Here is a 1,137,369-nt window from a genome sequence, read left to right as displayed (position 1 = left end):
TCCCTGGAGTCCCCAGGCAGGGCTGGCAGAGCGGTGGTCAGGGACTGGCGCCCACAGGAAGCAGGCAAGGGGGCAGGGTGGAGGGTCTTTACAGGGAAAAGCAGGCAGCCTGGAACCCTCCAGGAGCAGCGCCCTGGATAGGGAAGCTCAGCTAAGCTTGGGGCCCCCGAGGAAGGGACAAAGCAAGGAGGGTGGAGAGGGTTTGAGGGCTCTGAGCCCACTCTCTGCTGGGAATTCTCATTTATGGGGACCTGGGAGGAAGGCTGATGGACACCATGGAGGGCTGAAGCCCTCAGCCCCTTGGCATGCTGGGCAAGGCACTCTTCCTCTGGGCTTCAGTTTCACCATTTATGAACAAGAGTACCAGGACAGGAGTAGCCCAGACCGCCTTGGAAACAGGTGGACCCTGCCCCAGCCCAAGCGACATCTGGGGGTGTGCTTGAATGGCAGTCAGGTGTATAGAGATGGACACTAGGAAGCTGAGGAGTGTGGAAGGTATGATAGGGACACAACCTACGGCCTTGTGCCCTCCTGGAAATCTCAAAACCTCCTAGCTGCCCATCCCTGATGAAAGCAGCCTCTTCTCCAGAGGAGGCATCCTAGCTCTCTGGGGAGGATAACTCGCAATCTACCAATAGACTATGCTCAGGGGCAGAAAAGTCTGCAGGCTGGGAGTCAACAGGAGCCCCCAGGGCTTCCCTGGTGGCAGAGTGGTTGAGAGTCTGCCTGCCAATGCAGGGGACACAGGTTTGAGCCCTGGTCCAGGAAGATCCCATGTGCCACGGAGTGATTAAGCCCGTGCACCACAACTACTGAGCCTGCGCTCTAGAGCCCGTGAGCCACAACTACTGAGCCCACGTGCCACAACTACTGAAACCCATGCGCCTAGAGCCTGTGCTCCACAACAAGAGAAGCCACCACAGCGAGAAGCCCGCGCACTGCAAGGAAGAGTAGGCCCTGCTCGCCGCAACTCGAGAAAGCCCACGCGCAACAATGAAGACCCAACACAGCCACAAAATAATTAATTAATAAAAAAAAAAAATAGGAGCCCCCAAGCCCAGCTCCTTGGGAAGGGTTGACCTGGTTCCTTGCATCTTCCCCTTCTGACTAGCTCACCAGCTGTCTGGGCCACCTGCTGTCCCCTCACTGGGCCTTTTCCTCTGACTGACACCTCCCCAAGGACTGTTCCGGGGTCCACATCTGCCCTCACTCTGCCTCTGCTGAGCTCAGCTCGGGCCCTCTTGGCTCTTGTGTCAGTCAAAACGGAATTCCTGTGCCACTTCTCCTACCCCCTACCCCTGGGCCTGGCCCCTGCCCCTGTCCCATGCATACCTCTAGTAGACTCTGACACTGAGTCCCACTCAAGACAGCCCCATGATCTGGCCTCTAGGACACACCTTGACAGGTTATGCCTCCAGGCTCTTGCCCAAGTTGTTCCTTCAACCATCAAGCTGGGAGGTCTCTGATTGGTTATTTAAGACCCAGTGACAGTGTCGCCTCCTCTGTGCAGCCTTCCCTGAGTCACCCTCCTAGCCCTCTGAGTACACACACTTGCTAGAGTACCCCCTGGCTGACCTAGGAGCTGATCTGGGGCCTCATCACCTTGCCAACTCCAATAGCTCCTGGCTCATAAATGTTGGGAGGAACTGTGGGTTGGACATTGGGGTCAGGCCCAGAGTGGGGCTGGCCGGTATAAGGAGGGAAGCAGGTGTGTGGCCTGGGAGTCCCAGGTGGCCTGCTTTGCTAGCACCACATTCCCATGACAACTTGCATGCTGGCCTCTCCCAGGGAGGACAGTAAGGTTGTCTTTATTGGTAGAGGCTCCAGTGGGGGCAATCCTGTGTGCTGCCCTACAGGTCCTGGATGCCTGAGGAGCTGAGGCAGTGGCTGGATATGGGGGTCAAGGCTGCCCCATCCTGAGTGGACCCTTCTGATAGGTGAGAAGAGTGCCTACTTTCTCCTGGGGCCCCAGCCTGTGGCAGAGCAATTCAGGTAAGCCCTCATGCCCCTGGGTTTCTCTGTCATCCACTGGGGAGAAACAATGAGTCATAACAAAGATGACATGGGCAGAGTGTGTCCTATATACCAGATGCTGCTCCCAGCAATCTGCTCTTAGTGGCTTATTTCATCCTCCCAGCACCCTGAGATGAGGGACTTGCTCTCATTTTACAGATGAGGAAACTGGTCTCCAGAGAATAAGCAAATGAATGCACATGGGCCATGGGTGGGTAAGACCCTCAGGACGCTAGGCTTGGAGTCAGGGGGTCCTTGATGGGGCCAGTGGGGACCTGCCCACACATGTGTGCACTCATACGGCAGCCCCAGCCTTGCTGGCCCTGATGGTTGGGTAGGTAGAGTGAGGCACAGTGAGATCAAAGAGCTCAGTGGCCCTGCCTGCATCTGCCCATGTTCCCATGTCTACAGGAGCTCTAGTGGCTGGTTAGAGAGCAAGGCCGGAGCTGCAGGGCTTCTGTCACTGCCCAGGCTGCACACTGGTCTCCACACTTCTGTGGGACTCATGCTTCTCTAGTCCATCTGCCAGCCCTCATGGGGCCTCTCCAAGGTGTAGGGTCCAGGGTGGGCCTGGGCCCTGCAGGGACTTGATCCCCCAGACTCTGTGCCATTAAGGTCTTCTGAGGTGACCCCTTTCCCTCAGCCCCAGGCCTATAAGCTTAGCCTACCACTCCTTAGAGACAATTTTGTTAAAATTTCAGGCCACACTGGGGTGTCGAATCAGCATGGGGGGTGGGATTGAGGGCTTACTCACCCAGTAAGCAGGGGCTCAGTGGCAGTCTGGTCCATTTTGCCCATCCTCCCAGAACCAGCTCTGCACCCTTTGCTCAGAGGAGACTCCACCAGGCCCTCTGAAGTTCACGGTCCAGAATGAGTGTGAGATGTGCGGAGATGTCAGCCTCTGTGGCCTAACGATTGGCACAGGGCTGGGCACACATGATGTCTGCAGAATGAATGAATAAATGACATTTGACCAAGACACAGGTAGAGAGGTTCTTTCCTAGAAGCTCAGAGGACAGAGACTAGCTGGGCAATCAGGGGAGGCTTCTGGGGAGAGACAACGTTGGAATCAGGCCAGAAGGACCAGGAGAACCTCCCTGGGGAGATGGGAAAGACATTCCTCGTGGGAGAACAGCCTGGGCAAGGGCTTGAGAGCAACGTGGTACTAGGTGTGATGGAGCAGTGGCCCTCCAGGAACCTTGGAGTGACCCGAGGAGTTACCTGGCTAGGGCTTAGGGACCTGGCTTGCAGGCACTGAGGTTTGCCTGGGAGACCCCTCCCCGTAGAGTCCCCTCTGACTGACTGAGCAGCGCAGGCAAACTGGGCTCTGCTGCTTCTGACTCAGACTTTCCATGGGACCCTCTCAGGGCCCTCATTCTCCCCATTTGCCAAGTGGCACATTTATCTGAGATCTGGCCTGGTAGGGGGCAAGGGGTCACTGGCATGGGACGCTGTGGAGATCTCGTCTGGCGGACCCGTGGGAAGAGCAGATGGGTAGGAGTGAGTTTTCCAGAGCCCAGGACTCACAGGGCGTGCAGTCTTATCTGATGAGGAAGGGGGGGTAGGGGTTGTGCCTTTGATCAACAAGTGACACAGGGAGCGGGAACTGACCCTGCCTGAACAGCTGGAAGCCCCAAGGTATCCTCCACAACCAGCCCCATTGTGAGGAAACACCCGGTCCAGGGCAGCAGATGAGGAGGGGCATTGCTTGGGGGAATTCAACACAGAATTAACCCCAAACTCTGGCTTGGGTCGGCGGGGGGGCTCTCATGCTTTGTGTCACCACACCAAACTCAGCCCTTACCTCCTCCTCCAGGAAGCCTTCCCCAACTGAAGGCCCCAGGATGATGGAGGCCTGGACTGGACCACCTTGTGTCCCCAAGACCACAGAGCCTGAGACATGAGCAAGCCAACACCCAGGACTGGGTCCCCCCTCTGCGTGACTAAACCTGCAGCAAGGGACACCATGTTAACCAGAGGCTGGGCCCCAGCAGCCCTGCCTGGCCCCTTCCTGGGGAATGGGGCCCCATAGCCTAGCCTGGGCCCAGCCAGACCCTGGCTGGGAAATGTGGGCTTCCTGAGGCTCGGTGTTGACTCAGGGCTTTGAGTTGCTGCCCAAGATGCCATATTTGGGCCACCCCAAGGATAAGATTCCTCTCAGGCTGGGGTACAGATATTCTTGGCTGGGAGGATAGTTGGGGCTACTCAGCTGGTGGGGAAGCTGCAGTGAGTCCAGAGTGGTGGGCGCCCTGGGCAGGGGCTAGGTGCACAGAGAGAAGAGTGAGGAGAAGGCGGCCTCGCGGTGGAGGGTGGTGTGGGAGGGCTGCAGTGAGGAGTGGGGTGGAAAGACGTTGGGGCAACATGACAGGAAAAGGGGTACTCCATGAGAGGACAAGGGGCGGGGGCATGCTGCAGGCTGCAGTTTCCCCTCAGGGATTGTGAGGAGACCAGAAACTGGGGAGGGGGGATGGCAACAGCCTCCTTTTGAGGAGGTAGTGCCCCTCTGTGCCCCTGACCAGTGTCCTGGGGAATCAGGACCTGTCCAGGGCTGGGCTGGCCAAGGGGTGCAGCTTGGGGTCCCAGAGACCGTTCCTTGTGAGCTGAGTGGATGTGACTGATAGAGGTGGCACACAGTAGGTACTCAGGCATGCTGTGGACACATGAATGCATCCCTCTGGGTGGCAAGAACAAGGCCCCTCCAAGTTAGTCTGGAGGAGCAGGAGACAGGCAGGGCAGAGGGTGGAGTGTGGATTTCTGATCTCTCCCTGCCCCCTCCCTTCCTCCAAATCCCCCTCCCACCTTATCCCTCCATCTCAGCTGGTCCCTGCTCCTTCCGGCAGCAAACATGAGCTTTGCAGAAACTTGTCCTCGGATTAAAGCTTAAACCACTGTTTCAGGGGAGCGGGGGCAGGGAGGCTGGCCAGCCAGACCACATGTGGAGGGTGTATGAGGCCAGGAAGGAAGTCTCTTTCCCCATTCCCAAATCCTGGGTCAGATCTGATACATAGGCTCAAGGGAAAGGTGAGGGGACCCTGGCTGAGTTGAGAATACCCAGCAGCACCCCTAGTAAGCTAGCCAGGTCCCTGTCCCCTCTCTCTTGGAGGCTCATAGCTTCCTTTCTGGCCCCCTAGGAGCCAGAGGAATCCTTTAAAATCTTAAATCAGACTATACTGGCCTCATTACCCTCAGGCCAGTCCTAGTCCTTCCTCAATCAGAGGCTACACGCCAATATTCAAGGCAGCCCTAGTCTGGAATCCCCAGAAAAGGTTGCCCAGGCTCCTGCTCCTCGAGGTCTCAGTATTCCCTTCTATGAATTGGGTACACAGTAGTGTTCTGGCCAAGGTGAGCCAGAGGCTGTCATCCTCCCTAAGACTCCACAGATAGCACAAGTGGAGCCCCCAGTTCCTGGATGCAGGTCCAGAAACCAGGTAAGGCCAAGGTGTCCACTCTACCCAATTATGTTTGGAAATCAAACCCTCACAGGACAGGATGGCACCCTATCCCAGGGTAGGGAGTGTGAGCTCAGCATCATTGCCCTGCCAACCACATACATGGAGCAAAGAGGCTCATCATTCTGGATGGAGTGCTTAGGACACCAGGTTGGCCAGGGCAGGCCCAGCTCCCCACTGCCTGGCATTAGCCCTGCTACCCGACACTCCCCTAAGGCACGAGCCTATGAGCTGTAAAGGAGAGATTCTCTGCAAGGAGCATTCCTCCTTGGCCAGTCCCAGTGCTGCTGTGCCACAGATGCCTTACAGCCCGGAATAGGCAATGGTGCTGGCCAAGATCCTCCATTTCCTGGCTCACGGGGGATGGAGACAGAGATGGGATGCTCTGGCCTTAGATCTCTGGTCTGAGGGTATGGACAGTGACCTCATATTGTAGTCCTTCCTCAGGGAAGACCTGAAGCCAGGCTTAGGGAAGAGGGCCAGGATGGCAGGGTACCCACGGTCTGCCCACCTGCCCCTCCCCCTTCCGGGGGGCTGCCTTCATCTGGGCCCCACTTCCCTGCTGGGAATGAGGGACCAGGGGAGGCCATGCTGCGGCTGTCACGGAAGAGACATTCCCCAGTCATTTGGAACTAAGTAAGTCCAGATCCCAGCTTGCAGGCCTGGCTGCAGGACCCTCCTTGGGCCCCCCTCTCCCAGGACTGTGGCCACACAGACACATGGAAGGGGTGTGTGCAGCAGATGTGGGCCTGGGAGGCAGCCAGAAACCCCACAGGATCAGAGCCCGGCGCAGTCAGCTTTGTTGGGGGGCTGCCTGGGTCTCCCCTAGCTCTGAGACACACCTCTGCCTAAGGGACTATGCCTGCCCCTGGGGGGCTCACAGCTGGAGCTTCCCTGCCTTTCAAGTCAAGGCAGAGTCTACCTTGAGTCTCTGGGGCTGTAGCTTGAGACACTGTCTACTCAGGCCAGCTCTTCCATAGAGGAGGAAACAGCACATGGGTACCCATCCCTGCCCTGTCCTCAGCTCCAGGGAGTGTGAGCAGAGACCCAAAGACCAGGGTAGAAAGCAGCTCCTGGTCCCTGATCAGAGTACAGAGAGGCCCTGGGTTGAGCCCCTCTCTCATTCAGTGAGACTGGTGTATACCAGTCTCCATTCTGGGTGCTGGGGAAGCAGCAAACAGACAAAACAGTTCCTGCCCTCTTGATGCTGATAGTCTAGCAGGGGTAGGGAAATGGACAATAACTAACAAGCATAAAAAGAAGCAAAAGGGCTTCCCTGGTGGCGCAGTGGTTGAGAGTCCGCCTGCTGATGCAGGGGACACAGGTTCGGGCCTCGGTCCACGAGGATCCCACATGCCGCGGAGCGGCTGGGCCCGTGAGCCATGGCCGCTGAGACTGCACGTCCGGAGCCACCTGTGCTCCGCAACAGGAGAGGCCGCAACAGTGAGAGGCCCACGTACCACCAAAAAAAAAAAAAAAAAAAGAAGCAAAAAATGTCGTATAGAAAGAGACGAGGGGAAGGGAAAGTCAAGAGTGCTGGGGTAGTGGTTGTAGATATTACTGAGAAGGTACTATCTGAGCAAAAACCAGAAGGAGGTGAAGGAGAAGTCATAGAGGTGCCTATGGGAAGGGCATCCAGGCAAAGGGAACAGTCATTTCACGGGCCCTGAGGCTGAAGTGCCTCATGTGGGAGGAAGAGGGAGGAGGCTGTGGCCAGGAACAGGAGGACATGAGTCAGAGATGGGAGCAGGCTGGGGAGACAGCCACTGCAGGGACTTGGCTTTGACTCTCAACGAAGTCGGAGCCACTGAGAACTTTGGACAAGAAAGAGACATGGGGCTTCCCTGGTGGGGCAGTGGTTAAGAATCCACCTGCCAATGCAGGGGACATGGGTTCGATCCCTGGTCCGGGAAGATCCCACACACCGCGGAGTAACTAAGCCCGTGCACCGCAACTACTGAGCCTGCACTCTAGAGCCCACGAGCCACAACTACTGAGCCTGGGCGCTGCAACTACTGAAGCCCGCGCGCCTAGAGCCCGCGCGCCTAGAGCCCGTGCTCCGCAGCAAGAGAAGCCACTGCACTGAGAAGTCCGTGCACCGCAACGAACAGTAGCCCCTGCTCGCTGCAACTAGAGAAAGCCCGTGCGCAGCAATGAAGACCCAATGCAGCCAAAAATAAATGATAATAAATAAAAATAAATATTTTTTAAAATCTTATATAAGAAAGAGACATGCCCTGGCTTCCATCTTAACAGGGTCCCTCTGGATCCTGGCTGGCTAGCAGGAGGCAAGAGCAGAAGCTGGGAGCCCAGTCAGGAGTCTCCCATACTTGTCAGGTGAGAGATGAGGTTGGCTGTGGAGGTGGAAGCTGCAGAGGCAGTGGCTGCAGAGCTGGTGGCCAGGGAGAAGGTAGGAAGTTGTTACCTGATATTTTGCATATTTTGAAGGTGAAGTTGAAAGTATTTACTGATGGCTTAGATGTAGATGTGTGAGAGAGTCCAGGCTTATTCAAAGACTTTTTGGCCCGAGCAGCTGGAAGGATGGGGCTGTCCCAACTGAGCTGAGCAAAGCCAAAGAGTGGCTGGTGGTTCCTCCCAGGTGGGCTCCAGATCCAAGGTCTTTTCAGCCAAGCTCCACATCCCCCACCCCTAGCCAGTGGCTGGGGCTGCCCAACCATAAATGACCCAGGGCCCAGGCACCCAGAAAAAAGATCTGTACCATGGGGGCAGAGGAAATGCAAAATCCCCATCCCAATTCTTAGTAAGGAGGCCTCTCTGGAGCAGATAAGGTTTGAGCTCTAGGCCCAAGACCTGGGCTCCCCAGCAGGGGCAGGACAGGCCCAAGTGAGTGAGGGCTGGCTGTCTGGCCTCTGTCTAAACAGGATATGCTCAGGCTGGCTGACGGTCATGGGTCACTTGGCAGCCAGCCAAGCTTGGGCCCACCCGACCCCCACCTCCCTCAACATATACAAACACACACACACACACACACACACAGTAATACAAATATGGGATGAGGGAGTAAGTGGCAACTCAGAGCCCGTGGCTCCCTCTCTTATTCAGTCTGAATGCACACGAGAAGCAGTTGCTGATGGGTCTACGTGGGACCCAGCCAGGAGAACGCAGAGAGGCCTGGGTCTGTTAATGTCTGGATGGGGATGCAGGACCCGCAGGGGCCCAAGGACGCTCCTGACCCAGCCATTAGGATTGGCTTTCTGGGAGGTAATATCTTCCTAGAAGCCTGCAGAATCTAGAAGGAAATAGGAAAGGCATTCCAGGCACAGGGGAACAGCATGTGCAAAGACCCAGAGACAAAGAGAGGGCAGAGCTCCTCAAAGAGGCTTGGGATGCCTGCAGGGCTCTGGTGTGGAAAGGGAGGATGAAGCAGCCTCAAGAAGGGACACCGGCCCTTTGTGCAGAAAGGGACAGTGTTTGGGGTTGGAGGAGGTGGCCGAGGGCTCTGGGCTAGAGGAAACACAGGGTTTACACTGGCACTGAAGTCGGGAAGAGCATTCCCGGTAGAGGGGACAACAGCAGAAAAGGCCTAGAGGCAGCTTTGGGGAGCAGCCAGGGAGGCGGGTCATTCCAGCTTTTGATGGGCTCAGAGCCAGCTCCTGGGGCAGGCTGGGCAGGGGAAGGTTGAGCTGAACCCCATCCTGCACCCTGGCCGTGGGTGACTCCTCACGGCCCGCCCCTTCCTGGTATGGCCAAGCACCTCCGTGCGCCCCCTCCCGGGCCCCCTTTCCGACACCCCCTCTGTGGGATCCAGTTCCGGATGGGTGGGGGCTGGGCCAGAAAGCAGGCAGCGCCTGGGGCAGAGGAGATGAGAAAACCAGAAAGCGAGGAAATCTGAGCCAGCAGCGCTGGGGCTGGGCGGGCCGAGGCTTGCTTAGCCTGCTAGGCCCGGGAAACAGGTTCCCCAGAGACCCGGCCAGAGGAGAGAGTGCTGGTTTAGTCGTCACCTTCATCAAGGGGGCATGGCCAGTCCCTGAGCCCAGGCCTTCCTTATTCAGCCTTCCAGATGCAGAGGCCAGGAGGGCAAGTTTTCTCTCAAGGTTACCCAGTACAGCGGCTGCCCTGTCCCCACAGGGGACGCCAGATAGAGACAAATAGTGTAGACAGACAGAGGATCGACAGGCAGCAGGAGGCCCAGGGCTGCACTTCAGTCCCCAGCAGCACAGGCTGGAAGAGCCAGAAGGAAGTGAAACAGGCATGAGCACTGCCAGAAACAAAGTCTGGGCCAGGTGGAAGGGCTGGAGGTGTTTGGGGGAGAAGACCTTCAAAGCTCTCCTGCCCACTGCAGCACCATCACCCAGGGCGGGGGCTGGGACAAAGGGGGCCAATTCCTTCCCAGGTGTAACCCCCATTGTTGGGCTTTGTGGCACCTCAGAAGCTCTGGGAAGCTGAGCCATGAGCCCAAGGCTACACAGCCAGGATATCACCCCAAGGGCCCATCCCCATGTGGGAAGAGAGAGGGGGCTGCTCCAGAGGCTGGGTCAGTGGGGGAACCTGACCTGGCGTAACCATCTCTGAACTCCCTACCACCTTGTGTATCCAGGCTGGTACTAGGGTGGGCCATGGGGGAGCTGGAAAAGAAGAATGCGTGGGGTCCAAGTGTCTGTAGAGGAGGGAGGGATGGAGGCCAGGCAGGTGTTAGCCTGGCCTGGTCTCCGTTCAGGCAACCCCACAGGGCATCCTGGGTGGTTCTCAGGTGGAGCTAGCACAGCAGAGTGGCTTTTAGAGGGAAAGACTGAAGGACTCTGGGTGGCAGGGAGAGTGTCGGGCGGGGGCAGCCAGTCCAGAGGAGCTAGGTAGTAGGCATGGAGTTGGCTCCTGTGCTCTTGGCTCACGCGCCCTCTTGGATCTGGTATTGCAGGAATTTGCCCTCTTATTCATTCAGTAAAGATTTATTGAACTCCCTAAGTGCCGCGTGTGGCTCTAGCACTCATTGCCAGCCCCCCAGCACCGTTCTGAGTTGCAGGCCCTTGGCTTCATGTGGGCCCTGTGGCCTGGCCCTTCCCTCCTGGAGCCTTCCCATAGCTCCTGAAAATGCCACCTTTCCCACACCACAGCCTGGTGCTTATAGGCCTCACCCCACTTCTCCCAGTCTCCTCTTCCTCATCTGTACAATGGGGACAGCAGGACTTGCTTCTCAATGGGATTGTGAAGTGCTGGGGAGGGGGCAAAAGACCATAAACCCTGCTGGCATGCAGGGCCTCCCAACCCCGCATCAGGGGCTGGTTTCAAGGGGTCTTTGGACTCCTGCAATTGAAGGCAAAATCACAGGAAGCTCCACAGTATTCCTCCCAATGATACATATTATATATAAAATGACAAATAGTGTTACAAAATGCTCATCCCAGCATGACACACACAGGGCAAGGGTGCAGTGTGGATTCACTGTGGCAATAATAAAATTATTTTGATTTTTATTGATTACTCAGCCTTCTCACACTGATTAGAAGAGAAGTGGCATCACTCCACTGTGTGCAGCCAAGCCCAGCTCTAGCTCTCCTCCCTTTCCTTGTCCCCTTCCTCCCACCCCCCTGCCACCAAAGAACTCTGTGTGCTGGGCCTAATCTGTGTGTCTGAGAGGTGCTCCATGGACAAATCAATTGAGTTTCTTTCCTTCCTAACCCAGAACCCTGGAGTTGTCTTTGGCAAGTCCTCACAGTTCTGCTTTAGTGAGCAGGATAATGATCATGCTGGTGGTGGTGAGAGAGGAGGCCAGGCTCTGAGGAAGCCAGGGAGGTTGTGGGGTGGTATTGGAATTGATGGCTTTGGAAACCACAGTAATGGTGTCATATGCTGCACTGGTAATGGTGGTGCAGTGGTGGTGACCTCAGGGGTGACCCTGGTACAGAGGAGTGGGGATGAGGAGGAATGACTGACAGAGTGATTTTATTTTTATTTTTTTATTTTTTCAATTTTTTGGCAGCGTTGGGTCTTCGTTGTTGCGCGTGGGCTTTCTCTAGGGGTAGCAAGCTGGGGCTACTCTTCATTGTGGTGCACGGGCTTCTCATTGTGGTGGCTTCTCTTGTTGTGGAGCACAGGCTCCAGGTGTGTGGGCTACAGTAGTTGCAGCACACGAGCTCAGTAGTTGTGGCTCACGGGCTCTAGAGCGCAGGCTCAGTGGTTGTGGCGCACGAGCTTATTTGCTCCGCGGCATATGGGATCTTCCCAGACCAAGGATCGAACCCGTGTCTCCTGCATTGGCAGGCGGATTCTTAGCCACTGCACCACCAGGGAAGTCCCGACACAGTGTTTTTTGTTTTTTGCGGTACGCGGGCCTCTCACTGCTGTGGCCTCTCCCGTTGCAGAGCACAGGCTCTGGACGCGCAGGCCCAGCGGCCATGGCTCACAGGCCCAGCTGCTCTGCGGCATGTGGGATCCTCCCGGACCGGGGCACGAACCCATGTCCCCCGCATCGGCAGGCAGACTCCCAACCACTGCGCCACCAGGGAAACCCGATACAGTGTTTTTAAATGAGACATGACAGTGAGAGACATGCAGGCACTGTCACTGCAGCCACCATTACTGCAGGCTGCAACCAAAAAAAAAAAAAAAAAAGAGCAAAGGGACTTCCCTGGTGGTCCAGTGGCTAAGACTCTGCACTCCGAATGCAGGGGGCACGGGTTCAATCCCTGGTCCGTGAACTAAGATCCCGCATGCCACGTGGTGCGGCCAAAAAACAAAAAAAACCCTGCAGGCTGGTGTTTCCTTAGATCCAGTGGCCAGCCTCTGCTTGGAACATGTGCGCCAGCACTCCAAGTCCAAGTCCGGGTCAGGAGACCCTCAGCAGGATCCCTAACATCCCACCCCAACCTACATTTGCAGTCAACCAGCCAATAGGTCAGAGTGAGAGATGTCTTGTTAGCCAGGAAGAGAAGAGGGAGAAGGAAGAGAGAGGAGAGGGGGAACAAGGGAGGAAGAGAGAAAGGAGGAGTGTAGAGGAAGAGGAGGAAAGGAGGAGAAAGGAGAGAAGGAGGAAGCAGACAAGGAAAAATAGGGGGAGAGGAAAGAGGGGGAAGAGAAGGGGAGGGCAGAGGAGGAGAGAGGAAAGAATAGAAAGGAGAGAGGAGGAAGGGGAGGGAATAGGAGAAGAGGGAGGAGAAGGAGGACAAAGAGGTCCTATGCCCACTGGGACCTTGGCAAAGTGCATGGGGCCAGGCTGAGGCTGTGGTCCTGGCTGGTGAGGCTACGGCCTTGGGAGTAGGGTTAGGTTGGCTGGAGGGTCCCTTCCTCGGATCAGTTGCAGGGCCCTCAGTTCATCAGGAGGCCATTTGAAAGCCAATGTCCCTTTTAGGAACCCCTATCCGGCTCCTCTGGGGTATGGAACTGTAAGGGGGTGGGTCCGTGGGGCTACTGGCTTTAAATAGGACCGGCTGCTGAGGGCGTCTCAGGGAGCTCTACAGCGGTTGAACGGAGCTGTAAGGCTGACCTGGCTTGGGCTGGAGGCGGCGGGCAGGTCCCGCCATGCCAGCCGTCCCAGGGGCTGCACTGCCACCTGCTGAGCGGCCCGGGCAGTCCCGGGCCCTGAGCTGCGGGTCTCACGCTGGGCCAGGCATGGCGGGCAGCGAGTGGGAAGGAGGGACACGGCAGGGGGTGCGCAGGTGAGCGCAGGCTCGTTGCTCCCGGGCGCGTCTGCCCTTCCCGCCAGGGAGTTGAGTGCTCGGGTAAACACCAGGCGCGGTGTGCGCGGTGTATCCACGGATAGACAAAGCCAGGGTGGGGCGGGGGCGCCGCCTGCGAAGCCAGGGCGGGGGCGCGGGGTGCCGATTAGCCTCCCTGGGCGCAGGCTGCCCCACCGCCTGGGAGCATCGAGCCCAGCCCGCGGACAGGTGGAGAGGGGGCGGGACGGCGGCCGGGCGGGTCCCGCCCTGGGGGTGGGGCCGGGCGGGGCGGACGGGGCGGGGCCGCGCTATGCAAATGTCGCCCACGGGCGGCCAATTGCCGGCTCTCCCCGCGCGGCTCCGAGCGCCCCGTCCCGCCGGCGGCCGCGAGACCAGAGCAAGCGAGCGAGCGAGGGTACGGCCGCGGTCCGGTGACCCCCGAGCGCAGCCCAGCGCGGCCGGCCGACCCCAGTCCAGAGACCAGGCAAGCACAGCGCCACCGAGCCAAGCCGAGCGTAGCTCCCCGAAGCCCAGCGCGCGCCGTCGCCCGCGCCCCGCTCCGGGGAATGCGCCCTCGGCGCGCCGGCCAGGGGGCGCCCGCAGCCCACCCGGGGGGAGGCGGCCCCGAGCGCCCCTGAGCCTTCCCATGGCCCGGGATGGGGCCCGGGGCCTCGACTGCTGACGCGCCCGAAGCCCGCAGAACCCGTTAAGCCGGGGCCGCGGCCCCGACCCGGGCTCAGGCACAGCGGCGAGAGGGCGCGGGCAGGGCCATGGCCCCGGGGGGCCGCTAGCGCGGACCGGCTCAACCGGGAGCCCCTCTGCTGCCGCCGCCGCCGCTGCTCGGGAGCCCAGGCCCCTCCGCCGTGGAAGAGGTGAGTGCGGCGGGAACCGGGAGGGAGCGGTCAGGCAGCCGGGCCACCCCGTGATCCCTCTGGGACCCGCGGCACTGCAACTCTGCGCAAGTGTCCGGGGCTTGGGGCTCAGAGAGCCAGGGGGCTTTCCGCGGACGCAGGGGTGACCAGACGAGTGGGTGCCTATACCTGGCCGGGCTGCCCCGACCCTCAGCATCGAAGCGATGTGGAGATGTGTGGAGGATGTGGCCTGCGGGGTCACCAGTGTGCAAAGCAACTTTTTCTGTGAAAGGTTCTGGGTGCGTGGGTGGGTGTTCCCATACACCTCCACCGCCTTGTTCCTGGAGCGGGAGGCCTCATGCCCTTTCTCCTGGCTGAGCTCTCCCACTAACGCCTCAGGCAGCGTTCTTCCCCAGTAGGTACGCCTGCCCTGCCTCAGTGTCCGGATCTGGGGATCGTCTGCTGGAAGGGAAGCGCTATACTGGCAGCCCCCACGTGGAGGGTCTCCAAGATCAACAGGGCAGGACTGCCAGCCCCAAGGCTTTTCTCCCAGCTCTGTGCCAGCCCCCTGACCCTCTGCTGCTAGTTTGGGTTTGTTTTCCAGCAGGGAGTCTTGCTTGGATTAGGGGCCCTGCTGTATGTGGGGAGTAAGTGAGCTGGGAGAGCCTGCAGTCAAGCCCCCGATCTGGGCAGGCTGGGGCCCCAGTGGTTAAGTGGGCAGGGGACACTAGGAGCTAGGTGGACTTGCTTAGAGCAGGTGGGACCAGAACGTGTCAAGGTGGCCCAGGAATGAGGCAGGACTGGCAGGAGGGGTCAGCTGGAGCTAGGTCTGGAGGCCTGGCTGGATAAATAACTTCTAATTCTTGAGATAACTGTGTTGTGAACACCAGCCCATGAACACCTGGGGGAGGCGGGAGGGGGGGAATGAAGGCACCGATGTGTCTGCTCTGGAGGTTGGGGGTTCCTGTCCTGAATTCATACAGATTGTCTCCCAGAAGCCCCTGTCCTAGTTGGAGAGATAGGGAAACTGCACCCAGAGGTTGGTAGGCTCATTCCAGTCCAGGGGGTTGGATGGAGCTGGAGCCTTTTCCCAGGCTGCATAGGGAGTGTGCCTGGACCCTTGGGGTAAGGTGTCCTGGAAGGTGAGGACACTGGGCACGCCTACCCCTGTTGCTGCCCCTCAGTTCTGAAGGAGCCAGGCCCAGAAGTGCAGGGGGTTGGGGAGAGGAGGCCAGGAACCCAGCCTCAGACCCCTGCCGCTCCAGGAATACCTTGAAGGGGAAGATGGAGCGAAGCCAGGTGACCTTGACTGGGAAACCCTGGCCATGAAAGGGGGGGTTTCAATCCTAGCTATGCTGGTGTGTCTCCGCTTCCTGGTCCATAGGGTGTTGGGGGAGGGGGAAGCCAAGGAGTCAGGAAGGAGCTCTGGCCTGCTGGGGGGAGTATGAGAGCAGCTAGGTGGGGGGTGGGGTGCTGTTAATAATTTCTTCACCATGTTCCCCCGCAGCCCCTGCTCCTGCCTCCCTTCCATCCAGGCTGTTCTCAGTTCGAAGGAGCCAACCTTCCTTCCCTGAGGCAGGCTGTCCCCCACAACCCCCCCAAGCCTGAGAAGTCTGGATCAGTCTGGACAATTCGACCTCCTAGCCCCCTGCCCCACCCCCAGGTGCCTCCAGACCCCCTCGTCTGGCCGCCCCTTCCCTGCACCCCTTGCCAGCCCCAGCTCCTCGGTTCTTTGTTCGAACGTCTCTCCTCCGTCCCTCCCTCTCTCCTCCCTCTCTCCTCCTCCCTCCCGCCTGCCTCCCTCCCTTGCTCCCTCCCGCCAGCCTTCTTTCCTTCCTTCCTTCCTTCTCTGCTCGCCTCCTGGTGGGCTCCCAGGTGGCGGTGGCTGTTCCTTCTCTGTCCACCCACCTGGGCTGGGCCAGACTGGGGGCTTCTCCGGGGCTGGGGCTGGGTGGAATGCATCTAGGGGCTGGCAGAGGGGAAGCAACTGTGGAAATGCCCTCCCCTTTCCTCTCTCTGTCCTTCTCTTCCTCTTTTTCCTTCCCTCTCCTTCTCTCCTCCACCCCCCAGGCTGCCAAGGAGGGGGCCTAGACTTGGGCCTGAGGCCCCAACAGATTTGAACATCCCCTATTCACCCTTTTAAAGGGCCAAAGCATTGTGGGAGGTCCCTGTAGGGGCCCAGTGGAGCAAAGCCCTCCTCATTTCTGGACACCTTGGGGGACTCCACCACTGTCCTTGGTGACCCTGACCTTGTCACCATGAAAATGGCTGTAGGAGAAATGAGGTCACAGGGAGGACAGGAGGCAAGTCACCCTGAGCCCCCTGATACAGAGGAACAAAGCTCTCTAAGGGACCCAGCCTGCATCTTGTCCTTCCCAAGCCAGGACAGTGTCTCCCAGCTTCCTTGAGCCCCACCCCACTAGCAGGTCAAGTTCTTGAACAAACATATGCTTGTAAGGACGAGTGTGGGCATGTAAGTGTGGACGTGTGTATATCCACAACTATTAGTGGGGGCCTCCCAGGTGAACCCCAGGGTGCTGGTAGCTGCACAGCCCTTTCTTCCGCCTGCCCGCCTCATCAGGGCCTGCCATTCAGTCAGCACCAGCTTTGTGCCCCAGCAGACTGGCGGAAGGACTGGTTCTAATTCTCCCCTCCTTCCTTCAGCCATCCTCCCTAGGAGGGAGCACCTGTGATGGGGGATTTGGAAGGAACATGAGAGGTGTGTCAGGCACTCAGGAGAGGGTGTTCCCACAGAGGGCACCACATGGGGAATGGGTCAGTCAGCCTGAAGCTGCACTTCCTGTCTGAGGAACCACCAGTGGTTTGCTTGGCAGGAGAGGCAAGGTCTCGGGGGAGGTGGGCTAGGGAGGGCATCAGGGTCTGTCGAGTGGGGTTGGACAGTCAGATGTGGAGCCTGGGCCTTGCCTCAGTATGTGTTAGCCAGTGCAGGGGATTAACAGGCCACGTTACCTCTTACACCTCAGGGTCCTAGAAGTGGGCCTGGGGTCCTGTCTCCCATGGGAGAAGGAAGTAGGCCAGACAGATCTGGGGGATGGGGCTCACATTGTCATTCCTGGTGCCCCCACCCCCAGTGCATCTGGTTGGGGGGGCGCGGTTGGGAAGTTGGCACTGGTTTTCGCCTGGAGGGAGCAATATGTTCAGACAACTGGTGCTGGGCTGCGTTTACCCAACAGCCAGTCTGCCTGGGGAGACAATATTTGAAAAACATTGTATGGAAACTTGGGCCTGCTGGGGGTATGGGAGTTCTGCAGGGGACACTGAGGCTGGCTCAGACCCTGCCCCAGGCCTGCTGGCTGTCCTCGCTCCCCTTCTTTGCCCTCTGTAGGCAGAGCTGGAAATTTTCATGGCAGGAAGTCCTTCTGTATGTCTGACCTGGATCCCTCCTGCTGTGATTTCAGTAAAAGTAGACCCTACTGTTCTTTGACTCTCCTTTTCTGGCTGCTGTCTCTCTCTCACTCTAGGCCATCTATGTGTGTCTCACTCATCCTCCACTCCCTCATGCTCCCAACCCCAATAATCAGGTTCAGATTTTCCTATACTAGAAGGAGAGATTTGACTGGAGCCAGCAGGACTGGACCCATCTCTTCCCTCATTCCTTGAAGTGGGAGAGGGAAGGAACAGCCCGTTGGGTTGGGGGTGGATGCAAGGGAACTAGAGAGGGCTGTAAGATCACCTGCTTGAGCTGAGCACTGTGAATGGAAGTCAGGAAGCTGTGATGCGGGGAGGGTTTGAGTCTCCCATGGCGCCTATTAGTCCTGGTGACCCTAGGCTGCACTCAGTGGCTGGTCTTTAGACCCATTGTTTGGGACAAGAAAGAATATGAGGTTTTCACACTGAGCCATTCATGGGCCCAGTCTGAGGGTGTGAGCAAGGAGACACCCATCGCCCTATTTATTCAGATAGGGAAACTGAGGCACCTTGGGCAGAATTACACAGGGAAATGTTGGTAGGGCAGGATACCCCACTCTGCCTCACACATTGCAATCTTGCTCCCCCTCCCAGGTGTCTAGCCGGCTGCCTGATTTCTGGGCCCTAGCCCCCTCCCACAATGCCTGTCGCTGGCCTCCTCCTCTGGGCTTCCCTACTGACTGGGGCCTGGCCAGCCACCCCAACCCAGGACTACCTCCCGGCCACGCCCCGGGTCCGGCTTTCATTTAAAGGTAAGAGGCTGCCTTGCTGTTCCCCAGCATCCTCCTCTGTCCAGAGCACTTGGCCCTGTTGCACAGGAGAGAGAAGAGAGGTCAGAGCAAAAAAGGACAAATTGTGCAGCCACATGGGTCACACTGGGTGTGTTGGGGCTGACAAAGGAGGTGGTGACTTGCTGGGAAAAGCTGGAGACTGGACTACTTAGATATTTGGAGAAGGGTCCTGAGTCTGGGCTGCTGCTTTTTTTGTTTTTTTTTTTGGCTGCATGGCATGAGGGATCTCAGTTCCCCGACCAGGGATTGAACCTGCAGTGGAAGCATGGAGTCTCAACCACTATACCGCCAGGGAAGTCCCCAGACCGCTTCTAGAGCCAGAATGTGTGGCCTCTGGGTTTGAGTCTGCAGAGCATCTCCCTCTGTGTGATAACTGGGGTGACAGAGGTGTCTTGCCTTTCAAACTTGTGTTTGCAGAAGCCCTTCTCTGGGTTTCCCTGGTGGCGCAGTGGTTAAGAGTCTGCCTGCCGATGCAGGGGACACGGGTTCATGCCCCGGTTCGGGAAGATCCCACATACCGCGGAGCGGCTGGGCCCGTGAGCCATGGCCTCTGAGCCTGCGCGTCCGGAGCCTGTGCTCCGCAACGGTAGAGGCCACAACAGTGAGAGGCCTGCATACCACAAAAAAAAACAAAACAAAACAAACAGAAGCCCTTCCCTGCCACTGGTCCTGCCCTGCCTGGTGAGACAATCAGGGCAGACACTGAGGCCTCCGAAAGCTAGAGGAGCAGGACCTGCTCTGCTGGGCTGTGGGTGCTTGAGGAACCTTCCTATGGGTCTCCACGTGAGAGGGGTTCCCAGGAATTGGGGAGGGGGCTCTTGGCTGTGACTAGAGACTAGACCACCCGGTGAGTTCAGGGAGAGCACGTGCTGTTCTGACAGGCCTGACATCCCCAGTGAGCACTTTGCTTGAAGTCACTGGCTCCATCACCTTTGCAGCTAACCCACTAGGCAGGTGAACACGCGTGCCACACACACTCTCCAGGCATACCGATGGCTCACTCACTAGCCACTTCCTCGAAGGTGTGCATGATCCAAGAGTCTGCCCTCAGCCTGGGATAAGGGACAGCAGCCATGCTTGGGGGACCTGGGGTCACCGCTGAGTTCTCAGCCTTGGCCCTCCTCTGGCCCAGGGTCACTTGGTCCAGCTGCCTGCCCTGGGTGGGGCCGACTCAGCCCTGGCTGACCAGATTTCCGGATGCACTTATAAGGGTGAAAGGCTGGGCCAACCTTTCCTTCCTCAGGCTTGGCTGAGGCCCAGCCCCCACCTCACCATGTTCCCATGTCCCCCAGCAGAGCCCCTCTCCTGGCCCCATATTACCTGTGCAACTTGATGGGGGAGTGGGGAGTGAATTTCTGAGGATGTGCCTGGAAGGAGTCCTGCACAGGGCCTGAGAAATGGGCAGAAGAGTTGATTGGTTTGGGTTGTAAAAGACAACTCCTCTCCTAGGCCTAAGAAGGTGAGATACTTATTCTGCTGATATCTCTACCCTTTCCTGGTGGAAGTCCTCGGAGCTGATTAATAAATATTGAAGGGGCCTGGTCCCCCTCTCACCCCATTCCAAGCCCATGGTGCCAGCAGGGAGAATAGAGCATCCCCTCCCCCCACAGGGGCAGGGCAGGTGACTTGGTTTCCGCACCCCTGGGATCCTGGAACCAAGACGTCCACTCTGGGTATTACTTTTGTCATCACCCTGGAGACCCATGAGAGGAAGCAGGAGAAACAAGATATTGGGAGGGTCTCTGTACACTCCTTTTAAACCTTCTTGGACCTGCAGGGGCAAAGGGGCAAAGGCTTTTGTTCCTTTTTTCCAGAGAGGGAAACCGAGTATCAGGCAAGGGCAGGGCCACGGTCAGGCAGGAGGCAGAGGAGAGGCCAGAAATAGTGCTGGTGCTCTGGCCTTGCCGACGCCTGAAGCCCACATCGGTCAGGTCAATTCCCCCTCAGTTAGCTCTGAAGCTGACACCCACAGTGACTAAAAGCCCAACTCACTGGCAGCCAGCCTGTGGCGCTGACTGTTGTGGCAGCCTGGGGTGGGGCTGTTGGCTGCCTGGGGCCACCCCATCCCCAGGCCTCTGTGCTTTTGCACGGGCAGGTTTCCCTGTCCTGAATGACCTTTCTGTTTCCTACTTGATCTCCTGTCCTACTTTTATGCTTAGATGTCACTTAGTTTAGCAGATTCTTGAGTACCTGCCATGTGCCAGGCCCTGTGCTGAGCACTGGGGACTGTGCAGTGAACAAGATGGGGTGCTCACAGACAAAGTGGCTGAAAAGACAATGGACACCCAGCTGGCCGGTGCCTCCTGGGAGCTCAGCACTTACTGTGCACCAGGCCCTGTGCACCCCTATCCCCCCTCATGCTGGATGGTCTCAGGCAGCTCATGCCTACGATGCGGCCCTCAGTGAGGAGTAGGCCCTCACTGATCATTTGTGGAGTGAGAATGGAGACCAACACCTACAGAACCTGGACCCTGGCCTGGCTGTGACCAGGGCTGGGGGGAGCTTCTCCTCCTGTATATACAAGAGGGGCACAGAGAGGGCTGCTCTTGGGAACACTGGTGGTCACTGTGGCTTCATGCCTCAGTTTCTCCATCTGTGCCTTGGATGGATATAGCGGCTGCCATACCAGGCCTCAGGGCCTCCCTTACCCTAGGCACATCCCCTCCCTTGCCTGGGTCCTGCTGCAGTTGGGAGGTGCTAGTTCCGGCCTAGACGGGTCAGACCCTCTAAGCCGGAGGTTCTGGTATGAGGGGCCGCACTGCCCAGGGCAGATAAAGGAACAAAGTCAGGAACTGGGCCAGGCTTGGGCTTGCTGCCTGCCCATCCGCCTGGGCACCCCAGCCAGGCCTAAAGCTGAGAGAGGGTTTAAGGGAGAAGGGACCTAGGGTTCAGTCAGAGTGGGGAGACTCCTATGGCCCATCTGCTGAGCTTCCATCAGCAGCACAGCCAAGGTCATGCAGAAATGAGGGGTAAGTGAGGAGGATTTTCAGGAGCAGGAGAGCTATTTTTTGAGAGCTCGTGGATGCTTACAACTAGAGAGCCTGGGCAGCAGGGCCCTCTTTTCACCACCTATCCTTGCCTGGGCCTGGAGTCCCCTTAACCCCAGAGTCACTGGCCAAGCCTGGGAGAAAAAAACCTCTCCCTTCCCCCACCCTGAGATGGTCCAAGCCCTGGGGTACCACCTCCCACTGCAGAGGGAGGTGTGAGGGCCCTGCCAGCTCCTTTGTTTAGCTTGGGGAATGTTTACTTTTTCCCAGGAAGCCACCCCCACAATACACTGCTGCTGCCTGGGCTGGCTTTAGCCAGGACTTGAGGCTAAGAGGTGTTTGGAGGGGGAAAGCGGTCTTGTGATGACATGAGGTGGCTGGGCTACTGGGGAAACTGAGGCCGGAGTAAGGAGATGGAATGGAAGGTCACCTTGCCAGGGGAGGTCAGGAAAGATGAAAATAATAGAAATAACAGTAGGTACCCATGATGATAACCAAGTGGTAGTCCCTCCAAGGCCTGGGGAGGGGGACTGCCTGGGTATCCTGTGAGGAATCAGACCCAGAGGTTTTCCCGGGTCACTCAGGAGCAGGACTAAGATGGAGCCTGGCTCTGCCTGATGTCTGAACCTGTCCCAGGACTGGGGGTGGAGGGCAGGTTGGGGATGCAGGCGCAGCCCTCTTCCATGGGCTTGGGCTCGGGCTTGGTCTCGAGCTCTAGGACCCTGCAGTGCCGGCTTTAGCCTGCCCAGCCTCACTTCCCAAGGAAAGGGCTGGGTTTGCACTGGTCAGTCTTCTTGTGCTCTCTACCACTGGAGAAACAGCACTTGGGTTTGCTTATTTCCTATGAATCCAGTTGTCCATCACCCCAGCCCCTCCACTGATCAGAGTCCTCTAGGAAGCTCTCTCCCTTCAGAGAAGGAAAACCAGGGTCCAGGAGTGAAAAGGGCTTCTATGACCAGAGCAGCCCTGGGGTTCAACCTTCTCAAGAGTCTGGGTGTATCTGGCTTGCTCTTTGGGAAGGACGTTTTGCAGGTGGAGGGTGAACGGGTTGGTGCTGGTCAGTGCCCACCAGCCCTCCTCAGCCCAGCTCCTGAGCCTCTGGGGCTATTGGGCCCATAACAGTGCCACCACTTACATCATTTGCGTGTGGCATTCGAGAACCAAAGTCGCCAGGTCTCCTTATTAGGAAATGAGGAGATTGGAGGTTAGGAAGGGTCACAGTCTATTTACTTCACCCAAGGGGGAGTGAGTATGGGGTGAATACGGATTGAATTGGAAGGGCCTTTAGCAAGCCTCGACTTAGCTGGCCTGACTGCATGGTGTGAGGAGTGGGGCTTGCCCACCAGGGGGGCTCCCTGGCCAGCCAAACAGGCTTGGAGCTTCAGATTGCGAGGGACAGGTGAGAAGGCCCAGGAGCTTGGAGGCCAGGGGTGGCACCAGGGAGCTGGGTAGGTGGCTTTGACAGCTACAGGGGGACTTGGAGCTAGCAAACTGGGGAGGTGTGGGTATTCCAGGATGAGCCTGATGAGGGAGGAAGGAAGACCCAAAGCATGAACTTGAGCCGAGATCCCTGCGTTTCGGATCTCAGTTTTCCTGGAAATGGGAGCCGCCTCACTCCTGAGAGGGAACTTGGAAATGGCCGCTTTGGGAGTTGGGAGGTCCTGGGTGCTGGTTGGCTGCCCCTCAGCTGGCCAGGGATCAGCCCTCGGAGAGAGCGGGGCAGGTCCTTGTGCTTGTGGAGAGCCTGCCTGAGGCCCAGCCTGGGTCAGCCAGGCCAGGGCCGGAGGCTCTCAGCTGTGGTCCTTCCAGGTCCAGCCAAGCTTCAGATGGGACCGCCACTGGCTGGGCCTTCTTAGCACAGGCCTTGTCTCTGGTTCCCTGGCACGATGCCCACCCCTCCCTCCCTGGCTTCAGCTTCCCTTGGCACGGAGTGAGGAGCTGGTGCATGCTCAAGGAGTAAATCATGTTCCTTGGCAGCCCCCACTGCTTCGTAATCGTAAAGAATTTAAAGAGAAACCACCAAGATAAAAATCTCATCCTGGCCCATAAAGGCATCTTTCACCCTGTGGCTTGGGAGGTGGCGGCCTCAGAGTGGGCTCCTGGCTGTCTGCACCTGTGTGTGTGCACCTCCAACCCTGTGACCTCTCCAGAGGTGGTGGGGAGCCCAGAGGGTGTCTTCAGAGCCGTGGGTACTTGGCTTCTGACTCCAGGGAGACCTCCCGCTCCTCCCCCAGGGCAGGCGGCGGGACACTTAATTTGGTAGAATGAAGAGGTGGTGCTGTGGTGGTTGAGAGAGCTGGCCCTGAAGGCAGGCAAACCTCTATCCTACCTTGTCAGCTGTGTGATCTTAAGACAAGTAGCTTAGGCTCTCCCACCCCCGGTTTCTCCATGTAAGGTAGGGATGGCAGTGGCCCCATGGAAACGGCATCCTGAGGTCTCAAACTGCCTAGCTTGCATCCTGGCCATGGGTAGACCTTGCGTAGTGAAGTCCGTCTGTGTCCCTGCTGCCTCATCTGTAAAATGGGGGCAAAAATGGTGCTGACTTCATTGTGTTTTGTGCATTAACTTTTTTTTTTTTTTAAATGCTTGGCTTTTTTGTTTGTTTGTTTTGTTTTATTTATTTATTTTTGGCTGTGTTGGGTCTTCATTTCTGTGCGAGGGCTTTCTCTAGTTGTGGCAAGTGGGGGGCCACTCTTCATTGCGGTGCGTGGGCTTCTCACTGTCGTGGCCTCTCTTGTTGCGGAGCACAGGCTCCAGACGTGCAGGTTCAGTAGTTGTGGCTCACGGTCCCAGCCGCTCCGTGGCATGTGGGATCTTCCCAGACCAGGGCTCGAACCCGTGTCCCCTGCATTAGCAGGCAGATTCTCAACCCCTGTGCCACCAGGGAAGCCCTGTGCGTTAACTTTTTGTGAATACAGTTATGGCTCTGGCAAAGGAAGTCTTAGAAACTAAGAGCTACTCTGAGGGTGGCAGACACCCTCAGAGGGCTGTTCCTGGGGGTGCCCCAGGAGTCCGTACTGCCTCACCTCTCCCTCTAGATTTCTAACCTTTGGTAAAGCAGATGGTGTTTGGAAAGGACTGCAAGAGGGACCCTGAGCCCTGTGGATGGAGTGGGGTCAGGAGGAGGAGGATGCCTACCATGGGTGTCTGGACAGGATTTGTGGAGGAGGCTACATCACAAACGGGAAGGGAGATTTTGGGAGCGGGAAGAGCAGGAGCAGAGGTGGGGTGTGTGCGGTGCAGCAGTTGGGGAAGGATGAGACGCTAGATGGAGTCTTGCTCTTGGTGCTAGGATATAGAGTTTGCACTTTCTCCTTGTGGTTTTTGAGCTCTTTTTTTCATGGCAGAGGTACCAAATACATACTGGGAAAAAGATAATGCATTTGGGGAAGGGATGCCATGGAGGGGGCTCTCCCAGAGATGAGTGTCCCAGTCTGGTTGGGGCCCACGATCTGCTGCAGTGACACAGCCCGCAACCCCCCCGACCCCACACCCTGCACTGTTCTAGTTCCTACAGCTTGTGCTAGGGGTGACCAGGCCTGGGTTGCTCACTTGGGCATCTACATGACTGGCCCGAGAGTATGTTTTCTTGGCCTGACCTGGCGCTGTCCTGGGAATCTGAGCCCTGCCTCAAGGGAGCCCTTAGAGCTCTGGAGAAGCAGAGAAGATTCCTGCTGCATTTTTCTTAGAAATAGCAAGAGGGCCTTTGCCAGAGGCCTGGATGCCAGAAGGCTCCGATCTGAATCCAAAGCCCAGCTCACGTGGGTGCCTGAGCTTGGCAGGCCTGCAGGCCCCTGCCCCCCAGGCTGCTGAGCAGCCCCTGGGAGAGGGTGGAGGCCTCCTGGGGTTGCTTACTGATCCTGACCTGGCAAAGAATGGGGTCTGGGCGGTGGCTGCTGGCCTAGGTTCCAGGAGGCCAGCCTGTGGCGGAGGGAGGCTCAGCTAGGCTGACCTGTGGCATTCTCACAGGGGCTGCTGGCAAGTATTGCCTATCTGCTATATCTCTGCAGGGCAGAGACAGCCCCAAAGCAACAGGCCCCTCCAGGGACCAGGAGGCCTTTGGGGCGTGAGGCCTCAGCTCCACCCCCCTGCCCCCAGTCTTCGTCCTTCCTTCCTTCCCCTGATCCCCCCTTGTCTGCATCTCCTCCCATCACTACCATGATCGCTCCGTGGCTTCCTACCCGGACATGCTCTTTCCTCTAAGGTCTCTGCACCCAGCCAAGAGCCTTGTTTCTTCCCATTTAGGGCCCAGTGCTGATGCCCTCATTTCCTTCCAGGGGCAGAGTCCACTGTGTGGACCTGCTGGTCCACCAGCCTGGGTGACTCCTGTCAGTCCTACACTACAAGTGGAGAGCAACAGCTAGAATGTGGGGGCCTCCTGGGCTCCTGCAGCACCTGAGGTGGAATGGGTGGCGCTCTAGGCTGCTCTGCTCAAGGCTGCTCACGCTGTCGTTTTGCTTAGCACTCTCCAGTCCTAGCACCAGGCCTGTGTGGAGTACTTGCTGCCTTTCTGGACTGGCGACCAGCTAAGTCATGCCTGGAGTCCTGACACAGCCTCACCACATCCCTCAAGGCTGACACTGAGCACACATCTGTCTGTGCGGTGCCTCAGTTTCCCCATCTGAATATTGCGGGGGGGCGCTAAGACTGTCTGGGACATCCTGGGAATCTCTGGGTGGGTGATGTGAAGGGGCTGCAGGGATCCCAGGAGTCTGAGGAGGGCAGAGATGGGGGCTGGGCCCAGGGCAGGGGGAGGGTCTTGACACCCACCAGCCTGTTGGTCCCATCCTGGCCTGTCCGTCTGGTTGATTTATCAGAGTAAATGAGCCATGGAGAGTTTGTTGTCTTTTGCAGTCACAGGGAGGAGGAGGTGGTGGAGGAAGGAGTGAGGGGTTTCCGGGCCAGGTCTGGAATGTGGGAGGAGGGGTGGGCTCCCCGAGGCCTGTGGAACTGGAGGCTCTGATACACTCTGCCCACCTGAGAAATGGATTGGTGCCACCCTCCCCTCAGGACGAGCCCCTCTTCCCACCCCCTTCCGACTTCTTGGGGCGCATTCCAGTGTGAACTGCTTGCCTAGCCCAGGCCCCCTCCTCCCACCCCAGGCTCAGGGACCGCCTTGACCCTTCAAGCCAGCCTCCTTGACCACACTGTGTCTTTTCCAAGCTGGGCAAGAGCTCTGAACTTTGCCTGGACTGCGGATGCCCAAAGGTGTCCTCCTAGGCAGCCGTGCATGCCATTTGGGTCCAGGTAGGACGTCCTGGCCCCCTGAGCCACCAGCCCAGACCTAGAACAATCAGGCACCATGTGGTCCTGGGGTTGGGCAGGGATCAATGGAAGCACCGAGGCTGGAGGGCTCCCTACCTGCTGGGACACAATGGTCTAAAGTCACTGGACATCCTTAGTGGGGAGAGATGTAGAACCTTTGCTGTCTACCAGGTTTGTGTGCCAGGGAGTGACTCTGCTGCCCCTTCCCACCTGGCTTTTTCCCGGGTCAGGATGAGCTGTGCCCCCAGCCTGTCTTCTCCTGGGCGGAGCAGGTGGGCGCTGGGGCGGAACGGGCGTGGGAACAGCACGCCTGGGCCTGCCGGTCCCAGGCCCCAGGCCCCAACCCCCAACCTCCAACCCCCAACCCCCAGCCCTTAGCCCCCAAAATGGGAGGGAAGCCTGCAGCAGAGCTTAGCCCAGCTGGGCTGCTCCAGCTCGGCTCCAGCTTGGTGTTTACTGAACAGCTGCGATGTTTACAGTAGCCCTATAGAAGGGGCCCCTTGTTCCAGAGGATTTCCCATCTTGTGGGTCCCACTGGGGGCTCTTCTGACCTCACCACCTCCCCGCACCCCTGGGATAGGCATGTCAGGGTGGCAGGGACTACAATCATCTCTACCCTCTCCAGCGCTGGGCCAGTGTCTTGGCACCTGCCCCTCCACCATTCACTCTGGCCTTGGGTCCCTCTCCCCTGGAGGAGCTGACATTCCCAGGAAGTGGCAGCTTTAAGTGATGAAATACGGTAACCGGGTCCCCAGTTCAGACTTTTAAATTAAATTCAATCAGAGCCGTTATTGAATATAAACACGTGGAGTCATTTACATGTTAATTATGTTGAATGGACTATGAGGCCATAATTAGTTGCTAATTGGGTGAGAGCGGCTGTAATTGGTTTTGTTGGCACTGACCTGGCTCACCTGCCTAGGGGGAAGAGGGGCGAGTATGGATGCCTCCTAGGGAGGCTTCTGGGTCTCTGATCTGGACAGCTTGATCCAGAGATGGGATTGAAGAGGACAGATTTTGAGGGGCTTGGGGCCAGAGGAACCTGGAGCCTACCCCCCAGCGAAGAGGCAGCTTAAGCCCCAGGCAAAACCCTGGGTCTGGCTTCTAGGGCTTCCCATCTAGAACATCCCTAGGAATGGGGTGGGAGGTGGGACTGGGAGAGCCAGCCTCTGAATCAAAGGTGACAGCCTCTTCTGCCCAGCCCCATGTGGGACCTGGACCTGAACAAATGGTAAATGCCTAGGAGAGGGTCCATGGGAGCACAAGGCAGATGCCACCCTGGTATGTCAAGGCAGATGCTGGGGCCCTGGATTGGCCTGGCCAGGGTTGGAGTCTTGGCATTGAGGTATGAGTAAGGTGGACGTGCTGAGCAGGGAGAAAGGTGCATGCAAAGGCTTTAGGGAGGCCCTGCCCCCAGCTCGCCTGGCTGGGGCTCCAGGGTTACAAGGCTGTGGCCAGGGGCTGAGGCCTTCCGGCTGGCCGCTCATTAAAAGAGGATTAGGCCGAGAGCCAGTGGGTCAGCCCAGCCCCTGGGCCTTCCCTCTGGGGCCCCTCACAGCTTGAGGGAGTGGTAAAGGGGCCGGGGGCCAACCCTCCCTAGAGCCCATGGGAGTGTCCAGGAGGGACCCTGCCATTCCTGCTGCTGCCACTGCTACCATCTCCTTATCCACCTCAGTTTCCCTCCTCAGAAGGGCAGGGGGATAAAGTACTGACCAGAGACCCCGGCCAGCACCCCCACCCCTCACCCCCAGCCTCATTTCTCTTCATCTTAGGGATTAAGGCTGGACCAGCCCACATGAAGTCAGAGGTCAGGGCTGAGCTGCCGGGACCTGTCTATCACCTCCCAGTACCCAAGCACAGCCCAGGGAGGTGACCCTGTCCGTCAGGGCCTGCTGCTTTGTAAGGCTGTAACCAAGGGGGCGGGGTACCCATCTCTGATCCAAGACCCCCCTTTTGCAGCAGCCCCTGCCTCACTGGCAAGCAGACCTGGTGTCCTAGAGACAGGCAGCAGGGGTCGGGGGCCGCCCACTCGGGGTCTGCGGGTGAGGGCTGCAGACACGCCTCCTCAGTGCTGTCCTCGCCCACCACCTCCTTTAAAGTAAGGCATCATCAGCTGCTTCCCAGAGAGGAGGAAACAGAGACCCCCAGGATTAAGCCTCCTTTACACTGAGAAAATTCCTGCCTCTGGACCTTTGCCAGGCCGTTCTGGGCCAGGACCCCTAGTGTCTAATGGCCATGGGAGAGTGCTAGAGGCTGGAAACGACTGCGGAAATGAGGTGTCTGATGCCAGAAAAGGCTCTTCCTTCCCCATGACGGGAAAAGCCTTCCCGGATGTCACCCCACCCAACCTGTGCCCAGCCTGGATGAGGGCATGGGGGTGGGGAGCTCTTCCCTGGAGCATCACTCAGGCACACCACCCTCCCTCCCCAAGGTCGGAGCTTATACAAACTTGAATCCCTGACACCCACAGAGCCTTTGGTTGTGCCCCAGCCCCTCCTTCTGTATTGTCCTGGGGGTGGGGGAGGGGCAACACTCCTGCTATCAGAGCTGGGCCTGGGGCAAGTGGAGCAGAGGTGGGGACTGGCCTGAGGACAGGAGCAACCTCAGTCCGTGTCAGCTCCCCCACATCCATGCCCCCTCAGGCCCCCAGGTCCCCTTGGCCCAAGTCCCTGCTCCTCAGTGGGGCTGAGGGCCAGTAAGCTCTAGCCCTGCTGACACTGCAGGTGTCAGAGCAGGATGCCCAGGGCTACTCAACCACCATCTGCCCTGACCCGGGCTTCTTGGAGGAGTGAAGGCCCCCTGTTCCTCTACCCTGCGGCAGAGTGAGGAGGTGGGACAGCACACCAGTTTCACTCCTCACCCTGTGACCTAAGGTGAGCACCACTCTCCCCTGGGCCTCAGTCTTCGTGTCTGGAGCTGCAGGGCTGTCATGGGGACCCTTATTTGAATTCTTTACTACAATCTGGCATGAGGGAAATGAGTGCTCCGAGACCGCAACTGGGGTCATGAAGCCCATGCCAGAGCCAGAGATTCCTCCCCCTTGCTCCCACCCATTTCCTACCCCACACAGCCTTATGGGGGCTCCCCACACCCACCTTAGTTTCCACAGAGACCAAAACATCACATCCTGTGACAACAGAGCCATTGACGCCATATCCCGTGGCCACTGGGAGGGGTCCCGAGGGTCCTGAGTCATGTGCCCTGTCAATGGAGGACGAGTCACCTTCCGGCCCTGGCCCTCCAACAGGCAGTCCCCACCACCAGGACTGGCTCTGCCGGCACCTGACCCTCCTTTAGCCCAAAAGGCCATGGACCTGGGTGGGAATATCACGCTCCATGCACACTGACATGTCACTTCCCTGCTCTGTGCCTCTCATCTGTGATTTGGATGTTAATGAGCACAGGGCTTTGCACATAATAGGTACTAGATGGCTAAGTAAGAGGCTCCCTCCATTCCCAGCTCTACCAAAGGGCTCAGGCACGGAGAGTTGAGAGGGAGGATGTCAGATCAAGGCTGGTCTCCTGCTCCTCACATAGGTCTCAGTTGCCTCATCTGCTGAATGGTGTCTCCTCTGTCTGTACTTGGGTCGTGGCACTGTAGAGGGGGAGGGTCTGGATTATAGGGACCCAAGGTTAGACGGGGATGGGAAGGTAGGCATTATGGCTGGTTGCATCCCTGGGGCTAGATATTTGGAGCTCCCTGCACCTTAGGTGTCTGTGTCTGAAGGTGCCCACTTCAGCCTCGCCTCCCTTCCCCCCATTGCCCCCCAAATGCCCCCTAGCCCAGCAGGACGGGTAAGGGCACAGTCAAGGCCATGCCCCCAGCCAGGGTATAAATAACCCCTGGCGGGCTGTCCCAGCCTGGGGGGGCTCTGCTGGCAGCCCCACTTCCTCTCTGGACACTTCCTGGCCCTGGGTTGGTGACGGGGGGGAGTGTTTACTTTCCTGTTGTCACTATGGCCGGGTGGCCAGGCGGGGGACTCCGAGTGGCCCAACAACAGGTGCAGGACAGGTGCTCAGGCTGCCCTGCCTAGGACTTCAGAGGCACCGCTGATGAGGCTGTAGCCAGGCAGGGATCGGCCCTTTGATCCCTTGGCGTCCCTGCGTCCCAGTGGTGGGCCAAGGTCATCACCTGTATTCTCCTGCTGCCATAGTCAGGGCTGGGCAGGGCAAGGCCTTTGCCCTGCCCAGCCCTCAGATGTGGGCTCTGGGTCTGCTGTGGGAGTCCCCTGGCTCCCAGCCCACCTCACACACCCATCTCAGCACATCCTGAAGCTCCCATTCAGAGCTGCTCTCAGGCACAGCCCCTCCAGCTCCATTCCCGGGTCTCCAGCACACAGCAGGGGTCAAGGTCAGCCAGGCCAGTCAGAGACAGTGGCCTTGACTAAATGGGATGGGGCCACCTGCTGGTTCTACCTTCAGGCAGCATCTATGGCTCTCAGTGACCTCAGATCCCAGGGCTCAGATTCTCCCTCTCCAGACCTCCCCCTTGATAGCCCCACCTGTGAAATGGGTTACCAGATGTGGGGCAGGGAGATGCGATGTGTAAGTTCCCCGTGGTGGATGCGTCATCTGATGTAGGACACATATGTGCGTGTGTGTATACCTGGGCCATGTGCATGCATACATACTTCTCTGTGTGCTGCCATCTCAAGCCTCCTGTGCTGGTGAACATTCATCACCCTCACTGCAATCTCTTCTCTCCTGCGGAGCTAAAACTAGCTGGGGGTGGGTGGAGGAGGGACTTGCCAAGGGGACCCCTCGGAACTCCCTCTCCCAGAGGAAGCTTCCCAAGTTTCCTGGAGTCCTCTGTCATTGGCCTATCATTAGCCAAGTTTCCTCCTGTCTTTCATCCCCAGAAAGGAGGACTTTCCCTCAGCAACCTGAGGGTGAGAGGGCCAGGGCTGCCAGACTCACAGAAGGGAAACTGAGGACTCAGCTGGACCCTGTCGCCAGCCCTGGGGATGCTGCAGCACTAGGGGGAGGGCCTCTTTCCTGGGAAAGACTTCCTGGATGGTTCAGAGTGGCCTGAGGATTCCATCATCAGCAACCCTGTGGGGTCTGGGGGAAGCCCAAGGGTCTGTTGGGCAGTTTGGCTCCAGCAGGGCTTTCCGGTGTCCTGGCTAACCTGCTTCAGGCAAGGTGGGGACCTTGCTGTGTGCCAGCTTTGCTCTCTGTCTTGTTGGCAGCTGGGGTGAGGACAGGGCTCCCTGGCTCTGTGCCAGCATTTGTGAGCTGTCCTGGTTGCACCTGCACCCCACCCCCCTGTTCATTAACCCTTTTAGGCCCCTGTGGGAAGCTGGCCCCACCCTGAGCATGGGAACATTAACTCCCCACCTGAGCAGAGAGTCTTTGATGCCATCACACACCCTGGCCCACGCCCACTGCCCTTTCATTGGGACCCAGAGACTGGCTGGGCTGCCGATGAATCAGGGCCCCGGCTTTGGGTGTGGCCCCTTCCCTGGCCTGCCCAACTGTCCCACGTTCTCCTCCCAGAATGTCAGGGACTAGAGAGGGAACCCAGCAGGCCCTGGAGGGGAAGCTGGGGGTTTAAGATGACCGTGTGGTGGGGCTACCCCCTCTGTCAAAGCGGGTATGGGTGGATGGTCTCCAAGAGCCCTCACTGCTGCTCTGCCCTCTGCCCACAGAGCTTAAGGCCACAGGCACGGCCCACTTCTTCAACTTCCTGCTCAACACAACTGATTACCGAATCCTGCTTAAGGACGAGGACCACGACCGCATGTATGTGGGCAGCAAGGACTACGTGCTGTCTCTGGACCTGCATGACATCAACCGCGAGCCCCTCATTGTAAGGGCCAGCCCAGATGTGGTGGGGAGATGAGGGACGCGCGCCCCAGGGCTGGGGGCCCTTCCAGCGGGCCCTCTGACCTCCATCTCTGGCAGATCCACTGGGCAGCCTCCCCACAGCGCATTGAGGAGTGTGTGCTCTCAGGCAAGGATGGCAACGTGAGTGCGGTGGGGTCACAGGTGGGGTGGGGGAAGGTGACGGCGGGGGACAGGGGACTCCAGGAAGGCACTGGGGCCAGGCAGGCATCTGGGCACTTCCTTGGCTTTCCCTCTGGCCCCAGGGTGAGTGCGGGAACTTCGTCAGGCTCATCCAGCCCTGGAACCGAACACACCTGTATGTGTGCGGGACCGGCGCCTACAACCCCATGTGCACCTATGTAAACCGCGGCCGCCGCGCCCAGGTAAGCCTCGCCCACCCTGGCCCTGTGCTGCCCCCACTGATAGCTACCTTCCAGGGTTCTGATGGGAGGATGGGCTTGAGCCCCAGCCCTGCCACTTCCCGGCCCTGTGACCTTGGGTGAGTGACTTCTTCCACCTCTCAGAGCCTCAGTTTCCTCTCCTGAAAATGGGGCTAATAGCTGCCTTTCTCACAGGTCGGTGTGAGGAGGAGGCAGTGAGCTAACGCTCTCAGAGGTCTTAGCACTGTGCCTGGCATGCAGTGAGCGCTTCCTCCATATGTGGACTGTGCCCCTGCAGCCAAGCCAGAGGGCCTGGCGGGGGCCTCAGCATCAGGAGGCTGGACGCCTGGGTCAGCTTCTGCCATACGGCCTGGGGGAGAGCTGCCCCTTCCTCAGCTCTGCCCCACCCTGCCTGCTTTTGCCCTCCTCCATTTCCATGTGGGCATGCATGTGAGCTGGTGTGACCTTGTAGGGAGTGTGTGAGAACGATTGGACCTAAGGGGCACAGGTGTGTGCAGGTGTGCCCCAGCTGTGTGTATGTGTTCACACAGGGGTGCATATATGTGCTCTGGGGGCTCAGGTGCTCCCATGTGTTCCTGGCATGTGTGGTGTGAGAAGCTGGCAGCCCGAGCCCGCTCCCCCAGCCCCTGCCACCCCTGGCTCTAACCCGTATTCCTCGTCTTCTCAGGCCACACCCTGGACCCAGATGCAGGTGGTCAGAGGCCGAGGCAGCAGAGCCACCGATGGTGCCCTCCACCCGACGCCCACAGCCCCACGCCAGGTGGGCCTCATCCCTTCAGGCTCTTGCCAGGCAGCACTGCCTCTGAACCGAACTCATCCTGGGCCTGGCCTTCCAGCCAGGAGCCTGCACCCCAGGCCAGCCTCCCCCGGGTCTTCCGTCCACCTCTGTGCCCCCCTCCCACTCCTTCCCCTGCAGTGCTCTCAGCCTCTGAAGGCATTCCCAGTTGGACTCATGTCAGCCTCAGTGTGACAAGAAATCATGAAGCCATCAGGTGGGAAAGACAGGAGCCCTGGGGACAGCCATGCCTCCGCCCTCAGAACACGTGTGTAGACATGCGTGGGCACGCGTTGGGCACTCTCCTACCCACACCTTACTTAGCACCCAGCGTGGGAAAATGGCACATGTGTGCAGCCTGACACATAGCTCTTAGGTGTCCATGCCCCATGCCTCACTTGGGGCACGGGTTAACCCCTGGGGTGGGAGGGGCAGAGCTGTGTGTCTACTAGACTTGACCCAGGACAGGGCTGAGGGACTGGGCCAGGGCTGGGGGGCGCTGGGGCTGGGCAGGGGCGGGCAGGGGGGCAGGGGCTGCCGGTGAGTGATAGAGCAAGTGGTCACTTGAGCTCGCGTGTCTGTGGCAGGGAGTGCTGAGAAGTGGGGCCGCTCAGACTCTGCATGTGTGTGCCCAGGGTGTGAACAGTGGGTTCCGTGTGTTGGCAGTGATGCGTGCCGAGCTGTGTGTGCAGCCCCATGTGTGCAGGAAGTCATGTGTGCAGAGTGTAACTGGAAGCAGGCCTGTGTACACCTTCCCATCACCATCCCTGCCACCTGTTGCCACCTCCTTCCTGTCTCTGTGCCTCTCTCCTCTTCCTCCCTTAACCTCCTCATGAGCTCGTCCTGCCCAGTGCCTTCACCAGCCTTCCTCCTAGCATCTTCAGGGATGGGCTGGGAGGCATGGGGTGGGGGGGCTTTGTGAATTCCATGTGGTCTGGGCTGGACCCCTCAGCTCTTGGCTCCCTGCGGAGACATGTGGAGCTGGGGGCTCTGCTGAGGGGCAGGGAAAAGGCCCTGGCCTATTAGTCTATCCTGAGGACCACAGGTAGGGCACAAAACCCGGCGACACGATAACCTCAGAGCCCTCTGGCCTGGTGGGACCTGATGGCAAAGGACAGGATCCCAGGCCTTTGGCCAGTAACCCTGCCCTTCATGGCCCAAGACAGGCAACCACAGCTCAAAGAGTTGTACCTCTGTGGCCCAAGGGGGCCCTGGCCAGAATCTTCCTGAACGAGTTGGCATGGAGAGGCTTCAGCCCCTGTAAGCCCACTTGATGCCCCTCTCATGGTCCCCGAAGCAGAGTCCTCCAAGACATGATTCCCAGGTCTTATCTGAGATCTAGACCAGGAAGCACCTCCCTGGGAACCCTCAGCACCGCCCTGCTCTGGGAGACCTGGCAAGATAGAGTTAAAACCCAATGAGATCTGGGGAGTGAAGCAGGGTGGCTTCAGGGTTTCCCTGGGGGCTTGCTCTCACCCTGGGAGCCTGATGACCCTTGCCTTTCGTGTGCGGGATGGCTTGGATGATGCCGGGCCCCTCTCTGCCTTGCAGGATTACATCTTCTACCTGGAGCCTGAGAAACTCGAGTCAGGAAAGGGCAAGTGTCCCTATGACCCCAAGCTGGACACAGCCTCAGCCCTCATCAGTGAGTGCTCCCACCCCACCCTGGTTCTAAAGCCTAAAGGTGTGACCTCTGCCTCTGGAGCAGGGAGCATGGCACCAACACTTTACCCCAGGGAAGAGACCATGAAATTGCTGTGTCTGAAACCTGCCCCCCCATCACCCCCGCAATGTGGTCCCTCTTGGCAAGGGGAAGGGTACAGACCAGACCCCAGTGTGCGCAGAGGGGCAGAGACTAGGTGGTATGAGCCTCCATCCATCCCCTCGAATGGGGGTGCGGTGGGCGCAGGGGGCAGATTCTACCCTGAAATCCACAGTGTGGTCCATGCAAAGGCCAGAACCCTCCTGGCCACAGGCTTCCTGGAAGAGAAGACAAGCGGAGTCTGTACTGAGGGTGGTATGAGGCGGTGGTCCCACAGCGTGTTCTCGGATTGTCTGGCAGGCTGGGAGAGGCCCACAAGGCAGCACCAATGGAGAGTCCTGGCCCAGAGACCAGCTTGGGGAGTTTGTTTCTGGTCTGGCCGTGTTTCTGGTCTGGCCAAGTGTCTGGGAGAGTTGGGAGAATGTTCTCTGGGGAGGAGTCCTGCCTGGGGCCTCAGAAGCAGCTGCTGCCCCTACCCCCAGGTTGGGTGAGGCCACTGCTGACCCAGGTCCCTGCAGTCTGCCTGCTTTCTGACTGCCCAACTGAGTCTGCCTCTCAGCAGCTGCTGGGCAGTGTGCCACCTCCAAGCCTGGGAAAGGCAGAGGGTGGGCATTATCCTCTCCCTCTTGGTGAGTAAGAAGGTCCTAGCCGGATGGCAGGGTCCAGACCAGGGAGTCCGTTGGGGGAAGACAGGGCCTGCCCTGGGCGAGTCTAGAGGGAAGACTTGGAGTGGTGTTCTGGAGCCAGTGTGTTTGTCAAATTTTCTGTTCAAATTTTCAGGTATTCTGGGAGCCAGCTACTAAACACAGCTATTGTTAGAAAGTAAATTATATACACTTACAGTTAAATAAATTACTTTAAAAACGAAGGTAAAAATATTCAAAACTCACTACTTGCTAATTATTTCACTATATTTGATTATTATCTGTGTTCTCGAGATTATTTACATTTCTCGTATCTACGGGGTGGAAACACTAGACAATGGTTTTGGCAGGTCTTCCCAACTCTGCTTTCAGTGAGTGACCTCAGGTTAGCAGCTTGAGATCAGCCATGGTGGGAGTATTTACACCACAGAAATTGGCTCTGGCTGCTAATCAGAGCCAACTGCTGCTAATCCCAGTCCTCCCAGAGCCAGTTGTTAAAACATTCACCGACGCCCCACTGATACAATCGCCCTGGAGAACCTGAGGGGGAGATGGGACCCTGCCCTGGAGGTCATGTGTGCTGTGCACCGGCCTTAGCCAAGGGCGTCCCCATGACTGACCCACTGGCCCACCCACAGACGAGGAGCTCTATGCAGGTGTGTACATCGACTTCATGGGCACCGACGCGGCCATCTTCCGCACGCTTGGAAAGCAGACGGCCATGCGCACGGATCAGTACAACTCCCGGTGGCTCAATGGTGAGCAGAGCCCACAACACCTCCAGTGGGCAGCATGTCTGGGGTGCGGCACAGAGATCATAAAGAAACACTCGTGGGAGAATTTTTGGCCCTTGACTGGCTGGAGCAGGGGTAGTTTCTTATCCCGGGAAGACTCGGGGGTCTTCTTGTACCTGGCCCGGGAAAGAGGCTTTGTCCAAGGAGGGTGCGGTTCACTGACGCCTGCACACCTGCAGACCCTTCGTTCATCCACGCTGAGCTCATCCCTGACAGCGCCGAGCGCAACGACGACAAGCTCTACTTCTTCTTCCGTGAGCGGTCTGCGGAGGCACCACAGAGCCCCGCGGTGTATGCCCGCATCGGGCGGATCTGCCTGGTATGAGGCCCCTTGCTGCCCCCTCCCCAGGCCCAGTCCTGGTTCCATCAGCCCTGCTCTGGCAGGGTCTTTGAGGTGAGTGAGCTGATCTGACCCAGCCCCTGCCCCCTGCCCCCCAGAACGATGACGGCGGCCACTGCTGCCTGGTCAACAAGTGGAGCACATTCCTGAAGGCAAGGCTGGTCTGCTCTGTGCCAGGCGAGGATGGCATCGAGACCCACTTTGACGAGCTCCGTGAGCACCCGGCAGGCGGGCGGGGGCCTATGGCTACTGCAGGGGATGGCGGCCGGATGGGTGGTCAGGGGAAGCCTGGTGCCCCCCACCCAGGAGTGGGCAGGGCCTTGGGGCTCGTGGCCAAGGTACCCTCCCAGCTCCCTCTCCTTCTGTCCCCAGAGGATGTGTTTGTCCAGCAGACCCAGGATGTGAGGAACCCAGTCATTTACGCTGTCTTTACCTCCTCGGGGTGAGACTGGGGCTGGGGCCGGCAGTGGCAGGGTGTGGCTGAGTAGGGGGCTGTGATTTGTGGAGGACCCCATCCTGGTGGGGAGCTGTGGGTGAGGGCAGGCTGGGGAGGACCCTGGGCCAAGGGTCTGCCCCACCCGCAGCAGCAGCCTGCCTTGCCCGCAGCTCTGTGTTCCGAGGCTCTGCCGTGTGTGTCTACTCCATGGCTGACATTCGCATGGTCTTCAATGGGCCCTTTGCCCACAAGGAGGGCCCCAACTACCAATGGATGCCCTTCTCAGGGAAGATGCCCTACCCACGGCCCGGCACGGTGAGGACCCCACTCACTCCACCTTTCCCTTTCCTCTCTTTCCACGAGAACTGTGCTGGGTCAGGCCCTTTGCAGACATGGGCCGCACCATCGTGGCACTCACAGCCAAGTTGACGGGGGCGGGGGTGGAGGTGGACCATACACACATATAAACTCACCATTCATCCTCAATAAAGCTGAAGTTAAAACAAAACACACCGTAAGGAAGACTCCACCGTTTACACACAGTGTCGGGCTGTGAAAGAATCCAGCTAGGATCCTGAAACAAAGATGGTGGCTGGGTGTGGCAGGCTGCTCCCTCTGGGAGGCTGTTTGGAAGCTGAAAGTTGTAGGGAAGTCTTCAAGGCAGGCTGGAGGTGGGGGTGAGCAGGAGCCCCTGCAGTAGTGGGAGGCGATTCACCTGATCTTGGTGTGACATGGACCACTGCGGGAGTCTAAGCAGGAGAGCTTCGTGATCTGATCACATGCCTAGGGTGTGCCTGCGGTCCTGCTGAGCAGGGGTGGAGCTGGGGAAGTGGTGCACTGGAAGAACAGTCAGAGGAAGGAGACGAGCGGGTGGGGATGAGGACCTAGAAAGGCCATTGTCAGCTCTGCCAAACGCTGCCACAAAGTCATGGCACATGAAGCTGGGGAGATGGCCATGGGATTTGACCACGTGAGACCTTGGGACCTCAGCTGGTGCAGGACCTGCAGAGAGGTTGGGTATTGGGCAAAAGCCCAGATGGGTGTTCTGAGAAGCGGAGCAGGTGGAGCTGGTGGGGACAGACAGAGCGGAGACCTCTTCTGAAGCTAATGGGTCCAGGGTGCCCTGGGCAGCCTGGGCCTGACACTCATCACCTGCCTGCAGTGCCCTGGTGGAACCTTCACGCCATCCATGAAGTCCACCAAGGACTATCCTGATGAAGTGATCAACTTCATGCGCACCCACCCACTCATGTACCAGGCCGTTTACCCTCTGCAGCGGCGGCCCCTGGTGGTCCGCACAGGCTCTCCTTACCGTCTCACCACTGTTGCCGTGGACCAGGTGGATGCAGCCGACGGGCGCTATGAGGTGCTTTTCCTGGGCACAGGTACCCACTGCTGCTCCCGGCCCCTCCCACACTGGGCCCACTGGGTGGAGGGTACTGATCCATAGGGCTGGGCCCTGCCCTGCTAGGGAGTTACTACAGGGTTGTCAATGTCAGCTCTGCCACCTTCATCCTTTGGAGGCTTCTCTCTATTACCAGGATAACTGAGAATGGGGATGGCGAAACCCCATTTTCATCCCTATCCCTGGTGGCCGGGAGAGCAGGGACACTGGGTGCCTGGGGACCCATGTTTGGGCGGAAAGAGGGAGGACAGAGCCAGACACCTCCAGGATACCTGGGTCCAAATACTGACACACATGCTCTCATGTGCACATGCAAACTGCACCCACCGCTGTTCCAGTAGCCCTCAACATAAGGGAACACTTCCTGCAGCCTGTTCGCAGCTTCCCAAAATGAGGGTCTGGGGTCAGAGGAGCAGACTCTAGCTGTGACTCCCCCTTATCCAGGGCCAGTCTCCTTAGACCTCTTCCCCTCATCTGGGGGCAACTCTTCAACCTTGGCACAGAGCTCTCCCACTCCACTGCCCTTGGGGGGTTTGGGCCCTGGTGGGGGAAGGGGCTGAGGCTGGTGCCCCTTTCCCAGCGTCCTCAGCCCCACTGAGGCCCTGCCCGGCCCGTTCCAGACCGCGGGACAGTGCAGAAGGTCATTGTGCTGCCTAAGGATGACCAGGAGATGGAGGAGCTCATGCTAGAGGAGGTGGAGGTCTTCAAGGTGGGTGTGACACCACCCAGTCCTGTCCTCCTCACCATGGCTCTCCTCAGTACCACCTCCTGACCTCAGACCTCCAGGTCAGGACAGGAAGGGGGTCCCCAGGGTCATAAGCTAATCCCTCTCTTCTCCTAGGACCCAGCATCTGTTAAGACCATGACCATCTCTTCCAAGAGGGTGAGTTCTGGCAAGGTGGGCTGAGGGTAGGGATGGAGGCTGCTTCACTTTGGGGTCAAGCCCTTGGCAAAGAGATGGGGACACTGAGGCACAGAACAAGAAGGGGAGGAGCCTGGCCCAACTGGCTCCTAAGGAAGGTTGGCTATGGGGAGGGAACTGACAAGCTCCTACCCCTGCCCACAGCAACAACTGTACGTGGCCTCAGCCGTGGGCGTCACACACCTGAGCCTGCACCGCTGCCAGGCATATGGAGCCGCCTGTGCCGACTGCTGCCTTGCCCGGGACCCCTACTGTGCCTGGGATGGCCAAGCCTGTTCCCGCTACACAGCGTCCTCTAAGAGGTGTGAACCCCGAGACCCTTGGAATTTTGGCCACCAGACCCAGGGCTCTGTCCTGGAGGTCTAGAGGTGGATGTGATATTACCCTGGGGGACTTTATGGGTGAGACATCCTACCCTGGAGTTTTGGGGCTATAGAGACTTGGGGGGCAAGTTTTCTTGGGAATACTCCTTCAGGAGCTATCTTCCTCCAGGCGGAGCCGCCGGCAGGACGTCCGGCACGGGAACCCCATCAGGCAGTGCCGTGGGTTCAATTCCAATGGTGAGTGCTCTATGTCTCACCACTGGGTGCTCCTCGGTGTGGAGCTGTGCAGCCTGCAGAGCTGCTCATGGGGCCCCCACTGGAAGGATTCTCACATGGTCCGTGGGGGTGAGGGGGTGAGGGGTTTTGGAGAAGGGATGTCCTCAGCCACCCCCTCAAGGAGTGGATGCCTGATGGCACAGCCCTGCCTGTATGGGTGGGTATCTCTGTATATGCCCCTCGCCAGCCTGCAGTCTGCCAAGAGGTAGTGCTGCTTTCACGTGGCACCCTCTTGTTCTACAGCCAATAAGAATGCCGTGGAGTCTGTGCAGTATGGCGTGGCAGGGAGCGCAGCCTTCCTTGAGTGCCAGCCCCGCTCGCCCCAGGCTACCGTTAAGTGGCTGTTCCAGCGAGATCCGAGTGACCGGCGCCGAGAGGTGATTTCCTGTGCCCCACAGTCCTCACCATGGTTGGGAGAGTCCCTTGTACAGTCGAAATTCTACGTGGGTGAAATGTGGTATAGGAGCCAAACTGGGGCAGCTCTCATTCTAAGAAAGTCCTTCCAAGCTCCCTTCCCTATGTGGAGATCATTTGGGTGAATCCAGTTTTATGGAAACTCTGTGGGGTGTCCATATTACGTGGAAACTACTTGTAGGCGTGCCTTTTTTTTTTTTTTTTTTGCGGTACGCGGGCCTCTCACTGTTGTGGCCTCTCCAGTTGTGGAGCACAGGCTCTGGACGTGCAGGCTCAGCGGCCATGGCTCACGGGCCCAGCCGCTCCGCAGCATGTGGGATCTTCCCGGACCGGGGCACGAACCCATGTCCCCTGCATCAGCAGGCGGACTCTCAACCACTGCGCCACCAGGGAAGCCCCCAGGCATGCCTTTTTATATGAGAATTCCATATGTGTACTTTATTGGCAGTATACCTCATTCTATGGAAATGTCACGTGGATGAGTTCCAGCATATGGAAATTCTGTGGGGTAGCCTTCCTATTGTGGAAATACCTTCTAGGCAATCCCTTCTACATGGAAATTCTCTGAGGGTGCCCCAACATCTGTTTATTCTCATTAAATAGAAATTGTGTGTGTGCTCCAGAATTCTCTCATTGTACAGAATCCCCTTATGGTCATTCCTCCTGAAATGGAAGTGTTTATTATTCAGATGTTATATGGAAACTTGTTTTTCTTGGTATATGGAAATTCCACACGGGTGCCCCTGCATGGGGTGGCCCCAGAGGTGGTCTGATCGGGGAGCTGGCCGGGGCAACAGGGTGGTCCTGCAGCCCCTGAGCCCCAGCCCCTGCCCCCACAGATGCGTGCAGACGACCGCTTCCTGCGCACAGAACAGGGCTTGCTGCTTCGCGCCCTGCAGCTTGGTGATCGCGGCCTCTACTCCTGTACAGCCACCGAGAACAACTTCAAGCATGTCATCACACGAGTGCAGCTGCATGTACTGGGCCAGGACGCCGTCCATGCTGCCCTCTTCCCACCCCCAGCTGTGAGCGTCCCACCGCCCCCAGGCGCCGGGCCCCCCACACCCCCTTACCAGGAGCTGGCGCAGCTCCTGGCCCAGCCAGAAGTGGGCCTCATCCACCAGTACTGCCAGGGTTACTGGCGCCATGTGCCCCCCAGTCCCAGGGAGGCCCCAGGGGCACCCAGGCCTCCTGAACCCCAGGACCAGAAAAAACCCCGGAACCGCCGCCACCACCCGCCGGACACATGAGGCCTGCTGTCCGAGCCCTGCGATGGGCCGGCCTAGTCCTCGTCCCTTTTAATATAAAAGATAAATATATATATATATAAAATATCTATATTCTATATACACCCTGCCCCTGCAAAGACAGTATTTATTGGTGGGTTGTAAATAGCCTGCCTCAGCGGCAGCATCATCCAAAACTTAGACCCATGCTGGTCAGAGACGGCAGAAAACGGAGCCCACCTAACCAGGCCCGGCCAGTTGGCCGAGCCAGGCCAGGACCACACAGTCCCCAGGCTCAGCTGGGAGTCTACCTGCTCGACAGCCACCGCCAGGATCTACAGGACACAGGGAAGGAGCAAGCTCTACCTGGATGGGGCACGGACTGTACACCTTCGCCCATGTTTGCTGGTGGCATACATGTGGATGCGAGGACTGCTTGGAGACCGGGGGTGGGAGTGAGGGCTCAGATGCGCTCAGAGAAGGGAAGAAGGGGCTGGCACAGGATGCCGGCCCCTGCCTGGGACAGGGGCACTCAGTCAAGGCCAGCCCTTTCCTGGGTATTTATTCTCTATTTATTGGGGACAGGAGAAGAGGAGCCCTGCCTGGGTGGGGCAGCCCCTCCAGCCCCTCCTTCCCTCCCTGCCTGGCCACTCTACCTCCTCTTTGCTTTCTGCATGCCGCTGTGATGCAGGGGCTGGGAGAAAAGCAGAGGGGCCAGGCTCAGGCAGCGCTGAGGGGAGAGGGGGTCATGGTGGAGGCCTGGGGCCTGCAGGGGCTCCCCAGGGCTCCCTTCTGCCCACCACTTCAGATGATGGGTGTAAATAGCTCTGGGGGGCAGTTGGGTAGGTGGATGGGGGCTCCTGGCAGCCCTCGGCTGTCCAGGCCACACCTGCCCTTGGGTTCCATCTTGCTAATAAACACTGGCTCTGGGACTGGACTTTGGCTTTCTCCTTGGCAAAGGAGGGAGGACGGGGGTTCAGCCCACACCCAGATTCTGTCCCTCCTGCCCCACGCCCCCACCAATGTGGCTTGACCACCAGTTCCCGCACGGTCTCTTTTGCAAGCCCAGCGTCCATTCATTTACTCAGTTGTTTGATCATTCGTTCACGTTGCTTTCTCACCTGGCTTTGTGTCTTGCCAGGAACTCAGGACTCAGAATTGGCAAGACAAATCCACAGCCCTTACAGTTCAGCTGCCCCTGCCCTGGGAATCAACAAAATTCCCATTCTTCTGCATCCTTCCAGCCAGATCTCAGCAGAGGGTCCAGCGCAAGCAAATGTCCAGAGGCGGGGAAGACCAGGATATGTGGGGAGCTGCTGGAGAGGAGGAAGTGAGGCTGGGGGCCCCAGGCCAAATTTAACGAGTCAAGCTCTGGCAGGGGAAGCCAATACCTATGGAAGCACACGGATCCAGCAGGGCTTAGGGCCATACCTGGCAGGCAAGGGGAGCCAGGTGGCGACGGGGAGGCAGTGGAATGGTCCCACTTTAAGTAGACCCAATATGTAGAAAGGTTCTTGTTGGTTTAGCAAACCTGGGCTCCTGCACCACCCCAACCCCCTGGGCAGTATGTAGGGGCTGCAGAGACTCCCAGGGCCCACTTACAGCATGGTGGTGGGGTAGAGGACGAATGGGGCCTAAAGGTTGAAAGTGGCACGAATGAATGATCTGTTGCTCCTGGACAGATCTCCCCTCACCCAACAGGGTAGATGTTGAAGCCACCAGCTTACAGAGCCAGTATCCACTTCCCACACGTTTAGGGACAGCCTTTGTGTGTGTGTGTGTGTGTGTGCGTGTGTGTGTGTGTGTGAATTTTTTTATTGAAGTATAGTTGATTTACAATGTGTTCATTTCTGCTGAAGAGCAAAGTAATTCAGTTATACAAATACATACATTCTTTTTTTTAATATTCGTTTCCATTATGGTTTATCACAGAATATTGACTATATTTCCCTGTGCTATACAGTAGGACCTTGTTGTTTATCCATTCTGTATATAATAGTTTGCATCTGCTAACCCCAACCTCTCACTCCATCCCTTTCCCGCTCCACTCCCTCTTGGCAACCACAAGTCTGTTCTGTGTCTGTGAGTCTGTTTCTGTTTCATGAAAGTTCATTTGTGTTGTATTTTAGATTCCACATATAAGTGGAATATGTCTCTTTCTGACTTAGTATTATAATCTCTAGTTCCATCCATGTTGCTGCAAATGGCATCATTTTGTTCCTTTTTATGGCTGAGTAGTATTCCAGTGTATATATGTACCCCATCTTTATCCATTCATCTGTTGATGGACATTTAGGTTATTTCCATGTCTTGGCTATTGTGAATAGTGCTGCTATGAACATAGGGGCGCATGTATCTTTTTGAATTATAGTTTTGTCCGGTTATACGCCCAGGAATGGGATTGCTGGATCATATGGCAACTCTATTTTCAGTTTCTTGAGGAACCTCCATACTGTTTTCCATAGTGGCTGCACCAACTTACATTCCCCCCAACAGTGTAGGAGGGTTCCCTTTTCTCCACACCCTCTCCAGCATTTGTTATTTGAGGACTTCTTAGTGATGGCCATTCGACCAATGTGAGGTGGTACCTCATTGCAGTTTTGATTTTCATTTCTCTAATAATTAGCAACGTTAAGCATCTTTTCATGTGCCTGTTGGCCATCGGTATGTCTTATCTGAAGAAATGTCTATTTAGTTCCTCTGCCCATTTTTCAACTGGATTACTGTTTTTTTTGTTGTTGTTGTTGAACTGCATGAGCTGTTTGTATATTTTGGAAGTTAAGCCCTTGCTGGTCTCATCGTTTGCAAATATCTTCTCCCATTCTGTAGGTTGTCTTTTTGTTTTGTTTATGGTTTCCTTTGTTGTGCAAAAGCTTTTATTTTTTAATTTTAATTTTATTTATTTTTTTATACAGCACGTTCTTATTAGTTATCTATTTTATACATATTAGTGTATACATATCAATCCCAATCTCCCAATTCATCCCACCACCCGCCGCCACTTTCCCCCTTGGTGTCCATACATTTGTTCTCTACATCTTGTCTCTATTTCTGCCCCGCATACCAGTTCACCTGTACCATTTTTCTAGGTTCCACATATATGCGTTAATATACGATATTTTTCTCTTTCTGACTTACTTCACTCTGTATGACAGTCTCTAGATCCATCCATGTCTCTACAAATGACCCAATTTCGTTCATTTTTATGGCTGAGTAATATTCCATTGTATGTATGTACCACATCTTCTTTATCCATTTGTCTGTCGATGGGCATTTAGGTTGCTTCCATGACCTGGCTATTGTAAACAGTGCTGCAATGAACATTGGGGTGCATGTGTCTTTCCGAATTATGGTTTTCTCTGGGTATATGCCCAGTAGTCGGATTGCTGGATCATATGGTAGTTTTATTTTTAGTTTTTTAAGTAACCTCCATACTGTTGTCCATAGTGGCTGTATCAATTTACATCCCCACCAACAGTGCAAGACGGTTCCCTTTTCTCCACACCCTCTCCAGCATTTGTTGTTTGTAGATTTTCTGATGATACCCATTCTGACTGGTGTGAGGTGATACCTCATTGTAGTTTTGATTTGCATTTCCCTAATAATTAGTGATGTTGAGCAGCTTTTCATGTGCTTCTTGCCCATCTGTATGTCTTCTTTGGAGAAATGTCTATTTAGGTCTTCTGCCCATATTTTGATTGGGTTGTTTGTTTTTTTAATATTGAGCTGCGTGAGCTGTTTATATATTTTGAAGATTAATCCTTTGTCCGTGATTCATTTGCAAATATTTTCTCCCATTCTGAGGGTTGTCTTTTCATCTTGTTTGTAGTTTCCTTTGCTGTGCAAGAGCTTTTAGGTTTCATTAGGTCCCATTTGTTTATTTTTGTTTGTATTTCCATTACTGTAGGAGGTGGATCAAAAAAAGATCTTGCTGTGATTTATGTCAAAGAGTGTTCTTCCTATGTTTTCCTCTAAGAGTTTTATAGTGTCTGGTCTTACATTTAGGTTTCTAATCCATTTTGAGTTTATTTTTGTGTAGGGTGTTAGGGAGTGTTCTAATTTCATTCTTTTACATGTAGCTGTCCAGTTTTCCCAGCACCGCTTATTGAAGGGACTGTCTTTTCTCCATTGTATATCCTTGCCTCCTTTGTCATAGATTAGTTGACCATAGGTGCGTGGGTTTATTTCTGGGCTTTCTATCCTGTTCCATTAATCTATACTTCTGTTTTTGTGCCAGTACCATATTGTCTTGATTACTGTAGCTTTGTAGTATAGTCTGAAGTCAGGGAGTCTGATTCCTCCAGCTCCGTTTTTTTCCCTCAAGACTGCTTTGGCTATTCGGGGTCTTTTGTGTCTCCATATAAATTTTAAGATTTTTTTGTTCTAGTTCTGTAAAGAATGCCACTGGTAATTTGATAGGGATTGCATTGAATCTGTAGATTGCTTTGGGTAGTATAGTCATTTTCACAATATTGATTCTTCCAATCCAAGAACATGGTATATCTCCCCATCTGTTTGTGTCATCTTTGATTTCTTTCATCAGTGTCTTATAGTTTTCTGAGTACAGGTCTTTTACCTCCTTAGGTAGGTTTATTCCTAGGTATTTTATTCTTTTTGTTGCAATGGTGAATAGGATTGTTGCCTTAATTTCTTTCAGATTTTTCATCATTAGTGTATAGGAATGCAAGAGTATAGTGTATAGGAATGCATTAATTTTGTATCCTGCAACTTTACCAAATTCATTGATTAGCTCTAGTAGTTTTCTGGTGACATCTTTAGGATTCTCTATGTATAGTATCATGTCACCTGCAAACAGTGACAGTTTTACTTCTTCTTTTCCAATTTGTATTCCTCTTGTTTCTTTTTCTTCTCTGATTGCCATGGCTAGGACTTCCAAAGCTATGTTGAATAATAGTGGTGAGAGTTGATATCCTTGTCTTGTTCCTGATCTTAGAGGAAATGCTTTCAGTTTTTCACCATTGAGAATGATGTTTGCTGTGGGTTTGTCGTATATGGCCTTTATTATGTTGAGGTAGGTTCCCTCTATGCCCACTTTCTGGAGAGTTTTTTATCATAAATGGGTGTTGAATTTTGTCAAAAGCTTTTTCTGCATCTATTGAGATGATCATATGGTTTTTCTCCTTCAGTTTGTTAATATGGTGTATCACATTGATTGATTTGTGTATATTGAAGAATCCTTGCATCCCTGGGATAAATCCCACTTGATCATGGTGTATGATCCTTTTAATGTGTGGCTGGATTCTGTTTGCTAGTATTTTGTTGAGGAGTTTTGCATCTATATTCATCAGTGATATTGGTCTGTAATTTTGTTTTTTTGTAGTATCTTTGTCTGGTAGTACCTTTGTCTGGTTTTGGTATCAGGGTGATGGTGGCCTCATAGAATGAGTTTGGGAGTGTTCCTTCCTCTGAAATTTTTTGGAAGAGTTTGAGAAGGATGGGTGTTAGCTCTTATCTAAATGAGCTGTGAAGGATTCACCTGTGAAGCCATCTGGTCCTGGACTTTTGTTTGCTGGAAGATTTTTAATCACAGTTTCAATTTCATTACTTGTGACTGGTCTGTTCATATTTTCTACTTCTTCCTGGTTCAGTCTTGGAAGGTTATACCTTTCTAAGAATTCGTCCATTTCTTCCAGGTTGTTCATTTTATTGGCATAGAGTTGCTTGTAGTAGTCTCTTAGGATGCTTTGTATTTCTGCGGTGTCTGTTGTAACTTCTCCTTTTTCATTCCTAATTTTATTGATTTGAGTCCTCTCCCTCTTTTTCTTGATGAGTCTGGCTAAAGGTTTATCAATTTTGTTTATCTTCTCAAAGAACCAGCTTTTAGTTTTATTGATCTTTGCTATCGTTTTCTTTGTTTCTTTTTTAAAAAAATTTATTTATTTACTTTTGGCTACTTTGGGTCTTTGTTGCTGTGCGTGGGCTTTCTCTAGCTGCGGTGAGCGGTGTCCACTCTTTTTTTGTTGTGGTGTGTGGACTTCTCATTGCGGTGGCCTCTCTTTGTTGCAGAATACGGGCTCCAGGCACGTGGGCTTCAGCAGTTGTGGCATGCGGGCTCAGCATTTGTGGCTCAGGAGCTCCAGAGCACAGGCTCAGCAGCTGTGGCGCACGGGCCCAGTTGCTCCGCAGCATGTGAGATCATCCCAGTCCAGGGCTCGAACCCATGTCCCCTGCGTTGGCAGGCAGATTCTTAACCACTGCGCCACCAGAGAAGTCCCTCTTTGTTTCTATGTCATTTATTTCTGCTCTGACCTTTATGATTTCTTTCCTTCTACTAACTTTGGGTTTTGTTTGTTCTTCTTTCTCTAGTTCCTTTAGGTGTAAGGTTAGATTGTTTATTTGAGATTTTTCTTGTTTCTTGAGGTAGGCTTGTACTGCTATAAACTTCCCCTTAGAACTGCTTTTTCTGCATCCCATAGGTTTTGGATCGTCATGTTTTCATTGTCATTTGTCTTAGGTATCTTTTGATTTCCTCTTTGATTTCTTCAGTGATCTCTTGGTTATTTAGTAACCTATTGTTTAGCCTCCATGTGTTTGTGTTTTTTATGTTTTTTTTTTTCCCTGTAGTTGATTTCTAATCTCATAGCATTGTGGCTGGAAAAGATGCTTGATATGATTTCAGTTTTCTTAAATTTACTGAGGCTTGATTTGTGGGCCAAGATGTGGTCTATCCTGGAGAATGTTCTGTGTGCACTTGAGAAGAAAGTAATCTGCTGTTTTGGGATGGAATGTCCTATGAATATCAATTAAATCTATCTGCTCTATTGTGTCATTTAAAGCTTGTGGTTCCTTATTAATTTTCTGTCTGGATGACCTGTCCATTGGTGTAAGTGAGGTGTTAAAGTCTCCAACTATTATTGTGTTACTGTCGATTTCCTCTTTTATAGCTGTTAGCAGTTGCCTTATGTATTGAGGTGCTCCTATGTTGGGTGCATGTATATTTATAATTATTATATCTTCTTGGATTGATCCCTTGATCGTTATGTAGTGTCCTTCCTTGTCTCTTGTAACATTCTTTATTTTAAAGTCTCTTTTATCTGATATGCGTATTGCTACTCCAGCTTTCTTTTGATTTCCATTTGCATGGAATATCTTTTTCCATCCCCTCACTTTCAGTCTGTGTGTGTCCCTAGGTGTGAAGTGGGTCTCTTGTAGACAGCATATATATGGGTCTTGTTTTTGTGTCCATTCAGTGAGCCTATATCTCTTGGTTGGAGCATTTAATCCATTCACGTTTAAGGTAATTATTGATATGTATGTTCCTATTACCATTTTCTTACTTGTTATGGGTTTGTTTTTGTACGTCCTTTTCTTCTCTTGCGTTTCCCACTTAGAGAAGTTCCTTTAGCATTTATTGTAGAGCTGGTTTGGTGGTGCTGAATTCTCTTAGCTTTTGCTTGTCTGTAAATCTTTTTTTTTTTTTTTTGTCTATAAATCTTTTGATTTCTCTGTCGAATCTGAATGAGATCCTTGCCAAGTAGAGTAATCTTGGTTGTAGGTTCTTCCCTTTCATCACTTTAAATATATCGTGCCACTCCCTCCTGGCTTGTAGAGTTTCTGCTGAGAAATCAGCTGTTAACCTTATGGGAGTTCCCTTGTATGTTATTTGTTGTTTTTCCCTTGCTGCTTTCAATAATTTTTCTTTGTCTTTAATTTTTATCAATTTGATTACTATGTGTTTCGCCGTGTTTCTCCTTGGGTTTATCCTGCCTGGGACTCTCTGCACTTCTTGGACTTGGGTGGCTCTTTCCTTTCCCATGTTAGGGAAGTTTTCGATTATAATCTCTTCAAATATTTTCTTGGGTCCTTTCTCTCTCTCTTCTCCTTCTGGGACCCCTGTAATGCGAATGCTATTGCATTTAATGTTGTCCCAGAGGTCTCTTAGGCTGTCTTCGTTTCTTTTCATTCTTTTTTCTTTATTCTGTTCCGCAGCAGTGAATTCCACCATTCTGTCTTCCAGGTCACTTATCCATTCTTCTGCCTCAGTTATTCTGCTATTGATTCCTTCTAGTATATTTTTCATTTCAGTTATTGTATTGTTCATCTCTGTTTGTTTGTTCTTTAATTCTTCTAGGTGTTTGTTCTTTAATTCTTCTAGGTCTTTGTTAAACATTTCTTGCATCTTCTCGATCTTTGCCTCCATTCTTTTTTCGAGGTCCTGGATCATCTTCACTATCATTATTCTGAATTCTTTTTCTGGAAGGTTGCCTATCTCCACTTCATTTAGTTGTTTTTCTGGGCTTTTATCTTGTTCCTTCATCTGGTACAAAGTCCTCTGCCTTTTCATTTTGTCTATCTTTCTGTGAATGTAGTTTTCCTTCCACAGGCTACAGAATTGTAGTTCTTCTTCTGCTGTGCAAAAGCTTTTAAGTTTGATTAGGTCACCTTTGTTCATTTTTCCTTGTATTTCTATTCCTTTGGGAGACTGACCTGAGAAAATATTGGTACAATTTATGTCAGAATGTTTTGCCTATGTTCTATTCTAGGAGTTTTATGGTGTTATGTTTAAGTCTTTAAGCCATTTTGAGTTTATTTTTGTGTATAGTGTAAGGGTGTGTTCTAACTTCATTGATTTACATGCACCTGTCCAGCTTTCCCAACACTAGGGACAGTCTTCAATGCTCAGTATCTGGGGCCCTGGCACCCCAGGTCCGCAAGAGTTGAGTCCTAAGACAGCCAGGTTTCCGGGTAGTTCAGCCAGGAGGCGGCCTTGAGAGCCCAGGATTTGGGTCTTCTGATGGGACGTGGTAAATCTCCAGAGGCTGGAGCTCAACATTACATGCTCGGTTGAACCACTTCCACTCAGCAGCACGTCCTGTCCCATCTAAACCCCCACAGAGACCTCTGACCCCTAAACTGAGGCAGGTGTGCCCTGGAGATACCCCTAGGCAGGTCCCAGATTACTGACAGGGGACAGAAGAAGAGTGAGGCTCATCTGCTCCTCCCCTGGGAACACCAGACCTGCTTCAGGGCTCAGTTTTCCCATCTGATAACAGGCCTGCAAAACATTCCCTGGAAGAGCCTGGCCACCTCCGCAGGTCAGAGTGTTGCACCATGGGTACATGTAGACACAGGTATGTGCAAGTGTGCACACATACAGGCAGACACATGCATAAATGTACATGTACACAGGCAAGTGCACACACATGCACATATACATGCACTTATACATTCATACGCACACACACACACATTAACCCAGTTTAGCATAATAAAGTACACATACAAACACATCTGCACATGAAGAGAAATGCACAAAAGCACATCCATGCACATGCACACACGGTACACAAACAGGCAAACATAGACACACACATGCATTCACAAAGGCATAAAAATGCATACATAAACACACAAGTATACATAGACAAATGTGTCATGTCGTTGCCTTGCTTGGTGCCAGTAAAGTATACAAGCACACACCCAGTACACGTAGCAGACCTGCACACCCACCCAAGTCCATTGGAATCATGGAGGCATGTAGAGGCCTTGACCAGGTCAGATGCAGACCTTGGTACAGGGCAAATGCAATGTCCACCTTTCCCTCTTGACTCCCTGCTGAGCATGGAGCCCTGGTTCAGAGTCACGAGCCCTTCTCAACTACGTCCTGCTGTGCGACCCTCTGAGCCTCCACGTCCTCATCAGTAAAATGATGTGGGTACCCATCCGCCAGGGCTGGTGTGAGCTAGGTAAGGAGCAATGCTAAGCCCTGTGCTGGGCAGGGGTCAGGTGCTCCTTGCATGCTTCTCCCTCTACTCTCTGCTGCCAGGCCTACCCCCCAATGCCCCCACCCTGGAACTTGAGGCCCTCTCCTCCCCTTTCTGAGCCTGGATCCTGTGGAACATGTCTCCCTGCTCTGGAGCAGGGCTGGACTACCTCCAGGGTCTCTCCCAGAGGGTTTGGGGAGCAGCGTACAGGGGGTGCAGAGTCAGCAGTTGAGGGATTGGGGCCATGCCAGCCTGATTAGGGCGGCTGGGGGCTGAGCTGGATTCACCTGTCCTTGTCTCTGATTGGCTCTTGGGTACCAACAACCCCCCAAATCCCACTAAGCAGCCCCAACAGGGCCTTCACAGGTCTGTGGACAGCCAGTTGATTGCCAGTTCTGAGGTCAGAAGGGTGTCTGGGGAGGCCAGAGGCTGGCCTGAGCCTGGCTCTGGGGATCCCCTGCATCCAGAAGAGCCAACTGACCACCCTGTTCCTTCACCTCCTGCCGGCACCATGGGGGCTGGGGCCAGTGCTGAGGAGAAGCACTCAAGGGAGCTGGAAAAGAAGCTGAAAGAAGATGCCGAGAAGGATGCTCGAACCGTGAAACTGCTGCTTCTGGGTAAGGGGGTGGGCTGCGGCGAGGCCACTGCTACTAGTCAGAGGCCCAGGGGCAGGCAGGTGGCCCTTCTGTGAAGTAGGTGTGACTTGGGAAACAGAATGAGCCTGCAACCTGGCAGGAAACAGAGTGGGAGCCCTGGCCAAGCCTTGACAAGTGATGCCTTGGCTCCCTAAGGCTGGGTATCCCACAGAACCCCTCTTCAGAGGGCCCAGCCTCAGGCAACCTCCCCTCCCAAGAAGGGTGTACCAATCTCACTTTTGTAGAGATGTGTGTACGAGGCCTAGTTTTGCCCTGGCTGTGCTCCCTCAAACACCAGCCTTTGGCTTGATGGGCCTGCTGGGCAGGGCTCGGAAACCAGGGGCCTCCTTGGGAGCCCCACAACAAGGCTGCTCCCTTGGGAGGGAGAAGGTCACAGTCCTCCTGAGAGTGGGCAGCCTCTAGGACCACCCAGATCCACAGACAATGACCCTCAGTTTCCAGAGCTTTATTGTTGACAGACCTGCAGAACAGTTAAAGGGGGTAGGGGGTACTAAGGCCCAGCCGGGAATAGGTAAAGCCATGTCCTTGGTCCCATGGGTAGTGAAGGGAGATGGGGCTGATCTAGTACCCCAAGGCCACTTCCTCCCCGCAAGGGAAGAAGGAGCTGCTTTGAGAGGGCAGTGCAGACTCTACCCAGGCTCTCCAGGGTCCAGCCAGACAGCTAGATGTGGGCAGAAGGACCAAGCCAGAGTACCCCAGGCAAGAGAGTGAGGCTAAGCCAGAAATCCCATTAACTGTGCCCAACACCCGCATGAGAACAGGCTCAGAGGGGCTGTTAGCTCTGTCCTCTCCCCCAGCAAAAGGTGCTAATTCCCTCTGAGCCTCTTGGAGACACTTCCTCCCACCACAGGTTAAAAGCAGGGGTTGACCTGGCTCAAATAATCCCATGCATGCAGTACCAGAATCTTCCACAAGGCGGAGCTCCAGGTTTCTTTATTTTTGTCCTCAGAATAATAAAACTGAAAATACCAGGGTCTTGAAGGCTCCTCAGCACAGTCGAGGTTGTCGATTCCCCTCGTCAGCCCCCTTCTGTCACTCCTGACGTTTATGTTTTGCCGCCAGGGCATCATGACCTGACTTTGGGGGTTGGGGGCAAAACAGGTGTGATAGAGGCGGCAGTGCGGTCAGCGCGTCTCTGAGGTAGGGTTTCCATTCCAGGTGCCGGTGAGTCCGGGAAGAGTACCATTGTCAAGCAGATGAAGTGAGTGCCCCTGCCCTACCCGAGGCCCCTGGGGGTGGGCACACGCACGAGGTCTGTCCTTCCCCACCTACCCAAGAGGTGCTGACCCGGCTCCCCACGGCTGCAGGATCATCCACCAGGATGGGTACTCGCTGGAAGAGTGCCTCGAGTTCATTGCCATCATATATGGCAACACGCTACAGTCCATCTTGGCCATCGTGCGCGCCATGACCACGCTCAATATCCAGTATGGAGACTCTGCGCGCCAGGTATGCCAAGAGACTAGCTGAACAGGGCTTCTGGAGACTCGAGGTGCGAGGCTGGGCCCAAGTCCATGGTCACCACCAACCACTCCCCTGCCCCCCACCCCAGGACGATGCCCGGAAGCTGATGCACATGGCGGACACCATCGAGGAGGGCACGATGCCTAAGGAGATGTCAGACATCATCCAGCGGCTGTGGAAGGACTCGGGTATCCAGGCCTGTTTCGATCGCGCCTCGGAATACCAGCTCAACGACTCTGCTGGCTAGTGAGAGCACAGGCGGGGCGCGGGGCGGGCGGGGCCCTGCCACGCCCCTCCACCCAACCCTACCCACACCCCGGATCTCCCGCAGCTACCTCTCGGACCTGGAGCGCCTGGTAACCCCGGGCTACGTGCCCACTGAACAGGACGTGCTGCGCTCGCGTGTCAAGACCACTGGTATCATTGAGACGCAGTTCTCCTTCAAGGACCTCAACTTCCGGTACGACCCCGCGCCCTAGCTCTCGCTCTCCGGGGGCCTGCCCGCAAGTTCACTGCCTGAGGCCTTGTCTGATCCCAGAGGCCCCATCCCTACGAGAGACCCTGCCCCTTCTTGGACAACCCGCCCGCAGAAATGCCCGGCCCCTCCAGATGCCACTCCCATCTGGGTGCCTCCCAGCCAGCATTAGGAAACCAGGGGATGCCTGTGGGCACGTCCAGGGGACTCGATGCGCCGGCTCAGGTTCCCACGGCCCCGCAGGATGTTCGATGTGGGCGGGCAGCGCTCAGAACGCAAGAAGTGGATCCACTGCTTCGAGGGTGTGACCTGCATCATCTTCATCGCGGCTCTCAGCGCCTACGACATGGTGCTTGTGGAGGACGACGAAGTGGTGAGTGCTCCAGCAGGGCCTGAGCGTTTGAGCGGGGAGGAGGAGAGCGGAAAGCAGAGACAGCGCTGCGGGCGCGGGGAGCATCTGAGAGAGGACATTCGACCCAGAGCGGTCTGAAGGAGGAGATGAGGCAGCCTGCTGCCCTGCTTAGGGGGGCGAACGGGGAGACGGTCTTGGAGCTGTCTGGGCAGGGAGGCCCCGGAGCCCAGAGAGCAGGGGTCTGCCCGCCGGCTGCAGCCGGGTGGGGGCGGCGGCCGCAGTCCCCGGTGCCCGACAGCTTCTGCCCTCCTCAGAACCGCATGCACGAGAGCCTGCACCTATTCAACAGTATCTGCAACCACCGCTACTTCGCCACCACGTCCATCGTGCTCTTCCTCAACAAGAAGGACGTCTTCTCGGAGAAGATAAAAAAGGCGCACCTCAGCATCTGCTTTCCGGACTACAATGGTGAGAACCTCGGCCCGCCGCCAGGCGGCGTCGCAAACCCACGATCTCGGCCTGCACTCCTCCCGCCGCAGGGAGGATTTGCTACCGGGAGTGAGAGCTCCCCCTTCCTCGCCAGGGCCCAACACATATGAGGACGCGGGCAATTACATCAAGGTGCAATTCCTCGAGCTCAACATGAGACGCGACGTGAAGGAGATCTATTCCCACATGACGTGCGCCACCGACACACAGAACGTCAAGTTTGTCTTCGACGCTGTCACCGACATTATCATCAAGGAGAACCTCAAAGACTGCGGCCTCTTCTGAGGTGGCTCCTCGCGCGCAGGCCGGGATGCTCCCCTGTCGTGCCTCTTGGTCTCAATACCCCAAGCCCCTTCCCCTGCTCCCCATCCCACCTCTCGACTGCAGGCCCCTCCCCAGCTCTCCAGATCCACTCCACTGCCTGCCCTCTGGCCGCCAACTTCCAGACCCTATTGCTTCCAGGCCCCACCCTGACTCCTCAGGCTCCACCCCATGGCCACAGGCCCCTCCCCTGGCTCACAAGCCCCACCCACTCAAGCTCTTTTGACCCCGCCCCAACCCCCCAGGTGTCACTGCTTCCAAGCCCACCTCCACCTGTCTCTCAGTCTAAACCCAATTATTTGGGCGCTTAGGGATGTTGACTCTGTTCCTTTTTCTCTTCACAGGTGCCTGGACTCATGCATTCCTGAGACCCTGTAGCCCTTGCCGCCTTGTAGCCCCAATCCGCATGACCCCTACCAGCCCCCCAGGACTCCTGGGCCCCAGCCTGTGGCCTCACCAGCCACAGATTCAAAACCCTAAGCCCTGCTAACCTTGAGGGACTTACCCTCCCCCATGGCTCCCAGGATTCCCTGGTCTCCCAGAGTCCGGTGCCCCCAGCCACCCCAGCACTGCCCTTCACGGCCTGGCTGCACTGGCCTCCAGGACCCACCACAGCCAGCCCCAGCTAGGAGCAAGCAGTACTTGGGGCAGCTACAGCTCACGGTGACTCAGCAGTACCCCACTGACCAATCTCCTGCTGCTCTCCTGCCCCAGGAGGCCCGTGATTCACCTGGTGGGTCTGGGTTCAGCAAACAGCCCTCCCTCCCAGAGTTTCATGAAGGGCAGGGGGGCAGGAAGGGAACCCTCCTCCAAGCAGGCCTGCTGCTTACCATCAGCCCATTCTAGCCTTACCACCTCCATGTGACAAGTCTGACACCCATCTGCCCAGTGGCCAGTGACTGCCCCACCCGGCAGCTTTAGGGGTCCAAAGTCCAAGCCAGCTCTGGCCTGTGAAACTCATACATAGACGAATTAGTGAGTGGGGGCAAGCCTGGGAGCTCCTGGTGCCAGGAAGAGACTCAAGCTGGACCCTTCCCCACATATCCTAACCCCTTCCCCCACAGGCTCTGCCCCCTCCATGCTTGGACACTGTATTCATGTCCTACTTACTTACACACCCACAGTACTCCAGGCCAGTCTGTTGAGGGAGGGTGCTGTTGACACCAGCTGTGGCCAATGGCTGAACTGTCCTAAGGGGTGGCTGGGAGCAGAGTCCGGCTCCCATCGATCAGCCCCAGGCAGGGGATTTGGGACAGGAAGGAGGCCCAGATTGTGCCCAGAGGGGTCTGCCTCAGGTAGGGTCATAAGCAAACCCAGGTGACCCTCTTGTCCCTGCCAGCAGCTTCTCTCATCCTTCCCATTCAGGGCCCATTCCCTGGTGGGAAAAACTGAGATCCATGCCTGAACCATCAGTGACAAAGGCATCCATGTCCCCACACCCCTGCTCCCTACTTCCTCATCAAGCACCAAGTCCTCGCTGATGCCCGTGGGCTGGGGCCTGTGCTGTAGTCGAGGGCAAGGAGCATCCGTCTAACAAGGCCAGGGCATAATTTGCACTCCCTTCAGCTAGATACACAGACTCAGCAATAAATCTTTGCATCAGGCCCCAGCTGTCCTTTCTTGGGGGGAGGGGGAGAGTGTTAATGATCATGAGTCATGCAAATTTATTAAGTGCCCAGTGCTGGGCTGGACGTGAGTGGGAAGGTGGTCCCTTCCAGGGAGAAGCACCTGACCTAACATGGCAGGGGGCACTCTTGGGGGCATGGGATCAATTTGTGGTCTTGAGAGGGGTTGAGAGGGGGAAAGGAGCTGTGGGAAATGTTCACAAGGACGATGTTGGATCAAGAGGGGGTTGTGAGGTGGAAGCTCATTCTGGCAGGGACTGTAGTGTGTATAAGGCCCAGGAACATGGGCTGGTGGACCACAGGAGTTCAGTGGAACAGGAGCAGGGAAGGGGAGACGGGGTGGGGAGACTGGGCAGGTGCCAAATGCCAGCCTAAGGGCCTGTGCTTCCTCCAGAAGATGATGGGTCCAGGAAGCCCTTGAAGCTAGAATATAATTGCAGGGCTGGGATTAGGGTGAGGCAAATGAGGCACTCACCTCAGGTATTAAGATTTAAGGTGATGCCAAAAAAATCAGTAATCAAGATAAATATTAATGCAATACTTTCAAAAATCAAAATTACTGCCAAAAAATCCATAATGAACAGAATATCAAAATTTTAAATAAAGACAAGATCCAAGAGAGCCCTGCAGAGCCATATTGGACCCTGAAGCAAAAGGAAAAATGTCCACTCCTGTATATGTTTTTATGTATTTTTAAAGGTTAATTTTTTTTTACAGAACATTAAAGTAGTTGAAAAAACATCGAACAAATTGTAAGTAGGTATATTAAAACTCACAATATTATTTTAAGATTAAATATTTTATTTATACCTAAAACAGAATTTATACTTTTATTTTCTTGGCTTTAATGGAAATAAAATCATCAATGATATTTTCCAAATCTGTTTCTGGAAAAAATAATCATTAAAATTTTTCATAAAAACATGTTTATAGGGGCACATATTTTTCCTGGGGGCTGGGCATGGGGGAGGAGAGGAGTGGGGCTGGGAGGGTCCATGAGGAAGAGACTTATGTCATTACCCCGTGGAGCCAGGATCTGCAAGGAGTGGGACTCACTGACAAGGGTCTGGATCTGTGCAGTGACCAAGTGCATGTGATGCCCCCACCAAGCTGGGACTGCACAGGAGTGTTGAGGGGACTGAGTTTTCTGGACCTGTGGCCACTTGGGGGAGAGGTCCAGGAGTCAGACAGATATTTGGGGCTGGGCAGAAGGCAGCATGTGGGCAGCATCCTCAATGTTCAGGTGGAAGTGGCACTGTGAGCCTGTGCGGGGCTAGAAGGGGAGAGTGAGGGTGCCCAGGCCTGAGCATGGGGTGGAGGGGAGGGACGCTGGATGGGTTAGAGAGCCCAGGACACATGGGCAGCCACAATGGTGTTGCTTAGAGTCCTGAGGGGAGGATGAGGCTCAGGCCAGTGGTTCAGGATCTCACTGGGTGGTTTTGGGCCTGGCTGAGCTGGGCTGCTCATCCCTGCTAAGGACCCTCTGCCCAAACAATTTACTGGAGTGAGGTGGGGCAGGGGAGAGTGATGGCGGGATTTGTGGGGAGGGGCAAGGCGGAAGACAGAAGGCTTTGAGAAGCTAGCAGTGGCAGGCTTGAGACAGAGGAAGCTGCGGGAGAGGTGGGTTAATGGGGTCTTCCTCGTGGCCACCTTGTCTTGGAAGGAAGGTAATGAGCTCCCCAGCCTTCCTAGGCAAGGGACAGAGAGGAGGCCAAACACCATGCAGGGCCTGGACCCCACGCTCCAGGTTCTGACCCTAGGGACTGGGATTCTGAACCAATATTCTTGGATCCCATGGACTGAGGACACTGCCTGGCCTCAAGCTGCCCTGTTCATGGCCAGCAAGTATGGGGGCTGGGGGTCAAGTCTCCTGGCCTGAAGCCTCCTCAGCCCCGCTTACCCCACCTGTGTAATTGCACCCTTACGAGCAGGATCAATGGGTGCCTAATGCCTGATTCACAGTCCAAGGCCAAGGATCAGAGGGAGCTGGCCCAGAGTCGGCACAGTGTCCACACCGTGGTCTTGTAGGCAGGGGGCATTTACTGTGGGCACCTCCAGCCTCCACCATCCCTGCCTGACCTCAACCTCAAGGTGCCCCTGGGGGCCTTCCCAGCCTTCGACTCTGGTTCTGGCGGGACTAACCTGGCCCAGCCACGGAACAGAGATTAGACAGGCCTGGCGAACCGTTAATGCTGCTGACGTCAGGGCCCGGTCGGGTGGCTACTGGGTGGGGGCTTGGGCCCTCCCCACGGGCAGTAGCACGGCCCACGTGACCTGGGCACATTAAGCCGCTTCAGTGGCCAGAGAAGCTGGGTGCCAGAGCTCAGGGGAGAGAGGGGGGCCCTCCGGGACTGTGGGGGCAGGCTCCAGCCTAGAGGTCACCAGCTCTGTGGACTCAGGCCAGGGGAGAATCAGAGAGGTGGGTTTGCCTACGGATGCCCTCTATACTTCCACAACCCCACACCCCTGCTAGTGCCTGGAGAGGAGCCTCCCAGACACCAGAATGGGCAGAGTATATTCAGGAGCTATGGGTGTGGGTCCTCAAGCCTGGGGTATGGAGGTGAGAACCACCCTCACCTGTGAGGCCTTGAAAGCTCCAACATGACTCCAGGCCAAGGGTCCCGCCCCTGCACACAGCCCTCCGCCTATCAGTGCCAATCCCACATGCACTCAAGGTTCCCTGTGGCCAAGCTGTCCCTTCCATCCACAGTACCCTCTCTTCCCCACCCTGGCATGTGCCTTTCTTCCCCTTGGCAGAGCCAAGCCCACGGATTGCTTCTCCATCAGGCTTTTCCTGATCCGCACACTCTAACCTGGCAGGAGCTTTCCTGTCTAGAGGGCCCACACAGAGCGCTTGGAGACACCGAGCCTGGGGCTGTGTGGTGGGGCGGCAAGAGCAGCCGCAGTCAGGGTAGGATGAGCTGGCTCTTCCAGGGGCTCAGGCACGGTTCTCAGAGGCGATCTTTCATTTGGGTGTTGAGGGACAAGTGAGAGTTTGCCAAGGAGGTGGGACAGGATGGGGAACCAGGAGGGCAGAGGCACAGGGAGGTGAAGGCTGGCATGTTCTTGGAACAGCCGGGCAGTGGGGGAGGTGAAGAGGCCAGCTGGGTGTGAGGCAGGTGCTTGCAGGGCGTCCGAGGAATCAGTGGATACAGATGCTAGGCTCTGGGGAGGACTGGGTTGGACATGAAGATGGGGCCTCACTGTAAAAGAGGGTCTTGGGACACTGTGTAGATGGTGTGCCAGGGGAGGTGCTGGTGTGGTGAGAGGGGGCTGCCTAACTGGAGGCTAAAGAGGGAGGAACAGAGCAAAGGGCTGCCAGGACCCTGGAAGGAGAGTCTGAGTGATCCTAGGATCCTGTTCTGTCTCATATCTCTGACAGTTTCTTGGGCCTGTGTCTCAGATTCTGGAGATGGGGGAGTGGAGGTAGGGGACTGGGCCGAAGGTTGAGATAAAGCTCCCCCGCTTCCACTCCAGGTGGCTGCCCCCAGCACAGCAGCTGCGTAGATAGACATTCCCTCCAGCCTCTGGGAGAAGATGCCTGGTACCTCTCAGAGCCCCATAATGGCTGCCAACTGTCCAGCCACCTCAGGCTGGGCTGGGAGATTTGGCAGGTGGTGGGAAAGGCCTCTGAGCTGTGTTTGCCCTGGCTGGGGCCCGGGCCTAGCATCAACAATCGGGCAGCCCCTCCCCCAGCCTGGCCACAACTGGCCTGGCCCAGGGACCCCACCTCACACCACCCTCAGGGCTCCCACAGCAGCCCAGCCCAGCTGGTCTGGGTTGAGGACCCCAACACCCACATGCTGGGTGACCTTGAAGCCAGGCCTGGCTCCTCAGGAACTGCCAATAGGAGCACCCAGCCCTTTGCAAATGGCTTCTGTGAGCATCCAGGGTGTCTGGAGTTGGGAGGTGGGGGGCAGATCTGAGACCCTGGTCAACACCTCTCCTATCTGACTCTGTCCCACAGGCAGTCCTCAAGCCCCTTCAAAGGGTGAGAATCTTAGGGTCTCTCATGACCAAAGTAAGCTGTGATCTGGGATTACACCAGCCCCAGATCAAGGGGTAGAGCCAGTCCCTTCCTATTTTTCAGCCATCAGCAGGGAGGGAGCTTAGATGGTTTGAGGTTTTCAAGGATTGCCACCATCCCAATGCCTTTCTCTTTAGTCCTCCCATCCCCTGGTTCTCCCAGCCAAAGCTGAGTCCCCTTGGCTCACAGCTTCCCCTTAACCCACTGCCTTCAGGCCATGGGAAAAGCCAGAGCCATTTCCTTGTGACGCAGAGGGAAACTGAGGTACGCTAGGGCTTGGCTGCGGGGGTGCTGTGAGTCGGGCGGAAGGGAATCCTGGAGTCCTGACTCCCAGCCCAGGACAGGGAAGGGGTGAGGCCTGTCCTCTGAGGGCATTCTCCCCAATACCAGGGAGGGGGGCAGACATGACACAGAGACATCCAGCTTGACTAGGAACAGCAGAGGCCATGGATTAATCGGATCAGAGCCAGTGGCTGAGAAGCAAGGGACACAGCTGTTCTGCAAACACCCCCCCCAGCTCACCCCCAAGGTCAAGGCCTCCCCCAGCTCCCTGCTGGTTGCTCCTGGGCTGGTGGGCCTTAACACCCACCACACACCTCTGAGCACTAAGGCCTTGGGTGGGAAGCAGGCAGGGGTGGGATAGGAGCCCTCAGCCAGGTGGGGTCACCCTAAAACCCCTTCCCCTGAGGCACAAAGTCCCAGGCCCCACTTCCCATGGGCAGACACAGCTGTCTCCTACTCTTTATTTTTGTTTTTGTTTTTGTTTGCGGTACGCGGGCCTCTCACTGTTGTGGTCTCTCCCGTTGCAGAGCACAGGCTCCAGACGCGCAGGCTCAGTGGCCATGGCTCACGGGCCCAGCCACTCCGTGGCATGTGGGATCTTCCCAGACCGGGGCACGAACCCGTGTCCCCTGCATCGGCAGGCGGACTCTCAACCACTGCGCCACCAGGGAAGCCCCTCTCCTACTCTTTAGAAATAAGGAAATGGGGGCATGGCCAGGGAGATCCAGACAAGGCTCAGCGTGAGCCAAGACTCCAAGACTTGCTTCCCGCACCCTCTGCCCACCCCCGCCCCGTCCTCACTGCCCCTACCCTTGTCTACCCTCAATCTTTTCTGAGTATCTGGGGTGAAGACAGAATTGATGCAGGGACCCCCTGTCCTCACCCTATCCCACCTCTGCTTGGGAAGGGTGAGGCAGGCAGAAAAGACATCTTGTGCCTAAGTGATGTTAAAGTCCCCCATTCAAGGCATCCTTCGCTGAGATTAAGCATGGCCCTGTTCCCATTCCTCTTAGCGGAAGAGCCCCTTCTGGCTTGAGGGAAGTGAGGGCAGAGCATTTCAGGGCTTAGGGGGCGCTCAGAGACCTCAGAGAGAATCTGCTTTGGACTAAAGCATTCCCCCAACAAGATTCAACTGAGCCCCTCCCGCAGCAGCTGCTCTCCTAAGGCTCCTTAGCGCTCGGGCTGCCCCTTTGCTCCAGGCCAGTGGAGGGCCCCCGCCTCTCCGCAGACCTGCCCCTCCTCCTGATGGCCGCGGGGGATTGGCGGGCCAGGGGCGGGCCGGGGGCGGGGCCGAGCGCCCTTCATCCCCTGCCGCTCCGCTCAGCCGGGAGCAGAGCGGACAGCACCGGCCCGAGCGGAGCATCGCGCGTCCTCACCCGCGAGGCCAGGTACTGCTGGGGGCGCCGACCCCCCGTCCAGGGGCACCGAGCGGGCGGAGCCCTACTGTCCACTTTGGCGTCCGGAGCTGGGCTCTGGGCAGGTCCCCTCGCCCGCCCTGGCTCCGGGCAGGCGCCCCAGCCTCCGGGGAGCCAAAGCCCCGAGCGCTCCAGGCGCAGGTCTGAGGACCCGCCAGCTCCCAGCTTGAGCTAGTGTCCTGGGAGGAGCACCTCGTGGTCTTGGGGCCTCTCGCAGGGCCGGGCGGGATAGCAGGAGGTCGGGGGCACCCAGGGCTGGGGTCACAGGACGCCTTGTTGGGGGCTAGGGTGGCACGCGATGGGTTTCCCGAGGCACGGTCCAAGGGCGCGAGCTCGAGAGGGCCCGGAGGGGGGCCTAAGAGGGCCGGGAGCAGGCCCTGGAGCGCTGCCCCGACGGGCGCCTGACAAGCAAATCGGCCCGCTGGCACGCCGGGCGTCAGGGTATATTTATCCCGCTGCGTTAGGCAGGGGCTTGAGGGCAGATCGGGCCAGGCTGCCTGAGGGGCCGCGTGGCACATGTTGGTCCCAGAGTCCGTGCCATTTGCAGCCAGGCCAGCGGGCTCGGCGGGCACAGGGCGAGCGTGGCTCCCTGGATTGAGGGCGAGGCTCGGTCTGAGCTCCTAGAGCTGACAGTGCGTTCAGGGGCGGAGGGAAAGGACCGGGACTAGGTTTGCAGGAGCCCGCCCCCACCCGATTGGCCCCTTCGATTGGCCACAGCGAGTGCGTGCGTTTGTTTACACCCGGGGAGGAGGAGGCCAGGGGCGGGGCCTGTGGGAATCCATCCTTTCCCCCCCACAGTAACCTGAGCCCTGAGCCCAGGTGTAGGCTTTGGGACAGGTCTGGGGAGACTAAGTCAAAGGTCCTTGCACCGTGGGAGCCACCTCGACCCAGGCTCATCCTTCTTTCAGCCTGCCAGTCCTGTCCTTCCTTCCATGACTGCCTTCAGCCACTGTGCTGGACCTGAAAGGGGCCCTTCCTCTCTAGTACACAGTCTGGCATGGGGGCTCACTTCCTTCTGGAAAGGAAGCAAATGCCTCAGAGGTTCTCAGTCTGGAGCATAGCAAGCTGGAGAGATCCAAGGACAGGTCCATTTTGAGAGGGGGAGGTTCTGCACAAACATGGAAGGCTTCCTGCAGGAAGCACCAAAGGTGGGAAAAATCAGGGGTGGATGAGGCCAGGCCTGGCACATCCCTAAGAGGGCTGGAATGCTGGGATCATTAATGAGAATCTCGGACTCCTTGAGGTTGAGGGCTGGGGGCTGTGTCTCTGGGGAGGGTGGGGGTGTACATCTCAGAACTTTGTTCTGCCTGGGCCCATAGAGCCACTGTCCTCACTGGCTTCCCAAGCCACCCTTTGTTCTGTACTGGTTCTTTGGGCCCATGTCACAAACATCCCCCCCATCCAGGCTTCAGGTGGCAAGAGCATGAGAGCTGGTTGCTCCTGTCCTAGTGCCTGCTGCCCTAGCAAGTAGCCTTAGAGCCCTGGAAAAGTGGAGAAACTGAGGTGCAACAGGACAAGCTGGGTGGTTCATGGTCTCTGGGTGGGGGGCAGGGAAGGTTTTTGAGCCGAACTGAGTGCACCCTGAAAGTCTGGGCTGGGCAGGGTGCAGGCACTCAGTCTGAGGGGGAAAATGTTTTGGGGGAGTGGTTGGCTACAAGAGAGGTACAGTTTTGGCATCTGTGTGCACAGAAAACTGGGGCGGGATGTGCAGTCTATACCATAATAGGATAGGGGCACTGCAGGAGGATGTTCCAGTGCAGACATGGCTGGGGAGCCAGGCGCCACTTGGAGCAGGTGAAATGGGGTGGAGGCTTGCCAAAGACCTTGAACCCATTCTATTCATTTAATATTTACTGAGTACCTACTGTGTGCCTGTGCACACTCAATCTGGTGGATGGAGGGCTGGACTTTGGATAAGACAGATGCATGGTGGGGGCGCTCTAGAGGACCAGGCAGGGCTTCTGGGGGCCGAAGGGAAGGACCAGCTGCTGGGCAGGAGGGGCTTTCCGGCCAGCGGCCTGGGGTGGCTTGGATTTGAATTTCCGCTCTGCGGGCCACGTCCTGTACACAGCCTCTCAGCCAGCACGTCTGCACACGTGCATGGCTGCTGAGGATGGGGGTCACTTCAACTGACTGTCCTCTCCGTATACCTTTCATATTGTGTGGGTAGACAAGCCATGGGTGCTGGACTAGGGGGCTCTGAGCTTTCCAGCTGGGCCTGGCCTGTGGCCCCAGTGGGCTCAGTCCCACCCTCTGGATGTCTGCACCTGGCTAATGGGAGCATAACCTGCCCTTGTAGGAACCTGGAAATGCTGTGGCATCCCTGCAGTGCTCACTGGGCCTGCTGCCCCCTCACCTGGGCCTCTGGCTCCCTCTACTTCTTGCACCTTCTGGGATGCTCTGTCTTGTCTTGCTATCTCTCTGTCTCTTTCTCCATCTGGCTATCTCTAAATGGTTGGCCATCTCTGTCGATCTGTCTCTCACTTATCTGGTTGTCTGTCTCCCTGTCTGAATGTCTATCCACCCATCTCTCTGTGTATTCTTCTCTATTTGTGTCCCTCTAGATCCGTCTGCATTTCTTTATCTCCCCGTGCCTGTCTCTTGGTCTGGATCAGTATGCATGGACACAGATATCATGTGTGTGTGTTTTCTCTCCTTGTCTCTCTCTGCCCTCCCTCTGACTCTCTCTGCTTCTTCCTGACATTGGATGGCGCCTCTCCTCTGGGCTGACCTTGCCTTCTGCCCCCCCATCGGGGTCTCCAGTGAGTCCTGAGCTGCCCCAGGCCCCCACTCCAGCTTTCTTTGGGGCCAGAAGTCCGGCTGTCCAAATATTTGGCCGCCTCCAGGGGATTCCGAGTCAGCAGGGAGGAGGATGGGCTGGCTGGCTCGGGGTCTCCCCTGCCCCTGAGGGGGCCACAGGCACGTGATGTCCTGTCCTTTGCCTCAGCTGAGCCTCGGGCTGCACGTCCTTCTCAGCAGGCTGGCAGTGGGGGGCGGGGGGCTGCTGCTGGCTCTGGCCCAGTCTTGAGGCAAGAGGTTCCGACTGCAGCTTCCACTGGGGGCAATCTGAGCAAGGAGGGTCCAGGGGTGGGCAGAAGGGGAGGCCTAGGTGTCTGGGGATAGGCCCAATGCTAAGCGTCTGTTAGGTTTAGAAAATGTACCCTGTCACAGGAAAGTCCATCTTCCGGCCCCAGCTGGGGCCCTCAGATCCTCCTAGACACTTCCGGATACCCGGAACACAGAAGCACCAGGCCAGAGAGCTAGGGGATGAGGGGCTGGTGTGGCCAACACATCAGTGCTCTGCACCATTTGCCTTCCCCTCCTGCATGCTACCCCCTCAGTACCAGCCGTATGTTGGCCACACACTGGCCACTTACTCGGTGTTGTTGGCAATGGGGGAGTAGTGGATGGAAGATTGGATCTGCTGATGTCAAAATCTGGAGTTGTGGGTCTGGTGGAGGGGCAAGGGGTTTGTTTTAGTATCCTCCCGCGTTCCGAACACCCGCCCACACACCCTGTCCCTAGACCCCTGACCTCAGCAATCAGCTCCACACCAATCTCTGTGGCTCTGCCTTGAGAACATACAATCCAGGTGTGTCTGTTGAATCCAGTTTCCCTGTTAACTGATAGCTTGTCCGAGGAGGGTGTTATCCTTCTGAAACCTGGAGAAGCGGGTGGGCAAAGGGGCTCTAGGGAGGGACACCTTCTCTCAGCTAATGAGGGGAGTGGTAAGTAAGGACTGGTGAACTAGAACTGGGGGCAGCCCTCATCCGTGGGCCCCCAGGGATGACCACAGTGGACCCTTAAGCCAGGCCAGCCACCTCTCACCTGAGATCTGAGCTAAGGTGAGGGCTGCCCAGGCACAAGGAGCCTGGGGGCCATGGCAGCAAGCTCTGTGGGGTCTGTGCCTCCACCAGCACATGTGGCTACAGACCGAGGGAAGAAGGACAGTGTGACTGACTCCCTGTAGTTAGCCTGCTACTGCAGACCCACTCACGTCCCTGATCACTGGGGAGGAAAGCCGGGCTCAGAGCCCTGGTGGCTCCAAGGCCCTGGATGTGGGGACAGAGAGGTGAGCTTCCCATAGCAGCTGACACAAGCAGTGGCCCCACGGTGGCCTGGATTCCTGGATCTTGAAATCTTTAATTAGCCAAACTCAACGCCTGTCGAGGAGGTGTGCCTGACGAATTCTCACCCTGTGATGTTTGCGTGGGCGGGCATTACCTGCTATGCTATCCCCATGGCTTCTGCACCCCCCCCCCTTATCTCTCCACAGAGCAAACAGGCCCCAGGGCAGTGGCCTGGACCATCGATTTACTGCCTGAACCGATGCTACACCCATGACAGATGCCATTCTGATGATCTGCCCAAGGTCGCAGTGATCTCCCCACCCAAGAGCCTGACCCCTCTCTGGGAGCCTGTGGTCTGCTCTGGGGGCGAAGTCCTCAGGGAGGCTTCTCACTCTGTCCCCACCTTTGGTCAAACCTCACAGAACCCCCGGAAGACAGGAAGACACTGAGGTCCTGAGTGGGGAATACTTTGTCCATGGTCACATGGTGAGGCAGGGCCAGGTCAGGCCTCAGATCCAGAGTGTCCACTCTGGGCTTTTCCCACAGTTGGTCAGAATCTGCTGGCAGCTTTCCTCAGGCAGGGGCTATCCCCTGAGTCTACTCCGATACCCGATGCAAAGGAGCCTGGCAGGCGGCAGGCCTGAGAGACAGGAACTGTCAAAAATGGGCTGCCAGCCTCAGGAAATGCCTGGAGGTCCACATGTCAGGCCAGTACTAATCTCTACCCTGGCCCCCCAGCCCTTAGCCTTGCCCTAACTGAAGTACAGATTCCTTGACCTTGACTTCAAGGCCCTTTCAGGCTTGTCTATAGCCATGGAACCTTCATTCTATCCTCACAGCCTGCCTTATACCATACCTCAGGGCCTTTGCCCATGCTGTGCACTCTGCTTGAGCTACTCTTGCTTGTTTCCACATCCTGGGGGCTCCTGCTGGAATTTCAGAACTGGCTCCCTCACCTCCTCCTCCAGGAAGCCTTCCTTGATGCCCCTCTCTCTTCTTTTTTGAGTCCCAGCACTATGTGGCTTGGTTAAAAGCCACACTATGTGCTGGGGTTCCCCTGCAGGAGCCATAGGGTGGGGGATGTCTGTGTGGGTTTTGTCCCTTCCAGACTGGAAGCCACTTGAAGAGGGGTATTCCATGTCCTCTCTGGGATCTCAGGCCAGCCTGAGACCCAGCAGTGACTGGTCGTGAGTAATAGGCAGGACCTGAAGGTCTAGGCCCAGGTCCTGCTTGAGGGGATGGGGAGCCTGGAGCCAGGGCCTCAGGCACTTTGGCCATGACCATGCCATGGGCTGTGGTCTCCCTGGAGGCATTGCCTGGCTACTAGGGAAGAATATTAAGGCCGAGAAGAGTGCTTTGTCCAGGCTGCTGACTCAGCACACTCGGAGGGCCTGTCCAAGCCTGCCCTGGGCGGAAGCCCAGGCAAGGGCAACCCCAGCTGAGAGCCAGGGGGCACTCTGGAGTGACTCTGGAGACCAGGTGCTGGTATCCTTGGAGGGGTGCTGTTGGTGAGGCTCAGGGCAGGGGCATGAAGAAGACAGGCTTACCTTAGGGACTCTGGTCCAGGGGAAGAGGGCGTTAGAAGAGATGCTCAAATTGTCATGATCCTATGTGGACAGGCTGGAGGAGAGAAGGGTTCAGATGCCAGCATCAGAGGAAGGAGAGGTAGGTTGAGGGGTCCAAGGGTGCCAGGTATGGGGTACTCAGGACTGAGGTACCTAGGATCTGAACCCTGGCTTGGGGCTGCCTGGGGCCATTGCAGGGAGGTCCTCTGGTCAGTTCTGTGTGGCTGCTGCCTCCAGAACACCAGGGCCTGTGGCCTGAGGCCCGAGTCCTGAGCCTAGCCTCCCCTACCCACCCTAGCCCTGAATGCTGAGTTTGAGACCCCTGGTGCTCCAGCTTCAGGAGCAGACCTGAGACCCTCAGGATCTGGAGTGGGGATGGGGGATTTGGGGCAGGATTCAGGGTTCCCAAGTGGAGGGGGTGCCATGACATCAAGACTAGCCTCTGGCTGACCTGCCTGGCAGTGCTGCCCCCTCCCTGGTCTCCACTCTGGCCTCAAATCTCCTGCTGGCCTATCTGGCCTTCAGGATGTCCTTATAGATCCTGGGGACACGATGCCCAGGTACCTTCTGGGCATGGGCTAGGTGGCTCCCAGCGCCAGTGATGGGCGAGGGGCTAGCGAGTTGTCTGGGCAGCGGGCAGAGTTGGGCCTGGGGAGGAGGGGAGCTGATCCCTTTGGGGTCCAGCAGAGCTATGCCCTGAGCGCAGGGAAGGGAAGACTGATCCAGTGGTCCAGGCCCGTCTACAGCTGGCCAAGGTTCTGAGTTCCTGACCTGGGGCTCCAGGAAGTGGGGAGTCTCCTCAAAGTGTGGGTACCTAAGGGTGGGGGGTTCCCCAGCAGGGGAGGAGAGGCTTGAAAGAGAACATGGCCCTGAGGCCAGAGCTGTGTGGAGGGTGAGGCCTGTGTGGCCCAAAGAACTGGGCCCCAGGGCACCCATTTCCTGGAAGGCCCCTGAGGGCCCTTTGCAGCCAAGCGGGCAGGGTCCAGGTGTCCAGCCACCCAGCACCGCCTTAGGCCTCCTGGCTCCGGGGGGGTAGCCTCTGCGCCTGCCGTTCCCAGCGCCAGCTCTCAGCCCACAGAGGGACCTTTGTTCTGGCTGCCAGCAAAGCCCGCCGGGTGGCTGGGAACAGGGCCCACAGCCCTCGCCCTCTCCCGAGGCCTCCAGCCGTCGGGCAGCGCCATTCTAGGTTGGCTAGGAGGCCCCTGGCACACAGGGCACAGGAAACTGTCTCCCAGTATTAATATCAGGGAGGGGCAATCAGTCCAGGACCCATCCCCAGAGTGGGGTCTGGTGGCCTGGGACTCAGCCTCCTGGGGTCCTGACACCACTGGGTTCTGAACTTAGGTCATCCAACTGAGCTTTACTTCACAGATGGTGAAACTGAGGCCCCAAGGGCTTGCCTGGGTCGGTATGTATATGTGGCAGGGGAGTGCTAGGTACTGGCTGAGGTGTCGCCTCAGAATGTCCTGGAGAACTCAGGTATCTGAGCTCTGCCCCTCAATGGCAGGTTCCAGGGTGGCAGCAGGCAGAGCTGCATGAACATGTATGTCCTCAGTGAACTTCTGGGAGGTGTGCTACAGCTGCACACTTCCTGTGGGAGTCTGGGCTGTGAGCCCAAGGAGCGGGGATAACCAGGGGGACTGCCTGCTCTGTAGACTTCTGACCGCGTCAGTGTGAGAGCCAGTGTTCCTGGTGGTGGTCCCTGAGCCATGGAGGCACCTCTGCAGACGGAGATGGTAGAGTTGGTACCCAACGGCAAACACTTGGAGGGGCTACTCCCTGTCGCCACCCCCATGGCTGGCAATGAGAGGTGAGCAAGGGACTCATTCATGGCTTAGGGCAGGGCAGGGTGCAGGGCAAGGGGCTGGAGCTGAGCTGCCTGGCTGGTCTGTGCCTGCAGGGTCGAGGGCCCTGGACGGATCTGTGTTGAGGGTGAAGGCTTCCTACCAAAAAGTCCCAGCAAGGAGCCACACTTCACTGATGTGAGCAGGGGTGGCCATCAGGGGCTCGGGGGCACCCCTGGGAGCTTGAGGGCAGTAATGAGGTGCTATGGGGCAGCGATGGGAGGCCAAGGGATGGTGTGAGGGAATGCTGATTTACCCTCCACAACTTGCTAACTCATCCCACCCCTCCCGTCTCACTCTGGTGCCTGCAGTTCGAGGGGAAGACATCATTCGGGATGTCAGTGTTCAACCTCAGTAACGCCATCATGGGCAGTGGTATCCTGGGGCTCGCCTACGCCATGGCCAATACGGGCATCATCCTTTTCCTGTGAGTGCCCTCAGCAAACCTTCTAAAGATAGGAGCCCTAAACAGGCCACCGATCCTGACCTCCCAGGACCTGCCAGTTTCCTGTCACAAGACCCAGGCTGCAGTGGGTGGGCACTTACACTCAACCCAAACCACAGCTGAAAAAAACAGCCGTGGCCAGACAAATATACCTCATTTCCCAGTAAACCCGCTGAGATGACAACACAGGGCCAGCCTAACAGGACTGAGTCTGTCCTACCACATTTACACATGATGGATAGACCCCATGGCCAGGCCTTCTGTGGGTACACGTGTCCTTACCTCAGAGCTCTGCCCTGCAGCCTAAATGGAAAACATGTTTCTTCCAAGATCTCAAGGGGAGGTGGTGCTCAGAGGGTCCTTTCTGGGTCATGGCCACCCTGGGTCAGCCCAGGTGATGTTCACCACCCCTGGGGCCTGCTGAGTTTGCATCCACACATGTTGGGGGTCCAGACACCTGGGTCACAGACCCCGTACACCCAGGCCTCCCGGAGCTCATTGCTCCCTGCCTGCCAGAGGAGCCCCAGCGACCTCTTTTCGTCCACCTTCCCCAGGTTCCTGTTGACGGCCGTCGCCTTGCTCTCCAGCTACTCCATCCACCTGCTACTCAAGTCCTCAGGGATCGTGGGTAAGCCCCAAACCTGGCCTGTAGCAGGGAGGAGTGGGCTGGGGAGAGCACTCCTGACTGTCCTGATTCCCTGTCCCCACAGGCATCCGTGCCTATGAGCAGCTGGGCTACCGTGCCTTTGGGACCCCAGGAAAGCTGGCGGCAGCCCTGGCCATTGCGCTGCAGAACATCGGAGGTGAGGCTGATGGGCAGGTGATGGACGGTGGACAGGCTGAAGGTTGGCTGGTTTGGCTGACCTGCCTCTCTCCCCCCAGCCATGTCCAGCTACCTGTACATCATCAAGTCCGAGCTGCCCCTTGTCATACAGACCTTCCTGAACCTGGAGGAGCGGACCTCGTGAGCCCCAGGGTGGGGCGGGGCTGGGTGAGGGTGGGAGGCCCTAGTCTAACCCTCTATGTCCACCACTAGCAGAGCCCAGGCTGGGCTAGTGGGAGAGACAAGACAGGGTGGAGGTGGGGCGCAGAGAGCTGCCGGCAGAGCTACCATTCTGTGCACACTTGTTTATGAAGCACCTTGGGGAAGACTCCCAGGAGGGCCATGTGGGGCAGGGGGTAGTCTGAGGCTGAGGAAGCCGGCCCGCCTAGCCGTGGACCCAGCCTGTGAGCACAGAGCACCTGAGAACCTCAGGCTTAGCTCTAAGCTCCTGCTATTTCTGACCGTGGCTTGGGTGTTAGCCTCCCCGCCACCTCGCCCCAACCAAGAAATTAAGCCTACAGTGTCCCAGTTGCCTATCATCAGTTTAGCCAGTTCTCATGGCATAAGCATGTTCTGTGGGTAGGAGCAGAGAAGATAGCCAGGCCCTGCCCTTGACAATACAGCCCCGGCAAGCAGAAAGGCTGCATGGCTGCAAGCAGCTCTGGGAGGAAGGAAACAGCCAGGATTCTGCCGCCAGGCCCTGGGGGCCTTTCCCAAGGAGCTGTGGGTTTGCCCTTGAAGGAAGGTCTCATTCCTCATCCCTTTAGCTCCCTGTGTCCACTGTCCATTGAGGGCGTGGGGCAGGATGATGCAGGATGCAGATGCTGGGGGGAACCACAAGGAGCTCAGGTGGTTGGCAAGTCCCTGAGACCCCCATGGAAAATGCCTCAGACCCAGGTCCTTTCATCCCACCCACCCCCTCGGGCCCCTTGGGGCCACTCCATGGGGAGGATGGACCCAGACCTGTGTGTCCTAGGAAAAACAACCACAGTGACTGTAATTGTAATGGTTATCAAGCAGGAGCTGAGTGTATTAGTCCTCACCTTGTCCAGGAGAGTGTTGGGAGTGGGCCCATTTTGCAGATGGGGAAAGGGAGGCTCAGAGCTGTGGACAAGTATTCTTCAGAGATCACTCAGTGGCACCACGGGTAACCCCGGCTGGGGGTCAGGCGGCCCCATCACCCGAGGCTGAGTGGACTCTAATATCGGCTCCCCACTCCCATCCCTGCAGGGACTGGTACATGAATGGAAACTACCTGGTGATCCTGGTCTCTGTCATCGTCATTCTGCCTCTGGCACTGATGCGGCAGCTTGGTGAGTGTGGCAGGGCCAGGGCCTTAGAGGGATGCATGGGAGGGGACCTTTGGTCTCACCACCCCCCTCCCCAACTTTACAGGCTACCTAGGCTACTCCAGTGGCTTCTCGCTCAGCTGCATGGTGTTCTTCCTAATTGCAGTGAGTGACCACCCCCCCCACGCTGGTCGAGGGAGGGGGGCAGGTCTTTCTGGGAAGCCTGGGTCAGAAGGCAGCTCCTCCAGTCCTGATCTAGATGTGGCTTCACAGTGACTCCACAGGCAGCCTAGCCTGGCCCTGATACCCTCATCCTTCCCTGCCCCCACCTAGGTCATCTACAAAAAGTTCCACGTGCCCTGCCCGCTGTCCCCCAGTTTAGCCAACGTGACAGGCAACTTCAGCCTCGTGGAGGTCATCAAGGAGGAGGCGGGGCTGCAGGTTGAGACGGAGGCCGCAGCCTTCTGCACCCCGAGCTACTTCACCCTCAACACACAGGTTGCAACAGACCAGGGAGGGGGCAGTGGGCCTGGTGAGAGTGTCAGGGGCTGTTCTGACACAGAATCCCTGTTTTGCCAGACGGCGTACACGATCCCCATCATGGCTTTCGCCTTTGTCTGCCACCCTGAGGTGCTGCCCATCTATACAGAGCTCAAGGAGTAGGTATCCGTGGCTGGGAGAGGGGGAGGGGGCTGCCTTGAGTTGGTCAGGGGAGAATGGATGTGGTCCTAAAGGGAGGAAAGAGTGACAGGAGCCAAGTCATTTTATCCAAGGTCTCCATGGCTGCCACAAGGGGCGACCGGGGGCAAGAAGGAGGCTCCCTCAGCTACCAGATGGTGAGGGTGTGGTGCCAGAGAGAGACCCCAGGACACATGGGGGTTTCCCAATGTGGCCCAGCTTGGCACCAATCCCCTCCCCTGCTGCCCCATAGCCCCTCCAAGAGGAAGATGCAGCACATCTCCAACCTGTCCATCGCCGTCATGTATGTCATGTACTTCCTGGCCGCCCTCTTCGGCTACCTCACCTTCTACGGTATGGCTGGACCGTGGGGGCAGAGGCAGAGGCCAGGCTGGGGGGCAAGGGGCTGGCCAGTGGCCATGGCACCCTGCATACTATAGGCGTTCATTAGGTCTGTGATGCCTAACTGAGCCCTGCAGCTGTGGAGGTGTGTTGCCACTCCTCAGTGTCAGGGTCAACCCAGGCTCAGAGCCCAACCCCATCCCTGGACCTCCTGCTGACCACCCTCCCTGCCTGCCACAGACAGGGTGGAGTCGGAGCTGCTGCACACCTACAGCAAGGTGGACCCGTTTGATGTGCTGATCCTGTGTGTGCGCGTGGCCGTGCTGACGGCAGTCACACTCACAGTGCCAATTGTTCTGTTTCCGGTGAGCCAATGTGCAAGTGGCCAGGTGGCCAGACCACTGGCGGGGTGGGACTGATGGGGCTGACAGATTGATGACTCTCCCCACCCTGCTTCCCAGGTGCGCCGCGCCCTCCAGCAGATGCTGTTTCAGGACCGCGAATTCAGCTGGTTGCGGCATGTGCTCATTGCTGTTGGCCTGCTCACTTGTATCAACCTGCTGGTCATCTTTGCCCCCAACATCCTGGGCATCTTCGGGGTCATCGGTAAGGGTCTGGCCCTGCTGTGAATGGAGGCAGGGTACTGCCCCAGAGAACTTCCCTTCTGCAAATGCTGGCAGATTCCTAAGGTCGTACCCTACGTTTAAGTGATGGCTGCTGGCCATGTGCACAGCTTGGCCTCCCATCTGAGATTTGTTCTTAAGGCTCTCCTAATCCTTTTTGAGGGCTCAGAGCCACCGAGTCAGTTACCCTTGCTGGGGGTGCTGGAGGATGGAATGGAGCCCAAGGGTCCAGGGGCCTTCACTAAGGATCTCATTGGCTCTTGTCCCCACCTCACATATGAGGAAGTTTAGAGTGATTAAGGGAGAGCCATATAGCTGTTAAGTGGAGAGCCTTGACTGGGCCCCAGGATCATGGGACTATAGGTTTAGGGTTCTGTCCAACTGTCCCAGTTGGGGCTCTGAGTGGGAAGGTCAAACAATTCTGAGACGTCTTTGGGGTGACCCAACTCAGGAGATTGACTCCGCAACCCAGCTCTGCAAGGACCAACACACAGACCTGGGGGCTGAGTATCATTGATATCACTGACAGGACTCTTGGTTCTGTACGTCTGAAAGCCGACTCAAAATGAATTATACAGAAAGTAATGTATTGGCTCAATTAATGGAAAAGCCTTCAGGAATAGCTATACGCAGGGGCCCAGTATCCTCAAACTTCATCTCTGTCTCTTGGTCTGCCTCTTCTCTTTGCCAGCTTCATTCACTGACAGAGTTTTCTGACACCAAAGGCACTAGCCTTCTATCCTGGTAGACAGAGAACAAGGGGAGGGGCTGATGGGCTCTCCAGAATCAGACAGAGCTCTCGAGTGGAGTCTCGAGACGAGACTCCCTCATCAAGGAATGTTTGATCTCATTAAAGGGTCCACCCTGAACCTTAGCCAATAGGTGGATGTGAGCCAGTGGTGGCCATGCCTTATTCTTTGCAGGTGCCACATCTGCCCCATGCCTCATCTTCATCTTCCCTGCCATCTTCTACTTTCGCATCATGCCCACAGAGAAGGAACCTGCAAGATCTACCCCCAAAATCCTGGTGCGAAGGGCCTGGGGGTTGGTGTGCTAGTGTGGGGATGAGGGGGCTGCCCTGACCTCAGACCTGACCCTGACTTCTGACCCCACAGGCCCTTTGTTTTGCTGCCCTTGGCCTCTTGCTGATGACCATGAGCTTGAGCTTCATCATTATTGACTGGATCTCGGGGACCAGTCGGCATGGAGGAAGCCACTAGGATGACCCCCATCCTGTTCTGTCTACTTGTCCTCCTACCCCTGCCCAGACTCTTCAGCCCCTGCTCCCATCCAGTGGCCAGTTGGAGGGGGAAGAGAAAGACGTGGTGAACACTATGGCATTTGGCCCTGCCCCATGTCCTCTCTGTCGAAGTTTTTGTTAGAGCCAGGACCAAGGCCCTTGGGCCACTACCCTGCTGAGCTCCTGGCCTACAGGAGCTTCCTGAGCTGGGAGCAAGGTGGGGCTGTACCCCTGCTCCCTTCCTGCTGCCTCAGGTCCCACCCAAGCCCCTTATTCTCTTTGCACAGGTGCATAGACTGAGGCCCAGCAGCTGCCCCCTAAGGTCACATAGCCTGTAGGGGCACAAAGAGCTGAATTAGGCCTGCAGTCATCCCGCCACCTTGCTCCTGGGCCATGGTCTGCACCCTGGGGCTTCATCTCCCTCAGCCTGCTTGCCTTTCCTCCTTCTGTCACCTAGGCCCCTTTCGTGGGCTCAGGCCCTTGGATAACCTGGTCCTCTTTCCCATCCCCTCCACCGGGAGCAGAACCCCCTCACCCTATGCTTGAGGGTGAGGCTGGTGTGGACACCCCAAGGGGCCCCTTTCCTGGTCTTTCACCAGTCCTGGGGAGGCTGGGACTCCCCCCACCCCAAGCCCAGGCCATAGCTCACATTCCACTGCTGGGAGAAGAAAGAAGCTGAGGCCCAGAACGTGTCTGCCCCTGGGAACCAGAGACCCCAAGGGCCAATCTGAGGCAGGGATGGAGAGGCTGGCAGCCCCCTTTTATAAATATTATACATAAGACCAGCTGTGCTTTATATTCTTGATCTCCATGGTCCCTGGGTTCCTGGAAAGTGGTGTGGGAGCCGGGACATGGATGGTGATGGAAGCCTGCCCTGCCTTTTTCCCTGGGATAAGGGTGGGGACAGGGTGAGTCCCCTACTCCACCCCGACCCTGCCTCCCAAACCAGCCAGTGGTGTGCTGAGACCCAGCTCTGGGCCTCGGCCAGGCTCAGCACAGACCTGCTTTCTCACGGGGTGAGGTGGGGAGGAATTAATGAGGCCCCAGGAAATGGGACAGAGAGAGGCCTCCGGAAGGAGGCAACGTGAGGTGCATCCCCAGCAGCTTCCAGGGAGGGTCTGAGCTGGGGGCGGCTGAGCCCTGCAGAAGCCCTGCAGAAGGGCCCCCTGCCCTCCCTAGCTGCCATGTCAACCCTCTGCCAATGCCTTAAATCTGGGGACAAAAGTCCAGGGGTCCTGTGCCCTGTCAGGCTAATCTTTTATTAATAGTAAAACCTACTACGAATAAAGGTGGGTTAGTGATTGCCTGTATGTGAGGCCTGAGTTTTGAGTGGGGGAATCCAAGGCAGGGCAAGAGCCGCAAGGATGCAGGGCAGCCCCAGGTGGCCTGGCCCGGGTGGGACTGGGAAGCTGCCCATTGCCTGAGGCAGGCCTGAATCAGCTGGGACCCAGCAGGACGGAGCTGCCCAGGCCTTGGCATCAAACCCTCATTAGGAGAGACCCTGCACCCGGCTAGGCGGCCAGGGAAAGGGCAGCAGGAAAAATCCAGTTTGAACTGGCAAGGCAGCTGCCGGCTTGAGAAACCCCTGAAGAAAGAACTTCCTCAAGCTGGTGGCTGCTAGGCCCATGGCAGTGCCAGCTGATCAGAGGGGGGCTTCCTGAGTCTGGTTCTCAACAGCCCCAGGCGCCTGACTCCAGCCTGGGGACTCACTCAGGAGCCCCGTGGCCCCAGAAAAGAGCTGGATACTGGCCTAGAGGTGGCCGCAGCCCAGAGTGCCCCTGGCATGCAAGGCTGCCCTCTGGGGGTCTCTGGCGTCTTCCTCGTCAGGTGAGGCCATGGCCCTGCCTGAGACCCTTGGCTCCTGTGGAGCAGGAGGCAATAAAGGGCAGGGTCCATCCTGCTGACAGACCCCGGGGATCTTTTCTCAACCTCCCTCCATCCAAAGAAGGCTGCAGGTCAGAGCAGCAGCAGGACTGCCTGGAATCTCTTAAGACCCCAAGCCTGGCTTCAGGCCTCTCAGACAAGGGGGATGAGCTGAAAGTCGCTCCACCCACCCCTCCCCGCTGCCACACACTTACACACTCACCCACATATACACAGCTGGGGTGGAGGAAGGACCCTGGCCCCTGGAGGCCATCTCCAAGCAAGTTCTCCTCCAGACTGATTGCTGGGCAGCAGGCTCCAGGGGCAAGGGGGCAGGCAATGTGGCCACTACTCTATATCGAAAAGTCAAGTGTCCACAAGACTGTTTGAGAATGAGTATCTCTGTCAAGTTCCAGCCATTCCGCCTCCACGAGGATGCGTCTGCAGGCCCTTGGTCATCACTAAGCATTTTTGTATGTTTTGAAGAATTTCCCAGGTCTTTTTTTCTTCTGGTTTGCTTTTTAAAATTTGCTCTGAAAAAAATGTTTTTAATCTGAAATGTTAACAAATTAGAGCAGGAATTCCCAGGCGGTCCAGTTGTTAGGACTCTGTGCTCTCACTGTTGAGGGCCTGGGTTCAATTCCTGGTCGGGGAACTAAGATCCCACAAGCTGTGTGGTGCAGCCAAAAAAAAAAACCCCAAAATTAGAGCAGCACAGAGGTCGTCAATATTTCTTTTCACCACTTTTCCTATGACTGCTTGTAACAGAAAAATAAGATAATACAGACCAGGAAAAAGGGCCAAAGCATAGGCCTTGGTCTCCCTGACCAGCAGCTGCCCCTGCCTGCACCCTTCTCACCTGTGTGCACATGCACACATTCGCCTATCAACTGAAAAGGAATTCATTGTTCATTCATTTGACAAGTATTTATTAAGATTTCCTATGTGCCGGGTGCTCTTCTAGCACCTGTATGTACAGCAATGAACAAAGTGAAGAGCCCTGCCTTCCTTGGACTTATAGGTGGGGGATTGGATTCAGACCAGAAACATGAAGCATAATCAGTAAGTTATATCATTTGTTAGCAGATGATCAGTAGTATAGGGAGTAAAGGGCAATGAAGAATAAGGGTTAGGGGCTGGCTTCCCTGGCGGTTCAGTGGTTAAGACTCCGCGCTCCCAATGCAGGGGACACGAGTTTGATCCCTGGTCGGGGAACTAAGATCCCACATGCCACGTGGTGCAACCAAATAAAATTAAAAAAGAACAAGGGTTGGGAGGTGGGTCAGGGTGGGCCTCACTGAGGAAGGGATGTTTGATCAGAACTTGGAGAGGGAGGAAGCCATGCAGATGTCTGCAGGGAACATTCCAGCCAGAGGGATCAGCCAGTGCAAAGCCCTGAGGCAGAATGTGCCGGCTTGGGAGAGGAGCAGCCAGGAAGCCATCGAGGCTGATGCTGAGAGAGGTGGGAGAGGGTAGAAGGGGCGATTGGGGGCTAATGAGGGGATGTTGTGGGACCATGCCAGCCACCATAGGACTTTGGATTTTTCTGTGGAAAAGGCAAGAGTCAATGCCAGGTCCTGAACAGAGGAGGGGGCAGGATCTGACTCAGTAGCAACTCTAGGTTTTAAATGGATTATTCTGGCTGCTGCATTGAGACTAGACTCTGGGGTGGGAGATGGGGAGCCAAGGGTGACACTGACGCAAGGGCTACTACAGTTGTTCCAGACAGACATATCAGGTGTCTCAGCCCAGGTAGTGGCAGAGTTGGGGTGAGACGTTGGGCATATCCTGAAGGATTCCCTGATGGCTTGGGTACGTATGAGGGGAAGGGCAGAGACAAGTCCAGAGTGACTCCAACTTGCCACTGTATCTGCCGAGGGAGGCGGGGGGAGGAGTAGGCTTGGGAGGGAGATCAATTTTGCCCATGAAAAGTTTAAAACACTGACTGGACATCAAAGTGGAAATGCCATGTTTGCTGCTAGGTGTGTGACTCAAGTTCAGTAGAGTGACCAGTGCTGGAGCTTTGGATCTGGGAGATAAAAAGTGTGGATTGGTACTTAAAGCCAGGCTCCTGGATGTGATGAGGGCAGATGGGTTTGGAAGGAGGAGGGCAGCAGTAGGGACTGAGCCCTGGAATATTCCTCTGTTAGGAGGTAGGAGAGATGAGGTGGAACCAGCAAAAAAGCTGGAGGGAGCAGCCAGGAGGTAGGAGGAAACCCAGGAAAATGTGGGCTCCTGGGAACCAGACGAGCATCAGCTGCTCAAGGAGGTGAGGGTGGAGCACAGACCACTGGGTCCAGCAACGTGTAGGTCACTAAGGACCCTGACCAGGGCTTTTTTTGTGGAGGGAGGGGCAAGCCTGCCTGGAGAGGGTAGAGGAAAGAGAGGTAGAAAAGAAAAGATAAAGTGTAGAAAATTTGTGTGAAGTGAGAGGAGCAGGGCCAACAGAGGCATTTATGGAAGACTGGGAAGAAGCAGCTATTGAGGGTAAGAGATTTGAAGAAGCTGGCAGCGTGGTGGGCTGGAGGCAGGTGAAGGACTTCTGGGCCAGAGCCCTGGAAGTACTGAGCTGGAAGACAGTACGCGGAGGTTGGGCAGTCGTATCAGGGAACACGCAGGGTGGCCACAGCCTGGCCTGGCCAGGCCAATTGCTGGTAGCTAGGAACATCACGGGTCCACGATGAAGCCAGGGACATCAAAGAGCATATGCAGGGACCCAGAAGACACTTTCAGATCTCTGCCTTGACCTCAGTTTAAAGTCATCCAGCAACTAACTTTCAAATGACGTGGAACAGTAATAATAGACTGCAAGCTACTTAGGAAGAAAAAGTAGCCCTGGGAAAAATCGGAAAGAACAAAACTGCTTTCAAAACCATACAAGGCTGCAAACCTGCCCTGCCACGCACAGCGGGACCTGGACAGGATTAGACTTAACCCGCACACCCCACCCCCACCCCCGCCCCAGAAGATCCATAGAAGGCGGCCTCTGCTGCCCCCTGGCGGTCAACGGCCAGAGTCTGGGCGGCGCAGTGACCCACCCAACACGTTACAGGACCTGGTGGTGGGGATGGTCAGCTCTGGCTGTGAAGCGGAGCCCTGAGGCTCCAAGGCTGTCCAGGAAGGCGTCCTGGCTGGCGCATGGGAAGAGGGCAGGCAGGAAGGCTCCGGGCGGGGCGGGGCGGGAGGGTGAGGAACTGCCAGTCCCACACTTGGCCGGGTCCTCAGGGAGCCAGGTCTGGGCCCCCCATGAGCTGCCTGACCTTGGAGGGGTTCCTGGTGCGGAGGAAGGGGCCGAGTCCCAGCCCCACCCTTGACCAAGCGTTCTGGGAGCCCCACCAAGCATCGCCCAGCTCCTCTCCTTACGCTGCCCACATCTACTCTGGGGTCAAGCTCAGCAAGGCACCCAGAGCCCCCAAATCGCACCGGCACGCGGCCCCAGGCTCAGCGCAGGCTATGGGCACTGAGCCACCCCAGCTTCAGGAAGCAGGGGAAGTGCCCACCGGGATAGTCAACCAAATCAGCGTTTAATCTCCGCTGTGAATTTGCGGGTTGGAGGCTAGAAAACATACTGGAACGGAGGCGGCGAAGATGCCAGGACCAGAAGAAGCAGGAAGGCATGTGTCATGGCACGTTCTGAGGATGGGCCGAGAGGGCGGCTAAGGCTGGAGGAAGGCCAGGAGGGATGGGGTCAGAGCAGGGCAAGGGCCATGGGGCGCCACGGACGGCTCTGAGCCAGAGGACACCGAACGGCTACTGCCCTATGGAGGGAGGGCCTCTCTGGCCACCGAGTGGGCAGATCGGCGGAGGCGGGGGCCAGGGCTGGAGGCAGAACGAAACGGGAAGGCAGGCCTGGTGGGGGTAATGGCGAGCGGCAGTCGGGAGGAGAGGAGAGGACTGCGGGGAGGTGCGGGCGCTAGGCCCGCCTCGGCTCCGGCGTTGCGCCAAAGACCCGCTAGGAGGCGCCGCTGCCCCGCGAAGCCGTGCCCTGCCTCTAGCACCACCCAAACCCCGCGCTCCCGCCTAGAGAAGCCCCGGAAGAGGCGGGGCGGCGCACTCAGATGCCGCTTCCGGTTTCAGCTTGGCCCCGAGGCGGGGGAGGTAAACTTGGGGAGGGAGGTCACGAATAGGGAGCGGGGAGGGTGCGAGGGGGCTGCGGTGGGCCGAGGGCAGGCAGTGTTAAGGGGTACTAGGGCAGGGGTGGGAACAGGGTGGCAGGAGGCCGAAAGCTGAGGGACAGGCTGTGGTCTTTGAGGCTCACCCCACATCTGAGCTTCCGGCATTTTCCCTTGTGAAATACAGTCCTGGAGCTCCTGGGAAGTCTTGGCGGTGCCCGAGACCTGGGTGCAGGGCAAGGAAGGCTTCCCAGCGATGGAGAAATGGGAAGGGAACTCCAGCAGCGGAGTAGAGAGGTGCACACAGCTGGGGAAACGACTATAGGGGCCTGGGGAACCCTTTAAACAGATTTTCTTTAAATGTTTGAGCCATGTCTATTTGGAGAAGAGGCCAGGCCTGTGGAGAAGGCTGAAAGGGGACTAGTCAGCCCAAACCTGCTGGAAGGAAACTAGCTCAGTCCAGTTATTTATGCCCTGCCTCCCACATGTCTCTAGCTAGCCTCTCCTAGAGGATGTGGGACAGCCCTGTCCCCATAGGTGTCACTCCATCACCCTCATCTCCTGCACCACATGGTGGTCACCCCGTGCCTCCTTCCCTGCCTTTTCTCTTGTCCACAGGGGCCACACTCTCCATAGCAGTCAGAGGGAACTTTAAAATAGTAGATCATGTCACCTGCCCTTAAAAACCCTCCAATTTTTTTTTTTTAAAGGCTGCACAGCTTGTGGAATCTTAGTTCCCTGACCAGGGATTGAACCTGGGCCCCAGCAGTGAAAGTTCCAAGTCCTAACCACTGGACTGCCAGGGAATTCCCCCAAACCCTCCAATTGTTTCCATCACATTTGGAATAAAATTTAAACTCTTCCCTGCCCTTGGCCCTGATGATCTGGCCCCTCCTGACTACCCACTGGTGCTGGCCCACAGCTGGGCCTGTGCTGTGATAGATGGTACTGGCCCAGGGCGTCTCAAAAGCTTTTCTCCAGCAGCCTGAAGCCATCCCCAACCAGGCTTATTCCTCTAAATCTGTCTAGTTGGCTTCAGTGGCAGCATTTGTTCCCTGCAGTACTGCAGAGCTATGTTCCATGCTTCCAGGGCTCAGTGACCAGCATCTCTCCCAGAACAGGTCCCCTTTCTCTTCCCCCTCTGCTCCTGGTCACCATCTACAGGAAGCTCCTGAGCCCTGGTGGCTGGGCCTTGGAGGCATCTCATGGGCTGCTTGCTGTTGGATTACCTTCATTAGGGCTGTTTTTGCTCCTTCATTAAATTAAATTCCAGGAAGCAGTGCTAATGAAGGCCCCAACGAGTTGCAGAAGCTACCAGCCCCAGCCTTTGGACAGCATGGCAGGGAAGGCTAGGCAACAGGGTGAGCAGAGGAGTGGCTTCCGGGGATAGGGCTGATTATCATTTCCCAGGCCCTCCAAGGATACTGGGTTACCCAGGGGAGGGGGCCTTTAGAGGCTGCATAGGTAACAGACACAGTAGCAAGTTGGACAAGAGCTTTTCAAGGACATGGAGGGGGGCTCAGCTCAGTCATGGACCCAAAGCCTTGAAGGCTCCCTGGGTCCCCTGCTAAGTCACTGGGCAGTTCTCCCGCAGTCATATCAGCAGCACCCTGAGTGCCAGGATCAGTTGGATTTTCAGGGCCAGACATGGGTCACTGGCTTGGAGATGCTGTTGTCCACTGCAGGCTCATATGAACTCCTACCTCAGCATCTCTTGGGCACTTGGGAGCCCCCTGCCTTCCCTGTGCCTCACTGATGCCTCATGGCTGGCCTCCCTCACACCACAGTCCCTCTTGCTCTGGCTGTTCTGGCCAGGCTGGCCTTTCTGTTCCAAGAACACTCAGGCCCTTCCCGCCCCAAGGCCTTTGCACTTGCTGTCGCCTCTGCCTATCGCTTTCTTCTCTTGGCTTGTCACATGGTTGGTCCCTTCTCATCATTCAGAGTTCCCCTCCTTGGACTGTTCCTCCTTTTTTTTTTTTTTTTTTTTTGCGTTACGTGGGCCTCTCACCGTTGTGGCCTCTCCCGTTGCGGAGCACAGGCTCCGGACGCACAGGCTCAGCGGCCATGGCTCATGGGCCTAGCCGCTCTGTGACATGTGGGATCTTCCCAGACCAGGGCACGAACCCGTGTCCCCTGCATCGGCAGGCGGACTCTCAACCACTGCGCCACCAGGGAAGCCCCCCTTTTTTAAAAAATATTTATTTATTTATTTTTGGCTGCGTTGGGTTCTCGTTGCTGCGCGCGGGCTTTCTCTAGTTGCGGTGAGCGGGGGCTGCTCTTTGTTGCGGTGCATGAGCTTCCCATTGCAGTGGCTTCTCTTGTTGCAGAGCACGGGCTCTAGGTGCGCGGGCTCAGTAGCCGTGGCTCACGGGCTCTAGAGCACAGGCTCAGTAGTTGTGGCGCACGGGTGTAGTTGCTCCACGGCATGTGGGATCTTCCCGGACCAGGGCTCGAACCCATGTTCCCTGCATTGGCAGGCGAATTCTTAACTACTGCACCACCAGGGAAGCCCCTGGACTGTTCCTCCTGCATACACCTCCCAGTGGCTCTTGTGTCACCCTGTTGAGTTATTCCAAAACAGTGGAGTTCATTTCCCTGTTTATGTGTTTGGTGTGCTCCTGAAGCGCAGGGTCCCAGCTCCCTTCCTCACCCTAAGGTTCTTGGCACAATGGCACACAGTAGTTTCACAGCAAACAGTAGTTGAAAGGACTCCTCTCAGAGCCTCCTGCCCGTGTCAGGTGGAATCCCCTAGCCCCCAGAAACCTGAGCATGGAGTGCTGGGCCCTGAGTTCTCCAGGCCAAAGCCAATTGAAGGAGGTGGATGACTGTGAAAGGGGACCCTGGACCCCAAGGCCTGCCAGGCTTGGGACTGTTTCCCTGGGGGTAAGAGAAGCCTGGGAATAGCGGTTTGGAAGGAAGGGGCAGAGAGGGCAAGGTGGCTGACTCCAATCTCAGAAGTGCTGCTGGGCTCAGAAGCAGGAAAGGGGAAGTGCAGGGGATGTACTAGGAGGTGGAGCCTGGCTCAGGGTTGCAGGGAGGGAGCCAGCTCTGACCACTGAGATCTACAAACAGAAGCTGCTGAGGCCCTATCTGCAAAGCTGTGATTTGGTGGTACAGGGCCTAGCTGGGCACTCCCTGCCATCTGAGAGCCATGGAGATGGAGTGGCCAGGATCCTGGACTTGGCATCCCTGTGGGGTCCTGCCTGTTCTTGGACTCTGGTGGGGGCAAACACACCCACCCCGAAACTGCCTTTGGGGAAGTTCTGGCAGCTTCCCCTTCCTGGAGTCTGTGGACCGGGGAGTCGCAGCCCACTGAGGGGGTCTCTGTTCCTCACCCTGTTCAGCCTGGTGCACGACAGGAGCTCAGGACAAGCTGGACCTGCTCTGTGGCCTGCGGTGAGCCTCGAAGTTATCCTACCTGTCCAGGTGAGCCAGTAGCTGCCACTTCTCCATTCCAGCTGGGATGCCATCCTTAGTTCTGCTGAATGTCATTTTACTGTCCTTTATGGTCTAGTTCAGGTGCTGCTGGACCAGCATGCACAGACACAAGTCATGCCTCCTCTGGTGCCCGTGAAGCCCTGGCTGGGCAACCATCCTCCGCCCCCAGAACAATGTCTCTTGAAAGGATGAAAGGACTCCTGGGCTCCCAAGTGTAAAGGAAGCAGCATGCCTGTGATGTCCCTCGCTGGATGACCGTGGTTGCGTCCTGACCCCTTCTGGGTCTCAGTGGCCTCAGCTTCAAAGCCAGGTGTTTCTCTAGCTCTGACTGTTGATTTTCTCCCCAGCCTGTTCCCGAACCCACCCTCCCAGTCCCTGTTCCCACTTCCCTCAGTGATCCTCTCCCTCTAATACTCCCCACACCACCTCCACCAAGAAGGCTCCCTGACCTTCCCAGGCACCATGATTTCTACCCTCTCTGCACAAACAACTATGGTGAATATATTTATAGTGATGACAGGATTAGTGTTTTCACCTCTCCCCGCTCCAGGGGGAACCCCTGGAAGGGTGGGTTAAACTTTGTGTGATTCATTCGTTTCGTTTGACAAATATTTACCTGCCACCCTCAAGGACTATGCTGTAAGGGGTCTGGAATCAGAGATCTGGGTGGGTGGCAGAGACTCACCACTGGGATAGTGGCATCTGGCTGGGGAGGGGAAGCCCCAGGACAGTGGGAGTCAGAGATGCCCAGCTCACAGCCAGGGAATGAAAGATTGGGAGGAGGGAAGTGGGGGAAGGGAATGGGGGACGTGCAAGAGAATGGGGAGAGCAAGGCAAGTCAGATGGCTGGAGTGCTGGTGTGTTGCAAATGGAGGGAGATGAGGTGGGCCTTGGTCGGGGACAGCCCCTAAGGGGCCTGGCAGAAAGAAATTACTGTTATAACAACTCATCCCTACTGAGGGCGTTTTGTGTACCATGCACATTCTGAACATTTAGCTACATTTCCTCCCTTATCCGTGACCTCAGCCAGTGTAGTGGGTAGCTATTACTGTTAGGTCCATTTTACTGATAAAAAAAACTGAGACATGGGAATTCCCTGGTGGTCCAGTGGTTAAGACTCCGAGCTCCCGGGCTTCCCTGGTGGCTCAGTGATTAAGAATCCACCTGCCAATGCAGGGGACACGGGTTCGATCCCTGGTCTGGGAAGATCCCACATGCCTCAGAGCAACTAAGCCCGTGCGCCACAACTACTGAAGCCCACGCGCCTAGAGCCTGTGCTCTGCAACAAGAGAAGCCACTGCAATGAGAAGCCTGCGCACCGCAAGGAAGAGTAGCCCCAGCTGGCTGCAACTAGAGAAAGCCCCGTGCGCAGCAACAAAGACCCAACACAGCCAACAGTAAAACAAACAAATAAATAATAAATTTATTTTAAAAAAGACTCCAAGCTCCCAATGCAGGGGGCCTGGGTTCGATCCCTGGTCAGGGAACTGGATCCTGCGTGCTGCAACTAAGACCTGGTGCAGCCAAAAAAAAAAAAAAAAGAAAAATTAAAAAAAGACAACAAAAAACTGAGGCACAAGGCGTTTCTGGTACTTGTCCAAAGTAATACGCAGCCGGCAAGTTTGTGGAGTGCTCCTCAGAGTCCCTGCTGTCAATCACCACTGTGCCACCTCTGCCCCTGCACAGTCCAAAGCCGTGTGTGTGGGCTTTATCCTCAGGGTACTGGGGAGCCACAGAAGGTTTGTGTGCAAGAGAGTGATATGGTTTCTTTCAGCAGGATCCCCTTGACTGCCATGTAGAGGATGGATTGTAGAGCAACAGGAGAGCCAGGGAGGAAGCTGGAGGCCTAGAATAAGGGACAGTGGGGACAGAGAATGGGGATGTATTTGAGGGGGAGTTAAGGAGGGGAAGAAACTGACAGGATGTAGGGGTGGGGAGCAAGGGTCATGGCTCTGGCTGGTGGGAGGTCACAAAGTGGAAAGCCTAGGAACAGGGGTTATCGGGGGTACCCGAAGTGTCTGGGTTTCAGAGCAGCGGTGGACATGGGGCTGGTGATTGGGGGAGAAGTTGGGCCTGTGGGGCTCTGAGCCCCTGGAGTGGGAGGTGTGTGACTGGAGGAGCAAACAGAGACTTCGCAGTAGCCCTGGGGACCCCCATGAAAATGGTGAGGGAGCAGCCAGGAGCACTGGATGCAGGGGTTGCTGGACTCTGTAGGAAGAGCACTTAACTGGAAGCGGGTGGCTAACTGGTGGGAAGGGTGCAAATACCACAGGAACTGGCTTGGGGCTGGGGGAAGCCATGCCTCCCAGTGGCCCTGTCCTGCCTCACCTCCATTGACTGGGGTCTGTGTCTACCTACCTCTGGTGAGCCTGGCCTCCAAGGGACGGACAGTTTCTCCCTGTTGCCTGGCAAATGCTAGAGCTGTTGCCTGGCAACTGCTAGAGCTGTTGCCTGTTGCTAGGAGCAGACTAGGGAGGCCCAAGGAGGGAGGATCAGCTCTCAAGCGAGGGGCGGGGCTGACAGGGGAAGAGGCCCACCTTGGAGCTGGGTTTGTAGTCTGTGTGGACAGGCTGTGTTCTTGGCTGTGTGCACTCATTTTTACAGTGTGTTCTGTGGATTTGAAGCATTTTGGAGGCTGAGCCTATGTATGGATGTGTAGAGCATATCTCTGAATGTCTGTGTCCCTGGGTGGGCATTGTGTTTTCAACAGTTGCGCTGAGTGCTCATGGCAGGGCCTGCCTGAGCTTTGGTTCCAGGCAGGAGGGAGCCCTGCGGGAACCATTTGAGGACTTACAGGCCAATGCCCCCTCAACAAGAGAGCCATTCAGAGAGGGACGCATGGACATTCCAGGGAGAGCAGACTGAGGATTGAGAGTGGAAGATGTGTATCAAGGTGGTAAGGAGGGAGTCTGTGCTAAACAGGGGACTGTGGGTGGCTAAGCATTGATGACCAAGCATTGGTGGCCAGCTCCCTTCCCTGCTTTGTGGACCTTCCTTGTCTTTGGACTGGGGCCTCCCCAGCTCGTGGCACTAGGGCCACACAGGACACCTTCCTGGGTAACCCTTGGCAGACTTTTTAAATGCCCATCGGAGGTCGGGGCTGTGGCCTCCTCCTGGAGAACAGGATCAGAAAGACTGAAATGTCCCCTTAGAAATGCTGTTGCCTCCACCCCACCTTTGTCCAGCCATGGGGTTGCAGCCACTGTCCAGGGGTGACAGGCCATAAGATCATGGCCACTTATCTTCCCAGAAGTCAGGTGGCACCTCTCTCTCTCTCTCTCTCTCTCTCTCTCTCTCTCTTTCTCTCCCTTGGGTCATGGTTGCTGGGTCCCATGATGGAGTCCAGGATAACTACCTGCAGGAGGATACCTCCTAGAAGATCAGAGAAGGATGGATAAGTCTTGGATGATTAGAGGAGGTATCCCAGCTGTAGGGAGACAACCTGGGCAAAAGTGTTGAGGTGGCAATAAACCTTTTTCTTAACTGCAACCTAGAGAGAGAAGGGGCCAACCCCGCTTTAAGACTAAGAAAGCCGCAGTCCAGAGAGCCTCCGGGGCGCTGTGGATCCTGAAACAAGTTTATTGGGTTCATTAACAAGTGACGAAGACACGCCTCCTCCGCTCTGCTCGCCCAACTAAGAGGACTGGTTCCTGCTCGGCCCCTGAGGTGCACTGGATCTCCGTCCTCAGGCTACGAGATCCGCCCGCCCCCGCCGTCGGGCCGCGGAGCTCCAGGCGCCCCGCACCCAATCGGAGTCCGGCCCCGCCTACAGCCCGCCCTGCGCTCAATCCTTCTGGGCTAGGCTCTACCCCTACCGCTATCCCTTGGCGTGGCTCCGCCTCCAGCCCGAGCTGAGCTTGGGCCGCACCTAACTTCGCCTTCGCTCCGCCCTGACTTCGTCTTCGCCAATCACCGGCCCCGAATCTCATATGGCCCCACCTCCGGCCCCGCCCCGTCCCAAACCCGGGCCTGACTCGCTCCGGCCCCACCCCCTGCCCGCCCTGCGGTCCGTGCGCGGCGGCCTGGAAGGCACCGCCCGCAGACGCTCGGAACTGCCGACCTGGGAGCTACTCGTAGAGGGCCGGCGGCGGGAGCAGAGTGGGTCGGGCGGGGCCGAACTGGGCCGGGGCCGTGTGAGGGCCGGGCAGCGGCCGGGCCGGCGGACGGCGGGATGGGCTGCACCGTGAGCGCCGAGGACAAGGCGGCGGCCGAGCGCTCCAAGATGATCGACAAGAACCTGCGGGAAGACGGAGAGAAGGCGGCGCGGGAGGTGAAGTTGCTGCTGTTGGGTGAGGCCGCACCCTGCGCTGGGACCCCCGATTCCCCGCCCAAATCCCCGACTTTGACCTGAGGACTAGGGCTTCGAACTCTCAGACTCGGCCTGGACCCCCCACACCTGGACTTGAACCCCCCAAACCCGCCTGGCAAGGACATACAAATAATGGATCAAAACTCTGGGTTGGCCTAGACCTCTGATCCATAGCCCAGACTCTCAGATCACATCCTCAACTCATTCCAGACCCCAAACCCCCAAATCCAGCCACCAGTGCCCCAACACCCGCTGCCCAGAACTCTGCTTCACCATCCACCCTTGCTGACCAACCTCGCAGATCCTCAGAGCCCCTGCCTGTCCTTTCATACTTCCCTAGACTTTACCCAACCCCCCAGAATCCCACTCGGCCCCCACCTTCAGGCACCACCTGTTCCCTCACCTGCTCCCCCTATTCCTATTGGGCATGAGTATCTCCAGGGCCCCTCCCAGGCCCCCAGTCACTCCCTCCTTCTCCCTCTGTGCCCCATCCCTACTCTGGACCCAATATTCTCCACCTGTGCACCTTGACCCCAAGGGACCTCTCAAGTGGGATGACTGCTTATGAGCTCTCTCTCCAGCCAGAACCCCCAAACCTTTAGAGACCCCTGCTCCCAGCATCTGGCCCACCAGCTCCCTCTCTGCACACATCTCTCCTCAAACCCTCTGCTCCCCTGCTCTTAAGTCCTTTCCCACACTCTGGCCTTCTCCAGGTTCCCCCAACCCTCCTACACCAGGTGGGCCGGGCTGAGTGGACTGGCCCCAGACCTCTAAGGGGCTGGACTGAGGCTCCACTGGTCATGTTGGGGGAGGGGACCTGGCCTCAAGCTTCCCAGGGAGTTCTGCTGGGTATCTGTTTCCCAGTTTCTAAACCCTGTCTGGGCCAGTGAGGGGGGCATCTGGGAGTAGGAGGGAGTGTGGAGTTTGGGTTGCGTCGCCTCCAAGGCCAGGGAAGATGGTGGCTGCTTGAGGGGTGGGGGGAAGTGGAAGTGGTGAGACAGCCGACATATCGCTGCCCCCGGCGGGCGGGCCAAGGAGATATGCTGATGGGTGCTAGTCTTCCCGCACCCTTTCTGGGCCCAAAGGCCTGGGAAGTGGCCTCCGGGGGTGGGTGGGCCTGTCGGATCTTGAGGCCCTGTGAGTGGTGGACCAGCTGGTTGAGTAGTTGGGGGCCTGCTGGGGGTGGGCATCTGAAGTGGATTTGTGCAGAGGCTGCGGGCCTGGTAGTTGTCCCAGTCCAGCCTCCCCCTGGGAACAGGTGTGGTGCCCAGTGGTGGCCTGATTTGGGGGGGGTTCAGGCATGGGGCTGAGGGAGGCCCTCGCGGCAGCATTGGAGGCTGGACCTGTATGTGGGGGGGGTGTGGCCCCTCAGCCCCAGAGCTGCGTGGGGTCCCCAGGCTGTGAAAAGCGGGGCTTTTCATGCTGAGCGTATGGCCGAGGGACAGCATGTCTTCCATCCTGGGCCCATCTGTTGACTGTCCCTGGGGGCCTGGCCTCAGGGGCACAGCCCCGGAGGTTTCAAAATGGCATCCGCTCCTCTGCCACTGCGGGGAGGAAGAGAAGGGGCGGGAAGGGGCGGCGGCCCAGCCTCCTGGGCTGTTTTGCGTTGGGCGCTTGCCTCTTCCTGTCTCTGCTGCGAGTGCGGCAGCGGCAGCAGCGAGTGGGTGGCGACGCGGCGGAATGCCCATCGCTGCTGCCCGCTGGGCCTGGGGAGGGTACTGCTTCCGGTACTGCTGCCTCCCAGTGCCCGGCCAGGGGGTCTCTAGCCAGCCCCTTCCCAGGCCGATTGCAGTTATGGCAGTGCCCGAGAAGATGTGGGACTGGGCCATGGGGCTTCTGGCCTGTTCTGTGTCCTGACCCCATTCCACCAGTCTTTGCTGCTTGGAGCCCGGCTCAGGTTTTAGGACTGGCCACCCCTCCCATGCTGGGCCGGCAGCAACCAGGGGTGCAGGGTTCCCTAGAAATGCTCAGCATGTTCTAGACTGGGGAGTCCATCTCAGCATTCTGCCCTTCTGGCCTTTGCTTTCTCTGTGAAATGGGCTTCCTGGGTTTGGGCCAGAGGAGTGCTGTGCCCAGGATGGGGGGAACAGGGACCTCGTGGAGGTTCCTGTTGGGAGTGGGGAGTGGGGGCTAAGACCCTGCAGAGGATGCACTGTAAGGGGCTGGGAGACCAAACTTTGCCTGAAATTGAGGACTCAATCTGCCAGGACTGCCTGGAGGAGGATCCTGGCTGGCCATCCCTTTCCTATCCAGGTACAAAGAGGTGATGGGAGCCTAGCTGAGGCAGCTTCAGAGAGCTGGGTGCCTGTCCCACGTAGCGGAAAGACCTGTCCAGGCAACGGAACTCAGGCTGGGCAATTGCCAGCCTTGCCTCCCAGCCAGAACCACGCCTGCTGCCCCACCCGCATACTGGCTCCTTCCCGTCCTGGGTTGCCCCGCCAGCAAGCGGACATAGTCACTGTCACTGTCACCGGGGCAAAGGCAGATGTGATACACACTAACTGGTGAGAGGGTTTTTTCCGGCAGCTTGGTAGGGGGAGCAGAGTTGCTGATACCAGCCCTACTTCAGCGATACCCCTGCCTCCACCCAGTTCAACTTGACTGACCAGCTGTCCCCAGGTAGAATTTGGGGCCTCAGGCTGGGCACTTAGGGGAAAGTAAACCAGAGTGTGTGTGTTTAGAGAGTGACTTTGATTTGTTTGGGCTTGTGTGGGCAGTCTACAGAGAAGGGAGAGACAGTGCCCATCGCTGGCCCCAGGAAGGCTTCAGGGTATAAATACAGCAGTTCTCTCTTGCCCCTGGGACTTTGTATCTGTTCCCTTCCCTTGATGTACTTTTCTGCCGTTTCACTCCTACTTGATCGTTCTTTAAGACTCTGCTCAGGGATCGCCTCCCAGGATCCTTCTTTGACAGACCCCCTTCTCCAAGGCTCCTCTGCCCCCCGCCCCCACACCCCCCAGCGCTACCCCCATCAGAGTGTGGTATTTGTCCAGGTCACAGCTGCCCTCCCTTGCGACAGGGGCAGGGCTGCGTCCTATTCATTTCTGAGCCTTCTGTGCCAGCATGGAGCATGATACCTATTGGGTGCTTCTTGTCTGTTTGTTGAATGAAAGCAGTGCTACTGGTGTGAACTTGGCCTTGGGGATGGGTAGATGGAGGAGCAAGATGGCGGTCACTGAGCCATCGCCTGCCATCATGGGCAGGTGGCAAGGGCTCAGTGTAGGGCCAATGACCAGGACTGGGGGGTTGGGAGACTGAGGGAAAAGTTCTTCAGGCTGTTTCCTCCTGGTCTCATCAGGCTATGCTGGCACCTCAGAGACAGCCCTTATCCCACTCCATGCAGATCTCTTGCTGACGAGTGTGCAGCCTGTCACAGGGCACAGCACACAGTAGGGACTCCAACTGTTCATATGGGAGACTGGCTTTACATTCTTCCTTTCAGCTCAGGCTCTTTGGGGACTGTTGCAGGCCCGCTGTCTCTACCACTCCAGTAGAGCCTGTCTAGCTTTTAGGGCTGGAGCTGCCCCATAGTCATGTGGCTCAGACCAGAATAATGCTGCAGGAGTTCTTGGCCTGGCCAGTGCGGAGCCTGCACATACAGGGGCTCAATTAGGTTTATCAAATGAAAAGGAAGGGAGTTTTGTGACCTTTGTCCTGTCTGTGTCTCTCACAAGGGGCGTGGCACACTGTAGGTGCCTATTCAGTGTGTATGGAAAGAGTGAAACTATTGCGAACATCCGTGAACAGGGATAAATAATTCTGGGGCTGCTGCTTGGGGCTTGGTGTAGCTGGAGTTAGTGGGAAGGGCTAGCCCAGGATCCTGGCTGGCTAGGTAATGGGTAGAGTCTAATGATGCCTATGAATGCAGGGGCGTTGCTTCCTGGAGAAGGGGTACTCTGGGTGGCCTTGAAAAATTAGCAACATTTGCCAGGGTCAGGCATTGGGGGCAGAGGGACCAACTTGGTTCCCAAGCCTTTGGGTGGGTGTTTCCTGGCCTGTGGGGAGGAGGGCTCACCCTCCTTAGACTGGCTCTTGGGGTCACACAGACCTAGGTTCAAATCCCAGCTCCACCTAGTGTACTGGCTGAGAAACCCAGTGACAGGTGAAATCCTAGTAGGTGACCGGCTCTCCATCCATAACCTGGGACGCAGTGCCTGCCTACAGCCACAGGTGTTGTGGGGACAGTACACCAAAGTCTGGGGGTGTGAAAACAGGTGGGGGACCCTCTGCTGACTCCTGCAGAGCTGAGAGTTTGGTGGGGAGGGATCTCCCCAGCCTGGAGGCTGCCTGGCTACAGTATGGAGCCCCTGGGAACCCCCTCCCTTTCCCTTAGGCAGCTGCTCACAGCAAGCGGGAGACTGAGGCTTGCAGACATTGGGTGCCATCTGGAGTGACACACTGTCCTGGGGACCTTAGGCCCAACCTCTGGGGACTGAGCCACCTTCCTGGGGGTCTAGGGTTGGGGGTGTGTCAGGGCCCTGGGTACCACGTGGGCTGGTACCCAGGCCAGCCTCCAGCCTCCCTATTCTCCCCATGGCCTTCACCATCCCACCATCCCGCTATCCTGCTATCCCGCCTTCAGGCTGGATTCATTAGCACTTGAATGGGGGGTGGGGCAGCTTGGGCCTCAGAGTCTCTTCTTCCCACCCCTCCCCCAGGCTAAGCCAGGCTTTGTCTTCCTGAGTCGGTAGTGCAGTGCTGGGGCTCCCAAGTGAGGGAGTGAGTAGGGGTCTAAGCCCTTTCTGACCCCCTCTGCCTAGGTCCTGCTCAGGCCCCCTGGGCTCAGCCCCTGCCCATGACTCCAATGTCGGTGCAGCCAACATGAAAAGTTGTACTTCTAGGATAGGAGTGAAACTGGGTCCTTCAAGTGATACCCCTGAGCTGGGAGACTGGGTGAATAAGGGCGGTTTTGCAAAGGAAGTGACACTGGAGCTCAGCTGAGGGTATCCCAGGAGGGTTGGGGGTTGGAGAACCCCAGACAGAGGTCAGAGCGGGTGGTAAGGACAGAGGGAATGCCTGCCACTGTGGCCAGAGGTGGAAGTCAAGCCAGTTGGGGAGTTCAGGCTTCCATGCCAGGACCTGAGGCAGCGTTAAGCCACCCACTGTGCTTGACTTGGAGCCTAGGCTGCCAGATGGGGACTGGCATGGTCAAGGACCTCTTTGGGTTGGCCCAGGGTTGGCCCTGGGCTGGCCTGAGCTGCCGGGTCACTGGGTAACATCATCGATACCCAGGCCTGCAAACGTTGCCCAGTTGCCCAGCAAGTGACAGCAGGTAGCTGGGGGTGGGGCCTGATGGGATCCCAGTGAGGTCCCTAGGCTCCAGCAGAGCAGGGGCTGGCACTTGGGACAGCTTGGGCCAGAGGCAGGCACACTGGTCCTGTACACCCTGCCCTCGATCTAAGTCCCTAGATGTGTCTCTCTCGGTCTCTGTCACTAGAAGCCACCCATTCTTTTGGCAGGAACAGGATGGAGGAAGCTTTGTCCACATAAGCCCTTAGCCTCTGAGGGACCAGGGCCTTGCCTCACCACATCCCCAGCAGAGGACGAGACAGTCTGACCCAGAGCCTAAGTGCTGTCTCCCCAGCAGGATGGGGGCAGGGTGCAGGCCAGCTTCTATCTCACCTTCCCAGTATCTCAGGGCAGGAGTCCTAACCTAAAAGTTCAGTGGGGGAAAGGAGTTAACAGGTTCTGGCCAGGCCACAGCTGATGGGCCTGCCTAAGAATGCCCTGGGGAGGGCAAGGACTAGGCCCTTTGATGGTGGCCCTACTACCTGCTGCTCTCAGGCAGCCCCTCCCTCAGCCACAGGTGCAGGGTGGGGCCCCCTCTGCCCAGCCCCACCCAGCCTCTCTAGCCTGTAGCTCTTGTTCTTACTAAACCCCAAACACTCCACCCTCACCCCGATGCTGCTTTTGGGGCTATGGTCATCTTGGTGGTTGGAGGAATAATCTCCCTGGAATAACCACACATTCCCTAAACTGGGCTGGACCTTCAGTGTTGGCCTTCTGGGTACACTTCCAAGGCTTGACAGTAAATGCCAGGCCAGTTTGAACCGAAGCCTAGAGGTGGGATCATATAAGCCTTGTTGAGAAGGTGTCCTTATGGCTCGGAGCATTCCGGGGTGCCATGGTTGCTACAGCCTCAGAATATCCAGAGGGGGTGTTGATGGCAGCACCTACTGTGCCCCGGGCTGGAGGAGGGGCAGTGAAGTCTGCATGGCAGGGCTGGGCCTCTCAGGGAAGTGGTGTCCACACCAGAGGAAAAGGAGGAAGCAGCTGGAGGAGGAGGAGCCCAAAAGGGGAAGAGGCTAGAGAGCCGCTCACACTCTGCACTGGGGTGGGGAGTGTGAGCCAGCTCAACTGGGGGATTTAGAAGGTGAGCCCCACCTGTGCAGGCTCATCTGCATATGCCTGTGGGCGACCCTACTGGTAGTCACTGGGTTGGAGTCAATCTAGACAGCTCTGTCCCTTGTCCTGTCCCAGCAACCACTGGGCCCAAGATCTCAGAGAAGGTGGCGCCTCTGAGAAGGATTCCAGGCCCCTCCTTTGACCACAGGAAGTGGTGGCTGGGAGAGGGACGCCGGCAGGGGGGCTAGCAGGAAAGCAGAGGGCTGCTTCTATGTTCCCGAGCAGCCATTGCCCTCCAAAGCCGGAAGGCCGGCTGCAGGCCCAGATGAATACCCGGAAATGGAGCAGCAGCCCCGGGATTAGCTCACTCTGGGTTTCCCCTGCCTGGGGGTAGACAGAGGGCCCTTGATCCAGCGTAAGGATTCCCCCCACCCCACTACTCACTGGGCCTGGGGGTGCCTTCACTGGGCCTCAGTTTCCCCTCTGGTGATAACAGCAGCTGCCTCTGATTGATGACTATCGTGTAGGGTTGGTCTCATCGTATTTAACCCTGCGAGGCTGGGACTGACATTACATCCATTTCACTGATGCAGAAACGGAGGGTCCGGGACATCATGTGACTTACCCAATAAGTGGAGACACCAAAATGCGACCCAGGTAGTGACCCTGAGCACCTGCCCCCAACTGTTGTCACCCCTCAGGAGCCTGTGCCCAGTTGGCAAGAACTGCTCAGTCAGGATGACAGGCAGATGCTCTGGGTGCTCATGTGTTCTGCATATGCCTGGGGGGCCTCAATTCTTTTAGGAGATTGAAAGGGGACCATCTGCCCAGGAGGATGGGACCCAAGACTCTGTGCGTGAATCTTTTTCCTGCTTAAAGCCAGAAATCTGCTGTGTGGCCATGGGGTGACCTCGTCCTAATACATCTGGCCCACGTCCCCTCACGGGAATACTTAGGTCACAGTCAGGCAGCTTAGCGCTTTGCTCTTCCCCTAACATTACGCTTGTGCTTCCCACAGCACCCAGGCTTGGACTGAGACCAGGCCTGAGGAAAGCTCAGAGGCTGTCAGAGTCCAGCATGGGGGCCTCTGAACCTGAAGACTGGGAGTTGTCCAGATGAGGAGCAGGGAAGAGTGTTTCAGCAGAGGGTCCCCACTAAGAGCAAAGCCCGTGTACGGTACTGTGTGGAGACTGATATGTCTGTGGTGTGGGCTGGCTACAGCATGAGACGTGGTGAGGCCGGTCCTCATGCTACTTTGCCTCCAAAATCCAAGTTTTCTTGCCTTGCCTTCCCCCACGGAGGTTCCCAGGGTTTTGCTCTGGGTTGTCAGGCCAGGCCCTAGGGAACTGAGGAGCCTAAAAGCCTTAGGAGAGCTAGAGCAGAAGCAGCAGAAGCATCAAGGCGTCGGTGGGCCATGAGGCCACACACAAAGCTGAGAACATGCATCCTCATGGCCAGTCAAGACTTCGGGGCCCAGAGCGCCCACTCCCCCGTCTTCCTCACTGTGTGACCTCAGGCTGTCCTCTCCTCTCTTTGTGCCCAGTGCTGGGACCTGTGATGTCTTGATTCTCAGCACGGTCCATGGCTTGTGAGCACATAGGCAAACTGCCCGCTTGGGCTGGACAGTTTGGGGTGGGTGTGAGGACCCAAGGGAGGCTGCTCAGGGCAGGCGTTGGGCTTGGCACACTCCCCTGAGGGGTACATTTCATAGATGGGGACACTGAGGCCCAGGCATGGGCATCTCACCCAGGGTCTACCACAGTGAATCAGGAAGAAAGGTAGGGGTTATTCAGATTCTTTGAAAACAGCAAAGCGATTTCTTAAACGAAGAAGCCTCAAGAAGAGGGGTGTGCCAATGGCCTGGCTCCTTGTATGACCTGGGCCCTGTCCAGCACCGCCTGGCTCCTGTGGAGGGTGAGACCTGTAGCCTGAGTGGCCGACAGTGCACAGGTCTCAGGGCCTCCTCTCCTCCAGGGTGGTCTTCCTTACGTGGTGCCTCAGTTTCTCTGTGTACAGTGGGCAGGGACCCACTGAGGGAGACACAGCCCTGCCCTGGAAAGCCCTCTCCATGTCTGGCAGGACCCGAGGCCTATTTCCCTTGCACAGAGAGCTCTGACTTGGCAGTAGCAGGCCAGGCCCTGGTTGTTGGTGCTTCCCTGATGGGCATCATGAAGCCGCGGAAGCCGCTGGAGGCTTCCCAAGTGGCAGAGGCTGGAGGGAGGGAGGTTCCGGGTTTGTTGGGGCACCTGGAGGAAGCCAAGGCCACGCACGTGGGTGGCGGTGTCACAGGCTCCATCCAAGACCCACTGCCCGGCCCCTCACAGTGCCAGACCCCAGCTGAGCCTCCTTGGAGGGAGTGAGGGGGCCAAAGAGCAGCACCTGGAGGAAGGAAGAGACACCAGGGGCGGGGCTTGGAGGGCCTTTGTCTGGCGGGGCCCTCTGCCCCTCCCTGCCGTCTCCATTGTTCCCTGGCGTGCCGCGTCTCTGCGGCCGAGGGCTTCCCAGGCTCGGGAGGGGGCCGTGGCTGCGGCACCTCCCCCAGCTGCCCCTAGCCGCGGCTGCTTTCCAGAAACCAACGCGCCTCTGCGCCGCCCAACCCCCACCTCCTCCACCGGGTCTCTGGCTGACGGGCTCCCCCTGGTGGTGGCGGGACGGGACCCTAAGGCTGCAGGCGAGGGGCGGGAGCTATGGGGCCCCAGAACCGCAGGCTGCGCTGGAGACGTGGCACCTTCCAGGGATGACCGTGGGAGGTGGTGCCAGGGCTGTCTTCGGGGTGGGCTTCCCAGGGCTCACCCCTACCTTCCCCCAGTGCCCCCCGCCAGGGTAGGCCAGGGGAGGGGATTTGGAGGGGGGCGGTGGGGGCTAGGGGGCGGGGCCGTGCTGTGGGTTTTGAGCTGGGCTGCTGCCCGTCTACCCTGTGGTCCCAGCCACTGCCGCTTCTGAGAATCTCTGCCCTCAGGCCTGCCACGTCAGTTGGCTGCTCTCCCAAGCCCCACATGTTCCAGGGGAGCCCACCAGCACAAAAGCCTCTGCGGGGAGGCCTGTTACCCAGCCTGCCCAGCCTTCTGGGTGAGGAGAGCCAGTGAGCAGTGTCTGCCATGAGGCTGCTGGACGGGAAGGAGTACCCCGCTGTGGAGAAGTGCCGGGTTGTGAAGGGAAGTGACAACTAAGAGCAAAAAGCCAGCAAAGGAGTGAGTGGCTCTGACTCTGGTCCCAGGTTACACAAGTCCCGCCAGGGAACCACCACTGCTGAGTCAGCCTCTTAGCCACTGGGTCATTGCCCTGTGCTGTGCTTTGTCTGAAAGCCTCAGAAACTCGCCTTCAAAATGAGATGGTCACAGCAGGCCCCTCTGCAGGCTGCGGTTGCAGTGACCTATGCAGCGTGGTCACTGTGGGTTTCAGGAAATGAGAGGTTTGGGGAAATCTGTCATCTTCCAAAGGGTAAAAGAAATAGTGATAATAACTTTGATCTGAATGCTCACCGTGTGCCGGGCACTCACCCGTCTCCTCGGACGAGATAATGGTGGTATCCTGTTTCACAGATGAGGTGTCAGAGGAAGGGCAGGATAGGACTGCAGCTCTTGGAGATCTCAGGGAGAATCGGGGTGGACACCAGGGCTCTGGCAGGTCTGGACCTCCCTCTGGGAGAGGATCTGAAAGTGAGAGATGGGCCTGCTGGCCACTCGAGGCTTCACAGCTTCTGCAGAAGGGAAAGTGGGGCCAGAGAGGAAAGCGGCATGTCAGGGCCTCCCTGCAGGACAAAGCCTTGTCTGGGAGGTAGAGGGTTCAAGATAGACGACAGCAGAGACCTGATGTTGGGGCTTGGGATCAGCATCAAGCCGTTGGACCAGTGGCCCTGTCTCTGCTGCAGAGGCCCTGCTGGCCTTGTTCAGGCAGGTGGAGCCGTTGTTTCTCCCTTCCCCCATCTGTTCCCTCCTCCGTTGGGGCCCAGCGCTCCCAGAGTGGAAGCAGATGTTCTAATGCAGAGCAGCCGCTGTCACCCAGCACATCTCGGCAATTACTGCCTGCCTGCTGGGGGCCCAGCAGCTGCGCCCCAGGGCAAGGGCTGCAGAGGTTTCTTCCTTGGTGGGAAGAGGTATGGCCCAGTGGGAACACTGAGGGCACCCCAGGGATCCTCTGTGGGTCCCTCTGGTCTCAGCTGGAGAAGGAACGCCTGGGGGGCCAGCTGTGGGTAGGAGACTCCTGGTACCTTCTACTGGCTGAGTTCCCCCCACCCAGCACCTTTGCAGCAATCCGGATCCAGCTAGTGAAGCCCCCTTCTCTGAAGGGAAGGTGCAGGGCTGGGTGGGGAGAACTGGGTGCCCAGGATTAGCAAGGGAGAAGCAAACTCCACTCCAGGTACCAGCCTATCTAACAGGGGAACATTATCAGGCCCCGATGGAAAAGGAGTTCCTGGGGCATCTAGCTTGTGGGCTGCCCGAGAACCAGGGTGTCCACCGGGATATCATGCTGTGGCCCCACCCACCTCTGTCCCTTGATCTGCTGTAGCTGCTCCTGGGCCATGCCTCTGATTCTGTCCTGGTGTTCTCCCCTGCTTCCTGCTTGGCTGCCAGCATCACACCCTTGTCCTGCCACTTAACTCCTTCCCTCTTGAGTCACAGCTGATGGAAGGACAACGGGACAGCTTTGACTCCAGGGATGAGGGCTCCATGACCTTGGTTTGTCCACCTGTCAAATGGGAGTTGTTCTGCAATGACCCCTGCGGGGGGCAGAGAATGTCCTCCAAACTCTTCAAAGGGAGAGGAAGGGAGATTGAGGCTCGAAGGGGACAGGGAAGGGAACCTCAGTGTCTGCCAGGTCTGCAGCAGCTAGGAAAATCAGATGCAAAGCAAGTTTGTGCTGTCATCCCCATCTCTGGGCAGGGTCATGGAGTGGCCCACACCCTTTACCAAGAGAGTAATCAAAGGGCCAGACAAGGAGGCTGGTGCCTCAGGTGGATGGTGGTCCCAAAGTCACCCTCACCTGTGGTCCCCTACGCCCTGGAGATCTACCCGCTCTGAGTCTCAGTTCGCCTGGCTGGGGACGGCATGATCGATCTGACCCATCACTTTGCATCCTTGGCCTCCACTCTTGCACTGGCTGAGATTTGTGGCTCCTGGGTCTTCCTTTGCTCCAGGATGTGCTCCCTCCCTCCTGCTCTGTGGGAGCAAGTGACTAGGTGGGAAGGACAGCCAGGCGGTCACCTGGCCCTCGTGGTTAGCCAGTCCAGTGCTGTCCTCCCTGCCCCATGGATATTCTGGGCCCTGGGGAAAGGGCCTCAGTGATCAGGCATCACCATCAGGCCTTCCCAGGCCCTCTCCCCATGTCCCCACTCTGCAGGTGGGAAGTGTTAGTTTGAGGGGTCCTAGCTGTTCCTCTGCCATGCACAGCCCAAGGGAAAGGGAGGGATGCTGCCACTGACCAGAGCCCACACCCAGGGGAATGCACTGGGACTGGGGCCTCTAGTGCCCAGGGGCCGGACCGATAGAGGGGCTCATGCCCCAGCCTGTCGAGAGCCTGCCCATTTGTGCCACCCCCAGTGCTCCCCTATCCTGGGAAGCAGGCCTGGGACAGTCAAGCCCAGTGATTCCAGGCAGCTGGTGGCGTTTGTGAGGCCTTCTCAGGGAGGCCCCTGGGTTGTGGACATGCCCAGGCTCACAGCTGTGAAGGCCGCAGCTGCACCTCAGTTTCCTCCTGGTCAATGTGGATCTGGGGTGGGAGGTAGGGGGGATGCAGGCAGGGGCCTCAGCAGGGTCTGCTGCTTCTCCGAGGGCACTGCAGAGACTCAGACCTGTGTCTGCCTGGGAAGTAAACCCAGTGGCAGGGACTGTGTGGCCCAGCCACAGTACCAGGCATGCAACACTGCAGGGTGAGCCACCTGCAGAGGGGCTATAACTGTGTGACAGCAGCCTCTCTCAGTTTCCTTTTTTAAAAAAATTTTTTTAAATTAAAAAAATTTTTTTTTTGGCCACGCCCTGCGGCTTGCGGGATCTTAGTCCTCCGACCGGGGATCGAACCCGTGCCCCCTGCATTGGAAGCACAGAGTCTTAACCACTGGCCTGCCAGGGAAGTCCCTCAGTTTCCTCATTTGCGAGGTGGGGGTGAGAGTAGAGCTACCCCCGGGGCTTGTTGTGAGGTTACTTAGTGGGTGTGATAGGCGTAGAATAGCATCTGACACGTAGGGGGCACTATTCACAGCTCGGCCGTGATCATCATTGCGGATGTTATTGCTGCTCGTGGTAGTTTGTGTGTTAGCCCCTTCATCCTCTGAGGTTGTCTTAACCAACCCTGAGGGATATGGGGGCCAGAGTCCTCAAGTGTGACTTCCCCACAGACCCCACCACACACCCTGCTGAGCTGCTCAGAGGGACAGACCCGCCACAGTGATCAGGAGGCTTGGGACACACGCAGGTGGGGCATGGGGCAGGTGTGCCCAGCAAAGAGAACTGCATGGGCAAAGGCCTGGAGTTGGCAAGAGGAGATGCCTGGCGGTGACGGGGCAGAGCAAACAGTCTGGGCAAAGGCTGGGAGGGAAAGCCAGGCCAAGCTGAGGTGCGCTCTACTTGGAGCTCAGGACAGGGAGCAAGCGGCAAAGGGAAGAGGTGGGACCCTGCCTCCACCCCCTCCATCCCCCAGCCAGGAGTTGAGTGGTCTCACACTTCCCTGCAGACTCCCTGAGGAATGCAGATTTCTGGCCTGCACCCCTCAAGATGTGGCTGTGTGTCTGGGATGGGGCCTGGAAATCTGCTTTTAAAAAGACAAACAAACAAAAAAAACACCCTCCCAAGGCATCGTCCTGCAGCATCTGAGCCACATTTTGAGAAGGGCTGAGCAGGCCACGCATCATCGTCGTACATGTCTCCCTGCCTTTCTGAATCCTGGCAACATGATCTTGGGCCAAGACTTTAATTTTCTGAGCCTCAGTGTCCTTGTCTGTGAAATGGGAGAAACAGTACCTATCTCTGGGGCTGCTATGACAGTCACAAGAGAGAGAGCCAGCAAATCCCTCAGCAATGGCCAAAGAGAAATACAGTGTGTGTGTGTGTGTGTGTGTGTGTGTGTGTGTCAGTACAGGTAGGGTGTGTGTGTGTGTGTGTGTGTGTGTGTGTGTGTGTCACTGCATGTTTCCCAAGTCCTGGTCTCTATCTGCTCAGAGCAGACATGGGCCCAGTGAGCAGGGCGCTGGGCCTTGGGCCATGTCTGGGAGGCAGGGGTATGACGCCATGCCCGGATCCAGGCCCCTTGGCAGCTGCGGCTCAGAGTGGAGGGAGAGAGGGCTGCTGCCCCGCTGGAGTGACCAGGGCTCCTCTGCTAGCTGTGCCTAGGCACCATGTTGGGGAGCACTAGCTGCAGAGTGGCAAGCCTGCATGTGTGAGGATGACAGGGTGACTCCTGAGCCTCAAGTCTCCAGCCGAAGCCCCTGAACTCAACCAGGGAAGTGGGGAGCCATGGTGGGCAATGGACCTTGTGGGAAGCGAGGGCCTGGAGTGAGTCCACCATGGGATCCAGGTGGCCGAGGTTGCCTTCACCCCTGTGGCCTTGCCAGCTGCACCCCTGGTAGCTCTGCTGCCCACCAGGCCCGACTGCCTCCATCTCACTGTGCAATTGATGGGGAGGGTGAGTTCTGCCTCTAGGCCACGTGGCTGGCTTACCTCTGTAACCCCACTGGGCCTGCTCCCTGACCAACTGTACCCTTTGTTCCAGGTGCTGGGGAGTCAGGGAAGAGCACCATTGTCAAGCAGATGAAGTAAGTGCTGTGTGTGGGAGGCAGCCTCCAAACCTTGATTTCCCCTCTTCTTCCTCTGGGCCTGTACTGGGTCCAGTATACCCAGCCCAAGTATAGGCCCAGCCGTGTTAGCCAGGTCCAGGACCTTCCCAGAGGCAGCATCCATCCTCAGGTCCGAGTGGTTTAGAGGCAGTTTCCCCCTTTCTTTTTTTTTTTAAATTTATTATATTATATTTATTATATATATAAAATATTATATTTTATTTTTGGCTGCATTGGGTCTCCGTTGCTGCACACGGGCTTTCTCTAGTTGCGGCGAGTGGGGGCCACTCTTCATTGCAGCGCACGGGCTACTCATTGCGGTGGCTTCTCTTGTTGCTGAGCTCAGGCTCTAGGTGACGCAGGCTTCAGTAGTTGTGGCACACGGGCTTCAGTAGTTGTGGCACGCGGGCTCAGTAGTTGTGGCACACGGGCTTAGTTGCTCCGCAGCATGTGGGATCTTCCCAGACCAGGGCTCGAACTCGTGTCCCCTGCATTGGCAGGCAGATTCTTAACCACTGCGCCACCAGGGAAGTCCAGTTTCCTCCTTTCTGAAGTAGGTCTCTCCAGGCCCCAGCAGCCCCAGGCAGCCATGTGAGGTCCCTGTGCCCTGTACTCTCTAACCCCTGACTCCTGGCTGCCAGGATCATCCACGAGGATGGCTACTCAGAGGAGGAATGCCGGCAGTACCGGGCAGTCGTCTATAGCAACACCATCCAGTCCATCATGGCCATTGTTAAAGCCATGGGCAATCTGCAGATTGACTTTGCTGACCCCTCCCGCGCGGTACGTGGACTCCCCAACCCTGCCTCCCTCCCATAAGGCTTCAGGGCAAGTCTTGTCCTGGGGAAGCTGAGAACACCCCAATCTGGGCCTCATTCCGGAGGCCTCCCTGCCTCTGACAGGTGGGGTGGGGGTGTGCTCCTGCAACTAGCTGACCACTCACTGCTGTGCCCAGGACGACGCCAGGCAGCTGTTTGCACTGTCGTGCACGGCTGAGGAACAGGGCGTGCTCCCTGAGGATCTGTCCGGTGTCATCCGGAGGCTCTGGGCTGACCATGGTGTGCAGGCCTGCTTTGGCCGCTCACGGGAGTACCAGCTCAACGACTCTGCCGCCTAGTGAGTACTCCAAGGGGCTGGGCTGGGGGTGCAGTGTGGGGAGACCTGGACTATAGCCTGAACCAGAGGGCCTGAGCACCCTTAAAAAGATACTGCCAGCCTCTGTTCGTGAAGCTGCTGACTGTCAGCCAAGGTCTTGGTGATCTGGGGTTTGGCCTGGTGCAGGGCTGTGGAGGGACATCCAGACAGATGGTGCCACCCAGATAGGCTGCTGGCCCCGTACTCTCGTGTCTCCTCTCCTACCTCTGCTTAAGCCAGTCCCTCTGTCTGAACAGCTTTCCCAGTCCCACTGCCCATGCCATCCTGAGCCCACCCAGAGAGGGGCTGGACCTCTGTGAAGGTGGGTGGAGGCCGGTCTTGCCTGGCCATGGCACCTGAGCCCTGCCCCAGTCACAGGGACAGCCGCCCCACTCTCCCCGCCGGGCCTGAATGCACTTGTGAGTGCACGCCCCTCACAGGAGCTGCAGAGTCACAGCCAAACACTGCGGGGGCGGGGGTGCTCCCCAGAGGTCACAGGCTCAGCGCCAGCAGAGCTTTTGGGTCCTGGAGGCAAGGAGGGGTGGGTCCTATCAACCACTGCCATCTCAGTGCCCAGGATACTCAAGGAGGGCAGCGTAGGGCCACCTTCCAGCTACTTCCCACTCCTCCATCATCCTCATCCCCGTTCTTCATTCCCCAGACATTAAGTTCCCACCTTGTGCCCAGCACTGTTCTGGGTGTGGGAATTCAGCAGTGAACATGGGCCCTGCCCTCCCAGGCAGGTTTATGCCATGACAAGGTCACCCAGAGGTGGGGAGCAGATTGGAAAACTCCAGGGACCAGGCATACTGCAGCCCCTCCTCACAGCAATCCTCCAAGACTGCTGTGGGGCAGTGGGTCCCTGGGGTGAGCCCACCTGTTGGGGACAAGGGAAAAACTAGTGGGGAACCCACCATGAGGCCTCTGGGCTGGAGGCTCTCAGTAGGGGGCAGGGTACAGTTTGCAGGTCACAGCACATGCGTCATGGTTCCCCATAGCCCTTCCTGTTTTTCTGTTCTGTCTCTGCGTCTCTGAGGTCATTTCCCTCTGGCCTAGCTGCTGGTGGGAGCCAAGGGCTCGCCCCAGCAGCCCTGCCCCAAGAGCAAGACACTGGTACTGGGCAGTGGCTGGGAGGCCTGGACCCAACCCATAGGACACGGCAAGGATATTGAGGCAGGCAGCAGAGCTGGTCTCAGGGCTTGGCCGGGGCAGCTTGGATACTAATTAGGAGAGCTGGTAATGAGGAGCCCCTGGGACCCCCGCCAAGCGAGTGTTCATGCCTTCCCCCTGAGGAGCCCAAATTTTACTGGGCAAAGAGCCCACTGGGCCTGGCAGGCCCCAACCTGTCCAGCCCTGCATCGAAGGACATGCCAGCCTGCTCTGTGGCGGGTGCCGTAATTACGCCGATTAGCATCCTGAATCTCTCACTGAAGGACTAATTTGCCCCCTCCCACTGCCCTCACCTGTAGTTCCAGCACCCTGGATCTTGTCTGACGCAGGCCTGCCTCAGACCTGGGTGCTGGGGCTTGGCTGGCTAGCCACAGAACTGCCCCTCCTCCCAGGCCCATTCCACAGGCAGGAGGCAGGGGTGCTAGTGCAGGTTTCCTCATCTGAGCAGTGAATGCAGTACAGGCAAGGGTTAAAGCGGCAAGGGCTATGCCTGGGAAATGAGGGGATGGGAGGGAACGGGGCCCGGTGGCCCCCACTGATGCCCCACTCCCCATCCCAGCTACCTGAATGACCTGGAGCGCATTGCACAGAGTGACTACATCCCCACGCAGCAGGATGTGCTGCGGACTCGCGTGAAGACCACGGGCATCGTGGAGACGCACTTCACCTTCAAAGACCTACACTTCAAGTGAGCGAGCGTGTGGGCAGGGTAATGGGGCAGGAGCTGCCAGCCTTGCGGGTGACAGGGAAGAGATCCTCACTCCAGGGCCTGCCGATGGCTGTTGGGAACGAGGGCTGGTCCAGGATCCGCAGCCCCACTCTGAAGTTTCTTAAGGCTTTGTGGTTGCCAGCAGCTCACAGCCTCTGCTGACCCTGCCCCATGTGGAGGCAGCCTACCCTGCTGACCAGCCTGACCCTGCTGGGCCAGACGTGTCCTGGCTTAGAACCCCAGGGGTAAGGTGGGCCAGCGTGGATGATTCCATGGAGGCAGCCGCCATACTCTGAGCAGGCCTCTGTCCTCAGTCGGTCAGCCTGTGAAATGGGGCAGGGACCTTCTCGCAGAACTCCCTTCTCTGGAGCTAAGGTGCTGTGTTTGCAGGATGTTTGATGTGGGTGGTCAGCGGTCTGAACGGAAGAAGTGGATCCACTGCTTTGAGGGCGTCACAGCCATCATCTTCTGCGTAGCTTTAAGCGCCTATGACCTGGTGCTAGCCGAGGACGAGGAGATGGTGAGAGGCCCGGAGGCCACTGGGGGAGGGTGGGGGCAGTGGTAGGGGCGGGGGCTGGTGCTGAAGGCGCTGTCCTGCCCCCAGAACCGCATGCATGAGAGCATGAAGCTGTTTGACAGTATCTGCAACAACAAGTGGTTCACGGACACATCCATCATCCTCTTCCTCAACAAGAAGGACCTGTTCGAGGAGAAGATCACACACAGCCCCCTGACCATCTGCTTCCCTGAGTATACAGGTGTGGGGTCTGGGCCTCTGGGGAGGAGCTGGTGGTGACCAGGTGGCCCACGGGCGCCCCCCGCTGGACAGAAGGGTAACTGTGGGACACACGCAAGGGCTGGTGCCTCACAGGCTTATATATCGATACTTGTGTCTGTACACCCCAAGGCCCTTCTTAACACACTCAGGCATGTACTCTGTACGTCACTGAGCATCCTCCTTCACACAATCAGGTGCCCCTCTTTGCACACTCAGACGTGCCTGTGCCCTCTCACAAGTGTCACACGTTATATGCTTGTCAGTTCACATGCATAGAACCTCACTGTACCTATGGGACAGGCCTGCCTGCCGCACATGCAGCACGAGTCCTCACCATTTTGTCTCCCACAGGGGCCAACAAGTACGATGAGGCAGCCAGCTACATCCAGAGCAAGTTCGAGGACCTGAACAAGCGCAAGGACACCAAGGAGATATACACGCACTTCACGTGCGCCACTGACACCAAGAACGTGCAGTTTGTGTTCGATGCTGTCACCGATGTCATCATCAAGAACAACCTGAAGGACTGCGGCCTCTTCTGAGGGGCAGCGGGGCCTGGCAGGATGGTGAGCCAGAGGGGGCCGGGCAGGGAGGAACAAAGTGGGGCCACTGAGCCCAGAGAAGGGACACGGTTGGGGCTGGGGAAGGTCCAGGTGGGGGTGGTGAACTTGGAAACCCGCTAGGAGACCAGAGGGCAAGGGGAGGGAGGCACGAGGTGCTGAATCAGGAGGGCGATGGAATGCAGGGCACTGACGAGGTGGCACAGGTAAGCCTGGGCTCCGTTCTGCCCACTGGCCCAGACAGCAGAAATGCCTGGTTGTGTCCTGGGACAGAACTAGAGGGCTGCCCCGATTTCCCTGGGAGAAAACTCACTTTCTCACCCGCCAGGCCATTGGCCTAGCCTGAAGGATCTAGATGCCAGAGGGGGCCCAGCTGCCTCAGCTGCCCACCACTCAGTATGACCAGCTCTGCACTCATCCCTGCTGTCTTCCCCTCTGACCTATCTGAGGGCCCTGGTCTGAGGCTGGCCCCACCAGCCCTGGGAGAGGTGGGGAGGATTCTGCCAGTGCTACAGACTCCCCTCCCCCATGTAACCCAGCAACACACACTGGCTTCTGGGCGGGCACTGTGTCCCTGGTAACGAGTGGGTGGGGAAAAAGGAGAAGGGTCATTGTCTAGGGAGGCGGGAGGAGAGACACACACTGGCTACCTCCCTCCCTCCCGACCCATGCCCTGACTGTCCCCCACCTCCAGGGCCACCGCCGACTCTGCTCCCCCCAGCCCCTGAGGAAGATGGGGGCAAGAGGACCACGCTCCCCGCCTGTCCCCCTGGCCGCTTTTCCCCTTCTCTCCTCTCTCTGTTCTTGGCTCCCCCTCTCCCCTCCCTCAGCTCCAGAGACTTGGGGGAAGGGTTGCCACAGGCCTCCCTGTTTGAAGCCTGCCCGTATCCCAGGTGCAGGGAACGGCCACCGTACCCCCTCCTGGCATCTGTTCTGGTTTTAACTGTTGTCTTGTTCTGTGATGGGGGAGGGGAGCACATGCTGAGTCTCCCAAGGCCTGTGTTTGGAGGGGCACCCACTTCTCCAGCCTGGGACCCCTGGCTTCGCCCAGCATCAGCCCCTGACCCAACCCAAGTCCAAATGTTTACAGGGAGCCTCCTGCCCCCACCAACCCCTTCCCCCTAAGCCACTCGGAGGCCCCAAAGGAAAAAGCACAAGAAGCGTGAGACGCCACCATTCCTGGAGACCACAGTCCACTGGCTCATTCTCGTAGCTTTTTTTAAAAAAAAAAAAAGAAAGGCAAAGGGAAAAAAAAAGAGAGAGAAAACTGCAAACCTAGAAAACTTTTTAGAAGAAAAACTATTTAAAACTGTCAGGTCCTGACCAGCACCCACCCAACCCCCTTCCCATGATTCCGTGCCTTGAGTGTGTCTGCGTGTTTACACCCATCCCTCTGCTGGTTGCCCCCTGTGCGGGCGGCGCCCCTGCCCTGCCCTCTACAGAACTGGGTTTCAAGGGCTGTTCCAGACAACTGCCAACGTCACTGAGGGCCCCGCCCCAGCGGCCCTGGGCCCTGGCTCCATTAACCTAAATGTAGCTCCTTAGCGCTAACCTAGGAACCGCCGCTGCCTGCTGAGGGGCCACGCCCCTCATGCCCTCACCCCAGGCCCGGGTCCTTCAGTGTTGAACACTTCCTTGCTTTTTTCACATGTTTTATGGAATTGTTCACCTGGTTTGAAATAATAAAATGTAGAAAGAAAAAATACCAAGAACTGCTCGGCATTCTTCTCTCCAGGGGGCAGAGACCCAGGCTAAGATGTGCCAAGGTGATGGTAGTCTGGACCTGGATCCTCACTTGTGGCAGGGCCCTGGGCACTCAGCTCGCAGGTCATACTCAGGCCCAGTACTTACCACTTTAGTTTTCCCCCTTGGACTAGTCATCTTACATGTTGGGGCCTCCATGTCTCCCCCTCTTCCCTCAGCACCTCTGCAGTCTTGGGTCTGGGGCAGCCTTCTGGAACAGTGGGGCAGATTTCTTAAGGAGCTCTTCTCCTAAGGGATTCTTCCACATTGGGAGCAGGAGGAGTGTCCAATGAGTCTAGTGCGGAAGGAAATGTGACTTCTGACCTCCCAGGCCCAGCGCCCAGGGATAGTGTGCGTTGCTGAGGCCACACAGCCAGGTGGGCTGCAGCCCCCTGCACACCCTCCCTTCTTCCTGGGTCCTTTGCCAGGGCTCTGAGACATTGCCCAGAGCCCTGCCCAGAACTGAAGTCCCTTGGGCTTGACTAAACAGAAAGTTGAGGACAGCAGGGGCCTTGAGACATGTTCAGAAAGGTCTCTGACCAAGAGGTCCCCCTCCAAACCTGAGGAGGGTCGGGACAGGCAGGTGGCTACACTTCAGTGTGACTGTAGCCACCGGCAGGGCAGCTGGATAGCTGCAGGGCTATGGCTACGTTGGGCTCTCAGTGCAGAGCCTTCCATGAGGCTATGGGAAGTGCTCGTGCATTGCTGGAGGAGGGAGCAGCAGATGACAGGGCCGGGGTGCCTGTGGGGTGAGCCCCTAGCTCCAGGCAAGGCACCTGGACCTAGGGGTCTGCAGCCCTCTGAGCCTGTGGGAAGGGCTCGGTAAAAGGCCCGCCTCTGCTGGGCGGAGCTCCCAGGAGAACTATTCCGCCTTCGGCCGCCAGAGGGCGCAGCAGCCCGTGCTGGGCCCCGCCGGGCCGGTCGCGGAGGCTGACGTCATCGGGTCCTGCGGAGGCCGCCGGGCACAAAGGCAGCTTTGTAGGGCGGCGGCGGCGGCTCCGCGCCCTCGGCGGGACAAAGCGGCCTGGGCCGGGGTCGGCGCCGCGGAGGCGGAGAGGGCGGGGCGAGTGGGAGGGTAGGGCCGGGGACCTGGGACCCCGCCTCCGCACACCTGCCAGTCTCCCCTCGGCCTCGGGGTCCCGAGTCCTGGCGAGAGATGAGAGGCTGTGTCCGCCCCCTCGGAAGGAGTTCAACGGCCCCCACCCCCCGTCCCCGCCCCAGTCCCTCGGGCCTTTCCTGCTACCCCTGCCACTGAGAGCTGAGGATCGCCGACTGACAAGGGGAACAGAATCCCACGTCCAAGCCAGGATCCCTTCCTGCCCTCAGCGGTCAGCCCTGGATCCCGCTGAACCCCAGATGTGCGGACGGGGTGGGAGCTCCGGTGCCCTGATATCCGCCCAGCAGGAAGCGGGAGACAGATGATTCCTTCCTTCCGTCCTGAGGGAGAACCCTGCACAGAGGGACCATTGACGAGCTGGCATTGTCTGCCTGATGAACCCAGCGTCTCCCTCCCTGAGTGGGCCACGCAGGATTCTGGCCAGGATCCCCTTGTACCCGGCTTGGCAATGGGTCTGGGTGGGTTCCTGGCAAGCAGTACTTCCCTGGGTGCAGACAGCTAGGCCCCCACCTGCCCTTGGCCTTCCTACCCCTGCTCTGATTTTGAGAGCATAAGGCTTCATTGTCCCAGCACTGGTGGGGGCGGCCTCTCAATTCATCCTTGTCTTTCTTGGTTGGGAAATTCCCAGCCATGGGGGGCGGTAGGCACGGGGGTGCATCCCAGGTGTCCTGCACCCCAACAGGAGGGACTCCATGAAGGTGACTCCTGGGGATCCCCCCATTGCCTAGAACTGTTCAGGGCTGTACCTCAGCCATCCCGCATCCCTGGGTGAGGAGAGCCAGAGATTCAGTGCTCCTTGGCTGTGTGTCCCCCAGCGTTCTCCCAGCCTAAGAAGGCCCATCTTCCTGACCCCACCCATGGGTAGCTGCTTCTATGAGGCTCAGGATCCTGAGGCAGGGCCAGGCAAAGGACCCAGGCTCCTGCTCCCAGACCAAGCTGTGGATCCCAGTTTGAGGTAGGCTGTCTCCAGCCAGTGGGGACCACCACAAGGCTGATCCATCTCCCAGAGGGCCCACCCCACTCCAAATAGTTGCTCAGGCTACTGATGTGGTAGCAGCCTGGCTATTTTTAACCCATTTGGGAGGGTGGGGTGGGTGGGGAAACGGCTGGGAAGAGAGAAAGAGACAAGCTCTGAGAGAGAGTTCTGAAGAGGGAAGGATGTAGGGAGACCCTGTGGGGAGAAGCCAGCCCTGGCCTGTAGCCACTTTCCAGCTCCCCTGGGCCAGACCTCCCACCCCCAGCAGGTGGGTGGAGGCCCAGATGCCAGGTGCAGAAAGGGGAGGGGGCCCCATTAGGACTGGATCCTCTGAGGCTGTAGGAGATTCCAAGACCTAGAATAACCCCTTACCACGTTTCGGGGCAGCCCCATAGCTCCTCCTGAGGTCAGGAAATCCTCCCACTCCCCTCAGAGCCATCCCCCCCCACCCCAGAATGCCAAGCCAGCCATTAAGGCTGGAGAATACAAGTCCTGACTCCAGCCACCTGGCCTGTGGCATGGCCAGCCAGGTCCTACTTGCCCTGGGAGTCAGGGACGGGACTGCAGCTTCCCTTGGCTGAGTTCTGGGTCCAGGCCCACTCCCAAACCACTGACCCCAATCCTTGGGTCTGTTGCCCCAAAAGAGATCCTAGGGGACCTCATCCCTGGTGTGAGGCTGTGCATTCCCCCAAGTCTGTCCCCCGCCGCCTTTTTAAAAAATTTATTTTTGGCTGCGTTGGGTCTTAGTTGCTGTGCGCGGGCTTCTCATTGTGGTGGCTTCTCTTGTTGCGGAGCATGGGCTCTAGGCACGTGGGCTTCCGTAGTTGTGGTGCGCGGGCTCTAGAGTGCAGGCTCAGTAGCTGTGGCACACGGGCTTAGTTGTTCTATGGCATGTGGGATCTTCCCGGACCAGGGCTCGAACCTGTATCCCCTGCATTTGCAGGCGGATTCTTAACCACTGCACCACCAGGGAAGCCCCCCGCCAAGTCCCCCTTGAACCCCCAAAGCGGAAGCCAGCTCCCAGCACACCACCAAGGAGAGCCTCAAGCCAGCTGAGGTCTGCATGCAGCCGTGTGACCCCAAGTATGTCCATGCCTGCCAGCCAATCAGCTCCTCAGTTAACCACACAGCAACGGGCACTGGTATCCAAGGGAGCAGGGGTCAAGGCCATGGATCTCTTTCTTTTCCCTGCTTTGGTTTCCACCCTTACAGGAGACTTGACCTCACAGGTGATCTTATTTAGGAGAAAAATCAGTTTGACATTCTTTGGCATTTACTCTGTTTTCTGACCTCATTGTGGGTGGAGGGAGTCAAGGCCTGAGTGACTGAATCCTGAAGGGGGCTGAAGTCTCTCTTCTCCATCAACCCCCCATCCTCACCCAGGTTCAGCAGGCCCAGGAAGGTGGCCGGGCTTCCTGTGGGCACTGTGTCTCTCGCTTCCCTGTGCCTGGGGCCCCCAAGGGATGGGATGGTGGTTGCTGGGGAACCCAGAGCCCTGAAGAGAGGCTTGGACCTGGTGTTATAAGCACCTGGGGCTTCACAGAGAAAAGTGGGTAGTGGGTGATGAGGAAAAGTCCAGCAGGTGGCAAAAGGGCACAGGGCACAGCCCAAGCTAAGTCCTAGCAAAGGAACAGCTGCCACCTCCCAGAGATGGGGTAGCTGGAGCGCTGGCAGGGTTAGCCAGGGCCGAGCCAGGGAGGCGTGTGTGAATGCCTGGCTAAGAGCCTGGGATGTCCGCGGGCTTCAGCAAGTCCTCTGAGTGAGGAGCTGGGGAGGCAGGGTACTGCAGAGGGGAGGCACTGGGAGGAGAACTGGCAGAAGGACCACGGGGACCCCCAGGCTGGGTACCTGGGGAAGGGGTCAGGCTTCAAGCTGCAGGGAAAGGAGCTGGGGCCTTGTTCTATCTTAAAGGAGACAGAAGTCCTCCCTGAGTTGGGGGCTCCCTGGAGGGAGGAGGGTGTGGGCATGGGCACTGCTGGGGGTGGGTTGGAGATCTGTGGAGTAAGAAGATTGAGGAATCCCCAGCGGCTGGGGAGAGAAGGAGGTTCAGGTGGAGGGTCAGGGTGTTGTGCTGGGGGCTGGGCTTGTGGCGGGGTGGGGAGGGGGAGGGAAGGGGGCAGGAGGGGAGTCAAGCCTGAGAAAGGGCCCCATGAAGCTGGGCTGGAAGGGGCAGCAGTGACTCCCTCGAGGCCTCCAGGCCTGCATGCCAAAGGCTGCCCAGCGCTGAGATGACAACTGGAGTACACACCTGTGTACCCCACAGTGTGCCAGACCTGCCTGGCCCACCATTTACAACGGCAGGGCAAGTGAGGAGAGTGATCTGAGAGGTTCAGTCTCCCCCTAGGGACACACAGCTGATGAGCAGCAGAGTCAGGATTCAACCCCACCCCTCTCTGGCTACTGGGGAGTGGATTCTTGGGGCGGGCTCTGGTCTGCCCTCCCAGAGCATCCTGAGCCCCCAACCAGTACTCCTGAGAGTCTCTCCCCCTGACTAGTAAGGGAATGTAGCATTTATGTTAATGTATGTTAATGAGTACAGGGTGCCTCCGGAGTCTACTTTGCCGCATTCCTGGCAACTCCTCCCCCCCTCCCCCAGGCAATGGAGAAGGAGAGGAGAGGGAGGCCCCACCCCCAGGCCCCTCTTCCCCCCACCCCCCACCCCCGTTGGGCAACGAAGAAAACAGAAGTGAGTGAAGAGCTGTGATGTGGCTGGTGGGGGGGGCTCCCCCATCGCGGAGGGGCTGACCTCAGCCAGGGAGGAATGTGAAGGAGGCGGAGGGCTGGGGCGGAGCGGGTGGGGGTAGGGCCCCAGCTAGAGGCCCAGGGTTCCGGGCGGCCCCTCCCTCAGCCCCTCCACCTCAGCTCTGACTTGGCCCTCAGAAGGGAACAGGCAAGGAAGGAGGGGAGGAGCTCATCTTTCCAAAAAGGTGGGCTGGGGGTCCTTGGGGAGCCTGGAAACCAGGTGGGGGGATGGATGAGGGAAATGCCTGAAAGACCCTTCCTGGGAGATCCCCTGGAGTGGGTAGCAGATTGTCAGGGAAGTTAGGCCTCAGTTGGGCTTTCCAGGGCCCACTTTCCACCGCTTCCCTCCCCCCATGCCTAAGTCCTCAGGGTAGCACGTCCTAGTACCCATGTGACCGGAAGAGGGAAAGGTCGAGACTTTGGAGCCACCAGCCCTGATGGCTAAAGCAGGTGTGAGTGGGGAGCCAAGGCCCAACCCAGCCAAGGCTGGGCACTGGGAGTGTTGGCTGTAGCCTTCCTCAAATGGATGTCTCACCCCAGCCCAGTCGCACCACCCAGAGTCCAGGCAGGGTGCAAGGGGCAGGCCCAGCTGGCGATGAGGGCTGGGGAGCCAGGTGCTGGGACTTGGCACAATCAACTTATTTCCAGAAGGAAAAACCAAGGCCTTGGCAGGCTGTGCCACTGATAGGCAGCACCAGAGACCCAAGCTGCCTCCCCTGGTTTGTTCCGTTCTGTCGAGACCCAGGCCCAGGCTGCATGATTCCAGAATCCTTGGGGACTTCCAGAGCCCAGTGTGACCCACAGCCAGTGACCCTGCCCCTAGGGGGCTGCCTCCATAAGTTTCCTACCCAGGGTCTGCATACGCTGGGACCTGGGGCTGAGGAGCAGAAAGGAGACCTTGTGGGGATGGGGACAACTTTAGCTCCCACTCCTGGGGATCTCCCTTCCTGCTCCAGGGAGGGGGACACATCTGGAAGTGGGAAGGCAATGCCAAGGGCTCAGGTGAGCCAGGAACAGCCCAGTCCCTTCGGCTGGGGGTTGAGTCCCAGGGTGTTGGACAGATGGTGGGGGGTCCTGGTCCCATTTTCCAGTATGGATACTGGGTTGGGGGTGGGGATGAAACAGAGGCTGGGACCTGGGCCTGAAGAACTAAAAGCAGTGGGGGCAAGTAGGGGGTACCGTGCAGTTGGGTAGGGACCTCAAAGGTACTTGCTGATCTTGGCTGCTTGGGTGGAAAATTGTAAACAGCCAAAGAATTTTGTTTGCTTGCATGAGGCCAGGGGACGCTGCCCAGGTCCAAGGCAAAAGAGCCTGGGAGGAGGGAGAGGCCACATCCTGGAAGCCCAGGAGCTCAGGCAGGGTTATGTCACCCCCACTCCCCCTCCTGAAGGCCCCTGGTCCTCCCACTAACCCCCACCCTTCACCTGCCCACCAGCCAGCCAGGCTGGGCCAGAAACACCAGGCCTGAGGTTCAGGAAAGAGGGGCATGGCCCCACCCTGGATGGACACAGACACTTCTACTCCAGGGACTCGGCAGGAGATGGGCAGCAGAACCATGCACACTTGAAGTGCCCACGTGGCCTCCCTCACAGACCCCTGAGGAGCTGCTGATAGCCTTGGGGAGGATGCAGCAGGATGCATTTTGGGGGGATTGAGGGGTGGAAGCCCACCCTCAAGCCCTGGTATATTCACCCAGGTGGACCTGAGGGCCCCCCTTGACCATTGTCAACATTCAGCCCCTCCAAGGAAGTAGACCTGGCAGTACAAACAGGGTGTGTCCACCAGACTCACCTTTAGGCCAAGACCCCAGACCCTTCCCAACTGAGGCGCTGAGGTGTAGGAGCCCCATCCTATCCTTGAAGCCCCCTTGGGTACCTCACTCTGTGTTCGGTGGGGCAGTTCCTCCCACCTTCAACCTTGGAAGAAAGACTGAAGTTCATGGAGATGGCATAGAATGCCCCTCACCTGCCAGCAGAGACATGGGACCACCGGTCATGACGGGGCTCTGGATGGTCCCACACCCTGCAGTGCAGAAGTGAGACTTGCCGCCTGCCTCCCTGCCCTGCCTGCCCCTCTGGCTCTCTTCTCCCGCCCCAGACTGGCTGTCATCAAAGCCACTGCCAGCCAGGTGGCAGAAGTACTAAGTGGCCCAAGCCCTAAGGAAGGACTGGGGCAGGGTCTTGGGGGCCCATCAAACCTCCACTTGAGAACCCCCGCTCCGACCTCTGACCCTGACCGGCCCTTCCCAGCTGGCTCCTGGGGACTGAGATGGCAGCTGAGCCCCTCATTACCCACCTCCAGCTCCCCAGCTATGGAGGGACAAGTGAAGAAACGAGTCCCTGGGGGTGCCCCATCTGACCAATCCCTCTGCCAGAGCTGCCTGGGGCTAGGGGGTCTCTATTGCTTTTTCCTTATTTGCCTTGACTGCCGGCCTCAGTTCCAGGACCACTGCGTGGGGCATCCTGTTGCTCTGAAGCCCTACGGGGGGAGGGGTCGGCCCTACCCGCCCCTCCCTTGTGCCCGCTCCGCTCTGGCCACCAACTCCAGCCGGTCCGGCTGCCTGCCCAGTCACCCGATCCGCCCCGTAAACTTGACGGCGGGGCGCGGCTGGCTTGGTGGGGGCGGGGGCTTCTCCTTAAAGGAGCCGTCAGAGGGTGCCCTAGGGCCCCTCGGCTTCTCCCCTTCTGCAGGGTGAGAAGGGGCCAGGGTGAGGAGCCGCTGATGCCGGAGCTCTCGGTGGAGTGTGGGAAGGCAACCTGGTGTTTTGTGACGTCGCAGACCTCACGGGCCCAGAAGAGGCAGCGGCAAGTGTCAGTGGAAGGAAGGAGGGAGGTGGGAGTCCTAGGATGGGAGGGGTCTGGAAGCGGCAGAGCTAGGCGGGGGTTTGGGGAGAGCAGTCTGGAACATGCCCCGGCAGCTGTGCCCCTTGCTTGAATGCACCCCAGGACCTAGCCCCACGCCAGGGCTACTGTGCCCGGCACCTGCCCAGCCAACTTCTGGGAAAGAGGGTGGACATTGCAGCCAGAGCCTGACCCCATCTGAGAGGTCCAGGGAAGGGCTCTGGCTCAGAGAAGTGGAGGGTCTCAAAGATGGGGAAACCCTGAGGGCGAAGACGGGATGGAGAGGCTCAGGGAGACTCTGGAGGCTGGAGAGGGAAGGGCAGCTCACCCGAGCTGGGGGTGAGAATCTGCTTTAGGCCCTTGGCTCTCCCCACTTGATTCCTCTTGGGTCTGAAGTCTGAGCTCACAGAATTTCTGTGTGTGACCAGCCCCTCCCACCCTCTGGGGTGGGGAGAGAGAGGTCAAGCAAAAAGCTGGGGCTGCTGGATCCAAGTAGGAGCAGCTCCCAAATCAGAAACTGAGGCGTCTGCCCAGCCCTGGGTCTCCCGGCTGCACTTATCCCTCTGAGAAGTGGGTTTCCGGAGTGTTTCAGAGTTGAAGGCAGTGATTGACGCTGCGGTTATAATATTTGCTCACCTGCATGTCCAGAGAGACTCACACACTTGTGCACAAACACGTACACACATGTGCAACACAAACACGTATGTACTTACAAAGTGTACACCCCAGACATGTACACACTGTGTAGACATGCATACAATGCCGTGTGTGCACACATGCATGCCACACCTACATGTGTAATACAACACACATGCCACATGGTTTCACATAGATATGTACACATATGCCTGCATACACACTACCCACACACATACTCACTACAGAATACAGATACACAAAGGGATCCTTAGAAGCACATTCACACTCACAGACGCCCACACCATTGGCGCCAGCTCCAAATGTGCTTCTGTTCCTCTGTGGGCCCGTGGGTGCACAGCTACCTCCAGAGGCCTGACCCCCCTCCTGTTACCGGCACACCCATGACTGTCTTGTTTTGCTCATTGCACTTGGCACCACTGCAATGACTGCACCAATCTGAGTCCTTGTTGGTACTCTGCCCCCTCCTGCAGGAGGACCTTGTCTGTGTGCCCCACTGCCCCCAGCCCCAGTCCCAGGCTGGCATGACGTAGGCATGCAGAGTTTGTGAATTAATGCCTGTGGGTGTGTGTACATGAGGGCGGGTTACTGGGGAGGGTGACGTGGTGGGGCAGGCGCCTGCCAGTATGGGGTTGACCCCGATGGTGTGCCCAGCGTGGGTGTGTCTGTGATTGTGGCCAGGCAGGGCACCCTCCAAGGGAGAGGAGGACTTGCAAGTGGAATGCGACCCCCCAGCCTCTTTCCCCTAGGGGCTGTAATCTGATCCCTGGGGACTCCCCCCAGCCTCCCTCCCTAGCTCTCGCTGCAGCTCCTTCTCTTCCAGATCCGGGGCAGAGTCCAGGGTGGCTCAAGGCTCCTCCACACACGCCCGCTGAACCCTGAGCTCCCTGAGCTGCAGGGATGGGGCGGGCTGAGGCCGCCGCCATGATCCCAGGCCTGGCTCTGCTCTGGGTGGCAGTGCTGGGGGGTGCTGCCCCCAGCACGCCACGCCTTCGCCTCTCCTTCCAAGGTAGGTGCACCTGGCAGGCGGGAGGGCCCACCTCAGGGTGGGCAGGAAAGGGGCCCAGTGTGGGTAGGGGGCGTTGTGTTGGCTGTTGCACTGTGTGTGTGCCACCGGCTGGGTTGGATTGGGGGCACACTCAGGCCATCTCCAATTAACCCTTTCCTGGCCTCAGTCCCCAAGCTCTCTGCCCACATTCTCCTCATGCTTTCCCAGGAAGCATGGCAACAGATCCTGCCTCTGTTCCATCCCCTGCTCCCAGGGAAGTTGAGGTGTGGGGACTGTTAGAGCCCCCTTCCCACACCCCCTACACAGGGTGGTTACTAGGCAGTGGTATCATACTGAACCTAGGCTGGTGGCAGAGAACCCTCAGCCTGACTTTGGGGTTGGGGTTCTGGCTGTCCCAACATGCAGGCCTACCCCAGAACCCTTGCCTCCCCGTGCACTCGCCTGGAGACACTACTTGTCTGAGGTTGCCCTAGAAGCTCCACCTCCTTCCCCCATGGGGGCAGGGGTGGGCTGCACTGCCCCCCGTGGAAGCTCTGACCCTGGGTGGGCCTGTCCCCCTGAGTGTAAACTCACACGCGTGTAAATTCACATGTGTGTGGGCCAGGTCACATGTACAACCTTGGCCTGGAAGAAGCTCCTAGCATGACTGGCGAATCCTCAGTGGTGTCCCCACCCCACAGAGCTCCAGGCCCAGCACGGTCTCCGGACCTTCAGGCTGGAGAGGACCTGCTGCTACGAAGCTCTGCTGCTGGATGAGGAGCGTGGGCGCCTGTTTGTGGGCGCTGAGAACCATGTGGCCTCCCTCAGCCTGGACAACATTAGCAAGCGGGCCAAGAAGGTGCCAGGGACCCCCAGCCTCAGCACCGCCCCGGGACCCCACTCCAGGCTTCCTGGAGGATGGGCCCCCTGAGTGGACGACACCCTCAGCATAGAGAACATCCTGAGTCCCTGACCTGTGTTCTCCCTCCCCCACCCTCCCCATAGCTGGCCTGGCCGGCCCCTGTGGAATGGCGAGAGGAGTGCAACTGGGCAGGGAAGGACATTGGCGTGAGTGTTGGCTGCCTGGGTGGGAGTGGGGAGGGTCAGCCCCTCACTCTAGAGATGGGCAGTGCTAAAACAGAAGCCTGCCTGTTCTGGCTATGATGGGGGCAGGAGGGTTGAGGTGGCTGAAGTCCAGAGGTAGTGAGTCAGGGTGGGGGCTATGTGATTCTTCTTGGAGGCCTCTGCGTCATGGGGGGCAATGCAGGCATGCTTCCCAATGAACCCATTCTGGTGAGAGGTGAGCCGGGCTGGTCACCAAGGGCACCTGAGCCCCTAGAGCCCATGTTAGTACTGGCCTGGGCTAATGCAGAAAAGAAGGGGTGGGAGTGCCACTGGTGAGCTGGGAGCCCTTAAGGCCACCTCCCTGGGGGAGGCCTCATTGTTCCTGCCCCTGCCCACGTGCGCGCTAGACTGAGTGCATGAACTTCGTGAAGTTGCTGCATGCCTACAACCGCACCCACTTGCTGGCCTGTGGCACAGGGGCCTTCCACCCAACCTGTGCATTTGTGGAGGTGGGCCAGCGGCTGGAGGTAAGGCTAGGTCTGGTCAGGGAGGGAGGTTGGGAGGGTAAGAAAGGGCCTACAGTAACAACTCCCCCCTGCCTCCCAGGAGCCCATGCTCCGGCTGGACCTTCGAAGGCTAGAGGATGGCAAGGGCAAGAGTCCTTATGACCCCAGGCATCGGGCTGCCTCCGTGCTGGTGGGTGAGTCCAAAGGCTGGGGCCCCAAGAGAGCTCCTGGAACCCCTCAGAGACTCTAGTATCTCACAAAGTCCCAAGACCCTCCCTAGAGCCCCAGGGATCCCCCATAGCCTCACTGACTCCCCAAGAGCCCCCAGAGCTCCATAGTGCCCCCAACCCACCACAAGAGCCTTTGGTTTCACTAAGCAGCCTTGCCGTGTCTACAGGGGAAGAGCTGTACTCGGGAGTAGCCGCAGACCTCATGGGCCGGGACTTTACCATCTTCCGCAGCTTGGGTCATCGTCCAAGTCTCCGAACGGAACCACACGATTCCCGCTGGCTCAACGGTGAAAGACTGGTGGGACTGTTGGGAGGGGGCCCTCATCTCCAACAGAGCAGGTGCTGAGTAAGGCCCATAAAGGGAGTGAGCAGTGAGTGCTCACCAGGTAGCTACCCTGGGTCAAGCCCTGCACTAGGCACTGGGTCGCAGGGTGGACAAGATAGATATGGCCCGTGCCCTCTTTGAGTTCACAGACCTCAGATCTAATACACAATAAGATCAGTTCCAATGGCCAGGAGATATAATGAGAGAATGGAGAGGAAGGGAAAAGGAGACTAGGCAGCGGTGGTGGTGGTGGGAGGGTTGGGGAAAGGAAGATACCCTGCTGAGAAAAGGTATGTGCTAATGCCCAAAACACAGCAGGATTGCGGGAAGAGCATAAGAGCATTCCAAGCAGAGGGAATAATTAGTGCAAAGACCCTGGGGGCAGGAACAAGCCAAGGAACAGACTCATGAAGGGAGCAATGATAAGGGGTCCGGACTGTCAGCACAGGGTAGGGCCAGGGTAGATTCTAAGAGTGATGAGACCCAGCAGAGTATTTGAAGCAGGAGTGGGGGCATCTACTTCCTGCTAGAGAGGAAGATTCATGAGTGAAGGTAAAACCAGGTACCCCATATCCCTCCTTTCTTGGCCCACTGGCATAGAGAACTGCCAGGGGAGAGGCGAGAGGCCCACCACTGGCCAGGGTCTGCTTGCCTGTGGGCCCAGGTAGCCATGGTCTCTGCTGCCCTCTCGTGGCTTCTTCTTGACTCGCAGGCCCTCTTTCTTTCGATTGTGTCCTCGGGGAGCAGCATCTGAACTTGGTCCCAGAGGCTGGGTGGTCAGCTGCTGCCCTGAGGGCTTCTGCCGGCACGAAAGAAAGGGGAGGCAGTGCCTGGGCCTCCTAGCAGGGGGCAGGGCCAGGACCTTGCTGACCCCACGCCTACTGCTGTGGTCAGAGCCCAAGTTTGTCAAGGTCTTTTGGATCCCGGAGAGTGAGAACCCGGACGACGACAAGATCTACTTCTTCTTCCGTGAGTCGGCAGTGGAGGCCACGCCGGCCCTGGGACGCCTGTCTGTGTCCCGCGTTGGCCAGATCTGCAGGGTGAGGAGTCCCTGGGCCACATTCGGTGATCCTGCCACCGCCCCTTTGCCTGTCTGTTGGGGCCTCGCCCTCATCCCCTCCTACTGACCCCGCAGAACGACGTGGGTGGCCAGCGCAGCCTGGTCAACAAGTGGACTACGTTCCTGAAGGCGCGGCTGGTGTGCTCAGTGCCCGGTGCTGAGGGCGATACGAACTTTGACCAGCTCCGTAAGTGCCAATAATGGAGGATGGGGTGTGGGGAGGGGGCGCAGGGGCGCAGACCCTGAGCCTGGCTGTGCACCCTCCCCCAACTTGGTCCCTTCCCTGCAGAGGACGTGTTCCTGCTGTCCTCGCGGGATCGCTGGACCCCGCTGCTCTATGCTGTCTTCTCCACGACCAGGTAAGGTGTGGGAGGTAGTGGGGCAAGGCTGGCTAGGCCCCACTTGAGCCCCTTACTCCACTTACATCTTCACCTGCAGCAGCATCTTCCAGGGCTCCGCAGTGTGCGTGTACAGCATGAATGATGTGCGCCGGGCTTTCCTGGGACCCTTTGCACACAAGGAGGGGCCCGTGCACCAGTGGGTGTCCTACCAGGGCCGTGTCCCCTACCCCCGACCTGGCATGGTGCGTAGCCCAGGGACTCCCACCACAACCCACTTAAAGCTTCAGGGGTGGAGAATTTGGCCTGGGGTTTTCTTGGTGAATGTTGTGTCTTCTTTTTTTTATGGGTGGGAAAACATCATCTTCATTAGACAGGGCTCCTCAGGGGAAGGCCATGTTTCCCTCTCAGACCCCCAAAGGCAAGGCTGGAGCTCCTCTCTCAGATTCCCAGGGCAGGGCTCTGTCCAACACCCGCCCCCTGTGCGTGCGCGCGCACACACACACTCACACATGCTCCAGGTTCCGGGAGGTGTCCTGTGGAGGGCTGCCCACCAGGCCTTCATATCCACATCCTTGTCATGCCTCCTTCCCACCCCCCAGTGCCCCAGCAAGACCTTTGGCACCTTCAGTTCCACCAAGGACTTTCCTGATGATGTCATCCAGTTTGCCCGGAACCACCCCCTCATGTACAATTCGGTCCTGCCCATGGGGGGGCGCCCCCTCTTCCAACAAGTGGGTGCCGGGTACACCTTCACCCAGATCACTGCGGACCGTGTAGCAGCTGTTGACGGATACTACGACGTCCTCTTCATTGGCACAGGTCAGGGTCCTGCCACGACCACCCACAAGACCCAGCCCAGGCTCTTTGGCCTGTTAGTGGAATCTCCCCCTGTTCAGTCCCATCTCCATATTTTTCCGGGGGCTGTGCCCCCATCTCCTTCTGGATGCTGCTCTGATTGCTCCAACCCACATTCTTCACCATCCCAACCATGCGGAGGGTGGAGGCCTCAGAGGTGAGGAGACCCCTGGCCCTGGCTGTCAGGGAACACAAGGAGTCACTCAGCCTTCTCATCCCTGCAGATGCTGGCACGGTGCTGAAGGTGATCTCCGTCCCCAAGGGTGGCCGGCCTAATGCTGAGGGGCTGCTCCTGGAGGAGCTGCACATGTTTGAGGTGAGGCCTAGCCCCCATTGCCTGGGGTACCCCCACCCCACGGAGCTCTGATCCCAGCACCCCTCCTCCCTCTCAGGACTCAGCTGCTGTCACCAGCATGCAAATCTCCTCCAAGAGGGTAAGTGACCAGAAGGCTTGCGGGCGGAATGGACCCAGCCTCTTCCCAGGTGCCCCCACCCCCATTCTTCTCTTGGTAATTACAAGCCCCGGTTTCGAGTACAGGCTCTGCCTTCACTAGACTGTGGGACCTGAGACCTCAGTGTTCCCTTTTGTCAAATGGGGGAAGGGATCCCTGACCTATGGGAGGCAGGCACGGGGCCACCCAAGGTCAGCCTGGAGCCCCTTGTACCCCTAGCACCAACTGTACGTAGCCTCTCGGAGCGGGGTGGCCCAGATCCCGTTGCACCGCTGCGCTGCCCACGGCCGCGCCTGTGCCGAATGCTGTTTGGCACGTGACCCTTACTGCGCCTGGGATGGGGCCGCGTGCACGCGCTTCCAGCCCAGTGCCAAGAGGTGGGTAGGATCAGGGGCGGGCTGCCTGGAGGGAGTCTTTATCTGCCCCTGGCTAAAAGAAGGGCTCACGGAGGCTCTAATGTCCCCTCTCCCCAGGAGGTTCCGACGGCAGGATGTAAAGAACGGTGACCCCAGCACACTGTGCACCGGGGGTGAGTGTCCCAGCTGCTCTCAACCCCCATCCCTTAAAGACTGCCCCACCCTGCCCTGCCTTGTCTGAATCTGACATTCCCTTTGCCCCCAGACTCATCCCATCCTGCGCTGCTGGAGCGGAAGGTGTTCGGTGTGGAGGGAGGTAGCGCCTTCCTGGAGTGTGAGCCCCGCTCGCTGCAGGCGCGCGTGGAGTGGACCTTCCAGCGCGCGGGGGAGGCGGCCTACACTCAGGTGAGCCTCCCCTCACTCCCCTCCCAACCAGGCCCTTGTTCCGACTCCTACGTCCAGGAAGTGCGCGCCCTGATTAATGAGGCCCTTGGCCTGCTCCGCACATCTAGATGCGATCCAGCTCTGCCCAGTGAGTCTCCGCCCAACCAGACCCCTAACGCCCAGTTTGGCCCCTTGCCTGCACTCCGCATCCTGGTGAGGCCCCATTCCTCTAACTAGGCGCCTGACGCCCGCGCCCCAGCCCAGTCCGAACGAAGCCCCGCCCTTTCTCCGCCCACTGGGGAGGGTCTCTGACGCGCCCCCACGTTCAGGCGAGCCCCGCCCTGTTCCCTAACGTCAGCCTCACGCTGATCCGGCCTGCAGGTGCCCGCAGAGGAGCGAGCTGAACGCACGATGCGGGGCCTGCTGCTTCGCTGGTTGCGGCGTGGGGACTCAGGCGTGTACCTGTGCGCAGCCGTGGAGCAGGGCTTTTCGCAGCCAATGCGTCGCCTGGCGCTGCACGTGCTGAGTGCTGCGCAGGCTGAAAGGCTGGCCCGGACCGAGGATGCTGCGCCCGTTGCGCCTCCGGGCCCCAAGCTCTGGTACCGGGACTTCCTGCAGCTGGTGGAGCCGGGCGGCGGTGGTACGAACTCCCTGCGAATGTGTCGTCCGCAGCCCGCGCCGCGCCCACCGCCTCCCGAGTCGCGGAGGAAGGGCCGCAACCGGAGGACACACGCCCCAGAACTGCGTGCTGAGCGGGGGCCGCGCAGCGCAGCGCACTGGTGACTCGGCCGTCCCCACCCTGGGGACTGGGGAGGTGGCAGCAGCAGAGAGAGGGGGCGGTCAGACCCTGGGAAGCAGCTAGGGCCCCGGCACACAGCGGTTCCTGGTGGAGGGAAGACACCGACCCGACAGGCCCTGGCCAACAGGCAGCCATACCGGCTTATTTATTAACAGAGAATAATCCTTGAATGCAACCCCGATAGGGGCGGCCCAGGCTGCGCACAGGGTCCAGCTGGTCAGGAGGAGGCAGAGAAGCAGGGTCCCCGAGCAACGACCTGGGTGGGGGAGGTGCCCAGAATGCCCACCCTGGGGGAAGGGCCGCCTCTTTGGGCAGTGAGCAGAAAGCTGTGAACAGGCTGGGATGGGGGTGGGGGTGGGGCAGGCCGACTGTACTAATGCAATAAACATGTTATCAGCTGAAGCTGGAACGGCCCCATCAGACAGCCGCTGGTCTTAGTGTTACTGACCCAGGTTCTTGGACTCTTTAATCAATAGAAGTTGGTAAGAGGCCAGAGGAGAAATTCGGGCAAGGCTTTATTGGGGCTCATGCTACAGAACAAGAGAGTGAAAATAAGAAACAGGTGCCCAACAAGCAACAGGTGCCCTTGCTTGCTTGCTGGGGGAACAAGGGTTTGGGGGAGGGTGGCTCCGAGCTGGTTCCTTAAATGGAGTGAGAGTAGGGGCACATCCATGGGTCAGGCCAGAGGGGTGACTTAGGTGGTCTGTCCACCCTCTTGGTGGTGTCGTGGGCAGGAATCCTGAGTGGTCCCCTGCTTTTGCTCCCAACACCTCAGAAGTGGCAGTTGGGTTTTTGGTTTTTTTGCGTCTTGCTCATAATTTGCCCCAGTTGCAGGTGTGTGTGGTTATTTTTACTCCCTTAGAGTTTCTTGTATTCTGTTGCTCCAGGAGATGTTTGTCCAGGTGTAAGCACTGCAGCAAAGGGTCTCAGGTCCCAGCCTGTCTCATTCCCCCCTGAGGGATTCTACACCCTTTATTTTTAAGGATTAAGGGACCGGAGGTCGTCTTCTTCTGAAATGTCTTCCTGCTGGATAGGGGCTGCAGATCCTAACCTACCCTATAGGTATAGAAGTCCCTTGCTGACTGTTTTAGGGACCTGGGTTACCCTTGGCTGGAGTGGGTTGAAATCCTTGAGCCATCATGAGCCTTCCTTGAAACTGTTGAAGCCTAGAAAACACAAACTTAACCAAAAGCTTAAACAGACAAGGGCCAAAAAGGAGAAGAACAGTAATAGCCACAAGAGAGCCTAGAAAGGGAAGGAATCAGGTTAACTTTGGGAGGGCTTCCCTAACTGCTGACCAGACGACGGAGGCGGTATCACCCCTGCCAAAATTGTGAAGCCATTCTGCTTGGGTGTATATTTCTTTACTATTAACTTCTGTCTGTCCTGTGACACTGATTTAGGTGCAGCAGGAAGTAATAGTTATCCCACAGATTCTGCCTTGTTCTGTCAGAAGGTAATCAAGAGCTAGATGATTATCAAGAGCTGCATTAACCAAAGTAACGAGAGGTCTTAAGTCCTGTTAAGGCTTGCCCTGTCTGTTTTATCACATAACCAAGCTGTCTGGTGAGATTTCTCAGTGTTGCTTCATGATAAGGGAAGCCTCCCCATGGAGCTGCCAGTCCTATGGCCAGCCCTGCCCCTGCTAAGATCATTCCTAGTGCTCTCTGGGTTTGGTGGTGACCTAGAGTGGTCCTGTTATAGATCACAATCCCTCTTAGCCCTATAGTCCCTATAGTGCACTCTCCTATGAAATGGACATTATCAGTGCAGTTATAGGCCATACCTTGATTGGAAAAGGACAGGGTCTGGCCATAATTTTCTAACATGATGGTTTGGATGTCTACAGAGGAAAACAAACCCTTCAGGGGTGCAGGCTGGAATGTCTGTCTCGCCGTGGTTAAGATTTGATAGTCCATGAGGGACATAGCTGTTGCTACTACCTGTTCAACTAGGGGAGGACGGCAAACTGTTGTTGGTAATTTAGATCATATGATGTTATAAGAATCTCTCTCTCTCTTTTATTTTTTTTTGGCTGTGTGGGATCTCAGTTCCCCAACCAGATACTGAACCCGGGCCACAGCAGTGAAAGCCTGGAATCCTAACCACTAGGCCACCAGAGAACTCCTGCAAAGCTCTTGTTAATGCAGTTAGCTCAGCATTGTGGGCCGATGTCTGTGGTGGCAAGGCCTTGGTTTCTGTGACTTCATCTAGACCAACTATGGCATACCCTGCCTTCCGAGTTCCCATCTCTATAACACTGCTCCCGTCAGTAAACCATTTGACCTCAGGGCTGTCAAGAGGTTCATCTAGAAGATCAGACCTGCTGGAGTAAGTTTGTCCTATGATCTCTATACAGTGATGCAGTAAATCTCTACTCTCGCCAACTGGAAGTAGGGTTGCCGGGTTCAGGGTTTGGCACACCTGTATGTCAAGGGTGTCCATGAGGAGAGCCTGATATCTTGTCAGTCTTCCTCCAGTCAACCAGTGATGTCCTTTGACGTCCAGCACAGATTGTACTTGACGAGGGGTTAATACATCTATAAGTGTTGTCCCAGGTTGAGCTTGGAAGCCTCATTAACTAAGAGGCCTGTGGCTGATATTGCCCGCAGGTAGCTGGGCCATCCCAGGGTTATTGAGTCCAGATGTTTTGAAAAGTAAGCCGCTGGTCTCTGATCTGGTCCCACATCTGATGCCAGCTTTTGGGTCAGGACTCCTAGCGCTATCCCTGACTTCTCATGAGCATATACGGTAAAGGGCTTGTTCACATTGGGAAGTCCCAGTGCTAGTGTTCTGTTTAACTCAGCCTTTAGAGTCTCAAAGTCCCATTGGTGGTCCCTATTCTGGTGAAGGAGTTCCCTTTCTTTTCCCTTTAGAGCCTTATAGGGACTTCCCTGGTGGTCCAGTGGTTAAGACTCTGTGCTTCCACTGCAGGGGGTATGGGTTCTATCCCTGGTTAGGGAACTAAGATCCCACATGCCCTGCGGTGAGGCCAAGGAACGAACACACACACACACACAGACACACACACAGACACACACACACACACACACACACACACACACACACACACACACACCCCAAAAACAAAAACGATTATCTAGAGCCTTATATAGGGGTTTGGCTCTAACGCCATAATTTGCAATTCAGATATGACAGAACCCAGCCATCCTGAGAAAGCCTTGGAGTTGCCTCTTTGTGGTTGGAGATGGTAATGCACTAATTGCTATTCTTCAGTCTATGCCCAGGGCTCGTGCCTCTGGGGTTAAAACAAATCCTAAACACTGAACCTGTTGCTGTGAGATGTGAGCCAAGTTTGGGGAGACTTTATATCCCCTTTTTACCAGAAGATTTGGGACCTTAACGGTATTTTGATCTGAATCTTGTTTTGTCTCACTACTTATTAATAAATCATCAATATATTGTGGCAGAGTTCCCTTTTCAAGGCTTAGTTCTCAGTTCCCATACCAACCCATTTCCAAAAAGAGGGGTGCTATCCCAAAAACCCTGTGGAAGCACTGTCCAAGTATATTGGGTAGCCTCCAGGGTGTCAGGGTCCCTCCATTTAAAGGCAAAAAAGGTATTGAGAGTCTGGATGTAGGCGAATATAGAAAAATGCATCTTTGAGGTCCACAACAGAAATATCGAGTGCTCCCTGGCACTTGAGTGAGGAGGGTGAATGGGTTTGGCACCACTGGGTGAATAGGGATGATTGCCTCATTTACTGCTCGTAAGTCTTACATAAGCCAATATTCCCCATTTGGCTTCTGAACAGGGAGAACTGGGGTGTTGCAAGGGGATTGGTAGGGCCTAATGGGTCCATGTTTTAGGAATTTGGTGAGCAGTAGTTGGATCCCCCTCAGGGCTTTAGGCTGTAAAGAATATTGTCTCTTCCAGGGGTATTTTTCCCCAGGCCTTAATCTTATTTTTATCAGGGGAACATGTTTTGTCTTTCCTAACACCGAGGCATCCCACACTACAGGATTTACCTGTTGTCTAATTTTGGGGGGAATGTTTTGAGGAGTATTTTGATGAGTAGCAGATGGGTCATCTGGAGCTACTAATAGATGCATTTTTTGTTTGAATTTTTTACCTTCTTGGACTTCACCCTGTTCTAAGAATGTACTAGCTCCTCCTCTTCTGAGGAGGAGGACAGGGCATTCTGGCATATACAAAAAGCCTTGAGTAATAATAATGGGCCTGATTCGGTAGGCAAAGGGAGATGTAAATCGCCTTACCTTTGGCTGTCCATCAACTTCCGTCGCATTACAGTCAGGGTTGGAGAGGGGACCAGCCAGCCAAGGCAGAACAGAGTAGGTGGCTCCAGTGTCTACAGGAAATTCAGTTTTTCCTACTGGCCATGTCGGGGGTGACCCAAGGCTCCGCTGGAGTAATGAGAATGGATCTAGTGAGATCTGGAGCCAGGCAGGCGCTTGGGTCAGTCGGTATGTGGGAATCTCTTATCCGAGAGCTTTGCAAGGAACTGGGGTGGGTCGGGGGTGTTTTTTTGGTGTCCCACAGGAGGGCGCTAGGACATCCCCCCTTCCAGTGCTCCTCCTTCAGACAAAAGACACACTGGTTTTAGTCCAGGTGGCTTCTCGGCTGTTTGTCTGGTCTTCTCAGCCGTCGAGGGTCCCCTCAATGTGGCAGGTAAATCAGAGTAGCCAAAAGCTGCGTTTTCTTGATTAGCTTCCCATCCTGATAGGCCTCCAGTATTAAGTCTTGGTTATTATAGACCTTGAAGGCCTCCTCTACCAAGGTTGACAACGGGATTTGGGACCCAGCCTCAAGCTTTTGAAATTTTCTCTTGCTATCAGGAGCGGACTGGGTGATCAAATGCATGGCCAGTAGTGGTGTCCCTTCTACAGACTCAGGGTCTGTATTGATGTACTTCCTGAATGCCTCTGAAACCCAGCTCAGGAACACTGCTTTTACCTTTTTTCTGTGTAACTTTTTTTTTTTAATTTTTGTTTTTTTTACTTACAGTGTTGTGTTAGTTTCAGGTGTACAGAGAAGTGATTCGGTAATACATAAACATATATTCATTCTTTTGCAGATTCTTTTGTCATATTGGTTATTACCGAATATTGAGTAGAGTTCCCTGTGCTATACAGTAGTAGGTCCTTGTTGATATCTATTTTATATACAGTAGTATGTTCATGGTTTTCCTGTTGTTTTATTTTTTCGCACCGTGGGTATCTTAGTTCCCCAGCCAGGGATGGAACCCGTGCCCACTGCAATGGGAGAGTGGAGTCTTAACCACTGGACTGCCAGGGAAGTTCCAGTAGTGTGCGTACGTTAATCCCAACTCCTAATTTATCCCTCCCCTCCACGTTTACACCCCACCCCAGGGAATCACAAGTCTGCATTCGGACTGTGAGTCTGTTTCTGTTTTGCAAATAAGTTTATTTGTATCACTTTAAAAAATTAGAGTCCACGTATGAGTGATGTCATATGATGTTTGTCTTTCTCTTTCTGACTTATTTCACTTAGAATGTTAATCTCTAGGTCCATCCATGTTGGTGCAAATGCATTACTTCATTTTTTTTTATGCCTGAATAATTTTCCATTGTATCTATGCACCAATCTTTTTTTTTTTTGTTTTTTCTTTGCCCACTAGGCTTGTGGGATCTTAGTTCCTGACCAGGGATTGAACCTGTGCCCTTGGTAGTGAGAGTGCAGACTCCTAACCCCTGGACAGCCAGGGAATTCCCATGTACCACACCTTCTTTATGCATTCGTCTGTCGATGGATCTGTGTAACTTCCTGGACTTTATAATTTACAGTTTTCACTATATACCTTTTCACTCCTTCTGATAAACAAATAATATAATGTTTCATCTTAGCCTGGCCTACACGATCCTCATAGTCCCAGTGTGGGTGTGATCTGGGATTGTGTTACCACTCACTTGATAACTTTGGTGGTGTAGATTGGTGGCCAGTAGGCCATCTGTGTGTTTTTTGGCCATTTTCAGTATATGCTCCTTTTCATCCGGGGGCAACAGTGGGCCAGAATAACTATGATGTCCTGCCAGGTCAGGTCAGGCTGTTAATCCCAGCCTGATAAATTTGTCCCTAAGCTTTTCAGGGTTCTCTGAGAACCTGCCAAATCGCTCCTTACAGGTTTCTAGGTTCCCCAGTGAGAAGGGAACACGCACTCTAGTAATTCCTCTGTTTTCCTGGAGCGGGTAAAAGCCTGGTGGGGCAAAAGCGCAGGCTAAATTTGAACCTGATCAGAGCCCCGTTGGGGAAAGCCCCGGGGGTACTGATTTTGAGGTTTCTGATTTGACAGGGTAAGGTGTGGGGCCTGGGGCTGCAGGAGATGGTGAAGGGGAAGAAATGGGGGACTGAAAATGAGGCTCGATGTGCTGTCGGCTACTGGGCGGTTGAAAGGGGATCCGTGAGAAGGTCTGGCTTCACACCTTTAGGGGGAAACCTGGAAATAGAAACTAAACACACACAACAAGAATCCCTCAGACCTTAATCTTGATAAAGTTTTATAAAGTCCTGTACATACGGGACTTTCCCCATTTTGGGGACCGTTTACAAAACAGGTCCAGTAGTAAAATGGTGTTAAAGATAAGGGATTCATTCTCTGACCACTTCTGATGGTCATCCAAAGCATGTAGGGGCCAGGCTGTGTTGCAAGAAAAAATCAGCTTATTCCTTTTTTTTTCTTTAATTAAAAAAAATTTTATACTGGAGTATAGTTGATTTATACTGTTGTGTTAGTTTCAGTTGTACATCTAAATGATTCAGTTATGTATATATAAGTATCCATTCTTTTTCAGATTCTTTTGCCATATAAGTGATTAATTACAGAATATTGAGTAGAGTTCCTTGTGCTGTATATTAGTAGGTCCCTGTAGATTATTTTTTTAACAATGGAAGACACTTTATTATTATTTTTAAAAAATATCTTTAAATTTATTTATTTACTTTTGGCTGTGTTGGGTCTTCGTTTCTGTCTGAGGGCTTTCTCTAGTTGCGGCGAGCGGCGGCCACTCTTTGTCGCGGTGCGCGGGCCTCTCACTGTCGCGGCCTCTCTTGTTGCGGAGCACAAGCTCCAGACCTGCAGGCTCAGTAGTTGTGGCTCACGGGCCTAGTTGCTCCGCGGCATGTGGGATCTTCCCAGACCAGAGCTCGAACCCGTGTCCCCTGCATTGGCAGGCAGATTCGCAACCACTGCGCCACCAGGGAATCCCTATTATTTTTTTAAAACATCTCTCAACATTTCAACTCTGGGTAGAAATCAAACGCATAGATTATTTTATAAACAGTTGTGTGTATACTTAAATCCCAAACTCCTAATTTATCCCTCACCTGCATGTTTCTTCCTGACCCATCCCCAGCAAGCACAAGTTGGCTTTCTTCTTTTTTTTAATTAATTAATTATTTATTATATAGCTGCATTGGGTCTTAGTTACGGCTCGGGGGCTTAGTGGCCCCTCGGGTGTGGGATCTTAGATCGCCATCCAGGGATCAAAACAACGTCCCGTGCATTGGAAGGCGGATTCTTAACTACTGGGTCACCAGGGAAATTCCACAAGTTGGCTTGCTCGTCTGTGACTCTGTTTGTGTTCTCCAAATAAGTTCATTTGTATTGTGCTGTTTTCTTTTAATCCACACCTAAGTGATATCCTATGATATTTGTTGATCTCTGTGAGTTTGTCACTGTTTTGTGAATCAGTTCACTTGTACCACATTTTAGATTCCACATATGTCATATCCCATGATATTTGTCAGACTCCTTCCGACTTGATTTCACTTAGTTAGATCGTCTCGAGGTCCTTCTGTGTTGCTGCACATGGCAGTATTTCCTTCGTTTTTAAGGCTGAGTAGTATTCCATCGTAGATATGTACCGCATCTTCTGTATCCAGTCATCTGTCGGTGGACATTTTGCTTGCTTTGGTGTCTGGGTTGTCGTATATAGTGCTGCCATGCACGTTGGGGTGCGGGTAGGTTTCCGAACTATGGTTTTCTCTGGGTGTTTGCCCAGAAGTGGGATTGGGGGATTAGATGGTAGCTCTATGTTTTGTTATTGAAGGAGCCTCCCAACTGTACTCCCCAGTGGCTGTACCAGTTGCATTCCCCCCAGCAGTGGAGGAGGGTTTGCTTTCTCCATGCCCTCTCCGGAATTTACTGTAGGGAGACGTTTACATGATGGCCATCCTGACTGGTGTCAGATGATACCTCGTTGCTGTTTTGATTTGCAGTTCTGAAGTAATTGGTGATCTTCAGCATCTTTTCATGTTTTTTTGGTTTTGTTTTCTCCTTCTTTTGCAACAGTGTGAGTGCAGTGGACCTCTTGAAATTGTATTCTGACAAATCCGGCCTGCTTTGAATTCTTTTCAATTACCTATCCTAGGACATTTCTTGAGCGCAGGTGTTATGTTTTTAAAGCCCTGCAGCCCTTTGTGAATCCTAGTGCCCAGAAGCACCTGTTGCCAAGTTGTTGTTACAGGAATCATCCACAAGGCGGCGGGCTTCTTCGTGCCCATCTCTGGTCCCTCTGGCAACCAGAGCCTTAGCGAAACAAAGTGATGTTCCTGGGTGGTACCTTGGAGGGGCACGTGCCAGAACCAATACTCAAGGGCTTTTGTCTCCTTCCTTTCTGCCTGTTCCCCTCACCCCCCGACGGGTCGCAACCCTTGTCAAAGTGCCACACTGAGGGACGGTGCTGAGGGTCCTCTAGTTGGTACAACACAAAGGCAGGAGCCTGGAGGTCGGAACCCCAACACCAGGAGATGTAGAGACCAGGTGACGTTTCAAAGCTCTTGCAGCCGAGAGGATCCACCCTCCTTTGGGTGCACTAGGCTTGGTTGAGCTATAGGAGGGCCTGCCTGGATCTGGAGATTGTGGTCCCATTTCGAGTGGACCAGACACTGCTGGTCCCCGGGGGGGCTCATTTGCTGGCACATCCTCCCCAGTCCCCTCAGCCCCACGACAGGCAGCCTGGAGAGCCAGCCCGCTGAGCCTCCAGGGACGTGACAGCAGCCCAGGTCCCCGAGCCTGTGGAAAATCGAGTACACGTCCTTTATTTTCTCTCCTTCTTTTTCTTTAACTGCATTGTTCTTTCATTTTCAAGCAACTTGAGGGACCATGTTGTGCCCCTTGCAGGTGTACAGCGTTGTGATTTAGTCGCACATATGCATATGTCTCTGCTTTTTAGGATCCTTTTCTTACATAGGCTGTGACAAAGTGTTGAACAGAGTCCCCTGTGTTGTAGAGTAGGTCCTTGTGGAGTAGGTATTGTATTTGTTCACGTATACACGTTACTGCCAACCTCCTAATGTATCCCTCTCCCCCATCTTTCCCGTTTGCTAAGCATAAGTTTGTTTTCTAAGTCTCTGAGTCTGTCGCTGTTTTGTGAATCAGTTGATTTGTATCAATTTGGAGATTCCATATGTAAGTCGTATCCCATGATATTTATCGACGTCCATCTGATTTACTTCACGTAGAGCATCTCGAGGTCCTTCTGTGTTGCTGCACATGGCAGTATTTCCTTCTTTTTTAAGGCTGAGTAGTATTCCATCGTAGATATGTACCGCATCTTCTGTATCCAGTCATCTGTCGGTGGACATTTTGCTTGCTTTGGTGTCTGGGTTGTCGTATATAGTGCTGCCATGCACTTTGGGGTGCGGGTAGGTTTTCGAACTATGGTTTTCTCTGGGTGTTTGCCCAGAAGTGGGATTGGGGGATCAGACGGTAGCTCTATGTTTTGTTATTGAAGGAGCCTCCCAACTGTACTCCCCAGTGGCTGTACCAGTTGCATTCCCCCCAGCAGTGGAGGAGGGTTTGCTTTCTCCATGCCCTCTCCGGAATTTATCGTAGGGAGACGTTTACATGATGGCCATCCTGAGTGGTGTCAGATGATACCTCGTTGCTGTTTTGATTTGCAGTTCTGAAGTAATTGGTGATCTTCAGCATCTTTTCATGTTTTTTTGGTTTTGTTTTCTCCTTCTTTTGCAACAGTGTGAGTGCAGTGTACCTCTTGAAATTGTCTTCTGACAAATCCGGCCTGTTTTGAATTCTTTTCAGTTACCTATCCTAGGACATTTCTTGAGCGCAGGTGTTATGTTTTTAAAGCCCTGCAGCCCTTTGTGAATCCTAGTGCCCAGAAGCACCTGTTGCCAAGTTGTTGTTCCAGGAATCATCCACAAGGCGGCGGGCTTCTTCGTGCCCATCTCTGGTCACTCTGGCAACCAGAGCCTTAGCGAAAGAAAGTGGTGTTCCTGGGTGGTACCTTGGAGGGGCACGTGCCAGAACCAACACTCAAGGGCTTTTGTCTCCTTCCTTTCTGCCTGTTCTCCTCACCCCCCGAGGCGTCGCAACCCTTGTCAAAGTGCCACACTGAGGGACGGTGCCGAGGGTCCTCTAGTTGGTACAACACAAAGGCAGGAGGCTGGAGGTGGGAACCCCAACGCCAGGAGATGTGGAGACCAGGTGACGTTTCAAAGCTCTTGCAGCCCAGAGGATCCACCCTCCTTTGCGTCCACTAGGCTTGGTTGAGCTATAGGAGGGCCTGCCTGGATCTGGAGATTGTGGTCCCATTTCGAGGGAACCAGACACTGCAGGTCCCCGGGGGGGCTCATTTGCTGGCACATCCTCCCCAGTCCCCTCAGCCCCACGACAGGCAGCCTGGAGAGCCAGCCCGCTGAGCCTCCAGGGACGTGACAGCAGCCCAGGTCCCCGAGCCTGTGGAAAATCGAGTACACGTCCTTTATTTTCTCTCCTTCTTTTTCTTTAACTGCATTGTTCTTTCATTTTCAAGCGACTTGAGGGACCATGTTGTGCCCCTTGCAGGTGTACAGCGTTGTGATTTAGTCGTACCTATGCATATGTCTCTGCTTTTTAGGATCCTTTTCTTATATAGGCTGTGACAAAGTGTTGAACAGAGTCCCCTGTGTTGTAGAGTAGGTCCTTGTGGAGTAGGTATTGTATTTGTTCATGTATACACGTTACTGCCAACCTCCTAATGTATCCCTCTCCCCCATCTTTCCCGTTTGCTAAGCATAAGTTTGTTTTCTAAGTCTCTAGGTCTGTCGCTGTTTTGTGAATCAGTTGATTTGTATCAATTTTGAGATTCCATATGTAAGTCGTATCCCATGATATTTATCGACGTCCATCTGATTTACTTCACGTAGAGCATCTCGAGGTCCTTCTGTGTTGCTGCACATGGCAGTATTTCCTTCTTTTTTAAGGCTGAGTAGTATTCCATCGTAGATATGTACCGCATCTTCTGTATCCAGTCATCTGTCGGTGGACATTTTGCTTGCTTTGGTGTCTGGGTTGTCGTATACAGTGCTGCCATGCACGTTGGGGTGCGGGTAGGTTTTCGAACTATGGTTTTCTCTGGGTGTTTGCCCAGAAGTGGGATTGGGGGATCAGATGGTAGCTCTATGTTTTGTTATTGAAGGAGCCTCCCAACTGTACTCCCCAGTGGCTGTACCAGTTGCATTCCCCCCAGCAGTGGAGGAGGGTTTGCTTTCTCCATGCCCTCTCCGGAATTTACTGTAGGGAGACGTTTACATGATGGCCATCCTGACTGGTGTCAGATGATACCTCGTTGCTGTTTTGATTTGCAGTTCTGAAGTAATTGGTGATCTTCAGCATCTTTTCATGTTTTTTTGGTTTTGTTTTCTCCTTCTTTTGCAACAGTGTGAGTGCAGTGTACCTCTTGAAATTGTCTTCTGACAAATCCGGCCTGTTTTGAATTCTTTTCAGTTACCTATCCTAGGACATTTCTTGAGCGCAGGTGTTATGTTTTTAAAGCCCTGCAGCCCTTTGTGAATCCTAGTGCCCAGAAGCACCTGTTGCCAAGTTGTTGTTCCAGGAATCATCCACAAGGCGGCGGGCTTCTTCGTGCCCATCTCTGGTCACTCTGGCAACCAGAGCCTTAGCGAAAGAAAGTGGTGTTCCTGGGTTGTACCTTGGAGGGGCACGTGCCAGAACCAACACTCAAGGGCTTTTGTCTCCCTCCTTTCTGCCTGTTCCCCTCACCCCCCGACGCGTCGCAACCCTTGTCAAAGTGCCACACTGAGGGACGGTGCTGAGGGTCCTCTAGTTGGTACAACACAAAGGCAGGAGGCTGGAGGTGGGAACCCCAATGCCAGGAGATGTGGAGACCAGGTGACGTTTCAAAGCTCTTGCAGCCCAGAGGATCCACCCTCCTTTGGGTGCACTAGGCTTGGTTGAGCTATAGGAGGGCCTGCCTGGATCTGGAGATTGTGGTCCCATTTCGAGTGGACCAGACACTGCAGGTCCCCGGGGGGGCTCATTTGCTGGCACATCCTCCCCAGTCCCCTCAGCCCCACGACAGGCAGCCTGGAGAGCCAGCCCGCTGAGCCTCCAGGGACGTGACAGCAGCCCAGGTCCCCGAGCCTGTGGAAAATCGAGTACACGTCCTTTATTTTCTCTCCTTCTTTTTCTTTAACTGCATTTTTCTTTCATTTTCAAGCGACTTGAGGGACCATGTTGTGCCCCTTGCAGGTGTACAGCGTTGTGATTTAGTCGTACATATGCATATGTCTCTGCTTTTTAGGATCCTTTTCTTATATAGGCTGTGACAAAGTGTTGAACAGAGTCCCCTGTGTTGTAGAGTAGGTCCTTGTGGAGTAGGTATTGTATTTGTTCACGTATACACGTTACTGCCAACCTCCTAATGTATCCCTCTCCCCCATCTTTCCCGTTTGCTAAGCATAAGTTTGTTTTCTAAGTCTCTGAGTCTGTCGCTGTTTTGTGAATCAGTTGATTTGTATCAATTTTGAGATTCCATATGTAAGTCATAGCCCATGATATTTATTGACGTCCATCTGATTTACTTCACATAGAGCATCTCGAGGTCCTTCTGTGTTGCTGCACATGGCAGTATTTCCTTCTTTTTTAAGGCTGAGTAGTATTCCATCGTAGATATGTACCGCATCTTCTGTATCCAGTCATCTGTCGGTGGACATTTTGCTTGCTTTGGTGTCTGGGTTGTCGTATATAGTGCTGCCATGCACGTTGGGGTGCGGGTAGGTTTTCGAACTATGGTTTTCTCTGGGTGTTTGCCCAGATGTGGGATTGGGGGATCAGATGGTAGCTCTATGTTTTGTTATTGAAGGAGCCTCCCAACTGTACTCCCCAGTGGCTGTACCAGTTGCATTCCCCCCAGCAGTGGAGGAGGGTTTGCTTTCTCCATGCCCTCTCCGGAATTTACTGTAGGGAGACGTTTACATGATGGCCATCCTGACTGGTGTCAGATGATACCTCGTTGCTGTTTTGATTTGCAGTTCTGAAGTAATTGGTGATCTTCAGCATCTTTTCATGTTTTTTTGGTTTTGTTTTCTCCTTCTTTTGCAACAGTGTGAGTGCAGTGTACCTCTTGAAATTGTCTTCTGACAAATCCGGCCTGCTTTGAATTCTTTTCAGTTACCTATCCTAGGACATTTCTTGAGCGCAGGTGTTATGTTTTTAAAGCCCTGCAGCCCTTTGTGAATCCTAGTGCCCAGAAGCACCTGTTGCCAAGTTGTTGTTCCAGGAATCATCCACAAGGCGGCGGGCTTCTTCGTGCCCATCTCTGGTCCCTCTGGCAACCAGAGCCTTAGCGAAAGAAAGTGGTGTTCCTGGGTTGTACCTTGGAGGGGCACGTGCCAGAACCAACACTCAAGGGCTTTTGTCTCCTTCCTTTCTGCCTGTTCCCCTCACCCCCCGACGCGTCGCAACCCTTGTCAAAGTGCCACACTGAGGGACGGTGCTGAGGGTCCTCTAGTTGGTACAACACAAAGGCAGGAGGCTGGAGGTGGGAACCCCAACGCCAGGAGATGTGGAGACCAGGTGACGTTTCAAAGCTCTTGCAGCCCAGAGGATCCACCCTCCTTTGGGTGCACTAGGCTTGGTTGAGCTATAGGAGGGCCTGCCTGGATCTGGAGATTGTGGTCCCATTTCGAGTGGACCAGACACTGCAGGTCCCCGGGGGGGCTCATTTGCTGGCACATCCTCCCCAGTCCCCTCAGCCCCACGACAGGCAGCCTGGAGAGCCAGCCCGCTGAGCCTCCAGGGACGTGACAGCAGCCCAGGTCCCCGAGCCTGTGGAAAATCGAGTACACGTCCTTTATTTTCTCTCCTTCTTTTTCTTTAACTGCATTTTTCTTTCATTTTCAAGCGACTTGAGGGACCATGTTGTGCCCCTTGCAGGTGTACAGCGTTGTGATTTAGTCGTACATATGCATATGTCTCTGCTTTTTAGGATCCTTTTCTTATATAGGCTGTGACAAAGTGTTGAACAGAGTCCCCTGTGTTGTAGAGTAGGTCCTTGTGGAGTAGGTATTGTATTTGTTCATGTATACACGTTACTGCCAACCTCCTAATGTATCCCTCTCCCCCATCTTTCCCGTTTGCTAAGCATAAGTTTGTTTTCTAAGTCTCTAGGTCTGTCGCTGTTTTGTGAATCAGTTGATTTGTATCAATTTTGAGATTCCATATGTAAGTCGTATCCCATGATATTTATCGACGTCCATCTGATTTACTTCACGTAGAGCATCTCGAGGTCCTTCTGTGTTGCTGCACATGGCAGTATTTCCTTCTTTTTTAAGGCTGAGTAGTATTCCATCGTAGATATGTACCGCATCTTCTGTATCCAGTCATCTGTCGGTGGACATTTTGCTTGCTTTGGTGTCTGGGTTGTCGTATATAGTGCTGCCATGCACGTTGGGGTCCGGGTAGGTTTTCGAACTATGGTTTTCTCTGGGTGTTTGCCCAGAAGTGGGATTGGGGGATCAGATGGTAGCTCTATGTTTTGTTATTGAAGGAGCCTCCCAACTGTACTCCCCAGTGGCTGTACCAGTTGCATTCCCCCCAGCAGTGGAGGAGGGTTTGCTTTCTCCATGCCCTCTCCGGAATTTACTGTAGGGAGACGTTTACATGATGGCCATCCTGACTGGTGTCAGATGATACCTCGTTGCTGTTTTGATTTGCAGTTCTGAAGTAATTGGTGATCTTCAGCATCTTTTCATGTTTTTTTGGTTTTGTTTTCTCCTTCTTTTGCAACAGTGTGAGTGCAGTGTACCTCTTGAAATTGTCTTCTGACCAATCCGGCCTGTTTTGAATTCTTTTCAATTACCTCTCCTAGGACATTTCTTGAGCGCAGGTGTTATGTTTTTAAAGCCCTGCAGCCCTTTGTGAATCCTAGTGCCCAGAAGCACCTGTTGCCAAGTTGTTGTTACAGGAATCATCCACAAGGCGGCGGGCTTCTTCGTGCCCATCTCTGGTCCCTCTGGCAACCAGAGCCTTAGCGAAAGAAAGTGGTGTTCCTGGGTTGTACCTTGGAGGGGCACGTGCCAGAACCAACACTCAAGGGCTTTTGTCTCCTTCCTTTCTGCCTGTTCCCCTCACCCCCCGATGCGTCGCAACCCTTGTCAAAGTGCCACACTGAGGGACGGTGCTGAGGGTCCTCTAGTTGGTACAACACAAAGGCAGGAGGCTGGAGGTGGGAACCCCAACGCCAGGAGATGTGGAGACCAGGTGACGTTTCAAAGCTCTTGCAGCCCAGAGGATCCACCCTCCTTTGGGTGCACTAGGCTTGGTTGAGCTATAGGAGGGCCTGCCTGGATCTGGAGATTGTGGTCCCATTTCGAGGGAACCAGACACTGCAGGTCCCCGGGGGGGCTCATTTGCTGGCACATCCTCCCCAGTCCCCTCAGCCCCACGACAGGCAGCCTGGAGAGCCAGCCCGCTGAGCCTCCAGGGACGTGACAGCAGCCCAGGTCCCCGAGCCTGTGGAAAATCGAGTACACGTCCTTTATTTTCTCTCCTTCTTTTTCTTTAACTGCATTTTTCTTTCATTTTCAAGCGACTTGAGGGACCATGTTGTGCCCCTTGCAGGTGTACAGCGTTGTGATTTAGTCGTACATATGCATATGTCTCTGCTTTTTAGGATCCTTTTCTTATATAGGCTGTGACAAAGTGTTGAACAGAGTCCCCTGTGTTGTAGAGTAGGTCCTTGTGGAGTAGGTATTGTATTTGTTCATGTATACACGTTACTGCCAACCTCCTAATGTATCCCTCTCCCCCATCTTTCCCGTTTGCTAAGCATAAGTTTGTTTTCTAAGTCTCTAGGTCTGTCGCTGTTTTGTGAATCAGTTGATTTGTATCAATTTTGAGATTCCATATGTAAGTCATAGCCCATGATATTTATCGACGTCCATCTGATTTACTTCACGTAGAGCATCTCGAGGTCCTTCTGTGTTGCTGCACATGGCAGTATTTCCTTCTTTTTTAAGGCTGAGTAGTATTCCATCGTAGATATGTACCGCATCTTCTGTATCCAGTCATCTGTCGGTGGACATTTTGCTTGCTTTGGTGTCTGGGTTGTCGTATATAGTGCTGCCATGCACGTTGGGGTGCGGGTAGGTTTTCGAACTATGGTTTTCTCTGGGTGTTTGCCCAGAAGTGGGATTGGGGGATCAGATGGTAGCTCTATGTTTTGTTATTGAAGGAGACTCCCAACTGTACTCCCCAGTGGCTGTACCAGTCGCATTCCCCCCAGCAGTGGAGGAGGGTTTGTTTTCTCCATGCCCTCTCCGGAATTTACTGTAGGGAGACGTTTACATGATGGCCATCCTGACTGGTGTCAGATGATACCTCGTTGCTGTTTTGATTTGCAGTTCTGAAGTAATTGGTGATCTTCAGCATCTTTTCATGTTTTTTTGGTTTTGTTTTCTCCTTCTTTTGCAACAGTGTGAGTGCAGTGTACCTCTTGAAATTGTCTTCTGACAAATCCGGCCTGTTTTGAATTCTTTTCAATTACCTCTCCTAGGACATTTCTTGAGCGCAGGTGTTATGTTTTTAAAGCCCTGCAGCCCTTTGTGAATCCTAGTGCCCAGAAGCACCTGTTGCCAAGTTGTTGTTCCAGGAATCATCCACAAGGCGGCGGGCTTCTTCGTGCCCATCTCTGGTCCCTCTGGCAACCAGAGCCTTAGCGAAAGAAAGTGGTGTTCCTGGGTTGTACCTTGGAGGGGCACGTGCCAGAACCAACACTCAAGGGCTTTTGTCTCCTTCCTTTCTGCCTGTTCCCCTCACCCCCCGACGGGTCGCAACCCTTGTCAAAGTGCCACACTGAGGGACGGTGCTGAGGGTCCTCTAGTTGGTACAACACAAAGGCAGGAGGCTGGAGGTGGGAACCCCAACGCCAGGAGATGTGGAGACCAGGTGACGTTTCAAAGCTCTTGCAGCCCAGAGGATCCACCCTCCTTTGGGTGCACTAGGCTTGGTTGAGCTATAGGAGGGCCTGCCTGGATCTGGAGATTGTGGTCCCATTTCGAGTGGACCAGACACTGCAGGTCCCCGGGGGGGCTCATTTGCTGGCACATCCTCCCCAGTCCCCTCAGCCCCACGACAGGCAGCCTGGAGGGCCATCCCGCTGAGCCTCCAGGGACGTGACAGCAGCCCAGGTCCCCGAGCCTGTGGAAAATCGAGTACACGTCCTTTATTTTCTCTCCTTCTTTTTCTTTAACTGCATTGTTCTTTCATTTTCAAGCGACTTGAGGGACCATGTTGTGCCCCTTGCAGGTGTACAGCGTTGTGATTTAGTCGTACATATGCATATGTCTCTGCTTTTTACGATCCTTTTCTTATATAGGCTGTGACAAAGTGTTGAACAGAGTCCCCTGTGTTGTAGAGTAGGTCCTTGTGGAGTAGGTATTGTATTTGTTCACGTATACACGTTACTGCCAACCTCCTAATGTATCCCTCTCCCCCATCTTTCCCGTTTGCTAAGCATAAGTTTGTTTTCTAAGTCTCTAGGTCTGTCGCTGTTTTGTGAATCAGTTGATTTGTATCAATTTTGAGATTCCATATGTAAGTCATAGCCCATGATATTTATCGACGTCCATCTGATTTACTTCACGTAGAGCATCTCGAGGTCCTTCTGTGTTGCTGCACATGGCAGTATTTCCTTCTTTTTTAAGGCTGAGTAGTATTCCATCGTAGATATGTACCGCATCTTCTGTATCCAGTCATCTGTCGGTGGACATTTTGCTTGCTTTGGTGTCTGGGTTGTCGTATATAGTGCTGCCATGCACGTTGGGGTGCGGGTAGGTTTTCGAACTATGGTTTTCTCTGGGTGTTTGCCCAGATGTGGGATTGGGGGATCAGATGGTAGCTCTATGTTTTGTTATTGAAGGAGCCTCCCAACTGTACTCCCCAGTGGCTGTACCAGTTGCATTCCCCCCAGCAGTGGAGGAGGGTTTGCTTTCTCCATGCCCTCTCCGGAATTTACTGTAGGGAGACGTTTACATGATGGCCATCCTGACTGGTGTCAGATGATACCTCGTTGCTGTTTTGATTTGCAGTTCTGAAGTAATTGGTGATCTTCAGCATCTTTTCATGTTTTTTTGGTTTTGTTTTCTCCTTCTTTTGCAACAGTGTGAGTGCAGTGTACCTCTTGAAATTGTCTTCTGACAAATCCGGCCTGCTTTGAATTCTTTTCAGTTACCTATCCTAGGACATTTCTTGAGCGCAGGTGTTATGTTTTTAAAGCCCTGCAGCCCTTTGTGAATCCTAGTGCCCAGAAGCACCTGTTGCCAAGTTGTTGTTCCAGGAATCATCCACAAGGCGGCGGGCTTCTTCGTGCCCATCTCTGGTCCCTCTGGCAACCAGAGCCTTAGCGAAAGAAAGTGGTGTTCCTGGGTTGTACCTTGGAGGGGCACGTGCCAGAACCAACACTCAAGGGCTTTTGTCTCCTTCCTTTCTGCCTGTTCCCCTCACCCCCCGACGGGTCGCAACCCTTGTCAAAGTGCCACACTGAGGGACGGTGCTGAGGGTCCTCTAGTTGGTACAACACAAAGGCAGGAGGCTGGAGGTGGGAACCCCAACGCCAGGAGATGTGGAGACCAGGTGACGTTTCAAAGCTCTTGCAGCCCAGAGGATCCACCCTCCTTTGGGTGCACTAGGCTTGGTTGAGCTATAGGAGGGCCTGCCTGGATCTGGAGATTGTGGTCCCATTTCGAGTGGACCAGACACTGCAGGTCCCCGGGGGGGGGCTCATTTGCTGGCACATCCTCCCCAGTCCCCTCAGCCCCACGACAGGCAGCCTGGAGAGCCAGCCCGCTGAGCCTCCAGGGACGTGACAGCAGCCCAGGTCCCCGAGCCTGTGGAAAATCGAGTACACGTCCTTTATTTTCTCTCCTTCTTTTTCTTTAACTGCATTTTTCTTTCATTTTCAAGCGACTTGAGGGACCATGTTGTGCCCCGTACAGGTGTACAGCGTTGTGATTTAGTCGTACATATGCATATGTCTCTGCTTTTTAGGATCCTTTTCTTATATAGGCTGTGACAAAGTGTTGAACAGAGTCCCCTGTGTTGTAGAGTAGGTCCTTGTGGAGTAGGTATTGTATTTGTTCACGTATACACGTTACTGCCAACCTCCTAATGTATCCCTCTCCCCCATCTTTCCCGTTTGCTAAGCATAAATTTGTTTTCTAAGTCTCTAGGTCTGTCGCTGTTTTGTGAATCAGTTGATTTGTATCAACTTTGAGATTCCATATGTAAGTCATAGCCCATGATATTTATCGACGTCCATCTGATTTACTTCACGTAGAGCATCTCGAGGTCCTCCTGTGTTGCTGCACATGGCAGTATTTCCTTCTTTTTTAAGGCTGAGTAGTATTCCATCGTAGATATGTACCGCATCTTCTGTATCCAGTCATCTGTCGGTGGACATTTTGCTTGCTTTGGTGTCTGGGTTGTCGTATATAGTGCTGCCATGCACGTTGGGGTGCGGGTAGGTTTTCGAACTATGGTTTTCTCTGGGTGTTTGCCCAGAAGTGGGATTGGGGGATCAGATGGTAGCTCTATGTTTTGTTATTGAAGGAGCCTGCCAACTGTACTCCCCAGTGGCTGTACCAGTTGCATTCCCCCCAGCAGTGGAGGAGGGTTTGCTTTCTCCATGCCCTCTCCGGAATTTACTGTAGGGAGACGTTTACATGATGGCCATCCTGACTGGTGTCAGATGATACCTCGTTGCTGTTTTGATTTGCAGTTCTGAAGTAATTGGTGATCTTCAGCATCTTTTCATGTTTTTTTGGTTTTGTTTTCTCCTTCTTTTGCAACAGTGTGAGTGCAGTGTACCTCTTGAAATTGTCTTCTGACAAATCCGGCCTGCTTTGAATTCTTTTCAGTTACCTATCCTAGGACATTTCTTGAGCGCAGGTGTTATGTTTTTAAAGCCCTGCAGCCCTTTGTGAATCCTAGTGCCCAGAAGCACCTGTTGCCAAGTTGTTGTTCCAGGAATCATCCACAAGGCGGCGGGCTTCTTCGTGCCCATCTCTGGTCCCTCTGGCAACCAGAGCCTTAGCGAAAGAAAGTGGTGTTCCTGGGTTGTACCTTGGAGGGGCACGTGCCAGAACCAACACTCAAGGGCTTTTGTCTCCTTCCTTTCTGCCTGTTCCCCTCACCCCCCGACGCGTCGCAACCCTTGTCAAAGTGCCACACTGAGGGACGGTGCTGAGGGTCCTCTAGTTGGTACAACACAAAGGCAGGAGGCTGGAGGTGGGAACCCCAACGCCAGGAGATGTGGAGACCAGGTGACGTTTCAAAGCTCTTGCAGCCCAGAGGATCCACCCTCCTTTGGGTGCACTAGGCTTGGTTGAGCTATAGGAGGGCCTGCCTGGATCTGGAGATTGTGGTCCCATTTCGAGTGGACCAGACACTGCAGGTCCCCGGGGGGGGGGCTCATTTGCTGGCACATCCTCCCCAGTCCCCTCAGCCCCACGACAGGCAGCCTGGAGAGCCAGCCCGCTGAGCCTCCAGGGACGTGACAGCAGCCCAGGTCCCCGAGCCTGTGGAAAATCGAGTACACGTCCTTTATTTTCTCTCCTTCTTTTTCTTTAACTGCATTTTTCTTTCATTTTCAAGCGACTTGAGGGACCATGATGTGCCCCTTGCAGGTGTACAGCGTTGTGATTTAGTCGTACCTATGCATATGTCTCTGCTTTTTAGGATCCTTTTCTTATATAGGCTGTGACAAAGTGTTGAACAGAGTCCCCTGTGTTGTAGAGTAGGTCCTTGTGGAGTAGGTATTGTATTTGTTCACGTATACACGTTACTGCCAACCTCCTAATGTATCCCTCTCCCCCATCTTTCCCGTTTGCTAAGCATAAGTTTGTTTTCTAAGTCTCTGAGTCTGTCGCTGTTTTGTGAATCAGTTGATTTGTATCAATTTTGAGATTCCATATGTAAGTCATAGCCCGTGATATTTATCGACGTCCATCTGATTTACTTCACGTAGAGCATCTCGAGATCCTCCTGTGTTGCTGCACATGGCAGTATTTCCTTCTTTTTTAAGGCTGAGTAGTATTCCATCGTAGATATGTACCGCATCTTCTGTATCCAGTCATCTGTCGGTGGACATTTTGCTTGCTTTGGTGTCTGGGTTGTCGTATATAGTGCTGCCATGCACGTTGGGGTGCGGGTAGGTTTTCGAACTATGGTTTTCTCTGGGTGTTTGCCCAGAAGTGGGATTGGGGAATTAGATGGTAGCTCTATGTTTTGTTATTGAAGGAGCCTCCCAACTGTACTCCCCAGTGGCTGTACCAGTTGCATTCCCCCCAGCAGTGGAGGAGGGTTTGCTTTCTCCATGCCCTCTCCGGAATTTACTGTAGGGAGACGTTTACATGATGGCCATCCTGACTGGTGTCAGATGATACCTCGTTGCTGTTTTGATTTGCAGTTCTGAAGTAATTGGTGATCTTCAGCATCTTTTCATGTTTTTTTGGTTTTGTTTTCTCCTTCTTTTGCAACAGTGTGAGTGCAGTGTACCTCTTGAAATTGTCTTCTGACAAATCCGGCCTGCTTTGAATTCTTTTCAGTTACCTATCCTAGGACATTTCTTGAGCGCAGGTGTTATGTTTTTAAAGCCCTGCAGCCCTTTGTGAATCCTAGTGCCCAGAAGCACCTGTTGCCAACTTGTTGTTCCAGGAATCATCCACAAGGCGGCGGGCTTCTTTGTGCCCATCTCTGGTCCCTCTGGCAACCAGAGCCTTAGCGAAAGAAAGTGGTGTTCCTGGGTTGTACCTTGGAGGGGCACGTGCCAGAACCAACACTCAAGGGCTTTTGTCTCCTTCCTTTCTGCCTGTTCCCCTCACCCCCCGACGCGTCGCAACCCTTGTCAAAGTGCCACACTGAGGGACGGTGCTGAGGGTCCTCTAGTTGGTACAACACAAAGGCAGGAGGCTGGAGGTGGGAACCCCAACGCCAGGAGATGTGGAGACCAGGTGACGTTTCAAAGCTCTTGCAGCCCAGAGGATCCACCCTCCTTTGGGTGCACTAGGCTTGGTTGAGCTATAGGAGGGCCTGCCTGGATCTGGAGATTGTGGTCCCATTTCGAGTGGACCAGACACTGCAGGTCCCCGGGGGGGGGCTCATTTGCTGGCACATCCTCCCCAGTCCCCTCAGCCCCACGACAGGCAGCCTGGAGAGCCAGCCCGCTGAGCCTCCAGGGACGTGACAGCAGCCCAGGTCCCCGAGCCTGTGGAAAATCGAGTACACGTCCTTTATTTTCTCTCCTTCTTTTTCTTTAACTGCATTTTTCTTTCATTTTCAAGCGACTTGAGGGACCATGTTGTGCCCCTTGCAGGTGTACAGCGTTGTGATTTAGTCGTACCTATGCATATGTCTCTGCTTTTTAGGATCCTTTTCTTATATAGGCTGTGACAAAGTGTTGAACAGAGTCCCCTGTGTTGTAGAGTAGGTCCTTGTGGAGTAGGTATTGTATTTGTTCACGTATACACGTTACTGCCAACCTCCTAATGTATCCCTCTCCCCCATCTTTCCCGTTTGCTAAGCATAAGTTTGTTTTCTAAGTCTCTGAGTCTGTCGCTGTTTTGTGAATCAGTTGATTTGTATCAATTTTGAGATTCCATATGTAAGTCATAGCCCGTGATATTTATCGACGTCCATCTGATTTACTTCACGTAGAGCATCTCGAGATCCTCCTGTGTTGCTGCACATGGCAGTATTTCCTTCTTTTTTAAGGCTGAGTAGTATTCCATCGTAGATATGTACCGCATCTTCTGTATCCAGTCATCTGTCGGTGGACATTTTGCTTGCTTTGGTGTCTGGGTTGTCGTATATAGTGCTGCCATGCACGTTGGGGTGCGGGTAGGTTTTCGAACTATGGTTTTCTCTGGGTGTTTGCCCAGAAGTGGGATTGGGGAATTAGATGGTAGCTCTATGTTTTGTTATTGAAGGAGCCTCCCAACTGTACTCCCCAGTGGCTGTACCAGTTGCATTCCCCCCAGCAGTGGAGGAGGGTTTGCTTTCTCCATGCCCTCTCCGGAATTTACTGTAGGGAGACGTTTACATGATGGCCATCCTGACTGGTGTCAGATGATACCTCGTTGCTGTTTTGATTTGCAGTTCTGAAGTAATTGGTGATCTTCAGCATCTTTTCATGTTTTTTTGGTTTTGTTTTCTCCTTCTTTTGCAACAGTGTGAGTGCAGTGTACCTCTTGAAATTGTCTTCTGACAAATCCGGCCTGTTTTGAATTCTTTTCAGTTACCTATCCTAGGACATTTCTTGAGCGCAGGTGTTATGTTTTTAAAGCCCTGCAGCCCTTTGTGAATCCTAGTGCCCAGAAGCACCTGTTGCCAAGTTGTTGTTACAGGAATCATCCACAAGGCGGCGGGCTTCTTCGTGCCCATCTCTGGTCCCTCTGGCAACCAGAGCCTTAGCGAAAGAAAGTGGTGTTCCTGGGTTGTACCTTGGAGGGGCACGTGCCAGAACCAACACTCAAGGGCTTTTGTCTCCTTCCTTTCTGCCTGTTCCCCTCACCCCCCGACGGGTCGCAACCCTTGTCATAGTGCCACACTGAGGGACGGTGCTGAGGGTCCTCTAGTTGGTACAACACAAAGGCAGGAGGCTGGAGGTGGGAACCCCAACGCCAGGAGATGTGGAGACCAGGTGACGTTTCAAAGCTCTTGCAGCCCAGAGGATCCACCCTCCTTTGGGTGCACTAGGCTTGGTTGAGCTATAGGAGGGCCTGCCTGGATCTGGAGATTGTGGTCCCATTTCGAGTGGACCAGACACTGCAGGTCCCCGGGGGGGCTCATTTGCTGGCACATCCTCCCCAGTCCCCTCAGCCCCACGACAGGCAGCCTGGAGAGCCAGCCCGCTGAGCCTCCAGGGACGTGACAGCAGCCCAGGTCCCCGAGCCTGTGGAAAATCGAGTACACGTCCTTTATTTTCTCTCCTTCTTTTTCTTTAACTGCATTTTTCTTTCATTTTCAAGCGACTTGAGGGACCATGTTGTGCCCCTTGCAGGTGTACAGCGTTGTGATTTAGTCGTACATATGCATATGTCTCTGCTTTTTAGGATCCTTTTCTTATATAGGCTGTGACAAAGTGTTGAACAGAGTCCCCTGTGTTGTAGAGTAGGTCCTTGTGGAGTAGGTATTGTATTTGTTCACGTATACACGTTACTGCCAACCTCCTAATGTATCCCTCTCCCCCATCTTTCCCGTTTGCTAAGCATAAGTTTGTTTTCTAAGTCTCTGAGTCTGTCGCTGTTTTGTGAATCAGTTGATTTGTATCAATTTTGAGATTCCATATGTAAGTCATAGCCCATGATATTTATCGACGTCCATCTGATTTACTTCACATAGAGCATCTCGAGGTCCTCCTGTGTTGCTGCACATGGCAGTATTTCCTTCTTTTTTAAGGCTGAGTAGTATTCCATCGTAGATATGTACCGCATCTTCTGTATCCAGTCATCTGTCGGTGGACATTTTGCTTGCTTTGGTGTCTGGGTTGTCGTATATAGTGCTGCCATGCACGTTGGGGTGCGGGTAGGTTTTCGAACTATGGTTTTCTCTGGGTGTTTGCCCAGATGTGGGATTGGGGGATCAGATGGTAGCTCTATGTTTTGTTATTGAAGGAGCCTCCCAACTGTACTCCCCAGTGGCTGTACCAGTTGCATTCCCCCCAACAGTGGAGGAGGGTTTGCTTTCTCCATGCCCTCTCCGGAATTTACTGTAGGGAGACGTTTACATGATGGCCATCCTGACTGGTGTCAGATGATACCTCGTTGCTGTTTTGATTTGCAGTTCTGAAGTAATTGGTGATCTTCAGCATCTTTTCATGTTTTTTTGGTTTTGTTTTCTCCTTCTTTTGCAACAGTGTGAGTGCAGTGTACCTCTTGAAATTGTCTTCTGACAAATCCGGCCTGCTTTGAATTCTTTTCAGTTACCTATCCTAGGACATTTCTTGAGCGCAGGTGTTATGTTTTTAAAGCCCTGCAGCCCTTTGTGAATCCTAGTGCCCAGAAGCACCTGTTGCCAAGTTGTTGTTCCAGGAATCATCCACAAGGCGGCGGGCTTCTTCGTGCCCATCTCTGGTCCCTCTGGCAACCAGAGCCTTAGCGAAAGAAAGTGGTGTTCCTGGGTTGTACCTTGGAGGGGCACGTGCCAGAACCAACACTCAAGGGCTTTTGTCTCCTTCCTTTCTGCCTGTTCCCCTCACCCCCCGACGGGTCGCAACCCTTGTCAAAGTGCCACACTGAGGGACGGTGCTGAGGGTCCTCTAGTTGGTACAACACAAAGGCAGGAGGCTGGAGGTGGGAACCCCAACGCCAGGAGATGTGGAGACCAGGTGACGTTTCAAAGCTCTTGCAGCCCAGAGGATCCACCCTCCTTTGGGTGCACTAGGCTTGGTTGAGCTATAGGAGGGCCTGCCTGGATCTGGAGATTGTGGTCCCATTTCGAGTGGACCAGACACTGCAGGTCCCCGGGGGGGCTCATTTGCTGGCACATCCTCCCCAGTCCCCTCAGCCCCACGACAGGCAGCCTGGAGAGCCATCCCGCTGAGCCTCCAGGGACGTGACAGCAGCCCAGGTCCCCGAGCCTGTGGAAAATCGTGTACACGTCCTTTATTTTCTCTCCTTCTTTTTCTTTAACTGCATTGTTCTTTCATTTTCAAGCGACTTGAGGGACTATGTTGTGCCCCTTGCAGGTGTACAGCGTTGTGATTTAGTCGTACCTATGCATATGTCTCTGCTTTTTAGGATCCTTTTCTTATATAGGCTGTGACAAAGTGTTGAACAGAGTCCCCTGTGTTGTAGAGTAGGTCCTTGTGGAGTAGGTATTGTATTTGTTCATGTATACATGTTACTGCCAACCTCCTAATGTATCCCTCTCCCCCATCTTTCCCGTTTGCTAAGCATAAGTTTGTTTTCTAAGTCTCTGAGTCTGTCGCTGTTTTGTGAATCAGTTGATTTGTATCAATTTTGAGATTCCATATGTAAGTCGTATCCCATGATATTTATCGACGTCCATCTGATTTACTTCACGTAGAGCATCTCGAGGTCCTTCTGTGTTGCTGCACATGGCAGTATTTCCTTCTTTTTTAAGGCTGAGTAGTATTCCATCGTAGATATGTACCGCATCTTCTGTATCCAGTCATCTGTCGGTGGACATTTTGCTTGCTTTGGTGTCTGGGTTGTCGTATATAGTGCTGCCATGCACGTTGGGGTGCGGGTAGGTTTTCGAACTATGGTTTTCTCTGGGTGTTTGCCCAGAAGTGGGATTGGGGAATTAGATGGTAGCTCTATGTTTTGTTATTGAAGGAGCCTCCCAACTGTACTCCCCAGTGGCTGTACCAGTTGCATTCCCCCCAGCAGTGGAGGAGGGTTTGCTTTCTCCATGCCCTCTCCGGAATTTACTGTAGGGAGACGTTTACATGATGGCCATCCTAACTGGTGTCAGATGATACCTCGTTGCTGTTTTGATTTGCAGTTCTGAAGTAATTGGTGATCTTCAGCATCTTTTCATGTTTTTTTGGTTTTGTTTTCTCCTTCTTTTGCAACAGTGTGAGTGCAGTGTACCTCTTGAAATTGTCTTCTGACAAATCCGGCCTGCTTTGAATTCTTTTCAGTTACCTATCCTAGGACATTTCTTGAGCGCAGGTGTTATGTTTTTAAAGCCCTGCAGCCCTTTGTGAATCCTAGTGCCCAGAAGCACCTGTTGCCAAGTTGTTGTTCCAGGAATCATCCACAAGGCGGCGGGCTTCTTCGTGCCCATCTCTGGTCCCTCTGGCAACCAGAGCCTTAGCGAAAGAAAGTGGTGTTCCTGGGTTGTACCTTGGAGGGGCACGTGCCAGAACTAACACTCAAGGGCTTTTGTCTCCTTCCTTTCTGCCTGTTCCCCTCACCCCCCGACGGGTCGCAACCCTTGTCAAAGTGCCACACTGAGGGACGGTGCTGAGGGTCCTCTAGTTGGTACAACACAAAGGCAGGAGGCTGGAGGTGGGAACCCCAACGGCAGGAGATGTGGAGACCAGGTGACGTTTCAAAGCGTTTGCAGCCCAGAGGATCCACCCTCCTTTGGGTGCACTAGGCTTGGTTGAGCTATAGGAGGGCCTGCCTGGATCTGGAGATTGTGGTCCCATTTCGAGTGGACCAGACACTGCAGGTCCCCGGGGGGGCTCATTTGCTGGCACATCCTCCCCAGTCCCCTCAGCCCCACGACAGGCAGCCTGGAGAGCCAGCCCGCTGAGCCTCCAGGGACGTGACAGCAGCCCAGGTCCCCGAGCCTGTGGAAAGTCGTGTACACGTCCTTTATTTTCTCTCCTTCTTTTTCTTTAACTGCATTGTTCTTTCATTTTCAAGCGACTTGAGGGACCATGTTGTGCCCCTTGCAGGTGTACAGCGTTGTGATTTAGTCGTACCTATGCATATGTCTCTGCTTTTTAGGATCCTTTTCTTATATAGGCTGTGACAAAGTGTTGAACAGAGTCCCCTGTGTTGTAGAGTAGGTCCTTGTGGAGTAGGTATTGTATTTGTTCATTTATACATGTTACTGCCAACCTCCTAATGTATCCCTCTCCCCCATCTTTCCCGTTTGCTAAGCATAAGTTTGTTTTCTAAGTCTCTAGGTCTGTCGCTGTTTTGTGAATCAGTTGATTTGTATCAATTTTGAGATTCCATATGTAAGTCATAGCCCATGATATTTATCGACGTCCATCTGATTTACTTCACGTAGAGCATCTCGAGGTCCTTCTGTGTTGCTGCACATGGCAGTATTTCCTTCTTTTTTAAGGCTGAGTAGTATTCCATCGTAGATATGTACCGCATCTTCTGTATCCAGTCATCTGTCGGTGGACATTTTGCTTGCTTTGGTGTCTGGGTTGTCGTATATAGTGCTGCCATGCACGTTGGGGTGCGGGTAGGTTTTCGAACTATGGTTTTCTCTGGGTGTTTGCCCAGATGTGGGATTGGGGGATCAGATGGTAGCTCTATGTTTTGTTATTGAAGGAGCCTCCCAACTGTACTCCCCAGTGGCTGTACCAGTTGCATTCCCCCCAGCAGTGGAGGAGGGTTTGCTTTCTCCATGCCCTCTCCGGAATTTACTGTAGGGAGACGTTTACATGATGGCCATCCTGACTGGTGTCAGATGATACCTCGTTGCTGTTTTGATTTGCAGTTCTGAAGTAATTGGTGATCTTCAGCATCTTTTCATGTTTTTTTGGTTTTGTTTTCTCCTTCTTTTGCAACAGTGTGAGTGCAGTGTACCTCTTGAAATTGTCTTCTGACAAATCCGGCCTGCTTTGAATTCTTTTCAGTTACCTATCCTAGGACATTTCTTGAGCGCAGGTGTTATGTTTTTAAAGCCCTGCAGCCCTTTGTGAATCCTAGTGCCCAGAAGCACCTGTTGCCAAGTTGTTGTTCCAGGAATCATCCACAAGGCGGCGGGCTTCTTCGTGCCCATCTCTGGTCCCTCTGGCAACCAGAGCCTTAGCGAAAGAAAGTGGTGTTCCTGGGTTGTACCTTGGAGGGGCACGTGCCAGAACCAACACTCAAGGGCTTTTGTCTCCTTCCTTTCTGCCTGTTCCCCTCACCCCCCGACGGGTCGCAACCCTTGTCAAAGTGCCACACTGAGGGACGGTGCTGAGGGTCCTCTAGTTGGTACAACACAAAGGCAGGAGGCTGGAGGTGGGAACCCCAACGCCAGGAGATGTGGAGACCAGGTGACGTTTCAAAGCTCTTGCAGCCCAGAGGATCCACCCTCCTTTGGGTGCACTAGGCTTGGTTGAGCTATAGGAGGGCCTGCCTGGATCTGGAGATTGTGGTCCCATTTCGAGTGGACCAGACACTGCAGGTCCCCGGGGGGGGGCTCATTTGCTGGCACATCCTCCCCAGTCCCCTCAGCCCCACGACAGGCAGCCTGGAGAGCCAGCCCGCTGAGCCTCCAGGGACGTGACAGCAGCCCAGGTCCCCGAGCCTGTGGAAAATCGAGTACACGTCCTTTATTTTCTCTCCTTCTTTTTCTTTAACTGCATTTTTCTTTCATTTTCAAGCGACTTGAGGGACCATGTTGTGCCCCGTACAGGTGTACAGCGTTGTGATTTAGTCGTACCTATGCATATGTCTCTGCTTTTTAGGATCCTTTTCTTATATAGGCTGTGACAAAGTGTTGAACAGAGTCCCCTGTGTTGTAGAGTAGGTCCTTGTGGAGTAGGTATTGTATTTGTTCACGTATACACGTTACTGCCAACCTCCTAATGTATCCCTCTCCCCCATCTTTCCCGTTTGCTAAGCATAAATTTGTTTTCTAAGTCTCTAGGTCTGTCGCTGTTTTGTGAATCAGTTGATTTGTATCAACTTTGAGATTCCATATGTAAGTCATAGCCCATGATATTTATCGACGTCCATCTGATTTACTTCACGTAGAGCATCTCGAGGTCCTCCTGTGTTGCTGCACATGGCAGTATTTCCTTCTTTTTTAAGGCTGAGTAGTATTCCATCGTAGATATGTACCGCATCTTCTGTATCCAGTCATCTGTCGGTGGACATTTTGCTTGCTTTGGTGTCTGGGTTGTCGTATATAGTGCTGCCATGCACGTTGGGGTGCGGGTAGGTTTTCGAACTATGGTTTTCTCTGGGTGTTTGCCCAGAAGTGGGATTGGGGGATCAGATGGTAGCTCTATGTTTTGTTATTGAAGGAGCCTGCCAACTGTACTCCCCAGTGGCTGTACCAGTTGCATTCCCCCCAGCAGTGGAGGAGGGTTTGCTTTCTCCATGCCCTCTCCGGAATTTACTGTAGGGAGACGTTTACATGATGGCCATCCTGACTGGTGTCAGATGATACCTCGTTGCTGTTTTGATTTGCAGTTCTGAAGTAATTGGTGATCTTCAGCATCTTTTCATGTTTTTTTGGTTTTGTTTTCTCCTTCTTTTGCAACAGTGTGAGTGCAGTGTACCTCTTGAAATTGTCTTCTGACAAATCCGGCCTGCTTTGAATTCTTTTCAGTTACCTATCCTAGGACATTTCTTGAGCGCAGGTGTTATGTTTTTAAAGCCCTGCAGCCCTTTGTGAATCCTAGTGCCCAGAAGCACCTGTTGCCAACTTGTTGTTCCAGGAATCATCCACAAGGCGGCGGGCTTCTTCGTGCCCATCTCTGGTCCCTCTGGCAACCAGAGCCTTAGCGAAAGAAAGTGGTGTTCCTGGGTTGTACCTTGGAGGGGCACGTGCCAGAACCAACACTCAAGGGCTTTTGTCTCCTTCCTTTCTGCCTGTTCCCCTCACCCCCCGACGCGTCGCAACCCTTGTCAAAGTGCCACACTGAGGGACGGTGCTGAGGGTCCTCTAGTTGGTACAACACAAAGGCAGGAGGCTGGAGGTGGGAACCCCAACGCCAGGAGATGTGGAGACCAGGTGACGTTTCAAAGCTCTTGCAGCCCAGAGGATCCACCCTCCTTTGGGTGCACTAGGCTTGGTTGAGCTATAGGAGGGCCTGCCTGGATCTGGAGATTGTGGTCCCATTTCGAGTGGACCAGACACTGCAGGTCCCCGGGGGGGGGGCTCATTTGCTGGCACATCCTCCCCAGTCCCCTCAGCCCCACGACAGGCAGCCTGGAGAGCCAGCCCGCTGAGCCTCCAGGGACGTGACAGCAGCCCAGGTCCCCGAGCCTGTGGAAAATCGAGTACACGTCCTTTATTTTCTCTCCTTCTTTTTCTTTAACTGCATTTTTCTTTCATTTTCAAGCGACTTGAGGGACCATGATGTGCCCCTTGCAGGTGTACAGCGTTGTGATTTAGTCGTACCTATGCATATGTCTCTGCTTTTTAGGATCCTTTTCTTATATAGGCTGTGACAAAGTGTTGAACAGAGTCCCCTGTGTTGTAGAGTAGGTCCTTGTGGAGTAGGTATTGTATTTGTTCACGTATACACGTTACTGCCAACCTCCTAATGTATCCCTCTCCCCCATCTTTCCCGTTTGCTAAGCATAAGTTTGTTTTCTAAGTCTCTGAGTCTGTCGCTGTTTTGTGAATCAGTTGATTTGTATCAATTTTGAGATTCCATATGTAAGTCATAGCCCGTGATATTTATCGACGTCCATCTGATTTACTTCACGTAGAGCATCTCGAGATCCTCCTGTGTTGCTGCACATGGCAGTATTTCCTTCTTTTTTAAGGCTGAGTAGTATTCCATCGTAGATATGTACCGCATCTTCTGTATCCAGTCATCTGTCGGTGGACATTTTGCTTGCTTTGGTGTCTGGGTTGTCGTATATAGTGCTGCCATGCACGTTGGGGTGCGGGTAGGTTTTCGAACTATGGTTTTCTCTGGGTGTTTGCCCAGAAGTGGGATTGGGGAATTAGATGGTAGCTCTATGTTTTGTTATTGAAGGAGCCTCCCAACTGTACTCCCCAGTGGCTGTACCAGTTGCATTCCCCCCAGCAGTGGAGGAGGGTTTGCTTTCTCCATGCCCTCTCCGGAATTTACTGTAGGGAGACGTTTACATGATGGCCATCCTGACTGGTGTCAGATGATACCTCGTTGCTGTTTTGATTTGCAGTTCTGAAGTAATTGGTGATCTTCAGCATCTTTTCATGTTTTTTTGGTTTTGTTTTCTCCTTCTTTTGCAACAGTGTGAGTGCAGTGTACCTCTTGAAATTGTCTTCTGACAAATCCGGCCTGCTTTGAATTCTTTTCAGTTACCTATCCTAGGACATTTCTTGAGCGCAGGTGTTATGTTTTTAAAGCCCTGCAGCCCTTTGTGAATCCTAGTGCCCAGAAGCACCTGTTGCCAACTTGTTGTTCCAGGAATCATCCACAAGGCGGCGGGCTTCTTCGTGCCCATCTCTGGTCCCTCTGGCAACCAGAGCCTTAGCGAAAGAAAGTGGTGTTCCTGGGTTGTACCTTGGAGGGGCACGTGCCAGAACTAACACTCAAGGGCTTTTGTCTCCTTCCTTTCTGCCTGTTCCCCTCACCCCCCGACGGGTCGCAACCCTTGTCAAAGTGCCACACTGAGGGACGGTGCTGAGGGTCCTCTAGTTGGTACAACACAAAGGCAGGAGGCTGGAGGTGGGAACCCCAACGGCAGGAGATGTGGAGACCAGGTGACGTTTCAAAGCGTTTGCAGCCCAGAGGATCCACCCTCCTTTGGGTGCACTAGGCTTGGTTGAGCTATAGGAGGGCCTGCCTGGATCTGGAGATTGTGGTCCCATTTCGAGTGGACCAGACACTGCAGGTCCCCGGGGGGGCTCATTTGCTGGCACATCCTCCCCAGTCCCCTCAGCCCCACGACAGGCAGCCTGGAGAGCCAGCCCGCTGAGCCTCCAGGGACGTGACAGCAGCCCAGGTCCCCGAGCCTGTGGAAAGTCGTGTACACGTCCTTTATTTTCTCTCCTTCTTTTTCTTTAACTGCATTGTTCTTTCATTTTCAAGCGACTTGAGGGACCATGTTGTGCCCCTTGCAGGTGTACAGCGTTGTGATTTAGTCGTACCTATGCATATGTCTCTGCTTTTTAGGATCCTTTTCTTATATAGGCTGTGACAAAGTGTTGAACAGAGTCCCCTGTGTTGTAGAGTAGGTCCTTGTGGAGTAGGTATTGTATTTGTTCATTTATACATGTTACTGCCAACCTCCTAATGTATCCCTCTCCCCCATCTTTCCCGTTTGCTAAGCATAAGTTTGTTTTCTAAGTCTCTAGGTCTGTCGCTGTTTTGTGAATCAGTTGATTTGTATCAATTTTGAGATTCCATATGTAAGTCATAGCCCATGATATTTATCGACGTCCATCTGATTTACTTCACGTAGAGCATCTCGAGGTCCTTCTGTGTTGCTGCACATGGCAGTATTTCCTTCTTTTTTAAGGCTGAGTAGTATTCCATCGTAGATATGTACCGCATCTTCTGTATCCAGTCATCTGTCGGTGGACATTTTGCTTGCTTTGGTGTCTGGGTTGTCGTATATAGTGCTGCCATGCACGTTGGGGTGCGGGTAGGTTTTCGAACTATGGTTTTCTCTGGGTGTTTGCCCAGATGTGGGATTGGGGGATCAGATGGTAGCTCTATGTTTTGTTATTGAAGGAGCCTCCCAACTGTACTCCCCAGTGGCTGTACCAGTTGCATTCCCCCCAGCAGTGGAGGAGGGTTTGCTTTCTCCATGCCCTCTCCGGAATTTACTGTAGGGAGACGTTTACATGATGGCCATCCTGACTGGTGTCAGATGATACCTCGTTGCTGTTTTGATTTGCAGTTCTGAAGTAATTGGTGATCTTCAGCATCTTTTCATGTTTTTTTGGTTTTGTTTTCTCCTTCTTTTGCAACAGTGTGAGTGCAGTGTACCTCTTGAAATTGTCTTCTGACAAATCCGGCCTGCTTTGAATTCTTTTCAGTTACCTATCCTAGGACATTTCTTGAGCGCAGGTGTTATGTTTTTAAAGCCCTGCAGCCCTTTGTGAATCCTAGTGCCCAGAAGCACCTGTTGCCAAGTTGTTGTTCCAGGAATCATCCACAAGGCGGCGGGCTTCTTCGTGCCCATCTCTGGTCCCTCTGGCAACCAGAGCCTTAGCGAAAGAAAGTGGTGTTCCTGGGTTGTACCTTGGAGGGGCACGTGCCAGAACCAACACTCAAGGGCTTTTGTCTCCTTCCTTTCTGCCTGTTCCCCTCACCCCCCGACGGGTCGCAACCCTTGTCAAAGTGCCACACTGAGGGACGGTGCTGAGGGTCCTCTAGTTGGTACAACACAAAGGCAGGAGGCTGGAGGTGGGAACCCCAACGCCAGGAGATGTGGAGACCAGGTGACGTTTCAAAGCTCTTGCAGCCCAGAGGATCCACCCTCCTTTGGGTGCACTAGGCTTGGTTGAGCTATAGGAGGGCCTGCCTGGATCTGGAGATTGTGGTCCCATTTCGAGTGGACCAGACACTGCAGGTCCCCGGGGGGGGGCTCATTTGCTGGCACATCCTCCCCAGTCCCCTCAGCCCCACGACAGGCAGCCTGGAGAGCCAGCCCGCTGAGCCTCCAGGGACGTGACAGCAGCCCAGGTCCCCGAGCCTGTGGAAAATCGAGTACACGTCCTTTATTTTCTCTCCTTCTTTTTCTTTAACTGCATTTTTCTTTCATTTTCAAGCGACTTGAGGGACCATGTTGTGCCCCGTACAGGTGTACAGCGTTGTGATTTAGTCGTACCTATGCATATGTCTCTGCTTTTTAGGATCCTTTTCTTATATAGGCTGTGACAAAGTGTTGAACAGAGTCCCCTGTGTTGTAGAGTAGGTCCTTGTGGAGTAGGTATTGTATTTGTTCACGTATACACGTTACTGCCAACCTCCTAATGTATCCCTCTCCCCCATCTTTCCCGTTTGCTAAGCATAAATTTGTTTTCTAAGTCTCTAGGTCTGTCGCTGTTTTGTGAATCAGTTGATTTGTATCAACTTTGAGATTCCATATGTAAGTCATAGCCCATGATATTTATCGACGTCCATCTGATTTACTTCACGTAGAGCATCTCGAGGTCCTCCTGTGTTGCTGCACATGGCAGTATTTCCTTCTTTTTTAAGGCTGAGTAGTATTCCATCGTAGATATGTACCGCATCTTCTGTATCCAGTCATCTGTCGGTGGACATTTTGCTTGCTTTGGTGTCTGGGTTGTCGTATATAGTGCTGCCATGCACGTTGGGGTGCGGGTAGGTTTTCGAACTATGGTTTTCTCTGGGTGTTTGCCCAGAAGTGGGATTGGGGGATCAGATGGTAGCTCTATGTTTTGTTATTGAAGGAGCCTGCCAACTGTACTCCCCAGTGGCTGTACCAGTTGCATTCCCCCCAGCAGTGGAGGAGGGTTTGCTTTCTCCATGCCCTCTCCGGAATTTACTGTAGGGAGACGTTTACATGATGGCCATCCTGACTGGTGTCAGATGATACCTCGTTGCTGTTTTGATTTGCAGTTCTGAAGTAATTGGTGATCTTCAGCATCTTTTCATGTTTTTTTGGTTTTGTTTTCTCCTTCTTTTGCAACAGTGTGAGTGCAGTGTACCTCTTGAAATTGTCTTCTGACAAATCCGGCCTGCTTTGAATTCTTTTCAGTTACCTATCCTAGGACATTTCTTGAGCGCAGGTGTTATGTTTTTAAAGCCCTGCAGCCCTTTGTGAATCCTAGTGCCCAGAAGCACCTGTTGCCAACTTGTTGTTCCAGGAATCATCCACAAGGCGGCGGGCTTCTTCGTGCCCATCTCTGGTCCCTCTGGCAACCAGAGCCTTAGCGAAAGAAAGTGGTGTTCCTGGGTTGTACCTTGGAGGGGCACGTGCCAGAACCAACACTCAAGGGCTTTTGTCTCCTTCCTTTCTGCCTGTTCCCCTCACCCCCCGACGCGTCGCAACCCTTGTCAAAGTGCCACACTGAGGGACGGTGCTGAGGGTCCTCTAGTTGGTACAACACAAAGGCAGGAGGCTGGAGGTGGGAACCCCAACGCCAGGAGATGTGGAGACCAGGTGACGTTTCAAAGCTCTTGCAGCCCAGAGGATCCACCCTCCTTTGGGTGCACTAGGCTTGGTTGAGCTATAGGAGGGCCTGCCTGGATCTGGAGATTGTGGTCCCATTTCGAGTGGACCAGACACTGCAGGTCCCCGGGGGGGGGGCTCATTTGCTGGCACATCCTCCCCAGTCCCCTCAGCCCCACGACAGGCAGCCTGGAGAGCCAGCCCGCTGAGCCTCCAGGGACGTGACAGCAGCCCAGGTCCCCGAGCCTGTGGAAAATCGAGTACACGTCCTTTATTTTCTCTCCTTCTTTTTCTTTAACTGCATTTTTCTTTCATTTTCAAGCGACTTGAGGGACCATGATGTGCCCCTTGCAGGTGTACAGCGTTGTGATTTAGTCGTACCTATGCATATGTCTCTGCTTTTTAGGATCCTTTTCTTATATAGGCTGTGACAAAGTGTTGAACAGAGTCCCCTGTGTTGTAGAGTAGGTCCTTGTGGAGTAGGTATTGTATTTGTTCACGTATACACGTTACTGCCAACCTCCTAATGTATCCCTCTCCCCCATCTTTCCCGTTTGCTAAGCATAAGTTTGTTTTCTAAGTCTCTGAGTCTGTCGCTGTTTTGTGAATCAGTTGATTTGTATCAATTTTGAGATTCCATATGTAAGTCATAGCCCGTGATATTTATCGACGTCCATCTGATTTACTTCACGTAGAGCATCTCGAGATCCTCCTGTGTTGCTGCACATGGCAGTATTTCCTTCTTTTTTAAGGCTGAGTAGTATTCCATCGTAGATATGTACCGCATCTTCTGTATCCAGTCATCTGTCGGTGGACATTTTGCTTGCTTTGGTGTCTGGGTTGTCGTATATAGTGCTGCCATGCACGTTGGGGTGCGGGTAGGTTTTCGAACTATGGTTTTCTCTGGGTGTTTGCCCAGAAGTGGGATTGGGGAATTAGATGGTAGCTCTATGTTTTGTTATTGAAGGAGCCTCCCAACTGTACTCCCCAGTGGCTGTACCAGTTGCATTCCCCCCAGCAGTGGAGGAGGGTTTGCTTTCTCCATGCCCTCTCCGGAATTTACTGTAGGGAGACGTTTACATGATGGCCATCCTGACTGGTGTCAGATGATACCTCGTTGCTGTTTTGATTTGCAGTTCTGAAGTAATTGGTGATCTTCAGCATCTTTTCATGTTTTTTTGGTTTTGTTTTCTCCTTCTTTTGCAACAGTGTGAGTGCAGTGTACCTCTTGAAATTGTCTTCTGACAAATCCGGCCTGCTTTGAATTCTTTTCAGTTACCTATCCTAGGACATTTCTTGAGCGCAGGTGTTATGTTTTTAAAGCCCTGCAGCCCTTTGTGAATCCTAGTGCCCAGAAGCACCTGTTGCCAACTTGTTGTTCCAGGAATCATCCACAAGGCGGCGGGCTTCTTCGTGCCCATCTCTGGTCCCTCTGGCAACCAGAGCCTTAGCGAAAGAAAGTGGTGTTCCTGGGTTGTACCTTGGAGGGGCACGTGCCAGAACCAACACTCAAGGGCTTTTGTCTCCTTCCTTTCTGCCTGTTCCCCTCACCCCCCGACGCGTCGCAACCCTTGTCAAAGTGCCACACTGAGGGACGGTGCTGAGGGTCCTCTAGTTGGTACAACACAAAGGCAGGAGGCTGGAGGTGGGAACCCCAACGCCAGGAGATGTGGAGACCAGGTGACGTTTCAAAGCTCTTGCAGCCCAGAGGATCCACCCTCCTTTGGGTGCACTAGGCTTGGTTGAGCTATAGGAGGGCCTGCCTGGATCTGGAGATTGTGGTCCCATTTCGAGTGGACCAGACACTGCAGGTCCCCGGGGGGGGGCTCATTTGCTGGCACATCCTCCCCAGTCCCCTCAGCCCCACGACAGGCAGCCTGGAGAGCCAGCCCGCTGAGCCTCCAGGGACGTGACAGCAGCCCAGGTCCCCGAGCCTGTGGAAAATCGAGTACACGTCCTTTATTTTCTCTCCTTCTTTTTCTTTAACTGCATTTTTCTTTCATTTTCAAGCGACTTGAGGGACCATGTTGTGCCCCTTGCAGGTGTACAGCGTTGTGATTTAGTCGTACCTATGCATATGTCTCTGCTTTTTAGGATCCTTTTCTTATATAGGCTGTGACAAAGTGTTGAACAGAGTCCCCTGTGTTGTAGAGTAGGTCCTTGTGGAGTAGGTATTGTATTTGTTCATGTATACATGTTACTGCCAACCTCCTAATGTATCCCTCTCCCCCATCTTTCCCGTTTGCTAAGCATAAGTTTGTTTTCTAAGTCTCTGAGTCTGTCGCTGTTTTGTGAATCAGTTGATTTGTATCAATTTTGAGATTCCATATGTAAGTCATAGCCCGTGATATTTATCGACGTCCATCTGATTTACTTCACGTAGAGCATCTCGAGGTCCTCCTGTGTTGCTGCACATGGCAGTATTTCCTTCTTTTTTAAGGCTGAGTAGTATTCCATCGTAGATATGTACCGCATCTTCTGTATCCAGTCATCTGTCGGTGGACATTTTGCTTGCTTTGGTGTCTGGGTTGTCGTATATAGTGCTGCCATGCACGTTGGGGTGCGGGTAGGTTTTCGAACTATGGTTTTCTCTGGGTGTTTGCCCAGAAATGGGATTGGGGAATTAGATGGTAGCTCTATGTTTTGTTATTGAAGGAGCCTCCCAACTGTACTCCCCAGTGGCTGTACCAGTTGCATTCCCCCCAGCAGTGGAGGAGGGTTTGCTTTCTCCATGCCCTCTCCGGAATTTACTGTAGGGAGACGTTTACATGATGGCCATCCTGACTGGTGTCAGATGATACCTCGTTGCTGTTTTGATTTGCAGTTCTGAAGTAATTGGTGATCTTCAGCATCTTTTCATGTTTTTTTGGTTTTGTTTTCTCCTTCTTTTGCAACAGTGTGAGTGCAGTGTACCTCTTGAAATTGTCTTCTGACAAATCCGGCCTGTTTTGAATTCTTTTCAGTTACCTATCCTAGGACATTTCTTGAGCGCAGGTGTTATGTTTTTAAAGCCCTGCAGCCCTTTGTGAATCCTAGTGCCCAGAAGCACCTGTTGCCAAGTTGTTGTTACAGGAATCATCCACAAGGCGGCGGGCTTCTTCGTGCCCATCTCTGGTCCCTCTGGCAACCAGAGCCTTAGCGAAAGAAAGTGGTGTTCCTGGGTTGTACCTTGGAGGGGCACGTGCCAGAACCAACACTCAAGGGCTTTTGTCTCCTTCCTTTCTGCCTGTTCCCCTCACCCACCGACGGGTCGCAACCCTTGTCATAGTGCCACACTGAGGGACGGTGCTGAGGGTCCTCTAGTTGGTACAACACAAAGGCAGGAGTCTGGAGGTGGGAACCCCAACGCCAGGAGATGTGGAGACCAGGTGACGTTTCAAAGCTCTTGCAGCCCAGAGGATCCACCCTCCTTTGGGTGCACTAGGCTTGGTTGAGCTATAGTAGGGCCTGCCTGGATCTGGAGATTGTGGTCCCATTTCGAGTGGACCAGACACTGCAGGTCCCCGGGGGGGCTCATTTGCTGGCACATCCTCCCCAGTCCCCTCAGCCCCACGACAGGCAGCCTGGAGAGCCAGCCCGCTGAGCCTCCAGGGACGTGACAGCAGCCCAGGTCCCCGAGCCTGTGGAAAATCGAGTACACGTCCTTTATTTTCTCTCCTTCTTTTTCTTTAACTGCATTTTTCTTTCATTTTCAAGCGACTTGAGGGACCATGTTGTGCCCCTTGCAGGTGTACAGCGTTGTGATTTAGTCGTACATATGCATATGTCTCTGCTTTTTAGGATCCTTTTCTTATATAGGCTGTGACAAAGTGTTGAACAGAGTCCCCTGTGTTGTAGAGTAGGTCCTTGTGGAGTAGGTATTGTATTTGTTCACGTATACACGTTACTGCCAACCTCCTAATGTATCCCTCTCCCCCATCTTTCCCGTTTGCTAAGCATAAGTTTGTTTTCTAAGTCTCTGAGTCTGTCGCTGTTTTGTGAATCAGTTGATTTGTATCAATTTTGAGATTCCATATGTAAGTCATAGCCCATGATATTTATCGACGTCCATCTGATTTACTTCACATAGAGCATCTCGAGGTCCTCCTGTGTTGCTGCACATGGCAGTATTTCCTCTTTTTTAAGGCTGAGTAGTATTCCATCGTAGATATGTACCGCATCTTCTGTATCCAGTCATCTGTCGGTGGACATTTTGCTTGCTTTGGTGTCTGGGTTGTCGTATATAGTGCTGCCATGCACGTTGGGGTGCGGGTAGGTTTTCGAACTATGGTTTTCTCTGGGTGTTTGCCCAGATGTGGGATTGGGGGATCAGATGGTAGCTCTATGTTTTGTTATTGAAGGAGCCTCCCAACTGTACTCCCCAGTGGCTGTACCAGTTGCATTCCCCCCAGCAGTGGAGGAGGGTTTGCTTTCTCCATGCCCTCTCCGGAATTTACTGTAGGGAGACGTTTACATGATGGCCATCCTGACTGGTGTCAGATGATACCTCGTTGCTGTTTTGATTTGCAGTTCTGAAGTAATTGGTGATCTTCAGCATCTTTTCATGTTTTTTTGGTTTTGTTTTCTCCTTCTTTTGCAACAGTGTGAGTGCAGTGTACCTCTTGAAATTGTCTTCTGACAAATCCGGCCTGCTTTGAATTCTTTTCAGTTACCTATCCTAGGACATTTCTTGAGCGCAGGTGTTATGTTTTTAAAGCCCTGCAGCCCTTTGTGAATCCTAGTGCCCAGAAGCACCTGTTGCCAAGTTGTTGTTCCAGGAATCATCCACAAGGCGGCGGGCTTCTTCGTGCCCATCTCTGGTCCCTCTGGCAACCAGAGCCTTAGCGAAAGAAAGTGGTGTTCCTGGGTTGTACCTTGGAGGGGCACGTGCCAGAACCAACACTCAAGGGCTTTTGTCTCCTTCCTTTCTGCCTGTTCCCCTCACCCCCCGACGGGTCGCAACCCTTGTCAAAGTGCCACACTGAGGGACGGTGCTGAGGGTCCTCTAGTTGGTACAACACAAAGGCAGGAGGCTGGAGGTGGGAACCCCAACGCCAGGAGATGTGGAGACCAGGTGACGTTTCAAAGCTCTTGCAGCCCAGAGGATCCACCCTCCTTTGGGTGCACTAGGCTTGGTTGAGCTATAGGAGGGCCTGCCTGGATCTGGAGATTGTGGTCCCATTTCGAGTGGACCAGACACTGCAGGTCCCCGGGGGGGCTCATTTGCTGGCACATCCTCCCCAGTCCCCTCAGCCCCACGACAGGCAGCCTGGAGAGCCATCCCGCTGAGCCTCCAGGGACGTGACAGCAGCCCAGGTCCCCGAGCCTGTGGAAAATCGTGTACACGTCCTTTATTTTCTCTCCTTCTTTTTCTTTAACTGCATTGTTCTTTCATTTTCAAGCGACTTGAGGGACCATGTTGTGCCCCTTGCAGGTGTACAGCGTTGTGATTTAGTCGTACCTATGCATATGTCTCTGCTTTTTAGGATCCTTTTCTTATATAGGCTGTGACAAAGTGTTGAACAGAGTCCCCTGTGTTGTAGAGTAGGTCCTTGTGGAGTAGGTATTGTATTTGTTCATGTATACATGTTACTGCCAACCTCCTAATGTATCCCTCTCCCCCATCTTTCCCGTTTGCTAAGCATAAGTTTGTTTTCTAAGTCTCTGAGTCTGTCGCTGTTTTGTGAATCAGTTGATTTGTATCAATTTTGAGATTCCATATGTAAGTCGTATCCCATGATATTTATCGACGTCCATCTGATTTACTTCACGTAGAGCATCTCGAGGTCCTTCTGTGTTGCTGCACATGGCAGTATTTCCTTCTTTTTTAAGGCTGAGTAGTATTCCATCGTAGATATGTACCGCATCTTCTGTATCCAGTCATCTGTCGGTGGACATTTTGCTTGCTTTGGTGTCTGGGTTGTCGTATATAGTGCTGCCATGCACGTTGGGGTGCGGGTAGGTTTTCGAACTATGGTTTTCTCTGGGTGTTTGCCCAGAAGTGGGATTGGGGAATTAGATGGTAGCTCTATGTTTTGTTATTGAAGGAGCCTCCCAACTGTACTCCCCAGTGGCTGTACCAGTTGCATTCCCCCCAGCAGTGGAGGAGGGTTTGCTTTCTCCATGCCCTCTCCGGAATTTACTGTAGGGAGACGTTTACATGATGGCCATCCTGACTGGTGTCAGATGATACCTCGTTGCTGTTTTGATTTGCAGTTCTGAAGTAATTGGTGATCTTCAGCATCTTTTCATGTTTTTTTGGTTTTGTTTTCTCCTTCTTTTGCAACAGTGTGAGTGCAGTGTACCTCTTGAAATTGTCTTCTGACAAATCCGGCCTGCTTTGAATTCTTTTCAGTTACCTATCCTAGGACATTTCTTGAGCGCAGGTGTTATGTTTTTAAAGCCCTGCAGCCCTTTGTGAATCCTAGTGCCCAGAAGCACCTGTTGCCAAGTTGTTGTTCCAGGAATCATCCACAAGGCGGCGGGCTTCTTCGTGCCCATCTCTGGTCCCTCTGGCAACCAGAGCCTTAGCGAAAGAAAGTGGTGTTCCTGGGTTGTACCTTGGAGGGGCACGTGCCAGAACCAACACTCAAGGGCTTTTGTCTCCTTCCTTTCTGCCTGTTCCCCTCACCCCCCGACGGGTCGCAACCCTTGTCAAAGTGCCACACTGAGGGACGGTGCTGAGGGTCCTCTAGTTGGTACAACACAAAGGCAGGAGGCTGGAGGTGGGAACCCCAACGGCAGGAGATGTGGAGACCAGGTGACGTTTCAAAGCGTTTGCAGCCCAGAGGATCCACCCTCCTTTGGGTGCACTAGGCTTGGTTGAGCTATAGGAGGGCCTGCCTGGATCTGGAGATTGTGGTCCCATTTCGAGTGGACCAGACACTGCAGGTCCCCGGGGGGGGGCTCATTTGCTGGCACATCCTCCCCAGTCCCCTCAGCCCCACGACAGGCAGCCTGGAGAGCCAGCCCGCTGAGCCTCCAGGGACGTGACAGCAGCCCAGGTCCCCGAGCCTGTGGAAAATCGAGTACACGTCCTTTATTTTCTCTCCTTCTTTTTCTTTAACTGCATTTTTCTTTCATTTTCAAGCGACTTGAGGGACCATGTTGTGCCCCTTGCAGGTGTACAGCGTTGTGATTTAGTCGTACCTATGCATATGTCTCTGCTTTTTAGGATCCTTTTCTTATATAGGCTGTGACAAAGTGTTGAACAGAGTCCCCTGTGTTGTAGAGTAGGTCCTTGTGGAGTAGGTATTGTATTTGTTCATGTATACATGTTACTGCCAACCTCCTAATGTATCCCTCTCCCCCATCTTTCCCGTTTGCTAAGCATAAGTTTGTTTTCTAAGTCTCTGAGTCTGTCGCTGTTTTGTGAATCAGTTGATTTGTATCAATTTTGAGATTCCATATGTAAGTCATAGCCCGTGATATTTATCGACGTCCATCTGATTTACTTCACGTAGAGCATCTCGAGGTCCTCCTGTGTTGCTGCACATGGCAGTATTTCCTTCTTTTTTAAGGCTGAGTAGTATTCCATCGTAGATATGTACCGCATCTTCTGTATCCAGTCATCTGTCGGTGGACATTTTGCTTGCTTTGGTGTCTGGGTTGTCGTATATAGTGCTGCCATGCACGTTGGGGTGCGGGTAGGTTTTCGAACTATGGTTTTCTCTGGGTGTTTGCCCAGAAATGGGATTGGGGAATTAGATGGTAGCTCTATGTTTTGTTATTGAAGGAGCCTCCCAACTGTACTCCCCAGTGGCTGTACCAGTTGCATTCCCCCCAGCAGTGGAGGAGGGTTTGCTTTCTCCATGCCCTCTCCGGAATTTACTGTAGGGAGACGTTTACATGATGGCCATCCTGACTGGTGTCAGATGATACCTCGTTGCTGTTTTGATTTGCAGTTCTGAAGTAATTGGTGATCTTCAGCATCTTTTCATGTTTTTTTGGTTTTGTTTTCTCCTTCTTTTGCAACAGTGTGAGTGCAGTGTACCTCTTGAAATTGTCTTCTGACAAATCCGGCCTGTTTTGAATTCTTTTCAGTTACCTATCCTAGGACATTTCTTGAGCGCAGGTGTTATGTTTTTAAAGCCCTGCAGCCCTTTGTGAATCCTAGTGCCCAGAAGCACCTGTTGCCAAGTTGTTGTTACAGGAATCATCCACAAGGCGGCGGGCTTCTTCGTGCCCATCTCTGGTCCCTCTGGCAACCAGAGCCTTAGCGAAAGAAAGTGGTGTTCCTGGGTTGTACCTTGGAGGGGCACGTGCCAGAACCAACACTCAAGGGCTTTTGTCTCCTTCCTTTCTGCCTGTTCCCCTCACCCACCGACGGGTCGCAACCCTTGTCATAGTGCCACACTGAGGGACGGTGCTGAGGGTCCTCTAGTTGGTACAACACAAAGGCAGGAGTCTGGAGGTGGGAACCCCAACGCCAGGAGATGTGGAGACCAGGTGACGTTTCAAAGCTCTTGCAGCCCAGAGGATCCACCCTCCTTTGGGTGCACTAGGCTTGGTTGAGCTATAGTAGGGCCTGCCTGGATCTGGAGATTGTGGTCCCATTTCGAGTGGACCAGACACTGCAGGTCCCCGGGGGGGCTCATTTGCTGGCACATCCTCCCCAGTCCCCTCAGCCCCACGACAGGCAGCCTGGAGAGCCAGCCCGCTGAGCCTCCAGGGACGTGACAGCAGCCCAGGTCCCCGAGCCTGTGGAAAATCGAGTACACGTCCTTTATTTTCTCTCCTTCTTTTTCTTTAACTGCATTTTTCTTTCATTTTCAAGCGACTTGAGGGACCATGTTGTGCCCCTTGCAGGTGTACAGCGTTGTGATTTAGTCGTACATATGCATATGTCTCTGCTTTTTAGGATCCTTTTCTTATATAGGCTGTGACAAAGTGTTGAACAGAGTCCCCTGTGTTGTAGAGTAGGTCCTTGTGGAGTAGGTATTGTATTTGTTCACGTATACACGTTACTGCCAACCTCCTAATGTATCCCTCTCCCCCATCTTTCCCGTTTGCTAAGCATAAGTTTGTTTTCTAAGTCTCTGAGTCTGTCGCTGTTTTGTGAATCAGTTGATTTGTATCAATTTTGAGATTCCATATGTAAGTCATAGCCCATGATATTTATCGACGTCCATCTGATTTACTTCACATAGAGCATCTCGAGGTCCTCCTGTGTTGCTGCACATGGCAGTATTTCCTCTTTTTTAAGGCTGAGTAGTATTCCATCGTAGATATGTACCGCATCTTCTGTATCCAGTCATCTGTCGGTGGACATTTTGCTTGCTTTGGTGTCTGGGTTGTCGTATATAGTGCTGCCATGCACGTTGGGGTGCGGGTAGGTTTTCGAACTATGGTTTTCTCTGGGTGTTTGCCCAGATGTGGGATTGGGGGATCAGATGGTAGCTCTATGTTTTGTTATTGAAGGAGCCTCCCAACTGTACTCCCCAGTGGCTGTACCAGTTGCATTCCCCCCAGCAGTGGAGGAGGGTTTGCTTTCTCCATGCCCTCTCCGGAATTTACTGTAGGGAGACGTTTACATGATGGCCATCCTGACTGGTGTCAGATGATACCTCGTTGCTGTTTTGATTTGCAGTTCTGAAGTAATTGGTGATCTTCAGCATCTTTTCATGTTTTTTTGGTTTTGTTTTCTCCTTCTTTTGCAACAGTGTGAGTGCAGTGTACCTCTTGAAATTGTCTTCTGACAAATCCGGCCTGCTTTGAATTCTTTTCAGTTACCTATCCTAGGACATTTCTTGAGCGCAGGTGTTATGTTTTTAAAGCCCTGCAGCCCTTTGTGAATCCTAGTGCCCAGAAGCACCTGTTGCCAAGTTGTTGTTCCAGGAATCATCCACAAGGCGGCGGGCTTCTTCGTGCCCATCTCTGGTCCCTCTGGCAACCAGAGCCTTAGCGAAAGAAAGTGGTGTTCCTGGGTTGTACCTTGGAGGGGCACGTGCCAGAACCAACACTCAAGGGCTTTTGTCTCCTTCCTTTCTGCCTGTTCCCCTCACCCCCCGACGGGTCGCAACCCTTGTCAAAGTGCCACACTGAGGGACGGTGCTGAGGGTCCTCTAGTTGGTACAACACAAAGGCAGGAGGCTGGAGGTGGGAACCCCAACGCCAGGAGATGTGGAGACCAGGTGACGTTTCAAAGCTCTTGCAGCCCAGAGGATCCACCCTCCTTTGGGTGCACTAGGCTTGGTTGAGCTATAGGAGGGCCTGCCTGGATCTGGAGATTGTGGTCCCATTTCGAGTGGACCAGACACTGCAGGTCCCCGGGGGGGCTCATTTGCTGGCACATCCTCCCCAGTCCCCTCAGCCCCACGACAGGCAGCCTGGAGAGCCATCCCGCTGAGCCTCCAGGGACGTGACAGCAGCCCAGGTCCCCGAGCCTGTGGAAAATCGTGTACACGTCCTTTATTTTCTCTCCTTCTTTTTCTTTAACTGCATTGTTCTTTCATTTTCAAGCGACTTGAGGGACCATGTTGTGCCCCTTGCAGGTGTACAGCGTTGTGATTTAGTCGTACCTATGCATATGTCTCTGCTTTTTAGGATCCTTTTCTTATATAGGCTGTGACAAAGTGTTGAACAGAGTCCCCTGTGTTGTAGAGTAGGTCCTTGTGGAGTAGGTATTGTATTTGTTCATGTATACATGTTACTGCCAACCTCCTAATGTATCCCTCTCCCCCATCTTTCCCGTTTGCTAAGCATAAGTTTGTTTTCTAAGTCTCTGAGTCTGTCGCTGTTTTGTGAATCAGTTGATTTGTATCAATTTTGAGATTCCATATGTAAGTCGTATCCCATGATATTTATCGACGTCCATCTGATTTACTTCACGTAGAGCATCTCGAGGTCCTTCTGTGTTGCTGCACATGGCAGTATTTCCTTCTTTTTTAAGGCTGAGTAGTATTCCATCGTAGATATGTACCGCATCTTCTGTATCCAGTCATCTGTCGGTGGACATTTTGCTTGCTTTGGTGTCTGGGTTGTCGTATATAGTGCTGCCATGCACGTTGGGGTGCGGGTAGGTTTTCGAACTATGGTTTTCTCTGGGTGTTTGCCCAGAAGTGGGATTGGGGAATTAGATGGTAGCTCTATGTTTTGTTATTGAAGGAGCCTCCCAACTGTACTCCCCAGTGGCTGTACCAGTTGCATTCCCCCCAGCAGTGGAGGAGGGTTTGCTTTCTCCATGCCCTCTCCGGAATTTACTGTAGGGAGACGTTTACATGATGGCCATCCTAACTGGTGTCAGATGATACCTCGTTGCTGTTTTGATTTGCAGTTCTGAAGTAATTGGTGATCTTCAGCATCTTTTCATGTTTTTTTGGTTTTGTTTTCTCCTTCTTTTGCAACAGTGTGAGTGCAGTGTACCTCTTGAAATTGTCTTCTGACAAATCCGGCCTGCTTTGAATTCTTTTCAGTTACCTATCCTAGGACATTTCTTGAGCGCAGGTGTTATGTTTTTAAAGCCCTGCAGCCCTTTGTGAATCCTAGTGCCCAGAAGCACCTGTTGCCAAGTTGTTGTTCCAGGAATCATCCACAAGGCGGCGGGCTTCTTCGTGCCCATCTCTGGTCCCTCTGGCAACCAGAGCCTTAGCGAAAGAAAGTGGTGTTCCTGGGTTGTACCTTGGAGGGGCACGTGCCAGAACCAACACTCAAGGGCTTTTGTCTCCTTCCTTTCTGCCTGTTCCCCTCACCCCCCGACGGGTCGCAACCCTTGTCAAAGTGCCACACTGAGGGACGGTGCTGAGGGTCCTCTAGTTGGTACAACACAAAGGCAGGAGGCTGGAGGTGGGAACCCCAACGGCAGGAGATGTGGAGACCAGGTGACGTTTCAAAGCGTTTGCAGCCCAGAGGATCCACCCTCCTTTGGGTGCACTAGGCTTGGTTGAGCTATAGGAGGGCCTGCCTGGATCTGGAGATTGTGGTCCCATTTCGAGTGGACCAGACACTGCAGGTCCCCGGGGGGGCTCATTTGCTGGCACATCCTCCCCAGTCCCCTCAGCCCCACGACAGGCAGCCTGGAGAGCCAGCCCGCTGAGCCTCCAGGGACGTGACAGCAGCCCAGGTCCCCGAGCCTGTGGAAAATCGTGTACACGTCCTTTATTTTCTCTCCTTCTTTTTCTTTAACTGCATTGTTCTTTCATTTTCAAGCGACTTGAGGGACCATGTTGTGCCCCTTGCAGGTGTACAGCGTTGTGATTTAGTCGTACCTATGCATATGTCTCTGCTTTTTAGGATCCTTTTCTTATATAGGCTGTGACAAAGTGTTGAACAGAGTCCCCTGTGTTGTAGAGTAGGTCCTTGTGGAGTAGGTATTGTATTTGTTCATTTATACATGTTACTGCCAACCTCCTAATGTATCCCTCTCCCCCATCTTTCCCGTTTGCTAAGCATAAGTTTGTTTTCTAAGTCTCTGAGTCTGTCGCTGTTTTGTGAATCAGTTGATTTGTATCAATTTTGAGATTCCATATGTAAGTCATAGCCCATGATATTTATCGACGTCCATCTGATTTACTTCACATAGAGCATCTCGAGGTCCTCCTGTGTTGCTGCACATGGCAGTATTTCCTTCTTTTTTAAGGCTGAGTAGTATTCCATCGTAGATATGTACCGCATCTTCTGTATCCAGTCATCTGTCGGTGGACATTTTGCTTGCTTTGGTGTCTGGGTTGTCGTATATAGTGCTGCCATGCACGTTGGGGTGCGGGTAGGTTTTCGAACTATGGTTTTCTCTGGGTGTTTGCCCAGATGTGGGATTGGGGGATCAGATGGTAGCTCTATGTTTTGTTATTGAAGGAGCCTCCCAACTGTACTCCCCAGTGGCTGTACCAGTTGCATTCCCCCCAGCAGTGGAGGAGGGTTTGCTTTCTCCATGCCCTCTCCGGAATTTACTGTAGGGAGACGTTTACATGATGGCCATCCTGACTGGTGTCAGATGATACCTCGTTGCTGTTTTGATTTGCAGTTCTGAAGTAATTGGTGATCTTCAGCATCTTTTCATGTTTTTTTGGTTTTGTTTTCTCCTTCTTTTGCAACAGTGTGAGTGCAGTGTACCTCTTGAAATTGTCTTCTGACAAATCCGGGCTGCTTTGAATTCTTTTCAGTTACCTATCCTAGGACATTTCTTGAGCGCAGGTGTTATGTTTTTAAAGCCCTGCAGCCCTTTGTGAATCCTAGTGCCCAGAAGCACCTGTTGCCAAGTTGTTGTTCCAGGAATCATCCACAAGGCGGCGGGCTTCTTCGTGCCCATCTCTGGTCCCTCTGGCAACCAGAGCCTTAGCGAAAGAAAGTGGTGTTCCTGGGTTGTACCTTGGAGGGGCACGTGCCAGAACCAACACTCAAGGGCTTTTGTCTCCTTCCTTTCTGCCTGTTCCCCTCACCCCCCGACGCGTCGCAACCCTTGTCAAAGTGCCACACTGAGGGACGGTGCTGAGGGTCCTCTAGTTGGTACAACACAAAGGCAGGAGGCTGGAGGTGGGAACCCCAACGCCAGGAGATGTGGAGACCAGGTAACGTTTCAAAGCTCTTGCAGCCCAGAGGATCCACCCTCCTTTGGGTGCACTAGGCTTGGTTGAGCTATAGGAGGGCCTGCCTGGATCTGGAGATTGTGGTCCCATTTCGAGTGGACCAGACACTGCAGGTCCCCGGGGGGGCTCATTTGCTGGCACATCCTCCCCAGTCCCCTCAGCCCCACGACAGGCAGCCTGGAGAGCCAGCCCGCTGAGCCTCCAGGGACGTGACAGCAGCCCAGGTCCCCGAGCCTCTGGAAAATCGTGTACACGTCCTTTATTTTCTCTCCTTCTTTTTCTTTAACTGCATTGTTCTTTCATTTTCAAGCGACTTGAGGGACCATGTTGTGCCCCTTGCAGGTGTACAGCGTTGTGATTTAGTCGTACCTATGCATATGTCTCTGCTTTTTAGGATCCTTTTCTTATATAGGCTGTGACAAAGTGTTGAACAGAGTCCCCTGTGTTGTAGAGTAGGTCCTTGTGGAGTAGGTATTGTATTTGTTCATGTATACATGTTACTGCCAACCTCCTAATGTATCCCTCTCCCCCATCTTTCCCGTTTGCTAAGCATAAGTTTGTTTTCTAAGTCTCTGAGTCTGTCGCTGTTTTGTGAATCAGTTGATTTGTATCAATTTGGAGATTCCATATGTAAGTCGTATCCCATGATATTTATCGACGTCCATCTGATTTACTTCACGTAGAGCATCTCGAGGTCCTTCTGTGTTGCTGCACATGGCAGTATTTCCTTCTTTTTTAAGGCTGAGTAGTATTCCATCGTAGATATGTACCGCATCTTCTGTATCCAGTCATCTGTCGGTGGACATTTTGCTTGCTTTGGTGTCTGGGTTGTCGTATATAGTGCTGCCATGCACGTTGGGGTGCGGGTAGGTTTTCGAACTATGGTTTTCTCTGGGTGTTTGCCCAGATGTGGGATTGGGGGATCAGACGGTAGCTCTATGTTTTGTTATTGAAGGAGCCTCCCAACTGTACTCCCCAGTGGCTGTACCAGTTGCATTCCCCCCAGCAGTGGAGGAGGGTTTGCTTTCTCCATGCCCTCTCCGGAATTTACTGTAGGGAGACGTTTACATGATGGCCATCCTGACTGGTGTCAGATGATACCTCGTTGCTGTTTTGATTTGCAGTTCTGAAGTAATTGGTGATCTTCAGCATCTTTTCATGTTTTTTTGGTTTTGTTTTCTCCTTCTTTTGCAACAGTGTGAGTGCAGTGTACCTCTTGAAATTGTCTTCTGACAAATCCGGCCTGCTTTGAATTCTTTTCAGTTACCTATCCTAGGACATTTCTTGAGCGCAGGTGTTATGTTTTTAAAGCCCTGCAGCCCTTTGTGAATCCTAGTGCCCAGAAGCACCTGTTGCCAACTTGTTGTTACAGGAATCATCCACAAGGGGGCGGGCTTCTTCGTGCCCTTCTCTGGTCCCTCTGGCAACCAGAGCCTTAGCGAAAGAAAGTGGTGTTCCTGGGTTGTGCCTTGGAGGGGCACGTGCCAGAACCAACACTCAAGGGCTTTTGTCTCCTTCCTTTCTGCCTGTTCCCCTCACCCCCCGACGGGTCGCAACCCTTGTCAAAGTGCCACACTGAGGGACGGTGCTGAGGGTCCTCTAGTTGGTACAACACAAAGGCAGGAGGCTGGAGGTGGGAACCCCAACGCCAGGAGATGTGGAGACCAGGTGACGTTTCAAAGCTCTTGCAGCCCAGAGGATCCACCCTCCTTTGGGTGCACTAGGCTTGGTTGAGCTATTGGAGGGCCTGCCTGGATCTGGAGATTGTGGTCCCATTTCGAGTGGACCAGACACTGCAGGTCCCCGGGGGGGGGCTCATTTGCTGGCACATCCTCCCCAGTCCCCTCAGCCCCACGACAGGCAGCCTGGAGACCCAGCCCGCTGAGCCTCCAGGGACGTGACAGCAGCCCAGGTCCCCGAGCCTGTGGAAAATCGAGTACACGTCCTTTATTTTCTCTCCTTCTTTTTCTTTAACTGCATTGTTCTTTCATTTTCAAGCGACTTGAGGGACCATGTTGTGCCCCTTGCAGGTGTACAGCGTTGTGATTTAGTCGTACATATGCATATGTCTCTGCTTTTTAGGATCCTTTTCTTATATAGGCTGTGACAAAGTGTTGAACAGAGTCCCCTGTGTTGTAGAGTAGGTCCTTGTGGAGTAGGTATTGTATTTGTTCATGTATACATGTTACTGCCAACCTCCTAATGTATCCCTCTCCCCCATCTTTCCCGTTTGCTAAGCATAAGTTTGTTTTCTAAGTCTCTGAGTCTGTCGCTGTTTTGTGAATCAGTTGATTTGTATCAATTTTGAGATTCCATATGTAAGTCATAGCCCATGATATTTATCGACGTCCATCTGATTTACTTCACGTAGAGCATCTCGAGGTCCTCCTGTGTTGCTGCACATGGCAGTATTTCCTTCTTTTTTAAGGCTGAGTAGTATTCCATCGTAGATATGTACCGCATCTTCTGTATCCAGTCATCTGTCGGTGGACATTTTGCTTGCTTTGGTGTCTGGGTTGTCGTATATAGTGCTGCCATGCACGTTGGGGTGCGGGTAGGTTTTCGAACTATGGTTTTCTCTGGGTGTTTGCCCAGAAGTGGGATTGGGGGATCAGATGGTAGCTCTATGTTTTGTTATTGAAGGAGCCTCCCAACTGTACTCGCCAGTGGCTGTACCAGTTGCATTCCCCCCAGCAGTGGAGGAGGGTTTGCTTTCTCCATGCCCTCTCCGGAATTTACTGTAGGGAGACGTTTACATGATGGCCATCCTAACTGGTGTCAGATGATACCTCGTTGCTGTTTTGATTTGCAGTTCTGAAGTAATTGGTGATCTTCAGCATCTTTTCATGTTTTTTTGGTTTTGTTTTCTCCTTCTTTTGCAACAGTGTGAGTGCAGTGTACCTCTTGAAATTGTCTTCTGACAAATCCGGCCTGCTTTGAATTCTTTTCAGTTACCTATCCTAGGACATTTCTTGAGCGCAGGTGTTATGTTTTTAAAGCCCTGCAGCCCTTTGTGAATCCTAGTGCCCAGAAGCACCTGTTGCCAACTTGTTGTTCCAGGAATCATCCACAAGGCGGCGGGCTTCTTCGTGCCCATCTCTGGTCCCTCTGGCAACCAGAGCCTTAGCGAAAGAAAGTGGTGTTCCTGGGTTGTACCTTGGAGGGGCACGTGCCAGAACCAACACTCAAGGGCTTTTGTCTCCTTCCTTTCTGCCTGTTCCCCTCACCCCCCGACGGGTCGCAACCCTTGTCAAAGTGCCACACTGAGGGACGGTGCTGAGGGTCCTCTAGTTGGTACAACACAAAGGCAGGAGGCTGGAGGTGGGAACCCCAACGGCAGGAGATGTGGAGACCAGGTGACGTTTCAAAGCGTTTGCAGCCCAGAGGAACCACCCTCCTTTGGGTGCACTAGGCTTGGTTGAGCTATAGGAGGGCCTGCCTGGATCTGGAGATTGTGGTCCCATTTCGAGTGGACCAGACACTGCAGGTCCCCGGGGGGGCTCATTTGCTGGCACATCCTCCCCAGTCCCCTCAGCCCCACGACAGGCAGCCTGGAGAGCCAGCCCGCTGAGCCTCCAGGGAGGTGACAGCAGCCCAGGTCCCCGAGCCTGTGGAAAATCGAGTACACGTCCTTTATTTTCTCTCCTTCTTTTTCTTTAACTGCATTGTTCTTTCATTTTCAAGCGACTTGAGGGACCATGTTGTGCCCCTTGCAGGTGTACAGCGTTGTGATTTAGTCGTACCTATGCATATGTCTCTGCTTTTTAGGATCCTTTTCTTATATAGGCTGTGACAAAGTGTTGAACAGAGTCCCCTGTGTTGTAGAGTAGGTCCTTGTGGAGTAGGTATTGTATTTGTTCATGTATACATGTTACTGCCAACCTCCTAATGTATCCCTCTCCCCCATCTTTCCCGTTTGCTAAGCATAAGTTTGTTTTCTAAGTCTCTGAGTCTGTCGCTGTTTTGTGAATCAGTTGATTTGTGTCAATTTTGAGATTCCATATGTAAGTCATAGCCCATGATATTTATCGACGTCCATCTGATTTACTTCACATAGAGCATCTCGAGGTCCTCCTGTGTTGCTGCACATGGCAGTATTTCCTTCTTTTTTAAGGCTGAGTAGTATTCCATCGTAGATATGTACCGCATCTTCTGTATCCAGTCATCTGTCGGTGGACATTTTGCTTGCTTTGGTGTCTGGGTTGTCGTATATAGTGCTGCCATGCACGTTGGGGTGCGGGTAGGTTTTCGAACTATGGTTTTCTCTGGGTGTTTGCCCAGATGTGGGATTGGGGGATCAGATGGTAGCTCTATGTTTTGTTATTGAAGGAGCCTCCCAACTGTACTCCCCAGTGGCTGTACCAGTTGCATTCCCCCCAGCAGTGGAGGAGGGTTTGCTTTCTCCATGCCCTCTCCGGAATTTACTGTAGGGAGACGTTTACATGATGGCCATCCTGACTGGTGTCAGATGATACCTCGTTGCTGTTTTGATTTGCAGTTCTGAAGTAATTGGTGATCTTCAGCATCTTTTCATGTTTTTTTGGTTTTGTTTTCTCCTTCTTTTGCAACAGTGTGAGTGCAGTGTACCTCTTGAAATTGTCTTCTGACAAATCCGGGCTGCTTTGAATTCTTTTCAGTTACCTATCCTAGGACATTTCTTGAGCGCAGGTGTTATGTTTTTAAAGCCCTGCAGCCCTTTGTGAATCCTAGTGCCCAGAAGCACCTGTTGCCAAGTTGTTGTTCCAGGAATCATCCACAAGGCGGCGGGCTTCTTCGTGCCCATCTCTGGTCCCTCTGGCAACCAGAGCCTTAGCGAAAGAAAGTGGTGTTCCTGGGTTGTACCTTGGAGGGGCACGTGCCAGAACCAACACTCAAGGGCTTTTGTCTCCTTCCTTTCTGCCTGTTCCCCTCACCCCCCGACGGGTCGCAACCCTTGTCAAAGTGCCACACTGAGGGACGGTGCTGAGGGTCCTCTAGTTGGTACAACACAAAGGCAGGAGGCTGGAGGTGGGAACCCCAACGCCAGGAGATGTGGAGACCAGGTGACGTTTCAAAGCTCTTGCAGCCCAGAGGATCCACCCTCCTTTGGGTGCACTAGGCTTGGTTGAGCTATAGGAGGGCCTGCCTGGATCTGGAGATTGTGGTCCCATTTCGAGTGGACCAGACACTGCAGGTCCCCGGGGGGGCTCATTTGCTGGCACATCCTCCCCAGTCCCCTCAGCCCCACGACAGGCAGCCTGGAGAGCCATCCCGCTGAGCCTCCAGGGACGTGACAGCAGCCCAGGTCCCCGAGCCTGTGGAAAATCGAGTACACGTCCTTTATTTTCTCTCCTTCTTTTTCTTTAACTGCATTGTTCTTTCATTTTCAAGCGACTTGAGGGACCATGTTGTGCCCCTTGCAGGTGTACAGCGTTGTGATTTAGTCGTACCTATGCATATGTCTCTGCTTTTTAGGATCCTTTTCTTATATAGGCTGTGACAAAGTGTTGAACAGAGTCCCCTGTGTTGTAGAGTAGGTCCTTGTGGAGTAGGTATTGTATTTGTTCATGTATACATGTTACTGCCAACCTCCTAATGTATCCCTCTCCCCCATCTTTCCCGTTTGCTAAGCATAAGTTTGTTTTCTAAGTCTCTGAGTCTGTCGCTGTTTTGTGAATCAGTTGATTTGTATCAATTTTGAGATTCCATATGTAAGTCATAGCCCATGATATTTATCGACGTCCATCTGATTTACTTCACGTAGAGCATCTCGAGGTCCTCCTGTGTTGCTGCACATGGCAGTATTTCCTTCTTTTTTAAGGCTGAGTAGTATTCCATCGTAGATATGTACCGCATCTTCTGTATCCAGTCATCTGTCGGTGGACATTTTGCTTGCTTTGGTGTCTGGGTTGTCGTATATAGTGCTGCCATGCACGTTGGGGTGCGGGTAGGTTTTCGAACTATGGTTTTCTCTGGGTGTTTGCCCAGAAGTGGGATTGGGGGATCAGATGGTAGCTCTATGTTTTGTTATTGAAGGAGCCTCCCAACTGTACTCGCCAGTGGCTGTACCACTTGCATTCCCCCCAGCAGTGGAGGAGGGTTTGCTTTCTCCATGCCCTCTCCGGAATTTACTGTAGGGAGACGTTTACATGATGGCCATCCTAACTGGTGTCAGATGATACCTCGTTGCTGTTTTGATTTGCAGTTCTGAAGTAATTGGTGATCTTCAGCATCTTTTCATGTTTTTTTGGTTTTGTTTTCTCCTTCTTTTGCAACAGTGTGAGTGCAGTGTACCTCTTGAAATTGTCTTCTGACAAATCCGGCCTGCTTTGAATTCTTTTCAGTTACCTATCCTAGGACATTTCTTGAGCGCAGGTGTTATGTTTTTAAAGCCCTGCAGCCCTTTGTGAATCCTAGTGCCCAGAAGCACCTGTTGCCAACTTGTTGTTCCAGGAATCATCCACAAGGCGGCGGGCTTCTTCGTGCCCATCTCTGGTCCCTCTGGCAACCAGAGCCTTAGCGAAAGAAAGTGGTGTTCCTGAGTTGTACCTTGGAGGGGCACGTGCCAGAACCAACACTCAAGGGCTTTTGTCTCCTTCCTTTCTGCCTGTTCCCCTCACCCCCCGACGGGTCGCAACCCTTGTCAAAGTGCCACACTGAGGGACGGTGCTGAGGGTCCTCTAGTTGGTACAACACAAAGGCAGGAGGCTGGAGGTGGGAACCCCAACGGCAGGAGATGTGGAGACCAGGTGACGTTTCAAAGCGTTTGCAGCCCAGAGGATCCACCCTCCTTTGGGTGCACTAGGCTTGGTTGAGCTATAGGAGGGCCTGCCTGGATCTGGAGATTGTGGTCCCATTTCGAGTGGACCAGACACTGCAGGTCCCCGGGGGGGCTCATTTGCTGGCACATCCTCCCCAGTCCCCTCAGCCCCACGACAGGCAGCCTGGAGAGCCAGCCCGCTGAGCCTCCAGGGACGTGACAGCAGCCCAGGTCCCCGAGCCTGTGGAAAATCGAGTACACGTCCTTTATTTTCTCTCCTTCTTTTTCTTTAACTGCATTGTTCTTTCATTTTCAAGCGACTTGAGGGACCATGTTGTGCCCCTTGCAGGTGTACAGCGTTGTGATTTAGTCGTACCTATGCATATGTCTCTGCTTTTTAGGATCCTTTTCTTATATAGGCTGTGACAAAGTGTTGAACAGAGTCCCCTGTGTTGTAGAGTAGGTCCTTGTGGAGTAGGTATTGTATTTGTTCATGTATACATGTTACTGCCAACCTCCTAATGTATCCCTCTCCCCCATCTTTCCCGTTTGCTAAGCATAAGTTTGTTTTCTAAGTCTCTGAGTCTGTCGCTGTTTTGTGAATCAGTTGATTTGTGTCAATTTTGAGATTCCATATGTAAGTCATAGCCCATGATATTTATCGACGTCCATCTGATTTACTTCACATAGAGCATCTCGAGGTCCTCCTGTGTTGCTGCACATGGCAGTATTTCCTTCTTTTTTAAGGCTGAGTAGTATTCCATCGTAGATATGTACCGCATCTTCTGTATCCAGTCATCTGTCGGTGGACATTTTGCTTGCTTTGGTGTCTGGGTTGTCGTATATAGTGCTGCCATGCACGTTGGGGTGCGGGTAGGTTTTCGAACTATGGTTTTCTCTGGGTGTTTGCCCAGATGTGGGATTGGGGGATCAGATGGTAGCTCTATGTTTTGTTATTGAAGGAGCCTCCCAACTGTACTCCCCAGTGGCTGTACCAGTTGCATTCCCCCCAGCAGTGGAGGAGGGTTTGCTTTCTCCATGCCCTCTCCGGAATTTACTGTAGGGAGACGTTTACATGATGGCCATCCTGACTGGTGTCAGATGATACCTCGTTGCTGTTTTGATTTGCAGTTCTGAAGTAATTGGTGATCTTCAGCATCTTTTCATGTTTTTTTGGTTTTGTTTTCTCCTTCTTTTGCAACAGTGTGAGTGCAGTGTACCTCTTGAAATTGTCTTCTGACAAATCCGGCCTGCTTTGAATTCTTTTCAGTTACCTATCCTAGGACATTTCTTGAGCGCAGGTGTTATGTTTTTAAAGCCCTGCAGCCCTTTGTGAATCCTAGTGCCCAGAAGCACCTGTTGCCAAGTTGTTGTTCCAGGAATCATCCACAAGGCGGCGGGCTTCTTCGTGCCCATCTCTGGTCCCTCTGGCAACCAGAGCCTTAGCGAAAGAAAGTGGTGTTCCTGGGTTGTACCTTGGAGGGGCACGTGCCAGAACCAACACTCAAGGGCTTTTGTCTCCTTCCTTTCTGCCTGTTCCCCTCACCCCCCGACGGGTCGCAACCCTTGTCAAAGTGCCACACTGAGGGACGGTGCTGAGGGTCCTCTAGTTGGTACAACACAAAGGCAGGAGGCTGGAGGTGGGAACCCCAACGGCAGGAGATGTGGAGACCAGGTGACGTTTCAAAGCGTTTGCAGCCCAGAGGATCCACCCTCCTTTGGGTGCACTAGGCTTGGTTGAGCTATAGGAGGGCCTGCCTGGATCTGGAGATTGTGGTCCCATTTCGAGTGGACCAGACACTGCAGGTCCCCGGGGGGGCTCATTTGCTGGCACATCCTCCCCAGTCCCCTCAGCCCCACGACAGGCAGCCTGGAGAGCCATCCCGCTGAGCCTCCAGGGACGTGACAGCAGCCCAGGTCCCCGAGCCTGTGGAAAATCGAGTACACGTCCTTTATTTTCTCTCCTTCTTTTTCTTTAACTGCATTGTTCTTTCATTTTCAAGCGACTTGAGGGACCATGTTGTGCCCCTTGCAGGTGTACAGCGTTGTGATTTAGTCGTACCTATGCATATGTCTCTGCTTTTTAGGATCCTTTTCTTATATAGGCTGTGACAAAGTGTTGAACAGAGTCCCCTGTGTTGTAGAGTAGGTCCTTGTGGAGTAGGTATTGTATTTGTTCATGTATACATGTTACTGCCAACCTCCTAATGTATCCCTCTCCCCCATCTTTCCCGTTTGCTAAGCATAAGTTTGTTTTCTAAGTCTCTGAGTCTGTCGCTGTTTTGTGAATCAGTTGATTTGTATCAATTTTGAGATTCCATATGTAAGTCATAGCCCATGATATTTATCGACGTCCATCTGATTTACTTCACGTAGAGCATCTCGAGGTCCTCCTGTGTTGCTGCACATGGCAGTATTTCCTTCTTTTTTAAGGCTGAGTAGTATTCCATCGTAGATATGTACCGCATCTTCTGTATCCAGTCATCTGTCGGTGGACATTTTGCTTGCTTTGGTGTCTGGGTTGTCGTATATAGTGCTGCCATGCACGTTGGGGTGCGGGTAGGTTTTCGAACTATGGTTTTCTCTGGGTGTTTGCCCAGAAGTGGGATTGGGGGATCAGATGGTAGCTCTATGTTTTGTTATTGAAGGAGCCTCCCAACTGTACTCGCCAGTGGCTGTACCACTTGCATTCCCCCCAGCAGTGGAGGAGGGTTTGCTTTCTCCATGCCCTCTCCGGAATTTACTGTAGGGAGACGTTTACATGATGGCCATCCTAACTGGTGTCAGATGATACCTCGTTGCTGTTTTGATTTGCAGTTCTGAAGTAATTGGTGATCTTCAGCATCTTTTCATGTTTTTTTGGTTTTGTTTTCTCCTTCTTTTGCAACAGTGTGAGTGCAGTGTACCTCTTGAAATTGTCTTCTGACAAATCCGGCCTGCTTTGAATTCTTTTCAGTTACCTATCCTAGGACATTTCTTGAGCGCAGGTGTTATGTTTTTAAAGCCCTGCAGCCCTTTGTGAATCCTAGTGCCCAGAAGCACCTGTTGCCAACTTGTTGTTCCAGGAATCATCCACAAGGCGGCGGGCTTCTTCGTGCCCATCTCTGGTCCCTCTGGCAACCAGAGCCTTAGCGAAAGAAAGTGGTGTTCCTGAGTTGTACCTTGGAGGGGCACGTGCCAGAACCAACACTCAAGGGCTTTTGTCTCCTTCCTTTCTGCCTGTTCCCCTCACCCCCCGACGGGTCGCAACCCTTGTCAAAGTGCCACACTGAGGGACGGTGCTGAGGGTCCTCTAGTTGGTACAACACAAAGGCAGGAGGCTGGAGGTGGGAACCCCAACGGCAGGAGATGTGGAGACCAGGTGACGTTTCAAAGCGTTTGCAGCCCAGAGGATCCACCCTCCTTTGGGTGCACTAGGCTTGGTTGAGCTATAGGAGGGCCTGCCTGGATCTGGAGATTGTGGTCCCATTTCGAGTGGACCAGACACTGCAGGTCCCCGGGGGGGCTCATTTGCTGGCACATCCTCCCCAGTCCCCTCAGCCCCACGACAGGCAGCCTGGAGAGCCAGCCCGCTGAGCCTCCAGGGACGTGACAGCAGCCCAGGTCCCCGAGCCTGTGGAAAATCGAGTACACGTCCTTTATTTTCTCTCCTTCTTTTTCTTTAACTGCATTGTTCTTTCATTTTCAAGCGACTTGAGGGACCATGTTGTGCCCCTTGCAGGTGTACAGCGTTGTGATTTAGTCGTACCTATGCATATGTCTCTGCTTTTTAGGATCCTTTTCTTATATAGGCTGTGACAAAGTGTTGAACAGAGTCCCCTGTGTTGTAGAGTAGGTCCTTGTGGAGTAGGTATTGTATTTGTTCATGTATACATGTTACTGCCAACCTCCTAATGTATCCCTCTCCCCCATCTTTCCCGTTTGCTAAGCATAAGTTTGTTTTCTAAGTCTCTGAGTCTGTCGCTGTTTTGTGAATCAGTTGATTTGTGTCAATTTTGAGATTCCATATGTAAGTCATAGCCCATGATATTTATCGACGTCCATCTGATTTACTTCACATAGAGCATCTCGAGGTCCTCCTGTGTTGCTGCACATGGCAGTATTTCCTTCTTTTTTAAGGCTGAGTAGTATTCCATCGTAGATATGTACCGCATCTTCTGTATCCAGTCATCTGTCGGTGGACATTTTGCTTGCTTTGGTGTCTGGGTTGTCGTATATAGTGCTGCCATGCACGTTGGGGTGCGGGTAGGTTTTCGAACTATGGTTTTCTCTGGGTGTTTGCCCAGATGTGGGATTGGGGGATCAGATGGTAGCTCTATGTTTTGTTATTGAAGGAGCCTCCCAACTGTACTCCCCAGTGGCTGTACCAGTTGCATTCCCCCCAGCAGTGGAGGAGGGTTTGCTTTCTCCATGCCCTCTCCGGAATTTACTGTAGGGAGACGTTTACATGATGGCCATCCTGACTGGTGTCAGATGATACCTCGTTGCTGTTTTGATTTGCAGTTCTGAAGTAATTGGTGATCTTCAGCATCTTTTCATGTTTTTTTGGTTTTGTTTTCTCCTTCTTTTGCAACAGTGTGAGTGCAGTGTACCTCTTGAAATTGTCTTCTGACAAATCCGGCCTGCTTTGAATTCTTTTCAGTTACCTATCCTAGGACATTTCTTGAGCGCAGGTGTTATGTTTTTAAAGCCCTGCAGCCCTTTGTGAATCCTAGTGCCCAGAAGCACCTGTTGCCAAGTTGTTGTTCCAGGAATCATCCACAAGGCGGCGGGCTTCTTCGTGCCCATCTCTGGTCCCTCTGGCAACCAGAGCCTTAGCGAAAGAAAGTGGTGTTCCTGGGTTGTACCTTGGAGGGGCACGTGCCAGAACCAACACTCAAGGGCTTTTGTCTCCTTCCTTTCTGCCTGTTCCCCTCACCCCCCGACGGGTCGCAACCCTTGTCAAAGTGCCACACTGAGGGACGGTGCTGAGGGTCCTCTAGTTGGTACAACACAAAGGCAGGAGGCTGGAGGTGGGAACCCCAACGCCAGGAGATGTGGAGACCAGGTGACGTTTCAAAGCTCTTGCAGCCCAGAGGATCCACCCTCCTTTGGGTGCACTAGGCTTGGTTGAGCTATAGGAGGGCCTGCCTGGATCTGGAGATTGTGGTCCCATTTCGAGTGGACCAGACACTGCAGGTCCCCGGGGGGGCTCATTTGCTGGCACATCCTCCCCAGTCCCCTCAGCCCCACGACAGGCAGCCTGGAGAGCCATCCCGCTGAGCCTCCAGGGACGTGACAGCAGCCCAGGTCCCCGAGCCTGTGGAAAATCGAGTACACGTCCTTTATTTTCTCTCCTTCTTTTTCTTTAACTGCATTGTTCTTTCATTTTCAAGCGACTTGAGGGACCATGTTGTGCCCCTTGCAGGTGTACAGCGTTGTGATTTAGTCGTACCTATGCATATGTCTCTGCTTTTTAGGATCCTTTTCTTATATAGGCTGTGACAAAGTGTTGAACAGAGTCCCCTGTGTTGTAGAGTAGGTCCTTGTGGAGTAGGTATTGTATTTGTTCATGTATACATGTTACTGCCAACCTCCTAATGTATCCCTCTCCCCCATCTTTCCCGTTTGCTAAGCATAAGTTTGTTTTCTAAGTCTCTGAGTCTGTCGCTGTTTTGTGAATCAGTTGATTTGTATCAATTTTGAGATTCCATATGTAAGTCATAGCCCATGATATTTATCGACGTCCATCTGATTTACTTCACATAGAGCATCTCGAGGTCCTCCTGTGTTGCTGCACATGGCAGTATTTCCTTCTTTTTTAAGGCTGAGTAGTATTCCATCGTAGATATGTACCGCATCTTCTGTATCCAGTCATCTGTCGGTGGACATTTTGCTTGCTTTGGTGTCTGGGTTGTCGTATATAGTGCTGCCATGCACGTTGGGGTGCGGGTAGGTTTTCGAACTATGGTTTTCTCTGGGTGTTTGCCCAGAAGTGGGATTGGGGGATCAGACGGTAGCTCTATGTTTTGTTATTGAAGGAGCCTCCCAACTGTACTCGCCAGTGGCTGTACCAGTTGCATTCCCCCCAGCAGTGGAGGAGGTTTTGCTTTCTCCATGCCCTCTCCGGAATTTATCGTAGGGAGACGTTTACATGATGGCCATCCTGAGTGGTGTCAGATGATACCTCGTTGCTGTTTTGATTTGCAGTTCTGAAGTAATTGGTGATCTTCAGCATCTTTTCATGTTTTTTTGGTTTTGTTTTCTCCTTCTTTTGCAACAGTGTGAGTGCAGTGTACCTCTTGAAATTGTCTCCTGACAAATCCGGCCTGCTTTGAATTGTTTTCAATTACCTATCCTAGGACATTTCTTTAGCGCAGGTGTTATGTTTTTAAAGCCCTGCAGCCCTTTGTGAATCCTAGTGCCCAGAAGCACCTGTTGCCAACTTGTTGTTACAGGAATCATCCACAAGGCGGCGGGCTTCTTCGTGCCCTTCTCTGGTCCCTCTGGCAACCAGAGCCTTAGCGAAAGAAAGTGGTGTTCCTGGGTTGTGCCTTGGAGGGGCACGTGCCAGAACCAACACTCAAGGGCTTTTGTCTCCTTCCTTTCTGCCTGTTCCCCTCACCCCCCGACGGGTCGCAACCCTTGTCAAAGTGCCACACTGAGGGACGGTGCTGAGGGTCCTCTAGTTGGTACAACACAAAGGCAGGAGGCTGGAGGTGGGAACCCCAACGCCAGGAGATGTGGAGACCAGGTGACGTTTCAAAGCTCTTGCAGCCCAGAGGATCCACCCTCCTTTGGGTGCACTAGGCTTGGTTGAGCTATAGGAGGGCCTGCCTGGATCTGGAGATTGTGGTCCCATTTCGAGTGGACCAGACACTGCAGGTCCCCGGGGGGGGGCTCATTTGCTGGCACATCCTCCCCAGTCCCCTCAGCCCCACGACAGGCAGCCTGGAGAGCCAGCCCGCTGAGCCTCCAGGGACGTGACAGCAGCCCAGGTCCCCGAGCCTGTGGAAAATCGAGTACACGTCCTTTATTTTCTCTCCTTCTTTTTCTTTAACTGCATTGTTCTTTCATTTTCAAGCGACTTGAGGGACCATGTTGTGCCCCTTGCAGGTGTACAGCGTTGTGATTTAGTCGTACATATGCATATGTCTCTGCTTTTTAGGATCCTTTTCTTATATAGGCTGTGACAAAGTGTTGAACAGAGTCCCCTGTGTTGTAGAGTAGGTCCTTGTGGAGTAGGTATTGTATTTGTTCATGTATACATGTTACTGCCAACCTCCTAATGTATCCCTCTCCCCCATCTTTCCCGTTTGCTAAGCATAAGTTTGTTTTCTAAGTCTCTGAGTCTGTCGCTGTTTTGTGAATCAGTTGATTTGTATCAATTTTGAGATTCCATATGTAAGTCATAGCCCATGATATTTATCGACGTCCATCTGATTTACTTCACATAGAGCATCTCGAGGTCCTCCTGTGTTGCTGCACATGGCAGTATTTCCTTCTTTTTTAAGGCTGAGTAGTATTCCATCGTAGATATGTACCGCATCTTCTGTATCCAGTCATCTGTCGGTGGACATTTTGCTTGCTTTGGTGTCTGGGTTGTCGTATATAGTGCTGCCATGCACGTTGGGGTGCGGGTAGGTTTTCGAACTATGGTTTTCTCTGGGTGTTTGCCCAGATGTGGGATTGGGGGATCAGATGGTAGCTCTATGTTTTGTTATTGAAGGAGCCTCCCAACTGTACTCCCCAGTGGCTGTACCAGTTGCATTCCCCCCAGCAGTGGAGGAGGGTTTGCTTTCTCCATGCCCTCTCCGGAATTTACTGTAGGGAGACGTTTACATGATGGCCATCCTAACTGGTGTCAGATGATACCTCGTTGCTGTTTTGATTTGCAGTTCTGAAGTAATTGGTGATCTTCAGCATCTTTTCATGTTTTTTTGGTTTTGTTTTCTCCTTCTTTTGCAACAGTGTGAGTGCAGTGTACCTCTTGAAATTGTCTTCTGACAAATCCGGCCTGCTTTGAATTCTTTTCAGTTACCTATCCTAGGACATTTCTTGAGCGCAGGTGTTATGTTTTTAAAGCCCTGCAGCCCTTTGTGAATCCTAGTGCCCAGAAGCACCTGTTGCCAAGTTGTTGTTCCAGGAATCATCCACAAGGCGGCGGGCTTCTTCGTGCCCATCTCTGGTCCCTCTGGCAACCAGAGCCTTAGCGAAAGAAAGTGGTGTTCCTGGGTTGTACCTTGGAGGGGCACGTGCCAGAACCAACACTCAAGGGCTTTTGTCTCCTTCCTTTCTGCCTGTTCCCCTCACCCCCCGACGCGTCGCAACCCTTGTCAAAGTGCCACACTGAGGGACGGTGCTGAGGGTCCTCTAGTTGGTACAACACAAAGGCAGGAGGCTGGAGGTGGGAACCCCAACGCCAGGAGATGTGGAGACCAGGTGACGTTTCAAAGCTCTTGCAGCCCAGAGGATCCACCCTCCTTTGGGTGCACTAGGCTTGGTTGAGCTATAGGAGGGCCTGCCTGGATCTGGAGATTGTGGTCCCATTTCGAGTGGACCAGACACTGCAGGTCCCCGGGGGGGCTCATTTGCTGGCACATCCTCCCCAGTCCCCTCAGCCCCACGACAGGCAGCCTGGAGAGCCATCCCGCTGAGCCTCCAGGGACGTGACAGCAGCCCAGGTCCCCGAGCCTGTGGAAAATCGTGTACACGTCCTTTATTTTCTCTCCTTCTTTTTCTTTAACTGCATTGTTCTTTCATTTTCAAGCGACTTGAGGGACCATGTTGTGCCCCTTGCAGGTGTACAGCGTTGTGATTTAGTCGTACCTATGCATATGTCTCTGCTTTTTAGGATCCTTTTCTTATATAGGCTGTGACAAAGTGTTGAACAGAGTCCCCTGTGTTGTAGAGTAGGTCCTTGTGGAGTAGGTATTGTATTTGTTCATGTATACATGTTACTGCCAACCTCCTAATGTATCCCTCTCCCCCATCTTTCCCGTTTGCTAAGCATAAGTTTGTTTTCTAAGTCTCTGAGTCTGTCGCTGTTTTGTGAATCAGTTGATTTGTATCAATTTTGAGATTCCATATGTAAGTCGTATCCCATGATATTTATCGACGTCCATCTGATTTACTTCACGTAGAGCATCTCGAGGTCCTTCTGTGTTGCTGCACATGGCAGTATTTCCTTCTTTTTTAAGGCTGAGTAGTATTCCATCGTAGATATGTACCGCATCTTCTGTATCCAGTCATCTGTCGGTGGACATTTTGCTTGCTTTGGTGTCTGGGTTGTCGTATATAGTGCTGCCATGCACGTTGGGGTGCGGGTAGGTTTTCGAACTATGGTTTTCTCTGGGTGTTTGCCCAGATGTGGGATTGGGGGATCAGACGGTAGCTCTATGTTTTGTTATTGAAGGAGCCTCCCAACTGTACTCCCCAGTGGCTGTACCAGTTGCATTCCCCCCAGCAGTGGAGGAGGGTTTGCTTTCTCCATGCCCTCTCCGGAATTTACTGTAGGGAGACGTTTACATGATGGCCATCCTGACTGGTGTCAGATGATACCTCGTTGCTGTTTTGATTTGCAGTTCTGAAGTAATTGGTGATCTTCAGCATCTTTTCATGTTTTTTTGGTTTTGTTTTCTCCTTCTTTTGCAACAGTGTGAGTGCAGTGTACCTCTTGAAATTGTCTTCTGACAAATCCGGCCTGCTTTGAATTCTTTTCAGTTACCTATCCTAGGACATTTCTTGAGCGCAGGTGTTATGTTTTTAAAGCCCTGCAGCCCTTTGTGAATCCTAGTGCCCAGAAGCACCTGTTGCCAAGTTGTTGTTCCAGGAATCATCCACAAGGCGGCGGGCTTCTTCGTGCCCATCTCTGGTCCCTCTGGCAACCAGAGCCTTAGCGAAAGAAAGTGGTGTTCCTGGGTTGTACCTTGGAGGGGCACGTGCCAGAACCAACACTCAAGGGCTTTTGTCTCCTTCCTTTCTGCCTGTTCCCCTCACCCCCCGACGCGTCGCAACCCTTGTCAAAGTGCCACACTGAGGGACGGTGCTGAGGGTCCTCTAGTTGGTACAACACAAAGGCAGGAGGCTGGAGGTGGGAACCCCAACGCCAGGAGATGTGGAGACCAGGTGACGTTTCAAAGCTCTTGCAGCCCAGAGGATCCACCCTCCTTTGGGTGCACTAGGCTTGGTTGAGCTATAGGAGGGCCTGCCTGGATCTGGAGATTGTGGTCCCATTTCGAGTGGACCAGACACTGCAGGTCCCCGGGGGGGGGCTCCTTTGCTGGCACATCCTCCCCAGTCCCCTCAGCCCCACGACAGGCAGCCTGGAGAGCCAGCCCGCTGAGCCTCCAGGGACGTGACAGCAGCCCAGGTCCCCGAGCCTGTGGAAAATCGAGTACACGTCCTTTATTTTCTCTCCTTCTTTTTCTTTAACTGCATTTTTCTTTCATTTTCAAGCGACTTGAGGGACCATGTTGTGCCCCTTGCAGGTGTACAGCGTTGTGATTTAGTCGTACCTATGCATATGTCTCTGCTTTTTAGGATCCTTTTCTTATATAGGCTGTGACAAAGTGTTGAACAGAGTCCCCTGTGTTGTAGAGTAGGTCCTTGTGGAGTAGGTATTGTATTTGTTCATGTATACATGTTACTGCCAACCTCCTAATGTATCCCTCTCCCCCATCTTTCCCGTTTGCTAAGCATAAGTTTGTTTTCTAAGTCTCTGAGTCTGTCGCTGTTTTGTGAATCAGTTGATTTGTATCAATTTTGAGATTCCATATGTAAGTCATAGCCCATGATATTTATCGACGTCCATCTGATTTACTTCACATAGAGCATCTCGAGGTCCTCCTGTGTTGCTGCACATGGCAGTATTTCCTTCTTTTTTAAGGCTGAGTAGTATTCCATCGTAGATATGTACCGCATCTTCTGTATCCAGTCATCTGTCGGTGGACATTTTGCTTGCTTTGGTGTCTGGGTTGTCGTATATAGTGCTGCCATGCACGTTGGGGTGCGGGTAGGTTTTCGAACTATGGTTTTCTCTGGGTGTTTGCCCAGATGTGGGATTGGGGGATCAGATGGTAGCTCTATGTTTTGTTATTGAAGGAGCCTCCCAACTGTACTCCCCAGTGGCTGTACCAGTTGCATTCCCCCCAGCAGTGGAGGAGGGTTTGCTTTCTCCATGCCCTCTCCGGAATTTACTGTAGGGAGACGTTTACATGATGGCCATCCTGAGTGGTGTCAGATGATACCTCGTTGCTGTTTTGATTTGCAGTTCTGAAGTAATTGGTGATCTTCAGCATCTTTTCATGTTTTTTTGGTTTTGTTTTCTCCTTCTTTTGCAACAGTGTGAGTGCAGTGTACCTCTTGAAATTGTCTTCTGACAAATCCGGCCTGCTTTGAATTCTTTTCAGTTACCTATCCTAGGACATTTCTTGAGCGCAGGTGTTATGTTTTTAAAGCCCTGCAGCCCTTTGTGAATCCTAGTGCCCAGAAGCACCTGTTGCCAAGTTGTTGTTCCAGGAATCATCCACAAGGCGGCGGGCTTCTTCGTGCCCATCTCTGGTCCCTCTGGCAACCAGAGCCTTAGCGAAAGAAAGTGGTGTTCCTGGGTTGTACCTTGGAGGGGCACGTGCCAGAACCAACACTCAAGGGCTTTTGTCTCCTTCCTTTCTGCCTGTTCCCCTCACCCCCCGACGCGTCGCAACCCTTGTCAAAGTGCCACACTGAGGGACGGTGCTGAGGGTCCTCTAGTTGGTACAACACAAAGGCAGGAGGCTGGAGGTGGGAACCCCAACGCCAGGAGATGTGGAGACCAGGTGACGTTTCAAAGCTCTTGCAGCCCAGAGGATCCACCCTCCTTTGGGTGCACTAGGCTTGGTTGAGCTATAGGAGGGCCTGCCTGGATCTGGAGATTGTGGTCCCATTTCGAGTGGACCAGACACTGCAGGTCCCCGGGGGGGGGCTCATTTGCTGGCACATCCTCCCCAGTCCCCTCAGCCCCACGACAGGCAGCCTGGAGAGCCAGCCCGCTGAGCCTCCAGGGACGTGACAGCAGCCCAGGTCCCCGAGCCTGTGGAAAATCGAGTACACGTCCTTTATTTTCTCTCCTTCTTTTTCTTTAACTGCATTGTTCTTTCATTTTCAAGCGACTTGAGGGACCATGTTGTGCCCCTTGCAGGTGTACAGCGTTGTGATTTAGTCGTACCTATGCATATGTCTCTGCTTTTTAGGATCCTTTTCTTATATAGGCTGTGACAAAGTGTTGAACAGAGTCCCCTGTGTTGTAGAGTAGGTCCTTGTGGAGTAGGTATTGTATTTGTTCATGTATACATGTTACTGCCAACCTCCTAATGTATCCCTCTCCCCCATCTTTCCCGTTTGCTAAGCATAAGTTTGTTTTCTAAGTCTCTGAGTCTGTCGCTGTTTTGTGAATCAGTTGATTTGTATCAATTTTGAGATTCCATATGTAAGTCATAGCCCATGATATTTATCGACGTCCATCTGATTTACTTCACGTAGAGCATCTCGAGGTCCTCCTGTGTTGCTGCACATGGCAGTATTTCCTTCTTTTTTAAGGCTGAGTAGTATTCCATCGTAGATATGTACCGCATCTTCTGTATCCAGTCATCTGTCGGTGGACATTTTGCTTGCTTTGGTGTCTGGGTTGTCGTATATAGTGCTGCCATGCACGTTGGGGTGCGGGTAGGTTTTCGAACTATGGTTTTCTCTGGGTGTTTGCCCAGAAGTGGGATTGGGGGATCAGATGGTAGCTCTATATTTTGTTATTGAAGGAGCCTCCCAACTGTACTCCCCAGTGGCTGTACCAGTTGCATTCCCCCCAGCAGTGGAGGAGGGTTTGCTTTCTCCATGCCCTCTCCGGAATTTACTGTAGGGACACGTTTACATGATGGCCATCCTAACTGGTGTCAGATGATACCTCGTTGCTGTTTTGATTTGCAGTTCTGAAGTAATTGGTGATCTTCAGCATCTTTTCATGTTTTTTTGGTTTTGTTTTCTCCTTCTTTTGCAACAGTGTGAGTGCAGTGTACCTCTTGAAATTGTCTTCTGACAAATCCGGCCTGCTTTGAATTCTTTTCAGTTACCTATCCTAGGACATTTCTTGAGCGCAGGTGTTATGTTTTTAAAGCCCTGCAGCCCTTTGTGAATCCTAGTGCCCAGAAGCACCTGTTGCCAAGTTGTTGTTCCAGGAATCATCCACAAGGCGGCGGGCTTCTTCGTGCCCATCTCTGGTCCCTCTGGCAACCAGAGCCTTAGCGAAAGAAAGTGGTGTTCCTGGGTTGTACCTTGGAGGGGCACGTGCCAGAACCAACACTCAAGGGCTTTTGTCTCCTTCCTTTCTGCCTGTTCCCCTCACCCCCCGACGGGTCGCAACCCTTGTCAAAGTGCCACACTGAGGGACGGTGCTGAGGGTCCTCTAGTTGGTACAACACAAAGGCAGGAGGCTGGAGGTGGGAACCCCAACGGCAGGAGATGTGGAGACCAGGTGACGTTTCAAAGCGTTTGCAGCCCAGAGGATCCACCCTCCTTTGGGTGCACTAGGCTTGGTTGAGCTATAGGAGGGCCTGCCTGGATCTGGAGATTGTGGTCCCATTTCGAGTGGACCAGACACTGCAGGTCCCCGGGGGGGCTCATTTGCTGGCACATCCTCCCCAGTCCCCTCAGCCCCACGACAGGCAGCCTGGAGAGCCAGCCCGCTGAGCCTCCAGGGACGTGACAGCAGCCCAGGTCCCCGAGCCTGTGGAAAATCGAGTACACGTCCTTTATTTTCTCTCCTTCTTTTTCTTTAACTGCATTGTTCTTTCATTTTCAAGCGACTTGAGGGACCATGTTGTGCCCCTTGCAGGTGTACAGCGTTGTGATTTAGTCGTACCTATGCATATGTCTCTGCTTTTTAGGATCCTTTTCTTATATAGGCTGTGACAAAGTGTTGAACAGAGTCCCCTGTGTTGTAGAGTAGGTCCTTGTGGAGTAGGTATTGTATTTGTTCATGTATACATGTTACTGCCAACCTCCTAATGTATCCCTCTCCCCCATCTTTCCCGTTTGCTAAGCATAAGTTTGTTTTCTAAGTCTCTGAGTCTGTCGCTGTTTTGTGAATCAGTTGATTTGTATCAATTTTGAGATTCCATATGTAAGTCATAGCCCATGATATTTATCGACGTCCATCTGATTTACTTCACATAGAGCATCTCGAGGTCCTCCTGTGTTGCTGCACATGGCAGTATTTCCTTCTTTTTTAAGGCTGAGTAGTATTCCATCGTAGATATGTACCGCATCTTCTGTATCCAGTCATCTGTCGGTGGACATTTTGCTTGCTTTGGTGTCTGGGTTGTCGTATATAGTGCTGCCATGCACGTTGGGGTGCGGGTAGGTTTTCGAACTATGGTTTTCTCTGGGTGTTTGCCCAGATGTGGGATTGGGGGATCAGATGGTAGCTCTATGTTTTGTTATTGAAGGAGCCTCCCAACTGTACTCCCCAGTGGCTGTACCAGTTGCATTCCCCCCAGCAGTGGAGGAGGGTTTGCTTTCTCCATGCCCTCTCCGGAATTTACTGTAGGGAGACGTTTACATGATGGCCATCCTAACTGGTGTCAGATGATACCTCGTTGCTGTTTTGATTTGCAGTTCTGAAGTAATTGGTGATCTTCAGCATCTTTTCATGTTTTTTTGGTTTTGTTTTCTCCTTCTTTTGCAACAGTGTGAGTGCAGTGTACCTCTTGAAATTGTCTTCTGACAAATCCGGCCTGCTTTGAATTCTTTTCAGTTACCTATCCTAGGACATTTCTTGAGCGCAGGTGTTATGTTTTTAAAGCCCTGCAGCCCTTTGTGAATCCTAGTGCCCAGAAGCACCTGTTGCCAAGTTGTTGTTCCAGGAATCATCCACAAGGCGGCGGGCTTCTTCGTGCCCATCTCTGGTCCCTCTGGCAACCAGAGCCTTAGCGAAAGAAAGTGGTGTTCCTGGGTTGTACCTTGGAGGGGCACGTGCCAGAACCAACACTCAAGGGCTTTTGTCTCCTTCCTTTCTGCCTGTTCCCCTCACCCCCCGACGGGTCGCAACCCTTGTCAAAGTGCCACACTGAGGGACGGTGCTGAGGGTCCTCTAGTTGGTACAACACAAAGGCAGGAGGCTGGAGGTGGGAACCCCAACGCCAGGAGATGTGGAGACCAGGTGACGTTTCAAAGCTCTTGCAGCCCAGAGGATCCACCCTCCTTTGGGTGCACTAGGCTTGGTTGAGCTATAGGAGGGCCTGCCTGGATCTGGAGATTGTGGTCCCATTTCGAGTGGACCAGACACTGCAGGTCCCCGGGGGGGCTCATTTGCTGGCACATCCTCCCCAGTCCCCTCAGCCCCACGACAGGCAGCCTGGAGAGCCATCCCGCTGAGCCTCCAGGGACGTGACAGCAGCCCAGGTCCCCGAGCCTGTGGAAAATCGTGTACACGTCCTTTATTTTCTCTCCTTCTTTTTCTTTAACTGCATTGTTCTTTCATTTTCAAGCGACTTGAGGGACCATGTTGTGCCCCTTGCAGGTGTACAGCGTTGTGATTTAGTCGTACCTATGCATATGTCTCTGCTTTTTAGGATCCTTTTCTTATATAGGCTGTGACAAAGTGTTGAACAGAGTCCCCTGTGTTGTAGAGTAGGTCCTTGTGGAGTAGGTATTGTATTTGTTCATGTATACATGCTACTGCCAACCTCCTAATGTATCCCTCTCCCCCATCTTTCCCGTTTGCTAAGCATAAGTTTGTTTTCTAAGTCTCTGAGTCTGTCGCTGTTTTGTGAATCAGTTGATTTGTATCAATTTTGAGATTCCATATGTAAGTCGTATCCCATGATATTTATCGACGTCCATCTGATTTACTTCACGTAGAGCATCTCGAGGTCCTTCTGTGTTGCTGCACATGGCAGTATTTCCTTCTTTTTTAAGGCTGAGTAGTATTCCATCGTAGATATGTACCGCATCTTCTGTATCCAGTCATCTGTCGGTGGACATTTTGCTTGCTTTGGTGTCTGGGTTGTCGTATATAGTGCTGCCATGCACGTTGGGGTGCGGGTAGGTTTTCGAACTATGGTTTTCTCTGGGTGTTTGCCCAGATGTGGGATTGGGGGATCAGACGGTAGCTCTATGTTTTGTTATTGAAGGAGCCTCCCAACTGTACTCCCCAGTGGCTGTACCAGTTGCATTCCCCCCAGCAGTGGAGGAGGGTTTGCTTTCTCCATGCCCTCTCCGGAATTTACTGTAGGGAGACGTTTACATGATGGCCATCCTGACTGGTGTCAGATGATACCTCGTTGCTGTTTTGATTTGCAGTTCTGAAGTAATTGGTGATCTTCAGCATCTTTTCATGTTTTTTTGGTTTTGTTTTCTCCTTCTTTTGCAACAGTGTGAGTGCAGTGTACCTCTTGAAATTGTCTTCTGACAAATCCGGCCTGCTTTGAATTCTTTTCAGTTACCTATCCTAGGACATTTCTTGAGCGCAGGTGTTATGTTTTTAAAGCCCTGCAGCCCTTTGTGAATCCTAGTGCCCAGAAGCACCTGTTGCCAAGTTGTTGTTCCAGGAATCATCCACAAGGCGGCGGGCTTCTTCGTGCCCATCTCTGGTCCCTCTGGCAACCAGAGCCTTAGCGAAAGAAAGTGGTGTTCCTGGGTTGTACCTTGGAGGGGCACGTGCCAGAACCAACACTCAAGGGCTTTTGTCTCCTTCCTTTCTGCCTGTTCCCCTCACCCCCCGACGCGTCGCAACCCTTGTCAAAGTGCCACACTGAGGGACGGTGCTGAGGGTCCTCTAGTTGGTACAACACAAAGGCAGGAGGCTGGAGGTGGGAACCCCAACGCCAGGAGATGTGGAGACCAGGTGACGTTTCAAAGCTCTTGCAGCCCAGAGGATCCACCCTCCTTTGGGTGCACTAGGCTTGGTTGAGCTATAGGAGGGCCTGCCTGGATCTGGAGATTGTGGTCCCATTTCGAGTGGACCAGACACTGCAGGTCCCCGGGGGGGGGCTCATTTGCTGGCACATCCTCCCCAGTCCCCTCAGCCCCACGACAGGCAGCCTGGAGAGCCAGCCCGCTGAGCCTCCAGGGACGTGACAGCAGCCCAGGTCCCCGAGCCTGTGGAAAATCGAGTACACGTCCTTTATTTTCTCTCCTTCTTTTTCTTTAACTGCATTGTTCTTTCATTTTCAAGCGACTTGAGGGACCATGTTGTGCCCCTTGCAGGTGTACAGCGTTGTGATTTAGTCGTACCTATGCATATGTCTCTGCTTTTTAGGATCCTTTTCTTATATAGGCTGTGACAAAGTGTTGAACAGAGTCCCCTGTGTTGTAGAGTAGGTCCTTGTGGAGTAGGTATTGTATTTGTTCATGTATACATGTTACTGCCAACCTCCTAATGTATCCCTCTCCCCCATCTTTCCCGTTTGCTAAGCATAAGTTTGTTTTCTAAGTCTCTGAGTCTGTCGCTGTTTTGTGAATCAGTTGATTTGTATCAATTTTGAGATTCCATATGTAAGTCATAGCCCATGATATTTATCGACGTCCATCTGATTTACTTCACGTAGAGCATCTCGAGGTCCTCCTGTGTTGCTGCACATGGCAGTATTTCCTTCTTTTTTAAGGCTGAGTAGTATTCCATCGTAGATATGTACCGCATCTTCTGTATCCAGTCATCTGTCGGTGGACATTTTGCTTGCTTTGGTGTCTGGGTTGTCGTATATAGTGCTGCCATGCACGTTGGGGTGCGGGTAGGTTTTCGAACTATGGTTTTCTCTGGGTGTTTGCCCAGAAGTGGGATTGGGGGATCAGATGGTAGCTCTATATTTTGTTATTGAAGGAGCCTCCCAACTGTACTCCCCAGTGGCTGTACCAGTTGCATTCCCCCCAGCAGTGGAGGAGGGTTTGCTTTCTCCATGCCCTCTCCGGAATTTACTGTAGGGACACGTTTACATGATGGCCATCCTAACTGGTGTCAGATGATACCTCGTTGCTGTTTTGATTTGCAGTTCTGAAGTAATTGGTGATCTTCAGCATCTTTTCATGTTTTTTTGGTTTTGTTTTCTCCTTCTTTTGCAACAGTGTGAGTGCAGTGTACCTCTTGAAATTGTCTTCTGACAAATCCGGCCTGCTTTGAATTCTTTTCAGTTACCTATCCTAGGACATTTCTTGAGCGCAGGTGTTATGTTTTTAAAGCCCTGCAGCCCTTTGTGAATCCTAGTGCCCAGAAGCACCTGTTGCCAAGTTGTTGTTCCAGGAATCATCCACAAGGCGGCGGGCTTCTTCGTGCCCATCTCTGGTCCCTCTGGCAACCAGAGCCTTAGCGAAAGAAAGTGGTGTTCCTGGGTTGTACCTTGGAGGGGCACGTGCCAGAACCAACACTCAAGGGCTTTTGTCTCCTTCCTTTCTGCCTGTTCCCCTCACCCCCCGACGGGTCGCAACCCTTGTCAAAGTGCCACACTGAGGGACGGTGCTGAGGGTCCTCTAGTTGGTACAACACAAAGGCAGGAGGCTGGAGGTGGGAACCCCAACGGCAGGAGATGTGGAGACCAGGTGACGTTTCAAAGCGTTTGCAGCCCAGAGGATCCACCCTCCTTTGGGTGCACTAGGCTTGGTTGAGCTATAGGAGGGCCTGCCTGGATCTGGAGATTGTGGTCCCATTTCGAGTGGACCAGACACTGCAGGTCCCCGGGGGGGCTCATTTGCTGGCACATCCTCCCCAGTCCCCTCAGCCCCACGACAGGCAGCCTGGAGAGCCAGCCCGCTGAGCCTCCAGGGACGTGACAGCAGCCCAGGTCCCCGAGCCTGTGGAAAATCGAGTACACGTCCTTTATTTTCTCTCCTTCTTTTTCTTTAACTGCATTGTTCTTTCATTTTCAAGCGACTTGAGGGACCATGTTGTGCCCCTTGCAGGTGTACAGCGTTGTGATTTAGTCGTACCTATGCATATGTCTCTGCTTTTTAGGATCCTTTTCTTATATAGGCTGTGACAAAGTGTTGAACAGAGTCCCCTGTGTTGTAGAGTAGGTCCTTGTGGAGTAGGTATTGTATTTGTTCATGTATACATGTTACTGCCAACCTCCTAATGTATCCCTCTCCCCCATCTTTCCCGTTTGCTAAGCATAAGTTTGTTTTCTAAGTCTCTGAGTCTGTCGCTGTTTTGTGAATCAGTTGATTTGTATCAATTTTGAGATTCCATATGTAAGTCATAGCCCATGATATTTATCGACGTCCATCTGATTTACTTCACATAGAGCATCTCGAGGTCCTCCTGTGTTGCTGCACATGGCAGTATTTCCTTCTTTTTTAAGGCTGAGTAGTATTCCATCGTAGATATGTACCGCATCTTCTGTATCCAGTCATCTGTCGGTGGACATTTTGCTTGCTTTGGTGTCTGGGTTGTCGTATATAGTGCTGCCATGCACGTTGGGGTGCGGGTAGGTTTTCGAACTATGGTTTTCTCTGGGTGTTTGCCCAGATGTGGGATTGGGGGATCAGATGGTAGCTCTATGTTTTGTTATTGAAGGAGCCTCCCAACTGTACTCCCCAGTGGCTGTACCAGTTGCATTCCCCCCAGCAGTGGAGGAGGGTTTGCTTTCTCCATGCCCTCTCCGGAATTTACTGTAGGGAGACGTTTACATGATGGCCATCCTAACTGGTGTCAGATGATACCTCGTTGCTGTTTTGATTTGCAGTTCTGAAGTAATTGGTGATCTTCAGCATCTTTTCATGTTTTTTTGGTTTTGTTTTCTCCTTCTTTTGCAACAGTGTGAGTGCAGTGTACCTCTTGAAATTGTCTTCTGACAAATCCGGCCTGCTTTGAATTCTTTTCAGTTACCTATCCTAGGACATTTCTTGAGCGCAGGTGTTATGTTTTTAAAGCCCTGCAGCCCTTTGTGAATCCTAGTGCCCAGAAGCACCTGTTGCCAAGTTGTTGTTCCAGGAATCATCCACAAGGCGGCGGGCTTCTTCGTGCCCATCTCTGGTCCCTCTGGCAACCAGAGCCTTAGCGAAAGAAAGTGGTGTTCCTGGGTTGTACCTTGGAGGGGCACGTGCCAGAACCAACACTCAAGGGCTTTTGTCTCCTTCCTTTCTGCCTGTTCCCCTCACCCCCCGACGGGTCGCAACCCTTGTCAAAGTGCCACACTGAGGGACGGTGCTGAGGGTCCTCTAGTTGGTACAACACAAAGGCAGGAGGCTGGAGGTGGGAACCCCAACGCCAGGAGATGTGGAGACCAGGTGACGTTTCAAAGCTCTTGCAGCCCAGAGGATCCACCCTCCTTTGGGTGCACTAGGCTTGGTTGAGCTATAGGAGGGCCTGCCTGGATCTGGAGATTGTGGTCCCATTTCGAGTGGACCAGACACTGCAGGTCCCCGGGGGGGCTCATTTGCTGGCACATCCTCCCCAGTCCCCTCAGCCCCACGACAGGCAGCCTGGAGAGCCATCCCGCTGAGCCTCCAGGGACGTGACAGCAGCCCAGGTCCCCGAGCCTGTGGAAAATCGTGTACACGTCCTTTATTTTCTCTCCTTCTTTTTCTTTAACTGCATTGTTCTTTCATTTTCAAGCGACTTGAGGGACCATGTTGTGCCCCTTGCAGGTGTACAGCGTTGTGATTTAGTCGTACCTATGCATATGTCTCTGCTTTTTAGGATCCTTTTCTTATATAGGCTGTGACAAAGTGTTGAACAGAGTCCCCTGTGTTGTAGAGTAGGTCCTTGTGGAGTAGGTATTGTATTTGTTCATGTATACATGCTACTGCCAACCTCCTAATGTATCCCTCTCCCCCATCTTTCCCGTTTGCTAAGCATAAGTTTGTTTTCTAAGTCTCTGAGTCTGTCGCTGTTTTGTGAATCAGTTGATTTGTATCAATTTTGAGATTCCATATGTAAGTCGTATCCCATGATATTTATCGACGTCCATCTGATTTACTTCACGTAGAGCATCTCGAGGTCCTTCTGTGTTGCTGCACATGGCAGTATTTCCTTCTTTTTTAAGGCTGAGTAGTATTCCATCGTAGATATGTACCGCATCTTCTGTATCCAGTCATCTGTCGGTGGACATTTTGCTTGCTTTGGTGTCTGGGTTGTCGTATATAGTGCTGCCATGCACGTTGGGGTGCGGGTAGGTTTTCGAACTATGGTTTTCTCTGGGTGTTTGCCCAGATGTGGGATTGGGGGATCAGACGGTAGCTCTATGTTTTGTTATTGAAGGAGCCTCCCAACTGTACTCCCCAGTGGCTGTACCAGTTGCATTCCCCCCAGCAGTGGAGGAGGGTTTGCTTTCTCCATGCCCTCTCCGGAATTTACTGTAGGGAGACGTTTACATGATGGCCATCCTGAGTGGTGTCAGATGATACCTCGTTGCTGTTTTGATTTGCAGTTCTGAAGTAATTGGTGATCTTCAGCATCTTTTCATGTTTTTTTGGTTTTGTTTTCTCCTTCTTTTGCAACAGTGTGAGTGCAGTGTACCTCTTGAAATTGTCTTCTGACAAATCCGGCCTGCTTTGAATTCTTTTCAGTTACCTATCCTAGGACATTTCTTGAGCGCAGGTGTTATGTTTTTAAAGCCCTGCAGCCCTTTGTGAATCCTAGTGCCCAGAAGCACCTGTTGCCAAGTTGTTGTTCCAGGAATCATCCACAAGGCGGCGGGCTTCTTCGTGCCCATCTCTGGTCCCTCTGGCAACCAGAGCCTTAGCGAAAGAAAGTGGTGTTCCTGGGTTGTACCTTGGAGGGGCACGTGCCAGAACCAACACTCAAGGGCTTTTGTCTCCTTCCTTTCTGCCTGTTCCCCTCACCCCCCGACGCGTCGCAACCCTTGTCAAAGTGCCACACTGAGGGACGGTGCTGAGGGTCCTCTAGTTGGTACAACACAAAGGCAGGAGGCTGGAGGTGGGAACCCCAACGCCAGGAGATGTGGAGACCAGGTGACGTTTCAAAGCTCTTGCAGCCCAGAGGATCCACCCTCCTTTGGGTGCACTAGGCTTGGTTGAGCTATAGGAGGGCCTGCCTGGATCTGGAGATTGTGGTCCCATTTCGAGTGGACCAGACACTGCAGGTCCCCGGGGGGGGGCTCATTTGCTGGCACATCCTCCCCAGTCCCCTCAGCCCCACGACAGGCAGCCTGGAGAGCCAGCCCGCTGAGCCTCCAGGGACGTGACAGCAGCCCAGGTCCCCGAGCCTGTGGAAAATCGAGTACACGTCCTTTATTTTCTCTCCTTCTTTTTCTTTAACTGCATTGTTCTTTCATTTTCAAGCGACTTGAGGGACCATGTTGTGCCCCTTGCAGGTGTACAGCGTTGTGATTTAGTCGTACCTATGCATATGTCTCTGCTTTTTAGGATCCTTTTCTTATATAGGCTGTGACAAAGTGTTGAACAGAGTCCCCTGTGTTGTAGAGTAGGTCCTTGTGGAGTAGGTATTGTATTTGTTCATGTATACATGTTACTGCCAACCTCCTAATGTATCCCTCTCCCCCATCTTTCCCGTTTGCTAAGCATAAGTTTGTTTTCTAAGTCTCTGAGTCTGTCGCTGTTTTGTGAATCAGTTGATTTGTATCAATTTGGAGATTCCATATGTAAGTCATAGCCCATGATATTTATCGACGTCCATCTGATTTACTTCACGTAGAGCATCTCGAGGTCCTCCTGTGTTGCTGCACATGGCAGTATTTCCTTCTTTTTTAAGGCTGAGTAGTATTCCATCGTAGATATGTACCGCATCTTCTGTATCCAGTCATCTGTCGGTGGACATTTTGCTTGCTTTGGTGTCTGGGTTGTCGTATATAGTGCTGCCATGCACGTTGGGGTGCGGGTAGGTTTTCGAACTATGGTTTTCTCTGGGTGTTTGCCCAGAAGTGGGATTGGGGGATCAGATGGTAGCTCTATATTTTGTTATTGAAGGAGCCTCCCAACTGTACTCCCCAGTGGCTGTACCAGTTGCATTCCCCCCAGCAGTGGAGGAGGGTTTGCTTTCTCCATGCCCTCTCCGGAATTTACTGTAGGGAGACGTTTACATGATGGCCATCCTAACTGGTGTCAGATGATACCTCGTTGCTGTTTTGATTTGCAGTTCTGAAGTAATTGGTGATCTTCAGCATCTTTTCATGTTTTTTTGGTTTTGTTTTCTCCTTCTTTTGCAACAGTGTGAGTGCAGTGTACCTCTTGAAATTGTCTTCTGACAAATCCGGCCTGCTTTGAATTCTTTTCAGTTACCTATCCTAGGACATTTCTTGAGCGCAGGTGTTATGTTTTTAAAGCCCTGCAGCCCTTTGTGAATCCTAGTGCCCAGAAGCACCTGTTGCCAAGTTGTTGTTCCAGGAATCATCCACAAGGCGGCGGGCTTCTTCGTGCCCATCTCTGGTCCCTCTGGCAACCAGAGCCTTAGCGAAAGAAAGTGGTGTTCCTGGGTTGTACCTTGGAGGGGCACGTGCCAGAACCAACACTCAAGGGCTTTTGTCTCCTTCCTTTCTGCCTGTTCCCCTCACCCCCCGACGCGTCGCAACCCTTGTCAAAGTGCCACACTGAGGGACGGTGCTGAGGGTCCTCTAGTTGGTACAACACAAAGGCAGGAGGCTGGAGGTGGGAACCCCAACGCCAGGAGATGTGGAGACCAGGTGACGTTTCAAAGCTCTTGCAGCCCAGAGGATCCACCCTCCTTTGGGTGCACTAGGCTTGGTTGAGCTATAGGAGGGCCTGCCTGGATCTGGAGATTGTGGTCCCATTTCGAGTGGACCAGACACTGCAGGTCCCCGGGGGGGGGCTCATTTGCTGGCACATCCTCCCCAGTCCCCTCAGCCCCACGACAGGCAGCCTGGAGAGCCAGCCCGCTGAGCCTCCAGGGACGTGACAGCAGCCCAGGTCCCCGAGCCTGTGGAAAATCGAGTACACGTCCTTTATTTTCTCTCCTTCTTTTTCTTTAACTGCATTGTTCTTTCATTTTCAAGCGACTTGAGGGACCATGTTGTGCCCCTTGCAGGTGTACAGCGTTGTGATTTAGTCGTACCTATGCATATGTCTCTGCTTTTTAGGATCCTTTTCTTATATAGGCTGTGACAAAGTGTTGAACAGAGTCCCCTGTGTTGTAGAGTAGGTCCTTGTGGAGTAGGTATTGTATTTGTTCATGTATACATGTTACTGCCAACCTCCTAATGTATCCCTCTCCCCCATCTTTCCCGTTTGCTAAGCATAAGTTTGTTTTCTAAGTCTCTGAGTCTGTCGCTGTTTTGTGAATCAGTTGATTTGTATCAATTTGGAGATTCCATATGTAAGTCATAGCCCATGATATTTATCGACGTCCATCTGATTTACTTCACGTAGAGCATCTCGAGGTCCTCCTGTGTTGCTGCACATGGCAGTATTTCCTTCTTTTTTAAGGCTGAGTAGTATTCCATCGTAGATATGTACCGCATCTTCTGTATCCAGTCATCTGTCGGTGGACATTTTGCTTGCTTTGGTGTCTGGGTTGTCGTATATAGTGCTGCCATGCACGTTGGGGTGCGGGTAGGTTTTCGAACTATGGTTTTCTCTGGGTGTTTGCCCAGAAGTGGGATTGGGGGATCAGATGGTAGCTCTATATTTTGTTATTGAAGGAGCCTCCCAACTGTACTCCCCAGTGGCTGTACCAGTTGCATTCCCCCCAGCAGTGGAGGAGGGTTTGCTTTCTCCATGCCCTCTCCGGAATTTACTGTAGGGACACGTTTACATGATGGCCATCCTAACTGGTGTCAGATGATACCTCGTTGCTGTTTTGATTTGCAGTTCTGAAGTAATTGGTGATCTTCAGCATCTTTTCATGTTTTTTTGGTTTTGTTTTCTCCTTCTTTTGCAACAGTGTGAGTGCAGTGTACCTCTTGAAATTGTCTTCTGACAAATCCGGCCTGCTTTGAATTCTTTTCAGTTACCTATCCTAGGACATTTCTTGAGCGCAGGTGTTATGTTTTTAAAGCCCTGCAGCCCTTTGTGAATCCTAGTGCCCAGAAGCACCTGTTGCCAAGTTGTTGTTCCAGGAATCATCCACAAGGCGGCGGGCTTCTTCGTGCCCATCTCTGGTCCCTCTGGCAACCAGAGCCTTAGCGAAAGAAAGTGGTGTTCCTGGGTTGTACCTTGGAGGGGCACGTGCCAGAACCAACACTCAAGGGCTTTTGTCTCCTTCCTTTCTGCCTGTTCCCCTCACCCCCCGACGGGTCGCAACCCTTGTCAAAGTGCCACACTGAGGGACGGTGCTGAGGGTCCTCTAGTTGGTACAACACAAAGGCAGGAGGCTGGAGGTGGGAACCCCAACGGCAGGAGATGTGGAGACCAGGTGACGTTTCAAAGCGTTTGCAGCCCAGAGGATCCACCCTCCTTTGGGTGCACTAGGCTTGGTTGAGCTATAGGAGGGCCTGCCTGGATCTGGAGATTGTGGTCCCATTTCGAGTGGACCAGACACTGCAGGTCCCCGGGGGGGCTCATTTGCTGGCACATCCTCCCCAGTCCCCTCAGCCCCACGACAGGCAGCCTGGAGAGCCAGCCCGCTGAGCCTCCAGGGACGTGACAGCAGCCCAGGTCCCCGAGCCTGTGGAAAATCGAGTACACGTCCTTTATTTTCTCTCCTTCTTTTTCTTTAACTGCATTGTTCTTTCATTTTCAAGCGACTTGAGGGACCATGTTGTGCCCCTTGCAGGTGTACAGCGTTGTGATTTAGTCGTACCTATGCATATGTCTCTGCTTTTTAGGATCCTTTTCTTATATAGGCTGTGACAAAGTGTTGAACAGAGTCCCCTGTGTTGTAGAGTAGGTCCTTGTGGAGTAGGTATTGTATTTGTTCATGTATACATGTTACTGCCAACCTCCTAATGTATCCCTCTCCCCCATCTTTCCCGTTTGCTAAGCATAAGTTTGTTTTCTAAGTCTCTGAGTCTGTCGCTGTTTTGTGAATCAGTTGATTTGTATCAATTTTGAGATTCCATATGTAAGTCATAGCCCATGATATTTATCGACGTCCATCTGATTTACTTCACATAGAGCATCTCGAGGTCCTCCTGTGTTGCTGCACATGGCAGTATTTCCTTCTTTTTTAAGGCTGAGTAGTATTCCATCGTAGATATGTACCGCATCTTCTGTATCCAGTCATCTGTCGGTGGACATTTTGCTTGCTTTGGTGTCTGGGTTGTCGTATATAGTGCTGCCATGCACGTTGGGGTGCGGGTAGGTTTTCGAACTATGGTTTTCTCTGGGTGTTTGCCCAGATGTGGGATTGGGGGATCAGATGGTAGCTCTATGTTTTGTTATTGAAGGAGCCTCCCAACTGTACTCCCCAGTGGCTGTACCAGTTGCATTCCCCCCAGCAGTGGAGGAGGGTTTGCTTTCTCCATGCCCTCTCCGGAATTTACTGTAGGGAGACGTTTACATGATGGCCATCCTAACTGGTGTCAGATGATACCTCGTTGCTGTTTTGATTTGCAGTTCTGAAGTAATTGGTGATCTTCAGCATCTTTTCATGTTTTTTTGGTTTTGTTTTCTCCTTCTTTTGCAACAGTGTGAGTGCAGTGTACCTCTTGAAATTGTCTTCTGACAAATCCGGCCTGCTTTGAATTCTTTTCAGTTACCTATCCTAGGACATTTCTTGAGCGCAGGTGTTATGTTTTTAAAGCCCTGCAGCCCTTTGTGAATCCTAGTGCCCAGAAGCACCTGTTGCCAAGTTGTTGTTCCAGGAATCATCCACAAGGCGGCGGGCTTCTTCGTGCCCATCTCTGGTCCCTCTGGCAACCAGAGCCTTAGCGAAAGAAAGTGGTGTTCCTGGGTTGTACCTTGGAGGGGCACGTGCCAGAACCAACACTCAAGGGCTTTTGTCTCCTTCCTTTCTGCCTGTTCCCCTCACCCCCCGACGGGTCGCAACCCTTGTCAAAGTGCCACACTGAGGGACGGTGCTGAGGGTCCTCTAGTTGGTACAACACAAAGGCAGGAGGCTGGAGGTGGGAACCCCAACGCCAGGAGATGTGGAGACCAGGTGACGTTTCAAAGCTCTTGCAGCCCAGAGGATCCACCCTCCTTTGGGTGCACTAGGCTTGGTTGAGCTATAGGAGGGCCTGCCTGGATCTGGAGATTGTGGTCCCATTTCGAGTGGACCAGACACTGCAGGTCCCCGGGGGGGCTCATTTGCTGGCACATCCTCCCCAGTCCCCTCAGCCCCACGACAGGCAGCCTGGAGAGCCATCCCGCTGAGCCTCCAGGGACGTGACAGCAGCCCAGGTCCCCGAGCCTGTGGAAAATCGTGTACACGTCCTTTATTTTCTCTCCTTCTTTTTCTTTAACTGCATTGTTCTTTCATTTTCAAGCGACTTGAGGGACCATGTTGTGCCCCTTGCAGGTGTACAGCGTTGTGATTTAGTCGTACCTATGCATATGTCTCTGCTTTTTAGGATCCTTTTCTTATATAGGCTGTGACAAAGTGTTGAACAGAGTCCCCTGTGTTGTAGAGTAGGTCCTTGTGGAGTAGGTATTGTATTTGTTCATGTATACATGCTACTGCCAACCTCCTAATGTATCCCTCTCCCCCATCTTTCCCGTTTGCTAAGCATAAGTTTGTTTTCTAAGTCTCTGAGTCTGTCGCTGTTTTGTGAATCAGTTGATTTGTATCAATTTTGAGATTGCATATGTAAGTCGTATCCCATGATATTTATCGACGTCCATCTGATTTACTTCACGTAGAGCATCTCGAGGTCCTTCTGTGTTGCTGCACATGGCAGTATTTCCTTCTTTTTTAAGGCTGAGTAGTATTCCATCGTAGATATGTACCGCATCTTCTGTATCCAGTCATCTGTCGGTGGACATTTTGCTTGCTTTGGTGTCTGGGTTGTCGTATATAGTGCTGCCATGCACGTTGGGGTGCGGGTAGGTTTTCGAACTATGGTTTTCTCTGGGTGTTTGCCCAGATGTGGGATTGGGGGATCAGACGGTAGCTCTATGTTTTGTTATTGAAGGAGCCTCCCAACTGTACTCCCCAGTGGCTGTACCAGTTGCATTCCCCCCAGCAGTGGAGGAGGGTTTGCTTTCTCCATGCCCTCTCCGGAATTTACTGTAGGGAGACGTTTACATGATGGCCATCCTGAGTGGTGTCAGATGATACCTCGTTGCTGTTTTGATTTGCAGTTCTGAAGTAATTGGTGATCTTCAGCATCTTTTCATGTTTTTTTGGTTTTGTTTTCTCCTTCTTTTGCAACAGTGTGAGTGCAGTGTACCTCTTGAAATTGTCTTCTGACAAATCCGGCCTGCTTTGAATTCTTTTCAGTTACCTATCCTAGGACATTTCTTGAGCGCAGGTGTTATGTTTTTAAAGCCCTGCAGCCCTTTGTGAATCCTAGTGCCCAGAAGCACCTGTTGCCAAGTTGTTGTTCCAGGAATCATCCACAAGGCGGCGGGCTTCTTCGTGCCCATCTCTGGTCCCTCTGGCAACCAGAGCCTTAGCGAAAGAAAGTGGTGTTCCTGGGTTGTACCTTGGAGGGGCACGTGCCAGAACCAACACTCAAGGGCTTTTGTCTCCTTCCTTTCTGCCTGTTCCCCTCACCCCCCGACGCGTCGCAACCCTTGTCAAAGTGCCACACTGAGGGACGGTGCTGAGGGTCCTCTAGTTGGTACAACACAAAGGCAGGAGGCTGGAGGTGGGAACCCCAACGCCAGGAGATGTGGAGACCAGGTGACGTTTCAAAGCTCTTGCAGCCCAGAGGATCCACCCTCCTTTGGGTGCACTAGGCTTGGTTGAGCTATAGGAGGGCCTGCCTGGATCTGGAGATTGTGGTCCCATTTCGAGTGGACCAGACACTGCAGGTCCCCGGGGGGGGGCTCATTTGCTGGCACATCCTCCCCAGTCCCCTCAGCCCCACGACAGGCAGCCTGGAGAGCCAGCCCGCTGAGCCTCCAGGGACGTGACAGCAGCCCAGGTCCCCGAGCCTGTGGAAAATCGAGTACACGTCCTTTATTTTCTCTCCTTCTTTTTCTTTAACTGCATTTTTCTTTCATTTTCAAGCGACTTGAGGGACCATGTTGTGCCCCTTGCAGGTGTACAGCGTTGTGATTTAGTCGTACCTATGCATATGTCTCTGCTTTTTAGGATCCTTTTCTTATATAGGCTGTGACAAAGTGTTGAACAGAGTCCCCTGTGTTGTAGAGTAGGTCCTTGTGGAGTAGGTATTGTATTTGTTCATGTATACATGTTACTGCCAACCTCCTAATGTATCCCTCTCCCCCATCTTTCCCGTTTGCTAAGCATAAGTTTGTTTTCTAAGTCTCTGAGTCTGTCGCTGTTTTGTGAATCAGTTGATTTGTATCAATTTGGAGATTCCATATGTAAGTCGTATCCCATGATATTTATCGACGTCCATCTGATTTACTTCACGTAGAGCATCTCGAGGTCCTTCTGTGTTGCTGCACATGGCAGTATTTCCTTCTTTTTTAAGGCTGAGTAGTATTCCATCGTAGATATGTACCGCATCTTCTGTATCCAGTCATCTGTCGGTGGACATTTTGCTTGCTTTGGTGTCTGGGTTGTCGTATATAGTGCTGCCATGCACGTTGGGGTGCGGGTAGGTTTTCGAACTATGGTTTTCTCTGGGTGTTTGCCCAGAAGTGGGATTGGGGGATCAGACGGTAGCTCTATGTTTTGTTATTGAAGGAGCCTCCCAACTGTACTCCCCAGTGGCTGTACCAGTTGCATTCCCCCCAGCAGTGGAGGAGGGTTTGCTTTCTCCATGCCCTCTCCGGAATTTATCGTAGGGAGACGTTTACATGATGGCCATCCTGAGTGGTGTCAGATGATACCTCGTTGCTGTTTTGATTTGCAGTTCTGAAGTAATTGGTGATCTTCAGCATCTTTTCATGTTTTTTTGGTTTTGTTTTCTCCTTCTTTTGCAACAGTGTGAGTGCAGTGTACCTCTTGAAATTGTCTCCTGACAAATCCGGCCTGCTTTGAATTGTTTTCAATTCCTATCCTAGGACATTTCTTGAGCGCAGGTGTTATGTTTTTAAAGCCCTGCAGCCCTTTGTGAATCCTAGTGCCCAGAAGCACCTGTTGCCAAGTTGTTGTTACAGGAATCATCCACAAGGCGGCGGGCTTCTTCGTGCCCTCCTCTGGTCCCTCTGGCAACCAGAGCCTTAGCGAAAGAAAGTGGTGTTCCTGGGTTGTGCCTTGGAGGGGCACGTGCCAGAACCAACACTCAAGGGCTTTTGTCTCCTTCCTTTCTGCCTGTTCCCCTCACCCCCCGACGGGTCGCAACCCTTGTCAAAGTGCCACACTGAGGGACGGTGCTGAGGGTCCTCTAGTTGGTACAACACAAAGGCAGGAGGCTGGAGGTGGGAACCCCAACGCCAGGAGATGTGGAGACCAGGTGACGTTTCAAAGCTCTTGCAGCCCAGAGGATCCACCCTCCTTTGGGTGCACTAGGCTTGGTTGAGCTATAGGAGGGCCTGCCTGGATCTGGAGATTGTGGTCCCATTTCGAGTGGACCAGACACTGCAGGTCCCCGGGGGGGGGCTCATTTGCTGGCACATCCTCCCCAGTCCCCTCAGCCCAACGACAGGCAGCCTGGAGAGCCAGCCCGCTGAGCCTCCAGGGACGTGACAGCAGCCCAGGTCCCCGAGCCTGTGGAAAATCGAGTACACGTCCTTTATTTTCTCTCCTTCTTTTTCTTTAACTGCATTGTTCTTTCATTTTCAAGCGACTTGAGGGACCATTGTTGTGCCCCTTGCAGGTGTACAGCGTTGTGATTTAGTCGTACATATGCATATGTCTCTGCTTTTTAGGATCCTTTTCTTATATAGGCTGTGACAAAGTGTTGAACAGAGTCCCCTGTGTTGTAGAGTAGGTCCTTGTGGAGTAGGTATTGTATTTGTTCATGTATACATGTTACTGCCAACCTCCTAATGTATCCCTCTCCCCCATCTTTCCCGTTTGCTAAGCATAAGTTTGTTTTCTAAGTCTCTGAGTCTGTCGCTGTTTTGTGAATCAGTTGATTTGTATCAATTTTGAGATTCCATATGTAAGTCATAGCCCATGATATTTATCGACGTCCATCTGATTTACTTCACGTAGAGCATCTCGAGGTCCTCCTGTGTTGCTGCACATGGCAGTATTTCCTTCTTTTTTAAGGCTGAGTAGTATTCCATCGTAGATATGTACCGCATCTTCTGTATCCAGTCATCTGTCGGTGGACATTTTGCTTGCTTTGGTGTCTGGGTTGTCGTATATAGTGCTGCCATGCACGTTGGGGTGCGGGTAGGTTTTCGAACTATGGTTTTCTCTGGGTGTTTGCCCAGATGTGGGATTGGGGGATCAGACGGTAGCTCTATGTTTTGTTATTGAAGGAGCCTCCCAACTGTACTCCCCAGTGGCTGTACCAGTTGCATTCCCCCCAGCAGTGGAGGAGGGTTTGCTTTCTCCATGCCCTCTCCGGAATTTACTGTAGGGAGACGTTTACATGATGGCCATCCTGAGTGGTGTCAGATGATACCTCGTTGCTGTTTTGATTTGCAGTTCTGAAGTAATTGGTGATCTTCAGCATCTTTTCATGTTTTTTTGGTTTTGTTTTCTCCTTCTTTTGCAACAGTGTGAGTGCAGTGTACCTCTTGAAATTGTCTTCTGACAAATCCGGCCTGCTTTGAATTCTTTTCAGTTACCTATCCTAGGACATTTCTTGAGCGCAGGTGTTATGTTTTTAAAGCCCTGCAGCCCTTTGTGAATCCTAGTGCCCAGAAGCACCTGTTGCCAAGTTGTTGTTCCAGGAATCATCCACAAGGCGGCGGGCTTCTTCGTGCCCATCTCTGGTCCCTCTGGCAACCAGAGCCTTAGCGAAAGAAAGTGGTGTTCCTGGGTTGTACCTTGGAGGGGCACGTGCCAGAACCAACACTCAAGGGCTTTTGTCTCCTTCCTTTCTGCCTGTTCCCCTCACCCCCCGACGGGTCGCAACCCTTGTCAAAGTGCCACACTGAGGGACGGTGCTGAGGGTCCTCTAGTTGGTACAACACAAAGGCAGGAGGCTGGAGGTGGGAACCCCAACGCCAGGAGATGTGGAGACCAGGTGACGTTTCAAAGCTCTTGCAGCCCAGAGGATCCACCCTCCTTTGGGTGCACTAGGCTTGGTTGAGCTATAGGAGGGCCTGCCTGGATCTGGAGATTGTGGTCCCATTTCGAGTGGACCAGACACTGCAGGTCCCCGGGGGGGCTCATTTGCTGGCACATCCTCCCCAGTCCCCTCAGCCCCACGACAGGCAGCCTGGAGAGCCATCCCGCTGAGCCTCCAGGGACGTGACAGCAGCCCAGGTCCCCGAGCCTGTGGAAAATCGTGTACACGTCCTTTATTTTCTCTCCTTCTTTTTCTTTAACTGCATTGTTCTTTCATTTTCAAGCGACTTGAGGGACCATGTTGTGCCCCTTGCAGGTGTACAGCGTTGTGATTTAGTCGTACCTATGCATATGTCTCTGCTTTTTAGGATCCTTTTCTTATATAGGCTGTGACAAAGTGTTGAACAGAGTCCCCTGTGTTGTAGAGTAGGTCCTTGTGGAGTAGGTATTGTATTTGTTCATGTATACATGCTACTGCCAACCTCCTAATGTATCCCTCTCCCCCATCTTTCCCGTTTGCTAAGCATAAGTTTGTTTTCTAAGTCTCTGAGTCTGTCGCTGTTTTGTGAATCAGTTGATTTGTATCAATTTTGAGATTGCATATGTAAGTCGTATCCCATGATATTTATCGACGTCCATCTGATTTACTTCACGTAGAGCATCTCGAGGTCCTTCTGTGTTGCTGCACATGGCAGTATTTCCTTCTTTTTTAAGGCTGAGTAGTATTCCATCGTAGATATGTACCGCATCTTCTGTATCCAGTCATCTGTCGGTGGACATTTTGCTTGCTTTGGTGTCTGGGTTGTCGTATATAGTGCTGCCATGCACGTTGGGGTGCGGGTAGGTTTTCGAACTATGGTTTTCTCTGGGTGTTTGCCCAGATGTGGGATTGGGGGATCAGACGGTAGCTCTATGTTTTGTTATTGAAGGAGCCTCCCAACTGTACTCCCCAGTGGCTGTACCAGTTGCATTCCCCCCAGCAGTGGAGGAGGGTTTGCTTTCTCCATGCCCTCTCCGGAATTTACTGTAGGGAGACGTTTACATGATGGCCATCCTGAGTGGTGTCAGATGATACCTCGTTGCTGTTTTGATTTGCAGTTCTGAAGTAATTGGTGATCTTCAGCATCTTTTCATGTTTTTTTGGTTTTGTTTTCTCCTTCTTTTGCAACAGTGTGAGTGCAGTGTACCTCTTGAAATTGTCTTCTGACAAATCCGGCCTGCTTTGAATTCTTTTCAGTTACCTATCCTAGGACATTTCTTGAGCGCAGGTGTTATGTTTTTAAAGCCCTGCAGCCCTTTGTGAATCCTAGTGCCCAGAAGCACCTGTTGCCAAGTTGTTGTTCCAGGAATCATCCACAAGGCGGCGGGCTTCTTCGTGCCCATCTCTGGTCCCTCTGGCAACCAGAGCCTTAGCGAAAGAAAGTGGTGTTCCTGGGTTGTACCTTGGAGGGGCACGTGCCAGAACCAACACTCAAGGGCTTTTGTCTCCTTCCTTTCTGCCTGTTCCCCTCACCCCCCGACGCGTCGCAACCCTTGTCAAAGTGCCACACTGAGGGACGGTGCTGAGGGTCCTCTAGTTGGTACAACACAAAGGCAGGAGGCTGGAGGTGGGAACCCCAACGCCAGGAGATGTGGAGACCAGGTGACGTTTCAAAGCTCTTGCAGCCCAGAGGATCCACCCTCCTTTGGGTGCACTAGGCTTGGTTGAGCTATAGGAGGGCCTGCCTGGATCTGGAGATTGTGGTCCCATTTCGAGTGGACCAGACACTGCAGGTCCCCGGGGGGGGGCTCATTTGCTGGCACATCCTCCCCAGTCCCCTCAGCCCCACGACAGGCAGCCTGGAGAGCCAGCCCGCTGAGCCTCCAGGGACGTGACAGCAGCCCAGGTCCCCGAGCCTGTGGAAAATCGAGTACACGTCCTTTATTTTCTCTCCTTCTTTTTCTTTAACTGCATTTTTCTTTCATTTTCAAGCGACTTGAGGGACCATGTTGTGCCCCTTGCAGGTGTACAGCGTTGTGATTTAGTCGTACCTATGCATATGTCTCTGCTTTTTAGGATCCTTTTCTTATATAGGCTGTGACAAAGTGTTGAACAGAGTCCCCTGTGTTGTAGAGTAGGTCCTTGTGGAGTAGGTATTGTATTTGTTCATGTATACATGTTACTGCCAACCTCCTAATGTATCCCTCTCCCCCATCTTTCCCGTTTGCTAAGCATAAGTTTGTTTTCTAAGTCTCTGAGTCTGTCGCTGTTTTGTGAATCAGTTGATTTGTATCAATTTGGAGATTCCATATGTAAGTCGTATCCCATGATATTTATCGACGTCCATCTGATTTACTTCACGTAGAGCATCTCGAGGTCCTTCTGTGTTGCTGCACATGGCAGTATTTCCTTCTTTTTTAAGGCTGAGTAGTATTCCATCGTAGATATGTACCGCATCTTCTGTATCCAGTCATCTGTCGGTGGACATTTTGCTTGCTTTGGTGTCTGGGTTGTCGTATATAGTGCTGCCATGCACGTTGGGGTGCGGGTAGGTTTTCGAACTATGGTTTTCTCTGGGTGTTTGCCCAGAAGTGGGATTGGGGGATCAGACGGTAGCTCTATGTTTTGTTATTGAAGGAGCCTCCCAACTGTACTCCCCAGTGGCTGTACCAGTTGCATTCCCCCCAGCAGTGGAGGAGGGTTTGCTTTCTCCATGCCCTCTCCGGAATTTATCGTAGGGAGACGTTTACATGATGGCCATCCTGAGTGGTGTCAGATGATACCTCGTTGCTGTTTTGATTTGCAGTTCTGAAGTAATTGGTGATCTTCAGCATCTTTTCATGTTTTTTTGGTTTTGTTTTCTCCTTCTTTTGCAACAGTGTGAGTGCAGTGTACCTCTTGAAATTGTCTCCTGACAAATCCGGCCTGCTTTGAATTGTTTTCAATTCCTATCCTAGGACATTTCTTGAGCGCAGGTGTTATGTTTTTAAAGCCCTGCAGCCCTTTGTGAATCCTAGTGCCCAGAAGCACCTGTTGCCAAGTTGTTGTTACAGGAATCATCCACAAGGCGGCGGGCTTCTTCGTGCCCTCCTCTGGTCCCTCTGGCAACCAGAGCCTTAGCGAAAGAAAGTGGTGTTCCTGGGTTGTGCCTTGGAGGGGCACGTGCCAGAACCAACACTCAAGGGCTTTTGTCTCCTTCCTTTCTGCCTGTTCCCCTCACCCCCCGACGGGTCGCAACCCTTGTCAAAGTGCCACACTGAGGGACGGTGCTGAGGGTCCTCTAGTTGGTACAACACAAAGGCAGGAGGCTGGAGGTGGGAACCCCAACGCCAGGAGATGTGGAGACCAGGTGACGTTTCAAAGCTCTTGCAGCCCAGAGGATCCACCCTCCTTTGGGTGCACTAGGCTTGGTTGAGCTATAGGAGGGCCTGCCTGGATCTGGAGATTGTGGTCCCATTTCGAGTGGACCAGACACTGCAGGTCCCCGGGGGGGGGCTCATTTGCTGGCACATCCTCCCCAGTCCCCTCAGCCCAACGACAGGCAGCCTGGAGAGCCAGCCCGCTGAGCCTCCAGGGACGTGACAGCAGCCCAGGTCCCCGAGCCTGTGGAAAATCGAGTACACGTCCTTTATTTTCTCTCCTTCTTTTTCTTTAACTGCATTGTTCTTTCATTTTCAAGCGACTTGAGGGACCATTGTTGTGCCCCTTGCAGGTGTACAGCGTTGTGATTTAGTCGTACATATGCATATGTCTCTGCTTTTTAGGATCCTTTTCTTATATAGGCTGTGACAAAGTGTTGAACAGAGTCCCCTGTGTTGTAGAGTAGGTCCTTGTGGAGTAGGTATTGTATTTGTTCATGTATACATGTTACTGCCAACCTCCTAATGTATCCCTCTCCCCCATCTTTCCCGTTTGCTAAGCATAAGTTTGTTTTCTAAGTCTCTGAGTCTGTCGCTGTTTTGTGAATCAGTTGATTTGTATCAATTTTGAGATTCCATATGTAAGTCATAGCCCATGATATTTATCGACGTCCATCTGATTTACTTCACGTAGAGCATCTCGAGGTCCTCCTGTGTTGCTGCACATGGCAGTATTTCCTTCTTTTTTAAGGCTGAGTAGTATTCCATCGTAGATATGTACCGCATCTTCTGTATCCAGTCATCTGTCGGTGGACATTTTGCTTGCTTTGGTGTCTGGGTTGTCGTATATAGTGCTGCCATGCACGTTGGGGTGCGGGTAGGTTTTCGAACTATGGTTTTCTCTGGGTGTTTGCCCAGATGTGGGATTGGGGGATCAGACGGTAGCTCTATGTTTTGTTATTGAAGGAGCCTCCCAACTGTACTCCCCAGTGGCTGTACCAGTTGCATTCCCCCCAGCAGTGGAGGAGGGTTTGCTTTCTCCATGCCCTCTCCGGAATTTACTGTAGGGAGACGTTTACATGATGGCCATCCTGAGTGGTATCAGATGATACCTCGTTGCTGTTTTGATTTGCAGTTCTGAAGTAATTGGTGATCTTCAGCATCTTTTCATGTTTTTTTGGTTTTGTTTTCTCCTTCTTTTGCAACAGTGTGAGTGCAGTGTACCTCTTGAAATTGTCTTCTGACAAATCCGGCCTGCTTTGAATTCTTTTCAGTTACCTATCCTAGGACATTTCTTGAGCGCAGGTGTTATGTTTTTAAAGCCCTGCAGCCCTTTGTGAATCCTAGTGCCCAGAAGCACCTGTTGCCAAGTTGTTGTTCCAGGAATCATCCACAAGGCGGCGGGCTTCTTCGTGCCCATCTCTGGTCCCTCTGGCAACCAGAGCCTTAGCGAAAGAAAGTGGTGTTCCTGGGTTGTACCTTGGAGGGGCACGTGCCAGAACCAACACTCAAGGGCTTTTGTCTCCTTCCTTTCTGCCTGTTCCCCTCACCCCCCGACGCGTCGCAACCCTTGTCAAAGTGCCACACTGAGGGACGGTGCTGAGGGTCCTCTAGTTGGTACAACACAAAGGCAGGAGGCTGGAGGTGGGAACCCCAACGCCAGGAGATGTGGAGACCAGGTGACGTTTCAAAGCTCTTGCAGCCCAGAGGATCCACCCTCCTTTGGGTGCACTAGGCTTGGTTGAGCTATAGGAGGGCCTGCCTGGATCTGGAGATTGTGGTCCCATTTCGAGTGGACCAGACACTGCAGGTCCCCGGGGGGGGGCTCATTTGCTGGCACATCCTCCCCAGTCCCCTCAGCCCCACGACAGGCAGCCTGGAGAGCCAGCCCGCTGAGCCTCCAGGGACGTGACAGCAGCCCAGGTCCCCGAGCCTGTGGAAAATCGAGTACACGTCCTTTATTTTCTCTCCTTCTTTTTCTTTAACTGCATTGTTCTTTCATTTTCAAGCGACTTGAGGGACCATGTTGTGCCCCTTGCAGGTGTACAGCGTTGTGATTTAGTCGTACCTATGCATATGTCTCTGCTTTTTAGGATCCTTTTCTTATATAGGCTGTGACAAAGTGTTGAACAGAGTCCCCTGTGTTGTAGAGTAGGTCCTTGTGGAGTAGGTATTGTATTTGTTCATGTATACATGTTACTGCCAACCTCCTAATGTATCCCTCTCCCCCATCTTTCCCGTTTGCTAAGCATAAGTTTGTTTTCTAAGTCTCTGAGTCTGTCGCTGTTTTGTGAATCAGTTGATTTGTATCAATTTGGAGATTCCATATATAAGTCGTATCCCATGATATTTATCGACGTCCATCTGATTTAATTCACGTAGAGCATCTCGAGGTCCTTCTGTGTTGCTGCACATGGCAGTATTTCCTTCTTTTTTAAGGCTGAGTAGTATTCCATCGTAGATATGTACCGCATCTTCTGTATCCAGTCATCTGTCGGTGGACATTTTGCTTGCTTTGGTGTCTGGGTTGTCGTATATAGTGCTGCCATGCACGTTGGGGTGCGGGTAGGTTTTCGAACTATGGTTTTCTCTGGGTGTTTGCCCAGATGTGGGATTGGGGGATCAGACGGTAGCTCTATGTTTTGTTATTGAAGGAGCCTCCCAACTGTACTCCCCAGTGGCTGTACCAGTTGCATTCCCCCCAGCAGTGGAGGAGGGTTTGCTTTCTCCATGCCCTCTCCGGAATTTATCGTAGGGAGACGTTTACATGATGGCCATCCTGAGTGGTGTCAGATGATACCTCGTTGCTGTTTTGATTTGCAGTTCTGAAGTAATTGGTGATCTTCAGCATCTTTTCATGTTTTTTTGGTTTTGTTTTCTCCTTCTTTTGCAACAGTGTGAGTGCAGTGTACCTCTTGAAATTGTCTCCTGACAAATCCGGCCTGCTTTGAATTGTTTTCAATTACCTATCCTAGGACATTTCTTGAGCGCAGGTGTTATGTTTTTAAAGCCCTGCAGCCCTTTGTGAATCCTAGTGCCCAGAAGCACCTGTTGCCAAGTTGTTGTTACAGGAATCATCCACAAGGCGGCGGGCTTCTTCGTGCCCTCCTCTGGTCCCTCTGGCAACCAGAGCCTTAGCGAAAGAAAGTGGTGTTCCTGGGTTGTGCCTTGGAGGGGCACGTGCCAGAACCAACACTCAAGGGCTTTTGTCTCCTTCCTTTCTGCCTGTTCCCCTCACCCCCCGACGGGTCGCAACCCTTGTCAAAGTGCCACACTGAGGGACGGTGCTGAGGGTCCTCTAGTTGGTACAACACAAAGGCAGGAGGCTGGAGGTGGGAACCCCAACGCCAGGAGATGTGGAGACCAGGTGACGTTTCAAAGCTCTTGCAGCCCAGAGGATCCACCCTCCTTTGGGTGCACTAGGCTTGGTTGAGCTATAGGAGGGCCTGCCTGGATCTGGAGATTGTGGTCCCATTTCGAGTGGACCAGACACTGCAGGTCCCCGGGGGGGGGCTCATTTGCTGGCACATCCTCCCCAGTCCCCTCAGCCCAACGACAGGCAGCCTGGAGAGCCAGCCCGCTGAGCCTCCAGGGACGTGACAGCAGCCCAGGTCCCCGAGCCTGTGGAAAATCGAGTACACGTCCTTTATTTTCTCTCCTTCTTTTTCTTTAACTGCATTGTTCTTTCATTTTCAAGCGACTTGAGGGACCATTGTTGTGCCCCTTGCAGGTGTACAGCGTTGTGATTTAGTCGTACATATGCATATGTCTCTGCTTTTTAGGATCCTTTTCTTATATAGGCTGTGACAAAGTGTTGAACAGAGTCCCCTGTGTTGTAGAGTAGGTCCTTGTGGAGTAGGTATTGTATTTGTTCATGTATACATGTTACTGCCAACCTCCTAATGTATCCCTCTCCCCCATCTTTCCCGTTTGCTAAGCATAAGTTTGTTTTCTAAGTCTCTGAGTCTGTCGCTGTTTTGTGAATCAGTTGATTTGTATCAATTTTGAGATTCCATATGTAAGTCATAGCCCATGATATTTATCGACGTCCATCTGATTTACTTCACGTAGAGCATCTCGAGGTCCTCCTGTGTTGCTGCACATGGCAGTATTTCCTTCTTTTTTAAGGCTGAGTAGTATTCCATCGTAGATATGTACCGCATCTTCTGTATCCAGTCATCTGTCGGTGGACATTTTGCTTGCTTTGGTGTCTGGGTTGTCGTATATAGTGCTGCCATGCACGTTGGGGTGCGGGTAGGTTTTCGAACTATGGTTTTCTCTGGGTGTTTGCCCAGAAGTGGGATTGGGGGATCAGATGGTAGCTCTATGTTTTGTTATTGAAGGAGCCTCCCAACTGTACTCGCCAGTGGCTGTACCAGTTGCATTCCCCCCAGCAGTGGAGGAGGGTTTGCTTTCTCCATGCCCTCTCCGGAATTTACTGTAGGGAGACGTTTACATGATGGCCATCCTAACTGGTGTCAGATGATACCTCGTTGCTGTTTTGATTTGCAGTTCTGAAGTAATTGGTGATCTTCAGCATCTTTTCATGTTTTTTTGGTTTTGTTTTCTCCTTCTTTTGCAACAGTGTGAGTGCAGTGTACCTCTTGAAATTGTCTTCTGACAAATCCGGCCTGCTTTGAATTCTTTTCAGTTACCTATCCTAGGACATTTCTTGAGCGCAGGTGTTATGTTTTTAAAGCCCTGCAGCCCTTTGTGAATCCTAGTGCCCAGAGGCACCTGTTGCCAAGTTGTTGTTCCAGGAATCATCCACAAGGCGGCGGGCTTCTTCGTGCCCATCTCTGGTCCCTCTGGCAACCAGAGCCTTAGCGAAAGAAAGTGGTGTTCCTGGGTTGTACCTTGGAGGGGCACGTGCCAGAACCAACACTCAAGGGCTTTTGTCTCCTTCCTTTCTGCCTGTTCCCCTCACCCCCCGACGCGTCGCAACCCTTGTCAAAGTGCCACACTGAGGGACGGTGCTGAGGGTCCTCTAGTTGGTACAACACAAAGGCAGGAGGCTGGAGGTGGGAACCCCAACGCCAGGAGATGTGGAGACCAGGTGACGTTTCAAAGCTCTTGCAGCCCAGAGGATCCACCCTCCTTTGGGTGCACTAGGCTTGGTTGAGCTATAGGAGGGCCTGCCTGGATCTGGAGATTGTGGTCCCATTTCGAGTGGACCAGACACTGCAGGTCCCCGGGGGGGCTCATTTGCTGGCACATCCTCCCCAGTCCCCTCAGCCCCACGACAGGCAGCCTGGAGAGCCAGCCCGCTGAGCCTCCAGGGACGTGACAGCAGCCCAGGTCCCCGAGCCTGTGGAAAATCGAGTACACGTCCTTTATTTTCTCTCCTTCTTTTTCTTTAACTGCATTTTTCTTTCATTTTCAAGCGACTTGAGGGACCATTGTTGTGCCCCTTACAGGTGTACAGCATTGTGATTTAGTCGTACCTATGCATATGTCTCTGCTTTTTAGGATCCTTTTCTTATATAGGCTGTGACAAAGTGTTGAACAGAGTCCCCTGTGTTGTAGAGTAGGTCCTTGTGGAGTAGGTATTGTATTTGTTCACGTATACACGTTACTGCCAACCTCCTAATGTATCCCTCTCCCCCATCTTTCCCGTTTGCTAAGCATAAGTTTGTTTTCTAAGTCTCTGAGTCTGTCGCTGTTTTGTGAATCAGTTGATTTGTATCAATTTTGAGATTCCATATGTAAGTCATAGCCCATGATATTTATCGACGTCCATCTGATTTACTTCACGTAGAGCATCTCGAGGTCCTTCTGTGTTGCTGCACATGGCAGTATTTCCTTCTTTTTTAAGGCTGAGTAGTATTCCATCGTAGATATGTACCGCATCTTCTGTATCCAGTCATCTGTCGGTGGACATTTTGCTTGCTTTGGTGTCTGGGTTGTCGTATATAGTGCTGCCATGCACGTTGGGGTGCGGGTAGGTTTTCGAACTATGGTTTTCTCTGGGTGTTTGCCCAGAAGTGGGATTGGGGGATCAGATGGTAGCTCTATGTTTTGTTATTGAAGGAGCCTCCCAACCGTACTCCTCAGTGGCTGTACCAGTTGCATTCCCCCCAGCAGTGGAGGAGGGTTTGCTTTCTCCATGCCCTCTCCGGAATTTACTGTAGGGAGACGTTTACATGATGGCCATCCTGACTGGTGTCAGATGATACCTCGTTGCTGTTTTGATTTGCAGTTCTGAAGTAATTGGTGATCTTCAGCATCTTTTCATGTTTTTTTGGTTTTGTTTTCTCCTTCTTTTGCAACAGTGTGAGTGCAGTGTACCTCTTGAAATTGTCTTCTGACAAATCCGGCCTGTTTTGAATTCTTTTCAGGTACCTATCCTAGGACATTTCTTGAGCGCAGGTGTTATGTTTTTAAAGCCCTGCAGCCCTTTGTGAATCCTAGTGCCCAGAAGCACCTGTTGCCAAGTTGTTGTTACAGGAATCATCCACAAGGCGGCGGGCTTCTTCGTGCCCATCTCTGGTCCCTCTGGCAACCAGAGCCTTAGCGAAAGAAAGTGGTGTTCCTGGGTTGTACCTTGGAGGGTCACGTGCCAGAACCAACACTCAAGGGCTTTTGTCTCCTTCCTTTCTGCCTGTTCCCCTCACCCCCCGACGCGTCGCAACCCTTGTCAAAGTGCCACACTGAGGGACGGTGCTGAGGGTCCTCTAGTTTATACAACACAAAGGCAGGAGGCTGGAGGTGAGAACCCCACCGCCAGGAGATGTGGAGACCAGGTGACGTTTCAAAGCTCTTGCAGCCCAGAGGATCCACCCTCCTTTGGGTGCACTAGGCTTGGTTGAGCTATAGGAGGGCCTGCCTGGATCTGGAGATTGTGGTCCCTTTTCGAGTGGACCAGACACTGCATGTCCCCGGGGGGGCTCATTTGCTGGCACATCCTCCCCAGTCCCCTCAGCCCCACGACAGGCAGCCTGGAGAGCCAGCCCGCTGAGCCTCCAGGGACGTGACAGCAGCCCAGATCCCCGAGCCTGTGGAAAATCGAGTACACGTCCTTTATTTTCTCTCCTTCTTTTTCTTTAACTGCATTTTTCTTCCATTTTCAAGCAACTTGAGGGACCATGTTGTGCCCCTTGCAGGTGTACAGCGTTGTGATTTAGTCGTACATATGCATATGTCTGTTCTTTTTAGGATCCTTTTCTTATATAGGTTGTGACAAAGTGTTGAACAGAGTCCCCTGTGTTGTAGAGTAGGTCCTTGTGGAGTATGTATTGAATTTATGTTCATGTATACATGTTAATGCCAACCTCCTAATGTATCCCTCTCCCCCATCTTTCCCGTTTGCTAAGCATAAGTTTGTTTCCAAGTCTCTGAGTCTGTCGCTGTTTTGTGAATCTGTTGATTTGTATCAATTTTGAGATTCCATATGTAAGTCATATCCCATGATACTTATCGACTTCCTTTTGATTTATTTCACTTAGTTAGATCGTCTCGAGGTCCTTCCGTGTTGCTGCAAATGGCAGTATTTCCTTCTTTTTTATGGTTGAGTAGTATTCTGTCGTAGATATATACCACATCTTCTGTATCCAGTCATCTGTCGGGGGACTATTGCTTGCTTTGGTGTCTCGGTTGTCATATATAGTGCTTTCATGCACGTTGGGGTGCGTGTAGGTTTTCGAACTATGGTTTTCTTGGGTGTTTGCCCAGAAGTGGAATTGGGGGATCAGACGGTAGCTTTCTTTTTCCTTCTTGCAGGAAACTGCAAACTGTTCTCCCCAGTTGTTGTACCAATTTATATTCCCTCCAGTAGTGAAGCAGGGTTGCGTTGTCTCCACGGGGTGTCCAGCACTTAGTGTTTTGAGACTTTTTGCTGATGGCCTTTCTTACTGGTTGAGTTCCTACCTCGTAATTTCGATTTGTATTTCTCTTATAATTGGTGATGTTGAGCATTTTTTCATGTGTTTTTTGCCATCTGTATATTTTCTTTGGAGAATTTTCTAGTTAATTCTTCAGCTTATTTTTTGTTTTGTTGTTTACATATAGAGCTTCCTGAGCTGTTTCTGTATTTTGGAGGTGAATCCCTTGTGGGTTGCTTCATTTGGACATGTTGATACTTTCTAGCATTTTGACGGTTTTGTTGTTTTGTTTATGGTTTCTTCTGTGCTGAACCGTTGAAGTTGAATTATGTCCCATTTTTGTTTGTTTTTACTTTCATTTCTGAAAACGTGGATCCAAAAACTATTTTTGCTTTTTATGTCTAACAGTGTTGTGCTTATATTTTCCTTTAAGTGTTTTAGAGTATTTGAACTTACACTTATGTCTTTAATTCATTTTGATTTCATTTTTATGTTTGGTGTTAGAGAATGTTGTAGTTGCATTCTTTTACGTGTAGCTTTCTACCACTGTCCTTGAAGAGACTGTCTTTTTCCATTTTGTATTCTAGCCTCCTTGTCGTAGTTTAAGTAACCGTATTTTGGTGGGTTTATTTCTGGGGTTTCTGTACTGTTTCATTGATCTATATTTTTGTTTTTGTGCCGTACCATCCTGTTTTGATTACTCTAGCTTTGTAGCATAATCTGAAGTTTGGGAGTCTGATTCCTCCAGCTCCCATTTTTCTTTCTCAGGATTGCTTTGGCTATTTTGTGTCTTTTGTTTGGGATCCAGCCTCAAGCCTTTGCAATTTTCTCCTGCTATCAGGAGCAGAGTGGGTGGTATAATGCATGGTAAATAATGATTTCCCTTCTGCAAACTCAGGGTCTACATTGGTTTACTTCCTGAAGGACTCTGTCTTCCAGCTCAGGAAGAGTGTTGGGTTTTCATCTTGTTTTTGTGTAACTTCTTGGACTTCATGATTTACAGGTTTCACCATATACCTTTTCATTCCTTCTGATACACAAGTAACATGTTTCATCATAGCCTGGCCTACATGATCCTCATAGTCCCAGTGTGGCTCATGATCTTGCATTGTGTTACCACTCACTTGATAAATTTGGTGGTGCGGATTGGTAGCCAGTAGGCCATCTGTGTGTTTTTTGTCCTTTTCAGTATACACTCCATGTCGTTCAGGGTACAGCAGTGGGCCAGAATAACTATGATATCCTACCAGGTCAGGGAGAGTGTTAATCCCAGCCTGATAAATTTGTCCCTAAGCTTTTCAGGATTCTCTGAGAACCTGCCAAATCGCTCCTTACAGATTTCTAGGTCCCGCAGTGAGAAAGGGACATGCTGCACTTAGTAATTCTCCATTCTCATCAGTTTCTTCCCAGAGGTGGTAAAAGCCTGGTGGGGCAAAAGTGGGGGCTGCCTTTGAGCGTGATTGGAGCCCCACTGGGGAAAGCCCCGGGGCTCTGATTTTGTGGTTTCTGATTTGATGGGGTAAGGTGGGGGTGCGGGGCTGAAGACGGTGAAGGGGCAGAAACGGGAGACGGAAAAGCTGGCTCAGTGTGCTGATGGCTAGTGGTGGTTGAAAGAGGGGTCTGGATCTAAACCTTCTTGGAGAGACACAGAAATAGAGGCTAAACACACACGACAGGAATCCCTCAGACCAGAGTCTTGACAGAGTTTTATAATGGCCTGTGCTTATGGGACTTCCCCCATTTGGGGGACTGTTTAAAAAACAGGTCCAGTTGTAAAATGGTGTTAAAGTTAAGGGATTCATTCTGTGGCCACTTTGCCGGGTCACCCAAGGCACATTGGGGTCATTCTGTGTTGAAAGAGAAAATCAGCTTATTCTTTTTTAAACCGCCTCACTTAAATCGTACCCAGTTAAGAATGCAACCCCGAGGATAGTCTTTTAGGATTCCCTGGGTGTTTTTCATGTTTACATATAAATTTGGGGCTAAAACTGGAGCTCCCAGGGGCCAGATGGAGCTGAGGCCTTGCGTAACAACCAAGGGGGTCACAGAATTTCCTCCCCAGAGTTCGTGACACAAAGAAGGAGTCCCCAGGATGAAAGGAACAGGAGTGTAGGTGTAAGAATCAAGGGAGTGGTAAAGGGAGGAGGGATAGAAAAGACAGAGAGAGAGAGATTGCCGTTTCAACCTGTCCCCAGCAGGTGTCTATTTAGGCACCAGTCTGCGCACTTTCAGAAAGGGCCAGTGAAGGAGGGAGCACCCTGTCCACTGCCCACTGGGGTGATTAATCCTGGGAAACAACGATTTGTACGTCTCTGTGGGATTGTGATCCACAGGTGGGACTTCTATGCATGCGTACAATTTATAAATCATACGTAGGACTCTAACCCACAGGTAGGATTTGCACCCACAGGTTTTCATAGAAATCTGCCTTGGCCCTTTCCTGATGGGATTTCTCTTGGCGGCAGGAAAATAAAGGTAAGGATATTGTGATGATTGTACTTGCAAAAACTATAGGATATGAGGGTTGAACCTCTATCACTCTCAGAAATCTCCTGTCCGGGAGAGCCTGCTGGACCAAGACCTGCACTGCTTGAGGCGAGCCTCTCCCACCTCGGTTTGTCATCCATCAAGGTGAGTCGTTGTTGGCCAGAGGGAGCATGGTCTCACAAGCTGAGAGGAGTGGTGCTGTAGCTGCCCGATGTCCACTCTGTTGGAACAAGAGGACAGAGAAAGGGGAAGTAGAGAGCTATCAGGAGAGGGAAAGGGAAAAACCATGAGGGAAAAAGGACAAAGGGGAGGGGAAAGTGTTGCCTGCATGATGGTACTGAGACTCTCAGGGGCCAGGAAGGCAGACTTACCAAACGTGGTTATGCTGAAACAAGAGGTTCAGGCGGCAGCTTGTCACCTACGGGGAAAGTGCGTTTGTTGGTTCCAGAGGTGCCTGGATTCTCTCCCAGGGAGGGGGCAAACGGCCTCATGGGTGTCCGGTGGAATTGCCACCACGTACGTTACCGACCCAGATTCTTGGGACTCTTCAGTGAACAGAAATTGATGAGGCCAGACGAGAAATTCAGGCAAGGCTTTATTGGGACTCATGCTGCAGCACACGGGAGCAAAAAGAACAGGTTGCCTTGCTTGCTCCCTGAAGCGGGGCTGGGGGGTGAGTTGGTCCTTTAAATGGGGTGAGGGTAGGGTCAGATCCATGGTTCAGGCGGTAGGGGTGGCTTAGGTGGTCTGCCCACCCTCTTGGTGGTGTCGTGGGCAGGAATCGTGAGTAGTGCACTCCTTTTGCTCCCAGCAGTTCAGAAGTGGCAGTTGGGTTTTTGGTCTTTTTGTATATTGTTCATAATTTGCCCCATTTGCAGGTGCATAGTTATTTTTAGTCCCTTATGGTTTCTTTGTATTCTTTTGCTCAGGAGATGTTTGTCCAGGTGTAAGCACTGCACCAAAGGGTGCCAGGTCCCACCCTGTCTCACTAGTTCTTGCTGTATGGCCTTGGACACCTCCTGGAAGTCTCAAAACCTATTTATTTTAAGGATGCTGTGGTGAGGATTAAAGGTGGTTTCCATGTGACTGAGTGGATTCTGTAGGGCCTTTGGGGATACTGACATGCATAGTACACTTAACCCTTGAACAATACCAGCTTGAGCTGTACAGGATCCACTTACATGTGATTTTTTTTAATAAATAGTACTACTGGATCCCTGGTTTGTTGAATCTGCAGATACGGAACCATGGTTACAGAGGGTGGGTGAACTGTAAAGTTGTATGTGGATTTTCCATTGCACAGAGGGTTGGGATCCCTAACCCCTATAGTTATTCAAGGGTCAACTGTATATTCTGGATGATATAATTTCTGGGCTAAATGCTATGAAAAAAATAAAATTGGGTGATGTAGAAAAGAATGTGAGCAGAAGGCCTCACCGAGGGGGTGACATTTGAGCTAAATGAAAAGGAGTCAGCCATGGGAACATCTAGTGAAGAACATTCCAGGTAGGAACAGCCAGTGCAAAGGCCCTGAGGTGGGAACAAGCTTGAGTTTGAGGAATATCAAGAAGGATACAGCAGAGTGATGGATTTCAGATGTTTAAGTAGAGCCTAATGTCTTGCTTTGGCCCATTTGGGAAGGAGGGGCACAGGGGTTCAACAGCAGAGGGTGGGTCCTAAGCTGGACCACTCCCTAAGGGCAGGTGGTGCCATGCATCCTCACATGAACTTGTGTGACCTGTACTCCCTTATGGAGAGAGGAAGGAGGATCAAAACTTTGCATTGGCCTAAGTGCTTCAGACACGTGCTTATATTTTCATTCTCATGTGCACTGTGCCAGGTAGGAACCATTGTTATTCCTGCTTTACAGATGAGAAAACAGGTCTGAAAGGGAGCATTCCTTTACCCAAAGTTGTAAACTTAGTAACAGAAGTATCAACCTTCAACCTATGTTCCTTCACTGACCAGCATGGGTACCTGCAGGTATTGGGGGTGTCTCTGTCCCCTTTGGGGACTCTCAGAGCCCTCAGGGCACTGGGCTCCAGTTGTCCATCACTCCTAATTCGTGATGCCAGCAGATCAGTGGTGGGTGCTTGTCCCACATTTGCTAGATGAACCCGCTGTGGGTAGGAGTCTTCAGGGGGTGGAGGGGTGGAGATGCACAGGGCTCCCTTGCATGGGCTTGCCATGTGGGACATCACTGGAGGTGAGCCTGAGGAGGCTTGTCTGGATGAAGACACCAAGGCCCTGCAGACATGAGTAGCAGGGTTCCCAGGGTACCGCACTACTGGAGGTGTGCTGTTGCCTGGGCTCCATCACCAGGTAGATCGTCTAGGCTGGTCCATGTGGGTCACTCTGCTCCTTCCCATGGCTGGGAGGTGCCCCCTCTAAATATAGCCCAGTGTGCTGAGCTCACGCCTATTTTCAGCCCAGGTTGGGAGGCAGCCAGGCCTTCCCCAGGCTCTCAGAGGAGCCACTGCTGCGTCTATCTGGTCCTGGTACTAGGCACTCTCATCGACCCCCTGCCTGCCCAACACCCATCATGCCGGAGGAGGCCCAAGAAGGTAGGAAATGACTGTGAGGGAGGGTAAGGCCCCAATGCTGTGACCCTGTGGACCATGGAGAAACCTGGCCCCTTTCCTACTGACCTCACTTGAGTAGTCATCAGTCACCGTGTCCTAGGTCAAGTAAAAGTACTGGCCCCCTATGTGTGAAGGAAGGGCCTACCATGCCCCGAATGCCTCCTCACCTCATACCTGTACCCCCTGCTAAGGACACCAGGGAGGGGTTGGGGGCAGGGGAGGGTCAACTACAGGCTGTGCCCAAGTGGGTGTGGGCTGGGCAGGCTGGCCAGTTAAGCTCTTCCTTCAGGGAGGGCACTGGGACTGGGGGCAGGCAGTGGTTTTGCAAAGCATTTGGGCACATGACCCAAGGACTGGGAGTGGATAGGTTTCTTGCCTCCAGTGTGGGCCTGTGTGGCCCCAACTGGCTAAAGGTTGGGGTCTCTTGGCCTGGCCAGACTGACTTCTAGTTAAAGACTTTGGTGGCCACTTTCCTAATTGACTCACAGCATGCAAGATGTATGGAGGCTCAGAGGCGCCAGAGCAGGGACCTGGTAAGCTTTAGGTACAGTGCTGGCCAGGATGCAGGACCAGCTGCACCAAGGCTCCAGCTTGGCCCAACTGGTCAACTCCCCCCATCACAGTTTTGACATTTTATACTGAATGGGAGGGGCCTGGCCCTGGGTGTGGGAGTGTTTGCTTCCTTTTGAGGTCTTTTTTTTTTTTGAATATTTATTTATTTATTTTTGGCTGCGTTGGCTCTTCGTTGCTGTGCGTGGGCTTTCTCTAGTTGCGGCGAGTGCGGGCTACTCTTCGTTGCGGAGCACGGGCTTCTCATTGCGGTGGCTTCTCTTGTTGCGGAGCACGGGCTGTAAGCGCCTGGGCTTCAGTAGTTGTGGCTCACAGGCTTTAGAGCGCAGGCTCAGTAGTTGTGGCGCATGGGCTTAGCTGCTCCGCGGCATGTGGGATCTTCCCGGACTAGGGCTTGAACTCGTGTCCCCTGCATTGGCAAGCGGATTCTTAACCACTAAGCCACCAGGGAAGTCCCTTTTTGAGGTTTTAAGGATGGCACTTACTATGTGTTCTTCCTGGAACAGAAAGAACTCAAGATCAATTTAAAAGTGGGGAAAAACACAGCCAAGTGCAGAGAATTTAATGCGAACCCCAATCCACCACCACCCAGACATAACGACAGACAGCACTGGTTTTTGTTTTACACATTTCTGAGCATGTCAAAGGTCAGTTTCAAGCAAATCATGAAGGTTAAGGTACTATTCTGAAAGTGTTAGACCCAGAGAGCCCAATCACCCTTAAGTCTACCAGGAGGTATCCCGCCAATGCCCCTGAATTTGTTATCTAGCTTCCAGCTAGGCATCTGGAGATCTTAAGGGGCCAAGATTTTTTTTTTTTTTTTTAATTTGGCTGCATCGGGTCTTAGTTGCGGCATGCGGGATATAGTTCCCTGACCAGGGATCGAACCCGGGCCCCCTGCATTGGAAGTGCAGAGTCTTAGCCACTGGACCACCAGGGAAGTCCCAAAGGGGCCAAGATTTTAAGGGGAGGGGTGGAAAGCACCACCAGAAGAAAATATAATTTTTAGAAATCACAAAATAAATACTTCACTGGGTCCAAAAATAAGTAAGTAAAATCACAAGAATGGTACACAGCCCCAGTGACTAAATGGGCAGAGGCTGTGAACTAGGAAGCCACACAGATATTGGTGAGGCTCCCCAAGCAAAGACCCCCAACAAAATTGGTCAAGAAAGGCCTTTTCTCATCTCCCAACTTAGCAAGTATATATGTGCACACTTATGTACATAAATTTTTTTCTATGGAGATGCCTGTTGGTGGCGATATTGTACTCTTTTGGAGGCTGTGGACAACTACTCCAGAGGACAATGTGATGATAGGTTAAAAGAAAAAGTCCCTGCTGTTTGACCCAGTAATTCTACTTCTGGGAATCCATCCTTAATAACTATTGGGAAATTGGGGGAAAGCCTTTATACTCAATGACGCGTGTCCTTTTCCAGGGGTTATTAATTTAGGAAGGGGATTGGAAACAACCTAAATGCCCAGGCAGCCTCGAAGAGATACCTGAGGGGAGACCTCAAAGGCAAGTGGAACAGTTTGCTAACAAAGACGGGTCTCCACTCATGATGTTGAGTGAGAACAGCAGGGTTCACAGCAGAATCACACTTAGTATGTAAAAGGAGGCAGAGCTGAGGCCAGGAGCAAAAGGCAAAAAGCTGGCTAGAATAGGGCTGCTTCTGCTGGGGACCGGGAGAAGGCCCCAGGCACAGGGTCTGCAGGGAAAACTGATAGCAGAAGCAGGAATGAACTTCATGGGCTGTGGGTTGAGTTCTCCAAGGCTGATAAATTCTCTAGAAACGAGCAAGCAGAGAGGAATGCCTGAAAGTCCCTGAGGTGCTTGGAAGGAAACAAATGTAAGTCAAGCAGCACCTTCTGCTACTGTGGGTGAAACAGGTGTACGCAGTTTTCACATTGTCTTGCTTCCAAATCACGGGTCACTCCTGAGTTGGTTTTAGGGGATCAGGAGCCAAATGCCCCTGCTACCTCTTCTGAGCCCCTGCTGCCGCTCGACGCCATCTAGAAGGGAGGGCATGACCTGCTGGCTGAATCAGCCCCACGCTGCCCCTGCAGACACCGTGGCACCGACAAGGAGCAGGGCACCACTGGCTCCTAATCATGTGCAGGAGGTTCGCCTACACCGGGTGGAGTCCATCAGCGATCTACACAGTGGAGGTGAAAGGGTGCAGCGGGGTGGGACCCATGGACTGGGAGAAGGGAGGAAAGCAGGCGCACCTGCCGCCCTCCTGATCCCCCGTTTGCCCTGCAGGTTCACTGTGGCCCTACCTGGCCGAGGAGGCACAGCCATGGGATGAGCTGCTGGGCATCCTGCGTCCACCGATGTGCACCCAGACCGGCTGCAGCCCCGTGCACAGCCGCGGCAGCTTCCTGCTGCTGCTTGCACTGCTCGTGCTCACCTGCCTGGCGTTGGCTGTCCTGGCCGTCTACCTGAGTGGTGAGGAGGGTGCAGGAAGCCAATGGAATGGAGAGACCGAGGCAGTGAAGGGCTGGGAGGGTCGGGTGTTGTGGGGTTGCATGTGGTCTGATAATTCCCCCCCCGTCTTAGTGCTGCAGAGCGAATCCCTACGCGTTCTGGCACACACACTGCAAACGCAGGAGGAAATGCTGCTCAAACTCCGGCTCACCAGCCTCAGCCAGCTGCGGAGGCTCAACTCGAGTGAGGCCCGAGCACCCAGTTGAGATGCCACTTGGACCTGGGGCCTGGGGGTATGTGCAGGGGGGAATAATGTGGCCGCTGGTAGCTTTCCCCTCTCCCACTACTGCTCCACACTACTTCCTTAGTGAGGTTTTTGTATAAGAGCCTGATCTGACCCCGCAGCTGTCTGCCTTTCTTGCCTTCTCAAGCTAGGCCTAGCCAAGCCTTCTGGTGCCAGAGCCCCACTTGGTGTGGCCCAAGGTCAGAGGAAGCGACACCAGCCTCCTGGCTCCTCTTGGGGCCTGTCAGCACCCTCTGGTGTCCTCCAGATAGCAGGTTCAGGAGTCTAAAAATAGCTGCCTACCCTGGTCACCCAAACTCTGCTGGGCCTCCCAGTGGGGGTCCAGCCTCTGCTCTCAAAAGACAGGCTGGGCTCTGAGTAGGGGGAGGAGGGCCCCTGGGGAGAGATTATTTTGGAGAGCAAAGGTGAGATGGAGATAGGGAGGCCCAGCTGGGCCCAAGCCTGGGTTGGTGGATAGGGAAGGCAGGCAGAAACACCCAGAAGCCAGGGCCACAGAAGACTGCACATTGTTTAATTATCTCTAAAATCTTTAAAACTCAGCATATAAATCCACTCCAGGTAGCCTCACCGCCCCACGTTGTAGTGGCAGTTGTCCAGATACTATCACCTCCTCCCCGAAAGTGGGTCATCCCAGGGGAGCAAGGCCTGAGAAAGGGGCAGCCCTGACAGGGCAGGAAGTGGCCACAGGGCCGGCACAGGGGCAAAGCGTGAAGGTCCCAAGTGGCCTGGCCTCCAGCCACCCGCCCCCATGTCTGTTTTTGGTTTTGTCATTAAAAAAATAAAGCGACAATGCCTGGCAGGGACCAGGTGTTGCACTGTCTTCTGTTAAAAATACAGGCAAGGATGTGGACAGTCTCCTCTTCGGCTGGTCCTGCCTCACAGGATGTCTGCCCGCTTGTCCCGCACGCGGCTGCGCGCCTTGGTCCTGGCTTTGAAGGCAGCAGCGTTGTACAGGTGCTGGGGTGGGACAAAGAGTGAGGGTCTAGTGAGCTGGGAGGAGGCAGCCCAGGGCTTCTCCTCCAGCCCCTGCAGAGCTCCAGGCCACAGGAATGGAGAGAAGACAAAGGGGCAAACCTTCTCAAAACGTGAGATTTTGCAGGCCTTCAGGGCAGTGGCATCCAGCACCAGCACAGGGCCCAGACCAAAGATGTCACGGAGTAGCTCGTTGTTCTGGGGGCAAAGAAGGCAGTGAGCTCAGGCCAGTCTGAAACAGCTAAGCGGGGTACCCCTTCCCCGTCCGCCTCCCCACCTGGAGGTGGTGGTGCATGCCGGAACCCAGCGCGTCCTTGAAGGCAGCATAGACCCGGCGCCGAGCCCAGCTGTCCACATAGAGCACCTCGAGCCCGAAGCGGACTGTCTCCTCCTCACACTCGCCGCCCTGCAGGGTAGAGGGGCTGTGACTGGGCTTGGCGGCTATGCCTAGGGGTGCACCCTCACTAGGACGCATCCCTTCTCACACGTACCTCAACAGAGTGCAGCACGGCCCGGAAGGTAGAGCGTTGGCGCCGGCGGTCAGCCTTGGCCCGATACTTGTTGCTGTCAGTGGCCAGAGTGCGCAGCGCGCTGCAGAGGGCCTCCATGTCCTTGTAAACAAAGTCCTCCTGCAGTGGGAGGACGTAGGAGCAGAAGCCTGAGCTCTGTTGGCTTTTAACGCAGTGGGGTCACCCAAACCCTTCCTTTCACCAAGAAAGTCATTTTCTTCTCTGCCTGACCCTCCTCTGCATCCCTTCTTGGCCTCTGCCTGCGCTGGACACCTCCGCTAAGGGGCCCCATCAGAGCACTTGGCCTCTGAGTCTGTGTTGGGGCTACTTCCCCTCCATAATGACCTAAGGCTACCTTGTTTTCTGTGGCATCTCCTGCACCCAGCCTGAGACGGGCAGGTGGTATCAGCAGGCACCCTCCCCTGCGCCCCCCCCCACCCCCCACCCCCCACCATCTCTCACACCTCAAGGTCCCGGGTGAGCTCAAAGAGCAATGCGATGGTCTCGCCGGCAGCCATCCGCAGGTTCACACTTTCACTGGACAAGAGCTGGGGCAGCCGGGGCAGCTGCCTGGGGAAGGGGCAGGCTGAGCCATGTGTGTGGGCTGGGGGCCTTTCACCCTTCCCCTCCCACTCCCAGTGGGCAGTCACCCCTACCTGTCCAGGATGCGGCTGATATGGGCGCTGGGGCAGATGGTGAGTAGCAAGGCCCAGGCCTGCAGGGCAGCACAGAGCAAGCCCTGAAGGCTGACAGGGACCACTGGGGCTGTGGAGCCACCCACACCACAGGACCGGCTGAAAATGCCTTCCAAGCAGGTGAGGCAGGAGACCAGGTCCTAGGGGCACAAGGAGGCAGGGGAGTGGCTCAGGGGCAGAGCTAGGGCCTATGTGCTCTACCGCCTGTGCCTGAAGGCCACTTACCTGTACATCGGTGGCAGCCACGTAGCAGCCCAGGCCAAGAGCAGAAGCGCACTGCTGGGAGGAGGGCAAAGCCAGGCCGTGGTCAGAGGGTGAGCCTGGGTTCCCAGCCACGGGGCTCACCCTTGGAGCAGGGGAGCCTAGAGGCAGGTGGAACCCGTGTCTCTGCTTAGGGATTAGGTGAAGGAAGGGTGTCACAGGGCAAGGAACACTCACGTGGAGCCGGGCAGCAGGGCTAGCTGTGCTGTCACTGAGCACAGAGACCAGCAGGGGCTGCAGGCTGTGGAATAACTCCTCACCCTTGGGTCCAGGACCCAGCTGAATGCACAGCAGGCCTAGCACAGCAGCGGCAAGGGCCTGTTCCTCGCCCTTCCCTGCAGGGATGCCTTCCAGTCAGTCAATGCAGCAAGGGCCAGTACCCAGCCAGTTCAGGCCCCCCAGGTGCGCCCCCAGGCCCAACCTTTCTTGAGGCACTTTTCCAAGGCATCAGCCAGTGTGAGGCGGCGCTCCAGCAAGAAGTCGGGGAGTAGGTGCGCTGCTAGGGCCAGACGCAGGCTCTCAAGAGCACCCTGCCGGGTCTTGGCACTGGGGGAGGAAGAAAGGGGTTTTGTGGGCCAGTCCTACCTGGGTCACATTTGGCATGGGCTAAGCAGGGACACAGGGGAAGGGATTGGTTGGAAATCAGGGGTACCTCTTGTCTGTGAGGCAGTCCACATATTCCTTCAACTTCTCCTCAAGGTCTTCCTGCTGACCCTGCTCATCCACGGCATCCCCCCCTGCAAGGCCAGCTCGTCATCCCCGCTTCTTGCCCTAGCCCACGGAGCCCCACTGAGTCCCTGCCATATTCCCACCCACTCTCACCAAAGCTTTCCTCTGCTGCGGTGCTAAGGAGGCTGGGACATTCACTGGTGGTGCTGCGGGCCTCACTGGCTGCCTCATCCTCACTGGAACCTGAGTCAGCTTGGGTACTGCTCCGGGTACCTGGGGAGGGTGGAATGGGGCACATGGTCTGCCTTCATTGATGAGCGATGGCTGGGGTTACCTCACCCGGCCTCATGACCTCACAAGACAGAATGCTGCCCTTCTCAAGGCCGAAGTGGGAGGCACAGAGGCTGGTGCCGGGGACTCTGAACCAGGAAGCAAAGGGAAAGAAGTCTATCTGCTGGGGAGAGTCACACGCCAGGCCCAACCTAGGATATCCTGGCAGGCTTGGTGAGCAGATCCTCCCTGAGACTAGAGCTTGCTTTAAGAAGGAGACTTAGAGGTGGGCAGAGGTGGAAGGGGCTGCACAGGCCCTACCTAGGCCTGTGGCTCAGCCTGCAGTGGGGCATATCCAGGCGCTCCTGGGGGAGCTCAACCACCAGCCCAGATTACTCCCCAAAATGGCCAGGGCAAGGGTCAGGGAAGTCTGACAGAACCGGGGTTCAAATCCCAGCTCTACATCTTAACAGGGGTGTAACCAGGTCAGGTGCCTACTCTTCAAAGCCTCAGTTTCTCCGTTGCAAAAGAGATGAGAAGCACCTCTTCTGGGCAAGGTTAAGTGAAGACAATGACTAGACAAGTGACTAGTTACGCTCTTCCGTGGGCCAACAAGCTCATCAGGTCACCCATCAGCACTGGGGGCAGAGGCCCAGCTCCTAGTGGATGTAGGTGAGTGCACCAGGCCTCAAGCATACTGTCTCCTGAGCCCCACTTGGTCCACTCCAGGCCTTCAGCCCTGGGTGGATGGACACACAGGCTCCTCCTGACCCTGGGAAGTACAGAAAGCTGAGTGGCCCCTGACTTCATGAGCCTTGAAAACAGGTGAACGCAGGGGGCTGTGAGGGTCAGCAGAGCTGGAACACTTATGTGTAAGGGCAGCTGCTGCAGCAGGAGCCCCAGGCAGGTTCTGGTCACCAGGCTGGCCCTACTTCCAGGAACTACGTACATACTCCCTGTGCCTGCCGGACAAAGTCCATTACACACTGCTCACTCCTCTCTCACTACCCTAGCTGACCAAAGCAGCCCAGCCTTCCCTCATTTGTTTCACCATGCCATGGTCCCTCCAGATATCAGGCCCTCGCCCAGCGTGTTGCCACTAAATAGTGCTCTCCTCTTCACCTTCTCAAGACTCACCCAGAAGCCCCTCCCCTGAGGCTTCCTTGGTTCCTGTCTGGGACTGACACCACTCCGTGAACTTGTCCCCCAGCACTAGGCCTTCTGGAGTATTGCTACTTTCTTCAATGTCCCCTTGTAACCAAGCAGGACCCTATGGGGTCTTCCTGGGACAGACCCCTCCACCATATCCTCTGTTGTAGTTCATCTCTTAAGTTCCTAGATAATAGTATCAGATGCACATTTCCTGAGTTGTTTTAAAGGTGCCAAAACCACCACCAAATGGAAGAAGTTAACTACGTGATGACCATGAGCACATAGCCCCTACACCTACTGGCGCCTAAGGATTGATAACGTTAACACCATGACACTGCCCTGTTACCTCAGCATCGACCAGTCAGAGAATTGTGCACGAGCTGATCACATTTGCTGGGACCCCTCTCCCTCACCTCGCCTTTAAAAATGCTTTATAGGGACTTCCCTGGTGGCGCAGTGGTTAAGAATCCACCTGCCAATGCAGGGGACACGGGTTCGAGCCCTGGTCAGGGAAGATCCCACATGCCGCGGAGCACCTAATCCCGTGCACCACAACTACTGAAGGCCATGCACCCTAGAGCCCGTGCTCTACAACAAGAGAAGCCACCACAATGAGAAGCCCCCGCTCGCCGCAACTAGAGAAAGCCAGCGCGCAGTAACGAAGACCCAATGCAGCCAAAAAGAAAAAAAAAAGTGCTTTACAGAAACCCTTCAGGGAGTTCAGGGTTTCTGAGCACCAGCCACGGCTTCGCCTTTTATTGGCGCCTTACAGTAAACATTACACTTTACTTCACCATAACCCAGTGTCACTGATAGGGACAGAGTAAAAGGACAAAGCAAGTAATTAAACAGTTAATCCCAGTAAGGGATTATAAGAAAAAAGTATGGGAGACCCCTGTAAGTTAATGATCACTCAAGAAAGCAGGTTTGCTTAACCACAAACCCATGCAACAGAAGCATGAGACATGCTCCAAAACAACACAAAAATGGTGGAATGTGACCCATATCCTGCCCGGTGAGCTCCATAAATGAATGATTCCCAGGACACACTCCTCTGCATGCACTAAAAACAAAAATATAAGCAAAGGTTGACATTATACTAAAACTTGAAATGAATTATCGTATTTTATTATACATTACTGCCTTTTTGCTCATTTCCATTGCACCATGACAGTCCTGCTTTGACCATGTAATGACAAAAAAACTCCTCACATGGAGGAGGAGCTGATGATGGAAGCCTGATGTCTACTCAAGGATGAGGAAGCAGGTGGTCTTCTCCCCCTCCCCACTCTCCCTTTGATTATAAAACTGTAGCCCACTAACTTGTACCCAATTAATTTGGCTATATTTGGTAAAAACGGTTATTTTAAAGAAAAAAAATTTTTTTCACGCCTACAAAAAATTATGGTTTAATGTTAAATTTTAGTTTTGCTAATTGAGGTCAGTATCTACTGTCTAAAACTCACTTTTCAAGACAGGATTAAGATGGCAGAGGAGTAGGACGGGGAGCTCACCCTCTCCTACAAAGACATTAAAAATACACCTACAAGTGGAATGATTCACACACACCTACTGAATGCTGGAGGAACACCTCAGACTTCCAAAAGGGCAAGAAAACCATGTAACCGGGAAGGACAAAAGGAAAAAGAAAGGGAATTCCCTGGCGGTCCAGTGGTTAGGACTCCACGTTTCCTCTGCGAGGGGGTCACAGATTCCATCCCTGGTCAAAGAACTAAGATTCCGAAGCAGTGAGACTCGGCTTAAAAAAAAAAAAAAAAAAAAAAAGGCGGGGTGGGGAAAGAATCTAGACACTAGGAACCTAGTGTCCCAGGGAAGGAGCAGTGAAGGTAAACATATTCCAGCACCCTGGGAAGCCTGATCACTGACAGGGACCTTAGCCTAGACAAAGGGGAAGGTCCAGACCCTAAGAAGACAGTGCAGCAACGTGTGTGCAATGGCAAAAGGAGAGTAATCTGCACGTAAGGTAGGCACCTCCACCCTGTGCAGCACCAGAGCCTGAGACGCTCCTCTGTTGGTGGGGGCGGGGTGCTGAATAACAGGCTCCAGAAGTCAGACCAGGGTTGGCTGTGTGGAGACACTTGAAGAGGCTGGACTGTGGTAAATGAGGGTGTACTCCTAAGTAGCCTAGGTCCGGACTTCCCTGGTGGCGCAGTGGTTAAGAATCCTCCTGCCAATGCAGGGGACACAGGTTTGAGCCCTGGTCCAGGAAGATCCCACATGCCACAGAGCAACTAAGCCCATGCGCCACAACTACTGAGCCCGCGTGCCACTGAAGCCCACACACTTAGAGCCTGTGCTCTGCAACAAGAGAAGCCACCGCAATGAAAAGCCTGCGCACCACAACAAAGAGTAGCTCCCGCTCGCTGCAACTAGAGAAAGCCTGCACATAGCAACGAAGACCCAACGTAGCCAAAAAAAAAAACAAACAAAAAAACAAACAAACAAAAAAAACGCAGCAGCAGCCTAGGTCCACCAGAGAGGGAAGGCACAATTACTTGGGGGGCCGGGGGGGATATGGGAAGAGGGGTGGGAAAAATTAGGGGGCTGGGATTAACATTTACACATTAATATATATAAAATGGATAATCAACAAGGACCTGCTGTAGAGCACAGGGAACTCTACTCAGACCCTGTATCTGATAAAAGGAACTTTCCTGGTGGTCCAGAAGTTAAGACTCCACGCTCCCAACACAGGAGGGCCGGGGTTCGATCCCTAGTCAGGGAACTAGATCCTGCATGCCACAACTAAGACCCGGTGCAGCCAAATAAATAAATATTAAAAAAAAATCTGAAAAAGAGCAGATATATGTAAATGTGCAACAGAATGACATTGCTGTACACCTAAAACAAACACAATATGGTAAATCAACTATATGCCAAAATAAAAGAAAAATTCAATTAAGAAAGAAAGAAAAGGAAAGAAAAAGAGAAGGAAGAAAGAAAGAGAAAGAAATCCCTACTCTATTCCCCTCAGGCCTCAGGGACCCAGGCTGGAGTCACATCCATGGAGCTTAAGCAGGTTGGGTCCAAAGGCAGGACCGCTGTGGGCCTGAGCGAGCTGGGGAGGATGTGCCAGCAGATAAGCCCTCTTGGACCTGGAGTGCCTGGTCCCTTCTGGATGAGACAAAATCTCCAGATCAAGGGGGGCCCTCCTACAGCTAAACCAAATATAGTGCACCCAAAGGATGGTGGACCCTCTGGGCTAGAAGAGCTTTGAAAAGTCACCTGGGGGCTTCCCTGGTGGCGCAGTGGTTGAGAATCCGCCTGCTAGTGCAGGGGACACGGGTTCGATCCCTGATCTGGGAAGATTCCACATGCCGCGGAGCAACTAAGCCCGTGCGCCACAACTACTGAAGCCCGTGCGCCTAGAGCCTGTGCTCTACCACGAGAGAAGCCACCACAATGAGAAGCCCACACACTGCAACGAAGAACAGCCCCCGCTCACCGCAACTAGAGAAAGCCTGCGCACAGCAACGAAGACCCAACACAGCCAAAAACAAATAAATAAAATTAAAAATTTTTTTAAAATAGAAAAGAAGTCACCTGGGCTGCACATCTCCTGGTGGTGGAGTTCCCACCTCCATCCTCCTTCCATAGAGTCCCCCACCAAAGTATGCTCAATACCCTCAGCATCGTGGTTTTACAGGGGTTGCGATTTGTCTGGAGGGTGAAGGGTAAGAGGGAAGAAGTAAGGAGACACAAGCCCTTGGGTGTTTCTTCTGGCACATTCTACTCTCAGTTACAACCCAGGAACAGGACTGTCTTTAACTAAGGCCCTGGTTGCCCTAAGACCCAAAGTTGGGCATGCATAACCCTGCCACCATGTGGCAGTTAAGAGTAACAACAGGGCTTCCCTGGTGGCGCAGTGGCTGAGAGTCCGCCTGCCGATGCAGGGCACAAGGGTTCGTGCCCCGGTCTGGGAAGATCCCACATGCCGCAGAGCGGCTGGGCCCGTGAGCCATGGCCGCTCTGCAACGGGAGGGGCCACAACAGTGAGGCCCGCATACCGCTAAAAAAAAAAAAAAAAAAAAAAAAAAAAGAGTAACAACAACTCTAAAACCAGTGCTTCTGGATACTTAATATTCACAAGGCCTGTGGGGCTGTAAATAAATGATACCTGCCCTAGAGAAATGTCTGGGAGTAGGTAATCAAAACAGAATTCAAAACAGGGCTGACTTTCAAAACCCGATTTAAAGAGGTACATTTTACTCTCACTGTTTCAGAAAAAAAAAAAAAAAAGCACACAAAAACATACTCAGCATCGCTAATTATTAGAGAAATGCAAATCAAAACTACAAGGAGGTATCACCTCACACCAGTCAGAATGGCCATCCTCAAAAAGTCTACAAACAGTAAATGCTGGACAGGGCGTGAAGAAAAAGGAACCCTCCTACACTGTTGGGGGGAATGTAAAAGGGCACAGCCAGTATGGAGAGCAGCAGCGAAGTTCCTCAAAAAACGAAAAATGAGCAATCATATGATCCGGCAATCCCACTTCTGGGCGAATACCCAGAAAAACACCATAGTTCCAAATGGCTCATGCACCCCTACGTGCACTGCAACAGTATATACAATAACCAGGACAAGGAAGCAACCAAAATGTCCATCGATAAATGAATGGATAAAGAAGATGTGGTACATATATACAATGTAATATTGGCCACAAAAAAGGACAAAATAATGCTATTTGCAGCAACAAGAAGGACCTAGAGATGATCACAGTTAAGTCAAAGAACCAAAAACATGATATCACTTATGTGTGGAATCTAAAAATTGATACAAATGAACTAATTTACAAAACAGACTCATAGATTTAGAAAAGAAACTTATGGGTAATTCCCCATGAGTCCAGTGGTTAGGGCTCTGAGCTTTTTTTTTTTTTTTGCAGTACGCGGGCCTCTCACTGTTGTGGCCTCTCCCGTTGCAGAGCACAGGCTCTGGACGCGCAGGCTCAGTGGCCATTGCTCACGGGCCTAGCCACTCCGCGGCATGTGGGATCTTCCCGGACCGGGGCACGAACCCGTGTCCCCTGCATCGGCAGGCGGACGCTTAACCACTGCGCCACCAGGGAAGCCCAGGGCTCTGAGCTTTTACTGTCAAGGTCCGGGTTCTATCTGTGGTCACGGAACTAAGATCCCAGAAGCTGCGCGGCATGCCCAAAAAAAACAAGAAAAGAAAAGGAAAGAAACTCATGGTTACCAAAGGCGATAGAGGGCAAGGAGGGATAAATTTGTAGGTTGGGATTAACATGTACACAAGAATGTATATAAAACAGACAATCGACAAGGACCTACTGTAGAGCACAGGGAACTCTACTCAACACTCTCTCATAACCTTTATAACAAAAGAATTCAAAAAAGAATATATATATATAACATTCTCTTTTTTGTACATGTGAAACTAACAAACACTGTAAACTATACTCCAATAAAAATTTAAAGAAAAAAAATAACAGGAAAAAAATTGTAAAAAACATAAACATGTGGAGGTTAAACAATACTTTACTAAACAACCAGTGGATCACTGAAGAAATCAAAGAGGAATTCAAAAAATACCTAGAGATTTCTGAGGACAATGCTATGAGATTGGAAATCAATTACAAGAAAAAAACTGTAAAAAACACAAATACATGCAGGCTAAACAGTGCGCTACTAAATAACCAAGAGATCACTGAAGAAATCAAAGAAGAATAAAAAAATACATAGAAACAAATGACAATGAAAACAGGATGACCCAAAACCTATGGGACACATTGAAAGCAGTTCTAAGAGGGAAGTTTACAGCAATTCAATCTCACCTCAAGAAATAAGAAAAATCTCAAATAAACAATCTAACCCTACACTTAAAACACCTAGAGAAAGAAGAACAAAGAAAACCCAAAGTCAGTAGAAGGGAAGAAATAAAAGATCAGGGCAGGGGATTAGGGAAGATGGCAGAAGAGTAAGTCGTGGAGATCAACTTCCTCCCCACAGATACACCAGAAATACATCTACACGTGGAACAACTCCTACATAACACCTACTGAACACTGGCAGAAGACCTCAGACCTCCCAAAAGGCAAGAAAGTCCCCCGTACCTGGGTAGGGCAAAAGAAAAAAGAATAAACAGAGACAAAAGGATAGGGACGGGACCTGCACCAGTGGGAGAGAGTCGTGAAGGAGGAAAGGTTTCCACACACTAGAAGCCCCTTCGCGGGTGGAGACTCCGGGTGGCGGAGGGGGGAAGCTTCGGAACCGCGGAGGAGAGCACAGCAACAGGGGTGCAGAGGGAAAAGCAGAGAGATTCCCGCACAGAGGATCGCTGCTAACCAGCACTCACCAGCCCAAGAGGCTGGTCTGCTCACCCGCTGGGGCGGGCTCGGCTGGGAGCTGAGGCTCGGGCTTCAGTCCGGAGTACAGGGAGAGGACCGGGGTTGGCGGTACGAACACAGCCTGCAGGAGGTTAGTGCACCACGGCTAGCCGGGAGGGAGTACGGGGAAAAGTCTAGACCTGCCGAAGAGGCAAGAGACTTATTCATCCCTCTTCGTTTCCTGTTGCGCGAGGAGAGGGGATTAAGAGCGCTGCTTAAAGGAATTCCAGAGACGGGCGCGAGCCGCGGCTACAAGCGCGTCCCCCAGAGACAGACATGAGACGCTAAGGCTGCTGCTGCTGCCACCAAGAAGCCTGTGTGCGAGCACAGGTCACTATCCACACCCCACTTCCGGGAAGCCTGTGCAGCCCGCCACTGCCAGGGTCCCGGGATCCAGGGACAACTTCCCCGGGAGAACGCACGGCACGCCTCAGGCGGGTGCAAAGTCATGCCGGCCTCTGACACCGCAGGCTCGCCCCGCGCTCCCTACCCCTCCCTCCCCGCCGCCTGAGTGAGCCAGAGCCCCCGAAGCAGCTGCTCCTTTAACCCCGTCCTGTCTGAGCGAAGAACAGACGCCCTCCGGCGACACACAGAGGCGGGGGCCAAATCCAAAGCTGAGCTCCTGGGAGCTGTGAGAACAAAGAAGAGAAAGGGAAATCTCTCCCAGAAGCCCCAGAAGCAGCGGATTAAAGCTCCACAATCAACTTGATGTAACCTGCAGCTGTGGAATACGTGAATAGACAACAAATCATCCCAAATTGAGGAGGTGGACTCTGAGAGCAAGATTTATGATTTTTTCTCCTTTTTCTCTTTCTGTGTGTATGTGTATGCTTCTGTATGAGATTTTGTCTGTACAGCTTTGCTTCCACCATTTGTCCTAGGGTTCTATCCGTCCTTTTTTTTAATAATTTTTTTCTCAATAATTATTTTTTATTTTAATAACTTTATTTTATTTTACTTTATCTTCTTTCTTTCCTTCCTTCCCTCCTTTAGGCAACAAATCATTCCAAATTGAGGAGGTGGACTTTGAGAGCACGATTTATGATTTTTTCCCCTTTTAGTCTTTTTGTGAGTGTGTATGTATATGCTTCTGTGTGAGATTTTGTCTGTATAGCTTTGCTACCACCATTTGTCCTACGGTTCTATCCGTCCGTTTTTTGTTCGTTTGTTTTAATTTTTTTCTTAATAATTATTTTTTATTTTAATAACTTTATTATATTTTATCTTACTTTATTTTACATTATCTTCTTTTTTCTTCCTTCCCTCCTTCCTTCCTCCCTCCCTCTCCTTTCCTTCCTTCTTTCTTTCCTTCTTTCTTTCTTTCTTTCTTTCTACTAATTCCTTCTTTCTACTTTTTCTCCCTTTTATTCTGAGCCATGTGGATGAAAGGCTCTTGGTGCTGCAGCCAGGAGTCAGTGCTGTGCCTCTGAGGTGGGAGAGCCAACTTCAGGACACTGGTGCACAAGAGACCTCCCAGCACCACATAATATCAAACGGCGAAAATCTCCCAGAGATCTCCATCTCAACACCAGCACCCAGCTTCACTCAACGACCAGCAAGCTACAGTGCTGGATACCCTATGCCAAATAACTAGCAAGACAGGAACACAACCCCACCCATTAGCAGAAAGGCTACATAAAATCATAATAAGTCCACAGACACCCCAAAACACACCATCAGACGTGGACCTGCCCACCAGAAAGACAAGATCCAGCCTCATCCACCAGAACACAGGCACTAGTCCCCTCCACCATGAAGCCTACACAACCCACTGAACCAACCTTAGCCACTGGGGACAGACACCAAGAACAGCGGGAACGACGAACCTGCAGCCTGCAAAGAGGAGACCCAGAACACAGTAAGATAAGCAAAATGAGAAGACAGAAAAACACACAGCAGATGAAGGAGCAAGATAAAAACCCACCAGACCTAACAAATGAAGAGGAAATAGGCAGTCTACCTGAAAAAGAATTCAGAATAATGATAGTAAAGATGATCCAAAATCTTGGAAATAGAATAGACAAAATGCAAGAAACATTTAACAAGAACCTAGAAGAACTAAAGATGAAACAAACAACGACGAACGACACAATAAATGAAATTAAAAACACTCTAGATGGGATCAATAGCAGAATAACTGAGGCAGAAGAACGGATAAGTGACCTGGAAGATAAAACAGTGGAAATAACCACTGCAGAGCAGAATAAAGAAAAAAGAATGAAAAGAACTGAGGACAGTCTCAGAGACCTCTGGGACAACATTAAACGTACCAACATTCAAATTATAGGGGTTCCGGAAGAAGAAGAGAAAAAGAAAGGGACTGAGAAAATATTTGAAGAGATTATAGTTGAAAACTTCCCTAATATGGGAAAGGAAATAGTTAATCAGTCCAGGAAGCACAGAGAGTCCCATACAGGATAAATCCAAGGAGAAATACGCCAAGACACATATTAATCAAACTGTCAAAAATTAAATACAAAGAAAACATATTAAAAGCAGCAAGGGAAAAACAACAAATAACACACAAGGGAATCCCCATGAGGTTAACAGCTGATCTTTCAACAGAAACTCTGCAAGCCAGAAGGGCCTGGCACGACATATTTAAAGTGATGAAGGAGAAAAACCTGCAACCAAGATTACTCTACCCAGCAAGGATCTCATTCAGATTTGATGGAGAAATTAAAACCTTTACAGACAAGCAAAAGCTGAGAGAGTTCAGCACCACCAAACCAGCTTTACAACAAATGCTAAAGGAACGTCTCTAGGCAAGAAATACAAGAGAAGGTAAAGACCTACAATAACGAACCCAAAACAATTAAGAAAATGGGAATAGGAACATACATATTGATAATTACCTTAAATGTAAATGGACTAAATGCTCCCACCAAAAGACACAGAGTGGCTGAATGGATACAAAAACAAGACCCATATATATGCTGTCTACAAGAGACCCATTTCAGACCTAGAGACACATACAGACTGAAAGTAAGGGGATGGAAAAAGATACTCCATACAAATGGAAACCAAAAGAAAGCTGGAGTAGCAATTCTTGTATCAGACAAAACAGACTTTAAAATAAAGACTATTAGAAGAGACAAAGAAGGACACTACATAATGATCAAGGGATCGATCCAAGAAGAAGATATAACAATTGTAAATATTTATGCACCCAACATAGGAGCACCTCAATACATAAGGCAAATACTAACAGCCATAAAAGGGGAAATCGACAGTAACACATTCATAGTAGGGGACTTTAACACCCCACTTTCACCAATGGACAGATCATCCAAAATGAAAATAAATAAGGAAACACAAGCTTTAAATGATACATTAAAAGAGATGGACTTAATTGATATTTATAGGACATTCCATCCAAAAACGACAGAATACACATTTTTCTCAAGTGCTCATGGAACATTCTCCAGGACAGATCATATCTTGGGTCACAAGTCAAGCCTTGGTAAATTTAAGAAAATTGAAATTGTTTCAAGTATCTTTTCCGACCACAACGCTATGAGACTAGATATCAATTACAGGAAAAGATCTGTAAAAAATACAAACACATGGAGGCTAAACAATACACTACTTAATAACTAAGTGATCACTGAAGAAGTCAAACAGGAAATAAAAAAATACCTAGAAACAAATGACAATGGAGACACGACGACCCAAAACCTATGGGATGCAGCAAAAGCAGTTCTATGAGGGAAGTTTATAGCAATACAATCCTACCTTAAGAAGCAGGAAACATCTTGAATAAACAACCTAACCTTGCACCTAAAGCAATTAGAGAAAGAAGAACAAAAAAACCCCAAAGTTAGCAGAAGGAAAGAAAACATAAAAATCAGATCAGAAATAAATGAAAAAGAAATGAAGGAAACGATAGCAAAGATCAATAAAACTAAAAGCTGGTTCTTTGAGAAGATAAACAAAATTGATAAACCACTAGCCAGACTCATCAAGAAAAAAAGGGAGAAGACTCAAATCAACAGAATTAGAAATGAAAAAGGAGAAGTAACAACTGACACTGCAGAAATGCAAAAGATCATGAGAGATTACTACAAGCAACTCTATGTCAATGAAATGGACAACCTGGAAGAAATGGACAAATTCTTAGAAATGCACAACCTGCCAAGACTGAATCAGGAAGAAATAGAAAATATGAACAGACCAATCACAAGCACTGAAATTGAAACTGTGATTAAAAATCTTCCAACAAACAAAAGCCCAGGACCAGATGGCTTCACAGGCGAATTCTATCAAATATTCAGAGAAAAGATAACACCTATCTTCTCAAACTCTTCCAAAATATAGCAGAGGGAGGAACAGTCCCAAACTCCTTCTACGAGGCCACCATCACCTTGATACCAAAACCAGACAAGGATGTCACAAAGAAAGAAAACTACAGGCCAATGTCACTGATGAACATAGATGCAAAAATCCTCAACAAAATACTAGCAACAGAATCCAACAGCACATTAAAAGGATCATACACCATGATCAAGTGGGGTTTATTCCAGGAATGCAAGGATTCTTCAATATACGCAAAACAATCAATGTGATACACCATATTAACAAACTGAAGAATAAAACCATATGATCATCTCAATAGATGCAGAGAAAGCTTTCAACAAAATTCAACACCCATTTATGATAAAAACCCTGCAGAAAGTAGGCATAGAGGGAACTTTCCTCAACATAATAAAGGCCATATATGACAAACCCACAGCCAACATCGTCCTCAATGGTGAAAAACTGAAAGCATTTCCACTAAGACCAGGAACAAGACAAGGTTGCCCACTCTCACCACTCTTATTCAACATAGTTTTGGAAGTTTTAGCCACAGCAATCAGAGAAGAGAAGGAAATAAAAGGAATCCAAATTGGAAGAAAAGAAGAAGTAAAGCTGTCACTGTTTGCAGATGACATGATACTATACATAGAGAATCCTAAAGATGCTACGAGAAAACTACTAGAGCTAATCAATGGATTTGGTAAAGTAGCAGGATACAAAATCAATGCACAGAAATCTCTGGCATTCCTATACACTAATGATGAAAAATCTTAAAGTGAAATCAAGAAAACACTCCCATTTACCAGTGCAACAAAAAGAATAAAATATCTAGGAATAAACCTACCTAAGGAGACAAAAGACCTGTATGGAGAAAAGACACTGATGAAAGAAAAACTGACACTGATGAAAGAAATTAAAGATGATACAAATAGATGGAGAGATATACCATGTTCTTGGATTGGAAGAATCAACATTGTGAAAATGACTCTACTACCCAAAGCAATCTACAGATTCAATGCAATCCCTATCAAACTACCACTGGCATTTTTCACAGAACTAGAAGAAAAAATTTCACAATTTGTATGGAAACACAAAAGACCCCGAATAGCCAAAGCCATCTTCAGAATGAAAAACGGAGCTGGAGGAATCAGGCTCCCTGACTTCAAACTATACTACAAAGCTACAGTAATCAAGACAGTATGGTACTGGCACAAAAACAGAAAGATACATCAATGGAACAGGATAGAAAGCCCAGAGATAAACCCACGCACATATGGTCACCTTATCTTTGATAAAGGAGGCAGGAATGTACAGTAGAAAAAGGACAGCCTCTTCAATAAGTGGTGCTGGGAAAACTGGACAGGTACATGTAAAAGTATGAGATTAGATCACTCCCTAACACCATACACAAAAATAAGCTCAAAATGGATTAAAGACCTAAATGTAAGGCCAGAAACTATCAAACTCTTAGAGGAAAACATAGGCAGAACACTCTATGACATAAATCACAGCAAGATCCTTTTTGACCCACCTCCTAGAGAAATGGAAATAAAAACAAAAATAAATGGGACCTAATGAAACTTCAAAGCTTTTGCAGAGCAAAGGAAACCATAAACAAGACCAAAAAGACAACCCTCAGAATGGGAGAAAACATTTGCAAATGAAGCAACTGACAAAGGATTAATCTCCAAAATTTATAAGCGGCTTATACAGCTCAATAACAAAAAAACAAACAACCCAATCCAAAAATGGGCAGAAGACCTAAATAGACATTTCTCCAAAGAAGAAGAAGACTGCCAACAAACACATGAAAGAATGCTCAACATCATTAATCATTAGAGAAATGCAAATCAAAACTACAATGAGATATCATCTCACACCAGTGAGAACGGCCATCATCAAAAAAATCTAGAAAGAATAGATGCTGGAGAGGGTGTGGAGAAAAGGGAACACTCTTGCACTGCTGGTGGAAATGTGAATTGGTACAGCCACTATGGAGAACGGTATGGAGGTTCCTTAAAAAACTACAAATAGAACTACCATATGACCCAGCAATCCCACTACTAGGCATATACCCTGAGAAAACCATAATTCAAAAAGAGTCATGTACCAAAATGTTCACTGCAGCTCTATTTACAATAGCCAGGAGATGGAAGCAACCTAAGTGTCTATCATTGGATGAATGGATAAAGATGATGTGGCACATATATACAATGGAATATTACTCAGCCATAAAAAGAAACGAAATTGAGCTATTTGTAATGAGGTGGATGGACCTAGAGTCTGTCATACAGAGTGAAGTAAGTCAGAAAGAGAAAGACAAATACCGTATGCTAACACATATATATGGAATTTAAGAAAAAAAAAATGTCATGAAGAACCTTCGGGTAAGACAGGAATAAAGACACAGACCTACTAGAGAATGGACTTGAGGATATGGGGAGGGGGAAGGGTAAGCTGTGACAAAGCGAGAGAGAGGCATGGACTTATATACACTACCAAACGTAAGGTAGATAGCTAGTGGGAAGCAGCCGCATAGCACAGGGAGGTCAGCTCGGTGCTTTGTGACCGCCTGGAGGGGTGGGATAGGGAGGGTGGGAGGGAGGGAGCCGGGAGAGAGAAGAGATATGGGAAGATATGTATATGTATAACTGGTTCACTTTGTTATAAAGCAGAAACCAACACACCATTGTAAAGCAATTATACTCCAATGAAGGTGTAAAAAAAAAAAAGATCAGGGCAGAAATAAATGAAATAGAAACGAAGAAAACAATAGCAAAGATCAATAAAACTAAAAGCTGGTTCTTTCAGAAGATAAACAAAATTGATAAACCTTTAGCCAGACTCACCAAGAAAAATTAGAAATGAAAAGGGAGACATCACAACTGACACCGCAGAAATACAAAGAATTACAAGAGACTACTACAAACAACTATATGCCAATAAAATGGACAACCATGAAGAAACAGACAAATTCTTGTGAAGGTTCAATATTCCAAGACTGAACCAGGAAGAGTTAGAAATATAAACACACTTATCACAAGTAATGAAATGGAAAATATAATTAAAAGTCTTCCAACAAACAAAAGTCCAGGACCAGATGGCTTCACAGGCGAATTCTATCAAACATTTAGAGAAGAGCTAACACCCATCCTTCTCAAACTCTTCCAAAAAATTGCGGAGGAAGGAACACTCCCAAACTCATTCTATGAGGCCACCATCACCCTGATACCAAAACCAGACAAAGATACTACAAAAAAAGAAAATTACAGATGAATATAGATGCAAAAATCCTCAACAAAATACTAGCAAACAGAATCCAACAACACACTCAAAGGATCATATACCATGATCAAGTGGGATTTATCCCAGGGATGCAAGGATTCTTCAATATATGCAAATCAATCAATGTGATACACCATATTAACAAACTGAAGAATAAAAAGCATACATTCATCTCAATAGATGCAGAAAAAGCTTTTGACAAAATTCAACACCAGTTTATGATAAAAACTCTCCAGAAAGTGGGCACAGAGGGAACCTGCCTCAACATAATAAAGGCCATATACGACAAACCCACAGCAAACATCATTCTCAATGGTGAAAAACTGAAAGCATTTCCTCTAAGATCAGGAACAAGACAAAGATGTCCACTCTCACCACTATTATTCAACATAGTTTTGGAAGTCCTAGCCACGGCAATCAGAGAAGAAAAAGAAATAAAAGGAATACAAATTGGAAAAGAAGAAGTAAAACTGTCACTGATTGCAGGTGACATGATACTGTAGAGAGTCCTAAAGATGCCACCAGAAAACTACTAGAGCTAATCAATGAATTTGGTAAAGTTGCAGGATACAAAATTAATGCACAGAAATCTCTTGCATTCCTATACATTAACAACGAAAAATCAGAATGGGAAATAAAGGAAACAATCCCATTTACCATTGCAACAAAAAGAATAAAATACCTAGGAAGAGGACTTCCCTGGTGGCGCAGTGGTTAAGAATCTGCCTGCCAATGCAGGGGAAACAAACAGGTTCGAGTCCTGGTCCGGGAAGATCCTACGTGCCGCGGATGAACTAAGCCCATGCGCCACAACTACTGAGCCTGCGTGCCTACAGCCTGTGCTCCGCAACGAGAGAAGCCACCACGATGAGAAGCCTGTGCACCACAACAACGAGTAGCCCCCTCTCGCGGCAACTAGACAAAGCCTGCGCGCAGCAACAAAGATCCAAAACAGCCAAAAATAAAAATAAATAAATAAATTTATTAAAAAAAAAAAAACCCTAGGAATAAACCTGCCTAAGGAGACAAAAGACCTGTACTCCGAAAACTATAAAACACTGATGAAAAAAATCAAAGATGACATAAACAGATGAAGAAATATACCACGTTCTTGGACTGGAAGAATCAATATTGTGAAAATGACTATACTATCCAAAGCAATTCACAGATTCAGTGTGATCCCTATCAAACTACCAATGGCATTCTTAACAGAATTAGAACAAAAAATTTTACAATTCGTATGGAAACACAAAAGACCCCGAACAGCCAAAGCAATCTTTTTTTTTTTCTTTTTTGCGGTACACGGGGCCTCTCACTGTTGTGGCCTCTCCCGTTGTGGAGCACAGGCTCCGGATGCACAGGCTCAGTGGCCATGGCCCACGGGCCCAGCCGCTCTGTGGCATGTTGGATATTCCCAGACTGGGGCACGAACCCGTGTCCCCTGCATCGGCAGGCGGACTCTCAACCACTGTGCCACCAGGGAAGCCCTGCCAAAGCAATCTTGATAAAGAAAAACGGAGTTGGAGGAATCAGGCTCCACAACTTCGAACTATACCACAAAGCTACAGTAATGAAGACAGTATGGTACTGGCACAAAAACAGAAAGATACATCAATGGAACAGGATAGACTGCCCAGAGATAAACCCATGCACATATGGTCACTTAATTTATGACAAAGGAGGCAAGAACATACAATGGAGAAAAGACAGCCTCTTCAATAAGTGGTGCTGGGAAAACTGGACAGCTACATGTAAAAGAATGAAATTAGAACACTCCCTAACACCATACACAAAAAGAAACTCTAAATGGATTAAAGACCTAAATGTAAGACAGGACAGTATAAAACTCTTACAGGAAAACATAGGAAAAACACTGTTTGACATAAACCACAGCAAGATCTTTTCTGACCCACCTCCTAGAGTAATGGAAATTAAAACAAAAATAAACAAATGGGACTTAATTAAACTTAAAAGCTTTTGCACAGCAAAGGAACCATAAACAAGACAAAAAGACAACCCGCAGAATGGAGAAAACATTTGCAAATGAAACAAAAGACAAAGGATTAATCTTCAAAATATACAAACAGCTCATGCAGCTCAACATCTAAAAACCAAACAATCTAATTAAAACATGAGCGGAGGACCTAAACAGACATTTCACCAAGGAAGACATACAGATGGTCAAGAGGCACATGAAAAGAAGCTCAACATCACTAATTATTAGAGAAATGAAAATCAAAACTACAATGAGGAGTCACCTCCCGCCCGTCAGAATGGCCATTATCAAAAAATCTAGAAACAATAAATGCTGGAGAGGGTGTGGTGAAAAGGGAACCCTCTTGCACTGTTGGTGGGAATGTAAATTGATACAGCCACTATGGAGAACAGTATGGAGGTTCCTTAAAAAACTAAAAATAGAACTACCATACGACCCAGGAATCCCACTACTGGGCATATATCCTGAGAAAATCATATATTTCAAAAAGATACATGTACCACAATGTTCATTGCAGCACTATTTACAATAGCCAGGACATGGAACCAACCCAAATGTCCATCAACAGATGAATGGATAAAGAAAATGCGCCACATATATACAATGGAATATTACTCAGCCATAAAAAGAAACGAATTTGAGTTATTTGTAGTGAGGTGGATGGACCTACAGTCTGTCATACAGAGTGAAGTAAGTCAGAAAGACAAAAACAAATACCATGTGCTAGCGCATATATGGAATCTGAAAAAAAATGGTACTAATGAACCTATTTGCAGGGCAGGAATAAAGATGTAGACATAGAGAATGGACTTGAGGACACAGGGTGGGAGGGGGAAGCTGGCAGAAAGTGAGAGTAGGATCGACATATATACACTACCGAATGTAAAATAGTTAGCTAGTGGGAAGCACAGGGAGATCACCTCCGTGTTTTGCGATGACCTAGAGGGGTGGGATAGTGAGGGTGGGAGGGAGGCTCAAGAGGGAGGAGATATGGGGATATATGTATGCACATGGCTGATTCACTTTGGTGTACAACAGAAACTAACACAGTATTGGGAAACAATATACTCCAATAAAGATCTATTAAAATATATATATATAAAGAGAAATGACAACAAAAACACCACATCCAAAACCTATGGGATGCCACAAAAGCAGCTCTAAGAGGGAAGTTTACAGTGATACATTTGCTACCTCTGAAAACAAGAAAAATCTCAAATAAAGAAACAACCTACACCTAAAGCAACTAGACAAAAACGACAAACAAAACCCAAAATTAGTAGAAGGAAAGAAATCATAAAGATCAGAGCAGAAATAAATGAAATAGAGACAAAGAAAACAATGGGAAAGATCAAGGAAACTAAAAGCTGGCTCTTTGAGAAAATAAACAAAATTGATAAATCTTTAGCCAGACTCAACAAGAAAAAAAAAGGGAGTGGGCTCAAATCAATAAAATTAGAAATGAAAAATGATAAGTTACAATGGACACCACAGAAATAAAAGGGTCATAAGTGACTACTACAAACAACTATATGCCAATAAGATGGACAACCTAGAAGAAATGGACAAATTCTGGGGAATTCCCTGGCGGTCCAGTGGTTAGGATCCTGAACTTCTACTTCCAGGGGCCCAGGTTCATTCCCTGATGGGGGAACTAAAATTCCACAACATGTAGGGTGTGGTTATAAATAAACACTTTAAAAAAATTGTTTTAATGAAAATAAAAAAGAAATGGACAAATTCATAGAAAAACACAACCTTCCAAGACGGAACCAGGAAGAAACAGAAAATATGAACAGACCAATCACAAGTAATGAAATTGAAACTGTGATTAAAATACTTCCAACAAACAGGAATTTCCAGGTGGCATGGTGGTTAAGAATTTGCCTGCCAATGCAGGGGACACGGGTTCGAGCCCTAGTCCAGGAAGATCCCACATATGGTGGAGCAACTAAGCCCGTGCACCGAAAATACTAAGCCTGCACTCTAGAGCCTGTGAGCCACAACTACTGAAGCCCGTGCACCTAGAACCTGTGCTCCGCAACAAGATTAGCCACCGCAATGAGAAGCCTGTGCACCGCAATGAAGAATAGCCCCTGCTCGCTGCAACTAGAAAAAAGCCTGCGCGCAGCAACAAAGACCCAATGCAGCCAAAACAAAACAATACAAAACAAAATGTGGTACATATATACAATGTTACTCAGCCGTAAAAAAGAATCAAATAGGAATCGGAACCAAGATGGTGGAGTAGAAGGACATGCTTTCACTCCCTCTTGTGAGAACATCAGAATCACAACTAGCTGCTGGACAATCATCAACAGGAAGACACTGGAACTCAACAAAAAAGATACCCCACATCCAAAGACAAAGGAGAAGCCACAGTGAGATGGTAGGAGGGGCACAACCACAGTAAAATCAAATCGCATAACTGCTGGGTGGGTGACTCACAGACTGGAGAACACTTATACCACAGAAATCCACCTACTGGAGTGAGGGTTCTGAGCCCCAGGTCAGGCTTCCCAACCTGGGGGTCTGGCAATGGGAGGAGGAATTCCTAGAGAATCAGACTTTGAAGGCTAGTGGGATTTGATTGCAGGACTGCGACAGGACTGGGGGAAACAGAGACTCCGCTCTTCGAGGGCACACATAAAGTAGTGTGCACATCAGGACCCAGGGGAAGGAGGAGTGACCCCACAGGAGACTGAACCAGACCTACCTGCTAGTGTTGGAGGATCTCCTGCAGAGGCGGGGGTGGCTATGGCTCACTGTGGGGACAAGGACACTGGCAGCAGAAGTTCTGGGGAGTACTCCTTGGCATGAGCCTTCCCAGAGCCTGCCATTAGTCCCACCAAAGAGCCCAGGTAGGATCCAGTGTTGGGTTGCCTCAGGCCAAACAACCAACAGGGAGGGTACCCAGCCCCACCCATCAGCGTCAAACGGATTAAAGTTTTACTGAGCTCTGCCCACCAGAGCAACAGTCAGCTCTACCCACCACCAGTCCCTCCCATCACGAAACTTGCACAAGCCCCTTAGATAGCCTCATCCACCAGAGAGCAGACAGCAGAAGCAAGAAGAACTACAATCCTGCAGCCTGTGGAAGGAAAACCACATTCACAGAAAGACAGGCAAGATGAAAAGGCAGAGGGCTATGTACCAGATGAAGGAACAAGATAAAACCCCAGAAAACAACAAAATGAAGTGGAGGTAAGCAACCTTCCAGAAAAAGAATTCAGAATAATGATAGTGAAGATGATACAGGACCTCGGAAAAAGAATGGAGGCAAAGGTCGAGAAGATACAAGAAATGTTTAACGACTTAGAAGAATTAAAGAACAAATAAACAGAGATGAACAATACAATAACTGAAATGAAAACTACACTAGAAGGAATCAATAGCAGAATAACTGAGGCATAAGAACGGATAAGTGACCTGGAAGACAGAATGGTGGAATTCACTGCTGCGGAACAGAATAAAGAAAAAAGAATGAAAAGAAATGAAGACAGCCTAAGAGACCTCTGGGACAACATTAAACACAACAACGTTCGCATTATAGGAGTCTCAGAAGAAGAGAAAGAGAAAGGACCAGAGGAAATATTTGAAGAAATTAGAATCGAAAACTTCCCTGACATGGGAAAGGAAACAGCCACCCAAGTCCAGGAAGCGCAGAGAGTCCCATACAGGATAAACCCAAGGAGAAACATGCCGAGACACATAGTAATCCAACTGGTAAAAATTAAAGACAAAGAAAAATTATTGAAAGCAGCAAGGGAAAAACGACAAACAACATACAAGGGAACTCCCATAAGGTTAACAGCTGATTTCTCAGCAGAAACTCTACAAGCCAGAAGGGAGTGGTATGATATACTTCAAGTGATGAAAGGGAAGAACCTACAAACAAGATTACTCTACCCTGCAAGGATCTCATTCAGATTCCATGGAAAAATCAAAAGCTTTACAGACAAGCAAAAGCTTAGAGAATTCAGCACCACCAAACCAGCTCTACAACAAATGCTGAAGGAACTTCTCTAAGTGGGAAACACAAGAGAAGAAAAGGACCTACAAAAACAAACCCAGGCCCATGCACCACGATGAAGAGTGGCCCCCGCTTGCCACAACTAGAGAAAGCCCTCGCACAGACAAGAAGACCCAACACAGCCATAAATAAATAAATAAATTTAAATCATATGGGCTTCTAAAAAGACCTCTGCTTAAAAAAAAAAAAAAACCAAAAGAATTAAGAAAATGGTCATAGGAACATACATATCGATAATTAAACCTTAAACGTGAATGGATTAAATGCTCCAACCAAAAGACACAGGCTTGCTGAATGGATACAAAAACAAGACCCATCTATATACTGTCTACAAGAGACCCACTTCAGACATAGGGACACATACAGACTGAAAGTGAGGGGATGGAAAAAGATATTCCACGCAAATGGAAATCAAAAGAAAGCTAGAGGACCTCCCTGGTGGCGCAGTGGTTGAGAGTCTGCCTGCCAATGCAGGGAACACAGGTTCGTGCCCCGGTCCGGGAAGATCCCACATGCCGCGGAGTGGCTGGGCCCATGAGCCATGGTCGCTGAGCCTGCGCGTCCGGAGCCTGTGCTCCGCAACAGAAGAGGTCACAACAGTGAGAGGCCCGCGTACCGCAAAAAAAAAAAAAAAAAAAAAGCTAGAGTAGCAATACTCATATCAGATCAAATAGACTTTAAAATAAAGAATGTTACAAGAGACAAGGAAGGACACTACATAATGATCAAGGGATCAATCCAAGAAGAAGGTATAACAATTATAAATATATATGCACCCAACATAGGAGCACCTCAACACATAAGGCAACTGCTAACAGCTATAAAAGAGGAAATGGACAATAACACAATAATACTGGGGGACTTTTAACACCTCACTTACACCAATGGACAGATCATCCAAAATGAAAATAAATAAGGAAACAGAAGCTTTAAATGACACAACAGACCAGATAGAATTGATATTTATAGGACATTCCATCCAAAAACAGCAGATTACACTTTCTTCTCAAGTGTGCATGGAACATTCTCCAGGATATATCACACCTTGGGTCACAAATCAAGCCTCAGTAAATTTAAGAAAATTGAAATCATATCAAGCATCTTTTCTGACCACAAAGCTATGAGATTAGAAATGAATTACAGGGAGAAAAACGTAAAAAACACAAACATGTGGAGGCTAAACAATACATTACTACATAACCAAGAGATCACTGAAGAAATCAAAAAATACCTAGAGACAAATGACAATGAATACACGACGATCCAAAACCTATGGGATGCAGCAAAAGCAGTTCTAAGAGGTAAGTTTATAACTATACAAGCCTACCTCAAAAAACAAGAAAAATCTCAAATAAACAATCTAACCTTGCACCTAAAGGAACTAGAGAAAGAAGAACAAACAAAACCCAAAGTTAGCAGAAGGAAAAAAAATCATAAAGCTCAGAGCAGAAGTACATGAAACTGAAACGAAGAAAACAATAGCAAAGATCAATAAAACTAAAAGCTGGTTCTTTGAGAAGATAAACAAAATTGATAAACCATTAGCCAGACTCATCAAGAATAAGAGGGAGAAAACTCAAATCAATAAAATTAGAAATGAAAAAGGAGAAGTTACAACAGACACCACAGAAATACAAAGCATCCTAAGAGACTACTACAAGCAACTCTATGCCAATAAAATGGACAACCTGGAAGAAATGGACAAATTCTTAGAAAGGTATAACCTTCCAAGACTGAACCAGGAAGAAATAGAAAATATGAACAGACCAATCACAAGTAATGAAATTGAAACTGTGATTAAAAATCTTACAACAGAAAAAAAAAAAATCTTCCAACAGGGGCTTCCCTGGTGGCCCAGTGGTTGAGAGTCTGCCTGCCAATGCAGGGGACACGGGTTCAAGCCCTGGTCTGGGAAGATCCCACATGCCGCGGAGCGGCTGGGCCCGTGAGCCACAACTACTGAGCCTGCGCGTCTGCAGCCTGTGCTCCGCCACGAGAGGCCACGACAGTGAGAAGCCCCCGCACTGCGATGAAGAGTGGCCCCCACTCGCCACAACTGGAGAAAGCCCTCGCACAGAAACTAAGACCCAACACAGCCAAAAATAATAAATAAATTAATTTTAAAAAGCTGATGCAGCCACAGATAAAATAAAAATAAATTAAAGAAAAAAAATCTTCCAACAAACAAAAGTCCAGGACCAGATGGCTTCACAGGTGAATTCTATCAAGCATTTAGAGAAGAGCTAACACCCATCCTTCTCAAACTCTTCCAAAAAATTGCGGAGGAAGGAACACTCCCAAACTCATTCTATGAGGCCACTGTCACCCTGATACCAAAACCAGACAAAGATACTACAAAAAAAGAAAATTACAGACCAATATCATTGATGAATACAGATGCAAAAATCCTTAACAAAATACTAGCAAACAGAATCCAACAACACATTAAAAGGATCATACACCACGATCAAGTGGGATTTATCCCAGGGATACAAGGATTCTTCAATATACGCAAATCAATCAATGTGATACACCACATTAACAAATTGAAGAATAAAAACCATATGATCATCTCAATAGATGCAGAAAAAGCTTTTGACAAAATTCAACACTGGTTTATGATAAAAACTCTCCAGAAAGTGGGCATACAGGGAACCTACTGTATAATACAGAGAACTCTACTCAATATTCTGTGATAACCTATCTGAGAAAAGAATCTGAAAAAGAATGAATATATGTATATGTATAACTAAATCACTTTGCTGTACACCTGAAACACATCATAAATCAACTATACTCCAGTATAAAATTTTGTAACGTAAAACAAACTCCCAAAAAACTCTCACTTTTCAAATAGCTCTTTGTTGCTATGTTATATTATTGTAAAGGTTAATTAAGTTATTAAAAAGATATTCTAAGCTTGTTTCTAAAGCTGATCACTGTAATCTATCCTTGGATGAAAATTAGACGCCCATAATGTATAACCAGGGGATTATACATACAAGGAAAAAAAAATCATTTAGAGCTTCCCTGGTGGCGCAGTGGTTAAGAATCCGCCTGCCAATGCAGGGGACACGGGTTCAAGCCCTGGTCTGGGAAGATCCCACATGCCGCAGAGCAACTAAGCCCGTATGCCACAACTACTGAGCCTGCGCTCTACAGCCTGCGAACCACAACTACTGAAGCCCGTGCGCCTAGAGCCTGTGCTCCGCAACAAGAGAAGCCACTGCAATGGAAGTCTGCACACCGAAGTGAAGAGCAGCCCCCGCTTTCTGCAACCAGAGAAAAGCCTGCGCGCAACAACGAAGACCCAACGCTGGCAAAAATAAAATCAATAAATTTGTTTAAAAAAATCATTTAAAAGAATGTGTCCAACCCAGATAAAAGGCCTCTTATCAGGTATTCTTAAGTACATCAGGCACAAAGAAACTGAAGAGAATCAACTTCCAAGAATTAAGGTACTTTTACCCTAATTACTAGAAGTGCCCAACGGAGGACTTCCTGAGCACTGATGTCAGTCTCCCCCTCCTCCGACCCTTACAAGTGCTGACCCTTTATTTCCAGTTTGCAGCAAGACGGTTCACCACTGGGGACACCTTCTGTACTACTCCTTTGTGGCAATTTCTCTGGCATTAACACCTCGTTGGGAGACTACTTTAGAAGAGATAACATCTAGGGACTTCCCTGGTGGTCCAGTGGTTGGGACTCCGTGCTCCCAATGCAGGGCGCCCAGGTTCGATCCTTGGTCAGGGAACTAGATCCCACATGCCACAACTGAAGATCCCGAATGCAGCAATGAAGATCCCACGTGCAGCAACAAAGACCCGATGCAGCCAAATAAGTAAATAAATATTAAAAAAAAAAAGAAGAAGAGGTAACATCTAAAGTTGTAAATCTTGATTAAATTGCACAGTGGATTTTGACAGGGAAACGAAACTTTCAGATAGCTAACCATTGCTCCAGTGGAAGCTGCTGTATCCTTGGAAATGGCTGCTCCAACAAGGGCTATCTTACAGGCGGGAGCCATTCCTCCAGCGGAGACTATTATCCCAGGGAAAATGCACCCAAGGGTAAGGAGAGACCTCCGATATATTCAGGAGCTCCTCTGTACTCCGAGTTACCCAGGGGGCCCATTTTCAGTACAGCTAGCACCCGCAGAGGCATAAGTTACTAACCAACTGCCTCTAGGGTTCTGCCTCTAAGAGAAATTTATAATAAAAATCAAGAAACAGGGCTTCCCTGGTGGCGCGGTGGTTGAGAGTCCGCCTGCCAATGCAGGGGACACGGGTTCGTGCCCCGGTCTGGGAGGATCCCACATGCCGCGGAGCGGCTGAGCTCGTGAGCCATGGCCGCTGAGCCTGTGCGTCCGGAGCCTGTGCTCCGCGACGGGAGAGGCCACAGCGGTGAGAGGCCCGTGTACCACAAAAAAAAAAAAAAAAAAAAAAACTATAAAAAAATCAAGAAACAATAAGAGGGCTTCCTTGGTGGCGCAGTGGTTGAGAATCCGCCTGCCAATGCAGGGGACACGTGTTCGAGCCCTGGTCCGGGAAGATCCCACATGCCACAGAGTGACTAAGCCTGTGCGCCACAGCTACTGAGCCTGCGCTCTAGAGCCCGCGAGTCACAACTACTGAGACTGCGTGCCACAACTACTGAAGCCTGTGAGCCTAGAGCCCGTGCTCTGCAACAAGAGAAGCCACCTCAATGAGAAGCCCGCACACTGCAAAGAAAGGGTAGCCCCCGCTCGCTTCAACTAGAGAAAGCCCACATGCAGCAACGAAAATCCAATGCAGCCAAAAATAAATAAATTAAAATAAATAAATTTTTTAAAAAAAGAAACAATAAGAGTTCATGTGCTTTTTTCAATGTCCGATTTAAGTCTGGCAGAAGTTGGAAAGTTTTGCTGAGGATTCTAAGCTTTCCACAAAGAAGTTTATTTGGTTAATGATCTCACCAGGGGGGATTTACAAATCTTATCCAACTGCTGCACCCCAGAGAAAGAACAGCATATAATACTGGCAGCCTGAGACCAACAGGGCCACACAGCGTACCGCCTGCGGAACAAAGCTGTCCCCAAGGCAGACCCACAGTGGAATTACTAAATAAATTCTATTCATAGGGATAGATGGGACCATATGATTAATTATTTAATAAAGCCTATAAAATTTTTTTCAGTAAAACCTGTCAATTACAAAGAAGTAAAAAAAAGTCCAACAGGAATTAAACGAAAATCTGACAGTATTTCAAGAAAGGTTAATAGAAACTTTTGAAAAGTATATGAATGTGGATCCCTCCTCTCTGGAGGGACAGGCCCTTTTGGCTATGCATTTCATAGCCCAGTCTGCCCCAGACATCAGGCACAAAATTCAAAAAGCAATGGCCGGACTTCCCTGGTGGCACAGTGGTTAAGAATCCATCTGCCAATGCAGGGGACATGGGTTTGATCTCTGGTCCGGGAAGATCCCACATGCCGCGGAGCAACTAAAGCTCCTGCGCCACGACTACTGAGCCTGCGCTCTAGAGCACACGAGCTACAACTACTGAAGCCCACACACCACAACTACTGAAGCCCGCGCACCTAAAGCCCGTGCTCTGCAACAAGAGAAGCCACTGAAATGAGAAGCGTGTACACCACAATGAAGAGTAGCCCCCGCTCTCTACAACTAGCGAAAGCCCGCGTGCAGCAACGAAGACCCAATGCAGCCAAATAAACATACATTTTTAAAATAAATAAATAAATAAATATGTGGTAAAAAGCAATGGCCGGTCCTCAGACACCTATAAGCGACTTGCTCCAATTGGCTTATTCAGTTTTCAATAATAGGAATATAACCTAAAAGATTAAATGCACCCAAAGAAATATACAAAAGGCCCAAATGATGGCAGTAACTTGGTCCTCTGAAAAATCACTAAAGGGGAGGCTGGGCTTTCTGGGCCAATCTAGCCATGGTAAACCACAGGGCCCGTGGGTACCGAGACAGTGTACCCTACATGAACAAGGGGGCATTGAAGGAAAGACTGTCATCAATGTACCCTTTGCAAATAGCCAGGGCACTGGCAGAGGGAAAGCCCCAGATGCCAGAAAGCAACAGGGATCCCTCGGCCTTTGATGGTTTTACAATCGAAAGACTGAGGGGGGGCCCAAGGCCAAAAGGGGATCCACCTAGAGATACCATCTACATAACTACTGTCAAGCCTCAAACTTCAGGTGGTAATTGACGTGGTGAGCCACTTGATAAAATTTCTCATAAACACCAGTGCAACCCTTTCAGTCTTAACCCAAGACTGAAAGCCTTAACAACCATAGGAAATATGTAATGGGAGTGTCAAGAAAGAGACAGGGGCACACTTCCCTGGAACCCCTTTTGCGCAACATCAATGGCTGGTCGTTTTTACATTCCTTTTTGTTTGTGCCTGATTGTCCTCTCTCTTTAACGGAAGGAACTTATAACTAGATTAGGCGACACTTTGTTTCTCGAGGGACAAGGAAGCCACCCTTATCACTAAATGATATTAACCAAAAAAAAAGAAAAACAGAGTAAATCTATAACTAAAATAAAAGTCTCGGGCTTCCCTGGTGGCACAGTGGTTGAGAGTCCGCCTGCCGATGCAAGGAACACGGGTTCGTGCCCCGGTCCGGGAAGATCCCACATGCCGCGAAGCGGCTGGGCCCGTGAGCCATGGCCACTGAGCCTGCGCGTCCGGAGCCTGTGCTCTGCAATGGAAGAGGCCACAACAGTGAGAGGCCTGCGTACCGGGGGGAAAAAAAAAAAAAAAAAAAGTCTCAATAAACCCCTAAGTATAAAACATTAAGGTTCCGGGCCTAGCCAAAAGCAAACAGATTGAGGCCTCAAGTAACTGCCTTCCAGATTTGTAAAATGTTTTGAAAAAATGGTTTGGGTCTCCAAGACGGTGGCTACAATCTCTTTTAATAACTCTTCTAATGCTTATTGCTGTATTTCTTTCTTTTTTTCTTAAATAAACTTATTTATTTTATTTATGTATTTAGTTTTTTGGCTGCGTTGGATCTTTGTTGCTGCACGCGGGCTTTCTCTAGTTGCAGAGAGTGGGGGCTACTCTTCATTGTGGTGCATAGGCTTCTCACTGTGGTGGCTTCTCTTGTTGCGGAGCACGGGCTCTAGGCGTGTGGGCTTCAGTAGTTGTGGCTCATGGTCTCTAGAGCGCAGGCTCAGTAGTTGTGGTGCACGGGCTTAGTTGCTCCTTGGCATGTGGGATCTTCCCAGACCAGGGATTGAACCTGTGATCCCTGCCTTGGCAGGCGGATTCTTAACCACTGCACCATCAAGGAAGTCCCTGCTGTATTTCTTTCAATTTGTATCTTTTATAAACTCATCCACTGATGCTTAACGTCCACAAGGGCTAAAAGAATAATGTTAATGGGCTTCCCTGGTGGTGCAGTGGTTGGGAGTCCGCCTGCCGATGCAGGGGACATGGGTTCGTGCCCTGGTCCAGGAGGATCCCACACGTCGCGGAGCGGCTGGGCCCGTGAGCCATGGCCACTGAGCCTGCGCCTCTGGAGCCTGTGCTCCACAATGGGAGAGGCCACAGCAGTGAGAGGCCCGAGTACCGCACAAAAAAAAAAAAAAAAAAAAAAGAATAATGCTAACAGGAGGGGCATTGGCTTCTGGTTCTTCTAACAGAGAAGGGACAGTCAGCCAGGTGTTTTACTTCTTCCCCAGGCAGGCCTACATTCCATCTCAGCAGAAAGTAGTTAATGATAGGTTGTCACCCATTACCCCCCTTTAAGCATAAAGGGTAAACACCTGGAGGGGGGAATGATACGGACAGAGTAAAAGGACAAAGTAGGTGATTAAATAGTTAATCCCAGTAAGTGGTTATAAGTAAAGAAAAAAGTATGGGAGACCCCTGTAACTTAATGATCACTCAAGAAAGCAGGTTTGCTTAACCACAAAACCATGCAACAGAAGCATGAGACATGCCACAAAACAACAAAACAATGATGGAATGAGACCCACATCCTGCCCAGTGAGCTCAGGTTAATGATTCCTAGGACACACGTGCACTAAAAACAAACATATAAGGAAAGGGTGACATTATACTAAAACTTGAAATGATTTATCATATGTTAGTGTATGTTACCGCCTTTTTGCTCATTTCCATTGCGCCATGACAGTCCTGGTTTGACCATGTAGGAACAAGAAAACTCCCCACCCGACTTGGAAAAGGAATTGATGATGGAAGCTTGATGTCTCCTCAATAATGAGGAAGAAGGTGGTCTTCTCACCCTCCCCATTCTTCCTTTGATTATAAAACTATAGCTCACCATGTTCTCCAGATGGCACCCTCTCACCCACCCCCTTGTAAGCCTCTCAAGTGTCCTACTCTAATAAGTCACTTCTTATCTATCACTTTGCCTCTCCCTGAATTCTTTCTGCTCTAACGAACGGGAGCTACTCGGACCACGCACACCCCACCCCCAATGCATTTCTGCGGTTTCATCAGTAGATTGGCTTTACTGCTCCGGGGCAAGCAGACCCACGTTTGGTTCAGTAACACCCTCACCCAAGCCCCACTGAAGTGGCGGCCAGGTCTGAGCTGTGCCTAAGAGGCACCCCTTCCCTACAGAGTAAACACATGTGTTTACTGCACCAGGACATGCTCCTCTGGTAGACCTGATAAGCGACTCTCTGGACTGCCTCCGGCTCCACGGCTCTCATCAACCTTCTAGGTCTAGGCAGTCAAGGCCCAAATTTTGCAGCTTCCCAATCATCCCCTCTCTCAGTTCTCCGGGATAGCCCAGGCCTCCGGCCAACTTCCTAGTTCAGTCCAGGCAAGGATCAGGGCTTGGGGAGGGGGCTGGCTTCCTGCTCCGTCTGGCCTGTTTGTCCATCACAACAGACAACTTGGGTAGAGAGGCAATGTGGAAACCAACCAAGGCCGGGATGTGCGGACCAGGTGCGGGCGGGGAGCGAGGGCTCCGGGCAAGCGGTCGGCGCACTCAAGTTAGGCGCACACGTGGCCGCAGACTCCTTGGGCATGTGCAGGTCACGGGGAGAGTTGCGGGTGGCACCAGACCGGCCGAGGCTGGAGTCTCTACCCCAGGACTCTTAAGGACACCGACGGGAACCCACACAGGGCCCCAGCTCAACGTTCCTCAGTTGCCCAGAGCCCCCCACTTACCTCCTCCGCTGCGCTTGCCGCCTCTGCGGGGCGCGCTGCCTTTTCGAGCGCGGGGCATGCCGGGAATTGGGCGCGGCGGGGCGCGGGGTCAGGGACCCGGCGGGCAGGGGCTCCAGACCAGCGAGTCGCCGGCCAATGCGCTGAGTTGAGACTTGGGCAGACGACGGGAGCCACACGCCGCGCGCGCCACCATCTTCGCGAGGCGCCCCGCCCTGCCGAACGTGTCGAAGCGCCCCACCCTGCTAAATGGGTGGCCGGGAAGGCGAGTTCCTGGTCTCCCGGTTCATGGAACCTCTCCATGCGGCCGAAACTACTATTCCCAAGGTGCTGCGCGCGGATTACCGCCCCCCCCCGCTGGGCGCAGAGCACCTTGGGAATTGTAGTCAGCTCCCGGGACCCACAAGCCCACGACGCTCTAGCTGAACTATGCACCCACAATGCCTTGCGGCGTTCCCACCCCCTCGCCCAACACGTTTAGTCGTTAACTCTGTAGCTGCCCACGACGCAGGACCGGCATCTCTGGGTACTTGCAGCGGGACGCTCGCGACAGGAAGAGGGTGTGTTTCGTAGAATTGGGGAACAGCCAAACCTCAGGCAGTGAAAGAAAAAGTAACTTTATGATGAAAGCAGATTACAGACAACAGCTTAGCACTTAAAGACCTTAGCCAAGATCTCCTCGGGGGCCCACCTGCCCCTGGACGGGTCTCCTGTGACCATTCCATGGACGCAGTGAAGTGTAGAACAGAGCCCTGGGCTGGCAACCTTAACCTTCTAGAACACCGACTCTTCCTGGGGCTGCTTTCTTGTCAGGAGGGATGAGGTGATCTCAGAGGGCGTCTAGTTTTAAAACAGTATGTTTTTTTCTGGCCTCTTCCACTCCCCAGGGATCCCATGGGAAGTGGGGTGTGTGCATGGGAGAAGTGACTGTAAGCTAAATAGAACAAGAGTGGGACAAAGTCTTCCCTCCAGGACTGGAAAGATGGCAGCAGGAACATGAAGGTCAGAGGCAGGTGACTCCTGGCTTTATGTTGCTTCTTCAGGCCTGGGCTCCTGGCAGGTAGGGCCAGCCCAGCCCGAGTAACAACGGCAGCTGAAGGACTCCCAATCTCCCGGGCTGCCATCTGGCTCCAGGTGCAGAAAGACTTCCAGTTGTCCTGGGTCTTGCCAAGCACATCGGCCATGGCCATGGCACCGCTGGTGACTGCAGGCCATGGCTGCCCTGGTCACGTTGATCACATAAGGGCCCAGGGTGCTCACTAGGTAGTCATGGAGATGCCAGCACTCCTCCTGAGGAGAGGGAAGGGATGTATCAATGCTTCTGCTCCATGGCCCTGACATGGTCTTTCCCCATCTCTGGGACCCCAGCATGGGCTGTGTGGCAGGCTGGAGGGGGCAATGATCACCTCAGAACTGGAGAAGCTCAGGTCCCCCCAGAGCACCACGCCGGCTGCCCCCAGTGCAGCGGTCACACCAATGGTCTGCACAAGTTCATCCTGGAGGCAGAGAGCTGCTAAGCCAGGGCTGGGCTGGCCAGCTCCATCTGGCCCAACGTCCACCTTCAAGAACTTTCATGGCTCACTGCCATGATCCGATTCCACCCCTAGAGGAGGGCCCCTTGGCCCTGAGCCTCTGAGTGGCTTCTCAGGCCCTCAGAGAATGTCATGCCTCCCCAGTCAGACCCCTAGACTTCAGTTTTCACTCACCTGAGACAGGAACCTCCCAGAGCTCCGGTGTGTGAGGCGGGCATAGGCCAGGACAGGCAGGGGATGTGGGTGCCCAGCGAGGGCCACACGGAAGGCCTCCTCCAGGCGGTATCGGACAAATGCGTGGTGGTGAGCAGGTGGTAACCTGTGTGGGAGGTATATGCTGGGGAAGAGGGCGCTGGAGGCGGCCCAGAGCCAATGCAGTTGGGTGTTGCGGGCAAGGGTGGCTGCATGGCAGTGGCCCGTGTAATTGGAAGCTGTACCATGCCAGCCATTGCCACAGGCCGGGAAGCGATAGAAGCCCCAGAGCCCATGGGGCTGCAGTGCCCGGCCTAGCCGCAGTGTGTCCTCCATCAGTGCACGGGCTGCCTGTTCAAAGCCGATACGGGCCTTGTAGAGCTGCTCCTGGGGGTCCAGGTTGGGGAATACCCGCCGTGCCCAAGCCCAGGAGGCTGTCTGGTAGACCTGGCGGTGGCCCCAGTTCCCAGACCAGAGTGGACACCATTCCTCCCAGTCCAGTACTGCCAGGCCAGCGAAGCCAGGTTGCAGGCTGTGGCGGATCTGATAGGCAGCCCGTGCCAGGTGGCGGTCAAGGGGCACAGCCTGGGGGATGCCCCCGTTGTGAGCTGTGCCCCTCGGCCCAAGGTAGGGATAGAAGCCGAGCTGGTTCTTGTAGAAGATGGTGACATTCTGGCCGTGGAAACGCTGGCCACGGTTGGCTGCAATGCCCAGGGCCTCTAGTGGCAGGTGCACGCCAAAGCGGGCCTTACAGTGTGCTGAGGGCACATTCCACAGCACCAAGAAGGGGCGTTCAGGGGCTTGCAGCAGGGGCTGGCCACATCCCAAGCACAGGGCCACCCCTAGCACCAAGGCCAGGCCTAGCTGCATGGTCATGCCCCAGGGATGGAAACCTGCAGGAGAGAGGGGGTGTGAGCTTAGACTCCATGGCCATGGCCACACCTTCCACACAGCAGAGAAAGCTGGGAAAACTCCTCCAGCTCCTCCTCACAAGAGAGGGAGGTGCGTAAAGCCTGGTTCCCAAGGGGTCTCATAGGCCTCTCAGAGCAGCCACAACCCAAGCTGGCTTGGGCAGCTCCCCTTCTGTATTGTCCATCTCTGCCATGGCACCACCGTGCCCTCTGACACCTCCCCCACCTACAGCTTTCACAAGTCCCCTTCTTTCCTCTGCCCATTTTGTTTCCTGCCCCAAGAACACTCAGCCCCCACCTTGCCTGGCTTAATTTCTACTCAGCACTCAGGTCTCTGCTATGGCATCACCTGCCCTGGGAGGTCTACCAGATCTCCAAGTGGAGTGAGGAAACTTGAGCTCCCACTGTCCCAGCATGGATCCTGCCACAGTATGCCTGCCCTGTCCCTTGGGCTGAGACCCTATCTGTCTAGTTCCCCACTGCCTGTGCCCAATCCAGGGCCTTTAACACAGCAGGTGCCCAGTGAATGGTGATGAGTGAATGTCTCCTTGTCCCCTGGGCCTGGCAGAGTGAGAGAGGTAAAAGGCAGGTGTCCCTCCACCCATGGCCCTAAGGCCGAGGTGGATCTGAGGGCCCCTGCAGGGACAGAGGACCTAAGACAAGGCTGGGAGATGAGGGTGGGGGTCAACAAATACACTGTCACAACCACACCCAACAGAAGCCTTTATTCAGCCACACTGAGAGCTCTGAGCCACAGCCATGGCGCCATCTCCACTGGCACTCAGGAAACATGCCTAGGCTGAAGCTGTCCTTGGGGGATAGAAGCTGAGGGATGGCCAGTGGGCTGAGGCTGGTACTGTCCTGGGCAGTCAACTGACCCAGAAAGACAGCATCTTGCCCTGGGTAAGCCCTCAGATGTCTTTCTCCATCCAGAATATGGGGCGTCTTCTCAGGTCTTGGTATTGAGTCTCCAGCAGGCTTTGTGGAGGGGGCCCTCCTGGAGGTGGGGGTAGGGTGGTCAAGGGCTCAGGCAGGGGTGGGGGTGGCGGCAATGATGACCCCTTGGGGGCTCTTGGGGCAGCTTGGGCAGTCAGGCTACGGGCCCTGCAGGGTGGCCGGGGAAAGGAGGCCCTGGGGAAGGCACTGAGCAGGGTGGCAGGCAGCCACCGACTGGTGAAGACCAGGCCCTGCACAGGCTCACCCAGCTGGTATCCCAGGTGGGCGTAAAAGTGCAGCTGGTCATGGGTGGTGAGGTGTAGCCGGCGGAAGCCCCGGGCCTGAGCAAAGGCTTCAAGGCCCTCCATGAGGCAGCGGCCAAAGCCACGGCCCCTCAAGGCTCGGGCCACCACCACCGTCTCCACTAGGAGGCTCTGGGGCCGGTCCAGCACCCGTGACAGGCGGGCATGGCCCACCACAATGGGGTCTGCCTCTGGCGTGGGACGGGGGCTCAGCAGCATCAAGCAGAGGGGGAAGGCATCTGAGGACTGGCCCAAGGAGTGCAGGCGGGAGGCACGGCTGCGGGGCCACTGCTCATTGATGAGGTCGGCACAGGCATCCAGGAGCTCAGGTCGGCAGTGCACAGGCTCCAGGGTCAGCTCAGCCAGGTTGGGGGCTGGGGTCTCCTCTGGCTGGCGTGCGGGATCCAGGGTCAGCTCAGTTGAGCCAGGACTGAGGGTCATCTCTGGATGGCATGCAGAACCCAGGGTCAACTCAGCTAGCCTGGGGCTCAGGGTCAGATCTGGCTGGTGTGTAGGATCCAGGATCAGCTTGGCCAGGTTGGATCTCAGGGTCACCTCTGGCTGGCATGCAGGATCCAGAGTCAGTTAGGCTGGAGTGGTACTCAGGATCAGCACCACCTGGTGTATAGGGTCTAGGGTAGGAGTCAGCTTGGCTGGGCCAGGGCTCAGAGTCAGCTCTTGCCTACATGTGGGATCCAGGCTCAGATGCCAGGCTGGGAGCCAAGGTCATCTCCTGCTGGGTTCCAGGTGGCTCAGTGCCAGGCTGGGGGTTAAGGCCACAGTCTCCAGGCAGTGGTATCTCCTGAGACCAGAAGGGTGCTCCTCCTGTGGACAACAGCCATGCTGGGCTGTGCCAGAAGGGAGGATGGGGCTGGGGCAGGGAGTGGCTGACAGAGTGCTAAGGAGGGCCACGCATCCTGGAACTGGTGGGCTGCACCTTGTCCCCATACTCACCTGATGGCACAGGTGACCTGGAGGATCCCATCCCCTATACCTGGGGGACCTGACTCAGGTGGAGAGCAGAGGGGATGGATCCTGGGTGCTCTGCCTTACACTGGATGGAGGCTGAGGGCTAAAGGCTAGGGCAGAAATCAAGACTCCAGGCCCCAGCCTTCTCTGACTACCGCTTTGAACTCCCCAGGAGAGTAGATCCAGCCCTACACCATTGCAGCTGGCTGGCCATCAGACAGAGCATACAAACTAGACACCATGACCCCCTGCTTAAACGCTGTATTCCCTTCGGAGGGAACACAGCTTCCCTAGGAACTCCCCTAGGGAAGTTCCCTGTCCCACCCTTCTCCCTACTCCAGGTCCCCGCCTTTTTGACCACCTGGGCCATGCCTGCCACCTAACCGATATTGAGGTGCCATTCACCCACCCATCAGGCTCAAATTTCCCCTCCCTGGACTGCCTTCCCTACCAGGGGCACAGAGTCCCTGGCTCCCTCCCCAACACTGACCAGCTCAGGACACTTTGACTGGGCATGGACCCAACTGCCCCTCAGAAAGGGCCCGGCTCACACAGCAATGTGGCTCCTGCAGGCCTGGTTCCCCACTGGCCTGTTTCGTAGACACCCTAGCTAGATAAGAACCACAGCTTCCTTCCTACATCCACAGGGGTGTCCAACGGCTACCAGGTTGGGGGCTCAGACCTCCTGACCTCGAACTCCACTGTGTGCCCATCCTACCACAGGCTCTGCTGGCAGAAGGGTCAATGCTCGGGGATTTCTAGCAGTACGTGGCCGCTGGGCCCCACCCTTCTACCCACCTGTTCCAGAGAGGATGCCCTGGCTCCCCTTCCCCACCTCCGCAGGAAGTCCCCGTGAGCTTGAGGCCAATTCCACACTGATCAGTAACAGGTAGCCCCCTCCCCTCATACCACATCCCACTCAGAGGGCTATAAGCCCCTCACCTGCATCAGCCACCTCCGCAGCAGCTGCACCCCTGGACCAGGAGAGAGGAAACCCCAGGATCCGCCCCTGAGCCTGGAGCCCCAGACTTCCCCCTCAGGCTTAACCCTTTCTGTGCCGACCCCACCCACTGTGGGTGGGGCTCCCGGGTCCACAGAGAGAGGCGACAGTCTCTCCTGCCTCGGTTTTCCCCTTCCTCCCACTGGGTGACAAACCGTGGAGTTTGGGGGTGGGGGCTTCGGGAGCTTGACTCCGGGCGGCTGTGGCTCGGCATGCTCTGGGAGGGAACGACAGACGCAAAGAGGGCGTGCGGGGCGGCTTAGTCACTTCAGAACTGTACGCGCGGAGCGGACGGGGAGAGCGGGGGACAATGAGGACGAATACGCCGCGCATGAGGAGGGGGGGAGTACTGACATGCTGACGCCTGGCTCCGGGACGCTCCGTCTCGTCGCTCCACACGGATCTGTATCTCGCTGTCTCTGGCTCGGACTCCTCCGGCACGCGGCGCTCGCACCCTAGCGGTGAGGCGGACGCACTGCAGCCGTCACGGCCCGCGGCACACCACCAGGTCCCGGGTCTTCGGGGCGGCCAGCCCCCGGCCCCGGCCCCTCGCGTCATAACACAGACCCGACGCAGACTGGATCTCTGCCCTGGTTCTACCTCTGCCCCTCCCGCCCTTGCTTATCCAGGCCCAGCTCCCAGTGAGCGCGAACCGAGCGCCAGCTCCATTACGGGTGGGCTGGGCTTCCATCTCGTCCCGCCTCGCCCCGCCCCAGACTCAGATAGGTCTCCCCCCAGTTCAGCCTTGTTTCGGCTCACGTCAGCCTCCTGCCCAGCGTGGAAACGGTCAGGTGGAGCTTCCTCCCGAAATTTGGGCCCAACCCTGAGAAGCAGCCGCCCTCGGACAGACATCAAATCTGAGCAAGAGAAAAGAATTTTCCTGTGCCCTCTGGATCCCAGCGCCTGCACGTTTTAGGTGCTCAATAAACAGCTCTTGAAGTTAGAATCATGTCTGCTTTATTTGTGAGGCTGTTACCTCTGAACGGATTCAGGCTGCAGTACAGGGCTGATTACCGTCGACATATAGTAGGAGCCAAAGGGCTCCATCGCTGTAGAGGTAGAGGTAGAGGGTAGAGATTCAAACCCAGATTCACCTGGGTTTGAATCTCAGCTGCTCTATTTTCTGTCTGCAACCTTGGGTAAAGTGCTTACCCTCCCTGTGTGTGCCTCAGTTTCCTCATAGCGTCATGTTAGGATTGCACCATTAAGTTAGACTACTTAAAATGTAGGACTCGGAAAAAGTAGGCACCCAGTGAATGTCAGCTCTTTCTTCCTTCCTTCCTTCCTCCCTCCCTCCCTTTCTTTCTTTCAGCATGCGGGATCTTAGTTCCCTGACCAGGGATCGAACCCCCGTCCCCTGCAGTAGAAGCACGGAGTCTTAACCACTGGACCGCCAGGGAAGTCCAGAGCGTCAGTTCTTGTGATTGCTGCAGTTTAAAGACTGGCTCAATGTCTCTGGAAGAAATATTTTTAACTCTGCTGGGTGGGTGCCCAAGGCTCTAACTCCTTATGCAACTATCTTGGTCTGTAAGCAGGTGTGAATGGGCTAGCATATGCTCATGACAGTGCCTGAGTGTACTTCTGACTGTGACCATGACTCATGTGACTGTGCCTGTACTTGAGAAAGCTGTAGCCAGGTCCAGATTGCATTAGGTACTCAATGTGTGCATGTGCCAATCACCACATGCCTCACTGCTCACACCATGTTCCCGTCCACCCATGGTAGCAGCGACATTTGAACCCCACAGCCAACCGATTCTTGAGTGAGAGGGCACCTCGGAGGGTCAGAGGCCCACCACCAGGCGTGGACTCGATGGAGAAACTGGTGGGGCTGAGGATGAGGCGGGCCTCGGGGTGACTGGGGCGCCGAGCACAACGGCCATGGCCAGAGCACAGGACTTGACTGCACAGAAGAGCCCCACTGGTCACATTCAGGATGAAGGGCCCCAGTGTCGTGTCAACATACTCCTTGATGGCCTGGCAGGATTCCTAGGTGGGAGGGGGAGCGTCAGGACACCACGGCCATGCACGGGTCCACCTAGGGCATTGAGGCACTCACCTGCTGGTCAACCAGGACTGCAGGGGTAAAGGGTGGGCCAGGGTCTCCCCAGTCAGCCTGGAAGCCCCACTCCTGCCCCCACCCTCACCCCCATCCTGGGCTTGAGCTCACCTTGGTTCTTGTGTTCTCCCAGCTCACCCAGAGCACCACTCCTGCTGCCCCCTGGGCTGCACTCTCCCCCAGGCTGTGCTCCAGCTCCTCCTGGGGAAAGGACAGCATAGCTCTGTGGGGCCTCCCTCCGTCCCCACAGCAGCCTGCTGTAACACTATTGCATGGGACAAATAATTCATAGCCTGCTCTAGCTGTGGTGGCCAGAGGCAAGCCTGCTCTTACTCTAGCCTGTGAGTGCCATGCAGGCAGGGATGATTTCTTTCTGAAGAATGCTGAATTGTCTGTGCCTAGCACAGAACTTGGCACACAGTAGGTGCTCAAAGAATGTGAGAGGTAATGGATGAAAGTGTCCCAAGGCTAAAGTGCCCCAGGGCTATGTGGCCTCATTTACTGGACTAATGCCTGACAATGTAGGTTACAAGGTGGGCGGGGTCACAGGAGACTCACCAGGGGCAGAAAGCGGTTAGTCATGTCATAGAAGATCTGGACGTAGGGCAGCACTGGCAGATCAGGGTACCCTGCACCCACGGCCAAACGGAATGCCTCACCCACACGGTGCTGCACAAACATCCGTGCCTTCTTCGTGCCCTCCAGTGCTGCAGGCAGGTAGATGCTGGGGTAGAGGGCACGGCTCTGGCCCCACAGCCACCCCAGCTGGTCATTCTCGGCACGGATGCCTGGTGGGCACTGGCCAGTGTAGTTGGGATTTTTAAAGTCATAGTTATAGCAATCAGGGAAGCCATAGAAGCCCCAGAGGCCACGAGGCTGCAGTGCTTGTCCCAGCCTGAGGGTGCCTGCCATCCAGGCCCGCGCAGCCCCCTCGAACTGGTCCTGAGCTGCTGCCTCCACCCAAGGAGCTGGCCAGTCAGGGTGCTGCCCCTGTACCAGTGCCCGTGAGCGCTGCCGGTAAATGTCCTTGGTGTCCCAGTTGAAGGCCCAGCGTGGGCGCCATGCCTCCCAGTCAATAACTGCCAGCCCTGAGAAGTTGGATGCAGGCATGGCAGCCAGGATGTCCTGGAACGCACGGGCCAGGTGGACAGTCAGGCTGGCATTCTGGGGCAGGCCACCGAATACGGGTTCCCCAGCAGGTGTGTAGTAAGGGTAGGTGCCCAGCTGGGAGCTGTAGAAAATGGTCATGTCAGGGCCGCGGAAGGTCTGCCCCGGGTTGGCCACCACATCAAAGACACTGACATCCACGTCCACGCCATGCCTCTCTAGACACCACTGGGTGTTTGCATTCCAGATGGTGGCGAAGGGCCGGTTGGGTACCAGGGGGTCCCTGGAGCCTTTGGCCATGCCGAGCAAGTTCAGGAAGAGGGTGCAGATGGGAAGCAGGTGGGCTGCCGTGGCACAGGGCAGGTCTAGAGAAACCTGGCCAGGGGAAGCAGAGCTGAAAGCAGGCCTTGAACTCTCTGACCCCTACTGAGGGCAGGCAGGCCAAGTCCCTTATTAATCCACCTCTGTTCTGGCTTCAGGTAAATATTGACCTGCAGGGTTCAGGGAAGTCAGAGGGCAAAGGAGAGGCATTGAGGGGAACATGGCCACTAGAGGGCACATCCGAGTTGCCTCTTGGGCCGACCTCTGCCCTCTGTCTCCCACAGGTCTTGTCCTGGCTTGACCGCCCCCTTTCCCCAAGGGCCACAGAAGCCATGACATCTGTCTTGAGAAGAGTGGCTGAGAGCCAGGCCCTCAGCCCCCAGGCTGGCCGACTGATGGAGGCGGGGGCTTCCCTGTCTCTTTCCCCAGGAATCCTGGCCACCCATGCAGGAGGGCATGCTCAGTGACGCAGGAAAGGTCAGCCCAGCCCTCCTGCACACCCGCCAATCTGCCCACTTGTCCCTGCTGACCTCAGGGCTGAAAGGCCTCATTCTCCAAACTTCCTGTCCTCAGGGTGAGGGCCTATGCAGGGCTCAGCAAGATTCTGTTCCTTAACTCTGGCCTCAGCTGCACCGAGACTCTTGGAGGAAGAAGCCGCTGCTAGAAACCCTGAGCTTTTGTAGGGGTCACCCCACCCAGTCTGGGGGCGGGCTGAGGGGCGGGCCCTGGGTTAGAGGGCTGGGCCAGACAGCAGAGCCACCTCTGCACTCCTAGCAAAGTGCCCTTGGTAGGAGGTGGGGCTAGGCCGGAAGTGGCCCCTCCCACTCTGTCAGCACTGGGGCTGGACTTTGTGGCTTTACTTGGGATGGTGTGGGGATGGAGGCAGTGCATGGGGGCCGTCTGGGTGGCAGATCCGACTGGGTGTGATACTGGAGTCTGGGTGCCTTCCCCACGTGCCTGCATTATGACACCTATGGGCCCTAGGCACTTTCACCTTTGCGGACCCATTCCTCAAAAAAACATTTTAAGGGAATGGTTAGGACTCTGTGCTTCCACTGCAGGGGACACAGGTTCGATCCCTGGTCGGGGAACTAAGATCCCACATGCTGCACGGCCAAAAAAATACATATTTTTTTAAAAATATATTTTACGACTATACTGGCATAAGGACAGATATAATCCAGACTGAATTCATTATTTTATATTCATTATTCCTGTATTTTTTCTTCTGATTAAAAAAGATTAAAATTAAAACATTTTTGTGGGCCCGTATAAGTATTGTGGCCCTGTGCCTACAGTGCCTAGTGGATAAATCATCCCCCCTTTAGGGACCTGTGTCTGAAAGGAACTGTGTTCCTGAAGTCAGGGCTGCGTTGTCACCCTTTGTATATGTGCTGGATCAGTGACTGTCTGTGTAAAGCTCCAGTTAGTGGACATTTGGGACTCTCCACAAACTCCAGTAGTGTGTATGTGCAAGTGTGGGACCCAGTGCCTGGGACTTGGTGTGTGTGAGACCCTGTTTTATGACCACGAGACCCCATGTTTGTGTGACCACGGGTATGAGCATGAGTGTATCAGTGAAGACGCGCTTGTTCATTCCTTCGTGATTTTGCTTGTTTGCTGATTCAGACGCTAGCAACAGAGACCTGCTAGGTGCTCAGGCCCAGGCTTGCCTGCCAGAGTGGGGTGAAGGAAACATCATGTTCCTGGCCCAGGTGAAAGCACTGAACAGCCCAGTCTGAACCTGAGCTCATAGCCAGGTCACAGCTGTGTGGGTCAGGTTACAGGTATGTCTGGATAACCTGTGTGTTGGCAGGTTACAGATGTGGGCAGGGTAGCTAACAGGTATGCATGGGTCACATCTGTGTAGGGGAGGTCACAGCTGTGTGTGGGGTCACAGTTGGGTAGGGGAAGTCACAGGTGTTGGGGAGATAGGTCACAGCTCCTCCTTCCTTGCCCTCCCTCTGCTGGCTCCATCATCTTATGGCCTTATTGATCGACACCTGAATCTACTCTCCAGCCGGCCTCTCCCCACCTTGGTCACAAGCAGCCAGGACACAAGCAGCCCTACCCCCACCATGTGATTTGACATCTCCCTCCCAGTGCTACCACCCTCTCTATTCTCTGCCATCAGCAGCCAGAGGGATGAAGGATCACTTTACAACCTGAATCAATATCGATTTGGTGAGGATTGCTTTTCCAGGCTCTAACTACACAATCCCCTTGCCTGTATGCCTCTGGGGAGCACTCTCCACTGTCCAACATCTGACTTGGCCTTGGCATACAAAGTGCATCTCCCTTTATGCTGTCATACCCCTGAGGATGGCAGTCTTTGCTGTTGTGGTTCATGGGTGCATCCCCAGCACCCAGCCCAGCCCTGGCACATGTGTGTGTTCAGTGTGTTCACTGAACAGGTAAGATAGTCACTATCATCAGACAAAATCAGGCCTGGTGCCACTCTAGGGCCACCTGCAGCATAACCCTCTGTCACACCCAAGCCTCAAACTCTGTCTCCATTTGTGTTCTGTCTTCCTCCAGCCTTTGCCCATGCTTTGTTCCCAGCATCAAGTTTCCCCCCCACCTTTCAAAACTCAGTGTAGGGACTCTCAGTGTAGGGACTTCCCTGGCAGTCCAGGAGTTAGGAAACCGTGCTTCCACTGCAGGGGGCAGTGGTTCGATCCCTGGTCGGGGAACTAAGATCCCATGTGCCGTGCATGGTACGCCCCCCCCCACCCCACCCCCCAAAAAACCCAACCCAACCTCGATGTAGAAAGCACTTCCTTGAGGCTACTTCCCGAGTCCTTGTGGCTGGGGTGCCCTCCTCACTGCTCGACAGTTTCTTGAGTACATCTCGAGCCGGTATTATCTGAGGGCAGGGGATCAGTCATCACTGATAGGGACAGGAGGAATCCAGGTGTGGGTCCAATGACTGAGGGGAGGGGCAGGGCCCCACCCAGAATAACTCACTTCAGAAGCAGAGGAAGTGAAGCAGGTCAGAGCTGGTATGACAGCTCTGGCTGCTACTTCTCTCCCCTGGGACAGCTGGGGACAAGCTATGCTCTCCCATGGCCATTACAGGGCTGACTGTTGAGGATGCCTCCCCCTCACCCCATCATGCATCTCTGCAGTGGGACAGGGACTGGACCTCATGATTCAGATCCCAATGCCCTGCTTGCCTCCCCCTGACCATACCCAGTGGAGGACTCTGAGCTAGATGGGGAGAAGTGCGTGTGGCTGAAGTCCACTGTCCTTGGGACTGGGGAGTGGAGGAGCCGCCCTTGCCTGTGAGAACAGCAGGGAGGAGTGATCTGGCTACCTGCCCAGCCAGGGAAGATCAAACATCCGCTTTCCCCTTTCTCCTTGGGTGGGCAAGGCGAGGCGACTGGCACCAGCCCAGCTGGGGATACAGTACCAAGTAGGAGAAGCACAATGAGGCCCACCCTTCACAGAAGGTTGTACCCAACTGCTTTCCAATCAATATGGATAAAGCAAGGTCCTTGGTGTTGGGGTAGACTGTGAGTCCCTCCACTCCCAGTGGCCCCTGCCCTAGCAGGACAGCTAGAGTGGGAAGCTCTGGCCTGCAGATCCCAGTGAATGCATTTTACAGATGAGAAGTCGCCAGCAGAGAGTCTCACAGAGACAGAACTGAGCTCAAACCTTATACGGAAGACCCTGAAATCTCTCTCACATGCCCTGGCCCAGGCACAGACAGTCCAAGCAAAGAAGCAGTTGTTTCATATTTAATTTACAAAAGAGACCCCAAAATAATAATAATAAACTATTCAGGGGCAGGGGAGTAGGGTCAGGTCCTCCCCGGCCCAGCTGTGCCCCTCTTCCTCTCTGGCAGGGAGAGAAGGGGCCTCCCACGGGACTGTCCCTCCCCCTTAGAACAGGGGGTGGGAGCTGGTACGGACACCCTACTGGGCATCCCAGGGGGTTCTGCCCCTTCAGACTCTGGTTTGTCCACCCCTTGTGGGCTCCTACATGCCTAGCAGAGCCCTTGTGGCAGAAGCCAGCTTGCCTGGCAGCTGCGTGAGAGACCCTTACAAAGTCCAGGTGAGGGCCAGGGCGGCCACAGCCAGCAGGCTGGTGAGGTGGGACCCAGACCAGGCCCCACTGGCACCCCCAGCTGCCTGCCTGCGGTCCCACTGGCATTGCTCGCCGCCCCAGCCTAAGTAGCACTGGCAGCGAAAGTGCGTCTGCAGGTGGTTGCGGTCGGCCCAACTGAGTTCCCCCTCTGGTCGCAGCTGCGGCTCACCAGGTGCGTGGCTAGGCACTAGGCGGAAGCTGCTGGCACTGAGGTGCAGGAAGGTATTAGCACTGGGGTCACGGCGCACACAGCGCCCGTGGCCGTGGCACTGGGCCCAGCTGCAATACTGGGCAGCCCAGGACACATTGACGACGTAGGGTACCAGCAACCGGGTCAGGTAATCCTTGAGGTACTGGCAGGTCTCCTGGGGGCAGAGGTCAGGGATCAGGGTCAGCTGTCTCAGCCCACAGGCCCAGATGGAAACTCTGTTTACACTGTGGTGACTGTACCTTCTTTTAACAATGCATGCACGCACGCGCGCACACACACACACACACACACACGCGCAAGCATGCCTGAGCCCTCACTGTTCCTATTCCTTCTAAGAAGGGGGTGGGGGCAGGGACTGGAACCCAGCAGGGCAGATGGGGCAGGGTGGAACTCAACAGCTGGTCAGGACAGCAAATCCCCCTTCCTGGGAGAAGGGGAGGGACTGAGTCTTCTCTGTTGGGACTGGGGCTCTTTGGGTGGGGGACAGATGAGGGGACCACTTTGAGGTTTGCAGCCAAAAGCACAGATGCTCTGCCTGTCCCTGCAAACTCAGCTCCAGTAGGCTGGGTGGGTCTTACTTACCATGCTGGTGGTGTACCCCGCATCACCCCAGAGGATGACACCAGCTGCACCCAAGGCTGCACTCTCGCCAATGGTGGAGATGAGATCCATCTGCGTAGGAAGGAGATGGTCACTGGGGAATACTGAGACCACAGGGTGAGAAGGACAGACAGTGTGAGAAGGCCCTCCTTCTCACCCCTAGGCAGCAGCTGTTTCACTTTCTCCTTAAATGTTTAAGCCGTTTCCACCCCCACTTCTGGCCTCCCATTCCCAAGCCAAGGGCCCACTTGAGCCTAGTATGTACCTATCAGGATGGACCACAAAGTCAGAATACTAGGCCCAAGTCCCTGCTCTGCCTGGATTTGCTGGGAAGTTCTGGGTAAATTTCTCAGCATCTCTGGCCCTCAATTTTTGTATCCACAAAATGGAGATAACAATGCCACCCTTTCATAGGGTTACAGAGATAATGAGGTGAGGAGATGTAGAGTAGCCAGTAAGCTTGGGGGCAGGAGGCCTGCAGTGGTTTCCCAAGGACGAAGGCAGGGCCCTGGGAGGCACATACCTCGCTAAGCCCTGTGAGTCCGCGGCTATAGGTGGGCCTCGTGAAGACGTAGACCGGGAGTGCATGGTTGGCATGGTGGGTGTGAGCCACGCGAAGGGCCTCCTGAACACGGAAGCTGACAAAGTTGCGGCCATGTGTGGAGGAAGCGAGTGTCTCTTCCAGGTATACAGAGGGGAAGAGGGCCGTGCTCTCGGCCCACAGCCAGGCCAGCTGGTCATTTCGGGAGACCTCAACATCAGGGCAGCGGCCTGTATAGGTCTCCCAGTTCTGCACATAATCATGGTTGTAACAGTCGGGGAAGAGGTAGAAGCCCCACAGGTGCCGAGGCCGAAATGCCTTGACAAATCGCAGTGTCTCCAGCATGAACTGGCGTGCAGCAAACTCAAACTCATACTGCGCCTGCTTCACTATGCGGTCTGGTGGCCAGTCAGGGTGGCGACTGGCCACCAACTGGCGTGATAATCGGCGGTACACGTCCTTGTCCTGCCAGTTGCGTACCCACACTGGCCGCCAGTCCTCCCAGTCAATGACTGCCAGCCCTGCAGGCTCCTGTGTACGAATGTAGCGTTCCACATGTCCCTTTAGCATCTCCAGGTGTACCCAGAGGCTGCCATTCTGTGGCACACCACCATGCACAGACCTCGCCACCGAATCGAAGTGTGGATACATGCCCAGCCGGTCACGGTAGAAGATGGTGATGTTCTGGTTCACGAAACCCTCATTAGGTGAGGCCTGCACATCAAAGGCCTTCATGTCCTTTGGGTCCAGTGGCACCTTGTGGCGTGGGCCACAGTCTTGTGTGGGCACATCCCATGCTACCACAAAGGGCCGGCCTGTGAAGATGGGTGGTGCTGTGGGCTTCAGCTCCGTGGCCCATGCCACCGCCAACACCAGGGCCAGTGTGACGGCAGGGCCCAGGCCTGCCCACATGCTGGGGGCTGCAGGAAGACAGTGTCACCTGCCTGGCACTAGCTCAGGAACTGGGGGAAAGGTGGGAGACAGCAAATCAGTCTATAGAATCCTGGAGGTGTCCACCCCAAACCCATCCGTACTCCCAAAGCCCATGCTGTGTAGGGCACCGTGCCCAGGGTTGTTCAGACCCTGTTATTGGCTATAACAGGTCTGAGAGACCACAGACCACTGAGGCGCAGGAACTCACTGCCAGGGCTCCTTCCTGGAGCAGGTAGCCTACAGCTGGGCAGGAACTTGTTAGGTCTGTGACCCCTCTGAGAACTGGACGAATTGAGCTATAGACTCACTGCCCAGAGACTCACACATGGCTGAATACCACCCAGGACAAGGTTTCTGAGAGCCCCAAACCGAGGCCCACTCTACCCTGTGAAGTACTCTTGGTCCTGAGAAACCATAGCATTTGGGTAAGGCAAGGCACAGCTGATGAAGCAGCTAGGAAGCTGTAACAGCCCCAGAGCTGGTATCTTTTTTTGCACCCGCCCAGCAGCAGAGCGAGGCTAATAGACTTTGTCTCAGCGCAGACACTCTCCCAAGCTTGGTGGAGGCCCCGCGGGGACAAAGGGGTGGTGGATCTCCCACGGTGGCGCTGGCAGACCGGCATTTCCCTCTACAGCTACCAGAAATGATCGCGCCCGCGGGCCAAGCGGTCCGGGGTAAAGCCCACTCCACCTGGCCTTTGTCCGGGACCCCGCCCCCGCCCCGCACGTGGGGGCTGAACCCGGCCCAGAGTTGGGGGGGGGGTCCTGGGCCGCCTCCCTGGGGGCTCAGAACAGAGCCCGCGGAGAGAGCCGCCAGGCTCGCACTGCCCTCCCTCACCTCGCGCAGGGAGCCGCCGGGACCTGCGCCATGGCCATCGCCATCCCCGCCCCAGCCCGGCCCGCTCCGGCCGCTCCACCAGGCACTGCCCCGGTTCGGCGCCTCTACTGGCTCCGCCCCCCCAGCCCGCGGGCCCTTTAAGAATTCAGCGCGGAGGCGGGCCCTGCGCAGGATTTGCGGCGGGGTCGGAAAGGTGTGCCTGACTTTCGGGTAGCCAGTGCTGCGTTTTGGGCTCCAAGGTCCCCAGATCCTCTGCCGAGGAATGTGACCATCAATCTGGAACCGTGAGACCCCTCCAAATGGGGCTTTCTTGTGGAGTCTCAGCCGTGAGGGCCAGTCAGCCCCAAATTCCCCCCCGCAGCCTGCGGCCGGTGGTACAGTCCTCGCTGCTCTGCGACGCGGCCAGCCGCTTAAAGGGACAGCATAAAGGACGGGGGTCGGGGAGGGAATAAAGGAGGTGGCGTTCCGTCACCCGGCCAGAAGGAGATGCTGTGGGACCCCGAGGCCTTGGCCGGGGGTAGTAGTGAATCTGGCTCAGCATCCCTGAGCGTAGTCTCCAGTCCTGGGGCCCCTTTGTATGGAAAGGGGGACGGTGACCAGAGCCGACCTCTGGTCTCGCAGGACAGTAATGTGCCGCCCCCTACGGATCAGGGCTCCCTTCCCCCGACCCTGGTCTGAAGGGAATCCCCGCCCCCTGCCAGACTTGGGGAGGGGGCCTAGCACCCGCGTCTTAGCTCTTCCAGGACTGCGTGGAGGCAGTGGTTGTCCGGGCAACACGAGCTGTGGGTTGCAGCTAGGCCCGCCCGGCTGGGGCCAGTAAGCCCAGCGGGCCCTGGGGATAGGGCGTCCCCCTGACCCCGACCTGCATCAGGCACAGGCCAATCCCTGGGCTCCCATCGCCTCCTGTCCAGTCTCTGGGGGGCCTGTGGGAGCCCCCAAGGCTTCCTTTCAACTCTGAGGAAGCTGCCACCCTTGCAGAAGTTCCTGGACCGATGGCAGAGAAAGCCGGCCCGGCCAGAGGGTTTCCCCTGGGCCCCTGCCCAGTATCCTAAGTCCTTTGGTCCTGTAAGCCCCTCCCTCTGGGGAGCAGGCTTGGAGCTGGAATGGGGGGAGTATTCCTTGCCTCTTCCTAGATCCGCTCCCCCGGGATCCTCAGCTCCCCAAAGGGCCCGGGTCTGTATGGCCAGCCCATTCCCCGCCCGCGCGACTGGGAGGAGAGGCAGGGAGCGCTGCTGTGAGCGCATGTACCAGGGTGCAGACCAGTCGTCTGCCCTGGGCTCACCTGTGTGGGAGTCCGTCGGCCCAGTAGGTCGGCGGCCTCCCTCCTTCCCGGGGTAAGTCTCCAGAAAAGCTACTCGCACCAGCTGCTGCCCTCCGGGCAGCCCGCCGGCAGCTTGATAAACCCCATCCCTCCCACCCGCTCCCGCCTCCCGCCCCGGCCCTTTCTCCTCACTTCCTGCTGCCCCTCAGAGAGGAAAGGGCCAGGAACATGCGCGGGGGAGGGGACCGCCTTGACCGTTTCCCTTCGGCGTGCCCGGCAGGCTGGCTGCCCGCCCCACCCTTCCCCTGAGTAGGCCCTGGCCCAGCAAACTGCACCAGGTGACAGGAAGGCTGGGGAACCTGGTTCAGGTGCCAGCCTCCCCCATGCTGGCAGCTTCCTTAACACTGAAAGCTTTTCTCCCCAACCTGCCCTTAAGGTTGAGGCCCATCCTCAAATCCAGCAGCTTGTGAGTGGAGAGGCCCTGGTGGTGGCGTTTTGGGGAGTCAAACTACTTGGGGGATGTTTGGCAGATGATCCCCCAAAGCAGGTGGTGAAGAAGAGAACCAGCCCTGGGGTGGGGGTGTTGGGGGAACTTACAGGAGCTGAGTCAATTTTTTTCCACTGAGAGCGGAAGCATCCCAAGTGTGACAGAGTGGACAATGTGTTGATGTGGGTGACTGTTGGGGGGAGGGGCAGGGCCTGGGAGGGTTCTGCAGGGTGCTCTCCTGCCAGAGGATGTTCCTGGGTGGATTTCACTAAGATGCTGCAGAGTAAGGGGCTCCTTACCACATGGGTGAGGAAAGGGGTGTATTCCTGTGGGAAGGGGGTGCCCATAACATGGCTAGCTCCCAGGAGGGCTGCAGCAGGTCCCAGCAGACCCCTCCAGAGGTACAAATCTGCACACCCTCAAATCACCCTGAGCCTACCCACCCCCCAACCCTACCAGCCCACCTCCTTCATGCCCAGGCCCTCTCTCCTAACAGAGGCTGTGTAAGACTGGGGGACTGGGGGAGATGGGAACATATCCTGGAGTCTACCCTGATGACCAAGGAGTCCAGGACATGGCATGTGAGGGTGGTGTTCCTGGACCACAGTGCTGGCTCCACAAGGGACACAGGCCTTAAAAGCTCCAAGGCTGGGGGCCCCTGGGGAAACAAAGGCCAGACCAGACTGTCCCAGGGCAGGGACACTTCCTCAGGAAGGAAGGAAGTGAGCACAGCCCAGTAGGAGGGAGTGGGGAAGCACAGCCATGACCCCCATTGTTTCCAGCTTTGGGGTCAGCTAGGGCAGGCCCAGCACAGGGAGTTCCCCCACACTGGGACAGTGGTGATGGGCTGCCACCCAGCATGGCAGAACCCTGGCCTTGGGGCAGTCAGTGGGAGGGACAGTGGAGGACGACGATAGGGCCTTATGCCTGGCATCTTACTGGGGAAACGGGAAGGTGCCCAAAGAAAAACTACAAGTCCAGGCTGCAGAGGGTGATCCTGCTTCACACTTGACAAGTTTAAACCTCCAAAAGACAGGTAGGCCAACTTCCCAGACCCAGCAGCCTGTGTCCTTGAACTCCCTCCTCCCTTACTGGGAGATGGGCTGATGGCCAAGGGCTAGGCCTAGTAGAGAACCAGCCTCATAGCAGGACCTGAGAAGTGTAGGCCAAATGTCCACAGGGAGCAGACTGCAGGTGAGAAGACAGGGCAGAAAGGACCAGAGGAAGTATTGGGTAGCTGAGCTTTACCTGCTGGAACAGAAGCCCCAAGCCTACTCTCCTGGTAGTGCAAGTAGGTTTGGGCTGCAGAGCCTCGCAGTAGGTCAAGGGCAGTGGTACCCACTTGGCTGCTGTCCACCTAAGGCTGGGCCTTGGAGGTCCATGGGGCTCAGGCTGTGACCTCATGTGGCGTCAGCTGGCACAGCTGGGGGCAGGACAACTGTTCCAGACTTATGTGTGGTCACACTCTCACCTCAGGTCAGGCAGATGGGGCCAATCCCTACTGAGGTACTCCAGGGCCTTCCAATTCCAGGGGTCCCCGCTTATTGAACACAATACACAAGTATGAATGGCTCTCCATCCTGAGGGGGTCTGCAATGAGGTCTGTGTGAATACACTGCCACCTGCTGATTGTAGCTGGAATGGCCACAGGCTAGGCTCATGCTCACTCTGGGCCTCGCTGGAGATGTGGGCAACAAGAGTCCCCCACCCAGGCCCACCTACTATGCCCAGGTGGTGGTCTAGATACTGGGTATCAAGCCTCAGAGATGTCATTCTTGTATGCAGGGTCTACAAATAATTTTATTGAACAAATAACACAACAGCCTTCCTAGATTGAGGGCTACCCTCCCCAAGCCATTTCTCACACGCTTGAAGAACAGAGTTTGCACAGTAAGGAATTAAAAAAAAAAAAGTCATTTTTATGTAGAAATCAGACTCTGCCCCAACATCATGGACTAGACTATTTACAAGCTTTCACATTTTAAGTATTCCTTTATGATTGTTCTCTCCTTTCTGTCCCTACCCAGGGCTCCAGTACTTTTCTCTTACTGATCCTGAAGGGATGGGTATACTGTAGGGGAATGGGTGGTGGGCTCCTCAGAGCTACTGGCACCAGCCACAGGGTGCTGTTCCTTATCACAGGGTGGTGGATGTGTAAGGGCAAGGGGGATTAGACACAGTAGGTGGGATGTGGCAACACCCCATAGGCACAGGCATCCAGAGCCCTTCCTGATCCCCATCCTATGCCCTCTCAGTTGGGGTAGGGGTCAACAACTAGTTGCAGTGGGGAGGGATCAGCCCAGCCCGGGGTAGAGGGAGAAACCTCCCACACCTATTAACAGCCAGCAAACTGTCCATCCATCTGGGGGTGGGAACAGATGGGCAGGTAGGCAGGAAGAATCAGGCTTGTTCTGCCCCCAGCTTCTGTCCAACACAGGAGGAATCGAGGTAGCAAACGGCTGAAATGCTCCAACGAGAGGGTGAAGGAAGTGAGGGAAAGGAAGTTCCCACTTGTGTACAGCTCCCACAGCCCTGGGGCTGGAAAAAGGCAGACCTTACTTGTAAAGTGCTGTAGCCTCCAGCAGGGCTGGGCCCTAGGCAAGCTTGGAAGAATGCAGGCCAGGCAAGGGCACAGGAACCAGGCATTCCTGAACAGCATATGCCCTGCCATGCTCCTTGTAGGGATTGCTGGGAAAGGTGGACTGGTAACTCCGCCATCAGCCCTTGCCAGCCACCAGCCACCTCTTGTCCACATACAAACCAACACCCAACCAGCATTGTAGGACTGCCCTGCTCACAGTTGAAGGTTCCGGGCCAGTGGAGTTTATTCACGGTTGTGGCCCCAGCCTAGGTTCCTCAGTGGAAGCCACACCTTGAGCCTGGGGGTTTCTTGCTGGGGCAGTGGGTGTTTATGCCTGCCACCCCCCAGGCTCACACCTCATAGAGGATCACAGGGAAATCCACGTGGATGCGGGGGGGATCCAGCTTCACGATGCCCTGCCATGGAAACAGAGGCTAGTGAGGGCCAGCTCAGGGCCCCTACTCCAGGAAGCCTTCCTGTTCCTCCCAGCTCCTCCCCCAAGAGCCCCCACCATAAGAGCAGACCCCATCTGGGTCTACCTCCACACAATCAACATAGGCTCTATGACCACTGCCCAGCCCCTCACCTGAGGAATCAGGTTCTTATGTACCCGCCTCAGCTTGGCCCGCTTCTGCCCGTTCTTGGTGACGATTGTCTCCTCATAGAACTCGTGAGCCAGATCCCCATCCTCGTCATAGAACATGGAGCTGTGCAGAGGGAGAGGGGAACGGGCTGGGCTGGAGCCCCAACCTAGTCATGGCAAATGCCACAGACCACAGGGAAGTATGCCCTCCCCCAAATGGGGAGGAACAACCTTGGTGGGAGGAAGGGAGATTAGTATGCCTGGAGAATCCCTTGCTTAGTATCTGGGGTATACCAAAAGGAAGTGGGGAGTGGGGTGGTGGCCAGTGCTACTCTGTCAGATTATGAGAAGAGAGGCCATACCAAAAAATCACTGGTTTGTTCAGCAAGAGTAGCCGTTCCATCAGGCCCTTGCCTTCACCCAGGGCTTCTAGAGTGAGCAGGATGGTGGCCTGGGCATGTTGGTCTCACTCCAGAAGACACTGCTGGCCCAGGGCCAAAGCCTGAGATAGCAGATGCCTGAGCTAGGAGGGAGCCTAAAGGGAAAAAGCCTGCATCCTCCCCCATCCAGGTGGTTGATGCAGCCAAACTGCCACTGTTGGGGTCCCCCTAGTATCTACAGCCAAATCTCCAGCATCACCTGAGTGTCACTCCCCAGGGCCCTTCACAGCGAGGCCAATCGAATGCTCCTGTCTGGGCCGCTTGGGGGAGGGGGGAGGTCAGTGCTCCAGATCTGGGAAACATACCTGGGTGAGGGTCTTTTTCCCCAGGCCCCATCCCCAACGCTGGGGGCCAGTCCTGCTTTCCCGGCCACTACCCAGAGAGGTCCAACCCCACCACTGTGGGGAACGTAAACAAACAAAACAGAGGGTCATTCTCCCCGAGAGAGAACTGGAGGTGAGGGAGGATAGGAGCCTTCAGCTTGCAGGCTGGGATGGATGGGATGAAAGGAAGAGGTTCTGAAGTCTCAGGGAGGCCCTATCTTAGCTTCACCGTGAGGAGGGCCTGCCCAGGGACAAGCCTCAGGCCCACTCTTCTCCTCGGGAGACCTTCAGAGCAGCCAGGCCGCCAGGAACCGACTGCTCGGCTTTCCCCACCCCTTGTTCCTCTGGGAGCCTGAAATATGGGAACCGTCCTGACTCGGGTGTAGGGGGTACAGCGGCGGGAGCGCCCCATGACGCGGGGCACCCAGCCGCCCGTCTGTCCTCCCGGGGTCGGAACCCCACGCCCTTACCCGCGGCGCGTGAATACGAAGGGGGGCACGACTCGGCCTCGCGGTCGCACCAAAGCTTGCTCAGCGACAGCCGCCTCCGGGCCGCCGCCCCCCGCCGCCGAGGCGAAGGGCCACAGGCCCCGAGCTTTGGAGCCGCTGGCGCCCATGTCAGGGCCGCCGGCGCATGGCGGGCCCCGCGGCAGCTTCGCTCTCACAGGACCGTCCGCGCCGCCATGCCCCGCCTAGGCCTCCGCTCGCAGGTGCCGCCGCCGCCGCCTTCCGCAGGCTCCGCTGTCTCCACGGAAACCTCACTTCCGCTTCCGAACACTGCGTATGCTCCTGCCTCTGATTGGCTGCTTCTCTCGTCGGTCCGCGGGGCTGGGCTAATAGCTGCCCTCAGATGCTAGGTATCCCAGCATGCACTGCGAGACGTCAGGTCCCAGCAGGCCACGCCCTCTCCAGCTGGGGCAGCTCACAGTCTGCAAAGCGGTGGCTGTGTCCTCCACCTGGTTTCTTCGGCATGTACTGCGGCTCCGAAGTCCCCGACCCCCAGAGGTCAGGCTCAGCGAGCCTACCCAACCAAAGCAGCACTTTAGGGCCTGACCCTAGGCTAGTTTGGGCAGTGCCCGTCTGCCCTCATTCTATCCCCACACCGTTTTTACGATCCCCACTGTGGCACGTGGCAAAGAAACTGAACCTAAGGAAAATTAAGGAATTGCCTTAATGTAGTTGTATATCTACATTCAGGGCTGAAGAACTTCAAATTCAGAATTCTTTCCAGATCCACCAGAAGCCATGCTTCATGAAGGCAAGAGTTAACATATCTGTACCTTCGGTGCCATGAGCAGTGTCTGATCCACAGTAGTTATCTCAATATTTGGTGAAGCGCCTTCCACAGCTTGGAGTGTGTGGTTTCCCTAAGCTCTGGCTGCAGCCGATGTTCTTTCCCCCACCACGACCTGAGCCCCGGGGTTTGAGTGATGACTCAGTACATATCCATACACCACATCCTTCACAAATTTGTCCCATGGTCCCACTTGAAAAGGTGCTCTGAGCCTGTCCATCAACCTCGGCAGCCACTGGCATGAGGGGCAACTGCAGATGAGGGCCCATAATAAAGAATCCAAAAGCAGGAGAATTCTTAAATCTTTATTTAGCCAATTCTCTCAGACCCCAGGCCCTGATGACTGTCACCCCCACCCCTTCCCCCACAGGAGGCATTCAACTGAGGCCACAAAATATTACATACATTCGCACACATCATCAAAAATACCCAAGGGAAAGACCCTGGCTTTGACTGGCAAACAAGGCACAGACCTGGGACAGTGCCCACACTCACACAGACCCTGGCACAGGGACATCCTCCTTGGAGGAGGCAGAGGCACTGTTGTTGCACCATGAGCCAGCACTCCCTGACCCCAGGGTGTGTGAGGAGCCAGAGGGTGCTGTAGAGGGAACCCTAGACTCTTTCTTGATGCCTGTCTTACCTTAAACACCCACCCTCGGTTCTGATAGGACTGTCCTGAGACCCCATCCAAGACCCGAAACACACAACCTTTCACCATAGGTGAGGGCCCTCATCCCTGCAAACATGACCCTATTCTGTTTGTAGGGTCTCCAAGATTCTCATATCTGAGACACAAATTAAGGAGACTTCTGTCTCCTCTACCCCTGCTGCAAGCTTGGAGCAGCTTCCCAGGGCAACCCTGGCCCACCATGACCCAGTACACAAAGGGCAGAAGGATGTAGAGCCATGCTCTGCTACACCCACTGGTGGACACAGGGGGCCAGCTCCTTCGCTGTTCTCTGGGCTCATTCCCCCAGCAAGAGAGGGCCTCCATGCACACTCATTCCTCGGGCCACATGGCCCTTTGCACACTCACACGGCACGCCCTTGGCGCTGCCTACTCTCCTCCTTCCACCCAGGGGTACGAGAGGTCACCCCAGGGGGCAGGCATGCAGGGCTTCCTGGATCTTCTGGCGGCAATACGAGTACTTCTGCAGGATCTGGCGGAGATGTTCCTCTTCCTCCCGCTGCAGGATGCGTAGGAAGTTGTGTAGCTCAGGCATGCTGAAAGCATCCCACTGTAGGGGGAGAAGGGAGACACAGGCTACAGCAGGCCACTGCCAAACCAGCAGGCTCTCCCCAAAGAACACCAGTGCATCCCGATCACACAACTAGGATGGGGCTTTCTAATGTCAGGTTCTTGCCTGAATGGTCTGTGTTAGGATTCCCAACAACAATCCATATAGAAGATGGGCCCCACAAAGTAGGGCAGTCACCTCGTGGACAGGCAACCAAACCAAACATTCCCTAGTTACTTTTGAACAGGTCATGCCCACTCTCTCTGAGTTTGATCTCACTCTGCAGATGCACTACCTTGGAGCTGTACAGCTTCCAGGTAAAAGGTTCTAATGCCTGAAGCGGGTGCCTGCATGTTGTCCCGTGCCCATCTGTGTGGCTTTGACCTGGCCTGAGATCAGAATGCCATCAGATGGACTCCTGCATCTCCTGAGGACTTTCCACAATAGGAAAGAGCAGTGCGCCAAGACAGTTCTTCCTGGCTTCTTGGGACAAGCCCTAGACCTTGGCATGAGTTTCCTGGAAGCCTTCACTTTAGCTATAAGGCTCATGTATTCCTGGAGAGGCTTTGCAGGGCTTGTCTGCAGCCCTATTCCTCTTTCAAGCCTGCAACCCACCAGTCCTGCCCAGTCACAACCAAGAAACTAAGGAGGGCTGTTACTCACGTTCACCTCCCCAGAGTCATTCTCCTTCAGGACAAAGCTTAGGGCCTTCTCACTGGGCCCTGCAAGGAGCCGTAGCCGTAGGGGCTGCTCATCATCTGACAGCTTCCGGAGGTACACTGAGAGCCAGGCAGGGGGAAGGGAGTGTTTGATTAGAGGCAGACCCAGCCCCCTCAGCTCCTACGTGCACAGGCACATGCATATATACCCTCACACATGGTGGGGTGGGGTGGGAAGCCCACCTTGGCCATGGCGCTCAGCCCGCTCAAAAAGTGCAAACTTGCGGGGGTCATCCACCACCAAGAACTTGCGCAGCAGAGCCTCGATGACCTCGCGTGCCCGTGTGCGTGACAAGACATGCAGGTGCTTGACAGCATCCTTGGGCAGGTAGAAGGAGGTGCGGCGTTTCACAGCTGTACCCCGCCCTGGGCCCCGCCGGGCATCCTGCAAGGAGGGTGGCTTCTTGCTGGCGGGAACTGAGACAGGGCGCACCAGCTTCAGTTGAACCTTGATGAAGCCTGTGTAGGAGCCATCCTTGTTCTAAAGAGGAGAAACCAAACCATGACTAGATGCCAGATGAGATGGAACAGACTTGGGCACTACCAGTCCACTTGGGGCTAGGCTGGGTGTGAATAAATCACTGCTAGGGTCTACCCAAGAATACCTCAGCTGTGACCCTTTGGGCATCAGGCAAACAGTTGGGTTCCTGTCTCTCTCCAAAACAGGCTGTCAACTCACCAGGCTCATGAACAAGTTGCTGTTGATCTGGCCATTGTACTCCTTGATCTTCTGCTCAATCTCAGCCTGAGAAAGGTCAGGTGTCTCCCACTCCACGGGCTCATCCTGAAAGATGGGCAAGCATGGACATAGGATCCTTATGAAACCCATTCCTCTGCAATGCATGTCACGGGCAAGGAGGTAAGCCCTGGGTGGACCACTCTGAAAAATGGCCTGTGGGAAGCCTTTGGAAACTGACAACAAAGTTTGAGGCCTGATGAGAAGAACCCATCACTGCCCTTGGTTCTGCATGCTATGGATGGAGACAGCCAAGGCAGAATCATTTGGCTTCTCTGCCACCTGCCTGGAGCCTCCTCAGCACTGGGTGAGGCCCTAAGGATACCTTAAAACCAAGGCAACGAAAAACACAAGGCTAGGAGCCAGGAAAAGACTGGGGACTCTGAAAAGGAACAGCTTGATCCCAGCACCCTAGTTGGATGGGGTCAGGGTGTACCCTGGAGAAGACAGTCCACTTTGCCAGTCTGCCCTGGCCATGGCCCACTGCAGGGTGAGAGGTATGGGAAATGGTACACACCAGGAGCCCAGCCACCAGTGGGCAGGAGGAGAAGGGCAACATCTACAACCTTAACCTCCTTGGTGGGGGACTTGGGCCAGCCCTGCATGTCTCAGACATAGTGAGGAATCCACTATGACATGCCATTTGATCTTGACCCAATCTGCACAAAAGGCAGCTTCAGGCCAGGCTCCAATCTGCCAGAAGTTGGCATGGGCAGCCTCCTGGTAAAGCCTGTCCCACAACTGCCAAACAGGGAGGCTTATGTACCTCCTCTCTGCTGTCTAGAGGTTTAGCCCAAAGGTGTTAGCTTTACCACTCAGCCCTTCCTCTGTTCCTCCAGGGACTGGATTCTTGTCTGAAGGGTGGAGTATGGGCCAGGGCTTCTGCCAAACTCCCTTGGTCCCATTGCATCACCCTTACCTCCTGTTGACGTCAGATAGGCCCTAGTAGGAATGAGAGTGTCACAGACACAGCTGAGATCATCACTGACCAATGCCTTGTCCCAGGGGAGCTCCCATCAGAGGGTCTCCTGCAGAATAAGCTTAACCTTGTGCTCAGCTCTGAGCCCAGGACAGCCAGGCTTCTTCCTGACTACTGCCTTGGAGCGCCCTAAGCTTAAACCATCTCAAGGGGACAACAGGAAGGACAGATGAGGGGGCAGGGTAGAGTCCACAGCCTTTTAGCAGTATGCTCTTTATCTAGAACCTGCTGCTGTTCAGTGGCCAGCAAGTACATGGCACTGAGGACTGAGACTGGGGGAGGGGTGGGAACTGCACCCTATTTGCTTCCCCAAGTTTCCAAAAGTCTCCTAGATGGAAAAGAGCATTGAGAAGTGAAAACTCTAGGGACTTCCCTGGTGGTCCAGTGGTTAAGACCCCACGTTCCCAATGCAGGGGGCTCAAGTTCCATCCCTGGTCAGGGAACTAGATCCTGCATGCTGCAACTAAAAGATCCCGCATGCTGCAACGGAGATCCTGCGTGCCACAACCAAGACCTGGAGCAACCAAATAAATAAACAAGTAAATATTGAAAACAAAAGAAAACAAAAAAACTCTAGCAGAAACCTTGTTGGAGACAGTGGGAAACCCTGTAGGACTAGTAAGAACAAATGGTCTGGACCCTGGAAAACAAGGGATCTGGGAGGTAAAATAAGGGCTGGAGGTTGGGAATAAAGGGTGGATGTGTTTGTTCAGGCCCAAGGAGAGGGCCTGAGACAGGAAGAAGTACCCCAGTGGGAAGGAGTGTCAGGATGGAAGGGGTGCTAGGGGCAGGAGGAAAGCTGAGCAGACTAGTGCCAGGGCAAAAAGGAAGAGAATTCTACTTACACAACAGGGTGATCAAAGAGATGGCACTAACTCATTCCCCTTCCTTGTGATGGCTCTGAGCTCTAGCCTGGGTCCTTCCTCTTCCCTTCCTGGGTTATCCAGGAGCCCTGAGCTGGGATGCAGTGACCTCAGTTCCAGCCCCTTCCCTTCTCCAGGTGAACCTCCCTCAGTATCTTTATTCATAAAACAAGGGACTTGGACTGGAGGTACTGCACTGTCCTCCCAGGATTCTAGAGGAGGAAGAGTATCTTTTTCCATTTTCCGAAGCTGACTGCTAGAGGAGGATTCCAACAGCTGTCCCAGAGGGATACCATGGAATTCCCCTTCTGCGACACTATAGCCACCCACCTTCTACTCTGCCACTGTCCATAGTGACTGATGGTTTTATTTTACATACAACTTGGGATGCCCCAGCCTCCTTTTCAATTGGTTAGTGTCTTGTGGTTTTCTCACCTTTCCACAATGGAAGATGGCTCAGGCCTGAGTGACACACGGACAGTCCCAGGGATCCACACTCAAACCTTGTACCCAAACTCTGGGCTCAGCTTTCCAGGTATAGAATTTTCCCCTAAAGAGTTATCCACAACTCCCTTTTCTTGACTCATGTAAGGAGTTCTGCCCCACTGCTGCCAGGTATACTGAACTTTACTTCATGGTCCCCATCTCTCTTTCCCGATGCCCTGACCAGGGTGCTCTTCTGAGGTGTACCATCTCCGGAACAGTGATCTGAGCCTGGCGGCCACACTCATGACACACATCACAGAGGTCTCTGATGATGGGGACACCTGGGAGACTCCGAGAGGCACAGCTGCTCCAGCACTGCAATTTATAGTCCTGGATTAGTAACCCCTATCTCTCTTGACCCCTCTCAGGGCATTTTACAATCTAGCCTTCTCCACCTCTTGTGGATAAAGTGCTCCTGGATGCTTACAGTCCAGAACAAGGCTTCCTTCCCTTCCATTCCCAGATCCCCTTTCTCCAGGTCCGCTCTAACTTTACTATATATGCTGCCCAAGCGAGCACTCCTGGTCCACTGCAGAGGAGGGGAGGCTCAGAATCTTCCACAGTCCAGTAGCTGGTGACAGGCCAGGACCGGCAAGAGATGGGGACCACGCTGCCTCCATCCAGGAGTGCAAACGGAGGGGCCTGGACCTTCCCTTGCCTCTCTCCTAAGCACCCTTCTCAATTCCCGGCGAGGACTCCTCCCCCTCCACTTCCTCCTGGTCCCCCAGAGAGGGGGTGGGAGCGCCCGCACGCGGAAATAGAGGTGTTAGTCTAGACTGCGCAGTCAGCCTTAGTAATCGGTGGATAATGCCTGTCCCTGGTCTACCCCATGCCACTTAGCTGCTTCCCCTGGTTCAACCGGTCTGTGACAGAAACAGCAAGGCCTCAGCTCTCAGTACCGACGCGCTGAAAGCCCAACACACGGTTCCGAGGGCTGGCCCACGCTCACGGCAGGCAACTCGACCCAAGGGCTGCCCACAAGTTCTCGACCAGGCAACTTACTGGGGAGGAGCGGGGTCCCAGCGACCGCCCCCAGCCCGCTTCCCGCAACCCCCGGCCCCCACCTGATCCCGGCGCGGCCTGCGCGCCAGTGAGGTACGCGCTGTGAAGTACTGCTCGAGCTCTGAGTCCGAGTCCTCCTGGCTGCAGTAACCACTGCTTGTCGTGCTACTCCAGGTCATCTCGAAAGAGGGAGTCCCCGCGTCCGCCTCGCCCATCGCCGCGCCCGCCGGTTCCAGTGCGCCCGTAGCCTCCCACCACCGCCCCAGGCGCGTGTGCGCGTGCGCCGGAACCAGTGTCCGCGCCGCAACCGTTAACACTGAAACGTAGACAGCGCGTATCTAGCTCTCATCTCGTTGGAGGACGAATGTCGAAGGGCGGGGCCACACGCGCCTCGCCTCCAGGAATGATCTCATCGCTCTGGCAGCTCAGCTCAGCTCCGCCTCGCAGGCCCCACCTCCCACAGGAAACTAGTTGGAATGTGTGCGCATGTGCACCAGCGGGGCCTCAAGACCGGATGCGGCTGTGGGAAAGTGCGGAAATTGTGCTAGCTCAGAGCCTCGGTGGCTCCGGGCGGTAAGGGCCGAGTCAGCACCACCGGCACCCCTTCGAGCCCGCGCGCAGAATTAGCTACTCTCTGCCGCCAGGAAGTCGGCTATCAGAACGTTCATTGCGCGTAGCGCCAGGCGGCCCTAGGGAACGCCTGCAGTGTGGCCCGCTCGTCAGCGCATACCTGCCTTGCCTGTAAGCTCCCCGGTCCCGCGCTCACCACATTCGTGTCCCGCTCCAGCGCCGGTTCCCAGCCCAGGTCCCGGGGTCCGCAGCAGTCTAGGCAGACGAGCGCGCGGCAACGGTAGTGGCAGGTGAACTTGCAATCTGCAGAGAGGGCTGGCCGTGAGGCGGAGGAACCCCAGCACCAGCTCGGAGAAGCGTCCCGAGGGCAGAAGCGAAGCCCCGGGGTGAAGGCCGTTGCTCGCGGTGTTCTGCATGATCGGCCTTTTTTCAGGCCCCGTTACCGCCCACTGCTACGCAGATCTTAGAGTTGGTCCCCCGGCGTCTTGAAACTGGCGGGAAGGCCTCAGGCGGTTAGGGATCCAGGCCTGCTCAACAGTTGCATTTCTAGAGCCTAGGGCAGAACTTCCCCCTTCCTCATCAGCGTCCCTCCCTCCGCCCACTTACTTGAAGGGAAAAAATTAAATACTTTTAACCCAGTGGCCCCCCTCTAGTTGTCATTTGTTTCTACTCCCCTCACACCAAAAACTTACCAACACTGGTCTACAAACACTCTTAATTCCTCGCCTTCACCCTCTACCCATCCCGGTCAGGCTTGCCCCTCCCTCCAGGAAACTCCTGCGCACCGCCGAATCCGGCGGTCCTGTCTCCGTCTTCACCTCCTCAGCATCGTCTGATGCTTGCTCCCGGGGGCCCCCATTACCCCGGTTTTCCTCCCACCCCCCTGCAGCTCCTGCTCAGCTCCTTTAGTTCTGTTTCAACTTCTAGATCTAATGGTGGAGTGTCCGAGGCTCAGTTCTGATCGCTTCCCTTCTCTGTGTACGCTGACCTACCCCAGATCCAAGGCTTCCATCACTGACCTCCCCACTGAGATCAAATCCTATGTGTCACTATCTTCATTTGGATGTCTAATAAACATTTCAACCCAACATGCCCAGAATTTAACTCACTTTCCTACCCCTTTTAATTCTTCACTTTTCCTCACTCTTACCCTTGCCAGTGTTCCTCAGCTCACCAAAAGTCGCTACCATTCTCCCAGTTGAGGCAAAACAAAACCAAACCACCTCAACTCATCCTTGATTCCGCTCTTGTTTCTGCCTCTGACACACACCCAAATTGTCCTGTTTTTCATTTCCATGGCCACTTTATTTCTCCTTGGGAACACTGCTGTATCCGAGCCCTTGTTCATGCTTTGTGTTCTGTCACAACTCCCGTGCTCCTCCCAGCTGAATAAAGGACAAACTCCTGTACTAGATGAGAGGGTCTCCAGGCACACACAGGCTTGGGACACCTTCCTTAAGTTCCTAAATGGGCCAGAGCAGTGATTCTCAACCCAGGCTGCACATTAGAAGGATCTGTTTTTAAAAATTGCTGGTACACTCCCAGTGATTGAATTAGCAGGTCTGTGGTAGGGTCCAAGCATTGGAGGGCTGTAAAAGCATTCCAAGTGATTCTAGCTGGTATATAGCCAGTGGTAGAGCAACCTCTGCTTGCTGGTGATTCCTGGGAGGGCAGAAGCACCAGCTAGTGTGTGGCTGTGTTTCATGTTTTAGCACCTGGTTGACTGAACTTGCAATAGGTATCTGCTAAATACTCAAAACTCCTGCTTGCAGCGGGCCCACCCAAGGTTCTGACTTTTTCCAGGCCTTCTCCCATAGGTGAGTAAATTCCCTTCACGGCAAGGATTCTGCAGCAGGACTTGGCGAGTGAATCTTTGGGAAGGGACGGGTGTGGGAATATGAACTCAGAGACTGGTAGGCACAATGCCTTTCTCAAGAAGGGCCAAGGCACCCTTTAAAATTGAAAGCAGCACCTTGTTATTCACAGGCAACAGCCTCTGCCTATGTCCCAGACACAGGTGGAGCTTGGCAAGGTTATAAACCATCGGCCCGCACTCTCTTATGCTATGGGGTAAAGGTAACGGACCTTGTCCGTGGGAACTGAACCCGCCAACCCCCTCCGTCCCAACGGCCCTCAGCGACGGTGCTGCCCCTTGGCCACCCGTTTGTCTCCCGCCAGCGCACAGGGCCGCTACTCACGTGCGCACTGCAGGCCCTTGCGCACGACGCCCCAGATGAAGTCGCCACAGAGGTCGCACCATGTGTGCGTAGTGGGCCCCGCGGGCTGGAAGCGGTGGCCGCGGCCTGGGACCAGCTGCCTTGCGGCGTTGCGCGCTGTGCCCGGCGCGATGCGCAGCGCGTTGGCACGCTCAAGCCGGGTGCGGCCCGGGGCGGCGCACCGCGCGGGTGCCAGGTCCCGCAGCTCAATGAGCTCAGGCTCAGCGGACATGGCCCTGTCGGGCCAGGAGTCCCACCGGCTCTGGGCTCAAGCGAGCGCGGGGCGGGCGGGGCAGCGGGGCGGGCCCCGATGCGGTGCCGCCCCCGGGATTCAGGCAGAGCGGCGGGAGAGCGGAGGAGAGAGGCGCAATGGAAACCTGGGCGCCCGGGCTGTGTCGGCCCGCAGGCGGAGTGGGGCGGCGGGCTCAGCGAGGGGCTGCTCTCGCGGAGTCCCCGCCCTCCGTTTCCTATCCTCCCTTCATCTAGCGAGCAATTCCCCTCCCCCTAACAACCACGACGACCTCAAAGGGCCACGCGGAAACAGGCGTGTTTCTGGAAGCTAGCTTTACTGTACTGGAGGAAGAGGGTCCTCACATCCGATCCTTGCCCCCGGCCCAGGCCTCCTGCCCCAGCTTGCTGAGGCTGCACCCTAAGCCTACCCGCCGGATGGAGCAGGAAGTGGCGAGCGCTTTGCTGGGGGAGATGGGTCAGCAGCTCTTCCCGTCTGCTATCCTCACCACCTGGGAGGCTGGGGCGCTTGCAGAGGCCGGACTGAGATCCAGAGGTTCAGGGGCACGGGGTTGTATGGCATGGGTGCTCGGCCCTCAGCAGCTGCAGCCTTCACTTGGCTCTGTCACCCTGGGCTGCCGGGACACAAGCCTTTCCGTGCTTCTCCCAGTGCTTGACTTGGCACTCCCTGCAGGCAAATGGGCCGGTGAGGATGCCGTGCTATGAGAGGTATGGCAGTGGGACTCAGGGGTCCAAGGTCCTAGGATACCCTCACCTGCTGCAATACCACTCATTCTGGCATCGTGAGCAGCGCTTGGAGGCCTCTGCATTGCAGTAGGCACAGCGGGGCTGCTCTGGAGCCACTGCCTCTAGCACGTCCAGTCTGTAGGTCTCCGCCCACCTGGGAAAAGGGTCAGGAGGACTTGGCTGGACCTGGTGGGTGGGTGGACGGGAGCAGCCCTACCCACATCCATGTCTTCTGCCTCCCTTCTACCCTTTCTGCCAGCTCAGCAGGCCTCACCTTCGTGCCTGCAGCCTCAGTTCCTGCTCCGAGGGGCTGAATACATGCCGCAGCTGATGCTTGGCAATAGCCTGCCACTTGCCTCTGTTCTCTCGCTCTAGCCGCTCCCAGATTTCTGGGATCTGGGGAAGAGAAGTGGAGAGTGGCAGGGAGGAGCTGGTAAAGTGGGCAGTGGTCCTGAACAACTAACTACCTAGTGCCTACCTGTTCCAACACCAGGTCCTTCTTAGGGGGCTGGGCTTCGGTCAAGGCCAGGTGGGCCAGGAAACCCTGCAGGTCTGCCAGGTTGGGCAGCTGGTCGAGCAGTGTGTCTGTGAGGAAGGCCCGAAGCTGCAAGAGTGTCCAGGGGAGGCCAGTGTGAAGCGGTGCTGGTCAGAGGGTCGAGGAACAAAGAGGGCTTGAGCTGGGCTGAGCTGAGGGTGCCAGTGGGACCCATGTCCTACTAGCTGCTGTGTCACCTGAGGCCCAAGGTGTGGAGAGAGGGCTGGGGCTGAGGTGAGTGGGCAAAAATAAACATCAAGGGAGGCATGGGGCAGTGCTGGGGCGATGGTGACTGGTGTGGGAGGAGTTCCCTACCTTGAGTAGCTGTCCTTTGGCAAAGCTTGTGAGGCAGTAGCGGGCCCGGGCCTCAGGGCTTAGCAGCAGATTGTACAGGGCGATCCACACCTGCCCATCCAACTTGCTCAGCTTTTGCTGCTCCGAGGGGGACACTGTCTGCCAACGGCCGCTCTCAAATTGCTGCAGCTTGCCTGGGGAGAGGAACCAGCATACTGTGTGCAGGCGTTGCATGCTTTGTGAGTGAGCCAGCTGTGCGGGCTAGGGACTGACCACTGTCTGGGCACAGAATGTGCCCATGCTGGGGCGCTGCTCACTTCAGAGCAGGGTGAGTCCTCAGTGGTAGACACACAGGCCCTGCCTGCTGCAGAGTCCAGGTCTAGGCCCACTTTGGGTGAGGCATCCTGGTATTCTCTGTGGTCAAGGGGGCAAAGTTTTCTGCCTGTGTGCAAGCTGCCCACCCCATCAATCCTGGAGGATGTCCTGGAAGCAGTGAACTGGGGCTTAGGCAGGTGGAGGAGGACCTTACCGCCTTCCTGCCGGCTCCAGGGGCTGTGCTCCAGCAGTTCCACCAGGAGACAGGGCAGATTGTGGGTGCTGAGCATGCGGCTCAAGGTGCTCAGGGAAAGGCTAGGGACGTGGATGGAGAGGTGAGCTGAGGCTACAGGCCCAGGCTACCAGCCCTCCACTGCAGGCCCCAGCTTAGCAGGACAGCCCACCTGTCCATACAGTCTGTGATGTAGCGCAGCACTGAGAGGGCCTTTAGTGCGATCTCAAATTCCATCAGCTCTGCCTGCTTCTGCAGCTCCTGGGGTGGGGCACATGGTGTTCAAGCTAGGGGAGCCTGGGTCTAGCCCTTGCCAACCCCCGGAAACCTCAGCCCACCTGCATGGGGGTGCCATACTGGGACTCCTCCTCCTCAGGGGGGCCACCATGGCCACTCTGGGCGACCAACAGAGTCAGTTTGCGGTGGCAGTAGTCCACCAGGTCCAAGATGGTGTCCTCTGCTGACTCACACACCTCCTGAGGGGCAGGTGGAGGGGAAACATTCTGCCTCTGATGCCCTTCCCAAACAGACACAACCCCCCTTGCTGCCAGACCCCGGCCTAGGCTAGCCAATGGGCAGGGCTGGTGCCTCACCTTGTGGAAGAATACTGTCTCCAGGAGGTTGATGATGGAGGCCTCATGGTGTAACTGTCAGATAAAGAGGAGGACAGGGCCCTGGGCTGCTGAGAGAGGGATAGGGGCTACCAGCTACTCTCTCTAGTCCAGGGCCCTCTGAAGGGGTGGGAAGGGGTATGAACCGATGGCTCACCACCATGTAAATGGGAAAAGTGTTTGGGGGCTTGAAGTCTTCCAGCCTGCACAGCACAGGGAACACCTTCTGCTTCCACATCTCCACTGCAATCAGCTCCACCACCAGCGTCGGGATCTTTGGGAGGGGAAGGACAGGGATGAGGTGGGCCTACTTAGCCTGGCAACCCTCCCATCTCTGGCTCAGCCCAGCCCAGCCCTCCTCAAACTCCCCTGGGCTCCAGACTCTCCTCTGCTCCATGAATTCCTTCCCGATCTCTCTCCTGCACCTTAGACCTTCATTTCCAGCTGCCTCCGACATCTCTGTGGGGGCATTCCCCAGGCTTCCTATTACTGGCCCTTGCCTTGTCCCCAGGCTGCCATGCTCCCCCTGCACCTGAGCCCTTGTCAGGTCCTCCCCCATTCAAGTGTACCTCTCAGGCCAGCCCTCCTGCTCATTCCCTCTCTCGTCCCTGTCCTTTCACTCTTTTTTTTTGTTTGTTTGTTTTTTTTGCGGCTCGCGGGCCTTTCACTGTTGTGGCCTCTCCCATTGCGGAGCACAGGCTCCGGACGCGCAGGCTCAGCGGCCATGGCTCACGGGCCTAGCCGCTCCGCGGCATGTGGGATCTTCCCAAACCGGGGCACGAACCCGTGTCCCCTGCATCGGCAGGCGGACTCTCAACCACTGCGCCACCAGGGAAGCCCTTGGCCTCACTCTTATTCAGGGCCCTTCACAGTGCCCTATTCCTACCTCACACCCCAGTAGGGCGCTCCACCTTTTCCTTGCAGAGGAATCTTTCTGTCAAGTGATATTTCAGGTCATCTACTGGTGCCACCTCCTGGCTCACATTCCAGTTAAGCCAATCCCTGGTTTCTAACTCCCTCTCTCTCATGTTGGGAAGGTTGCCTTCTTCTATGCCAAAGTCCCACCCCACTTTAGTGGGTGCCCCCCTCTAGCCCGACAGTCTATTCAGTAATGCCTTTAGAACTTGGGCCCTCCCCCTACAGCCTAGGCTGTTCTAGGATCCAGGATTATCTCCCTAATCAACTCACATCCTACACCCCACCTGGCATGCCAGGGTCCTGTCCCATAGGGCTGCAAAATCAAATGTGTAACACACTTTTCCTTTTCCTTTGGGGAGGACAGGGGTGCCAGCCAGAGGGAAGTGCAGGCACCCAGGGTGTTCCTGAGGGGTAGACTGGTGGGGATGGGGGGTGGTGAGAAGACAGGAAGCCTGCCTGTGACTCCAACCTACCTTCCCATGGGTGACCAGCAGCTCCTGGATGGGCTCGCCCTGGCTGGCCGTGGCATCAAGGATAGCCTGCATGTTCAGCTTCTCGAGATTCTCGTGCTGCTGGTTCCACCTGCCCAGACAGGGTGTGTGTGCATGTGGGTGCACATGTGTGCAGTAGGAGTGGGTGTGGGGGCTGGGTCCTACTGAAGCCTAACCGGGGTCCAAGGTGGCTCAGGACCATATAACCCTGTCTCGGAGAGCTTTACCTCCCCACCGAGGGGCCCCTCCACGCCGGGCAACCCCTCCCCCCAATGTCAGGCCCACACTCCTCCACTCAAGGACTCTGACCCCATGACTCCACCTGACCCCGGATCCAGCTGTCTCACCCTCCGGAGCCCATCTCGCGCAGCTGGAAGCTGCGCAGTCCCCGCACTAGCACGTCAGCCTCCCCCGGCAGCAGCAACTCCAGGTCGCCCATGTCGGCTCAAGGGACAGGAAGCGGGAAGGTGGGGTTCGGCTGACCGCGAGCAGCGGCCTGCGCTGAGATGTGGATGCTGACACGCTTGGGGACCACGGTCTCCTGCGGGCCCGAAGTCTGGGGCCCTACAGTTGTAAAGCGGTTGCGGAGCGTGAGTCCTCGCCGCCATGGAAACGGTTAGCTCAACGCCTGCGCACTGCGGCCTGGGTCCCGCCCCTGCTGGCGGCCCGCGCTGGGTCCCGTCACGCCAGCGTCTGCCTGCTTGCCAGGCTACGGGTAGCAACCCTCCTTAGATTCCTGGAGCTTTCTCCCTCACAACTGGCTGCGGCTCACGGGTCTCCCTGAGTTACAGACTCTTGCGTTCTAGCTTCCTCCTCGGATGGACGTCAAGTCGGCCCGCCCCCCACCAGCTCTCCCTGTAGCTGCTCCCTCTCCGCCCACACGGATGCTCCTCTCCGTGGCCTCCTCGCTCCAGTATTCCTCGCGCGCAGCTCCACCTTGTTGGCTCTACACCCGAAATACTGCGCAGGGCTCACAGCTTCTCTCCATCCTAGGCCAGGCTGCCATCACCTCTCATGAGGTAACTACTGTGGTCTTTTTACTGGACCCATTTCCACCCTTGACCTTCCTGAGTAGCCAGGAGTCTTTTTTTTTTTTTTTGGCCACGCCACGTGGCATGTAGGATATTAGCTCCCCGACCAGGGATTGAACCTCGGCCCTCGGCAGTGAGAGCCCTAAGTCCTAACCATTGGACTGCCAGGGAATTCCCACCAGGAGTCTTTTAAAGGTGTATAGGAGACATTACTTCCTCACATGAGTGTGAATCTGGCTGCCTCTGGCCCTCAAAATACTATGTCCAAAGCAGCTTACCAGCAACTCTGCAGAATCAGGCTCTTGTCCCCTCTCCTACCTCGGGACTTCATTTCTTCCCCCCTCCCCCTTGTCTTCTACAATATGTTCCAGCCCCACGGGCTTCCCTTGGCTTCCTCATACATCCTAAAGTGGCTTTTGCTTCAGGGCTTTTGCGCCTGTTACCTCTGTCTGGAATACTCTTCCTCCTTCAGAGTTCAATTTAAGTCAGTTCAGCTAGGCCTTCCTTGAGAATCTGATGCAGAGCAGCCTCAGCTCCCATCCCAACTCACTTTTCATCTCAGCTTCCCCATTGATTCTTTCTGGCTATTTATTTCAGTTTATAATTAGCAGGCACTTTTACATGCCCATTGTTGGTTCTGGCCACCAGATGGTGCTCCAGGGCGTCAGACCATGGCTATTTCTTTCACTGCGAGTTCTCTCTGGTGGCTGACTCAGAGGCAGTATTCAATAAAGGCAGGTTGAAATGGATGACTTTATTTATAGAAATGAGGGTTAACTTTGAGACAGTAATGGACTAGTTTGTAGGTCTAGTCCTCATGCACCAGGCAGGGCTTAGGAGGAGAGAATAGCCATAGCTGTGTGCCTGGTCCAGCCCCCACCAGCCTCACTTCCAGCAGATGATGATGTTGGGGTCATTTTCCAGCCGTTCATCCAGCTCTTGGTAGCTCATGCCTGGGTGGTGTGGTGGAGGTGAGGTCAGAAGCCTTGGCCTGGCCACCCTGCCTTGACCCCACCTCAGTGGTCCTGCCTGCCTCTACCTGTCTTGCAGCAGATCTCATCGTAACTGTGGCAGCCTGTGTAAAGCCTGGCAGGGTGGCTCCGCTCCTCCCGAGACACCCGCACGGGATACTTCTGTAGTCGCCGGATGAGGTTCTTCATAAGCCCGAACTGGATCAGCTTCCTGGGGTGAGGGTTGAGGAAGAAAGGGGTGATGCTCTGGCCAGGCCTCCTTCTAGCCAGGCCAGTCTCCCCTCCAGTTTTGTTTCAGTGACCAGACTGGACTTCAAACCCATCACCTCCAGGAAGCCTTCCTGGAGTAGCAGTGCCACATGATTCTGCTCATCAGGAATCTCCTGCTTTCTCTCTGACCCAGGGCTCGGGAGAGACACAGAGAGTGTACCTGCCCTCAGGCAAACCTTCCATGCCCCAGGGGATCCCCCTCTGACCGTTCATCAACGTGCTGCAGCTGTTGGGGGTGGCGGCCAATGAGATCTCTCACAGTAGTGCCAGGGCTCAGGCTGCAGTACAGCTGGAACACATCCCGGAGACTGGCCCTCTTGTGCCCTGTAGGCATCAGGGATCAGCTCTCCAGGTGGCCCTGCCCTCCCTGAGATGGCCTCCCCCAGAGCCTGCTAATACCTTGCTTGGTCACGTAGGATAGACACGCCTCCTGCAGGGACTTGTCATCTACTAGGTCCTGGACCTTGGGCGTCGGGCAGTACACATTGGAGTACTGGAGGGTAGCAGGAGGCACAGGGGCCTGAGTGAGGGGCTTGGAAGTCTGACACAGCCCCAATTGGGCTCAGCCACATGATCCATTCTCCATTTAATCAGACCCCAGACACACCTACCTGGAGGATGGACACCAGTGTCACAACGCCGTAGTACCTGGGGGAGATAGCTGTGCTCAGCTTCTGAGGGCCATGCCTTCCCAGCTCCCACACTCAGGGCCCCTGGGCTCTTCCTGACTGGCGACCCTGTCCTGAGTGTCACTGTTCCCCACTCACAGCAGGTTCTGGATGGCGATGCGCACTAGGTTGAGCTCCACGTCTGCCTCGGCTGAGATCTTCTGGACGTGGCGGAAACCATCAATGTAGGGCAGGATCTGGGCAGGGAAGAGCAGGGTAAGTAGGGGTGGGATGAGGCCAGGGCTGTGGCCAGCCGCAGGTCATGATAGCCAGGGAGGGCTAGCATACCTGTTGTGTGGTGAGGTCCCACTGTGAGTTGAAAAAATCCTCCTTGTCTTTGGTAAAGACAGGCACATCATACTCCTGGGCCACAGGAGGGTCAGGCCGCTGCTCAATGACCTTCAAGTGGATGGTGTTAGACTCATCTGCAGGGAACCCCACCCATATCCTCAGTGCCATCTATTCCAAGAGGCCATCAATTACCATCCAGTCCTCCCAGCCACCCTTGAGGCAGGCAGGTGACTCTGGGTAGGGCCATCTTCCCCTTTTATGGAGCAACAGACTGAGGTCCATACAGGGGAAGGAACACGCCCAAGGAGCAGAGCTAGAGAGCTCTACTGGCCTCCCCCTCTCCAGCCCCATCACGCACTGGGCCCTGGACATCATCAGCTCAGCTCATGGCTATTTCCTGGCCACCAATTTGTTCACGAGTCTTGTCCTTGACTGGGCTCACCTTCCCCTGACACTTCCCCATCCCTCCTTGACCCCTCTGCTGTCCTTACAGAGGCTGGGCCATACCGATGGGCAGAGTGCACCGGCCTGAGGCATTTAGCTCCTCCAGCAAGATGGTCATGATGGGCACCAACTTCTGTTTGCTCTCCTCCGTGGACACGAAGCTGCTCTCTAGCTGGATGGAGCATGGAGAGCATGGTGGGCACACCCCAGGACCCTTGGCTGGCATCCTACTCTGGAAGGTTCCCGGGTCTGGAGGGCTTTGGAGACATGCGAACACCTTCCCTAACTCTGCCTGCCCATCCACCCAAGCCCATCCACCCAAGCCCATCGTGTTGCATACTTCCAGTGTGGTCAGGTAGCCAGCCAGCTTTTTGACGATGGGCTCAAGGGCACAAGTCTTGGCCTGGGCATCACACACGAAGCCTAGGTTGAAGAGCAGGGCATTGCGGCTGTACTTCTTGTGCTCGATGCACACGGGGCAGCCAATCAGTTTCTTCTCCATGGCTGTGCTGGACGAGGGGAACAGATGGGAACAGAGTCAGGCTCCTCTCACCCCCAAGTCTTTCCACTCCTCCTGGGAACCCTCCCAACCCCCCAGCTAGGGCCTCACACAGTGATGAGCTTATTCTGCAGCTCTGGCTTGGTGATGATGTACACCTGGACGGTGTCAAACAGCTCCCGGGAGATGAAGTCCTCAGGGACCTGTGGAAGGGAGTGCCAAGAATCCCCTTAGTGGACCTTATAACTAGGTGGAATACACAGGGTGAGCCCCAAGACCTAATCCCTCTTCTCCAGGGTTTCTCCTCTCTCCCATCCACCCAGGCCCACTCTTTTGTGTTTCCAAACACACATTATGTTCTCACCTACCTCCTGGCTTTTGCATACGCTGTACCCTCCACCTGGCACACTCCTGCCTCACCTAAATTCCGATGCATCCAGGGATACTAGTGGATCACCACTCACACCTCTCGTAGAACCTGGCACCTCCCCTGGGCCCCCACATCCCGATTTCCCACAATCACTGCCTATGTGAATGTTTGTTTGCCTTGCCACACCGGGAGCCTGGGACTGGGTCTGAATATACTCTTGGTTCACGATTTTCCGCGAATGAAGGGGTGGCGTGCCTGCGTGCAGCACGGGGCACTGGGTTCCACCGCTTCCAGGCATCTGGCTGAACTCCCCCGAGCGTCCCTCTACCTTGCCTCCCATGCCCCGCGAGCCCGGATGGCACCTGATAGGTGATCTTCGGTCCCAGCGTGGGGTGGAACTCGCTGAAGAATATGCATTCGATGCGGCAGCTACTGCCCATGGCGCTAGTGGGGCCGGGGTCCGTAGCTGGCGCCACTGTCCCTGGGAGCACCTGTCAGAAACAGCCCGGAGGTTTGGGCTGCCTGGTCAAGCACGCCTGCGCACTGAACACCCGTGAGGCCATCTTCTCAACAGCGCCTGTGCAGCGCGACTCAGCCGTGTGGCTGCGGGGGACTGTCCCAGGAAGTCCCGGATGGATAGGCGTCGCACCCGGAAGTTAAGAGGCTCCGCGACGGAGCGGCAGGGCGCGCGGCAGAGCCCCGAGTAACCCACTTTCTCGGGAGGGAACCACCTCGTCAGGTCGGCGCTGCGGGTGAGGCAGGCGAATCCCTAGCGTGTAGGGGAAGCAGGCCAGCGGCAAGTGGGGAGGCTGTGCGCAAAGGGACTCAGGCCATAATTTCGACGCAACTGGGAACTACAATTCCCGTAGCGCTTCACGCCCTTCCAGCAGGCGCTCCCGCCCGGCGACGGCGTGGTGCACGCTGGGATTTGTAGTCTATTACACGGCCTTGCCTATCTTACCTGGAAGGTGGGCCAGTCAGTGATCAGTGCCAATTCAGATGCGGGTACACGCTGACAGGCCACCAGTCCTCGACTATTCCTGGTGCCTGCCTTAGTACTGTCCCTGCCTACCTTAACTTTTTGGAAGAGAGTGGCATTCCTGCCCCGCAACCCTTGCTCCAGTGAAAGGAGTGGACAGCGGGCACCAGAGACCCTTGCTCACTCTGCTATGCTTTCAGGCTACAGCCGGCCTGGTTGACCATGGCCCTTTCTGTGGAGACCGAGTCGCACATATACCGAGCTCTGCGCACTGCATCTGGGGCTGCTGCCCACATTCTGGCACTGGGCTTCACCATCTTTGTGGCTGTACTTGCCAGGCCTGGCTCCAGTAAGTAGAATTCATAATTGACTTTTGGGAAGGAAAGTGTCACTTTTCCTGGGGAGCAGGGGCAATAGTAAGCCTTGGATCTGACTCCTGGGAAAGGCCTGGTTGGCTGAGGGACATGCTATGCTGGAGGAATAAGTGGGGTGGAATAGATGAGAGTTGGGGCTCTGCCAGCTTGGCCAGGTCCCATAGAGTACCTGGCTTCTCTTGTCTTGGTGCTCCACTTAGCTGCCTCTTGCAAAGTGCAGGGGGAAGGAGGGAGGACTGCCAGAGGAGTGGCAAAGCATGGCTTCTGATCCAGGGAGGGTCCAGGAAGAGATGATAGGTATGGGGTCAGTTTGTTGCAGCAAGAAGGGGCTTGCATTTTGGCAGCACCTCCTTGGGCGATGAGCTACTCATACTCCTCAGCCCGTGGGGATTGGCGTGGCTGGGTTCTTCTTGCTTCAGCTTCACGAGGCTTCCTCTTCTCATTCCAGGTCTCTTCTCCTGGCACCCTGTGCTTATGTCTCTGGCTGTAAGTAGTGGGCCTGTCCAGCTCTTAGGGATGGGAGGGAGCATAGCTATGGGTGGTGGTCTTAGCGCCCTCTAAATGTTAATGAACACTTAATATCTGTTTGGAGTAATGGGATGTGGGGTTAGATGCACTGTATGCTCCAACTCCTGCCTATAGTTTATATCCCACGCTTGAACTAGAGTATTCGAGATGCAGGGCAAATGGGTTTGTCTAAGCACAAAATGAGGCTTCGTCCACCTCCAGGCAGGAGGCTTAGAATATGCATTTGGGTATACCTGTGTCCCTTTTCACCTTAATTTATAGTGATGCACCTAATTTTCCTGAAACAGTGCACCCATGTGGCCAACTCTTGCCAAGAAATTGTATCCAGTCCTGTGTCAGAAAAACAAAGCTTGTGAATCATTTATAACTGCCACATCTCAAACCTTGTGTTTGCTGGGTAGCACAGCAGAGATGACATTTCAGAATAGCAGCTAGAAGCAGTGTGGAGAGGTACCTCCTGCTGGTTACTCAGAGCAGATGTTCTGTCCCAGATGGAATTCTCCACTCTTGTGCCACCAAATAGATACTCGTTAGTGGGGAGAGAATGAAGCGGAATCTGCCCACACTAGCTGGCAGCTTAGGTTATATCTAAAGCTTTCTTCCCTTCTGCTGGGCAGCACTCTCATTTAGTGTCCCATCCCTGTCTCCCCAGTTCTCTTTCCTGATGACCGAAGCACTGCTGGTGTTCTCTCCTGAGAGTTCGCTGCTGCGCTCCCTCTCGCGGAAGGGCCGAGCACGCTGCCACTGGGTTCTGCAGCTGCTAGCCCTGCTGTGTGCACTGCTGGCCCTGGGCCTTGTCATCCTTCACAAGGAACAGCTTGGCAAAGCCCACCTGGCCACGTGGCATGGGCGGGCAGGGCTGCTAGCTGTGCTGTGGGCAGGGCTGCAGTGCTCAGGTGGGGTGGGGCTGCTCTACCCCAAATTGCTGCCTCGATGGCCCCTGGCCAAGCTCAAGCTGTACCATGCCACTTCTGGGTTGGTGGGCTACCTTCTGGGTAGTGCCAGCCTCTTGTTGGGCATGTGCTCACTCTGGTTCACTGCCACAGTCACTGGTGGGGTCTGGTACCTGGCTGTGCTATGCCCTGTCGTTACCAGCTTGGTCATTATGAACCAGGTGAGCAACGCCTACCTGTACCGCAAGAGGATCCAGCCATGAGCTTTTCCCAGAACTAGGGGAAGCCTGGATTTGCCCCTCAGTGTGGTAGCCGGGGCTGAGACCTCCTGGACTCTTCTCAGTTGACTCGGTCACGGGACACCTCAGGCCCTGGTGCGGTCACGGGTAGCCGGAGTCCTTTGTGTGACACTATTACTTGCTCCTCATGCTGGAGTACCTCTCCTTTCCTTCTTTTTCTGCCATCCCAGAGGAGTTTATGGATCATGTGTCTGGATGAAGTTGGGTTTCAAGACTGCCCCCTGCCCACAGCAACTCAACTTGTGCTGGTATGTCCAGAAATGAGATAAGAGAAAAAAGTAAAATAAAATTTTAAGAGACTGAAGGGACTTTCCCGGTGGTCTGGTGGTTAAGACTCCGCACTTCCAATGCAGGGGGCGTGGGTTTGATCCCACGTGCCGTGAGGCGCGGCCAAATATATATATATATATTAAGACTGAAAAGACTGGATGGGAGGAACAGTCCAAAGCTGGGGATAGTTCTTGCTAATGCCATCAGCATGAAAAAATGGGCAGCTGGGCAAGATGGGGACCCGTCCCTGGCTGCTCACTGAGGGGCTAAAGCTCTCTTGGCACACTAGCCCCCCGGATCTGGCTAAGCACCCCAAGCCACTCAGGGCCCTAGCAGGCCCGAGGGCTGTAGCTGTGAATGGTGCGGCTGTGTGTATTTCAGTCTCCCAGCTGCTCATATGTTGGAGTTTCTAGACTGTGGTGGTCAAATCTGGGCAATGACAGGATGGGAACTGGGGATGGGCTGCCTCCCTAGATGCCAGGCCCTGAGCACTCTGTCTTGGAGGTGAGTCATGGATAAGAACAACTCCTTATGATAGAGAGGCGCTTAATTATCAGGTCCTCCAGGCAGGGCCTCCTTCACCAGGTAGTGCAGGGAGGCAGAAAGTAAGTAAGAGCCTGAGGTGACAGCTCTGGGAAGACTGCTTGACAGTGGGCATGTGGTGGTGAGGCAAGGGGGAGTGTGATGGGGGGAAGGGGATGAGGGCAATGGGCTTTTTATCCAGCTGGTGTAGCTTTGGTGACCAAGCCCTTGAACCTAGAGTTAAGTCCCTGTCTAACTCTGCAGTTGAGCATGATGAGGGGGCTGCACAAGGTGGTCTAACAGAGCCCAGGAGCCATACCTCAAAGAACTGCTTTATTGATACTGCGAGGCTGGGCTTGGCTGCCCACTCAAGTGGTCCTGTAGAAAATACCTGGGAGCTGTGACTGTTCTGGCCCAGAAGCAGCTATGGCCACAGCAGAGGGAATCAGAAATCTTGACATGAATGTAGTCTCTTTGTGGGCGGGCAGGGATGTACAGCCCTGCACTGGCTCCTGCACTGGCTGGACCCCCAGAATGTTTTTGGCAAATCCTTGCCTTGGCTCAGGGCTCTCGGCAACCAGTATCAGGTGTGAGGGTTGGCTTAGGAGCCATGGCACCAGTGCCCCTGCAGCCACTTGCTTGAGGCTGCTTGCTGAGGTACAGTCTTACCTCAGATGGCCTGGGCTGGCTGTGCTTCAGAGGCCCCATGCCTGGCATAGTGGTTGTCTGGAGTTGGAACCAGGTAGCAAGAATCCTGGGTAGTGTTGGCGAGAAATAGCAGAAGTCTGTGGCAACCCCCAGCAGGCCTTCTTCCCTCTCCTCAGAGCAGTCAGTGCCCTGGAGTAGCTGAGAGTGTGTCAGGGGGGGCTTGGGAGAAGAGGTGCTACACTCAAGGTGGTCTAGAGTTACAGCTTCGGGGGAGCTGCCTCAAAGGTGATCAGGCTGGATTCTGGGACAGGCCCCTTCCCTGGGAGCGTGGGGGCCTTGTCTGACGGCAGGGGGCTATCCACCTTGGCCCCAGCCTCCTCTTCATCGTCTTCCATGCTGGGCCAGACGGACTGGTCCTCCACTCGCTTCAATCGCTCGTTGAGGGCCTTCAGAGCCAGTTGCCTGGGGCCAGAGGAAAGATGACAGGTCACTCAGGATCTGAACTTGGCTCATGCCCTGCACTCTCTCCCCCAGGAAACTGACATGCCGTACTGCTCACACTCCTCTCTCAGAACCCTATGGGTTCTCCTTCCCCATACAGGGCCCAGGGCTCCACAGGGATTGGATTAGGGCACACTCTGCCATCAGAATGAGGACCCAAAGGCTGTAGGGCCTTCCTTCCATAGCTGGGGCACCTCCAGGCTGAGAAGGCCAGCTGGGTGCCTGCCAGCCTGCCCACCGGCCAGCCCCAGGAATGGTTCTGAGGATGGTGCCTAAGGTTGGGCAAAGCTGGTGTCCCTGGGCAGACAGGTGGAAGGGCAAGTCCCTGGACATGTGAGTTTCTGCTAGGCACTGGCATCACATTCAAGGCATTACTTCTCCCCCCTCTCCTTGTTAGGAGTATTTTGAGCCTCCTGGCAAGGGTCTGTGGGGAAGTTTGGAACTCAAGCACCTGCCTTGGCTCTCAGCCTGGGAAGCAGGGCCAACCTGGGTCAGCTCACCCCTCCTAACTGACTCTAATATTCTCCTTCCGAGAAGAATCTCCAAACCCACCAGGACCTGTGTTAGAGCAGGAACACACAGCGTCCTAGCAGAAGGAGAGGAAGGAGAAACAATCCATGTGGGTAGGGCACAGGCCAGAGCCTACTGGTTTCACTGGGCAGACCCCTGGAGACCCCACTCTGCAGGGAGGTGGGAAAGTTCGCTAGAAGAAAGTATATACGTGCACTTGGGACCCTGCCCACCAGGAGTTGGGATGCCCATGCTGCCAGGTAACACTTCTACTAGTGGTCACTGTGGACCCCTGATGCCTCCAAGTCTGTGCCACCAGCATGGGGGACCTGTATAGCCTTCCATGTTCCAGCAGAAAACCAAAATCTCCACCATGCCAGGGAACATGACGAGAGGGACAACAACAACATAGGCACAGAAAGCCCCAGCACACTTCCACCCTGTCCTCCAGCCTGGCACCATGGCAACTTGGCACACACAGGATGCTGCGACCCAGGCTCCCATTCTGGAGACTGCCTTGTCAATTCTGTTTAAAGCCTGCCAAGGTAGAGAGATGGTGGCATGCTAATCACTCCCTCACAAGGGTCAAAGGTAGGAACCCCTGCCTCCCACTATCACTAGCTCTTTGGGTCAGGGAATGGCATGCAGCAAGATGTCAAACTGGTTGGTGGAGTAACCCCCATCCCCAAGCAAGGTAACAACCACAAGACTATGCCAAGAACCCACTTCCTGACACCCCCCACCCCAATCTGCCTCCACCTGTCCATTTTCTTGGGGCTGCGTAGAGGTTTTTCGAATGTTCAGCCAACCCTAACAATCCCAGATCTCCACTGGGGGAGGGGCCACCACTGTGGCCTGGGATCACCTGAACAGCTCTGAGGACAGCTCAGTTTCTACCAGGCCCAGCCCTCCTGACCGCATCGCCTCCACTGGATAAGGTTAATAGAGACCTCGGTCTTTAGGATTCATCAGCCACAGAGACAAAAACTGTAGAGCCCACAATTAAGCTCTGCAGCATGCCGTGTGTACTTTTCAACACCTGCCACCTTGGACCATAGTAATCTGTGGCCTTCCCCAGCTGGAAACTCCTTCAAGAAAGGGGTGTGGCCCACACTCCACAGCCCCAGTGGAGAGTAGGCACAGGGACAACTCCAGCTGAATTCATAAAGCTGCCTGCTAAGAACTCATTACACAGGTGAGCAAAAACAGAAGGCTTTGACAAATGCAGACAGTATGAACAGAGCCTGCTCTAAATTTCACTACTCAAGTAACTGCATCAAAAAAAACACTCAAAAATAATGTTGAGGGGGCTTCTGGTGGCGCAGTGGTTACGAATCCGCCTGCCAATGCAGGGGACACGGGTTCGATCCCTGGCCAGGGAGGATCCCACATGCTGTGGAGCAACTAAGCCCGTGCGCCACAACTACTGAGCCTGTGCTCTAGAGCCCACGAGCCACAACTACTGAAGCCCATGCGCCTAGAGCCTGTGCTCTGTAACAAGAGAAGCCCGCGCACTGCAATGAAGAGTAGCCCCCGCTCGCCGCAGCTACAGAAAGCCCGCGCAAAGCAATGAAGACCCGACGCAGCCAAAAATAATAAATAAAATTAAAAAAAAAAAAAAAAGAATAATGTTGGAAACAGAGCTGTGACCACTCTGGTAAGTCCACAGACCTGGGAGAGACAGAAAGAGATGGATTAAAAAAGATCTGTCCTGCCCTGGCCAAGGTGCATTCAGTGAATAATTCAGTTGGGATTCCTGATGGTGCAGATGGCTTGGTTTACAGATAATGAAAAGGTTGTCTCCACTTCCTGGTGTGGTCAGCAGGCTCCCTCGGTGGGTCATGTGGCTGTCCCCTGGGTTTGGTGACACATGCCTGCCAGAGTAGGCGGGGGTGGTGGGGGTGAGGGGGTGTGTCTAAGTCTAGTTATACCCCAGGCTTCCCTCTCAATAAATAAGCGGCAGAGAAGCACAACATCTGAATTAAGGCTCAGGAAGAGAGTGTAGTCCAGCGTTTGGAAACTAGGGTGGCCCAGACCATCTCTTAAGGATCCCATGTTTCCTTCTCTGTCCCTCTCTCACAGGGGAAGAAGGACCAGCAGGTTGTTTCTGGCTCCCACAGGACCAGTGTCTAGGATTTGGAGATTCTGAGACAAGGCCAGGGTTACGTGTACCTGGCTCTCCATTTGCCCCTCACACAGCTCAAAAGGAAGCAGGGCATTTCTTGAAACTTAAGCGGCCTGAGTGGTGAGAAAGGCCACTTTTACTCCCTAATTTTGGAAAGCACCTCCTGCAGCCCAGACACTTAAATGCTGAGCTCCAGGCCACAAGCTGGCTTTTCTCTTTCTGAATCCGCCCCAACATCTGACTGTAGGCTGCCAGCCTACATACAGCAAGCACCTCAACAGATGGAATGTGACTTGATTAATAATACTATCCTAGCTCGACAAGGTTTTGTAAGATTCCACAGTACCTTCTCCGCTCTGCGTCTTGAGGGTCTGTGCCTGGGAGGCTGATGGTGATGGAGGATGGGGCACCCACATCATAGCGCTTCACTGTCTTCTGGCATATCTTTACCTTCACCAGGAGGCCATGCACCAAGTTCGCCAACAGCCCCACCACAGGCTGCAGGATCTCAGGGAAGAAGGTGGCAAAGGCAAAGTGGTCGGCCATGTCACCTCGGCCTCGGCTATGGCGCTGGTAGAAGCGAAGATACACCCAACTGGAGATCAGCCCAAAGCCATAGGAGGCCAGCGCTGGGCTCTGGAGCAGTGTGGCCAGCCGCAGCAGCAGCAGCAGCCCCAAAAGCAGCATGGGCACCACACTGACACGCACCTGAGGCACTCGCAGGACCACACAGTCCCCCATGGTTTGCTTGAGTGCCACCAGGACACCACCTAGGAAGCCCAGGGCGCCGTGGATGCGGACAGTGAAAAGGTACACCAAGTTGAAGGAAGCCATGTAGGTGAGGAGGTAGGCGAAGGCCCCCAGTAGCCCCACAGACACGTTCACCACTGAGAAGAAGATGAGCAGCTCCAAGGCCCCCCAGAGGGGCTCCAGCAAACGTCCAGCCACCACCACTGTGGCCAGGCTGATGGCCACATCCCACACATGCTGTTCCATCAGCCCATGGGTGGCCAGGGTCCAGATCCAGAAGTTGGGTGGAAAGAGGTAGCCTGGGGTGACCGCCAGGCAGCCCGTGTCCACGGCGAAGGACAGCAGGTAGAGGAATAGTACCGCAGCGCACAGAGCCTTCACCACCACGCTGGCGCTGGACAGGATGGCCCCCAAGTGTTGGCGGGCGCCCGGTAGGGCGCGCTGCATCTTCCTGGCGGGCGTCGGCCTTAGGAAAGGGTTTAGTGGGCTAGGGGCCTCCCCGGGGCCTCGTCCCAGTCCGGCCCCGACGGGAGGCCCGGGTCCGACCTAGTCACTGGCCTATGGCCCCGGTGAAAGGTCCACTTCCGGTCGGGTCGACTCCGGTCCCAAAGGGCAGAGCCGGGCCTGGTCGCGGGGCCAGGGCCTAGGCCCCTCGCCGGGGATCTGAGGGAAGACCCTGGGCAGCTTAGGCACGCCTAACTGCCTGCTCTGTGTGGCCACCGCGCCGACCGGAATGGCGGTGATCTCAGGGCTCGATCTTCTCCATCCACTCTGGGGCCCAACGGTCGACGCGGGACTGGAGGCTGGTTCTGGGTCGGAGTCAAGTCTGGTCAGCTCCGCCTCGGCCTCGGCTTCGACCGTACCTCCTCCCTTCTCAGGCGCCGACAAACAGCGGCGCTGCGCCTGCGCGCTCGGAGAGGCTGCAGGACGCCCTCTGAACGTCGGCCTTACGGTTCCGCGGCATGCTGGGACATGGAGTCCTCGGCCGGAGCCGGGACCAGCGGATATCAGGGTTCTGGGTAGAACAACAAGTCCCAGGAGGCTGTGCGCCGGAAGAGGAGAGTGTGCTTGGGAGTTGTAGTTCTCAGGACCGTTTCCGTCGGTTCTCCAGAGGTGGGGGAGGGTGAACGGGCATCGCTAACCTCTGGAGAGCAGCGGGTACCAGCGGCAGCACAGCTGCAGGCCACGCGCGTGCTGAATTTCCCGGAAGGATTGGCTCAGTGTGTGCCTGTTTATCTGAGTGGGTGTGTCCTAGTGGGCAGGTGTGCAGGTAGGAATGTTGGATGGTCCAGGGGGCGCGAACTCCTGGAACTTCCGCGGTCTGGTGTGTGCCTGACCCAGGTTGGAATTCTTGCTCTGCGTTTTGGCGGCTGTGTGACAATGGCCAAATTCCCGAACTTTGTTGAAACCCAGTTTCATGGACAGTAAAATGGGGATGATGACAGGACCTACCGTGAGGATCCAGGGGGACTGGCGTGTACAATGCCAGTCCACCCTGGGTGCTCAGTGAGTGTGTTGCCCAGGCTGCCCTTGTTACAAATGAGGTGGAGCCCATACCGGAACTCGGATCTCCAGCCCCCAAAGGGGTGAGACTGGACTTCTCTTAGTGACTCTCTTCCTCACCACAGTCAATCGCTGATCCTGATGAAGAGAGGTCTCTCCACAAACTTGGGTCAGGCTGGCCTTGGGTCTCCACCTCACTGCAACGGTGGCTTCAGGTAGGTTGTGTCCTGTGCAAAACTGATTTTTGTTTTTTGTATATTGAGTTTTTTTTTTAATATGCATATAATTAAAATAAATATATGACAAAGTACATTTATAAAGTGCAGAATCCCTTCCTTTCCGCCACTGATCTCAGTACAACTGCCGACGTGTGCACAGCCTTCCAGATCACAAAAGGTGTTGCTTTCCTTTACCTTTGGGCTCTGGGTTCCTGCTGCATGTCACCCCAGGGTAGGGTTGCCAGATATAGCAAATCAAAATACAGGGCGCTCAATTAGCATTTCAGTTAAACAATGAATAATTTTTTCAGTATAAGCATGTCTTCAATTTTTAGCATAGTTATGTCCCATGCAATGTTGGGAACATACTGAAGAATATTCATTGATTATCTGAAATTCCAAATTTGATTGGATGTTCTGTATTTTACATGGCAGGTCTACCCCAGGACCTCTGGGGCTGTTGCGGAGCATGGGAGCTGCCTCAGGGGTTGCTAGTTAGGCTTTGCTCTGTGGCCAACCCTTGCAGAGGGTGAGGAAAGGTGTCTTCACTAAGACCTGGAATGCCCTCTTTTATTTATTTAGCATCCAAGGTCCCCAAGCCACAGGCCACCTCATTTCCAAAACCTTTGCTGGTTTCTTGCATCTGGGAGAAAGGATTTCTCCTAAGTCTCAATTTGCTCATCTGCGGTATGGAGATAAACTAATATCCAACTCTAATGTGTGGTAAGTACTCAGCACAGGGTGAGTGCATAGTGTGGAGTGTGTACTGTAAGAGAGCAAGTGTCAGTAGTACTGGGAAATCTCTGCACTGGTGGTTATAAGTCTTTCCCGTTGAAAAGAAACTCGAAGGTCACACAGAATAGGATTGACTATTAAGAGAGTTGGGATTAAAATGAACAAGGGTGTAGGGCTTGCCAGAGGGAGGCCCGAGATTTGCTGAAATGGACTCAGAGCTGTGTTCCAGCGTGAGCAGCAGTGGCCACTGACAGCACCAGGCCTCCTCTGGGCTGGGAAGGAGCAGCCATCATGCTTGTGGGTGGGCCAGACCTTGGCCTCCTCTGGACAGCAGCACTGGCTCTCAAGCACGAAGTCATGGACTTGGGCCAGGTAGTCACTCTTTGCTCCACCTGGAGGACCTGCGTATGACCTGGTAGTCTGATCCTATTGGCTAGAAGCCTGCATCTCATCTCCATCTTCTTTCCTCCACAGTCTTGGCCTTGAGCCTCTGGGAGACTTTTTTTTTTAAAGACAGTTTTTCCTGGAGGCTTTTGATAAGATTATACAAGACAAAGGATGTCAAGGATCTAGCACTTAGGAGGCCTGGGAAGCGTCATGCCCTCCACCCACCAGAGACCTGGATTGCTATGGCCTTCACTCCCAATTAAGTGGTAAGTGGGGCTCTGAGGTCATGGCCACCTGTCTTCAAGCCAGCCAGTCCTCACTCCAGGGCAGAGACAGTGTATGGGAACCATTTGAAGTGAAAATATGAACATTATTTAATAACTGATCTTTTGTAATAAACCATTTGAAAATATTTTACAAGGAATCACACACACAATATTTTACAAAGTTTCTTGACTTTTTTGTCGCTGTTGTTTTTCTGACTTGTCTGTACAAAATAGAACAACCAAAAAAAAGGGCAGATAAAAGGAAATGGCCCCCCAGTCCCCCACAGATCCCCCGAGCCCGAGGTGAGGGGACAGCCAGGTCGGGTGGGTGATGAGAAGGATCAGACCCAGCTGGGGGTTTGACAACTACCTGATGGGGATTGCTTTGTCTGCTTTTCTGTTTTTTAAACTTAAAATATATATTAATTTATCTGTATATGTTTCTTTCTTTATTTTTATATTCTCCATTGAGCACCTGACTACACTACAGTTACACACACGCCCCTGCAAGACATGGCTGGCATCTAGGCTGGGTATACAGCATGGGTGCCCACCCTGGCACCAGCAGTGGGCATGGACCATACACACACACTGAGAAAGCGACAAGCAACGTGACATTAATTAACGGAGCCATTAATTAATGTATCACCCTCCCCCCCTCCTCCCAGTCCATCTGAGCCCTATGGCCATATCCCCCTGCCCTCAGTCCCCCAATGGCCCCCAGGCTGGGATGCCTTTGCAAGAAATGACCAGAATGAATGGTGTGAAGAGATGTTCCCAGGCCCAGCCTGTGTATGTGCACAGAGTGTGTATATGTATGTGCAAGTGTGTGTTCAGCAGGGAGGAGCAGTTTGGCCAGGGAGTGTGTGAGTGGGAAAGAGACAGGCCTGAGTGTATAAGGGGCAGATTGGGGGTGGGATGACCCAGCTAGGAGTAATCAAGTCACCCCCGCTAAGGCAAAGGGTGATGCCTGGTGAGAGTTCCTCTGCTGAGGGGTGCAGGCAGTGGCATGTGGTCCCACTGGGGGCCTGACACTAGTGAGAAATGGTTACAATGAGCACCTGGCAGGGTCAGGGGCAATAAGGGGACACTGGCGGCTAGGTCAGGACAGAGGGGTCTTCACCCTTTGCCCCAGCATTTGGCACTGTTTGACATTCAGCTTTAGAGATGGGGGACCAGCTGGGTTACAGGTCACATAAGAGGCGGACGGTGAGCAGGAGATGGAGTGTGCACATGCCAACCTCCCACCAACCCCTCACCCCGTATAAGGCTTTGTGAGCCCCCACCCTCACCCCACCCCAGGGTGTGTGTGTCTGTGCACGTCTGTGTTTGTGTGTGTGCCCTCCTGGGTATGTCGGAGTCCAGTTTCTGCCCTCAGGGCTCCAGGTGTGTATGGGGTTGAGTCTTAGCCGGTGTCACTGTCACTGTCCTGCCACCTGCCGGGCTTGGGGAGTGACAGGTGGCTGTAGGCCTGAGAGAGGCAGGAGCTCATTGGGGGCTGCCCCAGGACCTCTCTCCTGCCAGGACTTAAGCTGGGATGCACAGGCCTCAAACTGCCCATCTCAATTTCCTCCATTATTCCCAGATTTAGTCCTGGGTGTAGCAGAAGGGCCAGGTTAGAGGAGTCCAACTGGGGCAAGACCTCGGTCTTCCACACAAAGGGAGCCTCGGGGCAGGGCGGGCTGTGGAGGCCTGGTTTGGCACCAGTACTGTGGCCTCCCTGGCCCAGCCCTCCGGGGTGGGTGAGTCCAGTGGGAATGAGGGGTCTGGGGACACTCTGACAGTTCAGCAGCCAGACGTGGCTCGGGGGCCAAAGACCTGCGGCGCCTTCCTTCGGGACCCCCCCTCCCCCCAAGGCGCAGATTCTCGGGGCCAGACGCACTCAGGTCCTTCAGTGAGGGAGGGGGGCGAGGCTCTAAGGTGGGAAGTGTGGGGCGAGGGAGCAGGGGAGCGGCGGGGAGGCCTGGTGGGGGGAGGGGCACTCAGAGGCGGCGAGAAGGGTGGGCGTGGACTTGAGGCTGCGGCCGGGGAGGCAGGCTCAGGAGGAGTAGCAGCTGCAGGGACACCAAGACGCCCAACGACGGTGGGAAAGAGGCTCCGCGGCCGCAGTCTGAGGTATCTTCCTGTGGAAAGAGACAAGGAGCAGCCGGTCTGCCCGGGCTGGGCGGGCAGCGGGTGCGCAGGGCCGCACTAGCCCTGGGGCAGGGGAGCTGCAGGTCAAGGCCGCCGCCCCCCTCCTCACCGTGGCGTTGTAGTCGAAGCAGATGTGTGGGCCTCTCCGGTATCGCGGTCTCTGCACCAGTTCACACTGCTCCGGGCCGTCCGCTGGGCATGGGTGGGGAGTCAAGGGGGCGGCGGCACGGAGGGAACGCGCTGGGCGGGAGGGGCCGGGGAGCAGCGCGGGAAGGATACAGTGTGTCTCCTTCTGCAGCAGCCGGCCAGCCTCACACTGGCTGCACAGCGGCTTCTCTGCCACCACGAAGAGAAGGTTGGTGTGGGTGAGTCTCTGTGCGTGGAAGAGCCTGGAGGCAGCACAGAAAGGCGGGGCGCTAAGGTTCGCCCCACCCCGCCGCCCCGCCCCTCCCCTCCCCTCCCCTCCCCTCCCCTCCCCTCCCCTCCCCTCCCCTCCCCTCCCCTCCCCTCCCTCCGCTGCAGCCCCGGCCCCGCCCCTCTGGCCTGCTCAGCGCGCGCACCTGGAGCAGTTTCCGCAGTCGATGATGGCGTTGTAGGAGGCGTTCACCGAACCGAAGTAGTACTGGGTCTGTTTCATGACGCAGCTGCTCTCGCGCACCTCGGGGTTCCCCTCGGCCTCCGCGGGGTCTGCGAGGGTCCAGAGCCCCTCAGCTGCACCCCTACACCCTGAGCCTCGCTCAGCCGTAAGCCCCGCCCTCCCTTTGGAATAGGTCTCAGATTGGGGAGGGGCTTTGAGGAGGGACCTCCAAAGCCCTACCTACCTGCCTGGAACCAGCTGTGGTAGATGAGACCATAGAGAAGTTGCTGGAACAAAGACCTGCAGGGCATGGGTCACCGAGTGGGAGTGGTCAGCGAGGCCAGTACCGTGCCCCATTTCTTTCCAGCCCTCCTGCCCAGGGAGCACCCTCCCTCTCCCATTTCCCCTGGGGACTCACCAGGCCGCAGCAGAGGTCCACCAGGCTAGGTTAAGGAAGTCTGCAATGGTGGGCTGCAGTGGAGAGAGTGGCATGGGCTCCCACTGCTGCCCCTGGACCTGGTTCACCCCCAGCTTTCTCGTTAGAGGTAGGGGGTCATCTGTGGGCAGGTCTCCCAGTCCCCCCATCTGCAGGTCAGGCATTGCTGGGGCTCACCACAAAGATGCCCCGGGGTGCGGCACCCAGGTTGCCCGGGGGCAGGGGGGCACAGGCTGCCTGATAGTCGTAGGACTCCTTGCGGGTGTAGAAGGAGTTATTGTAGAGTGCCAGCATCAGGTTGGCATCCACCTCACTGAAGAATCTGCCCACCTGGGGATGCCGGGAGGCAGTGGTAGTCACAGGGCTGGCAGTGCCATATCCCCAGAAGGCTCAAACCCAGACCCTCTCCTTCCACCCTCTTCCTGACCCTCACCTGGTCCCACTGATGGTTCTGGTTTGACAGCACCAGGAATCCCCCATCATCAATGAGGACACAGAGCAGGTCCTGAGAGGTGGGAAAGGGGGAGGAAGATGGGGAGGGGCTCCAGCCCAGCCTTTCCTCCACAGACCCTGGCAGTCCAGTAGCTGAGTGGAGGGGGCACCATTCCCCCAGTTCTGGTAAAGCTGTGAAGTCAGGGTGGGATGTTGAGACCCACTGGCTAAGGGATGGGATGGGCTAGGAGCTGCATTTGGGACTCAGGTGTCCAGGAGTGGGGTAAGCTAGGGTTCAGGGCACACGCACCTCGTTGTTAACCTCGCAGTCCATCTCACAGTGGCTGTTGGGGCCGCACTGCTGGGCAGAGAGCAAGGACCGTAAGTGCCCACCAGTTTTCCTCCTCCCATCACCCTTTATACATCGGGGACCCTGCCTCCCCATAGGCACCAGAGCCACTCTGAGTGGGAGGACTGGTAGGGGTTCCTGGGGACTCCAGAATGGGTGCTTCTGGGCTTACTGCCCTCATCCCTGACCAAATACCTTCTGAGGCTGGTCCTGGTGGGTACGGTTGCTGGCTAGCACCTTGAACTTCTCAGCCCAGGCCTCTAGGTCCAGCTTAACGCCTACCACTGTGGGGGAGAGCAAGGGGCCATCAATGCCCACCTACCTGGGCAGCACACTGCCCATTTTCTCTTTCCCTACCTCCGCCCTGGGTATTCACCTGCTGGCCTCAGTGTGCGTCCACCTAGGCTGAGCTCCACAGCCGTGCTGACGAGGATGCCCACCGTGTCATTCTCCAGCTCCAGCGGCCTTAACCGGGCTGGGGGTGGGTGAGGTGGGGTGGTCAGGAGTAGGGGCTGGCAGCCACATGACCACTCTGTGCTGGGCCCTGGGAGCCCAGGAACCCAAGGCATGGCTGACCTCAGCCTAAGCACCGGGCACCCAGCATAGCGTCTGGCACAGCCTAGCCCTCTCTTTATCTGCCCCATCTCAGCCAGCCAGCCTCGAATCTGAGAGGGACCTCAAAGAGCAGAGCCTCGCCCTGGCTGAACAGAGAAGCCTCAGCTTCCCACCTGCTGCTGTGCGCCTGGGAGGACACTCACCATCCTGTTGTGGGGGCTTGAAGACATAGCCATGGTTATCCAGGCTGCGGCGGTAGAAGCTGGCATTGAAGGGCTCAGGGGTCTCTGTCCAGTCCTCAGCTGCCCTGGTCACACAAGAGGTTGGTGGAGGGGTGGCTTGTGGGGGCAGTGGTCTCAGCAGATGAAAGAAGGCCTCTGGGCAGCGGGACAGGCGGGGTCCCAGCAGGGGCAGGGTGTCGGATAGTGGGGCAGGTCACTTACTTGTTGGGGAATACGCGAGTGATGCCACCATCAGTGGCGGCGAACACGGCCAGAAGGCTGTACCTGGGGGCAGCAGGGAGGTGAGGTCACAGACCTACTTTCTGCAGGGCACGGCCAGCGCCTCTGGGCCCATCCCAGCCTCCTGCCCCCACAGGCTGGGTGGTGCCTACGTGTTGAGATCCTGGTCCCGCCACACGCGCTCCACCAGCTGCTGTGTGATGCCCGTGTCCAAGATCAGGTTGTGCAGAAGGAAGTTGTTGCCTGGAACAGGAGGGTTGGGGTGGAGGGAGGATCTTCTTGTGGATCCCTGCCCACTCTCCCCGCTACCCCCAAGGCTCCGAACCTTCCCCATGACCTGGCCCAGGACCTGCCCTTGGTTTGGGCCTGCATGTTTCCACACCTGCCCAGTCTCTGGGTTCCTCTGGGCTGCCCCCTTGCCATCTGGCACTGCCCAGACCCCGCTGCCCCACCAGTCACTCACACTGCTTGGAGTCTGGAGTCACTTTCTCCATGAGCTCAATGAAGTTCTTCAGGAACTCAGTGTTGTTGTCTGAGGCATTCAGTTCCTTGCAATACTCTCTGGGGGTGGGGAGGGGCAAGAAGAGTGGGCTTGGGGGAATGCACAGGGCAATAGGGTTGAGGCTTCCCAACAGGCCTGCCTGGCCATTCGCTGAGAAGCCCAGGCCTCAGGGAGGGGCATGTGTATTCTTACAGGCTGCAGTGACTATACGCCCAGCAGGTAACCAGGTCTGGACAGGGGCAGAACTGACCTGCTTAAGTGCAAGAAGCAGAGAATGAGGGTCTGCTTCCACCACCCAAGCAGGTTCTCCCTTCTGGGCATGGCCCTGCAGAGCCTCTCACCTCTCCTGTGTAGCTGGAGCTAGACGGTGCACCTGGGAGGCCCCAGGAAATGCCTCATGGCTGGCTCGTCGAACTGTGTGCCATAGCGTTCCGTGGGCACAGTGGGTGGAGTCCTGACACTGGCTTAGTTGGTCTGAGACCTCATCCTGCTGCTTCCTGGCTGTGTACCTTGGCGCAACTCACTCAAGCTCCCTGAGCCTTAGTGTTTTTCATCATACCACAGAGGGTGTCACCAAGTCAGTGGGAACACGTGGCTCCTTGGATTGGCTGTTCCCTCTGCCCAGGGTGCTCTTCCCCCAGAGATGGACAGGCCAAATCCCTCACCTCCTCAAGGTCCTCTCTGGGCTCAGAATGTGGGTCCAGAGAACGTAGGGGCTGAAGGGAGCAGGGAGATCTGCTTGGGGTTCTGCTCCCCAGGAAGTCTTGGCAAGCAGTCCTTCTACCCTGGTACATGGAGCTATCTTTCCTGCCTAATCCCTCATCCATACCCCTGCCACCAGAGACCTCCTCACTGGCCTGCATGGCAGCAACTTTGTGGGAAATTTTTAAATGCTCCTCTTCCCGAGGCTATGCTAGGGCCCAAAGCTTGGTGAGGGCACCTGGGACTGAATCTCAGTCCCCACTTGCTCCCAGGGCCTTTGTGCAGTACACAGCCTGCACTTCTGTATGGGGGAGAACACACCTGATACACTTAGAGTGACACCCATACAGCTGAACTTGGGATACAAGTCACCTGCAATCCCTCCCCCTCACATAATATGTACATTTACACTCACCCAACACATATTTATTGAGCTCTCCTGTGCCAAAGATACAGAGGTGACAAAAACAAACATGGTCCCTGCCCTCAGAGCTCCCTCAGGGTCCTGTGGGCCACACAGGCCTTTCCATACATTCCCACAGTCACCAATGCACACGGCCACCCCACATTTACACTTGGACTCTTACAAATGTACATGATGACTCACAAATACAAACACACATCTACAGAGAGTCACAGTGAACTTTGTGGGTGCATGCACGCACGTGCACACACATGGAGGTTAGGAGTGTCCAGAGCCCCCGTGTGGTACCTGAGAGTGCCCATGGATCTCTGTCAGTTGCACCCACCTGCCCTCATGCAAAGCCCAGGCCACAGGGGAGGGCTTCACCACCCGGCGGCCTGCTGGCCTCCTCAGATGTGGGCCAACAGACAGAGGGTGTGCACACGAGGGTGCATGCCAAGGATGGTCCAGGCCCAGGTCTGTGCTGGGCCCTGATCCCTTACTTTCCAGAGAGCTCTTCGTAGTCCCCATCCCCTCATCCTCCTCCCGTCCTCAGTGAGCCACCACACCTAGATGGGGCACTGCCGACAGGGGCTCTGGCTGGCTCGGTCACCACACCCACACAAACACTGACTGACACGGGACAAGGACAGGTGCGGGGTGGGGGTGGGGTGGGGAGGGCGCCACAAACCAGAGCAGCAGCTGCCCAGTGAGGGGCGTGCTGCAGACAGCCGGCGCAGGGCAGAAAGGGCTCCTTCCTGGTGGCCTGGGAGGGCAGGGAAGGTCAACAGAGTCCAGAGCCCTCCCGTCCGAGGCCTGGTGGGAGCTGAAGCTACGGGCACTGGTGCCTGGTGTGCCTACATGGCCCAGGTATGCACACGGCCACACATACAGGGCTGTGCATGGCAGGGTGACACTGCACAGGACACAGACACATAGCTCCAGGCAGCAGTGCAGGAGGTGGGCCCAGGGAGGTCAGGTTGGGGGAGGACACCTCAGCAAGGCCACACGCAAGCTACCTGGGAGCAATGAAAACATGTCCTTCAGACTCAAAGCTGCTGGGGAGCAGGAACTCAAAATCTGCAACAGAAACGGGGGGTTATCCGGCGGGGGCTGGGGAGGCCGGAGGCCAGGGGTTCAGAGCTGACGGGGCTGGAGGGACAGGGAAGAGGGTGGCTTGAGGGAGGGAGACACCAGCAAAGAGGAAACCCGCCACTTCCATGTTCAAGTTCGAGCCAGAGAGAAGAGGCGGGCGGGGAGGGCCTGTGGAGACTACAGCATCGCAGGAGGAGGGCAGTTATAGCCAATATGTTGCCCAGGCCTGGTCCTCTGTCGGCAGTGAGTCCCTTGGCGTGGCTGTATATGCTTCCATACGGCTGTATAGCACATATACACGGACATACACACACACATATATATACACACACTGCTATATATATGCATGGTCTGGGGGAGGCACCAGTCTCGCTCTTATCACATCCATAATGGAAAAAACCGCATGCTGAGCTTCCTTCCTCCAAAGAGACTCTGAGGAATGGAACTGGCTTTTGGCTGCGGATTTTTATCTCTCTTTGCTGTAGCTGTTTGCATTTTGGTAGGTCTTGCTTTTATTGTGTCAGGCATCAACATGGCCAAACCGAGGGGGTTCCTCACGGGCACAGACAGTCCAACCAGAGACAGTGTGGGCAGCTGGGGGTGGGCTGCAGTGCATTGTCGGGGTCCAGTGGTCTTCCCTGGGGTAGGAGGCTGGGTGAGGGGAGATCCTTGAATGTTCCCACACTGTGAGAGGAGAGTCTGGGAGCTGGGAGGGCACAGAAGCGCTGCTCAAACATGAACACCCTCTTGGGCCGGGGGCATGAGGGCAGGTTCTGGTCTATCCAGAAGGCCTGTGTCTGGTCTATCCTTCCGAGGACCTGTCTGGGCTCAGAGCAGCAAGGGAGAAGCTGGGGGCTCCAGAGAAGGCATGGGGTGCTGTTGAGGGATCCACCGACTGGGCCTGTACGTGTGTGAGAGTGAGCACATATGTATGAGCGTGTATGTGCATGTGAGAGCACGTGTGTATGCATGAGTGTGTAAGCATGTGCGCATGTGTGCAAAGGTCCCTGTGTGGGTCTGTGAGTGAATCTGGGGATGTGGCTACTTACTAGGGCTCCTCTGGGGCCTCTCCCTGCCCAGCTGGGCTGGCCACCTTGCTGGTCTGAGTCTGGGAGGTGTCCCTCTGTTCTCTTATTCTGGGCAATGCACCTCCCTATCCTTTCACCCAGATTCCAACCTCTTTTTTTTTTTTGTTTTTTTTTTGCCACGCGGCATGTGGGATCTTAGTTCCCCGACCAGGGTTCGAACCCACGCCCCCCCTTCATTGGAAGCCCGGCATCTTAACCACTGGACTGCCAGGGAAGTCCCAGTGCTTTATTTTTGCAGAAGAGGGGTCTTCCCTGTTCCAAAATACTCCCACAGTGCACTGCAAGATTCTGGGGAGGGGGACTTTGGGTGCCTGGAGGAGCTGGGCAGTCACTGGTTGGACTGTTGCTTTCTGATAGGACTGTGAGGCAGGGTTTGGACACAAGCCAACAGGGAAGGGTTGGGGTGGGGAGAGGAAGAAGAGGAGAAAGAAAAAGAGGTGGGGGGAGAGGAAGGGAGACTATGCTATGGTTGTCATTGTTATCAGGGCCCTGCATTTCTGGGGTCACTGGGAGGGATGTAGGAGGGGGAGACAAGACAACTCAAGCTAGTGGGAGTAGGGCACGTCCTCCACCTCCACCCAGGCCAGTGGGGGCAGCTGGATCCCCTTTGCTGGACTAGGCTGGACAGGGCCACTAGGGCTTCTTAGGGAGACCCTACTTCCCCATGCGGACTGGGGACAGGACATCTCCCCATGGCTCTCCATGGCCCATCTGCCTCGGTGTTCCGTGGGGGGGCCTCTCTGTGCACCAGCGGCAGAGACCCTTGTGTGCTGTCCTCTCTCACTCTTGTTCTTTGCCAGGGACTGTGAGTTCACTGCCTACCTTTTCCCAAAGTCTCTGGCTTAAGTACCTCTGAGTGCCAGAATCTTTTTCTTCACCCCCAGCCTGATTCCCTCTAAGCTCCTTTGCTGGCCCTTGGGGTCCAGAAAGATCCCCTTCTGTTCCCAGCCAGGCCCAGGGGCCCTGAGTCTGCCTTTATTTCCCAGGGGAACACCTTCCATACCTGACCACTCTTCCCAGGAGCAGCCAGCACCCCAGGGCAGGGCTGGGCCAGTGGGCCTTTACAAAGTCACCAGGAGTAGCAGGGGTGGCAGGGGACAGGGGTTTCAGCACCTAGGCCAGTGTTGGGTCTGCCTTGCTCTCCTGGTGGCCTGGCTGCTGCCCTATCCTGCCCCTGGGCCCCAGGGTCAGGGTGTGGGGCTTCCAAAGCCTTCTGTCTCCCTTGGGAGGGCCGCCAGCTTGTGGAGAGAAACTGGAGAGATCTGAGGAGGGAGAATATCCCCGAGGAAGCCTCACATAAGCCCTTTTGAGGACTGATCTACCCCCTACATCTCAGGCCCCTTGCCCTAGTGGGTGGGAGGTGGTAGAGAGCCATCTAGCCCTGTCCCCACTGTTGAGTTGTCTTGGAGGGACAGAGAAGGTGGGGTGGGGGGCAGAGGCCTGCCCAGAGGGAGCCAGGAGGATGAGGAGAGGGCCTGAGCTCTCAGAACACGCCGGAGACCACCCTGCAGGCAGGGCCAGGGGAAAGGGCTGCTGGCTCTAATAGAGGTTTAGGGATCAGAGGAAAGGCAAGAACTAGAGGAGCCCGGGGGATGCTGGGGGGGAGCCCTGGAGAGCAGGGGTTTGGCTGGTCCTGGGCAGGGAGGGGGGCAAGCAGGGGCGTGAGGGCAGGGGGTGGGGTGGGGAGAGGAGGGTGCACTGGTTCTGAATATACTTGCCCTTCAGTTTGCTGATTGGCACTGGGACAGTCCACCAAGAGAGAAAGCGAGGAAAACAAAAACAACACAAACACAAAAACAAACGAAAAGGGGGAGGGGAAGGGGAGGGGCACAAACAATATTTTATTCAATGGCTGTTTGAATGAAAATATTGTGTCTCATCATCATACCGAAAGGAAACTTCTTGCAAAAAACGACATGAGAGAGAAAGAGAGAGCGAGAAAACTCAAAGGAGATGAGCCCCAGTCAGCCAGGCAGGTGGGGGGCGCCCGGTGGGGCCGGAGCCCCAGCCTCCCTCCCAGTGACCTCGGGCGGTGGGCAGGCGGGGCCACGGGCTCCAGAGGCCTCTGGGGGAGGCCCAAGGTGAGCAGGACATGCAGGGATGAGCCACAGGCAGAGGAGCGGGAGAGGGAGGGAAGGAAGGAGGAAGGGCAAGAGACAGGGAGGGTGGGGGAGGCAGGGATGAAGGCCCGAGGAAGGGAGCAAAGGAGGGGAAGGGGTAGGAGAGAAGATGGAGAGAGGAGAGTGTGAGAGGAGAAGAGAGGGGGAGAGACTGAATGGACAGTGGGAGGGAGGGGATGTGGGAGAGAGAAATGGAGGGAGTGAGCAGAAGGAAGCGGTAGGGAGAGAAGGTGCGGGTGCAGGGAGGGGAAAGGAGGAGGCAGGAGGGCGAGAGGGAGAGGGAGGGAAGGAGGAAGGGCAAAGGGAGAGAGTGAGGGGGCAGGAAGGCGATGGAGGCAGAAGGTGAGAGAAGAGGTGAGGAGGAAAATAAGGGAGGATGAGCGAGGGGGGACAGAAGAGGGGGCAGGGTGGAGAGAGACCCGGGGGTGGTGCCACAGCGGGAGAGCGCTGCGCAGGGAGCAGGGGGCAGGAGGGATGAGAGGAGGGGGTGTCTTCCAAGAACTCAGCCCCCAGGCGTGTGTGGGGGAGGCAGGCTAAGGAGGGAAGACACGGAGGAGGAGAAACCAAAAACAGAACCTCAATGGAAACCATGAGAGAATGGTCTGGAACCAAATCTGAGAAAAGGCAAGCATGCAGAGTTCCACAGACTTTCCGATGGCTGGTGCCCCAGCCTGCGGGCGCCTGGGGGGCGGGCAGATTGGGCAGGAGGGGCCGCCTGGCCGCAAGCGGCTGGCTATGCTGCCTGGGGCCAGCCAGGGTGCGGGGCAAAGGCGGGGGTGCAGGGCGCAGGCAGGGGCCGGGCCACTTACACTTGACCTGCAGGATCTGGTCACTGAGGTTGGCTTGGAGGTAGAAGGTGCTGTAGGGCGGGAGCACTAGCCCTAGGCTGGGGAGGAGGGGATGGGAGGAGCACAGGTCACTGCTGGAGAGAGGCGGGCCCCATTGGCACCCTCCTCCCCACGGCTTTGGAGCTGGGTGAGAGGCCCAGGCTGTGGCATCCCCTCCCCCGACCACCAGGGACACCTCTCCCTGGTTAGCTGTGAGAGATTCAGGGCCTAGGGGCCTGGGCCCTCCACTTCCCGAACTCTCCTGGAGGCCTCAGAACTCCCAGCCCCAAAGCAAATCCCCATCCCACCCCTCGCCCCAGCGGCCTCCCCCAGCACACCACCTGCCCAGCCAGTCTCCTCCAGCTGGCCAGCAGCAGACTCACAGGGGCAGAATACTGTCAGTGAGCTAGGCTGTGGGGATGGGGGTGGGGGTGTTGCCATGAGACGGGGGTCCATAGTCCCCAGAGACTCAGGCCATGTGAGAGCCAGCTAAAAGCAGGGCTGGCACTATCACAGTGAGGGGCAGTCATGGGCTGGTGCTGGAGTGTGAAGGAGACCAGCTCTTGGGGCACGCAGAAGGCAGTCAGTACACTCTCTGAGGCTGTGACAACTGCTGAGAGCAGGCCGGTGAACGTGCTGAGGATGACATCCTGCATGCACACATCCAGGGATACAATCCAAGGCGGGAGGGATGTAGAGAGGGTGGTGGGGAATGGGGAGGCATCAGATGCACTGTCATGTCTCCACTGTGCGCTCCCAGGAGATGCTGCTTGTTCATGAAGGGCCAGCGAGGGACCCTTGGGACTGAGCACCCAGGAGTGAGAAGTAAGCAGCCCTGGCTGCTGGGGCCCCACTGGGATCGTGGTCACAGCCGCTGAGAACTGGCACACGGGGGTGGGGGAGGGAGGGGCAGCTAGGGCTCTGGGGCTGCCCTGCCCCTCCCTGCCTGCCCAGCCTGGCTCCACTCACCTGTAGTTGGTGCTCCTTATAGGCACCCAGGTGTAGTTCCGCATCACCTCGTCTATGTACCTCTGGGAGAAAAGGCTGGGTCAGGTGCTTGGGGAAGCAGGCTGGGGTGGAGTGGGGGGTAGGAGGGTGTCCACCCTGACCTTCTGTCCCCCTTCTGCCACCTTCTCACCTCATCCAAGGACTTGACCAGTGTTCTGATCTGTTTGTGGCCCTTGTTGCCATCGATCATGCTCCGACGGATCTGGAAGGGTCAGAGACGTGAAGGGTGGGGCCCCTACCCTTCTCTGCTCTGGATGCCCGCCCCCATCCCTCCTCCTCTTCTTCTCCTTACCTCCTCCTTGTTCTCATCCTCCAGCTCTGCATCCAGGAAGTCCAGGGTCACAGGCTCCCGGAAGTTGGTGGTCTAGGGGAGGCAGGGCAGGAAGTCAGGACCTTCTCTCACAGGGTTTACCCCCCATCTGCAGGCCACCCATCTGGCTCACCTGGGGCTTGAGGTTGGGATGCAGCAACACGTAGCCATTCAGGTCAATGGCAAACACGTAGCCGTTGGCTCCAAGCTGGGGGTATAGATAGAGGAGCTTAGGGCCTGGAGGGTTGGGCAGGGATTTCCTGGGCTCCAGAGCTCTTCCTCATCCTGCCTCCCACGCTGCTGGGGGGTGCCATCTGCCTTCCTGGGTCAGGGACCCCAACATGTCGCTCGGCCCCAAGCCTACCTCTCAAGCCAAGCCCAGCAGGCTGGTGCCCCTCATGCACTAGCCCTGGCCCATGCTGGCCAGCTCTGTGGGACCTTAATGTGATTTGGCCTTCTCAGCCCCTCCCCCGGGTTCTCATGGCGCTATCAGTCAGCGGACCCTCTCCACCTCCACTGGCCCCACAAGGCTGCTGTTGCCCTCCCCTCCTCTCCCCACTACGGCCTCTTCTTGGTCCCCATCTTGGTAGACCGCAGGGGGACGAGTGTACCCTTGGACTACCTGGGGTGTCCCTTCCAAGTGTAAGGGAAAGAAAAGCAGGACTCTGGACTCACCCCTTAGCTCTCTGAGGCAGTTTTCTCACTGCACATGGAGGCCAAAGACTTGGGGCCTTCATGTGGCTCAGGTTTAAGCATGCTGACACACATCTCCCAACCTTTTCACAACCAAGTCCCAAACTCTCTTTGCCATAGGCCCTGGGTCAGCCACACTGATCTGGCCCCTTCCCTGGCTTATGATTCTGTTTTTCACCTTCAGGCCTTTGCCCAGAGAGTTCCCTTTGCCTCCAAGGTACGCCTTCACCTCCTTTCTACCCAGGACACTCCTGCCTATGTGACGGACCAGGGGTCGACAAACTAGGGCCCATGGACCACATCTGGCCCGCTGCCGGTTACTGTACTGCTGTGAGATAAGAATGGTTTTTACATTTTTAAATGACTGAAAAAGAGGGATTTCTATTTCATGACTTGTGAAAATTATTTGAAATCCAAATTTTAGTATCTACAAACAAAATTGTATTGGAACATAGCCATGCCCATTTATTTATGTTTCGTCTCTGGCTGTTTCCTCAATGCAGTAGAATTGAGTATGAGTATTTAGGCTGGCAGAGACTAAAATATTTATAATCTGGCCCTTTACAGAAGTTTGCTGATCCCAGTTTTGGGCCCAAGATCACCTCCTCTGGAAGCCTTCCCTGACCGCCTGAACTCGGAGAACTCCACAGAGGTGTGGGAATCCTCATCAGCCTCTGCTGAGCCTGGCTTGTGTCCACAGGAGAGGCGGAACAGGGAGATGGGCAGGTAGACACTCACCGTGTAGTTGGGAGTCAGCCTCTTGATGTCATTCAGAGCCACGTCAATGCCCATCACGCCCAGGATCAGCTGGTTCTGGGAGCAGAGGCAGGGGGTCTGCAACAGGCTCAATTCCATGGGGGGAGCCACTGTGCCCAACTGCCCATGCCCATGGCCTCAAGCTGCTCTCAAGCTGCTGCCCCTGTCCCGTTTAGAGGCCTGCCTATCCGCGCTCCATCCCAGACCTGTTTTGGGCATGCACAGCTCTCCCCAGGCATGACTAGCCCTTCCCCAGTGGGGAACCTCACCTTCTTTTCCCCAGGGCCATCCTGCGTCAGGTTGAAAACAGGGAGGGTCCCTGTCACCACCAACCCCAGCCCCTGAAGGGAGAGGAGGAGGATGGGTCAGACTCCTGTGGCCAGCCATGCCCCCACCCTGAGTGTTCAGAGCAGGGGTGTGGGGACAGGCCACCTCTCTTTCTCCTCTGTTTGGTTTACCACCATAAGGGGGCCCGCATGGGACCTGACCCTGTGGGCACATCCTGGGGGGAAGGTCACCAGCCCCACCCCTTCCTTGCCCCGAGGCCTTACCAGTGCATCCTCGTACACGTTGGTCCATTGAACCTGCTTGGCCTCCTTGCCCGCCAGCACCATGGGCCTGCCCAATACATCTAGATATTCCTGGGGAGGTGGTGGGGGCAGGGGTGGGGCGTCATGAGTCTGCCCCTCCCACTGTATCTTCCCTGTCCTGCCTCCCCATGTGTCAATTAGCCACCAGGGGGCGCTCTCATCACACAGCAGCCCATGGTTCCCACGACCCCGCGAAGCAAAGACAAGGGGCTGGGAGCAGGGGCGCCCCCACAGTCTCACCTGCGTGTTGATGCGAATGGCACCGATGGAAGGGATCTCAAAATAGTAACCTGTGAGGGAAGGGGAGGCAGAGGTGGGCCTGGGTGCTGCTTGGGATCCATGGCACAGGAGGCCCTGTACCCTGGGGTGTGTCTGCAGCCCTGACTGGTCTCTTAGGTTCCCTCTCTTTTTGGTGTCATTTCCTCTGAACTCATGTTCCTTTAGTGCTCCCTGCCATTACCCTGTGAATGGGACCAATGACATGGAAGGGGCTGTGAGTGTAGGGGTTTAAGGAAGCAGAACTGGGATGAAAGGAGGAGCCTGAGGCCTGAAGTCCCTCATTCTAGGATGGCAGTGACATTCAGAGTCCACCTGGAGGCCAGGCCCAATTGCATGGAGAGTTGGATTGACCAGAAAACAGATGCAGGAGCAGACAAGCTAGGGACAGATGAACAATGGACAGTCAGATAGGTGGAAAGAGGCTGAGTCAGATGGACAAGTTAGCCACATAGAGAGATGACCAGTCACATATACAGAAAGACAGACACTGGATGAACAAGCAGCTGGAAAGCTGGACATATGAAGGACACGTGGACAACCAATCCAATGGATTGGCAGAACACGGCAGGCAGGCCCTGTGGCAGTGACACCCGGACAAGGTACCTTTGTTGGTGCAGGCCATCCACTGCAGGGGTGTGACGTCGTAGTTGTGCTGCCCCACGGAGAAAGTAAACACGCGCACCTGTTTGGGGCTTGAGGTTACTGCCGTGGCCGCCAGAGGACAGCCCTCCCCTGTACCGGGCCAGGTCAGGGCAGCCCCCACCTGCGCTGAGCCTCACCGTCCGGTTGGGCCAATTGTACTTCTCAAAGACGTCCTGTACGCGGTCCTCACCGCCGTCCGTGAACATCATGATCATCTTATTGCAGTTGGCACGAGTGATGTTGGACTGGGCAGGAGTAGGTGTGGGGTCAGGCAGCTTTCAGCCCCTCCCTGGTCCACAGGTGGGTCTCCTTCCCCGGAATGGGCCTGGCCCTCTGGCTCCCCTACCCCACAGTTGACAGTGCTATCTGCCCAACCTACCTGATGGGTGCTAACAAGGTCATCTATCTTGATTTCCCTGGTGTCACCAAGCCTGGGCCCTTGCCTGTCCCTGGCCACCCGTTCGCCCACCCAGGGGGCTCACATTCTGCAGCTGATCGAAGGCATACTCAAAGCCGGCCTTGTAGCCTGTGGTGCCCTTGGCCACCATGCCCTGCACAGCTTCCTTGAACACCTTCTTGTTACGCACGTTGGCCTGAACCAGGTGTGTGAAGCATGACACAGGCTGTGCCTTTTCATTGAACTGCAGGGACAGTGAGAGTGGTGAGTGGCCTCAGGCTGGCCTGGGCAGGCAGGGGTTGCATGGGGCAGGAGGGAGTGCCCGCCTACCGCCCTTGCCACTCACGGAGGCAACGTTCACATAGTCATCATCAGAGAGTGTGTCCAGCATCTCACAGACAGATGTCTTCATCAGCTTCAGGGTCAACCCGCTCACGCTGCCACTCCTGGGGGGTGGGTCACGGAGGCGCCTGGTCGGCCTCAGGTGTTCTCCTGCTGCTTCCCCATCATGTTCCCCAGAAGCAGATTCTAGTCCCTAGCCCCGCCCCCACCCCACCCGCCAGCATCGCTCACTCACACATCCACGATGATGACCATGTCCTTGGGCGACGAGGCCCCCTGGATATACCTGCCCAGGAGAAGCCTCAGTTAGGGCCAGCCTCACTGAGACCTTGTGGGTTCTTCCTTCCTTCACCCACATACTGATTCAACATGTTTCTTTTTTTTAATTTTTTTTTTTTTTTCGGTACGCGGGCCTCTAACTGCTGTGGCCTCTCCCGTTGCGGAGCACAGGCTCCGGACGCGCAGGCCCAGCGGCCATGGCTCACGGGCCCAGCCGCTCCGCGGCATGTGGGATCTTCCCGGACCAGGGCACGAACCCGTGTCCCCTGCGTCGGCAGGCGGACTCTCAACCACTGCACCATCAGGGAAGCCCAATTCAACATGTTTCTATTGAGCATCCATGGCATGGGTCAGACAGGGTTCTAGGCACTGAGGACACCGCATTTAATAAAGCAGACAGTCCTTGCCCATGGCATGAGTGACCTGGTCCCCCAACATGTGAACAACCCCAAGGAGGGGTGAGCAGGTGATCCAGAGAGGCTAGGAGGCCTGTTTCATGGCCTCAGTGGCTTGTCATTTCCCCTGGCCCAGGCTGAGGCACCAAGGGCAGAGTCATAGCTGCGTATGGGATTGAACAGGTGGCAGAGGAGGAGGCCAGGGAGTACTGCAGGAGAGGCAGAGCAGAAGGTAGGGGTGTCTAGGGCTCAGATGGGTACAGCAGGGGCTGGCCAAACCCACGGAGGACATACCCACCCTCAGGAACCCCCACTAGCCCAATCCCTCAGTCCCGAGGGGGTGGAGTGCCGGGCAGTGGACGGGGGGCAGAGGCAGCTGGGAGGCCTGCCTGGGTGATGGGATCCATTTTCCAGTGGCAACGATGTGTGAAATGAAAATTGGATAGAGCTGGCTGCACCCTGCTTGGAGGCCTGGTTATCGGGATGGAGGGGAGCAGGCGGGAGAGCTGAGGGGGTGTCCCTGCCCAGCCCCTCCTTGCTTGCTCACCAGGGTCTCCTTCGGACATCGTACAGGTCGATTTTCTTGGGGGCTCGCCATGGGGTGGCTGTGGGAGGAGAGGAGGTGACTGGGGACAGGCAGGGAAGGGCCTTGGGCTGGTAGCAGGCCTTGCAGCAGTGGCCAGGCCACCCTGCAACCAGCAAGGTGACCGTCCCGCCCCACGCACCCCAGGATGAGGGGGCGGGGAGATGGAGGAGGGTGGGGTGCTGAGTGGACTGGGGAGATGGGCTAGTGCTCACCTGGATAATAGCGAGTGACTCCCGTGGCACTGCCGAAGACCTGCCACAGGAGTGTGGGGTCCTGCCTGCGGTTCTCAATGAATACATTCTCCAGGGCCTCCGTCCAGTTGAGCTCATTGAGGATGACGGTGGCTAGGGGGGAAGCAGGGGGCTGGGGTGGGAAGCGCTTCGGCTGTTCCCGCGCTGAAGCTCATCACAGCGACACCCATGCATGTGCCTCTCACTTAGAAAGCCTCACCTGCTCTCTGCCTACCCAGGTCTCCCTCACTTCCCAGGGCTCAGCTGGGGCTGCACCAGCTCCTCCAGGAAGACATCCTTGTTCTCATCCCAAGAAACAGCTCAGCCTGCCCTTCGGCCAGGCTCCACATGATCAGGCAGGGCAGCTGTGGCCTGTGGCCCCTGCGGAGGGGCCACCCAGGTGGCAGGGAGCTATGAGCTGGGATGCCCATCCAGCCTGCTGCCTGGAGCTTGCGGCTGGTCCCCTGGGAGCTCACCCACTCAGCATGCACTCCGGGCTGCAGCCACAAGAAAGCAATTAAGGGCTCGATGATGGTGCTGGAATTATTCAGCTATTAAGGTACCTGATAAGCTGGAAGCCACTCAGCTCCATGATTAATCAACTGGGGCCAGGAGCAGGCAGGGGTGGGGGCGGGGGCTCTCGGAGGGACACGGGCTGTGCAATGATCCTGCTGCAACACTGGCACGTGCACTCCCACACACACACACACACACACACACACACACACACACACACACACACAGCCTGCGCTTGTATACTGCATGCAGGTATACAACAGGTGTACCTACATCTAACCTCTGTGTTTCCAGCCGGATGTGTCATCCCCTCACCCCCAAACCTACCTGCCCAGCAGCCTCACTGCTGCCATGGGCACAGGGTCACACATGCTCATACCTACACACCACTCTGCCCTTACAGGAGGACACCAATGGGTCCTGCTTTCACAACCCCCCACCACAAGTTACCCCACCCTCCCCCTCCCTCAACCTCTGTGGCTGCACAGGTGTGACACCCTGGCCAGACCTAGCCCCCCACACACAGAGCAAGGCTTCTCTCAGATGGATGGACTCCATCCATCCGGCAACCCGGGCAGAGACTTGGGATGGCTTAAGCAGTATGCAGCCCCCCAACTCAGGACAGCCCTAAACCTGCCCAATGTGTGTGTGTGGCACATGTTCTCACATGTGCAGTGTACCTGTCTCTGCGTGTGGGAAACTCAGAAAAAACAGCAGGAGTTGGATACCTGCTACTGCCAGGCCTCTGTATCGCACCCCCTCCCCTGGGGGCTACTTCTTCCTCCAACTTCTCCCACCTCCTTTCTTTCCGGGTGGAGCCCTGACACCATCACCTCTCCCTGAAGATCCACTCCCCAAACGGGAACCAGAGCACGTCTTCCAAAGGCTCTGCTCTTCTTTTCAGAGAAGAAACCCTTAGAACAGATGAAGAGCTGTGATTTATTTTTTACTTTATTTTATTTTCTGGCTGTGCCGCCTGGCATGCAGGAGCTTAATTCCCCGACCAGGGATCGAACCCGTGCCCGCTGCAGTGGAAGCGCAGAGCCCTAACCACTGGACCGCCAGGGAATTCCCAGAGCTGTGATTTAAAGATACAAATGCTCCAGGCTCGGCCCACAGCCTAGGGGGTGACAATATATTCTGGGGCATTCTTCCCTCTGCTCTCTCTCTCCAGACTGGGGGGCCTCTGCTGTCTTGTCTGCTGCCTAGTCCTCCCCCTCTGCTCTCACTCCCTTCTCTCTGGCCCTGCAGCTTCCCTTAACTGACCATAATGTGAAAACAAAACACATTTCTAGCATTGGCTGTGCCTACTGAACAGTATGTTATGGTCCCGTTCCTAATTTAGAAACTTAGTGAGTTGTACAATTTCTATTTTTCTCTTTAAGGAAAAAATAAAGTCAGGCTCTCAAATGTTTCACACAGTACTGTCTGCCGTGGGAGAGTCTGCCTGGCAGGTCCCACCCCTCACTGGACCTCAGTTTCCCCATCTGCACATGAGAGGCTTAGAGCAGACAGACCATTCTGGGAGCCCCTCTAGCTGCTGCTGGCAGAGGGGTGTCCCTGACTCAGGTCAAGGGCCGAGAGGAGACCTGGCTGGGCTGTCCCTTCAGGTAGCCATGACCACATGCACGCTCACGCATACACTGTGAGACACGCTTGTGCACACACTACAGCCCCCCACCTGGAAAGGGCGTGCTGCTCAGCCCTGTGACCACACACACACACTCATGTGCCCACACCCTCAGATCACACTGAGCTTGGAAATGGGGAACATGCCCCCCTCAGGCAGGCGATTACAGATTTAATTAAAAGTGACACAGTAAATAAAAAACATATAAAATGTAATTTGTGTGGGTAGCGAGGGGTGACTGGGGAGGGCGGTGTGGTTCCTGTTTTAATTAGCGTGCCTGCCTGTGATAGTGCCCCTCGACTGGCTCGGGCAGGTGGCCTGTGGGTGGCCCTTGTAGGGTGTGGGGGGCATCCACCCTCACTCCTGCCTGAGGCTGCCCAGAAGGCCCAGGAGGGGCCTCCCTGAGAACCCTGGAGGATTCCCTGCTTTCTGAAGTCCACGCAGAAGTTCTGGGACCTTTGCTTCAAGAACCTCCACCCAGTGGGCCCCTTGGATTCTGAGGCTACCCTGTCGGTGTCATAGAATTGTGTCAGAACCAAGAGACTCCGGGGCCTTAAATCCTGCAGCTAGAGTTCCCCATTCAGTGTTTGACTCTTGGCCTCTTCTCCCTACACCTCCCAAGTTCTTCAGGAAGTTCATCCTGATGTCTGACTCAAATCCTTCTAGCTGTAGTGACCTGGTTTCCCCATTGTGCAAAGCTATACTGTCCCTGGAGCTTGGCATCTCAACCACCCTCTACTCAATCCCCCTGACCTCCATCTCCACCTCCCCCTGCTCACCAGGGAGAAGGAGGGAGGTGTTACAGGGTTGGTGTCTGTGAATGAGAAGTTGCTCCCTGTCCTGTGCCCATCTGATGTGGTAGGTCCTCAACCCTTCCTGCATGGGGCCAGGGAATGGGAGAGGGTAGGGAGGAGCTGCTCTGGCGACAGGTGGGGACTTGGCCCAGCACGTGGGGGAAGAGTTGTGTGCATGCATTTGTGTGAGCCCGTACATGCATAGGGGTGAGAGGCTCGGTGTTTTGTGTCTTGCTGAGAGTTAGCGTGAGGCTGTGCCTGAGAGTGGCTTGAGGCCTGCATGTGGGCAGGTCTGAGAGGTGAGCATGTGTGACCCTGGGTGTAGGGGGCTGAAGGTGGATGGGCACCTGGGACCTGGCAGTGCCCAGGCAGTGGGCCTTGCCCCCACGGTGGGTGGGAAGGGCTGCTCCCAATCACTCGCACACTCACAGCCTTTGTAGATGTCCGTGGGGATCTGCACAGCCGTGTATGAATAGTTGACCTTGTTCTTGAAGTTCGAGTCCTCAACGAAGTCCAGCCGTAGGGTGCTGGCCTTGGACCCCCTTTCCACATCCTCACTCTCAGGGTCGTCCTGTGGAAAGGGACCCCCCAACCATGGCAGTGTCAGGGCTGGGAAATGGTGGAGTGGGGTTGGATAGAACTGCAGGCAGGGGGGCCAGAATCTAGGAGATAGGGGCATCTCAGAATCAGAGACTACTGCAGAGACAGAGAGATGGAGAGACACAGGGACAGAGAGACATGGGGTATGGACCCCTTGCCTGGAAAGCCCGTGACACCCACCTGCCCCACCCACCATCCCTACATTTGCTAAACCCAAATTCCAGAGCCAAGACCAAACCAAGCCCTTCCTCACATCCTTGAAAACCAATTATCAGCGAAGGAGGCAAATCTTGGAGCTAGAGAGGAGTGGGCTGCAGACACCCTGCTCATGAGGACTTGCTCTGTGTAATCACAAGGCGGCCTCAGCACCCCGTCACAGGAGCTTTGCAACATACACGCCACAACTTGGTCCCACCTATCCCCTGCATGGAGTTCCTTTGGCACCAAGGAGAGGGCCCTAGCCCCGTCTGGGGGAGGGGCACCACCCCCTGCAGCAGGGTGGCTCTAGGGGCTGAGTTGGAGAGCGGGGAGTCCGTGGGAGAGCTGGGCTCGGGTCGGGGCTAGCACTGAGACCTGGTAACATCCAGAAGGAGGGTGTGTGGTGCCTGCTAGCAGAAGGACTATAAAGGCCCCCACTGACTTTCTAAAATGAGTTGCAGCCGTCTGACAGGTGCCAATTACAGCATCTCTCGGCCAGGCAGGCTGGGCATGCGCCGTGCGCCCCTGCCCACCACCACAGGCTGGCAGGAGTGGGTCTGCGACTATAGTGTTGATGCCGCAGCCGAGGTGGGGGGTGGGCAGGCACGGGTGCAGGTGTGCAAGGGGGAAGGGAAGATGGAGGTAGAAAGTGAAGGGGAAGATGAAGAAAAGCCGGATGGGGAGGCAAGGAGAGATGGAGAGCCACGCGAGGTAGGCGCAGAGCTGGGGGTCTTTGTGCCCTGGGAGGAGGGAGTATAAGCAGCTGAACCAGCCACATGTTCCCTCGCTGCCCCTCAACGCCCCTGTGACCACCTTCAGCACCAGACTCAGCTCATTTCCTCTCCCCAGTGGATCTCACGTGACGGCCGACCCCACTGCTCACTGGGTCCTGGTCACACCCCTCATGTTCCTGCCGCCAGGCTGTCTGTCTGGGGAAAGGGTGATCGTGCCTCCCCACCCAGCCAGCTGTGCTCTCCCCACCCAGGGAGTGCTCTGGGTGCACCCTCAGGCCTGGGGAATGAATTACTGCCTGGATGGTGGGTGCAGCTGGCTGGAGGGCCTGCAGCAAACACCCTTTTCATCTATCTCTTCATTGGATTTTGTAACAGCAAAATCCAAGCCATCTACTGCCCTGCCATTGCCCCTCACCCAGTGTGCCACCCCTCTGCCCACCTCGGCACACCCTAGCCTCCTAGAAGCTCCTGGATGCTGGGTAAAGCTGGGGCAGGCAGCTGCTGAGCATGGAGGCCAGAGCAGGGAGCCGGCCGCCCCTGAGGTGTGAGCCACTCACGTTCTGCTGGGAGGAGGGGAAGTGCGGAAGAAGAAAGCCCCCGAAATGTCAGCAGCAGATGAAGGGCGCTGGAAAATTTAATCTCCCAACTTTCCCAACTAATGTGACATTTGGATTCTGTTCTGATAAGCTATCAGCTGGCGAACTTTTTCCTTCCTTCTTTCCCTCCCTACCCCCACCTTCTGGCTGGTAATTTAAAAGTAAATGGTCTAGAAAGATCTCTAACTGTACCTCTGGCAAAGATTAAAAAAACAAAACAACGTAACAGGCAGGAGAGTTGGGGAATGTGTGCGTGCTGATATTTATACTGGGGCTGGGAGGGCTGGGATTTTGGCCTAACTGACCCTGGCCCAGCCCCACCCGGGGTGAATCTCCCTCCCTGTGCTGTCCCTAGCCCCCCAGCAGATGTCCAAGGGGCTGGGGGCAGGGAGTCAGTGATTTAGAGCCAGGAGTTGGGGGCTGCTGGGAGCAGGGAGTCCAGGGAGGGGGCCGGGCACCAGACTGGCCAAAGAGACCCCTTAGTGTCACCCCGACGCCCAGGGGCTTTGTACGGTGGGCAACTGCCATCTCCTGGTTTATATTTAATGCACTGATTGCTAAAATTACAGCCCGCTGCTGAGGGGGGTAAGGAATTAGATTCAGGGTCTAATTAAAGGTTTGTTCTTCATTTGAATTTCAGATTCCAGCTTTAATTTTAGCAACTTCTCTGGGAGCCACGGAGGCTCAGCCAAGGGGGAAGCACACCTGCTTTAGCCCACCCACCCCGCCTTCTCTGCGGCCCTGCCTGCCTGCCCTCCTGACGGCTCACCAAGGCCAGCCTGGCACCACAGACCCGCTGCAGGAATCCCTTCCTGCCTGCCCACCTCTTGGTGCCACTGGATACCTCCTGCTCGCCCCAGGCAACCCCCCAGGCCAATAGGCCCAGGAGTGGGAGTCTAGCTGTTGGGTCTTCTGCACCAGTCAGCACAGGTGGGGCCCCAGAGACTGAGTTGTGACACCTCTGTTTACAGAGGAAATAACCAGGTTCAACTACTTTTGTCTCAAAAGCAGGCAGATGAATTTGGGCCTTGACAGGTTCACCAAAACAGTCTGTTCCATGTGCCCTGCACCCTCAGACACTCTTGTCTCCTCTGTAGACCCCCTCACACCCCAAATGGTCACACTTTCACGTGAGTCCTCTGGTGACAGGGACCTCTCTCTGTCACAGGGCCACCCAAGCAGACGTGAACCAGTCAGTGAGGCAGAAGAGCAGTGTAGCTCTGGGTTCTCCGGTCAGTCCCAGCACCACCACTTCCGGGGTGGTGACCCCTGATGAGTCAGAGCCCTCTCCTTCATCTGAAGAACAGGCACAGGGACTGGGCTGCCTCTACAGCTGGGGTGAGACTGACTTAGCCCAGGGCCAACACTGATCATGGGGCCAGGCCGTGGGGTGGTCAGCACGCGGAAGCCACTTTCCCCTCACCACAGGGAAGGGTACCTGCACTCACCTGAAATACACCTGCATCCCGGCCCCGCCTGCCTACCTCCAGGAAGCCCTCGCCACCTGCTCCCTCTCTCCCCTACTCTCGCAGTACTCAGCATCCCTCTGTCCTCCCGATGCTGGTACTTGAACTGACCTAGGGGAGGAGGTCCAAGAGCCTCACCACCCTGCCCAGGGATGGGGCTGGGCCCGCCCCACACTGTACAGTGAAGCTGTGCCCCTTGGTGCCACAGAGACACGGCCCTGGAGGGGTCAGGGCCTCTAGGGAATTGTGGGAGGTGTAGGGCGGGGACCTGTGCAGCCACAACTCTGCAAGGCCAAGCTCAGAATGCTGAAGAGTGCTGAATCCTAACACTCATTTTACAGCTGAGGCCATGAGGTCCCAGAGAGGGGGGTGTGGCTCTGGCAGCTCCCCATCCCTGCCAGCATGGGTGGGGGCACTTACCAGCTCAGCGTCGGCCTTGGCATCATAGTACACTATGTCTTCCTCCTGGTGGGGAAGAGATGCCTCATCACTCATGGTCGCCTGAGGTGCGGCCAGGACCCCCAGCTCTAAGGCCTGGAATGGCCCCCTCAGATTCCTCTGGGGCAGAGACCGCCCCCTTACCCATCCAGAGCTGCCATCCAGGGAGGGCTGGATGAGGCAGGCTGGATGCCCCACCCACACCCCAGCCAGACCGTCCTCAGGAGCTCTCACAGGCACCAGGAGGATGTGGTACCCCGGGTCGGTACCCCTGGGGCTCCCTGACTCTAGGATCAGGGTCTCTGCACTGCAGCCCTGCTGGGAGGTAGGGTTAGAGCCAGCCTATCTGCAGAGACTCTGGCTGAGGCAGTACCAAGGGAGAATTGAGGAAGATGGAAAAATAGAGCCGAGTCTGGGAAAGAGTGAAATAATGACTCGACACCGCATCTTCCAATTTCTTCTATTAAAAAGCCTGCTCATTACGAGCATGTACTTATTAATTATCTGTGATTTGTTGTGAAATGCAAGGGGGTTTACACAACAGGAGCGGGAGAAAACAAAGCCCGGCCCCTGTGCCTGCCTCCCAGCCCTCGCCTGCCTTTGCTAGCACCGCGTGTCCTGGCCTCGCCCGCCTGCCCGCCGCCTGGGTTCTCAGCCATCTGCACATCATAATCACCGGCCACCCCAGGGACCCGTAACACAAATGGGCTAATTTCATGTTTAATGATCTTTAATCAGAACTGAGCATGGCTGACAGCGGCTGCCAGAAGGTAAATCTGGTGCCATCAGGTGCCACCCGCTCAGGAGGGGCCACCCCACCCCTGCCTTGATAGGCCCTAAGGCCAGGACACAAGATAGGGCCACTGTCCGAGTCACCCTCCCCTGGTGCTCCTCAGCCCTGTTTTGTACAGCAAAAACCTGCAGCATGGCCCCGGAAGTCCCTTGTTCACTGGGAGCCTGTTTCTTTGTGGTCTGCAAATGGGGGTGATGACCAAGTGTGCTCCCAAGGGTCTGGCTGTAAAACAGCAAGCACAGAGCCAGCACTTACTCCACGGTGGGCCTCCCCTTGCCTGGGCCTGGCTGGGCCCCATGTGCTGTGTGATCGCAGGGCTGCACTGTTCCCTCTCTGAGCTCAGGCTCCTCATGGAGGGAGGGACTTAGCCTTGGTGACTGTCCAGGTGCTGGGTCTGAGGCCACGGTTTGAGGTGGTCGGTACCGGGGCTAGTCGTGGGGAACAGTCATGGGTTCTCTCCCACCAGAGGTCTGGGGGGTGCAGGCCACTGGCTGGACCTATAGGTATAGTCCAAGCATTCTGGAACATTGACTACAGGCCTGGCGCCATGCCTGGGCAAGACCACACCTCCTGATGACTGAAAGACCAAAGTTTCAGTCCTGTGAGGTATCTGCTGTGTCCAGCTAGGCCTCACACGCACTGCGGTACAGGGTTCTCCCAACAGCCCTATGACCCCGTTATACAGATGAGGAAGCTAAGGCAGGGATAAAAAAGGCGTTGCACCCCGGCTCCATTCTGCCTTCTCGACTCATCTCCAACCCCTCCCACACCTGCCCAACCACCAGTCCAGAGAGACTGGAGCTCAGGTGGGCCTGGGGTGGGGGTGAGGGCCGGGGCCCAGGCTCCAGGGTGCTCAGCCTTTCCCTGGGCCCAGCTCTGACCCAAGCGCGTAATGAAAGCTGACATTACATCAAACACAATAAGGAGTTTCGGTTGATGAAGATCATTCCTGAACACACAAACCTATTAAACCGAGGGGAAAAAATATCAATTCAACACAGTCGCTGGCGAAAAGCAAATGTGATTTGTTATCTAAAAGGGGGTTATAAACATGGCTCTGATGCTCTTTCCCTCTGTAATGAAAATAGGCAGGCACAGTGGGAGGACTGCAGATTAGAACATAGGGCTTCACTCACCAACCTTTTAGGCAAATCTTCTGCAAGGGCGGGAAAGGGCATGGGTGATGGGTAGGGGTCAGTGGCTCTAGGCCTCCAGAGTGACCTTCACAGTGACCCTCCTCTGGGCTCTCCTCACAGACCATGCCTGGGTCCTGCCTGACCTGGGCTGTCCCTGGGACACCTGGCATTCACTTGGGCCACCCGTCCAGCTACTCCAATGGCTGCCTTTGTCCTGCTGTTTCATGGACTCAGTGGAGGATGAGATGTTGGTGCATCAGTGACACAGAGGCAATGTATCACACAGAAGGATTCTAGCCCCCCCCTTCAGACTGCAGGTGAGGCTCAGGAATCTGTATGCAGTCTTGGTGCCCCAGGGACTCGGATACACGTGGGCAGGACTCCTCCCTACCTCTCCCATCTGGAGAGGGCCCATGTCCCTTCTTGGTAGAGAGTGGCATTAGCTATGGATGGTGGCACGCACGGTCACATGTGTGAAAATACATTGTAAACCCAGCTGTGGTCGCTATGTTTGATATGATGTGGAGCTGGGGACGGGGCAGGATGGGACCATTAGGGTCTGGTAGGAGGGTCCCTGGAAAGGCCTCTGTGTCTGCTTTGGGCTGCAGGTGCCCCAGTGTCCACCACTAGCGCCCTGTCTCCGGGACACAACAAAGAGGTGGTACCACCTAGCGATTATGTGCAGGGGACTTGGCAAAGGGTCCTGGCCTCAAATCCTGACCTGAACATGTGAGCTCTGGGATCCTGAGCAGTGAGTGAAGACTGAGGCTGAAGCCTCACAAGTCCCTGTGGCCCCTTGAGGACTCCTGGAGGTCACCTCCATCTCACCGATGAGGCAAGGGTGCCTGCTAAACCCTTCAGCCTCAGTAAGGCTTTACCTCAGGGTTTTGATTTTCCACTTGTAAAATCAGAATGATGATGCTAGGACAGGGAGTGAGGCCTCTCCAGAGGTTCGGGACAACCCAACCCAACCCATGAGCGGCCCCCTTAAGCCTGTAACTTCACAGGCCCCGGGAGGGGTCTGAATGTGGAAGAAACCCTCTGGTTGGGGTGAAACGTATGTCCTTAACGTCCAGGGTACACACCTCTGACACCCCCTCCATTACGTGGTATTTTAGGGGCCATTTTGCACAAACTGGGCAGGGAGTGGGGGGAATCACCCCCTCTGAACTCACACACATGCCTCCCCGCAAAGTGGATTTCTGTGCATATATGACACATGAGGAGTGGGGCTAGGGGGCCCACACGGCCCTTGTATAGATGACACACACACTCTCCTTAGCTGCAGCTGAGCCCAAGAGAGAGCATGAGGGATGCTGGCAGGTGGGCAGCAGGGTGAGGAAGTGAGAGTGGGGTGAGCATGGGGAATAGCAATTGGCAACTACGTTTGGTGCCATGGAAGGCGGCTGCTGTGGCTTGGTCAGACCTGACTGCCGCTTGCTCACCAGGCCCCTGTGCAGGACCCAGGCAGCTACCCGGCTGCACCAGTGAGGACGCTTGGCCTTCCTGCCCTGGCTCACTGCCAGCCCAGCTCAGCCAACAGGACTGTTTCTGAGAGAGCCGTCTGTCGCCGGCTTGGCAGAGAGGCAGGCAGCAGGCCCTGTGGCTGGGGCAGACCTCGGGCCGGGGAGCCACCTGTCCTGTCCAGCCGGCTCCTTGGCCTGGCCCAGCCTTCGCAGCCTTCTCTTTAGGTTCCCAGGCAGAGCTATGTCTCCCATTAGACTCCCAGGGCAGGGCTTTGTCTCCTGCAGGCCCTAGGGCTGGCACTGAGGCCCTGGAACCAATGGCCTCTCCTGCCTCCCCGACCCATGCCCTGGCCCAGTTCCTCCTTGGTGGCCGTCTAGATAGCAGATAATGCTGGCACAACGAGGTGCTGGCACCAGGCACAGTGTCCGGCAGGCGGGCCATCTTCATCCACCCTAAGTGTTATGGGCACCAAAGCACCTGCTGCCTGTCTACAGCGGCCATGGGAGGTGCTGCCTGCTAACAAGGGCCGTGGTGTCCAAGGGCTGCAGCCAGGGCTGTGGCTACAGGTTCGCTACCCTTGCCATGGCAAGGAGTGTGGGGTCATGACCTGGGAGTAGGGAGAGGAGCATGGCTTCACATCCAGATATTTTTCCCTCACTCTCTTGTCTCTCTAGACCTTGCAGACTCCAGGATTCCCCAAGTCCCTGGGCTGGTGTCAATGGTGTGATTGTGTGTGTATGTGTGTACACCATTGCCTGTTTCTCAGAGGTCTGCATGCAAACCTACTGTGTGCTATTGACACAGGCAGGGCCACACCCTACTGATCATATAGTGGATTCCAGTCTGGCCCCATGGGTCAAGGGTTTCCTCTGTGCCCAGAACTGCTGACTGCCATCCTCCCCACCTCAGAGATAAGAAGACTGAGGCCCTGGTCACTCTGTCCACAGGGCACCTGGCTAGGCACATGGACAGGTGATGGGCAGCACTGAGTCAGGCTCAACTGCTTCTGGCCAAGAGAAGCCAGATGGGGCAGACAGATGAGCCCACTGGGCCACTGGCCTGGGGGAGCATGCACTGGGAACCATCTGTGATGGGGGCACCAAAGGCGGGTGCTGTGGGCAGTGGGGGCTAATCCTAGAGTTGTGGCCAGAAAGAGGAGCTCTAGGGAGTTAACTGCAGTGGGAGGTGTTGCCCTTCTGAAGGAGGTAAGGGTATTCCTAAGAAGGCCTGGCTTGTGTAAAGGGCCTGAGCTTGTCACTGGGTGTGCTCCTGAATGCTGGGAAGGAACATGACTCCTTATCTGTCACCTCCTGAACGTTGTTGGCAAGGACATAGTTTCAAGGGTGGGTGGTATGCCTTCAAGGGACAAAACACCATCCTTTCTGCAGCCTGAAGTCCCCATATCCCCCCTGGCATGGACAGTCTGCACCCTGGCAGCTCTCCCTGGCAGCCCAGGCAGGGCTGGCTGGCAAGTCAGCTAATGGGCCCATCATTAGCACTGATGCCTTTTAGCCCGGCTGCTGGGCAGCTCAGCACTCCTGGGGAAGGGAAGGGCCCTGACCTTGCAGCTGGAAAGGAGGGGGCGCCTACAGCTCCACTCTGCCCAAGATACCTGTGGGACAGACAAACAGGTAGACTAATGGACTGGTGGGGGTGGGCAACAAGCATCAGGCAAACACGGCTGGGCCCAGCTGGCCCTGTGGTCACACCCATAGCTGGGGGCATCTCAGGTCAAGCCAGGGGGTGGGGCCAGCAGAGTCCTCTCCTGCCTTAGGACAGAAGCACCCAGAGCCTATGGGCTGGTGTGGCCAGAGATGCACCCATACCATCACCAACTTGCACCTACATGGCCTGATGTGTGGACCGACCCTTTGACACATCACACCTGAGCTGACAGATAGCCCCCCGACACCAGCTGGTCGTTTGCCAAATGGGGAAACTGAAGCCCAGAGAGGGGTGAGCCCTTGCTGGGTCCCGCAGGGACTGTGACCCAGTGTGCAGGGAGTGGGTCCTCAAGTAGCACCATCTCAGCATCTCCTGGACACCCTGAGACCTGGGCCTTCCTTCCCGGTAGGCCCCCGTGGTGCCCACCCGGCCTGCGATAAGCCGTTTCTGTCTTGGAGTAGCTGAAAATCAGGGGTCAGGGGTCCAGTAGGATGGTCCTTGGAAATCTTGGGTTTTCTGCAGAGTCAGGGAGAAAAAACCGGTTTGGGGCCGAGGCAGCCTCTTCGTCTTCCTGTTTGGGGCCTACACTGGGAGGGAGAGAAAGCCAGGCCGAGGGCTTTCATTCCCTTATTTCCTGATTCCTTCATTCCCTCTCCTGTGCCTGCTCTGTGTGTCTGTCCTGGGTGGGGAGGGGAGGAAGCAGATACATCAGAAACAAAAGAAGGGACAGAGCGGGAGCCAAGGGTTCTGGATTCCCAGAAGGTGGAGGGGCTGATGGGCTGGGGAGCAGGAGCAGCCTCACTGGGAAGAGGCAAGACAAGCTGGGCTTCAAAAGGAGGAACGGGGGCTTCCCTGGTGGCGCAGTGGTTGAGAGTCCGCCTGCTGGTGCAGGGGACACGGGTTCGTGCCCCGGTCCGGGAAGATCCCACATGCCGCGGAGCGGCTGGGCCCGTGAGCCATGGCCGCTGAGCCTGCGTGTCCGTGAGAGGCCCGCGTACCGTAAAAAAAAAAAAAAAAAAAAAAAAGGAGGAACGGAGGGCATTCTGGGTGGAGAGATCAAGAATGGGCCTGGAGTGAGGTGTTCGGTGTGGCTGGAGCACAGGAGGAGGGGAGGGAGGAGGCAGGTTGACGAGAGAGGCAGGGACAGCCAGATCCTGGGGCCTTGAGCGCAGGCTCAGGCTGGGCATTGCAGGGAGTCGCCAGGGTGAGGTTATTTGCAGGTGGGGGCACATCCAAGTGGCCAGGGAGTGCAAATGGAGGCTGCTGTGTGTATTTCTGATCAAGAGGCTGAGGAGGCACGGTGGCCCAGGGATGGGTTTGTAGTGCTGGAATGGGGAGCGAGAAAAAACCCAGCCCCCAGCTCCCAGGGAGGGAGGATCGGTCCAGGGAGTCGTTAGTTCATTAATGTGTTCACTGTAAACAATCATCTGTTACCCACAACTCCATGTGAGCTCCCTGAGGGCAGCACCCAGCACCCACCAGGCAGCAAAGGAAGAGTGCTATGGTGTGCGCTCAGGGTGGCCTGGGGGGATGGGGACTGGGGAGAAGGAACAGGTTTAGGGGGCCTGCATCATAGGCATGCACCCCCTGGCACCTGACGGCACAGCTGTGAGACTCTGCCCCCAACAGGTGACCTCAGGTAGGTCTAACCACTCTGTGCCTCAGGGTTCTCATCAGTTAAGTAGGGATAATAATCCCTCCTGCCTCCTAGAGGTGCCAGGCTCAGAGCTGGAGTGAGTCAAGGCCTCCCCCGTCCCCCTTATTGGCCCCTGGGTGCCAGGGGGCAGCTCTTGGTGCCTCTCCCTGCATTTAGCACAGAGACCACTGGGAGGCGTGGCCCACATGCCTGAGCGGCTGTGGAGGACACAGCGAGCCCTGCCAACTGGTCTGGTCCCCGAGGGTTCCGTCATCCTTGGCATCGGGGGTTTCCTGAGTCTGGGAGGAACACTGCCTCAGTCTCTCTTCTGGTTTACTGTTATCCTTTGACAGGAAAGGTGCAGGTGTGTCCAGTCTTGCCCAAATCAAACGCAAGCTGCCTGAATATGTGAGCCACCTGGGTGTGCGGCTGGGGATCAATGAGGCTTTCCTTCTCTCCCCCACATTCTGGGCCCTTCTGTCCTCAGAAAGAGTCCTGCTCCCAGCTTCTCACGCCGCCACTTGCTCCGCGCCCGAGCCCCTTCTGAGCTTTGCTGGCGGAAGGAGAGGATTTAGTGGCTGTGACAGTCTGGTCCCCGATCCCAGCCTGGCAGCCTTCTGGAAGACAGGCTGCTGCTCGGGGAAGTCTGGAAGGGGATAGGGTCCCTTTCCCCCAGCATCTCTTTCAGGTCAGTGTATTAAAGTCTGGGAAGTCCTGGAGTCAAGAGGCCTCTCTGCCCCAGGGGCTGTCCAAGGAGTCTGTGCACCTCCTTAACCACCAAGGGGATGCCAACTTTTGGGGAGCATCATTTCAGAGTAGCCTATGTGCTCATGGGGGACTCCATAGCTCCTCTGGGAGCTGGGAGTGGAATGAGAGGTTCATATCTGCACCCTGTGTCCCAGCACCAAGGGGAGCCTCAAATGTTTGCTGAACATTGGGCAAAGGTTCCCGGCTCCACCCCACAGAGCCCTTGGTGCCCTTCCAGTGGGTCTGGGCAGCCTCCCTCTCCCTCTTCCCCTGCATGCACATCCACCCTTGCTGCGGGTGGGCAGGTCCTAGGGGCTGGGGAGGGCACTGCAGTTCTTACCTTGATGTTGTCCTGCCAGCGGTGGGCCTTCTGGAAGTTCTCTGCAGCGTCAGCCAATCTCTGAGGGACAGAGCACAGGGAGGTCAGAGACTGAGGAAGGTCTGTGCCCAGCCCAAAGCCTTCTCCATCCCCAGCAGTCCCTGGGGCCAGACTGGCTCAGGGACTCCCTGGACATCGTGCCAGACTCTCAGAGATTCCTTGATCCCAGACATTCTCCAGCTTGCTCTGTGGGCCCTTCCCCCACCCACATCGGGCTCCCACAGGAAAGGTGAAGCCTGCACAGACCTGAGTGGCATCTCCATGGGACTCCCTGGACTTCAGCTCAGCCACATTTCCTGCCCACAGGAAGGCAGGGGGACCCCTGAGGCATATTAAGACCCAGGCCCTGGAGCCAAGCCCACTGACACTCTCTACTAGCTACAAACCAGTGTCACCCCAGCGTCAAGAGGAAGGCCTTCCCCAGCCAAAGAGGAAATGCCACAAGTGACAGAGTGCCTCGCTGATGCACCTTTGCCCCCAGCTTGCTCAGGGCCCAGAAGGAGGTGCCCACAGCCCACCTCTGCCCACCCAGGCCTGTCCCCACTGTCCCTGTCCTGGCTTCCTGAGTCCCCTCCCAGCAGGGCTCTCTAAGCCTTCTGTCCGCACAAGCCTGGTCCATCCTTTGGTGCTGGTTCCTGTGGCCTCCTCCACTGAGGCCCCTGTGCCTGTGAGCACAGCTGCGTCTGTCCATCCCACACCTTGTTACCCAATACACCTAGTGCCAGACTGTGCTGATGTGTGGAGATATGGCAGAGCCAGCCCTGCCCTCCCACAGTTCAGAGGAGAAAACAGACATAACCAGGCAGAATAACTAGGGCAGGACTAGCTGAGGTGCTTTGGGAAGCTCAGCATTGTGGGAACTTGGGAGGTCAGGGAAGGCTTCCTGGAGGAGGTGCTGGAAACTCGCTACCCTTTGGGCCTGAATCCTGACCCAGAGATTCTTACTTTGTGCCTCCGTAGATCCTGTCCCTTTAGGAAGTCTTTTTTTAAAATTAATTAATTAATTAATTTTTATTTTGGGCTGCGTTGGGTCTTCATTGCTGCGTGCGGGCTTTCTCTAGTTGCAGCGAGCGGGGGCTACTCTTTGTTGCGGTGCACAGGCTCCTCATGGCGGTGGCTTCTCTTGTTGTGGAGCACGGGCTCTAGGCACACAGGCTTCAGTAGTTGTGGCACGCAGGCTCAGTAGTTGTGGTGCACGGGCTTAGCTGCTCTGCAGAATGTGGGATCTTCCCGGACCAGGGCTCAAACCCTTGTACCCTGCATTGGCAGGCGGATTCTTAACCACTGCGCCACCACGGAAGTCCCCCTTTAGGAAGTTTTGAGGCTCCTGAGGACAGGACTGAGCCTGGCCCTCTAGGGCCTCCTGCAGAGCTGAGTGCAGTGAAGTCCTGTTCATCATAATGATGACTGTCACCCTGAACTGATCATCTGCTGCATCCAAGCCCTCCCCCAGGCCAGGGACACATCACGTGTACCTGTCACCATTCACAACGTGCTTGACGTGTCCTCCTCAGATGAAGGTACCCAGCACAGAGGTGGTGAGCAGCCTGCCTAAGGTCACAGAGGAGCTCTGGGTTGGGCTGGGGCCCTCACCACGAAATTTGCCTTGCCCAGCCCATGACCAAAGTCCGAAGGTATGCTCCACAGGGCCCACCATGCCTGGGGAGGAAAAGAGTAGCTCTTGGTGTGGAAGGGGCTCTGGTCCCCAACTCCCCGCCCTATTTGACCCCATGAGTGGAGCAGTAGGGTCCTGCCTTCTGGCCTCCAGCCCCCACTCAGAGGGCCCTGCCCCCTTGGTATTCAAGACAAACACTCCCATCCATCAGTCCAGGCCTGATGGCTTGTGGGCCCAAGAGGGGAAATTCTAAAATAAAGCCTGGCAGCTGCCCATTGGGGGAAATGGGAGACCAGCTTTTCCTCCCTTCTAGAGTGGAACAGTGTGGTGGGGGCCTGGTGGGACTCCCTGTAGAGCCGCAGCCTCCACTCGCTGGGCAGGATGCCACCTCTGGCTGTTAGAAGGGCTGTGCAGAGCTATCCCTACTCCCGCTGGGCCTGGCTCCCCCTCCTCCTCAGGGCAAAAGCACTGAATGCTGGGAAGGCTATGAGGCTGGGGGACCTGGGGGCAGGGTGGGAAAGTCAAACTCCCTCACTTCACATTGCTGAGACCCTCCTGCCACCCCCACCCGTCTTTTTTGCAGGTTTTGTCCTCTGCCCACCTGTTACTGCAGTGACTGCTTGGGTGGGCCCTACCCCAATAATCCAGCTTCAGGAACCATAGGCCTCTCTTCTCCCAGATGGCTCTCAGGTCTTGCCTCCAATCCTGGCCCCTCCTGAGCTCCTGGATACCTTTCTGGGGTAACCCTTAGGCCCACCAGAGCTTACAACACCCCCTCTTAGAATGAGCCCCTCCACCCTGTGACCACTGCCCCTACATCCCACCCTTAGTGTTCTTCACACCACCTTACTGATCATCCCCAGCCCAGGCTCCTGCGTCCTCTCTTGCTCTTCGTCATCCTTCTCCACACAGCAGCTGCAGCCTTCAAAATGTGGATCCTGGGGCTTTCCTAAGGCCCCAGGAGCCCCCCTGTGCCCAACTCCTGCCCCTCCCTTTCCATCCTGGGTCCTCCTCTCAGCCTAAACCACAAACACCCCCACCCAAGCCCGACCCCGATGGGTCCTGATTCACAAGCTGGCAGTGCCCTTCCGCAGAGGACATTACTGTGTGACACACATGGTTAACAACACTTGTCACTCCTGTTAATGGAGCACTGACCATGCGAGCTCGGCACCAGGCCTGGAATGGAGTGTGGGAGCCCAGGGAACATCCCCTGGGGCTGCATCTTGAGGGGTGAGTCTCAGGCAGTCACTGGACACCCCTTTTCCTTGCCCGGTGGCCCAACACCTTCCCAGGGATCCAGACCCTTCTCAGAGTGGGCCTGGAGCCATTGCCACTTCATGGACGATGAGGCTGGGACACATGTGGGAACAACCGGATCAGGTCCCTTGCCACAGAAAAGCCACACGGTTGATAGGGTTGCAAACACCAAACAGACACTAGTTGAAGTCTCCAAACTGGGCCACGGCCTTGAGGAGCTGTCCTCTCCAGCCCCTACCTCCCCCGCTGGCCAGCGGATGCCAGCTCCTTCACCCTTCAGGACTTAGGTCTGACCCTGGGATTCACAGGCCTCAGGAACATGGGGGCTGATGGCCCCTCAGCCTCGCTAGCCTAGTGGCCAAGGTGAGGGAGACCAGGGAGGGAGGGCCCCAGCCTCCAGCCTCCTTGAACTCATGGAGTCCCATGGGCTCAAAGGCCCGGGTCAGCCCGCTGACTCGTGAATAGCGGAGTTGCAATAGCCACAGCGAAAGGATTACTTTTAATCCTCAGTAATGATCAAGCCATTATTATTTTTTCGGTGTTACAGATCAATCAGTCCGTCCCCAGGCACCGGACGTGTGGAAACTGCTAAATCCACAGGCCTGGTGGTGCGGGAGGAAGGGCTGAGGCAGCTGAATGGGGGGGTGGTGGATGGGGCAGGCTGTGGCTGCACGCGGTCTCTCAGGCCTGAGGGTGAGAGGGAAGAGGACGGGAATACACATGGCACGCACGAGGGGCCCCAGGTGGGGATCAGAGCTTGGACCCTGGAGCCTTGGGTTCAGACCCCAGCTTCCCCCTCCAGCTCTCAATTTCCTGCCTATAAATTAGAAGTAGTAACCTTACCCACGCAGAGGGTAGTTAGGTTCTTGGCAGCCCCCTTGCTCCAACTGCCAGTAGCTGTCCATAAAGCCCAGTGCCCTGGTGTTTCACTTGCTGGCTCTAAGCACACAAGCCTTTTGTCCACCTCTGGGCCTTCCTGGCATCCACTCTTTCTGCTTGGGATGTGCTCCCCATCATCTCAGTCAGTGCTATCAGACTGTCACCTCTTCTGGAAGCCTCCTATTGCCCTTGTCCTGTCCATGGGCTCCCCTCCCCTCTGCCAGGCACTCAGACTTGTGCTCCTGTCTTCACAGAGCCCACAACAGTCAGGCCTGCTCGGGGCTGGCTGGGAGACTGCTCACAGCCCTGCCTCTGCCTCTGCCCTGCCCCGAGGTTCATCCTCCTTGCGCTTCCCTCCCACCTCCCCCAAGTCCTCCTGATGGCCTGGGGTAGACAGGATGGGGAAGGACACTGAGATCCAGAAGTAAAGGGAGAACGTACAAAGACTCCTAGCAGGGCAGGGGCAGCAGTGGGAACATGGCTCACTTCATCTCAGGGCTCCTGCCTGCCTGGGGGAGATGTGCTCTGTTCCCATCCCTGACCCTGAATACCTGTTCCCTGGGACCAGCTCCCTGCTCGGGCTCTGGGCTCTGGGCTCTGCTCTCAGAGCCACCTGCAGTCTCTGGCTCTCCTGCTACCAGGCCCCTGCACATTCCGCTCCCTCCTTGTGCACTCCTGCCCAGACTCCTCCAGCCTGTTTCATTCCCTCACCCTTGAGGCGTTAGCTTAGACCCCATTCTCCTAACCACTTCCTGACCCATGGCAGGCTCCCATCTCTCCCCATCATGAACTTAGAGAACCCTCTGCTTTTCCCCTTGAGCTGAGCTTGGTGGGCACTGTATCTGGCAGCTATCAAGTTTACAGTAACCTGGCCCCTGGCACGTAGTAGGTACACAATGAACATCTGATAAATCAAAGTCAGAATGTCTCTGAACCTGGGTAAAGGCTTGAGTCTGGACCTGCCTGGTCAGCTGTATGACCCTAGGTGTGTGGTTTAACCTCTCTGAGACTTTTTCTTCATCACATCCTGGAGGGTGAGGGCTGCCTATGAAGGTGATGCTACGGAGTTGCTGATGGTGGCTTGCCTGGCCTGCGATGTCTCCATCACGGCCAAGGCGTTGGAGGGAACTGTGGTGGGACTGCTGAGCAGGGCTGCTCACGGCTAAGTCAATTACGATAACAGCGGGCATTTCAGAGGCAATTATCAGAGAGTTTCACTTAACAATCAATTTCCCTCAGCTCCGGAAACTGTTCTTACGGGAAAGGGCAAGAAAGAGGAGGACTGGGCTGTGGACAAAGCTCCCCTGGGGGAGCAGCCCCCTCTACAGACACCTTTGAATTTCACTAAGTTCAAAGTCTCTCAATTGCTCTGGAGCTGAGATAGACCATGACCTAAGATAAGGGACCTGAGGCCACGGTGGCTGCCCCTCAGAGGCCAACACCTGGAGGATAAGGTCCCCCTCTGGAGGAGCGGGGCTTGGGCCTGGTGGGTTGGAGCCCTCAGGCTTCTCCACTCCATCCTCTTTGAGGTCCCACTCCTCCCCCCAGGTTGGTGACCCCACTTCTCCTTGGCCTCCTCCCTTCATCCCCCTCACCTGGAGCCCCCCCCCCCCAGTGCTGGCCTAGCCTGAAAGGGTCTGGGGAGTAACTACCCATCAAACAGGATTTGTTTTGTGCAGCCCAGAGGGAAAGATTGAATGAGTTTTTTGGTCTTAATTGGTTATAGCTACTTTCTCTTCCAAGAGGTTATGAGAGGCTTAGGATAAAAGGCCCTGAACCCATGAGGCACAGGATATTGAGATATGTGCCAATGGGGGCTGAGCCTGGCAGAAGCTGTGATGGGGGCTCTGAGGTAGAGGTTGGGGGCAGCAAGCCCAGAGTAAAGTCCTAGCACCAAGTAGGTGCCCCAAGAACACCGCCAGAGGGTTGCAAAGAAGGTAATGATGACAGGATGATACCAGACACTGCCCCTGAAATTACCCTGAGCTGACTGGTGCAGTTAATCCAACGGCAGGTGGAAGACTGTATCTCTTCCTCACCCTCCCCACCCCACCCCTAGCAAGACACCTAAGAGGTGGCTTTTTTTTTTTTTTTTGCGGTATGCGGGCCTCTCACTGCTGTGGCCTCTCCCTTTGCGAAGCACAGGCTCCGGACGTGCAGGCTCAGCGGCCATGGCTCACGTGCCCAGCCGCTCTGCGGAATGTGGGATCCTCCCGGACCGGGGCACGAACCCGTGTCCCCTGCATCGGCAGGCGGACTCTCAACCACTGCGCCACCAGGGAAGCCCGAGAGGTGGATTCTTTTGTTCCCCATTCTGTAAGGGGACTGAGCATTAGTGCCACTGCCCCAGGCTCCTGGTGAGGAAGTGGTGGAGGGGGCATCAGTAGGCCTACCAGCAGTGTTGGATGCCGAATGTTCCAGGGAAGGATCAGGTCTGGCCAGGTGGGCGTGGCTGGTTGGGCTCAGGTGTTCCTTACCTGCTTCCCAGAGTGGTTCCTTTGCCCTTTCCCCAGGAGAGGGGATCAGTAACTGGACTCTCAGATGCTGCTCTGAGCCAATCCCCCCCATCCTTGGTGTCACTGGACCCAGTCCCTGGGAAGGGGTAAGCACCAGGGTGCCCAGAAGCCCCTGCCCAGCACAGCACTGCCACCACTGCCACCCTGCTTCCCTCCCCACCTGTGGGCCCTGTATTTAACTCTGTATTTTGTACTGATAGATACTAAATGCAGATTTCCAATTTTCAGAGCAGTTATGGTCTAATGAGTAAATAATATACATATTTCAAACTGTCTAAAAAACATATCTGCATAATCAAAATATCTGCATAATAATGAAGCAAGATGCAGTTCAGCAAGGAAGGCACTGGAGCCCCAGGGCTGACAATAGGGCAAGATGCAGAGGCAAGTGAGGAGTCCTGGCCCTGTGGGTCCATTCTTCCTGCCACCTCAGCCTGAATGGGTGTTTGTCTGTCTGTCTACTGCCTTCTTCAAGCAGGTTCACCCATGGTCAGGGACCAGGAGAATCCTAACTTGGCCCTGTTCCTGCACAACTTGTGCCTGGGGAAGGTGCACGTGTGGGCAGACAGTGCCTGCTACGTGAGCGATGGGTATCCTGATGCCTCTGACTGCTCAGAGCTTTATGGGCACAACCTCACTCACCACAACCTTCTGAAGGCGGTCCTGTCCTGATCCCCATATTGCTGGGTTCTGAGGGGTGAAGAGAAGTGCACCAGTGTGGGCAGAGCAGGCTGACAGGACCCATGACTTTTGTATGGCAGGTGATGAAGAGGTTGGTGGCTTTGCCTTCCGGTCAAATGTGCTGCCGACACTGGCACCTCCTGGGCAGCACCAGCACTCAGCCTTCTGGTGAGCCCTCCCGCCTTCTCCACCCCTTCTCTCCAAAGTCCCTTCTTTCACCCACTTCCTGCATCCATCCACACAGGACACACCTGGCTCCTGTCCCACAACACATCTGACCTACGCTTTCTGTATTAACCGTGCTTCCAGCTTAAAGATGAAACAACCACCGGAACAGATGAAAAACAAACAAACAAACACCCAAAACCCGGACCAAAATTCTAGCAACCGAAACTGCAGGGAAAACAACAAACACTCCTAGCTGCAAAGGGCGCCTGGTGGAGGGGGGAGCCATCACGTGAGGCCCACGCTGTTGTTAGCAGCGACAAGCTCCCTGACCTTTTCCCTCACCAGCCACACGTGTTCTCCACGAGTTGATAAAAAAATTAGTAAAATAGAATTTTTTCTTAAAAAAAAAAAAAGGTCAGAATACATGTAACAGGGAAAAACTCATTCGAGTTGTTCCCCTCTGGAAGGGGCACCCATCTCTCCAGCCCCGGGCCTGGGCTTGCTCACTCCCTGTGGGCACCCTGGCCTTGGTTATCGATTCCTGTGCCCCCTCTGTCCCTGCCTGCAAGGGGCAGCCTGTGTTTTAATTTCCCAGGAAAAATATGAAGAAGTGAGGGGTGGCTTGTGATGAAGATGGAGATGCAGCTGGGGAACCTGGTGTCCAGAGGCTTGAATTTCAGACCAGACAGGATCATTCTGCTCAACCAAGGGCAGCTGCTGGCTTATATTTTGCCATGGGAGGACTTTTAAAAAATCCCCTCTGTCCTATTACTGGTATGTAACCCCAAAGTGAACATTTTCACATCAGGAAAAGGAAAGCCATGTGCTCTGAGATGCTCCTTCCCAGGAAGGAAAGGAGGTGAAGCCACACTCAGGTGATGACAGAAATTCCACTGGCTTCAATGGACACTTTAGCTTTCAACAGGAACCGTGGTCAATACAAAAACGTGTCTACAGGGCAAGGGGTGAGGAAAGGGGCTCTGGAGGCTGGGCAGGACATTCGCAGGGGCCAGCCTGAATTTACAGAGCAGTTCTCAGGAGCCACAGATGAAGTCCTCTCTCAGGAGATTTCAACTCTGGCATCAGGCTGCTTCAGGAGGGGATGCATGTGGCCATGCACGGCCTCATGCTGAGGGTAGTAGGACAGGCCCGGCTCTTGGGGCCCTGCCCTGCCAGGTCACTGCTGCTGCTCCTAGGTCCCCCATTGGGCACCTTTGAGAGGTTCCTTGATGAGAGATAAGCCAGTAAGTCCACGTACCGCATCAGGTCCGTGTTTGGGCTGTGGCCCCGGAGCCCTGCCATAGGGAGGCACCTTGGCCTTGAGGAGCCCGAGCCAAGGGCTGGGCCATGTGGACTCCAAGGCTGCTGGGACTCCTTCCAAGGCACTGCACTGCTCAGCACAGTCCCTCAGGGTCAGAAGCCGCCAATCCAGCGGGCACCTCCTCAGTTCCCAGCATGAAACCTGCACATCTCCACAGTGAACCAGTCCCTGGTGACCCAGGTGAAATTTCTCATAAATTTGCCAGTTTTTTCAGTCTTCCTCCCTCTTTGGTGTAATTCACCAAAGTTTCTTTCCTTTTCACCCTTTTAAAAAACACACAGAGAGCATCACGTGAAGGTATCAGGCCCAGGGCTGTTGGCCACTCTTGAGATAGAGGAGCAGGCAACACGTCATTTGTCTAAGTGTACCACGGAACACGTCCTTTCCCCTCATCAGGCCACGTTCTAGAGACACACATGTGTGGGCATGGGTGTGTGTGTGCCTGTGTGTGACAATGCCCCCGCCACTTGGGAGGCCCGAGCTCCTAGGGCTTGGTGACTGGCCCAGCATGTACTTTGGGAAGCATTAACCTCTTCTCTCTGGACCTCAGCTTCTCAAGTCCATAACAGGCACCAGAAGCCCACCCGGCCCTCCCAGGGCTGTGGAGATGTGAATAAGGTATGGACAGAAGACAGGATGTAGACTCACCCGCGAAACTGGAGATACAGTCCCAGGGAGTGGGTTGCCCCTTCCCTCCCCTCAGCTTCACCCCAGGGGCCTACTGACTGCTCCCCTTAACCTCAGCTTTTCTCTTGGGCCTTCTGACCTTGGCTTGACCTCTTCCCCTCTGAAGCTCATGCCAACTGACTGTCACGCTCCTCAGCACCACCTTTGTCCACTGCCCCCCAGCACCCTGGCCTGGCCTTCAGCCCAGCCCTGCCCTGCCCCAGGAAGAGACCAAGGTCCCATTTCAGTGTCCTACTCAACCAACCCCATCCAAGCTGGGCTGTCCCTTCCCTAAGGTCACCCCTTAGAAGCTGCTCCCCTCCAAAGCCCCCTATTCCTGTGCCTCCTTTCTCCCTTCCAGACCAGACCTCTCCAGAACACCCCCCTCCCCTGCTCCAACCCAACTTCACACTCCCACCCAAGCTGCTTGGCATGAGCTCATCTGCCCCAGGCCCTCACACCTTCAGGCCTCCCACACAGACCCCTGTGTCCCCAACCAGTGCTTCCTAGATGCCCTGACCACTCTTCCCTTTCCTGTTGCCATCCTTTACAGGGCCCTGTGTGGCCTGGTCCCACCAAACTCATCACCCCCACCATGCTGACCTTGAACTCTGCCCACCTGCCATGCTGAGGTTCCCTATACTTATTTGTGCTGTGCCCTGAACCTGGACTGCCCTTCCTGCCCCCTCCCCTGGCAGCTCTACCTCATCCGTTAGGAGTCAGTGCCCATCTACCTCTTCCAGGACGCCTGGTGCCCTTGCCAGGCTGGGTTTCCAGAATCCCCTGTGGTGTCTCCATCACTGTTGCATCTGACTCCCTCCCAGATGCGGTCTCTAGAGGGCAGGGACTTGATTTTTGGATTGGTGTGGCCGCAGAGCTGGGCACAGGCTTCTACCATGGCCAGTGGGGTGGGGGGGTGGATCAGGAGGTGCCCTTAGGGACCTGCCGTCTTGGAGGCCCTGGATTTCCCTGGGATGGAGACTCACAGACCAGGCCAGAAGCAGCACTGACAGAGCACAGGGATCCAAGGTAGTGCAGAGATAAAAGTGAGGGCAGGGTGAGGCTGAGTCTAAGTATGGGTCACACTGGGCACACCATGTTGAGGGGCCAAGGGGTTGCCTCAGGGGTCTGAAATGCTGACGTCTGCTCTCTGGGACTCCGACTCCACTCTGGACCTCATGAAAATGTTATCTACCAGTCCCACCCAGCTGCTGCCAAGTCAGTGATGAGGTGGTATTGAAGCAGAAGCCATAGGGGCCCTGTTGGAGTAAGAGGCTAGGGGGTGATGGACATGGGCCCCTCATCTGGCCAGGTCAGCCAGGAGTTGGGTCCCTGGGGAGTTCAGCACCCCCTGCCTGGGCCCCAGACGACTGCGTTCTCCTGATGTGCTCCAACATCGTCCTCCAGGAAGCCTTCTCGGATGCCTCTATGCCCCACCATGGGAGGGTGGTAGTTCCAGTGAGAAGGCTTTGATGTGACCTTTCTTCTTTCCTGTCAACAAATGTTTATTAAGCACCTACTGTGTGCCTGGCCTGTGTTAGGCATGAGTAGGTCCGTGAGCGGTACAGACACGGCCCTGCTCTCATGTGATATACCATCAGTAGGGTCTTCCCTATCTTCCCACTACAATTCAGTCTCACTGTCCTGAGCACAGAACTTGATAGAGGCTTCTGCAGGAAGAGCTGCCTGGGGTGGCGACTTCACTGGCAGAATTTAAGGGTGCTAGGAGGCCTTCCTGCTATGAAATGTATTTTCACCTGAGAGCCTGAGCGCCCCCCACCAACTAGAACAGCAGAGCCTGAGCCCCTGCCTGTGAGGATAGCAGAGCCCAAGCCCTTGCCCAGCTGCCATGCTCCCTTCCCTTGATGTTATTTTTATACTTTTTCCTAAAACACAGCCTGAGCGGGCCCTTCTCGACTCTATTAACATTAGGAATCTAATCAGTAATCAGGCAGCTCATAATTTTCTGATTAGCTCTGATTAGGCCCAACCTCGGGGGGAGAGGCAGTGGGACAGTGAGGAGGGAGGCGGGCCCAGAGGGGCACGGGGATGTGCCTGAGGGGGCACTGGCAGGGCTGGAGGTGGAGGGCAGAGGGAAAGAGCCCCTGGTCCCACTGTCATTTGTCCTGGGGGAGGGTATGGGGTGAAGCCTTGGGTTGCACTGGGTCAGAGAGGTTGCAGGGGCCAGAGAGCAAGGGCAGCAGGGAAGGGGCCCCAGGCTCACCTTGCAGCAGGGACCCCAGGGCAGTTGGGCCGGGATTTTCAGGGGCCTAGCTTGATGATCATCACCTTCAATGTGGAGACAATGAGGCTGGGGCCCCTACTGCACAGTGGGGGAGCCAATGCCCAGAGGGACTGCCCAGGTGATGGTGCCAGTTAGGGGCAGAGCCTGGACCTGTACTGAGGCATCCCAAGCCAGGGCCAGGCCTCCCTTTTGCCTGAGGCCTGTTTGTCACCTTCCCAGCACATACCCAGATGGAACCATGGTCATCCCTTGCTGACCATGAAGTCCCTCATCCACTGGACTTTCCCACAGGCCCAGATTTCTTGGTGCCACACCCTGGAGCTCTGTCAGGTCAGGGTCAGAGTGGCCTTGCCCCTGGCCCTGGCCTGGATCACAGGTCACCACCTGTTGTTGAATGCAACAATCCAGATGACCTCTGATGAAATGCACGAGCCCACTGGAGGAGGTGTGTACAGCTAATGCCATGCAAATTGGCATGGAGGCAATCAGCCTGACTCTAAAAGCTGCCCTACGGGCCGCAGGCTGGCTCATTGTCTTTTCTGTCAATTTGCATCTCATTACCCAGAAGGCTGTGCTCACTGGAGGTTAAAAGAAAAGGAGAATCAAGCAAGCCCCACTGCGTCCTGCCTCCAGCTAGGGCACAGCCCACATGTGGGACAGGGCTGCCTGGTGGACTCTCCCACGAGAGATACTCCACTGGAAGCCTTGACAGCCCTGTAACCCCATCACCATCACCACCGTTACCTCTGCCCCCACCAGAGTGTTTCTCTCAGCACTACCATCACCATTACCTCCATCATCACAACTGATCCCCACTTAACCACCATCAACATTCCCATGACTACCACCAACATTCCTCATCACCACTGCCAACATTATTCCATCATCACCACCACTGCGACCCCTATCACTATTGCCAACATTATTTTTATCACCCTGGCACCACTTCCATCATCATTGCCAAAGTTATTCCCATCACCATTACCATTGTCATCCCCAGTGGGACTCCCATCACCAATCAGCAGTATTACTCCCATCACCGTCACCACCATCACCAGTAGCTCCACCATCGCTACCTTCATCCCCATCATCACAGTCACCAACACCATTACTGTCTCTTCTACTACCATCACCATCTACCACTGACTCCACTATCAACATCACCTCCACCACCACCACAACCGTCACTAGTATGGCCATCACTCCACTGTGGTACCTCCGCTAGCATCTCACATCTCCTTGTGATCACCACCACCACCACCTGCCCCATCACCTCTGCACCCCTGAGGAAAGTCTGATGAATGGGCAGAGACTACTCACTCTTTACCTTTCTCTGCCCATCACCCTCAGCATCCCTGGAAGGCTAGGGAACCTGTAAACAAATGATTCAGTGATCACAGACCTCATAAATCAACCAACCAAATCTGGCCTGGACACTGGTGCTTGTAACTGGGTGTCTCAGGAAGGAAGCCCTCATGGCCAGGGGGTGGGATGGGGGTGCACGCCCTCTCTGGCAGAGTCCCTGGGAGGTGGGGCTTACTTTACTCCCCTGATCAGCGGCCACAGTGCCCCATGGGGCGGAGCCAGGAGCTTTGTGTGTGACATGGGCGACTGATGCTAGTCCCCCTCTGAATCTTGACTACTTTGTCTCTAAAATGAGGCTTCTGATAGTCCTGACCTCACTAAGGCTGTGCGAGGATGAAGGCAAACAATAAGAGAATGTTGAGTATCTAGGACCCACTCAAAATGTCACATAAAACCTGTGGGAGAGGAGTGTGGTTAGATCAAACTGGGACGGCTTCCTGGAAGAGGGAACAGCAGGCCAAATTTGAAGGCCAAGGCCAGACAGAGAAGAGGAGGAAGGGGACTCCAAATGGGAGCCTCAGCTGCGCACAGCTGTGCGGAGAGGAGGGCGGTCTCGGCCAGGGAAGCTGATGCAGGCCTTTGCTCCTCCTGAGCCTCCTTCCGTCCAAGGGTGTTCGTGGTCTCAGTGTGGCTGAGCCTCTTCCACAGGACATGGTGATACACACCTTGCTTCACACATATGGTCCATTTAAGCCCTATGAAGCCCAGTCATCATTCCCATTACACCAACAAGGACACCAAGGCTGAGAGATGAAGCCAAACCAAAAGGAAGTAGGGGCTCCCCCACAGAGGTCACCCGGAAGAGTGGGAATTAGAGCCACATCTTTCCACTCGGGCTGCCGTTCTGCTGGGTGTGGACGCCTGAGACTCCAGCCATCGCTGCCCACCACCTTTGGTGGTAGCAGCGTGGGCACCACCTGGGACACAAAGCTGGGCACTGGTTGGCCCGGGGGCGATGCTGGGGGCCTGGGCAGAGGCGACAGGCAGACAAAGGCCTGGAGGCGGAGGGTGGGGTGGGCACAGCCTGGCTGCCAGGTGGAAACGTCCAGGGTAAAAGCTGCTCTGAATACTGGCTGCATCCCGCTGCTCCAATCAGCCTCGACACTCGGTTATTACGAGGAGTAAAGGCGGCCGGAGGGACAGCTGGAGCCTTGGCGACAACATTTAAGGCGTTTGTCAGAGCCGTGGGACATGGGCTGCCAGGCGCTAATGGCTTCTGCTCGCTGCTGCCAAGTGAGAGGAGGGCGGGCAGGTGAAGGCGGCCTTGCTCCTGCCCAGGTCCCGTGCCCAGCCCACACTGCGCGGCTGCTCCACAACAGGTAGGGCCCACCTGGGCCTTACAGATGCCTAGCAATGGCCACACAGCCACGGTGCCAGCTGGGGAGCGTGGGGCAGCAGCCATGTAGCACGTGCCTGCCTATTTGGGGCATCTCTGCCTCCACACCCGTATTCAGGCTGCAGCCCCTCTCCCCTGGGACAAGGGTCTGGGAGTCTGTACTCTACCATGCCACCTCCCAGGAAGGAAGCCCTGAATCCCAGCTGGCTAAGGCCACCTCAGCCCCTTATCTTTTCAGCCCTTTGGGTTGGACTTTGTGTGGGAGAGATCCTTCTAGTGATGGACCCACAGTGGACTCAGATCTATCCTGATTGGGTGATTTCAGTTCTCCAGGCAGGCCTCAGTTTTCCTCCTTGTGAAATGGGAAAATGGCACCATCCAGCATCACTGCATCAGTGAGAAAACAGGAGAATGCTGAGTGCTGGCCACATGGAGCCCGGTGGCACTTGGGCTTATTAGGAAGGGCCAGTAAGAGAGTCAGATGTCACCAGGAAAGGGGGAGTGTGGACCTGGGGCTGCCTGAAGAAGGGAGTAGCTCCTGGAGGGGGGCCAGAGCAAACTGCAGGGAAGGGCCAGGAGTTTTCCAGGGAGGAGAAACCCATGGCCAGGTGATCAGGTGGGGCTTTGAGTGTTCCTGAAATATAAATGGTTGGCAGGGAATTCCTGCACCTGGAAATGCACTTGTAGGACCTGTGCTTCACATGGACCTGTTGTCACGGCCACACCACTGAGCACTCACTGTGCCCCAGCACTGTTCATGAACCCCTACAAAGCAGGTCCCATTCCAAGCCCATTTTGCAGATGAGGAAACTGAGGCTCAGAGGGGGTTACTCAGTTTGTCTGTAGTCACGGCTCTTTGAGGGCAGGGTGGGGGCTTGTCGCTGGGACTGTGTAACTAAACCTCCCTCCCCCACTCATCGATTCACCCACGAGACATCCTCAGCCCCCTCTGAGACCCTGAACCCCCTCTGAGGAGGAAGTGAGCCTTTGGCTGGCTGTGGATCACAGAGCATGGGATGGGGGCACACTGTGAGGCTGGGTGAGGGACCCAGGGGACAGGAGGACACCTGGGTGGGCCTGAGCTCATCCTCAGCTTCACGGCATGACCTTGCACTTGTCATACTGGGTGGCCTTGGAGTTCTTGCCCCTTTCCCAGGGCACAGACTGAGGCTGGAGAAGATAGGAGGGGTGCCTGAAGAAGGTGGGGAGTGTGTGTCCTTGAGGTCACTCAGTGAGCTCTGGCCCCCAGCAGCCCTCTTCCACCTGTGGTCAGCCTCTGGCATGGCTGCCGAGCACAGCCTGTGACCCTCATGGCATCAGGGCAGGAGTGCTGCTGTGGGTTTATGTTCATCATTGTTGAGCTTAGTGATCCTCTGGGGGCAGCTGTGCTTGGCTCTGCCTAGATCTGAGGCTGTTGCCTGAGCTAAGGGCCTGGAGAGGGAGAAGGCCAGGGCCAGTCCATCCCCCAGAGGAGCAGACTCTGAGTCCTGGGCTGGCTGGATTGGCCCCAGGGCCATCCTTTCATGCCCATCAGGGCAGGACCTCCACGAGCCATCCTCATCCCACTTCACAGGTGGGATCAAAGCTCAGCAAGAGGTGGGACTCCCCTAGGGTGGGGGTGAGCAGTGAGGCTAAGTGTAGAACTTGCTCACCATCCTCGGGTCTGTTTCCCTTCCCTGAATGCAGAGCCAGGCACTCTCTGGGGCTGGGGGCCTCTTTGTGTCCTAGTGCCAGCCCAGCCTCACCAAGGTATTCAAGGCCTCCAGGCCACCTGATTCCCAGACTCCTGCTGGCCCACTCTAGGGTCCTGGCCATGGGGGCTTTCCCTCCCCAGCATTTTGGAGCCTGATGTCATTCCCCTGCCCTGCCGCCACACCAGAGCCTCCTACAGGAAAGGGGGGGCAAGTGGGACTCCTGTGACTGAGGACTCTTGGGCCTCCACTGAGAGAGGTCTGCCAAGCAGGAGGACTGTAGGGGAGAAGAAGCTTCAGTAGCTGATGGGAGAAGAGGTCTCTTCCATTCGACTATGTGGTCAACAGCTTTGTAATTCTGGGGGTGGAGGGCTTGGAATTAGAGAAGGAGGACTCTGTGCATTTGCACTTGAATGTACACACACGAGTACCTGCATGAGCGCATGTGAACACAAGTGCAGACATAAAAAATTAAAAAATCCCATGTATGTGAATACATGTGCATATGAGAATGGGAACACGTATGTATATGCATGCATGCATGCAAACGTGTTCAGGCCCATTTGCACATGGTAGGTGGTTCCTCACCTTCATGTCCTGAGCTCACCTCCTAAGGCACAGGTGGGGCAGGGCTGCTTCCTGCTGTGGCTGGGCGTGAGGTAGCTCACTGGGCCCATGGCTCCTGGACCCACAGGGCCTACTGCTTGCCATGCATGCCTGGCCAAACAGGCCCTCTGCTTCATTTTGCCACCTGCCTCATTCACACCTAGTGATCTGCTCCTCAAATATGCCCTCAATTTGTCCATTAGTTTACCTTCCTCCCATCCCTCGCCCCACCTGTGATCACTTTGTTTTGTGTTATCTTACCCCAACTAACGCCACAGTATGGAATAAACAAAAAGGAGATGCCCAGGGCCCCTCCTCTTTCTTCTTTCAGCAACCATGTTCATGGCCTGTGCCTGCGCCAGAGACACAGGCTGAATGAGACTCGGCCTCATTTTCACAGAGTTCACAGTGGAGGGAGGGGCTTCCACTTGTCTCCATGCTCACCCTGCCCCCACCCCGCACTCAAGGTACAGCCAATACTAGGCTAGACACATACTCGGAGCAAGGAAATCCTGTGCACCAGTCCCACACCAACTGCCCACCAGGTGCTCTTGTGACTACAGTTATCACTTTTGGGGGCCTACAGTCCACTTGTGACCAACACAACCATGGGGGGTGGGGTTGGTGCTACTGGTTCATTTTCCAGAAGAAGAAGGCTCAGAACAATGTGGTTGAGTACTCCATGGCCACAGAACTGGCAGGAGGTGGGACCAGGACACACGCCTAGGTCTATTCAGGTGCTGAGCCCAGGCCTAAAGCAATGCAGCCTGTGTGGGCCACACCTGTGCGACCAGAGATCCCAGCACTGTCAGCAGCTCCTGCCTGTAATCCCTGGCAAGGAACAGATGGGGATCTGAGGCCTGGGGAGGAGGGACATGCTCAGGACTGGAGCCCAGGTGCCAGCTCCCAGACCCTGCTCCTAGTAAAGGTGGGAGGAGCTGAGGGGCACATCGTGAAAGTCTCCCCCAAACACCAATCCACGGGAAGCAAGACTTGGCTTCTGTGGGGAGTTGATCTAAATGTCTCATCTCTTGTGGTTAGAACACAGGGTCTCCCTTTTTCCTTTGGCTATCAGGAGGCTCAACTAGACCAAGCACCTGGTCCTGAGGTTGTTTATCTTGGCTCTTTTGTCTCATCCTTATTATTCATATTCTATGTTTTAAAAACCCTGTGCTTTGGTGAAGAGCTGCTCAATACTTTGCCGAATGAAGTGGGAAATAAACTAAATTAAACTGTGCTCCTCACCCCACTCATTCTCTACTCTTCCGGGAAGCAGCTAGACCCATGGGAAGGAAAACTGTCCAGGGGTCAGGAGGCCTCAGGGCTCTGTGGGGTGTCACACTCTCCCCAGTTTGTTTCCCCCTTCCTGGACCCATGTCTTCACCTTCCGCACCCCACAAGCCAAGGAGAGTGAGTGGCTCTGTGAGGCTAGACCGCCTGACGGGGGGCAGCAGGTCCCTGCTCTGAGCCACTGCCCTGCCAACGGGCACGCCGGCATCTGGCTGGCAGGCACAGCCGTCTCCCTGGCAAATGAGATGCTTCTTACTGAGATAACGAATCGCTCCATTTAGATCCAAATTAACCTCCCCCAATTACCCCTTTTCTATCACATTTCACCAGATAGAAATCCCCTTCTGCCCGCAGACTGGGCCCTGCCCCTCCTCTCTCCCAAAGCCACAGCCAGGCCACATTCAGCAGCTCCAGAAGGGCTGGCAGTTGCATGGTCCTTCCATGGCCACATTTTTCTTTTCTTCCTTTCGTTTTTTGGGGGGTGGGGCGAGGGGGGAGGAATGGGAAGTTTCATGCAGCTGCCACTCTGAGGAGTGGGAATTTTTATTTTATTTTTTTAGCTCATTCTTTGAAATAAGGATGCAGTATGGGATCAATTTTTGATGACAGTGAAGTAAAAGGGGAAAATGGTAGCAATTTTCTCTTCTGAACATGCCCTATTTAATGGAAGGATGTCACAGTGGAGTTTTATCCAGAGGAGAGAGAGGGCCTGGTTCCCAGGGACACATGGTCAATCAGAGATGCATGGCAGGATCTCAGCCTGGGTGTGGCTGGGCACGCCCTCCCCCGCCCCACCCCATTAGGGTGGCTGCCAGGGTTCAGGACTTAAGGTGGGGAGAGACTGAGGCCACAGGCCTCCCGCCTCCCTGTCATCTTCTGGGGACCAGCTACAGTGACCATCTGCCCTGACCCAGCACCAGGGTGGACCCTCCCTGCCTTGTGCTCTGCTGGTCTTGGCCTACATCACAATTCTAGAGCTGGGACCCCAGGGAATCCAGTGTTAATCAGGGTTATAAAATCCTGCCCAGCTGCTGCTGCTGCCTTCATGCTAACCTAGGGAGCTGAGCTTCAGTTAGCCTGGAACTGGGGGTGGGTGGAGAATAGGGGTGGAAGCAGAGAGGGGGAGGGTGTCGGACACCCAAGGATGGGGAGAATAAAGCTGAGCTGGCTAGGACTGGGGGCAGTCAGGGCACCCAGCCTCTTGTCTTGGGCTCAGGAAGGGGTAAGGAAGGGGGCAGAGGTGGGGGCTTTCTCACTGGGGGTGCTTCTCAGGGGATACTGCAGGAGGAATTGTCCCCTCCCAGCGTCAGAGGTGAAATGGAGGCAGACACGGGCTGTGTGGAGTCAGGAGCCCTTCAGAACCAGTCCAGCAGGAATCTTGGGTCCCCTGCTGGGTGTCAGGGGACTTGCCCCTGCTCCCCTGCTCTAAGTTGCCCCAGGTGTGAGGTTAATATCCCTGGGCTAGATGGACTGGGAGGCCAGGGGCCTGGTTGCCAGGGCCACATCTCCAGAGACCAGGAAACCCACCCCCAGAGTCCATTCACCACAGACCCCGTGAAACCCAGGGCACCCTGACAGTGGCTGAGCAGCACCCTGACCAGCCTTAGCCCACCCCTCCTGAGGTCCAGTCCCCTTGGCCACCTGTCTTCCAAGGCCTCCCTCTCCTTGCAGTGCAGAGACCAGGATCAGAATGAATTTGAGCTGTACCTCGAAGGCCTGAGCAGCTCAGCCACAGACGTCTCATTCATAGATACATGCAGTCACGCCAGGCGGCTCGTGACCCGCAAGCACAGCACACAGTCACGCCAAACCCCTACGTGACCACACAGAGCCCACGGTTGTGGGCCCACGCAGCCACACGCCTGCGCAATCAGGGCCCCCGCCCAGGTGCGGTCCTTACAATCAACAACTTCGGCTTCACACAGTGAGCAGAGCACCGGCCTCTCTGGAGCCTTTTTCCGCTCACCACCCATGACCCACAAGCAATCCAGGGCTCCCAAAGTGACCTTACAAAGTCCTTACTGTGAGGCCAAAGCAGTTCTGGCAAGAACAGACCCTGCTGCCTCCTCCAGGTACTCCACGAAGCAGAAACCAAAGGGCAGGGCAGCCCCTGCCCACAAATGTCTGCAGGTCCCGGGAGGGGAGTGGGTAGGTGGTGGGCTGGGCCTAGCATCCCAGTGCCCGTCTGTTGACAGATGCCACCCAAAGCCGCACCTGCCACCTCCCTCCCCTCCTCGGCTGTGGCCCGGCCTCTGAAATAATTAGCAATTCTGCTCGACAAAACGCTGGCCCGATGGGATAATAAACTCCAACATCTGTCAGAAGAGCGAGCTCTTATGGAATTGCCAAGAGAAACATTTTTCTCCTCATTCAGTTCACATTTAAATCGAAAACAACCCCTCCAACTTTGCGCCAGGCTGGCGGCGTGGGGCTCCAGGAGCCCACAAGCTGCTCCGAGCCTGCAAAAAGGCTCGGACGAGTGGCGATCACTCACTCAAATTAACAAATCATTTTATTTAGAAATGAAGAGAATTTATAAGTGACGGATGGCTTGGGAGCCCTGAGGAGGAACGGAAGCCAGCCATCAGCCCTACTGCTGTGCTGGGGGGCAGCCCCATGTCACCCCCCCACCGCTCCCCCCCCACCCCCCACCCAGGCAGAAAGTCCCCCGGAGAGATTCGGTCACGCGAGCCAGCACTCCCCATCTTCACAACCACCCAGTGTGGTAGGCAAGCCAGGAGCTACGCTGCCATTCTGTGGTGGGAACTGAGGCTCAATGAAATGCCCAAGGTCCCCAGTTGCCCCTGCCAGCCGGAGAAGGACACAGACCCCACTCTGAGGGCACTTAGCCCAAAGCAGGCTCCTGGGCCTGCAATTCTACCTCTAGGCTGCAGGAGCTGTTGCACAGGGAGCACTGAGTCCTGTGTGAGTCCAGGGCTGGTTCTAGCTATGGACAATCCTTGCTTTATCCAATACAACTACATTCTTGAAAAGGAGCCACGGAGACTTGAGTTCCGGGCCTAGGGCCTCCGATTCACTGTTTATACCATGAAGGATATAGACTTGGACTGCCAAGGGCCTTTCCAGCTATGAGGGCCTCTGAGGACCTGGTACCAAGCACTGATAAATGAAGAAAAAAAAAAAGGCTGACAAATAAGCCCCAGTTCTGGCCAGACCCCTCCTTGGGGGTCCCACAATGCCCATATGTCTTCCATCATACTCCTCCGATGCCTGTGTATCCCCATCAGTGCCTGCGTGCCCTAATCAAGGACTTCACTGCTCTGTCTATAATTTCCCAGCAGACTTTTCTTTCTCTGAGGCAGGGACAATGCTGGTTTTTTCCATCCCAGTGGCCCTAGTACCCAGCTCTTGGTAATTATTTGGTGAATAAACAAAAGAATGAATGAATGTCTAGCTGCACAGCCACTCAAAGGCATGAGACAGGGGCTCGATAATGCCTGGTTATCATGACACTCTCTCACCTCCATGCTTTTGCACCTGATGCTCCCTCTGCCTGGAATGCCATTCTCCTCCTCCTCTGCCTGGACAATTGTCTCCTGCCTCTTAATGCCCGGCTCAGTTGCACTCTGTGCTGGGCCTCTTCCTGCGTAGCCTCTCACAGCCATGGTTACCGTAGGGCAGGCGTCAGTCTGGTTTACAAGGCTGGCCATCTTGGGCCAGGTTCTCTTGAGGTCACAGTGGGGTTTGATTCCTCCTGTGTCCCCCCTGGGGCCAGAGCTGGGTCTGTGGGGGCTGAGGGCACAGCCGACCTCTGAGAGCTTCTCAGATTGAGCAGCTCGACAGGAGCTGCTGAAACAAATCCAGAAATACCCCTGGAGGGTAGAGGGGAGTGGGGAGGGGTAAGAAGACAGGAGGCAGGGCCAGAGGGACAGACAGGAGAGGAGAGAGTCCCGGGACGGCGGCGGGGGACAAAGTGCTGCAGCTGGTAATAGAGGCCGGGCTGAGACCTTTATTTCTCCTGTAGGCCGGCCACCTCTGTGCGTGAGGCCCAGAGGGAAAAAGTTTCTCCTCCCCATGACGTTACGACCATGAGCTCAGAGGCTCCATTGTGGGGAGACCCTGGATACACCTGCTGATTTGGCATTCCTCACCATGGGCCTCAGGGAGCCCCTTTCGAGGGGAGAGCAGACAAGAATGGGGGTGCACTGCAAACCCCAACCCTCTGTCCTGGACCCCATGGGTGTTGCAGGGGAGTATGGGGGAGACACTACACAAGCAGTAGGACCATGTCAGACTTAGATGGGCTCTTGGGAGACCTGGGTCCAAGGTGTAGCTGGTGAGTCTAGGGCAAGTCCCTCTTCCCTTCTATGCCTCAATTTCCCCATCTGTAAAATAAGATATTCATCCTGGGCCTGCCTGCCTGTTGGTGCAGTGGTGCGGGGACTGGAGAGAGAAATGAGAAGGCTGTGACGGGGCTGCGTACCAGGAGTGACAAGGGCTTTCTAGGCAGGAATGTGTATGTGCGTGTGTGTCTACCCGCTACACACAGATAGATATCACATGTGGGCAAGCATGGGCCAAGACACACACTTATACATGTATTACCTGCACGAGTGTGTGCACGACTAACTGTAGGCACTCACGTCAGGGCCTGGGCCTTGAGTGTGCTCCTGTGGTTGTAGACCGGGAGATGGGACATGGGCACATGGTTTTATACACACACACACATTTGTGGGTGCCTGAAGCACACCCACACAAGTGCCTACAAGTGAGATGGGCCATGTTGGTGCAGTAGAAACCTCGAGTTGGTAGAGCTCTCTACTCCCTTCCTACCCCAGCTCTTCCGACTCTTCCAGCACACACCACACACGTCTCTTACACCCCCATGCACACAGGCTCTGCCCCAGAGAGTCCCGGCATCACCCCACTGGCCATACACATGGGCGTGCATATCCATCCAGTACCATCCCTGATGTGCACATGGGGCATGTTCCAGCCAGACACAACCCTCCATGAGCAGACACATATTCCACTTGTCTTTTGGCCTTGGGTGGGTCCCCCCATCATTGCTGTGAACTCCAAAGGGCACTTGGAGTTTCTCTTTTGCCGACACCAGCAGTTTCTCAGGGTGGCCTGTGGCTGGGCAACCCAGGAAGATGCAGCACTGCCTGCCGTGCCCACCCTGCTTGTCTCACCATCTGCACAGAGGCCCTGCTGGGCACAGGCTGGTGTCTGCAGAGCTTGGGGGATGCTCCTGCCCACTCAGGCTCCCAGCAGGGGCACGGGAGACCCCACTGATGCTCAGGAAGCTGTGTCCCTGGCGGGGAGATGGGGCTCCACCCTGAGCCAGGAGGAAGGGCTGTCTCCTCCTTCTCACTGCCTTCACTCCTGCTCACGCTCCAGGTTTGCATTTGTGGAGGGGGGCAGGGGTGCTTACACATGCCCCTGGCCTCCATGCTGTGATGGTCCTCTGACACCCCATTACACATCCTCACATTACTTGTCTACCCTCTGCCTTCCATCTGGACCACAAGGTCTCAGAAGGCAGGACCAGGTTTGCCTCTGTCACTGTGAAGTTCCCAGCAGCCAGCACAGGGCCTGGCGTACAGTAGACACAGGTGTGTACTTGGGGAATGAATGCATGAGTGGAGCCTGGCATGACAGGTTCAGGGAGCATTGAGATGTGTTGTGATGGGAGGAAAAGCCCTCCATCCCTATCTGTATCATCTTTGGAACTGAATGGGTCCTGTGGAGAAGCAAGGCAGGAGGAGACGGCAGTGAGAGGCAGGACCATACTTTTGCTCCTATTAGCCGGAAGAGGCTATACCACCCCTCATCCCCCTGGCCCGTGGGGCATGCACAGGCTCCTCTCCTAAGGTCACCCCTACTCTGCCATCCCAGAGCCACAGAGCATCTGTAGGGGAAGTGGGCACTGCCTGGGGGCTGGGTCAGGCCACAACACAGGCACTGGCACACAGCAGGTGCTCAACATATGCTGTAAAGTGAGTAATACCCGTCTTACTCAAGAGGCTGCCAGGGCTTCCGGTGCCTGGGGTCTAGATCCCTGTGCCTGGGGTTCGAGGCCTCCCACTGCCATTTCTACTTTGCTGGCCCTGCACTGCCCCCACCTGCAACCAGTCCCTGCTCAGCGCCCCTTCCTGCCTTTGCTTATGTTGTATCCCCATCTGGCCTGCCCACCCCTTCTCCCAGCCAATTCCCCAAATCCTGCCATGGCCCCACCCACCACTGTGGGGATGTCTCCCTGAGTGTTCCCAGGGTCGGTTGGCGTGGCTCCAGGTCTGTGAAGCAGGACACATGCAGGGAGTGTCAGGAGGGTGCTGAGGGCAGCCCAGGAGGCGAGTGTCCTAGCCCCTCAATGCCCTCATCGCAGCCCCTTCTCTGGGGCATCCTGATGACCCCATGAAGGCCAGTGGTGTCCCCTGCCACTGCTGCAGGCTGGAGGGGGAGAATGAGGTGAGAGGGTGTGGGGTGGGCCCCATGGAGGCGCAGGCCCTGCTAGCGATGTCCCTGCTCCTCCCCTGGCTCGGGTCTGGTTGGAATCCCTTTGCGTTTGGGGGCTAGGTGGGAGCCTGGCCTCTGGAGGTGGGAGAGGTACAACCTGCTGTGGCAGCATCTCAGGATGGGACGTGGGGGTGTGTCTGGAGGAGGCAGTGAGTTTATGGGAGGCTTTCTGGGCTGGGCCTGGAAGCCCTAAGATGGAGGCCCTCACCTGCAAACAAGCTGGGAGGTGACAGGAACATGGAGTTGGGGATTCAGTGTCTCCTGGGCAAGGGAGGACTTACGGACAAGGAGGTCTAAAATTTCTCTAGAGGTGGAGCCAAGGAAAGGGTTCAGCAAGACGGATCATGGTCTGACACAAGGAAGAACTTCCAGATATTAAGAGGGCTCCAACTCTGAGATGGGAACCTGAGGACATGGGCATCTCCCTCCAGAATCAGGGCGAGGCTAATGGGCTGATGCCTGGGGCACGGGGGACAGGCCAGCCCGTCTCCAGCCCCCTAATTAGAGAAGCTGTTCTGGTTCCCTGACATCAGGGATCTGTGTCCTCAGCATCCCTCGGGCCCTGATCTTGTGAATCAGGACCTAAACTTGTACCCCTGAACTGAACTGGGAATTTGACATATGAAGCACCTGTGACCCAGTTGGTGACCCTGAGGCCCATGACACAACCCAGGGCTGCAGCTCACCTGATGAGTAACCCTGTGGGACACTTCCCCGACCTGCGACCAACAGAGCTCACAGCACTCTCACAGGAAAACAGGGGTACCTTCTACGTACTGCAATTAGGCATGTGCCGTCGTAGTCTTGAATGATTCTGTGGGATGTGGTAGGAGTGCACAAAGGGCCCTTGGGAGCTGGTGCCATTCCTCAAGTCTGGCTGCGGCACCCAGGGTTGGAGCCCTCAGAAATGCCTCCCTTGGCAGAGCTGGGAAGCCAGGGAGGGTGACACAGGGCAGGGGGCAGCCAGTAGCCTCCTCTGGGCCAGGCCTTGGTTCTCCTGGGTCCCCCATGGAGACCCAGGAAGGCCTGGCCTCCACTGCTTGCCCTCTGCCCCCTTCCCCCATCTCTCCTTCTAATAGGAAAATCACAGGGAAGCAAACCTTGGGGGGAGAAAGGAGAATGTTTTTAATTAAAAGTTTAAGAGAATTCACAACCCGAGGGAGGCAAAGCAAGAGAAGGCAGGGAGACAGTGGGGGTCGGGCACAAGGGAAAGTAGGCCACACCAACTGAGGGCTCTGAGCCCAATCCTTCCAGCCGCCCAGAGTCTACCGCTGCAGCAGGTTCTGAGCCACTGAGAGCTCTCAGTGCAGGTGAGGCCTCGGAACCCTCTGGTTTTCCATCTGGGAATGGGTGGGGGAGGTGGGGGCAGCGGGCTCAGCAGAGATGGCTCCCTCTGTGCTGCTCCCTCTGCTTGGCCCTACCTCTGGGGCCAGGGAGGGAGGATGTTCTGCTCCCAGGGATGAAGTTGAGGCCTGGTACCCCACCGGTACCTCCCTGGCTGGAGCTGTCATGCTGGGTCAAGGACAAGGCCTGGGCCACACGTGACCCACTGGGGGTCTCCACATGTGCCCTGTCCACAGTCCACTGTTCCAACAGCCCCCATCTCACAGCTGGACCAGATCCTGGCTGGGGTGGGTGAGTGGCAGTGTGTGGGGGCTTGGGGTAACCCACCCTCTGTGTGACCTTGTCTAATGGGGGACAGTGGGCAGATAGGTAATAACGAAAGATCACTGGGGTTCTTATTAACCAAGTGTTTGCTGCACACCTGGGGCTCAGTCCGTCCATGTATGGCCACGTGTGCCAAGCAGAGGCCATGTGGCATCCTGCCTCGTTCCTGCCTACTCACCTCCAGCCTGCCTGCCATATACATGTCCACCATGGGCAAAGCCACTCATTAGTCTGAGCCCAGCTTGGGCCTCAGCAGTCCCTGGGTGTGAGCAGTAGTGCACAGGTGCCCTCAGGGCAGGGCTTGGTTAGGCCTGCATCATCCTTTCCTCCTGACACAGGAAGGGCTCTGCTCACTGACCTCCATCTGCTCACCAGGCTCTGGGTCTGGGATGTGTGTTGAGGGGGCCTTGTGCATGTATCGGTGCCTGTGGGGGGCCCTGTGTGCAGGGAGGGGGCAGGGCCAGAGCTGACCCATGAGGTGTCCCCATGCCTAGAAATCTTCCCCGTCCCTGTCCACTCCTACCGTTTACTGGGAGAAGGAAAAAGCAAGGGGAAAATATGACAGATGCAATATTTTGCAAAATGAGCTAATTACACAGCAGTCACCCAGGGAGATGAGATTAGCAGAAGAATATTTGATAAAAGGAGGCCTAGGTATGCACATGGGTGGTGGGGAAAGGCCCGTGTCATCATTGGGAGATTGTGGAGCTCTCTCTATCTCACACACACACACACACACACACACACACACACGCTCACACTCATGTGCTCCTCCACTACTACCCTCTCCCCAACAAGCTTGTATCTTTGGGTTGGGGCTTGCGCTTGTGGTGGGGGTCCTGCAGGTGAACATTGGAGACTCAGAGGGTCTCAGTCCTGCTCCCCTACCCCAACCTAATCCAGCAGCCATAATGGACTCTGCGTGTTCTTCCATCCCCACCCCCAGGGCCCCTTCACGCTGTTCCCTTTCTCAGAATGCTCTTCCCTGCCCTCTGAGAGGCAAATTTCTCCATCCCCCCAGCCTCAGCCTCAGTGCCACTTCTCTGTGCTTCCAGGTAACTGGGATGCTTTTCCATGAAATCCCAAAGTGAGGTCAAGGGACGGGGGTCTTCCCTGTGGCCCAAGCCCCCTCCCTGTAACAGCGATAACCCCATGGCACGCACATGTTTATGAGCTGGCCAACTCACACCTCAGACGATCCTCTCGGCAATCCCGCCGGGTGGACTCTTATCACCCCATTTTTTTTATTTGGCGGTATGCGGGCCTCTCACCGTTGTGGCACTCCCCCTGCGGAGCACAGGCTCCGGACGCGCAGGCTCAGCGGCCATGGTTCACGGGCCCAGCCGCTCCGCGGCATGTGGGATCTTCCCGGACCGGGGCACGAACCCGTGTCCCCTGCATCGGCAGGCGGACTCTCAACCACTGCACCACCAGGGAAGCCCGACCCCCATTTTATAGATAAGGAAATTGAGACTCAGAGAAGGGAAATCACCAGCAAAGGCTGTGCAGCTGATGCATCAGTGCTGTAGCTGAGACCTCACTCAGCTCTTCTGCCTCTTGATCCAGCTGCATGGTTCATGCCTCAGAGACCTCTTGTCTCCTGGGTGAGTCACCCTCAAAGGCTCATTTCTGGAAAACCTACTGATGAAGTGGGTGGGGGTCTCATTCAGAAGTAAGGTTTAAAGGTTCAGCTCTGCCATGTGGCCGACCAGGCCCCCAGGTGGTGGGACAGCCTTGGTTGAAGGGTGGGAACCCGAGTTCTCCCCAGGCTCAGGGCAAGTCGCTCCCCCTCTCTGACCTCTGTTCCCCTGTCTGTCTCTGACAGGCACCCCTCAGTACCAGCCACCAGCTAAAGGCTGCTCATCTCTGGCCTCCCCAGAACTGTGGCTCCCCCACCTTCCCACGCCCGCACAGTTCACACATGGATGTCAGCTTGCCTGGCTCAGGCCCCCTGAGTCCTCTCCTGGAGTTCTGATCCCCTGCCTGGACCCTGTCTCACTGCCTGTCCATCTGCCAGACTGTTCAGGCCTCCTCTCCTCTGACACTTCTGGATCTGATAACTGGGACCCCAGGGAGGAGAGGGCTGGTGCTGGGACCGGGGAGGTCAAAGGGATTCTCCATAGGGGGTGGAGAAGCCCCAAACTTAGCCTTCAATGGCTTGAAGGCTGACTCTGCCAGGAAGTCCTCCTGAGCCGTGCCAAGGGGAGACTGTGCTGGCCCATCCTAAGTCCCGTTCCCTGCCTGGGGCTGCCTTTGCTGCTTCCAAACACCTGCCCAGCCCAGGCCTGGCAGTCCTGGGGGTGAATGGGAGCTGCCCACTCACCCACCCACCCCAACCGGCCAGGAAGGGGCTGGAGCCTAGGCACCCGGGCAGCTGGTGGATGGGGCCTTGTAACCTTGGCTCTCTTGATAACTAGGCTCCAGCTGGTGTTGACACAGCAAACATGCTGCAACTCCCATTCGCCGAGGCATAGAGTGGGCAAACAGAGGACGGCTGGAACAAAGGGCCTGGCAACCGTGACCAGCCTCTCAAACAAGGGCCCCAAGGCCTGTGCCAGGAGGCAGGAAGCATCAAGCAGCCTGGACATTGTGGCCCACAGAGGTAGGAGCTGGGGACTGGCCCTTGATGAGGCGATCAGAGAGGGGAGGATTGGCACGAGGTCCTACAGTCGAGGCTTGGCCCACATGTGGGGCGGAGCTGAAGGAGCACAGGTCAGTCTTGTCCGTTGGGGCCTAACCCACATCATACCCCCATGAGCGTCCCTTGCTCAGTTGGTGTCACCAAGGCCTGGGCATAAACTCTGATGACAGATCTGTGAGGCTATGTTTGTTGTTCTACTGTACAGGCAGGAAAACCGAGGCTCAGAGGATGTGAGTTGCCAAGGGCTCGGTGCCACTCAAGTGTAGCGTGGGGGCCACAGCACTGCAGAGGGTGAGGCCCCTAATTCTTGGCCACCTCTTGGTCACATGTATTATGTGCCATGTTGCACCTTTCTGAGGGGGACTCTTGGCCAGAGGTCCTTTTGGGGGTGGTGTAAGGTCAGGACTGTGCAGGTTGTGGTCACTAGGTGAGGTCTCAGCTAGACTCCAAGGAACGACACCTGCGCTGGGCACAGCCCATTCCCACCTCTGCCTCAAGGCCCACCTCACGGTGCATCTGTGCACACGCTCTGCAGAGCCGGGCCAGCAGCGAGGCCCTCTGCCAGCACATGCACGCAGACGCCCGAACATGCCAACACGCACACACTCTCTCTACCTCTGGTCTTTGTGCTTTGCTGTGCTTTCTGCCTTGGACCCTCTTCCTTACTCTCCTCTGCCTGGCTGTGTCTCCAGTAACCCTCCCCTCCCCCCAAAGTCCCCTAGGCCTGGTCAATATCCACGGGCTCACCACCCCGGCTCCATACATTGTGGCACGGGTCACATCACTGTCACCTTGAGCAAACTGTATTCCTCAAGAGAGGCGCCCTGCAGGTACACTGTCCTTGTACCTAGTAATCTAGGATGGCACTTGTACACAGCAGGTGCTCAGCACTCAGTAAACAGAGGCTGAAGGAAGCAAAGGACACCTGAGGCACTGGTATCCCATGACATGATGAGCCAAGGTCGACCTTGGGGGCCCCTGCCCAGGGTCACCATGGTACTGGGGGCTGGTCCAGCCTTCAGGTGTGGGCTTAGAGAGCTGAGGGATCCATGAGGGGCTTGAGGGCCTTCTCAGCACCCCAGAGCCCCCCACCCTGGGGCTAGGTCCAAGGCACTGTGCTCTCCCCACCAGCACCCCCATGACTCACTTCTTCTGCCACAGCAGAGGCACTGCTCACTGTGTATTTTAAGCCACAGAAAATGGGCTGAGAGAGGTGACTGGCTGCTCCCAGGACTGCCTGTATAGCGAAGGGGCCAGGCTTGCAGATACAGCGACCACTTCAGAACTCAGGCGATGAGCCCTGCCCCCTGCCTTTGTCACCTTCCCATCCTCTCTCCCCACCAGTGGAAACAGTTATGCACAGGCTGCACCTTCCTGGCTCCCTTCCCAGCCCACAACCCTTATCTCAGCAGATTCAGCCTGAGTCACTTCTGCTCCCTCTCACTGTTAGGCCAGGGCTTAGTGCCTTCCTTCTTCCCTTTCTCCAGCTTTGGAAATCCCGGGCATCCCCCACCCCAACCTTCCAAGGCTCAGCTCAAACGCCACCTCCTCCAGGCTGTCTTCTTAGACTTGCCCCTCCCATGTCAGCTGTTCTGCACACTGACCTCGTAGCTTGTTGTCTGTCTCCTCGAAGTCTAAGATCCTGGAGGGCCACTGGCTTACCCTGCCTTAGATGCACACTACCTCCCCCAGTCCTTGTACACAAGGATTTCAGAACAAAGGGCCAGACGCTATTAAAACTCAATTAAATTTCTCACTTCTCTGATCCTGAATTAGACTGGCTTGTCCCTGTGGCACCTGCAGGCCCTTTACTCTGCTTCCTAGCATCTGCCCCCCATTGCCAGCTAGGACTCCCAGGGAGGTGGACAGAAGCAGGAGAGGATCCTCCCTCAGTGCAGGCCTCTGGGGAGTGGAGTCCAGTGAATCACCCTTGGTCCCAGGGTTCATTTTCTCCATTTGGCCAAACCCACCCCCCATGCGCTAGATTCCCCCTCCTGTGGTGGGCAGGGTACAGGGGTATGAAAAAGGGAACTCACGGCAGTGATTCCCAGCCTGCATCTGTAGCCCTCTCCATCCCAGCCACCCTCACCAGCTGTTCCCCAGGGTCCTCCAGTCAAGGTCCTGCCCTTAGGCCCTTGCTAGTGCTCTGCCCTCTGCCTGGCAGACCCTCACCTTTTCCCTTCCCAACCCTGGGCTTCTTCCTCTTTGCCCCAGCCAGCATGGTTCTGCTTTCTCCCAATCCCTGGGAGCTCTGGGAAGGGTGGGCACACAGGCTCAGGAGCCAGGGGAGCAGGGGGAATCGTGACCTTGTCTTGGCCAGGCAGTGGCTGGGCTGGCATTGTCTCTGAGCCTCTGTTTCCTCATCTGTAAAACAGGAATTCTGCCCCACAGTGAGTGGAGAAAGGCACCACGCCTAGGGTCAGGCTGGGAGCAGAGAAGGTTTGCTTAACAACTGAGTGAGCAAGTGAATGACAGGGAGACTAACTGCTGCTCCCAGGGGATGCACGTGGCATCATGAGCAGGGCCATCGGGCAGGAGAGGCTCAGACACCCCCCCCTTGGGGTGAGACTTGGGCCTGAGGTGCCTCAGCCACGCATCCCACAGGTGGTGGGCGCTGTCGGTCAGGGTAAGCAAGATGCCTGATGTGGCTGCAGTCAGCCTTTCCCCCTGACCTTCAGTCATGGGGGAGAACTGAGCAGCAGGGTGGGTGGGTGGGTGTAAGGCTGATCCACCAGGCTCTGTGGGCCTCAGGGACATCGCACTCCAGGCTCCTAGACCCTTCGTTCGGCTATAGTGGATGTGAGGAATGACCACAGCTCTTCTGACCCCTCCTGAGGCCCCTGCACCTTGGAGGAGGAGCCAGGAGAGGGGCCTGCTCCACATGGGCAATCCCGGGACCAGGGAAGTCCAGCCCCAAACCCACAGCTCAGCCCTTCCTGACCCCCACTAGCTCGGGCAGGTGGGCAAAGAGGAGGGAATGACATATCTTCCCTGAGGATCCTCGGCCACTCCCTAGCCGCGCTCCTCCTGCATTGTCTTCCTCGTTGTTCCAGGGAGACCAGCTCCCTGTCCTGCCAGCTCAGCCCGGGGGACTTCGAGGGGTCTCTGGGTTCTCAGCCACCTGGCAGGGATGCAGGAAGGGGAGGCCGTCCCACATGCATGTCCACCAGCTGCTGGGAGTAGCATCTTTACTCAAAGCTCATGATGAGCCCCAGGACCCTGGGGTGTATGGAGAGTGGACCCAGGCAGGCAGGCTCCTCCAAGGGGCTCCCTCTGACCCCGATTCCTGAGTGGTCGCTCTCAGGCAGGGGTGCCCAAGGGCTCCCACACAATCAGCACTCAGTGGATGCCCGTTCACTAATTCAACACTCCCCCATCCCTGGGGGCCCCAGCTGGCTCCTCTGGGTGGCAGTGGCACCTTGCCAGGATGCGGAGACGCTGTTTGGGTGAGGGGAGAATAATCAGCCGTAAACGCTGCAATCAGGGAGAAAAGGCTGCTCAGGCCCTCAGCGCCCACGCGCACGCCTAATTGGCTCCACGTGTCTGCAGCTCCTTTCAAGAGCAGGAAAGTGGAAGGGTCAAGATCTCTTAATGTTCGTAATGGAGAGGGGGCAGAAGCCACCGCCAGCCCCACATAAACACCTTTTAATTGCCCAGAGAAGGGTGGGTGGAGGCAGCCAATGCTAGAGAATTCCCTGCCTGTCTGTCCACCATTAGTGTGCCGTTTAGAGCTTCCCTGGTCTGGAGTCAGACACCAGAGGCTGACCTCCAGCCAGGGCCTGGAGCCACAGCCCTGGCATCCGTTCTACAAATGTTCATGAGGCTCCTACTCTGGGCCAGGCCTTGGCAGCAGGTGATACCCCTGGCCATGTCTTCCCAGGGCCGATCTACTTGTCCAACCCCCATCAACGAATGCATCTGTGGACTCAGCTTTGAACTTGCCTCCAGCTGCCCCCAATGCTGAACTTTTCCCCCAAATCCTTGATGCCTCCTCCAGGCAGCCCCAAGCTTGCTATTACCCCCTTGAACTGAAGGGATCTTCCTCCTGCTAAGCCTGCTCTATTCTGTCTGTACCTCTCTGAGGTCCCCAATGTCCCCCTGCTTATGGGGCTTCTATTTAATATGGCTGCATCTCTCTGTCCCATTAGACCTGTGGTTCTCAACCAAAGGGCACTGTGCCCCCAGGGGACATCTGGAAACATTTGGAGACATTTTTGGTTCTTATAACTGAGGGAGTGGTGTACTACTGGCATCTAGCAGGTAGAGGGCAAGGATGCTGCTTAACATCCTACGATGCATAGGGCAGCCCCCCACAACAAAGAATTATCCTGCTTAAAATGTCAATAGTTCCAACACTGAGAAATACTGCATTAGGCGAAGCCTGAGAAAGGAAGCAGCGAGTAAGTGGGAGCTAGGCAGAACGTTCTCCCTCCTGACTGGGGTGGGGTGGGGGGCTCTGTCCCACAGCCCTGGCCCCTTGGCTCTCTCCCTCGCTCATTCCTCCTGCTCCTCTAACACCCAGCCCAGAGCCCAATTCCTGAACGGACCCAGTCACTGCCAACAATGCATCAGTTTAATTGGGTTAAGTGGCCATTAGTGGCAAAAGCAGGGTGGCTGTGTGCAGAAGGGTTTTTAATTTTACTCTTTAAATGATGCTTGCTCCCCAGAGAGGCCACTGATGGTGGGAACGCTGCCCACTGGAGCCCCCAGAACCAGAGCCACAGACATACCTCCCCCTGTCCCATCCATTTGGGCAACATGGGGGTGGGCTGAGAGGGCTGCTCAGTGTCTTGTCTCCACTGCCCAAGGAAGATGCTGCAGGGGTAAAAGGACTTGCTCAAGGTCACTAGGTCATCCCAGAGCAAGCCCCTGCCAGAGGGGACCCATCTTCTCTTCCTTTGGCCCTGTCCCCCTGTGGATAGCAAGTGCCATGTGGCCACTAGCGGTAGCACGGAGGAGGGCAGTGTCGAGGGGCAGTATCTGGGGTTTGGAGCCCAAGTGCCTGGATCTGTAGTCTGGTTTTGCTGTGAGACCTGGGGCCAGTGGTGTAACCTTGCTGGGGCTGTTTCCTCAAATATAAAATGGGGATGAGAGTTGTGTTGTAGGGAGGATTTGCAGAGTTCTGAAGTGTTCTGGCTCATCTTAGGCTGCACACTTGGTAGGCACTCAGAAAGAGGCCAGTAATCGTGGGAAGGAATTATTTCTGCCATTTTAGGGGAAATGTCCTGAGCTCTGAATCTACACTGAATCATCTGCGGACCACTGAAAAATATTGAAGCCCAGCCCCACCCCTACAGAATCTGCTATACTTGGTCTGGGGTGGGGCCTGGGCATCACGATTTAAAAGCCCTGCAGGCGACTCCAATGTGCCAACAGGGTTAAAAACACTACATGGACATAGAGAACAGACTTGAGGACACAGTGTGGGAAAGGGGAAGCTGGGACGAAGTGAGAGAGTAGCATTGACATATATACACTACCAAATGTAAAATGGACGGCTAGCGGGAAGCTGCTGCATAGCACAGGGAGATGAGCTCAATGCTTTGCGACAACCTAGAGGGGTGAGGCTCAAGAGGGAGGGGATATGGGGATATATGTATACATATAGCTGATTCACAACACTGTAGAGCAATTATACTCCAATAAAGATATATAAAAAACAAAACAAAAATACTGCATGAAGGCAAAGGTGCAAAGGCATGGCATCTGGAAGGGTCTTGGCCCCTGGGACAGTGAGAAGTAGCTGAGGTGGAGCATTAGAAACATGGGCATGGTGGGGAGGGCAGAGCTCAGGGGCCAAGGTCTCTGGGTCCTGGATCTCAGCCAGGACTCTTCACTGCCTCTGGCTTATTTGAGGTTGGAGGTGAAAGGGTGTCCCTGAGTTCAGGCTTCTAGCTGCCACACTGATGTCCTTTAAGAACCTGCTCTGGCCTGGCTGCTCTGGCCCTGGGCTTCCCATTCTCCAGGAGCCAAGCCCACTGAGCCACACTGCCCTTGGCCTTGTCCCCTGAGAGCAGGCTGGAATGCCCCACACTGGGGTCACTCCTCACCTCCTCCTCCTATGGCCTCTCCCCCGAGCCACACAGCAGGGGTGCCAGGAATGGTGCTGAAGGTGGCACAACCTTCAGAGACACTGTTTTCACTGTGGCCTTTATAAATGATGACTCCTGGAGCTGTGACACCAGAAGTACTGGGCAGGGACAGTCTCCTGTCCCCATTTTACAGAGGGAGAAACTAAGGCCTGGGATGGGATGTGACTGAGAGCTCCATGAAGATAGGAACAAGGCCTGTCCTTTCCCACTGCATCCCCAGCACCAGCCTGGCACACAGTAGGCCTTTAGTGAATGTTGAAGAATGGATGGAGGAAGGAATACAACCAAGAGATGACTTTTCTGAGAAAGGGGCTCTGAGAGAGGCCCCAGCTAGGAGGACAGGAGAGTCCTGATTTGGGCCCAGCTCTGCCTCCAATGTGCTGTAAGAACTTAGGCATCTCCTGGGACGTCCCTGGTGGCGCAGAGGTTAAGAATCCGCCTGCCTATGCAGGGGACATGGGTTTGAGCCCTGGTCTGGGAAGATCCCACGTGCCGCGGAGCAACTAAGCCCATGAGCCACAACTACTGAGCCTGAGCTCTAGAGCCTGTGAGCCACAACTACTGAACCCATGTGCCACAACTACTGAAGCCCACGTGCCTAGAGCCCATGCTCCGCAACAAGAGAAGCCACTGCAATGAGAAGCCCGCGCACCACAAACAAGAGTAGCTCCCGCTCGCCGCAACTAGAGAAAGCCCGCGCGCAGCAACAAAGACCCAATGCAGCCATAAATAAATAAATAAATAAATAATTTTAAAAAAAGAACTTAGGCACCTCCCTACCCCTCCTGGGACTCAAGACCCTAACAGAGCAGGCCTGGCTCAGAGGACCCATCTGCCTGGATAGCAGAAGTTCCTAGCAGGTTCCCTCCATATTTCCTAAGCTGAGACCCCAGCAGGTTTCCTGGACTTGGGGATGATGGTTGCCTGTGTTGCAAAGTCCCTGACCTGGCCTGCTCTGCCTGATTCTTGGCCTGGAAAAACACTCTGTGTAGCTTGGAGAAACCTGTTACAAACATCTGATTATCCCTGATAAGATGAGACAATGAACTTCCGTCCTGCGCTGCTCAGTTCCCTCCTTGCAAGCCCCACATTAAAATTCCAGACCAGAGCAAGGGGATTTAAGTTGGATTACTGGATGGGGTCTAGGGAGAGAGGGACACTGGAGTGTGGAGGGGTCCAGACCCCCAACATTCCTCCCTCCATATGTACTCAGGCTGCAAACAAATATGGGAAAGGAGAAAAGAGCCAGAACTTGATTAAAAGCAAATTTAAAACATAATTAAGACCAAAGCTCATCTTGAACAATTAGGACCAAGGCAGGAAAAGGACAGTCCTCTCCTTCGCCTAGGGATATGGACAGGAGCATCTTTTGGGCCCGGAGCTGGGGGCACTGCAGTAGGGAAAGCTCACTGGCCAGGAGAGTGCTGGGCTCCATGCACACCTCCGGACTAATGTGGGCAGTCAAGGGCCTGGCTCAGGGTCAGAGTGACCTGGGTTAAAATCCTGGCTCTGCCATATCCTGGCCTAATGCATGGCAGGTCCGAGTCTCAGTGTCTCTCTCAGGGGGCTGCTGTGAGAATGACGTGTGACAGACTCAGCACACGCTGAGCACCTAATCAGTGAGTGCCTTTTCCTATCATTCCTCCCTTGAGAACCAACTGGGTACCAGGCCACGGGTGCCTGGGCTGCAGACTCAGTGGGAAGGAGGCAGACATCTGCACTGCCTCACCGGGCAGAGTCTGCCATGTGGGGTATAGGGAGAGAGTTCAGGTCGGGACCCCGGGCTTTGGGTTCTCCCACCCTCAAGCTGTCAGGGTTGCCTGTTCCTCGAGGAGTGGGGAAAGAAGCTTGGGGAACGACTCCAGCCCTGTGATGCTCAGAGGGGATGGGCAGGGGCTGGGCCCTGGGCTCCATATGGAGAGGGCAGGTCGGGCATCTGTCATTGCCACCACTCAGCACCCCCTGGCAAGGCAACTCGTCCTGAAGCTGGGGTGGGAGGCAGGCCTAAAGGCATGAAGGGTGCTCCTTCCCAAATCTATCAGATGGTTTCGACACAAGTTCAGGGCTGGTGGCCTGTACTTTGTGCCCTGGGCTGGGGAGCGCAGCAAAGCAAGGAAGTAGTGGGCAAATAGGGGGTCTGGAATGAAGCAGGGAGAGAGAGACTAAGAGACAGAGAACAAGAGAAAGGAGGGGAGAGTGTCCAGGTGGTGCCCAGTTCTAGGAAAGGCAAGAAGGTGGAACATGGCGTGCTGGCTACGTGAGGCAAGCAGATGGTTCCTACAACCAGGGGGACATTGTTGGACCCCCACAGGGACGGCCGGCCCAGCTGAAGGCTTGGCTTTGCCTCCTCCCCATGACAGTTCACTCCCCCAACTGTCCCCACCTGTGACTAGGAGATCCCCAAGGTCAGGCTGGGCCCAGCTCTGGGTCCTCCGGCTCCACACTGGGTGGGAGGCCCTCAGGGCCCACCTCCTCTGGTCCCAGGAGGCCAGCCTTTCCCTAGTCCATGATCCCAGGTCACACAGGGGCAGGCAGGGGATCTCAGGGGGACAGTAGGGCCCAGTTCCTGGAGAAGGGGGTCACAGTTCCCTCCCTGGGCCTGGATGTGGTGGGGGTTTGGCTGCTCTGACTTGACCCCGCCAGGCCTCTGGCCCAAGCCTGGGCATGGCATGTGAGGCCCTGCTCATTTAAAAAAAAAATAGCTTTACTGAGATACCGTAATATTCACCCACATAAAGTATACAATTCAGTGGTTTTTTTTAGTGTATTCAGAGTTGTGCAGCCATCACCACAATCTAATTTTAGAATATCTTCATCACCCCAAAAGAAATCCTGTACCCGTTAGCAGACACTCCCTATCCCCTCCCTTCCACCCTAGGCAACTACTAATGCACTTTCCGTTTCTATGGATTTGCCTATTGTGGACATTTCACAGAAATGGGATCACACAATAGGTGGTCTTTTGTGACGAGCTTCTTTCCCTTAGTGTAACGTTTCCACGTTCATCCATGTTGTCATGTGTATCAGTACTTCATTCCTTTTAAATGGACTCATCTCTCTGACACAGGCTTGGGCAACAGCAGTTATGCCTCTGATCTGAGGGAAGCTTGAACCCCCCTCCTTTCTTTACTGCACAACTTGCCCAGGGCACCTTACATCTCCAGAAGCCCTTTCCCACCTGCTCTCCCTGGGGGGGTTGAGTACCGGGGTCTGTGGGCTTCAGAGACCTGGTCAGGGTGGCCCAGCAGGTCCTGTAATCTCACAGGACCATGGTGCCTTGGAGCTCACAGGCACACTCAGTATAGATGATGGGCAGACTAAGGCCCAGAGGGAGGTGGAGAAATCGTGGGCAGAATTGGAGCTCCAGCTCCCAGCATCATGTGGCCTTAGCCTTCTCTGCAAGGCATTCAGGGCCCTCCACACTCCGTCCGCCTCAGCCTGCAGCCCACCTTCCTGACAGAAGGGAGAGGTGGGGCCTGCCATCATACCCACACAGGGCCCCCGAGGCCCCAGGTCACCACTCACGCAGCCTACTCCAGATGAAACTATCCTGCTCCTGCCGCAGCTGCCCACAGTCCACGTGGCACATTCTGCCAGTGATGGCCCAGCCCGAATTCAGAGGGCCAGGAGGGCTGTGTGTTCATGGTGGGTGAGGACATTGCCCTCACAGTGCAGGCCACTCTGCCTGGTCTTCTCTCAACCTAAACAACCGCACCTACCTTCAGGGCCTGCACCTTCCTGTCCAGCAGGCTCTCAATGTCCCCCGCCACCTTCTCCACCAACTTCTGAGGCTCATTCTCCTGCACCTCAAACAGATTCCTGTTGTCTTTGTAGATCTGGAAAGAAGCAGAAGCCTGGGGTGAGGCCAGGGTGGTCCCACATTCCCATGTCATGGTGCCCGTATACCCTCTCTGCATAGCTCACCACAGAAAGTCCTCACCCCCACCTCAACCCTGGCTTTGGCCACTGAGAGAGAACAGGGAGGTCTGGGGTTAGGCCCAGTGCTCAGATAGACTTGGAAGAAGTGCAAGGCCATGAGCTCCACAACTTGCACTGGTTGTGTGTGTTTGGTGGGACAAGGTTGTCGCCACCTTCTCTGGGACTCAGGGTTCCTCCTCCAGGGGCCATAAGCAGCATCTCCCTGACCAGCTCAGGGTGGCTAAGAGCAGCAGAGTGGGGAGGGTGGGCTGGATGGGAGGCAGGGTGTCCGGGGGAGATGGAGCGAACAGACACACGTTGTACACCACATACCAACAAGAAGATGCTCTCACGCCCACGTGTGTACATAAACCCACACGCTCACACATGCATCACACACACAGCCACCTCTCCACACAGGCTCAGGAATCCATGCCCCCTTTCGCTGGTGCTCCCTCAGGGCATTTGCGGAAACTACTGCAGGAGCTCTGGGTGCCCCTAGGGGCTCCTCTGTCATTCTGGGCACAGAATATGGGGGCAGGGACCAGGGAGGCAGAGGCATATGGGGGGAATGAATCTGCCCCCTCCTTCTTCCTTGGGGGGGCGGTGGGGTCAGCCTGTGCACACATGCACTTGGGGGTGTAAATCTGACAGTCTGCATCTGCATGTGTGAATGTGTGTGTTATGGCTCAACGCACATCCATCTGTGTGCACGAGCCTGAGTATTGGGGTGGGTGGGGTTAGGGCCACTAGATAAAGCCTGGGGGCTATATGGGAATTGTAGAAGCAGGTTTCTGTGGGCGTCTTTGTTCATGGCTGGGGTCTTGGGTGTGCGCACGTGCATGTGTGTGTGCATGCGTGTGTGCATATGTGTGTGTATGCATTGCACACCCCTGCATGTGCCTCTGAGCCTGAATGAGTCCATGTGTCCATCCAGGTTACCCCAGGAAGTCTGTGCTGCAAGCTGGCTCCTTCACCAGAGGTCACAGGCGAGTCGCCACAACTGAGCTGCTGCCACCAGACTTTGCCATCAGGCTGTGCAGAAGTGGAGGGATGTGCAGAGACACAAAGAGGAGGTGACGAGGAGGAGATAAGGAGGTGGGAGAGGCCGCTGATGAGAGACAGACAGGCAGGGGAGATAAAGTCGGTAGAGTGACAGCCAGATGAGGGGAGATAAAGGCCTCTGGCATCTGACAGAGGGAGGAGGTGGGGGACCAGGTGCCTCCAGAGCCCTTGCTCTGCTGCCCACCCAGCACCTGGCAGTGCAAGGGTTAAAGCACCGCTCAAAGCTGGCTCAGGCAATCTCCTCCTCCCACCGCCCCCCATCCCTCCGGCATCTCTTTTCTTTTTGTCCTTCTCTTGGAACAAAATAATTTGTGGTGAAGTCGCTCCTTCCCACAGAGAAGCAGCGATTACAGGGCGAGTCGCAGGCCTGGCTACACGGCCAGGGAGGATGGAGGCCCCAAGTGGGCACCAGGCCAGGCTGTTCCCTGGGCCCCCCAGGGCCTGCCTCAGGACAGAGGCCCCCGGATGGAAGACAGCGTTGGAGGCTGAGGCCAAGGAGGGGTCAGACCCTGGGGATCACTGAGAAATGCAGGGAGCCTGGTGCCTGGTGCCCACAGTTGGGGAAACCGAGGTTCAGAAATAGGAGAGGACAGGTCAAGGCCACACGACTGTGAGTGGAAAAACCAGTCACCCATCCTCCCTGACACCTTCTTCCCAGGTTTCAAGACATTAAAAATACACCCTTTCCCAATCTTGGACCATTGCCCCTGGGTGTGTTGAGGCCTCGTCTCAGCCACATCGGCTGAAACCTCGGCTGAGCACACCGTGGCCCACTGGCGTCAGCAGGGGGCGCAGCCACCTGGCTTCTCAGGGCAGGGGATAAAGTTTCCATAACTGACTCCCCTGTCAAGGTCATTCCCAAGTGCCCCAATCAGGGCTGTCCATAGTGGCGGCAGCCCCAGTATTGGAAGCTGGACCATGCAGCCTCCTGACAACTCTCCTTAGGGAACCTGGGGGTCCCTCCCCTTTGGGTCCAGGATGCCCGTTGCAACCTGGCATGGTGACTGAACCAGGGCTCAGGGGCTGCAGAGGGAGAGGGTTTCCAGGTGGCAGGGTCACACCCGAGGACCCTGACAGTTGATGCAAGGGCTTGGAAGCAGGGACCCTGCTAAGAAATACCCCATCTCTGAACCTCAGTGTCCGATCTATTAAATGAGAGAACGGCAGTCCTCCCCTCACAGGCGGACCAAGGACCAAAAGATTCATGCCACGAGGAGCCTATACTATTGTCACTACTGCTATTGTTTAGGATCACCAGAATTCTGCAGAAGGAATCACAGTCCCCTCCCTGCCTCCACTCTCTCCTGGCTAGATCTGCACTCTTAGGATCCAAAGTCATTGGCTCCCATTCCTGGGCAGGCAGCCTTGGTCTCCCTGGGTCTGTCCCCCTCCAGCCCCACCCAGGGATTCCTTGGACAGCACCCCCTCCATCAGCTATCCTGTCTTTGTCCCCAGCACCTTGGCCTCGGCCCTGGTGGTGATAACAGGGGAGCCTAGATACAGGGACACCATGGATAGTGTACAGCTATGGCCAGCTCCCTTCCATCTCTCCCCAGGCAGCAGGACTGTGTGCAGTGGACCCTCAGCCAACGCATATGCCCAATTCCATGTTCAGGAGCAGAGCTCTGGAGCCAGTGTGACCTAGGTCTGACTCCACCACTTTTGCCTGCAGGTGTGCTGTCCCTTGGAGCCTGGGGCTGCATCTGCCATGCTTTCTTCCTGGGTCTACCCAAAGACCCACCATGACATCCTTCTGCTGGGCCCTGGTGCCAGCATTCGAGGCCTCTCCAGCTCACTGACCTGGCACTTGCATGCAGGCCTCTGGGTCCCTAGCCCATGCTGATTCCCACTGCTGCACCTTTGCTTATGCTGTGCCTACTTCCCCTCCGCCTTTCCCCGCTTATCTAAATCCTCCCTAGAGCGAGGGTAGGGAAATGGGCTAGAAGAAGCTTCTGGTGAGATGAGGGCAGAATTCCAGAACTGCAGAGGCTGGTTGAGCTACTAGCCAAGCCTGTCCCCCAATCCCAAATGAGCCCTTGAGATGTAACAGCCCTCGATCCTTCCATGCCAGGTGCCTCACCCCTCTCAACATTCCCCCTGACCTGCTCCAGTTGTCCCTGTCCCCTGGGCTGGGGCCCTGAGCTGAACACTGTGTCCCAGAGATCCAAATGACACAGCCCAGCAGATGGTCCCACCCTGGGGGATAGGTCATCTCTCCACTGATGTGGTCCTGGGAGGTGCTTTCCACCTGCAGGTCCAGGAAGAAGCCCAGGAGAGCCCAGGGCAGCTCCAGGGCATAGCCAAGGCTGGTTCCCCTCAACCCCAGCCTCTAGCCTTGGTCCCTGGGGTCAGCTTGGAAGCAACAGGAAGGCCAGGGTGCACCGGGGGCAGGACCTCAACAACCACAGCAGGACTGCATGCCCGCTGGTGTCCTCGGCCCAGAGAGGCAATTGGAAAAACCCAATGGCCCCCACAGCAGCGCAGCCTGCGTGGCCCCCGGCTCTGCACAGGCAGACGGACCAAGGAGAGAAACGGGAGCCCACAGGTCTACAGGTTGTGACAGCTCCATGGCAGCCATGAGAGAGGAGATGGGGAATGGTAGTGGCACAGGGCAGCAGACTAGGGGAGAGGCTGGCTGGAGCCAGGTGGACACGTGGGGTAGGGCAGGAGACACAGCGACAGAGGGGCTGAGGAACAGGGAGAGCAGCGGTAGCTGAGGCCCCGAGGGATAATTCAGGAGACCGTTTGCAGCTCCTCGTTCCCAGGAGTTCCTGGCTCCCCCATCCTGTACCGTATACCTATGGCCAGTGCTTGCCCGGGCATCCTCCTCCCCTTGAAGGCACCCCCTACCAGTTATCAAGACCTGTCCTTCCATGTCTCTCATCTCCCCCCCACCCACTTCCTGTAACGCCCCCCCGCCCCCCCCCCCCCCGGCAGTGTTGGCCCCATCCCAACCCTCTCTCAGCTCTAGTAATTCTTTTGTTAGGCAGCATGTCTGGCCAACCTGCCTTTTGGCCTCGGAATTTCCAGGGCCTGTGGGGGCCAAGGCCTCGTCAGGGGCCCCAGGCCCTCTGCCTAGCCTCCTGCTTCCATAGCTGTCCCTACATAACGGGGAGGTGAGCATGGAGGACACTTGGAGGAACAGTTACCTTGGACAGGAAGCTTGGATGCTTGATGCTTGCAGGGGCAGATGGAGCCAGCTTCATCCTCACAGCTCTAAACAGTTCTGACTGGGAGGGGAATAAGGTCTGAGGCACCTGAACATAGAGACAGCCACCAGAGGAGACAAAAGGCCCCAGAACCAGTGACCTGGACAGGCCCCCATCAGACTGTTGAGGCATTTTGCTAAGTCCCAGAAGGTCGGCAGCAGTGGGGTCTGGACCTAAGCCAGCACCTAACCTGCCCAGGGAGAGGAGGAAGGTGGGAGAAATGGAGACGAAAAGGAGGGCAAGGACAGCAAGGGAGAGGAGGGGGAAGGAGGGAAGAGGGACTGTGGAGGCTGCAGATACAGCCCTGTTTGCCAAGTGATGGCTCTAGCCACCCAAGGGCAGGTGCTTCACAAACTTGACCTCGCTGATGTACAACCCTTGAGGAAGGACCGCTCTGATCACACCCGTTTAGCAGATGGGACACTGAGGGCCAGAGAGGATATGTTACACGGCAGAGCTCAGATAAGAATAGTCTGTCTTATCCAAAGTGTTTGCTTTAGGTCACAGTCTGTGCAGTTCTCTTCCCTGCATTTGTCCCCAAACTTGAAGGTGAGGCACAGGGTATCAGCTGGGAATCTGGGGGGCCTGAAAGGGGCCTGGGGGAACCAGAGTGATGCTGAAAGCCTGAGGCCTGTGGAAGGCAGGAGGGCCATTCTGGAGGGGAGGAGGGGGAGGACCAGCAGAACCAGCCTGATCAACTAACCAACCACCCAACCCTGGGAGTAAAAACAGGCACACGTGCGAGGCTCCTCTCTGCAGCGAAGGTGAACGGGCCCTAATCTCTGGAAAATTAAATCAGAAAGAAAATGGAACGAGAAAGATTTGATGCAGGCTGGGCCCTGCTGCCGCCGGTCTCCTCAAAGGCCCAAGCTCAGCTGGGGGTTCATCTGGGTGCTTCAGCATCCTGCCCCCTTCCCCTGCCCAGGGTGCTGAGCAGGGCACAGGAAGGGTGGGGGGAGCTGAACCCCATGATATGACTTTCCTGGGGGATTTGCTCTTCTCCAGCCCCCTTTAGCCATGTCTCAGTGCCTGGTCCCTGGTATTGAAAGGAGCAGCTGGTAGGGGTTTTAACTGCCCAGCCCTCATGTCAACAGGTCCCTAGAGATGGTGGGCTGGCCTCCCTAGGCCGGCCTGCATGGGCAAGCACTGGAGTGGCCACAGGATCTGGAGACAAGGGCCAGCTGCTAAAAGGGGTACACTTGTGCCAGGGATCAGGGGAGCCTTAAGTGGGAGGATAGGGGGCTCATGGTGGCCCAGAGATCCTAAGCTGGGCCAAGAGGGAGGTGGAGGGATGGAGGGACTGGTAGTGACAAGCTCAGGGACCCCAGTCAGTCAGGGCAATGCTGGCCCCTGCCCTCCCGCCAGGCTGCTGCCCCTGTCTCCTGCCTTCGTGGGGAAAATCAAGGGTATTGACATAGCTGCTAATAATCACCCTCGAAGACCACAGGGTGGATGGAGTAGCCTGGTACCTGCAGACCCTCCCACTGAGAGCACTCAGGTCAGATCCAGGACAGGCTGCACATCCTGGATGCTCCCCACACCCAACCAACCTTGAGCCCCACAGCCCCGTTCCTTTGGGGCCACTCACAGCAGGTGCACGAAAACCCTGACCCCGCTGCTCTAGGGACACACCAGGCCCTGGACTGTGTGTGTGGCAGAAAGTTACCTGGGGCAGGGGTGTGGCTCTTCTCTGGCCCACCTGGTGTGGGGCTTACAGTAGGACAAGGGCAAGGGGTCCCCAGAGCCCTCAGAGCACACAGTTGGCACACAGGCAGTGGGTTATGGGCCACTCGGCTGCATGCTTCATCAGCTGCTGACAATCACCAGCTGCCACGTTAGGGTCCCACGTGGCCATGCCACCCTGCCACCATCCTGTGGTGGGTTGGCTCCACAGTTAGTTAGCTGTATGTGGTGTCACGTCACAAGCAGGGTTTGTATATTGTGATGCTGGTTGTCACATTATTAATAACTAACCTTCATATTGAACAGGGATTTACTAGAATGAACACTCTGTTTAGAGAGGGTCACAGATGCCTACCCAGGCCATTACAATGTGGCCCATGATGGGCTGTGACACAGGACACAAAGGCAGTGTTGGCCTGGCTGTCAGGAGCAGATAAGGATGTGGCCCTCCTGGGTTGGTGGCCCATAAATGGCCCCATCTCCTCCCTACCCCCACCCCATGTCCTTACATCCCCACTGGGGCACTCATGTTCATGCCACAGGATCTTGTTGGGGTCTCTTGAGGCTGGGGAAGCAGAGATGGACCAGACCTTGTCCCTGCCCTCCTGGGACTCACCACCAGAGGGGACAGATGTCTATTTGGACTGCTAATGGCAGAGGGGTGGCAGTGGGGAGAGGAGTGCAGGAGACATGTGGGAGTGAGACTGGCCTGCTTGGGGAGGGCGGGGGCTGGGAGTGTGAAGGAAAAGACTGAGATGGCTTTTCAGGGGAGAGGCCATCTAAGCAGAGTTTGAAAGGCTGGGCAGGAGTTTGCCAGACATGGGGGTGACTGGAGTATAAGGGACTCTAGGCAGGAGTAATGGCAGGTGCCCTTGGGCTGGGGGGAGGGAATGGACTGCTCAGTGGCAGGAGCACAGGGGCTTGTGGGGGGCAGAAGGGAAGCTGGGGGGACAGGTTCTGAAAGGCAGGGAGGTAGATACCCAGGTGGCTGGGGGTGGAGTGGGGGGTGGTCCTCAGGGACGGAGGGGGTGTAGCCTAGATCACAAGGTGGGAAGGCCCTGGTGGCTCTATGGCCACTTGGCCCCTAAGAGGAAGCTGCTAGGAGTTTTCACCAGCAGATTCCCTTTGAAAAACTCACAGGGGCACAAAGCCCCCACCTCCACCCCCAGCAACGCCTCCCTGTTTTTAAAGTTAAAGTTTAGTTGACTGTCATCCATTACCGCAATTAGTACATTATGTCTAATTATGCAATTAGTGTAAAAAGTGCACTTGCTGCTGAGAATGGGAAATTACGCAGCCTCGTTACACTGTAAAATCCATGTCATAAAAAGGCTCAATCCCTTGTTTTTCAAAAGACACACAACCCAGTACAAAACAATAAACCAAATCCTCCCAGTTGAGCTAGGGCCAGTCTGTGCCAACCTCTCTGCACTTGCCCCATGCAGACCCCCCACCTCTGCAAGGCCCTGTCCCACGCTGGCCCTGGGGCAAGGTAATGACCCACCACAAGGGAGCGCTGATGCGTGGCCCACTCCTAGGCGTGGTCAGTTTGCTCCTCTGAAACAGACGTGAATTTCTAAACTGACTTTAAAACCGTGGCAATCCTGATTATCCACCTGTTATTCCAGACCTGATTGGAACGTGGCCTCTAGTATTAAGGCTTGTATATATTAGGTGAGAGTGTCCTGGCCTCTACCCAGCTCCGAGAGTGAGAGGCAAGGTTCCTGAGGGCAGTACTCTGAGGTTCCTGATGGTGCCTGTGGGGAGAGAGGCATATTCCAGCTCAGAGGAAACTGGAGGAACTTTCTCACACTCGAGGCTCTCAAACTCTTAAGAGCATAGTCTGGATAGATAGTGAGCCCCCCATCACAGGAAATATGCAAGCCCACCTGTCAGAGATGCTGAGAAGGGATTCACTCACGGTCACCCTGCACAGTAGCTGGACTCCAGGCTGCCATCATTAAATAACAGTATTCCCATGGCTGTGTGCCTACATGAAGCTTGCAGTCTGTGATTCTATCTTCCCCAGGTTCTGGCTCCCTTGGTGGTCAAGGGACTATTTGGGGACAGGTGGGAGGGGAGAAAGGAATCTGACAGGGGTGTCTCCCTCCCACATGGGTGACAATGCCAGATGGCCAAGTCCACGGGAGCTGGGGACGGGGCACACTCTCGTGTACTTCAAAAGCAAATGCTTCACCGTCAGGTCTCCATCACCCACCACCCAGCTCCAAGGTCAGAAGTTAAGGCTCAAGCATGGGCTGCTTAGTGGCTACCTAAGAAGCCCCCTCTCTGAGCCCCTTCTTTCAAGTTCCCAACACTCCTTGAGTCCAGGGTGCTTGACCCAGGCCTGGTGGTGGGGCGGTGCAGTGTCACGAGGACTCCTTCCCAGCCAAAAGTCTGCCCTGACCTCATGGGGAAGGTGCATGCAGCTCCTGCAGCTGCCACTGCCAAGCTCAGACAAGGCATTCCCAGAGCAGAGAAACTGAGATGTGGAGCCCCCAGCATCCCGGGGCCCCTGGGGCACTCGGAGCCCTGCAACAGCTCCCACCTGCAATGTGCACACCATCAGTCCTGGGTGTCCTGAGGTGTCGGTGCTGTGTACACCCCAGTGGGAAGCACTTTCTGAGAAGGAAGCCAGATTTTGGGGAGGGACAGGGGCCTGGACCCCACTAGAGGGATACCTGTTGCCTACACTCAACAGGGTCCCTGGACAGTCCCGGCCTTCACGCCTTTGTCTACTCAGGGAATCCTGGACAGCAGGGGAACTGTGTCATGGCCCGGCCAGGTGGACCTGCCATGGAGACTCTCAGGGCCCCCTGTCCTCTTGATTTACTCCAGGATGGCATGAGGATTGGGGAGGGGGTGAGCCCAAAGTGAATCAAACTACAGGCGAGATCTGGGGGCCCCTGCTTGCTCCCCCTCCCTGATCTGGGAGCCGCCGGCTGTTGAGGCAGCTGGGAGGGAAGCTGTGCCCAGCATGCCAGCTGGCACGGGGGAGTGTGAGTAAACATACCCGCACTTTCCCAACTCACAGAAGTCGCTGGGTGTCGCCGGCTGGTGTGGGCGCCCATGTTTACGGGAAACAGATTGTTTGTGCCTGTGTCTGGGCCCCCTCACCGCCCACCCTGGCTCGGCTCCCTCCTGCTGCCTCCCCACCCAGTGGCCCTGCCTTCCTTCCCTCAGGACTCCTCAGCCTCTCAATGGCAGAAGGACGAGGATGGTGATGACAGGCACCCCCAGGCCCATGTGGTCAGACAGGGCTCAGTGCATAACCCACTGAGTCATCCTCATAACAACCCTAAAAGGCAGGTACAATCACTGCCCTCACTTTACAGCTGAAGAAAGCAAGGCTCTGGCAGGCGGGGGAAATGGCTGGAGACTGTAGGCAGTGAGTGGAGGAGCTGTGACACCAGAATCCTCAGACCCCTGTCATCAGTTCCAGGCTCCAGGGTCCCTCAGTCTCACGCCCCCCCAGACAAGCCCAGTCTGCCCTTTACCTGGGTCACTACCTTGAGCAGCCCTGGCCCAGCGTGGTCCTAGACACAGACCCTGCCCACTCTCTGACACGACAGCTCCAGGAGCGAGTCCAGGGCCTGGGCACTGGCCTGCCATCTGGCCTCTTCAACCCCTTCACCTCTGAGTCTCTGTCTTCGGCTCTGTAAGGCCTGGTCTCTCCACTCTCAGGAGCGAGTGCTGGCAGGGTGGGGTGAGGGCTCTGGGAGCCAGGGCGGACAGAGGCTCCAGCAGACCCCCGGTGGGCCAACGAGGGCTCCTACTCATTTCACAGAGCCGGCTGTTATCAAGATCTCATCTAAGATGACTGTCCTTCAGCCCAGAGCTGGCAGAAATTTACCCCCATAAACACCCTCATGATATGGATTTGAGGCTGCGCCTGAGGCACTGTTCCAAAGGCCAGGGAGCAAAGGACAAAGTCGGCTTCCTCTGCCCGCGTCACCTCCATTCCACCCCTCCTAGCACTGATAGCCCAGCGTGGGCAACCCTCTTCAGGGGCTGGGGTAGGGCTCTCAGGGACTCCACAGTGGCCAGAAACCAACCTTTCCTCAAGAGTCCCCAGGGAGGTTTCCTGGGTGGGGGGGCCTCATCAGATTTTTCTTCATCCATCTCCCTCCCTTAGCTGTGACAAAGGCACCAGGAGGGCGCCCTTCTTATCTCACAGATGAGGAAACTGAAATACCACAAAGGTCCAAATCTGTCCAAAGGGGAGACCTTCCCACCCCCGAATCCCCTGCACTCACAGCTGAGAACTGGCTAAAAAGCCGTGGGTCTGAATCCCCACCCTGCTCTTTACCAGCCATGCGGCATGGCCCGAGCTTTCACCCTCAGTGCCCGCACAGCCCTGAGCTGCCTCAGCCAGGCTTTGTGGGGTGCTCCTCAAAGATGAAAGGTCAAATGCAAGGTGCTGCTGGCTTCTCATGGGGCCTCCTTCCAGGGCTGCTGCCGAGGCCTTGAGAGCGTTCCCTGCCCCACACTGTCCTGCAGGGCCTGACTTTCCAGGCCTCATAGGCTGGAAGTCTGCCCTTTGCTGCTGAGATTTGCTGCTGAAGATGTCGCCAAATAATGACAGCGCCAATCACAAGGAGAGGCCCTTGGGTTGGCTGCTCTCGTGAAAACACCGGATCTTGGCATGTCACGTACACAGGATAAAGGCAGAGATGGAGGTAAGCCTGGGAGCGGCTGCAGCCTCCCATGGTATCAAGGGCCCCTTTGGGGGCAGAGTCATCCCAGGGCCCTACCCGCTACGCATGTGCTCATTATAGTTCCGGGTACATGTGCCTGACCTCACACAGCAGCTCACGCATCAACCTCACCACATTCATACCCAGTGCCCAGGAAGTCGCCTGCAGATCCTGTCCATGCTTCACACTTAGGGTGCCAGAAAAAGCACCACAGCCCAGACGGCCCTATCCACTGTCACTGGATGCCCAGCAGCCCCAGGCCTGGGTGAGTCTCTGTGGGTTTCCATCTGCACCTCAGAAGGTGGTCTGCAGCCATCTGAAATGTTTTAAGCAGTGAGATTTTTCTGGCCCCAGATGGTTGGGGCTACTTGAAGGTCGTGGCCCTAAATCTTCCTGTTGGACGTTGCACTGGAGAAGCTCCTAACAGCATGAGGGCTCAGGGGCTTGCTGGGGGGAAGGGTATGGCCTGACTGACAGTGGCCTCTGGATCAGCATCCCCAGGAGGGCTGGGCTCCCTCCTCTGGTCACAATGCCCAAGTGTCAGGTGCTGACAGGCAGTGGGGACCAGAACCTCGCTGGTGGTGAGTGTCCAAGCGAGTGTACGAAGGAGCACACCCGCACCTGGGCTATCTTGCTCACTTCCTCTGTCGGCATCTCCCAGGTCTATCTTAGTCCTTCTGCTAGTTTTTCTTTTATATTTCTCCTACTTCCAATTTATAGGCTTTTCTTGAATTTTGTGTAACCTTGTTAAGTGCCCTTAAATCTTCTGCAGGATAAGTTGGAGGCATAAATAAACAAACAAACAGGATGAAGACACTGAGGCCCTGCACATGCTGAAGATACACTGGGGACACGTCAGGGACATGCATGCAAACAACAGGACAAACAGGATGAAGACACTGAGGACACACACATGCTGGGGACACACACCCAGAGGGAACCCACTCTCTCCCATCATTCACAGGCTCTCCTGAGCCCTCATAGGAGAGTTGGAAAACTCCAGGGCGGTGACCACACAGGGTTTCCTAGAGCTGGGAGGCTAGTGATCCCCACACCCACTCCCAGCTGGGGCTCCTGGGCAGGCCCTGGTCCCTCTCTGCACCTCAGTGTCCCCTCACCTCACTGTGGGGAGAGAGTGACAATCCTTGGCATCCCCAGCTCCAGGTTTGCTCTCCATGAATGCAAGAACCTCAGCAGCCAACATTTATCTTCACCGTGACCATGCTCAGTGTTCGCCATGCAAATGAACTGTGCAAACAGGACCCAGTGCTTGGCCACGCCAGTGAACACCGCGAGGGTCCTTGGTCTGAACAGCCATGAACTTCAAAGTCAGCGTGCTGTGCTCAGGGGAGGCAGAAACACTGCGCCTGGGCTCACACTCCAGGTGGGCCACCTCCTCACTGCCCAGCTTTAGGGGTTGCTTGATGGGGTGATGACTGCCACAGGAATAGCTGCCAACAGCAATGGGGCCCAAGTGAGCTTCCGTGCTAGACGTACACAGTATCAAACCCTTATAGTCCCCAGTCATCATGCCCATTTCACAGACGAGGCAACTGAGGCAGACAGTAATTGGTGGAGCTGGGATTCGGTGACACAGACTAACCACATACTTGAACACAGACCTTGTTCCAGACCTCCGTGCCCACCTCTCAGAAGCTTGTCTCCATTCCATGGGATCCTGTGACCTTCCTCAGCCCCAGTGCTGCCCCAGGCCCCCTCCTCTGGGAAGTGGCTCTGACTGCCCCCTTAGTAATGTCTGTGGGGCCACGTGCCCCCAGGGCTATGAAAGTCAGTGGGGGTCAGCTGAGTCTGGTGTTTGCAAACCTCATCCTGCCTTGAATGTCCCTGAACAGCTCATCTCTCAAAGACATCAGCCCAGGCCGATGGGTATCCTGTACCCATCAGGATACAGATGGGTAAACTGAGGCCCAAGAGGGAGGGGTAAGCAGCAGGGCAGGGCCAGGAAGTCCCAGGCTCCAGCCACTGGCACTTCCTCTGTGCTCGGGAGGTCAGGGAAGACTTGCCAGAAGGGGGCTGTGAATGGATGGGCCGAGAGAGTGCCTACCTGGCAGGGGAACAACAGCAAAGGTGATCGTCCAGGCACAAGGGCCTGTGAAGAAAGCTGCCTGGCGTGGGGAGGTCCAGTGGCAGGGCAGAGGCAGCTCCGACCCCAACCCCTCACCAGGGCCTTGGGGGACGGTCTGCTGGCGTGAACTCTCTGAGAACCCATGGAGTCATCTGGTGGGCTGGGGGCAGAAGGCCTGGGTCCCTGCACATGGAATGACCTTGTCCCCTCTGCCCCCCACTTTCCCCAGGCCTAGGCACCTCAGGTCTTAGCGGCAAAGATGCTCTGGGCTCCCGCGTCCTCTGCTCAGCAACCTCCAGCAGGAGGGAGTGATGCCTGAGCTTCCAGCTCTGTCGAGGGCTCCCTGAGCAAGAAGGCAGTGAGAGCAACGATGCCAGGAGGACAAGAGCAGAACAAACTGCCCCAATTATGTAAGGTGGCCCTACTTCCTCCTTAGCAGGGAGAGAACTGGAAAACTATGTTCCTCCTACCCCACTCCTACCTATGCCACTGCACCTGCTGGGAGATCCCTTACAGGGGGCCTACTGAGAGGTTCCCCCCAAGTAGGATCTCTGAGGTACTGGGGAAGGACCTTGGGGACGGACTCCAGTTGGCCCTCTTCCTGTGGCCTGCAGGGTAGGATCAGGGCAAGAGGCCTGGGTCAGCCCTGTTCAATCATTGCTCCTTGAAGGTGTCTGAGCATACCCTAGCCCCTCTGGTTTTCTTGCCTGTACACTAGGGTAGGCAGCCTACCTGCCTGCTTGCCCAGAACTCCCCTGCCCCAGACACCAGGGAGCCCTGGGGAACTCTGAGCCTCTCTAGAATGCAGCTATGGTCCCTGCCCTACCACACCCCCACTGGAACATGGCTGAGCTCTGCTCTTTCTGGTAGCTCGTAGGGGTCCAAGCAGGAAGGCCCTTCCTTCAGACCCAGAACCAGGCTAAGATGTCAGACCAGCCAGTTCCTCATGGCTACAGGACTGCCCCTGCCATATACACAATCTAGCCTCCAACCTGACCCCAGGGCCTGGACCCCTCTGAGTCGCTGTCTCTTCCCTGCATCCTAGGGCCTCTGGGGAGCACTGGAGATGCCTCAGGCCAAGGCCCCAACGTGGCGTCCTGCCTCTCAGCCCCTGCCTGGCACAGGCATTCCCAGCATAGGCCCCTTTGCCAGCTGGGCCTGCGTATACTCTGCCCTGGAGGGCTGGCCTGCAAAACTGGCTGGGAACCCCCTCCTATATGGTCCCATGCTTTGCTGGGCTGCCAACACGCTGTGAAGACCTGGCTATCAGGCTCTTTGAGTTTATAGAGCTAGCAGTTTAGGGCTGCTAAACTGCAAGTTTATCTCCTGCCATAAATCCAGGTGATGCCAGTGGTGCCTGAGTGTGTGTCCATATGTGTATGTTGGGAGGCATCATGTGTAGTTTACGGTGGGGTTTGTGTACACAAGTGTTCACCAGCCTGCACATGGGAAGGATGATAGTGTTGCTGTGTGTGTGTAATGCATGCGCAAACACGTGTCCTGGTGTGTGTCCAGGTACACGTGCGTGTGGGCGGAAAGCTCGCTATGAATGAGGTGGGATGCATCCTTCCCTGAGTGCAGCCTCGAGTCCCCTGCATCCCTCTGCTCAAGTGCAGCACACAGTAGGCCTCAGGAACATCTATGTGCATGTGACAGGCCCGGGATGTCCCTGAGCAGACCCAGTCCCCTACCCATCTTACCATCGTCTCAGAGGGACTGGAGCCCAGCACTGGTCACACATTCAGACTCAGGCCGGCCATACTGGGCTGGTGCCTCCTGCCAGCCACTGACCCCACAGACACAGAGACCCCTCTTGACGATGATGCCAGGCTGCATTAGAGAGAGCTCCAGGGCACACATTCCCTTCTGTGTGTGTGGGGAGGGACGATGGAATCAGCAGACAAGGCGGTCCTTCCTGCCCACCCCCACCCACAGACAAGAGGATGCTGAAGCACCACGAAAACAGTTGATCTCCTTACTGATAGTGGGTGAGAAAAAATTATCTTTCTCTGAACACTAAAAATAAAGCCCAGTTTTCCTGAAAGCAGGGCCCTTCTCAGCTCATGGCTTAGAGAGGCTTTGTCACTAACTCCAAACGTAGATTTGTTGGAGAAGCCAAGAGCCACTAAACCCTCAGCTGCCTCACCCAGGGGCTCAGCCTTGGGGCAAAATGGTGCCCCCAAACCCGTGCCACAATACAAACCGGAACTGGGCTGTGCAGTGAGTCCAGATGATTTTGTCCGAGGCAGGCAGAAGGAGGGCAACAGGAACCGAGTCCATATGCTACTTGTGCCCAGCTAATGGGCTGACAAATTAGCAGGTCTCCCCTCTAAAAGGTGATGAATGAGCAGCTGCCCAGGAGAGCTGGGGCACGGGCCACCTCCCCACAGTACTCCTCAGGCTCAGCTCTGACTTGGCATCTATGGGGTGCCCAGCCCAGTGCCGAGATTCCCCAGGGGTGGGGGCTGGGGATGACTGTGGGTATGGGCAGGGGGAGGGCAGAAAGGGCATAAAAGGGCAGCCCCAGCCTTGGAAGACATCCCCAAACAAACCCAGGTGGGAAGCCTGAATTCCCTAATCACCTGGGCTGCTGTCACGCTGTCCGAAGCGTGCCACTGAGGAGGGAGGTCGAAGCATCGCCCTCCTGACTCCTCCTTAAGACCATCACCACCACACACACAACAGCCTGAATGCCTTACAGAAAGAAGTGGCCGGGCTCGGGGGAGGCCTGTGGCGTGGGAGCCTGTGCCCTAAGGACTGACCAGGACGGGGAGGGACCTGACGCTGGGTTTCGGGGGCCACCCATGGAGGGGGCTCTTTCTCCCACACAGCTACAGGACTGTAGCCGCCTAAGCTCGCAAGGGCCATGGAGGAGACCCATAGGCCAAGTGAGAAGCCAAGTCGAGGAGAGGTCCAGGAGCCTGACTCAAAGCAAAGGGCAGCCTCCAGTTAGTGAGCAAGCCCCCCCTCACAGAGGGGGTCAACAGAAGTTGGCCCCCAGGTCTCAGAAAGTCCTGTTTGGTGAGGGGTTGGACCAAATGGTCTTAAGCGTCCTTTCTGACCTGAAAGCCTGATATCCTCAGTTTGTCCCCAAATCATTAGATAGTTCCCCTCCTCCAGGTACTCAGGACATTTCAAATGGGGCAGGATTTCTGCATACTGACAGAGGATTGGCCTGGCTCCCTTCGAGAGCTGTCTGGCCAGGTGAGGCAGGCCCTGACCCAGGTCCTCTGAGGACTCCCTGTTCAAACGGCCCCAAGCCCCCTGCTTGCACTGCCACCCCATATCCCCTCAGCCTGCCCCCCCCCCCCCCCCCCCCGTGTAAATAGAACCTGCGCGCTTTCTCCCAGGGGCTGCTAATTCCTTGCCAGAACTGCTCGGACGTGAAATTGGAGTGAGACAATGTGTGTTTAAGGAAATGAATCTCGCATCTTAAGAGGCTCCGGGAGCCCGCCCTGCACCCCCATCACCCCGCCCACCCACCCAGAGCCAGGGAAGGAGCACTTGGCATGAGGGAGGAGAAAAGCGGAGGTGACACTCAGTGCCAAATTAGCAGCCGCCACAGCCAAATATTGTACTTGCCTCCAATCTTCTTTTATTTTTCAAAAGAAAAGGCTTTTACAAAGTGAGAGAGGCTGTTGGAACACTAAGGCTGATGATCGTTTTAAAAGGCATGCCCGCTACGCGCATGCCCATCCCAGACGTTCCCTTCTTCTCTGCTTGCCATCTCCTCCCTGCCCTCAGCCACAACTCCAAGGCGCCTGCCCCACAGTCAGACCCCAACACACCAGCCACACAGCTGACATCATGGGTGTTCTTGGCTAACGTGACCCAGGGTCTCTGGCTCTGGGCCAGCCCTGGACATGGGAAGGTCCTCTGAGCCATCTCCCAATCTGCATGGCGCCCCTGCAAGTGAGGAGTCATTTTTGGTGGGCCCAGAGCCACCTGGCCTACAGAGGCCTCGATAGAAGTGACCAGCTCATGGCCTCTGCAAGGTCTTCTCGTCCATCGCCTGCTGGCCCTTAGTACCCCCGCCAGCCATGGACAGCCACGCTGCCTCTGCTAGTCCCCATCATCGCTTTTATCCCCCTCTGTTAGATGCCTAATGGCACCTACTCTCTGGTCACTTTGTTGAACAAATAATACCTGTCATCCTGGAGTCCAGCCCCCAGAACCCAGGCTGCCTCCATGCGCCACTAATTTATTGACTCACCGAATAGGCTGAGCAGACAGCCTCTGCTTGTCCCTTCAGAGGAAAGAGTATTTTCACCCCTGAGCCCCTGACCAAGTGCCGGGTTGATCTCACTCATTGCCAGGAGCCAGTCAGACTTGATGAGGTTTTATCAACAGTGAAGACTTAGCCCACGTTTCCCATTTCTCCAAACCTGGGCGGCCCCAGGCCTTGGTTTCCTTGTCAAGGGAGAAGGCGGGGAGCCTGGTGGCTCCAGGGGTTGGAGGTCCCTGAGCTCTGAGCCCCCACTTGGATGGTGACTGGCCCTGGCCCTGCCACACGTGTGTAGTCTTGGTGCTCTCACCGATCTGAGCCACCCGCAGATCCCATCCCTGAAGTCCCAGGAGGTGGGGGCCTGGCAACGCCCCATTTATAGGAGGGGCACTGGGCTCAGAGAGCTCTTGGGACTTGCCCAAGGTCTCAGCTGGTAAGAGGCACAACCAGAACCAGGATCCGAGGTGTGAGGCACCACAACGTGGATGCTGTGGTGTGCCGCCCAGACCCTCCCATCGGGACGAGGCCCTCACTCCCCCAGCAGCCAAGATGCTGCCTGCTGGCGGCTCTCAGCTGAGTCCCCGCCCAGGCTATGGCCTGAGCAGAAGGGAGTTGCCTCAACCGCGCTCTGCTTGACACACAGGTCAAGTGGAGGAGTACAAAGGTCCACCTCAATCAGGGATGATTCTGAGGGGTGAGGCCACTCCAGTGCTCAATGTGGAATTGGCTGAGGCCTCTGTTATAGCTTTATCACAGCCAAACTTCTCCTGCTGCCCAATCCTGCCTGCTCTATCCCTCACAGGTGTGGTCCCTGAGAGTACTGCACCAACCAACACCTGCACACAAACCTCCATCTCAGAGTCTGATTCCAGGGACCCGACCTTGCTACAGCTGGTGCTGGGAGTGGTCCCAGGAAGCCGATTCTTAAGTGGGAGCCGTCCTAATGGCGCTGAGGGCCTCACCACAGTGGTCGGTGGAGTGCTGACAATCCTGGCGTGTGATAAAGGTACAACTGATCAAACGTTCACACATCGTGAACTGAAATGGGATACCTGTGGATGGGTGCAATATTTCAGGTTTTGAGAATTTCAGGGAAGTGTAATTATAAGGACTATGGAAGAGGATGGCTGTTGCTGAGGGCTATCAGTGCTTTGGAAAGAGACGATGAAAGGCTGAGTGTGATTAATCATGAATTTAAGGTGAAGTGTGAAAGTTAGAAGCCCCCTTGGCAGGATATAAAAAGACTCTCATCTCTTGCAGCCAGAGGCAGCAAAAGCTGAGGGTCAGGCACAGGACTTAATTAGAAGAGTGGCAAAGATTCAGAGGGAGTTACAGCCTCAATCTCAGCAGGTTGGCTACCCAAGGTCAGGACCCTGATTGGGAAGGAATGGGTCCCTCCCTGAGTTGTCAGGTGGGGGCATCAGGGTCACTGCACTTGAGAACCTTGAAACCTGCCTTAAACTCTCTGAGCCTACAGAAGTGGCTGCTCCTCCTTGTTAAAGGCTAAGACCCCCCTTGCTTAAAGATGATGAAGAGGCCTCCATGTTACAAAACAACGCACTCCCCTCTTCCCACCCACCAGACCAAAAACTAGGATCAAATCACAACATAACCAACCCACCAACCCCAGGAAGCGCTGGGCCTGCTAAGGAAGAAAAAAGGACTATGTCCTGAAGGTACTGTAGTATCTAGCCAACAGCAGGACTGGATCCTGAGGTTGCTGGATCAAGGACAGTAGAAGATAAGGTTGGATATGGGAGAGGTAATTGGTATGAGAGCACTTTCTCATGATACAGAATCTAACACCCCAGAAAGGACCCGAAGAGATGCTGGAAACCTGAAAAAAGCAATGGCCCACACTAAGAGAAGTTGAAATGCCAGAACTCCCATAGCAAAGTTGAGAAAGGGATCAAAGCTTTAGACAAGTGGACGTACCAGAGTAGTTCTACCACAAAAGGCCAGAAAACCTCTCATGACCATGTTCTGTGGAAGGGCCCAGAGGACACTGTTTACCGAAGTGAGAAGGACTGTGTTGGTGAGAAGGGCACAAGCATCGGAGAGGAAAACATGCTACTGGCCTGTCACTTTAGTTTCCTCAGGCCAAGAGAGCAGCAGTCATGGAACAATAATTGATTCTCATTATCAAGAGATGCTGGGACAGGGAAAAATATGTTGGACACCCAGGTGACTCACTGGGGCATCTCTTGGTACTCCCCTGTCTAGTTTTAATGAAGGATGAACAAGGGCATAAGCCATGGCCTGAGAAGGGCATGATGGGCAGGGGCTCAGACCCACCAGGGATGAGGGCCTGGGTCAGGGTGAAGGGAATCTAGGATGGGTGGTAAAGGAAGGAGAGGATGCATACCAATTGTGGCCTCTGTGTTGGAGACCATAGCTCATCCCACTATTCTTCCTCTTGCAAGTTTCCCAGGAAAAGGGAACAACTGGAATTCTAGAGCAAGTGAGCTCCAACATGGACAAAATTTACTATATGAAGCTCGGGGTCCAGGTGACTCAAGAGGTGGGCTGTTGTGGGTACTGAACGTCCGCCTTCAGGATTAGTACTTATTCTCCAATTGCCAGATGCCGATGGCCCACAGCTGAGCCTATCTGGGACTCTCCCCTGACTAAAGGGAGACACCTCCATGCATGGTTATGCCCCCTCCCCAGGAGCAGCCTGCTCCAGTGACCAGGTAGTGCAGGGTACAAAAGCCAGGACCCCTGGCCTCAACCTAGGACAGCTCTAAGGAGCCATCCCAGCCCCAGAGCTCTCCACAGGGCTTGCTGAGACCTCCATTCAGCTGCATTGTGGTCAGCTTCTTTCCCTGACCAGGCCTGCTCCACACATCCCCTTAAAAGTGTTTCTCAGAGCACCGCCTCCCCCCAAAATAAACCTTCTGTGCGCAGACCCTAGCGTCTCAGAGCCTGTTTCCCACGAACATGACCTAAGACATGCTGTCTGCCTCCACCATTGCCAAACCTTTGGCCAGGCTACAGAGGCTCAAGAAAGCCCTGCCGTGGTGGCTGCTAGACCTCTAGTCCCCCCGCCCCCCACCGCCGGCCTGCCTTCACATCCCTTAACCTCCGCATTCAGGCCCCACCCCCTTCAGGTGGGGGCGGCCCTGAATGCGGAGGTTATGGGATGTGAAGGGCCTACAATTATTAGGCCCTTTTAAAGGTGAAGAAACCAAAGCTTTAGAGGGGAACTAGCTCGTCCAAGGACCTAGGGGTGGGAAGGGGCTGATCAGAGTTTGAACCCCAATCTATCCCAATCTCCTCGACCACCATCCTGGTGACTTCTGTATTTTCTGGCAGAGTGAGAGGGGCAGCAAACATGCTCTGGGAGCTTGGAGGATACAGCTCACCTTGGCCTGGAGAGATGGAAACAGACTTCACGGAGGAGTTCTGGCAGGCAGATGTGCAAGGAAAGGCTTTGCAGGAAGAGGGAACAGTGAGGGAAAAGGCTGGGAGGCAGGCCTAATGGCGGGTAAGGAGCCCTGGTTTGGGAGGATCGGTCAGGAAAGGGAGGTGTGATCTGTGTGAAGGTGGTGGTGGACACAGACCAGGCGCGGGTCCTGCATCTGTTTTGCCCTGCCCCCGCCTCACTGTGTCCCATCTCCCCCCACCCAGGTTCTGATGCCTGCTCTGAATGGCCAATGAGGCCATCTGATTGGCTCATCAAGGGCAAATAATAGCTTTTGCTGAATTCAGCTGCAGCCAATCAGAGGCAATCAAGCACACAAGAGGCCTGATGGGCCACACGGGCGGGCGCCCCAACAGGCACCAGAGCTGGCCCCTCAGTCAGGTTCCGGAAGCTCCCCTCCTTGTGTGGGAGCACTCGAGTGGGGATCAGGGAACCAGGAGGCCTCAGTAAGAGAAGGGGAAGGGACCCAGCTGGGCTCCATGGCATTTACTTGGCACCTGCTGTGTACCCAGAGCTCTGGAGAAGCTGTGCACCGATGTGGGAGACCCAGGCAGAAACTACACTCACACCAGCACACGCTCTGCAGAGCATCCAGCTCACGGGCCCCAGGAGAGGGCCTCCTAGGAGAAGCTTTTCTGAACCCCAAAACAGCCTCCCAGCATTTGTCCTTCAGCTGCCCCCACTCCCAGCCCCCGCCCTCCCAGGTGTCTCTGTGCCGAGCGAGTTCTTGCCTCTTCCCTGAGGAGAGCCGAACGTCCAATCAGACCCTGGGAAAGCAATTTTTCAATCTCCAACTGCAAACACTAATACCGCTGAAGCTAATTTTACAGATTTCCACTCCGAGGCCTCGCCTTTGTCCCAGAATCCCTTAGCCCAGGAGATTAGTAGTTTAGAGACTGGAAAAAATAAGGTATTTTAAAATTCAGCATAAAACTCTCTCTTAGACTCAGTGAGCTAAAAAAGAAAAATTTTTTTTTGATTGGAAAAGAGCCTGTTAGTGAGCGAGGAACCAGGTCCAGTCCCTGCCCTCCCGGGTGGCTGAAGGAGAGGTGCTATTCCAGCCCCCAGATGCCTACAGCCGCTGCAACAGGCTCAAACCTGCAGCCTAGGGAGGGGCAGAGAAGGGGGAAGAGTCAGGTGCCCGTCCTCCGTGCTGGGAAGCCATGGGCCCTCTTCTCAAGCCTCTGGGATGTGTGTACCCCTTGAAGCCACCCACGATTTCTCTGATCCCAATCTCAAAGCCTGCTGAGCTGTAGTGAAAAGCGTTGGCCCCTCGGATAGAACAGGCCACAGGCACATTGTCTACTTTGCCAGTGAGGTTGATTCCATTCCAAAGCAGACTCCCTCTGGGCCCGGTTTTCCCATGGAACCAAATGACCAAAGTCTCTGGCCATGTGGCCCACCTAGCTCCATGCAGCCCAGCACTGCATCCTCTCTGCACACGCACATCCCAGGCCACACTCGCTTGGACACTCGCCCTGGTACAGGTAGGCGTGGGATGCGTTTGGTGGACCTCATTCCATGAGCACCTCTCTATGGCATCTCTCACAGATGGACAGCGTAATCACTCCGGCTCTCTGGGGGCCACAAGCTCAGAAACATCCTAATGAAAAATAAATGTATTTACAGGGAGACATCCAAACTGCCAGGACAAGTCAAAGTAATATGCCTGCGACCAGCACGCGGACTTTTATTTCTTCCCCCTCCACGCTTCAGAGCTGCTCCTGCGGCGTAGAGAGATAAATATTTTAAATAGCGACACTTTGGCGATGCACAGTTATGCAAGACAAGGAATAATTAGAAAATAAATTACTTTTTTTAAACACAGCATTACAAACATCGGGCGCATCAGATTACTGGTCTCCACAGTCTGGGGCCGTGCAGCTCTGGAGGCCAGCGCAGCAAGGACCTTGGGGAGCAACAGCGCACCAACCTGTCCCCACAACCCCCAGACAGTGATGTCCCCTCCCGCCTGCTTGGGGAGGCTCCCAGAATGGAGTTGAAGACCACACTTGGCAGCTTCCAGAAAATCTCGGCGAAGGAAAGGCTTCCTCCGGCGTCTCACCAGCAGTGGCGCAGACTAAAAATAGTTTAATCTCCTTGAAAGCAAAAGGAGCAATCAGCAAAACAGACACTCGGGCCCGCATGCTCCCCCCACCAATCCTCACCACACTCTGCCCCCATCTATCCATGCCTGTCACCAGTGCCAAGCATCCTCAACTTCTGACTGACCCCTGGGCAGCATCCTACGACCCTGCCCAGGAAGGCGGGTCTCACCCATCATCCAGGTGGCCTTATGTCTGTAGTCCCGACCGAGTTACACACATGGTATGTGTCCTTTAAACCTCACGATGCCACAGGAGGGAGGCAGGACAAGGAATGTTATCCCTGCTTTACAGATGAGGAAACTGAGGCACAGTGATGTGGAATCATTTGCCAAAGGCTAGAAATGATGAAGAAGGACTAGCCTGGGCTGTGTGCTGATGGAGGGGGCTCAGCTTCTGCAGAAAGGAGGCTGGTGGCTTTTAATTAGCACTTAACCTGAATCTCTGGGGTTGGCTCCCAGGAAACAAAAGCTGCCCAGGGCAAGAAGGGGCAAAGTTGGTAGGGTGGGGAATGGGAGAGGCTCACACATTCAGGGGATGGGACTAGCTCCTGGAAAGGCTGAGTGAGTCTGTTAAACAGATGTGTCTTGCCCACTGCAGCCAGGACAACATTGTTATTTCACCATTTTCACCCATTGGCCTGGGATGGGGTGAATACCTGTGTTCTGGCCTCAGCTCTGCCACCCCCTGCTGTGTGTTTGAGGGCCTGTCCGTGCCCTCTCTGGGCCTCTATTTCCCCCAGCGATTGGCTAAGATGATCCGAGGGACTGAGGACCTGCCAGGAACCCTGATGCGCTCCCAGGCTTGCCCCCTATACTCTGCCCCTCCTCACTCAGTCCTTTGTCCACCTGCTGTGCCTACCTGCCCCAAACCAGAAACATGGACAGTGTCCTGTCCCCCTACCTGGTTTTACATGAGAAAACTAAAAAACAGGCAGGGAAGTCACGTGCCCAAGATCACCCTACAGAGGTCAGAGGAGGCACAGCCAACACCAGGACTTGGTCTCTGATCCAGTCCCATGCCCTTCACGACATTCTTTGTAGCCTCCCCAAGAATGCTGCAGTCTCAGAGTTCTGAAGGCCTTCTGTGCCCTTTCCCCATCCTTCACAGAAAGAAGCCAGGACATAAAGCAATAAATTGGGCTCTGGCAGGTGGTCCAGCTCACCCAATCTCCCAAAATGCCAGCAGGGAAGTTGGGACTGAGGCCTCCTTTCCTGCTAAATATCTTTCCTGGTAACCAGCGGCTGCCTGCAAAAAGTTACTCTATAACCTTCCTCGGAGCTTTTCAAAAATAGCCTGTGGGCCCACTTCTAGAAGGCACTGCACTGCCCAGCCTTTCCTGGTCCCCCAGTCCATCCATTGACCCCTGGTACTCTGGTCCAGTTCTTGCCTCCTGCTCCAGTCTTTGGCCCCCAGTCTCGTCCCCAGCCTCCAGCCCCAGTCCAGCCCCTTGCTCCTGCAGCTCCATGTCCCTGTGTTGCTGCCTCAACATACAAGGGGTTTGGTTTTGTTACCTGCAGCTACTTCACATCCTTTTTTATCTCAACGTGACCCTGAAGGCAGAGACAACTCTCCCTCTTTGACAGATGAGGAAACTGAGGCCCAGGTTACCTGATTTGTGAGGGGGTTTCTTTTGGTCTGATTGCTCCCAAACCCTGCCAGGGGCCCATTCCCCCAGCCTTGGGAGAAGGAGCTCAATTTCAGTGGGTTGAAGTGAGGACTGAGGAAGGCGTCCCAGGCAGATGTAACAATGAGGGAAGAGCATGGCCCTGGGGAGGCTCAGAGACCTGGGACTGAGCTGAAGGGAGGACCCTGACTCACTCAGAACAGGCTGGGCTCTGTCTTTGGGAGCCACCCCAAAGGGATGTGCCCTCAGCCACCAGCCAGATTCAGGGTACTACTCTGCCCTGGTCATGGGTGGCCTAGGTAACCCCACTTGCTGGTACCTACCGCCCAGGTAACCCCATCTGAGTGCAAAGACGGTGCTGTTGGGGGGCCACCCAGGGAATGGCTGGCATGTTGTCAACCAAGTCAGAGCTTTATCAGCCAAGCTCTTCCCCACTGCTGACTGTGTCAGCCAGCCCAGCTGGGGCTTCCTACCACACAGATAGGGGAACTGAGGCTCAGGATGAAGGGCACCTGATTACAGGGAGAGACCCAGGCTACTCAAGTTCCTTGTGACGTTGGTTGAGTCCCCCACCTCCCTAATCCCCCCCCTCTGTTCCCAGAGGCTCCCTGCTGCTAACCCCAAGCCAAGCCCTGGGCTTGACACACTCCCAGGCACAGGGCAGCAGTTCTCAAACTGTGTTCTTTGGAGCCCTAGGCAGTAGGCAGGGGGCCCCTGGGCTTGTGTGGAGGGTCACAGGTAGTGAGAGGGAGGTCAGGAGGCTGGCCCTGGCTTGCCACCTCCCTCAGCCAGAGAACCTCCTGTTCATCTATTCGCTGGCCGGGGCCCTACATGTATTTCGGCGAACAAATAGTAAGGGCTCAGTTGCTACAAGGGAGTGAAAGCAGTGGTGCCAGGTGGATTAAATTTTCATTCTTTCTCAAAACTCCCTGAAACAAAACTAAAGGGCTATTCAAAATGGTAAAAACCCATGGGCCAAAGAACATGTGGAGGAGGCACCAGGAACATTTTGGAAGCTAGAAGCAGATGGACCATGGGTGACTGACTCAGCAGGCTGTGGAAGGCTTACCTCTGCTGGCAGTAGGTTAATGTTGGGGAACTCCTTATTTGTAATGAGGTGGATGGACCTAGAGTCTGTCATACAGAGTGAAGTAAGTGAGAAAGAGAAAAACAACTACCGTATGCTAACGTACATGTATGGAATCTAAAAAAACGGTACTGATGAACCTAGTGGCAGGGCAAGAATAAGACACAGATGTAGAGAATGGACTTGAGGACATGGCGGGGGGGCGGGGAGGGGAAGCTGGGATGAAGTGAGAGAGTAGCACTGACATATTTACACTATCAAATGTGAAATGGATGGCTACTGGGAAGCTGCTGCATAGCACAGGGAGATCAGCTCGGTGCTTTGTGACCATCTAGAGGGGTGGGATAGGGAGGGTGGGAGGGAGGCTCAAAAGGGAGAGGATATGGGGATATATGTATACATACAGCTGATTCACTTTGTTGTACAGCAGAAACTAATACAACATTGTAAAGCAATTATACTCCAATGAAGAGATTTAAAAAAATGTTGGGGAACTCCAAAGACACAGCCCTGAAACCCCAAATAGGAGACTGAGAGAAACTTCTCTGGGGAACCTGCAGCTGAGGAGGGCAATATGGCCAGAGTACCCACGATAAACCCCAAGGTTCCCCCCACCATGCCTAGACTCCCACCTCCACCTCAGTGCTCTGTACTTTGGTGGCATTTTGACTTGAGGTCCAGAGGGTTGTTAATCCCACTCCTCAGCTCCTATCACATTATCTTCTCTGTCTGCTTAAATATGAGCAGACGATTTGGAAGCCCAAACACTGGGGGGAGACAGGCCCAAAGAAGTCAGAGACCAAAAGAAACAAACAAAAACCTGAAGGAACCTGGGCTACATGGGGAGATGGAAGTGTAAAAAAAATGCTATAAATTGTGTATACAAGGGTTGAAGAAATAAATATATTGCAGATAATGAGAACTGGATTTCTCACTGTTGGAGAAAGCAGTCACCAGAAAGGAATGGAGGAAGACATCAATGAACCCTTTTGTGCTGGAGTGGAGTCCAAGGTTTCAGTATAGACTCATTGTTGTAAATGTATATACAGATAGACAGATAAAGATGTGATTATAGGTATGTGTGTATACATGGGCTATACATACACATATTTCCTAGTTCTCCTTGTGAGAGAGTCTAGAAGCACTGACATCCCACTAGCAGTGAGCACACTCAGCACCCAGATCTTGATTTCTAAATACCATTCACCAATAAATGGAACCAGAACTCCTTGAGAAGTGGCTGATTCCAGGGAAAATACAAGATGAGCTGAAGACCTTGTGGTAACAAAAAGTAAGGAAGTGATCAAATAAGGACAGGGGCATGTCAAAAGGGCACAGGAGCCAACCTAGAAGAACTCCCAATGCCAAAGCTAGAATAATTTGGGCAAGAAAATTATAATATTGAATTACCACCCATAGAATAAGTATTCATGAGTCCAAACTGACATAAATAAATAATCAAATAAATAAATAAACAAGGGAGAAGGGACAGTTCTTCCTTACAGAAGAATGCCAATTAATAAATGTAGAAGAATGAGAGAAATAGAAAAGTACCATGAGACCACTGCAGTAATAATTACTGCAGGCAAGATCTACCAGTGGATGCTAAAATTAATGGGCAAAGGTTTGAGAGAAATGGGATATTTGCATAGTCTCAAAGTTTCCCCCAAGAAATGTACTGATTACAAAGGGAAAAGGAGAACCAAGCAGATACCAGCTTAACCAAATGATCAAAGTTAACATCACCAATAATAAGATATACTGACATTATGTTCTCCCTGATATGATGCACTGAGAAAGACACATTATTTTCTATGGTGTACTTCCTAAAAATGCATAACCTCAGTCAAATCATAGGAGAACATTAGACAAACACAAATTGAGGGACAGTAAACAAAATAACTGACCAGGACTTTTAAAAAAGTATCAAGGTCATGAAAGACAAGGAAAGACATAGAAACTGCCAGAGATTGGAGGAGATTAAGGACACATGACAACTAAAAGCAATGTGGGATTCTGGATTGGATCATGGTTTAAAAAAAGGAGGCTAGTGCAAAAACTGGTGAAATCCAAATCCAGTTTTCACTTTGGTTAGTATTAATGTACCAATGTTAATTTCTTCATTGATATTTGTACTGTGGTTATGCAAGATGATAACTTTAAAGGAAACTGGGTGAAGGGTTAGGGAATTTCTCTACTATTTCGGCAACCTCTCTGTAAATCTAAAATTATTTCAAGACAAAAAGTTTTTTTAAGCTATCATCCTCACAGAGCTGACAGAATCAATGGCATCAATGAAATATGAGCAAGACGTTATTTTTTAAAAGGACCAAGAAGAGATCCTGAAAATTAAAAATATGGTAACAAAATGTAAAACACTACAGAAAGGTTGGAAGATAAAATTGAGAAATCTGATAAAAAGACACACAGTTGGAAAACTGGAGAGAAAACAGAAAAAAAGAAAAGGATCTGAGTTAAAGGTTCTAGAAGGAGAACAGAGAAAAGGGAAGGGAGGAAATAGTCAAAGAAATCATTCAAGAAAACTTCCCAGAACTGAAGGACACAAGAATCTAGTTTGCAAATGTCCACTAAAGGAATGATAATAAACCCCACCAAGGTATATCAGGGTGGAATTTCTGAACTGGCACAGGGAAAAAATTTGCAAGTTTCTAGAGATAAAAATCAGGTCACACAATGGATTGGGAATCCGAACCATACTGGACCTTTGCATAGCAACTCAGGAAGCTGGAAGGAATGGAGTGCTGCCTTAGAAATTCTGAGGCAAATCGTTCCCACCCTGGACTTCCACACCCACCTAAAATCTCTGCCAGGTGTGGGGGAGAGGGTGGGCTTTCTGAGACATGAAAGTCCCTGAAGTCTGGCTCCCATGTACCTTCGCTCAGGATGCTAATTGAAAATGTTCTCTACGCACCAAGGGAGAAAATCAGACACCAAGGAAGAGGAGTCTACAGTATGCAGAAAAAGGGACTCCAACTCAGAAGAGAGGTGAAGGAAATCCCTGGCACATGTCCGAGCCACAGGCTCTGTTCACAGGCACAAGTCAGGAGGCTCCAGACAAGACTTCTCTGGGCAGTGACCCAGAACACCAGATATACGTGCATGTATGAGAAGAGGTCAGATAGAAGGGCAGGGAGTTTGGGGCAGAATTAGTAAAGGTTCACAGAAAACTAAGCAAACAAACAAATACCAGACAGTTGTTACCTGCAGGAAAAAAATGTAAAAATTGTACCCCAAAGTGTGCAGTACGAGTCACAAAGTTCTGAACAGCATTTGCCCCATCAGTACAATGTTAACACTGAGTCCTGACCTGCCATATCACAATATGACACTGGGGTGGTGGGTGGTGGTGGAGGAGAGCTATGTCCTCCACTCCCCAGTGGATGTCCATGGATAATGCCTAAAACTGAACAATCATGAAGTAGCGACATAAGTATGTCATTTAGAGGTATGGAGCTCTGAGATTAGAAAGCGACAGCCTCTGGGGAGTTGGAGGTGGAGAGGAGGGGGCTGCTGTGCTCCTAACACAACACGCCTGGTAAAACTATGACTTTTCACCATGTATGAGTGTGATGCTGATTTACAAACCCTGACTTTAAAAATCCATCTAGAAATGTAAGAAAAAGGAAAAAAAAATAAGAAAGGAAGAAAAGAATTGGTGAGGGGGAGAAGGATGGGAGGGAGGGAGAGAGAGGGGAGAATAATGAAGACAGAGGAGTCAGGGACAGGAGACTGACTCCTTTGACTCCAGCCTCTGGCCTGCAGACAGGGACCCCCAAAGGGCAGCAGCTGACATTATGCTCTGTTGACAGCACTGTCATCACCTCTGCTAACTTTTACCACAAATGAAGACAGTTCAGTGCTTCCATTCCCTCATCAGCGGAGTACACAAACCAGGGTCCTTAGACTAAAACACCAATTCGGCATTGATGACACCTCGCCCCCACTCCTCCACTTCCCCAAAGTTGGCAGCAATCAGAAAGCAAGTTGAGGGCCAGCAAACCACAAGGGTCTGGGAGAGAATGCCAATCATCCTGGGGACAGTGGGGGACTGTGCTGGGTAGGGAGGAAGAAGCTCCGAGTCTTCCACAACGTCTATGAGGCCATGGAAGCACTCACTCCCTTTGCATCAACCTCTGCTGAAGCCTGTGCCAGGGTCATGTGGTCCATCTCATACAGAGACACAGACAGCCATGCCTGGGGAGGGGTGGAGAGAGAAACCACTACCTGAGAAGTGGGCCGGGTGGGCTACCAATGTCTTTGCCAACCTCACACCCTCCCTGGAATCCCAAATTTTCCAGGAAACACACAAATCTGTGATTCCTTCCAGTGGCCCCCTTGCACTGAACAAACATCCTGCCCCAGGGGCCCCTCAGTCCCAGGGAGGGGGATGACAAGTGTGAAGTCTGCACCCACCAGCCTCATGCAAAGTACAAGCTCAGATGAGAGTCCAGCTCAGTCTGAAAGAATCCCAGAGTGTTTGGCTCTCTTGGTGGGCGGGGGCCCCCAACAGATCTTGTGTCTCAAAAGGGAAGGTGGAAAGCCAGGTGAGTACCCAGGAGAACCCTGTCCATCACTGAGGTCTTGCCCAGGTCCAGGAACCTTCATGCCCCTACATGCCTCATTGAGATCTCAGACCCTTGGGGACCCAAGAACTCGCTGGCGCCCTAGCGTGTGGTGTTGCTCCAAAATTCACCCTTTTGTATCCCGAGTTCACTGGGCGCTCACTGCAGAAGGAGCCCCAGGGTCTCCAGGAAGCGAGGGGTGGTTCACCCAGTCCCACAGATCGATACAACATTTCCAGCTCTGCCAAGGGTTTCTGAGGAGGCTGTGTGGGCAAATATGCTGCTGCTGAAACTTGTGCAGGTGGGAGAAGCATGCCTCCCTGGGCAGCAGAGGGGCACGTGTCCTACCCCGGGAGCCCATCGGAGGAGGGAGGCAAAGGTCCAATCTGACGTCCCTGTCCAGTGAGGGAGCCCACCTGGCCTTCAGTCTGCTGTGGGGTGCAGCCACCACCCTCACCAAGCTGTGCTCTGGGGCAGAGACAGTGCAAGCCCCAGGGGGCCTAGCCTAAGCTGGGAGGCTGCCAGACCCTCCCTGACACGGATCAGTGAGTTTTCAGGGCCAGTCTCCTGCCTTTCCCCAGAAGGCTCCAGACCTCCGTTCCCCTTGAGCAGCTCCTCCACCACTTAGCAACAGAGACAATTTACATAATGCATCGAGTGTGAGAGCAATAATGGCTGGGGAAGCAAGGTGCCCGTTAGTGGCTCCTGGGAAGGGAAAATACCTGCTCCCACATCACCACTTCCTCCCTCATGGAACAGGGCCCTGAGGCTGCCGGGAAGTAGGTGCCTTGAAGTGCTCAGCTGCTGCCAAGAGGGGCGCAGAAGGGCCATGCCAGCCTCGGAAACAGAGCAACCTCAGGACAGAGATGCAAGAGGGAGAAAATTTCAAAAGCACCTGAGTTCTGAACATAACTCCCCCCAGCCGTGCTCCCGGAGCCCGCACCCCCGCGGGGCCGGGCCCTGCATCCGCAGTCTTCTGGGAGGAGGAGGCGCAGGCGCTCCAGCAGGCGGTAGGCTGTAGCCAGGAGGCCGGGGAGCCAGGCTGCAGCTGCCCGGGAGGCGGTCACGTTCAAACACAAAGGCGGCGAGGGAAGGGAGAAAATACATAAAAATTACAGGCACGGTAACTGCTTTTTATATAAATGTTCTTATAAAAAGTTTTCCCCAGTGTGAAAGTCCCTTTTTAAAAAGAATAAATTCACGGCACACCAATTTATTCCATGTCTGTAATGGAGCGTAAGGAAGGCTCCTCTGTCAATACCTGATCAGGAGGCAACTGGCCGTTACCTGACCCGGCTTCCAGGTCTCCTGCACGACAAGGCAAACAGCAGTAGGCCCCTGGGGTCTGCGAGGGGCAGCAGGAGTGGGTGGCAGGCCTGCCTGCCAAGAGTCAGCATCAAGTGAGACTCTGGGCCTCAGGGCCAAGCCCGACAAACCCCATCGGTGCCCCAGGAGCTGCGCTCGAATGGAAGATTCAGAAAAGAGGCAGCTACAATCATGCTGATGGGGAGGCACACGGGGCTACGGGAGCTGGGGAGCATGGGGCTCTCCCTTTCTAGGGACAGGAGAGAGAAAGCAGTCAGCAGGCTGTGGGGTGGGAGGGATGAGGCCCCTGTGCCTGCCTGCAGGGCCTGTGGAGGAAGCTGGCTGGTGACAAGGCACCTGGGGGTTGCAGGTAGGAGTGGCCTGTCCTGAGCTGTAGGAAGCTCCCCGTGGACTCTAGCTCAGCTCTAAGCCTACAGGCACCCATACTCTTCCCCCTGCCCTGATGAAGGCAGCACTTCAGTGGACCCCAGCCCAGGGCAGAAAGGGCTGCTCCCCCTCACCAGGAGGCCCAGAACCTGGAAATGAGGCTCCTGCCCAGTGCCCCTTACCAGCCACAGCTCTCTCATCTGTGAAACGGGGACAAAGTGTGGGCGGCCTCACCACTGACTGGGGGCACTGAGGACGGACAGCTTGCACAAAGCTGTGCTCTCCACAGGGGTCACTTGGTCCAGCAGCCCAGGGCACGGATACACAGGGGTGTGAGGACACAGATCCACAAGCGACTGGCACCTTGCCCCCCTGCAGGGCTGCTGGGCACAGTGTCAGGCAGAGCGACTTGGGGGGATGTGCACTGTGCATGGGGACATGGTGCGTGCACGCGCGCGCGCGCATGCGTGCATGCGTGTGTGTGTGAGCTCCTCACCCACAACCGAGATTTCTCAGCTTCACTAATTAATCGGTTAAGTAGTTCTCGCCTGCTCGGGTGACAGAGCTCGCGGCACCTGCCTCTCCGCAGTCCCACCCTGGCCTGTAAGCATGCCTGCTCACACCTGCACACAGAGCATGCAGAACTCTGCACTCACCACATACACACGCACGTATATGCTTGCCTGGTCACACATCCCACAAAGCACGCATGCATGTGGGATCACACGTTCTCACACACACACATAAACATACGTGCCTGGTCATGCCCCTACATGCAGCATTTCGTGCAGGCGCAGCCACTCCCTTCCAGACACACAAACCTCACCTGATCACGCTCCCGCTGGCAGCACATGCACACACACACAGGTTCACGTGTTCTCGTCTACATGTGCACATACATTCCCACACGCAGCATCACACTTCTCTCGTCTCTCTTCCACACCTGACCAGCCACATCCCACCTCACAAAGCCTCTGCAGGTCAGAGACTGTGTCTCCCAGTGAGTCACGGGACCAAGAATCACCAGGGGCTACTTGCCTTCTAGGTCTGACTGCCTGTGTTCAGGTGGACTCCTGTGAGGCCCGGGCATGATAAGCCTGCCCTTCTGGTCATGGTCTCCCTACCCCATATGATGGGAAGACTGAATTGGGCCCACCAGAGGTCCCTGGCATCTCCTGCCTCCTATGTGTACCCGAAGGATGCAAAAGCAGAAGGGAGGGGAGCATGGGACACCACTGGCCTCAGCACTGATCTGGAGGGCTTCCTTGGGGAGGGAGCTGTGGGCTGGGTTTAAAACTGGGGAGAGGCCTGGAGGGAAGGGGGATGAGTGACGAGAGAGGCAAGTGGAGTAGGAGGAAGAAGCTGGGAAGGCTAGTGGGGGGGCGGGGAGCACACATGGACGGCTGGAGGCCTAAAGGCTCCTCCTGCCCAGGCCACATACCTTGGCCAGGCCTTTGAGTCACTCCGGGAATAGCCCAGCCTCCCTCACCCCAGCCTGACATCTGAGTGCCAGAACACTGTGCAGTCAGCTCTTCTCCTGGGCCCTCCCCCTCAGCCCCTGCACCCTCCATTCCCTCACAAAGAGCAGTCAGGGACCCTCTATGTGGGCCAAGCCTGGCAGACCCTATGCAAGTTTACTTCTCTCAGGGCATCTGGCACTGAAGCTCTACCTTTTTGGTACACGGGGCTTAGTTCCCCTAGGTGGTCCGGATGGTTCCCACTGTTCTGTGGGGCAGGTTAGACCCCCAGTCCCTCCCTTCTCAGTCCTCAGATGCCTGCCCCTTTGCTAATCCATCCACTGAAGAGTTACTAGCTGAGCACCTACTCCATGCCAAACCTTGTGGACCACATATCACATATATGTATGTTTGTACACTGCAGGCATGTATGTATATGTGCACCCTGTGTGTGTGCACAGCCTGTTTCTCCACCCAGACTGCACATCCTCTCAGGTGGGGGCCCAGCCCCTGCCTCTGCATCCTGAGGCTAGGGCGAAAAAGTCCTAAGGTCAGTCACTTGGTTCCCTGACTATTGGGAACCCAAGGATGGACGGGGAGGGGGCCTGATGAGTCTGCCCAGGATCTACCCCCTGTCCTCGTCCCCCCTAACCCCCACCTCCAGCCAGCCAGCTCCCAGCACTGAGAGAGAGGTATAGGAAAGATGGGGAGTTTGGGGCTCTGTAACCTTCTCCAAACACCAGATCTGCACTCACAAGGAGAGGGGAGCCATGCTCAGAGAAGGTGGAGGGAGGCCAGGCTGAGCCTCCATGTCCTGCCTGGTCATGGTAAATGCTGCTCATGTTGCCCCTGGGGCCAGCTGTGGTTTGTCAGAACCAATTACTTCTCTGCCTCTGCCAAATGCTTGGGGCTCCACGGATCTCAGGCAAGTGTCCCCGTGGCTGCCACTGATCCAGCCATGGATGGGGGTGGAGGAGGGCGGAGGAATGCAGATGGGGTCAGCCATCCCTGGGGGCCCAGCATGGAAACCCATTCGGTCCTCTACTCCATCCCCCATCTCCCACCCTTGATTATCCAGTTGAGCCTCTGGCTCTGGACATGCAGCTCCATCACTCTCCAGAGGTGGATGCAGAGGCCAGGGGAGAAGGGAGTACACTCTGGCCTCTCCTCAACAATCTGCAAGCACTTGGTCCCCATCGGAGCTGACCCCCAGCTGTTCTGCTGCAAGGTCAGCCTCCCTGGGGACCCCAGAAGAGAGCCAAGGTGTTTATCAGAACCCTTGCCATGGGAGGTGGGCCTTGCCTTAGGAAAGTTGGACAAACAGCCCAGATTCCCAAGACGGAAGGATTGAGGGGCATCCACTTCATGGGAGGGGCCTGCAGCAAAGCCACCGGTTCTCAACCAAAACTTCCAGAAAGAGCGGCGCTGTCTGCTGGTACGGTTCTGATCATGCCTCTGAGATCGTCTCTTTCTTAAACTGAGGCACCTCAGTCCGAGAGCTGCCACCCTCAAGAACCCAGAGCTTGGTGGCTTCCTACCACCCCTACTCCAAGGCCAGCCCAGCCCGGTGCCCTTCTCTGAGTCCACAGGGCCTGGGAGACAAGCTGCCGACTGGGTGACTGATTTGAGAAACAGACTCACAGGCCTCTTCTGGGTGCAGATGCCCTTCCCTTCACCCCCACCTGCTTCCTCCCCAGGGGGTGCCTCTGCAGCTGGTTCCCTTCCGTGGCCCATAGGCCCTGTTTCTTCAAGCTCTTGTGGCCTTTGTGTCTCTCCCAGTAAGGCCCCCCAAAGATGTCATGGTCAGAAGGTGTTACAGATTGAATGTTCGTGTCTCCCCCCCAGATTCATATGTTGAAACCCAATCCCCATTGTGATAACATTTAGAGGTGGGCCCCTTGGGAGGTGATTAGGTCATAAGGGTAGAGCCCTTGTAAATGGGATTAGTGCCTTATAAAGGAGACCCCAGAGAGATCCTTCACCCCTTCCACCACGAGAGGACACAGTGAGAAGACAGCTGCCAGGACATGGGCTTTCACCAAACACCAAATCTGTTGATGCCTGGATCTTGAACTTCCCAGCCTCTAGAAACATGAGAAATTTCTGCTGTGTGTCAGTCACCCAGTTTATGGTATTCTGTTATAGCAGCCCAAACAGGACTAACAACAGGGCAGGGAAGAGGAAACCAATTTCCAAACTCCTGGGCTTCAGCAAGCAAAGGTGACACTTTGGGCACCTGAACTTTCTAAAACTATAACTAACTCCTGGAAGGGCAGGCAACTGATAGTGGAGGGGGTCACAAAAGCACCCCCACATTTGCAGGGCTCTGTCTGCAGCCCTTCCTTGCCCCTGCTCCCTTGAGGACAGGGGCTCGGATCCCCATGTCACAGATGGGGGAACCAAGGCTCAGAGAGGCAGGACAACATGTGCCAGGTCCCACGGTACGGGGAGGCCCAGCTCTGCCATTGCTCCCCACTTCAGTCTTTCCTCTACCACCCACCATTCAGTGTGGCCCACGGCACAGGCTCCAGGTTCAAATTCTAGTTCTGCCACCTACCAGCTGTAGCAGGTCAGAAGACATAGCTCTTCTCTCCTGCCCTGAGCCATTCTCTATCCTCTGGGAGATGACCTCAGATGTGGCCCCACGGTGACCTCTTGGCACAAGGTGGAAGCTGCTGGCCCCTCTCCCGTGCCTGTATCACCAGGTGTGGGTCTGCTGATCCCACGCAGAGATGCCTCTCCCATAGACCTGTTCCCTCCGCACCGACAACCTCCACAGGAACCTGGGCAACAGCTCTTTGCTGAGGCTGTCCCAGAACCCTGAAGCCTCCTAGCAGGGCTCCCTGCCCCTGTCTTCCCCTGCAAGACTCCAGGAGCAAGGGGCTCTGAGTTAGCCAGAGATGCGACCACCCGGGCATGCCCCTCTGGGGACCTTGCTGTCACCGTATCCTCCACCTGCTGTGAGGCTGTTCTGACTTAACACCCTCACACTCTGGGGAGGAGGAGGAGAGGCCTTGGGAGGGGCAGGGGCTGAGAAGGGCACAACTACTGGCTCAGCTTAGCAGCCCCAGAGGAGCCATCAGCTTGGGGGTGGCTCCAGGCAGCTGGTGCCCATGGAAGGCATGGCCAACGTGAGCCAGGGCCCCTGGGCCAGGTGTCTTGGGGCAGCCCTCCCCCAACATTGACCTCCCCGTGCCCCCTCTCTGGTGGGAGACATGTAGAAGAGGTGTAAGAGACCAAAGCCAGTCAGTTGGCCGTCAGGCAGGAGCTCCTGCCACAGATGAATTGGCTTTTGAAAAGCTTCTCAAAAATGGAATTTTCTCCTTCAGGCAACAACGGAGTATGTGCGGGGAGGGGCAAGCAGGAGGGCAACAACCACCCTCCATCTCCCCGCACAGGGCTAGGGAGAGAGCATTCCCAGAACTTACAGTGGGGAGGTGGTGCCAGAAGAGGCCACCCCCAGGGCAGGACATGGGAAGGAAAGAGGTGAGGAGCAGGCTGGGCTAGGGGGACAAAGAGGGGGTCCAGGAAGGGCTTCCGCCAGGCTCCAATGGCTCTGCCTCAGTGTATCCAATTACGCTCACGTGGCAGCCTCACCACGTTTCAGACGCCCTCCCAGGAGCCCCCCCTCAGTCCCATGCATCCCTGCTGGGTGCTGAGCAAGAGGACCATATGGAAGGAATAATAAGACAATTAACTTTCCATTAAAGAACAATATATGTGGGTTTTTAGAGAGGCGAGCGGCAGCAATCTCTACCCAGCGGCACACTTCACACCCGCGCCCCGCCCACTCCCTCCTCACGCACCCCACACCCCAATCATCTACACTAGGAGAGAGCAGGGTGCCGCTGGGCCTCAGCGGGAGGTGGCTGGAGGAGGGGGGTGCTGCACCAGGAGCAGAGCCCCCAGGATGATGGTTTGGAGGTTCCAGTAACCCTGGGGAGGGAGTGTGATGGGCCTGGGTGGGTCTCCCTCACCACCACTCTCCGGACTGAGCACATTAGCTGGGACAACTGTGCATGTCCTGCGTGAGTGCAGGTCCACCTGGCCAAGGTGGACTGACTCTTGGGACACATGTGAACCACAGTGCTTTGATAGAAGGACCAACTGTAGGTCTGGGGGTCACAACAACTTGAACTCCCATTCTGGCCCTCTCGGGGCTGCTTCTGTCCCCTGGCACCTTCCCCCACTACCCAGCTTCCTTCATCCTCTTCTGCTGCCCCTCTGGCGTTCTGAGCTTCCCTGGCACTCCTGGACATTGCTGATCCCACTTGAGATGCCCAGAGAGGACCCCTTACCCCGAAGGGGGGCCAAACACAGCTCTGGCAAGCACCCCCTGAGCCAGTGTGTGACAGCGCATGTGTTTCAGGAACTGGCGGTACCAGCGGAGTGTGGGAGTGGAGGAACGGGGAGAAGGCTGTTTTTATTTATTTATGTGGTTGCACCGGGTCTTAGTTATGGCAGGCAAGCTCCTTAGTTGTGGCATGTGAACTCTTAGTTGTGGCATGCATGTGGGATCTAGTTACCTCACCAGGGATTGAACCTGGGCCCCCTGCACGGGGAGCGTGGAGTCTTATCCACTGCACCACCAGGGAAGTCCTGGGAGAAGCCTGTTTCAAGGGCACCTGCGGAGGGCCCTGTTCCTGCCTCCCTGAGCCCCTCAGGAAAGGGGTCCTCAATTTGGCCAGATTTTGGTCCTTGCCTGGAGCCAGCTCCAGATGTGGCACTCTGCAAATATTAATTACACATTCCCAGGGAGCACTGAGCAGACACGGTGTGGGCATGGCCAGGGGCAGACAAGATGGGCTAGGACTATGGTGCCGTCACTGGTTCAAAAATCCCATTTCTGGCTACCCACAGAAGTGGGGACACATGACAACATTTGTCTGATTCACCATGACTGTCCAGAGAAGCACAGCCGTGGGGAGGGGAGCAGGAGACTTGGGGTCAGGGATCTCTGAGTCCTGGGGTCTCGCTCTCTGTGGATGCAGCTCAGCAGTCCAGGGCGGGGACCGCCCCAGGCCTGCACCTCTGCCTTGATAGTTCTCACCAACCCCACCACTACCCAGGGCTAGCAAGTCAGGGCTCCAGGATGGGACTGGTGGGTAAAGACAGTCAACCACACCTTGGTTTCCCCACGAGTGACTAGCGGCATAGAGCCGGGCTAAGGCCATCACGGGGGCGGAAGCAGCCAGGGACGTAGGCAGGGCTCTGAGCCACTTCTGCCCTGAGACACGTGTGGGGGTTGATGTGGACTGAGAAATGCTCCCACAGGTCCAGACTTGGATTGAGCTTTCCCAGAGGATAGCCTATAGTCCACAGACATGACCATCCCACGTCTCTGCTCCCATACCAGCTCTAGCCAGACAGACTTTCCTCACCCCCGACCCCCACCCCAGACAGAGGATCTTCTCACTTCCTTCTGTAGAGACCCTCCACGGAAGGTGCCTCACCGAAATCAGGAATCCGTCCCAGGGCTGGTGCACCTGATGAGCCACTGGTTCTTCCTCCTGTCTGACTATAATTTGTCCTGCTTTGCTTTCCCACAAGGTCCCCAGAGTTGTTCCCTTTCTACCCTGGACACCCAGTCAGAAGGGAATAGGTCCCTGGCTGTACCCATCAGAGTGACCTGGGCTTCAGAGTGGGGAGACAGGCTGTCTCCACATGGTCCCCCGTGCACCCCCAGGCACCTGATGAATTATTCTGATCAACCTCATTATGTGAATGAGCTCAGAGCCCAAGCATATGCTCTCTGCTGTCCCCCCAAAGGATGACAATATGGTGCTGATGGGCGAGGGTAGGAAAGGGGTTTAGGAGACCTCGCTCAGCTTCTACGGGCCCTGGAGGGGGCAGACTGCAGGAGAGCCCATACTTCTGTGGCCTGTTCACAGCAGGAGTAAGCCAGGGCTGGCGGGGCTGGGTTTACCCGGTGGGGCACGGCTCAGGAGCACCAGGCCACAGTGGGCGCTCCTACTCTGTGCTGGCCCTGGGGTTAGATGAGGAAATGTGACAGGGTCTTTGCAGACAGCCCCCACACTCCACCAAGGTGTGCCATGGTGTCCAGCCTGTAAATGGGCCACAGTCTGCACCCAACCACACCCCCATGGGGTTGTGGTGAGGTCGGGAGGAGGAAAGTGCCAAGACAAGGAAAATGCTCCTAAATGCCACCGTCTGCAGTTTCTGAACTCTTGCAGCTGCCAGCTCTATGGCACCCAGCTTCTGCGGGTCGGGCTGCCTCTAGGACTGGGGCTGGTGGAGAGGGCAGCCATGTTGGGGAAGAAAGCCAAGGATCACCCCAGTGGCAAGGTGTTTGGGGGCCCACCGAGGAAGCATGGAGAGGGGCGGGCCTAATGGGGACTGAGGCCATAAGCTTGGCAGAGGTGGTACCAGGGTCCACGGAGCATTGCAGCTGGGTCAGGGCTTCGATGCATGCGTCCTCCTGACTCTCAGAGCCTGGCTCTCAGGGCAGGGGCTGGCCACATGGGCCCTCTCATATGCACTTGAAGGAGAGCTCTGGTGGCTTTGTCAGGGGTGCCAGGGGTTGTGGGGAAGAGGGGCCGGTTGGCTCCCTCCTGCTCTCACAGGGTTGCCCTTTTCCTCTAGAACTCTTCACCTGCTCCCCGGCTGCCCACCTCACAGGGGTGTCCTGTGCCAAGAAGCAGCCCCAGAGCTGTCAGTGGGAAACAAGAGGCTAAGGAAGCAGGTGAGAAAAACTGGAGCAGGACAGAGAGCCACTGGAGAGCTGGCAGCCGTCGACAAGCAGAGGGATGCCAGAAGGAGCCCGGAACGCCAGGTCAGCACTTCTCTGCCTGGCCATAGCCACACCAAACCTGGCCCAGATCCCCTCTTTTTCAGGCTCATCCTGCCCACCCCAAGAGGGAAGGCCTAGCTAGAGGAGAAGCAGCGCCCTGGGACAGGAGTCAGGAGCCCTGTGTTCAAGCCCCAGTTCTGCTGTACCTGGCTGCATGACTTTGGTAACCACTGGGAAGGTGGGAGTGGGGAAAGATGTGCTCATTGGTGAAAGTGTCTGGAATCACTCAACTCCCATCAGAAAGGAAGGGAACAACATATCCTGGGAATGAAAATGATCAATGAGGGAAATTCAGATTTGATTTCTAGAAGTGTATCTGTGTCAGCCTGTCCCCTGCCATTCTCACCACCTCATCCTCCAGCCAGACCTCCCAGCCACGCTATGGACCAAGAATGAGGATCAGAGAGGGTCTAGGACTTGCCCAGGAGCACACAGTGGGTATGCTGAGCTGGATTCCATCTCTGGTCCGCACCATCCAGGAAGCTATGGCTCAGACAGACCTGAGTCTCAGGCATGAAATGTGTACGTTATTTTCCCACTGGCAAACTTTTAGGGTCTGAGTGCCCACGACTATAAAATAAGCAGTATCCTTGAGCTGAGGATTGAAAGTACGGGAGATTCTTGACTGGAAGTGCATGGTTAACTCCTTATGTGGGGTACATCTTATGTCCCAATATGAAGCTTGGAGAGGCACATTACACACATTCCAGGGAACTCTCATTTCTTCATTAACCTACACAGCTGCACTCTTGGCAGTGCCCACTTAGAACCTAGTAAGTGCTGGGTGCTATTCCTGAGCATAAATTGACTTCTGTTCCGGAACAGCTTTTCCTACAGTGCCTTCTCTGGAAAGCTCTGCCGGCCTCCAAGTGTGGCTGAGTCATTGAAAGTTCACAGGAAGAGAGTACGATGGGGGTTACTGCAATTCAAGCCCAGTAACCAGGGAAGGGAGATTCAGAGAGGCTGGGCCACTGGGGTTGGGCGGAAGGACCCCCAGCAAGTTGATGGCTCAGACCCCCACCCGGACTCCCCCTCCTAGCTATGTTACCACCACATTAGCCACCCCTGATCAGCCCCATCCTGTGCCAGAGGTCCTACATCCACAGCCAGTGTCAACACATTCACTGCCACCCCCATTTCCTGGGTACCTGCTACAAGCTAAGCATGGCGAAAGGCCCGAGGACACCACCTCATAGCAGCTGCCCCACAGACGTACCTCTGCTGACCTGGCCCTGACCAAGAGAGACACAGGAACACAGTGGCGTATCTAATCGCCAAGCCGGGGGCCTGGACCCCCAATAATAACTCCACTTACTCTGCTGTGCCCAAGCCCACCATCAGTACGAGATCCCCATTAACCCCCTGTTCAGTTCAGGTTGCACTTTCTGGCCCAAGCCTCCAGTAAGAGCTCCTTAAAGTCCAGCACGTACCTGGGAGCCCCACCCCAAGCACTCCAAGAGCTCAGCTCTCCAAGCCTCTGCGTTTCCACGTAAAGAGCGACAGCTCAGGAGCCTGTGGCCCGACAGCGACACATTTTGCAGCCTTCTGGGGGTGACGGATGGCCTGCTCTTCACATCACTATTTCAAATATTAACATAATCTCCCAGGATGAATGTGGTCGCTCGCGCCTAATCAATCACCCCTCCCACCCCCGATACCTCATCTCACCAAGCACTCGCTTGCCACTTGTCTCCTGCTGCAGCTCCTTGAGCAGGCAGCACTGACTGCTCTCCGGGGTTGTTCGGCCTGGCCACCCCACTCATTGCGAGGACAGTCTCTCTGGCTTCCGTGCACAACTACACCCACGGGACCCTCCAGGACCTGGACTCCACTCCGTATGCTGCCTCAAAAACAGATCTCACCCTCCTGAAAAGCCTGACACCTACCCATCAGAGCCGACTAAGTACCACCTCAACATTGTGACCTGGGGAAGAGCAGGCCAAGACCCGAAGGAATCACTGTGTCTCTGTTTCCCCACCTGCCCCCATGAGTCCACAGTGTCCCATCACGCTGGGTCCTCAACTGCACCAAGCTTTCCTCACTCCTTATTGCTGAAGCCCTTCCCCCACTTCCAGCTGGAACAGGGTCCCTAAAGGGAAAGCCAGTGGCACCAGGCTTACCTCACGGAGCTGCTGCACACCCCCAAAGATCCGCATCACGCCATCGATCTCCTGCTCCAGGCGCCGGGCCCAGTGCTGCATCCTGTGTGCAGAAAGGAGAGGAGTGTCAGGAGGACCTGCCTGGGGCTGGAACAGTCCCGCCCCAGCCACCGAGAGGTGACACGCAGCAGCCGCCCCTTCAGAACCCAATTTTCACTAGAAGAGAAACAGAGGCTGGGAACCAGAGCGTGCCTCTGATTCCCTTTGAAGTCTGGACCCGGTGGCCCAGGCTCTCCTCACGTACTGTTGGACAGCCAGGGAGGGGAGCAGATTATAGTTTAAATGCACTGAGGGAGTCCAGCGGCTCCAAGAAGCCTGCAGGGAGACTATTTTTCACTGTGAAGAGCCAGCCCTTGATGCTGCTGCTCTGAACATGGGGACTCAGGATACCAGGGAGGAGGGGACGTGAGTGAGCCTGGTGTCTGCTGGATCTCAGAGACTTCTGCCCCAAGGCTGGGTGGCACCTAGGCAAGGGGAGGGAACATGAGAGCTGCTGCCACCACCAAGTCACTGTGTAACCTGGGGCAGGCCCCTGCCCCTCTGGGCCTCATTTAAACAGTGGACATGGAGAGCTTCCTGCTCAGACGGCCCTCGCCTTTCCAGTACCCTAGTAAACAGAGGCTCATCACTAGATGCCCCACGTGAACTGTCTACCCACAGGTCCAGTTCAGACTATCCCACACCTTTCTGGGGGCCTGGCAAGCCCCATGAGCCCTTCACCAGAGCCACCAGCCTGAGCAGGTCTCCCTTGCACTGGTGCCACGCTGAGCTCGCTTTAACCTATCTGGGTCTCACTATCCTCCTCCAGAAAGTGGGGATAATTTGGGGCCACCTTGTAGGGTCTGAGAAGAACACATGGGAACTGGAGGGTCAAGGGTGCTGCACAGGGATCTCTGTGAGGGGACAGGATGGACAGGTGGTCACAAGGTCCTATATTCTCAGCCCACGCTCATGAACAGGGATGGTGTCTGGGGAGAGGGCTGGCTTGGGTTCTAACCTGTGATCCCACTTTAGGCAGTGCCAGATCAGGTGAGCAAAATCACAACAGCGCTTGCCAGGGCCTGCCGGCCAGAGAGACACTCTCCACACTGCCAAAAGCACTTTCTGCTGTGACCAAAGCCCCTGCCCTAATGCATCTGAAAGGCATCTCAACTTCCCCTTCCCACCAGACACAGAACAAAGCCTTCCCCGGGAGGGCTCATAGGAGAACTACCACACAGACTGAAATATGCTCACAGGTTAATAAGCACATCCCGTGAGGCCAGGTAAGGGTGGGGTGAAGCCAGCCCCCAGCTTCTGGAAGGGTACCCCAGGAGCCATGGGATCTGGGAGATTGAGTCTGGCCCCAACTCCTGCCCTGGGCCTGCCACCTTCCCCACCACCCCTACTGCCGCTCGGGGCCAGGACTCTTATAGCTCCCTGGGTCAGAAAAGCTAAAGTCTTTACCCCAGCCCCCTGCCCCATATCCCTGTGGCTGGGGGCTGGGCCCTTGCCATTGTGTGTGCCCGCATCGGTTGGCATGGGAACTCAGATCAGGAAGCGGGCGGATCACTAATTGCAATTTGCCAAGCTGAATGTCAGGACCGTGATGGAAAAAAAAAGTCAACATCAAAAGAAAGAGGTATTGGGCTTCCCTGGTGGTGCAGTGGTTAAGAATCCGCCTGCCAACGCAGGGGACACTGGTCCAAGCCCTGGTCCGGGAAGATCCCACATGCCGTGTAGCAACTAAGCCCATGCGCCATAACTACTGAGCCTGAGCTCTAGAGCCAGTGAGCCACAACTACTGAGCCTGCAAGCCACAACTACTGAAGCCCACATGCCTAGAGCCAGAGCTCCGAAACAAGAGAAGACACCGCAGTGGGAAGCCCGTGCACCACAACAAAGAGCAGCCCCTGCTCGCCGCAACTAGAGAGAGCCCGTGTGCAGCAACAAAGACCCAACACAGCCAAAAATAAATAAATAAATAAATAAATAAATAAAATCTAGTTTTTTAAAAAAGAGAAAGAGGTATCAGCTTCAGCTTGTTGCTGGCTGAGACACAGCCTGATGCCCACCTCTGCTCCCCACTGCAGGGGAAAAGCTAACCCCAAGCCCAGGTGGAGGCCAGGCTGCAGGCCAGGCTATGAAGGGTGATCAGGCCTCAACCACCAGGGGAGGTTTTTTGCTGGGGGAGGGTAAAGCCCAGCAGAGAATGGAGAGCCTGCTTGTCCCCTGGCTCCAGGTCACCAGGAGCTGATGGCTTGGCCCTGGCTGAGCCATAAGCACCTGACAGTGTGTCAGGTGGCTGTTTTATGCTCCTGAGACAGAGCCTGGGATGCTGCTACGGGCCACAGGGACTGGCCTACCCCTGACACATCAGAACAGGCACACCCTCCTGGGGTCTAGAGGTGGCTCTAGCCCTTGGTCTGGCACGGTGGGTCTGATGGGTAGACCCCAGGTCCCAGATGCAATGCCCACCATCACGATGCCAGGGAAAACAAGTTATTCTGATCATTCACCTAAACCAAACCCAACTAGGAAGGCAATATGTGTCCGAGAGTTTAAAAGAACGTGATAGATCATTCATTTCATCATCACAGAGACATGAATTTGTGGGTTCCAGAGTTTGGCTGGTGTCCCCGTGCTGGTTCCAAGGGGTGACACATGGGACCCAGGAGGCCAGGAGTCAACTATGCACCTGCAGTGTTCTTGCCCAGAGGCAGGAGAAACCACCCACCAAGCCCGTACTAACCCTGGCCAGGCACAGTCATACTCACACCAACAGAAGGGCATGGGGGCTTTGAAAGGATGGGGGATGCATCAGGATTCGTGGCGCCACTGGGTCAAAGGCAAACTGACCAAATCCTGCCTGGGGTCCCATCAATATGGACCCAGGTGCCTGCATCTCCCATTGCTCCCTGGCCAGACAGTGTGGGCCATGGGTCACCCCCCCAACAGGGTAGATCCCCCTGCTGGCTCCCCACATCCCTGTGATTTTCCATGCGATTCATTGAGATGACACTGCTTATCTCCAAGTGTCTCTAAGTGCCAAATTAGCAAGACAGTGAGGAGAGAGAGTGTCTGGGAGGAGGCACGTGCAGCCGGGGACTGCAGCCGGCATGATGTCTGGTGTGGCCATGACAGCCTCACACCATTATGTCCTCCAATGTGCCCAAACCTAGTGGGGTGCAGGCACTGAGCCCCCATTTCACAAACAAGAAAACTGAGCCCCCTGGCAAGGACAGGTGCGGAGCCATGTTCTACAGAGAGAAGCCAGACCTGTCTTCCTGGCTCCATCAGCTCCATGACCCCACCCTCCTAGGACAATGCAGCCTCTGGGAAGCCTAAGGGAGAGGCTGCCTCTGTCAGCTGTGTGACCTCGGAGAGTTCTTGCCCCCTCGGAACCTCAGCTTTCCGGTCTATAAACAGGGAAGACAATGACTGGCTGAATACCTTTCAGGGCCAAATCCACACGGAACCTTGATGGGCAGTATTATTATTGGGCAGTCCCCTGAGGGCTAGAAGCTCATCAAATCCAGCCCTTCCTCGCTTCCCAGTGCTCAGAAAATCTTCCCTGAATGCCTGCTGTGGGGAGAGAGCACAGAGGGAGGGAAATGTGGAAAGGGTTTCCCTAATGGCTCTCTGTAACCCCCTGCTCCCCAGGCTGAGAGAGGCCGGGAGCAGGCACAGGGCAAAGACGTGTGTGTCCCAGGGCTAGAGGGTTGAGGGCAGCCCAGCAGGAAGATGACACCAGCTGCTGTGGGACTCCAGGTCTTTTAGTCTCCAGGGCATGTTTCAGAACCAAGAGGAGTACGTGAGGGAAGAGGAGGTGTCATCATTAGGCAAGGGAGCAAAATCATCCGTATGTGGAGCGAGGAGCTGGAGCTGAGGACCCCCTTTAGCAGACAGAACTATCAGGACTCCCACTAGAAGGCTGGGGAGGCCCCAGGTCAAGCTACAAGAGCAGTGAAGGCCTCCAGCTCCGAGGCCAGATACACAGGCTCCCCCAGACAGGGAGGAAGAGGTAGGGAAGATGGGAGAGGGGAGGAAGGGAGGGGAAGGGAAGGGAAGGGAGGAGAGGGGAGGGGAGGGGAGGGGAGGGAAGAGAAGAGGGAAAGAGCCTGTATACAGATGCAACAGCATAGTTTAAACTGTTGCCAGTTGTTAATTTTATACGTGAAGTTGTTGATCGGAATGTGATTTAATTGTACAGTATAATCTAGGCTTTTGGAATAAATTATGCAGAAAACTCATCTATAATTAAATCAAAAAAACAGAGACAGGTGACACTGCACGTTCACCCTCAGAGGGCAAGGGTAGGTGTGGGCGGCTGGACCCTGCAGAGGGACGAGAGGGAAGGGGGAGGGCTTTGTTCAAGAGCAGACAGGGGAAGGCCCAGGAGAGGCTAAGGCCCAGTAGGGGCGAGGATCTCTGGACCCCCACCTACCTCTGCAGGCCTTCTCACCACTCCCAAGGAGGCGTTTTCCTTGCCATCAAAGCCTTGCTACAGACTTCCTCTGCCAGGCAGACTGGGGGCCTAAGAGCAGTCTGCAGCTCTCCCCTCAGCTCAATCAAGGCAGTTATCGTAGAGGGGGAGATGCCGAGGGTAGAACAACAGGTGAGGTGGGAGGAGTGGAGGGCAGGGCAGGGCTAGGCTAGGGCAGGTGAAGGGTGCAGGGGAGCAGTCACAGGGGAGGCCACTTGCTGCCAAGGGTACTATGAGCCAAACTTGGCAATGGTGGGGGCCCATGGGTCTCCTGCTTCCCTTGTGACGGACTGGCCAATTATTCTTTCAACTCTGGGGGAGGCAATGATTTCAAATAAAATGCTATTTAATTATTCTGATCATATTTCAGCTGGCCTGCCACCTCCCACCTTGGTGCCCTAGCAGTCTTCTGAAGGGGAAAGAAAGATAGAGCAGGAGGCGGGGGTAAGAGAAAGACGGAGAGACAGAGAGACCCAGACATGAAGAGAGCCCAAGAGAGCTGGTCTAGAGGGCCTGGGTGTCAGGTTCACCCCGTCTCAGGGGATTACTGGTGGATGGGCAAGAGGGCCACTCCCCATTCCAGCCTGGAGAGGCCACGCAAAGCTCAGAGAGCAGTCGTGGCCCCTGCTGAAGCAGGGCTTGGGACATGGCCAACACCTCCCCAGGCCACAGTCCTGCTGCAAACAGCAGGAAGCTCAAGGCTGCACCCCAGGATCGTGGTACCTCCAGAGCCACCTCCCCCGAGGAGTCCTCCCCGACCACTCTGTGGATATCCCTCTCTACCTAGACTGAGTGCCCAGACTCAGCCCTGGCTCTTCCGTGACCTTAGACCAGATGAGCCCTCTTAGGCCTCAGTTTTCCCATCTGGAAAATGGAGATAAAGCTCACCACTTGTCTACCTCCCAGGACCCCAAACAGAAGCAGGTGGAAACCACTGCCTCATGGAAGGGATGACTGCCCCACACACTCATGCACACACAGACCCATCTGAGCGGCGGGGCCGCTCTCCCCTCAATCCTGTCCCCTTCCTCAGACCTGCAGCTCATTAAGCATGGGATGGCTGTACCTCCTCCTTGGACTGGGGCCTCTAGGTGGGCTGCAGCACTCCCTACACTACCTAAGAGACCCCGACACAGGGGAGACTCGTTGGGAAAGGTAGGGCCTCCGATGACCAGAGCATCCTTCGTGCTTGTCTGCTCAGGAGAGAAGACTCTTGGCCTCAACATCTTTCAGGAATCAAAGCCCAGGGTAGGGCCCCCAACCTTGATTTGATCACAGCCTCCCAAGAAGAGAGGGCAAGTCTAGCCAAGGTCATTCACTCTGCAGAGGCCAAGTGGGCCAAGCCACTCCAGACCATTGAGATCAGAGTGCCTAGAGGCACGGAGACCAGTCAGCACTGACCTGGCACTGCACAAACCACAGTGGGGTGGGGGATGCACAGAGGCCTGGGGAGAGGGGAGCATGCTGGCTCAGCCAATTCACGTGGAATAAGCTCCCCAGTTAGCCATCCACCACTTTACAAGCAGGGAAACTGAGACGCAGGACTCAAAGGGACAGGCTCACCATCAGTGGATTTGTGATTCTGCTTAAGGGGCTCCTAGTGTAACATGGGGCCCCCAGGAGCATCGTCCCCACCCCACCCCCACCCAACCCATGCACACAAGGACGAAGGTAGCCCACTTATCACAAGGGATCCTCAGAGATCCCCTGGTGCTGGGGAGGGGCTGGTACTGCTGAAGCTCAAATTAGTCCAAATCCATCGGCCTCGACTATGTGTGTCTTGGGACCCTGCCCAAATACTGCTCGTTAATGAGGTTATTAATTATGGGGCTGTCCCTTCCCTTTCTTTGTCGGGGGCGGTGGGGGGGAACCCTTCCCTTCCAGTGGGCTCTCGGCTGGGAGGCAGCAAGCCTGTGCCTCTCCGCTTAGACTAACAGTGAACAGTCATCCACTTTAATTAGGGCGCCAGGTCCAGCCCAGTATTTACTCCCAGTAGCCTGATAGGGGGAGGGGACAAGGCCTGGAACAAGGGAGCAGCTCAGGGCTGGGGAGCTGGGCAGTCCATTTGGCCCAGAGAGGGATGGAGAGTGTCCCAGGCGCACACAGCACTCTGCCTCACTCCCCACCATCAGTGCAGGACTGAGGGCCCACAGGGGCACCAGCAGTCAGGGAAGCACACAAGGACTGGGGCAAGCCAGGGACATGCAAGCTGAGAAGGGGAAGGAGGTTTCCCAGGGGAGATGAGGAGGACAGCATGGAAGGCCCACCTGAGCCTGATTTCTGTTTCTGCCATGGTTAGCTGTGTGACCTTGGTAACATCCTTTCCCCTGTTTGGGCCTCAGGTAACTCATCTAGAAAGTGAACTGCAGCAACACAGTACTGTGTCAAGACTGCCACACCCAGAGCCACAAGGTTCTTGAGCAGTCCCTCAGCAGGACCCTCCTCACCAGGCCTGGTCTGGGGTTTCCAGCAGCAGGAGAAGCCCATAAGGGGCACTGCTCCAGCTTCCACGGGAATGAGTTCTGCCCAGCAGTCCCAGGAGAACCAGGAGAGGGGCTAGAGAAGGCACCAGGGAGCCGGGGAGAAAAAGGAGGTGTGCAGCAGGAAGGAAAACACCGTTCTGCAGGAGAGCAGGGGACTGACTGTGGCCCAGACCCAGGCTGGAGGGCTTGGCCAGGGTGGGGATGGGCCCTGGGGCCGAATCTCCTCCAGCCCCTGCTGTGTACCAGGTCCTGCTCTGTGGTCCACACCCAGCTCTGTGGTTTGGACTCTCCAGGTCTCAGCTTCCCTCTCTGCTCAAGGAGGGGTGGCCTGGGGCCTCCACAGGCCATGTGGGGATTTGTTTCCCAAGGGGTCTGACTGGGGCCTTCCTGCCTGCCTCACTGGGTTTGCACCAGTGAGGCCAGGGCTCTCAGTGCACTGCCTTAATTATCTTCACAGCAGTCAGATCATCCCCAGTCCTCAGAGGGAAAACTGAGGCACACAGCAATTGAGTGATGTGCCCAAGGTCATACAGCTAATGAACACCAGTCAGGATGATACACACCTCTCTTCAGACACCAGTCTTAAATGCCCAGCTGCGGCACGGCATGTCCACTTGGATGCCTAATGGGTCTCTCAAACTGAATGTGTCCTAAACCCAGACACGGACCTCCCTCTGGATCTCCTCCTCCCTTTTCTCTGCACCCCCTGCCTCCCCTGGCTCAGCTGATGCCAGCTCCTTGGTTCAGGCCCGAAGCCTCAGGGTGACCTGCAACCTGCTTTCTCTCGCACCCACATCCAATCTCTCAGCAAGTCATGTTGGCTCCACCTTCACAGTCTGCCCACTGCCCTCCACCTCCCTGGCCCCCAGCCTGGCCTGGGCCACCATCATCTCTCTCCAGGACAAGTGCAGTCACCAGTTCACTGGTCTTCAGCTTCTGTCCTTGCACCCCCTCCCCCAGGCTGTTTACCTCCACACGCAGCCAGAGCCCCCTGTTAGAACAGTGTCCCTCCTCTCTCAACACCAGGCCACAGCTCCATGACACTAGAAGAAAGACAAAGCCCGTCCAGGGGCCATACTCTCAATGGCCCCCTTGATCTCGCTCCTCAGGCCACACTGGTCTCCTCGTTGTGGCTTGAATACACTCCTGCACTCCCTGCACAGCCTTTGTACATGCTGTTCCCTATGCCTGGATCAGTCTCTCCTCAGAAGTCCTCAGGGCTCCCCTCTCACCTCCTTCAGTGAAGTCCACCTTGCCCCCCATTTTAAGTTGTAGCCTCCCAGCAGCAACTGATCTCAGGTGCCCTCCTGGGGTTACCGCCCTCCTGGGCTGTGAGCCCTGAGGGAGGAGGCTCCTGCTCTCCAGCCTGGAGGAACAGGCACTTGGCTGAGCACGCGCACCTCCCCAGAGGGGCCTGATCTCCCCGCCGTCCTGCCCAGCCTGCATGCTGCCGGCCACAGGAGCAGGCAGGTGGGTGTGAAGTGGCAGCCTGTGGAGGGGCTAGAAGTGCAGTGGCTGACCCAGGGACAGCCACTTTCCCCGGCTCCTCTCCGTATGAATTATTAAAGCTCATTTATGATGGGCCTGCCCAGGCCTGTGGCTTCCGTGCATAATTCATGGCTCTCCCAGGAGGGCCGGGTGCTGGAGCAGCCACTTCTTCCCGGAAGCAAGGAAAGTGCAGGCACGGAATGGCCCAGACCCAGGCTGTCCTTCCCCCATCCCTTTCACCCTGTCCCGATCTCAGACAGCCCAGTACCTCTACCCACCCTGCCCCATCTGGGATTCTGGACACTGGGATTCTGGTTCAGTGCAGACTCCCCTCTCTGTGCCTCGGTTTTCCATCTGTGGACTGACGGAGTTGGTGGTTTTCAAACTGCAGGGAGAGCAGAATCATCTACCTCCACTCCCCAGGGGGCCGAGGACCATGGGTTCCCAAGGTACCAACACCCAGGTGTCATTGTTTGTGAATTTTCCAGCAATCTAGACCTGGGACTTAGCAATGAGCAAGAGGAGTTCAGGAACTAGTTAAGGCATCCCCAGAGAAAAGCAGAAAGTCCAGGCCAGGGACACAGGGTATGGAACAGTCAGTCACTCTGCCCAGGATCCACCATCTGCTCCCCAGGCCTGGAACCACCTGCCTCAGTCACTGACACAGATCATTAACATTTGGGGTCTGCAGAGCCTCCTTCTCTCCCCAGCATGTTCCCCAGGTAGTCAGGTACAATGCAAAAGTAACCCCTGCCTAGGCCCATTTAACAAACTTGTAAACTGAGGTTCAGTGAGGCTGGCTCTTGGAGGCAGGGGTAGATATGTTGACACAGCCCCTGTGCCCAGCCAGGTGCTGTGATGGGAGAGCCACACCCAAGCCTGGTCTCAGGAGGTGCACAGCAGGGTGGAGGCACCTGTGGAGGTCACCAGGAGAGTCAAGGAGGAACCCAGGGGTTCCAGCTGCCTGTTCTTGCCCCACGCCAGTAACTGAAACCTGATTGGAGGTGGCAAGATAGGCCCTGTCCATGTGTCACCAACCACTCCAGCCAGATTCTATGATTCACACATCCCCACCTCCCCTCCTGTACATCCTCCCCACTCCCCAGCATGAGTCAAATCCTCTCTGAGCCACAAATAGCCGTCCTCCATGTGCGTCCTCGACATGGCCTCCTGCTGTGAGGAGGACAGAAACCTCTCTAGGGATCCTCTATTTCTCCTCAGGGTAGAGATCCCCCAGGGAAGCTGGCAGTGTCCCAGAGGACACACTGGGTGCAGAGGAGAGGTGAAGCAAAGACCAGAAAAGAACTCAACCCATCAGGGCAAGCTTTGTTCCCTGGCCTTGTCCCCCGCTACCTGGCCAAGTCACCTCTGCCGGAAAGTCTTCCAGGATTTCTCTCCACCCCTTCCCCCAAACCCACAGTCCTTACTCCACTTTACCAACCCTTGCCTTAGGTTGGAGCTGCAGTCCGGTCCCATCATCAAGCTTCCTGCAAAACTTAGCTTGCAGGATGGCAAAGAAGAGTCTTCTGGAAATGCTTGGGGATAGATTTCCCTGAATATCCTCCCATCACCAGACTGGTACCTGCCCTGTCCAACCCCCTCTGCAGTGGGAGAGAGGCTGGAGGGCAGGGCAGGGAAAGGGCTTCTAAATTCAGCAGGTAGCAGAGCACCAAGGAAAGGAACAGATGATTCAGAGTACCCGTTGTGTGCTGGGTGCTGTGTGTGTGAGGCCACTGAAGTCACACAGCACCCATGGCTAGGTGCTAACTGATTCAGGCCCACTTCATGGATGAAGACGGAGGCCTAGGTGGTGAAGCAATGCACTCAAGGCCACACAGCCAGTCTGTGCTCAACCAGAATTTGAACCCAGTAAAGGATGGCTCCAGAGCCCAGGTTCTGTCCCCTAGGCAATTAGGCTTCCTTAATCCCAAAGAGGACTTCAATGGCCAAGATTCAGGAAATAGGGTGCAGGTAAGGGCCACCCCTCATTTATGACCTTTTCCACCTTTGTGAAGGGATCTACTCCAAATCAGGGCCCTCACTGCCTCCCCATGCAAGCCAAAGCTGGGTGCAGTCAGAGTCCTTCCTTTTACCCCACCAGAGCTACCCTGCTGTAGGAATGTTGTCTCAGCAGTGCAGAGCCCAAGCTCCCTCAAACCCCTCCCATGACGGGGGGTGGGGTGGGGAGGGGGAGATGCCCACTTCCTCTGGGATTTGCTCCTCACTAGTTAGCTCCGGGCTTCTCAGCGCAAGCCAAGCTGCATGTAAATCAAATGTGAGTACTCAGACCACCTTGACTCTCCATGCTCTATGGTGAATCCTTTAGCAATGCAAATCCCCTCTGTGAGCTACAATGAGGAGGGGCCTTCAGGTGCCACCCCAGCGGCCCCACCCCTTCTGAGAAGTCCCAGGTTGGTGGCCAGAACAAAAGGAGCCACTGCCTGGTGAGCCTGTGTTGTCCTGAGAGATGGCTTGACGAGTAACAGGTTGGCCAAACCCAGTAGGGCTATCACAGACAAAATACTCTGCAGATGTTGCCAGCCTTCTATAGATTCCCTACTAGCTCCCTCACTCCCCATTCATTCATTCATTCATATAGTTACTGAGGCAGGCTCCAAGCTAGGCACCGTGTCTCCAAGGGACACAGTGGTGAGCAGGGCAGATGCAAGCCTGCCCTCGGAAGCTTGGAATTCAACCAGAGCAGACAGCTGATCTGATCCAGACTCAGTAAGTGGAGGGAGGAGGAGTCCGGCGAGCCTTGCGGGGGTGGGATGCACGGCAAGGGGCCTGACCCAGCCTAGGGGTCTGGCCAGGCAAAGGTGGCACTGCAGAGCAGCAGGGCAGTTCAGACAGAGGGTACAGCACGTGCAAGGAAGGCTCAGCAGTGAGCTGTGCGCACGGTGATGCCCTATGAACACCCTCAGACTGACTATGGGCATAAGCAGGCTGCTCCCACACTGAGGCCTGCAGCGCTCCATCCTCAAGGACATGGTGAGTGCCTCCATGTGACGGATGGTGAAGGACAGTGAGCTTCTGACACTGGGGAGATGAGGAGAGCGGGTGCAGTCAGTGGCTGGTAAACTAAGGGTTCAAAGAGCAGGGCTTTCTGCTCAGTCCTCGGCACCCAGCCTGGGAAGGCACAGCTCCACCTAGCCCTCTCCAGAGGCAAACATCTAGCTCTGACAAATCTCCACTTGGATGCCCTAGTCTGCATCTCAAATTCAATGTGTCCAGTACCTGATGGTCCCCTGGACTGACTCTTCCCCAGCCTCCTCCAGCTTATCTGGTGAAAACTCTGTCCTTTCAGATGCTCAAGCCAAACCCCTGGGGTCTCCTGAGACCCCTTTCCCTTTCTCACACCCAGACCAACAGCAGGTCTCACCACCATCACGGCCATCACCCTGGTGCTCCTCTGTTCACACCTCTCCGCAGGGGCCCCCACTTCAAAGTCATGCTAATTTTTTTTTTTTTTTTTTTTGCGGTACGCGGGCCTCTCACTGTTGTGGCCTCTCCCGTTGCAGAGCACAGACTCCGGACATGCAGGCTTGGCGGCCACGGCTCATGCACGGGCCCAGCCGCTCCGCGGCATGTGGGATCTTCCTGGCCCAGGGCACGAACCCGCGTCCCCTGCATCGGCAGGCGGACTCTCAACCACTGCGCCACCAGGGAAGCCCCAAAGTAATGCTAATTTAATGGCCCAGGCTGTCCTGGTCCTTGCTGCCCTCTGCCCTCCTCTCCTCCCACTCTCCCCTTTTTCTCCTGCTCTAACCACTTCCTACCTCAGGGCCTTTGTGTTGGCCGTTCCTCTGCTTGGAACACTCTTCTCCCAGATACCCATGTGGCTCCCACTCTCCCCTCCTTCCAGGTTTTGCTCAAATGTTTTAGTGAGGCTCACTCTGACCTGCCTCCTCTAGTTAAACCCTCCCCCAAATTCATCCTGTCCCTTCTCCATGGCATCTGTCACCTTCCAACATAACATATCCTCTGTCTGTATCACCTCCCCAGACTGTTGTCTGCCTGTCCCGTCAGTGCCTGGCACATGGCAGATGCTCATGAGTGTGGAGAGAATCAATGAATGGCAGGTTGTGGTGAGTGCCTGTGGAGGGAACAAATGTGCCCACAGTGGGGGAGGCACTGACTGGAAGAGGATGAACTGAGTGGGAGCCTCAGGTAGGACCAAATCCATGGGCTGTCCCACAGCCATGCGTCCCCCTCGCACTGACCTGCGGGCCACCCTTGCCCTGGCATTTGATTTGTTCTACGTTCACAATCATAAAATACAGGAAATATGATCCCATTTTAGAGTCCTTTTTTTTTAAACTTTTATTTAATTTTATTTATTTATGTTTGGCTGCATTGGGTCTTTGTTGCTGTGTGCGGGGGCTACTCTTCATTGCAGTGCATGGGCTTCTCATTGCGGTGGCTTCTCTTGTTGCGGAGCAGGGGCTCTAGGAGTGCAGGCTTCAGTAGTTGTGGCACGCGGACTCAGTAGTTGTGGCTTATGGGCCCTAGAGCGCAGGCTCAGTAGTTGTGGCGCACGGGCTTAGCTGCTCCGCAGCATGTGGGATCTTCCCAGACCAGGGATCGAACCCGTGTCCCCTGCATTGGCAGGCGGATTCTTAACCACTGTGCCATCAGGGAAGCCCTATGATCCCATTGTAAAGGTTAGAAAACTGAGGGACAAAATGACTCATGGTCACATATGGGGCTCCAGCTCCTCCCCTCCTCAACCCCCGTACCCTGGACCATGCTTTCTAGCAAGCAGCAGGCGGACGGCGCAGTGAGGCCACCAAAGCCCACGGCTCTGGGTCCCTCTAGACGGCCCCGTGATGTCCCCACCCTTCTCCATTTTAGAGTCATGGCCTCCTCCATACGCCACCGGTCTGGAAACCACCTGTGAAATATATTTCCCCCAGCGCTGGCTCGGGAACCATGTAAATCACTCGGCTTAATGTCCTCTGGGATTGTTCCCCACCACCCCTCCCCAGCCACTCTGTGCCGGTGAATGTGGGGCTGCAGGGCATCAGGCAGGTGGGGCCCCAGTCATGGGCTGTGGGCAGCCCAAGGTACCCCAGGTGCTAGGAGGCACTGTGCAGGGGTGCAGCAGCCTCAGGGAGCACGTCAGCAGGAGAGGGATGGGGCCTGACTGGAGCTTCGGGAACTGGGGCTGGATCCATATAGGCAAGCCTCTCCCCCACCCCACCCCTGCCCCTTATCCTTGTCCCCCTGTCAGCGGCTTACTCTCAGAGGAAGATGGGTCCTGATGCTCTCCCCGGGCCCCCACAGCCCTGACCAGGGGAGGCCCAAGGCCTTAGGAAGAGCTGGGGACCCTGAGAGGGCCTGTCAGAATTCAGTCTGGAGTAGGGGCTGTGTCTCATCACCACTTGGATGCTGCCTAGAGCACCAGTCATGTGTGGTTATTATTTATTTGGCCTCACTTCCATTTCTTCCTTGCTGACGATCTCTCCCATGGACTGTGAGCTCCCCGAGAGCAGCCCTGGCACACAGCTAAGGTTTGGAGAGGAGACTCAGGTGGGGCAGGGGCCGTCAGGAGGCGGGTCCTGAAACATGGGAGGGCCATGGAGCAATCAGCAGTGTGGATGAGGCATAAGCAAGTGTCAACACAGAGGGGCAGTTGGGAAGGAGTAGGGCAGCCGGCTGAGGAAGCCTGGCAATCTCCCTGGAACAGGCTGCAGACTCTGGCCACTGGCCACATGTACAGGCATCTATGAACAGCTGCCCCCCAACAGGTACAATGGCCAGAATACTCCCCAGAACCAGTACACTGGTCCCCACCCCCTTTCTCTGGAAGCCTCAGTTCTCCTTGCTGGCAGAGCAGCGCAGGGGGAGGGGTCCTATGTTCACCTTCCTATCCTCTATGGCCTTGGCTTTCCACCTTGGCTCACCTGAGTGGCTCTGGAAATATCCTGATGCCCAGGCCCTGCCCCACAAAATTAAATAACACAGCCCATGGGGCCCTGGACCCCACCTTCATCTCTCTCCCCCGAGCAGCCCTTGGAGGCAGCCTCTTGGCTGGGGCATCCCTTGTAAGAGAGCCGCAGGAAGGTGTGTGGGGTGGCCTTTGTTCTGTCGCACCAGCAAAGCCAGGGCCGTGTGGGACCCTGTCCCAGAACATGTAAAAGCTGTTCCAGCTTTCAGAGACGTAACCAGCTTGGCCTGTACACACCTGTGCTGACTCTCTGTTCAGCAAACATTTTTTTAGCACTTGGTGTGCGCTAACCTAGAGTTCAAGCCAAGGACAGGTGGTCGTGACCCCTGCCCACCCTCCAGGCACACAGTCTGGAAGGGGAGGCAGCAGGTCTATTGCAACACAAGAATAGGAGTGACTTCAGGGGGCCTAGGAAGCCCCTGTCCCACATAGGGAAGTCAGGGGAGGCTTCAGGGAACAGTGACTCCCAGTCAAGCACTAAGGGACAGGCAGAGGTCAGCCAGACCATAGGCAGGGTCCTGCTTGGGACTGGCAGGGCCCTTTGCAGCCCACCCAACCTCTCCCCTGCTTACTCAACTCTCAGTTCATAATAGGTGCTTGTTAAGCCCCCATGGACGGAGATGGCTGCTGCCCCGGTGCTGCCGGTCCTGAGGGCAGAGATCCCCTCCTGTGCCCACCACCATGCCTATCAGAAGCAGCCCCCTTGGCCATGGTCTCCATAGCACCAGCTTACAGGGCAGGACAGAGATGGCAGCTATGCAGATGGGGTGGCAGGGGAGCATCGTCATCAGCTGCAGAAGAATCCATCACTCTAGAGGGTCCTGGGTATGATGAAGACACTGAGGCTGGAGGAGGAGAGCAGGTGGCTTGCCCAGACTCCCACAGTAAGCTGGAGACGGGCCAGGGCTAGAGTGGAGTAGTAAGAAATTGAGACAAGAAGGGTAGAGGGACAGAAGTGATGGAAGAATATAGGAGGGTTGGGTACCCTGAGGGTCCTGCGGTCAGGAGCCTCTCTGGAGGAGGTGAGCTGCAGAAGAGCTATGTACAGCAGTGGCTGAATGCTCAAACCCAAGCACTGGGGTGTGAATCCTGCCTTCATCACTCACCATCTGTGTGATTTCAGCATCACTTAGCCCTGCTGAACCTCAATTTTTCTTATCTGTGAAATGGGAATAAAAATGGACTGATCTCATTGGACAGCATATGTGAAATATAGCACCCGAGGCTCAGATCACAGTGATTGATGATGTAGTTAAAATTACTTCCTTTACAAATGTTTCCTTGAACATGGACACTCTCCCTTTCCTTTCCCTCCCACCTTCTTCCTCTTGTCAGGCCTCTTGTCTGACCCTGAAGCACATCCTGCCTCCTCATTCTCCATCACTCCCCCTCTTCTCGCTAACAAAACCCAAGTCTGCAAGAATCTCTCCCACCTCCAGTCCCAAGGTGACCCCATCCTTAGCTCAAGGGTAAATCCTCATTAGCCTGAGCCAATCACAATGCACCTTCCTGATTGCCAGTGATTGGTTTAGAGTAGACATGTGACCCAGTGCTAGCCAATGAGGTGTGAGGGGAAATTGGCTAGGGGCTTCTGGGTGAGGTTTCCTAGCCTCCTTTTAAGAGGAACCCAGAGGAAACATCTCCTCTTTTACTCCTAATGTCTGGTACATATGATGCCTGGAGCTGTGGCAGCCATCTTGTTGCCATGAAGGACGTCAGACAAGGACAGACAGCCACACCAAAAGTAAGGCCAGCCAGGCAGAGTGCAGGTGAAGGCTTGGTCCTCAATGACAGCCTATACGTACCCACCTCTGAGCTCCCTGCCAGAGGGCCTAACCATGATGAAAAAAATTAATGTGCTGGGATTTCCAAGGGGTGCACAGAAGCAGCCTCTTTTCCTTGCAGCCATTCCTTGGACTCAGTTTTTGAAGGATCAGTAGTCAGCTCAATGCCTACTCCTGGAAAGGCCTCTACGAACTGGGCACAGAGCTGGGGGAGAGGCACAGGGTGATAGGAGAGGCCCACAAGGGGTAGGGAGCCAGAGGAGGGCAATGATCTAGAGGGCTTCTTGGCCCAGTACTCAGGCTGAGCAGGCCAGCCTGGTATAGGGAAACAGCCAGAAGGTGGAGAGGTCAGAGCTCCTACCAGGACTTGCAAGTGGCTTGGCCTGGCTGGAGTCTAGTCACAGAGCTAGTGGCCAGAGACCAGAGCCAGCCCAGGAGGGCCCTCAAATGCCAGGTGAGAAGTGGGGCTCTGCCCATGGCAGGCTTCTGGGGTGCAAGGTCATAGCTTGCCTTCAATGAGAGATACTGCAGCATGCCTGGCAGGTCTGGGAAAGGAAGGGAAGACGCCTAGGTTCTCACCATGCCCACCTTAGCCTCAGCTCACAGGGAGAAAGGAGAAACGTCCGTCTGTGAGAGCCCTCAGTGCAGAGGCCTGTTCTGCCAGCTCATTTCTCTTTTCTAATAAGTGAAGTTGTGGGGGCAGGGCTGAGGTGGGTTGTTTTGTTGTTTGTTTGTTGGAACCGGCAGCAGCACCAGGCCTGACCTTTAAGGCTTCAAATGTAGCATTTCAGGCAGCGCCAGAGGGAGGAGAACATAGGCTGAGCAGAGAAGTTATCAAGGCTAAAATGCCACGTCAGCCATGTCAGGCTGGAAACTCGCAGCAGAGCAGGGGCCTCTACCCATCTGAGGAACATTCCAACCCATTCGTGTCCACCCGGCGACAAAGCTGTCCTTTCCATGGGTACCCTGAAAGCCTCACTGACTCTAAAACGGCAAAGGGCACCAAGGTCTGCCCCAAAGAAACACCAGAAGCTGGGGGCCCACACCACAGGCACCTTGCTCTGCAGGGTTTGCCAAAGGAGGCCTCAAATCACTCCCGCATCTCATGGCAAAAATGTTTTTATTTAAGATAATCAGTTGTACATCATAGTGCAAAGACGGCTGAACGGGGAGCATCCTTTGAGCAGCCTGTACTGAGCCCTGGGTGGGGGACTGGGCCCTGCCCGCAGAATGTATGTAGCCAGCAGAAATGTGGGGCCTGAAGGCTCCTTCCCGCCACTCAGACATCAATTTCCCTGTCTGTACAACGGAGGTATCTAGGTCCCCAGGGGCTTCTGTGGCTGGGCTATTCCTTCCCAAATCAGGGACCCAGGCAAGGCCCATTATTGCCCAAGGAGATGGTCGCACTCGGGCTCCCTGCCCCCATAGGGACTCTCACAAGCCCTGTAGGTGCCCAAGCCCTTTGCAGAAGTCCCCTCCCGAGACACCTAGGATGCTGGGCCATCCTAACACTGACAACACACAGACCCTGAGAATGCCAGGAAAGCTCTCAGACATCAGAACCCATCAGCTCAGGGCCCACAGAGCCAAGGGCCAGCACCCAGCACAGGGCACTCAGACAGCCTTGTTTATGAAGACCCAGTAGGCAAAAATTCATCCTTGAAAGGAAGAGCTTTGCTGGAGGCATCCCAAATAGAGGAACATGAGGGCATCATCAAGCTGAAGCTTTTATACCCAAATTATGCCTGCAGCTGACTGTACAAATGTCTTGCTAGGAGCAAGAACCCCAAACCTACAGCAGATGCTTCAAGGGATGCCAGTCTCCCACCCTTGAGTGTGCAAGTGAGAAGCACACACTCCAAGAGAGAAAAACTGCCAGGCCAAGGTCACACAGCAAGGGTTTCCAGATTCCACATCGGAAGGGCTGTTAGCAAAGATGCTTTGTTTCACAAAGGACTCACCAAGCTTCGCAGAGTCCCAAGTCCTCTGGCATATCTAAATACCATTCTATTTGCAAAAATTTGAATTACAAGGATGCAGCCTCTGTGTGTTTCCCTTGCAGACAGTCATCGAGCCAGTTGGTAGATGATCAAACTTCCCAGCTCAGCCTTAACTCAGACTGTTCTTGACATAAAAGTTTGTGAAACACTGGTCCTAACAAACAGGTGGCTTTATTTCCCACTGCCAACATTTGCCCAGCTGAGCCCTGGCATTAACTTCAAAGGGGGGCTCAGAAGGTGAGCACTGGGAGCGCATTCTGGGTGCAGAGATAAACCGTACATATGCCCACACATACATATGCACACCCACGCACAAGCACACACCCACATTCGCATTCATAGGCACACACACATGCACATACCAACACCTGTGTATACACATGCGCAGGCATGTACACACAACCTGCACATATACATGAAGCACAGGCACACACATTTACATGCACTCACATAAGCACATCTTCATATACAAATGGACACTCACAAGTGTGCACACAACGTGAACATATCCAACACATGTGCACAAACACATATAAGAGCACAGACATATAGACACTTCCACACACAAGCTTACATGTGCACACAGGCCAAGGCAAGGACCAAGCACAGGAGGAAGGACCCAGAAACCACAATGGAGTCTCAGGATCCTGTAGGGCCTGGCTGGGTGGCAGGCGCTATGGGCAATGGGACAGGTGCCTGGCACTCAGAGTACGGGCCCAGCTGGACTGAGAACCCTCATAGATCCAGTCAGAATCCACACGCCCTTGTCATTCATCCCTCATGACCTTTCACACCCCAACCCAGCGAGGCAGTGTGATCAAGGGAACCCTGTTTTACAGATGAGGCCCCAAGACCCAGAGAGGCTGAGGAAGTTCCCAAGGTCACACAGCTGGTGAGAGGTGTGGCAGAGTCTCAGTGTGTGTCAACAGGGGACTCATTCAGAAAGGTTTGTCCAGCAGGGAAGGAAGGCACCAAGGCGGGAACAAGGGGCCCAGGGTCTAAGGGAAGCGGGAAAGAGGGGCAGAGGGGGTGACTTCTCCCCCTTTTTACCCACTCCTTTCCCCTTTGTTTAATGAGTCACTTCCAAGGTAGGGAGAGATGCTTAATAATCAGCAGGAAAGACTTCCCGTGCCCCTCCCTCTCTGCTAAACAATTAGGCTGATCAGAGCTCAAAGTGGGTCACTCTGAGAAGCAGCTTTGAGACACCCAAGGTGTGTCCAGAGGCCAGTATGGGAGGTGCAGGCTCCTCACACTGGGGGAGATGGGGCTCAGCTGGGCTAGGGTCAGGTCTCACCTCACAGCTAGAGCAAAGTGTGGAGAGGAGCAGGAAGACCTTGGACCTGTCTTCTTAGGCGACTGCAATGTCAGAGTCACAAGGTAATGGAAGAGAGGAAACTGAGGCCCAGAGAGTAGAGGAGACTGTCCAAGGTCACCACCATGCAAGCTATCAGCTGAAAGGACTGGGTTGGGACTGCCTTTGACAGAGGCCCTCCAGAGCCAGGCCAACCCAAGGTGGGGACGCTCAGGTCTCCCATGTGAAGATTTCCCACCATGTAATCCCAGCTAGACAGGGTTTTCTGCTCTGTAAGGCCAGATCCCTCACAGGCTCAGTCATCAGAACCAGCAGTGGCCAGGGGTCCAGCAGGCTGGACTAGCCCCAGAAGGAGGGGGCCCAGGTGAGGTGGGAGGGGAACTAGGTGGTCCATGAGCAGGACCAGGGCCAGGGACACCAAACCAACGGCCTGAGTCCCACAGTGGCAGGGCAGGGCTTGGCTGAGTGCTGCCCCAGCTCCTGCCTATGTGGACCTAAGTGACAGCATCCCTGAGTCCCTTGCAAGCCCCACATGGGCATATCAATCCGCATGGTCACTTGCACCGCCAACTCCCCCGCAACTCTTAGCCACAGGCAGCTCAGAAGGCTCTTCAGGTTATACAGGACAAGAGAGGAAGTGAAAGGAAAAAAAGCAAAAACCACACATACACCTCTCTCTGGGAATACGAATATTGATTCTGTAGCTCCTTGTTTAGACAGTAGGCACCAGGAAAAAAACAACAACCTGACACTAAGAGAAGCTCCCCAGTTGGCTGAAGGGATGCAGCCAGGGGTGGGAAAGCCCCCCACACTTGCCTTTAGAGCACCCTAGGCCTTGGTCTCCCTCCCCAGGCCTGAGGCCCTGAGCCCTCACGTAAGGACAGAGGTCACCTGTTCCCGAGGCAGATATTGAATCTGGAAGCCAGCGAGGTTGGAACTGGGTGGGGGGAGGAAAAAGAGACCACCCCCCACCCAGAGACAGCACCACCCTCCAAGGCAGGGCACACGCCACATGCCGGCCTGGTTTGACTCGCAAACCCCCAGCTGCCCCCGAATAGTTTCCTAGCAAATAGAACCCTGGTTCCCCAGCCCCCCAGACCCCTCTTGTCCACACAACATGAAAACCCCAGCACCTATAAGGTCCAAGCCCTCCGAAATCCCCTCGGGCTTGAAAAACCTGCCACGGGACTAGAGCACCCGGCCTCAGGTTTCCATGAACAGCCTCCACCCCCAGGCCCCTGGCCTCTCTCTCTGGAATCCTACTGGAATCTGGAGGGGGAGATGGCATCTCAGAGTCTCAAGATGAAGTCCCTCTTGCCCACCCCTGCACGGCAGGCATGCCCGGCACATGACTCAAAGCCTCTGAAAGGGGGAAAACCTGGACTGAGGGGCTCCATGATCGCCTGTGTACACGTGGGAGGGGGTGGAGGTAGGCACAGGGCCTATGAGCACCGCGCTGGCAGGGTGGCCATAGGCCAAGAAAGGCCTCCTCAGGGTTGCCTGAGACCCAGAAGAAGACAAAGGGACAGAGCAGGAAAGGTTACAGTTGGGAGCCTAGGCGTCCCTCACATGTCTTAAGCCTCTTCATTTTCTTCCAAACACCCAGGCTTTGAGTTCCTACCCCAACTTCTTGGTCCCCTGCCCAGATGTGCCCAGCCCCCTGGCAGGACAGCTAAGTGTCTGACAGATTAGTCCTCTCCCTGCCCTGCCCCTGGTAGCTGTGGGGCTTTGGGCAGGTCCCTTCATCTTTCTGAGTCTCAGTCTCCCCATCTGTGGGATGGGCATGACCATGGGGTCTGAGGGCGTAATGTGGACAAGGGGCCTGGCCTGAGCTCAGTGAGGGGAGGTCACCATTAGCCTGGTGACATCCCCCACCATAGTCAAGCTGGGCTTCAGGGAATTGGGGAGGGAGGTGGCCCAGTGCTCGTCCTCACGGAGCCGATATCCCTGCGGGTGGGTACAGCCTGAGCTAGTGGCACAACCCAGAGGCCTCTGGAAGGTGTGGGTATGAGACCCTGAAGGAAGGATCTAAACCCCTGAGAAAAGCACGCAGTGATGAGGGGACAGCGTAAGCAAAGCAGAGGGATAGGAAGGCGCTCAGTCCATGGGAGGAATGTGAAGAGATTGGTGGATGGGGGCCCTCAGGCTGTAGCCTCAGGGGTTGTTAATGTTATCGATAGCTGCCATGACTCCCACCCATGGAACCCTCCCTGCTCACCTGAGGTGACACCCTCTCCCACTAATTCTCACCACCAGCCTCTTAAGCAGATTCTATTATCTTATTTGGGGAAACAGAGGCAAGGTCATCCCAATGGGGAGGGTCAGCTCTGGAGACCAAAGCTTGAGCCTGCAGGGCCCACACCTGACACCCACCATGTCCCCAAACTGCCTCCTCCCAGGAGCTGGCAGGGACAACCTGCACACAGGCATAGGGGAGAAGGAGGCACCGCGGGCAGAAGTGCTCACTCCACTTGTGAGTCAGTCTCTCCTCGGAGACACCAGTGTGACAAAGAATCTGGAGGGAGACTCACCCGCACACTATGAGGGGGCTCGTCTTAAAACAGGCTACTCCCTTCTCAGGGGCTAGCTTGACATAGTTGGCCCAGTAAAGGTGGGTCCTGCAGGGGGAAAGCAGACAAGGGTCCCCCAGCCCCCATCCTCAACGCTAGGAGAGATGTGAGCCAGTTGTAGCAGCAGCCGGCCGTAAAGCCTCAGCCTCCTCCTCCTTCCTGCAAAAGCTGTTGGCAGGTTGTTGGGGAAATGGGGGATCCAGATGCGTGATGTTGCCTCCCTCTAACACGGAGAGCTACAGGGAGGTGAAGACGTGGGCTTGGAGGCCCAGACAGACACACGTCACCCACCATTAACCATAGCTATAGTGACGCATGCCCTGTCGTGGACACTCAGGAAAAGGCGCACGTACTCTGGCTGTCATTAATCTGCTGGGGACCCAGACCCCTCGGGCTCCTTTCTGCTCCCCACCCACCCACCTACCCACTCCCAGAGGAAGGGAGGTACTGGCCAGCACCATCACTGGGGAAGAGTGGGGCTAAGAGGGTGCAGCCACCCAGGCACCTCAGCAGGACCCCACAGAGGGGACAGAGAAACCCAGGAATGCTGGAGAACAGGGGACAGAGGTGCAATAGAGATGACAGAAGAGGTGGGCAGGGCAGAGTGGACACAGAGAGATGAGATGAGACGGATGGGCAAGGAAGTGGGGGGAAGGGGATGGGAGAAGAGATGAGAGACCAAAGAAGGGGGCAGGGAGGGGGAAGGCGACTGACAGAATTGGAAAAGGCGACTGACAGAAAAGGAAAAGGCACAAGGAGAGGCAAAGCAGTGAGGGCTGCCCCTCAGCCAGCAGCAAACAGGAAACAGGAGGAAGCAGGTAAAACGGAGAGTGTGTGCTCTGACTCCGTCTCCCCCACCTCACCCCAGACACATGAGTGCACATATGCACACACATGCGCCTGTGCACACGTGGCCTTCCCTTGTTTGAAAACCTGATCCAGGTCCAGGTGGGGTGAGAGGGCACCCCCCCCAAACCAAAGGTCTGTCCTCCCTCCAGCAGTAACTCCTCTGCCCTCCTCCATCCACCTGGAGGAGGTGGCAAAGGGTCTGCTTTGCCTGGTGGGCAGACAGCCATGTTGCCAAAGCGATTACAGAAATAACGGCCACCGGACCCTAAACCCACACTTGCTTAAAACCCAGCAGCTTGCAAAGCTGGGCCCTGTCGCACTGCCAGACACTAAGGAGGAAATGACTTTCCCATCAAGGGCCCTCTCCACTAAGGGGTCGTCACCCTAGTGCCGTGAAGCTGAGGGTCCCACTGCCCACCTCAGAAAGCCACCTGTACCTGTATCAAAGTCCCTTCCTAGCCTGGCCATGCTAACCCAGGAGAGTTCAGGGAGGCCACTGGCCCCGAACAGCCCCAGGGCAGCAGCCTCAGCCTTTCATGTCAGCTCAACAAAAGTCCCAACTCCAACTAAGCATGGTCATGCAGGGGAATGTGGGGGAGGGACCCCCACTCAATTCCTCCCCCTTCCTGCCTCTAAGGATCAATGGGCGTTTGCATCTGCGGGACCAGGGCAGCTGAAGGGCGCTGGCTGTCACCGCCAGCCCTGCGTGTTGTCGCACCGTTAGTCACCTCCCCCTGGACCCTCGGAGCTGTACAGCCCCCACTCCACCCCCACTCTCATTCTCTAATTATGGTTTTCAAGATGTGTCCCAAACCCTGATATTAGTTCCAACTATACCGACAAGAGAAGAGCGTCCAGCTGAAAATGTGCCACTGCCATCACACCCGCCTCCCCATCTTCTGGCTGGGGACAGAGGGACAGGTGTCCTCTCTGGTCAGGGTATCACAAATGTAACATGCAGGCTCGGCAGCCATCTGACCCACCGCAGGTTACAAGGAGAGGGAGCAAGGTGGGAAGAGGTGAAAAGAGACGTCTACTTAAACCTTCACTCAAGGAGCTACGAAACGGCAAGGGGAAAAAATAACTGTCTTGACTTTGAGGAAAAAAGAACAACAAAAAAATAATGCTTTTGCTCTTTTTAAACACTGTGGCTTAAGTCCATTTTCATCACAGCAAATGAAAGACAATAATGCACCCACAAGCCTTGAACTTCCATAGGATTCTCTTCCCCCTGGGCACACCCCACATACACACACGAAAAATCCAGACAGCTGACAGAGGACACGTCCGTGTAGCACCTGTAATTTGCCTACTGATCACCCGCCTGAGCACAGCCAGGCTGTTTGAGGAGAGAGATGACAAGACGGAGAGAGACTCAGGCAGTGCCTTTCCTGAGTTTGATTTTTCCTCATCTGGGAGAACCTACAAGCTGGAGTAGGCAGAACCAGGGGCCCCTACCCTTGGGCAGAACTGGTCTAATGACGCAGAGCCAGCTTTTCCCTTTCCATGAGGACAGACCCTTCCTCTTGGCCACTAGCAGCCCAGCTACTCATTTCCCAAAACCCCTGTGTGGTCACTGGTGCAGGAGTCCAGGGACAGGTGGCTCCTCAGAGCGAGAGACAAATAACAGACAGCAAGGTGGTCACCGTGCCCCAAAGCCACAGGGGTGTCTGGGCACTGACATAAGGCTGGGTCATGGTGCCCATAGAAACAGCTGCTGTCCTAAAGGCCACATGCACTGAATACCCATTTGCAGCCCCAGATGCATCTGGCCAAGCTCACCCAGAGGAGGAAGCCCGAGTTTCCAGGCTCCTGGGGAGGGAGAGAAGGCTCAGAAGGACCACGGAGAACCAGCAGAAGCTGGCAGGGCCAAGAGATGCTATTACCCTGTTGGCAGGGGCAGGCGGGGGTCCTCCCTGCCATTCACCTTCTGCCTCCACCCCGGCACCTTCACCTCCCAATTGGGCTCTCCAGGGGACCCTTCCCCCAGGTTTAGTGGCGGGGGCAAGAACAGGGGACACTGACCTCTTCTGTGGCACTGGCCAAACAGTAAGGTGCTCGCATCCTCTGCTTCCAGCCCTCCCCCTCGAAGGAAAAGGCCAATGAAAACAAGTGTGGAGGTGCCCCCCACCTCTGGATCTAAAGCGCCAGGTTCCTACCCGGGAGGAGACATGAGGCAGACGCTGGGCTCTGACTCCGCCGGGCAGAGGTCGTTGGCCGCCCCCTCACCCAACCCCAGTTTTCCCTCTCAACCCGACAGCGGCAAGGAAATCAGCTGGAAAGCTCGGACCCCCCAGAGATCTCGCTCTGTGCGGTTTGGGGGATGGGAAGGAGAAGGGGCACCGCGGGGAAGTTTCGCGACGCAGCCAGAAGCGCCGGGACCCCGGCTGCCCGCCCTCTGGGCTTGGGGCCGCCGCCCCCGGTCGCGGCGGGCGGCGGGACCCAGCGCCCCGGCCCGGGCGCGGGCTGGGGGACGGAGGGGGGCTCTGGGCTCGGCCGGGGTCCCGCGGCCGGCCGAGGCCACTTACGTGTGCTGCTGAGGAAAGCTGTAGGCAGAGGCGCCGGGGGCGGCGAGCAGCGGGAGCAGCAGCAGCGGCGGCAGTAGCAGCGACAGCGGGCGCGGGGGCCGAGCCGCCGGCCGCCGGGCGCTGAGGCCGGGCCGCGAGCCGCGGCCGGGCCAGCTGAGCGCGGTCCGTGCCGGGCCGGGCAGAGAGGCGCCGCAGGTCCGAGCCGGCACCGCCATGTTTCCATTCAAGATGCGGCGCCGCGGGGAGGGGTGGGGGCGGCGGCGGCGGGTTGGGGGGGCGCGGGCGGCAGGCGGCAATCGCCTCTCCTCCTCCGCCGCCTTCTTCGCGCGGGGCCTCCGGGGCTGCCCGAGCCGCAGCACCTCTGCGGGCTTCGTGCTCGATCTCTCCGCCGCGCTAGCTCGAAGCGCTCTGAGCGCCGGGTCCCGGACTAGCGCTCAAATAGCGGCCGCCGCCAACCTGCCGGCGCCGCCCTCCCCGCTCCCTCCCTCCCTCCCCAATTCCCCGGCCGGTCCGCCCCCGCGCGCCCCCGCCGCGGCCACGCGCCCGCCGCGGCCTGCGCGCCCCTCGCGCCTCCCTGAGCCGGCCCTGCTGGCCCGCGTGGCCGAACCGAGCCGGGGCACGCGCGTCTTGAGCCCCAGCCAAGTCCGAATTTCCAATGTGCGCCCTGCCCCACGCCTCAGACTGCGAAGAGTCCCCGGCAGGCGCATAATGACCCTGCTGGGGGCTCGACCTTCAACAGGCTTAAGGCCTGGAGTCACAGGTTCAATGGTAGAATGGCAGGCTTCAGCAGAGACCACTGTAGAGGGCAACGGAGCTGAACTCATACCACCAGGGGCTCCAGCTACCTTCAAGAGCCCTCTCTGGGGGAACTTGGGTCCCAAGGCTCTGACAGAAAGAAAAAGCCTGGGTGGGAACAGGTCCAGTTGCACAGTTGTGAGGGGCTGGGAATGGATGCAGCGCTCCGCAACCACTCATTTCACTTCCCTGGGCTAAGCGGGCACTGTGTGCAGACCAGCCCCAGCCCCCGAGGCTTGCACAGCCTCTATTTAAACTCCTCCAGTGCCAGTAAGCTCACCCCTGCACAATCCAATCCCTTGTGTCCTGGAGGCTCCTGGCTCTCCCTTGCTGCCGGGAGAAGGCTGGGCTGGTGTCAGTTATGACTCTGCGGCTTGTGGGCCTCTCAGAGTCTCAGTCTCCTCCCTTGTGAATGCTTGTGTGGGTGCCCACCCCCATTTCCAGGATAAAGTGAGAATGGAAGTGAGTTGCTTGGTAAATTGAAACACTCATGGTTGGGGGAGAGTATCCCTGAGATTCCGCTGAAGTTGCCCTGGGGCCCTGCTCTGCGCCTGGCACAGATAAGATGGGAGAATGCTTCCTACCAGCCTGGAACAGAGCAAGACCCTCTAAGCAGTAACTGCCCACAGATTCGGTGCCTAATATGAGTGAGGGCCAGTAACCACCTGAGCAAGAGCTCCCCACATTATGATATCTGGGTGAGTCTCCCATCACCTACTTACAAGTCAGCCTAAAGAGGATTTGCAGTGGAGGGGGAAGAGTGGTAACCCCTGGACTGAGGAGGGCAGAGCTACCCCTCTCACCCAGACAGCGGCAAGGGAATAGGGCTCAGGACAACCTTTACTTGCTCCTTATTCCTGCCTGGGCTGTCCTACCCCTGCCTACCCTCACGAGGCAGGGAGACAGCTTTGGAGTATCCTCCTTCTCTGACCTGAGTGAGTCTTCAGAGGCCAGACTGAGGCTTGCCATAGGTCCCAAACATATTGTTAAATGAAGGCAGTGCCCTGGGCCCCAAACCCCTGATAGGCCTTGGGGGCTGGTGAACAGGAGGGGCATAGTGGACTCTGCAAGGCCAAGCCAGGCCAGTTCTGTGGAGGACAAGGCAGATGCCTGATTGTGCAGATGTCCCCACCCCCACTTCTGGGCAGGGCAGTCCTTCCACCTGGACAGAATGATGGGGGCAGGGTGCATCACAGAAGAGTCAACAAGCTTGAGCTAACCTAACCAGCCCCCTCCTAGCCCCTCCTACTGACAGTTGTCTCTAGCACCTCTATCTCCCCCATGCCTAGGGAAGGGCTGGCCCATGGTATCCTCACCCATCTGTTTGCTGGATAAATGCCTGTGCTTATGGCCCCAGGGAACCAGCACAAAGGGCATCACCCCTCCTGGGTGCCCTCTGGGGTTAGGTGGGCACCTTCTCAAGGCCAGCTCTGCAGGGGCTGAGTGAGAAATGTCAGGGGCAGCCTCCCTGCCCTTTGACACCAGGATGGCAGCACTATCCCCAAAGAGTGCCCAGGTCATCAGGTACCTGTACCCAGGCTGGGTGCAGCAAGTGGGCATTGGTAGTTGGGCATCTCAGTTCCAGCCTCCACAGATGTGCAGCTAATTGAGGCTGCTGGTGCCGAGGGAAAGGCGGGAGATTTTGGTTGACAGGCTGTTAAAGGAAGACAAATAAGGAGGGGAGGTAATTAAGAGTAAACAGGTAGTAAGAGTCTACACACTCCAACTTCAGAGGCTCACAACATCCTCGGTCTCCTGGCTCCTGGCTCCAGCCACAGGTTAAAATCATGGGAAGAAAAATCAAGACTTCCTAGCGAATAGGGGGACTTCCTGGGCAGGAATATTGACAGGTTTGGCAGCTACCCATCTGGCCAGATGTGCCTGTGCTAGAAGATGTAAGGCAGCAGGGGCAAGTAAAGGTGCAGCGAGCAGAGAGAGGCAGGGGGCCTGGCAGGTGCCAGTTCTGCATGTGGGCTGAGGGGAAGTCAGCTAAGCAAGCCAGAAGAGACGGAGAGGTCTTTATGGAAAACCTACTATGTGCCAAGCAAGTCCCGAGGGACGAGGAAGCCTATCAGGAATGTCCAGGACACCTGGGGCAGCAAGAGCCCCACTTCAGCCTGCCCGCCTTCAGCCTCCCTGCCATCACCCTTTTGCTGCTCTATAAGCCAGTGGGTTGGAGAGCTCCTGGCTTTCTTAGAGTTTTACCCCTGCAGTTCCTTCTGCCTGGAACACACTCTCTCATCTCTACCACTTGAACCCAGAATGTTTATGAACCCATAAATACCACTTATGCCAGGAAGCCTTCCTGGACCTCCCCTCAACTAGATAGGCTTCCCCACTCCAGTCCCTACTCTCCTGCCCCCTCCCCCCTGCCACACACACATGCAGCAGCCTCTGCCTTGGGTTCAGAAAAACACCTGCACCCAAGCTGGGACCCCAAGTCTCCCTTGTCCCTGTCACCACCTCAGGGCCCCACACAGAGCCTGGCCATTGGGAGGGCACAGGAAGTGTTGACATAAGGACTTTTGAGTGGCATCTCCAGGAGCCTGGGGCTATGCCCAGGAAGAGTAGTCTGGCCTGGGCATAAGGAGTGATAGCTTTGGCCTCAGATATCACAGGTTATATCAGCAAATCACTTTGCCTCTCTGAGCCTTTGTTTCTTCGTCCATATAATGGGAGATACGGTACCTGCAGGGATGGTCTGAAGACCCAAAGCATGTAACACGCTAAGGGCAGGACTTGGTACTCTGCAAGGCCTTAATGAAGGGAGACCACAGAGAGACTCAGGCATCCCCGGGAAGGGGTTATGGTGAGCAAAGAGACTCAGGCTCCAGACTGAAGTCGAGACTCTGTCCTCTGTGCCCCCTCCCAGGCACCGGGGCCCTCAGAGTCCTCAGAACTCCCCTTGGGAGGACTCTGACCTGAACATCTTCCCCAGGGGAGTGAGAGGCCCCTCAGTGCCACCCCTGTGTTCTATACACAGTGATGTGTATGGCACAGAGACCCAGATGCTTGGTTTGTCCCCTCCCCTGAGGCCTTCATTCCACCGTGGCAAGAGAAAACGAGGACAAATAAAAAGGAGAAATTCTCCCCTCAGAAGAGAATTAGGTGTCTGAATGGCTTCCAAATAAATAAAAGTCTCCTCAGAGCCCCTGGCCAGCACTGACAGCAGCTCTAACTCTCCACAAGACGTGTTTTTCTGCCTCCAGGTGGAAGTGAAGAGTGTCAGCGGTGGGCGAAGTCAGGGTCTGAGGAGGCGGCCTTCCATCACCTCCTAACACCCCATCAACACCTCAGCGGAATGGCCACGGCAAATTGCCTCCTCTGATGGCCGCCCCTCCAGGCCCTCAGAGAGCAGAGAGAAACAGGTGCTGGCCTCCCCCACCAAGGCCAGGAAAGAGCTTCCCGGTCAGCTCCTGTCCCTGCGCATTGCTGGGATCCAGTTGTCAATTCTGTGAACCACCCCTCCCTAACTTGCTCATTTTGCAAATGAGGAAACAGAGACAGAGGGCTCTGGCGACGGTGAATGAAACCAGCAAGCCAGGGATGTGTCCCTGAATGAGTTAGCTCTGCTCGATGTGAGGGCAGAGCGAGAAATGTTTCCTGAGAGGGGCCTCTCTGAGCGCAGGTCCACACCTCATGCTATCCGCCTTCCCCTCTGCACCTGAAAAGGCAGGAGAGATCAAGGCTAGACCCCAGGAAGTACCTCCTCGAGCAATGGGCTAGGGAAACACCCTGAGGAAAGTCCTCAAATCTTCTGCTTTTCTGCTAAAAGCATCTCTTGGCTTTGGCCCACTAAGCTTTTAGAGGATTAGCCTCTGCTAGGTGGTTGAGGGGAGGACAGGACCTGGCTCCACCATTACTTAATTTAACTGATGGCTGCTGCTCCTGTGAGGGGCAGTTAGCACTTCATTTGTCGAGCCTGGAAGACGGATGAGGCTAGGTGTTCTTCAATTACTGAAAGAAGTTGACGCTGTGGGAAGTGGCAGCAGGGCCACTAGGAGCAGTGCGTGGTGAGAGGCTAGGTGGCCCAGAGGCTGCCCTGCCCCCTTTCATGAGGCCCCTGCCTTCTTGGGGTGATGCCAGCACTCAGGACCCTCCCCCTGAGTTCCTTAGACACCAGACAGGGAGGAGAAGGGAGGCTTTCTGCCAAAAGCCAGTCCAGCCTTTCCCATTAGCGCTGGATATGGGTCTTTCTGCTCCCTGAATCAGGGTGCCACTGCAGCCCTTGCTGTTCTCCCTGGGTCAGGGCCTTTGAGATCTCATCTCCAGGGCCTGAGGTGAGGTGAGGCAGGGAGCAGGGAGGAAGGAGGCATGGACTCCTCCCCTACTGGTTGGAGTGGCCTGGAGTTGGAAATCCTGAAGGGCCCCCTCTTGGCCTGGAAATGTTGTCCCTGAAGCCAGGCCATTAGCCTCAAATACAATCCAAGTGCACTTACGATTCAGCAACTACCCAGGCCCTGGGAGGAGAAGGGTATTTTCCAACCCAGTCCCCCATGAAATCTTCCTTGGCACTGACCCAAGGGGGAATGTGTGAGCCACTAGGATCTGCTGAGGAAGGTCATGCTGGATTGGAGGCTACTTTTCTGCCTAGGGTTATGGGGGAGGCTGGGGACACTCAAGAGAGATGGGCCTAGACTAGGCAGGCAGCAGGGCTGGGAGCTCCAGCTCCTGAGGCCACATGAAGGGGCAAAGCAGACAGGGCTGGGTGGAAACACACTCCTTCCTCTCCTCTGCCAGCATGAGGTAGTACCAGGTTAGGCAAATGAAGGGAGCATCTGGTCTTGATAGAAGGCACAACCTGTGAGGTATGGCAGGAAACAGGGGCAGGGATGGAAGTTAGGGGGACCAGCAGAGCAGAGGCTGTCCTGGGACCATTGTACCCCAGGTGGGCTAGCTAAGGGAGAGACATCACTGCCCAGAAGGTGTGGGGTGGGGAAAGGGAGGTTGTTTAGGGCACAAGTGCTGCAGGTGACCATGGCTTGCAAGGATTCTGGATCCCTCCCCAACTGGTCTAGGCAGTTGGGAAACAACCTGGATGTTCTGGAGACAACCAGGCCCCAGAATCTCTTTCAAAGGACAGCGGGAACTCTGTGGACCCCCTCACTCTACTCTATAAATTGACAAATTGAGCCTCAGGGATGCTCTGGGCCGGGCCTAGTGAACAGTGGCACCTCTGAGACCAGAACCCAGACCCCTTGGGTCCTTGCTTAGGGCCGTTCATGGCACTCTCTTATGGTCAGAGCTGGCCCATATCCCCATCTTGGGTGTCGGTTTTCTACTTGCTGATTAAGGGCCAGTACTGTGGCCAGCAGAGCAAGGCAGGTACCAGGACAGATACAGAGAGCAGAGAGCCCCTCAGTGGCCTAGAAAAAGACCCTGGAGGTCTGGGAATTCCCAAGGCAGAGCCAAGCCCTCTTCCTGCAGAGTAAAGCTATCAGAGAGCTTCGCTGGGCTCCAGACAGGCAGAAGGGGGTGCTTGGGAAGCTGCACCCAGGTAGGCCACTGAGAGTCTGGCGGAGGATGGAGAGGCTTCTGTCTGCTTATGTTCCCACCAGCTGGACGGCCTCTCCCCCTCACCTACCGCCACGGCCTCCCTGATCCCAGTCTGGCGGCTCCAGAGCACCATCTTGCTGAGGTCTTAATTTCTAAATGAGCGAGGAGGAGCTTTGGAGAGGCAGAGGCGGATGGAGAGACTCGCTGAGAGAGACAGAGAGAGACCTCGGGGAGGATCAGGATGTGGACTCAGCATTTTGCCACAAGCCACTTAGGTCTTGCCTTCGAATCCAAGCCAGCTGCCGTGGGGTGGCTGGGAGCAGGCCATGGACAGGAAACACTGGTGATGAGTCAGGCGTGGGGCAGGGCTGGGGGATGGTACTTAAACCCGGGGGGCAGTAGGTATGCCAGGCATACTCAGGCCCCTCGGAAGATAGGGCATTATCAAGTGTTGATGAATGACTAAATGACTATGTAATAATATATCATCTCTATCATGCTAGGGTCTGGGATGGGAGCCATAGGACCCCTGCAAATCCTGCAGATCAGATCCCTGGGAGTGAGATGGACCCTGCCCTCACAACTCCATATAACCTCCTCCCAGGTTCCTGTACTATTCTCCGCCAGCCATAGATCTCTGATGGGACTGAGGATTCCCCACAAGCCCCAGCCACTCAGTGCCCCCCACCCCCATACACACACTGTAGCGATTCTGATAGACACTGCAGGGCAACTGCTGCCCTTGCAGGCTGGCCTCAGAACGCTGGCCTAGCTGCTCTTATAGAAAGCTGGGCACGTCTGGAATCTCCTCATCCCAGGCTCTGCTGATCCCCTAGCCCTCTAGACGTGCTTGGATCTCACTGAGAGTCTTGCTGCAGCTTCTTGGAAAATAGGCCCTGAGAGAGCTCAAACTACCCCCCACCCACTGGAGTGCCCCTACTCCCAACCTCCCCTGGAGACTAAGAACCTTATATTCACTGTACAGAGAAAAAGGACTTACCCTGGTCACTGTGGCTTTCCTGTGATTTCCAAAAGAGAATTCTTGATGTTTCCTCCAGAAAGTGAATGAGAATCATAAGCCCCATCATAATTCCTCCCTCTCCCCCAGCTTCTCCTTCCCCATTACACACCAGACACGGGGCCCGAAGGATGCCTAATTCTTACAGTAGCCTTTCAAGTAGATAGCATTATCCCCATTGAGTGGATGAGAAAACTGAGGCTCCAGTGGTTCCGAGTGAGTTGTTCCACCTGGCTGGGAAGCAATGGAGATGGGATCTGACTCCCAATCCAGCTCCTCCTTGGTTGAGGCACGAGGAGCATATTGTAATCTTTAAAAAAGAATTTAATAAGTCCATCTTATCTCAATATGCAAAGCTATGCACAAGGCATGCAAATGAGTACTTCCTGTCCACTCCCAGGGTAGCAGTGCAGACTTTGGGTTTGACCAGCATTTAAAAGGCCTCCTCTCTCTTGCTTGGATGGAAACTCGCTGCTCTGCCTGCTAAACCCAAAGTACCTCTGGGCAGAGCTTTGCAGAAAGCAGTTGGGGATCTGTCCCCACAAAGCCTGTGAGCATGTATCGGATTCCGCGGGTAAGGCAAGGACCACCTGCCTCATGCCTTCCCCTTTCCCTCCATGGAGCCCCAGGCCCAGCAGAGATGAACATCTGCACTTTGGGATGCTCAAGGACGGGAACTGCTTGTTGCTGCGGGAATATGGGAAGGCTCTCTAGAGGTAAAGGAGAAGACATTCCAGGTGAAGGGAATACTGGAGAATTAGTAAAAGGTGTGAAGGTAGGATCCGCTCCGGGGAAAGCCAGTGAAGCATTTAAGGTCTGCTCTGTTTCCAGAAGTGAGGCTTCTCCATGATGAAAGAGCCCATTGCACTGGAGCAGGAAGGCCTGGAAGCCGGGAGGCGGGTGGCAGGGCTGGCTACAGGCAGTGGTCACAAATCATGGGAGAAACGTCCCATGAGCACAGGGTGGAAAGGACAATCATCCAGCGCCTTGGCCTGATTCATGTCTGGGAGGCAGCGGACATCCACTGGGCCCAGGTAACCTTGAGTTCATTACCCAATGTCACTGCACCTCACTCTCCTTGAAGGTAAAATGGGTTTAATAAGCCCCCTCATCTTCCTCTCAGAGCTGCTGGGAAGCCACCGGGGGCTTGATGCTTTGATGCTGAGTCACAAGCTTGCATAGCAGGACTGCTCCCATGGTGTCCACCAGGCCCATGGAAAGAGGAGGGGCAATAGTGCCACCCCTGTCCCTACATACTCCACCCAGTTGAGGCAATGAACCAGGCCCAGCACACACCAAGCCGGGGGCAGGACTGGGACTGGAGCACATTGCAGAGTGACGAGTCAGTGAGGTTGGGGCAATGGGCAGAGGCCTTCCTGCAGCTGCTGAGGTGCACAGGGAGAATGGGGTGGCCTGTGGAGGAATGTGACAGTTAGGGACAGGAGGTGGCTGGCCCAGGTCACTTTAGAAGCTTATCTTCTCTTGGAGAGGTCCCGGGAAGGATCCCAGGGACAAAACTGATCTGCCCATTAAATGGTTCGGGGGTGGTCCATTGAAGTTTTGGGGGCCTCTTCCAGGACACTGGGTTTCCAACTATATTTTGCTGAACAGGAATTCATTTTAAACTAAATTTGATCAGATCCCCCATTTATGACAGATTGAAGTGGGACTGCTCTGATGGAGGATGGCAGGGGTCGGGGGCTCCAGAGCCTCCCAGGACAGAGTTCCAGTGCACACCCCATGCCAGAGCTCGGCATAAGGAGGGACAGGAGCTGGGCACAAGGCTTCAGCTCTAAACAGGGTCTGGACTCGTTTCAACCCTCCTTGGATGACCTTGGGAAGGCTTTTCACAGCCGTGGGCCTCAGGCTCCCATCTGCAGAATGGGTACCTCTTAGCACCTTGCCCTCAGTTGTGCTCCTGGGCGGCCCTCCATCATGGAGAGGAGGCTATTTATTCATCCTCCTGAAGTGCTGAGGTTTTGCGAACTCATCTGCCGCCTGGCTCAGCTAATTGGAATCGCTTTCCCCCTTCTCCTCTGCCTCTCAGTAAATTATGCGAATTGCCCCAGTCAGAGTCCTGGGTGATGGACAGCCCTGTCACAGCAGCCTAAGTGTTTAAAGAGCAATTGTTCTAGGGAAGGCTGCCATTCCTCAAGCCTGTGCTGAGCAAGGTGCCACGGGGAGAGCCAGCCTGGCCCTGCCTGGGTGGCAGCCCCTGCTCCACCCCGGCCCAGCCACCACAGCCTGCTCTGCCTAGCCTGCCAGCTACTGGTTTCCAGTATGTTATCCTTGTCATAACAATCAGAGCAGCCGAGAGGTATTGCACTTAAACCCTCAACACACATTTTTATAACCTTTCTGTTTAATAAGAAAGAGACAGCTCCAATTAGCTGGGAATATTCTGCAGAAACGGGATTATTTTAAAAGCTCTGGCAATATTATAAAATAGCTTCAGTAAGTGAACAGCTGTTGCTGGGTCCCACCCGCCATGCGCACTGCACCACCCGCACTCTCTCACCAGGCAGGGGGCCTCTCTCCCCTCCCCGGTCGCCCCAGAGGCCCTGAGAACCCTGCTCTGGCTGGCAGTCACAGACCCCTCTTCTGGCAGCAAGATGTAAGCTGTGAGATGTAGAGCCGGGTGCTCTCTCTTCTGGGCTGGAGGAGAGGAAGGAGTAGCTTAGATCTACCTCTATGGTTGGACCATGGCCTTGCTGGAGTCCTGCCTTCCCTGGGAAAGCCTACGTGGGACATCATCTCTAAAGGGCCTCCAGTCCCCCACAGTTGCCCCATGACCTGGACATGTCCCCTGCTATGAAAGGACTCCCATCCACTCAGGCTGAGCTCAGGTCTTCCCAGCCTCTCCATCTCCCCAATCAAGGGGGCAGGGCAGGGTTATCTGGCAGCTCCGGTTCCAGTTACTGTGCGTTTTCTGAGTCCGCTCTGCCCAAGACCGCACCAGGGCCAGGTAAGCATTTTACCTAAGGGTTCCCTGCTCCTCCTTCTTGGGGCCAATTGCCATCCCCTCTTTGGAGCTTCCTCCACTCTCACCGACAGCCTGCCGTTTTCCTTCTCTCCAGGAGTCTTCTCTCTGTTTCTTTGCCCACCCCAGCTGGAAGTCTTATCAGTAACAGAGTCTAAGCCCCCAAAGCTGTGGGCAGGGTCATGGGGGTCCTGTCCTTTCTCTCTCTTCCCATGTCTGTGGCAGAACTCTGTAGAAAGGGCTTCTCAGCTCCCTCCTCCCAAAGCTATGGGGTTATATCGTACCACCAGCCTCCACATCGGCAGTCAGCCCCACCTGGGCAGAAGCTTGACACCACCTCTTTCCTGGAGCCAGCCCAGCCTCTGCGAGGAGGGTCTAGGGGTAGGGACTTCAGGGAGGCCCTTGGTCCTCTTTGGCCTGCTGGGCAGAGGGGCAGAGGGCTCTGTGTTCCTGCCCCCTCTGTCTGCTTGCCCCTCAGCGCACAACAGTGATCCCCATAGTACTAGGTGCCCCTCAAGATTCAGGCTGAACAGCAGATCATATTTGAACACCCTCCAGGGAAGGTTAAACTTGGAAAGGACCTCAGAGTTTGGCCCATGGAGCCTGTCACTGTATGGTTGGGGAAACTGAGTCCAAATGAGAGGAAGATCCAAGGCTATATTCTAAAACAGGATGGGAGGCAGGATCCAGGCTATCTGCCTCAGCCCTCGAATTTGACCTTTGTGGGCCCCGGCACAGCAGGTAGTGAGATTTGAACCCTTGAACCAGAGATGGTGGGCTGGAATGGGCCCTGCCTCAATTGCTCAGGTGACCATAAGCAACTCCCTCCCTCTCTGTGAGTCAGCAACTCAGTGAGGCCCTGCCTCTGAAGGCAGGACTCCTGGGGCTGAGGGGGGTGAATGCGACACCAGGGCAAGCTGCTGGGCAGAGCTGGGGTAAGAACTGAGTCAATGGGGCTCCTTGGGGTCCCCAGGTGCCCCACTCCTCCATCCCTGCCAAGTCCCCTCCAGGCCTGACCAGAGAGTGTGGGACCTCAAGGTCTCTCAAGGCTCCTGGGAGAGCAGCCTCATGGCCAAGGGAACACTCACATGATGGGCCCCTCCCAGCACCGTGGCCCCAGCCTCGGTGACGCCCAGGTCTTGGGGTCACTGCCTGGGGAATAGGAACAATTTGGGGGCATCCTTGGGAGGAGACCACAACCCAGGAACTGCAGCACAATGCAAATGCACCATGTGCTAAACGGGGAAAAAATGAATTTTACACCCAGACAAAGTGACTTTTATCATGTTAACGACCGTGGTTTGCTCATCATGTCTGCTGCAGTGAAATGGGGCCTGTGGATGTTTTTCTTTTAGTTCTGCTTTTAAATGGAGGCATTTCCCCCCTGTAGCAGACAAGCCAAGCCCCTCAGATTAGGATGACAGAAATGCCGATTCAGCAAAAACAAAACGGAGGAATTAAAAACAAAATCTTCATCTGTGCTTTCCAGCAAAAATAGAGCTCAGAATGAGGAGCTCGGGTGTGGCGTGAGGAGCCCTGGCCTGGAGGTGGGAAAGTGATTCTAGCCCAGCTCACCTCCAAGTCCCTGTGTGACCTGGGACGTACCTCACCCATTCCTGACCTCAGTTTGCCCAGTGGTACCAGGAGAGCTGCTCTGCCCTGGCCCTTGAGCAGATATCCATGTCAAACTCGTCATGCTCAGTCTAGGTCCAGAACTGCCTCTTCCATTAGACTGGGACTTGCAGAGGGCAAGACAGGGCAGCGTCATCACTGAGTCCGTGGTGCCCCCAGTGATCAGTATAAGGCCCTGCATGGAACGGGCACAGATGTTTGCGGATGGAGCCAGGGCTAGTTCCCTGACACCAGCAAGGAGTGTCCAAGTAGATTCCGTGAGCCAAGACCCTAAGAGTTCCCCCCACCAGCCCTGCACCCTGAGCATGTCAATGACACATGACAACTCCATATTGTGCTCATCAAGAGTCAGGAAAACACCATCTGATGCTTTGTACAGCTGCCCAGCCCGGCACCCAGCTCCCATGGAGGAGCCTGTGCTGCGCCCAGTGGGGGAGTGCTCAGCTAAGGCAAATGAAGAGGACTTTGGGGCTGGCATATCTGAGAAACCTCTGCTCTGACACCATGCAGTTCTGCTCTGGAAGGCAAGCCCAGGTCAGGCAGGCAGGGCATTTGATGAGCAGAGATCGGTGGACAATTAGCCAGCCCCAGTGGAGGTAATTAATCAACATCTGAGGCCTTCCATCTGGGTCTGCTGTGATCACTGCCGTGCCTATGCCCTGGTGGAAGTCAGGGCCTGGGCCAGGCTGACAGGAGTGGTCTTGATTGCTGTCAACATCGCCTTTGCCAGCACAAACACCACCATCACCACTGCCTCCAGCAGCTCCGTGTGGCCGTCACCATCACAGTTAACCATCACTCTCAGCCCCCCACAGTAGCATCATCACCCAACCAGGGATGTGCTGTCACCAGCTCCATCCACACTCACCTGTGCTTATTCTTCCCGACTCAAGATGCTTTCCCATTGTCTCCTCATTCCATTCCTCCCAGTCTCGAAAGATACACTGGTGGCTCGCTGGTAGGGAGACCGAGGCGTAGAGAGGGGAAGGGCCAGGGTGGTTAAACCAGGGTGAGAATCTGGCCTCCTGGCATACAGCCTACCGTCACTGCCACCCCCTCCTCCGTTCTCCCAGTACCACCTACTCGCGCAGCATATACTTTCTCCCCACATCAGTCAGAATGGATTAAATCCGGCTTCAGTAACAACGACCCTAAAATCTTAGTGGCTTAAAATAATGATTTATTTCTTTTTATTGCTACTTGTTCTTCATAGGTCAGCCAAGGCTGTGCTCCATGTCATCCTCACACTGAGACCAGGCTGACTACAGAGCCAAAGTCTAGAAAACAGTTATGGCAGAGGGAGAGAGGGCCTTGAAAGGTCTCACACCAGCGATGAACTGTTCTGTCATGGAAATGTTGCTTCCGCTTGCCACTCATTGGTGAGAACCAGACCGCAGCCCCACTTGACCACCAGGGGGCAGGAAGGGGCAATTCTACCTTTAGCCTGGAAACAGGGAGAACAGGGGCATTTGGCAATTGCCCACAGTGGCTCTCAGATTTCCCCTTCCTTCTCTCCCTGCCTTCACCTCCCCGCCCCATGCGCCAATGTTCTCCAGCCTCCTGGCCCAGCAGGACTTCAAAGGTTGAGATGAAACTTCCTCCGTCTGCCTGGTATCCTGCTGAGATTCCTGCTCCAGGGAAGGATGACAGTGGGGATGAAGCTGACTGAGCCAGGAGGACCTGGGAGCCTGCCCTGTCCCAGTGGAGCCTTGTGGAAAGGGAGAGAGGGTCTGAGCTGAGCTTTAGGCAGTGACTCTGGCCACAGGTGTGGCGATGGTTGGAATGGGAGAGGCTCAGTCAGAGACCAGATAGTAGAGTCTTGCGAGGATTCAGAAAGAGAGAGGACGGACCAGCTGAGGGTGAGAACCTCAGTGGAGAGGCCAAGACAGAGGAGAATGGTGAATGAGGTGGCTCTGGGTGATCAGAACCCAGACTGGTTCTGGCTGACTGGTTCTGGGGCTGTGAGACTCCTGGTCTGTGTAGGTATTTATATAAGGCACCATTTGGGGCACCCTAGTCACACACTGGTCCTCCAAACATCTACCTTTGCAGCCTGGCCTCCCAGGGGTTGGGCTGTAGGAGCAGAGATTGGGGGAGTGGGCTAGTTAGGGGCTCTGGAGATCAGGTCTGGAATTCTGGGGTCCAGCGCTAGGCTCCAGATTCCCAGTTTGGTGTTCATTTTGCTCCATTCCCATTGGCCAGGGCTAGAGGAGGATGGTGAGGTAATGGGATAAGGAGAGTCTGCATCTAAGCAAGGCCATATCCGATTCTCCCGGTGCTGGGGTGCTGGTGCCAGTGCAAATGTGGCTCTTTCCACATCATCCATCACTGGGCTACAGAAGGCTGGTCATGATCAATAAAACAACAATTATCCCGTCATTACTGATTGTGAGCCTGGGGCAGGAGCAGCAGCGGAGTGGGGAGCACTTGGGGTCTGGGGGAGCTTCTGATGAGGACAGTCCACGTCTAGTGTGTTGGCCCAGGTTGGGGGGTGCAGGGGCTGAGGATTGTGGAGGCTGCCAGGCAGGGCCGCCCAGCAGTTGGGGCAGGGCCCAGAACCTGCAAAGCAGGGGGACTGAACTCCATCTGAAGGAGGTGGGAGGCGGGCCAGTCTCCACCAGACTGGGAGAGGAGGCAGCTCTAAGTGGGCTGACTGGCCCCTCTTACCCACTCTCCTCCTTCTGGTGTCTCTCTCTGTGAACAGCCCAGGCTTGGGGAAGGTAGTAACTGTGAGCAATCCCAGCCACCAATTAAGAGCTCTCCTCTGCCTGCCTATCCTACTCCTGCATCTTCAGATCTTCAGCACTCAGCCGACGTCTTGGCTACCCAGGCAGGGCAGTGTCCAAGGCAGTGGGGATGGGCCTGGCTGCTAGGGTGGGAGGAGGGGGAGCAACCACCACTCTGGAACCTGTGTCCCAGCTCCTGAGAGATGCTGGGCTTCTGGCCGTGGAAGGAACCTGAGCTCCAAGCCCCTCGGAAGGTGGAGCAGGCCCATGGCCCGCTGACTCGGTGGAGAGGAACCAGGGCTGCACAGCCATGGTCACCTCAGTCCCCCCAGTTCTGTTCCCTGTCCTATTCCCAGCCCCACGGAGGGGAAATCTCTCTCCATCAGAGGGAAGGGATGAAAGGAGAAGTGATTTATTATTCTATTCCATTATGCCTGTTTCCAGAGAAACTAATTATGGTGCATTGTTGTATTAGATACTTTCAGAAAGATTACATTTTCTTACTTTGGCCGATAAAAAAATTAAATCCATCAGTTTTCCTAAACACATTACAGTAAAGACAGACTTGCTCCTTGTAATTATTAATCAGTCGGATTTGGGGATGCAAAGCATTTGACTTAAGTCAATACAGTCACGAACAATGTCCCAGGATCACATTTGGTATTGAAACAATTTTTCAGTTTATTAAAAAGTCATTAATGTGGTTGGGGTGGGGGGTGCAGGGAGCTGGGCTAAGCCACTGAGTCAGGGCTGTGGATCTGGGGGTTGGTGGTTTGCCGAGGGGGCCCTGTGAGCAGGAAGAGACCCCAGGACTCTCTCATTCCTAAGCCCAGCTCTATGAAAGGGGCCTGTTCGGGGTGAAGCAGAATGCTGAGAAGTCAGCCCCTGCCCGCACCCCAGCAACCCCATCCTATGCCTGTCCGGCCGTCCAGAGTCTGCCTTTCCAGACCGTGAGCTCCATCGGACAGAGCAGTGGCAGTAAAGGGTCCCTCTGGGAACAGTTTGGCTACTGAGCCTTGAGCCCACTTTCCGGTGTTCCCGCGCCGAGAGCTGAAAGTCCGCCTGACTCCCATAAGGCAGGGAGACAGGCCCCTTCTACCAGCTCAGGCCCTTGGAGCCCCCAACCGGGAACATGTGGCTATTTGGAAGGACACCTGGTGTGGCTGAGTGCCTTGTTCCAGTCACTGACCCTGCTCACTCAATCATTTAATTACTCCTCTGACACTTCCTACTCCCAGGAGGGATTTGCAGGGGTTTAGGAGGCTGGCGAGCTACAAGCTCAGCTTAGCCCGAGTCCTGGCCAGGGTGGGAGCTGAGGGGTGGCAACAGGATCCGGGCTCAAGTCACAGCTCAACCACAGGCAAACTCTTGAGCCTGGACAAGTCAGTTAACCCTGCTACGCCTCAGTGTCCACTACCAGAGAAAGGGAGTGCTGCTGCCCGTGTCCTCACACGGGACAAGGGAGGTCACAAGATCTTGTCTGTCCTTCCTGAACTCTGTCATGCCACCCCTCTGCCCCTCCGCCCTCAAGGCCAGAGTCCTGGCTCCTCCCTCAGCGGCTACTTCACACATGTTGTTCCCTCTGACTGTAATACCTACCCCCTTCCATGGACCTAACTTCTGGAGAATTCCACTCACCCTTCCTTCTGGCCTCTGCTTTAATGACCTTCCACAAATCTGAATCGGGCCTCTGGGTGATCCCATGGCTCCTGGGCTGCTCCCTCTCATCACGTAGTGCCCAACCAGGATCTCATCTGCCCCCACTAGGCAGGGACCCCAGAAGGGCCAAGTCCTGTCCCTGACATCCATCGGCAGAGCCCAGACCTTGTGCCCTCCCTCCACGCGAGGCCCACCCTGAGCCAGCCTTGGACCTTGCTGCACCGGGCTGGCCGTTCCTTCCCAGAGCCAGAGGACCAGACAATGCTGGACCCTCTTAGGCTCTCTTGACCCAGTGCTGAGAGACCCTATCCAGCAGCAAGACCTCTCAGCTCTGTGCCGACCTCACCCCAGTGCCCTGCTCTGGATTCGCTGCCAGGGAGGGAGCCAGGCAGGGAGGCCAGCCCCACTCTCAGGAAACTCAGGATGAGGCAGGGGTTGGGGCCAGGACTTGCACTGCTCCCAACTCCTGGGTGGCCTTGGCTAGCTCTGCCTCTGTGTGCCTCAGCTTTCCCCATATGTATAATGTCCCCCACCCCATTAGCTGAAGAGAGATGGAACTGGGGATCAAATATCCAAATGGAAGGGAAGACTCCAGGATAAGAAGAAAGACGTGGGAGCAGAGCTGGGGTCTGAGCATCAGCATAACTGTGGGTGACTGGTGAGGTCGGGGCTGGGTCTGCTGCACAGGGTTGGGTTCCAGGCCTGTCCTACTCCCTACTGTTATGGGCCACAGGCCACAGAGAAGGAACGCTGGGTGCTGGGCACACTGCCCCCCTCCCTGCACCTCTCACCTGCAGGCAGGTGGAATTGAGCGTGTTCCGGACACTCTATTTCCCAGGAATTTATGGAGGGCTTTATCTTCCCTCCTTGATCAGTGGTGAGGGAAAGGAGAGGGCACGCTGGACTCCCTCCCCGCCAGAGGGGCAAAGAACAGCAGCCTGGCCACCCTGGAGCTTGGAAAATACTATCTAAATCCCACCTCAGCAAATCCCCCTTCCCCCTATGAGGCCTCGTTAGGGCCAGGCGGGTATGGGGAGGGGATGGCAGCCATTTAAGCTGTCACCAGCTCCATCAGAGGATTTAAGTCACTGACACAGAGTAACAGCGCTGTAGATTACAGTGCAGGAGCCACGCGGGCACAGCACAGCAGAGGCGGAGGAGGGGTGGCAGGCGAGTAAGGAGGTAGGGGCTGAGAGAGGCACTGCCCTGGCACCTCAGCTGGGGGGCGCTCTACAGCTGAGGCGGGCTCAGCAGCAGGGAGTCCCTGAGCACCCTGCCTGCCCCTCCACTCAGACCAGACACCCACACACACAGAAGCCCCCACCCCCCTGGGCTACTCCAGTGCCCTCCTCAGCTGGGGACCCATCCTGTGTGCCCTCCAGATAATGGCTGGGATCGCAGCTCATGTCTCTCCCAGGTTCCCCGTGGATCTAGGACCCAGAGGCCTCACGGCCACGGGCACCCCTGTGAGTGGGTGGGGGCGGGGGGGCTGGGGGTACCTGGCAGGGAGCCTGCCTGCTCCCTGTCACAGGCGCCCAGCCATTGTCTTTGATTGCACGGTATTAGCCGTAAATTACAGCCTTTGGGAGGCCGCATGTAAAAATAAAATAAAATAAGTGTCAAAAGACAGAGAAAATATTGATTCTTCAGGGAGAAGAAAGGATGCCTTGGTTAAATTAAAACTTTGAGAAGGGGCTTCCCTGGTGGCGCAGTGGTTGAGAGTCCGCCTGCCGATGCAGGGGACGCGGGTTCGTGCCCCGGTCCGGGAGGATCCCGCATGCTGCAGAGCGGCTGGGCCCGTGGGCCATGGCCGCTGAGCCTGCGCGTCCGGAGCCTGTGCTCCGCAACGGGAGAGGCCACAACAGTGAGAGGACCGCGTACCGCCAAAAAAAAAAAAAAAAAACTTTGAGAGGAAGGAGAGTGTGGGAAGGTGGTCCCCAGGACTGGAGAGCAGCCCAGGGTGTGGTGGAGGTTGCCTGGGAGACCATGATTCAGTTTGTCAACAAACTCGCTGGTCCTGAGATCCTGGCCTGTCCAGGCCAATGTGGAGGAGACATAGGCAACATGTGACAGCACTCACTGGGGAGATAATAGACGCTTGAGACTCACCAGGAGGGACCCCAGGCACTGATTCATAGGCAGAGTGGCATCTGGGCTCCGGCAGGGGCCTGGTCAGTGTGTAGGAATCCTCCATGGTGCTGAGGCTCATCTACTAAGTGATCCTTCCCTCCGAGCACAGGAAGAATCCCAGGCCCGCCCCACACACACCCTCTGCCTGGGTCTGAAGACTGTAGGGAGGCCCACATTAGAGCCCAACTTGCCCCACCCATCCAGTTCTCCCTCCACAAACACTCCTCTTCTGGTCTCCCATCACCCTCTCCCACTGAGAAGGACGAGGAGATTTCCCAAGGCTGCCTCAGTAAGGGCAGAAACAATAGAAAAATAGACTGAAGGAGAGATAGAGGCCCTGTCTGGCTGATTGCCCATGTCCACAACGACATTTCTGCAGCAGGCAGTACTTCCTACTGGGGTTTGATACAGATCCCAGACCTATAGCACCTTAAAGCCAAGGCTGGGGGGGACACAAGAGCATGCAGGGTGTCTGGCCCAAGGGGACAGACAGGAGCCCCTGGAAGCACTGGCTGATAAGGGCAGGAGCAGCAGAAAGTGCCCCCCGCCGCTCATCACAGATGGCCTAGACCTCCAGGGGGCCCCCCTTGAAGAAACCAGAACAATTCTGAGGCCGCAGCTATTTTTCTAGAGGCTCCTGGACCTCAGGTTGGGGGACTCATTTGTTTCTTCAATGAGCAAAATTCACTAAAAGGACAGCCCACTCGCAGCAACAGCCTTTGGGTCCTTCACTCATCCACAACAGCCTTGGGAGGAGGGAGACTCCAAGCTAGCCCTGCCAAGCTCCCTTTCCTGTTCTGAAGGGGGTCACAGCAGGGGAATCTGTAGGGTGCTTGCCATAAGGAACAGAAGAACTGGGAACAACGAGGGCTGGGCATCTGGACAAGGCCTGACCTGGCTCCTGCCAGGGGTAGGGGAGAGGTTCTTGCGGGTGAGACACCTCATCACCAGGGACACCTGCCTCCCCTCACCTGCAGCCCCTGGCCCCACCCATCTAGCTGCTCCCACTTCCCTAGTCCACTGCCCAGTCCTTCTTGACCTCAGAGTATGGCAGGATGGGACACTGAAGCAGGTTGGCTGAACAGGTCCTGGCATGGCCTGCATCTGACACCTGCTCCCTATCACCTGTTCCCTGCCTGGGAATACCTCCCCTGGTGAAGGTGCCCACCTGACACCAGGCATCTGGGGTGAGAGATGCCTGCCTTCCTGAAGTGGGGAGGGGTGCCGCCTCTCGTGCCAGAAACCCCTACCCATCTTCCTGCTCATCAGTCCTGAGGCTGGCCATGTTTTGTCCTCCATTGGCACTCAAGGCCAAAGCCTAGCCCGGGCCTCCTCTTGCCACTTAGGCTCCCCAGTCCTGTAGCCCATGTCCTGCCGCCCTGGACGCTCACACTGGATGACAACTCCACGACTCAGGAGGTGCTGGGGAGGTGACCCCTTGAGGGTCCCACCGGGACTGGGCCTAAAAGTGCCCTCCTCAGTGCTTACACCCTCCTCAGCAAGTCCCTCCACCTCTGGTGTCCTTGAACTCGTCCTCCCCTCTCTGCAGCTTGGCCCCCAGGGTGGCCTTTCTCCTCATCCCTCCTTCCTCAGGCTCCGTCACCCCAGAGCCTCTTTGAGTACCCTCCTTCTAACCCCTCCCCCCCCTCCCTGCTAAACCCCTCCCCTGACCAGCCAGGGCTATGCTGGTTGATTTCACCTTGAAGGGCCCTTATCACAGTCTCCATCTCCTGCTGGCCTTAGCTGGAGCAAAATTGTTTTCTTTGTGGCTGCCCTGAGCAGTGAGGCCAGAGTGGGTGCAGGGATGGGAATGGGCTATGGTGGGTGGAAATTCAAGTCCTGAGATCCAACGGTCTCCTCGGTCTCCTCTGCTTCCTCTCCCTGCACCCAGACCCTATCCCTGCCCCATCCCCACCCCTAGACCCAGGTACAGGCCTGGCCTACCTTGATTTGTTGCTCATGCCCACACTCACTTACCCTTCTCACCCTGGGCTGAGCTGACCTAGCAGAACCTTGGGATGCTCCCTCCCCCGTGTGAGCACGCTCCTCCAGCCCCATGGGCTGGGACCCACACAAGCACATGCCCACATTCCTTTGGACCCCCGTTTTGTACTTGTGCTCCCCTTTGGGCATGCACACACTCCGCCACAAAAACATGTGCCCGCTTACTTGTGCATATGCCTAACACAGAGCTCCAGAAGGTCAGAGCCCAGAGAAGCCCAGCAGTCTTCCACTCCCCTAACCCAGTCCAGACACCTTGTTGTACAGATGGGAAAGCAGAGGTCCAGAGGGGTGGAATGGAAGCAGACATCCTGGGTTGGAGGTGGGGTTGCAAAGTCTCAGGGAGGGGTTAGGGGTCCAGTTGGTTTCCCCTAAGCTTTGAAGAAAGGCCTCTCTGTTGGGCCATTCACCTGGGGACATTCTTTCTCCAGGCTTTTTTTCCTGCCCAGAGCAATCAAGATCTCAGTGCTCTGCCCTGGGGTACTCCAGTCCCCCATGTCTCTCAACTCCTGCCCTCCACTCTCTCCTCTCTAACTCAGCTTTCTCTCAGAGCCACCTCCCCATGAGGAAAACAGTCTCAGGCCCCAGCCATGCTCTGGAGTCCCAGCTCCAGGATCCTGCTGTGTGACTTCAGGCAGGTCACCTCACCTCTCTGAACCTCCATTTCCTCAGCAAATAGGGATGATAAAAAATCTGACCTCACAACCTCACGTGATCTTATGAAACTGAAAGACTCACCTGGAAGGGACTTAGTGCAGGCAACAGGGTCCTGTACCGATATAGTAACAGCAGTGATAAAAACAAAGCTGCTGCCCTTCCCTGCTCACCCTCCCTGACTCACCCTCAAGGATTTTTTTCTTCTCTATTAAACTCCTTGCAAGAGTTGCCTGCACCCTAGCCACCACTTCCTCTCCATGCACATATACTCCTAAACATGCATGCCCACCCATGGGAGTGTGCCTCTCAAATCCACACCCCCATCTAGTACTCGCACATGCTCACACACACGCACACACAAATGGTAAGCAGAATATAATTCATTTGTAAAGGAGACTCCAGTCGTGCCATCCATCTTAAGCTAAAATTCAATACTTCCCAGCGTTGCCCACCAGGTCTTGATGAATGGAGAGGACAAAAGGCTCCATCCCACGCACCCCATTCTCTGGAACAGATGCCAGCCACCAGGGGCTGGTGGGGTGGAGAGGCAGGGCAGCATCCCAGCCATCCAGAGAGGTGGTTCTAACAGTCTAGCAGCCCAGCTGGGGCCAGAGCAGGAACTACTCCAACTTCAGCCTCCCATCTGTGGCCTCCCAGGGGTTCTCTGATTCTACTATTTTTTTCTGGACCCTTTGGAGCCAGTGCAGCCTGACCAGAGGGTTGGCTGAGGCCCTCCCAATTACCTGGATGCCAGCTCCCACCTCCATCCCCAGCACCTCTTCCTCCCTCAGCCACCCACTCTGAAACAAAAGTTCCCCTTCCCTGCTTGCATCCACCTCCTTAGAGCCTGTGGCTACTTCCCAAGTACTCCTGACCTTTGCATATACTGTCCCCCCACCCCAAATTACCATTCCTTTTCTTCTTAACCTGGAGAAGTTCTCCACATGATTCAAAGCCTGGTTCAAACGCCCTTCCTCCAGGAAGCCAGAGCCCTGACCCTCCTGGGAACAGCTAACTCTCAGGTAGTCAGGGTGTCAGAGCCATAAGGCAGGACAGGGTGAGGGAGGGTCCACCATGCAAGTCCCTGCAGGCCAAGGAGGGGGCTCAGATGCAACGCAGACAATGGGGGCCCATGGAAGGGATTAAGGGACAGCAGCATGGCCAACGTGAGGTGCCTGGGTGTGGCTTTAAAAGGATGATGGCTCAACCTTTCCCCACACTAAGCCTGGGTGAGGAGCCCGGCGTTGGCCTCTGCAGTCAGGGTCCTGCTAGCTATGCGAACATTCCTCCTCCGCTGGGGGAGTTTTATGGCCTGCGGTGCTTCCTCCGCAATGGCCTGTGCTGTTTACGAACCCCTCTCCGGCTTGGAAATAGACTGCCTTTTCTGAACGATTTTCTCTTTTCACATTTACTAAACATTGATTTCCCCCCTCCTGCGCCTCTAATAGAGCAGAAACCAATACGTCTTTGTTTGCTTTTCTTGCGCATTTGGGGCGCGGGAGGCGGCGGCAGGGCCAGGCGGCTGCCCCGCGCATGTGCATCCCTCCAGGTGGCACTGCCCACCGCTGGCGCTCCGGCTGCCCCAGCACTGTTGCGCCCCGCCCGCAGGGAGGGTACCAAGTCTGGGACACTGGGTCGGGGCACACCGCAGGCCAACAGAGCCGACCAGGAGCCTGAGTCTCTGAGGCTGCTGTGAGGACTGGTGGCGGGGGTACCAGGAAGGCAACCGGTTCCGGTCGCCTCCCAACTCTGATGCAGTTCCATCAGCAGTGCCTCACCTCCTCCAGAGCCTCTTGTGAAGTCCAGGTGCTTCTGGTTGAAGGGCCCATTAGTGTCTGGGGCTACACTCAGTAGTGGCCAAGTGGGGATGGGATGTTCATTCCTTCTTCCCTTCATGCATTCAGTCACCAAAGGTATCTGAGCCAGGCCCTGTGCTGGGGGCTTGGCAGGGGGGACAGTGAGCAAGACAGGTGTGGTTCCTTTGTATCCTGGTGCTGCACTGCCTCTCACACCACTGAAGAAGCAAACAGACCAAGGCAGGGAGGAAGGATAACTGGGTGTGAAAAGATCTCAGTCACCTGTGACCACAGCCCAATTCACACATTCCCCAGGGCAGCTGGCCGTGCAAGCCCTCCCCCCATAGTACAGGAGCCCATCTTTCTGCCAGACAGAGCCCCTGATAGACCGGGATTCACAGGTGACCTTGGCAATTTCTTCCTTTTCCGGGCCTCATTGTCTCAATCTGAAACATGGGTCCAGCACCCAGGTGAGCTAAAACTGCTGGTCAAGGCCCGTGCTGCCCATCCCTACCTTCAGGAGCACCCAGGCTCACCAGCACCCAGTGACCCATCCCAAGACAAGCTGCAAAGCCCTATGTTCAAATCATACTCTGCCCTTATTAGCTGTGAGATCTTGGGCACTTCTCTTCCCTCTCTGGGGCTGTTGATGGTCCCTACGTCATAGGGTTGTTCTGAGCATCACACGGCTTGAGGAAGCTCAGCTGCTGAAACCCAGTAATGACTCCACTGAGGGAGAGGGTAGAGGGGCTCAGAGAGGGGAAAGTGGGCCTGGGGGAGAGGTCCCAAAGGATGGGGAAAAACAGCCCCTGGCCTCTCTGTCCACTCAGAGTGGACATGTGGTTACATGTCCACCCAGAACTCCTATGAGCTTCACGGCAGCCCTGTGAGGGGCCATTTATAGATGATAAAGGTGGGAGCTCAGAGAAGGGAAGGATCTTGCCAAGTCACACAGCAAGAGAGTGGCAGCCCTAGGACAGGACCCAGTCCTACTAACTGGGTTGGGCGGGTGTGTGTGTGTGTGTGTGTGTGTGTCTGTAGTCATTGCATGTGTCAAGGGAAAGAGAGGGCACATCCGGCAGGCATACCTGCTGGGAGCAAAGGCCTGGAGGCAGGAACATGTGTAACACAAGCTGGGGGAAATGGAGATCAGGCTCAATTTTCAGACTTCCCGGGAACTTGGCTCTGACTTGTTTGTGGCCAAGTGAAATGTAGAAGAGGCCTCCACGGAGTTGTGGCTTATGGAGAAGGGAAAACCAGAGGCCTTATGGGCAGACACCAGGGGAAGGAACCAGGCTAGGGCAGATGCAAAGAGATACTTGGGCAGACGGAGGGGCAAAAAATCAAACTAGGAGACCCACTGACAGGCTGGCAAGTAGGCAGAGAGATGGGTAGATAGAGGGGATGCACGGATAGATAGGTAGATGATGGGCAGATGGATAAACAAGTGGACAGACCAATGAATAGTCAGAGAGCACTGAGCAGGATTCAGCAGAGCCAAGAGGAGGAAAGGCATCCCAGGCAGGAGTACCTGTGTGAACAATGGATCAGAGGTGAGGCTGAGAGTGACCTCTGGGCTTTGGGCAGTGGGGGAGGAGGCTGGTGTCCTACTGCGGTAAATCTCAGAGGCCCAGGGCCATGAGGAAAGCAGGGTGGGCTGGCCAGTTGTTGGGAGTTGGGAGAGGAGGTGGTTGCAGCCCTCCCACGACAGGGCAAAGTCAAGTTCTCAGGGGGGTCCAGTCATTTATATCCCCCTAGGATCACTGCACTCACAGCCCTGTACACTTGGTGCCCAGTGTATGTCTGGACAATGGACCCAGATCAAAGTGCCTTCTCTGCACCAGGCGTCAGGTGTTTGGGTCGGCCTCTGGAGCAAGGCTGTGACCACCCGGGGCCGACTGGGGCAGGTGGTGGGCAAGCTTTGGCCACTCTGAGGAAGCCAACTGCAGCCACAGCACAAGGATAGGGGCCTGGACCAATTAGGAAAGAAAAGGAGGCAGCAATAATTAAAAATTAAAATCCAACAAGACAGCAGTTTAAAAATGGAAGGGGCGAGTAAAAACAATTAGCAGAGATGAGGCAATAGGGCGGGCACGATACAAATGGAGCTGAGCACAAAGCACTAATGACATCAGAAACCTAATTTTTACAGTGTCAGGGCTTTGTGATGAAGCACTGGGTCTGCTCCCCTAAACCAGGCCTCCAGCTGTCTGAGGGCCGAGGGACTCCATCTCCCTCCACACAGGTCCCTTTCAGAGAGGCCTGAATGGAGGGGTCAGGAGGCAGAGGGCATGGGCTGGTGGGGAGGCTTGGAAGCAGGGGGGCCAAAGGGACAGTGTTGGGAGGCAGAGCTGGGAGGCTGGGAAACCAAGGCATGAGTTCGTGGTGGGGGGCAGCTATTGCCCCCTCAGTTTCCCCACCAACCAGGCAGCAGGGGTGAAGTCACAGTCCTCCGCAGCATCCCGTTGCCACAGAGACCAGGCGACCCTCCTGGCAGAGGGAGGCTGAGTCAGTTTGGGTAATGGTGGAGAATGCTGCCACTGATGGGGAAAAATGCATCTTCATAACAGGGTGAACCTTTTGGAAAATGGAATAAGTAAAATAATTGAGAGAAAGAAAATTGAGTTTTTATTGCTTTTTAAGTGTTTAAGTGGAGGTTTCATTTAGGGAAATTATCGTTGCTTTTATTTTTAGCCACCCGGTGGGGTGAGGTGGGGCCTGGGGGAGTTTGATTCAGGGTGGGGCTTGGGTCTCCCCCCATCTTCCCAACAGGAGCCGCAGGGGCAGCTGCATCTCACAAAAGAGAGAGGAGGCTAAGGCTGAGGTCTCGGTGGAGGGCCGCCTTGCCTCCTGTGTCTCTTGGGTCCTGCCATCAGGCTGACCACTCGCCTCCTCTTTTGTTGGTCCCCTGACTGTGTTGGAACACCCCCTTCACCTCAACAGCTCTTGCCACACACTTTCAAGTGGGACTGGTGCCTCCCCCTGAGCTCCCTTGCTCCCCTCATCATCTCTGACCCCTTCTGAGTGGTCCTGTGTCTCCTGTCCCCAGTCCTGTATGGCACCACAGTGGAGGAGGAGAAGGGGGCTCAGTGAACCCTTACTGACTGGCTCATCTGCTCCATGGGAGGCGGGGGTTGGGGAGGGACTCAGACGGTCTGTGGACCTGATGCCCAGAAGGTGCTGGTTGAGCCTCTCCAACACCTCCTGCCAAGCCTGGGTGTCTACAATCTCATCCACGCTTCCTATCCCCATTCTCTCCCCTGTCCCAACTCTGCTGGAACTCTTCTATACCCTGAAATGGCTCAGGTGAAGGCCACCAAAGACCCCACTGAGCAGATCACACAGTGGTTGGGGTGGCCTGCCTCTCCAGACCCCACTGCCCCCTACCCTGTGTCCCATGACTGGTCTGGCTGCTACTTGGGGTAACACCCTGGGTCTAGTCCTGCACTCCCTCTTCCATCTCTGCGATTGGCCTCTCCAAGGCTCCAGTCTTCCGAGGATCTCCCCGATGCCCTCCTGAGCCCCAGATGGAAGTCCCTGCTGGCTGGTCTTCACTCTTCACTGGCTCCACCATCCTCCTTTGCTCAGTTCAATCCCTGATCCATTCTTTCCACAGACCCTCTCATTTCTCTCCAGAACAGCAGCTTCAGCGTTCCCTGGTCTCCTGCCTCCATGCTTGTTTTCTCTGTCCCAACAGCTTCTTTCAATTTCTCAACAGTGTCAAGCTTTTCTCAACCCCATGGCCTTTGCTCATGCTACTCTCTGCTGAGAAAGTATTTCCCCCTCACCTGACCTGACAAAGTACAGGGCACTCTCACCCTCAAGGTCATGAATTAGGAAGCACAAACCATGATTCATGTTACCTCAGTCACAAAACAGAATTTACTGGCACAAGTAACTGAAAAGTCCAGGTCTATGAGCTTCAGGCATGGCTGGATATGGGTGCTCAAACATTATTACCAGAACACAACCACTCTATCTTGTACTTCCTTGAGTGTAAACTTCATGCCCAGTCAGGCCCTCTCATGTCCTGCTGCCTCAATGTACCTCATGCCCTGCCCCTAGCCCTAGCATCAAATTCACACGACCATCTCAGAAAATCAGTATGGTCCTGGAGATGAAGGAGGCCAATTGGCCAGGCCTGTGCCAAGACAGAGAGATGGGGGAGGGCACTTGCTTATCCCCAATCCATGGAGAGAGAATGAGGGGGTCAGGGGTTCCCAGGCACAACTGGGAGTGAGCATGTGAGCAGGTCCGGCCTCTGTTGAACTTACACAGTGCCTTAACTCCCCTTTCCTTGATTAATTCCTTGAGGAGTGAGCCTCTTCTTGTCTGGCCCCCTCTAAGCTGTGAACCCAGAGGGAGTACCAGGCTGTCTTGCTCACTATGGGATTCTCAGTGCCCATGAGGGAGGGGGAGCCCCTCATATTACAGATGGGGAAACTGAGGCAGGGACTTGGCCAAGATCACACGTCTACGTTCATGCTAAGGTGCCCTATGCTCTGCTCCTCATCTCCATCACTCCCTCCACCAACCCCTCCTCCCACTGTTCCCACATCTGTCTCCCCCACTTAAACCATCCCCATTCCTGCCTGTGGCCTCCAGCTCTTCTTATCTGTCTACTCATCTCTCCAAAACTCCTTCCCTGGTGTCCACACTCTGTTCTTCACCTCCTGCAGCCTGACTCCCTCCAAGGCCCTTGTGGCCCCACTGACTCTGACATGCACACAGCAGCCCCTCATCTGCATGCAGTTCGTCAGCGACGGCTCTCTACATCACACACCTGCCTCCCCTCCTGCCCCTGGCCACACTGTCTCAGGCCCTTTAGACATGTCTTCTTCTAGCTGCCCCTGGACCACGGCTGTCCCCACGGCTTTGTCCCTCGCTGCTGGTCTCACACCTCCTCTCCCAGGCATCCCTGCCTGTGGCCTTACTCCCATCCTGGGGCCTGGTGCATATATTGTACTCCTTGGTCCTGACCTCTGCCTCCAGTCACCCCATGGGACAGCTCCACGGGCATCCCTTGAATGCCTGGAGCTCAGGGTCTATCCCCAGACATGCTGCCCCCACCCACATCCAGTTCATCCCTCTTCCTGGCCCTGAAGCCCCTGCAGAGACCAGGTTACAACACGCTGTCCTGGACAATCCAGCCTCCAGATGGACCTCGGCTCCCTATTGTCCTTAGAACCAGCCCAAGCTCCTCAGTGGGCCCCCAGGCCCTCCCACTCCCACCACGCTGACTTCTCCAACACCACCTACATATCCTTACTCTGGCCCCTCATCCTCACAGATAGACAAGGTGCCATCTCTGGAGGGTGTTCTTATCAGCCCTCTGCCCGTGCCCCTGCCATCCCCCATGCCCAAGCGTCTTCCCTCCCTGGCCTCCTCCTATGCCACTCCTGTCCCTGGTTAATCACTCTTATTCTCCAGCCTTAGCTCAGGGGTCACCAACTGCAGGAAGCCTTCTGGGCCCCTCCCCCGAGCCAGACTCCTGAGTCTCCTCCACAGCTGTAGGATGCTGATCCGTGTACGCATTGTCTCCTGTAGTACTCTGCCCCCTCAAGGGTAGACAGTGGATGACTCCTCTTGGTATCTCTTTTGCCAAACCCTGAGCCTGGTGTGCTTAGCACACATCACTGAACGAATGAATGAATGGATGGATGGATGGATGACTTTCCAGTGATAGGGGCTTTCACACACAGGGCCAGGTCTCCTGTGTGCAAGATGTGGCATGTCAAAAAGACCCCCTGGGCACCCTTGGCAGAGGTCAGGACCAGCATTGACACTGGAGTAGGATGTGAGGTGTCCTGGAAGCTGGATGCTATGTCTATATCTTGATGGCTGGCCCTGCTCCCCAGGAGAGGACCCCTGGGAAGCTGAGAGGACACAAGTGCGTCCTCCTGTCCACCTTGGCTCTCCTTTCCATCCTTTCCATTCTCTCTGCCACCACCCAGTCCTGGTCTGGCCCCTTTGGTCAGTGACCCCGTCGTAGTTCCTCTCCCCTCCCCTTGGCTTCTGCTCTCCTCCCCAGGGTGCATTCCACAGCTGGCTCTGGCAGCCACCCCTCCCGCCCTGCCCTGCCAGCTCCCATCCCCTCCCTGCAGCCGCCACAGCCCCCATCTCCCACGGCACTGCCATCCCTCAGCTGGTACAGCTGCTTTCCTCCAAGAAGTTAAGTTGAATTGAGCTGCTGTTTAATGACCTGATGTGTTCATTGCCCACGTGACACGTTGGCAGAGGTGGCTGTGGTGGTGGGCAGGCAGACACCTGCCTGCCCACCTGGGAGCGCAGCAGTGCAGGTGTGCTTCCCAGAGAGGCCAGGGCAGCAGGAAAGGAGTGCACGCACCCACCCACCAGCACACACACACACACGCACACACACACACACACACACACACACACCCCTTGCTGAGTCTCCACGTGCATAAACACATGCACGCAGTCATGTCCCCACACCCACATCAGCTTACAGTGCTTCCAGCTGCAGCCAACAGCTGTTATTACCACCACTCCTGGGCCTGGCATTCAAGGCCACCATGATCAAGCCTCAGCAGACCACTCCAGCCACACCTCCTCAAGGTGTCTCTGGACCCAGGGACAGAGGAGGGGAGGCTCTTCATCTCTGTCTATTAGTCTCTCTGTGTCTGTAGTGGTGTTTGTCACTCTGAGGGAGCCCTCAGGGCAGACGCTGTACAGGCACATTCTCTCTGAGCCTGAGAAGGGGCACACTGTCCCCCCTCCCCATCCATGTCCTGGGCAGCACCTGGACTTGGACTTGTCCGGAGCTCATCCTCAGCACTGGAGGAGGTAGAACTCAGAGGAATGAGCCCTCACTGAGCACCTACTCTGTACGGCGCTTTCACACCGCTGTTGCCTCTGGTCCTTGTCACAGTCCTACTCCCTGCCCGCACACCTTCCATTCCTCCTCCTCTCACTGACAAGGAATGAGGTCCTCAGGCAGTGCCCTTCCCAAGTCACACCCAGCCTGCCTAATTCTCTCTGGTGTATCTTGACTGTTTTGCAGGGTTGAGGATAAATCCTGGTTGTATCTCATCTCTGGGCCAGGCAGGAGCTGGGGGTAGGTGGGAGCATGGGCATCATTGTCCTTTTTGCCCACTGCTGGCCTGGGTTCATCTTGCCACATTCAGCTGTGATACTCTGGTCCTGCCTCCTATGATCAAAGTCCGTGTGCCAGGCAACTCCTCAGGTCCTCACATGCCCTGCAGCAGAGGTGTGACTCACGACCCCATTTTACAGATGGGGAAAGTGAGACTTTGAGAGTTTAAGTGACTTGCTTGCGAGGGAGCTCACAGGTAAGAAGGGGCTGAGGTCTGAATTGACCCTGGGTCAGGTCATCAACTGGGCTGGCTGACACCCCACCCCTTCGATACAGATGGGAAGACTGCAGCCCTGAGGCCAAGAAAGAAAGATGCATGGTGGCCCTGAGCACTGCAGCTGCGGTACTCAGTGCATGGTGTTCTTTCCGGAACTAGAGGACAAAGCCGAGGATTTCCTGGGGATCGGACTCCAGATTGCAGGGAGCATGTGTCTGCTGCTGGGGTTGGAGTACAGACGCTTCCAGGCGGCAGCTCAGATTTGCATCCGTTTATGTGCTCTTTACTAGGCCCTCCTATCTCCACTGTAAAGCAGCCCCCAGGGGCCTCTCTTTGTAGGGTGTCATTAGCTGTTCCTCCCCTTTGGAGGGAAGTGGCCAAAGGGTTCTTTGTCAAGTGGCCCTTGAAGGTTGACCTTGGATGAGTGAGTACAGTGGCCACTGCCCACAGGCCCCCAACTCCTTTGTTTCCCTAAGAGAGGGCATGGCAGGGGAGGGGAAGAAGGAGGGAGAGGAAGTGAAGGGGGGGCGATTGGGAGGAGGATAAGGAGGCTGAGGGGGAGGGAGGGGAGGAGAGAGGGAAGGAGGAGGAAGGTGAAGAGAGGAGAGGAAGAGGGAGGGGAGGGGAGGGGAGGGGAGGAGGACAAGCCAAGCTGACCCGAAGAGAGGCTGGAGGGAGGGGGAGGCAGGCTGCAGGGGAGTCAGCGATGGCTGCAGTAGACAGATAAGGCTGGGGAGGAAGACGCGCTCCACCGAGGGGAGCGCAGGGATTAGGGGCTCCAAGGGCCTGTCCTGGGCCTGTGAGTGGAAATTCAGGAAGAAGGGAAGCTGCCCTAATGAGAAGGGAGGAGAGAGAAGAGTGATCCCACTTCAGGGGACCCCTGTGTCCTTTGGGAGCAATGAAAGGCCCCACCCCCACTCCACCTCGGCTGGCTGCTCAGTGAACTGTCTAAGGGGGGCCCAGGTCTCTGGCCCAGGCGGGGCAGCATGGAAGATCCCCTGAGCTCAGCGCTCTCCCCCAATCAAAGAAGACAAGTCATGGCTATGGCCCATCCTCTTCATGCCACCCTGACATGCCCGCACCCTGGCAGGCGTGCGTGCCAGCCCATGGCCGCAACAAGGACTGTCCCTGTCCTGGTGGGGTTTGGCTACGCTTCACACGTGTGTCCTATACAGCCGTGTCCTCACACACTCATGGCCATGCAGATCTCTGGGGTTCCTATACTCTGCTTGGTGCCTGTGGCCTCTCACCTGGGGTAGGTGAAGGCACGCCGGTACCAGCCGGGCTGGGCCCAGTGCCAAGTGAGGGAAGAGCCTTGCATGGCATGCTGTCATTCTCAGGGCTAGATTCTGAGGACACCCCTGTTCTCAGTCCCTGAGACAGGCCCCTTGTGGAGGGCCCTGGGCTCCCAGACCCCAAGCCGGAGGAGCCCAGGCCTGAGGCTCCCTGAGCTCACAGTGGTCGTGGGGCTGGGCCTGGGAACCAAGTACCTCCTGGCCAGCGGAACACAGCTCTGTGTGGGTGGGGGTGGGCCTCTGGCCTTGCTTGCTGTGCTGTGCCCAATTCCCAACCCATGTGGGCATGCAGTGGGGCACTCACAGATATCTGGGGTGCATGCATTCTGAGCTGTTAGAAGCTCAGTCTCCCAGGGGCTTGGTGGGAAGGGGTCCCTCTTCTAGGCCCTTTTATTTTTTATTTATTTTTTAACATCTTTACTGGAGTATAATTGCTTAACAATGGTGTGCTAGTTTCTGCTTTATAACAAAGTGAATCAGCTATACATATACATATATGCCCGGATCTCCTCCCTCTTGCGTCTCCCTCCCACCCTCCCTATCCCACCCCTCTAGGTTGTCACAAAGCACCGAGCTGATCTCCCTGTGCGATGCAGCTGCTTCCCACTAGCTATCTATTTTACATTTAGTAGTGTATATATTGTCAGTGCTACTCTCTCACTTCGTCCCAGCTTACCCTTCCCCCTCCCTGTGTCCTTAAGTCCATTCTCTATGTCTGCGTCTTTATTCCTGTCCTGCCCCTAGCTTCTTCAGAACCTTTTTTTTTTTTTTAAGTTTCCACATATATGTGTTAGCATATGGTATTTTTTTTCCCTTTCTGACTTCCTTCACTCTGTATGACAGACTCTAGGTCCATCCACCTCACTACAAATAACTCAATTTCGTTTCCTTTTATGGCTGGGTAATATTCCATTGTATATATGTGCCACATCTTCTTTATCCATTCATCTGTCGATGGACACTTAGGTTGCTTCTGTGTCTTGGCTATTGTAAATAGAACTGCAATGAACATTTTGGTACATGACTCTTTTTGAATTATGGTTTTCTCAGGGTATATGCCCAGTAGTGGGATTGCTGGGTCGTATGGTAGTTCTATTTTTACTTTTTTAAGGAACTTCCATACTGTTCTCCATAGTGGCTGTATCAATTTACCCACCAACAGTGCAAGAGGGTTCCCTTTTCTCCACACCCTCTCCAGCATTTATTGTCTGTAGATTTTTTGATGATGGCCACTCTGACCAGTGTGAGATGATATCTCGTTGTAGTTTTGATTTGCATTTCTCTAATGATTAATGATGTTGAGCATCCTTTCCTGTGTTTGTTGGCAGTCTGTATATCTTCTTTGGAGAAATGTCTATTTATGTCTTCTGCCCATTTTTGGATTGGGTTGTTTGTTTTTTTGATATTGAGCTGCATGAGCTGCTTGTATATTTTGGAGATTAATCCTTTGTCAGTTGCTTCATTTGCAAATATTTTCTCCCATTCTGAGGGTTGTCTTTTGGTTTTGTTTATGGTTTCCTTTGCTGTGCAAAAGCTTTGAAGTTTCATTAGGTCCAATTTGTTTATTTTTGTTTTTATTTCCATTTCTCTAGGAGGTGGATCAAAAAGGATCTTGCTGTGATTTATGTCATAGAGTGTTCTGCCTATGTTTTCCTCTAAGAGTTTGATAGTGTCTGGCCTTACATTTAGGTCTTTAATCCATTTTGAGTTTATTTTTATGTATGGTGTTAGGGAGTGCTCTAATTTCATACTTTTACATGTACCTGTCCAGTTTTCCCAGCACCACTTATTGAAGAGGCTGTCTTTTCTGCACTGTATATTCTTGCCTCCTTTATCAAAAATAAGGCAACCATATGTGCATGGGTTTATCTCTGGGTTTTCTGTCCTGTTACATTGATCTATATTTCTGTTTTTATGCCAGTACTATACTGTCTTGATTACTGTAGCTTTGTAGTATAGTCTGAAGTCAGGGAGCCTGATTCCTCCAGCTCCGTTTTTCTTTCTCAAGATTGCTTTGGCTATTCAGGGTCTTTTGTGTTTCCATACAAATTGTGAAATTTTTGTTCTAGTTCTGTGAAAAATGCCATTGGTATTTTGCTAGAGATTGCATTGAATCTGTAGATTGCTTTGGGTAATAGAGTCATTTTCACAATGTTGATTCTTCCAGTCCAAGAACATGGTATATCTCTCCATCTGTTTATATCATCTTTAATTTCTTTCATCAGTGTCTTATAATTTTCTGCATACAGGTCTTTTGTCTCCTTAGGTAGGTTTATTCCTAGGTATTTTATTCTTTTTGTTGCAGTGGTAAATGGGAGTGTTTCCTTAATTTCTCTTTCAGATTTTTCATCATTAGTGTATAGGAATGCAAGAGATTTCTGTGCATTAATTTTGTATCCTGCTACTTTACCAAATTCATTGATTATCTCTAGTAGTTTTCTCATAGCATCTTTAGGATTCTCTATGTATAGTATCATCATGTCATCTGCAAACAGTGACAACTTACTTCTTCTTTTCCGATTTAGATTCCTTTTATTTCCTTTTCTTCTCTGATTGCTGTGGCTAAAACTTCCAAAACTATGTTGAATAAGAATGGTGAGAGTGGGCAACCTTGTCTTGTTCCTGATCTTAGAGGAAATGGTTTCAGTTTTTCACCATCGAGGATGATGTTGGCTGTGGGTTTGTCATATATGGCCTTTATTATGTTGAGGTAAGTTCCCTCTATGCCTATTTCTGCAGGGTTTTTATCATAAATGGGCGTTGAATTTTGTCAAAAGCTTTTTCTGCATCTAGTGAGATGATCATATGGTTTTCCTCCTTCAATTTGTTAATATGGTGTATCACATTGATTGATTTGCATATATTGAAGAATCCTTGCATTCCTGGGATAAACCCCACTTGATCATGGTGTATGATCCTTTCAGTGTGCTGTTGGATTTTGTTTGCTAGCACTTTGTTGAGGACTTTTGCATCTATGTTCATCAGTGATATTGGTCTAGGCCCTTTTAGAACTGTGAGGGACCTGCCTAAGGTGGCCTTGTCCCTGGGGGAGTCCATCTGCTCAGACCAAGAGTCAGGGAAGGGCTGCTTAGTGTCATTCCCACGGGATGGAGATAGTACCTGCTGGTGGAGAGCCTGGCTGCTGGGAGCAGCTGATGGAGATAAATGGTCCTGTCCTGGTTGGGGTCAGGGCTGGGTAAGGTGGCCTTGGGTCTGATGGAAGACTCAGGGCTGTCCAGGAAGTCGAGGATGCCTCCTGCAGTGGATCTGTCTGGGCAGCAGGAACCTGGTTGTCCACAGCCTTCCAAGGTCACCTTCACCGGGGCTGAGAGTTTGGGAGAGGGGAGGGGCTGGCCACACCCTGTTGCATGTGTGGAAGCTGAGGCTCTGCTGAGCCCTCAACTGCCCAGTGGACCAAGCCCCATCCTGGGCAGGAAGTGGGTTTTCCTCGGTGTCAAGTAGACCAAGACTCTCCTCACAAAGACCTCAGGGTGAGAGGGCTGGCCCGCTAGAGGCTGGTCCCAGGCCTCAATTTTTCTTCGTTCATTCATTCATTCATTCATTCCCATGCCTGCCCCTGGTATCCTTTCTGGACTGCTATAAACTCCTTTCCACCCAGGGAGGCCAGGCCCTCCCCTCTGCCCTGGCACCTCTTTGCCCATGTTACTCTCCTTCTGCTACATTGGCCTATTGGCTGTTTCTTCAGGAAGACTCTGGACCTTTACTTTTGCTGGTGTTTATTTATTTATTTACTTACTTATTTTTCCAATCTGGAACCCTCCTGCCCCAGGTGTCTGCACGGGCAGCAACTCTTGACATTGCCAGTGCTTCAGGTGCCCTCTCCTCCTTGATTGCCCCTCTGAAGCTGTCCCCTGCCATTGTCTATGTCCATACAATCCTGGTTTGTTTCCTTCAGAGCCTAAACATACTTTGTTTGCTGGTTCTTCTGTTTATCATCTGTCTCTCCCAGGCATTGGGAGCCCAAAGGAGAAGGCACCTCACCAAGCCCTCCCCAGGAGCCAGGTGCCAGCTGCTTTCTTTAGTGCTTTCCATGAGTGCTCAAGTCCCCAGGGCTACTCAGGTCAGTGTAAGGTAGGACCTCTTCACAGGCCAGTAACAAGACTGTTGCTAGAGCAATGGGCTGCCCATTTCTGAGGGTCCCATTTAAAGGATTAAAACTTTGGATCCAGGTTGTCAGACGGAGAGCAGGTGTCCAGGACCCCAAGGACCCTACACACCCAGAAATCAGGTTCCCCAAGCCCTGCCTGGGCTAGGCCCTGTGGCTGAAGCCTGGAGAGGATGCACATGAAGATTGGCACCAAATCTGGGTACCTCTGCCCCCAACGTGATGGAGGTAAATGAGAGATGTCTGGAGCTGTAGTGGATGACAAGGAGGCTGGTGTAGCCTGAGTGATGCAGAGTTTGGGGAGGGGGACAAGGCAGTGGGAGACGAGATGCTGGGAGAATCTATAATCCCTCTAGGACACCCACTGCCCTCTGTGGAGAGGAGGGAAGATGTGCTCCACAGGTTGCGGTGGTGTGGGGTGAGGGGGGGATGACTTCAGGGCCCATTTCAACCTCAGCCCACAGAGGGGCAATGTCAGAGCCTTTAATGCCACCCTGGTTCTGAATCCTGGGTGGGGAACCAGCATGGGGCCATGGAACCCCACCCAACAGTCGTGGCTCCTCTCCCCACCTACTCCACCATCTTCTCTCTCCCTCTACACTCCCAGAGTCCTCAGGCTCCAGGAAGGGTCTTCCTGGTTACTGTCTAGGGATCAGTGGGTCTGGTGTGGGTGTGGCTGTGGGTATCTCCAGTAGCCAAGTTCCTGAGTACCACCTCAGTCTCTGTTCTACCCAGCTACTGCTCCAACAGCCCCCAGGGGAGGTGCCGGGAAAGGAGTCAGGGCCACAAGCTCCTCATTTTTTTGAGATGGAAGGGGGTCCTGTGGCTTGGAGAGAATGTGGCCCCATCTTTCCTCAGCTCCTTGGAGCTCTGGGGCCGCTGGATAGCCTCAGGGTCTCTTGGAAGGATAAGTCCATAGCTCCAAAGAGAAAGGATGGAGTGGGGCTGAATATGGCTTCCACTGCTGCCACCTGGTGGCTGAAAGAGGCAAAGCATCTGCTATTCCAATTCCCAGAAGGAGGTGGAGGGGACACTCATCAGGGTTGGGGGCAGAGGAACAGGTAAGACATGCACCCCCCCACCCGCGCCCCGTCTCCCACTAGCATCATGGTCAGGAACCTGGGCCTTCACTTGCTTTGCATCAGAGCCTCCCCAGGTGCTATCTGACATGTGCCCACCAGAATATTCCAGAATGTCTTCAAAGCAGATCTAGCGTCAGAGGTGGCCTGTTTGGCCTCCACTGTATTAAGGGAGGACCCAGGGCCTGAATGACATCCAGGGCCATGCCTGATGGGTCTTAGTGGCAAAGAAGAGGGGGAGGAGTGGGAGCTGGGAAGGAAGTAGGGAGCAGGGGCAGCAGGGAGATGGGTGCAGCCCAGCCGAGCCCTGCCTGTCCTGTCCTCGCTTTACTCACAAATGCAGCTGGTTCTCTGTTTGCAGGACCTGAAGTGAGTCCCATGAGGCTCTCCAGCACCCTGAAGTGCCCTACTTGTGTTGTAATACACCCCCTCCCTGCTCCAGAATGGGGGGTGGGGTGGCTTGCTCAGGATCCACAGGCCTCGGCCAGCTGGTCTCAGCAGAGGGTCCTTGGGAAGGAACAGATTTCCCTTCCTGCTACTCCTCACTTCCCCACCATTCTGACTGCATCAAGGTGACGTCAAGGTCACCAAATCTACTGAAGGAATTATGGTGTGGCAGGCAAAGTTAAAACTGGATACCAAAAATGACCTTCTTAGAGTCCAAGGGAAAAAAAATCAAATGCATCCCCTCAAGTGGACTTTCTTCTCCCTTTTCTCAACCTCCAGGAGGCACGTCCCACCCTGCCATCCTGTCTTCCTGGTCTCTCTCTCTCTACCTGCCACAGAACATGCTATTTCCCCAGTGGTACATTTCCTAAAATCTCCATGATTCAGTTAAGAATAACCTCCAAGAAAAGATGATGTTGAAATCGCTGGATGATAACCTGGGGGAAAAAAATTAACTTGGCTCCCTACCTTACACCTTAAAACAAATACCAGGTGCTTCCCTGGTGGTGCAGTGGATAAGAATCCACCTGCCAATGCAGGGGATACAGGTTTGATCCCTGGTCTGGGAGGATCCCACATGCTGCGGAAGAACTAAGCCCGTGCAACACAACTACTGAGCGTGTGCTCTAGAGCCTGCGCACCACAACTACTGAGCTTGAGTGCCGCAACTACTGAAGCCCATGCACCTAGAGCCCTTGCTCCACAACTAGAGAAGCCACTGCAATGAGAAAACTGTGCACCACAACGAAGAGAAGCCTCCACTCACCACAACTAGAGAAAGCCTACTCGCAACAACAAAGACCCAAAGCAGCCAAAAAAATAAAATTAAAATTAAAAAAACCAAAAAAACAAATACCAATTCCAGTTGGACCAAAGCTAGAGGGACTAAAGAGTGAAGAACAAATTCCTAGAAGAAAACAAGGGGATTTTTGTACAGCTTTTATTTGATATGACCTTTTCTAAGTATAACAAAAAAGCAGAAAAGCCACAAGAGAAAAAGTTGGATACATCTGACCACATAAAAATCAAACATTTCCATGTGGGGAAAAGAAAAATCAAAATTTAAAGACAAACAACAAGCTGACAGAAAAAAATTACAAATCATATATATATACAAATATATATATGTATGTAGATATATATATGGGCCCCTATGAATCTGGAAGGAAAAGACCAACAATTCCAGTGAAAACTGCATGGACAGAAGAGAGGAACGTCTAGTCACACAAAAGGAAATCCAGAAGACTCACCCACTGAAACCATGCTCAACTTCCTTCCTCTGAGAGAAATGCAAATTAAATAGGCACAGCTGTGAAAGGTTGATGCACATTTCTGGTAAGCACAAGGGAAAGCAGAAACTTGTAGTCTGTTGCTTGTTAGAGTATAAATCTTGTAACCTCCGTGAAAGCAATTTGGCAATATCTATCAAAATTTAAAATGCACAGATCCTTTGGCCTAGCACTGACCACTTCTAGGAATTTATTCTGCAGATAAACTCACACACATGGGAAATTACACCCCAGGGTGTTCGCTGTGTGATGTTTCTAAGAGTAATCGATTGGAAACACCCTACCCTGAGTAGCCTGGCTGAGTAAATATGGAGCACCCTCACCATACATTCTATGCAGCTATTAAGACGATGAGGGCAAGGCAGTGCCACATGCAGTGATGTATGAACAAGGTGTATATGTATAGGATGTTAAACTCATGTTTTTTGGTTTGTTTTTTTTTAAGGCTTGGGATTCTTTTTTTTATTGAAGTATAGTTGATTTACAATATTGTGTTAGTTTCAGGTGTACAGCAAAATGATTCAGATATATATATATATATGTATGTATTTCAGATTATTTTCCATTATAGGGTATTACAAGATATTGAATATTGTTCCCTGTGTTGTACAGTAAATCCTTGTTGCTTATCTATTTTATGGATGTAACAATGTTTTTTTAAAAGGAAAAGAGTAAGTGTTCTGGAACCCTGCTAGTACCCTCCAGACCTCTCAGCCCCCATTCCCCGCCGCCCCCACCCCCACCCCCCATCCCACGAGGTTGAGCTGCGTGCGTGGCATTCACTTGGCTCTGCCCTCTTGGTGTTAGGTCTGGACAACGGGAGCCCAGCAGGAAGTTAGCAGGCAGAAGCAGGAGGTCATGTTTATTCCCATGTCCACGTTTATTCCCCTCCCAGTCCATCCTCCTCTAGATTTTTCTGAACAGAGATCTGGTCACATCCCTCCCTGTTCAAAACATTCTGTGGCTCACCACTGCCCTCTGGATAGAAGCCAGATTCCCACCACAGACCATGGACCATGGACCATGGACCATGAGGCCCCACCATGGCTTTTGAGGGTCTGCTCCTGCCAGCTGTCCATTCTCTATACTTCCAAACCTCTCCCAGGCCCTGGTCTCAGCATAGTTCCCTCTGCTTTCAACACTCCTCCCTGCCCCAGGGGACAGCCTCAAAGGACCTCCTTGTCTTCTCCTGGCTGCTGTGCTCCTGCCCTGAAAGCAGGGAGCACTCTTCCCTGCATCCTACCTGTGCTCCTGGAATGCAGTTTGGCTAAATGGACAGAGGTTCCCCAAGGTTCTTGGCCTCTGAAACTCTTCGGAGTCTGTTCTGCTGCAGGGCCCAACTCTGGTCCTTCCAGATTTGGGGAAGAAGGTGGCCTGCTTGACTAACCTCTGGGAGGCTGGACCAAAAGAGGCCAGAGAGGACCCAGGGGACTGGAGACCAAGGCTCAAGGGAGAGGCCTAGTAGGACAGGCTATTGGTTGGGGCGGGGTAGGAATAGGACTGTGTACAATCAGTAAGAAGCCGTGTTTTTAAAAATAACTCTGCTGTCAGCAGTGGTGAAACAATATAATAAATATGAGAAATAAATCTCATTACCATGTAATGAGCTGCCTTATTAATGTGTTAAACTTGTAAGAAATGCTTAAGTGTATAATTGGCACCTAATGAGGGTGCCAATTAGGAATCATTATACATTTCTTTTAAAAAAATCCTAATTGGCAGGGGGGCATTTCAATCAATGCCACAGAATTAGCTCCGCAGGGACCCCATCCTGGAGGTGCATCTGGAAGCTGTACCTGCAGGGCCACACATTGGTGGCTAGCCCCACTGGAGCCCACAGCAAGGTCAGGGCCACCTGGGTTCGATGTGCCCCAAACCCACCAGAGACCAGGACTCAGTTTCTCCTGGGCCACCAAATCCTGCTACCGATTAAAGCCCATCTGAAATAGTGCCTTGTCAGGAGGTTTCCCTGTTGCTCCAGCCAGATGGGGGCACTTGGTCTGTCTTGAGGCTTCCAGAGGCCAAGGGCTCACTGAGCACAGTGACCATGGCTCTCCTCCAGTGCCCGGCACACAAAACCTCAGCATCCCTCACTCAGCTAAATCTCATCCTGGCCACCTTTACAAGCAGCCCCCATCTGCCTGGCAGGGCCAGGGGGAGGTGGGCAGGCAATGGAACTCAGAGTGGATTCCATCCCTCTTGCCTCCAGGACTCAGCCTCCCTTCCCAGGAAAGGTAAAGCCGAGCAGATCTACATTCCAGGCCAGGCCGGCAGAAGAGAAGTGTCCTGAGCAGCCGGAGCATGATTAATTACCAAATCAATTACCACATTAGTCACTTGGGTAATTGCCAGAGGGCTGGGAGGAGGGCAGGGAAGGGGGTCCACGAGGGGCAAGGCCCAGTCCGGGGCAGGGCGGTGGGGAACCCTGGCCCAGGCAGTGGGCAAGAGGGCAGAGACGGAACACTGGCTGCAGTCTGAGCAGATGGCTTGGGCAGAATGGGAAGCAGTAGGCTGAGAGTCTTGGAAGCCAAACTTGAGGGTTCCAGAGTTCAGGGAAGACTTGCAGGCCTGAGAGTGGAGGATAGAGGGGCCACGGAGGCAGTGGCAGGTGGGGATGGTGGGAGCTTGGTTGGGGTGGCTGGGAGGTCCAGGAAAAGATGGCCAGGTGGACTGTGTATAAACTTGGAGGGAGGGAGTTAATTGGCCTTGGGGGCTGCAGGCTGGGGAAAGTGCCAGTTTCTTGCCTGGAAACTAGGAAGGAAGTCGACATCTCTGAACCCGACAGAGAATGAGATGAGGCAAGGGGCCAGCCCCTCCCCTGCGGCCTGTGGACCCCCAGGCCTCCGGGGCCCTGACCCTGTCTGTGACTCTTGTATTAGGAGTGACTGGGGAAGGGGCCAAGTAGCTTCTGCCACCTGCTGATTTTCAGGAACTATCAGGAAACTGAGGGATCCCGTCCTTCCCAATGGAGAAAAACACAAGGCCACTGAGTGGAGCCAGTTAGAGGGCTCTCTGGCCCCAGAGCTCAGGCCCGGCCCTATTTTTCCCTCCTGGCCCAGCTGCTTCCACTTACCCCTCCCAGGCCAGATCCCAGAGGCTGGGCTGTGTTTACAGGAGGCCCCAGGTCAGGCCAGGTGTGGAGCAGGAGACTGCCCCTTGACCCTGCACCCACCTGGAAGTGGGGGACTTGGTGTCTCTGGGGAACTGCCTTCTTCAGAGAGAAGGAGATGGGGGGACATGAATTGGTGGTTAGTTTCTGAGTTTTACCAAATAAAGTAGAATCTAAGAGGAAAAAACAGTTGCTGGGTAGAGGCAACTTTAGATCTTGGGCTCCTTGGGAGAGTTCAGAGGGCAAGACCAGAGTTTGAGCCAGGAGGTACAACCCGAACCAGGTGGACCTGCAACCCCAGGGGGCTGGAAGGCTGAGTCTATACGTGATTCAGAAGTTCCCACTTCTGTGAAGGCCTGTACCCCTTGGACTACCGTTTGGATCTTTAGTGTGTTATTTATTTAACAAATTATTTACTCAGTGTTTCCTATGTGTCAGGCACTGTTCCAGGCCCTCTACAAACATGAACTCTTCTTTTTGTTCAGTTATAATGTGCTTTATTACTTATCATAGATCACGACTTCCTTTGTTAATCATCAAATATGCATTCATGGCATCATTTTCTTCTTTTTTAAATAAATTTATTCATTTATTTATTTATTTTTGGCTGCGTTGGGTCTTCGTTGCTGCACGTGGGCTTTTCTCTAGTTGCGGTGAGAGGGGGCTACTCTTCGTTGTGGGGCGTGGGCTTCTCATTGCAGTGGCTTCTCTTGTTGCGGAGCACAGGCTCTAGGCACCCGGGCTTCAGTAGTTGTGGCTCGCAGGCTCAGTAGTTGTGGTTCACAGGCTTTAGAGAGCAGGCTCAGTAGTGGTGGCGCACGGGCTTAGTTGCTCTGCGGCACGTGGGATCTTCCTGGACCAAGACTCGAACTCATGTCCCCTGCATTGGCAGATGGATTCTCAACCACTGTGCCACCAGGGGAGCCCCATGGCATCATTTTCAAAGGCTTCTGTCCATTCCCAGCGCAAAATATTAATCCACCCTCCACTGCTGCCTTTGGTTTATTTCCAAACAGATCTGTGATGTAAACAACTTCATGCTCTGGATTTTTCGGGGTATGGAATCTCAGCTCACCTGAGGACAAGTGGTCATGCCCTGCTCCCAGGTAGTCCTGTGGGTAAAGTGGGCCCTGAGAGGAGAGGGGGCTAAAGGACCTAAGGACTAAGGGTACCTTTGGGTAGATTTCTAAGGGTGACCTCTAACACAACCCTAAACCCACCATGTGGGAACTTCCTGGTGGTCCAGTGGTTAAGACTCTGCACTCCCGATGCAGGGGGCCTGGGTGCGATCCTTGGTAGGGGAACTAGATCCCACATGCATGCTGCAACTAAGACCCAGCACAGCCAAAATAAATAAATAAATAATAAATAAATAAATGTTTAAAAATAAAAAAATAAACCCACTGTGTGATTTCCACCAACCCAGCAGCATCTCCCGTAGGCAACAGCAAGGCCGCACCTATTCCAGGAGGAGCTCAGCCCCTAGGAATCAGGCCCAGGGAACCTGCACTTCTGGAAGTTCTTAACCCAAACCTTCACGCTACTCAGTGGTCTCAGGTGTACTCTGACTGATAACTCTAGCTCATTGCTACTGGATACAGGTCTGAGAGAGTAACATCTGCACCAACAAAAACTTATTAAAGATGCCATTTCGTGAGCCCCACAGGAGAATCATAACTTAGAGTGGGGTCCCGATTCCCCCCAAATTTGTATGCACTTTAAAACTTTGGAAGAAATGTTTGCTGCGTGGTTCCCATGCAGTTTCCCATTAGTATTACATGATGAGTATTTAGCAATAACATCACCTGTGCCCTCCCCACAGAGACTGTCTATTGAACTGGGTGGGAGTATCCGCGTTGTTTTAACTCCAGGTGATTCTAAGTTTAGGCCCGGTTTAAGCACGAGGGCTGCTGGGTACAGTGGTGAGAGTTGCTGCCTGTCTTTGGTCCTTTTGCCTTTGGGGAGGCATCAGTGTCTGCTCTACATGGGATTGGAAGGGGCAGGGCAGTGTGGCCCAATTACTCTATGCTGTAGCAGAGTTTTTGGACATCTGTGTGAGCAGAGAGCATGTGCAGGCAGGAAAGAAAAAGCTCATAGCTTGTTCTCCATGCAGGAGCTCATTGTTCCTGAATCTCTTTTTCATACAAACATGAACTCTTAATCCTATCAAGTAGGACCTGTTTTATACTTTACAGATGAGGAAACTGAGGCAAGAGGTTCAGGGATTTGCCAGGGGTCACATGGTGGCTGAGCTGGGATTCAGACCAGCTGGTTCCTGCAGCAATGGGCATTCAGGTGAGTCCAGTTGTCCCGGGCGGGTGCGGGGTTGGGGGGGTGTCTCTGGGACACCTGGCACCAGCACCACAGTGGAAGGCAGAGCTGATTTGCCATTAGTTATACCCCTCTTCATAGCTGAAGGAGGGCCTGGGGCCAGTTACACCACCTCTTCTTCAGAGTCAGGCTGCCTGTGGCACTTTATCATCAGTAACCACTTTGCGGGAGCTGCTTGTTTCCTGCTCTCTGCCTTGTTGGAGATGATGCATGCGGATGAGATGGTGCAGCTCCTGCCCTTCCCAGCCAAATAGCTTAGCTGCCGCAGGCAGCAACTGCCCCATCTCATGTGTTCACTCATGGGGATGCAGGAGATAAAAGGAGGGGGACTCTCGGTGACGTACCCAGGAACCCACCTAAAGTCCAGCCCAGAGCAGGACCTGCCATGGGGGAGACAGGGATGAACCAGACCCATTCAGAGTGTGACCTAGGATTCCCACAGAGCTGGGTTCAAATCCTTTGTGACCGAAGACAAGTCACTTAGTCTTGAAACTCAGCTAAGGTGGGATAGCTAATTGATCTCATAAGAAATCAGTGGCAAGAAGCCTCCATAATGCGGGGAGGGGAGAGACGGTTTTCGTTTTTCTGTGTGATACCCTGGTGGGCACTGATCTGAGGTGGGAGCTAGGATTTGAGGTAAAGATGGGATAGGAATTTACAGTAGAGACCCCAGGGCAGGCACATGTGGCAGTAAGAAAGTTCCAGGAGGGAGTGACCTGCGGATACCATGTGCTTGGGCCACGACCACAAAATGGCATGGCCCCCAGCCTCACCCCTGCCCAACCTCCAGCAGCTGAGCCTGTCAGCAGGCCAGCCCGGTCAGGGACAGGAGAAGGTTGGCTTTCTCCCCTGCCTGTGGAAGATGCCTGGTGAAGTAGAGGGGGCCCCAGTCCCTGTGCCACCATCAGGGTTTGGCACAGACCTTTCCTGTCTCCAAATGCCCACAAGAGCTGCTCTGCTGAATGGTGAGGCTTTGGGGTTCAGTCTTTATCCCCTGCTGGGAGAAGCTATCTAGATACCAGGACGGGGCCCACAGCTTAGACTTTCCAAAATGGGTGGGGACCATCCATAATAAAAGTTCAAAGAAGTGCACACATATATTGAAGTCTTTCCACGTGCTTTTTATATATTAACTCATTTAACTCTCATGAGGCAAGAACCACTTACCAATCCTCTGGTCATTGAATAGCCCTGAGCACCTACTAGGTACCAGGCTCCATTCTGGAGGCTCAGGACACAGCCATGAGTAGACATTCTCCGTGACCCAGTCCCAGTCTAGACCTGCTCCTGGCAGGAAGGAAGCAAACAGCTTCAGTGCATCAGCCACCCAGACTCCCAGTCTCCTGAAAAAGGGCTCAAGGCCAAGTTTCATCCACAGCACTCCTCAAACTGGCCCCACAAGCCAGGCCTATAATCTGGGCCTACACTGTCATCTGCTGGTCACATTGGGAAGGGCTCCAAACAGAGTACTCTCGCTTTCCTCCACCAAAGGAAACTGGTCCACTTACCCCCTGAGGCTTGGGCAGGGGACAACTTGCGTGTGGGAACAGGCCTCCTGGGTCCCTCTGGCGGAGTGGAGGTGAGTGTGGTCTCTCTGGGGGAGTCATCCAGCAGCACCCTTGGCCTGGTGATCCTCACAGAGCAGTCTGACAGATCCACTCCCCTAACAGCACCGGCGTGAAGAAAGGGGGTATTCAGTAGAGAGGCAGAGAGGGTGTGGCACATAGGGCTGGCCCAGCACAAGGTAGGCGCCCCATGTTTGTGGGGGTCATCTCCATCGCTAGTGTCATGGCTGTGAGGAAGCCCATCGTCCCTTACACCTTTCCCCTGCCCAGCCCGAAACGTCCATTGTGACCTTGTGTCCAAACCCGGCACAAGGCCCGGCACAATGAGACTTGCCTTGCCTCTGGTCAGAAGTGATGTTGCGTCTCTTGTCACTTCCTAGGGAGGGGTGAGTTGTTGCTGTCATCATCGCTGTTCTGGGTCACAACGCTGCGTAGGACTCTTCTAAGGCCAACCCCTTCTGGGTGCACCTCAGCCCCAGAGTCCAGCAGAGGGCCTGGTGTGGAGGAATTGGGAATGGTTGAAGAGAATGAAAAAATGGTGAGAGGAGGGGGCAGCTCTTTCTTCAGAGAACATTCTTACCTCCTTTGGGAGTCTTGGGTGTGAGCTCTGGGGTTAACCCAACTGAGGTAAAATCCAGGCCCTGCCACATGCCGTTACCCTACTTCTCTGTGTATCAGTTTCCCCATGTACAATATGAGGGCACGGGCTTCCCTGGTGGCGCAGTGGTTGGGAGTCCGCCTGCCGATCCAGGGGACACGGGTTCGTGCCCCCCGTCCGGGAAGATCCCGCATGCCGCGGAGCAGCTGAGCCCGTGAGCCATGGCCACTGAGCCCGCGCGTCCGGAGCCTGTGCTCCGCAACGGGAGAGGCCACAGCAGTGAGAGGCCCGCGTACAGCAAAAAAATAAAAAATTTAAAAAATATGAGGGCACAACTGGTGCCCATACTCTGGGGTTGCTGGGGGATTAAATGGGTTCCGATTTTGCCTGCAAGTGCCGCGGGAGGTTCACACACACACTTCAGGTCTGAGCTGCCCACAGGGATTTACGGCAGGAATCCTGTCCTCCTCCTTCACCTGGGGCTTCAGAGCGTCACCTTATTGACTAGTTATTGAGCCGCTGCTAAGTCCTTTAAGTCTCTCATAATCTGGTGTTCTCAGCCTCCTCTGGGTAAAGAGCATCTGTGCGAGCTCTGCCAGAGAGAGGCCCACACTCCCCTTGCTTGGCCTTCTGGGGCCTCCAGCCTGCTGGCATGGGCGTGAGTGGTGGTGGGACGGAGGTTCAGTATCTGCCGCCTGAGTCCTGACCAAGAGGGGCCTGAGTAGCAGGGCCAGGACTAGGATGAGGCGAATGAGGCACTCAGGGCACAGATTTGAGGAGACATTCACGTTCAGGTTGGTGCAAGTGTAGTATCAGCGCCCGAGTGGCTCCTGACATTTTGAACCCTGTGCTCCCTTTCACCTCACTCTAGTCCCTGCCCGGCCAGATGAGCCCCCATGTCAGGACCTGCAGTGTGAGGGCTGCACTCCATGCCACATGGGGGAAAGGCAAGGGAGGAATCCGAGGATGGGGCCAGAGGTGCACTTGGGGCCACCAAACGGGTGACTGGGCTGACGGTGGGGGACAGGAAGGCCACCTGCAGTGCCTATAGATGCCAGCAGGTGGCAGCACGGAAGCACATTGGAGGCTGGAAGGCAGATTGGGGAGCCAAGTGGGCCGTGCCTCCTGGGTGCCCCATCAGGCCCCAGCATCCTCCTGTTTCTAGGCCTTGTCTGACACTCCTTTCTCAAATGGCATAGAGGAAGAGCCAATCCCCTGCCTCTGAGCCTGATGACCCTAGTCTCTGGGTGCTAGAGGTCTTCTTCTGTGAGATGGGTGACAGTATATTCCCAAGAAGGATACTGGGAATAAAGTGAGATTGTGCCGGGATCAGGCCAATCAAAGGTAGCAGTTACTGGGACCAGATTCTGGCCCTTGAGGTGGCCCAAGGCCCTTTCTGGCCATTGTCCAGCTCTGAATACCTGTGAATGGCAGTGGGGAACACTGACCTGGCCCTCCCTCAGTGAGCCGGTCCACTGTAACTGGCACGTGGCAGAAGCTCAATAAACCACACATCATTATTGTTACTGTTATTATTATTGACACTGTTATTACTGCAACCCCTTTATCTCTAGCTGCACTCCCAGGAAGTAGACCTGCCTACCCCTCCTAATGCAGGCCTCCAGGCCTCCAACAGAAGTACAGTAAGGGCTGGGTAGGTGGGAATGGCCAGGGTGAATGTCCCTCCTCTCCTGTTTGACCAGTGGCCAGAGGACAGGAGGCCCATCAACCCCAAGGGCTGGGACACCTACTGTTGTCCCCTCTCTACATTCTCACAGGTCAGATCCCAGAGGTGGCTGGGTAGGAGAAGCTGAGGGGATTGGCTGGGCCTTAGCCTGGATGTCACTGGGAGCACTGGGGAAGCTCAAGCGGGTGGGCACATCCATCCATGTTGCCATCCAGGAAGGTGGGAGCTGGATTAGTGGTGTGAGAGACTGGGAGACTGGGTGCTCCTTGACAGTGATCTGTGGGGCTTTGGCAGCCCCAGGGGGGAGGTGCTGGTACCCAGAGACCATGTATTAGGAGAACAGAGGGGTGCAGACAAGGACATGGCCTCCCATTCTGCACTACATATGTACACCTGGAGGAAATAGGGCTGGGATCCAGGTTGTCATGGAGCCTCAAAGGGGACCTAGTCCTAGCCCTGGCCTTGGAAAGCTGGACGGGATCTATGGCCCTTTCCCCTGAAGTACCTAGGCATAGGACGCAGGACATGCCCAGCCTCCTGTCAGGTCAAAGGGAGGTAGGAGCTTGGAGCACCTTGGGCCACGCTGGTAGGTGCAGGCTGTGTTGCTGTCCTCCATATCAAGGCCTGCCTGGGCCACATGAGCTGTGGGCTGTGGGCCCAGGATGTACCAGGTTCAAACCCCAGCCCCAGCGTGCCCTGCGCCAGCTGCACACGGAGCCCTGGGCTACTCTCCCCTGGCTCCTCACTGATGAAACAGGAGTGAGACAGCCCACCTCCCCCAGCCATTGTGGGTACCAGGATCTCTGGCCTTTCAAGAATGTCTTCTGTATGACCACAGATGCCCCTGGCTGCACTTGCCCCCTGTCCTGAGCCCTCAGAGGCCAGGAGGGTGGGGGATGCTCCTGGGGTTCCCCCAGATATTCTCAGCCAAGGCCCCTCACACTGAGGCCTGCTGCAGGGTGCAGCTGGATAGGATAGGGTGGCAGTGTCTGCTCTCAGCCTCTGAACACCCCCAGGCACACTGGATCCTCTTCCTGCCTTCTTTTTCATATGGGTGTAGACTTAGAGTGTGTTTGTGGATACACTTGAAACACACACACACACACACACACACACACACACACACACACTCTCTCTCTCTCTCTCTCTCTCTTTCTCATCCTTTCTTCCTATTTGACATGTGTTTCCTCCCATCTCAAATGGCGATGCAGAGACTGGGTTGGTGCTGGGCCCCCTGTGGGGCTCAGTGATGTTTCTGGAAGGAACCCATTGCAAGGTCAGACTGCTCTACAGGAGTTTCTGTGCTCAACCCCACAGGAACTTTCCTTTACATTCTGAAGGCGTCTCTGGCATCTGCCTGCAGCCAGGCAACAGGATTATTGTATTCACTTTGGCTCGAAGGTGACACTTCACTTGATTAAACAAGATGGCCTCCTCTGAAGGCGGCCCTCCATGTCCACCCTCATACCACCCACTGTAACCGCTGCAGCTTCTGCCCAAAACTCCAGTCGCTACCTGTGAGGAGGGGTTTCATGCATTGATGTACGTACAGGGCTGGGGGCCAGGGGAGCAGCTCCCAAGGGCCCCTTGTAACAGTCACCACCAGGAGTAGTAATGGCAGGCGGGCAGCGCCGTCTCACCCCGTCTGCCTGGCTGAGGGCGGCGAGGAGCTTTCTGGTCAGTCCACCAGGCCCATGGTCACATGGAGGACACGTCACCTGGAACATTTTATCCCAATGTTTATTGATCCCACACTCTGTGGAAGACCTGGGAACTTTGGGGGGCATTTGGTATTCCTCCAGGAGTGAGAGAGAGCTAGAAAACAGAAGGTGGGTGGAAGGGAAGAGGGGGTGATGTGAGGGGACAAAGGAGGAGGAAGCGGCCCCCGTCACCCAGAGAAAGCTGCCCTGTGGCCATCACCTAGCCAAACCCACCCAACCAGGACAGGGATCTGGGTCAGGCAGTGGGAGAGAATGGGGACAGGGGTCCTCCCGGAGCCCCCATCCCAGGCTCTGGTCCCTGGGTGCCAACCTTACTCTCCGGACTCCATTTTTAGGGTCTCCCAGACATTGGGTCCTCTGCAGCTCCCACATTATGGGGCTGAGGGGCTATCCAACAGGATTGAGGTGCACAGCCCACACATCCCGTCTCCCCTCACCCTCAGAAATCCTCTGTCAGTCTGCTGAGGAAAGGAGACCCCTCCCCAAGACCAGGCTTGTCACTGACAGGTTCGGCTGTTTGACCCCAGTGTGGGAGGCCCATGGGGTGCTTGGGGCCCTCACTCTTACCCAAGGCCCTGTCCTGCAACCCCCAGGTCCAGCCCGGCCCTCCACCATGGGACTGGGGCTCACCCTCTCCTCGTTTCCACTTATGCTAGCCTGAAGGCTCAGTTCTTTAGCAGAGGGTCAGGATGTCACTTAAAGTCCTGGTTTATGAGATTTTCAATCCTAAAATTGTGCAGTCCTGGGAAAACTAGGGCATTAGGTCACAATAGTGACCAAACCCTCCAAACCCTTCTGAACACTGCAGGTGGGTTCCCCACACATAACCCTTGTGGCTTCCCAACACCACCCATCCGCTGCACTCCTGTGCTCTGGGACACAGAGCACATTATTTTCTTCTTTTTTGTGTTTCACACCCCACTCCTATGGGTCCTGAGGCACCGCACCTCCCCCTGGCCCTTGGGGCTCAAGCCCCCTCCCTCCTCCTGTCCCATAGGTCCTGTCCACTTGGCCTCTCCAACCAAGGATATGGCAGGCGTCGTGACCCCATTCCACAGCTGAGGCACGAGGCCCCAGAGCAGCCTTGAACTCAGGACCAGAGGCAACTCATTGGATAGATTAAGGAAAGCCAGCTGGGCTTCCACCTCATAGCTGATATCCAAGCGACCATCCCCCCCACAGCCCCTCACCCATCCCACCCCTCCTGGGGTTTCACATCCCCAGTGTCACAGGCTCACACTCTCTTTGTGTAAACGTCTTAATTACATCTTTAATGCTCTCACATGGAGATGCTATGAGTTAAATTAGTTTCTGTGCATCCTAAATTACCCATAGCCCTCCAGTTGGCTCAAATGCTAACGTATTTATAGCATCTAGAGGAGGAAATAAATCCAGGACCTTCCCCATGAAGTCCTCCTAGGCCCTCACAGCCTGACACCTCGTATTTGCCACCCTCACGTCCCCGCCAACCAGCAGAGGACAGTGATGGCGGCGAGGCTGGGCACAGGGGTGTGTGTCTGTGCCTGCTCAGGTGCACATGTGTGCCCAGCGGAGAAGTGCCCAGCTCTTGGGGTCTGGCTTGACCCAGTGCCTTGCCCAGATGCCCCAGCCTGGCAGAATTCCTGCGGGGCATGGGGTGGGTGGACAATGGGTAGGTGGGTTGTGTGATCAAAACCCAGACTAGGTCTCTTAGGTCTGTTTTCCAAGGGGCTATCCCCACCCTGTTTCAGGCATTCAGAACTTCCCCTGCTAGCCTGCAGCTGGCGACCACCGCCCTCTGACCAATAGTCTCTCCCCCAACCCCAGGTCCCCGATAAACACCAAGACAGGGAACTGTTCCAGAAGCAGGTTACCTGGCTTTTAGAGCCCAGTGAAGTGCCCAGTGGTGGGCAGTGGACCCTTGCCTTTGCTTCCCTCTCCCTTCAGTCCCTGAACACTGAAGGTGGAGAAGGTGGCCTACTTAACGTTCCTCTACACACCATGGGGTTGGGGGTGGCTTGGAGGGTGGAGCCAATGCAGGGGTCTCCATCCTGCCCCCTGTGCTGGGACAGGCACGTGTCTGCAGGTGGGCACCTTCATGCGCATGCAGGAGGCCTTCCAGCAGGTCTGGGCACTGCATCTCTCCACACCTGCTCCCCCACCTCCCTTCCCCCTCAGCTCTCATCCTAGCTTGGGCCCAGCCAATAGCCGACCACCACGGAGGGGTGGCTGGAAGACCTCATGCATCCCTGTAATTTGGACTGACCTTGGGTATGAGCAGCCCTCCTGCTGGCATCCTTGCCCACTGGGCAGTTTCAACTCTATCCCTGAGCCTCTCCCAGAGTACCACCGTACCATGTGGCTGTGACCTGGGTGGCTGCCTCTCCTCAACCCCAGAGGAGACTCCAGATTCCAAAGATATGTCTCTCCCTGATGGATGGGAACCCCCCTACTCTCCTTCCCTTCCCCCTCGCATCCCACATCTCCCCCCATTTCCTCCACATTAGAGGAGCAGACCCTGATGTGAGGGGTCTGGGAAGGGCACAAGGAAGCCAGCCAGCATAAGGAAGCCTTATGAGGGATGCTCTGCATTCCAGGGCCCTCAGGTCAGGGGATATCAGTGGCCATATGCCCAACCTGGCCAGGGGTCTCTTTTAGAGCCTGGAGGGTCAGCAGCTGGGTCCTCAAAATAGCTGAGGCCTTGGCAGGGCAGGTCCTGAGAGGAGGTCCTAATGATCTCGGAGTTGGCAGCTGAGGGCACTGTGGCAGGTGTTTTCATCAGAGGTCCAGGCCTGTCCCGGGGTCCTCACGCGTGGATGGCATTGGCTACATCGCTGAACACCAGCCGGCTGGGCCTCTGCATTGGGCCCTGAGAGGGGAGAGTGGTCTGCAGAGAGACAGTAAGGGGCATCAGGGACCTTGACCAAGGCCATGCACTCTGGCCCAGTCCCCTCCACCCTCTGGTGCCCACGTGCACTTGGCACCAGCTACGTCTTCTGCCTGGAATGCCCTCCCACAAGCTCAGCCAAGAAATATGACCTGGCTCAGGTGACTCCTCCCCCCAGCCATCCCCGGCTTGCCCTGCCACCTCAGCCAGTTGCAGCACTTAGCCTAGGTCCCAGGGCCTGCATTAATTATGCATGTACCGACCTCTCCCAGCAGAGGGTATTCACCTCTGTACCCCCAAGCCCCAAAGCCCGGGCACAAGGGCTGGCACAAGGGAGATGCACAGGAAACAACCGTCAAATAGTCAGTAGTCCCAAGAGCTGGGTGGACCAAGGTTCTCAGCCCAATTTCCTGAATATCCCAAGGGGGAATGAGTCCTGATCCTGGCGACAAAGAACTGGTAGCAAAACCAGGGGACTCCCAGCCTGGACTCTTCCTGAGCCCAGTCTCTTAATTCTGCTGCTGTGGAGCCAGGTTCCCTAGCAACCTGTGCAGTCAAGGCAAGGAGGGATGCAAAGGGGCATCATAGGTCCGGGGGAGACCAGGCCTCCTCATGGTGCTCTGGCCCCTGGGGATTTCAGGGACCGGTGGCAAGTGGCCAGGCAGCCCAGTGACTCTGGCAGGATAACCACACAGGTACCCAGCACTTTGGACATGGGAGGTGAGTCCGGCTAGGGTCTGCACCTGCCTGGGGTCTGCCAGCTACTAGGAACCCACCAATCTACTCAGAGGTGCCACTGCCCCAGAATCTGGCGCCAGTCACAACTCACTCAGGAAGCAGAAGAACCCAGGGTCTCAGCCCCCCAACAATCCCCCCCGTGAGTCTTCTGCTTTCCCCCTAGTTTGAGGGGGCATACCTGAGGCAAGAATCAGGATTTTCACTTGCAGATGAGAAAACTGAGGCTCAGAGAGGCCAACGGAGCTTCCAAGGTGACCAGGCTATCAGGACAGAGCCAGGCTGGATCCCAGGGCTGCCCTGGCCTGGCCTTGTGCAGTGAGCCTGTGGGTGGCCGAGGAGCAATTCTACTAGTTTCTAAACAAACCTGACAAAATCCGTATACCCGATAGCTGCCACTTGACCACATGGCAGGTGCTAGAAAGCTACATGGGAAAGGAGGGAGGGTGGGGGTGGAAGAGCCACAAACAGGCTGCAGGCTGGGTGGAGGAGCCTGGTCAGTGCCCACCTTGGCCAGCGTGGCCTGCACAGCGGTGGCGGCCTGCACGGAGGCAGTGTCCCGCCCGTGCTCCAGCAGCTCCCGCTCCAGTTCATCTTGCTCCTCCGTGGGGTCGAAGTTGTACATAGGCATGAGCTGGTGGCGCAGCTTCTCCAGCCTGGGGGGTGGGGGCAGAGACTGCTGCAGGCAGGGCAGGCCCTTCTGCTCCCACCAGCCCTCCAGGTGCTGCTGCCTGCTGACCAGCTGACACCATGTTTAGGGTCCTAAAATTTCCCCTGGGATTCAATGAAAGACATTTTTGCACATACAGTAGTAGCTCTACCTCTTGGATGGGTGGCCTGGGAGGGATAGTTACCCACTCCTGGGACCAGATGGGGCCATGGGCCACAGAGCTGTCATCCATGAGAGCCATGGGGACTGCTTAAGCCAGGGCCTTGTGCGATCCCCAGCCTCTGAGGGGCCGGGGTGGGGAAAGGGGAGTCAGTGGCCATTAGCTCAGGGCAGCAGGGCAAGGGTGGCTCAGCCCTCCCCAGGGGAAAATGGTTACTCCCAACCCCGAGTGGGCAGAAGAGGCCCTGACTCCCTCACTAGGGAGAGGGACCCTCATGGTGGAGGTACTCTCCTTTCCTACCCACGTCCCCTGGAGTCCAGCCCAGCATTGCCCACTGGAGTCTTGGGTGGCAGATGGGGAGTTACCTCTTCTTCTTCCTGATGTACAAAACCTGCAAGAGAAGGAGCAGCATCAAATGGCCAGGAAAGGAGGCCCTAATTAATCCAGCAGTCCCTCGGGACAGGGGACATGCTGAGGCTGATGAACGGGAGAACTATAGGTCCCCATGTCCTCAGCAACCCCATCCCAGGGACACATACATCCTAAATTTGTGCTTCCATTTGACGTTTATTAGATGCTGACAGTGCCCGAACTCAGAGGTGGGGAGAAGGCCAGCCTGGGAAGACCACACAGGTAAGCCTGGCCTAGGGACGCGTGGGCCCACCCCTGCCAAAACTGACTGTGGCTCCAGCCACTCAGTGCCTGCCTCGGACTCCTCAGGGCTGAAGTGGTGGTGGTGGGGACTTCAGCATACCCCCTCCTCTCAGCTGTCCCCAGGACCAAATTTTCTCCCCGTGTATGGGCAAAAAGAACAGAGGATAGGCAGCGGGCAGACTCTGCAGGGCAGTGGCTCTAGGCAAGGCTCTGGGCTGGCTTCCTGGGGTTTCCATGGGAGGCTGATGGCCCTCAGGGGCTGAGGAGGAGGGTCTGAGCCCCTGGACATCAGCCTAGACCACACTCCTGAACCCTGATGCTGGAGGAACCTAGGAAGACCCCTGGGTCCTAACCCCCATCATAATGACTTGAAGATAAAGGCCTAGGCAGCCTGAGAAAACATCTGAGACCCAAGAGCTCCTGGCTAGAGCAGGAAATCCTGGTACAAAGCACTCAGGGCAGGGAGGAAGGGGGTGAGACTTGGGGACCTCTGCAGGACCTGGAGCGGGAACTCCAGGGACCTCTGCCACCATCTCGCTCATCCCTCAACTGGTGTTTTTTGACTACCAGGAGCATGACTTCTTCTGCTTGGGGGAAAGCCATGTCCCTAGAGTCTGTCCCAAACTCCCTGTGGCTCCTATACTCTTTGTGGCCCATTCACAGCTTGAATCCGGTTTGTTCCCAGCCTGACCCAGAGCTCCTCCTGCTGCTCATTCCTGGGGGACCCCAAAGGCGGAAAGAAACTGCAGTGCCCCTTGCTCCCCCATCCCCTCCAGGAGGTCACATGTTGGCATGCCCCTTGCTCTCTTGTGGGTGGGATGCAACAGGAGCTCCAGGTCTCTGGCATAGCCCCTGCCTGCCCTGAAGCAGCAGCTCCAGCCCCAGCACACTGTACTCCCTCGCCTCTCAGCCCTCCTGCCTGCCTTGTGATACAGAAGGATCTTTAAGAGAGGCTAGAACCAATCTCCACCCCTCGCCCTTGCTGCTCCCTCTGCCCCAACTACTAACACCCTCCCCGCAAATACCTTCCTTTCCAAATCTTCCTTACCTTTCACTGTCCAGCTGCAGCCCCACCTCTTCCAGGAAGCCCTCCCCCACTGTTCTTCCTACGTGAGGCACACGGCCTGGCACTGATGTGTTCCTCCTTGCACCCAGCATGGCATGGCTCAGGGTTGGCATGAGGGGAGAGGAAGTAGTACTTAAGGAACATCTCCAGACCTGACCCCTGCCCAGGAGCTGTTTCCTGCCCTCCACTGCCTTTGCCCCATAACTTCCCTACCTCTCCGTTCTTGGTGATAAGGCCATCCACCGCGGCCCTCCGAATATTCCTCCAGAATGAAGAGTAAGGAAGTCTTCCCAAGTTCCCAGGACAAAATCTTTGGCCAAGAGTGACAAAGGCAGTTTCTAGGCCCTGCTCTGCCCCTGAGGTTAGGGTGTCTCAGCCTGCTAAACCACCACATGGGTGCCAAACACCGGTATTCTGCCTCACCCCTGCCCCAGGAGACTGCTCAGGCCCCGGCCTCACTCTGTGTATTGCATCCTGGCTCTGCCCGCTGGCCAGCAGTTGTTCCCTGGCAGCAATCCGGAGCCTGTGGGGCCCATATGGTGACCCTGTTTTACCAGCAGCTCCAGCCATGAATGGATCATCCAGCCCTATTTGTCACAGCAACATGCTCCTGAGTCTAAGGCCAGTCGTCAGAGCCTGTGAGGGGCAGCAGGCAGAATGCCACCATTGCCGGGCCTGCTGGGGGACCTCAGGTACACCTCCCACCCTTCCAGATCTCAGTCCTCGCAATCTCCAATGGGCCCTCGGTGACATTCTGAGTGTCCATGTATCATCTTAAGAGGAGAGTCCATATCTTTTTTTTTTTGTCCACGCTGCACAACTTGTGAGATCCTAGTTCCCTGACCAGGGATTGAACCTGGGGCCACGGCAGTTAAAGCACTGAGTCCTAACCATTGGACTGCCAGGGAATTCCCAGGGGAGAGTCCATATCTTCAGAGGTAGATACCAGATCTGGAAGCATCATATCCACTCTCAGGGAACACCTGCAGCCCTCACCCCAGCTCACCTCTGCCCTGATGTCTGCCCAACTCTGCCCTTCTCATGACGCTGGGGCCAGGCCTCCACTGTGATGTCTTAGCTCTAATGTTGCCTCTTAGTTGTCCCTGACCACCCAGCCTAGGAAGTCCCCCCAACTCCCACCCAGTTCCCTAATCCAGTCCCTACGGGCTTCCCTTGGCACCCTTGGTTTTACCTATCTCTCACTCCCTGTAAGAACTGCAGGGCAGGACTTTTTCTCCCTAGTCCCTGGGGTCCCGAAGGCTCGGTCCAGGGCAGGTGCCCAGTAAATAATTGCCAAGTGAATGAATGAATGAACATTGCCAGCAGCCTGCCATGCCCAAAGCATCCCATTCGGACTCTACAGCCCACGATCTATCCCAATTGCCTGCTGGCCTCTACTCCTATTGCATCCCCACACTCACTTGCCTCACTGTCCTGCTTGCTGCTCACAGATACCTCCTGTCTGCCTCCAAACGTTTACCCATCAGGACCCTCCACCTGCAACACCCTCCTCCCCAACTCCTACGTGGCCTTCATGGCCCAACTCAAAATGCCATGTATTCCTCAGAACCTTTTCTGGTTCTTCCAATTGGAGGCAGCCTCTCTGGTCTCTGGACCCCAATAAACAAATCTCTGGGGAAGGAAGGGATTGTACTATCACTAACAGACAATTGTGTTCTGATTAGATCCTCTAAAATCTGAACAGTGATCGCCCTCTGCCAAGTGAGGGCCATCTGGGCCAGCCCCAGCCTGCCCCAGCTCTCACCATGGCCACAGCCAGGCCAATCACTGTGATGATCCCAAAGGACAGAAGCATTGTGCCCACGCCGGCTGTGCCACCAGCCACGTCAGGGATTCTGGTGTCATTAAAGCTGGTGGCTTCTGGGCTGAGTGTGGTGGTCTCGGAAGCTGGCCCATCTGTGGCAGGCTCCAGGTCAGGTTCAGAGGTGGGTGGGTGGCTGCTGATCCAGCTCCTAGCAGATGGGATCCTGGAGTCCATGCTGATGCTGAGGGACTGCTTGTGGTCAGTCAACCTGCTCACTCACTTCTGACATCAGGGGTGTCCCAGCCTGTGGCCCCCACTACCCATACAGGGGGCCACGTCCTTGGATAAAGAGAGCTCCCTGCCTCCCTGGGTGTTGGAAAGGAAAAAATAAAAAACATGAGGCTGAGGATGGGACTCTGTGAGGAGATGAAGTCCCCCTAAGTTCTGAAGGCACAGGGGAAATAAAAGTTTGAGGGCAAGGGCAAGTTCAGGGAACATCAGGACATGTGCTTTATCTATCTATGGATCCCATGTGGATTTAGGAACATGAAAATGAAGCCCTGTCCCCTCTTTGTGGGTAAGATGATCATAGTGATCATACTTGGAGGATGTGAAAAGTAGTGGGGAGGTTTGAAAGAAAAAGTTCATTCCCCACCCCCAGCCCCTACTCCCCACACTGCTCACCTTCTTACTTCCTGCCCCCCACATCCCTCACCTCCTGCTTGGAGAAAAAAATACTGCAGCTTTTTCCTTTCCTGGAGGAAAACACTTGCACGAAAGTCAGATAGGCTTGTCTTTGAATCCCGGTTCAGCCACTTAACTGGGTGACCCTAGGCAAGTCACTCCACCTCTCCATGTCTCAGTTTTCCTGAGTCTAAGGTAGGGGTATTAAGAACACCTCCCTCACAGAAAGGGTCATAGGGTCACTGAAATATCAGAATGAACAAGTTCCTAGAAATGACTTAGCTCAGTACAACCCTCATCCACAGCAAGTACCCAATAAATGTTAGATCTTCTCCCTCCGGCCACTCCAGTTGGGAAAGGGGAGCCCCAGAAGCCCCTGGACCCAGCCTGCTGTGTGGTCCAGCTTGTGCTTGGAGTAAGGGCAGGGACATGTGTGGCAAGACCAGAAGACAGGAAGGAGAGAGAGGCCAAAGTCAGGTCCTCTGGTGGGCTTTCTCTGTAGGCTCTTGGGTCATTGAACTCCCTATAGGGGCTGCCAGGGACTAGGAGAAAATCAAGGGGAGCGTATCTTCAGAGGCAGGGATGGAGCTCCCACTCTGAGATGCCTTCTCTTCCCCTTCCCTCCTCCCCTGGGAGCAGAGGGTGGGTGATGTGCCCAGTCTAGGCTGTGACTTTGGCCTTCCCAGGCCAAAAGGCCCTGGGTAAGGCAGGGTGGGAAGAGGTCCTAGCCAAACTGCAGAAGGGAAGGCCGAGGGATAGGAGAGATGCACAGCTCATGGCTGCATACACACCTCTGCGCTAGCTCACGGGTGTATGTGGGATGCCTCCCTGTGCATGTGTATGGGTGTGTGTGAGGTGTGCACACACCAGTGATGGCCTCTTAGGAAGGAGCAAGGCTGGCACAGAAACATGGGATGGGAGAAGCTCATCGTCCCTCTCTGTCCTCCTCCTCTAGCTAGGCTGGGCACGTCAGGAGTCCCAGGTTCTTTCTTGGCTCTGTCGCTGACCCCAGATGTGACCTTGGGCCAGACCCTTAATACTTGCTCTGGGGCTCTGTTTATTCTTCCCTCCAAAGGAGAGAAAGGGCTCTGCTCATCACTGTTCAGGAATGCCTCATGGTCCAAAGGGCAAGAGAAGGAAGCCAGAGAGAAAGGGGTGGGCACCACCACCTCCAAGAACCCGCATACCATTCTCCACCAGGTTCATCAGTCCTCCCTGCCCCAATCCCCAACCCCACCTTCGCGACTCTGTGATTCCTCCATTCTTGCACAGAAGCGGCGACCTCAGCACTTACTTAATCCTCTCTGGGGCGCCGGACTCAGCGGGAGAGGCTAGGGGTGGTGGCGACTGGCAGGAGGCCGGGGCAAGGTGAGGGGGACCCCCCAGGCCCCGGGATTGGGGGCGGCGGGTCCGACCCAAGGTCCGCCCTCCCTGGGCGCCCTGGGAGGACCTCCCCGGGCTGGGCCAGCGACGTCACACCGCCCACAGCCGAGAGTGCCTGTTCTGCCAGCCTGGACAGGGACTGGCCGGCCGGGACCCACCTCGGGGGTGGGGCTGAGGCGAGCAGCCTCGCGGCTCCGCGACGCTCCAGCTCCTCTCCTCCCTGCCAGCTCCGTGCCCCCGGCCCCGGATTGGCTGTCAGGCCCAGAGCCTGCCCTGCATTGGCCCGCTGGCCTGCCGCTCGGATCTGGCTCTGCCCCCAGCAAGAGGGGGAGCCAGGTCGCAGTTCTTGGAGACCACTCCTCACTGCCCGTGGGCTGTGCCAGAGTCGGGAGGGGGACGGTGGGTGGCCAGGCCTTCCTAAGGGCTACAACTCTGGTCTCCGGCTACTCTGGGCGCCATCTCCGCCAGGACAGAGTCGGGCTCCGCAAACGCAGGTGGACACAAATTTGCGGAGATCACTAGACTAGGAGTCCTTGAGTCTGCATTGAACTCCGGTTCGACCCTCCACTAGCTTAGTGACCTAGAGCAAGATGCTTCTCTTCCCTGGGTCTCAGCTTCCTGCTCAGATGGGCTCTGGTGTGAGGGCTCTTGTTAAACGATACCCATCCCAGGCTAGAAATGAGACATCTTCAGAGAAGTTGGGGGGCGGGATGGTATTTTTATTACAGGAGTGGTATTATTGGACACCTGGACCCAAGCAAGCCTACATACACCCCTCCAATCCAGAGGTCGATCATCTCTGGAGAGGAGCCTTCTAATCCTCAGGTTTTTAAAGGAGCTTATGGGGATCACCGGAGTAGCTTGTTACAAATACAGATCCCCGGGTCTGGGATGGAGCCCGGGAAACTGCATGCTTCATAGTAGTTTAGTCAACAGTGATCTAGTTAACAATAGATTAGGGGGCGAGGGCGTGGCATTGGCAGGCCATACTTTGCGAAACACTGCCATGAATTTTATTGGAGCGACTGAGGCCCACAGAGGGGCACATGGACAAAGCCTCACGATGAGTCAGGATTCAAACCCTGGTCTACTACTTCCAGTTTCGAGCTCCCTGCTCGAAAATGGGAGCTAGAGGGTCAAGAGCGGCCCTGGGGTCCAGCTGCCACCTGAACCCCAGGTCCTGGACACTGGGTGCCACCCCCCCAAATTAGTGCCCGCCCCCAACACTGGGATCCGCCCATGTGCCGCTCTACCAGCACACAGCCTACGTTAGACCAGGCCCCTGGGCATCGCACCCCAACTCTCGAATTCAGAGCCGGCTGGTGACATGCCTCCGTTCGGGTTGGCTACACACCTCCCGGCCGGGTACCCAAACGCCATCTCGGAGCAGTCACCGCAGGCTTATCCCTGCCTCGACCTTCAGGAAGACCGTCGGGTCCAGGCCCCCGGGAAGCAACCCTACTCCCAACCACGCACTTTCCCGCCAGTGGGCCTTTGGACGTAGTGGGCGTGGCGTTCATAGCCCCCACTGGCCGCAGGGGCTTCCGAGGTGGAACACATCGGCTCTAGGAACTCTGGAGCTGGGCGACGGGGTCCGCCCGAGCCCTTCCTCAGTTGCGCCAACCCCGGAAGCAGAGCGTCGGAGGGAGCTTACCGCGGGTCACGCATGTCCGGGCGCCGAGCTTGCGGCAGTTTCTTCAGGCTGGCGGGCGAGTGGGGAAGCTTCTCAGGCAGGTATGCGTAACACCCTCGAGACCTCGAGTTCGTCAGAGCTCTGGCAGCCTTCCTTAAAAAGTCTGTATCCCCGTTGTACAGATGGAGAAACAGGCTTGTGGAGAGGCGACCTCGCGGTGCGAAACTGAGAGGGAAGCTGCGCCTTTGACTTCAGGCCTCGGCTCCTCCCTGGGCGGCGCTCTGGTAGACAGAGCTGCCTCTGGAGTCCAAAGGACTTGTGTCTTGACTGGGACAGTACCTAGCTGGGTGACTTTGGGCAAGTTGCTTCCAGTCTCGGAATCTCATTTTCCTCTCTGTTTGTCTCTGAAGAGCGGCACCTAGCAGGTGTTCAGTAAAGGCTAGTTTGAACCCTCGTCTCTGTAAGAGGAAAGGAGACCACTGGTTTTAAACCTTCAGTTAAATTTGTTTGTGATAACTTACATATAAATTAACAGAAATTGTCAATTTTTTACCTGGAAGTTTATGCTGGTGTTTAGGACTATGGGTTAAATTGGGTGGAGGGGTGATTTTCAGCATACAGATCAATGACAGTGCATGCAAAATGTCAAAAGCAAAGCTCCCAAGCAAGGGCAGTCTCCTCCTCCTAGTAATATTAGTCAAGAGTATATAAAATTGAGTTCCTCTATGTGTTGAGCTGGCTCCAAGGCCCTTGATATTCATTGACCAATGCACTGCTCACCGTGGAGTTTGTGTTATTTTCCCCATTTTATGGACGAGGAAACTGAAACACAGAAATAATGACTTTCCCGAGGTCACACCCTCTGGGTCAGATAGATCTGTCCAACCCCCAAGCCTGGGCCCTGATCCACACCAGCCCATTTATTAGTAGGGACTGAGCTATGGGTTACGATCACTTGAGCCAAAAACATGAAGAAAATGTCACTGACCAAGACAAGAAAACTCAGATAGGTGGGTGAGGGTCTAAAATGGAGTCAAAGAGGCGACAGAGCAAGAGCATGCCCTCTCTCAGGCAACAGGTCAGAGAGGAGTGGGTCCCACAAGTCTCAGCTACTCTCCTGGTTCTCCTTCCCTATTCTAGGGCAGCCACATCTGAGGACCAGAGCCATGCTGAGGAGCCAGAGCCTGTGACCTTCTCCATCTCCATCTGGCTGAGGCCAGCCACCATCCTCAGCAGCTGACATCACGAGAAAGATTTGGGGACCTTGGGGAAGTACCCAAGAGATCCTTTCCCTGAGATGTGGAACATCGGGGCAGAATGCTGAGGGCCCTCCTATCTGGCCTGCGGTGGAGGGGAGGCATTTGGGGCTGCACCTTCAGCTCACGGCAACCCCATCTGCCTCCGGCTCGGTTGTTGAGTGCCACAGACCTGGTCAGCCACTGGACAGTAGTCTTTGAGAAAAGGGGCATCCCTGAGGCCCGGGAATCCAGTGAGTACATCGTGGCTCATGTCCTTGGAGCCAAAACAGTTAAGTGCAGTGTTGTCAGGAGGGCAGGAAATGGGGGGAGGGAGGACTCTGGGGAAGAGACATCCAGGCTTTTCCATTCCACTGAGAGTGCTGAGCCGAGAATGATGGGATTTTTCTGGAGGAATGTCTTAGGCAGATACTTATTCATTCATCCAGCAAACTATTACAGTGTGTGCCAGGCAGTAGGGGTTCAGGGATCACCAAGGTGGCCAGTGTTGGACCCACTGGCATTGTCTACAAAAGAAACCTGGGTCAGGGGAGCCAGCCACTCACATTCTCTGTGGTGCAGTTTCAGAGCCTGAGGCCAGGACTTTGGACCCAGCCCCTGACCCCTTGGCAGTTACAGTATGTCCAGGAGCTGAGTAGCTACCGATTGCAAAGGTGAGCACCGTGGGCCAAACCAGAGGGCTCTGTGTGGGGAGCAGGGTCCAGCTTCCTTCAGCTCCACCAAGTTCATGGTCAGGGAGGAAGAAAGTGTCCGAGGACTAGGGAGGTGTTGGGATGAGAGAGTGATGAGAGAGGGGTCATGGTAGTAAATAGGAAGAAGGGAGGGAAGGAAGGTCTTGGCTACGAGTTCTGGGGCGTAGGAGACATGACCCTACCCGACACTTTTGGCCACAAGTGGTATCCCAACCCAGACATGGTCTTGTTGGTCCAGGTGCTGGCACTGATGATTACCCTGCTGCCCCCTCTGCAGGATGCCTGTGCAGTACATCCTTGGTGAGTGGGACTTTCAGGGCCTCAGCCTGAAGATGGCACCCCCAGTGTTTATCCCTCGGCCAGAAACGGAGGTAGGTGTGCCATCAGGACTGGGCAGGATGGGAATGAAGGGGGCTCAGGGCACCTGTCTTGTCCCAGAGTTCCACCAGGGGGCGCTGGAGCCCCATGACTGCTGTCCTTTAGAGGCAGCGCCCTTCCTGGCTGGCTGAGTAGGTGGGGCCAAGAGGAAAGAGGTCTCCTGTTCACCTCCTTGACTATCCTCACTTCCCAAGCCACTGCCCCAGCCCCTAGGCTGGCAGTGGCTCAAGATGCCCCAACTAGTGCTGCCCACCAAGTACTCAGCCAGTTCCTGTCATTTCCCTAGGAGCTGCCCCATGGGCCCATAGCCTACCCAACCCATGGGAAACAAGTGCCCTCCTCTTCCTCAGGAGGCATGGGCAAAGTGGAGAGGGCTCCAGCTGGACATCTGGAAGCCTGGTACAGCTTTGTGACCTTGGGTAGGTCACTGCCCCCTCTGGGCCCAGACCAGGGAACTGGTTGGGACCTTTTACCTATTACATCCACTATCTAGTCAGGTAATCACCTGTGTTTCTCAAATTACTAGGACTGGGAAGTGTATGGTCCCAGCATGCTGTGTGTAGGTGCGACACCCTAGTCTTGGAAGAAATGCTTTCTATGGTCCTTCTTGGGCTTCCCCATGACCTTGTAGGTGGCAGGGCTGGGAGCCAGAGAGAGCAGAGCAGGTGGAGGGGTATGTGGGTGGGGGCTGGTGGGCAAGCCAGAGGGCACCAGGTTCTGAGAAGGGGTGTTTCCAGAAAGGCACACACATTCTTGGGAAATATCAGGCCTCATCCACCTGTCCCAGCCAGGGACCCAGAGCCCCTTCTCACTTTCCCAGCCTCTCTCCCTCAGCCAAGAAGCCCTCTGACCCCACTTGCCCCCTGCATCATGTGGTTGGGAGGCCAGGTCCTTGCCTTAATGCCCAGTGTCAGGGCAGGGACAGTAGGGAGTCTGAGACCTTGCTGAAGTCACAGGGATGTCAAGGCAGGGAGCATGGGGGCAGCACTCAAGACATCCTGTCTCCTGCGTCAGGGCCCCATACCTTACAAGGGGCTGAACCATCTGGGATTGGATGAGCTGGATAGGTGCAGAGACCCAGAGCAGGATATAGCCTGCTACCTGCAGACTTTTGGGAGGCCAACCTGTGGCCCCTCCAAGCATGCGACCTCTGGCCAGGAGGTCACTCACCATCCCCTGAGGCTGCCAAGGGTCAGGGCATGGGAGGGAAGCTACCGCGATGACCTTTGAGTCCCCTCAGAGCTGACCTGGCACCACCCATGTGTTCCAGGGTTCTGAGTGTTGGGTGTGGACTTCCGGCTCCCATGTGGGGGCCCCCCCTTTCCTGGGTGGGTCTGGGCCAGGAGAGCAACTCTGCTGTAAGGGGTGGGGGAGAGGAGGGAGGCTGCGGTTGGGAGGCCAGGTCCTCGCCTCACTGTACAGACGTTTCTCAGAATTTGCCAGGTTGCCCCAATGTGAAGCCGCATTGGGGAGTGCCTTACCAAGAACTTGAGAGGACGTGGCCTGTGGTGGGGAGTGGGGAGAATTAGTGCAAGGGAGGGACCATGAAAAAAAAAAAAAGGGAGGGACCATGGTGCTTGCGTTCTCTCCATCCATTGAAGGGTGGTTTCTGATGATGGGTGCAGAATTCTGAAATGCAAAGTTGTAGGCGGTGTGTGGCCTGACCAGTTGGGTTTTCTCTGGGGATGGGGAGGTGGCTCAGTCCCCGGACTGGCAGTATGTACAGTGGGAAAACCAAGGTTGGAAGTGTGAGCCATTCTTGCCCAGCTTGGCGAGGTGAGGCTCTCTGAGGTGTGGGAGGCTCAGTGCCTTGTCTGTGATTAGCTTGAGGGAGGCAATGCTGCCTTCTTGGGGCTGCCTCATCAAGAATGTAATCCTAATGAGGGTCCTTATGGCACTCAGGTCCTGCTGAGGCCTTGCGCCAGCCTCTTAAGGGGTGTGGAGTCCTGTTGAGGCAGTGGCTCCAGGCAGAGCTGACAGCTGCCTGCTCTTTGCCTCCTTCCCACATTCCCCTCTGCTCCGACCCTGCAGTGTTCTTGGATTCTCCCCTGTTCACCTGGGAAAAGTGCCCTGGGCCTGTAACCAGCTCGATTTTCAGCTTCCCCCAAGGAGCCACCAACTCTAGGCTGAGGAGACTCTTTACTAGGTGAGGAAGAGAGTTTCTGGACTTGCTGGGAGTGGTCTCCATCCCTACCCCACCCCCCCCAAAACCTGAAGTGGTCCTACAGCCAAGATAATCTTCCCCGGATCTGGAGGGTAAGGGAGAGGCCAAGGGGCACTGGTGGCAGTGGCGGCCCAGTCTCTCATCTTCATGCCCTGACCAGGGTAGCCATTCACACATGTGGTGTGTGTCTCTGATGTCAGGATGTCTCTCTGAGGTGGCTGGCCAGTGTGGTTGACTAAGGGGTCATTTCTCCAGCCAGGGTAGGTCTGTCTGTGGTCAGGAAACCAAGAGAAGTTCATGCCCCTGACAAGTTTCAGCTGTCCAGCTGGCCACTTAGTATGTGGCCTCGCCACTGTGACCGCAGGCTCCAAGCCACAGCCCTAGACTGCTGGCTCTGTGCTGGTCCCAATGCTGTGGGCGCAGCTTGCTGCCAGCACTCCAGTTCTCCAGTTGTGCCTGGTACAGGCCTGGTGGGAAGGAGTGAGGGGAAGCCCTCTCTGGCTGGAGAGGGTCTGTCTCACTCATAGGCAGTAGCTTGTTTGGTGCAGAAGGGGCTTGGAACAGAAAAGGTTGGACCCACTGGCCAAGTTCCACCTGCCTTGGACTTGCTACCCTGGGGACAGGTGAACTTTGCTCCCGGGTTGGGATGAAGGATGAAATACTTTTGGGGACTCAGCACTGAGCAGCTTATGCGGAAAATGAGCCTGAGTGATCTGGAGCCCTCTGCTCTATCGGGGCCTAACTGTTGACACTGGGGCTTGGGGGAAGCTGCGGGTCTGAGGCTCAGGGTAGCTTCCTGTGGCCACTGAGAGCTTGCCCAGCGCTTGGGAAGTAGCCAAGAGGCCGCTCTGTGGGCCAAGCCCTGCCCGTGTGGGACATGCCATGATGGGTCAGATTCCTGGTCTTCACGTCACGTCATGGAGCATTCAGTTTGGTGGGAGAAGCACACCCCATCCTAGATCTTAGGCCCACAGTGAGGAAGGTCATGGTAGAGAGAGCCTGGAGGAAGTAGATCTCTTTCAGATGAAGGAAACACCTACTTCCTGACTCTTCCCCTCATTCCCTGAGCCAGCCCTGCCTGGAACCCCAGGAATCCTCAGCCTCCAGGGGGGCCTTTCCTGCCCTCATCCAAAGGGCAGGTCCCTTTGAGGGACTGCCCTTTCCCTGCTCCATGGCTCCATGCCCTTTCCCTGGTTCCCTGGCTCCATGCCTGGCTACTTGGGCCCCCACTCTACTGCTGTTTAGAAACATTTTGGCCAATGCACAGCAGCGGCCCTCCACCCTCACCCTATATTGGCTTCCATGCACAGTCTTCAGGTGACAGATGGGTGGGTGAGACTTGAAACTCTGTTGTTTCTAAAGTGACAGTGTCTGAAAGTGTCCCCCTGCCACCAAGGCAGGTACAGTGCAGTTAGGCACCTCTTCCCATGCCATGCCCACTTACCCCATGCCCTGTGTGTGCCACAGCCCCTTTCAGATATGGGGCTCAGGTAGGGCTGTCATCCCCCTGCCCCTCCATGGAGGGAATTTCCTGTCCCTTTGACCTGGGAGCCTCTCTGGGGGGGCTGTGAGGAAGCTGGGGACACACTGGCCCCTGGTTCTTGGCCACCATGAGCTGCAGGCCAGGTTCCCAGCGGGGCCTTGGCCCCTGGACCTCACTTTCCTCATGAGAGTCTAACAGATTAATACAGGGAAACCTCCGGAAGCAGGGCCAGGCACAGAGGGGTTGGCCAGGGACCATTAAGTATGATTCTTAACATTGCTGTAAGCACAAAACAAGAGGATGTCTGTAAAAGGATTAGCTGAGGCTTACTGAACACTTACCATGTACCAGGCATGAGATCAGTGCTTCATGAATGTGCTTCTGTTAAATCTCCACCTGCCCCCAATGAGGTGGGTTATTCTCAACTGTGCTCAAGTTTACAGATGGGGAAGCGGAGGCATGGAGAGGCAGTGTGACCTGCCCATGGCCACAGCTGACAACGAAGTTCAGTCTGGCTTTAACCATCCCCCTTCTACATTCACACAGGGGCTAACTATGCTTGGGCCTCTGTGCCAAGACCCACAGGAGTCAGGTCACTACCAACTCTGATCACGATCTATCTCCCTTGCAGGAGCTGGTTGAATGGGTGCTGGAGGAGGTGACCCAAGGGCCCCGTGTGGTGGGAGCTCAAGGTGGCCCACTCATCCTGGAGGTGGGCTGTGGATCAGGAGCCATTTCCCTCAGCCTGCTGAGCAAGCTCCCCCGGGTGAGCCCCCTATGCATCCCTCCACCCCACCCTGGGTAGACTGTGACTGGCACTTACTGTCCTTCCTGCTGATCCCTCCCCAACCCACTCTGCTAGAATTACTTGAGAGGAAATGACTGAAAATAGGAGGAAGACAGAGCTACCCCAGCCCACCATGGTCATAGCCTTTAAGTCCCATCCCCTTCCATCTGGCCAGACCCTGACCGCAGAGGAAGAAAAGCTACTGAGTATTTCCCTCCTCTTCTAGCAGAGGGTTGGAAGAGGGCTCTGGTCCCCAGGCCTGGCCTTTCCAAACACCCTGTCTCCCACGTACCCTTTGTTTGTTCTTGGGGCAGAGCCGAGTCATTGCTGTGGACAAGGGAGAAGCCGCCATCTGCCTGGCCCATGAGAATGCTCAGAGGTAGGGGGGCTTGGGAGCAGACGGTCAGGGTAGGGGGAGTCAGACTTTGGGGCCTGATCTCAACCTCTATCCAGGTATCAAACCCGCCAATGTCCACCCCCAAGAAGGAGGAGGCAGTGGGGGAGGCCTGGCGTAGGTCCCACAGGGTTACAAATGGACAATGGACACCAGGTGTCTTGCTGGTCCTAGAAGGGTTTATTCTCCCGTTCTTTGTAGCCAAGGGTAGGAGTCTATCCCCACCCCTGCTCCCACCCCCTCTCCCCCTCCCCATGCTCACCTTTACCTTCCTATCTCTCCAGGCTTCGGTTGCAGGACAGGATTCGGATCATCCCCTTCGATGTGACCTTAGGTACTTTCCCCACCCATCTTCCCTGGGTGGGGATCCTGGGTCCAGATGCTGATGGGTGGATGAAGCACTCTGCAGAGATAGAGGGATGGCTTACACACACACACACACCCCCCACACACACCCCTTCCCCACCCCCAATCCTTGCTGAGGACAGGCAAGTCCCTGTTGCCTCCTGGGCTGACCTGACCCATGAAGGGACCAGCCACAGGATCTTTCTTACCTTTCGTATCCCCCATAATTAATGAATTTAACTAGGGCTTGTTTGTTGTCAAGAAGTAAGCAGAAGCTCAAGAGATAGCCTTTGGGACCAAAATACTTGAGTGTCTGCCCGCCCCCGCCTGGCCCAGGCACAGCATGACTTGGCTGCATCCTTTACAGAGTGCCCGCAGAGTTCTGGCTCCAGCTCTGGCTCTATCACATGCCCACAGCATCCTTGAGCTTCATGTGCCCCCTCCATGGAGTGTGATACCTGATGCAGGGTGGGGCCAGTAAACAGAGCCACTAGGAGTCAACTGACTGAGACCAGGCTTGCCCTCCATATACTCAGTCCATGTTGGCTATGAGGCAGAGTGTGGCAAGGCCAGCGGGGTGGCAGAGAACAGAGGCGCTTGCTTTGTCAGGCAATCAGAGATGGCTGCCTGAAAGTGGCACTTGATCTGAGTCTTGCTTATTGAGGAGGTTTTTGATAGGAAGAAGAGAAGGCAAGGACACTCCAGGGGGAGAACTGCCATGTCAGAGCATACACACTCCCAGCCAGGCTGCTGGCTGGGGACACTGGGCACTAATCTAGAAGTCTAGTTTATTGGGTCCAGAGATAGGTCTAAGTTGTGGTTTGGGGAGAGGGATTACCCAAGGGACATAGCAGTGCGTGGAGCTTCCACCCTTTACCTCCCATTCTCTGCTGTGTGTTCCCTTTGACCACAGATGGGAGCTGGGCACATCTTCTACCCTGGGGCCCTGTGGACCTGGTCGTCAGCAACCCTCCCTACGTCTTCCACCGGGACATGGAGAAGCTGGCCCCTGAGATCCTCAGGTGTGGGGTAGACCAGGGAGGCCAGGCCTGAGAAGGCCTAATGGGATGGGTCTGCCCTGGAGGACCATACTATCGGGAGGGATGGGGAGGCTGGGGGGCTGAATGGGGCAGTGGTGTTGAAAGAGAAGCTCACTCTGGAACCCACAGACCTACTTTGGTTCAGCATCTGCCTTCCCACTTAAGACCACTGAACCTCTCTGAGCCTCAGTTTCCTGCCTCTGAAAGGGGAGTGGTAGAGCCTTGCCAGGCCATGGGGAGGACTCACTAATGACTAAAATATCAGACTACAGTATACAACACATAGAAGGTGGTCAGATGGGTGCATCATTTTCCAGAAGACTGAGGCCCAGAGAGGGAAGGGACCTTGTCCAAGATTGTGTGGGGGCTTAGCAGGAAAGCTGGGACTGAGACTCTACTCCAGGCTTTGCACTGAACCATCCTGTTCTCAAACGGTCTGAGAACCAGGGGTAGCCCAGCAGCCTCTGGATGAGGCAGTGGTAGTGAGTGTCAGGGTGCTGGCTTCCAAATTCCTGGCTCTCAGGAGTGGTCAGGGCCAGCTCTATGCCTCCCCAAGCCAAGAATAGGAATATCCTTGTTGTGGGGAGACCCTCATGCCCTGGGGGTAGTCAGTCAATGGGATTCGCTGAGCATGCCCAGCACTGCCTGGTAGGTGGCTGCCTGTAGGAGGTAGGGGAATCGGAGCTGCCATCATTCGGGGTCCTCAGACTTTCTTCTCAGCCCAGAGTGTAAGTTCCACAGAGCCTTCTTTGTGGAAGTCCTGGTCAGCTTCTCCATACTTTTCAGATACCCCATCCCAGGTCCTTAGCTCTCACTGTTTTCCCCTTCAGCTATGAAGATCCACTAGCCCTGGACGGTGGGGAGGAGGGCATGGACATCATTACCCACATCCTGGCCCTGGCACCTCGGCTCCTGAAGGACTCTGGGTATGGATGGGGTGTCTCCTGAGTCTGACCTCAACAGCCTCCTCCCCTCCCAGTATGTACTGGGCCTGCCCTGGGCGTCATTCTGCCTCCACCCCTCCCAGCTGGGACAACCCAGAAATGCAGGTCCAGCCTTGCCCAGCTGAGCTGACCCATTTCTCCCCCACCTAGAAGCATCTTCTTGGAAGTGGACCCAAGACATCCAGAGCTCGTCGGCAGCTGGCTTCAGAGCCAGCCTGACCTGTCCCTCAATCTTGTGGCTGTGCGCAGGGACTTCTGTGGGAGGTGAGACTCTACCCTCCCCCCAGTCCCCACAGCCATGCTGGTCCTTCCACTCAGACTATCACAGCTCTGGCTGTGGGGCAAGCATGCGGTTCCCACCCCCTGCTCATTCCCCAGGGCCCAGGCAGTAACTGGCCCCTTGTCCCTGTCTCCTTAGGCCCCGGTTCCTACATATCAGGAGGTGTGGGCCACAGCATGGTTGCCCTGTGGATGCCTGGCCAGGGCCCCAACCTGCCAGAGTGCCTGGCTGACATTTCTACCTGGAATGCTACTTGGAGGGAGGTGGATGGTGCCTTCCAGAACCCCAGATGTTTGTGGCATTTCCCATGGCTCTGTGATTCTCCATGCTCTACATTTCTAGGAGACTTGGGAGTAGGCACGAGGGCAGGGGTGTCCTTCCTGGGCCAGCAAAGAGCAAGAGCACCCACAATCCAGCTTAGGAGCTCAGCAGACTGGATTCCCAGTCTGGCCCCATCGGGTCAGTGTAGCCAAGGCAGGTTGCTTTGTCTCTGTGGGTGGAATTGCTCTAGGGATGTTGGGAGATACGGCCAATAAAGTGGCGAGAGACCAGCAAGTGGTGACCTAATGTTTTGTTATTGTGATTTGTGGGTCCCCTGACCCCTTGCCCTTAGGCAGTGCTGGGGGTAAGAGCTTCCTTCTGAGTTTGCAGGGCTGGCTGGCAGGCCCCAGCTGGTGGTTTGGGGAGCAGTGTAGAGAAAGGCACATGGTTGCTCCTTCTGGCCTTGGAAGCCAAGGTACTTGGCACTGATCAGCTCCCTCACAAGGGCTGGCGTAGCACTCAACACACGCCCCTAACTGGGCCTAAGCTCTGAGCGCAGGAACATCGTCTGAGCTTGAGCTTGGGGATGGCAGCCTACTTCCTGGTGGGGATGGGGCTGAGGGGCCTTGCACAGTTCTGGGGTCACATGTCCACGTTCATTTAAGTGAAAGCTTGAGCCAGTGAGGGGTGAACAGGGCTTGTGTTTACTTTTTATTCCCATAGTTTTGAGCTAAAACATTCCTTCCAAGCCTTGGGGTTTCTGAAAACCCATCTGTCCCTGGTAGGAGCTGGGGAGAGTGAGAAGCTGAGACAGAGTGGGCACCAGGTTTTGACCTCTACCCTAGCTCTGGTCTGCAGGCTGGTGGCTGCCGGGAGGCCCAAAGGCCCTTCTGTCCACAGAGACAGGAAACCTCCAGGTTGGCAGGTGCTGGTGTTAGCCTGCATCAGGGTGGGTCTCAAGGAACATGGCAGACTAGGCTGACTCATGCTGTTGGTCTCCCCTCCCATCCCCCCAACCCAGCACTTTCAGAGGCCTGACCTGGTGATGCAGTGGCCAGAGGCAGTGTGTGGTAGACAGCATCCTCTGATGGAGCCAGGATGCTGGGTTCTAGAGCTGTATCTTGCAGTGGGACCTTGGGCAGCTCCCTTCCCTGTGAGAAGCTGGCTTTTCTGGCTCCAAGGCCAGTGCAAGATGGCAGCCTCATTTTAATCTCAGTCAGTCAGGTAAAGTATGTAGCTGGTATTCAAGGGCCCACTCCCCAGGCAGGGACTCCACAACAGAAGACATGGCCTGCCTGAGGTCCCATGATGGGAGGAGGCCAAATGGAGATAGGAAGTTAGGTCCCTGCCTTGGGAGAGTCTATTGCTGGAGTTATACCTGGCCTGAGCTACTCCCTCGCTGTGTTTGGGGGTTGTATTTGCCTTAGCAGAGGCCACATTGCAGTTCCCAGGGCTACCGTATCCTGCTCCTTGCCCAGACCCAGCTGCATGGACCTCAAGCCGCCCATGGCTTCCTTTGAGGAGGAGCCAGGGACTCCCAGCCATGGCTGTTCCAAAAGGAACCTGGAAAGGCGGCGTGGGCTTTCAGAGCCCCCGTTTGCTCTCAGATCTTGGCCTGCCTCACCAGTATTGCCCTTCCTCTCCTACCTGTGTCCTTGGGCTCTTGCTCTCTTCACAGCATCTCAGGGTAGCTGCCTTGACCTAGCAGTCTGTTGCCTCCTTGTCCCACACCTCAACCACTGATGGCTTCCCTGATGGTCTCACCCTCCTGGCTTCAGGCCTTGGCAAGCATGTGGATATGGCTCCCCAAGAGTACATAATAATGGGGAGTGACAGTGTAGGCATAGTTGGGGTCACTGAAGCAGGAGGCACCCTTGGGGACAACTTCCTCCCATGAGGCCTGACTCCCCTGAGAAAGAGGTGCAGACCAAGTGGACTGGCAGGGCCGGGCTTCAAGCCTGCAGCCACTGGCTTGACTGGGGCTTGGACGTTAAGCTCCAGTGTTGAGGCTACACCAGCCTGGGTGCAGATCCTGGCATCTGCCCCTCACTAGGGTATGTCCTTGGGTAGATGACTTCAACTCTGTCAGCCTTGGCTTTTAAGTCTGAGAAATGGGACCAAGTGCTTTCTTTATCTTAATATGATGATTTTGAAGGGACCATGGTTTGCACCTTTCATGGGGCACTGTGAACGTTTTCACTGCTTGCCTTGGAGGGCAGACATAAGGAGGATGCTGTACCCTCGTGTGTGTCTTGTGGTTGGCACCAACACGAGTCAGGCAGAGACATGGCAGTCTGGAAAAAAGGGAAGGCAGGGATTTCAATCTTGGGCTCTTGACTTCTCTCTGCCCTCTGGAGATGGAGCCACCAAGAGGCTGGTAGCCTGGCAGCCAGATCTCCCCTCAGTCCCTCCTTTCCCTCTTCACCAGGGCCTGAGTGCCCCAAGGTCCAGGCCAGAGCAGCCTGTGGCTCCAGCCCAGGGAAAGCCAGTCTCACCTGCCCTGTCTCCTCCCTCCTTACTGGGGCTGGAGCAGAGATGAGCTGCCTCCTTTAGCATGTGTCATGGAGCCCAGGAGACAGAACAGCAGGAGGATGTGGGGCTGATGGTGGAGTCCAGGCTCTACAGGCCCTTGAGGTCTTGAGGGATGTGCCTGATGTCCACCCAGCCTCTGTCAGCTGGAGCCCCAAGCGTGGGCAAAGGGTGTAGGAGTCCCTGATTGATGTACTCTGGAAGAGCAATTACATCTCTTCTGACAGTTGAGGAAACTGACACTTTGCCTCAAGTTGTATGCTTTTCCCAGCTGCCCATGGCTCTTTCCATGGGGCCCATCTAGCTGCTTTATTGACATGTACCCTTTCTGTTCTCCCCTAACCCCACCTGGACCCTGGGCCATTAACTTCTCCCAATTCCTGCTCTAAACGCTTGGCTGGCTCCCCATGACCTGAATGTGGTCTCCGTGTCCTGCAGAGTCCAGATCTGAAGAGGTAGGGGAGGATGACTATGGGAAGGGTCTTGGGGAGCCCTCCCAAAGCCTCATCAGTACTCTGAGTAAGCTTCCATCAGAGCAAAGTATTCCACTGCTGACTGGCTTTGAGAACTGCTTTAACCTACGTAGGCCAGCATGTCCCTCCCTGTCCATCTTTGGATTCTTTCTTCCACTGCCCTATACTCCAGCTTCCCTGCAGAGCTATCCATTCCTCAAACACCCCTCCTTCCCTTTGACCAGGCTGTGCATTCATCAGAAATGCTCTTGCCCACCACTTCTAGTCCAGATAATCCTCTCCTTCAGGCTCCAACACAAATGCTCTCTCCTCTGGACCACCCATCTGACCTCTGGGTTCTCCCCACCAGACCCTAGCCCACTTCTTCCAGTAGCAATGACATTCTGTCTCATGCATTTGGAAGCCTTCCTGTCTCTGTCTTCTCTCTGGGGTCCCATGTGGGTCTAGCATACACTAAGCTCAGTAAATGTCCACCAGTAAGCCAACAGTGTATGCGTTTCCTAGAATGGAGCTGGAATTTCCCATGTGGCTCATATCGTACCTGACAGCAGCTCTCACATATTCTGGTCAGCAGGGAGAAGAAGCTACGAGGGCTTAGCCTCCCACCCGAGCCAGGCAGCAGTTCAAGTTGAGCCATAGCCACTTCTTGGGCTACAGTGCACCTGATCTCTGCACAGTGGCCACACCGAGTACAGGCCGTCCTTTCTGCAGCAGAGGCAGGCGCCAGGTTTCCTGGAGCTCTGGGCCCCGGCCAGCCCCCAGCCAGCCCCCAGCCAGCATTGGCCAGAACAGCAGCCTGATCCCCCCTCATGACCCCCCAGTCCTAGGACAGGCCATCTGGGCGGGGATTGGGACTGGTAAAGCAATCTTCTCCCTCCTGTAGTAGGCAGAATAATGGCCCCAAAGATGCCCATGTCCTAATCCCATAAACCCCCAGTCCTAGGACAGGCCATCTGGGCAGGGATTGGGACTGGTAAAGCAATCTTCTCCCTCCTGTAGTAGGCAGAATAATGGCCCCAAAGATGCCCATGTCCTAATCCCATAAACCTGTGAATTTGTTACCTTACATGGCAAAAGGAACTTTGCAGATTTAGGGATTTTGAGATGGAAAGATTATCCTGGGTTATTCAGGTGGGCTCAATATAATCACAGGGGTCCTTATGAGAGGGAGGCAGGAGTGTCAGAGAAGGGGATGTGATGGTGGAAGCAGAGGTCAAAGCGATGCCATTGCTGGAGGAAGGACCATGAGCCACGGAATACAGATGGCCTCTAGAAGCTGGAAGAGGCAAGGGAATGGATTCTTCCCTAGAGCCTTAAGAAAGAATGCCAGCTTGCCAATATCTTGATTTTAGCCTCTTAAAACTGATTTTGGATTTCTGACTTCCAGAACTGTAAGATGATACATTTGTTTTGTTTAAAAACACTAAATTTGTGGTCATTTTGTTGTAGCAGCAATAGGATACTATTATGGATTTTGGTACCCGACGTGAAGTGCTGCTCTAACAAATACCTAAAAATGGAAGTGGCTTTGGAATTGGAATTTGGAAATAGGCAGAGATTGAAAGATTTTGAGGTGCATGATAGATTGCTTTGAACACTTTTCCTCTGAGCAGTGAGGTGGGTGGGGATGGGGGTGGGAAACCCTTCACAACCTGGAGACCTGAGCTGCCCAGGCTCCCTAGAGCTGACCCTTTCTTGGAGTGAGAGACTAGAAGACTGCCCAGCGTGGGACCCAGAGAAGCTGGCCCAGGCACTGGGAGCTGTGGGGAATGGAACTGGGATCAGGGGGAGAGAGCAAAGCTGGCCTCCATGGTCTATCTCCAGTGGTATGGGGGCCACCCAGGCCCTCAGAGGGACCTCAGAGACTGGATCCGAGCCTGGTCCTGACTCCCATGGAGTCACGTGCCTGACCCAGCACCCCTGGAGTGTGTGATAATGAACAGGGTGTGAGGGTGAGCAGGTACTGTGCCTGAAATGAGTGCAGCAGCCCCTGACTCCAAGGTGATCCCTCCATGTAAGCCATGGAGGTTTGGCTCCTTCCAGCCCCCAGGCAGTGCCCAGCTCCTGCTACAAGCCTGTGCTGGGCTGTGTGGCTGGGCTAGAAGTGGGTCATTCCTAGGATTCTCAGCTTCATGATCCCCAGAGCTGAAGTGGCTACCTGGAACCTTCAACCCTATCCCTGATGTCAGCCACATTAGCCCAACTACAGCCTTGGGTGTGCGGACAGATCTGGGTCTCATTTGAAGCCCTGATGGTAGTTGTGAGGAGAGCAGGGGTTCCTCTTTTCTTCCCTCCCTGAGAGAACTGGTTATGCACCCTGCCAAGGAACCTTTAGCATCTTTGGCCTCATAACCAGGAATCCGATGTGTAAGAGCTTCAAATTCTGGGACCACTCCCCTTCCAAGACACTCCTGTCAATCATCCTATAGGGAAACAGTGGGGAAAAGCCAATTTTACAGTTCACAGAGTAGGAGAGGCAAGGGAAGCTTACGTCAGCCTCACTGGGAGCCCTGGACTGAGCTGGCTTCCACCTGGCCTTGACCATGACTGAGCGGAGAGGTGAGGTGGCTCAGAGCAGCTCTGCCCAGCGGAAGGCAGGCCTTGTCTGGTCGCTCCTTCTCAGAGGCTGGGGTCTCTCTCAGAGACTTCGCTTTTCAGAGCGAGGGATTCCACTGTATTGCCCCCTGCTATGCTGGGTCTATAGCCCTCTCCTGGGACATGCATCTAGGGGAATGGAGGGGTCAGGTCTCCCAGCCTACTGAGCCCCAGGAGCAGATTATTGGGACTTGAAGCACCCATAGAGATCCTTGTGTGCAAATGAGAACATTAAGGCTCAGCAGGCCAGGGCTGGGGCTCAAACCCAGGTCTCTTCTCTGCCTCCCAGCCTCCAGCCCTTTATCAGCTGCAGACCCCCAACCTGCCTTGCTTTCCAGGTATAGTCTTGTCTGCCATTCCTGGGAGTCAGTGTGAGGCCAAGCTACGTGGGCGAGTAGAGTGAACCCCGAGCTAGAGCTGCTTGGGCCTTGTTTGCCCTTAGACCTTGCAGCTGAGTGAAGTATCTGGGCAGCCCCCTGGGCCTTCCTCCTCCTCCTCCATCTCCTTGCCATCATTTCTTGAGCTCCTGCTGGGCACTAGGCCCCAAGCAGCTGCTTTACATTTATTGGTGTTAATCCTCACACAACCCCACAGACTGGGTTTTTAATCATCTCCGTGATGAGGAAACCAAGGCTCAGCAGGGTGCAGTCACGGATCAGGTCTCACCGCTGGATTGGAAGGGAGGGTGAGGCCACCATTGGTGCCCATTTGACTGGTCAGAGACTGAGGTCAGCATAGCTAGGTCCTGGGCTGCCCCCTGCAGAGCTTAGTGCAGCGGTCCACCTGGGCCTGTGGATCCTCAGAGCAGGAACAGGGGTTGCCAGGGTTGTTCCCAGCGGGCTTTCCAGAAGCCCAGTGCCTACCCTGGTGGGCCCTTCTCCTGGGGTGTGTGCAGCATAGGCTCAGGCCTGTGTCTCCCAAGCCCTACTATGTGCCAGGCCCCGGGGAGATGATACCAGTCAGAAGAGCTTGTAAAATTTGGAGACTGAATGGTGCACCCTGAACCAAGTGCTTCTGGGATTATCTTATTCACTCTCAAGACATCCCATAAGGCAAAGTCAGTGAACCCTCCCATTTTACAGACGAGGAAACTAAAACTGGGAAAGGCTAAGGAACCTGCTTATATGCTGGCTGAACTGGGATTCCAGTGCAAGCCTAATGACCCAGGGCCTGAGGCCTTGGTCATCACACCTGGCTTGAAGAGGGTAGGGTGCAGGACAGGGATAGAGCAGGCCCAGAGTGAGGACAGTCCGGGCAAAAGCCTGGATGCCTGAAGGCACGTGGAGAGGACTATGTTGTGGTGACGTGGTGGTGGGTGCCTTTGGTTGAGCTCTGAATGCATTTCTGGGTACCAGAGCCTAATTTAAGGGTCTCAGGGTGAGTTACAAGGTCAGGTAGGCATTGAGGATATTCTCTAGCTGCCAGGAAGAGGGGACTGGGGCAGGAGGCGGCAACTGGGCCAGGATCTAGAGGCCGCTGGGGGCTATAGCAGTGGCATATAGCAACAGGCCTTCTGGAAGAGAACCAACTCACATCCATTGCTGAGGGATTGGATGTAGGGTGGGGGGTGGCCAGGACCACGATAGGGCCCAGGGCTCTGACTGGAACCTGGGGGCCCTGGAGCCACCCTGAACTGGGCACTGGGGTACTAGGGACAGACAGCTTGAGAGAGTGGGGTGCCCTCAGGCCATCCCATAGGCAGTGTCAGGGGCAGTGGGCAGGGGTGTCTGGAGATCCAAATGTGACCATGTGGGGACATAACCTAGAGGCAGCCCTTTAGATGGAATTGTGAAGACCACCCTCCCAGGCCTGAGCTCTGTCAACAACAGTAACTGGGCATCTCCATGTGTAATGGTGCCCCGTGCCGCACACACTTTATCATAAATCCTCTGTCTGCACATGAGGGGAGCCTTCCTTGGCCCACTAGACAGATGAAGCAACTGAGACTTAACCGGTGCAACATCACACAAGCAGGAAGTAGCCATGCTGGGCTTTGAACCCAGTCCTCTGACATCCCAGCTGGAAGGGGAGTGAGCAGGCCACAGAGGCCAGCTGCAGCCCGGGGCCCGGATACCCAGCTGGGGTGCCCCCAGGGCTGACATGGGCTTCCAGGGCAAAGAGGAAAGTGGTGAGTCAAACAGAAAGCACCAGATGTGGAGTGAGCTTCCTCCCCTCCCAGCTGCCCCTGGTGCCAAACTTTCAAACCCCACAGCAGAGGAGCGCATGGGGGAGGGGAGGGCAGTGAAAGTGGCTGCTGCTGAAAGGAGGCTCTGATGTACTCCGGATGTGGGGTGGGACTGACAGACACCCAGACTCTGGTTCCCTGCTGACAGGTGGGTGAGGAAAGTGAGTCCCCTCGCAGCATAAGGAAGTGTAAAGCCTGCCATATCAGGCGGAACGTTTCAGGTCCCCAGGCCTGGGAGGTTCTGGGACAGGGTGCAGGTGGATGTGCCTAAAACCCTTCTTGAAGGCATTCCCACAGCTCAAGAACTGACCAGGGCTCCCCACTCTCTCTGCTTACACAGAAATCCTCTGTCTCTTGTCATTCTGCCCAGCCCTCCTGCCCAGAGCCCTAGAGCTGTAGAGTTTGTTCTTTCAAACCAAGTTTCACGTGGAACTCAACTATGTAGTTTTTAAAAGATAAAAGCATCATTTTAAACATAAATGTATTTTATAAGTTCAAATTCTCAACACTTTCTTAGCATTAAGTCCATCAAGGTGAACAGCGATGAGCACTGACGTTTGAACTGGGGGCTAGGATGGGAGTTGCAGTCTTATGTCAGCCTCAGCGTTCAGTGTCTTTTCAGTGTTTGGTTTTGGTGGCACAGGACCAAATGACCCCACCAAGTGATTCTCACAGATAAGTGGTTACAAATGGTAGCATGTTTCTGAAGGGCCCCTTGCAGTCTCTTTCATTTGCAGGGGCAGCAGGAGAAGGCTCATGTCCAGCTCAGCCCAAACCTGGGTCTCTGGACACATGGGTAGGATTCTAACGTATCATAGTTTGGTGTTGTGCCCATTTGAGTGTGTGTGTGCTTTTTAAAACTGGGCTTTTTCCAATAGTTAAAAATATGAACGAAAGAGAGAAAGAGGGGGAAAAAAAGGAAAGGAGGACGGGAAGGGAGGGCAAGGAGAAAGAAGGAACTCACGTGGGGCATCTGAGGATGCCTTCACTCAGGTTCTTGGTGAGGGCAGCCTCTGTCTCTCCTGGGAAGCCCACCCTGACTGCTCCGCCCCTACCTGTCCAGGAGGTTCCAGTGCCTCCTCTCATTCAGCATCTGTCTCAGCAAGTGAATCTGGGCCACATACTTCTGAAAAGTCTCAGGAGTCCACGACTCCCTCCTGGCTCTGGTGTGGACTTTCCACTCAGTCCCTGGTTCTGGGGCAGGGAAGAATGTCCCAAGGAGGGGACAGGGACTAGGGGCTTCCCCAGGCCCTATGTGGGATCTCCAGGGGTGGGAGGACTGGGGAACCCAGTGCCCCTGAGAGCCTGGGGTTTCTGTACCTTCATTTCTGGGAACTTGCTATACTTTAGGAAGAGAGAAATGAGAAGCAAAACCCTAGGGCCCCAGCACCACCAACCCCCCTTCCTGTCTTCCTTCCGCTGAGTCATAGCCAAGAGCCCAGCACCTCTGCCTCCTTTGGGGCCATCTGGGTGGGGTGGAATTCAGAGTCGTGTGAGGACACAGCATCTGGACAAGTCCTCTTTTCCTGCCAATATCTGTGAGGGACCCAGACTTGCTGAGGCCTGAAGCTACCTCCGAAGTTCGGAGAATGGGTGACTGAGGTCCTTAGTGTCCTGTCTCTCCCCCATTCCCAGCCCCACTGTTCACCTGCAAGCACTGAGCACCAACTGTAAGCCAGGTAGGGTGGTTCAGATGGGGCCCTGTCCTTGAGGAACTCATGGATTTGGACATGGACGACTCCTGACAGGCCCCTCATGACTGGCTGGGTCCTTAGGCTTGCTCTGGTCTGCAGTAGGGAGGCAGGCCACATCACACATGCCCATCATAGAGACCTGCACACCCCTACACAGGTACCCATAGATATGTGCATGTGCACAGGTGTGGGACTTGAGCATGTGGGTCCATGTCCATGATCACAGGTGTGTCCACGCAGGGCTTCCATTGGATGGGGGAGCTCCAGGCTCTGGGAACCAGTTCAGGACCTTGTGTGTGTGGCCTCTGTGAGAGGCCCCAGGTTGCTGAGGGCCGAGGCTGCCTTCCATACTTGGAGAAGGGGCGACTGAGGTTCTTAAGAGGTATCACCCTGTCTTGGAGGCCCAGCTACTGTCTCTGAGTTATGGGAGCCCATGGGAGCTTGAGTACTGTGCCCCCATTTCATGGAAAAGAAAGCTGAAGCCCAGAGAGGGCCCATGACTTGCCCAGGGTAACACAGCAAGTTAGGGGAGATCTGGGAGGGGAATGGGCCAGACCTGGGCACCTGTCCACATCCCTGACCTTTCTGGCCTGGCATTTGGGGCTTGGCAATCCCTGATGACCACACTGCATCAAACTCTGGGTTGATTCTCCCAGAAAACCCACCTAGGGACCAACCACAGGGTCCTCCCAAGCCTTGCCATTCCTAGGAATTTCCCCCACACTACACCTTTGCTTGGGCTGTCCTAGCTGTCTGGAATGCCCTCTCTCTCTCAATCAATCTCTGTCTATCTCTCTCTGATTCTGGAAATAAAATCCAAACTTCCAAATTCTGTTTAAATGGTTTCTATACCTTCTTTGACCCCCTGGAACTTTCCCCTGCCTCTAGCCTCCCTCAGCCTCTGTCCCCCTCACTCCCACCCATTTTGCACCCACCTACTAAACATAAAATTGACCCCTAGAGCCCTAGGCTGGGTGTGAAGGGTCCTTTGAGGCTGAGACAGTGAAAGCCACACTCAGGTCAGCCCAGCCCTCCAGACTTTGCCAGGCACTGGGGTGGGCCCTGGAGCTAGGAGAGGAAACCGCACCTCTGCTAGGCCTCACCATCTGCCCCCAACTCTGCTCCTTCCCTGAAGGCCCAGAAGCCTAGAGCACTGTACTCTAGGCAAGATTGATCCCTCGGAGTTTACCATTCCAGATTTTGTTTATTCCCCCACACCCTGAGTACCCCTCAACTGGGGGCTAGGCCTGTGTTTGGTGGGGTGGAGGGTGGGGGTTGAACAAAGAGTAGAGAAGCTTCAGATTTGTTGGGTGCCGCCCTTTCATTAAATGGCCCTGAACAGAGCTGTCTGCTCCTTTCCAGAGCTCTTCCCTTCCACTTGGTCTCAGGAGGTGGGCAGGGAGTCTGCCTTTGCCCCATGAGGCAGTGAGCCCCATCACTGCCTGGCTATCCCCTCACTCCCCTACACCCCTAACTGGGAGCCTAAGATTAATTGTCAGGCCTACCCTTGGTGCTAGAGTATGAAGGAAAAATTGACAGACACTGCCCATAAGGAGTTCATAGCCTAGTGGAGGACAGAGGCAAGTAAACAGGTCCTTATCCTTGGCCCATGTGGCATGCATTTGATCACTGTCTGCTCGGCACTGTGCCAGGCACTGGCCGTGGGCAGTATTCAGATAAGGCCCCGCTTGCATGGGGCATATCCCTTCCCACTCAGGTTTCCACACAGCAGTTACAGTGCTCAGCTTGAGGCTTTCTCTATGGCAGAGGCCAGCTTGGTAGGTGAAAATAGGCAGGGAGTTCACCCCCTGGAGCAGCCCTAAGCCAGTGACTAGTGGGAGTTGGTGGATACACATCCCAGCTTCCTTACCTCTCAGGTAGGACAACCCTGATGTGCGTTCTACACTCTCTCTCAACCGAGGACTGACCTCAGTTGCCCAGAGAGAGAGCACACTCATTAACACACCTGCTTCGGCTTCCTTTCCTTCCCTGTCTCACTTCCCCTGTCCTCTATGTCAGGAACTGGGAAGGCTCTGAGATTTCACCCAACTCACAAGCTAACAAGTTGTCATATTCCCGAGGATGTTGGCAGAAGACACAGATTCCTGCTTGAGAAACAAAGGTCAGTTTACTTTCCACAGTAACAGTAGACAGAGTATCAGCATTTTCTTGTACCACTTCCCTGAACCCCAATTCCTGCAGAGTGACCCAATAAGGGCCAGATGATGCCTGTGCATGCAGTGGGTTGACAGGAGAGGAACCCTGAGATCAGGGAACCCAAATCTTTTATAATAGACTATAAACAAACCTGCCCACCCTTCACTCCAGAGGCAGATATTATCTTTATTATACTGGACAATAAATCTGCCTTTTTCCCTGGAGGGAGACGCTATCTCTATCTTCTAAGGCTGTTCACTGGAATAATCACCCTTGAAAGTATTGTTTGGAACAAGGGCAGTCAGTGCCTCTACCAGCAAGTGTACAGAAATGGGAGACAACCAGGAAAAATTGCCTCCCTATCCTCTACTGGTGCTTCTTGACATCACCTCTGAAATAAGCTGTTTGTGTTTGGATCCTTGTCCCTGAGCCTGCCTCTGGGGGAAACCCTCCAAGACTGGGAAGATGACACTAAATGGGCAGTAATGGATTTCTGGTGTGGCTCTCATTTCTCCAGACCTGTCCTGCAAGTAATGCAGGGGAGCCACATGAAGGAAGAAGTTTCCTTACCCAGAATCGATACTGTTGTGACTCTTAGGGAGGTGCTCTAAAAGACTCTTAGGGTGTCATTTTTTCATGTTTAAATATTTAGTCCATCTAGAATTATTGAGATTTCCCTGTGTGAGGTAGACATTGGACTTCATTTTTTTCCCAAATCAATATCAATTATTGGATTGATATTGGATCAATATCATTTATTGGAAATTGTGCCTGGTCTGTCACCACTCTCTTCTAAGCTGCTTGGAGGCTGTTATTTAGAATGTATCACAAGCACACAAATGATCAATTCACAATAAATTGACTAAAGAACACATGGGCATCACCATCACTGGGGATTTGACACTCAGTGGTGGCACAATGTGAGACAAACCCAACACCCACTCGTGATGACACCATTCAGACCCCAAGGAAATGGAGGGAGGCTGTGAAACAGGCTTAGAGTTCACAGGGGATTTGAACACTAATTGGGAAGGTTTCTTTCTATAAAAATATTTAACAGTTAATAAAAATTTCAAAAAGTTGAATAAAATTTTAGTTTAAATCTTTTTGACTTAAATTTTTATATCAGTTCATTATAACTTATAGTTTGTATTTTGCCTTTTAATTTTACTAATTTTGATTATTTAAAAAATAACTTTTTGGAATGTATTTTAAATACTTCCAATTTCTAATATTTAAATTTAATTCATATTTTTGTGCTCTTTGAATATAATATTTTATTTTAGTCTTTTAAATCATTATTGCCAATAGAATAGTAATTATGTGAAAATCTTGACTATAACAACATAATCAATAGTTTTACTGGAATTAAAGCAAGAACAGTGAATGTTACAGAATAAGTATATAATACCTTATGAATTAGGCATGTCTTTATCTTCTTGCTCACTTGGTATCAGTGAACACCTGAACATAAGCAATAATCATTAAATTGAATCATCTTTGATATCTGACTTTCTGATATTTTTATGACTTTCAGACATACAAAAACCACAGATTTACAGATTTTTTATTGTTTTGAAAGTTTACTTGTTGAGTAGGAGGATAGCACGTGTTTTATTAGCAGTTTGTAGCTTGACTTATGATTTTAAATATTTAGATTCTGTAGTGTGGGCCTCCATTTGTCCTTTTGCCCGGAGCACTGCAAATGTCAGGGCCTGTGCTCCAGTGGGAAGAGCAGATGTGTCCATAGTTCTTCCTGTTGCAATAAGGGCCAAAGAAAGAGTGCTTCTGGGGCTCTTGTCTACTTGGGCCTATGGTCAAGGGGGAGCCAGAGGGGTGGATTGGGACCAGGGAGGAGACCCCAAGGAGAAAAATCACCAAACATATTTACTCCTCACCATGATTCTGTAAGGTAAGAAGTCATGACTGGCTCAAGTCATGCAGAGTGCCTGGCTCTGGAGCCACCTATACAGAGCAGGGCACCGGTGTCCTCTGCAAACCCACTATGTGCCACCTAGCAGCTCTTCCCACTCAGGTCGGGTGGTTCCAGGTCCAGTCCTCCCATGGTATCTTCCCAGTCAAGGCCAGCCTGACCTGGGTGCAGGCGCCAGGGCTGCTAAGTGGTGGAGAATGCAGCACTACACTGCCAGCTGCCTCAGGTAGCCCCAGAGAACCAGCACTCCAAAGCGCAAGCATAATGGTGAACTATGTCCCTAGGGTGCCCCACCATCTTCCTGCAGGGGTCAAAGGGCCTCTCTGTCACAACCCTGCCTCACAGCCCCCTCCTGGGCACTGAGTCTCAGCCCTTCTCAACCCCAGGACTGGCCTCTGGAGGATGGGCTGGGGGCCCCATCTCTGTGACATGTCGGGGGGGGGGTGGGTAGCAGGCTTGGAGCTGTGCTCAGTGAGAGCCAAGGAGTGACCTGAGGGCATGAGGGGAGAGGCAAATCCCTGCCCACACCTCTGTCCAGCCTTAGCCAGGGAGCGTTCTCCATTCTTCTGAGGGCAAACAGGTCCTGAGTGGTTAAAAGACTGCCCCAAGGTCACCCAGCTAGAGAGGGAGGCCCTTACTTCCCCTCTGTGCCTGTCTAGACATGCCCCCCAGCACCCCTTCAAGACCCCTGCTGTCCCCAGGACCCTGTGATGGGAACACTCATGGCTACTCCCTCAAAGTGTGACTAGGTCCCAATCCAGTCCCAGAACCAGGTCACAACCTGCACAGCCGTCCTGGGGGCCCTGCAGCTTCTCTTCTTCATCCTCTAAGTAGGGAAACTGAGTCTCCAACAGGCCAGATGTGTGCTCAAGACTGCACAGCTGGGCACTGGTGCTAGGACCATACCAGGTGGCCTGATGCTGAGGCTGGGACCTGTAGCCCAGCTGTGGGACAGGGATCTGAGAGGAAAGACACTCTAGGAAAAGACTGGCCTGAAGGAGAGACAGAAGTCCTGGCCAGAGGTTTCCCATTCATCAGCAAGGGACTCAGTGAGCAGGGCCTGCCACTGCTGATCCCACCTTGCTCGCCCTCCTCCTTCCCCTTAGCCTTCGTAGCCCTCACTGCTCACCAGCCTGGGCAGTACACTTGCACCTAACATCCCACTTTCACCTGTGCCCCCTCACCCGCCTATTGCCCCTCCTCCCAGGCACGCACGCCCGCTTTTTCCCTATTGTTTCTGGTTGTCCACTCGGTGCCTATCCCTGGGCTGGATGCTGGGTACCGCAGAGGTTGTGCCAGACCTGAGCCTGTCCTGGCAGAGCCCTTAGAGGGACCCTGCAGACTCAGTGCTGAGAGAGGGGAGTCTAAGGAGGCACCCACAGTCAGGGAGGGCTTCCTGGAGGCAAGGATCCCAGCTGTGGCCTCAGCACCCCCTCCCCCTCACCTAGGTCACTGCCCCTCCTGTGAGCCTCTCTCTGTGGAGTGGCCAGCGGGTTCCAGGAAGTGTCCCCTCGCTCTGCAGTGCCGATTCCAAGAACTGCGGCTCCTGGCAGCACTTGCTCAGGATCCTTTCCTAGAACATAGGCCTCGCCCCACCCAGGCTGCTGGGGTCTCATTGGGCAGCTGGCAAAGGGAATGAAGGAGGGAGTGCCCTGGGCGGGGTCCTCTGTAGAGTCCGGACGCTGGGAGGTGGGCCTAGGCTGTCAGCCTGGAGAGGGTGGCCACACTAGGGTCGAGGGACAGGAGGTCAATGTGTGTGAAGTCACTTTGACTCCCAGTCAGCTAGGGGGCGGGGTAGGCCCAGTGAGTTCAGCTCACAGCCTCCCTGCACACACAGGAGGCTCACCCCTTGGACCCAGAACTTGGGCTCAGCTTGCTACACTCCATCCTCGATCCCCCGACCCCCGTCCCAGGGTCCCATCTCATAGGCAAATGGCACAAGCCTTACTCTGGCCTCAGAGCAGGCCTTCATCAGATAACCTCCAGAGGTATAGGCCAGGGGACAGGAGTGGCAGGTTCTGAGCAGTGAAGGGGGGATGGGACAGTTGGTCCTTGGAAGGACATGACACCTGTATTATTAATCTTATAATTTCACCTTGCCTGATTATGATGGAGGAAGTCACCCCATCCAACACCCTCAGCAAGGTGGGTGGGGGTTGGGGGTGACAGGCCCTGATTCATGGGCAAGGACAGGGCCTAACTTCCTTCAAGGTCACTGGGCCTCCCACTCTGGGGCGTGTCCTCCACCCCTGCCACCTCTGAGCTGGCACCAGGCCTGCCCGCCCATCTGGGACCTGCCAGATCATGTTGAGCAACCAGTTCCTGAGAAGCGTTGAAGGCTGTTTGGTTTAAAATTAACTCCCCGCTACCCCTCCCCTGCCTGCAGGCCTCCTCCGAGTTCTTGGAAGAGGCGCTCTGCTCTTTCTTCCTGGGAAGAGGCCTCTAGCCACAGCTGCTGCGATTCCAGCAAAAACACCTCACCCAGGGTGGGGGTGGGGGGTGCCCATTCCACGCCTTCTCTGCCCTCTAGTTCTCTGCCCTCTGTGAGGCCCAGGGATACTCCTGGAGCCTAGCATGCCCCAGTTCATCCACTGAGACCCAGAGGAGAAAGGGGGTGACTGTCCGGGTGCTAAGAGCAGGTGCTATTGCCCCAAAGCCCACAGCTCCGCATTCAGGCACCTGCTGGCTCTGAAGAGAAAAAGGGCTATAGAGACCCAGTCTGAGCACCTCTGGGGTAGAGAGAGTATGAGCTGATCGCACTGACAGCAAACCCAGGACTTTGGTCTACTTTAAGACATGTATGGCTCAGAGAGATAAAGCAATCTGCCCAGGGTCACCCAGCTTTGCCTGCCTAAGCTCAGCCTGCCCACTAGATGCCAGGCTGACAACACTGACCTTGCAAGGATGCCCAGAGGCCAGACCCTGCAGGCACTCACACTGGCATTAGAGCTCTCTTTTTCTCTTACCCACACTCCTCTAACTGCTCCGGAAACCCATCTCCTTCTGGATAAGCCTTCATTTTCTAGTGTTTCCTTGGGCTCCATGTTTCTATGGTTTTGGAGAAAAGGTTTCCTGAGAACCTGCTCTCCTAACAACTCCTCCTACCATGGCCATCTACCCAAAGGAGCTGAGAAATACAAAGGAATGTTGGCCAAGTGGAAAGGTCAACACACACACACACGTACACACACACACACATTGATGTTGCTCAGAAGTAGGGCTGGTGGGGGTGGGGAGGGGAGAAGTGCTTCTTAGGAGAAGGCTGAGAGGCGAGAAGCACTTTTAAAAACAAAGCTTTGGCCCAACCCAAACTATGAGTGAAGTCCTCACCTCTGATGGAGGAGGAGCCCGGCTCTGGTGACAGGAAGGGCCCAGTCTGGCTCATCGGTGCTGGGTGTGGGGAGTCCCTGGAACAGGGCTGTGCCTGGGGAGCATTTGCTGGGTGCCACTCCCCTTCCAGCCACACCATCAGAGTGTGGATCTCCCTAGTGGGGACTGTGCAGTGAAACAGTCCTAGAGGACTGCCTGGAGGAGTTGTGGCCATCCCAAGTTCCCTCAGCCCTCAGAGGCCACTTCTTGCACTCTGGGCCCTGCCTGCTTCAACCAGGCCTGAGTCATGGAAGCAACTGCCTTTCCATTGAGCATAAAGCTTTGGCCACACAAAAAGGCTCCTCCTGCTTTGGGCCTGCCACATCTCCTGCTCAGAGATGAGCATCAGCTTCTACTCACCCCGTATTCCCCCAAAACTAGGCATAGCCACTCTCCAACCACCCTGTGGCAGGGCACTTCCACTATCTCTGTTAGACAGATGGGGAAACTGGGATTTCCCTGGCAGTCCAGTGGTTAAGACTCTGTGCTTCCAATGCAGGGGACGTGGGTTCGATCCCTGGTCAGGGAACTAAGATACCACATGCCATGCGGAGTGGACCAAAAAAAAGAAAAAAAAAAAAAGAGCTCTTGGCTGTTTGTGCTCCAAGGAGGAGCTGTGGAGGAGGCAGCTGCTTGGCTGGGGAAAGAGGGAGCCAGAGCCCACCTCACCTGTGACTCAGCAAAAAAAAGACATGGGGAAACTGAGGCTCCAAGAAGCTAAACCATTCGCTTAAGATCCTACAGTGATTTGGGAGGCTCTGAAATTTGAACTCTGCCTGAGTTCTTTCCACTTGGCTAATTTGCCTCTTCAAAGACATCCCCAGGAGACTTTCAGGGGAAGCATGGTGTGTATGTGTGAGAGAGAGAGAAATTTAGTCAAAGAATGGCTCTTTTGAATTTGTTATGGAAAGTATGTTTTCTCCTTCCCAGGCTGAAGAGACCTGGGAAAACTCAGGCTCCAGGGAGATTCCCTAGGATGCAGTGGGTGCCCAACACAGGCATGAATAAATGCAGGAGACGTTAAGGAAGACTTCTCAGAAAAGGAGCGTTTGAGTTGGACTTTGAAGGGTGAGTAAGAGTTTGCCCTGGCACAACTGAGGAAGAGGACATTCCAGGATGAATGATATCCTGGTATGTGGAGGGCTGTTTGGAGGGAAGCAGAATGAAATGGCTTGTTGGCAGTTTGGGAATCCATGTCTTGGAGCCTGGGGTAAGGCACAAGCAAGATATGAGGGGAGCCTGTGAATATCACTAAATGAGGAAGGCAGGACAAGTTTGCGTTTGCAAGCCCCTCACTCTGGAGATGGTGGTAGGGCTGAGGGAGCCAGTGAGGAGGCCATCAGGATGGTCCATTCAGGTTGGTGAGTGATGGTAAGGCTAGATCTGGGCAAGGCAGCCATGGGGAGCAGCAGGAGAGCAGCTTGAGAAGGACCAGGGGCAAGGTAGACGGACGTGGAGATCAACAGGTGGGGGGTGCATGTGGGGGTTGTGGAGGCATGATGGGGGGAGAGTGGAGGCATGTCTAGGGGACAGTGAAGAGTCCAGGTCTGGACAGGGGGAGTCTGGAGGGCCTTGAACCAGGCTGTCCATGTTCCTAGTCAGAAGGCAGCAGACTCAAGTTCAAGAGTTCTAGGGTGAGAGGGACAGGCCCTGACCTGGGATTCAAAGTCCTGGGCTCCAGCCCTGTATGGCCACTTCCTCTTTGGGTGACTGTGGACAAGCTAGCCTGACTCTCTGGGTCTCAGGCTTGCAGCTTTGAAATGGGACAGACCCAGAGGTGCTACCCAGCTCACCTCCCTCACCTGTGACTCACCTCTGAGGGCATAGACCACCGAGGGCGTGGAAAGTAACAGGCCTGAGGGAGACTCATCCTCCAGGTGTGGACAAGGGTAGCAGATGGCCTAGTCTCTACTGGAGCTGCAAGGGAAGTTGCTAGAAGGTTAGGCTGGTCTAGCCTCCACCCCAGCCCATGTAGAGACCAGACAAAGGGTCTATTTACCACGACTGGAACCCAAGGCCTTGGTTGGCAAATGATGCCTGAAGGTGGAGGGCTGGGCTGGCAGGGCAGCATCAAAGCTGGTGGGGTGAGAGGCTGCTTATAGCTCCAGGGAGTTCCAGCCAGCTCCCCTGTAGCTCCCATGGGGACCTCAGGGGACATCAACACCTGTTCGGGGACTTCCCTGGTGGTCCAGTGATAGAGAATTCGCCTTCCAATGCATGGGACGCGGGTTTGATCCCTGGTGGGGGAACTAAGATCCCACGTGCCAGGGGGCAACTAAGCCCACATGCCACAACTACTGAGCCTGTGCGCCTCAACTAGAGAGCCCATGTGCCACAACTACACAGCCCACGCACTCTGGAGCCTGCACGCCACAAATACACAGCCCACGTGCCCTGGAGCCTGCGCGCCACAACTAGAGAGAAGCCTGTGAGCTGCAACGAAGAGCCCGCATGCCGCAATGATGATCCCACATGCTGCAATTAAGACCCGACGCAGCCTAAAAAAAAAAACCCTGCCCTGCCCACCTCTCAAATGGGATTAAAACAAGGGACAAGGAATAGTTACAGTGACAGCTGCAGCAGCTGCCATGTTGAACCCTCAGGCTCTCCTCAGTATCAACTTATAAATCCTCCTGGGCCCCCCATGTCCCCTCTGAGAGACCTGCTGTCACTCTCCCCATTTCATAGCTAAGGAATCTTATGAGGTTCAGTGAGGTTGAGGGAAACAGGCCCCCCAAACCAAGTGTACAGCACGTAATCCAGACTGGAGGGGAGGTGGGGGTAAAACCAGGGTTGGAGGGAAATGCTAGCCAGGAGTAAACCTCCAGGGACCTCCTGTCTTAAGTATCAGATGTGGGAGCCCCAGCCTGCTGCCCCAGAGTGACCATTGGAATGGCCCCTTGGGTGGTGGCTGTGCAGCCTGCCTAAGCTGGGGAGGGGGCCCATACCCTGCAGTTGGCGTGGGGAGGACACCTTCACCAGGAGAGGCTGTTGAATTTCTGGCAAAGTTCCAACCTGCTTTATATTAAAACTGGTCTAACAGGTTGGTATGAAAGGTCTGCCCAGGCCTGTGCAGGCTCCACTTCTCCTGAAGAAAGAGGGCCTTTGTGAGGTCCCAGAATCCTCCTGCCTTCTTGATTAGGACTTATTTCAGGCTCTTGGCTCCTCTGTTTCACTGTGGAGCTGTGCTGGGTGGGAGGGTTCCCATCTGAGAGTGGAGCCAGCCTGGCCATGTCCCCAGACCTGTTCAGACCCATGTTTGCCCTTGATCCAGCAAGATTTGCTCAGTTGGCAGATTAGAAGCTGGGCCCAGGTGCAGAGACCCCGATGGTTCAGGGTGTGTTAGGACATTCGGTGATCACGGGTGAAGCCTCCCAGCAAGACCTCTCATTGACTGACAAGAGAAACCTGAATGGCCTAGTGGCATCTCTGTCCCAGAATTTTTCCAGAGGGGCATCATGAGTCCGAGGATGGACACCACGTAGGATCAATCTGCAAACCCACTTCCCCGTGGCCTGACAGAATCCTCTAGGGCAGTCCCCAGCCCCCCTCCTCCAAAAAGCCTTCCTGAATTGCCTGGCCTTCTACATGTCCCCAGTGCCTTGTGAGGGCCAAGGCCTTAGCATGCCAGCCCCTGGGAGGCAGAGCAGAGCAGCAGTTTATACAAACGAGGTCTTGAGTCAGGGTTTGAACCCCGGCTCTGCCCCTCACAAGTTGTGTGACCCTGAAAAAGCCACCACCTCTCTCTGAGTCTTACCTCTTCTGCTGTAAATGGGGACAACCTCTGCTGGTGTGCAAGGCTGCAGTGAGAACTTAATGGGGCACGAACCGCACCCAGGATCACCTCGCCTCCTCTGCTCTCCACCACACCCTACTCCTCCATATCCCATACCTCTCAACCTCCTTCTGGCCTCTGGCCCCCAGGCCCTTGTGGGGCCATCCCCCCCACCCCCAGCTGACAGGTTCACTCCTTAGAACTGAGCACTGGATCATAGCTTGTCCCTGCTAAACACTGAAGGGGCGCTCCACCGCACCAGAGCACAATCCATGTGCACCCTCTGCCCTCTCCACCCGCCCTCTGTCTCCTCAGCCCTCCTGGGCAGCCAGCCATCTTCTGGTCACACCAGGTTTGTTCCTGCCTCAGGGCCATTGCACTGGAGCTCCTTCCACCTGGGATGTCCTTTCTCTAAGTTGTCTGCATAGCCAGTTCCTGCTCTTTGCTCGGGTGTCCAGGCTCAGTGCCACCCTGCTCCAGAGCTTTCCCCGACCCTCTCATCGGCAGCAGTGTCCCCATACCCAAAGCACTTTCTTCCCCGCCTCCTGCTTTGCTTTCATTTCACTCAAAACTCATCCTGAGTGCCCATTTGTTTACTTGTTTATCTCTCGCGTACCAGCCCATGAGTCCCACAAGGATGGGGAGTGTGTCCATCTTATTCCCTGCTGTGTCCCCAGGGCCCAAATGGAGTCTGGCCCAGTTTGTGCCCAAAGAGCATGTGTGCTGGTGAAGGACTTAATTGGTAAAGGGTTACCATCAGTTATTGTTTGTATGTTGTGCAGGGTCCTGTGCGCCCTCCAGTCAGCTCCTTTCTTCCTCCTCGGTCAGTGCTGGTAGGTGTGCTCCTTTCACCAGCCCAGAGCCACCCAGGGGTGATTGCAGTGACCAGAGGATTTTCAGCATCTGTTAGGCTGGGTCTCTGACTTGGGTCTGGGGCCCGATGACATGCTCTCCACTGATCCTGTTCTAAGTAGGCGTCACTCACTCCCTTGGTAGGGAAACATGAAAATAAGATTGAAGCAGATTGGGACTTCCCTGGCGGTCCAGTGGTTAAGACTCCGTGCTTCCAAGGCAGGGGCTGTGGGTTCGATCCCTAGTTGGGGAACTAAGATCCCACATGCTGCGCAGTGCAGCCAAAAAAAAAAAAAGAAAAAATTGAAGCAGAAAAGTATCAGGGGTCAGAAGTAGCTGGTAGGCCCTCCTCAGGCAAGAGCTGGACCCTGGCTTGGGCTGAGGCGACGGGGAATGGGATAGGACCCTTTTGGTCAGGCCAGTGGCTCCAGAGACCTTAGCAGGCAGGAACGCGAGGGGATAAAGCCAGTATCCAAGAACAACTCACCTGAAAGCTGCCCCCCTACCCCAGCTGCCCGTCCTCGCCACCTCATGTAGCAGTGCAGGGGCAGGTGGGCAGTCAGGACCCCTCAGGCTTAGCTCTGCTCTGTGCCTCACCTCCTCAGCCAGTCCCTTGTCCCCTCTGGGCCTCAGTTTCCTCATCTGTGAAATATGGGTAATATTTAGACCTACTCCCAGGGTTGTGGTGAGCATTACATGAGGTGCAAAGCCCTTGTCTGTTGCCAGCACCCAGTGGGCACCCTGAGACGTGTCCCCTCTGTGGACAACGAAGGACTTCCTCCTGCTCCAGCACTTTCTGTCTGGGTCATGGCACCAGGTGGTGAAGAGCCTGCCTTTGGCCCTTCTGTGTCTGCTACCTACCCACTGGGTGACTCAGATCTCGGGGTGGAGCAGACAGAGGGGTCACCTCAGGTATTTTGGGAGTCATCAAGGGGCTGGGATCCAGGCTGAAACAATGAGGAACTGCAGACATCCCTGGCAGGGTTATGGTGACCTGGAGGAGGTGTTTGTTGGGCCCTGCAGCCAGCAATGGAGAAGGCACCAGGCGGGACACGTGGGCCTGGGCACCACTCCGATAAAGACAGCCCTCACCCACTTCTTGTTCACTCTCACCCAACATCAGCTCCATTCTTTCCCACAACTATCTCCGTGCCCCCAAGGTTCTGTGCCTCCATAGTTCTTGATTTATTTTTTTTGCGATACGCCGGCCTCTCACGGTTGTGGCCTCTCTCGTTGCGGAGCACAGGCTCCGGACGCGCAGGCTTAGCGGCCATGGCTCACGGGCCCAGCCGCTCCGCGGCATGTGGGATCTTCCCTGACCGGGGCACGAACCCGCGTCCCCTGCATCAGCAGGCGGACTCTCAACCACTGCACCACCAGGGAAGCCCCATAGTTCTTGATTTTTATCCTTTCCTGCCTCCTCCTCGTCATCAACATTGTCACTCCTCACACCTTCCTGCCTTCAATCTGCCGACATTTGCCTCTTCTAATCTGCAGCTTTTAATTGTCTAAGGGCTAAGAAGATAGAAAGGTTAGAACTGTTTCTAAAATAAGGGTTAAAGGCTATGAATGAGGTTCACAGGAGCATTCCTGTGAGTTATTCAAGTAAAGGTGCAGAAAATTTCAGGACATAGTGGGATTCCAGGTGCTGAAGTGCTCCAAAGGCAGACCATCAGATGATGGACAGCGTTTTCATTTTAATTGCTTTTTCACCTACTTCTGATATGCAGGACCCTGAGTGAGAGAGTACCCAAACTCCAATCAGCCTAGACCAGAGCCCCATTAGCCCCATCCCAGGCCAGACCCTGCCAGCTTACTGGCCACTATCCACAACTCAACTGTTCCACCCCACTGCACAGAATGACCCTTCCCCAGGCCTCCTTGTGGTCAGGAATATAAGCTTCCCAGTCACGCCCTGGTGCCTTGGCATGCCCTGTACCTTCTCCTTGGAATGACTGGCCCTGACTTCTCTGATTGTTGGTCTCCTCATCTCAAAAGACGCTGCCCCCAGGAGTAGTCCACAGTCCCCATCCGCCTAGTATTCTCCACTTTCAACCTTTAATTGACATCACCTGTTTACACATCTCTCCGACCTGGTGCTCCTCTGCCACCACCCCCAACCTGACACTGGGCAGTGACCCTGCAGGCAATCCAACTGGCCTTCATCTCCTGCATCCCACCCTCCAAGGGGAAAATAGGGAATGAGTGGAGAAAGGCTTCTTGCTATCCCCTCCACTCTTTACTGGGTGCCCTAGCAGGGCCTGCTCTGCCACATAGGTCTCTGGGCCTCTGCTGACCCAGATGTAAAGTGGGGGATAATGATAGTAAGATCAAAGGGGACAAACTGTGTACAACTCAAAAGAGGCCCCACTGAGGGCTCCATAAATGAAAGGTACAATTTTATTGTCATTACAGAAAAATCAGTGAAAAAAAAATGACTACCAAACTGTGGGTTTTTTTTTTTTTTAGAAACAATTATTTTATAAAGTCTTATCAGATATGTATTTTCTTTCCCTCTTTCATGTGCAGGCACCTTCCTGGGCAGGAAGCAGACCCAGCAGAGGTGGAGTGGCAGTCCTCAAACTACCATGCCCCTCCCTGACACGGCACCCACACTCATGCAGGGCCTGTGCCCCAGCGAGACCAGCTCTGTGCAGACAGGGCTCTGCCCTGCAAGGGGGTGAGTAGCAGGTTCTGCAAGGCGCTAACACTTTGGCTCTCTTTTCTTGTTTATTCACCCATCCTCCCAAAACAGAGCTGGAGGCAGAAGAGGGTGGACACCTTCACAGGTGGGTGGGTCAGCGCCAGGACACCCAGGACTGCCTTGGGTCCAGCAACACATCTCAGGAAGAGGCTCTCGGCCGGGAGGAACCAGAGAAGCTGAGGCAGGGCTGGGGTCTCTGGAGCACTCAGGGCTCAGGCAGAGAGGTGGGGTTGGTTCTCCAACCCAAGGAGAATAAATAAATAAATACTATATAACTGTGCCGTCCCCCAGCCTGGCCTGCTCCTGCAGAAGGGGACTGTCAGTGTCAACCTCAGTTCCTCTGGCTGCCATCCCCCCTGAGACAGAGGCTGGCTGAAAGGAGGGGGCCTGCCCCACCCTGTGGACGGAGAAACCAGGGCCGGCCAAGTCTACGCAGTTCAGGAGGCCACAGCAGGTGAGTTGGGGCCTGGGCCCAGCCCACAGGGTGAGACGAGGTCCTGCCAGTCCCCTCTTCTGTCACATGGCCCACCACAGTGGAGCCACATGGGAGCTGGGGGCACTGACCTCCAAGTCGTGTGACACTCCTCCCTACCCCTCACCCCCAGCCTTGTTCCTGCAGACCCTTCCTGGTCCAGCTGCCAGATGCATGTGGCACCAGGATGACTGGAGGAGGGATAGTGGGAGCCCAAGTCCAGCTGGAGCCGGTGTCCCCTCCAGGGTCTGGCTGGGTGAGGCTAGGCGGTTGCTTGGCTGGGTCAGAGCTGGAAGGGGTACTGTCGGAGGTAGTCAGCCATGCGCCGGGGTAGTGGCAGGCAGTCCACATCGGCCACCAGACGGTTGATGACGAGGCGGCACAGGTGCTGCAGGCTTCGGGTGCTGCTTTTGCGCACAAAGGGCTGCACCAGTTTTAGGTGTACAGCAGTAGCAGGCAGTGCTGGGTCACCAGGTGCATCTTCCTTAGGGGTAGGCAGGGCTTGGGTGGTTGCAAGGTCAGGACTGTCACTTCGGGTATCTGCAGCACAGGAGGCCACATAGTGCTGCACAAGGCTGACCACATCTGGGAAGGCCAGGATGCGCGGCCTGGACAGGCAGTTGGAGTCCAGGCGGAAGCTGGAGTCGGCGTACTCAATGCGCACGTTGGTGGGGCCACGGGTGGTTTTGACCGACAATGTGAACAGGTAGCTGGGGTGGGTGCTGTCACGTACTAGGAATGTGCCCTCTGGCATCTTCTGCAGGTGTTGCCGGGCCTCACTGGCCGTAATGGAACCCCAGTACCAGCCTAGGCAAGTGGAGAGGGGGCTAAGAGACTGGTCACAGTGGAAATTAGTTGGGTGCACCAACCCAGGGCAAGGCAGGGCTCAGCCTCTCTCTTCACACCTCCCTGGGGAGTGCTGTACCCCTTCTCTCCCATCAGACTCTTCTGGCCAGAGCCATGCCTCTCAAATTAGACACAACAGGCAGAGCTAAACTTTCCCCATCAGACTTCAGGACAAGTCCTGCCTCCCTCCTCAGACTCACCAGATTCCCGAAGGTACGAGAAGGTCTTGGCTATGCACAGCAGATCTTCTTCGGGGTCCAGCACCTTGGGCTCACCCTCTGGCTGGGCTGGGGACTCCTCTGCTTCTTCCTCCAGGAAGGCGCCACCAGGTAAAGGCTGCATAGCTGGTTCGGGCAGCTCCAGGGACTCGGGCCACAGGGGCCGCTGCCCGATCTGCTCCACAGCGAGCAAAGGACAAGGTCTAGAAAGAGGTGGATGGGCGCTGAGTGGAGGCCCTGTGCTCTCCCCATTTCCAGAGATCCCCTCTGCCCCAGACTGGCTATGTGACCTCTGGCCAGTCTATCTCACTATGAGTCCTAGTTTCCCCTCTGCCCACCCACGGGCTCAATGAGACCAGTACCCCACCTCCCACTTGTCATCACAAAAGGCCCCTTGATTACTTCCCCCACATATGAACCCTCTTCTGAAAGAGACTTCTCCACCCTCCTGCATTTATTAAACAGTAATTACAGTCATCCCTCAGTATCCGCGGGGGATTGGTTCTGGGAGCCCCCGTGGATATGAAAATCTGCGGATGCTGAAGTCCCTTATATGAATGGCATAGTACAGTGAATACTTTGGGCCCTCCATATCCATGGGTTTCGCATCTGCAGATACGAAGGGTCAACTGTAATCTCTCTATTTTGCACCAACCAAATACACTTCATTCTCTATAGGCATCTCTAGCTCACAGTGGCCAGTTGGTGTTCTCACCACACTGACAGGATCCAGTACAAAGAGGCTTCACAGTGGTGCCCTCCTGGCAGTGGTGGGCCAATTAAATGGCACTTGTCCTGGTTGAGCCGAGGGATTGGTCACATGCTACCTCCCCACAGATAGGAGTATCTGTCAGAGGGACCTAGGTCCACACTGGCCAGGGCTTAGGGCCTGGAATAATATCCCCAAACAAGTCAGACACCAATCCTGTTCTCTCCTCCTCCCAGCTGAGGGTATAGGATAGACAGTGGCCTCTAAAGGCACTGACAAGTCCCACCTCCCATAAATATGAGCTCCCACCAAAGGGCAGGGTACTCATCCCACATTCCAGATCCTACCCTGACGAGCCTGCCCTACGAGGCACTATGATCTTATGCAAACACTGTTCTTCACTAGACGTCAGTTTCCCCTCCTCCTCAATGAGGGGTCCTACTAGCCCAGACACTGAGGGGTTCGGTCACACCATATTTTCAGATGGCTAGAGTTGGGTTGCTGAACTGGCCCCAATCTGAGCAGTAGCTTCCCTTTAGGGGAAGCCCACCCAGCATGGTGATCCTGGGGCTTCCTGGGATTGAGGGGCATGGCCCTGGTTCCCAAGGAAGAGACTGCTGGTCCTCTCCCACTCATCACAAAATAAATCCTTGGGTCTTGGGTCTGGTTCTCCGCTGGCCTCAAGACACCAAATAATGAAACCCTGGGCCCTCCCCTAAAGGAGAACTCATAACCCAAAGTCATAAAAGCAAAGAATGTTAGGGGGAAGTCAGGGTCTGCCTGTTCCTGAGCTGAGTCTGCCAGGCTAAAGGAAGGAGTAGCGGGGAAGGCACCGCAGGCTGAGATGATGGTATGGGTAAACACTGACAGGTACTGCTTACGAGGCAGGAAGAGGTGGGCAGGAACTGGCAGCAGGAGTCAGGCAGAGGAACCAGATCTGACAGTGTAAGTTATACAGTGTAGGTTATAGGTGACTCTTAGAAGATTTTAACAAATCAGGGGCCCGTGACCACTCAAGAGAAGGGGCCATAAGACCCTAGCATACCACAGCCTGCTAATACTTTTCCACCCCTACCCTGGCTGTACTACGGGAGCTCTGGAATCCCTGTTGGGGAGCTAGAGGCTGAGTTTCAAGGAACTGGTTGATGGCCTGCCTGCTGGAACCCAGAGCTCAGCTCAGGCCCAGGAGCCTTCTAGGAGTATGGGAGGTGTCATTGTCGTGGCGGTGGCTGTTATGTTCCAGGTGTGGGTGGCCAGTATGTGTGTGTGCCTGCTGTGGAGCCCAGCCTGTGAGTTCTGCCTGGGCACATAAGCCAATGAGGCAAACTCAGCCCTAAACGGGGATCCCTCAGCAAAGCTGACAACCCATACCTACAATTGGGAATCCCTGCACCCTACTTCAGGAGGGCACCAGCTGGTCTGTGGCTGTGTGTGTGTGTAGGTCTTAAAAATCTTGCTTTCCCTGCTGTGGAGCACCCATTCACATCTTCTTTCATTCTCCCTGGAACCTTCTGAGCTCCTGTCAGATCAGTTTGGAGAGCATCAGACCCTTGGTTGAAGGGGATCCTGAGGCTCTGGCCAGAAGGAATGTGCCAAGAATGCTCAGCTGAGGCCAAGACTCTGTCTTATCAGTCCCCACCCCACCCCCACATTTTGGGAAACTTGGAGAAGGGAGGCAGGAGCCAAGGTCCTTCTCACATTGGGATCCCATTTTGGGCTGAGAGGAGGGCTGAGGACATTGTGGGGGTACCTCAGGCAGGACTGGGCCAAACCTAGGCTCTCCCAACAGCTGCTTGTTCAGCAGGTGCCAACCAGGGGAGAGGCAAGGATCTCAGGCTGGCTTCCCAAGAACAGCCTAATTGCTAGCCGAGGCAGGAGAGTGGATGACAGGACAGAGAAGGGCAGGGGCTGGCCCAAGGTCACAGTAGACTGTTGGGCCGTCAGGCTAGGATAGAGCGCTCCGGGCCCAGACGGCTGGGCAGGTGAGCCACGCCTTGGAGGACGCGCTGCCTGAGGCGTCTACGTTCTCCCACGCTTAGCCCACCCTGTTTCTCCTGTCGCCAGCCAACCCCCAGTTTCCCTACCCACAGTGCCAGTAGAGGTGGTGACGATGTTGTCACCCTTCCCTGTTGTCTCTCTCGAGGTCTTTCCGCGCTCGATCATTTCCGACCGGTCAAGCCCTCTTAATGCTCGGCAGCTAGCACGAGGCCAGTACTCTGCCGCGTGCCGGCGCAGAGCTGGGCGGGGGCGGAGAGCCGCGCTTACCCCTGAACGCAGAGGACCATGTCACGTCAGCGGCAGCGGCTGCTCCGGAGCTGGGGCTCGGCCTGATGGCGGCTGCTGGAGGGAGCCAGTGGGCGCGGGTCGCGCTCGCAAGGCAGGCTCCTGGGGCGCACGAGCGGCGGGTCGGGACTGAGAGGTGGCGGCGCGGGCCGGCCGGGAGGGCGCGTGGGGCGGGTCGGGAGGGCGGGGCGAGCAGCCTAATCTTTTGTCCCCTGTGTCCCAGCCCTTCCCGGAAGCGACGTCTTCCTAGAACCGCCGGCTGTGCGGCCGGGCGGGGAGGGGTGCAGGCGAGGGAGTCGGTTCCCTGGTCTGCGGCCGAGGGCCGCTAAAGGAAACACCTTTGACAGATTTCCAAGAACTTTCCAGGAAAGTGGGGCGGGGCTCCGTGCGCCGACCAATCGCAGCGCAGGAGGTGGAGCCGAGTGGTCACGCAGGGCCAATTACAGCGCTTGGACCCGAGGCTGACGTGACCAAGCCGGGTTGAGAGTGACCTAGAGAACATTAGGGAAAGTCCAGGTTGAAGAGGGCTAGGGAGGTGCAGGTGCTCTACCTACCGGAGCCCAGATTTCTTTCGGGCACTCCGCTTCGTTGGGAACAGGCCCCCTTATCTCTCTGTAGAACCGGTGGCAGCACGAGGGCGCGGTCACCGGCCTGTCCGCCCAGCTAGCGGCTCCTCCAAGGCGGTCTGTCTGGTGTGCGGGGGCCCCCTGTGGGCTGCACTTGGACCCCTGGACTCTGTTTCTGGGGAGGTGGGTGGCAAAGGGTGTGGTTTGGAGAGGGACATTAGGGGAGGGAAGGAGTACAGAGGGAGTACTCAGATACGCGCAGCTTCACGGGGGTCAAGCCTGCGGCCACCACAGCCAAGAGGATCCAGGCGAGAACGTTTTCACTGAGAGCTGGGGGAGAAGGCACCATCCCAACCTTTGCACCAGGCAGGGCCATCCAGTCTCGGCCCCAGCCTGTCCTCTGCCCGGCCCTCCAATCAGGGAAGAAATGACTACCGACTTGAGGGGCAGGCAGGCCCCCAGCTCACCCCACAGGACAGTTCACATGTGTCTCTGGGTTGGTGGGTTCCCTAAAAATGTGGGAGAGAGACCTGGAGCTCCAAACACCCAGAGATAAACTGAAGGTGGGGGGTAACGGTAGAGAGAAGGATCAGTGACACCCCCTCCCATCTACATGGAGCACTTGATACATTTGATTCTCAACAGCTGGTATTACCCCCATTATGCCGAGCCCCAGGGAACAAAAGTCAGAAGCCCATGCTCCTACCCTTGATCCTCTCCACCTTTTCCCAGTTCACTGGACTCACCAGGGAACATCTTGAAAGACCGTAGGGGCTGCACACACCTCCTCTAAGCCCTTGGACCAGAAGGAGAGGGAGAGAATTGGAGAAGTGGCAGGGTCCACTCCCCCCTTCCAACTTACCGGTGTGTACCCCCAGGTTCCCCAGAAAGAAGGTAAGCTTCAGATCCCCTAGCAGGGATGACAGACTCCTGGCAGGGTCCAGAAGCCTAAATGGCAGTATCCAGGTTTTCCCAAGGCAGACAGGGCTGAGCTTGCCCTGCCTGGGAGGGGATGGAAGACAGAGGGGGTCCAAAAGCAAAACCCCGTGAAACAGGACAAAATGACAAAATAAACTGGTTAAGATGAGAAATGACTTCAGGAAACCCACTTCTCTGTAAATTTCCTGAAGGGAAGTTGAGCTTCAGTGTTGCCCCACCAGTCCTCCTGAGTAGGCCAGAAGCTGCTTGCATGGGGTGGAGATGGGTGTAGAGACCTCATTGCCACTTCGATGGCTGGGGCACCTGGAGAGCCCAGCATGGAGCCCCTGTATAAGGTGCCGTTCCTCCAGTAGGAACTGTCTACTGCTCCACATTACTAATGAAGACAAAGGGGCTTCACAGCTGCCAAGCAACAGAGCTGGATTTGAACCTTGGTCCCCCTGGCGACAAATCCCAAGCTCTCTACCCCGAGATTGCCCTTTCCCTCTAACTGTGATTACTTTACTGAATGCTTACTATGTGCCAGATGCTCTCAGCAATTTCCAGCCCCATTTCATTGCCTAACTACTACATATTGTCCCCTCTTTACAGGTGATAAAAATGAGGCATAGAGAGGGTAAAATATACCCTAGATCTCACAGGCCCAACCCCATCCCCCACTTCCTCTCTAGGCTCCTATTATAAGCCAACTCCTAGACATCCTTCAGGATCCAACTTTCAGGTCCTCAGTGAAGCTTCCCTGCCTTCAGGACAGTCAACATCAGGGCACCACAGGTGTCCCCTTGAAAGCGCCCCCTACAGAAGTCAGTGATTGTGCAGTTCTGTGTGTAAACTAAAGGACCCAAGGGTTTTGCCCTCCAACTGCCCTTTGTAAATTTGACAGCACTATGCACCTCCCCTGAATACTGGGAAGAGTGGTGTGCCTTTGTTTTACCTGAGGTGCCTGCCTCTGGCCATCTAATTGTCACCTCTCCTGCCCTGATTGCTGGGCCCACACTGCCACCCAGTGGCAATTCCTCTCATAGTTTCATGTGCCACATCTCCATGGATTCTTCCTTCCAGAAAAACCCCTCCCGTGCACCCGAGATTCTTGCTGCAGGATCTCTCTGCCCTTCCCCACCCAGAACAGACACAAAATGGGTCACAATAATATACAGCAGTGCCTTCCTCAAGGTCTGGCTCATTTAGTCTGTAAACTTTCATATGTGCAGCCTCTCCTCTCCCCAAAGAATAGTCCACATGTCTACATGTGTGTGTATGTGTGTGTGTGTGTGTGTGTGTGTGTGTGTGTTGAGAGAGTGGTTTCAGCTGCCCCACCACCCCACCCAGGCACTCACTGGATTCCTTGGTCACTGTAAGCTGTTCCAAAGTTCTCAGCCCTCATCCCCTTGGACATACAGCTCTCATGGAGAGCTGTGTGGCAGAGTTTGCCACCATGTACCCACCTGCCCTGGCCCAGCCATCCCCAATACTGAATCCTCCCATCAATTTGCAGGTGGCAGATGCTTGCTGGAACATGAGCAGCGAGGGGAAACCATGCATTCTGACTCCCCTGGGTCAGCTGCAAAACACATGTCTATGATGAACCCGTGTGGGGAACGTGTGTGTTTGTGTAAGCACTGGCCTTGGTATGGACACTGCAAGAGGAGAGACATTGTCATTCCTTACTTTTTACATTTCTATATGGTTCGAATTTATTATAACAAGCAAGTTTTGCTTATGCAATTAAAATTTTTAATAAAGAGAGACCAGTTTAAAAAATACAGATAGAGTGCGCAGGCCACGTCGGAGCCAAGCCCAGCTGATCAGCCATGATCATGGATGTGCAGCTGGCCATCTTCGCCAACCTGCTTGTCGTTCTCTGTCACTACATGGCCATCAACAGTCCCAAGAAGTAGGAATGAAAGTGGCGCTTTCTCCACCTCAAGTTTCCAGGACATAGTCTGAGGCAATATGGAGCGTGTGAGGGGCCTTCACCCTTCACTTCGTCCCTTCTACCCATCACAATATACAAAGCAACTACACCTGGATTTGTCGAAACAACTTTTATTTTCTCAAAGTCTTCCTTAACCCTATGGCACAAAAAGCTGCCACTGAATAGGGCCCAGTATAGGGGCTACTTTCTTTTCTACTCCCTCCCTCCAATATAAAAATATAGATTTTTTGTGGTCAAAAAAAATACAAAAATGTTAGAACAATTGTAATCTAACTCCATTTTTAGAAAATAAGATAGCTCAGAGATCACAGCACGCAGAGATGACCTTGGCTACGACAAGTGGCCAGCCTCCACCCTCAGCTCTCTAGACCCCTGCTTATGAGTGGGGCCTTGCTTGTCCAGAATGAGATCTTGCTCAGCTTTGGGTTCACCTGGCTCAAACCAGTCGTCTCCATAGGAGAAGGAGAATCCTTCTCTAGTCTCCAAGCCTTCAAGCAGTGGTAGCTTCTGGATCACAGGGCTTCCTGCAAGGCTCTGAGATCTTGGATCAGATTCTCAGGTGGGGCTCAAGGACAGAGGTCCTGGCTCCAGCTAGGCATAAATGTGTGTGTGTTGTGTGCATGTGTATGCCTATGTATCTCTGTGTGCATATGTGCACATGTGTAAAGGTGTGATTGCATGTGTGTGAACATGTGTGAGAATGTGTACATGTGGATGTGGGAGTGGGGCAGGGAGGCACAGGAGAGGAAGGCATAGTTTGAGGGTGAGAGCTGGGCCCTGGAGTTGTTCTTTGGGGGTTGGGATAGGGGCTGTACCATGGTAGCTACTTACCTCAGGCAGGTCTCTTGACCTCTCAGGGCTTGTCACTCGTGTGTCTGGTGTAGGCTGCACAGGATTGGTACTGCCTTCCCTCCTCCAGTCCCAGTGCGATCATGGGGTGCCCAGATAGAGCATCTACCCAGTGTCTGGTCCGAAAGAAGAGCTCAGTACGCTTGGTTGAGGCTGTCAACTGGGCTTCTGCTTTACTGAACCTTCCTAGCTTGAAGGTCGCCTCAAGGAGAGAGGGAAGAGCCCCTCACACCCTCATCCAGCTCAATGCCTGCACACAGAGGGTGCCTGTTCTCCTGGAACTTCTGCCCAGTCATCCACGTGCATCCACATGCATGTGTGTGTTGGGGCTTAAGGGCAGGGAGCTCGCTGGGCCCCAATTCCGAAGCCAGAAGATACCTTTGGATACTTAGGTATACAGAGGAGTTACCTACGGGTGGGAGAGAGGCTGCGGTTCCTGCAGTCCTGCTAGTGGCCTGTAGATGGCAGCAGAGGCTCGCACAGGGATCTTGCCACAAATCGCATGTTCCCTGTCCCAAGTGAGCCACCTCTTTCGGGGCTGTGGGGCGAGAGGGAAGTGCAGGAGTAGTGCAGATTTGTCCAAGGAGACAGCCACACACTCTGCAGCTCTAGACAAGTTGTTTCCTCTAGTGGGTTCTCAGCTTCCTCATCTGTGAAATAAGAGTTAACAGTCTGTGATGGGAAAACCCGTTCGCAATATATAAGGTAATCTAAGATGGGCTCAGAGTAGAGACCTAAATGTGGAAGGGAAAACCACTTAGCTAATAAAGAATATCTGTCACTGTGGTAGGAGGAGGAGACTTTTTAAACATGACACCAAAAGCTCTAACCATAAGGTGAAGAGCTGATGGATCTGACCAAAGGGGAATTCAGGATTTCTGGTCTTAGGACGCTGTATTCCAAGGGAATATGAGCAGGAGATGCACAGAAGGGTAGAGATGCCAGTGCTAGAGAGACGCGCAGAGCCACCAGGAGCTAGAGAGACACGAATCACAACAAAATTCTATTTCACTCTTGCGCTGTTGGCAAAAATTAAGACTTTAGATACGCTCGCGGTGGGCCACCACTAAGGAAGTTGCAAGCCTTACAGATTATACTGGAGGGCCTCCTGGCAGCGTGCAGAGAAAACACCCGACTCAAGGGGCTACCTGAGACTCCAAGAAAAACAAGACTTCCTGTGCTGCCACTTCCTTGGTGGCTGGTAAAATCCGCGGCTCGCACAGCCCACGCGGAACCCGGCTGCGCTAGCGCTGGGGTCTCCCCGGAGGCTGGCGGAGCCTAGGAGATTTCTGCACCCTGGAGAAGCCACGCCCCCTATTTCTGCTTCAGCTCTAGGCGGGCCTCGCCCCGCCCCGCCCCGTCCTGCCAGGGCCCGCCTGGCCCTTTAAGGCTGACCAAGCCCGGCCTCAAGCCGGGGACGCGCGGGGGAGGGGAGCAGTCACGTGGGCAGGCGGCGGGGTGACTCTCAGCTCTGGGCGCTCGCGGCCGCGGGCTTCGGCGACCGCCGCGCCTGCCCCTTACCGGCGCTGCAGCCAGGTGCGCTGCCGTCAGGTGCGCCTTCGCCAGGTACGCCCTCCCTGGGCCCCCTCCACCTCCCATTCCCGGGACCTCGCGGCCCTTTCCCCTCTTGACAGGTGGCCGGGCAGGACTCGCCTGTGCCCCGCTGCGTGACCACCTCCCCCTGCCGCGGGTCCGTACACTGCGGCAGTTCGTTCCTCATTCCCAGCCCTGTCCCCCACCCGAAGCCCACTCTGGCTCAGGGCCTCCAAGGCTGGGGTGTACTGAAGAAGTCTGAACGGAACTCACTCTGCCTCTCTTTCCCAGGTGGCCCTGGACGCGCCAGGCTGGGGCCTCCTCTGAGCGCCCCGCGGGGGCCATGGATGTCGAGACAGCAGAGGAGCAGGGGGGCCCTGCGCCCCCACCAGGTGCACCCTGCGAACCTTGCTCAGCCGGCACTCCCGCCCTTGTGGGGCGGCGGGAGCCCAAGAAGTACGCAGTGACCGATGACTACCAGTTGTCCAAGCAGGTGCTGGGCTTGGGTGTGAACGGCAAGGTGCTGGAGTGCTTCCACCGGCGCACCGGGCAGAAGTGTGCCCTGAAGGTCAGTGACCCCTCACTGCCGCGTGGGTGACCCGGAGGGCCCAACAGCAAAGACCTGTGGGTACAGGATATGACCAGGGCCCCTGTTAAGCTTCTTATGCTCAGAATTTCATCTTCTTACTCCTCTGTAAGGTTGGACTCCCGGTTCTCTCTGCTTTACAGATGGGGAAACAGGCTTAGCCTTGCTAAACTCCGAGTGTCCCAGGGAGCAAGGGGTCAAGGGGTGGAGTCAGTGTGGGTAGAGCCTGCTGTACCCGGAAGCAGGGAAGGAGGGGCTTCTGGCTCTGGGTTTCAGGCTGGGCCTATGAGTTTGGGCCCAAGGGGGACCCTCACTCAGCTTGGCTGCCCCTTCAATGAGAAACTCTTCTGACTGGAATAGGTCTGAGTTTCTTTCTGCCTGAGGCTGTGTTCTCATGAAAGCTTGGGGTGGGGCTACATTCTCTTGGGTCCCCTGCCTGCCTAGGCTGGAGTGGGAGCCTCCTGGGGCTTGCTGGTGGGCAAGGCTGACGCCCACTGCACCTGTGGGCAGGAAGCTGCTGACAGGCTCCAGATGAGTCACTAGACCCATGTTGAGAGGGGGCGGCCCTGCTCCAGCTCTGACCCACCCTGTTTCCTGGGCAGAGGGCAGCCAGCCATCTAGCCACGTCATACCATAGGCTCCCTATAGGCCTGGTTAAGACCTCACTGATACATGTGGAGCCCAGGGAGTCCTGGAGGTGGCTGATCTAGCCATGTAGTTCTGGCTTAGGTCATATAGTTCTGGGCCCAGGACGCTGGCCCGTACCTAGAAGCTCTTGAATTTGTCATCACTGAGAACTTTACTTAATTGCAGCCTGTAACACTGGTCACCTGGATAGGTAGAGTATGGCAAGGAGAGTGGCTCCTGGAGGTTAGAATACAGCTAAGGATCTCCTCATTTTACAGACATTGTAATTATGAGCCCAAGCACAGAGTCCTGCAGATGTAGCTCTAATCTTTGGCCTGCATTTGCCAGCTCCATGACCTTGGACTAGGTCTTGGACTCTTGAAATCAGGTTTCTCTGCTCAAGGGTTGATGAGAGTTGACGTGAGCTTGGAATGAGATGATGCATATAGAGTAATTGGTACAGGGCCTGGTGCAGGCCTGGAGAGGCTACAGGAGTTATTTAGGGCACAGAGTCTGCAAGTATCTGAGCAGGGGACCTGGGCCCAGCTCCCTGTGTCTTTCCCAGTGGCCCTAGGACTGATAGAGGGGGTCATCTCCCCAGGGTGGTCTTGGAGGGGATCATGAGGATGGGTCTGGAAGATGCTTAGGGCAGGGCTGGTGAGGCTGGGTCTCAGGCACAGCTTCTTTGCTTGTGAACCCAGCAGTGGAGTGGGGTTGGGAGGCCCTTTTGGAGCCCCGGGCAGGGGATTCTCTGAGTCCTTCAAGGGAAAGGAGGCTCTTCTGAGGGGAGATGGGGCTAAAGAAGTGAGAAGTGAGAGTCTTCATTCTCTCCCTCAGCACCATCTTAGCCCTTTCACTCCTGCTAGGGTCATGGTACAGTCTGGGTGGGCAAGGGGACGACAGAGGCCTCTTCTTAATACCAAGGTTTTGGCCTTGTGAGCCAGGGCTGAGCTCTGACCACCCGCTGTGGTACTCCAGATGCTGTGAGTGAGGCAGGGGTGGAGTGAGAGGCTGGAGTTCATGGGCCCAGGCAGAACTGGCTTTAAGCAGGCCTGGGCCTAGGCCTTTCCCCGTAGGTGCTGTGTCTGACAAGTGACTTGGGGGGACTTCTGTCTGCAACAACTTCCAAAGCACCTCCTCTTGAATCTAGGGCCTCAGTGCTCTCTGTTCTGGACTAGGAATTGGGCAGGCCTAGAACAGATGCCCCTACTGTACCCCTTTAGGCTTCATGGGTGAGCGTGGCTAGGGCTATTGGCTTGGGACCTTCAGGACCTGGTGCTAGGTTAGCCCTCAAGGGGGACATGGATTAGATGTGCCCCCACCCAGCACTTTCCTGTTCTTGCCAACCCCCCCCCCCCGCCTCCAGTGACCAACTCCCCACCCAGCTAGGTAGGGCCTCACCATCTTCCAGGATGGGATGAGCACAACCTCTAGCACGTTGTACCTATACTGTGAGTGATGGCTCTAGCCTTGACAAGGTAGGTGGCACCTTTATGCTTATAGCCTCTTTTCTCTTCCCAGGAGGGCCAGGGCCAGGAGATCTCAGCACATGGCCTGGCTTGGGCCCCAGGAGCTCAGCCCGTCCATGAATGGGTCTCAGCCCTCTCTCTGCCTCTGCCTAGCCCTGTGCCTTTCTGCTTCCCTGTACCTACGTCCTAGGTTACCAGGCTGGCCCGTCTTTGTCTTGTGGTCTGGATCTGTCCAGGTGTCGTGGCCTCTCCCATATCTGTCCTCTTGGCCCTGTTGCTTAGGGTGGTAGATGGTGCTTAGCATAAAGCCTGGAACACAGCAGGCACTCATAAAACAGGAAGAGCTGTGGTCGATGGCCCTGTAGCTGTTGCTGTTCTTTGGAGGCCCTAGAGAAGCAGGCTTCTCCTTCCTAGGGGGCTGGGCCACTTCCCCTTTCCCTCAGCCCCTGACTGCTGGCTTGGTCCATCTTGGCCTCACTCATACTCAGGAACTCTCTCCCAAGGCCAGCTTCTGCCACCAGTGCTGTCATTCCACTCTCCATTCGACCCTTAGCACTTCTGCTATCCCTTTGGCAGGAACTAGAGGTCTGCCTGCCAAGTATCTGGGGCAGGGGACTGCCTCCTACTGACCTCTTGCTTGTGACCCCTTTCAGGCCTAACTGGTTAATTGACACCCCTTATTTTCACTCCTAACTGGACACAGCCACCCCATCACATTAGACACCCAGGCTCTCAAACCTTATCCCATATATGAAAGTCAGGACCTGGAGTTAGTGGTCAGAAGTCACGTGGCTTGATTGGGATGGCGGATTATAGCAGAGGCCTGAATCCCCTCCTCTCCTGACTTCCTGCCAAGCCGCCTTGTCGTCCTCGGCCTCCTGGCAGGCAGAAGTGACAGTGGTACTTAGATAAATAAAAACAAAGCCTTGAGGAGACTGAGGGGGTCTGCAGTGGGAGTCTTTCCTAGCCCTGCTCTCTGGGCTCTGGGTCCACTGAAAAGTGTTGGAGGCTCCTGGGGCTTCCAGTGCCCTCATCTTCCTGTCTTTGTCAAAGAGTAGAGTGGTAGGGTGCTGGATCCACATGCCCAGGAGATCCCTGCATTGCTCCATGGGTGGGGCTGGCCTGTTGGAGCTGGTGCTGTGGAGCTGGATTTGAGGCTGGGTGGGGCTTCCAGGCAGGCCAGGTACTTTCTCATTTGGAGCTGCTACCCCTTCACCTACCGTCTCCAGACCGGTCAGATCAGCCTCTGCAGGAACTCTTGTTTACTGAGTCAACAAATCAGGAAGCATGTGGAGGGCTGGTGGCCTTGTACAACAGAGTCCCCAGTAGTGGTTTTACTGTACCCAAGCATCTCTTCAGGCTGCCCCTCTCCTGAAAGGAAAGAATCTGAGGAATTCAAGCACTACGACACTCAAGTGGAGCCTTCTGAATTGCCAGGAGTGGGCAACTTGCTTTTTAAATGAGGATCCTAAGGAAAGCATCAAACTCTATAAAATGCAGATAGTGAGATTTTGGGGCAGAGGGGGATTGTTTGGATATGCTTCACATCCTGCCCACAGCTTTAGAAGCTGTGCTCGTAGCCTACTGTCAGGATCCCCTTTGTTGGGACTTCCAGAGTCTTCTTCCCACCCCCACCCCCCAGGAACTGATGCCATCTCTCCAGCTTCAGGCCTTGGTGGTATGGAGTCTAATATTCTTGTGAATGGCCAATAGTTTTGCAGAGCGTTCTGTCTGGCAGGCCCTGTTCCAGTGTACAATACATGTTATCTTCCCTAACTCTTTTCATTCCCACTTTATGGATGAAGACACTGATATTCAGAGAGGTAAACGACTTGCCCAAGGTGTATAGCTGGTGAGTGGCAGGGCTGGGACGTGAATCCAGGCAGTTTGATGCCAGAGTCTTAGCACCTAAGTCACCTCATGCCTCGTGCAAGTCTACGGGGACATGGGAGGGTCTCTGAGGCTTGGCTCCTGGAAAGATGGTAGCAACGTCCTCCATGACTCCACTGGGCCCCACGTGATACTGCTGGTGTTTGTCTGTATCTGCCCAGCTCTCCTCACTATACAGGACTCTATGCCTGTAAGTGGACAGGTGGTAGTCCCGCAAGGCCAGTGCACCCGGACCATGATGGCTGTGGGACTGCCTCAGAAAGGGTATATGGTTCATCTCAAGCCTTGTGAGTCTCAGACAAGCCCAGCCCAGCGAAGTCCAGGGTGCCACAGGGAGGAAGTCAGGTTGGTGAGTGGGCGAGAGGAAACTGTCAGGACTGGGCCAGCCAGGGGAGATTTCCTGGAAGAGATTGCCAGCTTTAATGCAGGCCTCTGGTCTGAGAAGGATGTGGATGACAGAGGAGGGCACTGGGTGTATTGTGACAGCACGCCTGGTTTGCACAGTTCAGCACTTGTTGTGGAGTACCACTTCCCAACTCCCAGTCTTGTGTCCTGGTAGGATGTGGCTAATCTCAGCAGGGCTGGTGTCCAGGCCCTGACAAACTCTGGGGAGCCGTGGAGAGACCAAAGGGCCCTGTGGAAAAAGAGGCATTTACGTAGGGTTTAAAGGATGAGGGAAAGTGGTCAGCGGTGACTCTCCCTCTCCATTTGCCCACAACTGAGATTCATACCTCATCCCACCAGAGGCCTCTGTCTGTCTTTGGTGCCCTCCATCACTAGGTGGGCAAAAATTCTCCCTCCTTCTCCCGGAGGTTTCTTTCACAGCATCACTGGGACCCTTGTGGAGTACTATTGCCAGGGGTGCTGTAGGGGCTTCTGGGTCACCTGAGTTGTTGTTCAGTTCAGGGCCTGGTCTCCACGACAATAGAGGTCTGTTCTGTCTCTGCCTGTTCCCCAGGTTTGCACTTGGGGAAGCTGGTTTTCTACTTGGATCCCTCGTCTTCCTCTCCCAGGGCCTCCTTGGGACACCATCATGGGAGGCCCCTGAGAGGGTGCGGCAGGTGGAGCATCTGGCTGTGCAGCCCCCCAGCCTCCTTTGGTCCCAGCCTGGCAACTGGCTGCCACGTGTCCATAGGTGAAGGCCACCAGGCAAGAGCTGGGGACGGTGGTTATACCTAGGCGAGGGCGCCTTCCCCACACATCTGTGCTGTAAAAGTGCACACCAGGCCCTACCTGGATAAGTGGGTCTACTGCTCTCAGGGCAGGGAGACCACAGCTCTAGTGGGCTCCCACAGGCTCCCATGTTTTCCCAGGAGAACTTTTGCTCTGCTGCCCTCCCTCCCACCTGTTCGAGGTCTTGTGTGGCTCCACATGAGAGGCTGCCTGGGGTTGAGAGAGGAGCAGGGCTCTGGGCTTGAAGTCCTTTCTGCTACTTTCTCCCCAAGTAACCTTGGAAAAAGGCAGTTCCGGAATTTTTTGCAAAACCATCGTCTTTGTGGTGCCGTTGAACGCAGGGTTTGAATATGTGGTGGGAAGCAGGATTCAGTCTTGGTAGCTAACTATCCCCAGGTTCCTGCTGTGAGACAGCTGGGGCCTGCAGGCACTGTGAGAGGGCAGAGCTCTCCTTTGGGGGGGCCTGGGTGCATTTTTTGGTGGCACATTATTGGCCTTCATGAGGACTCACTTGGGCTCACCCTGCACCTGGGGAAGCCAGCTCTTCGCAGGGTTTGAAAGAATGGTGTGAAAGAACCCCCCCCCCCCGCCCCCCAGCCCTTTTGGAACTAAGTAGATTAGGACCAGTGTAATTGTGATTAAAATTCTGCTCTGTGGGAACCGTGCGGGTGTGTTTAGGGCTGGAGTACCAGGCGGCAGCCGGCTGTTTGTGGGAACAGGGAGCCTCAGGAGGCCTTTTCAGCGCTGGACAGACCAGAGACACTGAGAAAATTGATTTTGGGTTTATTTGCGGGTTTGGGATTAGGGTTGCCCTTTTCTTTAGACTACGGCTTTGTCCTTGCTACTTTCTCTTTGTGTTGCTCTCCCTTTTCGGTCTTCTTTGCCTCCTTGTCCCTCTCCTTTCTTCTTTCCCATCTCTGTTTCTCCTGCTGTCACTCAGTCCCTCCCCTCTCGGGCCCTGCCACTCTGTCTTGTGGGTTTCGGGCAGGCAGAGGACAGATGGGGGATGGTCAGGTGCTCGGGACTCATCCTAGTCACCCTGAAAGTCTGCCCCACCTCCTAGGGACAGGGTGGGGGTAGGACAGGAAGGAGGAGCACGGCCGCGCCCATGCCGCTCACAGTGTTTCCTCCTGCTCCTGGCCTCGATCAGCTGCTGGCTGCCTTTGCCGCCAGAGCAGTGGAGTCAGGAGCATGTGGGCCAAGTCTGTAACCTGAGGCATCCCCCTGTGGAGTGTGGGAGGTCAGCCTTGGCTGTGGCCTCTGCCTGTGGGTCTCCTTTTACGGCTCAATGGTCTGAGCCTTTTGCTTGGGACAATGGTGCAAGACCAGGAGCACTGTGACTCCCAAGGATTCCTGGGCTGAGGTGGGGGAGAGAAGGGGCTGGAGCCAGCTGAAGGAGCCCGCAGAGGGGCTAGGAGGGCTTGAGATGCAAGGTGCAGCCTGTGCAACTGTGTGCTGCCCCGCACTAGCTGGGAGAAGCACCCCAGAGCAGCTGGCTCTTTAGCCTGCACCCTGCACCTGCCCTCACCCCCACCTCAGCAAAACTCACAGTCTGTTTTCAGGAGCATGAAGGATCAGAGCCTTGACCTGCCACGTTCATTGCCACATTCCTAAGGGTTCAGCCTCTGAGGACTCATAGCTCGTTCCCTAGCTGTTTCCCCAACATAAACAAGCCCCCTTCTCAGGATGTGTCGGAGGGACTGGCCAGTGCTCTCCATGCCCTCTGGCAGGCAGCAGCATAGTGGGTGGGGATGGGGATAACAGCACCCACTTATCCCTTGAATGCTAAACACAAACACAGCAGACTCTAAGAATGGGTTGTGATCACCCCCATGTCATGGAAGCAGAGACTGAGATTCATAAAGGCGAAGTAACCCTGGAACCCTGGCCTGTCTGGCAGCCAGACGGTGCCTCTCAGCCATCCTTCCCTGTGTGCCAGGCTCAGTGGGCATCAGGAGCTGGGCCCCTCTCCCAGGCCAGTCTGCCCCTCTGTAAGATGAGGGGCTGGGTGCTCTGTTTGACAAGGGCCACCCCTTCTGGCTGTGAAGACCCTTTGGGTGGGCAGCGACTGTGGGCAGTGCCAAGCAAGCAGGCAGGTGGTGGGGCCCCCCTTGCCCGCTGCTGGGGCCGCTCTTGCAAGAGGACAGGCAGCGCGGAGGCTGACTAGAGGGTGCCCCGAGATGCCTCTCCTGAGCCAGCTAGCAATGGTATTGCCAGGGGAACCTGGTCATCTGTGGTGACACCACCAGCAGGGTATGTGTTCTGCTAGGGACAGGAGCTCAGGGGGTTATGACTCAGGTTTGAAGACCCCTCTGCACTGCGCTCTATGGCTGGGTCAATCCTTGAGTCAGCCGAGCCTGTACCAGGGTGTGTCCTTACCCTAGAAAGGCCTGAGAGAGTGAGGGTGAGTCACTGCAGTCCATTCCCATGGCCGGAGTGTCCCTCAGTGCTGGCTGGCTGCCACCCTGGTCTCCCAGAGGGTGGGGCCTTCCTCCCTCTTCCACTTCCCCTTCCTCACAGCTATGGCTCCAGAGACAAGGAGACTTTCCCAGGAGCCAGCTGGGTGTCAGAGGCCTGGGAGCCTTCTAGCTGAACAGGAGCAGGAGAGAGAAAGGGACCAGGGGCCAAGGTCTGCCAGAAGCTTGGGCAGCCAGTTTCCCTGCCTCCCCTGGGAGGAGCCTGAGTAGGGCGATGGCTGCCGGTGCTCACCCAGGCCTGTGTGGGGAGCTGCAGGGATGTGGATGAAGCCAAGGGAAGCGGGAGAGATGCAGAGCAGATATGATATTGGCTTTGGGAAGAGCAGGTCTGGGGGGTGGAGTCAGAAGGTTCCCAAGGGTCTCTGCACCATGTCTCTGGGGGTGGTGCGGTCCATCCTCCCCCCCCCCCACTTCTTATTCCTTTGTCATCTTTGTAACGTCTCCTCCAGGGGAAAGAGACCAGCTGTCATTCTTCTGAGAGCTAGAGTGTGTTGGGTCCCCTCTCCAGAGCTGACCACAGGCATGGCAAGATGGGTGCCTCAGCAGGGGTCGCCTGGGCATGGCCTCACTCGCCCTTGTCGCTGCCTGTCCTCTGTTACCCTGCACGGGCTATGCGGGCATCACTGCAGCACAGCTGGCCGGTTGGGGGCACAGACTCTGTGGCCAAGGTGGGGTCTCCTCATGAGGAGGGACCATTGAAGAGACATTTTTGAGATTAGAATAAAACACTTATGTTTGCTAAAAATTGTCCAGTCTTATGAGGAAGATGTCTTCTTTTTATACTGTCACAGAAGAAATAGAACTAGGGTAACATTTCACCAATTATGTAGCTGATTTTGACAGAAAAATTCTTTTTTCCTCTAAGAAGTTAGATGATAATAGAAGCTAGACCCTCTGAGTATGCACTCAAGGGGCTCGCAAGGCACCTGTGTGGCCTCTTCTCAGCCCCCTGTGGGAAGGCTGTGGGTAGGATGCTGGGATCTGGCACCTGCCTGGGGCAGAGGGAGTTCTGATCCTGCCACTTACACACTGTAACCTCCGGGAGGGGGAGAAGGTTGTAGCTCTTTCTGGGCCTCTTTCCCTGCCTGTAAAGCAGGTGCCCATAGTCTCAGACATGCCTGCCCCCCTCCCTTCGTTGCCATGGGTGAGGAGAGTGCATATCCATTTCACAGATGAGGAACTGGGGCTCAGGGAGGTATTAGGGGACAGGTCCAAGGTCACCACACACTTTGCAGAAGGGGACATTGCCCAAAAGGATGCATGGAGGAGTTGAGGATGTAAAGGTGTTTGCCACCTGGGAGAGTGGGGATGTGCCCTCTCCTCCAGTCTGCCAAAGCTGAGGGCTGGGTTAGTTCCCTGGCTTAGGTCCCTAGCTCTCAGCCTTGCTTCCCATGCCCCAGGGTCCCTCCCCTGAGATTAGCCATGATCTTCCCACCCTGGAGGATCTGCCCCTCCTCATTGAGCCTTTCATAGCAGCAGTATCCATAGACTTTTGATTCTTGGTCTACCTCTCAGGATCTGAGACCATTTCTGTGACCTGCTGGATTGGAGGGAGTCTGCCTCCCTGGGTCCTAGAGTTTGCACCTGAATTTCCCCAAATTCTGGAGAATAGGGAGGTGAAGAGTGTGAGACCACCTCAGGGCAAGACCCAGGGGAATCCTGAAGCCAAGCAAACCTCAAAGCCCATCTCCACTCAGTGTGCACTTGGCACTGTGCTAATCTGAGCTCTCTGTGTGTTCTCATTCTGTCCTCGTGGCTACCCGGGAACATGAGTACTGTCACTGTCCCCATTTTCCAGATTGGGCCAGTGAGGCTCAGAGAGGTTGAATGGCCTGCCCAAAGCCGCAGGTGAGTGGAGGATGGAACTGGCCTCTGCATCTGGCTTGCAGGTCTGTCTGACCCAGAGCCCTGTGGCCACAGCTGGTCTTTCATAGTGCATGGACCCTGACCTGGGGCACTGGGACCTGGGCCTGCTCCAGCTAGCACTCATGTTCCCACTGGTCCTCTCCTTCCCTGCCTGGGAGCCTAGCTTAACTCCTTCTTTCTGGAAGCATTCTTCCCCTCCCCCACCCCTCCCTATTCCTCCCCAGACCTGGCACTTCTGCCTTTGTTTCCACGTTTTCTGGGGCTGGGAGGAAGCAGACAAACTGAGGCCACCAAAATTTGGCAAATTGAAGGAGTTCTTGTGTTCCTGAGATTTGACAATTTCAAAACGCGTGTTGGCTTTCCTGCTGGCAGAGCCTCCTAGAAAGACGTTGGGCCTAGAGCCCCAGCCACTTCCTCCCCTCCCAGGACTCTGGTGGGAGGTGATTAGGGAGGCTCCCAGCCAGTCAGCCACTTCCTCCTGGTCCCCCCACCCCTGCCCCGGCCATTAGGTACCCCACCCTTGGCCTGGAATGGGAGCAGCTGTTTGGGGGCCCTCCTTCTTCCCGGGGCTGGCCTTCTCCATCTTGCCTGCTCTGCCAGGTTCTGGATCTGGAAAGAAAGGAGAAGGGAAGAGAAGGAGCCAGGCACAGTTCCCTAGGGCCTACATCCTCATCAAGCATCCTAATTGGCAGCAACTCATCCATAGACCCCCAAATCCTTGAGTATGGAGTGCCTGTGACAGCATTCCTAGTCGCAGCTCCAGGCCTGACCCCCAGGCAGGGCCAGTAAATGTTTGTAGGGGTCAGGAAGACATCTGTAAAATGTGCAGTCCTCCCTGGGCATGAGGGTTGAATCCTGGTGTCCAAAGGACTCCTGGACTTGGAGGTGGCTATGTGTGAACCATGTGACCCAGAGAAGCTATAGAATATCCTTGAGTCTCAGTCTCCTAAGCTGAAAGTGATGGTCAGTAATGCCCTTTTTTTTTTTTTTTTTGTGGTACGCGGGCCTCTCACTGTTGTGGCCTCTCCCGTTGTGGAGCACAGGCCCTGGACTTACAGGCTCAGCGGCCATGGCTCACGGGCCCAGCCGCTTCGCGGCACGTGGGATCTTCCCGGACTGGGGCACGAACCTGTGTCTCCTGCATCGGCAGGCGGACTCTCAACCACTGCGCCACCAGGGAAGCCCCAGTAATGTCCTTTTTGAAGGGCAAGAGCTAACAGGTGTGTAACATGCCTGGCAGATGGCAGCGGCTCTGTGAACATCCACCACCGTTGTAATGACCGCCAAGGGGCAGAGCCTGGTCTAGCCCCAGGGCTGTGGGGCCAAGCTTCACACATGAAAGGAACAAAGCAGCCACCTGCATCGCCCTCACTGCCTAGAAGCCAACAGGTCTGGATCCAAGTTTTGACTCTCACTACCAAGCTATGTGACTTTGAGCAAGTCACTTAACCTCTCAGAGTCACAGGCTCCCCACAGGAAAAGGGTGATGCTGGTTCTCCTCAGGATGTGATGAGTACTGAATGAGGCGATATCTGTGACCAAGCACTGTGGCCAACACAGCACTGGCCAAACACCAGGGAGGGACGGTTGTTATGAAGGGTGTGGTAACCCTGTCCTGACTCCATCAGTCCTTAGGCGTTCAGCTGGGGCCTGGGCATTTGGGGTCAGTAGATCATGTGAGCCGACATCCCTGGAACTTAAGCTGCTGAGGAGGAGAAGTGAACAGACAGGGTGAGACGGAGGACAGGATATGGCCAGAACTTAACGAAGCGAGGTCTGATCTGGCATGGGGCCAACTAATCCATAGCTGCAAAATCAGTTCCGTTAGCTCTGTTAATGAGCTACGAAAGCTGGGGAAATTAGTGCATGAGAGAATAATGGCACATGTCTGAGGCTCTAATTTGAAACCAGGGCTAAAAAGTTAGATTTGACATGACCAGCAACTCTCCAAATAGCACTGGTGCCCTTGTGGGGAGGGAGAGGGTGAAGTCAGTGATGGGGGCGGGGGTGGGGGGGATGAGTCTGGGTTTATAAGGAAGATACTGAGGCCTTAAACAGGAAACTCCTGCTTCAAACCCTGAACTTGAGGTCAGTCTCTACCACCCCATCCCGAGGCTATGGCCTCTGTTCTAAGTAGGCAAAGCAGCCAGCAGGGGTCCCACTAGCTGGCCAGGGGCAAGGGTGCAGAGTACTAATAACCACCTGCTGCTAACAGCACAAGGCAGGGTGGTCTCAACAGCTGGCTGTAAAATGAATCCTGCTCTTCCAGCGATGTCTCTCATAAAATTAGAGATATGTTCCCATGGGAAAATAATCCCAAATAATTACAGAACTGGGAGCCAGAAGGGACCTCAGATATGGTTGAGTTGAAAAACTCTTAGCAAGGAGGGAGTTTAGTAAATTCAAAGTGCTTTTTCTCATCTATAACCTCCCTCTGTAGAGAATTGGGGTTCTCCACAGTGAAAAAAATGAGTCGCAAACCTAGATTTTCCCATAATATTCTGTTCAGTTCCACTGCCTGAGTGTTTGGCGCTGAGCGCGTGTAACTGTGGTGTAATCGACAGCCCGGAGATGCAGCTCCTGAGTGTTCCAGCCTGCCCTTGCCTGAGGCTGGGGTGAGACCCGCAGGGTGGGAGAGAAGGTGTTGGGGGACACAGAAGTCCTTCCTGCCTCTCTCCTCTGTATCCTCTGGCATCAAACCAAGCTGGAATCCCAAGAAAGTGGAAATAATGGGACTTTAGTGGCCCACAGAGCAGTGAGAGGAAGTGGATCCCTGGCCTCCATGAGGTTCCCTTTGCTGTAGGGTTAATAATGTCTCTTGGGCTGTGGGCTGTCATGAAATCCAGAGTTCATATTTTTTAATTTGCTGCTGCCTCACTGATGGGAGAGACTATAAACCAGCTGTCTTCCCCTGGAAGGAGTGGGTGTTCTGGCACAGGCCACAGCAGTTTGGCCTGGGCTGCAGGTTCATTGGCTGGGAGTGTGGAGGTTGGGATGGAGTGGGAGAGGCTGCTTGGGGCCCCGGGGCCTTGGGGCCTCGTGTGTGTGTGTGTGTGTGCGTGTGTGTGTGTGTGTGTGAGACAGGTACTGTGAACACTTTTACTTGAAAAGAGCCCATCCTGGGGTGAGCTGGATGTGGACACTGGCTGTGTGGGTGGGCATGTGGGCCTGGGAAGAACGGTGAAGAAGGGTGTTGGGGGCTGGTCCCAAGGCTGTGTCTTACAGAGTCACTGCAGACATCCCAGCTCTGTTTGATGCTCTAGGAAGGCAGACAGAGTACTTTTACAGCTCTGGGCAATGTGAGGTGATGGCTCCTGCAGTGGAGATGAGGCCTCAGTGGGAGAGGAGGTCTGAGCAGAGGGTCTAGGCTTGGTCACCTGCCCAGACAAGGCTGTCACAGGTTGAGTTGTAGCAGCAAGACCCCCAGTCTTTCTTTCTTTTTTTTTTTTTTTTTGCAGTACGCGGGCCTCTCACTGTTATGGCCTCTCCCGTTACGGAGCACAGGCTCCGGACGCACAGGCTCAGTGGCCATGGCTCACGGGCCCAGCCGCTCCGCGGCCTGTGGACCAGGGCATGAACCCGTGTCCCATGCATCGGCAGGCGGACTCTCAACCACTGCGCCACAAGGGAAGCCCAAGACCCCTGGTCTTTCTTGGGCACCCCTCTGTGCCCAGTTCTCTGCTAGGCACTTTAGAGAAATAGAAAATATTGCACAAATAAATGGACAGATGGATGGGCCTTATTCTCTGAAGGGATCAAAATCAACATCACAGAGTCTGTAGACAAAAACATACCATGGCCCACACACTGACACACATTCCCCAGCCCCATACCACATACACCCGTACACACCCATGCACACACCCCTTATGTGCATGTACTCACGTGTACATTTACCCATGTTTCCGTGCACACATACACACACCTACTCACATCTCTGCTCGTGCACACACCCGTGCACCTATGCACATTTATTTCAGAACAAGTTTCCCAAGTCTTGCAAGTAGTAGTTTTGGCCAGTGCCTCTCTGACTTGGGGCCACCCCCTCCTCTCATTTCCCCTCAGGGAGGGGTTGTCTGGATGCTCTCTCAGGAGTCCTGTTCTCCTCCCTGTCCAGCCTTACCTTACTCCATCCTGGTGGCCCCAGGGCAATGACTTCATCCTCCAGAGCCTCTTTTTCCTCACTCTATAAATTGGGGCTGATGGTCCCGCCCTGCTTGCCTCACAGGGTGGCACCAGCATTCCCATGAGATAAGGGAAAAGAGTGTTTTGTAAACTGTAAATTGTTTTCCAAACAGTCAAATGATGCTGTTGTTTTCTCAGCTCCCGAACTCAAGAGTTCCTCCACCTACATGTAAACCCTGTGCTTGGGTGGAAAGGGACACAGCGTGGAGGTAGGGAGGAGGCCTGGCCAGTTCTGAGGCTCCCATTCCACCTGGAGAGCTGGAGGGGCGTGGGCCCCTCTGCCCTCAACCTTTGCTGGGGTCCACTGTCTGGTGGGGTTGGTAGGGGTCTCGGCTGTCTGGCTATGGGCTCTGGGGGTAGGTGAGAGAATTTGGCAAAGGAGAGTGAGGGGAGAAGGGAGAGGTGGAAACCACATAATCAAAGACTGAGGCTACAGCATTGTCATTTGATCAAAGAAATATGGTCTCAAATTCGATGCTTGTGTAACTTCAGTGGGGGCCCACAACTCAAGGAAAGCTGGGAGCCCTCCCTTAGGAGGAAGCCAGGGTTCCGTCTCACAGGCGTATAAGGGAGCCTGCTGGGCACTAGCTGGAGCTATGGAGCTGTCCAGGAGCCATCACAGACCCTCCAGCTTTGGTGGACCCCTGGGGGGCTCAGGGGATGTAGGATGGGAGTGAGGACAGGGTACGGGTGTGTTGCGTGGTCAGAAGGTCACCCCATCTTCTTTTCTTCCCAGCTGTGGCTGGGGACCAAGACACCGGGTGGCCCCCAGCAGCTTCAGGCATTTGAATATGGGGTCATTGGAGACCAGAGGCTGCTCCATGGGGACAGTGCTGTGGGAGTGGGACTACTGACCCCACTTTGCAAGGAGCCCCTGACCAGGGGTCCTCCCTGTGGTTCCCATCCCCCCCCAGTCTAGCCCAAGCCCTGCATCTTAACACAAGGGAAACAGAGACACAGAGAGGCAAAGGACCAGCCCCAGGTCACACTGAGAATAAGAGTAGAACCTGGGGCTCCTGTCTCTTAGCCCTGTGCTCATTCCCATGCCTGGGAAGATGGGGCTCTTGCTGGGGGACACCTTTCGTGAAGGATAGTGAAGCCTCATATACTTGCATGAATGAAGCCAACTTGTAGCAATGGCCTTGTGGGCTGGAGGAGTCAGGATGGGCTCCTTGGAAGAGGAGGTAAAGTTCACCAGAGAGGGTAGGTTAGGTACAGTGGGGAGGAAGTCTGTCCAGGTTGTCATGTCTTTCATTTGTTGAGCCTTCCTGGGTCCTCAATTTAATCTTGTTCTCTCCTCATGATGGGTTGTGAGGGTTTCTTCCCTTTATCCCCACTTTATAGATTTGTTCATGAAATCTACAGATATTATCTGAGCCAGCGCTCTGTGCCAGTACTGGGACCCAGAGGTGACCAGGCAGACTGGCCCTGCCCTTGTGGGTCCACAGTCTGAGGCCAGAGGCAGCACAATGCCAGCCTGACTGGGGAAACAGCTGCATGATCTGGGGCCGGTTATTTCACCTCGCTGTGCCTCAGTTCCTCAGCTAAAGAATGGTGGTAATAAAGTCCCTTCCTCCTAATGTTTATCAAGTGCTCAGAACAGAGCCAGGCATACTGAAAGTGTAACATCTATATGTGTGTGTTTGTTTAAAGAGTTATCAAAGGAAAAGGTTAATTGTAGGTCGTGAGCAAGTGATGCACAGGAGGGAGGGAAAAAGGGTGATGATGCGGGAGCTTTCTGGGGAGCTGGCAACATTTTCTGTCTTGATGGGGGTGTGGGTCACAGGGTGTATGCAACTGTCAAAATTCATTGAACTGGGCTCTTGAGATCTGTGTATGTAAAGTATACCTCAATAAACAAGCATATATAGAAAGAAAGTAAAATAAAGGATGAGGGGAGAGTAAGGACCCTCGAGGTCCTCTTTAGACAGGTTGTCAGGGAGGGCTTCTGAGAGGAGGTGTCTTTGCGGGTACTCCTAGGAGAGGAGAAGACTTTGGCAAGGGGGAAGAAAGATGAGAACACTGAGACTCTAAGAGGTTTGGGGCTGCACTCAAGGTCACCCTGAGAGATCAAGAGAGACAGCCCTGGAGATTTCTTGGCAGCTGGCCCTGTGTGGGCCCAGGTGCAGGCCTCTGTAATCTCCCCTTTAGAGAGATCTGGAGGCATTTATTGTGTTTTCTAGGGTCAGTTCTCTCCCCACCCCTGTGCCTGTTCTCAGAGCCTTGGCACTCAGAGGACTATTTTAATTCATGTGGTAAATGGGATCCTAAATATGGACTGAGTAGGGTGGGAGGCATTGAGAGGCTCCAGCTCAGGACAGCTCCACCTGCTTCTCCTCCTCAGCAAAGCACAAGGTGCAGGCTCAGGCCATCCATCGTCCTCCTCCCTTCCCGTTCACACCCCTGTCTCCTTCCAGCCCCATGCCCATCATCCCATCCTTTGTTTGTTCAGGAGCCCAGTGTTTTCTGCCAGACCCCAGCCGGGGACTCCCAGGTAATCCCGACCTGTCTGTACCTTCAAGCTGCTTCCAGCCTGGTGGAGGTACAGAGGCAAAAACCACTGAGGGAGGTGCTGGGAGCACTTTCCAGAGGAGGAGACGTCTGAACTGACACCAGAACCTTCCTCAGAAAAAGGGGGTTAGCCCAGTAGAGGAGATGGAGCAAGAGTGCACCTGGCGTAGGCAGAGAGTGAGGCCTATTTGGGATCAGAACATACATCACTCTGACCAGAATCAAGTGCTCTGGGGCCAGGGTAGCAGGAAATGAGCTGAGAGAGGAAGACGAGCTCTGGATGCCAGGCGAGGAGGTGGCCTTTATACGGAGCACTAGTGGTTGGGGATAGGTAGTGAAGGACCAGAGAGAAAGAGGTAGGGCTGAGGACCCCACCGAAAGCATTTCAGCTGTGAGCTTGGGATTTTAGGAGAGAAGAGAGAGGACCCTGATATCGGGGTCAGGTACCAGAAACAGGGCAGAGTGAGGAGAGGGTCCAGGAGCCTGCCTGGGGGCCCTGGCAGGACATGGTCAGGTGGGCTAGGGAGGAGGTGGCAGGAGGCAGGGAGAAGTGTTAGGAGGCCAAGCAGAGAAGGGGTGCAGAGAGGACAGAGCAGGCAGGGAGGATGGTACATCTTTGGTCCTGTGGCTAAAGCCTGAGGTGCCCGTGGCTTGAGTCACCTCAGGACACAGTGTGGTGGGGGGAGCTGATGTGGTGAGTGGGGGTGACCAAGCCTCTACCCACAGTGCTGTTAAGTAAGAAGCCGGTACATGGGAGCTGTGTGGGCAGAACAGAGGAGGCAAAGGCAGCACGAGCAAGGGATCCATGGTTTCCAGGCTGGGAGTGTCTGCCTGCAGCCGTCTCCATGCACACCCCCATTCTGGACTGGTTAGTGGAGAAGGAACCCCAGAGCTGGTGGAGGGGCTTGCCCAGCTCCTTGCACCCCACACTAGGGTCAAGCTCCAGAGACCAAGGGGCAAGCAGATGCAGGGATTCGTTTCCGCCCCAGTTGATCTTTGCCTAGAGAGCTTGGTCCCAGAGCCTGCCCACACGTGCCCTGGCAGAGGGGAAACCATCCTGCAGAAGAAGAAAGCAAGGCTCAGGGTGGCCCAGGGTCCGGCGTGTACTGAGCAAGATGGAGCTGGTCTGAGCCTATCTTGGGTTCCAGCCCTGGTCTTCAGCCCTGTTCAGCCAGGAAGCAAATGTGAGCAGCCTTACCCGGGGGATGGCTTGTCCCTGCTCTCCCCATTCTGGGCCACCTCACCCTGGAGGCTGACGTCTCCACCCCTTGCACCTCCTCTGAGCATGACCACTTCAGGGTCTTGCTCATTCCCGGTGATTGGCTGTAAGGTTGACAGCCACAGCCCAGGGCTGAGTTAACCTGAACAAGGATCGTGACGCCCACCCACGTGCTGCCTGCCTTGATGTGATGTATCCTGTGGGGATGACTATTATTACTCCATTTTACAGAGTTGTGGGCTGTGGCTTGGAGCTGTGAATGTTAGCTTGAGGTCACAGTGAGTCATTGGAGGAATTTAGCTCCAAGCCCAGACCTCACCCCGCCAGGCAGTCACTTCCCTCGAGCAGGGTCCTCCTTGCTGCCAACCTCTACCTCTGGTCCACAACCCTCATGCCATCTCACTGTAAAAATGAGGCTCTGGCGATGTGTGGCTCCTGGTCTGGGGTCTCACAGGTGATGTGTGATTTGACTACGAAGTCCACTCAATTTCCACCTCAATTGCTGTCCCCAAGAAGGGAGGCAGGGGCTTCTCTGGCCTCTGAGTCCTTCCAAGCTTTCAGCTACTTTCCAGGGCTTCCTGAGCTACCAGCTAAGCTGCTTGAAGCTGACCCTCAATCAAGTCCAGAGGCTCATTGGACCACCAATCAGGAAAACCTGGATGTGAATCCTCATTTTGCCCTTCATAAGCTGGGGGACCTTAGGCAGGTCACAGGCCTCTCTGAGATTACGTGTCCTTGTCTGCAAAGTGAGGGCAGTGGCACTACTGGGTGGCTCCTGGGGAAGTGGATTTTAGGCCTGACAACTTTCTGTGCCTACCTGCCCTCAGCTCCTGTATGACAGCCCCAAGGCCCGGCAGGAGGTGGACCACCACTGGAAAGCCTCAGGCGGCCCCCACATTGTGCGCATCCTGGATGTGTATGAGAACATGCATCACAGCAAACGCTGTCTCCTCATCGTCATGGAATGGTATGCTGGCCCACCCTGCCTCAGTGCCTCATTAGTACCCCTGTGGCCCCCAGGCTCCCGCCATTCTTTAGGGGCTGTCTCTGTTCTTCAGATAGCATCTCCGGGAGGCCCCCCGCCAGCCTCTGAAGGGTCGCGGACCTGCGCAGCTGGCCACAAGGGCCTTCCTGCAAGGGTGGGAAGGAATCCACAGGGGCTCTAATGTGGCCTCCCTGGGTATGATTTCCACTCTGTGAGGATGGGCTGGAAGAGCTGAATGTAGGGGGTGGGGGAGAGATGTGGGGAAGAGTGGGAAGTACACTGTCCCCTCAGCTTTCTCCTTCCCACCTGGATTGGTGCTCCCACGGCCCCACCAGGTGCTGGGTGATCAGGGCCTAGATCCAGGAGCCAGTGGCTTTCTCCACCCTGGGCTTCTTCCACGAGCACTGTGGCTCAACCCTAACCTTCCTCAGACCCTGGGCCCTGTGTCTTGGCCTCCAGCTCCTCCCTGTCTGCCTTTAAAGTTCCCCCTCACCCCTCAGTGTAGCAGCTCTTAAGTCAGATTTGGGGTTCAGATCCTGGCTCTGCCACCCACTAGCTGTGTGACCTTGGGCAACTGCTAACCTCTCTGAATCGCTGTAACTCCCATGTAAAATGTGGAGGGAGATCTTGATATAGCATTCACCCTGTTCATTCTAAGTGCTCTATGTGTATTGCTGAATCAGTCTTCACAACTCTGTGAGGTTGGTGCTATAATCCCTGTTTTACAGAAGAGGAAGGTGAGGCACTGAGAGATGAAGGGACCAGCCCAGGATTACACAGCAGTGCACACAAAGGGTTTGCCCAGGGCGCAGCACACAGTAGGTGCTCAGAAAACAGTGGCCATGATGATGATAACTGACATCTCCTTCCTCACTTGGGGAAACCTGGATGAGGGTGGGGCTGCCAGGCAGGGTCAGTGCCCCTGGGAACACAGGTGCTCCCTGGTTAAGATCCTCCCCTAGTTCTAAGAGTTGAGTTCAACCCACCCAAGCCAACAGCCCACCATTCACCAGGCTCTGCAAGGCACAGGGAGGCTGAAGGTGACCGTTCCCCAGGAGAAGAGCAGCAGGGCTGGAGGCCTGAGCCCATGACTTGGGGTGGGGGCAGGTTGATGCCTGATTCTCCACCTCCCTGCCCACTTTCTCTAATAGCATGGAAGGCGGTGAGTTGTTCAGCAGGATTCAGGAGCGTGGCGACCAAGCTTTCACTGAGAGAGGTGTGTACGTGCAGCTGCACTGGGGATTTGGGCTGAGATGGCTCACACAGAGTTTCTGTGTGATGCTGGGCAAGGCCCTGCTCCTCTCTGTGCCTCAGTTTCCCCAGCTGAATAAGAGAGGGTGGGACAGAGTGTTTATCTCCCAAGGGGTTCTGTGAGTCTGTGACACTTTGCCAGAGATGGGCTCTCCATGGCCTTGGGATGGAGGACTCCACGCCTCTTGGTGCCAACCAACAGTTGAGCTGGGGAGAGGTAGCCCAGGCCCGCTGAAAGAGCCCCAAATGAGATGAGGCCATCCCCAAAGGAAACTAGGGTGACCAGGGTGTGGGTATGGGATGGGGGCCCTGGGTGGGAGGAGTGCACCACCTTGTGCTTTCCCAGGAGGGATGATGGGTGGGGCCCCCTAGGCTGCCTGACCCTTGACTGACATCAGTGACCCTCTCCTCTGTCTCTGTCTGCAGAAGCTGCAGAGATCATGCGGGATATTGGCACCGCTATCCAGTTTCTGCACAGCTGGAACATTGCCCACCGAGATGTCAAGGTGAGGCTCCAGGATCCAGGTTCGGAGACCAGGGAAAAGAATACCATCCACAACCCTCAATGGTCCCAGCATCCACTAGATGGAGGCCACGTTCCTTGGTTGGCATTCAAGGCCTCTTCCCCCTGGCCAAGACTGCTCTTCTCAGCCTTTTCTCCCATGGTTCCAGCATATTCATTCTGCTCTAGCCAGATGGGTCTCCTTGTTTCCTTCAAACACTGTATAATCCCAATAGCCATAAGAATAACTGAATGCCTACTTCAAGCCAGTAGTCCTGATAAGCATCTCGTTTAATCCTCACCCAGCCCTGTGAGATGGGTGCCATTACCCATTTGACAGATGAGGAAACCGAGGCTCAGAGAGAGATTGTCTTGCTCAAGGCTGTGCAGTTGCTGCACTGGGATTCATGCATTCATTTGTTCATTCAGCAAGGATTTTGTGGTGACAATATGCCAGGCCTCAGGAAGGGGCTGCCTTACAATGTTGGGGCTTCTGTGAAGTAACAGCCATAGTTTCCATAGGTGGAGCCCTCTAATGTCAACATTTTAGGGGAAAGAAGCCATGTGCTGGGCACTGGATGAAGGAGCAGAGGTAATCCCAGTTGCTGGACCTGCTTGCCCTTCCAGTGGATGGGCTTGAGAGATGTTCTCTCCAAACTTCCTATCCAGGGAGGACTGACTCTTACAGGTGATCAAGATCAGATGGATGAAATGCAAACCGAGGCAGCCTTACATACACACATGCACACACTTGCATGTGCCAGCCACCATCAGAGTAGAATCTGCAACTCCTGGGCCCTCAGGCCCACACTTAGAGCATGACACCCCCAGGCTTATTTCCTCCTAAGACTGGGCAGAGGAGACCTGAGGGCCCAGCTGCTGCATCAGGTTCTTCCTCTGGCTGACTACTGCCAACCCATAGAGTTATTCTTTGATTTTGGATACACGGGGAGCCGCAACAGTCTCACCTTTGCTTTATTTTGCAAAATAAACCATTGCTTTATTTTGGCCCTGGCTTCCTTTTTTTCTCCCAAGGGGAGAAAAGCCTTCTGCTGAGAAGATTCCTTTGTGTAGATCAGAACTGCTTCCCTGTTTTTAATCCCAGTCCAAGGTTGCATCATCTCAAACAGGACCTGAGAAATAGCTTTCACTGGCTCCAAACTGGAACTCCATCTAACACCCATCCTTCTACCCCAGCTCTGCCGCTCCTCTCCATGGGCCTAGGTCCTACACATTCATTAAAAACCAGCTTCAGGGCTGCCTCCTCCATGCAGATTCCCCACTGCCTTCATCCCTCAGACTCTCTGTGCTCTGCAACCAGGAAAGATGGCCTCTGTGCAGCTCCTGGGGTCTTAGCTCCCGGAGCAACCTCAGGGGGGCTGTCCTGCAGGCTCATTCTGGGCTGGGTACAGGCTGTGTGCTTGGCAGCACTGGCTCGCTTGCAGCCCACCTTCCCCCGGAACCCTCATTTTGGCATCTCAAGGCAGCATCACCAACTCAAGCTTAGAATTTCCTGCCCCTGGGCTCTCCGTGGCACTCGGTTATCTGCAGCCTTGGTTGAACAACTGCCTCAGTTTCCCCTCTGTGAGATGAGGTGTCACCTCTCAGCCACATTAGTCTCCTCCATATTTGGCCTGTGTTGTTGTTTGCCAAGACCCAGGTCTTTTTAGTGAGATGGACCTGGCTCCTCCTGCATCAATCTGGATGAGGGAAGATTCTGCCCCCACCTGGTGCCTAACTCCAGACTAATGTTTTCTCTTCCTGGCCCAGCCTGAAAACCTGCTCTACACGTCCAAGGAGAAAGATGGGGTACTCAAGCTCACTGACTTTGGCTTTGCCAAGGAGACCACCCAAAATGCCCTGCAGACTCCCTGCTACACTCCCTATTATGTGGGTGAGTCCTTGGGATATGGTTTGTACCTATTTACCACACCCGCCTCACCCTGCTGTGGTATGGGGCAGCCAGTGGGGTGCAGAAGCCAAAGGGTTAAAGCCCAGTGAGGAGGGAGGGGAGGATTCTGTCTGCGAGGAGGCGGTGACTGGGGGGCCGGAGGTTGCAAAAATATTCTCCCAAACTTCAGCTTCTGCTTTTGAAAATAGATCCAGGAAAATTCTGGCTGTGGCCTGTGAGCTGAATGACATCACAGCGGCTCTAAATATATACGTGATAAAAGGCTGCCATCAGCTTGGGATGGAGCCCAACTGTGGTTGTTTTTCTCTGGTTTTTATCTTCCTGAGAGTCATATTCAGAAAGTGGGCAGGCATTTCCTCCTACATTAGAGGGATGCAGGGTACCAGCCACCTGCCTTGTGGGAGAGGGTCCCTTAGGTGAGGGCATGGATGGGACCCGGGGTTGTACACGTACCCATGCTTCCTGGAAAAGCTCCCTGCTCCTCTGTGAGCGGGCAGCCCCCAGATCTGGAGAAGCTCCTGCTGAAAGTGCCCCTTCCCAGAGAGTGGGGTGATGACTCGTTTTACAGAGAGCTCTTCTCCCTCAGGATAAGCCTTCCAAGAGCTGTTTAAGGGGTGGGAAGCCCCCTGAGACAGCTGGAATGGCACTCTGTTTACCAGAACATGTTTTGCAGTATTTTGACTTCGAAATCTTCCGGCCTACCCATCTCATTGAACAGATGGGAAGACCAAGGCCCCATGGGATGGTAGCCAGGCTGACAGTGGAACCCAGAGCCCTGGCCGTGGCCCCTCCTTACACATGACCTCGGCTGTACATTCAGGAGGCAAGGGACACAGGGCAGCTGGTGGGCTGAGGCCCTCTCACCTACGGCAGGACCCCATCAAACCCCAGACTGCCCTCCTCTCCCTCTCCTCCCACACCAAGACTGAGATGGCCCAAAGTAGCTAGGAGGCTATCATTTCTTACAGCCCAGTCTAAATTGGGATTATTTTATCTGGGAGCTGCTTTTCCTCCCGCAACTTCACACACATGCCGCCTTCCCAGAAGGTGCCAGACGCCAATCTGCTCTGCCCCATCCCCCAGCTTGGGCACCTGCTCTCCACCTTGTCCAGGATTTAGGCTCCTGCCTGGGCTTGAGGACCCTTGGGACTGAGGCCCTTCCTGTGCTCTCTGCCCTGGTAGCTCCTGAGGTCCTGGGTCCAGAGAAATATGACAAGTCATGTGATATGTGGTCCCTGGGCGTCATCATGTACATCCTGTGAGTACCATCCATCTCCTGCAACCCCGTGTACCCTCAGAACCACTTCTGTCCCTGCCATCCTTGGTGAGGGGCTTGAGCAGGTCACTCTTCAAGGAGGCTGCCCTTCCCTTCTGGTCATGGGACACCTCTTCTTCAGGCTCCCTGAAGGCCTCCCCATGCCAAGGGCAGATGGTGGTCCTGGGATGAACACGAGAGTTCTGAGGGCTGGTATTATTGCCTTGGTGTCTGGCTGCCTGTCTCCCCAGTCAGGGTCTTGGGGGAGGAGAATGGGTCCACCCTGGCGCTTCCCCCACACCTGTGCCGAATGACCTCTGCCCTCCCCTAGCCTATGCGGCTTCCCGCCCTTCTACTCCAACACGGGCCAGGCCATCTCCCCGGGGATGAAGAGGAGGATCCGCCTGGGCCAGTATGGCTTCCCCAATCCTGAGTGGTCAGAGGTCTCTGAGGATGGTGAGTGAATCTCTGCCCCATCTTGCTCCTCCGGACCCCATAAGCCTTCCTTCTGGGAGAGAACACTTTGGTGTCAAACTGACCTGTATTCAGATCCTAGCTTCCCCAGCATCCCAGCTTTGTGGTCCTAGGCAAGTCACCTAACCTTTTTGAACCTCAGTTTCTATATCTGCCAAATGGGCTCAAAACCTGCCTCCTCAAAACTTCCTCTAACTCCTGTTCATATTTTCCCTTTGGAGACCACAAACAAGTCTGCCTCATATCAATTATCTATTGCTGCCTAACAAATTACCCCAAACACTTAATGCCTTAAAACAAGGAACGGTTATTAGCTCACTGTTTCCGTGGGTTAGGAATTTGGGAGCGTGTGCAGAGCTGGTGGTCTCTGGGAGGGGGGGACTGGCTCTGAGGAACTTCGCAGCCTCACCACTCCCCTCTCATCACTAGCCAAGCAGCTGATCCGCCTCCTGCTGAAGACAGACCCCACAGAGAGGCTGACCATCACACAATTCATGAACCATCCCTGGATCAACGTGAGTGCCACCTCGTTCTATGGTGGGCAGGGTGATGAGCTTGAGCAGGGCTGCCAGAAGAGTGATGGCTCCGGAGTCCCTGCCGTGGGCCACAGATGTGTGGTAGTGCCCCACCTATAACCTGCCTTTGCCACCACTCATGTCAGGCTCCTTCACCTCCCTGAGTCTCTGTTTCCCCATCTGAGACTGGAAGAAAGGGGGTGGGGTGGGGCAGCCAGTGTTGCCCCGGGTGCCCGCAGGGTCTGATCCACGGGCCTGGGGCTCCTTCCAGCAATCGATGGTGGTGCCACAGACTCCACTCCACACAGCCCGAGTGCTGCAGGAGGACAAAGACCACTGGGATGAAGTCAAGGTGGGTGGACTCTCCCTCAGCCTCCCTGCAAGTAGCAGGGTTTTGGAAAAAGGGACTCCACGGTGGTGACCACCCAGAACCTGGGTCTTCGGTCCCCTCTCGCCTTATGTCAGTGACTGCAGCCGTGGTCTGACCGTGGCACTTGGAGCACTGGGCTGCGCTACCCCATTCAGGGTGGTGCTCCTGGCTCACGCCCTCGGTGAACGGGGGCTTTGGGGTCAAACCGAACAAGCTTTGGCCATAATCCCTCCTATGATTTGCAACATTTGGGAGGGTGGTCAGCCTGCTTTTAGACTTAGGGGAGGCCAGATTTGAGCCTATGGGGCAGCAGTTCAGAGCCTGGGGCAACCAGGGCACAGTCTTCAGGCGCTGGTGCCCTGGGTGCACAGCAAGACGGCATCCCCTGCAGGCCTTGTGGTTCTGAGCAGGTGACATTGGTCCAAGTCCCTGTCCTACTTACCCTTGGTATGGTCCCAGGGAGTCACTATACTTTCTGTGCCTTTTTGGATAAGCCCAGTGTCTACCGCAATGGACTAGAGTGAAGCTCATATGAGGCAAAGGGATGGGCCCAGTGCTGGCTACACAAGGGGCTCTCGGGCAGCATAGATGGTCACTGCCATCACTGATATTATTAAGGGGCTACTCAGGCAGGAGGTGGTGTCTCTTGAGGTCAGTGTACCTGCCCTCCCCCCACATCTGTCCCCAGGAGGAAATGACCAGTGCCCTGGCAACCATGCGGGTGGACTATGACCAGGTGAAGATCAAGGACCTGCAGACCTCTAACAACCGGCTCCTCAACAAGCGGAGGAAGAAGCAGGCAGGAAGCTCCTCGGCCTCTCAGGGCTGCAACAATCAGTAGCTCATGCGGCTGTGGGGGAGCTGGGCCTCAGCCTGGAGGACACACTGGAGGGGCCTGAGGCCCTGACCCAGAGGGCCCAGGCTCATGGTTTTTAACAAAAGGATTATTTTTGTTATGTTTTAATTTGTCACTTGGAACTTCAGGATGGGGTGACGTGACCCTGATCCTTCAGAATTCCAGCCCAGGTTCAGGCCCTAGACAAGGGCCAAAACCTGGGGGCTAGGGAGCCACCTGCTGCAGCTGCAGTGCCTTTGACCAGAGTGGCCTGAATGAACTGTGACTTTGTCCTGCCCTGGGCATGGCCTTAGATTTCTAAGCCACTGGGAGTTGTGGCTGGGCGTCCCTTCTTCTGTGGAAACAGCTCCCTGGAGGGTGGGCAGATGGGCCTGGCCTTGGGAAAGGCATCAGGCCACTGGTTGTCATGGTGACCAGGGACAGAGTTGCTGTCTCTGAATGCTGAGTGAGTGAGCAAGGGAGGGAGAGGGGCAAACGAGGGTCTGCGTGCCTTCTTGGGGAGGCTGCTCTCCCTCACGCTGCATGCCTCTCTCAGGCTCACCCCTCTTTGGTCTCCCTGAGGCTGCAGGGTCAGTCTGCCTGGCTCTCTGGGTGGTCCAGCCCTGTCTTGCTGCAGCCCCATCCCACAGGGTCCTTGGAGTTCTCCTTGCACAGAGTCCATGGGCCCAGCATCCTGTTACTACCCCCCACCCAAAGAGTAGCCTCTCGTCTCACTGCGAGTGGGAGGTATTTTTAACCCTTTTTTTTTTACTTTGGAAATGTCACTGTGACAAAAGCTAAAACAGTTACCCTGCCCCTACCTGCTCACCAGATCCCAGGCAGGAAAGCCTTTCCTTAACTGTTCATCCTCTACTCTGTCTTGATTGATGGCAGGGGTTGTCTCTTGGTGCACTTTTGCGAGAGTGGATAGCTTGGGGCAGGGCCAAGGGCTCCCCGTTAATCAGGGGTCTCTTTCTATCCTCCGGGTCAGACCCGAGGCAGCGGAGGGCTGCTGTGTGACGCTTAGAGGGTCTGGTCCTGGCTTTGGCAGAGTCAGAGCAGAGAGTGCCCCTTCCTTGCTGGTCCAGGCTCACCCAGCCCCACACTGCCCAGGCAGCCTCAGGGTGCTGAACGCCTGATATGGGCCTGGCAAGTGCCTGACCCCCGGCCTGTTTGCTGGTTCCTTACACTTCTCTCACGGGCAGGGAAATCCTAGACCACGTCAAATAAGGTGGTCACACTTTTTGTAAAACACTGCTGGGTTTTACATCCAGATATTAGTAAACAACATTTTGACATTTTCCCCTTGTTTCTGAGTTTCTCTTTGTCTATATGAGTGGACAAAAGTGGCCTAAGGGCATGTCCTCACACCTACTAGTGATTTCACTGCTGCTGGACAGGGTGCCTCAGGCCTGGTAAACATGCCAGACTGACTCCAGGTCCACCCTGGCCTCACCGGGCATGGGAAGGTCATGGGAGCTAAGGGATGGCAGCTGCCCCGTGCCCCCAGCTCTCTGCTGCCCGGTGCGCTACGTGTGTGACACCCACCCCCAGCTTGGTGTGTGCCAGCGTCTGCCCACAGTGGCCACCCCCAGCTGTGTGCCAGCCTGCTGAAGGGCGGGCAGAGCGCCTGCTGCAGCGCTGAGCTATTTTCAGAAGCTGCCAGATTTCATTTGGCAGCGAGGATGTCGGGGAGGGGAGGGGGCGGGACGCTGGAGACTCTTTTGACTACTCCAGCGACGGAGCACCCTCAGCCCTCGGGAGCCCTTGCGGGCAGCCTCGAGGGGGACCCTGACTGACATATTCCCCCAGCTCCTGTCCTCTCCATTTCCCAAGAGCTCATCTGACACCTGCAGCACTCCTCCCCCCACCTCCCTTCCCCTCAGGGTGGCGGGGAGGGTGGGAGATGTTAGAAGGCAGGGACAGGCAAGCCACCTGAGCTGAGTGCTGCTTCCTAGCCTGGTGACCTTGGACAAGTCTCCCCGCTTTCCCGCCTTGATTTCCTCACCTGTGTATTGGGGTTGATGATGTCTACTCTGGGGAGACATCTGGGGGATCGGACAGATGATGTGTAAAGTACTTAGTGGGGTGCCTGGTGCATGGCTCGTGTCCAGCACCCGTTTGCCACCCCAGCATCCTTAGCTGTCAGGAAGGAGAGAAGTACCTGAAATTGCTCAAGGGAAAAGCAGCCCAGCCCCCAATCTACCTCTGGGACTTTCCACCCAGAAAATCAGGCTTTCTCCACCCATGGGCTCTCACTCCCAAGGACCTGCTCTCCAGAACAGCATCATATGGGCTTCCTGGACCTTGGTTCCAGCCCTGGGCTTCATCCTTGAAGGGGTGGCCCACCCTTCTGAAGGACCCCTGAGGTCCCCAAATGAATTCTGGCGGCCTCACAGAGCCTGTGGTTCAGACCAACCCTTGTCATGTACTCTGCCCAGTGAAACGCTTGCCAGCTGCAGAGGCAGGTAAAGTCTGTCTAGTCACAAAGCTGCAGAGGTGCAGACGGACTCCTTCACTTGGCTTAGTGCCCACTCCCGGAGACCCTGTGCTGGGTGCAAGGACGGCAGCAGTGGAAGCTGAGGATAGAGTCTCACCTCGGGGAGTTTACACACATGAGGGAGAAGGACAAAATATCACACAAATACATGTTGAATCATGGACTTGATATTTTCTATGAAGGAAAGACGTGGCTTGCGAAGGAGGTGTCATTGTGCAGTTTAAGCCAAAGAGGTAATCTATGCCCCAGTGGCTGGGGAGGGTGCCCGGTAGGTTGCAAGGCTGAAGGCAGAATCGCAGGACCAGGACCTTAGGGACAGAGAGACTCTGTGCGCCCCTCAACTTTGCCTGTCTGTGCTTCTCTCGGGGGCTGGCCTTGATCTTCCTTCTGTACTGCCTTCTCCACATGCAAGACCAGAGCTTCAATAGTCCTAGCAGGGAGGCATCTGCTCAGCTGTCTGCATGCCGTTCCCAGGTTTCTTATTGGCCATACTTGGCCCATTGCTGTTGGTGGGGGCATGCCCCCTCCTATGACTAGGTGGGGAGGGGTGCAGCAGAGGTAATTAGCAGAGGAGAGGATGGAAGGATTGCCCGTGGATCTCCCATATCTGTGTGGCCACTTCCAAGAGTCCCTGAGGAGGCTGGCCCAGCGACACCTAGCCCAGGGCCTGGCCCCCTGATCTCTGGCATCAGGTACAACTCTCACAAGCCAGGGTTGGGAGGCTGGATGCCTGGCCAGATCACACTCTTTGGGCCTCAATGTGGCTGTCTGTGAAATGGTAGCAAATCCTGACAATTAGCTGGTATCAGGTGAGCTAAGAAACCAAGGGGCCACATGTTCACATCGTCCTATTCAGACACATGCATTTGCCCGGGCTTCATGTGGTTTCCCGAGGTGCTTTCAATAAAGAATCCATAAGAAGTGTATTCACATGTGTGTGCATGTGAGTGCACGTGTGTGTGTGTGTGTGTGTGTGTGTGTGTGTGTGTGTGAGAGAGAGAGAGAGAGAGAGAGAGAGAAAGAGAGAGACGTTTCTTCCCAGTGATGCTCCCCCTGACCCAGCCGACAGCAGCGTTCTCTGTCTTACAAACCTGGTGCTGGCCGGCTTTCAGCGGCCTGGCTCATTGCTATTCCACACCAGCCCCTCTGCGCCCTCGATTCAGCCCCTCCACTGCAGCGGCGGAATTGAGCCTCCAAATACAGCTTGCCGCAACCTCTGCAGGGGTCTCGATGCTTCCAGGGCTGCTTGAAACTCTCTCTCTCTCTCTGGCAGGCGTGGGGAGGGGGCACAGGTCCCGGGTAGCTGTCTCCGAACCTGGCTGTCTTGGGCTGAGCCTTTGAATCCCTAGTGGGTTCTTACAGCTGCCCCCAAACCCAGCAGGATAAAATTCTCCCCTTTGTTCCTCTGGACAGCCAGCATGTTCACCCCTTGGAATTGAGGCCAGCAGGCAAGGAAGGATCTGGGAAGCCCACCTCCCACCCTGTGTGTGGAGTGGGGTGGGCTTATTTAGTTTGGAGCCAGGAGATCTCAGCTCTGGTTTACATGAAGCCTTGGGCAAAGCTATTCCACCTTTTGAGGTTCCCTATCAGTAAAATGAGACATTTATTAATCCAGGCCAGATCCTCCCTGCACCCTTGGTAGACATGCTGCCACTAGTTGGTGGATTATGAGAATGCTCTATGGTCTCAGGCAGGTAATGCACTTTGCTGGGCCTCAGTTTTCTTACCTCTTAAATGGGAGTAATTCTCACAAGGGTGGGGCAGGACTGCAGTGGAAGAGGGGAGGGGTGGCCAAGCCACAAAACCTTGGTGACCAATGCAACGCAAGTGTCTGCTACCAGACACTACCAGGACTCTGCCAGTTCTGCCCTCTCTCTGTTTCCCCTGACCAGGAGAAGGCAACCAGTGACTCAAGGGAACCAGTTTCCTGGGATTCAGAGGAGCTGGTCAGGACAGGTTAGTTGGGGTGTGGGGCCACCTGCTGGTCACCTGGTGAGTATTCAGTAGATGCCTACTGTGTGCCAGACCCTGAGGCAGCTGTGGTTCTGCCTAGGTGGAGGGGGAGACCACAACATCATAATGAACAGCTGCCATTTACTGAGTGCCTATTGTACACCAGGACTATGTGAGGGCTTTACCTGGATCATCTCACTTAGTCCTCACAGTCCCATCTCACAGATGGAGAAACTGAGCCCTCAGACTCTTAGCTGGAGGAGGTCAGAGGAAGGGATGCTACTTTTGGCTGGGGACAATCATAGAGGGCTTCCAAGAGGTGGTGACACGTGAATTTGAAGGGCAAATTTGGATAGACAAAGATTTGGGAAAAGCGCATTCCAGCTGACAGGTATGGGGGAGGCAAGGCGAGGAGGCAGGAATGGGATGTGAAGAATGGAGAACAAGTCTATTTAACCGGTGAGAGGCAGGAGGTTGCTCATTTCCTCATCCCATCTCCTGTAGGTAGTCAGGGTGGGGACTTTAGGGGTGAGACAGTGGGTACCTGGTAGCAGCTTCTCTCTCTTAGTGCTCCCAGGCCAATCTCATGTGTGGAGGATGCATTCCCTCCTCCCCATATCCACATCTGCCTCCCCTAGAGATACACCCGGCTCTTGATGCTAGTTTGTCAAACTATCTATCCACCTCCTCTTGCTGGTATGGCCTTTTCAGGTGGCTCCAGAGTTGGATCTTTTCACACTGGACTCCCTGTACCCTCAGGATGTGGCCTCTGCTTCCAGCAAAGCTATTTTGTGTACTGGATTTTCTCCTGAGATTTAATTTGAACCAGAGTTTATGTGCTTTAAAAAAGTTTATGGACCATTGAACTAGACGCTTAACACTTATCTCAAATCGTGCAGTATGATCCCATTTTACAGATGGGAAACCGAGACTCAGCATGACTAAATACTTGCTGGGGTCCATGGCTGGGCTCTGATATGAAAAAATGGCTTCAAGATTGTCCTTTCTCCCACTGTCCTCAAAGGGTCCAGACTTCATGCGGACAGGCAGAGGAGAGCCACCTGCACGGTCTGATGGGCTGCAACAAGTGCTAATGAGGAGAGCAGAGATGATGGGGTGATCGTGGCTCTCTTAGGCAGGGTTGTTTTCCTCTTTCTGGTGGGGGTTTGAGAGAAAGTTGGGACAAAGAGGAGGTGATGGGGATGAGGAGGTATTGGGGAGGCACTGGGGAGTCTGCCTCATCCCCAAATACCTGCCCCTGATGCAGCGGCTGTGTGGATAAAGTAGATTATGCCCCCAGATCCACTCCCAGCCTTCAGCTGTGTTCACATCAAGCCAGAGAGACCAGCAAGCCGATCCACCATCAGACCTGGAAGAGATCCTCTGTGCAGAGCAAGGTAGGCCCTTCAGCTGCCCTCTGGAGTAGCCCCCAGTGTGGTGAACCTCCCTAGTGCAGGCTTACTTCCAGTTGATGGGACCTCGACTCATGGGCCATGTGTCCCCACCAAAGAAAGGCCCAGTGAGTGAGGGGCTGGGCTACCCAGCTCTGGGTCTGGCCTGCTCCAGTTACACACTGGAGCCCATGTTTTGAGCATCTAGAGTGTGCCAGAATGTCTCATACGTGACCGCCTTCACTTTTCTGTCCTTCCAATAGCTTTCTAAGCAGGGATTATGTCCATCTCGCAGATGAAGTCACTGAGGCTTGAGTAGCATGGGGATAAAGTGCCCAGGTTCCTCCATGTGGTGAGTGGCAGGGCGGGGGGTCTGAATCCGGGAGCATGGGGCTCTAAGATCCCCTCCCAAACAGAAATGCTCTCCCTGCCCAAAGAATCCCAACCCTGCATGACCCTTCCCTGATATTCTATGTCCCTGGCTGCCAGAGGAAGGGCCCTTGGTGGGGGGCTCCCATGCTCTCTGGCCCCCAAACCTGAGTAGGGAGTGCCAGGCACCTCTCGGCATGGTTTAAGGTCAAGGCATTTCCCTGTGGCTGAGATGGAAGTTGAGCTGGGTCACACAGGCTGGGGCCCCTTCCAGCTCTGCTCTGTGACCATGGACAACTCCCTTAACTCCTCTGAGCCCATCTCCTCATTAGAACATGTGGACAGTGACACCTGCCCCCTGGACCATGAGACTGTGAAAGGTGAGGCACGATGCCCTGAAGAGCTCTCAGCATATCATAGGTCCTAGAAAATGTCGCTTCACACAAAAGACTGTAGGGTTTGATGGTGTATGGGGAAGTATTGAGTGGAGGCTGAAAGCCTTCAGAAAGGAGGCTGTCTTCCCGGGAAAAGCTGCAGTCAGGGCCCCTGTCTGAGTGAGCTGCCCACCTGCCCTGGGGACCTCTCTTTCTGAACGTCCCTTTCAGGCCAGGGTCTACTGGGCTGTGCAGCAGGGCTGGCCAGGGCTGCTGGGGAGACAGTGAGGCAGAGGAGGCAGCCAAGGCAGGTCCGAAGAACTACTCCGCACAGGGTCGTGAAGGTATCCAGGGAATGTGGGGCACAGGGCTGGTCACCACGCCAGCCAGATGAGGGGATGGGCTGACCTAGAGTGTCTTCTATGGGCAAGCCTCCCTGGACCATTGGCTGGGGCAACCTAAGCAGACAGAACTTCTTTAATGACAGAGTCCATAGCCAAAGTGGGGTGACAGACACGGACAGGAAGGTCAGGGAAGGTTTCCGAGAAGGGGTATTCAGCTGAGGAAGAATGACCAGAAGAAGTTGCTGTAAGAAGAACAAGAGGAAGGGTATCGCAGATGGAGGGAATAGCAAGTGCAAAAGCCCTGGGGCTGAAAAGAACTTCAAGTATCTGAGGAGCAAAAATGAGTGCAACATGCCTGGAGAGTGCTGCTCCAGCCTCTCTCGGACAGAAGTGAGTATGTGGACTGCCTTATGGGGCCCCAGGAAATTGGGCTTTTTGGAGTGCCTTTCTATATGCTCTGCCACTGACCACCCAGAACAGGGTCCAACCTAGGGCTCAGGGCAGCTTGGCCAGATGTGAATCAACCCTTACGTGGCCCTTGACTCCCCAGATATGGCTTTAATATCTAATCGTTGACGATAAATTGAACTCACTAAACTGTGGATGCAAAGCTTGCTGGAGCTCTTTACATCAGCAAAGCCAGTAGCTGTGTCTATTTCCACACAGAGAAGATGCAATAAAATATAATTCACCTCTGGAGATAGATTCTGTAGAGCTAGGGCTCTGCCCTCTGGGCCCAGGAGAGAGGGGATCAATTCCTCTTGGTGAGCTCCTATAAATGGGGTTCAAGCTTATTGGAATTATGTGAGTGCTCGGGTGGGAGATCCTAGGGTGCGGGGTGTGCAGAGATTCTCGGCAATGACTATGTACTATAATATAATCTCAGTCAGCAGGAGACAAGGCCCTCCTCTCTCCAGCACATGAGTCATACAGGCCAGGGGCCTGGGTTGGGAGCACTGTCAAGGGATGAGTGGGCCTGACCCGGAAGGTTTTCTTTCTTCTGTTATTCTGATGGTCAGGTGGGTTTTCTCAGAGAGCTAATTCTGCGGAATAAATCCTGCCCACCTGAAGCTGGGAGGGGTGCCTGGAGTAGGCAAAGATGGCAGTAGATGGGAAGAGGTTTGGGAGAAAGACAGGTACCCAGGTTCTGCCCTCCGGAAGGAAGGTGGTCAGAGGTCAGCTGAGTTGCCCAAGGTCATACAAGGTTAGTATAGTAATGGAGCTGTGAACAAAAGAAAGCTCCCTGGAGATGGCCCTAAATTGGGGGGTAGAGGAGGAGGGCATCAGGACTGGAGGGGCCTAGAAGAGCTTGCGGGTTCCAGCTTCAGGGCTTCTGATGTCTCCTCTTCAGAGTACAATTACCTCGAGGGAAAAGTGGTAACTCTTGGGCCTCTGCACTTTCTCCCCTCTGTATGTGACTTCCTGGACCAGCCAAACCCAGCCCTCCAAGGATGGGAGTGGATCCTGAAGCAGTGAAAATCAACACAGGTGTGGTTCTGACATGGCTTTGAGAGCTGGAATGGATGAATAGATAGAACCTGGGAAGGTCAGAGCTGGAAAGTGCCTTACTGCATTTAACTCCCGTTTTATGAGTAAATAGAGGCTCACAAGCCAGCCTCTCAGCCTAACTGTCTGCCCCCCACATGAAGTCGCCCTATCTGCTAGCTTCCCTGGCCTCAGAGTTCCCTCTCAGGTCTTCGTGGCTCTCACCTGCTGCAGAGCTGTTTTCCATTTTTGCTTGTTCCTAAATAGGACTTTATCAGTGACTGTGCCTGGGGCCTCCATGGCTCTTAATTAGGCTTCCTTGAGTTTCCTTTGCAGAGGCCTTTGGGTGAGGGGAGTGTTAGTGCTTCCAGTGCATAGAGAGCCTGGAGGCGTGAAGGGTGGGGCTTTCAGGCCCCATCTCTGCCCTGTGCAGGTCTGCTGGAGCCCAGGGGGCTTCAAGTCTGAGACCTCTGGCTCCTGGCTGGCTGCTGCTGTTCCCCCTTCTGCCTGGACTGGGGCTGCCTGAAGGCTGGACACACACAAAGGATTTCCCGGCTGTGCCCTGAGGATGGGGAGGGGCTGCAGCTGTGGAAATGTTGGGAGCCATAGCCCATTTGATCTGGAATCCCCGCTCTCTGGCTGGAGATGTGACTTCTCTCTCCGGCTCCTTCTCTTCTTCTGGGTGAAGACCAGGATGTCGTCACAGAATCAGGGCTGTGGAGGTCATGAGAGGAGAGTCGGGGCTTTGCTTGGTCTTGGGACTCGATGGGACTTCTGGAAGGTCAGAGCCAAGAGGGCACGGCATGGCCCTGGGAGGGGTCTTGCGGCCTCTGTGGGCTGGGGATGCAGGGTTCGGCTGGGGATGGGCGGGGGGGGGGGCATAAGCGCCCTGCCTAGGGTGGGATAATAAATGCCAGGCTGAGTGCGGACACTGCTCTAGAGACATCAGGGAGCCATTGGAGACCCTTGGGCTGAAGGGAGGTGACAAGCTGGGAGGTTTGGAGCAGCTTCAACTGGGGGTTGGGAATGATGAAGCAGGAGTGGAGGAACTCATCGGACCCTTTCTCCCAGGCTCAAGTGGCATGGCCTCTGGGCAGGCGCCCCTCTGCAAGGGTGACTGGGACTGTGGCTGGATGCTCAGGGACAGCTCAGGGTGACTCCCATGTAAGTCACCATCAGTTCCTGGATCACACCCACCCTTGTTTAGAGTCTTCTCAACAAGCTCTCCTTGGGACATTCTTAAACGAGTCCCAGGTCAGTTGTCCAGAAAAGCGGAGCATTTCTCATGCTGCCAGCCCTGTGGGTTGCCCCTGCCCTGGGATTTCCTGTCCTGTGGAAGGAGGAAGAAAAACTCACATTACTGCCACATGGATGCCAGAAACCTCAGTTCATGTAACCCTGGCAGCACTCCTGAGAGGGAGGTGCTCTTCTACCCATTTTCCAGCTGAGACCTCCCTGATGACCCAGGTCTGTTCAGGATCCACAGCCCATGCTAGTCCCATGACCCCAGAGTTCCTCTGCCCCCAGCCCTGTCAGAACTTCCCTGGGGCTTCTACCTTGAGAACCTGCCTCAGCGTGAATGGCACCTACTTTACTACAGGCTCCTTGAGTGATGCTGCTACACAACTTTATTTGGGGACCTTGGCCCCAGCTGGCTACCCCTAGTGGTCTCTCACTGGCAGTGGATGCCAGCCCCATGGGGCTACCATGGCTTCCCCACTGCTCAGGAAGCCGTCAGGATTCTCTCTGTGTCTAGAAAAGAGCTCAGAAAAGTAGGCCATATCCTTGGGGTAAAGGGAGAGGAAAGCCTCCCCTACTGCCCTCTCCCCCAAAGTATCTTCCATAGCTTCCACACTTATCTCCATGGATGTCACGGTCCTAGATCTGGCACTGCCTATTCCAGGTTCTGCAGAAAGTTGAAGATCAGCCCCTCTTTTCCGGTATCGAGAAGGGCTTTTGGTGTCAGGAAACACCTGGAGCTGGAGCTGGCGTCTGGCTGCTGTGCATGATCTTGGACAAGTTTCTTCCTCTCTTTGGAATCTCAATTTCCTTGCTGTAAAACGGCCACAGTGATGCTCACAGGGTTCTCAGGAGGACTCAGAGCCTGCTGCTTCGCGAGTTGAGGTACGCCAACTGAGCTGGAGGGAGTGGTGGGCCCTGGACCATTTATAGTGTGAAGAGGGTAGTAGGAGGTGGAGGGGAGGAGGCATTTGATCTGACACAGAGGGTCGGGGCAGCCAGGAGGCCAGAGGCTCCTATGCCCTGCCACGGCTTTTGCAGTACAGACATTGAAGGTTGTCTGCCACTTATGCAGAAGAGTTTCTAAGAATCAAAAGTTTAGGGTCCAGGGAGCCAGAAGAAAACAGTGTTGGGAGGCCAGCAGCCAGCCTGGAGGAAGGAGAGTACAGGTGGAGGAGGAAGGAGATGGATTCCTTTTCTCCAAAGGCCACACATGCACTCCTGAACATGTCATCCCTCAGACTTTGGGTATTGGGAAGTTAGTCTCCCACCGGCTGCCTCCAGGACCAGTTGACAGGGATGAGAAAGCTTCAGATTTGGTGAGGGCCAAGGGCCACCTCCCAAGCACAAAACAAACCCTCAGGGTACCACCTGGTCCTAGGCCCAAGGACAGAAAGCCTTCAGCCCCCTGTTCCAGCCTCATCCCCTGGCAGTCTTGGTTCATCTGCCCAAGCATAGCTCTATACCTACTCCTGCTTTCCAGGGCTGAGACTCTGAGTCCAGTAGTCAAGGCCTGGCTTGGACCTGATGAATGAATCAGATCAAATACATGCAGTTTTCTCCCAGGCCTGATTTATCCAGCCCCTCCAGACCACATCCACATTGCATCTGAGTCCACACCTTGGTTTCCATAAGGAACAGCATTGGGTCTATGATGGGCTTTAAGAACAGACCATAGGTTTGTCAATTGGCCACCATTAGAGTCAAACAAGTAGCTCCCGAAGTTTGATTCTTTGGTATAATTTATATAAAGTAAAATCTTAAATGTAAAATTAGATAATTTTAAACTAATGTATATACCCATGTAACCAGGATCCCAGTCAGGATATAGAACATTTCCATCACCTCAGAAAGTCCCCAGTAACCCCCCATCACAGAATGCTGATCTGATTTCTATCATCATAGGTAAGCTTTGCCTATTCTAGAAGTTCATATAAATGAAATTATACAGTATGGAAGTAGATAGCTTTTTTGTGTCTGGCTTCTTTTGTTTCATTTGCGATTCATCCATGTTTTTGCAGTAACAGCTCTTTCCTTTTTATTGTTCCTTTTTATTGCTGTAGAATATTCTATTTTATGACTATACCACAGTTTGGTGGTTATTTGATTCCAGTTTTTGGCTATTATGAGTAAAGTTGCTATGAACATTCATGTACAAGTTTTTGTGTGGACATTATGTTTTCATTTCTTTTGGGTAAATACTTAAGACAAATGGCTAGTTAATACCTAGTGAAATTTCTGGACATACATTAAATGTACATTTAACTTTTTGAGAAACTGCCAGATTTCAAAAGTGATTGTATCATTTTACATTCCCACCAGCAATTTATGAGACTTCCAGTTACTCCATGTCCTCATCAACATTTGGTATTATCAGTCCTTTTTAGCTTAGCTATTCTGATGTATATGTAGTGTTATTTCATTGTAGTTTTAGTTCACATTTTCCTGATGACTAATGATGTTGGGGACTTTTTCATGTGATTATTGGCCATTGACATATCTGTTCAAGTCTGTACCTTATTTTCAAACATTGGGTTGTTTATCTTTTTTATTATTGACTTGTGGGAGTTCTTTATATATTCTGGATATATATCCATTGACAAAGGATATGAGTTGGGAATGTTTTCTCCTACACTATGGCTGACCTACTCATTGTCTTATGACTTTTGATGAGCAGTTTTAAATTTTTTTGAAATTCAATTTATCATTGTTTGCTTTTATGATTAGTGTTTTCTATGTCTTCTTTAAGAAATTTTTACTTATCCCAAAGTTGCAAAGATATTCTTCAATTTTTTTTCCTCTCCTAGAATCTGTATAATTTTAGCTTTTACATTTGGGCCCATGAGCCATCTGTAATTGATTTCTGAATATGGTGAGAGCTCAGGATTGAGATTTATATTTTTCCATATGGATATCTAGACAGCAGCATTCTTGAAGAAAAATAAATATTTCTTACTATGGCACTCTTAGAAAAAAACACTTGCTTGTGTATAGTTCTGGACTCTGTTCTCTTTCATTGATTGTCTATATATTTGCCAATACCATACTGTCCTGATTACGTTCAATCCATCAACATGGCATATCTTCCTATTTATTTAGGTCTTCTTTAATTTTTCTTAGCAATATTTTATAGTCTTGCACATCTAACTTTATATTAATTTACATTAATTAATTAATTTACATTAATTTCTACCTAGTATTTTTAGTTTTTGGATTCTGTTGTAAGTAGAATTAAAAAATATTTAATTTTCCAATAGTTTATTACTATTTTATGAATAGTTTACAAAAATACAATTGATTTTTATATATTAATCTGTATTCTATGACAATGCTAAATTTTCTCATTAGCTCTAGTAGTTTTCTACATTCACAATAATGTTACCTGTGAATAACGAGCGCTTTACTTTTTTCTTTCCAATCTTTATGCCTTTATTTTTCTTGCCTGTGCACTGGCTGGGACTTCTAATACAATGTAGAATAGCAGTGGTGAGAGCAGAGAAAGACAGAGTAAGTAGCTGAGGCTTTGTTTCTTGGAAGGCCATTCTATTGACTGCAGGGATGCCATGCTGTGACTTACATTTAAAAAAAAATTCCTCTGGCTGCCTGGGAAGAATTGTAAGAGCAAAAGGGGAAGCAGGGAGATCAACAAGGAGGCTGCAGAATTCCACGTGAGAGAGAGGGGGGGTTTAACCTGCAATGATGGGAGATCTGGGATGTATTTGGAGTTAGAGCTACAGAATTCACTGTGGAATGGATGTGGGGGAAGGAGAGGAGAACCAAAGATGATGCTGGAGTGTTGCCTTGAGCTGCTGCAGGGATGGAGACGCTGTCTTTTTTTTTTTTTTTTTTTGGTTGCGGCGGGTCTTAGTTGCGGCAGGCGGGCTCCTTAGTTGTGGCAGGCATACTCCTTTAGTTGCAGCTCTAGGGCTCCTTAGTTGCGGCTCGCCAGCTCCTTAGTTGCAGCACATGGGCTCCTTAGTTGTGGCATGTGAACTCTTGGTTACGGCATGCATGCGGGATCTAGTTCCCTGACCAGGGATTGAACCCGGGCCCCCTGCATTGAGAGTGTGGAGTCTTAACCACTGTGCCACCAAGGCAGTTCCAGAGATGCTGTCTTTTGAGATGAGGAAATTGAGGGTGAGGGTGAAGCTTTGGCCACTTTCATTTCAGGATATTATTAGACACTCAAGGTCTCAGGAGGGCAGCTGGAATGATGGAACTTGAGGTACAGCTTTTGGGTAACATCATGATTTAGATGGAATCTAAAGCCACAAGACCAGATAAGAGAGGAGAGAATGTGGAGAAGGATGAAAAGGAGACTTAATTCTGGGGTAGAGATTGGGGAGGCATGAAGGAGCCAGGAGAGTAGACTGAGCGGGAACAGTGAGGTAGGAGGAAAACCAAAAGAGTACAGTTTTTTTGAAGTTTCTTGAAGCAAGTGTTCCAAGAAAGAGGTAGTCACTGTATTGGATGCTGCTGAGCAGGAAAAATAGGACAAAGACAGAGAAATAACCATGAGACATTCTGTCGCAAACATCCTTGGTGGAACCGCCCTTCGCTTCCTGCCCGGAGGTTTGTGAGAGGAGCATGTTTCTTTCCAATACATACCAATACGTCATTTAAAAAGAAAAAAAATCTTTGGTGACCTCAACATAGGCATTGCTGCGGAGTAATAGGGCTGAAAGCCCAACAGGAGAGGTGGGAGATGTAGATATGGAAGTAGAGGCAGTGAGCACAGAGAAGGGGAGTGGCAGCCTTTCTCCACGCACCCAGTGAGGAGCCTTGAGGACTCTAGGCATCTGCTGAGGGACCAAAGCCCTCACTGGCCACGTGGAAAGAGAAAAGTGGGCCATGTGCTCTGGAAGTTACAGCCTGGGCCAGCCAGGGTAGATGAGTAGATGAGACAGGCTGGGGAGAGTGGAGAGGATGAAGCAGGCACAGGAATCCATGCCCAGTGCTGTCACTGGCTCTCTATCACGAGTTCAGCTTCGAGAAATCCTCCATGTTCATCACCAAAAAGGATGAGCTCAAAGGAGGGTGGGAGGGTAGACTCGAGAGTGCTGCCCAGCTCCATGTCCTGCCTATGTGTATTATTTTCCTGAGAAAGCTGCACTCTTTATACAGGTCAGTTTGTCATAAAAGCAACACATATGCACTGAGAAATTGCAGAAAAGAGGGAAAAGTTAACTTCTTGGTATATTTTACTCTGGTTTGTTTCTATATGCAATTGTTCTTACATAATTATAACCATGCTGTGAACAGAGTTTTGGGCCTGATTATTTTTCACCGAATGTTACATAATAGACATTTTCCATGTTGATATATAGCTTTCGTTGTTGTTATTGGTTGCATAAAATTATATGCGCTAATGCCCCATGTTCAATTAGTTCATCCCCTACTGGTGGTCATTTGGGTTACTTCCAATATTTAGAGACAGTATTGCATTGTATATCTATGTGTGTGGAGCTTTCCCTGGATCCATTTTTCACAGAACTAACATTATTGGAGTTTGTGATACCCACTTGCCATATTGCTGGTCGGGGGTTAGCTAGACCCACCCCGCTGAGAAACACTACATGAGGCAGGCTACTCTCATATTCCTAACTGCCTACACCCTGTCATTTAAAATTTTTCTTTTTATTTGTTGGGCCAAAAAAGGGGTCTCATTGTAGCTTCAAGCTGTCTTTCTTGATGATTAGAGAAGATGCTCATTTTCCTATACGTTCACTTACTGGCTCTATTTCCCCTCACAGGAGGGAGCAGATCCTATCAATGGATCCACGCTTGTACTTTACAAGGTGGGCTCTCTGAATGGCTCTCCAGGCCCTGCCAGAGCCATCCCTACCCACTGCAGCAATCCTTAGTGTCTTCCTGGACTGTCCCTCCTCCCCCCACCGCCCCAACCAGTTTTCACAGTTACATTCTTCCTCCTGAGGGTCTTACATAGTTCCTGCTGCCCAGTTTTCACTGCCACTCCCCAGGCCAGACCCACATCCCCACATCAGGAACCATGGAATAATCATAGCAGCTTCTCAGCCTGCTGCACAAATTCTCCTCTAAGCCATCATCAGTTTTGCCCCTGGCCACTTGCCCTGGACCTGGCAGAGCCTTTGGGAAACATATCTTGACCAACTGACCAATCTTGTCTCTACTGACTGCTAGGAATTCTGTCATCTGCTTCCACCCACCTGCCACCTCCCCCAAGGAAATCTCAGGCTCTAGTCACACTGGCCTTGTTACTGCTTTCTACATGTCTTTGCTTCTCCTTTGCTCTGTGCCTTGGTAGGTGAAACCTCCATGAAGAGTGCCCCCCTTGGGGCTTCCCTGGTGGCGCAGTGGTTGAGAATCTGCCTGCCAATGCAGGGACACGGGTTCAATCCCTGGTCCGGGAAGATCCCACATGCCGCGGAGCAACTAAGCCCGTTTGCCACAACTATGGAGCCTGCACTCTAGAGCTCATGAGCCACAACTACTGAGCCTGCGTGCTGCAACTACTGAAGCCCGCGTGCCTAGAGCCCGTGCTCTGCAACAAGAGAAGCACCGCAATGAGAAGCCCAGGCACCGCAACGAAGAGTAGCCCACGCTCACCGCAACTAGAGAAAGCCCGCACGCAGCAACGAAGACCCAACTCAGCCAAAAATAAATAAATAAAATAAGTAAATTTATTAAAAAAAAAAAAGAGTGCCCCCCCTTTACTCCTGAGCCGTGTTCAATCAGACTCATCCTCTGTGATCTTGCCTCCTTAGCTGAGCCTTCCTGGATTTTTCTGGTCTACTTGGCCCCCCTGCCTCTGAATGTCTGTAGCATTTATAGTCTACAGGGGCTCTTTCAGAGGGTCCTCAATAAGTAGTCCCTTGTCCCCCACCCAGCTTCTGAAGAACTCGAAAAATAAAAACCCAGATGGAGGCCAAAGTATCACCTTCTTCACTGATGAAAGCTGGGGGGAGGAAGCAGCTTAGTGTGAGGACAAATGGGCCTGTGAACTGAGCCCAGAACTAGGCTGACCTCTTTCCTGTTCCCCAGTCTCACTTGCCCTGGGTGAGTGAGGACTGGGGTATCACAGCCAGTGGGGACCCACACATGGAAGGAAGTGAGAAATCCACCCCTCCCCCATAGTCCATTCCCAGGGAGAAGTGCTAAATCTTGTCTTGAATTATTTTCTAGACACTTTCAGTGGATTTTGTTGCTTCAACTGCATGAGCTCCTCTATGCTAAGGTATGCATAACTTCTTATCCTTGCGGCGCCTTCAAGTGGGTGAAGAGGACTTGCTTTTAGCAAACCCCTCCTCCTCCCTTTACACACACCCCAGCAAAGTTTGAAATTCATTCTGAGGACCTCATTTCTCTATCAAAGCTGGCCTGAGTCGATGGAGACCCTATGGGAGTCGGCAGGGATGTAACCACTGTCATTCACTCAGGCCTCGGTCAAGAGAGTAACAGGCCCTTTCCTGAGGGCAGGCTTCCATGGAGGTGCAGGGCATGGAAGTGCAATTACTCTTGGTGGAATGAGTAGAGAGCCAAACAAGTAGTTGGGATGGCTCAGACATGATTTGCTTAACTCACAATTGTGCTAAGAGTCTCCTTTGGACGTTTACTGGACTGATTGATGAGTGATCGGATTGTCCAAGGTCTGGGGGTTTAATTATTTTCACCTGGGCAGGGGATTCCATGGACATAGTCAGGTTACAAACCATGGCTCCATTGGCTACTGCTTTCTAGAAGAATTTGAGCCCTCACACAATTTGGAGCCCACCTGGTGATGCTTGGATTCCAGAAATGTGGGTGCACACACATCACTGCACCATGTAGAGTTAGAAAAAAACTTCTCTAAAAATAACCACCGAGGAATATTTAATTTGATAGCAAAACTGTGACTAATGCATGAAACAGAGAGAGTCTGTGTGACAAGACACAGTACAATAATGGGGAGGGATTCATGTTTGACCTTTAAACCAGTGCAAAATCAAACATACCTCAGCCTTGGCAGCTTAGGCTCTAGGGAAACTGGCTATGAGCAGGGGGTATGATGGTCATGGAGAACTGACGGGATATGCGGTTCTCAAGTGTGTTGCATTATGGAAATAGCTCAGAGAAATCAATACCTTTTGGTGTTAAATAGAGAGAAGGGGCTGGGGCTGAGCCAAGTGCTGGCTGGTGAGAGGCGGATGCAGGAGGCCAGCCCAGCTGGATGGAATCAGCTCTTACAGGCTGGCTTGGAGAAGAAGTAGGTTCCGCAAATGCAAGGAGACCCAGCGTTTCCGGGAAGCAATCTGAGCTGATGGGGTAGGAGCAAGGTTCCAGTGTTGAGTGAACAATTACCCTCTGGTAGGCTCTGTGTTGAAAGTTTCCCACGGATTATCCTCATAAGCGTCCCTGATATAGAAACTGTTATTATTCCCACTTGACAGAGGAGGAAACTGGGGTCACCTAGCTGGGAAGTGTCTGGAGCTGGATGTGAACCCAGGGCCTTTAAACTCTATTTGCTGTTGCTTGGTCACTTACAACTTGAAAAAGCTCAAGGGCTGGCAGCAGCCTCGAGTGACAGGTAAGGGCTGGGGTTGGGCCAGGCTTAGTGTGGGTTGTGGTTTTGTCAGGGGCCACCTGGCAGGTTTCCGGGTCCGAGTCAATTCCATGGTCGTTCCATAATTCATGACTGCATATGATAAATTCTTATCCATCACCTTCAGTGCTAATTGGAGAACAAAATAGTCTCCATCTCTTAGAGTTGTTCATCTTCAGTGGCAACACGGTGAGTATTGGTGCTGCTGCTTCCTGGGTCAGGATCTTGCACGTTCTGAGTACTCATTCAAGGTGTGCTCTCAGGAGAGAGTTCTTTAGAGGGTTTTTGTTTTTGTTTTTGCGTCCTCTTCTAAATGTTCCTCAAGAAAGAGACTAGAAGTGGTCCCTGATCAGATTCAGGGCCAGTTCTTCTTGGAATGTTTGGTGATATTCTTTCCCTAGACCCTCAGCATGGGCAGGGCTGTGGGGGACAAGCAAACTGTTGAGGTTCCAGTTGAAGCTGTGGGGCCCCTCCTAGACTCTGGGGAGGGGCTCTGTAGGAGGTAAGTTACTCTTCCCCTTTGAGCCTGGGAGATGAGAGCTGAGCCTCTGCTTAGGTGTGCCACCTTGAGAATTAAGGAAGGATTGGCTCAAAGAGGAGAGGGAAGCCTGGAGTGGTCCTGGGTGGGGAGTGGTTCTGCACATCTTCTGTCGGGTACTCAGAGGATTGGGAATACACAGTGGTGCCTCTGAGCCCAGCACTCAAGGTGGTGGGCCTTTGCCTGGGTTTTCCCCCCAATAAGCCCAGGATCTCCTTGAGGGATCTTACATCTTTCATCTCTGCTTCTGACCCAAGGCCTGGCAATGGTTGGTACCCCAATGTCATGGGACCCAGCAGGGTCCCAAGGCCTGGCCCTGCCTCTCACTCTAGCCACATCTCTCCCCACTCTCCACTTACTTGCTTGCTCACTCATCACATCCTGGTCACACTGGCCTTTCCATTCTTCAGAGACATCGAACTCCTTCCTCACCTGACCTACCTCCCCAAATGCTGCTCCCTCTGCCTAGAGCACATTCTCTCCTACTTTACTTGGCTGATTCGTCTGAATTGTCAGGTTCCAGTTTAAACATCATTTCCTCCGGGAAGTCTTCCCTGACTTATCAAGCCAGGTCAGTTTCCTTGGTGGATGCTCCCTTTGTAAGTGTACTCTTCTGTCCTAGTACTTATGTCTCTAATTAGAGATTCGCTTGTGCGATAATTGGTTCAGTGTTTTTTCCCCCAACTAGACGGTTAAACTCTGTGACGGGGAAAGACTGAACATCTTCTGCTCTGGACCTGTTCCATAATAGGTGCTCAATAAATATTTGGTGGATGAATGATTAAAATTTCCCATACTTCAAGGTGAAACGTATGAGGAGCTGATGGGAACAAAGTCTGAGTTCCCTTTCTAGCCCCAGCCCCACAGCAGTTCAGAGATGGGGTAGGTGGTGCTACACCAAACAAACAGGCTTTGTTTTGCGCTTAACTCAAGCAAAATGGTAAAGGCATTGCAGTTGGTTGCTTTTTAAATGTAGAGAAATTACCTCTGTCCTGATTTGCAATATCTGTGCTATTGTGGGCTGTTTTTCTCTTTTGGGTCTATTTGTATTGGAGCAATAATTTCACCCTTTGGCTACACAGAAGTCCAATTAATATTACAAGTACGGTCCCATAACATTCACTTCTTGACATTAGAACGTTTTGTTGCTAATTACTCCCCAAGGTTTTAAATTTCAAGTCCTCCTTGGTGACTTAGTGCAGAAATTCAAGAGCACAGTTATTTCCCCACAAAGGGAAAGGTGAACTAAGTGATGCCAAGCTTCTATCAACTTGCTGCTCCTCCTGGGGGTATCTTGTTTTTGATTCTATCTCCTTTTACTTTCCTTGCCAGAAACAAACAACAAACAAACAAAAACCATATTGGAACAAAGATTTATATTTCTGGAAAAAACACTTATTCACTAATGCATTCATTCAAGCAATATTTACCTACTGTGTGTCAGATCCTGTGTGTAAGGCACTGAGGAAGTCAAAAAAAAAAGCCTGTTTTCAGGTAGCTCACAGTCTTGAGTGGGCGGGAAGAAGGTGCTGAGGAGCCTGTGACATATCCGGAGGTGCTTCCTATGGTGGGGCTCGATAGCTACAGCCCGTCCGGAAGTGCCATGTCAGTCTCCAGAGGTAGAAATCAGGGAAGCTTTGGTCACTTCTCATTTGAAAGACCCTGGCTAACTGCAAGGAATCTGCATTTTAATAATATTTTGAATGGGTTGGTAAAATAGGAACAGATGGTTAAAGTTTGTCTTTTAGGGAAAATAATGAAACATTGCATTGCCTAATCTGTCTCTTTTTCACACTCTTCCCTATCCCCTCCCCACTGCAAAGATATTCAGATGTAACACAATTTAAAGGAAAATACTAATAATATCTTAGTCACTTAGGTCTCTTCACCTGAAAGGACCCTAACTTTGTCGGCCATCTCTGTGTTAACCTATTCTGTTAGCCCTTTATTCCAGTGTTACCTCCTGAGAGAAGGTTTCCTAAAAAGTGTTGGTTTGGGGGAACGTAAGAGGTGGCATGAAGTGAGGCTAGCTTGGGTGTCTTTCTGCCATGAAGGAAACCAGCTCTGTAGATGCTTTATTAACCAGAGCAGACCCATTCCTAGATGAACCCAGCAGGGAAGAGCTGGATAACATGTGTTCTGAGCCTCCTATCCACCTGTCCCTGTGCTACAGAAGGGCGTAAGCTCTAGATGCAGCACCTCTTGATGAAGAGAAAGCAGAATGTCACTACTATCACCTGCATGTCACTTGGACTTGCCTCAATACTCACTGCATTTCTCTGAAGTTTTTCCATCATTCTGCTTGGACAGAGCACCAGATGAGATCAACTGATGTGAGAGGGAAGTGAGTGCTCTTCTGGCACCATGGCCAAAAGCTCTTGGGAGAATGAGCATCACGTACCACTTGCCTACTGCTTGCTGACCTCAGTCATGAGAGCCCCCATCCCGGATAAACATCATCTTTGTGGCCACACATTGTTTTATGAGCTGAGTCATCAGACTGGCTGACTCCTTAAATGCTGCTGTCTGATTCTCCAGGCAGGAGAAAACGAGGAGAGAAGATATGAAGCGTAGCTCATTGAGCTTTGTAGAGGGCCAGTCTCAATTGCCAAAGGTGATGGGGGAGTCATCATTATGGAGTTTGCTTATGTTAAAAAATGGTTGATTAACTTAAGTTCCATTTAGGAGAAAAAGATGATGCTGTCCACATTTCTTGTATGTTACTACAAAATCTGTTTGGTTACGGGCTAATTTTGATAGCCACCAGTCTTAAACAATATCCTGCTGAAAACTTGATTCCTTCACTCGTTTATTACAAGGCAATTTATTATCTGTGGTAATAAGTTCAACCTAAAAGCAATAGTGACATGTTAAGTCAAACTGTTTGCAGACTTCTCTATTTCTTAGGTAAATTACTCCACTATGTTTATCTTTTATATAGCTACTCAGCAACATGTCTCAATGAACTTTTAATTAAAGCCAATGTGCCTATATCAAAGAAATTTACCCTGATTAACTCAAGTTTCTGAATTTGGAGATTTGTGACTTCCTGAAGTAAATTCTCAGTTCTCTTTTCCATCCTATTTCATTATGGTCTCAGAAAGCATACAGGCAGATCATTCACCCAATAGTATATGCTGAATTCCTGTTAGGTGGCAGGCACTATGTTAGTCTCCGTGTGGGGTAAAAATAAGTGAAGAGCGATCTTTACTACTGAAGAAGGAAACAAATGTTTGTCGATGTGCAAGGTGGACATATTTGATCTCTTGGAGGAGGATGGGGTGAGTAAGTGCTATAGGAAAAGCCCTCATGGGAAAGCAAAATCCCCTTCAGCCAGAGGCAGTTGGGGAAGCTTTTCTGGGGAAAGCAGCCCTTGGATGGTGAGGAGGATCGATGAGTTTCAAGAGAGGAGAGTACAAGGGCTGAGGGATACTGTATGCAAAGGCCTAGCAAGAGTCAGGGAATAGCATATGCTTGTGTCTGGAGCTAGGATGGCCCTGGGGACTCTGGGAGAGCAGTTTCCTGGAAGTGACAGGGTCAGAAACCAGACCTTAGGGGACTGAGAGCCAAATAAATTGTGCTGAAATGAAGGGGTCTGGGGACTTCCCTGGTGGTCCAGTGGTTAAGAATTCACCTTCTAATGCAGGGGACGTGGGTTCAATCCCTGGTCAGGGAACTAAGATCCCACATGCCTGGGGCAACTAAGCCCATGTGCCGCAACTACTGAGCCTGCATGCTCTAGAGCCCACATGCCACACCTAGAGAGAAGCCAGTGCGCTGCAACTAGAGAAGCCCGCGTGCCACACAAAAGATCCCACATGCCTCAACAAAGATCCCGTGTGCTGCAACTGAGACCTAATGCAGCCCAAATAAAAGGGAAAAAAAAAAAAGAAAGAAAAAAGAAATAAAGGGGTCCGGAGTGGATAATTCTCCTTTGGAGTCAGATAGAGAAAGGAGGGAGAGAGAGGGAATAGGGGATGAGAGTACCAACGGGGCAGGTGTACCTGGGACCACAGAAAGATCCTGTGGAGCAGAACAGGGTAAAAATGGGGGACAGGGAGCAACAATGGTGCAGGGGGTTCCTGGGGATACTGAGTGCCACAGGGGTGGTGTTGAGAACACATGGAAGAGTGGGTGGAAAGGAAGGGAGGGCAGGGCACTGAGGGTCCTGATTTTCAGGGGCAAGCTGGAAGTCAGTTCACATGCTGGGAGGGGTGTGTTTGTGTGGGGTGAGGGTAGATTGAGAGCCTGCTTCATCGAGTGGACTGAGAGCCTGAGGAAGGGCTCAGAGCAGATGCTGTGGGTATAGGAGAGCAGGTGCATAGTCCTTCTGAAGGCCAGCAACGTGTGCTTTGCCCTTTTGCTTCAACTCAAGACAACTTTCTAAATTTAGTGCAAACAGCAAGACTGCAGGAGTCTGGGACTTATCATGCTCTCTCCTTCTCACCTTGGCACGCTTTCTTCTCCCTTTGCCAGTTGGGATTAAAGCCCGCCCACCCCTAAGCTGAAGTGTGCAGTCATGGATTGGGATAGTCTTTGTATGGGGAAGCCATCATCTAAGATGGATTCACACAAAGAATAAGAGAGTAAACTTTGGGAAAACTAGTTCTTAGGCTCTGAGATTGTCATCACATATATCAGTCAATGGAGTGGAACTAGAAGACAAAATAAGAGCTTTTAAAAGCTTGTTCACAGAAGAACGGATAAGTGACCTGGAAGATAAAATAGTGGAAATAACTACTGCAGAGCAGAATAAAGAAAAAAGAATGAAAAGAATTGAGGACAGTCTCAGAGACCTCTGGGACAGCATTAAATGCACCAACATTCGAATTATAGGGATCCCAGAAGAAGAAGAGAAAAAGAAAGGGACTGAGAAAATATTTGAAGAGATTATAGTTGAAAACTTCCCTAATATGGGAAAGGAAATAGTTAATCAAGTCCAGGAAGCACAGAGAGTCCCATACAGGATAAATCCAAGGAGAACACGCCAAGACACATCTTAATCAAACTATCAAAAATTAAATACAAAGAAAAAATATTAAAAGCATCAAGGGAAAAACAACAAGTAACACACAAGGGAATCCCCATAATGTTAACAGCTGATCTTTCAGCAGAAACTCTGCAAGACAGAAGGGACTGGCAGGACATATTTAAAGTGATGAAGGAGAAAAACCTACAATCAAGATTACTCTGCACAGCAAGGATCTCATTCAGATTTGATGGAGAAATTAAAACCTTTACAGACAAGCAAAAGCTAAGAGAATTCAGCACCACCAAACCAGCTTTACAACAAATGCTAAAGGAACTTCTCTAGACAGGAAACACAGAAGGAAAAGACCTACAATAACAAGCCCAAAACAATTAAGAAAATGGTAATAGGAACATACATATCAATAATTACCTTAAATGTAAATGGATTAAATGCTCCCACCAAAAGACATAGACTGGCTGAATGGATACAAAAACAAGACCCATATATATGCTGTCTACAAGTGACCTACTTCAGACCTAGGGACACGTACAGACTGAAAGTGAGGGGGTGGAAAAAGATATTCCATGCAAATGGAAATCAAAGAAATCTGGAGTAGTAATTCTCATATCAGACAAAACAGACTTTAAAATAAATACTATTACAAGAGACAAAGAAGGACACTACATAATGATCAACGGATCGATCCAAGAAGAAGATACAACAATTGTAAATATTTATGTACCCAACATAGGAGCACCTCAATACATAAGGCAAATGCTAACAGCCATAAAAGGGGAAATCAAGAGTAAAACAATCATAGTAGGGGACTTTAACACCCCACTTTCACCAATGGACAGATCATACAAAATGAAAATAAATAAGGAAACACAAGCTTTAAATGATACATTAAACAAGATGGACTTAATTGATATTTATAGGACATTCCACCCAAAAACAACAGAATACACATTCTTTTCAAGTGCTCATGGAACATTCTCCAGGATAGATCATATCTTGGGTCACAAATCAAGCCTTGGTAAATTTAAGAAAATTGAAATTGTATCTTTTCCGACCACAATGCTATGAGACTAGATATCAATTACAGGAAAAAAATCTGTAAAAAATACAAACACATGGAGGCTAAACAATACACTACTTAATAACCAAGAGATCACTGAAGAAATCAAAGAGGAAATCAAAAAGTACCTAGAAACGAATGACAATGAAAACACGATGACCCAAAACCTATGGGATGCAGCAAAAGCAGTTCTAAGAGGGAAGTTTATAGCAATACAATCCTATCTCAGGAAACAAGAAAAATCTCAAATAAACAACCTAACCTTACACCTAAAGCAATTAGAGAAAGAAGAACAAAAAAACCCCCAAGGTTAGCAGAAGTAAAGAAATCATAAAGATAATACCAGAAATAAATGAAAAAGAAATGAAGGAAACAATAGCAAAGATCAATAAAACTAAAAGCTGGTTCTTTGAGAAGGTAAACAGAATTGATAAACCATTAGCCAGACTCATCAAGAAAAAAAGGGAGAAGACTACAATTAATAGAATTCGAAATGAAAAAGGAGAAGTAACCACTGACACTGCAGAAATACAAAGGATCATGAGAGATTACAACAAGCAACTCTATGTCAATAAAATGGACAACCTGGAAGAAATGGACAAATTCTTAGAAATGCACAACCTTCTGAGACTGAACCAGGAAGAAATAGAAAATATGAAGAGACCAATCACAAGCACTGAAATTGAAACTGTGATTAAAAATCTTCCAATAGGGCTTCCCTGATGGCGCAGTGGTTGAGAGTCCGCCTGCCGATGCAGGGGACACGGGTTTGTCCCCCGGTCCAGGAGGATCCCACGTGCCGTGGATTAGCTGGGCCTGTGAGCCATGGCCGCTGGGCCTGCGCATCCGGAGCCTGTGCTCCGCAACGGGAGAGACCACAACAGTGAGAGGCCCTTGTACCGCAAAAAAAAAAAAAAAAAAAAAAAATCCAACAAACAAACGCCCAGGACCAGATGGCTTCACAGGCGAATTCTATCAAACATTTAGAGAAGAGCTAACACCTATCCTTCTCAAACTCTTCCAAAATATAGCAGAGGGAGGAAAACTCCCAAACTCATTCTATGAGGCCACCATCACCCTGATACCAAAAACAGACAAAGGTGTCACAGAGAAAGAAAACTACAGGCCAATACCACTGGTGAACATAGATGCAAAAATCCTCAACAAAATACTAGCAAACAGAATCCAACAGCACATTAAAAGGATCATACACCACGATCAAGTGGGGTTTATCCCAGGAATGCAAGGATTCTTAAATATATGCAAATCAATCAATGTAATACACCATACTAACAAATTGAAGGAGAAAACTATATGATCATCTCAATAGAGGCAGAGAAAGCTTTCAACAAAATTCAACACCCATTTATGATAAAACCCCCCCAGAAAGTAGGCATAGAGGGAACTTTCCTCAACATAATATGGCCATATATGACAAACCCACAGCCAACATCGTCCTCAATGGTGAAAACCTGAAACCATTTCCACTAAGATCAGGAAAAAGACAAGGTTGCCCACTCTCACCACTATTATTCAACATAGTTTTGGAATTTTTAGCCACAGCAATCAGAGAAGAAAAAGAAATAAAAGGAATCCAAATCAGAAAAGAAGAAGTAAAACTGTCACTGTTTGCAGATGACATGATACTATACATAGAGACTCCTAAAGGTGCCACCAGAAAACTACTAGAGCTAATCAATGAATTTGGTAAAGTAGCAGGATACAAAATTAATGCATAGAAATCTCTAGCATTCTTATACACTAATGATGAAAAATCTGAAAGTGAAATTAAGAAAACACTCCCATTTACCATTTCAACAAAAAGAATAAAATATCTAGGAATAAACCTACCTAAGGAGACAAAAGACCTGTATGGAGAAAATTATAAGACACTGATGAAAGAAATTAAAGATGATACAAACAGATGGAGAGATATACCATGTTCTTGGATTCGAAGAATCAACATTGTTAAAATGATTCTCCTACCCAAAGCAATCTACAGATTCAATGCAATCCCTATCAAACTACCACTGGCATTTTGCACAGAACTAGAACAAAAAATTTCACAATTTGTATGTAAACACAAAAGACCCCAAATAGCCAAAGCAATCTTGAGAAAGGAAAACGGAGCTAGAGGAATCAGACTTCCTGACTTCAGACTATACCACAAAGCTACAGTAATCAAGACAGTATGGTACTGGCACAAAAACAGAAATATAGATCAATGGAACAGGATAGAAAGCCCAGAGGTAAACCCACGCACATATGGTCACCTTATCTTTGATAAAGGAGGCAAGAATATACAGTGGAGAAAAGACAGCCTCTTCAATAAGTGGTGCTGGGAAATCTGGACAGGTACATGTAAAAGTATGAAATTAGAACACTCCCTAACACCATACACAAAAATAAAATGGATTAAAGACCTAAATGTAAGGCCAGATACTATCAAACCCTTAGAGGAAAACATAGGCAGAACACTCTATGACATAAATCACAGCCAGATCTTTTTTGACCCACCTCCTAGAGAAATGGAAATAAAAACAAAAATAAACAAATGGGACCTAATGAAACTTCAAAGCTTTTGCACAGCAATGGAAACCATAAACAAGACCAAAAGACAACCCTCAGAATGGGAGAAAATATTTGCAAACGAAGCAACTGACAAAGGATTAATCTCCAAAATATACAAGCATCTCATGCAGCTCAATATCAAAAAAAACAACAACCCAATCCAAAAATGGGCAGAAGACCTAAATAGACATTTCTCCAAAGAAGACATACAGATGGCCAAAAAGCACATGAAAAGCTGCTCAACATCACTAATTATTAGAGAAATACAAATAAAAACTACATTGAGATATCATCTCACACCAGTCAGAATGGCCATTATCAAAAAATCTACAGACAATAAATGCTGGAGAGGGTGTGGAGAAAAGGGAACCCTCTTGCACTGTTGGTGGGAATGTAAATTGATGCAGCTACTACGGATAACAGTATGGAGGTTCCTTAAAAACTACAAATAGAACTACCATACGACCCAGCAATCCCACTACTGGGCATATACCCTGAGAAAACCATAATTCAAAAAGAGTCATGTACCACAATGTTCATTGCAGCTCTATTTACAATAGTCAGGACATGGAAACAATGTAAGTGTCCATCAACAGATGAATGGATAAAGAAGATGTGGCACATATATACAATGGAATATTACTCAGCCATAAAAAGAAACGAAATTGAGTTATGTGTAGTGAGGTGGATGGACCTAGAGTCTGTCATACAGAGTGAAGTCAGAAAGAGAAAAACAAACACCCTATGCTAACACACACACATATATATATATAGAATCTAAGGGGAAAAAAATGATCATGAAGAACCTAGGGGCAAAACGGGAATAAAGACACAGACCTCCTAGCGAATGGACTTGAGGATATGGGGAGGGGGAAGTGTAAGCTGTGACAAAGTGAGAGAGTGGCATGGACATTATACACTACCAAACGTAAAATAGATAGGTAGTGGGAAGCAGCCACATAGCACAGGGAGATCAGCTCGGTGCTTTGTGACCACCTAGAGGGGTGGGATGGGGGGGGGTGGAAGGGAGGGAGATGCAAGAGGGAAGAGGTATGGGAACATATGTATATGTATAACTGATTCACTTTGTTACAAAGCAGAAACTCACACACCATTGTAAAGCAGTTATACTCCAATAAAGATGTTAAAAAAATCAATTTCCTTTAAAAAAAAAGGTTGTTTAGAAGGTCTGTTTAACTTGGCGTCTCTTGCTGGATAGCTCCTTGGATAAAACTTTGTGGGAATGTGGCTTCATTCCGCGGTAAACATTCCATGGTGGCCATTGGTCAGGGGTCTATCTTCCTGGAATAGTCAGCTACATAAATAAGGATATGTCTTTTATTATGTCCTTGGATCAAAAAATATATATATCTAGCTATTGAGAAACAGTCATTTACGGAACATCTTCCAGGGTCAGGATTGGGCAGCCTTCACTGGTGGGAGGAGGAGTCTATAGGTCAGGAGTCTGTGGCAATAATCCAGGTGAACACAATTAGGCCTGGGAGGAGTTACCAATCATAAAGAGTATTGTGAATGAAGAATCAACAATATCTGTTGATTACCAAGATATTCTTGTATCAGTCTTGCTTCCTATTCAACAGTGTGTGTCAGGTGCTGGGCTGAGTCCTGATGGACCAGAAAGGTGACTTTAGCCTGGATTTTGCCTTTTGGAGCTGACAGTCTTATAGGAAAAGTAAGGCACAAAGGCACGCAGCTTGAATCCCAGGCAAAAGAAGGATCCAGTCTGCCAGCTGCAGGATCAGGGAAGGTTTTCTGGAGGTGAGACCTTGAGCTGGGCTTTATAGAGTTGGGGTGTCCAAGACTGATAGTGAGGGATGACACCAGGATTTTGATTTGGTAGTGCTGGTGACAGAATTGTACGGATATGCTGGGATTAGGGCTAGGAACACCATGCACTCCAGATGTAGGTGGAAAGGAGAAGTCCTGCAGTTGCCAGGACTTTCCTGGTCTTTGAGCGGTTGACCTAGGATCACAAGGTGATATTTGCAGGCCTAAGAGTGAATGGATTCTTAAGGAGGAGAGGAAGGAGAAAAGTTTCGGGACCGAACCGGAAACTCAGGATGGCCTGTAAGGCAGAGACCTAGGAGCAGCAGAGGCGGTGCCCAGGGCAGGTACATCTCTCTCCCGCTCCCTACTCCCCCTTCCCCCAACCCAATGAGCAACTTCTTCCTTACTAGGAAGCCTGCAGTGATTGTTCTGGCCCCAAACATTTACTACGCAGGCCAACTCAGCGAAACAAGAAGCAAGGAGGCGCTAGCGGCTTCGGCCTAGGAAGAGTCCCAGAGACCTAAGAGCGAGGGGCACGAGTATGCCCCACTTGGTTCTCCTGCGGCGACCCCACCCTGCGGGCCCGGGCGCTGCGGAGGGTGGCTCCTGGGGCCTTTCCAGGGATGGGGTCGTGACAGCGCCGTGGATGACACCTGGATGGGTCTTAAAACGGTATCCTTCCCTCCTTTCCCTGCTCTCCCCTCTCCGACCGGCGGATCTCGCGGGGATCTCGGCGTGCCTGGCAGGAGGCACTGGACGCCGAAGCCCAGGGGGTCCGAGGGCCTCCCACCTGCCCAGCCCCGCCTCCTCCAGCACTTGCTGCCGCCCGGGGCCTTGGACCTAAGAGCCAGTCCTGACCCCGGTGGGGCCATTCAATCGCCTCTCGCTGATTTCCCTCCGCTGCCGCGCGGCGGCGGCGACACGTGGGTTCGCGCGCGGGCTCGGGCGGCGCGAGCCCGGGCAGTGCGAGCCCCCGCGCCGGGAAGTGGCGCATGCGCGGGCGTCCTGCGAGCCCGCTGAGGCGAGCCGAATCGCGGCGGCGCCGGGAGCCGAGCAGCGGAGCTGTGAGGAACGAGCGGTGGCGTGAGAACGCCAGGGACTGACAGGTGGCAAACCCTCGCCCGTGCTGATCGGGTTTGCTGGGGCGCCCGCGGAACCTGGCGGTCCGGGCGTGGCGGCGGTCGCATCCCGGACGGCCTGTGAGGGATGCGCCGCCCACTGCCCTGCGCCGCCTGACCACCCCCGCCTCGCCTAGCGGTGCGCCACAGCCGGGCCCGCGGCCGTCCCCGCCGCGTTGTCGCCCGGCCGCCGCCGCGCCCGCGGGGTCGCGCCCGGCCCGGCCATGTGGACCCCCACGGAGGAAGAGAAATACGGCGTAGGTAGGTGAGGCTCCGGCCTGGCCGCGGCGGGCGTTCGGGGGACGCGCCCTTGCTCTCGGCCTCGTGCCGGCCCCGCCTCAATTCGCGCCCGCGCGCCTCCCGGCGCTGCCCGCAGGCTGCGCGGCCTCGACGCGGGGTGTGCGCGGGGTGGGGGCGGCGCGGGCGCGAGGCGCGGGGGTGGGAGCGGGTCCCTGGGCGCGGGGAGGGCGGCAGGGGGCGCTGGCAGCGCGGCCTCGTCAGGTGCGGCCGGAGGGAGGGGTGGGCAGGGCCCCAGCGGTTCCCCGAGGTTTTTGGTGTGGGGCATAGGGCAGTTTCACCCAAGAAGCCAGATTCTGGGAACCTGTTTTCTCCTTTCTCAAACCTCAATTTTAGTGAGTTTCTGCACCTGAGTTGATGAGCCCGATGACTCTATTTTTGGAGTGGAGCCTTAGGAAAAAAAAAGGGATAAAATACGTTGACATCATTTTCCCAGTTCAGAATTTTGCAGACATTTGACTGGAAATGTTTGATCCGTTTTAGTTTGTTTTGCCTTCAATATTATAAATAATTATTACTTAAAATAGGAAGTGTTTTTGCACATGTCCCAATGTTTAGTGTATATTACAGTCACGGTTTTGTTAAGAAACAAACGAACCTGTTTTTAGATGAGACCATTATTCCTCTTAGAATCCTCTTTTTATCTGTTACAAGTGTTAAACTCCAGAAGCTAAATAATTTTTATAATACTCAACTTCTTTAAAAGGCATATTCAATAATTTAAGGGATTGAATATTAGTTTTACTTTTATAGTGTTAGTGTTTTGTGGCGATTACATGAGAGAGGAGTTCAGCCACACTGCATTATTGTAAGTCACCTGTCATTCAGTTAAAAACAGATAGAAAAATGAGTGTACAGTTTTTTTTTCTGCCTAAGTTTTAATGGAAAATTTTAGATGGGGAAATCTGTCTAAACATAGACTTTTGTTTCCCATGTTTACTGCAGCTCAATCAAGGTTTAGTTCACAGTTCACTACAAAATAACTTTTAAACTGTCAGTGGTAACAAACGTTTAGGAATACCATCAGGCAAATTATGTGGAAACTGAATGTATTTAAATTTAAGGACCTGCAGAGAGATCTGTGCTGGTAGAAAATCTTGTTTTGAAAGGTAACTTTCTGAAGTTTTTAATTAGCTACGCTCTAAGGGCATAATGATATAGGCTAGGATGGAAGTGATAAAAAGAGCCCTAGTGCTAGAGTCTCTGTTGAAATGGGATTGGGAAATGATGTGAAGAGCTGGGATTCACCTCTGGGAACATTTTAGCCTTTCTCTTAGAGCATTCCCTAAATACTAAATACATTTTGTGATGTGAAGAGTTGATGGTTTATCTTTTCTGTAACTTGCTCTCAGACCTGCTTAACTAGAATAACAAATAACTGATGTGAAAGTGGTCAACTGTCCAGTGGCACCTAAGTGATAATTTCTTTCCTGCTGGGTCGGAACCTCTGAGTAGTGGAATTGGCAGATTTCTGAGTCCTGGCTTCTCTTTACTGGTGGTGTTGTGGGCAAGTTATTTAACATCATTTTCTTAATGTGTAAATTGGGGATAATATTTACCTACAGGGTTGTGAAAATCAAATGAGAGGATACCAAATGCTTAATAAATGTTAATTTCTTCTTTTCCCCTTAGTACAGTACTTAGAGTAATAACAACACTAGGCATTTCCTCAGGTGTGTTGGTTCTGAAATGGAGGCAATGCAGGGTAATCAAGATAGGCATATGTGAATCTCAAAGCACTAGGATTTGGTGTGTGATTTACTCAGGAAGATGGAAGGAAAATTTTGCATTCCTTGGACTGTGAGTTTAGCTTTACGAAAATTTTTTCCTGTGGAGGGGTACAGCATTGGGCACAGGGTAGGACTTAAATGCTTGTTAAATGAGAGAGACAGTTATTCTGAAGACATGAGCAGCTGTGATTTAGTGTAATTTATTTGCCCTTTCTGCCAAACAAAGAAAGTCTCTATCATCTTCTCTCACAGCTTTCTTCTACTATCCCTTCCTCAGCTATGGTCTAAAAGTTCTTGTGTAGATTGTTCACACTCAGAATATGTTTTTTCCATAAGCATTTCAGGGTTACACTCCTAGGCCTTTTCATAAAAGCCAGTTCAGTCTATAAAGAGCCTAAATATTGTACTTACAATGAGAAAAATAGTCAGTTAAAACTGGTATGTTAGCTGCATTGTTTAATTGTTAGCTTGAAAATCGAAACATTGGACTTCTCTGGTGGTGCAGTGGTTAAGAATCCGCCTGCCAATGCAGGGGACACGGGTTCGAGCCCTGGTCTGGGAAGATCCCACATGCCACAGAGCAACTAAGCCCGTGCGCCACAACTACTGAGCCTGCGCTCTAGAGCTCGTGAGCCACAACTGCTGAGCCCGTGTACCACAACTACTGAAGCCTGCACGCCTAGAGCCTGTGTTCCACAACAAGAGAAGCCACTGCAATGAGAAGCCTGTGCACTGCAATGAAGAATAGCCCCCACTCGCTGCAACTAGAGAAAAGCCCACACGCAGCAACGAAGACCCAACACAGCCAAAGATAAAATAAATAAATAAATAAAAAAATAAAAAAAAGAAAATCTAAACATTATCATTATTCCTATGAGAAAATGTTTTAGATTTCAACTTTGATTTTTATGAGCAGCATGGAGCACAGATTTCTATCTCTGCTTGCTAACCCATAATCCTTACAGCAAGGAGGGAAAACATATCTTTTCCCCACCAATTTGTATAAATTGCTTGGATGTTGGTGAGGGAAGGAGTCCCCTGTTGCAGCAGTGCAAAGGAGTTTTTCCCAGTGCAACTGTTCATCTGTATTTGACATTGGAAAGGTTTTTGAGATCATGTAGTAATATCTTAATGCCTTTAAAATTTATGATATAAAAATTCTGTACAGGTTATAACACTTTCAAATTATTTGATTTATTTGCTTAGGACTAGGCAATATCTGAGCTTCCCTTTCCATTGTAATATTCTGTGATTGAGTTTAGAGGAAGGGGAGGAAACTACCCTTTTTTGAAGATCAATGATGGACCAGTCAGTGTGCTGGGGATTCTCACTTATGGTATACCATGTAGATCCCCAGAGCAGTCTTAATGTTATCTTCGTTACACAGATGATGAAATTGGATCTCAGAGGTTCCCTTAATTTTCTTCTTGGCAATGGGCAATATTTTGCCGTATACTTGACTCTCTTACTGTCCTTCTCTAGTATCACAAGGAGCTGTTCTTTACTGAACCCTTTTAGCCTGTGTTCTGACTCCTTATGTCTCTTCCTCTTAGAGATTCTCTGCTTTTCTTTCTGTTGCCATAAATGCTTGGAAAGTCCTTCATCTTACCATTCTTTATTTTACCTTTTCAAGAAGCTTCCTATTCTAGAGTGAATTAGGTGAGAAAAATCCAACCATTTTTGTGTAACATCTGTCTTTTCCCATATTGACTGCACCCAAACTACCAAATATAGAAACTGAAGACCAAGAAAATACTTTTCCCATCCTCTAACAGCAGCAGCAGTAAACACCACCAACAAATGAAACAAGAGTTTGTAAATTAAATTCCTTGAGTAGAATAGCAGCAGAGATTTGAGTACATGTGTGTTAGTTTGGCATCTTAGCAGTGAAAGCTGCTTCATAATGTCATCTTGTTTATTCTGCTGTCCTGAGGTAAATTTTGTAATAATTCAGAGCATTTATTGCTTATTCTTTTCTAATCCCCACTTAGCAGACCATGAAAAAATTTCTTCATTACCAACCAGATTACCTTCTATTTTAGTTTTGTAATGTCATATTTATTTTTTTCTAATTTAAAAACAATGCATATTTTCTGCCTTACTTTTACCTGATTTCCTTCTGCTTGATTTTCCCCAGATAGGAAAAAAACCCCAAACAACACTTAAAAAAAGCCCTGAATCCTTAAAAGAAATTTAACTTCTAATGATCCTGTGGTGCAGAGGCATGTGAAGGTGGGAAGGGAATAGGTCCATGAAACCACATCTGAAAGAACCAGTGTTCACACAATTTCACTAAATCTGTAGGTAAATGGGCTACAACTCAGTGAAATAGTGCAAGGGCAGTGGGCTCTTTAGTTACTTGCTCTGTAAGGAAATCCCAGCCTTTGAAGCCTTGGAAAAGGCCCTGTATCTTTATCTCTCAGAGGTAAAGGCATCCACTAGGGGTAGAGAAGATGTCATAAACCCAGGACTTTATTTTGCCCTGAAAAGTGAGGATGTGCTTGATGTTTTATGATCAGGGGTTTAGTGTTTACAGGGAACTTCCACATCATGATTCTGCTTGAGCTTTACACCGTAAAGCTCCTTTTTTTTTTTTTTTTTAAACCGATGACAAAGAAACTTTAACTGAAAGAAATTAAGTGACTGATCTAAGATACTTAAGCCAACTAAGTGCTGATTTGAGATTTCAACCTAGGACTTTGGGATTCTATTCTAATCCACAGCTGCTTTCATTATACCATGTTGCCTCTGAAAAGAATTTGTCGGCAGTGTATGTCTCTGGCTCAAAAAGTAAGGCCTTTTTAACAGACTTCAAATTTAAATTGGATATTTAAGGAATTTTATTTCTATATTAAGCATTTTTATAAGACTACATAGTATTTATCGTTCTGCTTCTGAATATATGATTTGCATTGCTGATGAGTACAGATTCAAGGCATGACAATTCATAAGGCAGGTTTTTAACAGCCTTGAGGAGTATGTTGGGTACTATTGCCCTCTTTTAAAGACATTGTTAGTAGGGAAGAAAGAAGTTGATATCAGCAAACATTTATTGAGTGCCTTCTTAAACCAAGATGGCTTTGTTTTGATCTGCCATTCTGTAAAGCAAGCAGGAAATAATCAGCAGGAAATGATCAATATTTTAACAGGGAAGTCAATATGCAACAATATTCTATAGACTATTCAAATGTTATGGTTAATTTTATCATGCAGTGTTATGAGAGAATATGCTTTAGAAACATAAAGCTTAATTGTAAACATGACACCATTTTCTGTCATTTTTAGACACATTCTGAAGCATGATGTCTCAAAAGAATGGTCATTGAGGTTGGAAGTGCTTTATATTCATACCATACTTTTACATTGGTGCTGAATTTCAATTTTTAATAGTTTGTATTATGATTTTTTTTTGAATTCTTGTGTCCTTATTCTTGAAGATAAGAATGATCTGAATTTATTCCCAATGTGTAAGCATTATTGGATATGCTATATTAGGGCTTTATTCCAATGTTGTACTTTTACCATAATGAACAAACCTGTTTATTATGTTTTGCTCTAAAGACTCTTGTATACCCTCTCTTGATAGATTTTGTATAGAAAAGAAAGATTTTTTCCACATAAAGGTTCTGGGAACTTTAAAATTTTTTTTATAAGTACGTTGCCAAATTATTTTAGCTGTGGCCCAAGTAACTGCAGTTGACTTGCTATATCACACATTAGGATACTCTAGTAAGGATAATTACTATGTTGGGAAATGTCATTCAGAAACTTCCTGTTTTTCTACTTATCTACAATGGAATAAAATCTCAACCTCTTGCTTCCATCTGTTTCTCCCTCTCTCTTTAGAACTCATTCATGAGCTCTTGTTGATTGATGAATGAGAACAAAAATTGATGGAAGAATTAATGTATGATAAATGCAGAACTTTCTTTTTTTTGCGGTTCACGGGCCTCTCACTGTTGTGGCCTCTCCCGTTGTGGAGCACAGGCTCTGGACGTGCAGGCCCAGTGGCCATGGCTCACGGGCCTAGCCGCTCTGCGGCATGTGGGATCTTCCCGGACCGGGGCATGAACCTGTGTCTCCTGCATCGGCAGGCGGACTCTTAACCACTGCTCCACCAGGGAAGCCCAAATGCAGAACTTTATATTACAGACTTAGTATCATACTTTGACCTTTCTTCAAATACATCTAGTGACAGTGCCCTCACCACGTTTTGAGACAGCCCATTTTATTGTTAGACAGCTGTGATGAGAACATTCTTCCTTGTTGAATAGACTCCTTGTAATTTCTTATAAGTTTGTGTTCTGTGTTTACATATAAATAACTTCCATCATAGCCCTTCAGTAATTCATAAAATTTTAGTATTGTAAGGGATCTTAGAGATAATATGGTTTAAGGCTCCAGAGCTAAGTAAGACCAGTGGAATAGCTAACATTCATTAAGTGTTTACTGTGTGCCCAGCACTTGCATGTTATGGCTCACATTTGCTTTTTCACCTTCATCTGTTGACTTGCTTGTATTTTACACTTTAGCCAAACTGAACTTTCCCCAAGTCCTTCTGTCTGGACTTAATTATACCAGTGCTGCTGTGTGCCAGGACTGTTTGCCATCTATTAAACACTTCTTGTTATTTGCTGCATCATGTCTCTGTTCATATTCTTTCTATGTGGGGTGCCTCCCCCCACCCCATCTTCATCTCTCAGATTCTTTCCTATCTGTTAAGGCTTCTATCATGTCTTACTATCTTTGTAAATCTTTTTCTACCTTGAGCATACCCCTTTCTTTTTCCAACCAGATAGATTTTATTCTATGATACTTTATATCTTACAGTGGTATATTTATTCTATCCTCTTCCATTAGATTAATGTCCTTCCAACTTTTGACTACGATCTACAATAAGAAATACAATTAAAATTATTATCTCGGGCTTTCCTGGTGGCACAGTGGTTGAGAGTCCACCTGCCGATGCAGGGGACACGGGTTCGTGCCCCGGTCCAGGAAGATCCCACATGCCGTGGAGCGGCTGGGCCTGTGAGCCATGGCCGCTGAGCCTGCGCATCCGGAGCCTGTTCTCCGCAACGGGAGAGGCCACGGCAGTGAGAGGCCCGCGTACCGCAAAAAAAAAAAAAAAAAAAAAAAATTATTATCTCTTATGTGTGTATGTTTCTACTATACACACACATGAAAAAGTTAAAAGTTTCATGGTATAGTATTTTGTAGAGTGTACTCTGATGTTTCTATTCATTTCTATTTCATCAAAAAATATTGGTGGCAGGCGCAATTGATTTTTTGACCCATGGTTAACTCTGATTTAGGCTATAAACTCTTAAAAAGTAGGGATTGTGCCATATTTACAGTTGACCCTTGAACAATGCAGGGGTTGGAGCGCCAACCCCTCACACAGTCAAAAATCTGTGTTCCGCTATTTCTGCCTCAAAAACAAGGGAGATGATAAAATGACTCACCCAAGGGCAGGAAGCTGAAACAGTTTGGATGGAATCAGAACTCAAACCCTAGTTCTTTTGGTTCCACATATTGTGATCTCTAATTAAATGCAAACTTTTCCCCACACGTAATTAATTTAAAGATCTGTAACATGAAAACACAGGTACTGTATACATTTATTGAAAAAAATTGTGTATAAATGGACCTGCACAGTTCAAACCTGTGTTGTTCAAGGGTCAGCTGTATCTTTGTGTTCTTGACAGACATAACTCAGTACCAGGCATATAGAAGGTTTTATACATGTGTTTTAGCATTGAGTTGGACGTTTTTTGTTAATGTGGTATAAAGCCTGATATTCGGAGGCTTTTGAGCTGCCATTTCACACTAATTACTCATACTGGTTTTATAACAGCTAAACTCTAGATTTTACTGCATATTAACTGAAGTAAAGCTAGATCTCCGTCCTGAATGTGTGCTATTGATAATAAACATAAATGTAAAATTTTAGTTTCATTTTAAAAAGATTTTACATTTATTTTCATTACATTTCATTGAGGGGGAGCATATTTGGCTTGCCACTGTTGGTCTTAAATGGGGTTGGGCTCTCAGTATTCGGCTCATTAGTACAACTTGTCAAGTTTTTTTTTTTTTTTTTTTTTGTGGTACGTGGGCCTCTCACTGTTGTGGCCTCTCCCGTTGCGGAGCACAGGCTCCGGACGCGCAGGCTCAGCGGCCATGGCTCATGTGCCCAGCCGCTCCGTGGTATGTGGGATCTTCCCGGACCGGGGCACGAACCTGTGTCCCCTGCATCGGCAGGCGGACTCTCAACCACTGCAGCACCAGGGAAGCCCTTTCAAGTCTTTTTTGTAGCTTGAGTTTGTCTTCCCACATATCATCTTTTCCTTGAAGTTTCACCTACACAGTTGATAAACCTGTCTTCTGTCCTTTTCCAAGTGGCTGGTAAAAATGTTGAACAGAATAGTTTGAGGGAAGTGTCCAGTTTATAAAGGAGTAGATTTTGTTATGTTGTGTTTTGAATGCAAATTATCAGGATGACTTACTGAATGCTTCATGACAGTGCCAGCTGCGCCACCTTTGTGAACCTGATAGTGTTTGGGGTTAGGATGTGTTCCTGGCCAGACTGTGGTCTATGGCCAAGGAGGAAGGTTGCTGCTAAAGTCTGTGTGGCCTTACTTTTAAGTGTGGGGAGTGATAAAGGAATATTAGCATTAAAAAGATCTGAAATCCATTTTCATCTTCATGTATAGGAGGACGGGTGGCACGAAACTTTTCTTGAGTTTTGTTTCTGATGTTCTTTCCACATTCCCTACACTTTAGATATGCTGGACAACTCACCCTTTTCCAGACAAGCCTAAAACCCTCCTACCTTTGTCGCTTTGCTTGGTTGTTATAGTATGACAGGAATGCAATGACTACCTTTCTCTGCCTGGGGAATGCCACCTTAAAAAGCTGAAATGTCATCTTCTCTTTGATGCCTTCCCCAGCTCTGCCCAATAATAAGCATTGCTTCTTGCTCCTACAGCAGTTGGTACCAACCTCTAGTATGGCACTTATCCCTTTAGGTCATGCTTAATTGCATGTCTTTGCCTCAGGGGATTGAGCTTCTCCAGGACAAGGAATTTTGTCTTTGTGTTTGTAACCCCAGGACCTAGCACATAGTGAGGGATCAATAAATGCTTAATTAGGAGTCCAACCTAATGAAAGTTTTATTTTGCTTTGTTAATCCTGATAGTATTTTATTTTTTAAAATTTATTTATTTATTTATTTTGGCTGCACTGGGCCTTCGTTCCGGCTCACGGGCTTCTCTAGTTGCAGCACGTGGATTTAGTTGCAGCATGTGGGATCTTACTTCCCTGACCAGGGATTGAACCTGGGCCCCCTGCGTTGGGATCGCGAAGTCTTAACCACTGGACCACCTGGGAAGTCCCCCGATAGTATTTTAAAAAGCAGTCTGTAAGTCTAATAATATTTAGTTGTTAGAAATCTGTGACATCATGAATACACTTTTTTTTCCTCAGCGTTTCTCTTTCTTGAGTCTGTTAGGAAGGTTTACTGCCTGTGGCTGAGTTGAGATGACTGATTTTGGGTGGGAGCCTTAGGATTCCAGTATGAATCTCACCTAGAGTTTCACAGTTATCACAACAGTGATTCAGGAAATTTGCAGCAGGTAATTGGGATGCCGCTTGAATTTACCCCAACAATACCTCTTTCGTTTGACACCTTTGGGGAAGCCGTGTTTTGGATGAGTGACTTTTCCATAGAACTCAAGGTTAAACCTTTAAAAGCACCAAGAAAATATTTTTTTGTTGGACTTTGTTTATAGTAAAAGATAACATGTTCCATTCTTCCCTGTGGTGAATTCAATATGTTGAATACATCTGAGCTTTTTCTGTGTAACATTTCCCCTCTGATTACATAAGATATATATTCATTATAGACATGTAAGTAACTATAGAAAAATACGCAAAAAAGAAAATAAGGGTGATATCTTATTTTTGTTACCCAGACATAACCCATCTCAACACACTGGCATATCTTTCCAGTCTTTTTTTCTGATGCAGGCATTTAAAATAAATTTAGGACTGTACTGTTTATATTGTCATTCAGTATTTTATTTTATTTTTAAAACTCAAGTAATTTATTTATTGACCATGCAGCATGTGGGATCTTAGTTCCCTGACCAGGGATCAAAACCACGCTCCTTGCAGTGGAAGCATGGCGTATTAACCACTGGACCACCAGGGAAGTCCCAACAGTCTTTTATTTTAAATCTGCTATACTATGAACATTTTCTTATGTCTGGAATGTCATTGTTTTAATGACTGCTGTTCCATTAGGTACTATATTAGGTACTATAATTTACCTAATCTCCTACTTCTGAGCAGTTGGTCATTAGAAATTAACTATTGCCAGGACAGTGAGGGTACTTGTTTCTCTGCACCCTTGTCAGTATAGGGCATTATTTTCTCCACAAATTTGCATCTTCAAAAATTTCAAACTTGACACATGCTTAAGAGGGATAAATTCTCAGGCATTACAAAAATAAAGTATCCTGTACTACCATTTCAACTTCTTGGGCATCATTTGTTTAATTGAACTTTCTGACTATTTGATATCATTAATAGAAATAAGTGATTATGACTTTGATACAGTGATACTTGTTTGCTTCCTCACTGAAATCCCTGGGAAGATCACTAATTCCAGTTAGTGGTTCTCTTGTTTGTTTGCTCCCTTTCTCATCTGGCTGTGATGCTCTCTGGGAATTTGGTGGTGGTGGTGGTGGTCGGGGAGGGGGGATATGTGAGACTCTTCGACTTGCTATCAGTGACTTGAAATGGTATTTTTGTTTTGTTTTGGTATTCTTTCTATCTCTGTACATTTCTGTTCTCTGTAGCTACTTCCAGTGTCATTCATTTCCTTTTCCTGTTTGCCAGCCACTCTTTGCTGTTTGCTTCTTTCCCCAGCCATACCTTTTCAAGCTAGAGCCGAACTGAACTTGTTCAAGGGAAACTGGGGTAATCAACTTTATGAAAAACTAAAGTGGCTCCTTTCCTTTCTATTGGAGTGAAATTCAGTGCCTTTTTGAAAAACTTAGATGTGTTAAAAGAACTTTCTGACTCATGGCCAGGGCTGGGCTCTGTAGGAATGCCTGGCTTTGGAACAGAGGCAGTGCTCTGGGAGTGATAGAGCCTAATGCAGATTTGCTCCATGCAGAGCAGTTTCCCCTCTGGGTGGCTGCATGTAGGTATGACGTCTGGTACGGCTGCAGCCATCTTGTTATCATGAAGAAAGCCAGGAAGGGGGAGGGGGATTTGTTTTGCTTTTTGGTATGGGAAAGGGAAGAAACACTTGGGGTGCTTGGACCATTATGGATGGAGGGAAGGAACTGTTTGAAAAGAAAAACTTTTGATACATTTAAACATACTGAAATATTTAAGCTCTGATAAGACAATGGTGTATGATTGTAGGTAATGAGACTGTGGTTGTCCCACAAAGAACTCATTGTTTTTATTGATTTGCTTTCTCAGAAACCATAGCAGGTTTCTGTGTTAGTTATGTAGAGTAATGAACTGTTTTAATTGGTTAATTCTTCACCCTGATATTTACAATTTACCCAGATTAAGTGTACAATTTAGTGGCATTAAATACATTCAAATTGTTGTATAACTATCACTACTATTTATTTCCAGAGCTCTTTTTATCATCCCAAACAAAAACTCTATACCCCTCCCTGTAGCTCCAGGTAACCTCTATTCTACTTTCTGTCTCTGTGAATTTGATTATTCTAGATACCTCATATAAATGGAATCATACAACATTTGTCTTTTTGTATTCAGCTTATTTTACTTAGCATAACATTTTCAGGGTTCGTGCATGTTGTAGCAGGCATCAAAATTTCATTCCTTTTTATGTCTGAATAATATCCCATTGTGTGAGTATATATCACATTTATTTATACATTCATCTGTTGTTGTACACTTAGGTAGTTTCCACCTTTTGGCTCTTATGAATTAAGCTGCTATGAATATTAGTGTGCAAGTATCTGTTAGAGTCCCTATTTTCGGATCTCTTGGGTGTATACCTAGCATTGGAATTGCTAGATCAAATGGTAATTCATGTTTAACTTTTAGAGAAATCACTTATTTTCCACACCAGTTGTACAGTTTTACATTACCACCAACAACTCGTGAGAGTCCCACATCCTTGCCAACAATTCTTATTTTATTTTATTTTTTGGCCACACTGCGCGGCATGTGGGATCTTAGTTCCCTGACCAGGGATCGAACACATGCCCCCTGCATTGGAAGCATGGAGTCTTAACCATTGGACTGCCAGGGAAGTCCAGCACTTCTTATTTTTTGATAATAGCCATCCTAATGGGTGTGAAGTGGTATCTCACTGTGGTTTTGATTTGAGTTTCCCTAGTGATTAGTGATGTTGAGCATCTTTTCATGTGCTTATTGGCTATCTGTATATTTTCGTTGGAGAAATATTCCATTTTATGTATGTACCACATTTTGTTTACCCGTTCTTTGTTGATGGACACTTGGGTTGTTTCTACCTTTTGGTAGATATTGTGAATAATACTATAATGAACATTTGGCATCCAAGTTTCTGTTTGACTCCGTTTTAAATCCTTTGGATATATACCTAGGAGTGGAATTGCTTACCATTTGGTAATTCTATGTTTAGTTTTTTGGGGAACCACCACGCTGTTTTCAGTAGTGCCTGCATCATTTTACTTTGCCATCAGCAATGCACGAGGATTCCAGTCTCTTTACATCCTTGCTAATACTTGTGATTTTCTGTCTTTTAAAAAAATGTTTCTATAAATGGCCATCCAAATGGGTGTGAAGTGGTATTTCATTGTGGTCTTTAAAAATTTTTATTTATTTATTTATTTATTTATTTCTGTTTGGCTGCATTGGGTCTTCGTTGCTGAATGCTGACTTTCTCTAGTTGCAGTGAGCGGGGGCTACTCTTACTTTTGGTGTGCGGACTTCTCATTGCGGTGGCTTCTCTTGCTGCGGAGCACGGGCTCTAGGTGCATGGGCTTCAGTAGCTGTGGCATGTGGGCTCAGTAGTTGTGGCTCACGGGCTCTAGAGCACAGGCTCAGTAGTTGTGGTGCACGGGCCTAGTTGCTCCGTGACATGTGGGATCTTCCTGGACCAGGGCTTGAACCTGTGTCCCCCGCACCGTCAGGTGGATTCCTAACCACTGCGCCACCGGGGAAGTCCCTCATTGTGGTTTTGATTTGCATTTTTCCTAATAATTAGTGATGTTGAGCGTCTTTTCATGTGCTTATTGGCCATTTATGTGTTGTTTTTGGAGAAATGTCTATTCAAGTACTTTGCCCATTTTAAAATAGATTTTTGTTGCGGTTGTTAGTTTGTAGCTCTTTATATATTCTGGATATTAATTCCTTAACAGATACATGGTTTAGAGATGTTTTCTCCCATTTCATGGTTTGCCTTCTCACTCTGTTATAGTGTCCTTTGATGTACAGAAGTTTTAAATTTTGACACAGTCTAATTTATGTTTTCTTTTGTCATTTGTGCTTTTGGTGTCATATTCAAGAAATCATGGTCAAATCCATCATGAGGCTTTCCCCCATGTTTCCTTCTAAGAGTTTTATAGCTTTTACATTTAGACCTTTGATCCATTTTGAGTTAATTTTTGCATATGGCATAAGGTAAGGGTCCAGCTTCATTCTTTTGTATATGGATGTCTAGTTTTTTCAGCATTGTTTGTTGAGAAGTCTGTCTTTCCCATTGAATGGTCTTAGCACCTTGGTTTGAAAATCATTTGGCCATATATTTGACGTTTTTTTTTGGGCCTCTGTCTTTATGCTGATATGTCTGTCTTTATGCCAGTACCACAGTTTTCTGTGCCTTTGTAGCACGTTTTGAAATCAGGAAGTGTGAGTACTCCCACTTTGTTCTTCTTTTTCAAGTTTGTTTTGCCTCTTTGGGATCCCTTGAGATTCCATATGAATTTTAGGAAGAATTTTTCTATTTCTACAAAAAGTGCCATTGGGATTTTGACAGGAATTGCAATGAATTTGTAGATTGCTTTAGGTAGTATTGTCATATTAACAATATTAATTCTTCCAGTCAGTGATCACGGATGCTTTACATTTACTTAGGTTGTCTTTATTTACTATTATTATTATTTTTGGCTGCGTTGGGTCTTTGTTGCTGCACATGGGCTTTCTCTGGTTGCGGCAAGCGGGGGCTACTCTTCATTGCAGTGTGTGGGCTTCTCGTTGCGGTGGCTTCTCTTGTGGAGCATGGCTCTGGGCGCGTGGGCTTCAGTAGTTGCAGCATGTGGGCCCTAGAGTGAGCGGGCTTCAGTAGTTGTGGCGCGAGAGCTCAGTAGTTGTGGCTCGCGGGCTCTAGAGCGCAGGCTCAGTAGTTCTGGCACACAGGCTTAGTTGCTCTGCAGCATGCGGAATCTTCCTGGATTAGGGATCACTCGTGTCCCCTGCATTGGCAGGCGGATTCTTAACTACTGCACCACCAGGAAAGTCCTTGGAATTGTTTTCTTAATTTTGTTTTTGTATTGTTCATTGTTAATGTATTTTTGCATGTTAATTTTATATCGTGCAACTGCTGAGTTCATCTGTTAGCCCTAACATTTTGTTGTTGTTGTTTTTTTGACTGCATTCTTTAAGGTTTTCTACATATAAGATCATGTCATCTGCAAAGAGAGATCATTTTATTTCTTCCTTTCATATTTGGATGCCTTTTGTTTCTTTTTCTTGCCCAATTACTACTCTGGCTAAAACTTCTAGCACTATGTTGAAAAGGCAAAAGCAGTCATTTTCGTCTTGTTCCTGATCTTAGAGGAAAAGCTTTCAGTCTTTCACACTGAGTATGATGCTTGCTGTAGATTTTTCATATTTTTTTCTTTTTTTCTTAACAACGTTAGTTTTCATTTCACTTAACACAAGCTACTACTTGTTCATGCCCAGACTGTGTGTTTGTTTGTATCTGTAAAAGTATGTATCTGGGCATTTTATCTCTTCTTCTTCTCAGTATTTTTTTTTTTTTGAACTTTATTTATTTATTTGTTATACAGCAGCGTTTTATTAGTTGTCTGTTTTACACATATTAGTGTATATATGTCAATCGCAATCTCCCATTTCATCCCACCACCACCCCCTGCCCCCCACTTTCCTCCCTTGGTGTCCATACGTTGGTTCTCTACATCTGTCTCTATTTCTCCCTTGCAAACTGGTTCATCTGTACCATTTTTCTACATTCCACATATATGCATTAATATATGATATTTGTTTTTCTCTTTCTGACTTACTTCAATCTGTATGACAGTCTGTAGGTCCGTCCACGTCTCTGAAAATGACCTGATTTCATTCCTTTTTATGGCTGAGTAGTATTCCATTGTATATATGTACCACATCTTCTTTATTCGTTAGTCTGTCAATGGGCATTTAGGTTGCTTCCATGACCTGGTTATTGTAAATAGTGCTGCAGTGAACATTGGGGTGCATGTGTCTTTTTGAATTATGGTTTTCTCAGGGTATGTGCCCAGTAGTGGGATTGCTGGGTCATATGGTAGTTCTATTTTTAGTTTTTTAAGGAACCTCCGTACTGTTCTCCATAGTGGCTGTATCAATTTTCATTCCCACCAACAATGCAAGAGGGTTCCCTTTTCTCCACACCCTCTCCAGCATTTGTTTGTAGATTTTCTGATGATGCCCAATCTAACCGGTGTGAGGTGATACCTCATTGTAGTTCTGATTTGCATTTCTCTGATAATCAGTGATGTTGAGCAGCTTTTCATATGCCTCTTGGCCATCTACATGTCTTCTTTGGAGAAATGTCTCTTTAAGTCTTCTGCCCATTTTTTAATTGTGTTGTTTGTTTTTTTAATATTGAGCTAATGAGCTGTTTGTATATTTTGGAGATTAATCCTTTGTCCGTTGATTCATTTGGAAATATTTTCTCCCATTCTGAGGGTTGTCTTTTCGTCTTGTTTATAGTTTCCTTTGCTGTGCAAAAGCTTTTAAGTTTCATTAGGTCCCATTTGTTTATTTTTGTTTTTATTTCCATTACTCTAGGAGGTGGGTCAAAAAAGATCTTGCTGTGATTTATTTCAGAGTGTTCTTCCTATGTTTTCCTCTAAGAGTTTTATAGTATCTGGCCTTACATTTAGGTCTTTAATCCATTTTGAGTTTATTTTTGTGTATGGTGTTAGGGAATGTTCTAATTTCATTCTTTTACATGTGGCTGTCCAGTTTTCCCAGCACCACTTATTGAAGAGACTGTCTTTTCTCCATGGTATATCGTTGCCTCCTTTGTCATAGATTAGTTGACCATAGGTGCATGGGTCTATTTCTGGGATTTCTATCCTGTTCCATTGATCTGTATTTCTGTTTTTGTGCCAGTACCATATTATCTTGATTACTGTAGCTTTGTAGTATAGCCCAAAGTCAGGGAGTCTCATTCCTCCAGCTCCATTTTTTCCCCTCAAGGTTGCTTTGGCTATTCGGGGTCTTTTGTGTCTCCATACAAATTTTAAGATTTTTTGTTCTAGTTCTGTAAAAAATCCCATTGGTAATTTGAATCTGTAGATGGCTTTGGGTAGTATAGTCATTTTCACAATATTGATTCGTCGAATCCAAGAACATGGTATATCTCTCCATCTGTGTTTGTCATCTTTGTGTTCTTTCATCAGTGTCTTATAGTTTCTTGAGTACAGGTCTTTTACCTCCTTAGGTAGGTTTAGTCCAAGGTATTTTATTCTCTTTGTTGCAGTGGTGAATGGGATTGTTTCCTTAATTTCTCTTTCTGATCTTTCGTTGTTAGTGTATAGGCATGCAAGAGATTTCTGTGTGTTAATTTTGTGTCCTGCAACTTTACCAAATTCATTGATTAGCTCTAGTAGTTTTCTGGTGGCATCTTTAGGAATATCTATATGTAGTATAATGTCATCTGCAAACAGTGACAGTTTTATTTCTCCTTTTCCAATTTGTATTTCTTTTATTTCTTTTTCTTCTCTGATTGCCGTGGCTAGGACTTCCAAAACTATATTGAACAATAGTGGTGAGAGTGGACATCCTTGTCTTGTTCCTGATCTTAGAGGAAATGCTTTCAGTTTTTCACCATTGAGAATGATGTTTGCTGTAGGTTTATTGTATATCGCCTTTATTATGTTGAGGTAGTTTCCCTCTGTGCCCACTTTCTGGAGAGTTTTTATAATAAATCGGTGTTGAATTTTGTCAAAAGCTTTTTCCGCATCTATTGAGATGATCATATGGTTTTTATTCTTCAGTTTCTTAATATGGTGTATCACATTTGCGTATATCGAAGAATCCTTGCATCCCTGGGATAAATCCCACTTGATCATGGTGTATGATCCTTTTAATGTGCTGTTGGATTTCGTTTGCTAGTATTTTGTTGAGGATTTTTGCATCTATATTCATCAGTGATATTGGTCTGTAGCTTTCTTTTTTTGTAGTATCTTTGTGTGGTTTCAGTATTGGGGTGATGGTGGCCTTGTAGAATGAGTTTGGGAGTGTTCCTCTGCAATATTTTGGAAGAGTTTGAGAAGGATAGGTGTTAGCTCTTCTCTAAATGTTTGATAGAATTTGCCTGTGAATCCATCTGGTCCTGGACTTTGTTTGTTGGAAGATTTTTAATCACTGTTTCAATTTCATTATTTGTGATTGATCTGTTCATATTTTTTATTTCTTCCTGGTTCAGTCTTGGAAGGTTGTACCTTTCTAAGAATTTGTCCATTTCTTGCAGGTTGTCCATTTTATTGGCATAGAGTTGCTTGTAGTAGTCTCTTATGATGCTTTTTATTTCTGCGGTGTCCATCGTAACGTCTCCTCTTTCGTTTCTAATTTTATTGATTTGAGTCCTCTCCCTCTTTTTCTTGATGAGTCTGGCTAAAGGTTTATCAGTTTTGTTAACAAATTGAAACAAATTGTTTCTTTGTTCTATTTCATTTATTTCTGCTTTGATCTTTATGATTTCTTTCCTTCTACTATCTTTGGGTTTTGTTTGTTGTTCTTTCTCTAGTTCCTTTAGGTGTAAGGTTAGATTGTTTATTTGAGATTTTTCTTGTTTCTTGAGGTTGGATTGTATTGCTGTAAACTTCTCTCTGAGAACTGCTTTTGCTGCATCCCATAGGTTTTGGATCGTCATGTTTTTGTTGTCATTTGTCTCTAGGTATTTTTTGATTTCCTCAGTGATCTCTTTGTTATTTAGTAACGTATTGTTTAGCCTCCATGTGTTAGTGTTTTTTACATTTTTTCCAATGTAATTGATTTCTCATCTCATAGCGTTGTGGTCGGAAAAGATGCTTGATATAATTTCAGTTTTCTTAAATTTACTGAGGCTTGATTTGTGACCCAAGATGTGATCTGTCCTGGAGAATGTTCTGTGTGCACTTGAGAAGAAGGTGTAATCTGCTGTTTTTGGATGGACTGTCCTATAAATACCAGTTAAATCTATCTGGTCTGTTGTATCATTTAAAGCTTGTGTTTCCTTATTAATTTTTTGTCTGGATGATTTTTCCATTGGTGTAAGTGAGGTGTTAAAGTCCCCCACTATTATTGTGTTACTGTCGATTTCCTCTTTTATAGCTGTTAGCATTTGCTTTATGTATTGAGGTGCTTCTGTGTTGGGTGCATATATATTTATAATTGTTGTATCTTCTTCTTGGATTGATCCCTTGATCATTATGTAGTGTCCTTCCTTGTCTCTTGTAACATTCTTTATTTTAAAGTCTGTTTTCTCTGATACTAGAACTGCTACTTCAGCTTTCTTTTTCATTCTTTTTTTTTGCAAGATTAAATATATACTTATATTCATGATAAGTAAGTACCGAGTAACATTTCCAGTTAAAACTTTTTTCTCTTTGTTTCTGATACAATTATAGTACACAGGTAAACCTTTCCTTCTTATTTCCAGATTTCTGTAAACTTTTCTCCAGAATGTTTCTCCACACTGTAGTACTTGCCTTTAGTGCAGGAATGCAACATGAGTGGTATTTCTCCTGTGGGTCCCAGTAGTAAATGTAGCTTAACCAACAGTGAAATCAGTTCTTACAAACCACCTATGAAAACCATGCATTTGATCTCCATAAAATGTAGGATTGCCAACACTCCATAACAGGAATTCCATGGCTTCTTATAAATACAGTTCTTGAAGAAGTATTTGGGCAATTCCTGTAATACCATAGGCTGGCAAACCAAATGTTTAATCCAATGGTTTTATTACCCTCAATTTAACTTCACTCTGTTGAACACCTGATTACTTATGACCATAAGTCAAGAAATAAACAATGGGGCTTCCCTGGTGGCACAGTGGTTGGGAGTCCACCTGCCAATGCAGGGGACAGGTGTTTGAGCCCTGGTCCGGGAAGATCCCACGTGCCGCGGAGCGGCTGGGCGTGTGCACCACAGCTGCTGGGCCTGCGCTCTGGAGCCTGCGAGCCTAGAGCCTGTGCTTAGCAGTGGGAGAGGCCACCGCAATGAGAAGCCCACGCACTGCAACAGAGACCCAACACAGCCAAATAAATAATAAATAAAAATAAAGAAATAAACAATGATGTGGAGTAACCCCAAAGCAATAAAAATGAACACCCTTTGATAAACTAAGCAGAAATAACATTAGTGATGTCATGCAGTTTCTGAGATATCATAGAAAAATTGTTTCTTAATATTGATAGGAAAATTATGTATCAGTGAAAATGCAGGCTTAGAAATATAGTACTGAGAGTTTCAATTTGTGATGTCTTCACTGCTGAGGGAAAGTGGAATTCTTATTACTAAAGAGAGCTGATCTCTTGGGTGTTGCTGATGGCTCTGTAACTGAGCTTAGTGTTTAATGATGTTGTACAAATAAAATGCAGTGGGGGAAATATGAAATTCCAGCTCTCTTTTGATTTCCATTTGCATGGAATATCTTTTTCCATCCCCTCAGTTTCAGTCTGTATGTGTCCCTCCGTCTGAAGTGGGTCTCTTGTAGACGGCATATACATGGATCTTGTTTTTGTATCCATTCAGCAAGCCTGTGTCTTTTGATTGGAGCATTTAATCCATTCACATTTAAGGTAATTATTGATATGTATGTTCCTATTACCATTTTCTTAATTGTTTTGGGTTTGTTTTTGTAGGTCCTTTTCTTCTCTTGTGTTTCCCACTTAGAGAAGTTCCTTTAGCATTTGTTGTAGAGCTGGTTTGGTGGTGCTGAATTCTCTTAGCTTTTGCTCTTGTGTAAAGCTTTTGATTTCTCCATCGAATCTGAGTGAGATCCTTGCCTGGTAGAGTAATCTTGGTTGTAGGTTCTTCCCTTTCATCACTTTAAATATATTGTGCCACTCCCTTCTGGCTTGTAGAGTTTCTGCTGAGAAATCAGCTGTTAACCTTATGGGAGTTCCCTTGTATGTTATTTGTTGTTTTTCCCTTATTGCTTTTAATCATTTTTCTTAGCCTTTAATTTTTGTCAATTTGATTACTATGTGTCTCGGCATGTTTCTCCTTGGGTTTATCCTGCCTGGGACTCTCTGCGCTTCCTGGACTTGGGTGGTTATTTCCGTTCCCATGTTAGGGATGTTTTTGACTATAATCTCTTCAGATATTTTCTCGGGTCCTTTCTCTCTCTCTTCTCTGTCTGAGACCCCTATAATGCAAATGTTGGTGCATTTAATGTTGTTCCAGAGGTCTCTTAGGCTGTCTTCATTTCTTTTCACTGTTTTTTGTCTATTCTGTTCCGTGGCACTGAATTCCACCATTCTTTTTTCCAGGTTACTTATCCATTCTTCTGCCTTAGTTATTCTGATATTGATTCCTTCTAGTGTATTTTTCATTTCAGTTATTGTATTGTTCATCTCTGTCTGTTCTTTAATTCTTCTGGGTCTTTGGTAAACATTTCTTGCATCTTCTTGATCTTTGCCTCCATTCTTTTTCCGAGGTCCTAGATCATCTTCACTATCATTATTCTGAATTCTTTTTCTGGAAGGCTGCCCAGCTCTACTTCATTTAGTCGTTTTTCTGGGGTTTTATCTTGTTCCTCATCCGGTACATAGTCCTCTGCCTTTTCATTTTGTCTGTCTTACTGTTAATGTGGTTTTCGTTCCACAGGCTGCCGGATTATAGTTCTTGCTTCTCCTGTCTGCCCTCTGATGGATGAGCGTATCTAAGAGGCTTGTGCAAGCTTCATGATGGGAGGGACTGGTGGTGGATAGAGCTGGGTATTGCTCAGGTGGGCAGAGCTCAGTAAAAGTTTAATCTGCTTGTCTACTGGTGAGTGGGGCTGAGTTCCCTCCTTGTTGGTTGTTTGGCCTGAGGTGATCCAGCACTGGAGGCTACAGGGCTCTTTGGTGGGGCTAATGGCAGACTCCAGGAGGACTCCTACGCCAAGGAGTAGTTCCGAGAACTTCTGCTGCTAGTGTCCTTGTCCCCACTGTGAGCCACAGCCACCCTACGCCTCTGCAGGAGACCCTCCAACACTAGCAGGTAGGTGTTCAGTCTCCTGTGGGGTCACTGCTCTTTCCTGCTGGGTCCTGATGTGCACACTACTTTGTGTGTGTCCTCCAAGAGTGGAGTTTCTGTTTCCCCCAGTCCTGTGGAAGTCCTGCAGTCAAATCCTGTTAGCCTTCAAAGGCTGATTCTCTGGGAATTCCTCCTCCTGTTGCCGGACCCCCAGGTTGGGAAGCCTGACGTGGGCCTTAGAACCTTAATTCCAGTGGGTGGACTTCTGTGTTATAATTGTTCTCCAGTTTGTGACTCACTTACCCAGCAGTTATGGGATTTGATTTTATTGTGATTGCGTCCCTCCTACCATCTCGTTGTGGCTTCTCCTTTGTCTTTGGATGTGGGGTATCCTTTTTGGTGAGTTCCAGTGTCTTCTTGTCGATGATTGTTCAGTAGTTAGCAGTGATTCTGGTGCTCTTGCAAGAAGGAGTGAGCGCACGTCCTTCTACTCCACCATCTTGACCTCCTCTCAGTATTCATGCCTCATTTTGCTGGTAGTTCTGTATCTTTTCCAATCTCGATTCATTTTTTTTAAAGATTTATTTATTTATTTTATTTATCTTTGTCAGTGTCAGGTCTTAGTTGCAGCACTCTGGGTCTTTGTTGTGGCATGCGGGCTTCTCTTCAGTTGTGGCGTGTGGGTTTCTCCTCTTTAGTTGTGGTGTGCAGGCTCCAGGGTGTGTGAGCTCTGTAGTTGTGGCACGCGGGTTCCAGAGCACATGGGCTGTGTAGTTAGTGGCACACAGGCTCTGCAGCTGAGGTGCGCGAGCTCAGCAGTTGTGGCTTCTGGGCTTAGTTGCCCTGTGGCATGTGGGATCTTACTTCCCTGACCCGGGATTGAAGCCGTGTCCTCTGCATTGTAAGGTGGATTCTTTACCACTAGAGCACCAGGGAAGTCCCTCGAGTCATTCTTTTTTTACCATATTTGTTAATACCGAAGATCAAGATATATGTAAAAACTTGTTTATATAATTTAAGAGTACTTTAAAATTACACAAGTTAACATGTGGTTATTGTTGGAAAAAATAGGTAGAAATGAATAAAAAGAAAAAAATTTACTTAGCCCAAATCTCACCAACCAGAAATATTTATTTCATGGTTCCCCCCAGACTCCCGTAGTGAAATGAAACTGATCTGAAAGTTGAACTTCAAGATGTTTTAAAAAATTTTATTGAAGTATAGTTTATTTACAATGTTGTGTTAATTTCTGCTGTACAGCAAAGTGATTCAGTTATACATATATATATTCTTTTTCATATTCATTTCCATTATGGTTTATTACAGAATATTGAATATAATTCCCTGTGCTATACAGTAGGGCATTGTTGTTTATCCGTCCTATATATAATAGTTTGCATCTGCTAATCCCAAACTCCCAATCCTTTCCTCCCCCACCCCCCTCCCCGTTGGCAACCACAAGTATGTTCTCTATATTTGTGAGTCTGTTTTTTGTTTTGTAGATAGGTTCATTTGTGTTGTATTTTAGATTCCACATATAAGTGATATCATATGGTATTTATCTTTCTCTTTCTGACTTATTTGGCTTGGTATAATAATCTCCAGGTCCATTCATGTTGCTGCATATGGCATTGTTTCATTTTTTTTATGACTAATATTCCATTTATATATATAGACAAATATATGTATATATATATACATTACACACACACCCCACACAAGGTAGGTTTTTAAAAGTCGGTCTGATCTCCTTGAGTCAGCACATTAGAGTGGTTCTTAAATATACTTTCACTTAGGGTTGTTCTAGCTGGATATTCCCTAATTGTTCACTTCATAGAGAGCATGTAGGTTAAAATAAACTCCGATGTTGGGATAAAGAAACTCATGCAATTGTAGTGGTTGGAGATTGGTGAAAGCATTTCAAACATATTTAAATGAAGATATAAATTGATAGAAGTTGTTAAACAATTCAGCCCTGAAAATACAGAATTTGAAATTGTTTTCAGTTGTAATTAGGAGAGGGAGGATAATGATGGTACTGAGATTACATGTTACAAAGATTGGCAAGACGGTATCAACTATAGTTTGTTGCAGGGACCACAAGATGGAAAAGAAAGTTAAACTTTGTTTCTTGGCAAGAGTGGAGGAGGAAGTTTTTTTCAGGTAATGGAAAATGGTAGTAACATGAAGTTAAAATAGAAGTCTAACTGGAAGGTAAGGTACTTCATTGGATTCTTTTATTGATTCAGTAGACGTTATAGAAGATCTGGTATGTGTACTAGGCTCTGGGGAACAGTGATGGGAGAAGATACAGGTCTATGTACTTTCAAGACCTTTAATCTAGATGATTGTGAAAATTAGATTTGGGAAGTTGTATTTTATGAATATAGTAGTTGAAACAATGCAAGCAGACAAGAATTTTTCACTAAGAGTTATATATTTATGGAACTTTTTTTTTCTTTTTTTTAACATCTTTATTGGAGTATAATTGCTTTACAATGGTGTGTTAGTTTCTGCTGTATAACAAAGTGAATCAGCTATACGTATACATATATCCCCATATCCCCTCCCTCTTGCGTCTCCCTCCCACCCTCCCTATCCTGCCCGTCTAGGTGGATACAAAGCACTGAGCTGATCTCCCTGTGCTATGCGGCTCCTTTCCACTAGCCATATGTTTTAGTGTATATATGTCCTTGCCACTCTCTCGCTTTGTCCCAGCTTCCCCTTCCCCTTCCCTGTGTCCTCAAGTCCATTCTCTACGTCTGTGTTATTTATGGAACTTTAGATCTAGAAGGGACCATAATGTAACACAATGTTCTTGTTTTTCAGATGGGATCACCAAGGTCAGAGACATATGGTAACTTGCTCAGAGTCACACAGTTTGGCTATTTGGGTCTTAAATTCAGATCCTGATTCCCTAAAAAGGCTTTTTTTCTACTATATGATTGAATCTTGGATAAAACCACCAGAAGATAGGAATCAGTCTAGAAATATTTATTGGATGCCTACTATGTGGAAGATTTTTTTTTTTTAATTTAATTTATTTATTTTTGGTTGTGTTGGGTCCTAATTGCTGCGCGTGGTCTTTCTTTAGTTGCGATGAGCGGGGGCTACTCTTTGTTGCAGTGTGCGGGCTTATCATTGCGGTGGCTTCTCTTGCTGCGGAGCACAGGCTCTAGGTGCGTGGGCTTCAGTAGTTGGGGCACGCGGGCTCTAGAGCACAGGCTCAGTAGACGTGGCACACGGGCTTAGTTGCTCCGCGGCATGTGGGATCTTCCCAGACCAGGGCTCGAACCCGTGTCCCCTGCATTGGCAGGCGGATTCTTAAGCACTGCGCCACCAGGGAAGCCCACTGCGCCACCAGGGAAGCCCTATGTGGAAGATTTAATGGAGAAAACTGGCATACTCCTGTTCTTGAGTATTCTTTCTTTTTTTTTAATATTGAATTATAGTTGATTTGCAATGTTGTGTTAATTACTGCTGTACAGCAAAGTGATTCATTTATACATATATATACATTCTTTTTTAATATCTTTTCCATTATGGTTTATCATAGGATATTGAATATAGTTCTCTGTGCTATACAGTAGGACTTTGTTGTTTATCCATTCTGTATATAAAAGCTTACATCTGCTAGCCCCAACCTCCCACTCTATCCCTCCCCTAATCTCCTCTCCCTTGGCAACCACCAGTCTGTTCTCTGTGTCTGTGATTCTGTTTCTGTTTCATAGATAGGTTCATTTGTGTCATATTTTAGATTCCACGTATAAGTGATACCATATGGTATTTGTCTTTCTCTTTCTGACTTACTTTGCTTAGTGTGATAATCTTTATGTTCCTCCGTGTAGCTGCAAATGGCATTATTTCATTCTTTTTTATGGCTGGGTAATATTCCATTGTATATATACACCATACCTTTTTTATCCATTCGTCTGTCGATGGACATTTAGGTTGTTTCCATATCTTGGCTATTGTACGAGTGCTGCTGTGAACCTAGGAGGTGCTTGTATCTTTTTGAATTCTAGTTTTGTCTGGATATATGCCCAGGAGTGGGATTGCTGGATCATACAGTAATTCTATTTTTAGTTTTCTGAGGAACCTCGATACTGTTCTCCACAAGGATTCTTTCAATTATAATTAATAGAAGTCCATCTCAAACTGAAGCAGAAAGGAGAATTTATTGGTTCATATAACCAAAAAAGGCATGAATGCATCTGGCCTCAGGAGACTGGGTTCAGGGCCATAAGACATCAGAACATCTGTGTTTCCATTTTACATTTTGGCATATGCCTATGTGTTGGACTCATTTTTCCAGTCATTAACTTTAAAAAATTTACTGTTTTCATTATTGGGGAACATAGCTCCTGGTCGCTCTAGGGTTACGTCTTTACAGTTCATGATGGACTAGGAAAGAGCTAGTTCCTGTTGGGAAGACTTCAGGGAGTGAATGATTTGGCCCAGTCCGCTTTACATGCTCACTTGTGGTTGAGGGGGTCTGACTGGTAGCCCCACTGAAATCACATAGATTGGGAAAATTTCTGTAAAAAGTGAGGATTAGGAATGCTGGGCACACAGAACAGTAAGGAGATAAGACTGCCTGATGCATATACACTACATGCCCACAAAGCAACAGTTAATGTCAAACATGTGATAGCAGTAGAATGTGCCAGGGACTTCCCTGGTGCCGCAGTGGTTAAGAATCTGCCTGCCAATGCAGGGGACACGGGTTCGAGCCCTGGTCCAGGAAGATCCCACATGCCGTGGACCAACTAAGCGCATGCGTCACAACTACTGAAGCCCGTGTACCTAGAGCCCATGCTCCACAGCAAGAGAAGCCACCGCAATGAGAAGCCCGTGCACCGCAACAAAGAGTAGCCCCCGCTCTCTGTAACAAGAGAAAGCCTGCGTGCAGCAACAAAGACCCAACACAGCCAAAAATAAATTAAAAAAAAAAAGGCTTCTCTTAATCTACATGGTTAATTTCCAATTTAAAAAAAAAGTAGAATGTGCCAGATGACTTCACAGACTGGGGGAAATAATTTCCAAGATTGAAAAAACGGAGTCTTGATGCGTGGATTGGATTTTTGTCAGTGAAGAGGAAGCATGAGAGGAGATCCAGGCAGTAGGAAACAGTGAGGTATGGACTGGAGACTTGTGCAAGGTATGTACTGGAGACTTGTTTTGGAGAACTGTGAATAGAACAAATCGCGTGTCATTGGGAGATGATCAGGAGGATAGGTTTGGCTGAGAGTGTTAAGGGCCTTGAATGTAGGAAGAAGGAATTTGCCTTTTATTCTGTGTGCCGTTGTGGGGGACCAATGAAACATGTTGATGGAGGGAAAAAGCAATTTCAAGAATGGAAGTGGAGGAGCATAAGAGTGATTTTAGATTCAGAAAAACTAGATAAACGAGTAATAGAATTTATTTTCAGAGGAACTAGGCACTACTGTTCCTAACATGGAAAACCTACAAGGACTGTGAACAAATCACTTAACTGCCTTCTATTTGCCTCTTCAGTAAAATAAAATAAATATATTGTACTAATCTTTCCTTACATCAGATTAGAGTTAATATATAAAATTGTTTCAATAAGAAAATATTGTGTTGTAATAGGCATTATTGCTTTATAAATGACTTATTAACTTTTTTTTTTCGGTACGCGGGCCTCTCACTGTTGTGGCCTCTCCTGTTGCGGAGCACAGGCTCCGGACGCGCAGGCTCAGCAGCCATGGCTCATGGGCCCAGCCGTTTCGCGGCATGTGGGATCTTCCCGGACCAGGGCACGAACCTGTCTCCCCTGCATCGGCAGGCGGACTCTCAACCACTGCTCCACCAGGGAAGCCCATGACTTATTAACTTTGATATGTATGAGAGAGTATTTTTCTCTGTGGTATTTGGAGATTATAAGTTGGAAATAGATTGTTGATTGAGGAGATGACCTTTACATTTTATTAGCTCATAAAGTAAATGGAACTAATACCTTGGGTTGCATTTTCTTTTAAATTATTTTAATTAGGTAGATGACAGAAACAAGTTCTGAAACTACGTGTTAGCTCTACGTGTTAATTTTTTTCCCTTCTAGTCATATATATTTTTTTAATTACTAAGAATTCTCAAAACTGCCTTTGTAACTGTGATTTTTGACACCTATGCCCTAAATCAGTGCTATAACTGCTGTGTGCACTGCTTGCGCTCCTGGGTCTCAAATTCTTGGAGAGAAAGCTTCACCTCTTCTGTCTGTACCTCGTCCTAATAATTCACTGTCTCTTTGGCCAGGATGGGAGACAGACCCTTGCTGTCCTCTTCCATCTATCCTTCATGCCTCTACTCTTAGATCCCCCATTTGCCATTCTGCAAACCACCTCTTTGAAATCTTTATTCTTCTCCTGACCTCACCAGACATTACATGCTCTCCTCCCCACCTCATGACTGAAACTCGTTTGGGACTCAGTTGGGGTACATAGTTTATCTCTTACATTAAAGCATATTCACCCCCTTAAAAATTTCTCTTTGCCTGTAGTGTGTTTGAAACACATTTTTAAAAGATAGTTCCTGGGGCTCCCCTGGTGGCGCAGTGGTTGAGAGTCCGCCTGCCGATGCAGGGGAGACGGGTTCGTGCCCCGGTCCGGGAAGATCCCACGTGCCGTGGAGCGGCTGGGCCCGTGAGCCATGGCCACTGAGCCTGCACGTCTGGAGCCTGTGCTCCGCAACAGGAGAGGCCACAACAGTGAGAGGCCTGCGAACCCCCCCCCCCAAAAAAAAGATAGTTTCTAACTTGAAGTGCTCTTTTCTTGAAGTGCAAAAAGATAACCCAATAGTTCTTAATTTATAAGCAGCTGGTTTTCATGTAAAAGAGGAAACTCTGAATTCTGTTCTGATGGCTAGTGTTTGTATTAAAAGATTTAGCAATGGTGGTTTCTTTTATTTCACATATAGGAAAGTAAACTTTAGTGTTGATTCTATGATATTTTTGTATTACTAGAGTTACACTGAAAAGAGTACAACTTTAGAGACATTGTGGAATGCTTATATAGATGCAGTGTGCTTATACATGGTATAGGCAAATACGATGGACTTAATTTTTAAAAATCCTTACAGCTTTTAAAAACTGTGGAAGTAATACTCAAAGCCTCTTAACTCATTTCCCCAAGTGTATCCCCACTTCTTCCCTCACCCAGCTCAGGTAACTGCTATAAATGATTTGATATTTCTTTCTATGTATATATAAATAAGTTATGTACATACTTTTAAAAAGTAACTTGTGGAATAATAATTTCAGACACTTACATAGTACTTTGTACCAGGTACTATTCTAAGCACTTAATGTATATTAACTGTAATCTTCACCATAATCCTATGAAGTATATGCTATTATCATCCCCATTTTTAAAGATGAGGAAACTGAGACACAGGAAGGCTGAGTGCCTGCCTTGTCCATTGTCACACAACCAGTAAGTTGTAGAGCCAAGATTCAAACTCAGGCATTCTGGTTTTGGAGTCTGTATCTTCAGCCATTATCTCTACTGGGAAGATGCATAACCTTTCTGTGGCCAGTAAGTCAGAACAAACCTACCTTTGTTCCAGAGCATGGACTTGAGAAACCAAATCTTGGTTTTGCTTTTTAAACCTTTTAAGTAAAAATTTTATTACGTATCAATTGTCTTTTATAGCTGTCATCTTTAATCTAGTGGTACTTTTTTGGGGGGTGAGGGGGGCAAGCGTCAAATTCCATTTTGAGAATATAATGAATGTTACAGATCATGTCTGCAGGAAGATTCACGTATGCCAAAATAAAAATTTACCAACCATATCAGAATATTTATGGACTTCTGGAAGCCCATCTTTGGATTCATTTAAGAACCACTACTTAAAACATTTCAGCTTGTCTTTTTTCTCTACATTGTGTATACATTTTATTTTTTTAGCCTGCCCTTAATGTTACTGACTTACTTTCTTTTACAGGATTGTTTCTACTTCTTGTTTTGCCATTTTTCTTTTTTTCTTCTTCATTTAGTGTGATCACAGACTCATGGATTTTCATTTATTTCATATGATATAAACAGTCATTCTGATTGTAATTCTCAAATTGTCCTAATGCTTTTAAAGTTCTCCTGTGAGGATTTCCTCTGTAGAGACACCTGCTTTCATCTGCTTTGTTCTGATAATTGACAATATTTGGTCTTAGGTCTTAAAGTGTGTGCTATTTTTACTTTTTTGACGTAAAAGTCAGTTATATAAAATTTCCTTGTTTCCTGCAATTAGTTTTCTTTTATGTTTATTTATCATTGTTTGCATACTATTTTTTTTCTTTTTTTGTGTTTAAAAAAATCCTTATTTGAGAGATAATTCACATACCATATAGCTCACCCTTTAAAGTGTACAATTCACTTATTTTTAGTGTATTTATAGAGTTGTGCGTTCATCACCACTACCTTAATCCCAGAACATTTTCATCACTCCAAAAAGAAACCCTGTACCCATCAGCAGTCACTCCCCATTCCCTCTCTGTCACCCCAGCAACGTCTAGTCAACTTTTTGTCTAATGATTTGTCTGTTCTGGGCATTTCAAGTAAATGGAATCAAACAATATGTGGCCTTCTGTGTCTGGCTTCTTTCACAGGGCATAATGTTTTCAAGATTCATCCATGTTGTAGCATATGTCAGTACTTCATTCCTTTTTATGGCTGGTAATATCCCATTGTATGGGTATACCACATTTTGTTTATCTCTTTACCAATTGATGGATATTTGAATTCTTTCCACTTTTTGGCTGTTATGAATAATTGTGCCATAAATATTCATGTACAAGTTTTTGTGTGAATGTTTTCAATTCTTTCGGAAATATGCACAGAGTGGAATTGCTGGATCATGTGGTAATTTTTAATTTTTTGAGGAATTGCCATGTTGTTTTCCATAGCACCTGCATCATTTTACATGTCCTCCAGCAGTGCACTAGGGTTCCACTTTCTCCACATCTTTGCCAAAACTTGTTATTTTCTGCCTTTTTTAAAAAAAATTTATTTATTTTATTTATTTTTGGCTGCATTGGGTCTTTGTTGCTGCGCGTGGGCCTTCTAGTTGCGGCGAACCCTTCTAGGGGCTGCTCTTCGTTGCGGTGCGCAGGCTTCTCATTGCGGTGGCTTCCCTTGTTCTGAAGCATGGGCTGTAGGCGTGTGGGCTTCAGTAGTTGTGGCACGTGGGCTCAGTAGTTGTGACTCATGGGCTCTAGAGCATAGGCTCAGTAGCTGTGGCGCACAGGCTTTGTTGCTCAGTAGCTGTGGCGCACAGGCTCAGTGGGATATTCCTGGACCAGGGCTCGAACCTGTGTCCCCTGCATTGGCAGGAGGATTCTTAACCACTGCGCCACCAGGGAAGTCTTTTTCTGCCTTTTTGATGATAGCAGTTCTGGTGGGTGTAAGGTGGTATCTCACTGTGGGTTTGATTTGCATTTCCCTAATGGCTAATGATGTTGAGCCTCTTTTCATGTGCTGTTGTTCATTTGTATATATTTTTTGGTGAAATGTCTATTAAAATCCTTTGCCTATTTTTGAATTGGGTTTTTTATTTTTGTTGTTTATTACTTTCTTTATATATTTTTTAATATTTAAAGCCTTTTAAGAGTTGATTTGTAAATATTTTCTGCTGGTCTACAGACTATCTTTTCACTCTCTTAATAGTGTCCCTTGCTGCACAAAAGCTTTTAATTTTGTTGAAATTCAATTAATGTATTTTCTTTTGTTGTTCTTATCCAAGAAACTATTGCCAAATCAGATGTCATGAGTATTTGCCCTATTTTTTTTCTGACAGTCTTATAATTTCAGCTCTTATATTTAGGTCTTTGATCCATTTTGAATTAATTTTGTATATAGTGTAAGGTAAGGATTCAACTTCATTATCTTGCATGTGGATATTCAGTTTTCCTAGCAGTACTTGCTGAACAGTTTTTTTAAAAATTTTTATTTTATTTTTAATTTTTTGGCCGCACTGCATGGCATGTGGGATCTCAGTACCCTGACCAGGGATCGAACCCGCGTCCCCTGCATTGGAAGTGCGGAGTCTTAACCACTGGACCGCCAGGGAAGTCCCTGCTGAACAGTCTTTTCTTTCCCCATTTCTGGCTCTTAATTATATTCCATTGATCTATATATCCTTATGCCAGTACCACACTATTTTGATTATTGTAGTTTTGAAGTAAGTTTTGAAACTTGAAAGTGTGAGTCATCCAACTTTGTTCTTTTTTAAGATTGCTTTGGGTATTTGGGGCCTCTGGAAATTCCATATGAATTGTAGGATGTGTTTTTCTATTTCTTGGGGATTGTGATAGGGATTCCATTGAAACTGTAGATTACCTTGGGTAGAATTGTCATCTTAACAGTATCAATTCTACCAATCCATGAACATGGGATATCTTTCTACTTACTTAGATCTTTAATTTCTCTCAGCAGTGTTTTGTAGTTTTCAGTCTTGTACCTCTTTGGTTAAATTTATTCCTAAGTATCTTATTATTTTTGGTGCTATTGTATATGGAATTGTATAGCTGAAGGCTGTTTTATTAAGTTCTCCATCTCTTTTTTCCCTTGCAGTGTTTTGTTAAAGAAACTGAATCTTTTGTCTCATGGTGTGAATCTTGCTAATCATGTTTCTGTGAATTCATTTAATATGCTCCTTTTTCCTGGTATTTCCTTTAAGTTGGCAGTTAGTTCTATAGGCGTCTCCATATTAAGGTTTGAGTTTTTTTTAAAATAAATGATTACTTTATAGATGGCATTATGTACTTTGTTTAGTAGTTACATAGTTTCTTGTTTCCTCTTTTTGTGATGTTAGAGCTATTGATGATCATTTCCTATACCCATACATTTATTGGGGGTTGCAAAATGGTGATATTCTACCTTTGCCATCACTTCTTTGTTTATTGTCTAGGATATTTTTTATAAAGAGAAACTTTTCCTTAACTACTTGGGTATTCAGAGGTATATAGTTTGTATAGGAAAATCATGATATATGTTCTGTTTTTTTTCCTGTTTTGCTAATTTTCACAGTAATGAGCTGATTCCCTTAGCAATCTCTGAAAAGTGACCATAAGCTTTTTTTTGAACCATTGTTATTATTAACTCAGAGATTTAAATATACTGATATACTATTCTTTTAGTGAGTAGTGGGACTCTCCTGGTGTTGAAAGTCCTTTTGACCTGACCATAGTAGTTTTTGACAGCTTCCTTGGTTTTTAGTATGACAAGATATTCTATGCTTATCTTAAGCATTTCCTGTCCTAAACTTGGCATTTTCCCAAGGAGCCCTGGTTCCTTTTAGTGAGAAAGAGTATATTTAGAAATCACAATTTCAGTGCTAGAGATTTGTCATTGTTTCTAGTGCCTTGTCAGGAACTGTGCATTGCTACATTGTCTTTACTTAACTTCATAAATCTTACATCTGCATCTTTCCTCCCTTAAAAACAAATTCCTAAGTAATTACTTACTTGCCTTATTCCCCATTACTCACACAACAGTCTTAGAATATCATTACTATCACTGTATCAACAGTATGATTAGTGAAAGCAGATTAAGATTTTTTTGAAGTTCTTTTTATCCTTAGAATATATTCCATTAGGGATATTTGGTCAAATTACTTTCTTTTGACATTACTTGGAATAGTTCCTCTCTTTTTGGTTATACTACTAACTTGGCTGTACATCTAGGTTTATTTAATTCATTTTACTTTCCATTTTTAGGGCTTTTTTTTGTTGTTAATTTATAGCTCAGTTTTGCTATTATAGAGAACAGTATGCTGCAGATCTTGCTGCATATATATTTATTTACTTGATGGTTATCGAGTATTGATTTCTAGAAGTGGAATTGTGTCAAAGCATGTGAAATCTTAAAATGGACCCATTTCTACCACCTTTTTAAGAAAAAAATCTTATACTTTGTATTCTGGTCATATATGTGCACATCTTTATCAGCACTGTTTGGGTATTAATCTTTGACAATCTGATAAAAAAATAAAAATGATACTTTTTAGCAATCTTTGTTACTGTGGTTAATATTTTTTCATGTGTTTTTTGGCTTATTTGTATCTTTTGCCCAGTTTTCTTATGGGCAAAAAAAGTCTGTATTTTTCTTTTTGATTGTAAAAACTATGTCCATACTGAATGTAGAACATTTTGATTCTTGCTGGCATTTTTCCATTTTTCTTTCAGAATTTTTAGATATTATATATGGACATCTAAAAAGTTTTACATGTAGTAAAATCCATTACTTGTTCAGAACAAACCAGTTTATAGGTTTGATGCAATCCAGTCAAAATGCCACCAGTACCGTTCACTGAATTTTATAATCATTTTCTCCAGTTTGTCTGTAAGAAGAAACATAGGAGGGCTTCCCTGGTGGTGCAGTGGTTGAGAGTCCACGTGCCAATGCAGGGGACATGGGTTCAAGCCCTGGCCCAGGAGGATCCCACATGCCGCGGAGCAGCTAAGCCCAACTGAGCCTGCGCTCTAGAGCTCGCGTGCCACAACTACTGAAGCCCGCACGTCTAAGAGCCCGTGCTCCACAACAAGGGAAGCCACTGCAATGAGAAGCCCATGCACCACAACGAACAGTAGTCCCCACTCGCCGCAGCCAGAGAAAGCCCGGACACAGCAGTGAAGACCCAATGCAGCCAAAAAAAAAAAAAAAAGAAAAAAACAAACATAGGAGCTTAGTCTTAAAAGAGTAATGGGGGGAGGTACTTAACTTTACCATGTGAGGTAATAGCAATTAAAAGTGGGATATTGGGACAAGAATGATTGATACTTGAGACAGAATAATGTTCCAGAAATACATTCTTTTTTTTTTTTTTTTTGCGGTACGCGGGCTTCTCGCTGTTGTGGCCTCTCCCGTTGCGGAGCACAGGCTCCAGACGTGCAGGCTCAGCGGCCATGGCTCACGGGCCCAGCCGCTCCGCGGCATGTGGGATCTTCCCGGACCGGGGCACGAACCCGCGTCCCCTGCATCAGCAGGCGGACTCTCAACCACTGCGCCACCAGGAAAGCCCCAGAAATACATTCTTTATATTTATGAAACTAGTATATGATAAATGAAATATCTATGTAAACAATTAGAAAGAAGAAAACTAATTTAATAGTAAAGGAGACAGAATAATATGGGTCAATCCTGCAGTACAGTTCTTGTAGTGGGTATCTTTTGTTTGAGTTGGTGGGGGAAATAATTGAGTGGAAAGAGGTAGATATTTTTCTCTGAGCCACACTGATAGAAAGTCAGTTTGGACTATGAGTCTATTACCATGACAACTCATTTTTGAAATCAGAAGAGATTTGATTTTGTAGCATTATATGGGTGGGCTGGTACAACAGTATAGTGGATTTGCTTCAGAATGCATCTTTTGACCCTTCTTTCATGATCTAGCAAAGATTAAGCTTTCCCTCATGAGTGTGTGTGTGTGTGTATAGGTATGTATATAAAGGTAGAAATATTAGAGAAGTATGTATACACTGTAGACAAAGTAGGTAAGCTGAACAAGAGGCAAATAAAAATATTCTTATAACCTAGTTGCAACCACTTTTATTTGTATATCCCACAAAAAAATGGAATCATGGTATAAATATTGTTTATAATCTTTTTCTACTTGATACAGTATGAAAGATTTCAAGCTAAATATTTGTAAAAATTTTAAAATTAGTATATCTGTCTCTGTTAACATGTTTTTCAAACGTCTTCAATCTTATTTTGCCACTGATGAATTCTTAATTACTTGGGGATTAAGATGGCACAAAACTGAAAGAATAATGGTAAAGGTCATAGTTGTTGTTGTTTTGTTTTTGTTTTGTTTGGAGAATGGGCTGAGAAGGGGCACCTGTGGGTGTGAGCGATCACTTAGGAGGCCATTGCAGGAGTCCAGGCGAACTTGGATTCAAAAGGTAAAAAAAGGTTACGAAGCTGCAAAGAGCTGCTGTTATTATGTTTGTACTTATCTGTCGGGGTCTGGGCAGGAAAGAGATTGCACAGTCAAATGGGGTAATCTGAACAGGGTTTAATAAAGGGACTACTTCTGAAGGTGAGGCAGGAGCTAGGGAAACGAATAGGGTGCAGTACCCCGGTGGTTGGTTCCACCACTAGGACTGAAGGGGCAAGTGAGGGAACAGTTACAGAAACTCACAGGAGCTGTGGCCTTCAGCAGAGGGATGCAGCCAGCTCCCAGGGCCCAGCAGGAATAAACATCCCAACCTTATTGTCCGCCTGTTCTCCAGCATCTGGCAGTGTTCTCCACCAGATTTACCCAACCAGCCACGGGGCAAAGAGGAGGCTGTTGATGCTGCCCGAGAGGGCAGGCTCTCCGGGGTATAGAGCGAGGTGAAGGAGAGTAGAAAGTGGATCTCAGGGTCAAACAAATCTTGCAACATCATATGGGTCATGCATTTTTTCCCTCTCATCTCACAGTCCTTCCCCTGCCACCACCAATGAAACGATAAATTCTTTATAGGTGGAGATTATTTTCTTTTTAAAAAATTTTTATTTTATATTGGAGTACAGTTGGTTAACAATTTTGTGTTAGTTTCAGGTGTACAGCAAAGTGATTCAATTATACATATATATGTATCTATTCTTTTTCTAATTCTTGAAGCTCGCAGTGACCAGTAACTTCTAATGTACCTGACAGACAGAGGAGAATAGAGTGAAACAGTCTATAACTAATAGGTTTATTCTTTGTGATATTCCTGCAAACAGAGTATAGGCCTGAAAGTAGATCCATGATTACAGGGAGAAAGATCTGCTTTCTTTTGAGCCTCTTGCTTTTCTAGCAAATATAATTTTTTTCTTTTCTACTTATACATTAATTTAAAAAATCACTTGAAAGCCAGTCTTGAATGAAGATAGTTATTAAAGTGGAAAGTTTACATATGTTCTCTGAATAGGCATGAAACACCCAATTTCAAACAAGGAAAGCGGTTGGTAATTTTAATGTTCTTGTCAATTAGTGACAGAGGTTAGGAAGACAGGGGTGATGAATGCTTTGGAGATTGAAATAATAGCAAGGCCCTCGATAAAGAATTTGTTAGGGAGTACATAGAAGGTCTGGTGAAGTTAAATTCCTAAATGCTAATGCAATTCATTGTAGTTTTACTATAAGCCATGGCTCAGAGATTGCATACTTTTGACCTTAGGACACTTGTCTCATTGTTAGTATGTGGGTGCCTGCAAGGATTTGAGAGACGCTGGAACATGATTTTTTCTCCACTGTGATGAAGGGTTCAACCCAGTAAATCCTAGAGAAGACCATTTTTCCCCACTTGGTACTTAAAGGAGGATGCTGTTGAGTATTTGCTGTTTCTTAATATTTTCCAAATCTGTATGGCATTAAATGGTAGAAGTTGGTCTAACTGCTTTGTTATTTGTTTTTGTTCAGAATTTTGTTTTCCATGGGGAATTTACAGCAGAAGATTGAATAATGCTACTACTATTTAGAAATATAGCCAAATACTTTAATAAGAGCATACTAATTACCAATGTCTTAGTCCAGTTCATACTGCTATAACAAAAATATTATAGACTGGGTAGCTTAAATAACAGACATTTATTTCTTGTAGTTCTAAAGGCTGAAAAGTCTGAGATCAGGGTGCTAGGATGGTCAGGTTTGGATAAAGACCCTTGTCAGGTTTGCAGACTGCCGACTTCTGTGTCCTCACATGGTGAAAGGGGAGGGGGATCTCTCTGAGATCTTGATTTGTAAGTGCACTACTCCCATACATGAAGGAACCACTTTGATGACCTAATCACCTCCCACAGGCCCCATTTCCAAATGCCATCATACTGGGGATTACGTTTCAACATAGGAATTTTGGGGGGACACAAGTGTTATCTTTAGTAACCAGTAAGCAAATTTGATATCTTCAGTAGAGATTAAATATATACATATATATGTACACATACAAATAGACTCATGCTATTCACACACACACAATTTTATAGCTTGGGCTTTTTTTTTTTTTTAAACAATGGAAAGGCTGATATTAGGTAGTATATGTTCCTCTGTTTCATCCTTTACATTTTTATGCACATTGTAGAATCAGTTTATTGATTTCCACAAAATGTCTATTGGGATTTTGGTTGAGATTGCATAGAATCTAATGATCAATTTGGGGAAAATCTGTATCTTTATACTGTTGAGTCTTGGAATTCATGAATAGGTTGTATGCCTTCATTTATTAGACTTTTACTATATCTAATGTCATATAGTTTTCTGTATAGAGTTCTTCCATATGTCGCTTAGATTTATTTATAGTTACTTGACATTTTTAAAAAAATTAATTAATTAATTAATTAATTTTGGCTGTGTTGAGTCTTTGTTTCTGTGCGTGGGCTTTCTCTAGTTGCGGCGAGCGGGGGACCACTCTTCATCGTGGCGCGCAGGCCTCTCACTATCACGGCCTCTCTTGTTGTGAAGCACAGGCTCCAGATGCGCAGGCTCAGTAGTTGTGGCTCACGGGCCTAGTTGCTTCGCGGCATGTGGGATCTCCCCAGACCAGGGCTCGAACCCGTGTCCCCTGCATTAGCAGGCAGATTCTCAACCACTGCGCCACCAGTGAAGCCCTACTTGACATTTTTGGTGCTGTTATAAATTGTATATTTCTAAAACATTTCATTTTCTAGTTGTTTGTTCCTGTATAGACTTAAAAAAATTCATATTGTATCTAGTGACCTTGCTACACATTGACATATTTTCTGTGTTGGTTTATGTCTAGGTTCTTCGGGATTTTTTCAGACCTGCAGATAATGATACTATTATTTCTTTGTTTCTAATCATTATACCTTTTATTTCTTTTTCTGCTTTATTTGCACAGGGTGGCCCTTCAGTGTAATGTTGAATAGAAATGGTAGTGGACATGCTTTTCTTATTCCTAACCTTACTGATAAAATGCTGAGTATTTCACTAATATATATGATGTTTGCTATAGATACATTGTACATAACCTTCATCATATTAAGGAAGTTCCCTTCTATTCTTAGATTATTAAGAATTTTAGGGCTTCCCTGGTGGCGCAGTGGTTGAGAGTCCGCCTGCCGATGCAGGGGACACGAGTTCGTGCCCCGGTCCGGGAGGATCCCACGTGCCGCGGAGCGGCTGGGCCCGTGAGCCATGGCCGCTGGGACTGCGGGTACGGAGCCTGTGCTCCGCAACGGGAGAGGCCAAAACAGTGAGAGGCCCGCGTACCGCAAAAAAAAAAAAAAAAAAAAAAAAAAAAGAATTTTAGTCACGAGTAGACGTTGAATTTTATCAAATGCCTCTTCTGCATTTATGGATATGATCATGTGATTTTTTTTTCCCCTTTATTGATTTTTTTAATATTAAACCAATTGCGCTCTGGAATAAGCCCAAATTGGTCATGGTTATTCTTTTTATATATAGTTGGACTTGATTTACTATTTATTTATTTATTCATTCATTCATGCATGCATGCATGCATGACCACATGGCTTGTGGGATCTTAGTTCCCCGACCAGGGATCGAACCTGGGAATCATGGCAGTGAAAGTGCCGAGTCCTAACCACTGTGCCACCAGGGAATTCCCAGTTTGCCTTTTATTTTTATTTATTTATTTATTTATTTTTAACATTTTTATTCGAGTATAATTGCTTTACAATGGTCTGTTAGTTTCTGCTTTATAACAAAGTGAATCAGTTATACATATACATATATCCCCATATCTCTTCCCTCTTGCGTCTCCCTTCCTCCCACCCTCCCTATCCCACCCTTCTAGCTGGTCACAAAACACCGAGCTGATCTCCCTGTGCTATGCAACTGCTTCCCACTAGCTATCTATTTTACATTTGGTAGTGTATATATGTCCATATATACACTAACACTCTCTCACTTTGTCCCAGCTTACCCTTCCCCCTCCCCGTGTCCTCAAGTCCATTCTCTAGTAGGTCTGCGTCTTTATTCCCGTCTTGTCCCTAAGTTCTTCATGATGATTTTTTTTTTTTTTAGATTCCATATATATGTGTTAGCATATGGTATTTGTTTTTCTCTTTCTGACTTACTTCACTCTGTATGACAGACTCTAGGTCCATCCACCTCACTACAAATAACTCAGTTTTGTTTATTTTTATGGCTGAGTAATATTCCATCGTATATATGTGCCTCATCTTCTTTATCCATTCATCTGTTGATGGACACTTAGGTTGCTTCCATGTCCTGGCTATTGTAAATAGAGCTGCAATGAACATTGTGGTACATGACTCTTTTTGAATTATGGTTTTCTCAGGGTAAATGCCCAGTAGTGGGATTGCTGGGTTGTATGGTAGTTCTAATTTTAGTTTTTTAAGGAACCTCCATACTGTTCTCCATAGTGGCTGTATCAATTTACATTCCCACCACCAGGGTAGGAGGGTTCCCTTTTCTCCACACCCTCTCCAGCATTTATTGTTTGTAGATTTTTTGGTGATGGCCATTCTGACTGGTGTGAGATGATATCTCATTGTAGTTTTGTTTTGCATTTCTCTAATGATTAATGATGTTGAGCATTCTTTCACGTGTTTGTTGGCAATCTGTCTGTCTTCTTTGGAGAAATGTCTATTTAGGTCTTTTGCCCATTTTTGAATTGGTTTTTTTTTTTAAAAAAGATTTTCTATCTGTGATCATGAGACAGATTGGCCTGTAACTTTCCTTTCTTATAATGTCTTTGTCAGCTTTTACTTTCATGCTGAGTTAAAAATGAATTCTCTTTTCCCTATTTCCTAGAGGGACTTATTTGTGGTTGGCGTTTCTTCTCCAGATGTTTGGGCAAATTCGCTGGTAGAGTAGTCAGGACTTGTTATTTCATTTGTGGGAAAATTTTAAATACAGATTCACTTTTGTTTAATAGATACAGGACTATTCAAGTTTTTAACTGCTCTGTCAGTTTTTGTAAAGTTGATCTTTCTACAAATTTATCCATCTATTCTAAATTTTCTAATTTTTTGTTATAAAGTTTTATCTAATGTCCTTTTATACATCATTTAATTATTACATTAATGTTTTTATTGGTGATACTGATAATTTATACCTTTTCTCTCTCTTTTTTTTTTGATCAGTCTTGCTTACGTGTCTATCAGTGTTAGTGTTTTCAAAGAACTAATTTTAGATTATAAGGCTTGATATATGATAGTGTACATCCTTTAAGATTGACAAGCCTTTTCTTGGTTCTTTGTATTATGTAAATTTTAGAATCATTTTATCAGTTTTCTAAAAATAAAAGTATGTGGGATTTTGATGAGTATAGATTTTCTCTGTTGTACATTTGCTTTTTACTTCATTAATTTTTGTTTTATTGTGGGGATTCTGTTTTTCAAAGCATAATCATTTATTTGGTGATCCTTTTAAAAATATCTATTTGTCTGTTTATAGTAGATAATAAGCTTCTAATGATCATTTTTTCTTAATTGATACATACTTGCCCAGAAAGAACAGGCAAACACAAGATATGCTGGGGGGGAGAGAGAGGGAGACTCTGTTTATAGAAATGTTTTCACATACATGCATGCATGCACACACCTCTAAGTAATAGTGATTTTGCCGAAGTATACCTCAGTGTTCTGAACCATTTAATATTACCTTTCAAAATATAGATTAAGTTGAAAGGGACTTACATATTTGAAAAATGAATTAGAAGGGAGAGTATATACTTAAGAAAATTTAGTGCTAACTTTCATCGGCACTGACCCTGTCTCACTATTTTAAAATGCTAATTGACATGTTTATTCTTGTTTTTCTAGTGATATGCAGCTTTCGAGGATCTGTCCCTCAAGGATTGGTCTTAGAAATAGGAGAAACAGTCCAGATTCTTGAAAAATGTGAAGGTAAGTGGACCCATAAATTGTAAAACACAAATGGTGATCATTTTTGGCAGTATGATATGCATTTATTTTGTAGTATGAGGTTATAAGCAATCATTTTGAAGCTGTAATTAATCACATTATGATACACTGCTATAAAATCATTCCTGATCTATGTTCAGCATAAAGGATGAGCTATTTTGGCTCTAATCTAATAGTGACAAATAACGATTGTTGGCTGTCAGAAAATGATTTTTTTTTAATTTTTAAATTTTATTTTATTTATTTTTTTTATACAGCAGGTTCTTATTAGTCATAAATTTTATACACATCAGTGTATACATGTCAATCAGAACATGACTTTTACATACTATATCAAATGCTTAGTTTTGATTTCCTACAATCGAATAGGTAATATTTCGCTACTGATTATCTGCATTTGAATAGAATCGAAGTGTAATCAGTTCATTTTTATATTTCTGTCTGATTGGCTGGACACGATCAGTCGTAATTAAAGCAAGGCAGTAAATGTGCTCAAATGAAGTTTGGCCTGACTGTCTTCTTCTGTGACATATTTGGGTATTTCTGCTATAATATTTATGCATTATTGAAAAATATCACATTCTTCAAAATTATGCACTGAAGTCAGCAAGATATGTGGAAAAAATATAGTTCCGGAGAAATCACCCACAATCAGAGCATGGACAAAAACAAAATTGATACCAAAATTGATAGCAGTTCAGCATGACTAGAAGCCACCTCAAATTATATAACAGAGTAGAAATGTTGCTATGTGGGCATGGAGATAGTACACATGGAAGTTGAACTCTGATCCAGTTACTGTTCAGATGGGTATGGGAGTAAGTGCAACCTACTATGACCCAGGATCCGTTTAAGTTGGGGAGTACACTTTTCTGGAAAGGGAGCTCTAGTGCAGGATGCATTTTAATAATTTTAAAGCAGAAGTATAAATAAAAACCCCTTCATGATAAAAAAAACTCTTAGCAAAATAAGAATAGAAGGGAGTTTTCCTAATCTGATAAAGGATATCTAAAAGCCTACAGCAAACATCATTTTCAGTAGTGAAATATTGAAAGATTTCCAACTGACATCTAGAAATGAGACTATTATAAATTAAGACATTGTGGTTTGGGGGCAAAGACAGAATAATGAAACAGAGGGTCCAGAAATAGACCATCATGTTTATCATCCAGTGATATATGAAAAAGGTGGTATTGCAGTGCAGTGGGGAAATGATGTCCTTTACAATAAGTGATGCTGGACTGATTGGAATGAAAAATGATGGCCTAGTCAATAAATGGTATTGGGTCAATATTGAAACCAATGAATCTTGAACCTAACTTCACAGCATATGCTCCAGATTCAATTCCAGATGGATGGTAGAATGTGAAATGTAAAACAATCATGCACCTTAAAGGAAGCATAGGAAAATACTCTTTTTAACCTAGGGGTAGACAAAGGTTTTTTATTGATAAGTTGTACTTTATTAAAATGAAGATATGTTGTTCAAAAGATATCATTAAGGAGAGGGAGAAGACAAGTCACAGAGTGAAGAGCTATTTGGTAAAGGACATGTCTTCACATGGTGTTTGTCTTTCTCTTTCTGACTTATTTTGCTTAGTGTGATAATCTCTAGGTCCATCCATTTAGCCGCAAATGGCATTATTTCATTCTTTTTTATGACTGAGTAATATTCCATTGTATATGTATACTACATCTTCTTTATCCATTCATCTATTGGTGGACATTTAGGTGGTTTCCATATCTTGGCTATTGTAAGTAGTGCTGCTGTGAACATAGGGGTACATGTATCTTTTCGAATTATGGTTTTCTCCGGATACATGCCCAGGAGTGGGATTGCTGGATCATATGGCAACTCTACTTCTAGTTTTTTGTGGAAGCTCCATACTGTTCTCCATAGTGGCTGCACCAGTTTACATTCCCACCAACAGTGTAAGAGGATTCCCTTTTCTCCACACCCTCTCCAGCATTTGTCAGACATCTTTTCTGACTTCACTGGTATGAAATTAGGAATTAACTACAAGAAGAAAGCTGAGGGCTTCCCTGGTGACACAGTGGTTGAGAGTCTGCCTACTGATGCAGGGGACACGGGTTCGTGCCCGGTCTGGGAGGATCCCACATGCCGCGGAGCAGCTGGGCCCGTGAGCGATGGCCGCTGAGCCTGCGCGTCCAGAGCCTGTGCTTCGCAGCAGGAGAGGCCACACAGTGAGAGGCCCATGTACTGCAAAAAAAAAAAAGAAGAAAACTGAAAGAAAAAAAAAAGCCCACAAACATATGGAGACTAAACAACATGCTACTAAACAATCAATGGGTCATTGAAAAGTCAAAGAGGAAATCAAAAATTACCTGGAGACAAGTGAAAATGGAAACACAGTGATCCAAAATCTGTGGGATGAAGATAAAACAGTTCTAAGAGGGAAGATCATAGTGATACAAGCCTACTTCATGATACAAGAAAAATCTCAAACAATCAAAATATACATTTAAAGAAACTAGAAAAAGAAGAACAAGCAAAGCCCACGGTTAGTAGAATAAAGGAAATAAAAGATCAGAGTGGAAATAACTGAAATAGAGACTAAAAAACAATAGAGAAGATCAATGAAACTAAGAGTTAGTTCTTTGAAAATATATACAGAATTGATAAACATTTAGTTAGATTCATCAAGAATAAAGGAGACAGGGCCCAAATAAATAAAATCAAGGATAAAAGAGGAGAAGTTACAACCAACACCATACATACAGAAGATTATAAGCGATTACTATGAACAATTATACACTAATAAAATGGATAACATAGGAGAAATGGATAAATTCCTGGAAACGTACAAATTCCCAAGACTGAATCAGAAAGAAATAGAAAATATGAACAGACTGATTACCAGTAATGAAATTGAATCAGTAATAAAAAACTTCCAACAAGCAAAAGTCCAGGACCAGATGGCTTCACAGGCGAATTCTACCAAACATTTAAAGAATAGTTAACACTTTTATTTTTCAAACTATTCAGAAACATCAGTGAGGAAGGAACACTTCTGAACTCATTCTATGAGGCCAGCACATCCTTATAACAAAACCAGAGACATCACACACACACACAAAATTACAGGCCAGTATCACTGATGAATATAAATGCAAAAATCTACAACAAAATATTATCAAATAAAATTCAACAATACATTACAAGGATCATACACCATGATCAAGTGGGATTTATCCCAGGGTTGCAAGGATGGTACAATATCTGCAAATCAATCAAGATACACTTGAAGAATAAAAATCATATCATCTCAATAGATGCAGAAAATGCATTAGCCAAATTCAGTGTCTGTTTATGACAAAAACTGTCAACAAAGTAGGTATAGAGGGAACCTACCTCAACATAATAAAGGCCATGCATATATTAAATCCCACAGGTAACATCATACCCAATGGAGAAGTCTGAAGGCTTTTGCTGTAAGATCAGGAGTAAGACAAGGATCCTTACTTTCACCAGTTTCATTCAACATAGTATTGGAAGTTATTGCCACAGCAGTTAGGCAAAAAAACAAAAACAAAAAAAGGAATCAGAATTGGAAAGGAAGAAATAAAACTGTCATTGTTTGTAGGTGGCATGATACTATATATAGAAAACCCCAAAGATTTCACAAAAAAACTTATTCAGGGCTTCCCTGGTGGCGCAGTGGTTGAGAGTCCGCCTGCCAACGCAGGGGACACAGGTTCGTGCCCCGGTCCGGGAAGGTACCACATGCCGCGGAGTGGCTGGGCCCGTGAGCCATCGCCACTGAGCCTGCACGTCTGGAGCCTGTGCTCCTCAACGGGAGAGGCCACAACAGTGAGAGGCCCGCATACTGCAAAAACAAACAAACAAAAAAACCTGTTATTCAGTAAGTGAATTGTTATTCAAAAACTGACTTCAGTAGGTGACTTCAGGAAAATTGCAGTATACAAAATTAATGTATAGAGGTCTGTTGCATCTCTCTATTTTAACAACGAACTATCAGAGGAATCAACAAAGTGATCCCACTTATAAATGCATCAAAAAGAGTAAAATACCTAGGAATAAATTTAACCAAGGAGGTGAATGACCTGTACTCTGAAAACTATGACATTGATGAAAGAAAGTGTAGACAAGACAAACAAATGGAAAGATGTACTATGTGCATGGATTGGACAAATCAATATCATGAAAATGACCATACTGCCCAAGGCATTCTACAGATTCAGTGCAGTCCCTATCAGAATACCAAAGGCATTTTCACAGAACTAGAACAGATAATCCTAAAATTTGCATGGAACCACAAAAGACCCTGTATAGTCAAAACAATGTTGAGAAGGAAGAACAAAGCTGGAGGTATCATGCTCCCAGGCTTGAAACTGTACTACAAAGGTATAGTAATCCAAACAGTATGGTACTGGCACAAAAACAGACACACAGATCAATGGAACACAGTAAAGAGCCCAGAAATCAACGTATACTTGCATGGTCAATTAATCTATGACAAAGGAGGCCAGAATATACAGTGGAGAAAAGACAACCTGTTCAATAAATAGTGTTTGGAAAACTGGACAGCTACATGCAAAAGAATCAAACTGGACCACTTTCTCATACTGTATACAACGCCCCCCTCAAAATCAGTTAAAGACTTAATTGTAAGACATGAAACCATAAAAGTCATAGAAGAAAATGTAGGTAGTATGCTCTTTGACATTGATCTTAGCAGTATTTTTTTGATCTGTCTTCTCAGGCAAGGGAAACAAAAGCAAAAATAAACAAATGAGACTACATCAAACTGAAAAGCTTTTGCACAGCGAAGGAAACCATCAACAAAACAAAAAGCCTACTGAATGGGAGAATATATTTGCCAATAATAGATAAGGGGTTGATATCCAAAATATATAAAGAACTCTTAATACTCATTGTCAAAAAAACCCAAACAACCCAATTAAAAAGTAGGCAGAGGACCTGAGTAGATATTTTTCCAAAGAAGACATACAGATGGCCAGCATGCACATGAGAAGATGTTCAACATCACTGAACATCAGGGAAATGCAAATTAAAACCGTAATGATACCACCTCACAACTGTGAGAATGGCTGTTATAAAGAAGACAAGAAACAACTAGTGTTGATAAGGATGTGGAGAAAAGGGAGCTATCGTGCACCACTGATGGGAATGTAAATTAGTGTAGCCACTATGGGAAACAGTATGGAGGTTCCTCAAAAAATTAAAAATAGAACTACCATATGATCCAGTAATTCCATTTATGGGTCTTTATCAGAAGAAAATGAAAACAGTGTTTTGAAAAGATATATGTACCCCTATGTTCATTGAAGTACTATTTACACTAGCAAAGATATGGGAGCAATCTAAGTGTCCATTACTCTGGGATATTACTCAGCCATAAAAAAGAATATGATCTTGCCATTTGTGACAGCATGGATGAACCTAGAGGGTATTATGCTAAGTGAATCAAATCAGACAGGAAAAACAAATATGATATGATGTTACTCATATGTGGAATCTAAAAAACAAAGAAGAAAAGTAACAAAACAAGACAGGAATGGGGCTTCCCTGGTGGTGCAGTGGTTGAGAATCTGCCTACCAATGCAGGGGATGCGGGTTCGTGCCCCGGTCTGGGAGGATCCCACATGCTGCGGAGCGGCTGGGCCCGTGAGCCATGGCCGCTGGGCCTGCGCGTCCGGAGCCTGTGCTCTGCAGCGGGAGAGGCCACAACAGTGAGAGGCCCGCGTACCACAAGGAAGGAAAAAAAAAGTACAAAAACAAGACAGGAAAAGACTCATGGATACAGAGAATAAACTGGTTGTTCCCATAGGGGAGGCGGTGGAGGGATGGATGAAATAGGTGAAGGGGATTAAGAGGTACAGATTTCCAGCTATAAAATAAATAAGTCATGGGGATGTAATGTACACATAGGGAATATAGTCAATAATATTGTAGCAGCTTTTTATGGTGATGGATAGTAACTTGACTTATTTTGGTGATTATTTGATAATGTATAAACATATGAAATCACTGTGTTGTATACCTGAAGCTAATATAATATTGTATGTTAATTATAACTCAATAAAACAAAATAAGACAGTTCAGTAGAAAAATAGGCAAAAGGCTTGGATAGGCTCCTCACAAAACAGATATTCTGATGGTTCATAAACATATGGGAAGGTATTTAGTCTCATTCATCAGGGAAATGCAAATTAAAACCACAATGAGATATCACCACACGGCACCAGCATGACTAAAATTCAAAACACTGGCAATACCAAGTGCTGGTAAGGAATTGGAACAACTGATACTTCCATACACTGCTGGTGGGAGAGAAAATGGCTTAACTACTTTGGAAAACTCTTTGGCACTATTTACAAAAGTTGAATGTACGGGTACCTTATGATTCAGCATGTCTACTCATAGGTGTAAATCCAACAGCAAAATACATATGTAAAATGTTAGCAGCAGTTGTATTCATAATTGCTCTGAACTGTAAAAAAACAAACTGCTCATCAGCAGTAGAATGGGCAGATAAATTATGATATATTCAGATAACTGAAAGTGACACAAGAAGGAAAATGAATGAGTTATTGCTACACAAAACAATACAGATGAACATCACAGATAGAATCTTTACAACAGGAGCCAGATGTAAGAGTTCATGCTGTTATGGTTTCAATGAAAGTACATAAAATACAGAACCAGGTAAAACTAATAGCTGGTGATGTTTGTCAGAGAGTAGTTAGATAACCACTTTTATATCTGGCTTTTTATTTTTTTAAATTTTTATTTATTTTTTTAATATCTGGCTTTTTAAATCAAGAGTGTATCTGTGATATTGTTGTGTGTAGCAGCAATTCATCCATTTTCCTTTATATATCACATTCAATTTGAAGGTGTGTCTGTGTGTGTGTTAGTGACGGGAAGAGACATGAGTGGCTTTGGGATGCTGCTCATATTTTATTTACTGGGTGGTGGGCATATAGGTACATACTCTTTGTAAATTTGTTTAGCTGTAGACTAATGATTTGCATACTTATGGATGTTACATATCAGCAAAAAATTTGCTTAAAAACAGGAGATCCTTGTAAAAATAGATAAAAATGTAGAGATAGAACAATATGGATGAATTTAAAAAATATTGTGTTGAACAAAAGAGCCAGATATAAAAGATTACATTCTGATTGATTGTATTAATATGAAAGAACAAGCAACATTACAGATGTATGGTCATGCAAATCAGGATAGTGATTGCCTCTGGGAGAGGATTGTCTGGAAAGAGACATGAGGGAACTTTTAGGGTGATTGAAAAGTTCTGTGTCTTAATGAAATATGGGTGTTATATGTTACGTGGGTGTTACATTTGTCAAAGCTCTGATTTGCATCACCAGCCCCGTAGGAGTAGGTATTGGGACCTGTTCTTAGTTTGATGTTCATCTCTGTCCTCAGCAAAGTGTGGGTCCCTGAATCCTAAACTGGCCTTGTCCAAACTCCCCAGGGAATGATGCTTGGTTTTTCTGATAGCGTGGGGGTAGAGGGATGTTTGTCTTACATTGTGGGCAGAATAAAGAAGAACTGCAGTGTTTTGACTATTTTTCTTAAAGAGTTTCAAGTAGTCCTTTTGTTTTCAACCCCATATCACACCTAGGCCTTACATTTTCCCCTATTTCCCAGCTTTGTTGAGATATAAATTGATGTATAACATTGTATAAATTTAAGGTGTACAGTGTGATGATTCGATATACATACATATTGCGAAATGTTTATTATTGTAAGGTTAGCTAACAAATATTTTACCTCACATAATTACCATTTTGTGGTTATGGTGAAAACATTAAAGCTCTACTCTCACAGCAATTGTTTTTTAAGATTTATTTTTTATTTATTTATTTTTGGCTGCGTCGGGTCTTAGTTGCGGCACGCAGGATCTTCATTGAGGCATGTGGAGTCTTTCGTTGCAGTGCGTGGGCTCTTCATTGCGGGGCGCGGGCTTCTCTCTAGTTGTGGTGTGCAGGTTCTCTCTTCTTCAGTTGTCTCACAGCAATTTTTAAGTATACAATACAGTATATATATATATATATATATATTTTGTGGTACGCGGGCCTCTCACTGCTGTGGCCTCTCCCCCCGCGGAGCACAGGCTCCGGATGCGCAGGCTTAGCGGCCATGGCTCATGGGCCCAGCTGCTCCGCGGCATGTGGGATTCTCCCAGACCGGGGCACGAACCTGTGTCCCCTGCATCAGCAGGCGGACTCTCAACCACTGCGCCACCAGGGAAGCCCCATACAATACAGTGTTTTTAACTGTAGTCACCATGCTGTACATTACATCCCTGAAACTTACTCATCTTATAACTGGAAGTTTGTAACCCCTTGACTAACATCTCCCCATTTCTCCTACTACTCAGCCCCTGGCAACTATTGTACTCTGTGTTCCTGTGAGTTTGGCTTTTTTTTTTTTTTTAAAGATTCCACATATAAGTGAGATCGTACAGTGTTTGTCTTTCTCTTTCTGACTTATTTCACTTAGCACAGTGCCCTCAAGATCCATCCATGTTGTCTCAAATGGTAAAATTTCCTTGTTTCAAGTGGCTGAATAATATCCCATTGTGTTTGTGTGAGATATATTTATATCTATCTCACATTTTCTTTGTTCATTCATCTGTCTATGGACACAGGTTGTTTCCATGTCTTGGCTATTGTGAGTAATGCTGCAACGGACATGGGATATCTTTGAGATAGTGATTTGATCTTCTTTGGATACATACCCAGCGGTGGGATTGCTGGATTGTATGGTAGTTCTAGGTCCTCAGTTTTTTGAGGAACTTCCCTATTGTTTTCCATACTGACTCTACCAGTTTACATTCCCATCACCAGTGCACCAGGGTTCCTTCTCCACATCCTTCTCAGCATTTGTTATCTCTTATCTTTTTGATGATAGCCATTCTAACAGGTGTGAGATGATATCTCATTGTGGTTGTGATTTGCATTTCCCTGATGATTAGTGATGTTGTGCACCCTTTTATGTACCTGTTGGCCATTTGTATGTCTTCTTTGGAAAAATGTCTATTCAAGTCCTCTACCTGATTTTTAGTTGGATTGTTTTTTGGTATTTGAATTGTATGAGTTCCGAATATATTTTGGATGTTAACTCTTTCTCAGATAATATGATTTGCAAATATAATTGACTCTTGAACAACATGGGTTTGAACTGCAAGGGTCCACTTATATGCCAGTTTTTTCAATAGTGCTTACTATAGTATTACACAATCCTTGGATGATTGAATTTGTGGATGTGGAACCACGGATATGGAGGAGCCACAATATGGAGGAACTGCATACGTGGAGGGTTGACTGTAAGTTACATGCACATTTTCGACTGCATGGAGGGTTGGCGCATGCCATGTTAAACCCCTTGATGTTCAAGGGTCAGTTGTATTTTCTCCTACTCCAGATGTTACCTGGACATTTTGTTGATTTTTCTTTGCTGTGCAGAAGCTTTTTCGTTTGATGTAGTCCCACTTATTAATTTTTGCTTTTCTTGTTTGTGCTTTTGGCACTGTATCCAAAAAATAATTGCTAACACTAATGTCAGGGTGCATTTTCCCTATTAGGAATTTTATGGTTTCAGGTCTTACTGTTTAAGTCTTTAATCCATATCAAGTTAATTTTTGTGAGTGATTTAAGATAGGGGTCCAATTCTTTTGCATGTGTATATCCAGTTTTTCCAACACCATTTATTGAAGAGACTGTCCTTTTCCTATTGAGTATTCTTCATTCTGTTGCCAAATATTACTTGACCATATATTCATGGGTTTACTTCTGAACTCTCAGTTATTCTTTTGTTTTTTGTTTTTTTTGCCTCCAACTTTGCCCTTTCTCAAGATTGTGTTGGCTATTCAGAGTCTTTTGTGGTTCCTTATGAATTTTAGGATTGTTTTTTCTATTTCTGTGAAAAATGTCATTGGAATTTTGATAGAGATTGCATTGAATCTATAGGTAGCTTTGAGTAGTATGTATATTTTATTAATATCAACTATTCCAATCTATTGACACAGAATATTTTTTCATTTATGTATGTTCTTGAATTTCTTTCCTCAGTGTCTTATAGTTTTTGGTGCATAGATCTTTTACTTCCTTGGTTAAATTTATTCCTCTTTTTTTGTTTTTGATGCTATTGTAAGTGGGATTGCTCCTTTTTTTTTTTCCTATCTTTAAAAAATTTTTTTAATTAAAAAAATAAAAAAAGTCTTTTATTGGAGTATAGTTGCTTTACAATGTGTTAGTTTCTGCTGTACAGCCAAGTGAATCAGCTATATGTAGACATACACCCCCTCTTTTTTGGATTTCCTTCCCATTTAGGTCACCACAGAGCATTGAGTAGAATTCCCTGTGTTATATAGTAGGTTCTCATTAGTTATCTATTTTATACTAGTAGTGTATACATGTCAATCCCAAACTCCCACTTCATCCCACTTCCCCCTTCCCCCCTTGGTATCCATACTTTTTTTTAAAAAAAATAATTATTTATTTATTTTAGGCTGCATTGGGTCTTTGTTGCTGCACGTGGGTTTTTTCTAGTTGCGGCAAGCGGGGGCTACTCTTGTTGTGGTTTGTGGCCTTCTCATTGCGGTGGCTTCTCTTGTTGCGGAGCATGGCCTCTAGGTGTGCGGGCTTCAGTAGTTGTGGCTCGCAGGTTCTAGAGCTCAGGCTCAGTAGTTGTGGCGCACAGGCTTAGTTGCTCCGTGGCATGTGGGATCTTCATGGACCAGGGTTTGAACCCATGTCCCCTGCATTGGCAGGCAGGTTGTTAACCATGGCGCCACCAGGGAATCCCCTATTTTTGTTTTTATTTTCATTACTCTAGCAGGTGGATCAAAAAAGATGTTGCTGTGATTTATTTCAAAGTGTGTTCTGCCTGTATTTTCCTCTAAGAGTTTTATAGTGTCCAGCCTTACATTTAGGTCGTTAATCCATTTTGAGTTTATTTTTGTGTATGGTGTTAGGGAGTGTTCTAATTTCATTCTTTTACATGTAGCTGTCCAGTTTTCCCAGCATCACTTATTGAAGAGACTGTCTTTTCTCCATTGTATATTCTTGCCTCCTTTGTCATAGATTAGGTGACCATATGTGCGTGGGTTTATCTCTGGGCTTTCTCTCCTGTTCCATTGATCTGTATTTCTGTTTTTGTGCCAGTACCATATTGTCTTGGTTACTGTAACTTTGTAGTATAGTCTGAGGTCAGGGAGCCTGATTCTTCCAGCTCCATTTTTCTTTCTCAAGATTGCTTTGTCTATTCGAGGTCTTTTGTGTTTCCACACAAATTGTAATTTTTTTGTTCTAATTCTGTGAAAAATACCATTGGTAATTTGATAGAGATTGCATTGAATTTGTAGATTGCTTTGGGTAGTATAGTCATTTTCAGAATATCGATTCTTCCAATCCAAGAACATGGTATATCTCTCCATCGGCTTGTGTTGTCTTTTATTTCTTTCATCAGTATCTTATAGTTTTCTGAGTACAGGTCTTTTGCCTTCTTAGGTAGGTTTATCCCTAGAATATTTTATTCTTTTTGTTGCAGTGGTAAATGGGATTGTTTCCTTAATTTCTTTTTCTGATCTTTCGCTGTTAGTATATAGGAATGCAAGAGATTTCTGCGTATAAATTTTGTATTCTGCAACTTTACGAAATTCATTGATTAGTTCTAGTAGTTTTCTGGTGGCACCTTTAGGATTTTCTATGTCTAGTATCATGACAGTGGCAAACAGTGACAGTTTTAATTCCTCTTTTCCAACTTGGATTCTTTTTATTTCTTCTTCTTCTCTAATTGCCGTGGCGAGGACTTCCAAAACTATGTTGAATAATAGTGGTGAGAGTGGGCATCCTTGTCTTGTTCCTGATCCTAGTGGAAATGCTTTCAGTTTTTCACCATTGAGAATGATGTTTGCTGTGAGTTTGTCATATATGGCCTTTATTATGTTGAGGAGAGTTCCCTCTACGCCCACTTTCTGTAGAGTTTTTTTTTTTTATCATAAATGGTTGTTGAATTTTGATGAAAGCTTTTTCTGCATCTATTGAGATGATCATATGGTTTTTCTCCTTCAGTTTGTTAATATGGTGTATCACATTGATTGATTTGCGTATACTGAAGAATCTTTGCATTCCTGGGATAAACCCCACTTCATCATGGTGTATGATCCTTTTAATGTGCTGTTGGATTCTGTTTGCTAGTATTTTGTTGAGGAGTTTTGCATATGTTCATCAGTGATATTGACCTGAAGTTTTTCTTTTTTTGTGGCATCTTTGTCTGGTTTTGGTATCAGGGTAATGGTGGCCTCATAGAATGAGTTTGGGAGTGTTTCTCCCTCTGCTATATTTTGGAAGACTTTGAGAAGGATAGGTGTTAACTCTTCTCTAAATGTTTGATAGAATTCACCTGTGAAGCCATCTGGTCCTGGGCTTTTGTTTGTTTGTGCTTTTAATCACAGTTTCAATTTCAGTGCTTGTGATTGGTCTGTTTACATTTGCTATCTCTTCCTGGTTCAGTCTCCGAAGGTCGTGCTTTTCTAACAACTTGTCCATTTCTTCCAGGTTGTCCATTTTATTGGCATATAGTTGCTTGTAGTAATCTCTCATGATCCTTTGTATTTCTGCAGTGTCAGTTGTTACTTCTCCTTATTCTATTTGAATTCTATTAATTGGAGTCTTCTCCCTTTTTTTCTTGAAGAATCTGGCTAATGGTTTATCAATTTTATCTTCTCAAAGAACCAGCTTTTAGTTTCAGTGATTTTTGCTATCGTTTCCTTCATTTCTTTTTCATTTATTTCTGATCTGATCTTTATGATTTCTTTCCTTCTGCTAACTTTGGAGTTTTTTTGTTCTTCGCTCTCTAATTGCTTTAGGTGTAAGGTTAGGTTGTTTATTTGAGATGTTTCTTGTTTCTTAAGGTAGGATTGTATTGCTATAAACTTCCCTCTTAGAACTGCTTTTGCTGCATCCCATAGGTTTTGGACCATCGTGTTTTCATTGTCATTTGTTCTAGGTATTTTTTGATTTCCTCTTTGATTTCTTCAGTGATCTCTTGCTTATTCAGTAGTGTATTGTTTAGCCTCCATGTGTTTGTATTTTTTACAGATTTTTTCCTGTAATTGATATCTAGTCTCATAGCGTTGTGGTCAGAAAAGATACTTGATACGATTTAAAATTTCTTAAATTTACCAAGGATTGATTTGTGACCCAAGATATGATCTATCCTGGAGAATGTTCCATGAGCACTTGAGAAGAAAGTGTAATCTGCTCTTTTTGGATGGAATATCCTATAAATATCAATTAAGTCCATATTGTATAATGTATCATTTAAAGCTTGTGTTTCCTTGTTTATTTTAATTTTGGATGATCTGTCCATTGGTGAAAGTGGGGTGTTACAGTCCCCAAATATTATTGTGTTACTGTTGATGTCCCTTTTATGGCTGTTAGCATTTGCCTTATGTATTGAGGTACTCCTATGTTGGGTGCATAAATATTTGCAGTTGTCATATCTTCTTCTTGAATTGATCCCTTGACCATCATGTTCTGTCCTTCTCTGTCTCTTTTAATAGTCTTTATTTTAAAGTCTGTTTTGTCTGATATGAGAATTGCTACTCCAGCTTTCTTTTGATTTCCATTTGCATGGAATATCTTTTTCCATCCCCTCACTTTCAGTCTGTATGTGTCCCTAGGTCTGAAGTGGGTCTCTCGTAGATAGCATATGTACGGGTCTTGTTTTTGTATCCATTCAGCCAGTCTATATCTTTTGGTTGGCGCATTTAATCCAGTTACATTTAAGGTAGTTATTCATATATATGTTCTTATTACCATTTTCTTAATTGTTTTGGGCTTGTTATTGTAAGTCTTTTCCTTCTCTTGTATTTCCTGCCTAGAGAAGTTCCTTTAGCATTTGTTGTAGAGCTGGTTTGGTGGTGCTGAATTCTCTTAGCTTTTGCTTGCCTCTAAAGGTTTCAATTTCTCCGTCGAATCTGAATGAGATCCTTGCTGCGTAGAGTAATCTTGGTTGTAGGTTTTTCCCTTTCATCACTTTAAATATGTCCTGGCACTCCCTTCTGGCTTGCAGAGTTTCTGCTGAAAGATCAGCTGTTAACCTTATGGGAATTCCCTCATACGTTAATTGTCGCTTTTCCGTTACTGCTTTTAATATTTTTTCTTTGTATTTAATTTTTGATAGTTTGATTGTTATGTGTCTTGGTGTGTTTCTCTGGATTTATCCTGTATGGGACACTCTGTGCTTCCTGGACTTGATTGACCATTTCCTTACCCATATTAGGGAAGTTTTTAAACTATAATCTCTTCAAATATTTTCTCAGTCCCTTTTTTTTGCTCTTTTTCTTCTGGGACCCCTATAATTCGAATGTTGGTGCATTTTATGTTGTCCCAGAGGTCTCTGAGATTGTCCTCAATTATTTTCATTCCTTTTTCTTTATTCTGCTCTGTGGTAGTTATTTCCACTTTTTTATCTTCCAGGTCACTTATCCGTTCTTTTTCCCCAGTTATTCTGCTATTGATTTCTTCTAGAGAATTTTTAATTTCATTTATTGTGTTGTTCATCATTGTTTGTTTGCCCTTTAGTTCTTCTAGATCCGTGTTAAATGTTTCTTGTATTTTCTCCATTCTATTTCCAGGATTTTGGATCATCTTTCCTATCATTACTGTGAATTCTTTTTCAGGTAGACTGCCTATTTCCTCTTCATTTGTTTGGTCTGGTGTGCTTTTACCTTGCTTTTTCATCTGCTGTGTGTTTCTCTGTCTTCTCATTTTTCTTAACTTACTGTGTTTGGGGTCTCCATTTCGCAGGCTGCATGTTTGTAGTTCCCGTTGTTTTTGGTGTCTGCTCCCAGTGGGTAAGGTTGGTTCAGTGGGTTTTGTAGGCTTCCTGGTGGAGGGGAATGGTGCCTGTGTCCTGGTGGATGAGGCTGGATCTTGTCTTTCTGGTGGGCAGGACTACGTATGGTGGTGTGTTTTGGTGTGTCTGTGAACCTATCATGATTTTAGTCAGTCTCGCTGCTAATGGGTGGGTTCGTGTTCCTGTCTTCCTAGTTGTTTGGCATAGGGTGTCCAGCACTGTAGCTTGCTGGTCACTGAGTGGAGCTGGGTCTTAGTGTTGAGATGAAGATCTCCTGGAGAGCTTTCGCCGTTTGATATTACATGGGGCCAGGAGGTCTTGGGTGGACCAGTGTCCTGAACTTGGCTCTCCCACCTCAGAGGCTCAGGCCTGACACCCGGCCAGAGCACCAAGACCTTGTCAGCCACATCACTCAGAAGAAGAGGGAGAAAAAGAAAGAGAGAGAGAGGGAGGGACGGAGGGAGGGAAAGAAAGAAAGAAAAAAATAATAGAATTATTAGAAATAAAAAAATAAAAAAGTAATTAAAAAAAAGAGAGAAAGAAGAGAGCAACCAAACCAAAATACAAATCCACCAAAGATAAAAGTACTAAAAACTGTTCTTAAAAAACCAAACAACAAAACAAAACAAAACCAAAATGGACAGTCATAGCTCTAGGACAAATGGCAAAAGCAAAGCTACACAGACAAAATCACACAAAGAAGTGTACACATACACACTCACAAAAAGAGAAAAAGGAAAAAATTATATATATATATATATATATATAAAATAAAAAAAGAAAGAGAGCAACCAAATCAATAAAGAAATCTACCAATGATAATAAGCTCTAAATACTAAACAAAGGTAAACATAACACCAGAAACAAATTAGATGCAGAAAGCTAGCCCCAAGTCTACTGTTACTCCCGAAGTCCACCACCTCAATTTTGGGATGGTTTGTTGTCTATTCAGGTATTCCACAGATACAGGGAACATGAAGTTGATTGTGGAGATATAATCTGTTTCTCCTGAGGCTGCTAGGAGGAATTCCCCTTTCTCTTTGCTGTTCACACAGCTCCTGGGGTTCAGCTTTGGATTTGGCCTTGCCTCTGTGTGTAGGTCACCTGATGGCATCTGTTTCCTACCCAGACAGGACAGCATTAATGGAGAGGCTGACTAGGGGGCTCTGGCTCACTGAGGCCTGGGGGAGAGAGGGGTATGGAATGCGGGGCAAGCCTCTGGTGGTAGACGTTGCAATAGCCTGAGGCACGCTGTGTGTTCTCCTGGGGAAGTTGTCCTTGGACCACGGGACCCTGGCAGAGGCAGGCTGCACAGGCTCCCAGGAGGGAAGGTGTGGATAGTGACCTGTGCTTGCACACAGGCTTCTTGGTGGCTGTAGCAGCAGCCTTAGCATTTCATGCCTGTCTCTGGGGTCCACGCTGATAGCTGCAGCTCGCGTCCATCTCTGGAGCTTGTTTAGGCGGTGCTCTGAATCCCCTCTCTTTGTGCACCCTGAAACAGTGGTCTCTTGCCTCTTAGGCAGGTCCAGACTTTTCCCCGGACTCCCTCCCTCCTAGCTGTGGTGCACTAGCCCCCTTCAGGCTGTGTTCACCCAGCCAGCCCCAGTCCTCTCCCTGGGGTCTGACCTCTGAAGCCCAAGCCTCAGCTCCCAGCCCCCACCTGCCCCTGAAGGTGAACAGATGAGCATCTCAGGCTGGTGAGTGCTGGTCGGCACCAATCCTCTGTGTGGGAATCTCTCCGCTTTGCCCTCTGCACCCTTGTTGCTGTGCTCTCCTCTGTGGCTCCGAAGATTCTCCCCCACCCACTCCCCGTCCCTGCCAGTGAAGGAGCTTCCTAGTGTGTGGAAACTTTTCCTCCTTCACAGCTCCCTCCCAGAGGTGCAGGTTGTGTCTCTATTCTCTTGTCTTTGTTTTTCCTTTTTTCTTTTGCCCTACCTCGGTATGTGGGAGTTTCTTGCCTTTTGGGAAGTCTGAGTTCTTCTGCCAGTGTTCAGTAGGTGTTCTGTAGGAGTTGTTCCACATGTAGATGCAGTTTTGATGTATTTGTGGGGAGGAAGGTGACCTCCATGTTTCATTTCTCTGCCATCTTGAAGGCACCCCCTCAACTGATTTTTAAAATTGATTTTTGTGTCTTGCAGCTTCAGTGAATTTATTTCTTAGTTCTAATAGTTTTTTTTTTGTGTGTGGAGTCTTTAGGATTTTCTGTATGTAGGATCATATTATCTGCAGGCCTTCTTGAACTCCTGATACCTTGAATTCCTATGATTTGCTAGGGGTTTGTGTTAAGAATTGACTCTTGTTGGCTTCTCTGCTTGTAGATAGGTTTTAGTATTTATCTGTTTGCCTTCAAGCTTCCAAATGTTTAAAGTGATTATTGTCTGCTGGTATCTAAATTACCTTTTCCTAGACTGTGTAAGTTTATTAATTAATATACAGTTTTTTTACTTACTGTCATTTTACTGAGGTTTTGGGAGAGAGCCGAGATGAACAATTTTTTTTTTTTTGCGGTATGCGGGCCTCTCACTGTTGTGGCCTCTCCCGTTGCGGAGCACAGGCTCCGGACGCACAGGCTCAGTGGCCATGGCTCACGGGCCCAGCCGCTCTGCGGCCTGTGGGATCTTCCTGGACCGGGGTACGAACCCGTATCCGCTGCATCAGCAGGTGGACTCTCAACCACTGCGCCACCAGGGAAGCCCCGAGATGAACAATTTTGATTAATCTACTTTTTAATGCTAAAACCTGAAATTTAAAATTAAATTGAATGCATATTCATTGAGTTTACTAATGGCGAAACTTCTCATTGTGTTCTTTAATTCTTCTTTTTAATTCATTGAGCATCTTTATGGCCATTACCTTGAACTCTTTATTGGGTAGACTGCTTATCTTTGCTTTGCTTAGTTATTTTTCTGGGGTTTTGTCTTGTTGCTTTGTTTGGAGCATATTTGTCTATTCCCTCATTTTGCCTAATTCTCTGTTTTTATTTCTATGTATTATGTAGGTTGGTTACATTTCTTGATCTTGGCAAAATGGTCTTATGTAGGAGTTGTCCTATGGGTCCCAGCAGCGCATTCCCCTGTTGTCTTTAGAGTTATATGCTCTAGGGCTGCATGGGCATTTCTTTTGTGGCAGGGCCGACTACTGGGGGCAGTGTGGTAGGCAGGCTGATCTCTGGCCTGGTTGGTTGCCAGTCCCTGCCTAGTGCAGAGGCTGCTGGCCTACTGGTGCACCGGGCTGTGTTTCTTGGGGGTCCTGCACTGGTGCTAGTTTGCTGGTGGGTGTTGATGGGTTCTGGGTCATCTGGCTCTGGGGCCTGGGGGTTCCCAGGTCCGGTGCCAGGTTGCTGGTTGGTGGGACTGGGTGCTGGTATGGCTGACTGTAGTGCCCGGGGTGTCCCAGGGCTGGTGCCAGTTGGCTGGCGGGAAGGTAAGCCCCCAATGCTAACAGGCTAGAGGGAGGACTCCAAATTGGTGCTTGCCAGCACCAGTGTCCTTGTATTGGAACAAGCTCCCCAAACAGGGTGCCACCCATGTCTGTGTCCTCATGGGGAAACTCAGTTGCTTCCTTTCTCTTTAGGAGGCTCTCCAAATCAGCAAATGGGTCTGACTCAGGCTCTTTTAAAATTTCTGCCTCTATTCTGGGTCTCAGAGCATGGGAGATTTTGCGTGAGCTTTTTAAGAACAGAATCTCTGTTTCCTACAGCCCTCTGGCTCTGCCACATGCAAGTCCTACTGGCCTTCAAAGCCAGACATTTGGGGCTCATCTTTTTGCTGTAGGATCCCTGGGTTGGGGAAGCCTGATGTCGGGTTCGGATCCCTTGCTTCTTGGGGAGAACCTCTGCAGTTGTGATCATCTTTCTATTTGCAGGTTGCCTGCCCAGGAGTATGGGTCTTGACTGTACCACATTTCTGCCCCTCGTATCCATCTTGTTGTGGTTCTTTCTTAATATATTTTGTTGGGAAAATCATTTCTGCTGGTTTCGAGTTGTTCTTTCATTGATAGTTGCTCTGTAAATAGGTGTAATTTTGCTGTGCCTGTGGGAGGAGGTGAGCTCAGGGCCTTCCTGCTCCACCATCTTGGCCACTAATGGGATTGGTTTTCCTTTTCTCATCTTGTTCTGCTTTAATATTTAGACCGAGAATCAGTATCAGCATCAACAAAGGAATGTTAACTTTCTGATACACATATAGAAATGAAACATGTTTCATTACTTCCAAGGTTATTGAAAAATTGTATAATAAATAATTAAAGAGACTCCTAGGTTGGGTACTACTTTTATTAGTCTCTGCTGTACTTTGTTGGATAAATATTCCCTGTCACTTTCTAATGGCATGTAAAAATTTAAGTTTTATGGATAGTAAAAATTTTTCACCTTTCTGATAAGAAGAAAGAATTCTTATAATTATAAAGACTTCATTTTTATGAACTTTAGGAAATGATTTATGTATGAAAATTGTCACAATTTCAAATCATAGTACTTAGTGTACAGTTTTGTACACTATTTTGTACAATATAGTTCGAAACACTTAACAGCATTACTTTTAAATGCCTTTGGTTGATTTTCCATTATGCTTGCAACTTGATGTTTAGAAGTAAGAGTTTTATAATAAACATTTGCGGGACTTCCCTGGTGATACAGTGGGTAAGACTGCGTTCCCAATGCAGGGGGCCCGGGTTCAATCCCTGGTTGGGAACTAGATCCTGCATGCATGCCGCAACTAAGAGTTTGCACGTTGCAACTAAGAGTACACATGCTGCAGCTAAGAAGTCTGCATGCCACAACTAAGAGCCCATGTGCCACAACTAAGACCCAGTGCAGCCAAAATAAATATAAATAAACAAATAATAAATACATAAACAGAACTTATTAAAAAGTAGTCATTTGCTTTCTACCTACCATATTCTAGGTAATAGTAGTAGATATTGTACATTCGTTACTTCAGCTGATCCTCAGAATAACCATATGAAACATTATTACCTTTATATTTTAGTTCAGGAGGTTGAAGGGAACATAGGGGTATGTGGTAGAAAGAAGATTCTGTTTTTCCTGAGTATTAAGCTATTTGGCATTCAATGAGACTCTAGTTTTGGAAAAACCACTGTTTCTTGAGCTCCATTTTAAAGTCTATTGGGTTGTGTGGGACAGCTGTTTCTCCTAATAGATTAATAAGTGAATGAATGAACACTTAACAAATGTGTTTTCTGTTTTTGGACTTTGGAGCAAACTTTGGAGCAATTCACGGTTTTCTGGTCACCAGGAAAGTTTTCATTCGTGGAGTATTATATGAGAGTTTAAGTTAGCAATAGACTGTGGGTCATAGAAAATAAGCATCAGGGTTTGAAGTTTTATATAGACAGGTGTTTGCCTCTCCTGGGTCTTGAAGATGGCCTGTTTTGGGCAAGAGGAGGGTAGTAATTTTTTATTTTTGTAGTTTTGTGTACCTGTTTGAAACAAGATTTGTTAGGGGTTCAGAATGATGCTGATAATCGTAGTCTCACATAGCCTTTGATGAATGGCCCCAGGCACCTCAAACTGCTGTATCTCTCCTCTTTGTATTTTCACATCCTACGTATTCACTGCCATTTCATAGTGTACCTTCATCAGGATACGTCAGTGGTTTGTGGAGAGAATAATAAAGTGGATCTTGGGAAATCAGGGGTCTATCTCTGTTGTGGAAGGTTTATGACTGAGCATGAGCTTATGATTTCTCAAGTTCCCCTTTTATAAGATATGCAAGATAGCTATTTTTCCATGGAAATTTTAGGTGGATGAAATATACTTAGAGCTTATAGTAAGAAACCACAGTTTATATTTCAAATGAATGTAGCTTGGATGGTGTTTTTCATAATTTTTCCATTACAGTTTATTTGATTGCTACTACGAGGACTCAAAAAAGAATATGTCTTTGTATCAGATCTTTATCCTTCTTTTGATTTTAATATTAAATGTGACCATAAATTAACAAACTGTTAAAAAACAAATGTTATATACATCTAGATGAATTTTATCCTTAGAGTAGTAGACACCTTGAGAGATTATATAATTATTCTAATAATAGTGAGCTTTTTTCAAAAAGTATTTGGAATACTCTTTAAAGTAAGCTTACAAACTCTCAGAGGATGAAAATTTGTTACCATCTTGAAAAGAATGTTGGGAGCTTTTGGGTTACCTTGGAGTATTGATTATCTGCATTTGGTTTTGCTTGTTGCTGAAACACTACAAAAATGAAAATACAGGGATTTAAAAATGTAGTATACTCTCAGGGACACAGAAAGTTGGCAAGGCGTTGGAAGAGTGGAAACTATGACTTTACAGACCCAAGATATCTGAATCCAAAGCATGTAGTAGGAATATTTGGGAACCACCCTCATTTACACAGCAGATCCTTAAAAGGCATAGGAACTTATAGCACCAGATATCTTTAGAAATGAGGATGAAATTATATAAGTCTTCTCCCTTACTTCAGCTCATTTGGTGGCTGCTCCTTCTTCATCTGGTAGAAGTTTTGAGGTTTATTACAAAATAAAGGATAAATAGAGCATCTGTGGATTGAGAGACTTCATGCATGTTTTTGTAGGAAATAGGTTCTGTATTGAAAACTGGGTGATTAAGTCACGACATGCCTACAGAATATTGAATATGGAAACTTCTAGCCTTCATCTTCCACTTGGCCTTTGAAATCATGGCAGCCAGACATTTACCTTCCAAACAGGAGATTAGAAGACTTTTGTGAGCTATCTGAACATGGCAAGATGAGAGACCTAAAGATGCTGACTGTGCCAGTTATTGACTTTTTATTGCCACTAAGTTCCAAACCTGCCCTTCTTAGCCCTTCCTGTGATGCTGGAGCTGGAAACTCTGAAAACCACATTTCTTCTTTGACAGCGAAATCTGTGTTAGGCTTTGCCAATAAAGGGGCATTATAGGGAGACTGTTAGGCTGGAGGTTGAGGAAGAGAGTTAATTCTTCCTGTTTTTATTTTATCCCACTGACAAACTGCTCTGAAGGCAGTTGGTCCCTGCAGTATTCCTTATGGCAGGCAGTGGTCTTGGTTCTGGTGAATGGTGTCCAGCATTTGTCACTGTGGCTGTGGTTAGCATGTTTTGCCGCAGCATGCTCTTCCTCAGAGATCTGTATCTTAGCCTTTTGGGATCCCTTCTTTAAGTTTCTAAGCTTTATTTCTTTATTTCTTCTCTACAAAAAACAATAGTTTTTTGTAGTTGCTACCTCAGTTATATCCTAGAGTCCTCTTTTACATTTTTAATTACTTACTATCTTTTACCTACTTAATGATTCCTTTTTAAAAAAATCAAAGTATAGTTGATTTACAATGTTGTGTTAGTTTCTGGTGTACAGCAAAGTGATTCAGCCATATATATATGTGTGTGTGTGTTGGTGTGTATATTCTTTTTCATATCTTTTCCATTATAGTTTATTACAATATATTGAGTATAGTTCTTCTTGTTGTTTATCTATTTTATACATAGTAGTTTGTACATGCTAATCCCAAACTCCTAATTTATCCCTCCCCCCCTTCCCTTTTGGTAATCATAAGTTTTGTTTTCTGTGTCTGTGAGTCGGTTTCTGTTTTGTAAATAAGTTCATTTGTATCGTATTTTAGATTTCACATATAAGTGATATCATATGATATTTGTCTTTCTCTGTCTGACTTCACTTCGTATGATCATCTCTAGGTCCATCCATGTTGCTGCAAATGGTATTATTTCTTCTTTATGGCCGAGTAGTATTTCTTCTTTATGGCCGAGTAGTATTCCATTGTATATATATATACCATGTCTTCTTTATCCATTCATCTGTCAGTGGACATTTAGGTTGCTTCCATGTCTTGGTTACCTAGTTAATGATTCTTTATATTAAAATTTTTCCTCTTTGAAAGGTTGGTGTGGTTTCTGTTTCCTGACTGGACTCTAGTAGATACCTTGATATCAGAATTTTCACAACAAATGTTAGTCAGATCTCCATACAGTGAATCAGAAGGTCAGCAAACTTCACACATGCATTTAGAGCTTCCAGTTAACTTTTTCTTTTTTGCTGTGCTTGTGGGATCTCAGTTCCCCAACCAGGGATTGAACCTGGGCCACAGCAGTGAAAGCCCAGAATCCTAACGACTAGGCCACCATGGGACTCCCCCAGTTAACTTTTAATTTACTTTCTTTTAAATTGAGCAGACAACCGAGGGTACGAGATATTTGAGGATGCCTCTAATATGAAAGATGGCTCCCTTCCTTCCCCCCAAAAAAGAAGAAGAAAAAACACCTTGGGGAAAGAGACTACATAGGGTGGGAAAAACTTAAACCTTATCATTAATACCACTCTGAGACATAAAGGAAGCCATAGCATCCATGGAACAAGAACAGGATACTATAAAAAAAGGAACATTCAGACAACAGAAAAGAGCTCTAGGAAATTAAAAACATGATAGAACATCATGAAACATGAAAAATCTCAGAAGAAGGGTTGAAAGATAAAGATGAGGAAATTTCCTGGAAAGTAGAGAAAAAATACACATCATAGAAAATTAGAGAAGATCAGAATATTGGAGGTCAGCTTCAAGAGATATATCACCTGGTGGAGATTCAGAAACATAGAAGAGAGAAACTGAAGGATAGAAATCAATGACGAAGTAATTCAGGAAAGTATTTCAGAATGGAAGGGTGTGGATTGATAGATTGAAAGTACCTAACACAAATGAATGAAAATAAGCCAATATCACTGTGAAATTTCACAATATTTCACAAGATTCAGCAAGCATTCAGAGACAGGAAAGAGCATAGTACATACAGAGGATTAGATTTTAACTATAGAAGCTAGAAGACAGTAGAGCAGTGTCTTCAAAATGTTGACAGAAAGTGATTTCTAATCTAGAATTTTATAACCCAGCCAAAGTATGAATTGAATATGAGAGTATACTAAATATATTTTATGCCATGCAAAGGTCTCAGTTTTCCTTCCATATAATTTTTCTCAAGAAGCTATTAGGGGATGTGTTCCTTTAAAAGCAGTAAATAAAGCAATAAGAAGACGTGGGATTCAGGAAACAAGAAAATCCAGCACATGAGAGATTCTTGAAGGTTATTTCCTGGATGAATGTAAAGGGTGATAATCAGGTTGACATATGAACACCAGATGTAGAAAGTAATCAGAACAAATTAAACCTGTGAGACTTGAGAGAGGGAGAAAAACAGACATATTGAAGGCTGTCATCACCATTTGCCTTGCTGCCATTATCCGCCTTTTAAATCCAAGGACAGAATGACCAGTTGAGCTTGCCCTAGAATATTACATGTACTTGACTTGTTTTGACAAGGTTCCTTGTTTTGACAAGGCGCCATACTCTTTTGCCTATATAAACAGAATACTCATTCTACCACTGCAAGCCTGTGTGTAGAAGGCAAGGAGAAGTCCAGAGAGTCCATGTAAAAAAGAACTGGCAGTCTTAGAAAAGCATTGCATCTGCGTGGGAGATGTAGTAGTGAAGAGCTGTACAGTAAGAGCAGGTGCTCTAGAGTTAGCTTCTTTTAATTTGGAGTTTTTCTCTACGTAAATGTAATTTGAAGTCCATAGTATTCTCTGACACTTAGTAATGTTGAAGGCATAGATTAATTGTGGCTTTAATGTTCTTTTTTTAAATTAAAAAATTTTTTTTTAATCTGCATGTCCTTTGGAGGCTATGTGGAGAGATTCAGTGACTTCCATTATTCTGGGGCCAAGTGAAAGTCACCTATGCTTCTACTTTTAACTTTTATACATTCTTATGTTTAAATGTGTGTGTGTGTGTGTGTGTGTGTGTGTAGTGTGTAAATAGCACATAATAGGGGATTTCTTTTTGTTTAGTCTGAGAATTTGGATTATTTCATTTGCAGTTGATTTAATTATTATTATTATTATTATTATTTTTTTTTTGCGGTACGCGAGCCTCTCACTGTTGTGGCCTCTCCCGTTGCAGAGCACAGGCTCCGGACGCGCAGGCTCAGCGGCCATGGCTCACGGGCCCAGCCGCTCTGCGGCATGTGGGATCCTCCCGGACTGGGGCCCGAGCCCATGTCCCCTGCATCGGCAGGCGGACTCCCAACCACTGCGCCACCAGGGAAGCCCCTGATTTAATTATTGATCTAGCTAGGTTTAAGTCTGTCATTTTGGTCTTTGTCCATTAATTTATCTTTTCTTGCCTCAAGTTGACCTAGCAAATTCTATTTATTTTCCTCTATTAGCTTGTTGGTTTTGAAGTATTTTATGTGTCCCTTGGTGTTACCCTAGAGTTGAAACATACATCCTTGACTTATTAGAGTCTACCTTGAATTTTTACTTTTACACCTTCCAACAATGCATGAACTTTTACAGTGATTTAATTGCGTTTGCTCCTCTATTACCTTTTGTATCGCTATTGTCATATATCTTCTGTCTATATTCATTTGTTTGCCCACATTTTTACCCTTTCCAGTGCTGTTTCTTTCTTCTTTTTCATGGTTGCATCTGGGATCACTTTCATTTTACCGTAAGTACTCCTTTTAGTAATGCTTCTTTAGTGTAGGTTTGCTGCACATTCATTCAGCTTTTGTTTATGTGAATCTGTTTTTTCATTTGTCATCATTTTGAAAGATCTTTTCCCTGGGTGTAGTTTTCTACACCCAGGTGATGAATACTTTCTTTTAGCATTTTAAAGGTTTACTTCATTAACTTTTGATTTCCATCATTTCTGTTGAAAAGTCACTGTATTATTATAGTTCTCCTAAAGGTAATGTGGCTCTGTTCAACTCTTTAGCCTGTCAGCTGCTACCTTCTGCTGGGCTTCTTGGAACGTTGCCCTGAATTAGAACTGTAGGAATTAGGCAATCCCAAGAGTGGAGATTGTATCAGGTAGCTCTCAGTGTCAACCCTTTTCTTCTTACCTCAGTGGGACTCTCATTTTTGCTGGGATGTCCTCAGGGAAAATCTCAGCTGAATGAGGAGCTCGCTTTGATGTGATTCTCTTTTTTCAAGGATTATAGTGCCTTAGATCTTGTCTATGATAGTTGCTCTCCATTGCTCTTACACAGTTGTTTCATGTATTTTGTTCAGGTTTATATTTGTCTAATGCAAAGTGTTTTGCCAGGGCTAGAACCATAAGTTAGTAAATGTATTTCATATATATTTGAATTCTAAAAGAGTTTTTAAAATATCTTAATCAATGGCAATATTATTGAAATTTGTTTATGGTTCTCCCGAATGACTACTCTTAAGGGAACAATAACTCATTTGGAAGTAAAAGTTCTTAATTTTTAATGTACGTTTATTTATTGCCAATTATTGTCTTTTATACTTACTGCTCATAAATGAAGATTTAAAATAGGATTAAATTATTTTTATGCAAATAAATACATAAGGTTATTCTTTAACAGTTTTCAATGAAAATAATGGAAAGTGTATTTTGAATGTAGACCTTTTGAGTAATTATGTTCCCCCACTTTGGGGCTGAATTATCTGTAAATTTCTTTTTTCATGTAAGTGGTTGGTACTTTGTTTCCTGCCTATTAGTTATATAATTGGAAAAAGGATAAAGAATTAGATGGGCTGTGCATATTTTTATTGATATACCAAAGAAAAATTAGTATTTTGGTCCTTGATTTTATAGTTGGTTACTTAAATGATCTCTAAAGTGGATCTACATGCAAATCTGCCCTTCATAATGAATGGTGATTTTTTTTAAACTACTTTTAATCACGATATGGAATGGAATAGAAATTGTGCTTTTTGTCTACCTGTCTCTACTTCCTGAGCAGCTGTTAGCCCTGGGATGGGAGTGGGGATAGATACATTTGCATTTTTTTCCTTTTGTCAGACAGTGAAGAATATGTTATACCTTCAAAATAAAAAGTTTGAAACTTCTTACTGAAGGATACTTTTTGTTGGACTTCATTTGGTACTTTTGATCTGGCTTGATTGGTTTGCACCCGGAATCTTTGTAAAGGATTGCTGATTGTTGACTGTCACAAGGCCTGAATTATATAGAGGCTTCATTCTTTTGGGTTAACACTGCTAACACTGTTCTGTAGCCTCTCTGTCAGTAGCAATTGTAGTGGTACTGTTGGCCCTTTTTGATAGTATAGCTTTACTTTCATTGGCAAGGACATTTCACAATCTAAATGATGATGCATATTTAACAAAGTGGTATTCAGCAGTGTTTTGGGATTGTATATATGAAAACGCCTGGCACAGAGCATGGCACAGGGACAGGTGACCACTATTTTTTTTGTCTATATGTTTAAATAATTGTAGCCTTCAGATGAAGGCTTTCATATATGTATTTACACACAGGATCCAGAATATTTTCCCAAACTGACTTTCTTCTTAATATGTAATTCCTTTCTTACTGATTGCTTTTCTAACCTAATGGGATTACATTTTTTAAAAGTTTTTGTTTTTTTTAAAAAAAATCAGGCTTGAACTGACTTTTAAATTTATACACCAAGTGTGTTTATACACCAATTGTGGAAGGTGTAATCAATCCAGAGTTAAGTTGACAAATGTAAACCCTTATATCTGTCTCATTTCATTCACACGTTAAATCGTCACTGAGCACTTACTTAGTGACAGGAAGCACACATACACACTAGTGTGCTACTTTCCTACTTCTTTGACAATCCAGTATTCTCAGTTCTATTTTTGTACATTAATTACCTTTAAATAGTATATAATGTTTTCTCTGAGTTTTATTATATTTGAGAGTCTAGTGAATCCCTAGCTGTCTTTCTAAAATCTATAATTTGCTTCTTGCTCTTCAGTCTGATATGTTTATATTTTATGTAAAAATCTATTTTCTGTATTTTTCAATCTCCTTTGTGGAATAATTACTTAAATAGAATACACTTTGAATAACTCCTGAAGTGAACCCTCTTGCACTGTTGGTGGGAATGTAAACTGATACAGCCACTATGGAGAACAGTATGGAGGTTCCTTAAAAAACTAAAAATAGACCTACCATATGACCCAGCAATCCCACTACTGGGAATATACCCCGAGAAAACCATAATTCAAAAAGAGTCATGTACCACAATGTTCATTGCAGCTCTGTTTACAATAGCCAGGACATGGAAGTGACCTAAGTGTCCATCAACAGATGACTGGATAAAGAAGATGAGGCACATATATACAATGGAATATTACTCAGCCATAAAAAGAAATGAAATTGAGTTATTTGTATTGAGGTGGGTGGACCTAGAGTCTGTCATACAGAGTGAAGTAAGTCAGAAAGAGAAAAACAAATACTGTATGCTAACACATATATATGGAATCTAAAAATAAACAAAAAAAGGTCATGAAGAACCGAGGGGCAAGATGGGAATAAAGACGCAGACCTACTAGAGAATGGACTTGAGGACATGGGGAGGGGGAAGGGTAAGCTGGGACAAAGTGAGAGAGTGGCATGGACATATATACACTACCAGATGTAAAATAGATAGCTAGTGGGAAGCAGCCGCATAGCACAGGGAGATCGGCTCAGTGCTTTGTGACCGCCTAGAGGGGTGGGATGGGGGGGGTGGGAGGGAGGGAGATGCAAGAGGGAGGAGATATGGGGATATATGTATATGTATAACTGATTCACTTTGTTATAAAGCAGAAACTGACACACCATTGTAAAGCAATTATACTCCAATAAAGATGTTAAAAAAAAACTAAAGTAAAATCCCTAGTGATTTTAGTATAAAACAGGACTTAATATTGCATCTCAATTAGAAATTTTCATTTACTACCTTAATTTTTAATCACATTTTATAAAATGGCATTTTTAGAGTCTAAATTTCTGACATTTTTAAAGTAGACTTTTTGTATATACATTATTGAGTTTTCTAACTTTACTAGTATGTAATTTAAAAATTTATTTTAGGTAAAATTACCATTTTTAGTAAATGTAACCAATAACATTTAAGTTGATGAAATGAAAATGTGTCACTTGTTCAGTGGTCTTCACAAGTATTGTAATGTCTGGGTGAAAGAAGTTAACACAACATGGGACTGTTTCTATGTCAAATGAAGCCAAGACTGGAGGAATACAGACTCCATAAGGAAACATTTTTATTAGACATCTGTGCCACAGTGTCACTACACTACATGCTTTCACGAAGTCCCCAAAATCAAGTCTCATATTTCAGAGTCCAGTTAATATCTTAGAGCTTTTGGTTTTACTGTTGTTTTTCCACTTTAGTTTTCTATTTTGTCATTTTCTATCTTATCTTGTGGACTTTCTACAATTTTTTCAAGTGAGATTATATTTGCATTGATGTATTTTTTTACGTGAGAGTACAACCCACATTTAATTTTTTTACTTGGTACTGGTTCTTTTCCTGGCTCTTTTCAGCATAGAACTTTTCTCAGTAGTGACTGTTACTTATTTCTTGTGTTGATAAATTTGATGTTATGAAGAATTTTTGTAAACCTAGCTAACAGGAAACCTAGTTTGGCTTTTCATGAAAAACTGTACACCCAGTAAAAAACTATGTAGACTAAGAAAATAAGCTTATTCTCTTAGGCCAGTCTATGTTTTGGGACACTAAAGAGACATTTTGGTTTATTTTAGCTATCCTATTCCTAATTTACTTTCTACATTTTGTGGATTTTAGTAGAAATCTTACTTTAGGTCAGAAATATAAAGTCCTCCAGTGGATGGATAGCTCTAAATAGCATTTTGTATGAAGGTGAGTTATAAGTAAAAGTCCATTGAGACAGAGCTATGGTTGTAAGCATGAAAGATTCAATGGTGGCTTTTTAAGAATAAAGGAATTGTGGCTAAAGTCATATTCGTCATTCAGGTTCTATTAGTGATAATTAATTATGGACAGATTATATGGTGATAAAGTCATTTTGGGCTTCCCTGGTGGCGCAGTGCTGGAGAATCCACCTGCCAATGCAGGGGACACAGGTTCGAGCACTGGTCCGGGAAGATCTCACATGCTGTGGAGCAACTAATAAGCCCGTGCGCCACAACTACTGAGCCTGCGCTCTAGGGTCCGTGAGCCACAACTACTGAGCTCACACGCCTAGAGCCTGTGCTCCGCAACAGGAGAAGCTACTGCAGTGAGAAGCCTGCGCACCGCAGGAAAGAGTAGCCCCCGCTCACTGCAACTAGAGAAAGCCCACGCACAGCAATGAAGACCCAACACAGCCAAAAATAAATAAATAAAATAAATAAATAAATTTTAAAAAGTCATTTTTGTTTAATGTTGGAAGAGTTACTTTCCATGTGTTTGGAGGCCCTGCATACTCATTCTCTCCAGTTTTAGGTTCAGTGATTGTACTTTCTGTTGCAGTAGTAAATCTTCTCTGTACCAGTGTCTGTATCAACATTTTGCTGGTGAGAAAGGAGAACACGGGTATTAATTCATGCACTAATTTGAATCTCTGTTAGATAGGTAAGAGTATTTCTTTTTTATTTATATCCCTACTTTTTCCAGAAATGATTTAAGAGGGCCATTTAGGAATATATTTTTGGGCCGTTAATGTTTCTTAGAATGAACACCATTTATATTAAGAAACTTCTGACTGCAGGGTTTTTTTTTTTTTCCCCCTATAGGCCCAGTCTTCTTTGGGGAGGTTTAGAAATACACTTTACAGTATTATTTAGCAGACATAGAGCTTTCGTGTGTCTTGTTGCTCTGTCATCCCCTACCCCCCACCCCCAGTAATTGAGTATGAGACATTGTTCAAGGCACTTTACATATATCAACTTTATCAACACCACTTGCCAGTTAGGTATTATTAGCCCATATATTACAGATTTATTAATTTCTTTCAGTTACCAAATATTTGAGTGCCTAATGCTGATCAAGCACTCTTTCAGCTGGGACTCAGCTGAAAAGGATAAAACAAACTTCTCATTGAGAAGAATAAGGAAGGACAAAACAGGTAGAAGGAGATAGAGTGATAGTGTGCATTGGGGTGGGGTGGAGGGTTATGTTTTCTCTGTATTTATATAGGATAATCATGGAAGGCCTTTCCTGAGAAGATAACATTTGGGCAGAGAATAGACGGAAGTGAGGAAGCAAAGGAACCAATTCTGTGGTTCTCTAGGAGAAGAGCAGTCCAGGCATATGTGGCATGGAGTGTAAAAGTCCTGAGGTATGGGAGCTTGCTTAGTGAGTTGAAGGAATTGCAGGGAAACTGGTATGGCTGTAGTTGAGGGGTTGGTTAGGGAGGAGCAGAGAGCGTGGTGGGAGATGCAATAAGCAGAGGTTGTAGTAAGGACTTTGGATTGATTTTATTTTGGCTGCATTGGGTCTTTGTTGCTGCCGTGGGCTTTCTCTAGTTGCAACGAGCGGGGACTACTCTTCGTTGCAGTGCATGGGCTTCTCATTGCGGTGGCTTCTCTTGTTGTGGAGCACAGGCTCTAGGCGTGTGGGCTTCAGTAGTTGTGGCATGTGGGCTCAGTAGTTGTGGCTTGTGGGCTGTAGAGCACAGTCTCACTAGTTGTGGCACACAGGGTTAGTTGCTCCACGTTGCAAAGGTACATTGTCCAGGGTTATTGTAATAGGAAAACAGAAATTTAGAAGATGTGTCATTGTACTAGCTCATTACCATATGCTAACACATATATATGGAATTTAAGAAAAAAAATGTCATGAAGAACCTAGGGGTAAGACAGGAATAAAGACACAGACCTACTAGAGAATGGACTTGAGGATATGGGGAAGGGGAAGGGTAAGCTGTGACGGGGCGAGAGAGTGACATGGACATGTATGCACTACCAAATGTAGAATAGGTAGCTAGCGGGGAGCAGCCGCATAGCACAGGGAGATCAGCTCAGTGCTTTGTGACCACCTGGAGGGGTGGGATAGGGAGGGTGGGAGGGAGGGAGACGCAAGAGGGAAGAGATATGGGAACATATGTATATGTATAACTGATTCACTTTGTTGTAGGGCAGAAACGGACACACCATTGTGAAGCAATTATACTCCAATAAAGATGTAAAAAAAAAAACCCAAAAAACATCTTTTTACTGTTGATTCTTAATGATGTTGCAGATATCTGAGTTCTTTGAATCTTTGAGAAGTTATGAACTTTTTTGTTCTGTATATAAAAGACATTAAAAGAATGAGCTTTTTCTTCTTCCTTCTCTCTCTCCTTTCTTATTCTTTCTTCATCCTCTTCAGTTCTGAATCTCTCATGGAATGATACCATTTGGCAAAATTTGTAGCAGATGTTTGGGTTTAAGAAAAAGTGATGGCTGAAATTCATTGAGCATAGTTCTCATGACCCTCACAATGGTGGCATTGAATGAAGATGATAATGTGTTTTTTTTTAAATAAATAAATTTATTTATTTATGGCTGTGTTAGGTGTTTGTTGCTGCTCACGGGCTTTCTCTAGTTGTGGCAAGTGGGGGCTACTCTTCATTGCGGTGCGTGGGCTTCTCGTTGCGGTGGCTTCTCTTGTTGCGGAGCACAGACTCTAGGCGCGCGGGCTTCAGTAGTTGTGGCTTGCAGGCTCTAGAGTGCAGGCTCAGTAGTTGTGGCTTGCAGGCTCTAGAGTGCAGGCTCAGTAGTTGTGGCTCATGGGCTTAGTTGCTCCGCAGCATGTGGGATCTTCCCAGACCAGGGCTCGAACCCGTGTCCCCTGCATTGTCATGCGGATTCTTAACCACTGGGCCACGAGGGAAGTCCCTGATAATGTGTTTTTGAAGCTACTTGCTATTCATCAGAACTGGTCTAAGTTTCCCTTTCTTTTGTTCCTCTGCCTCCCAACAAGAAGCAAGAGTTTATATCGCAATCTAATATGTATATTTCATTCATAAGGACACAGCTTTTTTTAAATAAATTTATTTATTTTTGGCTGTGTTGGGTGTTCGTTGCTGCGTGTGGGCTTTTCCTAGTTGTGGCGAGTGGGGGCTACTCTTTGTTGCAGTGCACAGGCTTCTTATCACGGTTGCTTCTCTTGCTGTGGAGCATGGGCTCTAGGTGCGCCGGCTTCAATAGTTGCAGCATGCGGGCTCAGTAGTTGTGGCTCATGGGCTCTAGAGCACAGGCTCAGTAGTTGTGGCGCATGGGCTTAGTTGCTCCGCGGCCTGTGGGATCTTCTCGGACCAGGGCTTGAACCCGTGTCCTCTGCATTGGCAGGCAGATTCTCAACCACTGCATCACCAGGGAAGCCCAGGACAGAGCTTTTTGATAAACAATATTGCGAGAGTTTACTTGATGAGAAATGGCCGACCTCTGTAAACATATGTTATGTTATGTGATCAAGTGCTTACCTGAAATCTTGAGGTGGTGCTTAATCTGCATGTGATTTTATCCCAGTTATTCTCTCACTATTGTTTTATAAAAACATAAAAAATTGGAACTTTGTTGTTGCTTCTGTGTGAAATTGTTTCTTAACCCAGGGTCATGAAGATTTACTCCTATATTTTCTTCTAAGAATCTTTGTCTTTTCAAAATATAAATATTTTTAATATCTTCTCTGGTAACTCAGACCACCCCACAGATTTCTAAAAATTCCTCTAGAGTGAGTAATATCCCCAGTTCAATGCTGTTGTATAGGGGATAATATATGGGAGTAGAATTTCAGTGTCATACAATATGCAGATAATATTGCATTGTTTTTGAAAGTGGGGACCATTTATTATCGCCTTCACTAGCAGTATGTGATCGCTCTACATTCTCTTGCCAACACCTGATACTGTTAAAATTTCAAATAAAAATTCTAACCATTGTGGTAGATGTGAAGTATACTATTGTGTGTGTATTTATTTTAGTCAGGTTATTGAGGTGTAACCTATATACAGGAAGAGTCATCCTTTTTGGAGTATAGTCATAAGAATTTTGTGAATTTTGGCAAATGCATAATCTTGTAACCATTGCCACAATCTAGATATAGAACATTTTCACCACCCCCAAATATAACATCATGCTCCTTGTAGTCAAACTTCCCTCTCAACCCCTTTCTCTCAACCCTGGCAACCACTGATCTGTCCTTCTAGTTTTGTGTTTTCCAGAGTATCATATAAATGGAATCACACATTATATAGTGTCTGGCTTTTTTCACTTAGCATAATGCATTGGAAAGCCATTCATGTCATATGTATCTGTAGTGTGTTCTTCCTTAGCAGTATTTCATCATACAGGTTGAAATCACATTTTATTTATCTGTGCAGAAGTTGATGGACATTTGAATTGTTCTGTTTTTGATTGTTATGAATAAAGTTGTTATAAATAATGAGTATAGATTTTAGTGTAGGCTTTTTTTGTATTGGGAACATACCTAGGTGTGGGATTACATATAGTAAATGCGTTAAAAAAACAAGACTTTATTTTTTAGAGCAGTTTTAGACAAAATTAAGTGGAAAGTACAGAGAGTTCCTGTATACCCCCTGCCTTCACACATGTGCAGCCTCCCGCAATATCAACATCACTCACTAGAATGGGTACACTTGTTACAATTGATGAACCTACATTGACAAATCATTATCACCCAAAGTCCATAGTTTACATCAGAGTTCACTCTTGGCGTTGTACACACTATTGGTTTAGATAAATATATCATGACATGTAACTGCCACTATAGTATTATACAGAGTAGTTTTACTGCCCTAAAAATTCTCTTCACCTATTTATCCCTCCCTCCCTGCTAACCCTTGGCAACCATTGATCTTCTTACTGTCTCCATGGTTTTGCCTTTTCCAGATTGTCATATAGTTGGAATCATACACTGTGTGGCATTTTCATATTGGCTTTGTTCATTTAGTAATATGCATTTAAATATCTTCCATGTCCTTTTGTGGCTTGATAGCTCATTTTTTAAAAATCACTGGATAATATTCCAGTGTCTGGATGTACCACAGTTTTATTTATCTATTTACCTATTGAAGGTCATCTTCGTATCTTCTAAGTTTAAGCACTTATGAATAAAGCTGCTATAAACATCCATGTGCAGGTTTTTATGTGGACATAAGTGTTCAACTCATTTGAGCAAGTACCAAAGAGTGAGTCTGATGGATCTTGTGGTAAAAGTACATTTAGTTTTGTAAGAAATTGCCAAACTGTCTTTCAAAGTGGCTGTACCATTTTGGATTCCCATCAGCAATGAAAGTTCCTGTTGCTCCACATCCTCATCAGCATGTGGTGTTGTCAGTGTTTTGGATAGTGGCTATTCTAGTTGGTGTGCAGTGGTATCTCATTGTTTTAATTTGTAGTTCCTGAATCACATATGATGTTGAGCATCTTTTCACATGCTTATTTGCCAACTGTATATCTTCTTTGGAGAGGTATCTGTTCAGGTCTCTGCCCATTTGTTAATTGAGAACAAACTTGTAGTTACCAGTAGGGAGAGGGGAGGGGGGAAGGGCAATATAGGGGTAGGGGATTAAGAGGTACAAAGTATTAGGTATAAAATAAGGTACAAGGATATATTGTACAACACTGGGAGTATAGGCAATATTTTATAATTATAAATGGAGTATAACCTTAAAAATTTATTCTTATATGGAGTGTGCTTAAGAAATCTTTGTCTAGCCACAAGATCACAAAAATGGTCTCTTGTTGTCCTTGTATAAGTTTTACACTTTTAGATATATTTTGAGGTAATTTTGTTTATAGTGCAAGGTAGAGGTTGAGGTTCTTTTTTTCTTTTTGTATATGTATGTCTGATTGTTTCAGCACCATTTGTTGAAAGACTATCAATTCTCCATTGAAGTGCTTTTGTACCTTTGTCAAAAATCAATTGTTCGTTTATGTGTGGGTTAATTTCTGGATTTTACAATCTATTTCATTGATCTCTGTGTCTGTTCTTTAGCCAGTATTACACTTTCAATTATGGTAGGTTTATATTAAGTCTTAAAATCAGGTAGTGTGGGTCATTCAAGTTTTTTCTTTCTTCAAAATTGTTTTGACTATTATAGTAGTCATTTGTCTTTCCTTTTAAATTTTAGAACTTGTTAATACCCTACCAAAAATTTCTCTGGGATTTTGATTGGGATTGAATTGAATCTATAGATCATTTTAGGGATAATTGATATCTTAACAGTGCTAAGTTTTATAATTCGTGAAGATGGTAAACCTCTTCATTTATTTAGGTCTTCCTGCATTTCTTCTTTTCTGTCCTCTTCAGGGGCTGTTAGTTTTCTGGTTTTCCCTGTGAATGTGGGACTGGTTTTCAAGTTTAACATAGGGCTGTGGAGAGTGAGATGGGATAGGGCAAGTTAAGAGGGTTCTGACTGAGATTCAGATTTCTTGAATAAATACTCTTTGGAATATTTCAAGTCTTTAGTTTGCTTCTAGAGTTCTAAAAAAGTTGATATTGACAGTGTTTGCCAGTGTTATTATTGATTTTACTGCGGATAGGGTTTTTTTGGCAGTCCTTACTCTGCCATACCTGCTGATGTCATTCTTTATCCTGTTTAAGATATGGTAAAGTGTCACATTGGTAAGGTTATCACTTACCAAAAATAAAGATATTGAGACTCTCAAGTGTAAATTGAGTTATTCAAATTTATGATCTCATGTGTTGTACTAAACAGAAGTAAGGATATTATTTTATTGTTTGTTATGATTTCAGGGGAGAAAAAGTTGATTGTTTTCCTCATGGCTTTGTTGTGGGACTTAAAGGTTAATACATGGAACAACTCAATTTCAGAACATGGAATTAAGGATAGTAAGCTCTCAGTTAATATTAGCTATCATCAACAATCTCCTCTTTCTTTTTTCTTCATATTCCTCCTTTAAATATAACTCTTAGCTTCCTCTTCTACTCATTGGAGTTGTTTCCCCTTAAACCCAAGTAGAGAAACTATAGCAACCCTCTGAAAATAATAGATTGGATTTAAGAAAAGTTGGTAAAAAAATTTCCTTTCTCTGAAAATTGTTTTTATTGTGTAATTTTAACTTTCATTGTTATTGCTGTTTATGAATGGTGAGAGGGAATAAATGAAGCACTGATGTCAACTTCAGCAACTGGAAAGCCAAGAAATGAGGGTGGTGTAGTTTAGTGCATGGGAGAGTCAGTGAGACCAGGAAATAGAAAGTCTGGGCTGTACTCCCTATTTGCCACCAAAAAAGCTGTATGATTTTGGCATTTTCCTAACCCCTAACGGTTTCCTCTGGGAATTTTCAAGGAGTTGAATATATGTCCTCTGAAATCTTTTCTAATTTTTTTTTTTGTCTTATTCAGTTGAAAGGGATTTTGTACTTTTTGATGAAAATTGGGAATGTTGTATTTATTGTAAGATTATTTCTTTTGGAGTAAACTACGCTTAATAAAGGCATAAAGTGCCTAAAACTTACTAGAAAGTTTTGCATTAATTAATTATCCTAAAAATAATGTCTCTTACAGAAAGTGACAACAATATGATTTTAATATCTTTTGTATGCTTTGTTTTAGGTTGGTATAGAGGAGTTTCAACAAAGAAGCCAAATGTAAAGGTAATGAAAAGTTTATTGTTACCTTTTCTAATGTAGAAAGCAGCCTAAGTATATTTGTTTGATATAAAAACAATTCTTACTTGTCGGTCTTTGAATCTTTTACACTAACCACACTCATTCTTTCCTTTATAGAACTGTATCAGACTCTACTCTGTCTCAGCAGTATTAAAATGACCTTTTAAAAAGGACAGAAAAGTGTGTGTATGGTAATAGATGCGAAACTTATTTTGAAAAAGCCTATTTAGGACATTTAATATTTTTTCCTTAAAACAGTTGACAAAAGTACATTGACTTTTTCATAGGCCTAGTCCTGTATAGTCATGTGATTAGTTAGATGAGTTTATTTCTAAAATGGAAAAAACTTTAAAAATAATGTTCAGTTAGATACATCTCTGTTGATCATAATGTTCTTGTTAAAATATGAATTTAAATAAGACTTTTAAGTGCCAAATGCTTATTTTATGGACTAGATTTATGTGTTTATTCTATTACCAATTAATAGTAATTTGATCAAACAAAATATATTTTAATTGGTAGTTGTAATACATGTAGCAACATTTTTTTCCAGTAATGCATTTGCAAAAACGTCTTTCTGCTTTACTTTATATTATCAGTTTTTCTTATATATTTTTTGTAGGCTTAATATTTAGTGTATTATGCTTTTTCTTATGTAGAAAATACCAAAATTATCACATTACTTTTATTAAAAAATAAAAATTTTCAGAGTTGCAATCATCAATTTTGCCAGTAGAATCACTTGTCATTAGTTTTTAAGGTAGTGATCATAAGAAGACAATATCTTCATACTTTCATTCCTCATAGCTAGGGCTTCTTATCCTTGGCAATGTTGACATTTTGGGCCAGATAATTCTTTGTTATCTTGTACATTATAAGAAATTTAGCAGCGTATATGACCTCCACTCACTAACATCTCCTCTCAAGTTGTGGCAGTGAAAAATGTCTCCAGACATTGCCAAAGGCCCTGGCCCTGGGGAGTGGGAGGTAGGTGGGGTGGTGGTGGTAACATTGACCCAGTTAAGAACCACTGCTCGTAGGTAATTTTTTACCTTGTGTCTCTAGTTTTAAGACACACTTTCAGGTGTTATTTCCATCTCAGGAAGGCTCATGTGGAAATAACTTCTATTTGTATTTTATGTTTGTTACCTTGATTTGAAATTGTCAAAAATTTAGAACTTGAATAAATGAGAAATCTTATAAATGATTGGAAAGCTGTAATTTGTGATATTACGTGCTATTTATTTATTTTTATTAATATTTGTGATCTTAGCCACCCCACCACCTTGCTTCAAATACTAGGGTTTGGGGATCAGTGTGGAGACAGTGGTCTTTGAAATTATTTTATTTTTGTCTTTAAAATATCAGTTGATGCACAGTATGTGGCTTGAAAACCTTGTTAAGTGGGACATTAATGATGATACCCTTACAATATTATCTATTGCTGTGTGGCAAAGCATCCCAAAATATAGTGGACTAAAACTAATCATCATTCTGTATAGGTGACACCACTTGTGGCTACAGTTATCTGTGGGCTCAGCTGGCTGGAATGTCCAAAAGGGTTTACTCACACATGTGGTATGTTGGCAGGGATGGCTGGAAGGCTGTCCTCAGCTGGATCACCAAAATAGCTACATGTTGTAACCTCAAGGTCTCTATCTTTCCATGTGGCTTCTCCAGCAGATTAATCAGAGTTCTATTTTAGAGTTAAGGAGAAGTGCTCAGAATCTCATACCTATTTTCCAAATTCTTTTTCCTGCAACAAAGGTGTTTAGCGCCTGTGGGAGAGGCCATTTTGTGATTAATCTTAGCAATGATTTGATAAACTAATCAAAATGAGGGAACCAGATGACACTAATCTAAAGTGTTAGAGGGAATTCCCTGGTGGTCCAGTGGTTACAACTTGGTGCTGTCACTGCGGTGGCCCGGGTTTAAACCCTGGTTGGGTAACTAAGATCCCACAAGCCGAGTGGCGCAGCCAAAAAATAAAAAGAAAAAAAGAAAAGAAATGTTAGAGCTCATTTTGTCTGATCAGACTCCTTTAACTTTTTTAGTTTAGGCTAATGTAGTACTTTTGAGGTTGTGTATTTTGGTAATACCAACTCCATTCTAGAATCTTAGATTACTGTAGCATTTATTAGCGACATGTATATATATACCTCGTGATAGCTAGTATTTATATTCTTAAACTTAAAAAAATTAACAGATGGAAATACAGTATTAACTAAATTTCACCCTGTGGCAGTGGTATTTTATGGAACTATGTTGAAAATTCTTTCATGTTTGTAAAAGATAATCATTTAGTGATTTTACACACATAGCATGATTAAAAAATGCATCCCTATATATCTTTTATTTATCTTAATATTATGATCATAATAATTAGAAATTTCAATAGGTTTTTCATAGCTATTAGTGGCTAAAGAAAAATGAAAAAGTTTACTTATTAAACTATGTCTTTAGTTATGTACAATTTATACTAATAATAAAACTTGAAATAGCCCAAATAAAATAGTGTCTGAACTAGATAGCATTCAGAAATAATTAGTAAATGGTAAAGCATTTCTTTGTATAGAAAGTTTTACTATAAAATGCCCTTTCAGTTATATATTTTTGTGACCATATATTAAAATTGTACAGTTTAAGAGAAGTATAATATGCAGGTAATATGTAATACTAAATTTTGTGAATTAAAAAGTAGGAGAATAAGATAAAATTAAGGAAAAGGAGAACATATATTTGATGATAATTTTGTGCATTTTATAAAGCATATGCCCAAGAGAAAAGGAATGAAATTCAAGAGAATTTATATTTACTTTCATTTTGTGGTTTCAGGATCAGTTCTTATACAGGAATTGTCAACTGGATACCTAGAATTCTGCCAGATAGGAACAGGACATTATTGAATGTTTTACACAGCAAAAACAGAGGTATAGAGGTGTGAAATTGCAAGGCATGTTCAGGGAATGGTAAATAGTCCAAACTGGCTAGGGCATAGTGCCTGGATGAAAGTGATGGATGGTAAGGCAGGAAAGGTACATCGGATCCATATTTACAGAGTCTTACATACCAAAGACTGTAAGGAATCCTAAGGAATTTGGATTATGTCTCTTTGGCAACAGGCGTGTAACAGAGGCACAGATTCACTCGTGCCATACAGTATAACCATGAAATAGAGTTTATTGGAGAAATAGTAAGCACCTGTTAAAGATACATATTTAAGTACTTATGAGTAATTTCTGAAATTTGCTCTAAAGTATGGCAGTGGGTAAGAATATGTACGTGGGTATTAATTAATCAAGGTTGGCAAAACATTGATCATTGTTGAAGCTGGGTGGTAGGTTTGTGGAGGTTCAATATACTATTCTCTCTTAATTTTGTATGTAATTTGAAATGAGTGTAACATTACTTGTAGAATTGTTAGAAATCAATGAGCTTATATGAAGCTCTTAACACAGCGCCTAGCATATGGTAACAGTACAGTAAATATTTGTTTCTGTTGCTATAACAACAACTGCTATGATAGCATAGGGCTGGAAATGAGACTTTAAAGACTGCCAGCGTCTTGGAGGACAGAAAAAGAGGTACTAGCTCATGGAGTTTGAGAACTGGAGGTCATAGCTGGCTAAGGAAAAGAAAGTTTTTAAAAAACAGAGTAATTAATGATTTCAAGTACTGTAGAGTAGTCTAGTAGAATAGAATGGGTACTGAGTAGGGGCCATTGTGTTTGACAGAAGGCCATTGGTGATGTTTTAGAGAATCCCATGTAGTCATAGGATGATAGTGGCAGAAAGCCAGAGTCTAGTGGGTTGAGTGATAGAGAGAAGGTAGAGTAGTTACCACAGTAGGTTATGGGTGAAAGGAAGGAAGTAGATGTAGATTCTTGGGAATATAAATAAGGCTGTAGTGGTGATTTTGTGAGTGGAGGACTGATGAACATTTCAAATTTGATTTAGGTAAAATTCTGGAAAATGCTAGTAATTTATAATGCCTTAAACCAGTTACATGGTTGCCTGCCAATCTATCCCTGAAGAGAGGGATAGATTACAAAAAGATATGAGGAAACTTTGGGGGGTGATTCAAATGTCGTTATTTTAATTGTGCCATGGTTTCACTGGTGTGTGTATATGCCAAAGCATCAAATTCTACACTTTAAATATGTGTAGTTTGTGGTACATTATCATTTCAGTCTCTCAACTTACTTTGTAGCTGTGATGGTTCATTTTAATACAGACTTGGTCATACACCAAGTCATAATGAGACCTAATCTAATGATTTTTTTTTAATGAAGGAAAGTGCTAATTATCATCAGTAGGAGCTCTCCTAACTGAAAACTTAAAAAAAAATTGACATTTTATCATGGTTATTCTGTACTGAAATGTGGGTTTGTGATCTGGAATTTACCTAATAGCTACATTTTAAGTGTTCTCCATTAATGGATCTTATTATTAGTGTGTTTGTGTTGTTGTCAGTGGGGGAGAAGATGGTGGGAGTTGAAGGAAGTGAAGGCTAGGTGATATTTTGTGTCATGCTTATTTGTTGTTGTGTTTGGAGGCCCTTAAGACCCAAAGACTTGAAGATTTGCTCTGGGGACCCAAAGGACTCATTATGTAATTGTACTCACAGCTGTGAATAATTACCGTGGAAGGATACAAATCAAAATAGCAAAGGTGCATGGGGTAAAGTCTGGGGAAACCAGGCACAAGCTTCTAAGAGTCCTTTCTCAGTGGAGTCATACAGGAGAAGCTTAATTCCCCCAGGAGTATTGTGACAACACATATGAAATGTTGCCAACCAGGCAAGCTTGCTTGAGACTCATAGCCAGAGTTTTTATCAGGCACTGGTCCTGTATGCAACCTCTGTGTAGCATGTAACAAAATTCCACATTCCTGGAAGGAAAGCAGGCGTTCAGCAGCATAAACCATGTTGTTTGTAGAAATAGTTGAGGCACAGTGAGTACTTCTTATCAGTTAATGGTGGGAACCCAACCAAAATTAAGTATAAATTTAAGTATCGGACTTTCAATTGGTCCACTTTTTCAGCAACACTTTTTATTTTCAGTCTTTTTAATTTTAGACATTCTAATGGATGAGCTAGTGGTCTCTTGCTTTGCTTTTAATTTTTATTTCCCTAACGACTAAAGAGGTTGAACACCTTTTCAAATGTTTATTGTCCTTTAACCTCTTTTTTTTTTTCTGTGAAGTGTCCATATCTTTCACCTATATTTTATTGGGTTGTTTTCTTATTGAGTTATATGAATACTCTACTCTGAATACAAGTCCTTGTAAATATATTCTTTCACTGTGTGGTTTGCCTTTTCATTTTCTTACTGTTGTGTCCTGAAGAATAGATTTTAATTTTGAGGAAGTCTAATTTGTCATTAAATTTTTTTTTGTTTTTGGTTGGGGCTTATAGTCTATCTTCAGTATCTTTGTCTAATGCATTCTCTCAGTTTTGATTAGTTGTATTTTGCAAGAGATTTTTCTATTTCAGTATATTTTTGAATTGTCCTAGATATTCATGCTATTTATTTTTTAACGTCTGTAAGACATTTAGTGATGATCCCTCTTTCATTCTAGGCTTTAGGGAGCTGTGTCCTCTATTTTTCTTGGTCAAATCTATTTAGATTTTTGTTGTTTTGATCCTCTCAACTTAACTTTTGACTTAAAAGGTTTTTTTTGGTCTGTTTCACAGATTTCTCCTCTATTCTATTCATTTTATTTGCTTTGGATTTACTCACCTTTATTTTTCAAAAATATTTTCATTGGGTATACAATTCCCTTTATTTATTTTCATTTTATTTTTAACATCTTTATTAGAGTATAATTGCTTTACAGTGGTGTGTCAGTTTCTGCTTTGTAACAAAGTGAATCAGTTATACATATACATATGTCCCCATATATCTTGCCCCCTGCATCTCCCTCCCTCCCACCCCTCCAGGTGGTCACAGAGCACCAAGCTGATCTCCCTGTGCTATGCGGCTGCTTCCCACCAGCTATCTACATTACGTTTGGTAGTGTATATATGTCCATGCCACTCTCTCACTTTGTCCCAGCTTACCCTTCCCCCTCCCCATATCCTAAAGTCCATTCTCTAGTAGGTCTGCGTCTTTATTCCCGTCTTGCCCCTAGGTTCTTCTGATCATTTTCTTTTTTTTTTCTTAGATTCCATATATATGTGTTAGCATAGGGTATTTGTTTTTCTCTTTCTGACTCACTTCACTCTGTATGACACACTCTAGGTCCATCCACCTCACTACAAATAACTCAGTTTCCTTCCTTTTTATGGCTGAGTAATATTCCATCGTATATATGTGCCACATCTTCTTTATCCATTCATCTGTCAGTGGACACTTAGGTTGCTTCCATGTCCTGGCTATTGTAAATAGGGCTGCAATGAACATTTTGTACATGACTCTTTTTGAGTTATGGTTTTCTCAGGGTATATGCCCAGTAGTGGGATTGCTGGGTCGTATGGTAGTTCTATTTTTAGTTTTTTAAGGAACCTCCATACTGTTCTCCATAGTGGCTGTATCAATTTACATTCCCACCAACAGTGCAAGAGGGTTCCCTTTTCTCCACACCCTCTCCAGCATTTATTGTTTGTAGATTTTTGTTGATGGCCATTCTGACTGGTGTGAGATGATATCTCATTGTAGTTTTGAGTTGCATTCCTCTAATGATTAGTGATGTTGAGCATTCTTTCATGTGTTTGTTGGCAATCTGTATATCTTCTTTGGAGAAATGTCCATTTAGGTCTTCTGCCCATTTTTGGATTGGGTTGTTTGTATTTTTGATTTTGAGCTGCATGAGTTGCTTGTATGCTTTGGAGATTAATCCTTTGTCAGTTGCTTCATTTGCAAATATTTTCTCCCATTCTGAGGGTTGTCTTTTGGTCTTGTTTATGGTTTCCTTTGCTGTGCAAAAGCTTTGAAGTTTCATTAGGTCCCACTTGTTTATTTTTGTTTTTATTTCCATTTCTCTAGGAGGTGGGTCAAAAAAGATCTTGCTGTGATTTATGACATAGAGTGTTCTGCCTATGTTTTCCTCTAAGAGTTTGATGGTGTCTGGCCTTACATTTAGGTCTTTAATCCATTTTGAGTTTATTTTTGTGTATGGTTTTAGGGAGTGTTCTAATTTCATACTTTTACATGTACCTGTCCAGTTTTCCCAGCACCACTTATTGAAGAGGCTGTCTTTTCTCCACTGTATATTCTTGCCTCCTTTATCAAAGATAAGGTGACAATATGTGCATGGGTTTATACAATTCCCTTTAAATATGTCAGTTCATTGTCTTCTGGCTTTATAGTATTTCTAATGAAAAGTCTTTATCAATTCTTTGTTTCTTGTACTATAGTGTTTTTAAATATTTGTTTTGATTTCTGGTTGCTTTTATGATTTATCTTTATCATTGTTTTGGGCAATTTGCTTATGATATATTTTGGTGTTGTGTGTGTGTGTGTGTGTTCATCCAAATTTATATCATGGAGTTTCCTATATCTGTGGGTTGTGTTTTTCATCTAATTTAGAAAAATTTTTAAATGATTTCCTGAAATATTGCTACTTCTCTTTGGTTCTCCAGTTCCACATATGTTACACTGTTTTATAATATTTCAAAGATTTCTACTTCTAATTTAATTTATTTTTCGGTCTTTTCCCCCAGGTCTGTTTGGATAGTTTTAATACTAGGTGTTAAAGTGTGCTACTCTTTCTTTCATGTATCTAATTTGCCATTAAACACCTCAAATGAACGTTTTCATTTAGATGTTCTGTTTTTCAGCTCTGTTATTTCCATTTTGTTCCATTTTGTATATTGATAGCACTTCCCTTATGTTTTCTTTTAAATCTTGGAGAAATTTTAATAGCACTGTAAACTTCTGCTAGTTCCCATTATATATCATTTTTGGTCTCTTGCTATTAACTGCTTTTTCTCCTGGTTATGGTTTAAATTTTTACATATCTGGAAATTGTTTTGTTTTCTAGAATTTTGAAGTTATATTGTTGAATTTCTTGATCTGAATTTTGTCATCTTTTAAAAAAAATTGAATTCATTTTTGCAGGCACTTAATTTACTTGTAATTCAGCTTGATCCTTAAGGTTTGTTAGAGTGTGCCTGTAGTAGCCCTTACTCTGGGGTTGTTTGACCTTACTTTTTTTTTTTTAAAGGATAATCAGCATATATACTTTTTAAAATTAATTAACCAATTAATTAATTTAAAATTAATTAATTTATAAATAATTAATTAATTAATTTATAAAAAATTAATTTAAAATTAATTAATCAATTACTTTGTTACTGCGCGCGGGCTTTCTCTAGTTGCGGTGAGTGGGGGGCTACTCTTCATTGCAGTGCACGGGCTTCTCATTGTTGTGGCTTCTCTTGTTGCGGAGCATGGGCTCTAGGCCTGCAGGCTTCAGTAGTTGTGGCACGTGGGCTCAGTAGTTGTGGCTTGTGGGCTCTAGAGCTCAGGCTTAGTAGCTGTGGCACACGGGCTTAGTTGCGCCGCAGCATATGGGATCTTCCCGGGTCAGGGCTTGAACCCGTGTCCCCTGCATTGGCAGGCGGATTCTTAACCACTGCACCACCAGGGAAGCCCCTGTTTGACCTTACTTCTAATATGCAGTGTTACTGGATCTTTATTTGAAGAACCATGTGTTCACTGAGCTCTTTCCATTGTGGTCGATTAGAACTTTAATGTGTACCAGTCTTAGGTATGCTCTAGGAATTGTTCAGCTTATAGCTGTCAATTATTAGTTACTCTTTCCTTGGCCACATAGAGTCTCACTCTCTGTAACTGCAGCTTAGTTTTCAGCTAAATACTCAATGGAATCTCTCTGAAGAATTCTGTACTTCTTTCTCTTCATGATTCCCTTCTGTTTTCTGCCCCACAAAATTCAGCTCTCTCAGCCTTCTCCTACTGGTGTTTGGCTTTTAATCTTAGTGACAGTGGCTTACTCTGTGCTGTCACTCTCTGATCAATAAAGGCCTCCAGGCAAAAAGCGTTGGAAAATTGTATGACTCATTTAATTTGTTTCTCTTCTCCCAAGATCACATTCCTGTGCTGCTGGTTGTCTAGTGTCTAAAAACATTTGGCATATATTTCAGACTTCTAGTTGTTTTTGATGGAGACAGATCCTGTTGTTGTTATTGTTGAGAAATATTAAGTAAGCATTCTATCATAAGGAATAGAAGAGAGTTTTATTCGAGCCAAGCTGAGGACCAGCCTGGAGTGCAGCCTCCACCAAAGCACTCCAGAGAAGCACGGTTTTCAGCACAGTTTTATATCTTGTAAGAACAAAGAACTGCATCAAACATGACAGGGCTCCATTCCTTCAAGGTTTCAAAAGAGACAGATTAGCTCGTACACAGTGAGTCAGTATGACCTTGGCATCTGGGAGGAAAACCTTATCTTCGAAGCAGTACTAGCATTGGTGTCATAAGAAGGGAGGCATTTATCCCTGTCTTCAAAGTGGACATTCTTTTTACTTCTAGATAATGCATTCTTTTCTTTAATGGTGAAAGCAGATATGCAATGTATGTTTGACAGACTGTAAGCCAGGCTCTTCTAGTTGACATAAATTTCAGGCCAAATCATGTATAAGCCAGAATGGCTTCCCCATACCCCAATATGCAAAAATTTCTTCCATTATTATACTTTATATTTTTGAGATGATTAAAGATTTATGTGCACTTATAATAAATAATATAAACAGATCCAGTGTACCCTTTGCCTGGTTTCCTTTATTGATAACATCTTAGAAAACTATAGTACCATATCAAAACTAGGATATCATTAACCAAGAATTCCAAGAATGGAGACCTGGTTGAGGCCAAAAAAAAAAAAAAAAGTTTATTTGGGGTTTGTTAGGACTGCAGCCCAGGAAGCATAAATCCAGGACAGCACTTGAATTGTATTCCACTGGACTACAAAATGGGGGAAACTTACAAAGGCAAGACCCACAAGGTTACAGAAATTGTTTATCAAGAATTAGGATTGGACTGAAAGCAGCAGAGTACACATTCTTTTCAAGTGCACATGGAACATTCTCCAGGATAGGTCACATGCTAGGCCACAAAACAAGCCTCAGTAAATTTAAGAAAATTGAAATCACATCGAGCATCTTTTCCGACCACAATGCTATGGGACTAGAAATCAGCTACAAAAAAAACTGCAGAAAAACACAAATGCAGGGAGGTTAAACAGTATGCTACTAAACAACCAGTGGATCACTGAAGAAATCAAAGAGGAAATAAAAAAATACATAGAGACAAATGAAAATGAAACAGGATGATCCAGAACCCATGGGCTGCAGCAAAAGCAGTTCTAAGAAGGAAGTTTATAGTGATACAAGCTTACCTTAGGAAATAAGAAAAATCTCAAATAAACAACCTAACCTTGCACCTAAAGCAACCAGAGAAAGCACCTAAAGCAACAAAACCCAGAGTTAATAGAAGGAAAGAAATCATAAAGATCAGAGCAGAAATAAATGAAATAGAGACTAAAAAAACAGTAGAAAACATCAGTGAACTAAAAGCTGGTTCTTTGAAAAGATAAACAAAATAAGTGAACCTTTAGCCAGACTCTCAGGAAAAAAAGGGAGAGGGCCCAAATCGATGAAATCAGAAATGAAAAAGACGAAGTTACAACTGACACCACAGAAATACAAAGGATCATAAGAGACTGCTATCAACTACTATATGCCAATAAAATGGACAACCTAGAAGTGGACAAATTCTTAGAAAGATACAATCTCCTAAGACTGAACGAGGAAGAAAAATTTCTATTTCATATTTTCTAATGAACAGACCAATTGCAAGTGATGAAATTGAATCAGTTATTTAAAAACTCCCAACGAACAAAAGTCCAGGACCGGATAGCTTCGCAGGTGAATTCTATCAAACATTTAGAGAAGAGTTAACACCCATCCTTCTGATACTTCAGAAAATTGCAGAGGAAGGAGCACTTCCAAACTCATTCTATGAGGTCTGCATCACCCTGATATCAAAACCAGACAAAGATATCATAAAAGAGGAAAATTACAGGCCAGTGTCATTGATGAACATGGATGCAAAAATCCTCAATAAAATATTAGCAAACTGACTCCAACAATACATTAAGAGGATATACACTATGATAAAGTGGGATTTATCCCAGGGATGCAGGCATTTTTCAGTATCTGCAAGTCAATCAGTGTGATGCACCACATTAACAGATTGAAGAATAAAAACCATATGATCATCTCAGTAGAGGCAGAAAAAGCTTTTGATAAAGGTCAATATCGTTTATGATAGAAACTCTCCATAAAGTGGGCATAGAGGGAATATACCTCAACATAATAAAGGCCATATATGACAGACCCACAGCTAACTTCGTACTTAATGGTGAAAAGCTGAAAGGATTTTCTCTAAGATCAGGAACAAGACAAAGATGTCCACTCTCACCACTTTTATTCAATGTAGTTTTGGATTCCTAGCCACAGCAGTCAGAGAAGAAAAAGAAATAAAAGGAGTTCAGATTGAAAAGGCAGAAGTAAAACTGTCACTATTTGCCAGTGACATGATACTATGCATAGAAAATCCTAAAGATGCCACCAGAAAACTACTAGAGCTCGTCAAAGAACTTTGTAAAGTTGCAGGATACAAAATTAATATACAGAAATGTGTTGCATTTCTATACTCTAACAATGAACTATCAGAAAGAGAAATTAAGGAGACAATCCCATTTATCATTGCTTCAAAAAGAATAAAACACCTAGGAATAAACCTACCCAAGGAGGTAAAAGACCCACGCTTGGAAAGCTGTAAGACACTGATGAAAGAAATTGAAGACGACAGAAACAGATGGAAAGATATATACCATGTTCTTGGATTGGGAGTATTAATATTGTTAAAATGACTATACTACCCAAGGCAGTCTAGAGATTGAGTGCAATCCCTATCAAAATACCAATGGCATTTTTTACAGACCTAGAACAGATAAATTTAAGCTTTATATGGAAACACAAAAGACCCTGAATAGCCAAAACAATCTCGAAAAAGAAGAATAGAGCTGGAGGGATCATGGTCCCTGACTTAAGGCTATACTACAAAGCTGCAGTAATCAAAATAATATGGTACTGGCACAAAAACAGACACATAGATCAGTGGAACAGAATAGAGAGCCCAGAAGTAAACCCACACACTTACGGTCTGTTAATCTAAGATAAAGAAGGCAAGAGTATACAATGGAGAAAACACAGTCTCTTCAGTAATTGGTGTATAGAAAACTGGACAGCTCCATGTAAAAAATGAAATAACATTCTCTAACATTATATACAAAAATAAACTCAAAATGGATTAAATGTTAGACTGGATACTATTAAAACTCCTAGAGGAAAACATAGGCAGAACACTCTTTGACATACATTGCAGCAATATTTTTTTGGATGTCTCCTAAAACAAAGGAAACAAAAGCAAAAATAAACAAATGGGACCTAATTAAACTTCAAAGCTTTTGCACAGCAAAGGAAACCATCAACAAAATGAAGATATCTTACTGAATAGGAGAAGATATTTGCAAGTGATATGACTGATAAGGGGTTAATATCTAACATATATAAATAGCTCATACAACTCAACATTATAAAAGAAGTCCAATTAAAAAATTGGCAGAAGAACTGAATAGACGTTTTTCCAAAGAGGAAATGCAGATGGCCAGCAGGCACAACATCACTAATAATCAGGGAAATGTTGAGTTTGTCAAATGGTTTTTCCTCATTTATTGAGATGATCATATGATTTTATCCTTCATTTTGTTAAACTGGTGTATCCTACTTATTGCTTTGCATATGTGGAACTATCATTGCATTTGACTGATAAATCCAACTTAATAACAGTGTATGATTCTTTGAATGTCACATTGAAATTTATTTGCTTATATTTTGTTGAGAATTTTTTTGCATCTATGTTCATCAGAATATTGACCTGTAATTTTCTTTTCTTGTGGTGTCCTTGTCCGGTTTTGATATCAAGGTAATGCTGGCTTTGTAAAATGAGTTGGAATTGTACCCTTTTTTTTTTTTTTGCGGTACGTGGGCCTCTCACTATTGTGGCCTCTCCCGTTTCGGAGGACAGGCTCCGGACGCGCAGGCTCAGTGGCCATGGCTCACGGGCCCAGCTGCTCCGCGGCATGTGGGATCTTCCCGGACCGGGGCACGAACCTGTGTCCCCTGCATTGGCAGGCGGACTCTCAACCACTGCGCCACCAGGGAAGCCCTGTACCCTTTTATTAAGTTATTTTGGTTGACTCTGAGAAGAATTGGTATTAATTCTTCTTTAAATCTTTGTAGAACTCACCAGTAAAACCATCTGGTACTGGACTTTTCTTTGTTGAGAGGTTTTAAATTACTGATTCACTCTCCTTATTTGTCATTGATTTGTTCAGATTTTTTCTGTCTTCATGATTCAGTCTTGGTAGGGTGTATGTTTCTAGGAATTTATCCATTTCTTCTAGGTCATCCAGTTTGTGGATGTATGATTGTTCATAGTAGTCTCTTACAATCCTTTGTATTTTTGTTGTATCAGTTGTAGTGTCTCCTCTTTTATTTTCAATTTTATTTATTTGATTCTTTTCTCTTTTTGTCTTTGTCTAGTTAAAGGTTTTTCAATTTTGTTTATTTTTTCAAAAAGCTAGGTCTTAATTTCTTTGATCTTTTCTGTTGTTTTAAGTTTATTTTATGTTTATTTTTATTATCATTTATTCTCCTCTGATCTTTTTTCCTAGCTTTGGGCTTAATTTGTTCTTTTTTTTTTATTTCCTTGAGATATAAAGTTAGGTTGTTTTTTGAGGTTTTTCTTTTTTTCTTAATGTAGGCATTTATCACTGTAAACTTTCATCTTAGGAATGCTTTTCATGCATCCCATAAATTTTCATATGTTGTGTTTCCACTTTTACTTGTGTAAAGTTATTTTTTGATTTCTCTTTTTTTCCACATTCTCAAAAATATTTAATGATACAGAAATTCACATTAAATGAAAAGAGCTGGATAGAAACCATACATACAGTTGGACACCTGTTTTAAAAAACACACACAAACACACATGTGCATTTTAGAAAAATACAGCATCACAGCATCAACAGTGATTACGTGGTGGTGGACTTCAGGATCGTTTCCTACATCGTTGAACTGGTCACACAATTTTAAAAGCAGTAAGTGGGGTTTACAAAAAACTCCCAGGAGCGGATGATCAGTGGAAGCCCTGGGACCTACGTCTCTGGAGCCCTGAGCAGGACGGGCAGCAAGAAGAACGATGTTAAGGTAAACCTGCCTGGGGGCTGCTGGGTAAGATGGTTTCAGATGCAAACAGTTAGTTTCTGCTTTGTCCCAATGTGACTGTGAGGAATACAGTCTTGGTCCTGCCTTCTGAATTTACAACCCAACCAGAGACAGGCCACATGCTAAGAGTTACTGCTACGCCTGCCATAGACATGTCTGTTGCCCTCCTCATGCATGGACGCTGAGGGAAGTGCTATCCGCCCATCTTAGAGGACACAGGCTGATTTCTCTTTTGATTCCTGCTTTGATACATTGATTTTTCAGGATGGTGTGGTTTCATTTCTACCTATTTGTTTATATTCCAGTTTTCTTCCTGTTAATTTATTTCTAGTTTCATATTATTGTTGTTAGAAAAGATACAATTTCAGTTTCTTGAGTTTGTTAAGACTTGAGCTTGCTTTGTGTCCTAACATGTTATCTCTCCTGGAGAATATTCCATGTGTGTAGGAGAAGAATGCTGCCTTTGAATAGAATGTTCTGTGTATTTCTGATCATTTGGTTTAAAGTATTATTTAAGTCTGATGATTTCTTGCTGATTTCCTGGTTTTAAAGTCCATCTGTTGTTGAAAGTGTGTATTGAAATCCCTTACTGTTTTTATATTGTTGTCTATTTCTCCCTTCAGCTCTGTTAGTATTTAATATATTTAGGTGCTGTGTTGTTTGGTGCATATGTATTTACAGTTTTTATATTCTCATGATGAATTAACCCCTTGGTCATTAAATAATCATTCTTTATGCTGTCTGGTTTTTGACTTGAAGTATATTTTGTCTGATATAGGTATAGCTACCCCTGCTCTCTTTTGATTTACATTTGCATGGAATATCATTTTCTATTTCTTCATTTTGAGCCTATGTTTATTCTTAATGGTGAGTTGAATTTCTTGTAGGCAGCATATAGGTGGGTTATATTTTTAAATTCTTTCAGTGACTGTATGCCTTTTGATTGGTGAATTTAATTCACTTACTAATGCCATCCTTTTGTGTATTACTGCAGATTTTTCTTTATGGTTACCATGAAGTTTACATAAGATGTCTTACAACAGTCTGTTTTATTACACTGATAACATCTTAATGTCAAACTCATATAAAAACTCTTCCCTTTTATTCCTCTTTTCCACATTTTATATTTATGTCACAATCTACATCTTCTTATGTATCTATTGACAAATTGTTGTAGGTATAGTTATTTTAAATTCTTTTGTCTTTTAACCTTTATAGTAAATTGATTAATTTAATTTTATTTTTGGCTGCATTGGGTCTTTGTTGCTGCACACGGGCTTTTCTCTGGTTGCGGTGAGCGGGGACTACTCTTTGTTGCAGTGCGCAGGCTTCTCACTGTGGTGGCTTCTCTTGTTGTGGAGCACAGGCTTTAGGCACGTGGGCTTCAGTAGTTGTGGCTCGCAGGCTCTAGAGCGCAGGCTCAGTAGTTGTGGCGCATGGGCTTAGTTGCTCCACGGCATGTGGGATCTTCCCGGACCAGGGCTCTAACCTATGTCCCCTGCATTCATAGGCGGATTCTTAACCACTGCACCACCAGGGAAACCCCCTAGTTAATTGATTAATGTGTTGCCATATTACAGTATTAGAGTATTCTGAATTTAACTATATATTTATCTTTATCACTGTGTTTTGTATTTTCACATGCTTTGGTGTTACTAATTATGTCCTTTCATTTCAGATGAAGAATTCCTTTCATCATTTCTTATAAGGCAGGTTTAGTGGTGATGAACTCTTTCAGTTTTTGTCTTGGAAAGTCATTTCTCCAATTTTGAAAGACATCTTTGCCAGTATTTTTAGTTGGCAATTTTTTTCTTTCAGTACTTTGAATGTATTATTCCACTGTTTCCTTGCCTGGCATATCTGCTGAGTACTACTGATAGCCTTATTGGGTTTACCTGATAAGTTACAAACCTTTTTTTCTCTTGCTGCTTTTGAAATTCTCTTTGTCTTGGATTTGAGTCAGTTTTATTATAATGTGTCTTGGAATTGACCTTTTTGGGTTGAATGTTGTTGGAGACCTAGCTTCATGAACTTGGATGTCCAAATCTCCCAAGATTTGGGAAGTTCTCAGCCCTTATTTCTTTAAATAAGCCCTCTAACCCTTCTCCCTCCGTTGTCTTTCTGGAACTACAATACTACATAGACTGTTTCCCCTTATGGTATTCTGTAATTCATATGGACTTTTTTTGCTCTTTCAAAATTTTTTCTTTTGTTCTCTTCTGACTGGATGACCTCAAGGTTCCTGTGTTCAGTCTCACTAAGTTTTTCTTCTTTTTGATCATGTCTGCTGTTGACATTCTCTGTTGCAGTTTTCATTAAATTCACTGTAATCTTCAGTTCCAGAATTTCTATTTGGTTCTTTTTTATGATTTCTGTACATCTTTTAAACTTCTTATTTGTGTATTGTTTCCTTGATTTCATTGAATGATCTTTCTGTGTTTTCTTGTAGTTTGTTGAGCTTTCTTTTTTTTTTTAACATCTGTATTGGAGTAGAGTTGCTTTACAATGGTGTGTTAGTTTCTGCTTTATGACAAAGTGAATCAGTTTTACATATACATATGTTCCCATATCTCTTCCCTCTTGCGTCTCCCTCCCTTGTTGAGCTTTCTTAAAACAACTATTTTGACTTTTTTTATTGGACACATCACAGATTCATTTCTTTGGAGTTGGTTACTGGAAAGTTGTTGTGTCCCCTTTTTATCATATCATGTTTGCTTTATTTTTCATGTTCCTTGAAGTCTTGCTTTGCTGTCTTTCCATTTGAAGAAGCAGTCACCTCCTTCATTTTTACTGACTCTCTTCGGTAGAGAAGTATCTTCTGTCAGCCCTGCTGGTTATTCTGAGGCTTTCTTAGACCTTTGCTATGTATGCACCTACTCCACACTTCTTGTTCTCTTTTTTGGGGTGGAATTTCTAAGATTGTATGCTTTTTCTCAATCCTGCAAAGTTAGGCTGGTTGCTGCCAGTCTCTTGTTTGCTTCACCTAGGGTGGTGCTGCATGCTTAAGTTTATGTGCTTTCTCCCAATTCTGCAGAATTGAATGGCTTTCTGCATGTGCTTAGTAGCCATGTACAAAGGCTTGCACTCATTACCACCCTTGGTGGTGTGCACAGGGAACTGGCCACAGAGTTAGGGAGTGTGATGGAGTGTGCAGAGCATTGGGGATGCTCATGGGCCAGTTGGGAAGATCTGCAGGTGTGAGGCATCTCCATTGGCTCATGGACAGGCTTCCTGATGGAGTCCATGAAGTAGTTAGTAGGATCCATGTCCCTTTGATGCCCTTTGATTCCTGGTTCTTGGTATGATGAGTGATTTTCAACTGAAGCCTGGACCTTTGGGTATTATGAGACTCTGTATTTTATTTAAACCTTCAATTTTACCTGGCTCTTTGTGACAGTGCTTCTGCAGACGGAAGAGGGGTTTTACCTCATTACTGCCAAGGGGGTTTGAATCCCATGTTTCCCACTCAGCCTCTGTTGACACCAAAGGGTGAAGGCTCCTTGTTTTTCCTTGTGTGGGAATTCCAGCTTCCTACTAGTGTTCCACTGATTATTCAGTGGTTGGAAGGCATTGTAGTACTTCCTTACTGCTCCCCATGTGGCCTTCAATGACACCAGGAGGAGGGTGGTGGTCTTGTTATTGCTGAGTGATGGTGAAAGTTTGAGCTCTCCCCTTGGCCTCTTCTTATACCAGCACAGCAGGGTGATGTAGGGAATCTCATTAATACTTGTTAGGGGTAGAAGTTCAGGTGCCCCCTAAACAGTAGTCTCCATTGCCAGAGTGCTGGTGGCTTATTATTGCCTACTGGCATAGAAGGTCTTGGCTCTCAACTTGGTTTTCTCTGATACTGTACCAGTTTGGGTGCCTCATTACAGCCTGATGAGGGTCAAAGTTCAGTCCCTCCAATTGACCTTGCTTGTGTGGGTGGGAGTTGGGCCATTGCTTTTTTTGGGTGGTATTTGGAAGCAATATAGTGGTTATTATTGAAAAGTTTTTTGTTTTGATAGGTGGATCCTTTCCTGGTTCTTAAACTAGAAAGAACAGGGTTTTTTAGGGTCTTTTTCTGTTTGTGCCTTTTGGTGTTTCCAGGTCTCCAGCTTTTTTAGCTTCAAGTAGTGGATACATAAGGTAAAAGAAAATCTAGAGAGTTCACCACTGTGCTGTTTCTTGCATCTCAACCCCAGTGGTTTGTCTTCTTCTCTTCACCTTTCAGAGTCTTCCAGTTTTCAAAAATACTTTTATGTCTATATATATATATATATATATATATATGACACACATGTTATATATATGACATATGATGTATATTTTGTGTATCCATATGCATGTTTTATATATATATATATATATATATATATATATATATATATATATATGATGTCCAGAGTTTTACATTGTACTTAGCAGGAGGAATAGTGAAAAATATGTCTTCTTCCATCTTCTTAGAAGTATATGCTAATTCTGTGTGTTTTAAACTTTTTACTATTAATTCTTCCCTTACAGATAACCAGTTGTCATCATTTAGGTTTGGTTATATGTGGTTGTGTGTTTTATCCTATTTTCAATCCCATAGTTTCACATATTAGATTTCTCTGTTGGCATAGGTTATAGTTTATTATGAGCCAATATATAAAATACATTACTGGTGGCCTTGATGTCCAAGGTAACCACAAAGCAAAAATCTACAGTAGATTCACAAAAGATAGAGTTATGGGAATCAAAGCATACCACAGTGGAAGAATCATCAATTCATAAAGGAAGGCAGCAAGAAAGGAAGAAAGGAATAAGGGAACCATAAAACAGCCAGAAACAATTAATAAGATGGCATTAGTAAGTCTTTACCTATCAATAATTACTCTAAATGTAAATGGATTGAATTCTCCAATCAAAAGGCCTAGAGTGGCTTGATGTATTAAAAAAAAACAGGACCCAGCTACATGCTGCCTACAAGAGACTTACTACAGCTTTAAGGACACATGTAGCTTGAAAGTTAAGGTATGGAAAAAGATATTTTGTGCAAGGGGAAACTAATAGAGAGCCCAGGGAGCTATACTTATATCAGATAAATAGACTTTAAGCCAAAAATTAACTAGAGACAAAGAAAGTCATTACATAATGATAAAGGGGTCAATTTATCAAGAAGTTATAACAGTCTTAAATATATGTTCACCCAAAATGGAGCCCCTAAATATAGTAAGCAAATACTAATAGATTTGAAGGGAGAAGTAGATAACAATACAATAATAATAGGAGCCTTCAGCACCCCATTTTCAGCACTGGATAGATCATCCAGACAGAAAATCAACAAGGAAATGTTGGACTTGAACTATATTTTAGACCAAATATAACTAAGAGACATATATAGAATATTCAATCCATCAGCAGCAGAGTACATGTTCTTCTCAGTTGTAAATGGAACATTCTTTAGAATAGGTCATATAACAAGGGTTTAGCAAATTTAAGAAGATTGAAATCATACCATGTATCTTTTCTGACCATAGTGGTATGAAACTAGAAATCAGTAACAGCAAGAAAACTGGAAAATTCACAAATATATGAAAATTAACACATTCTGAACAACCAATGGACCAGAGGAGAGATTAAAAAGAAATCTCGACACAAGTGAAAACAGAAACACAGTATGCCAGAACCTGTGGGATACTGCAAAAGCAGTTTGAAGAGGGAAGTTTATAGTGATAACTGCCTACAGTAAGAAAAAAAAAAAGATGTTAAATAAACAACCTTACTTTACATCTGAAGAAACTAGAAGAAAGAAGAAGAAACTATGCCCAAATTCAGCAGAATCAAGGAAATAACAAAGATCAGGGTGAAAATAAATGAAAAAGAGACCAAAAAACAAGAGAAAAGGTTAATGTAACTAAGAGCTGGTTCTTTTAAAAGATAAACAAAATTGACTGAGGAAATAAAAGACTCAAAATGAGAAATGAAAGAAGAGACATTGAAAATGATACCACAGAAATAGAGGATTATAGGAGACTACTATGACAATTGTATGCTAACAAATTGGACCACCTAGAAGAAATGGATAAATTCCTAGAAACTTACAACCTATCCAGAATGAATCACGAGGAAATAGAACATCTGAATAGTCCAGTAATCAGTAAGGAGATTGAATCAGTAATAAAAAACCTCCCAACGAAGAAAAGTTCAGGGCCAGATGACTTCACTGGTGAATTCTACTAAACTTTAAAGAAGAATTAATACCAGTCCTTCTCAAACTATTCCAAAAATTGAAGAGGAGGGAACACTTTCAGATTCATTTCATGAGGCTAGCATTACTCTGATACCAAAGCCACATAAGGACAGTGTAGGAAAAGAAAAATACGTGTCATTACTCCTGATGAATATAGATGCAAAAACTCTCAACAAAATATTAGCAGTTTTAATAGCACATGAAAAGGGTCATACACCATAATTAAGTGGGATTAATGCAAGGGATGCAAGGATGGTTCAACATTCACAAATCAGTGAATGTGCTATACTGCATCAATAGAATGAAAGATAAAAATCATATGATCATCTCAATATATGCAAAGTTTTTTGACAAAATACATCCTTAAATGAATAAAACTGAAAACAAATTGGGTTTAGAAGGAACACACCTCAATCTAATAAAGGCCATATGTGATAAGCCCACAGCTAATGTCATACTCAGTGGTGAAAGTTGAAAACTTTTCCTCTAAGATGAGGAACAAGACAAGGGTGCCCACTCTCACCACGCCTATTCAACATAGTACTGGAAGTCCTAGCTAGAGCAGTCAGGTAAGAAAAGGAAATAAAAGGCATCAAAATGAGTAAGGAAGTAAAATTTTATTTGTTTGCATATGATATATAGAAAATCCTAAAGATTCCCCCAAGAAACAGAACTAATCAATACATTCAGTAAAATTGCAGGATATAAAATGAACACAGAGAATTTAGTTGTGTTTTTATGCACTATCAATGAAATATCTGAAAAAGAAATAAAGGAAACAATCCCATTCACAGTAGCATCAGAATAATCAAATACTTGGGAATAAATTTAACCAAGGAGGTGAAAGATCTGTACACTGAAAACTGTAAAATGCATTACTGTAGTCCAGCTGCTGATGGGTTTGTGTGGTATAGATTGAGTTTATTACTGATAGTGGTGTGGGCCAAAGAGTATTTAAAAAATACGCCATCTTCTGCTCACCCGCCGGGGCGGGCGGGTCTGGGAGCTGAGGCTCAGGCTTCGGTCAGAGCGCAGGGAGAGGACTGGGGTTGGCGGCCTGAACACAGCCTGCAGGGGTTAGTGCACCACGGCTAGCCGGGAGGGAGTAGGGAGTATGGGGAAAAGTCTGTACCTGCCGAAGAGGCAAGAGACTTTTCCTTCCCATTTTGTTTCCTGGTGCGGGAGGAGAGGGGATTAAGAGCGCTGCTTAAAGGAGCTCCAGAGACGGGTGCGAGCCGTGGCTAAAAGTGCGGACCCCAGAGACGGGCATGAGACGCTAAGGCTGCTGCCACCACCAAGAAGCCTGTGTGCGAGCACAGGTCACTATCCACACCCCACTTCCGGGGAGCCTGTGCAGCCCGCTACTGCCAGGGTCCCGGGATCCAGGGACAACTTCCCCGGGAGAACGCACGGCGCGCCTTAGGCTGGTGCAACGTCACGCCGGCCTTTGCAGCCGCAGGATCGTCCCGCACTCCGTACCCCTCCCTCCTCCCCCCCGCTACCCCCGGCCTGAGTGAGCCAGAGTCCCCGAAGCACCTGCTCCCGTAACCCCGTCCTGTCTGAGCGAAGAACAGACGCCCTCCGGCGACCTACATGCAGAGGTGGGGCCAAATCCAAAGCTGAGCCCCGGGAGCTGTGAGAACAAAGAAGAGAAAGGGAAATCTCTCCTAGCAGCCTCAGAAGCAGCAGATTAAAGCTCCACAATCAAGTTGATGTACCCTGCATCTGTGGAATACATGAATAGACAATGAATCATCCCAAATTGAGGAGGTGGACTTTGAGAGCAAGATTTATGATTTTTTCCCCTTTTCCTCTTTTTGTGAGTGTGTATGTGTATGCTTCTGTGTGAGATTTTGTCTATATAGCTTTGCTTCCACCATTGTCCTGGGGTTCTATCTGTCCATTTTTTTCTTTAAAAAAATTTTTTTTCTTAATAATTATTTTTATTTTAATAACTTTATTTTATTTTATCTTACTTTATTTTATTTTATCTTCTTTCCTTCTTTCTTTCCTTCCTTCCCTCCTTCTTTCCTTCCTTCCTCTCTCCCTCCTTCCCTTCTTTCTTTCTTTCTTTCTTTCTTTCTTTCTTTCTTTCTTTCTTTCTTTCTTCTTTTTCTCCCTTTTATTCTGAGCCGTGTGGTTGAAGGGCTCTTGATGCTGCAGCCAGGAGTCAGTGCTGTGCCTCTGAGGTGGGAGAGCCAACTTCAGGACACTGGTCCACAAGAGACCTCCCAGCTCCACATAAGATCAAATGGCGAAAATCTCCCAGAGATCTCCATCTCAACACCAGCACCCAGCTTCACTCACCGACCAGCAAACTACAGTGCTGGACACCCTATGCCAAACAACTAGCAAGACAGGAACACAACCCCACCCATTAGCAGAGAGGCTGCCTAAAATCATAATAAGTCCACAGACACCCCAAAACACACCACCAGATGTGGACCTACCCACCAGAAAGACAAGATCCAGCCTTATCCACCAGAAGACAGGCACTAGTTCCCTCCACCAGGAAGCCTACACAACCCACTGAACCAACTTTAGCCACTGGGAGCAGACACCAAAAACAATGGGAACTACGAACCTGCAGTCTGCAAAAAGGAGACCCCAAACACAGTAAGATAGGCAAAATAGAAGACAGAAAGACAACAGCAGATGAAGGAGCAAGATAAAAACCCACCAGACCTAACAAATGAAGAGGAAATAGGCAGTCTACCTGAAAAAGAATTCAGAATAATGATAGTAAAGATGATCCAAAATCTTGGAAATAGAATAGACAAAATGCAAGAAACATTTAACAAGGACCTAGAAGAACTAAAGATGAAACATGCAACGATGAACAACACAATAAATGAAATTAAAAATACCTAGATGGGATCAATAGCAGAATAACTGAGGCAGACGAACGGATAAGTGACCTAGAAGATAAAATAGTGGAAATAACTACTGCAGAGCAGAATAAAGAAAAAAGAATGAAAAGAACTGGGTACAGTCTTAGAGACTTCTGGGACAACATCAAATGCACCAACATTTGAATTATAGGGGTTCCAGAAGAAGAAGAGAAAAAGAAAGGGACTGAGAAAATATTTGAAGAGATTATAGTTGAAAACTTCCCTAATATGGGAAAGGAAATAGTTAATCAAGTCCAGGAAGCACAGAGAGTCCCATACAGGATAAATCCAAGGAGAAATACGCCAAGACACATATTAATCAAACTGTCAAAAATTAAATACAAAGAAAACATATTAAAAGCAGCAAGGGAAAAACAACAAATAACACACAAGGGAATCCCCATAAGGTTAACAGCTGATCTTTCAGCAGAAACTCTGCAAGCCAGAAGGGAGTGGCAGGACATATTTAAAGTGATGAAGGAGAAAAACCTGCAACCAAGATTACTCTACCCAGCAAGGATCTCATTCAGATTTGATGGAGAAATTAAAACCTTTACAGACAAGCAAAAGCTGAGAGAGTTCAGCACCACCAAATCAGCTTTACAACAAATGCTAAAGGAACCTCTCTAGGCAAGAAACACAAGAGAAGGTAAAGACCTACAATAACGAACCCAAAACAATTAAGAAAATGGGAATAGGAACATACATATCGATAATTACCTTAAATGTAAATGGACTAAATGCTCCCACCAAAAGACACAGAGTGGCTGAATGGATACAAAAACAAGACCCATATATATGCTGTCTACAAGAGACCCACTTCAGACCTAGAGACGCATACAGACTGAAAGTAAGGGGATGGAAAAAGATACTCCATGCAAATGGAAACCAAAAAAAAGCTGGAGTAGCAGTTCTCATATCAGACAAAATAGACTTTAAAACAAAGACTATTAGAAGAGACAAAGAAGGACACTACATAATGATCAAGGGATCGATCCAAGAAGAAGATATAACAATTGTAAATATTTATGCACCCAACATAGGAGCACCTCAATACATAAGGCAAATACTAACAGCCATAAAATGGGAAATCGACAGTAACACATTCATAGTAGGGGACTTTAACACCCCACTTTCACCAATGGACAGATCATCCAAAATGAAAATAAATAAGGAAACACAAGCTTTAAATGATATATTAAACGAGATGGACTTAATTGATATTTATAGGACATTCCATCCAAAACCAACAGAATACACATTTTTCTCAAGTGCTCATGGAACATTCTCCAGGATAGATCATATCTTGGGTCACAAATCAAGCTGTGGTAAATTTAAGAAAATTGATATTATATCAAGTATGTTTTCCGACCACAACACCATGAGACTAGATATCAATTACAGGAAAAGATCTGTAAAAATTACAAACACATGGAGGCTAAACAATACACTACTTAATAACGAAGTGATCACTGAAGAAATCGAAGAGGAAATAAAAAAATACCTAGAAACAAATGACAATGGAGACACGATGACCCAAAACCTATGGGATGCAGCAAAAGCAGTTCTAAGAAGGAAGTTTCTAGCAATACAATCCTACCTTAAGAAGCAGGAAACATCTCGAATAAACAACCTAACCTTGCACCTAAAGCAATTAGAGAAAGAAGAACAAAAAATCCCCGAAGTTAGCAGAAGGAAAGAAATCATAAAAATCAGATCAGAAATAATTGAAAAAGAAATGAAGGAAATTATAACAAAGATCAATAAAACTAAAAGCTGGTTCTCTGAGAAGATAAGCAAAATTGATAAACCGTTAGCCAGACTCATCAAGAAAAAAAGGGAGAAGACTCAAATCAACAGAATTAGAAATGAAAAAGGAGAAGTAACAACTGGCACTGCAGAAATACAAAAGATCATGAGAGATTACTACAGTCAACTCTATGCCAATAAAATGGACAACCTGGAAGAAATGGAAAAATTCTTAGAAATGCACAACCTGCCAAGACTGAACCAGGAAGAAATAAAAAATATGAACAGACCAATCACAAGCACTGAAATTGAAACAGTGATTAAAAATCTTCCAACAAACAAAAGCCCAGGACCAGATGGCTTCACAGGCAAATTCTATCAAACATTTAGAGAAGAGCTAACACCTATCGTTCTCAAACTCTTCCAAAATATAGCAGAGGGAGGAACACTCCCAAACTCATTCTACGCGGCCACCAGACACCACCAGGTGGCCATCAGGCCACCCTGATACCAAACCAGACAAGGATGTCAGAAAGAAAGAAAACTACAGGCCAATATCACTGATGAACATAGATGCAAAAATCCTCAACAAAATACTAGCAAACAGAATCCAACAGCACATTAAACGGATCATACACCATGATCAAGTGGGGTTTATTACAGGAATGCAAGGATTCTTCAGTATATGCAAATCAATCAACGTGATACACCATATTAACAAATTAAAGGAGGTAAACCATATGATCATCTCAATAGATGCAGAAAAAGCTTTCGACAGAATTCAACACCCATTTATGATAAAAACCCTGCAGAAAGTAGGCATAGAGGGAACTTTCCTCAACATAATAAAGGCCATATATGACAAACCCACAGCCACCATCGTCCTTAATGGTGAAAAACTGAAAGCATTTCCACTAAGATCAGGAACAAGACAAGGTTGCCCACTCTCACCACTCTTATTCAACATAGTTTTGGAAGTTTTAGCCACAGCAATCAGAGAAGAAAAGGAAATAAAAGGAATCCAAATCGGCAAAAAAGAAGTAAAGCTGTCACTGTTTGCAGATAACATGATATTATACATAGAGAATCCTAAAGATGCAGCCAGAAAATTACTAGAGCTAATCAATGAATTTGGTAAAGTGGCAGGATACAAAATTAATGCATAGAAATCTCTAGCATTCTTATACACTAATGATGAAAAATCTGAAAGTGAAATTAAGAAAACACTCCCATTTACCATTTCAACAAAAAGAATAAAATATCTAGGAATAAACCTACCTAAGGAGACAAAAGACCTGTATGGAGAAAATTATAAGACACTGATGAAAGAATTTAAAGATGATACAGACAGATGGAGAGATACACCATGTTCTTGGATTGGAAGAATCAATATTGTGAAAATGATTCTACTACCCAAAGCAATCTACAGATTCAATGCAATCCCTATCAAACTACCACTGGCATTTTGCACAGAACTAGAACAAAAAATTTCACAATTTGTATGTAAACACAAAAGACCCAGAATAGTCAAAGCCATCTTGAGAAAGAAAAACGGAGCTGGAGGAATCAGACTCCCTGACTTCAGACTATACTACAAAGCTACAGTAATCAAGACAGTATGGTACTGGCACAAAAACAGAAAGATAGATCAATGGAACAGGATAGAAAGCCCAGAGGTAAACCCATGCACATATGGTCACCTTATCTTTGATAAAGGAGGTAGGAATGTACAGTGGAGAAAGGACAGCCTCTTCAATAAGTGGTGCTGGGAAAACTGGACAGGTACATGTAAAAGTATGAGATTAGATCACTCCGTAACACCATACACAAAAATAAGCTCAGAATGGATTAAAGACCTAAATGTAAGGCCAGAAACGATCAAACTCTTAGAGGAAAACATAGGCAGAACACTCTATGACATAAATCACAGCAAGATCCTTTTTGACCTACCTCCTAGAGAAATGGAAATAAAAACAAAAATAAACAAATGAGACCTAATGAAACTTCAAAGCTTTTGCACAGCAAAGGAAACCATAAACAAGACCAAAAGAGAACCCTCAGAATCGGAGAAAATGTTTGCAAATGAATCAATGGACAAAGGATTAATCTCCAAAATTTATAAGCAGCTCATTCAGCTCAATAACAAAAAAACAAACAACCCAATCCAAAAATGGGCAGAAGACCTAAATAGACATTTCTCCAAAAAAGATATACAGACTGCCAACAAACACATGAAAGAATGCTCAACATGATTAGTCATTAGAGAAATGCAAATCAAAACTACAATGAGATATCACCTCACACCAGTCAGAATGGCCATCATCAAAAAATCTAGAAAGAATAAATGCTGGAGAGTGTATGTAGAAAAGGGAACACTCTTGCACTGCTGGTGGGAATGTGAATTGGTACAGCCTCTATGGAGAACAGTATGGAGGTTCCTTAAAAAACTACAAATAGAACTACCATATGACCCAGCAATCCCACTACTGGGTATATACCCTGAGAAAACCATAATTCAAAAAGAGTCATGTACCAAAATTTTCTTTGTGGCTCTATTTACAATAGCCCGGAGATGGAAACAACCTAAGTGTCCATCATCGGGTGAATGGATAAAGAAGATGTGGCACATATATACAATGGAATGTTACTCAGCCATAAAAAGAAACGAAATTGAGGTATTTGTAATGAGGTGGATGGACCTGGAGTCTGTCATACAGAGTGAAGTAAGTCAGAAAGAGAGACAGGTACCGTATGCTAACACATATATATGGAATTTAAGAAAAAAAAATGTCATGGAGAACCTAGGGGTAAGACAGGAATAAAGACACAGACCTACTAGAGAACGGATTTCAGTATATGGGGAGGGGGAAGGGTAAGCTGTGACGAGGCGAGAGAGTGGCATGGACATATATACACTACCAAGCGTAAGATAGATAGCTAGTGGGAAGCAGCCGCATAGCACAGGGAGATCAGCTCTGTGCTTTGTGACCACCTGGAGGGGTGGGATAGGGAGGGTGGGAGGGAGGGAGATGCAAGAGGGAGGAGATATGGGAACATATGTATATGTATAACTGATTCACTTTGTTATAAAGTAGAAACTAACACACACACACACAAAAGAAATAAAAAATAAAAAATAGGCCATCTGTGTTTTATTTCAAGGGAGTTTTATACACCAGGAAAAAGAGTGAAACATTGATTGGAAAACTTATTTGTTTTCTAAAACAATACATTTTTTATCCCTTAGGAATTGAAATCAAATTATGGCAGATACCAAAGTGGAAACTGTTTGGAAAGAGTAAAAGAAGAAATATTTATAAAAGCTCCCAGATTGATTTATTCTTGTGAATACAAATGTTACCCAGAATGTGAGAATTCTTTCTCTAGCTCAGAGCTGGATAATCTGTAAATTGTTTGTTAGATGATGATGTCGTTTTGTAGATACATGTCAAGCTCTGTACGTTAAGTCTATATCCTAAGAGTGATTTGATGAATATTTCTAAAACTTAAAGAAAATTGATTTTTGGTGGTTGCTTAACATCACAGTTGTTTTTTCCCTGAGGATAGACTCTGATTGCAAATGACAGTGAAGTTCCTGTTGAATATAGTTTGTGCAACTTTGTATTCTTAATATGTAAAGTGGTTGCTACATTAAAAGATGTACTGTGTTTTTGATAGAGTAGTTCCATGCTGAAATCTGGCTGCTATTTTAGTCTATATGAGATGTTAATCACAAATTACTTTTTCTAATGGAAAACCTTTTCTCTTTTACAGGGGATCTTTCCTGCAAATTACATTCATTTGAAAAAAGCAATTGTCAGTAATAGGGGGTGAGTAGTTGGCTTTACTAAATTTATTTATAATTTTTATTGGTTGCAGAGGAAGGCTGTTTTCTTTTTGGTTCATAGTATAAAATATGTTATTGGCATGTTTTCCTGCAAAAAATATACCTGTTTTATCATATATAATTCTGAGGACATAATTTTATCTTAAAATACTGACAACTTTAACCTCTTTTCCTGTATACTGGAAAGGTAATTTGTTACAAATTTTAAAAACAATTATGCATGCAGCATGTTTTTTAAAAATGATGTACTATTTTGAGAATAGTCCTTGATGAGAGTTAGTGATAAATCTGTCATTTTGTTTCTGTATGTGAAAGTGAGGGAGACTTTTAAAATCTTTTCTTTCTGCAAATAGAAATTGAAAAAACTGTAAAGGCATACCTAAGGATAAAAGGACAGTGTAGAAAATGGGTATGTAGTTTGGTCACAAATTTGTGAAACATAAGCAATTTCTGAATAGAGGAGAGACGAATTGTAAATATATCAAAATGTTAACATTTGTTGTTTTTGCATGTTCAGATTTTGGGTGATTTAAAAAAATTCTTTACTGTCATGTCTTATTTTTAAAAGTAATAGGTATTATTATTAGATTGTGATTTTTTATTTTAAAATTCATCATTTTAAATATAAAATTTAAGGTACTGTCTAACTATGTAGCTTTTGGTACTAGAAATTATGTTTTTGACCAGAGGTTGAGTTAGCATCAGAGTATCCTTCTGGTAAGTTAGGGTTTAGTCAGGAAAAGAGAAACTTATGAGTCACTTTATGAAATAGAATCTAATATAGGGAATTTTAGACACATATTTGAAGAGTGAAAGAAAAAAAGGAGGAAATACTGATATAACCCAGAATAATCACTGCATTAAAGCATTCTATACTCTAATGTCTGGGAATACAAAAGATAATAGATTGGGGATACCGGAACCCAGGAACTGCTCAATATTTTAGTATATACATCTTAAGTAAAAGTACATTCTCTAACATAATCACAGTATAATTATTACACTCAGGAAATGTAACATTGATATAATAGTACTATAAAATATATAGTCCATATTCAGATGTCTCCCTAATTGTCCCATGAATGTCCTTACTAGCTGTTTTCGTTTTGTTGGTTTTTTGGGGGTCGGGGGTGTGTGGTCCAGGATCCAATCAAGAATTAAATATTACATTTTATCATTGTCATGTCATAAACTCTTTTAATTTAGAACAGTTCTCCAGCCTTGGTTTTCTTTTTTCTTTTCATGGCATTGACTTTGTTGAAGTGCCCAGGTCAGTTGTTTTGCAAAATGTCCCTCAATTTGTATTTGTCTGTTTCCTCATGGTTAGATTCAGCTTAAGCATCTTAGATAGCAATACTACATGGGTGGTGGTGTGCATTAAAATGGTCAAATTTCTCCTGGATATTTTCCCAATGCTTGGTTAGATCAGCAGGACTGGGACTTGGGGCTCTACCTTAGCAAATATCAACCAGGAGTTGAGGGCCTCTCAGTCAGAGAACATGCATTGTGTTTCTATCATGTACCTTCTTCATTGCATCCTGCCATACTCGGGAGCATAACTGTGCTCTCAGTGCTTCCTAGGGTATATCATCTGCTTCTTCAAAAACTTGTGCCATTTGTACTGAAGTACTTCTTGTTTTATTTGGTTGACATGGAGTGAAATTGCTTGAATAATCCATCTGTGGGAATGTTTTTACGGGAACTTTAAAATTTTTCATATTTTCAGTTATCTTTTTTTTTTTTTTTCTTCCATCCCCTCACTTTCAGTCTGTATGTGTCCCTAGGTCTAAAGTGGGTCTCTTGTAGACAGCATATATATGGGTCTTGTTTTTGTAGCCACTCAGGGAGCCTGTGTCTTTTGGTTAGAGCATTTAATCCATTCAGGTTTAAGGTAATTATTTTTTTTTTAAACATCTTTATTGCAGTATAATTGCTTTACAATGGTATGTTAGTTTCAGCTTCACAACAAAATGAATCAGTTATATATATACATATATTCCCATATCTCTTCCCGCTTGCGTCTCCCTCCCTCCCACCCTCCCTATCCCACCCCTCCAGGCGGTCACAAAGCACCGAGCTGATCTCCCTGTGCTATGCGGCTGCTTCCCACTAGCTATCTACCTTACGTTTGGTAGTGTATATATGTCCATGCCTCTTTATCGCTTTGTCACCATTTACCCTTCCCCCTCCCCATAGCCTCAAGTCCATTCTCTAGTAAGTCTGTGTCTTTATTCCTGTTTCAACCCTAGGTTTTTCATGACATTTTTTTTTTAAATTCCATATATATGTGTTAGCATACGGTATTTGTCTCTCTCTTTCTGACTTACTTCACTCTGTATGACAGACTCTAGGTCTATCCACCTCATTACAAATACCTCAATTTCGTCTCTTTTTATGGCTGAGTAATATTCCATTGTATATATGTGCCACATCTTCTTTATCCATTCATCCGATGATGGACACTTAGGTTGTTTCCATCTCTGGGCTATTGTAAATAGAGCTGCAATAAACATTTTGGTACATGACTCTTTTTGAATTATGGTTTTCTCAGGGTATATGCCCAGTAGTGGGATTGCTGGGTCATATGGTAGTTCTATTTGTAGCTTTTTAAGGAACCTCCATACTGTTCTCCACAGTGGCTGTATCAATTTACATTCCCACCAACAGTGTAAGAGGGTTCCCTTTTCTCCACACCCTCTCCAGCATTTATTGTTTCTAGATTTTTTGATGATGGCCATTCTGACTGGTGTGAGATGATATCTCATTGTAGTTTTGATTTGCATTTCTCTCATGATTAGTGATGTTGAGCATTCTTTCATGTGTTTGTTGGCACTCTGTATATCTTCCTTGGAGAAATGTCTATTTAGGTCTTCTGCCCATTTTTGGATTGGGTTGTTTGTTTTTTTGTTATTAAGCTGCATGAGCTGCTTATAAATTTTGGAGATCAATCCTTTGTCAGTTGCTTCATTTGCAAATATTTTCTCCCATTCTGAGGGTTGTCTTTTGGTCTTCTTTATGGTTTCCTTTGCTGCGCAAAAGCTTTTAAGTTTCATTAGGTCCCATTTGTTTACTCTTGTTTTTATTTCCATTTCTCTAGGAGGTGGGTCAAAAAGGACCTTGCTGTGATTTATGTCATAGAGTGTTCTGCCTATGTTTTCCTCTAAGAGTTTGATAGTTTCTGGCCTTACATTTAGGTCTTTAATCCATTTTGAGCTTTTTTTTGTGTATGGTGTTAGGGAGTGATCTAATTTCATACTTTTACATGTACCTGTCCAGTTTTCCCAGCACCACTTATTGAAGAGGCTGTCCTTTCTCCACTGTACATTTCTGCCTCCTTTGTCAAAGATAAGGTGACCATATGTGCGTGGGTTTATCTCTGGGCTTTCTATCCTGTTCCATTGATCTATATTTCTGTTTTTGTGCCAGTACCATACCGTCTTGATAACTGTAGCTTTGTAGTATAGTCTGAAATCTGGGAGCCTGATTCCTCCAGTTCCTTCTTTCGTTCTCAAGATTGCTTTGGCTATTCGGGGTCTTTTGTGTTTCCATACAAATTGCAAAATTTTTTGTTCTAGTTCTGTGAAAAATGCCAGTGGTAGTTTGATAGGGATTGCATTGAATCTATAGATTGCTTTCGGTAGTAGAGTCATTTTCACAATGTTGATTCTTCCAATCCAAGAACATGGTATATCTCTCCATCTATTTGTATCATCTTTAATTTCTTTCATCAGTGTCTTATAATTTTCTGCATACAGATCTTTTGTCTCCTTAGGTAGGTTTATTCCTAGATATTTTATTCTTTTTGTTGCAATGGTAAATGGGAGTGTTTTCTTGATTTCACTTTCAGATTTTTCATCATTTGTATATAGGAATGCCAGAGATTTCTGTGCATTAATTTTGTATCCTGCCACTTTACCAAATTCATTGATTAGCTCTAGTAGTTTTCTGGTAGCATCTTTAGGGTTCTCTATGTATAGTATCATGTTATCTGCAAACAGTGACAGCTTTACTTCTTCTTTGCTGATTTGGATTCCTTTTATTTCCTTTTCTTCTCTGATTGCTGTGGCTAAAACTTCCAAAACTATGTTGAATAAGAGTGGTGAGAGTGGGCAACCTTGTCTTGTTCCTGATCTTAGTGGAAATGCTTTCAGTTTTTCACCATTGAGGATGATGTTTGCTGTGGGCTTGTCATATATGGCCTTTATTATGTTGAGGAAAGTTCCCTCTATGCCTACTTTCTGCAGGGTTTTTATCATAAATGGGTGTTGAATTTTGTCAAAAGCTTTCTCTGCATCTATTGAGATGATCATATGGTTTTTCTCCTTCAGTTTGTTAATATGGTTTATCACATTGATAGATTTGCGTATATTGAAGAATCCTTGCATTCCTGGAATAAACCCCACTTGATCATGGTGTATGATCCGTTTAATGTGCTGTTGGATTCTGTTTGCTAGTATTTTGTTGAGGATTTTTGCATCTATGTTCATCAGTGATATTGGCCTGTAGTTTTCTTTCTTTGTGACATCCTTGTCTGGTTTTGGTATCAAGGTGATGGTGGCCTCGTAGAATGAGTTTGGGAGTGTTCCTCCCTCTGCTATATTTTGGAAGAGTTTGAGAAGGATAGGTGTTAGCTCTTCTCTAAATGTTTGATAGAATTCGCCTGTGAAGCCATCTGGTCCTGGGCTTTTCTTTGTTGGAAGATTTTTAATCACAGTTTCAATTTCAGTGCTTGTGATTGGTCTGTTCATATTTTCTATTTCTTCCTGATTCAGTCTTGGCAGGTTGTGCATTTCTAAGAATTTGTCCATTTCTTCCAGATTGTCCATTTTATTGGCATAGAGTTGCTTGTAGTAATCTCTCATGATCTCTTTTATTTCTGCAGTGTCAGTTGTTACCTCTCCTTTTTCATTTCTAATTCTATTGATTTGAGTCTTCTCCCTTTTTTTCTTGATGAGTCTGGCTAGTGGTTTATCTATTTTGTTTATCTTCTCAGAGAACCAGCTTTTAGTTTTATTGATCTTTGCTATTGTTTCCTTCATTTCTTTTTCATTTATTTCTGATCTGATTTTTATTATTTCTTTCCTTCTGCTAGCTTTGGGGTTTTTTTGTTCTTCTTTCTCTAATTGCTTGAGGGGCAAGGTTAGGTTGTTTATTCGAGATGTTTCCTGCTTCTTAAGGTGGGCTTGTATTGCTATAAACTTCCCCCTTAGAACTGCTTTTGCTGCATCCCACAGGTTTTGGGTCGTTGTGTCTCCATTGTCATTTGTTTCTAGGTATTTTTTGATTTCCTCTTTGATTTCTTCAGTGATCACTTCATTATTAAGTAGTGTATTGTTTAGCCTCCATGTGTTTGTAATTTTTACAGATCTTTTCCTGTAATTGATATCTAGTCTCATGGCGTTGTGGTCAGAAAAGATACTTGATACAATTTCAATTTTCTTAAATTTACCAAGGCTTGATTTGTGACCCAAGATATGATCTATCCTGGAGAATGTTCCATGAGCACTTGAGAAAAATGTGTATTCTGTTGTTTTTGGATGGAATGTCCTATAAATATCAATTAAGTCCATCTCGTTTAATATATCATTTAAAGCTTGTGTTTCCTTATTTATTTTCATTTTGGATGATCTGTCCATTGGTGAAAGTGGGGTGTTAAAGTCCCCTACTATGAATGTGTTACTGTCGATTTCCCCTTTTATGGTTGTCAGTATTTGCCTTATGTATTGAGGTGCACCTATGTTGGGTGCATAAATATTTACAATTGTTATATCTTCTTCTTGGATCGATCCCTTGATCATTATGTAGTGTCCTTCTTTGTCTCTTCTAATAGTCTTTGTTTTAAAGTCTATTTTGTCTGATACGAGAATTGCTACTCCAGCTTTCTTTTGGTTTCCATTTGCATGAAATACCTTTTTCCATCCCCTTACTTTCAGTCTGTATGTGTCTCTAGGTCTGAAGTGGGTCTCTTGTAGACAGCAAATATATGGGTCTTGTTTTTGTATCCATTCAGCCACTCTGTGTCTTTTGGTGGGAGCATTTAGTCCATTTACATTTAAGGTAATTATCGATATGTGTGTTCCTATTCCCATTTTCTTAATTGTTTTGGGTTCGTTATTGTAGGTCCTTTCCTTCTTTTGTGTTTCTTGCCTAGAAAAGTTCCTTTAGGAGTTGTTGTAGAGCTGGTTTGGTGGTGCTGAACTCTCTCAGCTTTTGCTTGTCTGTAAAGGTTTTAATTTCTCCATCAAATCTGAATGAGATCCTTGCTGGGTAGAGTAATCTTGGTTGCAGGTTTTTCTCCTTCAACACTTTCAATATGTCCTCCCACTCCCTTCTGGCTTGCAGAGTTTCTGCTGAAAGATCAGCTGTTAACCTTATGGGGATTCCCTTGTGTGTTATTTGTTGTTTTTCCCTTGCTGCTTTTAATATGTTTTCTTTGTATTTAATTTTTGACAGTTTGATTAATATGTGTCTTGGCGTATTTCTCCTTGGATTTATCCTGTATGGGACTCTCTGTGCTTCCTGGACTTGATTAACTATTTCCTTTCCCATATTAGGGAAGTTTTCAACTATAATCTCTTCAAATATTTTCTCAGTCCCTTTCTTTTTCTCTTCTTCTTCTGAAACCCCTATAATTCGAATGTTGGTGCGTTTAATGTTGTCCCAGAGGTCTCTGAGACTGTCCTCAGTTCTTTTCATTCTTTTTTCTTTATTCTGCTCTGCAGTAGTTATTTCCACTATTTTATCTTCCAGGTCACTTATCCGTTCTTCTGCCTCAGTTATTCTGCTATTGATCCCATCTAGAGTACTTTTAATTTCATTTATTGTGTTGTTCATCGTTGCTTGTTTCATCTTTAGTTCTTCTAGGTCCTTGTTAACCGATTCTTGCAATTTGTCCATTCTATTGTCCATTCTATCTCCAAGATTTCGGATCAACCTTACTATCATTATTCTGAATTCTTTTTCAGGTAGACTGCCTATTTCCTCTTCATTTGTTAGGTCTGGTGGGTTTTTATCTTGCTCCTTCATCTGCTGTGTGATTTTCTGTCTTTTCATTTTGCTTATCTTACTGTGTTTGGGGTCTCCTTTTTTGCAGGCTGAAGGTTCATAGTTCCTGTTGTTTTTTGTGTCTGTCCCCAGTGGCTAAGGTTGGTTCAGTGGGTTGTGTAGGCTTCCTGGTGGAGGGTACTAGTGCCTGTGTTCTGGTGGATGAGGCTGGATCTTGTCTTTCTGGTGGGCAGGTCCACGTCTGGTGGTGTGTTTTGGGATGTCTGTAGATTTATTATGATTTTGGGCAGCCTCTCTGCTAATGGGTGCGGTTGTGTTCCTGTCTTGCTAGTTGTTTGGCATAGGATGTCCAGCACTGTAGCTTGCTGGTCGTTCAGTGAAGCTGGGTGCTGGCGTTGAGATGGAGATCTCTCGGAGATTTTTGCTGTTTGATATTATGTGCAGCTGGGAGGCCTCTTGTGGACCAGTGTCCTGAAGTTGGCTCTCCCACCTCAGAGGCACAGCACTGAGTCCTGGCTGCAGCACCAAGAGCCTTTCATCCACAGGGCTCCTTAATTTGGGATGATTCGTTGTCTATTCAGGTATTCCACAGATGCAGGGTATATCAAGTTGATTGTGGAGCTTTAATCCGCTGCTTCTGAGGCTGCTGGGAGAGATTTCCCTTTCTCTTCTTTGTTCTCACAGTTCCCAGGGGCTCAGCTTTGGATTTGGCCCCGCCTGTGCGTGTAGGTCGCCGGAGGGCATCTGTTCTTTGCTCAGACAGGACGGGGTTAAAGGAGCTGCTGATTCGGAGGCTCTGGCTCACCCAGGCCGGGGGGGTAGGGAGGGTCACGGAGTGCGGGGCGGGCCTGCAGCGGCAGAGGCCGGGCGCGTGATGCTGCAGCCTGAGGCGCGCCGTGCGCTCTCCCGGGGGAGCCGTCCCTGGATCCCGGGACCCTGGCAGTGGCGGGCTGCACAGGCTCCCCGGAAGGGCGTGTGGCTAGTGACCTGTGTTTGTACACAGGCCTCCTGGCGGCGGCAGCAGCGGCCTTAGCGTCCCATGTCCGTCTCTGGGCTCCGCACTCTTAGCCGCGGCTCGCGCCCGTCCCTGGAGCTCTCTCAAGCAGCGTTCTTAATCCCCTCTCCTCGTGCACCAGGAAACAAAGAGGGACGTAAAAGTCTCTTGCCTCTTCGGCAGGTCCAGACCCCTCCCCGGACTCTCTCCCGGCCAGCCGCGGCGCACCAACGCCCTGCAGGCTGTGTTCACGACGCCAACCTCAGTCCTCTCCCGGCGCTCCGACAAAAGCCGGAGCCTCAGCTCCCAGTCCCGCCCGCCCCGGCAGGCGAGCAGACAAGCCTCTCGGCTGGTGAGTGCCGGTCGGCCCGATCCTCTGTGCTGGAATCTGTCCGCTTTGCCCTCCGCACCCCTGTTGCTGTGCTCTCCTCCGCGGCTCCCAAGCTCCCCCACTCCGCCTCCTGAAGTCTCCACCCGCGAAGGGGCTTCCTAGTGTGTGGACACTTTTCCTCCTTCACAGCTCTCTCCCGCTGGTGCAGGACCCGTCCCTATCCTTTTGTCTCTGTTTAGTTTTTTCTTTTGCCCTAACCAGGTACGTGGGGGGTTCCTTGCCTTTTGGGAGGTCTGAGGTCTTCTGCCAGCGTTCAGTAGGTGCTCCGTAGGAGTTGTTCCACGCGTAGATGTATTTCTGGTGTATCTGTGGAGAGGAAGGTGATCTCCGTGTCTTACTCTTCCGCCATCTTCCCAAGGGCTTCTTCCACAACCCAAATGCCCCAGTTTTATGTCAGGTCCTAGGTTTACATCAGGTACCCGGTAATACATCAGGTGTCACGGTTTACATCCGGTACCCAGTTTTAGGTCAGGTGCAAAGTTAGGCGCCGGCTTTACGTCAGTCTCCCGACTTTCAGCCGTGGTTTTAAGTGAGGTTCAGTAGCAGTTTTTGCTGTGCTTCATGTTGGTCTTCTTTCAGGGAGCTTCAAGTAGTGAATCAGGCCTTCATCCTCTTCTCACTTGGAGCACTTTTCATCCCTGTTCTCCCTCTACATCACTAGTAGCTTTTGACTCCAGAGCCTAGAAGTGCTATGATTTCACCCTAGTTCACTGCTCTGTTTTTTTCTGTTCTGTTGCTGCTCTATTGAGGTGTTAATTTTATTTTGGAGTTCAGAAATACATTTGGTTTTCTATTTCATATTTCTCCGCTGGGTATTGGGAGGTTAGGAAATATGTCGAAGCATGAACTTATGGAGCTATTTGGACAAGAAGTCTTTGTGAAATATATTTTTAAAGTACAATATGAAACCTAACTCATTTTGACATTGTTTATTTTAGATATGCTTTGGCAATTTGTAAGTAATGAAAATTAAAAGATTAAGTAAGAGTGAACAATAGCTGCCATTTATTAAATATCCTGTATACTGGGCTTTGTAATTGACATTTTATACCCATTATATCACACTTGAGAATTCCAGATGAGAAAATAGGATTATTTGTTTACTTCACATGAGGTGGGCAAGGATTTGAGAGTTAAATACCTTTGCCAACACATGCCAAGGAAGTAGGGAAAGTAGGAATTGAGGCCAAGTTATCCTACCCTAATGATCATGCTCTCAGCTACATTTCTGTGCAATATACATTGAATTAAAGGATCGTCTCTTTTCACTACCAAATTTCATTTCTAACAAACTCTTGTTTTTTTTCAGGGTAACAGTAGTGTTTTATTTTTTATAAATTGCATGCACATCCATAAACCTAATAAATAGGTTTTGTCTATTTTTTTTTATACAGTAGGTTCTTATAGTCATCAGTTTTATACACATCAGTGTATACATGTCAATCCCAATCACCCAATTCATCACACCACCCCCCCACCCACCTGTGGCTTTCCCCCCTTGGTGTACATACGTTTGTTCTCTACATCTGTGTCTCAACTTCTGCCCTGCAAACCGGTTCATCTGTACCATTTTTCTAGGTTCCACATATATGCGTTAATATACGATATTTGTTTTTCCCTTTCTGACTTACTTCACTCTGTATGACAGTCTCTGGGTCCATCCACGTCTCTACAAATGACCCAATTTCGTTCCTTTTTATGGCTGAGTAATATCCCATTGTATATATGTACCAATCTTCTTTATCCATTCGTCTGTCGATGGGCATTTAGGTTGCTTCCATGACCTGGCTATTGTAAATAGTGCTGCAATGAACATTGGGGTGCATGTGTCTTTTTGAATTGTGGTTTTCTCAGGGTATATGCCCAGTAGTGGGATTGCTGGATCATATGGTAATTCTATTGTTAGTTTTTTAAGGAACCTCCATACTGTTCTCCATAGTAGCTGTATCAGTTTACATTCCCACCAACAGTGGAAGAGAGTTCCCTTTTCTCCACACCCTCTCCAGCATTTGTTGTTTGTAGATTTTCTGATGAAGCCCATTCTAACTGGTGTGAGGTGATACCTCATTGTAGTTTTGGTTTGCATTTCTCTAATAATTAGTGATGTTGAGCAGCTTTTCATGTGCTTCTTGACCATCTGTATGTCTTCTTTGGAGAAATGTCTATTTAGGTCTTCTGCCCATTTTTGGATTGGGTTGTTTGTTTTTTTAATATTGAGCTGCATGAGCTGTTTATATATTTTGGAGATTAATCCTTTGTCCATTGATTTGTTGGCAAATATTTTCTGCCATTCTGAGGGTTGTCTTTTCGTCTTGTTTATGGTTTCCTTTGCTGTGCAAAAGCTTTTAAGTTTCATTAGGTCCCATTTGTTTATTTTTGTTTTTATTTCCATTACTCTAGGAGGTGGATCAAAAAAGATCTTGCTGTGATTTATGTCAAAGAGTGTTCTGCCTATGTTTTTCTCTAAGAGTTTTATAGTGTCCGGTCTTACAGTTAGGTCTCTAATCCATTTTGAGTTTATTTTTGTGTATGGTGTTAGGGAGTGTTCTAATTTCATTCTTTTACATTTAGCTGTCCAGTTTTCCCAGCACCACTTATTGAAAAGACTGTCTTTTCTCCATTGTATATCCTTGCCTCCTTTGTCATAGATTAGTTGACCATAGGTGCGTGGGTTTACCTCTGGGCTTTCTGTCTTGTTCCATTGATCTCTGTTTCTGTTTTTGCACCAGTACCATCTTGTCTTGATTACTGTAGCTTTGTAGTATAGTCTGAAGTCAGGGAGTCTGATTCCTCTAGCTCCGTTTTTTTCCCTCAAGATTGCTTTGGCTATTTGGGGTCTTTTGTGTCTCCATACAAATTTTAAGATTTTTTGTTCTAGTTCCATAAAAAATGCCATTGGTAATTTGATAGGGATTGCATTGAATCTGTAGATTGCTTTGGGTAGTATAGTCGTTTCCACAATATTGATTCTTCCAATCCAAGAACATGGTGTATCTCTCCATCTGTTGGTATCACCTTTAATTTCTTTCATCAGTGTCTTATAGTTTTCTGCATACAGGTCTTTTGTCTCCCTAGGTAGGTTTATTCCTAAGTATTTTATTCTTTTTGTTGCAGTGGTAAATGGGAGTGTTTCCTTAATTTCTCTTTCAGATTTTTCATCATTAGTGTATAGGAATGCAAGAGATTTCTGTGCATTAATTTTGTATCCTGCAATTTTACCAGATTCATTGATTAGCTCTAGTAGTTTTCTGGTTGCATCTTTAGGATTCTCTATGTATAGTATCATGTCATCTGCAAACAGTGGCAGTTTTACTTCTTCTTTTCCAATTTGTATTCCTTTTATTTCTTTTTCTTTTCTGATTGCCGAGGCTAGGACTTCCAAAACTATGTTGAATAATAGCGGTGAGAGTGGACATCCTTGTCTTGTTCCTGATCTTTGAGGAAATGCTTTCAGTTTTTCACCATTGAGAATGATGTTTGCTGTGGGTTTGTCGTATATGGCCTTTATTATGTTGAGGTTGTTTCCCTCTATGCCCACTTTCTGGAGAGTTTTTATCATAACTGGGTGTTGAATTTTGTCAAAAGCTTTTTCCGCATCTATTGAGATGATCATATGGTTTTCATTCTTCAATTTGTTAATATGGTGTATCACATCGATTGATTTGCATATATTGAAGAATCCTTGCATCCCTGGGATAAGTCCCACTTGATCATGGTGTATGATCCTTTTAATGTGTTGTTGGATTCTGTTTGCTAGTATTTTGTTGAGGAGTTTTGCATCTATATTCATCAGTGATATTGGTCTGTAATTTTCTTTCTTTGCAGTATCTGTGTCTGGTTTTGGTATCAGGGTGATGGTGGCCTCATAGAATGAGTTTGGGAGTGTTCCTTCTTCTGCAATTTTTGGAAGAGTTTGAGAAGGATGGGTGTTAGCTCTTCTCTAAATGTCTGATAGAATTCACCTGTGAAGCCATCTGGTCCTGGGCTTTTGTTTGTTGGAAGATTTTTAATCACAGTTTCAATTTCATTACTTGTGATTGGCCTGTTCATATTTTCTATTTCTTCCTGGTTCAGTCTTGGGAGGTTATACTATACCTTTCTAAGAATTTTTCCATTTCTTCCAGGTTGTCCATTTTATTGGCATAGAGTTGCTTGTAGTAGTCTCTTAGGATGCTTTGTATTTCTGCGGTGTCTGTTGTAACTTCTACTTTTTCATTTGTAATTTTATTGATTTGAGTCCTCTCCCTCTTTTTCTTGATGAGTCTGCCTAATGGTTTATCAGTGTTGTTTATCTTCTCAAAGAACCAGCTTTTAGTTTTATTGATATTTGCTATTGTTTTCTTTGTTGCTATTTCATTTATTTCTGCTCTGATCTTTATGATTTCTTTCCTTCTGCTAAGTTTGGGTTTTGTTTGTTCTTCTTTCTCTAGTTCCTTTAGGTGTAAGGTTATATTATTTATTTGAGATTTTTCTTGTTCTTTTTTTAAAATTTATTAATTAATTAATTTATTTTTATATTTGGCTGTGTTGGGTCTTCGTTTCTTTGCGAGGGCTTTCTCTAGTTGCGGCAAGTGGGGGCCACTCTTCATCGCGGTGCACGGGCCTCTCACTATCGCGGCCTCTTTTGTTGCAGAGCACAGGCTTCAGATGCGCCGGCTCAGTCGTTGTGGCTCACGGGCCTAGTTGCTCTGCGGCATGTGGGATCTTCCCAGACCAGGGCTCGAACCCGTGTCCCCTGCATTGGCAGGCAGATTCTCAACCACTGCGCCACCCGGGAAGCCCTTTTCTTGTTTCTTGAGGTAGGCTTGTATAGCTATAAACTTCCCTCTTAGAACTGCTTTTGCTGCACCCATAGGTTTTGGATTGTCGTGTTTTCATTGTCATCTGTCTCTAGGTATTTTTTGATTTCCTTTTTGATTTCTTCAGTGATCTCTTGGTTATTTAGTAACATAGTGTTTAGCCTCCATGCGTTTGTGTTTTTTACGTTTTTTCCCCTATAGTTCATTTCTAATCTCATAACGTTGTGGTCAGAAAAGATGCTTGATATGATATCAGTTTTGTTAAATTTACTGAGGCTTGATTTGTGACCCAAGATGTGATCTATCCTGGAAAATGTTCCGTGCGCACTTGAGAAGAAAGTGTAATGTGCTGTTTTTGGATGGAATGTCCTATAAATATCAATTAAATCTGTCTGATCTATTGTGTCATTTAAAGCTTCTGTTTCCTTATTTATTTTCATTTTGGATGATCTGTCCATTGGTGTAAGTGAGGTGTTAAAGTCCCCCACTATTATTGTGTTACTGTCCATTTCCTCTTTTATAGCTGTTAGCAGTTGCCTTATGTATTGAGGGGCTCCTATGTTGGGTGCATATATATTTATAATTGTTATATCTTCTTCTTGGATTGATCCGTTGATCATCATGTAGTGTCCTTCCTTGTCTCTTGCAACATTCTTTATTTTAAAGTCTATTTTATCTGTTATGAGTATTGCTACTCCAGCTTTCTTTTGATTTCCATTTGCATGGAATATCTTTTTCCATCCCCTCACTTTCAGTCTGTATGTGTCCCTAGGTCTTAAATGGGTCTCCGGTAGACAGCATTTATATAGGTCTTGTTTTTGTATCCATTCAGCCAACCCGTGTCTTTTGGTTGGAGCATTTAATCCATTCACGTTTAAGGTAATTATTGATATGTATGTTCCTATTACCATTTTCTTAATTGTTTTGGGTTTGTTTTTGTAGGTCCTTTTCTTCTCTTGTGTTTCCCACTTAGAGAAGTTCCTTTAGCATTTGTTGTAGAGCTGGTTTGGTGGTGCTGAATTCTCTTAGCTTTTGCTCTTCTATAAAGCTTTTGATTTCTGCATTGAATCTGAGTGAGATCCTTTCCAGGTTGGGTAATCTTGGTTGTAGGTTCTTCCCTTTCATCACTCTAAGTATATCATGTCACTTCCTTCTGGCTTGTAGAGTTTCTGCTGAGAAATCAGCTGTTAACCTTATGGGAGTTCCGTTGTATGTTATTTGTCATTTTTCCCTTATTGCTTTTAATAATTTTTCTTTGTCTTTAATATTTGCCAATTTGATTAGTATGTGTCTTGGCGTGTTTCTCCTTGGGTTTATCCTGTATGGGACTCACTGCGCTTCCTGGACTTGGGTATATGTATATATTTTATATATATATATTTTTTCGACTATAATCTTTTCAAATATTTTCTCGGGTCTTTCTCTCTCTCTTCCGCTTCTGGGACCTCTATAATGCGAATGTTGTTGTGATTAATGTTGTCCCAGAGGTCTCTTAGGCTGTCTTCATTTCCTTTCATTCTGTTTTCTTTATTCTGTTCTGCAGCAGTGAATTCCACCATTCTGTCTTCCAGGTCACTTATCTGTTCCTCTCCCTCAGTTATTCTGCTACTGATTCCTTCTAGTGTAGTTTTCATTTCAGTTATTGTATTGTTCATCTCTGTTTGTTTGTTCTTTAATTCTTCTAGGTCTTTGTTAAACATTTCTTGCATCTTCTCGATCTTTGCCTCCATCGTTTTTCCGAGGTCCTGGATCATCTTCACTATCATTATTCTGAATTCTTTTTCTGGAAGGTTGCCTATCTCCACTTCATTTTGTTGTGTTCTGGGGTTTTATCTCGTTCCTTCATCTGGTACATAGCCCTCTGCCTTTTCATGTTGTCTATGTTTCTGTTTATGTGGTTTTCGTTCCACAGGCTGCCGGATTGTAATTCTTCTTGCTTATGCTGTCTGCCCTCTGGTGGATGAGGCTATCTAAGAGGCTTGTGCAGGTTTCCTGATGGGAGGGACTGGTGGTGGGTAGAGCTGGGTGTTGCTCTGGTGGGCAGAGCTCAGTCAGTAAAACTTTAATCCTCTTGACTGCTGATGGGTAGGGCTGGGTTCCTTCCCTGTTGGTTGTTTGGCCTGAGACAACCCAGCACTGGAGTGTACCTGGGCTCTTTGGTGGGGCTAATGGCAGACTCTGGGAGGGCTCACACCAAGGAGTACTTCCCAGAACTTCTGCTGCCAGTTATCTTGTCCCCACGGTGAGCCACAGACACCCCCCACCTCTGCAGGAGACCCTCCAACACTAGCAGGTAGGTGTGGTTCAGTCTCCCTGGATTCAGTGCTCCTTCCCCTGGGTCTCGATGCGCACACTACTTTGTGTGTGCCCTCCAAGAGTGGAGTCTCTGTTTCCCCCAGTCCTGTCGAAGTCCTGCAATCAAATCCCACTAGCCTTCAAAGTCTGATTCTCTAGGAATTCCTCCTCCCGTTGCTGGATCCCCAGGTTGGGAAGCCTGACGTGGGGCTCAGAACCTTCACTCCAGTGGGTGGACTTCTGTGGTATAAGTGTTCTCCAGTCTGTGAGTCACCCACCCAGCAGTTATGGGATTTGATTTTGCTGTGATTGCGCTCCTCCTACCATCTCACTGTGTCTTCTCCTTTGTCTTTGGATGTGGGGTATCTTTTTTGTTGAGTTCCAGTGTCTTCCTGTTGATGATTGTCCAGCAGCTAATTGTGATTCTGGTGTTCTCACAAGAGGGAGTGAGAGCACATCCTTCTACTCCGCCATCTTGGTTCAGGCCTCTAACAAACTCTTTACTCTGCATGAATCCAGAATTTCTTTGGAAATTTGCTTATTAATTCACTTTATTTGGTTATTTTTCTTAGTGTTCTGACTACATTCTGCTTGGTCTGTGGAACCGTGTATTTATAAATAACACTGTATCTGAATTTTAAGAATTTTCAGGATACTGATTATATATTATAGACTAAGAAAAATACGTCAGTATTAGTATATACTTGGGTTAGTATAAATTGAGGTAAGTCCAAAGTTTTAGAACTTTAAAATAGGAACAATGTAATTTTTCCATAGATCTCAGTGATTAAAGTAGCTGGAGACCCAGTAGGTGAAACTTTCAAGAAATTTTATTCCAGTTTATCCTATACAGCATTTCTGCTTTAATGTTACTAAAACACAACACTCTTACAGCATCTCCCATGTCTCTCTATTTCCATAGTGTCAAGTTTAAATCTCAGCCTTGCACTGAAAATTCACCTTATAAATTTGATGAATATGGATAGTGCTCTGGCATCATTCCAAGATGATTTTTTTTATCTGCTGGAATAAATCACAGAAAATAAAAAAGAAAGCCGTATAGCATAATCAAGTAACATATATTCATTGATGCTCCATATTAATACACGGTCACCTTTGAACACAGTGGTGGTTTGTCAGCTGTGTAGAGAAATGATACTTAATGCTAATTTGTGAAATGAATTTTCCTTTGTTGCTTGCAAGTGGATGATGTTCTCTTTGGCTAACAAATTGGAGTATAGGTTCCATCCACCTCAGCATATCAGTATATAAAATCTTTGGTCCCAGAAAATATTTCATTAACTCTCAAAAGTGGCATAGACATTATAAAAATATTATCAAGTCATGCCCTTACTTTGAACAACCTTTCAGTATCGTCTCATTCATTCTCAATGCCCTGTGGTGACCTAAATGGGAAGGAAACCCAAAAAAGAGGGGATATATGTATATGTATAGGTGATTCACTTTGCTGTACAGTGGAAACTAACACGACTTTGTAAAGCAACTATGCTCCAATAAAAATTAATTAAAAAAAAGGTCTGGTATCTTTAGTATCATTTGGAAAGGCCCTGTGAGAGCTGGCCTCAGTCATACCAGTCTTCTTTAAGTTCTTAGATATGTGAAATTCTTTACCATCTCAGTGACTTCTTGTATATTGTTTCCTCTGCAGGTGACACCACACCTGTCCCTCCCAACAAACTTTTCTGTCGTGACCTTTTTGCATCTTTTGGGCATTGCCATTTCTTCAGAGAAGACTTCACTTATCTTCTCTTCTTTAATTGTGTCCCCCAGCTAAAATCTCTGTTAGTACAATTTGGTTTCTTTCTTAGATTCATTGCTATCCATATCTGTTGTGATTATTTGTCTAATTCCCTATCCACAATAAGAGCTCTATGAAGATAGGGACCCTGTCCATTTTTGTTCACTGATAAATCCTTGGCAATTAGCACAGGGACTGGCACCGTAATGGATGTTGCTTACAAGGTAGTTGGAGAGAAACCTAGTACCTTTCTGTTTCCAGGATCACAGTTCCTCTACCAGACCCAGAACTCCTCAATGGACAAGTTGAGGAAACTTGTTTACATTAATTCAGTTCACTTATATTATTGCAGTATATTACTGCTAAACAATATGTATTCAATTAGATATACCTCTCTTTATATTTGCATGAATTTAAATTTGATTTACATGTGTTGAAAAGGTCAGTAGACAGTATTCTGGTATTTTATCAAAGATAATGGGACTGTTTGTTGTGGCTCTGGTTCTAGGCAGTATGAAACTGTGGTTCCACTTGAAGATTCTATTGTGACTGAAGTTACAGCAACTCTGCAAGAATGGGCCAGTCTGTGGAAACAACTCTATGTGGTAAGTAGTTTATAACTAGTTTACTAGATCATTAAAGTTAATTGTACCAAGTGAAAACATTATTGTACTTGTGCCAGTTGCAAATTTATAGATTTCTGAATATTGAGTTTTTCAAATGTATGTTCCTAATATTAACTGAAACACAGTAGACTTGAGTTTTGTCCAGCCTGAAGAGAACACATTACTCATATACCTGCAGTTCTCTCCATCCTATTCCAGTCAATAGAATGTAAGTTCCATAACGCCAAGGATTTTAGCTGTCTTACTCGTTGCTGTATCCCCAGAAGCTTTCACAAAACAGGTCTTTATTAAATGAATGAACAAACTTCAGAGTTACATTGTGAACCTAATGGTGGGTAAAGGCCAAGAAGCTGTATCAACACTTTCTTACAGCTAATAAGCTTAAAGGATATGTCATATATGATACTTTTTGCCAAGCCAACAATTACTAGGTTAATAAAACCTCAGTTCATATCCTCTGGAAACTTAGAGAGTAGAGGGTGATAGGACACAAAAAATATAGACTGAAAATAAGTGGCAGGGTTTGGGTTCTGAACAAGATGGAGTAAACACATTCTGTTTTTCTCCTACTAATCACAAAAATCCTGGACAAAACTCATGAAATACCCTACCAGAAAACTCTGAAAGTTAGGGAAAAGAAGGTGGACTATCTAAGGACCTTGAGACTCAAGGATTGAGTGAGTTCCCTGATTGTCTATTTTTCTTGCCTCCCATATATCTTGGTCTGGATTGTAGAGAAGTCTACAACCTGGAAATGCTAATGAGTGCAGACAAAAAAATAGTGCCAAGGAAAGCCTGTTCTCTCTAGCCAAAGGATGGCCCAGCAAGATAGAAACATCCTAACCTATCCCATCCGTTCTCTAGGAGAACATCACAATAAAATCTATACCCCCTCACACTCAAACAGGCATTACAGCAGCAGTATCCATGACCAGAGCTTTGTCTCACACACACCCTTCCCCCACCTGCAGTAACAAGGAGATGTCCCCCTCCAGTGGAGCCTGTGGGTCAAACTTTGACTTCTCCTCTTCCCTGCTAAGTAATGAGGCAGTCCCCTTCCTCAGCAGAGCCTGTAGGGAGGACTGTCTTCCACCCCACCAGAATTTACAAGGTGGCAACTCTCTTCAGCAGAGCCTGTGGGTGAGACCCTGGCTTTCACAACTACACAGCATTAACAAGATGGTGCCCTTACCCTGCAGAGTTTTGAGGCAGAACTCGACTTTCTTCCATGCTCTGAAGTAAGGAAGAAGCATTCCTCCACAGAGGAGCCTGTGGTTGGAGCTTTTGATTTCCACTCCCCTTGCAGTAATAAGGTGGTACCCTCCCCAGCTGAGCCTGTGGGTTCATTGACTTTCACAAATCCCCACTCCCCTGCATATTACCCTATTTTCTATGCCTGCTCTGCTGAAATGAGGCAGTGCTTCTCCCCACTCAAGCCCATGCTGAGGATAATGGGGAGTGGAGTTCTGTCGTATAGGTAACATGTAAATAGAGAAAACCGAGGAGTACTGGAGAGACTTTATAAACTAAATTGACATTTGAAACACAGTCCACAAAAGTGAGCCTGCGATCACATTCAGAATCTAAACAGGTTGACCATTCACTAAAATAAAAGATTTAAGTAGGAATTAGAGTATGATAGTATAGTACTTAAAATGTCCAGCCTACAACCCTAAATTACTCGTCATATGAAAAAATCAGGAAAAACTCAACTCTAACAAGAAAAGGCAATCAACAGAGGCTAACTTTGAAATGACACAAATGTTGGAATCATCAATAAGGATTTTAAAGCAGCTTTTGTAAAACTGCTCCAGTGAGCAATTATGAATTCTCTTGAAACAAATGAAAACATAAGAAACTGCAGCAAATAAGTAGAAAATATAAAGAATCAAATGAAAATCTTAGAACTGAAAAATACAATAACCAAAGTTTAAAAATTACTGGTTAGACTAAATAGCAGAACGGAAAGGACAGAGGAAAGAGTTAGTGAACTTCAGGATGGATCAGTAGAAATTATGTAGTCTGAATAATGGAGAGAAATTGAAAAAGTGAACTTAGACTCAGAGACCTGTGGGACAATAACAAAAGGTATAACATTTGAGGCATCAGAGTACTAGACAGAGAGGACAGGATGTGGAATTTAAAAAATATTTGAAGAAATATTGGCTTAAATCTTATCAAATTTGCAAAAGACATAATTCTACAGATTCAAGAAGCTGAGTGAACTCCCAGCACAATAAACCTAAAGATATCCATACCCGGACCCATTATAGTTAAACTTTTGAAAATTAAAGCCAAAGAAAAAATCTTGAAAGGGAAACCAAACATTGCTATTAGGGAAAGGGCAATTTGAAACAACAACAGATTTCCTATCAGAAATTGTGGAAAACAGAGGAAGTGCTAAAAAAAAAAAAAAACAACCTGATGTCACCCCAGAATTGTGTATCCAGGAAAAATATACTTAAGGAATGAAAGAGAAATCAACACATTGTCAGATGAAAGAAAGCTAGCAAAATTTGTTGCCAGCAAATTGGTTGTAAAATAATGACTATGAAGGAAGTTCTTCAGACACAAAGGAAGAGATAATGGAAGGACAGTTGGGATATTAGAAATGGAGAAAGCAGTGGAACGGATAAATAAATCCTCTTCAGTTTAAAAAATTGTCTGATGATACAAAGCAAAAATTACTACATTTACATGGTTCTCAATGTATATAGAGGTTATATTTAAGAAAACTGTATCGAAAGTGGGAAAGGAAAGGGACATAAAGTGTGGCAAGGTATTTGTGTTCCACTCAGGGTAGTAAAATGTTGATACTAGCAGGCTATAGTAAGTTACACACACACACACACACACACACACACACACACACACACACACACACACTGTAATCTCTAGAGCAGTCATTAAAAATATTATATGGTAATTCAAAAAGAGTCATGTACCACAGTGTTCATTGCAGCACTATTTATAATAGCCAGGACATGGAAGCAACCTATGTGTCCATCGACAGATGAATGGATAAAGAAGTTGTGGCACATATATACAGTGGAATATTACTCAGCCATAAAAAGAAATGAAATTGAGTTATTTGTAGTGAGGTAGATGGACCTAGAGTCTGTCATACAGAGTGAAGTAAGTCAGAAAGAGAAGAACAAATATCGTATGCTAGCACATATATATGGAATCAAAAAAACATGGTTCTGAAGAGCCTAGGGGCAGGACAGGAATAAGGACACAGACATAGAGAATGGACTGGAGGACACAGGGAGAGGGAAGGGTAAGCTGGGACGAAGTGAGAGAGTGACATGGACATATATACACTACCAAATGTAAAATAGATAGCTAGTGGGAAGCAGCCGCATAACACAGGGAGATCAGCTCGGTGCTTTGCAACCACATAGAGGGGTGGGATAAGGAGGGTGGGAGGGAGATGCAAGAGGGACAGGATATGGGGATATATGTATACATATAGCTGACTCACTTTGTTATACAGCAGAAAATAACACAACATTGTAAAGCAATTATACTCCAATAAAGATGTTAAAGAAAGTATTATATGGGGATATAATAAAACTATTGTAAATAAATGAAAATGGAGTACTAAAAATGTTCAAGTAACCTATAGGAACATAAGAAAGGGGAAACAGAGGAAGGTAAAATGGAGGGAACAAACAGAAGTACTAAAATGGCAGACTTAAGTCCTAACATATGAATAATTAAGAGGTAGGAAATGGTAGAATTGATCAAAAAAGACTGAACTGTGTTTTGTCTATAAGAAACTCACTTCATATGCAATGACACAGGGAGGTTAGGAGATAGAAAAATACATACCGTGCAAACACTAATCAGAAGAAAATTGGAATGGCTGTACTGAAAAGAGATAGTAATATTAAGTATGAATTATCTCTTCCTTAAATAAATGTAAATAAAAAAACTTACTTTAGTGGAAAAAATTGATGTCAGAATAAAGAAAACTACTAGGAAGAAAGGGACATTTCAAAATGATAAAAAGATCAAAAAGATCAAGTCTTAAGTACGCATGCACCAAAAAACAGAGTTGGGAAATAAATGAAGTAAAACCTTAAAGGACTGAGTGGAGAAAATAGTTGAAACTAGAGAAATCAGATATTATACTTGGGGATTTATAACCCCTCCACTTACTAAAGGATATAACTACTAAAAATTATCAAGGATAGGGAAGAACTGAACAGTGCCGTCAACCATCAGGATCGAATGGAAATTTTTAGAACATGGAGTGGTATTGGCAGAGAGATAGACACAGATTATAGATTAAGGGAACAGGATAGAGAGTTCAGACGTAGATTCAGTCAAGTAAGGGCAACTGATTTGTGGCAAAGGTGCAAAAGGAATTAAACAGAGGAAACATGCTTCTGTCAACAAATGGTTAGGTGGAGTAGTTGGACATTCAGAGGCAAAAACAAAAAACTTGACTTAAACCTCATTTCTTATACATCATAGACCTAAATGTTAAACATAAAACTATAAAAATTTTAGGAGAACATATAGGAGAAAATCTTCATGACCTGCAATTAGGTGAAGAGTTCTTAAGCATGACACTAAAGGAACAGTCCATAAAAGTAAAGGTTGATAAATTTGACTTCATCAAAATGAAAAATTTTGCTCTTGAATGACCCTGTTAAAGGATGAAAAGATAAGTCATAGACTGGAAGAAAATATTTTCAAATCACATATCTGTCAAAAAACTTGTATGTAGAATATATAAAGAACTTTCTAAACTGAACAGTAATTCTAGCAGTAATTTCTAACCAGTTAGAAAATGGGCAGATGACTTGAATAGACACTTCATCAAGGAGGATATATGGAGAGTCAATAAGAACATGAAAAGATTTTCCATATAATTAGCCATTAGGTTAATTGAAATTAATGCATCTTTTCTCCCATTCTGAGGGCTGTCTTTTTGTTTTGTTCATGGTTTCCCTTGCTGTGTAAAAACTTTTAAGTTTAATTAGATTCCATTTGTTTATTTTTGTTTTTATTTTCATTAATGTAGGAGGTGGATCAAAAAAGATCTTGCTGTGGGTTATGTCCAAGAGTGTTCTGCCTATATTTTCCTCTAAGAGTTTTATAGTGTCCAGCCTTACATTTAGGTCTTTAATCCATTTTGAGTTTATTTTTGTGTACAATGTTAGGGAGTGTTCTAGTTTCATTCTTTTACATATAGCTGTCCAGTTTTCCCAGCACCACTTATTTTGAGTGCTTACCTTGTGCCTGTGCTTCACTTTTTACATACATTACCTCATTTTAATTATCACTACAATTACAATTATTCTCATCATATTACTGATTAGAAACTGATCCTTAGAGAGGATAAGGAATGTGCCCAAAGTCATATAAATAGTAAATGTTCAGCCAGACCCCAAATCTAAGTTCATTAGACTCCAGGGCTCTTAATAACTCATTATTTATCTTCTGAATTAAATTCTTTTAATATTGATATATCTCTCATACAATTTATGGTGATTTTAGTAGTTACTTATTATCATCTTCTGAAATGGTAGTTTCATTTATTAGAATGAAGATTATGTGGCAACAGCACCCCCTCCAAAATTGTAAAATAATCGTCCCTTAAAAAAAATAGACATTTATTTCTTTTTCAAGTAGGCACAGGCAGTCTGGATTTGGTATGGCAGCTCTACCATCATAAAGGACTCAGGCTCATTCTGTTCTCCTGCTCTATCTTTCTCATTATAGTGCTTCAGCTTTGTAGCCCCAAATGCCTAGCTCTAGTAGCACATCTGCACACCAGCTGTAGGAAGGAGGAAGAGAAAGAAAAAAGACATGCTCTTTTCTTTAAAGGATAGTTCTTGGAAGTTGCTCAGAACATTTCTTGCCTACTTCCTGTTGGTCAAAACTCAATCACAGGGTAACCTCTAGCTGAAAAAAGAGGCTGAGAATTGGTCTTTATTTAAGATGGCCATATACTAGCCCCAAATCAGGCATTCTATGACTGTAGAAAAAGTGGAGAATGAATACTGAGGGACCACTAGCAATCTTGGCCACAGCAACTGTGAAAATTATTTTTCTGTAAACTTCTGTTGTGTTTTTCTTTTCTGCCAAATTTATTTGTGAAATAGTGGAATAATGCCTTCACCAACACTTTAATGTATGTGGAGAAGTGAATTTTAGGTAAAACATGAAAAAGTAATGAAGTTGTTGGTAAGAATCATTAGAATCACCCAAGCTTGCCTTTGATATGTTTTGGTAACTTGACATGCATTTGTGAGGGTAAATATATTGTACCTAAAAGTTAAAATCATACAGATAACGATGTCTTCTTTTACAACAGCTCATCTTATTCAGAAATGTTCTGGATAAATTAGAGCTGCTATTTGATGCAGTAGTTTAGAACACTTAACATTTGAAAAATCTTTTAGGTGTGCTTTAAGGCTTATATATTTGCTTACCAGTTTTCCAGAGATATGGAAAAACTTGAAAGTGAGAGGCTGTAGTGGAAAGAGGACTACTGCAAATCATGATTTTTATACTTTATACCCCAAATTTGAAATTTCCATTACAGTTTTTAAATTCACTTTTTGATGAATGGAATGTTGCCTTTCTTTGCCATTTTAACAAACTGCAGTGTTTCTGGTTAATTCTTTTTAATCTGTTGTTAATATCACAAGTGTCAAATGATTGTTCTTATTCTTTTATACAGATAGGAGGTCAGACATGTAGCCAGTTGAATTCAAAACAAATGAATACAAGTCTTTTCCAAATGACTTTCTACAAGAAGAGAATAAAAATCTGTAATGTTACCAAAATCAGAAAGCCAAACATTCTCCCTTTGTTTTCCCTACTTAATTTCAAACCTTATAGTTCCTTTCTTGATCTAACTTTACTAAGAGGCAGTTAATTACCTGGCTGTCCTCTGAGAAGTATACTTAAGAGCCCAAATGAATCTAGGTTAACAATGTCTAAAGTCTAATTTATCTGATTTTGAAAACAAAAGGAAAATAATTTAAATAAAAGACAGTAAACTATGAGAAACAAGTCTCAACATATGTGACTATAAAGATTAATATCTTAAGATGTTAAAAAAAAGATTAATATCTTTCTGTAAATAGAGTGTGTACAAGTCAATAAGAAAACCAGTAAAAACACTGCAGATATTCAGCAAAGGATAAAACAAGCCATTCATAAAGCATTACATTAGGGAGATATTCAGTCTTACAAACAATCAAGGACATGGAAAGTAAATCAATGAAGTAATAAATTCTCCTTCGAATTAACAAGTAAGAAAGTGGAAATTATCCTCTGCCATTGAATTTTTGCTGAAATGAATACCTCCATATCCACTTTGCTGGTTGATATCAAGTTTTTGTTGGCACATTTGAAAAATAGTTTGGGAAAAGCCTTCAGATTCTTCAGACCCTAGTAATTCTAATTCTGGGAATTTGTTTTAAGATAAAGTTAAATATGGGAGTGGGTTGAATTGCAGTCTCATAAATATTTCCATTAAAGCATTATTTGCAATAGCAAACATAAGTTTACTTTCCTGAATGTGCCAACTGTAGTCCAAGTAAGACACAGATAAGCTGGTGTTTACATCTAAAGAGCTGTTAGAAAAATTTAAATAGTATGTTACATACTGAAGTGAATTTATGCAAAATTATAAAGTATAACTTCATCTATATTCTGAAAACATATTTGGGGAAAAAATGAAAAAAATTCACCAGTATATTAATGGAGATTAATTGAGGGGTTAAGATGTTAGATGTCTTCTTTTTCTAATCTTTGTTTTCAACATCTTGAATTGTGAATATATATTATTTTGATTGTTAGGAAAAAATAACCTAAAGCTTTCATCAAAACAATAATGATATTGTGAAATAATACTACCAATGTTAAGTGAATAATATGTGTATACAAGAGCTTAAGGTAAGAGATGACACTACCTAATTTTCTACGTTTAACTTTTATCATAGCATCAGCAAGTGTATGTTAAATTCTAGGGAAGGGGCTTTGGACCTAGGCTCAGATCTTGGCTTTTTACCTTCTATGTTAGTCTTCTGGTTAGGTCTTAGCTTTATAATAGCCATTTATAGCACAGAGAATTATTTCAAAGGGTTGTAAGAGATTAAATAAAATTGCATATAAAGCTTCAAGCACTCAATCAGTGTTAATTGCATTATTCCGTTTTTGATATGAACTATATATCTCTCCAGATATGCATAACTGATGTTGCAATTTGTCACTTAAGAACTATCTATGCATAGAGAAATAAATAGACTCAATGAAATGGACTTCATTTGCATAATGGGGTATTTGGAAAAGAGTATATGTATACTTGAGCCAGGGTAGAAAAATCTTCATCTCTCTGAGGCAGTTAAAACCATAATCTCCTCATCCAGTAATCTTATTTTGATGTGAAAAAGATCATCTGAGAACCGTCATTTGTGGAAAACAATGACATCATTACTCACTCCTGTCAAAAGCAAGACTGCCAAATTTTAAATAGATATTTATGCTACAGTACTTTTTTTTTTTTAAACCAAAAGCACATTAGAAGTCGTATATAGAAGATACGTTTCTCCTTTTGCCAAGATAACAATTGAGGCCAGTAAAGCTAGAAAAGAAACTTACTACTCAGAATTATCCTTATTCTTCATCTCTAGAGTTACTACAGAAATGAGAAAAAGCGAAGTTTCCAACAACTAAGAAATCTTCATCAAAAAACTGTGTAGTTGTTTCTATTTTCCATGATAGGGTTTAACATCCAATTATAGTGTCTCTTAAGATGACAGTAAAAACTAAATAGAACAGGCATGTGTACTTGCATTAATCTTGGACTATGAATTTTCCTTCATGTGTGTAACTGAAGGATTTTATAATTGTAGCTAAGTAGGTTTAATCATTTGTACTATTTTAGGGTAACATTAGAAATTTTGCTTTTCTATTAAAAACTCACCTTTATTTAATTGGATATCTATGATGAAGCTTACCCTGTAGTTTACTTTTTCCTTTGTGATAGAATATAACTTAGTACAGCAATATTTTCATGTTATAGAAAGCTATTAAACATATTTCGACTAGAACGTAGTTACTTAAGATGATATGCTTTATAACAGTTCCACTTTGTATTGCTATAAGAGTTTAAAAAATTTTTTTCAGGAATCCTAAAAATGAATAATTTCTAGATTTTATTAGAAATAAGGCACAGTTCTCGAAATTCTGCTGAATAGTGTCTTTCTAATCTTTGGAAGATTATATCTGTAAATGGAAGGCAACATTTCATATTGAGGCCCCACCTAAAGAACAGAAGATATAAAATTCATTTTTATGTTTGTCTCAAGAATATTGATTTGACAAACGTTAAGAACATATGTGTTTACGTCATCATATGTTTAGGGTGCGTATAAGAGGAATTCAGCAGAGACTGAATGCATAGGCTCTGGAGAGAGACTTCCTGAGTTCAAATTCAGATGCCACAACTCGGTAGCTGTGTGATTTTGTGCCTGTTAGCTTCCTCCTAGGAGATGATAATGGTATCTGTTTCCTAGGGTTACCATGTTGTTTAAATGAAATAAAAAACTTAGAACACCTTTTAAGTGCTTGAACGCTTACTTGTTATTTCATTTTTGTTGTTAGTAAGAATGATACTTGCTATTGTAAGCGTCTATTCCTTAACCAAGTTTTCCACTTGCTTTAGTCCTACATTTTTTCAAATATATCCTAGCCCCCATCCCACCTTACTCTTAAAATTTCAGTCTTTAAAACTGGCAAGCTCTTTTTCTTGCTGCATTTAAAAATAATTTTGTATATAACAAAATGATATTTTTAAAGGGTTTTCTCTCAAAATATGTTGTAAATCAGTATTTTAATGACTTAAGGCTTTTTGTTTTCAACTGAGCATAACTTTTAGTGTATTTTATTTTAGCTAGGTTTAAAATCTGAAAGAATATTTTGGCAGGCACCGTGTGGCTATCCAGTAGCTGGATTCCTTTTCTTCCTTGTTAAAAGAGCCAGAACTGTTTAGGTTGGCATTGTGTACAGCTAAAGTATCCATCTTTCCAGACTCCCTTGAAGTTAGGGGACGCCATGTGATGCATTTCTGGCCATAAATTATATGCAAAAGTTTCTACAAGGGGTTTCTGGGTGAGCCATTGTTTTTCTTGTAATAAGTGACTTCCTGTATTGGCATATGGTAGAGTTGCCATCTTATTACCAAGAGATGACGGTTATGTTAAAAAGTACCTTCCAAGGATGGCAGAGCACAAAGATGGAAGGTATTTAAGATATTGCTGATATTGTAGGATCACTGTAGAAGCCCTGGACTGTTTACTTTTGAATTTTTTATGTGAAAAAATAATCCTTGTTTTTGTTAACTCCTTTTATTATATGTGTTAAATGCAGCCAAACACAAACCTCGTTGACTGATGAGATGTCACTGAAAGAATAGTGAACTTACTAATTAAATGATTGATTCCCACTACTTTTAATTTACTGATTTTATTTTTCTGTAAAATGGGGGCTTGCCTTCACTACTGTCTGTATCCATTGAAATGGAAAAATTGATTTCTGAATTGTTTATATAAAAATGCATATTTTAAAATGTACTTTTTCTTTCAAGTTGAAATTTCAGTCATTTGATCATTTTAATCTTAATACGAGACATATTCTATAGTTTGAAATCTTAATAGACTCCATGAAGACATAATAACTGTAGAAAAGATAACCTTAAGTAGTTGATATCATTTCATTTTATTTTACTGCCTTTTCCAGTCAGCTCAGTTTTCTTTGCGAAGTAAACTTTCATTTCAGTGTGCTTGAAAGTATTTGTTTGCAGGAGAAATGATTTATCACGGTTCTTAGATTACTTTTGTATCATCGTAGGGGAATTGTGTTAATAGAATAAGAATATTGGGATACTAGTATGGGAACAGAATGTTAAAACTGCACTGTTTCTGTCTTACATACACTCACATCCTATTATGAACAGAACTACCCTCCTGCCACCCACATGCAAGATATCCTTAGAAACTGTGAAGCATGTTTGGCTAGCATTAGGTCAATTTAATGAAATATGTGTAACACCTGTCCACTAAAACTACAAACCATTGTTGAAAGAAATTAAAGAAGACCTAAATAAATGGAGAGATAATCAGTGTATAGTGATCAAGATAGTGTGGTATTGGGGGCTTCCCTGGGGCGCAGTGGTTGAGAGTCCGCCTGCCGATGCAGGGGACACGGGTTCGTGCCCTGGTCCAGGAAGATCCCACATGCCTCAGAGCGGATGGGTCCGTGAGCCATGGCCAAAAAAAAAAAAAAAAAAGATAGTGTGGTATTGATGAAAGAAAAGACATGTACATCACTGGAACTGAACAAAGACAACAATTGACCACACAGATATGGTCAGTTTTTTCCATTTATTTATATATTTTAAATAAAGATTATATATAATTTAAGGTGTACAACATGATGATTTGATACACAATATGCATAGTGAAGTGAATGCTAGAGTTAAGCTAATTAACATGTCACCTTCTCCTCACATAGTTACCATTTTTGTGTGTGTGATGAGTGCCCCCAAAATCTACTCTCTTAAGTATATTTCCAGTAATCAATGTAGTAGTATTAAGTATAGTCATCATGCCTGTGTATTAGTTCTCTAGGCTTATTCATCCTAGAAAACTGCTACTTTGTACCCTTTGACCAACATCTCCCCATTTCCCCAGCCCCTGATAACTGTTGTTCTACTCTCTGCTTCTGTAAGTTCTACTTTCTTTTTTTTTAAGATTCCACATATAAATGAGGTCATACAGTATTTGTCTTTCTCTGTCTGGGGCTTATTTCATTTAGCATAATGCCCTCCACCTTTATCCACATTGTTGCAAGTGGCAGTATTTCCTTCTTTCTCATGGCTGAATAATATTCCATTATATATATATTACATAAGCATTAATATATATCCATTATATAATTATATATATCACATCTTTTTTTATCCATTCATCCATTGGTGGACACTTGGGTGTCACTATTGTGAATAATGCTGCAGTGAACAAGGGAGTGCAGCTATCTCTTTAAGGTCCTGATTTCATTTTCTTTGGGTATATACCCATAAATGGGATTGCTGGATCTTATGGTAGTTCTGTTTTTAGTTTTTTGAGGAATCTGCATGCTGTTTTCCATAATGACTTTACCAATTTGCATTCCCACCAACAGTGTACAAGGGTTCCCTTTTCTCCACATCCTCACCAACATTTGTTATCTTCTGACTTTGATAATAACCATTCTAGTTACATAACATTTGTAAGCCAACAGTTTAGACAACCTAGAAGAAATGGATAAGTTCCTAAAAGCATACACCCTTTCAAGACTGAATCATGAAGAAATAGATCTACAGGGACTTCCTGGTGGCACAGTGGATGAGAATCTGCCTGCCAATGCAGGGGACACAGGTTCGATCCCTGGTCCAGGAAGATTCTCCCTGCCTCGGAGCACCTAAGCCTGTGCTCCACAACTACTGAGCCTACAATCTAGAGCCTGCGAGCCACAACTACTGGGCCCGCATGCCTGGAGCCCATGCTCTGCAACAAGAGAAGCCACCGCAAGAAGCCCGTGCACTGCAACGAAGAGTAGCTCCTGTTCTCCACAACTAGAGAAAGCCCACGTGCAGCAACAAAGACCCAACACAGCAAAAAATAAATAAAAAATTTTTTTTAAAGAAATAGAACTATAGTTCAATGCATTGAATATCAATGAGGTGATATATCGTTGTTTTGACTCGCATTTCCCTGATGATTAGTGATGTTGAGCACCTTTTCATATATCTGTTGGCCATATTTATGTCTAATTTTGAGAAATGTCTATTCAAGTCTTGCCCATTTTAAAATCAGATTATTTCTTTTCTTACTATGAGTTGAGTTCCTTATATATTTTGGATATTAACCTGTTATCAGATGTATGGTTTGCAGATATTTTCTCCCATTGTGTAGATTGTCTCTTCATTCTGTTGATTGTTTCCTTTGCTGCAGAAGCTTTTTAGTTTTAGTCCCACGTATCTATTTTTGCTTTTGATGTCGTATATAAAAAAAGCATTACCCAGGCCAGTGTCAACAAGCTTTTCCCCCATGTTTTCTTCTAATAGTGTTATGGTTTCAGGTCTTAAATTTAAATCTTTAATCCATTTTAAGTTTATTTTTGTAGATGGAGTGAGATGAGGGTTCAATTCATTCTTTCTAGGTAGAAAAGCAGTTTTCTCAAATGCCATTTTTTTTTAAGAGACTGTATTTTCCCCATTGTGCATTCTTGACACCTTTGTGGAAGACCATAAATCTGTAGACTTATTTCTGGTCATCATAGACACTGGGCTGTATGTCTCTTTTTATGACAGTACCATGCTGTTTTGATTAAGGTTTATAGTATATTTTGAAATCAGATAGTGTGATGCCTACAACTTTGGTGGGGATTTTTTCCCCCTCTCTTCAGATTGCTCTGACTGTTCACCATCTTTTGTGGTTCCATATGAATTTTAGGATTTTTTTTCTATTTCTGTGAAAAATGAAAGAAGGCCATTAGTATTTTTAAAAAAATAAATTTATTTAGTTTTGGCTGTGTTGGGTCTTCGTTGCTGTGTGCAGGCTTTCTCTAGTTGCGGCAAGTGGGGGCTACTCTTTAATTGCGGTGTGCAGGCTTCTGATTGCAGTGGCTTCTCTTGTTGAGGAACATGGGCTCTATGCACACGGGCTTCAGTAGTTGTGGCACGCGGGCTCAGTAGTTGTGGCTCACGGGCTCTAGAGCACAGGCTCAGTAGTTGTGCATGGGCTTAGTTGCTCTGTGGCAAGTGGGATCTTCCTGGACCAGGGCTTGAACCCGTGTCTCCTGCATTGGCAGGCGGATTCTTAACCACTGTGCCACCAGGGAAGCCCCCCATTAGTATTTTGATAGGAATTGCATTGAATCTGTTGATCTGTTTCTTCATAATTCAGTCTTGGAAGGTTGTATGATTTTAGGAACTTATCCATTTCTTCTAGGTTTTCTAAATTGTTGGCTTACAAATGTTCACTATAGTCTCTTGTGATTCTCTGTTTCTTTGGTATCATTTGTAATGTCTCCTCTTTCCTGGATGCATGGGCACTGACCCAAGTGGGCCTTGAGCCTGAGTCTTCCCAGGCCCGTCTGGCACCGGGTTTAGCCCAGTGCCTGATTACACATGAATTGGCTTAATCCTGAGCCTGCAGGGACTAGCCTGGTACTGGGGTCCAGTATGGGCAGGCTTGATACCTGAGACCACAGAGTCATGCTCAGTGTCTGGGACTGTGGTGTTGGTGTGTGAGAGCTAGAGTGCTGTTATGATGAGCCTAGGGCCTTAATCAGTGGTGGCAGTCCTGGAGCCTGGGTCCAAGGATACTGGCCCAGTGCTAAGATCTACTGCGGCAGGCCAGGCCTGTGTGCTGGTTTCACTGGACCTGGGGCCACAGGGTCTGGTCTTTTCTGGTGCTGGAGGGGCCCCCAAGGCTGTAGGGTCTCTTGTGTTGGGGAAGCCCTAGAGCCTTGGCCGTGGGAGCTAGTCTGGAGGCTGGTGCCATGGGGGTTGCCTTGGTGCTACAGCAGACCAGGAGCCTGGGTCTGTGTGTGCTGGCTTCAAGGTTGGATCCATGGGGAGGCTGGGACCTGGCTTGGCACAGGGTTGGGCCTGGAAGTTAGGTCCGTAGGGGTCAGCTTGGCACAGATTGGGGCCGGAAGCCTGGCTGCATGGGGTAGGCCTAGAGGTCAGGTTGACAGGGGCTGGTGTGGCACAGGGCGGGAACTGGGACCATGGTCTGTGGTTGCCCACCTGGAGGCTGGATCCATGGAGGCTAGCCTGGCATTTGGTCCATGGGAACTAGCCTGGCACTACAGTGAGCCTGTGGCTGGTGATGGGGCAGGCCAGCATTTGGTTCCATGAGAGCTTGCCTGGGGCTGCAGGGGTTCACTTGGCACTGGCTGGTCTTGTGCTGGTGTCTGCAGTGAAGTAAGGTGCTCACTTCACTCTTCTTTCCCTATGGAGAAAGTGTATCTCTCTGCACTGGGCTGCTGAGGCTTTTAGAAGCAGTGACAGGGGTAACATGAAATTGTCTTTTCTGTTCTCTTCAATGTGTCTTTTCTTATTTCTGTGCTACACCCAGGAATCCTTAGCTCTCCTGAAGGTATTTTCGTGCATAGAAAGTTGTTCAGATTGAAATTTCTGTGAGAGGACAAGTGCTGGAAAGTCCTATACCACCATCTTGCTGATGTCACCTGTGGTCAATTAATTTTTGACAAAGATGACAAAGCACCTGAGTGGGGAAAAGGAAAGTCTTTTTAACAAATGAAAACAAATGAATATCCAACTGCAGGGGAAAATGAACATTGACCCTTGCTTCATACCATACTCTACACCCAAATATAAAGCTAAAACTCTGTCTAACACTTCACAGTGAAAACACAAGAGAAAATCTTAGCAACCCAGAGATAGTGTAGATTTCATAGGACATTAAAAGCACAAATCATAAAAGAAAAACCTGACAATATCAGACTTCATCAAAATTAAAAACTTCTGTTCCTTGGAATGCACTGTCAAGAAAATGAAAAATAAGCAAACTGGGAGAAAATATTCTGTTACATATATCTGACAAGTGAATCACATGCAGAAAGAAGAACTCGTACAATAAGACAACCCAACAAGAAGAGGCAAAGTATTTGAATAGACAATTTACAGATGAAGAAATACGAATGACCAGTAAACAATGAAAAGATGCTCAACATCATTAGTTACCGGGGAAATACAAATTAAAACTACAGTGTGATACCACTGTGCATCTATTAGAATGGCTAAAATTAAAAAGACTGACAGTATCAAGTGTGGATAAGGAAGCAGAGCAACTGGAACTCTCATACACTGTTGGTGGGAATGTAAAATGGTAGACCCATTTTGGAAAATGGTGTGACAGTTTCTTATGTAGTTAAATATACATCTCCCCGAGATATTTACAATGACATGGAGATTTGTATACAGATTTTTTTTTTTGGTGGCTTTATTTGTAACAACCAATACTGGAAATATCTTAAATATCCATCAGTAGAAGAATAATCAAATTTTTGTATGTCCATATAAGTGAATACTAAGCAATAAAAATAAATGAACTCCACTGGTAAATGCATCATTGATGGATCTTAAAAACATGCTGGGGCTTCCCTGGTGGTGCAGTGGTTGAGAGTCTGCCTGCCAATGCAGGGGACACGGGTTCGTGCCCCGGTCTGGGAAGATCCCACATGCCGCGGAGTGGCTGGGCCTGTGAGCCATGGCTGCTGACCCTGTGCGTCCGGAGCCTGTGCTCCGCAACGGGAGAGGCCACAACAGTGAGAGGCCCACGTACCGCAAAAAAACCAAAAAAACATGCTGAATAGAAGGAGGTAGACTCAAAAGAGTACGTGTACTATGTGATTTCATTAATAAGTTCTAGAACAGGTAGAATTAATGTGTATTCACAGAAAGCAAATCAGTGGTTGTCTGGGGCTGGAAGTGGAGTTGAGGCTTAAATGCAAACAGATAGGCTAAAAATGCAAAGAAAACTTTGGAGAGTGCAGAAGATATATGTCTTGATTGTTGTAAGAATTACATAGTATATACATTTTGTTAAACTCATTGAATTGTACACTTAGAATAGGTACAGTTTATTATATGTAAACTGAAATACTCCATTGAAATACTGTATTGTGAGAAATACAATTTCCAAAAAAATAGATGTTTGAGTTGGACACTTTTTCTAATCAGTATCTCTGTTTATTCAATCAATGCCACCAGTTAGGTACAACTGAATACAGTTCTAGTTAGGGAACCATTTTTAAAAGAATAAATTTGTATGTCATGTTCCAAACATTAAATATTTCTTTTACTGTTAGAAATTTTGAGAGTAATTGTATTTCTACCATTAGGGGATCATGAATTTTCATATTGCCCATCCCTAAACCTTTATCTGAGTCAAAAGCAACCTACTTACTTTGATGTCTTTGATTCTGAATGAGCATCCATTTTTCTGTTGTGGTCTTACATTTGTAATTTAGCATACATGAATATATATCTCACATATACAGCTTAAATAACAGCAACAACAATGGTCCAAGCACCTATGCACCTTAAGGAGTAGAACCAGTTTGGAAATCTTTCAAGACCATTTAATACTCCCCTACAATCACATTCCCTTCTTCTGCACAGTTAATGACTGTTTGGCATTTTGTGTTAAATTCCCCCTGCATTTCTTGATATATATATATATATAATATTTCATATATTATTGTATATAAATATATATATAAATCTTTATAGTATAATAAGTATGTCAAACCTAAATTATACACATTTGTTTGGGTGTTTATATGGATAAAATTACTGTGTACATACTTCTCTACAACTTCCTTTTTATTCCTCAGTAGTATGTTTTAGACTTATTCATGTTATTGTATTACTAATTGTCCATTTCATGATTATATAGTATTCCATATGATTATACTATATTTATTCATTCCATTGTTTGTTGACATTAAGGTTAATTCCATTTTTTTGCACGTGTTCTGTAGTGACACTGGTCTATAATTTGCCTTTTTCCAGTGGCCTTTGTTGGGTTTTAGTATGAAGATTGTACTAACTTCATAAAATGAGTTAGAGAGTTTTCTTCTCTTTCTGTTTTTTTAAAAGAGTTTGTGTAAGTTTGTCATTACCTGTTCCTTGAATATTTGGTAGAACTCAGTTGTAAACTATCTGTGATTGTGTTTTCTTCATGAGATGATTTTTTATATAACTGATTCCATTTCTGTAATGGTTTAGAAATCATTAAGGATTTTTAAAAACAATTTTTATAATTTCTTTGTCTAGGAATTTTTCTATCAAGTTTTTACTAGGAAAGACATAAATTTGCCTTCTGTAGAATCCATAGTTATTTCCCATTTTCATTCCTGGTATTGTTTATTCGTGCCATCTTATTCATCTCACTCAGACTTGCCAGAGGTTTGTCTGTTTTAATAACTTGTTCAGGTAATATCTTTTGGTTTTATAGTTTCATTCTCTGTTTAGTTAATTTGTGTTCTTGTTTTTATTTCCTTCTACATTTTTGTGGGTTTATTCAGGTTTACTTATACTTTATTTTATTTTTTATTGCTCACATTCACTTGTTTTAATCCTGATTTTGGCAGGTTTTTTATTTTGAACTGATATTCTTTGGAACTCTAACTGTAGGAGTTTTTTAAAGGGTTAAAGCATTTCTCAGAGAGGATTTGCATTTTGTTTTGCCAGGTTCTTGGGGTATTACCTACCTGGAAAGACGTTAAAATTTAGATTAAGTTTCCTTAGGCTATACCAGTAGTATGGATTCCTTCCTCATACCCTTGGGAGTGCTCATTTGCAGTTAGTATTCCTTTTTGTTCCTCCCCCATCCACAACCAAAGCTGAGAAAGATACCTAATCTCAGTATCTCTCTGTGCTTGGTGGGATTTTATTTTATTTTTTTTACCTAAGAGTACCTGCCTTCTAGAATTCTAGCCTTCTCGGGTTTGACCCCACCTCCCACCTAGCTCTGGCCTAAGATACTTGGCTAAAACCCAAGGATTGGCAGATGCTCACAGGGTAAGTGCTGATGCCATGACAGATTCTCCTTACTGTGATGTTTTAGTAGTTTATGGCCTTACTTTCCTACCCACTCAGCCATATATTAGGTGTTTTGATTTCATTTTAATGTCTATAATTTGTAGGTTTTATTTTATGTGAAGGGATTATCTCTGGTTTGTGATACTTCTATATTTTGTTCCATGCTCTTGAAAGCTTCTGTTTCTTTTTTAAAACAACTCTCTCCAAGGGTTATCTTCCCTTAGTAAAAAATGGCCATCATTTATTGATGTTATACTATGGACTCAACACTGTTTATACATTCCTAACCATTTTATACTGAAAGCAGCCTTGGGAGATGGCATTGATATTCTCACTTCATACTCTGGTGAATCACACAGTGAGGAAGTGACCAAGGTGACTTGATAACACACTGCCTCCCTCTTTCTTCCTCTCCCATGGACCAGATTTTGCTGGATAGGAGTTGATAGGTGAACAAATCTGAGTTATTCTTTTTGCTCTAAACCTTGTCTCCAACCAAATCCCAGAAAGATTCACCATATTACTACATTGACTAATCATCTTCACCTCTCCATATTTGTCTTCATGTGAGTTAACAAATCAAAAACCAGTATCTTTTTCTCATATGAACTCTTTATGGACTACATAATGGCTTTTCTTTAAACCCATTAAGGGTCAGTATCAGAATTAAATTTATATAAATATCATGATCTGGCAAGCATTTGGTCCTGATCTATGTCAATAGAACAATGGATGCAAAAGATTATTTAGAGATGTATGATTTTGTCTAATTTGCTGTTAGAGTTTTTCTTTCATTCATATTAGGATCACTAAGACTGTTTTGGGTTGTCAGATAATTCTCTAATGGTTATCCATAATTTTAGCAAGAGTGTTTTTAACTGTTGTCCTGGTGTAAAATAATCTCAAGAGAGAATACTGTTCATGAAAACTATAAGAGAAGATTATACAATACTAAAATAAAGTTGAAAAAAATGATACCTGGGACCTCACTACTGCTATGATGCCATAACACACTTGGGTTTCATTTTACTTACCATTATGAACTGTGGCAGTTATTCATTTTCAGTATTCTGTAAAAATGAATTTTCAGTGAGAAAGGACATCCTCCTGTTTAAATGTATTTTGAGCTGAGTTATTAGGCTTCTTTCAAACACACTTTCAATAGAAATGTATTTAATATTTCAGGCAGATACTGACAGATTGGCTGGGAAGCTTGAGTTCTCTCAGAGGCATCCTCAGCAGAGTTGCATGTCCTCTTACATTTGTGTGTAGAGCAATGGGCCAGCAAATTATACCCAAGGACATTCCTTCAATGAGACGTAACCAGCTCTGAAGCTTGCTTTGTAAATCTGAGTTATGAGAGCAGCGTATGTAAAAAGGTTAAAATATTACAGTACTTTCATAATTTCTGAGAAATGTTGTTTTTACCTAACAGGAACTGAAAGTGATTGTTTCAGATAGGAACTGTTCTAAAGCTGTGGATCAAAAACATGCAGGAACATAGCAATGTTTAGAGATGGCTCAAAAGGTATAAATCTTTGTTTCTTCCCCAAAAGACTAAACTAGGGGCTAAGAAATTCTGTTATTATTATTCACAGAAAAGAGTATTTCCAAGAAAGCAGATGTCTGCTTTTCTCAAAATTCTCTCCTACAGAAGGGCACATTTTTTTAGAAACCTGCTTTTAGAAGCTGCATATATTTTCTTGCTTAATACATCTACTTATTAATTTTTCCTTACATAGAATATTTAATAATGTTTCCCCAGATGGCCAGTTTCTTTTTGCTTCCAGGTCACAACTTCTACCTAGGAGAATCAGCCTCACTGGTTTCCATGACAGGTCCTAATTATCAAGTACAATACCAATTAGTTGCATATAGTAAGTGGTAGGAGTGGAAATTACATGGGCTTTGGCATTATACACCTGGACTTGAATCTCAGCCCCCCCAGGTTTCTAGCTTTGCGGCTTAGTAAAAGTTATTTAAACACTCTTGAGTCTTAGTTTTCTCATCTGTAAAACTGAGACAAGAGCTGGCACATGGGGTTATCATGAAGATAAGCAAAATAAATAATAGTATATACAGGCCCTTTATAAAGTATCTGCATGTAGGAGGTGGTAAAGGTTGATCATACTTAAGTGATTTTCTTAAAATGTTTGCTAATTGCTTATGAAAGTCTTCTTCCTTAGATGTCACACTTCCTAAAATCATTGTCTGGCCTAACTAGATATTTTTTAAAAGTTGATGCACATTCATTAATTGTTTCTTTGAAACTTGGTTACTCTTTCTTTGAGAAAACATTCTTTTGAAATAAACAGAATGAAGCAATCTGTAGTGTAAAGAAAAATCTAAAATCTAATCTTAAAATCTAATTTTAAAAATTCAGATTTCTTTCTGTTTAGAAAACAGCATTTGATTTCCAGGATGGTCCACAGATGAATCTGGTTAACCTACTAAATTGCCCAAAACCAAAAAAGTGGAGAAGACATTGTATCTACATTAGGTAGTATTCTGAAATTGGATATATCAGAGCTTGTGTCCTTCCTGGTTTCCTAGAGAATCCTAGAAGAGTAGTGTGAATGATCCTATTTCACTTGCCACCCCCAGTTATACAACCATCTACATTAGCACAGTGGCTTGCCAATTGACAGCTCATTTCATAGAAACAGGAAAGTTTCATTCCCTGAATGACTAGAAATTTCTATTTCTTGAATGTCTAAAAACCTCTGGAAAATTCATTACATTGAATGTAAAATGCATGGGGGCATCTCTCAAATAAAGAATGTATTTCTTAAGAAAGACGACAGACATAAATGTGTAAGCAGATGTATGCATACACAGATGGGCTCTTCCTGGAATGTTTTGGGAAGAATGAGAGAGGTTATATGTTAAAGTTCATTTGACTGTCTTTTTATTCTTTAGGTCTCAGCTCACATTTTACCTCCTCAAAGAGGCTTGCTTTCGTCACCCCATCTAAAGAGCCCTTGTCTTTTCTTCCTTGTATATTTCTTCTTGTTAGCACTTACCACTGTATGTTATTGTTTGTGTGTGTATTTATTACCTGTCTTTACCACTAGACTTTTTTTTTTGGCTGCGTTGGGTCTTTGTTGCTGCGCGCAGGCTTTCTCTCGTTGTGGCGGGCAGGGGCTACTCTTTGTTGGTGCGCAGACTTTTCATTGCGGTGGCTTCTCTTGTTGTGGAGCACAGGCTTTAGGCATGAGGGCTTCAGTAGTTGTAGCATGCGGGCTCAGTAGTTGTGGCACACAGGCTTAGTTGCTCTGTGGCATCTTCCCAGACCAGGGATCGAACCTGTGACCCCTGCATTGGCAGGTGGGTTCTTAACCACTGCGCCACCAGTGAAGTCCACCACTAGACTTTTAGATGTATCAAGGCAAGGGGCCTGAGTTTCTCTTGTTTAATCTTGATATCTAGCACTTAGCATTGTGTCTTCGCATCATCTGGGTTCATTCAGGATAAAGAAACCACATAGTAATTGGAATGGAGAAAGTGTAATATAAAGACTTACTCACTAAAACAGGGAATTGGAATAACAAGGGATTGATGATAAGAAGTAAAGAGATCTCTAAAGAATATAGGAGTAATAGAAGAATCAGCTACAACCCCTGGATTAGAGGATCCAAAGAAGAGGATCCCCTCTAGTGCAGAGATCCAGACTTTGTTGGGGGAGGGCATGGCCATGACTCGCTGGATTGCAGAGAAGTTACTGTGGCTGTTCTGACAGAAATTGTTAGAAATCCACCCTCTTGGAACTTTGTCTTTTAGGACAGGAATTGGCAAGCTATAGCACAGGCTAGACACCTGTTTTTGTCCTTAATCAAGGACATTTATAATCAAAGACTTGGAAGTAGCACAAGGTAACCAGTATTATCACACTCACTTGATGCAATCTGAATCACACACAAAGAAAAATACAATGCAGTGCAATTGTAACAAAAATTAATACATGAGACCATCATTACTACTTTGAAGTACCTGGACTCCCTAATTTCAGAAGCTTTGTAGCATAGTTTGAAATCAGGGAACATGATACCTCCAGCTTTGTTCTTCTTTCTTAAAATTGCTTTGGCTTTTCAAATTCTTTGCGGTTTCATACAAATTTTGTAATAATTTGTCCTAGTTCTTTGAAAAATGCCATCGGAATTTCAGTAGGGATTGCATTGAACTGGTAGATTGCTTTGGGCAGTATGGACATTATAACACAATGTTAGTTCTTCCAGTCCATGAGAATATCTTTTCATTTATTTGTATCTTCTTCTGTTTCTTTTATCAGTGTCTTGTAGTTTTCAGTATACAGGTCTTTTACCTCATTGACTAAATTTATTCCTAGGTATTGGAGGGGACAGAGGGAGATGGTAAAGATGGCAGCTGCTAGCCTTCTCTGTCCTTGGGGAGGATTACAGTCAGTCCCTAGATGTATACTAAATTAGCAGCCTGACTCTCAGGCTACAGCTTTCAAGATATGCAAGAGGACCTCTTTTAGGGAAAGGCTAGAAGATGGACATTTCTGTTTGTTCCCTCTGTACTGAGCCCTGTGTGTGAGGGGTGGTGATGGGTGGAGGGGAATAGCCACAACAAATTCTTGCAAGCTCGCTAAGAATTGTTTCTTTGTTTGCTATAGTCTGGTAGGTCTTGTGGACACAAGCCCTGTTGGCTTTCAGAGCTAGGTATTTTGGGGGTCCATCTATCAGGTAAAAGTCTTAGAAGGTGGGGTGCCAGATGTGCGGTCCAAACCTTTCACTCCTCAAGGAGGAGTTAAGAGTTGTGAGTTTCCTCTCCGTTTTGTGTCATTGTGCTAGGGGTGAGGTTTATGTGTCCTGGCCTTTCTTACTCATTTCAATGTGGGCTTTTTCTAATTCACTCAATGTGTAGGGGTCACTCATCTAATTTCTGGGTTTCTTTCAGAGGAAATTGTTCTCTGTGTAGCTGTAGATTTGGTGTGTCCATGGAGGTGAGTTCAGGAGCCTCCCATGTTGCCATCTTTTAACAGAACCCATGCACTTTTTTTTTTTTTTTTGCGGTTCGTGGGCCTCTCAGTGTTGTGGCCTCTCTGGTTGCGGAGCACAGGCTCCGGACGCACAGGCTCAGTGGCCATGGCTCACAGGCCTAGCCGCTCTGTGGCATGTGGGATCTTCCCGGACTGGGGCACGAACCTGTGTCCCCTGCATTGGCAGGCGGACTCTCAACCACTGCGCCACCAGGGAGGCCCACCCATGCACTTTTGATCCTGGGTAAAGTATTATGCCAAAGTTTATATGTCTCTGGTCCTTCAGGAGTTTATATTTTAAATGAAGTAGAAGATAGATGTAAACTTCACAGAGAGATAGTTTAAGCAAATATATTTCTGGCATGAAGTATTTTGTTTCACATGCTTGCTTTTTTGCAGGTTGCCTGTGTGTGTTCTGGTGGGTTTTGGTTGATTTGGAAGGAAAAACAGCTCCAATTATTTGTTTAGGTTGCTTCAAAAATCATGTCACTGCCACATATGAAAGAAAGGTCCTGTAACATTAAATGTGGGTAGATTCAGATGATCTTTATTAGCGTATTTGTCTATTGTGCATTTCTTAAGGAAGCTGAGTTTGTTATAAATGAATTAATCAATCCTCACTCTACCCCTAAGAGAGCTGGTTAATTTCTGTTTTAGTGGCAAGGGAGCTGACGTGTAGAGAAGTTAAATTACTTGTCCATAGTTATTTGCAGATGTGGAAATAGAATTTTGAGTTTATAACTCATCATGTAACATACAGACCAAACTGAACTTTCAAAAAATACATTTTTGCTTTTTGAATTCTGATAAAAATGCTTTTTGCATTCTAATAAAACACCTAGATTCTAGTCCTGGATAACGTCTAATCCCTGTGACCTATTTCTGAAAAATAACCCCTCTTGTGATGAACAAGCCTCAAACCATTCTTTTACCTGGCTCTTTGAAAGTAAATATTACAACCTTTTTATTTACAGATTAGCAGGTTGAGTTTAGGTTAAAAGCATTTTCAGATTCCTGCCTTCAAATGAATGAAACTAAATTTTTGAATGATCTTTTAAAAAATCATTCTCACTTTTGTGTCCATCTTATGGAATCATCCATTTTCCTTAAGAAGAATTTAAATGTTTAAAGACATTTTTATATGATTAATATTTAGAAAATTTGTTGAGAGTTTAAGAAATATAACTTAGGCTTGCTGATTTTCTTGTGGATAATTATTGAACCACCAATCTGAGTATGTTAGATGAGTAGATCTAAAGAATAAATAGTACCAAACAACATATTATGGCTGCCAGTGGCACTTGACATGTCTGTGTATGAAACTCATACCTTCCCATTAGGCTTGAGGAAGGTTTTACTGGCTTAATTAGAGATGACATGTCCTGCTAAGTAATTGGTTACATATAGTCACTGATTAAACATGCCAGCTATTGGCTTGATTTCTCTGGTGCTCTAAGTAAATTATAATAAAATTATAATAGATAATAGATAACTATTTAATCTATTAATGTTAGAGTGTGCTGTGATAATAGAGAGATAGACTCTGATTTCAAGATATTTTCACTAGGTATGAGTTAAGAAGGACTTTTAAAAAGCTTTTTATATAAATTATCTAATTTAATACCTCTTCCTCTTAGAGAGATGGTATTAACAATACTCTATATAAACAGAAGAAACAACTGCCTTTCAAAGAGGAAGAGTGCCTGACTCACAGTCATTTAGCTGGTTAATGGTAGAGTGAAGTCTTCAGCCTTGCAGACTACATAGACCCTCTGTCACATCATGAGACCAATGCCAGAAGTCAGGCCAAGCTGGTGGTTGGTTTAAGGTAACAGCGGCATGATACGCTTGAGATTTTGAAGGAGAAAGAGGTCATTTCTAAGAGGAGAAGAGCAGTGTGGCATTGGGGGAATTCCGGAAGACTCCAAATACATCTTAGCATTAAGATGGGTACTAGAGGATGGATGGAAGGGAGGTCAGCAGGTAGAACTGAGCTGTTCTCCTTGCTTCTGTTTTCAGTGGTTTTTATTAGTTGCCAAAAAGACCAAATGAACAACAGATTTGTGGGCAATGAGCAAAAATGGTACTTATTATCAAGTTGGTTGGTAAATACTCAAGTTTGAATGTTCTAGGTTAAAAGTTTATAAATAATTGGACAGCATAAAGGTCAAAGTTAATTGTTGATGTTTATTTTTTAAAGCTATTCAACAAATATTCTAAAGCTGAGGTGAGGGAGAATCTTTATTTTCCCGGTGCCCGGCACCCAGTAGGCACTGGTAAATGTATGTTGAATTATTGATAAAAATTGCTAATATCTTTCTTAATTCACACTGTGAGGTTACATCCTTTGATGCTTTTTTGACCGGATTTACCTTCTTTAAAGTTTGAGAATCAGTAGTGATCTGCTTGCTTATGGACCACATCTCAATTCTCACTGTCTTGTTTACTCAATGTTGTTGCTGTCTTAAACTTGGAGACTGTTCAGTCTTATTTAGAATGTCTTGGTTTGAAAAGCAGTTGTCATTTGGTTCACACTAGTTCAGAGGACACCTACTATCTGTAACTCAGAAATGTGTAAGGAAAAAGTACACATCAAAGAAATAATGAAGCCAGGGAAACTAAAATAAACATGTTTTAGAGTAGGTGATGGTAATGTTAAGTTTACAGTATAGTAAAATAAAAAAAAAACTCTAAGAGAGTATGTAGATCAAATAAAGATCTTTTTCAAGTCTTTAACTCAAAGTTAAAGATAAGGGAAAAAAAGTTAAATGACTGAGAAGGAGAGGGTAAGGCAGCAGATACCATGCAGGTCCATTTCTGAGGAAGATTGTCCACAGCCGCTTGTGATCAGGATCAGCTAATTACACAAACTGTGCATGTGACAAAGCAGAGAAACTTGGGGTTAGCATTGTGTGCGAGCACCAGGAGTGAAGTTTGTAATGTGGGAGCTTAGAAATAGATGAAGTAGGAGGATGCTACATGGAACAGTTGGGGAAATTGCTGAGATGTTTCATTATTTAAAGATGAAAGAAAGATTTGCCCCTCTTCCTTTTTTTTTTAAACATCTTTATTGGAATAAAATTGCTTTACAGTGTTGTGTTAGTTTCTGCTGTATAACAGAGTGAATCAGCTATATGCATACGTATATCCCTATATCCCCTCCCTCTTGCGTCTCCCTCCCACCCTCCTTATCCCACCCCTCTATTTGGTTGCAAAGCACTGAGCTGATCTCCCTGTGCCATGCAACTGCTTCCCACTAGCTATCTATTTTACATTTGGTAGTGTATATATCTCAGTGGTACTCTCACTTCATCCCTGCTTACCCTTCCCCCTCCTCATGTCCTCAAGTCCATTCTCTATGTCTGTGTCCTTATTCCTTTCCTGCCCCTAGGTTCATCAGAACCATGTTTTTTTAAGATTCCATATATATGTGTTAGCATACGGTATTTGTTTTTCTCTTTCTGACTTACTTCACTCTGTATGACACACTCTAGGTCCATCCACCTCACTACAAATAACTCAATTTTGTTTCATTTTATGGCTGAGTAATATTCCACTGTATATATGTGCTACATCTTCTTTATCCATTCATCTGTTGATGGACACTTAGGTTGCTTCCATGTCCTGGCTATTGTAAATAGTGCTGCAATGAACATTGTGGTACATGACTCTTTTTTTTTTTTTATGACTCTTTTTGAATTATGGTTTTCTCAGGGTATATACCCAGTAATGGGATTGCTGGGTCATATGGTAGTCCTATTTTTAGTTTTTTAAGGAACCTCCATACTGTTCTCTATAGTGGCTGTATCAATTTACATTCCCACCAGCAGTGTAAGAGGGTTCCCTTTTCTCCACACCCTCTCTAGCATTTATTGCTTGTAGATTTTTTGATGATGGCCATTCTGACTGGTGTGAGATGATACCTCATTGTAGTTTTGAGTTGCATTTTTCTAATGATTAGTGATGTTGAGCATCCTTTCATGTGTTTGTTGGCAATCTGTATATCTTCTTTGGAGAAATGTCTATTTAGGTCTTCTGCCCATTTTTGGATTGGGTTGTTTGTTGTTTTGATATTGAACCACATGAGCTGCTTGTATATTTTGGAGATTAATCTTTTGTCAGTTTCTTCATTTGCAAATATTTTCTCCCATTCTGAGAGTTCTCTTTTCGTCTATTTGTGGTTTCCTTTGCCATGCAAAAGCTTTTAAGTTTCACTAGGTCCCATTTGTTTATTTTTGTTTTTATTTCCGTTTCTCTAGGTGGATCAAAAAGGATCTTGCTGTGATTTATGTCATAGAGTGTTCTGTCTATGTTTTCCTCTATAGACATAGTGTGTTTGGCCTTACATTTAGGTCTTTAATCCATTTTGAGTTTATTTTTGTGTATGGTGTTAGGAAGTGTTCTAATTTCATTCTTTTACATGTAGATGTCCAGTTTTCCCAGCACCACTTATTGAAGAGACTGTCTTTTCTCCATTGTATATTCTTGCCTCCTTTATCAAAGGTGACCATATGTGAGTGGGTTTATCTCTCAGCTTTCTATCCTATTCCATTGATCTATATTTCTGTTTTTGTGCCAGTACCATACTGTCTTGATTACTGTAGCCTTTGTAGTATAGTCTGAAGTCCAGAAGCCTGATTCCTTCAGCTCCGTTTTTCTTTCTCAAGATTGTTTTGGCTATTCGGGGTCTTTTGTGTTTCCATACAAATTGTGAAATCTTTTGTTCTAGTTCTGTGAAAAATGCCATTGGTGGTTTGATAGGGATTGCATTGAATCTGTAGTTTGCTTTGGGAAGTATAGTCATTTTGACCATGTTGATTCTTCCAATTCAAGAACATAGTATATCTCTCCATCTGTTTGTATCATCTTTAAATTCTTTCATCAGTGTCTTATAGTTTTCTGCATACAGGTCTTTTGTCTCCTTAGGTAGGTTTATTCCTAGGTATTTTATTCTTTTTGTTGCAGTGGTAAATGGGAGTGTTTCCTTAATTTCTCTTTCAGATTTTTCATCATTAGTATATAGGAATGCAAGAGATTTCTATGCATTAATTTTGTATCCTGCTTCTCTACCAAATTCATTGCTTAGCTCTAGTAGTTTTCTGGTAGCATCTTTAGGATTCTCTGCGTATAGTATCATGTCATCTGCAAACAGTGACAGTTTTACTTCTTCTTTTCCAATTTGGATTCCTTTTATTTCTTTTTCATCTCTCATTGCTGTGGCTAAAACTTCCAAAACTATGTTGAATAATAGCAGTGAGAGTGGGCAACCTTGTCTTGTTCCTGATCGTAGTGGAAGTGGTTTCAGTTTTTCACCATTGAGAATGATGTTGGCTGTGGGTTTGTCATATATAGCCTTTATTATGTTGAGGTAGGTTCCCTCTATGCCTGCTTTCTGGAGAGATTTTATCATAAATATGTGTTGAATTTTGTCAAAAGCTTTTTCTGCATCTATTGAGATGATCATATGGTTTTTCTCCTTCAGTTTATCAATATGGTGTATCACATTGATTGATTTGTGTATATTGAAGAATCCTTGCATTCCTGGAATAAACCCCATGTGATCATGGTGTATGATCCTTTTAATGTGCTGTTGGATTCTGTTTGCTAGTATTTTGTTGAGGATTTTTGCATCTGTGTTCATCAGAGATATCGGCCTGTAGTTTTCTTTTTTTGTGACATCTTTGCCTGGTTTTGGTATCAGGGTGATGGTGGCCTCGTAGAATGAGTTTGGGAGTGTTCCTCCCTCTGCTATGTTTTGGAAGAGTTTGAGAAGGATAGGTGTTAGCTCTTCTCTAAATGTTTGATAGAATTTGCCTGTGAAGCCATCTGGTCCTGGGCTTTTGTTTGTTTGAAGATATTTAATCACAGTTTCAATTTCAGTGCTTGTGATTGGTCTGTTTATATTTTCTGTTTCTTCCTGGTTCAGTCTTGGAAGGTTGTGCTTTTCTAAGAATTTTTCCATTTCTTCCAGGTTGTCCATTTTATTGGCACAGAGTTGCTTGTAGTAATCTCTCATGATCCTTTGTATTTCTGCAGTGTCAGTCATTACTTCTCCTTTTTCATTTCTAATTCTGTTGATTTGAGTCTTCTCCCTTTTTTTCTTCATGAGTCTGGCTAATGGTTTATCAGTGTTGTTTATCTTCTCAAAGAACCAGCTTTTAGTTTTATTGATCTTTGCTATTGTGTTTCTTCATTTCTTTTTCATTTATTTCTGATCTGATCTTTATGATTTCTTTCCTTCTGCTAACCTTGGGGTTTTTTTGTTCTTCTTTCTCCACTTGCTTTAGGTGTAAGCTTAGGTTGTTTATTTGAGATTTTTCTTGTTTCTTGAGGTAGGATTGTATTGCTATAAACTTCTCTCTTAGAACTGCTTTTGCTGCATCCCATAGGTTTTGGGTTGTCGTGTTTTCACTGTCATTTGTTTCTAGGTATTTTTTGATTTCCACTTTGATTTCTTCAGTGATCTCTTGGTTATTTAGTAGTGTATTGTTTAACCTCCATGTGTTTGTATTTTTTACAGATTTTTTCCTGTAATTGATAGTCTCATAGCATTGTGGTCAGAAAAGATACTTGATACGATTTCAGTTTTCTTAAATTTACCAAGGCTTCATTTGTGACCCAAGATATGATCTATCCTGGAGAATGTTGCATGAGCACTTGAGAAGAAAGTGTATTCTGTTGTTTTTGGATGGAATATTCTATAAATATCAATTAAGTCCATCTTGTTTAACGTGTCATTTAAAGCTTGTGTTTCTTTTTTTATTTTCATTTTGGGTGATCTGTCCATTGGTGAAAGTGGGGTGTTAAAGTCCCCTACTATGATTGTGTTACTGTTGATTTCCCCTTTTATGGCTGTTAGCATTTGCCTTATGTATTGAGGTGCCCGTATGTTGGGTGCATAAATATTTGCAATTGTTATATCTTCTTCTTGCATTGATCCCTTGATCATTATGTAGTGTCCTTCTTTGTTTCTTGTAATAGTCTTTATTTTAAAGTCTATTTTGTCTGATATGAGAATTACTACTCCAGCTTCTTTTGATTTCCATTTGCATGGAATATCTTTTTCCATATCCTCACTTTCAGTCTGTAAGTGTCCCTAGGTCTGAAGTGGGTCGCTTGTAGTCAGCATATGTATGGGTCTTGTTTTTGTATCCATTCAGCCAGTCTATGTCTTCTGGTTGGAGCATTTAATCCATTTACATTTAAGGTAATTATCGATATGTATGTTCCTATTACCATTTTCTTAATTGTTTTGGGTTTGTTTTTGTAGGTCTTTTCCTTCTCCTGTGTTTTCTGCCTAGAGAAGTTCCTTTAGCATTTGTTGTGAAGCTGGTTTGGTGGTGCTGAATTCTCTTAACTTTTGCTTATCTGTAAAGGTTTTAATTTCTCCATCAAATCTGAATGAGATCCTTGCTGGGTAGAGTAATCTTGGCTGTAGGTTTTTCCCTTTCATCATTTTAAATGTGTCCTGCCACTCCCTTCTTGCTTGCAGAGTTTCTGCTGAAAAGTCAGCTGGTAACCTTATGGGGATTCCCTTGTATGTTATTTTTGCTTTTCCCTTGCTGCTTTTAATATTTTTTCTTTGTATTTAATTTTTGATAGTTTGATTAATATGTCTTGGCATGTTTCTCTGTAGGTTTATCCTGTATGGTACTCTCTGTGCTTCCTGGAGTTGATTGACTATTTCCTTTCCCATGTTAGGGAAGTTTTCAACGATAATCTCTTCAAATATTTTCTCAGACCCTTTCTTTTTCTCTTCTTCTTCTGGGACCCCTATAATTCGAATGTTCCTGCATTTAATGTTGCCCAGAGGTCTCTGAGACTGTCCTCAATTCTTTTCATTCTTTTTTCTTTATTCTGCTCCCTGGCAGTTATTTCCACCATTTTATCTTCCAGCTCACTTTTCCATTCTTTTGCCTCAGTTATTCTGTTATTGATTCCTTCTAGAGTATTTTTAATTTCAGTAATTGTGTCGTTCATCACTGTTTGTTTGCTCTTTAGTTCTTCTAGATCCGTGTTAAATGTTTCTTATATTTTCTCCATTCTGTTTCCGAGATTTTGGATCATCTTTACCATCATTAGTCCGAATTCTTTTTCCGGGAGGTTGCCTAGTTCTTCTTCATTTATTTGGTCTTGTAGGTTTTTACCTTGCTCCATCGTCTGTAACATATTTTTTACTGTTTCATTTATACTGTTTGTTTTTTGATGGGTAATGCTGTATTCCTGTCTTACTGGTTGTTTGGCCTGAGACGTCTACCACTGGAGCTCGCAGGCAGTTAGATACAGCTGGGTGCTGCTGCTGAGATGAGGACCTCCAGAAGGCCTCACTCCAATTGATATTTCCTGGTTTGGACTTTGAGCTCCTACCACAGGAGCTCGGCCCTGACCTCTGGCTCGGAACTAAGATCCTGCAAACTTCGTGGCACGGTAAAAAAAAAGGAAGCAAGAAAGAAAAAAAAGGGCAGTACAGTATCAATTAAAAACAAAATAAAATTAGAAAGATAAAAAATATATTAGGAAAAATAAAACTATAATTGAAACAACTGCAACAAGGTAAAATAAAACCACAGTAGAAAAAGGGGGGGGGGGGCGGCAACAAGCCAAAAGGAGAAATCACTAACAAAGTATAAAGCATAAAATAAAATTAGAAAAATAAAAGACTTATTAGGATAAATATAAAGGAATCCACAACAGTGAATCAACAAGGTAAAACAGAACCCCAATCTAAAAGAGGAAAAAAGAAAAGAAAAAAGGGGGCGTAGGAAAAAAAAGCCTTTTTTTTGGGCCTAAGTTCCATAGGGCAGGAACTTAAGCAGGGGCGGGGTTTAGGGTGGGGTGGGACCTAGGCGGGGCGAAGTTCAAGCATGGGGCGGGGCCTCTGCGGAAGGGGAGAGGCAGCAGGTGGAAATGAGGTTCTCTGGAGTGTGGGATTCTGGAGTTTGGAGGTAGGGCCCTGAGTGAGGGTGTGTGGGTGGGGTTTAGGCCCAGCTCATTGGAGGGGGTCTCCCAGTGTAGAGGTAGGGCCCTGCGTGGGGGTGTAAGGGCGGGGCTTGGGCTCTGCGGGGCAGGAGGGAGACTCTGAGGGCAGAGGATTAGGCCTGGAAGCCCAACGGACTTCCCGGTGCCTAAGTGGATAGGGAAAGCACTGGCCCCTGTTCTCTTTCGTTCCTTTGTGCCCCTCCCCAACCATCTCCCCCAGGGTTTCTCCCATCCGTGCTGGACCCATAAGCGTATGTGGGTCCCACTGGGTGTAGGAACTCCTCCCCTCCCCCAGCCACCCCTCAGGTGTGCCCGTCCCGGAGGTCTGGCCTTTACTTTTGCTCCCCCTTCCCTCCCTCCCACTCCCTCAGGACCCGCACGGCTGGAGGGAGTCTAGGTGAGCAGAAGATCAGGCCCGAGATCTCAACAGGTTCCTGGGGGCCCAAGTGGGCGGGGGAAATCTGACCACACTCCCTTTTGACCCTCTGCCCTCCCAGTGGTTCCCCAATTTCCCCCTTCGGGCGTGGGATCCCTTCCCCTCCCTCATCCGCCCCTCAGGGGTGCCAGGGCTGTCCCGCCTCCACTTCTCCTCCCCCTTCACTCCCCCCATGTCCCACATCCTACCCGGTCACTGGGGGTTCCTCCCGTCCCCTTAGGTGTCCGTGGTCCCCCACTGGGGCCTAGTAGGTGCCCTAGTTGTGAGGAGATGCGAATTCTGCGTCCTCCTAGTACGCCATCTTGACTCCACCTCAAGATTTGCCCTGCTTGCTGAACTTTGAAACTGTAGGCACGTGTTTGCTAACAGAATGCCAGGGCATTTTGGTTTGGTTTGTTGTTTACACATCATCATTTGTGGTTTCTCATCCACATTTGGATTGTTTGGATCAAGGGGACTGCTTCTTTTGATATAAACAAATATGTTTGTGTTATGAGAGCTGTGGAGATAAACTTGGAAGGCATTTACAGTATAGCACTTTTCCAACATGCTTTAAAGGGGGCATCAGATACTGCCTTTATTACATTTCCATTGTGTTGCAGTTTCTCCAGTTTGAGAATTCCAAACTCTAAAGCTTCACCAGTCTGTGCTCTGATTTTATTTGCTAATGATGAAGATACTTCTCCTAAGAAGCAGCTTCAGGGCCATTGGGTAATTTTCTAGCTCAACCATGATTTTAAATGTCCTTAGTTGTATCACCCCAGATCTTCATCTGAGATCTTAAAGGACAACTTAGGAATGATCTTCCCCACTTTTTCTTAAATAAAGTTATTATGCTGAAAAGAGTTGGACACAAATGTTCAAAAATGGCACTTGGCTATCTTTAAGTGTAATTCAGTGTTTGAAATTGGCAGCTTAAATCTTCAAGATGAGGGTATAAATGAATCTATGTTGGAATGATTGTGCTCACAGTGTGACCAGGTGGCAGCAGCAGACAGGATATCTTGCCATAGTAACTTCCCAGAGTGCACAGTGGAGGCGAATGTTGTCAAAAGCTCTGCTCATCAAGTGTGTCAGTATCTGCAAGAGGCTGCTCCCCTCTCCTTGAGCCCTTGGGGTTTATGTTTCACATTCAGTCTTTATCGGCTTTCTGACTAACGTTATAGACTTGGCTTTGTTTTGTCTCTTTGCATCAGATAAGTATAGTTCTTTTCTTGTATGGTGTAGTATTTTGTTTGTAATATTTTTTCCTTTTCTTAATTTTGCCTGGGATATCCAGAATCTGATGAATATCTGGAATCTGAGCTTCACATATATAACAATATTGGAAAGAACCTAGATTTTGGAGTTAAATATGCCTGGGTTCAAATCTTATTTAGGCCACTCACGTGCTCAGTGACCTTGATGTAGGTTTATAATTTCTCTGAGTCTCAGTCTCCCCACCTACAAAATAATGAAAACAAAACCTTTTTGATGGAGTTGCTGTACATATTACATTGTTTATATAAAGCACCCAATACAGTGATTGGCAGTCAGTGGTAGCAGTTGCTGTTATCCTTACTACCCACTGTAAGTGATGACTCTGATGTGTGTGTGCTGTTAGTTTCTCCAGGCCCTTTGAGGATGATGGCACTTGTGTTGCAAATTATTATCATTTTAAATCAGTATTTAGTCATTCCTGGGACTTCCCCTTCACCCACAGCAGAACCTGCCCTGACTGTGATCCTAACGTTTTACTAAGAACAACTGCTTCTTATTTGCTATGCATCACTTTTTTTTAAGCTGGTTAGTTCATCAGCCACTGTTCCATTTGTATTTCAGAATTTGTTAAGTTAACTGACTTTGCAGCATTCTGATGATATATCAAATCTATCTGAACTTCAAATTGCCTTTTATAGAAGGTGTTTTTGGGAATTATTTGAGAATAGGAAAAAGTCCATGATTGGAGAGCAACTCCAATTAAAAATAAAATGAGAAACTTTACTACTCATGGACTAGCTGTTAGAAGTTTCTATTGGTTAGCACAAGTATTTTAAGAGCCACAGATTGTCAAATCTATACTCCCTGCGTCTTCAGCATAACTCCCTGTATAATTAGATCTTTTATCTTTACCTTGTGAGTCACAGAATGAATTGAGTTTAATTCATTTTGGCTTTTTGTGATATGACATTGAATAAAAATAAGCATCCTGGTATTTAATTTTTGAAATACAGGTTGAATTTTGGTAAAGATTATACCACCACATATTTGGTTGGAATGTTGCAGCTTGAGTGCTTGGCATCCATTTTTCCATTTTATCTTTGCTACATCCTAGAAGTTCGGCAGGGAAGATTGCTTTTTCCCTCTCCGTTTGTTTTATAGGTTAAGAAACTGAGGATTAGAGAACTGGAGTATCATAACCAAGCTGAAGGAGATAGATTTTGTCTAGTCGAGGAGGCAAAGCGGGACTGGAATTTAGGTTTCTTGCTTTGACTGCAAGTTTTCCATTCTAAGACAGGGGTCCTCAACCCCCAGGCCACAGACCGGTAGCGGTGTGTGCGGCCTGTTAGAAACCGGGCCGCACAGAAGAAAGTGAGCAGCGGGCGAGCGGAGCAAAGCTTCATCTGCAGCTCCCCATTGCTCACGTTTCCTCCTGAACCATCCCCACCCCCCGGCCCCCGTCCGTGGAAAAATTGTCTCCCACAAAACCAGACCCTGGTGCCAAAAAGGTTGGGGACTGCTGTTCTAAGAGATTTAGACTCAATTAAATTGAACAAATTCGTAGTACTTGTTAACTACTAATTGTAAAGATTTTAAAATGGAAAAGTTGGTATCTTATATTAATCAATTTTTCATTGTAACATCTGGATAATGCTAATACACAGACAAATTGTAATATTGTCCTGAGCGTTTTTCTTTAATATTTATAAATTTGTTTCAAGTGTTTAAAATTTTAAGAAAATTTCGATACATGATATTCCAAGTAAATAGCTATTGTTTCAATATAGAAACAAACAGAAAGGAAATATCATTTAATGAACATTAGGTTTCATTTCCTCTTACTCTGTTAGCCTCCATAATCTAGAATTACCTAGTTGGCATTGCAAATCTTGGACGTCTTTAGGACTGCCTTACTCTGAAAATTACTCTGCTAATCTGTCAGAATTAGGGACACTTTTCTATTGGGTGCTACTATTATAAAAACAGAATGCCAGCTTCTTTTTGTTTCCTTATTCTGAGCATTTACGTAACAACACATTGTTAAAGTAGAACAATGTATTTCAGGCAAGGATTTTTTTTTTTTTTAGACAAATAACATTTCTGTTTACTAAATCTGTGGCTCTCAGGTATTTTAAGGAATGCTTACATGTTGAACAGTAGCCAAAGTACCAGAATACACCAGATGGATACTTTCAGGTTTTCATCCAAAAACCTTCTGATATGTGACAGATTGTTTGTATTATTCTTTAAATGTCTTTATTAAATTTTAAGTATTTGTATTAAAACATAAAACTGAGCAGTGCGTTAGAATAATTCTGGTTTTTTATTTGTTCATTGACTTCACTAGGTTAATTTAGAAGGAAGGGTTCCTAAATTACTTAAATTACCTAAAGCCAAATTATCCATTCCATAATTTCCTACCTTTATTCTCTTTTTGTCTGTTTGAAAGCTTATTTGCAATTTAGTAGGGTTTTTTATTTTTGTTTTATGGCCTCTAATTTTTATTTATTTAATTTTTTTTTGCGGTATGTGGGCCTCTCACCGTTGTGGCCTCACCCCTTGCGGAGCACAGCCTCCAGACGTGCAGGCTCAGTGGCCATGGCTCATGGGCCCAAATGCTCGGCGGCACGTGGGATCCTCCCGGACCGGGGCATGAACCGTGTCCCCTGCATCGGCAGGCGGACTCTCAATCACTGCACCACCAGGGAAGCCCTGGCGTCTAATTTTAAATTAATTTCTTAAAAATTGAAGTATAGTTGATTTACAATGTGTTAATTTCTGCTGTACAGCAAAGTGATTCAGTTATACATACATATATACATTCTTTTTTATATTCTTTTCCATTATGGTTTATCCCAGGACATTGAATATAGTTCCCTGTGCTATGCAGTAGGACCTTATTGTCCAACCATAAGAAATAGTTTGCATTTACTAACCCCAAACTCCCAATCCATCCCCCCCACCCCGCCCTTGGCAACCACAAGTCTGTTCTCTATGTCTGTAAGTCTGTTTCTGCTTTGTAGATTCATTTGTGTTATATTTTAGATTCCACATATAAGTGATATCATATGGTATTTGTCTTTCTCTTTCTGACTTCACGTAGTATGATAATCTCTAGTTGCATCCATGTTGCTACAAATGGCATTATTTTGTTCTTTTTTATGGCTGAGTAGTATTTCATTATATATGTGTACCACATGTTCTTTATCCATTCATCTGTCAATGAACATTTAAGTTGTTTCCATGTCTTGACTATTGTGAATAGTACTGTTATGAACATAGGGGTGCATGTATCTTATTGATTTATAGTTTTGTCTGGATATATGCCCAGGAGTGGGAGTGCTGGATCATATGGTAATTCTATTTTTAGTTTTCTGCAGAACTATCATAGTGTTTTCCATAGTGACTGCACCAACTTACATTCCTACCAATAGTGTAGGAGGGTTCCCTTTTCTCCAGAATTTGTTATTTGTAGACTTTTTGATGTTGGCCATTCTGACCGGTGTGAGGTGGTACCTCATTATTTTGATTTGCATTTCTCTAAAAATTAGTGATGTTGAGCATCTTTTCATGTGCTTATTGATGTCCTCTAATTTTTTTCCTGTAGATTTCTCTTCTCTTCTCTCTCTCTCTCCTGCCCTGCAGGCATCATATGTTTTCACACCTGTAGCAATCCTTCCTTTGATATATCTTGTAACTTCTCCTCTTTCTATCCAGTCCCTCTCCTGTCATCTGGAAATTCATCTTCTTTGATGAGATTTAGTTTGTTTCCTCCTCCAAACTATTCATCTCACTCTTATTTTGTTATTCCTCTACTTATAAGCTCTCCTTGACATAGTTGGCTTCTGTAGGAAGAATAGCTGCACATTCATTTCTTCTGTATATACTGCCTCTGCTCACTCATTTTCACGATTTCACAAAAATTATGATTCCCAAATTGTGATAAGCCAGATCACTCCACTAAACAGCATCCCCCTATTTCCAGCTGCCTATTGGCTTGTTAGTCATAGCTGCCCAGATGTACTGCAGGTGGCTCAAGGCCAACATGTTCATTCCAGTCCCTGTGCTCGCTCATCTTTTATGTGTCATCAGGCTCTTGTGAGGATCAACTAGGATAATACAGATGTAAGTCCTGGATAATCATTGTTCAGGATGCTCTTATAAAAGGGTGTATGATTAATGGTGGGCAGTGCTTAGCATAACACAAGTTTGAAATTTGTATTCTCATAGATAATAATTCATTCAGTCATTCATTCAACAAATACTGAATGCTTTCAGTATTCAGTACATTACTGTGCATGCCCCATATTGCTGCTGGGGATTCAGCATTTAACAGAAGGATAAAGTTCCTGTCCTTTTGGAGCTCACTTTCTAGTGTGGGAAAACAGATAATAAACAAGAAATGTATTTAATATATTCTGAGATACAGGGTATTTCATAGTTCTGATTTCTATCAGAAATTGGAAAGTATCTTTTTAAAAACAGCTCTGTAATTTACATACCTTCAAGTTCATTCATGTTAAATATACAGTTAAATGATTTTTAATAAATTTACAGACTAGTACAAACATTACCACATCCAGCTTTACACTATTTCCATCACCCCCAAAAGATCTCTTGTATCCATTTGCAGTCAATCCCCACTTCCACCAAGCCCAGGTGACCATTTATCTGCTTTTTGTCTTTGTAGATTTGCCTTTTCTGGGCATTTCACTTAAGTAGAATCATATAATGTGTAGTCTTTTGTATCTGTTTTCTTTTATTTAGCATAATGTTTTTGAGGTTTATCCATGTTGTAACATGCATCAGTAGTTCATTCCTTCTTATTGCTGAATTGTATTCCATTCTATGGGTATGCATTTTGTTTATCCTTTCAGTAGTTGGTGAACATCTGAATTGTTCATATTTTTTGGTTGTTATGAATAATACTGCCATGAACATTTGTGTACAAGTCTTTTTATAGACACATGTTTTCACTTGGAGTGGGGGTAGATACCCAGGAGGAAAATTTCTGGGTCATAGGGTAAATTAATATTTAACTTTTTAAGAAACTGCCAAACTGTTTTCCAAAGTGGCTGCACCATTTTCCATTACCACCAACAGTGTGTGAGGGCTCCATTTTCTCTATATTTCTGTTAACACTTGTTATTGTTACTGTCTGACTTCTTTATCATAGTTATTCTGGTGGGTAAGAAATAGTATCTTATTGTAGTTTTGACTTGCATTTTCCAAATGACAAATGTTGTTCAGCATCTTTTCAAATGTTTATTGGTCATTCAGGTTTTTTTTGTTTTTTGTTTTTGGTAAAATGTCTCTTCATATTTTTGGTCCAGTTTTTCATTGGGCTGTTTGCCTTCTTGTTGAGTTGTAAAAGTTCCTTATATATTCTGGATATAAGTTCTTTATCAGGTATATGATTTGCAGATATTTCCTTCCAGTATATGGCTGTTATTTTCATTTTCTTAATATGTATTTTGAAGTAGAGAAGTTTTTTAAAAATTAATTAATTGTTTGTTTATTTTTTTTACAGTAGGTTCTTGTAATCTTTTGATTTTGATGTCCAACTTATCCCTTTTTTATGGCTTTGTGCTTTTGTTGTCATACTTAAGAACTCTTTATCTAACCCAAGGTCACTCTGTGTTTTCTCCTAAGAGTTTTATAATTTTAGGCCTTACAGTTAGACCCATGGTCCATTTTGAGTTAATTTTGTGTATGATAAAACTCTAAATTAATCTTTTTGTATATAGTTGTGCAGTTGTTCCAAGATCATTTGTTGAAAAGAATATCATTTCCGGGCTTCCCTGGTGGCGCAGTGGTTGAGAGTCCGCCTGCCGATGCAGGGGACACGGGTTCGTGCCCCTGTCCAGGAAGATCCCACATGCCGCGGAGTGGCTGGGCCCGTGAGCCATGGCCGCTGAGCCTGCGCATCTGGAGCCTGTGCTCTGCAACGGGAGAGGCCACAACAGTGAGGGCCCGCGTACCCCCGCCCCCCCCAAAAAAAAGAATATCATTTCCTCCGTTGAATTGCCTTGGTATAATTGCCAAAAATCAATATAAGAAAAGTATAAGGGAAAACTTTTGGACTTTTAATCCTATTGCATTGATCTGTATTTCTTTCTTTATGCCAATACCACATTGTCTTGATTATTATAGTTTTACAGTAAATTTTACTGTTGGGAAGTTTGAGTCCTTTAACTTTGTTCTTCTTTTCCAAAATTGTTTTGGCTATTCTGGGTCCTTTGCATTTCTATAATTTTGAATTAGTTTGGCAAAGAAATTGGGGAACATCTTACAACTCATGACTTCTTACAATTATAATTGGCACTTTTTTTCTTTCATAGTGATGTTACTTACATTGAATCATATCGTATATTCAAGGAAACATGGTAAAATATAATGATATGTGCAAAGGAGAGAAATAAAGCAGTGAGAGAAATAGGAAGTTCTGGAGTTGGTGTTGCATTGCTATTTATAAAACAGTGGTGAAAGAAGGTCTTCCAGAGTAGGTGACTTTTGAAAGAGAGTTGAAGAAGGTGAGGAAATGAATCATGGTGATTTCTGGAAAGTGGTACTGTCAGAGGAAGAACAAGTTCAAAGGCTCTGAATTAGGAACACATTGGGTTTTTTTCCAGGAACAAATACGAGGTCATAGTATGTGTGGCTGTAGGGATTTGACGGGGGAGAGATTTGTAAATGGGCTAAGAACTACTTTAGATTTTAGGTATCTTATTTCTCTGAAGATTAAATGAAATGACATTCAGTGAATATTTAGGGAGAATATGATTATTTTCTTCCAAAGGCAGTGCAGGCATTACATGATATAATTTGTCACTTTATCCACCTTGTTCACTCCTTTGTCTTATTACATCTCTGATCTGTTCACTATGATATGTATGAAATGGCCCCACAATTGTAATTAATAGAAAGGAACTAGGATCTTTTAAATGTTCTCCCATCCTCATTTCTTATGGGGAAAAAATGCAAGCATAATCTTGCTTAGTCCATAGTGTACATCTACTAGAAGTCATTGAAATTATACATCTAACAAGAAGCATGTCCTTGTAACAAAAGACCTAAATGTATATTTTCTGAAAGTTATGGTTTATGGTGTATACTTGAGTGAAGTTTCCTCTGCTGATATCTAAAAAGTTGTTATTTAGTTTCCTGATCTTGGTATCAAAGTGACTCTTTCCACTTTTCACATATGCGTGAATCTTGTACTGAGGCATTCTTTTGTGTGAGGTTTTTTTTTCTCACTTCCTAGTTTCCATGCAGACTTAGAATAATATATGCCATGGGACACAGCTATATTCTTAGAAGGGGAAGAGCAAGAGTAACTGACACTACTTTTCTTTCCCACAGCTCAAATAAATCCATGTATGCTATCAATATTTAAACCAAATTATTTTAAAAACTCAGCAGGCTTGCAGGACAATACTATTACTATGCAAGGAGACAGTTAGATCCAGTGAAATCTGTAGCTCAGAGAACGTTGCTAACACCCTGGGTGAGCGTGAGCATACTGTTTTCCCCTCCTCCCCCCCCCATTCTCCTTCTCTTCTTATAACTATCTCTCTCATGAATATAGGAGATATAAGTGTTCACCTTATGATAATTCATTAAGCCATACATTTGGTTTGTGGGGTTTTCTGTATTTGTGTTTTAGTTAACAGTAAAAATATTTTTTAAAAAGTTCATTAGAACAGCTGAATTTCAGAATGGATATAGCCAAAGAAAAAATTAGGAATCTGCAAGCCAACATTAGGGAAAATCACTCAAAACATACAACAAAAATACAAATGGAAACTATGAGAGAATTGTTAGAAAATACAGAGGACATATTCAAAGGATGCAATATCTGCTTAGTAAGAAATAAAAGTAAAAATAGCTTAAAATAATAGAACAAAATAATTCCTGTGCTGTAAACTTCAGACTGAAAGAGCCCCCTGAATGTCAGACAGAATTACCAAAATTACCTACCTACCTGTCTGTATACATATACATACACACATATGTACATATATACATATAAATGTACAGGTCTTAAATATACATGTAAATATAATTACATTAAATAATTTTAATAAGACTTGCTTTTTTTCAATTTTGTGCTCCTCAAATGTCGGAATATTTATAAGCCTTGTTATTTATTTTTTTATGTATGTATGTATGTATTTATTTTGGCTGCGTTGGGTCTTCGTTGCTGTGCGCAGGCTTTCTCTGGTTGCGGTGAGCGGGGGCTACTCTTCATTGTGGTGCACAGGCTTCTCGTTGCAGTGGCTTCTCTTGTTGTGGAGCATGGGCTCTAGGCGCGTGGGCTTCAGTAGTTGCAGCATGCAGGCTCAGTAATTGTGGCTCTCAGGCTCTAGAGCACAGGCTCAGTAGTTGTGGTGCATGGGCTTAGTTGCTCTGCGACATGTGGGATCTTCCCGGACCAGGGCTTGAACCCGTGTACCCTGCATTGGCAGGTGGATTCTTAACCACTGCGCCACCAGGGAAGTCCCTAAGCCTTGTTATTTAAAATATCTTAAATGTAAATCTGGTGTTTCCTCAATCACTAAAAATTTTAAACTGAATGAACAGTCAAATGTTATAGGGTGCATGTTAATTTTTACTGTTTTGGACATGTGCTCTTAAATTTAGTGAGTATTAAGAGCCCTTATTGTATTGCGGACTAATTGAAAATTATTTGGTAATTTTCAACTGTGCCTTCAAAATTGTCCTTTTGAGTAGATTTGTTGAAGAGGAATTTTTGCTTTTCAACAGTATTCTTCCACGTATACGCTTACCAGTGTGTCATATGAATCTGATTTTCTTCCCATATTTTCACTGACATTAAATATTTTTTTGTTTTCCATTTAATAGATGAAAAAGGTCTCTGGTGATTTTAACAGGGGCAGTATAGAGATACTTCACTTAGTTCTGATTGTACAACTTATCACGTTCATGGACTTTGAGAGAGCATATTTATTTGTTGAACTGGTATACGTTGTGTTACCATTTAAAATGACAACTCTGCCTATAGTCTATACAACTGTGATATAGAAATTATCAAGACAGGCCTCTATCATACCTAAGATAACCATTTTTTCCAAGTATGAATGTATTTTCAGAGCCATTGAGACAGACTATTTTAAATTCATTTAGTAAATCAGGGATGTTTTATTCCCATAATATCCCACTGACCCTCCTCCAGTATTTTTTGCTTATCTTTTTTTTAATAATTCTTTTTGTCCTGTACCAGTGTAGCATGTTTTTGTTCTCTGTGCAGTCTGTCTTGTGCTTTCCTTTACTATATCTGTCTATTTTGTCTGTCTACTCCCCCAGTCCCCAAATATTTGGACTGTGAACCCATGATTCATTACTGCCAACAGCATACTTACTTGAAGAGTATTGGTCTGATTCAGTCTCTATCATTTGCAACTAACATTTATTAAGAACCTACTATATCTCAGACCCTCCCTATATCAGGACCTGGGAAAAGAAAGATAAATGGCCTATATAGTCTTTATCATTAAAGAGTTTAAAGAGTGGTACAAAAGGTAGATGAATAAACTGACTAAAAAAAACTATGTCCACACAATAAATTGCACATGGTTGTTTATAGCAACTTTATTCATAATTGCCATAACTTGGAAGCAATCAAGATGCCTTTCATTAGGTGAATGGATTAATAAGCTGTGGTAATCCAGATAATGGAATATTATTCAGTGCCAGAAAGAAATGAGGTATTGAACCATGAATCGACATGGAGGAACCTTAAGTGCACATTACTTTGTAAAAGAAGCCAGTCTGAAAAGACTACATACTGAGTGATTCCAACTATATGACATTCTGGAAAAGGCGAAACTATGGAGACAGTAAAAAGATAAGTGGTTCTCAGTGGTTATGGGGGAGGGAGAAATGAATAGGCAGGACACAGAGGATTTTGGGACAGTGACAACAGTCTGTATAATACTGGTAGATACCTGTCATTATACATTTGTCCAAACCTGTAGAATGTACAACACCAAGAGTGAACTGTTATGTAAACTGTGAACTCTGGATGATAATGATGTGCAAATGTAGGTTCATCGATTGTAACAAATGTACCACTTTGGTGGATGATTTGATTATCTGGGAGGCTGTGCATGTGTGGGAGCAGAGGGTATATGGGAAATCTCTACTTTCCTCTGAATTTTGCTGTGAACCTAAAACTGTTATTTTAAAAAATGGTCTTTATTTTAAAAAAATGCAAGTGTGGAGTAACAATCTAGAATAAAATCCAATTATATTATGTCCATTCATTCCTCCTTATCATAAACCCCTTTAATCCTGTTTGTCTGAGTTTGTCTGTGACATGTATCTCCAAATGACAAACTACATTCAACTGTGAAGATGTTTGGCTATTATAAATGCCATGTCCAATATGCAAATGTAACAGAATCACACACACAGACACACACACACACACAGACACACACACACACACACACACACACACACACACACACCACTGTATCCGCACTCATTACACAGTGATATGATCTTGGTACAGCCTGTCTTAGGCTGGCTCCCATTCTTACTAGAGTATCTTTTGGAATTTCCAAATAAACCTTATTACAGTTTGCATTGCCTTTCTGAGTGTTTTGAATAATCATATTCTTTTGGATTTTCTCTATTGAAAATCTAGATTTGTTCTTTCTACGTTACATCAGACATGTTTTATAGTTTAAAAGAATAGCATGAAAAATGTTTTTGAGAGACATTAAATTACGTAGCATAAAAACAGTATACATACACATAGAACTCTGTATGTCATCAGTCTAAGCTCAGGCTTGTATCTTACAAGAAAGGGTGTTACAGAAGGATCCTAAAGTTGTTCAAGCATAACACTTTGATTTGTTGAGAAAAGTATCATTTTTAGGAGTAGCACACTGCTGTGGTCCTAAGGTACTGGAGCCTGGAAACTCACTACCTTGAAACCTCATAATAACTTTGCCCATTCTCCAGGCAACATTCTGCAATCTCCAGTCCATTTTTATGTCTTGGTGTTTCATCTTTTTCAGCCATAGAAATTGTAATGTTTTAGCAAAGCTTGCTTCTTATCTTTGTGATTACCTCCCATAAGACCACATGATAAGGGTTATGTGCATTTTTAATTACTTTAGTTTCCTTGGTCTCTTTATCAAAATACTGATTTTCTGCTGTTGAACACACATTGGTGGGATTGATCAATTGAATCTGTAACGAGTGTTTCTTTTTACACTGATTAATATTTAGAAATTCTATTGATAAAAATAAAGAATGTATTCTAGGATTTATCATCCCTGATCTTTTAAAATTTAGTTTACTTTAATATATTAATAAAGGTAACTGGTAGTCATATTTTAAAATTGCCATGTATTGATTATTTACCTGATCTGATTTAACCCTTGCAACAGTCTTTGAGGAAATACAATTATTTTCATTTTATAGAGGAGGATACTGAGGCACAAAAAGGTTAGATAGGCTGTTCAGGTCACCTTTGATCACTAACATACATTATGGTTTACAGGAGTGACTTTGAAATTTTTTGCATGCATCCTACAGTAAGAAATACATTTTATACTGCAACCTAATCCACATATATAAATGCACATATATACATATACATGGACACACCCATAGGCATACTGAAACAAGTATTATTTGATAAAGCAATATTTACTCCATGCAATGTACTCTGTTATGTCTGTTCTGGTATAATTTAAAGTAGTTGATGATTCCAACCCTCTAAATAGATTTTATGACTTACTAATGGGATGCATCCCACAGTTTGAAGAGTACTAATTTGTTAAGTGCTGTTAATTACATTATTTTATTTAATTTTAGTAATAACCTTTTACAGGTAAAAGAAACATGGCTTCAGAGGAAAAGTCTTACTTCAAGCCCACATAGCAAGTACATTGTGAATCCAATATTTCCAACTCTAAGTCCTGTGTTCTTATTTTTCCTTTCTTTCTCTTACCCCACTATGTCTAGCAAAAGGGAAAATAATTTTAAGTAAACTGTCATATTGTGGCTTTTTTTTTTTTTTTTTTTTTTTGCGGTACGCGGGCCTCTCACTGTTGTGGCCTCTCCTGTTGTGGAGCACAGGCTCCGGACGTGCAGGCTCAGCGGCTATGGCTCATGGGCCCAGCCACTCCGCGGCATGTGGAATCCTCCCGGACCGGGGCACGAACCTGTGTCCCCTGCATCGGCAGGCGGACTCTCAACCACTGTGCTACCAGGGAAGCCCCGTATTGTGGCTTTTTTGTGCAAGAATAAGCCAGGAAAATGCTTAGAGTCTTGGTTTAAAATTAATTTTCATAACGGTTAAGGTTAAATAGAAGAAATACATTGATTTAAAGCTTGCTGTTGAATTTTCTAAGTAAGTGAACTAAAGTCTTAATGTTTCAAAATTCAGCTTTTTCAAAGTGATTTTTATTATCTTGCTTGTGTAGGAATAACCTCGTGGATTTATAGATTTAACTCTCATATTCAGAACTTAGAAACGAGCAATGAATTTTTTCACAGGCTTAATGTTACTAGAATCTTGTATTTAGGTGAGACATACTATCGTTTTCATACTCATGACCATCAAAGTAATGACATTTATTGACCGTTTATCCATAGATTTTTTTTTCTTAGACATTTTTGTAAGTTGAGATTTTCATTTTATCTAGGTGTAGCCACCAAATATTAGAATCAGAGATATATTTAGATGCAAAACAATAAAACCATACACATCATTATATGAATATATAATTTAATCTGTATGTTCATGTGATCATATTCAATGAAGATGAAAGGAAAATGATGATTTAAAGAAAAGTGAGAATGAAAATTAAAAGCAACTTTTATAAATGGAATTAATGTTAGTGTCATCTGGAAGTTTTCTGTTGTATTGCTGTTTACAACTGGTAAGCTCGCTACACATTTTATCCAACACTTGAGCACCCACTGTTTGCAGATAACTTATACATAGTCCCTGCCCATAGGAAGCCGACGCTCGTACTGGACGGACCAGCATGCAGCTAATAGTGCTATGAGATAAATGCTGTTTAAAAAGATATGAGGATAGGGCTTCCCTGGTGGCACAGTGGTTGAGAATCTGCCTGCTAATGCAGGGGACACGGGTTCGAGCCCTGGTCTCGGAAGATCCCACATGCCGCGGAGCACCTAGGCCCGTGAGCCACAACTACTGAGCCTGTGCGTCTGGAGCCTGTGCACCGCAACAAGAGAGGCCGCGTTAGTGAGAGGCCTGCGCACTGCAATGAAGAGTGGCCCCCGCTTGCCACAACTAGAGAAAGCCCTCGCACAGAAATGAAGACCCAACACAGCCATAAATAAATAAGTAAATAAATAAATAAGTCAAGCATTTGAAGCCCTTTTACAAAAAAGAAAAAGAAAAAGATATGAGGATAGTGTCTGGCCTTACATTTAGGTCTTTAATCCATTTTGAGTTTATTTTTGTGCATGGTGTTAGGGAATGTTCTAATTTCATACTTTTACATGTACCTGTCCAGTTTTCCCAGCACCACTTATTGAAGAGGCTGTCTTTTCTCCACTGTATATTCTTGCCCCCTTTATAAAAACATAAGGTGACCATATGTGCATGGGTTTATCTCTGGGCTTTCTATCCTGTTCCATTGATCTATGTTTCTGTTTTTGTGCCAGTACCATACTGTCTTGATTACTGTAGCATTGTGGTATAGTCTGAAGTCAGGGAGCCTGATTCCTCCAGCTCCATTTTTCGTTCTCAAGATTGCGTTGGCTGTTCGGGGTCTTTTGTGTTTCCATACAAATTGTGAAATTTTTTGTTCTAGTTCTGTGAAAAATGCCATTGGTAGTTTGATAGGGATTGCATTGAATCTGTAGATTGCTTTGGGTAGTAGAGTCTTTTTCACAGTGTTGATTCTTCCAACCCAAGAACATGGTATATCTCTCCATCTATTTGTATCATCTTTAATTTCTTTCATCAGTGTCTTATAATTTTCTGCATACAGGTCTTTTGTCTCCTTAGGTAGATTTATTCCTAGATATTTTATTCTTTTTGTTGAAATGGTAAATGGGAGTGTTTTCTTAATTTCTCTTTCAGATTTTTCAGCATTAGTGTATAAGAATGCCAGAGATTTCTGTGCATTAATTTTGTATCCTGCTACTTTACCAAATCCATTGATTAGCTCTAGTAGTTTTCTGGTGGCATCTTTAGGATTCTCTATGTATAGTATCATGTCATCTGCAAACAGTGACAGCTTTACTCCTTCTTTTCTGATTTGTATTCCTTTTATTTCTTTTTCTTCTCTGATTGCTGTGGCTAGAACTTCCAAAACTATGTTGAATAATAGTGGTGAGAGTGGGCAACCTTGTCTTGTTCCTGATCGTAGTGGAAATGGTTTCAGTTTTTCACCATTGAGGAAAACATAGGCAGAACACTCTATGACATAAATCACAGAAAGATCCTTTTTGACCTACCTCCTAGAGAAATGGAAATAAAAACAAAAATAAACAAATGAGACCTAATGAAACTTCAAAGCTTTTGCACAGCAAAGGAAACCATAAACAAGACCAAAAGACAACCCTCAGAATGGGAGAAAATATTTGCAAATGAAGCAACTGACAGAGGATTAATCTCCAAAATTTACAAGCAGCTCATGCAGCTCAATAACAAAAAAACAAACAACCCAATCCAACAATGGGCAGAAGACATAAATAGACATTTTGCCAATGAAGATGTACAGATTGCCAACAAACACATGAAAGAATGCTCAACATCATTAATCATTAGAGAAATGCAAATCAAAACTACAATGAGGTATCATCTCACACTGGTCAGAATGGCCATCATCAAAAATCTAGGAAAAATAAATGCTGGAGAGGGTGTGGAGAAAAGGGAACCCTCTTGCACTGTTGGTGGGAATGTAAATTGATACAGCCACTATGGAGAACAGTGTGGAGGTTCCTTAAAAAACTACAAATAGAACTACCATACGACCCAGAAATCCCACTACTGGGCATATAACCTGAGAAAACCATAATTCAAAGAGTCATGTACCAGAATGTTCATTGCAGCTCTATTTACAATAGCCGGGATATGAAAGCAGCATAAGTGTCCATCAACAGATGAATGGATAAAGAAGATGTGGCACATATATGCAATGGAATATTACTCAGCCATGAAAAGAAATGAAATTGAGTTATTTGTAATGAGGTGGATGCACCCAGAGTCTGTCATACAGAGTGAAGTAAGTCAGAATGAGAAAAACAAATACCATATGCTAACACATATATATGGAATCTAAGGAAAAAAAAAAAAAAAGGTCATGAAGATCCAGGGGTAAGACAGGAATAAGGACACAGACATACTAGAGCATGGACTTGAGGATATGGGGAGGGGGAAGGATAAGCTGTGACAAAGTGAGAGAGTGGCATGGACATATATACACTACCAAACGTAAAATAGATAGCTAGTGGGAAGCAGCCGCATAGCACAGGGAGATCAGCCAGGTGGTTTGTGACCACCTAGAGGGGTGGTATAGGGAGGGTGGGAGGGAGGGAGACGCAAGAGGGAAGAGATATGGGAACATATGTATATGTATAACTGATTAACTTTGTTATAAAGCAGAAATTAACACATCATTGTAAAGCAATTATAATCCAATAAAGATGTTAAAAAAAGATAAGATATGAGGAGAAGAGTCTGGGAAGGAGAGAGGTGGGGGGGTACTTAACTGGAGGTGATAAAGAATAATACTAGAAGGAGCAGAACCTTGAACTATTTCATAAATAATTAGTAGCATTCTGACTAGTGGAGAACACGGGGGTAGTTTTCCAAGCAGAAGGAACATGACATGAGAATGTGAAAAAATACATGAATATTCAGAAGATTGAGTTTTTGTATGGCATAATCCTTGATACGTGAAGGGAGAAAAAGGAAGTTCATCATTCTGTTTAGATTTTCTATTTGTCAGGAATAGACTCTCTCAGTTATTATTTTAAATAGTGGAAGTTCATTACACAGGAACCCAGTAAAATAAAAAATTCTCAGCCCTCAAAAAGATTGGGAGTTTGGGATTCCTTTTGCCTCCAGAGTGGTTCTAGATTGGCTTTAAATATTGGAGTTCCTGAAGGCTCTGACCCATACTCCCTTTTCTTCTCTTCACTCTTCCTAGGTCATACCCACAGCTTCAGTATCTATTTACCAGTGTCTCCCAGATCTGTATCTCTGGCCTTGACTTCTCTGTGACCTTCAGACTGATATATCCTGCTGCCTTCTTGCTACCTCTAAATGTAATAAGCATAGGTGTCTTATAATCTGTCTTATAACTCAAGTGCTTGTTCATTGTTTTGAAATTTTATTTGTGGAGATATTTTAAGGCATAGGATAAAAGAGCCTTCCTCTAGAGAAAAATTTCATTTACTTCTGTAAATTTACTTGGAACCATTTTCAACAAAACTAAAATTGAGGTTTTCTGGACTACATCAGTGATGCACACTGAACATCAAATTTACGGAAAGAAACTGCAGTGGTGGTTACAACCTTTAGAGAAAAGGCTCCCTAATCCATCCCTTTAGCACTAGACCATCTCCTCAGACCCTTGGGGTAACATGATTTACTTCTAATTTCCCTTTATCTAGAGTGTAGCCCTTTGAGGTCCTATTTTAATATGGGAGTATCTCCAATTAGATTCTCCACTTGGGTGAGCTCTCACATCTGTCCCCCGTTGTCCAAAGAGGCTGTCAAACTGTGGTTTTGCCTAGATTAGCAGTTGCCTTTAGGGAAAAAGCAGATTAGGTCATTTAGCTTTTTTCTCTGGGTTTTTGATTTGTTTGAAAATTTGGCTTAATAATTCCTTACCATATTGTTGGCTCTTTGATGCTTTTCAGAAACTGGGTTTTTGAAATATTTTGTGTAGTACTTTTTAGATATTTTCAGCAAGAAGATTTAAATAACTTGGCCTTGAATAACTGGAAATGGAAATCTTCCTACTTATCATCTCCCTTGGATTGTCTCAAGGCATCTCAAACTTGGCACTTCCAAAATAAGACTCTCCCAGCCTCCTTTGCTCTTCCAGCTTGGTCTTTTCCCAGTGCTTATCAGCTTATTTTTGCACATGAGAAATCCATATGAGTTCATCACTTTGTTCTCTATATTTTTATTATTAAATATTTCTTTAATCTCTCCACCTCCATTGCTTCCATCCTGATCCACCATCTCTCACCAATACAACTATAATAGAATCTACACCTCCATTTTTAGGCTTCTATATTCTGTTCTTCAAACTATAGCCAAAATGACCTTTTAAAATTGATTTGATCATGCCGTTGCTGTGCTTAAAATCTTTTAATGGCCTCCCATAACTTTCAGAAAAAACACCCATATCTTTATTATTGTTGACCAGGCCCTGTAGGGTCTGATCTGTGCTGCCTCAGCCACAAGGTCTTGGTAGTAGGTCTCTAAAATACATGACCAGAAATAGCTGTTGGTCCCAGGTTCTGAAGTTGCTTTTTATTTTTAAAGGCTGTGAGGAGCCAGAAGAATTTTTTTTAAGCAATGGAAGGATATAATTATCTGCTTTTGCAGCATTGATAGTGGAGTGGAGTGGCAAAGGTGAGGAACCTGTGAAGATGAGAAATAGTGTGAGCCTGAGCCCGGAGAATGGCAGAAGATGCAGGAGTTGCACATAAAAAAGCTTTTAGAAATAGAATTAGTGAGATAGCAACTAACTGTATGTGGTTGTTAAAGGAAAAGGAGAAATCAAAGAAAATTGTAATAAAATATTTCACATGTAAATTTATCAAGCAGTTACTGTATATTGGACACTGTTATAAAACTTAAGCATATTCTCTTTTATTCCTCACAATCATCTTATGAGATAGGTATTATTTATATCCTCAGTTTTTCAGTAAAGGAAACGCCAACATAGATTACTTACTGTTCCCATTTCGAACAGCCATTGTGTGATTGAGATAAGACTTCAAACCTGGGCAGTGTGATTTCAAACCTGTGCTATTTCTTACTCGAGAAATCCAGTGGGCAGTAGTTGTGTTATCTAAGGTATAAAACATAAGATGGGGGCAGACTTTGAGGAGCAAGTCTGTATATGTATGAAGATGAGGAAGAAAGTGGGAAAATAGAAGATGAGCATTTCTGAATCCAGGAGGAGATATCCACACCCAAATGGGAGTGTGGGTGTGGATTTCCAAAGGAGACTGGAGTTGGAGAACGAGGTTATGTAGTCATCAGTCAGTGATGTTTAGAGCCATGGAAGGGCCCAAGATTACCCAAGGAGTAAGTGTGACCTTGTATGAGGGTTCATAGGCCTTGTGTGAGGGTTTAATTGCATGACATGTAAAGAGCACTTAGCACAGTGCCTGGAGCACTTTAAGTGATCAGTAAGTGTTGTCTATTATAATTATTATTGTGTAACATAAATAGAGAATGCAACAAAATTTTTGACATTAAACATATAAAGCATGATTTTCTTAAACCAAATGATGATGGTATCAGGTGTGTTGTGAAAGATCAAGCATTCTATAGGAGATAAGTAACTCTGTATTCCTGAAACAGCAAAAAGGGTTTGGATTCTCATTGTTAGTGTTATTTTTTATATAGTGTTTTGCACTGATGTGCAGAACTGTTACTGTCACTTTAAAAAATATTCTCAGTAGGAAAAATATGTTTCTCAGGTGATTAAATTCATTTGGAAAAGTCAGCTGATTTAAATAACTTCTGACATCTGTAATAAAGAACGTAAGCTAGGACTTTCCTGGTGGCACAGTGGTTAAGAATCCGCCTGCCAATGCAGGGAACACAGGTTCCAGCCCTGGTCCGCGAAGATCCCACATACCGCTGAGCAACTAAGCCTGTGTGCCACAACTACTGAGCCTGCACTCTAGAGCCTGTGGTCCGCAACAGGAGAAGCCACCACAATGAGAAGCCCTTGCATTGCAACAAAGAGTAGCCCCACTCGCCGCAACTAGAGAAAAAACCTGCGCGCAGCAACAAAGACCCAATGCAGCCAAAAAAAAAAAAAAGAACCTAAGCTATAATTGTCTGCCAGAGGAGTGACTGCTGATAGTTTTTGTCTCTTTAAACAGATTCAGGTATGAATTTTTTTTAGCAGTTTAATCAATGCCACCTACAAAGCTTACTTAATATTTAATGAGGAGGCACAATCCTTAGCAATAAGGCTCTGAAATGTTGCTAGTGCACTGAAGTTCTGTTCATCTTTCACATAGCTGAAAAGGTGGAGGCCAGGTTACCAAAGAAACTACCAAAGAGCTACAGCATGAGATCTGCAGTTAGGGGATGTGGAAGGCATATTTTTAGGACTCAATGAAGCAAATAGGATGGCTAAGCCATTTATAACCATGAAGCAACAGCAGGAAACAAACCGTTAGGTCTGCAGCAAAAAATTTGTCATCAGCCATCATTTGAACTCTTACTCCTCCAGGGTCTTAGTTTTGCAATTGAGGGAAAGGAATAGGATGGTGTGTGGAGAATGAACTTAAGTATAAAGTTTGGTCCCAGATTTCCAAGTACTTATAGACTTTGGGGAAGGAAAGATTCATAAATGAGGTGATAAAGGACAATAAAAATGATTCCTACTCCCTAATGAGTAGTAAAGACCGTGAGTGCTATGGGTCTTGAATGTTAGAGATTAGAGAGATCAACCAATCTCTCCACCTGCAAGGATCAGTTCAGGAAGGATGCTCAGGAAGAGAAAGTACATTTTAAAAATAGAAAGATTTCAAGAAGGTAGGAGCTAATAGGAAGGAAGTGTTCTAACCTAGAGAAGTTGGACAGTCTCATAATGTCATGCATTGGTCCTGTGAATAGGACTAATGTGGTACATTTAAGAATTGTTGAATTCCTGTTTGTAAGTCATTATCTTGACTTTTGTGATAGTCATTTCCGTGTTCTTTTGCTCTACAATTTTCTTCCTATGTGAAGACCTTGTGAGCTTTTCATTCATTCATTTATTCCAGAAATATTAATCACTTATTACATATCATACTTTGTTATAGGTTCTAGAGATGCAGCAGTTAATGAAATAGACATAATACCTGCCTTCATGAACTTTGCAACCTAGTGATAGAACTTACATTTTATGATTAATTTTATTAAAATACCTCTCAGAACCTAGAAGATTTATTGGATAGCATCATATCTGTAGATCATTGAAAAAGTTTTTCTCCTATGTCTCATTCTTTTATTCATTTATCACATATTTATTGTGTACTTAAAGGAACTGTGTTAAACTTTAGAATTCAGTAGAGAGCAAAAACTGACAAGAGTCCCAGGCCTTATAAACATGTTGGTAAAGGAATCTGATTTTCTTTCTTGACGACAATTTACAGATTAGGAATGATTCCCCCAACTGTTTCAGCTTAGTTTAGCAGCATCAGATGAATTTGTCATATAAGTGTTAAGCTAAATCTTTATGTGCTATGGTCTAAATGTTTATGTCCTCCCAAAATTCATAGGTTGAACATCTGATATCTGATGTGATGGTATTAGGAGGCAGGGCCTTTGGGAAGTTCTTAGGTCTTGAGGGTAGAGGCCTTATGAATGGAATTAATGCTCTTATAAAAGACACCCCCAAAGAGCACCCTAGCCTCTTCCACTATATGAGGACACAACAAGAACTCTGCAGGTTGCACCTGGAAGAGGGCCTTCACCAGAACCTAACCAGGCTGGCACCCTGATCTTGTACTTACAGCCTCCAGAACTGTGAGAAGTAAATTACTATTGTTTGTAAGCCATACAGTTTATGATATTTTGTTATAGTAGCCCAAATGGTCTAAGACATTATCTTACCATGTAAAAGACACTGGCTTTTTTTTTTAAAGAGGTAGTTAATTTTATTTATTTATTTACTTTTTAAAAAACTGAAGTATAGTTGATTTACAGTGTTTCAGGTGTACACATATTTATTATACATATACCCATATTATTCTTTTTCAGATTCTTTTCCATTATAGGTTATTATAAGATACTGAATGCAGTTTCCTGTGCTATACAGTAGGTCCTTACTGTTTATCTCTTTTATATATAATAGTGTGTATCTGTCAATCATAAATTCCTAATTTATCCCTACCCTCCCTTTCCCCTTTGGTAACTATAAGTATGTTTTCTATGTCATTGAGTCTGTTTCTGTTTTGTAAATAAGTTCATTTGTATCATTTTTTTAGATTCCACAAAAAAAGTGATATCATATATTTGTCTTTCTCTGTCTGACTTTTTTCACTTAGTATGAATAATCTCTAGGTCCATCCATATTGCTGCAAATGACATTATTTCATTCTTTTTTTATGGCTGAGTAATATTCCATTATATATATATATATCTACAGATGAACAGATAAAGAAGGTGTGGTATGTATATATATATATTATATATATATATATACATACCACACCTTCTTTATCTGTTCATCTGTAGATGGACATTTAGGTTGCTTCCATGTCTTGGCTATTGTAGATAGTGCTGCTATGAAGAACATTGGGGTACATGTATCTTTTTGAGTTAGAGCTTTCACCTTTTCCAGGTATATGTCCAGGAGTGGGATTGCTGGATCATATGGTAACTCTATTTTTAGTTTTTAAAGGAACCTCCATACTATTTTCCATAGTGGCAAGACATTGACTTTTTATTATTCTTCCTTGTCTTTAACCACTGATGAACTTGCTGAAAGCAACAGTATTGAACCAACTATGTAAGTCAGTCATTTCTAAGACTGAATATTTATAAGGAAGGGAATTGGTCTAGGTAGGTGAAAAATAACTATAAGATTGCTAAAGAGAAGTAGTATTCTTTTTAATGTGAGAAGGAAGAGTAGCTCAGCATAGATCTCTTGAACTGTTGTTTCTCTTATCAAACCTGAAGGGAATTAAGAAGTTGGGCATATGTTGATTCATTGTTAATTATAGAGTATAGTGATAACAGGTTTGGGTATTAGTCACTGTTCTCCTAGTCTTTGACAGTAGCTCTTAATGCAGGAAGAAAAGGCTTTTCTTTCTTTCTTTTTTTTTTTAATAGAATTAAGAGCATTTCCAGTACCATTCCTTTGCATATGGCAGTGCCTTGGATTTGCGCCTTGAAATATTTAGCTTTAGCCAGGTATAATTCCAAAATAGACTTTTGTTTATTCTTCTTTGTATTTGAAAGTGATACTGCTGATGAATTAAACTTAGTTTTATGGATAATCATAACATGACATGGTTTCTTTAAGATGAATATAGATGGATTCTGTTATTAAAATAAGGACCAATAGTGATAATAATAATTCAAAGCTTATTATCATCTCTTGTACTGCTTCCTACCTAATAGAAATATAATTAAAATGACAACTTCATGACATTTAATATCATTTCATCTTACAAATTCCTGGTCCCTATTATTTCAGACTTTCAACTGAATGGGAACTCTTGATTTTCTGGCCATGACCCTTAAACTATGAATTAAAATTGCCATAAGCTTATCAAATGCTGATCAGACTTGAGGGTCCCATAAAAGATGTATACTGATTATTAAGAGAAAAGGCTTGAACTGGGGAGGAATTCATTACACTCGGCAAGTCAGTGACTAGGAAACGTCAGTAAGAGGCAATTCAGAGGCCATATCTAAGTTAAATGCTAGCTCTGGCCTTGTTACTGAACAAAGTTCGTATGCCCAACACACAGTGAGGCCAAACAAACTGAAATGTTGGAGTTTGGAGCAGAGAAAGGTTTATTGCAGGGCCTTGCGAGGAGATGGGTGGCTGGTACCCAAAAATCCCTGAACTCTCTGAAGGGTTTCAGCAAAGCATGTTTAAAGGCAAGCTGAGGGAGGGGCGTGGTTAGTTTCACACTTCTTGGTGTTGGAATCCTTTGTTCTTGCAGCTGTCCACTTAGGTCATGATGTCCTTGTAAACCTCCAACCAAAGAAATGTTATTCTCTGTTTTGCAACTTTTTATCTCTATATGAATGGACCATTAAAGGCCAGAGCCCTGGGACTTCCCCGGTGGTGCAATGGTTAAGAATCTGCCTGCCAGTGCAGGAGACACCAGTTCAAGCCTGGTCTGGGAAGATCCCACATGCCGTGGAGCAACTAAGCCCGTGCACCACAACTACTGAGCCTGCACACTAGAGCCCGTGAGCCAGAGCTACTGAGCCCACGTGCCACAACTACTGAATTCCATGCGCCTAGAGCCTGTGCTCCGCAACAAGAGAAGCCACTGCAATGAGAAGCCCACACATTGCAATGAAGAGCAGTCCCCGCTTGCCCCAACTAGAGAAAGCCAGCATGCAGCAATGAAGACCCAACACAGCCAAAAAAATAAAATAAATTTTGAAAAATTAAAAAAATATAAAGGTCAGAGCCCTAAGAATAGGCTATCCTGTATATTTCAGGCTATTGGCAACATTATTTGACAAAAGATGCAGAGCCAGCATAACCAAGCACAGGCAACAGAGCACAAAGGTTAAAGTAAAAGAAACAGATCTGATATGGAGTCAGATTTGTTCTTCCCTATTACAACCTTAAAGTCAATAAAAGAAGGTAAAAATGAGGTTATCATCCCTAAGAACTTTTGAACTACGGAAATAAGTTTTCCCTTTGGGAGTTAGTTACAAAGCCAATATATAATTGTTCACAGCATAGTTGTAATTGCCTTAGAAAAGGAATGCAGCATACTGGACTTTTTAGGAACTAGCATGAATTTATCTAAAGGAAAGTGTGTCAGCCAGAAGAGTGATTTGTAAATGATAGAAACATTAAAAAAAGAAGAATCACAGAGTCAGATGTTAGTACTGCCCATCCAGATACTTTATAGGGAAAAGGGAGTCTTTTTTTTTGATGTTGACCATTTTTGAAGTCTTTATTGAATTTGTTACAATATTGCTTCTGCTTTGTGTTTTGCTTTTTGGCTCCAAGGCATGTGGGATCTTAGCTTCCTGACCAGGGATGGAACCCCACACCCCCTGCATTGGAAGGCAGAGTCTTAACCAATGGACCGCCAGGGAAGTCCTGGAAAAGGGAGTCTTGTTAAACTGGCCCTACCCTTTCCATCTTGGGGGCACATCCCTCTGGTAAACTGGTGCATATATGTAATGGATAAGCAAGGTTCCAGGTTCTAGGCAGGAAAGAACTGGTTTTTCAGCAGTCAGCTATGAAGTAAAGTGGAATTTAAGATTTGAACCAGAAAAAGGTAAAAGCCAGGAACTGCAGCATAAATCACCTATTCAGAATAATCAGAGCCAGTGGAGATTTCATGAAGCCCAGTCTATAGAAGAAGAGGCATTTATACAGCAGAGAGAGATCTGGTTCCATTATGTTATAGAGATGCATGCATCAGACCATCTGACTGTCCTTTGAATATCCTTTGATGATTCATATGACACATCCATTTCCCCTTGTTAGAGTTCACTCCAAGTGTGCAGCCTTCTGATGTTTTGACTCTTTAGGTACAGTGTTGGTAAGGCCAGTGCCAACATCAGACTCTCTTACTATTTTTCACTGTAGAACGATAACTTGGCATATTGTTTTGTTTATTATATTTTCTTTTGGAACTTAAGGGACGGTTGAGATATTTTTATACTCCCTGGTTCATGGCACACTATAGTCATAAGTACATTTAAGCCTCCTCTCTTACACCTTATTTTCCCCTTTATTCTCTTACTGTTGCTCCTAGTTTGCCTCCAGCTTCCTGCTGCTAGAAATAGTACTGTGATAAACATCCTATAAATTTCCTCAGGGACCTATGTGAGAGTTTCTCTGGGATATCACTGGGAGTGGGATTGCAGCATTGTAGAGTATATGCCTATTTAACTTCACCAGATTACTCCCCCAAATTGCTGACTGGGCTGTACTTTCATGATTTTTACAATTCTGTTGGATATAAAAGTGGCATCTTATTGTCATCCTTTGCTTTTTTTCCTTTTTTAAGCTAGCAGTATTGGTGACCATTGCTTTATGTATTTCTTTTTAGGATTTCCCTTTTTGTTAATTATTATTCATATCACTTGCTATTTTTCATTTGGGATTTTTCTTTTTCTTGTTGATTTGTAGCAATTCCTTATAATTTTTTTATCTTTTTTGGTTGAAGTGTAGTTGATTTATTATATTAGTTTCAGGTGAAAAACATAGTGGCTCAGTATATTTATAGATTATACTCCATTCAAAGTTATTATAAAATATTGGTTATATTCCCTGTGTTGTATAATGTATCCTTGTAGCTTATTTATTTAGTACACAGTAGTTTGTACCCCTTAATTCCCTACCGTTATCTTGCCCTTCCCCACTTCCCCCTACCTACTAGTTACCACTCATTTCTTCTCTATATCTGTGAGTCTGTTTCTGTTTTGGTATATTCATTTGTGTGTTTATTTTTTTAGATTCCACATATAAGTGATATCATACAGTGTTTGTGTTTCTCTGTCTGACTTATTTTGTGAAGCATAATACCCTCCATATCCATCCATGTTGTTACAAATGGCAAAATTTCATTTTTTATGGGCAAGTAATATTCCATTGTATATGTACCACATCTTCTTTACCCATTCATCTGTTGATGGACACTTAGGTTGCTTCCATATCTTGCCTATTGCAAATAATGCTGCTGTGAACATTGGGGTGCATGTATCTTTTTGAATTAGTGTTTTCATTCTCTTTGGGTATATCGCCAGGAGTGGAATTGCTAGGTCGTATGGTAGTTCTACTTTTAGTTTTTTGAGGAAGCTCCATACTGTTTTCCATAGTGGCTGCACCAATTTTACATTCCCACCAGTGGTGTACTAGGGTTCCCTTTTCTCCATTCATTCTCTCCAGCGTTTATCATTTGTAGACTTTTTGATGATGGCCATTCTGACTGGTTGAAGTAGTACTGTGCAAAATATATAAACAGCTTATACAAATCAATAGCAAAAAAAAACAACCCAATTAAAAAATGGACAGAAGGGGCTTCCCTGGTGGCGCAGTGGTTGAGAGTCCACCTGCTGATGCAGGGGACCCGGGTTCATGACCCGGTCCGGGAAGATCCCACATGCCGCAGAGCAGCTGGGCCCGTGAGCCATGGCCTCTGAGCCTGCGCATCCAGAGCCTGTGCACCGCAATGGGAGAGGCCACAACAGTAAGAGGCCTGCGTACCGCAAAAAAAAAAAAAAAAAAAAAATGGACAGAAGGCATAAACACATTCTTCCAAAGAAAATATATAGGCACATGAAAAAATGTTCAATAGCATTAATTATTAGAGAAATGCAAATCAAAACCACAATGAGATACCACCTCACACCTGTCAGAATGGCTATCATCAAAAAGAACACAAATAGGGGCTTCCCTGGTGCTGCAGTGGTTAAAAATCCACCTACCAATGCAGGGGATATGGGTTTAAGACCTGGTCTGGAAAGCTCCCACATGCCGCAGAGCAACTAAGCCCGTGCGCCACAACTACTGAGCCTGTACTCTAGAGCTTGCGAGCCACAACTACTGAGCCTGTGAGCCACAACTACTGAAGCCCGCGTGCCTAGAGCCCATGCTCCACAACAAGAGAAGCCACCGCAATGAGAAGCCCGCACACTGCAATGAAGAGTAACCCTCACTCACCGCAACTAGAGAAAGCCTGCGCGCAGCAATGAAGACCCAACACAGCCAAAAAAAACAAAAAAACAAAACAAAACAAAACACAAATAAGCATTGGCGAGGATACTTTTTAAGGAATACATACATAGGTAGTTAAAACATGAAAGAATAAAAGGATACAAATCAAGACCATGGTTACCAGGAGGTTGACAAGGATTATTATTAGGGATGTGCACATAGTAAGATTCAAGGGCCAAGGCCAGACGTGGTGCCCTGGCAGGGGTGCCATGATCAGTTTGGAAGCACATTTAGATGACTTGGTGTTGTTTGGTAGCCTAGTCCAGAGAAGAATGTCTGTTGGAGGGAGGGCAAGGAATGTATTGTGGTAATAACTTTACTCAAGAGAACTTACTAGGTTCCAGGTGCAGTTAACCCCTGTAATAACCCTAGATAGATGCTCCTTTTTTTGTTGTTATTGTTAAAAGGATGAGGTAACCAAAGTCTCGCAGAGATTAGTAAATTTGCCTGAGGCACTGCAGTTCACAGAGTTGAGATAGAAAACAAGGCATTCTGACTCTAGAGCCAGTACCCTTATCACTATGCTGTATTGTCTTGATATTAAAGAATTATGAACCCCCCAGAGCAAGGGTCAGTAGTAGGAAGACAGGAGATTGTTTGGATAAGTTTCACAGATTGAATGTTTTTAATGGTGTTCAATATAAATTGTAAGAGTGGGGTGGTGGGGTGAAGTAAATTTGTGTTTTTATTTAAAGTTCCCAGCTGTTTTGTTTGTTTATTTCAATAGGTAAGACTAGAGCAGACAGGGTTAGGATTTGGCACAGCAAAATCCCTTTATGCCCTTGGAATTACGGCCTTGTGTGAAAGTACTGTTCATGAAGCATCTTAGATAACTTGGATGCAAATGTGCACCTTCTGCCTTTCCCATTCTTTGCTGAAGCTGGGTGACTCATATTCTGAAGGGGCTTGCTTGGCAGGGTAGCTGCTATCATTTCTGCCCTGTATATACTGTCACCAGAATGTGGAAGCTGTGAATGGACAGATGCTATGCTGCAGTCAAGAGACAAAGCTTTCTCAAGGGCATTTTTTCTGCTGTGGAATGTGTTTCATTTTTCATTCACTCTGGGAGTGAGATATATAAATGATCTAGCTTTTGTGGTGATTCAGCAGGGGATCATTGCACTTGTGCAGGTTTGGCTGCTTTCATTTGTTAATATTTAAAGTAATAAACGGCAGTGAAGGCTGAATTGAGACTGCTTAACTTTGTGACCCAGAGAAACACACTTCGTGTAGGGGATGGGGGAGGGGCTTTTATGTTAGGGGTTATTTAATTTCTTTTTTTAAAAAAAATCAAAGAAATATGTATATATGGGTTTTTAAATAATATATTAAAAATAACTAGGCCTTTAATGAAAAATAGTAGTTTTTGGCCCTATCTCTTCCATTCCTGATTTCTGTTCCATACTTATTTTATTCAGTTCTTTTAGCTATTTCTTCTAATATTTCATATTTCTAAATAATATTCTTTTAATGTACATCTTGATTTTTTCTATTTTAGATGTCATTTAATGATTTCTTATTATAGAAGATAAGAATTAAGCTCTGAATGTTCTTCTCCATACACGTATACTCTTTCCCTCTTCCAGTACTTCCAAAATAGTTATATCACCTTTTTTTTTTTGGTTAAGTCAATATGCAGTTGCTACTATGTCTGTGTAATTACTTTTACTTCTGAGCCATATAGTGAATTAAAGTTACATTGCCTTTCTTTCTTGTGTAACTTTGTTTTTTTATATTAATAATTGTTTCTCTTTTCATTTGTTTTGTTTTCTCAGTTTTCCTTCTCCTAGACTTCTGGCAGAAATGAAAATCTTCTTTGAGTATATTCAAATACTTTAGGTATTTTATAAGTTTAATTTTTTTTCCCAGTGACATCCTGTATGGAGCCCTCCAACCTCCTGTGTTGGCCAGACAATTTTCTTTGCCCCCTCCCATGTTCCTTTGTCTCCTGGGTTAAACCAGTGTCACCTTAATTCTTGGTTTACTTCCTCATTTGATTAATTACTTTCTCAATAATTTCCTGAGAAAAATGTGTAGGAGAAATTTTTTTGATATTTTGCATACTTGAAATGTCTTTAGACTACCATTACCTTGATAGTTAGTTTAGCTTGATATAAAATTCTTGGTTACAAATAAAGTACAGAAGTTTTAAAGTATTGCTTCATTATTTTCTAGCTTCCAGTGTTGTTATTGAGAAGTCCAATGTCATTCTAGTCTTTTATTGACACGTTGTTTTCATGAAAGATTTTAGGATGGTCTCTTTGTCCCCAGTGGTCTGCTGTTTTACAGCGATGTGTCTTACATGGGCTTTTTTTGTTTTTTCCTGTTGATTATGCTGGCTCCCCAGTGAGTTCTATCATCCTGAAAACTCATTTCCCTCAGTTCTGGGATATTTATTGTATTACTTTGTTTGCAGTTTCTTCCTCTCTGTTTTCACAGTTTTTTCTTCCTAGAACTCTTTTATTAGAATTGGACATCCTGGAATGATTCACCAGTTTTCTTATATTTTCTCACCCATTTATCCATTGTATTATGTTTTTTGTTTTACTCTCTAGCAGAATCCCTCAAAGTTCTATTCTATCATTATTACTGAATTTTGTTTTAAATTACAGCTATCCTCTTTTTGCCTTCTTTGGTCTTTTATTAGAATTGGACATCCTGGAATGATTCACCAGTTTTCTTATATTTTCTCACCCATTTATCCATTGTATTATGTTTTTTGTTTTACTCTCTAGCAGAATCCCTCAAAGTTCTATTCTATCATTATTACTGAATTTTGTTTTAAATTACAGCTATCCTCTTTTTGCCTTCTGAAAGCTTTTTTGGGCTCTGGATCTTTTTCTCCTGTGTTATATCCTGTTCTTTTTTTCAGGGATGTACTATAATGTTTATGCTCTCATGAATGTTAATTATTATTTCTTTGGAATCTTCTTTTATTCCTGGAATTGTTTCTATTTCCTCCAATTTCCATTTTTCTGATTGCTTTAAGTCTCATTCCTTCATGTTGGAAGCTTTATTCATTATATGGTATTCTTTTCCATTCATACTTAAGAATGATGCATTAAAAATTTGACAGAAAGCTCTGTGAATGGGGCTAGTTTTTACCAACTGGCAGATATTACTGTACAGTGATCAGAAGAGAGCCTGGCTTCTCATGGGAGAAGGAGAGCAACTGTCAGTATTTCTGGGTCTTTTCCCCTGGCTGAATTTTCCCAGTGAGGAATCCTTCATTCTCCTTCCTAGGAAGGCAAAAGTCTGGCTATCAACACTTCGCGAGCTCAGTGTGGGAAGGGCACCAAGGGCATCATTTATTACATAGTCTTTGACTTAATTTCCCTGTTTTAACATCATCAGCTCTGTTTGGTGCCCTGCAGTAGTTTAGACTCTGTTTTAACCTCTGTAGAGAGTAAAACTATCATGTGGAAAAAGCCTGGCAGAATAGAGTAGGAGTGATTATCTGAAGGTCTTAAAGCCTTTTAAAAGCCTTTTAACCAGTTCTCCTGTTTCCATTTCCCAAGCTCATGCACCAGACCTACCGCACTGGCACATGCACATATACATCTTCAGAGGTTCTTGGTACCTCCAGAGCCTGAGTCTTTCTGCACATAATGGGCTTCATTCTTATAGATTTCCTTCCTCTCCCCACCCCTCCGATCTCGGAGAGAGAGCAGTGAGTGGTCCTGAAGAGAGATCTTAGTTCCCTGCCCAGGAATTGAACCTGGGTAGCCTGGATGAAAACCAGGAATCCTAGCCATCAGATCACCAGGGGCTAGAGGCTAGAAGCAAAGTGGCCCTGGCTCTTACCCCGTTTGAAAAATGAATTTCTCAAGTAGGCAAAAACTGTAAAAAAAAGGTACAAAGTTTATTATCAGAGACACAGCATAACATGTGGGAGAGCACACAGACAGGCAGTTTGTTTATTTAAGGCAGAAGCAAGGCAGAAATACACGCCCGGAGAAAAAGTGTATGGGCCTCCTCTCTAATGAGGAGGAGTGCAGTAAAGAGGTGATTTAAATCACTTATATAGGACAGTTCTTCTGAGTCTTTGTTTACCTTTGGTCAGTTATCTTGTTTCTTTCTTCACACTTGACTGGTTTTAGGACCCTCCCCAACATGCGTGCACAACTTTTTGCTAAGATGGAGTCCACCGCAGAGGTCTGTGGGGGTATGTCCACACTTATTATGGGGTGGCGCTCCCTCCCTTTTTGACCCCCAAGGAGCCTTCCTGCGCATTTGCAGACACGGAAGTTTTCCTTGACCTCAGGAGTGGTCATCTTATCTGTTTACTTCAGCAAGCTCAGCTCTTGCCACTAACTTTGTCCTTGGAGTGTCTAGGGAAAACAAAGCTTCAGTTTTACTCCACTTGACAAACACCAGCTGTTCAGCCCAGGGTGAACGGGTGTGTATTTCTACCTACTACTAAGCCACCGGGCTTAGTTTTCAGTCTTTTATTTTGGCCCAGTTATCTACTTTCCAGCTTTCAACTTTAACATTTGGAGGAGGGGGTAATTGGGGCTGGTTTCTTATTGGTCTCTGTATCTAAAAAGAGGTATCTAGGGGAGACATACTAAATGCTGCCTTTAAGTAGAGCTTTGTTCAGTCTTGTGTAGAAGGGCTCTGAGCCTGAGAATGCCTCAGCTGTCCACAGCCCACTGTTAGGTAAGTTCACTGTGTTCAGAATCGTGAATGGGTGCCCTTGACATCAGCAACTGGAGCTTCCATTTTTTATATCACTGATATTTTACTTACCTTTCAGTTAGCTTTGATCCCTTCTTAGCAAGATCCTTATCTGCTCTAGGGAAAGAATATGATAGGCTTACTTAAACTAAGACTTTTAAGTCTTAACTCTCCTGTAAATATTTGTGTTGTAAAAGAGGATTGAAGCTATAAGTGGTATTATTTTGGTTATCAACAAGCCTGTGAGGGAGGATGTGTTTGGGTTGAGACTGGAGTGAGGAAGACATGTAGGCCTGTGAGAGGTGGAGGAGTAAATATGTATGTCAAGCAAAGAGAGTATATAGACACACCTCCATATTAGTGAGGAGTTTTAAAAGAATTTCCACATTACTTACTTGCATTCTTATTTCTTGAAAATATATGCTTGAAGATCTGTGTGAAATAGGTTGGATTTACATCTCTTGTTTCACAGAAATTTCTCTTTTGAAAATCAGTTTCAAGCCTTGGCCAACTAAGTTGTTGAACAACCTAAAATGAAAGTTTAAATTCTTGGGCTTAAAGATATTTTTGGCAGAAAGTTCATTAAAATTGCAAGCACTGCAGTTTAGATATTTTTTGTATTATACTGGGATGAGTGCTAGAGCTTTGGTATATAATATAAATATTTCAAATAGGGTTAGTTTACTTCACAGTAAGACACTTGATTATTAATAGCAATTAAAGAAAGAAATACTGGAGAGGTTTGAATATATCTGGGTTCTTAATGGTTAATCTTTTAGCGAGAAATAAAAGGAGTAAATAAAAGAATGTTCAAAAGTAAAATGTAAAATGGAGAGAGATCTGGGAATCATCCCTTAACAACTTAAACTTGAGATGCAATGTTTAATTTCCATTAAATTGATTTTGACCCAAAGTTTTTAGTACTATGGCTCTCTTTGATGAGAGCCGTACTTTTGATGTAATTTTCTTTAAATTAGATTTTATAATCTTATATTAGCATATGTTAAACAATCTTTATGCATATATAGTTTTAAAATAAAGTTAGCATGTTTATGATGGATATTCTACAACTTTACTCATTTACTGACCCAGAGGCATCATTGCAGCACAATCTTTCTTGCAACACTGAGTTACAAGCAGTTTAGTAAAAATAATTTTTAAATCTGGCGTATTTCTGCAGAGCTCTGGAATTCTTTCACAATGATAAGGCAAATTCTACCTGGCTTGTGCTGGCAAAGTAATTTAATTATTCTAAATGTATCACTTCTACTGATTCTTTGGTATACTTTCCAAATTCTGTGACCATTCTTGACAAATATTAGAGCTTTTGGAGAGGCTAAATGTGTTGCTAAGATTTCTTTTTCCTCGTCTTTAAAAAAATTTTTTTAAATCTTTTTATTTTTTTTTAAATTTCTGACAGTGTTGGGTCTTTGGTGCATGCGGGCTTTCTCTAGTTGCGGCGAGCGGGGGCTACTCTTCGTTGCTGTGTGCGGGCTCCTCATTGTGGTGGCTTCCCTTGTTGCGGTGGACGAGCTCTAGGCGCATGGGCTTCAGTAGTTGTGGCGCACGGGCTTAGTTGCTCCACGGCATGTGGGATCTTTCTGGACCAGGGCTTGAACCCGTGTTCCCTGCATTGGCAGGCGGATTCCTAAAGCACTGTGCCACCAGGGAAGCCCAAACTTTTTCATTATTGTATTTGTTATGGTGATCTGTGATCAGTAATCTTTGTTACTACTGTTACTCACTGAAGGCTCAGATGATGGTTAGCATTTTTTTAGCAATAAAATATTTTTCATTGAGGTATATACATTGTTTCTTTAGACATAATGCTATTGCACATTTAATAGACTACAGAATAGTGTAAAGATAACTTTTATATGCACTGGGAAACCAAAAAATTTGTGCAGCTCTCTTTATTGCAGTATTCACTTTATTGTGGTCATCTGGAACCAAACCCGCAATATCTCTTAGGTATCCCTCATATACTGTTATTTTGATCGACTAAGGAGTAGGTTTCTCGGTAGAAAAGGATTTTTCAGCCTGAGTGGGGTATTTAGCTGTCCTGTGGCATCGAGTGCTCTTAGGTAAATTGTGTGCTCTGGAGCCAGTCTCCGATATTCTTCAGGTTGAATGGCGTGTGTTCTCTTCTGCTAACAAACCCAAGAGTACCATGTGGTGTCAGAGCAGTGCTGGTGGAGCCTCTAGGGCTAGGACCTCTGGTCAAAGAGGCCATTAGGTTGGTCTGGAAAAAGAAATTAGCACCACATTGATTATAATAGTAGTGCTGCTTTCTGATGGTATCCATTTCATTCTTAGTGCAGGGTTAGTATTCCCAGCTTTATATAATTAGGAACAGTAACTGATTTTCTATTGGAAAAAAATACTGTACAGTTGTTCTGGTTATCTACATAACAAACTACTCCAAAGCTTTGTGGCTTAAAACAACTGTTTAGGGCTTCCCTGGTGGTGCAGTGGTTGAGAGTCTGCCTGCCGATGCAGGGGACACGGGTTTGTGCCCTGGTCGGGGAAGATCCCACATGCCATGGAGAGGCTGGGCCTGTGAGCCATGGCCATGGAGCCTGTGCTCCGCAACGGGAGAGGCCACAGTGGTGAGAGGGCCGCGTACCGCAAAAAAACCCACTGTTTATTATATTTCATTCTTCTCTGGATAGAGTGAGCTCAGCTGGGCAGTTCCACATAGGGTTTCTCATTCTGTTGCAGTCAGATATTGGCAGAAGCTGTAGTCTTCTGACAGTGTGGCTTGGCTAGGTGTGGCATCTAACATGCATCACTCACACAGCTGGGACTGCTTAATGGAGTGTCTCCTTGTGGCCTCTCCACGTAGCTTGGGCTTTTCACCACAAGGCGGCTGGATTCTGAGAGGGAACCTCCCAAGAGCATGTATTCTAAGAGACAGGAAGCAGAAGCTGCCAGACTAGTTAAGGGCTATGCCTAGAACTAGCTCAGCTCACTACTGTAATGTTTGATTGGTCAGAGCAGTCTCAGGGCCTGCCCAGGTTTAAGGCTGTAAAGAAGTAGGTTCCAGGGAAGTCCCTGGTGGTCCAGTGGTTAGGACTCTTAAGCTTTCACTTTGGTGGGCTGGGTTCAGTCCCTGGTTGGGGAATTAAGATCCCCCTAGCTACAAGGCAGGGCAAAAAAAAAAAAAAGGAAAGAAAGAAAGAAATAGGTTCCAGTTCATACCAGGGGAGTGTCAGGTTCACATTTTTGCAGAAGAGCACTTGGGATGGGAGATATTGTTGTCATGTTTGGAAAATACAATCTGTTAGAAACTCTTGACTAAAAAAAATAAATAACCATATAATGCCTTAAAAGAGTATATTAGCATATTCTTGCATTGCTATTGTATGTGTGTGTGCATGTTATTACATAGATATTGTATGTATGTGAGTATATGTTATGTGTGTGCATGTATATATGCATACACACATGTATACACATACATATATATGTGATATTTCAGTATCAATATACTTCATTATATGTAGCTTTAAAAAAGACACAAAACTGCACTTTTAATTAGTGTTCACAAATCTCAAAACCATCTAACAGTTGAACTATCTTTCCCCTGATTTGTGTTACCACTCTCCATGAGACTTTTTAATGTCTTTTCCTCTGTTTTCAAACCTCTAACACCCTCTTCCACTCTACTCACTCTCAGCTGATGACTTTGCTTTTTATTTCCTTGACAATAAAGCAGCCAGAGGAAAAATTTAGTTCTATCACCAAGTCTCCCAACTATCTGTGTCATTACTCAGTTCTTTGCCCTTCCTCTCTGTGACAATAGAGTATCCTGGTTAAGCGAAACCTTACCCCCCCCCCCACCTTTTAACCTGGGACCCATCTCTTCTTGACTACTTAAGGATTTAACACCTGCATCATCAAATTTTCCCTTCTACTAGATTATTCTCTTCTGTATACAAATAGCCTAAAATTGTGTTTCATTAAAAAAAAACCCTCCCTCCATAGCACAACCCTGTTTTGCTACATTTCTCTGCTTCCAGTTACTGAAAGTTCTACAAAAGAGTTGTCTATGCTCTGTCTCCATTCCCTCCTTTCCCATTACTCTTGAACTCACTCCACCCATTCCATCAGTGCTCAGTGATGGCCACCACAGTGCCAAATCCAGTGGCCAGTTCTCAGTCTATATTTTATTTAACCTCTCAGTGCATTTAACAAAGTTCTCCTTAAACCCTGTTTTCAATACTCTCTTGCTTTTCCTCTCACTTCACTGCTTACTTCTCAATTTCCTTTGCTAGATTCTCCTCACTTTCCTGACCTCTAAATGTTGAAACTCGGTGTCAAACTTAGCATGTCCTAATTGAACCTTGTTTCCCTCTTCCAGACATGCTTCTCAGGTTAGGAAAAAGAATGATCCTTGATTCCATTCATATCTCACATCTAATCTATCAGCAGATCTTGACAGCTCTAACTACAAAACATGTCAAAATTCCAAACTCTGAAATGTTTACCTTTACCATTCTTACCTTTGTCCAGTCAACCATCATCATGTGGATTGTTGCAATAAATAGTTTCCTAACTGGAACCCCCACTGTCCTCTTTGCCTTTTCATGATTTATTTTCAACAGAGCACTCAGAGTAATGCTTTCAAGACTTATGTCATATCACATCACTCTTCTATTCCAAATCTCCAGTGGCTTCTCATCTTGCTGGGAGTAAAAGCTAAAGACCTTAACATAATTTACAAAGGCCCTGCCTAATCTGGTCTGTGTTGCCTCTCTGCATCATCACCACTTTCCCCCTTGTTCACTTTGCTCCAGGTGCGCTGACTTCTTTACTCTCTGTGAATATGCCAAGTTCACTTCCACATTGAGGCATTTGCTCTTGCTGTTTCTCATGCCTATAAAATTTCCCCAGTTTTCCTAAATGCTGTCACTTTATTTCATTCAGGTTTCTACTTAAAGTTCGGCTCACAAGGAAGCCTTTCCCTGACCATTCTACCTGAAGCAGTAACTTCTCCTACTCCCCAGCCAATGCACCGTTGGCCACCCACTGTCCCTATCCTGCTTTAATTTTTCTTCTTAGAATTTTCACCACCATTATGTATTTGTGTATGGTCTATCTCTGCTCTCTAGAATGAAAGCACCATGAGAGTAGGGACTTTTTTTTTTTTTTTTTTTTGCGGTACGCGGGCCTCTCACTGTTGTGGCCTCTCCTATTGTGGAGCACAGGCTCCAGACGTGCACGCTCAGCAGCCATGGCTCACGGGCCTAGCCGCTCCGCGGCATGTGGGATTCTCCTGGACCGGGGCACGAGCGCATGTCCCCTGCATCGGCAGGCGGACTCTCAACCACTGTGCCACCAGGGAAGCCCAAGAGAGTAGGGACTTTTGATCACAACGAAGTAATAGCACTCAGCAGGTGCTCCATAAGCATTTGTTAATTGAATGAATAAATCAATGCTTGTATATGTATGTAGTGGATTGTTGTGTATGGCTTGATGGGAAAATAATAATCCTAACTTTCTATTTTAAACTTAGACAGGTGGCCCTGATTTATCATAAAGAAATGCATGTGCTGGAAACAAACACCACATTGCCTTTATTGCTTATCTCAAGATCTCAATTTTGCAGATATAATTTGCTTAGGCTTTGTTGCATTTGAGCTGGCAAGAATTTGAGTTCTGCCCATCTGCCAGCATTGTGTACCATCAAGGTGCTTAAGTTTTCTTCATATGTTCATTGAGTGAAGAAAGAACAGCTTGATGTAGTTAGAGTGCATGATTTCTAATGTCTTCTAGTTAAAAATAATTTCTCTTGGGCTTCCCTGGTGGCGCAGTGGTTGAGAGTCCGCCTGCCGATGCAGGGGACACGAGTTCGTGCCCCAATCCGGGAGGATCCCACATGCCGCGGAGCGGCTGGGCCTGTGAGCCATGGCCAATGAGCCTGCACGACCGGAGCCTGTGCTCCGCAGCGGGAAAGGCCACAACAGTGAGAGGCCCGCGTACCGCCAAATATAATAATAATAATTTCTCTTTAAGATGGACCTTTAAAAATCTAATGCTCCAGTGCTCCATTAGATGATTTCTAAGTAGTATGATGTTCCAAACATTTTAATCATAAGCTCAGAGCCACTTAAAAACATTAGCTGATTCTACTGATTTGTAATTTACTTCATAATTATAATTTTATTTACAGTCACTTGAATCCAGCTTATTTTGACAAGTGTCTTTTTAGGGGAAATCCAGATAGAGATTTTACTAACACTATGGTAAAGATTGATCTGTCTTTAAAAGCATTCTTTATAGATTAGTTACATTCCAAGAATTTTAATTATCATATAAAATTGTGCTTCTCTATAATAAAAACAGAAACCGAAAGATTCCAAAATCAAGATTTCACTTGTGAGCAAATAGAACTTTAGTTCTTAAACCTATATTCTTTAGTAAAGATGCTTATTTTTGTTAAGCATCTACTGTCATGGCATTTACATTTTTTACTTGTTAAAACCACTGTGATGTCCATAATTAAGTTCATTAAGCTGTTTCCATTTAACTCTTATAAAGGTGACGCTTTTTTTTGTTTTTTTTTAACATCTTTATTGGAGTATAATTGCTTTACAATGGTGTGTTAGTTTCTGCTTTATAACAAAGTGAATCAGCTATACATATACATATATCTCTTCCCTCTTGCGTCTCCCTCCCTCCCACCCTCCCTATCCCACCCCTCTAGGTGGTCACAAACCACCGAGCTGTGACACTTTTCACTGAACTGAAAAGAGTAGAACTCTATGACACTAGGGACACATACTGTTTTCAAAAGCTAATTAAAGCTAGATGAGGCCTGGAAACCTGGAATGAATCTCACTCCAGAGACTGTAGCTTTATGTTGAAACAGTTCTTTAAAATAGGGCAAGTGATTCTCTCTCTGCCTACCCCAACTTGAGTATCCTTCCTGGAGAAACCAGGGATGTTGCTGGATGGTTGAAATCTTTGTCATACATAGTAGCTTCTGTCAGAGAAAACCACTCTAGGCTCCTGTGTTTCTTTTGGTTCTGATTAAGTTTAGTAACTTACTGGAAAATTAATAGTTCAGGATAGAGTAGAGATAGACAGATGGTACTTTGCATATGCCAGATCAATTATGTTGTTAGATGTCACTTTGTAGAGATTTTTAGACAGTAGGAACTAAGGACTTTGGTTTAAGATTCTTAAATAAGCCTCTCTTTACATTGCCTGTTTTTAGAGGTTCAGAGAAATGAGCACTTTTCATAGTTTAACTATTTCTCTTTTTTTTTTTTCATTCCCTTTCCATATCCCTTTTTTATTTCACCCAACACCAAAAATGCCCTTTCAGAAACATAAAGTAGATCTTTTCTACAAGCTACGCCATGTGATGAATGAACTTATTGACCTTCGAAGGCAGCTCCTGTCTGGTCACCTGACTCAGGATCAGGTGCGGGAGGTTAAGCGGCACATCACCGTGCGCCTGGACTGGGGCAATGAGTAAGTATGAATGTCATTTGGGCATCTCTCAGTTTCATTTATGATAACTTAGTCCTCATAGAGTTGTACCTGATCAAAGCTTATCTTTAGGGATTAAAGACGTTGTATTCTCCATTAAGCTTTGATCATTTTTACAATGAGTAGCCGTTTCTTTCAGTTTATAGCAAAGGACGTTCACTGGTTCTACTCATTGAAACTCTCTCAGCCTCTATTTTCACTTCCAGAAAATTAAATAATTGGACTACATTAGCCTCTGGGGTTTCTTCCATCTCAAATTCCTTGATTCTAAACCTCAGTAATCAGAATACTCTTTTTTTTTTTTTTTTTTTTTTTCGGTACGCGGGCCTCTCACTGTTGTGGCCTCTCCCGCTGCGGAGCACAGGCTCCGGACGCGGAGGCTAAGCGGCCATGGCTCATGGGCCCAGCCGCTCCGCGGCATGTGGGATCTTCCCGGACCGGGGCACGAACCCATGTCCCCTGCATCGGCAGGCGGACTCTCAACCACTGCGCCACCAGGGAAGCCCCAGAATACTCTTTAGTTTCATCTCTTAGTACCTTTGAATTTGGTGTCCTTTACATTTTATAGCCATATAATGAATCCGAATAAGTATATACTACAAATGGGAACTGTCTACATCTGTACATCAGAATATTCTTAACTAATTCATCATTCAGAAATAGTCCTGTATTTATGCAGTGGGTATGACTATTTACTATTGCCATACAAGTAAAATTATAAGACTTTGGCATGGGAAGCTGGAGTAGATAGTACTCAGATTTTATTTCTTCCTAGATTTAATAATTGATATGATTCTCAAATGCTTTTGCCTCATTCTCTTAAAATCGGGTCCATTGAACTTTGAAGTGACGAGGTTGCTTCCTATTTAAGATATACGTTTACCTTAAGTATATTTTAGAACAAGTCTTTAGCTCCTCTCCGCCTCAAGACATCATTGAAATGACAAAAAATAAAAAGAGTGGGAGGAGTGCAGCAATAAATGGGATATGTGAACCCATTTCCAGAAGCTGAAAAGTAGATGGAGGATTAGTAACAGAAGAAGAAGCCTGTAATGTATGGAGGAAACTTTAGCTAATGAAGGAGTTGGTCTGCCTTGCAGCTGCTAGAATCATGGGAGAAAGGGAGTGTGCCCTGGAGCTTAACAAAAGGAAGTGCTTAAAAGTATGTAAAGTAATAATTCACTACTTTTGCTACCATGAGTAGCAAACCTGGCAGCCAGGTGTTTCCCTTTCAGATAGACAAATACAAAGACCAATTGCCTAGGTGGAAACTGGGCAACAAAAGTTTGAACTGGGACTTTATTGCAAAGCCCTCCATATTGAGGCATTTAAGGGTTTCAAAGTGTAATGAACAAATCCCTTCCACTTACCAGAAAGAGAAGCTTGCTAGCCACCCACCCATGTACAAAAAACTCTTCACATTTCTAGTGCCTTTTAAATTTGAATGGACAATCAAGTATTACCAAGTATTTGAAGAAATCCTTTCACAGGGAAGAGAGGGAGACCAGGATAAACAAAATACCTGGCCCTAGAGAGAGTGAAGATTAGTAAAGAACTTTAAAAATCTCTGAGTATCCTCCAGGAGAATCAAGAAGATTCATTATGCATTATAAAATGCTACGAAAAAGGAATGGAGAGTAGGATTTCAAAAAAGAATTTAGGCGGAGAACAGGAAGATAATTTTATGTCATCTCTAGGAAAATAAAACAAAAAGATGGGAAATGGTTAACAACAGTACAGAGATTCAATCTAGGGGATCCAACATCAGACATTATATTTCCAGGAAAAGAACAAAGGCAATAAAGAGGAAATTCTAAAAAAATGATAGAAGAGAATTTCCTAGAGCCAAAGAGCAGGTGACTTAAGATTGGAAGAGTCCATCAAATACCTAGTATAATGAATGGAGAAGAAAAACCAAAACCTACAGTGAGGCACACTAAGATATTTCAATATTTGGGGCTGAAGAGAAGATCCTAAAAGGTTATCAGACAGAAAAACAGGTCTTCTTACAAAAGAATAAGATTCACACCAGCCTCAAAAGTTTTATCAGTAACACTGGATGCTAGAATATAATGAAGTAATATCTTCAAATTTCTGTTGGGAAATGATTTGCCACCCAGAATTTTATAAACAACCAAACTATATAATCAAGTGTATGGGCCAAATAAAGCCCTTTTAAAGTACTCAAGGATGCAGAAGTTAACCTGTCATGGCTCCTTTCTTCATAAGAGACTTGAGAATGTGTTCTTCCAGAAATAGAAGAGTAAATCAGGAAAGAGGAAACACGGGATCTAATAAACAGTGAATCCAACCCAGAGTGGTACTGTTCAGTAGAAAAGAAAAAAGAACAACTCTACATTAGTTATTTGTGACACCATCCTATCCTTGTTTGTTTCATTAAATTACAACCTCTCTTGACTGTTAATAGCATTGCTTGGCACACACCACAGACTCCTTGTATGATATAACATGAATTCAGATGTACGATAGATCAGGCAGTGTTCTTTAAATCTAACTTTGGACAGTAAAAATCTTAGCAAAATGTAGTATGTTAACTTACAGTATAGCTCCAAACAGTACTATATGGTATCATTGTACTTATTTTAAAAAATGAATAATGGTAGTAATTTGCAAACATAGCATCACTATGTGCCAAGCAAATTGTTACTTTTGAACTGATGACACTAATAGTTGCATAAATCATTATGTTGCAGTTTAACTGCACTATACATACCAGTAAATGAACAAGAGAAATATTTTATCAATACCTCTTTATGATAAAAGTTAGAAAACAGACCAATCAGATTTTGCAGTCAAATCTGAAAACTTAAAGATGATAGCTTGGAAAAAAGTTCAAATTATATTTGAAAAAGGCAAAGAACATTATAAATACCTGTCAGTAAAGTACAGAGCTGTTCCACCTACATTAGTAACTTTTTCTCAACAAAGTGTGTATGTGCTTGTGTGTGTGTAGGGAGAGTATTTATATGTTCATTTTGATAAACAATATAAACCAGAAACATAGTTCCATTTCCCCCCCACCCCACTTTTTTCCCTTCTCCCTCCTTTCTCGAAACCCTGATCCTTCTCTCCTGGTGCTTCTGTATCTTCTTTCCTCCTTTCTCCCTTCCCTTCCACTTCTTTCTTTCCCCATTTCTTCTTCTTTCCATTTTCCCCTTTACTCCCCTTGATGTATTGACACAAAATTATTCCTCAAACTATTATGACCAAATTGATTACAATCACTTATAGCCATTAGTATTTAACTTCATGGTTATTAGTAGAAAGGTGGCAGGTATAGTGGAATATCATGGGTTCAGAGTAAGACAGACCTAGCTTGAGACAAGCTCAACTGTACTCCCTTAATAGGCTACTTAGTAACCTCTCTGGGCTTCAGTTTCCTCAGTTATAAAATGGGTCTAATACTGTGTACTTCCCATAGTGCTTAGAGGGGATATACATAAAATGCCTATTCCAAGTAAATGTTCAGTAAAAGGTAGCTATTATTAGTTATATCTTCTATTTTATTACTATATAAATATACCATGCTCTCATTAGTATAGTTATATCTATATGCTCTCATAGTATAAGTATCAGAAAAGGGCACTGCCCACAAAAAATCTTAGTATCTCTAGCCTTTTTTAACTAATTCTGGGGGAGAACTAGATCTTAAATGCCTTAAAACATCCATCATATATAATTAATTAACTTCAAGTTATTTTCTATGTTCTGTGGTTCAGATGAGGAAACCCAGAAGAAAAAGATACAATAGAAAATAGAACAGAATATGGAACATTCAAAAGACATGTAAAATTCAAAGAATTTGATAGAGAGAGAGATTCACGGTCTTTAGAGTGGTGCACCTAAAAGAATGCAGGAACAGAAATATGTCTTTTATTCACTGCTGTGTCCCTAAGTTCATCATGAGCCTAGCATAGAGTAGGTGCTAATATTTATTGAATTATTGGAATGAATGAATGAGTGATTAGTGACAAGTGGTGAGAGAAGACTATTTTTGTGAAAACTATTCACCTAAGCAGTTGGTAAGACCATTTTAAAAACTCAGCTCTATACTACATCTGTATGTAGATGTATATGTAGTTGTATGCCTCCTGCTTGTTTAGGAGTCTTTTTTCAGACACAATTGTCTTTAATCACAATCCTTGTACTTTAAGTCATATTTTAGCTAACGATATAACACATAATGATAACAGCAGAAGCAGTTCACAATGCCTGGCAGTGTACTGAGTGCTTTACATGGATTAATCCTTACAATAGCCTGTGACAGTAGAGAAGACAGTATTCTTGGGGGGAGAGCCAAGATACAAACTAGGCAATCTGACATCAGAGCCCATGCTCCTAACTACTCTGATGCGCTGCCTTCCTTTGCTGTGACGATAAAGAGACTAAGTTGACCATTCCCTGCACTTACTGTTCACTGTTCTTAGAATATGCCATAGGAAGAAATAGCCAGGAGCCTCTTTTACAGAGTGAAATTTTAGTGAACATGTGTTGTTTCTCACTGTGCAGCACCTCTGCCTTCTTCCAATGAGGACAGTCCTTCAATTTAGCTTTTGGAAACTACTCTTCATCCATTGAAGATGATCTTAGTAGAAGGAAATCAGTCTTCGGTTTTATTAGATCACCTGTTAATCATTTTCTTATTTCCTAAGGTAACGAAATCAAGAAACTAAAAGGTACTGTGTTTTAACAGCTTCTAGGAGAGGGAAAACACTTTGCTCTTGGGAGAATTAGCATGAGGAATATGAACATTTGCTTGACTCAAAACTGCTCTATTTCCTATATCCAGTACCATTGGTGGTACATGATAGATCCTCAGAGAGTGTCTTTGGGGTGAGTGGATGGGTATATGGGTGGTTAATTGAATGGACAAGCAAGCTAAGTGTGGCATAGTGCCAAGGTAGAGTTTGCATAGATGCCATTCTCCGGACAAGCCGCATCATTGCGTGTAGTGCACTACTACAGAGCATATACTCTCAACCCTGGCCTTACTGACTTAGATCCATCTGGATTTTTTCTTAAGCTGTTGTACTGAAAACATCTATTTTGATTGGATTATTTGTACGGTCTTCTTTTTGTTAATTAATTGTAATATTTAGACTACCTCATATATTTTGTGACCATCAGTGGTTAAAGAATATGTTTGAAATTTTATCTCTTCATTTTTGTATTTAAAGAATTTTCAACAGCATGACTACAGAAAATTTGTAAAATATCTTAAATTGATAAATGGTTTAATTTCACTTTCCTTGTACAAATACTAATACCATTTTTGTGATCTTTCCACTGTTTTTCCACATATATGTAAAAGTATTCTAAATATTTGAGATCAAAACTGCAAAATTATCTTTCAGATGTAAATTGCTTTTTAAGATGAGAGAGGTGGAAAGGATGTGCTTCAGCTATATCTTGCTCTCCATGATACTACTGCCTTTACATGCTATAAGTATTAGAAGCCAGAGTCCTGAAATTATTTCAGGGAAATTAAGAATAATTAATAAGAGGTGATTGAATGGAGTACTTCTTTGATGTATGAAGACAGGAAATAAAATCTCTTATAGATTTAAGTGCATTAACATCAGTAATCAGATTTGATGTCATGGTTTTACCATTAAACTGTGAACTATTGTAGTTAAGGACAACAGTGTATTACTGATCTTCTCATCAGGCAAAACTACGAGGGTTTTTTTTTTTTCTGTATTTAATACCAAAAAATTATTTCCTCTTTAAAAATGCATATTTCTCTATTATAGAATAATACAAGTTATAGTAATAGGTAATAGAAAAATATGGGTTTTTATCCTTTAATAGAAAAATAGGTTTCTCCATTTTTTTTGCCTGTTAAAAAGTACACATCTAAATTTTAATTCTTAATCATATTAGTCTGTGTGATTAGCGTGTTTGCTTATAGCTTCTTCATGTAGGTTTGATTCCCCATTTTTATTTTATCAGTCTTATTACCATTTAACCTCTTCATATCTTTTCCTATAAAATAGGGTTAAATTGTAAGTAAAATAATTCTGCATTTTGGATGTATATGTGGCTTAGTTTTTTTAATTTTTGCGGTACGCAGCCCTCTCACTGTTGTGGCCTCTCCTGTTGCGGAGCACAGGCTCCGGACGCGCAGGCTCAGCAGCCATGGCTCACGGGCCCAGCCACTCCGCAGCATGTGGGATCTGCCCAGACCGGGGCACGAACCCGTGTCCCCTGCATCAGTAGGCGGACTCTCAACCACTGCGCCACCAGGGAAGCCCTACGTGGCTTATTTTAAATAAGTGGGAATTTTATTCACAGAAAGAGCCTAGAGAATTAGTTTTGCTAGCATATTCTAAATGTAGTTCATAATCTAGGTGAAGAAAAAAATATATACACTTTTCCTTCCATCATCTATGGCATACTTTTTGCCAGGTGCAATAATTCATAACACTCGCTTTAGAGTAGGGTGGTCACAGAGCAGCTCTGAAACCCTGATGAGAGTTATAGGCCCTCTCCTCAGAGAAAATGCATATATGAACACATGCACATACTTTTATATGTAGTTACAGGAGTCCACAACTCCTAATTCCACTGACTCCAGAGTCAGAGCTGTTGTTCTAGAGAGTGAGAAAGGGTGTAACATGTACTGAATATAAATTATGTACCATATTTGAACCCAAGAGTTCTGCCTGTCCAGAGTTATTTCCACTGTCTCATACTGCCTCCCAATCAACTATTAATCATTATCACTTATTCCTTCATGCCCAAGTTATACCAGATCTTCTAAGTATTGTTTTCTTTATTAATCGTGCTCCCTGGTTAAACTTCCATCTAAAGTGTCTTAAGGTATTGGCTAATGTGTGGTGAGGTCTTTACTATAACCCAGTGTCAGTATTAATTAAATTGAAAATGAGATAAAACTCAACCAAGACATAACTTTCTTTGAGTTTAATACCTTTAGGAGGTGATTTTTTTTTTTTGGCTGTGCCTTGCAGTATCTTAGTTTCCCAGCCAGGGATTGAACCCATGCCCGTGGCAGTAAAAGTGCAGAATCCTAACTAGTGGACCTCCTGGAATTCCCAGGAGGTGATTTTTATGTGTTTGACTTTGAATTACAAATCTACTTGGACACTGAATAATTTTTTTTATCCTAATGAAAGTAATGCATGGCTGAGCCTGTACATACTTGCAGGATGGGGGAAATTGAAAAATAAACACAACTTATTAATGATCTAAGAAAATCCATCCTTAGTGAACTCAAGCAATCTGTTATAAATGTGATACTGAATGAATCCTTTTTACCGTCACAGGGGGAACTACTTGATGACGAAAATTGTCACAGTCTTAAAATCCCTAGCCTCATTTATTTACCTGAAGGTGAACACAGTTAGGTTACTGGATAAAGGCATGTCCCTGCAGAGGCAGTGTCTGAACTTCTGTCCATAAGGTCATGGTTGGCATGGGCTCTCAGGCACATAAAGAGAGATGAGTAATTTGAGGACATGGCATGCTGAATGTGGTTTTTCTCTTTACTAGGCATTTGGGCCTGGACCTGGTGCCTCGAAAGGACTTTGAAGTAGTGGATGCGGACCAGATTAGTGTCTCAGATCTCTATAAAATGGTAAGAAATTATTACACAGTGTAGCTTGCTCCTGCACACTTAAGTTTTTCTCTTTTACTATCCCTAATTACATTATGAAACAATATTGCTAAAATCATTCCTTTGTCTTTGTTTCAATGTATTTAAGGGCTCTTCCTTATCTGGACAGTACCTATCACACTTGCTCTCTAAATGGAATTACTATGTAGGGCATTTGGGCCTACTGTAATGTCTAGCTGTCATTTCTCAGTTGGTTTTGCTGGTGAACAGAGCTCCTTCAGCCTGCAGCAGTTACTAAAATTTTGTCTCTCTCCACCTCTTAAGAAAAGCAGGTAGTTGAAGCTGAAAAGAGCCAGTTATTAATAATGTAATGATTAACCCTGGAAATAATGTACCAGCATTTCTTTCTTAAAACTTTTTTTATTGAACTATAGTTGATTTACAATGTTGTGTTAGTTTCTGGTGTATAGCAAAGTGATTCAGTTGTGTGTGTGTGTGTGTGTGTGTGTGTGTGTGTGTATTCTTTTTCAGATTCTTTTCCATGAGAGTTTATTACAAGATATTGAATATAGTTCCCTGTGTTGTACTGTAGGGCCTTTTGTTTATCAGTGTACCAGTATTTCTAAGATAAATCCTTAACTGTCTGTTGGTTATTATAAAAGTGTATTGAGTTGACTGATAACCAAGATTACATTTTGCAGGCTGAATAAGAAGAATTAACTAAAAGGTACAGAATTTTAAAGTAAAACAAATAAACATCAGAAACCTTCGGTGACTATTAAGCTTAGACTAAAGGACTGGGTAAAACCTCACTTTGAGGAGTATATATTCAAGGAGTGTATATTGGTGAGAATTACAAGTTTTAGAAAGAATTACAAATTTCTCTTTAAGAAAATGTAATATTTTTAGGAAACACAGAGGATGCAAAGTATGTTGCCTGGTCAAGAACCATAGGAAATTTGCCTAAATCATATACAAATAACATATCAGTTGCTTCTGTATATTTGGTTATGTATATTTACAAGTATACAAAAGCATTTGTGTCCAGTTGCCTTAACTATGCTCTGTGTGAAGTGATATGTGTGAGATATAGAAATTAAAGATGGAAACTTACTCCTTCCCTTAAGAATATCACCGTCTATGGCTCAGTGGTTACGAATCTGCCTGCCAATGCAGGGGACAAGGGTTCGAGCCCTGGTCTGGGAAGATCCCCCATGCCGCGGAGCAACTAAGCCTGTGTGCCACAACTACTGAGCCTGTGCTCTAGAGCCCGTGAGCCACAACTACTGAGCCCGCGTGCCACAACTACTGAAGCCCACGTGCCTAGAGCCTGTGCTCCGCAACAAGAGAAGCCACTGCAATGAGAAGCCCGCACACCGCAATGAAGAGTAGCCCCCACTCGCTGCAACCAGAGAAAGCCTGCACACAGCAACGAAGACCCAGCGCAGCCAAAAAAAAAAAATTTAAAAAAAAAAAAAAAGAATATTACCATCTAGGGTATTGGTTCCTAACTCTTTCTATATTATGGAGGATCAATAAAATTTCTCCCCAGGACGATACAAGTATGATTTTGCATACAAAATTTTATACTCAATTTTAGGGAATTGATAGTTGCCTCTGAACCCCATGCATGGTCCCCATGTTTAGAAACTACTCTAGTGGGATCAGATAGACCACAAACAAGAAGGTTTATGAGCTGCATGTCATAATTAAGATATACACTGATGCTGTTAGAGGGAGTAGCTGATCTCCTGGGGCTTTGAGCAATCAATGAAAGCCTCCAGAGGCAAGTAATGCTTAAGATGAGTCTTGAGAGATGTGCAGGGCTTCATCAGGAAGACAAGCCATAAGGAAGGACATTCCAAAAATAGCACAGAGCATAGGGAAGTAGTAATTCCAGGAAACTATAAGATATTTGGTAACTTTGGCATGTAAGTATGTGTTAGCAATTGGGAGATAAGGCCAAGAAGAAGGCAAGAGCCAGATCACAAAGAGCTTTGTAATCCCCAAATTAGTAGAACTGCTAGTCTGATAGAACCATGGAGTGACATGATTGGATGTGGGTTTTAAATGCTGAGAGAGTATAAAATGCAGAAGACTGGAATCAGGGAGGAAAGAGACCACGGAAGTGATTCAGGCAAGAAATAATGGCTAGGCAACAATAGGAATGGAGAAAAAATGCAATAGAGAATGTAGATGTTAATAAGTAAAAATGATGAATTTTGATGATCAATTAGATGTGGAAAGTGAAGGAAGAATGACAGTTTGAAGCTAAGAACTCCCCTCAGAATGGTGGCTTGGAGGATGATATTTTTGGTAAGGATTTTGCATTTTATTCTAAGTGTGACAGAAGGCCTGTGAAGGTATTTGAGCAGGGGAATTACATGATTTGGCTTACATTTTAAAAGGATTCCTCCAGCTGATGTGTGCAGAAGGACTGGAGTAGAGCAAGAATGGAAACAGGGAGCAGTCATTCAAACAAAAGATTTTGATTTCAGTATCTTGAGCTAGATAGGGTTGGAACAGTGGAAGTGGTAAGTTGTTGGATTCTGAATATGTGTTGAAGGATAGATCCAGTCAGAGTTGTTGATAGATTGAATAGATGTGCGTGTGTACAAAAAAGAGAAAGGTCAGAGAAGAATGACTCCTATGTTTTGACATGCCCAACTTTGACCTGGGTGGAAATGGAATAGGAAACATTGTGGGAGAAGAGAGTAGAGCAGTGGGGATCAATATTTCTGGTTTTTCCTTTCAAGGTTTAAATGTCTTCTAGACCTCCAGACTGAGATGTTGAAAGTCTGGAGTTCAGAAGTGAAGTTAAGATATAACAATTTTGGAGTCATCAGAGTATATATGGTATTAAAAGCTGTTGGATAAGATGACCACTGCTTTCCACAAACCTCCATACAGTGAAACCCAGTGGTCAGCAGGTCCTACACAGCAATTCCAGACAGTCAAGCATCAACAGCCATTGGAAGAAACCTCCCACATGAAAGTTAAAGACCAAAAGAAATACTTATGAAAGAAACTTGGAAAAAACTGACAACTCAGTGGAAGAAAATGGTGATTGCTGTCTGCAAAGGGAAGTGAGACAGCCAGGAAGCAGAGCGGAGCAATCTAAGAAGCAACCCAAGGAGCTCTAGAAAATTACAAATGAGATAACTGGAATAAACTTGGTATAAATACTGAGACATCTAGACATGGCTAGGAACAAGGAAGTAGGGCAGACAGAGGCTGCCAGTATCAGTCATGCATTGGGAGCTACCATGGCTCACAGTGGCCTGCTCTGCTTAGGATCCCAGCAGCCTTTGCTGCTGTGGACCTCAACAGCCCTTGTGGACACTGCAGAACCCCTCAGCTTTTATTACTGGGGACCTCATAATGGACCTCAGCAGACTGCTCCACGGAGGACCCCAGCATATTTCACCACTGAAGAAACCAGTAGCCACCACAGAACCCCTGCAGATTTTGCCATTAAGGTTTTCACCCCACAGGTATCTGCATTCACAGATGCCAGCCACCTGAGTCCTCCACCTCCCTCTGCATCTCTTGACAGAGCACGAGTTATGTAGCAGCCCTGGCCTCTGTGGTTGTGTGCATGTAAGACACCAGTCTAGACCCCTACAGCTGAACCCCACTGCTTTGTGTGTGCTCATGTCTAGCCTCTGCAGCTATGTACCTGCACGCCACCAGCCTGACTCCCAACACAGGCCTCCACTGCCATGCATACAACCACGGCAAGCCCCTGTAGCCATAGGAGTGTATGCCAACAGCCAAGGCCCCCACAGCTGCTTGTGGCCCATATCCAGCCTTGACTTGTCACTGGCCTGCAACCCTAGGCTCACCTAAAGGTAGCCCCTGCAGCTGTGCACCTGCACACTGGCCAGCCCAACTCCCATCCCTGCCTCCACTGCCATGCATGTGCTCATGGCTAGCCTCTACAACCTCATGAATATGTGCCAACAGCTAGGGTCCCTGCAGTTGCTTGTCAATCTGCAGTTGGCACCAGCCCTTTCTGCTAGTCCCAGCCCTTGCTATTATGTGTGTGTCTGCAGCTTCCCCCTCCCACTCTGCAGGTACCTGAAGCTGGACCCTGAAGCCGGACCCTGGAGCCATGTGTGTACACACTTCTGACTCTGCCCACCACTGCTGCCTGCCCTGGTCCCTAGCCACTGGACCTGGAAGATCCACTGAGGACCCCAACATCCCTTACAGCTACTGTGGACCCTCCACAGCTTTCCCTAAGAATCACAGAACTGTTGATATGTGGACCTGTGTGGCCTCAGCCAATGAGACCTGCACCCTGAGCCCAGAGCTACGATATGCCCTAACCTGGGCACCCTGCACCATTAGACCCAGAGTCATAGCATACTCTAGCATCCTCACATCCATAGGTGAAGATCTTTCCTTACCAAAGCCAGTCCATAAAGTCTTGAAGAGATAACAGCTCTTCAAATGTGCAGACAACTATGAAAGGCTACAGGGATCACAAAAAATCAGGGAAACATGACACCACCAAAGAACACAGTAAATTTTCAGTAACTGACCCTAAAGAAATGGAGATATACAAATTGCCTGACAGAGAATTCAAAGTAGTTATTTTAAAGATGCTCAGAGAGCTACAAGAGAACACCAGTAAACAGTTCAACAAAATCAGGTAAATAATACAAGACCAAAATGAGAAGTTCAACAAAAAGATAGAAAACATAAAAGAGAACCAAACGAATTTTGGAGCTGAAGAATACAATGACTGAACTGAAGAATTCAGTGGAGAGATTTAGTATTAGACTGGACCAAGCAGGAAAAAGAATTAGTGAACTTTGGGACTTCCCTGGTGGTGCACTGGTGAAGAATCCTCCTGCCAACTCAGGGGACACGGGTGTGAGCCCTGGTCTGGGAAGTTCCCGCGTACTGCGGAGCAACTAAGCCTGTGTGCCACAACTGCTGAGCCTGTGCTCTAGAGCCCATGAGCCACAACTACTGAGACTGCGTGCCGCAACTACTGAAGCCCACGTGCCTAGAGCCTGTGCTCCACAACAGGAGAAGCCCGTGTACCACAATGAAGAGCAGCCCCCGCTTGCCACAACTAGAGAAAGCCTGTGTGCAGCAACGAAGACCCAATGCAGCCAAAAAAGATTTTTAAAAACTCATAAAACAAAGAGTCCCTGGAATTCCCTGGCAGTCCAGTGGAGCCAAAAAAAAAAAAGAGAGAATTAGTGAACTTAGAGACAGATATATCAGAATTTTTCAGTCAAAGGAGAAAAAAGTAAAAAGAATGAAGAAACCCTATGATATTTAAAGATTACCATTAAGAGAATCAATCTATAGATTATTAGAGAACCAGGAAGAGAAGAGAGCAGAAAGGGGCAGAAAGCTTACTTAAAGTAATGCCTGAGAACTTACCAAATCTGGGGGGAGAGATTTGAACATCAAGTTCATGAAACTCATAGGTTACCAAACAATTTGAACCCACAGAGATCTTCTCCACGACATTATAATAAAACTATCAAAAATCAAAGACAGAGAAAAATACCATATGATATCACTTATATGTGGAATCTAAAAAAATGATACAAGTTAACTTATTTACAAAACAAATAGACTGACAGACATAGAAAACAAACTTATGGTTACCAAAGGGGAAAGGGGGGGAGACAAATTAGAAGTTTGGGATTAACAGATACACACTACTATATATAAAAACAAACAAGGGGCTTCCCTGGTGGTGCAGTGGTTGAAAGTCTGCCTGCCGATGCAGGGGATGCGGGTTCGTGCCCCGGTCCGGGAAGATCCCACATGCCGCAGAGCGGCTGGGCCCATGAGCCATGGCCCCTGAGCCTGCGTGTCCGGAGCCTGTGCTCTGCAACGGGAGAGGCCACAACAGTGAGAGGCCCGCATACTGCAAAAAACAAACAAACAAAAAAACAAACGAGCAGCAAGGAGACCCAATGCTGCCAAAAATAAAATAAATTAATTAAAAAAAAACATGAAGATATAAAACACTTAAGTATATAATCAAATTCAGATAAGTATATAGTCAAATTCAGAATACTCCAATACTATAATATGGCAGTATATTACTCTAGTATAAAGGTGAAAAGAAAGAAAAATTAAAAATAACTATAATTACAGTAATTTGTTAATGGATGCACAGTATAAAAAGATGTAAACTGTGATATCAAAAACATAAAGTGGTGGGAAGTGAGTAAAAGGGTAGAGATTTTGTATGGGATTGAAGTTAAGTTGTAATAGCTTTATCTATAAGATGTTTTATGTAAGTCTCACGTAACCAGAAAGCAAAAACCTACAGTAGATACATACAAGATAAAGAGAAGTGAATCAAAGCACACTACTATGGAAAATCATCAGTTCACAAAGACAGCAAGAGAAAAGAAAAGGAACTACAAAATGAGCTAGAAAACAATTTTTAAAATAGCAATAGAAATTTCTTACCTATCTATAATTACTTTACTTAAATGTAAATGGATTAAATTCTCAATCAGAAGACATAGAGCAGCCAAATGGATTAAAAAAAAAACAAAGAATATTCTGTTTATTAACAGACTCACTTTAGTGTTGAAAACATGCATAGGCTGAAAGCAAGAAACAGAAAAAGATAATCCATCCAAATGGCAACCAAAAGATGGCAGCAGTAGCTTTTTTTTTCTTTTTTTTTTTTGAGGTACGTGGGCCTCTCACTGTTGTGGCCTCTCCCGTTGCGGAGCATAGGCTCTGGATGCGCAGGCTCAGCGGCCATGGCTCACGGGCCTAGCCGCTCCGTGGCATGTGGGATCTTCCCGGACCGGGGCACAAACCCGTGTCCCCTGCATTGGCAGGCGGACTCTCAACCACTGCACCACCAGGGAAGCCCAGTAGCTATTTTTATACCAGACAAAATAGGCTATTTTTTTTAAATAAATTTATTTATTTATTTTTGGCTGTGTTGGGTCTTCATTGCTGTCCACGGGCTTTCTATAGTTGCAGTGAGTGGGGGCTACTCTTCGTTGTGGTGCATGGGCTTCTCATTGTGGTGGCTTCTCTTTGTTGTGGAGTATGGGCTCTAGGCACATGGGCTTCAGTAGTTATGGCACGTGGGCTCAGGAGTTGTGGCTCACAGGCTGTAGAGGGCAGGCTCAGTAGTTGTGGCACACGGGCTTAGTTGCTCCGTGGCATGTGGGATCTTCCCAGACCAGGGCTCAAACCTGTGTCCCCTGCATTGGCAGGAATATTCTTAACCCCTGCACCACAAAGGAAGTCCCAAAATAGGCTTTAATTAAAAAACTGTAACAAGTAAGAAAGAGGGTGATTATATAATGATAGAGGGGTCATTCATCAAGAGCATATAACAACTGTAAATATATATGCACCCAACTTCAGAGCACCTGAATCTATAGAGCAAATATTAACAGAACTGAAGTGAGAAATACACAAGAATACAACAATATTAGATTCTTTAGTACCCCACTTTCATCAAGTGATAGATCATTCAGACAGGAAATCAATGAGGACATGCTGGACTTGAACTACACTTAGTACCAAATGGACCTAACAGTCATATTTGGAATATTAAGAATATTCTGTCCAATAGCAGCAGGATACACATTCTTCTCAAGTGCACACGGAACAATCTCCAGGATAGATCACATTAGGCCACAAAATAAGTCTTAACAAATATAAGAAGATAGAAATCATATGAAATATCTTTTCTGACTACAGTGATTTGAAACTAGAATTCAATAACAGGAAGAAAACTGGAAACTCCAAAAATATGTTGCAGTTAAGCAACACAATCCTGAACGACCAATGAGTCAAAGAAGAAATCAAAAGGGAAATAAAAAAATATGTCCTGAGACAAGCAAAAATGGAAACACAACATGCTAAAACTTAGGGATGCAGTGAAAGCAATTCTAGGAGGAAAGTTTATAGTGATAAATGCCTCCGTTAAGAAAAAAAGATCTCAAATAACCGAACTTTATACTTTGTAGAACCAGGAAAAGAACAAACTATTCCCAAAGTCAGCAGAAGGAAGGAGGTAACAAAGATCAGGACAAAAATAAATGAAATAAAGAATAGAAAAACAATAGAAAAGATCAATGAAGCTAAGAGTTGATTGTTGTTTTTTTTTTTGAAAAGACTAGTTGGCAAATGTTTAGCTAGATTTAGCAAGAAAAAAGAGAACTCAAGTAAATAAAATTATAAATGAAAGAAGAGACAGCTGATAAACAGAAATACAAATGATCATAAGAGACTGCTATGAACAATTATATGCCAACAAATTGGACACCCTAAATAGAAACATACGACCTACCAAGACTAAATTATGAAGAAATAGGAAAACCGAACAGACCAATAACAAGTAAGGAGATTGAATCAGTAATCAAAAACTTCCTAACAAAGAAAAGCCCAGGACCAGATGGCTTCATGGGTGAATTTTATCAAACATTTAAGAAGAATGAATGCCAATCCTTCTGAAACTCTTCCAAAGAAATTGAATAGGAGGAAACACTCTTCAAACTTATTTTACAAGGCCATCATTACCCTGATATCAGAGCCAGATAAGGACACTCCAAGAAAAGAAGGCCAATATCCCAGATGAATATAGATACAAAAATTCTCAACAAAATGCTAGCAAACCAAATTCAACAGCACATGATCAAGTGGGATTTATTTCAGGAATGCAAGAATGGTTCAGCATCTGCAAATCAATCAATGTAATGTGCCACATTAACAAAATAAAAGATAAAAATCGTATGATCAAAACCTATAATGGAAAAGAATCTGTAAAACATACACATGTATATGTATATATATGTGTATATATATATATAAACTGACTCACTTTGCTATATGCCTGAAAGTAACACAACATTGTGAATCAACTGTAGTTCAATTAAAAAATCATAAGATCATCTCAATAGATGCAGAAAGAGCAATTGACAAAATTTCAACATCCTTTATGATAAAAACTCTCAAGAAAGTGGGCATAGAAGAAGCACACCTCAATATAATGAAGCCATATATGAGAAGCCCACAGCTAACATCATACTCAACAATGAAAGGTTGAAAGCTTTTTCTCTAAGATCAAGAACAAGACAAGGGTGCCCACTCTCACCATTCCTATTCAACATAGTACTGGAGGGACTTCCCTGGTGGCGCAGTGGTTAAGAATCCACCTGCCAATAGGTTTGATCCCTGGTCCGGGAAGGTCCCATGTGCTGCGGAGCAGCTAAGCCCATGTGCCACAACTACTGAAGCCCACATGCCCTAGAGCCCATGCGCTGCAACTACTGAGCCCATGCGCCACAACTACTGAAGCCTGTGCGCCCTAGGGCCCATGTGCCACAACTACTGAGCCCACATGCTGCAACTACTAAAGTCCATGAGCCTAGAGCCCACGGTTCGCAACAAGAGAAGCCACCACAATGAGAAGCCCGCGCACCGCAATGAAGAGTAGCCCCCGCTTGTCGCAACTGGAGAAAGCCTGCACACAGCAACAAAGACCCAGCGCAGCCAGAAAAACCAAGACCAACAACAACAACAACAAAAATCCCATAGTACTGGAAGCCCTAGCCAGAACAATAAAACAGGCAAGAAGAAGAAAGAAAAAGCATCCAAATGGGAAAGAAAGAAAGAAACTGTCACTACTTGCAGATGACATGATCTTATACATATAAAATTTTTGAAGACTCCACCAAAAAACTGTTAGAATAAAAAAATTCAATAAAGTTTCAGGATACAAAATCAACATACATAAATCAATTACAAAAATCAGAATATCCTCTGAACTATCTGAAAAAAAAATAAAGCAAACAATCCTATTTACAATAGCATCAAAAACAATAAAATACTTAGAAATAACTTTTCACTAAGTAAGTGAAAGATCTATATACTGAAAACTATAAGATATTGATGAAATTAAAGAAGACAAAAATAAATGGAAAGATATCCCATGCTCAAGAATTAGAAGAGTTAATATTGTTAAAATATCCACCCCTACCCAAAGCCATCTATAGATTCAATGCAATCCCTATAAAAATTCCAGTGGTGTTTTCCACAGAAATAGAAAAACCAATCCTAAAATTTGTATGGAACCACAGTGGACTCTGAATAGCCAAAGCAATCTTGAGAAAGAAAAAAGCCTGAAAGCATCACACTTCCTGATTTTGAACTATATTATAAATCTATAGTAATTCAAAACAGTGAATGTTGTACTGGCATAAAAACAGACACATAGGGCTTCCCTGGTGGCGCAGTGGTTGAGAGTCCGCCTGCTGATGCAGGGGACACGGGTTTGTGCCCCGGTCCAGGAAGATCCCACATGCCGCGGAGCAGCTAGACCCATGAGCCATGGCGGCTGAACCTGCGCGTCCGGAGCCTGTGCTCCGCAATAGGAGAGGCCACAACAGTGAGAGGCCCGCGTACCGCAAAAAAAAAACAAAAACAAAAAAACAGACACATAGACCAATGGGACAGAATCAAATACCAGTAATAAACCCACACATATACAGTCAAGTAATATTTTAACAAGGGAGCCAGTAATTTTCACTGGGGAAAGGATAGTCTCTTCAATAAATGTTGGGAAAACTGGATATGCAGAAGAACGAAACTGTACTCCTGTTTTATCCCACGCACAAATATTAACTCCAAATGTATTAAGGACTTAAATGTTACACCTGAAACCATAAATCTCCTATAAGGAAACATAAGGGAAAAGCTGCTTGATGTTGGTGTTGGCAGTGATCTTTTGGATATGACATCAAGAGCACAAGCAACAAAAGGAAAAATCAGCAAGTGGGACTATATCAATCAGAAAAGTTTCTGTACAGCAAAATATAGTCAACAAAATGAAAATTCAACCTGCAGAATAGGAGAAAATGTTTACAAACCTTATATATGATAAAGGGTTAATATCCAAAATATGTAAGGAACTCTTAAAACTCAGTAGCAAAATATCAATTATTCTGAGTTTTTAAATGAGAGAAAGATGTGACTTTTTTCCAAAGAAGTCATACATACATGAAAAGGTGTTTGATAATCAATGATCATCAGGGAAATGCAAATCAAAACCACAATGAGGGCTTCCCTGGTGGCGCAGTGGTTAAGAATCCGCCTGCCAATGCAGGGGACATGGGTTCGATCCCTGGTCTGGGAAGATCCCACATGCCTCGGAGCAACTAAGCCCGTGTGCCACAACTACTGAGCCTGCACTCTAGAGCCCGCAAGCCACAACTACTGAGCCCACTCGCCACAGCTACTAGGCCCGCGCACCTAGAGCCAGTGCTCTGAAGCAAGAGAAGCACGGCAATGAGAAGCCCGCACACAGCAACGAAGGGTGGCCCCCGCTCGCCCCAACTAGAGAAAGCCAGCACATCAATGAAGACCCATTGCAGCCAAAAATAAATAAAATAAATAAATTAAAAAAAGAAAAAAAGAAAAAAAAAAAAACCACAATGAGATGCTACCTCACACCTGTTAGATATTACTTCACACCTATTTGCTTATCATTAAATAAATGCTGGCAAGAATATGGAGAAAAGAGAACCCTTATGCACTTTTGGTGGAAATGTACATTTGTACATTCCAAAATGCCAGTTCTGATGCCATTCTCTGGCTACCCATGTGGGGTGCTTTCAGACTAGGTTGAAGAGTTCTCCCCCAATTTTTTTTTTAATTTATTTTTTTGACTGCATTGGATCTTCTTTGCTGCCTGCAGGCTTTCTCTAGTTGCAGCAAGCAGGGGCTACTCTTCTTTGTGGTGCACGGGCTTCTCATTGTGGTAGCTTCTCTTGTTGCAGAACATGGGCTCTAGGCGCACGGGCTTCAGTAGTTGCAGCATGCTGGCTCAGTAGTTGTGGCTCTCGGGCTCTAGAGCGCAGGCTCAGTAGTTGTGGCACACAGGCTTAGTTGCTCTGCAGAATGTGGGATCTTCCCGGACCAGGGATTGAACCCGTGTCCGCTGCATTGCCATGCAGATTCGTAACCACTGCACCAGCAGGGAGGTCCCAAGTTCTCCCCAAATTTGATGCCTCTGAAGTCTAGAATGATGTCTGTTATTGTCATCCAGGATGATTTACACTGAAATTAGCTGTAAACTCCCATATATAGTTACAATTGAACATTAATGTTTATGATTGGTAGTCATTTTTAAGAGTTAGTCAGTAAATTCACTTGAGAAGAATGCCTTAGTGTAGACCCTAAAAATAAAACAATGGAAGGAGTTGTAGGCCAGTAACCTTCCCAGTGAGATATAGGTCAGTAAACCATAGAAAGCTTGCTTTTTGTTTTTTGAAAGCCTGATTTTTTTTAAAGCTTTTTTTTTTGTGAACTATTTTATTTATGAAGTTTTCTGTTGTACATAAGCCTTCTATGTGATGATTTCCCCAGCTGGTGGAGACCTGTTTTAATTATATTTAATATGTATCATGGGAACATATATTCCCATGGATGAACATTAATAGTCAATAATAATTAGCCAATATAGCTAATAATGCACATGAATATTTAATAATTAACTAATATAGCTAGTGAGATGCATTTAAATTAATATTTAATTGTACTTCAGTTTTATTTAGGGTTAAATGTGTATACTTGTTAAAAGAATGAAACCATTCTACTCAGCAACCAGTCGTCTTAGCCATGTGATGTGGAACAGTTCACCAAATGAGAGCTGTCTCACAACCTGTAGGGGCCAAAAGGAGGCAGGATAGAAACTCTCATTTTCAAGTCTCCTAAGACCAGGGACTTGAAGAATGGTGAACACACCTTTCTTCCTGGCCGGGGTTTACTTCTAAATGTGACTGACTTTTCTTTAATAACTAATTATAAAAATAGAACAGCAATAATAAGAATACTAATTATACATAACAATGATCAACCGCTTACAGTGTGTACTGTGCTGAGTTAATCTGCACAAAACCCTATGAGGTTCAGCATGAAATGTTATCCTCACTTTACAGATGAGGAAAGTGTGGGTCAAGATTTAAAATTTTGCACTTAGGTCCCTAACTACTATATCTTGCTGCTTCCCATTATGTTATTTGAACCTTGCATTAACCTTGTGAGGAAGACAACAAGAACTTTTATTTCATTTTTATAGTTGAGGGAAAATGTCCCTTGGAGAGAGTAAACAATTTGTCTGGAGTTTCACAACCCATTTGCATGCAGCTGGGATTGGAATCTGCTTCTTCTAACTTTAGCCAGCAGCAAAGGAACAGCATGGAGAGATGTTTGGGAAGGAGCCACTTGTGGTTAAAGGCTATACCTTCTCCAGCGTGGAGAGCCTGAGGAAGCTGTGTCACGCAGTGCAGGATGTGATACATTGTGTGGAAAGGACAGTGGCAAAACAAAAATCCAGTAACAAGCACCCACCTGTGACTTGGCTGGTACTCTAAGCTAGAAAGGCCTGGGTTTGAATCCAGACTTTGCCACCTTCTTGCTGTGTGGGACCTTCAGCATTTCACTTCCTTACACTAAACCTTAGCTGGCTCTGTCAAATACAAATAACATTTGTCTAACAAGGTTATTAGAATTAAATGAGATCATATATGTAAAATATATATCAGAATGCCTAGCATATAGAAGGTTCCTGATAAAAGTTAGTTTCCTTCCCAATTGACTGAGTTTTTCTTTCTTTCCATAGCATTTATCTAGCCGGCAGAGTGTACAGCAAAGCACATCTCAGGTAAGCAACTTAACCAGGCCTCCCTCTCTTTTCCCTCAATTCTTTCTTTTACACGATTATAAAATAGAGATGCACCAAGAAATTACTGACTTCTTTTTTTTCTTTTTGATAGTCTTTTATTTTTATTTATTTATTTATTTTTACCACTGACTTCTTGATTGTGACCTAAGGAGCCCTGACCTCCAAGCGGACTTGGCTACTCTCCACTCCTCTGTGCAAATTTACACAAGCACGGTTGAAACAAAGTAGACTGAGAGACTAAAATGAATCAGTCTGAGAAAATAAAAATGGTATTTAGAATGGTAACTATTACTATCTAACAGTGTAAACGAAATGCATCAGGGTCATGATAGCATCTCCAAGAAGTGACTTTGAAAATGGTTCTCTGGAGAATTTAGATGTTTGTGACCTGGTGGAGATTTTGAGTTCACTTATAAGTTGGAATTACTGTTCCCATATCTCCTTCACTCTGTTTACTTTTCCCAGCTGCATATTTGCCTACCTCAAATCAAGCATATTGACACAATATCTGCTACTAGCAAAGAAAACACTTTCAATCTCCCTTTCTCTCCCTTCAGCAGTATGAGAAGAGTTAGTCATTTAGTTTTAATTTTACTTATGATCAGTATAATGAATAACTAAAATATTAGCAATCACTGTTTTTTGCCTTCCTCATTAGGTAGATACAATGCGCCCACGACATGGGGAAACCTGTCGGATACCAGTGCCACATCACTTCTTTCTCAGCCTGAAGAGTTTCACCTACAATACCATTGGGGAAGATACCGATGTCTTCTTTTCCTTATATGATATGAGAGAAGGCAAGCAGATCAGGTAAAAGTTATTAGAAGCTCTGGTGAGGTTGAGACTCTGTATTAGAATGGTGTGTCCTAGATCATAGGCATCTCTGGACTTCAGAGAAGATAGATGCACAGAGGAGGCAAAACAAGATAAAGTGACCTCCTCTTATTTAGCTGAGAGTTTTGCTTCAAATCCCAGTGTACCCTGAAGTCACATATGGCCTCTTTTGTCCCTGTGCCTATTTCCACATGGAAGCTCAAACTCAATCTTGGCCATCACCACCTCAGGGAAAGCAAATGATGCGTCTATTCAATGCCAGAGGAAACACATAGGAGAAACATAGAACAAAGCAAATTCAGCAAAGCGACCCAGCTCTTGAATGCAGGAAGCCCTGGGCTCTGCTTTCCTGCATGTGGGATGGAGAGGGCTCACAAGGAAGTAGGCTTATGTTGTCCTGTTTGAGGGCAGCCCCGGCCCTCATTGTCCGCCTAGCCCCGTAAAAGGAAGAGCATATTCTGGACAAAAGGGAAAGTTGGCCTGACTCTATCATTCTTCTTTGACTTGGATTGAAGGAGAAGCCACAGAAAGGGGCTGACATGCAGTAGACTGTGTGTCTTAACAGAGCAATGAGACCCTTAAGCATGAGCAACTGCAGTAGTGTTTTTCCCCTTGAAAGGTAGGGAGAAATCAAGGAGACATTCTAGGCTTCTCTTCCTCTAGATGTCAGCAAGGCTCTAAAAGGGTGAGAAGACCTTTGTAGCCAACTTGGAATTTTAGGGAGCCCTGGCTTTTCTCTGTGATTATCTTCCAGGTGTGGCAGAGAGAAAATAAATCTTGGGATACTTTTATGTTGCATGGGAACTTTCTGTGTTAAGACTGCTTTATGGGTTGTTGTTGTTTTACTTAAGATTTGAAAATAACTTACTTTTCTAATTGCGTGCTACATGTGGGAAGATTTTAAATGGAAGTTGTAACAGAGTACAAAAAGAAAGCAGTTAATTTATATGTTCCACAGTGCCTCTAGTCTTGACTATCCCACCCTGCCCCCCCGCCAAATTAAAACACTGTGCTTCACTTTGGCATAGGAGTAAAATGATATATTCACTGATGAGGGCATGTGGGTTTTCCTTGTCACCAGTGGCTCACAGTATGTGCTTCTAGGAAAGCTGTGGTGGTGAAGGCAACTACAGCTGCTGCACATAGGCAAGACTATAGGCCAGGGCTGCATGGATGTAGATTCTGACTGCTCTTGTTTTTCTACTAGACCAGAGGTTTGTAAACTTTCTTATTTACATTTGTGTGTGGAAGAGTCCTTTTTCTTCAAGCTAAATTTTATAAGAAAGTTCAATAAATGAAACAGATAAAATAGAACTACTCTGCTGATGAAAGGGGAAATAACAGGAATCTCACAATGTCCCTGCCCCTACCTAGTAAGTACCCTGTGGAACCTCTGAAAGTACATGGGTTACAGTTTGAAAACCAGAGCACACTGTTTTGTCATCTCTGAGTGCCAGGGACTATGTCTTCTCTCTCCATGATCCTAGCACCACACACAGTGCCTGTGCCCAGTACATTCTTTATCGGACTTAATGCACAGAGAAGATGCAAGCCCAGTACAGGCACCCCATTGCTCTGGTTTGTAATTCATGCAGGATCATCAGTCCATGCAGTTGTTTTATCTTTGGACTTATTGTTTATAATTTAGTCTCAAGAAACAATAAAACATTTTAAAAGAAGAAATGTAAAAAAAAATTTTTATAGAGTTGCTGGAAATGATTAGGTCATTTAAAATCCCTACATATTAGAGAACTATACAACTTTCACATTCACATAATAAAACTGTAAGATTCTTAGTTGAAAATGTACACTTTCTTTAGTTTTAAGAGTGAATTAACAAGTAGAATTTTAGACATAGGTTTAACCAATAAATGTTCTTTCTTCTTTCCATTAGGATTTGTGTAGTGTGTAAGCCCTTAAAAATTTTAGGTCATTGAACTGGTATTATCAGATAATTATGCTTTCATTATGATTAATTATCAAATTGGTCGCATATTACTTTTTTGAAGCAGTTGTCAGAAGTCACAAAAGATTAGGGGGATGTATTACATCAGGTGCACAGAGAATAGATACAGAGCAATCGGTTTAATTGTTTCTTCTCCTCAAGATAACTCCTTGAGTGACTATTTTTCCAGTCAAATATTTGTAGTCTGGCCTCCAATCAAATGGTGCTAGTCTAGTGTTCAGTATTGCCAGGACACACTCAACCTCTGTGCCAAAGAACACATGTGAGCGGGGGAACAAGCTAAAGAGAAGACCAGCTATTTCTCTACTCTAAGTCTTATTGCTGATTCCACAGGCAAACCTAGAAGGGCTAAAGTGAATGACAAATTGCCAACCCACATCATGCATTCTGATATATTTTGACTGATGAGTATTAGATGATCTGCTGGAGGGCAGAAGCAGCAGCTGGCAGGGCCTTGGTAGCTCTATTTTTTTGTTTCATTTCATCATTCCAAACAGAAGCATAAATACTTAGCCTTGAAATCTAAATCTCTAATTAAGACCTCTCCCCTGAGCTTCAGGTCTCATTTCCTTTTTTCTACCAGACATATGCCCTTAGATGTCCTTCAGACATCCATCAACATTTCTAACCTGCATTCATTTTCTATCCTCACACATATACTTCCTCCTTAAATCAAGTGAAAGGCATTTGCTCAGAGATCCATATCAGAAACTTAGGCTCCTCCCTCTCTATCTCCATCCCTTCTCAGTTAATCACTATATCTTATTAACTTCTATCTCCTAATGCCAATCAAATCACTACCCTCACTTTATCCTCACTGTCACCCCAGATCCTTCACATTTCTCCCCAGATGTAGTTATCTTCCACACCACCACCGTACTTCTCTTTTAAAAATACAAACTGTTCATGTCAGCTCCCACTTAGGCTAAAAGCCCTTGTTACTTAGCATGGCATAAAAGGCCCAGCATGATATAATTCTGCCTGTTTCTCTAACCTTATTTCATGCATCCTATTTTACTCCTGATGACTTATTTGGCTTTTTCTAAACATGCCTTGCTCTTTCATGCCTCTCTACCTTTGTTGGCTTGGTAAACTCCTGTTCATTCTTTACAACTCAACTTTATGAAACCTTCCTCATTCTGTTTATGAGTAGAATCAGCCCTGGGGCTTCATTGTGCACATTATGTCACCCTGTACCTAGCTTTATCCCATTACCAGATATTATACTATAATTATACACATGCATATAGATTTCCCCCACTGGAATGGGAGCTTCCTCGTGTGTTTTTTGTACCATTTTCTCCCCAGTGCTAACCACAGGACTTTGGATATTGGAGCATTAAATAAATAGTTATTGAGTGAATGAATGAATAAATCCATCTATCAAATAAGTACCAGTCAGTCTCCTGTGAATCAAGAAATTTTCATTTAATTGAACAGTTTAGCAAGCATTTGCTGAGGTTTTCTTGTTTGTGGGCCCCTGTAATACCTGCTAGGGATTTAGAGTTAAAAAAAGAAATGTCCCTGCCCCTGAGGAGGTCTGAACAGGGTATTACAGAATTCCTAAAAGATGTGAAACATGTTATTCCCAATTTTAAGTACCAAACAAGCTGAGTGGAAAAGTAAGATGGGCAGATGTCTTATTGACATGTGGCAAGACTTTAAGCACAATAAGAAGTCAGGGAGGTAAATGTAAAATATTTGGCTGATGGGAAGCAGCAGCACAGCACAGGGAGATCGGCTCGGTGCTTTGCCATGACCTAAAAGGGTGGGATAGAGAGGATGGGAGGGAGGCTCAAGAGGGAGGGGATATGGGGACATGTGTATGCATATGGCTCATTCGCTTTGTTGTGCAACATTAACACGGTATTGTGAAGCAATTATACTCCAATAAAGATGTATTAAAAAAAAAAAAAAGTCAAGGAGGGACTTCCCTGGCGGTCCAGTGGTTAAGACTTTGCCTTCCAATGCAGGGGGTGCAGGTTCGATCCCTGGTTGGGGAGCTAAGATCCCACATGCCTCGCGGCCAAAAAACCAGAACATAAAACAGAAGCAGCATTGTAACAAACTCAGCAAAGACTTTCAAAATAGTCCACATCAAAAACAAAAAATCTTTTAAAAAAACTTCAGGGAAAAACAAACAAAAAATACAACCTATTAAGATAGAAACTTTTATAGAGCTTTTTAAGCTGAAAAAAATGAGAAGTCCTATCCAAATCCTGGTTGTTTTATATATTTTTTCTAATCAGTTACATTTCAGACTTTGCTTCATATTTAGGATTAAATTGTATGGTTTGGGAAAGAAAGACAGTCAGCTTTGCAATGATATACTGGGAGAGATGACTTATCCTGTCATGGTGAGCTGGATCAGTTGTCACCAGGGTTTTGAATTCAACATTTGAAGAAATATTTTTTTTAAGAGGAAAAGAAGTCAGGGAAGAAAAGGGTCATTGAGAGACTGAGAAGACCTCAAGGGCTGTTGGAGAAAATGAAAGTAGTTGAAAAACAGTGGCCAGGATCCAGATAAGGTATTAACTCATTTGTTCAACAGATATTTATTAAGCATCTACCAAGTATTGCGTTAGGTGCTAGGGACACTGAGGTGAGCAAGAGAGAGATCTGCTTGTCTTCCTGGAGCTTATGATCTAGTAGAGAAACTAACTGTTTCTAGTAGAGAGACCATTAGACACATGATCACATGAATAAGCACATAGTTTAAAAATTGTCATAAGTGCTATAAAGGAAAATCATGCAGTGTGCTGTGAAACCTCATGTAGATTGGAGTGCAGGGAAGGGAGCTCTTATGGCATCCAAACTAAGGCTTAAAGTATGAGTAAGAAAAAAAGAGTGGATAACATGATCTAGGCAGAAGAAGGTCTAGATGCAGGGAAAAACTTTGTACATTCAGAAAACTGGGAGGTAGTCATTGCTGGGGGAATATAGTGAGTGAGGGAAGGGAAGGATATCACAAGAGGCAGTCACAAGAAGAGATAGTCAGGGACCAGATTATGCGGGGCCTTACAGCCATAGAAAGATTTTGGATTTTATTTTAAGTTCAAGAAGAGGAGATATTCAAGTATGAAAAGTAGCAAAAGCAAAAGCTTGAGTTAGAAATAATAAAGACATGAATGCATGTGTGCAGGAAATTGGAAGAGGCTATTAGAGCTAGGAAAAAGTTTATGTTGACAGTAAACTCGAAGTCTTGAATCTGTTTCTTACCCATCTTTGTTCATAGCTCCTTGAACAAAGAAAGAGCTCAGTAAATGGTCAGAAAACAAGTACGAATACAAGATTGAATAGGTTGGAGATAGCCCTGAAAACCCTGTAGACTGATTGAGACTTGATGTATTAGATAAACTGTTCTCAATCCTTGAATGGGGGACTGCCATGTTGAACATGGTGATTTGGGATTATCCCAGTGGCAATATATAGGTTAAACTGGAAAATGGATGAGATGAGTTAGGAGCTGTTGCCGATATGAGTTGATAAGGCCTCAGGATAAGGGGACTAGTACTAAGATTAGAGAAGAAAGGGCATCTTACCATATAAGATGTGGTCCCAGACTCATCACCTCTATAATTTAATTTCCTATCATTTCCCACCTTGATCACTCTACTTTACAATGACCTCCTTGCTATGCCCTAAAATCATAACACGTGTTCCTACCTTAGGGCCTTTCTTTGCACATGCTGTCTCCTGGATAGCCTCATGGTTCTTGCATCCTGACCTTCTTCAGGTTTTTCCTCAAATATCACCCTCTCAGGCTTTTCCTGGCCACCCTGTCTAGAACTGAAACCATCATTACCATCATCTCCCACATACACATGCATACTCTCAATCCTTTCCTTGCTTTATATTTCCCAAGCATTTATTACCATCTAGCATACTAAATAGTTTAATTATTTACCTTTTTTATTGTCTGTGTCTCATCACTGGGCTGCAAGCACCGTGAGAACAGAGGTATTTTTCTCTTTTTTCTTTATTTTTTTAATTGAAGTATAGTTCATTTACAATATTTTTTTAGTTTCAAGTGTACAGCAAAGTGATTCAGTTAAACACACATATATATTCCTTTTTAGATTATTTTCCATTATAGGTTATTATAAGATGTTGAGTATAGTTCCCTGTGCTATATAGTAGGTCATTGTTATTTACCTATTTTATATGAGAACAGAAATTTTTTTATCTTATTCACTAGCAAATCCCTTGAACCTAAGAGAATATTAGCATTTGGTAGGTACTGAAGTTACTTATTGAATGAATAAGTAGTCAACTAGGTATAGCAACAAACTTAGTTATTCCTCTTATCTCTTTTCTCTCTCTCTCTTTTTAAAACATGTAACTCGATGTTTTTCTACCTTGGAGGCAAGGAGAGTGGAACTATAATTATTGAATCCAGCCAAGTGAAAGAAATGTTGAGTTCATTTTGGGCTATGTTGAGTTTGAAGTGATAGCTATACAAACCACATGCTGTATAGTGGGGGCATCTGGGATGCAGGTAAGGTGTCACAGATGAAGATAAGAATTTTCTTAGGGATAGTTCCTGTGTGCAGAAACAAAGCTATCCAAACCTATTTAAATAGCATGTGAGAAGAGCAGAGGGCAAAACACAGGGAATATTTCAGTCATTAGGAAAACATTTTATGCACCTAACATGCAGCATGCTGTCAGGTAATATAAGAGTTCATTAAAAAAGCAATTTGTTGAATCTGACCCTTGCTACAACCTAAGAAGGGGCACAGTGCCTAGTGGAAAAAAAAAAAAGAGTTCATTTAAGATTGGGGAAAAAATGCCAGTAAAGGAGAAAACACAATTGAACAAAGCTGAAGGTATACACTTTTTTATTTCAAAATATATTACAGAGCTACAGTAATTAAAATAGGATGGTACTGGCACAAAAACAGACACGTAGACCTATGGAACAGCACAGAGAACCCAGAAATAAACCCACACATGTCCAGTCAACTGATCTTTGACAAAGGTGCCAAGAATACACAATGAGGAAAGAATAGTGTCTGAAATAAATGGTGTTGGGAAAGCTGGATATCCATATGGAAAAGAGTGAAATTTTACCCTTACACTGTACACAAAAATCGACTCAAAATAGATTAAAGACTTAATGTAAGACCTGAAACCATAAAACTCCTAGAAGAAAACACAGGAAAAATGTTTATTGACATTGGCCTTGACAATGATTTTTTGGCTACAACACTGAAAGCATAAACAAAAGCAAAAATAGACAAGTGAGATTACATCAAACTAAAATACTTCATTCTGAACAGCAAAGGAAACAATCAACAAAATGAAGGCAGCCTATGAAATGGGAGAAAATTTTTGCAAACCAAAATAATATCCAAATCAGATAAGGAGTTAATACCCAAAATATATAGAGAACAAATAAAATTTAATAACATAAAAACAAATAATCCAATTTTATAACTGGCAGGAGAACTAAACAGACATTTTTCCAAAGAGGGCATCAAAGTGGCCAAGAGGAACATGAAACAATGCTCAACATCATTAATCATCAGGGAGAAGCAAATAAAAACCAAAATGAGATATCATCTCCCACCTGTTAGAATGGCTCAAGGATGTGGTGAAAAGGGAACCCTTAAATACTGTTGGTGGAAATGTAAATTAATCCAGCCACTATGGAAAACAATATAGAGGTTCCTCAAAAATTAAAAATAGATCTACCATATGATCCAGCAATTCCACTTCTGGGTATATACTCAAAGGAAATAAAAGTGGGATTTTTTTCAATAAAAGTTAATTTTTAAAAAAGTGGGATTTTGATAAGATATATGCATACCCATGTTTATCACAGCATTATTTACAGTAGTCAAGGTACGGAAACAACCCCAATGCCTATCAGTAGATGAATGGATAAAAAGATGTGTTGTATATACACAATGGAATATTATTCAGCCATGAGAAAGGAGAATATCCTGCCATTTTCAACAATAAGGATGAAACTTGAGCACATTATGCTAAGTGAGTTAAGTCAGACAGAGAAAGTATTATATCACTTGTATGTGGAATCTAAAAAAGTCAAACCTGTGAAAAAACAGAGTAAAATGGTGGTTACCAGGAGATGGAGGAGCAGGGGTGGGGGATAAAATTGGTGGTGTTTAAGGGTATGAACTTATAAGAAGTAGTAAATAAGCCATGGGGATTTAAACACAGTATAATTAATAAAGGACAATAATATTGCACCATAATGATATAATATGCTAAATATTTCTTCAGTGGTAATCATATTACAATATATAAATGTATCAAAGTAACACACTGTATACCTTAAGTTTATAAAATGTATCATGTCAAATTTATCTAATTTTTTAAAAAAGATAAATGTTGGGGAGTATGTGGAGAAAAGGAAACTTTTATTTTTACATCTTTATTAGAGTATAATTGCTTTACAATGGTGTGTTAGTTTCTGCTTTATAACAAAGTGAATCAGTTATACATATACATATGTTCCCATATCTCTTCCCTCTTGCGTCTCCCTCCCTCCCACCCTCCCTATCCCACCCCTCCACGCGGTCACAAAGCACCGAGCTGATCTCCCTGTGCTATGCGGCTGCTTCCCACTAGCTATCTACCTCACGTTTGGTAGTGTATATATATGTCCATGCGTACACTGTTGGTAATGTAAACTGATGCAGCCACTATGGAAAACAGTATGGAGGCTCCTCAAAAAAAAAAGAAAATAGATGTATCATATGATCCAGCAATCCCACTTCTGGGAATATATCCAAAGGAATTGAAATCAGGATCTCAAAGAGATAGCTGCAGTCCCATGTTCACTGCAGCATTATTTACAACAGCCAAACAAGGAAGCAACCTCAGTGTCTATTGGTGAGTGAATGCATAAATAAAATGTAGCATATACATAAAATGGGATATTGTTTAGCCTTTAAAAAGAGGGAAACTCTGCCATTTGCAACAAGATGGGTGAACTTTGAGGGTATTGTGCTTCATGAAACAAGCCAGACATAGAAGGACAAATAATACATAATACCGCTTATATGAGGAATCTAAAATAGTCAGACTCAAAGGAGGAGAGAGTAAAATGATGGTTGCCAGAGCCTAGGGAGAGGGGAAAATGGGGAGATATTAGTTAAGGGTAGTACAAACTTTCATTTATAGCAGGTGAATAAATTCTAGAGATCTACTATATGGCATGGTGCCTACAGTTAGCAATACTGTATTGCACACTTAAAAATTTGCTAAGAGTTTAGATCTTTTGTTAAGTATTCTCATTTCACACTATAAGTAGATGATGATAATAATAGAATGGGAAGAAACTTTTGGAGATGATGAATATGTTTATGACTTAGACATAACATTGTGGTGATGGGTTCAGAGGTGTATATTTATCTCCAAACTCATCCAGTTGTATACATTAAATATATATAGCTTTTTATTTGTCAATTGTACCTCAGTAAAGTGGTTTTAAAAAAAGAAATGCTGGGAGATGTGAATTTTCCTAGCAAGTGTTCACCTAATATAAATGCAAGACTTACTAAAATGTATATGTATTTTCTGTATCATCACATAACGAGTATGACAAACATTATGCAGATTTGCCCCACTTATGCTCTGAAACAGAATTTTCTAAGACAATCTATAATAACATTATAGGCAAATAAAATTGTCTTTTTTTGAAGTTAAAAAAAAAGAAGAAATTACTCTCCTGTTTGTTTTTTAATGACATTTATCACCTTCTACATTCTACATAGTTTAGTCATTTATTGTGCTTATCACTTATTATCTGTTTCCTCATTTTGTGTTTCCTGGACAGAGAGGGATGTATTTTGTTCACTAAGGTACTCAAGTGCCTGGAACAGTGCTTGTCACCTAGTAAGTGCTCAATAAGTGTTTGTTGAATAAATGAGTGTAACTATCCAGAATGTTGCAAAGAGATAAAAAGGAGATGAAAAATATGAAAGAGAAATTAAGGAACATGGAGGATAGAATGAGAGAGGGTAATAAACATCTAATTAGAATCACAGACAGAGAAAAGAAAAAAAAAGAGAAGATATACACCAAGAGATAATGGCTGATAATTTTTCATCACTGATGAAAGACAAGAAGATACAAATATAAAGCTACTTATTTGCTTTTGCTCTCACAGGATTCCTCTTTGGGAGCAATGTACTCTCTGACTGTTGTCAGAGGCAAGCCAAGGTTGTTAAATAGAACTTGTCCTCATTTCCATCACTTCACTCTATGGTAGTGGTAAATTTACGACATCCAAGGTGGGCCAAAATGCTTTACAATTTTTAAAAAAAATTTTTTTCCTTCTTAAAAAATAATTTTTCTGGCTGCTTTGGGTCTTCGTTGCTGTGCACGGGCTTTCTCTAGTTGTGGCGAGCAGTGCTTCTCAGTGCGGTGGCTTCTCTTGTTGCGGAGCACGGGCTCTAGGCCTGCGGGCTCAGTAGTTGTGGCTCATGGGCTTTAGAGTGCAGGCTCGGTAGTTGTGGCACACGGGCTTAGTTGCTCCGCGGCATGTGGGATCTTCCTGGACCAGGCTCAAACCCGTGTCCCCTGCATTGGCAGGCGGATTCTTAACCACTATGCCACCAGAGAAGTCCCCCAAAAGCTTGTATTCTTAACAAATATAGTATAACTTGGGAAAAGACATGAAGCCCACTGATGGTTTATGGTATCTTGATAAAAGAAGGTTTCACCACCAACAGCAACAAAAACACATTTAAACTATTTGACTTTTGAAAACACTATAGCACATAGATTCAGTTACATTTTGAATGAAAAAAAAATAAAGGTATTCACAGAATAAATCCTTAGATTCTCTAACCCAATTTAGAGTCACATGTGAATTTAAATACTGTCAAGGACTGCCATTGACAGAGCACCCTTATGGAAGAGTCATGGTATAGCTGTTCCTTTGGCTGCTTCCAAATACTGGCCTTTGTGGGCAGCTGCCCAAACATTGCCTGAGAGTTTGTCAGCAAACGGATGACTTCATGTGCCCCTTAATTTTTTGATTGAAGTATAGTAGATTTACGTTTCAGGTGTACAGCAAAGTGATTCAGTTGTATATATTTATATATATTCTTTTTTTTTATAAGATATTGGATATAGTTCCCTGTGCTGTACTTGTTTTTTTTTAATCTATTTTATATATAGTAGTGTGTATCTGTTAATCCCAAATCCTAATTTATCCCTCCCTTCCCTTGCTCCTTTGGTAACCATAAGTTTGTTTTCTGTGTCTGTGAGTCTATTTCTGTTTTGTACATCAGTTCATTTGTATCATTTTTCTAGGTTCCACAAAAAAGTGATACCATATGATATTTGTCTTTCTCTGACTTAGTTCACTTCATATTATCATCTCTAGGTCCATCCATGTTGCTGCAAATGGCATTATTTCATTCTTTTTTATGGCTGAGTAGTATTCCATTGTGTGTGTGTGTGCGTATATATGTGTGTGTGTGTATATATATATGTATATATATATATATATATACACATATATATATACACACCACACCTTCTTTATCCATTCATCTGTCAGTGGACATTTAGGTTGCTTCTATGTGCTGCTGTGCCCCTCAATTTTGCTGCACATCTCCTCCACGTTTACACTCTGGTTGTCAACAAACCAGGTCATTGGCAAATTGCCGGCCCCCAAATAAAGAAAAACAAATGAATTATGTTTTCAGTTTAGGATGCTAGAAAAAGAAGAAGTAAACTTAAAGAAAGTAGAAGAAGAAAAATAATATAATTATAGAACTTAAAGAAATAAACAGTAGATAGAGCAGAAACTAACACAACATTGTAAATCAACTATACTCCAATAAAAATTGAAATAAAAAAAGAAACAATAGAAAGGATCAATAAAATAAAAACTGATTCTGCTTTAAAAAAGTAGACACACCAGTAGCAAGAGTAATCGAGAAAAAAGATAAACTATAAATACTAAAAATTATATGGAAAACATTTTTAAATTGAGGTAAGATTCACGTAACATAAAATTAACCATTTTAAAGTAAACAGTTGAGTGGCATTTATTATATTCACAATGTTGTTCAACCACCACCTCTGTCTAGATCCAAAACATCATCACCCCAAAAGGAAGCCATGAACCTGATGAACAATTGTTCCTCATTCTCCTCCCCACCCCACCCCTCTCCCTAGCCCCTGACAGCAGCCATTCTCATTCCATCACTGTGGATATATCTATTCTGGATATTTCATGTAAATGGAATCATACAATGTGTGACCTTTTACATCTGAATTATTTCACTTGTCATAATGTTTTTAAGGTTTACTCATGTTGTAGCATGCATCAGTACCTCATTTCTTTATATGGCTGAATAATACTTCATCTTATGGACATGCCACAATTTGTTTATCCATCCATTCGTTGGTAGGCAGTTATGCTGTTTCTACCTTTTGGCTATAGTGAATAGTGCTACTATGAACATGTATGTATGTGTACTTGTTTGAATGCCTGTCTTCTATTTTTTTAGGTATATATCTAAGAGTGGAGCTGCTGAATTATACAGTAATTCTATGTTTAGCTTTTGAGGAACTGCCAAACTGTTTTCCATAGCAGCTGAACCATTTTACATTCCTGCCAGCAATATATGAGGGTTCCAGTTTATGCACATCCTCATCAGTGCTTGCTATTTTCTGGGGGTTTTCCCCATTGTGGTTTGATTTGCATTTTCATGACGACGAATGACGTGAGCATCTTGTCATGTGTTTGTTGACCATTTGTGTATCTTCCTTGGAGAAATGTGTAGTCAAGTTCTTTGCCCATTTTTAATTGGATTATTTGTTTGTCTTTTTGTTCAGTTGTAAAAGTTCTTTATATTTCCTAGATACTAAACCCTTATCAGAGATACGATTTCCAAATATTTTTTTCTTCCTGTAGGTTGTTTTTTTTCTCTTTCTTGGTGATGTTGATGCACAACACTTTTTAATTTTGATGAAGCCTACAGTATCAGTTTTTTCTTTTGTTGCTTGTGCTTTTGGTATCATAGAACACATTTTTAAAATTGTGTATGTATACTATGACCAATCTGATACCAATAAACTTGTGCTCATATGTATAAGAATGTTACTTTTGTAATAGCAAATATTTTAAGGCAGTCTAAGTGTTCATAAGAAGAGAAATGACTAGATAAATAATAGTGTAACCTTTGAAAAAATTGAGGTGAAAATAAGTGAGAGAGGGACTGAATTAGGTTTCTATTGTTGCATAACAAATTACAACAAATTTAATGGATTTTAAAATTTCCCATCTTTTAGTTCATAGTTCTGTAGGTTAGAAGGCATTTCTGGGTTCTTTGTTCACGATATCACAAGGCTGAAATCAAAGTGTCAACTGGGCTGTGTTTTAATTTAAAAGCTCTAGGGGAAAATTTGCTTCCAAGTTCATTGGTTGTTGTTGGCAGGATTCAGTTTCTTACAGTTGTGGGACTGAGGTTCAGTTTCCTTGCTGGCTGTCAGCTGAGAGCTGCTCTTATCTCCTAAAGGCCACCTGCCTTTCTTGCTATGTAGCCCCCTCCATCTTCAGGTTAGCAATAGTGCAGTGAATCCTTTCCATGCCGTGAATCTCTTACTTCCTTTTCTGCAATTAGTGGGAGAAAATTTGTCACTTTTAAAGGACTCATGGGGTTAGGTCAGGCTCACCCACATAATCTCCCTGTTTTATGGTCAACTGTGCCATATAACATAACCTAATTATGGGACTAAAAGTCACCATACTTACAGTCCCAGGGATTATACAGCCCTGGGATTATTGGGGGGGAAATTTAGGGGACCATTTTAGAATTCTGCCTACAACAGAGACTATTTCTAAATACATAAACATGTTCTATATATGAAAGAAAGTTAATGAGATATTGTTCAGTGAAAACAGCAAGTTTACAACTGTATGTATAGTATTATTCTGTGGGGAAAAACTACATACATCTATATGTGTATAATGTATATTTGTATTATAATTATTAATTTTTTAAAAGACTAAAATTTTTAAAAATAATCCTTGAACTGACAGATATTTGATGTTTTGGTAGTAATTCTTTTTTTAAAGTAGCTGGCAACAATCTTAAGGGAAAGACAGTTATAAAAAAATATAGCAGGGCTTCCCTGGTGGCGCAGTGGTTGAGAGTCCACCTGCCGATGCAGGGGACACGGGTTCGTGCCCCGGTTTGGGAAGATCCCACATGCCGCGGAGCGGCTGGGCCCGTGAGACATGGCCACTGAGCCTGTGAGTCCGGAGCCTGTGCTCCGCAACGGGAGAAGCCACAGCAGTGAGAGGCCCGCATACCGGGGGGGGGGGGGGGAAAAATATATATATATATATATATCTCAAATATTGGTTTTGCCGTATGAGGAGAAAAATAAGAAAAAAAATTTCTCAGTTATACTTCTCCCCTTCTTCAAGCCTTCTGGCTTGGCAATCCAGAATAAACATCTGCTTGCTTTTGAGTGATAATGGAGTAAGAAGAGGACAAAGCCTATAAATGGCTAGAATTTTAAATGTCCTTTATATTTTTTCCCTAATATCATGAATTCCCTTCTATAAGGAACTCATTGCCTTTGTTAAAAAATATTTTTCTATTAAGAAAAAGAAAGAAAATATTTTTCTGTATACACATTATGAGTGTTAACTGTTATCTTAATCTATTTAATAATTACCTCCTCAAAATCGTATAAAGAATATTCTTTTAGAAAAGAATTTGTGTTTTGATCTTTATTTGCTTCTATATGGATACTGTTATCTTTTATGTGAATTTCCTTTTTCACAGGAGGAGTATTATTGTTTAACTAATTTTCTCTATGCTACTGGTGTGCCTGTTAATATGCTTGATTCTCTCGCTGGCCCTCTACATATTTAGCAGAGTGCTCTAAAGCCTCTGGGTGCTAGTGATTGATTTTATCACTCAACCGGCTTTCCCTAAGGAGTCTTCAGTATGCCAGGTTTTTCTCCTAGGCCTTGGGAATACAAAGTTGCCCTCCGAAACTTAACCTCTCTTGATTATCATGTGAAAGCACTTACGTTAGCCATCTTTTCATGGATTCTGTGCAATGCAAGTCAAAAGCCTCATTTCTAATTCTCCTGGAGTTTAGTCAGCATTCAAAATACCCTTGCGTAGAATGAACTTTTTCTTGAAAATCTGCTGCCTCTGTAATTGAAATAGAGGGTTCTGCCTGAGAGGCAAGCTTTCTACCCAAAAGAGATAATCTGCCTCTGAAAATCTCAGGTACCCCTAGAGAGAAATTTTCTTTTAAAATGATGGCAGAGAACTTTGTTAATTAAATCAAACAATTTTTCTTTTCTCTGCAAAAGAGGTCATGTCTTACAATGCAACTGGAGCTTATTTGTGGGAGCTCAGGCAGCCAGTGAAGGACCTGCACATCAGTCTTGGTCCTTCCACTCAGGGCCCCAAAGTTACACAGGTATGGTCTAACCTGTCTTAACTTTGTCTGGGACATAGACTCCAGCCCACTACCCAACATTCCCCCAAGGATTTTCTGTCACTCCCAGCAGGAATAAGAGAAGCTAATACCCTGACTCTGGTGATTATCAACATCACTTTCTTTTCCTACCCTGCTCTCATTGTCAATATGCATACCTTCCCTGGAAATTACAAAGATCTAGAGAAATTAAAAATTAGCTCACTCTCTCACACAAAGAAAGCCCGGAACGTGTGCCCTATGGATAGAGAAGCCAACGCGTGAATATTTAAGTGAAACCGTTTATAATCTATTGTCTTATAAGTTTTCTCTTTTAAGAATATATCTTTCTAATATAACACAAAACTGAAAATATAGACAGAATGAATGCAAATGCAGTTTAAAGCTAAATATATTTCATTTCAGTGCCCAGGCTAACTCAACATGTTTCTACATACATGCCCAAGGTATCATATCTTGCTCTGAAACATTACAGTGAAAATCTGCTTAGAGATAGACAAGTTGAAACTTTCATTTTAGATATGTACCTTGGCCTGTGGTTAATGTGTCTTTTTTCATCTGAGAATAAGGTCAGAAATTGCTCTTCTGTATGTGCCATCGTTTCATTATGTTCAGAGTCTAAGTATCAGGCTGGGGAAATTTTTTAATACAATGTCCTACAGAGTCGGGACAAAAACAGTAAAAGAAGTGGTCAGGCTTCTTTAAGAAGTTCTTTGTTTACAAGAAATTTGCTTTCTACTCTGTCTAGACCATGACACACTGTGCAAAGTAGAATAGAATAACTAATGCTACTGACAGAAATTTGGAAAAATCCTCTGCCTAGAAAGGAGTGTGGAAAATTACGGGTATCAGAGGTAGAAGTTATAGTGGATTGATATAGTCAGATGTTTATTTTTCACCTATTATGTGCTCCCATTGGTATAGGCTCTAGAGACATGGCAGTGAGGAAAACACACAAAAATTCCTGTCCTTGTGAAACTTGTATTCTGGTAGGGGGAGTCAATCAATAAATATAACAAAGAGTAAATTGTAGAATGTATGGAGGGATAAATGATATAGAATAGAAAAAGTTAAAGTATGAAGGAGGATTTGCTATTTTGAATAAGGTGTTCAGGGTAGGCCTTACTGAGCAGGTGAACATACCATGGGGCTATCTTCCAGGGGAGAGACCTTTTTTCTACCATCTTCTCATCCTTGGATCTCAAAATGACTTCCAAATTAATGAGGTGGACCAAGGGATGAAATTACAACCAGCCTTCTCACCCCTGGTCACTTAAAGATAAATTAGGAAACTAGATAGGAGGCCTTTGCAGTAATCCAAATGGGAGATGATGATGGTTTGGACTTGGGCTTTTTTTTTTTTTTGAGGTAGAACTGTGCTGGTTTCATTTCTGGTATGGTGGAGTGACCTCCTAACAGGCCAGCCCTCCAACACTTAACTGTTAACAGTGGGTAAAATCCAGAAAAACAGCCATGTTAGGGTTCTGCTGAATGAACAGAAGCAGCAGATTTTGGAGGGGTAAAAACTTGGAGAAAGGGACCAACACAGGGTGAGTGTCCTGTTTTTGTGGTTTTGGTCAGAGCTGTACTCTCAACATAGCATGGGGTAGCTAAAACTCTAATAGAAACCTGCCATATTTTTAGCCTGAGGAACCAAGAGATGGAGCTTGGGGCTTGAAGGGAATCCTGGGAAAGATAGAGCAGGAGATGGAGAATCCCAGATGTTATATATCACCTCTGCCCATGTCACTGGCTGATCCCTGAATCACACATATGCAGGACAAACTCAAAGCAGCTAGCAACTAAGACTAAAAGAAAACTGAGGGACTTCCCTGGTGGCGCAGTGGATAGGACTCCACGCTCCCAATGCAGGGGGACTAGGTTTGATCCCTGGTCTGGGCACTGGATCCCACGTGCATGCTGCAACTGAGGAGCCTGCCTGCCGCAACTAAAGACAACTAAGACCTGGTGCAACCAAGTAAATAAATAAATATTTTAAAAAATAAAGAAAGAAAAGAAGAGAAAACTGAAGTTTAACCTGCCATCAGTCACAGGAGAAACAGATTACAGATTAAGTCTAACCAAGTTAATTTCCTATTAAAACAAAAATACTAACTGACCCTCTTCAGAAGACTGTAAGAGAATCCAGTGTCTCCACAGCATAACAACTACAATGTCCAGAGTACAATCCAAAATTATGGGACATACAAAGAACATGGAAAATATGACCCAATCTGAGGGGAAAAGACAGTCAACAGAAGCCAACCCTGAGGTAACTCAGATGTTGAAATTATCAGACAAGGATTTTAAAGGAGCTATTATAACATGTTCAGTGAATGAAAAGATAGTAAAAATCTCAACAGAAAAATAGGAAATACTTCTTAATACCAAATGAAATTTTAGAACTGAAAAATACAGCATCTATATTAGGGATTTCAGGAATAAAAATATCACCAGATGAGATTAATTGAACCATGAAATGATAGTAGAGAGAATCTTTGAATTTGAATATCAATATAAGTTATCCAATCTAAAGAAAGAAAAATATTAAAGCCAAACTTAATCAACAAAGCCTTAGGGTTACAGTTTCAAAAGGCCCATATTGGAATTTCAGAAGGAAAAGAGAGAAAGAATGGGGCAAAAAAAAAATTTAAAGAAATGATGGCATGTAACTTCCCAAATTTTGTGAAAGACATAAACTTACATATTCAAGAAGCCTGTCAAACACCAAACAGATTAAATATGACACATCGTAGTCTAACCAGAATTCTTAAAAGTAGCTAGTAAAAAATGACACATTGCATGCATGGGAACAACAGTCAAGTGATCATGGGCTTTTTATCAGAAACTGCGGAGTCCAGAACATAATAGGAGAATATCTTTAAACATCTTTAAAGTATCTTTAAAGAAGATACTTTGTTCATCTTTGTTCAAACAAACACAAAGTTACATATTTAATGAAAAAAATCTTTCAAGAATGAAGACAAAATAAAGACATTTTCAGATAAAGGAAAACTAAGAGAATTTGTCACCAGCAGAATTGCACTTTAAGACTTGCTAATGGAAGTTCTCCAGGCTAAAAAAAGAATCAGAGGGAAGCTCAGATCCTCAGAAATGAATGAAGAACATTGGAAATGGTAAATATATGGATAAATATAAAAGACTGTTTGTCTCTTTATTTAAAAAATACATGACTGTGTAAAATAAAAATACCATTTCCGGGCTTCCCTGGTGGCGCAGTGGTTGAGAGTCCGCCTGCCGATGCAGGGGACACAGGTTCGTGCCCTTGTCCGGGAAGATCCCACATGCCGCGGAGCAGCTAGGCCCGTGAGCCATGGCTGCTGAGCCTGCGCGTCCGGAGCCTGTGCTCCGCAATGGGAGAGGCCACAACAGTGAGAGGCCTGCGTACCGCAAAAAAACAAAACAAAACCATTTCCTTTTTAAAAAAATTTTATTTATTTTGACTGTGTTGGGTCTTCGTTGCTGCGCGCGGGCTTTCTCTAGTTGCAGCGATCGGGGGCTACTCTTCGTTGCGGTGCGCAGGCTTCTCATTGTGGTGACTTCTCCTGTTGCGGAGCACGGGCTCTAGGTGCGCGGGCTTCAGTAGTTGGGGCACGTGGCCTTAGTTGCTCCGCAGCATGTGGGATCTTCCCAGACCAGGGCTCGAACCCGTGTCCCCTGCATTGGCAGGTGGATTATTAACCACTGAGCTGCCAGGGAAGCCCCCAAAATACCATTTTCTTGAGGGTATTCTAACGTATATACATGTTGTACATATGACAACTATAGCAGAAAGGATGGGGAAGGTGTTAATTTAACCTCTGCAGTTGCAAGGTTTCTACATTTTTTGAAAAAATGGGAAAATATTAACTTGAAATTGACTGTGAGAAGTTAAGGATGTGTAAAATAATGCAAAGAGATACAGCTAAAAAGTCAGTAGATAAATGGAATTCTAAAATCTACCCAATAACAGAAGATTCCTGAACTGTTTTGGTTCTTTCTTTCCTCACATTCTAAAGTACATGTTCATAGTGTCTGAGGAGCCAAATCCACACTAAGAGAGTATGATTTCAGGTATCATTCAAAACGGTAATGAATTGCCTCAGTGGCTAAATTTAATTAGTCTTTCTTAGAAAATTGCTATACAGTAGAGATCAAAATTATCAAGACAGCAGAGAAGGGCTTCCCTGGTGGCGCAGTGGTTGGAAGGATTCATTCCAACCATCCTGATCCAACAGATCATTTAACTGCTTTTGTCTTCTCAAATACAACTACTGCAGATGGCAGTCTGCTAAAAACCAGTAGACAGTGTCTACCAGAGATGTCAGAGGCCAGGTTGGGATATCCACTGATCACCACTAAGGGCTTTAGTAGTGATCAAAATTATTCAGACACCTGTTAAAGACAGGCAGACTTTATTCAGGACCATTGCAATAGGTATAAGGACCACTACAGTACAGCCTGTCAGTAGAGGAGGGAGATTGGGCTCAACCGTGACTACAATAAGAGAAAGTCGGAATTTATAAACAAAGAGCAGGGTACGAGTTAGTGGGTTGACAGTTACTAAAAAGAAACATCGGGGTTGGGGGGATTCTGACTAGACCAACCTAACAGGATTCTTGCTGAAGGCAGGCCAAGGTGATCAGACGTCACTTGAGGGTGATGGGGAGAGTCTGACTGATAGAGGAGGGTCAGATATTGAAGGTGGAGGATTCTGGCTAAACCAATGTAGCAGCGTTCTTGCTAAAATTAGATAACGCAGAGAAGGACATTGGACTCTAAAAGTTCAGGTGTAGTTGAAAAACTCAGAGGAGCCTGACTAGAGTTTGGGCAAGGAGAGAATCTGTCAGCTTCCTTCTCAAAAATGTACAGTCTGATTTTGGCCAGAGAATGTCTGACCTAGTACCTGTTGTGTTCCTGATCAAGAGAATCCCTGCCCTCAGAGAAGCACAACTGGCAAATGTGTAAACAAGACAGCTTCAGGTACTACTACAGCTAAGGAGACTGCTTTGTAAGAGGAAATTCCATAGCCCTGAGTATTCTGTGAAGGCTTTTTGAGCCAGGTGATGAACAAAGCTTGGGGAAATAATCTGTCAGGAAGCATTTAAAGGTGTGAGAGTGGAAGTCCCATGATTCAGTGAACTGACAGTAGGCTAACAGCCCTTTCTTCCAGAGAGGTGCGTAGACTTTTCTGTGCAAGGGGACTTCTACTTTTCAGACACATGTAGTGCCAGCTAGGGCCTGCTCTTTTCTTAGGCTATTGAAGGTTCCCTTCTTCTTGCTGCTCTTGCCAACTCTGATACCAACACAAACTAACTTCTTTTATCATTCTAAATCTCAGATTTGCAAGTACAACTTAAGATGTTCCAGAATAGTGGATGAAAGAAAATATGAAAAGATGAAAGAAAATACTGGATTGAAGTTTGCTGTTCCTTTCAAAAAGCTTTATTGTTGTTAAAATATATTTAGCTGGGAGAGATTTTAACTAATATGTGTTTCTCTGGAAACCAGATGATTAGAGAAACAGCTTAACTGTAAGACCTGTGGCTGCTGTCCTTAGAGTCACAATCCTGATGGATCTCTGAGGCTACGTGTCCTGAGACACAACTTAGAGCGATTGGAAGTGTTTCTGTCAGAACTAGAGGCATTTCCTCACAAACTAGGGGTTATTTTCTCTGCCTTCACAAAGCAATGTAAAATATCTGCCTGGATTGATATCTGAAGTTATTAGAGATCATCTCAAGACAGACCAAGATTTTAAAAATGAAATCTTTGAATCCTCACATGGAAGTGGAAAAACACTAGGTGCTAGATTCTGTCAGCAGATCAGTCAGTGCATCAAGATTGTGTTTTGAAGGATGTGTTATGTGCTGTTTAAAAGCAAACAATTGAGACTCATGAGAGAGAATGGAAAACTGAGCATTGGATGTGTAGGCTTAGTGTCCATGGAGCAAGATGAATGGCTGTTGTTAGGGTAACTAGAAATCAGACACAAAGGAAGAGAAGAAATAGTGGAGAAATAGCACAAATGGGGAACTCTGAGACTGATTTGATCCTTTGCAGTATGTGGGAACCAGGAAAGTCCACACTTGGACTTACTAGACAAAGCTAAATGGTATGAGAGGAAAATGAAAATTTAGAATTTCAAATTCAAAATATAAACAGTTACAAGTTTTAAGAAAATCAGTTCTTTAGTAGAAAACAGTAGAGAATATTTTGTCACAACACTCCTGTGTAAACTTACTTTATCTTAATATGGCATCTAAAGATGTGGCTGCTGCTTTCTGAGGGAACACTGCAAGTAGCTTTCCCTCTGAGCACGTTTAGAGCAGAGACTCATGTGGAAATAGATCCTGCTAGTAGTTTACCTTGAACTCAATTATTATTAACACTCCTAGCACCTTCCCCCAAAAGCCATATTACACTTTATATGGACTCTTCAAATCAAAGTTGTAAAACTCTATTAAATATCTACCTGATTGTTACCCTTCAGTTTTGAACCTAAACACATTAAAAAGTAGGTTTTTCTTTCAAGGGCTTTTAATGGAAAATAGAAATATTTCGGTACCTCAAGACAGAATGGAGAGACACACCTAGCAGATTATTATATCAGTGATAATGAAGACCCAGGAACTGGAGCCTGGGCTGAGATGTCTGTAGAGTGAAGTGGATGAGATGCTCGTTCAGAAGAAGGGAACAGAACAGAGAAGAGAGATTCTAGCATCTGGAAAAATGAAAGCAAAGTTAGTTTATAAGTTTCACAGGAAAACAAGTCTTATAGTCATCCCTTGTTTATTGGACAAAAATATTATCCTCCTTTATTATCCACTTTTTCCAGACTTAGCTCTAATTACTTTTTGGAGTGACTGTTGAGTGTATGTTCAGGCCATTCACCACAGGAGGAAATACAAAAGGAGTGGACAGGTTTAAGGGAACTGGTTTTAGACCAGTAGTTCTTAACATTGGCGGCACATTAGAACTAAAGTTCCCAATGCCCAGGCCACTCCCCACATTAATTAAATCAGGAGTTCTCAAGTGATTCTAATGTGCTGGGAAGGTTAAGAACCAATGCCTGGGACAGCTGAGTTTAAGGAACCATCAGATTTTGGGTAGAGCTACTGTGTGCAGAAGGCAGTAGGAGAGTGTTAGAAATAATTTGTTAGTAATGTAGTTACATTACTGATTTGAAAATTATTTACTTTTTATAGAGTAGATTTGTGGTTATAATTATACCCCTCTTGTTAATTTATTCAACACACATTATATAACTACCATGTGTAAGATATTGTTCCAGGTGGCGGGGAATCAGCACAAAACAAGACAGAAAATCCCTCTCCTCTTGTAGTTTACATTCTAGAGGGGGAAACAGACAATAAATAAATGTATACTATAAAACCAGGAAGATATAAATACTTTGAAGAAATTGAGAATCACGGAAATGAGACATAGCACTTTTAAAATTAAGGTGCATAAGGAAGGTCCCTATAAAGAGATGACACTGACTCCTCAGGTTATTAAATCACAGAACCTCTCAGGCCCCCAGCGATTGACGCCCTGCCCCCCAACAAATCCCCTTCACTTTCTGAGCTCAGAAGACTTCCTCAACCATTGATCTTTTAAAAAACCCATAACACGTTTGTCTTGGGCCCCAAATACTGTCACTGGAAGCTTTACATCACTCAAACTCTTAAGCTTCTCAAACATTTATCTTCATACCCCAGTCACTAATCCTCCCAGACCCCAGAGCTGCTCACAACACCCCTTTGACTATAAGTCAGACAGACTCTCCCAGTAATGAGACATTCAGACACCACAGGACCCCAAGTAAATCACTTAATCCACACAGAGGGCTGAAGGGAGGCTTTTAGAGGAGAGCATGAAGATAGAAGAGACTGCGATGGGGCATAGTCCTGCAGGGACTGGGGAGGAGGGATGGTAATGCCCGGAATCATAAATAGGTTGCATTAGGCTGTGGTAAATTGGAAGACATTCATATCCAGTGATTTTTATTTTCTTCTGAGGCTTAAGGGGAAAGGTAGAGGTTTGGCTTGGTCTCTGTGGGGAATGAGGGATAGAAAGAAACAGGAGTAAACACTCCTTGAGGGCATGTGATGTGCCAAGCCCCATGCCACGAGCTTTATATATGTCACTTAATTTAGTCCCTACATCAACTCTGAAGTCAAACAGATTGCTGGTTTCCAGTCCAGGATTCAAGTTCTGGTCTGCTCCCTGCTTTATTTCCATTACACCATATTGCCACAGGAATTCATGAGAGTATATCCATGCATATTGCAGAATCACAAGAGATAGAAATCAGAACCTTTCAAGGGGACCTAATGGTCATAGTCATGGATTCCTGCAGCCCAGGGATCTGTATTTGGTGACTGCTCACTGTTCCTTCCAAAAAACAACAGGCAGGTTTCCCTACTAGCAATACTCTGAGATACAGATTCTTGATTCCAGAATGTTATATCACTGGAAGCACAGCAGGAGCCCAAATTTAGGAGAAAAGCAGAGGAAAAACCTTACTGAGATCAAAGTTAAACATTTATCTGCTTCAGAAACCCTGAAATATAAGTTGTTTGACTTAAATAGTTTGCCTTGAATTTTTGCACTGAAATATCTTTTTATTTCCATTCCAAGAAATTTGTGGAATATGTTAAGGCTCATACTGATAAGGCTGAGCACCGTATGAATGGCTTCAGAGGAACAGTTAGCTTAGTTTATCTTCATTGGTTAGTGGCATTTGTGTAGGGTCAGAAGTCAAAAAGTACGGTAATAGAGGAAATGGAGGAATAAGCTTGCAGTCAGCTTCCCACTGCCTGGAAGAGCATCCTAGCCTCTGACATGGTCCTGCATGATTCATGGATGTATGAAGACACAGAAGTAAACCAATGAGAAGAAGCTGAGGACCTTCTGATACTCTTCCCTTGGAAGATTGCATGTGCCCAGAGACACATACATGCCCTCTTTACATCCTTCTTCTGAGGGTACACAGAGCTTCTAAAACCTGTCTGACCCCAGGCTGAGAACTCTCCTTTAAGTTATAAAAGACCCACTCTGGAAATAGTCCCTTTGCTATTTTGTGACCTATGCCTTGACATCCAACTCATCCCATCTACCTACTCTCGCTCCACACTCTGCCCCTCCACCAGGGTGTGGTCAGCCATGATCAGTCTGTGGCTTCATCCTCCTGCCCCTGAAGATAATTCAGTCCATCCATGGTCCATCCCCAATACCAGCCCTGCTTGAAATTCTTCAGCCTCAGCCCTGTAAGTCATGAGTACTCAGGATTCCTGGACTTGACCTTTGAGGTCTGTCCTTGCCCTTGTTGTAAGCTCCCTGAACTCACACTCCTGCTAGAACCTACCTGCCTTACCATGGTTAGTGCTGCCAAATAAGCTAGGCTGCTTAACCCCTCTGTGCTGCCATTTCCTCAACTGTGAAATAGTAGTGTTAGTGTCTACATCATCAAGGTCATAATACGTGTCAAGTCCTTAGATTAGGCCCTGGTAGATAGTAAATCTCAATAAATATTCATAATTATTGTTATGTTGTTATTGCTAATTGTTATTAATAACAATAACATAATTATTGTTATTGTTGTTATTATATGCATTGAAACTTTGCTCTCGAGTCCAAACATCAGTGGTTTGTTGTTTTTTTTTTTTTTGCGGTACACGGGCCTCTCACTGTTGTGGCCTCTCCCATTGCGGAGCACAGGCTCCGGACGCACAGGCTCAGTGGCCATGGCTCACGGGCCCAGCCACTCTGCAGCATATGGGATCTTCCCAGACCGGGGCACGAACCCGTGTCCCCTGCATCAGCAGGCGGACTCTCAACCACTGCGCCACCAGGGAAGCCCAAACATCAGTGTTCTTGTGTGCTTCCTTCTAAAAGACAGGAAGGGCAAATATAGGTATGTCGCCACTGCAGTGGTTCTTCCCACCACAGAGGCCCGGCTTTTGCTGCACATCTGGCAGGTAGCCTCCCCTAGGACCTCAAGTGACAGAGTCTCTGTTAGCTTTGTCTAGGTGGCGGGATAGCAGAGAGATTCCATCAAGCTAAAAAGTCATAAGAGCCCTGTGGCAGCAGCAGGCACATTCAGCATACTCATTTATTGCTGTGAAGCCCCTCGGAGCCTTTAAAGCAGGAAAAAGCTGTGTGTATATAAATAGGAACCTTCTTTGGGGAAAACTGCCCCTTTATTATTTTTCATTTTGCCCTCAGCTACCTTGGTATTTTAACTGTGTAGTCCTTATAAAGTTATTATAAGTCAGGCCTCTAGAAACTGTAAACTTCTGTGCTTGATTCTTTGAGGGTTGCAGAGATGTAGGAGGCACAGTCCCTGCTGCTTTACAGACAAGGACACTGGACTTAAAGGAGATCCTTTAAGGACAACCTTAAAGGAGATCCCCAGGACAACCCCTAGTGGTCATTCACTGGTAAGACTCATGGGACTCAGCATATAGTTGTACTCGTGGCTGAGATTTATTACTGCGAAGTAGTAAGGATACACCAGTGGCTCATAAAGAAGAAAGACACAGGTAGAGTCTGAAGGGGTCCACGCCCAGGCTTCCTTATGCTCTCTCCTTCCCATGAGGGGTCACACAGAGCACACATCTCCAGTTAAAATGCAGCAGCATGTGTGCGGTATTTTTGCTCTAGGAGGCCCATTAGAGATTCAGCAACCAACATTTATTGGGGCCTGTCACGTAGGGACCCTCTGCTTAGCATGTACAAAATGTCCAGAAGGGAAGCAAGTGTTTAGCGTAAACCATATTGTTCACACAAATAGTCTAGGCACAGTGAGCCACCCTTAACTGTTGGGAACACTCCAAGAGCCAATTCCCAGATGCCAGCCAAAGGCTAACCTTGCAAGCAGGCCTTTCTAAAGATAGCAGTCTCAGGCCTGCTACATTAACTCTTTTCTGTACAGAAAAGGTGCCACATATGTACACAACCAGCTCTAATGCTACCCTATCAGAGTCACTGCCATAAATGGTTCGATGTTAGAGAAGGAGCAGGTCCCTTCTGACTGATGGGTCATAGAAACCTTTCTGACACTGCACATTTGAGCTGGGCCTCAAAGGTTAGGCAGGGTTTGAGCAGCAGAGAGAAGTGGGGAGATAGGACGCAGTGGGCAAAAACAGAGTACTTTCAGGGAAAGACAGGCAGGCCCATCTGACCAGAAACAAGGTATGTTGATGGAAGTAGGGGAACCTAGGAAGGCAGAGAGAGGACAGATGCCACAGGGCCTGGACTACTAGGTGGAGGCTTGTGGGCTTTATCTACAGAGATAGAACACCACTGAATGTTTCTCTTTTAAGAAAGGAAGTCATATAGTTCAAGCCATGTTTGGAGGAGATGTATCTTGGGGTATAGATATATCTCGGGATAGGCTGAGCTGAAGGTCGGAGTCCTAGAGATGGAAGGCTACTGAAGATACCTGGATATATTCCCAAAAGGCCCAGGCTTCAGAAGATGCTCATTTGTTTATGGTCCACCTTAATATATAGGAAATATGTAAAATGAATGGGAAAGGCAAACTCTGACTATGTCTGTGTTGTAGATTACCCTTTAGTACCTTGGCAGGCAGGCCAGAGTTGACTAGGCCTGTCTTGACATGTGCAGTGAATTTGTGCCTACTGCTGCAATGTTCTAAATGCAGAGAAGAGATTGTATTTACTTAAAAATAATGTACAACCTGTACTGATTAGAGTACTCAGAAACTGCCAAATCCCCAATTCAGGTCTGCACAAATATCTGGCTGTCTTGTCCCAGCCCTAAGCACAGGTAGAGCAGATCTTTTGTGAAGCTGCAAGTTACTTTATGCACACATCTGGGTCTCAAGGCTGCCCCACTCTCAGCAAAAAGTTAAGAAGGGGCCAAAGGGCAGACCACATGGGACCTGCTCACTGGCAATTCTTTATATGCTATCTGACTTCCTGGATTCTTGTCCCAGATCCCTGGCCATTGACATGTGAGACTGCCTTACTTGGGCCCTATACTCCTGGCTCACAATTTTGATCCAGCTCATCTGTGTAGACTTCCTCATCTATGCTTTGATTGCTAGGTTTTCAGAAGTCTACTTGCCTATCACGTGCCCATTTCTAAGCCTTAGAGACCAGGAACGCTTGCCCGGAAGAGTACCATTCCTGAACCTGGCCCTCTGAACACCTTTCCTCCAATCCCCAAACCCCACCTGTGTATCCTGACCCTAGTGTTGACAGCATTATAATTTTGTGCTTTGGAACGATGCTGCTGAGCAGTAATACAGAACTCTTTGTCTCAGTGACCACTCCCTCCCCTGACCCTAGAGAGCTGTGCTGTCCAATAGAACTTTCTAGGATGATATAAATGTTCTATATATGGCAGAAGATTATGGTCTGCGTGGTAGCCACTAGCTACATGTGGCTGTTTGGCACTTGAAATGTGGCATGTGTGACTGAGAACTGAGTTACTAATTTTATTAATTTTAATTAAATTTAAATATAGATAACAACATGTGGCTAGTGGCTGCCATATTATAATGGCACGGCATAGAACCTGGTGGGAGAGATCTGGTGAACTAGTTGTGCAGGGCCATAGCAGAAAGGGTAGACTTAGTCTGTGTGCACAGGATATCAAGAGGAGGGAAAGACATGAAGCAAAAGAGGAAAATGAAGGAGAAAGTCCTTTGTAGTCTCAGATCTATCCATTTGTGCACATTTCTAGGTATATAATATTTAGAGACATACTATTTTTAAATTGGTTTATTTTTGATCAATATTAAATCTTACTTTCACTATTTAAATATGTATCATGAAAGACAATTGACTACAGGAACTAGTACAGGCTTAATATTACAACTTACAGACTTAAATTGAAGTCTTATCTCTATACCATGTTAGCTATGTTACTCTAATATTGTTTTTTAAATAATATCATCAATTTTTCAATATTAAGGGAAAGTAAGAAAGGTTTTTACATAGTGCAGTAGACACTGTTCCTATATCTTAAACTTTTAAAAAATTAGAATTCTTAAACCCTTCAAAGTTTTAGTACTTAGGAAATCTTTATTTGCTGTTTATTCCCTGAGATTTTTCCTGAGCTTCTCAGTCATACTTTAAAAGCCTAGGAAATATCTAGTAGAATGTCTGACAGATATAAATATTTTGAGTTTTCTAGCTTCTGTTCAGGAAACAATCAAGATTTTTCTATTCTGTGTGTGTTTATTTTGGCTTTTGTAAGCTCTGCTCTTCCCATCAGGACTCCCTCATGACCTATTAAACAGCAAGACTTTGCTTCACCGAGGCACAGAAACAGCAGCAGAAATAGTGACAAGAACAAGTTAATAAGTGTAAATAATATGTATTCTGGTATCCTTAATCAGAGGATTTATGCAGTTACAACAGGCCAGATCTGTAGGGTGTGGGGTATTATGCTAAACAGAGAAAAACGTGAGTAAAGGAATGAAATTAAAAAGAACAGTAATGTTCACATCATGAACAACTGGAAATCACAGAACTAAAGATTATCAATATAAGTGGTGAGTAATGAGGGAGGAGGGAAGCAAGATCAGAAAGATAGAATGAGAGCAGCCAAGATGGCAGCTGCTGTTCTAACATTGCTTTTTTGACCTCAAGGGCTAGCATGGTTACTTTTCTAGAATACTTAAGACTGCTTGACCTTCAGCTGAGCAGTGAAGAAGTGTAGCACTTCTTTAGTCCCCGTAGGCATGATTAGCAAATCATAAAGAAGGCAGGGTCAATCCCCCTGCCCCCACCTTCCTCACATGGAGGTACACCTTCCTCAGAAGCATTATGGTTTGATGTTGGAGATGGCAAAGATGAACTGACTTAGCATTGTGCTGTCCTGTCAGCGGAGTCTCAGCCTCACTTCACCCCCATTTATTCATTTACATGCTTTTTATTGTTAGAATTGGAAGCCTGATCCTGGGATGGGAGCATAAATCATTAGAGTAAAAACAACTGTTTGTAGCTCCCTGCATAACTGATCATTAAGTTACCATTTTGTTCATTTTCATGATAAGTACATGATTTCTAAAGACCTTGTAGGGGCTATATAATTATAGCAATGCTATTGTAATTTTCAGAATATGTGATAACAGATTTACTCATGTGTCTCTTTTGCTTTAGAGAAAATGGAAAGAATCTGTTTTCTGGGATCATTTGTCATTCAGACAATTTTCTGCTTGTTCCAAATCAGACAAAGTATTCCGCCTCCCCGATCTCTCAGCCTTTTGGGTGGAGAATGTCATGAACCTGAAAGAGACTAGGTGCCACCAGCAGAGCTGGAATGGGGCTTGGCATGGCCTTTCTAATCAGTAGGGTCAGGTGCCCCATGTGGGCGGTAGGGATCCTGGGGCTAGCTAGGTTTCATTCACAGACACTCAACTGTGCATATCTAGGGCAAGATGTGGTTTGCAGCATTTTCCAGATATATTTGCCCAGGGATCCCCTCCTCCCTTCCACCACACACTTTCTTTTCCCAATGCTTATTTCATAAGATGAAATACAGGTAAAGCATGGGCTTTGAAGTCAAACAGCTTCAGATTTGAATTCTAACTGTACCACTCTACCTTTTTATTTCAAGTCAGAATCTTTGACTCTCAGTTTCTTCAGAGGCGAAATAACCGTTATGAGGATTAAATGCAATTAGGCAAGAAAAGAAACGCTTTAAACAATGCCTGGTACACAGAAGACACTCATTAAGGGGCCGCTGTTGCTGCTGCTATAGCAAGCTGATGAGTACCAGGGCTCTATCCACCCCCCGCCCCCACATCTTCCCCTGAGCTTCAGGCTTGGGCTTCCAGCTAGCTGGTTTTTTGTTCACCTACATGTCCCAGAGACCTCAAATCCAGTATGCACTTCTGAACTTTATATCTTCCTCCTTGTATCTTCTCTGGTTGACACTATCACATTCAGTTAACTGCTAAATCTGGTCAGCTTTGTCCCCTAAATACATCTCGCATCCATTCACCTCTCTTCGGTCCCAAAACTGCATCATAGCTTGCTGGGGCTACTCTGCTTTGTCTTTGGAGTATTTTCTATGTTAACCAACCTGGCTTCCACACTGCAGCCCTAGTGATCATCCTAAAAACTTATGAGATCAACATTGCTTCTCATAGTTGAATTTTCAGATCTTCTGTAAGGCCCATAATGGGGTTTTCCAAACTTGCTAATCCTAAGAACCAATTCAGACCTTTTTAAAAATACAGATTCTTGGGCCCCCTACAGGAGTCCTCTCCTCTAGAGATTCTGATCCAGAAGATCTGGGATGGGACACAGGAATCTGTACTTTTAATAAGCTGGGAGGTACTCCTGGTGATAGCCAAGCTGGGACAACCCTCACATATAATGCACTCCATGGGTTTGTCCACTCTACATTGCACAACACACCCCAGCTCTCCAGTGCCCTCTTAACTCATGATCTGAGCTTCTCTACCCTCAAGCTGCCTCATACTTAAGAGGGTCTGTACTTGGCACACACTTCTCCTGGAACCCCCTTCTCTTCATCTCTAACTACCCCTTACCAAATGCTAAAAGTCTAGCAGAATTGCAAGAATTTGTCCCAATGTCTCATTTAGGCAGCCTACCTTCATCCCAGTGGAGCTTGTCAGCCCATTTCTGTGCAGTTAATTATAGCATTTTCACATTGTGTTGTAATTTTTGTTTTATCTGTGTCTCTTTCCCAGTAGACTCAGAACCTTTGAGGATAGGGACCATTTCATTTCTCCATTCCCAGCATCTTGCGTAGTTTCTGGAACATGATAGGTGTTCACAAATGCTTGTTGAAATAATAAAAAAGAGAGAGGAAGGCTAGAAAGAACTCTTTTTTTTTCTTTAATAAATTTATTTATTTATTTTTGGCCGCATTGGGTCTTCGTTGCTGCGCACGGGCTTTCTCTAGTTGCAGCGAGCAGGGGCTACTCTTCGTTGTGGTGCATGGAGTTCTCATTGCGGTGGCTTCTTTTGTTGCAGAGCACAGGCTCTAGGCACACGGGCTTCAGTAGTTGTGGCGCACGGGCTCAGTAGTTGTGGCGCACAGGCTTAGTTGCTCCGCAACATGTGGGATCTTCCCGGACCAGGGCTTGAACCCGTGTCCCCTGCATTGGCAGGCGGATTCTCAACCACTGCGCCACCAGGGAAGTCCAAGAACTCTTGAATTGTAGTAGGAGTCATAAAAATGTTTTTTGGAGCCCTGAAGTGTCTTAGGGACAGGTGGTGGTTAGGAGAGAGGCCTGAGTAGGGAAGATTCCTGCTCCTGTCCCTTCTCCCTGCCTCTCATTCAACCAAAGTAGCTGTATTTTTTTTCTTTTAAGCAAGGAGAACAGGTGTCTTTTTTTTTTTTAACATCTTTATTGGAGTATAATTGTTTTATAATGTTGTGTTAGTTTCTGCTGTATAACAAAGTGAATCAGCTATATGTGTATATATATCCCCATATTCCCTCCCTCTTGCATCTGCCTCCCACCCTCCCTATCCCACCCCTCTAGGTGGTCACAAAGCACCGAGCTGATCTCCCTGGACGATACAGCTGTTTCCACCTAGCTATCTGTTTTACATTTGGTAGTATATATATGTCAGTGCTACTCGCTCACTTCGTCCCAGCTTATGCTTCCCCATCCATGTGTCCTCAAGTCCATTCTCTATGTCTGCGCCTTTATTCCTGTCCTCCCCTAGGTTCATTAGAACCATTTTTTTTTAAGATTCCATATATATATGTGTTAGCATATGGTATTTGTTTTTCTCTTTCTGACTTACTTTACTTTGTATGACAGACTCTGGGTCCATCCACCTCACTACAAATAACTCAATTTCATTTCTTTTTATGGCTGAGTAATATTCCATTATGTATATGTGCCACATCTTCTTTATCCATTCATCTGTTGATGGACACTTAGGTTGCTTCCGTGTCCTGGCTATTATAAACAGTACTACAGTGAACATTCTGGTACATGACTCTTTTTGAATTATGGTTGTCTCAGGGTATATGCCCAGTAGTGGGATTACTGGGTCATATGGTAGTTTCATTTTTAGTTTTTTAAGGAACCTCCATAATGTTCTCCATAGTGGATGTATCAATTTACATTCCCACCAGCAGTGCAAGAGGGTTCCCTTTTCTCCATACCCTCGCCAGCATTTATTGTTTGTAGATTTTTTTTAATTGATTATTTATTTATTTATTTGCCTGTGTTGGTTCTTAGTTGCAGCACGTGGGATCTTCATTGCGGTGTGTGGGGTTTTTGTTTTTTTTGTGGCACGTGGGCTCTCTAGTTGTGGCTCGCGTGCTCAGTAGTTGCAGTGCGTGGGCTTAGTTGCCCCATGGCATGTGGGATCTTAGTTCCCAGACCAAGGATCGAACCCGTGTCCCCTGGATTGGAAGGCGGATTCTTAACCATTGGATCACCAGAGAAGTCCCTGTTTGTAGATTTTTTGATGATGGCCATTCTGACTGGTGTGAGGTGATACATCACTGTAGTGGAGTTTTTTTGTTTGTTTTTTTTGTTTTTTTTGCGGTACACGGGCCTCTCACTGCTGCGGCCTCTCCCGCTGCAGAGTACAGGCTCTGGATGCACAGGCCCAGCGGCCATGGCTCACGAGCCCAGCCACTCCATGGCATGCGGGATCTTCCAGGACCAGGGCACGAACCCATGTCCCCTGCATTGGCAGGCGGACTCCCAACCACTGTGCCACCAGGGAAGCCCTTCACTGTAGTTTTGATTTGCATTTCTCTAATGATTAGTGATGTTGAGCATCCTTTCATGTGTTTGTTGGCAATCTGTATATCTTCTTTGGAGAAATGTCTATTTAGGTCTTCTGCCCACTTTTGGATTGGGTGGTTTGTTTTTTTGATATTGAGCTGCATAAGCTGCTTGTATATTTTGGAGATTAATCCTTTGTCACTTGCTTCGTTTGCAAATATTTTCTCCCATTCTGAGGGTTGTCTTTTCATCTTCTTTATGGTTTCCTTTGCTGTGCAAAAGCTTTGAAGTTTCATTAGGTCCCATTTGTTTATTTTTGTTTTTATTTCCATTTCTCTAGGAGGTGGGTCAAAAAGGATCTTGCTGTGATTTATGTCATAGAGTGTTCTGCCTATGTTTTCCTCTAAGAGTTTTATAGTGTCTGGCCTTACATTTAGGTCTTAATCCATTTTGAGTTTACTTTTGTGTATGGTGTTAGAGAGTGTTCTAATTTCATTCTTTTACATGTAGCTGTCCAGTTTTCCCAGCACCACTTATTGAAGAGGCTGTCTTTTCTGCATTGTATACTCTTGCGTCCTTTATCAAAGATAAGGTGACCATATGTGTGTGGGTTTGTCTGTGGGCTTTCTATCCTGTTCCATTGATCCATATTTCTGTTTTTGTGCCAGTACCATACTGTCTTGATTACTGTAGCTTCGTAGTACAGTCTGAAGTAAGGGAGCCTGATACCTCCAGCTCCGTTTTTCGTTCTCAAGATTACTTTGGCTATTCGGGGTCTTTTGTGTTTCCATACAAATTGTCCAGTTTTTTGTTCTAGTTCTGTGAAAAGTGCCATTGGTAGTTTGATAGGGATTGCGTTGAATCTGTAGATTGCTGTGGGTAGTATAGTCATTTTCACAATATTCTTCCAATCCAAGAACATGGTATATCTCTTCATCTGTTTGTATTGTCTTTAATTTCTTTCATCAGTGTCTTATAGCTTTCTGCATACAGGTCTTTTGTCTCCTTAGGTAGGTTTATTCCTAGGTGTTTTATTCTTTTTGTTACAGTGGTAAATGGGAGTGTTTCCTTAATTTCTCTTTCAGATTTTTCATCATTAGTGTATAGGAATGCCAGAGATTTCTGTGCATTAACTTTGTATCCTGCTACTTTACCAAATTCATTGATTAGCTCTAGTAGTTTTCTGGTAGCATCTTTAGGATTGTCTATGTATAGTATCATGTCATCTGCAAACAGTGACAGTTTTACTTCTTCTTTTCCAATTTGGATTCCTTTTATTTCTTTTTCTTTTCTGATTGCTGCAGCTAAAACTTCCAAAACTATGTTGAATAAGAGTGGTGAGAGTGTGCAACCTTGTCTTGTTCCTGATCTTAGGGGAAATTGTTTCAGTTTTTCACGAACAATGTTGGCTGTGGGTTTGTCATATATGGCCTTTATTTTGTTGAGCTAGGTTCCCTCTGTGCCTGCTTTCTGGAGGGTTTTTATCATAAATGTGTGTTGAATTTTGTCAGTAGCTTTTTCTGCATCTACTGAGATTATCATATGGTTTTTATCCTTCAGTTTGTTAATATGGTGTATCACATTGATTGATTTGCATATATTGAAGAATCCTTGCATTCCTGGGATAAACTCCACTTGATCATGGTGTGTGATCCTTCTAATGGTGCTGTTGGATTATGTTTGCTAGTATTTTTTATTTATTTATTTATTTTTAGCTGTGTTGGGTCTTCCATGCTGCGTGCAGGACCTCTCTAGTTGTGGCGAGTGGGGGCCACTCTTCGTTGAGGTGCACAGGCTTCTCATTGCTGTGGCTTCTCTTGTTGTGGAACACAGGCTGTAGGCATGCAGGCTTCAGTTTTGTGGCATGTGGGTTCAGTAGTTGTGGCTCGCGGGCTCTAGAGTGCAGGCTCAGCAGTTGTGGAGCATGGGCTTAGTTGCTCCACAGCATGTGGGATCTTCCTGGACCAGTGCTCAAACCCATGTCCCCTGCATTGGCAGGCGTATTCTTAACCACTGCACCACCAGGGAGGCCCCCTGTTTGCTAGTATTTTGTTGAGGATTTTTGCATCTATGTTCATCAGTGATATTGGCCTCTGGTTTTCTTTTTTTGTGAAATCTATGTCAGGTTTTTGTATGAGGGTGTTGGTGGCCTCATAGAATGAGTTTGGGAGTGTTCCTCCCTCTGCTATATTTTGGAAGAGTTTGAGAAGGATAAGTATTAGCTCTTCTTTAAATGTTTGATAGAATTTGCCTGTGAAGCCATCTGGTCCTGGGCTTTTGTTTGTTGGAAGATTTTTAATCACAGTTTAAAATTCAGTGCTTGTGATTGGTCTGTTTATATTTTCTATTTCTTCCTGGTTCAGTCTCGGAAGGTTGTGCTTTTCTAAGAATTAGTCCATTTCTTCCAGGTTGTCAATTTTATTGGTATAGAGTTGCTTGTAGTAATCTCTCATGATCCTTTGTATTTTTGCAGTCAGTCGTTACTTCTTTTTCATTTCTAATTCTGTTGATTTGAGTCTTCTCCCTTTTTTTCTTCATGAGTCTGGCTAATGGTTTATCAATGTTGTTTATCTTCTCAAAGAACCAGCTTTTAGTTTTATTGATCTTTGCTATTGTTTCCTTCATTTCTTTTTCATTTATTTCTGATCTGATCTTTATGATTTCTTTCCTTCTGCTAACTTTGGGGTTTATTTGTTCTTCTTTCTCCACTTGCTTTAGGTGTAAGATTAGGTTGTTTATTTGAGATTTCTCTTTTTTCTTGAGGTAGGATTGTATTGCTATAAACTTCCCTCTTAGAACTGCTTTTGCTACATCCCACAGGTTTTGGGTCGTCGTGTTTTCATTGTCATTTGTTTCTAAGTATTTTTTGGTTTCCTCTTTGATTTCTTCAGTGATCTCTTGGTTATTTAGTAGTGTATTCTTTAGCCTCCACGTGTTTGTATTGTTTACAGTATTTTTCTGTAATTGACATCTAGTCTATAGTGTTGTGGTTGGAAAAGAATCTTGATACGATTTCAATTTTCTTAAATTTACCAAGGCTTGATTTGTGACCCAAGATATGATCTATCCTGGAGAATGTTCCATGAGCACTTGAAAAGAAAGTGTATTCTGTTGTTTTTGTTTGGAATGTCCTATATCTATTAATTAAGTTCATCTTGTTTAATGTGTCATTTAGAACTTGTGTTTCCTTATTTATTTTCATTTTGGATGATCTGTCCATTGGTGAAAGTGGGGTGTTAAAGTCCCCTACTATTTTGTTACTGTCGATTTCCCCTTTTATGGCTGTTAGCATTTGCCTTATGTATTGAGGTGCTCCTATGTTGGGTGCATAAAGATTTACAATTGTTATATCTTTCTTGGATTGATCCGTTAATCATTATGTAGTGTCCTTCTTTGTCTCTTGTAATAGTCTTTATTTTGAAGTCTATTTTGTCTGATATGAGAATTGCTACTCCAGCTTTCTTTTGATTTCCATTTGCATGGACTGTCTTTTTCCATCCCCTCACTTTCAGTCTGTATGTATCCCTAGGTCTGAAGTGGGTCTCTTGTAGACAGCATATATATGGGTCTTGTTTTTGTATCCATTCAGCCAGTCTATGTCTTTTGGTTGGAGCATTTAATCCATTTACATTTAAGGTAAATATCAATATGTATGTTCCTATTACTATTGTCTTAATTGTTTTGGGTTTGTTTTTGTAGGTCTTTCCCTTTTCTTGTGTTTCCTGCCTAGAGAAGTTCCTTTAGCATTTGTTGTACAGTTGGCTTTGTAGTGCTGAATTCTCTTAGTTTTTGCTTGTCTGTATAGGTTTTAATTTCTCCATCAAATCTGAATGAGATCCTTGCTGTGTAGAGTAATCTTGTTTGTAGGTTTTTCCCTTTCATCACTTTAAATATGTCCTGCCACTCCCTTCTGACTTGCAGAGTTTCTGCTGAAAGATCAGCTGTTAACTTTATGGGGATTCCCTTGTATATTATTTATTGCTTTTCTCTTGCTGCTTTTAATATTTTTTCTTTGTATTTAATTTTCATTAGTTTGATTAATATGTGTCTTGGCGTGTTTCTCCTTGGATTTATCCTATATCGGTCTCTCTGAGCTTCCTGGAGTTGATTGACTATTTCCTTTCCCGTGTTAGGGATGTTTTCAACTATAATCTCTTCAATATTTTCGCAGGCCCTTTCTTTGTCTCTTCTTCTGGGACCCCTATAATTGGAATGTTGGTGCGTTTAATGTTGTCCCAGAGGTCGCTGAGACTGTCCTCAATTCTTTTCATTTTTTTTTCTTTATTCTGCTCTGTGGTAGTTACTTCCACTACTTTAGGTTCCAGGTCACTTATCCATGCCTCTCCCTCAGTTATTCTGCTACTGATTCCTTTTGGAGAATTTTTAATTTCATTTATTGTGTTGTTCATCATTGTTTGTTTGCTCTTTCGTTCTTCTTGGTCCTTGTTAAAAGTTTCTTGTATTTTCTCCATTTTATTTCCAAGGTTTTGGATCATTTTTACTATCATTATTCTGAATTCTTTTTCAGGAAGGCTGCCTATTTCCTCTTCGTTTGTTAGTCTGTGGGTTTTTACCTTGCTCCTTCACGTGCTGCATATTTCTCTGTCTTCTTATTTTGTTTAACTTACTGTGTTCGGGGCCTCCTTTTTGCAGGCTGCAGATTTGTAGTTCCCATTGTTTTTGGTGTCTGCCCCCAGTGGGTGAGGTTGGTACAGTGGCTTGTGTAGGCTTCCTGGTGGAGGGGACTGGTGCCTCTGTTCTGGGGGGTGGGGCTGGATCTTGTCTTTCTATTGGGCAGGGCCACATCCGGTGGTGCGTTTTGTGATGTCTGTGAGCTTAGTATGATTTTAGGCAGCCTCTCTGCTAATTGGTGGGGTTGTGTTCCTGTCTTGCTAGTTGTTTGGCATGGGGCATCCAGCACTGGAGCTTGCTGACCATTGGGTTGAGCTGTGTCTTAGCGTTGAGACAGAGATCTGTGGGAGAGCTCTTGCCAATTGATATTACATGGGGCCAGGAGGTCTCTGGTGGTCCAGTGTCCTGAACTTGTCTCTCCTACCTCAGAGGCTCAGGCCTGACACCAGTCTGGAGCACCAAGACCCTGTCAGCCACATGGCTCAGAAGAAAAGTGAGAAAAAAGAAAGAAAAATAAGTAAATAAGTAAATAAAATTATTAAAATTTAAAAAAAAATTTTTTAAAGAGTGCAACCATACCAATAAACACAAATCCACCAGTGATAACAAGTGCTAAAAACTATACTAAGATAAACATAAAAATCAGAAACAAATCAGTCACAGACAGCAAACCCCAAGTCTACAGTTGCTTCCAAAGTCTACTGCCTCAATTTTGGGATGAATCATTTTCTAGTCCGATATTCCACAGATGTAGGGTACATCAAGTTAATTGTGGTAATTTAATCCACTGCTCCTGAGGCTGCACGGAGAAATTTCCGTTTCTCTCCTTTGCACAAAGTAGCTATATTTTTCAATTTTTCATGTGTTGGTGAATAGTGTAAGGTCTTGTTGTAAAAAAGGGAAAAGTTGATACTAAAAATAAATTTGAAAGCCACAGCACTGATTTGCCTTAATGAAACCCCTTTATGCATTTCTACTCTCTGTGATTTAAAATGAAGTGGGAAAACTTGAAGAACTTGAGAAATAAAGCCAAGGATCTAAATTGGAAAATGCATCTGTGAGGAAATTATAATAGAGATTTCCTAACCTGTTGGGTTGTACAGTGTAGTATGGCCTTGGGGCTACTTGCTGTTTTCAAGCACCTGAGGGTGATCATGAGAGAGATGCTAAGTAGTTGGCATGCATCTCCACAGAGGCCCAAATTAGAAACATGAAGATTAAATGGAAAGAGATGGGAGAATCCCTCTGCATTTATTTGAGGCGTGTGCTTATATTTCCAAACCAGAGTCTTCAGGAAATAACCTCCCTAAGGATTAAACACTTTGTCTTTGCCTCAGTGCCTGGCACCTCATTGTTGGTCACCAAACATTTGCTGTAGGCATGCATGAATTACCATCAGTGGAGAAGTGTATGAAATGCAGTACCACCCAGGAATTAGAACTCTCATAAAAGCAAGTGATCTTAAAATTAAGACTCTATTAGACTTGTCACAGCTTCAAATTATGGATTTCATTTGTAAGAACTTGCTCAATAATATGAAATTAATGTAACTTCATATACTGTTCATGCATAGCTCATCATAAAGACAAGTAAATGTAGAACAGTTCTCTCATAATGTTGCTTATTGAAGAATAAGAATTTAACCGTCTCTTTTTTCTCTTGAAATAATTAGAGTTTTCTTACCCAGAGTATTAGGAGAAAAACTGACCCGTTGCTCTCATATAGAGGTGTGGATGTTTGTAAAATCTCATAAATAAATTTTTTTCTTTGGCCACAGTTCCTTTCACACTTTTGGGATATATGAAAAGGAGTCGTGCCTCTAGTTGGCAAATAGATTCACTCAGCATTTATCAAATTGTATTTGTACAGATTCCATCGCCTTATGCAAAGGCAGGTTGTGGAGTCCAAAGTCACCTGTCCCATTGGTACTTAAACCCATAACAACATTTTAAGCCTCTGAGAAGTCCTAGAGGGTAGAAACCTCTCTGTGTTTAATGCAATATTTCCCAGCAATATTGACCACTTCTTTTGCAGAACAGCTGTTGCCAAATTAGGAAACATTGGGTAGATGTTTGCCTTCAGATAGTTTGAATGTTAACAGAAAGCAGCATTTATTTCATACCCATTGGTGAAGCCAGCAAAGCAGGAAGTAATTCAATTTGTACCTAGAGCCCTTTGAAATGAAACAAACAAACAGACAAAAAAAACCCAGTTATTTTCAGTCTCACAAACTGTGAAGAAAGCCAGGTGATATCGGGAGTGTGATAGGCTCTAGGAAATGTGAAGCTCAGCTGGGCACTGGGAGAACCACCTTAGGGGCCTCCTTTTACTGCTGAGGAGAAAGAGAAGTTCTTGGGTTCTCATAGGGCCAGCAATACTGTCTACCCTGGAATTTGTTTTATCTACCCTTTTTTCTTTGGACCAGAACTTGGTGTAGCCCCTCCGAATAGCACCCCTTTCTCTAGTTTGGTAACGAGAAGCTCCAAATGGCAGCCTGCTTGGTAGATGTCTGTGCTTGAGAGATTCACTGAGAGAGGTAATGTGAGGGTGAGAGCAGTTGTATGTCTTCCTTCCAAAGAAGAGAACAGAAATAATAATAAATTCTCTTGAAAAGGCATAAACTTCTTAAAATTGTTTTTATTTTCATCTATCAAGTTAACAACTAATTTGAGTGGTTATTATATGCATTTATATGTATTAAGATAGATCAACTTCTGTAACAGTTAGACAGAAAAATGCATAACAGCTCAAACACAATAGAAATGTATTTCTTGCTTGAATACTAATACCAGGTGGGTGAATTTGCAGTAACTAGGGTGGGACTCATCCGTACAATCATTCAGGGACTCAGACTAATAAATACTCTGTCAACGCCAGTACATGGCCCCAACGTTGCCTTGGGGGATCATCTCCACTCTAGGCATCTGAAAGGGGAAAGAGCATGAAGACAAACATGTAACCAGTGTTTAGGGCTAAGCCGAGAAGTGGTATACATCACTTCTATCTGCATTCAGTGTCTAGAGCTCATTATATGGCCACATCCAACTATAGGGGAGGCTGAGAAGTATAGTCTATCTGCCTGCCCAAGAAGAAACAGAGAACATGGATTTTAGTGAGTAGCTGGGAGACTCTGACTACCACAACATGCTTGATGTTTCTCAGTGTTTATCCACCAAGTTAGAAGGTTGGTTTGTCCTGACCATCTTGTTTGCTCACTGTTGGCTCATCAATGTTTCTGCATAGTGTGATGGTGATGCTACCCATCCAGTTTATGGTGACCTTTGTCAGCAGGCTTCCACACACCACACAGCAATTCTTCATGGAGCTTCCACCTTCTTTCATTCAACATGTATTGAGCACCTGTTGTAGGTTAGCCTCTTGGAAGTACTAGAGATACAGCAGTAAACAGCTCCCTTATTATTAGGGAGCTTATTCTCACATGTAAGAGAAGGATAATAAAGAAAGAAAATAATTAGTTTGTGCCAAGTGCTGAAAAGGAGAGAGAGGGTATGGGAGGGGAGGGGTATTGCTCTTGCTAACATCATTGTAGTTGGCTTCCCTGGGAAATTGGCATTTGAATGAGCCACTTGGGCTGAAAGAACAGTATTCCAGGCAGAGGTAACAGCATGTGCAAAGGTCCTAAGGCAAGAAGGAGCTTGGCTTGTTCAAGAAACTTGTATCTAGGAGAACAGTGTATATAGAGAATAGCAAGCAAGAAAGGCTCTTGTGAGATGGGGCTCTAAAGATACACTGAATGTTCCACACAAGGCCTTGGAGACCTTAGAGATCTGATTTTTTTTTAACATCTTTATTGGAGTATAATTGCTTTACAATGGTGTGTTAGTTTCTGCTTTATAACAAAGTGAATCAGCTATACATATACATATATCTCTTCCCTCTTGCGTCTCCCTCCCTCCCACCCTCCCTATCCCACTCCTCTAGGTGGTCACAAAGCACCGAGCTGATCTCCCTGTGCTATGTGGCTGCTTCCCACTAGCTATCGATTTTACATTTAGTAGTGTATATATGTCCATGCCACTCTCTCAATTTGTCCCAGCTTATTACCCTTTCCCCTCCCCGTGTCCTCAAGTCCATTCTGTAGTAGGTCTGCGTCTTTATTCCCGTCTTGCCCCTAGGTTCTTCATAACCATTTTTTTTTTGTTCTTAGATTCCATATATATGTATTAGCATATGGTATTTTTATTTTATCTGAGAGCAAGAGTAAGCCATGAAAAAGTTTGCTGTTGTTTGATTTTGCAACAACTTTATTATATACAATTCACACACTATAGAATTCATCCATTCAAAGGGTACAATTCAGTGGCTTTAAGTAGATTGGAGTTGTGCAAACTTTACCACAGTCAATTTTAAAACATTTTCATCACCCCCAAGAGAAATTCCATACCCTTTACAAGTCACCTCATTTTCTGCCAAATCCCCAGCCTTAGGCAACCACTAATCTATTTTCTGTTCCTATATATTTGCCTATTCTGGACATTTCATAGAAATGGGGTCATACAATATGTGGCCTTTTGTGTCTGACTTCTATCACTCAGCATGATGTTTTTGAAGTTCATCTACATTGTAGTGTATATCAATACATCATTCCTTTTATGGCTAAATAATAATCCATTGTATGGATATACCTACCATATTTTATTTATCCTTTCATTTGTTGTTGGATATTTTGGTGGTTTTCATCTTTTGGCTATTATGAAAAATGCTGCTATGAATGTTCATGTACTTTTTTGGGTGGCCATATATTTTCATTTCTCTGGGATATATACTTAAGGATAGAATTGGTGGGTCATATGTTAAACTATGTTTAACCTTTTGAGGAACCACCAGACTGTTTTCCAAAGTGGCTGCACCATTTTATATTCCCACCAACATTATATGGTGGTTCCAATTTCTCCACCTCCTTGTCTACACTTGTTATTATCTGTCTTTTTGATGAAAGTCATTCTAGTGGAAGTGAAGTAGTGCCCCCATTGTGGTTTTGATTTGCATTTCCCTAATGGCTAATGATGTTGAACACCTTTTCATATCCTTATTGGCCATTTGTTTATCTTCGATGTAGAAACGTCTATTCGTTATTTTATTATTGAGTTGTAAGAGTTCTCTATAATTTTAGCTACAAGTCCCTTATCAGATATATTATTTGAACATATTTTCTTCCATTCAGTGGATTACCTTCCCCTTTCTTTCTTTCTTTTTTTTTTTTTTTTGCGGTACGCAGGCCTCTCACTGTTGTGGCCTCTCCCGTTGCGGAGCACAGGCTCCGGACGTGCAGGCTCAGCGGCCATGGCTCACGGGCCCAGCCACTCCACGGCATGTGGGATCTTCCCGGACCGGGGCACGAACCCGTGTCCCCTGCATCAGCAGGCAGACTCTCAACCACTGCGCCACCAGGGAAGCCCAAAATTCACCCTTTTTAATGCATAGTTTGATGAGTTTTCACAAATTTATAGTTGTGAAACCACTACCATAGTCAAGAAACAGACATTTCATCACCCCAGAAAATTCCCTTATGTACCTTTGCAGTCAAACCCGTGCCCTCCTTCCTCAGTCTTGGCAACTTCTGATGTGATTTCTGTTCCTATAATTTTACGTTTCTAGAATGTACTATAAATGGAGACATATAGTATATTGTCTTTTGTGATTGACTTCTTTCACTTAGCATAATGCCTTTGAGATTCATCCATATTGTTATAAATCTTAGTAGTTTGCTTTTTTTATTGTGAAGTAATATTCCATTGTATGGGTATACCATACAATGGTATATCTGTCTGTTCATCTCCTGATGAACATTTGGGTTCTTTACAGTTTCTAGCAATTATGAATAAAGCTGCAATGAACATTCACAATCAGGTCTTTGTGTGGACATATGTTTTCATTTCTTCTGAGTCAATACCTAGGAGTAAAATTGTTGGGTCATATAGTAAGTGCATGTTTGACTTTAAAAGAAACTGTCAGGCTGTTTTCCAAAGTGGCTGTACCATCTCACATTCTCCTCAACAGATTATTAGAGTTCTAGTTGCTCTACATTCTTGCCAATCCTTGGTATATTCAGTCTTTAATTTTAGCCATTCTAGTACTTGTGTAGTGGTATCTCACTGTGCTTTTAATTTACGTTTCTCTAGTTACTAATAATGTTTTCTTGAGGTTGTTTTCCATCCCTGTATATTCTTTGGTGAAGGATCTGTTCAGATTTTTTGGTCCATTTTTTGAGTTGTTATTTATTATTACGTCTGAGCTTACTTTATATGTTGTCAATACAGTCCTTTCTTAGGTCAGTGTAAATATTTTCTTCCACTCTATAGCTTGCCTTTTCATTTGCTTATCAGTGTCTTTTGAAGAGAAGATGGTTTTAATTTTATAAAGTCCAATTTATCATTTTGTGTTTCATGTTATATGCTTAATAATCTGAGATCACAAAGATTTTTCTACTGTGTGCTAAATATGGAAAAACAAACGTGAACAAGATACACGAAGGTACTTGTCTCATTTTTCTTGTGTGTATTCTTACAGTTTTATAGTTTTAGCTCTTATATTTAGGTCTATGATAAATTCAAGTTCATTTTTTTTTTTTTTTTTTAAACGATACGCGGGCCTCTCACTGTTGTGGCCTCTCCCATTGCGGAGCTCAGGCTCAGTGGCCATGGCTCACGGGCCCAGCCGCTCTGCAGCATGTGGGATCTTCCCGGACCGGGGGACGAACCCGTGTACCCTGCATCGGCAGGTGGACTCTCAACCACTGCGCCACCAGGGAAGCCCCAAGTTCATTTCTTATAGGCAAGATCAAGGTTTAATTTTTTATATGGATTGTTCACCATTTGTTGAAACTGCTGTTCTCCCTTACTGAATTTTGATACTTTTATTGAAAATTAATTGAATATATGTGGGTTATCCCATCTTTAAACAAAGACCTCCCTCAACTCAACATGCCCATTTAACTAAAAGTTCATCACTTCCACATCTTCACCTCTTCAAAGAGGGGTCTAGACTCACTGTTTCTGCTTCCTTATTTCTTACTCCTCACACTAGCCTCTTTCACTATCATTCCACAAAAACGGTTCTTGCCAGAATCACCAATGATATCTGTTTTAACATCCGGTGGACACTGTTGTATTGTTGTCTCATGTGATTCTCAGTGCCCTTGGGCCTCCTTGACCCCTCCCTCCTCTTTCAGACACTTTTTTCCCTTAACTAACATAGCATCCCACCATTCTTCTTATTTCTTCTGTTTTTCTATTTGTCCCTACATGTCTACTTGGCTAGTTCTTCTTCTTTTACCTGTTTCTTAATTATCAATGTCTCTCAGGATTCTGACCAAAGCCCCTTTTTCTTCTTGTTCTGTTTATATTCCCTGCTTATTCCCATCTAATCTCCTGGCTGAAGCATCTCAAATTTATATTTGCCAGATTTATAAAAGCCAGATCTTTTCTGAGCTTCATTTCTGCACATTTAACTGCCTAGGAAGTTAAGCTCTAGGAAGGACCATGAGCTCTAGGAAGAAAAGTGCCCTATATATATTGTGTTCACATTTTTGTTCCTATGTTTAGCACAGACAACTTAGTAACTATCTGTTGACTAAATGAACAAATGAATATGTGAACAAACTAAGCAACCTGTGCAGCTGATATTATAACATATCTTATAATTCTAGTACAATATTTTAGTATTGGCCTTTTTACTGATACCTAATATGTGTAATGAGTACATGACTCTGGGCACAGGAGAAGCAAATTACTTTTAGAATCACATACTTTGTCTTTGCCATGGCTCAGTTTTCCTGTTACAATTGGTAGAGAACCTTGGGATGAGGAGATGGGAATGAGATCCTAGGCAGGGGCAGGAAGGAGATAAGAGAGAAAGGAGACATTTCTCCAGAATGTTGCAAACACTGTTTCTAAAGTTTTTCAGTCCAATAATTTCCTTCAAGAATTAACCTATATTGTTTGAGGAATAAAATATCTTAATGGCCCTATTAAATTCTGATTACAGCTTTAATTACAGTACATTATTTCTTTTTTACTTTTCACCCAAACTTTTGTAAGTCCCTGTAACATTTTTTCTTGGCTCTAAAATGATTCTCAAATATTGTATAGGAAGATGTAAACTGGGTAATGTAGACTCTTTCGGACCTAGTGTGATGAATATTTTTATGATGATCTGAGTGTTCACATCAAAGAATGTATATGCTGCTTATGGGCTTACTGTTATGCCCAGAGCTTTGAGGGTATTTGGGAAAAATACAAGACATAATCCTCATTGCTGCCCTCAGGGAGCACACAGCTTTAGGGAGGTAAGAGCCACAACTGGCAAGTAAACAGCAACACCTGTGAAGCAGTTTGTAGTCTCTATTGCATGTTGCTTGGCAAGAAAGATAGTCTCCTGCTACTAGACATGTACTTTTGGCCTTGCCTGTCACTATGGGCTGTCCTGAAAGTGTTTAGGGTTTCTCTATAAATGCCCTTTTTATTTGTTCTCGAGCATGCAGTCCCTTACATTTCTCTGTCTCTCTCTCCTACATTTCAGTGAGCGGTTTCTGGTGAGACTGAACAAGAATGGTGGGCCAAGGAACCCAGAGAAGATAGAACGAATGTGTGCCCTTTTTACAGTATGTGCAAATTCTATTTCCCTTCTCTGCTGTTGACTCTAACTAGGGCCCTGCTATGTGGATATTGTTGCCCTGGAAACAAGCATTTATTCTTATTTCCCCACACACTGGTGAGAATAGAACTTGATTTATGTGTCTATCAGGTTTTAATGAAATATTTAAGAAAACTGAAATTAGCTTCAGTTTTTAATTTAATTTATTAAAGAAATATAATCAAGTACCTTTTACTGATGTACATTTTAGAAGCTATTTGATATAATAGACACATAAAATTTGAGGAAAGTCTTTCTTACAATTCTTCTTCAAGGCCACTGGGAATTTCTCTGATGTGTAAGTATGGTTTCTCTAAAGGCACCCACCAAATTTACAGCTTTGCAGTTTTTTAATGAGTTTATATAAAGAGAGACAAACTAAATAGTCCTCCTCTTTCAAATACCGAACAGAGTCTTTTTGTGCCATGATTCATACTTAAGTTTTTTCTGAATAACCATGCTGTTATTCGTGGTCTCTGAGCTCATGGACTCATCAGCTCAGAGAAGGCTAGGTAACCTGCTTATTGAAAAGTGCTAAGCCTCACAATACCACATTGCCTTGTGTATTCTTCAAGCTGATTCTGATTTACTAAATTTTTTTTTTACCCAGTTATAAAACTTAACTGCCCAGCTTTATTTATTTCATTTAATTTATTTGCTGAAGAAGAAAATAAGACCGTGTCACAATTTTAAACCACTTTTGACTATCATGGATTCTTTGATGTGCTTCAGTGATACTGAGATACATCAAAACCTGTTGAGTGCAGGGAGGTATGATGGTGTCACAGTGCCACTGCCCTCGTTTGTGGTGCATGATTGATAGGTGACAGGTGTCTCAAACCTTATGGTGTGCCTCTTAAACACAAATGGGATTTATCTAGGGCTCTGATATGTGACTTTCTCTGAAAGATAAAATTGGATTTGTTTACCTGACCTTTTTTGTTCATTTACTACAACTTTATCGAAATCTCAAATGATGTTACTGCAGAATCAGAAGCCACTTTTACAGGAATAACTTTTATTGAAATTGCTTCAGGTATGAAGGATTTACAAATCTAGCTAAGCTAACATGAAGTTTCGTACATCTTTGAGCTCAGCATTCAAAGCTTAGGAGATAATACAGGAAGAAAAAGCAGGAAAAGCAGATCCAGGAAGACGGCTAAGGGAATTGAGATGGTTTAGTCTGGAAAGATCAATGCTCTCTCTTCAACAGGAGAACAAGGGAAAGAGTCCAAATTGCAGGTAATGGGATGTAGGTTAGAATATTGGGGGAGAGCATCTGAAGTGAGACTACCTGAACACTGAGCTGGTTCTCTGGGACCACCTTCCTGAAACAGGATTAGAATGAGATGAGACACGCATCTGTCTAGAATGTCTCAGTGACCTTAGGAGTCTTTTATAGATCCTCGTGCTCTGATATTGTTTGGTTAAAGCAGCAAAAGAAATTGTCGATTCCTTGTTCTTTGGCACTGTGGGAACAGAGCTGTGTGTGTGTGTGTGCGCGCGCGTGTGTGCGCGCGCACGTGTGCGTGCATGTGTGCTGTCCTTGAATGTGATGAGTGTAGTCCTTGTCTCTTGAAAAATGAACTTAATTATGATATTTGAATGTAATTATACAGTAAATCAAAATTTCATTTAACAGCATTTTAATTATCTATAGGGGCCCAGAGGCCTAGGCTGTAGCCCCAGCTTTATAAATCAGAGATGCACGTAACACTTATGACGTGCTCTTGTTCTGCCACAATGAGAAGGCACAAGGCTGCTAAAAATACCCACTTTTGTAGTTCCCTTTGCAGTACAGCCCTGGATCTTTTTTTAAAGATCCCCCAAAAAAATGATTTGAGGAATTTTTTTCAAAGCCTAGAAGATTTTTGAACAAGATTGTTCTAGCCAGGATTTTCATGTTTTACTTTAAGTTTATACGAAATGATAATTTTGGTGGAAACTATTTTCTGGCTATCTAAGACTTGAGTTCCTCCTGTGGGCCAAAGGAGTTTTCCAGATTGGCAAATGTGTTACAGAGTTTTCGAGTAAATGCAAGAAAATGCAGGTACAGCTGTGGTCAGTGCCAGCATGTTAGCTTACCTTAGCATCAAGAAAAGGGAACCATACAAATGGAGCAGTTTTGCAGGGTTACTCAAGCTGACTTCAGAGCCACATTACAGACAGTCACATTATCCATGCACAATCTTGCTCTTGGTAAATCCTGTTTTTTTCCGACTATGTTAGATTTCAGAGCTTCCTGTACAAGAAGAATTTTATCCAAGAAGGAGGTGTTTCATATTTATGTAAATGTCTAATACAGTGAGGATTTTGATGACTTTCATGATTAACAATGGCTGTGTGGTATGAGCATGAGAGAGCATGTCTGTGTATTTGCTCCTTACTAGATATCCAGTGCCTCACACACAGTGCCTGGCAAATACTAATGATTTGTTACATAAGTAAATGAATACATGTTTATTTTCTATTATAGTTGAGTGATCAGCTCAGAGAATGAACTTGTGTTGTTTTCCCTGCATTAATTGGCATCATATTTTTTACATTTACTTTTTCACATTTCAAAATAGAATTTTAGGTAGTGCTTTCTTGGAATTAAGAATGAATTTAATTATTAGTGCAATAACATCATTTATTAAAATACTGCCTCCTTTTCTACAGCATAAGAATGAATAAATTGGCTGTGTTTTATATTTGTAAATCCTATTATCTCTACAGAAAAAGCGTAGTCCAGGCACAGGAAAGTGAATTGACTTTTCCATGTTTCAGATGAAATATTAGTAACTGAGTCAAGATGCTGATCCCTGAGTCACTGTCTTTTCTACCCACCAGGTAGTTGGGAACCAGCTTCCTAGTTATGTAGGATTGGAGGATAAGGTCCAGTGAATAAATCTAAATTCAAACCCTGCTCACCAGATGAATGGTGGGTGAGTCACCTCTCTCCCCACCTTGGTTTTACAGGTCTTGTGACATAACTCTATGGTAACTGTGTTTAACCATGCTCATATCTAATAAGATAGCCTTTACACTGAATTTTGACACTGAAATTTTGTGGAACTCACAAATAATAATTTTACTTAAAATATTTTCTGGTACTGATTATTGTCATCTTATTTTTACTGATCTCAAATAAATGCCACAGAATGTTCTGGGTACCATGTATAACATGGTAAGAAAGAGCCCCTATCCAGCCATTTAGAAAATACTATAAATTACATTTTAGGCTTCTTCCTTTCATTCACCTGAACAGAACCAAAGGAGAGATCCCATGCTCTTGTGTACAGCCCATCTGGTTAGTGTTTGATCATCTTTGGTAACTGGCTTGAATTCTCTATGTATATTGGGATTTATAATTATACTGGTTATTTGATAGTTTGGATTAACACAATCTGAGCTATGTAGAAGACCATTTCACTTTGAAATGTGTCAAACATTTACATATCTTTTAGTAATAGACATGTTTCTATCCCAAAAATTACATAAAAATGGTAATCTGTTTTTTAATTTCTATTTTTTAGTAGTCATCTTAATATTTAGCAAAATGTAGTACTGTTTGGAGGATATCATTTTAAATTAAAGGAATTATTGAAATGGAGTCTAAAATATCATTTTTCAAGATCAAAAGACAACTTTCATGCAAAAATATATCTTTGTGATTCCAGAGATAACAATTTATGTTAAATTATTTTGTAACCCATTTCATTGTAAGTATATTTCATTATTCCATCAAGAATTTGGCAAAATATTATAACCATCTAGAATCTCAAAGCTTCAATTTCACCATTACAAATTACTTTTTAATGTCTCCTTTTCTTTCATATGTTCAGGACCACTCTACAGGGCAGAGCTGGGATTATGGTGAGGCAAGCAAAGCGCAGGATCCTGAGAATGAGACCTTAAATTTTATATCTTAGATGGCTTGCTTGCCTCACCCTAGACCTAACCCTGCTACAGGGTAAACATAAACATAAAGCAAACATGGGGATTCTGGATCCAAATCTCATTCAAAATCATGACTGCTGCTTGACTGTCCCTTTTCCTGCTTTATTGAAAAGAGATAAGTATCTGGGACAAATCAAAAGATGAAAGATGGGAAGGAAATGGAACTAAGGGACCGTTTCCTAGGAGCAAAAGGGAAATCACAGGAACCTGTCCCATTAAAGATAGAGGTTACTCCTTCAATCATCATTAATTCATAACAGTGGCTGGGAGTGAGCAGCAGTTGATGACCTGGTGAAAGTCTGAAACAATACATATTAAAGGAAGTTTTATTACTTCGAGTATAATGTGTTAAATAAAGTATAAATATATACTCAAACATTTTTTTTCAAAATGTGTTCTACACATAAATAATGTATAAAAGTATTTTTATAACTCTAGTTTTAAAAGTGATTCTGGATGAGATTTGTTTACTTAAAGGAAGCCCTTAAAATTTTCCAGATAAAATTATTTTCAGCTTTATACTTCAGCATAAATGATACATATCTAAATTTAGAAATGGGAGATCTAATTATTGAGGTGTCACTAAAACCAAAGTAATTGCTTTTCAAGGGAACATATCTAGTGTATAATAATCATTTGTGGACAGCAGAATAAATGTAAAATTAGTAGAGAGTAAACTTTCAGAATTTCAGTCATTAATGAGCCTTTTGGTGTTTTCCCTTTTTTTTTCTGCATTGGAAATTTCTTTTGTTATAGAATGTTTTTATATGATTTTGGAATAAACATGGATAAGTCAATGTCATGGAGATTTCTAATGTGAGAACTTTCGGAGATAGGTGGTCTAAATAAGAGCTGGAAAAATATTGTCAACAAAATAATCTTCCAAGGGCACATAAGATGTCCAGGCTTTCACTGCAGGAATCTTATAAACACTAAACTGCTATGTGCTTTAATCCCCTTCCCCCACCTATAGCATATGCTAAAAGCAGCAAAAGCAAACCATTATGAGGTTCAAAATGAAATTTTAATTATTTTCTATGTATTCATTGCCTTAATTTATTTTTTCTCTTTTCTTAGGATCTGAGCAGCAAAGATATGAAGAGAGATTTATATATAGTTGCCCATGTGATACGAATAGGTACGGTTCACTTTATCAATTCACATGACTAAGACCACCCCAACTTGGGATATCTACTGTGTATGACCTTTGTCTTCTGCCTAGCTCTTCAGGTTTTAGGATTAGAGTCCAGCTTGTACTGGAGCTGTACCTTAAGCTCAGCTGCTGCAATAGCTGAATTTGATAGAAATGAAAGCATTTTCTGCTTCCTATTTGTTTTTGGACCCATACTTTTTATTTCAAGTGGCCTGCTTTTTTACATTCTCTCCATCTAATGTTCTGCCTCTGTACCAGCCCTCTGCCTCAGAGATCTTATAACGGATTGCCAGGGTTGCCAGCTTAACAGGTAGTGAATGGCCTTTGCTGTGTTTTGTATCAAAAAGTATGTATCTATGCTATTTTACACAAAATTAGAGTTACTGTCATTACTGCACTAGATGGATGGTATCTCACTTCTACCCCACCCAAGATTTTTGCTACCTGTGGTTCGTTTGTCCAGTCTTATTTTAAGTTTATGACATAATTTGCGGGCCCATGACTAACCAAGTCGTCTTTCATAGTGGGTTCTGGCATATCCTGTACAGCAAAAGAGTTGTTTTGCCAACAACAAAACAACTCTTTTGCTGTACTTTTGGGTTTTTGTTTTGCTGTACTTGATAAAGCATTTGTTGAGGTTCCAGTTCTGCATTTGCAAGTCCTCTTGCCACTATAAGCACAGCCTTGGTAAGCAGGAAAATCAAGCTCCCATCTACTTTCTGAGACTCTTCTTGCTCCTACAGTGGTTCAGGAGCAGCTTTGGCTGGAAGAATTTGGTTGGAAGAATAGTACATTGTCCTCGTTATCTCTGTATACATAACTTTTACCTGTCAGCTAAAATACTCAACTAAGAAGTTAAAATATATTAGCACATTGGTTTTTCTAAGAAATTCATGAAACCACTGTTTCATTCACATATGATTAATAAATGGACTGTTGGTGTTGAGGTGGGTAGTAAGGATGATTAATTGAACGTGGTGCAGGGGAAGAGCCCTGGCCGAAGGCCTGTTTGGCATTCCTCTACATAAATAACCTTGCATCCTTGGATGGCTCCCTTCATCTTCAGTCTTCCAGTTTAGAAAATCTCTTAAGATACCTATAGCTCTGGCATCCTTGGATGACAATTCGGTGGTGCTATAGAGGAGCATGGAGTTCTCAGTCTGACTGGTGTTTCTGCTGTGCCCCAGGCCGGATGCTCCTGAATGACTCAAAGAAGGGCCCTGCTCATCTGCATTATCGGCGGCCGTATGGCTGTGCAGTCCTAAGCATCCTGGATGTCCTGCAGTCGCTCACAGAATTAAAGGAAGAGAAGGATTTCGTTCTTAAGGTTTACACGTGAGTAATGGACCTCAGAAATATTAATGATTTGCAACATAAGACATCCCAGCACTGCCCTTGAGAGCAGAAGTTATCAAGCTTTGCAGGACACAGACTCATCAGGTTATGTAGGATAGGGAATTTTTTGAAAATGCAAAGATTTCCTTCTAAAGGTTTGGGATGGGCCCAGGCAACTGTATTTTTAATAAGCTTCCCAGGTGATTCTGAAGCAGCTGAACTTGGAATGTTCTATTCTAAAGTAAAAGTCTGGTGATACACAATTCCTCTTCTCTCCAGGACTAGCCAACCTTATTACGTATTTACAGGAAAGCTAATAATCTAATTTCTCCTGTATTTTGGCTGTAAAAGAGTCATCTGTGTCTAATACTTGCCCACCAGCTGTTGTAACTGAGCTGGCTACTGATGTAAATTGCTTCAAAGAATGATCACAAGTCAGGTTGCCCTGTCTTTGAAGAAAAGCCAGTTTTTCTGAGGAGCTAAGGTTTTACTCTTCATTTCTGCCACCACTGATCTATGTCACCAGCCAAGTATGGCATTATTTTTAGTGTTCATCATCCAAGGACTCTGCCTTACAGAAGCAGTGCATCTCCTCCTGACTCTTGTTAAACAACAGAAAAAGAAAAGTAACACAGAATCCAGGTATATCGTCTGTCTTTGCTTGTAGAGACTTAGGCATGAATCATAATGCTGAAAATATGATCAGTGGTGAGTTTAGTGAGTTTTTAAAGCAAGTGTATTTCTAACTGTGAGAATTAAAAAAAGAAATCTCTCCCCTTTTGGTTTTAACCCAATATTGTTTTTTCAAATTAAATCTAATGCTGTCAATCACCAGGTTAATATATCTTTACCGTAATATTTGTGTGTATTTTTCTAAATTATCTGTTCTATCTGATTCAGGCATGAAGTAAACGTAATTCACAATTATGCTTAATTTGGACCTTTGTATAATCAACCACATTTTATTAATTTCAAAATAAAAGCCCAGGTATCCTTATTACCTATTTTGCCTTAAGCTCTGTTTTGTTCAGAGTTGTGTACTTGATGTGATGAGGATCTTCCTTTGAAATAATAACTTACAAAGGAAATTTTAGCAGGTTTCCTCTTCCTTTCATGCATCAGTCACAGCCTTTCTCCATTTACGAAATCTCTTCAATGGTGGGTGGTGGTACCTGCTTCTTTTTTTTTTCCTTAATAAATTTACTTATTTATTTATTTTTATCTTTTTGGCTGCGTTGGGTCTTCGTTGCGGTGTGCGGGCTTCTCATTGTGGTGGCTTCTCTTGTTGCGGAGCACGGGCTGTAGGTTCACGGGCTTCAGTAGTTGTGGCTCGCGGGCTCTAGAGCACAGGCTCAGTAGTTGTGGTGCACGGGCTTAGTTGCTCCGCGGCATGTGGGATCTTCCCGGACCAGGGCTCGAACCCATGTCCCCTGCATTGGCAGGTGGATTCTTAACCACTGCACCACCAGGGAAGTCGCGGGACCTGCTTCTTGATACAAGGTCCTTTCCTCCCTTTGAAAAGGACTAAATGTTAATCCAAAATCATCATCATTATCATCTTACTCCACTCTATCCTTTCTAAGGGCATGGAGTTTATAGATAGCACTCCAGAGTTGCATCTCTGCACATATCAGCTGTTCCTTGCTTCAGTGCAAATTCTCATTGTGGATAGGGGCTTGCACAGCATCTCTCTTGAAATCATGCTATCAAGCTTAATTAGCCTAATTGCTTCTAAAACAACAGTTTTCAGTACTAACATGTCACTTTTCAAGAAGTGGGATTCATGTGTAGCTTTTTCTTAGCTCCTTTCTCTGAGCTGTGCCTAATATATCAGTTCTAAAAAGCCAAAGAAAGATATTGTTTTCAACAGAGAAGATAGGTTTTTTTTTTAAGTTTTTTGAAGGACTAATAGAGTTAAAATGTAGGATAATTTTTCCACTTGATAGTATTAACAGACTTTCAAAGACACTTCCATGTTTGTGAAATTGATTTTGTGCACAGTACGGAATTCCTCTAGGGTTAGTGTTTTAAATCCACATCAGCACAGTAAATTCAGCCCTACGGAGAAGTAATACTTTCCAATAAATTTTAGGGGACATGTTTGTTAGGTTTAATTGGAAGCTTAAAGGTTTTACTAATAGCTACTGATAGTGTTTTAGCCTTTGCTAGGACAGAATTTTGCAAGGATAAAAAAATCTCTTGTATAGTTTTAATCAGTGAATTAGCAAAATATCTCATTAGTTGTTGATCTTCTCATTGTTTCTTCTGTTATTCAGAGTCAGCCTCAGGCCTCAAGCCCCTGTATGTCTCTTGTCATGACCACTGCTCTGGCTTTATAGATATTTAATATCATGTGTGTTGGGAAGGCACCACATCCTTTTTAAAAAAAATCACAACAAGAAGCTGAGGTGTAAAAACTAGGTCGCTTTTTAGTGAGCCAGAAACCTTAAAAATCACAAACGAATAACCACTATGTGAAGTTCATTCTGATATAGATATCATGTTTGTTCTTGGCCAGAGGGACTGGACTCTCAGGCAGGCACAAGGCTTGCTGAATCTGGAGCCTAGGATGTGAAAGGAGAGGAATGCCAAGGAGCTAAAGCCAGCATTGGGATGGGTGGAGTGTGACCATAAATAGTACATATGACCAAATACAAGATGCCTCTGAATACGTGATGACCACTCTCCAACTTCACATTGAAAAAAGTCCAAACACTTGTAGGCCAACTTTAATGAAATAAATAACTACTTAGAATATTAAATTTATCATTTTAGTTATATTTTAAATCATATTATATAAAATGTGTATTACACACTATGTACTCAATCACATATTATGTAAAATTGAGAAGTATTGCTTTTTCCCCACTTCCACATTTTATGAGAAGATTTTATTTGAATTCTTTATGTGCAACCATGCCATTAGGTCTTTGTCATCACTATAGCCATATTCTGAGTCATCTGACAGTTTTCCAAGGCACATTATCAGGTTTGGTTTTGATACGTCACTCTTTGAATCCTTAATGATGCTTTCACTGGAGATTTATCTTGAGGCCCAATAACATATTTGCTGAATAGTTGGACGCTTGATGTTTTTATGTTTTCATTTGTCATGTAGGCCTATGTGTATGACCTTAATGATACAGCCACTTACTATGCTGCTTTTAAGGTGAGTTTTACAGTAGCATCCAATACTTCAATTTGGAGGTCATATCCAAGGATGATTACTAAATCTGTGTAGTTTTGCTCTTAAAATTTTTTTTAACCAAGATAAAATTTATAAGCATATAAAACTTGCATTGGTAATAATGTATCTTATCCAAAGGATAATGTAACGTATCCAAACAGTGCTGTGACGTTAAAAATAAAGGGGTTCAGAGAATGCCCTATAACATGAAAGGCTTTGTGAGGGTGGAAATACAAGGTGGCAGCCTCTTCTGTGAGTGATGCCTGGAAGGGAACCTCTCCTTGTATTTGGAATAGACACAGGCATTTCCTCAGAACACCACCTTTGGGTTCTTTGTTTCATCACTACCTTATCTATGAAACTGCCTTAAGTTGAGGGGACTTGTTTAGGAGCCATTCTTAAATGGAAGCTCATTCTTAAATGGGTAAAGGACTATTGGGTCACTCTCATTTTGGTACAGATTAAAGGAGTCTGATGTCTTTATATGTAATAACTCTAAATGAAAAATTCTGCTTCTCACTTGCAAGTCAGGTAAAGAAATAGCTCATATTTCTCTTTCTCCTAGCCTAGGCCTTCTCAATTTTCAGTGGATCATCATCCACCCAGGACCATTATATGCTGGGTCCATTATCAGTGTTCAGACATGCGTTGTTTGAGCATCTGCACCAAATGTCTTTTCAGGCCATACAAGGAAGACTCAAATCCAGTAGGTCTCTGTCCATGGAACTGCTCTATTTTGACTTCTAGTGCCCACTGTCTCTAGCCTCAGTGTCTAACTGGGTTTTTGTGTGTGTTAGTGCTGCTGCAAAACAGAACACGTTAAATAATGAACCAAAATAAAGAAAGTTAGCTCAGGATGACTCCCTGCTCATGCAGAGGTGAGAGGTTCACAACAGGAGTCTCTAACATGGATTTAGTGTTGGCACATGAGGTCCCAAGTATTCTCTGCCACAGGATTGAAAAAACAAATGTGCTTTCTCTTCCCTTCCTTTTCTGTTCTGCTGCTACTCTAGAAAGAGTGATATGAAAGAACAGTGGCTCTACAAGTATACAAACATAGAGCTAGCTTTGTATAACAACTTTAACTGACTTAAAAGTATGTCAGTAGTATGTATGATCCCAGATTGGTTTTTAAAAACATAGATATAATACTTTCATCTATTAGATAGATTAGGTAGATGAGATGATAGATAGAAGCTGTGAGATTTGGAAAAGTCATCCTAATTCCCAGAACTTTAGTTTCCTCCTCTAAAAAATTGGGGGTGGGAGGATGGAATAAGGTAATATAAGAGAGACAGAAGAAAAAAGAACCCATTTGAACTAGTGAATCAAACAGGAAAGAGGTGGAAAAATAAATGAGAGGATTGGTGGTTCAGGAAATGAGATATACCCAAATGATAGGTGTGTTACATGCCATCTAAAAGGAGTTTCCTGTCTTTTTTTTTTGCTAGTGACTCTTGTTTATTGGCAAGTTCCACTTTCACATCTAAACTACAAATCCTACATAATTCCATCCATAGTATCTTAATTACTTCATGGTGGCCACATAAAATGTCACCTGTTTTCAATGGTAATATCAGTGTACATTTGTTTAGCGCTCTGTACTCTCTCAGAGCCCTTCTGGCTATATAATCACATTGAAACTTCATAACAAGCCTGTGCACTGAGTGGAGCTTCACCATCTTACAGAGGTAGAGGTGGTCAACACCAGTTAAGTAAGTGACTAAGCAAATTAATGACATTTCTTGGAAGAACAAAAGAATGGTAGTAATCATACTTTGATTTTAAATTAATTTTTCATTTAACCTATAATGATTCAAAAACAGCACCAATAACAAAAAATGCTAGGCATAGAATCATATCATGGGCTTTATAGAACGTGTTATTTTCTTTTTAAATTTTTAAAAATATTTTTATTTATTTTATTTTATTTTATTTTTGGCTGCGTTGGGTCTTTTGTTGCTGCACGCGGGCTTTTCTCTAGTTGCGGCAAGCGGGGGCCACTCCTTGTTGCAGTGTGCAGGCTTCTCACTGTGGTGGCTTCTCTTGTTGCGGAGCATGGGCTCTAGGTGCGTGGGCCTCAGTAGTTGCGGCACGCGGGCTCAGTCGTTGTGGCTCGCGGGCTCTAGAGTGCAGGCTCCGCGGCATGTGGGATCTTCCCAGACCAGGGCTTGAACCCATGTACCCTGCATTGGCAGGCAGATTCTTAGCCACTGCACCACCAGGAAAGCCCTAACTTTTTATTTTAAATTGAAGTATAGCCGATTAACAGTGTTGTGATAGTTTCAGGTGCACAGCAGAGCGACTCAGCCATACATATACATGTAACCATTCTCCCCCAAACTCCCCTCCCATCCAGGCTGCCACATAACATTGAGCAGAGCTCCCTGTGCTATACAGTAGGTCCTTGTTAGTTATCCATTTTAAATATAGCAGTGTGTACATGTCAGTCCCAAACTCCCTAACTATCCCTTGCCCCCATCCTTCCTAGAACGTGTTATTTTTTAAGTGTTTATTCTTCTTTATGGTCAACATTTAGTTTTTATGGCTGTTGGGTTGTCATACCTTTTATTAACCAGTAATAAAGGCACAAATTAGATTTAAAAGCTGTATTAATATTTCTGTTAGTAAAAATTTAGACATTTCTATCCTAAAGGAAACCCTAATATAAATAAATGCAGGATGTATAATCATTCAGCACAAAGATGCATGTAAGAATATATATCAAACAGTACAAAAGCTGCTGTAAGAGAGCATTAAAAAATCAGAAAGCCTAGAGCAAAGGACAGTAGAAAGCCCATATCAGTTATGACAATAAATGTAATTGAGATGAAAGAAAATCCTATTAGGTAAAAATTCTTAAAATAGAGGCAAAGGGCTTCCCTGGTGGCGCAGTGGTTGAGAGTCCGCCTGCCGATGCAGGGGACACGGGTTCGTGCCCCAGTCCAGGAGGATCCCACATGCCACGGAGAGGCTGGGCCCGTGAGCCATGGCCGCTGAGCCTGCGCGTCCGGAGCCTGTGCTCCGCAACGGGAGAGGCCACAACAGTGAGAGGCCCGCGTACCGCAAAAAAAAAAAAAAAAAAAAATGCAAAAAACAAAATTCATCTATATATTAGTGAGAGACTCACAAATATAATAAGAGAAACAAAAAGATTAATAACAAATAAGCTAAGTATAATAATAAAATACGGACAAAATGAAATGTCGTAATATTAATGATAAAAAATAAATTCTAATGTAAAAGGTATGAAATGAATGTGCTGTGTAAGGAGTATCAGGGATTGACAGAAAAAGAAAACACACACACAATAAAGTTAAATTTGGTTTCCTCTTTCATCCTCCAAGAATACATATCTCACGGGAAGCAAAATGGCTTCTCAGGGTAGGCACACACATAACATGTAATGCACCACTCACTCCCTCAGCCCTAGAATCCCCAGCAGAAGCAGCCCCTGATATTTGGACTCTGCAAAGTAGAGGGTGACTACTCTACTACCGTTAAATTAAGGGTTCACACTTCATTCCGGAGATATTTACTCAACAGTTCATGTTCTTCAGTTTAAAGAAACATTGACCAAACATAGCCTTAACACACTCACCTTCTTAACTGGGGAAAGAAAGCAGAGTGAGAAGCCCAGGTGTCCTTGCCAGCATCTCTGCCTCCAGCTCACCAGTGTTCCAGAAAGCCCTTTTTTTTCCTTTACAGGGATAGAAAGAGCTGATATACTGATACATGGTGAAATTTATAGTGAAGGTCTAATTGTTGTGACCTTTGAATATAATAATGACTCAAAATTATTATGTCCAATTTATTATAAATATAAAGATAAAAGTACAGTAAAATCAAGAGATTTGTTAACATCCCTTTTGACATATAAGAAGACAAAAATAAGGATGGAGATAAATATCTAAATCAGATAAATAAATCTGACTTAGGAGAGAATCTGAATAAGGTTGATGTGACAGAGAATAACAGCATCATTGAGCACTCACCTGGGCTGTTATCTCTTTTTTACATATGAGGGAGACAGGACACAGAGTGGTGAGGCACGTGCCTGAGCAGCCTTGTTAAGAGACCATACTCTTAGCTACTTGCTCTCCTACCTCTACACAGGGTGGCATAATTTATCATGTAAATCAGTACGTGCTGATAGTCAAATGGAGTGCTATTGCTTGCCAGGACAGCAGATGTAACTGGAGAATCCCAGCTCACCAGGCTGTATGATTCTTCCAGTGCTAAAAAAAAAAAAAAAAAAAAAAGATTTGTCCAACAAACAGAATACATCTTTTCCAGGGCCCATGGAACATTTTACAAAAATTATTCATAGAAAAAAATTTCATAAATTCCACATGGCACAAGCCACACTCTGATCACAGTGCAGTTAGCATATTAGTCATCCAGAGGGGAAAGACCTTACAATAAGTCTGATATCAAAAAACATAACTTGACAAAGGTCAACCTTCATTCCCAATTATTTAACAATTTTGGCTTAGTAAACTAAGAATAAAAATGCTGTTTGTTGCAGTTTGAGGGGGCTAATGGATATCAGTAGATTGGTTTTGAGATCAGAATGTTAAGTGGGTGTAGATTAAAATGGATGTACCAATGTAGAGTCACATAGGTACATGTGGCATATTTTTTTTAATTTATAGTATGTATGTCTACTATAAATTTATAGTGTGTATATATATATATAGCAGTATGGATAAATGTGACACCTTTATTAGCAACAAAGACAACCCTCAGAATGGGAGAAAATATTTGCAAATAAAGCAACTGACAAGGGATTAATCTCTACAATATACAAATAGCTCATGCAGCTCAATCAAAAACACAAATAACCCAATCAGAAAATGGGCAGATCTAACTAGACATTTCTCCAAAGAAGACATACAGATGGCTAAAAAGCACATGAAAAGATGCTCAACATCAATAATTAGAGAAATGCAAATCAAAACTACAATGAGGTGTCACCTCACACTGGTCAGAACGGCCATCATCAAAATATCTACAAACAGTAAATGCTGGAAAGGGTGTGGAGGAAAGGGAACCTTCCTGCACTGTTGGTGGGAGTGTAAATTGGTACAGCCACTATGGAGAGCAATATGGAGGTTCCTTTAAAAACTAAAAATAGAACTACCATTTTTAGTATGAACTTGGACTTGTGCACATAATCCAGGATAATTTCATCTCAAGATCCTCAACTTAATTACAACTGCAAAGACACTTTTTCCAAATAAGGAAACATGCACATTTCTAGGGATTAGGATATGGACATATCTTTTTAGGGACCACCATTCAACGCATTCTAACTTTTGATTAACATTAACTCTGAATTAGAAAGACTTTTAAAGTCACAGTCAATGTGGGGCCTGTTGGTGCAGAGATTGTGTACTGTCTGCAAACAGGTTGCTCCCAAAAGAGGGAAGAGGCAGATCTGAAATGTTCATGTGTGGGTCCTTCTCTTAGAAGCACTGGCCAAAGAAGTCACTCCTTTTCGCAGGAAAGTGATGGAAGGGGTGGAAGTGTTACTCACATAAGGGTTTTCACCACCTGGAAAGAGGAATAAAAATAAGTATTCTTGCTAAAGCACTATATATATATATATATATATATATATTTTTTTTTTTTTTTTTTTTTTTTTTTGCGGTACGCGGGCCCCTGACTGTTGTGGCCTCTCCCATTGCGGAGCACAGGCTCCGGACGCACAGGCTCAGCGGCCATGGCTCACGGGCCCAGCCGCTCTGCGGCATGTGGGATCTTCCTAGACCGGGGCACGAACCCGTGTCCCCTGCATCAGCAGGCGGACTCTCAACCACTGCGCCACCAGGGAAGCCCCCCTTTAATCCATTTTGAATTTATTTTTGTTTATGATGTTAGAGAATGTTCTAATTCCATTCTTTTACATGTACCTGTCCAGTTTTCCCAGCACCACTTACTGAAGAGACCATCTTTTCTCCATTGTATTGGTATATTCTTGCCTCCTTTGTTGAAAACTAATTGACTGTAAGTGTACGGGTTTATTTCTGGGCTCTCTATCCTGATCCATTGATCTCTATGTCTGTTTTTGTGACAGTAACATACTATTTTGATAAATTCAGCTTTGTAGTATAGTCTGAAATCCTCCAGCTCCGTTCTTCTTAAGATTTTTCTGGCTATCCAGGGTCTTTTGTGTTTCCATACAAATTTTTAAATTTTTTGCTCCAGTTCTGTGAAAAATGCCATTGGTAGTTTGGTAGGGATTGCGCTGAATCAGTAGATTGCCTTGGGTAGTATAGTCATTTTAACAGTATTCATCCTCCCAATCCAAGAATACGGTATATTTTTCCATCTGTTTGTGTGGTCTTCAATTTTTTTCATCAGCATCTTACAGTTTTCAGAGGACACGTCTTTTGCCTCCTTAGGTAGGTTTATTCCTAGGTATTTCATTATTTTTGATGTCATGGTAAATGAGGTTATTTCCTTAATTCTGCTTTCTAGTAGTTCATTGCTATTGTATAGAAATGCAGCAGATTTCTGTATATTAATTTTGCATCCAGCAACTTTACCGAATTCATTGATGAGCTCTAGTAGCTTTCTGGTAGCATCTTTAGGATTTTCTATGTATAGTATCATGACACTGGCAAACAGTGACAATTTTACTTTTTGTTTTCCAATTTGGATTCCTTTTATTTCTTTTTCTTCTCTCATTGCTGTGGCTAGGATTTCCAAAATTATGTTGAATAAAAGTGGCAAGAGTGGACATCTTTGTCTTGTTCCTGATCTTAGAGGGAATACTTTCGGCTTTTCACTGTTGTGTATGATAGTAGTGGGTTTGTAATTTATGACCTTTATTATATTGAGGTGTGTTCCCTCTATGCCAGCTTCCTGAAGAGTTTTTATCATAAATGATGTTGAATTTCATCAAAAGCTTTTTCTGTATCTACTGAGATGATCATGTGGTTTTTATTCTTCAGTATGTTAGTGTGGTGTATCACATTGATTGATTTGTGGATATTGAAAAATCCTTGCATTTCTAGGATAAATTCCACTTGACCATGGTGTATGATCCTTTTAATATATTGTTGGAGTCAGTTTGCTAGTATTTTGTTGAGGATTTTGGTGTCTTTGTTCATCAGTGATATTGGCCTGTAATTTTCTTTTTTTTATGATATTTTTGTCTGGTTTTCATATCAGGGTGATCGTGGCCTCATAGGATGAATTTGGAAGTGTTGTTTTCTCTGCAGTTTTTTTGGAATAGTTTCAGAAGGATGGGTGTTAACTCTTCTCTAAATTTTTGGTGGAATTTACCTATGAAGCCATCTAGTCCTGGACTTTTGTTTATCGGGAGTTTTTAAATTACTGATTCATTTTCAGTACTGATAATTGGTCTATTCATATTTTCTATTTCTTCCTAGTTAAGTTTTGGAAGATTGTACCTTTCTAAGAATTTGTCCATTTCTTCTAGGTTGTCCATTTTATTGGCATATAATTGCTCATAGTAGTCTCTTATGATCCTTTGTATTTCTGTGGTGCTGGTTGTAACTTCTCCTTTTCCATTTCTGATATCATTGATTTGGGCCCTCTCCCTTTTTTTTCTTGATGACTCTGGCTAAAGGTTTATCCATTTTGTTTATATTTGCCAAGAACCAGCTTTTAGTTTCATCGATCTTTTCTATTTTTTTTTTTAGTCTCTATTTCATTTATTTTTGCTCTGATTTTATGATTTCTTTCCTTCTACTAACTTTGGGTTTTGTTTGTTCTTTTTTCTCTAGTTGCTTTAGGTGTAGGATTAGGTTGTTTATTTGAGATTTTTCTTGTTTCCTGAGGTAAGCTTGTATCGCTCTAAACTTCCTTCTTAGAACTGCTTTTGCTGCACCCCATAGGTTTTGGATCATCTTGTTTTCATTTGTGTCTAGGTATTTTTTAATTTCCTCTTCGATTTCTTCAGTGATCCACTGGTTGTTTAGTAGCATATTGTTTAGCCTCCACATGTTTGTGTTTTTTGCAGTTCTTTTCTTGTGGTTGATTTCTAGCCTCATTGCATTGTGGTTGGAAAAGATGCTTGATATGATTTTAGTTTTCTTAAATTTACTGAGGCTTGCCTTGTGGCCCAGCATGTGTTCTGTCCTGGAGAGTGTTCCACATGCACTTGAAAAGAATGTGTATTCTGCTGCTTTTGGATGGAATGCTCTGTAAATATTAATTAAATCCATCTGGTCTAACATGTCATTTAAGGCCTGTGTTTCCTTTTTGATTTTCTGTCTGGATAACGTGTCCATTGATGTAAGTGGGGTATTTTTAAAATAAATTAATTTATTTATTTTTGGCTCCATTGGGTCTTTGTTGCTGCTCGCGCGGGCTCTCTCGAGTTGCGGCTAGTGGGGGCTACTCTTCGTTGTGGTGCGCAGGCTTCTCATTGCGGTGGCTTCTCTAGGCGCGTGGGCTTCGGTAGTTGCAGCACACAGGCTTAGTAGTTGTGGCTCGTGGGCTTTAGAATGCAGCCTCAGTAGTTGTGGCGCACAGGCTTAGTTGCTCCACAGCATGTGGAATCTTCCCAGACCAGGGCTTGAACCCGTGTCCCCTGCTTTGGCAGATGGATTCTTAGCCACTGCACCAGCAGGGATGTCCCCTAAGTGGGGTATTAAAGTCCGCTACTATTATTGTGTTACCATTGATTCTTTCTTTTATATTTGTTAATATTTGCCTTATATATTGAGGTGCTCCTATGTTGGGTGCATATATATTTACAGTTGTTTCATCTTTTTCTTGGATTGATCCCTTGATCATTGTGTAGTGTCTTTCTTTATTTCTTATAACAATCTTTATTTTAAAGTCTATTTTGTCTGATATAAGTATTGCTACTCTGGCTTTCTTTTGATTTGCATTTGCATGGACTGTGTTTTTCCATCCCCTCACTTTCAGTCTGTATGTGTCTCTAGATCTGATATGAGTCTCTTGTAGGCAGCATATATGGGTCCTGTTTTTGTATCCATTCAGCCAGTGTGTGTCTTTTGGTTGGAGCATTTAGCCCATTTACATTTAAAGTAATTATTGATATGTATGTTCCTATTGCCATTTTAATTGTTTTCGATTTGTTTTTATAGGTCTTATTTTCCCCTTTTTCTTTTGCTCTCTCTATCTTTAGTGTTACCTTTGGATTCCTTTTTCTTTTTTGTGTGTATATCTGTTATAAATTTTGGTTTGCAATTACGTCAGGTGTTTGTATAGCTGTCTTTGTATATACATGGTTGTTGTAAGTTGCTGATCTCTTAATTTCAGATGCATTTTAGATACCTTGCATTTGTACTCTCCTCCTCTCATGATTACTGTTTTTGATATCATATTTTACATCTAATAGTTTTGTGTATCTCTTTAACTGCTTATTGTGGATACAGGTGATTTTATCACTCTTGTGTTTTAACCTCCCTATGAGCTTTGTTTGTGGATATTTTCTACCTTTACTGTATGTTTCCCTTTACCAATGAGCTTTTTCATTCTGTAATTTTCTTGTTTCTAGTTGTGGCCTTTTCTTTTTTACCTAGAGAAGTTCCTTTAACATTTGTTGTAAAGCTGGTTTGGTGGTGCTGAATTCTTTAGCTTTTGCTTGTCTGTAAAGCTTTTGATTTCTCCTTCTAATCTGAGAGCCTTGCTGGGTAGAGTATTCTTGGTTGTAGGTTCTTCTCTTTCATCACTTTAAATATATCATACCATTCCCTTCTAGCCTGCTGAGTTTCTGCTGAAAAATTGACTGATAGTATTATGGGAGTTCCCTTGTATGTTATTTGTTGCTTTCCCCTAGCTGCTTTTAGTTTTCTCTATCTTTAATTTTTGTCATTTTGATTACAATGTATCTTGTCTTTTCCTCTTTGGGTTAATCCTGTATGGGACTCTGTGCTTCTTGGACTTGGGTGACTGTTTCCTTTCCCAGATGAAGGAGGTTTTCAGCTGTTATCTCTTCAGATATTTTCTTGGGCCCTTTCTCTCTTCTGGGACCCCTGTAATGTGAATATTAGCAGACTTGATGTTGTCCCAGAGGTCTCTTAATCTGTCCTGACTTCTGTTCATTCTTCTTTCTTTTGTCTGTTCAGCAGCAGTGATTTCCACTACTCTGTCTTCCCAGCTCACTGATCCATTCTTCTGGTTCATTTAGTCTACTGTTGATTCCTTCCAGTGCATTTTTCATTTCAGTTATTGTATTCTTCACCTCTGTTTGGTTGTTCTTTATATTTTCTAACTCTGTTAAAAAATTTCTGACTTCTTTTTCTGTGCATCCATTCTTCTCTCGAGTTCTTTGATTATCTTTACGATCATTACTCTGAACGCCTTGGGTAGATTGCCTGTCTCCACTTCACTTAGTTGTTCTTCTGGGGTTTTATCTTGTTCTTTCGTCTGAAACATATTTCTTGTTTTGTCTCAGTTGCTATTTGTATTTTTATGTATGTGGTAGGTTAGTTACTTTTCTTGACCTCGGAGAAGCAGCCCTCTGTAGAAGCGTCCTATGCATCCCAGCAGTTCCGCACTCCCGTCACCCAAGCTGTGTGCTCTAAGGGTTCACTCGAAGAGGGCTATGTGGGTCCTTCTGTGTGGTGGGCTAACTGTGTGGATGGTCTGATAGGCCCCTAGTCTGGTTGATTGCCAGAACCTGCTTTGTGTGGATGCTACTGGCTGCTATTTAGCAGGGCCTGGTCATGAGGTGGCTGGTTGCACAATCCTACATCACCCCCAGGGCTAGTGCTGGCTTACTGGTGGGTGGAGTCAGAGTCCTGAAGACTGGGGCTGTTGCCCTCCTACTGGCAGGTGAAGCCAGATCCTGGGGTTAATGCCAGTCTACTAGCAAGCAGAGCTTGTTCCTGGAGTCTGGCTGCAGCCCAGGGATCCCAGAGCTCATTTCAGGTTGTTTTGTGGGGGGGGATGTTGGTTCCTGACACAGTTGGGTATGGGTTCTGGGGTGTCCTGAAGGTTGCATTGGCCTGCTAGTGGGCCAGGCCAGGGCCCAGCTGATCCCAGGGTAGGGTCTGCCCTGTATTGAGGGGTCGTAGTTTTCTTGCTTCTGGCGTCTGCCCCCTTGTGGATGAGGTTGGTCTAGAGGCTTGGTCTGGCTTCCTGGTGGGAGGGGCTCGTGCCTGTCCACTGGTGGGTACGGCTCCATCTTGGCCCTCGGGTGGGCTGGGCCATGTCTAGGGGCAAGCCCAGAGGTAGCTATGGGCTCTTTAGTCTTTAGGCAGCCTGTCTGCTGATTGTTGGCACTGTGTCCCCACCCAGTTAGTTGTTTGGCCTAAAGTGTCCCAGCAGTGCTGCCTAGAGGCTGTTGGATAGGGCCAGGTCTTGGAACTAAAGAGCCAAGATGTCAGCCGTCAACAGTGTTCCCCAGTATGTTTGCCACCAGTGTCTGTGTTCCCAGGGTGAGCTTCATCCATGCCTCACCTCTCCAGGAGACGCTCCAAAACCAGCAGGAAGGTCTGGCCCAGGCTCCTGTCAAATTATATTTTTTTCCCTATGTGCTGGTGTGCATGAGCTTTTGTGTGAAAAAAAAAAAGGGAGCTTTTTTCACTCCCTTTAAGAGTGAAGTCTCTATTTTAAGTAAGCCCCACTGGTCTTCAAAACCAAATGCTCTGGGGGCTCATCTTGCCAGTGCTGGGCTGGGGAGCCTGACGTGGGGCTCAGAACTCTCACTCCTATGGTAGAACTTCTGCAATATATTCTCCAGTTTGTGGGTCACCCATCTGGAGATATGGGGTTTGATTATGAGTCTTCCCCTTCTTCTGGTCTCGTTGTGGTTCCTTCTTTATGTCTTTGGCTGTAGAAGATCTTTTCTGGTAGGTTCCAGTATTTTTTAACAATGGTTCTGCAAATAGTTGTGATTTTGGTGTGAGAAGAGGTGAGCTCAGAGTGTTTTTATTCTGCCATCTTGGCCACTCTCCAAGAAAGAATTTTAATATGGATTATTTGCACTAAATTAAGTTTTAAGCCATAGTCAAAACTGAATAGTTGCAGTTAGATGAAGGTAGACAGAATGGGAATTCTGACTGGTGTCAGGGAGACAAGTACACTGAAGCCTGGTGTGGGAGTAAGGTTTTCAGGGTCACAGAACTCTGCAGCTTCTTTCTCTCTGCCCCTCCACCCTCACCCCTGCCCTGCTTTGGGTCCAGACAGACCTGTGTCTAGACTACAGCTTCACCTCACTCTCCTCATCTGTAAGATGAACATGAGAATACCTATCTTAGTGAAATAAAATATGGGAGAATATCCTGATCATTACCTACCTATATTAGGCATCCTAAAAAAGCAGACTTAAAGGTCTTACAAACAACTCTTTAAAACTTCTTGAATACTTTTTTGGGTTGCCCACCTTGGGGAAAGATGAGAAGAAAGTTGGGTGAATACCCACAGAAATCAAGAAGATAAGGAGGTAGTAGGGAAGAGGCAAATGGTAAAGTGTGCTCTAGTACATGAGTGAATAAGAACAGTATTCTGAACACTCTTTGCTGAGCAGAATCTGCACACCTGCTCTGATGCTTTGGAATGCTTAGTGATCCCATGTAGAAAACCAAAAACCTCTCACCCCTCTGTGTTAAACCTTGAGTAAAATCCCTGGACATGTAGTGGTTGAAGTGCTACTTCATTGCCTGTGCTGGTTACCTCCTCCGTGAGGAAGGTGTGCCACAGAGGCACACAGACCTGTTTTAGATACAATCCCTTGTGAGTCTTATGATTGAGGGCAAACTATCAACATCAGTAATCATGCTCTAAATACTAATTTGATTGGATACAACATAATCATGCTTCATTCTAATCATAACTCATTTGGTTAATAAATGCTTATTACATTTATATTTTTTCCTTACGAAATATCCTAGTGATTGGTTAAAATATGCTAATGATACCACATCCATTTAGTTTCAGATGATTTGAGTAGCTCCCTTGGCATCCTAGAAAGGGAGATAATTGAAAGGCCAGTTAAGAGGTGATTACACTGGTTTGGAAGAGAGGTGGTAATGGCTGAACCAAGGCCATGAAGAGGAGAGGTCAGATGTGACAGATTTTAAGATAACAAAATCTACAGGATGTGATGACAGCTGGAAGAGTTCTGGTTTAGTGAACTAGTGGGTTCTACTCAGAAGGAGTTTCTAGGAGCAGACGGGTGGGTAGGAAATGATAAGCTGTCTTGTGGCCATGCAGGTCAGAAACTTAGGGGTGAGTCTGGGCTGGAGACACTGCTTTGGGTCTTATCTGCTTTTGGTGGTGGTTGAAACCATGGGAGCAGGTGAGATTGCCCAGAAAGCTTATATGGTAGGAAAGAAATGGGCTTCAAATGCAGATCTCTGAATGCCAATGATAGTTAAGGGGCATACAAAGGGAGAGGAGTACAGGGGACAAGTCATCAGGTGTCTGGCATCTGAATTGTATGTGTCGGGTGGAAAAGTACATGTCAGTGAAATAATACACATTGTCACTGTTGATGTGGTTGATAAAGCACCAGCTCACTGATTCTATACTGCCAAAGAACCAGTGAGTGTTTTATTGGAGAAATACTGAAATTATACTACCCATTGGAGAGAGGGAATTAATTTTCAAGACTCTTTTTTTTTTCCTTTTGGTTTTATTTATTTATTTATTTGGATTCTTTGTGTATGTATTTTATATATATATATATGTATATATATACTTGAGATGTATAGCGTGTTACCTTGATATATTTATATATTGTATTATGATTGCCAGTCAAGCAATATTTATCACATTGCATCATTATAGTACAATATTATTGTCTGTATTCTTTATACTGTGCATTAGTCAAGACTCTTATTTTGAAGTGGGGGGGAATACACTATAACAAACTATAGTCAGATTTCTATTAAAGAATGTAACTACTGATTTTGTAAACCTAGAAAGTGACAAAAATCTGACAGCAAGACAAGTCTCAGTCCTCACCAGCTGGGCACTTCTCTGATGTATTGACTGATTGGAAGAGCTGAGACAGTGTGCATGTCAGACAGGAAGGGCTAGACGTGCTGCTGCCAGCACCTCTCACTTTTGATTTCCAACTGAGTTGCTAATCACAAGTGATCATTTTAAAGAACACTCTCCCCCTTCCTTTCCTTGGAAGGATTTCTGTAAGCAGAAGTTATCCTCACAGCTCTGGACTTTGAGAACCTTATCTTTGACAATTCTTTGTAACATCTCTAAGTGAGGCTTATTTCTACTAAGGAGTCCGAAGAGCCACTGATTAAGAAAAATTTGTCCAGTGGCCAACCTCCTTTATCTCTGAATGATCTCTATACAAACTCTTTTATTTAGAAACCTGTTGTGCTTCACGCTGCTGGATGGCACCTGATATAACTCTTGCTGGAGTTTCCTCTTGCTGTGGCTGGACTACACACTTCTAAGTTACCATGGAAAGATCCTGTGTGGTTTCCTTTGTACATGGACTCTGTTTTCTGGGGTCAGTGGGTTCTCCCTATCCAACAGGGGAAGGGAGGGGCCGAGGCTGTGGAGACTCTGGGTGTGACATGGAATTTTCAAGAGATGATTCTAATCTCATTTCAGTTGTTTCATCAAGATGTCTACATTAGGATGAGGAATTCCTTCCTAGTCTCTGTTCCTAAACCATACCAAGTGGTTGTATGACTGCAGCTTTCTTGGAATTTTCCTTTAGTGGGGAAGACTCTAAAAATGTCAGAAATTAATAGAGGTGCAGTGTTGTTCCTCCATTCTCTCTTTTCTCCCAATCCTGAAGTCCCTAGGAAAGAACTTTATCCTTACATATTTAGGCATCCAGCCTTCTCTACTAAGCCCTCCTTATCCTTGACTACAGAGGATTTCACAGTGAACCAAGCCCACTACTCTCCCAAACTTTTCTTCTTATCGTGGTCTGGCTGAAATACAGCCACAGGCAAATATCAACATTGCCCTGAGCTTAGCAGGATTTTTCTCTGGGGCCATTACAGCAACAGTTGAATGACTTCGTAGAGCAAGTGTGACATGGAAGTTTGTAAACAGCAGTACTTGTTGAAAGGAACTGTTTTTTCCTCTATCAGGAGCTTTCCTCTAGCGCCTAGTTTTAAGGGTGTATAAGGAACTAAAAATGAAAAAAACTTGTCATGTGGGAAAGTGTTACTTCAGAGAATAGGTTATTTTGCCACTCAAAAATATTTGCAGAGGTTCATTTTAGAGTTTCTACTATTTCCTCAAATATGAATCTTCTGTGTGCCTTACCAGAAAATGAGCCTTGTCTAATTTAGTAAAATATATGTTCATTTCTTTAGGAAAGTGAGTTTGAAGTATCCCTTCAAACTTAGTGTTACACATTGAACGTCAGACCAGATGTTTAAAACTGTTGAGGATCATAATGCCTGTCCTTCTGTTGCAGGTGCAACAACGAGAGTGAGTGGTCCCAGATCCACGAGAATATCATCCGCAAGTCCAGCGCCAAGTACTCTGCCCCCAGCGCCAGTCATGGTAACGTGCTTCTTTGGCTAGGAGACTTTGTGTTGCATTTGCAGTTGCTGATCATACACACCTTAGTTGATTTGTGCTGATCAGTTGCCAGATGTAAAGTTCAGTCTCCTACAGACATTTTTTCTCCTGTTCAGGCAATTTCTCTTTCTTTTTGTGATAATTTGAGACCTTCCCTAATTACTTTTTTAAAAAAATTTTATTGGAGTATAGTTGATTTACAATGTGTGTTAGTTTCTGCTGTACAGCAAAGTGAATCAGTTATACCTATACATATATCCACTCTTTTTTAGATTCTTTTCCCATATAGGTCATCACAGAGCATTGAGTAGAGTTCCCTGTGCTATATAGTAGGTCCTTGTTAGTTATCTATTTTACATATAGTAGTGTGTATGCATCAATCCTAATCTCCCAATTTATCCCTCCCCCCAACCCCCCCTAGTAACCATAAGTTTGTTTTCTACATCTGTGACTATTTCTGTTTTGTAAATACATTCATTTGTACCATTTTTTTTTTAGATTCCACATGTAAGTGATATCACATGATATTTTTGTCTTTCTCTGTCTGACTTACTTCACTTAGTATGATAATCTCTGGGTCCATCCATGTTGCAGCAAAGGGCATTATTTCATTCTTTTTTATGGCTGAGTAATATTCCATTGTATGTATGTACCACATTTTCTTTATCCACTCCTCTGTCGATGGATATTTAGGTTGCTTCCACGTCTTGGCTGTTGTAAACAGTACTGCAGTGAACATTAGAGTGCACCTGTCCTTTTGGATTTTGGTTTTCTCCAGATATATGCCCAGGAGTGGGATTGCTGGACCATATGGTAGTTCTATTTTTAGTTTTTTAAGGAACCTCCATACTGTTCTCCACAACGACTGTACCAGTTTACATTCCCACCAACAATATAGGAGGGCTCCCTTTTCTCCACACTATCTCTAGTATTTATTTGTAGACTTTTTGATGGTGGCCATTCTGACCAGTGTGAAGTGAGACCTCATTGTGGTTTTGATTTGCATTTCTCTGATAATTAGTGATGTTGAGCATCTTTTCATGTGTGCTTTTTGGCCATTTCTTCTGACCAAAATACATTTTCTGCTCTTTCCATGGTGGATTCCTTATGCTTTGATAAGTAACTTGAGTTCCAGTTTGAATCCAGAGTGAACAAAAGTGTTGCCGGGTTTGTCACATTGTGAAGTCTGTTTTTTGCTGAACAAAGGTTACACACCCAGCCCCCAAAAAAGACACACATAAATGTCACTTTTTCTATTCCTGTTCAGTGTTAGCATCACCAAGAAAGCCTGACGCTAATGAGAGTCAATGATTAGTCTGCCAGTATCAGTCATTCTGGAACTAAAATAGAAGATCTTTATTTCAAAACAGCTTTCATCTTAGCTCAACTTCTCCTTTTCTTTTTCCCTCATTTTAAAACTCTGTTTAGGGCTTCCCTGGTGGCGCAGTGGTTGAGAGTCCGCCTGCCGATGCAGGGGACACAGGTTCGTGCCCCGGTCCGGGAAGATCCCACATGCCGCGGAGCGGCTGGGCCCGTGAGCCGTGGCCGCTGAGCCTGCGCCTCCGGAGCCTGTGCTCCACAACGGGAGAGGCCACAACAGTGAGAGGCCTGCATACCGCAAAAAAAAAAAAAAAAAAAACTCTTTAATTTCTATCTAAATCTTGATTAAGATTAATTTGATTACTGATTAAGAAAAATTTGTCCAGTGGCCAACCTCCTTTATCTCTGAATGGTCTCTGTGCAAACTCTTTTATTTAGAAACCTGTTGTGCTTCACAGCACATAGTACAACTGTACATGTTATATCATGTACAGTTGTACATATTAACATTAATTCTAAACTGAATATTGCTTGATTAAATTAGAAGCACTATTTAAAAGCCTATAAGATCTGAATAGACGTTTTTCCAAAGAAGACGTACAGATGGCCAGCAGGCACATGAAAAGATGTTCAACATCATTAATCATCAGAGAAATGCAAATTAAAACCACAACGATATATCACCTCAAACCTGTCAGAATGGCTATCATGAAAAAGGACGCAAATAACAAATGTTGGTGAGGCTGTGGAGAAAAGGGAACCCTCACATACCGTTGGTGGGAATGTAAATTGGTGTAGCGACTGTGAAAAACAGTATGGAGGATTCTCAAAAAACTGAAAATAGAACTACCATGTGACCCAACAATTCCACTCCTGGGTATATATCCGAAAAAAAAAAACCACTAATTCAAAAAGATGTATAGATGTATACACCCCAGTGTTCATAGAAGCATTATTTACAGTTGCCAAGATATGGAAGCAACCTAAGTGTCCATCAAAAGATGAACGGATAAAGAAGATGTAGTGTATATATATGTACAATGGAATACTACTCAGCCTTAAAAAAGAATGAAATTTTGCCATTTGCAAAAACATAGATGGAGTTGGAGGGTATTATGCTAAGTGACATAAGTTAGAGAAAGACAAATACTGTATGATATCACTTATATGTGGAATCTAAAACGTAAAACAAACTAGTGAATATAACGAGAAAGAAACAGACTTGCAGATATAGAGAACAAACTGTTGGTTTCCAGTGAGGGGAGGGACATGGGAAGGGGTAGAAGATTAAGAGGTACAAACTACTATGTATAAAATAAATAAGCTGCAAGGATATAACAACACAGAGAATATAGCCAATATTTTATAATATATATAAATGGAACATAACCTTTAAAAGTTGTGAATCACTGTTGTACAGCTGAAACTTATATAATATTGTACATCAACTACACCTCGATGAAATATATAGAATATATAAATAAAAGTAAAAGCCTATGAGCTTTTATATACCCTTGAAGATAGCTATCAAATTTACATAGAACTGTGTTTCTCCAGATAGTTTTTATTGAGTTGGCCAAAAAGTTCGTTTGGTTTTCCGTAAGGTGGCTCTAGTAGCGCTTAGTTGTCTTCAACTTCATTCGAAACAGTTTTGTTAGATTATATTGTGACAGCTGTCATATCAGCATGCATTTTAAAAAAACTTATCAAAATTGGTGATTTTTGTGTAGCCATTTTAATATAGAAGATGGAAGAAAAAAAGCAACATTTTCGGCATATTATGCTTTATTATTTCTAGAAAGGTAAAAATGTAACTGAAATGCAAAAAAAGATTTGTGCAGTGTATGGAGAAGGTGCTGTGACTGATCGAACGTGTCAAAGGTGATTTGTGTATTTTCATGCTGGAGATTTCTAGCTGGATGATGCTCCATGGTCAGGTAGACCATGTGAAGTTGATAGCGATCAAATCAAGACATTAATTGAGAATAGTCAACGTTATACCATGTGGGAGATAGCCAACATACTCAAAATATCCAAATAAAGCATTGAAAATCATTTGCACCAGCTTGGTTATGTTAATCTCTTTGATGTTTGGGTTCCACATAAGTTAAACGAAAAAAACCTTCTTGACCATATTTCCGCATGCAATTCTCTACTTAAACGTAACAAAAACATTCTGTTTTTAAAACAAACTGTGACGGGTGATGAAAAGTGGATACTGTACAATAATGTGGAATGGAAGAGATCGTGGGGCAAGCGAAATGAACCACCACCAACCACACCAAAGGCCGGTCTTCATCCAAAGAAGGTGATGTTGTATACATGGTGGGATTGGAAGGGAGTCGTCTATTATGAGCTGCTTCTGGAAAACCAAACAATTAATTTCAACAAGTACTGCTCCCAGTTAGACCAACTGAAAGCAGCACTCGATGAAAAGCATCCGGAATTAGTCAACAGAAAACGCATAATCTTCCATCAAGATAACGCAAGACCGCGTGTTTCTTTGATGACCAGGCAAAAACTGTTACAGCTTGGCTGGGAAGTTCTGATTTATCTGCTATATTCACCAGACATTGCACCTTCAGATTCCCATTTATTTCAGTCTTTACAAAATTCTCTTAATGGAAAAAAATTTCAATTCCCTGGAAGACTGTAAAAGGCACCTGGAACAGTTCTTTGCTCAAAAAGATAAAAAATTTTGGGAAGTTGGAAGTATGAAATTGCATGAAAAATGGCAGAAGGTAGTGGAACAAAACTGTGAATATATTCAATAAAGGTCTTGGTAAAAGTGAAAAAATGCATGTTTGGGACTTCCCTGGTGGTCCAGTGGCTAGGTCTCTGTGCTCTTAATTGGGGGGGGGGTGCAGGGAGGAGGGTTCGAGCCCTGGTCGGGGAACTGGATCCCACATGGCGCAACTGGGAGTTCGCATGACGCAACTGAAGATCCCGCATGCCAAAACTGGAAGACCCCCCCACCCACATGCTGCAACTAAAGATCCACGTGCTGCAATTAAAAGATCCTGCATGCTGCAACTAAAAAGTCCCGCATGCCTCAGCGAAGATCCCGTGTGCCACAACTAAGACCCGGTGCAGCCAAATAAATAAATAAATAATAATAATTTTTTTTTTTAAAAGGAAAGAAAAGTGTGTCTTTTATTTTTACTTAAAAACTGAAGGAACTTTTTGGCCAACCCAATACCGCTAAATTGTTTCATAATCTCTTTTATATAGCCTTCTTTGTTTTAACTTCCATAGACCTGTTGTAAATAAAAAGTTGCCCTTAAATGACAGTGTAAAGCCACTTCAGGGCATGGCAGTTCCCAAAGTTGTTGAAAAGAACTTTTTTTTTCTTTATCAGGGTCAACATATATTGAACTAGGAGGGTCCTCAGAGCAGCTCCAAATCAGAGGCTTCAAAGTTTGAGACTTCTCTAAAACTCTGTAGCGTGGGGTTCCTCAGGGCCTTTTCCACTGTTTTTAAGTGCCTGTTTCCCCTTATATGTGCCTGGATGCCAAGGAGCTACACGCAGTGTGCTGGAAGGGGAAGGGAGTTCATATTCCTCACCTAAAACTAGGCTAAAGCAAGAGACACATCTTGTTTTTAAAATACAGAGAAGTTACTACAATTTGGAAAACTGTTCACACCAATATTTATAGTGTTCTTTGCTTTATTTCCTTATTTTATTTATAAAAAGCTACCCTTGGCTACAAGTTCTTGGGATATGATGTGATTAAAACATGGAGAGGGGCTTTCCTGGTGAACAGTGGTTAAGAACCCGCCTGCCAATGCAGGGGACACAGGTTCCATTCCTGGTCCAGGAAGATCCCACCTGTCGCAGAGCAACTAAGCCCATGCGCCACAACTACTGAGCCTGCGCTCTAGAGCCTGCAAACCACAACTGCTGATCCCGAGTGCCACAACTACTGAGGCCCGCACGCCTAGCGCCCATGTACTGCAACGAAGAGTAGCCCCCGCTTGCCACAACTAGAGGAAGCTCATGCACAGCAACAAAGACCCAATGCAGCCAAAATTATATAAATAAAATAAATAACTTTTTAAAATAAATTAATTTAAAAAGGGTTTTTTTTTTTTTTAAAAAAGAAACAACCAAAGTGCAGTTTCCACCATCACTTCACCAGGTTAAAATGCTGAATTTTGTCTCACCTCCCAGAGTGAGCAAGAAACCATGCCATCATCAGTGTCCGTGATTTTTGTCCAGAACTCACAGACACTGGCCACTTAAACAGTGTTAGAAAAGCACCCCATCCTCTGTGCTGGGGCAGCATAGACTTCAGAGAGCCTCAGGATGGCCGTAGTGAGAGGAGGTCTTCATGCTGTTGAGGGAAATCCAGGAGGAGAAATAGGCTGCTTTTCTTTGAAGCGTGTGTCTGACTGCTTCTTGGCAAGGCTTAACTTGGAAGCTGGTTGAGATCTTGGAAATCACGTGTTTCAACTCCCTCATTAAATAAATGAAGAAACTGAAGCTCAGTGAAATGATTTAGTGGCTTAACCAGGGAGCCCAGGTTTCCATACTGCAGGCACTGGCCTTTCCACTCTGTTGTCAAAGCTTCTGAGCATGGGTTTTCCACTGCTGGTCTTCGTGTCAGAGAATTTCATAATTGCTCAAAGAATATTTCAGGTCTTTGTTAATCTCCTTAATTAAAGATACTTCTTTATAAAAAGTTAATTTACTTTACTGTAAACTCTCACCCATCTTTGTTAAACATCATGAACAGTTCATTGCCTTGGCAGTCTGTTTCAGAAGTCATTAGTGCTTTCCTGTCAAGTCAAATCATACAAAAATGCAGAAGGAGTTGCTATGTTGGTTTTTTCTTTTTAAGATTTTTTTCGATGTGGACCATTTTTAAAGTCTTTATTGAATTTGTTACAATATTGCTTCTGTTTTATGTTTTGGTTTTTTGTCCGTGAGGCATGTGGGATCTTAGCTCCCCAACCAGGGATTGAACCTGCAGACCCTGCATTGGAAGGTGGAGTCTTAACCACTGGACCGCCAGGGAAGTCCTACTATATTGGTTTTGAGTGCTGAGAGTAAATGTGTCATCCAGCAGTAAATCTCTTAGGTGCAGCTTTAATATATGTGGCTCTTCATTTTTGTTATTGGCCTCTTAGATATGTAGCCACAAACCCAACTTTTAGCAAATAAAACAGTTGATGCCGTGGTTTTCTATGTATTTTATTTATTTATTTATTTTTATAAATTTATTTCTTTTTGGCTGCATTGGGTCTTTGTTGCTGCACGTGGGCTTTCTCTAGTTGCGGTGAGCGGGGGCTACTCTTCATTGTGGTGCATGGACTTGTCATTGTGGTGGCTTCTGTTGTTGCAGAACATGGGCTCTAGGTGTGCGGGCTTCAGTAGTTGTGGCACGCGGGCTTCATTAGTTGTGGTTCATGGGCTCTAGAGTGCAGGCTCAGTAGTTGTGGCGCACAGGCTTAGTTGCTACATGGGATGTGGGATCTTACCAGACCAGGAATCGAACCTGTGTCCCTTGCATTGGCAGGCGGATTCTTAACCACTGTGTCACCAGGGAAGCCCTCTATGTATTTTTATTTTATTTTATTTTTTAACATCTTTTCTATGTATTTTTAAATGGCTATTAAGTACAGCTTTATTTACAAATCTTGGGCTAAGGTTAATTTGCATTATTAATCCTCATCTAGTTCTTCCACAAGGGATGCGGATGGTGAGGGGCCAGGGCCAGATTGCTGGCCCTCCAGTATTCCAAATAGGTGTCAGTTGTGTCCAGTAATGTTTTTATGGGGACAGCGTTTAACTTGAGGTTAAAAAGGCAGTTTTCTTGTGTCAGGGATCAGATTAACAGAGAACTTGTATAGACGTATTTACTGTCAAGTTCTTTGGCTTGAGAGCCAGATGATTGGTAGGTAGAATACCCAGAATTGCTAAAGGACTGGTTGTGTACTGGGTAGGTGAGTTGTCGTTTTTCTGAGTTATTCACAGAGGCTTTTCGGTCCTAAGGACCATGCCTTACCATTATTTGGCATGTGCCTCAATCACTCAGGGTTTCAGAACCAGAAAAGTGATCCAGAAGTTCTGGGATTCCAGCCCCTACAAAAGGGGATGGAGTTTTCCTCTATTTTCTTATTTCTTACTTGAAGTATTGTTGATTTACAATTTATATTAGTTTCATGTACACTATGAATCGCTATTTTCATAGCAATTCAACATTTTTATAGATGATACTCCATTTAAAGTTATTATAAAATAATGGCTGTATTTCCTTGTACTGCACACTATATGTTTATTGCTTATATATTTTACACATAGTAGTTTGTATCTCTTAATCTGAGTGATGGAATTTTTATAGCCTCCATTGGTGGTTTCTTTCATTCTTCATGTGCCTTTTCACTTGCTCTCTTGCATAAACTGAAGGCCTCTTAAATGTCATGTTTGGAAGAGGAGAGCAGCTACTCAGGATCTTTTTGAGTAGCTTGAAAGCTAGATGTGATTCTCCCAGCACCTTTAGTCTACATCCTCACAGGTTGCACTTCGCATATATAGGCCAATTTGATAGCTCAAAAAATGAGGAGATGAAAGGCAGTCAGTGGGTATTGGAATAAATCCTTGCCAATGCAGAACGGTAAGAGTGCACTCACTGATTTTTTTTTTTTTTCCTTTGCCCTCCATCCACTATCTCAGATTCTGGAAACTGTTTCATTCTTAGCTATCTGCTCCAGGCTAGGCCATCTCCTAAGTCAGTGGATTTTTGTTCACCCAGAGGATGAGATGTAATGATAGCTGTGTAAAGATACTGCAGATAGGTCTTCCCTGGTGGCACAGTGGTTGAGAGTCCGCCTGCCGATGCAGGGGACACGGGTTCGTGCCCCGATCCGGGAAGATCCCACGTGCCGCGGAGCAGCTGGGCCCGTGAGCCATGGCCGCTGAGCCTGCGCGTCCAGAGCCTGCGCGTCCAGAGCCTGTGCTCTGCAACGGGAGAGGCCACAGCAGTGAGAGGCCCGCGTACCACAAAAAAAAAAAAAAAAAAAAAAAAAGATACTGCAGATAAATAAGCTGAGGTTGTGGGGGAGGGTGAGTACCTCACCAACCTGCTGTCTTCTATAGAAATCAAAGGCCTTCAGCCTTTCAGGGTCATAAACTAATGGTAACTGAGTCCATCAAGTGATTAGGCTATAAAAAATTAATTTAGGGTGGCCGAATCTCAAACACTGATTATCTAACCAGAACGCCAACTGGAATATCATATGTCTGCTTTTCAGGGCACTGTGATCCTGGTGTTAATGACACCTGCGACTTCATATGTGTAATCCCAGGGTTTCTTGAGGGATATGCGCTTAGCTGAAGCAATGAGATCATCTTGAGGTTCTGTCTGGGCGGCAGTAGAACTGTATTTCCTCCACTGACCCAGCAGTGAGAGTACATATTCCTAGTTCCTAGAATACTTTGACCTGCTAGGTACAGTATCTGTGACTCTCCTGACTTCTCTTTCTCCACTTCTCCATTTCCTCTCCCTTCTCCCTTCCCAGACCGTTCTTATTCTACATCTCCACTTGTTACTGTTACTGTCTCCATTCTAACCACCACTCTTTTGATTGTCCTGATTATCATAACATCTTCCCTCATTTCTAGATATTCATCTTCTGCTCAACTCCCAAGTTTCCAGATTGACGAGGGTGCTTCCTGCTGACCCATAGATCAGCACCTAAACTCATCCTCCTACCAGCTAATCTCATTCACAGTGTCTCAGAGGCACTCCAAACTCCATCTAGGCTTGACTTCACAGACTCCTAGTCAGTGGCTGCAGTGAGGATCCTTGAGGACAGGGGAGGAGAGTGATTTCCAGGAGACTTTCTTTGTGCAAAACTCCTAAGTTACAAGTAATGAGCAAAAGCCAGATCACTTTAGGGGACATTGCACATTCTCCCAAGTTCTGAATAAAGCCCCTGGGATCATCTGGAGGATCTGAAATTCTTAGAGTCTGAAGCAAGGCTCAGTTAGCCCCACAAAATATTCTTTCCTTTCCTTGCAGTGCATTGGTTCCCTGCAGGAAGAATGTGATGTCTGCTCTGCTGCCCTCTGTACAAGCCATTGCAAGGTTGAACCAGAAAATTGCATCCCGCACTTTGGCATAAAACACAGCATCTCTTAACCTAGTCGTTTCCAAATGGTGGGACACCCTCACACAAGGTCTTCTTTGGTTACACTTGTTTCTAGTCTGCCATTGTTTCTATAGACTTCTCTGGGTTCCTAAACTTACAGTTTATGTGAATCAACCCCCTCATTCAATATTCACTAAGACCCAGTCCGGCCCTGGGCTGGATGCTGGGGAACAAAGAGGAAGGCAACTTAATCTCCCAGACCTCAGTTTGTATTTAATAGAATAGTTCTCTGGATTTTTGAGATTATCTTGACTTAGATTCTTTTAGCTTTCTAGCATGTTTCTTCAGAATAATGTGTACTTTCTGCATCAAAACTTTTCTCAAGAAAAATGCTGAATTTTGCACATTTTTGCCTGAAAAAATGTGACTGTGTTTTCTAGGGTAGAAGTATGATACTGAGTAAAAACAATGCTTTTGTTTTTGCAGGTCTTATCATTTCTCTGCAGCTTCTTCGTGGAGACATGGAACAGATTAGGAGAGAAAATCCTATGATATTTAATAGGGGATTGGCAATTACAAGAAAATTGGGATTTCCTGATGTCATCATGCCAGGTAGGCAGAACTTCTTGGGGCTGGGGTGGGAGAAGGGTTAGGAGGATTGAGTCCAGTGCTCCCCTTGTTAGCAGGTGGTGAACTATGCTGTGGAGGAGACCTGCAACCATTAAAATCCTCTACAGCCGAAGTCAGGTTGCTGACTGCAGTCTGCAGCCAGTTGCTCCTTTGACTCTTGTTGGCATCTGTTCTTTTCCAGAAGCCCCCACATATGTTCACCAGTGCAGCACAGCAATGCAGCAGATGAGCTTTTTTGTCTCCTATGGAGACCGGATGGTAGGAATCAATACAGAACTTCTCATGAGGATGGATTTTTATACTCTTCTCTTCAATTACATTTCCTAGAGGAGAATCCCCTCATAGGAACATCCTCTTTAAGGAAAATAGTGCCTATAGTGTCAATGAATCCCAGTTCAGTTCATGTAGGAATAGCAGATATATTTGTATCAGAAAAATGAATCATAATGAAAATACCATAATGTATCAGAAAAATGGGTCAGGCAAATGGTATAAGTTAGGCACTGTGAATAGTACTATCTGGCCAGTTTCTCAGAAATTGTCTAACTCCTTTCATCTAATTCCTGATGGAGAGCCAGGGCAGAAAGTGGGAATGCATTGACTCTCAAGTGTGGTTCCAGCAGGTCAATCTCAGGTTCATGCTTCCTGGCCAGGGGGATGCAGACCAAGCTAGAGAAGTGGATCCAAACAGGCCATCAGAACCAAGGGGGCTGTAGGGAGTGAGGGAAGAAGGGTAGAGGCATGGCTCCGATGGATGGCAGGTGGTCTGATAACCAGAGAAGATGGGAACAAGGAGAGGGAAAGCAGACAGACTGTTTGTCTGGATGAATTATGGGAGGAGTAGTAGCCCTACCTTTTCCAGTGATTTTTTTTTTTTTTTTAGTGATGTGATTTTATTTTATTTTATTTTTTTAACATCTTTATTGGAGTATAATTGCTTTACAATGGTGTGTTAGTTTCTGCTTTGTAACAAAGTGAATCAGCTATCCATATACATATATCCCCATATCTCCTCCCTCCCACCCTCCCTGAGTTTTAATGTTCTGTTAAAAGTTTATTTGCCTTTGTTTAAAGGAGCCAAGCCAGGCTAGACTAAACTGATTGTGACCACTCTAAATATCACCTATTTGGAGTTCTTCATGGTGCTGTAAAATCCTCTTGTTGGAAATATTTGCCAGCACATACCCAGAGGAGAGTATGGCCTGAGTATAGAGAAGGCCTGTGTGATGGATCCCAGCTGCCCTCCAACTTCCCACATTATGCCCAGACTTGTTTTCTGTTGCCTTCGTTCTCTGTCCATAGACACTGTGAATGCAGAGCAAGCTGCTGTGACAGCCTTTGTCTCCTGCTCATGCACACAGGAGGGTCTTTTGTATGAGAGTCCTAGGCCATTTAATCAATTCCTAATCAATTCTGTGTTTATCTTTAAATACTTAGGAGACTTCATGCTTATGAAAGGCCCCCATCTGACTATTGTAGAGGTGATGTCCTCCACAGGATGTTTCTTTCATCCTGTCCCGACACGTTCCTCAGCCCTCGATGACCCTGGTAATCAGGAAAAGAAGAGCCCGGGCATAGTTCCTGGCTTCTTGGCAACATGTCACTGAAGAAATAATTAGTAGTTACCAAAATTGTTCTGGTGATCTTATTTTCATTAGGTATCCGGGCTCATGATGTAGAGTCATATATTCTAAAAAATGTACTTAAAGTTCTTTCTCTCTTTTAAGAACTTGTTTGTCTAAGATTTGGACATATCCTTCCTCTTAGCCTTCACACAGTCACAGAATCAAAACAAAGTGAGCAGAGACTAGAAAGGAGCAAGCTTCAGTCAAAAATTTTTAAGCAAACTTTAATTTCAGGAGTTGCAGTATCCAGACCTCATCTATGGAAAGAGATCTTTTTGTGGAGCACTCTGCATCTCTTTGTGTCATTGGCACACAGGTTTATAAAGGATTTCTGAGAATGTTAGACATGACCATGGAAATAAGCAGTATCAGTATCATTGGTGAGGCAAGCTGAGTTTAAGGGGAGTTTCCCTCCTTTGGGCAGCTAAGGAATCATCGTATGATGTGCCCTATAAGGCAGAGACGCTGACAATCCTGGGATGTCCAAACTGGGGCTGTGAGTGTGCTCTTCGCTGTGTTGTCTGCCCTTGAAGTACTGAGTGCTGGAGCTGAAAGTAAGGATTGATTCACAGGCAGGAAACAGTCCTTTATGCATCTGTCCTCTCCTTTACCTTTCCTTCCCCCTGAGGAAAGAATTTTTTGCATAGATGGCCACTCTCAGGACTGTGCACTAACAACTGACAGCCACCTTAATGCACCCCAAGGTATCATCAGAGTAGGTTTGCCATCCTTGGGCAAGGGGATAGGGCTAGCCCTGCAGGTCCTGCTGGAGCAGCAGGAAAAGTGTGCAGCAGTGTCTTAAATTGTGGTCAGCCTGTCTTGGGAAACCATGTCTGTGGCAAGAAGTCCCTAAGTGAGGTCACCCCTCCACCTGCAGCTGGTCCACTCTTCACCTGGGCTGCAGCAATCCCACACCTTACAGTCCTGGTGTGACCGAGTTACAAGAAGTTGCGACTTCTTGATACATGGTCATATGGGAAATGAAATAAATTATGTTAGTAACTGTGAGCATTTGAACACTTAAGTCTGAGAAATTAGAGTAACTGGGGAAATTAGAATTATTCGTATACTGTGATTCTTATTTTGAAACTACCAGCATATGGCAGAAACCACCAGATACTAATCTGGAGAGGTCCTTTTTATCAGATGGCCCAGATAGGTCCTTGTCAAAGCATACTGACAGAGCTTACAGCTCTGAGTTTCAGCATTTAGACAAGTTACAACCACACCAGTATCTAACATACCATTTCAAAAAAGGTCTTTCTGATGGTCTCCTGTTGCTTTCCATGAGTGTGTACACATACACCATGTGACTGGTGTGAACAGGAGATGTCCTACTCTTTGCCACAGCTGAGGCCCTGACTACACAGCCATCCAGCTGTGCTCATGACCCATGGTGGTGAGTAGGAGGCAAGTCTGCCATTGCTGGTGTTCTGGGAGGTCACAGAGAAGGCACATCAACCCAGGAAACGTCATCCAAGATTATAGAAGGATAAACAGATGCGGGAATTTAAACCTTACTTTGAAACTGAGCACTTAACAGACTTTTGTTGGTTTGTCACCATATTTCTATGGGTATTTCCTCCTTTCCTCCAAACTCATTTTAGTTGCATATGAAAGCTAATAACTCTATAGCACACTTTTACTCCTTTCTTAGATTTTTTTTTTTTTTTTTTTTTTTTTGCGGTACGCGGGCCTCTCACTGTTGTGGCCTCTCCCGTTGCGGAGCACAGGCTCCGGACGCGCAGGCCCAGTGGCCATGGCTCACGGGCCCAGCCGCTCCGCGGCATGTGGGATCCTCCTGGACCGGGGCACGAACCCGTGTCCCCCACATCAGCAGGCGGACTCTCAACCACTGTGCCACCAGGGAAGCCCTCTTAGATTTTTTTCAAGAAACTGGAGAGGAAATATTGGAGCAGGGCAGGTGTTTCAGGTGAATGAGGTGAATGTTGAAGTTAACATTGTTTTCTGTGTCTCATTTGTCAGAATTAGCCAAAATAAAACTTTAAAGAAAACTGTCTGCCAGAAGACTGTAAACTGAAAGGAATGATTTAAAACCACTTGCTCAAGAATGGTCTGTACCCTTCTCCAGACCACATCTAAGCCAGCAGAGATGTGCCACCAGCTTCTGTGTAGTTCTCTAACTGTTAGCTTTCCTGGAGAGTCTGTTCCCTGGAGTCAGTAGGAATACAGAGCTCTGTCATGCCTCTGTGGGAAATAAATATTTTAACTTGTTTTATAAACCTTGAATTTTTAAGGTTATCATTTACTGTGGACGTTATGGGCCAAGTTTCATGTTAGTTAAATGAGCTTCTCTCTTGTCAGAAGAAATCTGCCCTTTGATTTAGTATGTTCTAGCTGATGGCCAAGTTTTTCCTAAAGCAGTAGTTCTCTAACTTTAGTATGTATCAGAATCACCTGCAGTGCTTGGAAAAACACAGATTGCTAAGCCTCTAACCCAAGAGTTTCTGAGATAGTAGGATTGGGGTGGGACCTGAGAATTTGTATCCCTCACAGGCTCTCAAATGACGGCGATGCTGCTGGTTTAGGACCCCCTTTGAGAACTATGCCCTAGAGAGTACTCTGCTTTAGGGATGCTTTGCCCTTCCCTGAGTCAGACCTGGCACAAGCTCGTCTCTGGGTTGCCCTGACCTTGCCCTTTAGAAGGCAGCTATGCTGGCATGGCAGCCCTCTAGGGGGCCCCCTGACTCTTGCCCTTGTGCTCAAAAATACACTCTGTCCTTTGCTTTGACCCCTGATAAAACGTGCATGCTTCATCACCAACCTGCAAGTGATGTTTTTTTTTCTCTTTTCCTGTTTGTCTTAATTGTTCTTGTTTTTCTCTGTGCTGTCCCCTCATTCTTGCCCCTTTGTTTCTGGTGCAGAGATGAAGATAGTTGGGTGTAAGTTCCTGCTTTTGTGTGTCCTGTCTGCTTTTGCCTGCTTTGTTTCCATCTTCATTTGTTTCACGGAATGTTATGCTGCAATACTGGGGTGGGGTGTCATTTACATTATTAATCCTTCATCAGCCTCACCTTTTGGGATAACTGACAAGACATTGGAGAAGCTACCAGCCCAGCCTAGAGACTGTGTATTACTTAGGGTATTCATTAAGATCAGAGAAAACTAAGGACTTGTTGGAATGTTTAGAAAACCTTTAAAAGCCCTAGGTGAATAGATACAGGAAAGGATTTTTGTGAGACGGATCAGCTACTCCCATTGAAAAGAAAATGAGTAGTGCTTATCCCAAGCTACAAAGAATCAGAAAGGCAGAAAGATGCTCTTTTCAGCTCTGCTGGACACATCTCATGACTTTTGAAAGAGACACGACTTTTGAAAGAAAAGCTATTCTCAGCAGAGTGATGAAAGTATTTACCAGAAGTAGATTCATAGGACTGTGGTCAGTCTGAGTGTCAAATGAAGCTTTGGCAGTATCTCTAAGGGAGGGTTTAGGAATAATCACATCTGGTCCCACGACAGGTTGGAAGATCATCACATCCCTGATCCAAGAAGGGAATAATCGTATATAGTGATGTCACACTATGCCCATTCCTGTCATCCTGTTAGAGCAGAGAACATCACTGACTTCATAGCAAAAGAAACCAGAAGTGTTGACACTGAAGACATGGTTAGAAGAATAAGGAAGCTGTCTTTCCTGGATACTAAAGAAATCCTCCCGAGAGCCTTTTTTTAGTCTCTTCCTCAGAATAAGAATTACTACAACATAAAGCATTGGTCATGTGTCTGAAGGTGTCCATATTAAATGGTAGTTAACATCTCCACATCTCCATGAATGCTGTCAGGAGACTCCTATTCTGCCAAGAGACAGGATTGGCACCATCCCAAGCAGGCTGCTGTGTCTGCTGGGAGAAAGTTCTAGTTTTACATGGTCTTAAGGGAAAGAAAGCACTATCCACAGAAGCTCTTCCTAATCCTATCTAGAATTAGACAAGGTCTAAATAATGTATTTAATACTGTTATCCTTGAACCTAGAGCCTCCACACATGTGGTGTGAGTAACTTATACAGAAGGAACATGAATGTAATAAAGAATCCAAGCAAGTCTTAGTGCCCAGGGACTTCCCTGGTGGCACAGTGGTTTAGAATCCGCCTGCCAGTGCAGGGGACACGGGTTCGAGCCCTGGTCTGGGAAGATCCCACATGCCGCGGAACAGCTGAGCCCATGCGCCACAGCTACTGAGCCTGCGCTCTAGAGCCTGCGAACCACAACTACTGAAGCCCGCGAGCTGCAACTACTGAAGCCCGTGCTTCATGCCACAACAAGAGAAGCCACCCGCAATGAGAAGCCTGCACACCACAACGAAGAGTAGTCCCCACTCACCACAACCAAGACACTGCTGCAAACCTGTGTAGGCTGTCCTGGACCATTTCTCCTGGCATAGAATTCTACACAGGTTGGAACTATGTGGCCCCAAAACTTCAAGTAAGGCTGGAGTGTCTGGCAAGAGACTATCTTGCTAACAGATGCTCTGGTACCTGAGCTGGACCTTGAAGATTCTGACACCTCTACGGAGACTGCTTTCAGAAGAGACCTGCAAACACGTTGTGAGCTGTTTCTCCAAAGTCATGCTAGGATTCAGGTCTTTGGATGATCAGACCTGGCCACTGAAGCATGCACTTTTCTCTCTGCTGGATGCAGCTCTGTCACAGTGCTCCTCAGCCCTCTGAGATTACTGGCAGCTGAAAAGCACTGTTTCCTTCTAAGACCTATCACTCTCTAAGGACCCCAGAATGTTTCACGCCAATCCCTGACACAATAAGATGGCCTCAAATTCATTACCTTCCTCCTTCCCAGCAGCTGTTTATTGTAGACTTCTAGGAATCTGGATTTTTGATGTGTAGTTGCAGCATAGTGATGCTGCTCTTGACCCTTGAACACTCCAATTCAGGTATCAGCAAACTATAGCCCATAGGCCAAATCCAGCAGCCTGTTTTTGTACTACCTACCAGCTAAGAATGGTTTTTTACATTTTAAAAGGGTTGTGAAAACAAAGAACATGTGACAGAGACCTATGTGACCTACAAAGCCTAAGATACTTACTATCTGACCTCTTAGAGAAAAAGTTTGCCAGCCTCTGCCTACTCTTAAGTCCCTAGTTCTCTGACATGCAGTTATACCAACAGCTGTCACTGGCTGCTGTGTGAAACTGTGAAAGGGACAAAGATTATTTATTCTGAAGCCCTCTTACAAGAACAACCTCATTCATTCATCTTCCCATTCAAGAAACTCTGTTGCATGTCAACTGAGCACTAAGCATTCAGAGATGTAAGGCATTGCTGATGTTGTTAGAGGCTCTGCCAACCTTAGGAAGCAGAGGACACCGAACAAATGGAGTCAGGGCTGCCCTCAACAATACGCACTCCCACTCCCCGTGGAAAAGCCTCCCCCTTCCATACCCGTCCCAGCATTCCTCCATGCTGCCTAAGAGGTGCCCAGTCCCCCACCCTCAGCCAGACTTCACTAGTATCTTCCAAGCAGACCCCCACTTTATAGTCCCCTGATGTTAAACCCTGGAGAGCATCAGAATTACCTGATGATTTTTTTTTAAATACAAGTACACAAGCCCACCCAAGACCCACTAGAATCTCAAAGGGTGAATATTAGAAATCTAATTTTAACAAGCTCCCTAGGTGATTCAAATACAGTCAGCCAGGCAGTGGTCTTCAGACTACCTCAGAAACCACTGTTCAGGACTTCTCTTTCCCATTCTTATGATAAGGTGCCTGTCCTCATCCCTCTCTTGGTAATATTTCTTGGCCATTGGTGCTAAAGTTTACATGAGCCTCCTGGAGACAGTACCTTAACCCAGAGGCATGATTCCACTTGTAGGCTTTGTGAACATGTAACATACAATAAGGATAGCTGAAGAGCAGGGACCCTGGGAAGCTCTCTGTAAGGCAGGCCTGGGTCATTACATTCTGGAGCTTTTCACATTTGTTTCTTCTAGTTCCTTGAGAATTAGTGGAGAGCTCAATTTAAATGATCCTCCAGAGAGCTTTTGACAAGAAGGCCCCAGCACCATTAACTATTAAAAAGTGCTGCTTTCAAAACTGAGGCCATAATTTGCAAAAACTGCAACCCGTAAGGCAGCCTGATACCTATTCTGACTGAGAACAACCTTGGTCTAGGCAGGTCTGTTCTCTAAATAAAGAGCAAAGATCTGATGAAATCAAGCTGTTTCAGTGTGTAACCCAGAAGGTACAGTTGCTTGTATTTATAAATTTTCTCAGCTAGACGATCACCAAAGCATTCTGTTTAAATAGAAAATTTTAAAAGAATGAAAACTGTAGGAATGTCTAGCTCAGTCCTTCCATTTGAAATTGGCATTTTGGTTTAAAATACCCTGGAGGAGCTGCCCAGGAGCTATGAGCTCACTCTATAAAACCAAAATAGACCAAATTCTGTCATTGTCAATCTCCAAGACAATACCCAATTTAGTATTAGTATTTTATATCATATATTGCTAGGAAAAGTTTGAAATGTTCCATTTAAGGACATACTTATTATAATATGGTTAACTTTTGTATAGAGCCACAGAAATTTATATGTTTGTACAAGCTAGACTACTATTGCTAGTAGCCAACATCTGCTTTTAAAAGTCACGTGAATTATCTTGAGAATAACTGCCAGAGAGTGCTGACTTATACCACGGTGATTTTAAACAAAGCACCTATTCTTCAGATATTAAAATTCTCTAGACTATTCACTTTATGCCAAATCGTCCTCGAAATTGAATAATTACTTAAATTCCATAGAAAAGCTAATGTGTAACTGAAAAGCTTTTATCAGGAGAAAGCTCTGAGATGTCTGTTCCAGTTGTTAAAAATTTAAGGTGTAACCAACTCTGATTTATCCCATTATAATGGCAATAACCCATAGTAAAGTTCCCAGTTAATTTTGAATTTTACTTTCAAGGCTGATTTTATTCAGCCTCTGTTCTGATGGTAGCAAAGTAATGAATTTGAGTTTTCCTTCTCCTTCTGCTAGTCTTCCCCACCCTACCTACACACCTATTAAAATAGGTGACCTGCTAGGAGGGCCCAAGCAGGGATGTTCAAAAGAGGAAGATTAAAGTGTCAAACTCATCAAACTTCAAAGGAGAGGTTCTACTCAACCCAGGAGGAAAGTCTATATGGACTGCAAGGATGGACACCCTGAAGTCTGTCCCACCTACCCAGCAGTTGCATTTGTGTGTGATTTTCAAGAACACATTTTCCTCTTCCCTTCATGGTATCCTCAGGGCTATTTGTTTGGGGAAATAGCTTTCACACATTAGAGGAAGTTCTCTGCGCTTTCAGAGAATAATTGTTTCTCAGGGACTGCTCTTCCCCACTTGGGTCAAAGTGTTTTGAGAGTATTATGTGACCAAATAACCATGATTGCACTCCTACAGTAGGAAGGCAACCTGAATAATAGAAGGTCTGGTCATGAAGACCCCCAAAGCCCAGGATATATGCCAGTCCTGGTCTATCACTGTTTCATATGTAAGAGACACTCAGACACTTCCACAGTTAGAGAGGTGGACAGTGCAGAAAAGGAGCTGTCAGTCATCATGTATCTGACCAAACCAGAAAGCTCAGTTGCTAACCAAAAACAAAGACTTATGTCATTGTGATTCCAAGTAATGAACAGATTTAGATGTGCCAGTTTTTCTAAAAACTGAAGGAGAAAGTATTTCTGGCTTCTGAATTGGCTTGCTTTGCAAGTTAATTAATTGTTCCGTTAACTTTTAGTTGATTTCTTCAGGCTCCTAACACATCTTCACTTTGGCCTTACCTGGTTTCCTTTGTCATTTCATTCCTTTGAAGATTTTTTTTCCCACAGCCTTTACTATTTTTTTGAAAGTCAAAAGCCCTTCTTTAGTTTGTGTTAAGTAAAATTCGTCATTTTATGGGTTTAGAAGCTTAGAGCAGCCTAAATAAGCTCCTTTTATGCATGAACAGACAATTCCTTCCCCCCTAAAAAAAGGCATTTGAGACTTAGGTCATTTCAGACTTGCAGTTTGAGCTACTGCTGCCCAGTCTCAAGCAGCAGGTATGGGCTAGAGTCAGAGCACGCAGAAGCAACAAGAGCACAACAGACTGTCGCCCCAGTCCTTTGGCACCTGGAGAGTCACCTGCTCCCAGAGCACTTGCTACAAAAAGAAGACAAACTGACAGTCCAGTGACCTCTGCCTGACACTCCAGCAGGGAATGGGATTTGGAGGTAAGCCTCCAGAAGGAAGTAGTAGTTTATCCTCTAGTCAGACTCAGAAGGATTGAGGGTTGCAAAAAGAAAGCAAAGAAAAAAAAAGAGAAATGATTTTTTTGTTTTTTGTTTTTTTTTTGAGGGAAAGGAGGAGGGATTAGTAGTTAAGACATAGACATGATTAAAATAAGTGTTATTCCTGTTGATTCTAAAATCTTTCCTGACTGGGGGACTTAGATTACAGCTATTCTCCTGGAGGGGAGAGAGACTGAGCAGACACCTGCAATCTGCCTTTTCCCACCCTAGACAAGCTGTGGTGAACACCTGTAAGATTCAGACTTAGAGAGCACATGACTAACCAACCTGAGTACTGCTGCACTGATATTGGTAGAATGTCCATTGTTATTAACCAAGCTTGGAATGCCCTGAGCACCCACCTGAACCCTGGAGGATCCAGATGCTAGCTTTGTCCTCCATGCACATGGGGCAGAGTGGCTTCTGTGGTCATGAAGACATGACATTTCTTTCCCCACAGGTGATATCCGCAATGACCTGTACCTAACCCTGGAGAAGGGGGACTTCGAGAGAGGGGGAAAGAGTGTACAGAAGAATATTGAAGTGACCATGTATGTGCTTTATGCAGATGGAGAAATCTTGAAGGTAAAGTTTGCCAGTCAGTTTGGAATGGAGGCTAATCCTGTAATAATTTTAGTGCTTTTGTGGACTTTGTCCAGAGACCCATCCTCTTCAGGAAGAGCTGAACTCAAATCACCCCATATGCATTCTTCTCCGCCTTAGCCTTTCTTCAAGGAAATTCTACAGTATGCTCTGATGACTTGCAGTGTCATACAGCCTTTTTAGAAATTCTTCCTAGTGTCTGACCTGAATCCTTCCTGTTCTAATTTAGACCTATTCCCTCTAGTTCTGTCCTACATGTTACTTTTTCAGCCACCTGTCTAGCATCGAGCTGCCTAGTTTTGGTAACTGTTATTAGGTCCCACGCTTTTTGTTCCTTGAGCTAATATGGAAAGTTATACTTTCCCTTTAGTAAAGGGTGGAACTTAGGTACCCACTTGCTGTTACCAAGTTATGTGGCAAGGAACAGCAGACTCAGGCCGTAAAAGATGATTTCTAGCCAGTGCAGTACAAGGATCCTCTGTCACTCTTCATTAAAAGAGAAGACCTGGAATGCTGTTTTTCTACTGTCATTATGTCAGTTTTTCCCTCAGTCAGTCATGGTCAAGTCCCTGGCAAATAAAAAGGCATTATTTTCATGTCTCTTGGTAGAAGGCAAATCACTCTTTTACAAACCTTGCTTCTGTGTGTTGACATCAGCCTTATGAGGTAGGCAGACCAGGAGTGATCGTCCATATTTTACAGAAGGAAAAAGGTGAAGTTAGTCAGAGTCATCTCCCAAACCTAGAAAGAAATGGAGGGTAATGTTGAAATGGTGGTAGAAACAATGATTTGTGTGTCATTTTAAAAACCCACCTCAAGGACTAAGGCATGTTCATTGTTTGTATGAATAATGCTGAGGTCAGCAGAGCTGTCAGCTGTTCACACCACCCTGTGTGGACAAGGAGCTGCTCCTGATTGTATTGTCCACAGCTTCCTGGCGGGCCTGGGACTGGGTTTTCACATCAATATTTGGGAACTGGGGTCAAGTTAAATCTGGTCTACCTTGTTTATATCCAAGGACAGTCAGCCATGGGCAACCTAAAATGCCAGTGCAACATTAGGCCAAAGATTAGAAAACAAGCTCCACTTTATTTTATTTAATTAATTATTTAATTTTTAAAATTTAATTTTATTATTTAATTATTTTTCTGATCTGGAAAGTGCCATATACGGTTGACTTCTCCTATGAATTCGTTGTTTCCTTTCTTAATGAGGATGAAGAGCCTACCTTAGTGATTCAGATGCACCACTCAGCTTCTCTCATGTTTATTAAGCAATGAGTGTGGTTACCTCTGCCCCAAGGAAAACAAGGAGCATTGTGACTGCTCATTTCTTATACCATCTAGACAGTTGTTTCCAAAAGTACTGAATTTAAGTCATCTTATAGATTTGGCCTGATGGGAAAATGAGACCTGCACAAAGGAGAAAATGAAATGTCCTAGGTGACATGGAAATCCAAGGGATCCCTCCAGGAAGATGGCACCTTACTTTGCTTCTCTCTTCCAGGATTGCATCAGCTTGGGTTCAGGAGAGCCGAATAGGAGTTCGTACCACTCCTTCGTCCTCTACCACAGTAATAGTCCTCGCTGGGGAGAAATTATCAAATTGCCCATCCCCATTGATCGGTTCCGGGGCTCCCACCTGCGCTTCGAGTTCAGACACTGTTCCAGTGAGTGAGACTTCTCTCCACATTCCTTTGAGGATATGAATATAACTCTTTCCTCTCTGGAACAGAAGTAAGAGAGTTCTTACTATTGGGGGAAGAAAATTAGGAGTTGTGTACTTAGAGATGGGATATCATCAGAGGCTGTCCTTTGGACAGTGATTCAGAAACATGGGATCTGGTATTGTCCTGTTGTAGTGTCTGACCTGGATGCTGGATAATTGCCAGGGTCATTCCTCTTTGGGGGTTTCCTTTGTATGTATTAAACTCCTTCTTAAAGAGCCCCTGGTTTATCAAGACTAGCAATTTAGTTTCTATTTGAGTCTAGGTTGCCTGTGTACCTTGGGATATGAATGGAAACTCAGTCTAGTACATTTCTCATCATTCTTGCCGTCAGGTTGCTACCTAATTAATGAACAAAGTAAGGGACAAAGAAGTAAAGAGCATCGGTGATAAGCCAAAAGGGAATTGCTGTTGAAAAGCAAAGTGTGTGGCAAAACAACTAATGCTTGGCTCTGATTTGCAGCAAAGGACAAAGGGGAAAAGAAACTCTTTGGCTTTGCATTCTCACCCCTGATGCGGGATGACGGCACCACCCTCTCAGATGATATCCACGAGCTCTATGTGTACAAGGTACAGAGCCTGGCTGTCTCTCACCCTGCTGAGACCACTCTCACACATGGTTCTCAGTTAGGTGGTTTTCACTGAGCGGGCCAGACGATCCAGGGTAATGCGCTGGTTGAGACAGCAGGACAGCTGTGGGCAGTCTTTTGTCTTCTAAATGAAGTGAGCTTCCTCCCATAAGTAATGCCAGCAGGGCCTTTGTTTTCCACCTCCCACTCCACTAGTCATGGAAATCTGTTACCAACCCCTCTGTGCTCTTATGGCCTTGGCTTGTTCATTCCGCGACCTGCTATTTGAGATTGGGGTTCTGTCAGCTGTCACAGCATAGCTGGCACTCAAGGTTGCCTGCATACCAGGTAGAGGCCACGAGCCCCACCATGTTCTCTTTAAAAGGCATGTGAGCCGTTCTGGAGAAAGAAATGAAAAGCACTTTTAAAGTGCTTAGAAAGCACTCTTCTAAGAGGACCTGAGGTCCAAGGTCCAGCCTCAGGAAGATGAGAGTAAACATCAACTCAGAAATTCCCTGGGACCTGATTTTTTACAGGTGGCATGGTTCAAGAAACATTCTGTATTCTCTACTTTTGCCTATAGTGTGATGAGAATAGCACGTTTAACAACCATGCTCTGTACTTGGGCCTGCCCTGCTGCAAAGAGGACTATAACGGCTGCCCTAACATCCCCTCCAGCCTCATCTTCCAACGCAGCACCAAAGAGTCTTTCTTCATTTCCACACAGCTCTCCTCCACCAAACTCACCCAGAATGGTAGGTGATGGTGCCTGCAGCATGGTGCCCTCCACTGTTCTCACTTGCTGGTCCATGTTGCTGATACATGTTAAAAGAGACAAATTATTGCTTTTTCATGCCACAGTGAGGGAATTCTTTTCATATGTAATTGAAGAAATCATTCGGCAATAGCAGCCTATGAGATTTTCCATGGTTTTAGCAGCTCCTGAGTGACATTCAGACTTTACAGATGTGTCTTTAGCCTTTATCTCAGCACTCCAGAGGCTGTTATACTGCTCGTAGCTATTTCTGTCCTTCTAGGTCTCACCTGTCCTTGGCAGGGAGAGTCTGGGCTTTGCTTGTCCATGACGAAGCCAGGGTTCACTGTCTTTTGGGCTTGCTTCCTAGTGGACCTCCTTGCTCTGCTGAAATGGAAGGCCTTTCCAGACCGGATCATGGACATCCTAGGGCGTCTGCGGCATGTCAGTGGGGAGGAAATTGTTAAGGTATGGCTTCACACAATTCACACATGCTACCTGAGCAAGAATCTGGGCAGAAGGCCCCACTTCCCCTTGATTTCTGCCAGTAAGCCTCTAAGACCATTTCTCGAGGTATATAATTAGGTGAGTAGAAATACAGGTATTTTTCTTTCTTAACTTCTTTTTTTTAAGTAGGTATCACATCAGGTTTATTACCTTTTAGAAACTACCTTTAAGTTTTAAGCCCTATTTTCTGCCTTGTTTTTCTTCCTAGAAAGCAAACTGGTAATTAAAGGGCAGTGATAAAAACACCCTCTCAGAAACAATCCCAGTGTGTGCTGCTGCCCACATGCCTTTAGGTCTCCTCTCCCTTCCTCTCTCTTCCCTTACTTTGTAAACCTTTACCACAAATCCAGCCTGATGTCTTCTTGGCTCTACTCTCTTGATTATCTACAGGAACTCTGAATACTCTCCATTAACTGTAACTGTTGATTTTGCCCAGACTCTCACTAGAGTCCGTAATAGGGGACCCTTCCTTACTCCCTTCCTCAATTGCTTTTTCAAGTACTTTTGTGACATTTCCTATCTAATGGTCTGAGCAGGCTGACAGCAACACTACCAGACCCCAGTTGTTTTCCATAGGGCTTCTCCGCAGTGTGTAGAAGCCAGGTGTTTGCCCACCTGACTTTAGCTCAAGAAAACTCCCAGGCACTTCCTGATGGTGAAAGCCCAGTAGGTGGATTCTGCACAATGGACTGAACTCAGCTGAGGAAAATGGAAGTACTTTTGGTGATCAGCAAGGGCAATGGAATGTAGGATAGAGATTAAATGTCAAGAAGGCAACTTGTCTATCAGTGAGCATTCTTGGCTTTATCATTGCAAGTGTCAAATCTATTAGCATTGCACTGTCTGTACTTTCATTTTACAGCTTCCATTGACTCAATAATACACAACATGGTGTCTCCAAACAAGGAATAATTTTAAAGTCTGTGTATGGCTTTGTACTTTTTTGAAGTCTTTTATGAATTTTGTCTTAATCAATTGATCAGAATATTATACATTTTTAAAAGAACATTTTGAAAAGAACAAAGAACATTTGTACTTTTTTGAAGTCTTGTATGAATTTTGTGTTAATCAATTGATCAGAATATTATACATTTTTAAAAGAACTCTTTATACAAACAAGCTAATACTAGTTTTTGAAACTTAAGATAAATGCCCTTATACTCAGGGCATTTTTTGCCTTCTAAATATATGAAAAATTTAACCAGTAAAACAGACCAGGTATTAAGAAAAGTCTGTGATCCTTTTAAGGCTGAGTTGTTACATTCCCGACAAAAGAACATCCTACCAGCATTTCTGGTTTTAGCAACAGTATTTGTCTCAAGCCAGCCGGAGAGAATTAAAGAGATTATGCTAGCATTTTAATTAATTTTTACTTTTTATTGTAAGATTTCAAACATACCATAAAAAGTTGACAGAATAGAATAAATAACCATACATGTACCTATCCTATCAGTTACCCCTGACATCAGCCCATGGTCAGTCCTGCCCATAAACTCCTCAGCCATGCCTTCTACCTTCTATTGTTTTGAAATAAGTTGTAAACATTATATCATTAAATTGCATTTTGACCAACAGAATATTAGATTTGATTTTTTAAGACTGGGAGCATCCGTGAGTATTTATTATTCTCTCTCTTGGTTTTTGCATCTTAGAAAGAAAAAGGCACGTGTTCAAAAAACAATGGTGATTCCAGATATTTTACCCTCTTTGACAGCCCTCATCAGCTGCATTTTCCCTTCTCCTGGAATAGTAATTTCTAGACCAAAGAATAGTTTCTATAGTTAAGGCCTAGCTTGCCACAGCCTCATCCAAATGTCCTCTACAGAGTTAGGCCATAGAGGAGAACAAGGGACTATCAAATTTTGGGGGACCCAGGAAAGTAAGCCCTTTTTCTCAACATGGATTTGGCATCAGAATCAGTTAGATTGGGACTTCCCTGGTGGTGCAGTGATTAAGAATCCACCTGCCAAGGCAGGGGACACAGGTTCAAGCCCTGCTCCAGGAAGATCCCACATGCCGCAGAGCAGCTAAGCCCGTGAGCCACAACTACTGAGCCTAAGCTCTAGAGCCCGTGAGCCACAACTACTGAAGCCCACACGCCTAGAGCCTCTGCTCCACAACAGGAGAAGCCACTGCAATGAGAAGCCCGCGCACTGCAACAAAGAGTAGCCCCCCCTGCTCTGAGGCGGGAGTGCGAGCGGGGGCGTCAGCGTCGGGCCCAGCGGCTGGAGGCCAGACTCACCACACACACCGGTCTCTTTGGAAAGGGTAAGAAAAAGAAGAGGAAGAGAGAGAAACTACAGGAATCTACATCAGCTGTGTGGATGAAAGGCTCTTGGTGATGCAGCCAGGAGTCAGTGCTGTGCCTCTGAGGTGGGAGAGCCAACTTCAGGACACTGGTCCACAAGAGACCTCCCACATAATATCAAACGGCGAATATCTCCCAGAGATCTCCATCTCAACACCAGCACCCAGCTTCACTCAATGACCAGCAAGCTACAGTGTGGGACACCCTATGCCAAACAACTAGCAAGACAGGAGCACAACCCCACCCATTAGCAGAGAGGCTGCCTAAAATCATAATAAGTCCACAGACACCCCAAAACACACCACCAGACGTGGACCTAACCACCAGAAAGACAAGATCCAGCTTCATCCACCAGAACACAGGCACTAGTCCCCTCCACCAGGAAGCCTACACAGCCCACTGAACCAACTCTAGCCACTGGGGACAGACACCAAAAGCAACGGGAACTACGAACCTGCAGCGTGCAAAAAGGAGACCCCAAACACAGTAAGATAAGCAAAATGAGAAGACAGAAAAACACACAGCAGATGAAGGAGCAAGATAAAAACCCACCAGACCTAACAAATGAAGAGGAAATAGGCAGTCTACCTGAAAAAGAATTCAGAATAATGATAGTAAAGATGATCCAAAATCTTGGAAATAGAATAGACAAAATGCAAGAAACATTTAACAAGAACCTAGAAGAACTAAAGATGAAACAAGCAATGATGAACAACACAATAAATGAAATTTAAAATACTCTAGATGGGATCAATAGCAGAATAACTGAGGCAGAGGAATGGATAAGTGACCTGGAAGATAAAATAGTGGAAATAACTACAGCAGAGCAGAATAAAGAAAAAAGAATGAAAAGAACCGAGTACAGTCTCAGAGACCTCTGGGACAACATCAAATGCACCAACATTCGAATTATAGGGGTTCCAGAAGAAGAAGAGAAAAAGAAAGGGACTGAGAAAATATTTGAAGAGATTATAGTTGAAAACTTCCCTAATATGGGTAAGGAAATAGTTAATCAAGTCCAGGAAGCACAGAGAGTCCCATACAGGATAAATCCAAGGAGAAATACGCCAAGACACATATTAATCAAACTGTCAAAAATTAAATACAAAGCAAACATATTAAAAACAGCAAGGGAAAAACAACAAATAACACACAAGGGAATCCCCATAAGGTTAACAGCTGATCTTTCAGCAGAAACTCTGCAAGCCAGAAGGAGTGGCAGGGCATATTTAAAGTGATGAAGGAGAAAAACCTTCAGCCAAGATTACTCTACCCAGCAAGGATCTTATTCAGATTTGATGGAGAAATTAAAACCTTTACAGACAAGTGAAAGCTGAGAGAGTTCAGCACCACCAAACCAGCTTTACAGCAAATGCTAAAGGAACTTCTCTAGGCAAGAAACACAAGAGAAGGAAAAGACCTACAATAACAAACCCAAAACAATTAAGAAAATGGAAATAGGAACATACATATTGATAATTACCTTAAATGTAAGTGGACAAAATGCTCCCACCAAAAGACACAGACTGGCTGAATGGACACAAAAACAAGACCCACATATATGCTGTCTACAAGAGACCCACTTCTGACCTAGAGACACATACAGACTGAAAGTAAGGGGATGGAAAAAGATACTCCATGCAAATGGAAACCAAAAGAAAGCTGGAGTAGCAATTCTCATATCAGACAAAATAGACTTTAAAATAAAGACTATTAGAAGACACAAAGAAGGACACTACATAATGATCAAGGGATCAATCCAAGAAGAAGAGATAACCATTGTAAATATTTATGCACCCAACATAGGAGCACCTCAGTACATAAGGCAAATACTAACAGCCATAAAAGGGGAAATCGACAGTAACACATTCATAGTAGGAGACTTTAACACCCCACTTTCACCAATGGACAGATCATCCAAAATGAAAATAAATAAGGAAACACAAGCTTTAAATGATACATTAAACAAGATGGACTTAATTGATATTTATAGGACATTCCATCCAAAAACAACAGAATACACATTTTTCTCAAGTGCTCATATAACATTCTCCAGGATAGATCATAGCTTGGGACACAAATCAAGCCTTGATAAATTTAAGAAAATTGAAATTGTATCAAGTATCTTTTCCGACCACAACACTATGAGACTAGATATCAATTACAGGAAAAGATCTGTAAAAAATACAAATACATGGAGGCTAAACAATACACTACTTAATAACGAAGTGATCACTGAAGAAACCAAAGAGGAAATCAAAAAATACCTAGAAACAAATGACAATGGAGACATGACGACCCAAAACCTATGGGATGCAGCAAAAGCAGTTCTAAGAGGGAAGTTAATAGCAATACAATCCTACCTTAAGAAACAGGAAACATCTCGAATAAACAACCTAACCTTGCACCTAAAGCAATTAGAGAAGGAAGAACAAAAGAACCCCAAAGTTAGCAGAAGGAAAGAAATCATAAAAATCAGATCAGAAATAAATGAAAAAGAAATGAAGGAAACGATAGCAAAGATCAATAAAACTAAAAGCTGGTTCTTTGAGAAGATAAACAAAATTGATAAACCGTTAGCTAGACTCATCAAGAAAAAAAGGGAGAAGACTCAAATCAATAGAATTAGAAATAAAAAAGGAGAAGTAACAACTGACACTGCAGAAATACAAAGGATCATGAGAGATTACTACAAGCAACTCTATGCCATTAAAATTGACAACCTGAAAGAAATGGACTAATTCTTAGAAAAGCACAACCTTCCGAGACTGAAACAGGAAGAAATAGAAAATATAAACAGACCAATCACAAACCCTGAATTTTAAACTGTGATTAAAAATCTTCCAACAAACAAAAGCCCAGGACCAGATGGCTTCACAGGTGATTCTATACATAGAGAATCCTAAAGATGCTACCAGAAAACTACTAGAGCTAATCAATGAATTTGGTAAAGTAGCAGGATACAAAATTAATGCACAGAAATCTCTCGCATTCCTATACACTAATGGTGAAAAATCTGAAAGTGAAATCAAGAAAATACTCCCATTTACCATTGCAACAAAAAGAATAAAATATCTAGAAATAAACCTACCTAAGGAGACAAAAGACCTGTATGCAGAAAATTATAAGACACTGATGAAAGAAATTAAAGATGATACAAATAGATGGAGAGAAATACCATGTTATTGGATTGGAAGAATCAACATTGTGAAAATGACTCTACTACCCAAAGCAATCTACAGATTCAATGCAATCCCTATCAAACTACCACTGGTATTTTTCACAGAACTAGAACAAAAAGTTTCACAATTTGTATGGAACACAAAAGACCCCAAATAGCCAAAGCAATCTTGAGAACGAAAAACGGAGCTGGAGGAATCAGGCTCCCTGACTTCAGACTATACTACAAAGCTACAGTAATCAAGACAGTATAGTACTGGCACAAAAACAGAAAGATAGATCAATGGAACAGGATAGAAAGCCCAGAGATAAACCCACGCACATATGGTCACCTTATCTTTGATAAAGGAGGCAGGAATGTACAGTGGAGAAAGGACAGCCTCTTCAATAGTGGTGCTGGGAAAACTGGACAGGTACATGTAAAAGTATGAGATTAGATCACTCCGTAACACCATACACAAAAATAAGCTCAAAATGGATTAAGGACCTAAATGTAAGGCCAGAAACTATCAAACTCTTAGAGGAAAACATAGGCAGAACACTCTATGACATAAATCACAGCAAGATCCTTTTTGACCCACCTCCTAGAGAAATGGAAATAAAAACAAAAATAAACAAATGGGACCTAATGAAACTTCAAAGCTTTTGCACAGCAAAGGAAACCATAAACAAGACCAAAAGACAACCCTCAGAATGGGAGAAAATATTTGCAAATGAAGCTACTGACAAAGGATTAATCTCCAAAATTTACAAGCAGCTCACGCAGCTCAATAACAAAAAAACAAACAACCCAATCCAAAAATGGGCAGAAGACCTAAATAGACATTTCTCCAAAGAAGATATACAGACTGCCAACAAACACATGAAAGAATGCTCAACATCATTAATCATTAGAGAAATGCAAATCAAAACTACCATGAGATATCATCTTGCACCAGTCAGAACGGCCATCATCAAAAAATCTAGAAAGAATAGATGCTGGAGAGGGTGTGGAGAAAAGGGAACACTCTTGCACTGCTGGTGGGAATGTGAATTGGTACAGCCACTATGGAGAACATTATGGAGGTTCCTTAAAAAACTACAAATAGAACCACCATATGACCCAGCAATCCCACTACTGGGCATATACCCTGAGAAAACCATGATTCAGAAAGAGTCATGTACCAAAATGTTCATTGCAGCTCTACTTACAATAGCCCGGAGATGGAAACAACCTAAGTGTCCATCATCGGATGAGTGGATAAAGAAGATGTGGCACATATATACAATGGAATATTACTCAACCATAAAAAGAAACAAAATTGAGCTATTTGTAATGAGGTGGATAGACCTAGAGTCTGTGATACAGAGTGAAGTAAGTCAGAAAGAGAAAGACAGATACCGTATGCTAACACATATATATGGAATTTAAGAAAAAAAATGTCACGAATAGGGGTAAGACAGGAATAAAGACACAGACCTGCTAGAGAACGGACTTGAGGATATGGGGAGGGGGAAGGGTAAGCTGTGACAAAGCGAGAGAGAGGCATGGACCTATATACACTACCAAACGTAAGGTAGATAGCTAGTGGGAAGCAGCCGCATAGCACAGGGAGATCAGCTCGGTGCTTTGTGACCGCCTGGAGGGGTGGGATAGGGAGGGTGGGAGGGAGGGAGACTCAAGAGGGAAGAGATATGGGAACATATGTATATGTATAACTGATTCACTTTGTTATAAAGCAGAAACTAACACACCATTATAAAGCAATTATACTTCAATAAAGATGTAATAATAAATAAATACTTAAAAAAAGATGTGGCACATATATACAATGGAATATTACTCAGCCATAAAAAGAAATGAAATTGAGCTATTTGTAATGAGGTGGATGGACCTAGAGTCTGTCATACAGAGTGAAGTAAGTCAGAAAGGGAAAGACAAATACCGTATGGTAACACATATATATGGAATTTAAGAAAAGAAAAATGTCATGAAGAACCTAGAGGTAAGACAGGAATAAAGACACAGACCTACTAGAGAATGGACTTGAGGATATGGGGAGGGGGAAGGGTAAGCTGTGACAAAGTGAGAGAGTGGCATGGATATATATACGCTACCAAACGTAAAATAGATAGCTAGTGGGAAGCAGCCGCATAGCACAGGGATATCAGCTGGGGGCCTTGTGACCACCTGGAGGGGTGGGATAGGGAGGGTGGGAGGGAGGGAGACACAAGAGGGAAGAGGTATGGGAACATATGTATATGTATAACTGATTCACTTTGTTATAAAGCAGAAATGAACACACCATTGTAGAGCAATTATACTCCAATAAAGAGGGGGAAAAAAAAAAAGAGTAGCCCCCACTCACTGCAACTAGAGAAAGCCCGCACACAGCAACGAAGACCCAATGCAGCCGATAAATAAATAGTTTATTTTTTTAAAAAAAAGAATCACTTAGATTGTCTTTATTTCAAAATTACTGTTCTACATGGATGTCCTATGTTTTTTAGGTAATTGCTCTTTCCTTATAAGTTTATCACTTACCCAAGAGGAAGAGCCTCTTTAAGTCTCTCTTAGGGCCCTTTGGGCTGTAAGCAAACACCCCCAAGTCCACCTAGTTATTTCTTGGCTAGGCGGAGGTGGGATACTAGGTTATTTTTAAGTGGTGGTTTGAGATATTAGGGGATCTTTGACTTTGTTTACTGGGAAATAAATTCATTGGTGTATGGAAGTTTGAACATGTGTCCAAGGTCCAAAGACCTGAGCCCTCTGATTTTTATGCTGTTGCAGTTTCTACAGGACATCTTAGATACGCTGTTTGTGATTTTGGATGATAATACAGAGAAATATGGCCTGTTGGTGTTTCAGTCTTTGGTAAGTCTCACCCTTCCTGATTTTTATTAATTATTCCCGTCACATATTTTTTAAAAATCTAAGGAAAGCAACTTATTATAACGAGTCAGCACAAGATGTAGATGTTTCCAATAGAAAAGGAACTGAGGAGTGTCACCCAAGGAAGACCAACAATCACCCTACCAGGCAGAGCCCTACAAGATCAAATCTGGACTTCAACTTTGTAGTTTTGATACTCAGTCTCACCACTGTTGCAGGGTTTCCTAGCCCCTGAAATAGTGACCTACACCAACAAAAGGCCCAGAGACTAATATAGGAAACAAGACAGCCTGTTTTTCCACTTACAAAAGTAGGATACAACCACCAGGAAAAGCAGAGACTCACTTGTGCTGGTGGAGCACCACACTCTCTTTCTCTATGCAGTGGTTTGGGAGCCAGAGTCTCAGAAGGTTGCTTAGTGTGCAAGGACAGTGATTTGGATGTTCAGTGCGTTTTGTTGAATATATCCAGTCCTACAGGAGGGCTGTATGTTCAAGGAGAACCAGATACTCTGAGTCTACCTGATAGATGAGGAGCAGAGGCAAGAGTTAGAATGGTACTTGCAAAGTTTGCTTCTCTGGCTTTTCTTCTTCCTTGTTTCCCTGGCCAGCCAACCCCATTTCCGAAGGGTACAGCCTTTCATAGGCTGGTTTGGCTTAGAGGACAATATTTTTCTCTCTCTCTTTTCCAAGTTTTTTGAGACAACTTAGTGTTTATGCCACCTACACAGGTATTGTTTTGTATTCCCTAGGTCCATATTGAACCACCTAGCACTCGTGAAGAGAGAAGCTCAAAGTAACACTGGCATTGACAAATGAGTCCCAAGTTTGGAATGGGAGGCCAGGGATGTTAGGAATAGAACAAATATGACAGAAATACAGACACAGAATGGAAATCCTACATTCACTGGGAACACTGGAGAAAACACTAGCAGTTTGCCATTCCTTGAAGAATCAAGAGTTGTTTCCTGCTGGGGATAGGTTTGAGGCCTCCAATTAATTCTGCTACCCTCCATCTCTCCCAGGTATTCATCATCAACCTGCTCCGAGACATCAAATATTTCCATTTCCGACCTGTAATGGACACATACATCCAGAAGCACTTTGCTGGAGCCCTGGCATACAAGTAAGTTGCATTTGGCACCATCATTAGGACTTGTGTTTGACTAGAAAAACGGGCTTTTAAAAAGTTCAGTGGCACCAACATTTGTTCAGCAGACCTTTTTTTTTTAAACTTAATTTACTTATTTTTTAACCCTGGTAAAATACACAGCATAAAACGTATCATCTTAACCAATTTTTTTTATAAGGGTAACCTCTCTTTTTTTCTTTTTTTTTAAAGAATCAATTTTATTTATTTGCTTATTTTTGGTTACATTGGGTCTTCATTGCTGCACGTGGGCTTTCTGTAGCTGTGGTGAGCGGGGGCTACTCTCTGTGGTGGTGTGCGGCTTCTCATTGCGGTGGCTTCTCTTATTGCGAAGCACAAGCTCTAGGCACACAGGCTCAGTCGTTGTGGCACTCGGGCTTAGTTGCTCTGCAGCATGTGGGATCTTCCCAGACCAGGGATTGAACCCGTGTCCCCTGCATTGGCAGGCGGATTCTTAACCACTGGGTCACCAGAGAATTCCCTTAACCATTTTTAAGTGTACAGCTCAGTGGCATTAAGTATATCTACATTTTTGTACAACCATCACCACCATTCATCTCCAGAACTGTTTTCATCTTGCAAAACTGAAGCTCTGTACCCATTAACCAATAACTTCCCATTCCCCCCCCCCACCAGCCCTCGTGTAATCACCATTATACTTTTTGTCTATGGATTTGCTAATCTGGGACCTCATATAAATTGAATCATACAATATTTGTCTCTTTGTGACTGGCTTATTTCACTTACCATAATGTCCTCAGTGCTCATCCATGTCATAGCATGTGTCAGAATTTCCTTCCTTTTATTCTAAATAATGTTCCACTGTATATACCACATTTTGTTTATCCATTCATCTGTTGATGAATACTTGGCTATATTTATCCACCTTTCAGCAATTGTGAATAATGCTACTATGAACATGGGCATACAAATATCTCTTAGAGACCCTGCTTTCAAGTCTTTTGGGTATATACCCAGAAATGGAATGGGTAGATCATATGATAATCCTATTTTTAATTTTTTAAGGAACCACCATACTATTTTCCACAGCAGCTGCACCATTTTACATTCCCACCAATAATGCACAAGTGTTCCAATATCTCCACATTCTCGCCAATACTTGTTACTTTCTGGTTTTTTTGTATTTTTTTTAATAGTAGCCTTTCTAATGGGTATGAGATGGTATCTTGTGGTTTTGATTTGCATTTCCCTAATGATTAGTGATGTTGAGCATCTCTTCATGTGCTTATTGACCATTTATATATCTTCTTTGGAGAAAAATCTGTAAGTCCTTTGCCTATTTTTGAATCAGGTTGTTTGGTTGGTTGTTGCTGAGCTGTAATTCTGGATATTAACCCATTTTCAGGGATATGATTTGCAAATATTTTCTCCCATTGCCTTTTTAATCTGTTGATTGTGTCTTTTGATGCACAGAAGTCTTCAATTTTGATATAGTTTAATTTATCTAATTTTTCTTTCATTGCCTATGTTTTGATGTCTTATCCAAGAAATGATTGCTTAATCCAATGTCATGAAACTTTTCTCCTATGTTTTTGTATAAGAGTTTTATCTCTTACATTTAGGTATTTGATTAATTTTAAATTAATTTTTGTTTATTGTGCAACATAAGGGTCCAATTTTATTCTTTTGTGTGTGGATATTTAGTTTTTCCAATACAACTTGTAGAAAAAGAATATCCTTTTCCCATTTAATGATGAAAATCATTTGGCCGTATACGTGAGGGTTTATTTCTGGGCTGTTTTATTCTATTGATGTATGTATCTGTCTTTATGCCAGTCCCACCCTGTTTTGACTAGTCTTTATAATCAAAGTTAAAGTTACTCTTTGTAGCTTTGTAGGATGTTTGAAATCAGGAAGTGTGCATCCTCTAACTTTGTTCTTTTTCAAGATTGTTTTGGCTGTTTGGGGTCCCTAGAGATTCCATATGAACTTTAGGATGGATTTTTCTATTTCTGCAAAAAATGTCATTGGGATTTTGATAGAGATTGCATTGAATTTGTAGATCACTTTGGATAGTGTTGACATCTTAACCAAATTAAGTCTCCCAATCCATGAATGTGGATGTCTTTCCATTTATTATTAACTTCTTTAATTTCTTTCTCTTTTTTTTTCAGCAACATTTTGTTTTCAAAGTATAAGTCTTTCACCCCCTTGGTTAACGTTATTCCTAAGTATTTTATTCTTTTTTGATGCTACTGTAAATGGATTGTTTTCTTAATTTTCTTTTTTGATTGTTCATTGTTGGTATATAGAAAAGCAAATGATTTATATATGTTGATTTTGTTGCAGTGTTGCTGAATTCATTTATTAGTTCTAACAGAGTTTTTTGTGGATTCTTTAGATTTTTCTATATACAAGATCATGTTAGCTACAAACAAAGATAATCTTATTTCTTCCTTTCCAATTTGGATGCCTTTTTTTTTTTTTTTTTTTTTTGGCAGTACGCGGGCCTCTCACCGTTGTGGCCTCTCCCGTTGTGGAGCACAGGCTCCGGACGCACAGGCTCAGCGGCCATGGCTCACGGGCCCAGCCACTCTGTGGCATGAGGGATCCTCCCGGACCGGGGCATGAACCCGTGTCCCCTGCATTGGCAGGTGGACTCTCAACCACTGTGCCACCAGGGAGGCCCCAATTTGGATGCCTTTTATTGCTTTTCCTTGCCCAATTGCTCTTTCACTACTAATATGTTGAATAGAAGTGGCAAAAGCAGGCATCCTTGCCTTGTTTCTGATCTTAGAGGAACGCATTTCAGTCTTTTACCGTTGAGTATGATGTTAGATGTTAGCTTTCCGCTGATGTTTTAAACTAGAGTTTATTACATAGTTGTCATATTTTCCTTCTAAGAAATGATGGCAGAGCTGCTAAAAATATGTCTTGCTTTTTCAGTGAGAAACATGTGAATAGCTAACTATAGTACTGACAAATAAATATCAAAGAAAAGAAAAAGATAGTCAATAAAAGAGATAATATGAATAATAAACATGGGAAACACTCACAGCTTATCTAAAACCATTAAAGCAATTTTTAAAGTCACCATATTATTCTATGGAATGAGTACAAGTTGTTTTTTGTTTTTTGTTTTTTAATTTATTTGGTTGCACCAGGTCTTAGTTGCAACAGGCGGGCTCCTTAGTTGCGGCACATAGACTCCTTAGTTGTGGCATGCACGTGGGATCTAGTTCCCTGACCAGGGATCGAACCCAGGCCCTGCATTGGGAGCACAGAGTCTTATCCACTGTGCCACCAGGGTAGTCCCAGAACAAGTTTAGAAAACAAAACCGAAGGGTTCTGAGGCTGTGGAATCACTGGAACTCTGACACTTTGATGTCACTTTGGAGAGCAGGCACTGCGCTGTGTACTTTACATGTGTCATCTCATTAGAATTCACAGTTTGAGATGTACTATTGTTTCCTCTACATTTTAAATGAAAAGAATGAGGACAGAGGACCCAAATAACTTGCCCAAGGATGCAAAGCTAGAAACTGATAGGCCTAAGATGCGAACTGTTATCTGACGAGGGCCTGCACTCTTGCCCTGTGTACTCTTTTGCCATGTAAATGTGAAGGCCTTCTGACCCTGTAATCCCATTCCACTCAGATGACTTGGTCCTAAGGAAATAAGATCATTGGGATGGCAAGGAGAGGCACACCGGACTATATACCTTTATTCAGAGTGTGTTGTATGTTCGGGAGACTTAGCAGTTTTAAACAAAACAAAACAAAACACACATCCAGTCCCAGACTTCGGGAAAACTTTCTTGTAATCAGAAAAAATGTGTGTCAGGGAAAGTGGGAAAGAATGATTATAATTGCTGATTGAAATGTGGCAACTCTTTTTGGACAGGGAGTGTTGTCTGGTCTTGGATGATCTAAAGATTCCACAGCTGTATTGGATCCATCACTCTATTCTAGCTCATTAGCAGTATATTATTTCCTATATGGCTAATTCAGGACTGCAAATATTTTAGGCTGCATTGCTCTTGGATTAACGTGAGGTTTCTGAAACTGTTCTTTTTCCTAGGGAGCTAATCCGCTGTTTGAAGTGGTACATGGACTGCTCGGCAGAACTGATTCGGCAGGATCACATTCAGGAAGCCATGAGGGTAATGTACTGAGCTTGCTGTACAAAAAGGGCCCACCCCTGCAGAACTTTGCAAGTAGCCTCAATGGAGTAGTGTGCAGGACAAGTGTAGACAGCCAGTACACTGCTCTGCTTTCAGGAATGACTGCCTTGATCCACATAACTGCCTTTTCCTCACTTTGATTTTGCCCTAAAAGGTCTTTATTCCTCATAATTTTATCTTAAAGCAGGAGGGAGGGATGATGTGCATGTGGCTCTGAGCCATCCTCCCTGCCTGGTTTCTACCAACAATGTCAGTCTTTGCTTCCACTGGCTAAAATATCATATCTCCTTCTAAGCCAGTGTTGGTGGCAACATTGATGAGAAATAAGATCTTCCAATACTTTTCCCTTCTTCAGTAGTTACTAAACATTGTTTTCTTTAACTGTTTTAAGAATGCACTGTATGCAGATATGTTGAGAAGAAGATAATCTAAAAACCATGACCAGGCAGCCCTTTGCCTTGCTGGACAGCTCCACTTTACAGGGGACTGTCCTCATTGTTAGTTAACTATACTTTCTGGTAACTTCTTTTCATGGCTACTGCTTCTACTGTAGAGAACAGCCTATGAGAATGTTGATCCCTCTTTTGCTCAACAGTTCTCCATATAGCTGTTTGAAGAAAACTGTCGTATCCTCTGAGAACTCATTTAAAGCAAGTTCATGCTTGCTTGCTTGCTTTTTTGTCCCTGTCTTTTCTTGTTCTTGAGTTACTCTCATTTTTTGGTTGCTTTTTAACCATGTCTTTCCCATGCTTTCTAGTTAGTAATAAAAGAAGAATGGCAGCAAAGTAGTTCTGCTTTCTCTTTGTCCTCTTTTAATATCCCATCATCTGCTCTAAGTACTTCTGGGCCTATGATTTTGTTATTCTTGTGTACGTGGTAACAGGTAAAACAGATGTTCCCCCAAGCATCATCAGATTAAAGAGGCAAAATCAAATCATAAATCCATATTTTCCCTGCCTCTTCTCTGCACATTCTTTAAAAATCTAAGGCCACAAGTCTCACTTCTGTCTTTCTTCACGCAATACATGTCAGCTGAGCAATCAGCATGTCATGGGTGCTAAGATGCAAAGAGTAAGACTGACCTCTCCCCTTGAAGAACACATCCCCTGTGTCCTAAGGGGAATCAGGTTCAAACACAAGTGTAGAGCAGGGTTCTGAGTGTAATGTGAGGGCAAGCACTGGGTTCTGTTCTTCTCTGAACCCCAGCACCTGTGAAGTGCCCTGCATAGTATTTGAGGGGATACAAGTTGAGTTAAATACAAAAGATTCTATGTGAGTTCATAAATTAATTGCTTAAGGTTACTGGAGATGCTATCTCAGAAGTTTTCCCCTAAGAGTCGTTCATTCAGCCATTCATTCAGTCAGTATTGCTTGATACCTGCCATATGTCAGACACTGTGTTAACCACTGGGGATTCAGCAGGAGCCCAAGTAGAAAGGCTAGGCCTTCATAGCACTTCCATTCAAGTGGGGAAAAGGCAGATAATAAACATGTCAAACAGATAAATACACAAAGTAAGTGAGAAAAGAACATTGATGATGCTATGAGGGAAATAAACAGGATCTTGGGATGGAATGGCTGGAGAGGAGGGTTTACTTCAGATCAAGAGTTTAGGGAAAGCTTCTCTGACGAGGTGACCTGAGCTGAAATCAGTGTTAAGAACTGGGGGACACACATTTCAGACTGAGGAAGCAGAATGTTTAAAAGCCTGGATGGGAAAGAGCTAGAGTTTTCAAGCAACCATAAAGTGGCTGATGTGACCAAAGCAGAAGCTTTCAAATGTTAGGTTGGATGTGAGAGGTGGCAGAAAGGAAGACCTGAGGGTGGTTCCAGGGGTCTGGCTAGATGAGCTGGGTTGATGGCAGGGTCACCTATGGAGGTACAAAATTCCTGGAGAATATCAGGCTTGGGTGGGGAAAAGGAAGAGTTCCATTGTGGGGGAGCACTTTTCTGGGGGTACTTTCATACTTGTTCTTACCATATCAAATGTATTTGAGTGGCGTCTGATACTAATGCATCTAGCCCAACGGTTTTATCAGGCCATTTCCACTTCTTCATCAAATTTCAGTTTACAAGTCCTCTTGACCAAATGTGTAAGTCTCTATCTGATCCTAATTTCATCCTTATTCACAGAATGCATATGCTTCTGACCTGGCATTTCTTATTCCGGTATCATAATCTGTGGACCAGGAAACCTCCTCTTCTTTATTGCTCTTGATTCAATACATCTTGCTACTTACACATCATCTCTTCCTTTCCCTTTCAGAGTCATGACCTTCCAAAGTTATGCCACTAAAGATGAAAATAAAGAGTCTTTTATTTTCTTACTTGGTTACATTATTCCTGTGTGAATGACTTACAAGGGGGTATCCTTGGTGGGTCTGAGGATGGCTTTTGGCAGGGCGTTCCAAAAAGGCAGCATACTTTTCACTGCTGAGCTGCATCAGGTTCTTACCAGGGAGCCAGGAAAGAGAAAGCACAATGATCTCCTTAGTGACAGAAAGGTTGTAATAACTTTTAGGATCTCTTTTCCCTTCAGGTTTATTAACTTAAGTAGAAAAAGACAGAGAAGCTGCTTCAGCCGTAGTTAAGGGTTCCATTGTCTCCACACAGGGTTGGGAACACCTGTAAACTTCAAACAACTTCCATAGGATCCACCCTCACCTTTTATCCCACTCTTCTGCTCTCCTCTCTTTACCCAGTTGCATCTGTCACAGGTGGCCAGCTTTACCTGGTCCTGGCCATCAGCTGGTGCTGATGGTAAAAATCAAGAGGAGTAGGGAAAGGGGAAGTCAGGTAATGATGGATGACTAGAAGTGAGCTTGTTTTCCTTGCCCTCATCCAGGTTTTCACAGGCTGTCTTCGACAACAGCCTTGTACTCCTCTGCAAAGTGTTTTATATTTTAGGACTTAATGGAGGAACTGATCTCTCGTACCCAGGAAGTGCAAGCGACTTTGCTGTCTGGTTCTGCCTCTCACTCTGAAACTAGTGGATGTTTTAAGCCACTCAGTACATCTCTTGTGGTAGTTGTTTCAAACTGAGAAAAAAAACACTTTCCTTTTTAAATTTAGCAGAGACTTTCCAGGTTCTTTACAGACCAGGCATTAAATTTCCAGATTATTTGTAGACCAGGCATTAAAAGGCTACTGAAACAGAGACTGTAGCGTTTACGGAGATGAGGCCAAACACTGTAACTTATTCTGCAGAATCCTCTGGTGCAGGCCTTGGAACACACATTTTTCTGAACTAGCCATTTTCCAGTGCCAACTGAGTTCAGTGTGGAGCACATAAACACACACACACACACACACACACACACTCACACACGCAAAGTTTTGCTTTGCTGAACCTGAGAGATGAATAGATCATGAAAGTAGCTTGGGAATTGTTTCCTGTCATATAGTTCAAGTAACTGAGCTCCATATTTCATCCTTGGATAAGTTTCTCCTCAGTTTTCAATGTCTCTGCCTTTCCAGTGTCTGGGAAATCGTTAGCCTTTCTTTGATTAGAAAGTATAGTCTTGGATCTTGAATTCTCTTAAAAGAGAATTATTCAGCTCATAAGCATGGGCCAAGCTGCAGGGACTCCTCAGAATCAGATTCTGCTCCCAAAACATGTTATGGGAGCTTTGTCTTCTGTATTGTTCATGAACTATTGATGGCAGGTGTCCTTGTCTGGAAGAGGATGGAAAATGGGTGGGTTAGGTCCACCAGCTCCTGTGCAACTAGGGACAAGTTCTTCAGACTTGACCCCTGGTGGGAAGGCTGGCACCGTGTCCAGCTGTTTCTTGAAGATGCAGAAGACTCTTTAAAGGACTCTTCCTTCTTGGAATAAATTTAAGAGAGGTTCTTATATCATTGCCTTTGTAGCCTTTTATTTCCAGACCTGAGAAAAATGAGAGAAATTTAATTTTCTTTTGATTCTATATGGTCTTGAATTCAACGGCTTCCATAACAGTCTGTGGTTATACACTTCCATAACCGCATGAAATAATTTGATGATTCTCTCAGTACATAGACAGTTGCTGCTCAGTGACCATTGGAGTTTTGAGAAAAGGTTTAAAAACTTAAAGTGCTTCACTACTAAATATAAAGTAGATTAATAATAACCTGCTATATAGCACAGGGAATTCTACTGAATACTCTGTAATGACCTATACAGGAAAAGAATCTAAAACAGAGTGGATATATGTATATGTATAACTGATTCACTTTGCTGTACAGCAGAAACTAACACAACATTGTAAATCAACTCTACTCCAATAAAAATTTTTTAAAAATTAAACTACTTGTCTCCATAGTTGGAATTGTCCCCCTCCCAAGCTTGGTGTATAATTTTCTGGTACTCCACCCTTCATTCCCTCATATGTTAGTTTCTGGACATCTTTAACACCTCTCTATCCCTTTTTCCTCCTACACCTCCAGGCCTTGGAGTACCTTTTCAAGTTTATTGTGCAGTCAAGGATCCTCTACTCACGTGCCACCTGTGGGATGGAAGAGGAGCAATTCCGGTCCAGCATCCAAGAACTTTTCCAGTCCATCCGGTTTGTGCTCAGTTTGGACAGCAGAAACTCAGAAACACTCCTTTTCACTCAGGTCTGTGAGCTACAGCAAAGTTTTGCTGCTGGATTCTTGTCTGTCTTAGCAGGTGATTTCTTTGTCCTCTGGCTTCCAGAGTCAAAGAAGCCCTGCCAAGCTCCTATGTTTTGGGTAAGGGATGAGTTATAAGGAAATACCTAATAGAATAAAATGCTGCTTTTACTTCAAAGCCAGCTATGCCCCAGCTTCCAAATATAAGACAGCCCAGTGGCTTTATGGTGGAGAAGAAGCACAACTTTGCCCTCTTTAGACCAAATTTATTTAGCTACCATGCTATTAGTTGTTTGTGAACATCTTATTTATAGAGGATATTCAGAATGTATAGAGAATTTTATTTCCTAGCCACTGTATTAATTTTGAAAACCTCAGGTTAGTATTGGTCCATCCTAGCAGTTAAGAATGAAATAGGTTGAAAAACAGCAGAAATAACTAGAAAACTTTGGCTAAGAATTAGGATTAGATTCCATTAGAAATACCAGTGTGGGAAGCAAGTTGCCTCCTTATGTTAAAAATGTCTGTCCAGCTAATCAGTCACCTTTTACATGCAACCTTACCCTAGAAGAATTTTATCTAATGAATTTCACTTCTTTGATTTTTCTGAAGCCAATTATTACAGCAAAACCTATGAGCAAAGACCAGACAGCCTTTCTCATGTCCATTCATTCAGTCACTGCCAGGTCTGTCAGAGCAAATGTATGTTTAAATACCTCATTTAAGATTAGAATAGTCTGCTTTTTTTGTTTTCCACTTGCTTCTATGTTGCCCCTTGATGCCAGTTGCCCATAAGCCCCTTGGCCCAGAGAACAGGTGAGCAACTGGGGGATAGCCTCTATAAAACAGTGGAATACATCAAGGTCACCAGGTATCTCTATAAGAAAGGCTCCTTCCATGGTCTCCCCTCCTGAACACCCCAAGCCAGTCATCTTTCTCCTTCCTTCCTCTCCCCCAGCCTATCTGTTCCTGCCAACCAGGGCCCGGGACACCTACTCCTCCCTCAGCATGTGGAGATGTGGGGAGCTAGCAGAGCAAGCCAGATACACTTTCTGAGAACTCAGCAGTGCCCTGTACTCAATGGCATGTTCCTATCACATCAGGATAAATAGCTTAGATGTAGTCTTATCTTAGACCTGAGTCAGAATCAGACCTGCTTCTTTGGTGCCAGGCTCATGTTTCACAGTTTCAGAACTTTCAGCAAGTATGCTCTTCAGTCAGACTTTATATCTTTGATTCTGACCACTAGGAGATGTTATGGTGCAAGTGTCCTTCTGTTCCGATGCCATAAGTATAGGAAATTTCACCATTTAAGAGAGCAAATCAGCTACTGTTTGTTGTTGATTATGAAATACCTGCTTTTCTGGGAATTTCCTAGCAGTCCAGTGGTTAGGACTCGGCACTTTCACTGCCGTGGCCCCAGGTTCAAGCCTTGGTTGGGGAACTAAGATCCTGCAAGCCACACAGCACAGCCAAAAGGAAAGGAAAAAAAAAAGAAATACCTGCTTTTCCCCCTTTGTCTTTTGTATCTAGTTGCTTATGATGATAGTTTTTGTGCTGGTTCTAATTACTGCAAAATGATCTCCTTGATATCCCAGGGAGTTATAAATCTGCCGATAGAATTCATAAAAGTTCAGTCCTTGGTCCTGGCCTGAACATAGACTGCAGTATGACAGACCCATTTCCCCAGGTCATAAATTTTCACTCACTCTAGGCCAGTGTCTTACTGCCTGTTGAAGCAATCAGGAAAAACAGCTCCCCACCCTGCCCCCCAAACTGTCACTTAGGAAGAGCGCACTCTCACCTCGTCTCAAGGTGACACTCCATTTCCCTTTGTAAATCTTGGCTTAATAGTGTAAGAGGACTGAGAAGTACGAAGAGCCTCCTTCATGCTGCTTCCGTTTAGACAAGAGAAATGAACAAGAGCCAGCATTTATTGAAGGCCTATTGTGTGCCAGGCAGTCTACTGGAAATTAATTTTATGCACCTAAACTTTTTCCTCATACCAATACGAGGAGATAAGTAATAGCATCATCCCCATTTTATAGATGAGAAAAGTGAGAATTAGGTAGTAACTCACCCAAGGTTATGTGGCAGATAAGTGGTAACGCTGGGATTTAAACTCATGTCTGTCCAATTCCAAAACCCATTCTCTTTCTCCTAAACTATTCTGCCTCCCAAAGGCTCAGATTCTCAAGAGAATATTGAGACTCAGTTCTCAAGAGGTTACCATATGGGTCTGCCAGAGCTAAGATCCTAGGAGAGAATTCTCCAAACACACACATACTCCACTTGTCCAGGCCATCTAGGTCTCTGAACTCTATGCCAACATTATCCCCAGTCCTCAAGAGTTCATGGCTGACTAAATCCACACATTCTCCATCCTTTTGGATTTACACTTGAAACTGCCAGGCATCACACGTGAAGGAACTAATTTACAAAGTCTTTAGATTTCATGGTTTCAAATAAATGACACTATTCTGGGGAAATGGTCCAGTTTTCAGAGCTGGATTGCTAGCTGAAGGACTGTGAATGGAGTTCACCTAGTGCTGCTTGATGGTGCTCAGTTATCTTTGCCTACGTTCTTTGAGAGCTTCCTGGCTTGAATTTGGGACTGAAACTGGAAAATCAAGAGCTTGATCGTAGAGACAGACAAAAAAATTTAAATCCATTTTATGAGCAAAAACAGCTATAGATGTTAAGCCCTAGAGTTAATTTCTGTATATATTCCCTTCTCTTGCCAGCAAATGCCTTGGCAAGTTCTGAAAGCTTCAAGCGGCCTGAGCCCCAGTAAATTCTCTTGTTTTGGTTACCTTTTTGGTTCTTCCTGCTGCATGCCCTAAGAGTGCTGCAGGGTGGAGTCCAAGGCCAGGGAGGAGCACATTCGAGGCAGGGGTGCTGCAATGACTTCTCAACCTCTCACCACCATGTATCATTGTCTAAGCATGCAAGATAGATGCATACCTAACTCTGAGCTAACCAGACCTTCACTTGCTTCCGCAGGCTGCACTTCTCAATTCCTTCCCAACAATCTTTGATGAGCTGCTGCAAATGTTCACTGTGCAGGAGGTAGCAGAGTTTGTGAGAGGGACTCTGGGGAGCATGCCCAGCACTGTGCACATTGGGCAGTCAATGGATGTGGTCAAGCTGCAGTCCATTGCCAGAACTGTGGATAGCCGCCTATTTTCTTTCTCAGGTAAATCAAGTTGGGATGAGAGTCACACTCACCTTTCTTCCTTATCAGGGTGTTGACCAAGTGGGAAGCAAAGGATCAGGTTCATCAGCCATCATGCAAGACACCAGTGGCCCTTCAAGGGCAGAGTTTTTGGTAAACTCTGTTAGAGAATGCAGCCAGAACCTAGGCCTACTGCCTTACTCACAATTTATTCCTAGGGACCCACATGGGGTGGCCTGCCTCCAGGCCCACAAGTCAAGCCGGCTGCCAAGAATGGGGCCTGCCATAGCCCCAGCAGGATGAAAAAGCAGAAGGAAAGGAAGGGGAACAAGAGAGAAAGGTCTAGCCCAAGGGGATAGGATAAGTCAAGGAAATAAAAGAGACCCTGAAAGGGGGGCCCTGAGGACCCACTATGCTTTCTTGGTTCCTGTCCTCACCAGTCAGATAGATTCCTCTCTCTGAAGGAGCTTCTAAAGATTAGACAAAGTGATGGAGAGGAGCCCTCCACACTCCAAAAGAGGTCAGGACAGCCTAACACATACCGTCAGCAGGCCAGACTGTCTTTCAGAAGGAACCCCTGGATTCATACCTGAAACCACGTTGAATGTGATCAAGTACTCAATAGTCAGATGTTAAGATCAATGTGAGCCTGATCCTTTAAGCAGAATATCACTATTGTGGAATAAATTTCTAGGGCACAGGAATAAATCTGAAATGCTAGTAAAGCAATTATTATTAGAATTTTTATAATTAGAATTTTTTGGTAGTAAAATTTTTTAAGTTTGACTTTTAAAGTATAGGAACAATAATTTCTCAGCCCAGAGCTACACACATTTGCAGTACTAAATAAATACTCTCTTTAACTTAACTCTACCTGTGTAAAGTATTGCTGATGGTAAAGCTGCCACCAAGAAATTCAGATTTTCTCCACCTGTAACTTTTTATGGTAAACACTTTGCATCAGTTCCTGGATTGAAGGTAAAATCAATGGTTTGGACATACTTTCATTGAAGCCACTGCATACACTCAAGCTTTGAGCACTGCTTAAAGCAGATGCTTTCTGAATATATGGGAAGACGGACAGCAGACTGCCCTCATTGACATACGTTATTTCTAATACTTTTGCATGTACTTGCTGCTTCCCATAATCACTTAAGAAAAATTGTTCTTATCTGGCTGGAACTATGTAACTGGATATTGAGATAAAAAGCCACGACCAAATTTTCACTTGCATCTCACTTTCATTGAATGCCTGAGTTGAAGCATCTTCCCTGAAGCAGGAAGACTTTTACCAGTGGTGTCATTAACCAACACATATCCTCAGAGCATATCAGTTTGGTTTCTTCATTAGCAGGTTCCAATAAAAAACTACTATTTTGTCTGCAGGCAGCTGTTGGTTGTTACAAATCTTGCTCTGTTGGTATTTTGGTCTACAAAATACAGTATGAACTTCTCTTTTATCCAAGCATCCTTTTAAACATAGAATAGCTGTCATTCCATTTTTTTGAACATATTCTAAGTATTTGACAAGGCAGTCCCCAAAACCTCTTGTATGTCATGTAGTTTGTCTTTTGCTGAAAAAGATTTTCATTCTGAATTTCATCTGGAATACTTAATTATGGTCAAATATGAATAATAAATCCCAAATGCCTTGGCTTGTTTGTGTTACTGGTAGTCTGACCGAATCATGCTGGCCGGGTGTCGTGGTACTTTTATCACACAGTCATTGACTACATTGGAGTGCAAGATACCAGAATCATGTTCACACTTGTATTTCACCTTCTCACCACACCTGTGAAGTCATAGATGGGGGAAATTAAGCCCACAGGAGGAGTCAACCTGCCTAAAATCTTAGAGTGAATTAATAAAAGAGCTTGATTTAGGATTTAGCCTTCTTGAATTTGGAGTTCTAAATATAGTCAGCCCCTGATGAAAATATTATTCAGGTAGCATTGAAGAGAAAAGAAAAGAAAAACATTTTAATGTATGCAGTAGGATTGACAATGAGGTTTAGCTGATTATTGCAGGCTTATGACAAGATAAAAGTCCTGCTTCTATTCCTTTCATTGCTGTGGATACATGTAGCATCCCACAAGCCTGAGGGGAAAAGGAGGCAGGCCTGATGGCTGACGCAAAGTGCGTAACTTATGGGGGTGCAAGTGCCAGGCCGCCATCCAGGGCATTGTGAAGAGGGACCATTTATAATCCATACCAAGTCTGCAAGTTCAATCAGTGTAGTTCAGGGCTTCCCTGGTGATGCAGTGGTTAAGAATCCTCCCGCCAATGCAGGGGACACGGGTTCGAGCCCTGTTCTGGGAAGATCCCGCATGCCGCAGAGCAACTAAGCCCGTGCGCTACAACTACTGAGCCTGCGCTCTAGAGCCCACGAACCACAACTGCTGAGCCCACGTGCCACAGCTACTGAAGCCTGTGTGCCTAGAGCCCATGCTCTGCAACAAGAGAAGCCACCGCAATGAGAAGCCCGTGCACCACAATGAAGAGTAGCCCCTGCTCATTGCAACTAGAGAAAGCCTGCACGCAGCGACGAAGGCCCAACACAGCCAAAAATAAATAAATTTATTTATTTTTTAAAAAAATCAATGTAGTTCATAGAACTGTGTCACTTAAATGGGGTTTTCACTGTAATCTGTGCTTTTAATTTGGAGTCTAGTCAGTAAAGAGATTTCATTTGGAAGCAGTCTCCTAACATTATCCTGAATAACATGCCCTAGATATTTAGGCCTGAAATGAGAAAGAAGGAACAATAGATAGAAGGATAATGCTGTGCAATGTCTTAAAATGTCCAGGAAGTGGGCTGTTAGGCCTACATAAGGGAAGGGGGTGATTTGCAGCTTGGCTCCAGTCTCAGCCCCACCTACTTTGAGACCAGCTGCATCCCACATTGCCACTTGCTTCCAAAGGTAGCTGGTTCTCCTCTGAAGGGCTTCTTCACCTTTGTGTTTTCTCTCTCAGAATCCCGTCGCATCCTGCTTCCTGTGGTTCTCCATCACATTCACCTTCACCTGAGGCAGCAGAAAGAGCTGCTAATCTGCTCAGGGATTCTTGGCAGCATCTTCTCCATCGTCAAGACCAGCTCTCTGGTAGTGGCCCTAGACCCACTCCACTCCCCACCCAAAGCTCTGTCCCTCTCTTGTGTTACTTTAGCCAGAGGCAGACCAACAAAGATCACTCTGTACACTTCCCAGTCAGAGAAGCTTTCATCAGTGATGGGGGTGCCCAAGTGAATGGAGGCCTCCCTGTGTGTGCCCAGCAGGCTTCTCAACACAGCAGTCTTGCTATGTTAAAAAATTGTACTGCCATAAATACACCCAGAAACATAGTTATCTGTAGTACCAAAAAGCCCAATCCTGTGCATGCTCTATTTCTGTCAAAAGGTATTACTTCTGTATTCCTGGGAGTGTTCTAAGGATACTCACGCACAAGCACAGGGAGGCAGGCCCAGGCTGAGAGGCAGCTTGCTCATTCAGACTTTTCTGGCAGCTTCCTGGCAGCTTGATTCTACCCATATGGCATTCCTATACCATGCCAGATGAGAGCAGGGTGTACGAGAGATAAATGTTGTCCACAAGAGTTCTGAGCCTCATGGGATGGTAGGGTTGTACTTTAGGGGTCAGGTTTCAACTACTAGTGCTTTTGCCTATTTTCTTTCTTCTTTATTTTTATTTTTTAGAAGAGATCTGTGGTAGGGAAGGGAGGTAGGAAAGGAGGGAAAACGTATCAGGCATGAATAAGGGTAGGAATTTATTTTAATTATATTTATTTTATATATTTATGATAATGGAAGAAACGCATATTTCTTTTAGAAAATTTGGAAACTTATAGGAAAATATAAAGAAACTTAAAACAAGAATGAGTTTTAATTATGCTATCTTATTAAGTTGAGGTAAGGTTTTTGGAGAATAAAATTTCAAGTGCATTTAAAATGAATGCCAGTAGCCAAGTGATAGGAACATACGAGGTTAGGTTATCCAGGAAGATAGAGCAGGAGAGGTGCTGAAAAGAAAGAGTGTGCTTGGTTTGAATAGGATACAAGGACTCAATAGGGGGCTCTGGTATCCAGACTTAAAGTACCACCTGGTGGTGGGGGCCCAGCTTGGCAGAGTGACTGTGATGGTTGTAGTGGCCCTTTTGTTTGATCTTGGCTCCAGGCAACGCCTAGCAGCTCTCTTTCCCATCAGGCCTCAGAGAAGCAACATCAGGCACATAAGGTGTACTGGTAACCCAGGGTCAGACTTGGGATGGGAGGCTTACTGCTAAAGAAAAAGAGAAATTGAAGGGGAAAAGAAAGGGTAGGGGAGGAATGGCAGAGGAATGGGAACAGGTAAAAACCTGAAGATGATCTGGTTGTGTTTGTGGGGCTAGAGAGTCAAGTGCAATTAGTTGCTTACAACTACTCAAAGAGCCATCACAGGTTTTAAGAGTGTTATGATCAGTTCAGCAAATGAGAAAGAAGACTTTGGTCCCAAGAGCTGCTCAAATTTTTCATGTGGAATGGGGCTCAGTGTAACTATATTGAATGGATGGAGGGTGGGTGAAATTTAAGCTCCATGAAAGCAGAGATATTACCTTTCCTGTTCACTTCTGTATACTCAGTTCTCAAACAGTGACTGGCACATGGTAAATACTTACTGAATGGTGGGTTGATGGATGGATGGACATTTGGACCAGTAATAATATAAAGAGACTGGAGAAGAGGCAATGGGAATCTCTTTGTGAGATAATGAAAATCAAGTTATAGGGTTTAAGATTGCATGTGAGAGGTCTATAAAAAGATAGCACAGACTCTGCCTATATTCAGAACCTGGTGACTGGGAAGCAGCCCTTAGTGAGGAGGCGTGCTCCGTTGTTTTTGTGAGGCTGCCTGAAAAAGATGCACTGAGACCAGAGTCCTTCTGGTGGACCAGGGAATGTGAGCAAGAATGCCAAGGAGCTAGAAGTGGCATGTCTGGGCAGCAGTCAGGCCTGGCAAAAATTGAGGTCACTCAAGGAGAAAATGGTTCTCAGAAAGACTGAGATACTTCTGTGTGCATTAGCAATAGTAAAGGTGCTGCCACCACACCCCCTGGTGTGAATTCTTTACCATTTTCTCAAAATGTTAGTCAGCAGTGCTGTGCTTCCTCCTGACTTTCGTAGGAAAATCAAAGAAAACATTTAACTTAGAACCTTCACTTCTGCCCTGTATATTGAAATTAATGTATTTGTCTGAGGTTCAGAACTATAGGTGTCAGAGTGGTGCTGCGTTGGGGTAAGGCCCCAGCCACCAAACCAGTGCAACAGTGGCAGGTGTGCCTCACCTCCTTTCAGAGCCATTGTTCCAGGTTCCTTGACACTGCATACCAGTGAGGCCAGGAGCTCAGTGTTGAGAATTAAGTCAGAAGACCACTCCTGATGTGGCTGACTTAGTAAGTACTGCCAGCTGCACGTCAGCAGGTCTGGCACTAACTGTGTGCTCTCTCGCTGCTCACTCCAGGAGGCAGATGTCATGGAGGAGGTAGAAATGATGGTGGAGAGCCTCTTGGACGTGCTCTTACAGACTCTGCTCACCATCATGAGCAAATCGCACGCTCAGGAGGCGGTAAGAGGGCAGCGGTGCCCGCAGTGCACAGCGGAGATCACTGTTAGTAACTAACATTCAGGTTTTCTTGCTTTCTTTTCTAACCTGGGGTTCCTCCACACCAAACCTCATCTCACCATCACACCACCTTCATCTCAGCTTCCCTTCCTGCCTGGTTGTCAGCATGCTGCCCTTTTTCCTTCTCGAGTCGTACTCCATCTCCACTCTGAAAGCTCTAAGTTCATACTCACAGGAGTCTACTTAGGGGCAGATCCAGTGATGCTTCCTGTCCTGTTTTCCTGCACACCACCTCCATTGGCCTTTGCATTTGAGCCGAGTCATTTTCTATAATGTGGAATAAAGCAGAGACATAGTAAGAGGTTGAAGGTGAAAAATATAGACTATTCCTTTTAGGAGCAGGCTCTTGTAAATGACGTGCATGACAGTTATTTTCTCACGATTTGCTTGTACCTACAAATTAGTCACTTTTGTCCATAGTGTTTGTATCTAAATGTCTAGCATCAGGAAAAATGTGATGAGGTAGAATTGGACTGGCATTACTGAACAATGATATCCTATGATCGAATTAGAAGAGAAACAGACTGGGAAAGCTTCTCAGGTGTGGCAAAGAGACACCCCCCAGGGCCCCCACCCCTATACAGAGTGGACTTCTTAGACCTGATGTTGGAACATGATAAACAGATTGCTTGGAATCTTCTAGTTGGCAGGTGGAAGACTACAATGATCCCTTTGTAGAAAACCTTCTATGGGAGCAAGCCAAGCTCCAGCATGTTAGGGAGAGCAAAGAGTAGACATGAGTTCTGGAGCATTGGGCTTGGAAGGAATATCTGCTCTCTTAGGAACCCCTATTCAGGACACCCTCACTATAGGTAAAAACATACGCACCCTGCCATGTCCTGGCAGCCCATCCTTCTAACCAGCAATGACACAGTGCTGGCTGTGGGCCAGATTCTGCTTTATGCACTCTACAAATATTAACTCATTAGCAATACTAAAGAAGTGATCTGTTTTATATGGATTTAATGAAGATGATAGCAACAATTTATTGAGCACGGCTTTATGTAGTGAACTGTTTACTTAAATGCTTTATGTACATTAATGCATCTGATCCTCACAACAAATCTATAAATTATGGCTTATGTCCATTTTTTCAGATAAAGCTGAGGTTCATGCACCTGTATGTATTTTAAATACATGTGTGTATAATAATTTCATGAGTCTAAAAAGGATCTGAGAGACTAAAAAACTGTTGTCAAATTCCCATGAGTTTAAAAACATTTGAAAACTGCCCAAATGAAGTAATTTTTCCTCCATCCCTTCTAAGGAGGCAACCTTGTAAGAGGAAGCCATGCTCAGCTGCCCTGTGCCAAAAATTTCCATGAGATGAGTCTTTGGAGTCCTTAACGTGGGGTTTTCATCCATGTACCCCAGTTAGAACTTGAAGAAATTTTAAAGACTCATTTTTTTATCTTTAAATTTTTACTTAAAGCCATTAGCTCATCTTCTCATAAAGTTCAGTTTTGACTCTTCTGCTTTCCAGAGAGTTATGTTGATCTACTATGTTCCATCTGCCTGGTCCGGTAATCACATGTAAGCTCTGGGAGGTCCCCAAGGAGATCCTTGTAGAAGGGCTTCTCCAGCCCAGCAGGATAGGCAGAGTCCAGATTCTGTCCAGAGAAGGCTGAGAGCCCTGTTCCCAGTAGCCCCTCCAGACTTCTGTATGGTACCCTGGCAACATATAATGACAAAGGACTGTGAAGCCAAAACTTTCCTAGGAAAAAAGCTAGAATATCTGTCTTACTTGGCAGTACTTCTTTGTTATAGGTTAAGGTTTTTCAATTAGCCCCATGCTGCAGAGGTCTTATTAAAATTCCCAACCCTTCAGGCCCCCCTTAGCTGAAAAGAAAATTCATTTTCAGGGCCAGAGTTGTCACCTTCCCTTTCATGATCATTGGGGCCATCTCAGACCCTTCCTTCTCTCCTTGCCCTCTGTGGATTGGGGGAACACAGCTCTTGTCATTGGCTTTGCTAAGTGTTTTTTGGGTTGGTCCCCAGGGCGAGTATGTGTCCTGCCTTCTCTCATTGCTCCGCCAGATGTGTGACACCCATTACCAGCACCTCCTGGACAACTTCCAGAGCAAAGATGAGCTCAAGGTAGGCAGAAAAACATTGATCTTTCACCTGGGAAAGGAAGCATGCAGCTAAGACTGCCCAGGAGTCTTTCCCCTGCCAGAGGGTGAGTGCAAGTGGCCAGTGTTGCCAAAGTATAAGATGTACCAGCCTCACTTTACATCTGACTGCATGGCTTCCAGAAGCTGAAAGCCAGCAATATTCCCGTAGATCCAGACCCCAGTAACATTGGCAAGTTTTCCCTGACTGATAGCAGCCCCGTGACCATGTGCCTCTTTGAGAGGCTACTCTGGGCCACACTGGTTGTCAGCAAACCAGGACTCTTCCCTTTCTTATGAGCTCAACAGATGATTTGTAGATTGCTCATGAAACAGGCTTCACAAGACCTATCAATGTTCCAGCTGTCTTTTTGCAGAGAGTGATAATCTGATCTATAATTTATATGGAAATGTGAGGAACTCAGAATAGCCAAATGGTCTTGAAAAAGAAAACAAAATTGGAGGATTCACACTTCCCAGTTTCAAAACTTACAACAAAATAACAGTAATCAAGATTGGTACTGGCCTAAAGTTAGACAGATAACAGTGGAATTGGATTGAGAGTCCAGAAATAAACCTTTATATTTACAGTCAATTGATATTCAATAATGGTGCCAAGACAGTTTCAATGAGGAAAGAAGAGTCTTTTCAACAAATTGTGCTGGGACAACTTGATACCTACATGCAGAAGAATGAAATTGTACCCCTACTTCACACCATATAAAAAATTAACTCAGAAGGGATCGTAGACCTATTTGTAAAAGCTAAACTGTAAAACTCTTAGAAGGAAACATAGAAGTATATCTTTAAATCCTTGGGTTTAGCTGTGGTTTCTGAGATTTGACACCAAAAGTAGGAACAACAAAAGATAAAATAGGTAAGTTAGACTTTACCAAAATTAAAAACTTGTGTATTTCAAAGGACACCATCAAGAAAGTTAAAGACAACCCACAAATGAAAGAAAATATTGGCAAAGCATGAATGTAATAAAGGACTTGTATCTCTTATATAAAGAACTCTTACAACTCAACAATAAAAAGACAAATAACCCAATTTAATAATGAGCCAAGGATTTTAATAGACATGTCCCCAAAGAATATATGCAAATGGTCAATACACAGTTGAAAAGATGTTCAACATCATTAGTCATTAGGGAAATGCAGATCAAAACCACAGTAAGATACTGCTTCACTTTCAAAGTGGATATAATTAAAAAGACAAGTATTGGTATTAATTCTAACTTAAACATTTGGTAGAATTCACCAGTGAAGCCATCTGGTCCTGTGCTTTTCTTTGTGTGAAGCTTTTCAGTTATTAATTTGATCTCTTCATTTATGATAGGTCTACTCAAATTTTCTGTTTCTTCTTTAAATGAATTTTAGTAGTTTGTATCTTTCTAAGAATTTGTCCATTTCATCTAGATTATATTATTTGTTGGCATGCATTTGGTCCATAGTAGTCCCTTATAAACCTTTCTAGTTCTGTAACATTAGTAATGATATCCCTTCTTTCATCCCTAATTTTTATTTATTTATTTATTATTTAGTTATTTTTAATTTATTGGCTGCATTGGGTCTTCATTGCTGCAAGCGGGCTTTTTCTAGTTATGGCAAGCAGGGGCTACTCTTCATTGTGGTACGCAGGCTTCTCATTGCAGTGGCTTCTCTTTGTTGCAGAGCACGGGCTCTAGGCACGCAGGCTTCAGTAATTGCAGCATGCGGGCTCAGTAGTTGTGTTTTGCGGGCTCTAGAGTGTAGGTTCAGTAGTTGTGGTGCACAGGCTTAGTTGCTCCGCGGCATGTGGGATCTTCCCGGACCAGAGTTCGAACCCATGTCCCCTGCATTGGCAGGTGGATTCTTAACCACTGCGCCACCAGGGAAGTCCTATCCTTAATTTTAGTAATTTGAGTCTTCTCTCTCCTTTTTTTTCTTGGTCAGACTAGCTAAAATTTGTCAATTTTGTTATCTTTTCAAAGAACCAGCTTTTGGTTTCATTTTCTCCTCTGTTTTCCTCTTCTCTATTTCATTTATTTCTGTTCTAATTTTTATTATTCCCTTCCTTCTGCTTACTTTAGTTTGTTCTTCTTTTTCTAGTTTCATAAGGTATAATGTAGTTTATTGATTTGGGATCTTTCTTCTTTTTAATATAGGCACTACAGCTATAATCTTTAGCTTCATCCCTTAAGTTTTGTTTTGTTTTGTTTTTTCATCCCTTAAGTTTTGATTTGATATGTTTTCCCTTTTATTCATGTCAAAGCTGTTCCTAATTTCCTTGTGGTTCCTTCTTTGGTGCATTGGTTATTTGGGAGTGTACTGTTTCATTCCACATTTAAAAAAATTTTCCTATATTTCCTTCTTGATTCCTTCTTTCCTTATTGATTTCTAACTCCCTTTCATGATGGTTGGAGAGCATGATGTGTGTGATTTCAGTTCTTTTAAATTTACTGAGGCTTTCTTTATGGTCTAACATGGTCTACCCCAAAGAAGAGAATGCACATGTCCTTCTGTGTGCATTTTAGAAAAATGTGTGTATTCTGCTCTTGTTGGATGGGGTGTTGTATAGATGTCAGTTAGGTCTAGTTAGTATATAGTATTGTTCAAGATTTCTTTTTAAATATTTATTTATTTATTTGGCTACGTCACGTCTTAGTTGTGACACGCAGGATCTTAGTTGCAGCATGCAGGATCTTTCATTGCGGCATGCGGACTTCTCTATAGTTGCGATGCACAGGCTCTAGAGCGTGTGGGCTCAGTAGTTGCAGCACACGGGCTCTCTAGTTGTGGCACGCGGGCTCCAGAGCACACGGGCTCAGTAGTTGCGGTGCGCAGGCTTTCTAGTTGTGGTGCATGGGCTCTAGAGCACGCAGGCTTAGTTGCCCCATGGCATGTGAGATCTTAGTTCCCTGACCAGGGATTGAACTCACATCCCCTGCATTGGAAGGCAGATTCTTAACCACTGGACCACCAGGGAAGTCCCATTCAAGATTTCTTTTTCCTTGATGATCTTCTATTTAGTTGTTCTATACATTATTGAAAATGGTACATTAAAGCCTCCAACTGTCATTGTTGAATTGTCTGTTTTTCCCTTCAGTTTTGTTAGGTTTTGCTTCCTGTATTTTGAGGCTCTCTTTTAAGTGCATTTATGTTTATGTCTTCCATATCAACTGACTCCTTTATCACTATAAAATGTTCTTTTTAATCTCTATTAACAATTTTTGTTAAAGTCTATATTGTTTGGTGTTAACATAGCCACACCAGTTTTCTTTTGGGTACTATTTTCATTGTATATATTTGTCTATCCTTTTACATTCAATATATTTGTGTCTTTGAATCTGAAGTATTTATGTATCTTGTAGATAACATACAATTGGATCATGTTCATTTTTTAATCCATTCTTCCTGTCTCTGCCTTTTGATTGGAATGCTTAACCCATTTACATTTGTTGTAATTACCAGTAAGAGGATTTACACCTGCCATTTTGCTATTTGTTTTATATCTGTCTTATGTATGTTTCCATAATTTCCTGTTTCATTTCACATCTTATAATTTCTTTGTTGAAAACTGGACAATTTAAATAATGTAGCAAGTCTGGTAATCAGATTCCCTTCCCCCTGCCCACATCCCCAGGGTTTGTTGTTGTTTCATTTTTGTTGTTGATATTTGTTTGTTTAGTGACTTTCCTGGACTAATTCTTTAATGTCTGCATCTTTTGTTGTGTGCAGCCCCTGAAGTTTTCATTCAGTTAGCTTAATGATAAGCTAATAACTAGACAGAGATTTCCTTAAACACCTTAAATCAATGAGTCTTCCACTTCACTAAGTGTCTCTGTGTGGGGTTGGGGCTCACCTTCAGTGCTTCAGCAGTTTACGTTGCTGCCTTAGCCTTCACTTCTTGCTTGCATAGAGCCTCAAAGTCAGCCAGAGGTGACAGATTAGGCTTCTTAGGTCTTTTCTGGGGATGTGTACAGCCCTGCACACATATGTGGCCTTCTAGATTCCTAGGAATATGTCAGAGCTTTTCAAAGCCCCAAGTGTAGGTCTCATTACCCATATTTTTCTTTTAAGTGTTTTGGCCACTCTCTTGTTTGTCCCAATTGATATGATTGCTTCTTGCAGCTGGGATGTTAAATTATTATGGATGATGTTTTCAACAGCTGCACTACGGATAAGGCTTTTCTCACTTAGTGAACTCTGAGTCCAGTCAATTAAGCCCTCTGAATGGGGCTTTCCCAGGTTGCTGCCTAACAGATCAAACAGTAACAATTCTCTTGGGATGGCACTTTTTGGGGAGCTCCAAAACCATTTTGTCCCTTCTAGTGACTGCTAGGGTGCTGGGTTTTACTACTACCATGGTTCTACAGCTGCTTGTTTTCAAGGATACCCTGAAGATAGGGAGAGAGAGGGGATGGGAATGGGGAAAGTTAAAACACAATAAAGCTCACTTTTCCTACTGAGATTCAACCATTTTTCTTAAATAACATTTCTTATTGTTGCAAGCCTTTCATTAACCAGTCTTTGTGACTGTTCTCATTGCTTTCATGGAGGAGCATATTTTCGGAGGTACTTACTCTGCTATCCCTAAAGTGCTTCTGTTGTCAATGCGTTCTTAACATCCAGGAAAGCAAGTTCTTACAGTCAAGTGCTCAGGGGTCATGCCCCAAAGATTGAGAACGATGGACTCTGGTGGATATCATTTCTGCTGGACCCCCTGTGCTTTGGTCGTTAGGCACTGGGCTGAGTGGGTATAGTGCATCTCTTCTACCCAGTTTGGCACTGACCTATGAGAGTGCCCAGACCTCACTCTCATGCAGCCCTCTAAGAGAAAAGCAGCTCACAAAGGGAACCAGAGTATCACCTACTGGTCCCATACATTTTCATGGTCTAGAGGTCTGGAGAGCCCTGTTGAGGAAATGTCTGCTGCAGTGGTAGAGGTATGGTGTCTCACATCAGATTTTCCTCTTGGACCAGGAATTTCTGCTGAAGATTTTCTGTGTGTTCCGGAACCTGATGAAGATGAGTGTCTTTCCTCGGGACTGGATGGTGATGAGACTTCTCACAAGCAAGTGAGTGTGGAAGGGCCCTGCACCAGCATCCACAGAACTGTTCCCAGACAAAGGAGAGTGTGTATATGTGTGAGAGAAAAAGCAAGTCAGAAATCAAGGTCAAAGCCATGGGGACAGAGAGGAGAGGGCAAATGTGAAAATGTTTGGAGGCACAATCAGCAGGACTTGGCCATTTACCAAAGTTCACGGAGAAGGAATAGTCAAAGATAATTTAAAACTGGAATCTAAGTGCCTGGCAGACGATGTCATGGTAAGGATAGAAAAGGAACTTTTAAGAATGAGAAATATAATACCCAGAGAAGGGTTCCTCCTTGAGGAGGGCCTGTTCATTGGCCTCTGTTGCTCTGTAATTTCAGGCAGTATCCCAAGGCCTCCTCTTGATTTGATTTGTGTTGTCTGCCAGACACTGCTTGCCTCCCACAACAAGTGCTAATTACCCACCTGAGACCTGGCTGTGAGGCTGTTTGACCACTTCTAATGCTGGCCACAGAATTCACACTCAGGCTGACCCCAAATTGTCTGCCCCATTCATATTTCTACGCTGTGCTTCTAACTGACAAACCAGACAAGTAATGTGGGTGGTAAGGTGCTTGTGGGAGAAGGCCACTTGGCCTCCACTCTCTAGTCTACTGCCTGCTCCCTCTGATCTGCCTTTCATGTTGACCTTATGCAGTGTGGTGAAATTATTTATGTTAGCTATATTACCAAGGTGTCAGCATGGTCTTTCTACTTTGTACCTTTTATAGCACTCTTTTTTCTTTTTTCAAAACTGCAAACATTTTATACAGAACAGAAGAAGGGTTTTAAACAGAGTTGCACAGATTTTCCTTAAATAGTGGATTTTCCATTTGATCCCCTCTTGTTTCTCTTAGCTCTAGTCAGGCCCTCTCCAGCCCATTCTGCAGGAGCAGCCTCTTCCTTCAAAGCTTTTACTTTTCAAATTTGTTTGCTGGTAACTAGTCTCTCTAATGCACTGTTTTTGCCTTGCCCCTCTTCTGCACCAAGGCTTCGGATGTAAGCTCCTTTGCCAGGCATCCAACACCCTCTGTAATCAAACCCTTACCTGCCTGTCCCACCTCACTTTCTCCCTCCCTTGACCTGTGCCCTTGGTTCTAGCAAATCAGCCTCCCATTGCCCCTTAAATGTGCCCAGGTGAAAAGTGAAAGTGATATTCTAGATCAAAGGCTGAAATCAAATGACTTATACATGAAAATAATAGTATATGTTAAAAGTAGAGGTTTAATAACTATAAACCATTATTATCAAGTAAAATAATAGAATGCTACTCTAAGTCCTCTGGTGGTCATAATATATGTTCATTATCCAAGGTCCCCAAAATACTAGAATCACTCTTTGAACTGGAAGAAACCTTGAAGAACCATTAAACCTCACTCCCCTCCTTTTATAGGCAGGGAAACTGGGGCCCAGAGAGAAGTAGTACCAAGGCCAGGTAATGGCAGAGCTAGGTCTAGAACCAACTGGTGGGGCATTTCTCCAAGATGGGTTTTTTGTGGGGTTTGTGCCATCTCTCTCTCTCCTTTAAAGTCACATCTTACACGAGAGCTAGTTGTACTCTAGAAGTTTGCACACGGGCCATAGACGGTTGATGCTAAGCCATAGGATGCCATCATTAGTCTTTTAACTCTGCCAACACCTTGTTCCCTTACTGCAGTATTATAGTCACTACAGTCCAGTACCTGTCTTCTGCACTGCACAAGAATTTCACAGAGACAGACTTCGACTTTAAGGTAGGAGCTCCTAAAATCCATCACTGTCTTTGTAATAACCCTAGAAAGCCAGAAACCAAGCTCACTGTTTCGTTTTTGTTTTACTTAAAACAACCATTTTATTTTGCTCACAAGTTTGTAGGTCAGGAATTTGAGAAGGATTCAGCTAGGTGTCTGCTAGGTGGCTGGGGGCTTTCTTAATATGTTCATAGTATCAAACAGTTTCCAAGCTTGCTAGTAATTAGAGTATGACCTAGAAGACCCCTGTTGGAGGTGTTGGGAGCCAGACATCCATGAGTTTGTTTTCTAGTCCAGAATCAACACTACTGGTTTCAGGGAAGTCAAGAAAGCGGTGGGGGGGAGTCCTGTTTGCAAAGATATTTTTTTAAAAATCAAGATCTTAACACTGTAAAATGAATTCTGTGCTACATGCATATATTTAGAATCTCTCCTTGCAAGGTTAAGGACTCAGGCTTTCACATATTTCCTCTCTCTCTCTCTCTCTCTCTAGGTGTGGAATTCTTATTTTAGCCTGGCAGTTCTGTTCATAAATCAGCCAAGCCTTCAGCTAGAAATCATTACTTCCACCAAGAGGAAGAAGATTCTAGATAAGTAAGCCATATGTCTCTTATTCATCTTCCTACCATGTGCCCAGATGGGGTTATGTTTCCATAAGGGGCTTCTTAAGAAGTCCACATGGTTCTCACTGAGGTAGCCTCCCAAGGAGCCAAGTATAAGAATTCAGCTGAGAGCCAAAAAACTTAGTATTTTGGGAAGCTTTAGAAACAGTGCTGAAGTACTGGCCTCCTGGGGTTTGTAGCCCCATCTTCCTGAACCTTCTCCCACTAATAGCTGGTTCCTGTGTTCTATTCCCAGGTATGGGGACATGCGTGTGATGATGGCTTATGAACTGTTCAGCATGTGGCAGAATTTGGGTAGGTCTTTTCTCCATATTTTTCCCTTACACATATTGCATAGCCAAATAAAAAGTGACAAGACTAATTACTTCCCCCAGGTTTTGTGAATGTTAATTCAGACCCAAGAGATCTTTACATATCTTTAACATAACACCTCAGATGGATGGTATAGTGTAGCACATGTGCACAAAGCCCTTGGCAGGGAAAGTTAAGCTGAGAAATAAGACCCCAGTAATACATATGCACAATCCCTTTTTTGAGAACAAAAGTCAAAAGGAAAAAAAGAAGATGAGGCTATAAGACTATAAGATCCTCTGTGCTCTTCATGTCCCAGTCCAGATGATACAGGCCCACAAGCATAGATCTTGGAGATAGTCAGCACATGAGCAAGGGCAGCTATTCATTTTAATAAAGATTGAAACACTTCTTGGGTCTCTGGTATTCAGGCATCCAGACGAGGTTCCTGCTGCCAATTGCGTGTAAGAAAGGAATTGCAGCCTCGGTGAGATTGATCTTCATCTCCTTTCTTTACAGCTTCTCTAAGATCCACTGGTTTGGATCTCAGATTGTCAGGTTTTGGTAGAATCCTTGGATTGCCCTGGTGACTAGGTGGGCCATCCTCTGATACTATAGGCTTCTTAATGGCCTGTCAGGATGATTGAGAAGCTGCTGCTCTTCTTCCTAGTGAAGGCTGCTTTCAACTAAGCTCATGGCTCTGAAGTCTTAGGAATGATGGCCATAAAATCTTATCGTTCTCCATTAACCATCCCAGTCACAGCTCTAGAGGCAGCAGGCAAGGTGCAAGGCATTCCTGCCCACACTAGGGCCTTCCGTCCATGAATGGAGATGCGTTTCCCCAAACCAGCTTTCTAGCTTCAGTACTCTTACTCCCTGCATCCAGCATGGTCCAGGTATAGATTTTAACCCCGAAGATGACTCTGAAATTCCCAGGAACACATGGGACTAGCAACTGTACCATATACCAAGATTGGAATATGCAGAATCTGCCTCAGAGCTAACAGTTGCTCTTTAAATAGGCTTTTAACATGGAAGAAATCAAAAAACATGTCAAACTTGCCTGATAAAGCCATTCCTGCTTCATTGTTTTGGGTGGAAATGACATTTTCTAGTTCTGCTTGACCATAACAGTCACTGCAGAGGTCCACAGTTTGTCCCCTTAGTCTCTGAAGGACAGAAAGCAGAGCTCTGGAAGATGGTTCACTCGCTTTACCATTACAAAGAAAAGTTCTCCCATGGTCTTCAAGACTGGCCTTGGCTTCTGGGAGCATGCCCCAAATGACAAGCTAATCACAGGAAGAGTCACACCACACACTTCCCATGGAAAGGCCTCATTAAGAAAACTGAGGGATGAGCCAAGCTGGTCTGAATAAATGTAACGCTACCATCAAAAATGCAGTGTGAAGACAAGGGGTGGGGGTTGGAGGGTGCACAGAGAGTCTCTCAGCCAGTCTGTCAGGGTAGGGCTGTGTAGGAGGCTCCTGGTAACTCAGGAGGGGGCCTCTTGGGCACACTTGAGCACAGGCAGTGAAGAGGCCTATGGATTTCAGATCACTAGTGGCTGGACCTGGGACTGAACATCCTTATCACTTAAATGCCCCTGGGCTAGAGGCAGAAACCCCAGGGATAGTGCATTGTGTTTAAGCAGAAATAGATGAATTTTCCTTGCTAAATAAACACTATGAACAGATTATCTGAAACTATTACAGGGTACTCAGAAATCCTATTCTGTCTAGAGTAGTGAACTCTGTTGCTTGACCTCAGAATGATTTTCAGATAGTTTGTAGAACCTCCCAGTAAATTCTTTGGAAAGAATTTGTGCCTGTTGAAAGTTTGTTTTAACTGTACTGGGCCAGTTTAATCCATGAACTCTAAAAAGCCAAGAGAAGCGGGTATCTCAGAAATCTATAGGGGAGAGCTTGCTATGCTCTCAGATGCTTCCAGTGAAGATCAAATCATGTGTTGTGGCCCCACTTGGGAAGCTTCTATGGAAGGAGCAAAGCAAGCATAAACTAATATCTGTTGGGTTTTGCTGTTCAGGTGAACATAAGATCCACTTTATTCCGGGAATGATTGGTCCTTTTCTGGGTGTGACACTGGTCCCACAGCCAGAAGTGCGGAATATCATGATTCCAATCTTTCATGACATGATGGACTGGGAGCAAAGGAAAAATGGCAACTTCAAACAGGTAAGACAACACCTGGCAGTGTTAAGGGTGCTCTCCCCTGGAATGGACCCCTTTTGCCCAGGCACGTGATCCAGATGCCTGGCTATAGTTCCAGCGGAAGTAGGCTGTAACTTGGCCGTCCTGTTCAAGGGTTTCCTTTACTTACTGGCCAGAATTGATTTGTGGATTTTCTTCATGAAGTTAGAGGCCAGAAAAGAATCAGAGGAAAGGAATTGAACATCATGTGAAAGGAACTTTCTGATCAAGGAGAGAATGACAGACTGTAACCTCCCAGCTTCATTCAGGACGAGGTCCTGGGAGTGTTGTCTCTTCTCTCTGGAGGTTCCCCAGTGTGTGTGGTCTGGGCATTTCTAAGGCTAGAGCCCAGACCAGATGACTTCTCATAGCCTAGAATTTCACAGACTCCTGCACAGAGGGGTGGGTCCATGAGGTGTAAGCCCTTGGCTTCTGACTGACTTCAGGTTGTCCCTCTGTGCAGTTCTTCTGCCACCCCTAAGGTGGAGGAGATGGCCCCTGCCCTTTTATCTAGAGCTCCAGGGAATAGGATTAGGAACAATAGGTAGAAAACAGTGGTAGAAAAGCCAATTTTAGCTAATAAAAGAAATAATTTGCTAGTAACAAGTTATTTACTGTAAGCTGGCCTGCTTTCAGAGATGGGGAGTTCCTCTTTGCTGGTGGTTCTCAAACAGAAGCTCCCTGTAGGCCTCGAGGAGAAATTTCTACTTTGGCTTGGGGACTATAACCAGTTCCCCACTAAGCTCCCTCCCAACCCTGTGATTCTGGGATGAACCAGTGCTCTTAGAGTGAGTGACTGTAACAGTGAGGAACAGACCAGGCAAACAGTAATTTTTAAATTTACAAAGAGTAAAATTCAGTCTTTGGGACTTACAACTCTGTAAATTTTGGTAAACACATAAAGTCATGTAACCACTACCACAGTCAAGATTTTTTTAATTCCTAAAAATTCCATCTTGCTGCCCCTTTGTAGTCAAACCCTTCCCTTCCCTTTAACCATGGCAGGCATTGATCTATTCTCCTTCACTATGTGTGCCTTTTCCAGAATGTCATGTAAAGGGAATCATGTAGACTGTAGCCTTTTGAGACTGACTTCTTTCACTTAACATAATGCCTTTGAGAGATTTATCCATTTTGTTAAATGTATCAGTTTTTCTATTGCTGAGTAGTATGCCATTGCAGTTTATTCATTCACCATTTGAAAGACATTTGGGTTATTTACACTTTTTGGTGATTATGAATAAAGCTTCTGAAAAACTTTTCTTTACAGGTTTTGTATGAATATATAGACTTCCATTTTTCTTAGGTAAATACCTAGGAGTAGGATTGTTGGATATTGTGGTAAATGTATATTTAACTTTATAAGCTATCAAACTGTTTTCCAAAGTGACTATACCATTTTGAAATCCCTACAGCAGTGTGTGAAAGTTCCAGTTGATCCATATACTCATCAGAATTTGATATTATCTCTTTGTTTATTTTAGCCATTCTAATAGGTGTGTAGTTGTATATCACTGTGGTTTTAATTTTCACCTCCCTAATGACTAATGATGCCGAACGTCTTTTAATGTGCTTATTTGCTATCTTTGTATCTTCTTTGGTGAAATGATTTTATTCAAAACTTGTGTTCATTTTTAATTGGGCTGTTTGTTTTCTTATTGTTGAGTTTTTAGGGTTCTTTATACATTCTGAACATAAGTCCTTTGTTGAATATATGATTTACCAATATTTTCTCTTAGCTTGTCTTTTCATTTGCTAAACAATGTTTTTCACAGAACAAAAGTTTTTAATTTTTATGCAGTCCAATTGATCATTATTTTTCTTGTATGGATCGTGCTTTTGGGATCATATATGAGAACTCTTTGCCTAACCCAGGACCATAAAATTTTTCTCTTTTGTTTCTTCTAGAAGGTTTATAATTTTACATTTAGATCTATGATCTGTTTTGAGGTAATGTTTGTATAGGTGTGAAGTATGGGTCAAGGCTTTTTATTTTTCCTTTTTCCATGTGGATGTCCAGCACCTTTCGTTGAAAAGACTATATTCTTTGTTGAAAATCAATTGACCATAGGCATGTGGTTCTCTTCCTGGACTCACTAGTCTTTCCATTGATCTATATGTCTAATCTGTCACCATACCACGTAGTCTTTATTATGGTAGCTTTATAGTCTTAAAATTAGGTTGTGTGAATCCTCTAACTTTGTTTTTTTTTTCAATATTGTATTAGCTATTCCAGTTCCTTTTCTTATAAATCTTAGAATCAGCATGTCAGTATCTATAAAAATTCCTGCTTGGATTTTGATTGGGATCGCATTGTAATCTATAGATAGATCAAATTGGGAAAACTGATATCTTAATAGTACTTAATAAATACTTCTAGTCCTTGAAGACAGTATATCTCTCCATTTATTTAGGTGTTCTTTGATTTCTTTCATTAATGTTTTGTAGTTTCAGCATACAGATCTTGCACATGTTGTTAGATTTATATGTAAGTATTTTCTGGGCTTTTTGGTGCTATTATAAATTATTCTGATTTAAAATTTTAAATTTTCAGTTGTTTGTTGCTATTATATAGAAATACAATTGCTTTGTACATTAACATAGTATCCTCCACCCTTGCTAAACTCACTTATTAGTTCTAGAAGCTTTTTTGTAGATTCCTTGTGATTTTATATTTAGATAATCCTATCACCTGTGAAAAGACACAGTTTTATTCCTTCCTTTCTAATCTGTAAGCCTCTTATTTCTTTTTCTTGCCTCATTGCACTGACTAGGACCTCTGGTCTGATGTTAAATAAGAGTGATAAAAGTAGACATCCTTGCCTTGTTCTTCTTTTTTTTTTTTTTTTTTCCTTGCCTTGTTCTTAACCTTAGGGGAGAGCATTCAGTGTTTCACTGAAGTATGATGCTAGTTCTAGGTTTTTCATAGATGCTCTCTATCTTGAGTAAATAGTATTTAAGATAAGAATCCATTTTTAGAGTGTGAAGCTCTATTGCCTTCAGAACTTCAGGAAATAATAACTTCAAACAGAAAAGAACTGTTGCTTTTCTATGTTGGCACAACATGTGCCTTCTAATTGTGCAAAATGCACAACTGCCTGATGAGAGAACCTGGTTACCAAGAAGTAGATGACATTGTGCAACTGCACCATGGGTCATCTGAGTCTACTTAAAGAAGAGCTGGGCTGTACTTAACCATCACTAACACTGAATAAGGAAGGTTAGCTTTGTGGAAGACTAAGTTGGAGCTCATTTGGCTCACACTTCAAGACTCAGCTGATGGGTAGCATTTTTTCCTCCAATAAGACTGTCATGAATAACTGATATCCAGCAAGCCATGTAAACCTCGTTGTCCCTGGTTAAAAAAATCTTGCTGCTGCTTCCCTTTGCCATTACATATTTTAAAAGAGTAGTCTACTCTTTTCATCCCCACATTTCCACTTCCCACCCTCCTATCAGTTCAGTCTAATGTATATTGTGCACCCACTTTTGTTGACATTGCTCTCTCGAATAACTTTTTAATCATTAAAGTCCAATTGACTTTTTGGTCTTGGTTCTAGTTGTGCTTTCCACAGCTTTGGCTCTATTAACTCCTCCCCTACTTCTTACCACCTACTATAAATACTTCTTCTAATTATAAAAACAATACTTATTTAATATAGAAAAATTAAAATGCAAATAAGCTATAGTGAAAAGATATAACTCATAATTGTACTGTTAGTAACTTGTGGGGGAGAGGGGCTAGGCACGTCTTTTTTTCCCAATGCATAGAGTTTTTTAAGTTAAAAAATGGAATCATTGTGTACATTGGTTTTTTTGGAACCATTGTGTATATTGGTTTTTAATCTCCCTTTTTTAGTAGCACCTTGTCATCACTATCCTTCATGTCAGTTAATGCTTCTCTGCACCACACTGTCAGTTTAGAGGCTACGTGGTATTCCACTGCATAGCTTGGACCACAGTGTATTTAATCAGACTCCTAGGTTTTGTGGGGCTTTGGTTTTTTTGTTTGTTTATTTGTTTTTTGGCTGTGCCCTGTAGCTTGAGGGATCTTAGTTCCCCAACCAGGGATCGAACTGGGGCCCATGGCAGTGAAAGCACCAAGTCTGCCAACTCCTAACCACTGGACCACCAGGGAATTCCCAGTCTCATAGTTTTAGGAACTTAGGTTCATTCCAGATTTTTGCTGTTAACATTACAAAAAACATATCCATTTTAAGTTACTTTTTTAGGTAAATCTCTCACCTGTAATTGTTGTATCAAAGAGTAAAAACGTTTCTTAAGTTTTTACAGCACTATGTCTCTCTAACAACCTCTGTTGTCTGTAGACTACTCAGACCCCAGGCCACTTTCTGTGTGTGCCCCATCTAAGCACTGCCCATGCTGAGCTGTGTTAGCTGTTATCCCTGCCTCCTCTACCAGATGATGAGTTATTGGGGCCAGGACCATTTCTTGTGCTTTTATTTCTTAGAACCCATGCCTGAGACATGGTGGGTTCATGAAGATGAAAATCAAAACTAACATTCATTGAGCACTTCCCAAGAGCTAGGGCACAGTGACACTGAAGAGGAATGTTAACCACCATTACCATTTCATAAATGCAGAAATTTAGGCATAGATAAATATTTTGTACAGAAGTAGGCAGCTGGTTATGTCACAGGACAAATGTTTGTTGAATGAATAACAAGGTGTCACTTCAGGAATATTGGTTTTATAAAATAAAAGTAACTCCGCAGACCTGAAATCATCAGTATTACCAATTACGACATGATATATCTGAAGAACTTAGCATTTGTTTAACTTAGAGACATTGATTTTGCATACATTGATCTTCAGTGTCCCATTTTGGATTTCTCAATTTTTCTTAGTAACTTCTTCCTTTATCAGCACTGCAGGGAGTGAGGAAGTAATGTCCCTGAATCCTTCCATCACCAGCTCCTTTGCCTAATACGGAAGTTCTAACACTTGAATAGGCATCAGAACAACCCGGAGGGCTTATTAAAACACAGACTGCTGCCCCCCAACCCCTGAGTTTTTAATCCAGTGGAGCCTGAGAATTTGTATTTCTAACAAGATTTCTGGTGACTTGATGCTTTTGGCCCAGGGACCCATTTTGAGAACTCCAGGGAACTGCTGCACCCACATTTGCGCTGTTGTACTCTCTGCTGCTCCAGGTCCCTTCCCCAACTTTGCCCTGTTCTGGAAAGCACAACCTGTACCTGCGTGTGTGATGAGAAATCCCAACCTGACTTTACATGACCCCAGCAGGCAAGTCCCTGCTGGTGCCTTTTCTCCACACGGAGAAAGGCAGATGGCCTCGATCCCTAAGGACCTCTGATCTCAGACTTTGTATTTCCTCTGGAAAGTATATTCAAGCAGCTGACTGATTAGGCCAAACATAAATGTACAACAGTCTCCACCTGGCCATACCAGACCACTATAAAAGGGCCATATTTATTCATCCATTCTCATTTTCTGCTGATAGGGTTTCAGAAACCGTAACTGCCTTTGATGAATTTCCTAATTCAATTATTAATTTAATATTTCACCGTCTTAGGACTCTGGCCCTATGTGGAGTGAGAAAATGCTTTTGTTATAGCTCATTATTAAATGCAACCATGCCACTTTTTGTTTATATAAAAATCTGTATAAATAATTGCACAATACCACATTTTAAAGGCTAATGAACAGCTTAAAAGATTTTTATCTCACATCACTTACAACTAATTTCTCGCCTCAGAGTGTATGCATTGAGGCCTGATAGAGAAGTGGCTTAGCACTGTTGAATGCCTTGCAGATTAGTGAGGTAGGAATGAATGCAGTATTGCTCCTTATGGTTTAAGAATCCAATAACAAGTGCAGGGGGCCCCAGTGACGAGGCAGCGGCAGGGGCGGCAGCTCCAAGGGCTTTAGGTCCTGTGAGGACAAAGAATAGAGCCTTTTATCCTGAAGGGGACTCTCTGAAGGAAACACATCTCCCTCAGCCCAGACTAATGCCAGCCATTAAAGTGAGGACCAGCCTCCCAAAGCAAGCTTTCTTTGTGGCTGGCTGATAGAGGGTAAAGTTCTAACCAAATGTATTTTATACATACCAATTCCTTTGAATGAACATTTTTTAAGAAAGAAAAACACTTGACAAAGGCCTCTTTTGGATCCGAAATACTTCTCTCACCAGAGAGTCCTTGCCTTTTGCCCCTAGGGAAAAGAGTATCTGAGACGTATGTGTAAGTTCCAACTCATTTAAACCACTGGAGTGGGAGCCCTTCCTGATTGGGGAGGCAGGGTGGTTTCTCAGTGCTGTAGATGAGATCCTGCATTCTCTAGGATTTATTTGGTGCAAGGAAAAAATCAGGAAGCAGTTCCCCACCATCCTCACCTATCACAGGGGCTGGATTTCCCATCCTTCCTCTGAGGTCACTTCGGGTTTACAAAATCTCTGCTTCCCTCTAGGTGGAGGCCGAGCTGATTGACAAGCTGGACAGCATGGTGTCAGAAGGGAAAGGCGATGAGAGCTACAGGGAGCTCTTCGGCCTGCTGTAAGCTGCTTCAGCCCCAAGTACCTCACGTTGGGGGAGGGGGTGAAGTGGGCTAATGAAGGGTAGCGGTGCAACCTGCACTGGGCAGGCTTCAGAGTGTGGGTATCCGGAGAGACCAGGGTTGTTCCTGGTGGTAGCAGTGCTCACCTTCTGTCAACAAGAAAGTGACATCATGACAGCAAGCTCTCTCAGGGATTGCCATAGTTGACTAAAGATGTAGGGACGGGTGATAACTCTGAGCTCCTGGATTTGCTGATAGCAAAAGGATCATCGTATATCTTCATACCATGTACTGTATCTAGTTGGGCAAACAGTTCATGGGGACTCAATGAGGGCTCAAGGCTGACATTTCGGGGTGGGGGGAGGGAGGGAATTAAATCTCTGCTTTGTAAGAATGTACGATCAGCTTGAGAAACACTGCCATGAATTTTGTGACTTGAACAAATTATACCCCCTTCCAAACCAGTTTCCATTTGTGAAACAGGGTGGTTGTGCTGACTGATGTCAAGGGTCCCAGATCCACCAGTTGTGGCTTCTGTCTTGAGTTGATGGAGGCCAAGAGACCTTACAGGACTAGCCACAGGGCTAAGCCCAAAGGAAGGACTCAGGAGAGCCGTGGTCCTCCCAGAGAGATAGTAAAGTTGGGTATTTTATCTTCCTAAAAAACAAAATTTTAAGACATTTACAGCTCTAGAGCCCTCTCCTATCTCACTCATTATCTCTAGCTTTGAGATTTTCTTTATTTTAGTGACAATTTTTAAGATAGGCCTGTAATATATTTTCTAATAATAATACTGTACATTTGCTTAGAACTTTACAGTGTACAAAATTTGTTGACATATCTGATTTAATCCTCACAACACACCTGTGAGGTGGGCAAGGCAGATATTATCCTGAGGAGTAGGGGTGATGACACTGAGCTCAGAGAAGTGGTAGCATGGCCTCAGTTGCATGGCCAGTAAGAAGCAGCTCTGGGGGTACAGCCCAGATATTCCAGTTTCAAGAGGGGAAATCTTCCTGCTACACCCTGCCTACTTTGTTCCTTGATGAGTCATGCAATAAAATGTGAATTCATTTGAAATTTAAGTAATTTTAATTTGTGAAAATGAATCCATCCTTTAGTACTTCTCTTTTAGCTGAAGATGTTTCTAATTGTGGAAATAAGGAAGAGAAATCTCTTCCTAAGCCACTAACTGATGATTTTACTATGAAGGAAAAAGCACAAAAATAACTTACTATTAATAATTACCTGACCAAATAGTGTTACATAAACACTGTTCACGTCTGAGAACTGAAAGCCACTGATAACCAAGGAGCAGCATTTCCCAATTTGTGTTTGGGGAAGATGTTTGTAGGTATGCTGGGGGGAGGTGGGAGTGGATCATGGGCTAATCAATTTAGAAAAGACTCAGTTAAATAAAATCAAACAGGCCTCTGTATTATAGGACTTCTCAAAGCCTTTAATATTTAGAAAGATGTGAAAACTCTCTAAAAGGAAGGTGTGGTGATCAGCATCTTCCATGCTTTTTTGCTCACAGAACACCTCTCTCTGTCCTCCAGGACAGCAGAGCTCTGTAGAACAGAGTTTGGGAAATGTGAACACAGTGGTTTTTTCCACGCAGCTCAGAGGTGAAAGACAATGGTCCTACCTTCTCGCTCTAGTAAATGGGTCACATGGAAACCCTCACTTTCCCAGAAGCCTCAGCTCAAGTTAGATGCTGTGTGCAAGGAAGACAGTTGTCATCATTGCAGTGTTAACGGCAGTCAGGCTGTGGGTGTGAGTTCCCAGTGCTGGGTCCCTGGCTGAGCCTTCCACTCTAGGTGACTTTCATGACCTTAGGGAGCTAGGGACAGTGTACAAAAGGATCAGGAGTGAGACCTTGACCTGAGATAATCACTAGAGCAAACAGAAAGAGTCCATCTAGGTCATCATCCCCTAGGAGAGAACTGTGAAAAGGCAGAGGATCTCAGAAGCCAGGCTCTTTGGAGAAGTCAGAGGCTACCTGGAGGTGACAGGAGCCTGGGCTGGCAAGTGAGAAAAGCACCTGGGCATTTAGCTCTTGGCTCTGGCACATTTCACATGGGAGTATCCCATGACAGTGAAGATGACAGTGTAACTCCTGGACTCACTGTCCTTCACGCTGGGCCCTCAAGACTGGTTGGAATCTTTCCCTTGGTTTACATGAAAACGTTGGTTAGTATGTTTGCTGAGGATGGTTCTAAGCAGTGATAGAGGCAGCCAGCCAATTGGCAAAGCCAGGTCTATCCCTCAGTGGACTCTTACTCCGCTGCTTCTTCAGAACAGATCTCACAGTGTGTACACCTAAAGGGGCTGGGGCTTTGAAACCGCTCCCTCAGTTCGGAACTTGCACAGGAGAATGGAAAACGTGTTCATTGGTTGCTGGCCAGTTCAGTAATTGCTTTGTCTTTGCTTTCTGCTGCATGGAGTAGAACCCAGCTGTTTGGGCCCTACCCCAGGTAAGACTGCAGTGTGGTAAGTCTGCCGTCTCCAGATCCATCACAGGCCCCACGGGCTCTGGGACCTTACTCTGGTGCCCAAGGAAGGCTCATGCATTGTGCATTGTGTTTGCTTCCACCAATAGCCTGCTGGAGAAAGTTGAACAGGAAACATGGCGCGAGACCGGCATTTCCTTTGTAACCTCGGTCACCCGCCTCATGGAACGCCTTCTTGACTACAGGTATCTTCTCAGGAACCTACCTGACCTCTTCTCTGGTCAGATGCTCTCCCCAGCAGGAGGATCCCCTGACCTTAAAATTGAGACCTCGTGGCCATGAGAGGTAGGACTGTTCTGGTGTTGTGTGCCATCACCAGTCATTAGAAATCTCCTGATGGCCAAGGAGAAAGAGGAAGAAAGCCTTCTCCCAAGGGTAGGCCAGGGCTTCCTGGGCTTACCCCCGATACGTGGGCACGTGTATCCAGGAGGTATCCCAGGGACATGTAGCCTTCTGGCTTTTCATCCAGAAAAGTCAAGGCTCAGAGGAATGGGCACAGCAGAGAGGAAGAGAAAGGCTGTCTCCAGAGCAAGTTAGGTCCTTAGCGCAGACCTTCCTCAGAGCCATGTGGCAGATGGGCAGGAAAATATCACCTGGTACAGAAGTGTGACCCAGGAGGACTTTCATTTGGTTTTTCCAGGGAAGGGGGACCCAACTTTTCCATGCCTCCATTCTTTGTGTAAAATCTGTTTATTTCTGTCCCTTGATCCTGGCCATGCGCAGATTAGAGGAGGCAGCCTGTGAGCTCAGAGATCTTTATGATACATTCAGTCTGGGAGTTCATGTGAAATTCATTTTTTCGTGAAAGCCTGCCTTCTCAGTCATATCATGGCTTTTGACTTTGCCTAAAAGTAACAATAATGCTACCATTGCAGCCTTAGTTATTCTGTCAGTAGAGTTCAGGTGATAGCTAAGAGTGCCTTTTGGGAACCTAGAGGAAGGTGATAAGGAATGAGGAGGAATGATAGAGGAAACCCAGACCCAAGCAATAGTTGTCTTCTCTGTGCTACATGTCATGCAGATGCCAAGGGAGAGCATCTGGGACTCCAGCTAGCTGCGTGTACAGGAAGCTTCTTGCTGGATTCACCAGTCTGGTTCTCATTCTCTTTCATCCCCTTGTGCTAGGCCTTTCTCCTCCCCAGAGGAGCTTGGCTTTGACCAGTCCCTGCCCTCCCTAGGCAAGGATTCATTCTCAGTGTTCCTGCTGTTCTGTGTCTGGAAGGCCAGCCATGACCCCTCCTAAACCCAGCGCTACTCAGCATGAATGCAGCTCAGCTCTGGCCGAAGCTACCCCTAAATCAGAAAAAAAGCTCCAAAGCAACTGCTCCTAGTTAGAGGGGATTCCAAAGACTAGTGCACAGGAAGGACACTATAGGGAGAAAAGCGAATGAGATTATGTACATGGCAGTTATGCCGTGGTTGCTGTGGCCACAGGGTCCTGAAGGTAGGTCCCTAGAGTAGAGTGTCTTGGCTTCTATGAAACACTGTCCTACAAAATGAAAACTGCCCTTTAAGGAAAGCTCTGTGCCTCCCCTTTTGGAAACTTGAGGACTTAACCTTCTACTTTACTGACATACTCTTTTGTGCTGAAGGCATTGGTAGGTGTTACTTAATGCCCTGATATAGCATCTGGGCTCTACACTCTGCCACCAGAGCAAGGGGTCCAGTTGAACAGAGATCTTTGAACCCTAAGAGTGGGTCCAAAGCTTAGAGGGAGCTCACAGTACAGTCTCATCTGTGGAAGAAGTTTCTGTTGGAGAGCATCCTCATCTGGGGTTTGGACATACTAATGCCTCAGTGACACTGCAGGTCTCTGTGTTGTCCCAGAGGCACCACTTTGTGCATTCATCTGTGCTCTCCCTTCCAGGGATTGCATGAAAGGAGAGGAGACAGAGAATAAGAAGATCGGCTGCACTGTTAACCTGATGGTGAGAGAATATGGGCTCTTCCTCCTCTCTGCCTCGTAGTGTGGCTTCTGTCCTGCCCTGTGATTGGCCTGTCCTTTCTACAATACATGGCTATAAGCCTAAGGGGTTTTTTTGGTTTTTTGTTTTTTATTTGGTTGCTCTGGGTCTTAGGTGTGGCAGGCGGGCTCCTTAGTTGCAGCAGGCAGGCTCTTTAGTTGTGGCATGTGAACTCTTAGTTGCAGCATGCATGTAGGATCTAGTTCCCTGACCAGGGATCAAACCCGGGTCCCCTGCATTGGGAGCACGGAGTCTTAACCACTGTGCCACCAGGGAAGTTCCAAGCCTAAGGGTTTGAGTCAGGACATCAGCTCTGTTACTGGTATCTTGGAAACTTGCACCTCATCACTCACATTCCTACTTGGGAAAGGAATGAAATGAGCTTCTCTTTGGACAGAGCTCTAGCCCGGCCTCTTGGCAAGGTCCCGCCAACCCTGACATACTCTAATTTCCAGTCTTCCCTGGTATTCTTCCTCTGTCTCATCACTCAGGGCTCCTGCAGATCTGCCAGAGGTTTCACCCCCAGCAGGCGTACCTTCTGGCTGGTCCCTTCTCTTCCTGGTGCTGGCTACCTCCACGGCCTGTCTTCTCCCTCCTGTCCAGCACACCCAGGGTTTTGGGCAGCTGCCTGGAGTTCAGAGATGGCCTCCACAGGCAGCAGCCTCTCCCATCTTCATTTATATTTCCTTCTCTCTTACAGAACTTTTACAAATCTGAGATTAACAAAGAAGAGATGTATATCCGCTATATCCATAAGCTTTGTGACATGCATTTGCAGGCCGAAAACTACACAGGTAAGTGGGAAGGGGAAGCTACGCCTCCCCATGAGGACAGACTGGACATACATGCACAGCTGGCAGAGAAAGGCTCTGAGCTGGTGCCTCCCAGATTTTAGCAGAGTGTCAGGACCCATGATGCCCATCACCTCACTCCTTTCCCTCAACTCCTTTGTAACGTGGTGGAGAAAAAGCAGGTGGAACTTCCACTTGTGCCTTGCTGCCCAAAGCTCTTCCATTCTCCTTGCCTCCTATTCACCTGCTTTGAGGCCTCAAGGGTGACCTCCAAATTCTGGTGTGCCAGGTTCAGAGCATCCTGAGCTCACTGTCCCTCTTCATGAGCAGAACTTCTCTGAGGACCTTCACAGCTGGAACTAAGTGAGGCCATAACACAGGAACATCAGCCTAACCCTGGGACTTCCAGAACTTGCTGGCAGACCTGCCTTGCAGTCTGGGCTCCTCCCCTGCAAGTACACAACAGCCCCACATTGAGCTCCCAGTGGAGAGTATGGAGAATGTTCACCTTACTTTCTGACAGACCAGACAGGGACCCTTTCACTGTATCTACAATTTAATCCATTACTACGGCCTTTTCTAAAAGAACAAATTTAAAAGCATTTCAACATACCTGTCACACTCTGTTTACTGAGCGCCACTTTGAGTCAGGAAGATATGTGTACCCATGTGTGTCCTGCCTGATTACCTTGTATCATAGTTCCCCCAAAATAGCCACTTCTTCACTGTGGTGACCAGCCATCACATCTTAGCCCTTGAGCCATAGGACTTGAATTTGTGTGATAGACCAGGAAATTCAAGCTATTCTTGTCCACAGCATTACGAGAATTAGATGAATTTGTAGAAACACAGAATCCTCCTTCCTTATTTTATGTTAGATGTTAAAGAGTGTTTTGCACAGATTCCACCTTTCCTGACACAGCTTGGCAAGAATTAAATCTGAAATGACTGGGATGAACCTGCCATTCTCTGCAGTCACTTCCACCCATGATCCCAGCAGCCCTTTGAGAGGGCAGTGAAGTGATAGACTGAAAAGTTCCATGTATCAATAGAGGCATTTACTAAACTCCTGGAGGACTGGGCCATCACTGAGAGGCTATGTCAGGAATTTAGACAGAGAGAGGGTGCTGAGCCTTGCCTCTGGTGGCCTCAGGAATAACATCTGAAAAGAAAATTGGCAGGGAAGGAAAGGATTTCACATGGTTTTCTGAGTTCTAGAGGGAGGCCTTGAGGGCCTCATGGGCTTGTTCCCAGTGAGAAGGGGCTTCACAGCTCCAGTGAGGAGGCACGTATATCCCTGGGCAGGAGGGTCCAGTAGCCAGAGCATAGGCAGAGCGCAAACGTGAGCAGGAGCCTGGAAAGTGGCTGCAGGCAATATACCTGGCTAAAACTGGAAGTGGGTCACTAGATAATTTGAAAAGAGATTCTTCATAGTCATGGGGAGCAGATTTGAATAGGGCCTTGAAGGCCAGGCAGAAGCTAGAACTAATTAACTTGCTAGTAGGAGATGCCCACTAAAACTGAGCAGATAGAACAGGAAAGAGCAGACTGTGTCATGGGACCATGAGCCGCTGCTGTAACTCAGTCTGACTGACTCTTTGGGATTTAGGAAGCTACAGCATTTAGCTGCGGTTGTTTTGTAAACCCTCTCCAACTGTTCCACATGTATGGGAGGTGTCACAGGGCCCCGCCCTGGGCCCAGCATCCACTTTAGCTTCCTCCAGGAATGGAGCCCATCACACAGTTATCACCGTACACACTCCTTCTCTCTGGTCCTTTTAGAAACGGTCAAGATAAGGAGAAAGGGTCATTCCCAGGGCCATGCTGAGCTCAGAAAATGGAGCTGGAGGCATTGAGGCTGGCTTCGGGAGGGCTGAGAAAAGCCTTAGTCAGTGCTTACCCCTCAGAGCCAGTTCTGAAAAGGTTGGAAAAGAAGCTCTAGTCAGTTGAGCAAAAAGGAACCCAAGAACTCTCTCTGACATGTCAGTGTGTCCCAGAGCAAAGCAACCTGTACACAGGCCCCTAGGTACCTGAGCCATACTTTATCTAGCGCCCAGAGCAGGTGACCAGGCTAAGGGAGGAAGGTGTCTACTAGGATCTTTGGTTCCTTCGTGCTGTGTTCACGGGCTATTCACTGGCTGGACAGCCCCTCTATCTCAGCTTTGGTATCCAGCAACCCTGATCTGGGCTGCACATGCCTTGCGCTGGCATGCTGCTTAGCCTGGTCCCTTGGCACCCGGCTGCCCCTGGACCTCCATAGCCCTTGTCCCCACAGAAGCTGCGTTCACTCTGCTCCTCTACTGTGAGCTGCTACAGTGGGAGGAAAGGCCACTGCGGGAATTCCTCCATTACCCATCCCAGACAGAGTGGCAGCGGAAAGAGGGACTGTGCCGCAAGATCATCCACTACTTCAACAAAGGCAAGGTGGGTGTTATTAGGCAAGGCTTTGAGCGTCTCTGCTTCTACTGTACTACATGGCATCTTAACGCTACAGGGATGGCAGCAGCTGCAGAGGGTACTGTGTGGGGTGGTGAGGGGGTGGAGGCCCATATGTGTGCGTTAGATATGGAGGCAGCATGACTTTCTCTGGGGAAAAAAAAATAACAGCTTAATTCTGTGGCTTGGAAGCCAATTCCAGATTGGGGATGTAAGAGACAACCCCACATACCAGCTTTGCACATCTGTAAATACTAATGCTCCAACAGCAAGGGCTTTGGGCCCCCTGCTTATATTTATTAGATTTACTTAAATTATTGTAGCTTTCTGCTCTGCTATAGAAAATGTGAGCTATAAAAATTAATGGATTCTAACCACAGCCAACGGAGGCCTGTACTGCCTCTTACGGGTACGTGTTCTTGTCTTGGATTTCGCTTCCTTACAGCATAGTCTGGGCTCCTCTCATTGGGGTTATTCTCTATTAAACTTGATTCTGTGGAATTAGCAGGCATTGTCAGCATTGGTTCAGACTTCCTTGGGACTTCCCAGCCATTCTGCTCCAATCTCTGGGAGAGCTCCTTGTGGGGCCCTCTGACCCACCTATGGCCCATACACTGGAAAGGCTGGACTTGTGTAACTTGTTGAAGCTGTTCTCTCATTACTCAGCTTTGAGCATGTTAAAAAGCTGAAACAGGATTGTTCAGGGAACTATAGTGGCTGAACTCCAGACTTAAATGGAAATTGGTTTTTTAAAATAAGCTTTTTTATCATAAAAAAGAAAGATTTAAACATTAATAACTTCTGCCCATAAATCAGAAAACATTCATCAGTTTTACACAACATGAGAGACTTTTGTTTGTCAAAAACATTCACCCATGTAGGGAACACACTGGTAAGCAGGAACCTTTCCAAAACCTCAGGAGCTCTCATTTCACCTGGCCCAGAAAGGAGACCCATGCTTAGCTGTCAGCCAGCCACACATGACTGAGCCACAGTGCCAGCCCAAAGCCTCCTCTCCTTGCTGGTCCAGAGACGGACAGAGGGCCCCATGCCAGTACACTTTTAGGTCTGTCTTCCTGGCACCCAGCCCACCTGGAGCTGCCACCTACCCATATGCCCAGCAAGCCCTCCCAGCTCTGAGGGAATGGCATAAGCATGGTGTGAGTGTGCATAAGTGTTGTTAGTATATTAGCTTATTTTTCTTTCCATGGGCATAGAGTACAGAGTAGAGTTATGCTTATCTGATTGAGCCCAGCAGTGGGACACGTGAGCATTAATGGTCCCCTTTTCACCCCACACTACAGTAGTGTCAAGAAAGCAGGTTTAAAGGTTAGTATGAACAAGGGAAGGTAATGCAAAACCTGCCTGAGTATTGTGGATAAGCAGGAAGGGGAGAAGGACTGGGAGGCTCCGTAGGCTACCTTGTCAGGGATCTCCCCCTCCTTCTAGCAGCCCTGACTTTGGTGTGAATTGCTGGGGGAGCAGCTTCTGTACTGAGAACAGATGACTCAGTGAGCCCTTTCATGAGCTCATCCTCAAAGGGGTATTTATCACAACCATTCTCTTGGGCTCATACAGAAGGTCCAACTTTTCTGTTTCTGTACCTTCATACCTGACAGAACCAGTGGATAGGGCTAACCAGTTCTCTTAAAAGCATTCAGGGTTTTTTTTCTAATGGCTCCAGAAAAGCAAAACCTGTCTGATGCAAGAAAAGTGCTCCTGGGCTTCCCTGGTAGCGCAGTGGTTAAGAATCTGCCTGCCAATGCAGGAGACACGGGTTCGAGCCCTGGTCCGGGTAGATCCCACATGCCACGGAGCAACTAAGCCCATGCACCACAACTACTGAAGTCCACGTGCCCTAGAGCCCATGCTCTGCAACAAGAGAAGCCACCGCTATGAGAAGCCCGCGCACCACAACGAAGAGTAGCCCCCGCTCTCCACAACTAGAGAAAAGCTGGTGCGCAACAATGAAGACCCAGCGCAGCCAAAAATAAAATAAATAAATAAATTTTAAAAAAAAGAAGGAAGGGGAGGCATGAAGATGGGAGCTGGTCCTTCATTTCAGGGAAGAGGGAGCAGACAGTAAGGGAAGCTGGGAGGAGGCCTCTGACCCCTAAAGCATACAGACCATCAGGACCGAACCAACCCTCCATGTGGGGGTGGGCTTGGGCTCTACTGCTGAGGGCTGCTATTGTCCACATTCCTTTGAAGGAATGAGTCTGTTGCTTCTAAAATGTTGTGTGTAGACAGAAGTACAAAGACTGACAGTCTGGAGTCCCAGGCTTTTGCCTTCCTTTCCAGTTTGAGTAGAGTGAGCCAAGTCAGTGCAACTTTTGTGCCATCCCTGTCAGTGGGGGCAACAAGGATGTATAAACACACATCTGCCCAAGCTGGTAGAAGTGATTGGATTTCAGACACTGGTTAGTAGTTGTGTAGTTGGCTTTGCCTCCTGCCAGAAGGAAGGAAACCAAGAGAGAAGATGTAGATGGGATGCATTGTATCTGCAGGGCGTTCCCTCCCTGTGTTCCGAGGTAGCTCTCAAAACCCCCAGCATTCCAGCACAATCCTCAAGGCTGACAGAGTGTCCTGGCTCACCCTTGGGGGTTGGGGGGGCAGGCTTGGAGCAGCAGGGCTACAAATTAGGGCAGAGATGCCAGCGAGGCAGATAAGCATTGATCCTAATAGAGTAGAACTGCTTTACTGGGAGCTACCGTCAGCAGACAAAGCGCCTTTAGCCTCACATGGGTTCCTCATCACCTAAATGAGCAGTTCCCCATGGGGCGCTCCTTACAGGCTGGCTAGCAGTCTGCACACAGCTCAGCTGCTTCGCCAGCCCCCTTGGATCTTCCTGCCAAGCAGACCCTCCTGTGGGCCCTTCACTGAAACCTGCCCAAGCAGCACTTGGAGCCAGAGACAGGACAGACACGTGCCCCCTTAAAAGCTGTGATGTGGGGGTACAAGAGGCTTTCTAGCTCACTGAGGCAGAGGCATTGTATCGGAGCAGGGAGTCAGGGTCTATTTAAAATTCTCTTTGGTTTGTTTCAACATTTTTAATTGGTCCTGCAGTTCAATCCATATGGCGGTAATTTCTTCAAAGGATAAGAAACACAGTCCTGGGCTTCCCTGGTGGCGCAGTGGTTGAGAATCCGCTTGCCAATGCAGAGGACACGGGTTCGAGCCCTGGTCCAGGAAGATCCCACGTGGCGCAGAGCAGCTAAGCGCGTGTGTTACAACTGCTGAGCCTGCGCTCTGCAGCCTGCGAGTCACAACTGCTGAGGCCCACGCGCCTAGAGCCCGTGCTCCGCAACAAGAGAAGCCACTGCAATGAGAAGTCTGCGTACCACAGCGAAGAGTAGCCCCGCTCACAGCAACTAGAGAAAAAGCCAGTGCACAGCAACGAAGACTCAACGCAGCCAAAAATAAATTAATTAATTAATTAATTAATTAATTATTTAAAAAAAAGAAACACAGTCATGAATAAAACATGGAGAGTATTGTCCTTCTCCCTGATGTTATTTCAAATCTATTTTTTTAATATAGTCCTTATTAAACATTCATACTGAAATACTGATGGGTGAAATTATAGTATATCTGATATTTGCTTCCAAAACTATGGGGAGGAGTAAGTGGATGAGATATTTAATGATACAAGACTGGCCATGAGTTGGTCATTGTTGAGGTTGGGTGATGAGTACCTAGGGGTTCATACTTCCATGTTTCTATATGTTTAAAATTTTCCTATAATAAAAATTTTAATTAGTACTTAGAAGTTGGGGAGAAGAGCCTGGCTAAAATGTCAAGTAAACCTTTGATTCCCAATCTCGCCAAGAGAGAAAGCACTGTATTAAAAAGAGGAGGAAATGGACAATATTGCCCCTTAGTGAAGGCCACTGTTAGATGAGCCTGTCACCATAATAGGAGCCACACCACGGAAACAGCCCGAGACGTGATTAGGCAAGGATTATCTGAAGACTGCTCTAAGATTTGAACATTTCTGTAAAGGAAATTATCAGACCTACTACCAAGCCCTTGGGTAGCTACTTCCTACTTAGCTTCCAGACTTGTTTCTAAGCTTAAATGATCTTAATTTAAAAGTCATTGTTTCCTTCATTAACTCATTAAATAAATCTTTATTGAGTACCTGCTCATGGCTGGCACTGTTCTAGGCTCTGAGGATGTAGGATATAAACAGGATCCCTGCCCTCATGCAGCTTATCATCTAATTGAGACTAATACAACATAAAAGTAAATACTTTTTAGCCCAGAAATAAACCCACACACCTATGGTCAATTAATCTTCAGGCAAGAATATACAGTGGAGAAAAGACAGTCTCTTTAGCAATTGGTGCTGGGAAAGCTCGACGGCCACATGTAAATCAGTGAAGTTAGAAAACTCCCTCACACCATACACAAAAATAAACTCAAAATGGCTTAAAGGTTTAAATATAAGACATGACAGCTTAAAGCTCCTAGAAGAGAATATAGGCAAAACAATCTCTGACATAAATTGTAGCAATATTTTCTTAAATCAGTCTCCCAAGGCAAAAGAAATAAAAGCAAAAATAAACGGGACCTAATCGAACATACAAGCTTTTGCACAGCAAAGGAAACCATAAACAAAATGAAAAGACAGCCTACGGACTGGGAGAAAGTATTTCAAATGATGCAACCGACAAGGGCTTAATTTCCAAAATATACAAACAGCTCATATAGCTCAATATCAGAAACAAACAAACAACCCAATCAAAAAATGGGCAGAGGGACTTCCCTGATGGTCCAGTGGGTAAGACTCCATGCTCCTAATGCAGGGGGCCCGGGTTCGATCCCTGGTCGGGGAAATAGATCCCGCATGCATGCCGCAACTAAAGATCCCATGTGCTGCCAATAAGACCTGGCACAGCCAAAATTAATTAATTAATTAATTAATTGTTAAAGAAAAGAAAAAACATTAAAACAAAACAAAACAAAAAACGTGGTTGCACCATTTTTAAAAAAAAGGGCGGAAAACCAAGTAGACATTTCTCCAAAAGAGACATAAAGATGGCCAACAGGCACATGAAAAGATGGTCAGCATCACTAATTACTAAAGAAATGTAAATCAAAACTACAGTGAGACATCACCTCAAACTAGTCAGAATGGCCAGCATCAAAAAGTCTACAAATAATAAATGCTGGACAGGGTGTGGAGAAAGGGAACCTCCTACACTGTTGGGGGCAATGTAAATTGGTACAGCCACTATGGAGAGCAGTATGGAGGTTCCTTAAAAAACTAAAAATAGAGTTAGTTTTAGTTACATGATTCAGCAATCCCACTCCTGGGCAAATATCCAGAAAAGACAAAAACTCTAATTCAAAAAGATACATGCACCTAATGTTCATGCCAGCACTATTTACAACAGCCAAGGCATGGAAGCAACCTGTGTTCGTCAACATATGAATGGATAAAGAAGATGGCAAAGGGTGTATGTGTGTGTATGTATATATATTATATATATAATGTAATATTACTCAGTCATTAAAAAGAATGAAATACTGCCATTTGCAGCAACATGGATGGACCTAGAGATTATCATACTAAGTGAAGTAAGTCAGACAGAGAAGACAAATATTATATATCCATGTGGAATCTAAAAAAATTATACAAATGAACTTATTTACCAAACAGAAACAGACTCACAGACATAGAAAACAAACTTCTTGCTACCAAAGGGGAAAGGGTGGAGGAGGGATAAAGTAGGAGTTTGGGATTAACAGATACACACTACTATATATAAAATAGATAAACAACAAGGATGTACTGTATAGCACAGGGAACTACATTCAATATCTTGTAATAACTACATTCAATATCTAGTAATATTGGAATCTGAAAAGAATATATGTATGCGTGTGTGTGTGTGTGTGTATATATATATATATATATATATAACTGGATCACTTTTGTGTACCTGAAACTAACACAATATTGTAAATCAACCGCACTTCAATTTGAAAAAGTAAATACCTTTTTTATACAAGATAACTTCAGAGTAATGAAAGAGAATGGTTGGGGTAGTGCCTGTCCTTGACAAGGTAGTTAGGGAAAGGCCTCTTGGAAGTGGAAACATTTGAGTAGAAACCTGAAAACTATGCCTCAAGCCAGAAAACCAGTGCTATGTGTTCTCCACAAATTGGTTTTGAGCATATGTTCTTTGTGACATGCGATTTGCAGAAGGCCTTTGGTTGTGCCCTCTGATATGTTTGATGTGGGCTTGGGCCATTCCAAGGCTGCCTGAGGTGCTGAAGCCTTTTTCCTATTTCTGATGCAGAGTTGGGAGTTTGGGATCCCACTGTGCAGGGAGCTGGCGTGTCAGTATGAGAGCCTCTACGATTATCAGAGCCTCAGCTGGATTCGGGTGAGCTTTGCCCCTTCCCCCGCCCCAACCCTGAGTGGAGGTGCTAGCACTTTTCTGGCATCAACTTCTAAGGGAGCGTTTACTGTGGACCCAGCCCTTGGTTTAGTGCTGTGGACAGTACAGGAGAAGCAAAAGCCAAGGTTCCTGCTCTCAAGATGCTTGCATTATGGCTGGGGAACCAAAACAAACACATGACAAATGATTGTATGATCCAGACCCCAAGGGCCACTGGTGCTCAAGGAAGGGAGAAGCAGCATACACAGGATAGGATGGGGGTTTCAAGGAGGAGGTGGCAGCTCGACTTCATGAAGAAGCTTTTCCTGAAATGATTTTGTTCAGGTATGCTTCATCTGAAAACATTATAAGATCTTTCACTGCCTTGGCTTATGGTCAATACTGAGCACCCAAGTAAAGGAAGTTCTTCTTCCCTTCTTTGATGAAAAATATTCAAAACTAAGTGAAATGGACTTTGACAGTCTCCCAAATTTTTCCTAGTTGCCGGTGCTGGGTATTAAATCATAACAGGTCATTGGCAAAGAGAAGTCAGGAATCTCAGTTCATCCTCCTCCTGCACCCTTTTCAGCATAGCTAGCTCTTCCGTGTTCCCTGATCCTGATCAGGATTTGGGCCTATATAATAGATGTGGTTCTCTAGCAATAGCATTTTGACTGGTCTTTGAAGGCCGCTGCCCCCTGGCAGGCTGGCTTGATTGAGCGCATTAGGGCTGTCTTCCCAGTCAGATTTCAGTGAGTTTTTCTGAACCTGAAGCCAGGCCAGCCAAGACTAAAAAACTTATCGACCTTGGTAATACCAGACGTCATGGATGTTAGTTCAACTTTTAAAGTTTAAAATCTCCTAAATTGGGACCAGTACGAGTGATGCTGGCAACTAAGCCTTCCTCATTCTGTTAGCATCGAGTCAGATGATAAATGAACAAGAGCAATGCAGATGGACTGATGGAAAATGGTGCCACCTATAAGCAACACTAGCTTATACTCAATTGGTGTAGTGAGTATCAGTCAAAACCAGGAATTCCTGAGCAAAAAAAGGAAGTCCATGTTAAATGTGTATCCCTGAAAGTACAGGAAGCCTGAGCCTCTGTGGGGCTGAGTCCACTCATTGGGAAGGACACTCCAAGCAGCCTCTCAGGGCTGCTTCACCATCAGGTGACAATGGAGAGTGAAGACTTCCTCTCCATCAGGCAGTTCCCCAGGGAGAGGTTGATCAGGGCTAGGGGCTCACTTTTTATCTAGACCAAGTCACCATGTTCTCTTTCCAAAAGACAGTGTCTACTTAGGCCTGGGAGAACTTGCTTTGGACACCACTAGCAGTCAAGCCAACTGCCTTTCTCGTTCACAGAAAATGGAGGCCAGCTACTATGACAACATCACGGAGCAGCAACGCCTGGAGCCTGAGTTCTTTCGGGTCGGCTTCTATGGCAGGAAGTTTCCTTTTTTCCTTCGGGTGAGTCCATTCAGGTAGTCACAAGAACTTCTATCATATTTTACACGTAAGTTATTTATAACCTGTTTTTTTTTAACCTTTTTCCTATTCTATTGAATACTTCTTTTTGAAGGAATGACCAGCCAACAAAAAGCATTTGACTTAATTTGACTGGACTGGCTACCAACTTTAGACTCTGTTTCTCTCTGCAGTACTGTTTTGTAGCTACCTGGAATGTATGAGGGTGGTTTTCTTACCAAATCAACCAAGTTCCTGCAGGAAATGACCAGGGTGTGAGAATGTCCCATAGGTATGTTTAGAAACCTTCCAACTTCTGTTTCCAGTGCCTGGAATTCTCCAGTGTGACTGTTCTCAGCCAGACAGGACCTCAGTACAGCCCTGACCTCAACAGTAGGCGGTACAGCCAGGGTGGAGAATTATTGATTTGAGAGATTTCAGAGGATAGTCCCCTTGCTCCTGGGGTTTGTGGGAGCTGCCAAACATTGGATTTGGCTGTGGAAGGCCTTTCCTAGGCAGCCAGTTCTCTGGCCCATGATGATTACAGCCATTTTCCTCCACCATTGCTGGAAAGGCTGAGCTGGTATATAAACAGAGTGGAAGGAATGACTGAGCATAGACATACTGACACCAGTTAAACAGTTGCGATTTTTTTTCTCTTTAATCAGCACAACCCAGAGGCTCCAGGAGAAGTCAGCCTGGGCTTATAGGCTGTAGCCCACACGGATTTGCTGTTCCCAAATGACCTAAACGAAGCTGTGCTGATGCAAGAGCCCCAGGGCTGCAGTTGAGACCTAAGAGTAGCTCCGATTGTCCCCAGTTCCAGTATCATACTAAGGTTCAGTGTCCAGGAAGCAGCTGGGAAAATTCATAGGATTCCCTTGATGTGTTTGGGATCCTATCTTACTGGGGAAATTGCTTTAGCCAGTGAGCAATAAGCTTGGTATCTCATCAAAGGTCAACTGAGCTTAATGGCTCCTTACAAAAAGCCAGTCTGCTAAGCAACAAAGTCCAGGCTGACTACATTTCAGATGTAAGGCAGGTCAACATGCACATTTCTTGGGCAGTAATCATTATAGGTTAAAATGAAAGTGATTTCTGCAGGAACTAGCAATAGTGATAGGGACAGCAAGCACACTCTGCCTGATCATGATCCCCAGAAGGCTCTAAGTCTATTGCACAGGAGTGTTTATAGTAGCAGAATGTGAATAAGTAGAGGATCTCCTCAGGAGACTGGACCTCCTTCATTCTCTAGGGACCATCCAGTCCAGGCATATCCGAAGTGGCATGTTTGTTGCCCCCATCAGCATAGATCGTACAACAGCAGTGGGGGTAAAGGTCAACAGAAGAGAAAGAAGGAAAAAAAAGAAAGAAAGAAGGAATAGTACAAGAATTAGAAACCAAAAGCATCTCTAGAAAGCCCTTTGATAAGCTAATGATTATAGCCCTGTAAGTTATTTCTTTCGCTTTTTATCTTTGCAAATTATGCTTGTCATTTTATTCTCCTTGTTTAGTCCCACAATTTGTATGTCATCAACCAGATTTTACTCCAAAACATCATTATTTTGAGTATTACAAAATCAGGCCCTGATGTTCCCCATTTCTGTCTTTGTCAAGCAGGAGGTCTCCATCACGGTTCCACCTGGCTCCCACCCCTCATGCTCATGTCACAGGGAACATCAGTATCTCAGGGCTCTCAGAGCTTTCTGACAAGTAGGACCTGGCATAGTACCTGCATCTGAGCCATTCATACAGTGTTCTCAAGTGACAGTCTAAATGTTCAAACATGGTTTCAAGGGTGCCAGTAATGGAGGAAAAATAACAAGAGGTGTTAGGAAATATCATCCATCAGTCCGTCCTCATTTCCACACTAGGAGCTATGTTTCATGCATACAAATCTGCCTGGCCTGGCTACATGCTGCCTTCCCTTCCCTCAGCTGCTCAGTTCATCTGTGGCAAGTGGAATAAGTCCAGTGGAGGTAGCCGTTTGCCTTGTAAATGGCAAGGGCAAAATGGAAAGCAGTGGCAGCCAGATCTGTCTCATGTAGGGATGCTGGGGCTCTCGCCTGAGCAGACTTGAAAGCAGCAACCAGCCTCAAGGTCAATGCTCTGTGCCTTCCTCCTGCTGGGTCTTCCCCAGCACACTAGGCTACTCTTTCACCTTCCCACATAGGCCATCTATTACTCTAGCTCTGTCAGCTTGAGTTCTCTGGACCATCTGCCCGTCTTGCCTCACAAATGTGATTATCTGCTAATCTGCATGGAGACAGGAAAACATCCAGCCCTCCCTCCTTGGGGGAATTTCTGTTTCTCTTCATTTGACTCATGAACAGACACTGGAGAGGATTGTACGTTTGTGAGTGGATATGAAAAGGCCAGTTCTAAACAGTTACCTTCTTTGTCAATTCTCCTTATCAAGCAAGGGACTTAGAAATGTCTCTGTCCTCTGTCTGTTCCACTGGAGAGGCCAGCCTGCTCCTCCTGACCTTGACTTCCCTTCCAGTGTTGCCTTTCATTCTGATCCATCTGGACATGTGGCCTAGCCTTAGCTGAGTTCTCCCATAGTAAGAGAAGAAGTGAAAAGTGGGCAAAAATCCTATTCCAAAAAGGCTGAGGTCATCCACAGCCTGGCCTGTGATTATCCCTGTACTGGGAAACGTAGGGCTGGCCCTGTGGAACCTCTCTCTCCCCCTTCCTCTGAAGACGTGCCAAGAGGGGCTGCCAGTGCCTGACACCATTTGTCAAAGTGAATCTAGTGAGGCAGCTAGGCAGGCAGACAGATGTCACCAGAGAGCTTCAGAGGAGCCTCCTCCAGCCACTCACTCTTGAACAGCTGTGAGGTAGGCAGAGCAGCAGGGTTGAAGGTGCCTTGTCATGCCTTCCGTACACAAAGAGAAAAACTGAGTCCTAACCTGTACCAAATATGATGTAACATGAGGTTTTAAGAAATCTGTAATTGGGGACTTCCCTGGTGGCACAGTAGTTAAAAATCCACCTGCCAATGTGGGGGACACAGGTTCGATCCCTGGTCCAGGAAGATCCCACATGTCGTGGAGCAGCTAAGCTCGTGCACCACAACTACTGAGCCTGCACTCTAGAGCCCGCGAGCCACAACTACTGAGCCCACGTGCCACAACTACTGAAGCCTGCGCGCCGAGAGCCCGTGCTCCACAACAAGAGAAGCCACTGCAATGAGAAGCCCGTGCACCGCAACAAAGAGTAGCCCCCACTCGCCGCAACTAGAGAAAGCCCATGTGCAGCAATGAAGACCCAACGCAGCCAAAACTAAATAAATTTATTTTTTTAAAAAAAAAGAAAAAGGGCTTCCCTGGTGGCGCAGTGGTTGAGAGTCCGCCTGCCGATGCAGGGGACACGGGTTCGTGCCCCGGTCCGGGAAGATCCCACATGCTGCGGAGCGGCTGGGCCCGTGAGCCATGGCCGCTGAGCCTGTGCATCCGGAGCCTGTGCTCCACAACGGGAGAGGCCACAACAGTGAGAGGCCCGCGTACCGCAAAAAAAAAAAAAAAAAAAAGTGACCCTACGAAAGCACACACCTGATCACCCCCTTTTCTAAATTATTTGGTGGCACCCATAGTGATACTCCTTGGCACACACCTGCAGGCATGTTCAGTCACCCTCCCACCAGTTTTCCACAAGCACCTTCCTTCTAGCTGTGCCTTTTCCTGTCTTGGCTTGTGGCCCTGGTTGTCATTGTACCCACATAGATTGCCCCCCACTCTTCTCTACTGCGCTAACCCAGGTGGACCTTCCAAGGACTCTTTTCAGGCATGGCTATTTCCAAAATCTCACCCCGCCTCCCCGCTTGCATCCCTTCCTGTGTGAGGAGCCCTCCCTCCCTCAAGCTTCCTGCAGCCTTTGCCGTACCTCCCACCCCGGGCTGTCACACCACAGTGCAGTTCTCCCTTCTGCTGTCCCTTACCCTTCTTGACCATCATTTCCCTTAAGGCAGAGACTTAGTGCTGTGTCCATGCCTACCACAGGGGTTCCTAGGACACGTCTGTGGGATGAGGATGCAGGGGATGGGTGGCAGCAGGCGAGGCATTGAGTGTGCTCTCCCATTTGTGGCAGAACAAAGAATATGTGTGCCGTGGCCACGACTACGAGAGGCTGGAGGCCTTCCAGCAGAGGATGCTCAGTGAGTTCCCACAGGCTGTCGCCATGCAGCACCCTAACCACCCTGATGACACCATCCTGCAGTGTGATGCCCAGTGTATCTTTTGACACTTAGTAGGGGAAGGAGGGCTGGGATCCTGGGAGGTGAGGCCCACCCACTCAGCTACCCCTCTGCCATGTCCTTGGCCATACAGGCCAGGTTACCTGTAAGTCCTGAAGCAGAGTGTGTTCTCGTTACTGACTGACACTTAGCAGGGCACTCGTGCTTCACAGAGGGGCCGTGGCATGCCCTTAGCCATGGGGGCCTGGTCATCAGCTGAACTTCAGGGGGACCTTTATCCCTCTGGTTGGCTGCTGCCAGCACCTGAGTCCCCACCCTGCCATATGAAGGGTCTGCCTAGGCAGCCAGCAGCAATCACTGTGGACTCTTGCTGCAGGGATACTCCACTTCTGTGTCCTGCTCTACTCCCACGTGCATCTGTTGTTACCCAGAGCCTTTGCCAGCAGGACGGAGGCACAGCTCTGTGGATGGGGGCGGAGACGGGGGGTCTGAGGCACTTGGAAGTCTGAATGCAAACACTGGCCTGCCCCTCATTCCCCACACACAGCTTCCTTGAACACCTCATGACGGTTGCCATGACTGTAACAAGCTTGTTCCAGAGAGAGGAGGGCAGGTAGACTCCCATATGTTATCTCACCACAGAGATCCCAAAGAGTACTTTGTTAAAATGTTGTTTTGCAGTAAATACAGTTTACCCACAGTGGGCAGACCCAGGCTCTTGCAGCTTTTTCATTCTGTGGGATGGGCACCTGCATTCTCCTGACCCCTTTCCCTTCTTTCTTAAAGGGGCACTGGAAAACACCTAGCTGTTGACATCTCACCTTGGCTGCGTGCTCAGGAGACTGACTGCTGGAGCAGGGAGAGGGGCAGTTAGGGAGATTCGGTCTGTGTTTGGGTCTGATCTGCCTCTTGAAATGCTGCTGCTGCCAGTAGGGAACAGGGGCTGTGGTGTTCCTCTCTCCTTTGGGGGGATGACAGGGGTCAGCCACTCAGGTCCATCTCTCTTTCAGTCTCTCTGGGTTTCTCCTTCACTTCCTGCCCAGACTTGCAGATCTATGCAGTGACGCCCATTCCAGATTATGTGGACGTCCTGCAGATGGACAGGGTCCCAGATCGCGTCAAGAGCTTCTACCGCGTCAACAATGTGAGGAAGTTCCGGTACGACAGGCCTTTTCACAAAGGCCCCAAGGACAAGGAGAATGAATTCAAGGTGAACAAATCTAGGGAAGTGGGGGCAGTGCTTATAGCGAGGCCGGGGCAAGCCCCACATTCTCAGGAGCTCATCAGTGTCTCACCCTTCGGGCAGGCAGGGCATGGTAAAAATCACTTAATGGCCTAAACCTACCTGTGCCTTCCCTGCAGAGCCTGTGGATCGAGCGTACCACGCTGACCCTGACCCACAGCTTGCCTGGCATCTCTCGGTGGTTCGAAGTGGAGAGGAGGGAGCTGGTGAGACACATTTCAGATGGGGCTCATTTTCACAGCTGCTTCCTCAGTTCTTGCTTTGGGGGCCTTTCTCTAAGGACTGAAGAGAGAGAAAGAGTGCTTAGGCCGCCTGCCTGGCCTAGGCTGCTACAGGCAGTCCTTTGCTGGAGGCTTTGTGCACCTTCGTTCTCTCATTTAATATTCACAACACCCTTAGGCACCAGGTATTTTTTTTCTCACAATTTGTGAATGCAGAAACTATTCTCTGAAGTTCAGGAAGCCAGAGACCTCTGACTTCAGAACTGGTGCTCTTCTCTGTTTACTGTACTTCTAAGTGCCTACAGGTTAGAAGAGGAAATTAGAAAGGGCTCAGGGAGTCCCAACTCCACAGGAACAAGGGCGGGGAATCAGAATCACAGGTCACAGATCCCTGCTGTCAGGACTGTGATGAGGGAGGGGTTGACATTGTGCCTGGGATGACACCATTGCTGTGTGCCCCCAGGTGGAGGTGAGCCCCCTGGAGAATGCCATCCAAGTGGTTGAGAATAAGAACCAGGAGCTGCGGGCCCTGATCAGCCAGTATCAGCACAAGCAGGTGCATGGCAACATCAACCTGCTCAGCATGTGCCTGAATGGCGTCATTGACGCCGCTGTCAACGGAGGCATTGCACGCTACCAAGAGGTGAGCTGGGGTCCCAGACTAAACCCTGGCTGGGAAAGCAGTTCTCAGGCGCCTCTCCTTGAGATTCCAGCCTCTTAGGGAAGCCTTCTCAACAAGCCCTCTCCTGGCTGTGCCTCAGCTGACCAAGGATGGTCCTGGGATGAAGCTTTAAGCTCCCTGCCACTCCCTGTTTCCATTGTTCCCCCTCTCTGATGGGGCCTTTTCTTCCTTTTCATTCTCTGAACTCTGACAGATGGGTAATCCATCTGATGATGGAAGGATATTAAGTGGCCTCCAAGAGGAGCCTGAGAGCCCAGCCCTTCACGAGAAGTGAGTTGTGGGCTCGCTAAGAGACTAGTCCCCTCACCCTGGCCACCAGCCCTGCCTGCCCTACCCAAGCCAGCAAGGCTCCATGAGGGGCTGAGACCAGCATTCAGGCTTAGATTACTTGGTCACCTTTGGTCCTTCTTAAGACACAAAAAAACACATCTGTGATTGCTGGAGGTTCAAGCAGGCCAAGCTAGAGGTACGTTGGTGTGTGTACCTGCTAGGAGGCAGCCCGGCTACCTTTCAGGTGGCACCTTCAGACTCTTAGTAGTAGCCCTGGGAAGAGTCTTCCTGACTTGGCCTTTTCTTTCACAGGCCTTCTTTGATAACGATTACATCACCAAGCACCCAGGAGATGCTGAGAAGATCACTCAGCTCAAGGAACTCATGCAAGAGCAGGTATGTCTTGCCAGGGTTGGAGGCCAGTGTCTAGGAGGGAAAGGCTAGGCACCACACGATAGCTGGATAGCTGCAGCACCCAAGGTCTGCTCCTTGGCTAACGGAGTAGTGTTGTCTATCACCCTACTAGGTTCATGTTCTTGGAGTCGGGCTGGCAGTTCATGAGAAGTTCGTGCACCCAGAAATGCGCCCTCTGCATAAGAAGCTGATTGATCAGTTCCAGATGATGCGGGCCAGTCTCTACCATGTAAGCTGATCCCTGTCCTGTTCCTGCTGCAGTATCACAGGTGTCACTTCCTCCAGACCTGTGCAGCAAGCTAAAGGAAGTGGGGTGGGAAGAGAGGCTGGAGAGGCGAACATGAAGGAAAAGCTGTTCCCACCCCAGGATAGCAGGAGGCAGAGGTGGGTGCTCTAGCCAGGGGAAGGACACCCAGTATCCTCTTATTCACTTCCTCCCTAAGAAGGAGTCATATTCAAGGACAGAGAATGTCCTTGAATGCACTGTGCTGGTGAAGAGAGGTTTTCATATGAGGAGGAAAAGTTTACGGCCCACATGCAGGGATCTCTTTGGAGATATTTTTCATCCCAAGAACCTACAGAGGTAAGGCATAGCCTGAGCCAGTCTTCTCTCCTCCCTCTCCCTCTTTCCCCTCTCTTTCCCCTGCCTCTTTAACCCCCTGCCTCCCTTCCCTCCCTCTTCCTCCATCATGTCTGATGACCCAGGCTTACATCTGAGAAAGCCTAGGCTGGGCAGTACTTTTGTACTGGCCTCTCTTAGAAGGGTCAGGCAGGTTCTGGGGCTGGCCCAGGCCCCAGAAGATCTCCCTGACTCTGACCTGCCTCCTAGGTCTCCATGGCAGGGCTTGACCCAAGGACTGATGCACACAAGCAGAAGCAGGGCCTGTATTCCGGGGCTAGTTTCCCTCCAGGGGTCTTACAGGGAATGCTGTCTGGCTGAGAGCAGGCTTCAGGTGGTATTGAGCACAAACTTCTGGTCTCTCTGTGTGTGAACTTCCCCATCACAGCAGGTGAGCCAGGCAAGCTAGAGCCTGGCCACTGGGGGAGCTCTCTAGCATGCAGGCTGTCAGGTCACTGCAGGAAAAGGCACAAAATGCTCACCCACATACCTCAGGGTCTCCAGGGCATACATGGAGGTGTCCTCTCCAGCTGCAGAAGCACATTTCAGCCTTCTGCTTGCTTTGGAAGAAGGGAGTGGAAAACCTCCTGCTTCTTCAGGGCAAGCTCAGAAACATTCCCAGTGCACCTAAGGCCCACAGATTGTGAAGGACTTCAGGAAACCTGGACAGTTGTGCTTTGTTTCCTCAGAGTCACAAATAGGGACTCAAACCAATGTGCTGTCACCCAGGAGGATTTGGGATCAAAAGTTTCTGCCAAGATGTCTACATACTTAATTATGCAAAAATAGAACTGTACTGTTTTCTAATTACTTGCATCAGGATTTTGTGTCCTGTCTCCCCATAGACTGTGTCACAGACAACTTAACCGAGGTCACTGAGAGCTGGGCCATTTAGCAATCCAATAAAACCCAACTCCAGTTCTTATGTAAGAGGTGTCCACTGTCTGACAGATGATAATCAGCTCTTCCTCTCCTGTTTCCCAGCTCTTGTTCTACTTTTTCTATAGTGATAAATGCCTGTTAACACACTCTTGTGAACTCAGACCAACCTCAGCCTACTCCAGATGTGCTCTTAGTGGGTTGACCTAGGCCTCACAGCCTCTTCCCCAGGCTGTGGTGTGGTTAGGAGGGTGCTTTGGTCGTGAAGGGGTCACTGCCCAAAAGAAGCCAGTAGTAGTTCAGGTTCAGCCAACAGTATATGATTTTTTTTTCATTTACATTCCTGCCACCAGCCTGCTTTTCCCTCTCACCTCTTAATTACTTTTTTATTCTTAATTATTTATTATGAAGGGGCATTCGTTTCTCAACAGGAGTTTCCGGGTTTGGACAAGCTAAGTCCTGCATGTTCAGGCACCAGCACCCCACGGGGAAATGTCCTAGCATCCCATAGCCCCATGAGCCCAGAGAACATCAAGATGACCCACCGGCACAGGTATGGCTTTAGGGCTGAGGAGGGTCCCCTCCACAAAGGTAAGTCTGAATGTCAAAGATCAGAGCAAGGAAGTCCAAAATAGTGCTTGTGTGTACGCACATGCCCTCTTACCCATGTGCACAGCAAACACACAGCTCCTGCTACAGGATCTACACTCTGCATCCAGTCATCCTGGGTGACAGAGGAGTATACATGGTATTGTGGGAACACGGAGGAGGGGGCATTTGGGGTAAGTCTTGAAGGGTAAGTAGAAGTTTGCTGCGCAGAAAAGAGTTGGTGTTAGGAAGGTGATGGAGCAAGATCCGGGCAAACTCACTAACATGTGCAGACACCTCAAGATATGAGCAAGCCAGTCTGCTCAGCACTACAGGGAGAGCCAAGTGGCTGGAATGCAGGATTCCAGGGCATGGAAGAGGGCCAGGACCAGCTCTGGATGGGCTCGCTTCATTCAGGCCTTTGGACTTGATCCCAGGGTGAATGAGGATCACCAGTTGGTTTTAAGGAAGAGGACAACATGGTGATGTGAACATCAAGGCGTCCCTGCTCTGCACTCAGGAGTCCTGGTCGCCAGGGCTCCACTGGGGAGACTTCAAGTCTCCAGGGCAGGAAGCCCAGGCCAGGGGATGACCCTGGAGAGGAGCCCTCACTTGGCTTTGTTTTCCAATGTGAGCAGCAAGTCAGCACAGAGGGTACTCAGCAAATAAGAAGGAATGAATGAATGGGGGGCTGCCTAGAACTGATAGAAGAGAACTGTTGGCAAGCCTGTGGCCACAGAGATGGAAGGAGGCCAGCAGATGGTTCACAGCCAGCTATTTCGATAGCTTCCCCAAACCAGGAAGATACCCTGACCTAGGAGCAGATCCTATCCGGGTGTAGGTACTGGCTCAGGTAAACACCCCATAGCAAGGAGGACCTGGGATCCTTGACCTGATTCAGCATATCTCTCATTCCTCCTGCGACACTGGTGATGTCATCAGACTGAGTGGCCATAAACCATTTAACTCTAGGTCAAGGCTATGCCAAGCTACCGTTGGCCCTCCCAGACTAGGGGCCTCTGGTGGGGTTCAAGACTGCTGCAGGCCTCAGATGGGTATGAGCATTGGCTATGGAACCATCCAAACCAGTGATGGCTAAGGCTTGGGGATGGCTGTTTTATACACATCCATGACTCTCCCTCTCACCACCTAGCAAAATGTCTCAGCTCCAGACCTGACTCCTCCCTATCTCCCACTCTTGTTCACAGCCCCATGAACTTGATGGGGACCGGCCGCCATTCATCATCCTCTCTCTCCTCACACACATCTAGCGAAGCTGGAAACGTGGTGATGTTGGGTGACAGCTCCATGGGCGAGGCTCCTGAGGACCTGTACCATCACATGCAGGTACAAGAACTGTCCAGGGAGAATGGGCCAGGGCACCATACCTAGAGGATTCACCTCTCTGCTGGCCTGAGGACTGGCATCCCTGCCTAGTTCTCTTGTTCCTGAATTCAGAACACCCAGAGCTATGGCAAAACTGCCTTCCCTCCACACCATCCCATGTTGCACTTCCCAGGCCTTCTTTCCCAAGAAGGAAATCTAGCTTCAGTCCTGGCTACTCTTAGAGATCCCATGGGAAAGCTCCTCTGACAGATTGCCTTCCTTCCTGGCATTCCTGATGGCTAAGTCCTGCTTCCTCCATGGGCACCATCACTAGAGTCTACCCAGCAGCCCTGCTTCTTTGGGGTTATAGGTGACCCTTAGTGCTGGCCATCAGCCGGTCCTCCATCAGGGCAAGGGTACAGTATCAGACACTGGGTCTGGGCACCTCATGGCATGAAGAAGCCAACTCTGGGCCAGTCTACAATCCTGGCCATTCAGACCTCTATCCTGCTAATTTTTCTCCCTTTGCAGCTCGCGTATCCCAACCCCAGGTACCAGGGCTCAGTCACCAACGTCTCTGTTCTGTCCTCGTCCCAGGCAAGCCCTTCTTCCTCCAGCCTGAGTTCCACTCACTCAGCACCATCCCAGATGATTACCTCTGCCCCTTCCAGTGCCCGAGGTAAGGATGGCAGGGCGCTGCTTGCAGAAGGGAGAGGAGAGAGACTCATGGGCCCCACTTGTCCTCCTCTCATCTGTGGCTATGTCTTTGAAAGTGGCCCTGTGACTTAGAGAATGCTCACCTGCGCTTTTAGTACCAAGGACTCGAGGGGTCCTACCTCCAAATCTTTTTCTCTTGCTGGCCTCAGACCCTGCTCGGAGCAGTGGTTGCAGCTATGCTGCCACCAAGGTAGCTAGCCATCGCATCTCCACCTCAGTAAGAGGACACACAGCCTAGGGGAAAGCTCAGTTCTTTTCCATTGAAGTGTTTGCAAGAATAAAGCTCAAAGTTAAGGCAAAAGTGAGTTTTGTCTTGAATAATCAAACATGATGAAAAAGTATGAAAATTAAATTTGAAGACTAAAATTAACCCTGGAAAATATTATTATAAACGGTAACAACAGCCAAAAAATCTTTGTTCAGTTGGGAAAGTGTTAATCAGGAGAGATGGCTCTGTAAAAAGCTATTAACTTTGCCAATTATTGCTTGATTTCTTCTTCAGTTGAATAAATATTGTTCTGAGCCAGCATCTTTTTCACATTCTGATTCTAATTCCTGCAGTAAAATTTGATTCTCTGTCCTTTTAGATAGAAGCATTCACAGTGGAATGGAAATTAGCTATGGTGACTAAAACCTAGCACTTCCCAGGGTTGGCTGTGCAGAATAGTAGCAGAAGAGAGTGGTGAGCTGGTCACTGGCTGTTGCTTCCAGGCTTCAGAGGGGTGGAGTCTCTTTGTTCTTCTCATTATTATGAAGATAAACAGAAATAGCACAAATGTATGACATAGAGGGTCGTTGAGGGAAAAAAAAAAAACCTTTTCTTTCATAGCACGCAAACCTGAAAGGCCCACAGTAGCAGTGATGGAGAGAGAGATGCAGTGGCCAACTGGGAAAAGCCTCAGCAGACAGCAGAAGGGGGGTAAGGCTGCAACAGGCAGAGTACAGACTTTCACCTGAAGCATCCAGCCCAACCCCTCATTCCCTGTGGAGGAAACAGGTCCAGTGAGAGGGGCTTAAGGCCATCCAACCAGTTTGTGGCCAAGCTGATTTTGGAGTTTGAGTCTTTACACTTGCCAGCCATCAGTCTGATGCCCATTCCACTTCCATGATTGCCTCCCTAACATGGACCAAGGCACTCAAAAAAGGGGAGCCAGCATTTGGAAGCAGGTATTTCTAGTGTTAAAGAAGAAAAATGATCCAACAAATGGGTGCATGTTGAAGATTTGTCAGTATGTGAGGGCTGCAAACATAGAGAAGCAACAGTGATTTGTGCTATAAAGAAGGTATGTCAAAAGATGGTTTGGAGAATAAAAAGGAAGGAAACCCTGATAAGTCAGCCATGACTTCTGTAGTGGAGGTTAGCATTTGCAGTGTCTTAAGGTAATGCTCCTGAATAGAGCTGCAGAAACAGATTTTGTAATCTAATCTGTTGTGTGGGTTTTTTCCTAACCTGAACACTCTCTAAGATATACTCAGCCATATCTAAGTCTGTAGCTGGGTATTCTTGCTGAAGTCAGATCTCTGAACCATGATTATCGATAAAAACAGAGGCAGCAAAGGATGGACATTTTAACTCACTTCACTCTGACATTGCTCAGACACTTCCCCTAGGCAGTGCCTGGTACTCGGTGCCCTAAAGAGGACAAAGACGCCATCAGGGACCTCACAGTCTTTCTGGTACCACGTTTGTCCTTCCAGCTAACGATATACTAATCTATTCCCTCATCAAGCTTTTACGAGTGCTCAGTAAGAAGTCTGCGTTGCTCTTACACCCTCAGAGTTGAATAGAGAGAAGTTATGTTCTCCCTGTTTGGAAGTGATCTCTTTTTATTTCAAATGGCTTGGTTATCAATTGCTGCATAATAAACCACCCACCAAAACTTAGCGACTTAAAACCACAATTTATTATCATCTTGCGTGATTCTGTGGGTTAACAGGGCTCACTGAGCAATTCTCAGTTTGCAGTCTCTCATGAGCTTGCAGTCAGATGTCACTGGGGGCTGGAATCATCTCAAGACTCAACTAGGCTGGACATCCAAGATGCCTCGCTCACGTGGCTGGCAGGTGATAGTACCTGTCAGCCGGGAGCTCAGCTGGGGCTGTCAACCTGAGTTCCTACGTATGACCTCTCTCTGTAGCTTGAGCTTCTCACAGCATGCAACCGATTTTCCCCAGAGCAAGCATTCCAAGACACCCAGGCAAAAGCTGCAAGACTTCTTATTACCCAGCCTTGGAAGTCCCAGAACATCCCTTTTGCCACATTCTGTTGGTTAATCAAGTCACTAAGGCCAACCCAAATACCAGGGTGTGGAATAAGACTGCACCTCATGATGTGAGGAGTGGCATGTGCGTTTTGGGAGGGAAGGCATTGATGGTCGCCATCTCTGGAGGTAAGCTATCATGATGGTCAAACTCTAGAGTATCATATAATGAAAGGCTGATAGGAGCTCCCTCCTTTTCTGGAGTAGATATGAAGTATAAAAGTGAACAAAATGGTTAAATAGAACTGGGCCCAAAGCGGGGAATCGTGATAAGAGCAGAGGCTATTAAGAAAGAGCAGGAAGTCACTTCTAGGCTACAACATCCATGCAATCCATGTGTAGGCCCATCTGGAGAAAACCATGGGCCCAGCATGTGTCAGGCCCACATGTGAGAGAAGATACAGACTGTGACCTGGTGTCATACAGGAAGACTGATATTTTTAGATAAATGTGGGAGGTGAAGTAGTAGATGCACTGGGGTCACCGAAGAAACAGAATGGCCCACTCTGGGGTTTGTGTCTGATGTTACGGATGAGGGGAAGGCTTTCATGGAGAGTGTTCTGGAGACTCCTTTGCATTGGAGTCACTTTCCCCACTCCCAGGAGTGGTCATGTCACCAATAGCCTTCCTTGCCGTGCCCATTGACACTCTGCTGTGGTTCTTGTTGCTTTGGAAACCTTCAAGTTGAATGGCCTGCAAGGCATAGTCTAAACTCTTTACGTCCGCAGCGCCCCCTGGTGGTCAAAAGGCTGAGTGGGGCTAGGAAACATGGAGATTTTGATTGATCCTCCTTGAATAACTCAGTCATGCTGGGACTTAGCCCCCCTGGGGTTTACCAGACTACAACTGAAGTAGTTCAAAAGTCCTGTGACACAAAAGCCCTTGTGGTGTTTAAATGTTTTCATGAAAAGTAGCCATCACTCTCTCCTACAATGGCTGCCCTGGCTGCCCAGGGAAGACAACAGTGGGCAGGAAGTAAGATGAAAGAGTTAGAAAATCTCGTGGTAGCACAGAGCACTCTTTTGTTTTCGCACCAGAGAGGCCTCCATAACATGGGTACAAATCCTCAGCATAGCCCCTGGGGCCTGCAGGCTGCTGTCCCTCCATCCTAGCCCTGCAACATGTATCAGGATATTGAGTGTGCAGATCTGGGGTTGGCCTGGTGAGCCAGACTGTGAGCTCCATGAGGTGAGGGACCATGGCCAAGCTGAGCAAGGCGGTACACCATGTTCCAACCACATGCCTGGTGCGGGATGGGTATTAGATATGAGTTTGATGTAACTGAGTTGGTATAAAGGGGCTATGTCTCTGTGCACACCAAGCTGGGGGTACCCCTGTCCAGAGATGTGGCCAGCAGGACCCAGGGAGCATTCAGAGTTTCTTGCTGGAAAGGCACGATAGAAACCAGTGGGATTAGGAGCCCTTTTCCTTTTTTCTTTACACAGCCATCTTTTTGAGGTTGCCTCAGAGCATAAGTTCTAAAAGGAAATATTGATGTAAGTGAAAAAATCACCAAATAGTAGCAATTCAGGCCTAGTTTTTTAAAAAAGCATACTTTACTCATTCCCTTATCAGTGAAGGATATTTTTAAAACTAGGTCTTAGAGCCAGCCCTGAGGTTCTATAAACAGTATCGCTCAGACCAGCTGTGGAAGAAGTTTACTTAAATAATAATTGCCTTACTTGTTTTTAATATACTGACTTCTTCAACATATTTAAGCCTCATCTCCTTGGACTAAAATTAGTACAAGAGGCATATCTCAAGAACGCCTGGCTGCAGAAGACCTTTTTTAGTTGTACCCTGACAGTGCTTGGACGGCACACTCACAGGAAGGTTCAGAGACCCTGTTTTTCAGGGACACACAGCCTCCTGAGCTGCAGGTTCACCTCTCAGATGGAGCCTCACTAAGAAAACACCACGGAGAGGGGTTTCAACCACTTGAATCAGCCAGAGGCTGCCAAGCTGCCAGTGGGCAAGTAGGGGGCACTGGGATCCAGGTGACCCTCCCACTAGTTTGACATGGATGTGCTGGTGTTTGGCACAATGAGTGATACACGTTTGGAGGGCCTTCTAAATTATATCTTCCCAAGGGAAGCCTGCAAGTTTATTCTCACTACTTCTGTGGAAGGTCCCCTTGAGGACCATTGGTTGACAGGTTCCTGGGCCCATAGCTGTGGCCTGCATCAATGGGGACTAAGCCACACCACATCTGGTCTCCATAACAGCCCCTCAGGCCAGAGGAGGTCTCACAAGAGAAGGGCAAGAACCAAGTCAACTCAAGAGCCTGGGTTAAAGACCCACATAGCTCCATGACTCCCGAGTTCACTGAAGGGCAAGTCTTAGAAACCCTGGAGAGCCCCCTGTGTGCAGGGCCCTGGGCCCCCAGCCAGTCTGGCTGGGTCTGCAGTAGGATGGCCAGGAAGGCAGAGGCCAGGCACTGGAGGCTTGGAATCTGGGAAAAGGTGGTAGGGAGCCATCTGGGAACAGGGCCAGTGGTGTCTGGAGAAGGTAAGTGTGTAGAAACAGTGTGTCAAGTAAGAACTGTGCTGCTGTGTTATCTGAGTGTGTCTGTTTCTGTGTGATGGCTCCATTGCAAGCTGGCCTGGGCCCATTCCTGGGCCCCCTGAGAGAGCTCAGCATCCAGGCCACACCCATCTCCCAAGAGTGCTGGATGCAGAGGGCCCCTAGGGCCCCAGCTCCAGTCCCCAGCTCTCCTCATGATCTGCCTCTGAGCATGGTGAGGGCGCTGTCGGGAGTCTGCATTGCCCCAGGTTGTAGTATGTGTGCCTTGGCTGGGATGCCAGGTGCAGCCCCCGCCACCATCTAACCACCAGGCTCTGCTTCATTCCTCCTGTGCTTGCTGAGTTCATCCTCACCCCAACGGCAAGGGGACACCACCCTGGTTCCTTGGCCCCAAGGATGCCTGCCCTCTGGGCCCTCCATCTGTGGCTTGTCATCTGTGCGTGATTGTTCTCACTTGGTTACAGGCTCTCCCTCTCTGCCAGATAAGTACCGCCATGCCCGGGAAATGATGTTGCTGCTGCCCACACACCGGGATCGCCCAAGCAGTGCCATGTATCCAGCAGCCATCCTGGAGAACGGACAGGTAATGGAGCCAGCCTACTGACTGCCCTTTGCTGCAAGTGTGTTGGCCTGGGCTTCCCTCGTTGCACTTGCTAGGCTTTCTGCACTGTCCTTCGTGCCTCCCTCATTCTGCCATAAGACCCTCAGAAGGCTGCTGGGCTCCTAGATGGGAACTGCAGCGAATGTGAGGACCAGCAGTCCAGATGGAGTACAGCTGTGGGTAGAGTGGTGGCAGGGTTGGAACCACCATTGTTTGTGTGGCTCTCTATCCTTCTGGCCAGCCTCCTGGACTCCTCATCTATAAACAGTCTGGCAGAGAAAATTGGTTATTTTCTGTCCCAAGAAGGCAGTGGTGGACGTGGGTCTAGAAAATGGCCTTCTTCCCTGTGTGTGTGAAGGACATCCTCACTGGGGCAAACTCTGCCTCTTTCATCCATCCATCCATCCATCCATCCACCTGAAGCCCCTCTCTACCCGCTGGGACTACTCTCCACACCATTTGCACAGCTCTCCAAATATCCTATATGGGGCCCTTGAACAAGAAGCTGCAGGGATTAGCTCCTTCCCCTCCTATCCAGTCTTCCCTGCCCTTCTGTCAGGGTCCATGAAAGTCACCTCCAAACAACTGTTACCTAGTCCCAGAGTGCCAGGACTTTCCCAGCAGTACCTCTCTGTGCCTGGTCAGCCCTGCCAGGTGGAAGGAGCAGGTCTGCCTGGCAGCTGCCCATCAGAACAGTAGGTCCTGTCTGTGACTTTGGGCTTGAGTGCTTCCCTTTCCCTACCCTCAGTGCTCACATGGGCCTGTGCATGTGGGGCATCTCCAGGAGACTAAACCTGCCAGTGCTCAGGGGTGAAAGGGGTCCCTAAATCCTTTCTACCAGTGGGTCTCCTTGGCAGGACAGAAGGCTACAGTTAGATACCCTCGGGTGCCTGTGTCCTTTTTCTTGGCCATGTACAGGACAACCTGGAGCCCAGGGAGACACTGGAGGGTGGACCCTCAAACACTGCACATGGCAGGACTCAGAGCCAGATAGCGTGGATAGTTTTCCAGCTGGCCTGATGTTCTCAACACATCTCAAGCATGAGCTGTACCACTGCTTTGATTTTTCCATCTGATCCTGGAATATCCTGGCTCCCGTGGCCCACAACACTGCCCCCAAGGTGTAACTGGTTGTTTTCACTCTTTGATGTTTTTCTCCTTCCCTCAGCTGCCAAACTTCCAGCGGGCCCTGTTCCAGCAAGTGGTTGGAGCCTGCAAACCCTGCAGTGATCCCAATCTGTCTGTGGCTGAAAAAGGTATAATTCCCTTTCCCAGGTGGCCTCATCCCATGTTTATCCCCATCCTGAGCGTCTGACTCTTGTCCCTGAGCACCAGCTGGCCAAGGCTGAGCCACACTGTAACGCCCAGGCCAGTCTATCTGTCCAGAGTCCTGACCAGTTCCTGTGTTCACTATTTAACCCACGTCTGGCTTGATGCTAAGGTTTGGATCCTGTTTGTTTGTATCTCTCCCTCCCCAGGACCCACCCTCTGAGAAGCCCCAGCTGCCACCTGCCCTGAGCCCACCTTTACGAAAACTTGGGCTGCCGTATGCAAATGGTGGGCAGCCACTCCCCGGGGCTCCTCCCGACCAGCCCCAGAATTCAGCAGGCCCTGTGGCCCCTTTGGTCCCTCTCAACTTGGGCCCACGAGGACCTCTCCTTGTTGCTCAGAACAGGCCTGTGGCCAAGCATGTACCCCAGAATAATGGGAAGGACAGGCCATGGCAAAGTGAGTTTCCCAGAGACAGTCCTGTCCAAGGGACTTCAGTTCCTCCTATAGCCGCTCTGGCCTGCAGCTGCTGTGAGTCCATTTTTTACACATTGCAAGTCCAACAACTATACTATGAGACTAGGCAATACTTAGAACAGAGGCTGTTTATAGATAGTGGAGTTTTACCCTATGTTCTGCTCTAGCAAGCTGAAGGAAGAACCAGACTTGGACCCATATGACCCCGGCCCAAACATGGAGACCTGAGTTCATTTAACATAGAACAGTACCTGTGTGGGGACTATGCTAAGCCTACCTGCCACACAGAACCGGCCCATGTCAGCCCGCTCCCTGTAGGTTCCCCTCCCCTCTCCTCCATCTGTTGGAGTTTAGGGCACACTTAGTCCCCAGCAATACAACCTGCTGTCCCATCAGAACATGTCCCTCCAAAGCTGTTGTCATGTCATCATTGCACCTCTTCACCAAGTACTGTCTGCTGTTCTCACTGTCATTGTTCCTCCCTTGCTCATCATGGAGGATATGCCTCTCTGTCCTCTTTAAGGAGACCACGCACGGGGTCCATGACCTCAGTGCCTGGTAGGCATCGGCACCGGGTACTCAACCACAAAGGGCATGGAGATTCTGGCTGAAGATGCCTTCCTAGCCTCAAGGTTGCACATCCCTAAAACATGCGGCTTACCTGGACCCCTGCACCTGTGCCCCAAAACAGAGTGCCCTTTTGGCCTTGAGGGCCAGAATCCACAGTGGCTTCTCTTTACCTGAGTTGTGGAGCAATCACAGATCTAGCCAAAAGCACAGGTGGGCTCAGAGCTCAATTGGGTGCTGGTGGCCAGACCAGGACCTTAACGCCAACTGGACCCAGAAGAGCTTCAGGCTTCAGACCAAGCTGCAGCAAGAAGCTGGATATGCCCACCTCCCAGGTGTGGGAAGGAAAGAGGGTTGTCTCAGAACAAAGGCTGAGCCCAGAGCAAGCCCATTTAAGCCACAAAGCCAGTGCTCAGTGTGTAGCAAACTAGACATTTGCCTAGGGGGAACACATAGGCCAGAGTAATAACTCCCTAAGTCTCTACCTGGGTCCTCCAGGGCAGGAACTGTGCATACTTGTCACCATTCTCTTGTCATCGGGATCTTGAGTCCCATGAGAACTCCACTTCTCACTTACATGTGTCTCTCTTTGCCAGGCAGTGACTCCCAGACCAGGCAAGCCTGCCCTCGAGGCTGTGGGCTGTGCACAGGGGACCTCAGGCCAGTGGTGGCCCATAACAGAGAGAGAGAGAAATGACCAGGACACAGTGGGGATTGCCCCTCTTCTCCTAGGATAGGTCTGTGCATCTTAGATTTTCCACTAACCCCAACGCACTTGTGCTGTATGGCACAAGTTCACTGGTCACCAACAGCAGGCTACAGGGCGAGCTTGATGATTTCTGGTTCACACAGAGGGGCTCAGGCAGGTACCCTTTGTACACCATTGCAGCCTTGCCAGCTTTCTTCCCTCATAGCGTTCCTACCTGCAAGATCCTTTGGGCCCTTGTGGGTAAACTTTTGCAGTCCCACAGTTCTTCCGGGGTCTAGATGTGCACATGAGATCTTGGGCTGTCAGAGCCCCTTTGGGGAAGCTGCCCAGACCCACCTCCAAGCTTCTTATTCAGTGAGGTTTGGTGGCTTTTTATGGAGATGGAACTTCTCCTTTTCGGGAGAGGGAGGCTTAGTGCTGAGGACCAGAAAGCTTATGCTGCGTCTTGAGGAAAGCCTACATGAGAATAGGCCTGTTCAGTTCTTAGGGTGGCTCAGGCTCTCTGAGGAGGCCTTCTGGTGGAATCCACCTGGTGTTCACCAGAGTCAGAATCCTTTCCTCCTTTCAGTGGACAGTTGAGTGTCTGTCTACCCAATCACTGCCACGCCCTCCCTTCTGCCACCAGCCGTCAGCCATCCCATGAGACTGAGCCATGCTCCTCAGAGCTGAAGCTGTTGAGGTCATTGAGTTCTACCCTGTGTTCTGCTGCAAGCCCACAGCAGTTCTTGACCAGTGAGGAGGACTAGGGTGGACATCACCCATCACCTTATCCCTGGACCACCCGGGGCCCAACCCCTCCTGGCCACATCCTCCTCAACGGCTAAGCTCTAGCTCCTTCCCTCCCAGAGCCTCTCAGGTCCCATTAGGCCCTGGCATTCCCCACTCAGGACCTGGAGTGGGAAGAACCCAGACCCCAGCCTTGTCAGGCTCACTTTAGCTATGACTGCCTCAGAACAAAGCCAGTGGGTAGGCCGCTTCTCTCTCTAGGAGAGCCCAAAAGGGAATTGGTGCCTGTCTGGCTTTGTCAGAGAAAGGGCGTATTTCTTGTCAGTGTTATTTGTTCTCCAGGAGGAGTTGGCCAGTAGCATTCACATGCCCCCCTCCTGCTCCTGAGACCCCAAGGTCCAGCCATTCCTTCTCTCCTCTCCCCTCCTACAAAGTCACTCACCCCAGCTGTGGCTGAAGGGCCAGTATTCTGGCACTGGACTTCTTCCTTACCATAGGTGGACACCCTGTGTTTTCCCTTTGTCCAGGGCCCACTCTACCCTGCATCCATAGCATGTGGGTGCCAGGAACTGGGCCTCTCTACATGCCCCAAAGCACCCATGGGCTCCACAGCCCTCCCTCCTCTCTGGAAGCAGTGGTCCCTGCTGGACCTGGGCCATGACTCACGGGCTTTAGACTCTCCTCCAGCAGGCACAGTGAATACCAGTCCTTACCTAGAAAACCCCTGTGCCTCCCAAGCCCAGCCAGTGGGCACAGAAGCAACAGGGATGGGCAAAGCTTGTACTTACCACAGGCTCTTTGTGGGGCCAGCTTGGGGGCAGGACCCACTCCCTGGCCGTGCACCAGCTGTGGACGGAGGCAGTCTCTGCTGCCCGTCCATCCTGCTCCCTGCTTTTCCCATTGGGCCAGGGCTATGGGAGATCCCTGAATCCTGACCTTGGTAAGACTCTCCATAGGTGCGCGCTCGCACTCTCTCTCTCTCTCTCTCTCTCTTTTTGCAGTCCCATCAGCCTGTTTGACTCTCCTCTTCTCACCTCTTCTGTTGTCTCTTCTCCTCCTGGCAAGTCCTGGAGGCTGCAGACGCTCACTCCTTGCTGCACTTTCTCTCCGCTTACCGTATCCTGAGTACTCTTCAGACACCAGTTCACTCTGTTGCTATCCTCTTAAGTGGCTTCTGTCCTGACCACGGTCCCCTGTGGGCCACAGTGTCTTGCTTGGCCAGTGTTTTGTGTCTTAGGAGCTGGCGTGCCACTCCCACGTGTGCTGAGTACATAGTATGCACCTGCAGAAGCCATAGGCTGTAGAACAGGCTTCTCTCAGAGGGTGGCTCAAGAAGTAACCTCCCTTCATGCCATCTGTTTTCACCCTTCAGCGGTGCCAGCAGCCCCCAGCAGCTGGAGCCTGGATAGCGGAGCCCGAGAGGCCCAGCCCTTCCTGTCTGCCCACACGGGGTGCATCCTGGCCCCCCCAGTGCCTCCCCGAAGCCTGCTGCATGGTAAGAAGACTTCCAGCGGGTCCCCCAGATAGTCCCCAGTCTCAGATTCTACTCACGGGCAAGGGCAACAGCCCTCCAGGCTGAGAAGATGAGCCGACTCCGCCAAGGAAAAAACATCTCCACCGCAGGAAGGATCCTGCTGGGCTTTGGGGTCAGTGAGGTTTCCAAGCACAGCAGGTGAGCTCAGTGAGGCCTTTCCAACCATGGAGGCTGAAGACATCAGAACTGACCATGCCAAGCATGATACTCACCAGCCTGTCGTCGCCAAGCAGCAGGCTGAGAGCTGCCACTGTCTGCAGTCTGTTGTTCCATGGGCTCTGATGCACTCGACCTCTTGACCTCCTGTGTGGCATGGGTGTCTTTACTCCAGCAGCTTGTGTTTTGGAGAACTTCAGTGAAAAGAGAGGTTTTCCTGTGGCCTTCAATGCTGAGGGGTTGCAGGAGACTCACATCTGTCCAGTTGGCCCTGCAAGATATGCTGACGTGCAGTGCAAGAAGGGCCCAGCTGAGGCTCTGGTTCTGTTTCCTTTGCAGGTCATTACTCCCTACACTTTGACGCCTTCCACCACCCCCTGGGTGACACCCCCCCGGCCCTCCCAGCCCGGACCCTGCGCAAGGTAATGCACTAAGGTGACAGCCCCAGCTGAGAGGAGCCATCTCAGCTGCTAGAATCACCCCTGAGACACCTGAGGTCTACCTCTCCTGCTCCTGTCCCTGAGATCCCAGCCTGGCTGAAGCTGGGGGTGGCCGGAGCCACACTTGGGATGCAGATGACCAATGTGTCCTGCAACAAACGTGATGGGGGCAGGGAAGTCAGAGGGTCCTGGAGACAGCAACACATGGTACCCAGAGTATGTGAGCAACGAGCAGTGAGAAGCCAGGGGGTTCCCTGCCAACACCCAACTTATCAACACACCACAGTTCAAGACATAAAGAAACATTCCTGTGGTGGATCATAGAGCACTTTAAACTGGAGTCCACTCAAAGCAAGAAGCATCAGATACCAGACCTTTACGAAAAACTCATTAACTTTTCTGCAAATTGGAAAAGACTGTCACAGATTTTAGCAGCAGAATGCACTCATCTGGTCCATGGCCCACTAGGGTTCTTTCTACCCTCGCCAACTGGCCTGATGACCCAGTCCTTCTGTCTGTACCCCAGAGCCACAGCCAGCAGCCTGGGACATGGCTTCAGGGGGCACAACTGCCCAGCAGCCAAGACAGGGCCATTTTTTAGCCACAGAAATGCAGGTGATTCTGGGGCTCCACTGGCTTGGGGGCAGGGAAGAGCTAGGGGGTGATTGATGATGAAACAAGAAACATGCTGTTGATGAGGATTATTTTAAAGTTCATTAATAAGCAGACTCTTGGTCTTCTCTTCCCATGGTGGGCCAGCCAGCCTGTTTGGAAAGAGGGATTCTAACATTTTTACCTTTTCTTTTGCAGTCTCCTCTCCACCCTATCCCAGCCTCCCCCACAAGCCCCCAGTCGGGCCTGGATGGCAGCAACTCTACGCTGTCTGGCAGTGCCAGCAGCGGTGTGTCTTCCCTAAGCGAGAGTAACTTTGGGCACTCCTCGGAGGCCCCTCCTCGAACCGACACCATGGACTCCGTGCCGAGCCAGGCCTGGAATGCTGACGAAGATCTTGAGCCACCCTACCTCCCCGTCCACTACAGCCTCTCTGAGTCCGCTGTTCTGGACTCCATCAAGGCCCAGCCGTGCCGAAGCCACTCAGCCCCGGGATGTGTCATCCCTCAGGACCCCATGGACCCACCTGCGCTGCCACCCAAGCCCTACCACCCCCGCCTGCCGGCCCTGGAGCACGACGAGGGTGTGCTGCTGCGTGAGGAGGCCGAGAGGCCTCGGGGCCTGCATCGCAAGGCCTCGCTGCCTCCTGGGAGCACCAAGGAAGAGCAGGCTCGCATGGCCTGGGAGCACAGCCGAGGGGAACAATGAGGGGTAGGGAGGCAGCTAGGACACCACCCTCAGTGAGCAGCTTGCCCCACCACTCCAGGTCTGAAAAGCAAGTCCCCCCGCAGGGAGCCAGAGAGGCCTGGCACTCAGGAGAGAACCACCCCGAGTCTACATTCTACTGCCGTGAACTCGTGTGTTGCCATGTACAGAGGCCACAGCAGCATGAAGGGTTGTGGCTTCTCTTTTTATTTCATTTTCTACATTCCATTTCTATGGGTTTTCCTTTTTCCTTTGTGGAGTAGATGCTTTCTTCCTCCTGCAGTTCCAGACCATGTGGAGCTATATGGAGATATTGCATAGACAGAATCAATTGCTTTGCAGGGCCCAGCGGGGTAGGAGCCCAGGCCCTCCCTCCAGGGAAGAGATGCACAGAAGAATGGGAATTGCACTAGGGACCTCTTCCTTTGCTGTGTGGACAGAAGAGCTCACGGTTGTATTCAGGGATTGCAAGGACCACATTGACTACGTCACCGGTGGACAAGGGGGCTACAAGCCATTTTGCACAAATGTCTGCCCACTTGCTCCCTCTTCCATCCAGGAGTGTGCAACTGAGAGGCTGGCTAGGCCAACCTGCCAGCTCAGGCATGTGACCTGGCCTAACTGCATGCCCAGGGCATACTGCCAGGCTTCCATGGGCCAGCCCTGCCTCCTACTCTACCTTGGATTTTTCCCTCCATCGTTTTTATTTCTGACCCTTTGCCCCTCTCCACTCTTAATACACCCCGTGCCCTGCAGGAGCCCCCTTGGTGCATGGATCTGCAGTGGTTATCTCCTATCCTCTGGAGCTTGAGTGGGGGTATAGCGCCAGAGGGACTACCCTCGCCACCTTCCTCCCCAGGGCCCGGGCAGCCACGTGTTGAGAAACAAGCTGATACAGGAGTGAGGCTGGGTGTGGCAGGGGCCGGAAATCCTCAAAGCTTTCAGAAGTGGCCAGAGTGCCTGTCATCAGCTCCTGAATCAGGGATTTTCAGCACTACCTCCAAGCAGTGGGGTTGGCTGCCCAGCCAGGCTTCTAAGGCCCGAGGACTTGTGGTCAGGCTCAGCAAGCTCCTGGGTAAAAAGGGTGGGAGGGATTCTCCTCTTAGAAGCAGAGAGCCACACAGGTTGAATTATCCTCTCCCAGTAGCCAAGTGCAGGGCCTCAGCTCCAGGCCCGTGGGGACCACCACTCAGGGTTCAGGGCGGGCAGGAGGGCAGTTTCTCCAGCCTCCCCAGTCTGTTGGGCAGAAGGTAGTGGTGTCTTTATAGAAAACTCTTTCAGGTCAGGGCACCGATTTTCCTCTTGGTTTATTATTTGGGGGAATAGGGTGGGGTGGTAATAGTATTTTACCAGGGTGCTTCTAAGTTACTTTAAAAAAGTCTACGAAACATTTATTTGCTTGCATTCACAACTGTGATGGTCCCACGGCTGCCTTCTCCTTGTTGAGCAGGTATGTTCTCCCCTAGTTCCTCTTCTGCTGGCCCATCTGACCTCCATGGTTAGGGTATTTTTCACTTGTAAACAAATGCCAGGTTGTTTAATAGGAATGCCAGCAAGTAACCTATGAGGAAAGATTGGGGGGCTGCATTAGCTTCAGGGCGTCTGGGAGTGTTTATCACCATTGTGGGTCCTTTCTGATACTTCAAGGGTGACTCCAAGCAGAGTGGGTCAGTCCTGGCAGGCCTGGACCATCTGGTGTTCACAAGTGTGACAGTCGGGGATTAGCTCTGGATTTCTTAGGTAGGAGGACATATTTAGGTTTTAGGGCACTTCTGAACCTCAATCCCTGGACAAGGCAGTCCTCACATAAGAACATCTACCTTCTCCACCTGGTGGCATGGGAGGGTAGAGAGTGGAATGTGGGTTCATTTGGCCTTGCCTTATACAGGGTGAGCCCAGTTTGTTTTCCCTCTCCATTTTCCCTAATTCCATGAAAAGGACATGATCCAAATTCCTTTCACTGGAGAATCAGCCAGTCTGAAGGGAAGTGGGAGGCAAGAGATGAGAATCCTCTGAAAAGATTGTGAAATACTGATTTTCATTCTTTCAAGCTTATTTGTAAATACCTATTTGAATGCTGTGTATTTGTACAGGAATTTGAGCAAAAAATGTATAGAGTGTGATGTCCAATTGGTATTCAGCCCTATATAAATGTGTTTTTAACCTCTGGCATTCTGTGCTTATTTAAAATAAGAAAACTTCTAACCATTTCTTTTGTGTATTTATGTTTAAAATAAGAAGCGACTTAAAAATGGTCTTACCTGTACCAGAAAGCAAAGTTAAAGAAAAAAAAATTTGTACTGGTGTCCCAAAAGGTATTTTACTGTATATATTGTGGTAGCATGTTCTAAATCCAACAAGTAATGTGAATTTTAAATGTAAATATCTGCCACCTTATTTCCCCCCTTTCCCCACTCCTTTGACTGCTGTGATGTGAATTAAAGATGAATACCTGACACTGAGCCGCTGAATTCACTGAATTGGGAGCAGCGCAAGTGCCTCTCTCCAACCCTTGCCGCTGGGCTCCAAGCCCTTTTAGCCCCATAGAAATCTCCTTTCTGCCCTGAGCGCAAAGCCAACCTTTCCCACGTCCTGCCTTCAAAGACAGGGAGCCAAACCCTGCCCTGGATATGAGGGCAGCCAAGGGCCCTGAGCGCTCAGTGGGAAGCAGGAGGCGGCGTGCCAGCCACCTCGGCCAGGCTTCCGAGGCTTGTGAGGAAAAGGGGGGCACCTCTTACCAGCGTGCGGGACAAGCCTCCGAACCCCCGACCTCCCCACTCTGAGGCGGGATGCTTCTGATCCCAAAGCCACGCAACCAACCCTGGCCCGGGTGCCTCTCTGAGTTCTGGGAAGGCAGCCCGGAGGAGAGCCTTTCCTACGGGCGCCCCTCCAGCCCAGAGTCTGTCCACCCCGGCCCGGGTACCCCTGACAGCCCGCGCGAGGCGGGCTCCGGCTACCCGGGGCTCAAGCGGGTGGGTGCCTGAGCTGCTGAGGCAATTCGGACGCGGTCCGCCGGCCTCGCAGGCGCCAGAGCCTCCGCAGGGGCTCCCCAAAGTCTGGTTCCCCCCGCCTACGTGATCCTTTAAAAAAAGGTAAAAGGGGAAAAAAACCTCTTCGGAGCCTCGCCTGCGGCCCCCCGCCGTCCCTGCCTTGTTGGGTTACGGCTGGCCCCAGAGCCCCTGACCTGCGCCACAATTCGGAGCCTGGGCGGGGAGGTCCGTGGGTTTTTCGGGCCAGCTTGGGGCCCAGAACAGAGGGTACGCAAGCCAACTCAGCACGCGCGGTACAGCGCCCAACCCGACTTCAGCCAGCAACACTCCACCTCAGCCACTGCCGGGTCACCTACCCAAGATGGCGGCCCGAGCCGCTTCCGCCGCCTCCACGGCCGCTTCCTGCCGGCCGCCCTGGTTCAATCAGCAGCCGACAACTGTCTAGGGCCGAGGGCGGGCGACGCCACCAGCCAATGGGGAAGGGCAGCGTGGAGCCGCCCGTCTGGGCTCCGAGGCGCGTGGACCAATGGAGGCATGGTGTGTGGGAGGGCGCGGAGAGCACCCACCAATGGGGAGCCACGGCGCGCGGCCCGGACCTGGAGGAAGCGGGGCTCTGCGGGCGCGGTGTAGTCGGGCGGTGGCGGCGGCGGCGGCGGCGGCGGGTGGAGGAGGATGTGGGCCACGCACGGGCTGGCGGTGGCGCTGGCTCTGAGCGTGCTGCCGGGCAGCCGGGCGCTGCGGCCGGGCGACTGCGAAGGTGCTGCGGGGTTGGGGGTCCGTGCGCTGTGGCCCGCCTGGCGGCGGCGCTGCCAAACCTAACCAAACCACTGAGCGGCCCAGTGGCAGGGGCTGATACGGGCGGGGGCGGCGGGGGCGGCCGGCCCCAGAGGGGTCCGCCAGAGGAAGGGCCGACGCCGGGCCTCTTAGAAAACATTTCCTGGGCCTACAAAACATTGGTCCGACGAGAAGAAGCTGGGACTAGATCGTGCAGAAAACTTGGCCTGAAATTGAGATAACGCTGGAGTTTTGGTCCTTTCCCATCACTGGGCAGAGGCTCCCGGCCAGGGGGCTCCCGGCTCCATGCCGGCCGTGGGCACCGCGCCTTGTCTGATGGGGTTGCGAAGCCGCACCTCGGAGTTCGGTGTTGTATTTGGAAATGAGCAGCATTTGGATCGCTGTTTTCTTCGGCCTCCAGTTTGTCCATTTATGAGGTCACAGTGAGTCCATTTCAAGGACACGTGTTCAGTCTCGGCTTAAACTTTATGGAAAAAGTAGGGAGGAGCCTTTTTTGGGTCATTGGGTGATGCTCGTTCCCCGTATGCCCTGGGTGAACCAGGGGGCCCAGCAACCCGGAGCGCGGTTCTGTCTACCTGTGGGCACCTGAGAAAATCGGTGATGGAAAAACTCACCTTTCTCCGTGTCTCCTATTAAAATTGCTGACGGAGTTCCCTCCTGGCGAATTGCGGTGCAACTTGGTGATTGCTGAGCATCTCCCTTCCCTCTCTTTTCCAGTTTGTATTTCTTATCTGGGAAGATTTTACCAGGACCTCAAAGACAGAGATGTCACGTTCTCACCAGCCTCTATTGAAAAAGAACTTATAAAGTTCTGCCGTGAAGCAAGAGGCAAAGAGAATCGGTTGGTGAGTAGCTGTCTGACCCTCCCCAAGCTGGCCCTGGCCAGTGTTTGACCCTCTGCTTCACAGGCCTCTCAGTAAAAGGCCCTGCCCACTTGTCTATTCAGGAGGCCAGATGTTCTGTCAGTTAACTAATGTGGGACTGAAGGGCTTTCTGTATTCTGCAGTTGTGATGTTACCCTCTTAGTACTGATTAAGCACCTACTGTGTGCTGGGCACTGGAAATACCAGGGGAGAGCAATGACAGGCAAATGATGCAGTGGGATGGGTGTCATGCAGAAAATGGACCAGGATGGAATGAGTGGGTGCTGATTTAGACAGTAGTTAAGAATTCTTCTGAGGGCTCCCCTGGTGGCGCAGTGGTTGAGAGTCCGCCTGCCGATGCAGGGGACACGGGTTCGTGCCCCGGTCTGGGAAGATCCCACATGCCGCAGAGCGGCTGGGCCCGTGAGCCACGGCCGCTGAGCCTGCGAGTCCGGAGCCTGTGCTCCGCAACGGGCGAGCCACAACAGTGAGAGGCCCGCGTACCGAAAAAAAAAAAAAAAAAAAGAATTTTTCTGAGAAAGGGTCATCATTGTGAAGGGGGAAGAGCATCCCAGGCAGAGGGAATAGCCAGTGTGAATGCCCAGAGGCCAGAGTAATCTTGGCATGTGTGAGGGTAGTAGAAGATTACAAAGTGTGCCCAGGGTAGGCCAAGGCTGAATTGAGGACAAGAGCCCTAATGAAACGATGGCTTTTGTAGCTTTAACTTCCCTGGCAGTCTCTGGTTTGTCTGTCTTTCTGTTTAAAGGTTTGAACCGTGGTGACTTTTAAATTCATCTGGTGTCTGTCGTCAGCTCTGGGACCAAGCGTGTATTAAGAGCCTGGGGTTTACACTGACTGAATCTGACTGCCAGTACAGGCGGGGCATGGGAAAATGAGGCCCTGGCAGAGAAAGAAGATGTTTTCAGATGTCAGTATGCTTTGGAGGAGACAGCTCTCAAGTGGCACCTCCTGAAGGCCATTGTCCTTTCTTGCTGCAGTGCTACTACATTGGGGCCACAGATGATGCAGCCACCAAGATCATCAACGAGGTGTCGAAGCCCCTGGCCCACCACATCCCTGTGGAGAAGATCTGTGAGAAGCTCAAGAAGAAGGACAGCCAGATCTGTGAGCTAAAATACGGTGAGTGTGGCCTTATTTAACCAACACCGAACCCACTCCTTGCTCAGGCATTAATGAAGTTTACTTTCTAGCTGGGGAAGGCACGTGATAAACTAGAGCCTTCACGAGTGAGTTATACAGCATGGTTGGTGGTGTTAAATGGTGGGGGCGGGGGGCAGTGCACAGACTCACCTTGCATCATGGTGGGTGGAGGTTAGAATAGGCCTCATCGAGGAGGTGACATTTCAGCAAACTTTGAAGGAGGTGGGGGATTAGCCAAGGGCATAACTAATGGAAGAGCATTTCAGGCAGAGGAAACAGGCAGTGCAAAAGCAACCAGTGGCATGACAGATGGGTGGGCAGGTCACAGAGGGCCTTGCAAGTTGGTGAAGATTTGGCTTTTAGTCTGAGGGAAGATGAGAATGTTGGTTTTCGGCCAGAGAAGGGATGTAGTCTGACTTGCCTTTAACAGGCTTGTCCTGGGCTTCCCTGGTGGCGCAGTGGTTGAGAGTCCGCCTGCTGATGCAGGGGACACGGGTTCGTGCCCCGGTCAGGGAAGATCCCACATGCTGCGGAGCAGCTAGGCCCGTGAGCCATGGCCACTGAGCCTGCATGTCTGGAGCCTGTGCTCCGCAGCGGGAGAGGCCCGCGTACCGCAAAAAAAAAAAAAAAAAAACAGGCTTGTCCTGACTGCAAGCTCTGAAGGTCCAGCGATCTTTATTATTTTAAAAAAGAATGGCTGTGTCCCAACGAGAAGGCCCAAGATTATGGGCGCACAGCATCTCTTTTGCTGAATAAGTCTCTGGTGGGAAAAACAGTTCAGGTCTTCAGAAAGAGTCAGGGCCAGGAATCATTGTCCTCTTCTGTAAAATTTAAACAGCACCAACATATTTTATTGTGAATTGAGTGTCCAAGGGCTGTGTTCGCCCACTTGTGTCAAGGATAACTGGTCTTCTGAGAGTGATCCTGGTTCAGTCCTGATGACTCAGGGTCTCTCTTTGGGCATAAGTGGTCATGGAAGAGTAAGCTTCTAACTCAAGGGCCCGACCATGGTCTGTGTTGGGCAGTTGAGGCTAGGGGATCTATCTGCTCTGTCACCCTGGAGCTCTTATTCTACAGTGGTGTGGGCTGCACTGTGACTGTTTAAGAGGCACTTGGAGTGGGAGCCACATTCCTCCTATAAGGTTCCTCCTGTAAGGACCACAGGGCCTCCATCCCTGTCCCTGGTGACACCTGCATGTCTGTGGTGGACATTGCCAGCATGAGACCCACCTTCCTGGTGAAGGGGCCTGGGCTAGTTCTCCCTCTTGGGGGCAGTGGGCACTGACACACTTGCATGTGTCTCCCTGCGATCAGTAGGGCTGCTTGTTTTAAGGGATGGTTTGGATGTGCGGGACTATTGGGGTCTGCTGTTCTCCCACCTAGCTGGTTATTCTCGCTGCTCTCTCCAGACAAGCAGATCGACCTGAGCACAGTAGACCTGAAGAAGCTTCGAGTTAAAGAGCTAAAGAAGATCCTGGACGACTGGGGAGAGACGTGCAAAGGCTGTGCAGAAAAGTCTGACTACATCCGGAAGATTAATGAACTGATGCCTAAATACGCCCCCAAGGCAGCCAGTTCACGGACTGATTTGTAGTCTACCCGATGCCTGCTGCACCTGAGGGGAAAAACACTTCATCTGTGTCTGTCCCAAACAGCCTTTTTGTAATTTATTTTTTAGGCAGGCTCCTGACAAAGTCAGGCTTGAAGCCTGGAGCTTTCCTGATGATGCTGGGTCCACAGCGCCCCCTTGGGGGGGATTCACTTTGTTCTGTTGCCGATTTACTCTAGGACTTCAAAGTATGTCTGGGATTTTTTTATTAAAGGAAGAAAATTTCTAGCTGTCTTTGAAGAATTAAAGTGAATACTGAAATTGGGTTTTACCCATAATGAAGATTTCACCGGTTTATGCTTTCCAGTTTATAAAGAGTTTTCAGGTATATTCACATTTGTCCCTCGACCACCAGTCAGTGCTGGAGATGCCAGGGGGACTGAGGCACGTGGGGTTGTGCAGGACCGGAGGGTCGCTCAAGGAGAATGTTGGGCTTGATACCCCCAGCCCACAGGGACTATCTTACCTACATGAGAGGGGCTGACATGGGGCTTGGCTGTGAGCAGGACTGAGGTTTAGTGCACTTTTCTGTGACGATGACTTCAATAACTGCCTATGTTCAGTACTGTCACATTTCTAAAGATGCTGATGGCCTGGCTACCTCCACCAGTCAGTGTCCAGATCTGGCCATCTACTTGCTCATCTGAGTTTGTGGTCTAGTGTCAGTCCTAAGTCTTTGGTGCCTAATTGGGAATTTGCAAGACTGGCAGGAGTTGGTTTGTACAAAGAGCCGATGAGAGGCTGCCTTTTGCCTTTGTTTACCCAAGATAAGCCTAACAGTTGAGGTCCCGAGAGCATGTCCCTGGAGTCTGGTTTTTTAGTTGCTCTCTTTGGGGTTGGTGCTTGGGAAACCCAGTTATCAGCATGAACTGTGACTCAGTGGAGACACCTCTGCTCCTCATGCCTGCAGAGACCACCTGAAGGGAAGGACTAAGAAGCAGTGCTTTCTAAGGAATTGCTCTGACTTTGGGTCACATCATTTGTACAGTTCCTAAATTCAGTTTACCTACGTAAAGGGCCCTCTCAGCTTGCTGTGGGGGTCCACTAATGCCTGGAAGGAGCAAGCAGGCCCAGGCCCACATTTTTCACCTCTACAGCACCATGTCTGAGAGGAAAGTGAGGTCGTCTCTTAGGCCAAGTGTTCCCTGTTTGGAGGAATTAGATGGGCTGTTAAGATCTGACAAGCAAAAAAAAAAAAAAAGATCTGACAAGCACAAAGTATCCTGAGCCCCCCTGAACGGTGCTGAGACAATCCATGGCTGGAGCCAGAAGTCTTAGGAGATGGAGCTGTTTCAGCCTAGCACCCTAGGTCTCTGTTCCTGTGGCCTTTGTGCCCTCCAGGCCACAGTGAGCAGGGAAAACAGCCCAACTACTACTACCCTAGAGCTGATCCCCAAGATTATCTGTGAAAGGAGACGTGGAATGTTAACAGGTGTTTCTTCTAAGACTTTCCTCTTGCACCTGCCTTCGCTGTTGCAGGAGCTCCTCCCACAGCGTTCTGGCCGTGGGAGGAGGGAAGAGCTGTGGTCCGCTCTTCCCCACTCCACGGTTTCTGTGGCCGAAGTTGGGTCCGGTTCTGCGAAGCCTCCAGCAACTCTCCATGGAGAATGAAAGCTTCCCCAAGGGGTTTGGCTCCTTGTCAGGATTCCCTCTCACCTCACCACCACGGAGGTGGACAGAAGGGCACTGGCCAGGGAGAGGTAAGCGTGGCAAACTGGGTAACCGCCGGGTTTGGTATTCTCTTCGCCCTTGGCTTCACGGCCCTACCCTTATAGCCCTCTGTGTGCTCTAATGCCCAGAGCAGAGGGTGGGGCCCTGTGGCGCCAAGGAGACTATTCCCACTCTGGAAACCGCAGGTTTGTTTCGGATTTCTGTGCCCAGGGCCCAGACAGGTCGCGCCTTCTGCATGCATAGCCATAGTCCTCATGACCTTTCGGGGCGGGGGAGAGGGGGAGCGCCGCTGTTGCAAGTGAACCTGAACGCAGGGGATGCTCGGGATATGGGGCATGGGTACTAGGGAGCGGCGTGTTTCGGTCCTTGGGGTTGTCCATGCTGGACCCCAGTCAGGAGATGCCGTGGCAGGGCACGGGGATCACCCAAGCCTAGTCCTGGAGTTGGGAATACCACGTAAAGAAGCCGCTGGGTCAAGGCCTGGGACCCACGCGCCGACAGAGGCTGCCACAGCCGCTGCCATCAGCGCGGGCCCCGTAGCCGGGAGCCAGAGGCCTACGTCCTGCAGCCTCCTGGGCTGGCTCTTTCGAGGTCTCCAATCACCGTGGAGCCCCGAGCCTCGTCCACGTCGGCCGCGCCGTGGCGCCAGAGCTCACAGCCTGGCCGCGCTCGCCCACTTTGCCCCGGGGTCACGTGGAACGGGGGGGCGCAACCTGATGACGCACGCCCGGCGCAGCTCTCGCCCCGCCCACCACGGGGTCACGTGGCACGGCCGGCGCAGCTTGATAACGCGACGCCCAGGCCCTGGGCGCAGCTCCCGCCCCGCCGCCGCGCCGAGTCCTTTTGTCCAAAATGGCGGTGCCGGGGGCGCTGCCTCTTCGGCAGCCGCCGCCGCTGCCGCCGCTGTGAGGGGCCTGCGGGCCGCCCGCCCGCCCGCCGCGCCGGCGCCATGAAGAGGCAGAGCGAGCGAGACTCGAGCCCGAGCGGGCGCGGCTCGTCATCGTCGGCCAAGCGGCCGCGGGAGCGCGAACGGGAGGCGGAGGCGGGCGGGCGGCGGGCGGCGCACAAGGCCTCGGGCGGCGTCAAGCACCCCGTTCCAACGCGGGCCCGCGACAAACCCCGTGGTAGCGGGGGCGGCGGCGGCGGCGGCGGACATCGCGACGGCCGCGGCGCCGGGGACGCGAATCACCGTGCGAGCAGCGGCCGCTCCTCAGGCTCGGGCGCCGGCGGCGGCGGACGCGGTGCCAAGGCCTCGGGAGACCCGAGCGCTTCGGGCACTTCGCCCCGCGCGTCTCCACTACCGCCACCTCCGCCGCCTCCCGGGGCCGAGCCCGCGGGTCCCGGCTCATCAGCAGCCGCACCCGAATACAAGACGCTGCTCATCAGCAGCCTGAGTCCCGCGTTGCCCGCCGAGCACCTCGAGGACCGGCTCTTCCACCAGTTCAAGCGCTTCGGCGAGATCAGTCTGCGCCTGTCGCACACGCCTGAGCTGGGCCGCGTGGCCTACGTGAACTTCCGGCACCCGCAGGACGCGCGCGAGGCCCGCCAGCACGCCCTGGCCCGCCAGCTGCTGCTCTACGATCGTCCGCTCAAGGTGGAGCCCGTGTACCTGCGCGGCGGCGGCGGCGGGAGCAGCCGGCGAAGCAGCAGCAGCAGCGCGGCCGCCTCCACGCCGCCCCCGGGGCCACCCGCGCCCGCTGACCCGCTCGGCTACCTCCCGCTGCACGGCGGCTACCAGTACAAGCAGCGTTCGCTGTCCCCGGTTGCCGCCCCGCCACTGCGGGAGCCCCGCGCCCGCCACGCCGCTGCAGCCTTTGCCCTGGATGCTGCCGCCGCCGCCGCCGCCGTAGGACTATCCCGTGAGCGGGCCCTGGACTACTATGGGCTGTACGACGACCGCGGGCGACCCTATGGCTACCCGGCGGTGTGCGAGGAGGACCTGATGCCTGAGGACGACCAGCGGGCTACGCGCAACCTCTTCATCGGGAACCTGGACCACAGCGTGTCAGAGGTGGAGCTGCGACGGGCTTTCGAGAAGTACGGCATCATTGAGGAGGTGGTCATCAAGAGACCCGCTCGTGGTCAGGGCGGTGCGTATGCCTTCCTCAAATTCCAGAACCTGGACATGGCCCACAGGGCCAAAGTGGCCATGTCGGGTCGGGTGATTGGCCGCAACCCCATTAAGATAGGATATGGCAAGGCCAACCCCACTACTCGCCTCTGGGTGGGTGGCCTGGGACCTAACACCTCACTGGCGGCTCTGGCCCGGGAGTTTGACCGCTTTGGGAGCATTCGGACCATTGATCATGTCAAAGGAGATAGCTTTGCCTACATCCAGTACGAAAGCTTGGACGCAGCCCAGGCCGCCTGTGCTAAAATGAGGGGCTTTCCCTTGGGAGGTCCAGACCGCAGGCTGCGGGTGGATTTTGCCAAAGCAGAGGAGACTCGGTATCCCCAGCAGTACCAGCCCTCACCCCTCCCTGTGCATTACGAGCTGCTCCCAGATGGATACACCCGGCACCGAAACCTGGATGCCGACCTGCGGGTGAGGGATAGGACCCCCCCACACCTCCTTTACTCAGACCGAGACCGGACCTTTTTGGAAGGGGACTGGACCAGCCCCAGTAAAAGCTCTGACCGCCGAAACAGCCTCGAGGGCTACAGCCGCTCAGTGCGCAGCCGGAGTGGTGAGCGCTGGGGAGGAGATGGGGACCGGGGCCTGCCCAAGCCCTGGGAGGACAGGCGGAAGCGCCGGAGCCTTTCCAGTGATCGTGGGAGGACAACTCACTCCCCTTATGAGGAACGGAGCAGGACCAAGGGTGCTGGGCAGCTTGTGGACCGAGGCTCTGACCGCACCCCTGAGCGCAGCCGCAAGGAAAACCATTCCAGTGAAGGGACCAAGGAATCGAGCAGCAACTCCCTCAGCAACAGCAGACACGGGGCTGAGGAGCGGAGCCACCACCACCATCATGAGGCTCCAGACTCTTCCCACGGGAAGAAGACTCGGGAGAGCGAGCGCAATCATCGGACCACTGAGGCTGAGCCCAAGCCTCTTGAAGAGCCAAAACACGAGACCAAAAAGCTCAAGAATCTTTCAGAGTATGCCCAGACACTGCAGCTAGGTTGGAATGGGCTTCTAGTGTTGAAAAACAGCTGCTTCCCGACATCTATGCACATCCTAGAGGGGGACCAGGGGGTTATCAGCAGTCTCCTCAAAGACCACACTTCTGGGAGTAAGCTGACCCAGCTGAAGATTGCCCAGCGCCTTCGACTGGACCAGCCCAAGCTCGATGAGGTCACACGACGCATCAAGCAGGGGAGCCCCAATGGCTACGCAGTGCTCCTAGCCACACAGGCGACCCCCAGTGGGCCTGGCACTGAGGGGATGCCCACGGTGGAGCCAGGCCTACAGAGGCGGCTTCTCAGGAACCTGGTCTCCTACTTGAAACAGAAGCAGGCTGCAGGGGTGATCAGCCTGCCAGTGGGTGGGTCCAAGGGCAGAGACAGCACGGGCATGCTCTATGCCTTCCCTCCCTGCGACTTTTCACAGCAGTACCTCCAGTCAGCACTGAGGACATTGGGAAAGCTAGAGGAAGAACACATGGTGATAGTTATAGTAAGAGACACAGCCTAGCCTGAACCTGTCTTTTCCACAAAAGCAGTTATTTTAAGATCTAACCCCCACCCCCCGCCTTCCCCCCCACTCCAAAACTTACCCCCTTGGTTTGAATTCTCTGCTGCTTTATTTCGGTTCATTTGGTAGGGGACCAAAGTCCTCCCCCACCAAAACTAAATTCTTAGGTTTTGGGGTTTTTTTTTTTGTTTTTTTTGTTTTTTTACAGTGATGAGAAAAATGAGAAGGGACTCCTGTCATGTTGGTTTCTAGTGTATGAGATAATGTCTGCTGTGTTCTGTATTTTTTTATTTTTTGACTAACTGTATGGAAAGTTGTCAGTAAAGCCTTTGTCAGAGGATGGATTTTTAATCCTGTTCAGAGTCCTGGTTTAATCAAGTTTTTTTTCTCAAAGGATGGAAGACTTCCCTGCTGCATGCACACAAATGCCCTACGTCATCTTTCCACCACTGGGGTATCTCACAGTCCTCCTGCATTGGTGGCTCTCAGCCCCTCAGCTCTTAGGGCTGAATCAGGACTTTACTCACATTTGTTTTTTATCTTGGCTGAGAGCAGGTGGGTTTCATTTTGGACCCTGCCATGCCAGATTGAGCAGAGCCCATGCACAGGAAGGGGTTGAGCCTAAGTCTAGCCAGCAGCTGTGGTAGTTTTTTGTTTTCTTGCCCTGAACAATGTGTGTGTCCATCAGTTTGAGCTGTAGCTGTTGAACAAAGCACCTAGTCTTCAGGCCTTTTTGAAAGCACGTAGACCTTAGCAGTTGTGTGGTCTTGTAGTCATGGGAGGAGCAGTGCAATATTGGGGTCTTGGTACCATGGATCCGTGGGGCCTCCTTTTCTTGTTCAGCCTCCCTTCTAGCCTTAATGCAGCAGCCCAGGGATACCCGGTTGGAGACAGCTGCCTCGGACTCCAAGGGACAGTGGAGGCCAAATGCTGGAATGGAGAGTGGGAGGCAGCTTTCCTTGGTTAATTCTTGAAACTTTCCCGGTGTTTGTGAATTCTGGCTTTTCCTTTGATTGTTTGGGGCTGATGTGTCAGTGGAGTGGGCCTCTGCCCAGTCACTAGAGCTTTGTGAGAGACACTGAATCCCTGGCCTGAAGAGTTTTTGAGGTAGTACAGTGGGTTAGGAAAATGCTCTTGTTAACTGACATAACTTTCCCAGATACAAGTAGGCACTTAGGCCTAGGCCTCTTGCCCTGATGTTGCAGAGGTGGGGACCACTGGGAGAGAGGTGCTTCTGTGGGGAAATGTCACAGTTGCCGAGGTGTTGGGCAGTGCTAGAGCTCTCAGCCATTCAAGCTGAGCTGCGGAGGAATGTGGAGGCATCAAGCTGGGAGGGAAAGATGGCTTGAAGTTCTGTGGCCACGCATCTCTACTAAGACAGTATGGCCAGCACTGTCAGGGACCAGGGAGGGAAATCAGTCACACAGCAGTTGTCACCATAGAGCACAGCCCAAACACTATTTTTCACAATGTTTGTGGCAGTTTAGATGTTTTAAAAGGATCATTGTCAAGGCTGAGGGAGAACAGAAGCTCCAGTAAGGGAAATGAGCCCCCAAATGACCAGGAACTCCGGATTCTGTTGACCGTGCTGTCCTCTCTCTAGGTCTGGTCCACTACCCTGGCTGGCACGAGGCAGCACAGGTGACAGCTGGGATGTGTTGAGAGAGACAGTTCGTGAGATGGAGGCGGGGGCTCAGTGCGGACCTCATGGACAATACATGCCTCTCCACAAGGACAGTGAAAGAGGTGACTTTTTGAGACCTTAGAGATTTAAAATAAACAGGGCAAGGAAGGCGCCTGGGGAAGTACTGCACTAGGCTTCAGCTGGTACTCGTGAGAGAAAATGCATGTTCATAACAAACACAAGAAGTGTTAAATGTGTTTATTTGCCTGTTTGTACTTGAGCTTTGGCCACAACTGCCAGGTATCTGAGCAAAGCAGTGCGAGGCACTGTAGGCCACAGCTGCACCATTCCAGGCAGTTGGAACCACCAGAAGGAGGAATGGGCCTCATCTTGTTTAGAGCAGATGAGGTAGGGACGAATGCCTGGGTCACAGGCCAGAGCCGCCTTGCTGTATTAAGCCCAAAACTTCTCTGGGCTGTTCCTTCATAGAGTGGGTGCTCAGGACCCAGAATACTACACCTCCTAGTTTTCCCAGACAGAAACCTAGAAAGTCTGGCTGGAGAGGACACTTATCCCTTGCTTTGTTCACCTGTCTTGAGGGATAGGTGCTTTCTGGCCCCAAATTGAACTACAGAGTTTTCCTGCTGTGTGACCATCCTCCTCCTCTTTCTTGGACCCTCTTCTCAACTCCTTCCTTCCTCTCTTAAGACAGCAGCTTCTGTAACGTTTCTCAGAAAGGCCTTGGCCAGCACTAGCAAGGGTAGGTCAGGTGGTCGAGCCCCTGGCTGATTTATGATGCTGCCCCCAGAGAGAGAACTATTTAACTGCAGGCAACCTGTGCCTCCACCTGGGGTTCAGGTTCTATCTGAGGTGTGGCTTAAAGGCAAAAATCAACCTAAGGCGAAATTTGCCTCATTGGCGGTTTGCTACTATTCCGCGTGTTTCTTCCTAAGTGACTGAGATCATGAGCCCTGCCTGGCAGATAAAGAGAGCTGATGTTTCCTTAGCCTCTTAGGGCACTTCCCTAAGAGAGTGTTGTCAAGTTGAACAGGAGTGTGCTTTCTTATTGCAGGTCCCCATCTCCACCCAAGAGACCTGTGGGTGTTCCCAAGAGCTGCTGGCAGAGTTCAGGGAGACTGGCTCTGCTCAGTTAATGACTAGAATACAATGCGTTTAATGCTTCTTGACTTTTAACCTGTTTTCTTCTAATGCACCAGCAAACTAGTCCACTGGTTAGGTGTTAGCAGTCCATTTAAGCTGAGGCATGAAGCAACCTAAGAGCTGAGACCTCTGCTCTCTAGAGGACCAAGAGGTGCCTGTGTGTGACACAGGACCAACCACTTCAGTGTGTGTGATGAACTGTATGGTGCTCCGAAGCCCAGCAGGGCTTCACCAGCCCCTGGTGAGTTTTAGCCGTCTTGTCTTGCTTATTTACTTCACAAATTTGTCCTCTTAGTAAAGGGAGAAAAGTCTCTTTAGCTATAAATACCTATATGATATGATAGGAACCGGGCAAACTCAAAGGAAGAAAGAGACTAGGGTCTCCTATTTATTGTGGGTAAGAAGGGGGTGGGGTGGGGTGAGTGAAAAGGTAAAAGCATCTGGTACTTTCCCTGGTGGTAGCACAGTTTAACCATAGGCCAGTTGTAGAGGCCTGTGAAATACCTGCAAACCCAGCCTGACCAAGCCCTAGCTGCCCCTAAACTGCCAAAACTGAAGAACTGCCCAGGTCTACTGTTGTACTCCCTTCAGAAAACAGTAATGACAGTCAGTCACCCAACTACAGGGATGGCCAAAATGCTTTCACTCCCTAGCTTTGCCAGCTCATTGCTCCACAAACTCCCAGGACCCCTAACGTTCCAGCTCCACCAAATCTACTCTGGAGCTGCCTTCTTGCTTTAGAACCCAGGATAGAGAGAGGCGTGCGGAGTGGACAGTGCCCTGAGCACCTCCCTCTGCCCCCTGCCCAGTCCTCCTCGGGGCGAGCAGCAGACCAGGGTTAGATGCTGTGACTAAGCTGCTTTTCTCCCCAGAGTGCTTTATTTGGGCAGAACGTGTTCTCACCCCGTCCTGGGCTGCCTCTCTTGGAAGGCGTCTTTATTGCCTGGCTAGAGCTACAAGGAAAGGGACAGACCCCACTTTGGTAAAAGAGAACAGGGAAAGGCCATAAACAAAGACAGACTTGTAGTTTATTTTGTATTTTTTTTTAAATAAATACACTTTACATTAAAAGGCCTTTGATTTGTACTTTCCACATTGGGGAGAAAGGGAAGAAAAAAAGATTTTTGAAAAACTGAATCACAAAGAAAAATAGAGGGAGTGAACTTATATCCTAAGTTCCCTCAACTCCACAAAACCAATATCCACAATGACCTTGCTGCCCCACCCCCCATCAAACCATGAAGGTGGGTAAGCCTAGGCATTTACTCAGCAAACAAGCAGCACCTCCTCCCCACCTCTGGCACAAAGGAAAACAAATTAACCTGACAGCATATGAGGCAACAAAACAGGTTAAAAAAATCATATATTATATTTATAATAAAATATTCTTAATCCTTATCAATTTAAGAAACCACGGTTTTCCTTTTCATTTAAATACGTATGTAAAAATGCCTCTATTGTTATTTAGACATCATTTTCTTCCATAGAAAATGAACTGCAGGGACAAGAGACCTGGTGGATATAAGTTCATACCCTCAGTTATAAATGCCTTTTTTTTTTCTTTTTAAGTTTTATAAAAAACTATTTCTTGTTCTTTAAGTAAAGAACATTATACAAAGAAAATATATTGTGAAATAACCCCAGAGACGTGTTGGGTTTTTTTTCCCCCCCTTGAGGAAAGATATGTCCATCCTAGGAGAAGGGGGAAGCAGAATAGGGCCTAACCCCTGTTGTCTTTTTTTTGTGTGGTTATTGTTTTTAGAAGGACTCAGATTCCAGTGAGACTCTAAATCATAATCCTCTGAATGCAGGGCATGCAGTTCCTTAAAAGAGCCCTGGGAGAAAGGGAAGGGAAGATGTTTTGAATTCATTTGACTCAGTTTCTCGCCTGCCAAGAATCTCTTCCACGTGGTGATGGCTCCTCACTCATTTAGAGATAAGATGATGTCATCTTCCAAATCAGAGTTGTCAGAGCTGTCGGCTGAAAGGTAAGGAAAGGGAGAGACTAGATTACGCACTAGGCTTGTAGGAAGCTTTCAGGGAGAAAGCACCTGCATACACATAAATTTATGCCTGAGCATGGTTAATTACCAGTTTCCTGAAAGAAGAAAACATGTCAATTAACTCCTCAGAGCTGACTCTGGAAAATATACTGTTTGGGCAATGATGGGTACTCCTGGGACCTCTTGCTTGCTTACCTTTCAAAGGACCTGGACATGGTACCCTCTTGCTTCCTAGAGGTTCTTCCTCCTGCCTGAAAGGCCCTAAAGGGACCAGGCAAGCCCCCTCTGAAGCTTTCGCCCATGGTGCTTTGAGTGGCTGCAAAGGGGCAGGGCTGATAGGTCAGTGAGTGAGCCTGTGTAGTCCTTTGGCCTCTGGAGTCCCTCCGGTGGGCACAGGCCTGCCTGACCCCCACGACCACTAAAAAGGCAGGCTGAGCCCAAGCAAGGATGAGACTTCTCTTAAACTCGTCAGCCATTCTCTTCTCAGAAGACCTCATAAAGGCAGAGGTAGTCAGCCTGGGATTCATTCCTCTGAAATTTCTAAATATAATCTGAAGGGAACAAATTCCCAAAAGATACAAGCCAGAGGTTGCAGCAATACGAGAAAAACTGGGCTGGAGGCCAGCAGGGAGTAGCTGTGGCACCCTGGAAGGTGGCACTGTGTCTGACCCTCTGCTTGACCATCTGCCTTCCAGGCAGTGAATAGACCACATGAACACCTCTGGAAGGATCCATTAAGAGGTGAAACTAGGTGGTAACAGAACCCTCAAAGTGAGGTAGATGCACCTGTCTGGATGACAGAAATCGGAGAGAAACATAGTACCTAGCTCTAGTATTTGCTGAGTGAAGGTAAAGGAAAAATTCTAGTGCCCATTTTGATCACTCTCAGCTTAGGAAGCTGTGAAACAATTTTAACAAGGTCCCCAGGGAAATGGGCCAGCAGGTCCTGAGCTGGAGCCCTGAAAACGCCCATAGGCCCTGGGGTTCCCATGAGGAGAGGGACAGCCACTGGTTCCAAAGAATCCCTCATCAGCCCTTTCCCACGTACCTGAGAGACTCCACTCGGGGAAAGCTGATGAAGAACTGCATGTTCCCAAACCTTCCATTCACTACAATCTCCTTTAGGAAGAAAACTGAAGTGGATAAAGTAAAACCAAGAAAAGCATGGCCGTGATAAAATGAAGTCCTGAAGGTAAGCAAAAGTGATGGCTGGAAAAACCACTGTTCCTGGGTCTAACAGGGCACAAGCATGGCTTGACTTTATTGGTGAGGAGTAGGGAAAACAAGATGGAGATCAAACTAATACCTGACACCGCTAAACCACAAACTAAGCCTCATCAGCTTCCTTGCTGAAAGAACTCCAGGAGGAAGTGAGCAGGGAAGGGGGTGACTCAGGCACAGCACTGTGTCCAAGGCCCGTGGCAGACTGCGGAGAATCCCCTCATGCTCATGCGATCTATGAACCAACATTGCCACACCCACCTGCCTGAGACCTATTCTAACCATCAGCTGTAGAGCTACTAAGAATTAAGAATCTTAACAACTTTGCATCACACCCAAGGACTGTAAATGCAGCTGGAGGAGGAGAACACAATCTTCCATAAGCAAATAATTGTCAGGCACAGGGTTTAACAGAACTTTCAGGGGTCAGGGGTGGTCAGGTGGCAGGACTCCCTTTCTCTACCTTCCTTAGCCTTTTCTCATCCTCCAAATGTTGAAGAGACCCGAACTCAGACCCTGGTGGGTCTCTCCCTCTGAAAGGCCCTGGAAGCAAAGGCAGTCAGTGTTAGTCCCTACCATGTTTATTTAACCTGTTGTTCTACAACATACAGGCTTTTGGCGGGGGGGGGGGGGGGGGGGGGATCAGAACTGACTGGAAAGAGAAACAAAGACCTCAGAGTCAAGGTGTCTCTCTTCCTAGGGCTGGGGTTCTGTATATGAAATCAGTCATTGGATCTCTGGGATCTGGGGCTTATGCAAGGTTACATGGGGGGCATGTGGGTGTAGTTTTCTATAGTTACAACAGCTTTCATCATATCCTAAAAGGGCTCCATAAACCCCGAAAGGTTAACAGCTAATACACCAGATGATTAGTGTAAGGCAGAATATCAGCAAACCAAGGATACGGAGGGTGGTCCTTGTGTCTGCTCTGTTTCGAGCCGCTATCAGTCTCTGTAAAACAGAGAAAGCAATAGAGTACATATGCTGCACATGCCACCACCTCAGTTCTAGAGCCCAAACTGACATGTCCTCAACTTGTCATCTATAATGGCACTTTTACATCATAAATATTCCCACCAAGTTAAAGTAACATTATTCTCTGATAGAATTAGGGTTTTCCAGATTACCTCTTGGGCTTAAAAGAATGAATTTCCTAGAATAACCAGTAAAAGGCTATAAAGGAAGCAGTAATTTTACAGGCCAAATACAAAATTAATTTATATTCAAACTGAGAATGGAAAAATTAGTGATACTCTTAGGTCGGGGGTACCAGCTGCTCCCCTAACCTACCTTATTATTACTTACAATTGAAGGGAAACAGAACTTGTGCCCACGTGTCACAGGTGACAAAGAAGTTTAGTAAAACTTTTCTTTTTATTCCCATCAATGTTGTCATGTTTCCCTTGCCCCTGAGTCCCTCTTACCCGGCTCTCTGACCATCGCTAGGGACAAAGGAAATCCTCCTTCAATGAATCATCTCAACCTCCAAGTACCAAAAAATGGAAGTTGGCAAACAGCAGATGGGCAGATACAAGGCAATCCCTCCCACCCCACAGAGCTTCCTCAAAATGCAACTTTGGCAAGAGGACTTAGGTAAGAAAGTCAGTCTCCCCTAAGCCAACTACCTTCAATCTTGAGCTCTAGAAGCATGTATAAGATTTATCCCAAAGAAAATGGATTTAGGTCACTGTGGAACAGGAGAATCTTATACATATATGCTTAAATATATATACTGCCACCCACCCTCTCCTCTCCTACCATACATACACACTCCCTCCCTCCCACTGCCCCCAACACCAAACACCAATGACTAAAAACCAAGCATCTACTCTGAAGAGGCTTGGAGTTTGCTGAGCTTAGGCCAATACAATAACATTTTCTGTAATGATGTAAATGTTCTATATCTGTGCTGTTCAATATGGTAGCCACATGTGGCTACTGAGCACTTGAAATGTAGACATGAAAATGAGGGACTGAATTTTAAATTTAATTAAAATTCTAATGGCCACAGGTGGTTACTGGCTACCATATTAGGCATAATACCTACCTTGGCTGTGAGAATGCTGGCCAGGTTAGCTACATGAAAAATGACTGAATATCACAGTGATTACTCCCCAGTCAGGCAGGGCAGCACTAGGAAGAACCAGGACCACAGCAAGCATGAGTCTGTCAACAGTGACACAGGTCACAGTGATGCTGCCATATATGTCCTCTTAAAACATGCAGAGTATAGCAGCAGAGCTCGCAGACTCTTAGAACTATTAGGTGATTTACTCAGGGTCCATTAGTATAGGCAGGGGACAACCTGACTTCAGAAACCTGTTCTAATGAGAAGGTACTGGAAAAACTGGAGCTTGTTCTTCAAAACTTGGAATAGGAAAGGGGGGTGGGGGGGAAGGAACAAAACAGAAGCCAAAGAGAAACATCTGTTCCCTGGCCTTTAAGAGGGATTAAGCAAAAGCAGGCAGGAAGGGGCTGCAACCCACAAGAGGGCTTTTATTTCTTTACAACTTTAGAAAAGAGCAGGTACAGCACCCCCATGAGCAGCTGCATCTGATGATGTCAGCTCTGCCTCTTGGGAGAACTACACTTTTGCCCTCCAGTCTAAGGCTAATCCTCTGAAGCAGGGGTCGACAAACCTATGGGCCAAACCAAGACCCATGGGCCAAACCAAGACCACCAGCTATTTTTGTAAATAAAGTTTATTAGAACACAGCCACATCATTAATTTATGTCTTGTCTCTGGCCGCTCTCACACTACAAGAGCAAAGCTGAGTAGCTGCAAAAGAGACCATTCAGCCCAAAAGCCAAAATTATTTACTGTCCAGCCTTTGTAGAAGTGTGCCAACCCCTGTTTTAAAGAGATAATAGCCATTTGGTTACAGAGTCGTCATGACAGGAGCACTGAGGATGAGAGATGTGAAACTGCTTTTCCTCAAGGGCCCAGGTGGTGACTCTAGTTAATGGGGCACAGAACCCTGGTGTGGCTTGCCCGCTGGGCTGGCACAGGGAAGGGCCCTTTCCCTAGGTACCCAAGCCCAGCCTCGTGGTCAGCCCTAGACTTACTGTCCCCAAGGATCAGTTCCACTTCCTCATCTGCATCAGAGTCTTCATCTTCTCCGTCCTCTCCCTCCTCTAGCAGGTTTGCTAGCTCCTCATCAGAGGGAGAAAAGTCATTGTCGCCATCCTCCCCTGCGTTCTCATTGTTGTCATCCTCCTCCAACTCCGCCTCCAGCAACTGGTCAGTGTCAAGCTCATCTAAATCATCAGTGTCGTCATCATCTTCATCGTCATCTTCTTCCTCCTGTTCTTCCTCTTCCTGGTAAGAGAGCATGAGGTCCATTAGGACAAACACAGAGACCCAGCCCATGTGGGCCACATGGGCAGTCTCTCTCCTCCTTCCCAAAGGACAGAGGAGGTAACAGTCAGTAGAGAGCATGGTAATCTAGGTTAGCACACACTTCATGGGCCAGCTTGACTCGTCAGTGGAGGCTGAGACAGGCACATACATGTCCCCCAAGACACTCAAGCACTCCTCAGACAAGGACTACTGGTCACTCCACGAAGGCATTACTGGTCATGCAGCCCTTATCTAAGGAAATGGATAACACACTTCACAGAGGTCTCTGCCATCAACATTCTGTGTTTCTAACTAATAATAAACCCCAAAGGGCTCTTCTCTCTATCCTCTATCAACCAAACCAAATGAAATCACTTGAGGCACCGGAACTAAAGCTTCTACCTGGAATCTAAAAAGCAGTGCTTTAATAAAACAGGAAGAACACAGCTGCTGAGTCACCAGCTCCTAAGCCCTTCAAATTCTTGTCCTTGATCTTATTTATAACCATGTATGTGGGTCAGCACCTCTGACGGTGCTATCACAAGCATCCAATGATCTGAATGTCCAACAAAATAGACTTTTACCACTAAAGAGATACTTGCATTTTCTGTTACAAGCCACACACACCCAAAAAAGTATGCTAGAGAAATTGTCCAGCCTTCTGTTCCCTCCAAACTGTTTCCCTTCAAGCAAGAGAGGACACGACGACATCTCTTTGCTTTCCTAAGAACGACAGGTGTTGCCAAGTTAAAGTGACCAACATTCAGTCACTAATCCTTCTGCTCAAACATCAACTGTCAGCACTGCCAGTAGCAAAAGGATTCTAATTCCTGCAATAATAAAATATAAAATTCATTTAACACACCAGCCTAATAAAAGTCAAGACAAAACAAGCCCTACATTAGCAGAAAAAATCTTTAAAAACATTTTGGAAGTGCTTTAAAAAAAAAAGGGGGGGGGGATATCCCCAGTGGAACAGTGGTTAAGAATCTGCCTGCCAATGCAGGGGACACAAGTTCGATCCCTGGTCCGAGAAGATCCCACATGCCACGGAGCAACTCGTGCACCACAACTACTGAAGCCTGTGTGCCTAGAGCCCATGCTCCGCAACAACAGAAGCCACCACAATGAGAAGCCCGCGCTCACCACAACTAGCAAAAGCCTTGGCGCAGCAACAAAGACCCAACACAGCCAAAAAAAAAAGTGCTGCCGCGTGCCAATCACTTAAAAACCAAACACTGCTTATCCAGCCACTAGTGTTCATCAGCTGTAAAGTAAACTAGGCTCATATTCATCAGGGTAGCTCTGCTTTATGAACTTTTGATAATTTTGGAACCACCATTTAGAGGCTTTTTGATTTGCTGTTTGACCCACTGATTTAGACTTTCCAACAATTTCTGGCAGCTACGTGGGAATAACTGGCCCCTTTAAATACCCAGTATTCCTAATGCCTGTAAAAGTATGTGTCCACACCAGAGTTTATATGTGCGCGTGTGTGTGAACGTACCGCCATGATAACCTGAGACCACTGTTCCACAGCCTGGCCACACATGACCTCCATGTGGACAGCTACTAAGCATCTGCCCACTGGAAAGGAACTGAGAATGCCTGAAGGCAGTAACAATAAACTGACGCACAGACAAGCTTCTGGCCCTACAAATACATCAGCTCATACAAATAACAAGGGAAAAGAGAGAGGAGTCAAAATTCAGGGAAATAATTCAAAGTATTTACCAGATTACAACTTTTGCCTCTTTTTTCCACACGTTTTCAGGGATCTGACCAAAATTAGTTCTAATTAATAAAGTTCCTTCAGTTAAAAAGAAGCACATTAAAAAGAGTATCCAGGGCTTCCCTGGTGGCGCAGTGGTTGAGAGTCCGCCTGCCGATGCAGGGGACAGGGGTTTGTGCCCCAGTCTGGGAAGATCCTACATGCCACGGAGCGGCTGGGCCCGTGAGCCATGGCCGCTGAGCCTGCGCGTCGGGAGCCTGTGCTCCGCAACAGGAGAGGTCACAACAGTGAGAGGCCCACGTACCGCAAAAAAATAAAATAAAATAAAAAAGAGTATCAGCAAATTTAAGGAAGATTGTTCTTCATTTCTAAAAACATCAAAACTTAGCTGATCCAGGAGAACTAAGAAAAAGCTCCAAAGTCAAGAGCAATCCTAGAAAACAGGTCAACCAGGGTCTAAGGTTTGAACTACAGGTACCATTCCAAATTCTTCCAGAAGCCTACTTTTACTTAATCTTGTAGCAGAAGAAATAATTTATATTTATTCATCCTAGAAGGCCATGATGACATATGTGACAACAGGAGAAGGGAAATGAATAGGAAGGGGAGACCTACCTGAATCTCAAACACATCACTTCATCATTTATCCTCTGGATTTAATGACCAGTGGTTTAACATGTATTTTGTTACACATGGATATGGCCATAAACTCACTTTCTAAATTTTAAATCTGAAACGTGGAGCATGAAACAGAACAGAGGCTCACAAGATCTATCCAAAGTGCTGTGGTAGAATCTAATTCTGTGGTTGAACCCAAAAGAGTCTAGGAAGCAATTTTAAGAGCATTCTTGCAGGTTTAAGTACCTGGTTAGTAACATGAGGCCCTCTCCTTCATATCTAGAGAATAAAGCTTCCACTAATGAGTGGTCAAAAAAGTGGTCCAAAAAACCAAAAATTATTACTTAATGAAAAAAGCAAATCTTGCTAGAATCCCGATTCAAGTCCAGCAACATTTAGATGTTTTGGATCCAGGAATATTGATTTTTTAAAAATTCTCTAAGACCTCTCTTTTAGAGCTTAGAAACAGGAATTCAGGGCCACGCTGTTTTAAACTAATAAATTCTCCTACAGAAAAAATTCTAAAATTCTTCCCTTCTTGGTTCCATCTTAAGTCAATTTCATGGTTAGCCAAAGGCCCAAACCCCTGCAGATAAATCAACCCACTCCTCTCCTGTACAGAGAACAGGTCAACTGGCATAAGCTCCCTCAGCTGCCCTCTGGTCCCTCACCACATCTAAACCTGACTTCAACCATAGTCTGAGGAAGAAGAAAGCCTTCCACTTCCGCTCTGGACCTCAGTCCACCCCCGGTCCTTATTACCATGCTGCACCTTCCTCATGCTCACTCACTCACAACCACCCTCACACTTGGCTCCACTAGCTTTCTTACCTTCTCTGAAGAAAGTCAGCTTCCCCAAACCTAACAACTTCTCAATCTACACAGGCTTTAAACTCCTTCCATCTATAGACTTTTGGGTAACCTGACCCTACTCCTGGCCTCCAAGTCCTCAGCCACCACTTGCTCATTCATCCACTCACTCTGTCTTCTATTCCTCTAACACTTGACGGTCCGGCTTCTGCCCACAGCACTCCACAGTGTAGCAGGTAATGGTATGTGCTCTGGAACCAGGCTGCCTTACAGGATCCAAACTCTGCTGACACTATGTTTACTTAGCCTCATAGGGTTGTTGATAGGATTTAATGGGGGGAAAAATGTGTATACATGTATGTATATAATCTCTTTGGAAAGTGCCTGGCATATACTAAGTGGTCAGATAGTCTGTTGCTCCTAATAACTGGAAGCTTCCTAAAGGAATATGAAGGCCTGAATGGCTAACCATGGGGCTTCTCTACAATGACTGACACTAACCAATCCTGGCTCCCACACTGGGCTGCTGATCTTTACCTGATCCCTTCCAGATCTCCTAGGCATAAAGATTCCTACAACTTAAAATTTATTTCTGCCTTTACATTTCCTCTCATTCATAAATCCTGAACTCACATTAGATAACTCTACCCATCTGTACCACAGAAACTTCTAAAACTGAACTCAAAGCACCCCCTAAACCTAGCACCTTTCCCACACTTCTCCCAGTTACCAGATGAAACCTCAAACATCTTTCACTTCTCCCACTTTCACGGCTTCACACCCAGTTAGTTAATGTCACTCACAGACCTGGGGTGCCCAGCACTCCCCTCTCATTCCACTCACCTACTGCATTCTCCCTCCTCCTGTCTACCTCCAGTCTCTCCAACTGTCTATGGTCTTATCCCTTCCCAGATCAAAAAACCCAGGCACTCCATAATGCTGCCCACATTACAGAATTACAACAGAAGCAATGATTACTAAACAACCATTTAATGCCAACTTCTCTAAATCTTAATTTCTTGTTAAATGAGAGGATTTAATTACATCACTGGTTCCTACTCAGGTATGGCCATCAGAATGTGTATTTTGGAGCACTGGGAAAGTTCTCCAAAATACACATGCCTAAACCCCACCCAGGGTCCAGGCTGACAGAACCAATCTTTACAAATTAAGCTCCAACAGGAGGATTTTGGAAAGGTGCCCCAGGAATTGTGGAGTGCACCGTAATGAAGAACCACTGTACAAGATGACCTCTGGTTCTAAAATTCTACTCTCCTGTAATAATGTACCCTATCCAAAGACTCCCAATGACAGAACCAAAAAAGTGAATACAGGCACCCCTTGTTTTACTGCAATTACACTTTGCAGATACTGCGGGGTTTTTTGTTTTTGTTTTTGTTTTACAAATTGAAGGTTTGAAGCAACCCTGCATCGAGCAAATCTATCAGCACTATTTTTCCAACAGCATTTGCTCACTTCATGTCTCATGTCACATTTTGTAATTCTCAGAATTTCAAACTTTTTCATTATTATTATATTTGTTATGGTGATCTGTGATCAGTGATCTTTGATGTTATTATTACAACTCCCTGAAGGCTCAGATGATGGTTAGCATTTTTGGCTATAAAGTATATTTTAATTAAGGTATGTACACCTAATAAACTACAGTACAGTGTAAACATAACTTTTATATGCACTGGGAAACCAAAAAAATTCATGTGACTTGCTATATTGCAATATTCGCTTTAATGCAGTAGTATGGAACTGAACCCACAATATCTCCAAGGTATTCCTGAATAGTTATTACCACTGACCTTCCCTCCTATCAAACTGTCTTGCTCTCTAGGACTTAATTTGATTTTCTTTTAACTAGTGCACCATTTGTTTCTAGACCATTCAAAATTCTTCTTGAATACATGTCTATTTTTCAAGAGAAACAGCTTTTAGCTTACACTGCCTTCAAAAATATAACCAATCTCTTAGAAAAACACCAAACCTCTCATCATACTTTAAAAACAGTTAATCTAAAAACTAGTATAGGGCTTCCCTGGTGGCACAGTGGTTGAGAGTCCACCTGCTGATGCAGGGGACACGGGTTTGTGCCCCGGTCTGGGAAGATCCCACATGCCGCGGAGCGGCTGGGCCTGTGAGCCATGGCCGCTAAGCCTGTGCGTCCTGAGCCTGTGCTCCGCAACGGGAGAGGCCACAACAGTGAGAGGCCCGCGTACCGCAAAAAAAAAAGAAAAAAAAAACTAGTATAGCTTTTTTTAAAATGCAATTAAAACCTGAGCCTACTGCCTTGACATTTCAACGTCATATTTGCAAAATTTAAACTCTTGCTTCTCCTCCTGACACTTGTTCCTGTTGTTAACTATCCTTAAAAGCTATAGATTCATTTCAGGGTCATAAACACTTGTGCTTTTCTCTCCTCATCAGCAGAATCTAATTCACATATATTTTAAATTTCTTAGTTGGGAAAAAAAGGCTTTTCAGGAATCACTGACCAAGCTTACAGCAGGTGTGTAATCAGTAAAGACTCTTACCATCCGCTTCTAGGCAGTGGAGAACACACAGGAAGCACAGCACACAGTGTGTGCCAGATTCCAAAGTGGAGTGGAGAAAAGAAAGATTATTCCCTTGTTTTGCTTTTGGTTTTAAAAGAAACTTAAGATTAACTATAATTAGTTGAAATATATTGGCTTTTCAAAATCTAAGAATAATGATCAATTACTAATCTTTCGTTTTATAATTTTCCTAAAAGTTAACATCAAAGTTGACTGAATTGATTTTTAAAAACAACACATATACCAAAATTCCAATGGATAATGAGTTTTGATAAGTGCCTAGCTTTATCTCTGCTTTCACCAAATGCCTGAAGGCTGGCAGGAATCAAATATTATAGCTGTCAAATACATTGTATTATGTTTTCATTCAACAATACAGTGGTACAGTTCATCCCTTCTTGTTAATCTCCAAGCTTATTTAAACAGAAGGGCAAAAGACAACCGTTTTTATGTATGTAAATTATATCTCAATAAAGCTTTTTCAATCAATAAAAACCATTTATATAGGCACTTTATGCTAGACCATCTTATCAGATGGCAGCTGACCATTCAGGATTCTGAGTTTATTTTGCTAAGGTGAAAAGGCAAATTCAAAGGTGTTGGTCACAGGTGCCTGCATCCCTGAGCCATGCAAGTCATACCTGGAACATCTGAGAAGACCTGACAGCAGATATCTGGACTAGGACAAAACTCTGACTAGCAAATGACTCAAATGAAAATGAAGTCTCCAGTTTTAAAATCAGGTGAAGCAAACAAAGGAAAGTAAGTTAAAAAAAAAATCAAGCTGATACAGGGAAGAGGTGATGAGGAGAAATCTGATGAAGATAGTAAATACAGGAAAACACCACTGCAAGATACTAAGAGGACATGTGAATCAACAGAATTAAGGTTACAAAGGAAGCCTGCTTAAATAGATACAGTATTATCACACTGAAACATATCTGAATCAAAAACCAAAATGTCAAGGGCTTAGGGGGAAAAAACTTCTCTAACAGATGTCCTTCGAACATGAAATGCACCAGCTGATCCCTAAGGACAGTGGTATCAGTATGTGCCATGCAATGTGCCTTGACCCTAAGAAATCCAGAAACAGTGCTAAGTCACTCACAGTGCACACCTACACAGACACCTACTCCTCTTCCAACTAGAAACCTTTCAGGCCCTTCCACAGACTGAGCCCTAGGGCCACTCATTAGGGCCCTCTTGAGTCTGTCCCTCTTGGCCTTGGCCGTCCATGCCTCTATTTTTCCTTCCTGAACCAGAGTCAGAAGTCCTAAACACCACCCTACCTCTCTCTAGTATCTTTCTCCCTTAACCTCTCAAAATGAAAGTTAAATAGAACCACAGAAGAATGAACCAGTCTCTTCTCTGACCCAAGCCTCCCTGTAGAGGGTGGAATGAGAAGAGAAGAACACTTAGGGTGTTCCTTTATGGTGGTCTCTTGCTTCCACAGCCAGCCACCCAAGATTCACTTCTCACCCATCACTCCAAATCTGCAAGAAGAATGAGGCCAAACCCAATAATAGCCCCCCAGCATCCAAAATATCTAGCTTCTCTTTTCTTGACCTCCTCAAAGACAGACACCAGGTATCACATGGACCCATGTGACAGCTCCCAGAGAAGACTGTTGCCCACTGCTTTGTAAACTGCAAGCATGTGGGAGAGTAGGAATAATGGTGTTGATAAATAACTTTAAATAAACCCAGTTTCTGCTTCAGATTTACAGTTCAACAAGTAACATCCAAGAAGCTTGAGACAAAACTGATATCTTGTAGTGATCTATAATGAGAGGGGTAGTGATGAATGAACCCATGGAGGATGAGACAGTCTGCAGCCACCTGTACCACTATAATATACCAACAAACAGCTTGACAACATCACCTTCTATACCTACTCAAGGATAAACTACATCTTGATTCACGACAGCTAAAGTGGAAAAGAGTATGCATTAAGGGAAGGTGGTGTCTAAGGAAGCCAAAGGCCACAAGAATAAAAGACCAGACACTATTAAGAAACTGACTCAAAGCAACTACATGATGTTTGGAGGATCTAATACCACTTGCAAGCTCTGGTATGAAGAAATACTAGCAACACATAGGAGTTAAACACTGCTGCATTCAAGAAAACATGAAGATCCATGTCACAAATAAATCAAAGATCTCAAGTATCCATCTGAAGACCTCTTCCTTTTACCCAGATCTCACAACTCATATGAGGTTTAAATACTGTGGGATCCTCTCACCCATGAAACCAAGGAAATCACTGAGGACTCTATGGGCCAAGCAGCCGGGAAGCATTAAAGGAAATCCCTTCTATAATAGGGATTTCCTAGCTGTATCTGGTGAAGTGGTTTAAACTCTGGAACCTAACCGTCCTTTATAATAAATACGGTATTTAAAAACCTATGGTACTGCTTCTGGTTTCTAGGCACATAAGAAGCTAGAAGTTGCCACTCCACCTTAACAAGTAAAAAGCTGAACAAACTAAAAAGATCAGTAACTCTTCTTAGATTCGACAGAGAAGTGGGGTGACAGGGCAAACCACTGCCCCAAAATTGGAGAAATACAGAGAATTGCAACTTGCCAGAGCATAAACCCAGAAACACAAACCTCTACAGGAACCAGTACCAAGGAGGAAAACCTGAACTGTAACTGACCAGTGGCTGGAGACAATTCTGAGCAAAGTCTGAGAGATAAAAACTTCTGAGGCCAGTCATCAGGGCCCCCACACATTTGTGAGTTTTACCTCTGGAACTTGACCTGGTTCTGGTGGTGAATATTGGAGAAAAATCCCCTAGTGCTTCTGGCAGGGGGAAGGGAAAAGGTAACATTTTGAAATACATCACAGCATTCTGTTCTTAACAAGGGCTACCCTAAGGAGAAACTACTTAACCAGAGCTTGAACTGCTGAAGGAAGGGAAATACCCAATTCCAGCCCACTCTAGCCATCTATACCATCAAAAGGAGGTGGAAAAAAATGAGAAGATGTGTGAAGTTCACAGTACAGAGGTACAGACTCATTAAAAGACTAAGACCTAGTTATAAGACTAAAAAATGCTTCCCCTTCCTCCACATCTTACCACCACATTCTAAGGCCTACAACAGTTCCTTTTATCCAGCACATAATGTCCGGCTATCAAGAAAAATTACAAGGGACTTCCCTGGTGGCACAGTGGTTAAGAATCCACCTGCCAATGCAGGGGGCATGGATTCATCACTGGTCTGGGAGGATCCCATATGTCACAGAGCAACTAAGCCTGTGTGCCACAGTTACTGAGCCTGCACTCTAGAGCCCGTGAGCCACAACTACTAGAGCCCACGCACCTAGAGCCCGTGCTCCGCAACAAGAGAAGCTACCACAGTGAGAAGCCCACACACTGCAATGAAGAGTAGCCCCCGTTCACCGCAACTAGAGAAAGCCCATGCACAGCAACGAAGACCCAAGGCAGCCAAAAAGAAAGGAAGGGAGGAGAGGGGAGGCAAGGCAAGGGGAAGGGAGGGGAGGAAAAATTACAAGACATACTAAAAGGAAAAGAAAAACACAGTCTGAAAAGACAATGTAAGCATCAGAACCAGACTCAGATATGGGAAGGATTAACAGACCAGGAATTTAAAACATCTATGATTAAGATGCTAAGGGCAGGGCTTCCCTGGTGGCGCAGTGGTTGAGAGTCCGCCTGCCGATGCAGGGGACACGGGTTCGTGCCCCAGTCCGGGAAGATCCCACATGCCGCGGAGTGGCTGGGCCCATGAGCCACGGCCGCTGAGCCTGTGCGTCCGGAGCCTGTGTTCCGCAACGGGAAAGGCCCGCGTACCGCAAAAAAAAAAAAAAAAGATGCTAAGGGCTCTCTAATGGATTAAGTAGACAGCATGCAAGAATAGATGGACAACAGAAGCAGAGAGATGGAAGTTCTAAGAACCAAAAAGAAATGCTAGCAATCAAAAATACTGTGACAGAAATGAAGAATGCTTTTGATGGGATTTCTTAGTGGATGGACACTGCTAAGGAAAGAATCTCTGAGCATGAGGATATCTCAATAGACACCACCAAAACTAAAAAGCAAAGAGAACAAAGACTGAAAGACACAGAACAGAATATCCAATAACAACTGTGGGATAACTACAAAAGGCATAACATACATGTAGTGGAAATTCTAGAAGCAGAAGAAAAAAAAAGAACAGAAGAGATACTTGAAACAATAATGACTGAAAATGTCCCCCAAATTAATGTCAGATACCAAACCACAGATCCAGGAAGCTCTGAGAAAACTGAGCAGGATAAATGCCCAAAAAGACCCCACACCTAGTGACATCATTTTTTAAACTACAGAAAATCAAAGATAAAGAATAAATCCTGAAAGAAACCAGAGGGGAAAAACATCTTACCTATAGAGGAACAAAGAAAAAAATTACACCCAATGTGTCCTCCAAAACCAGGAAAGCAAGAAGAAAGTGGAATGGAGTATTAAAAATGTTGAGAGGGCTTCCCTGGTGGCGCAGTGGTTGAGAATCTGCCTGCTAATGCAGGGGACAGGGGTTCGAACACTGGTCTGGGAAGATCCCACATGCCGCGGAGCAACTAGGCCCATGAGCCACAACTGCTGAGCCTGCACGTCTGGAGCCTGTGCTCCGCAACAAGAGAGGCCGTGATAGTGAGAGGCCCGCGCACCGCGATGAAGAGTGGCCACCGCTTGCCACAACTAGAGAAAGCCCTCGCACAGAAACGAAGACCCAACAGAGCCAAAAATAAATAAATTTTTTTTAAAAAAACCTCTATCAAAAAAAAAAATTGTTGAGAGACCAAAACCACCAACCTATAATTCCATACCATGTGAAAGTATCCTTCAAAAGTGAAGGAGAGCAACTTCCCTGGTGGTCCAGTGGGTAAGACTCTGCGCTCCCAATGCAGGGGGCCCGGGTTTGATCCCTGGTCGGGGAACTAGATCCCGCATGTTGCAACTAAGAGTCCGCATGCCTCAACTAAGAAGTCTGTGTGCCACAACTAAGAAGAAGTCTGCACGCCGCAGAGAAGATCCCACATGCCACAACTAAGACCTAGCACAGCCTAAATAAATTTTTAAAAAGTGAAGGAAAAATACTTTTTCAGACAAACAAAAACTGAGAGAATTTGTTGCCAGTAAACCTGTTTTGCAAGAAATGTTAAAAGAGGGCTTCCCTGGTGGCTCAGTGGTTAAGAATCCACCTGCCAATGCAGGGGACATGGGTTCGAGCCCTGGTCTGGGAAGATCCCGCATGCCACAGAGCAACTAAGCCCATGCACCACAACTACTGAGCCTATGTGCCACAACTACTGAAACCCACGTGCTTAGAGCCCGTGCTCTGCAACGAGAAGCCACAACGAGAAGCCCGCACACCACAATTAAAAGTAGCCCCCACTTGCCACAACTAGAGAAAGCCCGCGTGCAGCAAAGAAGACCCAACACAGCCATAAATAAATAAATATAGATAGATAGAAATGTTAAAAGAAATTCTTCAGAGAGAAGGAAAAAAGTTAGAAACTTTGAATATATTAAGGAAGAGCACTGGAGAAGGAATAAGTGAAGGTAGAATAAACATTTTATTTTTCTTATTCTTAACTGATCTTTGTTCAAAATAATAGTAGTTTAAAATAATACTACCAACAATGTATTCAATTATGTTTGCTTTTATATAAGTAAAATGAATGACAGCAATGAAACAAGGGATAGGAGGAAAGAATTAGGACTACAGATTTTGTTATGTTACTTGCACTATTCATGAAGAGATACAGTGCTATTTGAAAGTGGACTTGGATTACTTGTAAATGTACACTGCAACCTCTAGGGTAACCACTAAAGAAAGTTTAAAAAAAAGGTATAACTAATATGCTAACAAAGAAGAGAGGGGAATCCTATAAAATACTCAATTAAAACCACAAAAAGGAATTCCCTGGCAGTCCAGTGGTTAGTACTCTGTGCTTTCAGTGCCCTGAGCCAGGGTTCAATACCCGGTTGGGGAACTAAGATCCCGTGAGCTGCACAGCGTGTCCAAACAAACAAACAAAAAAACACAAAACGCAGAAGAAGAATGGAAGACAAAAACAGGAGCAAAGAACAAATAGAAAAAGTAACAAATATGGTAGATGTTAATCCTACTATATCAATAATTACTTTGAATGTCAATGTTCCAAATGCATCAATTAAAAGAGAGACATAATCAGAGTGGATCAATAAATAAGACTCAACTACATGTTGTCTATAAGAAACCCACTTTATATATAGATTAAAACTAAATGGCCATGGGACTTCCCTGGCAGTCCAGTGGTTAAGACTTAACATTCCAATGTAGGGTGTGTGGGTTCGATCCCTGGTCGGGATGCTAAAATCCCACATGCCTCACGGCCAAAAAACCAAAACATAAAACAGGAGATATTCTAACAAATTCAATAAAGAATTTAAAAATGGTCCACATCAAAAAAAAATCTTAAAAAAAAAAACTAACTGGACAGAGAAATCTATACCATGCTAACATGAATCAAAAGCAAGCCAGGGTAGGGACCTTCCTAGTGGTCCAGTAGTTAGGACTTCACAGTTTTACTGCTGAGGCGCCGGGTTCGATCCCTGGTCGGGGAACTAAGATCCCACTAGGCATGTGGTGCCACCGAAAAACAAAACAAAAAAGAGAGAAAGAGAAAGAAAGAAAGCCAGGGTAGCTATATTAATTTCAGACAAAGCACCTCACACCAAGGAAAGTTACTAGAGATAAAGAAAGGCATTAGGGCCTCCCTGGTGGCGCAGTGGTTAAGAATCCACCTGCCAACGCGGGGGATACAGGTTTAAGCCCTGGTCCAGGAAGATCCCACATGCTGTGGAGCAACTAAGCCCGTGCGCCACAACTACTGAGCCTGCGCTCTAGAGCCCGTGAGCCACAACTACTGAGCCCACGTGCCACAACTACTGAAGCCCTCACACCTAGAGCCCATGCTCCACAAGGGAAGCCACTGCAGTGAGAAGCCTGCGCACCACAACGAAGGGTAGTCCCCACTCGCCGCAACTAGAGAAAGCCTGCGCGCAGCAACGAAGACCCAACGCACCCAAAAATAATAAATAAACACTAAATGTTAGTTCTTTTAAAAAAGAAAAAAAGGCATTATATGGGAAACAAAATGAAAAGACAAGCTACAGACTAGGAGAAAATATTTGCAAATGATGCAACAAACAAGGGCTTCATTTCCAAAATATACATACAACTCAATATCAAAAAAACAAACAACCCAATCAAAAAATGGGCAGAAGACCTAAACAGACATCTCTGCAAAGACATACAGATGGCCAACAGGCACATGAAATGATGCTCAACATCACTAATTATTAGAGAAATGAAAATCAAAACTACAATGAGGTATCACCTCACACCGGTCAGAATGGCCATCATCAAAAAGTCTACAAAGAATAAATGCTGGCGAGGATGTAGAGAAAAGGGAACCCTCCTGCACTGTTGGTGCAGCCACTATGGAGAAGAGTATGAAGGTTCCTTAAAAAACTAAAAACAGGGACTTCCCTGGTGGTCCAGTGGTAAAGAATCCGCCTTACAATGCAGGGGACGCAGGTTTGATCCCTAGTTGGAGAACTAGGATCCCACATGCTGCGAGGCAACTAAGCCTGCATGCCACAACTACTGAGCTCGTGCACCTCAACGAGAGAGCCCACATGCTGCAAACTACAGAGCCCACACGCTCTAGAGCCCGTGTGCCACAACTACAGAGCCCATGCACCCTGTAGCCTGCACACCACAACTAGAGAAAACCCACACACCAACTAGAGAGAAGTCCACGCACCACAACAAAAGATCCTGTATGCCTCAACGAAGACCCGATGCAGCCAAAAATAAATTAAATACATAAATAAAAAATAAATCTTGGGCTTCCCTGGTGGCGCAGTGGTTGAGTCCGCCTGCCGATGCAGGGGACACGGGTTCATGCCCTGGTCCGCGAAGATCCCATATGCCGCGGAGCGGCTGGGCCCATGAGCCATGGCCACTGAGCCTGCATGTCCGGAGCCTGTGCTCCGCAACGGGAGAGGCCACAACAGTGAGAGGCCTGCGTACCGCCAAAAAAAAAAAAATGAATCTTAAAAAAGAAGAAAAACACCCTAAAAACAGAGTCACCGTGTGATCCAACAATCCCACTCCTGGGCATATTCAGAAAAGATGAAAATTCTAATTCAAAAAGATACATGTGCCCCGATATTCATTCATAGCAACACTATTTACAACAGCCAAGACATGGAAGCAACCTAAGTATGGCCATCAAAAGATGAATGGATAAAGAAGATGTGGTACACATTTACAATGGAATATTACTGAGCCATAAAAAAGAACAAAATCCCATTTGCAGCAACACAGATGGACCTAGAGATTATCATACTAAGTGAAGTAAGTCAGAAAAAGACAAATATCATGACCTATCATATCACTTACATGTGGAATCTAAAAAAAGGATAAAAATGAACTTATTTACAAAACAGAAACAGACTCACAGACATAGAAAACAAACTTATGGTTACCAAAGGGGAAAGGGTGGAGGATAAATTAGGAGTTTGGGATTAATAGATATACACTACTATATAGAAAACAGATAAACAATAAGGAACTACTGTATAAGCAAAGGGAATTATATTCAATATCTTGTAATAACCTATAATAGAAAAGAATCTGAAAAAGAATATATATATAAAATATATATCACTAAATATCAATGAATCACTTTACTGTCCACCTGAAACTAACACAACATTTTAAATCAACTATACTTCAAAAATCCAAAGCAAAACTGCAAGACCTAAATTCCTTTCCACTCAAAAAAATCTTAAACCACACATTTTGATTGTTCAACTAAAGGAATAAATGTCTATTAATTTTTTAATTAAATAGTGAGACCACTACATATCTATTAAAATGACCAAAATTTGCAAAACACCAACAGCACCTAATGCAGGTGAGTACATAGAGCGACAGGAACTTTCATTCATTGATGACAAATGCAAAATGGTACAGCCACTCTGGTAGACAGTTTTGCAGTTTCTTATAAAACTAAACATACTTTTACTATATGATCCAACAATAACACTTCTTGGTATTTACACAAAGGAGTTGAAAACTGACGTCCACGCAAAAACCTGCACACGGTACACAATATGTTGATTTTTTTTTTTTGAGGTATTTTTTTGAATTGATACAGGAGCTTTATTCTGAATTGCCAAAACTTTATTCAAATTACTCCAGAATATAATTGCCAAAACTATTCAACACTGCGATGAAGATGTCCTTCAGTAGGTAAATGAATAAATAAACTGTGGTACACCCAAACAATGGAATAGTATTCAGCATTAAAATGAAATGAGCTACCAAGTCATGAGAAGATATGGAACAAACTTAAATATATATTACTCAATGAAAGAAGCCCATCTGAAAAGGCTACATTCTGTATGATTCCAATTATATGACACTCTGGAAAAGGCAAAACTATAGAGACAGTAAAAAGATCAGTGGTTGTCAGGGGCTGAGGGGAGGGAGGAATGAATCTGTGGAGCACAGAGGATTTTTAGCGCAGTGAAACTACTATGTACAATACTACAATGGTGGATACACTTCATGTTTGTCCAAACCACAGAATGTGTAACACCAAGAATGAACCTTAATGTAAACTATGGACTCTGAGCAATAATGATGTGTCAATGTAGGTTCATCATTTGTAACAAATGTACCACTGTGCTGTGGGATGTTGATAATGCGGGAGGCTATGCATACAGGGACAGTGCATTTATGGGAAATCTCTGTACCTTCTGCTCAATTTTGCTGTGAACCTAAACCTGCTCTAAAAAATAAAGTCTATCCAAGAAAAAACAAAAACTATTGTACTGAGGATGTCATTTTCAGTAAAGTGCTTTATAAAATAATATCCCCATGGTATCCAACAAGGATCATGACTATCTTCATCTGTGTGTGAGGAGAGAGGGAAGACAGAGCTGGGAAACTGCCCCCTAAGAGGGCATCCCACGAGGGAAGCACTGGCACAGGATGCCTCTGGGTCAAGAAGTAAGCCCTGCTGAAGGCTCTGCTCTGATCCCACAGTGACCACTAACCCCAAATACATACAAGTCTCCTCTCCTCACTCTGCTCAGAAACCCATTTCCTGGGATTATGAATTATCTCTGAGCTCTAATAAAATGCATACTTAGCCAGTTAGAACATTCTACCAGAGACAGTGGCGATCAAGAGAGTATACACAGAGGACTGTAAGGTGAGTCTGTTTTAGCTTGTTGATTCCAGGTGACAGGGTTTACTCAAGGATTCAATTTAGAGGAGAAAGTAGAGGTTCATAACCTATAAAGCCCGATAGTGGAACACATACCTAAATCTCAAACTGGCAAAACAAATCACCCTTGCTTAGTCAGTACTAAGTCCTGTCAGAAAAAAACATGAGTCACTGGCCCATAGTATTAGACTTGCACAAAAAAAATACTTTTAAAATTATCACTTTCAAAAATTTTGCTCTTAAAAATTATTTTAAGTCTTAAGTACAAGCTGCTGGGGAAGAATGCTAACAGAAAGCTATTCCATTAGCCCTAACCACTGAGCATGATTTACCAAAGAATAGGGGAGAGGTGAGGATGAGAGAGCAATGGCAGGGCAAAAAGAAGAAAAGTGTGCTTCCTCTTGTCCTATGGTGGCCCCTGCCCTCACTCAGGGCACTTCTGTGCCCTTTAAGAGGATATAGAGCACCAAGACCAAGCAACACCATAGTGGAAGAAAAAACAGAAATGAATCCAAGATCTGGAAAAAAAATATTTTATCTGCTTTATTATCTACAACAAAAATGTAAAAACCTAGTCATTTGTTTTCAACTTTATATTACTCAGCAATAAACATTTCTCAGATTTGTCTAGAGAATTGGGCCAAGAGAGTATATGCTTAGAAAAAGAATGTGGTGTGAGCCTAGCAGACAGGAAAGATCTGCTGAAACTCAGAAGTTTAAGAACTCTTCATAACTGACATCAACTGACACACCACACAGACAAGCACCTAGCATAATGTGACCATAAATTAAAATCCCCTATAAAAAAGAAAAAGCTGGGGCTTCCCTGGTGGCACAGTGGTTGAGAGTCCGCCTGCCGATGCAGGGGACGCAGGTTCGTGCCCCGGTCCGGGAAGATCCCACATGTCGTGGAGCGGCTGGGCCCGTTAGCCATGGCCGCTGAGCCTGCGTGTCCGGAGCCTGTGCTCCGCAACAGGAGAGGCCACAACAGTGAGAGGCCCGCGTACCACAAAAAAAAAAAAAAGGAAAAGCTAAGATTCTGAGACATGATACCATCTACCCACATTTTATAAATGTTTAATTTCTCAAAAGCATCAATATCTTCTCTTTCCCTGTAAGCTCCATTCTATACTCTGAAAATAGACTATGCCATAAAACTGAGAAAATGCAAACCGGAATTTTATAGAAGTTAAGCCATTTCTATGATCCAGCTCAGCAGAGTGACTTTTTGGTTTTGTACTGACATTGAGAAAATGGCGGCCTGCTTATCCTGAAGCCAGACAGGGCACTGGTTCTGAGGGTGAGTACAAGGAAATCTCTAAAACAAAATCAGAGATTGCTGACCTGCAAATTAATCTATAAATGGAACTCACAGGACTATCAGATACTGCTTAAAGTTTTGTAATAATAAAAATCTGCTTTCTTCTGATCAGTTTCAGTGATCAAGGACACATGACAGGCCTTCAGAATATGCTAACAGGTAGCAAACACCCCTATAGCAAAAATCTTTAAAAAAAAGAAAAGAAAAGAAAAGAAAAACCCTGTAACTAAAAGCAGAAATGCATAATTTCTAATAAAGCATTATTCAGCAGAAAGAAATTTCAAAGACCACTAACCTGGTCCTCCTCTTCATCCTCATCCTCTGCCAGACGCTGCCTGCCTACTTCATACAGCCTGCACACCGTGTCCATGTTCAGAGAATCCATGCTGCCTTGGTTCTGAAATAGAACACCCAGTCCACAAGAAGTTAGTTTTTAGAAGGCCCATATCCACACCTCAGCTATGACTGGCACTCACACACCTTGACCCTGTAACTATCAAAGCTTCCAATACCCAAAATTCTTGAACTGATTCTGAAAATGTTTATGTCTAGGACACAGAGAGGGAAAGAAAAACAGGATGAGAAGGCCTGGACAGCAAGGGAGAGACCACCATCCCTGGGAACAACACTGTTCCGAGGATGCTCTAGAGAGAGACTGACTCCTCTAAGAAAGGGCTGACAGTGTGAGTTCAGGATAATAGGAGATGGGACGCTCCACAATGCTCTATATCAGGATTTTCCTACTTCTCTTATACTGTGTATCTCCCCATCAGATGAGTAGATTACCCTAATCTATCACCAGAAATGCATCATCTTTAGAACACATAACAGACAAAAATGTCTGGAGTATAAGTTGAAAATGATCTTAAATATCAGAATAAAACAGTAGGATTTCTTCTTGCTCCCTTTACCTCGATGACAGCAAGATAGCAGTCTTTGGTGTCTGTACATAGGTCAAAAATGTTCCGTTTCACATCAATGGTCGCTGGAAAACAGAATGTGACAAGACTCAGGACTAGACTACTACCGTGATCTTAAAACCAGCCTTTCTGTTAAAGGAATTCAAGGTGACTGTTCATAAATATTTCCCTAACTCCTCTGCTTTTCAAAAGCAGAAAAATTATAATTCTCTCAGAAAATGGAGGATCTTAAATAAGGATCACCAAAACAAGGCAAAATCATCAATACCTGACCTTCACACTTACCTATAGGTTTGTAATCAGTTGCATTAAACGTTCGGAAGGATGATCCAAAAGGGCTTTTCATCCTCTCTTCCAGTAAGTCATCTTCATCATCTGCCTGCAACATAGCTAGTTGGGACAGAAAGGGGAAATAGGAAAGGGAAGCAAAATACTATTAGAATCAGAAACATCCCCTATTCACAACTGCAGAAAATATTAATGGACAATCAAGACTTCAGAGAGTTTCCCTGTAGTAAATTCCTCTCAAAGCATCCTCCTTGCACATCCAAACAATATCCTCAACCTCTCATCTAGCTTCCAACAACTGTTACAGCTGAAAGCGTACAAAAATCACAAGACAAAAAAGGTTTTTCTTGAAGTTCATAATGATACGCATGGTAAATTACTCATGAAATTTCTTTCTATACAAGATTTACTTGTTATCTTCAAAGCCAGTGGCCCTCCACTCTAAATCGACATTATTCTCATCAACAAATTTTGTCACCATTTGTACTATTATTTTATCTCTTATGTTACAACTTTGAAATGTTTTTCAATTCACATTTGACAGATATTTCTAAATAGGAAGTATCAAATTAAGTGAGTGGGGAGAGGAGGGAGAAAGAGAATAATGAAAAGTGAAAAGTTTATTACCTCCATACATCACTGTCCCCGTGTGGTTGAACACCACTCGACACTGATCTAGAGCAGGAACTGTGTGTAAAAGATGGAAAGTACGAAGGTCCCACTAGGAGGGGAAAGGTCAAGGAAAACTCTTTTCCCCAAAACTTCTTATTTAACCTCATGAGGGAAATTCTGAAATACCACTTTCTTTTCCCCTCCTTCTAGGTATTAATGCTTTAGAAGTCAACAAGATCAAGATAAAGCAAAAGCATTCAGAATGCATATTACTGAATAATGACCCTGAAAATCTCCTATAATATCCTCATATACATAAAAACTACATGAGCTCCCTCTCTCCCAACAGTAGCACTTCTTTTTACTCTTATGTGTCATTTCTATAGAGCAAAAGTAAAATCCTTCTGAAGACAGATAAAAGTCAATCTGACACCTGGGGAAGTGGGAGGGAGTAATCTGGTCACTTCCCAATACAAAGAAAACATGCTAGTAAAAGTCATCGATAATTACCAGTATCAATTGAATCCCCTACAGATTCAATAATACTTCAAACCAAAGGAAAAAAAACAGGTTATTTACCTGTGTGGATACTTCGACCAGGTATTGGTAGAAAGATAAATAATTTCTGCATTACAAACTAGGTAACAAATGGCAATTAAGACATGGGCATAAAGGATACAATCTCAGTATTAATGATGACCTCCAGCCCATTCGGATGGAAAACGCCACTGATGTTCATGTTGAACTTGTCAAACTTGTGGATGGCCTGTGCAGAGCGGACATCCCAGAGGACGCCATCATTTAAGACAAGATCATCTGTAGGATTAAAGGTGGCACAGTTCCTCTTGTAGTTGTTGGCAAGATCTGGGTTAAACAGAGTCAACAGCTTGTTGCCAGTCTGAATATCATAAATCTTTAGAGAAGAAGGGGTGGGAAGAGAAAAATCAGACCAATCCATCCACTGACGAATTCAAACAGAAGCTGCATAAAATATCTCTCTCATGCTTTCCAAAGCCCATCAAAATTATAAAAGGCTTAACATTGAAAATAACTGGAAAATAGGAAGACCACACCCATACAAGCAAAGTTTATGTACTCTGGTTCCCATTCAAGGTTTGAAAAGTCTCTTTGCCACAAGTAAGAAAATGAGAAGTGAGACTGCAATAGGGATAAGAAAACCCTCTTCTTTCCCATCCCACTTTCAAGAAACAGAAAATGTTTCTAAGACTGAAACTGAGAAACTCTCCATGTGGACTAACCAACATTACTCACAGAATACTCTGACAGGTTACTTTTTGGAGAAAGGCATCAACGAAATGCCCTTTTCTCCTTAAAATATCCCAATATACTATCCAAAGTCTACAATGTGCAACCCATGCAGAGACCAGATCTTTCCCATCAGCTTACAGACATGCTGTAATATATCCAATCTTTTTAAAAAATCCTCCTTTAATAGAGGAACAAATAGGGAGACACCACAAGGAAACAAACAAATCCAGATCGTGGGACAAGACAACTAGCCTGGTCTCTTCAAAAGTCAATGTCATGAAAACTGGAGAAATGGTTCTTGGCTTTAAAACATTAGTGAGACATAACAACCAAATGCAATATGTGAATCTTGGCTGGATCCTGGTTCAAAAAAAAAAAAAAAAACATTTGAAACCAAACACATCAGGAACAATCGGGAAAACTGAGTATGAGATGGATATTAGTTGATATTTGGGAATTACTATAAATTTTCTTATATTTGGTAACTGTGATTATGTAATAAAATGTCACTATTGCTAGGATATACATGTTATAAGAGTTAGGGATAAAATGTTTGCAACTTACTTTCTATAATTCAGAAAAACACACATATTTACACAGAAAGAAACTATGGCAAAATACTAAACTGATGAATCTAGGTGGTAGGTATGTGTACTACTATTTCAACTCTTCTATATATTTTAACACTTTCAAATTAAGTTTGGGAGAAACCCTCTCTTCACCACTCCATATCCCCCACCTCAAGCTACTATCCCCTCTTCTTTTCATTTTTCAGCAAAATACTACAAAAGACTTGTCTATACTCAGTGTCTCCACTTCTCTCCCGTTCTCTCGTGAACCCACTCTAATCAGATTTTTCATCCCAGTGCACAGAACTAGCTCCTGACATGGTTAACACTGACCTCCACATGGTTAGTCAAAGGTCACTTCTCAATTCTCATCCTTTTTTTTTTTTGGCCATGCCACACAGCTTGCAGAATCTTAGTTCCCCGACCAGTGATTGAACCCCAGCCCTCAGCAGTGAAAGCCCAGAGTCCTAACCAATGAATCCCCGGGGAATTCCCTCAATTCTCAACTTATGTAACCTATCAGCAGTTTCTGACCCAGGAGATCAATCCTTCTTCAAAAGAGTCTTCCCTTGCCTTCTAGAGCACATCTTTTTCCTGAGGTCTCCTGCTACCTAACTGGCCACACACTTTGTTCTCCTTCCCAAGTTCCTTCTCACATGGGCAACTTCTAAATACTAGCACATGCCAGGACTCTGTCTTTACACCACTCTTCTCTAGCCTCCTTAATGATCTCATCCAAGTTCACAGTTCATACTGTCGACAAGTGAACAACTCCCATATTTATATCTCCCACCCCAGACTTTTCTCCTGAACCCCCAATTTGTATATTCAACTGCCCATTCCCTATTTGAGTGGCTAAGAGAATCACAAACTCCATGTATCCAAAACCCCAGGGCCCAGGTGCATCACTTCTCATTGCCTCCACCACGCCCACCTAGGCACAGCCCCACTGCGCTCTCACATATTAGCTGGCACAACACCCTCCTAACTGGAAAGCCTCCTCTTGCTTCTCTCACAGAAACCAGACTCACACTTTAGGAATTTTACATCCAGTCATGTGCTTTCTTGCTCACCCTCCAGTGTCTTCATCTCACTCAGAGGAAAAACCAAAGGTCTTAAACAACACATTGCAAGAGGCTACATGCTATGCCCCACCACTGACCTCAGCCTTCTTCCTCCCACCTCCCAAGTAAGGGCTTTTCCCTTGCCATCCCCCGTCTTAGATCACTTTTCCCCACACATCTGCATGATGCCCACACTTCCTTCAAGACGCTGCTTAAACATTACCCAATCAGTGACACTGATTTCCTAGATAAAAAGGAAGTCCCCCACACCACCACCAAGCACTTCCTACCTCTTACCCTGCTTTCTTTTCCCTGGCAGCACTTACCATCTGACATACTATATATTTGCTTCTTTATTCACTGTCTCCCCAGTGAGGCTCCATAAAGGCAGGGACTTTATTTCATCTAAAACTTAGTGTTTGAAAATATCTGCTCTGCTAATGAAATAGTTCTCAAATTGTCAGATAAAGTTCTCTTCACATTTTCCCATATAACTCAGAATTACTTCATTACACTTACAGATTCTATCTGGAAAGAATATCACTGAGTAATTTTTTTTTGTCACCCACAGGACTTAAGTCCTCACACTCAGTCCAGAAGATCTCAGTATAAACAAATAGACAAATCACTTGAAAGAAGTGGATTCTAAAGTACTTACATGGGCAATGTCTCCTTTTGTGCCTATGACTCGATCCTGAGAGTGCTTACTGAACTCAACATAGTGATCTTCTGTGAAGGAATGCCTATGAACAAACAACAGAAGTACTGATATAACTAACCTTTGGGACATAATTATTCAACTGACTGAAAACAAGGTGATCCTCAGCCTCTTGCCTGACTATACTCACCTAAAGATTCTAAGCTCCCAAAGAGGAAAAACTTGTACACCTAAGATTAAAAAGAAAATTCCCTCCACCAGTTTGTCCAAGCAGATCCAAAATAATTAATGGAAACTACCTGGTTAAAGAAATGGCTAACTGGGTACACGTGCCTTTGAAATATGCTCCAGCTAAGATAGCAATGTACGCATGTGAACATGAGAAAATACGTAGATGTGCCATTTTGGATTAGTGAAGGGTCTGCTGTGTGATGGGAATGTATATACCTACCCAGTAAGAAAACCCAGCAATTAAGAAAAATAAAATCTTATTAAACATGTACCACAGATGAGGAAGAGAGAAGTCAGCAATATGACTTATAGCATTCCTCTTTTTCCCAAAAGCCTTTAAGTCAAAGAATCAGATGAAGGGGATGAACTGTAAAACAGAGAGACTAGGTTATAAAAGTAGATACATACTTCATATCAAATACTGATTTCATTCCCCAAAGTGCAGACAGAGGCTGGCTCCAAGTAGCAGATGTCAGCAACAAGGACCCGTCCTAAAAGAAGATGGGAGGCCCAAGGTGGGTAATCATGTGTTTATATAAATGCCATCTTCCATTAGCATTCTAAAATATAAAATATACTCTTGGATTATAAAGAAAACAGAAAAACTTTTAGGAACCAAGAAATGGTCAGAAGCTGCTAGGACTTAAGTAACATGTACCTCCTATGTCCTAAAAAATAACTAAATTTAAGAATATTAAATCCTCCTAAAATATAATAGTTCCAAGGCAGGGGGTGGGGGGATGTGACACTTGGAAAGATGTCAAAGATGGTTCCTCCTTTCTTAATATTTGGCCGTATTTCTCCATCTATCTCATCTGAATTATCAGTCAACTGGAAACAGTTGTTAGACTTCCTAGCTAAGAATTCTTAAAGGTTTTTCAAAGAGAAAGCCCAATAAAAAGGTCAACCTCTTTTACTTTAAAATCAGGAAAATTATTCTTGTCATCTTAACAGTCTTGACTTTTAGAAACAGCAAAGGCATGAATTTCATCCATAGAATAGTGTTAATAAACTGTGAACTACCAGTGGAATCATATGCTTGTTTTCCTAAAAATTCACAGTACTCTGAGATTTCCTTCCAACACTAAAAGAAAACTTTAGTGGTCATAGTTGATAATCTCCATTTCCAAATGAAGCAAATTAAAAATCTATCTATGTTCAGGTCTTAGAACAAGGGTTGGCAAACATAGGGCCAGATAGTAAATACTTCAGGTTTATGCAGGCCATATGATCTGTGTTGCATGCAACTACAGTACTCAACTCTGTCATGGTAGCATAAAAGTAGCCATGACAATACATAAACGTACGAGCATGGCTGTGTTCCAATAAAACTTTATGCACAAATACAGGAAACCAGTCAGACCACAAGCCCACAGTTCACCAACCTATCCTAGAACAATGATTGAGAATAACCTAGGAAGGGACCTTTACCCTGGAAGGTTCAAGGTGTGTGATAGCTGAGTTGTGACAGTTATAGCTGGCCTCCTCCTGTCCACTAAACACATTATAGAGCTTCAATTGCCCAGTGCAGGTGCCAAGCATCAGGAACCGCTCTCGTGCTGAGAATGCACAACAGGTGAAGCCACTCTCATCCTCATTGGCTTCCCGGAACACTGAAATAGGACGGAACCTAAGCAAACAAAAGAGAATCAGAGACAAAGAACAGGCAAGGACTCAGAAAAAGAAAACTGTTAGAAGGACAGAAGGAAAAACAAAACATTTATGTTTCAAATGGGTTCTTCCAAAATATCAGTGACCTTCAGTGGTTCATCTTCATTTTAAAAGAGAGAAAATGACCTTCACTTAAAAATTTTAACAATAACAAAAATTCCCATGTGTAAAACCTGGGATACCATGACCTTCACTTAAGATTTTTAAGGAATAAGAGGAGACAACTTGCACCAGCACAAAAACAAACTTGAGAGCCTAGTTAGGGACACAGTGTTGCATGGGTTCTAGAAAACATACTAGTTATAGCAAGAACACAGAGTACCTTATCAATATATTGCCAATAATCACACGAGGAACCCATGGTTGACAAAAGGGGGTATAGTCACATTGCTCATGTATTCACACAGTGATAATTCCTAGTATTTCAGGCCAACAGATGGTTTTCTGGACTAATTACTTTATGCTGATATTACCCACATACTTTGACTTAAATAGAAAAATCATTCCAATTCCCAGGAAGTGAGGTAACCTCTCCTTACCTGCTAAAGATAAGGTGCCTATCAAAGCATCCGCCATCCACCCCTCCATACTTTGGAAATGATGCCCTGCGGTTTAGCCTTGAGGTAAAGTTTATTGGCGCTTGCCGCCTCTGTTTTGGCTCAGGACATTGGTGAGGAGTAAAGAGAGAGAAAGGTGGGCAGGTGGCAACTGGGTTCTTGCAGCGAGCATGCTGCTCTCTAAGATATTCTGTGATGATACTGTCCAGCGTAGGTGGGGAAGGAAGATGTCTGTCCAACTGCTTTTTTATGGCTGGGCTTTGGCTGTAGGCGCCATGGTCCGACTTCTGCCGCAACACTCTGATTTTCCTGCCATTGCAGGGTGATGGCCTCTCTCTGATAAAACTGATCCTACCAATCAAAGGAGAGTTGCCTGCATAAGACGGGCCAGGCAGAGCTAGTGAACCCTGGGAGGCCCGTGGCTGAGGATGAGCAGTGGGGGCAGAAGGGGCAGAGGCACCCACAGCAGCATGGCTGCCCAGTCGAGTTGCAATGCCATTGGCAATGCGAGGGGTACGGGGAAGAGAAACAGGAGAAGCAGCAGCAGTGACTGGGGTGAAGGCAGAAGAATGGGAGGCAGCAGTCATGGGCAGGTCAGCCTCTTTAGTCAGCACAGTTGCTGTCTCCCCAAGCCCTTTAGAAATGAGATGGTTTCGTATCAGCAGAAGCAGCTCTTTCTCAGGAAAGGAGATCCTTGACTGGGCAACAACATCTGCTTTCTGCAGTCGTGCCAGTGACACATCAGTGCCAATGAGAAGTGGCTTTCCTGACACCCGTTCAATGAGCTCAGCAGCATATTTGCAGAACTTGACATGGTCACTGCGTTTGTCCTGCAGCACAGGCTCTTTCATCAGTTGCTGGATTTGACAGCTGCTGAAAAGGGGCAGTTTGCTGATGATCTGCCGGACAGTGCTACTGCGAGACAGGCCCACCAGGGCCTTGCAGGCCAGGGCCCGGATCTGGTCTGCATCTGTGATGGGCATCTTGATGGAGAGTAAGGACAGAAGCACCTTGATGCCATTGTTGGACTGGACCACATTCCACATCTTGGCCAGAGTGTGCTCACTGCTTTTGGGAGTCTGAGGCAGCTTTCTCCGAGGAGTTCCAGAGATAAATTTGCCAATACTAGAAATTCTGTTATCCGGGCCACACACACAATTGATGATAATCTGAAGTGCTGACTTCTGAATTTCAGCATCATGAATAAAGAACTCACCCTCAGCCACTCCCAAAATAATGCTGATACCTATTGGGGAAAAAATAAACATTTTATATTATTCCTCATAAAACTAATGGCCAACTTCAACGGTTATTCCAGAGTCAGAATTTAGAGTTCTATTCATTTTGTTCCACTTAAAAGAAAACTAGGGCTTCCCTGGTGGCGCTGTGGTTGAGAGTCCACCTGCCGATGCAGGGGACGCGGGTTTGTGCCCCTGGCCGGGAAGATCCCACACGCCACGGAGCGGCTGGGCCCATGAGCCATGGCCGCTGACCCTGCACGTCCGGAGCCTGTGCTCCGCAACGGGAGAGGCCACAACACTGAGAGGCCCGCATACCACAAAAAAAAAAAAAAAAAAACTACACTTTTTTAAAAAAAAGTATAAGGAGGGTTTCCCTGGTGGCGCAGTGGTTGAGAATCTGCCTGCCAATGCAGGGGACACGGGTTCGAGCCCTGGTCTGGGAAGATCCCACATGCCACGGAGCAACTAGGCCCATGAGCCACAATACTGAGCCTGCGCGTCTGGAGCCTGTGCTCTGCAACAAGAGAGGCCGCGATAGTGAGAGGCCCGCGCACAGCGATGAAGAGTGGCCCCCGCTTGCCGCAACTAGAGAAAGCCCTCGCACAGAAACGAAGACCCAACACAGCCAAAAATAATTAATTAATTTTTTTAAAAAAGTATAAGGAATAGTTTGTATAAAATGAAATCAGTTCTATTACAGTGCATCTTTATGACATAATACCTTATATGTTAAATAGGGGAATGACGTCAGCATTATGTGGAAGTCACCCAGGGTCATGTACAAACTTTCCTGGGTAAGTAGAACAAAAATAGTGGGAATAAATAAAAACCTTCAGCAGGAAAGGAAAAAGCCCTCAGCCCGGCTGCTATAGTGGCAGCAAGTTAAAAACAAGTGGCTATGCCTTGGGCTTTCTCCCCAGAGTGGTACACCCTAGGGCCCACAGCCAGTCACACAACTTGCCATGCTCACCTTAGCAGTAGCCCTCATCAGCCCTGCTCTTAATAAAGGGTATTTTCAAACAAAGTGTATTTTCCTTTTGTTTTTGTGTATAATAGCTTCTATCCATTCTGCACTGCTTGGCAATTACTAATTTTGTTAGGGCTCAGATTACAAAGTTGCTAAACTTTTTTACTGTCTGCCCCAATCTATTTTTCTCATAAATTCTATTTTTAGCACAACACTCTGCAGAGTACAAGGTTTCCAGGAATGCACATGTACAATTATGTATATGTATAGGAAATGCCTATACCACCCAGAAAACCTGAATTCACTACCATGACTCCCTTATATGAAACTGATGGCATGACTTATAAGACTTACAAGGTACCCTCCTCTACTACCTTCTGTTCTAATACTGTAAAATTAGGTCAGGTAAGTAACAACCAGAATAGCAAAGGAAAACAAAGACCACGTAATAACAAAAATGGCAAGGTACAACCTACCTACAGTGGAGACGGTGGAGCCAGCCTCATCCAGCACATCCACTGATTCTGCCAACTGGAGCTGAATTTTTGGCACAACAGTGAGAATAGCCAAGACATCCAAAGCAAAGCGCACAGTGTCATTCCTGGACAGGAAGAAGAATTAGTCAAAGGGAAACTAGGATACAGCCACAAGAAACAACAACAGCTAAAAGAGAGAGACAATGGATCAGAACTACTACTGATATAGTAGGGACTATGGCTCTGTCCCTAGCCATGGCATCAGGAGAGGGCCTGTAAGTCACCACAACTTTAATTTCAAAAAACACAGGGATGGAATTTTCACCTATCAGACTGCTAAGATTAAAAACAAGGGATAATCCCCAATGCTGATGAAGATGTACAGAGACAAATGCTCTCAAACTTTTGGTGGGAGTAGAAATAAGTATACTCTTTTCAGAAAATAATTTGGAAATATGAAACAAAGTTCTTAAAACGTTCATAACCTTTGGCCCAGGAATTTCACCTCTAGGAATCTGTCCTAAGGAAATAATCAGAAGTATTCAATACAAACAAGTATTTATGCATTAAGATGTCCATTAACACATCATGGACAGCAAAAGAATTAAGAAAACTTACACAGACAAAAGGAATATATGTGTTAAATTATGGTACACTCATATGATGAACTACTTTGCAGCTACTGACAATTATTTTCAAAGAACTCTAAAGGACAAATGACAGCTCTATTTACAATAGCCCGGAGATGGAAACAACCTAAGTGTCCATCGTCGGATGAATGGATAAAGAAGATGTGGCACATATATACAATGGAATATTACTCAGCCATAAAAAGAAACGAAATTGAGCTATTGGTAATGAGGTGGATGGTCCTAGAGTCTGTCATACAGAGTGAAGTAAGTCAGAAAGAGAAAGACAAATACCGTATGCTAACACATATATATGGAATTAAAAAAAAATGTCATGAAGAACCTAGGGGTAAGACAGGAATAAAGACACAGACCTACTAGAGAATGGACTTGAGGATATGGGGAGGGGGAAGGGTAAGCTGTGACAAAGCGAGAGAGAGGCATGGACATATATACACTACCAAACGTAAGGCAGATAGCTAGTGGGAAGCAGCTGCATAGCACAAGGAGATCAGCTCAGTGCTTTGTGACCGCCTGGAGGGGTGGGATAGGGACGGTGGGGAGGGAGGAGATATGGGAACATATGTATATGTATGACTGATTCACTTTGTTGTAAAGCAGAAACTAACACACCATTGTAAAGCAATTATACTCCAATAAAGATGTAAAAAATAAATAAATAAAGGACAAATGAAAAGGCTCAAAATACAACATCAATGAAATAGAAAACTAAGATATAAAATTTTAAGTCTGACAATACCGAGTATTGGCAAGAAGGAATAAAAATGAAAACTCCCATAGACTGCAGTGGGAGAAGAAGATAGTATGAGCATTTTCCAAGCAACTTGGCAACATCCACTACAGATGAAATGAAGACACACTACAACCCAGGTTATACACAACATATCCTCAAGAGAGACTCCAAAAAGAGGTTTGTGGTACCATTCATTTAACAGGAAAAAAAGAAACAAAAGACACTAAATGTTCATCAATAGGAGAATAAACTACAGTACAGAAATACAAGAGTTCAAATATCAACACATAAATCTCAAACACGTAAGGGTGGCTATATACCTGAAACTTACATTAAAAGAGTAAATAAATAAGGGTGAAAAAAGCAAGCTGCAAAAGACGTACACAGGATAATATTTTATATAACTTTAAAACATACAAAAGAATAATATATTATTGTTTACACACCCACACATATGTATAGCATAAAAAAATGGAGAGAATGCACACCAAGTTCAGAAGACTGGTCACTCTCAGGAGGCAGAAAATGGAAAGGAACTGAAACAGAAGCAAATACAGCAACATGCCAACCCTGGGTATGGAGTAGTTGTTATATTATTCTCTGTGTCTTTATGTATTTTGAGATATTTCATCTAAAAGATGAGTTTGATTAAATACTATAATCTCAAATATGTATATTTACATACATTATGGAAAAAAAACTATTAAAAAAGAAATTAACAGTGGCTAAGAATAATTTTCATTTCTAAGGTTTTATATATTCTAAGCAAAACAAGTATTTTATTTTTAAAGTTAAGCTTTTAAAGGACATATTTATATTTTCTTATGTAATCAAATATGAATTTACCCCTCAAAAAATGTATTTATAACCTTCCTCATTATCGTCTGAGTTTCCATCATCTTTAAAGCAATGTTCTCCAAGTAAATATAACCTACTTTAATACTCTAAAACAGTGGTTCTTGAAGTGTGGTTAGGGGACCCTAGGAGTCTCTGAGCCTCTTTCAAAAGGTGCTGATATAAAAACTATTTTTATAATAACACTAAGATGTTACTTTCCTTCGTCACTCTCATTCTCTCAAGAGTGTATAGTAGAGCTTTCCAGAGGCTTGTCATGTGTGATGTCACAAAAGGTTGAATATAGAAGCAGATATGAGATATTAAACCAGAACATTTTAAAAACTTGCTGAAATCACCTGGTTTTATTTTGGAAACTTTTCATAAAAAATGCTAGTAAGTAATGGATTCAGATTATTTTTAAATAAATAAATATTTTTATATTTTCTCAGTTTTAATTTCCAATATGTTAAATATCAAGATGTAAAAACGAAAGTTTTTTTGGGTTCTAATAATTTTTAATACAGTAAAGGGATCTTGAGACCAAAAAGGTTGAAAACGGCCACTCCAAAGGTATTCCTCTAGATTTAATTACCCTGGGATTTAGCAAACAATCTATATGCACCCTAAATAAGCACCTCTTGTCTTTATGGCAGTGGGTGGATAGGGAAAGGAGGTCAAGAACCACTGTTTATAAATTTTGTTACTATCTTCCCTTCAGACTCCATCTTTTCCAAAATATAGTTTTAATTCTTTTTACATCATCCTCAAATAGAACCTACCCAACCTCCTGATTCCATTACCTGTTTTTCCCTGAGCCTTGTCCCGCTTTGCTGTTTTCAACTGAATGGTGAAAATCATAACAAGAGCAAAAAATACAGTTTTATGTGAAGGTAAGATAAATATTATATATGGTTGTCAAGCAACAGAGAGATGTTTAAAGTCTAAGTACCACAGAATACTGGACTCCAGTGTCCAGACAGGATTTCAACCCCACCTCTGCAGCTGTAGCCATGTAGATTATGTAACTTCTCTAAGAGTACAGATAATGATCCTTGCCTATTTTGCAGTATTTATAATCACCATGACCAAACACTCTATAAATTTAAAATGATATTATCATGCTTAATTATCATGCTTAATCTAGTTTCTCAGATTCAAGTCCAAAATTTCAATTCAATTCAACAAATGTTTGTTAAGCATACACTATTGTGAAAACCAACATTAACTTTAGCAAAAAGCAGACTTTTAACTTCATGGTCCCACCTTGCATAATAGGTCTTCCAATTACAAGCAATAGAAATAAGCTGCAACAAGAGTTGGACACAAGAAAGTTTGAGGAAGACTTCAGCTGGCTCCCAATATAGCTGCGCTGGGCCATATTCTATCAAAAACTCCATCATTTCCACAATCTGTTCATGAGTATATGAACATGCCTAAAAGGAGAGATACATATTATTATTTTTTTTAATTAATTAATTTATTTTCGGCTGCACTGGGTCTTTGTTGCTGCGCGAGGGCTTTCTCTAGTTGCGGTGAGTGGGGGCTACTCTTCGTTGCGGTGCGCAGGTTTCTCATTGCAGTGGCTTCTCTTGTTGCAGAGCATGGGCTCTAGGCTCGTGCACTCAGTAGTTGTGACTTGCAGCCTCAGTAGTTGTGGCACACGGGCTTAGCTGCTCTGCGGCATGTGGGATCTTCCCGGACCAGGGCTCAAACCCGTGTCCCCTGCATTGGCAGGCAGCTTCTTAACCACTGCACCACCAGGGAAGCCCAGAGATACATATTATTAAAGAACTCAATCTGCCTGCTATCTTCTCCAGCACAGCTCAGTGGTCAACAGATTTTAATAATAAAGCTAAGTAATAATAGCTTTCAAATCCCACACTTCTTGAGTCCACAGCCCACATGTGAAACAATGAATATATATAAATGTTTAATCTTTTATTTTATTTATAACTAGACTCATAATACATTTTGCCCAAAAAGGTAACAAAATGTTCAAATCATTGGTGCATATATTTCACAGCTTAAAAAGAAGCACCACGTAAAATAATTGGTTTCTTTTCAATTTGTGATTTTTAAAACACGCAGATACCAATCTTTGTTACAAAACATACTAAGTTCAAAAATGATAGTGAAGTGGAATTATAGATGCACCCTTTCAGAAAAAAAATTCCACACAGAAGAAGGTAGAATATCTAGTACTTTCCATAAAAGAAAGCCCTTTTACAGACCTCTCAGTTCATCTTTTAGTTCTAGTATTCCAGAGATAGAAACTTACAACTGGGAGCAAAATAAGTCCTCAATATACCCATTTTTTGTTTGTTTGTTTGTTTGTGGGTTTTTTTGGCCACACTGTGTGACTTGCAGGATCTTAGTTCCCCAACCAGAGATCAAACCCAAGCCACTGCAGTGAAAATGTCAAGTCCTACCGCTGGACCACCAGGGAATTCCCTACATCCCTTTTCAAGTATTCTGCCTCCACACAGTGCAAGTATAATCCAACAATGTACATCCCACGTGGACTCCACCGATATGAATGTGCATTTCAGGCCCAAGATGCTACAGACAGTGCTAACAACGTTTCCTTTTTAGACAAGGTTCTCTCACCTTGTAAGGGGGTTGAGGATGAACAAGAATGCCACCCTCAGTCCTCTGAAGTGACTGCTTCACTTGTTCCAATTTAATGGCCAGGTGAGCCTCAAAGTACTTGCGCAAGGCCATGCACGTATGTTTCCCAGTTTGGCGGCTAGCAAATATTTCATCATCACTCAGAAGTGCACCCTGATCTTCCAAATTTAGAATCTCCAAAGTACTGATCTATTAAGAAAGAGGCAAAAGAATGGGGCAAAAGAGGAGGAAGAACAAAGAGGAAGAGAAAAGTAAAAGGAGAGGAGAAAGACTTCAATCAACTTTTGTGCTCATGAAGATTGACAAACATCAAAGTACATCTGTCCATACAACATGCTAAGAGTAGCCATATGAAAGCAAAACATTAAACCTATATTGAAAAATTATATAGTTTTCAATCATGCTGAAAGACACAGAGGCACAAAACTTGCTTTTTAGAAGGATCAAGCAATTCCCCCTGTAAGATTACTATATTCAAGGCAAGTCTACAATGGTATAGTCCTCTTAAGAGGAAAAGAAACTTGTAAATGAAGGAGGAAAAAAGACTTCATCCATAAAAATGATAGCAAAATTCCTCCAGTCAGAAGCTTCCTCTCTTCAATGCCACTGACGGGCAGCCCAGACAAGCAGAACCCCTGCTCCTCACAAAGAGAAGCCACTGAAGAACCTCACCAAGTTCACCAGACGACGAAGACCATCATAGCGGTCAAAGAGTTCCAATACAGCCCGGAAGGAGAAGCAGATTGAGAAAAACATGGTAGCGTGGCAGCATCCTGAAGCATGAGAACATTCCATTAACCACAGTGTGTAGTTCACCACATCAGACAGAACATTGTGGGGATGCATGCAAACCTGCAAAAAATAAAAATAAAACGTAATTTTTAAAAATTTGGGGGAAAGGAACCTTCACAAAAGGGAAGAAAAATTCACAAGTGTAGATAGATATCTTTGCAAAATACAATAATCACTCCTGGGCAAGTCATTCTGAGTTTAAAGCTTAAGTTACAAATGAAATTTTATAACAATCTATTCCAAGCCTGAAAACAACCTAAATTTAAAGAAATATTTAAATTCCACCTAAACATACTGAGTGCTAAATTCTGCAAATATTTATATCCTTTAATGCTCACAATGCTCTGTTACACACATATTAGTATTCCCACCTAACAGGTGAAGAAGTGGCTCACAGACATAAGGGACTTCCCCAGGCTCATAAAAGTGACTGAGCCTTCTGATACTAAAGTCTACAAGTTTAATATCCATTCACTCACTGATTCATTCACACACATTTTGTTGTCTCCTGTAAGTCAGACAATGAATTATGAAGCATTACCCAGGTTTGTTTGATACTTTTTTATCTTAACCACAATTAATTTTGTACATACACACACAGATTAGGTTACTACTCTCAAAAGATTACATATCCTTGCATAATGCTGAATCTTAAGGAGTTAAAAAAATTAAAATCAAAATATTACCCTATTAGTACATATACAAAGATGAATAAAGACACCACCCAAGAAGAATTTACCAACTTCTCTCTACCAGAAAAGCCACACCACATAGAATATTAGAAAAATATTCCAGGCATAGAAATGACAAGAGCTTCCCTAGTGGTATCTAAGGACCCATTTCTTTTCAAATGTACAACCCACTTAGACTTTTTTAAAAAATCACTAAATAAAAAGTCTTAGCTGGAAAAACCCAGAAAACCAGCTACCAGAGGGTAGCTGCCACGCTACCATGTTTTTCTCTGGAGCCCTGAGAACAACTGGAATGATTTTACTGTCTCTACCACGAACTATTTGTTAACACAAATACACAAAGCATCATCTGTTGTTTTTATAATAGACTGACTCAAAAATGCAAAATATAACTCCACTGAGGGACATCTGAAAAGAGCCTGAAAATAATTCTAATGCAGTAAAATGGCAAAAACTAAAAAAAAGTTCTGTGACCCCAATCCATCTTGGGTTTTTTGTTGGATCTTTTTCTTTCAGAGAGTCAGGAAAAAAAGGACTACAAAATTTTACATTTTGGACCTTTTCTAAAGAATTTTACATTTTTGGAATGCTCTGTAAAGATTCATGCTCCTTGCTTCTTCCATTAAAACCTAATCCACCTATTCATTTTTTCTTATCCAAAAGTTTTCCTGTGAATGTACTAGAATATTCCCCACCCTATCCCATTCCCATACATCTGAATGGACTGGACTTACTCTTTCCATGGCATCCTGGTTGTAGGACAGGTAATACAAGCACATGGATACACCAGTTGCAGCCATAGAAGGACGAGGAATTTCCAGTAATTTCTGTACTCCACCATGTGCAACAAATTCTGTGGCAAACTTGTTATGGAGCAGGAGAGATGCTAGGTGCTAAACAAAGAGGACACATATCACCGTGGAAAAATCTAGAACAAATATCTCTTCACAGTTGCTAAACACAAAGACTCCTCTGAAGCAGACAACCACTCCCTCAAAACAGAAGTAAAACCAATACTGCTTAAGGGAAACAAAAAACAAAACAAAAAAACTCTAGGATTCCATAATATTCCCTCCTAATACCAAAGGTTTTCATGAGGGTGAAAAATAAGAAATGAAGAATATTGCTGTACATAACGACATAATCCTACACCATTTTATTATTACATAGCTTCCCTAAAGGATTTTTGTTACCCTTCCCATTTTAATCCTTTAAACATCATCAGCTCTATGTTTTAGCTTTGGCTCAGTCACTGACTCATCATCTAATAAAATCCAAAACTCTGCTTTCCTTTAAATTTATCCTCAATATATCCCCAAAGAAAAGTCTTCAGTAAATTATCAAAATTTGTAAATTTTTAGAACTAATCAGAATGCACTTTAAAAAGACCTTTATTAATGAACTATTTTATTAAGTCTCTATTAGACAGGCCTTTGTTATCAAGTTTTGTTAACTTGCTGTTCAATTCTTACTAGCCTCTCTGGGTGGACCTGATCTTCTGGGCAATTTTAAGGGCAAGGAGTGTAATGCAAGCAGCAGGCTACTCAATGACTTTGAACCCAGGCCAACGTGGATGGGGCCTCAGGAGAACTGGAGCCTCCTGTTTCCGTTGGCCTCCTGTTTCTCATGTCAAGGTGTCTTCTGGGTGGTGATACAGGCAGCAGGTACATACAAGACAACACAGATTTGTAATTACATGATTTGATACCTGTATAAATTTCACCAAGGTCAATGGCAAAAACAACATGTATGTACCCTCTTCAGAAGTTCTCTTAACACAGAAACTCAGACTAACCCTTATATATAATTCAAATCCCTTCACTCTTTACTTGGCTGATACACAAACCTCTACCACATTCCCACCAAGTCTTTCCCCAAGAAACTAAACTATGTATGGTTCCCTCCCCAATACTTAGGCCACTGCACGTGCTTTTTCCAATAATGTCACTATCATAAAGTGGCAGTTCCACTGCCAGATCAGTAGGTAGGGAAACAGAGAACAAACAGGCTCAATCTTTACCAAGAACCTTAATTCTACTTGGCTCAACATAGCCCATAACCTGGCTCACCTCACTCATGTGGGCAAAGATTCTATTTTCTCTTCTTGTATTGTACCTCCATATAAGGTTCTAGTTCTTTTTGTTTGTTTGTTTTTGTTTTTGTTTTTTTGCAGTACGCGGGCCTCTCACTGTTGTGGCCTCTCCCGTTGCGGAGCACAGGCTCCGGGCGCGCAGGCTCAGCGGCCATGGCTCACGGGCCCAGCCACTCCGCGGCATGTGGGATCCTCCCAGATTGAGGCACGAACCCGTGTCCCCTGCATCGGCAGGCGGACTCCCAACCACTGCGCCACCAGGGAAGCCCTCTAGTTCTTAATTTACTATTTTATCCCATTTTGTTTCTATTGATCTATACGATCTTACAGAAAAACCAGAACATTTTGGCCAACCCAATACTAACTTCAACACCTGTTCCTTCTCCTACACAACTGAGACTTCCTTTTGAACAAAACAGTACACATAACTTTCTATACTTTTTATTTCCCTATAAGAAGGATCTCTTGTCTGATTTTTCCCTGTTCATCCTTATTTCATTTTCTTTAATCCCTTATATGAGTCTGCACAGAAAACAGCTGAATAATGACACCCATTACAGTTCCTCATACAAAGACCTACAGAAATAGCAACTGCCCAAATCCCTTCTTCACTATTTCCTTTTCAGGACAGGATGCTGCATCTGAGAGCAATCCCTTTGGGTCACTGGAGACAACTCTGACCTCCAGCTTCATCTCACTGTTCAAAGTATAATCATGAGTTTACACACTTTATACACACACACACACACACACACACACAGACACACACACACACACACACACACTGCATCCCATACATAGGAATACATGTTACTCCAATTTATGTCTGACCTCCTCCAAACTTAAAATTTCTGGGGTCTGAAAGGCAAATTTCCTTATTTCTATTTAATTTCAATATACTCTGGAACTGTGCTGTCCAATGCACTAGTCACTGGCCACATGTGGCTAATTTAATTAAAATTTAGTTAAAAATTCAATGCCTCAGAAGCACTAGCTACATTTTAAGTGCTCACATATGGCTAGTAGCCACTGTTTTCAACAGCACAAAGAACATCTCCATCGCACAGAAAGTTCTATTGGACAGCATGGCTCTGGAATATCAGGAATGAAATTGTAACTTTGAATAGCCAGTGAGAACATTACCTCTTTTTCAGAGGTCTTGTCTAGAAGCTACTAATTCTCAAGGAGAACAGACCATTCCTTCCTTTGTGCCCCATACTTTTTTCACAACATCTATAATATCTAAAAGAAATCATAGGCTTACATGCCTGTCTCTCTTAACCAAACAATAAACAGCAGAGACTTAATTTATTTGTCTAATATTGTAAACATCACAGAATAGTACTGTGTTCATTTAGTTACCTGTTGGGTAGAACTATAATAGCCACAAAATTATTCATTCCACTTAACCTCTCTCCCTTCAGATTACCTAAATTATCATGAAAAGGTATGGATTTGGTGGGCTAGACATACTTGCCCTCTTACATTTAGCCCCTTTGCAACCTACAAAATCATTTACCTTTACTGAATTTGAGTATGCCTCTATTTCTTCACTCATTTTCTGCTTTATATTTTGTCCACTCTAAATAATCTAACATCATACAATATGTATATAGTTAATAACTGAGAAGAAGTGTTGTTGGCTGACAGAATACTTAAAAGGTAGTATGACCTAAGGTACTATACACTTAGTTTCTCTTCCTATCCAGTAACAATAACTGAGGCCACTCTCAGGTTTAGACCCACTTTCTCCTTTAACATTCAATCCTCTAGGACTGACCCCTGAATTTCTGTGGAGGCACTTGGTAAGCCTCATTTCTTCTATCTAAAAAAGAAATTTTCATTTGTCACGACTGACACATCTGGCAATAGAAACACCCTGGGGACTTCCCTGGTGGCATAGTGGATAAGAATCTGCCTGCTGGGACTTCCCTGGTGGCACAGTCGTTTAGAATCCGCCTGCCAATGCAGAGAACACAGGTTCGATCCCTATTCCAGCAAGATCCCACATGCCATGGAGCAACTAAGCTCATGCGCCACAACTACTGAGCCCACGTGCCACAACTACTGAAGCCCACGCGCCTAGAGCCCATGCTCCACAACAAGAGAAGCCACCACAAGAAGCCCACGTGCTGCAAAGAAGAGTAGTCCCCACTCACCGCAACTAGAGAAAGCCCGCATGCAGCAACGAAGACCCAACACAGCCAAAATATAATTAATTAATGTAAAAACAAAAACAAAAGAATACACCTGCCAATGCAGGGGACACGGGTTCTATTCCTGGTCCAGGAAGATCCTACATGCCACGGAGCAACTAAGCCCATGCACCACAACTACTGAGCACGCACTCTAGAGCCCGTGAGCCACAACTTCTGAAGCCTGCACACCTAGAGCCTGTGCTCCGCAACAAGAGAAGCCACCGCAATGAGAAGCCCACGCACCGCAACGGAGAGTAGCCCCCACTCGCTGCAACTAGAGAAAGCCCGCATGCAGCAACGAAGACCGAATGCAGCCAAAAATAAATAAATAAATAAAATAAATTTATTTTTAAAAAAAGCACCACCCTGAACAATAAAATCCAGAGATGCTACATACCAAAACATATAGGCACCTCCATGTCAATAAAATGCTCAGTGACCTAACATTTTTAAGAACTTTACCTTGAGTGCCTCAAATGTAAGTAGGACATCGTTAGTCTGTTTCAAGTCAACATAGAACATCATCAAATCCCGTGATCCAAGTTGCATGAATATGGGAAGTAACTGAAATCAACACCAAAAACAAGTCTTAACATTTGAATTTATTTTCACATATTTCCTATTCCTTTATGAAGATAGAAGATTAAAGAAATGAGGTGCCTCTTCCCCCCGCTTTATGAAGATAAACATACAAACACACTTCGATCGAAAAGGCCTTATCAGGAGTGACCTCCATAAGACTTTACCAGTTTGAGGCAAAGACTTTTCTATATTAGTGTAAAAACACATCAATGTATAAAATGACACCACAAAATATCCCAGAAATAAACACAGTGGTCCCAAAATGTGAACACTACTCTTCCCAATAAGCTTACCTCCTGATATTCTCCTAAAGGGGTCAGATACTGGAGAATGAGTCGCTGCTCGATAGCAGGAGTCATAGGATAAAGGGTATAATTGGTGCCAATCACCCAGGGGGACATTTCTGACCAGCTGCTGTTAGACAGCTCAACAAACATGCGATCTGGATCAGATGATGAGAAACCCAACTTTTGCTTGGCTTTCCTAAAGCTCTCTCTGTCACCCTGTTTTGCTGACTTGTTTTTCCTCAATCCTCCTTCCTCAGGTTTAGTTGCTGAGTTCACTCTGCTACTGGTCTTGTGGGCTGAATCAAGATGAAAGGAGATCTCCATGTCTCCAGAAGCTTCCTCTTGTTCGCCATCCACTACATCTACAGCCATGTCGCCATAGTCCATATCCACAGCTTCTTCATCCAGAGGCAAAAGGGGTTCAGAGGAGAGCTTTCGTGGGCTAGGACGCTTGCTTTCTTGCCTCAAAGCTACTTCCTGAAGCTGTAGCTCCCTCAGTCTTCGAAGTACTATTGCCACCTATCAACAGATATTGGAATAAAAGGGGTTGTCTCTTCTGCATCTTAATTTAAATGATTCAAATAATTCTTACTTCCACTTAAGGATAATCATGCAATTATTTCAATGCCTGGTAATAGTAAAGATTTGATAAATATGTTGACTTGATTCCTACAGCTTGATGAAATAAATAATGGCTAAAAGTCTCATTCCCCATAAAATTTCCCAGAGAACCCAAACCAGAAGATCTGCACATAAAACACCTAATTCACAACATATCTGGCTGGATCAAACTGGGGTGGACCATCACACCTGAAGAGGCAGACACTAGATATATTCACAATTTTTAAAAGTGTCTGAAAATCAAACATGAATGTTTCTGAAACTTTTATCTGCCATAAGTTATATTCTGTTAAATACTGTCATCCACATTATACATAATTACATAATCTAATTTTCAAGTTCACCATTTATGTTTTACCTTTTCCTTGAAGTACTCATTTTTTGGGTCAAGCCTAAACTGTAGTATTATGCTTAGTTTTAAAAAGAGAGAGTGATTAGGTCTGCAATTTATTTTAATTTGCATTAAAAAAAAAAGAATGGTGGATGGATATAATGAGGGGTGAATGGATGGATGGGTATTCATGAATATAAGTTTAGTAAAATATTCACAATCAATGTAAGTGGTGTGTATACAGGTGTTCACTGTAAAATTATATTTTGCTAAACGTTTGAAATTTTTCATAATCCAGATGTTGGGAAGGGAAAGGGAGTGGTACTATTTATCTGGTACAAAATATCATGATCCTTGACAAGATGAAAAACAGCTATTTTCTAGTAAAAAAAAAAAAAGGTCCAATCAAAACTCTTATGAAAAGTAGTCTTGAAATACTGAAATTACAGTTATACTCTAGTACAAGGTAACAAATAAGATCTACCTATTCAAGTTCAGTAGCAAGAAAGAACGAGTGAATACACTCCCATCTTATGCAAAAAAAATCATTCTAACGTGGTCCTTACCAGCTGTGAATTTTCATCCCTGTAGTTGGCAGCAATGTCTTGATTTTCCATAGCACCTCCTAACAGACCAGTAGAATATGTCCTCAGTGGCTGATCAGCCTCTCGGGCCCATTTGAAAAGATTCTCAACAATTCCTTCCTATAGTAAAGGAAATGAAATAGCACAATTCAGGGGAAAAAAATTCATAATTAAAGATATAAGCAAAGACTTCAGTCTTATAAAAAAATTTTTTTAATAAAACATTTCAATATTGCTCATAAGATTAAAAAATCCAAGTGAACTCAACGTACAATAGTAGGTGGTTTAGTTAAAATATCTGTGCACTGTGAAACAGAATTCTATTTATCCACTAAAACTCAGGCTAAAGATCAACAATCACATAATGCAGTCCTACTTTAGCTGTTAAGACCCAAAAGGCTCCATGACCAAGTGGGGAGCCCTAAAAATTCTATATCTCTCTTTGAAGTTCACAATGTACAATTAACATTATCAGTGCTCTGAGAAGTCCTCCATCAAACAAGTATTTAACTCCACATATCCTACCCTTATTTTTAGTTTTTACTATGAAATAAAATATATAAACATGTACAGTCCAAAGAAAATGAAAATCACCTCTGTGATTTACCACTGAGTTTAAGAAACAGAAACCTCCCATGTGTCCCCCCTCCCTATACCACCCGCGTCCTCCCTCTCCAAAGGGTACCTGCATTACTAAATTTTAATAATTTTCTTATAAGGCTTTTGTTAAACGTTATATGCTTTGAACTGTGTAAATTGTGTGGTGCCATATGTATTTTTCTGCAACTTGTTTCTTTTACACATTATGTTTTTTACATTCATCTATATGGTTACATGTAATTGTCACAAATAGCACTCAATATAAGACAGGCTTTACACATAACATTTAATCCTCATATCAACCCTATATGATTAGGTAAGTACTATATTTACAGAAGAGAAAACTGTCACAATGAGGTTAAGTAACTTACCAAAAGTCACAAAACTAGTAAGTGGCAAAGCTGGGATCTTATCCTAGGCAGTGTACCTCCAAATGCTCTTCGTCTCCATATTCTGCTGCTGCTATTCTGTTGGCTTAACTATACTTATTTTTGTGCAAGCATGTCCCTAAAGTAGACACCTAGGAACAGTACTAAGTCACAGGCGTGTTTGCTCAACTTTACTAGAGGAGGCCAAACTATTTTCCAAAATGACAATTCACATTTCCTACAGGCAAATAGTTCTTTTTTCCTACATCTTTACCAACACTTGGCTACTATCAGACTTTTAATTTTTTGCAGTCTGGTGGGTATAAAAAATTAACATTTCATTTAACTTGAATTTTCTCATTTACTAATGAAGTTCAGCATTTTTTTTGTGCCTTCTGACCATTCATACTTCCACTTTCTCTGAAATACTCATCTCTTTTACCAGTGTTTCATGATAAGCACAAGTTCTTAATTTTTATATAATCATACTTAGCAATATTTTCTTTTAAACGTTGTGCACTTTATCTTAAGAAACTCTTCCCTAGGGTCATGGTGTCATTCTCCTATATATTTCAAGTTTTAAAGTTTTTTTTTTAAAAAACTAACACTCTAAAAACACATTTTGAGAAATTTTGTTTTAAAATACTTATTGAGGGGCTTCCCTGGTGGTGCAATGGTTAAGAATCTCCCTGCCAATGCAAAGGACACGGGTTCAATCCCTGGTCCAGAAAGATCCCACATGCTGCGGAGCAACTAAGCCCCTTGCACCACAACTACTAAGCCTGTGCTCTAGAGCCCATGTGCCACAACTACTGAAGCCCGCGCACCTAGAGCCCGTGCTCTGCAGCAAGAGAAGCCATGACAATGAGAAGCCCAGGGCTTCCCTGGTGGCGCAGTGGTTGAGAGTCCGCCTGCCGATGCAGGGGACACGGGTTCGTGCCCCGGTTCGGGAAGATCCCACATGCCGTGGAGCCGGTGGGCCTGTGAGCCATGGCTGCTGAGCCTGCGCGTCCGGAGCCTGTGCTCCGCAACGGGAGAAGGCCACAACAGTGAGAGGCCCGCATACCGCAAAACAAAACAAAACAAACAATGAGAAGCCCACGCACAGCAACGAAGAGTAGCCCCTGCTCGCAGCAACTAGAGAAAGCCTGCACACAGCAACGAACACCCAGCACAACCCAAAAAAATTAATTTAAAATAATAATAATAAAATACTTATTGATATGAAAATATATGTACCATCAATTTTAAGTCTATCATCCTTCCCTATTTCCAAACAGTATAAGAAACTTAAAATACTAACTTCAATTATTGCCTTCCATCTACATGTTACCAAGAATTTCTGTTTGCCCTTTTGCCCTCCAAAATTGTTTATTTTGGTCAATATTTCTAGGTTTACAGAAGTTCTCTGAAGACATTTTCTACTATTATCTGGTCTCTACTGATGCTGTGGCAAAGCATGCTATGTTAATTTGAAGGAATCTTTTATACTCTAGTTGCTTTTTATTACTATTTTTTGAGTGGTTTTGTTTATTTATTTATTTAGGCTGCGTTAGGTCTTCGTTGCTGCACGCGGGCTTTCTCTAGTTGCGGCAAGCTGGGGCTACTCTTCATTTTGTGGTGCATAGGCTTCTCACTGTGGTGGCTTCTCTTGTTGTGGAGCATGGGCTCTAGGCACAGGGGCTTCAGTAGTTGTGGCACACGGGCGCAGTAGTTGTGGCTCGCAGGCTCTAGAGCGCAGGCTCAGCAGTTGTGGCGCACAGGCTCAGTTGCTCCGTGGCATGTGGGATCTTCCCGGACCAGGGCTCGAACCCATGTCCCCTGCATTGGCAGGCGGATTCTCGACCACTGCGCCACCAGGGAAGTCCCACTCTAGTTGCTTTTAAAATCTTTTGGTCTTTGGTATTCTTCATTGGGCTTTCTGAATCTGAGTGGTCATGTCTTTCATTTATTTGTAAGATCCTAGCCTCATCCCTCTGAATATTACCTTTCTATTTTCTTTTTCTTTTATATATACGTGTGTGTGTATATATACACACATACACATTTTTTTTTCTTTTTTGGCTGCACTGCATGCCATGCAGGATCCTAGTTCCCTGACCAGCGGTTGAACCCACACCTCTTGCAGTGGAAGTGCAGAATGTTAACCACTGGACCACCAGGGAAGTCCCTTCTATTCTCTTTTATTGAAATTCCTTTTAGATACATGTAAAATTTTCTAATTCTAGTCTTATTTCTAAGAGCTTCATTAAGGATTATCCTGTCAGATATTCCAGTTTATTAATTCTATCTTTAGCTGTGTCTAAATTTCACTCTATCTCATCTACTAAGTTTTAAAATTCAATAACTGTAATTTTTATTTCCAGTAGTTCCTTTGTTCATTTTCCAAATGGCCATTTTTTTTTCATAGTCTTAGACTTTTCTTGGAGTTCTGATTCTTTCACATTCATAATTTTTAACTATTTTAACCATTTTTCAGTGTAAAATTCGGTGGGATTCAGTACATTCACAATGTTGTGTAACCATCAACACTATCTATTTCCAGAATTTCATTATCCTAAACAGAGACTCTTTACCAGAACTTTCAATAATGGATAGAACAACCGAAAAGAAAATCAATAAGGAAACAGAGGAGTTGAACAACACTACAAACCAATTAGATCTAAAAGACATATAGAGAACACTCCATCCAACAAGAGCAGAATATACATTCTTTTCAAGTACGCATGGAACATTTCACAGAAGAGACTATATGTAAGGCCACAAAACAAGTCTTAATAATTTAATAAGAACTGACCTCTTACAAATAATTTTTTCCAATCACAATGAAATGAGAAATCAACATCCCAAGAGAAAACTGGAAAATTCATATGTGGAAATCAACAGGCTTAACCAACAAAAGTGTCAAAGAAGAAATCACAGGGAAATTAGAAAATACCTTGAGATGAATGAAAACAGAAACACAACATACCAAAATTTATGGGATACCACAAAAGCAATGCAAAGAGGGAAATTTACAGCTGCAAGCACATAAAATTAAAAAGAAAAAAAGGTCAAATTAATAACCTAACTGTACACTTTAAGGAACAAGAAAGAGCAAATAAAACCCAAAGATAGCAGGAGTAAAAAATAATAATAATAAAGATTAGAATAGAGATAAACAAAATAGCAAATAGAAAAATACAGAAAATTAATGAAACCAAAAGTTGTTGCTTTGAAAAGATCAACAAAATTGACAAACCTTTAGCTAAACTGACCAAGAAAAAAAAAAAAAGGAGAGAAAACAAATTACTACAATCAAAAATGAAAAGGGAAAACTTCCCCAGTGGTGCAGTGGTTAAGAATCCACCTGCCAATGCAGGGGACACAGGTTCAAGCCCTGGTCCAGGAAGATCCCACATGCCGCAAAGCAACTAAGCCCATGCACCACAACTACTGAGCCTGTGCTCTAGAGCCCGCGAGCCACGACTACTGAGCCCATGAGCCATAACTACTGTGCCCACGTGCCCTAGAGCCCTCCCACAACTACAGAGCCCACGTGCTGCAACTACTGAAGCCCACTGCCTAGAGTCCGTGCTCTGCAACAAGAAAAGCCACCACAGTGAGAAGCCCACGTACCACAACAAAGACCCAATGCAGCCAAAAAAATAAATAAATTTTAAATTTTTTTTAAAAAAGAAAGGGGGAACATTACTACCAATTTTACATGAATAAAAAGGATTATAAGGGAATTCCCCGGTGGTCCAGTGGGTAGGACTCCACACTTTCATGGCCGAGGGCCTAGGTTCAACCCCTGGTCAGGGAACTAAGATCCCAAAAGCCACATGTGGCATGACCAAAAAAAAAAGTGGGGGGTGGATTACAGGAGAACACTATAAACAACTGTACACCAACAAACTGAGTAACTTAGATTAAACGGACAAATTCCTAGAAACACAATCTACCAAAATGGACTAATGAAGAAACAGAATAACTGAACAGACTTATAACCAGTAAGGAGACTGAATCAGTTGTCAAAACCCTCCCAAAACAGAAAAACCTAGGACCAGATCGCTTAACTGGTAAATTCTACCATTTAAGGAATTAATACCAAGCCTTCTCAAACTCTTCCAAAAAATTAATGAGAAGGAGCACTTCCTAACTCATTCTATGAATCCAGCATTACCCTGACACCAAAGCAAGACACAAAGATAGTACAAGAAAACTACAGATATTCCTTATGAATACTGATGCAAAAATTCTCAAAAAATACTTGCAAACTCAATTCAGCAGCATACTAAGAGGATTACTGTATATACCACGACCAGGTGGATTTACCCAGGTACATACGGTTCAAAATACAAAAAGCAATCTATGTAACACACCACATTAATAGAATCAGTGTGAATTAATTTTTGTGAATTAGTAGAAAACCACATGACCATGTCAACTGAGGCAAAAAGAATTTGACAAAAGTAAAATCTCTTTCATTAAAAAACACTTAATAAACTAGAAATAGAAGGAAACTTCCTCAACATAATAAATGCCAGTCATGAAAAAAATTACAGCTAACACTACACTCAACCGTAAAAGTCTGACAGACTTTCTCCAAAGATTAAAAACAGGACAAGGATGTCTGCTTTCACCACTTGTATTCAACATAGTACTGGCAAGAAAAAGAAATTAAAGGCGTCTGTGTTGGAAAGGAAGAAATAAAATTATCTCTGTTCACAAATGACATGATCTTATACATAAAAAACTCTAAAGTTTCCACACACACAGACACAGACACACACACACACACACACAAACACACACACAAAACAACCTGTTAGAATAAATGAATTCTGCAAAGTTGCAGAATAATCAATACACAGAAATCAGTTGCATTTCTATACACTAGTAATGAAAAATCTGAAAAGGAAACATATCCAGTCATTGTTTAATTGTTGACTCCTAATCATGGAGGATTATTTGCTGGGATACTTTGGAATTTTTTTGTGAGCTCACTTTTTGTGGAAATTGTTTTTTCTGTGAAAATCCCTTGTGGCCCGGATTGTGAAAGCTTCTCCTCCACTGGAGTTCTGTATTTGCTTTTGCCAGACAACCAAAGAATATCACTGGTCCAAAACAATTTTGTTTGTTGTTAATATCTTGACTTTGGGGTTCCCAATCAAAATAGAAATTTCAAACATTTACCCAAATAAGGCCCATGCCCAGATATTCTCAGGGGAGACTTACATGCCCATGCCCCTGCCCCTCAGAGTGGAGTCAGAGAATGAGAAATCTATCATCTCCCCACAGCATAAAGCAGATATTTTCCTTTTCCATTGTTTCAATGAAGGTCCTTAGGGAATCCCAGTTTTACATGGAGGTCAGGGTCCCCATTCTAAACTCCTCACCCAAGATTTTGTCCCTGTCCTCAATTACCACTTTACTTTTATAGTTCCATATTTCTGGCACCTAGGGATTTCTCTAAGAGTTTATTATAGTTTACCCAAAATTTGTATTTCTGTGCAACGGGAGAGTTTGTAAGTTATCCTGGTTAGTCATCTTGATAGATCTGGGTCTTGTCCCTTCTGTATTAAAACCATTTGTTTTCTCTCTGATTCTGAAATACCATAGACTCATGGTTTTCTTCCTACCTCATGGGATGCTGTGAGAGTTAAATGATACGATGCAAATCAAATGCTTAGCACAGGCCTGGCACTCAATAAACAGTAGCCATCTACCTAACTGACCACATGGACATTTTCATCATAAAACACCTATTAACATTTTAGGGGAATCTTAATGTTCCAGAGTATAAAATCTTGAAAATGCTGGCTTGAAGGTTACACTTTCTGAGATTTCATTCTCTCCGATTTTATCCCTCTGACCTCCAATAATCTGAGACAACCTCAAAGAAAAAAAATGTTAAAACAGTACTCTTAAAGAATTAAGTCCCTAAAGGTCCTGTTCTCACTGGATTAAGAGCATACACTGATAAACGTAAACAGTATGAGAAACCTGGTACGTAAATATAAAAGTACTCCATTTTATAACACACTTAATATAATGAAAAAACTATACAGCCAAATAATTTTAAATAAAAGTAAAATTTAAAAGAATGATTAAGATGGCAGAGGAGTAGGATATGGAGCTCATCTTCTCCCACAAATACATCAAAAATACATCTACATGTGGAACAATTCTCACAGAACACCTACTGGATGATGGCAGAAGACCTCAGACTTCAAAAAGGACTAGAAAATCTCCATGTAACTGGGTAGGACAAAAGAAAAAAAAAGCGCGAAAGGAAATGGGACAGGACCTACATACCTGGGAGAGAAATGTGAAAAAGGAAAGGTTTCCACACACTGGGAAGTCCCCTCACTGGCAGAGAGAACAGCCGGAATGGAGGGGGAGCTCCGGAGCCTCAGGGGAGAGCGCAGCGACTAGTTTGCAGAGGGCAAAGAGGAGAGACACCTGCACAGACAGTCAGTGGTGCCACCTGGCACTCCCCAGCCCAAGATGCTCACTCTTCCACTGAGGGGGTCAGGGGCTGAGTGCTGAGGCTTGTGCTTTGAAGGTGAGAACCGGGAAGAGGACTGGGGCTGGATGCATGGTGACAGCCTGAGGGGGCTACGGTGTGGTGTGCTATAACCGAGGGACTACGGGAGGAAGCCTGGGCCCCCAGAGGGGCAAGGCATCATTGCTGGGGGGCCCACGAGGAGATGGGTGGGCCTGCCACAGGAGCTTCTTTCTCCACGCCCTCTCTCAGGCGGCAGGGCACCACCTACACAAGCTCCAGGGGTGGGCAATAGCTGCCGCTGCCATCTTGGACTCCAGAGTCAGGCATGGATAGTTGGCCAATGGTCCCAAAACCTGGCACCAACCAATGCCCCCGCTTCCCCGGGAGCACACGCAGCACACTGGCACCAAGGGTCCCATGAGCGGGCTGCACGCCTGCATACCCCCTAACAAGGGGCTAACTGACCAGCACATGCTGAGGAAAGAAACAGCAAGCACCCAAACCAAAAACAGCCCTCAGACCAAAAAAATATTAAACCCACACAAGCTATGCAGGGACGCTCCCATACATAAAAAGCCCTCCAAGACTACTATAGGTATTTGTATCTCTTAAACTCACAAAGAGAAATATAAGCAAAATGAAGAAGCTGAGGAACCACTCCCAATTAAAAGAGCAAGAGAATTCCCCTGAAGGAACAATGAAACAGACCTCTTCAGTCTAACAGACACCGAGTTCAAAAAGGAGGTAATGAAAATACTGAAGGAACTAAGAAAGGTTTTCGACAGAAATGCAGCATTACTGTAAAAAGGAACTAGAAACTATAAGGAGGAGACAAGAAAAATTAAAATCTTCATTTGCTGAGGAGATATCTAAGCTAAATGCAACGAATAGCAAAATAAATAATGCAGAAGAAAGAATAAGTAATCTGCAAGACAGAATAATAGAAATTACCCAGAGGCTTTCGGAAAGATGGCGGAAGAGTAAGACACGGAGATCACCTTCCTCCCCACAGATACACCAGAAATAAATCTACAAATGGAACAACTGCTACAGAACACCTACTGAACGCTGGCAGAAGACCTCAGACCTCCCAAAAGGCAAGAAACCCCCCACGAACCTGGGTAGGGCAAAAGAAAAAAGAATAAACAGAGACAAAAGAATAGGGACGGGACCTGCACCAGTGGGAGGGAGCTGTGAAGGAGGAAAGGTTTCCACCCAGTAGGAAGCCCCTTCGCGGGCGGAGACTGCGGGTGGCGGAGGGGGAAGCTTCGGGACCGCGGAGGACAGCGCAGCCACAGGGGTGCGGAGGGCAAAGCGGAGAGATTCCCGAACAGAGGATCAGGGCTGGCCGGCACTCACCAGCCCGAGAGGCTTGTCTGCTCACCCGCCGGGGCGGGCGGGGCTGGGAGTTGAGGCTCGGGCTTCGGTCAGAGCACGGGAAAGGACTGGGGTTGGTGGCGTGAACACAGCCTGCAGGGGGTTAGTGCGCCACGGCTAGCCAGGAGGGAGTCCGGGGAAAAGTCTGGACCTGCTGAAGAGGCAAGAGACTTTTTCTTCCCTCTTTGTTTCCTGTTGCGCGAGGAAAGGGGATTAAGAGCGCTGCTTAAAGGAGCTCCAGATACGGGCGCGAGCCGCGGCTAAAAGCGCCAACCCCAGAGACGGGCATGGGACGCTAAGGCTGCTGCTGCCGCCACCAAGAAGCCTGTGTGCGAGCACAGGTCACTGTCCACACCCCACTTCCGGGGAGCCTGTGCAGCCCGCCACTGCCAGGGTCCCGGGATCCAGGGTCAACTCCTCCAGGAGAATGCACGTCACGCCTCGGGCTGGTGCGGCATCGCGCTGGCCTCTGCCGCTGCAGGCTCACCCCGCACTCCGTGCCCCTCCCTCCCCCCCCGCCTGAGTGAGCCAGAGCCCCCGAATCAGCGGCTCCTTTAACCCCGTCCTGTCTGAGCGAAGAACAGACGCCCTCCGGCAACCTACACGAAGAGGCAGGGCCAAATCCAAAGCTGAGCCCCTGGGAGCTGTGAGAACAAAGAAGAGAACGGGAAATCTCTCCCAGCAGCCTCAGAAGCAGCGGATTAAAGCTCCACAATCAACTTGATGTACCCTGCACCTGTGGAATACGTGAATAGACAACAAAACATCCCAAATTGAGGAGGTGGACTCTGAGAGCAAGATTTATGATTTTTTCCCCTTTTTCTCTTTCTGTGAGTGCGTATGTGTATGCTTCTGTATGAGATTTTTGTCTGTATAGCTTTGCTTCCACCATTTGTCCTAGGGTTCTATCCGTCCATTTTATTTTTGTTTTTTTAATTTTTTTCTTTTTTTCCTCTTAATTATTTTTTTATTTTAATAACTTTATTATATTTTCTTACTTTATTTTATTTTACTTTATCTCCTTTCTTTTTTTCCTTCCTTCTCTCCCTCCTTCCTTCCTTCCTCCCTCCCTCCTTTCTTCCTTTCCTTCTTTCTTTCTTTCTACTTCTACTACTTCTTTCTTTCTAATTTTTCTCCCTTTTATTCTGAGCCATGTGGATGAAAGGCTCTTGGTGCTGCAGCCAGGAGTCAGTGCTGTGCCTCTGAGGAGGGAGAGCCAACTTCAGGACACTGGTTCACAAGAGACCTTCCAGCTCCACATACTATCAAACGGCGAAAATCTCCCAGAGATCTCCATCTCAACACCAGCACCCAGCTTCACTCAACAACCAGCAAACTACAGTGCTGAAAATCCTACGCCAAACAACTAGCAAGACAGGAACACAACCCCACCCATTAGCAGAGAGGCTGCCTAAAATCATAATAAGTCCACAGACACCCCAAAACACACCACCAGACGTGGACGTGTCCACCAGAAAGACAAGATCCAGCCTCATCCACCAGAACACAGGCACTAGTCCCCTCCACCAGGAAGCCTACACAACCCACTGAACCAACCTTAGCCACTGGGGACAGACACCAAAAGCAACGGGAACTACGAACCTGCAGCCTGCAAAACAGAGACCCCAACACAGTAAGATAAGCAAAATGGGAAGACAGAAAAACACACAGCAGATGAAGGAGCAAGATAAAAACCCACCAGACCTAACAAATGAAGAGGAAATAGGCAGTCTACCTGAAAAAGAATTCAGAATAATGATAGTAAAGATGATCCAAAATCTTGGAAATAGAATAGACAAAATGCAAGAAACATTTAACAAGGACCTAGAAGAACTAAAGATGAAACAAGCAATGATGAACAACACAATAAATGAAATTTAAAATACTCTAGATGGGACCAATAGCAGAATAACTGAGGCAGAGGAATGGATAAGTGACCTGGAAGATAAAATAGTGGAAATAACTACGGCAGAGCAGAATAAAGAAAAAAGAATGAAAAGAACTGAGTACAGTCTCAGAGACCTCTGGGACAACATCAAACGCACCAACATTCGAATTATAGAGGTTCCAGAAGAAGAAGAGAAAAAGAAAAGGACTGAGAAAATATTTGAAGAGATTATAGTTGAAAACTTCCCTAATAAGGGAAAGGAAATAGTTAATCAACTCCAGGAAGCACAGGGAGTCCAATACAGGATAAATCCAAGGAAAAATACGCCAAGACACATATTAATCACACTGTCAAAAATTAAATACAAAGAAAACATATTAAAAGCAGCAAGGGAAAAACAACAAATAACACACAAGGGAATCCCCATAAGGTTAACAGCTGATCTTTCAGCAGAAACTCTGCAAGCCAGAAGGGACTGGCAGGACATATTTAAAGTGATGATGGAGAAAAACCTGCAGCCAAGATTACTCTACCCAGCAAGGATCTCATTCAGATTTAATGGAGAAATTAAAACCTTTACAGACAAGCGAAAGCTGAGAGAGTTCAGCACCACCAAACCAGCTTTACAACAAATGCTAAAGGAACTTCTCTAGGCAAGAAGCACAAGAGAAGGTAAAGACCTACAATAACAAACCCAAGACAATTAAGAAAATGGGAATAGGAACATACATATCGATAATTACCTTAAATGTAAATGGACTAAATGCTCCCACCAAAAGACACAGACTGGCTGAATGGATATAAAAACAAGACCCATATATCTGCTGTCTACAAGAGACCCACTTCAGATCTAGAGACACATACAGACTGAAAGTAAGGGGATGGAAAAAGATACTCCATGCAAATGGAAACCAAAAGAAAGCTGGAGTAGCAATTCTCATATCAGACAAAATAGACTTTAAAATAAAGACTATTAGAAGAAACAAAGAAGGGCACTACATAATGATCAAGGGATTGATCCAAGAAGAAGATATAACCATTGTAAATATTTATGCACCCAACATAGGAGCACCTCAATACATAAGGCAAATACTAACAGCCATAAAAGGGGAAATCGACAGTAACACATTCATAGTAGGGGACTTTAACACCCCACTTTCACCCATGGACAGATCATCCAAAATGAAAATAAATAAGAAGACACACGCTTTAAATGATACATTAAACAAGATGGACTTAATTGATGTTTATAGGACATTCCATCCAAAAACAACAGAATACACATTTTTCTCAAGTGCTCATGGAACATTCTCCAGCATAGATCATATCTTGGGTCACAGATCAAGCCTTGGTAAATTTAAGAAAACTGAAATTCTATCAAGTATCTTTTCCGACCACAACGCTATGAGACTAGATATGAATTACAGGAAAAGATCTGTAAAAAATACAAACACATGGAGGCTAAACAATACACTACTTAATAACGAGTGATCACTGAAGAAGTCAAACAGGAAATTAAAAAATACCTAGAAACAAATGACAGTGGAGACACAATGACCCAAAATCTATGGGATGCAGCAAAAGCAGTTAGTTCTAAGAGGGAAGTTTATAGCAATACAATCCTACCTTACGAAACAGGAAACATCTCGAATAAACAAACTAACCTTGCACCTAAAGCAATTAGAGAAAGAAGAACAAAAAAAACCCAAAGTTAGCAGAAAGAAAGAAATCATAAAAATCAGATCAGAAATAAATGAAAACGAAATCAAGGAAACGATAGCAAAGATCAATAAAACTAAAAGCTGGTTCTTTGAGAAGATAAACAAAATTGATAAACCACTAGCCAGACTCATCAAAAAAAAAAGGGAGAAGACTCAAATCAATAGAATTAGAAATGAAAAAGGAGAAGTAACAACTGACACTGCAGAATACAAAAGATCATGAGATTACTACAAGCAACTCTATGCCAATAAGATGGACAACCTGGAAGAAATGGACAAATTCTTAGCAATGCACAACCTGCCAAGATTGAATCAGGAAGAAATAGAAAATATGAACAGACCAATCACAAGCACTGAAATTGAAACTGTGATTTAAAATCTTCCAACAAACAAAAGCCCAGGACCAGATGGCTTCACAGGTGAATTCTATCAAACATTTAGAGAAGAGCTAACACCTATCCTTCTCAAACTCTTCCAAAATATAGCAGAGGGAGGAACACTCCCAAACTCATTCTACAAGGCCACCATCACCCTGATACGAAAACCAGACAAGGATGTCAGAAAGAGAAAACTACAGGTCAGTATCACTGATGAACACAGATGCAAAAATCCTCAACAAAATACTAGCAAACAGAATCCAACAGCACATTAAAAGGATCATACACCATGATCAAGTGGGGTTTATTCCAGGAATGCAAGGAATCTTCAATATACGCAAATCAATGAACGTGATAAACCATATTAACAAACTGAAGGAGAAAAACCATATGATCATCTCAATAGATGCAGAGAAAGCTTTTGACAAAATTCAACACCCATTTATGATAAAAACCCTCCAGAAAGTAGGCATAGAGGGAACTTTCCTCAACATAATAAAGGCCATATATGACAAACCCACAGCCAACATCGTCCTCAATGGTGAGAAACTGAAAGCATTTCCACTAAGATCAGGAACAAGACAAGGTTGCCCACTCTCACCACTCTTATTCAACATAGTTTTGGAAGTTTTAGCCACAGCAATCAGAGAAGAAAAGGAAATAAAAGGAATCCAAATCGGAAAAGAAGAAGTAAAGCTGTCACTGTTTGCAGATGATGTGATACTATACATAGAGAATCCTAAAGATGCTACCAGAAAACCACTAGAGCTAATCAATGAATTTGGTAAAGTAACAAGATACAAAATTAATGCACAGAAATCTCTTGCATTCCTATACACTAATGATGAAAAATCTGAAAGTGAAATCAAGAAAACACTCCCATTTACCATTGCAACAAAAAGAATAAAATATCTAGGAATAAACCTACCTAAGGAGACAAAAGACCTATATGCAGAAAATTATAAGACACTGATGAAAGAAATTAAAGATGATACAAATAGATGGAGAGATATACCATGTTCTTGGATTGGAAGAATCAACATTGTGAAAATGACTCTACTACCCAAAGCAATCTACAGATTCAATGCAATCCCTATCAAACTACCACTGGTATTTTTCACAGAACTAGAACAAAAAATTTCACAATCTGTATGAAAACACAAAAGACCCGGAATAGCCAAAGCAATCTTGAGAATGAAAAACGGAGCTGGAGGAATCAGGCTCCCTGACTTCAGACTATATACTACAAAGCTACAGTAATCAAGACAGTATGGTACTGGCACAAAAACAGAAAGATAAATCAGTGGAACAAAATAGAAAGCCCAGAGATAAACCCACGCACATATGGTCACCTTATCTTTGATAAAGGAGGCAGGAATGTACAGTGGAGAAAGGACAGCCTCTTCAATAGTGGTGCTGGGAAAACTGGACAGGTACATGTAAAAGTATGAGATTAGATCACTCCCTAACACCATACACAAAAATAAGCTCAAAATGGATTAAAGACCTAAATGTAAGGCCAGAAACTATCAAACTCTTAGAGGAAAACATAGGCAGAACACTCTATGACATAAATCACAACAAGATCCTTTTTGACCCACCTCCTAGAGGAATGGAAATAAAAACAAAAATAAATGGGACCTAATGAAACTGCAAAGCTTTTGTACAGCAAAGGAAACCATAAACAAGACCAACAGACAACCCTCAGAATGGGAGAAAATATTTGCAAATGAAACAACTGACAAAGGATTAATCTCCAAAATTTACAAGCAGCTCATGCAGCTCAATAACAGAAAAACAAACAACCCAATCCAAAAGTGGGCAGAAGACCTAAACAGACATTTCTCCAAAGAAGATATACAGACTGCCAACAAACACATGAAAGAACGCTCAACATCATTAATCATCAGAGAAATGCAAATCAAAACTACAATGAGATATCTCACACCAGTCAGAATGGCCATCATCAAACAATCTAGAAACAATAAATGCTGGAGAGGGTGTGGAGACAAGGGAACACTCTTGCACTGCTGGTGGGAATGTGAATTGGTACAGCCACTATGGAGAACAGTATGGAGGTTCCTTAAAAAACTACAAATAGAACTACTATATGACCCAGCAATCCCACTACTGGGCATATACCCTGAGAAAACCATAATTCAAAAAGAATCATGTACCAAAATGTTCATTGCAGCTCTATTTACAATAGCCCGGAGATGGAAACAACCTAAGTGCCCATCATCAGATGAATGGATACAGAAGATGTGGCACATATATACAATGGAACATTACTCAGCCATAAAAATAAACGAAATTGAGCTGTTTGTAATGAGGTGGATAGACCTAGAGTCTGTTATAAAGAGTGAATTAAGTCAGAAAGAGAAAGACAAATACCATATGCTAACACATATATATGGAAATTAAAAAAAAAATGTCATGAAGAACCTAGGGGTAAGACAGGAATAAAGACACAGACCTACTAGAGAATGGACTTGAGGATATGGGGAGGGGGAAGGGTGAGTTGTGACAAAGCGAGAGAGAGGCATGGATATATATACACTACCAAATGTAAGGTAGATAGCTAGTGGGAAGCAGCCACATAGCACAGGGAGATCAGCTCGGTGCTTTGTGACCACCTGGATGGGTGGGATAGGGAGGATGGGAGGGAGGGAGACTCAAGAGGGAAGAGATATGGGAACATATGTGTATGTATAACTGATTCACTCTGTTATAAAGCAGAAACTAACACACCATTGTAAAGCAATTATACCCCAATAAAGATGTTAAAAAAAAAAAAAAAAGAAATTACCCAAACAAAAGAGTAGACAGAAAACCAAATGAGGGATATCCCTGGTGGTCCAGCAGTTAAGACTCCATGCTCCCAACGCAGGGGGCCCGGGTTTGATCCTCAGTCAGGGAACTAGATCCCACATGCCGCAACTAGGAGCTGCATGCCGCAACTAAAATATCCTGCATGGCGCAACTAAAAATCCCATGTGCCGCAACTAAAAAAAAATATCCTGGATGCCGCAACTAACACCCGCATGCCACAACCAAAATGAAGATCCCGCACATGGCAACAAAGATCCCACTTGCCACAACTAAGACCCAGCGCATCCAAATTAATTAATTAATTAATTTTTAAAAAAGAAAGCAACATTAACAGACCTATGGGATAATATAAACCATGCCAAAATACACATAACAGGGATTCCAGAGGGAGAAAAAAGAGAATGGGGATTGAAAATGTATCTGAAGAAATTATGGCTGAAAACTTCCCAATCTAAAGAAGGAAACAGATATCCACATATAGGAAGCACGGAGGGTCCCAATCAAGATGAACCCAGACAGACCTACACACCAAGATATATGATAATAAAAATGGCAAAAGTCAAAGAGAGAATACTAAAGGCAGCAAGAGAAAAACAAAGAGTTAATTACAAGGGAAGGCCCAATAAGGCTATCAGCTGATTTCTCTAAAGATATGCTGCAAGCCAGAAGGGAGTGACAAAATATATTCAAAGTCTTGAAAGGGAAAAATCTGCAACCTAGAATACTCTACCCAGCAAAATTATCATTTAGAATAGGAGGAAAAATAATTTCTCTGACAAGGAAAAAATAAAAGAATACAGCAATACTAAATCCATCCTAAAAGAAATATTGAAAGGTCTTCTCTAAAAGAAGCAGGAAGATACAGGGAGATAGCAATTGGAGAGTAAATCACTTAAATTAGCTAGTATACAAATCAAAAAGGAAAAAAAAACCACCACCTATTTGTGAAAGCGATCATAAATGCAAGGAACAGCAAAAGGATAAAGATGAAGATATAAAAAAAGGACATCAAAATCATAAAATTTGGGGAAGGACTAAGAAAATGTAGATTTTTTGTTTTTAGAATGTTTTTGGCCCTATATGACTATCAGTCTAAAGCAAGCAGAACTAGGAAGGGGTTAACATACTTGAAAAACAGGGCAACCACAAATCAAAAACATACAATAGATTCACAAAAACCAAAAACAACACAAGCATAAAATAAAATCATCAACCCCCAAAAAGAAAAAGAAAAAGGAACAAACAAGGAATATAGAAACAGCTGAAAACAAGGTTTAAAATGGCAATAAATATATATGTATCAATATTACCTTAAATGTCAATGGACCAAATGCTCCAATCAAAAACAAAGAGTGGCAGACTGGATAAAAAAAACAAGAGTCTACAAGATTCAACCTACAAGAGATCCATCTTAGGGCAAAGGACACACATAGACTGAAAGTGAGGGAATGGAAAAAGGTATTTCATTTCATGCAAACAGAAATGACAAGAAAGCAGGAGCTACAATATTCCTAGCAGACAAAACAGACTTTAAAACAAAGGCCAAGGACTTCCCTGGTGGTCCAATGTGTAAGACTCTGTGCTCCCAATGCAGGGAGCCCAGGTTCGATCCCTGGTCAGGGAAATAGATACCACATGCATGCTGCAACTAAACAGTCCACATGCCGCAACTAAGAGTCCTCATGCCACAACTAAGAGTCCAGTCCGCATGTCACAACCAAGAAGTCCACGTGCTGCAACTAAGATCCCACGTGCTGCAACTAACACCCAGTGCCACCAAAATAAATAAATATTTTAAAAATTAAAAAAAGGCCATAAGAAAGATAAAGGACACTATATAACAGTAAAAGGATCAATACAAGAAGATGATTTAACACTTCGTCAACATATGTGCGACTGATACAGGAGCAATCAAATACATAAAACAAATACTAACAGACATAACAGGAGGAATTGATGGGAATACAATAGGAGACTTTCAACACCCCACTCACATCAATGAAGAGATCTTCTAGACAGAAAATCAATAAGGCAACAGAGATCCTAAATGATACAACGCTTAGATTTAAATGATATTTTCAGGATATTACATAAAAAAAAAAAAACCAGAATACACATTCTTTTCAAGTGCACATGGAACACTCTCTCTAGGACTGACCACATACTAAGGCACAAAACTAACCTCAACAAATTTAATAAGAGTACAGAAATTATTTCAAGCATCTCCTCTGAACACAATGGCATGAAACTAGAAATCAACCATAGGAAAAGAAATGAGAAAAAAATGATTACATGGAGACTAAACAACATGCTACTACAAAGCCAATGGGTCAACAAGGAAATCAAAAAGGAAATTTAAAAAATACCTTGAGAAAAGCGACAACGAAAACACAATCATACAAAATCCATGGGATGCAGCAAAAGCAGTTCTTAGAGAGAAGTTCATAGTGACACGGGCCTTCTTCAAAAAACAAGAAAAGTCTCAAATAAACAACCTAACCTACCACTTCAAAGAATCAGAAAAAGGACAAACGAAACCCATAGTCAGCAGAAGGAAGAAAACAATAAAGATCAGGGTGGAAATAAATAAAACAGAGGTTTAAAAAACAAAAGAAAGGGAATTCCCTAGTGGTCCAGCGGTTAGGACTCCGCACTTTCACTGCCAAGGGCCCAGGTTCAATCGCTGGTCAGGGAACTAGGATCCCACAAACCACGCAGCGTGACCCCCCCCCCAAAAAAGAAACCGAGAACTGGTTCTTTGAAAGGGTAAACAAAGTTGACAAACCTCTGGCCAGGCTCACCAAGAAGAAAAGAGCGAGAACCCAAATAAAATAAGAAATGAAAAAGGAGAAATCTCAGCTGGTACCATAGAAATACAAAAAAAAACATAAAAGAGTACTGTGAACAATTATATGCCAACAAATTTGACAACCTACAAGAAATAGACAACTTTCTACAAACATACAGCCCACCAAAATTGAATCAAGAAGAAACAGATGATCTGAACAGACTGATCACTAGAAGTGAAGTAGAATCTGTAATTTTTAAAACTCCCTACAAACAAAAGTCCAGGACCAGGTGCCTTCACAGGCAAATTCTACCAAACATACAAAGAAGAACTTACACTGATTCTTCTAAAACTGTTCCAAAAGACTGAAGAGGAGGAAACACTCCCAAAGACATTCTATGAAGTCACCATCACCCTGATACCAAAATCAGACAAAGATACCACCAAAAAAGAAAATTACAGGCCAATATCTTTGATGAATATAGATGCAAAAATTCTCACCAAATTTTAGCAAACTGAATCCAACACCACATAAAAAAGATCATACACCACAACCAAGTGGGATTCATCCCAAGTTCACAAGAATGGTTCAACATCTGCAAAGCAATCAATGTAATATACCACATAAACAAAAGAAAAGTCAAAAACCATGTGATTATCTCAATAGATGCAGAAAAAGCATTTGGCAAAATTCAACATCATCCATGACAAAAACTTTTACCGAAGTGAGTATAGAGGGAACATACCTCAACATAATAAAAGCCATTTATGACAAACCCAAAGCCAATAAAATACTCAGTGGTGAAAAGCTGAAAGCCTTCCCACTAAAACCTGGAACAAGACAAGGATGCCCACTCTTACCACTTCTATTCAACATAGTATTGGAAGTCCTAGCCACAGCAATCTGACAAGAAAAATAAAAGGTATTCAAATTGAAAGGGAAGAGGTAAAATTGTCACTAAATGCAGAAGACATGATACTATATATAGAAAACCCTAAGGATTCCACACTAAAACTACTAGATCCTATAAAGGAATTCAGAAAAGTAGCAAGATACAAGATTAACATTCAGAAATCAGTTGCATAAATTTCTTGACACTAATGATGAAATATCAGGGACTTCTCTGGTGGTCCAGTGCTTAAGAATCCACCGTCCAATGCAGGGGACGCAGGTGCGATCCCTGGTCAGGGAACTAAGATCCCACATGCCGCGGGGCAACTAAGCCTGTGTGCTGTCAACTACTGAGCCTGCATGCCCTAGAGCCCATGTACCACAACTACTAAGCCCGCACGGTCTGGAACCCATGTGCCACAAGTAGAGAGCTTGCTCACCACAACTACTGAGCCCATGCTCTCTAGAGTCCGTGCACCACAATGAAGAGCCCATGCGCCACAATGAAAGATCCTGCATGCCACAATGAAGATCCGGAGTGCCACAACTAAGACCCGACACAGCTAAATAAATAAATATTTTTTAAAAACCAATGAAATATCAGAAAGAGAATGTATAAAAACAATACTTTTTAAAATCACACCAAAAAACATAAAATACCTAGGAATAAACCTGACCAAGGAAGTGAAAGACTTATATGCTAAGAACTATAAAACATTACTAAAAGAAAGTAAAGAGAATGCAAAGAAATGGAAAGATATCCCATGCTCTTGGATTGGAAGAATTAATATTATTAAAATAGCAATACTACCCAAAGCAATCCACAGATTTAATGCAATCCCTATCAAATTACCCATGACATTTTTTGCAGAACTAGAACAAATAATGCAAAAATTCATATGGAGCCATAAAAGACCCAGAATTGCCAAAGCAATCCTGAGGAAAAAATTCAAAGCAGGAGGCATAACTCCCCCAGGCTTCAGACAATACTACAAAGGTAATCAAAACAGTGTGGTATCAGTACAAAAACAGACATATGGATCAATGGAAGAGAATAGAGAGCCCAAAAATAAACCTACACACCTACATTCAATTAATCATGGACAAAGGAAGCAAGACTATAAAATGGGAAAAAGACAGTCTCTTCAGCAAGTGGTACTGGGAAAGATGGACAGCCACATGTAAATCAGTGAAGTTGCGACACACACTCACACCATGCACAAAAATACTCAAAATGGCTTAAAGACTTGAACATAAGACATAACACCATAAACTCCTAGAAGAAAGCACAGGCTAAACATTCTCTGACATAAATCGTACCAATGGTTTCTTAGGTCAGTCTCCCAAGGCAACAGAAATAAAAACAAAAATAAAATGGGACCTAATCAAACTTAAAAGGTTTTGCACAGCAAAGGAAATCATTTAAAAGAAACGAGGGACTTTCCTGGTGGTCCAGTGGCTAAGACTCCACACTCCCAATGCTGGGGGCCCACGTTCAATCCCTGGTCAGGAAACTAGATCCCACATGCTGCAACTAAGAGTTCACATGCCGCAACTAAAAGATCCCACATGTTGCAACTGAAGATCCTGTACACAGCAACAAGGATCCCACATGTGGCAAGGAAGATCCCACACGCGGCAACGAAGATCCCGCACATGGCAACTAAGAACCGGCACAGCGAAATAAATAAATAAATGTTAAAAAAAAAAAAAAAAACCTACAGAAGGGGAGAAAATATTTGAAATGATGAGACCAAAAATGCTTACTCTCCAAAATATACAAACAGCTCATACAACTCAACAACAAAAAAAAACAAACAACCCAATTGAAAAATCAAAAGAAGATCTTAATAGACATTTCTCCAAAGAAGACATGCAGATGGCCAGTAGGCACATGAAAAGATGCTCAACATCACTGATTATTAGAGAAATGTAAAACAAAACTAAAATGAGGTACCACCTCACACCAGTCAGAACTGCCATCATTAAAAAGTCTACAAATAACAGGGACTTCCCTGATGGCACAGTGGTTAAGAATCCGCCTGCCAATGCAGGGGACACGGGTTCAAGCCCTGGTCCGGGAAGATCCCACATGCCGTGGAGCAACTAAGCCCGTGCACCACAACTACTGAGCCTGCGCTCTAGAGGCTGCATGCCACAACTACTGAAGCCCATGTGCCTAGAGCTCCACAACAAGAGAAGCCTGCGCACTGCAATGAAGAGAAGCCCCTGCTCGCCGCAACTACAGAAAGCCTGCGTGCAGTAATGAAGACTCAACACAGCCATTTATTTATTCATTTATCTTTTTTTTTTTTTTTTTTTTTTTTTTTTTTTTTTTTTTTGCGTTACACGGGCCTCTCACTGTTCTGGCCTCTCCCGTTGCAGAGCACAGCCTCCGGACATGCAGGCTCAGCGGCCATGGCTCACAGGCCCAGCCGCTCCGCCACATTTGGGATCTTCCCAGACCGGGGCACGAACCCGTGTCCCCTGCATCGGCAGGCGGACTCTCAACCACTGCACCACCAGGGAAACCCTTTTTTTTTTTTCTAAAGTCTACAAATAACAAATGCTGGAGTGGGTGTGGAGAAAAGGGCACCCTCCTACAATGTTGGTGGGAATGCAAGTTGGTGCAGCCACTATACTGGAAAATAGTATGGAGGTTCCTCAGAAAAGTAAAAATACAGTTACCATATGATCCAGCAATCCCACTCCTGGGCATATACCCAGACAAAACTATAATTCAAAAAGACAGGGGTTTCCCTGGTGGCACAGTGGTTAAGAATCCGCCTGCCAATACAAGGGACACAGGTTTGAGCCCTGCTCCGGGACGATCCCACATGCCGTGGAGCAACTAAGCCCATGAGCCACAACTACTGCGCCTGCACTCTACAGCCTGCGACCCACAACCACTGAGCCCACGTGCCACAACTACCGAAGCCCACGCGCCTAGAGCCCGTGCTCTGCAGCAAGAGAAGCCACCACAATGAGAAGCCCGCACACCGCAACAAAGGGTAGCCCCCACTCGTCGCAACTAGAGAAAGCCCACACGCAGCAACAAAGACCCAACACAGCCAAAAATAAATAAATAAAAAGATACAGGTACCCCTATGTTCATAGCAGCACTATTCACAATAGCCAAAACATGGAAACAACCTAAAGGTCCGTCGACAGATGAATGGATAAAAAAAAGACGTGGTACATATATATAATGAAATACGACCCAGCCATAAAACAGAACGAAATAATGGCATTTGCAGCAACATGGATACAACCTGAGATTATCATACTAAGTAAAATCAGACAGAGAAAGACAAATACCACGTGATATCACTTATATGTGGAATCTAAAATATGGCACAAATGAGCCTATCTACAAAACAGAAACAGACTCACAGACATAGAGAACAGACTTGTGGTTACCAAGGAGGATGGAGGGAGGCAGAGGGATGGACTGGGAGTTTGGGGTTAGTAGATGCAAACTATTACATTTAGAACAGACGAACAACAAGGTCCTACTGTATAACACAGGGAACTATATCCAGTCTCCTGGGATAAACCATAATGGAAAAGAATATTAAAAAAAAAATGTATATATATATACAAATGAGCCACCTTGCTGTACAGCAGAAATTAACACAGCATTGTAAATCAACTATACTTAAAAAAAAAAGAGCAGCAAGCATAAACAGAAAATAAAACAAAATAAAATTTAAAGCTATTTCAACATCTGTGAAAGTACAATCCAGCAACTTTTTTAAACAGCAGCTAGAATACAATCAATTTAGTAACTTACAACCAGCTCTTAAAAAGAAATGAAATAGAAACTATAAGGATGCACTGCACAAAGGGTAAACAATGTTCAAGAAAACTCTGATACATATAATGTATGGGTTGCAACGTAAAACAAAATGTACCCAGCTTTTGGAAAAAGTAAAATGTGTAACTATCGGTTCAGAAAGTTTGAGAAACACTGCTCTAAAGCAGTGAATCTTTTTTTTAAATAAATTTATTAATTTTATTTTATTTATTTTTGGCTACACTGGGTCTGCATTGTTGCACGTGGGTTTTTTCTAGTTGCGGCGAGTGGGGGCTACTCTTCGTTGCAGTGTGCAGGCCTCTCACTGCGGTGGCATCTCTTGTTGCAGAGCACAGGCTCTAGAGCCCAGGCTCAGTAGCTGTGGCACACGGGCTTAGCTGCTCCGTGGCATGTGGGATCTTCCCAGACCAGGGCTCTAAACCCATGTCCCCTGCACTGGCAGGCGGATTCTTAACCACTGTGCCACCAGGGAAGCCCTAAAGCAATGAGTCTTAACTGTAGCTTTGTGAAACACCAGTTGCCAATCTGTCTAAAAATAATGATTTTGTTTTTTCTTTTTTTTTTTTTTTGAGTGGGGGGGCAGTCTGCACTGCGCAGAATGCAGAATCTAAGTTCCCTGACCAGGGATCGAACCTGTGCAGTGGAAGTGTGGAGTCTTAACCACTGGACCGCCAGGGAAGTCCCCAAAAATTATGATTTCTGACTCATTAATTTACACACTATAATTAAATGTTTTTAAAGAAGTAAAACATTGATCCACACCAAAAAATGTGCATAGGATATTTCTGAAAGGTAAAGAACATCATATGATCCAGTGGTAAGGTCTCACAAGGTTAAAGAGGTTTATAATCTACACTCTAGGACATTGGATTCAAGGCAATGTTATTTCCAACCTAATTATGATTATCTTTGAATAATTTATTTCTCTCGACCTAATAAAAATCAGTTATTAAGAAACAAAACTGTTCTAGGACTTCCCTGGTGGTGCGGTGGTTAACAATCTGCCTGTCAATGCAGGGGACATGGGTTCAAGCCCTGGTCAAGGAAGATCCCACATAATATATAAATCTTGCATATAACAAATACACTGCTGTAAGTGCTTCATTTTCACCATGCTTTTCAAAAGAACTCACATTAAAAAAAAAAAGAATTCACATTAAAACATTTTTGACAGGAGACAGATTTTTTTGGTCTCCCACAGTGGGAGCTAATTAGAGATTTTTAAATCTAGTCTACATAATACTGCAAACTATAGCATTAATAACAATGTTATTCTCTAAAATACATTATGTGGTACAATTCTGTAATAAAATTTTCTTAAAAGTTAAGAAAATCTGTTTCCAGATCTTTCACTTGGCTTATGCATTTAACTATACTGAGACTTCCAGATTTTTTCAGATTAAATTTTTAGTGTCTTTAAAAGCAAAGAAAGCTATATAGCATACACAATTCACACTGCAAATTCTTAATGCTAAGAGACAAAATATCAACATTACTTCTAAAAACACAGCAACTAATTTTTGACAACTGAAATATACACAGTCACTAACAAATTACCATTCTCTGGTCTTCAAAGCACTTATCCTTACTTGAAATTATCAGTTTGTCTCTGTTCTTCCAAATATATATATAAATATAAGCTCCTATCTTGCTGACAAAATATTCCCAGCACATAGCATAAAACACAGCCCAGCACAGCCTTCAAACATTAACTAAGTGAATATTAAATACTGTCAAGAATAGGACAGCCTTCCTCAGAACAGAATGTCCTCATCACTGGGGAAGACTACTCATCATTAAGAATAAGAGTCTTAATTATTAGAGAAATGCAAATCAAAATTACAATGAGGTAACCTCACATCAGTCAGAATCACCAACATTAAAAAATCTACAAAGAATAAATGCTGAAGAGGGTGTGGAGAAAAGGGAACCCTCCTACACCGTTGGTGGGAATGTAAATTGGTATAGCCACTATGGAGAACAGTATGGAAGTTCCTTAAAAAAAAAACTAAAAATAGAACTACCATGTGACCCAGCAATCCCACTATGGGCATACACACAGAAAAAACCATAATTCAAAAAGATACATGCACCCCAATGTTCCCTGCAGCACTATTTACAACTGCCAGGACATGGAAGCAAGCTAAATGTCCACTGACAGAAGAATGGATAAAGAAGATGTGATACATATATGCAATGGAATATTACTCAGCCATAAAAAGGAACGAAATGTCATTTGCAGTGACGTGGATGGACCTAGAGACTGTCATACAGAGTGAAGTCACAAAGAGAAAGACAAATATCGTATAGTATCACTTATATGTGGAATCTACAAAAATGGTATACAGATGAACTTATTAGCAAAGCAGAAATAGAGTCACAGATGTAGAAAACAAACTTATCGTTACCAAGGGGGAAGGGAGGGTGGGATGAATTGGGAGAATGGTAATGACATATATATGCTACTACATACAAAACAGATAACTAATGAGAACCTACTGTATAGCACAGGGAACTATACTCAGTGCTCTTGTGGTGACCTAAATGGGAAGGAAATCTAAAAAAGAGTGGATATACATATATGTATAACTGACTCACTCTGCTGTACAGCACCCTAACACAACATTGTAAAGCACCTACTTTCCAATTAAAAAAAAAAGGAATAAGAGTTTGAATAAGATCATAAATCGTTAAATCCACAAATCCATATCTAAAAACATGATCTTAAGATTTTAAAAAAGACTACAGCACCCAAGCAGCAAGTACTCACTAAAATAGTTATTTAAAAATTTTTCTTATTGTTTGTCTTAATTTCTTAAGATTCTATAATATAGATTACGACTATAATAAGAAAAAACTATAACAATTACTTTAACAAAGAAAAACAGATCAGCATTCAACTAAAAAATAAAATGTTGACTTTTCTTTTTAGTAAGTACCTTTTCTTGAAAGACGACAGCAGTTTCTAGCCCTGGCATGATGTCCAGTAGGAGTCTGCAAGCAGCAGTGTTTAAAGGGGGCTCTCGGCTTGTCATCACATATGCATTCACCAGCTGTAAAGAAAAGGAGTACATCTCATCTGAAATTCAAGCCAATCAAATTAATAACGACTAATAAATCCTTAATACATTCCCATAGCTTGCCTAAAGGGTATTAAAGAAGACTATACCTAACATTAATTAAACCTGTAATTATTAGAAATAGTTATGATCCTGCTGAGCCATGATAATACCATATAATTTCTTCTGCCACTTTAAAGTCAAATCCCCCTAAAACAACTCAGCAACCATAGAAATTCAAGCTCAAGGGATATCACAAAGAAAACACTCCCATCCTCATATACACTTTTTCAGAAGGATAAAACAGGGCAAGATAAGCCTCCCTTCACCCCTCCCTGATTCTTGACAACAGTTAATGAAAAAATTTGAGTTTTATATTTTATATATATAAATGTATCAATAAAACTTTCCTTTTGGCACTCATCAAATAAATACTGGATCTCTAAGTGGCACTGTGTTCTATTGCTGGGTATACAACAGTGAATAAGACACAGTCCCACCATCAAAGGGTTCATAATACAAAAGAGGTGACAGTTGGAAAAACAAATATCATAAGTACAGGATGCTACAGAAACCTGTAGGAAGCCATACAACTCTGCAAGGGAATCAGAGAAGGCTTTAGAGAGGAAGGGATTCCAAGCGAGAACATGAAGGACAAGCAGGAATAGCTAAGGAGGAGTGGGAAAGAGAGGAGGGCCAAAGGTCAGGAACAGAAAATGAGAGAACAGAGGCCATGAGATTGGGTTTATAAACCAAAATAAAAAATTTAAAATTTATCTTGAGAGCAATGGGAAAGCACTAATGGATTTTAAGCAAGAGAATGCCATGATCATTTTTTGCATTTGATAAAGATTTTCGGGATATAAGTAAAGAATGGGTTGGGACAAGATAAGAAGAGAAACCAATTAAGAGGCTATTGCAGTATCGAGAGATGGTGGTAGCTAACCTAAGGTCTGACAACAAGGGCAGAAAGAAGCGGAGGGATTTGTGAAGGTTAAGGGGGAGGGCACAATAAGACCTGTAAGTTCACTGAATAAGAAAGCTTAGAGGAATAAAGGATAACTTCCAGCTGGCTAGGAAAGGACACCATTACTGAGCTAGAGCATAAGAGAAACAGATTGTGGGGCAAACAATGAGACATGCAGAATTCAAGGTGCCTGTGGGAAATATCCATGTGGGAACGTCTAGAAGGCAGCTGCAAGTGATCTGAAGCAGAGAAGAGACACCAGTGATAAATAAAATTGGGAATTAATATAATACAGATAAAAATAATAGCTAATAATTACTGAGCCCTCATGTGCCAGGTTCTGAACTAAGTACTTTTCATGTTTAATTTCATTCAAGGATTACAAAAACATTTTAAGGTAAGAACTATCATCCCTATTTCATAGATTAGGGAAATAAAGCTTTGAGAAAATAAAGCTTGGAGAGGCTTAAGTTGCCTAAAGATCAAAATGTCAATGAAGAGTGGAGCTGCACTTAAACCCAAAACATGGACCCCAAAGCCCATGCTCTCAGCATCATGCTATTCCACCTCCAAAATCAAACCTAACAGCCACAATTTATTAAATAATTACTATGTTCAGGAGCTGTGAGTAATACATACTTTTTTTTTTTTTTTACCCTCATTTACTCCTCAACAGACCAGAGTTAAATAAGGCACTTTCTCTCCCTCCACATGCCCAATGCACACACCCATAGTGTCAGTGCAGAGTCATACGGTACATATCACTCTTACTTTTCTATTCAAGAACCCAAGAGAACTCCTATATTCCCAAACTCAAAATCATCTCACCCCAGAATGAGCACAGATGCCTTGGGAACCCTCACCAATATTCAACTGAACAAAGTACACACCAAATAGAAAACACCTTGGCCACAACCAGGACTTTGGTAATAAAGAAGTCCATTTCATTGAACCAATACCAAATTTAAAAAGCTACCCACTCTATTCCCAACTTTGTCAAGGCCTCAGGAAAAAACAGACTATTTACGGAAAAAAACAATAAAGGTACAGCATCTGCTGATGATAATCTCTAGAGAAAAGTAAGAAGCAAACCTACTGCATTCATGAAATCATCATTCTTGAAGAGTATTCTCAGCAAGTGGCCCAGCATACACTCTGGATCAGCTCGACCTACCAAAAGAAGAGGGGAGGAACAAACAAAGGAATGAGTAAGTCATCCCAGTCAAGCAACTCAAACCTCTGGAAAGGCACCTGGGTTGTTTTAAGTACTATTAAAAGGCCAGCAAAAATTAACAGAAACAAAGAAAAGATTCTTTTGATGAATCAGATTTCATAAGGAGCATTCTTTAAAATTAAAAATGACAATAAAAAATTTGAGACACTGCTCTCTAACATTCCCATCTCCCAGCATATTGCCTACACATCAATGCTGAATTAAATAAATGAGCACTAGACCCAGACCAGCATCACTAAGAGTATACAAGGGTCTACAAAAGAATCATAAAGGAGCCTAAAAGAATGAAAACCCATGACTTCCCAGACAAAGAAAGGAAGGAAGCACAACTTCTTTTGATGAGTGGCCTGGAGAAGATAGGCTCCAAGTCCAATCTCTCAACTATAATGCCAACAGCAGTACAAATGTGTCCTCAAACCTGTAATGAACACTCCAGGTTTGGGGGACAGGGGGAATCCCGCCAAGCAATCACCAATTCTAAAGATAAAATAAACGTGGTCATCTTAACTTCTGAGCTCCTGGGGAAAGAAAGGAGGCCAGGAACCCAGGATTTACTCAACAGACAGCCTAAATGTAAAAGAATTACTTAATGGTTGGGAAAATTACTGGTTCGCTTTTAAAAGAGATATCATCAATTTAATTTTCCTTTCAGAGTGGCAAATTTAGTCAAAGGATACAATTTAGGATGAAGAAAAGATGTAAGCTGCTGATATAAAGTTTTTACCAAGCTGTAATTAATATCCCAAAGTAATTCACAAAAACAGAAGTTAGAGAATGGTACTATAAAAACAAACGTGGACCTCAGATTACTTAACTTTCTCTCTTTATAAAAGATGAAACTGTGACCCTTATTTTTATTAATAGAAATTATGCCTAATGACAAATATGACTTAACATAAGAGTTAGGAAGGAAAAAAACTGTCTTTAAATTTCTACTGAAAAAAAAGGCATTCTTCTCTCCCTTCTTCCTCGTTACCATTTCATCCTTCCCAAGGCAATGTCACTAAGCATGATCACCTCTTGAATTCTTTTCACAATCCCATGAATTAACTTAGTTTCTTTTCACTTTCCTACTATTTCATGCTCTGATTGCCTTACTGCAGATGTTAGCCCAATAGCCGTTCTCAAAGTCACAAGTGGAGATGTCTACAACAAGAGCAGCAGGTAACATCACATAAACAACTGGGTACTCAATTTGAAATGCTTAGCTTACTTACATTTGGGAATAAAAGTCTAAGAAACAGAAATAAACCCTGGAACATTTGGGTGGATATACAATGTTCTTATTTTTGTAAGTCCCATTCATTCTCACTATCTCTCCACATACAAAATGTCAGACTCTTCTCTCCAAAAGGAACTCCTGGTTTTATAAAGAGAAAATTTATATGCAGTGTGGGCCCACATGACATAAGCTTTGCCCACTGGTAAGCTACCTTAGAGAGAACATAAAATAGCAGTCTCAAGTCCCATACAGTTCTGTATTATAGCAAATTCCATGCCAAAGCAGGCTGGTTTGTCATGGCTCTAATTAAATTGGCCCAAAAGAAAACCACATTAACATGAGATGGCATATTTTAGCTGTTGGAACACTAAAGTAGACATCAAGAAATCCATTCATTCATTATTCAAGGTTCCAAGCATCAATTTCATAACTAAAAGCAAGGCACTGAACGCATTCTCAACCACATCTCCCCGTTAATAAAAGGATAATTATTGTTGTTAGAAAAATGAAGGCACAGAGGATAACATCTTTTGGTTTAAAAGTCAGAAAGACAGAACATTTTTCTCTTTTAAAATCTTTGTAATCATATCAACTGAGTCAATAAGGTATATCTATATAATTTAGTTCCTTTAAGTTAGCTTCTAGTAATAGTAATCTTCCATTTAATAGGTAAATATTAAAAGTATTTCCATTTTGCCAGGAATTTATTTTTCCTCTCTGCCCCCACCTTGAGCAATATTTTAACAAATAAATTCTATTTCAATTGAAAAATATTCCTTATATTAAGCAGTTTTCTTTTTTTTTTTGCGGTACACGGGCCTCTCACTGTTGTGGCCTCTCCCGTTGCGGAACACAGGCTACGGAGGACGCACAGGCTCAGCGGCCATGGCTCACAGGCCCAGTCGCTCCACGGCATGTGGGATCTTCCCGGACCGGGGCACGAACCCGTGTCCCCTGCATCGGCAGGTGGACTCTCAACCACTGTGCCACCAGGGAAGCCCTAAGCAGTTTAGAGCCAGGCTTAAGAGAACACAGTCTCACCAGGATGTCGATCATCAAATGGGTCTGGATCCCCCTTACGATATTCTTCAGTTTCTTTTTCAATCAATTCAGACATCCTAGCACAAAGAGAAGACAGGGTCAATTCTAGACAAGCATACAAAAAAAAATGTATCACTACCTACAATAGTCAAACAATCAAGGTACAAAATAAAAGCAAAAAATTAGAAAAAGGGTATTTTCCTAACAAACATAAAGACCTAAACAACTATCTCATAAAAGTTTCCACTCCCAAATCCATTCTTCTCTCCAACTCTCCTGTCTCAAATAATAGCACTATCCCCTCAGAAGCCAAAAACAAGGAGTCATCATTAAAACTGTCCTTTTCTCCCCATCCCCCACAGCAATAATTCCTATAAGCTCTACCTACAAAATATCTCCTGACTTCAATCATTTCCTTAAATTTTGACCACTCCTACCCTTGTCCAGACCACCTTTATCAACTTCTGGACTACCTGCAATAGACTTTTCCCTGGTCTCCTTGTTTCTTGCTTCCATGCTTGACCTGACACAATACACCTCCAACTTTCAATGACTTACCCTCAACTTAAATTAAACCCAAGCACTGCAAGGTTTACAGTAACCTGGCTTTTGTCTGCATCTATGACCACTTCTTGTACTCCTCCACCCCTCCTTTATTAAGCTACGGTCACATGGCCTTCCCTGCTCTTCAGAGTCCAAACTCGTAACTGCTCCAGGACCTTTCTAGGTGCTGTTACCTCAGCCTGTAACATTCTTCCACCCACCCAGGATCCCACCCCTGCCCTAAGCAACCACTCACCTACTTTTTCTCACTAAAGATTAGTTTTGCCTGTTCTACAATTTCATATAAATGAAATCACACTCTTTTTTTTTTAATTTTATTTTATTTATTTATTTACTTTTGGCTGCGTTGGGTCTTCGTTGCTGCGTGCGGGCTTTCTCTAGTTGCAGCGAGCGGGGGCTACTCTTCGTTGTGGTGCGTGGGCTTCTCTTGCTGCGGAGCACGGGCTCTAGGCATGCAGGCTTCAGTAGTTGTGGCTCGTGGGCTCTAGAGCGCAGGCTCAGTAGTTGTGGCGCACGGGCTTAGTTGCTCCACGGCATGTGGGATCTTCCCGGAACAGGGATGGAACCCGTGTCCCCTGCATTGGCAAGCGGATTCTTAACCACTGCACGACCAGGGAAGCTCCACATATACTCTTTTTATGTTTGACTTCTTTCACTCAGCACGTTGAGTCATCCATGTTGTTGCACGTTATCAACTGTTCTTTTTTATTCACACTTTTTTTTTTGAAATAAGAAAAATCACTTTCTGAGTACCCTAAGGACTGACATTTTAACCTATTATAATGACAATCAAATAAAAGGCTTTCATGCTCTCCAGTATCTAGGATGCTCTATCCTAACTCAAATTTTCCTGCATGCTTTATTTCCACAAAACCATACTTCTAGTCTTAAGGGTTAAGCTCCCTGCAAAAATTCTTGCCCACTCTGGTATATTTTTCCCCATCAAGCCTTAAAAGTATTTCTACCTTTTCTACCTTTCCCCCTAAACTCTGAAAACTCTCTTTGCCACAAAGGATGATCACATAAAATGTATTTTAAATTACATATTATAAGATCTACTAGTATCTTCAGTGGAAACTAAGCAATATAGCACAGCAGAAGTTAAAAACATGGATTCTGGAGCCAGATGGCCAGTGTTCAAATCATATCTCTTCCCCTGTTTGTGACTTCGGTCAAGTTATTTAACCTCTCTGCGCCTAATCTGTAAAATGAGGATAACAGTCCCTATCTTACAGAGTTTCCCTGAAGTAAAAGTTAATATATGTAGTCTGCTTAAAACAGAACTTAAGTCAGAGCTATTTAGGTGGTGTTCCTATGGAAACTGGGAATCAATAACAAATAGAAAACGAATTAATCTAAGGTAGATATTGATGCAATGGGGCAGGAGGGAGCCTTCTGGAGGTAGTACTCAAGTTCTATAATTTGATCTAGGTGATGATTTTGTAAGTAAACAATCCATCCCTCAGTATCCACAGAGAATTGGTTCCAGGACCTCCCAGGGATACTAAAATCCTCTAATGCTCAAGTCCTTTGTATAAAATGGCATAGTACAGTTGGCCCTCCACATCCACAGAGTCAAGCAACCGTGGGTGGACTATAAATTATATCTCAATAATATAAAAAAAAAAACACAAAACCTGGGTTAAGCTCATACAGCTTGGCTCAATGCCAGTCCTTTTTCACAGAATTAAGTCGAAGTCTTGATTATAATAAATAAAACAACATAAAAAATAAAAAGTCAATCAAGTTATAGAGTTGTACATTCTTCTTAGGAAAATAGCCAAAAGATCATTTTAAAAAATAGTCAGTAAAGGAGCATGTAGGCCTGAAATTCATTTGCTTTTCATGCAATATACCCAAACTGAAGCCAGTTTGCAGGGTGAGAGGGATGACAGATGTGAAGATACTTTAGGAAATAGCCAGTGAACTAACAGACCCACAATTTGAAGGATGGTAAGAGTTTTGCCCCTATCTAAAATAAACTATACTCTGAATTCATCCTACTGTCTCTTAAAGTCCCAGTCTAACCTTAAAGACCTTTTTAAGCTCTTGCTCCATATAACTTTATCTTCCATTCCTACCTTATATTCACCCTCCACTCTGGCGGGGCCCATTTCCTCACTGCCACAAAAACATGCCCCAGTTCATTCTCCCCTAGATACATTTTTCAGTCACATTTGAACTTTTCCTAGAAAACCTTGTCTCTGCTTTCAATCAAGGTATATTCTACCAACTTTCAAGTCCCTGTTCCAAGGAACCTTTACCTCATCCTACACTGGAAAGCCCACTGGAATTGGAGTTAAAACCCAGTATTTTAACCTTAGCTTTCTACTGCCTGGCTATAGTCTTTTGGGTTTTTTTGTTTTGTTTTTTTGTTTGTTTTGGCCACGCTGGGTCTTTGTTGCTGCACGCAGGCTTTCTCTAGCTGCGGCAAGCAGGGGGGTACTCTTTGTTGTGGTGCACGGGCTCCTCGTTGCAGTGGCTTCTCTCTTGTTGTGGAGCACGGGCTCTAGGTACACGGGCTTCAGTAGTTGCAGCACACGGGCCCTAGAGCGCAGGCTCAGTAGTTGTGGTGCATGGGTTTAGTTGCTCCGCAGCATGTGGGATCTTCCCAGACCTGGGATCAAACCCGTGGTCCCTGCATTGCAGGCGGATTCTTAACTACTGCACCACCAGGGAAGTCCTATAGTCTTTTGCAAGCAGCTCAGAGGATGGCGGCTATCTTTTAACAATGTAGCTCTCACACTTTTAGTGACAAATGAAGAAGCTGAGGTTCAGAGAAGTGTCTCCTACAGTTCTGACACACAAAAGGTCCTCAAACATTTGTTGAATGAATAGAAGAAATGGACTCATTCAAATTCTTTCCATTCTCCTAACCCCTAGAATATTTACAAACCACACTGCCAATCTAGCACTTCATTATATGCTATTTTGTACTACTATGCATTTTTTGGAGCCATTAGTTGCCTCCCAGATGGTTATCTCCTTGAAGATAGGGTCCCTCCATTTAGGCTTTGCACTGCTGAATACCATAGCATAATGACAAAGTTCAGGGTCAAATATGATAATTAATATGAAATAATCCTGAAAATAAAGTTTTTTGGTTTTGGGGTTTTTTTTGGCCTCACCACGCAGCTTGCAGGATCTTAGTTCCCTGCCCAGGGATTGAACACGGGCCCCGGGAGTGGAAGCACCGAGTCCTAACCACTGGACCGCCAGGGAATTCCCGAAAATAAAGTATTAAAAAATACCTTATATTTTATATCTTTTGAACAATTAAATGAATCTACCACTAACACTATCATCCCCATTCATGACTCTCTCCTCCTTTCAAAGGTACATCAATCAATAATCCACACACGTTAAATGCACAATACTTAAGATTCTTTAATTCACTGTGGCTGCACTTCAAGTAGCTTGTGATTAATAGTTCTTAATGTCCAATGTCTCTACAAATGAAAATCCACTTTCCACCAGTCAGCAATAATCCTTTCCCTAAAAAAAAACTGTACTTTCACATGTTCCCCATCTATCAAGAGCAATTAAGAACAAAGCATTTATCCCTGTTTAAACTGTCATAAGATCATAGTTCTCTTTATCCCTAGAGAATAGATCATTGCATAAACAAAGTTTTTTTTCTCTGCTATGATATTACAGATTAGATGTTAAAGAGCCCCATGTTCCAGAGGCTTCCTGCTCAGAAAAACCATGGGCATCCCAACCCAGCCTTTTTTTTTTCACTTTCTCTTCTTCCTTAACACATTCATTCAATAAAATTATGTCCCACACAGTTTACTATGTACCAAGCATTGGGCAAGTCAGTGTCTGAGGCAACACAAGGAGACACCAATAAAAATGAGTAGTACCTGACTTCAAAAAAGACTTACAATTTAGTGAGGAGACACATGTAAAAAGATAATTATAATACAAGTGGTAATTAAAATGGGGGAAAGATTTTTTTTAATTGAAGTATAGCTGATTTACAATGTTGTGTTAATTACTGCTGTACAGCAAAGTGATTAAGTTATACATATATATACATATACATACATTCTTTTTTCAAATATTCCTTTCCATTATGGCTTATCATAGGATATTAAATATAATTCTCTGTGCTATACAGTAGGACCTGGTTGTTTATCCATTCTATATATAAAAGCTTACATCTGCTAATCCCAACCTCTCACTCCATCCCTCCCCCAACCCCCTTGGTAACCTCTATGTCCATGATTCCATTTCTGTTTCATAGATAGGTTCATTTGTGTCATATTTCAGATTTCACATATAAGTGATATCATATGATATTTACAGACATGATTTTTTTTTTCGGTATGTGGGCCTCTCACTGTTGTGGCCTCTCCTGTTGCGGAGCACAGGCTCCGGACGCACAGGCTCAGCAGCCATGGCTCACGGGCCCAGCCACTCTGCGGCATGTGGGATCCTCCCCGACCGGGTCACGAACCTGTGTCCCCTGCATCGGCAGGCGGACTCTCAACCACTGCGCCACCAGGGACGCCCCAAGACATGATTCTTGAACTGCTTCCTGAAAGGACTAGAGCTTGCCAGGCAGATATACCAAGGAAAGGCATTTCAGGCCAAAGAAACAGCAAGTGTAAAGGCACACAGACACTGGAAAATATGGTTCTATTCCTCTCTGAAGAACAACACTATGAGGCAGAAAAAGGAAGTACAGACTAAATCATAAATGGCCTCATAGGCCACTCTAAATTACATTTCATTCTGAAGGAAAAGGGTGCCAGGGAAGAATTATGAGCTGAGGTATGATATATTAGAAGAGGGTAAACTGCAGACAGAGGAATAATGCACACTGCCTAATGAGCCAGTCAAGACACGATCAATACCTAATAAAGGAAGTGCGAATGGGGAAGAAGAGGAAGCAGAAACCCTCAGGGCTTGGTGACTAAGTTGTGCTAGTAAAGGAATACACTAGGGAGAATGGTTTTCAGTTTTTAGTTTATAACTATTTACACCAAGGCAGGGAGCACAAAAGCACAAACTGTGAATGAAGAGGGAGGTAGGATGAAGATGATAAGCTCTATTTTGAACACAGTATGTTTCAGGTGTCTGTGGTATAACCAGGTAAACATGTATACACCAATCAGCTGAGAAATGGGTCTGAAATTTTTAAAAAGAGGAGTCTGCAGTGAAAATAGAAATTTGAAAGTTAACATGAGAATAATTTTTTAAATCATGGACAGAGATGAAACTATCTAGGTAGAATACTTAGGGTGAAGAGAGAAGAGAACCACAAACAAAACCTTGGTGCTAAAACATTGGCAGGAGAAGAACCTTGGAAAGAGAATGACAACAAAAGGGCCTGAGAGGAAAGGGAAGAAATTTTTACAAGGTTCAAGAAGTAGAGAGATAAAAGACTAGTTCCGACAGGGAAAAAAAATGGATTGAGAATTCATGAAGTGAGCCTTCCTTCCTTCCTTCTGTCTTTCTGTCTCTCTCTCTTTCCCTCCCTCTCTCCCTTCCTTCCTTCCTTCCTCTCTCTCACTTTGCTTCATCTGGGTAGCCAGAAATTATTTTGCTCTGAGAAGTGAGAATAAACTAGAGAAAGTGAAAAGAGAAGAAAGAGAAGTACTGAAGGCCCATTCTATTCTCCTGAGAAACTATTTAATGGCCTACATTATGTCAATGCTTATGCAGGGTCTGAATGAGTGTTGTAAGGTCAGACCCAATGACCCCATTGATTTTCTGGCAGAGTATCTTTTCCAAGAACAATCCTGAAATGCAGTGAAACTTTAAAGATCTCGTGTCATATACTTTTACAGAGCTGGAGATGAGTTTAACATTGTAATTTGGAAAATTGCTTCAAAAATGCTTTTCTAGTTTTGGGGAAATTTTTTTCTTCCTGCAAACAAATATTTTATTAAGTAGAACCATTAAAAAAACTTCTATGGAAAAAAAACCAAAAAGAATTCACAAAGTGAAAATGTTCTATAACATTCTCCAATTTTTCCTTTTTTTTTTTTTTGGCCACGCTGTGTGGCTTGCAGGATCTTAGTTCCCCAACCAGGAATTGAACCTGGGCCCACGGCAGTGGACTGCCAGGGAATTCCCAATTTTTCCTTTTTTTAAAAAAGAAAAACTTAATTGTTCATACCTGGTAAGGATAGGTACCATGTCCTGCCCACTGCCATGTTCCTTTTCCCACTGCTCCAGCAGGGTAGTGAGCTCAGCTTTGGAGTCCACATGTACCGCTACTGTAGTCATGACTTGGCCTAAGGAAGCAAAAAAAAAAAAAAAAGAAAAACACACACACACAAATGAACACAGGCAAATAAACTTGACATACTTCCTATGAAAAGAAAAGTGAGGAGGGAGGAAAAAAGGGATGCACAAGCAAGGGAAATAACTAAAAGCATGGGAAATTTAACCATTGGACCCTGTAGATAATTTTATTTGTGGTACAGTGGGAAACCCAGGATTGGGAGCCTGGATACTCATCAAGTCATGACAAGTCTTTTCTTCTCTCTCAACCTCAGTTTGCTAGACTGTCAAATGAGACAGGGTACTGGATCAAAATCATGATTCTTAACCTTTCTAGGATCAGGAATTCCTGAGAATCAGACAAAACCTATGGTTCCTTTCTCCCCTCAGAAACACACATACAGGTATCCCTGCTTTTCAGAGAAGTTCGCTTTATTCCATTTCGTTTTTATGAAAGAACTACATTAGTATCTGGTTTCGTTAACGCAAAGAAATCTGAAGAGGACTTCTGCTTTTACGAAAAAAGGCTAAAAGCAAAAACAGCGTTGTTTGCTTTGCAGCGCCATTATAAATGCAGTGTGCACCCCAAGCAGTGAGAGTGGCCCCGCCAAGCTCCTTCCATGGGAACTACACTCAACAGCAAGCTGCTACAGCTTTGAATTGTGCCTGTGAGCATCTGTGCTTTATCTCAATTTCTGTACATCCGTTGAGCAAGATGTGTCCTAAGGTAATTGCCTCTTCAAGTCATTTCAGTTTACGAAAGGTTTCACAGGAACACTCTACAATCTGTACCCATACACCACATGTATAATAATCCCAAGTCTAGATCTCTGAGGTACAAAGCTTTGAGGCTTTTTTTTTTTTAATACAGAATACAGCAAAAACTACTCCCAGAAATATTTTGCTCTTGTAAGTCTTCAGGGAAAGTTCTATGACAGATAAGCAACACATTCCTGTTGATTCTTAACAACAGATCAAGAACTGAAGTGGATATCATTACCAACATGAAAGCTGAGAAAGAATATTATAAACCCATTTGTCCTTCAGCCTTCCTAATCTGTCTCACAGCTAGCTGATCTTCTGGAAGGATAAGAGGCTGGAGAAAGGCATAAAAAGTTGCTGGGTTGAGTGATCAGCCCAGGGGTACAAAAGGACAGGGACGTGAGACAGGCTCTGAAGGAGCCGCATGTGACATCCACACGGGGAAGAGAGGTTTATAAGGAACTCCAAAAGGAATAAATGAGACCCAAACGTTTAGATGGTTTACAGATCAACTTCTTTGCCAAAGCAGTCTTAGGATCAAAATGTCAAATCCTGCCATGCAAAATGTGTATTTTCACAGAAATAGCAACTGTTCTGTAAAAAGTTTCAGTCCACAAAGGCATTACTAGCTCATCTAGGATTATTGTTCACTCTTCTACCATAAGACCAAAAGATATATATTTACCACCAACTCTCAAAATTTTAAACGTTTATGTTTTAATCAAGTTGATGCAATTCTAATAGAAGAGTGATTCATGTCACCTGAGCTACCCCTTACTCCAAAGGATATTTCCAAAAAAGAAAAGAAAAAAAAGTTAAAATGCTTTTCTACAAAGAATCCACATTTTCAGTCTTTCTAGCCAAAGATATACTACAGATGTGACCAACTAATATGGATTTCTGACCTTAACTTGAAAGACCTAGGCTGTATTTCTGACTGCAATCTACTAACTATATATGCATTTTTTAAAATAAATTTAATACGAATAATTATAGATTTGTAAAAAAAAAAAAAAAGTTGCAAAGATAGTAGGGAGAATTCCCATATACCCCTAACTCAGTTCAGGTTTCCCTAATGTTATCTTATTTTATAGTGATATGCTGTCAAAATTAAGAAACCAAAAACTGGTACATTATCTTAACTAAACTCCAGACTTGATTCAGATTTCACCAGTTTTTCCATTCATGTCCTTTTTCTGTTCCAATATCTCATCCAGGATACTACATGACATTTAGTTGTCATGTCTCCCTAGTGTCCTCTGGTCTCTGACAGTTTTTGAGTCTTTCCTCATTTTTATGACCTTGCCAATCTGGAGGAGTATTAGCCAGGGGGTAGAGAGGGGCAATAATTTAACCAATTTTTTTCAACAGTAAAATTTTATGCTAAGGTAAGAGACCTAGAGACTGGGCAAAGTAGTTATATGTGGTAACAACAAAATTAATCTCTTAAGACACATCCTAAAAGTGCAGGAAAGAGATGGCTTTACTGGTGCATTCTACCAAACATTTAAAGAAGAATTAAGATCAATCCTCAAATTCTTCCAAAAATTGAAGAGGAGGGACACTTCCTAATTTTTTACATAAAGCCAGCATTGCCCTGACACCAAATACAGATTAAAACATCACAAGAAAACTATAGACCAACATCTTTTATGAAAATAGATGCAAAACTCCTTAACAAAATACTAGAAAGATGAATGCAGCAGCATATTAAGAGGATTAGATATCATGACCAAGTGGGATTTAACCCAGGAATACAAGGGTGGTTTGACATATGAAAATCAATTAAAGTGGGCTTCCCTGGTGGCGCAGTGGTTGGGAGTCTGCCTGCCGATGCAGGGGACACCAGTTCGTGCCCCGGTCCGAGAGGATCCCACATGCTGCGGAGCGGCTAGGCCCATGAGCCACGGCCGCTGAGCCTGCACGTCCGGAGCCTGTGCTCCACAATGGGAGAGGCCACAACAGTGAGAGGCCCGCATACCGCAAAAAAAAAAAAAAAAAAAAAAAAAAAAACCCAACAGCTAACATTATACACAATAGTGAAAGACCGAAAGCTTTCCCCCTAAAATCAGAAATAAGACAAAGATGCCTGCTTTCACCACTTAAACACTGTACTGGTGTTCTAGCCAGAGCAATTGGACAAGAAAAATAAAAGCCATCCAAGTTGGAAAGGAAGAAGTAAAATTATCTTTATTCACAGATGACATGACCCTATATATAGTAAATCCTAAAGAATCTATAAATAAAAACTATAGTTAATAAACAAGTTAGCAAAGTTACAGGATATAAGATTAACACACAAAAATTAGTTGTATTGCTATGTACGAGCAATAAACAATCCAATATGAAATTAAGAAAACAATTTCACTTAAAATAGCACTAAAAAGAACAAAATGCTAAGGAATCAATTTAAGCCAAAAAGGCACAAGACTTCCACAAGGAAAACTACAAAACATTGCTAGAATAACTTAGAGAAGACCTAAATAAATGGAAAGACAGCCTGTGTTCATGGATTAGAAGACTTAATATTGTTAAGAAGGCAATACTCTCCAAAGTGGTCAACCGTCAGTACAATCCCTACCAAAATCCCAATGACCTTTCTTGCATTAGTGCAAACATCAATCCTAAATTTATATGTAATTGCAAGGGATCCTGAATAACCAAAGCAATCTTGAAAAAGAAGAAAGTTAGAGAATTCATACTTCCGACTTCAAAACTACAAAGTTTGATCATCAAAATAGTATGGTACTGTCATAAGGAAAGACATACATACCAATGCAATAGAATTGAGAGTCCAGAAATAAAATCTCACATTTATGGTCAATTGATATTCAACAAGTGGGCCAAAACCAGTCAACAGGGAAAGAATTTGTTGAAACACCATTAGACCATTACTAGAAAGACCAATGTTCTTTCAACAAATTGTGCTGAGACAACTGGATATCCACATACAAAGGAATGAAGTCGGACCCTTGCCTCACACCATGTACAAAAACTACCTCAAAATGAATCAAAGACTTAAATATAAGAGCTTAAACTATAAAACTCTTAGAGGTAAATCTTCATGACTTTGAAATTGGCAAGGGATTTTCATCTGACATCAAAAGTATAAGCAACAAGGGAATAGATAAATTGGACCTCAACATTTAAAACTTTTGTGCGTCAAAGTACATTATCAAGAAAGTGAAAAGACAACCCACAGAATGGAAGAAAATCTTTGCAAATCATATATCTGATAAGGATCTAGTATCCATAATATATAAAGAACTCCTACAACTCAACAATGACCAAAAAAACCTGATTCAAAAATGGGCAAAGGACTTGAACAGATATTTCTCCAAAGAAGATATACAAATGGCCAACAAGTACATGAAAAGATGTTCAACATCATTAGCCATTAGGGAAATGAAAAACAAAACCACAATGAGATACCAATCATACAACTAGGATGACCAAATGCAAAAAATTAGAAAATAAGCACTGGCAAGGGTGTGGAGAAACTAGAATGTACACTTCTGATAGGAATGTAAAATGGTATAGCAGCTACAGAAAACAGTTTGGTGGCTCCTCAAAAAGTTTAAAAAAAAAAGTTAAACACAGAATTACCATATGACCCAGCAGTTCCACTCCAAGTTACATACCCCAAAAAATTGAAAACAGATATTCAAACACTTGTACACAAATGTTCAAAGCATATTCACAAGAGCCAAAAGGTGGAAACAACCCCAAATGTTCACCAACAGATAAATGGATAAACAAAATGTGGTTATATTCATACAATGCAGTATTATTCAGCCGTAGAAAGGAATGAAGTACTGAGTCATGTTACAGCTGTGGATGAACCTTTAAAACAATACACTAGGCAAAAAATGTCAGACACAAAAGGTCACATAGTCTATGATTTTATTTATATGAAACATTCAGAATAGGTAAATCCATATACAGAAAGCTACCTAGTGGTTGCCAGGGACTTGGGGGAGGGGGAAATAGGGAGTGACTACTTAATGAATGTAGGGTTTCCTTTTGGGGTAATGAAAATGTCTTGGAACTAAGGTAATGGTTGCACAACATTGTTAATCTACTAAATGCAACTGAATTGTGCACTTTAAAATGGTTAATTGTTAATTTATGGTATGTCAATTTTACCAAAAATTTTTTTTTAAATGGGGGAAAAAAGGTCCAGGAGGGAATGCCTCCTGGATAACTTAAGCAATCAGCCTAGTAGGGCTTATAAAGGCAAAGTTTAAAAGAAATACTACCTCTAACAAAGGTCAACTCAAGGGCATTAAAATAGTAAAATTTTAGGGCTTCCCTGATGGCGCAGTGGTTGAGAGTCCACCTGCCGATGCAGGGGACACGGGTTCGTGCCCCGGTCCGGGAAGATCCCACATGCCGCGGAGCGGCTAGGCCCGTGAGCCATGGCCACTGGGCCTGCGCGACCAGAGCCTGTGCTCCGCAACGGGAGAGGCCACAACAGTGAGAGGCCCGCGTACCAAAAAAAAAAAAGTAAAATTTTAGAGTTCAATTTAGAAACACACATGTACTTCTGGTATCATTTTCAAAATTTCCAATTAACTATGCCTAAAAATAATTATAACTTTGGGAATATTCACTTGCCCAGGGAAAATATAAATTTAAAATAAGCTAAAATAATAGTATCAATGATAATTCATTTTACTCTCAATGAAAGATTAACAAAATGCAAAACGTGCAGTAATCTTGTTATAGACAAGACAGTGAAGGTACATTACTCAATTCACCATGTTCCAAAGTGAGTTCTTTAGGTGGTATGCAGAATTTATGGCCTGTCTAATAGTGATACAATAGTTACCAATTACTGAATATCTGTATGAGATAGACATTTGGTTTAAGTAATTTATTTACATTATTCTGAATTTTCACAACCACCCTGCCCTTATTTTACAGATGAGGAAAAGGGCTCAGAGAAGTCCCCAAGACCACTCAATTGGTACTTGGTAGAAAAGGGGTTCAAGCATTCAAATTCCAACTCTGTCAACATACCTGTGAGATCTTGGTCAAGTTATTTAACTTCTCCAAATCTCAATTTCCTTATCTGTAAAATGGAAATAGTTGTTGCGAGGGTTAAATGATAACACTGTCCATACAATGGAATAATATAAAGCCCTACAAAAAATATGTAGAGGGAATTCCCCGATGGTCCAGTGGTTAGGACTTGGCGCTCTCACTGCTGGGGCCCCGGGTTTGATCCCTGGTAGGGGAGCTAAGATCCCGCAAGCCACGCACTGCGGTCAAAAAAAGTCTTTATCCTGAAAGATGCCTGCCAAAGTATTTAGGGGTGCTGTGTCTGCAACTTATTTTCAAATGGTTCCACAAAATAAATATATACCACATCTACCTACTAAGAGAAAGCATGGCAAAATATTAATAACAAGTGTTGAATCTAGATGGATAAGTATTCATTTTCCATTCAATTTCATTTTACACGCAGAATTTATGGTCTAATAGTGATACAATAGTTACCAATTACTGAATATCTGTATGAGATAGACACCTGGTTAAGTAATTTACTTACATTATTCTGAATTTTCATCACCTGGGCTTCCCTGGTGGCACAGTGGTTAAGAATCCGCCTGCCAATGCAGGGGACCCAGGTTCAAGCCCTGGTCCGGGAAGATTCCACATGCCGCGGAGCAACTAAGCCCATGCACCACAACTACTAAGCCCGAGTGCCACAACTACTGAACCCCGTGCACCTAGAGCCCATGCTCCGCAACAAGAGAAGCCACTGCAATGAGAAGCCCACGCACCGCAACAAAGAGTAGCGCCCCCTTGCTGCAACTAGAGAAAGCCCACGCGCAGCAACAAAGACCCAACCCAGCCAAAACTAAATAAAGTAGGAGAAAACTAAAAAGAATTTCCTTTCCTAATTTGGACCAACTCTCAGTACACTGTCAAGTGAGAAAAGCAAAGAACACTCTTTGCTTTTGCGTGTGTGTGTGTGTGTGTCTGTGTGTGTCCCTGGAAGAATATATAAGAAACGGATAATAACTATTACTTCTGTGGCAAGTAACTGATCTTCTGAAGGATAAAGGTAAAAGATTTTTTTCACTATATGTTACTATCCTAGCTCTACCATTTTCCACTATTTTGTTACCTTTTGTAACTTCTGAGTTAATCCATAAAGCCTGTTCTCTTCTAATACACAATACTATATGGCCTATTTGGCAAAAACTATCCCAAAGCCTAAAAAAAAAGTTCACGCGGGGCTTCCCTGGTGGCGCAGTGGTTGAGAGTCCGCCTGCCGATGCAAGGGACACGGGTTCGTGCCCCGGTCCGGGAAGATCCCACATGCCGCGGAGCGGCTGGGCCCGTGAGCTATGGTCGCTGAGCCTGCGCGTCCGGAGCCTGCGCTCCGCAACGGGAGAGGCCACAACAGTGAGAGGCCCGTGTACCGCAAAAAAAAAAAAAAAAAAAAAAGTTCACGTTAATGATTCCCATAAGGTTAAATTCTGAAACAAATGCCTGTAAGCACTCTTCTTTTAAAAAAAAGAAAGGGGGGCTTCCCTGGTGGCGCAGTGGTTGAGAGTCCGCCTGCCGATGCAGGGGACGCGGGTTCGTGCCCCGGTCCGGGAGGATCCCACATGCCGCGGAGAGGCTGGGCCCGTGAGCCATGGCCGCTGGGCCTGCGCGTCCGGAGCCTGTGCTCCACAGCGGGAGAGGCCACAGCAGTGAGAGGCCCGCGTACCGCAAAAAAAAAAAAAAAAAAGAAAAGGGCTTCCCTGGTGGCGCAGTAGTTGAGAGTCCGCCTGCCGATGCAGGGAACACGGGTTCATGCCCCGGTCCGAGAGGATCCCACATGCCGCGGAGCGGCTGGGCCCGTGAGCCATGGCCGCTGGGCCTGCGTGTCCGGAAGCCTGTGCTCCGCAGCGGGAGAGGCCCCAGCAGTGAGAGGCCCGCGTACCACAAAAAAAAAAAAAAGAAAGAAAGAAAGAAAAAAACCCACTGGGAAAAAAACCCAAGTTTGGAGCTTCAAGTAAAATTTACCTAATAATTAGTATAACATATTAGATCATGTATAACAATACTCTATTACTGTCCATGACCATGACAGAAACAACATTGGTAACAAACCAACTTCAATCACTTCAAACCAACACGTGGTTCATTCCACCAGATTCCTCCTCAATAAAGTTTAACTACTGTACAGCAGATAACATAGTAAAACACTGTGCTCAGCAACTACTCAAGAAACGTTGATCATAAAAGGATTTCCTTCATAGTTCCCAAATTCTGTATCTATTATTTCCTTTACATCCAAAAATATATCACCACTCGAAAATGGATAAGTGTAATATACAAAACCCAAATCTTGACAGCGTCAAGAAGAATAGCAAGTCGATTCCTAAAAAGTCTAATTATGCAAGCTTACAAAAACCTTAAAAGTAAACTGAGACAAGATTACAGGACAACACTGCCAATGAACCCCTCACTCTGTACATTAACAAAGCGTTTAGAACAGGAAGATGCTGTTAATAATTAAAACTTGTAGACTAATTAAAAGGCTTCATTGAAAAGACAGTAAGGAAAAACTGAGGCCAACGTGACATAGTCAAGGACGAGTCATCTGGGACTCAAAAAGACCAAAACTACTTCTTCAGCACAAGCAAAAGCCAAGCGCTAACAGTGCAATAAGAGGAAGTGAGACGCAAACCGTCTAGGAAGAGGGAGTTAAGCAAATGCCTGACATCCAGTTAAAAACGACTGTAACCCCCGGAAATAGGATCCCGGGAAGCTTGGCGGGCACTCCAAGGTTTGGCTCTAAGCTGCAGGACCCGGACACCTCTCCTTCCACCCCTCCCCTCCATCATGGGGGCGGGGGGGGGTGTGTGGGAGGAGTGCCCAGAGAGCCCGTCCCCCCTCGCCGGACGAAGAGCCGGGTGGGTGCAAGGGGAGGTGGCACGCGGCCGAGGGAGGAGAGAGCCGGCCCAGGTGACTGGAGCTAGAGGCGGAGACACAGTATGGGAAGGGGGCCGCCATACGACATGGAAGATGGAGCCACCCACCCCCACCCCCCGGCCCGTACGTAACGAAGACTGGGAGGACTGAGAGATAAAAGGTGATGAGAGGAATGAAAGGCGCCCCTCCCCAAGACAGGGGTGGGCACACCCTTGCCCCCCAATCCGGGCGGAAGAGTTACTCTTGGAAAGCTTCTTTTGCGGACTATAGGAAGAACGTGGAGGCCCCGCCCCTGAGCCAAGAATCTGGAGGATGAAAAGTACTGTCAGGCCCCGGACCAAGCCTCCCGGGAGGCCCGGCCCGCCCCCTCCCAGCCAGCGGCCCAGGCAGGTGCCGCCCCTCCCCCAGCCCGGCGCCCACTCTCCCGCCCGACCATGCACCCTGTCTCCTCGCGTCCCTGCCACAGAGCCGTCTCCCTCCCTTCCCCACTCACCTTCCCGGGCGGCTCCGCCGCTCCCCGCTGACCCCGCCAGCCGCCACAGCTCACACACGCCGCTTCAGGTCCCGCACTCTCTCCCCCTCACTCACACACAACGCGACCGCGACTCCGGAGCGGCCCACATATTATGCGTCACTCGTTCGCTACGTACGCTGCGCGCGCGCGCGCATCACCCGACTTGGCGCGAGGCTTGCTGGCAGGAGGCGGGAGGAGAACGCTAGGGCGAGCGGAGGAATATCTACGAGCGCCGAAGTCGCGTGGAAAATGAAGTTCCGCCTCTAGGGGCGGAGCCCACCAAGTCTTGATTGGCGCGTGAGCAGTTTTGCCCCGCGCGTTGACTTCTGGGGTTTGTAGTTTTTAGTGTAAACGAGAACTGCTACGTACTCATTGGCTGCTCAGGAAGGCGGAAGCGAAAAGCGAGAGACGCGATTCTGCCAGCCCAAAGCTAGAACGGCTGGATACCTTCCCAGTACTTTATTCGGCCCTGTGTGACAGGGAAGAGCCGTTGATTTATTCTCCCATTGGCCCCGTTATACCTAGAACCTACCAGGATCTAAGAAAATATTTCCCGAAGTGTATGAGAAATCACATCAGTCATTAAGCAGAAGGCTCTGGTCTTCCTGTTCAAGACCTAGCCTGTAGGATCAATAAATATTTATCCTAGGTATTACATGTGAGGCAGAGAAAAGGAAAAAATTAAAAAGACATAGATTAAGGCAGAGCTGACCTCAGAGGTAATCTAATTCCTTTATTTTGCAGCTGGGAAAAGTGAGACCCGGAGAGAGTGACTTGACTCACATCACACAACCAATTAGCAGCAGAACCAGAACGACTCCTGACTCTGACTTGGGGATCCCTTTTTGGAGACGTGAAAGGTAAACTCCACAACTGAGCAGAATCTCTCCCTGACAAGATCCTATCGAGCCTTTATCTCTGGGAGTCCTGAGCAAGTTTCTGTGCATTTTTACAGAGTCCTCACAGTCAGCACTTTCACATGGGGAACATGGGACACAGCAAACCGTCTGCCATGCTCAGGTTCCATAGCTAGATTAAGAAGTTAGCCAGAGCCTGGGTGCTGGGTCTCTTGATTCTGTTCCCCACCGGACCCCATTCCCCGCTTTCCAGAAAAGAGACTTCCCTCCTCTTAAGTATATAACTTGAAACAGGTGATACTCAGGCACAAAATTCTAGAATGTAGGGTGGCAGTGTGGCAGATGTGCCACCTCTCTGCAACGCTTTCACCTGCCACAACACATAGCTCTCTTCTCTGTGCTTCTGGGACTTTGCCTATAATGGCCACTACCATTACCTCTGACTTTATATAGCTCTGAGCCAAGTGTTTTAACCACACTTTTTCATATAACCCTCACTACCACCCCACAGGGTAGGCACAGTTTGCCGCCTACACAGATGAGAAATCTGAGCCCAGATTGGTGGCCCAAGGAATGGGGCCCAGGTTCATGGGTCCACAGGGCTGGCCTGATAGATAACTTTCCTACATCGGTGCTACAGCAATCCTTCACCTGACTTTCCTGCCATGCCTCCCTGGGTCATGAACCCAAAATGCATGAGAATGGAGCACTCAAGCCTTAGATAGCCTCCCTTTTTCCATGATCTAGCCAGTGTGGTGGTGACTTCCCCACTGACTGAGGTCCTGAAATGCAGATCCCTTGCGGGAACCCAGGTTCCAGCTTGCCTCCCCCGGCACAGCCTCAGCCTGCCACCAGATGGCACTGCTCCCCTTCAGAAAATCAGCCTGGGGCCCTGGGTAAATGATGGGAATAAGGGGCATGCCAGAGGGCCTTTGGAGAAGCCAGGGCCCAGGAGGCTAGGGAAGCAGAACAGGAGCTATATAAGACCTGTCTAGCAACTGCTTCCTCCATAATCTCTGTTCTATAATGCCTGTGCCCCCCATACCTCTGCCAAAAGCCCCCCCACATACCTGCAGCCGCAGACCTGCAGGCACTTCCAGACTCCCGCTCTGGGAAGGGGAAAAGACTGCACTCAGATTTTCTGGGCTGCAGACACATTTCAAGCACACTCACTGTCACATTTCGTAGGCCAAGGTAACGTGTGCCAGAGACACAAGCATGCACTCCCATGCACTGGCACCAGTCCTCACAGCCAACACTTTCACATCTAAGTACGTGCAAGTACAAAGCTACAGATAAATCAGGCCCCCACACCCATCTTGACCTGGCACATCACACCTGAATCATTGGATAAAGAGATTCCTTGGCCTCTTTAGAAGAACATTTCTGGACTCTGTCTCCCTCTGCTCTGCGTGTGCCCATCTCCCCTTATGGTATGCCTCAAAAAGCAGCAGCCACCATCCAAAAGGGCAAGAAGTCATGCTTGCAGGGCTGCCCAGTGGCAAAGGGAGAGCAAGAGCAGCCCAGCCCTGGTCCCAGCATGAAGGGCTACAGACTTAGGTATGCTCCAACCTGCCCTCATCCCCACACATGCCCATGCACTGGGGTAGGAAAATCAATAGCACCACGTCCTCTGAGCTTCAGGATGCTCCTCCTCTTTCCCCTATCCTCTGTCTCCCCCATCTCCCCCTCTTCCCTTTTCCACCACCCTTTCTTTCCCTTCACTTACTTCCAGGTTCACCGGACCCAGGTGCTCCCATTAGCCCTTCGCCACCCTGGTGCCACCACAACTCCTGTGCCTCCTCCTGTCCCACATCTATTCCCACTCTGTTTGCTGAGCAAGACTGCTACTGCAAGTGTCCGGGAGTCACAGGAGCCACCGAGGAGAGGCTCGGGGCTTCCAGGCTCTGGGGACCCCAACCTGGACAAAAAAGGGAATTCAATCATTCACTTGGTGCCCTTCCCCTTCCTGGGAGCCCCTACAGCCTCCTAGAAAGATGGAACACTACCCCTGTTGCCCAAGAGGTGTGCAAAGCAACCACCCCGTATGACTGCATCCACATCCACCATTCTCATTTCACAGAGTGAGAAACTGAGGCTCCACCTCGTCCAGTGGCCACAGATGCTGCAGTCTCCAGAAGTCAGTACCCTCTCCTGCTCCCACAGGCACAAGTTCATAGAGGGGCCTAAGACTCAGGTGAGAAATGAAGCAGCGACCCCCCAGCCCCGCCCCAATTCCCACGTACCAGGATCCCAGCCAGAGTGAGGAGCCCCCAGAAGAGCCCCATGCAATACTGAGGACATACTTATATATTTTAAATTATTCTTTATCTGAAATTAAAATTGAACCGGACATTCTATATATTATCTAGCAGCCCCACCTCAGAACCACTGCTCAGCCACAGACCCCAAGGACTCCCCTTGATGGCCCCCATGGCCTCACTTAAATCACCTGCAAAATAGTTAGAAGTAAATCAGAACAGCTGCCTCCCAATGGGTCTCATTAAAGATTAGACGGGCCAAGCAGTCAAGGTTGCCTTATCCGAAAGCTGATCTGGGTAATATCAGGCTCAAAGTCCTCCCTTCTCCCCGTTCTCTCTTTAACCCTATCACCGATGGTGACAGATAAGAAAATAGTTTCTTTGCCTCTTTATTGGGAAGAGTTTGCAGAAGGAGATAGGTCAGCAGTTGAGTCTAGCTTTGGAGGTGGACAGATCTGCATCCTAACACTAGTGCTCCCGTAGTTGGCCTAATTACTTCACCTCTCGAGCTTCAGTTTCTCCAGCTGGAAAATGGGAATAATACCTCCTTTCTAGAATTGTTATGAGGACTAAGTGGAACCATGCCTGTAAAGTGCTTAGCTTGGGGTCTGGCACACAGGAGGTGCTAGCTAAGTGGTGGTTATTTCTATTGTGATTACTCTTGGTCTGTGGCTGACCCTATTGCTGTTCTTCAGGACTACCTCAGCCCTGGCTGATTTCTCTTTGCCCCCGGTACTACTGCCTGCTGGAAGAGCTCAAGCTTTCCTCATCAAAATGAGAAATGAGCTCCTTACCAGAAAAATCCTGGGGCACATTTTCAGACACACTGGGAAGTAGTGGAGTAACCACTCTTAGGGATCACTGTCTACTCTCTGTCCCAGCACAGAACTAAAAACTGAGTGGGTCAGAGGGTGGATTTTTTTTTTAAACATCTTTATTGGCGTATAATTTCTTTACAATGGTGTGTTAATTTCTGCTTTATAACAAAGTGAATCAGCTATACATATACATATATCCCCATATCAGAGGGTGGATTTAAGAGGATCTGCTCCTAGGCCTCCTCATGCCTGAAAAGGCTGCCGTCAATCAAGGGTGAGGGCAGTCAAGGCCAAGGAGCTCCTTAGATGTGAATTCAGACATGTCACCCTCCCCAAACCAGCCTGTCGACCCTGCCTCCCTGCTGAGATGAAGCCTGCATCTGGAACCCTGCCCAGAGTGCATTCACTGTTTTCCCTGGGGTCCTCTGGCAGGATGGCGATGTCACAATCAAAGTAGAGTCCAGAGAGGATGGCCAGAGATGGTGTCCCCTGGGCCACCCTCACAATGGACCCGCCCAGCACAAACGGGCTGGAGCATGAAAAGGCCCAAATTCTGCCCTCCATCTACTCCCAGGACCTGTCAGATCCCCGAGCCTGGCTGCCAGTTATCATCCTTGCTGACTCCTGGGGCCCTGCTCTTCCCAGAGGCTATGCTCCAGGTAAGAGTTGGAGGTTGGGGAACAGGTACAGAGGAGGTAAGGAACCTCTTTTGCCTCAGGTTTTTAGAATTGTAAATCCTTCCTGGAAGAAACAACAGTGGAGTCAGCATTGGAGAGAGAAGCCCTTGGATTTTGACAATGCCTGTTTGTACGCACAAAACTTTTCTATAGGACTCAGGAATCTCTGGCCTGACCCACCTGAAGGTACTCTGGGGACTGCTGGAGTAGACCCTGAGGAAGACTCAGGTCAGATAAAGCTTCCCACCCTATCAGTTCTTTCACTTTGAAAGGCCTGGAGCAGAATGACTTTGATGGAAGGAAGCTGATCTGACCGTCAATTCAGATGTCAGAGATCCACCACCACCACCTGAAGTAATCACCTACTGCCCCACCCCCAAACCTGGCCACGTTGGACCTGGACCCCAAAGAGATATTGCCAGATATAGCCAGGAGTATCCAGTTAGGCCTGGGAGCCGAAGTTATCAAGGGGAGGTGTTTCTAGGTGCAGAGGGTGTCCTGGGCTCTTACTATGAGGCAGTTCCTCTTCATTCCCTCAGAGGTAGGGGTGTCTCTCCATGAAAAGTCACATGATGTTCCTGGGGGGAGCCCCTCTGCCCAGCTCCTGCTTCACCAGGCCCAAACTTGTCACAGGATAGCCTTTTGTGAAGTCACAAAGCTGGCTGCTTCCCACAGGACCAGGGACCGGGACAATCAGGGACTACTGGGCATGACTTGGGGAGATGGAAGGCTTCAGAAGTGGCCTTTGGACTCTGGAGAGGGGTCTTGAAGGGCTTAGGTTGTAGGGGGTGAAGGGATCTGTTGGAGACCTGGGGAAGAAGACAGTTTCTCAGATTCTGGTCATTGCCAGGAGGTGAGAACAGCTGGGGCTTGGGGCTGTGGTCTTTGGCTATGGATTTGTCCCTCAAGACCCAGGGGGAGGGTGGGAAAGGAGGGCCCTGCCCCAAATGAGTACATATAAAGGTCCTTTTCACTGGTGTTCTGGATGTTCCATGGCAAAAAGAGGTTAAGACCTCTGTCTGAGCTAGGGACCAGATCTTCCCCTCAGCGCAATCCATCCATGATCATCTACTTATTGAATATTCCACCTGCTTCTTGGGCAAGCACATGCGGCCAAATTCTGTTGCATTAATAAGCAGCCCTGATGGCCTTGGGACACCTTCACCTGTTGGACTGCTCAGAGGAAGAAGGGATAAAAGACTATCAAGGAGAAGAAATGCAAGTCCCCAGCGTTCACTCTCTCCGGAGTGTTGAGATTCTCACCACCAAAGGAGCAAACCCAGGGGAGAAAACAGGAGGGAGGAGAAAGCTTCACTACAGAAAGTGTGGAAAGTCATCCACTGTTGTCAAAGGTCACAGCTGGTATGTGGAGGATGAGGAGAGCCACTTGACGGGAGCCCTGTTCTAAAAACCAATGAACAAAACTGTTTTCCGTGAAGTTGAGGATTCCTGTGCCTAGCCCTGTACCTGAATCCCTTGGACTGAGGAGGATGCAGCACACAGTGGAGATGACAGGTCCTGTCCTCAAGGGCCCATAGTCTAGGGACTGAGTGAGCGTGCCCAGCTTCCTCCCTTAAAGAGAAGGCTAATGTCCCAGGAA

At 48.0% G+C, this 1,137,369-nt stretch overlaps 27 protein-coding genes, 1 long non-coding RNA gene and 1 other non-coding gene across 94 annotated transcripts; 14 read left to right on the top strand and 15 right to left on the bottom strand.

Annotated features, from left to right (window-relative positions):
• Positions 1–13,394: 13,394 nt before the first annotated feature.
• On the top strand, positions 13,395–42,989 carry SEMA3F (semaphorin 3F). 4 transcript variants are annotated; one of them, XM_030867217.2, is made up of 19 exons: positions 13,399–13,947; positions 17,950–18,107; positions 32,047–32,207; positions 32,303–32,365; positions 32,488–32,607; positions 33,293–33,385; positions 34,952–35,045; positions 36,445–36,564; positions 36,780–36,919; positions 37,039–37,153; positions 37,313–37,382; positions 37,547–37,691; positions 38,539–38,761; positions 39,402–39,490; positions 39,623–39,664; positions 39,848–40,005; positions 40,196–40,263; positions 40,546–40,679; positions 41,556–42,986. In XM_030867217.2, the coding sequence occupies exons 2-19, from the start codon at positions 17,996–17,998 to the stop codon at positions 41,964–41,966; spliced, it is 2,358 nt and encodes a 785-aa protein (XP_030723077.1). In that variant the 5' UTR covers positions 13,399–13,947; positions 17,950–17,995; the 3' UTR covers positions 41,967–42,986. The 4 variants fall into 4 exon arrangements, with proteins under 4 accessions (XP_030723072.1, XP_030723077.1, XP_030723080.1 ...); XM_030867212.3 differs by having other exon boundaries at positions 13,395–13,947; positions 37,039–37,382; positions 41,556–42,989; XM_030867220.3 differs by lacking the exon at positions 33,293–33,385 and having other exon boundaries at positions 13,402–13,947; positions 41,556–42,983.
• Positions 42,990–51,225: 8,236 nt separating this feature from the next.
• GNAT1 (G protein subunit alpha transducin 1) lies at positions 51,226–56,963 on the top strand. Its single transcript, XM_030867223.2, has 9 exons — positions 51,226–52,284; positions 53,482–53,524; positions 53,631–53,772; positions 53,876–54,033; positions 54,119–54,247; positions 54,506–54,635; positions 54,929–55,082; positions 55,198–55,389; positions 55,769–56,963. Exons 1-8 carry the CDS (start codon positions 52,179–52,181, stop codon positions 55,386–55,388), a joined length of 1,053 nt encoding a protein of 350 aa, XP_030723083.1. The 5' UTR covers positions 51,226–52,178; the 3' UTR covers position 55,389; positions 55,769–56,963.
• Positions 56,964–62,646: 5,683 nt separating this feature from the next.
• On the top strand, positions 62,647–76,998 carry SLC38A3 (solute carrier family 38 member 3). Of its 2 annotated transcripts, XM_060307930.1 has the most exons (17): positions 62,703–62,746; positions 67,050–67,145; positions 70,064–70,218; positions 70,309–70,390; positions 70,564–70,679; positions 71,252–71,325; positions 71,408–71,500; positions 71,580–71,661; positions 72,751–72,833; positions 72,916–72,974; positions 73,143–73,307; positions 73,389–73,468; positions 73,741–73,841; positions 74,070–74,194; positions 74,291–74,435; positions 75,376–75,479; positions 75,568–76,998. In XM_060307930.1, the coding sequence occupies exons 3-17, from the start codon at positions 70,118–70,120 to the stop codon at positions 75,670–75,672; spliced, it is 1,515 nt and encodes a 504-aa protein (XP_060163913.1). In that variant the 5' UTR covers positions 62,703–62,746; positions 67,050–67,145; positions 70,064–70,117; the 3' UTR covers positions 75,673–76,998. The 2 variants fall into 2 exon arrangements, with proteins under 2 accessions (XP_030723085.1, XP_060163913.1); XM_030867225.2 differs by lacking the exon at positions 67,050–67,145 and having other exon boundaries at positions 62,647–62,746.
• Positions 76,999–81,608: 4,610 nt separating this feature from the next.
• Positions 81,609–109,177, top strand: GNAI2 (G protein subunit alpha i2). 3 transcript variants are annotated; one of them, XM_070046649.1, is made up of 11 exons: positions 81,609–81,653; positions 85,012–85,093; positions 85,187–85,415; positions 103,464–103,506; positions 104,169–104,310; positions 104,483–104,643; positions 106,391–106,519; positions 106,931–107,060; positions 107,145–107,298; positions 107,670–107,884; positions 108,573–109,177. In XM_070046649.1, exons 4-10 carry the CDS (start codon positions 103,502–103,504, stop codon positions 107,858–107,860), a joined length of 912 nt encoding a protein of 303 aa, XP_069902750.1. In that variant the 5' UTR covers positions 81,609–81,653; positions 85,012–85,093; positions 85,187–85,415; positions 103,464–103,501; the 3' UTR covers positions 107,861–107,884; positions 108,573–109,177. The 3 variants fall into 3 exon arrangements, with proteins under 3 accessions (XP_069902750.1, XP_060163675.1, XP_030723086.1); XM_060307692.2 differs by lacking the exons at positions 81,609–81,653; positions 85,187–85,415 and having other exon boundaries at positions 85,036–85,093; XM_030867226.3 differs by lacking the exons at positions 81,609–81,653; positions 85,012–85,093; positions 85,187–85,415 and adding an exon at positions 89,107–89,394.
• A 1,636-nt stretch (positions 109,178–110,813) lies between these two features.
• Positions 110,814–125,644, top strand: SEMA3B (semaphorin 3B). 8 transcript variants are annotated; one of them, XM_060308233.2, is made up of 19 exons: positions 110,814–111,171; positions 116,894–117,266; positions 118,777–118,962; positions 119,643–119,800; positions 119,947–120,009; positions 120,414–120,533; positions 120,613–120,706; positions 120,910–121,029; positions 121,962–122,107; positions 122,203–122,314; positions 122,417–122,486; positions 122,566–122,710; positions 123,068–123,287; positions 123,548–123,639; positions 123,716–123,757; positions 123,995–124,152; positions 124,249–124,304; positions 124,397–124,536; positions 124,897–125,644. In XM_060308233.2, exons 3-19 carry the CDS (start codon positions 118,854–118,856, stop codon positions 125,296–125,298), a joined length of 2,247 nt encoding a protein of 748 aa, XP_060164216.1. In that variant the 5' UTR covers positions 110,814–111,171; positions 116,894–117,266; positions 118,777–118,853; the 3' UTR covers positions 125,299–125,644. The 8 variants fall into 8 exon arrangements, with proteins under 8 accessions (XP_060164216.1, XP_060164218.1, XP_060164215.1 ...); XM_060308235.2 differs by having other exon boundaries at positions 118,762–118,962; XM_060308232.2 differs by having other exon boundaries at positions 116,894–117,288.
• A 101,967-nt stretch (positions 125,645–227,611) lies between these two features.
• Positions 227,612–266,798, bottom strand: IFRD2 (interferon related developmental regulator 2). 6 transcript variants are annotated; one of them, XR_009565833.2, is made up of 12 exons: positions 266,602–266,798; positions 236,191–236,310; positions 236,021–236,105; positions 235,790–235,914; positions 235,333–235,703; positions 235,069–235,247; positions 234,877–234,982; positions 234,395–234,532; positions 234,181–234,309; positions 234,006–234,101; positions 232,066–233,888; positions 227,612–230,693 (listed from the first exon to the last, which is right to left on the bottom strand). XR_009565833.2 is itself a non-coding variant. In XM_070046646.1 (12 exons), exons 1-12 carry the CDS (start codon positions 266,657–266,659, stop codon positions 233,808–233,810), a joined length of 1,329 nt encoding a protein of 442 aa, XP_069902747.1. In that variant the 5' UTR covers positions 266,660–266,798; the 3' UTR covers positions 230,990–233,807. The 6 variants fall into 6 exon arrangements, 4 of the variants coding, with proteins under 4 accessions (XP_069902747.1, XP_030723092.1, XP_069902748.1 ...); XR_009565832.2 differs by having other exon boundaries at positions 232,480–233,888; XM_070046646.1 differs by lacking the exon at positions 227,612–230,693 and having other exon boundaries at positions 230,990–233,888; positions 235,333–235,386; positions 235,546–235,703.
• On the top strand, positions 229,831–233,866 carry LSMEM2 (leucine rich single-pass membrane protein 2). Its single transcript, XM_030867235.2, has 3 exons — positions 229,831–232,368; positions 232,463–232,648; positions 232,760–233,866. The coding sequence occupies exons 1-3, from the start codon at positions 232,167–232,169 to the stop codon at positions 232,891–232,893; spliced, it is 522 nt and encodes a 173-aa protein (XP_030723095.1). The 5' UTR covers positions 229,831–232,166; the 3' UTR covers positions 232,894–233,866.
• Positions 231,064–231,136, bottom strand: TRNAG-UCC (transfer RNA glycine (anticodon UCC)). Its single transcript has one exon. It is a non-coding gene; the product is annotated as a tRNA-Gly (tRNA).
• Positions 266,799–267,199: 401 nt separating the features above from the next.
• Positions 267,200–272,931, bottom strand: HYAL3 (hyaluronidase 3). Of its 3 annotated transcripts, none has more exons than XM_030867245.2 (4): positions 272,795–272,931; positions 268,305–268,449; positions 268,005–268,094; positions 267,200–267,888 (listed from the first exon to the last, which is right to left on the bottom strand). In XM_030867245.2, coding segments are annotated over exons 1-4 (501 nt in total). In that variant the 5' UTR covers positions 272,797–272,931; the 3' UTR covers positions 267,200–267,624. The 3 variants fall into 3 exon arrangements, with proteins under 3 accessions (XP_030723105.1, XP_060164352.1, XP_060164353.1); XM_060308369.1 differs by lacking the exon at positions 272,795–272,931 and adding an exon at positions 272,383–272,414 and having other exon boundaries at positions 268,305–269,215; XM_060308370.1 differs by lacking the exons at positions 268,005–268,094; positions 272,795–272,931 and adding an exon at positions 272,383–272,414 and having other exon boundaries at positions 268,305–269,215.
• On the bottom strand, positions 269,223–271,039 carry NAA80 (N-alpha-acetyltransferase 80, NatH catalytic subunit). The gene is given in 2 exon segments (XM_060308371.1): positions 269,223–271,008; positions 271,010–271,039. Coding segments are annotated over 2 exon segments (894 nt in total). The 3' UTR covers positions 269,223–270,144.
• A 465-nt stretch (positions 272,932–273,396) lies between the features above and the next one.
• HYAL1 (hyaluronidase 1) lies at positions 273,397–278,448 on the bottom strand. The gene is made up of 4 exons (XM_030867240.2): positions 276,458–278,448; positions 275,058–275,981; positions 274,611–274,700; positions 273,397–274,429 (listed from the first exon to the last, which is right to left on the bottom strand). Exons 1-4 carry the CDS (start codon positions 276,476–276,478, stop codon positions 274,130–274,132), a joined length of 1,335 nt encoding a protein of 444 aa, XP_030723100.1. The 5' UTR covers positions 276,479–278,448; the 3' UTR covers positions 273,397–274,129.
• Positions 278,449–279,654: 1,206 nt separating this feature from the next.
• Positions 279,655–284,547, bottom strand: HYAL2 (hyaluronidase 2). 2 transcript variants are annotated; one of them, XM_030867239.2, is made up of 4 exons: positions 284,421–284,547; positions 281,351–282,330; positions 280,810–280,899; positions 279,655–280,381 (listed from the first exon to the last, which is right to left on the bottom strand). In XM_030867239.2, exons 2-4 carry the CDS (start codon positions 282,278–282,280, stop codon positions 279,971–279,973), a joined length of 1,431 nt encoding a protein of 476 aa, XP_030723099.1. In that variant the 5' UTR covers positions 282,281–282,330; positions 284,421–284,547; the 3' UTR covers positions 279,655–279,970. The 2 variants fall into 2 exon arrangements, with proteins under 2 accessions (XP_030723099.1, XP_030723098.1); XM_030867238.3 differs by lacking the exon at positions 284,421–284,547 and adding an exon at positions 283,139–283,324.
• Positions 284,548–286,668: 2,121 nt separating this feature from the next.
• On the bottom strand, positions 286,669–289,573 carry TUSC2 (tumor suppressor 2, mitochondrial calcium regulator). The gene is made up of 3 exons (XM_030867269.2): positions 289,284–289,573; positions 288,054–288,174; positions 286,669–287,883 (listed from the first exon to the last, which is right to left on the bottom strand). Exons 1-3 carry the CDS (start codon positions 289,427–289,429, stop codon positions 287,818–287,820), a joined length of 333 nt encoding a protein of 110 aa, XP_030723129.1. The 5' UTR covers positions 289,430–289,573; the 3' UTR covers positions 286,669–287,817.
• Positions 289,574–290,459: 886 nt separating this feature from the next.
• Positions 290,460–299,289, bottom strand: RASSF1 (Ras association domain family member 1). 3 transcript variants are annotated; one of them, XM_060307297.1, is made up of 6 exons: positions 298,901–299,289; positions 296,863–297,005; positions 292,746–292,850; positions 292,250–292,547; positions 292,011–292,126; positions 290,460–291,347 (listed from the first exon to the last, which is right to left on the bottom strand). In XM_060307297.1, exons 1-6 carry the CDS (start codon positions 299,148–299,150, stop codon positions 291,201–291,203), a joined length of 1,059 nt encoding a protein of 352 aa, XP_060163280.1. In that variant the 5' UTR covers positions 299,151–299,289; the 3' UTR covers positions 290,460–291,200. The 3 variants fall into 3 exon arrangements, with proteins under 3 accessions (XP_060163280.1, XP_030723121.1, XP_030723123.1); XM_030867261.2 differs by having other exon boundaries at positions 296,899–297,005; XM_030867263.3 differs by lacking the exons at positions 296,863–297,005; positions 298,901–299,289 and adding an exon at positions 296,195–296,829.
• Positions 299,290–299,453: 164 nt separating this feature from the next.
• On the bottom strand, positions 299,454–303,864 carry ZMYND10 (zinc finger MYND-type containing 10). Its single transcript, XM_030867253.3, has 12 exons — positions 303,637–303,864; positions 303,272–303,380; positions 302,038–302,154; positions 301,863–301,916; positions 301,608–301,745; positions 301,442–301,530; positions 301,252–301,352; positions 300,744–300,916; positions 300,372–300,497; positions 300,168–300,289; positions 299,922–300,047; positions 299,454–299,834 (listed from the first exon to the last, which is right to left on the bottom strand). The coding sequence occupies exons 1-12, from the start codon at positions 303,726–303,728 to the stop codon at positions 299,759–299,761; spliced, it is 1,323 nt and encodes a 440-aa protein (XP_030723113.1). The 5' UTR covers positions 303,729–303,864; the 3' UTR covers positions 299,454–299,758.
• Positions 303,865–305,054: 1,190 nt separating this feature from the next.
• NPRL2 (NPR2 like, GATOR1 complex subunit) lies at positions 305,055–308,458 on the bottom strand. Of its 2 annotated transcripts, none has more exons than XM_030867259.3 (11): positions 308,162–308,458; positions 307,575–307,666; positions 307,305–307,473; positions 307,028–307,136; positions 306,518–306,654; positions 306,329–306,426; positions 306,173–306,209; positions 305,961–306,054; positions 305,768–305,885; positions 305,360–305,502; positions 305,055–305,273 (listed from the first exon to the last, which is right to left on the bottom strand). In XM_030867259.3, exons 1-11 carry the CDS (start codon positions 308,171–308,173, stop codon positions 305,206–305,208), a joined length of 1,077 nt encoding a protein of 358 aa, XP_030723119.1. In that variant the 5' UTR covers positions 308,174–308,458; the 3' UTR covers positions 305,055–305,205. The 2 variants fall into 2 exon arrangements, with proteins under 2 accessions (XP_030723119.1, XP_030723118.1); XM_030867258.3 differs by having other exon boundaries at positions 308,196–308,452.
• On the top strand, positions 308,417–311,208 carry CYB561D2 (cytochrome b561 family member D2). 2 transcript variants are annotated; one of them, XM_030867267.3, is made up of 4 exons: positions 308,417–308,572; positions 309,013–309,161; positions 309,635–309,672; positions 310,367–311,208. In XM_030867267.3, exons 2-4 carry the CDS (start codon positions 309,035–309,037, stop codon positions 310,868–310,870), a joined length of 669 nt encoding a protein of 222 aa, XP_030723127.1. In that variant the 5' UTR covers positions 308,417–308,572; positions 309,013–309,034; the 3' UTR covers positions 310,871–311,208. The 2 variants fall into 2 exon arrangements, with proteins under 2 accessions (XP_030723127.1, XP_030723126.1); XM_030867266.3 differs by having other exon boundaries at positions 308,419–308,585.
• Positions 311,209–312,017: 809 nt separating this feature from the next.
• Positions 312,018–317,115, bottom strand: TMEM115 (transmembrane protein 115). The gene is made up of 2 exons (XM_030867260.2): positions 315,829–317,115; positions 312,018–312,808 (listed from the first exon to the last, which is right to left on the bottom strand). Exons 1-2 carry the CDS (start codon positions 316,677–316,679, stop codon positions 312,604–312,606), a joined length of 1,056 nt encoding a protein of 351 aa, XP_030723120.1. The 5' UTR covers positions 316,680–317,115; the 3' UTR covers positions 312,018–312,603.
• A 1,788-nt stretch (positions 317,116–318,903) lies between these two features.
• On the bottom strand, positions 318,904–458,572 carry CACNA2D2 (calcium voltage-gated channel auxiliary subunit alpha2delta 2). 7 transcript variants are annotated; one of them, XM_060307585.1, is made up of 39 exons: positions 458,104–458,572; positions 432,636–432,717; positions 390,566–390,682; positions 352,285–352,344; positions 344,483–344,527; positions 340,898–341,039; positions 337,511–337,642; positions 337,260–337,317; positions 336,274–336,324; positions 336,043–336,142; positions 335,782–335,940; positions 335,437–335,544; positions 335,261–335,339; positions 334,619–334,668; positions 334,340–334,429; positions 334,058–334,129; positions 333,771–333,845; positions 332,473–332,547; positions 332,322–332,393; positions 332,160–332,231; positions 331,991–332,052; positions 331,004–331,080; positions 329,793–329,813; positions 326,911–326,971; positions 324,748–324,845; positions 324,437–324,527; positions 324,267–324,329; positions 324,027–324,130; positions 323,645–323,743; positions 323,464–323,552; positions 323,230–323,280; positions 322,921–322,992; positions 322,665–322,817; positions 322,470–322,522; positions 322,296–322,351; positions 322,035–322,161; positions 321,755–321,863; positions 321,584–321,673; positions 318,904–321,464 (listed from the first exon to the last, which is right to left on the bottom strand). In XM_060307585.1, exons 1-39 carry the CDS (start codon positions 458,316–458,318, stop codon positions 321,324–321,326), a joined length of 3,471 nt encoding a protein of 1,156 aa, XP_060163568.1. In that variant the 5' UTR covers positions 458,319–458,572; the 3' UTR covers positions 318,904–321,323. The 7 variants fall into 7 exon arrangements, with proteins under 7 accessions (XP_060163568.1, XP_060163569.1, XP_060163570.1 ...); XM_060307586.1 differs by having other exon boundaries at positions 323,230–323,277; XM_060307587.2 differs by having other exon boundaries at positions 318,905–321,464; positions 321,584–321,666; positions 321,754–321,863; positions 323,230–323,277.
• Positions 458,573–507,494: 48,922 nt separating this feature from the next.
• Positions 507,495–517,808, bottom strand: C11H3orf18 (chromosome 11 C3orf18 homolog). 3 transcript variants are annotated; one of them, XM_060308146.1, is made up of 5 exons: positions 517,716–517,808; positions 515,491–515,856; positions 512,371–512,396; positions 511,684–511,831; positions 507,495–510,440 (listed from the first exon to the last, which is right to left on the bottom strand). In XM_060308146.1, the coding sequence occupies exons 2-5, from the start codon at positions 515,722–515,724 to the stop codon at positions 510,360–510,362; spliced, it is 489 nt and encodes a 162-aa protein (XP_060164129.1). In that variant the 5' UTR covers positions 515,725–515,856; positions 517,716–517,808; the 3' UTR covers positions 507,495–510,359. The 3 variants fall into 3 exon arrangements, with proteins under 3 accessions (XP_060164129.1, XP_030723132.1, XP_030723131.1); XM_030867272.2 differs by having other exon boundaries at positions 517,412–517,772; XM_030867271.2 differs by having other exon boundaries at positions 517,469–517,772.
• A 1,337-nt stretch (positions 517,809–519,145) lies between these two features.
• HEMK1 (HemK methyltransferase family member 1) lies at positions 519,146–553,444 on the top strand. Of its 8 annotated transcripts, none has more exons than XM_070046641.1 (13): positions 519,183–519,291; positions 519,373–519,547; positions 520,331–520,717; positions 521,008–521,099; positions 521,416–521,509; positions 525,795–525,929; positions 526,265–526,329; positions 526,629–526,678; positions 527,603–527,711; positions 528,560–528,655; positions 528,824–528,937; positions 547,080–547,217; positions 553,306–553,444. In XM_070046641.1, the coding sequence occupies exons 3-12, from the start codon at positions 520,508–520,510 to the stop codon at positions 547,171–547,173; spliced, it is 1,059 nt and encodes a 352-aa protein (XP_069902742.1). In that variant the 5' UTR covers positions 519,183–519,291; positions 519,373–519,547; positions 520,331–520,507; the 3' UTR covers positions 547,174–547,217; positions 553,306–553,444. The 8 variants fall into 8 exon arrangements, with proteins under 8 accessions (XP_030723136.1, XP_069902742.1, XP_069902744.1 ...); XM_070046643.1 differs by lacking the exon at positions 553,306–553,444 and adding an exon at positions 540,710–540,812 and having other exon boundaries at positions 528,827–528,937; XM_070046639.1 differs by lacking the exon at positions 553,306–553,444 and adding an exon at positions 540,710–540,812.
• Positions 553,276–593,316, top strand: MAPKAPK3 (MAPK activated protein kinase 3). Of its 4 annotated transcripts, XM_030867273.2 has the most exons (12): positions 553,276–553,456; positions 553,772–553,934; positions 564,123–564,399; positions 582,662–582,801; positions 583,971–584,035; positions 584,497–584,576; positions 586,343–586,466; positions 587,667–587,742; positions 588,071–588,195; positions 588,643–588,728; positions 589,000–589,080; positions 589,787–593,316. In XM_030867273.2, the coding sequence occupies exons 1-12, from the start codon at positions 553,276–553,278 to the stop codon at positions 589,937–589,939; spliced, it is 1,551 nt and encodes a 516-aa protein (XP_030723133.1). In that variant the 3' UTR covers positions 589,940–593,316. The 4 variants fall into 4 exon arrangements, with proteins under 4 accessions (XP_030723133.1, XP_069902737.1, XP_069902739.1 ...); XM_070046636.1 differs by lacking the exons at positions 553,276–553,456; positions 553,772–553,934 and adding an exon at positions 563,736–563,864; XM_070046637.1 differs by lacking the exons at positions 553,276–553,456; positions 553,772–553,934 and adding an exon at positions 563,827–563,849.
• On the bottom strand, positions 553,297–558,328 carry CISH (cytokine inducible SH2 containing protein). Its single transcript, XM_030867285.2, has 3 exons — positions 557,991–558,328; positions 554,999–555,219; positions 553,297–554,759 (listed from the first exon to the last, which is right to left on the bottom strand). Exons 1-3 carry the CDS (start codon positions 558,008–558,010, stop codon positions 554,236–554,238), a joined length of 765 nt encoding a protein of 254 aa, XP_030723145.1. The 5' UTR covers positions 558,011–558,328; the 3' UTR covers positions 553,297–554,235.
• LOC115858909 (dolichyl-diphosphooligosaccharide--protein glycosyltransferase subunit 4-like) lies at positions 558,196–563,742 on the top strand. Its single transcript, XM_060308628.1, has one exon. It carries the CDS (start codon positions 561,325–561,327, stop codon positions 561,409–561,411), a length of 87 nt encoding a protein of 28 aa, XP_060164611.1. The 5' UTR covers positions 558,196–561,324; the 3' UTR covers positions 561,412–563,742.
• Positions 593,317–593,431: 115 nt separating the features above from the next.
• On the top strand, positions 593,432–606,244 carry LOC138842867 (uncharacterized). 5 transcript variants are annotated; one of them, XR_011377819.1, is made up of 6 exons: positions 593,432–599,130; positions 599,421–599,513; positions 600,253–600,473; positions 601,401–601,493; positions 603,065–603,095; positions 605,875–606,244. It is a non-coding gene; the product is annotated as an uncharacterized lncRNA (long non-coding RNA). The 5 variants fall into 5 exon arrangements; XR_011377820.1 differs by lacking the exons at positions 601,401–601,493; positions 603,065–603,095; XR_011377821.1 differs by lacking the exons at positions 603,065–603,095; positions 605,875–606,244 and having other exon boundaries at positions 593,432–595,783; positions 596,041–599,130; positions 600,253–602,809.
• A 13,840-nt stretch (positions 606,245–620,084) lies between these two features.
• DOCK3 (dedicator of cytokinesis 3) lies at positions 620,085–1,023,963 on the top strand. 9 transcript variants are annotated; one of them, XM_060308605.1, is made up of 54 exons: positions 620,085–620,474; positions 661,426–661,509; positions 698,789–698,829; positions 727,788–727,843; positions 745,612–745,708; positions 818,651–818,799; positions 826,351–826,435; positions 840,054–840,095; positions 840,775–840,929; positions 887,261–887,342; positions 892,394–892,454; positions 893,657–893,804; positions 912,347–912,435; positions 922,354–922,479; positions 932,866–932,990; positions 934,515–934,677; positions 935,198–935,304; positions 935,887–936,058; positions 936,428–936,525; positions 944,823–944,906; positions 945,949–946,049; positions 950,115–950,196; positions 954,643–954,813; positions 957,811–958,003; positions 960,956–961,083; positions 963,474–963,578; positions 965,634–965,732; positions 970,714–970,808; positions 972,481–972,556; positions 973,047–973,147; positions 973,412–973,470; positions 975,511–975,659; positions 982,125–982,210; positions 984,662–984,688; positions 984,814–984,909; positions 986,592–986,652; positions 987,389–987,482; positions 989,755–989,903; positions 996,224–996,310; positions 997,670–997,774; positions 1,001,861–1,002,002; positions 1,003,010–1,003,176; positions 1,003,329–1,003,415; positions 1,003,894–1,004,073; positions 1,004,695–1,004,778; positions 1,004,909–1,005,025; positions 1,006,726–1,006,847; positions 1,008,091–1,008,229; positions 1,008,740–1,008,887; positions 1,014,174–1,014,292; positions 1,015,479–1,015,566; positions 1,019,431–1,019,553; positions 1,020,088–1,020,170; positions 1,020,999–1,023,963. In XM_060308605.1, the coding sequence occupies exons 1-54, from the start codon at positions 620,438–620,440 to the stop codon at positions 1,021,506–1,021,508; spliced, it is 6,174 nt and encodes a 2,057-aa protein (XP_060164588.1). In that variant the 5' UTR covers positions 620,085–620,437; the 3' UTR covers positions 1,021,509–1,023,963. The 9 variants fall into 9 exon arrangements, with proteins under 9 accessions (XP_060164588.1, XP_060164590.1, XP_060164589.1 ...); XM_060308607.1 differs by having other exon boundaries at positions 963,474–963,620; positions 1,008,806–1,008,887; positions 1,014,192–1,014,292; XM_060308606.1 differs by having other exon boundaries at positions 963,474–963,620; positions 1,008,806–1,008,887.
• A 1,154-nt stretch (positions 1,023,964–1,025,117) lies between these two features.
• MANF (mesencephalic astrocyte derived neurotrophic factor) lies at positions 1,025,118–1,029,212 on the top strand. The gene is made up of 4 exons (XM_030867300.2): positions 1,025,118–1,025,252; positions 1,026,008–1,026,135; positions 1,027,152–1,027,293; positions 1,028,724–1,029,212. Exons 1-4 carry the CDS (start codon positions 1,025,168–1,025,170, stop codon positions 1,028,906–1,028,908), a joined length of 540 nt encoding a protein of 179 aa, XP_030723160.2. The 5' UTR covers positions 1,025,118–1,025,167; the 3' UTR covers positions 1,028,909–1,029,212.
• A 2,252-nt stretch (positions 1,029,213–1,031,464) lies between these two features.
• RBM15B (RNA binding motif protein 15B) lies at positions 1,031,465–1,034,588 on the top strand. The gene has a single exon (XM_030867299.3). It carries the CDS (start codon positions 1,031,544–1,031,546, stop codon positions 1,034,226–1,034,228), a length of 2,685 nt encoding a protein of 894 aa, XP_030723159.2. The 5' UTR covers positions 1,031,465–1,031,543; the 3' UTR covers positions 1,034,229–1,034,588.
• Positions 1,034,589–1,038,021: 3,433 nt separating this feature from the next.
• Positions 1,038,022–1,131,260, bottom strand: DCAF1 (DDB1 and CUL4 associated factor 1). Of its 11 annotated transcripts, none has more exons than XM_070046633.1 (25): positions 1,131,136–1,131,260; positions 1,121,836–1,121,953; positions 1,115,142–1,115,218; positions 1,112,741–1,112,814; positions 1,110,558–1,110,671; positions 1,084,448–1,084,585; positions 1,082,936–1,083,448; positions 1,082,523–1,082,624; positions 1,078,505–1,078,663; positions 1,076,959–1,077,138; positions 1,076,266–1,076,475; positions 1,074,922–1,075,091; positions 1,071,439–1,071,563; positions 1,068,737–1,070,000; positions 1,067,958–1,068,156; positions 1,066,935–1,067,017; positions 1,066,296–1,066,380; positions 1,063,415–1,063,648; positions 1,062,751–1,062,844; positions 1,062,121–1,062,225; positions 1,061,827–1,061,900; positions 1,061,211–1,061,312; positions 1,043,304–1,043,556; positions 1,040,065–1,040,135; positions 1,038,022–1,038,994 (listed from the first exon to the last, which is right to left on the bottom strand). In XM_070046633.1, the coding sequence occupies exons 2-25, from the start codon at positions 1,121,943–1,121,945 to the stop codon at positions 1,038,944–1,038,946; spliced, it is 4,587 nt and encodes a 1,528-aa protein (XP_069902734.1). In that variant the 5' UTR covers positions 1,121,946–1,121,953; positions 1,131,136–1,131,260; the 3' UTR covers positions 1,038,022–1,038,943. The 11 variants fall into 11 exon arrangements, with proteins under 11 accessions (XP_069902734.1, XP_060164866.1, XP_060164867.1 ...); XM_060308883.1 differs by adding an exon at positions 1,127,727–1,127,778 and having other exon boundaries at positions 1,038,022–1,040,135; positions 1,131,136–1,131,242; XM_060308884.1 differs by having other exon boundaries at positions 1,038,022–1,040,135.
• Positions 1,131,261–1,137,369: the final 6,109 nt, after the last annotated feature.

The sequence above is a fragment of the Globicephala melas genome, chromosome 11 (genome assembly GCF_963455315.2).
Source record: "Globicephala melas chromosome 11, mGloMel1.2, whole genome shotgun sequence".
NCBI lineage: Eukaryota > Metazoa > Chordata > Mammalia > Artiodactyla > Delphinidae > Globicephala > Globicephala melas.
This window is presented reverse-complemented; position numbering and strand designations above follow the sequence as displayed.

Excerpts from the sequence above, each read along its gene's own strand:
- NPRL2 (XM_030867258.3), bottom strand. The coding sequence starts at position 308,273 with ATGGGCAGTAGCTGCCGCATCGAATGCATATTCTTCAGCGAGTTCCAC. Across the intron at positions 307,137-307,304 it reads GCTACCTGACCACACTGGAA|CTAGAGAGCAGCTTCGTGTC; the intron begins GTATGCAACACG and ends TGCTCCATCCAG. Across the intron at positions 306,655-307,027 it reads CCGGTGCACTCTGCCCATCG|ATGAGTCTAACACCATCCAC; the intron begins GTATGGCCCAGC and ends GGTTCCCTGCAG.
- IFRD2 (XM_060307956.1), bottom strand. The coding sequence starts at position 266,659 with ATGCCCCGCGCTCGAAAAGGCAGCGCGCCCCGCAGAGGCGGCAAGCGC. Across the intron at positions 235,704-235,789 it reads GGAAAAGTGCCTCAAGAAAG|GGAAGGGCGAGGAACAGGCC; the intron begins GTTGGGCCTGGG and ends GCATCCCTGCAG. Across the intron at positions 235,248-235,332 it reads TGGCTGCCACCGATGTACAG|GACCTGGTCTCCTGCCTCAC; the intron begins GTAAGTGGCCTT and ends TTGTGCCCCTAG.
- LOC115858909 (XM_060308628.1), top strand. The coding sequence starts at position 561,325 with ATGATCATGGATGTGCAGCTGGCCATCTTCGCCAACCTGCTTGTCGTT.
- DCAF1 (XM_060308884.1), bottom strand. The coding sequence starts at position 1,121,945 with ATGACTACAGTAGCGGTACATGTGGACTCCAAAGCTGAGCTCACTACC. Across the intron at positions 1,112,815-1,115,141 it reads ATTTGATGATCGACATCCTG|GTCGAGCTGATCCAGAGTGT; the intron begins GTGAGACTGTGT and ends TTCTTTTGGTAG. Across the intron at positions 1,084,586-1,110,557 it reads CTGTCGTCTTTCAAGAAAAG|GAAGGAATTGTTGAGAATCT; the intron begins GTACTTACTAAA and ends CCTTTACTATAG.
- C11H3orf18 (XM_060308146.1), bottom strand. The coding sequence starts at position 515,724 with ATGGACTCCAGGATCCCATCTGCTAGGAGCTGGATCAGCAGCCACCCA. Across the intron at positions 512,397-515,490 it reads TTGGCCTGGCTGTGGCCATG|GTTTTGTACATCAGGAAGAA; the intron begins GTGAGAGCTGGG and ends CTTCTCTTGCAG. Across the intron at positions 511,832-512,370 it reads TACATCAGGAAGAAGAAGAG|GCTGGAGAAGCTGCGCCACC; the intron begins GTAACTCCCCAT and ends CCCACCCCCCAG.
- CISH (XM_030867285.2), bottom strand. The coding sequence starts at position 558,010 with ATGGTCCTCTGCGTTCAGGG. Across the intron at positions 555,220-557,990 it reads ATGGTCCTCTGCGTTCAGGG|ACCTTGTCCTTTGCTCGCTG; the intron begins GTAAGCGCGGCT and ends ACCTCTTTCTAG. Across the intron at positions 554,760-554,998 it reads CTCGTACCTTCGGGAATCTG|GCTGGTACTGGGGTTCCATT; the intron begins GTGAGTCTGAGG and ends CCACTTGCCTAG.
- SLC38A3 (XM_030867225.2), top strand. The coding sequence starts at position 70,118 with ATGGAGGCACCTCTGCAGACGGAGATGGTAGAGTTGGTACCCAACGGC. Across the intron at positions 73,469-73,740 it reads ATCTATACAGAGCTCAAGGA|CCCCTCCAAGAGGAAGATGC; the intron begins GTAGGTATCCGT and ends GCTGCCCCATAG. Across the intron at positions 73,842-74,069 it reads CGGCTACCTCACCTTCTACG|ACAGGGTGGAGTCGGAGCTG; the intron begins GTATGGCTGGAC and ends TGCCTGCCACAG.
- CYB561D2 (XM_030867267.3), top strand. The coding sequence starts at position 309,035 with ATGGCCCTTTCTGTGGAGACCGAGTCGCACATATACCGAGCTCTGCGC. Across the intron at positions 309,162-309,634 it reads ACTTGCCAGGCCTGGCTCCA|GTCTCTTCTCCTGGCACCCT; the intron begins GTAAGTAGAATT and ends TTCTCATTCCAG. Across the intron at positions 309,673-310,366 it reads CTGTGCTTATGTCTCTGGCT|TTCTCTTTCCTGATGACCGA; the intron begins GTAAGTAGTGGG and ends CTGTCTCCCCAG.
- SEMA3B (XM_060308233.2), top strand. The coding sequence starts at position 118,854 with ATGGGGCGGGCTGAGGCCGCCGCCATGATCCCAGGCCTGGCTCTGCTC. Across the intron at positions 122,315-122,416 it reads TACGAACTTTGACCAGCTCC|AGGACGTGTTCCTGCTGTCC; the intron begins GTAAGTGCCAAT and ends CCTTCCCTGCAG. Across the intron at positions 122,487-122,565 it reads GCTGTCTTCTCCACGACCAG|CAGCATCTTCCAGGGCTCCG; the intron begins GTAAGGTGTGGG and ends CTTCACCTGCAG.
- HYAL2 (XM_030867239.2), bottom strand. The coding sequence starts at position 282,280 with ATGTGGGCAGGCCTGGGCCCTGCCGTCACACTGGCCCTGGTGTTGGCG. Across the intron at positions 280,900-281,350 it reads GACTCACAGGGCTTAGCGAG|ATGGATCTCATCTCCACCAT; the intron begins GTATGTGCCTCC and ends CTTCCTACGCAG. Across the intron at positions 280,382-280,809 it reads CGGGGTACACCACCAGCATG|GAGACCTGCCAGTACCTCAA; the intron begins GTAAGTAAGACC and ends CTCTGCCCCCAG.
- TMEM115 (XM_030867260.2), bottom strand. The coding sequence starts at position 316,679 with ATGCAGCGCGCCCTACCGGGCGCCCGCCAACACTTGGGGGCCATCCTG. Across the intron at positions 312,809-315,828 it reads CAAGACGCAGAGCGGAGAAG|GCAACTGGCTCTGAAGGCCC; the intron begins GTACTGTGGAAT and ends CTCTGGCCCCAG.
- HYAL1 (XM_030867240.2), bottom strand. The coding sequence starts at position 276,478 with ATGAGGCCTTTCAGCCCTGAG. Across the intron at positions 275,982-276,457 it reads TGAGGCCTTTCAGCCCTGAG|GTTTCTCTAGACCTGCCCTG; the intron begins GTCAGCAGGGAC and ends TCCCCTGGCCAG. Across the intron at positions 274,430-274,610 it reads GGGAGAACACAAGAACCAAG|GAATCCTGCCAGGCCATCAA; the intron begins GTGAGCTCAAGC and ends CCTCCCACCTAG.
- CACNA2D2 (XM_060307585.1), bottom strand. The coding sequence starts at position 458,318 with ATGGCGGTGCCGGCTCGGACCTGCGGCGCCTCTCTGCCCGGCCCGGCA. Across the intron at positions 335,545-335,781 it reads CCTTCGATCAGCTGCAGAAT|TCCAACATCACTCGTGCCAA; the intron begins GTGAGCCCCCTG and ends ACTCCTGCCCAG. Across the intron at positions 322,818-322,920 it reads AGAACCATCAGTGGGACCAG|GTGGGCAGATTCTTCAGTGA; the intron begins GTGAGGGTCAGG and ends CGGCATCCCCAG.
- HEMK1 (XM_070046641.1), top strand. The coding sequence starts at position 520,508 with ATGCTGAGGGCCCTCCTATCTGGCCTGCGGTGGAGGGGAGGCATTTGG. Across the intron at positions 521,510-525,794 it reads TCCCTCGGCCAGAAACGGAG|GAGCTGGTTGAATGGGTGCT; the intron begins GTAGGTGTGCCA and ends TCTCCCTTGCAG. Across the intron at positions 528,938-547,079 it reads CGCAGGGACTTCTGTGGGAG|GCTGAAGAGACCTGGGAAAA; the intron begins GTGAGACTCTAC and ends TCTCCTTCCCAG.
- RASSF1 (XM_060307297.1), bottom strand. The coding sequence starts at position 299,150 with ATGTCCGCTGAGCCTGAGCTCATTGAGCTGCGGGACCTGGCACCCGCG. Across the intron at positions 292,548-292,745 it reads GCAACTTGTTCATGAGCCTG|AACAAGGATGGCTCCTACAC; the intron begins GTGAGTTGACAG and ends TCTCCTCTTTAG. Across the intron at positions 292,127-292,249 it reads GGCTGAGCGCCATGGCCAAG|TGTACCTCCGGAAGCTGTCA; the intron begins GTGGGCTTCCCA and ends CCTGGCTCTCAG.
- TUSC2 (XM_030867269.2), bottom strand. The coding sequence starts at position 289,429 with ATGGGCGCCAGCGGCTCCAAAGCTCGGGGCCTGTGGCCCTTCGCCTCG. Across the intron at positions 288,175-289,283 it reads TTCGTATTCACGCGCCGCGG|CTCCATGTTCTATGACGAGG; the intron begins GTAAGGGCGTGG and ends CCCTCTGCACAG. Across the intron at positions 287,884-288,053 it reads ATAAGAACCTGATTCCTCAG|GGCATCGTGAAGCTGGATCC; the intron begins GTGAGGGGCTGG and ends TTTCCATGGCAG.
- MANF (XM_030867300.2), top strand. The coding sequence starts at position 1,025,168 with ATGTGGGCCACGCACGGGCTGGCGGTGGCGCTGGCTCTGAGCGTGCTG. Across the intron at positions 1,025,253-1,026,007 it reads GCGGCCGGGCGACTGCGAAG|TTTGTATTTCTTATCTGGGA; the intron begins GTGCTGCGGGGT and ends TCTCTTTTCCAG. Across the intron at positions 1,026,136-1,027,151 it reads GAGGCAAAGAGAATCGGTTG|TGCTACTACATTGGGGCCAC; the intron begins GTGAGTAGCTGT and ends TTCTTGCTGCAG.
- GNAT1 (XM_030867223.2), top strand. The coding sequence starts at position 52,179 with ATGGGGGCTGGGGCCAGTGCTGAGGAGAAGCACTCAAGGGAGCTGGAA. Across the intron at positions 52,285-53,481 it reads CGTGAAACTGCTGCTTCTGG|GTGCCGGTGAGTCCGGGAAG; the intron begins GTAAGGGGGTGG and ends TTTCCATTCCAG. Across the intron at positions 55,083-55,197 it reads CTGCTTTCCGGACTACAATG|GGCCCAACACATATGAGGAC; the intron begins GTGAGAACCTCG and ends CTTCCTCGCCAG.
- GNAI2 (XM_030867226.3), top strand. The coding sequence starts at position 89,277 with ATGGGCTGCACCGTGAGCGCCGAGGACAAGGCGGCGGCCGAGCGCTCC. Across the intron at positions 89,395-103,463 it reads GGTGAAGTTGCTGCTGTTGG|GTGCTGGGGAGTCAGGGAAG; the intron begins GTGAGGCCGCAC and ends CCTTTGTTCCAG. Across the intron at positions 106,520-106,930 it reads TTCAAAGACCTACACTTCAA|GATGTTTGATGTGGGTGGTC; the intron begins GTGAGCGAGCGT and ends CTGTGTTTGCAG.
- LSMEM2 (XM_030867235.2), top strand. The coding sequence starts at position 232,167 with ATGCCCCTGCTACCTCTTCTGAGCCCCTGCTGCCGCTCGACGCCATCT. Across the intron at positions 232,369-232,462 it reads CAGCGATCTACACAGTGGAG|GTTCACTGTGGCCCTACCTG; the intron begins GTGAAAGGGTGC and ends TTTGCCCTGCAG. Across the intron at positions 232,649-232,759 it reads CCTGGCCGTCTACCTGAGTG|TGCTGCAGAGCGAATCCCTA; the intron begins GTGAGGAGGGTG and ends CCCCCGTCTTAG.
- DOCK3 (XM_060308602.1), top strand. The coding sequence starts at position 620,438 with ATGTGGACCCCCACGGAGGAAGAGAAATACGGCGTAG. Across the intron at positions 932,991-934,514 it reads CAGATGGAGAAATCTTGAAG|GATTGCATCAGCTTGGGTTC; the intron begins GTAAAGTTTGCC and ends TCTCTCTTCCAG. Across the intron at positions 996,311-997,669 it reads AGAGCCTCAGCTGGATTCGG|AAAATGGAGGCCAGCTACTA; the intron begins GTGAGCTTTGCC and ends TCTCGTTCACAG.
- MAPKAPK3 (XM_030867273.2), top strand. The coding sequence starts at position 553,276 with ATGTATTTTCTTTCCCTCTTTCATGTGCAGGCACCTTCCTGGGCAGGA. Across the intron at positions 553,935-564,122 it reads AGTTCAGGAGGCCACAGCAG|GTGGCCCTGGACGCGCCAGG; the intron begins GTGAGTTGGGGC and ends TCTCTTTCCCAG. Across the intron at positions 584,577-586,342 it reads TTGCCCACCGAGATGTCAAG|CCTGAAAACCTGCTCTACAC; the intron begins GTGAGGCTCCAG and ends TTCCTGGCCCAG.
- SEMA3F (XM_030867212.3), top strand. The coding sequence starts at position 17,996 with ATGCCTGTCGCTGGCCTCCTCCTCTGGGCTTCCCTACTGACTGGGGCC. Across the intron at positions 39,665-39,847 it reads TGACCATCTCTTCCAAGAGG|CAACAACTGTACGTGGCCTC; the intron begins GTGAGTTCTGGC and ends CCCTGCCCACAG. Across the intron at positions 40,264-40,545 it reads CCGTGGGTTCAATTCCAATG|CCAATAAGAATGCCGTGGAG; the intron begins GTGAGTGCTCTA and ends CTTGTTCTACAG.
- RBM15B (XM_030867299.3), top strand. The coding sequence starts at position 1,031,544 with ATGAAGAGGCAGAGCGAGCGAGACTCGAGCCCGAGCGGGCGCGGCTCG.
- ZMYND10 (XM_030867253.3), bottom strand. The coding sequence starts at position 303,728 with ATGGGCGACCTGGAGTTGCTGCTGCCGGGGGAGGCTGACGTGCTAGTG. Across the intron at positions 300,917-301,251 it reads CTGGAGCCGGCAGGAAGGCG|GCAAGCTGCAGCAATTTGAG; the intron begins GTAAGGTCCTCC and ends TCCTCTCCCCAG. Across the intron at positions 299,835-299,921 it reads AATGAGTGGTATTGCAGCAG|GGAGTGCCAAGTCAAGCACT; the intron begins GTGAGGGTATCC and ends ATTTGCCTGCAG.
- HYAL3 (XM_060308369.1), bottom strand. The coding sequence starts at position 269,198 with ATGACCATGCAGCTAGGCCTGGCCTTGGTGCTAGGGGTGGCCCTGTGC. Across the intron at positions 268,095-268,304 it reads CTGGGAGGTTCCTGTCTCAG|GATGAACTTGTGCAGACCAT; the intron begins GTGAGTGAAAAC and ends CTCTGCCTCCAG. Across the intron at positions 267,889-268,004 it reads TGAGCTTCTCCAGTTCTGAG|GAGGAGTGCTGGCATCTCCA; the intron begins GTGATCATTGCC and ends CCCTCTCCTCAG.